Genomic DNA, 1,046,861 nt, shown 5'->3' on the forward strand with positions numbered 1-1,046,861 from the left:
CAACACGGCCCTTAATCTGCGGCGCCTGCACGGGGTGCTCGCGCTTGTTCCGTTTTTGCGGGAGCCGGCCATCTTGGCGTCCTTGGACGCCACCATGGCGTTTGATACACTCGAGTGGCCATACATTTGGGCGATGCTGGCGAAATTTGGATTTGGACCGGGATTCATCAGCTGGGTCAAATTGTTGTATTCGGGCCCATTGGCGCAGGTGGTGGTGAATGGACGAGTCTCGGCCCCATTCGCGCTGGGACGAGGCACGCGACAGGGTTGCCCCTTGTCGCCTCTCCTGTTTGCACTGGCCTTGGAACCCCTGGCGGAGTGGCTGCGGTGGCACCCTTCCATCCGTGGTCTCCGTTGGACCCCCGAGTATGAGGACCGCGTGTCCCTATACGCTGACGATATCCTTTTGTACCTCGCCTCCCCGCGTAAATCACTGATTGTCCTGGTTGATGTTTTGCGCTCATTCGGCCGCAACTCAGGCCTTGTCATCAACTGGGCTAAATCATGTGTGTATGTGCTTTCCGGGGAGGCTCCCGTCCTCCCGCGGGACTGTCCGATCCAGATTGCCTCTCAGGGGTTCCAGTACCTGGGTATCTATATCACTCTGGACCCGGAGGCCCGCTACGAGCGGAATTTGCTTCCCCCCCTCCAGCGCTTGAAGGAGGACGTCGCACGTTGGCGGCGCCTGCCGGTTTCGCCGCTCGGCCGGGCAGCATTGTTTAAGAAGATGTGGTTGCCACGCTTCCTGTACGCACTCCAGAACACTATGGACTTGGTCCCGGCGCGCTACTTCCGTGAGGTGGAGAGTCTACAGCGCCGCCTGTTCTGGGACGGGAGGCCGCGTATTGCCCTGGCGAAGTTGACGCTCCCGTGGTACGACGGGGGGGTTGCCCTCCCGGATATTAAACGGTATTACTGGGCCTCCCAGCTAGCTGCAATTAATCATGGCCTTTACGGGCCCGGCTTAAACACGGCATTTGAAATGGACAAGATGCTCCTGCCTGGTGGCGACTACAATCGAGCGCTCTACTCTGGCGCACCCGACCCCCGCCTGACGGGACCTACGCGTGTCATGGTGCGAGTATGGCACGCGGCTAACGCAGCTATGGGGTGGAAGGACCGTTTGACCCGGGCGTCACCGCTATATGCGTCTGAGAGGTTGGGCTCCCTGTGGACCTCAAAGGGCTTCGAGAAGTGGGACACGATCGGCATCAGTACAGTGGGGGACCTCTGGACGAGGGGGGGATTTAAAACATTCGAGATGCTGCAGACGGAGTTTCAGTTGCAGGGCAGTGAATACTTTCGGTACTTGCAGGTCCGCCACGCACTGAGCTCCGTCTTCCCAGACGTCGCCTCCATTCCGGAGTCATCCCCCCTGGAGGATAGAGTGCTGGATGGCCATGTTCCGGACAGCACGATCTCCCTCATATACAAAAAACTGATTAATGATCGCTCGGGCCTGCTGACTGGCCTCCGCGAGGCCTGGGTTGCCGATGGGCTGGAGTTGGACGACGAGGACTGGATTTCCGCGGTGGCCTCTCCGAAGGAGGTGGCCATACCGGCTCGCCTTCGCTTCGTCCAGCTAAAGATCCTCCACCGGGTTTACATGACGGGGCCAAGGCTTCTGCGTATGGGCTATGCCGAGGATGGGCTGTGTAAGCGTGGGTGTGGTGCTTTGGCGACTTTCTTGCATATTCTGTGGGAATGCCCGAAGGTGGAGCGATTCTGGCGTGGTGTGCATGAGGTCCTGCGAGTGGTTACGCGTGTCGCGCTGTTGCCTGAAGCGAGGAGATGCTTGCTGAATGTGTGGGAACCAACTGACTACTCGGTTCCGCAGACACGGTGGGTGACTCTGGGATATATGATAGCTAAGCGTGACATCGCGCAGCTGTGGGGGTCCCAGAGGCCCCTGGCGGTGTCGGCCTGGAAAGAACACATGGATTGGTGCATGTTCCGAGAAAAGGTGGTGTACGTGGCGAGAGGTAAGCCTGGGGCGTGGGTGAAAGTTTGGGGCCCCTGGAACGCCTACCGCGGGGGTATTTGTGAGCCACCACTGCTGCCGGCTGCCTCGCCAGCTCCGTCCCCCTAGTTGACCCCCTCCCCCGGCCCCCGGGCACAGGGTCCCCCAGTCCCTGTTCTCTTCCCGTTCCCCTCTTTAGATTCTTGTGGATGGTTGGGGTCCCCCACTTGTGGAAATGTGGATTTTCCTGATCAGTTATGTCCCCTATCTTGGACCCCAACGGTTTTATATGCATGTTACAAGTACATGTATGTTCCCTCCAGTTCCAGTTTCTAAGACGCAAACATATGTGTGTCTACTGTCAACATGTTCTCTGTCAGATCCGCCATCAATGGGCTGGATATTCGATTCCTTAGTATGAAAGGCCACCGACTTTATATGGCTAAGTTACTCCATTTTTACAGTTCAGGCGAGTAGGCCCGATTCTGTCCTCAAAGCCTTTCCCTGCTCTCTGTCTCTGACAGCTTCAGCTTGAGCTCGCATCTGTATCCATGAACTTTGTCCTACTCCCTGTGCAGCTAACGGTGCCTGCCTCGGCCAGTTTTCGCCTGTCTGCCAAGAAGTTGTATTTCACCTTCGAATTATCTATTTTGCTCTCCAGCCGATGCATTCCTGTCCAGTGATTTAGGTAAACATTTCCTTTAGCTCACAAGCAAAGGACTCAGCCTTTCCGTCCTCCTGCAAGTGATTCATAGCCCTGTTGCCATGGAAAGTTTTCTATCCCTCGCATCTCATATAGACACTTAGACGCTTGTACAACGCACACAGTCAGTATAGAATAGATTCTGTCCGAGAGTCCTTCCTTGTGGATAACATAGTTCTTTAAACATAGGATGTTAGATATGATTTGGGATTAGGTTGACTTAACCCCAGACTTCTCGTCTCCACATGTAGAGCTAAATGTCAAGTCCCCTTCACCCCCTAGTTGCACGTCAATTACACGTCATGCTGCCGCGCGCGCATCTATGCCAAGTATTATCTTATAGATCCACCTATGCCTGATAATTCTAACCAATCATGTTTCTTTTATTCCTTATTACGCCTAGTTTCGATTATGTCACTGTTACGTCATTTTTCTTATCAAATGTTACGCCTTCTACATTCGTTTCATTGTAATGTACTTATTATAAAAATATATGTCTGTTAATAAATTATTGTACTTCACTTCCTGAACCTTCGTGGTGACGGAACCTGAGGGCCGCGACTCGAGTCGGCCATTTTGAATGGAATAAAGCCCATTAGAAAACCTCTTATACCACGGATTCTGCCTCTCGTTATTTTGAGCTATTTTACTTTAATTTAAGATTCCGCATGAAATTCAGTCCGGTAATATTTATTTTATTTACCACATAATGGCGCCCGAACAGGGACACTTTCTCATCTCACGCGCCGGCGGTGCGTTGCAGGCCCGGTCTCCTGCCACAGCTGGACGGACCATAAACGCGTACCAGCAGGATTTCCTGTAAGCTCCCTCCGGTCAAGCGGGGGCGACTGAGGCTGCGATCAACCCAGACGAGGCGGTGAGAAGTGCGAAGTATCCCGACCAGAGCCTAGCTGAGAGAGCAAGATCCGAGGTATACAGAGGCCCACCAGGTTTTCCGAAATTCCGACGTCCAGAGGGTCCGATGTCCGCAGTTATCGAGTCCTGTCCATTCTCTGAGGCCTTCCGTTTCAAGGAGCTACTCGGTGAGTACCATCGCCGAGGAGGCGTGTTGACGCGCACATAGGTTGTGCCGGTCAAGACGGATTTGGGTACACAAATCCGGTCTGCACTGTTTAGCAGTGTATATGTACTGTTTAGCAGTATATCAAGTATTCCGAAGTACTCAGTTATTGTCAAGAATTCAGCGTGGTGATTAGTTAAGCAGACTGTCATCATTGTCGATCATTGTTATAATGTTCAATGTTTAATGTTTAAAGTATTCAGAAATGTCTTGCATATTGTGGTATGAATGACTGTTCATAGTTCACTGTTCATTATTGTGTTTCTCGTATTAAGTAAGTTCAAGAGTAAGTATCAGGTCAGTTGTCAATATGCCGCTCTTCTCGAAGTTAAGACAGATTACTACTAGAAAAGGGGTGCTTGAAGAAGCAGTTCCTATTCCTCCTAGAGACACTCCAGGACATTTCATGTACCATAAACATGGCTTAGATGCCATATTGTTTCTTGATCTATGGGTAGATTATACCAAAGGATTACCGGAAAGTCAAAGGTGGCCCATAGCGGGAACCTGGGATGCAGAGTGCATCATGAAAGTGGAGGAAGAGTTATGGAAAAGAAAGGTCAGACAGTCACAGAAAGACGCTGTTGAGTTATGGCGTAAAGAATCTCATAGACGAACAGAAAAAGCACGTAGACAAGAAGAGAGGAGTAAAGAGAGTTCAAATAAAGTTCAAGAAAATCTATTAATTGAGGAAGGTATCCGAGTGAAATCAGAACAAGTAAATAGACAAAGAAATGCTCTTATGAATGGTATGTATCCCCTTCTAGCCGAAGGACTACCTAAGGCTGTTACGGAGGTGCCAAAAGACTTGCCACCCCCATTATTTCCAATTAAGGTACATCCAAAGGGGCATCCCAGAACCGCAGAGGATGTTTTTCTTTCCTCATATCTAGACGATGCAGCCCCCGAGTATGCTAACGCCACACCACATAGACCGTCTGGCGGAGGGATTCAACGTCAGGATCAGGTATCTGTCCCCGTGCAACAGCAAGTCCCGATGCAAGCTCCGGCAAGCACATCTGTTTCCGCATCTGTCTCCGCAGTCGACTCTACAGGGGTATCGACACCCATAGTTGCTGTATCACGTTCGACGAACCCTTTCACACCCGACGCCCCAGATGGGGCCACGGGAGGTGCTAGCAGTACTTTCACGCCACCTAGAATAAATAAACTTGTTTTTCAAGAGTCAGCACATTCACGTACACCTAAGTTCGTAAATGAACGTACGCTTAAGGAACTCCTTGTAAATTGTAGATATGACCCAGTGGTTGGTAAAGAGGACGAAATGGTCCTGGCATCATTACGTATCAGACGAGCCGCAGAGTATTTAGCAAGGTTACCAGGGATGACTACGCATCTAGATAACATATACCATTTTGTTCAAACGGGACGAGATCCAGGATGTATTAACAGAGCTATGGAATTCCAGAAAGTAGAGATACAGGGGGAACTGTTACGTTTCCTCATAAACTGTGTGATCAGAAATCAAGATCGTCCGGGGGTAGACCGGAATGCAATGCTTATTCTTACAAGATGGAGTCAGAATATATCAGAAGGGAGACACGATAAGCAAAATTGTATAATAGCCATGTGCCGAAAAATACGTAAAGAAATAGAGCGTATTCATGAAGAGAGATTGGGAACAGACGAGTTTGAGCAAGATGAAGTGTCCGAAGCAGGGAATTCTGCAAGACAGTCAGAGACCATAGCCTATGTAGGCAGAGGAAGATCTTGTGAAAATACTAGATGTTTTTCTGATCCAATACACTCTGTATGTCCAAATAATAGCAGAACGTATCCGACGCCTGTAATAAATCTGAAGTCTCCTGAACATTCGTTTCAAGCCGCAGATAAAATACTACGAGAACGAAGAGGTTACCACCTCCTCGATTCCATGGATGAGCAAGAATTAGCCAGATCAGCCGTTCATTGGATTGTTAGTCCTGAAAAATACGGTGATGAGACCGTAGCACACACGTTTCTCAACCTCAGTACAGATGAACAACGTTTAGCTGGAATCTATATGATTCAGCAACTCCTCATATTATATAAGAGCCAACATGCTGACCCTGGTCCTTTACCTGATATATTAACGGAACTACTCACGTACAGATGGAAAGGTTCTAGTAACAAGCTAATTAAAGAGATATTAGTGTCACGTAAGCAGTATGTTCTTTTTGTAAGTCCGGATTCTCTCTCCCTGCCCCCCAGAGAAAGAGCACCGTACTTCATGGATAGACAAAATCCTTTACGGGAAGTGCACCCAATAAAAGGCGAAGACAATGAGTTTCACCGTGTATTTGTTTACACACCCATATCAAAAATGGAATTATTAGAAATGAAAAAAGTAGTACCTAGTCATGACAAAGACCCAGCGGGTTTCCACCGAGAAATTAAAGACATGTTACTGATGGGAGAGTACACCTTTCCTGATATTATGACAATATTAAAGGTGCTTTTGCCTGCTGGCATTTATGAAAAACTGAAAGAAAAAGAGTGGGAAGTGGGAGACCAAAGGATAGACTGGACAGCATTAGCAGAGGAAGAAAGGGGCCGAACTGCAGGTTCAGGGCTCGGGGATAAAGTTAAACTATTACCAGGTTTACTAGTACAGGTACTGCCACGTTTATTAACTACAAAGAAGGAAGATTGGGGTGCAATCACAGCCTGTAAACAAAAGCAAGATGAAGACACAAGTGATTATTATGCTCGATTTGAAAAATGTTTTGGTATAAATAGTGGTATAAAAGCAAGTAGTGACTCATATCCACATCTATTTGTGACAAAATTAGTGGAAAATGCATTGCCTCCAGTGAAGAATAGAATATTGAAATTCGAGAGTACCTGGCAAAGTAACACTCCGTCGCAAATGCTACAAATGTTACAGTATCATCACAATAGAATTAGGGATGAACAAGAACACGAGCATAAACGCATGAAGGATACAAAAATGAAAATGCTAGTTTCTCAGACAGTACCAGCAGATGGTCACAAAAAGGGTGTGACACATTCTGGTGATTCTGCAGTTCCTGTAAAAGGAACCTGCAATTACTGTAAACAACTAGGCCATTATGTACATGATTGTCAAGTCCTGAAACGAAATATAGCAACAGGTATTGCAAAGGAGAGACCACGATTAGTTAGACAAGATCAGAATGAACAAGGAGCTATGCAGCATGGACAGTCCATGCCAGTTCAGCAACAGTCTATGCCAGCCTCACAGCAACCCATACAGTTTGTGCCAGCTGCACCACCGTTGCCTGCTACTGCCACACAAACCACAACACAACAAATGTATCAGACTGCACAGTATGAATACCCTGAGTATCAGCGTTACGCATGAACCAGCCTAGAGAGGGAAGTTGACTTACCGCTTATCGAGATTCCGGTAGATCAAGAAGGACCTTATGTACATAGTGAATTATTAGGTCAAGATAGAAAATTCTTACTCGATACAGGGGCAAGTCGAACAACCATAAAACGTAGTGAAGTTCCAGGGGCACCCCTCTCAGGCTCTCAAAATGTTTCCCTTGGTTTTTCAGGAAAACCTATTGTTAATGAAGTATCACAGCCTCTACCACTTACGATAGGACCTTTGACACGAACTACAGATTTATTGCTTACTAAATCATGCCCAGAAAATTTGTTAGGAATTAAAACTCTGAAAGCACTAGGAGCCATAATATGTTGTTCTCCGGAAGGAGTAAGGTTGTTTTTGCGTGATTTTAAAGGTCACTATGTGTCTAGAGACATGGATCCCCGACTACAGATTTTACCAGTACATCTATGGGCACAAGGCCCTACGGATGTTGGCTGCATGAACATTACACCCTATCGAGTTACATTGAAAGCAGGAGTGGTATTACCACGAATGCGACAATACAAGTTACCGCATGATGCTGTAGTGGCTTTGTTGAAAATCATTGATGAGCTAATTGCCCAGGGAGTAGTTGTAGAAACAGACTCCAATGTATGTAATTCACCGATAATTCCGATTCTTAAACGAACTGATCCTACTGCTCCCCCAGTGTACCGATTGGTTATTGATTTGCGTGAACTAAACAAGTGTATTGTACCACAATTCCCTGTGGTCCCTGATATATCATCATTGTTGACAGCAATTGATTCCGAAGCAACATTCTTTACTGTAATTGATCTCAAGAATGCCTTTTTCAGCGTCCCAATAGATCCGGAAAGCCAATACTTGTTCGGATTCAGTTTAAATGGGCGCAGCTTTAAATTCTCACGCGCTCCCCAAGGATTTACAGAAAGCCCCAGCATCTACAGCCAAGCACTGAAACGAGAACTTGACAGTATCCACATGCCAGTCAATACTGCACTGCTTCAATATGTCGATGATCTGCTGATCACCGCGAGAAGCGAGCCAGAATGTGAAAAAGCTTCTCTGACAGTTTTACATTTCCTAGCCGACAAGGGGCACAAGGTGTCCCCTTCTAAGCTGCAATTCTGTGTTCAGCGAGTTATTTATCTTGGTCACTCGCTGTCCAAGGAGGGAAGGCAGCTTACACCAGATCGCATCCAGTTAATTGCTAACATGTCAATACCCCAGACACAAAAGGAGGTGCGGGCTTTCATAGGCCTCACTTCATATTGTAGGCAGTGGATCCCTCAGTACGCATTTCTAGCAAAACCACTCATTCAGTTAACCACACAGGAGGCAGCCACATCGACTGTTCTCCCTTGGACTCAGGAACATACACAAGCTTTTGAAAGCTTAAAGGAAGCTTTATGTCAAGCACCTGTTTTAGCAACACCATGTTATAGCAAACCTTTTACACTCTTTGTTACAGAACGCGAAGGTACTGCCTTGTCAGTACTCACTCAGGATCAAGCAGGATCACGCAAGCCATGTGCTTATTTTTCCAGTACATTAGATCCCGTAGCTCAGGCTTTGCCTGCATGCCTGAAATCAGTGGCAGCGACAGCTTTAGCAATCAGACAAAGCGATGCCATAGTATTAGGACACCCATTGACAGTACAAGTACCACATGCAGTAGAGGTTCTTGTGAACCGAACACAAACGCAACACTTGACCATAGCAAGACTTACCGGTTATGAACTGACATTGTTTCAACCACACATAGAGATCCGACGGTGTAATACATTGAATCCTGCTACACTATTACCTGTAATTGGAACAGACCCACTAGCTCATGATTGTGTTGAAATCATTGAAATAAAGACGAAACCTAGACAAGACTTGACAGACGTTCCATTGTTAGATCCAGACCTGACGTTGTATGTAGACGGATCATGCATGAGAACAAGTAAAGGAGATTTAGTGGCCGCGTATGCAGTCACAACAGACACTGAAGTTATTGAGACACATTGTATAGATACTCTGTCAGCCCAAGCAGCAGAACTTATTGCTCTAACACAAGCCTGTATTCAAGCCACAAATAAGAAAGTTAATGTATACACTGACTCACGTTATGCATTCGGAGTTGTACACGACTTCGGCGTGCTGTGGCGAGAGAGAGGTTATTTTACTTCCCATGGTGCCCACATTCAGCACGGACCCCTCATTCATGCCTTGTTAGACGCAATACATTTACCCACTGCTATATCGATTATGAAATGTAAAGCACACACGAAGGTTATTGATACCATTTCTCAAGGCAATGATTTAGCTGACAGAACAGCTAAACAGACTGCTCAGAATCGCACATTAGACATGACAAAGCCAATAGTTCAGACCCCAACACAGTGTATGGCAATTAAGGATCCCACACTTGACGTAATTGACATACAGACACATGCCACAGCAGAAGAAATAAAGAAATGGACTGAACTAGGAGGGATCCAGACAGATCAAGGATGGATGACGAAGGAGAAATCTGTATGGTTCCTCCCTGATTCCATGGTTCAAGCCATTATAGCTACAGTTCACAGTCCAGCACATTTAGGAGAGAAGGCTATGCTAGACAGCATTCAGCACATTTGGTTCAACAAACATTTACGAGCAGCAGCTAAACAAAAAGTTCGTACCTGTATGATATGTTGTCAGTTTAATCCAGGAAAGAGTGTTCCCGTAGAGCAGGGTGGATTTCAGCCTCCTGACCATCCTTTTGAAGTCCTCCAGATGGATTATATTCAGATGGAACGTTGTCGAGGATTCAAATATGTCCTCGTAGTTGTCTGCGCTCTCTCCCGTTGGACAGAGGCGTATCCCGTATCAGATTACACTGCCCCGACTACTGCCAAGCAGCTAGTTCGAGAATTCTTCCCACGGTACGGTTTACCACGTGTTGTATATTCAGATAACGGTCAGCCTTTCTCATCCGAATTAATGAAACATGTCTCACTCTTGTTGGGATATCAGTGGAAATTCCACTGTGTCCGACACCCCGAGGCAGCAGGTCTCGTAGAAAGACATAACCAGACACTGAAAATCAGACTGTCCAAAATATGTAGAGAGAAAGGTGTCGACTGGATAGTAGCATTACCAGTTGCACTCTTTTACATGAGAATGGTAGCACACTCTAGAACAGGGCTATCCCCGTATGAGGTGATCTTTGGTAGACCACCGAATATGTGGGGGACGCCTATACCACGTAAAATAACTGATGTTGACTGTAATATGCTGACAGATTACCTGGCTTCCTTGATGTCTGCACTACAATCTTCTCGTTCACAGGTAGCTGCAGCCTTTCCCGACAACACTGAGGCGAAACCCCATGACGTTGTTCCGGGTAATCTTGTCTTTGTGAGAAATTTCGACAGGAAGAGTCAATTGGAGCCCAGGTGGAAAGCACCCAAGTTGGTCCTGTTGACCACAAGAACAGCCGTGAAGATCGAGGGACGAAAGGGGTGGATTCATTCGAGTCACGTAAAAAAATTTCATGGACTACCTTCAGATATAGACACTGTGCCCTGCACTCCCTCACAGACTGATTCAAAACTTCCTTTTGTTGAACAAAATGACTCTCAGTGCTATAAACAGAAACTCAGGTCCAGATCTAAACTGTCGGACGATTTGATTGTTTAAGTCCTCTCCAAGGTGAAGCGGTTGAATCTGTCCCGACATGTACCCTTTAGGTCTGAATCATGTAGAGTCCAGAATCATAATGAAACGACATGCTTATTGTAAATTACTGCGTAACCACTGTATTGTGACATTATTAATTTTGTTTTTATTGAGTATTTTAGTAATTATTACGAGTATGATTTTGCACATATATCATCCTGTTTCTAAACGTGTTTTCAATATAACTGATGAACATTCTTTTAGTGACCTACCGCCACATGAATTATCTTATAGACTTGCGCTGCGCAATAACACATTCATTAGTATGTTACATCATTCCCATCAGACTAGTAATGCGACCAATTGTTGGGTGTGTGGCCGACTTCCTCCCTATCAGAATAACAAAGGAGTTCTGCCTTTCTTTCCACATCCATTCACACACAATGGCTCCTGTGGAGCATGGTTTAGTTTATTAAATTCCATAGACCCAGACACAGCAGTTTATCAACAACATTGGATATGGGGAAATCTGAATCTAGTTTTATTCAAAGTCTGTCACCCTAATAAGGAGGGTCACCCCAGTAGAACAGGAACTGATTTAGAAAATGAAGTGTATAAATTAGGTAATTTTACACCTAATCTTATGATTCTGAATGTCAAATCCGAAGTTGAACTAATTTTGCCCACTATGTCAGTATTTCCAGTTAAGGGTGAATTATGTGTAAGAAAAGTTGGTTCCATACATATGGGCCATAGCCAATGCGTTACTACAGTAGAATATAGTGATCAAGGCAAATCTTCATTTAGAGCTTCTCGCCATTCCTACTTCATATGTGGTCAGACGGCATATATGCGTCTGCCTCTAGATTGGGATGGTACCTGTTACATAGCATTCCTTTTGCCACCTGTTTTCCTAGCTCCCCCTGATTATTATCGAAATGTTCATTTAGTACACAATAGAGAGAAAAGAGATCTCCCAGTTGTCGATTATACTGAGACAGCATGGGACAAGTATGTAGATTTCAATAAAGGTATCTTTCCCTATATAGGTACTATATCAAATAGTAAGCTGATACGCAGACTCACCAAGACTCTTGAAGCTGTAGTAAACGAGACTATAGCCGCCCTAGGCAATCTGACAGAGGAACAATCAGTGATGAGAATTGTTGTTCTCCAGAATCGTCTTGTCCTTGACGTCATCCTGGCCGATAGGGGCGGAGCTTGTAGGGTCATCGGATCCAGCTGCTGTATATTCATACCAGAAAATTCGCCATCTGTATATAAAGCTATAACACGCCTTCATAAGATTGTAAGCCAGATACACGAGAATCCAGGCACTTGGACGTGGTCCGGGTGGTTTTGGAGTGTGATATCAGCCTGGGGATGGAGAGTTCTATCCTTCCTAGGTATTGGCCTTCTTATGCTCTTCAGTTGTTGTCTATGCCTGCAATGTGGACCAGCGATTTGTGGTCTGTGTGCCACATCGTGTATTCCACATCAAGGTTTTCGCTCAAGATCCCGGAAGAAGAAAGAAGAAGAAATGATGCTCCATGAGCAAATCAATGGAATGATGAAGATTGATGTCTCGTGAAGGGCAAGAAGGGGACAAGGAGGGAATGTGGAAATGTGGATTTTCCTGATCAGTTATGTCCCCTATCTTGGACCCCAACGGTTTTATATGCATGTTACAAGTACATGTATGTTCCCTCCAGTTCCAGTTTCTAAGACGCAAACATATGTGTGTCTACTGTCAACATGTTCTCTGTCAGATCCGCCATCAATGGGCTGGATATTCGATTCCTTAGTATGAAAGGCCACCGACTTTATATGGCTAAGTTACTCCATTTTTACAGTTCAGGCGAGTAGGCCCGATTCTGTCCTCAAAGCCTTTCCCTGCTCTCTGTCTCTGACAGCTTCAGCTTGAGCTCGCATCTGTATCCATGAACTTTGTCCTACTCCCTGTGCAGCTAACGGTGCCTGCCTCGGCCAGTTTTCGCCTGTCTGCCAAGAAGTTGTATTTCACCTTCGAATTATCTATTTTGCTCTCCAGCCGATGCATTCCTGTCCAGTGATTTAGGTAAACATTTCCTTTAGCTCACAAGCAAAGGACTCAGCCTTTCCGTCCTCCTGCAAGTGATTCATAGCCCTGTTGCCATGGAAAGTTTTCTATCCCTCGCATCTCATATAGACACTTAGACGCTTGTACAACGCACACAGTCAGTATAGAATAGATTCTGTCCGAGAGTCCTTCCTTGTGGATAACATAGTTCTTTAAACATAGGATGTTAGATATGATTTGGGATTAGGTTGACTTAACCCCAGACTTCTCGTCTCCACATGTAGAGCTAAATGTCAAGTCCCCTTCACCCCCTAGTTGCACGTCAATTACACGTCATGCTGCCGCGCGCGCATCTATGCCAAGTATTATCTTATAGATCCACCTATGCCTGATAATTCTAACCAATCATGTTTCTTTTATTCCTTATTACGCCTAGTTTCGATTATGTCACTGTTACGTCATTTTTCTTATCAAATGTTACGCCTTCTACATTCGTTTCATTGTAATGTACTTATTATAAAAATATATGTCTGTTAATAAATTATTGTACTTCACTTCCTGAACCTTCGTGGTGACGGAACCTGAGGGCCGCGACTCGAGTCGGCCATTTTGAATGGAATAAAGCCCATTAGAAAACCTCTTATACCACGGATTCTGCCTCTCGTTATTTTGAGCTATTTTACTTTAATTTAAGATTCCGCATGAAATTCAGTCCGGTAATATTTATTTTATTTACCACACACTTAAGGAGCACGTGCTGTCACTTCGGATTGCGGGTTGCCTTGCGGGTGTGTTTTTTTTTGTGTTGTTGTGTTTTTATAAAATGAAACCGTATTGCGGGCTCGGAGTCATGTGGCCCACGTCGTTGATACCTCCTGATTTACCTCACTGCAACGCCAAGAGCCTTTTTTTGTATGTATGTCATATGCTCCTGTCACTCTAGCGGCCGGCCGGAAGGTTGTAGGCCCATACTTGTATATATTTGAGATTGCAATAAACGGTTTAAAAAAAAAATTAAAAAAAATAAAAATAATAATAGCCGCTCTGCAGCAGATACTGTAAGTAAGGGGGTTGGAGATTAACACTCAAAAGACCAAGTTTATGGTCTGTAATCCACCAAAGACCAGATGTCCTAATCCCTCCCTGAATGGTATAGCATTGGACAGGGTAACTGTTTTTGAATATCTGGGTATTACCCTTACAGATAGAATGGATTGGGGCCGACAACTGGCCAAGGCTAAATTAAGACTTGTACAAACTACAGGTGGTATCTTAAAACTTCATAGAGAATCCTCCTTTAAGCCAGTTGCTCCCATCATAGAAATATATAAAGCTCAGGCATGGGGGGCTACTCTATATGGGGCAGAACTGTGGGGTCACTCCATGAAACCAGATATCTGTAAGTCTGAAAATTCATTTTTAAGATCGTTGTTGGCTTTACCACCTAGTACCCCCCTTATTCCCATTAGAATGGATATGGGTATCAGACCCATAGATGAAGTAGTGGCTCTACGGCCTCTAACTTATTGGCGTAGACTTTGGGTTACCCCTGAGCTGACGCACTTTAGAGCTGAAACTGCAGAGGTAATGGGCCTCTAGGGGTCTGAGAGACTGCCCTGGTTTGCTTTCATAAAAAACAGAAAGTATGAGATTGGGTATACCAGGCTTTTGGTCTAATGGTCTAACCCTGCTGTAGCCTGTGCTGAGATGTCACATGCTGACCTGGTTCCTTTACATCGTATGTGCAGAATCACGGCCATTTTTAGCAACCCCGGGCTGGGCTCGCTTACCCTCCACTTTTTTAACATAAAAGCTGAATATAGAGTGGAGTCGTTTTTAGATGAGATCTTGCCTAGCACCGCGAGAAAACTCTATCTACAGTTTAGATATGGTACACTCCCACTTAGGGTCTTCTCTTATAAATGGTCAACAGATAAGTCCGTAGAATGTCCGGCCTGTGGGGCCAAGGAAGGGAGTCTGTGTCCCATGTTTTTTTTTTCTGCACAGGGTACAAATCCATACGACGATGGTGGCTTGTTCAACTCTGTAGAAACTTTGGGTTCAGTCACTACAAAGAGGCGCTCAGAATATTCAAATCTAATACTGCCACCCCCTTTGTTTTTTCTGTCTCGCGCTTTAATAATGCTATGTGGCGCAGGAGAAGATCTTTTTTATAACTATTTTAACCTATATCTTCCTCCTGATATTATTAATCAACTTAGTAAGCGCCTCTCTACCTTTTTATATTTTCTATTTTTTTTAACTGTAAATAATTTTTATAATATGATAATTGTACTGTGTTCTTAATTAAGTGCTCGAAATACCAGATATGTTATTGTTTGTATGTATGTATCTTTTAGGGTCTATGACCGAAATAAAGATTATTTGACTGACTGACTGACTGTAAGTAAGGGGCAAACACTTATGCAGTTACAGTTACAGATAACCCCTGGTCAGGAGGAGAATGTGTATGGGGGAGAGCCGGACCCCCAAGAAACCAGTCTGAGGAATGTTAAACTTGATCTACCCCCCGAAAATGCATCCCCTGGTCTAGAGAGGGGTCTGGGTGATAATGTGGGGGGAATAAGCGACCATCATGATGCGCTAAGCCCAAGGAAGGAAAATGAAGAAAAGGCTGGTACCCCAGAGAGTGAAAAATTGCTTGCAAGGAGAGACTTGGCTAGATTAGGGCAGCAGACCCGAGAACAGCTCTCGCCTGAAGGGACTGGGGAGAATTTTTTTTCTCTAACCGATGAATCGGACCCCTCTGGGAACAATGAGATTTCCTCGAATAGCAGTAAAGGGGTCCTGGAAACAGATGATTCATCATCGGAAGATTTGCTGCAAGCTACCCAGAGGAAAAAAAGTACAGGCGGGAGCAAAAGGAAAGAAAGTCACAGATGGCAAGGGGGGAGACAGCTGAAATGGGACTACTCGGATACGCATCCAGTTCCAGGGGAGGAAATGCGGGAAGGTGTGAAAGAAGTGGTATAATCGTCACTATCAATGATATTATGTTCCATTCAGCAGATGCAGGAGGAAGTAAGGGCGGATGGTCGCAGGGCTAGGATCGCTAACAAGAAGGTACAAGCCGGCATCAGGAAAATAAATAAGAAATGCAGGGATTTTGCAGAAAGGCTGACGATGGTGGAAACTCGGACCGAGGCCCTAGAAACCGAAGTTGAGGCACTAAAAGAACAGAACATTGGACGGAGTGGAACCCTTCCGGATATTATGCGTAAGCTCGAGGAACAGGAAAATAGGCAGCGGAGGAATAACCTGCGCTTCCTAGAAGTTCCAGAGGGTGTGGAAGGGAATAATCCGAGGCTGTACATAGTGAACCTTTTGAAAAATACTTTCCCGTAGCAAGTGAAACTGGACTGGAACGATGAGATTCAAAGAGCCCACAGAGTGCCCATAACGATGGGGAGACAACCCCAGGAGCGACCAAGGGCATTCTTAGTGTTTTTTGGCAATTTCCTGCTGCGCCAACTTGTGTACTCTCAAGCCCGACCAAATTCCCCAAAGGCGTATGAAGGTGTATCCTTTTTCGCTAAACCGGACTTTGCCCACGCGACTGTGGAACGACGGTGGAGAATGAGACAATTGATAGCACCTCTACAGAAGGCAGGGGCTGAAGTGTTCTTACAGAACCCAGCTAGGCTGAAAGTGAAGTTTAGGGGTACTACACAGGTGTTTTCCTCGGAAATTTTGGCGCAGGAGTACCTAAATGAGATTATTAAATCAGGGAGAGCGACGGAGATTGCGAAGGTGTGAGATTAGTAGGTCTTGAGGCTATGAGGCTATGTTTGAAAAGAGAAATGAAATGAAATGTTGCACTTATGTTTTCATATCTTTTTCAGTTGGGGGGCTGCGGGGCAGCTTATTAGACACACATCATTCAGGCTCTGCCTTATTGCCTAGGTTTGGGGGGTGGGTGGGGGGGTGTTCCTGGGTGGGGGGAAGGGAATAGCGGGGAGGGTGGAGAGGATGGTAGGGGAGGATACAAGAGGGATGGAGAATGTGCACATTGGACAAGGATGACACAGGTTAATTTTGGAAGGATGATAAATGAAATAAATAAGTCCTTATCGTTGGAATTTGACATGTATGGTAAGGATGAATAAGCTGAGAATTGGATCACTCAATATCTGTGGACTAAATGATATTAAGAAGAGGCAAATGGTCTCCCAAGGGTTGAGATTACTTCAGGCTGACACCGTGTGTCTACAAGAGACCCATGTGGATGGGAGCCAGAAAGATCTCCTGAAACAGCTGGGCTATAGGGTAATAGGGGCAACGTCGCAGGGAGCACGCACCCGGGGGGTCGCAATCCTAGCTCGCAATAACAATTATCAGTTTTCCTTCATAAAGGTAGATACAGCAGGGCGCTGGGTTATTGCCAATTGTAGCCTCCCTGGCTCTTTTAAATTTACGTTATGCTCCCTGTATGGGAGTAATGTGGATGATCCGGCATTATTAGGGTGGGTATCAAACAAATTGGTGCATTGGGAATTGCCAATTGTGGTATGCGGAGATTTTAATATTAATCTTCGAAGCGAATGGAAAGTAGGGGAGCCATATGTAGAGAAAAAACCTAAGGTGTATCAGTCCTTATGTAATTTGTGTTTGGAGCATGGGCTGGGTGATGTTTGGGGGGGTTTAAGATCGCAAGACCACAGGTATACATACTATTCTGCGCCCCACCAGAAACATGTAAGACTAGACTACTTTTTTGCCTCATCTTCAATTATACAGAAAAGTGCCATCGAAATAGCCCCCAGATATCTCTCAGACCATAATCCATTAGTCCTGGAGATACAGGGAATAGGGGCTCAGGAGAAATTATGCTCTTCATGGACGTTTGAAAGAGCACTATTGGTAGATGAGGTATATTTGGATCACATGAGAAAGTGGATCCCAGAGGTTCTGGAAAAGAATCTTGGGTCTGCCCCCCTGAATATAGTATGGGACACATTAAAAGCAGGGGTACGAGGGGAAACCATGCAATTCACAATGAGGAAAAATAAAATAGAGAAAGCGGAGCTTCAGAATCTCCAGATTGGATTGGCGCAAGCCGAATACAATTTAATTAAGTGTATACAGCAGAAGGATGGAATAGAAACAGCCAGCCTTGGGGTAGCAATAAGTAAAACCTTAATAGGGGAAAAACTGGTAAAGAAAGCAGGTGATAAGGCATTAGTGCGCCACTAGGAAATGTATGAATGGAGCAAAAGGGTGGGTCATCTCCTTGCTGTAAGAACTAGGCAGGAAGCTACACGAAGTGAAATCCGGGAAATTAAGGACCCCATAGATAAACTGATAACCGAGGTTGGAGGAATCCGGAAAGCCTTCTCTGCTTTTTATCAGACTCTTTACACAGAAGACCTCGCTGGGGGGGTCACAGAGGCAGGAACAGATTGAGCAATATTCGCCCCATCCGGCTGAATCTCTCTTGACGAGAGAAGATAGGGATCATTTAGATCGACCGCTTGACGGGGAAGAAATAATAAACGCTCTCTCCAGTCTACCAAAGGAGAAAGCAACGGGGCCAGATCTGATCCCTACTGAATTTTTTAAGGTTTTTTATGAGAAGTTATTCAGGTTCTGTTTGCACAAATTATAGTGGGGGCCGATCCACCCACCTCCTGGGGGATGGCAAAGATTGTAATCTTCCCTAAAAAAAAAACCTATGGACGAGCTAGGGTCCTACCGGCCAATCACCCTTATTAATGGGGACATGAAGATTTATTCTAAAACCTTGGCTTCCCACTTGGCACCACTGATCCAGAAGATTGTATCCCATAGTCAACACAGGTTTGTCCCCGGCAGAAGTATGGTTGATCATGTTCGGAAAATTATTACACTCTTCGACGTGAAACAGGTAGCAGGAGACCCTATGGCTGCAATATTTTTGGATGCCGAGAAGGCATTTGATAGGGTCTCCTGGCAATTCCTGTGGGCTACTATGGCTTGGAAAGGGATCGGTGAGCAGTTTATTCGGGCAGTGAAAGCCTTGTATAAGGACCCGAAGGCTAGAGTGCAGGTAAACGGGGGATTGACTGAAGCATTCAAAATAACAAGGGGTACTAGGCAGGGGTGCCCTTGCTCCCCATTATTGTTTGTTATATACATTGACCCCTTTCTGGAACATCTGGAACACTCACCGAAAATTCCTCCTCTTTTCGGCACTGGGCCTGTAGGAAAAGTTCTTGCATACGCTGATGATGTTGCATTAGTTACTACTCAACCCGACTCGGCTATGAAAGTAATTGAAATTGAGGCCCAAAAGTTTGGCGCAATGTCTGGATATGCCCTGAACAGGGATAAAACACAAATTGTGGTTAATAAATTTGCCCCAAATTGATAAAAGGGTAGTGAAAAACACAACTTATCTAGGAGTAGTGATAGACTCAGAGATTGATGAGATAGTCAAATTAAATCTCGAACCATGCGCAGTAGAGATCAAAAAAACACTTAAGCGAATGGATAATTTACACTTAACCCTGATTGGCCAAGTTAATATAATAAAGATGATTTGTTTCCCCAAAGTCCCATACTTCTTAAGAACCATTCCATTGATTTTTTCGAACTATTGGTTTAAAAGATTTGAGAGTATCTTTACACAATATACATGGGCTTATACAAGACCCAGAAGGGCAACTACATTTTTATATTTATCTAAAGAACGTGGGGGCTTGGCGTTACCCAACCTTAGAGTTTACTGGTGGTCCGCCTCTATCATGCATTATATACCTTTGTTGAATGAGAACCCAGGGCCCGAAATTACAAGCGGGAGGTATCCATATGTGTATGTAAACTCTTACAATGTAAGAGGGTGCCGTTGGCGCCAGACTAATTATGGGTACTATAAACGAGTGCATTTTAAGACACTCCTGGCGGCTTTTATGGTTTGGTCGGCAGTACGACGTTTGGTAGGGTTAGCTAAAGTAAGTTATTTTACACCACTCGTCCAGAACACAGAGCCACCCGATATTTTTAAAGATCATTATTTCCAGAGATGGATAAATTCTGGTATAACACAGCTTGGATGTCTATTTACACTTGAAGGGTTAAAATCATTTGATGAGTTAAAAGAAGAATTTACCTTATCTAATAGGGACTTTTTTAAGTACCTACAGGTAAGGGATTTCTTGTTAAGAAAGGCAGGTGATGCACGGAATATGAAAGTTGTGAGCTAGCTGAGAGATTAAAACAACCTGAGGGACTGAAGATTGGACAAGTGTATGTCTTATTAAATAATTATATGAAAGATGACTTGGGGCAACGTTCAGTAAAGTGGCAAGAGAATTTGGGAATAACAGATGGAGAGTTTCAAGAAGGGTTTTCTAATACTTTAAGGATTTTAATGCCCGCCAACCTCCAGGCACAATTCTATAAAACATGTTTTGAGTTGTACTATATGCCATATCGGATCTCCAAATGGGGAGAGGGGAAAGGTACTTACTGCCCAAGGTGTGTACTGCATAAAGCCGATCTGATACATATGTTTGCCACCTGTCGGGAACTCATCCCGCTTATATTGGAAATAGAGATTTTTCTGCAGGGAAAGCTACAGATACGTGTGGAAATTACCCCTCAGGTAATAATGCTTGGAATATACAACCTGGGGGATGAAGAAGGTGGGGCTTTGATCTGTATAGCTATGGCAGTTTATCGAATTGTCATAGCATCCCTATGGCTAGATCCTAACCCACCAACCTTTCATCAGTGGCTAGCCCGCTTATTGAAAGTTCACAGTCTTGAGAAAGCTTTTTACGGCTGAAGGGGTATGAAGTCCAGAAAGAAAGGGGAGAAGATTTGGAAACTCCTTTCACTCTGGAGGGATCAAGCAGATAAAAAGGCCTCCTTGGATGAGGGTCAATTAAGGCACCTAATCTACTGAGATCTTATCTGTATCTTTCGTAACGACAATAAGCCGGCCGGTAGAATTGTGCGCATGGATGCCTGGGGTTTGTGATTTGACCATTAGAAAAGCTAAAGGGTTGGTTATCACTATACTCGTTCGCACTTAGAACCTGACATTTGCATTTTACTATGTTATGCTGCTATGATGGTAAAATGACCGTTGGAATATGGGGGGAAAAATGGTCGCAATGTATAAATAAAATTGGAGGCACTAGCATTTTATGACAGAAAGAGGAATAGTATATGTAATGCAGATGAGGAATGGATATGCGCTGCTTTCCCTTGGTTAATACTTTAAAAACGCTGGTAAACTGCCATAAACCGCAATAAGATCAATAGAACCGTAAACAGATAAGGATTTTGCTTGTGAAGTATTGTATTAGATAAGGGGTAGATTCCGGTTAAAGGTCTTGTCTAATGGATTGTTAAATGTGAAATTTTTTGAAGTCCCATTAGGTCCTTCATTTTTGTGGCGGGTGGTTTTAGGAGGTAGGGGAGGGCTGGGGGGGGAGAAAAGAAAGAAAAAAAAATGTGTGAGAATGTTTTGAAAGAATAGTATCTGTTTGTTTGTGTATCCTCTGTTTTCTCACTCAATAAAAACTTTTTTTTTTAAATTTAAAGAAAAGAAATTTCTGACACTGATACAAGCCTCTAAGTGGGTGCTTCAGTGCAACAGCAGCTGCTCCGCATGCCGGTTTAAATACATACTGGGAGCGGGATGCTAGAGCACGCACTACGCAAGATGGCGACCCTAGATATCCCATTTTAGTAAAAAAGTGGACCAAGGTTTTAGCTGCTCCTACTTCCCAATGACTTTCTCGAACAGTGCGATTCCCACCCAGGCAAAGTTCAATTTAAAATTCAATTTGTTTTTAAAAAGTAGGTTCAAATTCAGATTCATTCACTGTTGCATAAACAATTAAATCATTTCCCCGCTAAAAGCCTTCAGAAAGCAGTAGAAAAGTCTGACGCATGCATGCAGTTTTAAATACATACTGCAAGTGGGATACTAGGGCACGCACTGCCCAAGATGGTGGCTCTAGATGTCCTGTTTTAGTAAAAAAGAATGTGGAACAAGTTTTTAGCTGCTCTCACCTCTGAAATAACTCCTCGATCAGGGAGATTTCCACCCTTGCAAAGTGAGGATGAATGCTGTGATTTTCATATATTTCTACTGCTTTACCCAAGTCAACTTTTTTAAACTGAGTAGAAACAGCCGAGGTGGAACTTTATGTTCTGACACAGGCACTAGTTTAAGATATTGCAAATCTTTCTTCACCTTATCAATGTTTACCAAGTTCCTGTCAATTTTATTTAATCTTTAGTAGCCACTCTATTTATTGGAACCACTAGTGTTTCTTCTTCTTCTCGATCTACACATAAAGCTTCAATATTCTCTTCCATATTCAAAGGCATATGCACAAGTTTACCGTTTAGACCTTTTAGTAATTCAGAAGAAGGTAGTTTCCTATTTTTGTTCTCCAGTCTAACAATTGCGTGGAAGGGATGCACTGTCTGTTTGCGAATACTCTCATACACATTGAGGTTTTAAAGCTCAGGAGGAATTGGAAAAACTTGAAATTTAAAATGAACACCTTAGCAGAAATGTTATTACCATCCAGTTTGTCAATGGAATATTTACACACAATCTGCTTAATGCACAAGTCAAACCGATCTTCAGCCATCAAGTAAAGAGCCAGTTTAAAGCAATGTACCAGATCACTCTTTTCAGTTTTTTTTCACCAACATCAATTTCTTTGGTTTGTGATCTCTATTGAGTTAGCCTACAACAGACACAGACTTTGTCAGGAATTTCTGTAGTTGTTGTTGCAAATGCATCAATTTCCTTTTCAACATTTTCTAAAACTGTGCATGTATTAGAAATGCCCTTGTTGATCTCTACAACCATCTTGTTTCTTTCAGTTGGTCTTTCAGACCCGAAGTATATCATCTGAATATTTTATATAATGCCAACTACAAACCAGGGATTTTTTTTCAAATGCAAATTAGGAGTGGGGGCTGCCCAATATGGGCATGCCAATGCCCCCACCCCCGCAAAATTGCAATCTTTCAGCCCCCAATGGCTATCCAATGCAGAATCCGCTAAAAACATATTTTTTTACAAATGTAGCGCTTGGAATTTGCGGTGATATACCTTTAATCCATATGTTTTTGGCTCTTCCCAGTCACAGGCCTTTGACCCACCCACACAAGTGAGGTGTCATTTTACTCGGAAGAACAAGAGGAACACCTAGATGGCCGCCAAGCCCTGAACCAAAAATGCATGTGACCCCCCTTGCAAAAGCAGATCGTTGTGTGATAGGTAATTTTGATGTCTCCAGAATACGTTTTGGGCCCTTGCCTTTCGCGGGTACTTGACCCACCGACAAGAGTGAGGTACCATTTCTAACGGGAGACTTGGGGGAATGCTGGGTGGTATGAATTCTGTGTTGGCCGGTGATCCTACAAGTTTCCCACACAGAAACTTGAGAAAAATTTGATTTGTTTAGCAAAATTTGAGGTTTGCAGGGGATTCTGGGTAGGCAAACGCTGGGGGATCCATGCAAGCCATACGTCCCTGGACTCCATTGCGGCCCGACCTTGTTGAACATTACCATCAGAGCCCAGCTGACCTCGTCGCGGCTCGACCGAAGCGGACCTACCACCGGAGCCCTGCTGACTGTGTCGCGGCTCGACCCAAGCGGAACTACCACCCGAGCCCTGCAGACGCCGTCGCCGCTCCCCACGTCCGAGCCGCTCTGAGACCAGCCCACAAGGTCTGGCGCAGAGCCCTCCCGTACCTGGCTGGTACTAAGACTGTCCCGCTACCCTATCCCTCTACAGACATTGAGACTCTTATAGGATCCCTCGATCCCACTGTAAATATCGAACGTATTACTGCTGATAAAGAATCAAGTCACGCAACTGATATTGAGTCCTGTGTGGTGGTGTTACTGGGCCTAGTACGATCGTAGGAGAAAGACCTCCCCGAGGGGGCTTCTCAGCGGCCCTCGGCTATAACTTTGCGGTAGGAAGGGCCCCGGAATAGTCTCCCCGACTACCCGGTGGGCCTCCCTCCAACATTTGGTGGCAGCGACGGGATCCGAGCCAGACGCAATCGTACAGGCAAGTAACGCACCCACTACCTGACCAGACGGGAAAAGAAAAAGGAACCATGGATGGCCAAGAAGCAACCGTGGCCGCAACCTTCCAGTTGGAAAAACTGGAAGAATACACCCACAAAGAACTCAAACAATTCTGCAAGGACAAAGGGATCCCAACCACAGGATTGGGCACCAAGGAGGAAATGCAGAAAGCCCTGAAAGCCTGGGCAGAACCCGAGACCCCTCCACCCCGAGCCGAAGGGACCTCGGCCCGGGACGGAAACCTACCGACCACGAACCCGACAGATGGGGAGCGAACCGTCCCAGACACCAGCCTTTCCCACGAAGAAATACGAGAACGGGAAAGGGTCCGGACACACGAAATATACCTCGCCCGACTCCGGCTGGACGGTGAGCTCCTACTGGCGGAGAAGAAGATAGCCTTGGAGCAACTACGGCTGCAAGAGGAAATCGAGGAAAAGAAAAGGCATCGGGAACTAGAGGAGAGAGGAGCCTTAAAGAACTTGAACTAAAAGCTAAAACAGGGGAGACCAGCAACCCCGGAGCCCGGGACGCTCTGCCCCTGACCGAGCCAAAGGTTCACATCCCCAAGGATGTCGTCAAGGAGTACTATAAAAATGACGACATCCAGCAATGGTTCCGAGCGTACGAAGTAGCCATGACCTCCCATCGGGTACCCCGGAAGGATTGGGGTGCCGGCCTATGGGGGAGGTTCCTCAGCGAGGGCCGGGATACCCTGCTGCAACTCCCCGACGCGGTGATGACCTCATACGACCACATGAAAGAAGCCCTACTCACACGCTACGGACTATCAGCCGAGATGTACCGGCAACGCTTCCGGGACTGCAAGAAGCTCCCCGGTACCACATGGGTCGAATACGTGGACTTCTTCAGCCGAGCGTTGGAAGGATGGATAAAAGGAAGCAAGGTCACCTCATATAATGAACTGTTCGACCTCATTGTCTGGGAGCACCTCGCCAACAACTGCTTTGTGGAACTAAGGCAACACCTCCTGGACAGTAAACTGACCGAGCCCCGGAAACTCGCCGCAGAAGCGGACCGATGGGTCAACACCCGGGTCCCCCGGAACCCCGTGGGGGACTACACACGGAGTACCACGGGACCTCCCCGCCAGCGAGGCGGAGGAGGGGGGTCCCACCGCAGTCGAGAATTCCCAGCCGGGCCGCCCAGAAGCCCGCCACGAGGTCAAGCAACCAACCACACTTCCCCGACCCAGGGCCGAAGGGGGACCCCTATCGCACGGCCTGGACCACGAACGACAGTGACCTGCTTCGGCTGTCAGCAGACCGGCCACTATGCAAGTGACCCGGCATGCCCCGGGAACAGACGGAACGGGACCGCTGGGCCCCCTCCCTGACAAATAGCCGCCGCAGCCTTGGGGGAGGGAGAAGACGAGGAGGAAAACCACGACGACGGGTCCCCCGAGTGGGAACCAGCTGCCATGTCGCTTGTATGCCTGGGCTCCCGAGAAATGGTGCCCCGAGCCGCCATCCCCAGCAACACCCAGAAGTACCAACAGTGGGTCACCATCAACGGGCGACGGGCCGAGGCCCTCCGGGACACTGGGGCCAGTGTGACCGCTGTCCGCTGCCATCTGGTGACCCCCGAGCAAATCCTGCCGCATGTCCTATGCCCTGTCCGGACCGCGGACAACACCGAGAGCATGTGCCGGATGGCCAGGATCCCCTTCGAGTGGGGAGGAGTGTCCGGCACCCTAAAAGTAACTCTCCGCGACGACGCCCCGGTGGACTGCCTCCTGGGGGACGACCTAGAGAGCTCACCCTGGGCACAGGTGGAACGCCGAGAGCATCTGGGGATGCTAGGACTACCCGAGTGGGCCTGCGCCACCACTCGGTCCATGACCGCCCAACCAGCCGCTGCCACGGCCCCCGACAAGCCGACGGGCCCCGAACTATCCACCTCCTCCGGCACGGAGGAACCTGACGAGGAGGCCGAGCCATCCGAACTTTCTCCCAACGAGGCCGCCCCCCTCAGCGAGATCCCCGAGCTGGCCCAGTGGCGCCACGACAGGGGCCCCACCCGCGAACAATTCCAGCAAGAGCAGAAGGTCTGCCCGTCCCTCGAGGGGGCCCGACAGCAAACGGCCGCCCAGGCTGCGGGGGACCCCACGGGAACCCACTGGGTCTATTGGGACAATGACTTATTGTATAGCGAGCAGAAAGTCGCCGAACTAGGGGCCGGCCGGGTGCTGGTGGTCCCCCTCCGATTTCGAGAGTTCCTCCTGAACCTGGCACATGACGTGCCCCTCGCCGGACATCTCGGGCGGGACAAGACTTACAGCCGCCTCGTGACCCATTTCTATTGGCCCCGAATGAGAAGAGACGTGGACCAGCACTGCCGGTCCTGCCCGACCTGCCAAGCTAGCGGGAAGACTGGGGGACGAGTGAAAGCCCCCCTCCAACCATTTCCAGCCGTCCACACCCTGTTCGAACGAGTGGGAATCGACATCGTGGGGCCCCTCGACCCCCGAACCGCCCTGGGGCACCGCTTCATCCTGGTACTGGTCGACCACGCCACCCGGTACCCAGAGGCCGTCCCCCTCCGAACTGTGACAGCTCCAGTGGTGGGCCGGGCCTTGATGGGCATCTTCTCCAGGGTGGGGTTCCCCCGAGAAGTTGTGAGCGACAGGGGTACGAACTTTATTTCGAAGTACATGAGATCCCTCTGGCAACAATGTGGGGTCACATATAAATTCACCACCCCTTACCACCCCCAGGGGAACGGACTGGTCGAGCGGTTCAACCGAACCCTGAAGGGGATGATCAAGGGCCTGGAAGAGCCCCTAAGGAGGAGATGGGATGTCCTGCTGCCCTGCCTCCTGTTCGCCTATCGGGAGGTACCACAGAAATCCCTGGGCTTCAGCCCCTTCGAACTGTTGTATGGGCACCCCGTCCGAGGGCCCCTCAGCCTGGTCAAGGAGGGCTGGGAGGCGAACGTCCAAGATGCCCCCCCCGACGTCTACCGGTACCTCCTGACCCTGCGGAACCAGACTCGGAAGTTCCGGGCCCTGACAGAAGCCAACCTCGAAGCCAGTCAAGAAGACATGAAACGCTGGTATGACAAAAATGCATCGAGTTGGAGCCAGGTCAGCAAGTCTGGGTCATGTCACCCGTGGACCCCTGCGCCCTGCAGGACAAGTGGACCGGGCCCTTCAAGGTAGTTGAGAGGAAGAGCCCCGTCACCTACCTGGTCGACATGGAGTCCCCGAGGAACCCCCTCCGGGTCCTGCACGCCAACCGGCTCAAGCCCCACTTTGCCCGAACTGAACTAAGCCTACTGCTGGCTACCGACGATGGGGGCGAAAGTGACTCCGAGCCCCTACCAGACCTCCTGGGGTCCTCGGGCCAAGACGGCTCCTTGGAGGGCGTCCGCCACTCCGCCACCCTGACACCACAACAGCGCCATGATTGCCAGAAGCTGCTGCAACCCTTTGCTGCCCTCTTCTCTCTCACGCCCGGGGTGACCCCCTGGTGCGTCCACGACGTGGACACGGGGGACAGCCCCCCTGTACGACACCGCGCTTATCGAGTGCCTGACCGAGTCCGAGCCTGCATAAAGACCGAGGTCGCCAAGATGCTCGCTCTCGGAGTCATCGAGCCTTCCGACAGTCCGTGGGCCACCCTGGCACGACCCCTGAACTCAGATTTTGTGTCGACTACCGGGGCCTGAACGCCTTCACCAAGACCGATGCCCACCCCTTGCCACGAGCCGACGAGCTGATCGATCGCTTAGGGGCCGCCCGCTACCTAAGCACCTTTGATCTCACCGCTGGGTACTGGCAGATCAAGCTCACTCCCGGCGCCCAAGAACGATCAGCCTTCTCCACCCCCGATGGGCACTACCACTTTCGGGTAATGCCCTTAGGTATGAAGAACACCCCAGCGACCTTTCAGAGGCTAGTAAACAAGGTCCTGGCCGGACTAGAAGCCTTCAGCGCGGCCTACCTCGATGACATTGCTGTCTTCAGCGACCACTGGGCCGCGCACCTAGGACACCTTGGGGAAGTCCTGGCCGCTTTCCAAAGAGCCGGGCTCACCATTAAGGCCAGTAAATGCCAGATCGGTCAAGGATCTGTGACCTATCTGGGCCACCAGGTGGGGAGTGGCCAGGTGGCGCCCCTCCAGTTAAAAGTCGACGCTATCCAGGCGTGGGAGCCCCCCGCAACCCAAACCGCTGTCCGGGCCTTCCTAGGCCTCACAGGCTACTACCGACGATTCATCAAGGATTATGGCAGCATTGTGGGCCCCCTTACGGAACTCACTTCAAAGAAACAGCCCAAGGCGGTGCACTGGACGCCCCGCTGTCAGACCGCGTTTGATGCTCTCAAGGCGGCCATGTGCGCTGCCCCTGTGCTACAAGCCCCCGACTACAGCAAGGAATTTGTAGTCCAGACCGATGCATCGGAGTACGGGGTCGGGGCGGTCCTCTCCCAGCTGGACGCCAAGGGCCTCGACCGACCGGTGGCCTTTATCAGCCGCCGACTGCTGCCGCGAGAACAGAGGTGGAGCACCATCGAGCGGGAGGCCTTCGCTGTGGTATGGGCTCTCAAAAAGCTCCGGCCCTACCTTTTCGGCACCCACTTCAGGGTCCAGACTGACCACCGGCCCTTGCGGTGGCTCATGCAAATGCGGGGCGAGAACCCCAAGCTGTTACGCTGGTCCATCTCGCTGCAAGGGAAGGACTTCACTGTAGAACACCGGCCCGGCAACGACCACGCCAATGCTGACGGCCTGTCCCGATTCTTCCGCCTCAGCGAGGAGAACCCCCAAGGAGATGGGTGACTCTCCCTGCCTTCAGCTGGGGGGGATGCATGTGGGAGCCGGCCTCGTGGCGTGGTCCTGTTTCCCCGCGCTAAGCCGCACGAGGTCCCATGCACATCGGGGCTCCTCCATTTTGGATTATACGTCACTCCACGTGACCACCTGCGTGACCCTGCTCTACCCGGCCTCAGTCCCAGCGAGGCCCGACATCGAGACGCCAACCCCTGGCCCGGGGGATACCACGTGAGCCCTTCCCACTCCCGGCGGAGGGCAGTATCGATGGGACCCCCAACCGTCCTTCCACACCTTGGTGAGATCGCCCCACAGCTCTCTGGGGCCTGGCGCCTCTCCTGCTGGGCGTCTGGCCGCTCCCTACTCGGCCTCTCCGCCCCCTCCGGGCGCAAGGGTCCGGACATCAAAGGGCTCTGGTCCTATATCTGGGGCGACCCGACAACAGGACAGTAGTTGTATCCTGGAGTCAAGAGCCCTGCTGATCGGATCGCGGCTGACCCTACGGAAGAAGACTCACCCTGAACCCACCATTTGAGCCCTGCTGACGACGTCGCGGCTCCACCGTGCTTAAAGACCTTCACGAACCTTTGGGGCCCTGCTGACGCTGTCGCGGCCCGACCTTGTTGAACATTACCATCAGAGCCCAGCTGACCTCGTCGCAGCTCGACCAAAGCGGACCTACCACCGGAGCCCTGCTGACTGTGTCGCGGCTCGACCCAAGCGGAACTACCACCCGAGCCCTGCAGACGCCGTCGCGGCTCCCCACATCCGAGCCGCTCTGAGACCAGCCCACAAGGTCTGGCGCAGAGCCCTCCCGTACCTGGCTGGTACTAAGACTGTCCCGCTACCCTATCCCTCTACAGACATTGAGACTCTTATAGGATCCCTCGATCCACTGTAAATATCGAACGTATTACTGCTGATAAAGAATCAAGTCACGCAACTGATATTGAGTCCTGTGTGGTGGTGTTACTGGGCCTAGTACGATCGTAGGAGAAAGACCTCCCCGAGGGGGCTTCTCAGCGGCGCTCGGCTATAACTTTGCGGTAGGAAGGGCCCCGGAATAGTCTCCCCGACTACCCGGTGGGCCTCCCTCCAACATGTGTGCTAAAGATCATACCCCTGTCCTGAAAACTGTCCCTTTTCCCCCGCCTGCCCTACAATCTAAAAGTTAACCCCAAGCCCTGAAAACTACCCTGACCCCAGCCTCCCGCCCTGAGGCCTAAAAACGGTCCCAATACATCTGTTAACTACCCCGACCCAGCCCCCCCCCCATCCTGAGGCCTAAAACTGCCCCAGCCCTTAAAACTTTTCCTTTTATCCCGCTACACCCTGAGACAAAAAAGCTGTCCCCATGCCCTAAGAACTACCCCGACCTGAGCCCTCGGTTGAGAATCTTGCCGGGAGGTTTATTTTCCACGCTCGCGATCGACAACTTGATGTTGCTAATCGTGTACGAGGAAAAAGTCTCGCCGGTATGTCATTTTGCTCGCGTTGATGTTGCGGACCGTGAGCGAGCAAAAAATGCCCGCAACGCTGCGCGATTTTGCACTGTGCTACATGTAATTCGCGTAGCGCGAAGTAGCACAAACTACGCAAACTTCGCGAGCGTAGTGTAGTTGTCCGCCCAGGGTTAGTTAAGGCAAGCATGGTTTGGCTTGCAGGGAAACGGCACACGTGGCTGAGCCTGCATTGTTAAGGCCATTTCACTCAAGAAATGCACCCAATTGTATGTGTAATAGGATACTGCACACAAACACAAAGGCTCTTGTCAGAGTCTCCCTACTCCTACATTATGTGATTGTTTCATATTATAGTTGGCTGTATGGATGAGTGAGTAGATGTGTGGGTAGTTGTGTGGGTCTCTGAATGGGTATGCAAGTGGCTGTGTGCACATATTAGTGGGTGTATGCAAGGCTGCATAGGGTGTGAGTAGGTGTGTGAGTGGTTCTGTGGATTATGTAATTAGTGATGTAATATGTGAGGTCATAAGCAGTGAATTGAGGGGGCGTAAGTTATAGTTAGCTCAGGTAACTGTAACTGCTGAATTTCTATGGTTTTGTGCATGTATAATCTTAGCCTACCACTAACGACGGTTACCTTTGGTTTTTCAGTGATATATATATATATATATATATATATATATATATATATATATATATATATATATATATATATATATATATATGTGTATTATCTACTGGCGGTCGCTAGTAGATAGTTATAGTTAGGACCGTGTTTCCATAGGAAATCCGCAACATTCTATTTGGAATAACTTTGGCGCCAGTTGACGAATCCTCGCAAAATTTTCAAAATAGGTGGGGCGCTCCGCTCCGCTCCTACCCTGAAAGTCTTGGGGTGATTCGTCAAGCGGGGGCCGAGAAAAAAGGGGGGTCCCAAAACGCGTTTTCCCCATGCATTTTTCCACAGGACCTTTAGTCGAAGGTACAGCCCGAACGGCTGAACAGAATTACTTGAAATTTGGCAGAGAGGTAGTCCTCAGGTCAGGGAAGTGCCTTTTGCAGGTCTGGTGTCAATCTGTTCAGTAGTTCCTGAGAAAATCAAAAGTAAAATCATATATATATGTGGGCGGAGCCTAACCACACATCTCATCCTGAGATCTGATTGGCTGTCAGCACTTCATCCAAGAAGTGTTGGCGGCCATCTTGGGACCAATATACATGATAGCACCTCATTAAAAAGCATTGTAGTTAATAGAAGGTTTTAAGACTTTAGTTACATTATAAATCATTTGTTGATGGTACCATACTCATTTTAGGAATTGTGGTATGTTCTAAGGTGATTTCACCATGTGAAAAAGCCTTCTGCTGGGATATCATGATTGAGAGAAAAATATTTTCTCATGCTTTTCCCACAGAGGTTTGGAAGGTGATCTATAAGCTAAACTGAGAGCTTATTTTCTGTAAATTCACATTATCTTTCTCAGTCATGTGAGAATGAAGTCTGACATTCTCAGTAAAACATGTACATCCAACAAGGGCAGAGACTGTCAGTTGATTCCTTTGTGTTCTACTGCAGCTTCCCAGAGTGTTCCAAAGAACAACTAGAGCGCTAACAGTCCTACTTATGATAAAAGTATGGCACACCTGAAGCCATCTTGCTTGGATTAAAGTGGTAACTCTTAAAACATTTAATTTAAAAAGGAACAAAATGAGGGGGTTCATTTTTCCATAAAAAGTATGATTAGTGCTGCAGAAAGAAAAATTAGGGCACATTTTGAGTGACTTCTCAAATCCTCTTCTATTTCATTAAAAAATTCTGACATGCAGACTGAAACATGCACTTTCAATACCAGCAGCAGTTTTCCCTGGTGAGCAGTAGCTTTACTACAGTGATCTAATGAGCAAAAAGAGTGCTAACATTCTGAATTTATGGCAAATGTGTGACACATCTGAATGCCTTCTTTATGGAATCAAAGTAAAAAACTGACAGTATTTCCTACTGAGGAGACTGCAGTAAATGAGGAAATTAGGAAACTTCATAACAAATAAGTCTCCCAAGATGGCCACCAGAGACAAAAGAGCCCAAATGTAGCCCAAATATCACCCAGATGTAGCCCAAGTATAGCCCAATGACAGAATGTCCCAGAGTGTTCTTAAAAACAACTAGAGCGCTTACTGTCTTCATCATGACAAAAGTATGGCACACCTGAAGCCATCTTGATTGGAATAAACTGGTAACACTTAAAACATTTAATTTAAAAAGGAACACAATGAGGGGGTTCATTTTGCCATAGAAATTATGATTAATGCTGAAGAAAGAAAATGAGGGCACATTTTGAGTGACTTCTCAAATCCTCTTCTATTTCATTAAACAATTCTGACATGCAGACTGAAACATGCACTTTTAATACCAGGAGCAGACTTCCATGGTGAACAGTAGTTTTACTACAGTGATCTAATGAGCAACTAGAGTGCTAACATTCAGAATTAATGGCAAATGTGTGACATATCTGAATACCTTCATGATGGAATCAAAGTAAAAAACTGAAAGCATTTCCTACTGAGGAGACTGCAGTACATGAGGAAATTAGGAAACTTCATAAAAAATAAATCTCCCAAGATGGCCACTGGAGACAAAAGAGCCCAAATATAGCCCAAAATCACCCAGATGTAGCCCAAATATAGCCCAATGACAGAAGTGTGCAAAACACTTATTATTTTGTGTTTTTGCAGTGTTATATAGTGCAGACTTGTCAGATATTGGAGTGCTTTACATGAGCATTGGTTACATCACACAAGAACAAATTCATTTTGGTTGTAGACATGGGGAGACTAAGTGATTTGACCAGAATCACAGAATGTTGAGCTGAAGCAGAAACTCCAACCTGGTTCCCCAGTTGCAAAGTCTGCAGTTCTGGAAGTAACACCACATCCTCTCCCCTAAGTGCAACATTTAATCAAGTGGTCAACTGGATAAAAAAACATAAAGATAACAAATAATTTAAAAGTGCTTTGTCGCTATTTGAAAACTCAGAACATATGTCCTTATTTTAGTCTTTTAGAGCACTAACCATAATTTTGATGGCAATAAGACCCTCTCATATATGTAATTTCTAAAGGAAATGCTCTAGGTATTACAGTTTTGATTACATCAAGATGACGTCAGGCGTTCCACACTTTTGTAATAAATATAGAATGTTAGCAATCTAGTTGTTCATTAGGATACTGTTGAGAGGCAGAGGCCAGGGGCACGGACTCTGAAAATTGAAGGCAGGTAGGAGGGTGCAAAGGCAACAATTTAACCACACTGAGCAGGCAGGAAGGGCCGTGGCAGCACAACAGATTATGGAGGGCAGTGGGAAGGGGGGCAGGGGCAACAAACCAACAATACAGGACTTGCAAGAGAGGCTGTGGCAATGTAATAGACCATTGTGGGCAGAAGGAAGAGGCAATGGTAGTACAACCATACATGCCAACAGACCCGATTCAGCCAGGAAACGTCCAATGTTTTTAAGCTCAAATGGGCTTTATTTGATCTGTCTCCTGTCTACAATGAGTTTGAGTTTGAGTTTAAAAGCACTTATAAAGCGCACGTATACCGGCGGTTTCTTGGCGCTGTAGCTAGAGGGGACTGAGGATTAAGAGCAGGGAGAGAGGGATGGGCATTTATTCATACGATTTAGTGAATAGGTAGGTTTTAAGACTTTTACGGAATTGGGGATAGAGGGTGATGGCACGGAGATGAAGGGGAAGGGAATTCCAAAGGATTGGTGCTAGAATGGCAAATTTGGAGCCGCCCCACTTCTTTCTCCGGAAGCGAGGGATGATGAGGAGGGACTGAGAAGAAGAACGTAGGTCCCTAGAGGGGACATAGGGAACAATCTCAGAGGAGATGAAGGCAGGTGCCAGGTCCAATCGGGCCAGGAAAGTGATGGATGCGAGTTTGAATTGAATTCTAGCCCGCACTGGGAGCCAGTGGAGAGATTTCAGGAGTGGGGTGGAGTGATGGAATTTGGAAAGGTTGAAGGCTAGGCGGGCCGCCTGGTTTTGGATCTGTTGTAGGCGGCGCAAACTGTATGCAGGAATACCGGCATACAGAGCGTTCCCGTAGTCCAGGCGGGACACCACCATGGCCAGAATAATAAGTTTGAGAGCGGAGAAAGTAAAGAAGCGGGACACCTTGCGGATAGTACGCAGTGAAAGGAAAGAGGAAGATACCACAGAGCTAACCTGGGAGTGGAGGGTGAGTTGGGAATTGAGCTTGATGCCTAGTGTTTTAACAGAGGAGGAGGGGACAGGAGGAGAACCGAGAGAGGGAGGCCAGCAAAGGGGGGACCAGGGGCTGGATGAGCCGCCCGTCAAAACCAACTCGGTTTTGTCTGGGTTAAGTTTGAGGTGATTGTGGCCCATCCAGTCCCTGATGTAAAGCATGACAGTTTGAAAGTTGAGGACAGCAAAAGGAGAGGAGAGATCAAAGACCAGCTGGAGGTCATCCGCATAGTTAAATACGGCGACCTCCATCTGTTGGAGAGAGAAGATAAGAGGGGCGATATATAGATTAAACAAAAGAGGGGAGAGAGATGAACCTTGAGGAACCCCGCACTGGACTTTCCGGAAGTCCGCTGTAAAGTCACCCAGGCGAACCGCCTGGGTGCGGTCGCTCAGGAAGGAGGACAACCAGACCAAGGCAGACCCCTCGATCCCCGCCGCCCTGACACGGGAAAGAAGGATGTTGTGGTCCACCGTATCAAAGGCGGCTGAGAGGTCGAGGAGCACAAGGGCCTGGTGATGGTTGGTGTCCATACCCTCCCTGAGGGTGTCGAGGACCGACATGACCACGGACTCCGTGGAGTGTGCGGGGCGGAAACCAGCTTGGCGGGGGGCAAGGGCTCCATGTTTCTCCACAAAGGAGCTCAGAGCGTAGGTGACGTGGCGCTCAAGCACCTTAGCTAGAAATGGCAGGAGGGAGATGGGGCGGAAATTGGCAGGGACAGAAGGATCTGCCCCAGGTTTTTTCAAGATGGGCACAATTACCGCAGACTTCAATGGGCTAGGAACTATGCCTTGCGCGAGGGAACAATTGAGGAGGTGAAGGGGGGGATCTGGACAGGAAACAAAGATGTGGCGGAGGATATGGGCAGGACAGGGATCAAGAGGGGAGCCAGATTTGATCAGAGGCACCAATGTAGTCAAGTTTTCCCGGGTGATGGGGGGAAAGGTGATTAGTTTGCCTTTGGGAGGGGGACATTGGGGATCCACAAAAGAAGGGGGAGGTGGGGGGATGTTGGCCTTAATGGTGATAATTTTCTGGATGAAATAATTATTAAGAGAAAGACAGAGATCATTTGACGGGGCAGGATTAAGCGTAGTTCTGTCCGAGAATGCCAGGTTGTGAACGATGGAGAAGATCTCCTTAGACTGGTTCTCCGCTGCTAGGATTTTGGAGGAGAAATAAGCTGTTTTGGCCTCCAGGATGCTTTTTTTGTACTGGTTAAGGATATTGATATATTCCAGTTTCAAGGTGGGGCAGTAGTTTCTCCTCCAAGCCCGCTCTGCGCGGCGAACTATAAGTTTGGTGGCTTTAAGCTCTTGGTTAAACCACCGGTTGGCGTCTTTGTCGCGTTTAGAGGTGATGCGCTTGAGCGGGGCAACGGAGTCGCAGCTGCGGGAGAGCCACTGGTCTATAGCGTCAGCCTGGGAGACGGTGGTGAGGCCCTGAAGAGGCGGGAGAGAATCAGCAAGGAGAGAGGAGAGATTCTCAAGATTGACCCGGCCCCATGATCGGACCCAGGTGTTTTTGGGTCGGGGGGGTATAGCTGGGGGAAGGATAGGAAGGAGAAATGAAATCAGATGATGGTCGGACCAGGTGCAAGGGGAGATAGATAAGGATTCCACAGGGCAGTTCAGGGACCAGATTTGGTCAAGCTGGTGACCCTTGATGTGAGTGGGAGAGTGAACATGGGGAGTGAAGTTAAGGGAGAGGAGGGTTTCGGAAAAATCCTTAGATGACAGACATTCGGCAGGATCGGAAGGCCAGAAGTTAAAGTCGCCGAGGAGCAGGATGGAGGAGTTGTTGATTGCAATGGTGGCCAAGACCTCCAAAAAATCTGGGAGAAACTGCAGGGGGGACTGAGGAGGACGATAAGTAAGGAAACAGGTGAGAGGAGGGGAGGTGGATACTGTGCGAATCACCAGGAATTCGGTGGTAGCAATGTTAGGTAGAGGGAGAATTTGAAAAGGGAAATCGGTGCGTGCGATAACTGCCACGCCGCCCCCGGCTCTGCCCGAAGGGCGGTCAGCCCTGAGTGCGTAGTAGGAGGCTGGAAGGGTGGATAGGAGTGCAGGGAGGGAGTCATCGCAGAACCAGGTCTCGGTTAAGAAGAGGAGGTCTGGGGCCTGTAAGTCCAGCAAAACCGAGAGCTCATGCGAGTGGGCAACAGCAGAACGGGTGTTGAGGTAGAAAGCTGTAATGGTTTTAAGGATTGGTGGAGGAGCAGGCCTACAGGTCGTAGGCAGGGTGTCCAGAATAGGAGGAGGGTGAGGGAGGGGAGAGAGGGAGGCTATGCCAAGAGCAGAGATGCGAGAGCTGGTACTGATCGTGATGGGCCAGGGGCCCTGGTAGCTGCGAAGTAGGTCCGGGCTATAGGTGATAAGTGGGGCAGAGTGTAAGGCCCCTAGTCCCGGCCGGTCGCGGACGGGCGCAGACGGGCTTGCCTTAGGCGCGCCTTCGGCGCGCAATCGTCGCGCCCGCTGCGCTCGTCCGCTGCGCTTCCTACAAAGACACATCTTTATGGTCGTGAGGCGGGGGGTTGAAAGGGGCGTGGCCAACAGAGTGGGCGTGTCTGTGGCGCGCCTCGCGCTCGAGAATGGCGTCTGGGGGTGAGGGGTCGTAGCAGCGAGGAGCGCTGTTCAAGAGAAGCCCAGGAGTGCAGGTAGGAGGGGAGGTGATAAAAACACGTTATCACAGTTCTAAAATGTTTAAAAGACAAAGTTACGCATTCTCCCGGCTTCCGCCTCAGGAGTCCAATAGCTAATGAAGCGCCTCGCTTCAGCGCTCGCTATATATACGCAAGAGGTCGAGGGGGCGTGGCCAACAGAGTGGGCGTGTCTGTGGCGCGCCTCGCGCTCGAGAATGGCGTCTGGGGGTGAGGGGTCGTAGCAGCGAGGAGCGCTGTTCAAGAGAAGCCCAGGAGTGCAGGTAGGAGGGGAGGTGATAAAAACACGTTATCACAGTTCTAAAATGTTTAAAAGACAAAGTTACGCATTCTCCCGGCTTCCGCCTCAGGAGTCCAATAGCTAATGAAGCGCCTCGCTTCAGCGCTCGCTATATATACGCAAGAGGTCGAGGGGGCGTGGCCAACAGAGTGGGCGTGTCTGTGGCGCGCCTCGCGCTCGAGAATGGCGTCTGGGGGTGAGGGGTCGTAGCAGCGAGGAGCGCTGTTCAAGAGAAGCCCAGGAGTGCAGGTAGGAGGGGAGGTGATAAAAACACGTTATCACAGTTCTAAAATGTTTAAAAGACAAAGTTACGCATTCTCCCGGCTTCCGCCTCAGGAGTCCAATAGCTAATGAAGCGCCTCGCTTCAGCGCTCGCTATATATACGCAAGAGGTCGAGGGGGCGTGGCCAACAGAGTGGGCGTGTCTGTGGCGCGCCTCGCGCTCGAGAATGGCGTCTGGGGGTGAGGGGTCGTAGCAGCGAGGAGCGCTGTTCAAGAGAAGCCCAGGAGTGCAGGTAGGAGGGGAGGTGATAAAAACACGTTATCACAGTTCTAAAATGTTTAAAAGACAAAGTTACGCATTCTCCCGGCTTCCGCCTCAGGAGTCCAATAGCTAATGAAGCGCCTCGCTTCAGCGCTCGCTATATATACGCAAGAGGTCGAGGGGGCGTGGCCAACAGAGTGGGCGTGTCTGTGGCGCGCCTCGCGCTCGAGAATGGCGTCTGGGGGTGAGGGGTCGTAGCAGCGAGGAGCGCTGTTCAAGAGAAGCCCAGGAGTGCAGGTAGGAGGGGAGGTGATAAAAACACGTTATCACAGTTCTAAAATGTTTAAAAGACAAAGTTACGCATTCTCCCGGCTTCCGCCTCAGGAGTCCAATAGCTAATGAAGCGCCTCGCTTCAGCGCTCGCTATATATACGCAAGAGGTCGAGGGGGCGTGGCCAACAGAGTGGGCGTGTCTGTGGCGCGCCTCGCGCTCGAGAATGGCGTCTGGGGGTGAGGGGTCGTAGCAGCGAGGAGCGCTGTTCAAGAGAAGCCCAGGAGTGCAGGTAGGAGGGGAGGTGATAAAAACACGTTATCACAGTTCTAAAATGTTTAAAAGACAAAGTTACGCATTCTCCCGGCTTCCGCCTCAGGAGTCCAATAGCTAATGAAGCGCCTCGCTTCAGCGCTCGCTATATATACGCAAGAGGTCGAGGGGGCGTGGCCAACAGAGTGGGCGTGTCTGTGGCGCGCCTCGCGCTCGAGAATGGCGTCTGGGGGTGAGGGGTCGTAGCAGCGAGGAGCGCTGTTCAAGAGAAGCCCAGGAGTGCAGGTAGGAGGGGAGGTGATGAAAACACGTTATCACAGTTCTAAAATGTTTAAAAGACAAAGTTACGCATTCTCCCGGCTTCCGCCTCAGGAGTCCAATAGCTAATGAAGCGCCTCGCTTCAGCGCTCGCTATATATACGCAAGAGGTCGAGGGGGCGTGGCCAACAGAGTGGGCGTGTCTGTGGCGCGCCTCGCGCTCGAGAATGGCGTCTGGGGGTGAGGGGTCGTAGCAGCGAGGAGCGCTGTTCAAGAGAAGCCCAGGAGTGCAGGTAGGAGGGGAGGTGATAAAAACACGTTATCACAGTTCTAAAATGTTTAAAAGACAAAGTTACGCATTCTCCCGGCTTCCGCCTCAGGAGTCCAATAGCTAATGAAGCGCCTCGCTTCAGCGCTCGCTATATATACGCAAGAGGTCGAGGGGGCGTGGCCAACAGAGTGGGCGTGTCTGTGGCGCGCCTCGCGCTCGAGAATGGCGTCTGGGGGTGAGGGGTCGTAGCAGCGAGGAGCGCTGTTCAAGAGAAGCCCAGGAGTGCAGGTAGGAGGGGAGGTGATAAAAACACGTTATCACAGTTCTAAAATGTTTAAAAGACTAAGTTACGCATTCTCCCGGCTTCCGCCTCAGGAGTCCAATAGCTAATCTCCTCTTTTTCAATGTAACTCAAAGGGGAAAATCAATACCCCAGTTTTTTTTTCAAAATCTCCCTCTTACCACGTTCTAAATGTTCGCAAGTATGGTACATTGGATCATGGAAGGAAATGGGGTAGGGACATGGACTTGGATACGAGAGGACAGGAGGGACATGGAGAGGTGCACCAAACTGACCCTGCAGGGCAGGCATCAGGGTTTGCAGCAGCACAATACACCACACAGGGCATGCGGGACGGGAGTGCAGCACAACAATCCATAGAAAGCAAGAGGGAGGGGACAGGACCATGCACATTGACAACAGAGAACAGAGGGGCAAGAGGCAATGGTAGCTAGCTGACCATAATGGACAGACAGGAGAGAAAGCTGCAGCATAACAGACCATAAAGGGCAGGAGGGACGGATCAGGGGCATTACAATGGAACAGACAAGCCAGGAGGGAGGGAGCAGGGGTCTGCACATGTAAACAGAGGGCTGGGGGCAAGGGGGCAGGGCAGGAGCAGCAAGATAGCCATGGAGGTCAGGCAGGATGGGCACTAGAAGCAAGACACACCATGAAGAGCAACAGTGAGACTGTGATGGCATACACACAGACCATGGAGGGAAGGTGGGAGGGGGTCAGGGGCAGCTAACTGACCACACAGGGAAGGTGGGAGGGGCCATGGCAGCACAGAAGACCATGCATGGCAAGTGGGAGGGTTAGTGGCAGCACAATGGCTATGATGGGCAAGACGAAGGGTGCAGGGGCATGCACAAATGACGATGGAGGATAGAAGGGAGGGTCAGGACCTGTGCACAGACAAGAAAGTTCAGGGGAAGGGGCCTCACAACAGACCGCATGGGGCAGGCAGGAGGAGCAGTTGCAGCACAACAGACCAGGGAGGGCAGAAGGGTGTGGCAGTACAATGGACCATGTAGGACAGGAGGAAGAGGATAGGGGCATGGCATGTGGACAGGCAGGGTGGAGGTGGCAGGGACAGGTTACAGTCATCTGACAATGCTAGGCAGGTGGGAGGGGAGTGGCAGCTCAACAGAAAACTCAGAGTAGATAGGAGTGGCAGGTCCATGGAACATGGTGGGCAAAAAGGATGGAGCAGGGGCATGCACAAACACATCGGAGGGCAGGGGTAAGGAGAATAGGGGCAGCAAGCTAAGCACAGAGTTTAAGCAGGAGGTCAATGATGGGGCATAGAATTGGGCAATGGAGGGCAGGAGGAGTGGACTGGTACTTCATACTAAATTGAGGGCAGTGGCAGCACATCAGACCGTGCATGGCAGGAGGGAGGAGGCTAGTCCATGGATTCACACAACAGAGGATAGGGAGGAGGAGCTAACTGTTCGGAGAAGGCGGGTATTAGGAACTCTATTGTTTTTAAAACGTGTGTCTGTGCGAACTACTTAAAATATGAACAAGTATGCAGCATAATCTCACTTTTATTCAGGAAGAAGAGGACGTTTGTGACTGTGACTCCGGGCTCACTTGGCAGAAACACCCCCTGACCCTCCACCCCTATCGCAAAATGTAATGCCCGTGAAAAGGGTAGGTGAACACAGTGTTATATAGAACATAGTCCTGAGAGCACGATTGAAAATGAAAACTAGATATAGTGTATGGTATAAACTATGCACCAAAAAATTCACTAGCACGTGCTATGCGATATGCGCCTTGGAGTGTAATATGCACAGGGCAGTGTTGTGTAACCTAACTAGTCTCTAAAGTTGTAATATAAAATATGTGCTGGGGAGTGTAACGTTGCATATGCACTGTGACAAAGATATGGATCCCAGATTGTAATATGTATGGCATAGCAGTGTGCGTTATAACATAGGCATCGAGCAAGGCACGTTAGATGGGGCAATATAACCCGTGCGAAGACCAGTGTGGCATGACATATTCACGGGGTGCTGTTACAGTGCACATGGGCTAGAGAGTGTCATAGCATACGCACTATCTGGTGGAATACAACACAGAGGTGTGTGGCACTCGGCAGGCAATGGTGGGTGTAACACAGCATTGGGCTCTGCCAGGAGCGCGCTGTGACTCTCAAGTGATGTTCGTCCCCTTTCCAGAGAGTAACATAAAAAGTATTACACATCCGGCAGTGGATGTGTGTTTTATTAACCGTGAGGGGGGTTTCTTGCATAGTTTTGGTCGAATTTTTGTCGAATCCCCTTTGAATGGCTTGGTGTGCATGTGTATTAAATGTGCCCGTCAATAGCTACCCATGTTTGTATAAATAAACGACAAGGGTGCCTACCGGGATTAGGCACGGTAGGGCATCAGACATGTCAGAGCTTCACTAGTGGTGTAAATACATTCCACGTGGATTCATTGTATGCATAGTCGCCTTTTAATGAATATCACGCAAATCGTCATGGTGATAGGTACGTACGGTTTGTCCAGCACGTCCTAGGTGTGTCTATAAATATATATTTTTTTAAAAATAATAAAAAACAGTGGCCGGCCCTGGGGATTGGGGTCAAAAAAATATAATTAGGAGACAGGCCCTGGGGGATGGGGTCATCAGGGCCAATAAATTAGAATAAGAAGGGGAACCACACAGCCCCCCTTCTTAAAAAATTAAAATAAATAAAAGACTGGCATCGTGCCGGAGGCCACGCCCCCTCCTTGCAGCACTCTGCAAACGCGCCCCCTGCCGAGTTGTAAGTTGGGGAATTAATTCCTCTTCAATACTGAGGGTCCCTGAGGGCCAACTAGCCCAACAGACATCTCCAGTATGCGCCAGGGAGCTGTGCTGCAGACAGGTGTTCTGAGGCCAAGCCCCTTTTTACACCTCTCTGCAACGCAGCTCTGTGGTGCTTACTGGAGGTACCTAGTGGTCTAGTTTGACCCTAGGGAACCTTAGGATTCAAGGGGACTTAATCTCTCAACTTAGAACAGCCACAGGGCGCGTTTACACAGTGGTGAAGGGAGGGGACGGGGCCTGAGGTGACGTGTGCAAACACGCACTATGGCACGTTTTAAATTGGGGATATAATTTCCCTTCAATACTGAGGGCCCCTGGGGGCTAACTAGCCCACCAAGTGCTTCCAGTAAGCGCCACTGAGCTGCATTGCAGAGAGGTGGTCCAGGCCGTGCCACTTTTTACACCTCTCTGCAACGCAGCTCTGTGGCACTTACTGGAGGTACCTAGTGGGCTAGTTGGACCCTAGGGACCCTCAGGATTCAAATGAACTTAATCTCCCAACTAAAAACGGACACAGGGCGTGTTTACACAGTGGTGAAGGGAGGGGACGGGGCCTGAGTTAACGTGTGCAAAAACGCCCTGTGGCCTGTCTTAAGAGGTAGTTTTAATCCCCCTGCCCTATTATATTCTAGGGGCTTACAGAGGAGGTCATGCTAATCACAGGGGGACCCCAACGCATAATGTTCCCTAGTGTATGTAGGTGTTTTCACTGTATTCTAAGTGTCTTTTAACATGGCACTGGCTCTAGGACTGGTTAGTCAGACTCAGTTACCGCCAGTATCCGTCTGAAAAAGTTGAGGGTACAGGATGATTTTGCAACAAGGCTTCTTTCTGCTCTTCTTTTTGTTCTTTCTGCACGTTATCCTTCTTCTGGCACTTTTCTTCGTCTTTGAGGACTTCTGTTGCTTCTTTCTGCACTTCTTTTTTTTCTTTCTGTGCATTTTTTCTTCTTTCTTCACATGTCCTATCTCTGTAGGCATAGTTAGAAATTAGCATTTAAAAAACCTTTGAAATTCACAGAAAAAAACATAGGTTTCAGGCACGTTATAGTTAGGAATTAGCATTTAAAAAACCTCAGAAATTCACTGAAACAACCATAGGTTTCAGGGGTGTTATAGTTAGCTGGACTTTTCACTTGTACAAAACCATTGAAATTCCCCCGTTATAGTTAGTTCAGCTAACTATAACTCGCGCGCCCGCAATGCACTGCTGATGACGTCACATATTACATCACTCATGACATGGTCAGTGACATCACTCATGACATCACTGATGACATCTCAAATGACATCACTGATGACATCATCCTTGTGATAGAGTGGCAGACCTCCTCTCACCCTAATATAACCTTTGATACACACATTCAAAAATAGAGACTAAAATTTTCAAAACAATGGACATACCAATACCAGTTACAACAACCTCTTCAGTAATTCTAAGATCCACATACACATCCACTCATTCACCAACAGTCCTATACAGTCACTCATACATGTACTCACTCATCATATGTACTCATACACCTATACATCCTGTTACACAATGCCACTCATCTATAGAGTTACTCACACACATAGTCACTCATGCTAATAAAGAATCAAACATACATTTACTTGCATATACAGTTATACACACACCACCACACTTACTTCTACGGAAACTTACACATACTTAGTCTTTTAAACAATCACTTATAGAAACACATACTTATTCATACAGGAACTCTTTCAATCTCTCACTCTCACATATACTCACTTATATACACCAATAGTCACATATACTAGTTTAAAACATATGTAGTTACTCATAAAGACACTATTGAGACAGTCATTCACTCACTAACACACCCATACACACACTCATCCACCCATACAGTCCTGCACACATGCTGTCTTCAACACATACAAACAGTGAGTCACTCATTCATGCACCTATGCACTACGTAATACCCCCCACCGAACCACGCAGACACTCAGACTGATACTCAAAAAAACAACTAATAACCTATATAGACACCCATGTAGCTACTCACCAACCCATGCAGCCACTTATACACAAAGTGAGAGACTGATACAGATATTTACATATTTAAACATTACTCACTAAGCCATGTATTCACTATGATACACTTAATCAGTCAGTTACACAATCAGTTTTTCAAAAACAAATCATCCATTTAGACACTTATATACCCATTTATTCTTCCATCGACCTTGAGATATACATATATAAAACATATTTAATTTTCAGAAAAACACACATTCACTGGATGATGTCATCAGTGATGTCATCAGTGATGTCATTTGAGATGTCATCAGTGATGTCATGAGTGATGTCACTGACCATGTCATGAGTGATGTAATATGTGACGTCATCAGCAGTGCATTGCGGGCGCGCGAGTTATAGTTAGCTGAACTAACTATAATGGGGTCATTTCAATGGTTTTGTACAAGTGAAAAGTCCAGCTAACTATAACACCCCTGAAACCTATGGTTTTTTCAGTGAATATATATATAGTTAGGACCCAGTTTCCCAGTTTCCATAGGAAAAGCCTTTTTTGACTTGCCATTAACTTTGGCGCCTTTTGACATATCTTCAAGAAAGTTTCCCCCCAAAAAGTGCCCTACTGTTTCTGGTTGCACATGGAAAGTTTCGGGGTGATTCGTCAAGCGGGGGCTGAGAAGAAGGGGGGAATAAGTGTGTTTCCCATGTTAATTCCCATAGGGGATGAACATGACTACAGCCCGAACTGTTGAAAGGAATTACACCGAATTTGGCAGAAAGCTAGCCCTTGCTCCACAAATAGCGCTTTTTGTTATTTGATGTAAACCCGTTCAGTAGTTTTGAAGACATTAAAGAAAAAACTAATTTGTATATTGAGAGGCGAGAATCCTCCGCAAATCCAACAGGAATGCAGTATTTGGCTGGCCACAACTTGAGCAGAAAGCTGTGACCGTCATTTTATATAAGAGGACACGTCCCGGGGTGCTCAAAATAAATGTTGAAAGCTGTAGAAGGGGTCAGGCTTGAGGTACCCTGACCCCTCAGGACGAATATAGGGGTCTCTGAGGGACATCTTAAATGAAAAATGCACAAAGATGTTGTTTTTCAACATGTAGACATTTTTAAATCTGTTGTAAGCCTCAGCATGGCCCTCCATGTAACTTCACACCAGATTTGTGAATATTGTTGAAAAAATAAAAAATATATATATACACTCACACACTCACTCAGACACTAATGCACTCACTTACAGATCCACTCAAACACTCTTACTCTCCCTGACAGACCCACTCAGACATTGATGCACACACTCATTCAGAGACTCATGCACCCATTCCCAGACTCATGCATCCACTCAGAGACCCACACAAACACTTTTGCACCCACTCACCAACTGCCAAAGAGACTCATTCACCCACTTATAGACCCACCCGGACAAATACACATCCATTCACAAACCCATTCATATACTCACACACCAACTTAGAGACTCGTATATCCACACACAGGCCTACTCAGGCACTCATATACCCAATGACAGACCCACTCAGACACTGATACACCCACTCACAGACACTCACACAGTCACACACCTACTCGCACACTCACTCAGACACTCTTGCACCCACTCTGTGACCCAATTAGACACTCTTGCACTCACTCGCAGATGCACTCATGCACACACTCACAGGTCCATTCAGACACTCAAGCACCCAGTCATAGATCCAGTCAGTCACATACAAACCCACTGACACACCCACTCACATCCCCATTCAGACACTTGCACACTCACTCACAGATCCACTCAGAGAGTCATGTACCTACTTACAGAACCACTCAGACACCGATGCACCCACTCACAGACCCACATAGACACTCTAGTACTCACTCACAGATCCACTCACTCACACAACCACTCACAGACCAGCTCACACACTCATGACATTACTCACAGACCCACTCAGACACTGACACACCCACTCACAGACCCACAGAGACACTCAAAGCTCACTCACAGATCTACTCAAACAATGACATATCCACACAGAGACCTACTCAGACACTGATGCACCCAATTTCACACCACTCATAAACTGGTATACCTACTCACTCAGACACTGGCACACTCACTCACAGACCTACTCAGATACTCATCCACCCACTTAGAGACCCACTCAGACACCCATGCACCCACTCAGAGACCCACTCAGATACTCACACACCCACTCAGACACTCACACACCTACTCACAAACCCATTGAGACACTCACCACCCACTCAAACACCCACTCTCAGACCCACTCATAGACTCATACAGCCACTCATAGACCAGTCAGACACTCAGGCACCCATTCACAGATCCAGACACTTACAAACCCACTCACAGGCCCACCCAGACACTCACATACCCACTCATGTACCCATTGAGACACTTACACACCCACTCACAGACCCACTCAGAGAGTCACATACCCACTCACAGTCCCACTCATAGGCTCACACACCCACAGACAGACCCACTCAGACATTTACAAACACACTCACAGACCCACTCAGACACTCATATACCCACTCACAAACACACTCAGATATGAATGCATCCACTCTCAGACCCACTCAGATGCTCTTGCACCCACTCACCGAGCCACTGAAATACTCATGCACCCACTCACACATCTACTCAGACACTCATCACCTCCTCATACACTTACTCAGAGACTCACGCACCCACTAGCAGATCCACTCAGAAACTGATGCATCCACTCACAGATACACACAGTCACTCTTGTACTCACTCACAGATCTACTTAGGCATTCACACAACCACTGACAGATCCACTCAGACACTCAGGCACTTACTCACAAACCCACTCAGATACTGAGACACCCACTCAGAGACCCACAGAGACACTCACATACCCACTGACAGACCCACTCAGACACTGACACACTCACTTATAGACCCACTCAAATACTAACTCACCCACTCTCACAGCCACTCATACACTCATGCACCCACTCACAGACTGACTCAGACATCCATGCACCCACTCACTGACCCACTCACACAGTCACACACCCAATCACATACCCACTCAGACACTGATGTACCCACTCACAGACCCACACTGTCACTCTTGTACTCACTCACAGATAGATCCACTCAGGCATTCATGCAATCACTCACAGACCCACTCAGACACTCATGCACTTACGCACAAACCCACTCAGACACTGAGACACTCACTCAGAGACCCACAGAGACACTCACATACCCACTAACAGGCCCACTCAGACACTGACGCACCTACTTATAGACCCACTCAGACACTTCTTCGCCCACTCTCACACCCACTCATATACTCATGCACCCACTCACAGACTCGACCAGACACCTATGTGTCCACTGATTGACCCACTCGCACAGTTACACGCCCAATCACACACCCACTCAGACACTAATGCACACACTCTCAGACCCACTCAGATACTCATGCACCTACACACACACACACTGAGACACTCAAGGAGCTACTCACAGAGCCATTGACAGATGCACACATTCAAACCAGAGTTACGAATCCTAAATGTGCTGTTGTGTATTGAATGTGTGCTTTTGGTTTGCGAATTGGCAATGGATTAGTGGTTCAAAAAATATTCAGAAAAGGAATTTAAAAGGAAATGAAGCAATGTTTAGGAAATGGACAGCTATGAAAAGAACCTTGTGCTTATTGTGTGTAAATTATAATTACACATAAACTTAAAGCACTCTTTCAAGTTGCTGAGGAACACCCTGTTGCCTTTCTCTGTGAAGTGAACTCCATTATTTCTATATATACCCTTCATGTCAAAGTGTGCATTATTATTATAGTCTCTGAAGAATGCAGAAACAGTTTTATTCACATGTTTTGACCACTTCTATTTCTGCCTTTGGCACATGTTGGAGAACACCAAGGCAGTTTGAGGTAAAAGTACCATTAATTGACCAAAGGTTTCCTTCATTAGGATTTCCAGTCCTACCCCAGTAAGTGTGCTTAGGTCATTGCCAACACAGTGCACAATCATGAGGTCTGGATGTTGGGAACCGCAAATGCTTTCAACCAAAGGCGGCGATTTATGACACTTTAATCCTCTTTGGCCAACCCAAGTAATGTCCACATTAGGCAAACCAAAGTCCCTGTCTAGCACTCGCTCTGGCCCAAAACACAAAGCTATGACCCTCTGTCCACATTCTAACCATTTTGAAGGCAAGGAGGAGTAGCACACTGGAGAAGCCTGGAGCTGAATGAGACAGTTTTCAAAATGAAAGGTAGTTAAAATGGAGGACAGGAGCTGTTTTAACAAAAAAAGATATTTGATTGGAATGTGTACATAAACAGGTTGCTAAAATGAGGTAGTAATTTTTAGCAGAAAGTAAGTAGATTTCTGATTGACTCTGGAAAAATGAAAAACAATTCTACTATTTGGATATGTTTATATTTGCAAGCAGTCAACCACATCTGCTACAGTTGAACTAGAAGCTTATAGAAAATGTGAACTTTTGACCTACTGGTACATGAGAGTGTTCTAAAGAGGGCTGCTATGGAAACTGAGCGAAAACAAAGTAGGAGAAGGGTTGTAAAGAGACTGTAATTTTAAAGTTGAAAAAATAATGTTTTAGGCAGTGTGCTATGCATAAAATGCTTACTTTCTAAATCACTACTACTTGAAAAAGTAAAATACAAATGCAAAGTCATAGTAGTAGAATGTTAAATGGTGTAACAGGCACCCATTGAGATTCACAGATCAATCGCGAATTTACACAGGTGTCGCACTGAGCGTCAAGATGGATTTGCAAATCTGTCCACAAGCACAAACATATTAGGCTACTCAACAGGAGACTAAGAAAGTGTTAAAAAGAACTGACGACTTAGAAGTGGTCCATTCAGACCCTTACGTTCTCAGCCGCAAAGCTAACTCATCTCTCGTTTGTTTATTTAAAGTGATCCTTTCCAGTACTAAGAGCAAACCTTTGCACAAGCCTGCCACACAGCAAAGTCCCGTAGTGCAAATGACCTGGGAATGTTGTTTGGACTGAAAATCTGCAGAAGACCAATTACAAGGGTCAAGTGAAAACTCTTAAGGATAGCACATTTTTACGGTCTGCCTTGATAATCCTGAGCTTCTTGGTCAGCAACATAACTCTAAAACACTTCTCCTAGTTACTAGTAACCATTTCACCATTGTAAATTGCTCCTTCAAGATATGCAACTCCTTCAACATAAGGAAGATATCATCTAGGCAAATAATCATACATATCTTTCCATAAGGCCACCACTGACCAGAGCACAATTGTAAAGCAATTAAGGTGCTGAAGATAGGCTGAATTGCAAGCTTGTAAACTGGTCAAATTTTCAGCCCATCTGAACTACAGAAACATTTGAATGCCAAAAAAGTACATTGAAATAAGCATTTTTTTATATCTAGCTTGCTCAACCAAGCCTTATGGTGAACAATGTCCCTTAAAAGTTTGTTTCATTGTGTCCTGAAAGGCTTGTAAAACAGACATTTATTTCAAAATTCATGAATTTATCATCGGTTTACAAACTTTGCCTGTTTGTTTCCGCCAAAAAGTGAGCATTCATAGAAAAGTTTCCTTTCTTCCTTCACCTCTATGATAGCTTTATTTTTTATCATGTTTCAGCTCTGTAAGTGCCAACACATTCTGCTCCTTCTGTCCTGAAAAGACTACCACAAAAAATATACCTGAAAGTCCCGAATTATGAAAATAAATGCTTGTTCATAAATTAGTCCAAATTCTTGTAAAACGTAGCCATTGTACCTCCCACCTATAGATGGGAAAAACGTGACAAGCGCCCCATAATCACATTGTGTAGAAGCGGGCAGTTGGACTTTATATCCGCCAACTCTTGAGCTCCATACACTCTCCTTTTGAGATAAGAAACGTGTTGCAGCTTGGAAACCTCTTCAATACTCTGGTCCTAGAGGTGTCACTTGGACCCACTTCTGCTTTCGCCTGGAGCACCCAAGCCCCAGAGACTGTGCACTGCAGATAGAAAATTGTGCTTTGCCCAGGACCATCAATGTGGAAATATATTTGTCCTCAGTCTTCACCAAACTAACACTAAATAAAATAGTCTTCACTTCTGCACAGGTTCAATGATTCTGAATTAGTATTACCAGGAAAAGAAAAAAGATTGTTCTTTGGCTCCACATCCTCAAAAGAAACATGCCTACCATAGCTTAGTTCATGCTTGGTTCCTCAGCCATGTCAAATATGCTTGTTATAGCACAATTATCTCGAGCAGTTTTTCCTGATGTTTTAAAGAATTTGTCCAGACCCTTTCTCAGATTCATGGCAAATCTGTACAAAAATAATCAGATGGGGTCCTTCATTCTCTCCCATCAGATAAATGAGTTGGCTCTTTCCTAGGGGATACTTGGCTTTACACCCACATACATGCTAGGTACACTGAGCTAGGGTCTGCATAGTAGGAGTACGCTTAATTACTGTCCTGTTTATGTGCCTGCATATATTCACTTTTTTAGCACCTTGGTAGAATTCTACCTTCTATTTACTCTGTTGGTGCTTGTAATCTTATACATTTGCTTCTGTATAATGATAGTCGCAGCAAACATGTTTTATACTAGAATGATGCTGGTTCAGTAAATGCTTATTGAAAACGTCCCCAACATTTATTCTGTGTGTCTATCTGAGACTGAGTGAGCACGATTGACTGAGCGAAAGGTTCTGAACTTTTTCCACGATCCTGGAAGGATCAAGGGTTGTCATGCTCGATAGTTGCCAGAAGCTAACCTTGGTAAGGTTAGGGGGCTTATAGTGGCACTGCGACCTTGCTCGTCCAAAGGCTGACATATTTTTTGGAGGTGTCTGGAATCAGTCTAGACACCAATCCCTTAGTCTATGTTTTCCAAACGGGCATATCCTATGTATTTTTAGGAACTACGCGACATGGCGCCGCCAACGTTGGTTTGGTTATTATTTAACGGTCAAATCAGAGTAGTTCAGTCGTGCTTTCTCAGAGAGCCCTACTTACATTTACCCAGAGACGTCTGGAGTGGGAAGGGAAATTTGTCTAAGCTGACTAGGTAAACCCAATGTATTGGCTGTAGGTTATACAAGCTTGCAGGATTGATATTTCCCACTTTGTGCAAAACGTTATCCCTTTTCATTAACCCTTCCTCTTAAAATGTCTAACACTGGAGACAGTGCTGCAAATGCAGGGGAAGAAGAGCAGGATGGAGCTTATAACATTACAGAAAATTGCCGACATGCAGTTACTCTAAAATTAATAGAATACGGCCTCCCGGCGTTACCTTCATGATTGAGGCACATGAGGCATTTAGAACAGAGGTATTCTATTCTTGGGTCAAATTCCCACCTGCAGATGCATGCACACATTTGTTTCACACTTACATTGAAGATGAGACGTCTGAAGAATACTTTCCAGACATGGACGTAGAAGTCCAGTTAACGTACCAAGAACATATTAATTGGTTTAAAGGCGCACTCCCCCAAACCACAGAAAATATGAGACTCGGTCCGCTCAGCAGAGAGGGAGGGTCGTCTTGGCCGGTCCTAGCTGCTTACACACCACATCCAGAGATTGATACATTGCAAGCAGCAGATTACGTACACTTTACAGAGATATAGTAAAACTATACAGAAACCTTACTCAGTTCGTAATGCAAACACTTACAATTCAACCTGCGAGGGTCATTCAAGCTGGTCAACCTCAAATGACTACGACAAATATTAGCCCACAAGTGCTGAACGTGATTATGGGAAGAATGCCCACTAAGCAGTACACATCAACTTTAGTGGCATGATTGATCAATGTGCTAACTATCGATGCCTGACTGTAGTGGTCTGCCCATACCCTGAGTGGATCGAAGCCGGCCCTTGAGTACATCGTGACGGCAAGGTGGACGCAACATTCCTGGTCAGGGAAGTAATACCCTGGTGGGGGGTACCAGACATATCCTGTCAGATAATGGGGAAAAAAATTCACCACCATGTTTGCCCACATCTGTACCCTAATATGGATAACAAATAAATTAGCCTCAGTGTACCACCCCCAAAGCAACAGCATCATTGAGAGAATTAATAGTCTGTTAAACAAAATAAGCACAATTTGCACCAGCCTTAATAAAAGTGGCTCCACTGTCAGCCCCTCGACTTATTCGCACTGATAAACACTCCGAGCAGTGATCACCACCTCATACCACACCAGATCTTCACTGGTAGATTGATGGGGATGCCCATCCCAAAAATCTGGACCAAATTAAGCTCTGAGACTAGCTCCCGAGCACTGGGAGACAAACTACATGTGTATCTCTCAAAACTAACCAAAACTGCCAAGTTCTTATCTCAAAAGATCAACTACCGGACCACAACCAAGCTACCATACCAAACACCCCCACCTGGACAGGATGTCTACATCCTTAACTTCATAAGGAAATGGAGACAAGCCAAGTTTGTAGGACCCTACCGAGCGGTTATCACAACGTCAACTGCCCTCAAGGTGGAGGGAAGAAATGCATGGGTTAATTGTTTTGAACTGTTAAACGGGAACACCCAATCACCAGAGGACCAGAGACACCTCCCCTGGATCTATATCCATGATCTACACTGTTCATTAACAAGTTATGTATTATTGCACTCCTATATACCCTCTGTCTATTTTGGGTGCTGCCACAACTATTCACTGTTAAATAACCACCATCACGGTGCTGGTGCAGGTATCTCTCCCATGTCATTTATGATTACACCAGCCAAAACACTGGCATTCCACATGCACTACACAGTGCCCTCTTACATAATAGGTGGCATCAGCACATGACCGCCCATGACTAATATATCAGTCAGGTCATCTTATGTCAGTTCACTGATACTGCATGCAGTAGACGCAACTTCCACACGTGTATGACCAGCGTAGTCAGTGGGATGTAAAACAATTGCCTGAAACTTAACACCGATAAAACAGAGGTACTAATCTTTGTGAGCAACACATCTCCGTGGGACGAATCCTGGTGGCCAGCAGAACTGGGCCCCACACTCACCCCCACAGAGCATGCAAGGAATATCAGCATCATACTTGACAGCAAGTTCACCATGAAGAAACAGATAAACGTAGTGTCCTTAGCCTGCTACCTCACAATATGCATGGTCCGAAAGATCTTCAAGTGGTTCCCCATCAGCACCAGACGTACTGACCTAGGCCCTCATCACTGGTCGCCTGGACTACGGCAACCCAATACGTGGGTATCACCTCACAGCTGCTAAACCGACTTCTGACCTTTCAGACCGCAGAGGCAAGGCTCTTCCTCGATCTCCTGAGGAGGGCCCACATCACCCCTCCTCAGAACACTTCACTGGCTCTAATTTCACAAAAGGGGCCCTTTAAAAATGCTAACCCATGCCTACAAGGCCTTGCACAACAAAGAAATGGCCTAACCTTAGGGTGAACTTCCACCAACCACTCAGACCACCACCCTCTCCTCACCCACACTCCCTGTTTCCACCAAAGCAGGAGCGGTGGCTGCGCCTCCTCTTACTTGGCCGGCAAAACCTGGATGGCCTCCCCCTCCATCTCTGGACCACCCCCACCCTGGAGGAATTCAGAAATGGCTTAAAGACCGGGCTGTTCGACTGACTACATCCAGCAGCAGCAATCCCCTAGGGCCTGGATACCCTCACAGGTGATAAGCAGTGCTCTACAAATTTAGATTGATTGATTGAAGGGCTGCTGGGTGCTGACCTCTCACAGTCCACCTCACCGAACACTGTGTTCCTCTTGCTTTGGTTATTTGTTAGCAGAACATGTAATAGACTAACAAGTGGATCTGCATGGCACTGTACTTGGACATCACCTGGCACTGTGCCCAACAAAGCTTTCTGATGCAGCAGCTGTTGCCCACCCTGCCTTCTTCTACCCTATGCAAACTACACTCTGGCAATTGTAGTCCTGTGCATTCATGCACCTTCTGCTGAGGCACAGTCCAGATGCCTTCCATCTTTTGAATGACTGCCTGAAGAGGGGATTTTAAAGTTCAAGCTTGAATCCAGACACAAGAGTTCACATTAACACAAGAAAGGGACTCTCTGAGGCTGAGTGGGAATGACATCTGGACGAATACACCAAACCAGCCCCATTCCGCGCTCTAGCATTAAATTCATACAGTAATCTGAGGCAACCAAACTAGGTTTTCAGGATTAAACATTCTCAGGCCATATTTAATTTCCTAAAGGCAAATAAATAAAATGTCTTAATAATAACACAATTACAGTTTGTATAATGAACATTCATATCAATACAAGGCTAGACATAACATTTTCTCTGAATTCTCAAAATCATGGTTACCCACCAGGCTGGCTCTTCAATCACTATCCCTGAGAAAATGTGATTTGTTACCCCCAGATTTACACTAGGACCTCCTCCTCAGTACTTGACAAGGTGAACTCAGCTATTCCCTGAAACCAGGGGAGCCCCCTTGGGCCAACTGATAGGTTAGAGCCTAGACCATTTCAGAGTAACCCAAAAATGGATACCCCTGGCACCTTTTGGAAGATTGACCTGTGTAACCTAGCCATATCTTGGTCCCCTGGTGCAAGTCCATCTCCTAAATCACCCCAAGACACTGTCGACGAAGTACCCATAGGCAGCCAAAACATAGTTACTGTAGTCCCCAAAATGCAGATGCCTGCAGAACGCTGACCCACTACTCCTCCATGGGGTAATAATTATAGCCAAATCCAGAATTCATCTGACCTTATAAGGGTTGGATTTTCACAGGTTTCATTGCCTGCTCTCTGGTTCCTGCTGAAAGTTTGAATTTTCAAACAAAAAGGCAAGAACTGTGATTATGCACTACCCCCTCCTCCCACTGGCCCCTGCCTAAATGTTGGTGGCTCCAATATGGAGCTCCCTTTGTTCTCATTAGTTCTCGGTTTTACGGCCATATTGTCAAGGAACGGTGGTAACATTATCTGGTGTGAACCTGGGCTTCTATGGGAATTCACAAGGGCATATTATCAAGCCCATTATCGCCGCTTTAGCGGCAGTTTCCTGCCGCTAAAGCGGCGATAATGTTATTGCCGTTCCTTGATAATATGGCCCTTAGTGCTTTTCTGCCCAGGTCGACTTTTCCCTTCCCATGTGCTGTAATGTATTTTGACTTCTACCCCATCGTCCATAGGCAGTCACCTGGGCTTCAGCACTGTTCATACTACAATTTCAAAGCTGAACTTCTGTGAGGATTGAGATACAAGCCAACAGCTTCTAAACTTTGGGAGTAGCTAGTGTCTGACATAGCCTGTCTCTGATAGGGAGTCTTGTGGAAATGGTAAAAGGGAGGATGAGAGTGAGAGGCAAGGGATCGAGGAAAGAAATTGTAAAAAAAGATCAACAGACAGACGTGTAATGGAATAGTGGCTGAAAAGAGAGAGACCATATACAAGAATAAGATGGTATAAAGAGAGGAAAACGAAATAAAACCAGAATGTAACTGAGATGGTGAAGAGGAGAGAAAATACGTGAAACGGGAGATGGCAGAGCAAGTGAAGTGTGAACAAGCAGCAAGAAATAATGCTAAGGCAAACTTTACTACACATTTCACCTGTTACTTTTGGTGCCTACTTCACCAGAAGTCTGTCACCTTGTCAGTGGCCGATTGCACTGCTAGTTGTGGAGGTTGCAGGTACAATGAAACATTTCAGGTAACAGCACAAATGTTTTTTTTTTAAAACAAACTAAGCACTGTGCAAGGGTGAAGCTGTTGCACATATAACAGTCCCTTGGCAGCCCTGCTTTATATTTGTTTAAGGTGATAAGTCTTTTTTGAAACTGTTTCAAATGGGATATCAAGCATGAACCTTTTGCATATATTGGTAAGTTTGGACTCTTGTAAAGATCACATACAAAATATGCATTGACAAGTCCTTTTTTAGGCTTCTGTAAAGTTAATTTTTGTTGACATCACTAAAACATAGTAGTGACACAAAGTGATATTAGCAGCATCTCTAGTACAAAAAGTAGGTACCGAGCACATGGCAGAAGTAGGAGCAGCACAGAGGTATACAAAGTACAGCTACCGTGAAAGCTTCAGCATCAGTGGAAACGTCTCTCTCTCACACAAAACAGGTACAGATGGAGCAGCAGCAGTGCAAGCTTCGCTTCCTTATTGAGCAGGTGCAACTTAGGAGACAGCAGTGCAAGCTTCCATCTCTCACAGAAGATGTATGTCCGGGGCAAGAGCAATGTAAGCTTCAATACATATTGGGCCCCTATAGTGCAAGCTTTTTTCCTTATACAACAGGTACTCCTTGACAGCAACAAACATTTTGTTCGCAGTAGGTAGCAGCTCAACATCCATTTAGAACAGACTACAGCAGCTGTAGTGTAAACCTTTATTACTGACAGAACAAGTACAACACAAGTTGCAGGTTATCTTTGGAGCAGGTTCTAAATCTATTGAAAATGGGTATATTGGTGAAAGTGTGAGTGCTGCTGCCACTCATTGTGAAGGCATTCTGACAGTACATGGGTAGTCACACTTGTTGACTGTTGGAGGGAAAATCTATAAATAAAGTAAGACAAAATATTTTACACAATATTATGGTTTTAATCAATCAATCAATTGGGAAAATCAGCCAGTCTCAAAAAGAAACCAAAGTCTGAAGTTCAAAGTTCTGGATTACACGCAGTAGTATATATACTGGAAAGGCCACACAAAAACATGGGTTTCAAATTACTCCATGACGCAAATAGCAAGCTGGGAAGATAAGATATTACCTAAACACATAAGTATTTCCAAAAACGTATGTGCCTATGTTTCGCAGAAGCCCCCTCTTGTGGGTTAGTTCTCAGAAAAGAGGTGAGATAACATAGAACCACATTTTTGGCTTTCTGAACAGCGAGTAATTATCTCTTGTTTGACGTCAATGGGCCCAGACCAACCTATCTGGCTTTAACATATTCTCAACAGGCTTGCGCTAAGGCAGAATCCACCCTTGTTAACACTCTATCCTCAATTACAGTGCAAAACAGTTTCTACTGTTGACCTCTCATTGTTTAACAGATAGAAACGTAGTGGCCTTTTCCGTGATATGTGTACAAATTGTTGATGTTCTGACAAGTTTGAGTCTGCAAAGAAATATATCTATTTATGTGTTTCAGTGCAGCTAAATTGACCATACAACATGTTATGTGTATTCCCTAAAACTAATGAGTACTGTGACCTATTTCTTCAGGACCCAGAGTTAACATTTTCAGCATGTCCATGTAAAATGCCTTGGTGTAATACCAATTTTTCCTCCATTCTATTATTAAATCTATTACCTTAAAGGTGGAGCTTGATTAATACTTCTGGCACACGGTAAAGGTGTGCATGTACATTACAAATTAAACTTGGAAGAGGAGATCGGAGAAGACCCGGCTGAGCCCCAGAGGAGTGGTGAGGAGAACGACAGTGGAGGGGCCATGAGAGTATCTGAGGTATCATTTATGTGGGATGAGCAGAGTTCTCCGAGTTCTATTTTGTCATGCTTACCCGGCAATTCAGCTGTACCTCCACAAGGCCAACAAAGGGTGGAGGAGTCAACCCCTGGAGAAATTACCTTAGCTACTATCTATGATCTAATCATGACTCATAGGGCAGAGACTCAGACTGGTTTACTACGTACTCAGAATGCGTGTAAAAGGTTGCAAAATGCTGTCAGGCGAGTTGCAAAGACATGTGTGGATGTGTCCACAAGGATGTCCGAGGCAGAGGCAAGGATCTCTACACTGGAGGATGAACTATGTGCCCAGAAAGAACTAACGGAGTCTCTTAAAGCGCAGCGCGAGGACACACGCTGGAAGATCTCTGACATTGAAAATAGGTCTAGGCGTAATAACTTGAGGGTGCTTGGGATACCAGAGGGAAAGGAGGGTTCAGACACGTTAAGGTTTATGGTGGGGTTACTAACGGAGGCTTTCCCGGAGTTGGGGCATTGGGAGTGGCAAAAAGAGGTTCAAAGGGCACACAGATTTCCATTCGTCCAGAAGAAGGGTCAGGCAGAATTCCCTAGGGCTATCTTGATATCTCTGAATAATTTCAGGGCAAGGGAGGAGCTATACGATCTGGCCCGTCCGAATAAGAGAAGAAGTGCCGGGGGTGTGAGTTTTTTGTACGGCCAGATTACTGTCAGGATACTGTGGAGCGTCGCTGGAGGCTAAGACAGCTTATACCGGGTTTTCAAGCAAAAGGGGCCCAGGCATTTTTACAGAATCCAGCTAAACTAAAAGTTATTAAGGGTGGTCACAGTCAGTTTTTTACATCAGAAATCAAGGCAAAAGAACATCTCCAGTCAATGTGATTATACCTTTGCACAATAGAGTTTTTCTGGAGATATTTGGGGGAAGGGCATGTTGTTGGAGCTAGAAGCAAGCTATAAGCTAGATAAATTGAGGATTACTGGTTATAATGCTTATAGTGATGTAGTTATAGTTATGTGCCGAATTATGCTAAATGCTTCTTTATAGTTTGCCTTATTATTCTTTTTGGTTGTTGGAGTACGGGGGGGGTGGAAGAGGTGGGGCCAAGCACGGGCTTACCATCAATAGAGAATCGTTTCCCAATGCCCGCTGAGGGAGGTTCAGGGTGGGGTGGGGTGGATCTAGTTGGTGGTGGGGGGTGGGAAAAGGGGGTTTGGGGGTGGGTGGTAATCAATTCAGTGAGGTATAAGGTAAAAGATAGTATACTGTCCTTGAAAAATGTTGATTGTATCAAATATAAGCAGAGCAAGCTATCTGTTATTAGTGTGTTGTTTTTTTGTAAGAATTCTTTTTTTCTGAATGGTGAAATTAACTTGCTGCTCATTGAATATCTGTGGTCTAAATGACTTTAAGAAAAGACGAGTATTAGCCAGAATTGTGTATAAAAGTTCATGGGATCTGCTCTTTTTACAAGAAACGCATATAGCATGGTCTAATAGGGCCTGGCTCGGCTCTCTGGGGCTTGAATTGTTGGCATGTACATCGCAGGCAGTCAATCAAAAGGGGGTTGCAATTTTGGCTAAAAGGGGATTGTTGGAGGTCAAAAAACATAAAGTGGATACATTTGGGAGGTGGGTTTTAATGGAGGTAGCAATTTCACAGCAAGTAATGACATTGTGTTCAATATATGCACCAAATGAGGATGACCCAGATTTTTTTCAGGTAATTAATACAGAGCTGTCTAATTATCCTCAGCCTATGTTGGTTTGTGGGGATCTAAACATACATATGTATTCGCAACTGAATATAAGGACAGCCAAAGTCTATAAGGGCAGGAAACATAGAGCCTTTAGGAGTTTGCAGGCATTGGTTCAAGATCAAGGTCTATATGATGTTTGGGAGGAGCTAAAAACAGGGCAAGATGGGTTCACGTATTTTTCTGCCCCACACAAGAATATGGCAAGACTCGATTTATTCTTGGTCTCTGATGTTATACTATCGAGTGCCTCTATAAACGTACCCCCCAAGATAATTTCAGATCATAGCCCAGTAGTATTAGAGTTTGAATGCGGTGGGTTAAAGGTCAAAGGAAGGAAATGGACTTTTGATAGGAAGTTATTGATGAATCATGACTATTGTAGTTGGATGGAAAAATGGATCCCTGACTTTATTCAGTTGAACATTGGATCTGCTAGGACGGAGATTCTGTGGGACGCTTTTAAAGCGGGTATAAGAGGCGAGACAATAAGGTTTGCAGCAAGGAAGCGGAAAAAGGACCGTGTGAAATCTTTAAACGACTTGGCGGCCCTCTCGTTGCTGGAGCATAAACTAGCTGCTGAGATAAAATTAGCTGGGAGGGTGACCGATGCTCAAGCGGAAGTAACCGCGTTTCGCTCAATTATATATCAAGGGTATGCCGATGATGCAGCCGCTAAATACCAAGCTCACAGAAGGGAGTTTTATGAATATGGGGAAAAGGTTGGGAGTGTCTTGGCTAAAAGGCTTAGACAAAAGGAGGTTTATTCTAGGATCTTAAAGATTAAGGATAGAGATGGGAATGTATTAGAGACTCCCTCCCTGATTCATGATTCTTTTAAAAAGTATTATGAAAAATTATATACAGCAGAACCGGTTAGAGGAATACAGCAATATTTAGAGGAAATGAGCCCTCTTGAGTTAGAACAGGGGGATATTCTACCATGCTCAAACGCCGATTGAGCATGGTAGAATACGACCATTCTCGGTGCCTCGAATATAGAGGCTACGAACAGTTTCTGGTAATTTTAATTTGTTGGGTCGGCTGGTATTACTGCGGCCACCCTAATTGTAATGTCCGGGTAACATTATTGAAACTCTGGAACTAGGCCCTGAGGAAGTCTTATGGAATATTATCCTTAGACGAAACACGTGTTGGCTGTTCTTTTATGACCTGTTGAACTTGTCGAAATTGAAATAAACACTCTGTTCTGCAAAAGTCACATATGGACTTGGATTACTCTTTTGAATACTGAAGGCGCCTACGGTTTGAACAAGTCTCCTAAGGAGAAGTGTCTTGACTGTGATCACAGAGACTATAAAAAGAAGATACCGATTGGACAAGGCCCTTATTTACTAATATACTTATCTGTGATCCGTATATGATTTCTATGAATTGAAATTGAAGCTTACGATATGTTTAGTTTGCTCAGGGAACTACAAATGTTTTTTCACAGTGGCAATTGTTTACAATTGTAGGCAACAGCGTTGGGTGGTGGCTGTTTTGTTCCCTTTTGATGCAAGCCTTGTAATAATTTTTGTCTCTATTTTTCACTGTCTTAATCACTAATTGTTTGCGCAGGATATACCTCACTGCCCGTCTTTTTTTTTTCTTATGCTCTCATTAGCCTCAGGGAAGGCGATGGGGTCTGATTCAATTCCGTTGGAGTTTTATACCAAGTTCAGGAAGAGCTTAGCTGGGTTATTTACTTCGGTTGTTGAGGCTGCATTTAGGGGGTATCCCCCAGCCTCCTGGTCGGAAACAGTAATAATAATTTTTAAGAAGAAGGGAAAGGATCCCTGTGAGCATTCTTCATATCGTCCAATCTCCCTTATAAATGCCGACAACAAAATATACTCTAAATGTTTAGCAAAGAGATTGGGGGCGGTTATCACTCCCTTAGTCTCATTACGTCAACACGGATTTATAGCCGGGAGAGGTACTACGGATCACGTTAGGCGGCTTATCTCTGTTTTTGACAAGGGAGGAGCTATACGATCTGGCCCGTCCGAATAAGAGAAGAAGTGCCGGGGGTGTGAGTTTTTTGTACGGCCAGATTACTGTCAGGATACTGTGGAGCGTCGCTGGAGGCTAAGACAGCTTATACCGGGTTTTCAAGCAAAAGGGGCCCAGGCATTTTTACAGAATCCAGCTAAACTAAAAGTTATTAAGGGTGGTCACAGTCAGTTTTTTACATCAGAAATCAAGGCAAAAGAACATCTCCAGTCAATGTGATTATACCTTTGCACAATAGAGTTTTTCTGGAGATATTTGGGGGAAGGGCATGTTGTTGGAGCTAGAAGCAAGCTATAAGCTAGATAAATTGAGGATTACTGGTTATAATGCTTATAGTGATGTAGTTATAGTTATGTGCCGAATTATGCTAAATGCTTCTTTATAGTTTGCCTTATTATTCTTTTTGGTTGTTGGAGTACGGGGGGGGGTGGAAGAGGTGGGGCCAAGCACGGGCTTACCATCAATAGGGAATCGTTTCCCAATGCCCGCTGAGGGAGGTTCAGGGTGGGGTGGGGTGGATCTAGTTGGTGGTGGGGGGTGGGAAAAGGGGGTTTGGGGGTGGGTGGTAATCAATTCAGTGAGGTATAAGGTAAAAGATAGTATACTGTCCTTGAAAAATGTTGATTGTATCAAATATAAGCAGAGCAAGCTATCTGTTATTAGTGTGTTGTTTTTTTGTAAGAATTCTTTTTTTCTGAATGGTGAAATTAACTTGCTGCTCATTGAATATCTGTGGTCTAAATGACTTTAAGAAAAGACGAGTATTAGCCAGAATTGTGTATAAAAGTTCATGGGATCTGCTCTTTTTACAAGAAACGCATATAGCATGGTCTAATAGGGCCTGGCTCGGCTCTCTGGGGCTTGAATTGTTGGCATGTACATCGCAGGCAGTCAATCAAAAGGGGGTTGCAATTTTGGCTAAAAGGGGATTGTTGGAGGTCAAAAAACATAAAGTGGATACATTTGGGAGGTGGGTTTTAATGGAGGTAGCAATTTCACAGCAAGTAATGACATTGTGTTCAATATATGCACCAAATGAGGATGACCCAGATTTTTTTCAGGTAATTAATACAGAGCTGTCTAATTATCCTCAGCCTATGTTGGTTTGTGGGGATCTAAACATACATATGTATTCGCAACTGAATATAAGGACAGCCAAAGTCTATAAGGGCAGGAAACATAGAGCCTTTAGGAGTTTGCAGGCATTGGTTCAAGATCAAGGTCTATATGATGTTTGGGAGGAGCTAAAAACAGGGCAAGATGGGTTCACGTATTTTTCTGCCCCACACAAGAATATGGCAAGACTCGATTTATTCTTGGTCTCTGATGTTATACTATCGAGTGCCTCTATAAACGTACCCCCCAAGATAATTTCAGATCATAGCCCAGTAGTATTAGAGTTTGAATGCGGTGGGTTAAAGGTCAAAGGAAGGAAATGGACTTTTGATAGGAAGTTATTGATGAATCATGACTATTGTAGTTGGATGGAAAAATGGATCCCTGACTTTATTCAGTTGAACATTGGATCTGCTAGGACGGAGATTCTGTGGGACGCTTTTAAAGCGGGTATAAGAGGCGAGACAATAAGGTTTGCAGCAAGGAAGCGGAAAAAGGACCGTGTGAAATCTTTAAACGACTTGGCGGCCCTCTCGTTGCTGGAGCATAAACTAGCTGCTGAGATAAAATTAGCTGGGAGGGTGACCGAGGCTCAAGCGGAAGTAACCGCGTTTCGCTCAATTATATATCAAGGGTATGCCGATGATGCAGCCGCTAAATACCAAGCTCACAGAAGGGAGTTTTATGAATATGGGGAAAAGGTTGGGAGTGTCTTGGCTAAAAGGCTTAGACAAAAGGAGGTTTATTCTAGGATCTTAAAGATTAAGGATAGAGATGAGAATGTATTAGAGACTCCCTCCCTGATTCATGATTCTTTTAAAAAGTATTATGAAAAATTATATACAGCAGAACCGGTTAGAGGAATACAGCAATATTTAGAGGAAATGAGCCCTCTTGAGTTAGAACAGGGGGATATTCTACCATGCTCAAACGCCGATTGAGCATGGTAGAATACGACCATTCTCGGTGCCTCGAATATAGAGGCTACGAACAGTTTCTGGTAATTTTAATTTGTTGGGTCGGCTGGTATTACTGCGGCCACCCTAATTGTAATGTCCGGGTAACATTATTGAAACTCTGGAACTAGGCCCTGAGGAAGTCTTATGGAATATTATCCTTAGACGAAACACGTGTTGGCTGTTCTTTTATGACCTGTTGAACTTGTCGAAATTGAAATAAACACTCTGTTCTGCAAAAGTCACATATGGACTTGGATTACTCTTTTGAATACTGAAGGCGCCTACGGTTTGAACAAGTCTCCTAAGGAGAAGTGTCTTGACTGTGATCACAGAGACTATAAAAAGAAGATACCGATTGGACAAGGCCCTTATTTACTAATATACTTATCTGTGATCCGTATATGATTTCTATGAATTGAAATTGAAGCTTACGATATGTTTAGTTTGCTCAGGGAACTACAAATGTTTTTTCACAGTGGCAATTGTTTACAATTGTAGGCAACAGCGTTGGGTGGTGGCTGTTTTGTTCCCTTTTGATGCAAGCCTTGTAATAATTTTTGTCTCTATTTTTCACTGTCTTAATCACTAATTGTTTGCGCAGGATATACCTCACTGCCCGTCTTTTTTTTTTCTTATGCTCTCATTAGCCTCAGGGAAGGCGATGGGGTCTGATTCAATTCCGTTGGAGTTTTATACCAAGTTCAGGAAGAGCTTAGCTGGGTTATTTACTTCGGTTGTTGAGGCTGCATTTAGGGGGTATCCCCCAGCCTCCTGGTCGGAAACAGTAATAATAATTTTTAAGAAGAAGGGAAAGGATCCCTGTGAGCATTCTTCATATCGTCCAATCTCCCTTATAAATGCCGACAACAAAATATACTCTAAATGTTTAGCAAAGAGATTGGGGGCGGTTATCACTCCCTTAGTCTCATTACGTCAACACGGATTTATAGCCGGGAGAGGTACTACGGATCACGTTAGGCGGCTTATCTCTGTTTTTGATTGGGCGCAGGCAACGGGGGCTCCTGCTGGGGTGGCCCTGTTGGATGCCGAAAAGGCATTCGACAGGGTCTCCTGGGAGTTTTTGTGGGCAGTGATGAGGTGGAAGTCTTTTCCTGAGAACTTTATAAGAGCAATACAATCTATGTATTGTATGCCGAATGCGATAGTACGATTAGGGGGAGAAGAGTCTCAGAGGTTTATGGTTAGCAGGGGCACGAGGCAGGGGTGCCCCTGTTCCCCGCTTTTGTTTGCTCTATATATAGACCCTCTTATAAATAGATTGGAGGCCGACTATGAAATTTGTCCAGTTAAAGCGCACATGTACTCAGTGAAAGTCTTGGCCTATGCGGACGATCTGGCGGTGTTGTCTGCGGATATGGGCAAAGCCATGGAAAGAATTGTGGTTGCTACTAGTGACTTTGGTGTAGTATCAGGCTATAAACTGAATCTGGACAAGACACAGGTGTTACACACGGAGGTTGGTTTACCATTAGGGATGGATATATCCAAGGAGGCAATGTATTTAGGGGTGCTTATCTCTGTTAAAATGCAAGAGATACCAAAGATCAATGTTGAGCCACTGATCATATCAGTAAGTAACACCTTGGAGCGCCTAAATAGGCTCCATCTATCTATATATGGAAGGGGGAATGTACTAAAAAATGTCAATTTTTCCGAAATTTTTATATCTGTTTCGGGCGATCCCAATTATGTTCCCTAATATTTTTTTTCAGAGAATGGAGCGAATGTGTTCACGGTTCCTCTGGGGGTATCGGCGCTCTAGAAGGGCGATGAAATGGTTATATCTGCCGGTAGAGCGGGGAGGTCTGGCTATTCCTAACTTTTACGCTTACTATTCTGTTTCGCTGCTCCAATTTATGGGGGTCTTGGTATGTGGGAATACTGAGGTACAGGAGGCTGCCTTTTCCCCTTCAATTTATGAATGGTGTCTTGGTGAATCGGCCCAAGGATTGTTGGTTAAAGTGTTAGAGCCAAGCTACTATAAAAAGACTAGATTTAAGATTATACAGGCAGCATATGCAGTATGGAGGAGGCTTAGGAAACAATTAGATATTCCCACTATCATGTGGTGCACACCTTTTGACTCGTATGGCTTGCCTTCCACTGTATGTCATGATTCAGTTATGGGGAGGTGGTCACAGCAAGGTATAAGAGTAATAGGGGATCTATTTGAAACTGGTAATATTCTTACTTTTTTAATGCTACAAGAGAAATTTGGGGATGGTAGGGCGGATTTCTTTAAATATCTGCAACTTAGAAGTTTCCTTCAGGCCGAAATTGTGAGGGGGAATTGTCAAGTGTCCCAGATCCGGATCTTGGAGCTGATAAAACGCAAATCTAAAATTGGTCAATTATATAAAGAATTTATTGTGAAGGAGCCTGATGACATCCGTAAACTCGAGGTAATGTGGGAGGGGAAATTAACATTGACCAATATTGATCTTCAGCTGGTTTGGAGGACTGCCATTTTGCTTTCTGGCAGTTTAAGAAGTCAAGCGTATATGGCTATGTTCAATTTATATTATACGCCAGCAAAGATTACAAAGTGGAAGGCTGGAAGGGGGACGAGATGTGCTAGATGTGGGTTATATGCTGCAGACTCAATACATATGTTTTTTTCTTGCCCCTCGCTCTCCCAACTTTTATTGGATATTGAATGTTTTATTTTAGGATCTCTGGGTATCCGGATCTCCTTGACCGCACATTTGGTTTTGTTTGGGATAGAACATGGCACAGACTCGGGGAGGAAGATGGTTTCACACAGAGGCTTAAAGTTTATATGTATGGCAGTGTTGAGGCTTTGTATAACATCTCAGTGGTTAGATCCTGAACCCCCTTCATTCGATAACTGGAGGTCTAAGCTTATCTCATTGTATAATTTGGAAATGGCCCTATATAAATTAAAAGGTAGGGCAAGAAAGAAATTGGGGGTAGCAATATGGGAGCCGATCGCTAATTGGGTATAGGAACTTATTTTGATGATCAGTTTCAGTTTAACGTCTGTAAAATCCAGGATCATTTTTGTTGTATATGACTGTATGTTTGTATATGCCCCTAACTCAAGGCTGTTCTCTGTATATTATGAAATTTGTTTAGCATTTTGGCCTCACTGAATTGAATAAAAAATAAATAAAAATTAAAAAAAAAAAAATTAAACTTGGCATGGCAGTGTGTAAAAGAAGATGTAACTGGTTTAGGGCGATTTGAAGCAATGCTTAGGGCATGACAGGTTTCCCTGTGGATATCTATCTATATATTAAATCTGTTCCTGTCTATGAGCATCCCTCTACTATTTCTCATGCTCTGGGGCATTTTCTTGTATCTCTCTAAGGTGCAGGTAAGCTGTCTCAGTGTAATGTCTTGATGCATCCAAAGGGTCCGATGGTGGAGATGCTTCACAAGCTACCAAAACTATGGTGTATGTGTTACTAATGGGGCATTTTGCTGCATCTTTTGCTGCCCAATCAGCCAGGGCTTTTCCACGGGATACAAATCCTGAGCACTAATGTGAGCTGTGCACTTTACCACTGTGACTACATGTGGCAGTGTTAAGGCTTGTATCAAGTCCTCCAAGACAGAACGGTGGAAGACAGGACTTCCATCAGACTTAAGGAATCCACGTCTGCTCCACTGCATGATGTTAGAGTGCACTGTTGTGGTCCCATAGGCTGAATCAAAGTATACTGGTATTGTTTCTCCTTTTCTTGTTTGAGGGCTGCTACAAAACCTACAAGTTCAGAAACCTAGTACTAGTAATGAAATGGCAAAGTTATTTGGTCTGTTATCTACAGTATATCTGAAGAGTCAAGTTACATTACTTTGACCACTACTGCACCTGTGTATCTCAATCCCATGTCCTAATCTATTGTAGAAAACCCTGCTACAACAATATGCAACACTCGCTGGAATGGGGTGTGCAAAGAAGGTAGCAAGGTTGACTATATGGTACTTAACTATTTTGAGGGATGGTGATGATAATATACTCTCCGTGTTGTTAGTGTTGTTTTGGCTTAATGAATGATCGCAAATACTGCATGTTCCGCGTACAATGTCAGAGATGCAACTACAACAATGGGGGACTTTTCTTCACTGCAAAGGCTGCCATTGTTAGTGCTTGTTAGCAAGACTAATGGCTTTTCATGACAGAATCGATTTAACCTACTTGGGTCCTATTTGGTCCGCATCACCCAGCTTTCGCGGAAGCCGGGTGATGCGGACCCAAGTAGGTTAAATCGGGGCAGGACCATTGAGGAAAGTGTGACTTAAAGGCTACCCCAACTACCGCTCCCTTTGTGATACATGCAATCCACCACAATTGGGCAGATTTAAAACTTAAGGAAAACCGGAAGGAAGATAAGTATACCTGTTTACATTACCAGGGAGGGAACTTCTATTTGCCCTGAAGAAAGCCCTGGACTCGAGAGGCCATTCTGAAGGGCTGAAACATGCTGGTAAGATACTAGGCAAAGACACTTCGGTCATAGGACCATCACCTCCTGAAGACCCTCTGTACATATATTTTAATATCCCCGACAACTCAGCTGATAAAGGGATACCGGGAGACAAAGAAAGGTTTTAAAATGTTTTAGACCCCCTGGCCTATCTCTCCAAAGTGCTCCCTGGAATATGGTCGAACTCACCCTGACCTTTAGTCAGGGTGAACCCGATGATGAAGCATGACCCCACTAGGGTGTGTGAGGGTTACTAAACAAAAAGGAATTGCTCCTTTTCCCGTGCTGAGCGGGTAACTCCACGAGAGTTTAGCGCTGAGCCCCGAACATATTGAAGTACTAGCACCCCTTTTAGTTTGGGTCTAGTTGCACCCCTGCAGTTTGTCGTTTTTCAGTTTGTGTTTGTTTAGCCCAATGAATCTCCTCCCCCACTACTACCGTCTGGGCTGCAGGCTTGCCCCTGGATGACTTGCTGCTGTGCACCCATTGGTTCAGGGTGTGAACTGGTCAGGTTAGAATGAAGCTGAGAGCGTCAAGCTCCCAGTTTTAGCCCTTTGGTATGTTGAACCTGGGAGAGTACCCATTCACACCTGATCCACAGCCATAGTCATGACAAAAAAAACAGTCAAAAGAGGCTCTCTACTCTGCATCAACCTGAGTATGGGGGAGGTCTTCCACAAAGGATGAGGCACTTGAGAAGAAGAATGACTTTAGTAACAGTACAATAAACTAATGCGCGCTTCTCGTCCTCAGTCATACATTCCCTGCGTGTTCTATGGTTAGCAGAGATGGCGGGGACAGGCATTTGGGCCTTGATGGTTTGACTTAGGAATCATTGTAAAAGTGGACTAGCAACTCTAAGGTACATTTAAGACTACAATTCAATTCACATCGCTAAATTATATTCACACTCCTAGTAAACCTGTTTTATTAAAAATCTCATTTAGAATAATACTATATCTACGCATCCATCAGTGAGAGGGTAATTTTGAAACATGAACTACTTATATATGTGTGTGCTTGTTCCCTATTATTGGTAGGTAATCTCAATTAAAATGTTTTAATTGATATTGCAGTCAATCAATCAGGGGATTTTAAAGTGCAACTACTCATCCGAAAGGGTCACAAGGCGCTGGGGGGGTGCACGGCTCGTGGATGTTCACGGTGATTCGTGGAAATGCCAGGTCTTGAGGTCCTTCAAGAACTTGGAGAGAGTTGGCGTCTGCCAAAGGTGGAGGGGGGAGGGTGTTCCATGCCTTGGTCGTGAGGAAGGAGAAGGAGCGACCACCAGCTCTGGTCTTCTTTATGCAGGGTACCGTCGCAAGGGAGAGCTGGGCTGAGCGGAGGGATCTTTGCGTGGAACGAGAGGTGGTGGTTTATGTATGCTGCTCTGGTGTTGTGGAGGGCTTTGTGGGCGTGGGTGAGGAGCTTGAAGGTGATTCTCTTCTCGACGGGGAGCCAGTACAGTGTCCGGAGGTGATGACTGATGTGGCAGTGGTGTGGTAGGTTGAGGACTAGTCTGGCGGCGGTGTTCTGGATGTTCTGGAGTTTGCGGGTGAGGTTCTTCTTGATCCCGGCTTAGAGTGTGTTGCCGTAGTCCATTCTGCAGCTGATGAGGGCGTGGGTGATGGTTTTCTTGTGTTTGAGGAGAATCCAGTTGAGGGTCTTCTGGAGAAGGCGGAGGGTGTGGTAGCAGGAAGAGGTGACAGCATTGATCTGGCGGTCCATTTTGAGTTCAGAGTCTAGGATGATTCCGAGGTTGTGTTTGTGGTCCGTGGGGGCGCAAAAACAACAGTTGATGGACAGAATGCAGAACAATATCGTACATTCACCCCAGTACAGAGATCTGGGCCTAAATCCATAGTTTTTTGCTCACCATGCCATTCCAGTTTGAACCCAGCCATATGCAAATCAGTCTTGACCCTGTGCCTCATGGGAACAGTCCAGACCGAACTGCCAAGCCAGGTCCTCCCCGGACTGGAACCAAGCATCCTAGGACCGGTTTCGGGGTTTCACCCCTCTTCAGCCAGGATAGCTTGATTCCAGTGGCATGGAGAGCAAGGGACTCACGTCTGAGCATACCCGTCCCACTCAGGGTGACAAATGCAAAAACAAAAGTTGATGGGCAGAATCCACAACAATGTCATACATTCACCTCAGTACGGAGATCTGGGCCTAAATCTATCGTTTTTTTGCTCGCCATGCCATTCCAGTTTGAACCCAGCCATATGCAAATCAGTCTTGACCCTGTGCCTCATGGGAACAGTCCAGACCGAACTGCCAAGCCAGGTCCTCCCTGGACTGGAACCAAGCATCCTAGGACCAGTTTCGGGGTTTCACTCCTCTTCAGCCAGGATAGCTTGATTCCAGTGGCATGGAGAGCACGGGACTCACGTGGGGGCACCCAAAGGCAGGGGGCCACCAGGTGTCATTCCAGGTATCTGGGTGTGGGCCCATGATGAATACTTCGGTTTTGTCCGTGTTGAGTTACAGGCAGCTGTTCTTCATCCACCTGGCGACTGCTTCCATTCCTTCTTGAAAGTTGAGTTTGGAGATTTTGGGTTTGTTGGATAGGGAGAGGATGAGTTTGGGTGTCGTCGGCGTATGATACGATGTTGAGTCCGTGTGGTGTGATGATGGATGCGAGTGGGGCCATGTAGACGTGGAACAGGGTGGGGCTGATGGAGGATCCTTTTTATAGGTACAATGTTTGTGAATATTTTTCATTATGCGGTGCTGGCATGGGTTCTCAGCATTGTGTTACTGTTTCATTTTTTTGCATTCTGAAACTTGTAGTTTTACATTTACCTTTACAGATAAAGCACTACCGGCACCACAATCAGAAAAGCAGACGAGTTGAGGACTGGATATAGAATAACTTGCTAATTTTATGCATATATGTATGTATATATGTATGTATGTATATAGCAAAAACCTAGCCAGAGGCTACAGAGAGATATAGGAGGCCAAAGACAGAGTAATCGCAGAGATTGTTTATATAGTTTTAGGGTGAGCTGCTCTGCGTAGAGAGGGGAAGGGGACTTTCCAAGGCATTAAGTTGAAGTATAGTCCACATGCTGTCAAATTTGTACACCTTTTTCAGTGAGGAAGAGGATGATAGCATTGCATTTGTCTGTTGAATGTGGTACTTATCTGTCTGGTAAGGGTTTGGTGAAAGGCTTAATTGTCTTGAAGAGCATTCTACTTTTATTTGCTGCCTCTTTAATGGTATTGATGCCAAATGCATGGATTTTAGTAGAGTGCAATGGTGAACAAGCTTTTCTTGTAAATAAATTGTGAGCTTGTTATGAGCTTTCAATGGTACATGGATTTCTGCATAGTTTTCCAGGAAAGTAGTGAAGGTTTAGAGAAGGGTATCAATGTCGGAAACTGAGGGGTTAGGTTTTCAAGGCCCAAGAGGTATGTTCAAGCTGTAGATTGACATGATGCAGCATTACCCTGCAGTGGTGTTGTTGAGGTAGGCGAAGAGGATTTAGAACTAATGCCTACCATGATTGCTGGTAGAGTACATCCCCGGGAATGCTTTTAAGTAATGCTTTACTCTGTCCAATTCACGGAAAGCAGGGCAAAAGATGAAGTTTGCCAGAAAGTTTGGTTCTAAGCCTAAAGGAGGGCTGTGCCTTTGTTAGTAGACTTTTGCAGAGTCTGATTGGTGGGAAATGGTTTACATAATGCAGGGTTAATAGTAGTTGCTGAATTAAGGCAAGGTTGGACTGGGACGAAAAAAAGGCCTCGGAACCAAAATAAATATTAGCAAACCAGATATCTAAAAAGTGATCCCCACACTTGCAAATCAGGCCCATCTTGAACTTGCAAAGACACGCTGTATGGGTATTTTGAAAGATAAAGGAGACTGCATGCATTTGTGTTTGCTGCAGCCAATGCCTGTAGTAATATCAGGGAAATTAACAGTAAAAAACAGCCCACTGGGCCATAAAACAGGCCTACATACTGACTCATCAGACCACCCCATTGGGCACTGCCTGATTTTCAAAAAAGATTGATTCCAGTTGATGGATTTTCTTTTTTGGCAGTTTCAGCACTTCTGAGTACCACATATTGTGTATAGTGCTTTTTGGAGGGGGCACATGATTCAGCTGTAAGGGAAATTGTGCAATGTATGGGGCCCGTGATGGATTGAGCGGATTTAGTGGTGATGACTGACAAGAGATTTTTCTCTAGAATGTATTTGACTGAATAGGACTTAATTGTTTTCTTGGAGAAGAAGTAGGAGGTGGTGTGTTTGTTAGTGATTGCGCTCAGTACAGGGGGGGACTATATTGAGGAAGATGGTTATTCAAGATAACGTTATAGTCATACTAAAAGACTTGAGTGATATTATGTCCATGGTGAACTATGATGTTCAACAATGGCATTTGACTGAAAGAAATGCAGTCATTGCTATTTCTAGGCTGATGCTATGGCATTTGTCAAAGAACTCTTTGAAGGATGGGATTGTTTGGTCTGTGGCCTGAATTTGAATCCCCTGTGGATAGGAGGTGATTGGGTGTGAGGAAGAAGTTAATTAGGAGAGAAGAGAATTCTTCAAAGAAGCTTTTTGCAGGACTAGGTGGGTAAGAGCAAGTACAGATTTTGATAGAAAGATTGGAAAGGTATTTCCAAGGTTTCAAAAGAGGTTCTGACACAGATGGAAAGCTTGATAATGGGAAGATTGCTCCTAAGGATAATGAGTGAGACATACACTCTACCTAGAGGTCTGTTGGTGAGTCTGATGGAGTAATTCAGTGGGCTAATGTGTTAAAATATCGGAAGGGAGAAGGTCAGGTTTCAGTGATGATGTGATAGTCAAAAGCAGAAGTCTGCAACCTTTTCTGTAGTGAGAGCTACTTCTGATCAGTGAAAATCATTGTGAGCTACTGAAGGGTAAACAGCTCGTGCATTATTACCCGACACCACCACTCCCAGCTTAATTCACTTAAGCCTAATGCCCATAGAGCCAGATACTATGGTTTTAATAAAAGTCTTTGACTAGGGGCACAATGATAGGGCTGCCATGTGTGTCATTGAGAGCGTGGTCTTTGGAGACGTATGAAGATATGTTACAAACGAATGGGATATATGTGTATGGGTAACTGAAAGCCTGTGTTGTATATACTGTGACACAGGACATACCTTTCGCCATATGTGGCACAGTTACATGAATACCACAAACATACAACCAGTTTTTTAACTGGGAGAAATTTAAATCATATGGAACGTTTTTCTGCACTTTAAATTACTCCCACTTAAAAAAAATGGCTGTATCCTTCAGTTCTAAACATGATATAATGTATTTCAGCCACTAAAAACAAAATGCCTGCTGTGTGCAAATACGACACTTTGAAATGAGAGAAAATGAAACTGTTGCGTTAACTTTGTTTGGATGGATTCCATACATCTCATCATTTAAATGCTCTGCCATTTCAAACTCTCACATTTACACACAGCAGGCATCTTGTACCCACACAGTGCCATATTTGTAATATTGTGTTATAACTGAAATATACAGCCATTTGTTTAAATGGGAGTCATTTAAAGTGAAGGAACATGATTCATAAAATATTAAGACATAATTGGCTTAATTGGAAGTGGAGAAAAACATTTACTCAATGTTTAATAGAAATTTGTTTCTGCACTTTAAATTCCTCCTATTTGAAAGAATGACTGAATTTTTCAGATATAAATATGGCACAGTGTCTACCGGCCACTGGGAGCAACAGGTCTGCTGCTTATAAGTGCAACACTCTGAAATGGGAGAACATTTAAATGAAAAGTTAACTTAATAATTAATTTAATTTTATATTTTAATTTTCTTCCATTTTTAGAAGTATTCAGAAACATAATTTTATTCTCATGCTCCAATATTGGGTTGACAAGGACTTTTTAAATACCTCAGCACTTCAGTTATTCGCCTCTGTGCCCTGGGACATAAATCTGAATCCAGCACTGCTCATTATCAGGCCCTGCTATCTGCAGCCTGAAAATAATAAAGTAAAATAAACACAGCCTTCCCTTAACTTCAATAGGAAAATGTGACCCTGTGCTTATTTAAAAATCAACTCAAGGCTGGGAGCTACTATGCAGGTGTCTACCAGCTACCGGTAGCTCGCAATCGAATTGTTGGAGACAACTGGTCTAAAGCCAGGCTGATAATCAAGTCGGGGAAGTCCTAGGAATGTCTGGTGGCATATCGAGCATTTATAAGACAGTACTTTACATTAGATAAGTTTTGTTGTACATTTTCTTTTACAGGGACAATTGGTAGCCTAATGGTGAGGGTTTGAATGATGAGGGTTTAGGATCCCAAGATTTTTAGGATCCCAGGGATGGTGAAGTTGTAATTCAACACACTGTGTGGCCATTCTGGAGAGTATTTCATAAACAAAGATACAGTTTTAAGCTTTAGTAGTTGTACACAGAAGTAATCAATGGACTCTATATGTCAATGGCACTGGAGAAGGGTGCTGGTCGCGGACCTTCAAGGCCCACACATTTAGTAGCCGAAGAAGTTAGGTACGTGACCAGCCATGATTTGTTCTTCCCGTTGGCATGCTTAAAAAACTGCTGATCACAGGCCATGCAATCAAGCAGCGGTCTGGCTATGTTTTGTTAGTGGGCCAATTCCACTCACCTTGCTTTTCTTCTTTTCTTTGCTTCCCAGGGCCAAAGGCTGCTCAAGTTGTGCTGCCCTAAAGCACTGCTTCTTTTGCCTCTTTTCAATGGCCCCAGGTTCTCCAGGTTATCTACATGACTATTCAGGGATTGATGGGCTGAAGGTTTCACCTTCCTCTCTGGGTCCTCACATCTTTTAATTGGTTTTATCCTTTTTGCAACGTTTGGCAGGTCTAAATAAATTAATCGCTAAAGGGGGCAAGCCTTATTATTAACATTAAGCAAAACCATTTTACGTGCAGTCCACTGGTGCTAATAAATCATAAGAAATCACTTACAGAAAGTACATTTTAATTTTGTAGATCTATTTTCAATGTGTTTTCTTATGTTGAAAGTGAATGTTCATGCTATAAGGACAACTGCTCAGTTTGCATTGAACACAAGAGCAGTCAATGTTGATCAGGAATAATTGCATTTTAAAATACATCTTTGACAATTAGTTAATAACATCACTTTTTATACAGATATTCATCCAAATTACAGCTAGTTTTTGTCTCTTGGATGTACTTGGGATTGTACAGGTAGCAGGCCACCTAATGCAGAGGAAATGTCACGTATTTCAAACAGCAGTGTTTATCAATTCTCCCCCTCATATAATCATAAACATAGAGCTGTGAACGTATGCTGTGTTTTGTCTGAACAGGACACTGCATAGATACTCAACAAGCCATGCTTAACAGTACACCTTCCATTAGGTCTAACCCCTCTGTTCAGATTTTTAACTACAATTTTCCAGCATATAGCAATGATCCAACAATTCAATATTGTGAGCATAAATCCCACAGTTCTGTCCCTGCACCTGTTGTAAGGGGAAACAACGTTTACAACGCTGTCATCACATCGCAGTGCTTTTACAATGCGGTTGTTACAACGACCGTGTTGTTAGTACGCGATACCTATAAATCGCAAGTCATTAGAACGACTTGCTGTAGGGGGCGCTAAGGCATTGGATATGAAATCCAACACCTTCCCTGCTGTTGCACAAACTGGAGTAGGAATAGTAAATAATACTATTCCTAAGTCCAGCGCGCCCCCTACAGGAAGTCGTTTTAATGACTTGCGATGTAACGGTATCGCGTACTAACAACGCGGTCGTTGCAACAACCGCGTTGTAAAAGCATGCAATGTAATAACATGCATTGTAACATGCTAAATTTGTGTCTGCTCAGCAGAGATAAGCATTGTGCAACACTCCTATGCCACTCTCATCTGTAAATGGCTCAATAATGCAATATCCCATCTGTCTCTGATCAGTAATCTGTGTTCAGGCTTGTCTTATTGTAAAGTTTTGTACAACATGGAAATTGCAGAGACTCCCTGTGTAAAAGGCACCTGTTATTTAAGAATTCTTCGAGTTGGAAGCTGAGCCAGGAACGCTGTTCTTATAAGTCATGCAGTTGTAATAAGCCTAAAAAACACACAAAATGTACCCTTCTGAACTCCGAATCCATCACACACCTAATCAAATTCAATAAATGGCCATTTCCAAGACATGCCTCTATCTTTCGGGTAACAGATGACCCCACTCATTAAACATAAAAAAACACAGATGATGAAACGGATAACCCTTAGCTATTCTGTGTTAGAAATGGGGTCTCTAATTGGCAGAGGTAAGCACCCTGTCCAAGTAGGGACCCACACTCTTTTCAGGGTAAGTGTATTACACACTAAGGGGCTTATTGTGGTGTTTTCACTTTGTTACTGTGTTTGTGTGCACAAATACTTTACACCTAGCCTCTTTAGTTTAGCCTGGCTGCTCTGTGCCATGCTACCAGAGGTTGAGACCCGCTAAACTTGTAGGGGCTTATTTACAAGTCCCTTGCGCCGCCGGTACATCATTTTTTCCCATGTTAAAAGCGATGCAGCACAAGGGGCTTGTAAATAAGCCCCTACAAGTTTAGCGGGTCTCAACCTCTGGTAGCATGGCACAGAGCAGCCAGGCTAAACTAAAGAGGCTAGGTGTAAAGTATTTGTGCACACTAACACAGTAACAAAGTGAAAACACCACAAAAATACTCCACACCAGGTTAGAAAAATAGCCAATATTTATATGAGTAAAACAAGACCAAAACAACAAAAATCCATCATACACAAGTCAAAATATGAATTTTAGAAGATTAAATCAAAATGTAGTGCTAGGAATTCTATAGCTCCCACTGGGGAAATCTTGTCATGCTTGACCTGGGCAAATCTAAAAGTTCAGTCCAAGCATGATGGAGTGCGGGCCGGATACAGAAGTCATGCAGACCCGCTGACAGTACCTTAGATGCCTTTGATGCTTGGGGGACAATGCATTGCGCAGCTGAGAGGATGCGTTGTGAATGCAGATGATGCGTCAGTTCCTGGAGGTGGTGCAAAGTCGTTGAGGAATTGGCACTCTGGAACAATGTAATGCGCAAAGGAAGTGATGCGTCAAATGCAGGTGCGAGGCTGTAATTTCCAAAGGAAGTACAGCGTAGGTGATGCGTCCATGTCAAGAGCACTGTGCATCGATACTGTGTCGTCGCAGTGAAAACACTAAGCTGAAAGCGAGGTGTTGGTCGAAAGTCACGCGGGCCAGGAATGTGCCGGAGGTGGGGCGTACCACAGGTGTTGGCAGTGGGGTGTCCAAGACTCACGCAGCAGCAGTTCTTTGGAGGAGCTGCAGCAAAGTCGGGCTGCATTCATGCGTCACGCACTCAGTGAGCATAGACAATGGATAGCAATGCGTCGATTTCACAGGGATGCACCGGTTCCAAAGTGACACTTTGGATTTGATGCATCGGTTTCTTGGTTACAGCACAAAAATCACTTACAAAGGCCCAGGACTGGATTTGGTACCACTTGACAAAACCGGACTCACAGCAAAGGAGCCCATGTGCTGGTAGCAATATGCATGTGCATGTGAAGTATTTGATATACCTGTGACTTCAGTAACAGGAGGTGAGCTCAGTCAAACCTTTGGAGAACATTAGAAAGCAGGATGTAGAGAGTAAAGTCCAGTCCTCTTATTCCCAGACAAAAAGCAGCAGGCAGCAGGCCAACAAAGCAAAGCAAGCAGCAATGTGGCAGTCCCTCCTGGCAGCACAACAGCTCTTCTTCCTGGCAGACTGTCCTCAGTCCAGAAGTGTTCTGAGTGTATGGTATCAGAGGTCCAGTACTTATACCCATTTTATCCTCTGAAGTAGGGAGACCTCAAAGAAAGCTTTTTGTAGTGCACAGGAGCCTGCCCTTTACTGGCTCCAGGTACACTAGAGGGAGGTATGCAGCTCTTTGTGCGAGGACAGGCACAGCCCTAATCAGGTGCAAGTGTCAGCTCCTCCCACTCACTCTAGCTCGGGAAGACCCATCAGCCTGGTGATGGGCCACCAGGATATGCAGGGCACACCTTAGTTCCCTTTGTTTGTGAATGTCTAGAGGGAATTCACAAAGTCTAGCTGTCACCCTGACCCAGATGTGTATTCTAGGAAAAGGCAGAGGCACAGAATAGTTAAAATAAGAAAATACCAACTTTCTAAAAGTTGCATTTTCAGATCTGCAATTTAAAAACCAAGTTCACTAAAAGATGTGTGTTTAAAATGTGAGCCCACGAACACCAAACTCCTATTTTCTATCTTTTCCCAATTGGAAGTTACACTTATAAAGTTTTTCAAGACAGCTCCAATGCTAACCTATGTGAGAGATAGGCCTTGCTGGAGTGAAAAGGGAATTTAGCAGTTTTCACTATCAGGATATGTAAAACTCATAAGCCCATGTCCTACCCTTTAAATACATTGCACCTTGCCCATGGGGCTGCCTAGGGCCTACCTTAGGGGCGATGTCTGCGTACTAAGAGGGAAGGTTTGAGCATGGCAAGTAAGTGAACTTGCCAGGTCGAAATGCAGTTCAAAATTGCACACACAGGCTCAGCAGTGGCAGACCTGAGACAGGTTTGAAGGGCTACTCATGTAGGTAGTACGATCAGTACTGCAGGCACACCAGTAGCATTTGATTTACAGTCCCTGGGCACATGTAGTGTACTGTACTAGGGACTTACCAGTAAATCAAATATGTCAAGCATGGAGAAACCAAATGCCATGTTTTCGAGGAAAGAGCATGTGCACTTCAGCACTGATTAGTAGTGGTACAGTGCCCAGAGTCTTAAAGCCAACAAAAAGATGGTCAAGAAATAGGCAGAGGAAGGCAACAAGTTTGGGGATAACCCTGCAAAAAGGGCCAGGTCCCTAACATACTAAGTCCAACGTCATTTTGCACATATCATGCCACCTCTTTTGGGACCCAGGCATATGCTACGCAGTCTTGACTCTGCTCCAGTGGGAAAAGTGCAGCCCGAACCGCCAGGCCAGGTCCTCCCTGACAGGAATACAAGCAACCCAGAGTCCCCATGCCAATTATTGCATTCTGGAGGACATGCTCACATCAGGGACCCCTCTGTCGAGGCCTGCGCAGTTCCATATTCTCCACCTTCTCACATAGGTGGACTACTACAGGGGCCCAGGTCTGTGTTATCAGCCTCTTTAACACGGGCCCCTGTATGAAATGTCCCGCAGCTTTACTCTAGGTATCACAGCCAAGTTACATCGGCATGCGAGTGGTGCTACTCACCGGGTAGTGCTGTGCTGTTCGGCCTCTACTTCTATCCTTCTCTATCACCACTCGTGCCTAATGGTATAAACATGATTACAAGTCAAGATTGCAAAGGAAAAAATCTGAACTGGGTGACCTACACTAGTATGAAACTGGGAAACTTGGGAGCTCTGACCCAGGCCTCCAACATAGTTCTGTACAGAGGAATCTGCTGCATACTGAGGAGCTAGCAAAGATGCTTGAAGCTGGCATCATGGGGGCAGATTTACAAGCCACTTGCGTCACTTGTGCATCATTTTTAACTTGGGAAAAGTGACGCAAAAGTGGCGCAAGGGCTTGTAAATCTGCCCCATGGTGTTTTAAGTATGCAGATTGTTTTAGGTGCTAACTTTTGAGCCACGTTTTATATTGTATTTTAAAGGTGTGCAGTGTATAAGTCTTTGAGGTAGTGCAATCCCAATTTTCGATGGCCACCGAAAGATCTTTCAGTGGTGGAAATGTTGGAGACTTGAAAATTCTTTTGCAGCTGAAAGACAAAAGTCAGCTGGGAATCAAATATTCCCCCTGTGTATTTCATCACAGAAAAAGATTTAAGAGGGGCACTTTTGTGTGATTTCAATGACGTTTTCAAAACAGTGGAACCAAAGCCGTTCAACTTGCTAATTTTAAGCAGGCCTCAGCAAAATGTAAATCATGGTTGGGAATTTTGCAATAAACTTGCAACGCAATATTCCTCAAATTACGCCACAATGCCACTAATTATGCCTCATTTATGGAGGCAGATTTACAAGCCCCTTGCGCCACTTTTGCATCATTTTTAAGATGGGAAAAGTGACGCAAAAGTGGCGCAAGGGGCTTGTAAATCTGCCCCATGGTACACGGTTACTGTGAATGCGCCATTCACGGCAAAAGGTACCTATGAATGCGTAGGAGCAAGAGAATGCAAGTGGCTGTTGTTCACGGTGCTTTCGCTAAATGATGGATTTGCATTTTTTCTCCCAAACTTTCTCCATCAGGTTTTTACAGGGTGCATTTCCATACAGACATAGTGCAGTGTAAAGAAGTCTTTAAATATTACATCTATATTGCCAAATATATAGTCAGGTGCGTAAAAACATGACATTTCCAGTACATATAATAAAGTAAAATGCAGATTAACGTTGTATTGAATAAATCCTGTGCCCAATGTACCCCTCCCTACCCCCTAAAGATACCCAAGAGCAAACCATGAGTGAGTGTAGCAAAACTGTGTAAATCATGATGGGTGGAAACCACCGGGTGGAAACCAGCCGGTGGGCACGGAGCTTCCTACTCTTGATCTCCTGCCACTGGGAGGTGACCTTCAGGGCCTTTGCTTCCTACTCTTGATCTCCTGCCACTGGGAGGTGACCTTCAGGGCCTTTGCTTCCTACTCTTGATCTCCTGCCACTGGGAGGTGTGACCTTCAGGGCCTTTGCTTCCTACTCTTGATCTCCTGCCACTGGGAGGTGGCCTTCAGGGCCTTTGCTTCCTACTCTTGATCTCCTACCACTGGGAGGTGACCTTCAGGGCCTTTGCTTCCTACTCTTGATCTCCTGCCACTGGGAGGTGGCCTTCAGGGCCTTTGCTTCCTACTCTTGATCTCCTACCACTGGGAGGTGACCTTCAGGGCCTTTGCTTCCTACTCTTGATCTCCTGCCACTGGGAGGTGGCCTTCAGGGCCTTTGCTTCCTACTCTTGATCTCCTGCCACTGGGAGGTGACCTTCAGGGCCTTTGCTTCCTACTCTTGATCTCCTGCCACTGGGAGGTGACCTTCAGGGCCTTTGAGAGGTGAAGTGCTCTCATGCGAGTGGGACAGGCGGTGAGTGGAAGACCTTCTGAGAGGAAGGTAACTAGTGGGCCCACTGATATTCAACATTTTATAGTTATCTATTAAAATATCTGCCATTCTTTCCATTGTCAGGGCTTGCCACACCCTAGCATGACAATGTGAGAGTGAAGGTGCTGTGGCTTTATTCCATGCTGCCGCAATGGCTGTCTTAGCTGCACCTAAACATCGTCACATAATAGAGCGGTCGCCGGAGGCCTGACGCTTAAGAGTCTCATCTCGCAGACCCATCAGGACAAAGTTTGGTGTAGATGGGAGAGGAATACCTAATATGGTTTTAATTTGTACCAGAATTTTTGCCCAGAAGGGTATAATGATCAGCAAATACCACCAAATGTGTCAGAAGTCACCCAGTAACCCACACCCGCCCCAGCATAAATCAGATGTGTTAGGGTAGTATATTTTAAGCTTGGTAGGGTAAAGATACCAATCGAAAAGAAGTTTATAATGAGCCTCCCTCATCCCCAGGGAGTGATTAAATGTTTTAGTTGAGTATAGTGGTAACTCTCTGAGGCGGTTAAGCCAAAATCTCATTGGCAGTTCTCAAAAGTAAGACGTGAGGCAGGCAAAAAGGCAGGATTGAAGGGCATGGGAGTGCAAGGCGAAGTCACAAACTTTAAGAGCTGTTCAGGTAGGTGTGCTTAGTTATGCGTTAGGGGGTGAATCTGTTTTTGATTTCCACAATATGTCGCAGACATAACGCCCAACCACAGCTCTATCCAAATGGAGCCAATGTTTATCTGTTTAGCCAATGTTTATCTGATTCTCTCAGCGCCCACTCGGATATTACTCTCAGTTGTGCTGCTGTGTAGTAGAGAAGAAAATACAGCAGTGTTAGGCCTCCTGCCTCGTTTGGCAGCCACAATTACTTAAAGGGGAGACATGCTCTACTGAAGCGTATCACCAGGGATAGGAACCCTGGAAAAGAAATCCCTAGGCAGTTTGGTCGGGAGACCTTTTAAGAGATATAGAATCCATGGTAAGACAGTCATTTTAATTGCGTTAATACATCCTAGCTAACAAAAAGTCTGAAGTGTTTGGGCTAGGTTGTGGGACTAGCCAGGGCTGTCCATTGTCCCCCCTGCTCTTTGCCCTTACCCTCGAGCCGTTGGCGGCATGGATACGCAGAGACTCAATAATCCAGGGACTGAAGTGGTCTGAAGCATGGGAGGACCGCATATCTCTCTATGCAGACGACATCCTGTTGTACCTCGCATCCCCTAAGGCGTCATTTCATAGAGTGCTTAACATATTTACAAATTTCTGGAAATATTCGGGGTACACAATTATCTGGAGTAAGTCCCAGCTGTATGTCCTCAGTGGAGAGTCCCCTCCCCCCCGGCCCAGCGGGTGTCCTATCCAAGTGGCAGGGGAGGGCTTCCAGTATTTGGGAATTTATATCACAACAGATTCTAGGATTTGTTACGAACGCAACCTACTGCCGCCCCTGCAGAGACTGAAGTGAGATGTGGCTAGCCAGAAGGCGCTCCCACTTTCCTTGTTGGGAAGGGCAGCCCTGTTCAAAATGATGTCGCTACCGCAGTTCCTCTATACACTTCAAAATTTCCCCGAACCGGTCTGGGCGCGGTATTTTAAGGAGATTGAGGGACTCCAGAGGGAATTGCTTTGGGATGGCCGTCCCCGCATAGCCTTGTAAAAACTAGCCTTGAGTTGGTACGACGGGGGGATCGCGCTCCCGGATGTAGAAAAATACTACTGGGCGGCCCATCTGATCGCAATTAATCATTGTACATATCGCAGCTGGGACAACCCAGGTTACAAAATGGACAAATGGTTACTGCCAAGTGGTAATTATAATACGGTTCTATACTCCAAGCTCCAAAGATTTCCCCTGACGGAACCGACCAAGCACTCTGTACAAGTATGGCATGCTGCCAGTCAAACCTAGGGGTGGGATCAGAAACTCACTCTGGCTACTCCTCTGTGGGACTCGGAACAGTTGGGCGCCCTGAAGACCGCAAAGGGGTTTGACAAGTGGGATCTGATCGGGATCACAAAGATTGGAGAGCTGTGGAAAAAGGGTGAGGTGTTAACATTTGCCTATCTACAACAGGAAAATGAGCTGGCCGCCACTGAACACTTTCGATACTTGCAGGTGAGACATGCACTAACATCACGCCTACCAAAGAGTGACTCTCCCCCAGAATCCTTGCCGTTGAAGGACAGATTGCTTGATGGATATATGCCAATGAAAGCGATATCCCTAACGTATGAAAAGGTAATTATTAACACCCCAAATCCCCTCAAACAGGTCCGGGAACGCTGGGAGAGGGATGGGCTGGAGCTTGATGATCAGGAATGGCATGAGGCAGTGGCCTCTCCTTATGAGGTTGCAATCTCCTCCAGATTGCGGCTGGTTCAGCTTAAGATTCCCCACAGAATATATACCACGGGGCCTCAGCTAGTCAGAATGGGTAAAGCAGATGAGGGAATGTGTAGAAGACAGTGCGGCCTGATAGGTACGTTCATGCATATTGTGTGTAAAAGCATGCATATCCAGAGCTACTGGAAGGGAGTCCATGATTGTATCAGTGAGGTCCTTAGGTTGGGAATTGGACTCAAAGCCAAAAGATGACTTCTGAATGTCTGGGAACCCACCGACTTAAACAGCAAGGGCAAAATATGGTTAACTCTGGGTTTGATGGTGGTCAAAAGGAATATAGCTTAACTGTGGGGTTCCATGGTATTGCCCAAGGTGGAAACCTGGAAGGCCGATATGGACTGGTGTATGGCTTGAAAAAAACTGTATACATTGCACGAGGGTGCACCAAAAAATAGTCTTCTATATGGAACAAATGGAATGCATATTGTGGCAATATTTGTATTCCACCATGTACCCCCTCTCTTGAAGATCCTGTAACGCCATAATTGTTGTAAATTACTATCTAATGTCTATATGGTATATCGAAACTATCTATGAATGTATATTGGATTTCGCCATTAATCCCATCGGGTCCAGGAGCTTTATGCATTTTAAGAGCATTGTCTGCTGTTTGAACTTCTTCCTCACTAGTCGAGCTGCCCAGCGTCTCATGTGGGTCTGCTATCACTTGGGGTAACTCAGCTCCCTGCAAGATAATCAAGCGGTGTCTTCTCGTTCGGTGATTCAGATGTGTACAGAGTTTTGTGAAAATCACAGAAGGCTTTTGCCATATCTTCCTCAGTCTTGGCCATCTCTCCCATCTTTATGTTAATGTGGGGAATGTAGTCTTTCTAGTGTTTGCCCCTTAGATGTCATGCCAAATAAGTGAGAGCAAGGGGTTCTACCACATTTCAAGTGAGCAGTGACTCAGTAGGGTGACTTTTACATTTACTCCTGGATCTCAAGGAGGTAGGGTTAGTACTGTGGTAGTACATTTTGCCGGCTGAAACATGTCGACGGTTTTGCAGAGTGGAGGGGTCGGTGTTGCATTATAAGCTCCCCAACCCAGCATCCACTAGTCCATTTTTAATCTGGACAGGGTACCCAGTAATAAAATTGTAATAGGGCCTCCCTGGTACCAGTTTTAAACCACTATTTCTGCACATTGTTTCACTTGTGATCCCTCCTTCTTTCGATTTATGTTGTATTGTCTTCCCCCTCCCTATTGCTCCACCTTCAGCATTGGTCTGTGCGAATGTGTGTTAGCGGCCCTATGATGAAGCATGACACAGCTTGCTGTGTGTGAGGGCAGTTTTAATCACTCTTGTGTGCTTCCCCCATACTCACTCTCAATCAAGAGTTATTGTCCCTTTGCTATTGTGTGATTAAGATATTGCGCGGGAGGTCGCGAAGGGTCGTTTTCCTCTCACCCCTCATTCTTGTGTGAATATATGCCAAATAAGTGCCCACTTTGTTCCCTTATCATAAGTCATGTGTTTAAGGCAGAACAGGTGATATCTGCTCTTTTTGTGTATATCGCATTCAGTTTCGCTCTTAGAGCCATGGCCTTCCTCTACAGTATTAAGGTGTGAGTATCCTTATGGGCCCTCTGTGCAATTTGAAACTCCTTCTAGAGAGCAAGCTTGTCTTGGATTTTCTGTTTAGTTTATGTAGATAACAGGGAGATACATTTCCCTCTAATTGCCGCCCTGAATGTGTCCCACATGGTGGATATACTACTGTCCTGAGGATCATTCAGTTGGAAAAATTCCCCAATGGATTTATGTATTTCATACCAGAAGAGGCTATCCCTGATGAGAGACCCCAGGAAGAACCAGCAACGGAGTCTAGATGTGGGGGCAGGGCAATCCAGTGTTAGTTCCACAGGGGCGTGGTTGGATGTGTAACTGTCTTGAATTGTAAACATCGGTCTAAAGTAGCTGGGCGGATGTCTCAGAACACTGAGCATGATATTCCTTGAAAGGATACCTCCTCTACATTCCTTGCAGCCTGTAGAATTGCATCTTTCACTTTGAAAGAGTGTAGCTTCACCAAGACGTCTCTAGGGCTTTTCCCTTCACCATGTATCAATGGACTAACCCGGTGGACCCGATCTGGTTTAACTTTGAGGCCACTACCCCTCAGAAGCTCCGAGTACAGACCAATCACAAAGGCCTCCAAGCACGAACTCTCCGCTCCCTCCTCCAGGTGTCATAGTCGAATATTGTCAGGTGTTCTCCAAGACTTCACATTTTAGTAGGGTAGCCTGAAGGTGGGTTTCATGGTGGCCAGAGGAGATCTCAAGTTGGCTCACTCGCTGTTCTAAGGTCTGACATGCATTATCCAGATCAAGTCTCCATGTTCCAATGGAGTCTTCCTCTTGTTGTAGAGTAGTTAGTTTCAAGGTGAGGTCCATACAAAGAGACTCCAAAGAGGTAGCAAGGTCGGTCTTAAGTTCTTACCATAGTTCTTTTTTAAAGTCACGAAAGGAGTATAGGAGATCCTCCTTAGTTATTGCCATTTCGCCTTCTGTGGTTGCAGGTGGGTGTGAATTCCCTGCTTCAGCCGTTTGAAAGCAGCTCAACACTCTGTTCGTTAGTGATTTTTTTTTTAATGCATGTAGAATATTGCTGCTAACGTAGAAGAGTAGCAAATAGGCCTCTCCTAAGGCACTTTCAGGCCAGTCGAGGGGAGCCAAGCAGTGGATTACGGCCTTCTTAGATACCTCAGGTCCTACTCTGGGCTGCCGGAGAGGGTCAATCTAGCTACAATGAGGCCTGTATATCGCCCCGGAGATATCCTGTTGCATTGAGGGCTCAAAGTGTTCTGTTTTAGCGTTTGATGCACAGGCAGTACATGCCAATGATGGAACTGAGCTTCTGCAAAACAGGTAGATAGGTACCTAGTTCATTAGCACGGAACTGGCAGGCTCGCTGCTTTACACATGCAGATTTGGCACTAATTGAACTAAGGCCAGGTTTAGGGTGTGCAATAAATGAAGGTGATAGTAATTGTGGTGTGATGGGTCTGTCTTTTGTTGCAAGAATCACCAAGAGCGCCAGTTTTCTAGGCACCCTCATTGTGTGCCAGAGCTAGGGAGAAAGCATAAGAGTAAAATGTCTTGGTAGATATGGCGCCACCCTGCTTTCTACCTTCTTATCATGCAACAATGAGACTCCGTTGCTATGCAAACTGTAACTTAGTTAAATAATTGACAGTTTTAATACAAGGTGAAATTCGAAATCGCATCATAGAAAACTAATGTTCTCTGTGGCTTGTCTTCTGTGTAGGAATGTGTCATCATGAGAAGGCAATGCAAATTTGTAGTCTGTCTGAACATAAATGTGGTTTACTTCTATTTTAGGGCCATAAAAGATTTTGTACACACTCAGCCAACCAACATACATTAATCTAATTTTGTTTATGTACATATAATCAAACTGTTTCCTACAAAAGAAACCCATTTTTTCAGAACTCCGCGTTCTCCACGGAGCACGGAAAACTCCGCAAACTCCACGGACGGAGCGGAGTTCACCGCCCAGGCCTAATATCATGGTGATTTTTGAATATATCTACTAGGAAGTTCACTGATTTGATAAGAACATGCCTCTTCTGTTAAAAATATACTTCCCCATCATGTGGACATAACATTGGGCCCCATTACAATGGCGGTGGGACCGCCACTGTCAGGCCATTGGTGTCACCGCCATCAGACCCTGCAGGACTGCCTGCCACATTACGATGGAGGGCGAGTGTAGAACGGGCAGAGAGACTGACTGCCACGCATCCGACAAGCTCAAAGAGCCCATAAGACCATTGGAGGGACTGCAATTCCTTCAACAGTGGTGGTGCCTCATCAGTCACCACCGTAGGGATTACAATGTCCCTTTTGGCCGGCCATTTCATGGCGGTTAACCCTCCATGATAAGGCAGGCGGAAAGGGACTTTGGGGGTCGGTAGCAGGCTCCCCTTCCCACCTGTGCCTTCAATATAGTCCCGGGGGGGGCACCTGTGGTGCCCCCTACATATCCCTGCACCATGTGGCAGGATATGTGAGATGTGTTTATTTTGTACTGCGGTGTATGCTGCTGCCCGCAGCACACCCCGAAATACAAACTATACACATAGCGACCGCCATGAAGGTGGTTGCATTATAATGAGGCCAGCCAGACCGCCGACTACTAGTCGAGCGGTCCTGCGCTTCTGCCACAGTCGAGAGGCATCGCAATGGGGCCCATTGTTTCCATGATCTGTTTGCAAAAATATAGCCCTTAGCACAATACAGCACTAGTCACTCACTCATCTAGCCATCATGTAGGATAACATATTCCATAGTGCATATTAATATGTAAGCAAAGATAAAGCAACATAAAAACTTTAAATTCTTGGTACGAGCATAAAAATGCAACAATAAGCATTGATGCCCCTAAGTTATTTGCAAAACCGATGAGATCAGTTTAGATTGTATCTCAGTGCAGTACACTTTAATTGCAGACAAGGATCAAATGGCAATAGTGAAGTATCTCCAATTAGAAAATAACCCTATTTGCTTTTTACAATGTTTGTAAAACCACAAACAATTTTCACACTCAAAAAGTCTAAATTCAATAGTCATGTAAATAAACTTTTTTTAAATATATAGATAAAGGTTAATTTGCATGAACAATATTTGGATAAATGCAGGATTATGTAAATGTCTGTGCATTCTGTTGCAAGCATGTTTCTGATAAGCAAAGTGTGTTTACATGCAAAGTGTATTTAAGACTGCAGGACAGACTCCAGTCTACAGGGGCAGAGCTGAGCAAAAATATAAATACATTTGATAAAACACAGTTCCCCACAAGACAATTGTTTTTTAAAGTCATTTTTTATAGTTTAGGAGACATTGCCTTGTGGGGACCTGGTTTCAGGTCCCACAATGCAATCAGGTCCCCACAGCATGAGTATGTTATCACACCCAAGTCCACACAAGGATAGTAACATGCAGACACCTTCCTGCCAAGGGTGCAAAATTGATCTGAGGGAAGCCCATGGGAAGGAGGGAGGTTGTTGATGTGCAAACCTTTTTCTCTGTGCTGAGAAAAAGGCAACTGCTTTGCAAGCTCCACTCTGCCCTCTGAAGTAAACAGGAGCAGCAAAGATTGGGACACTCTCTCAAATGTTTGTATCTTAGGACATGACCCAATGGCAGTGACACTTTGCACGTTATCTTGCCAGCTAAGTAATACTAAAATGAAAGTTTTTTTAGGTCAAACTTTAATAATTATCTTACCAAATTCTTTACATTGAAACGCCAATCACCATATTAGGCCCCGTTTACAAAGTTAAATATACACATGTAGAATTTTTTATGTGTAACCTTACTCTTGCATGTAGGTAAAAGTGTACGTTTTTTTTATCATTCCCCATTTCCACGTGTAGATTACACCTTTTTGCTATTCACCGTCGTATAGTGTAGATTTCTGTCTACTTCAAAAACACACTTTCACACTCCTTTGTGAGTGTGTGTGTGTGTGCATATAAACTGAAGCACGCACACACAAAATTGAACTGAGGGAAGTCCATGGGGTGGGGAGAGATTGTTGGCCTGGTGACTTACCTCTATGTTGAGAAACAACTGCTTTGTGAGTTCTGCTCTACCTCTAAAGTATTAGGAGTAGCAAAGATGATGTGATACTCTCTCAAATTTTAGTATCAGAGGATACAACCCAATGGCAGTGACACTTTGTAATTAATCTTGCCGGCTAGGGAAGGCTAAAATGAAAGTGGTTGGAGGTCAGACTTTAATGAATATTTCACCTAATGATTTATATTGAATTGTCAATCACCACTTTGGGCTCTGTTCAATAAAGTTACATTTACACATGTAGATTTACTCTTGTACAGCCTTACACTGGTACCTAGGTATAAGTCTACACTTTTTTGCCATTCACCATTTTCAAGTGTAGATTACACCTTTTTGCTATTCACCATCGTAGAATGTAAATTTACACCTAGGTGTAGACTCACACATCTCCAATCCCTCAATTTGGGGGGTTGAGCCTCCTACAATATAATTTTCAACCATAAATTTACAACTAGCTATTTTGTGGCACTATTTTGTGCTCTCCATTCACTGTGGCAGACAGCTCCACATGCAGATAGAGATGGAGACCTCTGCCACCTAAGTGAAGACCTGCGAATGGAATAGTGTAGAAAAATACTAAACACATGACCCAAATCACACACACCGAACATCCATTCACTTCAGTCCACAGAAATACACACCACTACCTACGTAGGACTTTTACTTTGTGGACTACAAGAGCCTGTAACCACAAGGAACCTCACTCTGCCTTCAAAATGCAGTCAATAACTTTCAAGAGGAAAGTGAACTTTATTGATGAGGAGACAATCCCTGTAATGACATTTGTTGTAAAACCACTACAAGGGCTGTGTACATTCACAGAGGGAGACCTTTTGGCAGGAGGTGACAGATTCTGCCACCCCCTTTTGTACCAATACATTGGAAGAAGGCACACTTCATGGGGGCATAAAGACAAAATGGCAGGCTGAGAGGAGGTGGATGAAAAAAGGTTCCCTGTGATTCAGCTGGTTAAAGCTCTTCCTGGAGGCACACCAGGATCATGTATACATTTCACCCTCTTAAGGAGGCTGACCTTTCCACAGTGCATCCTTAACTGATATATGTGCTGCAGACAACACAAATAATGTTGCAAGTGTGATTTCTTACCTCCTCTCCGTCCCTAATTCTTATCCTTCAACCACTCCCAGAGTTCTGTCCATCCCCCAAACCTATACTGGTTTGCAAACATCACATAGATATTCCTTAAACACAGCCTCTAAAACATTTACTTTCAATATTGTGATGGCTATGTTGATCTCCTTTCATTCTCCTTTCCTGTCAAATAGTCACCAGTCTAAGTAAGTGGTTGATACAGTCATGGGAGGCATAATTCCTAGAGTGACTGGGCAAAACGCACGAAACCCTACAACACACACAGATAGGTCCTTATCCTACTAGCACCGTATATTGGATTTCTATAATTTTGTTGCATCATAATTTTTCCATTGGTGTTTTATTGTGACTAATAACTGTACTAAAATGTGGAAAGCATCCTTTACAACACAGTTGTAACCACGCAGTGCCTTTACGGCCCAGTTTTTATGACACATGCATTTTCCACACAAGCATTTTTGCTGCTTTTACAATGCATGCCTTTACCACACATGGTAAGTCTAGTTAAGGTAAGCATGTGTGGGTGTTTGTGTGTGCGTTTGTGCATGTCTGTGTGTATATATGTGTAAATATATATATATATATATATGTATATATATGTATATGTATGTATGTATGTATATATATATGTATGTATGTATATATATGGGCATGTATGTATATATATGTATGTATGTGTATATATATATATATATATTCTGCTCCACTGCACCTTGGACCAGCGCACTCTCGGACGGGTGCTGTAACGCGGAGATGCAACCGCGTACAATATTCGCTCCTTCCTTCTTCCCTTTCTCGATCAGGAAAAGCACTCGCAGGGGTCTTTTGGTTTTAGCAAAGTTTTTAATTCATGCAATCCAAAAATAACATGACGCGTTTCGGCTACTGCCTTTTTCCAATGTTACAAGATTACGCGCCAAATAACGGCATTTTAAAAGAAATCATCAGTATCCGGTCACATGATGCGAGTCAAAGCACAATCAAAATTGACATAGGACCATACTCATTCCGTTCTAATACAGGCGCCATCTTGGAACGTCTAACAAGTGGTTGAATCTAAATGTCAAACGCTAAATAAGCCTACTAAAGTAAGTACTATATAATACTTACAGTGATTATCATTTGACACATTGTTCAATGAAATCAGGACATTATCATGATTCAAACAAGTTGCGCTTATTAATTTAGCCGTATATCGGCATCCTTACGCAAACCACCTATAACCTCAAGATCAGGGCGCATCTATAATACAATCATGCCGTGTATCGGCAAAGTCCTTTCTGTGCTTAATAAATTACATGCATCAAAAGACCGTCACATCAATAGATCACAAGGCATGTATACAGGTCTTATCTACATAAATTGATTCACAGATTAAAATTAAAATTACAATTAAAGACAACTTTCTTGCAAATCCTGCCCAGAAAACCTTACAATTGCTGACAACATACAGGTCTCAATTTCAGTCACCCAAATGTACAGCTAATTCTTCCCCTATATTCATTCCTTTGGGGGTCTTGGTTTCTAGGTCAATAATATATCTGGATTCAAGTCTACGCAACTTTCTGATCCTGTCCCCACCTCTAATACTAGCGGCAATCATATCCAAACCATATATATATATATATATATATATATATATATATATATATATATATATATATATATATATATATATATATATATATATATATATATATATATATATATATATATATATATATATCAGTCCACCAAGTCTCCACCACAGAAACCACGCTGCGCACTCCGGCTCTAATATGCAAATTCTTTATTCTGTTTCCAAGCAGAATACTAACACACGCGTTCCGGCACCCTGGCCTTCGTCAATACAGGGGGGAGGGAGCACACTGTCCCTGTATTCAAAAGGTTCCCTAGAGCCAACAAGCTGACGAGCTCTCCTGGGATGCACCTGTGTGCCTGTGGAGAGGTACTGTGACCTGTGAAGACTTGGGCACCATTTCAGTAACCCCTGATGACTTTTCTCTGCTCTTTACTACTTTTTGCTCTCTACTGATGACAGGCTAAACCCAGAAACACCTGTCTAGAGATAACAGCACTACCTGCACCAACTTTGGTGAAAGACTACAGTAACTTTGAAAGTAAGCGTACTGCATTTACCAGGATGCAATGGGTGTGAACTGTGCTGGGATGAGAGGCAGTGTGCTCCCTCCCCCCCCCTATGTTCAAAAGGCTCCCTTGAGCCAGCGAGCTGACGAGCTCTCCTCGGATGCACCTGTGTGCCTGTGGAGAGGTACTGTGACCTGTGAAGACTTGGGCACCATTTCAGCAACCCCTGATGACTTTTCTCTGCTCCTTCCTACTTTTTGCTCTCTACCGATGATGGGCTAAACTCAGAAACACGTGTCTAGAGATAACAGCACTACCTGCACCAACTTTGGTGAAACACTACAGCAACTTTGAAAGTAAGCATACTGCATTTACCGGGATGCAATGGGGTGAACTGTGCTGGGATGAGAGGCAGTGTGCTCCCTCCCCCGTGTAAATTAAATGCTATTAGTGAGCCTGCTGGGCAAACAAATGATGGACGGGATGCTGAACAAATCAAACATTCACCCCCAGTCAAGATATCTGTGTTAATTCCATTGCTCTTTTGCTAACCATGCCACCTCAGTTTGGACCCAGTCTTATGTAAATCAGTCTTGACCCTACTCCTCATGGAAACTGTCCAGCCCAAACTGCCAAACCAGGTCCTCCCTGGACCTGAAACAAGCATCCTGGGACCATTTTCAGGGTATCACCCATCATCAGCCAGGCTAGCTTGAGTCCAGTGGCACAGTGAGCAAGGGTCTCATGACAGGGCATACCCATAACACTTAGAGCAAAAAATGCTGCGCAAACAAATGGTGGACGGAATTCTGAACAAATCAACCATTCAACCACAGTCAAGAGATCTGGGTTAAATCCATTGTTCTTTTGCTCACTATGCCACTCCAGTTTCGACGCAGCCATATGCAAATGACTCATGACCCTGCCCCTCATGGGAACAGTCCAGCCCGGACCTAGTGAGCCTGCAGCAACTATTGTGCCACTCACATAACCAGCCCTTTAAACACGTCGTAGGCCTGCCATTGCAGCCAGTGTTTGTGCACTTTAAACTGCCATTTCAATCTGGGAAAATTAACCTTTTGCCAGGCCCAAAGCTTCCTTTTTAATACATAGAAGTCACCCCTGCATTAGTTCCTGGTCAGCACAGAGAGTAGGGTGCAATGTATTTAAAAAGAAGGGCATGTACTTTAAAGTTTTACGTGTCCTAGTAGTGAAAATCTCTTATATTTGTTTTTCACTACTGCAAGCCCCATCTCTCCCACAGGATAACATTGGAATGACCTTATAACATTTTATAAGTGTAATTTCCAAATGGGAAGAGGCACCCAGTTCATGTTTGGTGTCTCTGGAATCACAATATAAAAATCTAACTTCTGGTAAAGTCGGATTTTAAATTGCAATTCTGAAAATGCCACTTTTAGATAGTAGGCATTTCCCTGCCATATCCATTTAGTGCCTGTAGCCTGCCTCTGGTCACATGACTTGGTGTAGCAGACAATTGGGCTATGCGCAATCCTCTAGACAGCCACACACAATAAGGAGCTCAGGTGTGCCTGGATGGTCCATCACTGGCAGGATGGGAGGGAGGATCTGGGTACAGCCCCACTTACAACTAAATAGCCTGTGTCCTGCCTCCACACAAAGGTCTGCATACCCCCTGCAGTTAGTCTGGAGCCCAGACAGGGAAGGCAGGATGCCTGGAGACTTCAAAGGGAAACCTGTAGAAGATTCTCCCCCACTTCAAAGGCACAATTGAGTATAAATACTGGACCTCAGACGCCACCACTTCACTACTTTGTCTGGACCTGAGGGATACTCTGCCGGAAAGTACTGCTGTGCCGCTGATGGACTGCCACTCTGCTGGACTACCACCTTGCTGTGCTGCTGCATTGTGCTGACAGGCTGCCCTCCTGTCCTCTTGCCTGGGTGAGAAAGTCTGGGCCTACATCACTTGATCCAAGAACTCAAAGTGACTTCAAGGGCTAGATTGGCTGATCTGAAGCCTCAGGGTCACAACAGGCTTCCAACAATCTTGCACCTGCACCTGGAGCATCCTGCCATCTGTGAGTCTACCCTGCCAAGTAGTGCCACCCCTGTCCTGGACCCTTGGAAGTGGGCTTAAGGTACTTACCAGCCCTCTGGATCCAGTGGAACCAACTTATCACCTCTGCTGTGTGATGCAAACCTGAGCAAATCTGAAGCATTACCGCTACTGCCTGGATTGGACCCATTGCAAAGACCCCCGTCAAATCGCATCCCTTGGGAACCACCACATCACCCAAACTGCATACGCATCCTATGTGCTGGCCCTCGCATCTATCATCGACGGCAGCATCGACGACCCTGCCAGACCCTGCTAGCTCATCGGAACCAATGCATTGCCCTGACTGTGCACCGCATCCTCACCGCTGGACTTCACATCGCAAACCCCATTGACAGGATACTCGACAATGATGCAGGCCCTCGTATTGCAACCTCAGGATTTAAGGTACTTTGTTCAGCGGACTAAACTCGGTCACTGTAGTCAACACATGTTCCATTGAGTCGGATTGAACTTGTAACTTCGTCCCCATCCGGTGTGACCAGATATCTAAAGTTGAAGCTTAATGCCTTTTGCAACTATTTTAACTAAAACCTTTAAAAGTGAGCATCTCTAGTCCTACTAATTGTATTTTTGTCATTCTGGTCTTGTTTTATTTATTAGAAATTACTCTATGTTTATAACTCTGTTGTGGGCTTCTTTTGTGGTGTGTTTTAACTGTTACTATTTGAGGTTTTGCAAACTGCTTTACACATTGCCTGTGAGTTAAGCCTTACTGCTCTGTGCTAAGCTACCCTAGGGTTGAGCACAGGTTAATTTAGGGGTTGCATGTGACTTGACCTCAATCTGGTATTTTTGTCTGGAATACTTTTAAGTCCCATCAGAACAAGAGGTAACGCATCAGGCCAGTCCAGTGGAGTGGATGCACACACCTTCACTAGCCTTGACTTAATTGTGCCATTCAATTGTTCTACCACTCCAGATGCCTCTGGGCAGTATGCGCAGTGCAGCTTTTGCTCAATTTTAAATGCTTCACAAATTCATCGAATTATTTCCTTTTTAAAATGAGACCCTCGGACTGATTCAATAGTTACTGGGAAACTGAAACGTGGTATAAGTTCTCTCAATAGCAGTTTGGCCACTGTCAAGCTGTCATTTCTTCTAGTGGGGTATGCTTCCACCCACTTTGAAAATAAACAAATGATAACAAGTACATATTTTAATCCACCCGACAGACAGGCAACTGAAAGAAGTCAATCTGAAGTCTTATAAAAGGACCTTCAGCCTTTCCAATTTTCCCATATAACCTAATGTTTTCTTGCCTGGATTCATTTGTTGGCATGTCAAACACCTTTGGCATAGTCTTTCGGCAATATTTCTAAACCTTGGATTAAACCAATCTCGTCTGAAGAGTCTGATCATTGCATCTCTGCCTATGTGGGTGTCTCCATGATACATTCTAGCCATTGGTGCAAGCATACAGTCTGGTAATAGGGGTCTGTAATCTAAGTAAACCAATACATCATCTTCTGCCCTTTTTGTACAACCAATTTTCACCCATTCTTCTTTCTCTTTTGTTTCTGCTTCATCTTGTAGTTCTCTTACTTCTCTCCATATTTCTAAACCTGACAATAGCATAAGTCGGCAGCTGTTTCCACAATTTTCAATCTTTCTGTTTACTGCCATTCGAAATTTTGCGCAGTGTTGGGCGACCTGGTCAGCATAACGATTACCTGCAGACACAAGGTCATTTTCTGACTGGTGCGTGGTACATTTGACCACTGCCACTTCTTTTGGTAATTGTATTGCTTCAAGACATTCTTTAACAAATTGGCCATTTTTAATGTGAGACCCTGATGAAGTCAGGAAGTCTTGCTGCATCCAAAGCTGGCCAAACTCGTGCACAACCCCGTTACCATACTGACTGTCAGTGTAAGTGGTTACTCGTTAATTTTTCCCCTTTTTGCAAGCTTTAATTAAAGCAATTAATTCGGCTACTTGTGCAGACCTGACTCCTGGTATATAGGATGCTTCGACTATTTCAGCCAATGTACACACAGCATAAGTAGCACTCGAACCTCTCTCCTCATGGCGCATGCATGAACCATCTACAAAAAATTCATGCTCAGCATCTTTTAACGGCTCATCCTGTATGTCTTGACATGGTTTAGTACTGAGTTCTGTTACGTCAAGACATTCATGTTCATCTTTCACTTCTTCATTATATGGGTCTGGTAACAAGGTAGCTGGGTTAAGTACAATACATCGGACTATGATCACATTATCTGCTCCTAATATGATCCTCTCATATTTCGTTAATCTGCTTGAGGTAAGATACTGAGTCCGAGATCTTGTTCGAAGAATAACAACTGCATGTGGAACATACACCTTACCTTTATAGGGTGTCCCATCACAATTGACTCGCTTTGTTCCAGACTCACGCACATGGCTGCCAAAGTTTTTAGGCATCCCAGCAATGCGAATTCTACAGGATCTAAGGTAGCAGAAAAATATGCCACTGGGCGTTGCATTAGCCCATGTATCTGAGTTAGGACTGAGAGGGCACAGTTCTCTCTCTCACAGCAAAATAAAGCAAAATCTTTCGAGTAGTCTGGCATACCTAGGACAGGTGCCTCGCACAAACATTTTGTAATTTTAAAAAGGATTTCATGCTCTGATCGTCCCATTCTATCTGGGCTTTTTCTCGTTTCTTCGTCATTTGTGTCAAGGGTTTCGCCAGCAGGGAAAATCCCAAAATCCACTGCCTTCAATACCTGACTACACCAAGGAACATTCTTATTTCCTTCTGGGTTTGCGGTAGCTTCATTTGTTTTATTATTTGTATTCTTTCTGTGGTCACTCTCCTTTCTCCTCATTCTTTCTGGTGTCCCAGATACTTTACTTTTTTTCTGCAAAACTGTAGTTTCTCAGGGGACACTTTATGTCCACCTTTGGCTAAATGGTTTAGCAAGGCTATGGAGTCAGTCACACAGTCATTCTTTGTTTTGGAGGCGACCAAAAGACCATCAATATACTGAACTAGGACAGACTCCTCAGGCATCGCTAAGGTCTCAAGAATTTTTTTCTAAATTTGGTTAAAGATCGAAGGACTTTCTGTGTACCCTTGAGGAACACGATTCCAAACATAAACACGATCCTCAAATTTGAAAGAAAATAAAAATTGACTATCTGGATGCAATGGGATGGAGAAAAAGGCATGGCATAAATCAATCATTGTTAACCACCTCGCATTCCTTGGTATTTGGTACAAAATCACTGCAGGGTTGGGCAGTACCGGGCAAAAGGTACAACAATTTTATTAATCTTTCTTAAATCTTGAACAACCGTATATTTTCTGTTTGGTTTCTTAATGCCAAATATAGGTGAATTACAGGGACTACTCATGATTTCTTTTAAAATGCCCTGTTCTACCATTCGATTTATTTCTGCTGCAACACCAGCTTTAACTTCAGGACTCATCTTGTATTGTCGAGTGTTTGGGTAGAATGCACCTTCCTTCACTGTCACTTTGACAGGATCTACATCTGTCATCAACCCTACTTCTTTTCCAGTAAAATCCCATACTCCTGGATTTACTGTCAATTTTACTTCTTTTGGTAAGTCATCTTGGGTTATCATTGAAAACAATTAATTTACTTCTGCTCCTTGTTTAGCTAACATGATTTTATAGATTCCATCTTCATCTGGGGTTTGAATGGCAACACCGTCCGGTGTGCAAAAGATGGTGCAATTCATCTTACACAACAAGTCCCTCCCTAATAAATTCACAGGACTGGAGTCGCATACAACAAACTTGTGCATCTCTTTAAAGTTGCCAATGCACACCTCCATTGGTTTTGTAATAGGGGTCCTAATTTGTTTATTAGAAACGCCCACTACTTGGATCGCTTCTCCCGAGAGGGGTAGGTTTGGAATGTCTGCGGTTCTCACAGCAGAACGGGTAGAACCAGTGTCCAACAAAAAGGTAATGTCATTTCGTTCTACCTTTCCATCAATATATGGACCTGACTGATCTACCGGTAAGGAGGCACCAAGTACGTACTCCTCATCCCCCCCTCCCAGGCACAGTCATTGATCTTGGTCTTCGAAATATGGATCCTGCAAAAGAAACTGTGATGCTGGGCAATATTTCTTACCATTTCCTTCTTGAAATCCGGTGTCCGCACTGTACTTGGCTTGACTCACAAAATTTGGCAAAGGGGCTGGTGGCAATTAACTCTGCAGGTTTACAACCTGTTGTGGTTGACTCATTATCACCTTATTCTGCGTCTGTGGATTTAAATTTTGATGTGGGTTATTATTATTTTGTATATTCTTACACTCGTTTTTCCAATGCCTCAATTTTCCGCACCCATGACAAGGGAACTTTTTCTTTGCCTCTTCTATGCTTAATCGCCCTTTTGGTTTACCCTCATTATTTTCCCCATTTCCTGGCCCCTTTCCTGGTTTTCCTGCCATATTAGTTAACTGGAGTTCCTGTTGTTCTGCCAGCTTTACTTGAGCCCACATCACTTTCTCTTCTAGAATTTTCCATCTGTTGTCAATTTCATCTCCACAGTACTTTGCATATTTTAAAATCTCATCTATGGGCTTTGCTTGCCAACACAAATGATGCTGTTTAATCATTTCAGAAATTTCTTTTCTTAACCCTGACACAAATCGATACACAAAATGAGTCATATCTTTGTCCCCAATACTTTCAAACCCACTATACTGTTTGAACACCTGTAGGAGGCGCTCATAGTAAGCATGGACTGACTCATCCTTTTCCTGAATTGTTCTGTCTATCTTTATCCAATCTGTCTCTTTTGGGGGAATTCTCCCTTTCAAAAAAGTAATTACTTGGTTATATATTTTCATAACCTCTTTTGATTGGGCTCTTGTTTTCTTGTTTCTCGGGTACTCATCATTTGGCCAATCGACTGTGATTTTACATTCAGTCCACAAATCAGCAGGCACCACTATGTCGAAAAGACCATCCAGATCCTTCAGCAAAACTTTTGAAACCTTCACAAACCTTTCAACTTGTCTATACTATTCCACAGGCTTTTCTCTCAGTTTTGGGAAATCATTTGTAAATAACAAAATATCCTGTCTTGTCCATGGGACATGCACATAATCTCCTCCTAGAACGTCTCTCATTGGGTACAATCTTTCTGCCTTTTCTGTTTCTTTCATTAAATATTCTGATCCCACTCGACTGGTTTGTGCTTCTTCCTTTTTCTTTGTCCACATTACTTTCCGTCTGTCTAAATCTCCCCATTTCTGCAATATGATCATCAGTTCTTTTACTTGTAATTTTCTTCCTGACATGTTTATGTTTTCTAAATCTTTATCCAAAAATTCTGTCCTACAAGGTTTTTGCAGGAATTTGGATCTCCCTACCTCTATTCCCATTTCGGAGGCCAGATTCATTAATTTTTCATGAAAGGTTCTTGGGTTTCGTGTTATGCTTCTGCAAACGAACAGTAATTCTTCCTCACTATAGGTATTTAACCTATCCAGTCCTACATTTACAGCTATCATTTCTGGTGTTTTACCTTTAGTGAGAATATTCAAAGCAGTAGAGAGTTCATGTAAAGAGAGGTCAACTTCAAGGTCTGGAAAATTAAGATGAGAAGTCGAGGGCTTAGGGAGTTTCTCAAAATAAGCTTGAATAAGAGAAGGAGTGGGAGAAGATTCTGGCGTATAGAGAGTGCGATAAAATAACTGAAACTGGTCAAGAATGTCCTGATCTTTATGTAGTAAAATATTGTCGGAAGAGTAATTAGAGTCAATAAAGGAGCGTTATTTGCGTGACTTAAGATAGTTAGCTAAAAGCTTCCTTGTCTTATTGCGTCCGCCATAGTAACGAGCACTACTACGAAGAAGTATCGATGAAGCATTATCAGTGGTGGTTTTGTTGAATTCTAACTTGGCTCGGATAAATTCCGGAGAGACGGAATTATTAGGAGAAATATAGAACTCATGTTCCAAAGATTTAATACGAGCTAATATAGCCTTCTGCTTCTGAAGAAAACGCTTTTTCTTTTTGGAAACAAAGTCAATAATAAACCCGCGTGCTGTGGCTTTAAAAGAATCCCAGAGAAGGTGGGGAGGAATGCTAGGATCCTCATTAAACAAAAATAAATTAATAGCAAAAGAGCGAAAAGAAGAGGAGAAAAGAGGGTCAGTAAGAAGAGAATTATTAAAACGCCAACGAGAAGACTTGGGATGGGGAAAAAGCAAATCAAGGTCCGTCACAATAGGGGCATGATCCGAGATGAGTATGGGTTCAATAGAAGAAGATAATAGGTTTTGAGATAAAGAGGGAGAAAGAAAAATGTAATCAAGGCGAGAGAAAGATGCATGAGGAGGAGAGAAAAAGGAATAGTCAAGGGAGTCAGGAGGAGAAAGTCTCCAAGAGTCAGTAAGATGTACTTGAGAAATAGTGTCAAGAAATTGTTTGTGAGGCTTGTGAGGTATGAACCGAACAGTTGACTTACGATCAAGAAAGGGATCTACAATCTGGTTACAATCACCACCAAGAATGAAGAGATCATTTCTATGTTGAATGCATTTGCTCGTAATTGAGGGCCAGAAAAGTAAATCGGGTTGTGTAGGACCATAAACATTAAACACAGTCAGGGGTATAGAATTAATTAGTAACTTAACTAGTATCCATCTACCATCAGAATCTGTTTCTTGTAACAAAACTTTACATTTTAATCTCTTGTGACATAAGATAGCAACACCATTTTTCTTATTGGTAGAAGGAGAAAATAAGACCATACCTACCCATCCTCGTTTTAACTTAAGGGACTCAGCTTCAGTGAGGTGAGTTTCTTGTAAGAGAACTATATCAGGGTTGTACAAGGCTAAGTGGGAGAGAATCCTCTGATGTTTAATGGGATTAATAAAACCGTTTACATTCCAGGAAATTACTCTGAATTTAAAAATTGGAGAACATTAATAGAAACAGAAACTACAGCGACAAAAAGAGAGCAAAAAATGTGATAAAGTAAAAGAAAATAGAAGTAAGAAAAGAGGGAGGAGTCATAAGAATAGGAAAAGGAAAACAAAAAATAAATGATTGAGACAAAATGAGTAAAAAGATAGGATAATAGTACAAACATGGGAGAAACAAAAATAAGTAACCAGGAAATCGAAAGGGAGAGGAAAAGAGGGGAAAGACGAGAAAAGAAAAGTGCAAGAAGAGACAGTACATATCCAAGGAGGACGACTGAAAGTAACATACCTGAGGGGGACATAAAGAGGATGACGGGGCTATGGAAAGACTCAACAAGATTGACCTCCCGGGGTCAGGAGACCACACCGCACCAGGATGGAAGATGAAGAAGACAAACCAAATGAGATGAGGGGAAATACACCAGTCGATCTAGGTAAGTGAATAAATACAAAAACAATTAGAATGAAAGAAACACATAAAAAGATGCATGAAAAAGGAAATACAGTCCATCAAACAATTAAAAGAATAATAAGAGTGGACATAAAAACCAATCAAAAAAAACAAAAAAACAATAATATAACAGGCAGAGGTTAATGCAAGATCATTATCTGAGTGAACCTGCAAGAAAAAAGGAAAGTTAAACAATCAGCCACAAGCAGAAGTGGAAGTATCCATGCCAGAATTAGTCTGAATATGAATAAAGTTTTTGGGTTCAGCAGGGTCTTGAAAAGTCCAAGTTTGATTTTGGTGGGTAACTTTGAAGATGCAGGGGTGGAATAAACCGTATCTGGCACCAAGAGAGCGTAGAGGAGCACGTAGATTCAAAAATTCTTTTATTCTTGAAGCGGTAGCGTTAGAAACATCTTGAGAGAGAAATACCCTCTGGCCCAACCAGGAAACTTGGTGTTTAGATCTAGCTGCAGAAAGGACTAGAAGGAGATCAGTGAATTTCAGAAAAAGAATGATGACTCCTCGTGGCTTAGTTGAAGATGATGAATGAGGAGGACCAAGTCTGTGAGCTCTTTGGATACTGAGAGAAGTGGTAGTAGGGATATCCAAAAGCTTCAGGAGGAAGGAGGAGAAAAACGAGACGGGGTCATCACCTTCCAAAGACTCCGGCAGACCATAAATACGTAGGTTACTCCTCCTATTTCTGTTTTCTAAATCCTCAGTATGTTGTTGGAGGGCAAGAACAGATTTTTCTAAGGAAGAAATACGTTGAGAGTTAGTTTGGATCTCTGTGACCTGCTGCTCCATGGAAGTCACTCTGTTTTCCATAGTTGACCATTTCGCCTCAAAAAGCAGCATTTTATTATTGGTCTCCTCTACGAACGGATGTAAAGCGCGTATCTCCTCCAATAGTAACTCCATGGATATAGGAGATGACGACTTATCAGGGGGGGAGAGTCCGGTTTCAAGCGCTTAGATGACGTAGCAGAGGGAGAAGATTTGTTTAAAGTTGGCTGTGCCGAAGAAGGACGGTTGGGAGCTGCTGCCGCCATTTGATCTGTGGTAGAAGAAGAGTCTGCTGTTGAGGAAGAAGAAGAAGATGCCGTAGGAGAACTCTTCGAGGGCACAAAAACGAATTTTGGGTTGCTTAATTTGCCCATAAATACCTGAGCGTTTAGATAGTGGGATGAACGAGGGTGTTCGTACAGGTGCACACCGTGATCCGATCACAGGAGCCACATAGATATTCGACGAAGAAGCTCAGAAACACCCATGAACAATAAAAGTCTACTTCGATGCAGCAGAGCTCCAGACTCAGGTGGCCGTTCCAACCGGCCTCAAAGCCTCGCCTCTAATGATGCGTTAAGAGACCGCTGATCCATTTGTTATCTCCCACTCAGTTCCTCAGTTGCTTGGTGCCGTAATGAAATATTGAAGTTTACTTTAACATCTATAATGGCCTCTCATCAACCCATACAAAGCCACTCAATGTGATTCATTAGCCGCTATCGTGGACAATGCAGTGAATGACGCATAACAACATACCCCTCTGATACAATCGCAAGAACTGCCAATTTATCCTGAAGATGCTGGGTGATGATACCACTTTGCCCTTTGGCATGAATCGATGTGTATAAGCCCTTTCGAATTGCGTCACTCAGATGATGAACATTCTGCGATCTCTCAGCAGCGTAGTGCGGTTGCTTCATTGAGAGAGTGCTTTGCTGCAATGTCTGACTTTATTATGTATACATTGGCTCAATAACCCATCGTGGCTCACTTCTTAAGGATTACGAAATAAATATGTCAGTCTTTGTTGGCTGCCAACCTCTAATGGGTTAATTGTAAATTTGAACTGCCTCTTGGCATTGTCGTCTGGACTGGTGCGCGCCTGTTCTGCTAAAAGAGGAGGGGCACAGCAGGTGGGACGAAACAGGGACACACTGTGCAAACGAAAACAAAGTCATCAGGATTTTAGGAAGTCTTAGTGGAATAGCAGCATGTATACGCGTGGGCCTCACAAAATGGCGGATGCGCTGAGGCGCTTACACAGCGCATCGAAAATGATGCATATGAGGCAGAGTAAACGCTTGTTTTGGCCTCACCAGTCGCGCATTATGTTCCGCTCCCAGGAACTGCCAGCAAACTCGACGGAGAGATGAAGAAAACACCATGAGTGAAAAAAGTCCGTCTCGGCGCAGCGGAGCTCCGTACTCAGGCGGCCATCTTAGTCGGCGTCCAAACCACGCCCCCCCATTCACTTCTATTTTTATTTATCGCTTCCCTCTTTTTCTTGAAGTACCCTTTCCATTGTTTTATCACGTACTATTTGTGGCACCAAGGGTGTCTCTAGGAGTGGGGCACTCAGGTTAACTCTGCTTGGCCCTTCTTGATAAGGCGGAGGACTTTTCATTAAAATATCATCTAAATAATCTTCGTCAGATTCTCCGCAACCTGTCGTCATTAAAAATATATATATTTTCTGTGCATTTGCTTCCGGTCTCTTCATCAGCCATTAACATAGGATATAATCCTTCAGTTAACATAGCTTGCCTCCACTGTTTCATCTGCTTATCTCGGGTTTCACTGGGAAATTTTGGGTAAAAACTGCTCAAATTTCTGTTACACCATGGTCTATCTCGTTCAAATGCCTCTGTTTCCCATTCTTCTAGTGCCTCATACTGAGTTAATCTAGGTCTGGGTTCTGACTCATTCATTCTTGTGTGTAAATTATGTAAAATTCTTCCATTGAAGGTTTGTACTCTGGAAACGCCAAATTTCCATCATCTCTTATGTATTCGATCCAATTTTCTAACCATAAACAAGTATGATAACCTCTCTCTACCATCCTGTAGGATGCAGGAGTTTTTGGAGGAGGAATGAGAATTCCCTCTCTAGTTTTAATTGGCCTATCCTTTTAAAAATAATTTTTTATTTTCTGCATAAACTACATTTTTCTCTTCTCACCATACATTTTGCGTGAGCTTCCTTTTAGGTACTGCTTGTAGGCAAATCCTAAATAATTTCTGTCTGGGCTAGTCCCTGTTAATGTTGGATCGTACATACAAAATCCACTATCTATTATTATTATTCTTGGGATTTCTATGTTTACTATTATTCAAAATCTTACCAACCCAATAATTTTATAAATACATTTCCTCTACTCAATGAATCAGGTTGCTGAGTTAGTTTATGGTACAATGACATTAATTTCTTTACCTTTGAATAACCAAAGACTCAAGAAGTTTTAAAATCTTTATCTAAATCAATAATTTGTGAGTCATGAATCAATTACAGTAATCACCTTCTCCCAAGAAGTAAGATAAAGTTAATTATAGCAAGTTATAATAGTGATCAATGAAGACGGTACCTGGAAAAGGGAGGAAAAGAGAGCAGGCACAAAGACAGGTTTCACAGAATTATATTTACCTATGGTGATAAATGAAGCCAACTCTTTAAAGATGGGGGCAGATAGAATCTTCCAAGACAGGATGAAGTCAGAGGATCAGGCAGATTCAGATCTGGGAAGGTGACCTCTTATAAATGCAACGCCAGCATTGCACCCCTCTCTGGCACTGTTCTCCTCGAATGTCCCTCTTCCGAAATCCACTTCTACATGATCAGATTATCGATCAGTATCTCAATTTCTCGAGCAGAGTTTCTGGCAGCAGCAGAGTCTGAGACAGCGTCTCGGACAGAATCTGTAGCAGCATACGCGTTGGGTCAGTGACGAGTCAGAATGACAGATCTGACAAGTCGGACAATAGTCTCTAGCTAACTTACCTCAATTCGGGTTTTCCCCTATTCTGATTGGTCAGGGCGAGGGGGTGAGTTCATCACATCTTATTAAAAGTAATACTTTCTCTTTGGATTATTGTTCTATGTTCCCGCCCCTTAATTTACTTTCGCACAGCTTTATTCCCACCCGCATTTCACATTATGATCAATACAAGTTATATATTTTATAAAAAATTGTTGCTCTCGCAAGGGTCATCAGTTTATTTTACCAGGCGTCTTCGTTCAAGGTGGCCTTGGCTGTGATTCAAGTGTGCCATCATAGTTTCCGGCAAGTCTCTAAGTGCACGCACGTGGATCATATGGGGTACGGATATCAGTCACCCTCCGAGGCCCAAATATGAACTAATAATAAAGTTAGAAAAAGACATGTTAGAATATGACAATAAATGATTTCACTGTATACCACTTATCACTACTCTATCCCCATTTACCTATTTAAATATTTTGCATTAGTGATTAATAGAACTTACGGGGTTTAATTCAAGCAGTAGCATATGCGTTAACATGTGAGTTTCAAGCAGCCATATTTAGTGCTGTTGCGCAGCTGCAAAGTTTCCCACCAAAAGCATAGAGTGTCATACTACGTAGATGCAGTAGACGCAGGCGCAAGAGAAATCACGTGTTTTTGACGGCCATTTTCAGACAGGTTACTTGTTAGTAGTACACATAGACAAGCTTCCCCTAGATACAGTACGTTTGTGTGTAATGCAATTATTAGTATTTACAAGACTTGTTGGTTACGGTGTTACATGTTATTTGAGAGGATTGCATACAAGCAAGTCTCTTTTCACGAAACCTTGCTCCATCAATAGCATCCTAAGATTGGCCCGGTATGCCTAGCGTCTAGAACCTTCCACCCCTTTTAAAAACTATTGCAAAAGGGGGAAGCTTTTTCTTGGCTGGTCTTTTTCTGCTCTGCATTGCTAAACCCTGGGTCTGGCATGGTCAACTGGAAGGAGGAAACACCTGATTCCCTGAAAGGATTAAGGACTCTACCCCAGTTGGCCTCAGGACCAGTTGGTCTACCCAAGGACCAGTGAGGCCGACCCCCTTACAGCCCCTGAGGACCAGTTGGGGACTGCCCTGGACTTCTGTGCCCAGAAACAAAGACTAGGATGATGGCTGATGCAGGGAGCCAGGAGAACCAGCTCCCTATAGATACACAACATTGGAGGTCTGCTGAAACTGCTATTGGTGACTAGAGCTCCCTGTGGCTAGATCATCCAGATTAATCCAAATTATCGCATTTTGAATACTGGTGACCTTTGATCCCTTTCCAACAATGGAGCACATGGGGCTCTGCTGCCTTACTTGAAATTACCCGCTGGGTGGATCAGGGCCCAGGTGTCGGCGTAAGATGGCTGATCTCAATTTTTCCAAGGAGAGGGCTTGCATGGGGTCCACAGACATTCCATTGGCCCAGGGACCCCATCCCCTGGGCCACATTTGCAAGAAAAGGGGTCCGAGACCTCAAGCCCGACCCCACATGGTGTCGAGAAGAGAGAGCGCCATCATGCTCCCCCAAGTGGGAGAGGTGGAGGCAGGGCCCAGGATCCCAACTCCGGGCCCAAGAGCGATGCAGAGGACGGGGGAGTGTCGCTGCACTCCCCTATCGGTGGTGAGCCTGTCCCACTCCCCATGCAAGTGTCTGGGTGGAACATGTGGCAATAACCATCAGAAGACCCCTGCCCAGAGGAGCAGGCTGGGAAAGAGGACTGTCAGCTCTCAGGGCAACACATGGAAAGGGTGCCCGCACGGAGTGCCTGTGGGGCAGCGAGGGGTGGACTCTCTTGTCTGACCCCAACATTTGGAGGCAACCAAAGTAGAAAAAAAGGAGAAAGGAGGCATATGGTGTGAGGCAGCGCACCAAAGAAAACTAAAAGCAGCTCTGCCCAGCACAGGTGGAGAACTGTTCAACATTTATTCACAGCTCTCTGCGAGGGGATGGGCAATAATACCTTTAGGGGGCTAATTTGCCAGTACTTTTCCTCTTCTTGTGGTGGCTCCAGGATGGCAAGGGCACCACCAATGCTACAAAGGAAGTGTGGGAGGGCTAAAGGAGTGTAGGAGCTGCCACCCCAAGAAGTTTTAAACAGTCATGACCTTACGTCTGCAGGGTCAGAAAATCAAGACCTCTGGGATTTTTATTTAATGTTTCAAAGCACTCCCAAGGCTGGAACTTCCGCTCTACAGCTGTGAGTGCAGCGCTCTCTAGGGGCTCTTTTCTTATTGCTACATCTAATGTGTTCTGAAGGTGTTTAATGAAAGTACATGTTGTTCAGTGCCCTCTAGGGGCTAAGTCTACGGTTGCATATTATGTGATCAAAAACTGATGTCTTCTATTGGTTTTATGATTGCATTTTATTTTTATGGTTTGAAAGTATATAAAAAGAAAACAGACTCAATTTACTTTCATTTCAAAAGGTTTTATTGATAAAGTAGTGTTGACAGGGATTACTCATCAAAGTCTATTTGCTTTATCAACATTAATAAGTGCATTTGCACATGATTATGATTGATGATTGCATTTAAATACACAATTATGTCTTCAACATATGATTTGTTAATCTTGAATCTTTGACCAAGCCAAGAGATATACCATATATGTTTATATGACCCCCAGGGGATCAAAGGTGATTTTGCAATGTCACCTATGGTATTTTCCATCCACCTCATGTATATATTTGTAAATTAATGTGTAGTATTTGGTAGTGTGTGTAATAAATGTACTTTTCCTTTTTCTAAAGAAAAAGCAGTAACTGGAAAATCATTTATTATTATTGCATGCCAGCGAATAGTGATAACTAGCCCACACCACTTCCCCCATAGTAGGCCTTAGACTCCTCTGCTGCGCCACTCGGAGAAAGTCAAGCGCTACAATTGGGTGCTTGGATCCCAGTAAGGAGAAATTGTGGACCTATTACATGTGCTGGCCTCACAATTTATAAACTGATTACCTACAAGTAAACCTAAAGAGCAACTTTTACTTATACTTATACGTGTGAAGTTCTCTTCCCTGGCTGTGGACTCTCCACACATGTAAATAAAGATTGTAGTTGTAAATGTGTGAGGGGCACAGGGGAGACGAGTAGAAAAGGGGAAGACTTACACCTAAAGGGGATGGGATTAGGGAGGAGGAAGAGGGGTTTAAGGGTGGTTAGGGAAGGGTTTAGGGAGGGAAATCAACAACCCACACAAGAATAAGCCAATTGCATTATTCTGTGGGTGTATAAATGTAACTTACACTTTTGAAGTAAGTTTGCACTTAGAGCTTGTGCATGCCAAAAGTAGTTTGGGTACTTGCTACAAAATTTAAACCTACTTGAAAGGGTAACTTACCTTTGTGAATCAGGCCCTCCATATGAAATTTGGACTCGGCCACATACCACACTCAGACTATCGAAAGCTGGTCGCAAAGAGCCCCCAAACACTTATACTGTTATCTAACTTTAATGGTAATTCTGGGAATTAATTGAACATTGTTCTTCCATTCCAGTCCTTAATGTGCGTGAAAGAGGCGTGCAATGGGTTTTGCTGTGGGCATTCCACCACAACACTCATTGGGCTTCGAGGCTGCCCCTGATTTACAAGGCGTTGTAAATCTGAGCAGTGCCAAAAACTAACTCCATGCAATAGCAGGCGTTAGAATGGTGCAACAAGGAGAAATACTTTTATTTCTCCTCATTTTTGCATTTTCTGTGTGTGAAGTCTGCAGCACACATAGAAAGACCAAAATGCCCAATTCCGGACTCCTGGAAGGGGGCGGAGGTGGTGGCCATATATAAGAAAGGCGATAGAGGGGACCCTGCCAACTACAGACCGATTAGTTTAATCGATGCAATTCAAAAAGTGGTTGGCAGAGTCCTCTTAACCAGGATCAAGGTTTGGATAGCCGAGGAGGACATCTTGAGTCATCTGCAGGCGGGTTTCAGGGAGGGAGTAGGTACCATTGACCAGGTCTTTAGATTTTGTACCATCTACTGGAAATCTGTGGTCATCGAAAAAGGCAGCCTTTACTTGGCGTTCATTGATTTAAAAACAGCCTTTGACCTGGTCCCACGAGTACAGCTGTGGCAGGTACTACTTGATTTGGGAATCCCTCCCCTAACCCTGAACCTCCTTAAACGCCTCCACACAGACAATTTCGCCAAAGTTAGGTGGGGTTTGCAGGGACAACTTACAGAGAGTATCTCAGTCGAGAAAGGAGTGCGACAGGGATGTGTTTTGGCACCGACCCTGTTCTCTCTCTATATAAATGGTGTGGCAGACCATTTGAGAGGCGACAGGGTCGATGCTCCAACCCTGTGCGGGGAAAAAATATCTACCCTGCTCTTCGCCGACGATACTCTCTTGATTTCGAAAAGCCCCATGGGCTTACAAACACTGTTGTCCCGTTTTATCCCAGTTCTGCGACACCAGGGGGCTGAAAATAAATACATCAAAAACTAAGCTGATGGCGCTCTCCCCCTCAAAAATTTTTAGGAATAACATCCACCTCAACGGCACCACACTTGAGTTAGTGGATGCTTTCGATTACCTTGGACTGAGGGTCAACAACAAGCTCAAATGGGCCCCCCATCTTTCCAAAATGCTCCTCGCCCATAAAAGAGCTACAGGGGCATTATCGAAACACCAGAGGCTCTCACACAGTAGGCCAATAGCGGCGGCTGTTAAGGTTTATGAGGGGAAGGCACTGTCATCAGCCCTCTATGGGGCGGAACTGTGGGGCTTTGAAAATTTGACAGAGCTAATTAGATCTGAGAACAAGTTCTTTAGAGATCTAGTCTCTCTCCCCCTGTCTACCCCACTAGCTCCTCTCCGCAGCGACTTTGGCAGATATGACATCAGCGACGTGGCTAGGCTGCGTCCCATTTTATTCTGGTCGAGGATTAGAAGGTCCCCCCAACTCCACCACTTTGCCTTAGCCCTAGATGAGTTATTAAACTTGGGAGCAGACCACAAGATCCTCTGGATAATACATTTGAAAAAACAACTGCAGAAGATTGGTTTGGAAGAAGCGTGGGTGACCCAGGTCCCACCCCCCAAACTAATGCTAAAAAAAATCTACTGGGATTGTGTTATGGCCGAAAAATCAAGAAGCCAGGATGGTGCCCTCACTGTGCGTTTTTTAGATATGAAACCAGCCCCTAAATTGGAGCTTTTTCTGGATTTTATTGAATCACCGCACGACCGATCATTATACCTCAAGCTCCGGTATGGTACCCTTCCTCTCTATGATTTCCAATCTAGTTGGAACAAGGTAAATACGCACCCAACAGGTTGCCCTGGCTGTGCTTCGCCCACAGAGTCCATCGGCCACTTTATGTTTGCTTGCCAGGCATACAGGCAACCCAGACTAAGGTGGCTTAAACCTGTTTGTAAAAATCTGGGCATAAGGTCTGCAAGGGCAGCATTGCTCATTTTGACATACGACACAACTGTCCCAAGTGTAATCTGCGGGACTGCCAAGTATCTGGGTTGGGCTTGGAGGTTAAGACGTAGGTTGCTTAAGGTGCATCATCTGCAAGAATACCATCCCCCCACATGAATTTGCAACCTTTTTCTGCTTACAACACCAATGTTAGAGGTCATGTGAATATAACTTGAGCATATATGACTTTTTTATTCTTTTTTAATTTCATATGATTTTTAGTTGGTTGCTGTAGTATGGTCTATTTTTAAATGTTTTTATATACATTGTGATGAACTTTTTTATATATATTGTGATGAACTTTTATGACATTTTTTGCTAATGTCGAATAAAGTACTACAACAACAACAACAACAATAATGATTGTTTATGTGCAAAAAGGTATCCCTTCCTGCACATAACCAATCATTAAAGAACGGTGATTTGCTACACTTGGAAGTAACAAATCGCGATTAATGATTTTTTATGTACAGGAAGAGACACCTTCCTGCACATAAATATTCATTCCCTGCAACACAGGCACCATTTCACTATGGCGCAAGGATGTCTGCGTTGGCACTAGGCATCTATTTTTAGCGTCAGCGCTAGGGTAAACACAGGGTTGCGCTATATTGGTGTAAATGCGGCGCATCCCTGCATTTTGGGAATGACAGAGCGTGGCGCTGCAAACTTTGCCGCAGCTCTGCACTCCGTCATTTCCTTGTGAATATACTCCCTAGGTTTCAACACCCTTAAAGCACTGCAGACCTCCTCTACCTCCATTTATGTTAATTCAACAATTTTACTGCCTGGCTTTAATAATGATACTGCTTAGCCAGCATTCTGTTGCATATCATAGTCAAGAATCAACTTTTTTTTAAGGAAAGCAGTTCAGTTGACACACTAGAGCGAGAGAGGATGTTGCACTGGACATATTGCAGGAACAGTGACAGTTCCATCTCAGAGGCATAAGGGCTCTGTCTGCCATGTTTCCTGATGTTTTTATTACACCAAGAATTAATAATATTCTATAATTCTCTATTTTTATCATTAAAAATGCTGACCTCCCTGCAAATGAGGGTTGAGCAGCGGCCTCAGGCACTTAGGCGGACTGAAGCCTAGTGCACGCACATAGTGACACCTGTGCCAACTATGATACAGATTGTCCAGGGGTATGTCTTTAGGGGTCTGAACCACCTAGGTGCCATCCCATTTGGGATGCACTGCAATGTCAACCATACAGGTAGATCCAGGCACTTTAGGCTTCAGCTCTGCAGTGCCCAGTACTTACTATCAATCAGGGTGCTATCTCGCTGTCTTCCATCTCGTCACAGGGTCAGATGGGGTCAAGAGCCTGTCTGGCCCCACTCCACCTCATCCCACACTCTGACAAGATGGAAGAGACTGAGTTGAAAAAACAAGAGGCTGAAAGCTGAAGATCATGTAGAGAATGTTGTATTCACTGTGGAGGGATCAACTTTCATTTTCCTGATTCAGTGGCTGAAGGGAAAGTGAGCTGTATGCCTGCTCAAGGGACCATGCAGGGGCAGCTGAGGAGATGAAGTCTTTGGGTCATATTTATGAAGAAGTCTCTCAGCAAGTCACTTTGCTGCACTATGTCAAAGGGGAATGTCAGGAATGTGCTGTATTTAACATATTATGCTGTATTACAGCCTTTTCCCAGGACTGGTGCCCAATGTGCTGACTAGCGTCAATGCACGCACTCTTGCACCATTGTGTAAGGGTGCCTGCGTTGCAGGCAGGATTGTTTTTGTGCAAGAAGGGACACCTTCTTGCACCAAAACAATCCTTAGAGGCATTTTCCATTTTCTATGTGTGCTGCAGAATGCAGCACACATAGAAAGAGGAAAAAAGTAGGAGAAATAAAGATATTTCTCCTCTTTCCAACTCCCCTGGTGATGCATAGCAGTTTGGGCACATTCCCACGTGGAAATGTATCACAATACATGGGTTTTGCATAGGAACACTCATGCACCACCCATGGAACACCTCCCTGGGCACAGTAACGCAACACAGTGATTTGTGCTGCTTTGTGTTATTCTGGATTTATCAAGCCACTCAAGGACATGCAAGGAGGCCTTGTGCAGCTTGATAGATCACATCTTAAGGGTTGCATCGCTGTTGCACCCTATCGCATGATGCAAAAGGGACTCAAACCTTTGATAAATATGGTCTTTAGTATTTGCGACTGAAAAATGAGTGAGTGAGAGTAAATGAGAGGGTAAGATAGAGATCATTTTGGCATATCAGTCAACCATGGTGCTCAGTATAAGGGTTAAACAACACAGGAGTCCGCGGGTCTACAGCAGTCTACCTAAAACACAAGAACAACGCGCTATCGAATAAAAATAATGTTTTATTGGTAATCAATTCTAAACCACTTTTCACACACTGCACTTAGTCTCACTACACTTTTGGCAGCTTTCTTCATTAGGAGATTTATATCCTCCAAGTTACATCAATCAAAAACATCCTTGAGCTCCTCCTCTTTACAGTGATTAAAGGAGTGTAGCTCTTTAACCGCACCAGGTGCGGTTAAGGGAGGTCCCAGATGATGAAGCATGCCACTTCGGTGGGTGATGGGACTTGGTCCCTTTTAAAAGGACTTTTGCATATCTGAATGTAGCTGGCGCGTTGTTCTTGTGTTTTAGGTAGACTGCTGTAGACCCGCGGACTCCTGTGTTGTTTAAGTCTCAGTTATTTGGGGATTTGTCCGCGCAGGTCTCTAAGCTCCCTCAGACCCTCTAACTAATTGTGTTTTTCGTGCTCAGTATAAGGGGACATATGGGGTGCCCATCACAAAACTCAGTTGCTGGCACAAATTAGGTAATCATTGATGTACAGAATAGCCAATTTTTAGAAAATGGGGTAATCTCCTAGGGAGTATCAGGTTTCATAAGCCTAGCACATCAATGGCTTTTGATCTAATTTATAAGCAAATTATGTGTTTAATGCATTATTTCAACTCACATTTCCTCCCACTGTTTTAGAGGGGGCTGTGGTGAGAAGATCAAGGCTGAGTAGGTATGTTGACATAGAGGAGCATATTATCAAGAATGGCATTAAAATGATCGCCGCCCTAGCGGCAGGAAACTGCCACTAAAGCGGCAATAATGGGCTTGATAAAATGCCCTTGAGAATTCCAATAGAAGCCCAGGTTCGCACCAGAACATGGGCTTCTATTGGAATTCTCTAGGGCATATTATCAAGCCCGTTATAGCCGCTTTAGCGGCAGTTTCCTGCCGCTAAAACATCGATAATTTTAACGCCGTTCTTGATAATATGCCCCAGAGTGATTGAGAGCATGTAAGGTAAAAGTGATAGCCTGGCCTGCTGAACCCATAAACCTAGCATGAACAGGTGCTGACAGACTGGTGTTAGCTTAGGTGAGCCAAACTCAAGGTGCCAGGCTCAAGAAAATGCTGGATGCTAGCACATAATACCACCTGAAAGCTAGAGTGTGACCTCAGAGATGACAATGGATTATCTCTAGCCCTTTGTAAGATGGCCAACGGTGAGATATCCCAAAGGCTACATCACTCCCACAACACACTCTATCACCTCTGAGCAAGAAACCAACAGAACACCAATGAATGAGAAATAAAAATAATACAGGATGCAACATTGATGCACGAAGTAAGGCAAGCAACTGTGACTCCGGTAGTCACTGTATTTGGATATCACGGTAAAGAAAATACCAATGAAGCACACTATTACTTTATATATTCATTTTTACCTACAAAGAAAATCGACATTTGTCATTAGTAATTCTAGTTTGGTGAGTTATATTAACTTTGTTTAAAATATGTCAGTGGACTTCTAAGTTTCCTCTTCTGCTAAGTTAGTAGCATACTTTCATTACAGACTACCATTTAAATGAGAAGACTGGATGTATATGTTGACTACTCTGCCCAAGAGAGATAAAGTTTAGTATTGGGTCTGTTGACTTTTTACCTATTTTAAATGCAGCAGTACATGGGATTGATATGTTTGTGTGTGTGTGCGTGTGTGTTTGTGTGTGTGTGCACTTTTAGGTCTCTTGTTTGTGAACATTCAATTTAAAGGGGCTATTGGACTTAGCCCTTTCGGCTGGGTCATTCACAGACTTTTTGCCTTCACGCCTACATTTTTTGCTGAATTTGTTTTTGTTGACCTTAGGACTCTGTGCCATTACCACTGCTAACAAGTGAGATCTCTCCTCAAAACATGGAAAGGTTTGCTTATACCTAATTAGCAAATTAAATGTACTTATAAGTCTCTAGTAAAGTGGTACTGCATGTACCCAGTGCCTGTATATTAATTGTGACTAGTGGACTTGCAGCACTGATTTTGCCACCCACTCAAGTAGCACTTTAAACATGCCAGAGGCCTGTCACTCTGGCTTGTGTGTGCAGTTTAAAACTGCCTGTTCAACGTAACAACATGAACCTTTTGCCAGGCCCAAACCTTCCCTTTTTATACATAAAAGTCACCCCTAGGGAAGGCCATGGGCAGCCCAGAGGGTAGGGTGCAGTGTATTTAAAAAGTTTGCAAAAACAACAGTTGATGGACAGAATGCAGAACAATGTCATACATTCACCCCAGTACAGAGATCTGGGACTAATCCATCGTTTTTTTGCTCACCATGCCATTCCAGTTTGAACCTAGCCATATGCAAATCAGTCTAGACCCTGTACCTCATGGGAACAGTCCAGCCCGAACTGTCAAGCCAGATCCTCCCTGGACAGGAAACAAGCATCCTGGGACCGGTTTCTGGGTTTCACCCCTCTTCAGCCAGGATAGCTTAATTCCAGTGGCATCGAGAGCACGGGACTTACGTCTGAGCATACCCGTCCCACTTGGGGTGACAAATGCAAAAACAACAGTTGATGGACAGAATACAGAACAATGTCATACATTCACCCCAGTACAGAGAGCTGGGCCTAAATCCATCGTTTTTTTGCTCACCATGCCATTCCAGTTTGAACCTAGCCATTTGCAAATCAGTCATGACCCTGTGCCTCATGGGAACAGTCCAGCCCGAACTGCCAAGCCAGGTCCTCCCTGGACTGGAAACAAGCATCCTAGGACCGGTTTCGGGGTTTCACCCCTCTTCAGCCAGGATAGCTTGATTCCAGTGGCATGGAGAGCACGGGACTCACGTCTGAGCATACCCGTCCCACTCGGGGTGACAAATGCAAAAACAACAGTTGATGAACAGAATGCAGAACAATGTCATACATTCACCCCAGTACAGAGATCTGGGCCTAAATCCATCGTTTTTTACTCACCATGCCATTCCAGTTTGAACCTAGCCATATGCAAATCAGTCTTGACCCTGTGCCTCATGGGAACAGTCCAGCCCGAACTGCCAAGCCAGGTCCTCCCTGGACTGGAAACAAGCATCCTAGGACCGGTTTCGGGGTTTCACCCCTCTTCAGCCAGGATAGCTTGATTCCAGTGGCATGGAGAGCACGGGACTCACGTCTGAGCATACCCGTCCCACTCGGGGTGACAAATGCAAAAACAACAGTTGATGGACAGAATGCAGAACAATGTCATACATTCACCCCAGTACAGAGATCTGGGCCTAAATCCATCGTTTTTTTGCTCACCATGCCATTCCAGTTTGAACCTAGCCATATGCAAATCAGTCTTGACCCTGTGCCTAATGGGAACAGTCCAGCCCGAACTGCCAAGCCAGGTCCTCCCTGGACTGGAAACAAGCATCCTAGGACCGGTTTCGGGGTTTCACCCCTCTTCAGCCAGGATAGCTTGATTCCAGTGGCATGAGAGCACGGGACTCACGTGTGAGCATACCCGTCCCACTCGGGGTGACAAATGCAAAAACAACAGTTGATGAGGCACAGGGTCAATTCTGATTTGCATATGGCCATGTCTGAACTGGGGTGGCGTGGTGAGCAAAATAACGTTGAATTAAACCCAGATCTGTGACTGGGGGAGAATGTTTTGCCAATGTGCAACAATCCGTCCATCATCTTTTGTGTTTTGCTGTTCGCCCTATGTGGGAAGGGTATGCCCAGACGTGGGTCCCGTGCTCACTACGCCACTGGAGTCAAGCTATCCTGGCTGAATAGAGGTGAAACCCCGAAACCGGTCCTAGGATACTTGATTCCGGTCCAGGGAAGACATGGCTTGGCAGTTCGGGCTGGACTGTTCCCATGAGGCACAGGGTCAAGACTGATTTGCATATGGCCATGTCTGAACTGGGGTGGCATGGTGAGCAAAATAACGATGGATTAAACCCAGATCTGTGACTGGGGGTGAGTGTTTTGCCAATGTGCAACATTCCGTCCATCGTCTTTTGTGTTTTGCTATTTAAAAAGTTTGATATGTACTTTTAAGTTTCACATTATTTTTCATTACTTGAAAGTCTACCTCTCCCATAGGATAATATGGAAGTTACCTTATTACATTTATTAGGCTGTAGCTTCCAATTGGGACCAGGTGGACAGGCGGAGTTTGGTGTTTAAAGAATCGTAATTAAAAGCCCTCTTTAATGGCAAAGTTGGATTATTAGTCCCAATTCTGTAACTGCCTCTTTTAGAAAGTTATACCAAAGGGGATGTTGGACGGAGCGATTGAGCAAATCAAACACTCACCCCCAGTCAACTGATCTGGGTTTAATCCATCATCATTCTTTAGCTCACTCCACCACCCCAGTTCAGACATGGCCATATGCAAATAAGTCTGACCCTGTGCCTCATGGAAACAGTCCAGCCCGAACTGCCAAGCCATGTCTTCCCTGGACCGGAAACAAGCATCCTGGGACCGGTTTCAGGTTCATAACCCTCCTCAGCCAGGCTATCTTGAATCCAGTGGCAAAGGGAGCAAGGGACCCACGTCTGGGCATTCCCTGCCGACTTAGGGCGAACAAAGCGATACCAAAGGGGATGTTGGACGGAGCGATTGAGCAAATCAAACACTCACCCCCAGTCAACTGATCTGGGTTTAATCCATCATCATTCTTTAGCTCACTCCACCACCCCAGTTCAGACATGGCCATATGCAAATAAGTCTGACCCTGTGCCTCATGGAAACAGTCCAGCCCGAACTGCCAAGCCATGTCTTCCCTGGACCAGAAACAAGCATCCTGGGACCGGTTTCGGGTTCATAACCCTCCTCAGCCAGGCTATCTTGAATCCAGTGGCAAAGTGAGCAAGGGACCCACGTCTGGGCATTCCCTGCCGACTTAGGGCGAACAAAGCGATACCAAAGGGGATGTTGGACGGAGCGATTGAGCAAATCAAACACTCACCCCCAGTCAACTGATCTGGGTTTAATCCATCATCATTCTTTAGCTCACTCCACCACCCCAGTTCAGACATGGCCATATGCAAATAAGTCTGACCCTGTGCCTCATGGAAACAGTCCAGCCCGAACTGCCAAGCCATGTCTTCCCTGGACCAGAAACAAGCATCCTGGGACCAGTTTCAGGTTCATAACCCTCCTCAGCCAGGCTATATTGAATCCAGTGGCAAAGGGAGCAAGGGACCCACGTCTGGGCATTCCCTGCCGACTTAGGGCGAACAAAGCGATACCAAAGGGGATGTTGGATGGAGCGATTGAGCAAATCAAACACTCACCCCCAGTCAACTGATCTGGGTTTAATCCATCATCATTCTTTAGCTCACTCCACCACCCCAGTTCAGACATGGCCATATGCAAATAAGTCTGACCCTGTGCCTCATGGAAACAGTCCAGCCCGAACTGCCAAGCCATGTCTTCCCTGGACCGGAAACAAGCATCCTGGGACCGGTTTCGGGTTCATAACCCTCCTCAGCCAGGCTATCTTGAATCCAGTGGCAAAGTGAGCAAGGGACCCACGTCTGGGCATTCCCTGCCGACTTAGGGCGAACAAAGCGATACCAAAGGGGATGTTGGACGGAGCGATTGAGCAAATCAAACACTCACCCCCAGTCAACTGATCTGGGTTTAATCCATCATCATTCTTTAGCTCACTCCACCACCCCAGTTCAGACATGGCCATATGCAAATAAGTCTGACCCTGTGCCTCATGGAAACAGTCCAGCCCGAACTGCCAAGCCATGTCTTCCCTGGACCGGAAACAAGCATCCTGGGACCGGTTTCGGGTCCATAACCCTCCTCAGCCAGACTATCTTGAATCCAGTGGCAAAGTGAGCAAGGGACCCACGTCTGGGCATTCTCTGCCGACTTAGGGCGAACAAAGCGATACCAAAGGGGATGTTGGACGGAGCGATTGAGCAAATCAAACACTCACCCCCAGTCAACTGATCTGGGTTTAATCCATCATCATTCTTTAGCTCACTCCACCACCCCAGTTTAGACATGGCCAAATGCAAATAAGTCTGACCCTGTGCCTCATGGAAACAGTCCAGCCCGAACGTCCATTACCACCCCCTTTTGTACCGCTTTCTTCGCCATAAGTTGGCAGGGTATGCTCAGACGTGAGTCCCTTGCTCACTTTGCCACTGGATTCAAGCAAGCCTGGCTGAAGACGGCTGAAATGCCAGAAACCGGTCCTAGGAAGCTTGTTTCCAGTCCAGGGAAGGCATGGCTTGGCAGTTCGGGCTGGACTGTTCCCATGAGGCACAGGGTCAGACTGATTTGCATATGGCCATGTCTGAACTGGGGTGGCAGAGTGGGCTAAAGAACGGTGATGGATCAAACCCAGATCTGTTGACTGGGTGTGAATGCTTGATTGGTTCTGATGCTCCGTCCATTACCACCCCCTTTTGTACCGCTTTGTTCGCCATAAGTTGGCAGGGTATGCTCAGACGTGAGTCCCTTGCTCACTTTGCCACTGGATTCAAGCAAGCCTGGCTGAAGACGGCTGAAATGCCAGAAACCGGTCCTAGAAAGCTTGTTTCCGGTCCAGGGAAGGCAGGGCTTGGCAGTTCGGGCTGGACTGTTCCCCTGAGGCACAGGGTCAGACTGATTTGCATATGGCCATGTCTGAACTGGGGTGGCAGAGTGGGCTAAAGAACGGTGATGGATCAAACCCAGATCTGTTGACTGGGTGTGAGTGTTTGATTGGTTCTGATGCTCCGTCCATTACCACCCTCTTTTGTACCGCTCTTTTAGAAAGTTGGTATTTTTTTGTCATAACCTTTTGGTGCAGGCAGCCTGTTCCTGGGTCACATGACTAGGTGTAGCAGGCAGTTGGTCTTTGTGTCTTGATCCCAAACAGTGAGACAATGGGAAGATAGCAACTCTGAGTAAACGAGAGGGAGGAGCTGTAATCTACCACACTTGCATATCACAGAGGCTCTACTTGAGCACTCACATGAAAGGCTTATCACTAGGCTATTGTGACTCCAGATAAGCTGGGGCCAGGCCAGGAAGGAGGGGGATTCCTCGCACCTCAGAGGGGGGGTGGAAACCTCTAGGAGCTTCTCCTCACTTCAAAGGCCCACCGGGTATAAATATTGGGCATTAGACCCCAACTCTTGAGTACACCTCTGGACCTGTGGATACTCTGCCAGGAAGAATGACTGCTGTGCTGCTGAAAGGACTTTCACTCTGCTGAAATGCTGCTCTGAAGGACTGCTGCCCTGCTGTCCTGCTGCCCTCCTGTCCTGCTTCCCTCTCGCCTGAGTGAGAAGGACTGGACCTGCATTGCTTTACCCCAGAACCCAGCATGACTCCAAAGGCTAGTTGACTGGTCTCCTGATCGGAAGCATCAGGGACATAACAGGCTTCCAACAGCCTTGCATCTGCACTAGGACTCTGCTATATGTCAGTCTATCTTGCCAAGTGGTGCCTCTGTAGTCCTGGATCCTAAGAAGTGGGCTTAAAGTGCTCTGCCAGCCTCTGTGGATCCAGCAGAATCGATGCATCTCCTCTGCTCTGCGGCACAAATGGGATGAGAACCGCAGCTGCTGTGTGGTTTGGACCTGTCACAAAGACCCATTTCTCATTGCAGCCAATTGGAATCGCCAATGTGCAACACATCCTCGGCGCCGGCCCCCGTATTCCTCGTCAATGGCCGCATCGATCATGCCGCTGGACTCCGCAGCACAGGCTCGCAGCTCCTCGGAACCGACCCATAGTCTCGACTGCGTGACGCATCCTCTTCACCGGCCTTCACATCGTAAGGCCTTGTTGATAGGATCCATGAAGATTATGCAGGACCTTGCACTGCAGCGTCAAAACTGATGAAGTGCTTCGACTGATTGACGCATCTTCACTGCGGATTATTGCAACGCTTCGCAAACCAGGATTTAAGGTACTGTGTTCTGCTGCCCTAACTGGGTCCCTGTAGCCGGCCAGCGCTCCATCATGGTCGGCCTGAACTTGTGAATTTATACTTGTCCTTAGCCACCAGATATCCACAGTTGACGCTTTGTGCTCTTTGTTGCTATTTTTAATAAAGTCTTCAAAATTGCATATCTCCGATTCTACTGATTCAATTTTTGTCATTTTGGTCTTGTTTTATTTATTGAAGACAGCTCTGTTATTCGAACTTGGTGTGGGATCCTTTTTGGATGGTGTTTTTACCTCATTACTGTCTGAAGTCTTGCACAAATACTTTACACATTGCCTCTGAGTTAAGCGTGACTGCTCTGTGCCAAGCTACTAGAGAGCATAGCAAAGGTTAATTTAGGGTTGGTTTATGCCTCACCTTACAAGGAATGTGTTTTCTGTTTGACCAGGGCTCACACCCTGGTCAACCACCAACCCAATTTCTCACATGGACGATTCAGTGAACAGAAAATGCAGTTCGTTTTACCATGTCCTGCATCACTGACAATGGCCAACAATAAACCTTCTAGAATGTTGATTTCTTTGATGACGCTTGCTGGGGTTTTGAGCTCTAGTGTGACATAATTCACTGGATGGCCCTTTAAATGGTTCTTATAGGCCACCATATGGGGGCCTCTTTACAGCCTATCGGCACATTTTCTAAGAGTTTACACCATATCACAGTCACACAAAGTAACACAAAGCAATATAGACACTTGCAGGGGTATTTACTTTCCAGTGAAAAAGGTATTTTGTACCTACATGGTGCGCTTATGTCAGTGGAAATAGCACTTTGAGACGGAGCCTCTGCCCGGACAACAGGTTCATTGAGGGTAGAGCAACTTTGCGCAGCGGGAGGCAAGATGGCGACCGACTGATACCGCTGCAGTGATGCTCTGCTAAACATTTCCCCACAAGACATATCTATGGCGCTGTAAACATAGACTTTAGGATACTCGTAATATGAGCAAAATGTGAGAAATGCGGCTGCAACAGGAGCGCTTCACAGTTACCTGCTTGTTTTGGCCCGAGGGTGCACGGCGATCCGCTCTGGAGGACGCCCGGCAATCGATGATAGCGTTGACGGCCCTGACGCTGACGGTGTTCCCTGGACTACGCGAGCAGCGGGCGGAGCTGCGGAATCGCGGGAAAGTGCCCAGGAGCGGAGACAGACGTCAGGCGAGAAGAGGCTGTCGATCTCTACTGCTGCAGTGTGGAAAGCGTGGACACAGCGGGAGGTGATCTTCATACGCTGGCCCATCTGCACTGCTGCTCTCTGTCAGCATCCTGGAGAGACAAGTAAGGATGGCTGCAAGAGGGGGGCGATTAGCAAAAAATAAAAATCTCATGATACCTCCCACGGACAGTACAACCCTAGGACTATCACGTCAGAAGAAACCAGATTCTTCAACAGTGAAAGGCAAATCCGGGGTACAGAAGGGGGAGAAAATGGAATATGTGAATATAGGCCCTGGAGAGAGTGGGATGGTAAATACCGGGGCCACAAAAAAGAAAATCCTTACTAACTTTAATAAAGCAATTGACGGCTCTCAGCCTTTGATCACCAGTAGCTTTGTGGCTACGAATATTACAAATGGGGAAGGTGGCGATTTCCTACAACCAGAAGTGCTGCCTGGAGCAGGCACCTCTGCTACCTCTGTATGATTTAGTCCTCTTGGACTCCTCCTGGCCCACAGGTAATTGTGATTTTACAACTGATTTGGCCTTTTCCGCGCTGCGGGGGATCGCTATCTCCGTAGGGGGAGGTCGTGTGGAGTGTGGATTAGAAGTTGCCCCTTCACCACAAGCCACAGATAGCACATGGAAGGATTATATGCTGAAAACACCTGACAATCAGGATCAATTCTTCTCCCTAACAGAAGAGTCTGAGCTGCCGGACATCAGTACTTCCTTATCTAGCGGAGAGGAGCAGAGTAAATGGTATAGCAGCTCAAATACTGACCCACAGAGAACTAAACTTGTTGCTAAAAAATTACAGAAAAAGAGAAATAGAGACCGCAGTAAAAAATTTGATGGAATGGAGGCAATGGGTGAAACAAATGTCACTGACCTGAAGTGGGATTACAACGATACTTCACTTACTATAAGTTCTAATGTTACGACAGCATCGGGGGGTAACCAAACAATTACGGACACTGCCAATGGTCAAATGAAAACACATGACGTCCCAAACGCCGAACCAGCTTTAATAGATATTTTGCAGTCTATCAAGGGCTTCCAGGCAGAAGCCAAAGCCGATAGTCGCAGATCTTGTCACGCAGCAAAGAAACTGCAAGGGGCAGTCAGGAAAGTGGGTAAAACGTGTGCCGAATTTGCTGATCGAATGGCTTCAGTGGAAGCAAGAACGGAATAACTTGAGCAGGATGTATCCTCGCTGAATACTAAGTCGAAGGAACACGAGGGGGTAGTTAAGGATCTCATGTGGAAGCTGGAAGAACAGGCAAATCGACAGAGACGTAATAACCTCCGGTTTCTAGGGATTCCTGAGGGGGTCGAGAAAGAGGATCCCAGAAAATTTATGATTTCACTTCTCAAAGGTTCGTTCCCTGAACTACAATCTTGAGATTGGGACAAGGAAATCCAAAGAGCCCACCGGTTTCCTTTGTCTCTTGGGAAGCGTACCTCGGCACCCCAACAGCATCCTCGAGCTATGCTTTTATTTTTTGGAAATTTTTACTGCTGCAAGCTCTCTATGATCTGGCCAGACCTACGAGTAAACGTACTTTTGACGGAATAACATTTTTTACGAGGCCTGACTTTGCACATGTCACAGTCGAATGTAGATGGAGAATGCGGCAGCTTTTTGACCCCTTTTTAAAGCTTGGGGCAATGATATAACTTCAAAATCCAGCTAGATTGAAAGTTGTCCATCAAGGGACTACCCGTAGCTTCTTTTCGGAAATACAAGCGAAAGAGTACCTAGTGGAAATTTCGGGGCATAAGTAAAAAGGTATAAAAAATGTGCTGTCATCCAGATATCTAAGAAAGGAGCAGTAACAGAGATGCTCTGGGTTTTTTTGGGGGGGGGGGGTTTTGGCAATATAGTTACCCTGATATGATAATCCCGGGTGAAACACGATAAGCTGAGGCTATAACCATATCTAAGGGATTCTTGGTGGAACTTAAGTCCCATGGTAGGATACTTGCTTTTTTTGGTTTTGTACATTTGAAGGTTACTTGATAGTGGGGGAAATGTTGGCGGACACACGGATGTTGTATTTGTCGGATGTCACACACCTGGCCCTGTGTTGGCCAGGTAACCTCCAATAATGGTGGTGGGAGGGGGGTCGCAGCGTGGGGGGGGTTGGCTCGATAGGGTGGGCAGGGTCGAAGGTCAGACAGGTGGTTATATTGCTCTATGTTGGCAACAGGTTTTTGGAAACAGGGGGGTATGGGACAGCTACGGGGGAATGTAAACTAAATACATATCCAGACCACTTGATCTAATTAGATGGGGGTCCTAAAGGTGTTATCTTTAAATATTTGTGGTTTGAATGACCCCAAAAAGAGACAGATGGTCGCGATAGGATTACAATCCACCGGTGCAAATGTTGTGTGCTTACAGGAAACCCACATAGAGGGCACACAGATACATATACTCAAAACATTGGGGTATAAACTGGTGTGCGCAACTTCACAAGGTGGGTGGCTACGGGGGGTCGCCATACTAGCTAAGGGCTCAGCGTACACTTTTAACCGCTCTAAGGCTGATAGACTTGGCCGCTGGGCGGTGACGGAGTGTCAGGATGGACAGGGGCAAAAGACTACGCTATGTGCAATTTATGGGAGCAATAATGATGACCCGTCAGTCTTCCAGGAGATCTCTAATGCACTTACACACTGGCCTCTACCCCTAGTGGTTTGTGGGGATTTTAATATCAATCTCCCTAGCGACTGGTCACTAAGGAACGATTGGCAATACAAAGGCCGGAAACCTAGAGTGTTTAGGGCAATGAAATATATGTGCGATATACATGGGCTTATAGATGGCTGGCAGACTTTAAAAACTAACGATCCGGGCTATACCTTTTTTTCCAACCCGCATCGCACACAAGCTAGGATCGACTATATATTGATATCCAACTCGCTTAGATCTAAGTTTCAAATTGAGAAACTTCCCCGAGTACTCTCAGACCATAACCTTTGATTGGCACTCTAGACATGGCACCTGGAAGTACAACATCTATCTCTTGGACATTCGAAAAATCCTTGCTTCTAGATGATAAGTACTGTGCGCACATGAAAGTGTGGATTCCTAATTTTATAGAGGATAACATTGGGAGTGCTTCAATTGAAATTGTATGGGATGCTTTAAAAGCCGGGATTCGAGGAGAAACTATGCAATACTCATTAAGAGCTAACAAAATGGTCAGGGAACATCTGAGAGGGCTGCAGGAAAATCTTCGATTAGCGGAAGAGGAGCTGATAAGTGCAACTCGCGGGAGGCAACAGTTAGTAGATTTAAATAGAAATCAAAATTCGGTGGCAATTGCAAAGGCCGCAATTACAAACATCTTTACCGTAAAAGCCATAAAAAAAGCTACTGCTTATAAACAGATGGTGTATGAGGTTAATGAACAAGTCGGTCATCAACTGGCTATTCCCATGAGACAACAGGCCTCAGTGAATTTGATACGGGAAATACAGGATCCAGTGGAAGGCCAATTAACTGATCCCGAAAGAATCAGAGAGGCATTTTGGCGATTTTACAGAACCCTATATGCCGAAGAGGGGGGGAGGGACTTAGCCAGAATCGAGAGTTATCTAGATGGAGGAGGTACCGAGAGGTTCGACAAAGATGATCAGCTCACCCTAGACGAAATCCCCAATAAAGAAGAAATTATAACTATAATCCAAAATTTACCTAAAGGGAAAGCAACCGGATTGGATAATGTACAGTCGGAATTCTATCTAGTATTTATAGAACAGATTAAATACATTTTATTTGAGTTAATAGTACATATCTTTAAAGGGGAACAGCCTCCCAACTCATGGTCCAGGGCAAAGATAGTTATTTTTCCGAAAAAAAATAAACCTCCGGATCAGTTAGGCTCATATCGCCCTATCACCTTAATAAATGCAGATTCTAAATTATATTCAAAACTGTTGCCAAATTGGATCGCCCCGATTATTCATAAAGTAATCGCCAAATACCAGCATGGCTTTGTCCCAGGGAGATCAACCACTAATCACATCCAGAAAGTGATCACCCTGTTTGACTATATGGATAGCACCGGGGAACCTATGGCATTAGTCCTTCTCGATGCTGAGAAGGCCTTTGATAGGGTCTCATGGCCATTCTTGTGGGCTGCTATGTCTAGGGTGGGGATCAATAGAGGGTTCATTCAGGCGGTGCAAAAACTATATATGAACCCCAGGGCCATGGTAATGGTGAATGGTAGCCTCACTAAAGAGTTGATTATATCTCGCGGAACTCGACAGGGGTGTCCTTGTTCGCCACTGCTTTTCGCGATCTATATCGACTCTTTCATTCGGAGACTAGAGGGTAATTGCGAAATAAGACGGATCTTGTCACAAGCATATCCAACTAAGATCTTGGCCTAGGCAGACGATATTGCGGTTGTTACCGCGGATCCTAGCACGGCTATGCCGGTTCTCAAATGCGAGGCTAATACATTTCAGGTCGTATCTGGATACGCACTTAATCAAGGGAAGACACAGATTGTGCTGAATAACCAAAGTGAAATGTCTGACCATCGAGTTGTGGACAAAGCTATATACTTAGGTATTTGTATTACCTCTAAGCTTGAGACTCTGGTGGATGTAAATATGAAACCGTTGCTATGTACCATACAGAAAGATCTCCGTCGCTTAGACAATTTACATCTATCCATAATCGGTAGGGCTAATGCCTTGACAATGGTGTTTTTTCCCAAGCTCTTATATTTATTTAGAGCAATATGCTTAGAATTTTCTGATCAATGTCTAAAATCTATGGAACGCACCTTCTCAAGTTTTATGTGGGCGTATGCACAACCTCGTCGTGCCTATAAATTTCTGACCCTGCCAAATGAAAGAGGAGGTCTGGCTCTCTCAAATTTAAAAGCCTACTATTGGGCATCTGTGCTACAGTAGGGAACTATTACAGAATACTGGAATAGAAATGACACCGGAGGGCGATTCCCCATCTATTTTTCAATTAACGTTAGGTAATAAGAATTATGGATATCTCTGGTGCCACCTTCATGATAGCTGTCATAAAAAAGTGAAACTAAAAACATTGACTAACGGGTTTAGGGTATGGAAAGCTGTGAGAAAAATACTGGGTATTGGACGAATATCATTCTATACTCCCATAAGTGATAATCCGACTTTGCCTGAGATTTTTAAAGACAATCACATCAGCAAGTGGAAGGCGGCAGGTATTAATCACATTGGGTGTTTTCTTTCCTCTGTAGGGATTCAATCATTCGAACAACTCAGGGATAAGTATCAATTGGACTGGCGGAATTTCTTTAAATATCTACAAATTAGAGACTTTCTTATACAAAGGGTGCGGGGAGGGATTCTTCCAGGAAAAATAACTTTAGTAGAAACATTAATTCACAATAGGAAAAACACAATTGGGGGAATTTACTCCCTTATAAACTCACTATTCCCGGACGATCTGGAGAAAACATCTCAGAAGTGGCAAGAGAAAATAGGTTTAACTTCGGAAAAATTCTTCTCTGCATACTCCATGTTTCAAACAATTCTTATGTCCACTAAACTCCAAACACAAATCTATAAAACATGCTTTTTTTTATACTACACTCCAGATAGGATTGCTAAATGGGGGAGTGGGAAGGGGACTTGTTGCTCAAGATGTATGCTATTCAATGCTGATTGTGTGCATATTTTCTCCACTTGTGATGGATTAACATCTTTATTACAAATGATTGAGAAGTTTTTGTCGACCATACTGAAAAGAGAGATTGTCCTGGCTAGTGAAGTTATATTATTGGGAGCGACAGATTCTAGTATGCCCAACCCGGGTCATGAACTTATTTTTATAGCTATGGCGGTTTTAAGAATGTGTATTGCCTCGGCCTGGCTAGACCCCAATGCACCGTCTTTTCACCAATGGCTGGCTAGGCTCCTCGCAATATCCAATCTGGAGACTGCTATTTAAAAACGGAAAGGGAGAATACGGCGTAAAAGGGGCTGGAAAATCTGGTCCCCTTTAATCGAATGGTGTCAATCCCAAAATAACATCGAGAACATTGTGAATCATAGTTAATTTTATGATTTAATCGCAAGTGGTAGTTACAGGGATAATGTATAATGTAATATGATGATGAACTGGTGTGAACATACACATTTTTGTTTTTTTTGACTTTGCTTGTATTTTATTATCAAATGTCTGACCTGGGTGGGTGTGGGGTGGGAATTCTGGGCGTGGCAATTATGGTAAAATCGAATAAAGATATTAAAAAATAGGAAATAGCTCTCTGAGCTGTTTTGCACTTTGCGTAAAGTAGACATTATTTGTGTGCAAAATGGGTGGATAAGGACAAGCACCTGTAGTTTTTGCACAAATTCCAATTTATTAAAATAACTAGATTGAGATTCACATCAAAAAAATTACACCTCCTTGAAGCAGGCACAGTCCAAGAGAAATGTTTTTACTTCTTCAAACATTCCACACAATACATGTGTGCAGCACTGTAGAGCACACATTCAATGTGTGGAATGTTTAAGAATTTGTATCGACATAGGATTTTGAACTAGAGGGGCATGCACCCAGTAAAAAATCCCATGCCAGACATCACATACACCCCTCTGCACCGTGGTGCAAAGCTGTGTGTGTCACTAAGCAGTCTGTTCGTGCAACAGCGCCTGGGTTGAGAGCAGGCACTATCAATTTTAAATAAATATTGATTTGCTCTGCTTTCTGCCCCTTGTCTAACGCAGCAGGTTTAGTTGCTGTGCTGTATTGTGGAAAAAAAATAATAATATGCCCCTAGATGTTTAGAATAGCTTTTTATTTGTCTAAATTCTGGGTGGATTTCTCTGCCACACTGGCGGTATACAAAAAAAATATTATTGTTCCATTAAAGTCCTCGGAACTCGAATAGTTCATACTGGCATCCAAAGAACGCAAAGACAACATACAACTCGCTAATCGCTCCTGGACACATCTTAATTTCCCTTCGTCATTTCTCGGAATTTTTTGCTCAGGCAGTGGTGACAGTCCGGCATGCGAGCTGTTCCCATGCGCCAGCGGCCTGGTATTTGCAGGTATACATTTCGTTCCGGCTTGGCCTCGTGCCGGTGCCGGTTGTCAAAAAGCCCCGGCCCGAGAAGAGGTGTATGAGAAAGAGTCCTGTGGGAGCAAAGAAAAGAGGAAAGCAAATGTCATTTCGCTAATTGTATTCGCAGAACCCATCCATTCACCGGCCTCTGTCCTTCTTTGGTCACTCTGTCCCCGTTCCACAGATGCCCGCGCGCCCCTCTCCATCACCCTTCCGCGTTCCCGCGGGACTTGCGTTTCTCTCCGTCTCAGCTTCCACCCGCGTCCCATGCCATGCAGGCAACGGAAAGCCGGACCTGTTTGTTCGCAGAGAAAACACAAGAACAAAGGTGCTTGTCTAAGAGGCTGCAGCTATGCCAGGAATGCAGAAGGTGTGCGAAAGCAGCCTGAGCGCGGAATGCTTGCTCTGAGGGAAAAGCTTTGACGAGAGCTAATCCCTCACCCACAGAGGCGTCCAAGCGAACGGACTGGCGTTTTTTAATTCAGCGTTCACTTCAGGAGAGTGATGGGACGGGTGCCCACTATTCGAGACCCCACGGGGCTGATTTAATAAGTAGACAGGACTGGGTTTCCGAAAGATATCAGGAGAAGAAAGGTGCAAGTGTCTAGCCTACAGACTTCAGAAAAACGTGGTGTTATGGGGAGCACAGGAGTGATTGAGGCACCTCCCCACCATCAGAGGCGGCTCTAGGCTCATGGTGGCCCTGTGCAGGGAGCGTAGGTTGGGGGCCCCGGAAGAGGGGGTCCGGGCGGGGCGGAAGCCGGAGGCCGCCAAATCCCTGCCAGGGGCCGCCACGAATATGTATTGTATCCGATTCCTCGTGGCCAGGTGGCCCCTGGGGTTTGGCGGCCCTGTGCAGGTGAACAGCTTGCACATGCCTTAGGCTGCCCCTACCACCACCACCGAAGACCACTACACCTTCCACAGACCATAGGAATGTTTAATTCACCGTCGCACAATTTCAGAATTGAAACATTTTCCATCCTAAGTATTAGACCTAGCATCTTTTGGCGTGGTCTCCCCTGACCTTTTTAGCTGCCGAGCTCCTGTTTGGACCTTGCTTTGCTGGCTTAGGACTTTGAGTGCGTTTGAAACTGCCATTCAGCGCCAAAGCGCTGTGCTCGTCATATACGTGATTGGCTGATTCGCATTAACTGTAAATCCCTTGTCAACGGGTAAGACATATGACCAGGGCATTTATCTCGAATGCTCCTCCCTGGGCCTGCAGCACTGGTGATGCATCCACGGAGGTAGCTCATCGATTGTGCCGCAGGTTTGCCCTGGTGGTGCCTGGGTGCACTGGTTACTGTTACTCGGGTTGGCATTTCAAAAACTACTTGCCAAGGTTCTGCATGTCTCGTGCTATAGCGGAGTTCTCCCTCGAGACACGGTGCGTTGTTGGGGAGAGGTAGGGCATGTGCATGTGTGCTTTACATGCAAGGGTCCTGAATGGCACCAGGTGGTGAGTTCGGCACGACGGGCCTGCTTCTCGCATTGGATTAGTATGGGGAAATGTAGGGAAAGGCTATTGAGCAGTATTTTCTAGAGACAGAATAGTAGCAGAATCATGTTCGATATCGATGAAATTGTAATGGCAAATCTTCTCCGGCTGTGCGAGATGATCCAACATTACATGTGTGGAAATGTCACTGTTGGGAAAGTGGGCACATCTATGCTCGTGGGTGTGTGTCTGTCAGCATGTCTCCAATTCACATCTGGGGAGAACTGCATCTGTTCATTCCTGATTGAAGGCCAGGGGCTCCAAGGAAACTGCTGACCTCTGACTCTGAGGGTCTTTCAGGCATGGTTACATGAGGGGTGGTATTGGCACCTGCATTCCAAGGGGTAGGGACTTGGTCCCACTAAAGATAGTGATCAAACCTCCCAGGTAGGATGGCAGACAGGACACAACTTAAAGAGGGCCTGTGCATTTCAAAGGGGGCCTTTTGAACTGATCGTATCTTCAAAGGCCATGATGGGTATAACTACTGGGGCTCTGGCCTGTGACAGTAGAGATGCTTTTGAATTTGGAACTAGACTAAACTGGTTCAACTCTGGGGCATCACCACGAGGAATCATTAGGGCAGGAGGGACTGCAAACTAGATTATCCGCAGACTTGTGGTGGCCTGGAGCTTGTAGTGCTCCAGGACTTGGTGGATTTTGCCTGGACGTTGCTGGCCTGCAGCTAAGTGGCAACTGTTGTGGCGCGGGTCCCTAAGTACTCTCCAAGGGCCAGTTAGCTGACCTCCTGTCCACGAGATTCCAGGGACACAAATGATCTCAGACTTTTCACAAGATCGTAAAGCCCACACCGGGTGCAGCAGAAGTGTGTGGAAGTGATTGTTGGTGGGGACAAGGACCATCCTTATGTACACCACCATCACACTGTGCAGAGCAGTGTGCTCGTAAAGAGCAGCAGCGCCCTGAGGTGTCGAGACGTGAGAAGTTTAAGGAGTGCGGCGGAAGCTTGCAGAGTCAGAGGGACCCGTACTTGCAACCAAGGGGACCTCTGCTGGCTTGCGCTCTAGGGCATGTGGTGTCCGAGGGGTATTGGGGGAACCTGAGCCAGGAGCTGAGACTGTCTTCAACCTCCAGATCGGGAGGACGACAGTGCCTGACATCTCAACCTCTGTCCGAGGTCGTTGACTTCCTCTCCCTGGACCCACGCCACGATGTGGAGAACATCCTCAGGAGGCTTGAGGGGTTTCTTGTGCCTCGTGGGCACCTGCAACTGACTGTCGGGGGGCTACGGCAGTTCGCACCTCCACCTGAGGGGAAACACTTCTACAGATTAGGAAGCGCGCCACCTTCCTGGGTCACAACATTTTGTCTAGGGGGGGGTGTTGGGTCACGATCCTGCACTCGTACAGTTGCCGTCGGGCGCCTGGAGGTCTAATCTAAATGTATGAAACTGTTGTGTTCCATGTTAGGTGGTTCCGACTGTCTAGTCAATGTGGTGCCAGCAGGGGCAACATGTATCGTTGGCTGGTGTAGTTGAGTGACTGAGGGGCTGGGTCACGAGGCGTAATCAAAACCTGTGACTGTTTGACCTTTACGCAAATGGGAAAGTTCGGCGCTTGCATATAACTATAAAGTGTATATAAAATGTGTCTCTTGTTTTGACTCAGTGTGTGTTTAATACAAAGACAAGTGTGTATACATATGGTATGGAGTCTTTTTGTGGCATATACAGGGTGTCGCGAGGGTGGTGTTGTGCCAACACTTTACACTTGGCCCCTGAGGATAAGCCTGACTGCTCGGTGCCAAGCTGCCTACGGCCGAGCATAGGTTATCAGACACGTGTATGCTACTTATCCTATCTAGAGCAGTGGATTCTGACTGGCTTTGATACGTCCCTGCCAGCCGGAAACCCCTGGGTCTAACACTAATTATTCACAATAAAATGATTGCTGTTAGTCATTCATCTGATAATGATAACAAGAATTGGCACAGTCAATAGTTCTAGCTTGTTTTAGGTACATGCCTGTTACTGTGTGATATGTCTGGATGCAAAAACTAAACGCTCATTGAGGCGCACCAAAATATTGGTCAGGTGGCACACTATGGGTAGCACAGAATTTTAGTTTAAATGTTTTAAGCCGCATTCTTAATTACATAGGCCACACCTCCTGGAAAGTATTCCTACTTAGCCTTCTAAAGCCATGCCCTTTTGTATGCCCCCTACTTTTTTCATCGCACTTAAAGCCCTAACTGGCACGTTTAGAGAAATGGTGTGAACACATTCCCTCATTCCCATGCATTCCAATTTGTTTTACACCAGTAGCTAGTTTCTGAACATTATGGACACAATTCACAGAGAGCTTGCTGTGATTGGATGTGACTTCCTGTTGTAGAACTTACTGTTTACTCCTGAATTCCAGGCTTACAATGCTGGAGTTATCCAGTAGAACTGCGAAAGTAAGGGCCAGATTTACAATTTTTTTCATGCAACACAACGCAGCAACCAAATGTGCGGTACTGTATTGTACAAGGGAGAAAACACAGCACAGGACCATATCTTTTAGAACTGGCCTGCTGCTACTGCCTTCATCCACTGTGCTGGGAACTCTAAAAAGGCTGCCTTTGGGAAAGAGACACCCTCACACCATGTGCAGAGGTGAGTGAGAACTGTCTAGCAAAGGACTTGTACAGGGAACTTACCATTACAGCACTCACTCTTATGCGTAAACAAACTCATGCTTTGGATGTGTGGTTTGCACTGCCGCACACCTGCAATGGGAAGGGTTTCTTCTGAGAAATAAGCACATGGACACTTGTTCACACATTCTTCAAGGAGGTGTTATTTCTTTTTACTCAAATCACATTTTTGCTATCTTAGTAGCATCTTTACCTGAACAAGTATGGGCATCTGCGCTGATCGGTCACAGTGAGGCCCCTACTATCCGACCCTATGCAAAATAGTGGAAAGTGGATTTTCATTGTGATGAAAGGCGTCTTTCCAGAACACAAAACCTTTTAAGCTGCATGGAACAAACCTATGTGAAACTTTGCATTGTTTGCTCCAGCTCAAAGCTTTGGGAAATATGGACTTAAGTTTTCATTAATTGGACCCTATACATTTTGGTAGAGAAAAGAGCTGAGGCACAAGGGTATGCAGAGCTTTGTGCGAGATCATGCAATGTGGTCATTTGGGGAAATGACATTTCTTCCTTGTGAGGTTGATTCATTGATTGTCATTGAAATGGGTAACTGGTACACATGTTTTTTATAGTGCTATGAAACACCGCAACTGTGGCCATAGGTGCTGTACAAAAAACAAGTTATATTAAAGGAAGGGGAGGCAGATTTACCAAGAGCTTGCATTGATTGGCCTTGTGTCACACAAGGTGACCTGCTATTTACAGTGCTTTGAAATACCTATGGCCAATACTGCAGTATAAAAAACAAGTTATTATTAAAAGAATGAGGGGCAGATTTACTAAGGGCTTGCGTGGGCCTTGCGTCATGCAAGGTAGTGCAAGCCCTTAAGTGCAATTTAATAAGACACTCAAATCCATCTTGTGTGGCTCTACGTGAGTTAGTAAATCCAGAGTACCGCAAGACAGGGAAAATTGCGGCCTTGATTTACTCTGCGTTGAGAAGGCGTTCCATGAGTAGATCATTGGCGTTCCCATTCATCCACCCATGGATTTTGACACATTCCCAAATTTACTGAAGTCAGTAAACCTGGGATTGCGTCAAAATTGTGTGCCTTCCCACGTGAGGTGCAACGGGGAGAAATATCTTTATTTCTTCTCATTATTTCCTATTTCCACGTGCACTGCATTCAACACATAGAAAGTGGAAAATGCCACTAAGGATTCTTTTTATGCAGAAGGTATACCTTCCTGCACAAAACACTCCTGCCTGTAATGCAGGCACCCTTGCAGGACTTGAAACCAGTCTTCCTAGTGGACATCTCTGCCACACCAGGAGAGAGATCTAAAAAAAAACTTCAACAAAAAGTCAAAAAAGGTCAGTCAAAAAATTCCTGGAGGTAGCTCTTCCCAAAGTCTGATCCTGGAGTGTGAAGTTGCCATCCACGCCTCCTATCCCAAACCTTCTCCAAAAGACCATGGACATAGGAAAGGCATAACATGGAACGTTTGTACAAGGTACACATTAACTGAACTGTTTTTGTCACTTGAATAAATAATGCAATCACTACTGAGTGATCCTCACTTTATCAATCTCGGGGGATGAAATGTTGAGTCTTCCGTGATCAAACTTGAAGCCTTGACCTGCTACCCATACATTCCTGGGTATTTCATCACGACTGGCCTTCATGGAAATGCCAAACACTTTTAACCAGATCTAAATCCCTGGACCATTTCACCACTTCCTGAACGATGAGGCCATCAAATTATTATTAATGCAGCCAACCTTGCATTCGCAGCAACTGCTGCAATAGTCAATGACCATCTCTTCGAAATCTGGCCTTCCCCGTTACCCTCCTTTCGGTGATTCACTGTATGCTTTTCCCTGTGCAAGTCTAACATGGGGATAGATCTTCACTGACCCCAACGCTTACTGTTACAGACATATATCAGCCAAGAACTCAAAGAAATGGATGCAATGACTGAACACTCCAGAGATCACAGGAACAGTACTGGGAAGGGATCCCCCAAGAGTGTGTTAATTTTTATTGAGAACAGCTATTAGCTTTGAGTCAGAATTCGAACTGGGAGGTTTTCAATGACTTGGGCCGTCCAGTTAGCTATCTACAATTCATAACAGACGTCTTTGTGAACCTTGCACATGTATTTGAGCTCTTTGCAGTAGCCAGAAGTGGTCACTAAATAAGGTCGAATTGAAGGTCAGCTACCAGCCTGGTGGCTGCATTTTGGGCTAGCTGCAAAACTCTGAGGGCCATATTATCAAGAACGGGGGATAACATTATCGACGCTTTAGCGGCAGTAAACTGCCACTAAAGCGGCGATAAGGGGCTTGATAATATGCCCTAGAGAATTCCAATAGAAGCACAGGTTCTGGTGGGAAGGACATCGAACCTGGGCTCCTATTGGAATTCTCTAGCGCATATTATCAAGCCCCTTATTGCTGCTTAAGCGGTATTTTCCTGCCGCTAAAGCAGCGATAATGTTAACCCTGTTCTTGATAATATGGCCCTGAGAGTGGTGCTGGAAGAATGGGCGTGGCGGGTGCGGCAGCACCCCCAGAAAAATTTGAGGAAGCCCTGAAGGAGAAAAGAATATTAAAAAGCCACTAATTGTATCTATTCTTGGAGCATGTGCTATATATTTAAATACTGTTTGGATATAAGTTTGTCAGGCAGCATCTTTTCTACAAACCACTGGTAATTCTAATGCCATCTAGATTTATTCACAATTGTCTGTCTGCAAACTGAGTGCAGTTTATTTTATACAAACTCTTTCATTTAAATATTCTAAATAGCATAATATACAGTTATCTAAGAATTTAGCCATATTTGCTTTAGTTATGATTTAGGGCCCGCTTATGAGTTTGGCGGTACTGGAGCAGTCTGCCACGCCAACGCCCCCCTCCAGGACCGCCAAACAGGGCCGTCAGCTGTCTGCCAGATTACGAGTATTTTTGTAGTCTGGCGGGTACCTGGCGGTTCTTTGACATTTCCATGTTGATACCTTTCAAAAAGGCACCGCAATGAGAACGTCAAAGCCCGTTCCTGTACTGCATGGGCTGTCAAGTCCATGCTGTGTAGGAAAGGGGGTGCATTCACACAGGGGGACACACCATGTGCCCCCTGCATGCATCACATGTGCCTGAGGAAACACGGGGCCCTGTAGGGCCCCCTTTGTTTCCTCACCGCCAGTATTATCATGGCGGGCTCACAGACATGAAAATGCTGGCAGTGAGGAAACTCGTAATATGCTTGGTGGTGCCGCAGTGGCACCACCAAGCATATTGCGGCCCGAAGACTGCTGCGCCATCGCCGGGGATGTGTCCCCCAGCAGTTGCGGTGATCTCACAGTGGTCCAACTGCTGTAGTCGTAATATGGCGATCGGACCACTGGTGCGACGGTCCCCGACCGTCACCGCACCTCCACCACGGGTACCGACGAACTCGTAATAAGGTCCTTAGAAACTTACTCCTTAGTGATACTCAGGTGAAAAAAGCGGAAACACATTTTGATCTCAAATATAAAATGCATTCCACATAGGTGAAAGACTAGTTTCCTTTCTACAGTTTCTTTTTTTAATTATATTACCACTACCAGAAGTATACACACACGTATATATATATATGTCAGAAACAAACTAAAACACATTTAAGAAAGGCTAGTGCTACTGTGATGCATTATTTCCCTTTTGTAAATAGTTCTTGTTTGACATACAAGTGCAAATCCAGTACACATGTCATTCTTTTAGCTGGTTCATGCTGAAGTGTCTGCATTATTTTCATTATCTATGGATTTATGCTTAATTATTTATCAAGTTCAGATATTTGATACTGTACAAACAAAGGGCCTGATTTAGAGTTCAGCAGATCAGTCACTCCATCACAAACGTGACGGATATCAAGTCTGCCATATTACAAGTACATTACATCCAATGGCACTTGTAATACAGCATTCGCCGCACTGTAATTCTGGCCCCAAGTGCCAAGGATGTTGAAAACATTTACTAAGAATATTTTTACTACTAAGGCATCCCAAACACAAGGTGCAGTACATAGAACAGAGAGAGAGAGAGAGTGTGCATGCATGTGTGTGTGCATGTGTGCATGCATGTGTGTGTGTTTGAGCATGTGTGTGTTTGAATATACACTCAGGTCCAGATTAATAAAAAACTGAAGCAGCGCTGCATGGCAATTCACCTCGTTGCACTGCGCTGCGCCATAGGGAAAGGGCTGGAATACACCGTAGTTAAAGCAATCCGGTGCATTCCTTTCTTTTCCCTTGTGCTGGAACTCTTTTGGCAGCCTAGGGCCAACGCAAGCACCCCTTTACCGGGGTGTCAGCATGCGGGTGTTGCACACCGGATTGTTATTGTGCAAGAAGGAGAAACGTCCTGCAGAACACCAATTCTGATCCTGGGAGGCATATTCCTCTTTCTGAGTGCAGCACACATACAAAGAAGAAGAAACTAGGAGAAACAGAGATTTTGGGAAGGCGTAAGATTTTGGTGCATCCCCGGCTTTACAAGTTCTTGTAAATGTGGGAATGCATCCAAACCATGGGAGTTACATGGGAACACCCATGGAACGCTCATGGAACACCTTCCCAGGGCAGAATAATGCAGAGCAGTGATTTGCGCTGTGTTGCGTTACTCCACATTTATAAAACCACATTGAGCCACGCAGAATTGCTTTGCGTGCCTTCATAAATCTGACTCAGAGGTATGCGTCATGCATGTACCACTTTGTGTGTTGCAAGCGTGGCCCAAGCATCTAGTAAATATGCCCCTGAGGATCTGACTGAAACTAGTTTACAGAAATTAGGGCGTGGTGAGCAGTGAATGTGTACATGTAATTTGAAAAATGCAAGATATCTTACCTCTTTTTACACACACAGATATTTACAATTTAAGATACAAGTAGTTTAAAGTGATTTGCCCACAGTGACTCCATTTATTGTGAAGTGCCAGGAGCCAAGATTAGAAAGCAGTTATCTGGAATGTAATATAAACTACTGGATTAAATCCCTTCCTCTTTTTATAGTGTATCACAGGTTGTTGCAGTAGGCTTCCCTCTATGATTTTCACCCTGAACTACCCTAGCCTTAATAGACGCTCAAATTCGGCATAGGGGTCTGCACCTTTCCCACCCATTTTTACAACTAACAGACTCACCCTTTTGTATTCATTTAACAAATGCTGCTTAGTAAGGTCTCTTTTTGCTTAAATAGCCTGGATTATAAGTAGGCTGTCAGTGATATAGGGCTTACAGAATTCAACACACCTTTAGGACCTATAATATAAAACAATATAGTGCTTCCGAATGAATAGGTGGTGAATTAGTGCTTCCGAATGAATAGGTGGTGAATTAAAGTTTGTGACACACTTTTTAAAAAGAAGCTGTTTAATAAGAAAGCAGCTCTAAGTGGTATTGATGACTAAGTTTACCAATCGTATTGTAAATAAGTGAGCAATAGTACAAGTTCGATAGTATGCACTCATTATACAATTACATGAAACAATTGGTATGCATTCATCACAATACACTTTATCATGTAGGGACTGGCTACTTTACATTGGTGAAACAAAAAGAATCTTTCCATAATATTTCAGGCTTCCGTATTACTATAAATGCTTACAGCAGCAAGCGTAACTCACTGAGGGGTTTATTAACAAACCCTTTGCACCGCCGCAACATCACATTTTCCCCTATGAAAAGTGACACACCAGCGGCGCGAGGGGCTCCTAAATGTGCCCCTGAAATTTATGTTGCAGTGCTGTCACATAATAACCCTATTGCAGCACATAGGCCCTATTTTGATAGATGTTGGTCGAAGCGAGAAACGCTATCGCAGCAGTCAGGAGACCGCCCGACAAGCGGGTGGCTGTCCGACCCCAGCTTTAGAACAGGCTGTTGGAAAGGGATATCCAATTCCCAACGGAGGTACCTGGCTCAGCACCACTGCCATTCTGGGCTGCGAGTCCGACCACTGCCCCGTTGGGATCTGAGATCCGGGTGGAGAAGATGGTCTGGATTTTGACCTCTGTGGTCCGACCAGCAGCATTAAAATGCCTTGGTCGGACACAAGGGCTCTCAGCGGTCAGACCGTCACTGGCGGCCTGTCTGTGGTGGTCCTACCACCATCAAAATGAGGCCCATAGTTCTGATGAGGGTTTTAGTGCACCATACAATAATATGAGGTGAAATGCTGGGGCCCGGTAATCTGTGGCATGGCTTCCATGCAGAATACCACGATGTGGCCTTATTTTCACTCGGCGCACAGTGTTTTAGGGGCCAATATTTTTCCTAGTCAGTGATCCTGTGAGGTGTTTTCTAGAAACATAACATCATTTTTTATTGCCCATTATTTCTTTGGCATTGCCTGTTTTTGGGAAGGACATGAACTGTGATTCGCTATCTCAATAGACAGAGTATCAAAAAATGAGTCTGCAGTGCATCTAGCAGACTAGCTGGACACCCCACATATTCGAGGCACTTAAATTGCCTATTGAAATGGAGGACTATCGCATCCGGGCACTGTTGAAAAATGTGATGCATTTGTTGAACGCACAAGGTCCCTATTAAAATTGTCTTGTAAAAGAGACAGTCATAATCTCTGAGAGAGAGCTAGGACCCAACTGTCTAGTAGTTGTTTTTTGCTGACTTGTTTGCAATCGGGTGCAATTTCAGAGAGTCCCATCTACAAATATCCAGACACAATTCTACCACATGTGTATATTATTTTACCCATAAAGGTAGCAGTGCTTAATTTGTAAAATATTAAGTGCCAGGGTTCTGACCAGGAGCCCACTGCAGCTTGCACCACCCATTGCCTTTGTCATCGCTGCCAAAACAACTACTAACCATCTCTCTGGCATGTAAATGCAACAGTTCAGATTATTCCAGGTCCCCGAAGCTAATGGAATGGCTGAGGAGGCAGGTATTCGCAATTTTAATGTAAATTGTATTCCTAAACAACCATTTTTCTTCTCATCTCTAAATTAGATGAGCAGCGCCTCCATGTGGTAGACTGTTCTAAGTATGATGTTGACAATTAGGTGCCGGTGCCGAGCACCAGAAACCACTGGCTCAAATTAAGCACTGAAAGGTAGGAATATGTGCTTCATTTGCAACTCAAGGAACCCATGTGTTTACAAAATGTGTTGAGCCAATCCCCCACATTCCGGGGTTGGGATTAAGGCTTAATTTCAATACTTCCTCTGGGAGCAATAAAAGCAGAGGCATATTTATGAGAGGACAATATATAGAAGACCAAAATATTAAAAAAGAAGTGCATACAGAGGTGCTATCAATTTACTATTTCTAACTCCGCATCAGTGTACCATAACAATATATATGTCATCAAGGAATTAGGTATTGAAAATCTTACATTTCAATATCTCTGTTTCGATATTTTGTCCTCGCTATTTCCAAACCAAGATATTCTGTCTTCCATATTCAAGGGGCACACCAACCAACCTGGACGGTGCTGTTCTGAGCTAGACCTACCTGAACTTACTGCTGCAGAATGGCTCACATGCTGCATATCCAGCCTTGCCGGTGGGTTGGGTGCTGTCCCCCACAAACTCAGTGTTGCTGCCAGCCACCTTGCTGCGCTGCGCTGAGTGAAAGGGAAAGGGCAGGACCGCACCGTATGTAACATCATACAGCACATTCTTGTCCTTTCCGTCCTCTGGCGCACAATGTGCTGCCTAGTGTCATGCAAGCACCTTTGTGACATGGTGCAAGGGTGCCTACATTTCAGACAGGATTGTTTTTGTGCAGAAAGGGAAACCTTCCTGCATAGAAACAACCCCATGAGACATTTTACCCTTTCTATGCATAGAAAGAAGAAACAATGAGGAGAAATAAAGACTTTTTTTTGTGCATCCTTTATATAGCGCAAACCCGACCTGAAGGTATTGGAGCGCTGTATATGAGCACCGTATTTACATTACATATTCAGGCACGGGGAGATTAAGTGATTTGCCAGAATCACAGGATGTGGACGCGACCCCGAGGCTCGAACCCTGGTTTCCAGCACCAAAGTCGGCAGTCTAGCCGACGGACCACATCCTCTCCCCTAATTTCATTTCTTCTTGTTACGCCTCACCTGGGGAGGTGTAGCATTTTGACACATTCTCAGGTCTACCAGTAATGGTAAATCTGGGGATGTGCCAAAGTCCATGGGTGGATGTGTGGGAACACCCATGGAACACCTCCCTGGGGCAGAGTAACACAATGTAGCGATTTGCACTGCGTTGCTTTACTCTAGATCTATGAACCCACGCAGGACTACGCAAAATGGCCTTGCGCGGCTTGATAAATCTGACTTAGTAGTTGCATCGCCCTTGCACCGCCTTGCATGGTGCAAGGGCGGTGCAACTCCTTGATAAATCTGCCCCCAAATTCCTCACTCAAAAAGAAATGCAAATCTTCCCCCAGTGCAGGTAGCAGAGAGGAGAAAGGGAGCAATCTGATGGTCTCGGAGTAAATATTGTAGGTAACAAGGAAGGACATGGAGTGGGCACTGCACCATGATGCTCCCTCTATACCATGCTTACTATAGGTTGCCATTAACAAGACGGGCGCAAAGGCAAGATCACTTGACACAATAGCACTTTCAACAGCAGTCGGCAAACACATAAATTACTGGAATGGGGTTACGGTTCTTGTCGTTCAATTCCAATACGGTATGTAGCTAAGCAGAGTGTTAGTGGGGCCCATAGGAGCCGAGTTGACTCACTGGGGCTTATTTACAAGCCCTTTGCCCCACCAGTGCGTCATATTTTAATATGGGAAAAAGTTAGGTATCGGCGGCGCAAGGGGCTTGTAAATAAGCCCCTGAGTTCTGAGCAGGCCCAGAATGCCAATGGAAGGCCTTGGGGTTTCCTGAACCCTCAAGAGTAGAATACAGCCGCGATCGGTAGTAGGAGTAACTGCAGGGCGGTGACGTGGGGAGGGGGAGGGGCAGGGTGGGGGGTAGTAAACTATGGATTACGGAGGTGTACAGGTAAGTTAACATATAAATTAATAAAACGAATTTCGTTGCGTGCACTGCATCCCCAATGCGATGCAGTGCACGCAACGAAATTCATTTTATTAATTTATATGTTAACTTACCTGTACACCTCCGTAATCCATAGTTTACTACCCCCCACCCTGCCCCTCCCCCTCCCCACGTCACCGCCCTGCAGTGACTCCTACTACCGACCGCAGCTGGTAGAATATGAGTTTTATTCCTCCCCTATCTCTGAGACACCCCCACAAGAATCCATAGGATTGTCTCTCCTTGGGCACCGAGCACGTCTTTTTTCCCAGAGGCCTAGCTTTGTTTCCCAGTAAAGTTAGTCCTAGGGGTTTCCAAGGCTGTCTAACACGGTGCAGCCCAGGCTTTCCACGGGGACAGCTGTGAGATTTCTAAGGGTTTTTGCCATGAGGTAAATCAGGATTTTCACGTGCACAGCTGTGCCGGCGACTCCATAGCACGTGCACCCAGTGCTGTGTTCTACCCCCCGTAGGGACCGCACGTAGAACAAGTACGGTAGCACACTAATTTGTGTGCTGCCATGCTGACATGCATTCATTCATCATGACTCTCCTCCCCCTCCCTGCCAGCTACACGCGATTAACGAGCTAATGAAGTAATCTTCCTGGCTGCGGTGGTAAAGCGCTGCAGCTTAACTCCTCGCTGGAGGTGGTGTGCAGACATCAATAGGAAGCCCAGTTCTCAGGATGCTCCAGCAGCATGTGGTAAGAGAGAGTGAACTTCTCTCAGACTGAGTTGCCTTGTGTTGTATTTACCATTTGCAAAGCATATTGCATACACCAGTGTGGCGACGAGGAGCTGTTAAAGAAATTTGGGGGCATATCAAGACAATTATCGCCGCTTTATCGTCCGTTTTCGGCCGGAAAGCGGCGATAATTGTATTGCACTATTAGCAAGGTCACGCTATTGTGTGAATCCTTGCCTCAGCGCCCTTTCCCTTAACGCCCAGCTTTGCATCTTTAATGAGATGCAAAGTGGCCGTTCCGCCCCAAAATAACGGGAGAAATGTCGCTAACCAACATTTCTCCTATTTACAAGCTGCACGCTAAAGAGCATAGCGATAAGAAAAGTAGCGCTAACCTTGGTTATCGCTACTGTCCTTACGCCTGCTTTCAGGTTGACTTACCCATTATATCCAATGGAAGGTGGATATAATGGCTAAGTCCACCCTGCCCTATCAGCAAGGTATCGCCTGTTTCTTGTGCGATTATTGCTGGTTTTCCAGCGATCATCGCACATTTTGTAGCTATCGCTGGTATTTTTATCGCTTTTGAGATAAGCGTCGCTGATAGCGCGCTATCTGAGCGATAATTATCCTAGCGCTTAGTGCGCTTAGCGATAATTATCGCCCCCTCTTGATGATATGCCCCGTAGTTTCAGCCTATGCAATACCAACCCTCGCTTCAGATCTGAGATGTAATAGTAGGCGCATATAAATCATACACACTAATAAAGCAACAACGTGATAATAGTGCCAACAACAGTGAAATAGTAATAATATTGTTGTGATTGTGTTTTTATTTGCAATCATGAAAGGTATCATAACACGGAAACACCCATAATAATAATCATAATAATTGTGATAACAGCAATATACACGAGCATACAAACAGACAGTTCTTCAGGAAACTATCTGTGCAGCAGGACAGTCCTTCAGGGGCTCATTTGAGTCCCACACCTTCTGCTGAAATCTGTGTGAAATCTGCCTACTACATGTTCTAGTTCATGAGTTTCCATCAGCCTTGCATCGTAACCGAAGTAACAACTGAAAGTTACAGCTCTTTGAAGCCACAAGTCTGTGAGGAGAAGTATGAAATAAACAGAACCAAGTGGAGTACACAGCTAACACTTTCGAAGAATATGAGCAGTTTAAAAGAATGCTGAAATTAGAGAAACAGTAAACATAGAACGAAAGACCTAAATCCTAATATTTGTTGAAGGCGTTTGATTGCCATCTAGTGGCCAGTTGAATGAATTAAACTGTAAACGTATAGGCTTTGAAAGCAAGGGCCAGATGCATTTACTAGAGCCCTGTGTCACTTTTGCACCACGTAAGGTGGTACATGCATGACGGAGGGCTCTCAAAGATTTATAACGCCATGCAAACTTACCCTGTGTGGCTTTGAGTGGCTGAATAAATTATGAGTAAGGCGGTGCAGCACAAATCGCTGTGTCACCTTATTATGCACCCGGGGGGTGTTCAATGAGTGTTGCGGTGGGTTCCCCCACGCAACACTCATGGAATTTGACGCAGCCCCAGATTTAAACACCATGTAAACCTGGGGAAGCACCAAATCTGTACGCCTCCCGAGGTGAGGCGTAACTAAGAAAATTATTTTATTTCTCCGCGTTATTTCCTCTTTCCATGTGTGCTGCATTCTGCAGCACACATGGAAAAAGGAAAACGCCTCACAGGATTGTTTTTGTACAGGAAGGTGCTCCTTCCTGCTCAAAAACAAACCTGCCTGCAATGGAGGTACCCTTGCAAGGGTGCATATGTTGGCGCTAGGCTGCTGAAACGGCGGCAACGCTGGCAGAAAGGCCAGGAATGCACCATATTGCTTAAATATGGTGCATTCCTGCCCTTTCCTCGTGGCGTATAGCAGCGCAGCAAGGTGCCTTGCTGGGCTGTCCTATGCCAAAATGTCATAAATGAGGACCTACTTTTTTTGAGCTTGTTTGTGACCACAAAAAAGCATTTTGGAATGTGTGAAATACAAACTGCAATTCAGTAACACATAACGAAATGGCGATTTGAGTTTGCAACCAAATACAGTATTTGGAAGGGGCGTGTTTAAGGCTTCCCTTTCAAATGCAGAATTAGAATGGTATGTATTAATGTGTTTTAACCACAAAAAAAAGAAACTTTTCTTCTTAAATGCAGTTCTGCTTCCTTTAAGCGAAACAGGTTACATTAAAAAAGAAGATTGCTTAATTGAAAAGCAATCGCAGTCATGGTGGTCTACTGACCCCAGCAGGCCACCATCACTGTGATGCCTATGATTCATAGTGGGTCACAATTTCCAACCTACCTCATTAATATTCATGTGGTAGGTAAAAATGCGACCCTCTATGAATCAGTAATTTGCGATCCAACCTATTACTACATAGGTCAGTTAGCATAATACCACACTGGTCTCAAATTGTGGCCAATATTTTGCGACCAGTTGTATGTACATCTGGCCCCAAATATACTAATTCATTTTGTGGTCGCAAACCCTGTAATTCACAAAAACACACTGTTTGAGACCGCAAAATAGCTTTTTTGATTATGTGTAAAACCCATTTTGTGAATCAGTAAAAAGGTTACCAAATTGTAAAATGATTTCAGAAATTGATACGCAATTGTAATTTGGGAAGGGCGTGCTTAGGCGTCACATCCAAACTGCGAATCAGTATGCAATAATGATTTGCAGCCACAATTGTGGTTGCAAACCATTGAAAAGTTACTGGCTCCTTAAAGAAGGTGGAAACCCATTCGCAAAGGGAGGGGGGGCTCTACTTAGTGAATGTTCGTAAAACTTTGCTTGGAGTAGGCAATGGTCCAGCACTGCCAACTCTTAAATAAACTTCTGAAAAAGTAATATTATTATTTTTTTTTTAAATGAAGCCATGTTTCCTCTAAGGAAATGGGCACATTGAAAGAAAGGGTTACTTTATTTAAAGGTATTCACAGGCATGGTGGTCTGCTGATCCTAGAAATCCATAATCCCTGTGATGGCCTCTAATCAGAGTGAGTTGTAATTTGCAACCTACCTGATGTATTAGAATTTGGGTAGGTCGAATGGCGACCCACCTCATAGCCTTATTTTGCAAACTGACCTTTGAGTACATGAATCGGTTTGTAAAATCTTAATTCCTTTGCCAAATGTTGACTGTCTTTTGAGAATGAAATTTTCATTCATCTGGTTTTTCATTATGTTTCAGAGTGCATCACCTTTTACTCATTTAGAATGGTTTGTACAATGGCCTTTTGTATTATTTGCCTAAAGGGACTTTAAGGCCAAATATTTTCACTAAATATCATTGAGGTCTGATAATGAGGCTTTTGCAATATTAACACATTATTAAAACTAGGAAGGGTCCTCCAATGCGATATAAGCTAACACGCCGCTATTTTTGTGGCTTTGGGGTGTGTTTAACGTAGGGCAGCTCCACAAAGAATCTTGCTGCACTGCCCAATGTCAAAACTAAAATGCAGGAATGTGCCGTATCTACGTGATAGCATTCCTGTCCTTTTCCCCAGTGCTGGCGCACAATGGGCTGCCATGCGCCAATGCAGATACCCTTGCACCATGGTGCAAGGGTGTCTGCCTTGTGGGACTGATTGATATTGGGCAGGAAGGGACACCTTCCTACACAAAATCAAGCACAAGAGGCAATTTTCTTTTACTGAGTGTGCTGCAGAATGCCCAGCTGATCCAGTTATCGACCGGCCGGTCGTCATAGCGTGCTGCCTCCAGATAGAATCAGGCAGCATTAGCACTTTGCCCACGAGCACTCTGCCCACGCCGTGTATCAGTCGATGCGCGACGGTTCTCAACCGCCCAGATGCCCGTATGGCGCCACGTTCTAGTGTTTAACATTGGGGATTAGAACCATTTATCCAGTCTAATCGTGCTGCCTATAGGCAGACGCCGACACGACCTGCCTTACGAACAGTGAGCACCCTGTTGGCGTTCCTGACCAGCTCATATTTTAGTCTTCTGAACCACTCTGAGGTTTTTTTATGACGCCACACACATTTCCCTATTATTGGTGTAGAGAACCATCGATCATTCTCTATTTTGCAACTTGGAGCACCACCCGCCTTATGCGGTTCGTCTTTGAATTCTTTTTGCCTCCAATTTTGGAGAACCTGTACATTGTTGTCAGCTTGTTCAGCCTGGAGTCCAGGCACATCCCATGGCCACTACCTTTGACACATTCGCCCTGAGGAAGGTGTGACCTACATTTGAGTCCAACACCAAAACGCGCGTCGGCGTGAAATACCCGGTGGACCATAAAAAACGTATGATCAAATTGCCTGTATATGCTGATCTGAATCTCATAGATTCATTTATGTATTGTTTTTTCTAATCTTTTTGTTTGATCTGTTATGCCATTTTTGTATAAAATGATTTGTATGTTTTAAAAAAAACATTATTTATGTTAACAGTGGATGGCACTGTTGGTCCATTTGTTATTGTGCTGATCTTGGTTCTTTGTGTATGGATGGACTTCTGAATTTCAGGACGCATGAGTATGTGTGAGTATGAGTTTTTGTTGGTCGAGTGAGTGTGGGGTGGGATGTGATTTATCTCTTTTATATCTTATTTAACAATTGAAATATGTGTATTAACTATCAATACATTTTGATATGTTTTGATACCCCTATTGTGGTATGCTTTTTTCAGCTGGCCAGATTCATAGGTTTATATAAATCAGCGACTTTTTAGCGCATCTAGATCCGTACAGACAGAGAACTTTTGTTTGAGTAGTTTACTGCAGAATGCAGCACACACATAGAAAAAGGAAAGCACAAGGAGAAATAAAAACAGTTCTCCTCGTTGTGCCTCCCTAACGCCACCACTAGGGTGGCGTTAGGTTCTGACGTATTTCCAGGTTTAATATTTCTCATAAATATGGGAATGTGTCGGGTTTCATTGGTGTAGCGTGGGAACACCCACAGTAACACCCATGGAACGCCCCTTTCAAGCAGAGTTCTGCATGAAAGGATCACATGTTTACAAGGCCATAAAAAGCCACACAAAGTGGCTTTGTGTGGCCTTGTAAATATGGTGCGGCACATTGCGCCAGCGGAGCGTCAAAAAGGTGATGCTCCAGTGGCACAAAAGTGCTGCTAGGGACCTCGCAAACGAGGCCCTTAGCTTTCTAGGCATACTCATAGTAATTCTATTAACACTCCAACACGTTGTTCACAAGGGACAATCCAAAGGCTGATGCTCGTGTTATGGGGCAATTGCTTATCTCTTTTACTGCCCATTTGTTCTCCACATAAAAAATAAATCCCCTTTCCTAAATCCTCTGAAATGGTGGGACTTTATTGCATTTTCCCAGTCTAAATAAATATTTTTCCAAAAATGATTTCCCACACCTTTACTATACATAATGGAGAGAAAAATGGCAATCTACAGGATTTTGAACAGTCTTAAGTCAAATATTGACCGAAAAGTTCTGCACATTTTGATTCTCGAAATAGAATCTGGGACTTTGATCGTCATTTCTACAATTTCTTTCCACAGGCGACACCTATATCAGGAGATACCTAGTAAATCTGCCCATCATTGAACATAGATGTTGGTCCCTGTCCCGTTACTCGTGCGTGGGCATCAATTTCACTCATAATCACTTTCACAAATCTGTTTTTTGGAGGTTTGGTGAAGCACTTCTAACCACTTTATAGTGCCCTACAGAACATTTCAGTAGGGGTGGTATCTGCATTCGAGTTAGTTGGCAATATCCTTGCAAACAAATTGCTAGATTTATATAGTGCAGCTTATCACCCGTGAGGGTATCCAGGCGCTGTCAATCGGCACTGGAACCACTGTGCTAGGGAACCACTCAGTCATTCGTATTGGCAATGAGTGTCGTAAGATATCTGCTGTTTAATAAAAAACATAACAGGTGTATTAGTAAAGCACACGATTACCCGTAGGTGTCCTGGCACTGAATAACAGATGTTTATTGTTACCCAACTCAATGGTACTCATTTTATCGACCTCAGATGGATGAAAGGCTGAGTGGACCCGCCGGGATTTGAACCTGTGACCACGAGGTCGAACACAGGCGCCTGCAGTAGCTGATTTAGTCCACTGAGCCACCAGACTCAAAAGCTGTTACAAAGTCTTGTGCTGAGTGAAAGTCCTAAGAAACAGGATGAAGGGTGTGCAGCCAGTCTGAGCACCAGCAAATGGAATCCGATAACAGATCTTACAGTGAGAAAAGGGGTTCCCACTACATCATTGGGTCTGGTTTAAAAACTCTTCTTTCAAGTAACCTAAGCGATTTTCTAAGTCAAAGAGGAAATTAGGTGTACAACCACCAACGTTCCACCCATTCTTTAGGTTATCCCCTTAATTATGACACCTACTGTAATTCATTCTTAACATTTCAAGCCCCTTAGGGAAGCTGATCTACTACTACACCCATTCCTGCAAACCTGGGACACAGGGGAAGGTTACCATGTCACACACCTAGGTGCAAAGGGCAACATCAGATGAAAACACCAAGGGGCATATTTATGAGAGCCTTGCATCACGTTTGCACCACGCAAAGTGTTACATGAGTAACGCAAGGCTCTGAGTCAGATTTATGAAGCCACTCAAAGTGCAGCACTGAGTGGCCTCGTTAATCTTGAGTAAGGCAACACAGCGTAAATCGTGAACAAAAGAGGTGTTCCATAGGTGTTGTGGTGGGTGTTCCCTCATAACTCCAATAGGTTTTGACACATTCCCAGATTTACATGGACTTGTAAACCAGGGAATGCCTTAAAATGGTACACCTCACCAGCGCAGGCATAACGAGGAGAAATATCTTTATTTCTCCTCTTTTTTTCCTCTTTCTAGGTGTGCTGCATACTGCAGCACACATAGAAGGAGAAATACGCTCCTCAAGATTTATTTTTTGCAGGAAGGTGCACCTTCCTACACAATACAATCCTGCCTACAACACAGGTACCCTTGCACCATTGGTGTAAGGGTGCCTGCTTTTGCGCTAGGCTGCCAAAATGACACCAGCGCACCATATTGGATAAATAAGGTGCATTCCTGCCCTTTCAGTTTGGGCAGCGCAGCAAGGCGACTTGCTGCGCTGCCCTACGCCAAAACCCCGTAAATGAGGCCCCAAGTTTAAAACTGATGGGCCCGTTTCACATACTGCATTTTGTAGTATGCTATTTATGTATGGGTTTGGGAGCATTATGCTAATACTGAACACCACTCTAAAAGAGTAAGACTATTGCAATTCCCAAAATACCATTCCAAGGTTACTACGGCCCTAAAAGTATCAAAGCAGATGCAAGTGTACTCCAGCCCAGCCTTGGAGTAAGTCAAGCATCACACATGGCCAGCCTTTAATAATGCTATACACTGCCATAGAAAACATTAGAGGGAGGGAATTAAAATAACACCCCATAGAAACTTATGTTAAATTAATAGTAAACAGGAATAAAATAAAATAAACGTTCACACTTTTTTTAGACAAAAACTATTTAGATTAATTAAATACATAACTTTCAGACAATTTGACAATAAATGAAATAAAAATGTTAGGGTGCAAAATTCTTAAAAAAGGATTGTTGAAAAATTAACATTCATAAAATGAATTTTTATATTTAAATTATTTTATTGTTTAATGCACATTTAATTTGATGAGCTACTGTGCTGTAATATTCTATTTTATTAGTTAAAGGTAAATGATACATTTATATTGTACCTTAAGATATTTTTAGATTTAAAAAACACATTTTATTACATTTCCTCAACTTCTCCAGAACAGGTCCCCTCCCCCCACAGCCCCCAGTGGTGGAGATCTCCACCAACAGATGAAAAGGTACTAGTAGTACCTTTACACTTATAATTCTGTTGTAGGAGGCTACACCCCCTCACTCTACACCTAGATGTAACTCCCCACTCGGAAATGGTGAATAGCGACAAAAGTGGAGCGTTACACCCTGGTGTAAGAGTAGATCTGCATATAAACATATATACACATGTATCTCTATCTTCCAAGTAACATATGAGCCATTGCAATCACCATTGGTCATACATATACAAAGTTCAATTTGAAGTTTCACTCTTAGCACCCACAATCCCAAAGATAATCTATATATCCTTCTTGTAAAGTCTTCCAGGATTTCTCATTTTACTTTTTAACAGCTTAATTTTTCATTTTACAGCATGAATACAGATATAATTGTATGATATGAATACTTTACTAAAAGGTCTGGTCTGGTCAGTTTTGCTGCTCTTCATGTAATCAGAAAGGTAATGACCACTATCTTGATCTCATTGAGAAAGTTTGTTCATGACGCCATTACTTTATGTCCACAATGGCCTAGAGCTTGAAATGCCAATTACCACTGAGTAGCCTAAAGAAATATTTACCACTTCCTTCAGAACTCTCCCCAGTGGTTTTTGTTTTTTTGCACCACTTCTAGTCCCACAGTTGTTTGGTGAGAGAGGCCATGTGGCTCTCACCTCTTTTTCCTGGAAATCTTGCTCATGTATTTGAATCAAAAACAGTACTTGATACAATATCCCTGCAATAAAAGACAATGCATGAGTTCACCTTTGCACGATCAATAACGTTAACTTAATTTCCATCACCATCACTATGTTTCCTCCCCATTTACCAACACCCCCCTTCTTATGGTAATTGCTGCCCCATCTGTAATCCATTGTACTGCTGAAGTCATCAGCCTCATCCCACAAAACTCAGCTGACACACTTCCCATCACAGAATAAGATTCCCTGTAGAGCAGCATAATTTAGGCCCCACTCTATGACCCATATATTATGAATATACAGTTATATGCTTATATACATTTATATTCAATGTGACTTAACTTTGTTTCCATGTGTATTACATTTAAACAAATTAATAAAGTATATAAACACTAAAGAGTATACATGAGTGATTAACTTGACCAATTGACTGTTGTAACCATGTTGTGCATTTAACATTGATTATTGTTCTCACATTATGTTAGATCTGGGGGTCTCTAGTTGGCAGAGGTGGGTACCACTGTCCAAATAGGGACCCTTACTTCTAGTCAGGGTAAGGGGGATACACTCTTCAGATAACCCCTGCTCACCCCCTTGGTAGCTTGGCACGAGCAGACAGGCTTATCAAAGGCAATGTGTAACGTATTTGTACCAACACTCACAGTAACACAGTGAAAACTCCACAAATGGACTCCACACCAGTGTAGATAAATAAAGTACTTTTATATAAACTACACAAGACCAAAACGACAAAAATCCAACATACACAGTTCAAGAATATGGTTTCAAAAGAGTTCTTAGCTTAGCGACAAAATAATCCACATTAGCGTCGATTTTAGCCAACAGTATCTGGTGATGCGATAAAAGTTCCTAGCGGCGCTCAGGCATTGAAAAACAGCGTCAGTCCTGAGACCCTGGGGAGGCGATGCGACAACCCCGCTGCACGCAGCGGGCGTGTGCGACGAATCCGGTCTGTATGGATTCCAAGGCGTAGCTTCTCCGGTAGAAATTCACTCGCAAAGGCACAATGCGATGATCTTCGATGTTTCTGCGACAATGCTCGCAGCAATGAAATACGGCCCGCTAACGAGTGGTGCGGCGATCTTCGATGGCTCTGCGACGATGTTCGCAGCGACGAAATGCGGCCCTCTAACGAGCGGTGCGACGATCTCACTCAGCGGCGGCAGGCTCTGCGACGATACTCGCAGCGACGGGAATCTTCCTGCTCTGGGGGCGATGCGCTCCAAAGATGAACGCGGCATTGACGTTGCAGCGGCGACAGGCGCTGCGACGATCTTCACGGCGACGGAAATTTTCTCGCTAAGCCGGCAGTGCTTGAAAAAGTTGCAGATCTTTCACTTCTTTTCTCTTGGTCAGCTTCCCAGCAGCAGGCACAACTTCCAGAGGCCCCACAATTGGATCAAGCACTCTAGGAAGGGCAGAACTCACACAGCAGAGTTCAGGGGGAACCAGGTTTTTTTTGGTCTTAATTTTGGCGCTGCCCCATATTTACGCCACCCTTGTAAATATGGGGCAGCATCAAAATCAATGGGTGTTGCGGTGGAACGCCCACCACAACACCCATTGCCCTCCCCTTTCACGCTAAGTATAGCATGAAAGGGTGCCTTATTTACAAGGCAGCATTAAGCCACGTTAAGTGGCTTAACACTGCATTGTAAATAAGGCAAAGCCCATATAGCCAGAGGAACGTCGAAAAAGTGGAGTTCCTGTGGCGATAGGGGCTTGTAAATATGCCCCTAAGTTTATTACCTAAACTCTCATTAACTCATATTCCTTACCACAGCAAAGTAACTGAAAGAACAATTACTAAGCAAAGCCCACTTTAATACACAACATACTCCGTGGCTATCCCGCTTGACAGCCTGCTTTGCGCCCAGTGTCAGAGCAGTACAGTACAGGCGACTAACAACACTCTCGATATGCAAGACGAGAGCGACCCATGCCTGCTGGTCCCTTTAGACCAACCATCTTTAAATGTTTTAATATATGTTTTTGAAGTGTACCCACAAAGTGCAGAAATGGAAACCTCATAAACTTTTCATTTCTTCTCGTAATTGTGGTGCTCACCGGGGGCTAAACCTTGGTGCCCATAACCTATGACCCCCAAGGAAACCCTTAAAAATCCTGCTTGAAACTCTTCAGCATAGATTGTCATATCCTCCACCTTAAGGATCACGTTAGCATGATCCACTTCTGAATGTCATCTGTATAGTTTAGCCCAGATTTAAATATAATTCACACAATGCACCATTGCAAGTAAAGTTGCTGTGTTGCATGAACGGGAGAGACCAGAACAGCGCCATACCTACTAAGATGTGGTGCTGTTCAGCTCTCTCCCTGCACGGGCACACTTTTAGCTTCCATGCACTAATGCAGATATTCTTGCACCATAATGCAAGGATATCTGCATTGTGTGAAGTATAATTTATACTGGAAGTGTTTCCTTCCAGTACACAAACTAGCAACTATGCCATTTCCCACTTTCAATCAATCAGGACATTTGTAGAGCGCGCTACTCACCCGCGAGGGTCTCAAGGCGCTGGGAAGGGGGTGCCACTACTGCTCAAAAAGCCAGGTCTTGAGGTGCTTCCTGAAGGAGAGATGGTCCTGGGTCAGTCGAAGGGGGGTGGGGAGGATGTTCCACGTCTTGGCCGCCAGGTAGGAGAAAGATCTTCCTCCAGCGGTGGTTCTGCGAATCCGTGGGACGGTGGCGAGGACGAGGCTGGCAGAGCAGAGCTGGCGGGTAGGTGTGTAAAACGTGAGGCGGGTATTGAGGTATTCGGGGCCCGTGTCGTGGAGAGCCTTGTGTGCGTGGGTGAGGAGTCTGAAGGTCATCCTATTGCTGACGGGGAGCCAGTGCAGGTCTCTCAGGTGTGCAGAGATGTGGCTGTGTCGGGGAATGTCCAGGATGAGTCGTGCAGCTGCGTTCTGAATGCGCTGGAGTCTTTTCTGTAGTTTGGTGGTGGTCCCAGCGTAGAGGGCGTTCCCGTAGTCCAGTCGGCTGGTGACGAGGGCCTGGGTGACTGTTCTGGTTCCAGTGGGGATCCACCGGAAGATCTTTCGGAGCATGCGGAGGGTGTTGAAGCAGGAAGATGTAACGGCGTTGACTTGCTTGGTCATCGTGAGGGAGGAGTCAAGGATAAAACCCAGGTTGCATGCGTGGTCCGTGGGCTTGGGGGCGGTGGCCAGAGCAGGGGGCCACCAGGAGTCGTCACAGGCAGAGGGGGATGGTCTGAGGATGAGGACTTCCATTTTGTCTGAGTACAGCTTCAGACGGCTGAGCTTCATCCATTCCGCGACGTCTTTCATTCCTTCCTGGAAGCTGGCTCTGGCGGTGGCGGGGTCGTTGGTGAGGGAGAGGATCAGTTGGGTGTCGTCGGCATAGGAGATGATGTTGAGGTTGTGTTTGCGTGCGATGGCTGCGAGGGGGCTCATGTAGACATTGAAGAGGGTGGGGCTGAGCGAGGATCCTTGGGGTACGCCGCAGATGATCTTGGAGGCCGCTGCGCGGAAGGGCGGGAGACGGACTCTCTGAGTTCTGTCGGAGAGGAAGGAGGTGATCCATTCCAGGGCCTTCCCTTGGATCCCGGCGTGGTGGAGGCGGGTGGTCAGGGTGCGATGGCAGACAGTGTCGAATGCGGCCGACAAGTCGAGGAGGATGAGGGCGTCAGTTTCACCGTTGTCGAGCAGGGTCCTGATGTCGTCGGTGGCTGCGATGAGGGCGGTCTCGGTGCTGTGGTTCGCTCGGAATCTGGACTGCGATGGGTCGAGGGAGCTGTTCGTCTCGAGGAAGGTGGTCAGCTGTTTGTTGACGGTTTTCTCGATGACTTTAGCGGGGAAGGGGAGGAGCGAGATGGGACGGAATTTCTTGAGGTCTGTGGGGTCTGCGGTGGGTTTCTTCAGGAGGGCGCTGATCTCTGCATGCTTCCAGCTCTCCGGGAATGTGGCGGATGTGAAGGAGTTGTTAATGATGTCCCGGAGTTGGGGTGCGATGATGGAGTCGGCTTTGTTGAAGATGTGGTGTGGGCAGGGGTCGGCTGGGGAGCCGGAGTGGATGGTGTTCATCATGAGGGTGGTGTCTTCCGTGCTGACGGGGTTCCAGGTGCACAGGGTGGTGGTGGGGGGCGTTGGTTCGGTGGCTGGGTATGTAGTCTGAGCGCCGAAGCTGTCATGTATATCGGCGATCTTGCGGTGGAAGAACGTGGCGAGTGAGTCACAGAGGTCTTGCGATGGCATGATGTCGTTGTTGCTGGCGCTGGGGTTGGAGAGCTCTTTGACGATGCTGAAGAGTTCTTTGCTGTTGTGGGTGTTGTTGTCCAGTCGGTCTCTGAATGATGTCCTTTTGGTGGTGCGGATCAGCTGGTGGTGTTTGCGGATGGCGTTCTTGAGGGCTGTCATGTTTTCTGTTGACTGGTCGTGGCACCAGGTTTTTTCGAGGGTACGGCAGGATTTCTTGGAGTCTTTGAGATCGTCGGTGAACCATGAGGCTTTCTTGCTGTCGGGATTGCTTGGAGGGTTCTTCAGTGGTGCAAGGGCGTCGGCGCAGTTGGTGATCCACTGTGTGAGGTTGCGGGCTGCTTCGTTGGGGTCCGTAGTGTTGGTGGGTTGGTTTTGGCTCAGGGAGGTGGTGAGCTGGTCGGTGGTGATCTTGCTCCAGCATCTACGGGGGGCTTGCTGCGGGCGGAGGTGAGTCGTGGTTTTCCTGAAGTTGAAGTGGATGCAGCTGTGATCGGTCCAGTGAAGTCTGGTAGAGTGGCTGAAGGAGATGTGGTTGATCGAGGAGAAGATGGGATCAAGCGTGTGGCCGGCGTAGTGGGTGGGGGTGTTGACCAATTGCTTGAGTCCGAGGTTGGCGAGGTTGTCTAGCAGGGTGGTGGAGTTGTTGTCCTTGTTGTTCTCCAGGTGGAAGTTGAGGTCCCCTAGGAGGATGTAGTCGGGGAGGCGAGGGCGAGCAGGCTGATGAAGTCTGCAATGGCTTCGCTGAATTGTGTGCGTGGTTCCAGGGGTCTGTAGATGAGAGTCCCTCTGAGGGCGGTCTTGGGGTCGGTGTGTATCTGGGAGTGAAGGAGCTCGGCGGTGGTGAGGGTGTCGTCGGTGTTGTTCGTGATGCGGATGGTGTTTCTGTAGACAATGGCGATGCCCCCTTGGTTGACGCGGTCCCTCCGGGTGATCTTATAGCTTTTTATGTGTGCTGTACAATGCACAAAAGGGGGAAAAACTAGGTGAAATTAAAGCATTTATCCATGTTATGCCTGCCTCAAATAATTACCAGTGGCTGAGAATAATTCAAGCATTGACGTGGGTCCCTTGTACACTGTGTCACTGGACCCAGGCTATTTCCAGCAGATGAGCCCATGACAAGGTCAAAACCAGTCCTGGATTAATTGTGTTCCAGTTCAGGGAGAACCTGGCTTTTCAGTTTAGGCTGAACTATTCCTATTGGAGCAGGGTCAAGACTGATTTGCATATAGCTGGGTCCAACCAGAGATGGCATGGTATGCAAAATAACGATGGACTGGGATGCGGCCCAAGTAATTACCAGTGGCTGAGATTAATCAAAGCATTCCATCCATCACTTTTTTCTATTTTAATATGTCGCCCTAAGTGGGACGGGTATGCCCAGAAGTAGATCCCATGCACACTGTGTCACTGGAACCAAGCTATATCCAGCTGAGGAGCCCTTAACCAAACTGAGGTGGCATGGTGTGCAAAATAATGATGGACTTGGATGTGGCCCCTAGTAAACTTTAGCCTGCCTCAAGGAGGCATGGAATTTTGGCACAATTCTTTGTAGATAGGAATTTAAGTCATAACCCATGGGTGGTTGCATGGGAACACCCATACACCACTCATGGAATGCAGGCTTGACGCAAAGTAATGCAGGCATTGTATTGCACAGCTTTGCGTTGATTTTCTTTAAAAAAGTTACAAGACAAAATGTTTGTAAATCTGGGCCCTCAAGTATTAACACCCCAAAACTGAGGGCCATATTTATGGCAAAGTAATCCAACGCAGGGCATCAAGCCACCTTGCTGCGCTGCTTTACAGGGAAAGGGCAGGAATCCACCATATTTAAAAGAATACGGTGCATTTGTGCCGTTTTGGCTGCCTAGCACCAATGCAGGCACCCTTGCACCATGGTGCAAGGGTGCCTGTGTTGCTTGTAGGAATGTTTGTGTGCAGGAAGGGGCAACGTTCTGCACAAAAACAATCATGAGAGACATATTCCTCTTTCTATGTGTGCTGCAATGCAATGCAGCACACATAGAAAGAGGAAGTAATGAGGAGAAATAAAGATATTTTTCCTTGTTACGCCTGCCCTGGGAAGGCGTATCTTTGTGATGCATTCCAAGCTCTACCACTTTTGGTAAATCTGGGAATGCGTAAAAAAACATGGGAGTTGCATGGGAACACCCACGCAATGCACATGGAATGCCATTCCAGGGCAGAATAACGCAACGCAGTGATGTGCACTGCGTTACTCCAGATTTACTCAGTCACTCAGAGCCACACAAGGTGGCCTTGCGTGGCTTCATAAATTGCATTTAGGACTTGAGTCACGCTTGCACCACGTTGCATAGTGCAAGAGCGATGCAACTCCACTTATAAATATGGCCCTGAGGTTGCCCAACTCCGCAATGGTAACCAAACGTGGCTTGACAACATGAGAAACAATAACCAATTTTCTGCACTCACTTTTTGAGGTTAAGTCAATCAGCAAAGAACTCTCTCATGCACAACACTGTTTTGTACAAATTGGTTCCATTCAATAAATTGAAACACAACCTCTGAGTCTCCAACTTTAAGGACATAGTGCAGGCCGCCATATTCAATGAAAAAATACCAGACCTGGCTGCTCAGATCGTATCGGTTTGTTTCTGAAATTGATAGGGCACAGAGCTTTTCACAGCAAACACATAGGGCCTTATTTATCTTTGTGGCGCAGGGCAGTGCAGCCAGTCACCTCACTGTGCTGCATCACTGGGAAAGAGCAGAAATGCACCATTTTTATCCAATATGGTGCATTCCTGTCCTTTCCTCTTGTGCTGGTGCCGTTTTGGCAGCCTAGCGCCAACTCAGGCACGATGATGCAAGGTTACCTGTATTTTAGGCGGGATTGGATTTGTGCAGGAAGGGGCACCTTCCTGCACAAAAACAATCCTGAGAGGTTTTTTCCTCTTTCTATGTGTGCTGTAGACACCTAGAAAAAGGAAGAATAAGGAGGAATAAAGATATTTTGCCTTGTTACACCTCCCCTAGGGAGGCATATCTTTTTGGCGCATTCCCACGTTTACAAAGTTTTGTAAATCTGGGAATGCATCAAAAACCATGTGAGTTGCGTGGGAACACCCATGCAACGCCTGTCCGGGGCAGAGTGATGCAATGCAGCGATTTGCACTGCGTTGCATTACTCCATATTTTTGGAGCCACTCAAAGCCATGCAAAGTGACTGCCTGGTTTAAAATATAACTTACGGTTTGTGTCACTGTTGCATCACGTTGCATGGTGCAAAAGCGACGCAAACCAGGTCATAAATATGGTTCATAGCTTCGTCCTAACACAGGCTGATTTTTCAATTAACAGAACAATTATTCATGCAAATCATTATTTAAAAACAAAGATACAGTTTTCTGAGCCGTTTTAAAAATATGCAAATAGTTTCTCTCTTTAAATAACACAACTGCTCACAAGACAGTCATTCAGGGTCTGATTTACAAAAGGCCTCCACACTCGTGGCGAAGGCCTTGCAGTCGTGGGGGAGTCTCTGCACTCGGGTGGAAGTTCCGCAAATAGAATTATTCCGCCCGAGTGTGGGGCCTCCACCACGAGTGCAGAGGATCTTTGTGAATTAGGTACAAAGTATTTAACAGTCTATTTTTCATTCATTAATTTGATTTCTTTCTAGGCACAATTGCATCATCTAGTGGTCCTTTTTAGTAATTGCAATCACTGTGTTAAATACTTTTATGTACAGACAAAATCATCTCTCTCTCTCTCTCTCTCTCTCTCTTTCTCTCGCTCTCTATCCCTCCCTCCCTCCCTCCTCCCCCTGGGTAGTTATAGTTAGGACTATCTTGCCATACAAAATGGATTTTTGGGTTTGCTAATAACTTTAGTGTCGTTTGGTGATGCTGAAAAAGAGTGCTGCTTCCAAAACATATTTTCCATAAGAAAATTAAAGAAAATACTGCAAAAATGGTTAAACAGAATTACATCAAATTCGGCAGACAGCTAGATCGTGGTCCAGAGAGCATGCTTTTTGTGATTTGATGTAAATCTGCTCAGTATTTTTTTATAAATTAAAGTTCAAAATGTATGTATACATACCAAAGTGATACTTTCTCTGAAGAACCATGGATCCCTGTGGATATGCAAAGCCAAAATAGGCAATGTCATTGGCTGGCCGCGAACTGAGGAAAACGTTGTAGCCACCATCTTGGGACTTGGGTTATCAGTCCCCATGTCCTAAAATTAATTATATAACAACATATAAGGGGGCACGGTCGGGGTATCCTGACCCCCAGGGCCATGTGGGAGGGGATCCCAAAGGTACTCCTGGGGCTATAATAATTGATGTGTGTGTGTGTGATTTTTGAGGATCCACTGCTCCTTAAAGTGACCCAGTGTGGCCCCACATGTGGATCCATAGTGGATCCGTGGATCCTGGGCACCACAAAAAATGGGCATTCATTGCCAAGGGAGGAGGTGAAGCAGCCTGGCCCTGCACCCAACCCCTGTTGCGCATGGCTGAAGGCCGTGCATAGCAGGAGCTGGGTACCCTAGGGAGGTAGGGTGCAGGGACAAAGTTACTTCAGGGCAGAAGTTATAGTTACTTAAGATAACTATAATTGGTGAATTGTAGTTTTTTTTTAGTTTATTATGGATTTCTTTAACTGACATAATCACCTATTCTCTATATAACATCAATTTAACCTTTGGTTTATATATATATATATCCTTTCATCTGTTGCTTGTATAAAAACCGGTCATGTCCACTAGTCAGATTTGCTGTCATGTACAGGTTCAAGCCCTGTATCTATATTCCAGAAGAGAGTCCCAATCACTACGATACAGACATTTGAGCAACTCCAAGGTTGGGAATATCCAACTTATACAATGCATTTATGATACTCACCTTTTTAAAAAAACAATCAGGTAGTTACGAGGACACCATTTCATGTTAGCATCATCTCGCTTCAAAAATAGACATAGACAAACAATTGCAGAAATATCAGTACACATAATTGTTCAATATTAAAAAAACCATCAAAAGGCACTATGTTTCTTTCATTTGTTGTTAAATCATATTAAACTCTTTACAATCTTTCTTTATAAAGTGCTAGTTCCCGAGCATCTGATGAACTACACAAGAAAGCAAAACAAGTAATCTCAGTTGTCTTATTTACGTCAAAGTAACGTTATTATCCTTATGGCTCCAAACGTTCTTAGCCATCTAACATTATTGTAGATAGAGTGGAGGCTCTTCCGCTAAGGCAGAGGAGCGTCACCCCACAAGAAAAATAAAATGATAATAACGCCAGGTTATTATCATTTTATTTTTCCCTAGCGGATCTCCAGGTGCAGGGCGGGGTGGGGATGGGCTACCCAAAGAGCAGGGGAGAAGTGGTAGGCACTCCCCATGTGCGCATGACAGTTTGGCTGGATGTCTCGGTCCGGCCAAACAGTCATGCGCACTGTGCATGTTCCCCACCAGGCTGTAATGCACAGTCTGGTGAGAAACATGCACAGTTCCCCAGTTCCCATCTGAGTGCTGAACCACGGTGCTCAGACCAATCACGGCACTGCTATTAGCAGCGCTGTTATTGGCTAGAGGAGTCTGGAAGCCTGGGCGCTTTCTGTTCATGCATCATGGAAGAAGGACAGAGGAGAGGCGATCCCTGGTAAGGTAAGCTTAATTTTTTTTAATTTTTCTGTTTTTCTTTTTTTTTTACACTCCACTCATCCTCTTCCCCGCCTCACCACTGCTGCCCAGTAACAGCCGCTACTGTGTAGATAATATGTTACTTTTAATCAGACTTGAGAGTCTGTATCGCAATATATTAAAAAACAAATAGTGATCATAACTCTAATGCATGTAAATAATTACATTTCATGTATCTAATCAACCTAAGGTGACAAAAGTGCTCTAAAGTGCTTACCTCTATACAGTAATCAAAAAATAATAACACAAACTTACTGTCATTTCTGCAAAGCAAAAAAATATTGAAAAACGTTTGGGGAGCATGGTGATCCCCACTCATCAATACGCTTGATAGTCACTATACATTATATTTAAACACATCATTTATGGATTCAGGCATTAATGCACTGGCCTATAAGTGCCAGTTCGGCTAGTTTTATTCTAAGTATCAGGATGAGAAATGAAGGACATCCATGTGATCAAAACATATAATTTCAGCCGTTTGGTCTCCTTCAGTGCACACACTCTTAATTGGGAACTGTGCAGAGTTCCAGGACAAGTATCAGGGTGATATATTAGGGGCTTTCATATTATCAGAAAATAAATGTGTGCAGTATAAGGATATTTCATCATCAAAAACTTGAAATACATCCAACTTTAATGTAATGAAGAAATAATCCTCATGCTCGTAAACATTTACCCAAATGCACATCATGTTCCTCTTCAGAATTCAAGCCAGTTGTATGTTTGCCTTCCATCTCAAAATTTACTGACGCTCCAGACTCCCGTGTTTGCTCTCAATCTCCACCTATCACATATAGCTCTACCCTGTCAATACTAAAAAAGGAAAGGAGATCAGAATTCTGGTGATGGAATTTCTGAAATTTCTGGCTACAGAGCATAATGGAATACATTTCCTTATTGCTCTCATATGTTCAAACTTTTTATTAAGATGATACTTCCTACATAACATATTCTGCAAACATGTTTGAGAGTATAAACATAATAATCTGATTTGAAAGAAATGAACTATCTGATGGTTCACATTTGTCCATCCGGCAATTGGTAGCTTTTTTTTCATGGCTGTGGCAATACGACTTGCATTTCCTGCATTACAGAATCCTATTAAGGGTTCTAAACTCTTATTCATGGTTGCGGATGACACATAATTTTATCCTAATGTCTTTCAATGACTTGGCTTTGGGTTATGTCGTCTGCATATGGGGGTCTACTTTTTTCCAATAGTGAGATCTTGTTTGACCAAATTCCATTACTTTCTCATGACATTATGTATCTTGTTGGATACTATATTGCAGGTTGTAATAAACCTAATCACATTTTGTTTTTCTTTTTTGCAACTATCACTGGTATTGTCAGACAAGAGACTGTCCCTTGTATGTTCTTTCATTTTGGCACTAGCTGTGTGCAAAACCTTATTTGGATAGCTTCTATCAGCATCTCATATTAGCTTCCTCAATCTTAAAATTGTCTGGTGTTACTTCAGTTGCATCTAGCCCTCAAAAGTTCTCTATTGGAACACTCCATTTCTATCGGTTAGGGTGTTGGCTTTATGCATGCAATATTCTAATCCCTGCTGTTTCTTTGTGGAACAACTCAGTTTCTGTGTATCCATCAAGGATCTTCACTTTAATATCCAAAATGTCTAGTTCCTTCGGACACATTTTGTACGTATAATGGAGAATCATTCTCTAGAGAATTAGGAAATTGACTGGCTAGTGTGGTTCTGCCCTGCCATATTATAAAATATTGTCAATGTAGCGTGTTCAATGGACAACATATTTCATCTTTCTATATCCACACCACCTACTGGGGGTGAAGCAGGTACCCATGGTTGTTCCTATTAGCTGCCTGTACAAATTACTGTCAAATGGAAACATGTTATTTTGTAGACAAAATGTTAACATGTCCAATAACATCATGGTTCTTCCTAATGGTGGATAGGTCTGCATTTAAAGAAATGTTTAACTGCTCGTAGTCCATAGTCATGTGAGATGGATGGATCTAGGGATGTCACACCCACGATAATCTTAACGTATTGTGGTTCCAATTCAGTATCATCTATTTTCCTTAGGTAATTATTACTGTCCTACTAATAGGCTGGAAGGTCCAAATGATCGCTATATTGTGACATACCTTCTAACAGGCTACTCATTAAGCTTACTATGGGTCATACAGGAGAATCAATGATGCCTTTATATAACTTACAGAGCATGGAAAAGCAGGGTAATATGAGTTTTGTGATTTTCAAAAAGGTGTAATCCTCAAAACTCTGAATATCCTTTTACTCCATTGTCATAATCGATCAAAAACATGTATGGTGTATTTGTATATGCTAGAATTAATACACTCAGAACATCCCACCTCTTTTAGTTGTCTCAAAGCTTCCTTCATATATTTATTAATGTCCTAAAGAACAAAGCTACATCCTTTATAAGAAGGTTTTATGATATAGCTTGTATCATTGCTAAGGCTCTCTAGTGCTTGTCTCTGGTTGAGTGTTAAGTTGGAAGCAAATCCGTGAGGAGTTGTTTTTCCCAAATTTGTAAGTTCTTCTATCACAAGATCATGAAAGGTACTGATGTTGTTGTGTGATGTAGAAGAGTTATAAGTAGATTTTTGGTTTAAAATTAGTTTGACTGGGTCTATCTGTTTCAAAACCCAGGAGAGCCAATTCCTCCCTCTCAGTGGCCTATGAACCTCCCTCATCCTGTAACTCAAGCAAGGTAATTAAACTGTCCACATCACCTATACACAGTTTGTCATTGGAATTCACTTTTACATTATCCACTGTTCTATTAGCATCTTGTTGTTATGCAAATATTTTGATCAATTTAAGTTTCTGTACACAAAATACACATCAATCCAAGATCCAATATAATTTGAATTCGCAGAAGGGCAATAAGAAAATCCAAGTTCCAATAACGAACGTTCATTTTTGAGGCGGTGTGACTAGATACATTAACGACAGTAAAGCATTTTTCACCCATTATTGTTTTTTTCTTTGCCTCCTTGATACACTTCCCACAAGATGCCTTGCTTCTTTGGCTCTCCCACCATATCTTGACTCCCTATTCCCCTGCCTACTCCACTGCCTTTTGGACGACCCCTTTCTTGCATTTCAGACTGTGCTTTGCCTTAATAGTCTGAATTTCCCTAGGAAAACAGACCCTTTTTTTAATGAATTACACTGTCAGTGCTACTGCCTGTTGTTCCTCCGAGTCTGAGTACATGTCAGACTCTGAATCAGATTTTATACGGTCCAATTGGCTGAGTGCATCATTAAGTTTCACATTCATCCTGATTTTAACAATTTAGTTTTTCCATAAGTAAAAATTCTCCCTGAGGAATAATCATTATTGTCACATAGGGCCTGATTTAGATTTTGGCAGGACCGCCCTCGTCCCTCTGTGGTGGAGTATCCAAGTACTTTGGCAAGCTGACGGTATCCTGCCCGCCGTATTTAGATGTGTGCTGGCTGAACTGCCGTCCGCATCGACAGACTGTTTCCCATCGTATAAGCGGTGTGCTTTCGTCGAGGCAGCGGACTCGTCTGCTGGCTAACCGCTCCTTCGCCGTCAGGTCGGCGGGTTTGCTCTGAGCCTATTTAGATGTCCCCATTGTGCTGGCGTTATTCTAGCAGCAGTTTGCTGAAGGAGTGAGTCCCTGGTGGAGTGGAGACTGGTATTACTACTGATTTATGTCACTACACATATATGTTGTGTTTGCTTCTAAAATATAATTAGGTAATGTGTTATGCCCCTTTTCTTGCATATTACATAGCACACAAACAAAACACACACATTATTGAATGCACACCAACAGGCACCACAAGCATATCAACCACCACAAAAACATATATTTTTTTTAAGTGTCAATACAGGTGTGTTCATTATACCTTGATACATTGTAACTAGTGCATTGCACATAAAAAAATGCACGTAAGAGCAATGTAAAAATACTGAAGAAAGACTAAAGCAATTGTCAACACGCTATTCATAGTAAGACAAGTGTAACAAAAGCTCAACTTAGATCCCAGCGACAACAGAGTTTATTAGTGTCGTGGTCATGTAGTAGCAGCAAAGGGAGGACCTGGACAATGGGGTTCAAGATAGAAACGAAAGTGGGCAACCTCATTTCCTTCAATTCCACCAACTCAAAGTAGGGGGTATCGCACAGCTTCCTCGACGGAAAGGCACATCGGCATTGGCCCGCCTGTAATCTTGGCTGGCAGCCCGCCGGCAGCCACTTCTGCCTATGATGCCGTCGTGGCAGGTGAAAACTCCTGGCGGAGTTTGCGCCACTCAGGCGGTCTTACGGACATGGACCCGCTAAGCTGTAAATAGAGCGGACAGACTGCGGAGTAGGCCGGCAGTGAAACCATCAAAAAAGTGATGCGGGGCAAGATTCACCAAGATCTAAATCAGGCCCAGAGAAATTTGCATCTCTGTTTTTTGTTTAATCTCTTCTTCATATTTCAATAGTCTCATAGTCCTTTTGATCATGTACTTGTCCACCTTTTCTTTTGCTTGGGATGCTTCAAATTCCCCTTTGAGCCGTTTTAGTTCTTTCCCAATATGAATGAGTTCAATTTTTGCATATTTTACTAGTAATATCTACTTATCCACCTCTGTTTTCACTTGGGGTGCTTCTAATTCCTCTTTGAGCTGTGTTAGTTCTTTCTCAATTTGCGTGCAGCTTCTAGAAGGCCAAAGAAAAAAACAGAACAAAGCAAACTAAGGGGCATATGTACAAGGGGATTGCGCAACCGGAATGTCACTTTTTTTTCGACGTTGCTGTGGCGCTACGCCCTGCACATTATTTACAAAGTGGTGTTAAGCCACTGTGCATGGCTTAATGCCTCTTTGTAAATATGGTACCCATTCACACAGGTATCTATGTGAAAGGGGCATGCAATGGGTGTTGCTGTCGGCGTTCCACCGCAACACCCATTGCTTTTTGACGCTGACCAGATTTACAAGGATTTGTATATCTGAGGCAGCGTGAAAAACAGACATCAGATTGGCGCAATTAGGAGAAATACTTTTATTTCTCCTTGTTTTTGCTTTTTCTATGTGTGCTGCTTTCCGCAGCACCTACTGAAAGAGCAAATTGCCAATAGTGATTGTTTTTGTGCAGGAAGGGACACTTTCCTGCACTTAAACTTAAACAATCACCACTGCAACGCAGGCACCCTTGCACTATGGCGCAAGGGTGTCTGTGTTAGCACTGGGCAGCTATTTTTATCACCAGTGCTAGAGAAAGCACAGGGGTGCACCGTATTCTTGTAAATATGGCGCATCGCTGTATTTTGGGAATGACATGGCGCCGCAAAATTTGTCAAAGCGCCATGCTGCACCATTGCCTTATACATGTGCCCGTAAGTATCAAAATGATATATATCACTTAAGACCTCAACACTAAAAGAAATTCCCCATGTGATCATACCTACAATAATACAGCACGTTTGCTCATAAACCTCCTTCATCCAAGTCAAGTTTGTACAGAGGCCGAAAACTAATTATATAGTCTACCCTCTCTCAAATCCTGATCACCAGCTGGAGGAACAGCACCCTGTTCATCAACGTAGATTCAAAAAGCACCAAGCAACACTACACACTCAAATACAGTCGAGAATGGAATTAATTTACCAATGAACAAACCCAAACCTTCATCAAAATATCAAATATGCTTTACAGAAAGTGAAATACAAGTCATCCACAGTACTCAGAGCATAGAAAAGGTACTGAGTAAAAATGTGCAGAAATAAAACAGAAGCAGATATTAATAGCACATCAAAGAAACGTAGAATTAAGGTTTCGCACCTGAGTTAAGGGCTGCTGGAAAAATAAAGCAAACAGCAGACAAAGAAAAATGTATGTCACAGAGGTTCAGGAACCGAACCTCAGGAGTGCCTGGTTCCTTACTCGCTGCATGCCCCATTCCACTTGTAAAAAACATATGGCCCCAGGGATGGGGTCCCTGGAGCCCCATAGCGGGTCAGGGAGGGGAGTGGCATGCTCCCCTCCCATTTATTCGGTCCCAGGGGATGAGTCCCCGGGGCCTCATAAAGGCTTGGCGAGGGGGACACACGCCTCCCTCCCCATTTAATAATACGTTTGACCTTGGGGTTGGGTCTCTGGGGCAGTAATCAGCTTGGGGAGAGAGCCATCCCCCCAAATAACTGCATACATTGACCTCAGGGACCTGGCCCACCCCATAGGTCCTATTAATTTATTTTAAAAAATGTTGGTCACCATTTTGTTTTATTTCGTTTTTTGGGGATCCCACAGTAGCACAAGTTTGGAGAAATTTGATTTTGTTTTTTAATTTTGGCCCCATGGATTAGGGAGCAGGGTATCCCTACTCTGCCCCCTTATATCTTTTTTTAAACCATTTCCAGGACAGGGGACTAAGTTCCCCAGAGTCCTGTAATGGCTGCCGCAACATTTTTGTTCATGTTGCGACCGCCAATCAGAGCGCTCAGACCTCATTTGAGAGATCACTACAAAACGTTCTATGAAGAAACTGGGTGTTGGGAAGATTCGTCAAATGGCTTGATAGTTATTAGCAATCAGAAAAAAAGCATTTCCAGTGGAAATGCAGACCTAACTATAACTATCAAGTGGCGACTACCACTGGGTAACATATATATAGCTATCACAGGTGTCACAAACAAAGGAACAAAGAAGACCATTGCCTGCAGTCCAAACAAAATACATTTATTCCACAAACAAAAGTGATGCATTGTGGCTTCCACTAGCCTTTGTCAAACTGAAGTTGTAGTGCCCAACTTCCAATTAAAAACTCACCAGCAGTTCATAGAGACAGACAAGTTACTGGTCAATAATGCATATATAACAATAATGTGCAAAATACAATGTCAAAGACATTATAATTCGCCCAATTATTGTCACACATAATCTGTGTTTCTTTCAGAAACTTAAATGTGTTAATTTCACACAAATCTGAAATTGATCAATTTCTAATTTCTCCATGTCTCTAAGGCCAAACATAGAAACATGACTTATTCACATTTTTTTTACATGGAAAGTGTATTGTACTATCTAATTTGATCAATTATTAAACCAAAAGTTAAACATGGAGAGTAGGACCATCAATCTTATTGAAGTAATTCTAATCAATGTATAACATGGAAGAAAGCGGGTAGATTGCTGGTGGCACAACTTAGCCTGAGAGAGGCACAAGTATCCCTTGCTGCATTTTGTGATGACTCTAACTGCCTGAGCATACATCCTTTATATTTGATTGGGGTATTCACATCTTACTATGAATAACTGTATAGCTCAGGCTGGGTAGATACTCTACATCTGCAGGACCAGTTTATACGATCGTTACGATTACCTAACTTATTCGATGATGGCAGAGCCCTGCTTGTTTGTGAGATCAACAAGGATGAAGTTGCAGTGAACATATCAGACCTCTCAACCTGTAAGTCCCCTGGGAAGAATGGGTTCCCAAAATAATTCTATAACACTGGTAAAGAACTTTTCAAATTTGCATTGTATCAAGCTTTTAAATAAGCTGAAAATTCAGGTACCATTGGCCTTATTTCAAATAAGGTTGACATTTCTTTACTCCCCAAAGAGGGGAAAGATGCCCTATTGTGCTCTAGCTATGGCCCAATCTACCCCATGAATGTTTATTTCAAAATCCTTGTGAAGGTGCTGGTGAATATCGTATAGAAGGTGATCCCTTCATTAATGCATGACTCCCAGGTGGGGTCGGTCCCAAGATACTCATCCAGGCAACATCTGCGGATGCACACCTTCAGATGTGAAGTCTCTTATCCTCTTGTTTTCCTATTCTCTGGCTATTAGATAAACAGGACAAAATGTTAGGGTCTTTCAGTGCCTCTTGTCACTGCAAGAGACAGCTTATGTGACTTTTGTAAGAGATAGCTCCCCATGGGGGTCCGGTAGCACGCTAATAGACAAGAGGAAAAGATTGATAAAGATAACCTACTGTCTTTAATTGCTAACAGCAAGAAAGACTTTGCAAAATTGACCTAGCTAAACCCTTCACTGTGGTGGAGGAAACAAACCGTTAATTTGACTGTGACATCCAGGTACAATTATATCTTTGGTATGCAACCATTGAGGGTCCATAAATCCTTCCTGACCAGTAATAAAGCAGACTTTAAGGCATATATCTGTGAGGACGACAACTCATGTTGTGACCCAAGTGACTATGGGCCTGTTTGAGATATCGGCAGACGAGTCACTATGTCACAAACGTAGAGCGGTACCCCACTAGTTCAATGGGTACAACCGGGTCAATGGCAAACTCATTGGCTGGTTGGATTAGCAATTGAGGGGTATATATTCTCACTAGAAAAACACTTGGCTAACAACACTCTCAAAACCTTCTAGGCCCTACAAGTGGAATTTAGTTTGCCACTGTCTCACTATTGCCAGTATCACCAGTTGCAACATAATCTACGCAGCTCCCTGGGCTCTGACCCAATAGTTCTGCTGACATCTCCTATCATAAAGCACAGCCAAAGCTCTCCTGAGCCCATATTTGTGAGCATAAATCTAACTTTAGCTGATTTGCTTGTACCATTCAATAACAAATTCTCAATGGAAGAGTACAAAAGAATCTACTATCTATTAATAGGGCAAACATTAACTCTAATTAATGCAATTCATTCAAAATATAACTTCTAAATAGAAAACGTATAGCCCCAAGAAATCCCACACAAGAGCCCTGGATACAATTAACCAATTAAGTACATCAAGAATTAAAAAAACGAGTCCCTGTTGTACCTCAAACGTCCCAGTGGAAAGGAGGAATCAATCCAGTTTTGAATTCCTCCTTTCAGGGCAATCAACAGTGGGAATTAAAAACATCAACGCACAATTCGGTGGATCTATTACAATATGTGCTCCACTTTCTTCAGGACCAAACAAGATTGTAATTTTGTCCTCATTTACTTTATCTTTGTAAAGTAAATGAGGAAAGAATTACAAATAGTGAATCACCGAATAGCAGAACATGGTCCACAAAAAAACGATATATGTTGCGCAAAAGGACAGTCTTGTAGGATCAAGGCAATAATATGGCTGTATTAGAAACAGAAATAGTAAGAGACCAAACTCTACCTTGTCTCACCATATTGAATGAGGACACGGGAAAAAGGCCAACAAATGCCTCACTATTGTCAAGCTGCACTACGACAGAAGATCATCACATACAAAAGGTTTGGAGGAAGTCAATGCCTACTAAAGAACCCAAAATATACGAGCATCCATAGACTGACCAAGAGTCGGTGTTTGCAGGTGCAACCTTGGCCCTGCTTGGAAAGTATCTCATCTGAGCTGTGATTTCTAGCAACGTAGCGTTCCCCTTTGAACATATACAATTACAGGCAAGTTACACATTTTGTGACATCACCACAAGGCTACTTGACCCACAGTAGATGAATGATTAACATCATGATTAACAATTTCCCTTCCAGGATTATTTTTGATCAGGAAGGTGCCCCTTTTTGCACAAAAACAATCCAGCATTTAACGCAGGCAACAATGCAAGGGTGCCTGCATTGGAGCTAGGCAGCATAAATGGCACCAGTGCAGGGACAATGACAGGAATGCATCATATTATTTTAAAAACTGCACATTGCTGCCCTTTTCCTGTGATGCAGCGCAGCAAGGTGACTAGCTGCGCTGTGCCACAAAGTAATAAATATACCCCCAAGTATCTTTGATTCCTTGATGAATTGAGGGTGGCAAAAGCAACCAAGTTTAACTGCCTGTAAAAATAAGCCCAAAGCAAACATAACCCACACAATGATGGTGAAAAGTTTATCAGCATCGTTGTGGGGGTTGGACTTGTTTTAGATCTCTTTTTATGGGCATTTGTACTTGTAAAAACGTTCGTGGAGGGGCAAGCAATGCAATGAAGCAGCAGAGGGGCTAAGGAGAGGTGCAGGTGTCAAGGGAGAGGTGGCACTGCAGCAAGGGTAAACAGGCCTGCCAACTCACACAGTGCCATCGTGTGCCACACAATATGGTCTCCCTTCACCCGGTCAGGAGTCGATATCAAACAGTGGCAAGAAAGAAAAGCTGGAAACCACTGTATAAAGTGGCTTTCCATCCTGTCTTTTAAGGCTGTTAGCAGCTGATGTCCATTAAGGGGTGTCAAAACACCCCAAGACATCAGCAGAAGCCTCAGCAACCTATTGTTTTTGGCTTTTTTGGAGGGGAAGGAGGTCGGTTGGAGCAGGGGACGGAGGCAGATGGGCCTCTCAGGTAGTTTTCGGCCTCCTTATCACACGGCAAATTATCTTTTCAAGTTGGCAGGACTGGGATAAGACGCCACCTGACCAGAATGTTATCAGCCTCACTGGTATTTCTAAGCAAAGGCAATTGAAACTAACAGGAAAATGAATAAAATCCAACATTTTCTACTTTGCAATGTGAACTGAAAACAACAAGTACAAGATAATAAAACATATCAAAAGAATGTTAATACTGTATAGACTATTCCTAACTGAATTTCTAATCAAATAAAAAAAGAATTTAAAAATCAAAAAAACATTCATAGGATATGAAAAAAACTGTTGTTCCAGTACCAGCTCCTGGTCATTCCAGAACCCCAAAACACGTACAAATGGCTAATATGTTTCTCGGGGAAAGGTAGCAACCCGAGAAGGAGGTGCTGCAGGTGATTCAGGGGCTGGAGTACTTTCGAAAATCTGCTTAAAGTTTTCATTTGAAAGGTAGAGTCGAAGAACCATTTAAAAAGCTATTTAATCAACCAATTCATCAAATGATTCCGGGAATTGTTCTTGCCACCATGACAAAGGTTTGCAGGCATGATGGCTCCAAGTATGCCAATTATTAGAAAGTTAAGGTCATTAAAAGAACAGAGTAGCTTATTCTAGTTTGTCTTCATAGTCCCCCATACATTATCTCACCTGGGATTTGAAGGGAGGGTGTTTTGCAGGAGCCAGTAGAGGTGGGATGCTACTGGATTATAGAAGAAGAGAGACGTGCCCAAACCATCGGCAAGTGGGGTTGTCAGTATTTTCTGACATGACTAGTATTTTTATATTAAGGCTGGTAAAAAATAATAAAATTGCTCAAAACTTTTCCCCCCTTTGATAATTCCTTAAAAGCAATTAAAAGAAAAATAATAATTTATAAGTATTTTGAGAACTGTCTAAATAATTCCTAACTGATCATTAAAGCAAACAGAGGCAGAATTGCCATGCAAAAAGAAAAAATATGCAATGCATTTTTATTTAAGTCATATTTAAGTAATAGATGCTGGTTCTTCCAAATCCTAATGACATTAAGAAATTGTTGGTATTTTCCTCTGGGAAAAGTGGCAGGCCTATGAGTAAGTGAGAGCTCCAGAATCCTGGAAGGGGGTGGGGGCACTGCAGACATGGCTGAGGGGACATAAATGTGACTGCTGTTGTGTAGTTTCTACTAATCAGTAGGAACTGCACGTTTGTGGATGACAAACTTTGGGATGATGCCAGACGGATTCCGTGCACCCCCACAGAGTATGTTGTCCCTTGGAACAGCTAGCTCACTGTGCCACCATAAGCCCCCTAACCTAGACGGAGAGCGATGAGTTCTGGCAACCACTGATCATAACACCCTGTTCCCTCAGGAATCGTGGTGACAGACCTAGAACCTTTCGCTCATACACTCGTTTGCTCAGAGAAATATACAAAGAATACACAAAGGGGAGTTTTCAATGTTTATTGAATCAAAGTGATTCTTGTATAGAAAATATGTGCTGCAATGGTCAATGGACAGATGTTGATGAAAGTTATAAGAATCGTCACGACAGTGAACAGAACGAAAAGTTTCCCCCATCGTGCTGAGACAACGTATATAATCAGGCATATAAAAGAATATAACAATCTGGTGTACTCCAACTATGCAGACCCTAACCAACGTGTATAGGGTGTATGTTTATTGTTTTGCAAAGAAACCCCTTACTGGATGATCCAACTCCATTACCTGGTGGGTAAGAATGTAGGACCACGTCTTGGTCACGAACTGGACACCCCTCACGAAGATGTCAGTCAGCTGCTGGGTAAAAGCTTCAGCATGTAGAGACCTCTCGAAGTCAGCAGAAGTACATTCTCTGACTATACCCAGAGCAGATGTTTATATAGAAAAAGGCATCCTTGCCTTGGGCCGATATCGTGATAAGGCTGACATTGTTAGGATTCTACAGATAGCCGCGTTAACTTATAGACGTAAATAACAAACACATCTGCACAATGTAAGTGTAGGCCTTGTATACAATGCCAAGGCAATATGAAAGCGTTCTCGCAAAGTTTGTGTAAGCAAGGTCAGTGTTTCCAAGAAACTAACCCAAGTGTCACGAATACAAATGTGTGTCAAAAGACAATGTGAAAAAGTGAAGGCAACTTTAGGAAAGATCCTTGCACATGTAGAAATGGCAACACTTCCTACTAGGCCTTACTGGGACACATGACACTGCGTAAGCAGCCCTGCCGAGTTTTCTAGATCTACTTCAGTCCAGTGAATTTGAATTCTGTAGCATGTACTCTATATATAACATATGAAACTTGGACTACAAGTCCCAGAATGTAACAAACATTTGGACTGCAACATGTAGGCAAACATGGTCCGGGAAAATCGGCAGGTAAGGGTAAGAAATTGCTGCCGGAATCTGGAGAGAACAAATGTTGCACAACCTAGAGAGAGGATGTGCCGCAGGTGCCTATAGTGATGAAACAGTGACAAGAAGGAGTGCTAGATAACTAAGGAAACAGGGACTGCGGCAAGAGTATGCGAAGATTGGGTGGACTAAACAAATCCAGGAGGTAGGTAGGGAGACTGAGCAGGCTTGGAGGATGCAATGCAAGACTCAGCGGTGAAGGAGTGCTGCAGGAGCTATGGTTAAGCAGACAAGAAAAATAGCCCAATCTTGTACCTCCAATGCCCTAAACAAATCCCCAATGTGGAACACATTCAAATAAGCTTCCTCATACTTTACATCAAATGCATTGCCAAAAATGAAATCACCACAAGCACATTAGCTTGAGGGGGGGAAGGCCTGGGGTCATGAATATTCTGCTCAGAGAGACACAGCATTAAACGTTTGAAGGCCCCTGCTTAAGAGAGATGTTCAAGATTTTGAGACAATTTACTAATCTTCTTATCTTTGTCTTACCGGCTCCTGAAAAGCGCAGAGATACTACAATTGGAGTGGATTCCAGCGCTATATAAACCAACAAATAAATCAATAAAATAAATAATCTGCCTGCTGTCAGTATATGGTTCCCGCATCCGCTGGGATCTGTGAATTGGGCTCTAACTTTGGAAATTGTCAATACACTCTTGGATTGATTAAAGTCAAGTGTTGTCCCCCTTTAAACAATCCTTCTGTCAACTCCTTGATCTTAAGCAATTATATTCTTAACTCTGTTTCCTTATTATGACAAATGTGATAAATCGGGCTGTTCATAGACTGGGTTGTGAGCCCTGGTTAAGCCACAGTCCCTTGCAGGGTGAACCACAAAAAGTCGCCAAATTAACCTGGCCTTAACTCTGGGTAGCTTGGCACAAAAAAACAGTAAGGCTTAACTTGAAGGCAATGTGCAAATATTTAAGCCAGCACACAGACAGTAATAAGTTGAAAACACAACACAAGAAAAATCCCAAACAAATTTTGAAATTGAGTAAATGTTGATAAGTTATTTGATATCAAACTCATAAAAATCCAATCAGTAGAAACATAGTTATGCATTTTTAAATAATATCTGTAAATATTGTGCTTAAAAGCTTAAAGTGCCAACAACCAGGGCTATCTGGTTGCGCCGGACTGGGTCAAATCTGAAAGTTCAGGCCGACCATGATGGAGTGCAGGTCGGATACAGGGACCAGCCTTGTCCTGCTGAAAAGTACCTTGTGTGGAGGATGTGTCGAGGTTGAAGACCCAATGCGGAACACAGTGGAGGCTATGAAGGAGGCAGAGGAGGTGATGTGTGGTAAATTTGAATTACCTAGACTTAATTTATGCGGTAAAATTCAATAAGAATAACTCAGTAAAAATAAGAGGCAGAATCCGTGGTATTTGAGGTTTTAAAAGGGGATTTATTCCTTACAAAGGAATTGGTTCGAACCAGGCAATCGGATTCCGTCACCACGAAGGTTCGGGAAGGGATAGAGCAATACTTTATTGACAGGTTGTCATATATATAGTCAATGCATTACAGTAAAGACATATGCAGGAGGCGTAACAGTTGAGAAGAGAGATAAGAATACACATACGTAATGAAAAAAGGCGTTTACAATAGGCGTGCATAAGGGCGTGTACTAGAAACGTCATTCTGAGGATGTCACAGGTGGGTGGATCCATAAGAGAATCCTGCAAAGTCAGCAGAAATACATGGCAGAAGTGTGCGCACGGCAGCATGACGTGTGATTGACGTGTAACTGGAGGGTGAAGGGGACTTGACATTTAGCCCTACATGAGGAGACAGAAGTCTGGGATGTCAGAACAACCTAATCCCAAATCGTATCTAATATCTTGTGTTTAAGGAACTGTATTATCTGGAAGGGAAGGTCTCTCAGGCAGAGGCTATCCTATACTGACTTCTAGTGCGTGTATAAGTGTCTACGTGTCTACATGAGATGCGAGGGGGCATGGGCCTATCATGGTAACAGAAGCTATGAATTACTTGCACGGAGACAGTAAGGCCGGGCCCTTTGCTCTGTAGCTGGAAGGATGTTTACCTAAACTACTAGACAGGAATGCATTTCTCGAGGAGCGGAGCAGATAACTTGAAGGCTGAATACAGTCTTGGCAGGCAACAGGCCGGGCCAGGCACCGTTAGCCGCGCAGGAAGTAAGACAAAGGTCATGGATACAGATGCAGGTCCAGGCTGGAGCATTCAGAGGCAGAAAGCAGGAAAAGCTCGATGGCAGAATTCAGGGCCTAACTTGCCAGAGCTGAAAAACGTGAAAAGTACACCATATAAAAGACGGTGGCAAGGCATACTTAGGAACGGAATATCCGACCCATTCATGGTGGATCTGAAAGAGGACATGTTAACGTTGGACACAATTATATTTGCGTCTTCATAGCTTGAAGTGGAGGGAACATACATGTACTTGTAGCATGTACATGGAGCCATTGGGGTCTAAGATAGGGGACACAATTGATCATAAAAATTCATATTTCCTCATTCCCTCCTTGTCCCCTACGGACCCTTCATGAGATATCGATCCTCAGGAATCCATCAATCTGTTCATGTAACATCATTTGCTCTTCTTTCTTCTTACGGGATTTTGAATTAGAACTTGAGTGTGGAATACATGATGTGGCACACAGGCCGCAAATCGCTGGTCCACATTGTAGACACAGGCAGCAACTGAATACTATGAGAAGGCCAATACCTAGGAAGGATAGGACTTTCCATCCCCAGGCTGACAACATGCTCCAGAACCAACCGGACCACGTCCAGGTGCCTGGATTCTGGTGTATCTGACTTGCAATCTAATGAAGACGAGTTATGGCTTTATATACTGATGGCGCGTTTTCTGGAATGAAAACACAGCAACTTGATCCGATGACTCTACAGGCTCCGCCCCTATCGGCCAGGATGACGTCAAGGACAAGACGATTTTGGAGAACAACAATCCGCATCGCAGACTGCTCCTCTGTTAAGTTGCCTAGGGCAGAGGTAGTTTCATTCACTACTGCTTCAAGGGTTCTGGTTAATCTGCGTATCAGTTTACTATTAGAGACAACACCTATGTAGGGAAAGAGACCTTTATTGAAGTCTGTATATTGTTCCCATGCTGTTTCAGTGTAGTCGACAATCGGGAGATCTCTCTGGGGTCTATTGTGTACTAGATGGGTGTTTCTATGATAATCAGGAGGGGCTAGGAAAACAGGTGGCAGAAGGAATGCAATGTAACAGGTACCATCCCAATCTAGAGGTAAACGTATATATGCGGTATGACCACAAATGAAGTAGGAATGACGGGAAGCTCTAAATGTAGACTTGCCTTGATCACTGAATTCGATCACAGTAGTACATTTACTATGACCCAAGTGTACTGTACCATTCTTTCTTACACATAATTCACCTTTGACTGGTAATACGGACATAGCAGGCAAGACTGGTGCGGCTTCGGATTCAACATTCAGAATCATGAGGTTAAGTGTAAAATTACCTAATCCATATATTTCATTTTCTAGATCAGTTCCTGTCCTTTTGGGAAGTCCCTCCTTGTTAGGGTAGCAGGCTTTAAGCAAAACTAAGTTCAGGTTTCCCCATACCCAGTTGCTCTGGTAAACTATGGTATTTGAATCTAAGGAATTAATCAAACTAAACCATGCACCACAGGAACCATTGTGTGTGAATGGATATGGAAAGAGGGGCAGAACTCCCTTGTATTTCTGGTAGGGAGGGAGTCGGCCACATATCCAACAATTTGTAGCGTTGTTGGCCTGATGGGAGTGATGTAACATACTAATGAATGTGTTATTGCGCAGCGCAAGTCTGTAGGGCAACTCATGTGGAGGTAATTCGCTAAAAGAGTGTTCGGCAGTAACATCGGAAGCAGAATGTGCACGCTTGAAAATAGGATAGTATATGTGCAATAGTATACTTGCAGCAATAATCAGAAGATTTAGAAAAAACATAATCAATAATGTCACTATACAGTGACTATGAAGTGATTTACAATATGCACGTTTCTTGAGCTGTTTCTGTCTATCTTTCTCTCTGTTTCGGTCTAGAGGATACATGTCAGAGACTAATTTAACCGATTCACCTAGGAGAGGACTTAAACAATCAAATTGTCTGACTTGCTAGACCTTAGTTTCAGTTTATATTCTTGGGCAGCAGTTTTCTCGACCAGGGGGAGTTTTGAGTCAGTCTGTGGAGGAGGGTAGGGCTGAGAGTTCAAATCAGAAGGCAGTCCATGAAATTTCTTGATATGGCTCGAATGTAGCCAACCCTTGCGACCCTCAATCTTCACTGCTGTCCTCGTGGTCAGGAGTACTAATTTCGGCGTTTGCCAGCGAGGCTCCAGCGGGCTCCTCCTGTCGAAATTTCTTATGAAAACAAAATCTCCGGGAACCACTTCATGGGGCTTCACCTCGGTGTTGTCGGGAAAGGCTGCAGCTACCTGTGAACGGCAAGATTGTAGTGCAGACATCAAGGAAGCAAGGTAATCTGTCAGCATATTACAATCAACATCAGTGATTTTACGAGGTATAGGCGTCCCCCACATATTTGGTGGCCTACCGAAGACCACCTCGTACGGGGATAGCCCTGTTCGAGAATGTGCTATCATTCTCATGTAAAAGAGTGCAACTGGTAAAGCTACTATCCAGTCGACGCCTTTCTCTCTGCAGATTTTGGAAAGTCAAATTTTCAGGGTCTGATTATGACGTTCCACGAGACCTGCTGCCTCAGGATGCCGGACACAGTGGAATTTCCATTGATAGCCTAACAGGAGTGAAATGTGTTTCATTAGCTCGGATGAGAATGGTTGACCATTATCTGAGTACACGATACGGGGCAAACCATACCGTGGGAAGAATTCACGAACCAGCTGCTTGGCAGTGGTCGGGGCAGTGTAATCTGAGACTGGATATGCTTCTGTCCAACGGGAAAGTGCGCATACAACTACGAGGACATATTTGAATCCTCGACAACGTTCCATCTGGATATAATCCATCTGGAGGACTTCAAAAGGGTGATCGGGAGGTTGAAATCCACCTTGCTCTACAGGAACGCCTTTACCTGGGTTGAACTGACAACAAATCATGCAAGTACGCACTTTCTGTTTGGCTGCAGCTCGTAAGTGTTTATTAAACCAAATGTTTTGAATACTGTCTAACATAGCGTTCTCTCCTAGATGTGCTGGACTATGTATTGTGTTAATGATAACTTGAACCATGGAGTCGGGGAGAAACCATGTAGATTTTCCCTTCGTCATCCATCCCTGATCTGTTTGGATCCCTCCTAGTTCAGTCCATTTCTTGATTTCCTCTGGTGTAGCATGTGTCTGTATATCGATTACATCAAGGGCGGGATCCCTAACTGTCATGCAGTGTGTCGATGTTGGAACTATTGTCTTTGTCAAGTCAGTTGCATGAGTCCGATTCTGTGCGGTTTGCTTAGCTGTTCGGTCTGCTAGGTCGTTACCCTGGGAAATGATATCGGTAATTTTTGTATGGGCCTTGCACTTCATGATAGATATTGAAGTAGGCAGATGTATTGCATCTAACAGAGCTTGAATGAGAGGACCGTGTTGAATGTTGGCACCGTGAGAAGTTAAATAGCCTCTCTCTCGCCAGAGGACTCCGAAGTCGTGTACAACTCCGAATGCATAACGTGAATCTGTGTATATGTTGACTCTTTTATTTTTGGCTTGAATACAGGCTTGTGTCAGAGCGATGAGCTCTGCTGCTTGAGCTCACAATGTGTCAATACAATTCGTTTCAATAACTTCGGTGTCTGTCGTGACTGCGTAAGCGGCCACTAACTCTCCTGTACTTGTTCTCATGCATGAACCATCCACATAAAGTGTCAGGTCTGGATCTGGTAATGGAATGTCTGTCAAGTCTTGTCTGGGTTTCGTCGTAATAGTAATGACTTCAATACAATCATGTGCCAATGGGTCTGTTCCACTTAATGGCAAAAGTGTGGCAGGATTTAATGTACTACAGCGTCTGATTTCTATGTGTGGCTGGAACAATGTTAATTCATAACCTGTCAGTCGTGCTATAGTCAAGTGCTGAGTCTGAGTTCGGTTTAAAAGAACTTCCACGGAATGTGGAACTTGCACTGTCAATTGATGTCCTAATACTATGGAATCGCTTTGTGTGATCGCTAAAGCTGTCGCTGCGACTGATTTCAGGCACGTAGGCAGAGCCTGGGCTACTGGATCTAATGTGCTAGAAAAGTAAGCACATGGCTTGTGTGAACCTGCTTGTTCCTGAGTGAGTACTGACAAGGCAGTACCTTCGCGTTCTGTAACGAAAAGTGTAAAAGGCTTACTGTAACATGGTGTCGCTAAAACAGGTGCTTGACATAAGGCTTTCTTTAAGTCTTCAAAAGCTTGTGCATGTTCCTGAGTCCAAGGGAGGACAGTCGAAGTCGCTGCCTCCTGGGTTGTCAACTGAATGAGTGGCTTTACTAGAAATGCATATTGGGGAATCCATTGCCTACAGTACGAAGTGAGACCTATGAAGGCCCGCACCTCCTTTTGTGTCTTGGGTGGTGGCATGTTTACAATTAACTGGATGCGGTCAGGTGTGAGCTGTCTCCCCCCCTTGGACAGCAAGTGCCCAAGGTACACAACTTGCTGAACACAGAATTGCAGCTTTGAAGGGGACACCTTGTGCCCCTTGTCGGCCAGAAAATGTAAAACCGTCAGTGATGCTTTTTCACATTCGGGCTCGCTTCGGGCGGTGATCAGCAGATCATCGACATATTGAAGCAGGGTAGTGTTAACAGGCATGTGGATACTGTCAAGTTGTCTTTTCAGTGCTTGGCTATAGATGCTGGGGCTTTCTGTGAATCCTTGAGGTGCGCGTGCAAATTTAAAGCTTCGTCCATTTAAACAGAATCCGAACAAATATTGGCTTTCCGGATCGATTGGGACGCTAAAGAAGGCGTTCTTGAGGTCAATTACAGTAAAGAACGTTGCTTCTGAATCAATAGCTGTTAATAATGAAGAGATATCTGGAACCACGGGATACTGTGGTACAATGCATTTATTTAATTCGCACAGATCAATAATTAATCGATAAACGGGGGGTGCATTTGGATCAGTTCGTTTAAGAATTGGAATAATAGGAGAATTACATACATTGGAGTCGGTTTCCACAACCACTCCTTGTGCAATGAGCTCGTCAATGATTTGCAGCAAAGCCACTACAGCATCTGGAGGTAACTTGTATTGTCGAATTCGTGGTAATACCACTCCTGCTTTGAGTGTAACTCGATATGGTGTAGTATGCATACAACCTACATCTGTGGGGCCTTGTGCCCATAAATGTGCAGGGACATTCTGTAACCGGTGATCCATGTCTCTAAATACATAGTGACCTTTAAAGTCACGCAAAAATAGTCGTACCCCTTCCGGGGAACAACATATTACAGCTCCTAGAGCTTTCAGTGTCTTTATACCTAACAAGTTTTCTGGGCATGATTTAGTAAGCAATAAATCTGTAGTCCGTGTCAATGGACCAACTGCAAGAGGAAGAGGTTGCGATACTTCATTAACAATAGGTTTTCCTGAAAATCCAAGGGAAACATTCTGTGAGCCTGAGAGGGGTGCCCCTGGAACCTCGTCGTGACTTATAGTTGTTCTGCTTGCCCCTGTATCAATTAAAAACTTTCTGTCCTTCCCTAATACTTGACTATGTACATAAGGACCCTCTTGATCTACAGGAACCTCAATAAGGGGTAAGCCAACCTCCCTCTCTAGGCTGTTTCATGTGTATCGCTGATAATCGGGATAGTCATTTTGTGCATACTTGTACATCTGTTGTGTCGTGTTTTGTGTTGCGACACTAGGCTGTGGTTGTGGTACCGCTACGGTCTGTTGTGAAGCTGGCATAGGCTGTACATTCTGAGGTACTTGTTGTTGGATCTGATCCTGTCTAGGTGGACGTGGTCTCTCCTTGGTTTTACCCGTAGAGATATTATGTTTCAGAACTGCACAATCGTTTATATAATGACCTGGCTGTTTACAATAGTTACATGTCCCTCTAACAGGAACCGCTGAATTACTGGACTGTGTCGCACCCTTTTTATGACTGTCAGCTGGAACTGACTGGGCGACGAGCATTTTCATTTTCGTGTCTTTCATACGTCTTTGTTCGTGTTCTTGTTCTTCTCTAATTCTATTCTGGTGGTACTGCAACATTTGTAACATTTGTGACGGGGTATTAGCTTGCCAAGAGCTCTCTACTTTCAATACTCTGTTCTTAACCTGGGGCAGGGAATTCTCGACTAATTTTGTTACAAAAAGATGTGGATATGAATCGCTACTTGCTTTCAGGCCGCTATTAATACCAAAACATTTTTCAAATCGGGAATAAAAATCACTAGTGTCTTCATCGGGTTTCTGTTTGCAAGCTGAGATTGCACCCCAGTCTTCCTTTTTCGTAGTTAATAAACGTGGCAATACTTGTACTAATAATCCTGGTAATGCTTTAGTTTTGTCCCCAAGCCCTAGGCCTGGAGTTCGGGCATTTTCTTCGTTTTCTAATGCTGTCCAATCAATCTTTTGTTCTCCCACCTCCCATTCTTTTTCTTTTAGTTTCTCGTAAATACCGGCAGGCAATAATACTTTTAATATTTTCATAATGTCAGGATAGGTATAATCACCCATGAGTAACATGTCTTTTATTTCACGGTGAAAACCTGCTGGATCTCTATCATGGCTGGGCACTAATTTTTTCATTTCCAATAGTTGTATTTTAGTTATAGGCGTGTACACAAACACGCGTCTAAAAGTATTATCATCATTTCTAACTGGGTGCACTTCGCGTAAGGGATTCTGTCTGTCTATGTAATACATTTTTCTTTCCATGGAGGGAGCTGGATCAAGCTCTGGACACAAAAAGGCACTATATCTGTGTCGATATTCTAGAATTACTTTAATTAGATCGGTACCTAGACCTCTCCATTTTTTAATTAGTAGTTCTATCAGTATATCAGGTAGGGGACCAGGATCGGAATGTTGACCTTTATACAATATAAGGAGGTGTTGTATCATGTATATACCAGCTAAACGCTGTTCGTCTGGTGAAAGATTCAAAAACGTATGTACTAGCGCATCATCACTATATTTATCAGAACTGTCAGCCCATTGTACTGCTGACCTGGCTAATTCTTGTTCATCCATAGAATCGAGTACATGGTACCCCATTCGTTCTTGAAGTATTTTATCAGTAGCCTGAAATAAGTGTTCAGGGGTCTTTGGATTTGACATGGCTGCTTGAAAAATTCTCTTACTTTCTGGACGTATCGTATTGAATTATTGAAGGATCTTCCCTTACCTACATAAGCTATCATTTCTCTAGCTGGTAATTGTAATTGTCCTGTTGTCATTTCTAGTTGTTCCTCCTCCCCCGAGGACTCAGTCTTATCTGCATCTGTTTCTCGTTCAGGTTGTTCTCTTTCACATATTTGTTCTACTGTTTTCCGGATCCTTCGGTACATACTTTCTATACTATTCTGTTTATCATGTTTTCCGTCCGCTATATTCTGGCCCCATTTGTTAAGTGCTTTCATTTCTTCCGGGTCTACACCTGGCCTATCTCTGTGTCTTATCAGGCAGTTTATGAAGAAGCGTAACAACAGTTTTTGCGTGTCCACTTTCTGGTATGCCATGGCCTCGCCAATACTTTCAGGACCTTGCCCTGTTTGGACAAAGTGATATATTTTGTCTAGATGATCAATCATTCCTGGTAATATCATTAAATAGTTCGCAACTCGTCGTAGACGTACTGATGATAGCATCATTCTGTCGTCTTTACCGGGTACTGGATCATATCTACAATCTGTAAGAGGCTCTTTAAATATGTCATAATTCGCTGTTTGAGGTGTACGTTGGTGTGCTAAATCCCTATAAGTCAATCGACGCGCTGATGGCGGCGTATGAAAACTTCCTGACGCACCTCCTGAGGTGCTAGGTCCAAAAGGATTCATTGGGTGTAAGGTAGGAAGAATAGATGCAGGAAGGAGTGAAGGAACGGGCGGAAGGTTTGAAACGGGAGGAGGAGTATGTTGCTGCGGAAGTGGGGGCAGATTATCTCGGGGTCGAGCGCCGTTAGCAGGTGGTGTGCGTGGCGGCGGAGCATTAACATATTCGGGGGCTACATCGTCTAAATAGGAAGAAAGGAAAATGTCCTTTGCGGTCTTGGGGAGCAATTTAGTCGGAAGCAATGGAGGTGGCAGATCTTTCGGTACTTCCAGGGTGGCCTTAGGTAAACCCTCGGCCAGAAGAGGATACATACCATTCATAAGAGTGTTTCGTTGTCTGTCTACTTGTTCTGCTTTTACTCGGATACCTTCCTCAATTAATACGTTTTCTCGGGCTTTGTCTGAATCCTCCCTACTTTTCTCTTCTTTTCTGAGCGCTTTCTCTGTGCGTCTATGCGATTCTTTACGCCATAATTCAATGGCATCTTTCTGTGACTGTCTGGCTTTCTTTTTCCATAATGCTTCTTCTACTCTCATGATGCAATCTGCATCCCACGTCCCAGCGGCGGGCCATCTCTGATTCTCTGCTAAATCCTTGGTGTAGTCTACCCATAAATCGAGATATAATACGGCATCTAGGCCATGTTTATGGTACATAAAGTACCCTGGAGTGTCCCTAGGTGGAATGGGAACGGCTTCCTCGAGTATCCCTTTTCTAGTTTTTATCTGTCTTAATTTCGAGAATAACGGCATCTTAACCCTTGCTACTTGATTCTTTCTCGGACTTGAACACAATTAATACAATAAACACAGTAATGAAGATCAAACAATCACTCATACCACGACATTTAAAACATATTAAAACATTTTAAAACGAACAATTAATAATTAGAATAAAACTAGCTAACTGCATAATACTAGATGTACTGCTAAACAGTACAGATACACTGCTAAAACAGTGCAGACCGGATCTGTGTACCCAAACCCGTCTTGACCGGCACAAACCAATGCGCACGTCTAGATGCGTCCCCAGCAACGGTACTCACCGGGAAGCACGGAACGGAACAGAAGGCCTCGGAAAGTCTGGACTGGACTAGACCAAACTGGACTCGACTCGACTCGTGACGTAGATACTTCGGAACTTCGGAATCTGGTGGGCCTCCGTATACCTCGGATCTTGCTCTCTCAGCTAGGCTCTGGTCGGGATCCTCCGCACTCCTCACCGCCTCGTCTGGGTGTTGATCGCAGCCTCAGTCACCTCCGTTGGCCTGAGGGAGGTACAGGAAATCCTGCGGGTACGCGTAGTTGTCCGTCCGGCTGTGGCAGGAGACCGGGTCTGCAATGCACCTCCGGCGCGTGGGGTGGGGGAGGTGTCCCTATTCGGGCGCCAATTATGTGGTAAATTTTAATTACCTAGACTTAATTTATGCGGTAAAATTCAATAAGAATAACTCAGTAAAAATAAGAGGCAGAATCCGTGGTATTTGAGGTTTTAAAAGGGGATTTATTCCTTACAAAGGAATTGGTTCGAACCAGGCAATCGGATTCCGTCACCACGAAGGTTCGGGAAGGGATAGAGCAATACTTTATTGACAGGTTGTCATATATATAGTCAATGCATTACAGTAAAGACATATGCAGGAGGCGTAACAGTTGAGAAGAGAGATAAGAATACACATACGTAATGAAAAAAGGCGTTTACAATAGGCGTGCATTCTGAGGATGTCACAGGTGGGTGGATCCATAAGAGAATCCTGCAAAGTCAGCAGAAATACATGGCAGAAGTGTGCGCACGGCAGCATGACGTGTGATTGACGTGTAACTGGAGGGTGAAGGGGACTTGACATTTAGCCCTACATGAGGAGACAGAAGTCTGGGATGTCAGAACAACCTAATCCCAAATCGTATCTAATATCTTGTGTTTAAGGAATTGTATTATCTGGAAGGGAAGGTCTCTCAGGCAGAGGCTATCCTATACTGACTTCTAGTGCGTGTATAAGTGTCTACGTGTCTACATGAGATGCGAGGGGGCATGGGCCTATCATGGTAACAGGAGCTATGAATTACTTGCACGGAGACAGTAAGGCCGGGCCCTTTGCTCTGTAGCTGGAAGGATGTTTACCTAAACTACTAGACAGGAATGCATTTCTCGAGGAGCGGAGCAGATAACTTGAAGGCTGAATACAGTCTTGGCAGGCAACAGGCCGGGCCAGGCACCGTTAGCCGCGCAGGAAGTAAGACAAAGGTCATGGATACAGATGCAGGTCCAGGCTGGAGCATTCAGAGGCAGAAAGCAGGAAAAGCTCGATGGCAGAATTCAGGGCCTAACTTGCCAGAGCTGAAAAACGTGAAAAGTACACCATATAAAAGACGGTGGCAAGGCATACTTAGGAACGGAATATCCGACCCATTCATGGTGGATCTGAAAGAGGACATGTTAACGTTGGACACAATTATATTTGCGTCTTCATAGCTTGAAGTGGAGGGAACATACATGTACTTGTAGCATGTACATGGAGCCGTTGGGGTCTAAGATAGGGGACACAATTGATCATAAAAATTCATATTTCCTCAGTTGATCCCTTCAGATGTAGGCGATGCGTCAGTTCCAATCCACGCAGTCGGAGATGTGTTGTTGGCAAACCCTTTACAATGAAGGTGATGCGTCATCATCTGGCAGTGCAGCCAGCGATGCAATGTCCTCAAGCAGTTACCCGTCAAAGGTGATGCGTCGGTTCCAACAAGGGTAACGTCGGCAATGCGTGGATTTTTCTGGTTCTGCACAGAAACCCCATTTCCAAGGGCTGGATTGGCACCATTTGGCATGGTAGGACTCACTGATGGCAGAGTTCAGGTGCTGTCCCAGGGTTGCTGGAAGCCTTTGATGTCTCTGAAACTTCAGAACAGGAGGCAAGCAGACAAGCCCTTGGAGCCACTCTGGGTTCAAATGGTGTAGGTCCAGTCCTTCTCATCCAGTCAGGATAGCAGCAGGCAGGTCAGCACAGCAGAAAAGCAACTCTTCCAGAGCAGCAGTCCTTGAGTCCTTCTTCCTGGCAGAGTATCCACTGGTCTAAAAGTGTACAGAGTTGGCAGGGTCAAAAGTTCAGTTCTTATACCCAGTGGTGCCTATGAAGAGGGGGTAACTTCAAGGAGGGGCTTTGAAGTGCACACAGGTCTTCCCTTCCAGCTCTGGCTCCAGACAGCCTCCAGGGGGTTAAGCAGTCCAACGTGTGTGAGCAAGACACAGTCCATTCAGGTGTAAGTGTCAGGTTCTCGCTCCCATCCTGCTCAGGGTGACTAATCAGGATGTGAATTGCCCATTAGGCACACCTTAGCTTCCTTTGTGGGTAAATGTCTAGAGGAAATGTGCAAGGTCCAGCTGTCACTCACCCCAGACATGTATTGGATACAGGTAGCAGGAACACAGGGCTTAACAGCAGAAAAATGCCAATTTATTAACTTTCTAAAAGTGGCATTATTAAAGTTGTGATATTTTTAGATTCTACTTTACCATTAAAGAGGGTTTATTATTACGAGTCCATAGGTACCAAACATGATAGTTCTACTCCTTCTCAATCAGGAATTACACTTATTAAATGTAATAAGGAATCTCCAATGTTAACCAATGAGAGGGGTATGCCTTAAAGTAGTGAAAAATTAACTTGGGAGTTTTTTACTACCAGGATACGTAAAACTAAAAAATATATGTCCTGCCTTTTACTTACATATCACCCTGCCCTATGAGCTACCTAGGGCCTACCTTAGGGGTGACTAATGTGTAATAAAAGAAGGGTTTACGATTTGGCAAGGGGTTTTACATGCCAAATCAATATGGCAGTAAAACTGCACACACACAGGTTTTGCAGTGGCAGGTCTGAGACATGTTTAAAGGGCTTCTTAAGTCGATGGCACAATCAGTGCTACAGGCCCACTAGTAGAATTTAATTTACAAGCCCTGGGCACATATAGTGTGCTTTACTAGGGACTTGTAAGTAAATTAAATATGCCAATTGTTGATAAACCAATGTTACTATGCTTAAGGGAGTTAGCACATGCACTCTAGCACAGGTTAGCTGTAGTAAAGTGCCCATAGTCCTGAGGCCAACAAAAACAGATCAGCAAAATGTGAGGCAAAACAGGCAAAACGTTTGGAGGAAGAACACGAGGATGATCATTTTTACATCACTACCATTCTCTTCTCAATCCAGCTCAGGCCATATGTTGTCCTTTTCATGGCACAGGGGTCACCTTGGTAGTAGTTTAGAATGAACTACAAATGACTTTGCACCAAGGTGATACTGCTTCCCTCATTCTCCTTGATATCTTGGCAGCCTTTGATACTATGGGTCATTCAAATCTGTTGGCAAGGTTGCATAAGTAGGAGAGAGAGAGCAAGCACTAAACTGGTTCCAATCATTCTTAACTTGCTATAATCATTTGTTATGCCTCTTTTTGACCTGCGGTTCAGCTGCTTCAATGTGGCATTTCTCAAGGGTTTTCCCTTTGTCAAGTCTTGTTCAATCTTTATATAGCTCCACTGCCACCTTAATCAAAGATTGGATTTTCAGCTGTCATGCAGGTGTTATGCATGCATTGCAGATGACATGCTGATCATCCTTACAACAGATGGCATAGGCACTGCTACTTGTGCTTGGGGCTCAAGATGAAGGCAGACTGGATGCCTGCTAATGGTCTCAAGCTAAGTTCCGATAAAATGTAGGTGTGGTGCTAGGAGCCCACTTTTCTCTTTGGATATCTGATTGGCAGCCTGATAGTCTCAGTCAACCTCCGGTGAAAATAAGGGATATTGATTATCGGAGACTCATTCTTTTCATACTAAGATTGATAGACTCAATTTGTCTTGTTTTCCATATTTTATTTATTCGCATAAATACAGCGCAGCATCCACCAGAAGGTACTTGGAGCTCATACATATACTTCCCAAGAGGAAAGAAAAGCTAAGTAGGGCTAACTAATTAAATTTGGTTAAATAATTGTGTTTTCAAGAATTTTCGCAATTTGTTTAGATCGGAGCTCAAATTTCAAAGTGTTCCAGTGTTCCTCAGTCACCAGAGAAAAAGCACGGTCCCCAAATGTGCTGCACAGGAACTTGGTACAATCGCCAGTAGGCGAATTTGGATCTTAAATTCCATGCCAGCACATATTAAATACCTTTCAAGCCAGAGTATTATTCCGATTCTGCGTACTGCGTTGTAAACCAAACATTGTGATTTAAAAATGACTCTGCATTACAGGTAGCCAGTGAATGGAGAGCAGGCGGTGACAGTATCAAAGCACCGAAGATTGCAAATTTGTCAGTCAGCAGAGCTATGGACTAACTGGAGCTTCTTAAGTTCTTTTATTGACAGATCTAAAACATCAATTACAGTAATCCACACTTGAGGCAATAAGAGAATTGTCATCTGAAGCTCTTAAGCAAAAATTAAAAATTCTACCAAAATCCTCCCTTTATCCAGCTATTTGAGCCACCATAGGTGCCCGGCCGGGCTACTGCGATGCTCTTTATCGTGGTCTCTCTGCCTAGTCAATGCACTGACTCCAGCTGGTTCAAAACAGTCCAACATGTTCGCTTCTGAACCTAAATGCCACTTCATGCCTCTATTTCCATCATCTAAAGAACGTTGCACTGGATCCCGATCCAAAAGCAAATTGTTTAAAAGTTTTCCCATCTGTTACAAAGCTTTCCATAACTCGGTTTCTTTTGTCCTCATGTAAAGTGCTCTGATACCCGATATCTCGGGTCTAGTTCGTGCTACATAAAACTCTAAAAAAAAAAATTTCAGCAACTTCTCCATGGATTTATCCATCCCAATCAGTTTGTTTTTCTTGCGCATTCCTCCTCCTACACATGGTTAAAATGAACAGAGCTGGCCAGGTGAAAGATCTTTTGCCTAGCAGGGGTCCAAAGTTTGCAGCACTTTGCCGCTCTAGCTCCAAAGTCAGACTAATATATCTAGTTTAAGAAGTAGCTAAAAACCTGTCTATATATGCATGAATAAAAATGTAGGTAATCAAAAGTTAGACCTTCAGAATTAGAGGCAGGTTAATTTGGCCCAGTTCTGGTAGTGATTTATCTTTTTGACTATTTCAATTTATTAGTTAGGCCAGTGGAAGCTGGCCTAATTTACTTTCAGTTAGTGTTCTTAGGTTGAGTATTAGTTATTTGCAGCTGTTTTGGCCCTTGATGGTTGACTGTCTATTTCTAAGCGTCTGGACACCTTTTCGCCAACTGCTCTCAAAACCAATAAATAAATAACTACCAAAGGCTTTTACTGTTTAAATAGTTAAAGAACACTTGAACGCTGAGATCAAACATTCATTTGAAGGTAAGAAAATGTTCATAACACCTATAAACCGCGAAGGATCCCCATAATATTTGTGGTAAAATGTTTTAAATTCCTTTGCTGGAAAATATAATGTTTGTAATCACATTTTTTCTTTTTTAAATCAAGAATGTTTCTTTTGTGTTTACTTACTGTTCGAAATATCTGTTAAAGATATGCTGCCTCGATTTAAACAACCATGTCATTGTTTAACTGTGCTAAAAATAAGAATAAAGTTATGTCATCTTTTACAAATAGTAAAAATATGCCCTTGTAAAATGACCCTTTTTTGCATGTTCCGTAATGCAGCTGTGGTGATGAACAGCTATGGGTGGGTTAAAAGCCTTTAGGTTTTCTTTTTGCTATTGTGGCGGGCTGACCCAACAATGGCTTTCCCAAAGTGTCACAATGTTTCAATTTGTTGTTGATCTCCTTGATAAAGCCACCGCAATCTGCCAAATGAAAAGCCAAATCTCTGCCATATTAAGGTCAGGCTCATGCTCGAGTTCTGAGAAACATTAAAAAAAGCCTTCATTTCATGTGCAGCACTGAAAAAGAGACTGCTTTGGGTTTAAAAGCCATATGCGATATAAAGGACTGGATGTTACAAAACGAGTGATGATTCACTACATTTTAATATGTAAATATCTCATATGCACTGCAGGGAAAACACTTCCAGGAAGTCCCAATGAGACACCAAACAGCCAATAGCATAAGGTGAGAGATGTTTACTTCTTCGAAGCCTGCTGTTTCCATATTGTTCAGAAAAACTATGTCAAGGGCTCTGGAGGATAGCTAAGGCTACCAAGCCAAATAAATTTAAAACAGGCTTTCTGGTACGACAAATATATTGCAAAAACACCCTATGAAGAGTACAGCGACTTGTAAATAAGGCAACCTTTCACGCTGTACTTCGCGTGAAAGGAGTGGGCAATGGGTGTCGCGGTGTGCGTTCTGCCACAGCACCCATTTATTTTGACGCTGCCCCCTGTTTACAAGGGTGACGTAAATAGGAGGCAGTGCTAAAATTAAAATTAGGAAAAACCTGGCCTTAACATGGCAAAACGAGGAGAAATGCTTTATTTCTCATTGTTTTTGCTGTTTCTATGTGTGCTGCATTGTGCACCGCACACATAGAAACAGCAAAATGCCATGAATTATTGTTTATGTACAATCATAAAGAAATGGTGGTCTGTAGCTTCTATGTGTGCTGCACAATGCAGCACACATAGAAGTTTCAAATTGCCATTTGTGATTGTTTATGTGCAGGAAGGGGCACCTTCATGCACATAAACAATTATTCTCTCAACGCAGGCACCCTTTCACTATGGTGCAAGGGTGCCTGCGTTGACGCTAGGCATCTTAATTTAGCACCAGCGCTAGGAAAAACGCATGGATGTGCCATATCGTTGTAAATGCTGCTCATCCCTGCGTTTTCGGAATGGTGGAGCATTTTGTACGTAACGCCACGCTCCTCCATTCCCTTCTCAATATGCCCTAAGATTTTTGTCGTCCTTTTCCATTATAGTGTTTTATCGATTCTTTGGCACTGCTGACAGCTTCTAGTATGATGCCAAACAGTAGAAGAGAAAGACGAATCCATTCCTCATAACCCTTTCACAGAGTAAGAATATTGAGAGTTTTAAATTTGCTGCAGAATTGGTGACATTTCAATAAGTCATTGATGTTGCAAGACAGTGTACACTTTACATGGTGCTTCTAGGACAGACCCCGGCAACAAAATATTAAAATGTATACTCTTTCCCAATGTATTTCATGAAAAGTGATGACACATACCTTTGTTATTTTGCCAGATAAACTAAATAATGCAGGAGAAGATATTTCGAGGTATGTTCTCCAAAATCTAAGAACCCCCTGCATCTCTACTTTTAGCAGAAAATTTAATCTTTCCAGACTTAGCCATTTTTCATAGGTATTTTTCTGAGGAGCTTTATTGCCCTTTGCATTTCGGCAATGGTGCATATTAATTCCAGCACCTAATAACAGTCTCAGTCACACCAACCTACCCTAATCCATGTCCTACAGGAGTCTTGGCTGACCTGTATTTATTCATAAATTGTATTTTCAGTAACTTCGTTGGCCAGAGAACCTACCACACCGTACAGTATTGTCTTCAGTTGGAGGCTACTCAAAGGATAAGTCTTGCCGGGTGGGGTGTAAATCCAAAATGTGTTGCAACAAAGATTTGGGAGAGTTGGATGTGCAATGTTTATTTGTTAGATGCTGTATTAATGTACAATGAAAAAGATACAATAAATGCTTGTTTCTCCATTTCATGTTGGCACAATGTCCATTATTCCACCCACTCATTCACACGCTGAGAAACTCACCTTTTAAATTTGTGAGTTGTGTCTGTGAGGGATGGCAAATAAAGAGGGTTACTTTGAAAAAGAGAAAGCAAAAGAGAGAGATGACAGCATGAGCATCATCTTGGTTTCTCAGCATTGTTTATTTGAAACATCAATGCTTTCCACAGTATACTTCATACATACAGTAGTAAGGATTGCCTTCATTTTGCTTGAACAATTACTGACGTGGCACATCCAAAGCAGCACAATAATCTCCATCGGAGTCTGTACAATTTAGATAAATATACCTCTGAGAGCTAAACTAAAATGGACTTGCATCACAGTTACAAAAAAGAAATGGTTAGGCTCAGCAAAACACTGTATACACCAAGTAAGAGGAGAAACGGGGATCACAGCGAACCAAAAAACAACATCCAAACTGACGGGCAAGATTTCGCGAATACAGCCACAAATCGTTCAATACTCTGCACGAAGCTTACATGTTTTTTAGTCCTCACTGAGGGCAGATTTTGCACCAATAATGTCCACAGAGCAGAAGGTACAATGAATAGGAGCATGGAACACCTTCTGTTCCTTTAATGGGTTATGGGTGGAGGGCTCTCTAGGTCTGCCCAGGAATTGAAACTTTCATGAAATTGTGTCCTGTGAAGAAGTCTTACCAGCGTACAAACAAGATGAAGAATGTTCTCAGGAGCTTCTTTCATAGTTGGTGGCTTCCTGGATGCACATATTGCGTAGGAAGAGACCAACTTAAATCTTCATACAGAGGATCATGCATTTCAATGACATTAAAACAGCATTAACTGGTGGGTCTTTTTCACATTCTATCAGAAGAATTTGCATTAACAAATTAATTGTGCAGTCAGAGAAGCACCAGGACCCTTCCAGAAAAGTAACATATCCTTTAAAGAATAAAATATATGCAAGTAACAATAACAAACCCAGTATAAATTAGAATATACAATGCTGGTTAGGTAAGAGTAAACTTGTGAGGACAATATCCATGGAATGAGAAAGACAAGTGGCTTGCGTGTTTCCCTCTGTCATACAGCAGATACCCCTAAGACTTTAAAGTAATACACCTGTAACACATGTGAACCAAAGTTATCTGATGAAGCTGCAACTTCAACCATTGAGCCTTTCACTTGTTACGTGTCATAAGCAGAACTTTTGGATGGCATGGTGATACATTTCCAGGGTCAGGAAGTGAGATCTGGAGGGGAGAGTGAGAGAACGATGAACAGCCATCCATCTTAGAGAGGCAACGGTACCAGGATCTCCACGTAGTTGATAGGGAAGAAACCTGACTGGCCATTAAGCATCCCTTCATACCAGTTTTCATCAATCTGGTTGGTGAGGGTAATGATGTCCCCTTCCTTGAATCCAAGTTCCCCTTCATTTTCAGGATCAAAGTCATACAGAGATCTGCAGCACGGCTGATCCAGAGGAGTCCCTACAGGAATGCACACAAAAAAAGGGATATTGATAAAGTGTATATATTACAAATAACCACCCATTCAAACTTAATATCCCTACAGAATCTGCATTCTTAAAGCAATCAAGTATGCGTGAAATAATCAATAGTAGGGCTGCCATTTTAGTAGATAAATTGCAAGTGTAAATGTTCAGATTTGTGTATGTGGATTAAGACTCAGTGTGGTAGCAAAGGTGATGTTGGATACACATATCCAAAATAAAGTCAATCTGCTTGAGTCAGAATATTGATCACGGTTGTACACTGTCGATCCACAACGACAGATCCATGTCAGGTTTTCAAGACAACTAATACGTAAATTATTCCCAATTAAACTTATCTATCTAAATTTATCCATATGTATATAATAAAACAAATCTGACATTGATCCGATCTCACTAGAACAATTTTCAAAATCTCTCCGTATTTGTAGTAGTCATTTGTTCCCTAACATGCTCTTTTTTGATCTTAATGTAGCATTGTCTTAGAGGCAAAATTATTTTCTTTGGGCTACAAATTCAGTTTACTAAACAAAACATTATCTGCATGCTCATGAGCATTTTAACTTTTCTATCAATATAAAGATCCCTGATTATAAGATGGTATCATGTGGAGGACTTAATACTAGTGCATTATCATGCATATATCGTTAGCATTCTTCCAGTTTTGTCCATATAAAAATGTGCTCCACCACGAAAAGTCCATTAGGATTTGGCATTTTTAATGAAGATATAACTCTTGAAATCTGTGTTTTTGTTATGGGCCTCTCTTATTGGGGATTCTCTCCGGAGTTCTTTTGCTGGATGATAAACTGATGAAGTGAAAGCTAAAACACCTATGGGTCACAGAAACCAACCTTGATAGGTCCAATTCATCCTTTCATTGGTTGATGAACTGATTGACTTGGTAAGTAAGATCTAGTACAAACTGTATCGAATGCTTAGATTACCACTTAGCAAATCAGAATACGCCAAATAGCCTACTCTCTCAATTAAGTAAAGGTTTGAAGGTGGCAGAATGAGCAGAGGGTAAGTTCATTTGCTTGTGTTGGTGGGATAATGGGCATAAGTACTAATATCATTGCTTCTGATAAGCTGTTGACCTTTAACATATTTCAATTGCTGTTTTCCTTCAAGACATACCTCTGTCATTGCTTGAGGCCCTTTTTGTGTGACAGACAACGTTTCAGTTTCAGTTACACATATTGATTAATTCCACAGTTTTATGCAGTTGGGATAGAAACCTGAATCACTTAACATTATTACTGATCAATGACATCCTTATGCGACCTTCTGGAATTGGGGGCAACAACGTGGATGAGTGAAGCAAAGAGGAGGGGAGAGATGTACATGAGTGAGCCAGCTGAAAAATACACACTCTGGTAGAATGATTAAACATAAAGAAAAATGTACTGCTGAAAAAATTATCAGTGAGAGGGCACTAGTAATGTGGGAGGACAAGCATATGAAGAGGAAAGAAACCTACAGCAGCTGACCAATAAGAAGCAAGAAAATGAGAGTGACCATGGAGCCAACCAATAGTAACCAATAGTAAGCAATGGGCAGATTTTAAGCCCATTTTTAGAAAACAAAAGGTCTCAAACAGACAACGCACGTCAGCTTTAGTTCTTGTAGAGCTACATTAAAATGTCATTTGAAGAAGTTATTGGTAAGACCCTGCAAGGCAATGCAACGGCTAATGTATTCCATCACATTTGCATTTTATTTTCAATTAATCCAATAAAAGGGATCAAAAAAACCTGGAGTGCAATTACATTATCACACGTGGAACAATGAGCTTAGTACTACTTTAATTACCTGGTGGGAGAAAAGGTCAGTGTCATTCACATACGAGTACAATCTGCTCACAAATGAGCAGCTGAGCATGAAGAAGGCAAGTCTCAAGAGGTGAGGCTAAGTATATGCTCAAGTTGATAGGAGGTGAGGCTAAGTATATGCTAATGTTGATCGGCAGTATATTCTGAATCATGCAAAAGGCACTCACTGAACTTAGGTCAAATTTGTTTTCTATTAATATGTTGAAAGCTATGATGTTGTAAAAATGGCACAGGAGAATGGTATGCTCCCTGTGGGATCATATGTGCAAAAAGATATGTCAATACTGACATTTCCCTATCAAAACAAAGCAAAATGTCATCTTCTATGACAAACAAATCATGAATTCAATCAATTGCTATGCAGTTGGCATAACAATCTGGACCACTTAACAAGATTACTGATCAATGACGTACTTATGTGACCTTCTGAAATAGGTGTCCTTATGAACAATGGTGTCCTTCTGTGATGATTTACCTGATGGTTTAGGTGTCCCAGCACTGGAAAGACCTCCATTGTGCTGACTGTCAGAAGTAACAAATTCAAGGCTCATGCGGGGCTTCGGCTGGTACTCCCTTCTGGGTTGGTTTGCAGCTTCTTTGATTCTGAAAAAAACAAATCATACAATTAGTGTATTCCCTTCAAGTGCATTGAGATGCTATTTGCAGCTAGTTTCATTTTGCTTATCACGGTTCATTATAAGAAATATAAGGAATATAACATTAAATACAATAACAGTTGAGTTGAGAAAAGAAAACACAACAATACAGTTCACAAGGATAGAACTGGGGGTACGAAGAAAGAAGAAGAACTAGTAGTTTTTTAATACTCGAAGGCATCTGAGGGAGGCAGAGAAAGAACAGGCTCTGCAGGCAATACAGCAATCTTACAACTGCATTGTTTCCAGTAGTATTCAGTTTATCCATTAAAGAGCTTTACAGAATCATTGCTAAAGAACGTGAATCAAGCAAATCTGACATGTAACAAAATATTGAATTCAAATATCATTTACAATTTATTTTAAATCGTTTTAATTTCATGTTTCTCATATTATTTTCATTTGAAATTTCTGAAAATTGACTTAGAGTTCATCCTGCCTCATTATACTCCCCATATTTGTAATATACCAGTAGGTAGGTTCAGAAGCAATCTCTTCTGACTAGACACCCTAGGGAGACAGAGAAGGATCTGGCAATGCTGTCATTTAACAGTTGCATTATTTTCAGTGGAACTCAGATTCTCCATGAGGAATTTTTTATAAAATTCGAGTGGTCTAAGATCAGGGCCCACCGCTTTCCCAGCTGGTAAATCTTTAATTGCTACTCTTAGCTCTTCTAACGAAAAATTAGAGTCCGTCATCGCTCTGTCCTCCCTTGTTAGTTTCTCTACTTGCGCACTCTCTAGATAGCTCTCTATTTCACCACCGGCGGCTCCATTTTCAGGATTATATAAATTCTGATAAAACTCTTGAAAAATAGAGCATATCTCTTTTGGAACTGTCGCTATAATCCCTGTTGTAGAGTTAACCTGTAAAATGTCCCCCTTAGTGGCCGCCTGTCGAGTCCTGATAGCTAAAATGCGCCCTATCTGTTCGCTATACTCATATTGGTCCTGTTTCCACGCCATATATTTACCTGCCGCTTTGGTTGCTAATAGCTCGCCCACCGCTGCCTTTGCCATAGCCAATCGTTGTGATATTCCTGCAACCTCTTGTTTAGCTTCAATTACTTTGATAAATTCCTCTTCTATATCGGCAACTGTTTTCTGCTTGTCCTCCATTTCCTCTCTCTCTAGTTTATTTCGTTTTAGCGAATAGCTGATAGTCTCCCCTCTTATGCCAGCCTTCATAGCATCCCATACTATTCTGGGGGAAGCAGATCCTCTATTTGTATTTAGGTATTCCTTTAGCCAGCTATCCATCCGAGTAACATACTTAGGATCGTGTAGCAAGGCTCTCTCAAAAGTCCAGCTAGATCTCTCTTTCTGTTGTTTTGAGACATTGATATCGAGTATCTAAGGACTATGATCTGACACCACCCGTGGTAGTTTTTTAACCTTGGAGATCGATAACAATGCTGATGACACCAAAAAGTAATCCAATCTAGCTAAAGATTTATGTGGTGCAGAGTAATAGGTACTCCCCCCTCCCCCTCCCCGTCGTTTTGTTGTTCCCATATATCAGTCAGCCCGTTATCCTGCATCATCTGTATTAATGCCTTATGACTTTTCTTCTTTCGGCCTGTGAACCTTGCTGAATCATTTTTCCACAGACCATGTAAACCATTTATATTTAAATCTCCACAAACTATAATAGGCAAAGGCCAATTTGTCATTTGTGCGTTGATATGATCCAAGACCTCTGAATCATCCACTGTTGGGGCATAAATAGAGCAGAGTGTAAAATCGAAGCCTCGCACATTACATTACATTATAATCCATCGGCCATAAGGATCTGCCTTCTGTTTTTTTACTGTCACCAACCCGCCCCGTGCTAACACAGCCACCCTCCTTGTCCTAGACCCTTGTGTTGTACATATTAAAAGCTGATAGCCTAGCTGTTCTAGCAAATATTTGCGGGATACCTCGATATGGGTCTCTTGTACAGCATGTATTATCTTTAAATATTCTTTAAAGATCTCTCCGTTTTTTAGCATCATTCAAGCCACATATGTTAATTGTGATTACCCGCATAAAAGTTTGTTGTTTCTTTTTTTCCCCCCTTTTCCTATTGATTTCCTCCTTTCCCCTCCTATCTGCTTTCTTTGCGATGATGTCAATTTTCTCTTTCCCCCCCCTGAAACCCCCCCATTCCCAACCTCCCCCCCCTTTTGACCCCTCCCTCCCCCCCCACCTACTGAGGCAAGCAGACCTAAGGTCTCTGTGATGGAATCTGACCGTCAGCTTCCCTATGCCTTATTCCTTTTTTATTTTTTTTAAATGTGGTGTATCATACCATAGTATCACCCATATCATCTATTATTATACCCCATATATCTAGTCTGTTCTCCGACGTGTTCCCCCCGCTTCATTTCCGTCTCTGTGGCCCCTCTATGCTTCCCCCCCCCCCATCACCAATGCCCATATATACAACCCTATCTATATGCATCTACTTGTTGATAGTGCCTGTAATATTCTTGTTTGGACTATTTTGATACAGTAGTGCTGTCTTTTTTAATGTGTCCAAATACGCTTTTGCCTGTATTTCAGAGGTGAATACTCTGACCATATTTTTATATATGATCTTCAATTTTGCTGGGTTCATCAAATAAGCCTGCAATCCCATCTGATGACATGGGCCTAGTAGCTCTCTCAGTCTCCATCTCCTTTCCACTGTTATATGACAGTAGTCTGGAGTTGTGAAAAAGGACTGGCCGTCAAATGAACGTTTAGAATTGGGCCGGGCTGCAGCATAGACTTCTTCCCTAAATAGGAAATTTCCAAAAAATATCAATATAGCTCTAGGTCTCTATAGCCTCTGTATTCCTCCCTGAGCCTGTTCCTGAGCCTGTCCCTGTTTCTCTTTCTTTTTCATCATTAGTGGGAATCGATGCACTCTCTGGACTTCTTTCTCCCAGTCCCAGTGGCTCAGTTCTGGAAAGGCTCCTTTCAACAGCTTCATTACGTATGCTCTCACATCATCCCCTTCCTTTCCTTCTTCAATGCCCAAGATTCTAAGATTCTTCCATCGTTGGCGGTTCTCTAAGTCTTCCAGTTTCCACTGAATGTCAGACAGTTGGAGCTCATGCTCTTTTATATTAGTTATCTCTTTTAGCTGTTGATCTTCCAGAGTGCTGGTGCGCTCCTCTAAATGAGACACCATCATTTTTGTGTCCGAGCAGACTTTGGCAATTTTTTTTATTGACTTTTCTAAATTCCTGGTTGCAAGTCGATTTTTCCTACCCTCAGATTTTGTTGCGTCTTGCAGTTCTTTTATCGAGTTCAATATCAACTGCAGAGGAGGCGCTTCCATTTCTGATCCTCCAAGACCTGCCTGCGTCATTGGTTCCGGATAAATCCCCTGGGTAGCTGAGTAATCCCATTTTAAATTTGTTGTATTGTCACCTCCACTGCATCGTCTTTGCGCACCTAGTGCTTTTTCCTGTGATTGTGTATCTCTTTGTCGTCTTGACAGCCTCTTTCTTCTGATTGCTGTGTCTCTTTCTTTGAGAGAACCTCTACTACTGCCAGAACTGGGACCAAGATTAGCGTCAGTAGAGATCTCCTCGTCACTTCCTTCTACCTCAGAAGGAGTGTCTTCAGATCCATCAGTTACTGAGAAAAAATTATCAGCCGCGTCTAGATTATCCTCCATACCGCTGGGGCCGCTGCATGCGGCAATCTCCTGAATTAGTACACCAGTTTGTATTGAATCTGTGCTTATAATACCTTGTGTGCTTTCCAGACTAATTATTGCCGATCCTGATGCTTCAGCCCCTGAGTAGCCTCTTTGACCCTTTGACTGGTTTGCAAAAGTCGCTGATCCCAGCTCTGTTCTACTCTCGCCGTGACTTGCTTCAGCTTCTTCATCAGCTTCTTCGACAGCCCCGGCTTCCATAATCTCTCCCCATTGCATCTCAGAATTAGTATCCTGTGCCTCGGGAGCCCTCCATGGATTCCCCTGTGTGTTTACCTTTTCCTTGCGGATGACCGCGTTTTTTTCTTTCCTCTTTTCCAGAGCCGGCATCGTTTTGGCCATTTTATCTATTGCCTTCTCTGTATTAGCTACCTCAACTGTTTTATTTGTGATGTCTTGGCTAACAGGGGAGAAGTACCCCGTTATAGGTTTAGCACCCCCTGTATTGACTCCATGATTCAAGCCCTTAGCCGCATTGATAACACATGTCGGGGTCTCTGAGCCTGGCGCTCTAATTTTCCTCCCCCTAAGATTGCTCCGGGTCCCCATGTTGATTTCTACACCCCCGTTCTCACCTGGGATGATCTGAGCGTCCTCGATAGTCTTAGTTTTCTCTAAATCCTTCTGCTTGGTATTCATCTGATCCGCATCAGGGGTTCTTTCCTTTCCCCCTCGCATTATTTTCGGTGCCATCCTAGGAGTGCAACTTGTGCCGTTTATGGCTGCTCTTAGTTTACACAGACACAGCGTGGGAGCAAACACAGCGTCTTGAGCATTGAATCCATCTACAGGCTCCGCTCCTGGCGATTCTCTCCACAAGCTGTACTGCCGATTTTTCACTGTTCCGCTTATCCCCCTGCTACCTTCAGCGTTGTCTCTCTCGCCACCGTCAGCTGCGCTAGCTCTGCTAGCTCCGCACTCCTCGAAGGACCGGTCATCGATTTCTCCCGAGTTCAGCCTGCCTCCCAGCTTGGTCTTCCGATCTCGTAGTTCCGCTAGTACCGCCGCTGCCGCCGACAGAAGTCCACGGATCAATTCCTCGGCAGCAGACACAAGAGCCGCTTCCATGAGGTATATGACCTTGATACACCATTTCCTTCATCATTTCATTTTTTTCGGCATCGGGAGCGTTCTTGGGTGCTGCTAGTCAGACGCCATCTTGCCCCTATCCAAGCCCCGAGAGGAGTGAGAACGAGGGAGCCCGCGCGCACCTCACCACAGCCAGACTCCTGCTCTAAAAAATTCCTCACTAGCATAGAAGAGGATTTCTATCAGTTAATGATTGATACGCAAAGAGGGGCGACACCTCCCGAGTCCTGGGGGGAGGCAACCATGGTGGTATTTCTTAAAAAGAATAAAATCTCCACTGACCCCGGGTCCTACAGACCTATAAGCTTGATGAACAGCGATACTAAGATCTATTCTAAGATGCTAGCTAATCGCCTTAGTGTCTTTATTGGCAAGATTATCTCCCCCCGCCAGCATGGGTTTATCCCAGGTAGGGGTACAGCGGATCATATTCGCAGAGTCTGTGCCTTGTTTGATGGGACGGCAGCCTCACAAGACACTATGGCTTTAATCTAACTAGACGCAGAAAAAGCGTTCGATAGGGTCTCGTGGGGCTTCTTTTGGGCGGCTTTAGGGAAGGCAAATATAGGAGATGTCGGTATCGGGGCGCTGAGAGCTTTATATAGGAACCCTACGATAAGACTGAGGATCATGGGGGAGCAGAGCGGGGTAATAAAGATCGGACGTGGCACTAGACAAGGATGCCCATGTTCCCCGCTACTTTTCGCTTTCTATATAGATGCGTTTATAAGAAAGATAGAGCTAAATAGAAACATCAGGCCCGTTGTCTTGAATGGATATGAAACAAAAATTTTAGGGTATGCTGATGACTTAGCTATAACATCTGTGGATCCGGTAGCAGCACTACCAGAGATAGAAAGAGAGGCAACAGTTTATGGGGCGCTCTCAGGGTATAAATTAAACCAGAGTAAAACTCAAATAGTAATCAACAAAAAGGTAATGATGGTGGTCAAAAGGATAACAAATTCAGCTATCTATCTAGGGATAACAATAACTTCCGATCTTTCAAAGATAGTGGAAATGAACCTGGGACCGATAATTAAAAAAGCGACGGGGGATCTAGATAGATTAAATAACTTGTATTTAACAACAATTGGCCGATGTAATTTAATAAAAATGATATTCCTGCCTAAAGTATTATATCTGTTTCGCACTATCCCGCTGAAATTTAATAATAACTGGTTTAGTGAAATAGAAGGACTTACAAATCATTTTATATGGGCTAAAGGTAAAACACGGCGAGCCCTGAAATTCTTGTCATTACCGAGAGAGCGAGGGGGCCTTGCGGCACCTGATTACAGGGCTTATTACTGGGCAACTGTCCTGCAATATATCAGTGGGTTAGTTTGTGGAAATATGGAGGATCGATGGAGAGTGGGAGAGAGCGTTCCTGATATATATGAGCTATTGATCAAGGATTCAAACAAGTGGCTCCTCACGTTTAATGAAGGCAGCTATTATAAGAAGGTTAAGTTTAAGACTCTGGGTGCAGCAATGGCAGTATGGTCAACTGTCAAGAAGAAAATTAAAATTGGGAGGATGAACTATTATACTCCGTTATTTAATAACCAGCTGATATCAACGGTATTCCATGATCAAGTAATGAAGCGATGGGATATGAAAGGGGTAAAAATAATAGGAGATTTAGTGGGTATAATGGGCTTTGTGACATTTGATCAAGCACAGAAGTTATATAATTTAGATCGTAGGGATTTTTTTTAAATACCTGCAGATAAGATCGGTCTTGAAACAGGGAGGGGATACTAATTATAAAAAAGTAGAAACTATGGAAGTTCTAAGAGATAAGAACGGCTGCTCAATTTCCCAGATATATGGAGAATTGATTAGGTATAAGGAGGATGATTGTGGAAAAGTTATCGATAAATGGAATAATAAATTGAACTAATCTGGTAATGAGGTTGAAAAAGCGAGTAAACTATCAAACTCCGTGCTAAGAGTAGCTACTCTACAAACTCAACAATATAAGACCATGTATGAGCTTTATTATACGCCACATAGAATTGCTCAATGGGGTGGAACTACGGGAGTGGTTTGTCCTAGATGCCAGGCAACACAGGCGGATACTATACACATGTTTTCTGCATGCCCCGCCTTGGATTTATTTAAGAACACAATAGAGCAATTCTTGGATCGCGCACTCGGGATCAAAATTAGTATAACCAACGAACTTATGATTTTGGGGGCAACCAGGGACGGTGTAGAAATACCTCAATATGAGTTTATTTATATAGCAATGACCTTATGTCGATTATGTGTCGCAGCAATGTGGAAAGATCCTAATCCGCCAACATTCCAACAATGGCTAGCACGATTATTAGCGGTATATGTATTAGAAAAACCATTGTATGATAAAAAAGGATGAAAGACAAAGCCCATATCCGTTTCCCCATTGAAACGGATATGGGCCCCAATTACTTATTGGAAAAATAGACTTGAAAATGACTGAAATAATGAGATAATGAAGTCTTCCTGTTCGGGGTCTAATCATGTCTTAATTTTGTTTATTTGTATATTCTCTTTTGTCATTCCTGTTGAATTTGTCGTATAACCGGTTGGATGGAACTTGTATAATGAAATGAATTGATATGTTTTCCTTGGCGATGATGAATAAAAAAAAATTTAAAAACAAAAAAGGAACTCAGATTCTCCATTGAAGAACTTTACAAAATCATTGCTAAAGAACAATAATAAAACAAAGCATACATGTGTAACAAAATATGTGATTCATGTATTATTTACTTTATTTATTTGATATTCTTCTAATTGCATGTTTCTCATATTGTTTTTCATTAACAATTTCGGATAAAAGAGAATCAATCACAGCATGAATTTTGACTGAATGAATGAAACAACAAGACATGAAACCAAATGTGTCAGTAATAAAAATTTGTAAATATTTTAATATGAATAATTAAACCCTGAAGGTAATAGTATCGATCAAGAGATATGCATAACTAAGAATTAGATGAGTCATACCATTATTTAAGAATGCACATTTAAATCCTTCCACAAAGCTTGAATTTGTACCTGCAAATGGATTTACACAAACTTTAATATCTTGATGTACTAAAGAATTTAGTAGCCTCAAACCCTGAGATACGCAACATATTAGGGTTACAACTAATAAATCGAGTTTTCTATGTATTAAACCCCTTTTGCGAACTGGAAACCCCTTCTCAAATTGAAAAGGCGTTTTGCAACTCATTTCAAATAGCAATTAGGAGGGGGAAGTGAAAGGGGCAATCCCTCCTAATTGCAATTCACAGTGAAATTTATCAAACGTTTGTGACTTCAATTGTGGTTGCAAACCATTAATAAACCTACAAACTTATCAAAGGAGGTGGTAACTGATTCACAAAGGGAATGCTGTCCTTCGTGGAGAGCTCCCCCCTTGGAAATCATGTTGTGTGGCCTCGGAGAGGAGCAGACAGATCTCAGGAGCCGAAAGCCTTTTCCCTTCCCTCCCACCCATCACCAAATGGAAGCATTCTTTTTTTATAAAGCAGCACTGGTTCCTTTCAGGAACACTGGCTGCTTTACAAAATGAAAAGCTTTCCATTTGGAAATGCAGGCACTGGGATGGTGGTCTGTGGTTCTATGCAGGTGACCATTCTTGTATTCATTGGAGCCAATCACAGGAGGTCGCAAAGAGTGACCTGCATAATTAATATTCATTAGACAGTTCCTTCTGTGACCACTCATTCAAAAGAGATTTTTCCAGGGCAATCTATTAGTACACAGGTTGCATCTCAAGATTACAGACAGGTCGAAAAAAGGTGTTGTGTAATTTGCTGCCACTATTTGCAACCAGATTTAGGGCCTTAAGTGTTTGACAAGTGCTGCACATGTGACAAAAAGTGGTGGATGTCCCTTTTACTGTACTGAGCACATTAAAATCAATGTCACTCTAAAATGGAAGACATATCTAACAATGTTGGCAGATGCCCTGCTCTGTCACACTCTAAAAACGACCCTTTGGACTTTCAAGGGCAGGAGTAAGTTCAATGGTAGGGTTGTAAAGGAAGGGATGTATCCATGGTGAAAAATATTGATCCAACAGGGAAAGAGAAACAACTGGAATTGCAGGTTTGCATTTCATTTTGTGCCTGTGGAAATCCAGGTACAGTACATTTCAAAATGAGTAAATGTTCATTCATTTTAGTCTGCAATAGTTGCAGTTTCCTGAAATACTCCTGGAGTGAATTCAAGGAAAAGTTGGGAAAGTAGGTAAATCAAAGATACAACTATTAGTTTACACTTCCATCTTTCCAGCAGGGATTTTTGATACTCAGGTCTAAAGAAGTGATGTTTTGGGTCAGCTGTACGTAATCAAAAGAAAAATAAGTTACTGTGCAGCAGTTGTGCTATTATAACTTGCACATGGGGTATGATTTATAAATACCCATGGAATTTGCAAAATATGCTGTATATAAAGGTAAAACATATTTAAACTACTCATTCATATTTAATACAATGTACATGTCAGGGTGCATTCAATCAGTACAGTAACTATCATAATTTGAAGTATACTTGATGTCTCCTATAATGAAGATTTTAAAATCTAAATAGGTAGAAACACATTACCAGTAGAAGCAGTTTGTATATCAATAACTAAATTAAAGAAAAAAGAGTATATCAATAGTCATACATTAAAGAGTATATTTCATATGTAACTAATCTCTTATTGTTGCCTATCTACAGATGGTGAACCACTGTTCTATGCTACATGCAAAACACAAGAGCAACTGTGAGCAGAATGCCTACTCCACACACAGTTCAATATAGGCACCCATGTCTTATTTAATACTTCCTTGTAGTACCCATGGCCATACATCAATTGTGAACATTGATTATTCACAAAAGACAAATACGGATGATGAAGGAATTTTCTGAATCAATCATATATGCTGGGATAAATAAAAATACCCATCATGTAAGGGTCAATCTAGTTCCAATAAATTGCACGTATGTATGTGCTTTTGCAGTTGGAATAACTGCTTCACATCATTAGGAATTAATGATTAAAGCAAAGAGGTCTGGGAGGGATAATTAGATTGTGGATGCGGATGATAATATTATATATTTTTTATTTTGCTTTCCTATTACGCGAGTGCCATAGTGCCATGCAATGGCCATTCAAGTCAAATTCTACTATTGCAATTCAATAAAGAAGTAGAAAGGATGTGTATTACTTGAGGAAAGCACCACTAAATGTTCACATTGCTTTTCTCATATAAATCATGACTTCTGAAATTGCCTCTTGCACGGAGATGAAGAGAGACCTCATATTATATCACTCATGACATGGTCAGTGACATCACTGATGACATTTCAAATGACATCACTGATTACATCATTCACAGACCTACTCACAGCACCATCCAACCTCTCATATGCCCACTCACACACCTACACAGCCACTCACATACCATTTCACACACCAATACCTGTACTCACACACTCACTCACTCCACCATAGAGCCACTCACACACCCACTCAGTCACTCTTACAGTCACTCACACAACCATTCACTCACCCATACAGCTACTCATACAACCTGTCACTCACCCATAAAGCCACTCACACAGTCAGCCATACAGCTACTCACACACCAAGTTATTCACCAACGCAGTCACTCACACACCCACTCACTCACCAATACAGTCTCTCACACAGCCACTCACTTACCCATACAAGCACTCAAACGCACTCACGCACCCACACACCCACACAATCACTTACATACCCATTCACACATCCATACAAGCACTCACACATCCACTCAATCACCTATACAGCCATTCACACAGACACTCACTCTGCAATACAGCCACTCACACGCCAACTCACTTAACCAAACACCCACTCAAACAGCCACACACTCACCCATACACTCTAACACCCATTCACTCATAGAGCCATTTAGACAACCACTAACCAACCCATACAGTCACTTCATACCCAGTTACCACCCATAGAGACACTCACAATGTCACTCACTCACCCATACAGCCACTGACACACCCGCTCACTCACCAATACAGCCACTTGCACAGTATCTCACTCACCCACACAGCTACTCCCACACACACTTATACACCCATACAGCCACTCACCCACCCATAGACACACAAGGATACATACAGTCACACAGCCACTCGCATTGTATATGTTAGAAGTAGAATCACTCAGTAGTAGTGCACCTAGTATACTAATTTAAATTTTGTAGTAGGTTAGTATATATGTTTAACACCCAGAAACTCTTATAAACACACTCACTTGATGATGACCTCAGTGATGTCATTTGAGATATCATCAGTGATTTCACTGACCATGTCATGAGTGATGTAATATGTGAGGTCATAAGCAGAGGATTGTGGGGGGGTGAGTTATAGTTAGCTCAGATAACGGCTAAATTTCACTGATTTTGTACAAGTTGAACTGAGACTAACTATAATGTCCCTGTAACCTTTGTTTTTTTCCAGTTAAAAAAAAAAAAAATATATATATATATATATATATATATATTTATATCCCACAAAAGAATTGCCCGTTATGAGGAGGCCCAAACTGGATGCAAAGCGCCAATTTTTCGGTGGAGATAGCAGCCCCTTCAACATGCCACTTCATGCTTTGGCCCTACGCGTTTCGGATGTGCTCCTTGATCACGAGCCATGCGGTAAATGTGATATACAGCGACTGGTGTAAGTTGTCGGCTCTTTATTCCCTTATAAAAGCCTCAGTGGGCGTGTCTTTACAACAGAGCATTATGGTATGCGCAGTCCTTACTTTACTTAAATCCCAAGTGGTGGTCACCACATCTCAAACCACAGTGGGTGAGGCAGGCATCGTTGAATATGCTGTAAATACTGTCCCTCACTATAAGGCATGCTTCCAGTCCTGCATTACGTGCCTGAACCTTCAGACACTCCAGGGCCGCACACAGGCGACGGTTCCTCCTTGCGATATATATATATATTTATATATTATATATATATATAGTTATACTTGTTCCACCGATTACTGCTGATACTCCAAGATGCGTGCCTCCATTCGTGAGGGTGGGCCCACGTTAAATAGTTACGACCTCCGAATAAAATAACGAGCACTCGCAAGGTCCAGAATTCATTCGATTTTATTTAATCAAACAAATGCATTTCGGCTACGCGCGGTGCCTGCCACCTTGTGCATGCAAATGCAGGGGGGGTACCATAGGTACCCCCCATGTGCACCCTCCCACCCAACACCCTGGGGGCCCGCAACGGGCCCCCAAATGCAGACACTGCATGCCGCCATGGAAAGGCTGATCTTCGCTATCATCATAATATGGATGGCGATGTCTTGCAGACACCACCACCATATTATACATGTTTTACGCCCGGTCGACGAAAAGCGGTGGACGGTCTTCCCATCCGCCGCGGACTCCCCAGCCATCCTAATGTGGCGGGGGTCATTTTGGCAGGATGGCGGGCAGATCTCCCCACAGGGCCGGCGATGGCTACTGCCGGCCCGGCAGGGGCGGTCCGCCCGCCATCCTAATGGGCCCCTTAGACATGCAAAAATGTAGACTAACACTCAAGTACTACGTGCATTACTTTAGCCGCCAAATTGAATGTACAATTTATTTTTCGTATTACATCAATTATTATATGTGGAGGCTAGTCCAATGTTTTCCTAATAAATTGAATAGAATCATTTTCGTGACAAATTCTTTATATAAAGAGAACCTTATACAAAAGCATATTTGCCTGTAATGCTATTCATTTGGAACTCCTACTATGTAAACGTATAATCATTGCAAGGCATAGACAGCAAACATGGCAGAAATCTTAAATATTTACAATCCCCCATGGATAGACTAATCATCCATACATGATTGCAACACAGAATAAGGAAAACATATTTAAAATAGCTATAGTAGTAAATTTAAACATAAATACAACAGAGTAATCTCTGTTCAAACTTAATCGTCCAAAAGTAAATTATGCCCTGTATGAGTTATCATTCCTCCTCCTTTTGGGAGCAAATTGTTCCTCAATTATTAGTTATGCTGGGAGCTTGTGTATGGCTCTGGGGTAATTAATTGTCAAGGTGGATTGCTAGTTCTTTGTTCCTATTAAGGCTCTAGAATCTTAGCTTCTAAATTACTTCCCACGCTCCACCCATGGAATTCCTCCCTGGGCCAGAGTAATGCAACAAAGCGATTTACTCTGCGCTGGGTTATTCTAGATTTATCAAGCCACTCAGGGTCACGAAAGGTGACTTAGAAGTTGTGTTGCCCTCGCGCCCCCTTGCGTTTTACAAGGGCAGCGCTACTAAATTATAAATATGCCCCTAGGTGTCTTGGCGCGGTCACTTATAATAGACAGAAACGTAGGCAAACTCTCAATAACACACTTGCTGGTTTGTTAATCCAAAATGAGGCAGGTTTAACCCTAATGCGAAAGAACATCATAAGGACCCTCGCCTTCTCTCTTGGATACACACATCTAGATATACACAGCATAACAAGGAAAACTGTTTCCACTTCAGTTGCATCTAGCCCACAGGCTCACCTTCTCTCTTTTCTTTGAGAGGCTTGGACATTTGTTCACAGAAACCGCTAGGTCTTCATTCACTTGTCAGAGATTGTTAGACGGAGAGGCGTTAAGTCTGTCAAATGTTCTTCCACTGACTCCCCGAGCGAGCAGGTAGCGTAGTTTGAGTGCACATCAACCTCAATTCGGGTGACTTAAGTGATGGCTGAAGAGGTTGGGAAATGAGTCTTATGCCACACACTAACAAGCATTAAGAGACGTTGTTGGAGGCTTTTTAACGGAAATAATAACTTCCGGGGCATTCTTGAGCTATGAAGCTTGGCAGGCAGTAGTATCACCTTTGAAACGACCAGGTGGCGTCTCCTCTGCACCTGATTGTGTCAGTTATGGAAGCTGAGGCAGCCACAGGTCATCGCAATTCCATTCCAGCACTTTGGGTGTCGTGCCCGTTTGCAGCCCAGCAGAGATTTGCACCCAACAGTGGCAGTTAGTTGGCTCGTGAGGGACTGCGTACCCTGCCGCCATTAGTTGTTCGCTTTAGCGCTTTTTATTTTCATTGCTGCACACACATTCTTCAATTAATGTCATTTGCCTTTGTTAGTCGATAATGAAGGTCCCTTAATTTCTTAGCTTGTGCATCATGCAGTAGATGACATTGTTCCAATTAGTGTTTACCCACAAGGATCGTTACGTTTGATTGTAAATGTTTTCCACGTCAAGTGACATTTTAGCTAAGTGTCAGTTCGCGTTTGAGAGGTTTGTTTTTGTGCGCTGTAATTTGTGCTAACTCGATAAGGGAATTACATTTGGAAGTCGATGTTTCATGACGTCCCATGTGGAAACGCAGTTTTTTGTTTTAAGCAGCTCTGTTCCTAGCGCCTGTACAAAAGCACCTTGCTTCAGTACTAAATGAATAACAAACCACATTTCCTACTCCAGTAGTGCCTAAGGGCCAGAGCTGCCAACTTTGGAGCTGGGGAACCAGGTACGAGTCTTGGCGTCGGCTCAACATCCTGTGATTCTGGGCAAATCACTCAATCTCCCAGTGCCGACCAAAAACGAATGTGTCCTTGTGTAATGTAACAGGTGCTCATGTAAAGCGCTCCAATACCTACCGGTCGAGTTCACGTAATATAAAACTGCAGCAAAAAACAAAAAACGAGATTTCAACTAGGAGTAATAAGACTGCAATTGTCTCTGAGGGAAAACAACCCAACACGTAATGGACATCACGGACACAGAATAGGCTGTCTCTGGCGGTTTGCTTTGCTGAACCTGTTCTGGTACCCAGTGGGGGGCATGGGCCATGGGGGGACGTCGAACGGATTCTCCGCGGCTTACAGAGATGCATGCTGGGAGGCCTTGCATGTGCTCGTGGGCGGGATGGCGAGTCAGAGGGAGCTATTCCATCAAAACGCTAATTAAATAAAATTCCCATCTGTCTCGTCGATGCGTTGCATATTAAAATGGCAGCTTTCTGAAATATGCTGAATGGGAAATTGGGTGTTTCTCGTGCCACTGATAACGTTTTGCCATCTTTGATTTTTTTTACTGCGTATATAGGGGAATTTAGGTTCACCTCCTGCAATGTAGCCATAGTTACATCATGTTACTGTTTTCTTGAGGCTTGAGATGGAACGTATTTAGTATTAGCATTCTCGCTTGTTGGCGTGTGCTTGTTTCCTTTGATTTTTAAGCTATTGTGTTCCAAAAAAAGGCGAGTGTGAGAAATAGCAGATGGGGATGGTCGCAGTCAGCGATAGAAATAACAGACCAGCTACAGGCGCAATACAGTGCAAACATCCTTGCGTGTCAGTAGAGATAATCATTTTATGTTATCTTGTCGGCCTTCTATCGATAAGCATCCTTTTCCAGGCTTCCTGAATGCGCGGCTGGCTAACCATTGTGTTTCTTGACTTCACATGAAATGCTCATTGAGAAGAAAAATGGAAAGACACTTCCGCACGACCTACACTTTTGAAACGGGCAGCTATGTCCCACGGAAGTCTGGTTCCACTTGCCTGCGCCTTGTTGATGCCCTCAGTTACTCTATAGGTTCCTTTCACATATTCATTCCAGGGCCGTAACCAGGAGTATTTGTTTTGGGGACAGGGTCCTTCATAATGACAAGGAAGGGTTTGTGGGTGGGTGGGAGGTAGCAGTTTCCATCTCAAGACTAAACGGTATGCACCCATGTGACCATTTAAGTGTGTGTGTGCGCACGTGTGTGTGTGCGTGCACACGCGTGTGTGTGGTTGTGTGGGTGTGTGTTTAGAATTTTGGTCAAGGAATGTAGTGGCAATGATTTGTTGAGCTGATTGAAGACTTCGAAGAATTGGTCAGTTTGGGGCTTTGCGCAGAGGTATTGGTGGGCACCAGTTGGGTACAAGCAGAAGTCCTGGGTTCCACAGTGGTAAGCTGGCACTATTGCTGTCGGCTGCAAACTTCGATGTCTATCAAGCTCAAGTCCCTAATTAAACTCGCATTAAAATCCACTCACTGCGAGCTGATGCTCTTGGCCAAAAGTGCGACAAAAACAAGGTGATAGATGGAATGTTTGAATTAATCTCCGGCACTAGCAGTTTCTCCAGCCTTATTCCATTCCATTGTTTTTCACCCATAAGGCTACTGTACCTTAAACAAATCAGTAACCACCCAGCTCCTCATGGGAACAGTCCATCCCAAACTGTTAGGCACGGTCCCTCCGGAATGGACCACAAACAACCCCAGACTGGTTTCAATCTACTTAGGTCTCATCTGTGAGGTGTAGCTTGAGTCCTATGCCATAGTGAGCATGGGAGTAATGTCTGGGCACATTTGTCACATTTAGGGAGTAAATTTCAAGAACAACAAGGTGATGAATGGAATTCTTAAAATAATCTCAGCTGCCAGAAATTGCCTGGGGTTCCATTCCAGTCATTCGTTCTTAGCCCACTATGCCACTCTAGACGAAGGCCTTTCTTATGCAATGGATCACAAGCTGAATGACGCGCCCCAATCAGAGTGAAACCAGTCTTGGGTTGCTTGTGTTCTGATGCAGGAAGGTCCTAGCCTGACAGTTTGGTATGGCATGATTCTATTGGAGCAGGGTCAAGACTGATATGCATATGGCTGGTCCAAACAGAGATGTCACAGCAGGCAAGAATATCAATAGCCCGGGACGTGGCCCAAATGAATACCAATGGCTGGTTCAAGCATTCAATCCACCACTTGTTTGTCTACTTCAGTGCAACACCCTAAGTGCGACAAGTATGCCCAGACATGGGTCTCGGTTTCACTGTGCCACTATCAGGGCGAAATTCATCTTGGGCTGCCTGTGTCCCAGTGCAGGGAGCACCTGACCTGGCAGGCCGTGCTTGATTAAATAGAATGATCAAGTCCTTTGATATGAAGTGAGTCAAATCTTTTATAATGAAAAATATATATATTTTTTTACAGTTTTCTAAATGAAGCATTGCGTAGTTGCTATAAACATGGAGTAACACTTGTAAAGAGATTTTTGAATCAATGGTGTGTGATTTTGAGTACAGGAAGGACTAGCCCCACAATCCGAGCACCAGCAGCAATGGATTCTGAACACTGATACAACTAGTTCATGTTTAGGAGAAGTGAGAGAGATGGCCTGTTCTGGCGGTCTCCTCATTCCTATCTGGTTCTGTTCCCGACAAGTCGGATGCCCTGTGCCACTTACAGTGTGAGTCACAGTGCAGGGACCAAATGACAGTAAAGCACCATGTGTCTTGAGCCACATGGTGAATGGTTCTGTAACGCCCCCTGTGCTGATAAGCATGATGCAACACCGGTCACTGATTTCTGGTTCTGGCATACAATTGTCTGCTGGAGAGCTACAGGTCATATTTTGAGGTCCCGGATATCTACACAAAGGCAAGTGGAACATTGATGTGACAGCACCCAAAGTTCATGTGTGGTAGGTTGAGGAGAGACCAAGGACCATTCAGACATGCAGTTTGTTTCTTTCCTGTCACTCCGAGAGTCTGGCGCTGTGATGTTCAATCAGTGCTACTAAACCCTAGACTCCTAGAGCAAGAGGAGAAAAATTCTAGTGATGAACTGTATGAACACCCACTTGGCGAGACACCTTTGTTTTGGAGGTGGTGTCTGGGGTATCTCAACAACGATAATCAGGAACTGTCTATTTTGTAGAGTGCAAGGACGGTCTTGTGATGCTGATGACAATGTGTATTTTTGCCAAACACATTAGTGGGGAATGTATAAAAGGTGAGTGATCTCACTGGAATTTTAAAACATAGCTAGACAGCAGATCCTACATTACTGGATTGAACAACCATATAAGCAAGCTATTCAAAAGGACGGTCTTCTCTAGGTCCCTAATTTGTTCTGTTCCTTTTGCAGGTGCTAAACCTAGACACACAAAAGGGATATTGATTATATCAGGAGGCGTGTGGAAACGCTGGGTAGTAGGAATTTTGTCGATCGCCACTGCTTACGGAACTTTCAGGCCCAGAAATTGTGAGGAAAATGGGTGTTTTTTGTTAAAGTTAGAAGGTTGAAGAGTCTTCTGCATAAAGAAATGGTTTGGGATCCAGAGCACCTTGAACTCCCCTGGAGGTCTAGTTTTAAGAAATGTCAGGGTTTGGTTGGGTTTCCACAGTGGCAGGTAAGCTAGTTAAAATGTTTTGCAGCTACCCATATTGCAAAAAGAGGTCAGTTTCGATTGGTGAAAGAGTATGTATTCACATCTCGTTTTGGGGTGATTGTGTCGTGGGCGCTAGGCTCAACCACAAAAGTGGGATACCGTTTTTTTGGGAGATGAGTGAAAACACGGAATAGTACAACATTTGCTATCACTAATTGCAATTTGACTTCCAAATATAAGCCAGTAGGCAAAATAAACACATTTGGCAAAATATCCTCTGAATCACATGACAATATGGCTAATTTTGTCTATGCTTCAGGAATGTATAGCTTTCCGTGATCACCCAGAGGTTTCATACCCATTTCCACCATAAACTGCAAGTAGGTTAAAACCACAAACAAATAGGAAAAAAAATGGACTGCCGCAAACAAAAATGCAAAAACGGTGCTAAAGAAGTTTTTTTATACAACTCTGCTTGTGTCTAAAAGCTGGGGAAATGATGGACAGATGATGATCCTAACACAACAAACCTTTCATTAATGTGATTTTCCCCCCAAAACCAAATTTTGCTATGTTGTGTCTATTTTCCTGCTGCCCTCCAGGGGAATCAACAAACTCTGGGTATCTTTAGAATTCTAAGGATGTTTGGAAAATATTTAGTTTGGATACCTCATGTGGAAAAAGGCTATTAAGATGTAAGCAAGAAGTAACCCAAAAAAAGAACTTGACAATGGGGGTAAAAAAGCCTCGGCAGTTACGAATTTAAAGGCACTAAGACCTTGAGCCTCTATAAAGTCAGAGAACTCCTCGGTGACTTGCAATAAATCTCATTATAATGGACTGAAGTTGCTATGTTATCCCATCGACAGCATAGTACAATTTCAGCACTTAGAATCTCAAAGCTCTGTACAAGCAATGCCTCCTCAGTTGTGTTTCAGTGATTATTTAAAAATAAAAAAAACTACTAGTACTAAGTCCAAAATCAACATATACAACAAAACATCATATATAATCCTAAATCTGGCTACCACTGCAATAGAAATCAATCTTCATGATGGTATGCTTTATTTACATGGCTATTTAGGAATAAGACCCCAATTCCGTAAGTAGACAGAGAACATTTTCTCAAAACCTAATCCTGCCGAATAAAACCGGAAACGCTTTCAGACTGTGTGTGAACTATAGGTGGGACAGTCACAGAACAAGCAGAGTTACTGAGCCCCAATTACATCATCTGGGGTCTTTCACTTCTGTTATCCTTGTGTCCTCATAATATGGAGGTTTAAACTGGGGGCTAAGAACCGCTTTTATCACTTGATTATCGGGGTAGAAAGGCAGAACAGTCCAAGTCTTACGCGGAGCGGTGTTGTGCACTAGAAACTCAGAAACGCAACTAACAGCACACAAAAAAATCAATGTTGCATCAGTGCTTTTTCTTTTGAAATGGAAAAGTACTTTAATACATGCAAAACTAAACACTACAAACAAAATTACAAATACATTCAAAATATAGACAAAAAGTAGATAAAAAGCATTGGGAAAACCGTCTACCGTGTCTCTCGTACTATAGAGTATGTGCACTAAAGAAGGATCGCAGAAATCAACTACTCGTCTAGACTTCTAAATACCTACTAGGCCCTGTAAGTCTTAGCCATCCTTAATAGTTTGGGTGCCAGCAGGCCATAACTCCTAAAACTGCAATACCCACATACATGCCTATAGTAATCATATGGTATGCAACGATCAGGCCTACTAACATTATAATTGCTGTTCACCATACAATCACTTAGTAACAAGGACATTACATTACTAATGACTATTTCAAGAGTTATTGTACATATGAATAGGTTTTGCCTTTCATGATAGAAATGACATACCTATTAATTTTAACACACTTTCAATAGTAAACATTACAATACAATGCACATTTCAAAGAAAGTAATATTTCTATTGTTGTAACACATTGTCTAGCCAATTCTCAGGACCCTACCTTTCAAAGGGTCCCATGCACTTCCAGAGCATGTGCCCCTTTCCTTTGAGTCCCCCCAAACACCGAATGCATGGGACCCACTCGAGCTCTAAAGCCCGCGTGATTCAGGCTAGCTCCCCACCCACCAGGCATCCTCTTCTCTGTGTCATTGGAGAATCTAGCTTTCTTTCCTCCTCCTGCCTTTCTTCACGCTCCTTCATGGCTTGGTCTTTGGAACAAGAGTTACGTGAGTGGTAGCACATAGGCGCTTTCTCGGCCTGGGGGAACCACACTCCTCATGGGCTATGTTAGACAGGCCCAGGTAAGCTCTGGGCAGGGTAGACGGGATTGCGGCCTACACTCCTAGTAAGGCAAGTTATGAAATGTTGTGATTGCTCTCTTAGTCCTGCTCATCCCCCAGCTGCACACAGGCTCCTCAGAGGTGAAATCAAGTTGTGCTTATCTCATGACTCTCATGGAGTCCACCCGCATGAAACCCTTGTCTAGTTCGACTAGCTAGCTCTTATGGCAATAACTCTGGCCTCAATGGGTGAATTGTATTGGAATTTGCTTTGTTTTGCTTCTGGTGGTGCTCTCCAGCCACAGGGAGTCTTTTTGTGGACATTCTGGCATCCAAATATTTGGCGTTTTTATCTTGTGAATTTTCACACTACTGCTTCTTCATACAAAGCCGCAGTTGGCTGTGAAAGTCTGACCCTGCCCTTCTATCTAGTCTGACAGTCTTCTGACCTGGGGTCTTCTGTAACAGCACCCCACAGCAGTGGCGGCTCCTCCGCTAAGGCGGAGGAGCATCACCCCACTGCTCCGCCACAGGAAACATAAAATGATAATAACTTGCGTTATTATCATTTTATGTTTCCTTCTGCTGCGGCAACTTTCTGGGTGGGGCTGCTCCAAGGACAGAGGAGCAGGGTAGGAGTGGTTTGCCCACTCCTAAGTGCACATGACTGTTTGGTCAGCCAACTCGTGCCACCCAAAACAGTCATGCGCACTTTCCATATTCTCCATGCAGGCTGCATTACAGCCTGCATGGAGAGCATGCCCAGGCCCCCATTCCCTGGCTGAGCACCGATCCACGGCGCTCAGACCAATCACAACGCTGCACTGCAGCGTTGTGATTGGCTATCAGGAGACAAGTGCTTCCTGCTGCTTTCTGTATCCTGCTGCAGGACCGGAGCAGGAAGAAGAGGACGGAAGAGAAACAGCAGCCAGCCGGCCGTCACAGGTAAATGTGTTTTAAAAAAATAATAATAATTTCACCCACCTCCTGCCCACGGCCCCATCACCCAAGTCCGGTAGCAGCCGCTACTGCCCCACAGTCTCAAGGCAGCGCACTATCCCTGTCTGAACCCCTCAAGCACCCAAGGCCTTCAGCCAAATTCAGAGTGCATCTGTGTCTAGCTAGAGCCTACATTAATATCCTTAAGGAACCCACAACCAGGACCAGCCCAAAGAAGTGCAAGTGGAGCCCTCCATTCAGGATTCCCAGAAAATTCACCACTGGTGCCACGGAGGAAGATGGGGAGCTAGGTCATTGTGTTCTTCTACTAAATACAGGGATTCACTTCCTTTGAGGGACTATTCTTTTCCCTAGGTTGCTCCTCCTCTTCTAAAAAGGTCTTCCTTGTGCTGAGGTTTAATACTGGAGGTGGCAAGATTGGGAAGGTGGGAATCTCTACCTAACCCAGAGATGCAGCATCATTCCTCAACCCATTACTGGCACTTCCAGCATCATTGACTGTCCAATCTAGCTGCAAAGCATCCTCAAGACTCAAAATGGCAGGCTAAATTTAGATTTGGAAGAAATCCCTCTCTCTGAGCCAATCTCTTTCCACCCAGGGCTGGTTTCTTCTCTCTAAGCTTCCAAGAACCCACCCCCCATGCTAAATAGAAGCAAAGGTTTGCCGGTCATCCCTTTGTCCAACGTGAAACCATCTTCTCAGTGTATGTCAAGGAGATGCAGTTAATTACCTTATGGGAATTTCACACAACTCCCTTCCTCTGCCAGCAGGATAGTCTCCCAGAATGAGTCTGTAGTTTTAGGGGAGCTTTGACCTGCCAGCTGGCCTGCAGAATTATGAACTAGCCTGGCGGTGCAACTCACATCATGAATTCCAATAAGGGTGCCTCAGGAAAATATGCCTAATTTTAAAATTACATAAACAAACACATAACTAAATCTGGATATGCATTTGTCACCCCGACTTTTTTAGGAAAAGACGTCAATTATTTTCCTATTTCATAACCATCAAAACTGATGGTTTAGGCACACTTTATCCAAAGTGCAAAAACAGACTGAACAGTCTGGAGTTTACACTTCAGTCAAAAAGACCGGGAATGCTTCTTTTTAGCAGACCACCACCAGCTCATTCTGGAGCCTGTCTGCCACCGTGTTGTCATGTGCAGATGTTAGTCTAGGGCAGATAAGCAGTCCCTCTCCATATACCTTCCGCTGGGCACATGCGTGGGAACAGGTGTCCTTTGCAAACCACTCAGGACCTTCTACATTATGCCAAGACCATTCAGAATCTGCTTCCCAACTGACAGATTTCTAGGAACACTTGAACATGAGACATGGGGTCGTCATAAATAACCCCAACCCCCCCCCCGTCCCCCCCACACCCCCACCGCTACTTTAGAAAAAATCTTGATATTGGACTGTTCCCCCATGACTTTATGAATGACATGATCTAAATGAGAACAGGATTTAAATGATGGTTTAGTATCTCTTATGTGTAACTATTCAGGTTTTATATACTGCATGTCCAGGCCCCTTTCTACTATATTTCACTAGTCCCAACAAACCCTCTCTCGCATTTATGCAAGATAAGAACACCCTTTTCGAAATCTTCCCATGGAATAAAAGTCATATTACATGGGGATGTAATCGAGCAGGATATACACTTGGAGGCCTATTCAAGTTGTATTTGCTTAAGGAGGAAATTTTGTGGTAGCAATAACAGTTTTGTAAGCAATGGTCATGAATTTCTGTTTATGATGTGTATCAGCTCATGGAGTGATACAGTGTGTAAAGGCAGAGAGTGCCCAGTTTCTTCAGTGAAACAGCAGGCAGTGCCCTCAACTGTTCATATAATACATGCAGTTGAACTTTTATTTGGTTCTCACAAGCTGGAATGGTCTGACAATTGAGGCCTCTAGATTCAAAACGACTCTAGCCATAAAGGTCTCTTCAGAGGGGCCTCAACTCCTGCCTAGAACTCCTTACCCTTAAATATCAGAACTCGGGTCACGCGCCCACCTCTTTGCCTTTAAGAAGTATCCAAAAAGTAGGCCTGGGCAAAAGTTTAATTACACCGCAATAATTAATAAGTAATTCTGTGTTACTTTTTTGACAGGAATTTACCAAAAAGTATGTGATTATGCCTGTTAGCATAATGATTAGTAATTTTGGACAAAATCCTATCACAGGGCCACAGTAACCACAAATTTAGCAAGAGCATGCCGGTGTGGGTACTGGGTGCTGCTGTTCATGGTCTGTTGCATTAAGTGGTATTTTCCTAATGCAAAAGGCATCCTCAGTCCATTTTGAAGACGACTGAAAATATCTCTATATGCTGGGTTACGCTCCCCACGTAATCTCACATAATGTAGCTGTAGGTACGCATAATTTATCGCAACAGTAAATTACACAAGTTACGCCTACCCCTACTGCAATGTCTTGTGAGTTAGCAATGTTAGTTAGAACAGTTTGGGTCCCTGATGGACTCCGTAGAGCTGTGACGTGAGTGGAAGGCAAAGAAGACTGATTTAGAATGTTGAATTTGCAGTTACACGCAGAAGAATTAAGACGTGTTATACTAAGCTCCGTGTGCGCCGTAGTCATTGGTGAGTACCCAGGCTGGAGAGGGTGCTACACAAGCTATACAGCCTTCTTCTATTGCATATTCCTGAAATAAAGCTCAACCTACTTACATAAATGTACAAATTGACTTAGAGTATCTGTTGCACAACTTTGTCAATAGGCAAGTTCCTATAAGTTATTTCATGAAATTCTCTCCAATGATGTTAGTGCTTATTTCCTAAAACATTTTGTTCACTTTAATGTTGTTGCGCTATATGGAAAGTGTCATAATGCATTCCGATGGCAGTTAAATAAATAATAAAACATCTGTAATGTTGCAAGCAGTATATATAGAAGAACAATGCTAACTTACCTTTGTTCCAGTTTCACTGTGGTTTGCTTTAGGATCTCTGCAGCCTGCCTGTGGTACTCCAGCTGGGACTGTACGAGGGCAGACAGCTGGCTGACCTGCTCAATCTGCGAATGAAAGTGCGTCACAAGCATTAGTCTAGCCATTAACCACAGAGCAAGCAACTAGTGCCACATCAGTGGCAGACACAGGGCTATCTGTGTGCACTGCACTATATGAAATCATGCTCTGCTGTCAGAGTCCTCGTAGTGCCCAATCTCGAATTGCTTGTGACTTCCGAGGGGCCTGGTAGCATGTGTTACCTGGCCCAACGGGATTACGTGTAATGAGCTAAACTCAGCGCTTAATTTGAGCCAGGGCTTTCAGGTGCTCCGCACCACCACTTTATTGGTTCCCGGTGCTCGGCACCGGCACTTAATTGTCAACACTGCACTTATGGCAGTCTGCCACAGGGTGGCGCTGCTCATCTATTTTAGAGGTAAGCATAACAACGGGTGTTTAAGAATACAATACACATTAAAAATGACTAATACCTGCCTCCCCAACCATTCATTTAGCTTTGGGGACCTGGAATAATCTGAATTGTCACACTTGCAGGCGAGAGAGATGGTTAACGGTTGTTTTGGCAGCGATGACAGGGGCGATGGGTGGTGCAAGCAGCAGTGGAATCCTGGTCAGGGCCCTGGCACTTATTATTTTACAAATTAAGCAGTGGGTAAACTTGCAGCCCTGTACAGGATCCCAGCGATTCAAGTTACTTAAAACAGACAAAATCATGCCACTCTGGCAAGTGCAGAGAAGTGTGGCGTTCCTACTAGCGGTTACTTTAAATCCTTCATTAAAGCGCCAGCATAATAATTAAAAATAACAAATGATATGGATTCCAGAACTTGGGATTCATAAATGCAAGCAGTACGCCATATGTCAAAATGTACATCTGTCCTCCATGTCTTCATGTATGCCATGATACCGCTGCCTGCAGCGGCATCATTATTCACCTACCTCTTGTGATGACTGTGATGATTTGAGTAATAATTCGAAGATTAAAGTATTTTTTGTGAAAATTCTAGTTCGGAGAAAAAAAAACTCTGGTTGTTTCAGCATTCATAGGAGAAAAAATTGCTTTCTGAAGACTTTAAAGTTGGTTTGTCATGGATAGATTTACACCCAAGCTCCATTTGATATCAAACCAGTTCGCACACTCACACTTGTATTGCGGATGTCAGGCATGCTGCAGGGAGGTCAATTAAAAAAAATCCCTGTCTTACTTATTGAAGGGCAGCCCCAATTAAGATTGTGTTGTGTTTTATCATGCTGTTTTTGCTCAATTGTGCTTGCACATTGAACCCCAAAGAAAAGTTGAAACTCAACCAAAGTGATGAATGATGTTGCAGGCAAATTGGAAGAAGGCTGGGAGAAATTATACAGCAAAAATAGCAAAACCGACAAAACTATGGACAAGTGAAATTATGGGGTCAGAAGGGTGCGAAATGGTGCCGTGGCCATGCAAGCATTGATGGGTTTAAAACCACCCAATTTTTAATCATCCAATGGCCCTTGATGGAAGATATGGATCACAGGCCTGGATTCATCTGGCCGCAACACAAGCAACCACGGCAGGGTAAAAGGTTGCTTCTGGTATGCTACCTGTGGGAGAGAGTACTGAAAATGTGGCCATGCGTCCTGACACAAGCACAAAGAAAGGCTACCAGGTATCCATCAATCATCTCATGTGCACCTTGTCCCCCACATCAGTATTGACTACAAACTGTTGCTACTGGAATTTGATGGATGCGGGACATCTGCCCAAAATTGATGGATGTTCCTGCCGCCCTATTGAGAGTATATGCCTTGCTATACATTTTAAAGATGGTGGACATTCAGCATCGACCAAACTCTAAATAACCTCTAAGTCTCTAGTCACTTTTCATAGGTACCTGCAAGAACTAGGGAACGTGTGCGCCAAGAACAACCATGAAGAAGAAATGAAGGTGCAAATGGTGGAGCTCATCTGAATATGAGGCTTACCTTTATCACAATAGGAAATGTAACGGATGGAAAAATGGTGGACAAAGACGCATAAAAAAAGGTCATTCCTTGTCAGGGCTGAAATATAAAACGACTTTGCCAGTACAATTACTACAGTACCCTGAGTGATGTTACCTCTGTGTTTACTCACTGTGCAATCCACACATACTGATGACTTAACTATTGTCTGTATGTGCTTCACACACCCTGAAAACTGTGTAATAAAAGTCTATTACCTATGTGAACACCATGTATCATGTGAACTGTGTCCTACACACCCAAAGATCTATAGCCATAATGTGCAGAATTGCTTGCCTACATTTTTGCATTCAAAAGCATTCCAAGTCACTCTCAAATCACTGTGATCCCTCTGATATCCGACATCATGCTTCGCATGATAAGCACCCACCTCCTCCTGCTTTCCTAGCATCACCAACCTCCTCCTTTACTCTAAATGTTATTTTCTTCTTCTACACAAAAGAAAGGCCCATCTGGATATCCAACATAAGCTGGAACAATACAACCCCCGACGCACTGCACCATAAATAATCAGGTCAAGGAAATATTTAGAGTTCATAATCAAACCAACCTCAACATCCTGGGTTGAATAGGCAAAACTGCAAATATGGCAGAATACCAACTACATCTTTTCAAGAAAATGAAACTGGTCATCCCTGATACAGACGTCTGTCAGGTTTACAATTGATGGTGCTGGTGCACACTGCCAGACGCAATGCAATCCTAGCAGGCCTTCTAAAGAAACTGTACCTCAATCAGGGAGATCCAAACTGATGCATTTAGTTCTGTATCAGGAGCTCATCCATTGGCTAACACTGTAATTCAAAATTACAGTCAAGGTTCTCTGCATCACATTTAAGGATGTACAGAAACAGCAAATCAAGCACTCTCCAAATTTGCACCAGATCTATGGAACTCACTCGTTGGAAGGACTTAATCTTTCATCATAACTTCTGACCTTCTGCGAGTCATTAAATCCTTACTTTTCACTGAGCACCGAGTAAAGCTATCTCAATTTAGTCCACTTTATTGAAATGATCATAAATTGACCTACACAACATTGATGCATCAGTTCCCAATCGCAAAGACCATGTCATTCCCAACCGTGCTCCCAGATTAACTCACAAATGGTTCCTAATCTCCATGACACTTTCACTTCTAATGTCATGCCTGAACATATCCTAATCATATCATATTCATAAGTCACCTTAATTTAGCCTTATTGTTCACTTTCACCCACCTGGCACAGATTACATTTCTGGTGCCTATAATGTATCCTCTTGTTTGTTAGAACCTCAGCCCACCTGATGATCCTTGGCTACTTCGAACTTGACTTGGAAAAACAAATATAGGCCACTTTGTTTAATCAATTTTTATCTAACTACCCACTCTTCATCACACACATGCTACTAATTAATTCAAGCGGCAAACTACTGGATCTTACTCTTAGCTCCACCTCACTAATTCCCTAATCTTAACATCTTTGAACATTTTACCCCATTTACCTCCCAACTCCGAGGCATGCATCATGACCCGATGCCACTCTTCAAATTTTCAACAGCATCCTTCTCACAATCATGAACTGCAACTATCCTTTCAAAACACAATCTACAACACTCCCTTCTTCATCCAAAACCTTTGCAACACATCAGCTATATGTGGGCTTAAGATACAAATGTGCACTCACCCGAACATTAGCCTGTCTCTCCTCCTTCTTAACCACTACGTCCTGCCATGTACCTTTCCTTTAAACATTTGGTTGTCATAAATTTGCTCAAACAACAAATTGCAGCAGACAAGTCCTCTACATCTGGCTACTGCAAAGTATCCCAGCTTCCTTTGTCCTAAAAAAACCCTTGGGCCTCTGGAGTTCTATTGGTTCATTTATGAGGTATCACGATTCAACCAAATGACTTTCTATAATTGGCTTTCTGCAGCTACACTTTACAGAAATAGCCCACAATGTTTGTGTCCAACTTCCTCACCAGTGCCCAATACAAAATCCTTTCATTGGGTCCTAATTTTACTCAGTCTCTTTGCAACATGTAATACTGGTGACCACCCAACCCTGCTTCTGACTTCAGCCTCTTTCAGTATGCCAAGCAAGACACTAGAATTATATTTGTCTTCCTGCGATGGCTCTTATTTGATCATTTGCTTTTCTCAACTACAGTTTGCCTCAAGGTTTAGCACTGAAATCTCTACACAACCTCCATTGGTGAAACCATTTACTAATATGGTTTAGCATATCCGTTATGATGATGAAACTCATACTGTATTCAACTTCCCCTTCTTCATGCATCTACCTTCTCCAAACAACAAGTTCAAACTTTTGCACTGCCTTAAGGCACTGAATGGTCCTCTGATCACTGCTGCTACAGGTGTTTAACTCAGAAATAATTTATTATCCGACCACAACCACTCCTGAGCAGTTTAAAACTCAGAAAGACAAGATGGATATGTCATTTGCAAGATATGGGCAACTGCATGCATTTGTGCTTACTGTAGGGAATGATTGTGGTAATAGCAGAGCAGAAATCGGCCCATCAAACCATAAAAAAGAGCATCAACAGTCCAAAAACAACCTACACACTAGCCTGTCAGACCGGCCATTGTGGCACTGCCAGATTGCCCCATAGACAAGTCAGACTCTGTCGACAGTATTTAGACAACTCGATAGCTACTATTTGTACATTGTATGTGCTTTCTCTTTGCATTTCGATTACTTATTGGAAAGGCCACTAGAACTATATAATTCTATAGAAATGATGCATTGGGGTTTACCACACTTGTCACATGGCCCATCATTTGTTGCACACTTGGAAGAGGTCAACAAAAAACATTTACAAATCAGACGGGTCAAAAGGTATTAGAAAACAAGCACCACTTGTGGGATCAGACATTGGCCGGCCATTTGTAAAGAATAACTGGTCATCCTTAAGTTGTTGATTGCAGTAGTCAGGTGTTAGGTACAATTGAGGTAACACATTCATCCAGACAGTTTAACGTCCATGTGTTAAAATAACAAAATAAAGAAATATTACTGCACAGATTGTACAGCAGCATGCCAGAAAATTCCAGTGGCCCTGCCTATTATCATGTTACAGTTTATCATTCTCAAATGATGTAAATAAGAACCCATATCAAGCAATGTGTATATTTTTTCTGAACTAGACCTATCAACTGAATGGCTCCTTTTCATAACCCTTTGCCTCCTGGTTAGGCAGCAAGTTAACCAGGAAAGAATTTTCTTCAACAGTTTGTACGGGTATATTTAATTTCCCTAACTAGATAAATCTTTACATGCATCACCTTTTTCCTGGGCAAAGCCTACTCACCACTGTCACGTTAGGGTTACACTAATGCTTATAAAAAAAGTCTACTCTCATAAATGAATGGAAAAAGCTTAGTTGTTAAGAAGAGGAGCACTCGGCTTTCCACCCTGCACTTGGAAGCCTTTTCCTTCCTCCATGTTGCCACAATTGATATCCGAAGTTGAGACAGTCTGGTGGCGTTTATTAGCATAGAGGTGAAGGTTGGCATCTCTTCGAGATAAGCATAGAGGTGGAAATTCAGAGCTAGCCCAGTCCATGTTGAGTTGTGGCAACTCTCTATAAAACAAGAAACCCCAACTGATGATTGTATGTATGTATTTATAGCTGGCAAACAAAGAAGTATCCTTACATCCATCTGCAAGAGGTTGAACATGCTTGATTCAGCAATTTCTTTGGATTCATCAAACTTCTCCAGGGCTTGCCGGATCTCCTCATCTCCCACCTTGCCTTGCCTTTTCTTCTTGTAATCAAAGTCTAGACGCCGGCCCTCCATCTTCTTTATATGATGCTGAAAGATAAAACTTCAGGTTATATTTAAAAAGCAACCCATTCTGGTATTGTGTCATGACCTCAGTGGGCATTGCCAATAATCAACAAAGCTTCTGCTGTTGTACAGTGAGCTCAACTCCATTCCTCAGATGAAAAGCCGCCAATGTGAGATGGACCATGGGATAAGTGGTGTCTCAGGCGTTCTGTCAGGACAAACAATGGAACAACACAGAGGTAACTGCCTTGTTTGCCTGCAAGTGGTTTAAATCATGCCTGGTGACACTGAAAGATTGGTGCAGGATTAGTGTGGTAAAAAATTATTTGGGTCGGGGGGGGCTTTGTAGAGATTAATCCATCCATACAATTGCCACAGTCATAGACAAACAGGCATGCCAGTTATTTTAAAGCCACAGAAATACTCTAGACATTGGTAATGCACTTTATATTAAAAAAAAAGTCAAACTGAAAATAAATGTGAACACTACCATTCAGCTGGAAGTTGAAAAGATTATGCCCTAAACGACTTTTCGCTATGAGGAGATGTGTGATTTGAATAAAACAGAGGTTCAGGAAAGTCTGTGATCAATTTGACTCACAATGAAATGGTGTGCACAGTTATTCATATGGGCACTATGCACCGTATGGTCTGCACAGATACACTTGTACAGTGAAAACATCCTGGGATTAGAAACCAACTAAGCAACGTGCAAGCAGAACCAACGTTTGAAGCTGTTACATTGGTGTAATCATCACCCTCTTAAGTTGTGATAGAGAGTCCAAAGGGTTCAGGACAACTTATCATCCGTTTTCAATAAATACTTAACCAAACGTAAAAGGAGCTTGAAGTAGCTGCCAGGAGATATTCTTCGTATTATTGAAAAGTCTTGCAAATACTATAACTAAATTAAACATATCTCAGCAATCATTAAAGCTCCCATTTGATCTTTACCTTAAAGTAACACAAGTATATTAGATTAAGGCACTAGGACCGCTTTACACACGGTGGCGGTCCGACCACTGGCACCACTGCAGGTCCACCCACAGTATATCGAGTGTGGCAGTCAGACCGTCACAGGACCGCTGCATCCGCCGGGATACAGGATCCTGCGGCGGTGGTGCAGTGATAAGGGGCAGGAATATGCTGACGGGGCCTCTGCGGCACTACCAAGCACATTCCGAGTTGCTTTTCCACTGCCCACATCATGGATTTGAGGTTCCCATGAAAAGGGTGGCATATATGCAACTCCGGGGACCCTAACCCCTGCCGCTTCTGGGCCTGGGTGCACGCGTGGGGCCACACATAATGCCCCCCTGGAATTGCACCCCTGTTCCTGCATGGTGTGGCATGCACGACATGGTGCATGCCACACCATGCAGGGACATGCTGCAGGCGTCGTCATGGCAGCAGTCTGCTATTAAGTCTCTCCTATGAGCCTAACACAACTGCCGCCGTGAATTATTAAAATTTCTTAATTGTTGCAGCTGGCTAATTAGGTTATTAGATAGATAAAGTTTTCATTTAGTATTTGTTTTTTTTAAATCATTAATTTTTGTAACATTTTGATTAGAGTATTATGTAAAAAAATTGATTACAATTCTTTAATTTTAATATTGTATGTTCTAGTTTTTGAGACATTTAGTATTTTTTATTTTTTTATGTGGTATGTTTACATTTTTTAGTATCATTTCACTTTTTTGTGGGTTGTTGGGATTGTAGGGGAGTAGGGTGGGAAGGGTTTTTACGCTAACAAATGTAGATGTAATTATAATTGACAAATTACGTTTACTTTAGTAATTTATTTTTAATAAGGTAATTTTGTTATTTTGTTATTGGGTGTAGATAGAAATCCATTTAAAAACAAATATTTTATTTTAGTTTTAATATATTAATTTATTATTTTGTATGTTGACTTTAAAAAGAAATAAACATATATTCAATGTTTTAACATTCTCCTGACTGTTGCTCAGTTTGTAGTGGCAATATTAAATCTGGACCCTCCAACATCCAATGCTTTCCTACTATTATATAGGCTGGATTGGAAATAGTGCATCTCACCCCTCCAAAGTCCAACACTTTTGCTTATATTGGTGTGGGAATAATAAATCTAATCCCTTTAAAGTCAAACATTTTCCCTACTGTTGCTTAGGTTAGAGCAGGAATAGTAAATCTGGCCTCTCCAAAGTCGAATACTATCAATAAAGTTGCTTAAGTTGGAGTGGGAATAGAAAATGTAATATATTGAAAGTACAATGCTTTCTCTACTGTCCCTTAGATTGGAGTAGGACTAGTAAATCTGACCCATCCAAAGTCCAATGCTTTTCCTATTGTTGCTTAGATTAGCATGCGAATAGTACTTTTATGCTTCTAAAGTGGATCACTTTTTCTACACCTTTTTAAGTTGAAGTGGGAGTGGTATATTATATTCCTCCAAAGGTAACATTTTTAACTTTTTGGTTGTAATTGAAATGGTAATTTTTTCTCACTTTATGTTTTTGGTTTAATTTCTTTTTCAATGGAATTTGATTGTTTGATATATATTTAAAATGTTATGTGTTTATTACTTTGGATTTAAAATGTATTCATGTTTTCCTCTTTTCATGGGAGATCTATATTTTTTTTAAATTGCTGTAGTGTTTTATATTAGTGTTTTTTAATTATGGTTATGTTTTTATTTTATTTTTTGTTTTAATAGCCTCTTTGTGATTTTAAGTTACAGTTATTATAATGTAGTATCTATATTTTATTTTAAAGTTTTTTGAGAAATTAGTTTTAATAACATGTTTTGAAAAGTAATTATATTGTGTAACTAATTGTTTCAATTTTTAGTATAAATGTATATTATATATGTTTTGAATTTTTATGTTTTTAGTTATTAGAATGTTTTACTTTTTTTAAACAGATTTCAATGATATAGTGTTCATTATAAATGTATTTTTTAATTCAATTAATTTTAAAGTATTGTATTTTTTATATACATTACCCTTATTTTTATGTCATATGTTACATACATACACAGATTCTTTTTTAATTCAGTTACTTTTAAAAATATATACTTACCCATATCAACTAGATATTAAGTACCACAAAATTTTGTAGGCAATATGTTAGTAGTTTACATTGCAAGTATGCAACCTCCATATTTAGAAGCACAAAATCTTTGCAGCCGTATTTGTCCATCCCAATATTTATACATCAATATTATTTCATAGAAGCAGTGTTATGCAGGAGGGTCAGAGTTCTCTGATCATGCTTTGGCAATTAGGCACAGCTGCCAGGTGTACTGATGTCACAGAAAGATTTATTACAAACAATTGAAATGCTTTTCATACAACCCTCAGTAAGCTCATAGAAGTCAACATATGAACAGGCAGCTAAGAATTACGTACAGACGAATAGCTACATTTAGATGAACGTTTACTCTTGAGCAAAGGTCTGATCTCCAATACACCCAGAGGAAATTAAAAATGGAAGGATGACAGAACTACTCTTTTTTTGAATCCTTGACAGAACAAAGATTCCTATTTAGGTCTTTCCTAGAACAGAAATTATGGGCATTCGGGACTTGAATCATTGCAAATAAATGGCCTCATAAATAGTACTCAAACTGCTGAGTCATGGAGAGGCAAAGCGATCTCTCACCTGATTCGCTCACATCCACAATGGTTGGCAGCAGAGAAGTATTTATGTCACTCTCTTACTAGGTTAAGGTTCCGCTCCTGGCTTCAGCGAAATAGCCGGAACTCAAGCCATAATAAACTGCATACACATCAAAAGGTGCGATGCCAACTGAGACCTGCTCAGACACCTATTTTCTAAGTAGGTAGGACAGTTAACCAGGCAGCCATCTGGAGAGCCTGGTCCAATAAGTATGAATTCTAGGCATACCATGGTACAGCCTTGCTGGACAAGCAAGTTAAATCCAGGAACCCAAACAGAATTCTTCTAATGGTACATCTGTGTAGCTTATCATGTTCCTCCTAAGCAAAGCATAACCTACTCTGGAAGGACGGAAAAAATGTACTGTAGAGAAATGATGCAGAGAAAAAGAGGGAGAAGGGATGAGATGAGCACTGCTATTAGCAAAAGTCACAGAAGAAAAGGAGCCTAGAGAAGGACCTGGGTAATGGTAATAAGTTCCTCCAGACCTCCTGAGGAGAACCAGGGCTGGACATCCTTATATTAGAGGAGACAACGGTAGCAGCTTCAAGATTGGAGGTGGCACCTTATGAAATGTAACCAGAACAGGAGAAAGGGAGGAGCAATATCATGAAACTGACTACAAAGGTGGCCCAAAAGAGAGTAAGTGGCATGGGAAAAGGTGGGGGTCAGAGAGGGACTGAAAGTGGGTAAAGTGAATAATTCCCCACACAGCAAGGCCCAGAATGGCAATAGGGAGCTTCAATATAACAAAGAGACAACTGTCCCCAATTATCACCAGGAATATGGAGGGGGAGAAACTGCCCCTGAATGCTGAAAGTTCAGAAAGAAAAATACATAATTGAGTGACTACCCCAACTAGTAAAGCAGGTGGATGCTGCAATATGGAACTGCAGTGTGCCATATTAAAAGAGGACAGAGGCTGCCATGGCTGAATGATATGTAGATGAAGGTGACATAGTGGCAAGTGCCAAAAGAATTGTGCGGGAAATGGCTAAAATTGCAATACTTTACTTATGTTTGTTCACTGCACTGCAAAGTGAAAGAGAATGTTCCAGCACATTTGGGGATACAAGGACTTACCCTGGGGAATAAAATAGAAAACAGGTGCAACACACATACCTGACTTGAAGACACTGTATGCAATCATGACACATCATTTTAGAAGAGACGCCTTATTTAGAGTATGGTTCACAGAAGTATGTAGAAGACACGTTTTACAATAAGAGTAAGAGGAGCGATGGTTCAAGATAGGTGATGGTTCAAGAAGAGTGATGGATCAAATTCAAAATCTTGCAGGCTGTGACTTTGCCCTTTGGAGTAGCCCCTCCTCATTCATTGGGGGTAGCATGCAGGTTTGCATGGGGGCAATGAGATGTGGGGAAAGCCATGCAGGGACTCCAACTGAAACACACAATTTTTTAATTGCTGTAGAACCAAATGCCCTGGGGCTATGAGTGAGGTACATACCTAGACATATAGGTGTTTGTAGAGGAACCTAGTCATAAGCATCACCAGTTATCTGAAAATGTTATAGGAATATCCTGTGGGCTCATAGTGGGTAGAACTAGGTCCTGGCCAGCTCTAAGGCTTGCAGCTCTTAATTTCATTATTGGAGAACGCGATAAAGCGAAATACCAGTAGTCTTTATAACCGCATGAATGATGATTGGGAGAGCAAGGGAAGGAAACGTTTGGTTGGTTATCATCAAGTTATGGGCAGCCAATAGGTACAGCTGAGCAGCCGCGATGGTTTTTATAGAGGCACCTACAGTGAGCTGCGGAGAAAGTAGCTGAAAAGATGAAGCGGAAATTGCAGAAAGTAATGAAGAGTCCTAATGCACTGCTTACGACGCTTCCTTTATTTTTTCCTGAAGCCCCAAAACCAGAGGTAGCAAAGGCCTATGTCTGGAAAAGCAGCACCTCCTGGATACCCCTAAATGAAGCTTCTTCTGCATTCTCTTATACAGTAGTTTGCAAAAACCAGTCCTCCAAAGTAGTGGTCAAAGACCACACGCTATGTGCTCAGAAATCATTTTAAAGGATAAAATACATTCTTAGTCTTTTATTTTTTACTAAAGTAGGAATACTCTCTGCAATCTGAGTTTCAGTCCTTTCGTACCAAAATCCATCATTTCATTTGTTATGATTCGCTCACATGGCAATCATTCCAAGTGTGTTACTTGCACAGTACTTTAGCAGCAGAATTAGAGAGCAGGTAACCCTCACTGCTGGCAGTGGGAACAAAGTCATCAATATATGTAGTTCTAACTGATTCAAAAGAAAGATTCTGTATTTTGTTAGGTCATATCTGGTCTTCACACCAGCAACAATGAGCTTCTTCAAAATTCCCACCAGACCTCCTGTCAGTTCTCTTCCTTTAGAAGAAATGTGTCCGCAAAGGTAGAGGTAGACAGCAATTCCGAAATATTTTTGTGCCGGTCAACACACATACAGACTTTAAAATAACAAGTAAGCAAAAGGCAACTCCACAGTTCAGAGTTGTCAATTTCTAACTTCTAAACACACACAAGCACAGATCACCTTTTGTAAATCACGCTGAAATCCTAACAGAGCTGGTTTGTAAATTACTCACTGCTGTCCACTATCTGGCCCATCTCACAGTTAAACAAATTTACTCAATCAACACAGAAGAAAGCCATGCGTATACTATCAATTACACTACAGCAAATAAAAAGGCTAGGGTACATAAAAGACAATGAATAAAATATTAAACAGCACCTTATGCACCATGCACTGGCAAGGCCTTTATAATAGGGCAAAAAAGGATCGCCTCCATGCTAACGTAAATGATGCCACAAATTCAAAGAAAAATGCAATCCACAAGCCACCCATAAAGTGACCCACACTAATTCATGTCCCTCACCGGAATCTTTTCAAAACCTAATTTCCTTCATTAGAAAAAGAACACCTCTATAAGAGAACACATTGCACTACCCTCCTCCCCTGCTCTTTCTGGTTACATTTAAATGGATTTGCCAGACATCCTTCTACTGCAGTAAGTCACTGGCTCTGGAATTGAAAATCAGCAACAGTTTTAATCTTTTACCAAATTCTCTCCTCTAAATAATATCTACAACAGGACTGAAACTAAAGTCTAACTTCTCCTGCTTCCTTCATCACTAGCCTGATGGTTCCCCAATTTCTACCAGTTTAGTCAACCATAATCCCAAGCATACATCTTGTGAACAATCAATTACTGCCATATTCCAGGCCTAGTCTGTGTCTCAAAGGCTATGGGAAGAGTGTTTAGATTCAACTATCTACATATTATAAGACTAACAACTTGCTAAAGGCCTGATTACGACTTTGGCGTTAGAGTGCCAGGTCCGCCGCGTCGCCACACTTCCAAAGTTGTGGTTAAACCGCCTGCAAGATTAGGAGTTTCCTCCTTTCAGGTGGGCTGGTTTTTGACGTTCTCACGACGAAGCCTCTAAAAATGGGCACTACAATGGGAACGCCAAAAACTGTTCCTGCATGGCATAGACTGAAAAGTCCATGCTGTGCAGGAACTGGGGCGCATGCACACAGGGGGGCACATGTTGTGCCCTCTGTGTGCATCCCCATGTGGTGGATGCACAGGGGGCCCTGCAGGGTCCCCTTTGTTACCTCTCCGCCACAGCGTTTATGGTAGAGGAACCTCCATGACACCGTCGACGGAGAGAAAAATTGCAGCGGTCCCGCCAAGCCTATTGCGGCATCCTGACCACCGCAACACCACCAGGGAACAGCGGTCCCTGGCAGCTGTGGCGGGCTGTGGTGGTCCCACCACCCGAATCATAATTGAGAGGTCGGGAGACTGCCACCGCCGTGCCCCCACGAGTCTGGCGGGCCGTGGACCGTCAGACACGTAATCAGGGCTTAAGTGTTCTTCAGTTGGGATACCTCTGACCTGACACAAAACCCACATTATTAAACTTCAGAATGTAACTTTTCTTCACTTGTTACCAGGGTCAAATATCCGCTTTCATTCTTCTAGTCCTCTCAGCAATTGTGGATACCAATGACGCCGTTTTAGACTCACACAGCTTGCATACAGCAAACTTCACATTGTTAGGTGACTTAAACATGCCTCTTGAAGCTAAAGCCTGAACACATGCAGTCAGCTTCATACAGGACCTCTCAATAATACAGTTCTCTCAATTGGTTACCTCACCCACACACAACAAAGGTCATTTGCTTGATCCAATGTATACAAATTTTCCAAACAAGACAATGAAAGCCCTCTTTCCTGTCTGTTGGTCAGATCATTTTATTATCCCTTCCAATGTCAGGAAATAAAGCCCCCATAGGGTTGCAATCTAGGATTACCTGCCAGTGGTCTAAACTGGTCATAATAAACTCGAAAACAGCTTTACACAATTCAGTACCCAAATTATCTGGAGATGTCTCCTCATATATTCAGCATTCAAAGAATGGGTAAATGTTGACGTAGATGACTTAATCCCTCTAAAATCCAGCAAGAACCCCTTCAGCGGATACAAGCCCAGTGGTTTTCGACAAAATTAATGGAATTAAATATAGAATGTAAAAGAAGTGAAAGGAAGTGGAGGGTAAGCTACGATGACACCTGTAAACTTATCTACAAAAAATACGTTGGAAAAGTATCAACATGCCATCAGGAAGACCGGATGGATCATTTAGCGGACAGGATTGATAATTCCTTTAAATCCTTGAAAGAACTTTATAATATAATTAATTCCTTTTTAAAACCCGTCACCTCAGGAGCAGGCCCTCCTTCCTCAGAGGTCCGCTGTGAGCTATTAGCCAATAATTTCCTTGGGAAAGCAAGGCACATTTACGAAGCGCTTGAACGATCATCACACCACAAAAATAGGACCAACGAGAACACCATAGCTGACAGCACAAATGTTGATCTTTCCAGTTCCCCACAGATTAGAAAGGAGGAAATTGTAACTACATCAAAAATGGTAAAATGGGCTCCCCACTTGACCCTGCACCCCTAGATGTTCTCCTGAAAGGGGAGATGTCATTCTCTCAGCACTTACTGACATCTACAACTCATCCTTGGATAGCTGTAGTGTGTCAGATGCATGGAACCACGCTATCATCAGAGGCTTATTAAAGAAATCTTCTTTGCATCCTGAGCTGGTAAAATATTATAGGCCTATCTCCCTCATTGCACGAGTCAGTCAAATTCTGGGAAAATCAATAAATAGCCATTTCTCAGTATGTCTGCAATCCAAAATTATACTACAACCTACTTAAAAGGGGTTTCGACCAGGTTGTAGCACTGAAACAGCACTCCTGGGTGCCATGGAGGAGCTTAAAAAAGTCCTCAACCAAGGTGGATCAGCTGCGCTCATTCTACTCGACTTGAGTGCAGCATTTGACGTGGTCTCCTACTCTACTCTGAAGACTGGAAGAGGTCGATACCATAGGAAGCGCATTAAAGTGGCACTCTTCTTTTTTAAGCAATAGAAGTTTTCATGTCAGTGAGGGGGCATTTCTTTCTACGACAACCACTTAAAATGTGGGGTGCCCCAGGGCCCCACACTTTTCAATCAGTACATCCGTCCTTTGTCTGATATCACCTCCTCCCTAGGCTTCACTATAGTGTCTTATGCAGACAACAGACAGATCATTGTCTCCATCACGCTCAGCACAGGTTCCATCCCACAAAAATTAAACTCCTGTTTCAAGCAGGTCATCAACTGGATGGCAGTCAGCTGTCTTAAGTTAAACGGTGACAAAACAGAGGTTTTGGTGGTTGGCAACAACCCGTCGCTTTGGGACCAACTAAGCTGGCCCTCTTTCCTGGAAGACCGTCCATCTCCCAAGCCAGATGTGAAAAGTCTGGGTGTCACACTGGACAATAAACTTACAATGGCTATCCAAGCAAAGAGGCTGGCATCCAGCTGCTTTGGACTCGTAAGAGCTCTTGGAAGGCACTTATATGGCTACTAATTGCATTTAAATTAAAAAGGTTTAATACTATATTGCCTTGACTACGGGAACTCTCACAATCTGGGTAGTCTGCTCTCTGTTACTAAAAAACTTCAGGTTATACAGAGCGTTGTGCCTCGAACACTATTGGGCATCCTCAAATTTCATTCAGAATCCCTGGCTCTTGCCGCCTTCACTAGCTGCCGATAAGCAAGATGATTTATTTTAAAGCACTCTGCATAGCTCACCATGCAAGGCACAAAATAGGTCCCCGCATCCTTCATCATCTGATCAGTCCATATCATGCCAACAGAGAGGTAAGATCATGTAACCTGAGTCTTCTTTTTATTCCCAGAGTAAAAAGGGACAGATGTGCGGGCCGCTCTTTTGCCTATTTTGCACCCCAAACCCTGATATGCTTTACTGCTAACCCTGAGAAGGAACGACAATCTACTCAGCTTTGGGAAACAACTCAAAATGCATCTGTTTGTTTAAGCTCTTTGTATTCAAGTCAACTAGACTCCAGCACTGGGAAGCTCATCCAGTTAGCCATGCACTTAACAAATCCTTTGAATTGAATGATCGCTGGTCATGCATGCTGGAGGCCCAACCAGACCCTACCATCAGTTGTTTCTAATGTATACATGGTTCAGCTTGACCATGTCTTGGATGTTCATAATTTCAGCCATAACCTGAATATGGATAAGCACTGGTAGAAGCAGGATTTCTTCACCTCTAATTATGGAAAATTAATCTTATGAAAGCTGCGGAAATTTCCAATCTTCATCCATTGTGAAATTGAACTCACATGGCCCATCTCTAGATTTCCTGGAGCAGGATGTTCCACAGGCATGAAATCCTTTAGGAGAGAAATCCTGAGGCTGAAACTCCTCCGTGCTCAGGTGGGGGCAGAGGGGTACAAAGTACGCAAGAGCTTGAGGACAGGGGAGGAGAAGCAGCCCGAAGCATGGGACTGCTCTTGGCACGAGTGGCCATGAAGGCGTACAGCTCCCAGGTGGTGGGACAACTGCAGGAAATAGAACGTGTGATGTAATACGATGCAGCAAATGAGCCAGTTCCGGGATTTAGGACTTTTCCTGTGGGATGTGGCTGCCCTGAGTGCAATGAGAATAGGTTCCAATTCAGCAAAGTGGTGGTAAACTGCCTGCTTTCTTTTTTTGTACCCTGCAAAGCCGACGCAGCTTGCAAAAAATAATATTAATGCAGCCATATGTCCCAACTTTGCATGTTTGCACCCAATCTACCTGGGTTAACAGCTGAAAGGAAATCCAGTACTGTTTAATGTTCAATTGGCTCTACTTCTACCATTAGAAAATGCTTCATGTGACCAGATTCAATAAACCTACACCCACACAAAAGGTACACAGGTGACAAAGACATCTAGCTCACACCTCAAGTCAATGCAGTCATCAAACACACTCTCCATTACCTATGTGACCTACAATGTACTCTCTGGGACTGATTCACAAAGGTAAACTTACACTTTAGTTTGCTATTCACAAAGGGATTTACGAGTAGTATCTTTAACCCCTTCCCCGCTCATGACGGAACCGTTCCGTCATGAGCCACGGTTGCCGTGTGCTCATGACGGAACGGTTCCGTCATGACACGACCGTTGGCGGCCGCTCCGCCTACGCGGCGCTGTTTCCCCGCCTGTGCGGGGGGACAACGCAAATGGGCGGAGTCATGACGGAACCGTTCCGTCATGAGCACAGCTCAACCGTGGCTCATGACGGAGCGGCTCCGTCATGAGCACAGGCCCACCGCGCTGCCCCCTTGCCCCTCCCAGCGCTGCAGCGGAATGTCCGCAGCAGCGAAGGGGTTAAGAGTGTAGAGTCTCTGCACAGAAAAAAGACCTATTTTGTACCTTTGTGAATCAGGCCCTTTCTTTTGCACCAACCCCCCAAACAGACACACAACAAAAAACTGTATTCATGCAGTAGTCCCCTTCCAATTGTACTATTTCAGTGTCATAAATACAGGTCCTCAAGAAGAAGTATCTTTCCACCTTCCGAACCCAGAAACCTGCATTCCAATTTATAATAAAATTGAAATACCACCACTATACCACTCCAGCCCTTGCACGCCTTTGACTTCCTGCCAAGGAGAGGTTGAACTACAAAACACAAAGCCTAGAAAATATGTTGCAGCATGGCCACTCACTTAAATATCTAAGATCTTCCAGCTATATCAATTCTTTGGGCCCAAGGTTAGCCTTCCAAAACTTTTGTGCACCAAAACCAACCAGTCAGTGAGAAATTATTTGGGGGAGGGATCTCTAGACTTCTCTAATTCCAGTGAGGCCTGAAAACCAATGGCTTCTTTTTAGATTTTTGACATTGAGACAACTATATTTCCTGTCTCCTCAGGATCAGTATGCACATTTGTCAGATGTGCAAGACTGGCTAATCAGCACACCCACAGAGCAGCAACTGTTACTGGTCTAACAAGGGTCCTAATTTAAGGCTTTTGCATTAAATAAACTATGGTCCTTTGCAGCGTTGCTATTGTCCTAAGGCACACTGGTCCCAAACAAGGACGATAGAAGCAAGGAGAGATGAATGTAGACTCAGAATCAGAACTATATTTCAAGCTGTGCAGCTGGACAGGATTGATTTAATATATAAAATATTTACAGAAAATAAAATGGGACACAATTCTGCAACCAACTAAGTATACATAAAACAAAAACATATTTATGTGTCTAAAACTCGTCAATACCCAAGGTCCATGACCATTCTAATAGGGCTCCCTTGTTTTTTATAACACATTGTCCTAGGGCACATCAGCTTCCTCGTCTTCCTCCAAGATGCTTTCTAAAGGATATTCTCTAACCTCTACTTTCAGTAGTGTACCAATCTAGAACGCTGAGCCAGCTACCAGATGTGCAACGTATGTAACAAATTCAAATGAACTATACAAAGTCAAGACAGATGTCTACCAACAGACCTAAAACACATGCCACACTCTACACAATGTACACCTACACATAAACTCTTCTTCACATTAGACAAAAGTTCAATGGTTGTCAATAGGGACTGTGCAGCCCCACCACACAGAGGCAGACACACAAATACCGCAATCATCATTAAAATGCCCCCTCATCACACGCTTATAGGAACACTTATTGAATTCACTTTAATTCGATGTCATACATTTTTACTACTCTTTTTAGCAGAATTCTTGTTGCATTTTCTGTTTCTCTATTGGCCCAAGTTGTTTTACATTTTGTCACACTGAGCTTTTGCTACTTTCTGTTCCACCTCTTGTGTCACTTCTTTTAATGTGCACCTGCTTTATATGGCACACACATCCACACATCCATTCATTTGATCCGGCATTCCACCTATTCTTGATGCACTGCACATTCTTGGCATCTGATCCTAGGACACAGCTGCTTGCAACTATTATATACTACAACCGGAGTGACTGATCTGTCTGGTTTCCAGTCATCTATATTCACCAGAGATAGAATCGACCGCTTATTCTGAGACGAACTTGCTATCGCCCTGAAGAAGTCCATTATATTGGACAAAATGCGTTGGCTGGTCTACCTGTTACTTTACTTGTTTTTCCAATAAAAAAGAGATCTTGAAGAGCAAACTTTGGACACAGACTTCGTAATTGTTATATTATTGATGTGTTGGTGCACCGACGGCTCTTTATGTTGAAAAAAATACAATCAGGTTTGTTATTTATCCAGTATGATAAATAGCCCCATTATTAGTTTGTGGGGAATAACATGCAGGTTTTGGTGTTTAGTACACCAAAATACACATGAAACGGTAAATACCATATGCTTTTCCCCCATTTAATTTCGGCAGGGTTGACTTGCCGACATGTAACAAAGGTTGAGGTATTTCACTCATCTGATAATTATCGTACGCGTTAAATACACAATCAACTTGTAATTCCAACCTGTAAGCTTACTCATGGGTCAGAAGACACAGATCAACTCAAAATGAGGCCCTCAGTATATATTTAATATCACCAACGGTCTCAGATGTAGGTGGACAACACTCAAAGACGTCTCTTAAACTATGATCAAAAATTGCCTAAACCTTATGTACGACTAAATGATTTGAATAATACAAAACATAAACTCAGGACTGGTAGGTGCAAAGCATAGAATAGTTGCATTTTATCTGCCCGTGACTATTGGCAATGTTCTGGCCCAAGTACACAAAGTTAGAAATCTGAGAATAATCTTTGACTCAAGTAAATGTAGTATTTGTAAGGGACTAGCTACAACCGTACTCCAAACATAGCAACAAATAAGTGAATGATTCCATTTTTGTAATGTGATTCACACAGGTTGCCTTGTAGACCAATTACAGTGAGTGAAGACTCTGGGCAAGGTATCTGGCCTCACATGGAAGATATTCAATCACAATACACCCACCTTCTCTTACTGAGCCAAGATGTTATGTAAAGTATTCCACACTATTTATAGTACGGCCATATCCACTCTGAGTATGGGACAAAATACTTTGTAACTACCTAAATCTATCCATAATAGCTCTTCAAGGAAATTCTGAAAAACAAAACGTTTAAATCAACCCTGTGATTGAAGACTGAGGTCCTGATTTATAAAGGTAAATGTACACTTTTGTGTGAGTTTACGATTGTTTGGTATTCACAAAGAGATTTAGGAGGAGTTTCTTTACAGGTGTGGAGTCTCAGCGCATAAAAAGATAGGACAGTCATATTTGTTTATGTGCAGAAACTCCGCACTCATAAAGATACTCCTCGTAAATCCCTTTGTGAATACCAAACAATGGTAAACTTACTGACGCAAAAGTGTAAGTTTACCGTTGTGACTCAGGCCTTGAGAGTATGAGCCAGTAACTCATGGAATCCAGGTACCTAGGTCACACAATGTACAGCGCCTTTCATACAGCACCATTTACTGTATTGCACTCACTACCATCTAGTCTTCCTAGAAATACAGCACTGCCATTACTGATACAATCATTTGAAGATTATATTTTAAAGCTTTACCTTACATTCCAGACATTTTTGATAATGTGGATCACCACCAAATATATCAACTTCAGAATATACAATTGTGCATATAGCAAAACACCCTGAAGTGGATGAAAGCAGACATGATTTTCTGGAAAAAGCTCTAATTCAAAAAGATATATTTTAAAGGCACATGTACCTGTATTTCTTTCAAATCTTTGTCGTGGAGGTTCTGAAGTGGGTCAATGAAGTTTTGCTTCACATCAATGTCCAAAGAATCTTTGATGTCTGAAAGTTCTCTCATGGCTTCTCCAACATCCAGGAGAGCTGGTCCTAAAACAAAAACATGGGCATTACAAATAAAGCTCACCTAGTTTATTTGTTATTCATTATGTTACACTGTGGCACATAGATAATACCAATATATGTGCTGTAACATTTATGTATGCATGTATGTATATGGTACTTCTACAGTGCAAACCTAGCCTAAAGGCAGTGGAGACACATGGCCAAAGACAAGCACAAAGTCGGCATGTAAGTGGACAGGAAGCTGAGCTGTAGATGGCTAATCCATTATTGTGTAGTGTTCTTTAAAGTGTTGAGCCTTCAAATGTTTTCTAACTTGGAAGAGTGTTGGGTAGGTCCTGATGGATATGGGAATGTTGCTCCAGATCCTTAGTGCAGAGATGTGAAAAGTCTGCTGTCTTTTTTGTTTTTCACACTTCTTAGTCTGCAGTCTGATGTTGTCCTGGCTGCAGGTTGTCAAGATCTCGTCAAGATCTACCAGAGATAATGAGCTTGTCTGCAAGATAATCAGGGGTACTGACTTTGCAAATGTTGTAGCTGGTTTTGAAGATGGTATGGGCTGGCATGGACAGCCAAGTTCCATAAGGATAATGGTGAGGTGATCTTACATCTCCAGGCCCTTGATGAGATGTGGTGCAGAGTGTATGATGCTCCTAAGAGGTGCCAGTATGAAGTATGGGTGGCCATGGAGCAGGGAATTACCACCATCCAGATGCAAGAGCATGAGGGCTTGAACAGCACTTCTGAAGTCGCTTTCTGGAATAAACAGTTTGACTTCTTTTAGAAGAAAGAGCAGGCACTAGGTCTTCTTTGTTTTTGGGCAATGCGTTCCTTGATGGTGAGGTTGGTGTCCAGGGTGAATTCAAGTGAGGTAAAAGCTGAGGTTCCAACCCATCAAGGTTCATGTAATTGAGCCAGATTTGTATTTTATCCTGTTATTTGTTCTTGGCAAATAACAGGAATTTTGTATTGGTTGGGTTGAGCTTCAGGTAGGAGCTGGACATCTAGGTCAGGATAAAGTGAAGCAATGTTTGAGGCATTGGATGTCTTCAAGTAAATTCTTGTATCATTGACATATTACTGAATCTTGATACTGCTATTTGTGAGCAGTACATCAAGCAGCTCCACGTATAGATTGCTTATGACAGGAGACACTATGGAGACCTGGAACACCACAAGTGATAGGAAATAGCAATGTATTACCTAATACTGCAGCAGAAAAAGCAGAGGGCTGTGTGTTGGACTTGGTCCTCCCTGCAGGGTCATCCCCAAACCTTTTGACTTCACCCCTCCTGCCTTCTGAATTTCGTTTTTGTTGGCAGTAGGACTCTGGGTGCACTTTACCTCAGCTAACCAGTGCTAAATAGCTTGTGCTCTCTCCTTTAAATGTAGTAAAACTGGCTTACATCTTTTTGGCACATTTAATGTACTTATAAGTTCCTAGTATATGGTACTACATGTACCCAGAGCCAGTAAATTAAATTGTATCAGTTTGCCTGCATCACTCATTGTGCCACCCATTTAAGCAACCCTTAAACATGTCTAAGATCTGTCTTTGCAGGCTACAGTGCAGCTTTAAACTGATGGCGAACTAAACCTTTGACAGGCCTACACCATCATTTTTAAAATATATAATACACACATAAAGTAGGCCCTAAACAGCCCACAGGGCAGGGTGCATTGTATTTAAAAGGTGTTACGCGTTTGAGTTTTAAATGTTTTGGTAGTTAAAAAACCTCCTCAATATGTTTTTCACTACTGTAAGGCCTACGTCTCCATAGGATAACATTGGGTTACACCATTACATTTAATAAGTGCCAACTTTTGATTGGCAACAGGTAGGAATGTCATGTTTGGTCTCAAATTAATTGCAATTTAAAATCCTCTTCAATAATAAAGTCAGATTTTAAGTTACAATTCTGAAAATGGCACTAAAAAGTTGGCATTTTCTTGTCCTAACCATTTGGTGCCAGTTGCTATTTTCCTGGGTCACATGACCCTGCTGTTAAGCTTATTGTATTTTCCCCAGACAGTGAGACCATAGTGTTTAGATGTGGGCAGAATGCATCATCTTGACAGGATGGATGGGGACTAAGCGGCTCCCAGCCCCACTTGCAGTTCAATAGAAACCTAACACCAGCTTTTTGTCATCCCCTGCCTGATGATCCACCCATGGTGCATGGCCAGTCCGCCTGACTTTGAGTGACTCCCATTATGTTCTTCTCGGAGGCAGCAACTCTTATTCAGTGGGGTCTCTCAGTGGCAGTATCCCGTCTCCTGGATTTCTCGTTGGCTACAGGCTGCAGCTTCATTCCGCTGGATATTTGCGACAAAGTCCGAAAACAGAAATCTTCACCGTGACCCTGTACTGCGGCTCTCCAACAATGGAACCTCCTTCTTGGACACTGCTGGATGCCTTGCCGAACTTTACCTTCTCAGGGACGTTTCTTTAAGCGTTCTTCTAAGTCCGAAGGTAGGCCAAGCCCGGGCTTGAACCACCTTGTGTAGTTGGACCAAATTCCATTGTGGTTTGCTGTAACTTTTGACTTTGCCTTGGTCTCATATGACCAAATACCCACGTTTGGCGCTTTGATCTTTTAGGCACTATTTTTCACTTAAAACATTTAGAATTCATAACTCCAGTTCTACTGATTGGATTTGATTCATTTTGGTGTCATTTTATTTATTAAAAAGTTCTCTATTTATCCGAGTTCTGTTTGTGTGCTAAATAAATACTTAACAATGCCTCTAAGTTGTGTCTGACTGCTTTTGTGCCAAGCTACCAGAGGCTTAAGCACAGGTTAATTTATTGACTTTAGTGGTTGTTGCTTGAGAAGGGCTTAACCCCATCTCAATCAAAAACAATTTCTTTCACTGTGCAAGGGATAAAAACTGTTCTTTGGGTCATATTTCCATTGTTTAGTAGATGTAATATTTTGTATAACAGAATAGAAAATATGTGAAATCAGGAAAAAGCACTTTATGTTAGTTTGTGCTGCTTCAACATCAACAATACACAAGATAGAATTTAAGGCCTTATTTAGGTCACAAATTGCGATTCACCCCAATTTCGTGGCATCTTGGAGTCATCAAACCACCATGTCTGTGATTGTCTTTCAACTAAGTAATTTCTTTTCTTTTAATGCAGCCCATTTTTCTCAAAGGAAACAGGGCTGTGTATCAAAGAAAGGTTACCTTTGTTTGAGTATGGACAGGGACCACTGCCTACTCCCTAAAACCTTTTTTGAATACATGATCGGGAAGGGGTCCAAAAGTGACACCTTCCTCCTTTTTGTGAATGTGTTACCACCCCTATTTGGGGTTTAAAATGTAAATGTTTTGCAACTGGATTTCACTTCTTCCAATTGTGTACACATGTCCTCTGCCCAACATCTAAAAATATTAAGTTGGAACATCGCTGGCCTAAAATCAAAAATGAACATAGTTGAGTGGATTAAAATGGTCAGCAATTTTGATGTTCTAATGTTTCAGGAGACCTGGTGTACCAGTAGCTTGTTACTTGAGGGTTTTGTTTGCCTTAATAGCACCGCCCCTAGTCCTGAAGCTGGTCGACCTAGCGGGGGCTTATCCACATGGATAAAGATTACTGCAGGATGCAGTATTAAACCCTTGGGGACAAACGATAGTCATCTCCAGGCCACAATATACTCAAACGGGATTACGTTATGTTTTATACATTTTTATAATAATGATTTTAAATCACTCCCTAACAAGAATTTCATCATTTTATTTGATTTTATTGATGATATGCTAGTGGGCAATAAGTTCGGGAAATTGGATGGTATCTGTTTAGGGGGAGACTTTAATGCACATTTGTATAATAGAATGCAGAATACCACAGTTTCATCCCACCCGATAATTCCGTGTAAAAGAGGGGAAGAACTGTTTAATCATTTATCCTCCAGGGACCTAATCGATGTCATGGTAAAGGCTGGTGGATCACCCGATACTGATCAGTTGCCCACCTATATAGGTCGTGGCTGCTCTTCCACCATTGATTCTGTTTTTATATCATCGGCCCTTGAGAATTGTCTTGTCAAGGCCGAGGTTCTATCAACTTGTTATAGTGACCACAACCCAATTCTGACAACTATCAAATTTGTTAATAAATTCACTAAAAGGAAAGAAATTGGGGCAAGGGATTTGGTCGCATCCACCGATAAACGCAGAGTAATTTGGAAAGGCATCAACAATAAAATCCTACTTGAACGAATTATAAAATCTCACCCTATAATTGTGGAAACATGTCTGTCCAGTGATTGCCAGGACACAGAGATTGTTGAGGCTTTTGTCGGGCTATGTTTTGCCATTAAGCAGGAAATTTCCAAACCCATTAGGCAACATAACAAGAGCAATAGATGGTTTGATGGGGCTTGCTCACGGGCCAACCGGGACCTTCGTAAGGCACTTGCCGAAAAACCCCGGAACACGATACTGGTTAAGGCCTTGAGAAGAAGCTATAAAAAAGCTACAAAATCACGCACAGATGAAATTTTAAAGGAGAGGTGGGATTCACTTGCACGTACTGCAGTACTTAAAGATGTGACTGGGTTCTGGGGCGAAGTAAAAGCTCTGAGGTCCATGGGATCCAACTTAACCCCCATAAATTGTAATATACCAACTAAGTTATGGGAGGAGCATTTTGCAAAAATATATACAGCCCCAGTAATAACCACAGATCCCTTTTATACAGATATCAAGGTTGCTATTTCCATCTCTGAAGTGGAAGATGCTATTAATCAAAGCGCAGGGAATAAAGCCCCTGGCCCTGACGGATTATCAATTGACTTAATTAAATCTGAACCAGATTTGTGGTCCCCTTTGTTGTGTAATGTTTTCAACAATTTGTCCAATACCAAAATCCCTGATACCTGGTCAAGTAGTGTCATTGTACCCATTTTTAAAAAGGACGACAGATTAAATCCCAGTTGTTACCGCCCCATATCTCTAATAGACAATACATTGAAGATTTTGGGCAGGGTGATTTTTAATAGAATCAGGCTTTGGGCAGAGGAAAATTACATTCTCCATCCCTGCCAGCTGGGATTTAGAAGTAATGTGGGAACAGTTGAACAATGTTTGAATTTAAATCTCATTTTAGGCAAGTATACCGTCGCTAAAAATGTCCCCCTGTACTTGGGTTTTATGGATTTATCGTCAGCGTTTGATTTTGTAAACCGCTCAAAACTCTGGGAGATTCTTTTAAATTATGGATTAGACGAGACACTAGTTCATTTTCTGGCACATTTGCATAGAGACCTAAAAGCACGTGTCAGGATAAATAATGAGGGAGAGGTCTCCGGGGATATTTTAATTGGTAGAGGGGTCAGACAAGGTTGTGTCTTGGCCCCTCTACTTTTTATTTTGTATATAAATGAATTAAATAAATCCCTGTCTAATCTTTCATGCGATGTGCCGAATATCAATGGCAATTTACTCCCAGTACTCTTATACGCTGACGATGCGGTTTTGATGGGCCGCACACCCAAAGCACTACGCACTTTAATTACGGGTTTTGTCTCTTTTATGGCTGGTTTGGATTTGTGTACTAACTTTAAGAAGTCATACATCATGTCTTGCGGGCCTAACAAATACCGCATTAATCACATAGCCTCAGGTGATAACACCTTAAAAAGCACAAGCACTTTCCCGTATCTGGGTCTGATTTTCTCAGACACGGGCTCTTGGTCGGCACATGTAGCACATGGCAGAAACAAACTTGCCAAGGCAGTTAACTCCATCATTAGCCTACAACAGCCAAAGAGGGCTGAGGTGATGTTGCCCCTAATACAAATTTATAAATCTCAATGCCTACCTACCGCAACTTATGGTGCCGAGGTGTGGGGGTACACCAAAAGCAGCGGCATCCAAATAGAAGAAAATAGATTCTGCAGGAAGGTTTTGGGGGCACAAATATCTTCACCCACCTACATCTGCCACAAAGAGTTAAACCTGCACTATGTTGAGGATTTTATCAAATCTCGGCCAGCTCTATTCTGGTTGAAGATTTGGCAAAACCCGGCAGCAATTTTAACAGATTGCCTAAAGTGCGATAGGGGCGGCTCTATACCATGGTTGAATGCTGTAAAAGAAAGTTTATCTAGTGTAGATTTAGAACACATCTTTTACCATCATCATAATGCAGAGAGCATGAATATTAAGACAGTGAGAAAGCTACTATATGACTCATTCCGAAGGGACAGAGAACGCTCAGAGTTTCCCAAACCATCAATAAGCAGATATATTTCCATCTCGTCATGCCCGGGCTATAATAAAGCCTCTCCACAGGAATATCTGAAAAGGAACATTGGTAGATGGAACAGGAGCATTCTCTTTCGCCTTAGGGATGGGAGCATAAAATATTCACTCTGCTTTCCACTTGGTTTTAATAAAAATCTTGAATATCTGCCCTGCCCTTGTGGAAATGGTTCAAAACAAACAACTTTACACTTTTTGCTTTTCTGCAATTTTTGTATTAGATATACAAAACAGTATTTTATCCCTTATTTCAGGTCACAAGCTATCACTGACCACAAATTGGCATATACTGAAATATTACGGCTAGGAAGTGATGAGATGATTATCAGAGCAAGCTCATTTTTGCAGTCTGCGATACGCTCACGGAATACGATGGCTACTATATAGACTGTCTCCCTCTGTTGTCCTTGTTTATTTAAGGCCATCGTCAGGTCATTATATGCATAGCACATCCACGGAAAGTGTTTTTACTTAATTGCCAGTTTGCACACATTTCCATGACTTTGACTATATGTCTGGATAAGTTTGATTTATTTTAATTTGAGGTGATAACTTGCATCAATATCTTCATCTCATGCTTCCGATTGCTGCTTGCACAAAATGACACAGTTGTTGATGTTTACATGTTACCCACATTGAATATACTTGCACTTTATTTGCTCCTCCTGCACTTTTTTGCCCATATTTGCATTTAACATTATGGAAATAATCTTGTTTTTACTATTGTTTTATGCTGTATTTTATATCTCTTTGGTGATGATGAACTGTACTTTATTGGATATTTTATCCAAATAAAGACCATTTGACTTGACTTGACTTCTTAAATGGTATTTAGAAGGGACACTTGCAACATGACACCTCCAGATACTTACTCTGTATATCCCATTTTAGGAGACAGAAAACTTTTTCTTGCTTCTAAAAGGGGTTTCGTACATAGTAAACAGCATTTTACTGGTCACAAACGCTGAAGTGAATCATTTGTAACTATTAAGATTTTTCATACATCTGCTCCATAAAATTCTGTGATGGTTTTCTTTTGAGGTAAGACAATGGAAAGTCTAGATAGTAGGGACAGCTATATTAGATTAGTCCCATGGCTATCTCCTGTAGATATTCAGAGTGCAAAAAGTATCATACAGGGAAAGTCAGCATCAACAGAGAGGTATTTTTTGGCAATGTGCAGTTACCTAATTAGCAAATAGAGAAATTCTCTGACCAATTATAAGCTGTCTTACATGTGCAGAAAGGTTCTGTGAAAAGACAAAATTAAATCAGTGGAGATGCCGGAACAACGAAACAAACTCAGAAACTGGACACCATTTGAAACACATGATCTCGTCCACTGACACGTTTTCTCACACATACAGATTCAGAATCAGGCTGTGGGAGTTGTCCAGTAGGGGTAGGGATGAACTTGTCCTCGGCACATCAGAGGATGTTTCCTTAAGCAACAGTAACATTTTATTGGATTTACTCGACCTATCTACAGGTAATGGTAACCTTCATTGACACCATTAGAAAAATATATCTTGAAAGTTATAAATATATACCATGGGTGTTTGGTCAAAATATCTAGTTTTTCTATGACAGATGGGGGGGACAAATATCAGGAATAAAATATTGTGAAACAAAAATAACGCAGTGCAGATATATCGGTGTCAAGAATATATTTATTTTCGGTATGTAATATCATTAAGATTATCGCTTTCAATAATATAGTTAAAAAAATTATTGTTTTTAATTATTTTAATGTGGTTTAGTTTATACATAAATGTTATGTTTTATTATTGATTGCATAATTGTTATGGTTTTTTAAAAATAAAGTTTGTAATTTTAAGTGATTAAGATTTTCAATTGAATTGCTAATTGTAATTTATAGTGTCATAGCGGGTTGTTGGGATTGTAGGAGGATGAGGCGGGAAGTTAATTATTTAATAATTACTCATTTTTTATTAATTATGTGATTGATATTAATTATGTACATTATGGCCCTTCGTCTCTCCCCATGCCTTCACAAATTGATCCATCCAGATTAATCAAGTTTTATGCCAGCCAGAAATACCGCGCTTAATCTTCGTCACTTGTTCGGGGTGTTGGGCCGGGCCTCCTCTAGTCAGGAGGACTCGGTGATCATGTCCTTAGACACTAAGATGGCCTTCGACATGATTGAGTGGCCTTTCTTGTTTGCTGTGCTGGAGAGAAATGGATTAGGTGCTCGGTTTTTATCCTTGGCACGCTTGCTTTAGTCCCACCCCTTGGCCCGGGTTACCGTGAATGGCGGCCGGTCTGCAATTGTTTAGCTTGGCAAGGGCACAAGCCAGGGATGCCCCCTGTCGCCTCTTCTCTTTGCCGTAGCCCTAGAACCTCTGGCCATATGGATTAGAGGTGACCCTTTGAGTCGCAGTCTTAATTGGTCATTGGATTGGACAGACAGGGTTTCCCTTTATGCAGACGGCATTTTATTATATTTGGCCTGACCACGGCTTTCAATTCATAGAGTGCTCCATATTTTTGCCCTTTTTCAAAAATATTCTGGTTACATGATCAACTGGCACAAATCTCTGGTCTATGTCTTGAGTGGTGAGCAACTGATCCTTCCTTTGGGTTGTGAGGCACAGATAGTTATGGGCAGGTATAATATGTCTTTGGGTAACTACCTCAGGGCTCTTTATGGCAGGTAAAAATACATACCTAAATATACTACAACCTCCACTACGGTTTCTTTGTGGCACGCAGCAACTGCGGCGTTGGGTTGGAGGGGTAGGATTACTCAGGCCACCCCGTTGGTTGAGTCCAGTCAGCTAGGCATGCTCTCACTGTGCCCAGGGTTTGACAAATGGGATTTAATTGGCCTCTCGACAGTGGGTGATCTCTGGACGGGGGGGAATTGTCCCGTTTGGTGACTTACTACGGCAATACCATCTTCAAGCGGGGGAAACTTTCCTATACCTTCAGATACGTAGTGCATTGCAAAAAGCGCTCCCTAAAGGCTCTGACCCGCCTGTTTCCTCCCAGTTGGAGGACAGCTTGTTGGATGATTACCTCCCAGAACGAGCGATTTCCCTGACTCACTGTAAGGTTCTTAATAATATGCCTGAATCCTTGGGTAAATTACGGACAAAATGGAACAAGGAGGTGGGAGAGCTTGATGACGAAGAGTGGAGGGAGGCCCTGGCGTCATCTCGGGAGGTGGCTATCTGTTCTTGTTTTAAATTGCTACAGCTTAAACTACTACATAAAGCATACTATATCAGTTTGGCTCTGGCCAAGATGGGTCTTTCATTCTCTCCGGTTTGTCCCCATAGCTGTGGGCAGATGGGAACTTTCTTACACCAATGGTGGGATTGCATCGACCATCAGGCATGCTGGGGGAGCGTTGTTCCGGCCAAGTCCCGAAAATGTCATAAACCAATTGATGTATCCCGTTGTCTTTGTCTTTTAAATGCCTGGGCGGCCACTGACCTAACCAGGTTTGAACGTCAATGGGTCACGCTGGGTTGTATGATTGCCAAAATCAATATTGCTAGAACCTGGAAGGGTGGGGTTGCACTCAGACATGCCTATTGGGAATCAGACATGGACTGGTGCATGCAAGCGGAAAGAGCGATATACGGAAGCAGAGGTTGCCCTGGCAGGTGGACCAAGGTATGGGGCCCCTGGAATGAAAGTAGAGGTTTTATCTGCACCCCATTCAATGATGTGTTTTCTGATACTGTTGACAGTGAAACACCATAAGGATTTTGTCGCATGGACTGATGATCTAATTGATGTATCTTTTGACCCAACTTTATTCATTTCTTGCATTTTTATTTTCTGTTGTCCTCAGGAATTTCACTTTGTTTTTTAAATTGCACCAGGTTTTGTTTATTGTTGATTTATGCTTCTTCTTAATAAAAAGAGTTAAAAAAAAAAAATGATGTCCATTATGTAATACTGATTTATTTTAGTTTTATTTTAGGAACAGGTTTCTAGGTTTGTAGGGATATTGGGTGGGAAGTTAATTAAGTAATAATGAATTATAATTAGTTATACATTTTTATTAATATTGTAGTTGATTAATTATTGGGTACATTGTGTCATAATTATATATTTTCGTTATTTTTTAGGCGTGGACTGCTTGGTTTGTAGAGATAAAGAATGAGTATATTAAGTATATTAAGCAATAATTAATTGACAATTAATTATTGATTGTTCATTATTTAGATGTGGGCTGCTAGGTTTGTAGGTGTATAAGGTGGGAAATTAGGTAATAAGTAACAATTATTTTTAATTGATAATTTATTATTAAATTGTATGTTAATTATGTAAATTAGTGTTTTAATATTTTATATACATAAATTGTATGTTAATTAATAATTTTTGTATTAACAGTTTTATATTTTTTTTATAAATGAATAAGGCTATTGAAATATGTAATGTGTTTGAAGTGAAGTGCTTTCCCTACTGTTGCTCAGACTGGAGTGGAATTAGTAAATGTAATCCCTCCGAAGTCCATTGTTTTGTCTCCTCTTGCATGGACTGGAGTGTGAATAGTAAATCATACCCAGTCAAAGTCCAACGCTTTCCCTACTGTTGCATGGACTGGAGTGGGTATACTAAATGTAACCCCTCTGAAGTCCAACGCTTCCCCTACTGTAGCACATACTGGAGTGGGAATAGTAAATATTCCACCCTCCATGGTCCAAATGTTTCTCTACTGTTGCACAGACTGGAGTGGAAATAGTAAATCTTACCAACTCCGAAACCCAACGTGTTTCCCACTGCTGCATAGACTGAAATTGGAATAGTAAATGTAACCAAGCCAAAGTCCAACACTTCCCTACTATTGAACAGACTAGAGTGGGAATAGTACATTTAACCCCTCCGAAGTCCAACACTTTCCCTACAGTTACACAGACTGAAGTGGTAATAGTAACGGTTACCCCTCCAAACTTCCACACTTTCCCTACTCGTTATAACATTTTTAGTAAATGTGTTTTGGGGGTTAAAAATGTGTAAAATGAAATGTATTGTCTAAATAATTTATATATTTTTGTAATCGAATTGTTTATGTTTGCTTTGGTTTTATTGTGTATATATATATAATATTATCTATTGGCGGTCGCCAGTAGATAGTTATAGTTAGGACCGTGTTTCCATAGGAAATCCGCAACATTCTATTTGGAATAACTTTGGCGCCGATTGACGAATCCTTGCGAAATTTTCAAAATAGGTGGGGCGCTCCGCTCCTTCCCTGAAAGTCTCGGGGGGATTCATCAAGCGGGGGCTGAGAAAAAGGGGGGGTCCCAAAACGCGTTTTCCCCATGCATTTTTCCATAGGACCTTTAGTCCAAGCTACAGCCCGAACGGCTGAACAGAATTACTTGAAATTTGGCAGAGAGGTAGTCCTCAGTTCAGGGATGTGCCTTTTGCAGGTCTTGTGTAAATCTGTTCATTAGTTCCGGAGAAAATTGCAGTTAAAAGCATATATATATCTATAAGCGCGCACCTTGCGCGTACGGTAAGCATACCGTACGCGCACGGTGACGTGCGCGAGCGCAATTCTGATTGGTTGTTAGATGTCAGTAAACATTCGAATCGGTCGAAACCAGGAAGTGTCGGCCGCCATTTTGTCTCTCGCAGTCTGAGGCAATGAAAAACAAAGGGGGAAAACGTGAGAAGGGGGCAGGATGGACAGGTCCTGACCCCCTAGCCTTTGTCAGGGGGTCACTGAAAGACCCCCAAGGGTAAAACAAATAAAAAAAAATTGCGAAAAATCGCGGGGTGCGGCACGAACAACGCATCGTGGGCGCTTGGTGCACGAAGCGCACCAAGCGCCACAGTGCGCGCACGGTGCGCGACGCGCACATTGAAAAAACTTACAAAAAAAAAAAAAATACATAACTTAGCATTTAAAAAACCGTACAAATTCATTGAAAAAACCATAGGTTTCACACACGTTATAGTTAGGAATTAGCATTTAAAAAACCTTGCAAATTCACTTAAAAAACCATAGGTTTCACACATGTTATAGTTAGCTGGACATTTCACTCGTGAAAAACCATTGAAATTCCCCCGTTATAGTTAGTGCAGGCAACTATAACTCACGCGACCGCCATCCTCTGCTGATGACGTCAGATATTACATCACTGATGACATATGTGTCTTTCTGAAAAAAAAATATTTGTAATATATGTATAGCTAAAAATTAATGGAAGAAGACATGGGTAAATAAGTGTCTAAATACAGTGATGTAATATCTGACGTCATCAGCAGAGGATTGCGGTCGCGTGAGTTATAGTTGCCTGCACTAACTATAACGGGGGAATTTCAATGGTTTTTCACGAGTGAAATGTCCAGCTAACTATAACATGTGTGAAACCTATGGTTTTTTAAGTGAATTTGCAAGGTTTTTTAAATGCTAATTCCTAACTATAACGTGTGTGAAACCTATGGTTTTTTCAGTGAATATAAATATATATACACACACGTGCATATATATGTATGTAAACATATATAAACACATATGTGTGTGTGTGTAGGAAATAACAATAAAAAACATGGAAATTCACAGAAAAAAATAAAGGTTATTGGGATGTTCTAATTTGGGAATAGAATTAAAAAAAACTTGAGAAAGTCACTAAAAAAATAAAGGTTCCAGGGACATTATAGTTAGGTTCAGATTTTATAGATACAAAACCATGGAAATTCAGCAGTTATAGTTATCTCAAGTAACTATAACTCGTGCCCTAAGGAAACTTTTACTTGCAAGGTTGTGTGGGTGTGCATATGGGTGTGTGAGTGAGTGTGTGAGTGCCTGTGTGGGTCTGTAAGTGGGTGTGTGTGAGTGGTTCCCTGGGTCTCTGAGTGGGTGTTTGAGTGGTGTTCTGGGTCTCTGGGTGGATGTGTGAGTGGCTGTATGGATTTGTGAGTGGGAGTTTCAGTGGTGGTGCAGGTGTGTAAGAGGGTGATTGAGTGTGTGAGTGGGTATGTGAGTGGGTGTATTATTTTGTAATTGGGATCTGGATCTGCAGATTCACCACAGATTCACAAGGGGGGCCGCGTGGAGCACCACAGTAAATCTGTGGATCCTCACACGCCCCCCAAAAAAAGTTTATGGACAATTTCTTCCAATAAGGGGTCCCTCACGGCCCCCTGCATCAGTTCCATGGGGTCAGGATACATCTAGCCTTTTATCATATGTACAATTTGTTCCCACTACCCCTTTCCAAGAACCCTGTCCCGTTTGACAAAATGGCGGTCAAAACTTTTTTCAGGTTGCAGCCAGCCAGTTACGGCATTCCTGTTGGCGCATGGATCCTCTGATCCACCGCAGTAGATTCGCAGTGGATCAGCATCTCTAGATATACATAAATATTTTTCTTTGATGACTCCAAAACTAAGGAACAGATTTACACCAAATTACAAAAAGCGCTCTTTCTGGACCAAGATCCAGCTTTCTGCTAAATTTGGTGTGATTCCATTCAGCGGTTCAGGCTGTAGTAATGCCTATATTTCCTTTGGGAAATTAAATGGGGGAAATGCATTTTTGGGCCCCCATTTTCTTGGTCCCTGCTTGACAAATGAAGATTTGTCAAACTGCGCCAAAGTTATTGGCATTACAAAAAAGCTTTCTATGGAAACTAGGTCCTGCATTGGCCTAGGTGACTCCTTTAGGAGCCACAGAACATCCACGTTTAGCTAATTCTACTGCCTTTGTCTCTGCTTTTAAACAAAAGTTTGAAAGACCTGGTCTGGAATCCTCGGCAGAAGAAGCTCTGTGCGACATTCAGCAAGGACACCAAGACGTTTTACAATATTTAACTTGCTTGAGATAGCTAGCCGCAGAAACCGCTGGGTGGAACGCACCTTGATTACCCTCTTTTGCTGAGGTCTTTGTGAAGAAATCAAAGATGAACTGGTACATTTACTTCGGACTGATACCATGACGGGCCTGATGGACTTGGCCTTATCTGTGGAACACCATCTCAAGGAACGCTGGTTAGAAAATCTAAAGGCTCATATCCAGCAGTATACAGGAACTGCATGCTCCGTATCTCACAAAACAGATTCATCCTTACCTGACACCTCTCCCTCTACGGAAGAAGAACCCATGCAGATAGGATTAGCTCGAAGGCACTTGTCTGAAGCCGAACGTGCTCACAGAACTGAAATAAAGACAATGCCCATATTGTGGTTCCTCTAGTCAACTGATTCCTAGCTGTCCTATTCATCCAAGAAAGCCGCCGGGAAAAGCCAGATCCTGCCCACTGTTGGAAGGGAGAGGGTGGGATGGTCTGGTATACCTTCAATCTGGTCTTCAAAAGAAACATCTCATTCTTGTTTTCTCTTACCCTTGCTCCTAGGATTGCCCAATGGTAGAGGGCAGACTTTCAGCTTTGTTGGACAGCGGTGCCAGTGGACTATATTTAGATAAGAATTGTGCTGCTGAAAAAAAAATACCCTGTGTTCACAAGGAAACACTGTAACAGCTGCACACTGTGGATGGAACCCTACTAGTCTCCGGTCCCATCAAAGAACAGCATCATTATGGCTGACCTTTGGAAGGCATCAGGAATACTTGTCCTATGATCTATGATCCTAGCTTCTCCTAATCATGTAATGATATTGGGGATCCCTTGGCTGATTAGGCATAATACTTTCATAAATTGGGAAACCAGGTGGTCATCATCACTAGCCAGGGCACCACTTTTCTTTGTCCCAACAAAAAGACTAAACATCTCCGACCGTGTATTGATTTCAGAGGATTAAACCAGATAACGTTCAAGGATCTTAGTATAGGCTCATGCCCTTTGGGCTGACAAATGCTCCCCTGCATATTTCAAAGACTCATGGCCAGTATATTCGCAATTTTTTTTAGCCAAATTGTCGTGATATATCTAGACAACATTCTTGTTTATTCTACTAACCCGGATAATCGTCACATGCCCCCATTCAAGTTCTAGAAAGACTACGTCAAAATAGTTGGTTTTGCAAACCAGAGAAAAGTTAATTTGATCAACCAGAAGTTGAATATTTGGGTTATCAAACAACAAGAAAGGAATTGCCATGGATCCACAGAAAATGCAGGCCATATTGGCTTGGCCGTCTCCACCAACCATCTAAGAAACCGAATGTTTTTTACGATTAACACATTTTTATTGCCAGTTCATTGATAATTTTGGCCATCAAACAAGTTACATTTCTCAAACACTGAAAAAGGAGAATCTTCGGCAAGGATTTAAATGGACTGAAGCTGCGGAGAAGACCCTAAAAAAGGTTCTCACTGAGGCACTAATTCTGCGTCATTCAGACACGACCATGAAATGTATTGTAGAAAATGACACCTCAGATAAGGCAGTGGGTGCTGTTCTACTCGAAAACAAGAGGACAATGGACTTGAACAGCCAGCATTTTATGTCTCCCTTGTGCTGTCCGAATCCGAGTGGAATTACTCAGTTCTCGAACAAGATTTACTAGCAATTAAATTGGCTTGTCGTGAATGGAGACAATTTCTAATGGGTATCAAGGAGCTATTTGAAGTCAGAATGGATCACAGAAATCTACAATGTCTTTGCAGTTTTCAATGCCAGGACCGCCACCAAGCTTGTTGGGCCTACTTTTTTAGCCAATGCGACTTCACCATTACTTACATATATGGTTCCTTAGATACCCTATCACACAGATATCCTGAAAGTCCAACTATTCGACAACAACACATTACAAAGCCACAGTGCAATATTGGGATTGTTCAATCGATTTTAGATAGGGTTCAGTCTGGCTATGCAACTTTAACTACGGAAGAATGGAAGAAGGTGAACAATCAACTCCAACAACATGACAAACATTAATATAATGAAAAAGCGTTATTCCTACCTACAAAAAAAGTCCTAGTAGAAGCCTTACAAGTGGGCCATGACTCCCCCATTGCTGGCCATTGTGGTTTAAAGAATACTCTAGAACTAATACTCCGATCCTTTTGGTGGCCATCTATATGAGAGAGTACCAAAAACTATGTATCATCTTGTCCAATTTGTGCCCAAGCTAAATCCCTACAAACTAGACCTATGGGGTTACTTCATCCTCTACCTGTTCCTCCAGCACCATGGCATACCATATCCACTGATTTTATCTCTTCATTGCCTCCATCTGCCGGACATCAAGTCATTATGAGGAGAGTTGACTACTTTTCCAAGATGGCACATTTTACCGCCCTGAAAATACTACCCACTGCAAAATAGTTGGGTAGGATCTTCATACATGGGATCTTTCCCCTACATGGTCTTCCACAGGTCATTATATCCCACCCTGATCCTCAATATATATCTCAATTCTGGAGATGCTTATGCAAGTCTCTTCACATAGATACAGCCCTTTCTTCTGGATTCCATCCCCAGACTAACGTTCAAACTGAATGCCTTAACCAAAGCTTGGAACAATATCTCTGTTGTTTTTGCAATGCTACCCAAAGTGATTGGACTACTTACTTGCCACTCGCCGAATTCTCCTATAATAATGCTGTTCATAGTGCATCCAAGGCTACTCCCTTTTTCTGTCTCTAAGGCTACCATCTAAGAGCCTTTCCTTTGACCTTATAGGATTCCATTTCTGTTTTAGCAGCCGTCTCTTTTACCCCCATCTCCGAGCAGTTAGGTGACAAATACATGCTAATTTACAAGACACCAAAAAGAAAATGAAACATTCCGCTGACATCCTTCAATGCCAATCTCCCTCATATCATGTGAATGATAAAGTTTGGCTCTCATCCAAATATTTGCTATATCACCTGTCCCCTAATAAATTCAAGCCACGCTTTTATGATCCTTTTAGGATTTTCCAAATAGTGAATCCTGAGTCTTTTCAATTACAGCTGCCTTGTTCCTGGAAGGTGCTTACTGTATTCCATGTCTCACAACTGAAACCCTATATTACCGGCCCCTATAAGAGGGTCTTTCCCAGACCGCCTCCAGTTTTGGTTAATAATGTTCCTGAGTACAAGGTCCAGGAAATCTGTAACTCGCAGTTTTTTAGAAACTCTTTATAATTCCTAATCCACTGGAAACGTTATCCTCCCAGTGACAGATTGTTAAATTCAATGATGCAGGAAGCAGAAGAATAATTAAAAGATGATTTATTCAAGAAACCCAGCACAGCACAAGTTGTAGCCTCTGTAGTTACAAGTCGAATGACAAATTTAGAATTCTACATATAATTACAATTCTAAGACCTACAAGGGTTCCAAAAAGAATTATGAGGATGGGGGGACATTTTAAAGGGAAAGGAGACTAATTGAAGAATACAACACATCTCCTTTCTTTAATAATTAAATGGAATATAACAGATATTTTTACTACAACTGAAAAATGAATAGCCTAATACATAAAAAAAAAAAAACTAGAAATAAGAACAGAATAGTAATAACTGTGGAATGCCAGATGACCTAAGGAAAGTGCAAGGGATTGCCGCACTTTGCAACTCTTCTGACATTCCACACCCTACCATCCTGAGTTATAACACTATTAAAATTGACTTTTACAACCCTAATAGGAGGTCCAAAATTAGAAAAACCCTTCTTTTTGAGACCAGGTTTCCGTATTCTCACCCAATCTCAATTACAAAAGATGGTTCTCTAACTTTGATTTTTAAGTCATAGAAATTCTTCATCTTATCTTGTTTTTGTTGTACTTTAAAAGACACTTTTTCTAAATTTTGTTCAGAATCATCATCTTTAAAATTCCCAACCATCTTTTCCTTCATCCACCAAGGACAAATTTTAGTAGCAGGGTCTCTTCCTCTAAGAAGACGGAAAGGACTCTGTTTGGTAGTGGCATGAGGAGTAATACGGTATGCCCAAAGTCTCTCTCTAAGAACACTTTTCCATTCCCTCCCTGACTTCCTAGCAGACTCAACCCCATCCTTAAGGACTCGATTGAATCTCTCAACCTGACCGTTCCCTTGTGGTTCATAAAGAGCAGTAGTGCAGTGTTTTATGCCATGCAACTTAAAAAAACTCTCCATTTCACAGGATTTAACCTGTACCCCATTATCGGTCACTAGTACTTCAGGAACACCTTCCCTAGCAAATACCTCCTTAAAAAACTCAATAACAACTTGCGTAGTGGCATGATGAACAAATTTTACCTCTGGCCACTTAGAATGGTAATCAACGATCACCAAAGCACAAGCATTTGCAATGCATTAGGTCTCGCATTTACGCGAGTTTGAGCTATTGACATTTCAAATACCAATTCCTATTGGCATTGTCATTTACAATGCCAATAGCTTTAACTCGTGTAACTTCGAGACCTATTGCATTGCAAATGCTTGTTCTAAATCTCGCTTTTACTGGCCGTGCCGTATTGCTTTTAGAACGATTGTGAAAGTCCTCCTGCCCTGTTGCAGCTTTCCCCAGTTCGTCTTCCTGGTGTGTGAACGGACAGTGACATCACGGGGCTGGGTTTTGCAAGCACAACGTTTCTCTCAGAGGCGGTTTTCCACTCCCCGCTTGGCAGAAGGTTTAAAACAAAGAATGTGCAGTTGCCAGAGGCGCAACTAGAGCCAAATTTCGGGGGGGGGCTGAATCTTTTAAGCCATAATGCAGAGTGGAACTGCAGGGGCTCTTAGAAAGGGTGAAACAGCGAGGCCTCATTAACATGCAAATGGTCTTTTAAAGACCTGTGAAGTGCTCGGGAGCGGCTGTGTGTGGCCCAGGAAGCTGTCTCATCCCGGGCTGCCACACACGACGGGGGGGGGGGCTGAAGCCCTTTGAGTCCAATGAGTGTTGCGCGCCTGGCAGTTGCCGTGTGTTTACAGGCAGAAGTTACCCCTTGAAACGATTGGATTTAAGCAAGCAAAGTCAGACGCCCCCGCAATCCCAGAATCCTACATTAATTTCTTCCAGACCCGCGTGGAGCAGCCATGGGTATCCTGTATTCAGAGGTACGTTCTCATTCTACATTTGGTGTTTGACTGAAACCTAAAAGCCACTTCGTGAGTGAACCCACACGTTCAGTTAATGAATGCATAAACATGTATAATGAATGCATGAACATGTACATTTTAAATGCGAGCAGTTACCTCTTTGGTTCCTTAAAAAATAATATTTAGAGCCAAGCTGCTGTTTTATTTTTCCTCCCACATGTATATTTTGCAAAGGCACGCTGAGGGTGATAACGAGTCTTTCTTGCACCAACGGAAAAACAGTCACTGTCTCTAATGCTCAGAAATGTTGCTGACTTTTTTTTCCCTGAGGTACTGAATTCTAAGCATTAAACTTTTGAGAGTTAGTCGGTCCGTGTTGCATAGTACATTTACCCGGCGTTGTGCAAAGCCGGGGAATAAGCCGATAAGCAAACATGCCGGCCCCTGGCGCAGTTTTGAGAAATAAGTTGCCTCTTTCGAGCGATCAAAGCGTGCCTCACTCGTTCAACCTATAACGTAGAGACCAAAGTGAACGCAATACTAGCGGGCCTCAAGTTTGCTTACGATGGGTGGGGGCGTGTGGTTTTCACAGTGAAAGCACTATTTATACTGTCTTGTACTCGTTTTGCAGGTGAAAGCTTGTTAGTGTCTACAAAATGCTGTTTTCACGTAGTCCGAAAGATACTGTGAGAATGTGTGTGCGGCATTGGTATGTGAAAGGAGTGTGAGCAGTGGACTGTTTATTCGTTATTTTAAGATATGTGAGGGTGTAAGGAACTGGGAAAGGCGAGGTTCATTCCACTCTGCAAAGGTGGGGAGTAGGGGCAGACTACAGAATGAAGAAAAGCGGATCTCATGTCAGGTGAAGAGGAGTGCGTAAAACTCACGATATGCCTGAATGTGTAATGTAAATACGGTGCTATGTAAAGCGCTCCAATACCTTCGGGTCGAGTTCGGGCTATATAAATATGCAAAAAAAACAAGACAAGCCCGGCAGAGCGTGGCACGCGTGCTTGGCGGGGGCGGGGGAGCGCATTCCAGGCGGGGGAGCGGTCATTATCACAGCATGCCGACAGGCGCCCCACGCTGCAGACCTATAATTAACTCAGCAGGTCTTCCGGAGAGGAGCACTCAATGCGCAAATGCTGTTCATGTGAAGCGCGTTCACAGACAGCAATCACAACAATCTGCGCGTGCCCCAGTCTGTCTCCCTTGAGAGGCATCTCGGCGACAATAGGTCTCGAGAGCGAGACCTAAAAAAGAGGATCTTGAGGTTAAGAATTGAATGGTCCTGATACATCAAAAGCAATCTTCTGCTAAGGATACTTAGGCCATGGTACGGGCCTCAGGGGAGCTGGAAAATACTTCAACATCTTATCATTGTTAACACACTCAAAACATTCTCTAACTGTTCTTTCAACTGTTTTATCCAACCCAGGCCACCAAAAATTAGACCGGATCAGCCTCTTTATGGATGACATCCCAGGATGACCTGCATGTGCTAATTTCAAAATGTTACTTTGCATACCTTCTGGAGGTACACACTTCCCATTTTTGAAAATCAGATCATTTTCAACAATCAATTCAGTCGCAACTTGTGAAAAGGATTTAAGCTCAATCGGTATATTCCTATCTTCAGGCCAACCATTAAGGATAAAATTCTTAAGAGTAACCCATGTCTTATCAGAGTCAGTACTATTATACCATTCATTCTCAGAAATTCCAGAAAATTCTTGGGATACAAGATCTGTCACAGAGGAAATCATTTCAACATCCTGGGAAACCTCTGTTTCCTCAGTTCCGGGACTAGGCAAACGAGAAAGACAGTCCGCAGTGGCATTATGCCTACCTGGTAGATAATCAACTGAAAATCTATATTCTTGCAACCTGGACATAAGCCTACTAATTCTGGCTGTGGCATTCCACCCAGCCCCAGGAGATAGAATAGAAACAAGGGGCTTGTGATTAGTACGAAGTACAAATCTACTTCCCCAAATAAAATTTCGGAAATGTTCAATTCCCCACACACATCCTAGAAGTTCCTTTTCTATAACTGAATATCTCCTTTCAGTCTCATTGAGGGTCCGGGAAGCGAAAGCCACACACCACTCATCCTTACCAGCTTTCTGGGAGAGAACTCCTCCCAACCCATACATACTAGCATCTACTGTGACGATACAAGTTTTATTTATGCAAAACGGCTTTAGGGTAGGAGCTTGAACAATTTCTTTCTTAATAAGTTGGAAAGCACTCTCTTGTTCTTGTCTCCAACAGAATTCCACTTTGTTCCTAGTAAGCTTCCTCAATAGCTCCATTTTCGTAGCAAAGTCTCTAATGAACTTACTATAATATTCATAAAGTCCAGAAAACGACAATAACTTTTCCTTGTCATCAGGAGCTGGAGCATTAACAATTGCGTCAACTGAAGATTTCTTCGGAACAACCCCATTCCCTGACAACGTATGTCCTAAATACTCCACACTTTCACAGAACATCTTACACTTTTCACGTTTCAGGGTCAACCCATTTCGCTCAAGACGACCACAAACCTCCTTAATATGCACAGTATGTTTCTCAATATTAGGGGAGAAAACCAAAATATCATCTTGGAAACACCTCACAAATCCCTCTAAGTCTTTAAAAATATGATACATCGCTCTTTGGAAGACCAACGCCGCCGAGGCCAACCCAAATGGCATTCTCTTAAACTGGAACAGCCCCTGTGGCGTCAAAAAGACAGTACAATTTTTTGATTCTTCAGTAAGAGCAATTTGGTGATAAACAGAGCGCAAATCAAATGTAGAAAATATTTTTGCTCCTTCAAGCATGGAAACAACCTCATTGATGTTCGGATGAGGGTGGCAATCTACAATCAAATTTGCATTAAGTGCTCTCAAATCAATACATAATCTCAAACTTTTGTCGGCTTTCCTTGCGAGAACAATGGGAGAAACCCACTCAGAAGACTCCACTTCCTCTATAATGTTTTCATCAATAAGATTTTGCAAAAGAATCTTCAAGTCTTCTCTAACACATATAGGAACACATCTAAGTTTTTGTCTCACAGGACACGCTCCTTGTTTTAGTTTGATTTTATGGGAAAAATCTCTGAGTTTACCCAATTTATCTGAAAAGACATTAGGAAAGCTATTGATTATATTTTCACTCTCACTCTTGAAACTCCCATAACACTTAAAATTCATGGAATCATTCATTTGGGACACGAGTAAAACAGGATCAGAACTTCTGGGATTAAGAATAATCACCAAAGACCACTGGTCTCTCCATCCCAGGACATTCACGCCCTTGACAGCAACATACATTTTGATGTTTGCAGAGCGACCTTTAAATTCTACAACTGTCTCAACAAATCCATCCATGTCAATCACAGATCCATCTAAACCCTTAGCAACAATATCAGATCTCTTTAACCCATCCAAAGAAAACTTCCCTTTAAAACGATCTGCAAACAGTTCCCGAGTAATTATGGTCCAAGGAGACCCAGAATTAGCCATCAACTCCAAATCTACATTCTCTATTCGTACATTACACTTTGGGGCCTTCGGATTATCCATACTACTTCCAACATTGGCTACGTATAAAAGCATACCCAGCTCAGAATCTACTCCACTGCTGTCACCACAGTCACTATTAATGAAGGGACACCTTATTTTTTGCGTTTCCATTCTCCCGACTTCTAGGATCTCTACAGACAGACGCAAAATGACCTCGCTTACCACATTTTTTACAATCTCTATTTAACGCTGGACATTTAGGAAACGAAGCACCATGATTAGGACTTCCGCATCTAAAACAACGAACATTTTTATCAAACCTATTAAAATTCCTTTGAATAATTTGATTAGTGGAGTAAGATTGATTAAGTTCTGCACCCAACGATGTTGCTGATAGTTCGGGATTAGCTCGTGTCACATCACTCTTAATAGCACAAACATCTTCAACGCTACCCTTGTTATCCTTATATACACATTTGACCCACTTTTCAGATTGTTCCATTGCCTTGGCAGTGTTGATCACGTCACTTAAATTAGGATCTCTCATGATTCAAAGTTGCTCTTGGATCTTCTTACTCTTAATATGCACTATAATTTGGTCACGAATCATGTCATCCGTCATGGGACCAAAATTGCAGTGTATCGACAACGCTCGTAATCCTGTAAGAAAATCATCACATTTTTCATTTTCTTCTTGAGCTCTAGTATAGAAATTATATCTGGTTAATGCAACACTGAACATGGGTTTAAACCTATATTCTATTCTATGCAACGCATCTTCAAAAACATTCGTGTCTCCACCTCCATCACTTTGAGGAAGAGTTCTGAATACAAGTTGTTCTTCGGAGCCTAAACAATGTAAAAAAATATTTTTTTTCCTCTCGGTTGAAAGCCTTTCACCATCTATTGCCTTAAGGTAAGTTAGAAATTCTTCTTTCCACCTAGACCAGGGGATGGGAGGATCCCCTTTGACTTGAAGAAATTTTGCAGGTGGTTCAAATTGCATTGTCAAATTTCTAATGTAACTGTATTACATATAATAACAAAAGAAGACTGTGAAACAATAAAAAAATAAAATTTGAAGACCTTTGCTGATAAGAGAGGATCAGAATTTTGTGAAAATTGAGCCCAAAAATGCAAAGAATAACTAAAGTATATAGCATGCTTATAATAATGATACTGCAAGTTGAATAGAACTTAGTCAAATCTGTGATAGAAGTCTTACAAAAAAATTATTTTTTTTGAAAAAGAAATACAGAATAATGCATATAGTAATAACTCTATAATATCCAAGCACCAATATTCACGCTTCAGTCACTTTCCTTTGTTCATATAACTGAATGATGCAATAAAGTACAAGTAATTTGAAAAATCCTCTGCCACACTACGAAATTATTGAAATTTCTTCCTCTTCAAAGTACTAGTCTTTTGAAAAATCCTCTGCCACACGAAGAAATTATTCAAATGCCTTCCGCTTCAAAGTACAAGTCGTATGAAATAATAATCTGCAACTCGAAGAAATCATGCACAAGCGAGATGGCTCAAAAGATGCAGGATGCCAACGGTAAAGTGGCAGTTGGAGCGGCACTTGAGGTAGAACAACAAAGTTTTCTTTTGAATTAAAGTCTTTAACTTACTCGGAGAAGGTGCAGAATATATCGTAATCGATGTCTTCTTCAAAGATGTGTCTTTAGAGAGTTCCAATAAAGCTTTTTTTTTAATTTGTAGACGAAGACGCTTGCTCCTGTGCTGGAAACGAATTTCAGTGGCAAAGTGTCTTCATGAATATTCTTAGTTTCCAATTGTCGCCAATTTTGTTAAGTTCAATGATGCAGGAAGCAGGAGAATAATTAAAAGATGATTTATTCAGGAAACCCAGCACATCACAAGTTGTAGCCTCTGTAGTTACAAGTCGAATGACAAATTGAGAATTCTACATATAATTACAATTCTAAGACCTCCAAGGGTTCCAAAAAGAATTATGAGGATGAGGGGACATTTTAAAGGGAAAGGAGACTAATTGAAGAATACAACACAGATCTTGGGATGATGCTGGCTCTGTTCATGCTCCATTCCTGGTCCATCGATTTTTTAGACTTTTCCCTAACAAGCCTGGTGCCTTGGAGGGTAGGAGCCTGCTGTTATGTCACGGGTAGCTGACAGCCGGCGACGTCCTCCTCCACACTGCCACGGGCTGTTGTTCAACCCCTCGCATCCTCCTCCGCACCGCTCGCAGTGCCACGCATTCCTGCTCAGGTGCGTCGCGGTCTCCCGCGATGGCCTGCTTTAGATATTAGAACATTGTGTGTACATCCCGCAATGCCCTCACTGCATTTTCCTCTTCAGGCACACCACAGAGTAATATGGTGGCCTGAAATATACAGGAGACATTGCTGTTCCAGTCCTGCAGCCGTGACCTCTTGTAATAATATTAACGCTGCAGTTTTTTACCTGATCTGGGGAAGAGTAGTGATATTCATATAGCCACATTTCTGCATCGGGGACATATTCTTGCCTTCCTTTGTCCCATGATTCCACAGTTTTACTCCCAAAGGCTTTCGGAGTGGTTTTGAGGCACCATACTAAGATGGCGACCTTTCCTATCTTTTTCACTACCTTTCCCTATCCAAGATGGTGACTACTTATTTCCTGCTTCATCACTTCCTGTATGGAGGTATATAAGGGGTCAAATATTTCATTTGTTTGCATTGCAACACTCCTTGCTCTGCTGGGGTGTCTTTGCTCCTGTTGGGTGTATCTTCGCTTCCTGTTTGCGCTTCTTGTTCCTGTTGGAATCCTTGAGGCTTCCTGCTCTTGCCTGGAGTTTCTTGTTTACATGTCTATTTTTCCTTGCTGGAATCTTCTGACATTTTCCTTGGCCTACCTCTTTTCGCCTCCTTTCCATTTCTGGAGTTTCCTCCTGCAGTAAAAGGTTTTTTCCCTTTCGGGGATTTTCCTCATTGGGTCTCCTTCTGGAAGGCACAGTCTGCTCTGGCGTTACATTGTCGGCAGTACCGTGGCTACCGGTAAGGGTTATCTTTACCTCGGACAGACCAGAACTTTCAAGAACCGAAGTCGGGAACCATCTCAACGAACCAAAGCTAGGTAAAAAAAGTTCTAACCGTGACAGTTTGTTGCCCTGCTGCTCTCTGACTCTGCTGAAGGAGAGCTAGACTCTGCCCTCACTCCAAGTGATCTCCAGTAACTATGTTGGCGCTACTTGCTTCTAAGCGCTTTACGGCATTTATTCCTTTTAAATCTCAAATTCTATACATTTGATTTTTGTAATTTTGGTCTTGTTTTGTTCACAATATAATAATCAATTTTTCTAAACCTAATTAGAGTCTTTTTGTGGTGTATTCATTGTGTTACTGCGTGTGCATGTTGCACAAATACTGCTCTGCGCCAAGCTACCAGATGGTGAGCACAGGTTATCTTTTAGTGTGTATCTGGCTTACCCTGACTAGCATGGTGGTTCCTGGCTAGCCTGGGTGCATACCGCAGCCAACCAGGAATCCCATTTCTAACCCAACGCATTTAAAAACAACTTTTTTTTGTTTTTGTTGGTTTGAGTAATTGGCTTGCGTTTGATCAAAACTCTAAATGCATTTCATTACAAAGTACCATTCATTTGTTCTTAATTATTAGTCGTAGTGTTTAAATGTAGTTTTGTGTTTGTTCATGTGCTACCAAGATTTAAAAGATAGGTAATACATGGTAGCAGCCTTCTTATTGTGATAATGCTATGCAAATTATACAAACAAATCATGTAATTACTTAATTAATGCTGTGCCCACAACTGTGCTTTTCTCTGTGGTGAGCATATGTTGGTAATTGGGATACAAAACCTGTCTCTGCTTTTTCAGAGGAATTGGGGAGTGCAGATTATTGTTTACAGTCACTACAGGTATGTCAGTAGCCAGACTACAATTATAAACATATTTTTCAATTAAATAGTACTCTTTTTCAATCAAGTATGCTTGCCCACCATGGATAATATGATGGATGGCACTTTTATATTACTGCATGACATCAGTACACAGCATCTCATTAAAAGTCCATTGATAGTGATAATGCTTGAATGCAGTCCGATTCTAATAATAATCCAGTATTCTGAATCCTATATTGTTGTTGGTCTGTTTCAAGCACCACGTGTGCCATGGAAACGAATGCATTCTCTTTGCCACTGAACTCCTGAGCAGTACCAGGTCTGAGTCCTTTATTTCAACATGTAATTGCTGACAGGAGGGCCTTTTACGTTATCTGAATGACAGGCGGTCGCTGTGTTCATCACCATATCTTTTACATAGGCTAGAAATTTCGATGTTCCATTTTCTGTGTTCTGTCATGAAGACTTCATCGTCTCTCTCTCTCTCTCTCTCTCTCTCTCTCTCTCTCTCTCTCTCTCTCTCCCTCCCTTCCTCACTCCCTCCCTTCCTTCCTTTCGTCAACTACAGACATTTTATATGAAAAGTTCTCCTCTGCAGAGTATGACGTCATTATCAGACTGATCAAGGGCACCAGGAGCAGCTGTTTCGAGGGTTTTGGTCCCATCCTTCTTTCCAGTGGATTCTCTTCTTTCGTCTTGCTTACATCTCTGTTTTTAGAGAACATTCTGCAGTTTACTGTCTGCTTTTTTAATTTGTGCTGCGGTTGTGGACACATCACGTTCTCATTAATGAGGTCTTGCTTGATTCCAAGAAAATGTTTTTGGATATATAGAGAAGTATCCTGGATACCCTCTTTTAATATAACAAACCCAATCTGTTTTCGACAATAAAACCTATATCTAAGCAGCATATTTTTCTGCTTTGAGTGCAATTGTTGTTTATCGCAAGTCAAAAAATAAAACAATGGGCATATTCTAATATTGCTTAAAAAACGTGCAGTAAAATCATATTTAGATGTAGATGCTCGGAGGTGCCATAGGAAAATTAAATCTATCAAACCTATCTGTATTTCCCTGATTATGTTTTTTTCAATTGTCGCTAAAATACAGGAAGCTCAGCTATAATATGTTTACCCCATTAGTGGTACCTTGGTCTAAATCTTTTACAATATCCCCACAGCAAATCACTAGGGAAGCATTCCCTAATAAAGCCTTATAGCCCTCTGTAGGGGGATATACTGACCAGTGAAGGTCCACTTCAGCATTATACGCCAGAGAAAAAGGATTGGGCCTTTAACAAGGGAGCAGGTCTGTAATGGGCATCAAAACTTGCTTTGGTGAACTATAAGGCCATTTGAACACTAATTCAGCCTGGCCTAACGGCTAGAGCAGTCAAACTCGAAGCTGGAGGAGCCAGGTTCGAGTCTCTGGAGGGACGCTCAACATCCTGTGATTCTGGGCACATCACTTAATCTCCCTGAGCCAAACAAAATGAATGTGTCCATCTGTAACGCAACTGGTGCTCATGTAAAATGCTTTGATACCTTTGGGCTATATAAGGCCCCAAGACCTTGCTCAAACTTGCCCATTAAAGTTCATTGACAGCTCAGGCTAAGTACAGTGCGCATGTGCACTGCTCGTGGCCAGAGCTCTCCCAGAGTTTGAAACAGAAAATAACCTGGGGCTAACTCGAGCAGTTTCAGGATGCAGAGGGATTAAAAAGCAAAATATGTCACCCACCAGCGGTCATGCTTTTGCTACCAGCACGAGTGATGGGTTTGCTGACCACAGCAAAGGGTCTGTCTGCTATGTGTGAATGCCCCATATTACCTGAAAGCACTGATGAAAATGTGAGTAGAAGATGCAGCAGGAATGGTACAGAGAGTTTGTTCTATATAATTATGCCCACCTCATGTCCGTGTCTTATTTTAACTCTTCCTTTTCTGATATTGCTTTTATTAGTCTTTATATGTGTCTTCCCCAAGAGGCAGATGTAATACCATACTGTTGCATTTGCTACATCCTCAGCATAAAGTCTAATTGACTGAACACAAAAAACAGTACAGTCTCTGTTTAATTTGTAAATATCTAATTTCTAAAGAATTGCATCCGGATGGTTTTTAGTCATTTTATTAAAAGTTAAAGTTGCATCTTCTTGTTTGTTGTCATCTAACAGGAAAGAGAATGTTGTCATCTACCAGGGAAGAGAATGCACTTTAGGCAATGCCACGCCATGGAAGGAGTAGATGGGTATCAAAAACTATTTTGTACTGCTAATTACATCACAGTTCAAAATACCACAGCTTTTCAGCAATGCCAAGTCCTGAGGTGATACTTCTTTTTGTATACTTGTGTCTTCGCCTTCAAGCAAGGGCTTGCTCTCCTCGGCCAGTAGACACTGTGCCATATTTATAACTGAAAAATACAGACATTTTTATTCTACATGGAAGAAATGTAAAAAGAAAACAAAATATTTTAATGAAACATTAAGTCTTAATGTTTTTCTCCACTTTCAATTAGGTCAATTACTTCTTAAGGGTTTAGAAAGCATGTTTCTTCACTTAAAATTCCTCCCATTTAAACAAATGGCCATATTTTTCTGTAATAATTATTGCACCATGTCTCCAGGCAACTGGGAGAAAACCATAGTATCTGGATCTATAACATTAGGCTTAAAGTCAATGAAGCTGGTCATAGGGGTACCTGGTAACAATGCATGGCCTTCATTATCTCATAATGCCATTGACTGATCAGAAGAAGTTCTCAATACAGAAAAGGCTGGAGACCCCTACACTAGCATGATTCTCTCATTTTCCTTCTGCTTGATGTTCCATTTCTTTCAATGCCACTTCATGTCTTTACATTATTTTTTTCCTTGAACTACATAGAACACATTTGCCACAGGCTGACTCCACTAGAGTTAATAATTCCTTAAAATGGGTCTCTGAAGTTTTTAATGGCTCTGAAAATAGACAGCGCTGTTTCAAGATTGGGGTCTGCTGTGGAAAGCAGCCGATCTTGAATTTTCTCAGTAGAGGTTTTTCAATCAGTTGATCACAAGTGGTCTCATCCTTTAGTTGACAATAATTGCATGTAATTAGCAATTTCCTTAAAGCCGATATGACATCTACAATGGATTCACCAGGTTGTTGACTCCTCTGCAAAAATGTATGTCTTTCTAAAACTACATCCCTATATGGCAAACATCTTTTATCCAACGTTTTGGATACCATGGCATAGTCATACACAATTTCCACAACTATTGGCTCCCATTATGCACCTTCTCTGTCCATTCACGTTTTTACTTCCTGTAATGGCAAGGTCGTTAGCACAGATCTCCCTTCCGTACCCAAATTGTTGATTAAAAGAGCTTTTTTTATCTATAATCTCAATAGGTTTCAAATGCCTCTTTCCATTTAGGCCAATCTAAAGGTTCTGTTAAAAATGGAGGAGGAGCTGTAACACTTTCTATGTTTCAAGGCAAATGAAATGTAATACAGTTCAAATGGGGTACAATAAGAGGTTGTGGAAGAAACAATTTCAGCCCAAAACTGTATCCTCACAACAAATCAATTGTGCCATAGATCAAAGCAAAAAAATGTTACGTGGTTGATGTGTTACTGTTCATTGAATTCTCACCCCAGTCTTAAATGGCAATTCAACTGAATGCTTTATGCTACTGTGCACCCAAAACGTTCCATTACAATACATCCCAAATTAAAATGGTGGCACAACTGAAGCCACGTGTTTCACGGGACCTATTTGTCCTGAATCAAAATGGCAACCTCAGGCTGCAATCATCAAGATGACGAGTCTCTAGATAACCCCCTACAAAATGACGCAGTGTGTGACGAGTGGAGTCATGCCATCGCAGCATACGATGGGGGTGTCAGCTTTATGACTCCGTTCCAACACGGGGCCTACTAGAAGAAACGAACCCGGCTCTTCCCTGTGCTTCATTTTGTTTGAGCGTTATTCCGACTGTGATCGTGATGCAGATCATCCCTTCTCCAGCAGTGTGCCATCAGCAAGTCTCAAATGCACAACTTAGTGGTCACAGGGATCACGGTTTCTCAGCGCCACTCATCGCCAGTGAAGAAAAGCAGACTCTGAACTCATTGAGGTAGGAAGAGGATGCCTTTGTTCCAGTTATTCAAATAAACAGCATTTGGACCACTAACAGCTCACCAGGGCAAACCACCAACAATAGAATTCCCTGCTCCACCATTGCATACTGCTGACCTCATGGTATAACGCAAAGTCTGACCCAACACTCATCTATCTGTTATGTCTTCTTCCTCTCTTCTGTCTTCGTCCTCTTTTCTGGGACTCTGCTGCTCTTCTTCTCTCAACTTTTCTTTTTAGGTTGAGCATGAGCCAGCGCGCAAGCGCTGCTCTGTGAAGATCTTTGGTAGTTCAGTACAGAGAGATGCTTAGCCCACTCCCCCCACCCTTATTTTTCATTGGCTTGTGTGTTTGTCGTTTGTAAATGCTATATTCTGATTCATTATGAGGTTTGTTAGTCCCTCCCCAGGAGGGCCATGTCGTCATTTGTATCCTGTATCACACTACAGGGCTCAAATATTTGGAGTAAATCAAAGCATCAACCATCACTAACTCCTAACGAATGTACCTCACAAAAAATAATGGGATGCTACTAGCATCCCACTAGCAATTAGGATATTATTTCAATCCTATATCACCTCGTTTTAAGCCTAGCCTATGGGGACTAATAGTAAATTGAATTTTGTTACCCAGTAGCTAGTTTTATATACACAACCCCACCCCCTTTTTTTCTGATTCACACTCTGCCCCTTACTCCCCTTGCCTAAGTTGGTATCCTCTTAAAACACCTCACGCTCCTCTCGTTTGAGAGTTGTAGCCCACACTGTATACCTTGCGGTTGCAGTGCGCAAGAGGGGACCCAATGATGAAGCATGTCACCCTTGGGTGAGTGAGGGTTCTCGTCTTTAAAAATAAAGATTCCCGGCCTATACACACCCTCTCATGTCATTTGTATCCTCCCATGGCTACTGGCCCCTTCACTTGGTTGTTACACGGTAGGTGTTCTTTTTTTATTTATTGAGTTGTCCCAACTGGAGCCCCCATGACGTGCTTTGCTTACATTCAGTGGGCCACGCCCACTTTCATTTTCAAAGCCGCTGGGACAATGCTCTCCGACACTGCACGCCAAGGGTGTTTTCTATTATTTTCAGTTCAATGCTTTCGTTCTGCCAAGCTAGCGTGGTTGTATATTTCACCCTTAAAGGATATTCAGGCGAGACTTCTGGTGAGGTTGGTTGGTGCTGATGTTTCTTGCATCTTGAAAGTTTCCGGGGCATGATTAAATGGGCTCCTGGAAGAAACCTAGGCTGGTGGGGGCGCGCGCCCTCCCTGTTCTTTTCATATTCACAGCTCCTGGTTTGTATAATTCTTCTGCTGCTCGATTCCTCACTAGAAATCACACAGCACCACCAGCAAAGAGCTGAGAAAACAGCCATGAAACCAAGAGTAACAGCAAACAAATTCTGCCTCAGATTCAACATTGCTGCCGACTGCAGAACTCCTAGCTCCAGCCTTGGATTGGCTCAGACAGAGCCCTGCTGGGACGTGAACAGCTTCACCTGCTTCAAAGCATTTGGACGAAAACTGAACGCAACCCCGACACTTTTCATTATTTAAGTCTGACAGCCTGAGCCGTTTCAGTAAGTGATGTGTAGCAACGCTGTTTCTTTACCTATTGGATAATAAATTCTTGTTGCATAGCGCGTGCTACGCACTCTTAACATTTCTAAGCGCTTTAAATAACAAGCATGACTATTGCCCAATGTCATGGTATGCCATGTCGGACAGGGAAAGAAACAAGGGCCGGATTCCAAAATAAAATTGAACTACCAGTTGCCACAGGTAATATGATATTTCGCAATATGATATTCCATTATATGTTTAGTTAACGTCTCAGTATTTATTGGCCGCCTTTACGATGACTCGCGTATTTTTACTTTTTACTTTTCTTTCCTCCTGATGGTTTCAAACGTTATGTTTCTTTATTCGCTTCTCAATATTCCCTTCGATTTTTTACTTGATGGGTTATTGTTTATTAGTTTGTTACACTTGAGAACATCCATCTGCTTTCTGTTATTTAATGTCTCAGAAACATATCGCTTTATATTTTTATGAGTATTCAATGTTTTAGGAACATATAGCTCTATATCTTTACGAGTATCCAATGGTCTTTTTCCTTGTTACGAAGTACTATGGCAGATGTAATATGCCCGTTATTATCGGGCTATTCATGTGAGAATTATTTAGGCTTGCTACTAAGCACTATGGCTGACGTATTGTGTCCATCAACTTCCAGTTACTTATGTGATAGTTAGGAACTTAAATATATTTCTTGGTATTAAGTTTAGAGCTAGGTTAATGATAGCCTGGCATTTCTTGAAGTACACGCTATGTTCTATTATGCCTCCTGTTTACTATGCTCTTCTTTTTAAACCATTATATACAGGCCATTGGTTTCTTAATTTAGATTTATCACCTGCATGTTCGTCAACTTTAGAAACTAATTTGTTAGTCGAGGATATATTATTATTATGAATGACTATCTTAGGGCCTTTGATAAATACTTGTAGTTAGTTTACGCCACTCGTTGTATACGCTTTTTTCATATACAACTTGTCAGTCTAGTATATAGAATTACTGTTTTCTGTAGACACATTTTTCGATATGTCAGACTTGGGAGTGCCCATTTTGATGAATTTAACCAATTTATGTCATTATGTTTGGTATATTGTGCTTGCCAATAAGTACAGATACTTTTCTCTATATGCTCAATGTGGTTGGTGTATATTTTCTTTTCTCTTTTTCTAGATTCTTTTTCTCACCCAATATAAGTGGGTTATTCTTATTTATTCCGACTACATCTTCCCAGACTGAAAATTTACTATATTAATTGCGGACCTAGGACGTAATAGGTGAGAATATGGGTCTCTTATTAGTGATCCTATGTTTTTATTTTAGAAAAAACCACTCTTCACCAAACTATTTAGTGTCTTATGGTTTATATTTGTTTCCTGGTTTTAGATATTTGGCCTCCCACACTATGGAGAATTACTAGGTCAACATATACAATTTGTATGGGATTTGTCTATTTGGAAACAGTTGGCTTATATATATTTTTTGCTCTGCATTCGATACCAACCTTGGATTTAAATCCTCCATTGAGGTGAGAACCCTTTGACATAACCTAATGAACCTTAGGCAAATTTAAGAGTTATTTCCTCTCCCCCCCTCCTCCCCCCCCCCCTTTTTTACTTGTTGTCCACTGCTGGTGATATGGAATCTAATAATTGCTTTTAGAATACTTCATGTTGTTTTGAGTTTTGTCCCACATGGTATTTAGAGCATGTTATATTACTTAATATTGTTTGAATTGGTCACATTGCTTACATATGAGCACATATCAACTCTCTTGAATTAATTGTTTATGTCCTTGTCTCTATGTAAATATGATTGTAAATTGGTTTGATTTATTCTTTGTTAGTCGCTTGTTATATGTTTGTCTTATATGCTTTGTTTTAAGAAGTTACACATACTATTCGATTCTACAGATATAAGATACAAAATTGTTTTTTGTGCTGTGTTTTCTGGTTGGGCCATCTATATGTATGATATTTATGTTATATTTTTGTGGTATTTATTCATATTTGTATTGTGAATTGTTATGTTACGTTATATTTATGTCGTCGTTTATGTAATTTTATATTATTGCAGCCCTGACGAAGTTCCCACTGGCAGTTTAATGGGAACGAAACGCGTTGGCTGTGTGCCAGTTTCTGAACAGCATTATTGAATAAAAGGACTTTTACCTAATTGACTCCGAATTGAGTGCACCTTCCAATTTTCCTTTCCAAAATAAAAGTGTTCTTTACCCAGCTGGCTCAAGAAAGTGACCTACATTTGCAAATTATGGGTCTGAACTTTTAAAAGCAAGCTGTGCATGGTTTGTTTATTAACACACGGGCGACTGCATACATTTGAGCTTGCTGCAGGCAATATTTGTGGTAATACCAGAGAAAACAAGCATTTACAATAGCATTAGAGGTGTTTTCCTGCCACTAGTTGCTATTGGTGTTTCAATAAACGGCTGTGTTTGGTCACTGTTAAATACGATTGATCCTGGCGCAGTGTTGTACTCTTTTTAACTATTGAAGCTACAATGGCTCTGCGTACTTGATGCTGTTTTAAACTACTGGTTAATCTTGACGCTATATTGGGGATACTGTGTTGAGCCTGGGGCTGCTATTGACGCCGAATTGTGTGCTATTTTAAAATGGTGGTTGGTCTTTGCATTATATTGGCTGCTGATTAATGCAATGGCTGCTCTTGGTGCCGAGTTGTTTACTGTTTTAAGGCAGCAGGTACTCTAGGCACTACACGACTGTTTCCACCCAGTGGCCGGGATTGGCACCACGTTGGGTGCTGTATGATTCAGTATCTGCTCTTGGCACAGCTTCCAGCAATTTTAATTGCTTGTGACTTCCACTGGCATAGTACCATTTGCAGCACCCCTCGGCGAAGCAGCTCTTTACTACTGTGCACTTTTAAATCAGGCATTTCTATTTTTCTTTACACAATTTAAATCTTGACTAGTTCTGGACCAATGGCCAATCATTCACTACACATGAAATAACACCATCGTCAAATACATTGTGTTCATGTTTTACGTCGATTAAACCAATATGACGCTTTACAATCTGATTGAAAGTTGCATGATATCCTTTAATAAGAAATACAGTAACCTTGTGTGTTGCTAGACGCCATAGGCAGCGCGCCTGTAAAAGATTTGTTATTCGAGAGATCAGGCCAGAATTGTTCGCCAGCCCCAAAGCTTGCCTTATGCAGGGCAGTGGGCTGACTCTGTCATCAAAAAGGGTTGCGGTTCGCGAGTCTCGCTATACTAGCCTCAAACTGAAGAGTTCAATGGCAATATGTAAATCCAACTGTACAATATCTGGTGCCAATAGTATGGTATACTAGAGTACAATAAAAATGTTCTCTCAGCCCCACCCACAAACTCCCCAGTCACATGGAAACTGATCTGGTTTAACAAAGTATTAAACCAAGATGTTGTAAACCTGTTGTAAGTATGTAAAGCTTAGATCAATATTGCCTTAATTTTGGGAGGTAGAGGTATCCTTTCTCCTTAAAAAAAATAATGAAATGTTGGAAAGCCAGCTAAGGATCAAGTGCGTATGAAAAAAAGCATTTGCAATACAATAGGTCTCGTATTTGTGAGTGTTTGAGCTACTGGCATTGTAAATGACAATGCCTTTTATTTATGTGTTTTGAAAACCTGCAAGTAGTGCGTACTTATGGTCCTTGCTTACGAGAAGCAAGGCTGGCATTAAAAGACGTGCAGTTACTGCCAGCCTTGCTTTTTGTAAGCAAGGACTATAAGTAAAATGTGCGTATTTATGCAACATTTGCAGGTTTGCAAAACACAAAAATAAAAGGGATTTTGATTTACAATGCCAATAGCTCATACTCTTGCAAATGCGAGACCTATTGCATTGCAAATGCTTGTTTTCTCTCCTCTCTACCATATTTCCCTCTCCCTTGACATGCGCACAGACAGCCAGAGACATCCAGATGCCTTTTTGCCTCACCCTCTCAATCAGCAAAAATGAATTATGTTGCACATATGTGATTTTCAGTTTATGTGCACTGTGTTACTTACTTACTTCACAATGCATGCTGCAAAAGCAGCTCAGGACACGACCCCCATGTCACAAATGATGGTAACATTTAGCTTCAGTATAGTGCAGTTTCACTGCTGAATTAACTAATGGAAGCCTAAGGTCAATTCTGTCTGTGGGTTAAACAGAATTCAAACGAAAAAGCTCACCGAGAGCCATGTTTAACATTCCTGTAACTGATTTAAGCAATTTCTTAGGACAGGGGTTCACAAGGGCAATGCTAGGGATCACAAGGGCCAAGCCTGGGGTTGCAAATATGACCTCTGGCAAACCATAAATGACACCCATGACCTTATTGATTAATGGCTGAAATGCATGCAGAGTACAAACAGTGAGGCCTGTGAAATTCCCCCAAATCCTTGCTGGACCTGAACTGGATGTACTTGAAGAGAAAAGGTCTGCATGCAATACCAGAACAATTACAAACTGGCTAACATAAATATTTAGAGATTGGTTGGCAGAAAATGAATGCATGCCAGACTTTAAGATGAAACCACTGCCTGAACTCTGCAGTCTCCTGATGCATTTTTGTAAGAGGTCGGAAATGCTACAGGGAAATGTCAGACCGAAAAAAAGCGTACTGTCTTGTAGCAAAGAAAGGACACCAGCCTATATTATGGATCTGACCCATCCTGGTCATCAAAGGTAGCACCAGCTACCAGCCCCTTTTTATTTGATTTTTCTCCCATTTCAAAGCATTCAGAAACATCATTGTTTTCTCGTGCTCCAATATTGAGTTGACAAGGACTTTTATTTAAGAGATAAATACCTTAGTGCTTCAGTTCTTCCCCTCTGTGCTCCAGCCTGGGTCATAAATCTGACTGAGCACAGCTCGTTATCTGGTCCTGCCATCTGCAGCCTGATGATAATAATGTAAAATAAACATGCCTTCCTAACACTTTAAAAGGGAAATGTGACTCTGTGCATATTTAAAAATAAACATGAACGTAAGGCTGCAAACTACTCTGAAGGTGTCTGTGTGCTACTGGTAGCGCGTAATCCACTTATTCGAGACATTTGCTCTAGTGCATGTTTCAGATCTGTGAGCCGTCACCATATGCTATGGCATAGAGATGTCCTGCAATCTCTCAAATTTGTTTAAAGTGCAATTGCAAAGGACACTTCACTAGGTTGTGTCACAGCATAAGATAAGACAACAGTAATGCATGTGAAAGAATGAGAAGTGAAGGAGAACTTGGGTGATTTCATGCAGACTGCTACTCGAATTGGGGATTCGGGGTTGTGTGAAATGAGTGAAGGGTGAGAGAAAGTGCCTCAGCTACGATCATTCAAAAGCAAGCTCCCTTATTGCAATGTGTGTGTGTGAATGGAATTGAAATTCAGTTAATGGCTGATTCAGGATCACCATTTATCTTAATTGGTGCGGAAGCTTTTAAGAAATTCCGGCCACAAGAATGAACAACTTCTGGAATCAAAATGTTTTCATATTTTGGCAAAAGTATTGAAATTGAGGGAGAGGTTGATGGTGAGTTAGTGTTTGAGTGAAAAATAGGGCTGAGTGTCATATAGATAGCAAAAGAGGGCTCCAATTTTTGGAATGGATTGATCAAAGTGATATAGATATATTACACCCGCATCATCCTGAATGTGTAATCTCCAGAAATAAACTTCCTTGTATGAATTTTACGCCTATGAACTGGTGGGAGCATGGATATCCAGAAGTGTTTTCCGAATAGTTGGAAAATTTGAATGGCTTCCAGCATAAGATCATTTTGAATAAAAAGAGGCCACGCTGACCGTGCGGAAAGTACAGAAGGTACCATTGTCTTTAAGGGAAGATTTATGCAAGGAGTTGAACAAGCTGAGTGAAATGGACATTGTTGAGCCGATTGAGGAGTCGAAGTGGCTAGCTCCGGTTGTTTTTACACTCAAGAGTGATAACGGTTTGCACTAAAGTGTGAATCTGCGTGATCTAAGTCATAGTACCTGGATTGATTGTAAACTACTGCCCAAAAAATCTGAGATTTTGGGTACTTTGAAAGGTGCCTCTGTGTTGACAACATTGGATATGTCAGGTGCATATCACAAGGTGCAGTGGAGTGATGAGTCAAGCCATCTCAACTCCTGCGCCTGAGGGAGTGTTACGCTTCAAGACGTTTGGTTTGGCAACAGCTTCCTCTGTGTTTCATAGATTAATTAGGGAGATGTTTAAGAACTTTCAATGAATACTCTATTTTCAAGACAATATTCTAATGTATGGCAGTGATATTTATGAGCATGATGACAGATTTATGAAGGTGCTACATATCTTTCAGTAGAGAGGTTTCACTCATTTATATGAGGAGTGTCGGTTTGAAGAGGAGAGTGTAGACTATTTGGGTCATCACATATTAAGAAAATGGTGTGGAACTAAAGATGGAATTACTCAGGGCTATTGAGGAATCTCACTTCCTTTCCAACATAGATCAGGTAAGATTCATTATATATTTGACTGAATTTCACTCAAAGTTTGTTCCAAAGTTTGTAGAAAAACAGCACCATTAAGACAATTAAGACAGGTGTCATGTACCAGTGGGGTAACTGAAGTCAGGACGTGTTTAACAGAGTATGTAAGGACATTGTATCTGCTGAGCTGTCAAAACCCTTTGATGTTAAGGGCATGAGCATCATTGTGACAAATGCTAGCAATTTTGGACTGCGTAACGTACTCATGCACAGAAAAAAGGATTGCAGGGAAGTAGTTGCTTTCGCATTCAGGGCACTTTCAGGTGCTGAAGCAACTGCGAAAGAAGTGTTAGCACTAAGATGGGAAATACAATATTTCCAGACTTACATTTGGGGTGCACCATTCATTCTAGGAGCAGACCATAAGCCACTGATCTAATTATTTAGCACTAAAGGGGATGGTAGACCAATTCCAAGAATTGCAAAATGTCAATTTCCAATGCAAGAGTACAACAACAGGATTGAGTATGTTCTGGGTAGAAGGAATGTTGTGGTAGTCTTTTTTATACGAGATGCCTTCGTGAGACTGGTATAATTGCAGATACGACAGCAGCAAATAGCTGTGCATGACTAATCAGATTGATGCGATGTTGTAAGGAGCACTTGATGTGAATATTTTGAGAAACAGGTTGGAGGATGACACAATTCTCAAGCAAGTCATGTTGTGGGTAGCGAGTAGATTATATAATTCTAAAAAACTGTCTAAAGAAGCTGTGCTTTATGCACAGGTTGCACTCAAACTAATGTGCAATGAAGGTTTTATATGCAGGTAAGAGCAATTGGTCGTTCCAACTGCTATGAGTAGAGATGTCTTGGAATTGGCCCATGAATTTCAAGTGAGTATTCATTTAAAGAAGGACAGAGTATAGGAGGATTTTGGTGGCCAGGAGTGGACAAGATGATTGAATATTTTGTGGGAGATGGTGGGCCCCATATAGTGAGTGACCAAGCCATAACCAACTATTCATATTGAGGCACCCTTGGCACCCTGGTCACACTTGCCCCATGTCATCCAGGGTCTCATGAGGTTGTCTTGGAGAGAGTTACAAGTACGCTAGTGTGCCTATATAGTACAAAGTGGAACGTCCAGAAGTTACATATGCATTAAAAGAGAAATACATCTGTTATGTGTTGTTTCTTTTTATCAGCTTTGCACTTATTGTATGGTTTGTAACTGCTGTGATTTCACTTCTTTTGATGTGGTCAGAGTAAGATGTCATGAGACATCACTTCCTAGAATGATATTGGGTGAAAGTTCATATCATATCACTTGCTGTGATGTAAATAGGATCAATGGGCAAGAGATGTCACTTCCTCTAACCCTGGGATTTTGGTGAGTGAGCATCCATGGGTAAGGTCTCCAAATAAATAGAAAGATATTTCCTGAGGTCTTTGAAATGTCTGGAAATATTTAGGAAGACTTGTCATTGTTCCTGACCACTTCTTCTTGGTGTGATTGCTAGGCGTTCGAACTGTAGAATTAATTGTTACCTGCATATCAGTGATTCCGATAGCAGACAACCAAATAGTAGAATATGAAATGTGGTGTCTAAGCAGCCCCTGTAGGTGTCCAGATGCTTAATTTCAACATTAATTTCCTTTGTCACATACAACTTGTGTTTTGAGAACAAACGACCTGAATAGGTACAATATTTGAGTATGCACTAACATTTGACTTGAAGGACGCACTTAGTAAAAAACACAGACCCTTAGTAAAAAACACAGACCAGTACCAACTCCCTGAAGTTATGCTGTGGTATACTTCTGTAAATGTACAAAAGGAAAAGAAAAAAACATAAGCTTCTATACAAAGTGGATAAAGCAGCTGCCTAGCACACAAGATTCAAAAGTAGAATATTATTTAGCAGAAGTATAAAATACATTACTTTCTAAGACAGCAACAATTGCTGTTCACAGACAGCTACAGCTTGTGTTGTCTGGAACACACAGTGAAGAGGGCCTTTGCCAGTGCTTACTGTTCTATGCCACTTCATCGTTATCAATGGCACTCGAAGGTTTCAATGCTACAGAAGGGTTTTCATTAGCAAACAACTGTTAACCTCAAACCAGACAAATTTAGGTTTACTGATCTTGCCTATGAATTGTGTTGTAATGATAATGAAGAACAATTAAATACCCTCCCCACTTTTATGTGGCCCTTTGAAGACAAAATAGTTATATACAAAATACAAGAAGATGAGTACAAATTTATAATTCAAAGATATGTTCCAAAGATGAACATGCTTCCAGGGTACAACATATAATCATCCCACTGCAGTTGGAAAAATCTTTCAGTTACTTTTGCCATGCTATTTGCAAACTGGGCCCTTATAAACAACTTGATATGATTTACTGTTTTCATTGCAATGGTGCATTTACAATCAACCTTTCTTTAGTTTTCATGTTCATTGAAAAAATGTACAGACAAAAAGACCGTTCCCTATCTTTCTGCCTTAATGTTTCCCAGTTTAAACGTTGTTTTTTAATAATGGTTTAGTGGTTGGCTGATTATAGTTTGATTGAATCTGTAATTGTGTTCAGGAGAAAGTACTTTGTATTTTGTTCATTATATCATCCTGTGTATTTAAAAGTGGTGATGTGTTTTTATACTTTCGAGAAATTTGTAAAAGAGGGGTAATGAAGTGTAATAGATTTGTTAATAACATCAAGCCAAAGGTATTCTCATCTTCGAATAGATAATTTAAATATTCACTTTACACAGTGTACATAGATGTGCTTTCAAATGTGGTGTTTGTGTGTTAGTTTCAGGATATGAAACCAAGTTGAGCAATATTTGGCTTTTCATAATTTACAATTGAATTTGGTGTAAGATCTCCTGGCTGAATGTGCTTTGCCACACTAAGAGAACACTCTGTCTCATATTCTATTTTATAACTCATAGCCCAGTCCAATCCAATCCAATCCAAAAAGCTTTATTTGACAGCATATGTAATAAAAGCATAGCCCAGTCCTTTCCTCCATTGGTTGAATACCTCACTACATCCAGTCCTTTTTCAACAAGCATAAGTGCAAAAAGCCTTGTAAATAGCCACCTGAGGGAAGTCCAGACCCTGCGCATTTGTCACAGTGCAAATGAAAGGAGGGGGAAAACAACACATTCATGCAATGGCCTAAATTTATTGCATTGCCTCTTATTTTCTAACGTGATGGTGAGGACCACCTGGCGGAATGTGTTTCTCAAATCTACTGGTTATAGAAACAGGGAAAATATTTAGCATTTATTCAGTTTCAGTTTCCTGACTTCATCCATATCTCATTAGAAACGCTTCCACCATCGATTTTGAGGTCCCCTGTTGTGGGTTTTGGAACATGAATCTACTAATCAGCGTATATTTGGAGAATCTACTGTTTCCTAGTGTGGTCATCTAGTGTTTTTCACAAATATTACACTGTTTCTGGGATGGAGAAGGACGTTATGCCACTCTAGTGACTGGCACCTCTCCTGTTCTCACTCTTTACGAACGCCCTGGAACAGGAGTTGGTGTCACACACCAGGGATCCCCCGAGGGTATACGCACGCCCGATAGCCTCCCTCCTTTACGCCGATGATGCGGTGCTCATGGCTCGTACACAGGTTGGCCTCCAAAGGGCTCTTTCTTTTTATACGAGTTTTATGGATAGGCTGGGCCTGAGGTTAAATGCTAAGAAAAGTTTTGTCATGGCCTGCGGGGGGACCACTAATAAAGCCAGAAGCTATCAGGCGGGTGGAGATAGGGTGGAAAGTATTGACCGGTTCAGATATCTGGGCGTCCTTTTTAACAGAACCGGCACATGGACCGCAGCAGTCAAGGCCAGAAGCCTACTTTTTATGAAGTCCATTGCCGCTTTAAAAAATTTCTCGAAAAAACTGGGGAAAAGGCCGCCCGTAATATTACTAAACATTTATCAAGCGAAATGCGTCAGCACAGCCATTTACGGGGCGGCCATTTGGGGCTTCCATGATTGTGCTTCGTTACAATACATTGAAAACGGGTTTTTAAGGTATATCCTGGGGGTTCCAGCTAGCACTTCAGTTTTTAACTGCCACAGCGAGCTTGGAGTCGTCTATATCTCTGACTTAATTAAAATCCAACCAATCTTGTTATGGCACAGAATTTGGACTTCAGTTAGCACCGGCTTAAATAGGGACATTATTATGGACGCCATGAGTTTGGATAATGTGGACAAAATACCCTGGCTCAAATATGTCAAAAAGTTCATGCATGATATTGGCCGCCCAGACTTTTATTTTTTACCTGAAAATATGAATTCTTTTAATCGAAAGGACCTCAAAAAAACTTGCATGACTCACTTAGAAGAAGTCAGGCTAGCCCAAGAATTGAATAAAACCACGGTAATTAATCACCAAATTATTACTGTAACATGCGAGATCCAACCATACCTAGCATGGGTAGCAGGAGGGTATGACAGATATTTGTTATCCAGATTTAGATTTGGGTCTTTTTATCGCCTAACCACCCACCCTAAAATTAATGATTGGTCGAGGGAACTTTGCTGCTGCCCATGTGACAATATTTCACCGCAATCTACTATACATGTCATTTTATTTTGTAAATTTTATATTAATGAAAGGCGTAGATGGTTGATTCCCTTTTTAAAACAAGGTGGATGGAGGCAATGCCGCCCTGCACTCATGTATTTACAGAAGCTGGAAAACTGTTATTGCATTGGATCAGTGTTGGGTTTTTTAAAGGGCATGTTACGAGCTAGAAAATGTGTAAAAAATTAAACCTTCAAATTCGACACAGGTTGGAATCAGTCAGGGCGACATTACTTGTTCATGAAACTTTCCCTCTTTTGGATCAGATGTATTTTATGAATATATTTTCATCATCTCACACGTTCTGTATTTACAGTACAACGAGGTATCTTATATGTAACCAATGCTTCTATTTTTAGCTGCTGTTTTTATTAATATGTTTGCTTTTATGATTTTAATTCTCAAAATCGAATAAAGCTTGGTTTGATTTGATTTGACTGGAAGTAGTGTGGCAAACTATTTCAGTGACTGATGAAATACTGTTACTTTTTGTAAGGAGCCCAGAGATGTGACTATTTACCATGTAAGATTCTAAAGAAAAGTATCCCTTATGACCATATCCAGTGTGTCTTTCCTACTGTAGCAAATTAGAAAATCCAAACTAGTGTAGCATCAATGCCATGATAGTGGCCAAAGCTTGAATTACTGAGATCCAGGAAACCATACTACAACATTCTAGCATTAAATGGGGTTTAGATTGTGGCTTATTTTATTCTGGGGTTTATAGATGTAGGATGATCTTCAGTGACAAGGGAAGCTATTCAGGAGGTGTTGGTGAGTTCACTATAACAGAGATTTGGGTCCAGTTTACGTAACTGAGGGAAGCTTTAGGCTGGTTCCTTAGGTGTGTGGGTGATTTGGGAACTGTGAATTTTCAGCATCTAGTGGAAAGGTACATGGTGTAAGGTGGAACATAGCTCAATACTAAGAGTAGCTCAATAATGAGAGATCCAGACTCAAGGACAGCTTTTGCTGAAGACTGTGTCAAAGTCTAAGTTTTGAAGTGGGAAGTTATTTCCAGGGAGAGATTTGATTGTTAACTTCATTCCTCCAGATGAGTGAACCCATTTTAGGGTGTCTGAGGTAAACAGCTGTGTCATAGTGGCAGGCATTTTTAAGAATAACCAAAGCAGGGGCATGGCTAAGATGCCACTCAAGATTAACGCCTAATCTCGGAGCTCCTCGCCGCGCTGGAACGACTGATTAAATTAATGAGGTGTCTGGCATGTTGAGTTAGTACGGCTGCATTTTTTAAGCACCAGAACATCTCCTGACCTGCATTCTCAACATTTCAAAGCTCCTTATGGCAGTATGGCAGGAAGCTGTCTTGTCGTCTGGAGTACTGCAGCTGCCATTTTGCAATGAACACTTTCTCCTCAGCACTTCACTTGGTCCTGAGGTACTTGCATGTTAAAAACATCTAAGATGTTCCTATGCTATTTATTCATTTTTAACCCCACAATCGGTGCTTTAATATAGCTCTTCTCTGCCTCACAAGCTTTCTACAGTCCTTTCATTTCAATATCCTGGGTAGTCATCGCTTCATACTTACAAGGTTTCCAAGATATTTTTGTTCAATATATTCTTGGAGGAATTTGCAGGGCCTTTTGACTTTTGAGTTATTCTAGGCTGTTTTTTAATGTACTACATAAAGCTTTTTCTCTTCCCTACTCTGCAGCTATAGATGCAGAAAAGGCATTTGATGGAGTTGACTGGTACTTTCTACTCAAGTCTCTTACTTGGTATGGATTTGGCCCCAATATTATTTCGCTTATATAGTTACTTTATACGGCTCCAATGGCTTCTGCGTTGGTCAACGGACGTGTATCCAAGTACTTCTCATTAAAACAAAGAGTTTGTCATGGTTTTCCTTTATCTGCCCTTTTATTTGTTTTAGCCCTTGAACCATTTTTATCTCAAATTCAAAACTATAAACTTATGTCAGGTTTTCCACATGGTGATAAACACTTGAAGCTTTCTGCCTATGCGGATGATATTCTTCTCTTCCGTTCTAATCTTGGTGTTACAATCCCTGCTCTGCTACACAAAATCTCAGACTTCTCTTCCGTTTCTGGGTATATAATGAATTCTGACAAAACAGACGTTTTGCCCATTATCTAATTTTGTCATAAACAGTCTTTTAACGTCACAGGCTTTCAATGGAATAGTTCTAAGATTAAATATTTAGGCATCTGGTTTACCAATTCTATTATAAATCAATGACAATGAATATGAAAGAAGGTTTAAATAGAATTGATAAACTTCTTTCTTCTTGAAATCCATTATTCCTGCCTTGGTGCGGTCGTCTTGACTCCATGAAAATTATGATAACTCCTATTCGTTATGTATTTTGTCTATGATCCTAGTGCACATACCACTTACTTACTTATAAAAAAAAATGACTCTTCTTTCCAATTTTCCCTGGAACAAGAAAAACATCTAGACTCTCCCTATTGCATCTTAAGAAAAACAAAACGTAATGTGAACCAATTTTCCCGACTTTCGCACTTATCATAAAGCTTTCTGTTTGCATTAGGTCTCTAAATGGTTCCTTCCAGCCTCTTCCCCATTCACGCCTCTGTGGCTTGATAGTGAACATTTTTTACTTAAACTATTCTCTCCTAAAGAAGCCCTGTCTTTTCTTCAAAGAACATCGTTACATCTTCACCATTACTTAAACATACATCTCTTCCACTAAAGCCTTATTATCACTCGCAGACTTTCTCTTGAGATTATTCACCACACTCTCCTCTTTGGTACAATTATTTTATCACTATAATTGGAAGTCTTGGAGACAAAGGGGTTTAATATGGGTTCAAGACTTATTTGATGGTATTCATCTCCCCTCTTTCCCTCAATTTCAAGCAACGTTTAAGTGCCCTCAATCGTTTTGGCATACATTTTCTATTCTTACAGAAATCATTATAGACATTCTTTATTCACTTCCATCAAATTTACATCCACTTCTTCCAACAGCTCGTTTTAAAAATACTTACACCCACTCTCAAGGACTCCCCTATTTATAAATATTTTTTCACCTCAGCCTCTTCTCATACTAAAACCAAGATAGAGCTTAGTTGGGAATCAGATTTGAGATGTGCTTGCAACATCTTATTCTGTAACAAAATTTTGTATAGAAAATTTCCAGAACCGCCTCTAGCACACAATCTTTGTTCTTTTTATACAATAGTTTATATCATACACCTGCATCTACAACCAACCTTTCTAATACGAATAATAAAGCTTGTTTGTCATGTTGACATTCATAAGGCGATGCACCCTCTTTTTATGCCCTTCCGCTGCCTCCTTTTGGAGGAACGTTTGGTCCCAACTCACAAGAATTTTTAATTTTCATTTCCCTATGTTGACTTTGCTTTTTTAAAAGAAGTTTATCAGATGCTGTCACATCAATTTAACATGGAAAGGATGTAGCCTTACGGCTAGAGCGATCGACCTCGAAGCTGGGGAACCGGGTTCGAGTCTCGGCAATGACGCTCAACATCCTGTGATTCTGGGCAAATCACTTAATCTCCCTGTGCCTAACAAAAATGAATGTGTCCTTCTTTAACACAACTGGTGCTATGTAAAGCGCTCTGATACCCGACATCTCGGGTCTAGTGCGTGCTATATAAAACTCAAAAAAAAAAAAAATTGCTTATTTGCCTGGGCCTTTCAACTAATCACAATTAACTGGAAGTGTTCCACTGATATGTCTTTCAGAGCTTGGTGGTATAATGTTTGTTATTATCATAGATTAGATGTAGTCTTTACCCCTTTGTGCAGACCACATGTTATTAGATATTTATATTGGTCTCAATTAACACATTTTTGAGATTTTGCTGCTAAACAACCTGTTTATTATACAAGCTCTGTAAATTTTAAACCTCCGTAAACTGTATCTTTACATGCTTTCTTTCAACCTCCGTAAACTGTATCTTTACATGCTTTCTTTCATTTATTGTATCTTATCAATCATGTATTTCAATTATTCAAAATATATGTATTAATTGCTTCATACTGGTATTCGATTTTCAATTGTTGGTTTATATTTCCCCCCTTTTTCCCCTACCTCTCCCCCTCTCTTTGCATCCGTGTTTCCCAATGAAATCTTAAAAGTGTAAACAGCTTTAGTCCTTTCTACCTTGTTAACATACATAAGCATTCCCTCTTCACATGTTATATTTGTTATTCATGTTATGTAATTTTATTCCAAATAAAGCTGATCAAGCATAAAGAATGCCGAAGAACCAAATGTAGTGACATCAGAATAGACATTATTGCCTGATTTAAAGTTTCACAGACCATACTCTGACTCGGCAGGGTAGCGGTGGACATTTCATCCACCGCCCTACAGACTACTGTCTGCCAAATTTAGAAATTACTGCTGGTTCAACGGTGCTCTCTATGCCTTTATAGGCCATTGCAGCTCCTGTTAAGGTTAAATAAGCTTGGTAGATGGCCACAGTCTGTTTTGATTGCTATCCACAAAGTCTTTGGTTTTCCAAAACAGACTCCCAAAGTCGCAATTTATCATTGTAAAAAACAACTAATAACCCCCATACCCAAGGAGTTTTTTCCCTCAGGAGTGGGGATTGTGTTTGTCTGTGCCTCACTTCCAGGCATTACATGGCGGAGAAAGACAGGCAAAATGATATATCACCCCATCCACCTTAAATAGGCCAGCAGACTAATGTCCTTCCTTCCTCGTGAAAGGAAGCTTTCCATCAGTGGTGGAAACAGGAGCATAGTCAACAGAAGGGAGGTTGTCCTCTCAACCCAAAAAAGGGCAGGCAGACTGTCAATTTGGCGGACAAAATACTCAGTCGCATTTACAATGGAGTATCCTTACCCCACACTCTAAATCTGGCCCTATGCTTTCAAACTGCCCAGCATGAGTGATTAGCATGCTGCAGAACATAAGGTGGCTTGGGGTGGAACCAGGGTAAATACAAGCAACAACCTTTGAGTGGTTTAAAATCTGGAAAACATATTTGGGATGCAGATTAAACTCCTTGGGTTTTTCAAGAACACAGCTGAGACTATGCTCTCCTCCCAGTGTTTTGGAGACATTAGAGAAGATTGTTTGAAAGGAGTGCAGTGCTTTGCTTTTTCGGGAGGAATTCTGTTTTCGGTCATTGGATATTTAAGTGGGACCATGCTATCCAAACTGCCAAACTTTCACTGGTGAATAATCAGGTTTTTAGGGAGTGCATATTTTGTAAAGGGGTGATTTAAATATAGCTTTATGTATTCAGCAAAGTGATTCACAGGGGAGTCCAGTTTACCTAGACCTTACTTTTGCCTCAGTGAACATAAGTTTTAAGAATGGAATTTTTTTTTATCCATTTGACACTCATGGGAAGGGGCACACAAACTATTCCACCCGAAAAGACAGATTTTTGTTTGCAAAAAAAGGATGAGAATCAGTTCTGTAACAATCCCAAAGGACTAAGCTTGTGTACGCTATGTACAGTATTGTTCATCAACCCCAATCAACTATGCCAGATGTTGCACAGATATGTGAACTAGGATATGTCAAGGGGTACAGCCTTCTCATGTCGTAAGTACATTAAATACCATTTGCAGAGTAGCAGCTTTTTTGACCTCGTGGAAAAACATATTTCTAATGTTGACCAGGTCATACATCATTTCTCCATTCCATAGTACACAAGCACCAAAGTAGTGCAAATGTTTTTTCTCTTGATCAATTCAAAACAGCATGCACAGAGTTTCCAGCCAAACAAAGGAACTGAAAACATCCCTTGCGGAGCGTTATTACTGGCAAGAAGAAAGTGCTAAAAGAATGTAGATTTTGTGATGGATCCAAAGCATGGAAGAAGAGGTTCGCACAGGTAGGATAGCTGAGAAAACCCTTATATATCGCTTTAGAATAAGGTAGCAGATAAGATGAGGCATCATGAAAACTATATTGTTCATGTAATAGAAGGAAGAGGGACAAACTGCAATATTTTGTATTACCACATTTAATATGGGAAGTAAAGAGTTGCTCAATTTGATAAATAGTCATGTTAACTTTGGAAAAAAGAGTTGCCAAATTTTACAAGCCTTAGACCAACTTTTACCTTTACAGAATCAAATGTATCTATGATACTGTTACACACGACTATATAACAAGCCAGAACAAGAAAGTATGTCTAGCATCAACATTAATTGATTATTACAACACATACAGGTAATACAAACAGCTGATCATGAATATCTCATCGCTGTAATTGTTTTCTGTGGTTCACAACAGTAATCCTGATGGTATGAAGGTAATTGGCTGCCAAATCTATAGCAGTTGCCATAGAAGTAATACAGGGCTATTATTCGGACAACAAGAAGCAAGGATTAATGTTCATTTGATGCCAAAAGGTGATGTAGATGTTAAACACAAAGAGGATCTGCATGTTTCTCCTTCACCTATTGAGTTGTAAGATATCAGAATCTTACTGTTCTTGTTTCAAACATTCAGCATTCTGTTTTCAGTGTTTAATTATCACAATTGATGCACTTTGGAATTCTGAAATTGCTTATTATCGCTCATTTCGTACTTTAATTGAGATTTGATGGAAATACTGTAATTAAGTGTGCAGATTTAAAATATTGACGCTTACAGCTGCAATTAGATTAGGCATTTGTATTGCTGGCTGTATGATAGACTTTTAAAGTAGCTGCAGTTGTAAACTATGATTGAATTAATTGCTCACAGGTGGAAGGAGGTAATTATGCGTATGAGGAAGTCGACTGCCTTTGAAAACACCACAGATGTGGTTAAAACTTGAAACTTTACTTTATTTTTTTTAATTTATAAACGTTTTGTATAACACGAACTTGACTTATCAGGGTATCAGAGTGTTTTACAATGGGATATGTAGGACAATACAATAAAGTAAACAACACCAATTCGGAAACAATATAAGATGTAGCAGCTCCAAGGATGCAGGAATTTGCGATCACAAGGTCCAGGGTTACAGATATACATACAAGGTAGTAACCATCAAGTGAAAGCATGGATGATAAAACAGAGTTCCGAGAGTAGGGCCCTATGGATTGAAGAATAGAGATTTTTCAACATTAACATTTTAACTTATTTTTTTAATGATGTAGTTGAAGGGTTCCTTCTCATTGCAGGGTGCAAGGAGTTCCAAATACACGGAGCAATACCCGAGATGGCTCGGTTGGATATTTTCTTTTTGTGAAATTTCTGTGATTTCAACAATAAAGTGATGGTGCTTCTAGAGAATCTGCAGCTACCCTAAAGCTTAAGTTTTTGTGCAAGATATCGCGAGGTGTTGAAGTGTAGTACTTAATGGGTCATGAACACAATTTTCAATTGTATCCTAGCCTCATATGAGCGCCATTTTAGAGATTTCAGGACGGTAAAGATGTGATACTTTCTTTTTGATCAAATGATGATACTTGTGGCAGAGTTAAGAGAAGCGTTTAGTGGGGCCAGCTTAGATCTAGGTCAGCCACAAAGAGGGTTGCACTTCCATAATCCAGCTTGGAAATCATTAGTGCTTGAACAGCTGACTTGAAGCCGTCAGGGGGAAGGAAGGGCTTTATTTTCCTAACAATGGTCATTTGTAAATTCGCACCTTTGATAACTGTACTGATGTGATCCTTCATATTCAGGTTCTTGTCAAGCATTATTCACAGTGATCTTGTGGAGCTTATAACATGTGGGGGGCAGTTAAGAGTTGTTAATTGCTTCACCTACTCTTCAATGGCACATGACTGTTAGGGATGGGAGGTTATGAAAAATTTATTCTTAAGGAAATTGAGTTTGAGGTGGTTGTGTGTCAGTCATTTACAGCCGAAAGTGAGGGCCTTTAACAAGGGAACGGACCTTTAATGGCTGGTAGAGCCCACTAGGAGGGCTCTAAGCCGGCTATTAGAACATTCCGCCCCTAGAGGGCAGAATGTTCTGATTAGTAAAAACAAAGGCCTCTCAGAGCCCAAGTTGGTTTAAATCCCCTCGGGATCCGGTAGGCTTTTGTACACAGCAGCAGCTGTGAACAAAAACAACATTGGAATGTTGCTCTGCAGGCTTCTACTGGCCCGTAGAAGCACGGAGCACTGCACTGTATTCAATGGAGTGCTCCACATGCCAGTGTTCTAATGTGGCATAGTACAGGGGCTGTTTTAGGGTTTGGCAGGTGGAGGAAATTGCCCCAGCCATCCAGAGGGACTCGGGCTACCAAATCTAGAGCTAGCTCAGTGGACATCTCTTATGATTGACAGGAACTACAATCATGGAAGTTCTAGTCAATGGGGTAAAAGTTTTCAAGATGACTACCATTACCATTACCTGGTTTTATCAATTTTTAAAAAAAACTCCCAAAGTGGGAGTTTGTTTTTGAAAAATGAAAAATGAATTACCCCCCCCCCCCCCCCCCCCCCACAGGAGTTCTCTCATGGTGTTGCAGGAGTTTGTATTTGAAAAATGAATGCCCCCCTTCTACACCACAGCAGTTTTGCATGGTGTTGGGGTCATTTTTCTACTGCCTCTCACCTTCAGGTTTTGCCAAGCATTGACAAAAAATGAAAAAAGCCCTGCGATTGCCAACTTCAAAGTAAGATGGCTAACCTCTGATGGTTCGTACTGTTAGGGCCGCTGGAGGAGTATGTTGTGATGGAGCCAGAGTAGGCCCCATCACTGACATACTTTTTGTCCAGCAACCTCTAAATCATGTCGGTGGACACTGCAATTAGTGCGTATGGCATTCCGTCACCATTGTGATGAAGTTCCCGATCTTCCAAACTCTAAATCGCCCCCTAACATTTTTCATGAGGACAAATTGATTGAGTGGCAAGGATAGGAAAAGGTTGCTCCAAACCTGGTGTCCCAAAAAATTGAAGGATTTTCCTCCTCTGGGGCAGCTGCAATCTCTGGAAATGTAGTGCTCCTTTTGCTTGTATAACCAGAGAGATTTATTAAGTGTTTATGCCTTATTTTCAGATTACAGATGCATTTGAGCCTTTAAGTCTAAGTACTTTTGGAAAGCGTTGCTTTGTGAACCTGGCCTTTCTATTAACTGGGTCCCAGTAAAGCCTCCCTGACCTGCATTCAATAGGTTTTTAGACTTTCATGTGATGGCCAGCCTGAAAGCGGATTCTGAACATTATTGTTTCTATTTATGACTTACAGAGTGAAGTGCATTCCTTCATTTTATCAAGCCACTCCTGCCTATCTGATCCCGGCCTTTTTAAACAGCAGCTCCTTGCCAGTTCTTCCTCGCTACTTTAACCGGCAGGAGGTTTTTCCCGAAGCGGGTGGCGCCCGACTACGTGTGACAATAAGGACTGGACAGATTAACTCGTATGTCTAGTCCATTGACGGTTTTAGCATACCGCTGAGGACTTCACAAGGTGGGCCTCAAGATTGGATTCTCTTTTCACAACTATTGGACATCATTGACTGGATTACTACTGAAGCTTCATTGCGTCTCCTGGGATGCCCATGTGGCACCAGTATTAGGTTGCACCCCTTAGCCCTTCGTCCTGAGGAAGACTCGCAGCTGAGGCACGACTGACCCTCTAAGCGTAAGCCGAGTCGAAACGTCGACGCACCCCACCCATACAAGGCCTGGACCTTATCCCATCCCCCTTTACTCAATGCTGCTTATATGCAATTTATAAAGTATATAAAAAACGTTATAAATAAATTGTTTAGGCCAGGCTTGTTGTACTGGTTTCTCTTACCAGTCTTTCGCTAAAAAACCTAATGTATAATTCCAAATATCTGTGACTACTTCACCTCTCTACCTTCTCACCAGCACATCTATTCTCTCTCCCTTTTTCTGTGAGCAACCTTCGTATTTAATCAACTCTGATATAACTGAAGTATATGATAATAAATGTACTGAATTCAAATTTACCCTGGTGATCTTTGGCTAATACTGACTGTATGCTATGTTATCTTGGATAGCAAGGTTTGTTGTTTTGTTCATTGTGGTATTCATTACCAGTGTTTGACCTATGTAGCTACACTTACAAGTATAATTGATAAATAACTTCTGCTTTAAAGCAGTCACGGACCACTTTCTTTCATTACCTATTTGATTAACAGGAACATATATACAGCAGACCCAGGGGAAGCCATAAACTTCCTCAATATCCTTGCAAATGTGCAGCCGAGGAGAATGTAATCCCAAGTGTTTATTCTTATTATTGTGATTCACCCAAGCACCTCCATGCATACATAGCAGCGCAGGGGTATCCAAGATATTCCCCAGACTGAGCAATGAGCCTACATTGTGGCAGGTCACACAACACATGTTCCACCAGCCAGAATGCCAGATGTAGCAGAACATCACCCTGGCAGCAGCACTACCATCATTCAGATGTCTGTAATTGCCTTGCACTGCCTGGTCATCTCCAAAATTGAGAGGAAACATTTACTGAAAATCTAGGCTCAAATGTCTAACAGAAAGAGGTCTAATCTTTTGTAATGCCTTCTTGCCATTGATCAAATGATAAGTTGCATGCCATTGGCTCAAAGTTGGTGAAGAATACATGGATCTTTGATGATTTCTATGACTGGCTCACTTTAAAGCTTAAAAAGGTATGAAACATTTTTGATCCTTGGGGCCCCAACTGTAAAATGAGTGGTGTTCTTAACCTAGTGTCTGTGGTGCCTACATAGTTTTTTTTGGCTGTTTAGAAAGATCTCTAATATTAGCAGTGTAATACAGTGTATATTCATAAAAAAGCAAAATTAAAAAATGTGTATTTTTTTTTCATCCCAATTTTTTTATTGGTAGTATGTATGGGATAATCAATATACAGACATCATATTACAAGCATCAACGCGGTATGATGTTTCCCATCTGTAAACAAGTAGCTTGGCGCCGTTCCAAGGTCACAGAGCCCAGGCTTTAGGAGGTGCCACAAAGGAATTAAATTTACAATGTAACCTAGGCCATATTGCTGGTACAGTTTTCTAAGGACCCTTAATATCCCACAATCTCAATAGTCTATTTGCAATTGTGCCCTGTAACCACATTACTACTTTTTTGATTTACATTTTCTGATACGGAAACAAAACAACCCCACCCCCCCAACAACTTCTATTGCTATTTGACAGCTCCTGGCGGAATGGGCGAACCTCCCTGGGTTGCAGTAGTGTGTCTTTCTTCAGTGTGTAGGTAAGGCGTTAGTGTGGTGCAGCATCTCGTGTCTCTGACCCCTATGCCCAATAGTGGGTACATCTGTGCGGGGGGGTTGGGGGCTCGTTTGGGGGGTGCCGCTCCCAAGGTGAACTGGCAATGAGGGCCAACATTATCTGTGGGGGCATCCCGGAAGGAGCCCGAGGGCTTCTTGGATCGGGGCGTGGAGGTATATGTGTCGCTAGGGTACCGTCCCAACACGGGTAAAAATTAAAAATTTTAGGATGTAGTTTTAATTGTAGGTTAAAAATTAAGTTGCATCTTTACCTTGATTTGTGGGAGCAGCCTAAGTACAGCATGCAGAAACTAGCATGGACGACTGGTGGCCTCAATTGAAAAACAAACAAAAAATCAGCATGTATTAGGAGCAAAATAGACTGCCTATCTAGCATTCCACTTTGTCTTTTAAAAACAAACCACATTTTGTAAAGATTTAACCTTCCTAATAAATTTCAAATTTAGATTGTTTTGTATATGTTTTTCTTTGTGAATTAAATATTTCATAATTGGTAGCCTTGTTTAGTGTTTATGTATACCGGTGTGCTTATTTCATGTGTACTGTTTATATGCATTTTTGTGTATTGAAGTTCAAATCATAGAAAATGCTTAGGCAAGGTTCCCCGGCTTCCAATAGTCATTCAGACAGAAGTCAAAAGGTAAAGAACCGCTGCTTAAAATGACATGTTTATGAGGCAAGAGGTTAATTGAGTAAAAACGCTACCATGCGTTCTTGCAAGAGTTTGGTCGGCAGCCATCTTGCAGGTAACCCAAACTATAGCGATGGTGTCTGAGCTTGTTGTTTGAGAGATCGAGAGAGAGAGAGACAATTCAGGGGTGATGTTACTCTACTGATGGAGATGAAAGGTCTGTTTGTAAATTGGGTACCCCTTGATTATATGATTGCCCTTGAGTAGGGTGTGTGCCTATTGCTCCTGAATACAAGTAGCACAGACATGAAAAGAATATGATGTAATGTGAATTTACCAAAGTTAGATTCTTCCCCAAGTTCTCGGCCAAACTTTAGCATTGCTTCTGATAGTAAGGCCTCTGCCTGCGGGTAACCTGGACCTTTCTCCTGGCCTCGAATCTTGGACATTGTGTTAACCATGCTGAGCTTGGCTCTTGAAGCTGTAAAAAACGGAAATAAATGAAATCAGACATTATTGCTCAAGGATCCAACAATGAAGCACATCAATTCAACAGTCATTTTAAAGGTTTATTCGACAACATTACAAGAACACCTATGCATTTCATAAACATTTTTTTAAAGTCCTGTTTTTCCCAATCTCAAGCACATAACTCATCTATTTTTTTTTTAACGTGACACTTGACAAACATGGAAAGACTAAATTGACAATAATATTATCTTTTTTGTATCAATCAGGGAACAAGTGAAGATTACAAATGCAAACTTCACAATCCAATGCTCTATCCCATGATTACCACCAACGGACACAACAACATACTTTTGTTTGTTGCACTTCCTGCCGGTACCTCGTTTACCGAGTATACTCTCCTAGTTTTGCACGAGGAAATACTGGGAGTGAAGAGAAAGTTGAAGTGGGCAAGCAAGCAAGTAACAATGCTTCTAGAAGTCTCAAAGATAACCGTAGTTGGCTTATGTGCGGTGATCTTCCATAATAATAATCAGGCGACCTCTGGAAGATTTCTTTACGTGCTTTAATCAAAGAACGGAGCTGGCAACATCACCATCTCCCAGCCTCTGCACACCATTCGTCAACGTCAACTGTCCACTTCACAACAACTCACTGGTCATTTGCATTCTATAGAATACTGAGGCAGTATCCATAGAATGCAAATGACGCATAAACTCAGACTACTACACTATGTCAAGAGGGAAAACGTTGTACCTCTTTAGTAGTTCTGAATAGTCATTTTTCACAATCTCAGCTTTAGCTACTTTAAGCCCCAACAAGTTCTCGTGCATCCAATCCTAAATATCAGAAGAAACGTCAGGGCAAAACACAGTCAAATCCAGGATCATGTGACCGGTAAGAGACAGTTTGAAAGTCATCTCCATAATTTTGAAACCAGCCTCGAGTCTGACTAAGAGCTGAAAAAGTGTCGAGACATAAACATGAAAAAGAAGGCGGGGTAGACAGAAGCTGTATGATACACCATGTTGTACAATGAGGGTTTTAACACTCTCCTGACCAACTAACACTATGGTTTTCCTCTAAAACGTAAACACGTTTAGCCACTTTTCAAAAGGTACTAAGCACCCCTGCATTCCCTGCCAAATGTTTGGCGGGTACTGATAAAAGCAGAGCACTCAAGCAGCACCACGCCTGAATACACAGCCTTCAAGGTGGTAGAAGTGTCATTGATCATGGTGGTCTTAGAGCTCTGTGAAGGCAAAACATTGACTTTTTGGCTCTTAAGATATTGCACCACACATACTCCTGCAGCTGCATAACAGCCAACTTATTGGGTATTTTTTAGAAAGAGCAGGATATAAGACATCAGGATACAATTTTTAGAGTCCATGGCATCTTGAGGCTTGGGAAGATATCAGAAGGCACTGGAGGATCTGGGAAGATTTTTCCGCAATGAATGTTTCATAGGCAATATGTGGATATTGCAAAAAGAAAAAGACTGCTAGTTTAACTTAGCAAAAGGGAATTGGCTTAGTCAGTCATAACAAGAATGTAACAACCTATCACCACCATGGCAGGCACACAGGATTAGCTCACTAGTTTATTTACTAAAGGAATTAAAGACTTACTGCAAGGGGACCTGAACAGAGAAGTGTTCAGTGCAATAGAATCACTAATGAGAGGGAATATGTCTGGGTCGGGTATCCTTCCATCAGAATTCTATGTGGCATATGACGAGCAATTGACTTCTGAGGTCCATAAAATGGACTCAAACTCTAAGACTGTGGGAATGATCAGTTGCTCAGACAGGCAGCGATTGTTATGATTCCTAAGCTAAACCAAAACTGACATAAAACAAGAATCTAAGCTAAGTCTAGATTTAAAAATACTCAGATAAATTATAGCCCATAAGGAGTGGTGATAGAAACACAGAAGAGTTTTGAATCTGGGGAAAAACATCAATGTAGGCAGACTCTCTGGATACAGAAACTGTGTTTCACTCCCTGGAATGATAACACCTTTTGGAAGGTTGTAATGGGTAGCCTTAGGTTCTAATATCATTAATCGGTCAATCTACCGTCCATCCAAGAGATACATTTGGACAAGTGGTGTGTGAGAGTTGGAAAATACAGCGAGGCACTAAACATGTCTGCCCTTTGTCAATGACTCATTGCATTCATGATGGTGCAACTGCCATGGACACATTTTGATAAAGAGGCAGATCAACAGAGAGTAAAAGTGACTAGCAGGCCATTTCACTGTATACAGATTGTTTTTTTTACAACAGTTGTAGGAAAGGATACGAGTGCCCTAGATGAATTGCCTCTCACATCCCCATTCATTTAAATTAGTGAAAGGTTTGCCTGTGCCCATTTGGACGTCTCAGCGAGGGAGAAAGAGAGACAGCACAAAAATTGTGAGTGAGAAAGAGTGAGAGAAAGAAAGGGAGAGAGACCAGACAGGGAAACAAAAACCTTCTGAAATGTGTGATGCCGCTCTTTCAGATGAGAGTGGACACATTGAACTTGATTACGAGTGTGTCGGTTAATTACGGCGTGTGTGAAAAATACGGTTTATGAACAAGTTGGAATTACGGGTTTTGTTTTATTTAACTCATCTGATAATTATCGGATGTGCTAAATAACTCAACTCTTTAATTACATTTCGGCAGATCAATCCTGCTGAAATTTAACAGGGGAAAGTGTACAGTATTTACCCGTACTATGCAGATTTTGATGATTTAAACACAAAATCTGCATAATATTTCCCACAAACTGGTAACAGGTGTTATTTATTGCACACAATAAATAACGCACCCCAGGGTATTGTTATTTATCATGTGGGATCAATAATATCTGAACTCGTAAGCAGGGGGTGCACATGGGGTGAACTTGGCCAAGTTCAAGATTAAGCTTCTGCTACCTGTGGAGGAGAGGATGTCAACTGGAAAGATGTTGGTCCTCCCATTGTTATTAAACTTTTTTCCAATTCCAAGGAAGGCATTGCAATAAACTTGACCACAAGTTTCTTTACACACTTGGAGAAAACTCTCTGGAGATTGATTTGAGCAAATGAGGGGCATGGAATGTCATTGGAAAAACAAAAACAACCACAGAAAGGCTAGGTCTAGGACTAGCAAATATGGAACAGTTTTACTATGTACCGAACTGTAATTTATGGCACTGTGGAATGAAGGGTTTGAATCATATGTAGAACAATTCCTAGCTAGAGAAGTTACTTTCAGTGATATAACCATTCGGTTACTAATGAATGTTCCTAAACATGTAATACTTCCCAGAGATGGTCATGGTGGTAAGACAAACATAGGCTAGTGCATATAAGAAACAGAGTATAAATATCCCATATACATTTATGAGTCACTATGATGTCAAATGGCTCTTTTTAATGAAAATAGCTAGGGAAGTGCTGATCATGCTGTGGAATTAACAAAGATGACCTTAAATAGGACTACCACAAAGAAACTGAAATCCTCTGCAGGAATAACTAAATATGTGGTTATACCACCAAGCCAGTATCTACAGAATGAATAACTGTTTTGGGTGGCACAGGAAACCTGGGGACCTACAGTGATACAACCTTTAGAAACATCTATACTTAATGCATCCCCAGGAGCTTAGAGAGTCTACCTTAGAGATTATACAGTGTATTACTGGGGGAAAAAGTAATCAATCACTATAAACTGTGATCAGTGAGAATAAGGTCTGGCAGATGCCCTAAGGGGAAATATGTGCATGCACAAAACAGACATCTTGGAATGGCACCTCTAAACTAATCCTTTACCATTCCTATACAAATCCTAAGTTGCACTGCACACTTTGCACAAGTATGAGCAAAACAAAGGCAAATTCCACTTTGTAGAGATGGCTAGGGAATGTGGTATAGTCCAACCCTATAGGCAATATGTACTCTTGGAAAGATAAAAATGAACATGTATCTCAGGCGTGAGTATGTTCATACCACCAGAAAGGCAAAAAGATCTGGCCTTATTCTGAGCTTCATAGTGATGTCCTGAAGTTCTCCTGCGAGCTGCAGAATTTCCTCTTGTAATAAGACATTTAAAAGTGGGCATCAGGTAAAAATAAAAGTCCCTACCAGACAGAGAAGCTCTTTGGTCATTAAAGAACCAGTAACAGCCGGAGGGTCCATTTCATAGAAGTTTCTGGCTCCTAGAGGAACTTCCCCCTTCAATCAATGATTGGGATAAGCAACCTGATTACTATGATAATGGTTACAAAAGGGCTTTGTAGTGGTGCACAAACTTTGATTGTTGAAATCTAGTGGACATTCAAGATGTAAATTACTTGGGCATAAATGCTGATATTTGGCTGTTGCATATTGTTTGTTGAACCACACGCGATACAAATAAATTTGCTTCACCGAGAAATATGTATGGTGGAGCCATCAATTATGTACACAATCAACTAAAGTGCATAATGACTCCCAAGATCAGAGCAGCTTTACTTGAATAAGTAGATGATGACTTTAGCACTATTATGCTTCTTGTTATGGTTCTATTTTTCTCTTTATTCTGCTTCATGTTTGCCATTTTAGGTCACTGAAAACATGAGCTTTATTCATCAGACAAACTCAATTGATTTAGATCATTATTTTGGTTCAAATTAATCATAATGAATGTTTATCATGCTTTTAAAGTTCATTTTAATAAGGTTTTATTTATGACACATTGTATGTTGACAATATAGGGGCGGAGGGTCCAAATATAAAATTTACCATACCAGATTTTTGCAGTCATAACTTGTTAAGTGATTTCATGAGGTAACGTTATTTGATTTATCTTTTATGCTAAATTTGCGTTATATATTCATTATATTAATTTAATCATTTTTATTACGATAACTTATTTTTTCATTCAATTGCCATTCTTCATTGGCCAAAAACATACATCCTCGTGAATGCAAATTAATTTATTTGTATTTTTCCTAGAAAGGCAGCGTACAATGGCAATATTAATTGGGAAAACTGAGATTACTTCATAGGCATTTCTTAATCTTTTTATTGGCTCATTGTCTTATTTTGTTTTCAGGTCTCGCATAGCGTTGCTGCGCATGCGCTGTACGCTCTGCGAGATCTATTGTCGTCGGGTTGCTTTCTGAAGTGGAGTGTAAGCTCCGCCCATCTTTTCTATTGGCCGGCGTCATCCTTTATGGTAAACGCTGGCCTCCGATTGAAAATGAGGCTTTTTGGTGACCGCCCTGTCTCCTTTAGGCCCCGCCCACCCGGAATGGATAGTTTGCTTGACGGCTGTTGTAATGAGTTTTTCCCACTGCAAGCAGGCACAACGCCCATGGCGCGCTTTCACATTCCTATATTTTTTCTCCATTCGCGCAATGGCGTGGCGACAGCTTGTTTTTAGAGAAAGTGTCAGAGGACTAACAGGCAGCTGAATGTTTTCAATTAATATACCAGGGGACGCCGCAAAGCTGTTTTCCTTCCTTTGGATCAATTACCACAGAAGCGGCCATTAGAAAGATTGCTGCTGGCATTTTAGATGAGATTCCCAGTACGAGTATTGAGCAATGCTGGGAGATTTGATGATGGCCACCTCTCTGTCCCCCAGAGACAGCAGCGCACACTGGGCATCTAGCGCAGCGCTGCATATTAATGAGGTCTGTGCGCGCGTCATCTCCTGTACTTGTCTAGCATTTCTTCACGGAGTCTTCTGACAACCTGGATTATGTAATGATGACTCAGTCTGCAACGTCGCGGGGAGCCGGGGACACTTCATGACGTGTTACACATGCTGATGCAATGTCCAACAAGTGCCACATATCAGCTAAGTTGTCCAGCGAGACGTTTCCTACAATGTGCGTGCACGTATGATTAGCACTTCTGACACTGTCTATGTCATGCTTCTCGTAACCGCAATTTTTAGGTCTGGCATTACCCAAGACCATATGATTTTATTAAAGTGATATGCATAATGGATGAACCCTCTTCATCCATTGGTCTATGATTGTTACACGCACATTTATCTTCCATTCTTTACAGCACGGGCATTTGGCTAGGCCACTTCAACCACTGGCTAACTTCACTGTGAGTGTCCTCATTCCACCCTTTCACAACTAGCACTATCCCACACCAAGTAGTTCTCTTAAGTGCAAGGAATTACTATACACAGTTTTTGAAACCAAATATTTGTTTTGCTTTGCACCAATTATTTTTTCTAGATTGAAGAAGGCCTGGCAGCTTCACCAACACGAACATTTGCAATGCAATAGGTCTCGCATTTGCCAGAGATTAAGCTATTGGCATTGAAAATGACAATGCCTTTTATTTATGTTTTAAAAACCAACAAATAAATAAAAGGCATCGTCATTTCCAATGCCAATAGCTCAAACTCTCAAAATGCGAGACCTATTGCATTGCAAATGCTTGTTATGAATGTTCTGCTAATAAAAATCCTAGTTTTGGGATTCTCACTTGAAGTCTGCATCCTTGAAACCATTTTTAATGTGGGCTGCCTGTGTCCAGTGCTGCATTAAACATTTTCCTCTTAATGCTGAGCCGGGCTCCAAAGCATGAACATATGAGGATTTTTTCATGTTAAATAAGAATATATTATGCAATCAGTGCGTTCTCATTCCACAGTCTATTATAACCCTTGTCATTCAATTTGTTATACGCTGGAGCAATCTTTCTATTATGCTACTTACGACTTCAACATGTGGACACGGGCACTGTTTGTCATTGTTTGTAGACGGATCTTATACCAAACTCAATCCAATCACCTATCACGGTCTACTAACTGACCATCACTCTAGAATGAACATATCACATAATTCAACAGAGTTCGGCTAGACCATATAATAAGTAAATAACAGTTAATAGCCATTGGAAACATCTCAAACACTTAGCTCAGATACATATTTTGCTCCATGTCCACAACACTAGACCAACACATTTCTGCCTCAAGAGCACATGACTTACTCACTAAATCCTTTTCTTGAAGAATGAACTTACATGCGAGCCAAGCCAATGCACACCCTTGCACTCTCAGTACAGCAGCCTTACTATATATACTAGGCATATATCTACCATTCCAATTTTAAACCATACTCTCAACCTCACCTCAGAGAATCATCAAAAACGACAATGTCAAACATAAGACACCCATGCCTGCAAAATAGTAATGTAGCTAGAAAACTGGCAAATTATGCTGGTCAACACCACTAACTTCATGCTGGGCAGTAGGTAGTCACTGAACCTGATGGTGCAAACCAAATGCAAAGTCCTACAACATGCACATAGATTTACCATCATAACGCCTGATCTTCTTCTGATTTCTTGAATGACAAACAAAAACGGCTGATACACAAATTACATTTTGTAGCACGTGAACTAGCATTATAGTAATGCTATCATGTAATACAAAATACAGTTCACAAACCTACCGTCGGTAGCCTCCACCTAACTCATCATTTCTGTGTGGAAATGTACGATTAGTAGTACATGTGGGAGGGACCAAGGGAATAATTACTGTAAAATGGGAGGTTTTTAAGGAAATTTAAAGAGGGGGTTGATAGTGAGATGCTAATGCAAAACGCACACCCATAAAAGAGTAAGACAATTGCATTTCATAAAATACACTGCTATAGCTACTACAGCCCGAAACTCATCAAAAAAGCCCCAAATTAACTACAGGCCAGGCTTGAAACAAGAAAAGCAACACACATGGCAATCCACTGGTACTGCAAAACAGTCCCATAGAAAACAATGCTGGCAGGGAAATTATAAAACATACCACAGGATCTAATGGTACATTTCTTTATTTAGTATGATGTTTAAAATTACATATATTTTAAGTACTAAATATTAAATCAAATTATTGATCTTTTTTAATGTACTGATAAACTTAATTAAAAAAATATATACTCCTACTTAAAAAAATAAAACTTTTTAAATGAATTACATAAATGACCTTTAACTGAGTTCAGTAAATAATAAATATAAATACAAATATTAATGACGGTGAGTAAAAGAAAGACTTATAAACTAAATTGCTATATATACATTATTTTACTATATAATACACCTTTAATTTCATGTGATAAGGCTGTAAAACACGATGTTATTATTTCAGTGTTAATCCTGCTTAGGTGCGTGCGGGGCTGGCCAGATCAAAGCAGGGGACAGGGGGAGGAGAGTTAGGAACAGTCTGAAGTGCGGAGGTCGGTTTGGCCGGCCAAACAGTCCTGCGTACTTTGCATCTTCCCTACCCGGCTGTAATGCACAGCCTGATAGGGAACATACATAACACTACATTGCAGCGTTGTGATTGGCCAGGGGATTCTGGGAGGCTGTGTGCTCCCTGTTGCAGTGTGAAAAGACGTCGAAGGAGAGACGGTGCCCGTTGGGACCCAGGTAAGTAATATTTTTAAATTTTGTATTCCCCCCTCTGCGCCCCCGTCATTACCCCTGCTTCACCACCCCCATTCAGTAGCAGCCGCTACTGCCAATTTGTCATGTAGTCTTTAATTAATCAGTGATCTTACTGCCTTTCCAACCAATTCATTTGCAATGATTTTGGATCGGAAAAATCTCACTTAAACATTGATTTAACTTTGTGACATTTTGACCTCTCTTTTTTCCATTTTCATCATCAGGAGGGAAAGCCTATCTTCTGTTTTAACGTTTCTTAAATTCAAAATGTCAACGTAATATTTTTTTGAGGTATCATGAATCTAAAGTTGTCGTTTTTCGAACTTTGACATTATTGAAAATCAAAGGTTAGCCATAAAATATGTACATCACATTTTTCTTCAATATAACCTTCAAGCCTTCAAATGTGCACCTCTGTAATGCACCACTGTATGATTGATCCGATATAGAGAAGAAATGTTCTTATAAAGCAAAATTGATATTATAAAAGGAAAAAAAATGAAGCACTTTGTACAAAAAGGTGGGAAAGTTTGAGGCAATTTAATACATACTTGACAGGATCAATTATATGATTATAAAGGCTGAGATATATTAAATGCATTGCTGGATGCTTCAACCGGTGAACGAATGTAAAAAATGTGTTGAGAGCACCTGCTTCACCCAGTGCCTACCTACATTTTCCAGCATCCAAGACAGAGGGGCAGCAACCACAAGGATCCAAGTGGATATAGGAAGTACTGAGACATTATTATGGCTGACGGGTGTATGTCTTTTTTAAAGCAACAAAGGTCCCATTCAATTGGGATAGGTATAGTATCACAATTTTTACAATCAAAAACTGGAATTATCCATGTACTCGAATAGAGAAATAAATGCAATTTAATAATAATAAGGAAGAAACAAGTTATATGTGGTGGGATAAGTGAGCAAGCCGTGAGTAGGTAAAAAGGAAATCAGCCGATTTCCTTACCACAGGCAAGCGACTTAAAAAGTGACTTTTCAGTGTGTGCAGAATTGAAAAGATAGAAAGTCACAATCAGTTTAACATCTCATACTCGATTATAGAATACAGAGTATAATTGAGAGTTTAGAGACGTGAGTACACGACGTTTCGATCCCCATGAAAGTGGTGGGATCTCTTCAGGACTAAACGATGAAGCGAATGCCTGGGACGTTTGCCTGGGTAGGTGTAGGTGGAAAATTAAGAGAAAGATATGGGGGGAAAAAAGGGGGGGTGGGTGTGGAAGGGAGAGGGGGAAAAGGAGGAGAAGGGAAGAGTAGGATAACATTAGTGGAGTGTACGGAAACTAAATGAATATAAAAAAATGCATGTCTCGATAAAGGACCAGCAGAAGGAGTACAATTGGTAGCGTTGAGGATAAAGGAAAGGTGTGGTACATAAGTATAGTAGAAATCATAATGATAAGGAGTAAGAAGGCATCAAGTAAGGGAAATGAACAGTAGGTGATGACAAATTAAGTTCACCGTGTAAAGGTCCAACTTCAAGGTATACAGGAGGAGCTGAGAAAGGGGGATGAATGAGTCTGCAGTAATACGAGGTTGAGAGATGTGAGGCTGTCAATGTCACCAAGAGGTCGAGGGAAATATGGAAAAATGGTGAATCAGTTAAGCAAGGAAGGAGTTTTAGAGGCAATGGCAAGGTTAGTGAGACAACTAAAGCCAAGAGGGAAGAACCGATAGGGTCTAGAAATGAAGATCACCGTGCAAAAGTGCGTGTAATGGAAATGGAGCAAGGCCGGTGAAGGGCGGAGGAGTCAGGGGGACTTACTAGGTGCAGGTACAAGGAGGAACGGCCAGCGGCATGGGAGGCGGCGATGCGGTCCTAAATCCTGAGACCGTGGGGGGGTCAATGGTACACGAGTACGGCAGAGACGATGCAAGGTCCGTAACCACGGAGCGGCGGGGGGGGGGAGAAGGGGGTGGGTCCGGTGTTGGCGCAGACGGCGCCTCAGGTCGGGTGATGGAAAAGTCCCAGCCGGGACCAGGGAGGAGCAGCGTCCTCAGGAATGGAGAGTCAGCATCTGAAGCGGGGGAAGGAAAGAATTAGAAGGGCAAGGAGAGCGGCGGGATAGGGCAGATGTGCGGGGGGGTTTGGACCAGGCCAGTGGCTTACCTGAAAATTGCGAGGCAATGGAGCAGTCAGAGAATGTCCGTAGAGTCACGGCAATTACGGGATCCGCTTGTCCTGGCGCGGAAATGAATCAAGAGGCCGGTGGGGGAGGGCTGTATAAGTACCTCCCACAAGGGAAAGGGAATAGATGAAAGAGAAAAGGGGTATAAGTGCAAGATGAAAATAACCGCGGCCATATTGGAATGGAGTCGGTAGACGGAAAAGGGATGGTAATGAAAAGGAAGCAGACGGGGAAGGAGAAGGGGAGTTGAAAGAAGGGAAGATAACAGGAATAAAAGGGGTTAGGAAAGGAGGGATAGGGCTATGTCAAGGCAAGTGATAAAAATAAGCAATAAAGAACCAGGGTAAAAATGAGTGTAGATCAGAGAGATAAGGCAGGGGGGAGTTTTGGGGGGGGGTTGGGGTGTTAAAAGGGGGGATTAATTGGAAGTGAAGGAGATAACGGGTAAAAAACAAGGGTAGCATGGAAAAATGTGTACATTTAAAATAAATGAAGCTGAAAGAAAGATGCATATAAAGGTAGGCATTCTTATAAAGTTGAAAGGCAAGATACAGTACAGAAGCAACACTTTAAAGCAAACTGGACCAGTCCTCCAGGCGATTCAGACCAGTGTGGAGGCTGTCTGTACGGATTATCCATTTTAGTTCTTCCTTGTTAAGAATAGCAGCAATGTTTGTATTCCTTGGGGGCTGTTGGATCACGTTGATGACTTGCCACCTTATATCATCTTCAGTGTGGTTCATGCAGGTGAAGTGTTCAACAAGTGGCGCATTGGGTGTTTTGCAGCGCACCCGGCTTCTGTGTTGGCAGATCCGGATCCTGGTCTTTTGTGTCGTTTGTCCAACATAAATCAAGTTACAGGGGCAAGTGATTGCATATATAACATTGATGTTGTTACAATTGGAAAAATGGGAGTGAGTAATATCTGTATTAGCATGCACAAACTTTTCGTGTCCATTGTCAGATTGAAAACGCTACAGAGTGTATGTCGTGTACAAAAATAACAATTGGTTCTGTCGGGTATAAATTATTTCTTAAACCATTAAACCAGTCATTGGTTTATTCAGAGGAAAGACAATTAATCATAAGTAACACACATAGAGACCAAAAAGGTATTCAACATTTTTATAAATTGCGTCATTTATGAATACCCACATTAAATTGCATGGCTGTCAAGACATAAGAGTGAATTATAATTTGTGACAAGGTGACATGTGGTGCTCAGTGCTGTAGTGAAAGTGCGTAATATATACAAAGTGACTTGTGAAAGTATTGACGTTTTCAAAGGCCAGAAAAACAGATATTTGAATCGGTCTGCAGACTGATTGAATAGGTCTTTATGCAGAGTCTTTCAACTGGTCCAGGGGATATGTCGACGTTTCAACCCAGGAGGGGCACTACTAACTAGTCAATGCGGGTCTTCATCAGGACAGGGGCAGTGGGGTGACAGCCTAAAAGAGCCCAATGTAGCTCATGGGACGTGTTAGATCTCTTCGTTTGATGTAGCAAACAGGAGCAAAGGTCACCTGCACAGCGTAAGTTCTTCCTCAATGGGGATTTCCAGTCTTGAGATGTGCTCAATCTCTTCCAATGATGGGTCTTGAGAGTCTCAGAATAGTTAAAAGGTAGGGGGAGGGGGCTCAGGCAATCGTCCGGTCTCCTCCGATTGCATTAATCCCTCTAGGGTTCTTAGAATTGGACCCAGAGTCTCAATTGACTTCAAGCAGGGTGGGGGGGGGGGGGGCGCAGGCAAACGTCCTGTCTCCTCCACCCTGTCCTGATGAAGACCCGCATTGACTAGTTAGTAGTGCCCCTCCTGGGTTGAAACGTCGACATATCCCCTGGACCAGTTGAAAGACTCTGCATAAAGACCTATTCAATCAGTCTGCAGACCGATTCAAATATCTGTTTTTCTGGCCTTTGAAAACGTCAAAGTCACTTTGTATATATTACGCACTCTCGCTACAGCACTGAGCACCACATGTCACCACATGTCACCTTGTCACAAATTATAATTCACTCTTATGTCTTGACAGCCATGCAATTTAATGTGGGTATTCATAAATGACGCAATTTATAAAAATTTTGAATACCTTTTTGGTCTCTATGTGTGTTACTTATGATTAATTGTCTTTCCTGTGAATAAACCAATGACTGGTTTAATGGTTTAAGAAATAATTTATACCCGACAGAACCAATTGTTATTTTTGTACACGATTGCCCAGGTTCTGAGGGATACTGGGTTACCCCATTGTTATCTCAAACAGAGTGTATGTCAGCATGACAGGAAGTTGTGGTGGCAAATGGTGCAGTGTGTGGCCTTCTCACAGGTCCAGACAGCCACATTCGCCTCTGCAGTGAACATTGCCGGGGTGGCCTGTTCATCGTACCATGTCTTGGCAGATTGTGGAGGCTCTCCATCCTCAAACCTGTTTGCTGCTGTGTGCCTGGAACAAGTTTTAGAAGAGCGCAGAATCTGCCGGAGCAGTCTTTGATGGCAGCAGAGTTCCCTGCTGCAGGCTCTTTCACCACCAACTTAGATTGCCTGGTTCAGCCAATAGAAAACGGTCAGGCCTTGGAAACACCAGCCCAGCAGTGACCCTAGATCATGGCAGATGCCACAACTTGTGCAGAAAAACAGGTCATAGGTGTCTGCCAAAGGCCACATAGACATAACCTGCCGGAAAGTACTCGCCCAACGCTTTTTCTACTACATGAAATCCATAAAGTGATGGAGATTAACGGAGTAATTTTGGGGACACAATTCCCTTCTGGTTAGCATTTATATCATCATTAGGTCTGTGATCAACATAATCACAGCCCTCTTGTGGGTGTCTTTAGGCTCCCGGCACTCAACTGCTCATTGGCTTTGTAGGACCACTTACCCTCCCTCCCTGGTGCCTCCTTACTTCTGATATAGCCCTATGTTGTCTACGACTAACTGGATGTATTCCTGCAGGATCTCTGGAAGCCCGCATGCTACCTCATACATCTCCTACTTCACCGGGTGGTGTGACAGCTATTTGGGCTGCCTCACCATTTTGTGGGCCTACCTGTGCTTCATCCTCCTGTCAAAATCCTCCCAAACAACTTAAACTGTCCAGTTTACGAGCTTCATTCCTGGCTTAAGGCCCCACTCAAGCACACCAGCAGTGGTGCCTGTGCTTATATGTCTACTCTTGTACCCTCTTCGCATGTCAGCGTGAGCATTCATGTGAGATTTGGCCACAATGGTCTACACGCTTTCATGTTACCTGCCTCGTGCAAAAACTTTGCTGCAACTGTCAGCTTCTCTTCTCTGAGGTCATTGGGGAAAAGTGGAATGCCACTACGCACATCACGGAAGTGATGCGAGAAACACTGCTGAAGAAACTTGCCTCCACTGAGACCTGTGGTTGGGACCCAACCAGGACTGCTCAGCTCAAGTGTTGTAATCGAAAGAGGCACATCACTCAGACCTGCTGTCTATTTCAAATCTCTTTGTCCTGTCATCATAAGGCAGGGCATCCTAAGTGTTTGGGTATCGCCACTTCGAATGTCTGCATGAAGTACTGAGGGAGGGCTCAGACTTTCAAGGCATGTGTCTGACCTCCTCTTGACAGTCACACAGATCCAGACTTCTTCTACTTTCATAGACTGCCCCTTGGATGGTTCTCTGAATATCCTTAAGTGGGCTAGCAAGAGTACAGTTTCTTTCTTTTGTTGTTTGTACATGGGTTGTAGGGACTTGAGGCTGAGATTGCCTATTAAAGTTACAGCTGGTAACTGTTTTGTAAGAGCATGGTTAGACCCTCATCTTCCATCTCTTGATTTATCATATCCTCTCTCTCTCCTTAGATTCGGCACAGTAGCAGCCTTATCCTGTGTTGATACCATACATTCTTCATAGTCCTCCTATGCCCCCTCTGATCCTTTTTTAAATCCACCCATTTTATATCCCTAGCTAGACTCTCCAGTTTCCCAGCCGACTTTGCCCTACTTCAGGACACACCAGAGGAATATGGTACAGCCTCAGCTGATAATATCACACCAGAAACCTTTTGTCTTTCTGTCCCTCAATGGCATGATGCATCATAATAATTCTAAAAAAGTTTTATCATACCGTGGCTCAAAACCTCCTGATATAGCAGTCATCCAGGAAACGCACTTCTCCCCTGCTGAATCTGAGAGGTTGAGGAGAGACTGGGTGGGGTGCGTGGTTAGTAATAGTAGAAAGAGACATCAAGCTGACCCAACACACAGGCCATCACACGTATATCCCTCAAAACACTGTGGGGCAGCAATATTTATTCACAAAACCATGCAGGAATTAACACTGAAAACATGGGCTGACCCTCTTAGGAAGGTTTGGCTTCACCAGCTTGTGGACTCTAATTACTACCCTAGCTGCTGGCTGTGTTAATGACCCAAACACCTCCAAAGCCCCTTCTTTTCTTCTATATCTAGAATCACTACGAGCCTTAGCATTTGGACAGAAATGTCTCCGTGGAAAAACAATGCCTCAGATAGGGCCATCCTTAGTCACTTAATGGACCACAATGATCTTGGAGACCCTTGGTATATAATCCAAGACAAGGAATTCCCTTTTAAATCCTGTGTTCATGGCACATGTTCCAGGAAAAACTGTTTCTTTAAGTCCGACTCAATTCTCAGTACCTTATCCAATTGCTCTGTATTGGAGGGTAGGATATCAGACCACTAACTTGACCATTTGGACCTTGAGCTCTACCATGTCTCCTCAGGAGAATGAAAGTCTTGAGATATGGACTCTCATACGTTAAATCATATCTAAGAGACCACCACCATATGAACAATGGCTTGGTGCCCTCCTCACAAACTCTTTGGGTTGAAGGTAAGGCGACTCTGAGGGGTCAACATGGCAAGGGATTCTGCTGCTAGCAGGCACAAATCTAGGCTTGGGCAAACTAACCTAGAAGGAGACATTAGGGAAATGATAGTCAGCATACTGCACGTCCATCCCTAGAATGCAGGAAACTGAACCTTAAATCCCTCTTCACTTTATTGTTTTAATTCAGACAACACAATTATAAGCAATATCGGGAGAAATGTGCAATCAGTTGAACCTGCAATGCGACTTGACTGTAGCTGAGAACAATCACACATAGTTGACAGATATTCTCATCAGAATAAACCGCACTCCGTGGGAGCTGCAAGCCATGGATCGCTGCAGCCGAAGATACTAGCTCATTTGCAATAATCAATCCTGCCAATGAATTATAAAAGAAATACATCCTCTTATCATGAATCTGACATTGCTAAATCCCCTTTCTTACAACATCTCTCATGCTGTGGAAACTGCAAATGCATTAAAATTGTACTCCGTCATTATAGCTTGAACTGTCAAGATATTTTCACTGATTAGAGTGCCTTCCTAGATGATGTATGTGTGTCTGTGCTGTTATGCAAAGGCAGAGCTCTACTGGATGTGAGATCACAGTGGAGGAAACCAAGGCATGATCTCCATCTTGTGGTATGGCAAAACAGCAGGCGATGAAGGCCTGCCGGGTGAATTTTGCAGGATTAATAAGACATTCCTTTCATCGGCCCTGTATGTCATTGTCAAAGAGGAGAAGGAGACAGGGAGGAATAGAACAGAATTGAACAAGGCAATTATAACTTTATAGCCACAGTCATGCATGGATCCACAATTCTGTTCCAGTTACAGATCTATTTCTCTAATCAACACCACTTCTCGAGACCCATGACAGGGAACTCTGGGACGTGTGCCTAAAATATGCCAGTTTCAAGACTTCACTTCATTGTTACTTGTCCATCCTTAAGTTACGCAGGGCAAAGTTGACTGTGAATGATCTCTGCATAGGATGCAAGGCCCCCAAATGTGGCCTGCTGCTCATACGTGGCCCTGCTCCCACTGTCTAGTTGATAGTGAGGGGTGCAGCAGATGTTATGAGACATCAGTGACTGTACCTTCCAACCATCAGCGAAACTAGATATCTTACACGATTCCTCCAATTCAGTTGACAGTACATCTCATTAGTGAATCTGGATGGTCAGTGGTGTAACGAAACTTGAGGGGGTCCCCCTGCAAGGTACATGCAGGGGGGCCCCTTCCAGACTTAATCAGGAGCTCTCCAGTCAGGGTACTGTGCTGAGGGGGCCCCTGGAGCTTGCACCCCTGCACCGCGGGGGCCTATATTACGCCACTGTGTATGGCTCCAGTGCTCTCGACTGCTAAAAATGTGTATTCTCACCCATCGATGCTTGGTAGAAATGCACTCTCGAGACAAATGAAAGTTGGACCTTCAGGTTCTTACTCGCACAACACATGTACACATCATATATAGGTTACAGGACCAAGTTGCACTTCTGACCGGGTCTGGTGCTCATGCCTAGAGTACCATGCCCTACTCCATCCTTGAGGCTAAACCTGCTCTGTTCAATGGTTCAGATCTTTTCACTCTTTGACATTGGGGGTACATTTGCTACACTGTTTATACTGTCACTTGGATGTGGATCAAGGCCTATTTACTATGCCTTGAATTGTGGTGCAGGGTCACATAATGCTACTCATCAGGTGCACAGGTTTTTGACTGGTTTGGCTGGCGAGATGTTGAGGTACTTTGTTTTAAGTAGCACACTCCTCCTTTCTTACCCCTTCGCCATTTCACCCCCTCTTTGGCCTTCCTAAGTCATGAAACATGTTCCACCACACACGTTTCCCCACTTTTTCATTCTAAACCGCTATTTGCTGCCCCTATGTATGTCTCTATTTTCATATTAATAGTGGAGCCAAATTCTCCTATGTTATATTGCATTACCGTGTATTATCCTTTTGCATGTCTGTATGTAATTATAATTGTAATTCAATTTATATAGCGCTTACTACCCGACAGGGCGTCGAAGCGCTTTTTAGACTGGTAGCTCCGGAACCCAAAAAGGATTAGTGGTGAATTAGTATAGTGAAATATGAAATTGATTTGAGCGGTGGACATCCTAGTCTGTTATTTAGATTGAAAAGGATAGTGAAGGGATAGAAGAGGGAAGGGCTTGCATTTATTTAGTGCTTGCTATAAATTTAAATGCAAAAGAGATATTTAAAACAAAATTACACTTACTGCAACAAAAATCAATTACACGCTGCTTCCAGTCAGTATCAAGTTAATCAGGGGCGGCTCCTCCACTAAGGCGGAGGAGCATCGCCCAACAGGAAAAATAAAATGATAATAAGAGGAGGTTATTTTTCAGTACTCTTCTGTAGGGGCAGGACAGGCTGGACAGCCCACAGAGCAGGGGGAGGAGTGGTAGGCACGTCTTAAGTGCGCATGACGGTTTGTCTGGTTGTCTTGGGCCGGCCAAACCGTCATGAGCACTTGGCATGTTCTCCATTGGGCTGTGTTGCACAGTCTGGGTGGAGAAGACTCCCAAGCTCCCAGTCACTATCTGAGCGCCGAACCACGGTGCTTCCTGTTCCTGCTTCCGGCGTCTGCTTCCTACATCGACGAAGAAGAGCATGGAGGAGAAGTGGTGGCTGGCATGTAAGGTAACTGGACATAACCAGGGTCTTTACATTTTATGGAATACCTGAAGGGTGAGAGACCCTAAATCAGTGCTTAATTTGTAAAAGACTAAGTGACAGGACCCCACATTTTTCTTAGAAGCTAGATGCACGTTGAGATTACTAAATACCAAGACCACCTAGTCTTGAGTCCTCCCCATGACTCTTTCATTGGCTTCCAATGAGGATGCTGAGTCTCTGTCCTGTATGTCATGATGGATCTGATGTGCTGGCTGTGGGCTCTGGGAAGGCATTTAATGACAGGCAATGGACAGGACATTGAACATTGCACGTCTGGATTTTCACCTGGACCCGCGCCACCGGAGATTGTATTATCTTTATACAGAATACAATACTAGCTATGTCTAGCAGGTCAGGCTCTACCAAATTTGTTAAGGGCTGGAAAGGACTAAATTAATTTTTAAAAGTCTTCAGGGAGTTAGTGGTGTTGGTGTGAGCCTCCATAAAGGGAATGAGTGGTATTCAGGCCAAATCATCAGCAATCTTGACAACGAGATTAAATACCCTATGGTTCAATTTGAAAATACATATTTATATCCTTAAATGTACTCCTTCCACAACAGGGGTAGATTTCTGACTTGCCCTTTTCCCAGGTAGAAAATACACCTGTTTAGATTTCTCTGAAGGTGACACTGCACTGTAATTTATTTTCATATTTGCTCCATTGGCAAATTGACTTTTCATGTATAGAAACTATATTCCCTCTAAAAAGAGGGAGTTTTGGTTACTGTACATTCCCCATTTACACACTTAATCCTACGGGTTTTAAATACTTTTATATGTAAATGAGGTAAAAAATCCAGTCGAAAAATGGATTATCCTGAGATAGGATTTAGGCAGAAAATAGGCACAGGCACCAAAATAAAAGTGGCCCGTGAGCGAAACCGATAGCTAAAAGAAAGTGAGCCACGTTCTGTAAACTGTGGCAGTTTTTGAACACGTGAAGACAAGCTGTCGAGGGGATTTGCAAGATATGGGAGGATGCATGCCGTTGTGCTTGCTGCAGACAATGTTTGTAGTCTTATTAGGGAAACGCCTATTCTCCCCACTTAGGAACTTTCTTGTTCAAAGCTCAGTCAGCGGAGCCGGACTGGCCATAGCGTGCACCGAGCATTTCCCCGTTAGGTATCAAGGGTTGGGGACAGGTTTTGGGCCCCTGGGGGCCGATTTTGTTACAGGGCTATTTTTGCAGCAAAGCTGCAATATCGGCAGCGGTAACGAAATTGGCAGAAATCGACCCTGGTAAAACAGTTCGGCCGCACCCTCAAGCCCCTGGGGGGCTGGCCAAGCACTTTGCCAGGGCCAGTTTTGGGTCCCAGTCTGGCCCTGTCAGTCGGACATGTGCGACAGCAGAAAATCTCCGAGAATGTCTGATATTCTGCTGTCAAAAGTGGCATTTGTAATCCTGAAATGCAGCATTTAAGAAGCGAAGTACAATGAGAATGTAGAGCTTTGTTGTCACCTTTGAGGTTTAAGCTTACTAATCTCTGGATTACTGTGCTCCGTATTGACCTAAAGTTCTGACGATAATATCAGAAAACAGTCAGCCAGCGATGGCTGATGAACTAAAAAAGCACAGTGCAAGTCTATACTCTGAAGTGTAATGGGCAAACAAGAAAAGCTAATGAGGCGTCTTCCTCCAAGAAAAAAGCACGTGAGCCGGAGAGACGCAGCCGAACTGGTGAGGGGCCCGCGATAAACCCCTAACGGAGAGCGGCAGCAGCTGAGCCAGGGAAAATGCTGGGTGCCAATTGGTCAGCTTGATTTGAAGTGACCAATTTGCGGGGGCCCCTGGGAGTGCCACAGGTTACAAGGATGTGGGGGGGGCCGAAGTGAACATGTGCCTTCGCTGTTGGCCCACCCTCCCACACCTGTAATGCGGGCGTCGCAGCCGTGGATAGCGAATGGGTTAAGCAAGAGGGACAGCGGCAGGGTCAGCACAAAGAGACAGCAGAGGGAGTGCAAAAGCCAAAGGAGGAGCCGCTCAAGCGCATTCCCTTGGGAGGCACAGAGAGCAGGCCCAGGGTCAGCAAGGGGTCAGCAGAGGATGGACATGGCACTTGCAGTCCGGGTCAGGCATGAGGGCTGCCCACAACACTTGGCAGCAGGGTGTAGCCAGGAGAGGCCACAGGAGGTGCTACACTCTTGCAGAGTAGGTGCATTCGCTCAGGGCGCTGTCACAGGGTGCTGTTACAGGCTAAGGACGGGACTTGAGCTACAGACAATTTTGGCAATAATGATGTTATGCTTGGTTAAACGAACTGTGTTTTTTTGATCATTCAATTATGTGAATAAAGAGAAGCTGCGACCGTATTGCAACATCAGAGGCTCGTTTCATCAGTTACTGCAAGGAAAGGTGGGGTGCTGTATTTGCCGGGGAGCTCGCAGGCACTTGCCTGTCTGGGAGAGGTTTGGTACTCTTTATTAGTTTTACTTGGAGCACTGTTTTTGGCTTCTCCAACCTGGATGAAAGGCATTTTGCATGCTTGGTTTGGAAGCTAAATAAGTTTGGTTTTTTTAAACGCCCTGCTGGATGTGCCTGTTTTCCATATGTTTGTTTTTATCTCTGTATTGTTCTCTGTGTTTTGTTGGGCTTGTTTGTTATGAAATTTAAAACTGCATTGCTTGTGAGAAAGACTCAGACCTGCCAAGTACCATGCTTCAGGGATTAGAATAACGAATTATAGGCATTGCGCGTTGATGGGCAAACCGTTAGCGCTGCTTGATTCTGCTATGCTGACTACTTAAGCTGGAGTGGCTGGCAGCGTGCCGTGTCCTGCATGCGCTGCTCCCATCAGGCTTAGGGGGCACTGCTACTATGTATCACAATATAGAAGGAGATTCCCACCTCGGCCGATGCAGAATTACATTCTGACTGACGTCACGTCAAGACAGTGTCCAATGGCTACTACGGAAACATCAGCGAGTCAGAGTGTGACAAGTCATACTTAGGCGCCGCAGGACGTCACGTACTGCTGCCGGCTGCAGAGTTTATGGGAGTCTGGCAAGGCTGCGGCAAATCATGGCAGCGCAGCTGCTCGCACCACTGCGTGGCAGTAAATTTAAAATCAATCATGACGCGGTTGCTGAGGGAGTAAGTTACTGCAGCTGCGAGGACTCTGAGGAGGCTGGAGGCTTGCCCGTCACCGTGTTAAACTGAATTGCCATGGCTCGTCTGCCTCACAAACAGTGAGACAGTGCAGGAGTGTTAATCTGAATCTTCCAATTTGTTTTTTAGCTGCAGCGCGCGATCAGCTGCCTCACCTGGTCGGTGTTACTACTTATCAGGCCTGCCAGTTGAAGTCTCTCTGTTACAAGTGATTGGCCCAGGCCTGCATCTCTGGCTTGTATGGACTACCAAGGGTTTACACTGAACATGTCAATCACAAGGGAAACTGGCTGCAGCTCAGGGCAACCTAAGAAAATATGCAGCATTGTTCCTGTGGACCAAGTTATAACTGTGGTTCTAAAAAGTGTGCCAGATAGCTGGAAACACACTATCCTGGGTGACTCTCTATTAAGTCTGTCAAATAAGTGCAGAAAGGTTTACACACACATCTCACAAAATATGTAATGTATTCAACTTATTTAAAAGTTCCTATTTTTTTCTACATCCATATGTGAGTAGGCCATTTAGCCTGGGTTTTTCTTTACTTTCTTGCATTTTCAATGCTGGTTGTATATTGAAATAAACAAAATTACAAGTACCACTATGTAACAGAAGATCCTGGACTGAATAAAAATGCCGTTTTGGCCCTGCTGTGTGCAGTACAGGGCACCTACCCCTGCTGCGCTGATGTCTCATTGTTTGCAAGCAACCAGGTTAATGGGGGTGAAAACTTAGCACTTGTGTTTAATACAGTTGAACCTGAGGTACAATCTGCTCTTACAATGAACTCTCATAGACCGTGATATTAGACCTGTCTCCAGGGGCGGCTCCTCCACTAAGGCGGAGGAACATCGCCCCACTGCTTTCTTGCAGTGCGAGAAGTAGAAACATAAAATGGTAAAACTACCATTTTATGTTTCTGCTTCTCGCACTGCGAGAAAGCAGAAGTGTTAGGTTGCAGGCGGGGCTGCTCTACGAGAGGGACTGGGCAGGGGAGGAGTAGTGTGCCCACTCCTGAGTGAGCATGACTGGTTTGGTCGGCCCTCTGGGGCTGCCCAAACCAGTCATGCTCACTCTGCCCTTTCTCCATGCAGGCTGCAATGCAGCCTACATGGAGAAAATGGCCTCCCCATAGACGCCTGGCTGGGCGGCATCCCCACCAATCACAACTCTGCCATTGCAGCATTGTGATTGGCTTAGGGGAGGGGAGGAAAGTTGCCTGCTTCCTGAGCCTGCCGGAGGCAGGAGAGGAGAGCAGGCGCCAGAATTGTTAAAACGCGGGATCCGGTCAGCGGACAGATACGTTTTTTAAAATTAATTAAATGTACCCCCGCCCCTTTCCACGCACGACCCCCCACACGCAATTAATGCCGGCCGCGACTGCCTGTCTATGGCACCCCGTTCCCCCAAACCCTTCTCAAGCTCGGTGTGCACTTACAGTGCCTTTTCGATCACTTTCGTCTCCTAAATGAGTAAAGGAGTTTTTACCGCTATGTTGAAATAGATTTACTTTTGGCCCTTCGGTGGTTATAGTGCTGAAAAATATATTGATACAGAGAGGAGCTGAAGACTTCCTAAAGTTTGTGCCTCTGTGTGCCATTTCTGGTGCTTTGCAGCAGTTTTAAGCACTTCTTAGAGTATCTGGTTGCTCAAATTGGTGTAATTTCGGATATTTATATGTTTCCCTCATCTTCATTGCTTGATTTTTGCTTGCAAGAAAGCGTCACTCATAGTCATTGAATATCACTCAAAATTACAAGGAAACTATGAAAATGTCACACATAAGCAAACTAAAGCATTGGCAGCTATGAACACTCCATCATTCCAGTCCAAACATTCCCCACTCTGTCACGAGACATAACATGGGACTAGCACGAGCACACTCTAGACACAGACAGAGCACATGACATCACAATTACATCCATGCGATACACACATAAACAGACACGAATGTAACAAACAAACTCAAAATATACCGCTTTGAGCATGTTTGGTGTACAAATACACCTCGACATCTGTTTGTATATCTCTGTGCATCTGTGTTTGTGCATTCATTTGTGTTTTCTTGTGTGCTTGTCTACATTTGTATACGCTGCCTTTGAGTGTCTGTGACTATATGTGTGCCTGTTTGTGTTTGTTTTTTAATTTTCCTCACACAGGGATAGCTCATTTTGGTGTAGCTTTCTGTGTTGGACGTAATCTGGGCCTCTGGATAATGGTCAGCGACAAGAGTGCTGCTATCTATACAATCTGTGTTAAAGTAAAAACTCCTACATACTTTCAGTCTGTCAGCAATATATACCAACTGAGCAAAGGAGGAGTAAGGATGCCTCCCACCTGCTAATCTAAGTCGAAGAAACTGTGGATCAAAACATTGGGTCTATTTTCAAGGGGGTGTGACTCACTGAATTCCCTTCAAACATTCACCAATAACATTAGGGTTTGGAGAAGCCCATCTGCATGCTTTTGCTGTAATTTACACAGTTAACATGAATTGTTTACACACTCAATGTTATAATTTTAGATTGTTATAACAAATGAGCCTGCAAACCCTGTATAAAAGCCAGTATCTACTTTCCCTATTACAACCAGCATCTCTAGTGTAAGCCATTATAGTTGCCATTTGATGTCACAATGACTGCTGCCAGACGTCAGGGTGAAATGTAGGTCAAGGAGCATCATTACCGCTGCAGTTCAAACAATAAACAGGGGAACTCACTTTCCTTATTCTGGTATGTTTCTAAAAAGAAACAGTGATAGGCAAAAAGAAGATGTTAATAGCAACATGCTTATTTTTTCCATGCTATAGGTAATTACAGGAAAGATAGATCCTTGCATGTTTCTACACAATCTGAGCAACATCATTTCTTAACCTTAAACGATTTCTGCATTTGCAAAAATGACTGCTTTTGGTGTGTTTAATTTTTCAGTACAGATTCAGATTTTATTCTTCTGATCCGAAATGAATATGAAAGAGCAAGACACAAGGGGCATTATATTGTAAAGTTCTTGTAATAGATCCCAAACCACTTGAAAAAAAACTGAAAAGATATCTGTCAATTTTCTCAGTAAAGTCTGCCAAACTTTAAATGAGGCCTTTTCTTTGGAAGAGTAATGATATGAATATTAATTGTAAGCATTGAAATACCCTCTGCCTTACTTTAATAGGATCTGGTGTTAAAAAAAGCTGTCAGGTAACAACATTTCTCTGATAAAAAAAACCTGATGATATACAGATCTTAGATCGATATTATAAAACAAATTCCCATCTTGGACTGTAGCTAGCATATCACCTCTAAGTCACCTTGGAGTTACATGATCTTATAAAGAAGCTCAGACTAAGGCTTGGTTCCACTATATGGTCATGGAACAGCTCAGTGACTAGCAGTGCTTATTTTGACACAGTGGTTGCCGGTGGGGGCACTGGTACTTATTTTTCGGAACCGGCACTTATATTTCTGTAGCAGATATTTACAGAGTGCAAGAGAAGGAAAAACACATAGATTGGAAACAAGGAGGAAGAAAAAGGCAGCAAAATCATCACAAACAGAAAGCGGGATAAAGGGACAGGGAGTGTCTGTTAGTGGATTAAGGAATACCGACTTTGGTATTTGACGCGCCAACATTTAATTGCACCGGCTGCTGGCTTTTGAGCAGAGCTTTGGACACCAACACTCTTTCTTTCACAAATTAAGCATTGGACTTGCAATATATTTCTAATGTACCACAGGGTGTACTTTATCCCATTCATTAAGAGGCTATATGATGTTGTGATTCACCTTTCTGTCACTTCACAGAGATGTGTTTTTAACTTCGCCCTGCCACCCTCACATTCTCAAATTCATCCACCCACTCACTCCTTTGTCACCTCATCTGCTCACATTCACTTGCTCACCCACATTCATCCCATCAACTTAATGCGCTCACTCACCTTCACCTTTCATGTACCAACCCACCAACATCCGTTCATCTGGATTAAGCATTCGCACTCCAAATCAGTTACCGATCCACATTCACCCAATCACTCACATTCACCAACCCATATTTATCCATCCACTCTCAAAACCCCTGCATTCAATACCTGACCAATATACACAACACCCGGCCTGCACAAAAAAACCCTCACACTTTCATTGACACTTACTTTAAAAAAAAACACAGACCTATTGGCTTTGTCAGTGGTTGTTTCATTTCCCTTTGCAGATGACATTTGTTTAAAATGCAGTTGGAGCATTTAGTTCTACCAGTAAAGCAGTTATCACTGTTGAATATTATATGGTATGCGTAAAGCGTGGCTGGCTGTAACACAAATGATTAAACGTCCCATCTGCTGCGTGAAGTGGCTTCCAGTAAATGAGCCTATGCAGTGCTTTGCCTTTGTTCACTAAACTACAGTCTGTAGTTTGGTACTGGTTACATGAGAGACTTACAAAACAGTAGTAAAGAAACATGGTACCAGTTACAGGTTTTGCATTCAGCAGTCAATGGAAATGTAACTAAGATTTTGTGGAAGGTACAATCCACTTTTGCTGTGTTTCTTGTTCAAACTTTAGGAAGATAGAGCGGTCTCCAATTACCTTATAAGTGGAGATTGCGTAGGTAGGCCAATGAGAGAAGATTGCATAAGGAGGATATCATCCAATTCTGCATATGCCCATCGCATGTCCTAACGTTTTTAAAGGTTCATACTTTGTATGGCGAATAACATTGAGTACTAATGATTTTTTATGTTGGACCCAATACGCAAATAATAAAATAGTATGTATTCAGTGGAAATTAGTTTAATAGAAGTATTAGGAGAGTATTTATTAACATGATTTAGTTATGCCCCATTTTGGTGAAAACGCCATGTTAGTTAAAATGGATGCTGTTTCTGTCTCTGTTTTTCCCTTCCTGCATTGACTCCCTCCCATCACGTTACCTTGCGCATCTTCTCTTCCCACAAGCTCTCTGAATGCAAAGACAACGGATTTAATGCTCTTTCTTGGAGTCAAGAATACAAAGGCTTATTAAATGAAACTTTCAATGTGTTAAGTAATTTGTAACTTTCAAGGTTTCTTCCATTGTGTTTCTGTACCTTAGTTCCGTTTCAGATGTTCACAGTTAGATTTTGTTAAATGTTGCAAGTTATGTTCAAAACAAATCCAGATGACAGTATCACTTGAAAACAGAATGCTTACCTAGACAATGGGATAGTGCTAACGTACAATGCCATTGACTTGAATTACTCTGATTTGCCAAAGAATTGTTATATGGGATCATGCCATGTTGAATCTGTTCTTTTAGCTAATTTTCCATGCCAGAATTGTGTATAAGAACCCATTCATTTTGAGGGTCATCCAAATTTTTGAGAATTTCCGTCCCATTCTATTAGGGATGCTGGCCAACATATTTTTAATTTTGCTGCACATTTGAGGCTTAGAATGATTTCTGATTTGAGACTATTCTGTTTTGACTTTGCATTTTGAGACTTCATGGTATTTATTCCGTAGCGCTTATTTTGAGATTTCTGTAATAAAACTCTTAAACTTTTCCCTTGCTATTGAACTTATTGATTGATTGATGTTCCTAAATTACTTTATTACTCTGCTAATCTGATGGTGGATGGGTGCCATTTTACACAACATTAACCAGGACTGGAACCTCCTGAGGTAAACTGAGGTAATCTGAAATTTTAGGGGAAACGTAATTACTGGGTTATGTTTTAAATATTGGGGTACAGTGTTCCATTCCCACTAATTTGGTTGCAGAGAGCACCTCTTTGTAGGTGACCCCCAAAAGATGTCCTGGTCTGTAATGCCCACCCCGGGAGAAAAGTGGATTTTACGGAACCGTCAAAAGGGTTCTGGAGACTGGAGTTTCCTATGGGAGCTCACTTGCAGTGCGTTCCTATGCGATTTGGAGTCTAAATGTGAATAGGGCAAACTGATTGATGTATGGTGTGTAATTGTGTAGTATGAGTTTGTGAGATGGATTGTTTGTTTTGGGAAATGTTCACAAATGTCAAACTTATTGTTGGTTCTATAGGAAGATTTATCACTGTTCTGCTGATGTATTACTCATATTTGTGAATATACTTTTTCACAATATTGCTTGATTTGGTTAACCGTTTCATTGATATCTAAGATCTTAAGAGATTGTGGTTTTATTTGTCTGGATAAGGTAGTGTGAAGTGGCGCATGCACACAGTTAGGGGTGTCTGAAAATAATGTGTTTTTGTTTCCAGGATTGTGTATTTATTCTAGGTTGGTGCATCTTTGCTCCTAAGTGCACGGGAGTAAGAGCATTGACCAGGGTGGATTGCTGCTGGATGGGAGTATGCCTAGTGTGAATTTTGATTTAATAAGGTACCATGAAAGGTGCTGTTTCCTTTCCTCTTTTGGCAATTAGTTGCGAGATTTAACTTAATCTACTGTATTCCTTTTGACTTTCTTCCTTTTTAGGTTAAGCAAGCAAGAGCTTAATAACGTTACAGTTGTTTAAAAAGGTTCTTTAATTGATTTCCTTGTTCATGGACAAGTTCTGCTGCTATTGGTTAGTTAGCCAGGGAAACGTGCTGTCATTGGTTGGTTGCTGACAAACCGTGCTGTTATAGGTTCGTCTTTGACAAAGCCACGCTGGGATTGGTTGTTGTTCGCTAGTTCGTCTATTGTGATTTTGAATCTGTTCTAATCAAGAATAAAAGGAAATGTTTTGAAAAAAAACAAAAGTTGTTCTGTTGTAGCTGCCTTAGTGGGCATGAAAATACCAGATGAGGGGAAGCCTGCCTACGGAATGATGACTGAAAGCGGGTACTATATGTGGAAGAGGTGTGGCGCATCGGCCAGGGTGCCTGACTCCGGACCACAGGGTTCACGGTTCGATCCCTGGCACCGGCGGCAGGTTAGCCCAGCACCATGTGACTCTGGGCAATAGCTTGCTTAATCTTCCCGAGGGCCCCCAGCGCTGGGACACCTCTCCGGAGGTAGCTGTGCGCTTTACAAATGCTGGCATTTACAAATGCTGGCATTTACATGGATTTCTGAATGGCATGATCATGCTGCTCCTAATAAAGATTAGCAATTTTCTTTAGAAGGTACCTTTAACATTAAAAAGCTGGATTTCGTTAGACAGACTGATTCTTATAAAGCCAATGCACAGACCTTCACAGTTTAAGGCTTTAAACAAATAGGATCGAATGACGACTGAGTAAAGATAGAAAAAAAATATCAAAGCAGGTGATGGGATCATTTATGTAATGGTTGGAGAAGAAGTGGGATAGACAAGCAAAATGCTGGAGGGAGGATGTGATGGATGGGGTGAGAGTTCATCATGATATAGTTAAAGAAACAGATGACCAAAGAAAGACAAAAAAGGAAAAGAAACAGAATAATGACTCAGATGAGGAGGATAATTTCTACATTGATCTCTTGAATTCTCTACCTCTCTGCATACTGCTAGAGCAGCAGGGATAGTTGGTTCTGCATCAGGTTCTGAAATGGGAGCAGGAGGAGATGGCATTTTGCGAAAGCTCTTCCAGCTGCGGTACTGAGTGCACCAACTGAGGCAGCAGTAATAGCAATGGCTTGTACTAGTAAGGATGCCCGTTCTGTTGTCCACGCTCAAGTCGATGCACCCAAAAGAATACTGGTGGTCAAAGAGCTTAATGAAGCTTTTAACATTGGCTTTTAAAAATCAAATTTGGTGAAATTCTACAGGGAAATCTTGATTTAAACAGGCTGTTGACATATAATGCTCATAAAATTAGATATTTAATCAAAGAGACAGCCAGGTGTGCAAATGAAGCACATGAGAAATTTGAGGAGTTAGGTGATGGGTCTGAAGTGAATATCAGAAAAATGAAAAATGTGAAACGAAATGGATTTGACTAATGATAAAATCAGACAAATGGGCTTGATTACTTTAAGGGCTCAAATTAAAGATTTGATTGAGAAAACAATGGACTTGAGTGACCTAAAGAAATACAAAGAGAGGTGGAAGAAAAGGGCAGCGGGTAAAAAGAAAGCAAAGCGAGCAGAGGCAAAGGGAATGTGTGAAATCCTCATGAAGGAATGACAGGATTCATATAATTAACAGGTACGATTGATTTATTGAGGAGATCATGAAATTGTGCTGATGGAACAAGCCTGAGCCAACGTCCGTCTGTGGAATCTGGACCACACATTCAGTGCTCCAGATTCCATAAAAGAACAGAAGAATACCACACATCCCCCTTCTTCATAAAGGGTTACAAAAATAATAATGATAAAAATAATAATAAATGAAACATGAGAATAAACAAACATCATGTAATATGATACACACACAAATGTTGAACAAATCTTACATATTCATATGATAGTCCTTGCACCATATTTGAGCCTGTCTATGTCTCACATTATCTTTTCACAAAATTAGGTCGAGGTTGAACCCCTCTTCACCAGTCCCTGTTTCCACACAATGCCTTAGAATCAAGCAAGAACTTAAATCCAGGAGTAAAATTATCCGGGCAAAGCCATCTTGGAACTTTCACGACTTTGAAAAAACTCCAGACATTCCCAACTGTCAACTCCACCACTTGTCTTCCAACCCTGCCAACTTTCATGGGAGCGGAAAACTTAGAATCTCCTGTCCTCACTATTCTCTCTTTTTTCCACATGCACCCAATCATTAACTTTCAAAAGGAGAAAAGAAATGTTGTCTCTCACCGTGGATTGATCCACCATGGGTTCCCTTTCTATTTCATCCTTACAAATAAGATCCCTCATCCAATTCTCACTCAAATTGCATAGACTCTTCCTACCTCTCATTTCTTCAATGGAGACACATCACCTTCACTTCTGGGAGTGTTTCTGTACCACCAGAGCAAATCCTTGATGGCGTCATGGCAACGCTTTCTATTGGTCAAAGCGAGCTGTAAGTCCTCTTTCAACACTCTTATCCACTTTTCCACAATTTCATTGGATTGGGGATAGTGAGCAGAAGAATGTTCGTGTATAATACTATGCCCTTCAAGAAAAGTTTTCATTTCAATAGAAGTTAATTGCACTCCGTTGTCTGTAAGTATTGATACAGGAAAACCCTCCCTCACAAATACTTCATTAAGAAATTGTATAACAATCTTGGAAGTAATTTGCGAAACCAGTTTAACTTCAGGTCGCTGTGAAAATTGATCGACAAGAACAATGGCATATAAAGGATTATGTCCCAAACTCATTGGTCCAGCTATGTCAAGAGATACACATTCCCACACACATGATGGCCTGGAAACTGGTGGGTGATGATAAGCAAGGGTCTTTTGTCACTTGTCACTAATACAGCATTCAACACACGATCTGACCTTTCTTTCAATACATCTGTCGACAGCAGGCCATCAAAATTCACTCATAATCCTCCTCTTCATACTGGTCATACCAGGATGCCCTTAATGAGCCATGTCTAAGACAGTTTGTATACGATCATTAGGAACAACCAAGTGTAAACCTCTTAATAAAATACCATCTTGAACGGATAATTCTTGCGCCACTTGGAGAAAAGGTAACAAATTCTGTGGTAAATCAGCTTTCTTGGGCCAAGATGACTTCACATAACATATAACCTTGCAGATATCTTGATCACTATCACAGGTCGATCTCCACTGATCTTCCGTTGTGCACCCCTTTGATACTTCACAGATAGGCACAACTTTTTCGTGCTCACAATCATCTACAATGACACCATCATCCTCAATAGGCAATCTCAACAAACAGTCAGCTAGAACATTCTTCACACCAGGAATATATTCTACTCTGAAATGAAAATCTTGTAATGTGTACGGCCATCTAGCAATTCTGGGTGTTGCTTTACCACAGCCTTTTGTTGTAAACAATTCTACCAAAGGTCGGTGGTCAGTCCTAACTTTAAATACGGTACCATACACATACTTGCGGAAATAGTCAATGCCCCACCAACAAGCCAGTGTTTCCTTTTCAAGAGTGGAATACTTTTTTCAGCACCTCTTAATGGTCTTGAAGCAAACGCAATGGTGACCAGATGTCCCTTTTGATTTTGCATAAGTACTGCACCAATTCCAACATTGCTGGTGTCAGACACAATAACAGATTCACATACTGTATCAAAAGGAACCAAAGCAGATGCTGAGGCTATACATTTTTTAAGAAGAGGAAATTCAGCAGTACATTTGAGATCCCATTTGAACATTTGGTGCTTTTTCATTAGATTTCTTATGTGAACAGTTCTGTCTGCGAATGATGGAATAAACTTGGCATAAGACTCCGCCAGACCCAGGAAAGATCTTAACTGATCCTTGCTTTGAGGCTCAGGCGCTTCCTCAATAGCTTTAACTAAATTTTGTTTTGAAGAAATGCCATTTTTACTGATGGAATGACCTAGATAATCAACAGAGTCCACCCCAAATTTGCATTTCTCGATAGATAAAGTCAAACCATTGTCTTGAAGGATAGATAACACTGTGTGTAAGATCTCAGTGTGTTCTTGGGCACTCTTATCAAAGACAAGGATATAGTCTTGAAAATACAAAACATTTTTTACATCTTTAAACAAATTATGCATGACCCTTTGAAATACAGAAGATGCGGAGATTAGCCCAAAAGGCATCCTTTTGTATCTAAATGCACCTTCCGTCGTGATAAAGGAAGTGAACTGTTTGCTATCTTCTTGTAAAGCAATCTGATAATATGCATTTGATAAATCTAGGGTAGAAAACATTGTGGCCTCTTTAAGTTTGACAAACATCTCTCCAATATTAGGTAGTGGATGTCTGTCCACCCATTCATTTGCATTCAGATCTCTCAAGTCTACACACAACCTAACCTTGCCATTAGGCTTGTGTGCAACAACAAGGGGCGACAGCCACTCAGAAGATTCAATCTCTTCTATGACATCCAATTGGCACAATCTTTCTAATTCCTTTTTTTACAGCTTCTCTCAATATTAGAGGTATATTCCTGACCTTATGAACTCTAGGAATAGCATTTCGTTTTAAAATGATCTTATGCATACATTTTTGTAGTAATCCGAACTGTGAAGAAAATACCCTGGGAAACCTTTTTTCCCACTCAGATGCTGGAGAACTACTCACCTGATGAATCAAGTCAGAATAGTCCAGCACATGATAAGGATGATTGGGGTCTAAAGTGATCATTAAATCTCTTTGCTGTGGCCAACCTAAAAGACAAGATCCCTCATTGGCCACATATATTTTAGCAATTATGGTTTTACCTTTAAAACTAAGATCAGAAGAGAAAAACCCTAAACCTTCAATAGGTTTTTTGCAGTAACCCACCAATTTGATATCAGGGGGAGACAGGCATACATTTGGAAATTCCTTTAGCAAGTCATCACCAATCAAAGTGTGCCTTTCTCCTGAATCTGCCTTGACTTTGACCCATGACTTTGACTTCCTTATTGCCTATTAGTACTGTACAAAATGGTGCATCTTTCGTGTCGGCATCAATTTCACATACAGTTAACATAAATTCGGCTTTATCTATGTCACTATTAACCTCCTTGACATAATCTGGTCTTGAATTCTTGTTATCTATGTCTTTATTTCTAAACCTATTCTTGTTTCTGCACATCCTAGCATAATGTCCCTTAGAATTGCAATACCTGCATATTTGACCTATTGCAGGACATCTTTTGTCATTAGTCAGATGTTCCGGAATTCCACATTTGAAGCAAATATACTCTTTTCTTTCCAAAATATTGTTAGAAGGACTAGATTTCCCTAAAGATTTATTGCTAACGTTTTCATCCGTGGTTTTCCTTTTCGCAGTATTTACTTCTGTACTATTTTTCTTTTCCGAAAAATCTTTCATCCCCAATTCATATCTTCGAAGCGATGGGCAATGTCAATAGCTGTAGAAAGAGTTAAGTCATCTGCCGAAAGTAGTTTTTCTTGCAGCTTTGTATCAGCTACCTTATGCACTATTTGGTCACGTACCATTTGATCGTGGAGTGTGAAATAGTTACATTTGGCAGCTAATATTCTTAAATTGTTTACAAAGACATCAATAGGTTAATTAGCTAATTGCCCTCTGCTAAGATACTTATGTCGCGCTACAACCTCATTTGTTTTTTTAACATATTGTTTGTCCAGTTGTTTGATGACAATATCAAATACATCAACATCTGCATCACTAGAATCGGTAGCTAAAGATGGTAAATAGCTCAAAATGTGTCTTCCTTCAGTGCCTAAACAATGCTTTAGTATTGCAAGTTTGCGTTTGTCAGTGTAATCCTCTCCCCCAATTGCTTCAATGTAGGCTTTTAAGCCTTCTTTCTACTGTTTCCATTCCAAAGGAGGTTCACCTGGAGTAGCCAAAACTGGGGAGGAGCACCAATGCCTTCCATGTAATAATAAAAATCGAGCAAATTATTATTATAGTTGAATTTCAGTGTGTGTAAACAAGTTGCAGTCTTTGCGCTGATTAATTGGCAAATATTAACACGAAGCAGTGTGTGTCAGTGATGATTTGAAAGTGGATTGCATCAATTAACAGCACGGCTAAACTGTAGACGGATTCCGGACGAAGCGAGGCACCATCAATCGTCAACGGACACACGATCTGCGAGCACCAGGGCTTCAGGCTTGAGCAGTTCACGAGGTTCTTCTTCCAGGCGCCGCCAGTGTGAAATCCTCATGAAGGAATGACAGGATTCAAATAATTAACAGGTACGATTGATTTATTGAGGAGATCAATAAATAATGCTGCTGGAACAAGCCTGAGCCAACGTCTGTCTGTGGAATCTGGACCACACATTCCGTGCTCCAGATTCCATAAAAGAACAGAAGAATACCACAGAATGGTAAGTGATGCAGAGGTTGGGACTGGATAATTTTTTTGTTTCCTTTGAGGGAAATACATGGAGGGAACTTTGTGCATGTGCCATGGAGAAGCGCTGATCTTTATGCTTTCACTACAAATGTCCCTAAGTTGCTGGAGAAACCAGTGAAATTGTATAAAGATGTGCAAAGTATGACAGACATATCACAGATGCTGTGGACTGATTTACATTCATTAGTTGAAATTGTAGTCCATAGTGAATTGTGGGCAGAGTGCAAGGCCGTGATTGCTTGACCAAATGCAGAACCAGACAGTGTTGCTTCAAATAATGCTCCTTCTGCTGAGAAGCTAATGAATACAGACAGGTGGTTGAGTACTTGAAAAACGGGGCACCCAAAAAGGATACCAATTAGATAAAGATTTTAAGAACTTCACAAAAGTCAAAGGAGTCAGTGCATGCCTTTTATGAGAGGCTCATACGAATCTTTATGATGCATAGCGGAGTCAATGACCCCAGAAAGATGGTTTTAGTGGTTTTGTTTCTGCTTTTGTCATGGGTTTGCAACCAGAGATTAATAATTTTATGCAGCAGAGTGAACTGTATTGACAAACAAAGAATATTGAGAAAATATTAATGCTGGCTATGTATAGTAGTGATTACTTTGACACAAAGCAGAAAAAGATTAAGGAGAAGCTAATGATTGCTCAGACAAAGTAATTTGAGAAAGAGTCTCAAAACCAAATGAGTTTGAATTTTGTTCAGCCCGGAATGAATCAAATGAAGGGTGCAGCACAGGAAAATGGAATGATGCAGATGCAAGGTGGTGGAAGGGGAATGGTGAACAACTATGGAATGAAGGTGTGTGTGGAAAGGATGAAAAAAAAACACTGCTTGTCACTTCTGTGGGAAAATGGAACACTGAAAGCACAAGTGTCACCAGAATCCCAATAGAATTCAGGGTGATGGTGGTCTCCAGATGTAGATACATATGTTGGTCCCAAATGTTTCAAATTCTGAGAAGGGTATGCAGAATCAGAAATAATTTCGAATGCAAATGCCTTCAGCTCCAATGATGCGGCAAAACCTCATAAATAAAATACCATACAGTGCAGGGAACCAACAGAATCCATTGATTCTGAATGATGATTCATCAAGGAGCCATTCACAAAGGCAGTGGCTGAGAGAGAAGGAGGATTGCTTACTTGGAGAAGTCTTGGAGGTAGACCAAAGTGGCTCATATGTTTATGGAGAAGTCAATGGTCACTCTGTTTCATTTTAGATTGATACTTGTGCTGCTCGTTCTACAGTATTCTCCGTGGAAGTCCCAAACTACCCCTCTAGGGAAAAGAAGACCAAGTTGTAGGGATTAGTAATACATTGTTAATCGGGTTACAGCAGATGTCCCAGGCAAAATTGGTCAACAGGAAAATAAACACCAGTTCATTTCGTGTTATTCGAGTCCTGTGAATCTTCTGGGAAGTGACTTGTGCAAACTGAATAGTGATTAAACAATGAATGGTGTGGTGACTGAGAGACATGATGAGAAGTCAATATTTAAAATAAAACCACAAGAGATCAAAATTCAGTTATTCACAGGTTTAACAAGAGATGACCTGCCTTCAGTTTTAAGTCAAAGGTGAGGTATGGGATTACTCTGGAATAGAGATTGGTCTGATAAAACGTGCTGAGCCAGTTAAAATAATAGTGAGATCATATGAAGTTTCATCCAAGCACTAAACATTATAAACTCACAAAATGAGCAGAAGAGGGAATGAAACTCCAGGATGTACTTGGTAGTCCTTGTAACTCTCCCATGATAGGGATAAAGAAGCCTAATACAAAAAGGTGAATTGTACAAGATCTCATAAAGAAATAAAATTGTTATCCCATGTTTTCCTTTGGTACTAATCCAGCAGTGATACAGTATACAGTCAATGACTTATGCCAAGCGTTCATCTCAATTCCTTTGTATGAGGTCAGTCAATTCCTTTTTGCATTTCAATTTTTTAATTAAGTTCTTGTGTGGTGCAGGATCCTTTAAGGATATACAGGAAGTCCTTTTTATTTTTTGTCAAATCCTTAAGAAAGATCTACAAAGTTTGAGGTTGCCATGCAATTTAGTCTTGATCAAATATATAAATGATTTACTCATTGCATCAAAGACAAGGGAGGACGGTAAACTTTATACAATTGCCTTGCTGAATTATATAGCTGATAGTGGACATATGGTCTCCCGAGCAAAAATGCAGTACTCTATGAAAAAAGTGATCTATCAGGGATACCAGACTGACAAAGGTGCGAGGAAAGTATCAACAGAATGTATATCTGCAATTCTGAGAATAAGCCCACCAACAACTCAGAAGGAGGTTTGAATGTTTCTGTGAATTGTTGGCCATTGTTCTCAGTGGAATCCAAACTTTTCTGCGATTGCAAAGCCTTTAGAAAGGCTGTCCCACAGTGACATACAAGATCTAGTTCCATTTGACAAAGAATGCACGGAAGCATTTACGTTTTTTGAAAGAGAGTCTGTGTCGTGCACTAGCACTGGAAATGCAAGACCATATGCTAACATTTTTTTAGTACTGTCATGAGAGGAGTGGATGTTAGTTATCAATTTTGACTCAAAGAATTGTTGGGTTAATGCGTGCAATTGCATATCTTTCAGCCGTATTGGATCCAGTAACTGTAAGTGGATCCAGTAGCTGTAAGTCTACCAGGGTGTTTGAAATAGGTTGCATCAGTTTGTGTTGCCACTGAACATAGTAAAGAAATAGTGGCAAGGCATCAATTAATTGTATATTACCCCACTCAGTAAAGATCTTGCCGATGAGAACCAGATCATAGCATTTGCTGAATAACAGACTGACTCGTTATGACCAAGTTATTCTTAAAGCTGAGAAGAATTCTATCAGAAGGTGCAATTCACTAAATCCAGAAACACTGCTTCCTATTTCAGACAGGCCTTGAGAAGGCAGGGAGGGTGAAGAAATTGACAATGAACCTAAACAGATGTATGCACTAAAGCTAGAAGAGACATACAAGAAACTTTTTGAGAGTGGCTGACCTGGCATTATTTCTGTTGAAGAGACCAATATAGAACACTGAGAGCTGCCTATTCAGCATGTTCTATTGCTGAAACACTTATCTTCAGAATGTAACCTCAGGACAGGTGGCAGAGTTGGTGGCTTTGACCAGAGCTTGCTAATTGTCAGAAGATCTGAAAAGGACACTCTATACAGACAGCCAATATGGTTTTGGAGTTATACATGACTACGGTCAACTGTGGTTGCAGAGGGGCTTTATGACTTCTTCTTGAGCTCTTATAAATTAAGGTGTTTACATATTGGATTTGTTAGATGCAATACAACACCCAGAAGAAATTGTTGTAGTCAAGTGTATTGCCCATAAGGCCGGTAAAGATCTTGTTACACTTGGCAATTGGTATGCGTATCAGGAGGCAAAATACTGTGGATTACAGGAGGAGATTGTGGTACACGAAAATGAAGATAATGAATCAAAAATAAATACCGAAAATGTCAATTGTTTATTTATGAGTTCCAATCAGACTTCCATAAATGAGTTGAGGGATTTGCAGAAGGATGTGTCAGAAGAGGAGAAAAAGAAATGGGGAAAAATTGTATTACAAGAACAATGAATCCTATGTTATTCCTGAAAACAAGTATATTCTACCTCATGAAATATTGTATCCAATGAGTAAAAACCCACAAAATCAGAGCCATGCAGGTTTGGATAGTATGCTGCACACATTCAGAAAATATTTGGAGAATACTGGTTTTTGAGGTGTAGTTGAAGACATATGCACTAGGTGTTTTGTGTGCCAGAGATACAATCAAGGAAGGAGGACCCCCCAACTATGATGAAGTATATAGGCAAATTAGAGGGACAATTTACAAGGCTCCAGGCAGACCTAATTAACATGCCAAATTACAATGTTTTAAAGTACATCTTAGGTATTGTCTGCCTGTTCTCAAAATTGGCGGTAGGTTATCCCACAAGGGAATCAGATAGCCTTAGAGTTGCCAAACTTTTGCTGAGGGTATTGATTCAGAGATATGGCCTTCCAACTTCAATTGAGACAGATTGTGGTACTCACTTAAAAAATAAGGTTTTGGAAATCATTTGCACAGCATTTTGGCAGAAATTCCACTGTAGTTATTGACCTCAATATTCAGGAATAGCTGAAAGAGCTAACAGTAATCTCAAAATATGGTGACCTCTGTCTCTTACCAGGTAAAAGTGCCAACAGAAACAAAAGACATTGCTCGTCACAACCTCAACCCAAGGGACTCGATAGTGGCCAGAAAACATGCCTGAAAAAACTGTTTGGACAACAGGTGGGACAGGCTCTTTCAAGTAATCCTGATGACCAACACAGCGTTGAAATGCACTGGAGTGCTGCTGAGGATCCACGCTGAGCACACAAAGAGAACGCGAGCAGCAGAAGAAGTGGTAGAAACAACCACTGAATCAGCTACAACGCCACAAAGTCAAGCCCAAGCAAGTGGTGTTCAGACTCAGGTTTAAGGTTGCAGCGTGGATCCCAAAAAGGAAGGTGAAAATTTGCAACATTTTGGAACTGGTGAAGAAAACATGAAGAAAGATATGGGAACAATAAGTTTCAGGTAAGACAAAACTCTGATAAAGAATCTGAAAAGCCTGAGGACCAGTTTCCAAACATCAGAGAGAATGGCTGTTACTATGCAAAAGTCAAAAGCATGAGTGGCTGCAAGAAGAAGTAATCTCACATCCAAATTCAGAGAAACTGCAGTTGAAGATTCATGTGACTTGAACCCCTAAAATAAGAAAGAAGTTTGCAGTAAATCATTCTGATAAGACTGATCAAAGTTCAACTCAAGGAACAAGTTTACATTCAAGTGCATTTTCAAGTTCTACAGAGAGTAAAGAAACTATGTCAAAGACTGTTGTTGAACAAAATAAGGTTGAAGAAGACATCCCATGAAAGAGAACTGACAAAGGAAAGTACTGTGAGCCAGAAATGTTTGAGAGACCAACTGAATTTGAATTTAGTGTAATGTGAATCACCTGTTACCAAAAGATCAGCTAGGACAAACATCTCAAAGAAAAAATATGCTTCACCTGAGTGTGTATATCTAACTACAGTCTCAGAAGAAGAAGACAAAACTAAGTTGGAAAGTTATGAAACAGTGAATCAATGCTCGCACAATTTTGAGAGTGAATCCAATCGCAAAGTTGAAACAGAAACAAAACCACCTTGAATTAGTGGAAAGAGACTGTTTGAGATAGAAAAAGTTCAAGAGACAGTTACTGAGCTAAGATAAGAGCTGGAAACAAAGAATTGAAATGAACTTTTGAAAAGAACCTGAGAAGATTATTTGGAACTTTTTGTTTTGATTATTGTTTTAAAGAAATAAGAAGAAAAGAAGAAACCAATTATTGTTTTGTGCCGCCTGATTTTTTTTAGTATTACATTAACTTTTGTCTCAACTGAAAGACAAAGTACAGCAAATGCTGTAAAATTGTAGGGTTAGTGATAATATTCAAAATATCTGTAGTCTCACTGGGACTGTTGTTGAGCTTACTTACCAGGTGGAATATGTTTCTAATCACACTGACTTTACTACTGTTAACAGTGAGATAACACATGATGCTCCACTACATAAAGAGAATTTAGTTAGCTGTTTATGAGATAATATTTATGCTAAAATGAATCAGGAGTATAGACATACTGAAGGTTAAGGTGTGTTTTGTATGTGCTTTCCATCCTACCTCTGCAGGGAAATACATTATCTATGCACAGCTTCCGATTTCATATGCTCTTTCTTGTAATGTGTGTGTTGCTATTCTTTAACAATGATTGATTTCTTTAACCTTAACTGATTTTAACGTGTTTTTAGAGGATTTACCGATAAAAGAAAACAATCTGATTATTACGCATAACAGATTTTTAAGTGTGATTGCACAAAACAGGTCTGATATTATAATTACTAATCAAGGTAATGTATGCATTTTGAATAGTTAAGAGCATAATTTTTTATCTGAGAATACAATGAGAGACGAGTAAAGATTGTGACGAACGGGGAAAAAGGAAATGCTGCGGGTGAGCAGACAAAGTAAAGGGAAAATTTAAATGATCAAATTCGCAACTTAGGCTGAGGATGGAGCAGATGGAAGGGGTGTGTTGTGTCTGGTGAGGCATAATCCTTCAAAGGAAAGAAAGGCAGCACGTGTAGGGGAAAGGGAGTGTGACAGAACCTATGAAGTAAGTGGAAACTATTTGCTGGGTGGAGAACCAATTATGAGAGGAAATTATAATGTTTGTGGTTTAATTTGCTCCAGAACTGGGTTGGTGTTATGTTGCTGAACTTTAGTGTTTTCTAGAGTTTACCATATGAATGAAATAGATAGTGAAATAGGTATGAGAATGGTGACACGGAGGCTTTGAAAAATGGTTTTAGATATAATAGGTGCTATAGTCTCTTCTGTAGGTTTGGCAATGAATCATATGAAAATTAGACTTCTGTCTATGCTTGTAAGCTTGCAGTAGATACGGCAGGATCCTTGAAACAAGTAAATGTAGAAATAATGGCTATTATACCTATGGAAATGCAGAATCACTTAGCATTAGGTATCATCCTAGCAAAAGAGGGTGAAGTTTGTAAGGTAATAAAGGCCAAGAAGTGTTGAACGTTCATGCTTGATAACAGTAGGGTTATTGGTTCTTTCATTACTAATTTGATTTACCTATTACATGATGTTTTATCTATTATAGAGTAGGGCTTATGAGAAACTTTAGGCTCCTGGTTTAGTGAGCTAAGAAAGGGTTTTAGTAAAGTTGGTGAATGGATAGATAGTGTAGGAGGAAGTACTTTTTGTCTAATAATAACACTTGTAATAAACATAACGATTTGTGAAATTGTCCTGTTTTTTTCCTAAAATGTTTTGGAGGCTTGTTTAAAAGATGTACAAATAAAAAGAGTTGTTTAAAGAGAAAGAAGAGGTTTGAGGAGCATGAGATGGAAGGCATAAAAGACGATGAGCCTAATTATGACTTTAGCAGTGTGGGAGCAGGGCAGCACGCCACCGCACCGCCCCGTCAAAGTCGACCGCTGACTGCCCACAAGATTAGGAGTATTCTCCTGTTCTGGCGGGTGGTCTTTTGGCATTCCCACTGCGGTGCCTTTGGAAAGCAAAAGCAAGTTCCTGCATGGCATGGAATGTTAAATCCATGCAGTGCAGGAACTGGGCATGCATGCACACAGAGGGGCACACCATGTGCTCCCCGGAATGCATCCCACATTTCAGGGGCAACAGGGGGCCCTGTAGGGACCCTTTTGTTTTTCCATTGCCAGCCTTTTCATTGTGGGCTCACGGTGGGGAAACTCTTAATATGCTTGGCTCTGCTGCCCCAGACTGCCTTGCCCCCTCCAGGGAACGTGTGGCTGCCCCAAAACGGTCTGAGCACTATAGTTGTAACGCGGTGGTCGGACAATTGATGCGACGGTCTCCGCCGCCACTGCACCTCCACCACAGGTTTGGCAGTCCCATGGACCGCTGAACTCGTTATCAGGCCCTATGTCTAAACCAACAAAGAATGTCGCAGGAGAGTTTCAAAAAAATTCAGAATGATGTTGACTGATTGATTTTCCTGATTGATAAAGTTATTTATTTGTTTTTCATTATAATTATTCAGAAGGGGGATTTGTTAAAGTTTTTTAAGATTCATATTTTATTTTATGACAAAACACATTGAGTATTCATGATTTTTTATGCTGGATCCAATATGCAAATAATTAAACAGTTTGTATTCAGTTTAGAATATCGTTTAAAAGTGTATTTATTAACATGATTTAGCTATGCCACGTTTTAGTGAAAACGCCATGTTGGCTAAAATGGATGCTTTATCTGTCTTTGTTCTCCACTCCTCCATTCAACCCATTTCATCAGGTTCTCCTGCATCTTCTCTCCTCAGAGACTCTGCGAAAGCAAAGATAACTGATGCAATGCTGTTTCAGATAGACATGAATACAATGGGTTATTAAAGTAAACTTTCAGTGTACTAGGGAGTTTCTAACTTTCAAAGTTTCTGCTGCTGTGTTTCCATAACTTAGTTCAGTTTCATACGATCATGAATAGATTTTGTAGATTTTGAATGCTGCAAATTCTGTTTAAAACATCTCCGTAAGACAGTATCACAGGAAAACAACAAGTGTACCTAGAAAATGGGATAGTGCTAAAGAATAATGCCACTGACATTAATTGCTAACATTCACCAAAGAATTGCTACGTGGGATCATTCCTTTCTAAATCTGTGCTTTTAGCTACTTTTCTATGCAAGAATTATGTATAATAATCCAGTGATTTTGGAGATGAGCTAGAATTTTCAGAATGTTCTTCCCATGCTATTAGGGATGCCATCCAGCCTATTTTTTATTTGGCTGTGGATTAGAGACTTAGAATGATTCCAGATTTTAGACTATTCTGTTTTGACTTCACATTTTGAGCCTCAAAAGACATTTATTCTATATTAGTTATTTGGAGATTTCTTCAATAAATTCCTTTAGCTTTTTCCTTGATCTAGAACTCGGTTATTGAGCAATCCTAATGAATTATTGTATTAAATATTGTATAGGTTGATGGTGGGTGGGGTGCCTTTATACACAAGCTCAACTTGACTGGAACCTCTTCAAGTTAATTATAGTAATCTGACATTTTGGGGTAATATGATTACTGGGGTATGGTTCTAAATATTGGGGTATAGAGTTCCACATGCACATGTCTGACTAGTGAATTTTACACTACTTTTTGATGGATAGCACAAGTCCATTTCTATGGTTTCTGAGCAATGCTCCCTGAAGAAGTCATAGGAAAAGGAGAACCAAATAAGTGGTGTAAAATCACTTTTCCCTGCATCACAATCAGCTACACACTCATTTGCCTCCCTTCACTGTCTCAAGGTAAATGCATTACAGAGATATTTGAGTGGCCAGTAAAATCTGAGACAGGGAAGGGAAGAGCAGAAATTGGAACGGTTTTACTTTTCAGTATAAAAGCATTAAAAGACTACAGCGCTCCTTTGTTTTTAGATTTCTCCTACAGAGCTGTCTATTGTAGAAAGGCGTATTGTGGACCATATCAAATCTTACAGTGAGCATAGTATTGTTAAATTTTCTTGTCACTCTCATTTGCTTGCTTCATTTTTAATGGTGTTCCTTCGTCTTCTTGTGTTTTACCTCCCTGGAGCATTTTTTCCTTCCTATCTTTTGGATTGTTTGAGTAGTAACCTTTTTGCCGATCACATTCAGGGAACAGTTTTATCTTTTCTGAAAATGCTCCAAGAGAGCACAAATATTTTCTTGCTGACTCATCTCAAATACCCACCCCACTGCATCCTCTGTGTTTACTCTCCAGCTTGTCCATTGCTTTCCTACCCTGACTTTTGTTGCTTTTTTTTTTCACAACAAATTTTATTTGGTTTTCCATTGGTGGTGTGGGCGAAGGCCCTACATTGACCTGTAGGAGAGAATGGCATAATTTTACAGCGAGTCCAACAGTTCGTCCATAATTAAACACCTGCCCAACATCCAGGTGGTAAAAGTCAAACTCAATGCAGACAGTTCTAGATCTCAGGACATGCATATCAGTTAAGAGGTCATGAAACTCCATTGTCGACATATATGGGGTTTTCAAAGCAACCCTTTGTTGCTTTTTAATTTAATTTTCTTTCCCCTCCCTCCCCGCCTCAAGCTTGCCCGATGATCCTCATACTTCCACCCGAGCACTGATTTTCTCTCAGCACTTCTCCATTGCTCCTCTTTCCCCCAGTAACATTCTTTAACAAGCATTTGCAATGCAATAGGTCTCGCATTTACGCAAGTTTGAGCTATTGACATTGTAAATGACAATGCCTTTTATTTATGTTTTGGTTTTTAAAACATAAATAAAAGGCGGTGTCATTTACAATGCCAATAGCATAAACGTGCGTAAATGCGAGACGTATTGCATTGCAAATGATTGTTTCTTGTCCAACCTCCACATCTCAGGCAAAGCTACGTCTGGAATTCTGCTTGACCAAACAGCAATTTTTGCAAGAATCATGTGTTATCGGCTTTTGGCATGAATGCAAGATTGCAAAACGTGGCTCACTAAATTATTGTTATGTCCCCAGCTTGAGAAAAGCAGATCGAAAACGAGTTTCCGCCCACTCTGTCAAGCTTCACCGAGTGCTAAACAATTTAAACGTGCAAAAAGCCTGGGAAACCAACTCTTTACAGCAACTGTGCAAAGTAATACTAAGTTATGAAACGTGTGCTATTTCATTTTAACCAGACTTAAAATTCGTCCAATCGCTAAAACACGTCTGCATATTACTATCTCCCCAAAAACACAATGCAGGCTTACCTGGCAGAAAGCTCTTCAATGACATCTAAAAACAAGCCGGAAGTCAGGCGCCCTTGCCCGGGACGTGGGCGGGGCCTGCTCCGGCAGGAAGAGAGACGGCGTACCATGCTAACGCGGGGCTCCCATGCTGAAGGTAGAGCCCCGCGGTGGCGACCGGAGTGGAGCGAAGCCCCGGGTCCCAGGAGGGGGCCCGGGTGAAGACTGCGGCGGACGAGGCTGCCCACGGCAGCATGGGGCTCCCGGGAGTGCAGGGAAGCCCCGCAAGAGAAGTGCTGCAGCCGCGAGGAGGAGCCCCCCCCCAGAAGAGCAGCCCGGTGAGTGAAGAAGGGCTGGGGGGTTCCGTGTGGGCTATTGTTGGTGCCTGATCGAGGCACAGCGTCCTTGGCGACAGCAGCGCTTCGCGCTGCGTGGGCTGACATGTGGTCGGAAGGGGGACAGGAGATGTGCACGCCGCGTGGCTGTAAGCGCGTACACCAATTCAAATCCGCTAAGAGCCTGCGCGTGCACATCTCCTGTCCCCCTTCCGAGGCAAGTCAGCAACAATAGATCTCGCCGAAAGCAGCGCTCCGCGCTGCGTTCGCAGGCGAGACCTAAAAAACAAAAAGTGTCTTTATGTGGCAGCTTGTTTAAATTGGAGTCTGCCATCTTGGAACAGTACATTAAAAAATAATAAAATGGCACCCACTTCATGCAGCACACATGCAGGATTTCCGACTGATGAGTGTGGTAACGCCTACCCTACTGGTCTTGGGAGTAGCTGGGACCTACAATCTGACTTCTGTTGTTGTTCCCTGTAGCACACTAGGAAGTGCTTGGCTCCCTGTCCTGACTGGAGGCCATCTTAGGTCGGCCCCACCGGCTTTTAATGTGTTTGTTTTAGTTTCTCACTTTTAAATGATGTTTGTTTTACTTTGTTTTTATTTTCCTTGATAGCTCCATTATCGGAGGGGAGTCCATCAGGTCTGGAGCGGAGCATGAGGGCTCCAGTTTGCTTTTGTTTGCCCCCCCCCCCCGTTTTGGCATTTAGCCACACCCTCTTGGGAGGGGGCTATAAATGTATTGCAGCTGTGCAGATGCGCACAGCGGGCGTGCTACTGGCGCACCAAAGGCAAGCCCGTCGGCATCCATCCAGGCCTGGATGACGCCAGGGGCCAGAACCCTGTTGGTTCCCTGCCTATTGCCCTACGCCACTCTGCAACAGAGATCCTGTCTTTGCCACTGACAGTGAAGGAACACTGCCGCCATTCCCTGGATGTATCATCCAGTGTGACCTCCTGCGGTAAGTGCAATTACACCTTTAACACTTCGTCAATGCCAAAGGCTGACGAAATAACTGATCTTCACAGTCTCAATGTTGCTCAGTGCCTGTTATTAAACTGCAGCTCCTTAGCCAAACACTGGTGTGAGATTGCGGAGCTACTGGCCATTCATCAGCCAGCTACCCTATTTCTTGTTGAAACTTGGCATAATGCTCAGTCTTCCCCTGATATTCTTGATGCTGTTCCTCATGATTATGCTATCCTGAGAGTTGATAGACCCAACCAAAGGGGCGGAGGGCTCACAGTGATCTTTAAGCAACACCTTCACTGTAGTTTAACGGAACCAAAGATCATTTACTGTGAGGTGGCTTTTTTTTACTATATCATTAACGAGCTGCTGCTCTGTAGCAGGCCTTCTCGTTCACGGCCCACCTTGCTCTGCTCTTCCATTTGCAAATGCCTTAATGGATATCTTACCCTTATATGCCATTTGCTATTTAAATTTCTTAATTTTCAGTGATCTCAATATACATTTTGGAGATGCGAGCTGTTACACAGCATCATGCTTGGTCAAAGACCTTGAGTTGCGTCACTTTAATCAGCTAGTACAAGTCCGCACCCACACCTTTCGTGATATGATCGATCTCATTTTTTCTAATTTTGCTCTGGTGAATGTTACTTCCCCATCCCCATTGCCTGGTGAGATTATTTCATCTTACCTTTTCAGATCGCTGATTCATACTGCTCCTAGAACCCCTGCTACAAAAACATGTAAACGGTCTTTCATTACACCATCTGCTTTCACTGCAGAGTTGAATCTTAATACCCCAGATCTTAATATATGTCCGTACATTGCAAATTGACAAGCAGCTGCTTAGATAACTGAGGCTTTGGATACACTTGCTCCTTTGAAACTATGTAATAGTACTGGTTCCAAACCGACAGCTCACTGGTTCTCTGAGGAACTCCTTAATATGAAATAGGCATGTAAACGGTTGGAATGCCTGTGGCCGAGAAGTTACAAAGCAGATGATAAAATTACTTATCTCAATGCACTGAAGGAATATCACAAACGAAGTGGAAATACGCACACTCAAATATTTGCTCATAAGATCGAGCTACCTAGAGGTTGTCCTCAGGAGATTTTTCAGATAGTCAAGTGTAGTGATGAAGTTCAATAGCTGAGATGTAGTTTAAGTAGGTTTATTGAATCTTAGTTACAAGTTGGTAAGTTCATGTAGAGCAGCCCCACCAGGAGCAGCCTGCCTGCTGCTCAGCCCATACTCCCATTGTCACGGTTCACCTCACAGGCACCCAAACATTCCATTCATCATCACCACACCAACATACCAGGCAGCACATTCACACTGGCTGAGCAGCTGGGGAGAAAGCAACAGGATAAATACATATACAGAATACTACATTAAGTCTATCACTTCCCTTGAGCGAGTGTCTGTCACCACCTCCCCCTCAAAGGATTACTGTAATCAGGTTGTGCATTATTTCTCAAAGAAGATAGATATTATCTATGCTTCCTTTCCAGAAACTGTTAGGAATGTTTAATTCTCTCTGCCTGAGCAACCACCGCCCACCTCCTCAGAAGGTTTTCTCAGTCTAAAGACCTTAACTGTCACCGAGACCTGCATGCTACTCTCTAAAGTGAAATCAGGGTCTCCTCTTGACCCGGATTCTCCTGCCCTGATGGGGAAGGACATGGTGGCCATTGCCCCCTTCCTCTGCAATCTGCCTAACCTGTCTTTCTCTACTGGCTGTGTACTATCTGACTGGAAACACGCTATGGTGGCCCCTCTGTTAAAGAAGCATTTGCTAGATCCCACTAAACCCAAAAATCCCATACCAACAGCCCTGCTACCGCTTTTTGCTAAGGTTGCTGAAAAATAATTAAATCAGCAGTTGACAAAATTCATTGAAAAGAAAGAACTACTCCATGAGACTCAGTCTGGTTTTAGGACTCTGTTTAGTACTGAATCTGCTCTCCTTCTTGCCTCTGAATCTCTTCGACTCACTGCCGACGAAAGCAAGACAGCAGGCCTGGTCATGCTGGACCCAAGTGCGGCCTATGACACCGTGTCTCATGGTCTGCTACTAGAACGGCTCTGGAAGCTGGGTATGGGAGGGGGGGTCGTGCTCTTGCTTGGATTGCGTATTTCCTCCAAGATCGCGCCTTCCAGGTCTTTCAGCAGTCTTACACCTCTGAGACTTTTCCCCTGCCGCAAGGAGTGCACAGGGTCCGGCCCTTGTTTAACCAGTATATGCGTCCCCTGGTGGGGGTAATAGTGTGTCACGGCGTCAAGTTAGTGTCATATGCTCATTCCACTCAGCCGATTATTACTCTGGCACAGGATGAAGGTAAAGCCGCAGCAGACTTCAAAGCATGTCTGGTGGATCTGGCTAAATGGATGGACTCCAGCTGCTGTAGACTAAATGCAGGAAAGACGGCCTAGTGGTATGAAAACAGCCATCTATATTGTCTACTGCATGGTGGCCAACTGAACTAGGTCCAGTCCCTATATCTAAACCTTAGGTAAAAAAACTCTGGATCTGGTTTGACCCCTCGCTTACATTTGACAACCAGAGCTCTACTGTTGCTGTAACCTGTTTTGGAATCTTAAAGATGCTTCAAAAATTCTTAGGGCTCCTGCCTAACTCGGCTAAGAAAACTGTAATTCAGGCGCTTGTGGTGTCGCGCCTAGATTACTGTAATGTACTCCATCTTGGTGCCTCCAAACGCAGGCTGAGAATGCTGCAAAGGGTTCAGAACACATGCGCGCGGATGCTTATGAACATTCCAAGACGCTCCTCTATAGGCACAGCTCTTGCAAAGCTCCACTGGCTTCCCATTCAGGACAGAGTCTCTTTTAAAGCTTTATACGTCTGTCATTGAATTGTATATCAGGAAGGTCCTCGGTACCTATCGCCCATGAATAAACCTTACTTTCCAAACCAGGGGCGTAACACAGGCCCCCGCGATGCGGGGGGGAGGGGGGGCAAGCTCCAGGGGGCCACCTTAGCAGAGCACTCTGGCTGCAGGGCTCCTGATTGAGCCCGGAGGGGGGCCCCTCAGGTGCCTTGCAGGGAGACCCCCTCAATGTTCAGATGCCTCAGATCTTCCGGGACAGCTAGGATAGTGATCCCAGAAATACAAAGAGTTTGCCTGGGAGGTGGCTCCGTCAACTTCTTGGCTACCAAGCTGTGGAACCTACTCCCTGTGAACCTTAGAATGCAACCATCCGAAGTCCTTTTTTAGAAAACATTGAACACTTGGTTCTTTAGACAATCTTCAGGCTACTATTTTTGGAAGGTTCTACGATACTCCAAGGGGAAATATAGCGTGGGCACATTCCGAATGGAGTAACCAGGCGCTCTCTAAGCTTCTAACACAGGGGTCTTCCAACTGTGGGGCGCGACCCCCAGGGGGGCCGTGGAGTGATGCAAAGGGGGTCGCGCCTTCCCAGTCACACTTCTGCCCAGGCCCAAGGGCTTCAGCCCCCCCCCCTTCCCCCGTCCTGTGTCTCAGCCCGGGCTGCTGCAGTGAAACTTGAGCTGCTGGGGGCTCAGCTGGGCAGTGTCTGGATTCCTATCTCCGGCACCCCCGTGTTTTTTCACAGGTCTTTAAAGACCATTTGCATTTTAACATGCTTTTGTAAACTGGTTACAGAGGCTTAGGTTTTTTGCTGGTTCCAGTACCCCCTGGGTCCCCACTGTGCCTATTCCTTACATTTGGATTTTACATTCACTGCCATAGTGTGAGAATGCATTTCATGGAAAGGAATACAAAGTTGGCTTTCTGGGGGCGCCGTGTGTGAAAGTTTATTGTGCTTTTGAAGCACCTGCTGCAGCGTTTCTTTCCCCAGCAATTACCAGGCCTCACATAAATGTCAAGATAACTGGTGTGATTAATTATCTTCCTGGAGAGAGATCAGAATGTTGTATAGTTGAGGTTTGGACTTAGGTGATGTTAGTGCAGAGGGTTAATATGCCTGCTGCAAAGAACGTGTACCAAGTAGATTACAGAGTGCGTATGATGTGAAGAGATCAGCAGGTTACTGCTTTCAAAAGAGACATCCTTTTGTTACTTGCAATTTATAACTTAAAGTCCTAATATAGAATAGTGAGCTATTAACTTTCATCCTAGAACAGCATGCACACTACAAAGAATACATTATTAGACCATTGATTAATGTTGCAAAAAGGGTTAATTTGGCTAGAAATCAATTCTTATTATTAAAGGAAACTCCCAACTATGCTGTTTCTTTTTCGACTCTGAGTTTGTGCTTCTCCACACCAAGCACTCTTGAACTATACTGCCTACCAGTATGGATGACATGTGACTCCTACACTTTCAGTCCTTTGGCTTATGTAACATTTCCTATACACTGATTTACACACTTATGATTGATTGTCTCTGTGTAATGTGTGTGTGATGCAAAGTGCTCGGACACCCTACACTGGTATGAGTGGCACTATATAACTAATTCAATGCATCTGAGAGTGTGGGGTTATGGAGACTTGGTCACTGTTAAAGGGTGCTAGTGAGAGAATCCGTGGTGGGGGTGGTCATTGTGGGGGGCACCAACAAACATGGTCGCACAGGGCACCACCAGCACTAAAGCCGGCCCTGGGAAGTATGCACAGATAAGCGCTGAAAATACCGCTTTAGGTGACTGGTTTTTTTTGTACCGACTGGGCCATCAAAATAATCTGCTGGTAACCCTAACCATAGGACTGGAAGTTTGTTGCAGGATCAGCACATTATTTATTTCCTTCACCCTCGATCCCCGATTAATGCCGCAATAGTTTAACTTAGATCTTAAAGTCTACGCCCCGTCAATAACATGCTGAGTTACTTCAGGGGTCTGGGAATGCACCCTGCATTCAGACAACTCATTCCTCATTCTCGCCCTTCATTGTCACGCTCACCCTGCACTCACAGTGATCACAATGCACTCACACTGATCACCATGCACTTGCACCATTCACCCGCTCACCTTGCACTCACAGCGATCACAATGCACTCACACTGATCACCATGCACTTGCACCATTCGCCCGCTCACCCTGCACTCACAGTGATCACTCTGCTCTCAAAATGCACTTGTCCTGCTCACACTATACCTCAACCTGCAGTCACACGAGTACACTACTCATCCTGCACTCATGTGACACTTCACTCACCTGTCCCCCTCACTACTCAATATGCAACTCACTCAAACAAGCCCATCAGTAATCATACATTCATTCATCCCATTCTGAACTTGCATCCGCACCCAAAATGAGAGAGGACAGCAAGGGAGTGAGAGAATTTGATTGAAGAGGTCAGGGATGAGGAGAAATGTGAATTGCCGAAGAGAAGTGTGGACACGCAAGAAGTGAGTGTGATCCAAAGGTGAGGGCTTCTGTTAGAACAAAGGGGAGATGTGAAAGAGGAATGGGGGGACTGGAGAGGTGTAAGATACAAATAGACAAAAATTTTAATGAAGAGACGAGGTGAATGAGAAGTGCTGAGGGGCACGGGAGGTGACAGGGCCAGAGAGGCCATGAGATAAATGTGAGAGACTGTTAGAGATGAGGGCAGTGAAAGGACAGAATGGCAAGAGGTGATTAAAGGTGAAGTGAGAGGTTGAATGGGGAGAGTTCAGAAGTTGTAAAAAGGGGTGAAAGAAAATGACCTGCAAAGTGAGAGAGGGATCCGGGGTTAGGAGAGGAGAGAGGGATGGAAGGGAGGGGGTGAGAGGAAAGCTGCATGGGTAAAAGGCTTAACTCTACACAAAACCGCCAGGGTTTTAAGGGACCCCTGCTTCTTCCGGTCAGGGCCAGGTGAGCTTCTAATGTGGCAGCACGTATTGCTGCAGAGTGGAAGGCCCTTCACAAAGGTTGACTTGAAATCTTTCTGATGATAATTGCTGTATTTTGGTTATAAATGGGTACTGATTGGGTGAAATCTTTCCTCAGCGTTACTGTGTGTAACAAATATCAAAATAATGAAGCAATGCTATCCCAAAATACGCGGCATCACATAACCTTATTTACATTTTCATCCTACGCAATTTAGTCAACAGGTTTAGACATTTTTGTCAAGAGGGGGTCCTTACGCCTCAAAATGTTGACAGGGGGGTCTCGGCATCCAAAAGTTTGAAGACCTCTGTTCTAACATAATATAAAAAAGTAATAAAATGGCGACCACTTCAGGCAACATACATCATCACACTGGCCCGCTATAGTGTCATGATGAATACAAATGCAGAGGTCAGGGCATATGTGTGCATGTAAGACATTGCATTTTTTTTCTCCTTCTCTTTTATGCGATGCTGTAGAATCGCCAACAGCATTTCTGTTTGAATCTGCAAAAAATACAGACAGAGCCAATAGGTCATAGGTGAGAACCATTGGCTTTGCCAATGCTTGTTTTTTTAGACACATTCACAGTGTCAGCAACAGAAGGGCACTGGTTGGCTGGCTGGGAGCTTCGCAATCATTCAGGTCAGCCTATGTATGCAATATCAATGATAAGCGGTGCTGTGCCACGTTGCTTGAGGCCGAAAGCACAGCAAACCAGTGCTTAATTTGAGCTGGTGCTCAGCACCGGCGCTTAATTGGTTTCCGGTGCTCGGCACAGGCAACTAATTGTCAACACCATACTTGGAACAGTCTACTACATGATGGCGCTGCTCATTTAATTTAAAGATGAGCAGAACAATGATTGCTTATAGATACAATATACATATAAAATTGCTCTTACCTGTATCTTCAGCCATTCCTTCAGCTGTGGGACCTGGAATAATCTGAACTGTCGCATTTACATGCGAGAGAGATGGTTAGCAGTTGGTTTGGCAGCGATGACAAGGGCGATGGGTGGTGCAAGCTGCAGTGGCCTCCTGGCCAAGGCCCTAGCACTTAATATTTTACAAATTAAGCACTGCAGCAGACACCATTCAGTGGTGTATATAGAGCATAGCGGGGCCCAAGCGCAAGCCAGGACCTCACTTTATCCCAGTTAGTGCAATAAAAGACAGCCATCATTTGGGTGAAGTGCCACCCCTGACCAGGCGTTGAAGCACTATGTGGACGTGTAGTACACCACTCTGATGTATGTGGGGTGAGCACAACCAACATAACTATCACGGCAATGAGCACACATACATGTCATGGTGGCTGGTTGTTGTGGGTTTATGAGGTATGTCCCTTTAATAGCTAGAATGCTGCGTGTGCTATAGTGTCGCTGGTGTAGCTCTGCGAATGTTCCAGACTGACAGTTGGTGTTGGGTGAGCCTGGAGCAGCGGCAGAGAGACACCATGTGCTAACTTCTTTTGGTGAAGAATAAATTGTATAACGGTTACCATACTTCAGTCGTCCCTTTGCTACATTCTCTGTTGCTCTGGCTTTTTTTTTTTGTTGTTGTTGCAGTTTTATATAGCACGAATTCGACCCGAATGGGCATTCGTTACATTACAGACGGACACATTCATTTTTCGGGGAGATTACGTGATTTTCCCGGAATCACAGAATGTTTGAGCCGCCTGCCAGACTCGTTCCCCAGTTTCAAAGTCGATCGCTCTAGCCGTTAAGCCACATCCTCTCCATATCTACATACATAACTTCAAAGTTGGTGCATGAACGCAACTCGGTCAAGCATAAAGGGTGATCGAATATTTACACGTCAGTGACAAAACAAGGATTTGCATGTAATTCATTAAATGGCACGTTAATCATTTTCTTATCAAATCCTTCTGTGCTATTTCCACTTGCAACACTTAATGATCCCTACTTGCCTGACAGCACCTCACATAATGCTCTTGCTTCCGTTGTTCACAACAATGACCACTATATAGAAAAGTGTTTAGAGTGCCTACCTACATTTGTCGTTTTTACGTTGTCGTGAAATAGGAATAGCGCACAGAGGGCCTCATTACAGGGCCCAGGTTAGCTTCCAGGGGGGCTGACAACAGCCATTCCTGGCGATGGAATTATGAGATCGGCTGAAACACTGGATTTTTTTGGTTTCACCAGTGCCCTGCAGCAGCCAAAAGAAGCCAAAATCTCTGGATGGAAATTGAGGCAAAATGTAGAAATGCCCGGGGTAAAGAACTCAGTCATGGTTCTACTGGGAATTCTTCTTTTCGAAGGGAAGCCTCGGGGTCCTACTTGTAATCCCCATCTCCCTGACCCTGGAGTTATCGCTACCCCTTATTACTATCTCTGGGGGGGACAAAGTTACAGGGCAGGATACCAAGGCTGAGGGACTTGATGTATGTTTCTCAGAAGTAATGGTGTTAGGTGGTTTTGCATTCTAGATCAAAAACATTGAGTGAAACATTTAAAGTGGAAGATGGTCTCTCCTGTGAGGCTGCCCTCCTCTTTCTATGGCCAGTTCCAAGTTTCCAGAGGAGGAGGAAGAGACAGGAAGAGAAGAGATGAGAGAAGAGAGAAGAGAGAAGAGAGAAGAGAGAAGAGAGAAGAGAGAAGAGAGAAGAGAGAAGAGAGAAGAGAGAAGAGAGAAGAGAGAAGAGAGAAGAGAGAAGAGAGAAGAGAGAAGAGAAAAGAGAGAAGAGAAAAGAGAAAAGAGAGAAGAGAGAAGAGAGAAGAGAGAAGAGAGAAGAGAGAAGAGAGAAGAGAAGAGAAGAGAAGAGAAGAGAAGAGAAGAGAAGAGAAGAGAAGAGAAGAGAAGAGAAGAGAGACCGCTCTCCAAAGCCCTACCACTTACACATTTTACATCTTCCCCCTAGAATAATTTCAGTAGACATGCACAGACCGTCTGGCGGTCTATGCATAGCCGCTTTAGGAAGCCGGCTGCTGCACCATAGCTGCACGTTTCCCACACTCGTCCCAATTTTTTCTTACAATTCTGGGACTTGTGGCCCTGGTTTTATACTGGGATAAATAAGAGGACGCATTCTAGAATTCCAAGAAAGGCGCGGATTAGACTAACTAGTCACGCAGTGACCTGATCCCCTGACCCCTATACTGCATGCATGACGATGGGTCAAGCATCTGTTTTTGGGGGCCTACCAGGAGTTTCAAACATATAAATCGAAGGCCCCCCGAGTTACATCTTGATCTTTAGACAAGTCAGAAGCAGAGAAAGGCCATTCTTTCTCACTCTTTCCATCTTGTTCGGTTTAAAGCTCACGAATTAAGTCGGAGAAATTCCGAGTTAAATGTTTGAACTTTACACCCCACGCGCGAAAAACATGTGGTCGCCCATTCATGAGGCTCCACGCCTCTCACTGGGTACTGCGTGGTACTGGATTGAGGGAGGGCGTCCATTTTAAGCATCAATTAGGGTCTACCCCATCTCTGCATACGGTTATATGCCCAGTCCGTTCCCTGAAAGTGTGCCATTGCCTCCCATTGCCAGGATAGTGTTCAATTGCCCAGTTCTGGTGCATTCATTTCTGGTGAATATAATGTGAATACCGTACGAGTCTGACAGAAGAATTGAGGGTGTTCAGAAGCGGCTAAATATAGTTATTCTGCAAGAAGAGTAAAAATTAGATTTGACCAAACTCTTGTTTCGGTTGCTAGGAGAAAGCAAACCTCTATTTTTTAAGGAGTCGTTCCCATGGGAACCGAACAGCTCACAAATGGACTTCAATGTTCCAGTAGTTCTTAAGGCAGCTGCTGTTGACAGAATGCTTCTACAAAACAGCAGGTGATGCAAACGCTAAAACGTTTGAAAGACCTGTATAAAGAAATAACTCTGTTTTCATATTAAATTTTTACTAACGTAGCCCCATCGTTAAGCTGTGTGCGCTTTTGAGTAGGAACTCTGGGGTTTCCGTTTCTTCACCCGCTCTCCACTTCCAAATCAGTGAGCTGTATTAGCTGACACAGTTGGCATTCTCCATGTTGCAAGATTCCCGCCAATATTCTGAATGGTCCGCTTCTTACATCCAAATGTTTGCAAAACAGAAACAACTTGTGGCTTTATGGCCAGAGCTGCTGAATTTGGAACCAGGTTCGAATCCCTGCAGTGGCTAAACACCGTGTGATTTTAGGCAACTCACTTAATCTCCCTGCGCCTTAAAAAAATGAATCTGACCTTGAATTATGTAACCGGTGCTTATGTAAAGCGCCCCAGTGCCCTTGGGGCAAGTTTGTTCTTTATAAAACTGCAACAAAAAACAAACAAATGTGAGGGTGGTGTTGAGGTGCTGGGAGAGAGAGTGAGAGTGGTCAGAGTTTAGAAGCTGCCCTGCTTTTCAGCGGTTGTGCTGCCCGGCTACACTGAAGAGCTGGCAGGAGTGATTCCCGCCTTCTGCGTTCCAACCAGGGCCGAGTCACCAAATGTGACACAGCTGTATGGGCGATCTGCTGAGATGGAGGCCGAAAACACAGCATGCCCCCTGGTGGCTACCCGTCACTACTGCAGGTGAAAAATAGTTCGGTTTGCCTCGCGCCGATTTCATCATAGCACCAAGAGGGCCCCCAGCATCGAGAAGGAAAGGGGTCATTCTGGTTCCCGCTGTAAACCCTCGAACATGCACCTGCAGTGCCCACGTGGGCAAAAAGACTCACAGCATCAGTAAAGCTGCCACAGCCTCGTCAAGTGGTTGCAGCGCCACCTAGCGGTACCTCATTGCACTGCACCAGGATGAGTAAGTGACTCGTATAAAACTCCTGATGTAGTTATTAGTTGTGCAAAATACCTGAAGCTCACATGAAAAAGAGCCTGCAGTGTCCCCATTGAAAAAAGGAAGCTGGTTTTAAGCACTGGAGAGGTGAGCAGCAGCTAACCAGGGGACACCCTATCAAAGAGAGTAGACCGAAAGCACAAACTCAAGGGGCACATAGACAATGCATGACTGCATGACAGAGGCCATACCAGGCCGCCGCCCCTGCACCGAATGGCCACAATTGACCCTTCAATGAGAATGTCACACTGAGTGCCCAAACTGACATGTGTACACGACCCTAGGCAGGACCATGCGCAGCGAAAGTGCGTCCTCCAGACGCAAGCATGGGGCTGTTGCACAAAGGGGAGGTGGAAGAAAGGTTACCTGCTATCCACAGAGGGAAGCCAGAGAAGATCTCCCAGGAGGGGACATGCCAAATGTGGTTGGATGGCACACCAACTTCAAGAGACGGCTCACAGTCCTACGAACAGGACGGGACCTGCAAGAGGTCCACGATGGGAGAAAACGCACCATCCTATGAACAGGACAGGACCGTTGAGAGATCCATGAGAAGAAAAGGAGAGCACATGTAACTTGTAGCCGGACGCCAGATAGCAAGGAAGAACTCAGAAAAAGAGAGGAGAGAAGGGTGCGTGCCCAGACCTGTCACACTGAAGAACCTGACAACCACATGCACAGGAGAAGATGATCAATGGTGACAAGACCAAGGACTCATGCCACTACTTAAGAGTGCACCTACTGACACAAGCAAACCACTGATGTGGAGCGATGTATCTGGCAACAGTCCAGTGGGAGAACCAAAAGAAGCAGCACCTATGCACAAATGACTATCTGCTCTATGCTTCCAGTGCGACCATCCAGCCACAGTCACTGGCTGTCTGATGAAGTTGGCATCCATGCTAAGAACCGCAAATGCCGTAGGACCAGAACAGCACCAACAATGCACTGAGCTGCAGGGCTGCAGAGTCTTTCCAGTCACCCTCACTCTCTGCAAGTCCTTGCCACCTGTTGTACAGGTTGTCTAATAGCAACAACACCATCATACCAGGTGCATCACCCTAACCACCAAAGGAGCATCTCACCACCAGAGTGGAGCCTTACACCTGCAAATCACCAAGAGACCAAAGAGGTACCCCTGGTACAGTGAGGGGCCAATTGTCCGAGACTATCTGCTAACCCCACCCGCGCATGGGTCCAGTTGACAAGCACCCCCGACCATGTATCATCTACCTTGTGGTTGCACGGTGACTCAGCCATGGCTCTGCTGGCAGTCTTGCAGTGCCCCCACACGGCCTACTCGCAACCCAGCACAGTCCACACAGTCTCATAACGCCCTATTGAAAAGGGTCTCAGGGGAATCCCGCACCAGAGATGGGCCTGAAACTGCTACACTGACAGGTATGAGGAGGCCCCGGGGCATCAGAGGAAGAAGTTTAAACATCATTGATGCCATCCCAGTTCTCACAAAGTTGCCCTTCACTGAGCCAAGACACACCAAGAGAAAGCTCTGAGGCAGACTCCACCGATGCTCCTGATGCACCCCAGTTCGATCTTTTGACACCAACCACACCACAGCGGAAGCAAGCAGGACTGACCAACTTTGAATGGGTGGACTTTAACCCAACAGACATACTGTCAAAGGATCCAGACTTCATCTTCGCCCATGTGTGCCCGCAGGGATGCGAGCAGTGATGTCCTGGTGCTGCCAGATGGACCTGGCCACTTGTCCAGTGATGTCCTGCGTACTTCCTCTAGAGACTGAGAGAATCAGAGGTGTTTAGTTTGTTTTGTTTATACCCCTAGGTTGTACTCGTGTTTTCGTTAGGATTTTTGGAGGGATGTAGTGTCCTGCTGGGCACGTAGCTGTGTCCAGCCACTCCCCGAGGGCTGGCCATTACACCCACTCCATGCCCATCCAACACAGGCATCACAAGTGACCCTGTAAATAAAAGGTTGCCGGGTGCTCGTGTCCCGTTTAGTACTCTTCAGCACAGTGGCAGTGTCTTCCTGTGTTCCTCCTGTGGGCCTAGGGCCCAGAACACCACATGTTCATTTGCTGTCGTCTATCATCTTGACAGTTTCTTTCTCCCCTCACAACTTCATACCATAAGCCTTCCATCACACTCATAATAAGCCACTCCCACTGACTAAAGCAACGCTTCATATCATCAGCTGGTTGCATGACACAATATCTATAAAAATATCATCTGACATCAACATCGAGTCCTAAATATAGTTTGCAAAAATATAATTCCTTTGAGATTTTTTATTATTAACGCCAATGGGTGATATTTTTGTGAAAGCTATATAGTTCATTATATTCATCTCAGATTATATTTTCACTACCTAAACATCTAGTCAGATGAAAATACATTAATCTTCTGAACCTCCTGCAGCTACTACTTTGGTGCATGGTACAGAAATTTTAATTTTTTAATTCCATAACAGAGTTTCAAATTATGTAGCTTCTGCTTTTGGACAGAATTTACCAAACTGCCAAATAAAACAGGTAAATCTCAGACTCAGAGAAGTGGAGGAGTTAAGAATGATGTGTGTGGAAGAGGATTAGATTGTCAGAGGTTCCTTGTTCTCCTATAAAATCCTGCTTTTATCCTGATGGGAGACTGACCTTTAAATTAACAACATTAAGGTAGTGACACTGCTGAAGCAACAATAAATGAAAGATGAAAGATTGCGTGCAGGATTGATAAAATAGTTCAATAGGTTTCTACAGCAAATACAAATATATATATGAATCTCTTCCCTTTGGTTGCGCCAGTGTCCAATGAGAATTCATCTCTGTATTCAAAAGCACCTTTATGTTGCGTTGACTGCCTTGAAATACCAGCTGGAAGAAGGCAGACACGCAGAAACGCGTCCTCGTAATAAATCTTATGGAATGTAAACCCCAGGAGTGCAGTGTATTTTATGAACACGTGAGCCTTGCTATCTTAAATGGACCCACCACCATCTAACTGCACCCGTCCAGAAGAGTGTAGCATGCGTATTTTGGTGGACTTGGAGCCGTGCATTAAACTACAGACGCTTTGCACCACCAGTGTGGCATTTTGGGTAATGGAGTCGACATCGTCGATAATCATCCAGATTGGAGGGATAACGGATATATGCCGTCCCCTGCTCCGTGAACCGCAGTGCCGTATGGTTGGACAAAGGGGTGTTCAGCAGTCACAGCAACAATGTGAAAGGTACTTTTGAATTGCTTCGCAACAAAGGGAAAATTAGTACATGTTTCCTCTACTCGTGAGAATGCCCATTCTGTTGCAGGATACAATGTGTCATTCAGACCTGTAACATCTTGAAATGAATTGCCCGAGTATGTGTGTAACTTTGGTATTACCGTGTACTACAAAAGAACTGACCAATCTCTTCCCTTTGGTTGTGCCAGTGTCCAATGAGAATTCATCTCTGTATTCAAAAGCACCTTTACCTTGCGTTGACTGCTTTGAAATACGAGCTGGAAGAAGGCAGACACGCCGAAACGCGTCCTCGTAATAAATCTTATGGAATATAAACCCCAGGAGTGCAGTGTGTTTTATGAACACGTGAGCCTTGAGATATATATATATATATATATATATTCACTGAAAAAACCATAGGTTTCACACATGTTATAGTTAGCGGAAATTTTACTGATAAAAAACCAATGAAATTCCCCCGTTATAGTTAGTGCAGGCAACTATAACTCACGCGACCGCAATCCTCTGCTGATGCTAATACTGTATTTAGACACTTATTTGCCCATGTCTTCTTCCATACATTTTTAGCTATACATATATTACAAATATTTTTTTTTCATAAAGACACATATGTCATCAGCAGAAGATTGCGGTCGCGTGAGTTATAGTTGCCTGCACTAACTATAACGGGGGAATTTCATTGGTTTTTTATCAGTAAAATTTCCGCTAACTATAACATGTGTGAAACCTATGGTTTTTTCAGTGAATTTGCAAGGTTTTTTAAATGCTAATTCCTAACTATAACGTGTGTGAAACCTATGGTTTTTTCAGTGAATTTGTACGGTTTTTTAAATGCTAAGTTACTTTACGCCATTCGTGGCGTGCGCGCCCACTTAACGCAGTTCATTCCGTGCGCGCACGGTGCGCTTCGCGCACCGTGCGCGCACAGTGAGCACGCGGTGCGCTTCGCGCACCGCGAGCCCACTTTACGCAGTTAGTGCCGTGCACGCACGGTGGGCACGCGGTGCGATGACAAAGCAAGAAAGCACGTCAACAAATCTGTTTCTGCTTTCCTCCGTGACTATGGTATGGGTGCCATTTACCACAACAACTTGCGTTATGACATGCAAGACATTTATAGAGGAGATGGTGTGCACTTCAATGATGAAGGGAACAGAGTCTTCCTCTTGAACCTTAGACTCTGCATCGGTACTTACTTGTAGGTACCACTAAAAAATCATTTCATAAACACAACGGCTCTTTTTAGAGCCCCCTAATATCTAAACACTTAAATCTGATTTTCATTTTTTTTTTTTTTTTTTCTACCGTACGCTTACCGTAAGCTTACCGTACGCGTACCCCGTGATTTTTTTTAAAATCAATAAATGTTTTCTTTGTACTTTACAGTCCTTCTTTGACCCCCTCACAAATGTAAGGGGGTCTGTAACTCTCCTCATTGCCCCCTTTTCTTGTTTTCACTCTTTTTTTTCTGAGTGAAATACACAAAATGGCGGCCGCCGCTTCCTGGTTTCGGCCGATTCGAATGTTTACTAAGATCTAAGAGCCAATCAGAATCGCGCTCGCGCACGCCACCGTACGCTTACGGTAAGCGTACGGTAAGCGTACCGTAAGCGGGCTCAGATATATATATTGATTTAAAGGCTATTTTCTCAGAATCTACTGAACAGATTTACACCAAACCTACAAAAGGCACTTCCTTGACCTAGGGACTACCTCTCTGCCAAATTTCGAGTAATTCTGTTCAGCCGTTCGGGCTGTAGCTCGTTCTAAAGGTCCTATGGAAAAATGCATGGGGAAAACGCGTTTTGGGACCCCCCTTTTATCTCAGCCCCCGCTTGACGAATCCCCCCGAGACTTTCAGGGTAGGAGCGGAGTGTAGCGCCCCACCTATTTTGAGAAATTCGCGAGGATTCATCGACCGGCGCCAAAGTTATTCAAAATAGAATGTTGAGGTTTTCCTATGGAAAAGGGGTCCTAACTATAACTACCTACTGGCGACCGCCAGTAGGTAATATATATATATATATATATATATATATATATATATATATATATATAGAGGGGTCCACAGGTGTCCAAAAACAGAGCGCACTCATCATCGGGTAACCAAAGTTAAATATGATGGCAGGTAAGTTTGGTGCATGCTGTCAGAAATCTCAATTAATGCCCAACGCGTTTCAAGCTGAAATAGCCCTTGGTCACGGGCAAGCGGCAGCAGAAATAAAGAGTGCGTTTTTGGACACCTGTGGACCCCTATATATATATATATATATATATATATATAAACCAAGAGTCCTGAAGTAATGCAGATAGCGCAAATCAGGTACAGACCACTCAATTACGTGAAAAAAGATGAAGGTGCTTTATTGCTCCATGAATAGCAGCATGACGCGTTTTGACCGGGTAAACCCGGTCTTGATCACATGATATGGCTAAAAACCAACGAGTTTAAATGCTGTAAGGTACATAGTTAAAGCTCCCCCTTCTAGCCATAAACACTGAAAACATACTGCAAAATAAAATCGGATTTTGAATAGCTTCAAAAAGTTTTGGAATTTAGCATAATATCAAGCTAAAATTTCAAAAAACCACTGCAAATCAAATAGAATTATAAATATAATTTGATTCAAGAGAAAAATAAAATTATTTTATAGTCTTAAAAACAGTGGTAAAACAATGGTAAATCAATTACGGGCAAGTGCCCAATGAATACAATACCAGAAAAAATACAGAAAAAATTGCAATAAATAAGTTCTTATAAAGGCCTGAAGTTCAATAACAATGAAAAAACGTATATAACAGCAGATAAAAAATTAGTGCATTAGTGTAATAGAAATCACAATCATATAAACAGTGAATATATTATTTTTAAGATTTACATTTTTCTTATAAACAGATGCTTAAAGTGCAAAAAAGTAAAGTGCCTAGTGCAAAAAAGGGGAATTTTATACAAGATCAACTTAAAAGTCAGTATCCAGGAAATTTAGAGGCACTACATTATGAAGTTAAAAGCAAAAAGAACACACAATTTTATATACAACATTATAGTCCCAAAAAGATTAATCCGTAGATGGTATAATTCTGTCAAAAAAAATATATATATATATATATATATATATATATATATATATATATATATATACACATATATCCAGGAATATTTCCGAGAACAGCCCCAATCCACTTCGACTTCACACAAGGCAAGGAAACAGCAGCACAGCCAGGTACCAGTGCCTTGTAAGTTTTTTTATTTTTACTCAATTATCACCATTGGTGCGGACAAACGACCAACGTGTTTCAGCCGTAGCCTTCAACATAGAGTTCAATTGTGCAAACAGTAATTTTAAAGGGACCCACCCTCTAAAACACCTCCATTAAAAACAATTCATGGACTGCTGTGCATTCAACTAAATGCCACAATTCTTACACCATTTGAATTTTGTTTCATACATAGCTTATGTGATATAATTGGAATTTTATACATTCATTCGCAATGCCTTCGCATTTTTATGTATGTAACACTAAAGTTCATTTGCATTTCAATTTTGATTGATTTGAGGCAATCATAATCAGTCTTGGTGAAGTACCCTTATTCAATTCATATTATTACTCAATTTACATTCCTTGTATAGTACAATTCAGTTCCCAGCTCAAAAATTAGTGTCAAAACGTAAACATATTAAATACAAAGGTGGAAAAAATAAAGAGTGAATAAATATAGGAATATGAAAGGAGAGAGACAGCAGTAAGGAGATTTGGAGGGACTATGTATGTTCTTTCTTTTCTTTTTCCTCTCTCCCGTTCTTTGTCATAAAAACGAACTATAAAGTGTCGGCTTGCAGTAAGCACACATACTCAAAATATACAGTATTGAGTTTAAAATGATCTATTCTTTAATATTAAAGGGCATGTTACTTGAAAATGTAGATTTTCTCCAATTCATGCAAAAGTTGCACACAGTACTACAAATGTTTCGATGTTTAAGTGCATCTTTATTGTAAACAATAATCTCTTCTAGTTCATGCTAAAATTGCATACTGTACTCTAATTATAAGATAACTATAAATTTCCAGTTCATTGTAAACAGTTGTTTCTCTCTTATTCTGTGCAACAAATTATATACAGTATTGTATTCCTAAATTCAAGATGAGAACATTTGTATAAGAAAAAAAGAAAGTGAAAAAGATTTCGAAATTGATTTTACAGGAGGGGAGAAAAGAAATTTAACAGAATATAATCAATTTTACCGATATTGGCACATAGCATTTATTTCTACTACTTATTATCATAAAGTGCAAATGCATAAAAGGGTGTAGGGGGGAGGAGACGGTATATAAAATACACACATGCACACAATTCTCAAGATTACAAGTTATAGATCACCCCCACCAGTTTTATCTGGGGCCCCCTAGTATGACCGCTAAAAATTCCTTCTAGGAACACTGAGGATACAAACAAATGAATGGAAAGGTCCCAGTTTAAGACAATAAACAAAAGTAAACACGACACATATAATCCCCATTTTCCTTTAGTTCCTTCCACTGTCTTTGTGGTCTCTCATTTCGGGGGTAGCAAAGAAAGTGTCGGGGTCGCAAGGAGCAAGCCTGGGGTCGCACCTGCGACTCCTGGAGAACCCTAAATGCGTTACGTAAATGTGTACGTTTCATCTTCCAGCCTTTCCTGCAAACCAGCAAAGAGTTTCAGACCAACCTCTGAAAGCTTCCATTGGACTAGGTTACCTCAGGAAAAGTGTGACACAGATGGATACGGTTGCTGAAGTGTCAGAGGAGCAATCCCAAAATCCTTTAGCATCAATCCAGGGTATGACTTTAGGCAAGAAAGTTATCCCTGAATAAGCTACAGTGATTTGCCTTGCGCCACTCAGTTTGCTTCTAAGTTACAGAAGGGCAATAGATGCTCTGCTAAAATGAAGTGTAGCTCTTGTCCACCTGGTTCTATTTCGTACAGCACGCAGAAGTATCAGAGGAATAGAAAGGGCCTTGAAAGCTGCGTGGTTCGGCTAACATTGTTAACTAGACACAAGAGACCAGTTAGAGAGAATGGCTTCATAGCCGCATCCCAGCTTCAATGACAGTGATTACATTGTTTTTAGAAATTGGGTTTCTGGTTGGCAGAGGTATGCACTCTGTCCAAGCAGGAACCACAATTCTAGTCAGGGTAAGTCAGATACATACCAAAAGATAACCTGTGCTCACCCTCTGTTAGCCTCCTGGCACAGAGTAGTCAGGCTCATCTAAAGAGGAAATGTGTAAAGCATCTGTGCAACACAACACACAGTAACCTTAATGAAAACACCAGAAAAAGACTCCACACTGGTTTAGAAATATAGACAATAATTCTATAAATAAATCAAGACCACAAATGACAAAAATCCAATAAATAGAGGTTGAGATATGATTTTTTAAAGGATAAAAAGAGCTCTAGTGCTTAGAAGCAATGAGCGGCAATGGGGGTTATCTGGACACACTGGACCAGGCAAAGATAATAGTTCAGGCTAATTACAATGGAGCGCAGACCAGAGACAATAGCTATGCAGGGTGGGTGAACAGAGTACCTTGATTCTGGTCACAACAGCAAGATGTGGGATGCAGATGAGCGATGAGTGGATGTCGAGGTGATGTGTCGATTTTCTCCATGCAGTGGTGGTGATGCGTCGGTTTAAAAAATGAAGTGCCAAGCCAAGATTCATTGGTTCGAAGTGCTATGTTCTGGGTTTCTGCATGCAGTCGAGGGGATGCGTCAATCTCTCCAAACAGCTGCGCCAGCGATGCGCGGTTCCGATGCGTAGCATCTCAAGGCAATGCGTTGGTTCTGAGAGCGATTTGCTGATTCTACTCCCGCAACAGGCTCAATGCACTGGGTCTGCTAAATGCAGACTGGAGATGTGTCGATTTCTTTGGTGCAGGTATCTGGGTCCATTTCCAGTGAACCAGGCTCAGGAGCAGGTTTAGAGACTTTGATAGCCCTGAGTTTCAAACACGACGCGAGCCAAAATGCCCTAGGAGATCACTTCAGTTGCTAGGCAGTTTTCAGCTCTCCCTCAGCAGGGTCAGAGAGCAACAGGCAGCAGACCAGCATAGCAGAAAAGCAGGTCTTCCAAATTAGCAGTCCAGCAGAGTGTCAGCCTGTGATGCAGCACAGCAGTTCTTTTGATAGAGTTCAGTTACAGGTCCAGAAGTGTTTGATTTGATTGGGTCGGAGACCCAGTCCTTATACCCAGTTGTGCTGTAGAAGTGGGGGAAAGTAAAAGAAGGGGTTGTGAAGCAAACAGAAGTCCTTTCTTCCTAGCCCTGGCTTCAGACTATCACTAGGGGGTAACCGGCCCTTTGTGTGGGGACAGGGAACTGATTATTCAGGTGTGTCAACCCCTCTCTCCCTTCCTGTCCAGGAAGAGACATCAGAATGCAGATAAGTACTCAGACACACCTAATATTCCTGTGTTTGTGGCTGTCTGGAGGGAATGCACAAAGTGTAGATGTCACCCATCTCAGACGTGTATTGGAGACAGGCTGCAGGCACACAGAGCTGTAAGAGCAGAGAAATGTCCCCTTTCTAGAAGTGGTATTACTAAAATAGTAACGTTAAATCCAACTTTCCCAGTAAAGAGGATTCATCATTACCATTCCAAAGAAATCTCCTCCTTAATCAGGAATTACAGCGTAAAAGTGTTTTAAGGAATTCCCAATGTTAACCTATGGGAGTAGGCCTAACAGTAGCGAAAGACAAATGTAGGTGTTTTTCACTACCAGGACATACAAAACATAAAAGTACATGTCCTACTTTTTACTTACACACACCCTGCTTTATGGGATACATGGGGCCTACCTTAGGGGTGACTTATTTGTAATAAAAGGGGAGTTTTAGGCTTGGAAAAGGGTTATAAATGCCAGGTTGAAGTGGCAGTAAAACTGCTCACACAAGCTCTGCAGCGGTTGGCCTGAGACAAGTTTAAAGGGCTACTTGTGTGGGTGGCACTATCAATGCTGCAAGCCCACTAGTAGAGTTTAATCTACAGGCCAAGAGTATATGGTATACCACTTTACAAGAGACTTACAAGTAAATTAAATATGCCAATTGTGTATAACCCTATGTTAACATGTTTAGGGGAGATGCACATACACTTTAGCACTGGTCAACAGTGGTTAATTGCTTAGAGTCTTAAGTCCAGCAAAAAGAATCACCAAAAAAGAGGAGGTAAGCAGGCAACACGTTTGAGGGGAACCACCCTAAGGCTGAAAGGTCTTACAAGTGTCCCTCCACAACTGAAATTGGTGAGATCCACTCAACCTCTAGGGAGTTCTCATCACTAAGGCAGAAAAACCTGGATAGACCATCAGCATTGGCGTGGTCTAACCCTGGTCTGTAGTCCACCCTTAAGTCCATACCCTGTAGGGAAATGGACTACCTCAGTGGTTTTGGAATCTTACCCCTCATTTGCATGAGCCAGCTGAGGGGCCTGTGGTCAGTCTGAATCAGGAAGTGAGTACCAGGTAACAGGTATGGTCTCAACGTCTTCAGTGCCCAGACCACAGAAAAAGCTTCCCTTTCTATAGCACTCGACCTCTTTCTATAGCACTCCACCTTTGTTCCCTGGGGAGTAACCTCCTGGAGATGAAAGCTACAGGTTGTTCTAGTCACTCTTCATTAAGCTAGCATAGTACTGCCCCTATGCCATGGTCTGAGGCACCTGTCCTCAAGGACAGCAACCAACAGAGGCCACTGGCAGCTGTCAGTGTCAAGACAGAGCCAGGCCAAAGGCCATTCAGGGCTTTCTGTTCTCTCTGCGTTGTCAGAGTGGGAGGCAGTAGCCTCAGGTACCTTGATTCCTTTCTCCACTCTCCCTCCCACCAGTTCAGGGGTAGTATCCTGCAACTGGTCTTTCTACCCATGGTCTGTACCCTTGGGTTGAACAAGAGTCAAGGGTGAGTCCTTCCTCCTTCTGCCCCTACATCTGGAGTTCCATACCCTCCTTCTTGAAATGGTACCCCCAGAAAACAAAACAGTTGGGGCACTTGTGGCAATCCCCCTTCCAACCATTTCAAAGGGAAGTATCCTGCAACTGGTCTTTCAACCCAGGGTCTGTACCCCTAGGCTGAACATGTGCCTTGCAAGCCGGGACCAGGGGAGTACAACTACCGCTCCCCTCTCCCCAAGGAAAACACACTCTGCAGGTGCTGTGCAAAAGTCTGCCTGGAAGTGAGTGCCAAACAGGTATGGTCTCAACTTTGTCAGTGCCCAGACCTCAGCAAAGGCTTCTCTCTCAATAGCACTCCAGCTCTGTTCCCAATGGAGTAACCTTTTGGATACGAAGGCTTCGGTTTGGTCTAGGTCCTCCTCATGGAGTTGTGATTGTACTGCCCCTATGCCATTCTCTGAAGCATCTGTCTGGACAATAAATTACTTAGAGAAGTTAAGGGCCTTAAGCACAGGAGCTGTGCACATAGCCTGCCTAACAGAGTCAAATGCAGTTTGGCATGCCTTTGTCCAAATCACATTTCTGGGCTGCTTCTTAGAAGTCTGCTCTGCCAAGGGGGCACCAATGGTGTCATATCTATTGACAATCCTCCTATAGTACCCAGTGAGGCCTAAGAATGCTCTGACCTCAGTCTGGGTTTTGGAGGGTCTCCCAGGCCATGATAGTATCTATCTTGGCCTGGAGAGGGTGCACCATACCCCTGCCCACCAGGTGTTCTAAGTAGACCACAGATCCCTGCCCTATCTAGTACTTACTAGCCTTGATAGTCAGGCCTGGCTGTTGCAGAGCCTGAAGCACTTCCTGGAGGTGAAAAGGGGTGTCCTTCCAGCTGCTTCTCACAGGCATAATTTTGTCTCTTCAATTTTTTTAACTTCATTAATTACTTCATACATGCGTGTCTTCAATATTTCCACTGTTCACCTTTCCTTTGACTTCAATTCCCTATTCCTGGATGGTACCTGAACAACAAGCCTCAGTGTAACCTAACGTATAAATGAAACATTGCATATCACATTAATTAAAATTAAAAAAAGGCAGAAGGATCTTCTCTCTCTAAAAATTGTAGCATGCTGAAGGCTGTGATTAGAAGCTCAATGATAGCTATAATAGACGGGTAGAGTCCTCAGTTAATTAAAGTGCCTGTCCTGAATCTCAATCACAGACCACAAGGTAGAAACAAATTGTACATGGTGTAAAAGCCAACCCCATGTTTTGATCCAATTACAATATTGATTCAGTATACTTCTATGAAGAAAAGGGGCCATAGTTTAGCCACAATAGATAAATATCTACATGAAATTTGAAACTTTCTTCAAAATACAAGCATTGGCAATGCCAACGGCTCTGGCTTATGAATGAAAGTGTCTCTTGTGTCACCGATAGGTTTAGTCACTCAATACTTCATCGTACATGTACTCTGTCATTCATCTTTGCACTCATATATCCCTTCACCCATCCCCTGACTCATTCTCGCATTCGTCCTCTGACCAATCGCAACAAAACACAGGCAAATTCAACACCATATGGAATGGTATACATTCCTCATGGCTGCTCTCCTCTCGTCTGTGCTGCTGCCAGAGAAACAAACACTGCAAATTATCTAGTTATTAAAGACCCTCTTACAGCATTGCAATGTCATGTGTGTGCCCTTGAAATGTCAAGTTCAGGCAGTTGGATAAATAAACAAAATGATCAAAGTTGTGTGGAGGGCAAGCACGTTTTTATGGACGCACACCATCAAAACGTGTAATTCTGGCTCCAAACCTGTGGGCAGAGTCAAAGCCACTCTCTGGTGATGCCCACATAATTGTCTGACGACAGGTGAGCTGTCAAGCCAGACCATAAAAACATCAAAACTCCAAGGTCCACATTATCTGAGCAAGAGGTGAGCTAGTAAGACATAGGAGGCAGACTTCACCAAGAATACATTAACTATTGGGACTCTTGCAATAAACACAATTGTTATTAAATGAGACATCCTACGCTTGTTCCAGAAGACAAAGGATTACTGTATCTCTGAGCCACTCACAAAAAGTCCTTTACAAGAATACACAACTTAAAGACCAGCCACAGTGACTCATATAATATACAAAGTGTTTCAGGAACCACCACTGTAGCCTCTCACCCCTACCCACAATCCATTATTTCACTGAAACTGTCAATAAAATCACATAAAATATTTATGCAAGTCTGAAATCAGACACAGCTGCAGATCAATACCAATGGTACACTTATTCCTGTTCAAGTATTCTGTCATTTGGCATGTGTACTCCGATTTGCAGACATTTCACCACGTGGCAGACATTGACTCGCTCTCGATGCCCATGTTTGCCCCCCACTAATTGCAGCTTTCTTTCTATTTTAACGGAAGGTTGCCACATCTTCCCGGCTAACCATACCTGGCCTGCTGACCAGCATTTCCTCACCTACAGCTACAGTGCTGTTTAATTGTGTGCTGCAGAGCAGGAGGCAAAATTGTTGTCGTAAGGAACAAAGAGGCCAAAAGTCTGCATGCCCGGTACTCCAAGTAAGTTGATGGTATTCTTTATATTTGTAACTCTTTAGTTTAGGGTAGCAGAACAAATCAGTAGTGTTGGATCAGAAATCTCGGGCTGGTATAGAATATGGATCAGCGCTTCTCTAGGTAGCCTGAATCACTGTAGACTTTGAAAGAGGTGCACGGGGCCATAAATGTAAATCACTGATCCATTGTCAGCTGATAAAGTGCCTTCTGGTGTTATCAACATGATCCCTTGACTCTAGGCCAAAATATATCCATGAGGTTTGTTTCTATTTCAGTTGGAGTTTCGAGAGGTTCTGTCATACCAGCTCACCAGAGAACAAACTTAGGCGGAGCTAGACGAGCTTGCACTGGCTCACGCTCAATTGATACCAGACATGCCAACGAGGGTAAATACCACTTCAGGAGCCCATTCCTGCTCTTGATGCCTGCTTGTTGTTTTTTTATAGTGCATGTAGGCAAGTAACTTTTTAATATTAAGCTGGATTTGTTTAGTGCCATATATAGGGGTGGGCGAATGTTTCACTCTGCCCGCAGAATATGCAGAATTTGGTGACACCTCCCGGCCCCGGCAGTGTATGGGTAGGTCGTCCATGATTCCTGCGGTTCATACTACGACACTGGTGTCTTGACCTGCCGGGAGTTGATGGTGCCAGTCACCAATAGATTTTGGGTTGGCCATCACATTTACAGGTGATATATCACGGTTAGTCAACCAGAACACAACTAATAGTGTAGCTAGACAGTCCTTTCTAGTTCTTGAAGAATTGCCTCCTGATCATTCTGACACACAGGCAGGAAACATGTTGACCACGTGAAGTTGAGTGCAATATCCTGACACATTATATCAGGAAGGTGCCACTCTATATATTTGTAATCAGGTTGGAAGCCATATTCATTAAAATTATTCTGTTTGGACTTCCATTCCCGGTTTTATCCTCGCATGTTAGCACATCTACACTTTTAGGTCCCTCACACCCACATCACCATACGGCAAGGAATAAAAGATCTACACCAAAGAGCCCCTCATATGGTGCCCGTCAGGTATTGCAGCGCCGACCTGACGAGGAGCAAGTGCTATGATGAAGCATGACACCCAGCTGGCTGGGTGTGTGAGGAACCTAATTCCAAAAGGAGGGATCCCCCTTTCCCTCTTTTCCTAAAGGACAATCTTTTCTTCTCATCTGACCTCGCTCCCTTTGCCTCTTTAGGAACTGCATACCCTCTTGTGTTTGATTCAGTAGGGGCATGTTTGCTGGACCTTAAAAAGCCCTTAGTCTCCTTCTTTTTGTTAAAAAGAATTTGGCGACTTGGCATTACTCTTTTAAAAAGGAGTTCAGGCAAAATTCCGCCAATTGTTGCATGGTGGAATTTTTTCCCGCATGGTTCCAGAAATGCAAATAAGATTTGGCATCCTCTAGCCCCATTTCCTAACAGGAGCGGTTCCGAGCAGTTGCAGTGAGAGGGCTGCTTCTCAAGTAGATTTGCTGCTGCTTGAGTAGATTTTCTGCTCGAGTGGCAGCAAAATCAACTCGAATTGTTGTCGGCTCTTGCCCACCGTATACTGCCGTTCACACTGATTTTTCAGCGCTGCTCATGCTACTAGCACTAAATTGCAGTGCAAACAGCACACCATGCATATTTCAGTCCGTTGGCGGAACTCTGCAGAATCTTGCAGTGTTTTTATGTAACTTCACTAAATCTGATGGCGTGAAACTCCGCGAATTCAGCCTACCCTTAGCCAAATGTTGTTCTTTGCAAGATTCATCACAGGGTGTCTTTAGGGATAGGCAGGGATAAAATATCTTTCTCACAGAAGAAGATGGCGGACTGCTGTTTTTTATTTTCACTACTTCCCAATTCAATGTAGAGAATAAAAATAATTTTCCACAATTAAATGAGGAGGTTGACTGATGCTACCAGTGAAACAATGCATTCCAAAGAGTATTTTTCTTCAAGTTCATCACCCGCTGCTTATATTACTGCACATGGGATTTTTTTAGGCTATTTCTCCCTGAATATACTCTGGATTTCCAAGATCAAGGAGTTTTATTTATGTCTGTTGTCTATTTTCCTCCTTTGTTACCCATGTGTTTTGACAGCAAGGAGACTGATGTAGTGAAAAAATGGCTGAAGTGGAGGCAGGCAGATAGAAAGAGAACAAGTTCCCAATAACAACTTCATATCGCAGGGACAGACAGATGGGTGTCATGTGTGGTGGGTGTGAAGTATGCAGGCACAACTGTCTGATAGGCAGACAGAAGGCAGAGCATGTGATGCGCCAAGGAAAGAAGGCGCTGTGTCATGCACTATTGCCATTTCTGAAATTAATATGGGGGCCACAGGGCTTGAAACCACTAGAGAACCAAACAGTGGAAGTTGGAACCTCTTGAGGGGTGGACAGTTGGAGGCAAATCATGTATCATGTAAATTTACTCTGAAAAATAATGAGCCCATTTTGGAAAATAAATCATGGGGTAAATGAGGGGATCCACCATATTTCCGGGAAGAATCACTTTCATGGCAGGAGGCACTTGTTCTGCTGTGCCCAGCAGGCTCCGGTTTCAGCAGACCAAGCATATGAGTGTTTTAATAAGACTGACACTGTGCAGGCAGCTGCACACCTGGGGCGGCAGGCCTGTCTCTACTGATAGATTATCAGCAGGCAGAGCAGACTGCCTACCTGAGGGGTGAGACAAGGAGAGGGTGCCAAAAGTGTGTGGGCAGAGACTGGTAGGAAGAGGGGAGGGACAGAAGCAAAGAAGGGCGAGCGACAGAGAGAGGCAAGGCGACGAGGGGGAGAGAAACAGGCAGAGAGAGAACAGAAACAAGCACGGAAGAGCGAAACCAGGTAAGCAGGAAAAAGGTAGAGCAAAAAGGTAGAGTATGCGAGAGGTGAGAGAGGAATAAAGGGGAGGAATACCGGTTGGGATGGAGAGAGAAACAGGCAGAGTGTAGATGGACAGGAAGAAAGAGAGTAGCCCTGAGTTTGACGACGATGGGTTGTTGCAGGTAGGCCGAGGGGAGGAGAAAAGGGCCAGCTGAGAATGGAGGTTAGTGGGAGGTAGGGGGCACGTAGAGGACGGTATAAGGTAGGAGACAGACACAGTGAGGGAGAGACAGTGGGGACAATTGGCAGTTTCCTGCGAGACAAAGGCAATACAAATGAGATTAAGCCATTCAGAAAAGAAAATCGGGCAGTAAATGTGAGAGGCGTGCTGGGGGCTAACTAAATATACAGAAAGAGGTGGCATGAAGCTAGAGGCACAGGCAGACAGGCAGGGAGGGATCCATGAAAAACTAGAGTGAGAGAAAGCCTGGCAGGCAGGGGAGATGGGGAGTTGGGCACCAGCAGTCACATAAAGGGCAGAGATAGATCGAAGGAGAGGTGAAAAGGACGCCCTCAAGCGGGTCTGAAAGCAGGGGCGCATTAGGCATGTGCAAGCTGTGCACCTGCATAGGGCCGTCAAACCCCCAGGGGCCACCACGAGGAATCGGATACAATACATATTCGTGGTGGCCCCTGGCAGGGATTTGGCGGCCTCCGGCTTCCACTAACTTGCAAACACCCTGACCGTCACCCCCCCCTTCCCGCACCTGTGTTCCTCGTTCCTGATTGGCAGTAAGTGGCGCCGGGGTGTTTCAGTGCCAGGGAGAGGCTGAGACCGAGTGCCAGGAAGAGGCTGAGACGGACCCAGCCGAGGAGTCATCACTGACAGGGGGGTTGGTTTTCTGAGAGGTGCACCTGACGTTGGGGAGGGGGTCACAGCACGTAACAAGGAGGCCTGACAGCTGGGAGGTACATGCCAGTGTGCGGGGAGTCTGGAGGGCGGTTACAGCTTCGGTGGGGGGTACCTACGGTTTGGGGGTGTCAAGGGGCAGCTGAAAGTGTGGATGCACGTGAAGGAGTGCAGCGCGGGGTCTTTCTTTGAGGGGGGGTCCCGCATTTCCTCTCGGTGATGGGGCGGGTGTGTCCTGGGTTGGGGGGGACAGGGGCGGAACCCGGGAGGAGGCGGGTCCAAGGGGGGGTGAGGCGGTGGCGGGATCCGTGAGGCCTGAGAGGATCCACGGAGTGGAGGAGGAGGCGAGGGGGGTGTGATGAGCTGCGGTGAGTGGGGAGGGGGTGCGTGAGGAGCTGTGGGGAGGGGGTGCGGGGTCAGTGCGTGGGGTAGAGTATGGCGGGTGCAAGTCCTGATCCAGTAACAAGCTTCCAGAAGTGAGGGGGGCAGTGTCTGCACCCCCCATCCTGCGCGGCCACACTACTAACGTCCCCTCCCCCTTGGGGGCCCCCCTAGGGAGGGAGGAACGGGGAAATCGGCAAACACCCAGTCTACCCCCAGGGTTGCTCTCATCCAACCTCCTTGGGGGGCACAAAAGTTCGTGGTGTGCCCCGGACCAAGCTCTTTAATGAGTGCCAAGTGCCCCCAACACCTCCAGTTCTGCCCTTGTGCCAACAGCAGAGTGCCTTCTGGGTGTTGTAGTTTCAAATGTGTTCATAAATAAGTCATGAAACTGTTTAACCTGCTTGAACCCCAGGACTGGCTGTGAGCGGGGCCTTGTGTCGGGCACTTGGCATCTGTACCCCAGTATTTTACTTTTGAGATCCCGAATAGTCCCCTAATGCCCCCTCGGCAGGCTACTGGTTGGGCTTTCCTTGAGCCCGGAAGCCCCCATAGGAGGGGTAGTCTCACTTTAAGAAATCGCAGCAGTGTGGTTGGCCTCTCCTCCCAGTTCAGACCTGCTTTGTAATATCTCACTCTGAGGCTGTGCACACAACTATCGTCGACTTTATAATCCATGTGTCGGTGATGGGAGGGGTGTGTGGGCGTCCGAGGGGGGGGGGCAGCGCTCTGCCTTCTGGGAGTTGTAGTTTTCATGAACATTGTATCAGATAATAACATTCACCCTGCTGACGGCTACAGGTGTCCCGCACGGCTGAGGGTGTCATGCATGACGTGGGGCTCTCAGCCACAGTGCTGGCTGCAGTGGGACCACCTTGAACCCCAGATTTTCAACCCTAGGGCACCTGGTGTCTTCGGGCACTGCTTGTGTGCGACTCTGGGTCTAACTGCTGTGTGTTCGCTGGTCCTTGACGTCGTTTCTTGGCTATGAGTGCGTCTCGTCTGCTTCTAGGCGCTATCAGTGCTGCCTTGCTGCACAGCGTCGTCACTGCAAACAGTCTGGTAGATTGTATGTTCAAGGTGTTGCACGGCCCAGAGAAGGCGTGTGCTTGGAGACGGCAGCTAAGAGATGTGGGTCTAGGCGCTACAAGGAAAACATGTATATTTACAGAATTGCATGTACATAATAAAATACACAGTGACCCTAATAATATCGACTTTGGAAGGACGAGAGGAGTATCCGCCCCAGAGGCAAACGGGTGTGTGTAACCATCCCCGGGATGGGGGTGGTGGCGGGTGTGGGGTGGGGTGGGGTGAAAGACATCAGCGGGCACAGAGACTCATAGGGCACAACACACAGGGCTGTAACAGGAGCCACATCGTGTGAGTGTGACGCAGCCCATCTTGTGGGTCGCAAAACACATCCCTGCTGTGTTGACTTTGGTTCTAGAAGCTTCTGTCCTTGGCATGGCCTGTTGGCACTGTAAGCTGGCACTGCACCTGGGGCGTGCTTCGGAGTGCGTTTCTGTCTGCAAGTGATTCTCGGAGGCACTGCACACGTGTGGCGTGTGAGGTGCGTGTGCGTGATGAGGATGGACATGAGCTGGGCGAGTGTGCGTGGTGAGGAAGGACGTGAGCTGGGCGAGTGTGCGTGGTGAGGATGGACGTGAGCTGGGCGAGTGTGCGTGGTGTGGATGGACGTGAGCTGGGCATGTGTGCATTCTCAGGATGGACGTGAACTGTATGATAGTGCGTGGTAAGGATGGACGTGAGCTGGGTGAGTGTGCGTGCTCAGGATGGACGTGAGCTGGGTGAGTGTGTGTGGTGAGGAGGGACGTGAACTGGGCGAGTGTGCGTGGTGAGGATGGACGTGACCTGGGTGAGTGTGCGTGGTGAGGATGGACGTGAACTGGGTGAGTGTGCATGCTCAGGATGGACGTGAACTGGGTGAGTGTGCGTGGTGAGGATGGACATGAGCTGTGCGAGTGTGCGTGCTCAGGATGGACGTGAGCTGGGCGAGTGTGCATGGTGAGGATGGACGTGAGCTGTGTGAGTGTGCATGCTAAGGATGGACGTGAACTGGGTGAGTATGCGTGGTGAGGATGGACGTGAGCTGGGCGAGTGTGCGTGCTGAAGATAGATGTGAGGTGTGAGCTGGGTGGGTGAGTGTGCCTGGAGTTTTGGCAAAAGTTAAACGCTGGTGTCACGAGGCGGCTATGCAGTGTCTGCAACGGACATGGCCATGCGTAAGACACCATATTCGATATGGTATTGATATTACTGTTTCCGGGCAAAGAGCCACAGATTCTTTCTCTGTGGGGGGGCTGTGGGTCCGGGGGCCCCCCTGTCATGGCCCTGCAGCTATCTGTGCCAGTTCTTCACGTCGTGTGTCACAATGCCCTCCTCCTCCTAAATGTTATCATTCTGAGACGAATTCGGAAGGGTAGGAGCAGCCGCAGGTACTGGTCATCTAACGCCTTTTCTGGACGTTTTATTAAAACGCCTTCCTGAGCTCCACCCGGACCCCCTCTTCCGGGGCCCCCTACCTACGCTCCCTGCACAGGGCCACTATGAGCCTAGAGCCGCCCCTGCTGGAAGTGAGGGTCAGAGAGAGTGAGGGAGTGAGCTTGCAGACAAGAGGAAAAATGAAAGGGCATGCTTGTGGGAGGCAACGGTGACAAGCAAAGATGTGATAGACAGGGACGGAGAGAAGTGCGTATAGAGAGTGTGAGGGAGGGAGGGTTTGGGGGGAGACATTTTGTCATACAAGGGCAAAGAGTGACAGGCTAAAAGTTAATGAGAGGCACATGTACACACTGATAGCGAGGGGTTAATAGACGGTCGGAGTGTAAACTGGCAAAGAACAGACAGGAACAGAGGGAAAAGATACAGGCAGGTAGAGTGTCAGTGAATGGAGAGAGGTTTTGATGGGGAGACAGCACAGAAGAGGGAAGCGGGTGGACAGAACGGGGCAGAGAAAAGTGGAGACATGCAGGGAGAAAGGCAAAACATGCAGAAAGAAATAAAATATATATGGAAAGAGTCAGACACAGAAGAGAGAAAGGGTTAAACGGGAAGAGAGCGAGGCAATGGAGGAGGTTTAGGTTTTCTACTGATGAAAAGGAAGCATGGAGTCATAAGTGTGAGAGAGAAAGAGAATACACACAAGCAAGGAAAGATAGTAGAGTGTGCCGGGTTGAAAGGGAAAGCGCAGAGGGCAGAGACAAGGGGAAGAGGAAGAGATGGAGAGGACAGGCATGTGGGAAGTGAGAAAGACAGGTGGATACCCAGGGAGGTAGAGAGTGGGAAAGGCAGGTGGTCATGTTAGCCTTTTGTTAATGTTTTGAAGCAGCCTCCTCACCAGGTGGGTGCTATAGAAAAATAACAATAAACTATAAAACATTATTACAAATGGAAATATGAAAGGAACATGTAGAATGTATTTCACTTATTTTAGATGAGTAAACCAGATTCATAGTTTCCATAAATTAAGTGAGAATTGACTTTACAAATGACTCTAAATTACATAATTTTAAAACAGAGTGGCAGTAACCCTGGTTGGTATATTGAAATGGGTCATTTCTCAATGACTAAAAAAAATCCTTCATTCATTGTGATACTTTCCTGGCAATGCTGTGTTAAGTGAGAGATGCAGTTGAAGCCACATGTGTATGACTCCACACATCATCCTTTAGAGATGCTGATCACTTAACGCCAGGTCTACAAAGCAGGTGCCAGTCGGCACCAGAGAGCAAGCTGGATCACCCCTGCCTGTTTCAGCTGCCCCTCTCTGCTCACAACACCTTCTCTCTCAGCCAGGTGTGGCCAAGATCAACAAAGTGTGCGGTCCTGGCTGGACTCTGAGGCTCGTATCATCAATTATTAATAGAGGCAGGGCCAAGAGCCCTTACAACCTGGCACCTGTGCAATGAATGAGGCTGATGTTGTCCATTGCCACTCTTGGGGGGGTGGAGGTTAACACTAATATGGGAAAAATTAAATGGATGCATTAAATGTACAAATTTAGGATGGAAAAATATTATGTGAAAAGTGAAGGTCAAGTGATGCAAGCAGGAGACCAAGACAAGTCTAACATCTATCCCCACTATTATTTAATGATAGGAACAAGCCCAATCCCTCTTCAAAGGAAGCCCAAAACAAAAAATCTTACCAAAAGAAGCTCAACACAATATTGACGGTTGACATCCAGAAGTGAAAAAAGGCTAAAAACAAGCCCAATTCCCCCTTAAAAGGAAGCCCAAAACCAGACAAATATCTTACCAAAAGAAGCCCAGCTGACGGTTGTTATCCAAAATTGCAAAAAAGCTCAAAATATACAAGCAACGGAGCAGGAGGCAGCACTAAAACAACTGTGGCTTTAAGAGGAGGTGGGAAGGAGGAATGCTATATTAAAATGTAAGCAGATATGGCACCAAGGCTGAACACAGGCAAACAGTAACAGAGTAGGAAACCAAGGAAAAGAAATTCCCCCAAAGAACAGATAAACAACCATAGCGTAATGATACAGTACTTAGTCCCTGCTCCGTGTGAGGAAGGCAAGAGAAATAGGAGGGACAAAGAGACAGGACTGACCACTAGCAAGCAAGGATTTTTAACCCTTTCACCGCGGCGGGAATTCCGCCGCGGTGCTGGGGGGTGCGGGGGGGCAGCGCGGTGGCGCTGTGCTCATGACGGAGCCGCTCCGTCATGAGCCACGGTTGGGCTGTGCTCATGACGGAACGGTTCCGTCATGACTCCGCCCATTTGCGTTGTCCCCCCACACAGGCGGGGAAACAGCGCCGCGCAGGCGGAGCGGCCGCCAACGGGCGTGTCATGACGGAACCGTTCCGTCATGAGCACACGGCAACCGTGGCTCATGACGGAACGGTTCCGTCATGAGCAGGGAAGGGGTTAAAGGACACAAATAAGCAAATGAAAAGCAGTGTGTGGAGTTTAAGCCCACACAAGAGGTCAAAAGCTCGACCTAAACAAAGGTGCAACCATTGAACCCAGCCCTTTGCATATTCCTTTTTGGGACATCTACATACAAGCAGCTTAGGATCAGTGATGCTGTTAGTTGGATTGGACCTTTCTAAGCAACATGATTTGTGTCATGGTCTACTTGTGAGTGAATCTGGAGAATCCATCTTAGGTGAGGGAGTTACGAAGATGGGGTGGTCTATATCCAGATCATAGATGGAAGACCCCACAAACCATTTCATCACCATCCTTTGTGACTACTGAGCTTTCTCCCATTCTGTGTACAGAACTGTTTACTTTATTAAATGTCTCTCATGAAGATGGTGCAACAATGTAAAGTGAAGACCAGACTGAAACAGCGGAAACTTTAGACGTCAGTGAAAAAAATGTAATGTGTTTCATTACCTGGGTTGGGCTGGAGGTATTCAGTGGATTTGGTCATTATTTCCATCACCGCCCTACTGGTCACATCCACTTTCTGCAAGAAGAAAGAGAAGGATAAGCCCGCTAAGTGAGAGAGTGAGAGGGAGAAGGAGAGGGAGAGAGAGAGAGAGAGGACAGAAGAGAGATAATAAGCGAAAGCATGAGAGAGATAGAAAGACACGAAATACAGAAAATGCTAAATAGAGAAATGAAGCAGGAAAAGGGGGCTGCAAAAAGATTGGTAGAAAGAAAGGGAAAGAGACAAAAAGAAGTAGCAAGACTACAGAGAGAGAAGAGGCAGAGGGGGAGACAGAGAAAGGAAAATATAGAGCAGCACGGGGAGAGTGAGAGTGAGATAACAATAAATGACTTCTGAAGAAAACGTCAGACTGGGCAGGCGCCCTTGCAGCTGTGAATAAAGGACAATAGTTGGACACGAGATGCATTTCTATGCATCCTGTAAATATCCCAACGGTGCTCACATCCACGTTCAAGGTTTGTAGTGCTGGTGAGATGACTATTGCTGAATAATATATATTTTTTTGTTTATGCTATGCACACATCTCTTTCACTATCAAAATGGTCTACAACTAGGTCTATTTAAAAAAAAAACGAAAAAAAAACCAAACGAATTTTCTTGCCTGTTTAAATGTATATTACTACCAGATTCCGGTGGCTTCGTTTCAAGCCTCGAAGTAATCAAATCGTCACACGACGTCTTATTTACGGGCGTAAACAGATGTGATGGTGGCAGCGCCAGCGAAGGCAGCTCGCGCTAGATAGAACTGCCCATCTTCCATTCACTCCAGTAAAACACAGTTTTAAAAACCGCCATTACTTATTTCGGCTACTGGTCTACGAGGTGATATCCGCGGCATACAATTGCCGAATCGCGCCAAACAAAATACCATGTAAAATTTGTTATAAAATAGATTAAACATAAAAACTCGCAAGAGTGCCCTCTACTGGTTAGGCATGGAATGCACATTAAAGCTAAAAGGTGCATTGTACACATTTTCAATGTTACATTGTAGACAGATGGCCGCTGGAAAAAAAGAGACTGCGTGACTTTTGAGTTTTCCGGAAATAGTTTTTGCTGAACTCAACACACAATCTATCATGTGCTGTAAAGTGTTCCTTTTTGAACAATGTTTCAGAGTTAAGTGGATCAAAAAAAATTCTTAGAATTTATGAGCGCGGGACAATGCCGCATTTGACACTTTGTGATGGCTAATTAATTACCTTTAGCTGTTGATTTCTGCAAGTAGATGTTAAAATAGACAAATGTTGCCCAGATAGGGCAGCCATTACAATTTGATGAACTGATGATGTAAGGCTTTTTCCTTCAGCAGAAACTAAACACCTGAAATACTTGCACAGAATTCGAAAAGGGTGGTAGGAATGAGTCCTTCATTACCATGATCTTTTTCCCTAACGCTTCACACAATTTCATATTCATGTCACACAGGCTGTTTACAATGCAGCAAGTATTTCATAAGGGCACTCATGCCTTGGGAGAATCTTAAACAGGTTGACTGTCTTCTGAAGGTCCCGTGCCTTGAATCCCAAAGACATCCTTGCGGAGCAATGCACATAATCAATAAAAATGGAACAATATTGCTCTGCAGTGCTGTTTATATTTTATTTCACTTCGCTCATTTAAACAGCGCAAACTTGCCGCAAAGGCATCAAGGTGCTGTACATTAGAGCTAGACATTTTACATGGGAGCCAGACTTTACACTTTTTTAATTAATTTTTTTAGCACAGGCATGTCGAGTGATTTGTAGGCCTGGGCGGAGTTCCACTATGCGGAACTCCACCAAGTGACAAAAAACATCCGCCAAGCTACACGGACTTGCGTGAGCGGTGGAGTATATTACCTCGTGCTGATTTTTAGAGCTGGGTGTTGGTCCCACGAATTAAAATCAACGTGAACGGCATCAAGGAGAAAATGCAGCAGAAATATTTCCTGCTCGTTAACGGTAAGTCCAACGCGAGACCGCTTCCCAGTGAGATTCCTCAGTGCGAACATCCCTGCTTCTTTCTGCGGCACGAGTAGTTCTACTTGAGCAGCAGCTTCCTCAATGCGAATTGAAGGTTTCCCAACGTGAGCGGTAGCGACCAACCGCCCGCGTTGAGAAATCTCGCTGGTAAGCGGTCTCACGATGGACTTACCGTTAGCGAGCGAGGAAATAACTCCGCTCCTTTTTCAGAACTCCGGGAACTCCACGGAGTGCGGAAAAAAAACGAAACGAAGCGGAGTTCACCGCCCAGGCCTAGTGATTTGTTCACAATCATAGGATGATGACGTGAGGTCAAGTCGCAAAGCTGGTTCCCTACTTCCAAAATCAGCATATTGAGCAGTTAAGTCACATCTGTTTCAGAGGCCCTGTACCCTGACTAAAGGTACACTGAAAACAAGTGTTAGAGCATAATTGGAAACCATCAAACAAATGATGGGCACCTTTTATTACAATAAGCATGCACATTATGTAGGCTAGTTTCCTGCTCAGTGCAAGGTTGTATATGTTGTACATAATCAACGTAACTTTTGGAAGGTAGAATTGGCACTGTTATTTAAGTGCAGTTCTTGTACTCCATTGCTGAACAAATTATTATTTGCTGGTTAATATTACTGCAAATAAAATCTGCTGAATGTGTGGTTTTATTTCTTAAGAAGCCTGTGGATTTTATAGCACTGGAATCACGTTTGCATTAGTGTGTTAAAAAGTTACATTGTCACAACAGGAAGGCAATAATATCTCAGACTGTGGTGCATAATTTTTGTTGAATTGCATAGAGCGCTGAATAATTTGCCTTTCATTATCAAATAATGTTCCCAATTTAGCCCTCCCCATCTACATAACTCCAATGGCCATGAGTAAGGTTTAAGTGGTGAAAACACTCTAAAATATACGAAGATATCTTTCACATGGTCATAAACTACACAGTCTGCATCACAAACGTACTTTTTTTTACACGAATCCTAGTACAAACAATTGTTGTGCATAAACAATTAAACCTTTGTAACTGAGAAATAACAATTTGTTTTCTGCAATAGTACCAAGCAACAATTCTGAATCTTTTGTCACCTAACTGCTGTGTCATAGTAAAGTTAGGCATCCTAAAAACAAGTCCACAAATCACAAATCACAGATGCTGTTTTCATGTTGGTTACATCTGTGTGATGTCACATGCATGCAGCAATGAAATTCCAAGGTTAAGCAATAAAAAAAAGATCCATGTGATGGAGATCAAACAATGAGGAAAAAGTAATATTTACTCTAGTGTATATTGGAAAGGTTGATGGACATTTGGAATATTGTGTTCAAGGAATTAGCTAGGCCACTCAGTTATCACTTCACAGTACACTTTGCAAGCGCTGGGACCATTTGGACACAGAGTCACTTTGCATGTGTGGTGCCATCAGAAGACATTCATGTGGTGGGGTGTAATACGAGTTGCTGAACAGATTTTTGGAGTTAACGTTGATTGCTTGCTATAGCTACCCTTCGCGAAACAAGAGTACAAAGGGCTTAACTTGGGTGGCTGAGCTAGAGCCCCAGAACCAGTGCTTAATTTGTAAAAATAAATAAATAAGTGCCAGGGCTCTCATCAAGAGGCCACTGCAGCGTGTACCGCCCATTGCCCCTGCCATGCTGCCAATTATAGTTACAACACAACTACTAACCATCAGACTCTTATTGACTGCAGCAGTGGAGTGGGCATGTTTCTTTGTCACTCGAAATTATGGAACACTTTATTGGGGATGTAACTGACAATATATGCCTTGGATGTGAAATACTTATAAACACGTGTCATGTGCAGTCTGCAATCCACCGACCTCTGACCTGATGAAAGATCAAATGTAATTTTGCAAATGAAAAGCTACAATAGGATAGCACCGAATATGATTCTATTTCAGCTTTGGTGTATAGGGCATAAGGTGCAAAACATGGCGATACGACATGTGATGTTTACAATACTTTCTAAATAATCCAGAAAAAAAATATTTTTTATTTTTTCCTACTTTGCACATATAGTCAGTATGGTGTACCATAACAAGCAGAAGGATACAGTAGAGGTAAGCACAGCATCTCTGATTTTTTGTAAATTATATTTCGAGTATTTTGAAAAATATTTATCTAAGATACCCAATTTTCATTTCAGCTTCTATAGAAGTCATATTACATTATGCTGTAAAAATTCTGTATTGGTGTAACTTCATTTGTGCAGCAACTAAATTCCAAGCCAGCACAAGCACATGGGTGTTCATTTAATGTCTATGAGTAGCCCTTTACCTGCATTGTTGCAAAGCATCAATGGTGGTTTCCATTTGCATACCGATGACGCGCTGGGTTCATATCACTCACTGGCGCAATTTCCTTCCTTAGAACTGTCATTCATTTTCATGAATGATGCACTGAATGGGAGCGCAGGCAGGAAAAAGGAACAATCAGTGGAGCCACTATTCTCAAAGCCAGCCTCTGTCTGAAGTACTTTAATACTACCAGGGCATTAAGTGGGATGACAAATCGGGGGGGGCTCTCAACGGTGTGTGACTGATGTAGTTAAGGGCGTGGCTTAAAAACACCTAATCTGTGCTTAGCATAGTGTGCCGCCTGTCTGGTATTTTGCTGCTTCTATCATTGCATCCAAATATATAATACAACAAGTAACATTACACCTACAACAAGCCAGGACTATTGGCTTTGTCAATGGTTGTTAGTTGCATAAGATAAATAAGCAACAACTATGGCTTGGTTGTGTAGAATATTGAAAATGCTTCATTTCTGAAATGATGAGACTGTGAAAGAACTATAAAGAGTTTCTTTGACGTTACCTCAAAGGCAGTGAAGGGTGGCGCTGCTGCAGACTTTTAAAAAAATCACCCTGATGGTGAGGGCAAAAATGGAAAGCCTGATAGGGACCGGTCTCACTAGCTGCTATTTAGAACTGCGGGCGCTGAGTACCAGCAGGACCCGGCCCACTTAAAGCACTGAATATTGCAGATTTCAGAAGCTGCTGTCTAGTTTCACTCTGCATGACACGTATATTAATAGAAATGTGTCCTTTCCCAGCCTCCACTGAACATTTTAAAGTCTCGCAACGATCCCGTGAGGTGATAGGATATGTGAAAGGAACTGGCAACACAATAAGGTGGAAATCCAGTGAAAAAATACTATTACAGCAGATAGCATCTTCTGTTTACCTTCATTTTAATGCTGCAGCTTTGCGAGTTACTGATGCTTTGACTGCAGAAGATTATCACAGTTAAACGATGGCGCAAGAGAGCATAGATGTGTTAATACGTCATAATATCAATGATCACTTCCGAGTTCCAAAGACATGGTCCATTTTCCTAGAATACAGTAGGAAAATGTCATGTCACCCTGAGTGCACAAAGGAGGCATTCAGAATTTCTCTAGGGCTTTTACGATTGATAAACTATACTCGTGCATGAAGAGACAACTGATAAAGGGAGTGATTACATGGTCAGTTTTATGTGTGTGGTGCACCCACGACCAGCCGAGCGACAGCAAACTGTACAACTCCACTGACTATCATGTATGGAGGTCTCGCTGTAAGTTCCTATTTACGCCAAGACCCTCTGAAACCATGTTGCCGCTCTTCAGAATTTCACAGAAATTTGTAGCCTGTATCCTGATGTCAAATAACCCCTTTTTAGGTCTCGCCTGACCCAGCGCATGCGCTGGGCTGGCGAGACATTTTGTGAGGGCTCCAAAAAGTGCTACCAGGCCAGCCTAGAGCTACAGTGCATGTGAGCGGGCACGCACGTCGCGCTTTACTGCGATTACTTTCACTTTTGCGGCCGCTTTGATGTTTGATCGCGATCACTTTCACAGCCGCACGGCCGCTTTGATGTTCTCCGTGAGGCTTCAATAGATTGCAGCAGTTAAAACAAACATTGGCATAGCCAATAGGTCTCGCTTTTGGGACCTTATAAGTTTTTAGTTATGCAACTGTTGCATGGCTAAACACTTATAAGGTCCCAAAGGCGAGACCTATTGGCAATGCCAATGCTTGTTTAGGTTCTATCCCTGCCTCGCATTCTGTATCACATAAGCGAATCATTAGATCCTGAATAAATTATCTCGTTTTAAGTACTTAATATGATAGCTGGGAAAAATTTGAAAAAATATTGTGAATACTACATGTATTACACTTGGACGATTGTTTGAGTGGAAGTTTTAGGTAAAGTATGTCCTGGCATACTAAAGTCACGCGAGATACCTGCTCAGTGTATTGGGCAATCGTCAGCGTGAACATTTAACTCTAGTTATGTCCTTTGGATCAAAAGTCAAGCAAGATACATGCTCAATTTAAAATAAGTTAAAGTATAGTTAATTTTTTGATTAGTAAAATAACCACAAATTCAACCTTTGAACCAGCACAGGATCCAGAACAACTGTAATAAAAATCTCAAGGTATTTTAGACACAGTTTTGAAGCCATGCAGTGAACTCAGTAAGTGCAGTGCAGATGCCATTGCATAAATCCAGTTTCACAGCTTCCAATAGGTAAGTTCTACTTGAACTAGTATCACATGTGCAAAAATTAATCAAAAAGTGTAAGCATTAAATATAAAAAAAATCCTTAAATATGCAGGCCATTTATCAGAATTTAGGCAAGACAACACAGGTATAAACTGTTAACTGGCACAAAGTGAGATGTAATTCTGCCTAAGATGTTTAGGTACAGAATGGATGTATTGATCGCCTTCAGAGTGCTGCCCAGATAAAATGGAAAAACAAAGTACAAAAATAACCAGCGGTGCATGCGATACCCCTGGTGACTCAGAGCAGCATCACGCGATGTCTCATCACCTGCAGGAGCTTCCTATTTTCACATCCATGCTGCCAAAGCATAATTTAATGGATAATTGTAATTTTACTTGGGAAAAGTCTTTGTACATATTCCTTTGAAACCAGAATTGTGTAAGGTTACAGTGGAGGTCTGTTCCACCGCCCTCACATTACCTGTAAATGAGGGGAATCCAATTACCAGACAAGGAGATTGCCGGCAGCCACTAGCACGCGTGTCGTGACTCATCTCTCGCGGCTCCTCAGTGACTGGCTAATACCGCACAGAGTATTAATAGTAATATAAGGCTCATGGGTGGAAGTTATTTATAGTACAATGGTAGTAATAGGACTTTTGAAAATGAAGTAGAGCACGTAATATTATATTTGGAAATATCAGGTAAATTTCAATATAGAGCTGTCTAAGAGTAATATTACGACTACGGCGGTCCATGAGAGGGCCAAAGTCATGATGGCGGTCTGACCAAGGCCAGACTGTAAGACCGCCGGCAGTATTACAAGTGTGGCAGCTGCCGCAGATCAAGGATCCTGCAGCAGTGTGGCAGTGGTTCAAAGCCAAAATATACTGGCGGTGCCGCAGCGGCACCGCCAAACATATTTAGAGTTGCCTCACCACCACCATTTTCATGCAGTCTCAGGGTGAACAGGGTGGCAGTAAGGCAACAAAGGGGGCCCTACAGGCCCCCCTCTTGTACCTGTGCATTTAGGGGGTCACCTGTTGAGCCCCCTCTGTAGTTATGCACCTCTAGTTCCTGCATGGAAAGGTATGCACAACATGGTGTATTCCTTCCTGAGCAGTAGTGTGCACTGGTGGACCCAAGGCAGTGCTGTTAAGGCCCACAATGAGCCTTTAAACAGCACCACCACAGGACCACCACACTGCCCGCCAGCCCACAAAATTACTTGTAATCTGTCGGGAGGCGGTGAGTTTTGGCAGTCCTGGAGCGGAGCTCTAAGTCTTATGGTTGATTTGTTCCTTGGAGCAAGGTCAAAATAAAGATCAAGCAGTAGCGCCTCTAGTGGATAAGTAACATCAGGTGCTCTCTAAACTGCTCTCTCTTTTTTGCCAGAGTAGCTGTGGCAGGAATCAGACCCTGGAGAATGCTATGCAAGCCCTCTAGTGAGAGGCTTAATTACAAAGGACTAGTGCCTAATTTGAGCTAGTGGCTCTAGGTGGTGGGCACTGGCACTCCTTTTCAGGGTCAGGAACTTATTTTTCATCATAAGCCTTTGACCCAGAGCAAGCAAGTGAATGGCAGGATCAGTAGAAGGAAGGAGGAAGATAAAGGCTGGAAAACAGTGACAGGGATGAAAAAGAACATTCAAGAATGAAATAAAACACAGTAAGTGCAGGGTGGTGAAAGAAAGAGGCACGAGGAAGAATCAGAACTAGGCAGACCTAGGACCTGAATCACAAAGGTAAACTTAACATTTTGTAAGTTTACTATTTATTTGGTGTTCTCAAACTACAAGTTTAATTTCACATAGTCATTTTACAACTCCTGAGATTCCGCAGTCGGGGCAGTAAACTCTGCACATAAAAAGATAGGACAGGCCTATCTTAATATGTGCAGAGTCTTCACAGTCAGAAAATTACATGACATACAGCAGTGCCAGTGGCGGGTTCCCATGAAAAGTTTGGGCCACTGCAGTTTTTTATTTATTTACAAATTAGGCATTTTATGTACATGCCTACTTTGCAAGCTGGCTATGGACATCCTCCACTGCTATAGAGGCACATAGGCAAAGAAGGGATTTTTTTTTTTAATTTTTTTTTTTTTTTTAAATCGCTGACTTGGAGAGGTTTGCAGGAAATTTTAGTCAAATGGAGCCATTGGCCTACCTAAAAGTACTTAAACTACTTCTCAGCAGTCCAGAGCGCTTGTCCAATGGGGAAGACATTTTACTGCACTAATCAGACAGTCAGTGAAGAGGCTCTTTATTTCGCCTCCTATGCTTTAATTTCACATCCTCCCCAGAAAAAAATTACGTACTTCTTTGTTTATCTTGCTGGTTACCTCATCCTTTCTCTCACCCTTAACTTACTTCCCTTTGCTTGATCAGGTGTGACAAGGAAGTATAAAGCAACTAACAGGGGGTGTTAAGTCCGTTCATAAGGAACAGTAAACCACTGAACGCTGTGAAAGAGTGTAAAGAAACCTCCTCAGATAGTTTGTTCATCACCTGGCGGGAGTTAAGAGTCCATCAGCCCACCCTTACTGGCGGAGCTTCGTCATCTGAGACTCTAGGGGGTCACGGTCTAGGCCCACAGTATTGAGCCGACAGGCCCTGCCGGGTGCCCAACCAAATACTTCCCAAAAAAAGGAAGAACTCCTGCCAAGGTGTGTGTTCAAACTATGAAGACTCTAGTGACGTGCAGTGCTATAGTGTGAATGTGAGTTAAAAATGGCTACCTGGGCAAAAAATATGTTTATTAGGAATTGTCCAGGTGTCATGTTTTAAAAAAACCAAATAGTCTTAAAAAGGACTATTTCCTGGCTCAGTCTAATAAGGTCGACATGTTTCAGCCGATGTGGTCAACTGACCCGGTTTTCTTCAGGAGCTAGATAAGATGGAGATAAAGGATACTGCAGGGTAAACACGTTTAGTATATAAATCGTGAAAAACAATACTCAAAAAGTGAAGATACAATAATCAGGTAAGACTGTGGCAATGGCCACCCTACCGGATAAGCAACCTCATGCTTGGACGTAAGAACTATGTCTTCTTTCCCAGCCTTTTGTGGGAGAAAAGCCTCACCTCACCCGGCTGACTGCTCAGAGATGGAGGCACCGCTCTGTCCGTCGGTACTTCAAACCAGACTGCGAGCTGTCTGGGAGGTTCAAGGAAGTATTCCATAAACAAGCCTCAAGACTGAGTTTGGCAAAGGCCTCCCAAGTACAGTTTGCCACAACACCTTTCAGGACTGCCTTTGCCTATAAGTAGGGGTGGGTGACGAATTCTGCTCCACCCCCGGAGTTCGCAGAGTTTTGCCCACTCTGTGCAGAGTCCTGCAAAACTCTGCACATTGGCACGGAGATTTTCCTCTCGCGAGGCTCAGCGACGTTAAGTTAGCGAGCAAGAATAATTATCTGCTAAACCTCCTCCCAGTGAGATTTCTCAACACGGGCGGTCGCGTCATATCGCTACCTCCCGCATTGAGAAACCTGCCGCTCTCATTGAGGAAGCTGCAGTTCGTGTAGGACATCTACTTGAGTGGCAAAAAGAAACAGCGCCCTCAAGCGCTGCGCTTTGTGCCATTCGCAGGCCAAACTCCCGGCGCTAAATATCAGCGCAATTTATCACACTCCACTGCAAGAGGAATTCCGCAGAGCGCAGTAGAGTTTTTTCGCTACTTCGCGGAGTTCCACAAAGCAGAACTCCGCAAACTCCACCCAGGCAAAAATTATAAGGATTTTCATATCCTCTTTTTCACCAAATATGTGTTCATCGCTTCTTTTCTCCAATTATATAATAATCTCTAAATTTCTGATTCTGAGTGCTCTGAGGGTAGCACTAGCATCCTTAACAGGACATGGCATTGGTCCATCTTTCCTAACCTGATAACATGTCAGTTACTGAGGCTTCCAGTTCCCTCAAATCCAAACTTTATCATGTAGTGGACCCTTGCTCCTTCTGCTTTGCTATTTGAATTTCAAGTCCCTTTACCCATCTTTCCAAGACTGAACCAATTATAAATAAACACATCCATCTGCAAGTAATTCTCTTCGACAGTCGCGACTTGCTATCACTCCCTCTCATGATGGTAGCTCTCCACAACAGTTCATCTCATGCCTTATGGAAGACCGTGCAACATTCACCGTTCATCCTTCCTCAATGGACACAGGTGAAAGAAATTCCATTCATTTGCACCATTGCAGGTCAAGTTTGCACCAACACTTTCCGTGGTCATTTTGTGCAAATTTTGCTGCAATGTGGCTGGCAGTAATGTAAACTCACATTACGTAGCCCTTGTTTTTGATTTAATTAGAATCGTGTTTGATTTCAGTCTTCAATCGTCCTGTTTATCTTTGTAAGCTCAGCTCTTTTTCGCCCAGGCAGGTTTTTGATTGGTTCCCATTCCCTTTAATATTTTTGCAATTGCTCCTTTTTGTATGTGTTTGTTGATTAATAATGTACGTAAAACACAAGTCATTTTTTTAAATTACTCATCAGAACACACTTTTTTCCATAGGTACACTGCACGGATAACGTGTAATCAAGACCTTGTTCAGAAAAAAAGTGTAAATGCGTCTTATATCATCGTCTCATTCCAACTGAAAATTGATTTATTTTCCTACTAAGGGCCCCATTTAGAATAGGGTGTAAACACGTAATCTCCTGGAAAGCAGTGGTAATTTCCTCCATACTTGTTCCCAGTGGAGCATGAGCTGCTGACAGTCTAAATCCATTAGCAGCAAATTCTCAGTCAAAATTCTATTCATGGAAAGAAAATACATTACTTCCTCTATTTGTAGGATTATACAGTACTGCCCTTCCCTAATCCATTCACAATAAAATAGAAAGCACATGACTGACAGTAACATTTCCTCGCACATGAAACTGCTGCATAGACATTCACTCTTTGAGCCTTCTACGACAAAGCCATTCGGCTCCAGCCTTGGTTGAAGACCATTCGCTCTACACCTATTGGATCACGCCATCCTATATAAAGAGTACATTACATGAGGATAGGCATTCATTCTGTAGAAGAAATAAACTCAAACCTCCAACCACCATTACCCATTATAATATTGCCCTTTAACGACCTCATATGAAACCTTAACATTAAAATTGTTCCCCAGTACATTTATGAGAAAATTTAACCAAATGATGAATCATAAATACAATTTTCCAAATATATGAATCATAAAATCACCAGAACAGACGATTTTTGAACACGCGCATTTAATATTTCCCAACTCCTAGGTCTGCCTCTGTATCAACAAATAAAAATATGTGGCTACTATCAAATAGAAATCTTGGATGTGCACAATTAAATGTCTGTAACTTAGAAAAAAAGTTAAAATCTAATACTTTGTCCAGCTGGAAGCAAGTCTGTTATTAATCCTGTGCAAGGAGAACTAACAATAGTTTAAAACCTGTAACAAGACATTTAATCAATTCATTATGAGGGTTCCTGTGACAACTGATGGGAAAACTGTGCTTGAACATTAAAAAGAACTGTAGAATTGCTGGCTTCATGTGCCATGGTGCTGCCACTGTGTCTGGGAGTTGCTATATATGCCAGGGTCAAAAGGCATAAATATTTTAATGAGCAAGTAATAAAATAATCACGAAAAGGATTATACAATAAACAGAACAATAATAATATATTAATATAAAAGCAGTGCAACATAAGCTAATCATCATCACACTATGGGCTTGATTTAAATTTCAGCGGATAGGTTACTCCATCACAACGGTGACAGATATCCCGTCCGCTGAAATCTAAATCCCATAGGAAATAATGGCATTTAGATTTTGGCGGGCTGGATATCCGTCACCGTGGTGAGGGAGTAACCCGTCCACCAAAACCTAAATCATGCTCTAAGTGCCTAAATTAAAACAACAATAAAACTTCCACTAGAACATTTAAGCAGGACTAATTCAGATAGTTCCTTCTAAGAATTGTCCATAAATTTCGCCATTTTGTATAGAACCTGCGGAATATCAGTGAATAAAGTAAAACTGACCACATCATTTCACATCTAATAAATTATAAGTATAAATGGTGCAGCCAAAACCTGCGCTTGGCATCAGTTTGGGCTGGAATATAAAAGGTGTTGCATTGCTTCCTTCCTATAATACAGCCCACAAGCTGATTTATTATATAACAAAAAGATCTATCTATCTATCTATCTATCTATCTATCTATCTATCTATCTAGTCACTGAAAAACAAATGAGGTTAAAGTGACATTATAGTTAGGTGAAAATATCAGTTAAAACATGCCATTTTAAACAAACAAAAGCACTGAAATTCACCGGTTATAATTATCTCAAGTTACAATAGCTCATGTCCAAAAATAACTATAATAGTGCCCCCGCAATGCACAGCATTATCATCAATGATGTCATTTAAAATATTACAGTGATGTTATCAATGATGTCCTTGAACATGTTATGAGTGATGTACTATGGGAGGATATTAGCAGTGCATGATGCAAATTTAGTTTTTTTTGCAGTAGGTGCCCACCTGGAGCATACACAACATACAAATCATTGGGGCTGCAGGGGGAGCTCCAAAGCCCCCACAGCCCATAAAATAAATATATATGTGTGTATATATATATATACTTTTTTTTTTCACTGAAAAATGCAAAGGTTACAGGGACACTATAGTTAGGCTCAGAATTCTCTCCTACAAAACCAATGACATTCTGCAGTTAAAGTTACCTAAGATAACTATAACTTACACCCCCGTAATGCCCTGCTTATGACCTCATATATTACATCACTCATGACAGGGTCAGTGACCTCATTGATAACATCAAGGATGACATCTCAAATTACATCACTGATGATATCATCCACAGAACCACTCACACACCCACTCATACCCCCAAACAACCTCACATACACCCACACACACCTACACAACCAGTCGCATACCCACTCACAGACCCGTAGAACCACTCACTCATCCATACAGCAACTCACAGCCACTCACTCACACATCCATTCACTCACCCTTAAAACCACTCACACAGCCAGCCACTCATCCATACAACTTTTAACAGAGCTATTCAATCACCCATATAGCCATTCACACATCCATTCACTCACCCACACATCTGCTTTTATACCCATTCACACCACCATACAATCACTCACACACCTACTTACCCACCCATTCCAACCACTCACAAAGACACAATCTCTTCAATACAGCTATTCACACACCCACTCACTTAACCAAGCACCCACTCAAACAGCCACTCACTCATCCATACAGTGACGTATAAACCCAGTCACTTAGACACCCAGTCACTCACCCATACAGCCACTCAGTCACCCATACAGCAACTCACACACCCACTCACCCATCCATAAAGCCACTTACACATCCATAGAAGAAATCACACACTCACTCACAGGCCTATAAAGCCACTCATGCACCCACTCACTTACCCCTACAGCCACTAACTCACCCATACAGTCACTCACAGAACCACTCACCCAAACAACCACTTACATACACATTCACACATCCATACAAGCACTCAAAAGTCCACTCACTCACCTATAAATCAACTCGCAGACACTGACTGTGCAATGGAGCCACTCACACAGCCACTCACTTACCCATACACCCACTCAAAGAGCCACTCACTCAATGATATACCCACTTACATAACCAGTCACCCACCAATAGAGCCACTCACAAAGCCCCTCAGTCACCCATACATCCATTCACACCCACTCACCCACCCATCCACCCATACAGTCATCCACCCATCCATACAGCCACTGAGTCACTCACACAGTCACCCAGAAAGCGACTCACAAAACCCACTTACCAGTGTCTTCTTCTTACTTAAAAAAACCAAAATTATATTTTATTAAGTAATTGGAGGTTATTTTCCTGGATGATGTCTTTAGTGATCTCATTTGAGATGCCATCAGTGATGTCACAGACTATGTCATGAGTGATATAATATGTGAAGTCATAAGCAGTGCATTGTGTGGGGTGTAAGTTATAGCTATCTCATGTAACTTCAACTACTGAATTGCACTGGTTTTGGACAAGTGAAATTTAAGCCTAACTATAACGTTCCTGTAACCTTTGTATTTTAGTGAATTTCTATGTTTTTAATGGTATTTCCGAACTATTACATCCCTATAACTGTTGGTTTTATTAGTGAATTTGAAAGGTTTTTTAATTGTATTTCCTGAATGTAACATGTAACAGTTTGTCTGCTAACAAAGGTAAAAGAGGTTTACTAATCGTTTAATAGGCAAAAGTTTTTAAAGTACTGTAAGAAATTGGAAATAGAGACCTTGGATGCATGTATGTACAGAAGTACATTCTTTATTTATAGACAATGGGGGCAAAACACAAATACAGTGATCAGTGAGTAAGTGCAACTGTGAAAAATGTTGCAGTCTAGAGAATAACAACACAGGCATAAAAGCACTGAGTTACAGTTGTCAATAACTACCAACTTGATGTTTTGACCAGATTGTGATACTTAGCAGGGTGTTTCTCAGGACAAAGAATGAAGTTGGATACCAATGAATGTTATGAAAGAACAGTAAGGGCTAAATGAAGCATCATTTCATGGAAGAACATTGAAAGCCACAATGTCAAGTTTTAAGGCTGTTAGAGGCTGAAGGTGAAAACAAGACACTTTGGGATGGCAGTAACTAAGGTCCGCATACTACTGCAGCATAAATCAAGCCATTGTACTTGAGAGAACTTTAAAAGTCAAAATAGAGTACAGAAATTCCAATTAAATGTATGTGCATTACGCATGCAAAGGATTACAGATTAACATTTTACAACATGGGTAGGCAATAGATTAGTAAAGAAAACAGGTAAGAGCAATGAACAGTCAATAGCACAAGGCTTTGGAGTGAGAGGAGAGACAATTTACAAAATACTTTCATCTACAAAGGGGCTTAAATCAGTATGGGAAATCGACTTTCTAAGGCAGGCAGGGCATAATATCCACATCACATAGTATGCACAGGTGAGAAAGATATATGATGTGTTTAGATAAGGAAACAACTTTAATCTTAACCAGGTAAATTACTTTAATTTTAACTTTGGTAGGTAGGTGGCACTAAACATTCAATTACAACGTGTTGTCCTGAGGATACATAACATAGATACATTTGACTCCCTCTGCCCCTCGCTACAAAACGCCCCCTCTCACTCACATCCCCGCCGGTCCTACTCCCTAGCCCTGGACAGCATGACACGACAGGAGAGCCCTCAACCCAACCACACGTCGAATGCCAACATCGCCAACCTTTCCCCCCTTGACAACAACAGCTCCTACAGCCTCCCCGCACAAAACACGCACAATACACTCCTCCTCTACAATGCTAACCGTGAGCAAGGCTTTCCCACCCGATGCGGACTGCCACATACACCCCCCCGCACAGCTCCATCACCAACAAACAACGAACGACCCCAACCCACAGCCAATGACCCGCAACGACCTCTCTCCTACCACTCGCAAAAGAACAAGGAAACCCTGACACAATCCGCATGACCCATCACTCCCCAGGCCCACGGCCCCTCACAGAGCCAATACTGACAACACAAAAACCAAAAGGCAGCACAACATTGACAAACGACCTCCTTCCCTGGACAACCCCGCGCACAACACCCCCACAACCACCTCTGTGGATATGGCACATTGTCTCACCCTGCTAGAAACCCAGTTAGAAACCATAATCATGGACCTTAACGAAATCACAATGAACCTCGCCACACTCCGAAAGCCCAATCAAAGCCCTCACCAGACTCCCACCTGCCCTAGCACCACACAACAAAAGCCTTCCAAGACTCAGTGCCCTAGCTGGATCTCAACCCCAGGCACAAAGACCCCTAAGAACAAATGCTGCAATATCCACAAGCGAAGCGTTGGTTCTTACCTCCTCATATGACACCTCCGTCACTGGCACCCCAAACTCCAAGATACAGGTGATCACAGGACTCAGAAGAGACCACTCCCTGCCGAGTTCCTTACGACTCCCTGCCATCCTCACCAACATCCCTAGGGCCCCCCAATGAGAAAACCCAAAGCGACCCCCATCAACTGCATGCTCATAAACTGCAGGTCAGCCACCAAACATGCAACAGAGCTAGCAGAATCAATCCTTACCCATAATATAGACATCGCGTTCATCACTGAGACGTGGCTAAACAATTTCTCTTCCCCAATCTTGGATATGCTGGTGCCCCCATGCTTTGCAATCATTATCAAAGACAGAAAAGACCAAAGAGGAGGGGGTATAGCAATCATACACAAGAACAGCATCTCCATAACGGAAACCGACACCTTCAACTACAACACCTTCGAATGCCTAACTGCCAACATCAAGACAAGTGACAAAAAAACACTACACTGTCATCTCCTCTACCATCCACCAGGCAACAACACCACATTCGGAGACCACATGTCAGACCTGATTGCACACTGCTCACTCAGAGACTCAATCAACTTAATTCTAGGTGACCTCAGCCTACACTGGAACGAAGAAAACAACACGCTAATCCAAACCCTGAATGAGCTCCTTCGCACCAACAACCTTACCAAACACTGCTCAGAGGAAACTCATAAAAGAGGAGCAATCCTAGATGCTATTATTGCCCAAAAAGACACAGTCACGATAAAACACATCCTGCCCATTGACTGGTCTGACCACAACATCATCCTATTCCACATCAACCAAACGAGCCAATACCAACCCCCCACGCATGACCCCCCCTAATGGGCAAAAAGTCTAACTCAGATTCCCTTGACTGACCTCGAGGAAAAGGTAAGCTCTCTCCTTCCCATTCCCACTGAGGATCTCTACACAACAGAACTCACCTCCCACTACAACACAACTATGACTTCCATTCTGGACCAACTAGCCCCCTTGAAACTAAAAAGAGCAAGGAAGACTCCATCTAGATCCTGGTTCAACACAGACATTAACGGTGAATGAAGACAACTAAGAGCCTCAGAAAGAAGCTGGTGGAACAACCCGTCCAAAATCCTCCACGAGCAACTCAAATCAGTTCTCAGGAAGTACAACAAACACAAAGAACGAAAAAAACACTTTTTTCTGCAGCGCTCTAGACAATGCTAAAAATAGGCCCAAAGAACTTTTCAATTTCATTAAGCAGCAAACCTCCAAGCCCACTACATCCTCAGGTCAGGCCTCCAAAGTTCAGTGCGACAACTTTGCCAACTTCTTCAACGACAAATTCACCAAGATCGAGCTCTCTCTGGATAACAACCACAGTCCCCCCGCAAGATCCCATCACCATGGATGGATAATTTCACACCCAAGCACCCCCCAAAACCCTTACATTCCTTCAACCCCATTCCGGAAGTGGAGATAGTGAAACTAATCTCCACCGCCAAACCTTCATCCCACGTCCTAGATCCTATACCCGCCCAACTGGCCATAAAGCTCAAACTCTCCCTAGCCCCGCTTTGGAGCAAGATCTAATTAGCTCTCTAAAAACAGGAGACATACCAGACTGCCTGAAAGTCGGTCAAGTCACGCCATTACTGAAAAAACCGGGCCTGGACACCAAAAATCTAAATAACTTCAGACCCGTCTCCAATCTCCCCCTGCTATCCAAAATCCTAGAAAGGTGCGCCCTTTTACAACTGACTCAACACATGGACAACATCATCCTACTAGACCCCCACCAATCGAGCTTCAGAAAAGGCTGCAGCACTGAGACTGCGATCCTCAACGTCATAGACGATATCCACAAGTCACTAGATACAGACCAATGTTGCCTCCTCATTCTCCTAGACTTATCAGCAGCCTTCGACACGTCAAGGTCCTCCAAGAAAGGGTAGGTGTAGATGAGGTGGATCTACTCTGGTTCTCCTCCTTCCTCCACAACCGCACCCAAAGAATAAAAATCAAAAACTTCTCGTCCGACTTGCACCCCGTCAGCAGGGGTGTTAACCAAGGATCGGTACTTTCCCCGTAACTTTTCAACATCTACATGGAGCCCCTCACCAACATACTCAAAAAAGCAAACATCTCCTTCCACCTCTATGCAGACGACACCCAGATCTAACTCAAAACCTCCTCCATCGTGGACATTCAGAGACTCAACGACACTTTAAGAGAAGTTCAACACTGGCTATCAATAAATCATCTAAAACTCAACCAAGACAAAACTAAAATCCTCCTCATCTCCAACAAGGAAGAGAACCCCCATATCCTAGAATGGCTAAAAGCTCTTGATGCTCTCAGAAGCAATCTCACCCTACCTGACTCGGTTAAATCGTTGGGAATCACCCTAGACCCAAAACTTGACATGGCAAAGCACATCAAGAACTCCGCAAAGAGCACCTTTCTCAACTTGAAACTACTCTACAAAATAAAACCCTTCATCCCACCCAAGGACCTCAAGCAAGCAACTCAATCGCTGGTGGTGTCTAGACTCGACTACGGGAACACAGTCCTCACAGGCACAGCAAAATCCCACTTAGCTCCCCTCAGAACAACCATCAACGCAGCAGCCAGAATGGTCACCAGAATTAAGAAATATGATCACATCTCACCCGCACTCCGAGAACTAAAATGGCTCTCGGTTGAAATGCGTGCCAGCTTCAGAACTGCCTGACTCATGCACAAAGCCCTGCACACAGGGAAACCAGACTACCTGGCCTCCAAACTCAAAAACGCCGGCCAGACAAGAAACCTCAGCAGCACCAACACTCTACTCCTCATCCCTCTGAAATCACACAAATAAAAAACCGCAGCCCGGTCCTTCGCTGGAAATGCACCCAAAATCTGGAACTCTATTCCTGTCCATATCAGGACCACCCCCTCCTTTGTAAAATTCAAAAGACAGCACAAAGACCTCTTCCTCAATCGTTCTCTCCCGTACCGATCGCTACCGTCCTCAAGCCAAAGCACATCGCAGTGCACTATTAGTGGGACATTAAGTCTTCTACCTCCTACGCCTCCACGACCCCTTACTTTATTCCGCTTCCCCGCAGGAGGCCGAGTCGAAGTCAACCGTGCACAACGGAATACTACCAGACGTCCATGCATTAAGGATCTACCTCACACAGACTGTCAAAACGCCCTGAGCCAGCATTTATACTTTTTGCCAGACTGTATGACTCTAATGTGACAAATGTTGTAAAGCACTCCGATACCTTCGGGTCTGGCCAGCGCTATATAAAACTCCTAAAATAAAATAAAAAATAAAGGATGCATGATTTATTGCAAGATCATTCATGTAACATATAACTGGTAGCTTAACAAATGCTATAATAACTAATGCATAGTGGCCCTTAGGTTCAAAGGAAGTCTAATTTCTGTTTGGTAAGTCATTCCCAATTTTACAAGTATGAACACATAATAAGTGGTAGAGTGTGTCAGAAGCGAGGAGTTTCTATTTGAAGTACTGATTAGCTGTGTAGATATCTGTTGCCCCTTGATGAGATTAGTTTTAGATATTCAGTAGGAAATTTAGAGAAAAGTGGTTTATATATATATTAATGTCCGTACGCTCACTCCAACACCACACGTTCACGCTCAGGGTCTTGATGCAGAAATATTTTGTCTATAGATATATATGATATGATCAAGGCCACAGGACGTGGCCGAAACGCGTCATTGGCAGCACGAGCATATCATATATTTGGTATATCAGCATCAGCTATATCGGAGTGCGTTGAATCTGGTTTGGTGCACTTCTGCACCTGCTGCACCACCACCACCGCCCCCCCCCCGGATTGTTGTTTGGATATATAGTCAAAGTAACGGCCGTTACGGAAACGCGTTATGGCTGCTGAAAACGCTTAAATAAAGATATTGTTGGCATACCTGTAAGAGGAGTTTGTGCCCTTTCATAGCGACCACTGCGAGTAAGAGTGGAAGGAGGGGCGCTGTAAACTATTTTGTGTGTTTGTATATATATATATATATATATATATATATATATATATATATATATATATATATATACATACATATATATATATTTTATTTATTTAATTTTTTTCCACCAACTTCCTCAAAAAGGAAAACACTGCACACCAAGGAAGTTGTCAATTTCAGGATTTATTCTCCGTGCAAGTAGTCACCATTAACCACCACCAACGCGTTTCAACCTAAATCGGTCTTGATCACGGTGTGTGAGTCTGTTTTTTGTGTCATTATTTATAGTTCTGCCCGTATTGACCAATTAGGAGGAATTTTGGGAGATGTAGTTTTATATTCTTTATACCGTTCTTTGGCCATTGAATTTATTTTGTCGTCTGTGGATACGATCCCGTTCTTTTCAAAGGGGTTATGGTATCTGTATATTATACGTTTTGCTGATTCATTGTTAGTATTGTTCAGATATATATATATATATATCCTACAAATGATTCCAGAGAGAACGTGGTCTCTTTTTATTAACTGTACAATGGGGCTGAGCTTGTACTTCAGAATAACTCTATAATAAATATACAAAATATATGAGATAAGCATACAATGTGTTTTGGTGGCTCCAAAAGTGAAAACAGCTAAAAAAAACATACTGTTGCTTATTTTCGTGACCTAAAAATACCTTTAATTCTACAAATCATTTTCTTCTATGGTCAGTACTTTTAGAGGTGGGACAACTGAGTTCAAGTCTGATTTGGAACTAATGCTGAACCTATGGACACTTTACGATATTTCCTTATGTCATGATTTACCAGCAGCTGGTAGAAGTGTTGAGACTGATGTTCCTATAGGATATCACCAACCAGTTGATATTTTACTTTTTGCAGATAATACTGACCTATGTGTGAGAACAGAGAAAGGCCTTCATTTTCCAGTTAAAGAATTTGCTACGAAGTTGACTACTAATGGCAGTCAAGTTAAGATAATGACTATGGCAGAAGGCAAAAACTAATATTAACATATCATCTCTTTAAATAGTCACCCATTTTGTTACTGGTCATTCGATTCTGAACCAGTGTTATTCAAAGCACACAAATATTAAAAATATAGATTTTAAAATAGACAGTGGTGGCTGGCACGGATCGGGGGTGGCGGGGGGGGGGGGGTGTAAAACAAAAAAAGTACTTTAACAACGGGTCTCTCCTCCTTCGTTTCTTCCGTCAGGCCGGAAACAGGAAGCACCCAGGCTTTCCTAAGCCAATCACAATGCAGCAATGCAGCATTGGAATTGGTGTGAGTGCCATGGTTTGGCGCTCAGAAGGGGACTTGGGGCCTGGGCATGATCTCCAATGCAGCCTGGGTGGAGGACACTAAGTGTGCATGATTGTTTGACCAGCCCAAGACGGCCAGCCAAACATTAATGCACACTTACAGAGTGCCACCACTCCTCCCCCTCTGTGAGCAGAGCAGTCCCGCCCCGCAGAGCTGCCATAGCAGAACCAAATAAAATAATAATAAAGTCAAGCTATTATTATTTTATTTTCCCTTTTTACAACGCTGTAAAGCAGTGGGGCGATGATCCTCCGCCACTGAAAATAGATATAGTAGTCTTTATGTCTTGGTGCCCCAGCTTATACATAAAGAAATGGTGCTCCTGACATCTTCCCTAGCACTGATACACAATCAAGCTGCCTAGTACCACACACATCCATTTGCACCATAGGGTAAAGGTGTCTGTGTAAGTTTCAGATAGATTTTGTACTGTTAGACTACTCTTTCAGTATAAAATACTGCTTAGAATCTTTTTTTACTTTTCCCACTTTGGGTGTGTGCTGTAGAGTCCATCACACATGTAAAGTCAGGAGAAATACAAACATTTCTCCAACACCTTCCTCGAAGAGCCGTTATTTTGTGGCGCAAAGCTCTGTCTACTATTGGTAATAGATAGAACTTTGGATCAAAAACCATGGGTGGTTGCATGGGAATGCCCATGTGCATATGGAATTACCTCTAGACACAAAGTACTGCAAAGCAGCAAAGAGCACTGGTTTGTGTTACTTTTACACAACTTTCAAGCACAAATAAATATTTTGCGCTGGTTTGCGTCTCTTTTCGAGTAAAAACTCATAGCAAAATGTTAGTAGATCTGCCCCCATGTGTTATGCTATGTAACTTGTCTTACAGATTGTGAAATGAGGGTATATTTGGATTAAAAAATTTGATGTTACTATTGTGGCTGTGTATCTTGGGACTCATTATTATTTTGTGTTCTTTAAAATGGTTTTGTATGCACTGCAAACTTTGTCTTATTATGCCATCCCTGTAAATTGCATGAATATTCCATTAATTCAAAAGGAAAAACACACCCATGCAATGAAAAGAACTCATACTCAGATGTGACAGCTAGCAATTTACATAGTTGAACTTGAAGAAGGGACACAATCGTGAAAGGCCTAAAGCCAGTAGACAATATTCTGACAAGAATGGATACAGCAGCATTCCTGTGATGACTATTAGCTTTAATAAATGTCTTTCGTGGCACAAGAGAAAGGAGAAGGTAATTTACATTCCATTAAAATGTACAATTACACTCCAAGAATATATTCTCTTCTTGTAGCTCTTGGACACAGTGTAATACATAGTGGAAGTCCTCTCAATGCACTTTAAATGAATCCCAGTCTCAGAGGAGACAATCTCTATGTTAATAAAAGATAAGATATTACACCGCAGTGAGCGCCTGAACGCTCCTGTCATTAAAGTAGTGCGCTGGCTATAACAGAAACAATAAAAAGGAGTAATGAAAATCAAATTGGCAGAGAGAGATAGAATTTACTTTATTAGCAGGTAAAGAGGTTGGACATGATTCTGTTCTATCAAATACAATGCTCTGCAATATTTTTCATTAAATGAAGTGGGAGAATTGTAATTAGAGGAGTATAAGAGATCATTTGCATATGTGCAGTTATACCAATATGAAGATAATAGTTTTTGTGTTTCATTTAAAGTACAGTAGCATAAGGTCCTTCTTTTCCGCGAATTCCTGACAAAGATGGACCAGATGCAACATAACCAGCAATGTTATCATTTGCAGTGCAATTAATTTGTAAAGCGGAAGCTAAACTGATGGCTTAAAGTTGCATGCATGATATATCACTTGATTCATCTTTCTTTTTTAAATAATTGTTGAGCTGATTACAAACATTTCCAGAAATAGTCATGCATGTATTCCATTAGAATGACCCCTGCCTTTGGACAAAGCTTCTGACTTTTATGCCATTCGTAAGGATTTCTTCGAGTATGCAAAAACATACCACATGTAACTTTTATTTCTTTCTTCATGGGGAAAATATTTTCTGTTGGGACACACAACTTTCCGAATTAGTGGTGTGTGAAATGTATGTAATTTGTATTTGCATAATTATACCAAATTTGAGAAAAAATGTGCAAAATGCGAAACCTGCATTTGGCGGTATGTCTTGGAATGAAATGCATCCTCACATGCACTTTGGATGCAAGCACACATTTCACAATAAAACAAATAGTGCAAAAATACGAACGCAGCATACAGCAGCTGCTCGCGATCTACCCATGCACATGTGCTAAAGTTTTGCCGCATACGCAAAAATGACTGGCATGTAATTAGGCAACATAATAGCAGAATTTCGGGATTTTCGCATAACAACCCGCATGTCAATTTACCGAAATTACGCAAGATCACAAGGCATACTGGACATTTTGCACGGGCCACGTCCTGTTTACTGCAATCAATTTTAGGGATGTTCTCTCTCTACATCGACAGTGGATATGCTCAAATATTCCTGTCATTGTCAAGAGCATGCTTAGATGCCTTTCAAGATTGAGAAACTACCTGGCAATCATTGGTAAATTCCTACAAATTTATGGGTTTTGCTGGTGGATCAGTGGCTTGTTAGGGGACTTCATGGGCCTATTGGAAAACTGCAGTACCTAAAGGAATCAGTAGATGGCATTGCTCCTAGAAGTATGGACTTTTATCATAGTTCTGGATCCAAGAGGGTCAGTAAGACTGGATAAGCAGGGCTGAGAGACCATCACAAGACTGCCCGCGTCCAGGACAAGACCTCATGCACTCTAGTACGGCTCTTATCATGATCGTAGAGATTAGAGGACACCCAAGTGCAGGAGAGCCCAGCAGATGGGTTACAGTTCTAGGGCAGGCCAGGCTTGATGAATGACCCACTAGACTGCTAGAGATAAATTGGAGCTGTGTGAGGACAGATGACTCCTTACCAGAGATACTATAGTACTCTGCAGTCATCACATGTGTGCACAAACACCGGGAAATGCTGTGCGGTCCTAGGGAACGCATCAAATACTGGAAGCTCTTTGGTGATCTTGTACATTTCCTTCCCAACAGCGAACAGAGCCTAATTTGTAAAATACATAAGTGCCAGGGCCCCAAGTTATTCTCAGAAGCCTGCAGCTAGTGCTGATGAATGTCAGGATTGCCGAACACTGAGGTTTCGTAGCCTTGATTCCACCTCATGCCTCGTCATTCCACTACCACACACTCCCTGCCCCTTTATTTCACTCTTACGTGTTCTTTTTCATCCCATTTTCTGTCTTTCTCTCCACTCTCCTTTTCTTCTTTTGTGTTTTCATCTCTCTCTCTTGTACTGTGTCAAAGACTGATGAGGACATGTAAGTGCCAGTCCCCAAACAAGAGTGTCGGTAGGACCTGCTTGCAGCCACTGGGTGTTAAATTTAACACTACCAGAGAAGCCAATAAATCGTATTTATTTGTTCTTTAATTCCTTGTTTCTTTGGTATGTTTTCAATTTCTTGTTCTGTGGGTTTTTACATGGATGGGTACTGTGCCAGGTCGACTTCTGATTCATTTGGCACCAGCTAATCCACCTCCGCTATCTTTGATAGTACGGCACACTCTCCTCATATGTTAAACGGAGGGCAGGGGAGCATAACCCAAAGGTCTCTGGGGATGATGTTCTTTCTATTCCTTTCTCTAGATTTTAGATGTCTGTCTCCTCCTGGCTCCACACTATCTCTATGAAACTGCTTCACAGAGACTGCTGCTTTCCCCCTATTGGCCAGAAACATGTAAACCCCAAGTACACCACAATTTACAAATATATGCATTTCACTATTCTGGCTGAATTCCTGAAGTTGAAAATGGAACTTCTAGAGTAAATCTCAGTTATTCCTGATACAGTGAGCCAAGAATGTTTATTTAATGAATATCAATATTGTTTGAGCTTTACATATGTAATCCATACCATATAAAAATAACTTAAAACAACTATATACATTATTAAAATCACAATCGATTTTATGCATTATTCAAGCCCGCGAGTAGTACCTAGTGTAACATTCGGCAGTCTGCAATAAATATTTTTTGACCACACTGGCAGTTGCATGGTAATTTAGAACGTGCATCGGAAAGCCTGATAGCATTGATTTATTATTTATTTAGACTAGCACGGAAATTCATAAAACGTCCTGCAACAAAGAATCAAGCCACTTCCTCACACCTCATACAAGTGCACTGTTCACGTGTAGATTTAAAAGATGGGAAAACGCAAGTATAAGATCCATCTGTCAACATCTTTAGGGAGAAAAAGATCAATATACTGGCGGCTCAATTACTGTGCCAGATTCCTCCCAACCCTTTTACTGGTATTTAAGGTTTAATGTGTAGGTTGGCAGAGATAAAGGATGCTCAGCAGAGGGTCCACTGCTCAAGTAATGCGTTGCATATCATGGGAGTTACTTTTAGCTACTTTCCATGCAGCAAAAATGTATGAAGCCACCAGACTGACAAATGTTTCAGAGTCTGCTCAGAGGCAGACGGACATGAGGTAGGATGTTCAAACCTTAGTGTTTCGGATTACCAAATTGCCAATTTTTGCAATTCACTGTTATGTAATCGCAAACACTAAGGTACCATAGTGTGTTTTACACTTTCTGCGATTCACAGTGGGTCGTAAACAGACCTACCAAAAGAATATTAATGAGGTAGGTCACAGTTTGCGACCCATTGGGAATTGCAAAATATCACAGGGATGGTGGCCTGCTGGGGTCAACAGACCACCATGTCTGTAATTGCTTTTAAATAAAGCAATCTCTTTTAGGTCTCAACTAGACAGCCCATTTGCTGTCTCGAAGAGACATGCTGTAGATACTTTGTGGGCTTCAGCCCACCCATCGGCTTCCCATTTGCTGTCTCCATCATCGCTCTCATACTCATTCTCTCCATTTGTCAATGGCATGCATTTGTCATGCCTCTTCCTATGTTTAGCTCTCCCCGAGAGCATGACCAATTACACTATATCTCCACAGCTTCCATTTTAGGATCTGTTTCAGGAACTATTATTTTCTTTGTTAAAGAGCATTTAACACGAGCGCTCCTGTTTTCACTCGCTGCTCCAAGCTGCTCTGTAAACAGGCCTGTAAATGTTCTTATCTCATCACATTTGCTGTGCATTCGAAGATCGAGGTCAAATGCCAGATGCTGTTTTCCGAGGACGCCTGTTTAGCTATTTTACACATTATTGGTGTACATGAACACCCAGGTCCAGCATCGATATTATATACTTGTAATTCTGGGTGCCCGTGATTAACTTTCAATACACGTGGCTAAATCTATCACTTCAATTGAAAGACTATATTTTGGTGAGTGTTTACGAACAAAATCAAGCAGTGCAAAGCGTTGGTTTAAGCGCATGTTGTAAAAGTAATTCAAATGCATTCTATGTGATTGGTGTACGTCAAGGATTAGATCTGGCATCGGTATGATATACATGTATTTCTGAATGCCCGTGATTGACTTTCAAAACACATGACTAAATTACACTTCTATCACTTTAATTTAAAGACTTTATTTGGATGCATGTTTACAAACAAAATTAAGAGATGCACAGCCTTTGTTTAAGCGCATGCTGTAAAAGTAATTCACACACATTCATAATTAAATGTAATGTTGCACTGGCAAATCAAAGGTAAATACTTTCATCATACTCTGTTTATTTTTTATTTTGATTTGTCGGTGCAACATTACTTTTAATTCGGAGTGCATGTGATATAATTGCCAAACATATGCTTAAACAAAGGCTTTTAACCATTTCTGTAAATAGACCTGCACTTCTTGGTCTGATCTCGTCACATTTGCTGGGCATTTAAAGACCAAGGTCAAATGCCAGACGGTGTTTTCAGGGAGCACCAGTTTAGCTAGTTTACGCATGATTGCTGTATGTCAATGCTCTTGTCCAGCATCGGTATGATATACTTGTAATGCTGAGTGCCAGTGATCGACTTTAAAAACACGTGGCTAAATTACACTTCTATCACTTCAATGTAAAGACTTTTTTTGGGTGTGTGTTTACAAACAAGATCAAGCCATGCAAAGCCTTTGTTTAAGCGCATGTTGTAAAAGTAATTTATAAGCATTCATAATTAAATGCAATGTTACACCGGCAAATGAATGTTAAATACGTTCAACATACTGCATTTATTTTTTATTTTGATTTGCCGGTGCAACAATACTTTTAGTTCTGAATGCATCTGACTTAATTGCAAAGCATACGCTGAAATGAAGGCTTTTAACCACATGATTTTGTTTGTAAATACATACCTAAATAAACTCTTTCCATTGCAGTGATAGAAGCTCGATTTAAGTGTGTGTTTTGGGCGCAGTCACAAATAAAAATGCTCCACCTGCAAATCAAGGTACAAATAAACGCAATGATTTGCTAGTGCAGATTACTCTCAAATCTGATTTACTTTAAAAATACTCACTTAAAAAAAGGCTTTACATCGGTTTCACGTTTCCGATTTCAGACATGCACTCCTATAAAGCCTCTATGAAATACACAGAAGTGAGAGTTTATATTTACATCTCCCCTTGACATATTATTTTATCATGCCTTTTCCCTTGATTTTCAATTGTTACTTCCATCAAATTAAAGGCTGATATTCGCATTGAAACAACAGTGACTACATTATATTTACCAACATACATTTCTTTGATATACTTTTTATTATTCTCTTTCACGTAATGGAACAAGAAATATATAGTGGAAACAAACATATATAGCATGAACATATACATTGTTCCATGCATGCAGGGAGACCACAATTACAAAAAACAATGGCTTACATTATGCCAACTAATTTAAATAATATTGTTATTACAATGTTTTTACATGATGCTGTTTGTAAGTGGAGGACTGCTGTGGAGGTGTTGCTTCTATATGTCGAATCGTGTCTGCTGCTCTGTTTTCAGTGCTCTGGCTCACGGACGGGCAAGAGCACATCACACGCTCCGCTGGTGATGTTGCGAGCAGGGCAGGCCTTACCTGACATGGAGTGTGCATGGCTGCGCTGATGTGCCATTAGCATTGACAGGGCATTGAAAACACCTATAGACATTAACATTGACAACGTCTATAGCTCTAGGATTGCTGAGAACTATTGGCTTTGCCAATACGTGTTTTTAAATGCAGCCTGCTATCGTTAAAGAAAAACTGAACGCCTTTAAAAAAAAAAAAAAGTTTACTGTTCAATTTCTTACAGTAGACAATGGTCCGTGGGACCACTGACTGCTTTTGCAAAAATATATTTTTCAATTCTCAAATGGGAAGGGATCCCATGGGGACCCCTTCCCTTTTGCGAATGTCTTACCACCAACTTGTAGTTGGTGGTAAAATGCAAATGTTTTGCAACCACATTTCGGCTGTATAACATTCATACATACCAATGTGAATTTCTATTCCGAAGGAACGCCCTAGACACACCCCTTCCAAATACCGATTTGCAATCCCAAATTGTGATTCGGTAACAGTTTATTGAATCACAATTTGGGCTTTGTACATTTAAAAATGCTTTTCTGCGTTCACAAACGGACTGATTCTGCAAATCGGGCTGTATGTGAATGCAAAAAAGATTCGTACACCTGGCCCTTGACTGCTTTGTATTGTCTTATATTGAAAAGAAGCCGCAAATACACCCTGTGTTTTGTAAAGACTTAGTGCAAAAAAGCATAAAGTGCAGTAAAGATTCTTCTCCTCTTTGTTCACAGTTACATGCAGCTTATTCCACAGCTTCGATATGTGAATTGTTGGTGAAAGTTTTAATCCACAGAGTACCCAACCTGAACCTAATGTAAAATTCCCTTTTCAGTTCTGGTAATAGACGATCTATACATTCTTCAATCCGAGTGGTCGGTTTAATCACCAGATTTGTGTCATGAGAGCCCCCATTAGTTTTGCTCCTACACAGCCCCAATACTAATCCTTGATTAGTTGAGGCCTTAGTGGAGTCATTGACTTGGGATTAGTCCAAAATTCCACACAACCTAAGGGCCAGAGGATGCTTGCAATATGGTTGAACCATGGTAACATTTTTGATTTGTTACTCAACTCAATTTCTTACAGTGGCTTTTAAGTAGATGGCCAACTCTGGTTTTGCCCAGAGTCACACTCAAACCAAGACTGATTTGAGTGCTAGCAGGGACTCAATAGACCTCAGCCATTACGATGCATAGAGTGGCCGTGCGTCATTACGCAATGACCAACTCTAAACTGGCTGTAACGAACCCTGTCATGTTTGGTATCAAACATGTTGGAATCACACCCCCACACCGTAGACGGTGTGGGGGGTATGATTCCATGCACGGTAAATCTCCTTCAGGAGGCCCTCAGTGCGCCCGGTACCAGTCTTCCAGAACTGGACAGCAAGCTAGGGCTGCTGCTGGCCTGATAAATGAATTTGCCCTCCTGCTGCTGAGCAAGCTCGCGCAGGGGAAGGCAGAGCAATAGATATCCTATCACAGGGAAGTGTGACCACCTCCCAGACAGGGTTTAGTGTATTGGAACAGGGTGGGGGCACTTGCCAGCGCCACTGAGACTGCTTGAGGGGCACATTTGGTGCCTTCCTTGCATACTACAGCTCAAACCAGTTCGGGATCCATTGGCACCCTGCTCTGGCGCAAAACTGGAGAAAAGACATGGAGTGTCCTCCCCAGTGTCCAGCCCCTCCTCTGGGAGCGACCCAGGAATCATCCCAACCCTTTCCTTAGGGTACTTAAGGGCCTACCTGAGGGTGGGTCCCTAGATTTGTTGTGGGATTCGAATACGATTAAACTCCGTGTCCTCTTCAAACTGTCTGGACATCCTGATCGAGTCGTACAGACCACGTCGGACTTCACTTTTAGAACCGAGACTGCAACCGAGAAGACTTCCATCTACTCCAGATCTCTTCATTCCACAAGCCTGCTGCTCCGTCAGTGTCCATGCTCCATACAGGTCCCTTCCAGGTCATGTGGACAACCAAAGACACCTGAAGGAATCTCCCTTGGAGTGAAGGAGTCACTCCCCTGCATCCGCAGGCACCGCAACGCAGCTGACCGAATGCTGCTCCTGGTCTCCAACCAGGTCGGTAACACAGGTGGCGGTTCTACAGCATCCTCAAGGCCTGCTCTGTCTTCAAACTGAGTCCGAGGTCAGTATCCCTCATCAACACGACCGGAACAGAGCCCCTGTGCACAGATAGGCTGGTCGTTGCTAAGGCTGGGGGACTCTTGTCTCCAGAGATGTTCAGGCCCTGTCGAGGGTCTTCTTTAATTCCAGTGGGTTCCCCTGCTTGTTCGGAGCTTACTCTGATTTACTTGTACGTAATGAGTCTCTTGGACCTTGCTGGTCCCGACACCGCACCGTTTTATCTTCTTCCACGTGTTACTGTTGCCAAGGCTGGTTGGTGCTTCTGCCGGACACTGACCCACTGAATATCAACATCCGACATGGGACAGTTCGTACACGCAAAGACAAGGGCACCGTCACTTCTCCTGCAACAGCGACATTGATGGGCACCCATGCCTCCTGGTCACTCTCGAGTGACATAGACTCTGTCCCCTCTTCTTGAATCATCCTGTGGGTTCCACCAGACTCTTACAGCTTCTTCACGATCAGCATCTTCTTTGAAGTCCTCCATTGGGGACGACAGCAGGAAACCTGGTCTTCTGGGTATCCATGGGTGGGGCGGCTCTCGAACCGTCCATCTTCCACGGGGTGTCCTCCATTGACTTACCTTGAGCATGCGGTTGTGTATCGACTTAGTACATAGCTACCGTGGGGTTCCTGGGTCCTTGCCTCTGGAAGTGTCTTGGGTCCCCAGGTCTCCTAATTCTTCTTGGTCAATTCTTGACTTCGGTCGTTAGTCGCATTCCACTATTTTTGTATATGGTTTGGTCCCGTTGTATTTTCGTGCTACTTACATGTCGTATTACCAAAGTAGTGTACTTATAGTTCCAGGTAGGAGATATTGTATGGGATTAGTGAGTGTATGCAATAAAGAACTATTTTTATAACTACACTGTGTGGTTTTTTTTCATTTAGGCTGCATTATAAGATTAGATACAGGTGAAACAAGCTGCTTTATACTCCTCATACACTAAGCCTCAAGGCTGCTGTCCACAACTACCACTTAGAGAGCTTTCTAAGGTTGTCTAAAACACTAAAAACACCATAAGGGTTATCTGGATTGGTGCAAGGTGATACACTTGAGAAAGAGGGCACCATATACCAAGCCAGCCTCCTACACATACCTACCTAATTGTTCTAGTCCAGCCAGTCTTTAGGGCTGGCACTAAACATTTAGACAGAACAGAAAAATTGTTCATGTGTTTCAGGCAATGTCTTCTCACCGCTAACGAACGGGAGGCATGTAAGACAGTCCATATCCTAGGTTTTTTTCTGCAAAGAGAAACGCCCCACCAGTGCTTAATTTGAGCCAGTGGTTGCCGGTGGGGCCCAGGACTTACTTTTTCTTATCAGATAATCACAGCAAGCAAGAGAGAGAAAAACACACAAATAAGAATGAAGATGGAGAGAAAGGCGGAAAAATGGGCACAGATGGAAAACGTCAGAACATGCAATAGTGAAATGAAGGGCAGCTGTGCCTGGTAGTGAATTAAAGAGGCCTGAGGTGAATTCTACACTACAACACTACAAAGCCTTGGTATACTGAGCACCAATTTTTAAAAGTACCACCGCAGCAGAGCTCTGGGCACCAGCACTCATTCTTTTACAGATCAAGCACCAGGGCTTCACCTTTAGCAAAAAGTAAAACCTTCTTGTTTCCACAATAAAGGTCTCATCTAGAAATGGCCCAAATACCCAGAAAGCTTAGCTTGCATTTCATTTGATCCCAAGGTTGATGGTTCATTTTTGCTGAGAGTATTCTGTTTCTTCGTATCAGGAGCATTGTAAACCACACCACTTCAGCAGCTTGAGTGGAGGGTGGTTGCCGTTCTTATTAACATAAAACATTTTTCTTCTCTTTTGACTTTGATCAGTGACTGATGGTCTCCAATCAGAAGCAAATAAATACCACTGAAAGAGTATGATGTCACTATAGGGTTTGTAGGAACAAATAAAACATAGGAAGGAAGGAAGGAAGGAAGGAAGGAAGGAAGGAAGGAAGGAAGGAAGGAAGGAAGGAAGGAAGGAAGGAAGGAAGGAAGGAAGGAAGGAAGGAAGGAAGGAAGGAAGGAAGGAAGGAAGGAAGGATGGATGGATGGGGAATCATGGATGCTGAATGGAAAGAAGGAGAGAAGGATAGATATAAAGACAGAAGCTAGATAGATGAGAGCATGATGGATGGTATGACAGGGGAAGGAAAGAAAGAGATAGATGGATGGAGAAAAAAGGAAGGAAAGGACAATGAAAAAAGCCAGAAATAATGATTAAGTGAAGGAAAAAAGGAAAGAAGGAAATACACTGAAAAAAGGGTGGAGGAAAGGAAGGACATTTTAGGTTTTCCTTGGGGGACACCAATCCCCTAAATGAGTGCTGGACTCGTGTTAGTGGAACCTATTATGCAAAGGGGAAACTATACCATTCAGGGTGATTTCCCAGTAGTCGAAAATTAATCTGTGTGTGTATGTGAGGAAGTCAGACGATTTAAGTGTTATTTCTGATTTGTTGGTTGTGTGAATGAAGTACTTTAAATTCTTTAGTGGAGCAGACAAGAGCTATTTGTTTATTGTGCTTGCTTAAAGTTGTGGAATTTCATGTACGCGGATGTTGTTCAGGAGGGTGCACTGCTGCAAGGAGTGAGAATTACGTCAGTGTGCCGCGCTTGGGTAGGTCAATTAGTGTGAAGTGCTGCACTGGGATTGGTTGTTGAGTCATCTGGTGTTATACTGTGATGGGATTATTGAAGAAGGATTGTGTTGGGATTGGAAGAGAATATTGATGCGTGCGTAACTGTAAACTGAACAAAAACATTAAAACTAGTGAATCGATAATTGCCCATCTAGTGTTGATTTTTTGCAATCATGAAATGTTTTAAAGCTCTTAGAAATTCCATGAAAGGTGATGTGCGAGTCCCTGATCAGGGGGGTGAAGAGGCTTCACCGTGAGGAACGCCATGTCATTATTTGGTGACAAAGGTAGGTCTTAATACATGTTAATTGCTTCATCAATGGAACAAGATCACTGAAAATGAAGGAGCATTCAGATTTCCGCAATATGGTACTTTTGATTTTTAAGATTATTGGACACTTGAGGGAAAAGTTATATGAAATGAAGCCACCTCCTAGACCACACAATATGAAGCATTGAATGCTTGTGAGCGTGCTACTCATGCCAAAGAGAAAGAAAGATATCAAAATACAGCAAAGAGAGCAGCGCAAAATGTCAATGATGCTCAATGGGATGAAAGACAACAGAGTTGGAGGAAATGGGTAGTTGATGGAGTGATGGAGCTAGAATATACCCAGCAATAATGACAGAAATGCCTAAAAAAAATAATTGGAAACTGAAATGATGATGAGGAGTCTGCAAGAAAATCTAATACTGATAGCGACACCGGGAATGACATTTTAGATGCTTTGTTGTCCTCACAACCACCACCATATGTAGCTCCAACATCAGGTACAGAAGGTATTACAACCGTTAGTGGCACAGTGGCTAAAGCTCCTGTTGACCCAAATATAATTCAGATTAAGCGACCCCTTCCAGTACTTTCAATTGCAACTGCACCTGTCGAAGCAGCTCCTAGTATAATTGCTCCAGGTGTTACCGCTTCTATTGTGACTGTTCCTGCCACAGCGAAACAAGATGAGCTCAGACCTTAGGGATTCCTTTAGCAACTGCACCAATAAATATTGTACAGAATCCTATTGTTCTAGGTGCTGTAGGGGGTAGGCGCGACAGGGTTTATCCCGATGTCGCAAAATACACAAATTGTTGCCTGTACCCCACCACAAAATGTTCAATCATTAAGAGAAGGGAGAGCAATTATATTTACAGCACCAATTGCACAGGGAGAAATGGGACCCTTTGACGATGGCCTTTTACCTCCATGGTTTGAGGAGGCTCCTGAAAATAAAGGAACAGGAGATAGATAGACCAACAACTAGTCAGAAAAGGGTGAGACCTTTAGGTGTACAGGAATTGAAGTTGGAATTGGAAGAAATTATTAGACAATGCCTGGATATTTCACATTTAAATCAATACCAGGAAAATGAATTGATATATCTGAGTGTAGAAATCACAAGACGTGCAGCTGCACACATGATAAATTTACAGAGTTGGCAGGTAAACATGAGGTAGATCTCATTGTGAGTGTTACTTTATAGAAAAGCTTTAGGGCACAGCTAGATGATGAAGTTATTTTTACCATGCAGTCCTGAGCAATTAAACTGCACATTGCTGAATTGATGAAGTGCATTTGAAAATGTAGTGATTTTGACAGGTTAGAGAGTAAGTGGGCAAAGAAACAAGGCAAGAAAAAGGAACAATCAAAGACTACAGAAGCAAGTGGTAAACTGCCACCGGTACCCCCAGATGAAGATGAGGTTCTAATTTTCCCTATGCAGGAGATACCAGGTGGCTCGTATGTATGTATATGTCATGTACCGTGTTGTAGAGGTGATCTTGCAACATTCACCACCAACTTTCCAAAATTGAGAGAGAATCCTGCCCAGTGTTATACACAAGGTGACAGATCTGTGAAAATGTCAAAGGTTTTGTGGATAGATTTGAATACTCTCTTTGATATTGTGGTACAGAGTGATCTATGGGCTGAATGTAAGATAGCTGAGCAATGGCCACATACAGAATCTCCAAGAGATGCTCGTACCAGTGCATCTTCACCCTTGGTGGTGACAAAGTATGATGAGGTGATTACGTTTATCACAGTAAAAGTTCTAACGAGGGATATTGATTGGTTGAAGATAATTAGAACTACTTGAGAAGCTACAGAAATGGTGCATGCTTATTATGAACAGTTGCTGAAGGTGTTTAAACAGCACGGTGAACAAAAAAATCCTAAAAGGGGAGATATGGGAAGTTTTGTGTCACAGTTCATCCTTTGGTTGCAACCAGAAATTAGCATGCATTTAAAACAGAATGTGAATTGTCGTCAGACAAAACCCTTAGATAAGATCCTGAGGTATGCAAAATACCGTAGTGATGAGCAAAATATGCTTAAACAAAAATTCATGTTGGCCCAGACGGGGGTTTCAGAACCAGTCCTATGTGGGGAATGTTAGTAGAATGCAGGGTGTTGGTTCCCAGAATGGAGAACAGATGGGCCACGGTGGAGTGGGTGCTTCTCGGGGTAGAGGTCGAGGTTTTCCGGTTGATCAAATTCAGAGGTAAATATTGCAACCCTGAAGAAATCAACTCTTTGTCACTATTGCAACAGCCTGGGGCATTGGAAGAGGGAGTGTAGACATAATACTAACCAAGTAAGTGGTGATGGGCAAATGCAAGGTGTAAATCCAATGCAAATTCAAAATGTTCCAGTTCAGGTTCCAGTCCAGTGCATGCAAATGTCTACTCAGTCACAAGTCTCTATGATGCAGGCCCCACAAGCTCCAAAGGCCCTACAGAACATGGGTAATACCAGATTCAATATAAATCAAGTATCAAGGGCAAATTCAAATCTGTTTCAAAATCAGAATCCATTTCAACAGTTCTCCATGTTGGAAAATGAGAACTTTGATTGTGGCAATTCCCAATGACGGTGCCTGAGGGGAAAGGAAGATTGCATACTTGGTGCAGTTTTAGAGTTAGACCAAAGTGGACCATTTGTGGATGGGAAGGTTAATGCACACCAAGTCTAATTTCTCATCTACACAGGCGCTACTCATTCCACTGTTAGAACAGCAGAAGTCCCAAACCTGCCCCTCTCTGGAAAGAAGATCCAAGATGTAGGAGTCACAAATAGGGAAATAACTAACCATTCTTCAAAGAAAGTTCCTGTAAAAATAGGTTCATTTGAGGTAGATCACCAATTGGTGGTGTGTGATTCTAATTCCGTAAATCTGTTAGGAAGATATATTTTGTGCAAGTTGAATTTCACCATTTACTGCACACCAGATTGTGTGGAATTTCAAACATGATGCAGCTGTTGAATTTAAAATGGTCCAAAAAGTAAGAATTGTAGGATTTTATCCTGTAAGAACAGTAGAGGGGTTACCTCCCAATTTGAGAGATACTGTAAAATCAGAAGTATGGGATTTTGTTTCAGGAGAAGACCTCAGACTAATCAAAAGTGTAAAACCGGTCTGAATCACAATAAAGCAAACTGCAGTCTTTTCAAGTACACCATGATAAAGCTAACACCTGGAACAATGGTGGGAATTGCTACAGTGATGGAAAACATGCTAAAACAAGAGATTTTCAAAGAAATTGTTGGAAGTCTTTGCAATTCACTAATTATGGTTTTACAGAAGCCCAAAAGCAAGTATCGTATTGCAAAGGATCATTGGAATATTAATAGTATTGTAGTTCCATGTTGTCATGCGGTACCAAATCCAGTAACAATAGAATTTGAGATTTACTGCAATGTGGAAGGGTTTACCATTGTGGATCGCTGCCAGACAATTCCTGTTCTCATTTGTATTCAGAGATAGAATTTTGGCATCTTTAACCAGATCTTGAAGAAGAATCTTGAGACTTTTCAAATGCCTTTCAATTTAGTTCTTGTTTAGTATATTGATGACTTACTTGTGGTATCAAGTACACAAAAAGCTTGTAAACAAGACACAAACACTCTTATGAATTATTTGGCTGAGGATGTACACAAGGCATCCCCGAGCAATTGCAGTACTGTCAGAAAAAGGTTTTATATTTGGGGCATCTCATTGAAAAAGGAATTTGGAAGGTGTTACAAGAGAGAATCATGACCATACTAAAATGAGTCCACACAAAACACATAGAGAAAAGAGAATGCTACTGGGAATGGTGGGCTACTGTAGATTGTAGATATCCAGCTTTGCCTTAATAGGCAAGCCTTTCCTGAGGCTTACGGACAAGGATGTGCCCGATCCACTTCTATGGAACAATAATTACTTGAAACTGTTCCTAGAGCTGAGAGAAATTCATGGCCCGGCACTGGGAATGCCTGATTACATTAATATGTTCAAATTGGTTTGCAATGAGAGGGAGGGCTGCACTCTCTCAGTGCTTACTCACTTACATGGAGACTCTAGTTGACCCCTGGTGTATATTTCGACTACTCTTGCCCCTTTTGCCGCAGGACTGCCCAGCTTACTTAAAGCGGTTGCGGCGATTGGTGTCAGTATTGAGAGAAGTAACAGCATAGTGATGGCAAACCCTCTTGCAGTGATTGTCCTTCACTCAGTTGAGATAGTGTTCACTCTTACCAAAACCCTGTATTTGAGAAACAGCAGACTTACAAAATATTAAAAATTAATTCTTGCAGCCGAGAAAGTGGTCTTGAGGCGGTGTCAGACTTTCAATCCAGCTACATTGCTACCATTGCCTGGAAATAAAATTGATGGAGATGAAATTGAACATGATTGCCTTGATGTTATGGATTTATGCACCAAGCCATGACCAGATATCAAAGATGAACCTCTGATGAGCCAGATTATGCAATTTTTGTGGACGGCTCATGTTTAAGAGACAATGAGAAGACTTTGAGAGCAGCTTATGTTATTTGTACAATTCAGGAAGTGGTAGGAGCCTCCTGGTTTCAATGCGTTATCCCTGCACGTAGTGGCAGAATTGATCACCCTTATGCGAGCCTGCAATCTTTCAGCTCAATTGCGAGCGTCTATATTTACAAATAGTTAGTATGGCTTTGGTGTGGTCAATGACTTTGGGCAGTTGTGGTTACAGGGGGGATGCATGACCTCATCTGTATCACCGGTCCAGAATGGGTAATATGTGATGAAACTGTTGGAAGTTTTACAATTGGCACAAGAAATTGATGTAGTTAAATGTTTAGCCCACAGGAGTTGCAAAGACTATAAATAGATATGCTGATGAAGTAGCATGGTATTGTGCCATGCACATCTAACAGATAATATACAAATTATTCTGATGAGGACACCACCTTTTCCATGCAGTTGTCAGTAGCTGATATGTGGGAAGAAAATTAAAGGAAGAGGTTGAAGACGTTTCAGAGGCAGAACAGCAAGGATTATCAGAGCTGGATGTGTTAAAAATGTAAATGATATTTGGGTTTCAGCTGATGGAAGACCAGTGTTGCCAGATAGCATGTTGTATCCACAACACCACATTTTTATGGCCTAGCACACATTAGGAGGGATGCAATAGTTAGAATGTTCAGGCAGAACAAGTGTAGTCCCCGAACTAGAGTTCTAGCTGAGGAACTATGTCATAGGTGCGTGACGTATCAGCGTGCAGTTGGATTTTATCGAAATGCCTGTTTGCAATAGGCTGAGATATCTCCTGGTTATAGTGTGCATTTTCTCCTGATGGGTGGAAGCCTACCCAACACGTAAAAATGACAGTCTCACTGTACCCAAACTGCTGTTATGAGAACTCATTCCATGATTCAGATTTCCAGGTTCTCTAAAATCAGATGGAGTGACCCAGTTTTAACAATGAGGTCCTTAGAATGCTGTGTGTGGCACTTCAAGTGGATCCGAGATTGCTATGAATCCAATTGGCACACACTGATAGTGTAAATGTTCAGTTCGTAATCGGAACAGAGATTGTATTGTAGCTATCGTTCTGAAGCTTTGGGTATAGTTGAACAGCTAAATGGGATGCTGAAGTCACATTGGACTGAAGTCTGTGCATCTTCTTCATTGAAATGGGCAGATGCTTTACTACTGGTGTTGATGAGACTCTGAAGCACTCTCATGACAGGAGGACTGGATTATCGCCCCCTCGAGATATTCATCAGACATGCTATGAGACTGCCTGCTGTGCCTGTGAATGCGCTTGTGAACATCACAGACCACATGATACCCGATTACTGGTCGGACCACCATGAAAAGGCAGAGGGAAAGGGACATCGTAATCCTGACGACGGTGCCTGTGCAGGCACCGCTGCCATTCAGGGATTAGCTGTCCGATCGCCGCCCCAACGGGATCTCTGATCCTGTGAGAGATGGCGGTCTTTGCCCCCACAAGCAGCGCTCTGACTGCCGGCATCGTAATCTGTCAGTTGGACCGCAGCCCTGAATGTAGGGGAGACCTCCACCGATGGCCTGTCGTTGCCAGTCTGTACGACATCGTAATCAGGCCCATTTTCTCAGAGGCCTTTCTGATGTGCAATAAAACATGGCCTCTTTTTTGGCAAAATTATTTTTTTCCACCTGACCATTTCTCCTAATCATCCTTTATTCATAGGACTAACTGATGTCATTTGCATATATATAAAACACCAAGTCCTGTGATCGAATCACCCTTTCCAGAGGACCCCTTTAGTTGTGAAACCTCATTGGTTGCATGTTGCAACTACATTTTTTTAGTAACGGGACAAGATTAGTAAAGTAATTTTAGTAGACATACACTCCAAGTCTCTTTTGTAGTTTAGCTTCATTTCATGCACTTGAGTTTCTGTTTTCTACTAGTAAAGGTAGGTACAGATGTTCCCTTCATAATGTGACATGGGTATGACCCAAGACCGATTTGCATTTAGTTAGCTATTGTTTGTCAAGGAAAAACAGTGAACTGCTATAGGGCCCAGCATGATTACTAGTGGTGTAGATTAATTGAACCATTCAACTCCTTGCTTTTTGTGTGTCTCACTAACAAGGAGAGTTATTCCAAGACGTGACGATCAAACTTGCTATGGCAAAGAACTCAAACTGCATCTCACGTAGGATACCCTTCAAGGTCAAGACTGGTCCGTGGGTGCTTTTGCTCCCATTCATAGGGAAAGTGCCCTAGCAGTTCATATTGGACTTTTCTTTTTAGGGCGAGGGGGTGTATGGTATCGATCTGTAATTTCACATGCGAGCTAAAGGATTAAACCGACTGAAATTCAACCAAGAGTAATTACCAGTTACTGAGATTAATTTGAGGATTCAAATCTTCACTTTTCCCCCCTTTTTTGCTACCTATGCTTTCAGAAACAATAACTGCAAATTGTTAGACAAAGGCTCGAATATGAAAACAGTTATAAGCTGTGGTGCCTACCAACACTAAGACATTTGCCTCCTTTTCAATCTCCTGGGTAACAAACATTCAAGGCCCATCACCGTGAATAGTAGTTAAGAATATGTTGTGTCCTGTGCGTGGCTGAGCATTCTAGAGTCCCCATCGCGTGTGGGATGTGGAGTTCTAGAATGGTCGGAGGCAGCGTGGACAGTTGAAGATTGGACGTTGGGGGTCAGATGACGTTTCCAATGTTGCGATTGCCCTGGTACTTCAGTAATTTAGGGGCATATGTATCAAATTCCGTTACTGCGATTCTCAAATAGCGATTTTTAGAGAATCACTATTTGAGAATCGCAAAACGGGATGTTATAAAAAATTTGCAAATATTTTGCAATTCCTTGGCATTCCTTAATTGCAATTCTCAAATTGAGAATCGCAATTAAGGAATACCTTCCCATTCATTCCTATGGGCTAGGAGGCCCACAGGAATGAATGGCAAGACATTCTCAATTTGTGATTTGCAATCAGAGAATCGCAAATTGAGAATGCAATTTCAAGGGTGCCAGGGTGTCAAAAGGACACCCTGTTGCACCCCTGAAATATGTATGTGTGCACATGTGGCACACATACATGCCCTAAGGGCATGTATGTGCGCCACATGGCACTTTGAAAAATGCAAAAAAGTGCATTTTTCCAAGAAATCGCAAATTACCACCAACTTGAAGTTGGTGGTAATTTGCGATTTCTTTTTATTTTATTTTTTATTTTTTTTTTTAATTAAAAACCTTTATTCGTGCATCTTAACAGAACAAATACGGGCCTACAACCGTCAGGCCGGCCACGATACGGTTAAGCACTGATACCAACATTACATCCCCTGTGCTTCAACGGTCAAGATTAACAACGAGTTATGAGTGATATACTGGAGAGATCCTTGACACCAGGGGAAGGAGAAGTGAAGGTTAATTTTAAGTTTTTAAGGTAATTTTATCAGGGAAAAAAGTCAGTAAAGGATAAGAACAAAAGAGATTCGAGTCCGCCAGATAGCTTCACCATACGGGAGAGCAGCAGCATCATTAAAACAACAATGGAAGTAAAATCTCAAGCAGTGAGGCGGTGCAGTGATATAACAGGATAGTCACATGAGCAATTACGCACCCCTCCAGAGCCGCCCCCACTCAATCCACCCCACACCCGGACCCCGAATCGAAGCAAGTATAGCGCAGAGACATAAAAGAAAAAGGCCCATAGAACTAATTAAGAACAGAGTATTACCCCCCCACCCTACACCAATGCGGAGGCTACGGCCTGCCCCCCCCCCCGGCATAGTGCCTGTCGCCCAATGAACCCGAAATATAGACAAGAGAGAAAGTAGGAATAGAGTAAAGAAAATCAGAAGACAGAAAAGGAGGTGGGGAAGAGCCCACGGAACACCAGAGCGCCCCAAACCATCAGCCAGCTATGGCCTCCACACACTAAGAACCCACTACGCCAAAAAACTGCGTGCGAAAATAACGCGTCACAACAATTTAAGCGAGGGAAGACAAATCGCGACGAGTGCGCACAACACATACATACAGTTCCAGTCCCAGTCCAGCCCGTCCATGAACCATGGCGATATAAGTCATTCTAGCCCTGGCCCGATCGCGGGCTTGGGATTAAACCAGCCCCTACATGAAGGCCCCGCACCCCGAGCAGACAAAGACAAGATGGCCGCTTGTGAGAAGATGGTGAAGTAGGATCACGAAATGGCCGCCGACCATCTATTGAGGTCCCTCTTTGCACCACATAAAATCCAGACCTGGCAAGTAGAGTACAGGAGTTCCACAGAAAAGAAGCGGTAGGCCACCGCGGACGATTCCTCGAGGCTGTTAGGTATCGCTCAGCAGGATATTCTTGCGGATGCGGTGAGGCAGGCAACAATGAAGCAGGCAGCCATGACCAGGGGAACAAAGTATCCGCAGTTGAGCTGGAGAGCGGTTGATCCTGGGTACCGGGAACGCCGGATGCAGGCACCAGTGTAGCACAATCATACACTGCCGTTGCGTCCCCACAAGAGGACAAAAGCACTGGTAGACCCACGCCTTGGTGATGACAAACAGAGCGCTCACGACCCGCAGCCGACAGTATGGAGTCAAACCGCTCACTCAGCGCCTGCAGGCCAGCACACATGTGTAGTCGAAAGTCCCGCAGGACAGCCAGAACGGAGCCGCATGTCAGCGGAAGCTGGGCCCCCACATCGGCAGCAATCCGGGACGGCACTGTGGAGCTGGTGTCCGGAAGAGGGAGGGCGAAATGGGCAGCGGGCGAGACCGGAGCATCACCCCCCAGCCGCGAGCAGGCAATCAACGCCATGTTTTACCGCTGTACGGTGTAATGGCCAGGGGGGGGGTCGTGGCACGGAGTCAATTCCCCTCAGGTCTGCGCCGCAACAGGGAAGGCAGACAGTCGCCTCCCCTCCCGCGGGTTCTCTTTGCCGCCGGCTAGGCAATAGAAGAAGGGGGTCAGCAGCCTCCCACAGCGCGGTCCTCAGAGCGGGGCAGGAGACCCGCCGCACCGGGGCCCACCCCACAGCTCCAGTCCATCAGGCGCAGGGTGCAGAAGGTGTCCGGCCGTCCCTCCCCGGGCTCAACCGGCGACGATCCATGGTGCGGGGTGAGATCGGGACCGCGGGGCTCAGGTTTGCACTAGCGGGTCCGGTAACTGCGGAGCTTCCAGGGGGCCGGTAAAGGCCACAATGGCACCGGGGTCCAGTGCAGAGAACAAAAGCACCCAGAACTCCGGCATCCGGGCGGGCAGAGACTCCGGGAAAGCGGCGGCGCGGTCAGCGCGTCTTCGCACACGTTGCACCTCGAGAATCGGCGAGGATGGGCATCAGGATAATAGTCCGAGGCCAAGGGCCGACGGAGCCGGGCGCTCAAGCGTCTGCTCCGGTCGCCATCTTGGCTCCTCCCCCCAATTTGCGATTTCTTAAGGAGAAATCGCACAACTTGGGTGCTTTTTACATCGCATTTAAGGAATCGCAATTTGCGATTCCTTAAATGCTTTTGCATAATAAGTAATCGCAAATTTTGCGATTCCCTATTTTCCGAGGGCCTTTTGGGATGATACTTCCAAAAAGGCTTTTTCCAGTTCGCAAACAATTTCTGAGAATCAGCCTGTTTGCGAACGGGAAATAGGCTTCATTCATATGCCCCTTAAGGTTTCTCACCTGCTACTTCAGTGCTAGTGCATTTTTAACCCGCTGTGTAATAGAATAGTTAAGACGTGATCAATTTTAAGGCAAGCAATAACCCTGAAATTTCATGTAACTACCTGCTATTGTATGTTAATCATGGCAACATTCCTTCATATAGGTCTAGGGTTCATCCAAAAGTTACAGTGATCCTCTGTCCAGGATTGAAATCGTTTACTCATTGGAAGAAAACCACATGTAGCTGCAGCTATTAGTAGCTATTCACTTAGGGATTGACTCACAGAGGGAATTGTAAATCTACACTGGAAGTTCTCTTCCTCACAAATGCAGATTTATCATTTCTCCTATTCACAAAAGTTAGTATCCAATGAAGGAAAGTGTGCCACATTATGAAGAATGTGCTGCACTGGGGACAGCTGCGAACTCATGCTCCCGGGGAAGTAGCGCATTCACGTAAAATACGGAGCGGATGCTTTTCAGCCGCTCTGTTTTCACAGTGCAGACGGGAACCTGCCTTCACTTTCAAAGGGGATTAGAGATCCCCTTGCAGGCGGGTGCAATCAGCGACTGCACCCACCTGCAAGGGGTTATCTGGGGAGTCCACGGGACCCCCTTTTCCCCTGTCAGAGGTCTTCCATCAGGGGCGCACTGTAAGTGCACCTCCTGAGGGCTTCTTTGCCCCTGCGCCCACGTCGGTAATACTTCGCGGGAGCAGATGCAAAGAGATTCCTTCATTTGCATGGGGCACGCCCCCATGTAAATTAGGGAACGCCACCTGCAGATAGCGCAGGCACTTTATACTAATAATTACACATGCCAAGCACTCTGTTTGCTGGATATTTCACTCCCTAGTGTGGGACTGTTTTAATCTTTACAGCTACCAATCCTTAAGTTCTGCTAGTGATTCATGAAGTATTAGGTCCTCAAATTACCTTCTCATCCCTAAAGAGAGTTTATCCTAAAAATGTAAAGTCAGTTAATTTATTATAACTTTCCTAATTCGCGGACACAATTGATTATTATGTGATTGGTGAAGTCAGAGTGGCAAGACGGACAACATTCATTTGACATTGACTATTTTCTACATTTTCTTGTATTGTGTGCTTTTGCAAGCTAGGATCATGGGAGTTCAATGCCATTTTAGTCACTTAATTTTGATCAATAATTTAATTGTCTATTCTGACACATACAGGAATGTTTTGTGAATGCTTAGCTGGCAATGCTATTCAATAGTGGATTATGTGGTCATGTCTTCTTATTACCTTGGCCTGCAAATTGAGTAGGGAGACCCAGTAACTGGGTGGCATTGCCGCTGGAATGAAAAGGGGTAAAGCTACTGGTTGTGGCTTTAATTTATTACCTTTATTTTGTAGTTGATCATAATAAATAAGTTCATTCACATAGTAATTTCATATAAGTAAAATGTGTTCTTCCTTTATTGTCCCGCTGCCAAAAGTCCACTTTGCTCAGAAGTACACTCCCTGCTTCAAGCTGGCAAATTACGTAATGGTAGGCATAATGGTAGGCAAAGATCCCACTAAGTAACATGAAGTGCTCAGTGATCTCACTGAAGAATATTGATCACACTGCAGAGCTATGGGGTGAACTGGCACAATGCTCGGCAAACGTATTGTTTCAGGGCATCTCTGCTTAAGAAGGAAAGTTCAAGAGGTTTGGCCATGTTCCAGTTGAGATGGTCTACATCTCAGTCTACCATTCTTTACATTTTGGCACTAACTATTCTACTTTTTTTCTGTAATTTAACTATTCTACATCTACTAGAGGTGAGTGTGAAACCCAGAAATGTATAAGACTGAAGCCATCACAACTGATGATTTCCACCAGGGATTCCGAATGTATCGATACTCAAAGTTCTTAAACACTTAGGTAGGCTAGTCACAACCTGCGTTTTGTAGTACTGTTAGTACAACAGTCGTACTACCGAAGTACTACAAAGGCTACTCGCAAACCTAATGTAAATCTCCACCTCTCCTATCATTTCTTTGGGGAGATCCTCACACATGTAAGTTTACTACTTAGGGGCCGATTACGATGTTGTTAGGAAAGCCTTCCGGTCAAGTCGGTTCCGGAAAGCTTTCCATACGAATCGCACTCCAGGAGTCCCACCGACCACAATGTGTCGGTATGTCCATGGACTTGGTTTGGTCGGACTCCCATTGAATTCAATGGGAGCCTGTGTAGCCAACATGAACACATGCTCTCATTGAAAAAAGGGTGGGTGGGGAAAAAGTGTGCGGCCTGTGGCGGGCATCCCGTGGTGCCCGCCACACTATGCATGCATGGAAAGGGGGGGACCCATGGGTACCCACGCGACCGATTCGGAGGGCCCCAGGTGAAGGAGGGCCTTCCAGGGGCCCCCAAAGTCCAATTCCCACAGCCGTTTCATCTCGGCAACACCGAATTAGTACGGCTGTCAGAATCGGTCATCATACTTGCTCGTACGGAAACCTTCCCCATTGAGCTGTACGATTCGGCTCGGAACAAGTCGGACTGCCTGAATCACGTTCAGAACCGATTTGGTCAGCCCGGACGGCCTCCTTGCATCGTACTTGGTTGTCTGGAAAGGTCAGAAACATATGCTCCGAACCGGATTCGCTTAATCCGAACCCTGTTTGGATCCTTTCCTAGCAACATCGAAATCGAGCCCTTGGTAGTAAATGGGGGAGGTACTAGGGACCATATGCACTATTAAATTAGAGGGTTTAGGGACGAGTATGGAGAGGTTAAGCAGGGTTGGCGAGGGGGTTAGTGAGGGGTAAGGGGCAGGTTTAGGGAGAGACAAACTGCATCCACAAAACAGTAAGCCCATTACTATTCACAAACTGCACTTTCAAAGTTACTAAAGCCAAAAAAGGACCCAAAACACGGGTAAATTACTCCAGAACATGGCCAGCCACTGTTAATGCAATACTCTCCTATGTATTTTTTATATTTTTATTCCAAATATTAATGTAAATTAATGTTACGTATTTATTTTACGTTGAACAAAAATAAAAGATGCTACAGCATGATTAGCTTAACTTTGAAATATCGTTAATGAATTGAATGATATTAATTTAAAAAAACATGTTTTTCTGAAGTTTACATTAAAAAATAAATTCCCATCTAAAATTACAAAAATATTATGTATTTAAATAAATTAAAGTGATGCATAGAATTAATTAAACGTAGTTTCATGACATTTTTATTTACATAATTGTTACATTCATTTATAAATTCAAAAATGTTTGTTAAAATATTTTATACTTAAATATTAAATACGCTTTATTTTGAGAATTTTTTAACGTTAAATTATATTCATTTATATTTACAATTATTTTAACTAATTTAATTTAACGTTACTTCAATTGGGAATTTATTTTAAGTAAAGGCCTCCATTATTTCTATGGATCAGTATTCGTGATTGACCATGCTGCGGCTGGACTTCCTAATGTTTCTTTTTGGCAGTAGCAACTTACAGTCGTAAATTTCCTGCAACTCTTTTTCAGGGGGTACAATTGCGGTTCAATATGTATTACCGAGGGGGGAGGAGCCTAGCGCGCAACCAAGATGGCCGCGTAGGTGCGAGGCTCCCGAGGACCTCCGCGACCTCCTGAATTAATCCTGGCTATATCCTGTCCTTTTTGAGGGGACTGTGTCGGTGAACCCGAGCGGAGGCGCCACCCGTTTTCCGTGTTCGAATCGGACCCCGAACACCGGCGGGAGCGCCGATCGAAGGTTGCGGCCTTCCCCGTGCCGGCCCCCCGGATTGGAGTAGTGGGGCGATCCGGGGACAAAGTGAACAACAGCGGCGGGCACGGCTGGGTGACTCGCGTACCCCGCGCTTTCACTTTCACTTTTGCGCCCTCCTCGCCTCCAGCGAGGTAGGGTCGCGAAGCGGGGTGCGGTGGTGTGGTCTTGTCCAGGTGCCCAGCTGACCCGCCTGCTGTGGATCGTCCTGCGGTGCGGTGGCCGCCCTCCCCCCCCCGGACCCCGTGAACGGGTCTATCGGCCCTTTTGAGGAGATTGGCACGACGGTGGGAAAGCAAGCATGTCCACCAAACAAGATGGCGACCGGGCGAAGGTGAAGACGACCCGCCGTGGCCCGGCGCACCAATCCAATAGTATGGACCGCTACACTCTCCAGAAGGGATCTCCGGAGACATCGCGCACGTCCCCGGCGGGCCTGACGGAGACACCTGCCCAGCCGGTGGACCTGACCCTCCGGGACGTCATGGGCGCCATCGCGGAGATGAAGGCCTCGGTGGACCAGCGCTTCGACACCCTAGCGCAAAAAATAGACTCGGTCCTTGTGGATGTGAGCCTGGTGAGGGCCGACCTGTCTAAGACGAATGACCGGGTCGATTCCCTGACCCACACCACAACGGGCCTTGAGACAGATGTGGCGGCCCTCCAAAAGGAGGTGCGCCGGCTTGGCCAGGCGAGCGCCCTGATGGACCGGCGACTGGAGGATTCCGAGGGTCGGGCCAGGAGGAATAATGTTCGTATTGTGGGGGTGCCGGAGGGACGAGAGGCGGAGGCCGCCGACCTTTTTGTGGAAGATCTAATCCTTACCCATCTGCAGCCCCGGGGCCTGAGTAAGCTTTTTGCGGTTGAGCGTGCTCACCGGGTCCCTGGGGGCAGGCCGAAGGCCGGTGCCCCGCCGCGGCCTCTCATTGCCCGGATTTTTAATTTTCGGGACAGGGACGCTATCCTGCAGACCTCCAGGCAACAGGGACCGGTCAAGCTTGACAACATGGATGTGCGTTTCTACCCAGACTTTACTCCGGCGGTCCAAAAGCAGAGACTCAGTTTTCTCGGTGTTAAACGTCGCCTGCGGGACCTGAACCTAAAGTACTCAATGCTCTTTCCAGCTAAGCTAAGGGTGGAGGTGGAAGGTCGCACGCACTTCTTTGATCGCCCCGAGGCGGCTGGGGACTGGTTGGACACTCTGCCTGATGATCGGGGCCGGGGGGGTGGGGGGGGTGCGGGCGGTGGAGAGGGCCTGCCGGATCAGAATTAAGGGGTGAATAATAGGCCCTGCTCGGGACAATACTTCTTTACCATTTCTCGATCGTGTATGTTCCCCTCCTATGGAGGTCGTACGGGGTCTGTTGGGGGCTTCCCTCCTCCTCTGGGGTACTAGTTAGTCTTTCTCTATGGGGCGACAGGCACACTGCACTTTGGGGGGGCTGACTGGGCTCATGCAGGGGTGCAGGGAGGGGGGAGTTCTGTTGGGATGGGGGGGCGGGGGTGTGTTGTTTGTTTGCACCGCAAGGCAAACCCTTTACTGTATTGCTGTTCTCGAAATGCTCTGTGGGGGACGACTGATTGCTTCTACGTATGATGGGGGGTAGGGACTTGGCTGTGTTGTCCTGGAATGTTAACGGCCTGGGGGATCGGATTAAGCGTGGTGTGGTCCTGCAGTTCCTGAAACGTATATCGCCAGATGTTGTCTTCTTGCAGGAGACACACCTTATAGGTAACTCCTTCCATGCCATGAATCGGCGGGGCTATCGTTTGGTGGCCCACTCGGGCTTCACTTCGGGGTCGCGGGGGTGGGTATCATGATCAAGAACTCGCTTCCGCTGGAGATTGATGAGGTGCGCCATGACGAGAGGGGACGTTACACTGTCCTGGTGGGTAGAATGGAGGGTAGAGTGATTGTTTTCATGTCAGTGTACGTCCCGCCTGGGTTACAAGCTACTACATTTGCGGACCTGGGGCGCCTCCTCCTGGACCTCCCGGGTGGCCTGCTGGTGGTTGGGGGGGACTTCAATGCGGTAGTTTCTGGGTCTATGGATCGTCACCCCCCTAGGGACCTCCCCCGGGCACAGGCGTGGCTGTCCGGCCTTTTAGACACACTGGGCCTGGTGGATTGCTGGCGACTAAAGCACCCTACGCAGCTGCAATACACTTTCCACTCGGGCGCCCATGGTAGCCTCTCGCGACTTGACTACATCCTGGTCCCGGCGGCCCACGCTGGGAGGGTAGGAGAGGTGTGCCATCTGGCGCGGGGTATTTCGGATCACTCCCCATTATTGTTACATTTTGATGTCTTCCCGAGGGGGGAGGGCAGGGTGGCCCCAATCAATGCATGGTACTTACGAGACCCCACTATTCGTGCCGACTTGATTAAATCCTTACAGCGCTATTTTGACGAGAATGTGGGGTCTGTCCCTTCGGCCATCTCCCTGTGGGAGGCCTTTAAGGTAGTCCTCAGAGGGGAGGCCCTCTCCTTTATCTCCCATGCCCGGAGGCGTGAGCGGGAGGAGGTGACCCGGGTGGAGGCCGAGATTGTGGAACTGGAGGGTGACCTGGGGAGCGGGGTAACGGATGCCAAGTTGCATGTTTTGCACCTCAAGCAGGCGGCCTATGGGGCCCTCGTCACGGAGGCGGCCAGGGGCCTCAGTAGAGAGCAACAGGGACGATTGTATGATGTGGGCGATAAGGCGGGTAAATTGATTGCGTGGTTGGATAAGAGGGAGAGAGCGAGTCGTGTGGTTCCTTTGATTGATAGGATGGATGGTACGCGTGTCACCGAGCCGGAAGCCATCGTCTCCTGCTTCGCGGATTACTTCCGCGAGGTGTACTCCCCGGTTTCCCCTTGCTCGGAGGAAGATTCCCATTCCCTGCTTCGGGACATAGCGCTGCCCTCCCTTTCGGTGGAGGACAGGGATTCGCTGGACGCTCCTCCCACCTAGGACGAAATTGCCCTGGCTATTCGCTCGGTCGCGTCCGGCAAGGCCATGGGCCCTAATGGTCTCCACATCGAGCTTTACAAGCTGCGCCCGGATGTACTAGCGCCCCACCTGCGAGCGATGTTCCTGGCGGCCCACTCGCAGGGTTCCCTCCCGCCGGACCAGCGTCTGGCCACGATTGTGGTGATACACAAGGAGGGGAGACCCCGTGAGCGGGTCACATCCTACAGGCCAATTTCGCTCTTGAACGCGGAACCCAAAATCCTCGCCAAGGTGTTGGCCAACCGGCTGGTCGGTGTGGTGGGCGACTTGGTCCACCAAGACCAATCTGGATTTATACCCCATCGCAACACGGTTCTTAATCTGCGACGCTTGCACGGGGTGCTCGCGCGTGTCCCGTTTGTGCGGGAGCCGGCCATCTTGGCGTCCTTAGACGCCACCATGGCGTTTGACACGCTTGAATGGCCATACATCTGGGCGATGCTGGCGAAATTCGGATTTGGCCCGGGGTTCATTAGCTGGGTCAAATTGTTGTATTCGGGCCCATTGGCGCAGGTGGTGGTGAATGGGCGAGTCTCGGCCCCATTCGAGCTGGGGCGGGGCACGCGCCAGGGTTGCCCCTTGTCGCCGCTCCTGTTTGCACTGGCCTTGGAGCCCTTGGCGGAGTGGCTACGGTGGCACCCTTCTATCCGTGGTCTCCGCTGGACCCCTGAGTATGAGGACCGCGTGTCCCTCTACGCCGATGATATCCTTTTGTATCTCGCCTCCCCGCGCAAATCGCTGATTGTCCTGGTTGATGTTTTGCGCTCCTTCGGGCGTAACTCAGGCCTTGTCATCAACTGGGCGAAATCCTGCGTATATGTGCTTTCCGGGGAGGCTCCGGCCCTACCGCGTGACTGCCCGATCCAGATTGCCTCCCAGGGGTTCCGGTACCTGGGTATATATATCACTCTAGACCCGGAGGCCCGCTATGAGCGGAACTTGTTGCCCCCCCTCCAGCGCTTGCGAGAGGATGTCGCGCGTTGGCGGCGTCTTCCGCTCTCGCCACTTGGCCGAGCGGCCTTGTTTAAGATGATGTCCTTGCCGCGCTTTCTGTACGCCCTCCAGAACACTATGGACTTGGTACCAGCGCGCTACTTCCGCGAGGTGGAGGGCCTGCAGCGGCGCCTGTTCTGGGACGGGAGGCCGCGTATTGCTCTGGCCAAATTGACGCTCCCGTGGTACGATGGGGGGGTCGCCCTCCCGGACATTAAACGGTATTACTGGGCCTCCCAGCTAGCTGCAATCAATCATGGCCTTTACGGGCCCGCCTTGAACCCGGCATTTGAAATGGACAGGATGCTCCTGCCCGGTGGCGATTATAATCGAGCGCTCTATTCTGGCACGCCCGACTCCCGTCTGACGGGACCGACGCGTGTCATGGTGCGTGTATGGCACGCGGCTAATGCAGCTCTGGGATGGAAGGACCGTTTGACCCGGGCGTCACCGCTATATGCGTCTGAGAGGTTGGGCTCCCTGTGGACATCGAAGGGCTTCGAGAAGTGGGACACGATCGGAATCAGCACGGTGGGAGATCTCTGGACGAGGGGGGGTTTCAAGACTTTTGAGATGCTGCAGACGGAGTTTCAGCTGCAAGGCAGTGAGTACTTTCGATACTTACAAGTCCGCCACGCGCTGGCCTCCGTCTTCCCGGATGTTGCGTCCATTCCGGAGTCTTCCCCCCTAGAGGACAGGGTGCTGGATGGCCATGTACCAGACAGCACGATCTCCCTTATATATAAAAAACTGATCAATGACAGATCGTGCCTGCTGACTGGCCTCCGCGAGGCCTGGGTTGCCGATGGGCTGGAGCTGGACGACGAGGATTGGATCTCCGCGGTGGCCTCTCCGAAGGAGGTGGCCATCCCGGCTCGCCTTCGTTTCGTCCAGCTTAAGATCTTTCACCGGGTTTACGTCACGGGGCCGAGGCTTCTACGTATGGGCTTTGCTGGTGACGGATTGTGTAAGCGCGGCTGTGGTGCTTTGGCAACTTTCATGCATATATTGTGGGAGTGCCCGAAAGTGGAGCGATTCTGGCGTGGTGTGCATGAGGTTTTGTGTGTGGTTACGCGTGTTGCACTGCTGCCTGAAGCGAGGAGATGCTTGCTGAATGTGTGGGAACCAAATGATTATTCGGTCCCGCAGACGCGGTGGGTGACTCTGGGATACATGATAGCGAAGCGTGACATTGCCCAATTGTGGGGATCCCAGAGGCCCCCGGCGGTGTTGGCCTGGAAAGAACATATGGATTGGTGTATGTTTCGTGAAAAAGTAGTGTATGTGGCGAGGGGTAAGCCTGGGGCGTGGGTGAGAATCTGGAGCCCCTGGAACGCCTACCGTGGGGGTATTTGTGAGCCGCCACTCCTACCGGCAGCCTCGCCAGCCCCATCTCCTTAGCCGACCCCCTCCCTCAGCCGTGGGCACGTGGCTCCCCAGTCCCTGCTATACTCCCATTCCCCTCTTCAGAGTTTTGCTGCTGGTTAGGATCCCCCATTTACGGAGCATGTACTGTCACTTGGATCGCGGGTTGCCTTGCGGGTGTGGTTTTTTGTGTTGTTCTGTTTGACAAAAGGAAACCGTATTGTGGGCTAGGAGTTATGCGGCCTACGCTATTGATATCACCTGATTTGCCAATCTGCTCCGCCAAGAGACTCTCACTGTATGTATGTTATATGCCTTTTGTTACTCTAGCGGCCGGCCGGATGGTTGTAGGCCCATGCCTGTAACTTTTTCATCGTGCAATAAACGGTTTCAAAAAAAAAAAAAAAAAAAAAAATATGTATTACCGAACTTGGGGGCATATGTATCAAACGATTTTTTAATCGCAAATGCTGCGATTCGCAAAATAACAGCGTTTGCGATTAAAAAATCGGTAATCGGGATGTATGAGCCAAATTCCATCGCAAAATTAAGGAATTGCTAATTTAGCGATTTCTTAATTTTGCGTAAGCATTTAAGAAATCGCAAATTGCGATTTCTTAAATGATATGTAAAAAGCACCCAAGTTGTGCGAATTATCCTTAAGAAATCGCAAATTACCACCAACTTCCAGTTGGTGGTAATTTGCGATTTCCTTTCAAAATGCACTTTTATGATTTTTACAAAGTGCCACGTGGCGCTCATACATGCCCTTAGGGCATGTATGTGCGCCATATGCACACACATGCTCATTTCAGGGGTGCATCAGGGTGTCATCATGACACCCTTGCACCTTTGAAATTATTCTCAAATTGCGATTAGCATATTGCGATTCGCTATTTGAGAATTACTTCCCATTCATTCCTATGGGTCTCCTGGCCCATAGAAATGAATGGGCAGGTATTCCTTAATTGCGATTTCGCAATTTGCTAATCGCAATTAAGGAATTTTAAGAAATCACAAAAAGTTTGCAATTATTTAAATACATCCCGTTTTGCAATTCTCAAATAGCGATTCTTTAAAAATCGCTATTTGAGAATCGCAAATGGTGATGTTGATACATATGCCCCTTGACTCTGTAATTCTGGAGTGCTGCCTATTTATCCAGCAATGGTTCACCGCATTACTGCAGGACTTTTCCTATCCCAGATAACATGGTACTGGAGAGGACTCAAGGGTTCATTGATTTTCTGCTTCCACAACAGCCAGTTACCATCACCTTGAATTTGTGAATCAATATTTACGCATTGTCCGACAACAATACAGTACTGAGGTTCAAAGAAAGCAATGATATTGTCAAAAGAGTCAAACCAATCTGAAGCTTTATTTGGAGGGTTAGACAGTTGCAATGCCACAAAGTCACTCAAATAACCCGATATTAAAACAATTGCAGCAATCGTGTGATCCAAACTATGATCAATGAGGAGTAAAGTAAGACCAGGAGAAGGTGTAGATTGATTGCTTGTTCTCTAAGACCTCTAAGACACAATATGTATGCAGCTGGTGTGCCTTCAGGAAAGCAAGTGAAGGCTTTCCACTGCATAAACACAGTTCAGAGGTACAGTACGCACACAATGCGGTAGTACTTAATTGAACTCAAAGGGGCTTTCAAATAACATCTTGTTTTCCTGATTCAAGGCACAATCGTATACAATAACAAGCATTGGCATAGCCAATAGGTCTCGCCTTTGGGACCTTATAAGTGTTTAGCCATGCAACACTTGATGTTGTTGCACCAAGGATATTGTGCTGGATAACTAAACACTTATAAGGTCCCAAAGGCGAGACCTATTGGCTATGCCAATGCTTGTTAAAGGTCGGAGCCTCTAACAACATAGCTTCAGCAGCTTGCGATGGTCTGGTGCCTTCTGATAGCTTCAGTTTGGTCGCTAGGTAGCGGGGAATGGTGCTTTCTGGAGGAGGGCGGATAGGAGTGCTGAGAGGCATAGAATGGTGGGTCAAAAATAGGAAATGAGACATAGGGGCTGTGGTAAACAAATCGTTCAAGAGCGCAGAAAGTTTAAGCGTAAGTGACAGCAGAGACAGACTGTCAAAAAAAACTATACTCAATGGAATAGGAATGCTGGTAGGCTGCCGGAGTAAAGTGAAGCCCAAGAATTATTAAGCCTGCTAGGAGCCACAGATCGATTTTGAAGTAAGCAGGCTCGGTGAAATCCGTGAATATATGCTAATCGCGACTACATTAAAGCCAGGAGGGTGGCTCACCTGCTTATGAGGGGTCTAGTAAACTGTGCTCCCACAAAGCCGTATTTGCATAGGGATCGCAATTAAAACTAGTGCGAAGTTGTTATCGGTGGGATAAAGTCTGAAACCCCTCCTTCAGATTTAACCAGGTGAAGACTTGCTGAAATTTAAGGGTCGAAAAAAAGCAAAGGAAATTCCCAGAATTATGTTATGACCCATTTTCACACGTGTGATAAATTCCATTTACTCCCCTGGGCAATCTTAATCATGTCCCCACTCCAGTGAGTCAGCACGGACATTTCCAGAGACACGAATGCCTCGAGTTAGAATCCCAGCAGAGCAGGCTTAGCTTTCCAGCCTTTCGAGGTGGGTAAATTGAGCAACGTTTCATTGGGAAATAATATAACCTATTATTTACAGCGCGCACACAGGGCAGAACTAATGTCATATTTATTATTTAAGCGTAACAGTGATGCATGCACTTTGCTTGACACTTTTCTTGACACTCGGCTGCCACGCGACAACCTTGGTCCGCTGTGGGCATTTTCTGCTATCAGTACCGTTCTGCAGTGCTACACTGTGTTGGTGTTGTACTGAACACTTAACAGAATGAGGTAAACAGTTTTAAGTGCAACAAAAACTCAAACCCAGGAATGCCGGTTTGACGTTTGTAAATCTCATCTAGGCACAAGTTCGAGCAGTGTTAGAGTCCTGTGCATGTGACAGGCATACATGCCGCACTGAGGGTGTGTAAATACCTCTCGGCCTGCTCTTAAACACTAGCAGGCACCCAGTCTCGGGAGAGACCAAAGCCGGCGCTGGGGGGGGGGGGGGGGGGGGGTCGCAGCCTTGACTTCCAGAGATAAACAAACGTGCTGCTGAGAGTGGCCAGAGCCATGCGTCGGGCGAAGGGTCAGTGAAAGGTCAAGATGCCCTAGTACTGGGGAAGCTTTCTGATTGTGTATATCCCACTTCAGAAGAAGCGGAAATTGATCAATGTTTCCCTGATTTCAGATAACCTGAAGGGGTTTGATGACACACAGGCCGGTGAAGTGATACAGGACCCCAGTTGTGTGAAATAACACTGGAGTGGCAGCTACGATTTTTAAGCACGTCACAATATTATTAATGATCTCACAATAGATGGATGACAGGTCCCTGGTTGGTGATGGCGCTTGCCCTTTTCCAGTATATATTAGGTCTGAGTTATCTTATAGATGCTCAAAGGAAGAAGGGTCATCCACCCTTCCCAGTTCGTAATCCCTAGAGATCACACACAATATTATTTCAGAACCCGAGCACAACTATCATATTACACACTACTGTGTTATCAGCAAATACACAACAATTTCATGATTTTTTCATTTGATTGTATCTTCTCTTTATTTTCTCTTTCGTTGGTCCAGCCAACACGTGTTTCGTCGGCCGGGAATGCCCGCGACTTCCTCAGGGCAAAATGGTGAATATGAATCAGGACTATAACCTTGGGACCAGTTAAATATCTGTCCTGGCCACTAGAACAGGAATTACGATGAATCAGTTTCAAAGAGCATAAGTGGTATATATGATATAGGTGAATAGCGGCTTCAATATCCGACTTTAACAATCTTAGTTTCGGTGACGTGAGCGTACGTCTGACTCTCGGTCCCCAGTAATATTATTAATGTTGCCTTTTGAAAGTTTTAAATTTGTCACATTGCCCTTAATGTCAGCTTTTTCATTATATGTTTGTTTCGACTTTTGTTTTAAGCACATTAATTATTGTCAGAAGTATTTGTGTGTTCCCTGTCGGAAATCGCAGCTGACCAGTTTTACAGGGCTTCTAAGGGATCCAGAGGTGGTGCGTGGCTGTTTCAGACGTAGACTACCTATGGCCAGGGGACCTAACGAGGCAAATTCTAGCGACTAAATAAACAAGCATTGACCGCACGGCCGTAAAAGTGATCGCTATCGCGGAGAAAGCGAAAGTTATCGCGATCGTGTGGACGCGCTCTGTGGTAAGCACGCGAGTGGTGCGCGTGCAGCAGTGATTGCACTGGAAGGGAGGCAGATGGCAGCTGCACGCGTGCACGCTCGCGTGAACGCAAGCGCTGGGCCACCAAAAGCCTGTGGCAGCACTTTGAAAACTCACACACTAAATTTCTCGCAGAGCAGCGCTAAAAAACAGTGAGGGTCAGGAAACACTATAAGGTTCAAGGGGGAGGGGTAGCGATACTGTTTAAAAAACATCTGACCTGCCTGACCATACAAGTAGCCCCTCAAGATGAGCTCGAAACACTATCCTTCCAAATACTCCACAAGGGTCTCACCTTACTCGCCGGCGCCGTGATATACAACCCTCCTGGTTGCCAAGCCAATCTGAGCACTAGGCTACTTACCCAACTCTTACCTGTCTGCATGAAACACAAGAACTACTTAGTAATAGGTGATTTTAATGTCCATTACGAAAAACTTGATCATCCGGTGGTCTCACAATTGGAGAGTGACCTGCAAATTCTCCAATTAAAGCAATGGATCAAGAAGCCCACTCACATTGCAGGGCATACCCTTGACCTACTTTTCTCCAACATCGAATCCACTGTCATCCAGGAGATCAAACCACTAGTATGGACAGATCACTCACTAGTATCATTTTCATTGGAACTGCCAGCCAAACTAACGCACCCATGCAAGCCCAAAGAGACAAATCACAGATGGTGGAGGCTAGTTACTGAAACAACATTCCTACAACACTTTCCCTTTCCTACTACCCTATTCCTGAATGAGCTCTAAACAAACTCAGCCGCAACACACCTGGAGTCCGAAATCAAAACAACTTTGAACCAAATCGCCCCCAAACTTAAGCCCAGTCAATCAAAAAGACCTCTCACTGAGAAATGGTATACACCTCAACTCAAAGCACTTAAAAGAAAGTGCCAACACACCGAACATCAATGGAGACTGTCCAAACTAGAATTAGACAGATCTCGGTACAAATCTGAACTTAAAATGTGCAATCACGCCATCAAAAATTCTAAAAAGAGCTACTTTGTGCAACGAATAAATGAAAACTGCAACTCAACCAAAGAGCTTTCTAAAATAGTGAAAGAACTTTGCAAACCAACCAGCATGTCCCAAACCATTCACCCTCTGCAGAATCCTGCGAAAAAATTAGTAATTTCTTTTCGGACAAAATTAGCCAAATATACTCCACTTTTAATCCTACCATGGAAATAGATATCACAAATCAGAATTTTCAGACCCCGCACCCAGAAGCAATGTCTGAAATTCGCAAATTCGCTCCCCTCACGGAACCTGAGGTGCTGAAGGCAATGGGCGAAGTTAAGTCAGGATTCCCCCTGGATCCCTGCCCACACTTCATTGTTGCTCAGACAGCCTCTACCCTTTGCCCATATGTCACCCAGCTTCTCAATAAATCACTCAACACTGCAACCTTCCCAGATATTTGGAAACAGGCAGTAATTACTCCTCTGTAAAAAGGGCAGGGACAGATGTTCTCAATCCGGAAAACTACCGTCCAATCTCCCAACTCCCATACCTATCCAAAGTTCTAGAGAAATTGGTGAACAAACAATTAACCAATTACCTTGAATCTAACGACCTACTGGACCCCTTGCAGACGGGCTTCAGGGCTACCAACAGCACAGAGGCAACACTACTGGCAGTATCAGACAACATCAGGTCCTGTACCGACCAGGGAGGAGCCAAAGCTCTGATACTTTTGGACCTGTCGGCAGCATTCGACACGGTCTCCCACAATAGACTGTTGGAAACCATCTACAAAAAGGGAATCCACTCCACAGCGCTAAAATGGATTGGCTCGTTTCTCAACAACCGAACACAAATGGTCCGACTAGGTCAGTTCCAATCCAAACCCAAGATCATTGGCTGTGGTGTTCCACAGGGAGCATCGCTAAGCCCCACTTTATTTAACACCTATGTCTCATCCCTGGCGGAAATTAGCAGAAAATGGGGTATTGGCATTTGCTCCTATGCAGATGACACACAGCTAATGGTGGCCCTCGAAGAAAGGCCTGAAGCCACCAAAATAAAACGACATAACTGTCTCTCATAAATGGCACAGAGGTTGCAGAAGCACTACCTGAAATTAAACGCAGGGAAAACTGAAATCCTGCTTTTTGGAGGGGCCAAGGGGATCTGGGACGCCACATGGTGGCCACAAACACTCGGGATTGCACCAATCCCTAAGCATTGTGCAAAAAATGTAGGAATCCTCATTGATGACACCCTATCCATGAAGGACCATGTGCGGGCCCTTTGTGGCTAGGGTTTTGCCACCTTGAAACTGCTACACAGGCTTTTTCCCTGGATCCCACTAGACTGCAGAAGAACAGTCACGCAGGGCTTGCTTATGAGTCAGCTTGACTACGGCAATGCTCTATTTGTGGGCATGAACGAATCTCTCTTCACTCGGTTACAGGTGCTCCAAAATGCCGCAGCCAAGCTGGTATGTATCAAAAACAGATTAAGCTCAGCATCAAAGTACATGAAAGAACTGCACTGGCTTCCCATGCGCCAAAGAGCGGTTTTCAAACTACTCAGCCATGCTCACAGAGCACTATTCCAAAATGGCCCTAAAATACTACAGGGAAGGCTCGAGTTCTATGTCCCGACAAGGAACCTGCGGTCCTCATATCTGGCACTAGCCAGAACTAAACGTCTAAAGAAAGTAAGGTCCGGAGGACGCTCCTTCTCATACTTGGCAGCTAAGAGATGGAACGATCTCCCCACAGACCTATGACTCACATCCAACTATCTGGAGTTTCGAAAAAAATTGAAAACTCATGTGTTCCCAAAAAACTAACACCTTCCTGCCTGTTCCAGCAGCCTAATACCCTCGCTCCTGCTATCAGCGCCTTGATATCCCCTGGGATGAATGTTGCGCTTTATAAATAAATAAATAAATAAATCATGATGCGCAGCACGGTACTTGTGCCCTCGTACAAGTACAGCCCAGGGTCTTGCAGTCTTTAAATAATGAGATTGCAACTGTTGTACCTCGTGAGCTCCTTGACCAAGTTTGTACTGAACTAATGTGCAACAGTCAGTGCTGCACAGGAAGCGGTGGTTGGCTCGACGCTCCATGTTTCTGTGCAGGTGCAAGGATACAGGGATTGGCGGGTTCACCCAGTGCGTAATTTGTACAAAAATGAGTATCAGGACCCTTGTCACCACAGCTTGCACCATCCTTTGCCACTGCCAGCACTACCAATGACAGTACCTACGCAACTACTAACCATCACTGTTACAAGTGTGACATTTCAGGCTATTCAAGGCACACAAAGCTATAAGAATGGCTTGAGCGGTTAATATTAGTTGTTTTTAATGTACATTGAATGAATAAACAACTGTTGTTCTGCTCATGTTTTAATTGCACAAACTGCGCCACCATGTGGCAGCTGTCATCAGTGCTGGTGTTGACAATTAAGCACCTGAAACCACCGGCTCAAATTAAGCACTGGGTTAACCACCATGGTTTGGTTACACGCTGTCCTGCATTCTTTGGGAAAGTTTGAAAGCCCGCACATGCATTTTAGCCCACATAATTTCAGCATTTAAAGGAAGTATAGCTCAGTCAAAACCCATCAGAAACTAGGACTAATCCATTAAAACCCCTGTGAAGGGGCCCAGCAGTAAGCGCTATAAAGAAAACTCCGCAAACTATCATAAGAAGTTTCTCAAATACCTCGGTTACTAAGTATCAATCGTTGATTGTGAAATTCGTAAAACTTTCGTTCACAAAATCATGCAAAATTTTGGGGGAATAATGCAAAACTACATGTAGTTATGCAAAATGCAAATTCGGTATTTAGCGCTACATGTTAGCACAAAATTCATCCTCGCATCCATTTTTGAGAAAGGAGGTGATTTTCATGCAAAAAACACACGTGCCACAAACACTCTCTTGTTGTCCACGCTTTAATTTTGCCACAAGCCTTGGTGAAATTATGCGACGTGGCATAATGGTGTCATTTTTGTCTATGTGGTACCATTTTTGGCCCTTTTTGTACTTATGTTTTTTTTGTGTATGCCTCTCCCAACGCACTGCAAAACACTGAAGAGCTGCATGCTGGTGACGCTTTAGGTGTCTCCCAGCACAAGGGCCATAGTCTAGCACATGCATAACCTATTTATAACAAGCACTGACCAGGCCAATAGGCCTGGAATTAATCAGCTAACTCATAAAAATACAGTGCTATCACGTTAAAGTCAGGCACATCCAGGCAAGAGAATGGATTAAGGGAAAAGCAATGGCGGGGGGGGGGGGAAGGTTAGGAGGGAAGATGGAAGCGAACACAGGGAAGAGGACAGCTGATGAAGGAATGTCCCAGTTGCATGTGTGCTGCTGCTCCAGTGTTCCAGGCAACACTCACTGTGCAAGTGACTATTTAAGATTGGGTTTAAGTGCATCATAGTTGATGTGCCATCTGTGAGTGACCTTAAAGAATATCAAGTTAAAAATGCAAGGCAGCACAAGCAAGACCAAAAGCGAGGGCTGGGCACAGAGGTACCAATGAGGAGTGGGCATACAAGCTAAAAGTGAAAGGAAGCAGCGAGGAGCAGACAGAAGGAGAGACGAGCAGCTTGGCAGGGATGTTAGCATGGTGCTAAGGAGACTGCTGGAGTGGTGTTGGGCACTGAGCATGCAGGGAACAACAGGGGACAAAACAAGGCCTGGGCACCTATCCAAAAGTGGTGCCCAATGGCGAACCAGATAGCTATAAAAGTGACTACATTTGCAATTAAGCCAGTTTGGAACTTGTAAGGACCCTCTGTGTGGAAGACTGCATGCATTTGTTTCCTGCAGGCAATGTTTATTAATATCAGGGAAATAAACTGTAAAAACTAGTCCACCTGACCATAAAATAGGCCTATCAACTGCTAAAGAAACAGCCCACACACCAGGGGTGCCTCCTCCATTGGAGTGCCCCCCAAAGCCCCAGAGATTAAAAATAAAATGGTAATTTATTACCATTTTATTTTTCATCGTCCCATCTTGGATGGCGCGTGGCCTGCTGAGTGGCAGCAGGGAGGAGTGTTTTCAAAGTGCGCATGTCTCTTTGGTCAGCTGTCTTGCGAAAGCGAGCCACATATGTGCACTTTAAACCTCTCAACTCAACTGTCTTAAAACAGCTGGGTTGAAAGCAAGTGGAGGCCTCCTGGGAAGCATTGAGTGAGGCCGCTATTTCCAATCAAAATGGTAATTTATTACCATTTTATTTTTCATCGTCCCATCTTGGATGGCGCGTGGCCTGCTGAGTGGCAGCAGGGAGGAGTGTTTTCAAAGTGCGCATGTCTCTTTGGTCAGCCGTCTTGCGAAAGCGAGCCACATATGTGCACTTTAAACCTCTCAACTCAACTGTCTTAAAACAGCTGGGTTGAAAGCAAGTGGAGGCCTCCTGGGAAGCATTGAGTGAGGCCGCTACTTCCAATCAGGGCGCTGCTCACATGCTGGTTAACAGCATGTGAGCAGCGCCAGGATTGGTCAAGGGAGTGTCAGCATCCAGTTCCTCCATGGTTGAAAGAAGAGGTCCGGAGCGGAGGACGACGTGTTTGATTTTTTTATGTAATTTTGCACATGCGCCCGACACCCCCCTGTAGATCCCAGCCGCCACAGCCACACACTTCGCTGTCAGACCAGCCATTCAGGCACTGCATGATTGCCCTATAGGCCAGTCCGCCCCTGTGGCCCAACGAGTGGACACACCAGCACGAGAAAGCGATGCGAGGCAGACAGAGAAAAGGTAAAATGCAAGTAGTCAGCTGGTGGCAGGATAGCACAAGGTGAGAGAGAAACACTCCTCTGGGCTGAGCCAAGCTCTGACAAACTCTGCAGCCAAGGGCTGTAAGAATCAGGATGAAAAAACTGCGGCTGAAAGAAAAGGATCCACAACCCAGTGCACGTTTTTTATAAATTAAAGCTCTGTTCAACAGCCGTGCTGTCGAAATGTAGACCTAAAAACAACCTCGGGGAAAGAAAGTCCTGCCCCGGGTGTAGTTGTGATGTAGAGGATGAACTTCATGTTCTCTTCTTCTGCCCTACATACATCTAATCCAGGAGGCACTGGCTGGTTCCTCTTTGTAAAAACCTTGGCTTTAAAAACTGTTTACCTGCTTTTAGAATTCTCAAGTCCGACTCATCAAGTCCCATTGTTTTTGCACTTTCCGAGTACTTGTTAGCTATGTGGTCGAAGCGGCGCCAATTAATTGACATTGAATGTTAATGATTAAATACACCTATATTTATCTTTTTATAAAGACGTTCAATGTTCTTATGAAATTTATCCCTCAAAATGTAAATGGTTTTTAACCATGTTTTTATTATGTTTTATCTTGTACTCTTTTATGGCCAACATGGCCGAAATAAAGAACCTTTAATTGATTAATAAAGCTCTGTTCAACAGCCGTGCTGTCGAAATGTAGACCTAAAAACAACCTTGGTGAAAGAAAGTACCCCATGGGGCTTATCGATGGAGCGAATGACATTTAAATGCAAGTGTCTGCAGTAAGGCATTATACATTACTGCGAAGAACACAATAAACATCCCTAGCACACTCATTGTTAAATACACACAGCATATCACCAACCCCATACAGTGAACTCATGATCACAACAGGGACAATACATATGCATTTGATGCCTGCAATTTCACTGTTTCCGTTATCCGCACTTAACTCCCTCAAGCCAATATGAATGGTAATTCCCAAACTATGAGTTAGGCCATATTTCAATTTGCCACTATGGAACTAGACAGCTTAAAGTCTTTGACGCAGAGACCATTTCCAGACAGATTGGTTGAATTAGATGGGATTAAAGGAAGCAACCAAAATAAACATGTTCCTGGACCAGCATCGAGGCTGGGCTCACTTCAGTCCGGCTCTCATACTATCCCAATGAATATGTGTAAAGTGAATCTGCATATAATTCCAGTGTATATCATTAGCATATTCCTTTGTCATTGTGAAAACACGACTGGATTGTATTATAATGCAAAGTGAGTGCTGGTGCAATAAGATGTAGCTCTGTCCAGAGCTTGTGATGCTCTCATGATAGAACAATGGCTGCAGTGTGAGTTATTTAAAAATATTGAATCACTGCAAGAAAAAAAAATGCACTCTGAATGTCCTCTATGTGTGCTATGATATAACTATATGGAATACGGCAAATAATGTTTCCTAACTTTTAAATGTGAAAGACAAACTAGATTTGAGCAAAATCATTTATTTCAATTTTAGTTCAACATGGGTTTTTCAGGAATACCGAACTGTATTTTTTACTTTGTTAAGAACTCTGTTTGACAAGAAAAGTTATTTAAAAGTAAAGTAAGGGCCATATTTACAATAGAAGTTGTGGAGCGTGGTGTTAGCCTCCTTGCCTTAATGTCGCGCTCCGCCACTTGTGAAACGCAGTGCTGTACCATATTTACAACAATATGGTGCAGCCCTGCGTTTCCCCCTGCATTGGCGCTAAACTTAGCTGCCTAGCGCCAATGCAGGCACCCTTGAACCATAGTGCCAGGGTGTTTGTGTTGCAGGGGAAGATTGTTTCTGTGCTGGAAGGAACACCTTAAATGGCATTTTGTAACTTTTATGTGTGCTGCTTAATGCAGCACACATAAAAGATGCAAAATGTAATTTTTTTAAATGATTGTTTATGTGCAGGAAGAGACACCTTCCTGCAAATAAACAATCAATGGTGTTTTGCTGTTTGCAGCACAACGCAGCACACATTGAAACAGTAAAAACTAGGAGAAACTAAATGTTTCCCCTTGTTGCGCCAGGGTAAGACCAAGTTTTCCCTGGTCTTAATTTTGGAGCTGCCCCATATTTACGCCACACTTGTAAATATGGGGCGGCGTCAAAATCAATGGGTGGCGCAGTGGAATGCCCACCGCAACACCATGGCAACCACGTCTGTAAACTAGAAACATAAGAAGCCCACCAGAGGCAAACAATGAGGTAAGTGAAGGCACATGATACTCACTGCTATGTCAATGACAGACGTTATCTTCACAAGTAGCCTGGGATATCCTCCATTTTTTGAAGAAAAGTGAGCCAGAGAGTCTAGTTTAGGAGCACTTTCAAAGCTAGCTGATAACTAAATTGATCACAAATGCACCATAAAATGTTCTGAAAGTAGATTTGTGAGACCTATTTGCTGGGTTAAGAATGGGGATCTGAGAACAAATCAGAACCAGAAGGTTGTACAATACACAGAGGGTGCTCAGAATAGACACCCACCGCTTCCCTTTGCATAATTAATGGGTCGTTCTTAGGGGATGCAGGATAAATAATCAGCATGGACTGTGTTTTGGTCTACAAATAAATAACAAATGTACTCTCTCTGATTTTCTGGGACTATCCAACTTTGAAACATCTTCTTGTCTATGAAAAGCGACAGAGTGAAATGGGGCTGATTCTTAAAATATGTTGTTAGTGAACCTTCTATACAAAAGATTGAATCTGCACACCTAGACAACAGTGACCGATGAACTGAATATAGATCTTCATGGGTTTAGATGTCTATTAGTCGTGGGGAGGGTTTGCATGTTGGTCAGATATTCCACAGCTTTGAGAGGTGGCGTGGGAAAGTGAGCTTTCCCTAGGGAGAGCAATAAGAGGTGCAATTGCTGTTGTTGTGTTTATCCACAAATATTTACAATACTATTTCCCACACTCATTGCACCTACAAAAGTAGGCTACTTAATGCAGCTATACATTTTGCAGTGATACTGGGCAATCGCCCCAAACCACTCTACTTTTTCAGGTAGTGTATAGAAAGGGATCAGCAGAGTATGTTTTCTATGTGTTGCGAAAAAGGAGAAAAGATAAACACTCAGGGCCAGATTCCCATGGGGCCTCCGTCATGAGGCGGTGACACGGCAATGAGAAACTACAATGCGGAGGTTCCGCCATGAGGGCTGGCCCCTCGCCTTGACTGCGGGCTTCCGCAACGAGGGCAGAGGTGCTTTGTGAATCGGAACCTCCGTTGCACATTTCAGTTGAGCCAATTGATTTTTCGTTCTTCTAACAATATGTATTGACAATGTCAACGCTGACCTGTGTGATCCAGGCACAGTTGTATGCCATTGAGGTTCAAGAATTCCATGAGATGAGTAAAGTCAAGAAAATCCTAGGTGTAGAACTGCAAAGCAAATTTGAACAAAAATTGAATCCTTCATGGGCAATCTCTTGTGCTCAGCAACCTTCTACGCAGGGGTCCCGTCCTCAGTAATCTCCCTCACGTTTCTTGCTGCTGTTCTGCTCTTTCTCCTATTTTGTCAGGTTGAGTAGCATGTGCTGCAAACGCTCCAGATTTAAGTCAGACACTTTATGGTAATGTCTATTTTCAGCAGCTGATCCTCATGATCCACTTTGTGTCCTGTTTTTTTGGAGAGCCTTTTGGTGCATGCCCACGCTCTTTATATTATCGTCACTATGAGGTACCTCTTTTACCATCCTGACTAGTCCGGAGTGATTTTGTTGTTTTATGAAATGAGCCACAAACATAATTTTTTTACAGTTTTCATGAATGTCACTGGCTTGTGTAATTTCATGGCATTTTGTGGCGTTGCATGGTGTTTCATTGTTTCTTAAGGAGTTTGGGGTGGGTGAAAATTCCACTAACATCACAGAAGTCTGTGAAATTTGTGAAGTTACACCCAGCAGGTTAAACTCACAAATAAATGCCAAATTCGTTGCCTGAGCAAATTCGTTTCACTGGCGGATTTTGCATTTAGCTAAATGTTACCACCAGGTCTAACCCCAACATAGACACAGAACTAGGGCAACCTTTTCTTTAAGCAAACATAAGATTTCATCAGCAAACTTAGAGACTCACAAATTATCCATGATGCTGAAAAACCTCCATGTCAGTGATTCACCGTGTACTGAGACACTCCCCCTCTCATGTTAAGGTCACCGTCACTGCCTGATGTGAGTGCTCTGAATAACCCTAGGGTCAGAGGTGGCTCCTCCGCTAAGGCTCCTTTGCTCGTGGAACAGATTAAAAAAAAAAAAGTGATAATAACAGAAGTTATTTCTGGTATTATCATGGTTAGGCCGGCCAAGCAGTCCTGTGCACTTTGCATGTTCCCCACCAGGCTGCTTTACACGGCCTGGTGGGGAACATGTCCAGCCTCCCATTCCCCATTTCAGCACTAAGCCACAGTGCCAGACCAATCACAAGCTGCATTGCAGCATTGTTATTGGCTTAGGGGAGGGAGTCTGTGTGCTTCTGGCAGAGCGGCGATGTCACAACGAGGGACACGGAGGAGAGACCACTCGAGACACGGCGAGAAGGTAAGTGGGGTTTTTTGTAAACCCCCGTGCGATTCCCTCCCCCGCCCCTCCACTTTCATTCCCTGCCAACCGCTACTACCTAGGGTAAAATGTTTCCATCGACACCTGATAACTAAATTAAGTCAGATCCACTTATCAACGTCCAGGAAAGGGGTTCCAAGTGCTCACATACTGAGTGCCCTTGGCAAAGTGCTCTTCCTTGTCAGAGACTCTATTTCACTGATAAGTTGCTTTCATTACAAGAACGGAGGCTATCATTATGCATTAAGTCTTTTAATGCTGAACTACGGCAGCAGCACTTCTAAAGAACAAACAAAACATTACCTGAGCAACCATTCTAGATCCAGAACACCAAATACTATAAAAGTCTATCTTGTAGAATCCTCTTCCTCTTTTAAATGCTGCTCCTATTCAAATAAGTACTAATGAGTATGATTGATATATGTGTGTGAGGATTATTTTTGCTGAATGGTGCTATTGAGTGATACAGATAATTAAAAGGGCTTTTAATTTATAGAAACACGATTTGTGTTTGTATGAATTTTATTTTGGGTCTTGAGACTGGGGATTTATTTAGGTAATGTGTGATTATAGAAACCGTTCATATTGCGTTTTATTGAAAAAACTATATTTTTTAACTTACTAGAGGATCGTGTTTTGAGGCTGAAGTGTGTAGCTAAAGAAAAAGTGAGCTGGCGGCTTGCGAGAGATGGTTGAGCATTGCAGGCATTTCGGAAAAGACGCTTTGGCTCACGCATAGTCGTGTGACTTGGAAGTGCATCTTCTATGCTTGCTGAATTGAATGACTTGGCCTCTGGCATGTTCGGGCTAGATTTAGTGGTCATTTTAGTCGCACAAGTTGGCAGTGCAATTTCCATTTCAGATAAATAAGATGACTGTTTCGAGCTTAGTTGCGCGAGATTTAGCTGACATTTTAGATTGGGCAAGAGCCTTTTCTGGATGACACAATGACAGCATCATAACCGACAATTAGAACACTATTTGAAATTGCATAGTGACGGTCTGTAGGTTAATGATTGTGGAAAGAGTGCTGGAAAGATTATTATTTTTGCTTGATTACTTATTATGAGCAGTGGAAATATGGCTAGTGAGAGGGAAGAGGATGCTAGAAAGAGACCGGAAGGTGTAATAAGTCAGGAAATCATAAGAAAACTGATACAGGAGATGAAAGAGGCAAAAAAGAATCTTTAAATTCAATTATGAGCCACATTAGGAAATAGGAAGCAGGTTCAGTAAAATGATGAATATTTGACAATTCCAGAACAAGAGGAAAATAAGAAAGGGTAATGCCTCAAAAAAGTTAAGCATTTAGACAAAATACCTAAGGCAAACATGCATGAGATTTTCTCTGCTACATGCATGGAAAAACCAAAGATGGCAATTTGGATGAGGAAATGTGTTGGGAGAAAGAAGGAGACAAAGAGAATCTATGGTGTATATATTTTGAATCCCTAAACAGGAGGATGATATTTTTGAGAATTTGGAGGAAGACAGAGAGACCATCAACTTCTAGTGAAGTGATTAAAAATACGTTAGGGGAAGTAATGTTTTTAATGTTTGTGATAAGGTACCCACGAAGTACGGGCTGGTCGACTTTAGAGGACCTTGGTAATTTCATTAAAGAATGGTTAAGGAAGTCTTTGGATAAAGAGGTAAGAGAGGTCCAAAAGGCAGAATGTTCAAGGTCTGTGATTGGGGATAAAGTGTTTTGCACACCCAATGTGGATCAAGATTTATTTCATTTCTGCTCAAATTAAGTAGGAATCCATGTAAAGGTCTTGAAAAATCACAAAAGCAATGCCAGGATAAGTTGTTACATGTTTTGTGGCCTTTAGCGAGCATTTTAGATATGGCAGAAGAGACTAATCTAAGAAGTATTCCAGCGGATACTGTATTATTGAGCGATTGGAGCCAATTGGCAATTTGTTTTCTGGGCAATGCAAATGCTAGCTTGATTTCTGAAAGACGTAGAGCAATATTGATGAAGATTAATCCTAAACTAGGCGATATGGCTGGCAGAGAATCAAGAGGTCTCCTTTTTGGAAAATCTTAGTCAAAAGTCTAGGTAAATATGTTCCCACTTTTATTGTTCTTAATAAAGCCCAGAGTAATATGCGCAGGGTTTATGGAGGTACTGTTTTTGTCAGGGCCAGCAGACGAGGACAGCATGTCGGCTGAGGATGTTCAAGGTCTCATTATCAACAGCAGGGGATACAGTAGAGGGTTTCAGTTAACAGGTTTCTTCCCATCCATGGGAAGAGCTGGAAAAGCCAGAAGTGACTGAGGAAGGAGTGCAATCTCGGGAGAAGTTCAAGGTGAGTATGGAGACTTTTATGTTTCTTCCCCCTAAAGTAGGAAATTGTTCAAATGTTTCACACAACAATGGATTTCGATAAAATCACATCTGATAGAGCAGGATTTTGCAAAATAAAACCTGCTTGGATCGAACTTCTCATTGTGTGAATCATCAACAAAATGGTGTGAAAATTAACAGTGCAAAACTAAAAGGGGATGATGAAAACTGCGCGAACGCGTGCTGGAAGAAACTAATGTTTCCAGTATTTTCATAGTAGGCCGTAAACGCAAACGTGTAATGTAGAAATAACAGCCAGAGAGAATATTAATTTTTTAAAACATACATAACGTATAGATTAAATGCGTAAATAAGTGGAGTCTTGTAAAATAACAATGATAATCACACATGTATTTGTATTTCCTAGAGCACATTTCACTGTTTTGCAGAGAAGTCCTCAAGAGTCTTTTTTGGTTTAATTTGTTTTCTAAACGTAGGCCGCAAAAATAAAAAGAATGTTATTTGTTCTTCGAGAGTTCCTGATGATGACCAAGGCTGTGTAGAGGAAGTAATGAACATTATGAATGGAATCTATCTCCTTGTCGAGCGGAGTATGTGGACACTTGTACGAGGGGGAGAAATCTACAAATCACGGAAGAACATTATCTGAGTTTCCTCTGCTGAAAGTCAATGACGGAAGCTGTCTAAAGACAAAAGGAACTGTTGAAAAGTTAGACGTAATTAATGTGGAGTGATCAGACACCCCCTGGTTTTGACCAATAGGGTTATATAATTTTTCATGTGATGATACATGGGGGGGTTGGATCTTTAGTGAATTAGGGTAAATCTATTAGTGATAGTTTTTCATAGTTAGGCAGACTAGGAGAGAATTTGAGAGAGAGGGCTGTGTTGCTATTTCCTAATCTATTTTGGCGGTTGTTGTTCTGCTGATCCTGACTCTTGGACTTTGCGCCTCATATCTTTGAGGATGCCCCCGCTTACTCTCATGGCCAGAGGGTAGCTTTTCCTGAGTATTAGCAATGTATGCTATAGTTATTTTGTTGGTGCGTATAATCTGAATTTGCATACATTTTATTTGAAAATATCTTTATTCTTTGTCTCTTCATCTATCCACTCTCACATGTCACTTATGTTTGAGATGTTTTTTGGAGAAATTACTGTATTGGTGTTTCTCTTGTGTGGTGATCTATGATTCGAGCTGTATTGTACCTGATGAGCATTCATATTAATTTAGATAAAAGCATATTGATAAGTAATTAGAGTCTGTCTTTATTACTGTCAAAGGTTATATTGAATCATTATTTTCTTTATTCAGGTCCTTATTTCTAGAATTCTGTCAGACTTTTGCCAATCCCTATCAACTGTCTAAGATTCATCGGAGAAGAGAATGGACCAAAATAGGCAAATAAATTGGTATCGTGTTTTAAACTCATGCAGCGTGAAAGGGACGGTTAGGTAATAATTAGGGTCCAGATGGTAAATGTTAGCAAAATCCTCTTTTGCTGCATCACATCCATAGGTGTTAGAGACAAAACGAGGTTACAAGATAGAATGGGTAGGGATGCCTTATCAAGAAAAAGAAGCAAAATAGTTAGTATGGAGTCAAGAGCAGATGGATGTGGTGGATGGAAAAGTGTGCAGTTAATAAAGAAAGGGGCAGTCAGGCCTGTAGAGCACACTCTCAAGGGTTTTGTGAGCAATCTTTTTTTGGTGGAGAAAAAAGACCAGGACTGGCATCCTGTGATAAATGTAAGGGAAATTAACAGGTTAATATTGCACAGGCATTTCAAAATGGAAGGGATTCATCTTTTGAGAGACATTCTGCAGGAGGAAGATTGGTTGGTGAAGTTAAATTTGAAGGACGCATATTTCACAATACTAATGGATGTAGAGAGTCAAGCGTATTTCCAATTCAGATGGAGACACCAGCTTTATCAATTACTATGTCTACTTTTCAGTCTAACTTCATCTCCTCTGTGTTGTATGAAGGTAATGAGGCCAGTTGTAGTGTATTTGAGAGACAGAAGAATACGAGTAATGATTGGTTAAAACAAAATGCTTTTAATAACCCAGAGCAAATAGGAATGAGTGGATCATTTGAAGTTGGTACAGAGTTTGCTGAAGAGTTTGATTTTTCATCTTTTATTCTAAAACCCAATCTTCATTTCTTCAAGAAGGATATCGTTTTTTTCAGAGTGTCAGATAGACACTGTACAGATTAAGTTAATGCTGCCAGGGAAAAAAGTGAAACTAATAAGTAAGGAGATAAGACATTTTTGGGGGGAAAGAGCATTTGGCACTAAGATATTTGGCAAGAATGATTGATTTGTTATCCTCCTCAATACAGCAAATCTTTCCAAGTTGTTACATTATCGGGCTTTACAGGGAATGAAAGGGAAAGCTTTAAGGAATGGACTATGGTATGGAGGCGTGATTTTGGACAAGGAGACGAAAGAGTAGGAAATATGGTGGCTGGAGACCAGATTTCATTTTGGAAACAGATGCACGATTGCATGGTTGGGGTGTTCGTTTGGGCGAAGTAGAGACTGGTGGTTGTTGGTCACTGAAGGAGAAGATATCTCACATAAATTGGTTGGAGCTGATAGCAGGTCTTTATGCATTGAAAAGTTTCAAAGGTATATTGAAGGGAGGAACAGTGTTGTTACAGATGGACAATAGGTCAGCAGTGTCGTACATAAATCGCTTATGGAGGATGAGATCAATGCAGTTGGCAGATTTGACAAAGAAGTTATAGTAATTGTAACTGGAAATAGTATTTATATAGCCCTTGAAGTACGGTACTTCGGAACCAAAAATTAGAAGTTGATACATTAGTAAAAGGTTTTTTTTTTCATTGGTTGTGTTCAGTTTGTGCTCTTGAAATTCCTGTGTGTTTATTGCAGTTTAGAGAAGGAATATGATGATGGGAATGGATCTGAAAGGAGTAGTAAGGAGGTGAACATGTGAGAAGGATATTCTGGCTTCATAGTAGTCAGAAAGGTTTTGGATGAGTCAGCGAAAGAAGGGATGGGGCAAAGGTTGAAAGGAGGATTTTTTATTTTTAAATAGCAAAACAGAAATCATTTTGTACATATATGTATGCAGATGACACTTGGTAAGGTTTTGTTGACTGGAGAAAACCCCTCTATGCAAATACCCATCTGTGCATAGAAGCAGCAATATTTACATGGTCAGATGTGCATGTTTATCTTGTGGTAAAGTATGCCCATGTTTCAAGACATTTCTTAAAGTTTTGGGAGCAGGCATAAACTCATCTACATATGCACATATATGTACACAGAAGCAATGATTATGACATTTCTTAAATACACATGTATCTTGTGGTGTAATATGTATTTTTCCCCTTCTATAAATATAACTCCTTATATAAGGAAGCATAGTTTAATGTACAATGAAACATGTATAATGGCAACTGCATCTCTATGCCACGAGAAGTGACGTTTGTCTTGTCTGCAAATACTGTTGTAGTACACTGTTGTGTTACGAATATTGTTGTCATGTGCGCAAAAGGGAGCTTTTGACATCTTCTGAAGTTGGTTAGTGGATCTTATGTGTGTGAGTAGGGAATTCCATAGTTTGGCTGCTTGAACGTGTTTGGTCACACAAACTGGGAAATCGTCCGCGACTTTCTCAAGGCTTCAATGTCATTGTTAGCAACTTTCCATGTGGTGATAATTCCATCCCACATGCTTTAGACTGCGGGTGAGTCTAGTATCCTTGCTTCGAAATGAGTAAATCCGTAATTATCAGTAAAAGCACCCCGCTACGCGCCGTAGTACAGCCGCAACTAGATCAGTCTGTCCGGATCCTCGAATGACATTGAGAAAGTCGCGGACGATTTCCCAGTTAGTGCGACGAAACACGTGTTGGCTGATCAGAAAGAAAAGAAAGAGAAGATTTCTGAAACTGGTTTTATAATTTGTGTATACTGGCATTGATATTTAATATCACTCTACAGACGTGTGCTGAGGATTTTGTGAATTTCTATGTTGGCATTGGCCACAACTTTAGGGAAGGTTGGTGGTTCTCCTCACCTTACAGCGCTGCAACTCAATACTATCCTGAACTGATAAATGTGCGATTGTTCCTAAGGTGCTGGATAACCTATAACTATACCATTGTCTATTAAAATTATGGTCTTAGATGGTCAGGCCAGGTGCAGAGAGGGTCATGGGTTTTCCAGTCACCACAGGTGAACATTACATTTTTGAAGGCATTCAATTCAATTTGAGGTGGCTCCATATCATCCTCTGGTCAACGGCCGGAGGCAGCGGAAGATTTTGGATGTTCGAATGTCCTTTGGGATTTCCAGTTTCAGATGCATCTGTGTGTCATCTGTGTAGTTATAGCAGGTGAACTCAAATCCATTGATCAGATCTCGTAATTATTACATATAGATGTTGAAAAGTATGGGTGAGATGATTGAGCCTTGAGGGACTCCTACTTTAATAATGGTTTAGAAAACAATGGAGGAGTATGTATAATATTTGTTATATTGTGTAGTTATGATGATCCAAACGAGAGCTGTGCCCTCTACATCTGCTTCATCAAAGCTTTTGATTAGTGTGTCATGATCTAATGTATCAAAGGCGGCCAAAAATTCCAAGAGAAAAGCAGCAATGCTGTTCTAGTCTACTCTGTTTTTAAGGCCATCCCAGATAGAGATTAGGGCAGATTCTGTGACTCTGTGGGTTGGAATCTAGTTTGCAAGTCAGAAAGTATGGAACGTTCAATGAATTGTGACATCTGGGTGAAACCTGCTATTTCTGTAAGTTTCCCCAGGAATGGTCTGTTGACTATATGTCTGTGGTTATCAGGGTCTTCACTGTCCAAGTTGGGTTTTAAGTGTACACCTGTGGTGGCTGGTGACCTAAAGGACCAAAGTCAGAAGGTAAAATCTATGACTAGGAGGAACCTGGTTGGGGAATTCGACCCACTCTCCATCATGGTCAGCATTAAATTGCACCTAAGTTCTAGTCTTCTGCAACCATTGACTATCATTGGCCCTTTATCTTTATTGGCACTATTTCCACCTAAAACTTAAAACATGAATATAGCTCAAGCTCCCCTTATTGGATTTTGTCATTTTATATTATTTTGTGTGCTATTTTTTAGAACATTAGATATCGTTAAAGGCAGAAATTTAGCCAGGGGAAGAGATTTTGCTGGCAGACTGGGATTCCAGGTATCTAAGGGACTGCAGTGACTGGAAGTTGAATGAGTTCTATTTCAGAAAGGTAGAGGAGGATTGAAGTCTATTGGCTATGGATCTTCTTGCAAGCAAATTGACTTTTCAGTTGAGGAATTATTGCAGGTGGTTACCAGACCCGGGGGCATATGCCACGGATGCTTTTTAACAAAGGTGGTTAGGGATGAGTGCTTATGCTTTCCCTCCATTTGCGATGTTACAAAGAGTACTGTTGAAAGTGAGAAGGGAGAGAAATCAGTTTGTGGGTTAGCAACTCCCTTTTAGATGTTCATGGCATGGTTTCCAGCAGGGTTGGAATTGACTGTCATGTGGTGTTTGAGAAACATTATTTCAGATCAGTGGAACATGTTTCGAATGTTGTTTTAAAGGGTTTAAAACATGCATAATGATAACCTCTGTAATTGTAATGAAATGGTGATTCTCCAAGGAATGTGAAGAGAGACTTAAGATCTCATCAAAGATACTGAGGCTAGCATTATCTCACTCTTCCACACCCTAGAGGAATTCGGGTGGTTTAATGTTGGTTAAGGAAAAAAAAAAAAGGAAAAGTGGATGAAAAGGTATACTGTGTCATGGGGTGTTTCTTTCATGTACAAGGAGTTTTAATACCATGTTTTTGGGTTCACCGAAGGTTAAAGAGGTTTTTCATCGAAGAAGCGGATGAAGCAGAGAGAAGTCTAGAGAAGTGGACAATGATTTCAGCATGTTGCAGATTTAAAAGAGGAAGATGATTCTAGAACATGGACTTATAGAGCATTTGTTGTTCTGGTTCTAGAATGGTTGTCATGGTAATTTTTTGTTTGCACTTTACAAGTGCTACTGCAGGAGTTCAGCATTAAAAGGCCTAATATGTTATGCTAACCTCCATATCTTTAAAGAAATCATGATCTCTCTTCACATTCCTTGGAGAATCACTATTCCCATTCCATGTCCAAGCAAGGAGGTCCTGGGCCCAAGCTGTACCGTGGGATTCCTTTTGCTTGGAATTGATGTTGCTGGTTCATTGCACCAAGAGATCAAGTACAAATTGCTTCCTGGCCATGAGTTAGTGAACCTAGTTTCAGGGAAGCTCAAATAGCTCTGGAGTTTGAGACTAACACCTTCTGTCACACTTTCTCTTGCACTGTAAGTTTAAGAAGACTTGACTGGCTCATTACTAAGCCACGCTCAGTGCTGGAGGCTAACATATGGAATAAACCATTCACTCTGTAAAGGCTCTTGTCATAAGAGGAAGTGAAGGGTTTTGTGTCCCCCAGTGCTCAGAGGAGATCCCCTACTCAAGAGGCAGAGGTGGCACAAGTGCAGGTCAGACATTGACCTCCTTGGTTGATGGTCAGGTAAAATGTTGTAATAGGTAACTCCAACACCAGAGTAATAACAGACATGAGTAGATGCACCACCCTCCCCACTCCCACTCCAAATTCTAGAGGAACGGGTGTTTGCACCGGAGAGTCTAAAGCAAGCAAGGCTTTGGACTCCTTAAAGTCACAGTCAGTGCTACAGGTTAGTTCACTCAGGACTCTGATGCACAAGCCTTTCAAAGACAGAATAATCCCTGATTGCACTTTTTATGACTGGTCCTTTGATTTCAAATTCAATAGAAAGATTTAATTCGTCACCATTATTGGCAAACCATATAAGATCTAAATTGTTACAATTCAGGTTGCTCAGTAGAGCACTTCATTCTTCTGCCCATAGGATTCGGAACCTTTATTCAATCCAATTTTATCTGCCAAATAACCTCCTGAAAACAATATATCTGACAAAGCTAAATCTGTTGTGGTACTTGCAAAGCCATCCCAAATTAAGACAGTGCACTTTTCCACTCGATGCCAGATACCTCATGTACATTGCCATCCTCCTGAGCTGCCTTGTCCTCCATCCATATACAGAAGCTTTTCAAAATAGAATAGGTTTGCTACAAAGTAATTCCATTTCCAACAGTCTACAGGTATAGGTAGTGAGAAGTCCAGAAGCGTGGCATTGATTCGCCTATGGACGTCCTTCGTCTACAAAAGTATACCCCAAGCCCAATCATCCTTTTTCGAATGGTCTTGTCACCGGGATTTATGTGCTCCAACTTTTCTGTGCAAATTTTCCTCCGAAACATCCTAAAGTACTCCAAGTGAACTAACAATCAAAAGCATCCAATATTCACGCTGAATGAAGGGAAAAGAGTTGCACGTCTTGTAAGACTCCTATTTGCTTTTAATATCTTAGGTCCTATGGTTCTTGTCAGTCACGTGGGGCACTGGACATGAATAAGGGAATAGGATGACCTCCGCTTCTTCTTTCATATCTAGCAAGTCACAACATACATGATAGGATTTTATTTTTTTAGCAGCAGGTAGAAGTTAAATGCAGGGTTCCACGTGACCCCTTTTCGGTCATCTTGTGTTCAATTTATGTGTTTCCTCGTTACCTGATAATTTAGGAATGTGATGAATGGTAACAATTGTATGCAGATAGTGCCCGGTTTCTGCCAGAACTCCTTGTGGATTAGGGGACTGGGTATAAATCTTGAAGTCCAGGAGTATGGTTAAGCAAAGTAAAATGTGGCATAACTTTTTTTCCTTAACGGCAGAAAGACTGAAATTCTGAAATATTCATGCTCCACCTAAAGATCCCAGGTTAGTCTTCAAATTTGGTTGAGAAGGATTGTAATCTGATGACTTTATTCAGCCTAGGATGATATCTGAATCTCATAGTAGAGCAGTTACAAAAGCTACCATTTGCATATTTACAACCTTGGTGTCTCCCTTTGTCAATACTGGATGCAGCAAAGTGTTTTGGAGCATGTAGTCTTTTTTAAGACTGCATTACTGTTTTTTATTACACTTGGGTCCCATAAAACATCAACCCACAAATTGCAACTGATAAGCAATAGGGCCATATGAATCACTGCTTGTGTAAAGTGCCAGGCCATGGATCACAGAAAAAGCAAACCCAGCTGGTTGCCTACAAAGCAAGAGCATAAGAGAATGCTGAAAATCACCTAAAAGGCTCCCTTGAGTGCCAGCAAAGATGAACCCTTGCTGACACTCAAGGCTAAGAGATTCAACGATCTAACTGGGTCAAACGTCTCTGCTATAGAAAATTGTAGAAGATCTATGGAAAAGAGACAGCAAAAACCAGCACGACTCCTTGGGACATAACCTTTTGGCCGTGGCCCCGATTGCTAGCAGGCAAATGCCTTATCACTTGAACCAGTACACTGGTCTCTAAGAAGCCTTTCCAGGTTGGGGGGGTATTTTTGGAACACCTATAAGGAAGACACCGAACTTAGACGATATTTAATGTCTGGAAGACCAGGACAAGTACACAAGTCTACCCACTGATGACATGGGCAATGTTTCCTGGTGTGTCTTACTCTGAGATTTTTTGCTACAACCTTTGAGCCTACTCAGATATGGCTTGCAACCTTGCGCTGCTGATGGATTTCGACCTTCACAAACGATTCTACGTCAAAAGGGAACCCATCAGAGCCAGAAGAAGTGCCGAAGTGTGCCTGATGTAGATGCAACCCCTGCAGCTAGGATTTCCAATTTTGACAGACTTGGAGCTTTACGTAGTGAGGTTTTAGGCTACGGTGTACTGCACACCTGACATACCCAGCCCTCTGGAGCCTTAGTATGCCAGCGTGACTAAGTGCAAAGGTAAAAGTCTAGACCAAGTAGACACAATAACAGCTACCCATCCTCACCGCATTGCAGGTCAGCGTTTACTATGATTGCTCTTTACTATTTTTGTAAACTTCTCAAACCTACATTTATTTGAATTGTTTGGTGTCTTATAAATCATTATATTTTACTACTTGTAATTAAATTGTTTATGGCATTTTACCATATTTATTTCCGAAGTGTAATGTTTGGTATTGTTCTCATGTACCACATGTACCAGGTTGACTTTTCTCGGAGGAAAGCTCTGCTGCTTGGGCCAAATTACCAAAGGAAAACTTAGTATTCCTCATAGAAACCTGCTTTACATGTCTAGGAGCTAGATTGTTATTATCTTTAATAGAGCACAGCCACTTCTCTCATCACTTCGAAGTCCTCTGTTTCACATTTATTAACAATCTACTTTCCTACCAACCAAAATAAATTACATGCCAATAAATGTGAAATCAGCCAGTGATGGCAGCATCGAAATTACAGACTTTGTAGCCGATTACAATAAAGATATATCATTCATCGTAGAAACAAGGGTTTCACATTCCTCTTGCAGGAGACTCGAGTCACTAGAAACTGAAGTCTTCAAATATTTCACAAATGTATGACATTCGAGAGTTAATCAATTATTGATAGAAAAAACTTTCTATTGTAACTCACAGACCTCAGAAGATCCACACATTTTAGCCACATCATCTATTTAGAAAATGTCAGCTCGCGCATGAGAAAATAGATTCTATGAATCACACAATGAAGGACCTTTGGAACTGCACACATTCAAATGATAATACTGAAACTTCCTCTGCCGCAGAAAAATAACCATGTTATGTAAGAGCCATTCAAGCAGGACTGATGGGATCACCTGGCTATCATTTTTAAAATGTTCTCATCAGGAAAAGAGTGGAATAGCACTGCCATAAACCCAACAGAAAACAGAAAAAATTAAATAGTGTCCTCTTAGAAAGGAAGAATTTCTATATCAGTTTGAAAAACTCAAAGCGCTCCTACCAAAACTTCACCAGAGACAGACGTCCATCAACTACTTTGATGAGAATGCTCTACAAACCATCAAAACTAGAAATCTGTAACCCACAATAACTAGAGTAGCCACACCAAGTGAATAAATGCAAAATAAGTGAAATTAATTTAGAAAACAAATTGTGAGGTCGGGGGAGTTCTGGCTGGGTAGGGACACCCGGCCGAGATGTCCTTTTCCCCTACTTTTGTTCGATGTAGAAATAGAACCCCTGGCGAAGTTGATCTGAGGTGATGCACTAATAAGGGGCCTGAAGTGGGACCCAGACCAGGAAGACGTGATATCGCTGCATGCGGATGACATGCTGCTGTATCTAGCGGACCCGGAGGTTTCAATCCCCTGCATTCTCTTTATCATTGATGTCTTCAGAACATATGCAGGGATCCCTATTAACTGGAACAAATCTACTGCATTCCCAATAATGAACTGGACCCCCAGCCAGTAGCTAGGGGAGTCACCTGAAATGGGAATCGACCTTCTTCAAAGACCTGGGCATTTTTGTGACCTTGAGGAGGAACCTGTTTTTCCAGGAGACTTTAGAGTGGATTCTAGCAGAGTATAGAGGGGCAGACGTCCACTGGCAAGAGCTCCCTCATCTGCATGTTGGGTTGGGCAGCCCTGTATATGATCTATCTGCCCAGGTTTCTATACATACTGCAGACTACACCATTTGAGGTCCTGGATAAGTTTTCCGAGATGTCGATGCAGCTACTAGACTGATGCTATTGGGTGGGGGCCCGCCTCTGATTGCCCTCTCTGTCTTGACTTTGAATCAGGTTGATGAGGGAGTGACCCTCCCAAACCTGAGGCTTTTTTACTGAGTCACTCACTTGCTGTTCATCAGTGACTGGGCATTCGCGACACAACAAGAACCCTTGGCGTATGCAGATAGGGGAACCATGGGTTCTAGTGGGGGGATACCCTGGTCAGCTGTACAGGATGGGCAGGGTGACCCAATTGCCAGGTCCTACGGCTGTTGTTTTCAAGATTTGGCGACGAGACGTAGAGCAATGAAGGCATTAGGGTGGAAAGATCGGATGAAGCTTGAGACATCACTCGGCGAATTACCTCTGCTGGTATGTCTAAAACATGTTGATGGCAATAAAAAATGGGAACTACTGGGTATCTCGAAACTGGGTGATGTCTAGATGATACTGTTCCATTAGTAATGGGCACAATTCGAATTAAGAGGGAGTTCGTTTTTTCATTACCTATAGATATAACATACTGGGAGATACAGGATCCTCTTACATGATATTGTAGCGGAGACACCTTTGGAGTTCTGAGAATTGGGGGGAGCCCAGCTCCACAAACACACAGTGTCGCTGATTTACTACGAGACGGATGTAGTTTACATAACGGTAAAGTAATTGGGTGCCTTATTGCAAAAGTGTTATCTTTGCATGTTGTTTAAAACCTAATAAACAGATTTAAAAATAAAAACAGAAAACAATTAGAAATCCCCAGAGTGAAGTATTGTGCTCAGCTTCACCCAACGATCACCTTACCTCACTTAAAATACCTAGTCACAAAAAGATCATGAAAGATCCACCTTCTAAACCCAGGAATGTCAAAATAAAGCTTTCACAAGCAGGATCCTTGTTTAAGAAGCAGATCTACCAACTTTTCTCATTAATAAGACTAGCTTCATTAACAGGTGACTCGATACTGACCAGTGGAATTAAGGAATGCGCATGCCTCGCAGGACAACTTCTTCTTGAAACTACTAAATGGCTCAATGAACCAAAGATTAATTCCCTCTTCTCTAAACATGGGGAACCTTTCTCCTTTTTAAAGAAATGTGGGCAAAAAAAACCCAGAGGAAATCTTTGCCAACTAATTGCTCAAATACACATCCAAGTTCAGTATCTTCTAGTTCTACAATCAGATTTCTGGCCCAAATGCAGCACAGAGGCGCAGTGCAGGACAAGACATATTTTGAGGTACCCGATTCACTGTAACTTTGAATTTATTTCCATTTTCCTGCTACTTCAAGCCCCTTGTGATACCAATCTACATTGAATGATATGCTAAATTAACAGAAACAGTGGCACTCAAAACAGCCAAGCTCAAGCTGCCTGGCTACCTCCAGCTAAACAGTACCAATTAAAAGCGTGAACAAGCATTCATATTGTCATTTCTTTTAATGCTTGGATGTAATTTATTTGTCTGGCATCAGCAATATTTTATGTGAAGTGCAATGTCTAACCAGTCTGTCCCTCCCATTGTAGGAGAAACATACTGAGGGTGACCTGAAGGAGAAAGAGAGTTATAGTGATAGTAGATTGAGGTAGACATGAAAAACAAGCTAGCTTTGGAGAAGGAAATTTAGAGAGACAGAAATAAAGGGGTGGGGAACACCAAGAGACCAGGTAGAGAGAATTGAATTAAAGAAAGAGAGGTTAAAGATGAAGGGGCAGAAAGAGTTAGCGGTGGACTTTACAGAGGAGGAGGAGTGAGCAAAGTATAGAGATGCAATGACAGAAAAGGGCAGAGGGGTAGAGAAAAAACAGTGGTGAGAAGGAGGTGGCAGTGCTGGGGTAGAGGCAACAGAGGTAGAAACAGACAGAGAAAGAGAGAGAGGGGGGGTAGAGAGAAGAGATAACGACAGAATGACGAGATACATTGCGAGATTATGTAGAGAGAAGGAGAACGAGAGTTGGGGTAGAGAGATATGAGAGTGATGTGGAGCTAGAGAGATGAAGCAAAGAGTGGGGAGCTGGGGGGAAGGTTGTGAGAGAGGTAGGGAGCTAGAGAATAGTGAGGCAGAGAGACATGGGAGGGATAGAGAGGCGAGGTAAAGATGGAGTGAAATTGAGAGAGATGAAGAAGGTGAAACAGAAACATAGGAAGGTGACTTAAAGAGGTAGAGATACCGGTACAAAGAATGATAAGGAGAAGGTGCGGTTGTTAGAGTGCAGTAGTGAGAGGTGTATTGAGAGAGAGGGACGGTAGACATAGGTGAAATAAAAAGGGTTAAGTGCACAGAGAAGTAGAGATAGGTAGAGAGAAAGATACAAGAAAGGGCTGAGGTAGACGAAGTGAGATGAATTAAGGAGCAAGGCATGAGGCAGAAACATTATTTTTAGATGTATCCGCTACCAACTGCCTGAGGAGCCGATGGTTGAGGTTGGGCAGCCAGGCATACAGAAAAAGCTTCTTTGAGGTGTGCATCCACATCTGTCAAAAAAGAATCTGTTTTTAAGCACCCCGTTTTTACCGAGAGACGTTTGACTGCCTGTCGCACTTTAAAGATTGGCGCCTAGGTAAATGCCCACTTCACTAAACCTTAACATAGCTTTACGGAGGCAGCCGCCACCACCACTCTTGTATTGGAAGAGGCTATGCAAATCATGGACAGAGATGAAACAGGCCTTTTATTATTGTTACACCTGTGAGCAGCATTCAATGCAACTGATCACGCGACACTGTTATACATAATTTCATCTTCACTAGTGAGATTGTTGGTTCACCTCCTCAGGCAGAAATCACATCGTAAAACTAGGAGGTTTGAGATCCGCTGCTCCTTTGCTGTCTTGAGGGAAGGTCGATAGTTTTACTCTGTTGATTTCCAAGGTAAGCAACTACATGGAACCCACAGGGATCTCCAAAATGAAGATGGACGATAGATGTCCACCATCGGTGTGTGATACCAGCTATACCTGAGCGTGCTATTTCCAGATCCTTTTGCAAAGCTGATGTCCATGTAGCTAAACAACCACAGTCTAAACATTCTACATCCCACGCTTGACAAAACATGGGGAAAAGGGATCAGAAGACAAGCCACAAAATATGAAATTTCGTGACTGTTTCTGGGTTTTATGGTGGCGGGCAAATAATGCAAAAAGCTAGAACATTCAAGAAACTTCACTGAAACTGGTTGATTTTTGTATGTTTCGTGCTTTGGTGGAAACCTTGGCGCAATATTTTGTCCAACACTACTTGACAATCTACTAAACTGGGCAACCCTGTTCTCGCTGAAACTATAACTATTAAAACGAAATTACAGCAGGTCTATGCCAGAGTCAAAGCATCCAAAATGAAAAGAGCAGGCAAAAACTCTGAACATTACTTCTTTAATGCAGCGCCTAGCAAAACCCTGGGGACTAATCTAAAAACCTTAAATTTCATGATGACTTTTAAAAATGAATAAAGTCTGCGCAATGTCACCTGCTTCTACTAAAAATATCGAGCCCATGCTCAAAAACTGGAGACACAATGTTCACACACTGGGCTTGTGGTAGCTAGAAAGTGGCAACACAACTGCCAATTGTCAATGGGCGGTTCTTCCATTATGGAGGAGGAGCGTCGCCCCACCCCTGGAACGACCAGATCAAAACATGCAAAATAAAATGATAATAGAGCAATTAATAAAACTGCGTTATCGTGTTGCTTTACTTGTAGGAGCCGCAGCCGAGTCTTGAGTGTGGGGCCATCAGCAGCAGGAGGAGTGGTGGGCATAGGGCACTGCAAGTGCATGAGTCGGTTTGCCCGGCCGTCTTTGGACATGTGCACATGGATATCACCGGACTGTTTCCTAGAGATATCAGCAGGGCTCAGGAACACAGGTTCCCAGTCCTTGCTGAAGCATGAAACCAGCCCACTCCGCCCAATCCCAGTGCTTCTCTCATGCTGGGTAATACCACCATGAGAGAAGTATCTGGATTGGCGCAGCGGACTGTGTGTATCTTAATTCAGGAGTTGAAGAGTGTGGCAAGTCAGCAGGTAAATTGTATTTACAGGCCCCGCCTCACCATTTTTCCCTGCTAGCAGCTGCCACTGCAATTGTCTGCCCAAAACATCCACTGTTCCACTAAATGCAGTCATTCCTCTATGTTCCTGCTGAATTCGCAACCGTATCATCCAAAAAAGATATCACAAAACATGCATACTTCTTGGTCCCTTTTGGCTTTCATTGACCTGGCTATAAATTTCAAGATAATACGGACTCCTAAACAAAAATCTCCACCTATTAAACCTACATACTTTCATATGAAATTAGCTGCATCAGGAGGGGCACATAAGGCACAAAGCAAGTGTTGGAAATGGCCCTTTTTGCAGGGTTAGCTCAAATTGTTGCCTTCCTTCTCCTCTCTTTCAAATTTTTTTTTTGTTGGCTTTAGGACTCTGAGCATACAGCAGGACTCTGAGTGCTAAAGTGAATGTGCTTCTTTCCTAAACGTGCATAATTGGTGTATACCTGTTGGGCATATTTGATTTACTGATAAGTGTCTTGTAATGTGATATATCATATACCCAGGGCCTGTAAATTAAATGATACTAGTGGGCTTGCAGCACTTGATTGTGCCACCCATACAAGTAGCCTTTTAAACCTGCCTTACACCTGATATTGCAGGGCCTGTGTGTGCAATTTACTGCCACTTCGACTTGGCATTTACAATGACTTGCCAAGCCTTAAACCCCTTTTATTAGACATAAGTCACCCCTAAGGCAGGCCCTAAGAGACCCTAAGTATAGGTTGCTGTGTAACTAAAAGGCCGGACATGAAATTTTAAGTTTTACAGTGAAAAACAGTGAAAATAAATGTTTTCACTGCTATGAGGTCTACTCCTTCCATAGGCCAGCAATGGGGATTCCTTAAAACATATTTTAAGCTGGAATTCCTGATTGGAAAGGAGTAGCTACTTCATGTTTAATATCTTTGAAATGCTGGTGACAAATCATCTTCAGTGGTAAAGTTGGATTTGACATTACCATTTTGGAAATGCCTCTTTTAGAAAGTGACATTTCTCTGCTCTTAACTTTGCTCTGTGTGCCTGCAGCCTGTCTCCAGTGCATGTCTGGGCTGGGTAACAACTACACTTTGTGCATTCCCTCTAGATAGCCACAACACAGGAAAGTCTAGGTGTGACAGGGGATTCAGCTACATACTGACAGCCTTCCTGGGCAGGAAGGGGAATAGGTGGCTCACACTTACATCTGAATAGGTTGTGCCCTGACCTCACACAAAGGACTGATTTACCTCCCACTGGCAGTCTGGCACCGGGGCTGGGTTGAAATGGATCCTTGTGCACTCCAGAGAACCCCTTTGAAGTAACCCCCTATATCAAAGGCACTCTGGGGTATAAGTAGCATGCACTATCAAATCTGTACACTACTGGACCTGGGAAGAACTCTGCTGGAGTAAAGACTGCTGTGCTGAAAGGATTGCCACTTTCCTATGACTGACTGTTCTGAGGAAGTGCTTTTCAGCTTTGCTGAGCTGCCCTGCTACCAGCTGATCACTGCCCTGCTGAGGATAAGGACTGGACCTTCTTATTTGAACCCAGAGTGACTCCAAGGGCTTGCTGTCATGCCTCCTGTTTTCTGAAGTCTTAGGGACACAAAAGACTTCCTGCAATCCTGCTAGTGCTGCAGGACTCTGCAATTTGTAAGTCCTACCCTTGCCTAAGGTGCCCCCTCAAGTCCTGGGCCTCAGAAGTGGGTTCCGCAGCGGATTTTTGCAAAAGCCAACACATTGTCTTGACTGTGTGAGAATTACCGCCGCAGTCACGCATCCACACCGATGCTGGTCGATGACAAAGAATCCACAGCCTGCGCGGCTCGACAATGACACAGAATTGGCTCGACAATGAAGCTTTGCATTCACTTCAACGGAGCTCGACGATGACACTGGAATCTTTCTGCATGGCTCAACGACGATGCAGTAGAATCTCAGCGGCGATAAAAGCTCCGTCAAAGGTATTTCTTCAGCAGGACCGTGTCTGAGTCCTCCATCACCAGTCCCTCACAAGGTAAGTAATGTTTGATCGTTAGTGACTTCTAAGCACCATTTTTGGTTTATTCTTTAAAAATGTATATCTCGACATCTACTTATTGGATTTTTGTCGTTTTGGTCTTGTTTTACTCAAATAATATCTATTTTTCTAAACCCATATGGAGTCTTTTTGTGGTGTTTTCATTGAGTTACGGTAATTTAAGTGTTACACAAATAATTTACACATTACCTCATAAGTTAAACCTGACTGCTCTGTGCCAAGCTACCAGTGGGTGAGCACAGGTTAATTTAGGGTGTGTATCGGACTTACCCTGACTAGGGTGATGGTCCCAACTTGGACAGGGTGCTAACTTCTGCCAACTAGAGACCCTATTTCTAACAGCAAGGCCCAAACTAATCAGTTAATTCCAAATGTGAAACAGAAAAACCCAAAATAAGACACTTTTGCCCTCCTCCCAGGACATATGAATGACCAAAGGAAAATTTGAGATGGCCCTTACGCTGTGCTTCTTCAATAGGGCTCATAAATACATCTGATCAACATTTTCCAACTAATAACTGTTATTGCTCTAAATCCTCAGGTTACTCCAAGTTGGTTGTCCTTTTGCATATATACAGATATAAAAATCATATGTATTTTACCTTAACCAAGAAAGCTAATCCTGCAGTGACAAGAACTCATCATTCATTCCCTTTCGTGTGAGTGTGCCTTTGGCTTCAAGAGTATAGCGTGAAAAGAAGGAGTAGTGGTGCGGTGCTAATGATCTTAGGTATGAACAGGAGGAGACCATGCAAAGCATAAGGTATAAATTGTTACACCAGTATATGTTTACCTTTTTCATAGTACAATTAGCCCTTCAAACCCTATCCAAATTGTTACGAAAAAATGAGTAAAGCTTTAATTGATATGGAGAAGATGTGCATGTGCAAACTTTGTTGTGGGGTTACAGATGGTTCAATAGGTGTGGCGGATTTAGGAGAGCGTTTCACCTTTAGGCCCACAGTTCTAGATCAGCTCTAGTCAACAATAGGACTTATATGATGTCAATCAGACTCTTGGGGTATATGGTTACCACTGCAAAGAGATTACTGGATACAGAAGTGTCTCTGATACCTTCCACTGAGGAACATATGGGACAAATCTCAAAGCCTGTTGAGGGATCTTGCAGTGTCTCTCCCCAAGTGCTCTCTGGCGCACCTCTCTCTGGCCATCAGACTATGGAACTTATTAAAAGTCTTGGGGTTAACTTTGTCGCCTCCGTACCTTTGGGCAGTCAGACAGTGGAAGTTATTTCCTTCTGTAGCTTGACAAACAAGTGATCTGTTCTCTGCGTACTTTGTGAAGACAGCTGGCATACAACTATTTCAGAGCTCACCGGCTCAAGATTGGATTCTTGTATTGAAATATATTTAGGTATAAAGTTGATCAACTCCATTCCATCCACAATCAAACACCCATGATGATAGCTGCACCCCAGTTTTGTCGGACTACTCTAGTCTTGAATGCTTTGCACCGGCTTCTCATTAAGGCTTGGATTACCTTTAAGACACTGTACTTTATTGATTGTTCCATTTGTGGTACAGTTTCAAGATATATTGCTAATCGATTCATTAGATGCCCCCCTCGAGATCTCGTCATTCGTCCTCTCAGGGTTGTCTGTGAGATTGCGAATTCCACAAGGATCTTCTTGGAAGTTGTGTATCTTCAGTCCTGGCTCATTCAATGTGAAACGCTCTGCCTTTTATATTAGAAACATATCCTCCTTAATCAGAAAGGAACTAAAAAATGTATGCTCTGACAACACCTTGTATGGTCCCCTTTGTACTCATTTCTCTTTTTGACTGAGTTTTAAGCGGCGAGAGAAGAGGAGATGTGGTATTGCACAATTAGGACACGTTAATAACATTACATAAAATAACATAACTCTAGTCATGACGCACACCAACATGTGAACCTGCACATCATGTATGTACTTCAATCAGCTGCAGGACCCTCCCTTTGGATTTCAGAGTAGTCTCAGACTTTATTTTTCAGGACTGTTAATCTGCACAATAAGCTTTAGATATGTTTTCTTGCTTGGCCACTTATATGATGCACAATGGTAACTTTTTCCATCCTACTGCATTCCACATCTCCACTTCCTCTACCACTCCGTGTCCCCCTCAAGTAGTCTTGCTCTTGAGTCCTCCTGTATAAAGTGGTGCGAAGCAGCTATCCAGAAGCAGGTAGCGACACACAAGTAAAATCGCCGCCTGAAATTAATTATCTTATATCCCAGCGCTTTTAGACTCATCTTACAAGCACTAAAATCCACACACTTTCTTAACAATAAAAAAGCTTTTCATGGAAACATCAAAACTTAGAATTTTTTTCCAATTGGTGGATCCAGTGCAAACCTTAATTAGCGTTAGAAAGGAAAAATAACAATTAAGCATCACACTCTGTCAGCAAATATCTATGTAGTAGTTCAATTTATCTAACACAGCTGCAAATATTCTAGAAAAATAATTAATCCTACAGATAAATTTAACTCCGGTGGATCCTCCTCTTCCCTGCCTCCCCGCAGGGAAGAATTTCACACAGACTTTTTACCGTAGTCTTGGAAACTGTAGAAACAGCCACCAGTATCTATTTATTTCAGGTATTGCTTAAAGTCAACATGGACCAATTCAGAATCGTGGACACAAAGGCTTAGAAAAGTTGGAAAATGTGTATTTTATGCGTCTGAATGTGTATCAACCGCTACATCTTAAAACATGTGAAAAAAGCCACCTGGAAACCCTGTTAGGTCTACACCATCTTGGATCTGAACATATATTTTTTTATAACAGTGACAGTATGTTGATATTAATAAGATGGGTGACTTACTCTTTCCATTTCTTTGAAGTCATCGTCTAGCTTGGTTCCTTCAGCACCTCCAACTTTTTCACTCACTTTCTGTTGAGGAAAAGTACAAAAATATGTTACTCATCTACATAAAATATCACAACGCAATTACTTTAATTTCATGTGGATCATTAGACACGTTATGTGAAATGCAACATTTACTTATACCATTCTGGAAACCAAAAAGGCTGATGTGATTAAATGTCTACATTATAGTTCCTCATAGAGTTTGGCCCCACCAACTACTGCGTGAAATATTTTGTTCATATATGCCGCACAACAATGGAACCAGCTGCGGTGATGGTGAATATTCAGTCAAGACTATGAGCACATTAAAAATGTGAGTGTAAATTGTCTGGCTACCAGTGCTTAATTTGAGGCAGTGGATTCCGGTGCTTGGCACCGGCACTTTATTGTCAACACTGCCACTTAAGACAGTTTGCCACATGGTGGCAAAGTTTATTTAATTTAGCGATGAGCACAACAACAGTAGTTTATTAATTCAATATACATTAGAAATTACTAATGGCTGCCACCCAAGCCATTCTCATAGCTTTAGGGGCCTGTAATGGTCTGAATTGTCATACTCGTAGGAGAGCGATGGTTTGTTGGTGTGTTGGTACTGTCATTGGCAGCATAGCAGGGCAATGGGTGGTGCAAACAGCAGTGGCCTCCTGACGAGGGCCCTGGCACTTATTTTGTTAGAAACTAAGCATTGCTGGTTACGCTGATGTTGCATTCCAAAGTCTCCAACTGGAGGCATCGCCGTGTTTTGTAGTTTCAAGGAAGCCAGCAGGCCATATCTACCTATCTTCCTCATACCCTAGTGAGTGTGCAATTTGTCCATGCTCTTTAAGGCTTCTTTACTAAGTACAACACCAAAAACACCATGACTGGTGAAAGAGTTTGCAATATCTGGCCTAAACTTAGCTTATATAGAAGTCTCCTTATTTCTAAAAAAAAGTGATTGGCAGACCAACATTTGACTGTCTCTGCTTATGGAAATAACTGGCGGGACCTCCTTTCCCAGCTGTTCTCGGACTGGTTTGACCAGTCAGCCCTAGAGATAAAGTTGCTCTGCGTTCCAACATTGTCTCGCGGATAGAATAGGTCACATAACTCAGGTTCTTCCCCTATTCAAAGTAGGCTGTTAGTGGAGTTAAGGAGAACATGTGCCCTCTTTATCCGTTTTGCTGCTTCACGACTTCAGCCGCATATACTATGCAAAAATTCCTACTATCTTTTCCAAAAAGGAAACTCATAGTTTAGTCTAAGCTTACACAAAGCTTAAATGAGTTACGCATGATCTTAAAAGTTCTTCTAAAATAATTCTGTTTCAATGACATATGGAACTAGACCAGATCTGGTATTCATTAAGAACACTCCACAGCAGAGGATGGAAGTCAGACACTGTCCAATCATATTGGTTCAGAATGTTGGCAGATATGATGCACTAGGACGCTCGTCCTCTCTTCAAAACTCTATATCCCGGGAGGATCGAAGTGTCCAACCAGTAGAGTAGGCAGCTCCCACCAAGAACACAGTCAAAGCATCCGTATACCAAAAACCAAACAGTTGTACCAAGTGCTGACACACTGCAAGACAAAAATACTAAAGCAAGACCCCCAACCCTCAAACTGCATGTGTGTGTATGTGTACAAGTGCGCCCCAACTCAGCCCATCCCAACCAATCTGTGTCTCCCATGTGCCTCAGGCATCCCCCGCCAAGAGCTGGGATATCTCATAGTGATCCCACAAACTTCTCCGCAGGGCAGGTCAGTGCACGCGGCCACTGGGTCCCCACACCGTCCAATATATCAAGAACGGCTAGATAAGGGTAGGAGCCTTATACATCGGAACCCGTAGGCCCACTTCTCAAACCACAGATGCTGCAAGAGATTCTGCTGCCGTCACTCGACTTAGAAACACAGTTAATGCTCCTATGTATGCACAAGAAATTGCATACAATCACATACCCAGGATGCAAAAAATAAATTATACCCTTATTTAGTTAGTGATTTAACCAAATTCCGGCTGCATCTGTCTATTAGCCGAGTATGTTACGGTTTCTCAGGTTGCACAGAATGGGTATCCATTCAGGGTGTGTACAATCAATTCCCCGTACCTTTTTCCTACTTCTATTCATTTTGTAGATGCCCTCCAAGAACACCTACGGACAGCTCAAATGTATACTATTGCCGGAGTGTTGAGGTGATGCACACACATCAAAATACACATTCTTTGCAGTGGAATCCATATGTACTGTTCACGCGATGTTATGTTATTCCTCTGTCATCCGTATGCACACTATTTTATGATCCATATCGCAAACGTTTCAACATCCATGAAGCATGGCAACACTGAATGTGACAATTGTACTGGGCTTAAGGCTGAATCATCACAACTACTCAAAATAATTGTAGCGGTCATGCGCACCTTTCCACGACTGTGTCTCTTTCCACACAAGAGACCCCAAATTGTGACACCCAGTTGTGCCAGTGCATACTATCTACCTTCCTTCTTCACCTTTCAATCGCACAGGCTGGCAGAATGTAAGAGTCTATATAGCACCATGTTTGCATCTACCTGTCCAATCTTCTACGAGATCCAAATTTCCAGAAATCCAGAGAGAAAAAAAGGCTGGAATCCGGGGCGGACTGGGAAACAAAATCAGTTCTGGCAAAACATGTTCAAACCATCCCCACACCGTGAGAGGCCCTGACTAGAATATGACCATGAGGGCATGTTTGAGACATAGCAGCCATCCTCCTCTGACAGCCGCCATCGGGATACCCGAGTAGAAAAATAGCTAATCTGGCCCTGCTGGAACAACCAGGAGCAAAGACACAGAGGGCCATCCGACATCTGAAAGAAGCTGAAGATCACCAGGCTCCATTTCTTCTGACACTAAAATGCCAAATGTACTTCCTCCCACCAGGTGCTTTAGATGGAAATGAAGAAGTGCTGGTACTCACTATCCAGAGCCCTGGTTAGCTCCTGAGAAGTGCAGGTACTCTCCTCTTACCTTCACGGCGTATGAAGCGACAGATTCTAGGTAGCAGCCTCACCTTGACGAATGTTTGACTACAGGGAGCCGCCATTGCTCCCACGCCTGTTCAAGCGTCAACAACTTTGAAACTCGTTTTTTTCTGAAGAGTGATTACACATTCATTGACCAAACAGGGTCTATCCTCGAGCTACTGAAATAAGGGTAGGAAAGGAGGGTATTATAAAGGGGATCTTGTGGTCCTGACGAATGCCAGAAAAGACACAATAACCGGCAGAAACATGTCGACTTACATGCAGAGAGGAGAGGTGAACGGTTTCTTATCAGCCATATCACCACCACCCTTCACTTTAAGTTTAAATCCTGGCCAGGGAATCCAGGAATAAAATAGGGAAGTGGGTATTCCTGAGCCAGATTTAGAGCCTACTATCTGCACTTATAATTTTCTTTGCGTGATCCCTACTCTTCTTCATGTTTGTAAAGTATTTCCCCTTCCCTATTGCTCTACCCTAAGTGTTGGTCTGCACAGGGGTGTGGTTTAGAAGCCCAATGATGAAGCATGCCACAATTTTGTGGGTGAGGGCAGTTCTTCAAACATATTAGCTTTGACGCCTGCTGTTGGAGCGGGATATTGTTTGCTCCTACTTCTTAGTGTGTGTTGTTGGATATTTATAGTGGAGGTCGAAGTGGGAGTTCTTCCTCTTCCCCCTTTAGTGAGTGTGATTCACCTCCCAATAAATCTATTGCAGCAGTTCTGAGAAGTGCATGTACTCTCCCATAAAATGTATTGCAGCAGAGCTGAGAAGTGCAGGCACTCCTTGTTTCAAAATGAAGAAGTGCAGGTACTCAGTACCGGACAGCACCTGTCCATTTAAAGCACTGCAGTCCCACCCTATCCAAGACATCTATACCTTTCGCCATTGGTCCACGACTTTGCTGGCTGCATACACCAATACATTCTCTGCAGTGTCTCCTAGTGCTCAGTGCAAAAGGCCTTACATTCAGACCCTTTCAAGCCTGACACTTTCACAGCACAAATTAGTCCGGCTGGACACCAGTAATGATAATCTAGTTCTCTCTCTCCCCTTCCCTCTCTCATTTCATCACTCCTGAAAGCAGTCACCTAGGAAGCGATCACGAAAGCATTAATTTCAATTCACGCTATAAAAGCGTCTGAAGCAGTGACCCAGGCTCTCGCCTCAAGCCACATGCCTGCCAATGCCTGAGTGGTGAGCAGGGCCAGCTTTAGAGTTGATGGCGCCCAGTGCCACAATCTTGGCTGGCGCCCACTCCACACAACCTTTTTTTCCTACCTTAAACTCATGCAGTAAAACAGTGCTGGTTTCATGCTTAGTCGTGGGCTCAGATGTATTCTTTTCTGGGCACATAAAATTTAAAATGCAGTATCTACTGTATTCCTTAAAATAGGAAAAACATTTAATCTTGAGGCCCACAGTACAGGGGGGAAGAGTAGAACATAGAGGAGAAGAGTCAATAAGCCCACTCTGCTGCAAGGCATGTGTGGCACAGACAGTGACAGGTGCAAGACTGTGTGAAACACAGCCAAGTGCAGGCTGCTCGGAACAGTGAGACTTTGAAAACGAAATAAATGCAAGCAATTGACATTTCGGGCGTAGAAGACCCAAAGTGAAAGTGTTAGAAGCCTAGGCCCAGGGCCAGCTTTTGCGCTGTTGGCCCCCAGTGTGACAATCACTTTTGGTGCCCCCCACATCCCATGACCACCTCTTCGGATTCTCTCCCTACCACCTGCAAAAGTGCTCCTCAACTCTATCATAAGATATTGCTAAACACAGCGCCCCCTGAGGTCACAGCGCCCCCCCTCCACAGGTCAGCGCCCTGTGCGACCGCACCAGTCGCAATGCCCTAAAGCCGGCCCTGGTGGTGAGTACAGAACTCCTTAGAAAATATAACAAAAAGAACACAGCCGCGACGGTCTTCATACGCGCAGAGCCTTCAGTTTCCTCACCGCATTGAGTCAATGAACACTCTAAAAACACAGCTGCTAAAACCAGGGACTCTGGATATTGGCGTGATGGAAGGAAGTTGTGTTGAGGTCACCTGGGGTGGACCCAACACCACCGAACGTTGGTGCTACGGGAAAAAGATGTCATGCAAGTGAAAAACTTTAGAGGGATTGCTCGATGTATAGTGGCAATCTCAGAAGCAAACCATATAGGTAGCACCGCCACCAAGTATTACCAATATGTGGAATACGTGCGCTCCAACTACCTCAGCACTCTCGATTTAATCCTGATATACAGATGAATGGAACGAGGATTGATTTCCATTTCTGCTGCATTATACTTTAATTTTATTAACGAAATGTCATTTCATGTTTGTCTAGTGAACTTTCAAGTGATCCTTCTTTTTTTCTTTTTTCCTTCAAGAACTTCACACCAGATCAAAAAGTTGAATAAGGATATTAAAGATAGCTGAGCCAGTACCCATACCTACATTTGCAGGGAGAGATACAAGTTTGTTTTAACATTTTTCACAAATATGAAATAAATGAAGTTGGCCCATTTGTGGTCCATTTTTCGTCCAGTAGTGAGTGTAGATGGTTGACCGACCACTCAGAAGTGCTTGACTAGCTTCAACAAATTGTTCCTTGGAGTTGTGTCCCTAGAATAATGAGATAGGAATCTCGATAACGCCAGATATCTTAGACACAATGTTAAAGGAAAAAATATCAAAAGGTAAGTATGAATAGATTTTCTATACCCAACTCCTCATATATGTACCTTGATGATATATCTATATCTTCAAAGTGTGTAGATGTGGAGTTAAGAATAGCAAGTGTATACTTTCTCCATATGCATGTACTGTTCAATATTTTGACCCTCGATATTCTGTCCACAATTTGTGTGTATCACGATATTCCTATACTCAATATTCCGGAGTACAATCTTCCTTGCCGGACTACTGTTTGCGCAACAATGAACTCCAGTATCCTTCCTAAAACATGAGCCAGAACAGGCTGAGTGGAATGGAATGGGTTTTTGTAAAGCGCATGGCTATTCGGAAGCATCCTAGCGCTAAGCGGAAAACCAGAGTGAGCAACCAGAAATTATGGGAAAAGCCAGGTCTTCAAATGCTTCCGGAAGATGGAGTGGATAGGTAACCTACGGAGGTGAAGCAGAAGAGCTTTCCAGAGTTTGGCGGCATTGCATGAAAAAAGCCTACCCCCCGCTTCTAGCTCTCTTGATTCTGGGAACTTCTGCCAGATGAAGCGTGTCGGAGCAAAGACTTCTGGAGGTTTTATACGGACGGATCAAAGCTTTATTGATGGGTGGTCCTTTCCCTTCTAGAGACTGGCATTGCTGTGGTTGTCCTTCTTTTTCATGTGGTTCACAATGTTTCCCAATGCTATGTAGCGCAAGCATATTTTGCACATTAGCAACGTCCCAGGTGCTGATTTTGATCAAGGTGCAAATGTGAAAAGTTGCTACATTTGCATATGAGTTTATTGGGAAAATAAGTTTATTTCGCACATGTGGAAGTCTTAGTCAGTCTTTAAGCCCTGGGTTGCTGCTCTGTTGCTAATGCAGGTTTACAGCGAATTGCTTGCTCTGAAACCAAACTGATGAGCAGTTTTCAGCTTCACTATGTTCATATGCCTATTTTGGTCTTTGTTTTGCTCTCAATGCGCAGTGCTAACTGAGGTGCAGCAATACTAAATGCGAAATCTGTTGGGTTGAGGACAAGATTAGACAGATTAGAGACCTTCATCAACTTCAGGAGGGCAGAGCTGGACTGGCCGTAGCGGGCATTGGGTGTTTCCTTGGTAGGCTGGAAGTGTGTGGGCCGGTTTTGCATGGGCAGGTGCAGGTTTTGTTACTGGGGGCCTGATTTGCAGTGGTGCTGCAATATCCGCCCCCAGCACTGGCGTAACAAGAGTTAAGGAGGCCCCCCTTCAAGGTACATGAAGGGGCCCCCACTCCATATTTAATATGGAGTTCTTAGTCCTGAGTACGGTGCTAAGGGGGCCCCCTACAACTCGGGGCCCCCTGCCCCGCGGGGCTGCGGGGGCCTGTGTTACGCCCATGGCACCCAGTAACAAAAGCAGCGAGCAAGGGTTTCCAGCCTCCATGGGCTCGGCAGTGCTTTCCCGGGGCTGGTCTGACAAAATTGCCATGGCTGCTTTGGGTTTCCAGTCCGGCCCTGCAGGAATGGTGAAGTCCGCTTTCATTTTTAATAATGTTCTTTTAAGTCGAGGGCAGCCTGACTTACAGGACAGGGAGAACCACAGACCAAAGTGTCAATCATGACCAGACGTTATATTGTAAGCGCAGGGCCGGCGTTAGGCATGGGCAGTGCAGTGCGAATAGCTGCACAGGGCCCTGCTCAAAACCAAGGGGTCCCGCACCAGAGCACTGCCTTTAAAAACATTTCATTAAACAAGGGAGTTAGGCCCGACGGGGACAAGGACCAGGTAGGGACATACCATTGTGGGCAAAAAAGGGGAGTGACCTGAACCTTAACAATTTATGCAAAAATATTTCAGCATCTCGAGGGCCAGGGAGCCGCGGTGGTGCAATGCTACAAGACCCAAGGCAAGGCCCCCTCCCCTGTGCAGCGATTAGATGGGTATCTGAAGTGCCCTTAGGTGTGAAGTAAGACTTGTCCCTCTGCAAATGGAAAGCAAGGAGCCCTCCATGACTCACAACAAAAGAAAGAATCATGCCCCATCACCAATGGACATTACTCACTTAGGATGGAAGAACGAAATGGAGATAGGGTAAGAATATCAGTGAGAGTCTGGGAGAGAGAAGAGGTGAAAGGGATAGCATATAGAGGTGGGAGAGCCAACAAACTAACAGGAAGAGTCCATATGGCTCATCAAAATTCAAAAAAGCATATTTATTTAACACACTGAGGCATTTTACCTAAGTACTTTAGATGATATCACTGCATTGAGATGTATTTAGTAAGGGTTTTTCAACATGCGCTGACAAACGTTCCTGCCCACTTCCTGATGCTAATGGTATTAGTGAACTATGAGGAGGGCCACTGGAATTATGCATCAATAAAGGACCAAATTATGCTATAGGGTTTAATAACATGCAGTAAGAAAGAAAAACGTATGTGGCAAAATACAACACATTTTGTGATAGCATTACCTTATTATTTTGTATTTTTTTTCCATATTATTACTATGTGAGGAAAGCTTTCATCTCATTAATACCAGTATGAAACCCAAATACAGCAATAAGCACCAGAAAGATGACCAGTCAACCTTTGCGAAGGGCTTTTCACTGTGCAGTAACATATGTTGCAACTACAAACAAACTTATGTTTTTGTTTAATAGCTGCAGGTTATGCAGCAAATGGATTATGTGGCAAATACAGCCAATCCATAATTATGCAGAAAATGCAGTGACCGCAAAATTACATAATACCAGTGCCCCTGACTAAGATGAACTTCAGCACTCACATACCTTATATGTGGAATAGATTCTTAATAAACAGGGAGAGTAATTATAGTTTAATACATCAAACACAAGAGGTGCCTGTACAACACACAGCCTAAATGCACAAATTTGAAACTGCTCTGATTTATGATAATGAAATAAAGCATTTGCCTAGGATCACACAGCTTGATTAAGCAGGAAAACCAGGATTGATCCTAGATTTTCCAGTTTCTCACTGTGTAATTCAGTCACTAAATGGATATCTCTTTATGCCATTAAAGCTCAATTCTTTGACTTTAAGTCTTGGTAGAGGAGACTAAATTATGGGTGACAGGCAGGGTCCAAATTGTATTTTTGGCTGTTTTACGTAGCACAAACCTTGACCATGGACATAACAGTGCTTCACAACAGACAAAGACCACTTTCGGTTTTTTTCTGGCACAGTGATTTGCTTGGATTCACAGGATGCTAAGCCAAGGCTAGGATTCGAGCCTGGCTCCTCATGGTGCATGGTTGGCAGCTCTAGCCACTAGGCCACAAGAGGTTCCATGAGGGCCTCCAGCTGAGGAAAGCCTGGCCTCTGACTTGAGCTTTAAGTGGCTCACCCACCTATAATATGATGTAAAAGAGAGTAATTGTAGGAGTGGCAAATCCAAAAACCTTTCAGAGAGTGGGAGGGGAGAAAGGGATGTAAAGGAAGAGAACAACTGAAACAAGGTAAAAGGCTTGGGGGAGAAGAGTGGTTAAGAGCAGCATATGGAGTGGAGATGTGGATGTAAGAGGGGCAGAGCCAGCAAAAGGGTCTGGGGGTAAAGGGAGAGGTTGATGTAAAGGAGATGGATCCAGCAAAGAAAGTTGAGGCAAGAAAAGGTGAGAGGCTGGTTGGAAAGATGAGAGGAAAGGAGCTGAGCATTGAGGGAAAAGATAGATGTAAGAATGGCATAATTAGAGAGAGAAGGTAAGATACTTGAGAAGTGAAGATAAGATAATGTGGGAATGAATTGGATATATGAGGGTGCTGAACCACCAAGAGTGGGTAATAGGTTTAGAAAAGAGATTAGAAGAAAAGTAGAGCATGGAAGAGGGAGGTGGATGTAAGTGGGCAGAATCATCAAAAAAAGTAAAAGGCTGGAGAAAAGTAAAGATGCCTTTAGACTAGTGTATGCTGCTAAGTCCATTTAGCCTTCTACCGAAGTTTTCATTTTCCCATCTGTTTGACCCTTTTTACACGGTTACCCCCTAACTTTTTACCTTTTGCCTCCTATTTTTCTGAACTGTGTTTTTTGGCTTTAGGACTCTAGGCACTTTATCACTGCTGACCAATGCTTAAGTGCATATGCTCTCTGTGTAACTTGTAATACTGATTGATTATCCATGATTGGCATTTTGATTTACTGGTAAATCCCTAGTAAAGTGAACTTGGTGTTCCCAGGGCCTGTAAATCAAACACTACTAGTGGGCCTGCAGCACTGGTTATGTCACCCACACGACTAGCCTTCCGAACATGTCTAAGGCCTGCCATTGCAGTGTCTGAGTGCAGTTTTAAACTGCCATGTTGACGTTTACTACATGTAAGGCATCCCTAAGGTAGGCCCAAGTTACCCCCATGGGCAGGGTGCAGTGTATGTGAACAGTAGGACATGTAATTTCTGTTTTACATGTACTGACAGTGAAATACTACCAATTTCGTTTTTCACTTTTGCAAGGACTTGCTCTCCTATAGGTTATCATTGGAGCTGCTTTGTAACATTTTACAAGTGTAACTTTCAATTGGGAACAGCTAGAGATTTGGGGTTTGGGCTCTCAGAGCTTAGAATTTAACAACACATCTTTTAGTAAAGGTGCTTTTTAAATTGTATTTCAAAATGCCACTTTTAAAAAGTGGTTTAACCATCCTATGCCTCTGCCTTCCTGGAGAATCAACATCAGATTTAGACTGACAGGAGCCTGTTTGTGCATTCACTCTAGACAGTCACACAAAGGGAGTTGAGGTGTACCTTGCATAGCCTCATGACCCATCACCAGGCTGATGGATCTTCCTGAGCCAGAGTGATGGGAGAAGTTGTCACCTGCACCTGAATAGGGCTGTGCCTGTCCTCACACAATGCTGTCTCCACCCCCCTAGAGTGTGTCTGGAGCCAAGGCCAGGCAATGCAAGAACTTGTAAACTACAATGAATTATAAAACCAAAAGGGGTATAAGTATTGGACAAAAAGCCCAAACTTTTAGAATACTTCTGGATAAAGAGGAACCTCTGCCAAGGAAAAGAGCTGAAGAGCTGTAAGGAGGTACTGCCCCTTTGCTGTGTGTTGCTTTGCTGGGGTTGACTGCAGTTGCTGCTTCTGCTTTGGAGAGAAAAAGGTCTGGACTTTGCTGTGTATCCTGCTTGTGAAGTTTCTCCAAGGGCTTGTGTCTGCTTGCCTCCTGTTAAGAAGTCTCAGGGCCATCAAAGACTTCATCTGCAGCATCCCTGAACTCCACTGCTGGGAGTTCTCACCTGCCTTGTGGTGCCAAATCCAGTTCTGGGCCCTTGGAGATTGTTCCTGCTGCAAAGACTTGCTTGAAACCATCCAAATACATGTATCGCCTGTACAGTGCCTGTTTTTCTGATGCAGCACCACCATGTGGGATACATTTCTATGCACCGCCTCGGTGTGGCTGAAGAAATCGACACAGCGCCTGTCAGCGGCCGAAGAAACCTCCGCAGTCCGAGTTCAGCGCACTGTGTCTCTGAAGTCCGAGACCCCAGCACTGACTACAATGCAGGCCCTGTTGTGCGGCTGAAAGAATCGACGCATTGTGGGACCATGGCGGAAGAAATCAATGCAGCGCCTGTTTGCCGCCGCATCAACCTCCAGCGTGTCCGGATTTCCACGCATCACACCTGTGCACCAGGTTTTCCGACGTATCGCCCGCAGACCAGAATTGCTTTGATTTTTGTCACATCGCTTCCCCTTACAGTCCGAATTCGATGCAACACTTCTCCTTCCTGCAACAGAACTGATGCATTGCCTCCCCAAGGCCTCAGAGACCGATATATCGCTGTGTTTTCGGATGCTTCCCTCCTCTGCAGCTGTTTTCCTTGTGAATGTTGATGCATCTGATGGTACTTTGTGTAAATTCATTGCATCCATAGAGTTCTATGGACAGAATTGCTAAAACCCTTTAAAAGTCAAATTGTGAATTGTGTATGTTGTATTTTCGTTGTTTTGGTCCTGTTTGGGTTAGATAAAGATACTTTATTTTCCTAACCTATTGTGGTGTCCATTTGTAGTGTTTTCTCTGTGTTACTGTATGGGTTAGAGGCAATGTCAAAAGTATTTGTACAAGATATGCCTGACTGCTTGTGCCAAGCTACCAAGTGGTGAGCAGGGCCTATCTTGGGTGTGTAATCCCCTTATCCTGACTGGAAGGAAAGGTCCCTATTCGAACAGGGTGCATACCACTGCCAACTAGAGACACCCAGTTCTAACACCATCTCTTTATCTTCCCTGTAAACATTTGTCTTAGTTTTGAGATACGTGTCATCCTTCACAAAGGACTGTCCTCAGTTTGTCTGCTGAATTTCAGCCTGCTCTCTGTGTGCTCTATTACTCCTCTTGAGCCGTCTATTAAATCTCAATCCCAGTGGGACCTTTTACTGTGCAAGTCCTGATTGGAGAGCTAGAGATCATAGCTCCTGCCCTGATCTCCCTTTGCAAGATCTTGCTTGCCTCGTCATCAGTCCCTACCAATGTAAAAAAGTGAAAAAGCTGTGGTAATTGCTCTATGCAAAAACCTTCCGCAGGCTCAAACATTCTCAGCATCTTGTGACATCTCTTTGCTACCTATTTCTCGAGTGTCCCACAATATTTTTTTATGTAAAATGAAAAAAGCAGAAGTATATTGTGAGAACTTTTGGGTCAGGGGCTGTAGGAGATTAAGTGGCAGCATGTGTGGAGGTTACCATTGTTTATGACTGCTGTTTCAGACCAGACTATTTCATTTGGTTATGTGTTATTACTTTTAGAAACGTGTCTCTCCCAAGGCGGCAATAGCGAGCAGTCAAAGCTTATTCCAGGAGGTGATAACAGTATTGGAGCTCAAATATAGTATGTCGCATTAATCATACCTGATTAGCATCTTATCTAGCCAGCCTAGCTATGTCTTTTAAAAGGTATTGATTTAGAGTAGGCGATTGTGGAGTGAAACACCAAAATATGTGTTTTGTGAACCCCTCAAAAAAGTCTCACAAAGCCTCTGTTTGTGCAAAGTGGCCTGCAATGTGATAACGGACAGTAGCCCACCCTGCAAGACTTAAGTGCTGTGAGGCCCCTGGAAAGGGCTAGGTTCAGGTAGGAAAGGCTGAGAATCCACAACTGACCGACGGGCCTATCTATGGCTGGTTGTATATAACTACAAAAAAGGTTTGTTTGATTTCTATAAAACAATTATAGTTCAGCATGCAATTTCTTACTCGCTTGCCGAAGTGTGATCTTTTATGCATTAAGCAATGAAAAATTACTTACTTTGTAATATGCCAACTGATTTAAACCACCGTGAGATTGGTGTTATGCTGGCATAACACTTTCATGATTCCCAAATTTTTTGTTGTGCAAAATCGACAATATTTTTTCTATTTTTAGATAATGTCATATTTTGTGTGACTTCCATCTACTAAAGACTGGTTTGAGTAGAAAATGTTTTGCAGAGACACTTTTTTGAACGAGAAATTTTCTCCCCAAGCCATTCTCATGCCAGTATCTCCAATGGCTTATTTGTGGAAACTAACACCCTTGCAGAGAAAAGTTACTCAAGAAGTAACAAAATGTATTAAAATGTATTTTTTGTTATTCATTTAATTTTGGGGAAATGTTGAGTCTTTCGCAAAAAAAGAAAGTCACATGTATCACAAGCCCCTACCTAGATCCCACTGTGCTTGGATCAAACGGATTCGCTTCCTTGCCCCTTTCTATTGGAGCAGTAACACCTTTTGCTTTTTATTGTGCTATTTTAGGCTATTGTGCTCAGTGACCCCAATGCACTTCTGGCCTTGCTCAAATAATTATACTGCCTCAGTAGGAGGGCATGCCTTAGAGAATAAAACCTTGGCCGAGCCACCAGTTTTCATGCCTATTTTTCCTCAAAAAGAGTCAAGGGGAATGTTTACCTACTCCAGCAATTAGTCCAACGCATCTAGTACAGTAGTATCAAAAGTACAAATGCATAATTAACAGGTCTATTTGGGTTGTGGCTTCACAAAGGTTTTCACATGGCATGGGCAGCTACTACCTAAGTCAGTGTTCCAGACCTTCTCAGTGAAGGCGCTACCAAGTGAAAGCGCCTAGTGATTTGGGAGGGTCCATCTTCCTGTGTGTTCAACAATCACAAGTACTTTCTGATAATTTCTCAATTTTTATCCTCTTTCAAATCGAACCCTTTTGCACGATTTGCAGCTTATGGAAGAGCACGTGAGCCGGGAAAAGGAATAGCAAACTTGGCAAGACACTCACTTTCAAGACAGCCGCAGGCCAAAAGACAAAATAAATTGGCACTGTCGTCTATGGAGATCACAATGTATTAATATTATTTTTTATTTATTTGAGTTGTATATAGTGCTGGCTGGACCCAACGGTATCAGAGCACTTTACATGTCTTAAGAAATAAATTTACAGGAAGTACAAGTACAAGTCAAGTGGGTTAAAACAGTCAGTTAGAAAAAATATAGGACAATAGAGCAGTAATGTAGTCCACAGTAAGGATACAGTAATATATACAAATAAAGCAATTGGGAAATGAGGATGGAGGCAGTTAAGAGACTGCTTAGTTAGTAAGTCAGGGGACCTCCCCAATGGAAGTTGCCAAAGAGGATTGAATCTTTGAGAGGCATAAATCAGCTTGAGTTTCTGTCTAAGTGGTTGTTGAGTAGAAGAGATTTGAGGTCCCGTTTGAAGCAAGAAAAGGAGGGGTTGTATCGTAGGTCCTTAGGGAGTACGTTCCAAATCTTGGGGGCGTTTCCAGAGAAGGAGCATGCCAGCAATTATTTCTTTTTAAGTTTGGGAGGCATGAGAAGAAGAGAGGTGGAGCTTCTCAGAGGCCAGCTTTTTACTGCTCTTGATAGTTTAGTTTCAAGATAACTGGGTGTTTTTGTATGTAGGGTATTGTGGGTGTTGCAAGCTGTCTTGTAGATGCATCTACCTTCAATGGGAAGCCAAGTGAGACTTTTAAGGGCAAGTGAGATGTGGTCAAACCGTTTGATTCCTGTGACAAGCCTGGCAGCAGCATTGAGAATTGTTCTAAGGGGCGCTAGGTGACTTTTAGGGGTTCCTATCAGGGTGGCATTGCCATAGTCAAGTTTCTGGAGGACTAGGGATTGTACTACTATCTTAAGATCGTCAGGTGGGATAAACGGTTTGATATTCCTAAGATGTTTTAGTGTGTAGAGTGCTCCTTTGGCAGTATTTTTGATGTGTTCCTTCACTGACAAGTTTGTGTCTAGTGTGATGCCCAAGGACATAACGGATTTGGACAGTGTGAAAGGGTATTTTACTGCGTCAGTACCTAAATCCGGTTGGGAAGGCTGTTCCATGCAATAAGTAGTCACCACTTCTCAGACTCCTGCCCCCCACATTTCATAATTGATATGCTTGCAGCAATAAGTAGATATAGCAGAAAATCTAATTTTTGAATTATGTGCCACTTCTAAATTCACCTATTAGCAATGCAAAGGACATCTAGCGAGTTCTTGCTACATCTGGTGGATATCTTTCTGCTGTCACCACATCGGACTGAGATGAATTTACCAGTGAAATCTGAATTAGATGTCTAAGTGCTATGCCCTGTATCCTGTTTACTGTCCTGCTGTGTTGGTATGACTATTCTGTGTTGAAAATAAAGCCAGTGGAATCTGGGCATGATGAGGGCGCCCCCATCCCCAATGATTGTTATGGAGCTGAGATGAAGGGGGCTGAGTTAATAATAGCTCCTGGTGGGTAACTTGCAATGACCTTAACTTGTAACTAAACATTTTACTGAAATAATCCTGCTTTTATTACCTAAACTGAGTGGACATCTATACAGTGGTTTAACGAAACTAGAGGGGGCCCTCCCTGCAAAGTACTTAGAGGGGGGGCATCCTCTGGACCCAGTCAGGAGCTCTTAGCTGTCATCTGTGCACAGTGCTGGAGGAAGCCCCCTGGGGCTCGGGCCCCCCCCCCGCACCGCAGGGACTGCAGGGGCTATTGTTACACAACTGCATCTATACACCGTAATGTTGAGAAATTCAAAGAGCAGATTCAGGGGTACTTGTCTTGCTTCTGGACATCTTGTCCAAAATGTCTGTGACTATGTTCATCTATTTTGTTCTTTCACTACCAATGAGGAACCCTGTTGTTCTAGAAAACCTCCTGAACAGGTCTTGGTGTGTACAAAAATGTCATTCATCTGTAAGTCTTTATTTAGTTTAAGATTCCTTACCTTCTTCGTTCTAACCCATTTCTCATACACAGCATATTTGTCTTGAAGGGATCGTGTTTGGTACTTGACAAGGGTCATTTCTGGCTCAGTGCCTTTTCTGGCCTGTCCCTGTGGCTCTAGTGTATCTTCACTGTCTCTCATTCCTTGCATACCATTGCATGGTTAGAGAAGTTGTTGACCAATTCAGTGAACTCTTGGTGGACACCGTCCCCTGGTGAGCTAGGAAATTGTTTTTGAATGCTCATGCACGGTTGCATTGAGGGACTGATACATTATATTTGGTAAAGAGGTTGGGCTATGGATTTCAGAGTGAAAACAAGCACAGAACCGTGCGTACAATGAAGGGGCGGCTCCTCCGTTGGGGCGGAGGGGCATTGTCCCACTACTTTCTCGCAGCGCGAGAAGCAGAAACATAAAATGGTAAAACTACTATTTTATGTTTCTGCTTCTCGCACTGCGAGAAAGCAGAAGTGCCTGGTTGTGGGCGGGCGGGTCTGCTAGAAAGAAGGGGAGCGGTGGCTAGCCCTCTGTTGTGGTCCCTGACTTTTTGGTCGGCCCTCTGGGGCCGACCATAGCAGTCATGCGCACTCTCCCTTTTCTCTATGTAGGCTTCATGCAGCCTACATAGAGAAAATGGCCTCCCATTAGGCGCCTGGCTGGGCGCTGTCTGCACCAATCACAACACTGCCATTGCAGCGTAGTGATTGGCGGAGGCTGCCTCTGGGTGGCTGCTTCCTGAGGAGAGATGCGGCAGCAGGAAACATGGGACCTGGGAAAAGGTAAGTTTAATGTTAATTAAACCCCTCCTGCCCCCCCCACGCGACCGGCTGGCCGCCACTGGTACAATGAATGGCCTGATCTGTCCGGCCTGCTCCATCCCCACCACTTGCCTGCTAGATTTGTGATATTGTTTTATTGAAATATGGAGATCGCGGGAGAGAGCAGCGTCGATTGATTGTATCAGTTGGTGTCACAGAGCAGGAGGAAATGCTCTTCTGCTTAGACCAATGATTTGCATCCTGCCATTTTTCCGATTTCTATTCCAGGTCCTGCCGTGAAGCTCCTGTCAGATGCTGTCTGTTGTTATGATACCCTTTGTCAATTTCTAGCGCATTATCAAGGTTGTCTGTACGATAAAAGACCTACACCATCACCCATTTCTAAAGACTCAATCCTTTGAGCAGGAGGTTGTTTGATAAAGCTGCCACTCATCCTGTCCCCTGCAAGTAATTGCAGCATGTACAAAAAAAACCTTTGTACACATCAGCTGTCAGGAGAATCCCATCGCCTTTCTGATCAGTGTATAGGCGACAGTCCCGATGACTCACTTCTGATTTCATGTCTTGATTATTTCTCTGGGCGCCATCAAGAGCAACCGTGGCATGCACACTTTAAAAATATCTTTAGGGGATTAAGCTTTGAGAATGAAAGGAGCCAACTGATCAAGGTCTTCAGATATGTGTCCTTCTTGCTCTAAGGAGTAAGCTTGCCGCAATGCAGTCCTATGATATTTGAGGGACTGGAAGCGCAGTTTGCAAAAGAGGGTGCTCTTCACAAAAAGGGCACCCCCTAATATGTCATTTTAGGTTCGGGAACATGGGGGAAACAAACCATCAAACAGGTAATGGACAATCCCACTCAAACTATCTACATTAATAAGTGGAATTACTCCAACATAGCCACTGAGCCAAAATACATTGTTGTCATTTTACATATTTTGTTTTTCTATATTTTGCCTTACTTTTAAAAGCAGGTCTATTATTATTTATTATTTTTTCATTATTGCAAGTTCATTTATCCCACTAACAATACAGCACAAAAATTAAATCAATACCATACAAAAATTAATATTCACTACCTCCCTTGATACATCATCACTCATTCCCAACCACACTTATACACACTCCATACAGATTTGGGAAAAAGGGGGTGGTGATGGACAGAGTTTCTGAATGATGCAGAATACTCTTACCAAGTCAAGAGATCATGGTTTTAATCCATCACCGTTTTTTAGCTCACTGCACCATCCCAGCTCAGAACCTGGCTACATGCAAATTAGTCTGTACCTGTCCCAGTGCATGATGGGAACAGGGCAAACCAAACTACCAAGCCAATTCTTATACTGGGAAGGAAACAAGCTTCCGGGGACCGGTTTCTGGCATCACAGCCTTCCTCGGCCCGGCTTGCCTGAATCCTGATGGTGCAATGAGCAAGGGACTCACGTCTGAGCATACCCTCCCACACTGAGTCACCCCGAGTAGGAAGGGTATGCTCAGACGTGAGTCCCTTGCTCTCCATGCCACTGGAATCAAGCTATCCTGGCTGATGAGGGCTGAAAGCCCTAAACCGGTCCTAGGATGCTTGTTTCCAGTCCAGGGAGGACCTGGCTTGGCAGTTCGGGCTGGACTGTTCCCATGGGGCACAGGGTCAAGACTGATTTGCATATGGCGGGTTCAAACTGGAATGGCATGGTGAGCAAAAAAACGATGGATTTAGGCCCAGATCTCTGTACTGGGGTGAATGTATGACATTGTTCTGCATTCTGTCCATCAATTGTTATTTTTGCATTTGTCACCCCGAGTAGGAAGGGTATGCTCAGACGTGAGTCCCTTGCTCTCCATGCCACTGGAATCAAGCTATCCTGGCTGATGAGGGCTGAAAGCCCGAAACCGGTCCTAGGATGCTTATTTCCAGTCCAGGGAGGACCTGGCTTGGCAGTTCGGGCTGGACTGTTCCCATGGGGCACAGGGTCAAGACTGATTTGCATATGGCTGGGTTCAAACTGGAATGGCATGGTGAGCAAAAAAAACGATGGATTTAGGCCCAGATCTCTGTACTGGGGTGAATGTATGACATTGTTCTGCATTCTGTCCATCAATTGTTATTTTTGTATTTTTACACACTCCATACAGATACATTTTTCCCAAGACCCCACAAAGAGTTTTTCAATAGCCCAATAATGAGACCACTTTTCATTCAGTCTTCCATTGCTGTGTCTTGATCTGGGAACTCCAAACAATACAGGTCAACACACGTTTCAGTGGATATCAAGTTTTCTCAACCACCTTCTTCAGGACTATTACCAACGGATTTTCTTCTTTCACCCAGGACAACAAGCGGTGTACTCTAATAAAATAAAAACATTAGTATATAAGGTTCAGGACAGTCTTAATCAGTCATAGCTTTAAGGACACATAGGGCCAAATTTAGCAAGGTTTTGCATCACCCTTGCGCAATGTAAGGGGGGGCGCTTAACCGAAGTGAGATTTATCAAGCCACGCAAAGCCACCATGCTTGGCCCTGCATGGCTTGATAAAACTAGAGTAATGTAAGGCAGCACAAATCGCTGCCTTGCTTAACTCTGTGGCAGTGGGGCATTCCATGGGTGAAGCATGGTGTTCTCACGCATCCACCCATGGATTTTGGCGCATTCCTATATTTACAATTAGTGGTAGACCTGGGAATGCATCAAAACGCTACACCTCCCCAAGGAAAAATATCTTTACTTATTCTCACTTTTGCCTCTTTCTCTGTGTGTTGTATTCTGCTACACACATAGAAAGAGGCAAAGGTATTTCAGGATTGGTTTTGTGCAAAAAGGTGTCCCTTACTACAAAAAGAAATCCTGCCTACAAGGCAGGCACCTTGCACCATGAAGCAAGGGGGTGTGCTTTGGCGCAAGGCACCCAAAAGTGCACCATTGCTAGAAAAGGACAGGAATGCGCCATATAATGGTAAATGTGGCACACTCCAGCCCTTTCCTGCGCTGCGCTGTGTGAAAAAATTATAAATCTAGCCCATAGTTGCCAAACTAACTCCAAAAATGGCTCCACCTAATCACCATTCTGTCCTTAAACGCAAAAAGGGTTCAGCACTATTTCAGAAAGTCAATGAATATATGGGAGACCTGTGAATCAGGAGACAATTATTGTTTGTCTATTATGAATGTTCATTATATTATAATTGATGTTATTAGACTTGTTGTCTTTTAAATGTTTTGAGTCTGTATTTGTATGTATGTTGATATTTTCTGAGAAGTAAACTATATTTTATGTATGTTTTCTCAGTAGCCCTGAAGAAGTCTCTTTTTAGAGACGAAACGCGTCGGCTATGATTCTTCATGTCTATGAGGCCATAACTCTTCATGTTTATGAGAATATGCAATAAAGAAAATAATTTTTTCAAAGAAAATCACATCAACGTTTTGGACATTCTTTCATATATTCATTGACTTTCTGAAATAGTGCTGAACCCTTTTTGCGTTTAATTTTGTGACAGGACTTGTTCCTGTTTGAGGAACATAGAGGGGAGTGCTCCTTGGTTCGCTGCACTATAAGAATTCTAAACAAAAACACTATTCATCTGTCAGGTGCGGTATCTATAGCCTCTACCCTCATATTGTGTGTATTACCATTCTGTCCTTACTCCATGTCAGAAAACAGAGGGGGTGCAAGAAGTGTACCAAAAAGTAACAGTGAGTAAAAAGACAATTATAGAAATCCACCACCGCAACTAGTCTTGTAGTCAACACCTTTCACAATACCAAACAGATAAATGGTTTCTAAAGTAAATCTTTACTGCCTTATACCAGATATTTCCATAAATACCATTCGCTCATTACTTACATATAAATTTGTTTTATATCAGTACTATAAAGCAAGCTTTAAAACGGGCGTCTTCTCTATTTATTTCCTGTAACCTGATTGATACGAAGGAGTACCGCTTCCAAACCCTTCCTGATAAAAATGAAGGACCCATACACATCAGTAAGCACTACACCCTCCAACCAGCCTGGATTACCATCCAATATCCATATACATGTAGGATTACAGAACATATGGTTGATGCACGTCCTCCTCTTTTAAAGCGCCTAAAATAAAATGCATATAATATAACCCATATGAAGTAACCACACAGGTAGGTATATCTGTAAATACCCCATTAATCCTAGTGATGTATCTCCAACACTCTTGAACAGGCCAAGTCAGTACGTTAGTTGCGGGAACTTTATAAGTATACAAGTTACATCCCTTCCCAAAAACAATAAACTAGTCGGGTTTCGAAACGACAAAAGTATCCCGATTCAACTGCAGATCAGACGTCAATGCTATGGTTTAGTGGCGGCTGGCCCCCTACATATTTGGTGAGCAATCACTGACCAGCAATGCCTGATCAACACCAAAGCTGTCAGTCGTGGCTCGCTATCAACAGAGTTTATAACGAACCACAGCTGAGAACTCTGGCATTGAGGCTGAAAGCAGTGCAAGTCTTACAGTGCATAAGTGAGTTAAGAATAATAAAATAAAAATGTACTCCTCTCTGCATGCGCTGGCTGACCTCCTATCCTCCTGCTTCAGTCCCTCTGCGCTGGTCTGGTCTGCAGGCTGCAGCACTTTTCCACACACTAATCCTAATGCTGCTCTTATGCTGCCTATAATGCTAGCAGTATGCGAGCAGAACCAGGATTGGCTGGAGCGGGCGGCTTCCACGCTCCCGCAGGCACTGGGAGCCTGTGCCTGCTCGTCAGCTAGCGATCTCAGACAGCTGGGTGGAGAGGTTAACACTGTGCATGTCAGGCTGGCCATCGCAAGACAGTCGGCAAAGTGACATGTGCCATGTAAACTGATGAAGTGAGCACCACTCCCCTGCTGCCAGTTAACAGCAATGGCCCCTCCCCCCAAACACATCTCGGGCTGGGGCAGGCAAAAATAAAATGGTAATATTACCATTCTATTTTTCACCTTTTACGGTGCTGACAGCATGGAGGCGACGCTCTTCTGCCCTCATGGAGCGGCCACCGCTGCAGATAGTTATTAAACAGATCCCAGAACCGCAGTGTGTCACCTTGTGACAACCTCCCGTGTGACAAACATTGCTGATGCTAATGATCAAAGGGCACTGACGTCGTGATGTCAATTAACAGCGGCGATATCGGTGAGTGGGGAATACAGTGCCCCGCAGTCCCGTGTTTAAGATCTACTTACAGAGTGTTGTTAATGGCATTTTGGCAGCTCCTAAATGAGTATTTTTTATAAACTACTTTGAGCTGAGCATATCCAACAATGTAACGGGGGCGGAGTCCTGACGCCCTCATAGAGAAACCGCCACGGAGACAGAACTGACTGCTGAGCAAATTTTAGTTAATAATTCCATATAGCGATCGGAGGAAAGTGTGACATATTACCAGCAGTTAAAGAGACAGCATTTCTGTTTGACCTGGTCTCCATTAAAGACATGGAAAACATCATTTTCATTCATTAATATGGATCATTGAGCAGCTTTTTTTTTTTAACTGACAATGCCTCGAAAAATGCCACTAGCCCTCCAAAAGCCTTGACTAACTACATGGCGCATCAGTCTAAATACAGGGACAGTGGCAGTGTGTTGTACAAGGGTCATGGCAGCAGAGGCGGAGCAAGGGGGGGCGGTCTGAATTTTGAGGGAGACGCCCCATCCCCACCCATTACATGCAGCCAGGATTCAAGCCCCGCCTCCCCCACACCTCCCATACTGCCCCCACGGTACAGCAAATGCAGAGGCCGCCATGGGCAGCCAAAGGTCTAGCTACGCATGGCAACCAGGGCTCGAGTCGGGGTACACACAGGTACACGGCGTCCTCCCACTCTTTTCACAGGGTGGACGCCGTCCCCCCTGCCAAGAAGCTGGGCCACACAGAATTAAGCTGAACATGTCCCGGTGTAATTTTCAGACACCAGAACACGTACAGCACGCAACGTCATGAGGTCATTTGCATATTGTCAGTCCCTCCACTTCTTTTTATAGGACTTGTACCCTGGTGGCAACGCTCACCCTATCGAAAAAGAGTCAAATATTAGATTCAGCCTTGGGAATGGAATCTGAAACTAAAGATATTTAAAGGTAGAACAAACTCCTTCATGAGAAGAATGATGTTAATCGTCCTGGAGTATAATAATATTTGGTGATTGACGAGAGTTGGAAATACAGGTTCAGAAACAGAAACCGGCTATTATTTTTGACCTGGCAGGTGAGACCGCTTTGTGCGGCCCTTCAAATACCACAATGATCTTCTTAAAAACGCCACTTATTCCTCCCCTCGCCACATGACACAGAGAGCTGAAGTGGTCGCCATGAGTGACTGAAACAAAGCACAGCTGTGATCGAGCACGAAGTAATAGACGCGCGCGCTGAAGCAGCCAGCAGGCCTGCAGTGCACACCCACCAAGCGCGCAGGATTGAAACCAGCATTCTCTGCTTCGACAGGCCTGTCAATGAGGCTTTCTCCATTTTTGTTATCCGCGTGTTAACTAAATGCCTGGTTTCTCAGCTGAACAGCGCCCACACAGCCTCTGCGCCGGCACCTGTATGGAATTCAAAATTTGCGAACATTCGTGACAAGAATTTTCAATTCTATTAAGGACACGGAGGCGAGGATTATGCTTCTCATTTTCTTTACTGAAAATTCTCAGCAGCCAATCAGAAAAGTAAAAATAAAATACACACTACATACCCATAAACCTTAGTGGGTATCACATGACAACCATAGAGTAGACCCCTATAAAAGGAGCACAAGAGAATACTACATCCTCTTTCTTTGTGTGAAATAACAGTTAAGTTCAAGAAAAACACACAGTCTGAGATCCGGCAACAGCGGAAGAGAAAAAATCCAGTCTTCATAAGGAAAATATCTCAGGCCAATGAACAGCAACCATAAACTTGAAGGCGGCTTCAACGAACAGCATCCTCTTGGAGAATTTGAATACTCTCTTCAAATGCGAAAGGCAGCAAACTTTACTTGAGATCAGAACCTGAAACGGAAAGATAAGCCGTAATACCATACTCCGAGGAAGAGATAAAGCATAAAGCATAAGGGGGAGGGTCAAAACAATATAAGCATACATTGTAGTATATAAACAACTCAAATCAGATAATACAATACTGAAATACGGGTGGGATAATCCTCGCCTCCGTGTCCTTAATAGAATTGAAAATTCTTGTCACGAATGTTTGCAAATTTTGAATTCTATGTCAGGAACGGAGGCTCCGATTATGCTTGTTCAAAGCTGAGCCACCACAACAGATGCAACATTAACAATAATAAAACGTTTTGAAAGTAGACTCTGAGGACCAATCAGCAGCATTCATAATGTCCAATAAACTGACTCCCACAGAAAAAGCCTTAGAGGCCATAGCCCCACGAGCAGAATGAGCACCAAATCTAGAAACGTCAATACCAGCTTTGCCCATGAGCCAACGCACCCATCTTGCTAGTGTAGCTGGAGTCACTGGGCGAAAAGGTTTCTGTAGAGCAATCAATAATTGACCCCCCAAATCTTGTCAAAGACCTGCAGTACTCACCTCGTAATCTCGGATACACTGTACAACACACAATTTTGGATTGTCAGGAAATGCAGGATAGGTGACAGAAGCAGTGTTATACTTAGTGCGTCTGGTGACCAAAAACGTTACACCCTCGGGAGAGAATCTGCGACCCGCGAGATCTAGAGCGCGAACATCGGAAACACGTTTGCAGGATACTAAACAAAGCACCATAGTGAGTTTGGCAGAAAGCTGCTTACGAGATAAACAACGATTAACGGGCCAGGAGTCCAAGAAACGTAAGACAATAGAGACATCCCAAAGTTCAGAATATTTAGGACAGGGAGGTTTTACAAGCGGGATACCTCTAAGTAATTTACATAATAATGAATGTTCACCAAGAGGTTTGCCGTCAATGGCCACGTGTCCCGCCGAGACGGCAGATCGGAAATTGACAGTGTGAGAAGCAAGGCCTGCAGCGGCTAAGGACACAAGAAAATTCACTACCAAGGAGACATCTGCTGTAACGGGATCCACCTGCCGTTGAGAGCACCAATCACACCATCGTTTCCATGCTGTGGCGTAACGCTTGTGTGTGTTGGGCGACCAAGCCTCGCCGATGAATCTGGTAGCGTCTCTCGAAAGGCCCCGGACTTTCCAGCGATCCCCTAAATGCGCCAAGCGACCAGCAGGAGTTGACCTGATATTATCAATGGATGCAGAGATTGGAGAGGGTCTAACAAGAGATTCCACCGCTGGGGAAGAAGGACTGGAACCGCACATAACATTTCCAGAAAAACCGGGAACCACGGTTGAGCCCTCCATAGACGAGTGAAAAGAATCAATTCCGACTGATAACATTTGGCTTGGGCCAGGACCCTTGGAACCATTACAAATGGAGGAAAAGCATAACAAAGTGTTGGGGGCCACACCTGCAGAAAAGCATCCGTGGCAAGAGCCTCCAGATCCGGGCGCCAGCTGAAGAACACCGGAATCTGTTTGTTGAGTCTGGAGGCAAACAGATCGATCTGACAAGGGCCCCACATCTGGGTCAATAACCGGAATACCCGAGGGTGTAGCCTCCAGTCGCTGAAATCCCGGAGATGTCGGGAATTCCAATCGGCAACTTGATAGCTGCACCCTGGCAGGTACTCCGCCACCACAAACAATTTGTTCTGAAGGCAAAAATGCCAAAAGTCCTTTGCAATCTCCGCTGGAAGGCTAGACCAGGTCCCGCCCAACTTGTTCACATAACGAACCGCCGACACATTGTTCATGCGGAGAAGAATGCAACAATTCGTCTGACGGGGCGAGAGGCATCGAATCGCAAAGGAGCCCGCCAGAAGTTCCAGGCAATTGATGTGGAGATTCAATTCCTCCGGAGACCAACGGCAGCCTGTGGAAACCTGACCGCATCGGGATCCCCAACCCCACCGACTGGCATCGGATTCGATCACTACTTCCGGAGTGGTGCAGAATAGGGCTCGACCGTTCCACGACTCCATATGTTCCAACCACCACAACATCTCCCACCTCGCCTCCTCCGAGAGGGGAATCTGATCGGAGTACTTGAGGCCTTTCTGGAGATGGCGTATCTTGAGCCGTTGAAGTGCTCGGAAATGAAGGGGACCCGGGAAGATTGCTTGTTTAGAAGAAGCTAACAACCCGAAGACCCGGGCTACAGACCTCAAGGACACAGTCTGCTTGTTCAAAATCAACCTAAACTCTCTCTTGATCGATCTGATCTTCTGATTGGGTAAGAGAAGTTGACAAGTGAGGGAGTTGACTAGAATGCCCAGAAACTCCACAGACTGAGAGGGATTCAACACAGATTTTTGAGGGTTGACTAGGAATCCCAGATTCTGTAATAGATCTATGGTCCAGGCAAGATGCCGCAATACTAGACGAGGACAGTGACCCATGATGAGAATGTCTAGATAAATGATGAGGCGAACGCCTCTGGTGCGAAGAAACTCGACAACAGGCCTCAGAAGTTTCGTGAAGCACCAAGGTGCTGACGAGAGGCTGAAAGGAAGAACTTTGTACTCGTAGCACATTCCCTGCCATTGGAACTGAAGAAAACGACGATGAGGCCGTAAATGGGTACAAAGAGATAAGCGTCCTTCAGATCTAGTCGGACCATCCAGTCCCCTTTCTGAAGGAGATCGCGAAGAAGATGGATTCCCTCCATCCTGAAGTGACGATATATCACCCAGCTATTGAACTCCCTGAGATTTAAGACAAGCCTGGATCCACCCCCTTTCTTCTGAACTAGGAAGACGTTGCTGACAAAGCCCTGGGAATGATGAACCATCCGCACTATGGCCCCTTTCTGAAGCAGAGATTCGATCTCGCTGGAAATGAAAACCTGATCCAGATGGGAAAAAACCATTGGTCGCGGGAGAAGAGTCTGAGAAGGGGAATGAAAAAACTATTTTTTGTAACCCTGCACCGAATCCAGGATCCACGCATCCTGCGAGATCTCTTGCCATTTGTGGAGAAAATACTGGAGTCGGCCCCCCAATTGAACCTCTGAAAAGGGAATAAAGCTCACCTGAAGCAGCGGCGTCACATTGACCGCCTTGGTTACCACCATAACGTCCTTTTTTGTTGTAATTGCGGGATCCACGTGTGGGATCGAAGTTAGCGGAAGAAGTGGAATCCTGATACTTTCCACGTTGGGAATCATAGCCTCGTTGGGTGCCTCGTTGGTAACCTCGGCCGAACGACCGCCCCCAAAGTCGTCCGGCCCGTCCAAAAACCAGACGAAAAGCCCGCTTTAAGGAACCTTGTGCTTTATCAAGGCCACTGAAGGTTGCGACAAACTTAGTCAACTCCTTCAAAAAAGGTTGACCAAAGACGAGACCCTGTGCCAAAGGGCCGAACTGTGCCAATTTTGGATCGAGTTTTAAAAGAATAGAGCGGCGGCGCTCACTGGACATGGCACAATTGGCATTGCCCAATAAACATATGGCACGTTGAGCCCATCCAATTAAATCATCAGGATTGATGATCTGCCCTGAGGCCTTGGATTTGAAATCCAAATCCAAAATTTTTGTTAGGGGGCCGGACAAATCGAGCAATTTCTCCTGGCAGGACCTCCATGCACGATCTATACCCTTCTTTGGATCCTTCGTGTATTTCTTTAGCTATGTGAACATGGAAGGATCCACGTCCGGAGTATCCGCCACCTTGTCTGCCAGATCTGGACGTGGGCATTCTGAACGCAAACGCGCTCTAACATCCTTGTCAAAAGGTTGACACAAGTGGGAGTGTACATAGTCCGCAACCTCAGTAGAGGGGAGCCATGAAGAAGAGTTAGGGTGGACAATTGCAGAAGGCTCAAAAGTCAGTAAATTAGGATGAGAGGGAGCGTCTACGAACCGCTCTTTGCGCAGTTTCTTAGCGGGAGGAGGAGAAGCCTCCGACTCAGACGTCGTACCAGAGGAGGAATTACCATCATCTCTGGGAGGCGAGCTAGAAGAAGTGTCTTTGGACGTAGAACCATAAGAATGGTCAGAGGCCAAGGTTTTTGCTAGCTTCGCAAAATCTGAAGAGTGTGGGTTTTTAGAGCGCTTTCCACCAGATGAAGAACGGTATGTTGAGCCAGGTAGCCAGCCTTGCTGCAAGGCATAATTACATAAATGACGCTTCAATAGCCCTGACCATAGCCTTATTAACGGAGTGCTGGACTCCTACATCCAGAGCTTCGACAAGCTCATGCTCCAATGACCCAGAGGGTTCCTCCTCAAAATAGTCTGTCTCGTCATAAAAATATTCAGACATTATTGGCACTGTTAAGTGACAAAATATACTCGCAGGAGGAATTTTGTTGATAATACGCACTGTCAGCGGTGTAAACAACTTTAAGGATAATGACAGTGACAATTAAGGGGGAGTGGCTAACCTCAGGCAAGCCAAGCAACACAGGAATGTAGAATTCCAAAGTGCACATATTTAAATGAGGAGGGAGGGCTTGCCTAGCAATGCCACTCTAGGCAGAGCCTATGCCAATTATATAGCCCAAGCCCTACAGAAGACCTGGACGTCGCTGGGAGGCTGGCAAGGTTGTGGGTGTAGAGCAATGAAAAGCGCTGCTCCTGCGCTCGAGAAATACCGGTAAACAATCTGAGGGAAACCCGATGTGCAAAATATGGCCACCGCACATGCGCGGAACGGCCGATACCTGAGCCAGAAAGAGGACTGCGCAAGCAGAGCACGCGCGTCCTCACTCCCCGTCTCCCGCTCCACAAAGAGGATCACGGGCACAATGCGCCCGGGACCGGGAGGCAAGAAGCGCTCCCCACGAAGCGTGCCCCTTAAAAGGATCGGCACATAGGCAGAAACAATGCGGTAATCTCCGAAATTAAAGAAAAACAAAGCGCGAGTGTGCGCAAGGCGGACAAGAGACACAGCGCATGAAGCGCTTACTATTGAAAAACGGCAGCGCGCACAGCAGCACAATGAAAGTACAGGTAAAAGCAATAACTGCATAGAACGCGAGCATACATAATCAGAAAGCACCATGCATGTACAAACAAAGTAAAGAGTGAAAACACTTAACTGGCTGCGGAGCAGCAAAGAAAGAGGATGTAGTATTCTCTTGTGCTCCTTTTATAGGGGTCTACTCTATGGTTGTCATGTGATACCCACTAAGGTTTATGGGTATTGTAGTGTGTATTTTATTTTTACTTTTCTGATTGGCTGCTGAGAATTTTCAGTAAAGAAAATGAGAAACATAATCGTAGCCTCCGGTCCTGACGTAGAATTCTCTCAGCAGAGGATCTGCTGGTCACGATTGGAAGAGAGGTGGTAGCAAGATGGCAACAGGTATAAATTTCGCTGCGTGTCCTGGCGGAGGCGGAGGCTGGCTGCCTCATTCCACCTGGTGACCTCCATGATAAGCACATGGCAGAGATTTCATGCAAGCCTTCTGCCCATCTCTTCACATAAGTGAAAGTTGACTGGACACTTTTTTTTCCAGAGTACAAGTCTTAAATGCAAACCTTTGATTGAACACACAGCAGCTTGATCCAGTTACAGAGGATCACAAGGAAACTGTCTTGCACCTAAATAAGGGTTTATAGTCTCGTAATGCACAAGGGATCTCTCCCTCGCCCCGCTCACAGTCTCCTTCCTAATTTCTGGACATTAACATCTGTAATAAAAGCTTGTCACACTCATATTATGAAGTAAGCCTTGAGGTGCCTTTAGCACAGGGCAAACAAAGGACGAAATATTGCAGCAGTGAGGTGCAAAGGTGGTATTTTGGGGGTGGGGAGATATGCATTTGCGATTAATTAAGTCACAGCTGGAGACTACAACCTGCATTGTGGCTTGACCGCTACAAAAAATATTCTGAATACAAGCCAGGATATTTTTTTCATTTATGATGTATTTTTTTCCTACAGCGCAGACCAACTAAGACATACAATCTATAAGAGCCCAGCCTTTAGCTCCAGCTACGTGCATTTCCATAGAGGGTGAAATAGACAAAACGTCCATAAAAAGACGTACATTTTATACCGAAAGAGTTTAAACTAACATGTGGTTTTGCTGATTGGGTAGGTCCAAAATGGTGCAAGAGGCAAGGCTATCAAGCATACGTGCCTTGGCATCCAACAATAATATATTTTTAGTGCATACAGACGTGTGCATACCCAGTAATCAGGCCCCATGTCTGTTTAACTGGTGGTAAGAGTGCTTAGTATATTCAAGCTACAACAATGTAGCTTCTTGCACAGGGTGTACCTTTCCCCTAAAAGAAGGGAATATATGTACCCAAATGCCTCCTGCGAGTGTGCATGGTGTAGAGAAGAGGAGGCAGGTTTTTCCCACTTGACATTGTCACGCCTAGCCACAGTGGATTATTTGATTATAGTTGTATTATTAGTAGATCAGGTTTTGGGATGAAGCGGCCTACTAGCTTCCACAGAACTGTCTCATGGGTCTGTTCCCGGCCTCATGAAGAGGAAGGTGGATTGTTTGATCTAGCCTTATTATTAGCTAAAAGGAGCATCCCCACTTCCTGGAAACCTACCCAAGACCCAAGAGAAGAGCAGTGGATCAGAATGGTTCTTTGCTGGGCAGAAGTGGAGGCAGAATCACCGTGGAAGGGATACTGCAGGTGGAGCAGAGATGCAGGAGAGGCTTCAACCAGGGATGGGAAGAGGGTACCGAAGTGGCGGACTAGGAAAGCTCCAAAGAATCAGTAACAATGGACAGGGTGAGAACAATAATAGCACTACACAAATGACGCAGGGAATGGCTGACAAGGGAGACCATATGTTAACAAATTGTGTGCGGGTAGCGCAAGCAGGATTGTGATCCCACCCAGGGATAGACAGGATAACTAAAAGCAGCCCTGTCAAATTTCCCAGGTCCCTGTGTGATGTGCTGCTCTAGTCCAGGTTTTTTCTTTGAATTCTGGGACTTGTAGTCTTATAAATCAGGACTTTTTCTTTTAGTTTTATATAGAACAACTAGACCCGAAGGTATCAGAACGCTTTACATGAGCACCAGTTGCGTTACAGACGGACACATTCATTTTTGTTAGGCATGGGGAGATTAAGTGATTTGCCCAGAATCACAGGATGTTGAGCATCCCTGCCGAGACTCTAACGCGGTTCCTCAGCTCCAAGGCCGACCGCTCTAGCCATTAGGCCACATCCTCTCCCCTCAAATAAAAACCTGTACTTGAAGCTGCACATTATGCTTTGAGCTGGGAAACTTGTCCGCTATGCAAAAGTAGCCCAGGCAAAAATACTGAAACCAGTCCATCTCCCCTCACCTCCCCGCAGTCTCTCTCATTCCATCCATTCTTCTAGCGTCCACGGGGTCCAGCCCACAGGGTAAATGACCAATGGAATAAAAGGCCTGTCCAGCCCTGATCCCAAGACAAACCCACACCACCTTTCCGTACATAAACGGGCAGCACCCGAACATAATGCTTGGCAGACTGCTTCTAGCCTCAGCAGTAAATAGGTACATATAATACCAGGAACTCCTAATGCAGGCACTTGCCACCGCCACCCACATAGCTGGTTTACAAGGCTGAAAGAAGAAATGTTTGCTTTGTGCTGTTCAGTTGCAGCATAAAAGCATCGTCGTCTGATCAATGATCATCCTCTTGCTTGCTCGATATGTTTGTGGAAGCTTAAGCTTCATTTTTAAAGTCTACGAATGTTAATTCATCAGAATCTGATACAAATGCCCAAAAAAAGAGGGCCTAGCATTTCTGCATTTGTGTTTGTGTTTTGGGTTGTCCTTGTCCTTAGTAAAATCTCATATTACGAAAATCTGTGAAAACATTTCTTATTGCTCTTCCAAACTCAAGCATCATAAATACAACTTGGAACACCAGCTCCACTGGTGACTCAAAATCAATGTTCAGGTTATCATCTCTACCAATAACAAAAGTACAAAAGTGCAAAAAAGTGCTAGAGGAACAGGTGCATGATCTAGCCTGAAGCATTTCATACACCTCCTCAGCCTTCTTTCAAATGGCAAATGTAATATTAATTTGCAAATTCACAAAATAATTGCAAATATGTCAATAAAAATAAAAGTGCTCCAACAATGTCCATAACTACTAAATTAAAATAAGGGATGGTGGTGGTCTCGCCAGGAATGGAGTGAGACGTGCATTGCTCCGTCTCCGGGCCGCCGCCGCGATAATTTGCCTTCTTAAAGCGGCTCCGCGGCAGCGCCGGAGTTCTGATCGACACCCGAGTGGGGCTGAAGGCGAGGGGCACCCGGTGAGGGGCTCAGAGGTGCTGGCGGTACCGGAGGGCGCGGGACTCAGAGGTGGAGAAGGCCCGGAGATCGCTGTCCTGCCCGCCATTTTACCCGCCTATGGCGCCCGATACCTGAGGAGGGGGAGAGGTCGGAGGCCCGGCGATCCGGGCGAACGGCTGTGAGCGGCCCTATCCTAGCCTCGGAATTACCTGGTGGTGCAGCGGGCCACAGACCGCCTGGGATACAGGTTTAGGGGCCTCCGGGGGCGGAACCGCGGAGTAGCGGTCGCCATCTTCCTCCGGACTGGCCTTCCTTCCCGACTGGATTGATGGTACGAGGCGAGCGCCGGAGCTGGGCCCTGGGAGAGTCCTCGGGGGTGTGAGTTGAGGCCTTGAATCTCGCTGGGAGCCTGCATCTGCCCTGAGCTGGCTGGGAGCAGTGTCCCGGAGCTCCCGCCTGTGCCCCTGTGATCGCTGGGGGCTTGCTGCGCTCCCGCCGGAGCCCTGGGTCGGCGCTGGGGACCTGAGGAGTGACCGGCAGCTGCTGAACTACCCGCGCTGGGCCTCGTGGCTGGCTAGAAGGGGGCAGGAGCCCGTGGACGCCCGACGACGGAGCCCTGCAGCGACGGCTAGCGCACAGTGAGTTGTTCCGGGGGGGTGACCTGCTGGCCCCTAGACTGTTGCCCGCCTTGCCGGTACCGGGGTGTCCTGCGGGGGGACTTCGCACTCGCTGGGGAGGGGCCTGGACGGCCGGAGGATTCTGTGGGTCCCCTGATTGGACTTAAACGGGAGCAGAGACACTGGTGTTGACCTCGGGGCTTGGGGACTGCCGCGCGCGGCCCACTGCGGGGACCCCACCGCCTGGGAAGTGTGTAGACGAGGCCTGTGGAGGAGCCCCTGGAAGCGAGAGGTTGCCGATCCGGGGTTTCTGACCTACTGCCCGCTTCGGCGCGCTTGGCGGTGCTTGCCTGGGGGTGGCCTGCCAGCCGGGGGAACTGACCTGCCTGGCGCGGTCTGACGCAGGCCGGTGTACAGCATGACTCGCACGAAGCCTGGGAAAGAACCCCCGGCGACCAAGGACACCTCAGTCGCCGACCTATGGGGGAAGTCGGGCGCTAACTCGTCAGGAGGGGGAACCCCGGCGGAACCGGTCACGCAGTCCTTCATGGCAACATTCATGCAGGAACTCAAGACTGAAATTGGGTCCCTTCGCACGGAAGTCCAGGCCTGCGTCAAGGACCTTCGGAAGGAGGTAGGAGATCTGGGAGACCGCGTAGATGATATGGAAAAAACTCTGGACGCCCGCACAGAGGATCAGGAACACCTTTGGCAGCGCTTGGCGACCCTGGAGGAGCAACATGTTGAGCTCCAGATCAAGCAGGAAGATTTGGAAAATAGGGGGCGCCGAAACAACATTCGCATCAGGGGTGTTCCGATTGGGGCCGAAGGGGAGGATATAATGACATTTGTGGCGGACTTGCTTCAGGAGATCCGCGGGGATGACGATGCATCGCCGCCAGCTCTAGACCGAGCGCATAGGGTAGCAGGACCACCTGGGAGACCTGGACTCATCCCTGACATTCTGACGAGGGTCCACTTCTTTGTGGAGAAAGAAGCGATTCTCAAAGCAGCCAGAGACAAGCCTGAAATTCGCTATAAAGGCGCGCCGGTTCAATTGTTCCAGGACCTGGCCTCTACGACCCTCAGACGTCGCAGGGACTTTCGGCCCATTACGGATAAGCTGCGAGAATTAAATATACGCTACCAGTGGGGCCACCCCTTCGCCCTCATCTTCCAGTGGGAATCCAAGCGCCGAGTGCTCCGCTCCTACCGGGAGGCGGCCCAGCTGCTCCAGATCCCGGACTCCCCTTCGGCCAGTCCGGCGCGGCGCAGTGCTGCTGATCGTGGGGCTCATCGGGGACCGCAGTGGTCCACGGTGCGTCGATCCCGGCACCCCTCATCTCCGGCTTGCAGCAGATCATCAAGGGACAAGCAGGACATTATCAAGCATATCAAATCCTTGGAAGGCGGCTCGCCGCTTATGGGCTCACAGGTATCGCCCCTCAAATGAGAGTCCCTGGGGTGCTCAACTCCTGATTTAGCCTGCTCTTCGGCACGACACGACGACTCTACAGGAGAGGCGGTGGCCCGGAGCGGGCTTTTGGTTCTGTGATCTGTTGGCCGGGCGATGACAAACCCCCACGCCTATCCATGGGAGAGTGACATCTCTGGGACAGCTTGTGCCGCGAGGCCTGGCTACTCCTTAGACTGGATTAGGACATGTTGGCCAGGTTGGCCGGTTAAGACTGGATGTGGTTTTCTTTGGTTTTCCCCTTCCCTTCTTTCTCTCCTTCCTTGGTACCCCTGTGGCGGGGGGGTGGGCGGGCGGGCGGGGGTATGAGAGGGATGCGGCATGCCGGGGGTTCTGGGACTATGAATACTGAGCCGTGCTGGAAGGTCCTCTCCCTTAATGTGAAGGGGCTTAACTCGCCCAATAAGCGTCGCCAAGTGTGGCGTTACCTCTTGCTCCAGAATCCTGACCTCATTTTCTTACAGGAGACCCACCTTCTTAAGGCTGATGTGGCCCGTATGGCTCACCCTCGATACCCCCGACAGTTCTGGGCCTCGGCTACTACCAAGACGGCGGGGGTGGCCATCCTCTGCAGGGCGGGAATTACCCCGGGGGGTTCTAAGGTGTTACGGGACAGCGAAGGTAGATTCTTGAGGGTCGAGGTCATGAGGGGACATCGCACTCTCACTCTATGTAACCTCTATGCTCCCAATCAGGGCCAAGATTCTTTTCTACGCAGGCTGATCAAGGATCATTTAGAGCAGATTGACACGGATCTCATAGTTGGGGGGGACTTCAACTTGGTGTGGGATGCGGGGCTGGATCGCTGCGGGGGCGCCTTTCATGGGGTGGGGGCCATGTCTGCGGCAGTGAAGAATTCCCTCAGCGCCCTCAATTTAGTGGATGTTTGGCGCTACCATTCCCCAGGCTTGCGAGACTACACGTATTATTCGCATGCGCACCGCTCCTACTCTCGTATAGACCTGCTGTTGGTCTCGCACTCCCTGCTTAAAGACACCATAACGGCAACACACTCCAGCATCTCTATCTCTGACCACGCCCACGTGGAACTGAGTCTCCGCGAGCGCTGCACTGGTCCCCCGCGACCAAGTCGGTGGAGGTTTCCAGACCACGTACTCCGGGACCCGGTAGACAGGGAGGAAGTGCAGGCCGCTATCCTAGCGTACTTTGCGGACAACGACCTACCAGGGACTCACCTTCCCCTCTTGTGGGATGCCTTTAAAGCCACCATAAGGGGCACCCTCACCGCTATTGCGGCCGCGAGAGCACGGGAGTCTCGCTTGTACGAGCACAAGCTCGAGAGGGAGGTCAAACTGCTGGAGAAGATGGATCAAGAAAGTCCGACGATGGCACGCAAACGCCGCCTGGCTATCCTTCGCGGCCAGCTCCGCGCACACAGGACGAACAAGGCGGAGCGCGCCTTACTGGCGCTCAAGCAGCGTTACTATGCGGGCGGGGACAAGGTGGGAGCCGTGCTGGCACGACGCCTGCGTACGCGGGCGGCCAAGGCTCACATCGCTAAGTTGCAACGGGTGGACGGCTCCTGGGCCACCACGGAGTCGGCCAAGCTCCAAATGTTCCACGACTTCTACGCGGCGCTCTACACCGCTGACACCCCAGCGCCGGATTTGATAGCCTCTGCCATGGGGGACTGTGTCTGGGACTCGTTAAGTGAGCATCAGTCGGGCCTCCTCGAGGCTCCCATCACGTCGGAGGAAATGGCTGGAGCCTTGCGGGATCTTCCACTGGGTAAAGCGCCAGGCCCGGATGGGTTGCCGGTGTCCTTCTACCGTGCCTACTGGCCGCAACTCCAACCGTATCTTCTTCGCCTCTTCAACTCGTTTGATAAGGCAACGGGCCCGTCGACAGATATGGCTATGGCCGAAATCGCTCTTATCCCGAAACCCGGGAAAGATCATACTCTCTGCTCTTCCTACCGGCCTATTGCGTTGTTAAACACCGACCTCAAGTTGTACACTAAACTATTGGCAAAACGGCTCAGTGTCCACATGCCCAATCTCATCGAGCCGGACCAGGTGGGGTTCATCCAACACCGCCAGGGGGCTGACAATGTGCGCCGCGTGGCGCACATCGTAGGAAAAGCCAAACACTGGGGGATACCGGCGTGCTTGCTCTCGCTTGACGCGGAGAAAGCGTTCGATCGGGTTGACTGGCTGTTCCTCCGGGAGGTTCTGCGGCGAGTGGGTCTGGGCCCGAAGATGGTGGCGCGCATTATGGCCCCCTACATCTCGCCAGTGGCTAGGGTACGAGTGAACGGTCAGCTTACGCAGGCCTTCCCCATCTGTAGGGGTACCCGGCAGGGATGCCCCCTGTCCCCCCTACTGTTCGCCCTGGTGGTGGAACCCCTGGCCATCATGATACGCCGGTCCCCCGACATCCATGGTATCTCCCTTCGAGGGATGGAGCATAAGATTGCCCTCTTCCCAGACGACCTCCTTCTCACCCTATCGGACCCGCTGCACTCCCTGCCGGCGGTCCACTTGCTGCTTCAAGAGTTTGAACGGGCGTCCGGGCTCAAAATCAACCATGCGAAATCTTGGGCCCTCAATTTAAAGATCCCAGATGGGGACCTCGTGGCGCTCCGGTCCTGTGTTCCCTATCAATGGGCGACCGAGTCGGTGCGCTACCTCGGCCTGAATCTGACCCCGGACCTGGCCACTTGGACGCAGGCCAATTGGCAGGAGTATAAAGGTTCGGTCCAGACGGACCTGCGTGCGTGGAAAGCTCTGCCGCTATCTTGGCTGGGTAGACTCAATACGGTGAAGATGTCCATCCTCCCAAAGATCTTGTACCTCTTCCAAACACTACCGACGCCGATCCCAGAACACCAGATTCAAGGGCTCCAACACGAGCTGGTAGCGTTTATATGGGGTGGGAAGAAACCGCGTTTCTCTAACACGCTCCTGATGCTCCCCCGTGACAGGGGTGGCCTCGCGTGCCCGAATCTTCTTGAATACTATTGGGCATCGCATCTTCGTTACGTCTTAGAATGGGGGGCGTGGGAGAGCGAAAAGGTGTGGTTCCACATGGATCGGGCAGTCACCTGCCGCCCTTTGTGGGATCATGCCTGGCTGCCTCGGGAGGTGCGCCATCGCAGCGCTTATTTGGCTGTCCCCACTCGAACGGTCCTGTAGATATGGGACAAGGTAGCGGTTCGCAGGGGTCTCACCTCCTTCCCATCTCCGCACACCCCAATTGCGCACAATCCGCAGTTTCCCCCTGCGTGTCGTCCGCCCTTCTTTGCCAATTGGACGGAGACTGGCTGTAGGACGATTGGGGACCTCTTCACAGGGGGGGGCTTTAAGTCTTTTGCGCAATGCCAGCACGAATTTGGGCTGTCGGAGAACGACAAGTTCCAGTACATCCAGCTCCGACACTGGATCCAGGGCTCATCCCTGACGCAGGCGGCTACACGATCCTACACACCGTTCGAACAACTAGCACGGACTTTCGGCACATATAAGGGGCTGATTTCGCGTATCTACCAGGTGTTGCAACACGCACAGCGGCCGGCTCCCCATCTATATCAGTTGAAGTGGCAGACCGTCTCTGGCTCGGGTGTCACCCCCTCTCAATGGGTCAGAGGGACATCCCTAAAATTCTACGCAGCATCCCTCAGCAGGAGTCAGCTTATAAGGTGATGACTCAATGGTATTATACCCCGGTTTGGCTCCAGAAGATGTTCCCTAAGACGTCTCCTCTCTGTTGGCGATGTACGCAAGCGCCGGGAGATTTTATACACATTTGGTGGACCTGTCCCCTCCTAGCGATCTTTTGGAAGGAGGTACTCAGTCATATCAAACGGGTGTTGGGGTACCCTCTGCCTGCGGATCCGCTGGTGGTTGTTCTGGGCCTCAGGCCAGTGGCTGTGAGAGCTATGACGGGGCGGGATCGGCACCTTAGCCTCCACATGTTGGGTGCCGCCAGACAGACGGTGGTGCTCTACTGGAAAAAGGCTGAGACGCCCTCTGTAAACGTTTGGTTTACCCGCTTGTGGCAGGTGGTGGCAATGGAGCTGCTCACAGCCCGTCTTCAATCCCGTGAGACTCAATATGGGAAACTCTGGAAGCCCCTGGTAGATCATTTAGGGCGGTTGGAGCATGCTCGGATGCAACCGCCGCGGCTGCGAGCCTTGAGGCTTTTTGAGGACGCTGTCTGCCCGGCGGATCCAGGACGCTTTTGGGGGTTGTCTGAGGACGGAATGGGGGGCCTGATGCCGCCCCCCACCCCCATGGAGAGGGAGCCCCGAACCTGCAAACTCGGGATCTGGCGGCCTCGGCAGATTAGCCTAGTGGTAGCGTTACTGACTTTTTCGCCTTCCGTCCCCCCTCGCCCTCCCCCCTCCGCCTAGTCGGTGCCCTCCCTACCCTCCCACTGTTGTCTCACTTTCCCCTCAGTTAGTTGACCGCCTTATGGACACTCCTGGCATCAGGGACTGCCCCCGGGGCCCCGTGCATGATCACCTCATTACTGCCGCACCTGAAATGCCTGGGGGCTGGCTTTACGTAGACGTGGCTGGCCTGATAGCGGCTCTGCTTCCCCGTACCTTTTAGGTCCCTAGGGTTCGATGCTGGGCATTCAGGGATCATCACCCCGGTCTTAGCATACCGGCTGTGTGAGCATGGGTTGCTCGCTGCGAGGCGGGAATGGTGGGGCACTCACCCGGGGTTGGACAGTTTGGACAAAACTTTGCTTCCAAGGCCGGGGCCTCGGCGCATTTAATGCCATTTTATATGAAACTTAGCAGCCAAGAGGGATTTCCAGATTTCAACACTCTGCAGGAACCTACCCCCACTGTAAGGGTTGCTACTGCTGTGGGGTTTTGAATGGCGGGAGCGGGGGTCCCTTTACATGATGGAACTGCATGTGTGCTTGTGCTTAAGACATGGCATGTAATCTTGATCTTCCGGGCCTTCGCCCTTGGTTGTTTGAAGAAGGTTGCTGCCGGCCCTTGTGGTTGTAGGCGAATAAGCTGTGTATTGAAGCCGGAGTGTTCCATTCCATTTAATAAAACAAAAAGTTGTTTCAAAAAAATAAATAAATAAATAAAATAAGGGATGGTACAGCCAGGCACTTACTATACACCTTGATGTTTTTTAAAGCCCTTTCTGTGGCATTTAACAACCTAGTAATGGCAGAATAAAAAGTTATTTGGTGTTTATAATGGAGTGTTTCTTTTATTCAGGAACACCTTGATTACTTAAAATATTTATTTTATATTGGCGATGGTAGGATGTAACCCTGCATGTGGCCTTAGTGTCGGTCTGGCTGATACCATATTACAGAGTGCATCTGAAATAGGAGGCAGTCATTTTATGTTGCATCTGTGCCGAGAACTGTGCCCGTGCTGAGAGCTGTGCCAAGAGCTTACCAGAGTTTTATGTGTGCAGGATAAGTGTCCTCGTGCTTTCTGGGAGCTTGCTGCTGGATTCATCACACGCGGCATGTGGTTAAGGATTTGCACCGCCTTGATCTCATTGGCATCTTTGCACTTGTGGTCTCCCAGAGGGTTGTTTCACAAGGTGCATGGAGTGCCAGGCACAAAGGGTGGCAGCGGGACCGCTGAATTCAGCCCTCTAAAAAGCAGATCAAACTTTGGATTCTTCTTGGTGTGCTAATTGGATGCTATAAGTTTCAGGAAAGGCGAAAGGATAGGCCTTACAATCTGCCCTTTCCAAAATGGTGGTCTAACCTAATGTTGTCCGATGTTCCCAATCTAAAGTGAAGTAAGGTATCTTCCTGCGATCTCAGTTCCTTTATGAGTCATATATAAGAAGACATTTCTAAGGGTTGGATCCATTGGCACACATTTTTTCCCTTATTTGTATTGCTTTCATCCACTTGCTGTTATGTCTGTCCTGATTTTTACTCCTAGTAGTTGGAATACTAACTGGATCCTACTTGTGGATGCTCTTGTTGGGTTCTTTCCTTGACCCTGATGTCACTGGGAGTTGGTGCCATGCTAATAACTTCAGTTTTAATTTTGATCTTCAATCAAGTGCTGGTATACTGGATTCCTAAGGGAGCTTTTTACCCTTTGTGGATTTTCATTCTCTCTGCGACCCTCTTAAGGAGACACTTGACAGTTTTCATATGTATTATTTAGTGCAGGGTGGAAAATCAAGAACATGACTCAATAGGCCTCCCCAGCATCAATTCCTTAACATTTTATTATGTGTTTGCTGATTATAGGGTGTAATTGAGATGCATACATTGGCATTATATAAAAGCACATAAAATATAGACTAAACAATTTATTTAAATGCATAATTACTATTCCATGTGCTGTTGGAGGATGGGTAGGATATAAAGGGATTAGTTTTCTTTGACCTGCCTTTTCTGAAGAAGGTTTGAGAGGAATACATGAGTAACATGGACAAGGAAGGTAGTTGTGTAAAAAAAGTTGTCATGAAACTGTAGGAGGTCTTAGCGTTTGCTGAAGCAGAAATGCAAAACTGTTATTTCAATTTCACTCAATAAATACAACACTTTTCCTATATGTAATGCACCACATTTACCACTGTTGTTATGCAGCCCTACTGTTAAAATCACTCAACACCACTTTGATAACAAGCATTGGCATAGCATTAGGTGTTGCCATTGGTACCTTATAAATGTTTAGCCATGCAGCACATTATCCTGGGTACTCTGCCGCCAGGCGTTGAAGAGCTAGACAATTACTACACACTGGGTCATGCAGTGTGATTCAGGAATACTTGCTTGCCTCGTGAAACGTTTATGGACATATTCCAACACTTTTTAACGCACAGAAAGACAAGTACCTTGATGCCGATCAACAGCATTATGACATTCTGTGTGCGACTGCATCACTGAATGTTGGAACTGGTACTTTCTGGTTGGCTGAGGCGATGCCCCAGCCAGGCAAACCCTACCACTCCCATCAGGGGTGGGTGATTACACTCACAGTATAACCTGCGCTCACCCTTGTGTAGCTTGGCACTGAGCAGTCAGGCTTGTAGCAGAGGCAATGTGTAAAGCATTGGCACACTACTCACTTGCAATAAACACACTGAGCGTCACAAAAGAGACTTCCCACGTGATTTTTGTAAATAACGTTTGTATTCAACACACACAATAAGTGATACAACATGAACATCATGGATTTCTGGGCTTAAATCACACTTGAAAATATTACTAGCAGTACTAGGTCCAACCATGTTGAAATGACATCGGTAGTAGTCATGCTTCCTATTCTAACCCTCCCAAGCACCCTTATGTGGCGCAACACATTGTCAAACCTAGGCCGACCCTGGCAAGTCTTATAATTCCATACCACACAATTATAGGGTGCACCCCAGGTCACAACTATATCATAAATATGTGCACACAAATAATTATAACACTTTTTAGCTACACCAAAGACCAAATCACCGGTTAAACCAATGTCAAATGTAGTGTTCTTCTGGCAAAAAAATCAGTGTGCAAGGCAACACCACCAGCCAGTGTTGTTAATCACAGATGGCCTGCAGACTGTCACTCCCACACACATACACTTACGCAACACTGATACGCGGTGCAACGGATATTAGGCAGGTCCGTACAGAACACACTCACACACATAAGCACACAGCACCATAATACGGTGCAGCTGATACCCAGCAGTTCAAATGATAACACACTGCAGACCCTGTAGCCCAAGCCTCCTCCACCCTCCAACTCACTCCGACTACCCTACGGCCATAAATAGGAGATAACCACACTTAGTCAGGGTCCCAGGGCAGAAGGTGGAGGTAGGTAGCAGGACTAATTAGGAGGCAGTTGTCAAATGGGGATTTGGCCACCACTCAGGAAGTTTGCCCCTCAGGATTGGCTAGTAATTTAAAGAGGCCAACCTGAGCACAAGTGCAATTGCGCAAACACAGACCTGCCATGGCAGACCGGAGACCTGTTTAACAACATCATTGGTTCAAGTGCACATCCACAGGCCCACAATGGCAGGATTGTGATATGTTTAAAAACATCAGTTAAGCACCACTTCCTAATGTGTGTAGGTAAGGTGTGCGCACATTCACATTGCATCTACAGTGAGAAGTGCTTAAAACCCCAAGGCCACAACATGAGAATCAGAAAAACCTAGGAGGAAAAAGCAAAAGGTTTAGGGAAACACTACCTGAAGAGTATCAGGTCTAACACTAGAGTATTGAACAGTCTATGAAAAAAAGCAGTGAAGTACTTTCCAATGGCAGAGATGTCCCCAGGAATCTATTCAACAGGCACCCTTCTCCAAAGTTTTCCATCCAAACACTGCTCGCACCATCCGTTTACCAGTGAGCCACCGGCCCGCCCTCTGTCCCAGACCCCTGGGTATAGAAGCACTGGGCATAGCAACAATAACAAAATGCTCCCATTTGTCAGGTAGAGGGGAAATAATCGGGATGGCTTTGGAATCACTTGATCTCCACGTACCTAAAAACAAAAAAATGAATCTGACCTTGTGTAATGTAACTGGCGCTTTTGTAAAGCGCTCCAATACCTTTGGGTCAGTAGAGTTTGTGTTCTATAAAAATACCCCCAAAAATGAATCTGACATTGTGTATTGTAACTAGCGTTCATGTAATGCTCTCCAACACTTTTGGGTCGCTTGAGTTCACATTATATAAACAAGCATAGAGAAAATGCACCGGGAGTTGCCCAAGCCTCGTCTTTAACTGTGCTGCAAGTTTAGGCTGCTGAAGGATCAGTGAGTGAGGCTCGCTAAAGCAACAAGCACCCGAGTGGGAGGGGTTGGGGGGAAATTCTCACACTTTGAAGTTAGAGAAAATTAAAGCGGCGATATCTAAAACTGCGTCTGAAGCTTCTGGCATTTCATCTCGGTATCTGAACGGGACAGGGAGATTAAGGGATGGGCGCCAAAGCTGAACCACCGAAGACGGGCAAACAGTGACACGCGAAGAAATCAATGTAAAAAAAATCTCCCAAATGGACACATATACACAGAAGCGTAATGTTAACAGTAATTGGGCAGTGCTCTGCGGAAGACACAAAACACAACAAAAAGGAGGGACACAGAGGAAGGATTAACCACTAGCAAACAAGCATTTTTGAACGACAATCGAAGTGTCAAATAAAAAGGCAATGGATGGGCTGTAAGCCCACAAAGTGAATACAGCATGTCTCGAAGAGACAGCACATGCGCTGCCTAGGCTCAACCTAAAAAGGGCTACTGTATCACTTGTATATATGCAAATAAATAGCATGTGGTAATAAAGTTACACAGTAAAGAGCACAGTTTAGTGACTAGCTTTGCAGGCTTCTTTCTGGGATTGAATCACAAGACTTTTTGCATCCAAGCTGAAAATGGGTGACGAGAATGTCCCACCAATGGGTGTGAATGGCTGTTCCTGATTGACAGCATAAATATCTGTAGACAAATTGTGCCTCCTGATAACTCGCTTCACTTTCATATATTTGATAGATGTAAGTACAGGGTTATGGGTAGGAAGATGGGTGTTCAAAGTGGGGCAGCAGAGGTAGGCATTGGGAAAAGACTTTCTAAATGTTTTTTTAAACCCAATTTCAACACTTAACTTTAAAAAAATAAGGTGCAATTGCACCTAAACCCTTTCGGCAAACACCAGTTTTTCCCCTGAAAGAAAAGATGCCACTTATAGGTAGGCATGAACATAAAAATCAGCACTTTTTTGTTGTGTTATGTGCATAAACCTGGGTGCCTTTGCGGATCCCCCTATCTGGGTTCCTGTGAGACAGTAACTTTATGAAAAGTTACTACTGCATCTAGTCTGTTATTCCACAGTTACACAACTCCCTTGTATTTCAGGCCCCATACCCAGCAGCCTGCATTCTAGGATAATATTACTTGTCCTGTGTTTTAATGAATTCCTCTGTTCCAGGCCCCATGGCTCAAAAACCTTGCATACTTTTACAAAAAAATTTAAATAAAACTCAAGACGTAAATTCGTACCACAGGTTGTCTATTTCTGTAAGTAATAGCAGTTTCCTATTTACGGTTAGTACAGTTCATCACTAGGCACACTTCCTGCCAGTGGCGTAGCTAGAGCTTCTGGCGCCCGGGGCTATCCCTTAGATTGCCGCCCATGGCAGGTAGTGGGGGTGGGGGGCTGGGGAAAAGGACAGTGAGCACTTGAAAGAGGTGATGCAAAAATATATATCGTATTTATTATGATATCCGCTGAAATAAAATCCTAGTTTGCGTTGGATCAGTACAAAAAAAGAACCACCTAACTCCTGATTTCTATTTTTTTTAACGAATTTACAACATGGGCATGTACCATCCTGTCCTCAAAACAATCACTGAAAGTAGAATTCCATACTTATGTCATCAATAATTCAATGACTGATTAAAAATGAAATCTGGAGGTTCAACAACCTCCTACTGTGCTCCCGTGCTCAGCATTTAGTGCCAGGAATGCTGTATGAGCAGGTAATGGGCTCTGATTGGCCAATATTGAATTGCACTCGCAGGTTGCTATGCCCAACAAAACATTCTGTTTATGGTCTCCGGCTGTTTCGGCTGTCACGATTGGCTGTTGAGTGGCTAATTCGGTTGGTCTTTTCTGTCCATGTCTATCCCACAACTGGTGGAACATAACTGGAATTTAAACATCTTTGGAGGTGACCTGCCGCACCCCAATGACAATTGCATAGCTGGGGGTGCTGATATTGTCTGCATTGAAGACTGTCAGCCTGCCTTTTCTTTTGTCTCTGGCAGGCAGAATTGTGTTTATTTTAAGAGCTTATCACATATCATGGCCACCCCCAAGCACTGATGGTCCACATATAGTTTCATTAAAGCTGCCTGTAGGTTTCCATCGCTTAAATATCAGGTATTGTTTTTGATCTTTCAGGGAAACCTTAAACTCACGCCGGCACTACTGGATTTATTTAACAAGGATTTTAATGGAATGAGCAATCACCAGACATATGCAAAAGTCAAAACGAAGATGTTTCTATATAGCATTTTCCTAAATAGCAGAAAAATAACATATTTCTAAACAGCTGAAAAAGTAAATCGGTAAAGAAACATTTTTCTCAGGCAGCTGGATAAAACGGTGCAATGAGTGAGGAGATGAGTGACTTCAAGTGTAATCTTAAGATGCTGGTAAACAAATGCTGTCTGATCAAGTTGTTGCTCTGGAAGGCCCATTGAAAATGTTCTCCTTAACATGAATGCTATTTGCTGCCTGGGGAAAATGTGGTGTCACAGAGTTTGTTTCTTTTAGCACACAGTGTAAGAGTACCATAAGATACCAATTGCTAATTGTTTACTCCGCTTGTTACATATTATAGATGGGCCTATGTAGTTGCAATCTTTAGCCTCGACCCTTACTTGGCAAATGTAGCCCGTGTGTACATTTTTAGGTAGACTGTTCCTCCTGCTGGGGGAAAAGAACTCCTGTGAAAGCTGTGCCGAAGCACCCGCTCATGAGCAGGGCCATAACGAGGAGTGGGGAAGCAGCCCTGTGGCGCGTGTGATGCATCACTGCTGTGTTTTCGACGCAGAGCCAGGCTAAAAACTATGCCCAGGGCGGTCATTGGCAGCGCTTTCGCGCTACAAGATTGACGGCTCTGGGACCCACAACAAACGCGGTATGTCGCGTACTTCAGTTCACGCGTAACTTGTGCATTTGCTCCGGGCTCGTGTGGGGGGTGGTGGGTGTACTGTGTACATGACATCACTCACTCCAGGGGCGGCGGCCGCGCGGCACTGGTGGTGGCGGCCGGCTTTATGGGAGCTTGGGGGGCAGCCGAGCACAGCGAGGTCTGCCCCCCGGGCAGATTGGGAGGGGGGAGGGGGGGGGAGTGGCCGGAGCGGCCATTTTGGAGGATTTGGGCTACATTTGGGGATAGCCCAAATGTAGCCCAATTTTGTAAATTATAGCCCAATGGCTATATATTGCAATTTCGCGCTTCCCCAGCCTCCATTTTAGGTTTGGTGACCTGGTGGCTGGGAGCGCTAGTGTAGGCAAAGTTAATTTTTGTCAGAGAGGTTTGTTGGCGAGTTGGGCAGTTTTGTAGGCAAAGTGATGGCGAGCGGTGATTATCGTGTCTTAGAAGCGATCCGGCTTCTGAGCGAGGCAGGGAGGATGGATTTACTCGTCGCGGAGGCACGATGGCTGCACGCCTGGTGAGGCGCGCGTCCGCTGGGGTGGCGGCCGCCGTCGCGGCATGTTCGCCCTCCTGGAGAGCGAACGGAGGCATGGTGAATAGCGGGGGCCGCGCGTATGTGAGGAGCGCAGCCCCTGGGGGTTTGGAGGCGGTGGGCGAAGTCGCGGGTGGGACGGTTTCTGGCTGGGAGCTGGGGCGGGGAAGAGCGGCTCGGCGGGGGAGAGCATCGTGTGCCCACCCGCCGCGGGTGAAATCTATGGAGGGCCACTCCGCTGTTGCGGGAGCGGCCGCGGAGCACGAGGGCGCACGTGGGCACTCGTGGCAGGGCCGCTCGTATGTCAGGGGAGCGGCCCTGGAAGCGCCGGCGTTAATTGAGCGGTCGGGGGAGGGCGGAGATGATGGGGGTGAGGCGGCCCAGGGAGATCCGCCGGCAGCATATTCATGGGGCAGCGCGGGGCGGAGGAGCGCTGCCCCGACGTCTAGCGAGCAGGAGGAGTGCAGGAGGGTAGTGGCTAAGCCGGCCAAGGCCCCGGAGGTGGGGCCAACAAAAAGGGGAACGTCGCAGGGGTCACGGGAGCGGAGCTCCGAAGACAGGGGCCACTCGTATGTCAGAGGAGCAGGCCCCAGGGGTGTTTTGAGGCAGCGAGGTCAGCGGGGGCTTCCAGGTGAGGGTGGTGAGGGCGGGGTGGTACGCAGTACGGTGGGGTGTGAGCAGGCGGTTTTGGGCAGGGACTTACCGGCCCACGACAGTGTGGGGGCTGGTGGGGTTGGAGGCCATACAGTCAGAATAGGAGAGGGGAGGGCAGTAGGGGGGACTCCCCGGTGCTGTTCAAATCTGAGGGGAGCGAGCGGGATTGGGAAGGCCTGGGCATATTTGAGTCCTGGGCGGAGGGGTTGGGGGGGGCGATCGGGGCACGGGGCGGGGTAGAAAGGACTGGGGGCACGGGGACGGAAGGGGTCCGGGGGTTGGACGGCACAGTGAGCAGAGAGACGGCGGAGGGGCGGAGGTCCTGGGGAAGGGTGGTGGAGGATGAGGGGGACGGCCGAGCGTTCGGGGGCGGGGGGGGGCAGGCTTCTGGGAGTGGAGCGACGGGGAGGAGGGGGACGGTGAGGAGGTAGAGGTAGTGGATCTGAGCACGGTGGGGCGGGCGGGCGTGGGTGGCTAATACGTTGGGGGCAGGCAAGCGGGGATGGGATGGCAGTCAGAAAGGAGGTAGGCCCAGCACACCAGACCATTCCTTTTCTTTTCAGGCGGTGGACCGACAACCTGACCGTCGCGGGGTGCCAGACTTGGTAGGGCTGGGAGCGGCTCGAAGGCACCAAGGAGAAGGGAGGGTGGAGCCTCGGGCGGCGTATCCTGTACCGGCGAGGGATCCCGGCGTGGCAGGCACAAGTAGGCCCGGTACGGGCTCGCCGGCCCCAACACCCACGGGGTCACAGCGCCCCGGGGGGCAGCGACGAAGGAGCAACGCAGCTGAAGATGTTTGTTTAGCACGCAGGGGTCAGCCGGCGCCACCAGCGTGGAGCGCTGGGGGTGTAGGGCAGGAGGAGTTGGATTATGAGGAGGATGGCATGGAGGAAGGAGAGTTGCGTAATGTGGAGGAGGACAGGGAGGGGGGGCCAAGTAATGCTGTGGCTAGTGTTTTGCAGGTGTCACGACGCCAGGCGAGGCCCACGGGTCGGACATCGAGGTGGGAGACCAGCTCGGCCCCGCGGACAGGACGCAGTGAGGAGCGTCGGACGGAGTCATTGGCGCCAGGTAATAAGCATTTGCTCGGGCGCCCAGTGATGGTATCCGTGGGGGTGGGGGGGTCTGATGGAGACGGGGGGGTTGGGGGGAGGTTATGCAAGGGGGCGTATGTAGTGGATGTGGCAGTGGGCACAGAAAGTACAGGTAAGGGGGAAAAGGCAAGGACGGGGAGAGTTTGACGGACACGAAGGGGACAGTTGACGCAAAGGCGGGGGACGGGGAGACTAAGTTGGAAAGTAAGGAGCTGAAGATAAAACGTTTACCGTATATGGGGGTAACAAAGCCCTTGGGGGCGCATTTGATGCTGGCAACGAAAGAGCGGATATGGAAAGGGGAGTATGTGGAGATGCTCAAACTCCTGCACAGGGAAGTGCGGGCGAAGGAGGGCTCTAAGGAGGAGGAATTCGAGTTGGCAACGCGGCCTAAGGTGCCGTTGATGATCGAAAATTGGACGGCGGCTTTCCTCATTTACGCTAGTGTGTATTGTGAGAGCTTCCCAGAGAGGTCAGTGGCCATGTTTAAATACATGGACGTCATACGGAAAGCGCAACTTACGGGGGGTGGCTATGCATGGGCCCAGTATGACGAGGAGTTCCTGGCGTGCATGGCTTGGGATACAGAGGCGAAGTGGGGTGAGCTGGATACAGATTTGTGGCACCATACGATGGGTCTAGCAGGGTCTGGGAAGACCATTTTCACAGCCAGCGGGCTACCGCTCGTGTATCAGCCCTTTCGAGGAGGCCCCACCCGAGGGTGGGTGGGGGGAACAGGCAGGGGTCAGGTGAGAGAGAAAGGAACGTGCTGGGATTATAATAAGGGAATGTGCACACGGGAGTACTGCCGTTTCCGGCATGAATGCTCCGGATGCAGGAAGCGACATGCACTGGTCAAATGTTGGGAGGCCCAGGGTCAATGACAGGGGGGTCAGCAGTGGCAGTCAGGAGCCTTTAAGGCAGGGGGCCAGCAGCAGCCACAGCAGTCGGGAGGGGGGAGGGGGGTCTAAGGGGCCTGGGCCAAAGGGCTCATACTCCGGTTAACGTGGAGAATTTGTTGGGGGCCTTGCAGGGGTATCCGGAGAGGGAGGCGGCGGAGCGGTTACGGTTGGGGTTTCTTGAGGGTTTCAGGCTGGGGTATGAGGGCTCAAGGGTGCGGCGATGGGCAGACAATTTGAGATCAGCACGGGAGCACTCACAGGTAGTGCAAGCAAAATTGGACATAGAGGTACAGGAGGGCCGCATGGCGGGTCCCTTTCAGGATTGGCCGTTGCCTAATTTGATTGTGTCACCCATTGGAGTGGTGCCCAAAAAGGAGCAGGGACAGTTTCGCCTCATACAGCATTTGTCATGGACGGAAGGAGGGTCGGTCAATGACTTTATTGAGGAAAGTGCGGCCACTGTATCTTACTCCTCTGTTGACGTGGCTATGTCACTGGTGGTGACCGCGGGCGCAACAGCGCAGATGGCAAAGTGCGACATAAAGTCAGCTTTCCGGCTGCTGCCAGTTCATCCAGATGACTGGGATCTGTTGGGCATACAATTCGGCGGTCACTGGTACGTGGACAAAGCGTTGCCGATGGGCTGCTCCATGTCTTGCGCACTTTTTGAATGTTTCAGCATGTTCCTACAATGGTTGTTTACGGAACGGACGGGTCACCAAGGAGTCACACACTACCTGGATGACTTTTATTTTGTTGGCACCTCTGACTCCACGGACTGCCAGAAGGCTCTGGACAGTTTCAATTAGATCATGAGGGAAATGGGCGTGCCGCTGGCCCCAGAGAAAACAAAAGGGCCCAGCACGGCACTGGCCTTTTTAGGCATTGAATTGGATTCAGGTTTGATGGAGGCACGCCTTCCGGCGGATAAAAAGCAGAAAATGTTGGAGCTGCTGGCAAGTGTTTTGGCAAGACAGAAAGTGACGGTTAGGGACATTCAAGTACTGCTGGGCCATCTCAATTTTGCCTGTAGGGTGGTCAGAGTAGGGCGGACGTTCTGTAGGCGACTGGGGCGAGCTTTGGAGGGGCAGAGGCCCCCACGCCATCATGTTCGTCTGTCAGCCGGGGTGAGGGAAGACTTGAGGATGTGGCAGTTTTTCCTGCATCAGTTCAACGGGGTACCTCTGATGAGGGAGGTGGACATGGTGTGGGATGTGCAGATTTTCTCGGATGCAGCAGGGAGCAAGGGGTTCGGGCTGTACTGGCAGGGAGGTGGTGCGCAGAACCCTGGCCCGCAGAATGGTTGGAGGGGGGCAGGAGTATTGCCTTCTTGGAATTCTTTCCCCTGGTGGTGGCTGTCACGCTGTGGGGGGCTTTGTTAGTCCACAAGAAGGTCACGTTCAGGATTGACAATATGGCAGTGGTGCAGGTGGTCAATCGGCAGTCGGCACGGGACGAGCAGGTGCTCAAGTTGTTGAGGGTTTTTGTGTTGGGGTGTTTGAGGCATGATATGGCTTTTCGCGCGGTGCATGTGCCAGGTGTGGACAATGACATTGCGGATGCCTTGTCTCGTTCACAGTGGGGGAGATTCCGTGGGCTTGCCAAGGACGCGGACGTGACCACGACCAGAATGCCGCACCAGCTATGGGAAGTAGGCAACACCGGATGCTACAATTGGTTTTAGGCTCATTAGCATAGTCCACGAGGTCTGCATACGGGGCGGCTTGGGAGGAGTTTGTCCGTTCGGGGGCACGGTGGCGGGCTTCCTGGGTGGCCAGACAGGAGGATGTAGTTCAGTTCATATTGGATCTGGTGGAAAAAGGTCTTACGAAGGTAACGTTTGTGGGCAAGCTGGCGGGAATTGCTTTCGTCGGGAAATTGCTGTGGGGCTACGCCCCCTCCGCGGGGGAACTGGGGGCAAGGATTTTGGAAGGTTGGGCGCGGGAGTGTGGGAGCACCGCTCAAGTGCGGAGACCGCTGTCTTGGGAACTGTTGGAAGGGGTGATCGGGGTTTTGCCCGGGGTGTGTTTTAATGAAGGGGAGGCTATCCTTTTTTCTACACTCATGTCCTGGATGTTTTTCGGGGCATTTAGGGTGTCAGAGTTGTTAGGGACAAAAGGGGATCGGGGCTTGTCCTGGGGAGAGGTTTCTTTCGGGACAGAGGTGGTCAGTATTTGGCTCAGAAAGGCGAAAACGGATCAGAAAAGCCGAGGGAAATGGGTTTCTCTGAAAAGGGGGCGCTCGTCGCCAGTTTGTCCTTTTCGGTGGGGTTTGCGTTGGAAATCATGGTCAGGGGGGTTGGGAGACTTGGTTTTTTCACATAGGCAGGGGCGGGGCGTTAAGGCTTCGCAACTGCTGGCAGTGCTGCGCAAAGCGCTGAGGAGACTGGGAATCGAGGAGAAGGGGTTTGGCACGCATTCATTTCGGATTGGGGCGGCGTCAGAGGCACATGCTAGGGGTTGGGAGCGAGGGGACATCATGAAGTTGGGTAGGTGGTCATCGAATTGCTATCAGCGATATGTGCGCAGCGACGCAGGGGGAGGTGTGATGTAAATTTTTTTTTAAAAAGGCATGTAGGTGGTGTTTTCCTTGTCTTCATTCTTGTTTCTCTTTTCAGGTTCGTTTATGGGTCCCCTCACCAGGGAGATGTCCATCTGGATTGAGGGGCATTCTTTTGTGAGACGGGCGCAGGTCCAGGCCCGCGCGAGTTACTTTGGGGACAGCTTGGGGTTTAATAAAGATCTATTCTCTGTGGCCTGGAGGGGTAGGGGCGGCATGCGCTGGAAGGAACTGGTGTCAGTGTTGAACGGGATTTTAAGGGCTGGTAGGTGCCCGGACGTGTTGGTTTTGCACTTGGGGGAGAATGACATGGTCAGGGTGACGGGTTTGGCGCTGATGCGGGCTATGAAGAGGACCTTGTGTTGATCAAGGAGCGATGGTCAGGGTGTTCCATTGTCTGGACGGAATTTGATCCCCGGAGGGTTTGGAGGTGGGCGGTCAACCCTGGGGCAGTGGATAAGGCAAGGAGGAAGCTGAATACGGAGATGGTGAGGTTTTGTCGTCATTTAGAGATTGGCAGGTTGGCTCATAGGGACATCCGTTACGATTCGCAGGAGCTTTTCAGAGATGATGGGGTACACTTGTCTCGGATGGGGATGGATCTGTATCTTTTGGAGTTGCAGGAGGTGCTAGCGCGGTTGCTCGGGGCTTATCGGCGTTAAGGACAGCAAGGATTTCAGTTGGGGACGGGGGGCAGAAAAAGGGGGGGAGGCGGCGTGTCCGCCTACACTTCCCCCCTTTGTTCTGGGTGGCGGGGTGGTTGACAGTTGGCCGGGATTGGCTAGAGTTTGTTGTTATAGGTTTGGTAGTTTGGGAGCAGGAACAGGGAAAGGGTAACCAGGTTGGATAAGTTTAGATTAGAGGTTGGCTAGTTACAGTTGCACAAAGGCAGGTAGGGGTTACGGTCAGGGGAGTTTAGGAGTTGGAAAGGCTACATGGTGTAGGATTGGGTTATATGTTGGTTATGGAATGTTATGTTGTATTTTGTGGGATAGGGGAACTGATGTGGGGATCGTAGGGGTGGGGGAAGGAACAAGGGGTCAGGAAATTCTTGTATAGTGAGGTATTTAGTTTTGTAAGGCAGTGGCCACGGAATTAAATTGTGATATGCACCGGTTTCAATAAAGCGGCCTTTTCACACACAATAAAGTGGTCTGGTGTCGGCTTGCCCCCCCCCCCCTCCCCCTTAATCTCCCAATGGGAGCTTGGGGGGCAGCCGAGCACAGAGAGGTCTGCCCCCGGGCAGATTGGGAGGGGGGAGGGGGGAGTGGCCGGAGCGGCCATTTTGGATGATTTGGGCTACATTTGGGGATAGCCCAAATGTAGCCCAATTTTGTAAATTATAGCCCAATGGCTATATATTGCAATTTTGCGCTTCCCCAGCCACCATTTTAGGTTTGGTGACCTGGTGGCTGGGAGCGCTAGTGTAGGCAAAGTTAATTTTTGTCCCCTCCCGTGCACCCTAATTTTCAAGGGGTTTGCAGGGGCGCCTTTTTTATGGGTGGAGTATTTCGAGTTGGGAATTTTTTGGTAGGCAGCATTTGTTGGAACAGGTACATATGGGCAGTTTGATGTATTGTCGCTTGGAACAGGTGCAGGCGGGGTGGTTGACAGTTGGCCGGGATTGGCTAGAGTTTGTTGTTATAGGTTTGGTAGTTTGGGAGCAGGAACAGGGAAAGGGTAACCAGGTTGGATAAGTTTAGATTAGAGGTTGGCTAGTTACAGTTGCACAAAGGCAGGTAGGGGTCACGGTCAGGGGAGTTTAGGAGTTGGAAAGGCTACATGGTGTAGGATTGGTTTATATGTTGGTTATGGAATGTTATGTTGTATTTTGTGGGATAGGGGAACTGATGTGGGGATCGTAGGGGTGGGGGAAGGAACAAGGGGTCAGGAAATTCTTGTATAGTGAGGTATTTAGTTTTGTAAGGCAGTGGCCACGGAATTAAATTGTGATATGCACCGGTTTCAATAAAGCGGCCTTTTCACACACAATAAAGTGGTCTGGTGTCGGCTTGCCCCCCCCCCCCCCCCCCTCCCCCTTAATCTCCCAATGGGAGCTTGGGGGGCAGCCGAGCACAGAGAGGTCTGCCCCCGGGCAGATTGGGAGGGGGGAGGGGGGAGTGGCCGGAGCGGCCATTTTGGATGATTTGGGCTACATTTGGGGATAGCCCAAATGTAGCCCAATTTTGTAAATTATAGCCCAATGGCTATATATTGCAATTTTGCGCTTCCCCAGCCACCATTTTAGGTTTGGTGACCTGGTGGCTGGGAGCGCTAGTGTAGGCAAAGTTAATTTTTGTCCCCTCCCGTGCACCCTAATTTTCAAGGGGTTTGCAGGGGCGCCTTTTTTATGGGTGGAGTATTTCGAGTTGGGAATTTTTTGGTAGGCAGCATTTGTTGGAACAGGTACATATGGGCAGTTTGATGTATTGTCGCTTGGAACAGGTGCAGGCGGGGTGGTTGACAGTTGGCCGGGATTGGCTAGAGTTTGTTGTTATAGGTTTGGTAGTTTGGGAGCAGGAACAGGGAAAGGGTAACCAGGTTGGATAAGTTTAGATTAGAGGTTGGCTAGTTACAGTTGCACAAAGGCAGGTAGGGGTCACGGTCAGGGGAGTTTAGGAGTTGGAAAGGCTACATGGTGTAGGATTGGGTTATATGTTGGTTATGGAATGTTATGTTGTATTTTGTGGGATGGGGGAACTGATGTGGGGATTGTAGGGGTGGGGGAAGGAACAAGGGGTCAGGAAATTCTTGTATAGTGAGGTGTTTAGTTTGGTAAGGCAGTGGCCAAGGAATTAAATTGTGATATGCACCTGTTTCAATAAAGCGGCCTTTTTCACACACAATAAAGTGGTCTGGTGCCGGCTTAGCCCCCCCCCCCCTCCCCCCTTAATCTCCCAATAATTTATTTGGGGACAGTGACAGTCAGTGAGTGTCCCCAAATAAATTATAAAGGCCGCCGATACGGGCCACCAGTGTCGCGTGGCTGCCGCCCTCACACTAGTGCCGCCTGGGGTGGACCGCCCCCCCCTCCCCTCCCCTAGCTACGCCAGTGCTTCCTGCAGAATATAACAGACTCCCTTGCTGATTCTTTGGTAAAATTAGCAAGATCTGCATTTCGTTCACTGCAATAACCCGGACATACCCAGGAAGACAAATCGTGCAAACTCTTTCCGTAGCACAGTAGTGCAGAATTTAAACAGGACTGGTCAATATACAACAAATCATTGAAGCAGGCCTTTCACGCGCAAGGTTTATGACCTGTGACGTTACGCGGGCCGCGTCCTCGCGGCATACGCCCACCACATACATCAGCACGCTCCCAATCAGACTGTGCGCTGATCAGCTGAGCCCTACTCGCAACACTTGTCTACATGGTTTGATATGATTCATTCTGTGAGCCTCACTAGAAGCCAAATGGATGAATCTAGCTTCCTTTAAATGACATTTTAATGGTCATATTACCATAAGACGTGCCCCGCTGCTGCGCATTCTGTGGCACCGTGAGCAATCGCAATTTATTTTTAGCCCGTCTCTGTGCTGTGCAGTCCATAAACACTGCCTGTGCATCCGCGAAATAAATTATGCCTCCCGTCGGCGTCAGGAAATATAACGCACGGTAGTTTGACTCAACACAAAATGTTCTTGAACACTGTAATTAAACTTCCAAGCTAATGATAAACAAAACAATGCCTTGTGAGCTGTGCTGAAACGTTTGATCACACATGGATGGTGTGGAGCAGCGGCCGCTGACTATCAAGAGAGCCTCGTCTGCAGTTCTGAGGTATTCCTTCCATCAGTCGGCATTTACATCAGGTGTCTCCTAGGTGGAGGCTTTGTGATCACTTCTTACTTATGGGCCTCACACTATAATGTGGTAACTCAAGTTCAAACAACATCGAATATTAAATGTGTAAAGGTAAATTTTATATTAGTAATATTAATAATTCATACATACATAAAACTTGGAAATCACCTTGAATAAATTAACATGATATTTAAATACATAAAAATATAGGTGTTACATTAAAACCATCACTTTGTCGAGTTGTCCTAACTATCTTCTATTGGCAACTATGTAAACTGACCACCAGGTAGGAGAAAATGAAACACATCTAAATTGTCTACCTATATAATGCTTTGATTACAGACAGGTGCCTTTAAGCATTTGCTCTTTTCTTAATTCTTTTTTTTTTAATCCTGCAACATCTTGGTAAACTAAGGTGTTGTTTACAAGTAGGGTAGTTAAATATATAATAATATCCCTTCTTAGCAGGGGAAGAAGGTATTACTCACACAGGACTTTATTAAAAAAAGAAAAGTAAAAAGAAAAAAACGAAAGAAAGTGCATATTTATTTCTATGGACAGAATGACTTGGCACAAATACATTTATAATCTTGGAAGGGGTATAATGAGGCAGAAAGCTCTTTCTCAGTGTAGTTCTAGTCCTCCTCCACAAGGGGCTGAATAGGTGACTTCTAAAGGCTAGGAGGGCCCCTTGAAGGGGCAGGGGCTGCAGGGGCCTTTGTTACGCTCCTGAGTGAAGGGAGAAACAAGTATTTTTAAATGCAGAAAGGATGAAGTACAAATCTGTTATTATTTGTATATGAGTCAGCATGGAGAATAAAGGGGCCATTGTCTAATAGGGTAGGAGGGACGGTAGGAGAAAACAGGTAATATTTAAGGGGGGGGCGCAAAAGTTAGGTACAGGCATGCAAAAGATATGTATTTTTTTGTAAAAAATAAAAAAGGCAGGTAGTCTACTAATGATGCAGTAGAAAAAAAGTGTTTTTGTTGCATTGTGCCAAGGTTTTAAAATGCATGTCTAACCGATCTCAAAATGTGCATGTCTAGCAAGAGTAGAGCACCCAAACCAAAATTCCCCTTGTAGTCCTGCATTAATTATGGAAAATAAAGTCAGAGATGGATACGCTGCTGGCACCTGACATGGACCCGCTTATGCTCTCAGGTCCGAAGCTCAAGGTACCAGGAGCAGCCCGCATTGGGGAAAAGAGGCGGGGTGGGGGAGGGTGTGGGAAGGGGGTGGAGGAGGGGGAACGAGGGACAATGATGATAAAAAAAGAATTTACAGAAGAGGCGGGAATGGGGGACAACAAAGACAAAAAGAAACATATTTGCTGCCCTCCAGCATCGCGTCGTGCTCTTCCCCGCCACTGCTGGCAGGTACAGGCCCTGCAGCCAATCCTGAAGCTGCTCTTACATGAGAGCAGCTTCAGGATTGGCCTGAACGTCGATGATGTGCACTCCAGGACAGAATACGAGTCTGTGCCTCCTCTCTCCAGCCCCAGTAATGCAGCTGGGGTTGGCGAGGGGGGTCACTGTGCATGTGATATTTGGCCGGCCTGAGACCTCCGGTCAAAAACCACATGTGCATTGTAGGTATAGCCCGGCACCAGCTAAATAAAATTATATTAAAACAGGTTTTAAACCCGTTTTGTTATTGTTTTATCTTTACGTTTTTTAAAGTGCTGGCGGGGTGTGGGGGCGATGCTACTCCGCCATAGCGGAGGAGCAGTCGCTGCAAGAAACTTCAACTCCATCTAACAATTTCCTGTAAACAAAGCAAACTTTCTGCAAATCTCCAGAGGAGAAAATACCATCATCATCATTTTCATCACCAGTGGGTTAGAAGTTGTATAATCTCCCTGTGGCTGCCCCTAGGGGTGTAATGGTACATAACTGTGGAGCAATAATGTGATACAGACTGGTCAGATGCCTTGGGCCAATCCTAGTACTTGCACGTAAACAGACACCTGAATGCCCGAGTGGAACCTCTCCATCAAGGAGTCTCCACGTTATGGTACAAATAGTTCTTTTGGAAGAGTTGGAGAATTAAACCTCCTGATCAACAGGGTTGATGCCCATCCAAATCAGTCCCATCCCCAGCAGTTACACCATGGTCTCTATGTCCCTCACGTCCTTTCCTTCACTTGGTGATTTGAACTGGAGACATCTGAACTTTCCCTATTAATTACCCATTCGTTCATCTATCCTAGCCACGTGCTCCCTCGTCTATCCATCCTCTCTTTGGCATATATTTAAATTCACCAACTCAGAAGCCTAATTTCCTACAGTCATGAAAAAGCAGATACTAGTCCGCAGGCTCTGTCCAATGGTGTGGTATCCAAAGCATGGTTGTTTACTTTGGTCCTACAAATGTAGGGAAGCCTATTCATGCTACTGCCTACTTACTCCACAAGGCCTTTGCCTCCCAGGGCCAGCGTAACTTGCAAACCTCAATTACTTGTTTCATTGCAGGCTTCAGTCTTCTGTTGCCTCCAAGTTTCTGAGGCACTTTCTCTTGCACCCATCTCTCCAGGGGCTCTTCCAGCAGACTTTCATTTCGTTCTTTACAGGTAATATACCAAATCTTCCTCTTCTTAATTATTTTTCTAATTACCTCTGGGGTACAATTGTTAACTCTCCTTTTTCATCCATCCTCACAGCACCTCAGGGCTGTTGGTCATTTTGCGAGTATAACATGCATTATTACCACTGGTTTTCCCTCAAATTTACCGTCTATACTTAATTGACCCATTCTTTCTAATTGACCTCTACACAGAGATTCCGTTTTGCCTGATATGATTGAGTCTTCACTTGGCAAGCTTTCTTAGCATACCGCCCCCTCCCTTCGCCTTCTTGAGTATTCTTTGCCCATTTGAACTTTCCTGGCAGGGTCCACAATGCATTAATAACCCTTTTGTAACCTATCTCCAGCTTTGGACTTACTGCCCATTGTAAGTTTTTCACCTCCGCCCCCCTTTTACCTATTGGTTTATTGAATACCAGTCCAAACTTGATTAGCTATCTCTTTTATTCATTTTCAAACTCTGCACCGTTTCTAGTCCTGATGAAGACCTCTCATTCATCATAGAGGTCGAAACGTTGTTGACGTGAACAGTATATACTCACAGACCCCACAGCCCCTTTGTACATCTCCCAGAGTCATTTGTTGTTTCAGTTTATACACACGTCAATCCTTTATGATTCTTTGCACCATCTTATCACTTTTCAGAGAACCTGAAAGTTTTTATTTAGCATACATGCCAATCAATGTTTATATATATTCCAAATTGCTTTTGAATGGTTTGACAGAATTTTTTAATGATTTTTCATCTTGTATTATGGAAACTACGCTTCAAAAAGTCAGCAGTGAACCACTGTCTTATTGTATATATTTCACTACCCTTATTCCTGGTGCTGTATTACTAGGGCATGAAGGTCAATGGCATTAGAAAATAAACAGATAAACCCAACCTGACAGTCAAAAATCACAATAACCCGAACTATAATGAAAATATGTGTTGCTCAATTCTTAAAATGCAATTGCAGTATTTCAAATGAGGCTAAAGTAAGGCTAAAGTACAAAGAGAAATCTGTCAACGGTCTCAATAAGAAATCCTAGAAAAAAGAATTGGACAACGCGATCCACAAGAACTCTTTTCCCTGGTTAGCTAGCGCTGAAAGGGTAGTGCAGACACACTTCAAAGTTAACTGACAGAAATATATATTCTGTCTATATGCCTTATTTCAAAGCGAGCATTTAAAATCCCATGCAATGCCTGCCTGGCCGCCTGCCAGGCTTATTTATCAAAAGCGAGCATCTGTCAAAAAGCTCTTCCAACCTATCGGTCCCTTGGCTCCGGGTAGAAGGGAGCGTGCGGCAGACCCGCAAGGATGCCAGGCACTTCCCCTGTGACAACATCACTCATTTTGACTGCTAGGCCTTGCGTATGCATTTGGCTCCTCCTCTTCATTCAAAGAGTGGAGCCCTCACCAATGCACCAGTGGACTTAACTGTGATCCACAGGGTGCAGAGTTTGCCATCGCAACGAGTCTGCGAAATGCGGGGAATGGCTTTCAAAGCTCAAGTCAACAACATGGGGCTCCTTTAGTGGGAGGAATGGTTAGAACAGGTTAGAACATTTGAATAACATGGTCAATAAAAAAACCTCAAGCAAATCAATTTCTTTGAGAAAGAAAACATTTTTTAATAGTGGTTGATTCTCAATATGTTCATCAAAAGCGATCAATCTCAAGTGAACACTTATGATCAGGTTAATGAGTCCCCTCAACCCAAGACATCCGCCATATTAACGGGTCCAGATTGTTGCAATGGCTCCATAAGATGTGAGCCTGCAAGTCCCATCCCTTCTAGGTTTGAGAGGAAATTCCACTTTGTGCAGCAGTGATTGCAGTCCCTCAACTTCCTTTGTTTGTTTCCCTTCCCATCTCCTGAACAACAAACCTCATACTTGTTCTCAGGCAGCAGTTTATTGATATATTTGTAGGCGCGCTATGGCTCTACTGTGAGCTCGTCCTGCTCTTGTATTTTATCAGTAGTTTGTGGGCCCTTTCGGCCATTGCTGATGGGCAGTCTGTGTTGGTACAGGTATTCGACAGGGTACAGTAGAAATGATCTCAGGTGTGGCTCTGAGCCACATTTATGCTTTCTTTGGGTGAGTATCCTCACTCAACAACTCATCACATTCTGAATAGATACTAAACCTAAGCCCCAGCCCCAAAACGAAAAGCAAGGTGATTGGCTGGTGTAGTGTGGGTGTATGAACTAATTGAAAAAACATAGGTGACAGTCCAAACTGTTGTTTAGAGGTTAGAGGTCCACCCCTGGTACTCCAGAATGTCATTTCATGACTCTTTTTTTAACTTTTGTCATTTTTCTCCTATCTTTTACTTCTTCCTTTGCTCCCCATTTTCTGCCTTTCTGTCTCTTGCTTTGTCAAAGCCCAATGAGGAAACATAAGCCCTGGTTACCAGAAATGAGTGCTGGTATGTGCCATCTAAAACCACTGGCACAAATTAGGCATAGACCACATGAAAGTTACCAGTAGCACAAATTAAGCACTGGATTTAGTAGTGTGACAAACATAGGGAGGACTTACTGCGTGTTCTCACTAATCTACCTTTCTTGAGACAGCAGTGCCACATTGTTGCTGGCATACAGTGATGGGAAGGGCCAGCATATGGTGCACTTACCATCTTCAGGAGTGCAAGCTGTATCCAAACATAGAACACTAGTTAAGGTAGAAGTTGCTGCCTCTATAATCGAACATCTCTTAAAGTCTTGGCAAACCTGTACATTGTGAGATGCCTTCCCACGCCATGCTGAACTATGTGTTTGGGACTAAATGAAAGATTAACCAAAGTTTGGCAAAAAGTTGCAATTAAGTTGTGCCAAATCATGTACGACCTTGAACACCCTGCCTCTCCACCTTAGACAATCCCCATCGCTGACCCAGTTAAGGAAGGATCTCAAGACCTGGCTCGCTGACTGAACCCCAGCGCTCAGACGGATCAGCAGCCCTCCTACCCCCCAGCGCCTTGAGACCCTCATGGGTGAGTAGCTGCGCTTTACAAACCCTGATTGATTAATTAATTAATACACAGCTTTGTGCTATTTCACAAACATTTTGCATTAGCCTCCAATTTCAGCATGTTTGATTTAAGCAGGGCAAAAACATCTAGAGAAACAGGATTCATGTGGGAAGCTGAGTTACCATTATCTCTGTTCCCCTGTTTATGTGCAACAGCCTCACTGTGTAAGGCACTTTTTGTCTGGACAACTTCAAGCAGTTTTGCTCCTGCATTTGAATAAAAGCTTGTTATCAAGTGGCCTTCAGTGGAGTGCTCTTTCGTTTTCTTGGACAAAACATGGTAACATAATTACGGCTGTCCCGCCGTGAAAGAGCACCGCCGTTGAAATGGAAAACGGAGCCGCTGGGGCACAGAACTCTTCGCAGCCCCGTCGCGGTCACAGCGGACCTTGAATTGAACTGCTTGGAGATGTCGGGAGCCCACTGGAGGGTTGTAATTAAATTTGGAATTGGGCAAAGCGGAGCAAACCCACTGAAGGGTCATAAACAAATACAGCAGCACTACTAATCCCAGAGTGCACGGCGTAGAATTTACTCACCTGTGAGGTCCCACCTGAGGGATATAATGGCCGTGAACTGCTTCCTGCTCCTTGATGCCGCCACCAGCCTGTGATCAAGAGTCAGGAGACTCGAAACGCGTTAGGCACTTTTTGTCTGGACAACTTCAAGCAGTTTTGCTCCTGCATTTGAATAAAAGCTTGTTATCAAGTGGCCTTCAGTGGAGTGCTCTTTCGTTTTCTTGGACAAAACATGGTAACATAATTACGGCTGTCCCGCCGTGAAAGAGCACCGCCGTTGAAATGGAAAACGGAGCCGCTGGGGCACAGAACTCTTCGCAGCCCCGTCGCGGTCACAGCGGACCTTGAATTGAACTGCTTGGAGATGTCGGGAGCCCACTGGAGGGTTGTAATTAAATTTGGAATTGGGCAAAGCGGAGCAAACCCACTGAAGGGTCATAAACAAATACAGCAGCACTACTAATCCCAGAGTGCACGGCGTAGAATTTACTCACCTGTGAGGTCCCACCTGAGGGATATAATGGCCGTGAACTGCTTCCTGCTCCTTGATGCCGCCACCAGCCTGTGATCAAGAGTCAGGAGACTCGAAACGCGTTAGGCACTTTTTGTCTGGACAACTTCAAGCAGTTTTGCTCCTGCATTTGAATAAAAGCTTGTTATCAAGTGGCCTTCAGTGGAGTGCTCTTTCGTTTTCTTGGACAAAACATGGTAACATATATATATATATTCACTGAAAAAACCATAGGTTTCACACATGTTATACTTAGCTGGACATTTTACTGATAAAAAACCAATGAAATTCCCCCGTTATAGTTACTGTAGGCAACTATAACTCACGCGACCACAATCCTCTGCTGATGCTAATACTGTATTTAGACACTTATTTGCCCATGTCTTCTTCCATTAAATTTTAGCTATACATATATTACAAATATTTTTTTTTCATAAAGACACATATGTCATCAGCAGAGGATTACGGTCGCGTGAGTTATAGTTGCCTACAGTAACTATAACGGGGGAATTTCATTGGTTTTTTTATCAGTAAAATGTCCAGCTAACTATAACATGTGTGAAACCTATGGTTTTTTCAGTGAATTTGCAAGGTTTTTTAAATGCTAATTCCTAACTATAACGTGTGTGAAACCTATGGTTTTTTCAGTGAATTTGTACGTTTTTTAAATGCTAAGTTACTTTACGCCATTTGTGGCGTGCGCGCCCACTTAACGCAGTTCGTTCCGTGCGCGCACGGTGCGCTTCGCGCACCGTGCGCGCACCAACGTTACGCTAGATGGGCCATGAACGCACGATGCGCTTCGCGCACCGTGCGCACATGGAGGACATATGATGAGCATCGTTGTGACAGGTAAAATATATGTTTTGTTCATCTGTGATAAGCCATGCACAACACGGGGTGGTGAGAATGTGGATTTTTTTTTTTATTATTATTATTTATTAGCGTAATCGGCGAAATTTTCGAAAAAATTAAAATTCCCTTTTTTCACTTGGGGGATCGTTGGGGACTCCCTCGAGGTGCTTGGGAGCTGTCTAAACAGCCCCTTTACATGGTTTTGCACTTTGTTTTTCAACCCCCTGTCAGAGTGCGAGAGAGAAAATGGCGGCCGCCGCTTCCTGGTTTCGACCGATTTGAATGTTTACTAAGATCTAACGGCCAATCAGAATCGCGCTCGCGCACGTCACCGTACGGCGACGGTAAGCGCACCGTAAGCGCACCGTAAGCGCACAGTAAGCTGGCTCAGATATATATATTGATTTAAAGGCTATTTTCTCAGAATCTACTGAACAGATTTACACCAAACCTACAAAAGGCACTTCCTTGACCTGAGGACTACCTCTCTGCCAAATTTCATTAAATTCTGTTCAGCCGTTCGGGCTGTAGCTCTGTCTAAAGGTCCTATGGAAAAATGCATGGGAAAAACGCGTTTTGGGACCCCCCTTTTATCTCAGCCCCCGCTTGACGAATCCCCCCGAGACTTTCAGGGTAGGAGCGGAGCGTAGCGCCCCACCTATTTTGAAAAATTCGCGAGGATTCGTCGACCGGCGCCAAAGTTATTCAAAATAGAATGTTGCGGATTTCCTATGGAAACAGGGTCCTAACTATAACTATCTACTGGCGACCGCCAGTAGATTATATATATATATATATATATATATATATATAAAAAAAAATTTAACATGAGATTGGTAAAACAGCTAATGCTGTCTCTGAGGCAGCCTAAAACGTACTACAGAGTCAGAACATTCGTCTTTACAGGCACTCTGTTAGGGTTATGATTTCGTTACTTATAAAGTGTCCATGTGACACTCCCTTTTTGTGACAGGACATTCAGAGGTCAGGTCTCTCCCTGCATTCTTCATCGACGACGGTGCAGGCCCTGCCACAGACCCGACGTTAGTTAATCCTCGGCTGTAAACACACTGCATGGCAGCGACCCTCTAATCTGCTTTTGAACTCAGAGGGCTACAACATTTCTAGAGCAGATTTGCGCTGAATGCTGGCCCGAGAGGCCTGCCACGATCCCGTGCTCCTCTAAGCGTTTTAAAACCGAAGAGCTGAACCGGAAACAGAGGTGACTCCCCCGAGGCTGCAGCTGTAGAAAGAGGCGGGACCACATACGTGATACATCAATCTCATTTCCTACAAATGCAAATAGAGAACAGATTCTTGATTTTGAGATTGTTCCGGTTTTTCCCGTTATTTTAATGTTGTTGTTTTTTAACTCTAGTTCTATTTTTCTGTATGACAGGTGAGCTCTTACATCAGACAGTTGAATTAAGAAAATGACACATCTACTCATCTGCAATAAATTATGACAGATAACTAGTGACGTCACTGAACAACTATAGTTTTCACTTTTCAGTCAACTTGGGGAAATCCTCTGGTGTGACGTCTGTTAACTGTTTGTGCATCAGCTACTGTTTCTAGATCATGATATATAACAAACATTGGTGACTAAACCTTAGTAACTGCACATCTATCAAAAATCTATCAAAAATCATGGGCTGTAATAGAGAACGCAATGTCCATAATCAAAATGTTCAGATAGTGCTGTCGTGCTATGCACCAAGTCACCTTAGGTGTTAGTCGACCACACCCCACAATGTGAGGTGCAGTTACAGTGTCCAAAGAGAAAAAAACACTCAAGACCACAGTAGTATATTATTTGAGAATCAATCTTGTACTAAGTGATGAGCCGTTGAAAATGAACAGATCCAGTCCACAGAAGTTTAATTCTTCATTGACGTCAGAGTCAGAATCACAAACAGTGAAATCCAAAACACTGCGGGCAACGCGCGTTTCGTCCTCCTGGACATTTCAAGTCTGTTCTTGTCTAATCAGGGGAAAGTGTGGCATTAGGGCTAATGGCTGGGCAGTCTGTCATCACCCAGGTGTTTCTAAATCAAACTGTTAACAAAGAGACAGGGCTCAGAGCCTTGACCTGCTTCCCTCATGACCTCTGCAATGGCGGCCATCTTAGGCAGCCTCCAGGAACCAGCTCCACATTCCTTGGCTTCCCAGGAACAAAAATATTTTTCCTAAGTTAGAGTGAGAGGGGAAAAGCCCAGACCTCTGCGGATAAATCACAGAACTGGGTTTCAGCTGTCAAGTGGCCCATTGTCATGTGTGACTCCTTCAGCATGATCCGCCTGTTTAGCTTGCTTAGCTGCATTCTGGGACTTGATTTGATTTCAAAATTCCGGGTATAGGCGTAAAAGTCCCAGAATGCTTGATAAAAAAAGCTAGGACTAGGCTGAAGTTGTCAAATGTGACATGGGCCACTTGGCTTCTATCAGAAGTCCCACACATGACATGAGATAAAATAATCACTATGAATTTTCAGGCCAATATGGGCTATTACTCAGTTGGAGTACATACATGCCGTTATATCTATACCAATTATCAGAGTTTCTTGTTTGCATGAAAAAATACATCTTCAAAATGCTAACACAATGCTCCTGCTCAGGATTCCTTCCTTGTTGGTGAATGAATACACTAAATGTAACTGAAATATCACCAACCAATTGCAAAGTGGCAGAGAATTCAGCAGTGTCCTTAGGTAAGAGAAGAACACAGTCTGAAAGTGTTCAGTTAAGTTGTGAAGTAAAATTTAAGGTGCAAATGCTTTAGGGGCCTTGCATCTACAATTAAGCATTCTGCATATCCTCAATCCAGAAACGTCACTCACAATTCCATTAACCATAGTGCTTCACTTGTGCCGGGGTTGCAGGTGATGCACCCCAGCACTCATTTTTGGAGACTACACATTTATCATCAGACGTTTGACCAGAGAAAGCAAGAGAAGCGTAGAAAAGGGAGAAAGAGAGAGAAAGATTGGGAAACAGTGGGAAAGGTAGAAAGCAGTGGTGGGAGTGAGCCTACAAGAGTCAGATAAATAGACAAGAAGAGTGGGTGGTGGAGGAAAGAGACATGAGGTGGAATCAAGACTAGGCAACCTTGCTACTGCATAACAGCGGCATTCATCTGTGCCAGCGGTTGGCTCCTAGAAAAAAACGGTGAGCCCGCGCACTGATTTTTTTATATAAATTAGGTAGCTAATTAGCCATTCGTTGTAGTGTTGATTTATAAACGGCTGCCTGTTAAAATGCTTAGCAGCCAACCAACGGCCTATCTTCAGTGTACTCGGACGTCAACAGCATTTTCTTTTCTTTGATAAAATGTTAGCATTGTAGATAAGGGTGGCTTGCATTTATCTCAGTCAATCATTCCTAATCTGATCAGCGTCACCAGCAACACAGAATCCCAAAGAGAGCATTGAGATGGCAGAGCCCTTGTCGGTGGGCAAGAGACCAGAGCACACCAATAATCGTAAACCCTGATGCATAGCGCGCGTGCAGCGTTTAGGAAAGATTCTGGCTCCTTTCGTTAGCATCAAATTAGAGAAGTCACGCGCAAACAGCAGGAAGGGTAAAATAATATTAGTCTACACATGAATCAAAACTCGCGCCGCCCCTCAAGTGTAGCAACAATTCCCAAAACGATACATTATAGATGCGGCTAGCTGTGCGTTGCTATGCTGGCCTCCTAGAGACTGAACAATTGTGTTCATTAGAGTGTGCAAGGTCTGCTCGGCAGGCAGTTAACTGAAGGGCACGCGGCGGCATTACAGCAACCCTAAGGCGTGCAAGTTCACAAACACATTCCATGCGGGAATTTAAAATTCAAAGATGCCGATTCACAAAAATACTAGAAGTGGAAGAGACATCGCATGCCCTCTGACACACCCAAATAACATCACAGGAAGTGACATCACATGATCTTTGACCATGGCGACATCACAGGCAGTGATGTCACTTCATCTTTGACCATATTGGCATGTGCTGACTTTTGTAGTACATTACTGAAGATAAAAAGACCTACATTAAGTGATAATGAGAAAACAGGTATGTAAGCAGATAAAAGTGCATTTTTGTAATCAACTATATATTTACTAGGCTGCTGTTGTGATATGCCAGGGGTGCGACCATGAAAACCCAGGAGAACATCCATGATAGACCAGGAGACAGACCAGCTACAGGCGTCATATTCCTAAACATAGCTTCAAATGTCCAAATGCCAAGGCCGTGCAGCCCTTTCCGAACCACAAACTTCATTAGCTTAGCCACCACCATAATTTCCCCAGACATAGCCTCAAGTTGCCACATCTGAAGGCATAACCAATGAATGCCTATGCTTCATGCATACCCCATATCACCAGTGCTGTCCATAAGAGCACACTCATTTAGTGGTGTACATGCAAAGGCTTCGCGTATCAGAGCCATTCAGCACACAGACTCCGCAGACCCAAACTGAGACACAAACATGCCCACCAAAAAATGGAGTTACTCGTCTTGCATCTCAAGTGCCTGCATGTGCAGGAAACATGGCTGCCTGTTGTTGGGATGAGCATCTTTAGTATATGAACAGATTTGTTTGCATTGTATGGATCCAGCATGCCAGGACCTTGTTGGATATAGACTAATTATGTATGCATGTATGAAGCACAAATTACAAACCAAATTGGGAAATGGTGCTTTGTTAATAAGTGTCACCCAAAAGAATGTTTCTTATCTAAACCTTTGTGCACCTACCCACATCTTTCTTGTGTGAACTGCTTGCATATTTAACCACATCTCACAGTGTGCAACTATACACCTCTCACAAGTTTGCACCGATACACTACTTGCTTGTGTGCACCTAGCTCTCTGACACATGTGTACATTAAGCTACATTTCAGCCATGAATATGTACTGTCCCATTCTCGTAGGTTTGTCCTTAAGTCATATTCTTTCCATTGTTCACCTCGGTACATCTCACCTGGTTATGCCTACCTCCTTCTAACCTTTGTAAATACTGTCCCTTTTAATGGAGTGTAACTACTCATATCACCTGCAGTAACAGTACTCACCTGTGTGCACATAGAACGTTCTCACCTATAGCTGCTTAGTGCCTAGACCTCACCTGTGTTCCTTGTTCGCTTTCACCTGTGTGCACCTAGCCCCTCTCACTGGTATGCATCCAGTGCTTAATTTGAGCCAGTGGTTTCCGGTGCTCGGCACCAACACTTAATTGTCAGCACTAGCGCTTGTGACAGCCTGCCAAAAGGTGGCGCTGTCTAGCTAATTTAGAGAGGACTACAACAACAGTTAAATATTGATGCTATATTCATTAAAAATGACAATTACCTAACGCCCAAGCCATTCTTGTAGCTTCGGGGCCTGAACTAGTCTGAATTGTCGCACTCTTACGAGTGTGATGGTTAGTAGTTCTGTTGTTACTATCACTGGCAGCATAGCAGGCCAATGTGTGGTGGAAGCTGCAGTGGCCTCCCGACGCGAGCCTTGGCACATTTTTTTTTTTTTTACAGATTAAGCACTGCATGCATCTAATGCCTTTTCATACAGGAGCACAGAGTCCTGTCTAGCCTAGCTGCTCCAGTCCTCCCCTCACCTGGATGTACGGATTGCTCGAGCTTACATGCCCAGCACAGTTGCCTGATTGTATGTAGACCCCTCTCACCTCTCTGCCCCCTCTCATAACTCTAAACACATCCAGCTTACATGTTCCTTCCGTGATCACAGTCAGACCCCTCACACCACATTCCTGACACAAACATATGTAACACTCATAATCAGAAATGCATTCCTAACATAGACAAAGCTAGACACAAATTCTCAAAACATACAGTTTGACATACATTCTTCATAGTCATCACCAGACACAGGTCTAGACACACATTTCTGTGACTCCTAGCAAGGCTTTCCAAAAAAGCACACATTTGTTACACACTTAGTGAGAGGTCTATTGCTAATACAAGCATCGCCATACATACATTCCTAACAAGCAAAGTGGACACATAAAAACAGGCACATTCATAGCATGCACACATCCATAACACACATTACCTTCACTTGCAATACGCGACATTTTCTTCCATACAGACCCACGCACAAGGAAGGCCACAGGCATATTCTTTCTCTGTCACTTACAAAGACACACTAACAAAAACACATTTACTCTCTCTATCAGTCTTCAAATTATCCCATTCCGTGCGTGAATAGCTCATTCATTCCAGGTTTTTTTCTTTTTATTCTGGCAACTGCAGTCAATAATTTCTAATAGAAAAAAACAGGAAATATATACCAGAATGCCAAGAACAACAAGCCTTGGTGAATAGGTCTTGGCAATGCCCGAGCTACTGGCGTTTTCAATGTGAATGTCTTTTAGCCATGTTGTCTAGCAGCACACTGCAAAAAGCGCTTTGATGCGGCCAGCGCCGGCCAAGTCAAATAGCACTACTTGGTGCATCAGGAGGGGTGGGACAGTGTACTCAACACAGGGGCGGAGAGACAGCACATGCGGTGTCTTGGCGAGACCTAAAGCTGAATGCGTCCTCATGTAATGTGCTTTTTTCTTTGCAGTTTTATAAAGCATGAACTTAACAAGAAGGTATTGGAGCGCTTTACCTGAGCACCCGTTACATTTCATAAGGACACATTCATTTTTAGTAGGCGCAGTGAGATTAGGTGATCTGCCCAGAATCACAGGATGCTGATCTGACACTGAGACTTGAATCTGGTTTCCCAGCTTCCAACTCGGTAGCTCTGGCCATTCACCCCATCCTGTCTGCATTAATGCCATCGGTCTCGAGGGGGGAGAAGAAACTGGGATGGAGGTGGGTGGGAGGGGGGAAAAGAAGCAACAGGGATGGGGTGGGTGTGAGGGGGAAAGAAGCAACAGGCGATGGGGGTGGGAGGGGTAAAAGAAGCAACAGAGATGGAGCAGGTGGGAATAAGCAACAGAGATTGGGCAGGTGAGAGGGAGGATAAAGCAATAGGGATCGGGCAGGGGTAAGCAACAGTAATGGGGTGGGTTGAAAGAGTAAAAGAAGCAACAGGGATGGGTTGGTGGGGTGGGAATAAGCAACAGGGATAAGGCAGGTGGGAGGGGGGAAAATCACAGGGATGGGGCGGGTGGAAGGGGGAAGTACGCAACAGGGATGGGGCAGGTGGGAGGGGGAAGAAGAAACAGCAATGGGTGAGGGTGAGAGGGGGAAAAAAGCAACAGGAATGGAGGCAGGTGGGAGGGAGAAAGCAGCATCAGGGGCGGGTGGGACCAGGGGAAAGAAGCAACAGGGACAAACGTTTATGTCCCTGCCCGGGTAAAGATGGACTGAATGGTGAGCACTGGGTGACTTCAAATCCTGTCCCATTCTGCATTTGTTTACTCTAAGGGTAAATTCTTCGGATAGATTACGGCATGACTGAGATTTCACATTCGGCTTGAGTGACTCAGGTACAAGGAATGCCACTGTGTCGCACCTCGATTAGCATTTGATAGCAGCGCACGCTTTGGGAGTTCAGTGACCCTTGGACCTCGTGAAAACCACATCTCCACATTTACATGTTATCAAAACCTATCGGAATGTTTTGCTGGGTTCCGATGAATACATCAGCAAACTATTTTCACAAGGTTTCATCAGTTTTAGAAAGTGAATGCAAGTAAACTGCAAGTTTCTGGCAAGAACGATATGCTAGTAAGGAACCTGGGAGTTACAAAGTTCAGAAATAGAAAATATAAAGCGTGTTGTACAATTCTATTAAACACACAGGCAGCGTGCAAACCCCTCACCCGCACTGCGTCACTATGGCCACGCAGTTCACAATTATATTGGATTGAGTAATAAAATCACATACACCACACCATTTTGTTCGGAAACTAGAAACACTCAAAGCAAACTGTATACTTAAAAAGAGCAAAAACATAAAAAATACGGATTTCCAGAAGGAGATTTGAACCTGGTTCCCCTGCTCACAGCAACAGGGATGGAGGCGGGTGGGAGTTTAAAAGAAGCATTCAGGCTCGAAAGACGCAACATGAATGGAGGGTGGGTGGGAAGGGACGGGGAGAGTAAACATAAGCACTCATATGTAGTGCTTGAAGACATAAAAAAGTAGCTCCAAAACAGGAGGAGTGGATGGACACAAGTACTTGGTCCATGTTCCATGGGAGGGCCATACACAAGAGGAGGCCTGATGCATGCATGCCATGGACAAACTGGAACGAAGGATACAAGTCAGCTGAGACCTACACACTGGACTGGATCAGCTTTGCGCAAACACACACATACATACACACAGTGGCAGGCACATCCATTGTACAGCTAGACAAATCAAAAGTACATGCATTAAGTACACACACACAGCCAAGTATGTTATCGCCACTCGATGCCACACACATTACTCACACTCGGTCAGATATACAAACACCAGGCATACCTTGCACACACACAAAAGCACACAGCCAGACATGCATCTCAAACACAAATGGTACACTACACATTTAAACATAAAGCCTCACACAGGGACAGAAATGAGAAATGTAGTTGGGTAAAAATACTGGACTGGATCATATTGGGCCACTCCCATGCCTGAGAATGACGTTTTCCAGTTCATAAATCAGCATTAATATAAAAACAAAAGAGTAATCCAAGCACGCCTGCTGCCAGCACTCCAGGAGAGAAAACAAATAATATCTCATTTCGGGCATGAAGCCAAGAGCCAAAAGCAGAAAACCAGAGGTCGAAGAACAAAGTCCTGGTGACTCCTGAATGATGTCAATGCTAAAATCCTCACTCAGTTTCAAGTCACATGGTTAAGAGAGCCAGCATGCTTTCATATGGAACAACATACACCAACACCAGGCGAATTTTTTAAGGCCCATTCTAAAACATATTGGTGGAGTAAATTAGTTGGTTTACTTTTGCTGCTAAAGAAACCAAGGGCCTGATTTCGAGTTCAGCAGATAATTTACACTGGCACAAACGTGATGGATATCCTGTCCCCCATATTAACAAGTGTATTATATCGAATGGCACTTGTAGTACGGCAGACGGGAAACCGTAGATGAAACCGTCCCATTTATTCAAAAGGTTACACTCTTGTGATTCGCCCGACCTCATCTTTCATGGCTATTGTGCTACTCACAATAGAGTCCTCAGGTGTGAGCTAGAGCCAGACCCAGCATATGAAACCTGCCTGTCTATTGAAGGAAGAGATTATTTAGTTTATTAACTGATCTATACCTAATCTATGAGTGGAAATTAATTCTTTCTTGATGCTGGAGTGCCTTTGTGAGTGACCTTTTGGATCTTGAATTAATTTTCGTACACTTAAGATCTACTCTTATTCTGGGAACACGAGACAAGCAAGGATCTTCTAAGGTATGTAGCTAGCAGAGGAGCAGCAAAGCACAGTCACCTACTTAACAAACACTGGAAGGAAGGGCTTACTGTGACAAATAAAAGAAATGAGGGTTCATGTAGGAGGAGGGCAGAATACATGCACTGCATGAGGAAATGTTCCTGATCCATCCCAATGGCCAATTAATACACCATAAAAAAAGATGTGGTAGCAGTTATCACGATAGAGAAGAAGTTTACTATCAAGAGATTAACTGTCAAGTCAACGGTGTTCAGTGGTGAGGAATCTTGCTGCCCTGTGAAGAAGTGAAAGGATAGCAGGTATCCTTAGACCAACCACAAAGGGATCTCCCTGGTCAGAAGAGACTGGAAACCATTTCCTCCGAAAAAGAAATGGGGGTAAACCAGCAGTGATGCCTACCTGTGCGAAGTGCTCAATTTGTGTCAGTGGTTGCAGATGGTGGGCACCAGAGTTCTTAATTTTGGTAGAAAAAAAGGAATTTATTTGAATCATAACTAGGGTTCCCGGTTTTCCATTTAAATGGATATTTACATATAAATACAGACGGAAAACAATTTTTCCTTTGTCTGTATTTATATTTAGAAGTGTAAAATACTAGCAAATTTAGCGTACGGCCGTGCTCCAGCTGAGTTGACTTGCTATGACCCTCACCTGCAGGGCCTTACAGTTTGTGATTTGCTGGAGATATCTTCCAATTAGGGTCTTTTTTGACCTGCTGTCGTGCCCCAGAGCCAATCGTGGTTCGATCCAGGCGTCACTGTGTAGGCGTGTCACCATTTATCTGGCCCCACCCTCATACCTTTTGACCTTTATTTTGGGGGGTCGCCCCCTACTTCCTCCTTCTTTTACCTTCACAGTGACCACCCTGAGTGCTGAAGGAGCCTCCCTGTCGCCATTTTTGTTGCTGCCCCAGCCCTTCTCTCGCCATCTCTGGGACTCCGCCACTCGAGTGAGCTCTGCACCGGCCCGTCGCCATTTCAAGGCAAATGAAAGTGTATTTTTCCGAAATATGTACTATCGGGGAACAGATGAATGGCGGTCCTTACATAATTGGTGCAGAAAGGTAAAGCGCTCCAATACCTATGTGCCAAGTTCGTGCTATATTATTTAAATATCCAACCACGTGTGGCCGCAAGAACAATCCGGTCACAAACTCTGCAAACACTCCTGCCACTGCGTCGTTAAAGCCAAGCCAAGCTTAATGGCAGCTTCACAGTCAGGGCCGGAGTGTTTGCCAAGTTTGTGGCTGGGTTGATCTTTCAGTGCAGTACACAGTGTACTGTCACTTAATATGACCGTGAAAACCCAAAATGTATGTGTCCTTACGTAATTGGTGGGAAAATGTAAAGCGCTCCAATACCTCCGTGCCGAGTTCACGCTATATTATTTAAATCGGCAACAACGTGTGGCTGCAAGAACAATCCGGCCACAAACACTCCTGCCACTGCATCTTCAAAGCCAAGTGAAGCTTGATGGCAGCTTCACAGTCAGGGCCAGAGTGTTGGCTGAGTTTGTGACCTGGTTGTTCTTTCAGTGCAAGTACATTGTGTACACTATGTACATGTCACTTAATCTCCCCGTGCCTACCAAAAATGAATCTGTCCTTGTGTTACGTATTTGGTGCACATGCTTGTTTATTTACTTGTGCAGGGCTAAACTCCGATTTCAAGCACCTTGATCGCATTCTTTGTTTCTTGAGTAGAGAGCTGGTGAATTTTCTGAAAAAGAGTTATAAAATATTTTAATTATTAAAGATATGTTGAGAATCATGGTTTGTATTGGCTTCAATGTGGATTGCTTTCAGTGGTGTGTTCATCGCACCAGAGGTCAGTCTGGATTAATTTCGGTCACACATTAAAAGTTTTTATTATTTTAGATGAAGGTGGTCAGTTATACTGCCGGATTTATGTGGTCTCAATTAGGATTCTGAGTTGTGTGAACACAGATTTGAAATTTCCTAATGCACGAGTTGACTAGGAGTGGATCACAAACTATAGTGTTTACTACGCCCTCAATACGGATTCTGAATGTAGAGATTTCACAACATTATCAATCCAGACAAGTAAACTCCATACATGTTTTGCATAGCTGTGCTGGGATGAGAAGTGTGGTAAGAGAGCAGACAAACTTCACAATAGTCAGGAGTATAGGAATCGACGCTAAGAGGTTTGAAGGGCTGAGCCTCCTTTCACTCACGCCCTTTTAAATACTTTGTGACAAATTCTTTGGGAGGATTAAAAAAATCTACATTGGCTTCATTTCATTAACAAACCAGAAAGAGCCTCAGTGTCCTCAAAGTCTCTTGAAATGCACATGTGCTTGTACAACAGTGGAAAAGTTTTCAGATGAATGTATTGTGTTGACCAATAACAATCGAGCGCATGCGCGCATTGTCGATTTAAATAAATGTGGAAAAATACTAGCTGTAGCGTCGTCTTTTGCTTGTGGCAAAAATAAATGTGGATAAATACAGATAAAATGCCCAAAAAAGAAATATGGATAAATACAGACGGAAATGGCAAAAAAATAAATACCATAAAACCGGGAGCCCTAATCATAATTAGTCAACCTTGGAATTTGGCTACTCTGGCCTTCATCAGTGAGCTCCTAAGAAAAACCTTCAGCCCCAATACATGTTTTTCTTTCTTACTATAAGCACTGCCTGTGCCCTGATGGTTAAGCCGGAATCTCTCTACCATGACTTTTACTGGTGCCTGTGGTACAGCAAAGAAAGACAAAATATATTAAGGAAATAGATCACAAACTTGACTACGCTGGATCCAGATTACATTTCCTCTCAACTATCAGAGGTTCATTTCACAGGCAGCACTCAGCAAGTTACATCATACTTGCTGCAAGCCCCGCGGAGGAGGAAAAAGAATATACAACGTAAGCCGAGGACAATCACCACACTTCAAAGCACACCACCAGGAGATTTACAGGACCATTAGTAATACCAAAAGGGACTAATGGTCATTGAAGTTGAAAGGCAACATTTTTTTGTGACAACAAACCTATGCGTGCATCACATTTGCAGGAAGAGTGCCACATGGTCAGTGTGGGAGGTAACCTTGTTTCAGGGAGGGACAGACCACACGATTCGCTGAAAAGTCTCCAGCTGTGGAAAACGGCCTCTGCGGACACTCTAAAAAATAAGTCACTTACACTGTCATTGTACCTCCCTCGATTTTCCCTATGGGAATCCCTCTTATTCAATTTCTTTGTCCTTTTTGTCATAGTTTGTGGTGTGTGGAATGTTGATTGCATCCGCTATTGTGTGTTTTTACATGTTTTCTTAAAATTCTGCTCTTTTATTTAATTATTGTATTCAAAGTCGAATACCAGAAGCATGTCAATCAAAAAATGATATTTGAAACACCCCAAAAAGATGCTGATAGCCAGAGAGCTGGTTGTGTACTGGTAAAGGCTTCCACTCAGTAGGCCTGAAACCGCGACAAATAGCCACAAAGTGTAGTAAGTGAGAAGTACAGGGGAGTATGTTACTCAGCTTTCTAGAGAACCTTCGGTTTAGCAGTTAGGTTTCGCCTTGCTGCGACTAGTGTGCATGTAAATAAAGTCTCCAGAGATCATCACCCGCCCACTAGTATTGCTGTGATTATTCCACCACCGTGAGACTCACATGGACAATTTTAGGACCCCTTTAACCAGGATAAGGGACTAGGAATCTTTATGCAAAAAAAATCTTATTTATGCGCCATAAATGCAAGCTGCACGCATGACCAGGAATATAGAGCGTGATGCTTATAAGCTACAAAGGTATCATGTTCGTCGCAGCAAAATGACGTGACTCCTTTCAACCAATGGGAGAAGGGGAAGCAACTAAATACCCCAAAGAGAGAGGGCAGAGCCTTGTACTGCTATTAAAGTAGTGAGACCAGATGGCGAGCCTGCACGAACCCCCTCGTGTGAACAGGAGCTCATGTAATGTAAGAACAGTTGGAATAGCAAATTGGTAGGCACCAAACTGGCAGCGATGCGAAGAAAATACAAAATCGCTTATTTATGGAACAGATGTCAAGCGCACCTTAATTACAGTCTGCACAAAAGCAGGATTATTAACAAACTAAAAGAGGGTCGTCCTATTGTGCCTGGTGGACTATGTGAGGTTGAGAGTGGGGTGCTCTACCAGCCTGTTTCCATCATACCATAAATGGCATTGCGTGGGCACTGTCCGAAAATAAATACAGCATTGCTTCTGACCGAAGCACCCGAGCTGAAAGGCAAATAAGCCTCATACTGTTGCTGAAAAAAAGAGCAAATAAAACAAAGGCATTTAGCTTGATTAGCTTTGTAATTGAAAGATGTTTTTGTGGAAATGGCTTTATAACCAGCTTTAAAATACTGAAAATGATAATGGTAACGTATTGGTTACTCCGATACTTACAATCAATAGTGAGGCATCTGGTGCTTAAGTATAGGTCAAGAAACTGTTTTTTTTGTTTTTTATTTTTTATAAATATCTTTTTATTGATAAACAAAACAGTAGGATTCACACATCATTCTCCAGTGGCATAATGAAGTCATAGTACATGTGTATTTGCCGTGATGCCACCCAACCCGATTTATTACATAGTCCAGACTTATTGATAAGGTGCTTTTATGGCCATTCGATTCAATTTGTATAGTACACCTTGTTTTCTCCCACCCTACGAGTAACCCTCTGTACACCTAGCCCCTGTAGGCTCTATAGTCGCCCCACACTTTTTCCCATTTCTTGGGACTTCCTCTAGCTGCGAAAACCACCTGTTATGCCATCTGGCACCAATATAGGTCTGCCTTCCAATCCTTAACCGCCGGCATGGCCGTGGCACCCCATGCACTCACGAAATTTCACTTTGCTAACTTGCCGCCATTCTCAGCCAGATTTCTTTTGGCCTGGGCCCTTTCATTCCCAGGAGTAGCCATCTGGGTTTGACCGGAATCTCTACCTCCGTCACCCTCGCCATTATTAATGTGATCTGGGCCCAATAAAGTTGGATCTGCTGGCAATCCCACAGGGTGTGATAGAAGGACCCTTCACTCCCACAACCCCTTGTGCATAGTGCTAAATTTGCCCTGCCTATTTTGTGCAGGAGGGTTTGCGCGTAGTATGATCTGTGAAGTATCTTAAGTTGAACCAATCGGAATCGAACTCTGATAGAAATCTCTTGGGGGACTGGAGGGCCTCCGTCCAGTCTTCATCGTCCAGCATTCCACCCAGATCGTCCTCCCATGCCAGTCTGAGGGAACGCAATAAGTCAGCTGAAACTATATTTTGAAGCTATATATAGAGAGATTTGTTTTCCTTGTACTGCACCTGCGTAAGGATGTCTACACTACTATGAACTCTTCCTTTCAAGGGTGCATGGCCTACCCAGATGCCTCTTCAAAAAGGAACTTTAACTCTCAAGTCTGAACTCACCTATGGATTCAAAATGTGTGTATATTTCACAGAAGAGAAAAGAGCCATAAGAAAGGTTTCAGAAAGCTTTTTGGCAAGGAGATATGGGGAGTGATGTGCTTGGTGAATGTGTATGGGGTGGTCCATGTAGCCATCTCGGGAATCTTTCAGTCTTGAGTATGCCTGGAGAGGGCCAAGGAGGACATAATGGGTCAAGCGTCGTGTGCAAGGAAACTGGAAGTAACGGATTCTCCATGTGAGAAAAAAACAATGGAATACTCAGACAATATGGAAATTTTGTTTGACATAGTATTTCTGCATTTTGGTCACTATACGAACAACCAGCATTGGCAAACAAAATCAGTCTTACTTTTCCAATGCTGCACGAGCAACATGATTTGCTATGACAATGCCTTGCTAGCTATGTTAAAAGTATAGAAATAGTTTTCTATATTTCTAAGATGGCTACAGCACTGAGTGATGCCACATGAAAGCACAACGTGTCGCATTATAAAATGCAGTTGCCATTTTGAAAGTATAGAAGCTGTTTTTTTTGTGACTTCTCCATGGTTCCATGTTGTGCGATGTGACACACGTTACAACAATCAATGTAGTCACCATAAAACAAAAAGTTTTCTATATTTACAACACAGCCGGTCGCCGCTATTGGCTTCGCCAATGCTGTAGGATTTTAAAAGTCTCATGCACTGCCAAAGCCAATAGCGGCTACAACCATGGCACCAGAGGAGGGCAGAGGGGGAGAAAAATGTTCAGAAGATTGAGATGTGAGTGGGGATATAGAGTAGTGGGAAGAAAGAACAAGCATTTTCAATGCAATAGGTCTTGCATTTGCTAGAATTTAAGCTATTGGCATTGTAAATGACAATACCTTTTGTTTATGTGTTTTTAAAAGCAACACATATATAAAAGGCATTGTCATATCTAATGCTAAGTGCTCAAACTCTCGCAAATGCGAGACCACTTTAATGTTTGCCGCGCCCTTTTCTTTAGACGCTACTCGCTGTATTCAGTTTACAGTGAACAGCGTCTAAAGAGGCGTGGCCAACATTAAAGTGGAAGTGCGGTATTGGGTGCTTTCACCCAAAAAGAAAAAAGAAATATTTAAAGAAAGGTTCTGTAGCGCGGCCGATAAAGTGAACGCAGACTGTGCTGTGAATTAAATAAATAAGTGTGGCAGCTAAAGTGAAAGCGGACTGGGCCGTAAATGAAATAAATAAATAAAGCGCAGCTGCTATAGTTAAAGCAGACCGCACAGTAAATGAAATAAATCAATTACTAATAACAATATGAAAACAGGCTGCGTGCTGCGGCTTTGTGGATGGAATAGGGGAAGGTCATTAAATAAAATAGTGCTCACTGACTACATAAAGCAGACTGTGTAACAACACAAGTAAAAAGTCCAGTCCTTATGGGAGGTTACCAATGTAGACTATTCCGTACCAAGGAGGGACCACTAAGCCTATTCACGAATTAAAAGCAACAGTTTTGAAAGGACAGTAACAAGAGCCAATTGAAAAGATGGGCGGGAAATGGGCAAAGCTTCTATTCTTTAACTCATTACAGCATGCCGCGCAGAGCAGCGCATGCGCTGGCCAGGCTCGACATAAAAAGAGGGAAGTGGTGAGAAAATAATATTAAGAATATGCGGGAGCGACTGGGGGATCCTTTAGAAACAGGTATCAAATCAAGAGAGGGATAGTGGGTGATAGAGCACAAATTGCTCTGTTGGTTGTAGGGGTGCATCGTAATCATGGTAGTCTGCACCCGCATACATCTTTATTGTGTTAACATTCATGCCATTTGCCCGTGTAATGTAATTACATGTAAGTTGAAGTGATAGACATATTCTCGTATAACGTGGAAGAATCAGCATTTCAACTACCTATTATTGGATGAAAACCTTAATGTGTAGAATTGCACATGTGCCTAATGACCGTTTATAGTTTGTATGCTTATGTAACGCATTGATTTAAATGTGCTTAGTAACAATGCTCACGTTTACGTGTTGTTTCTTATGTTGGCTGAATTCTGTAGGTCTAAAGTGTATTTCTCCCTGTTGCTCTCGAGTCAGGTTTGCTAGTAGAATTCATGTGTATGCAGAACTTGTTCTTTCTCACGGACTCTGTTGCAGGTGGAGGAATGCATCTTTGTTAGTGAGAATAAGGTCTTTGTTTTAAGAGTTAGGCTTAGGGAGGAGAAGATACATTGAATGGTGATGCTGATAATGTGGGATGATGTTCTATCTCACCGGAGAGAGCCTGGGAATCAAGGTCAATGAGCCAAGGCCTGGGAGCATCGTTGTCGCAAAGAAAGTTACCTTCGGGGAGGTATCTTGCGTGGATGGGGTGATACTGCACAGCCAAATGGGAGTTTGTATTCGATTCTTATATTGAGTTAGGGACGGAGTCCGGGGATTTCTGCCTTGCGAAGAGAGAGCATCTTAGAACAAACTCTGTAGCTTTATGCGACTTGGTCCATTCATCGTGAATGGTCTTCTTAGGAAGCCTTCACGTGCCGACACCTTTTCCAGATCTTGGCTTTGGGAATGCTAAGTAGGGATGTCACGTTAGCGATAGTGTAGGGAAAGACTAATGCTTTTTGTATACGAACCACCAATGAAGGTGACAATTGATATTGGAGCCGTAATTGTCTGTGTTCTGATTCTCGAATTAGTTATCCTGTGTATGTTACACCGTCTTAACTTCACCCGTATGTTTGGTTTGTATTAGTTCCGATGTATTTCTACACCATTGTCTTGAGGTGTTTGTATGTCCAGCTATTCTTGACTTTGTAATAAATTAACTAAACTTCGAATCGAGAGTCTGTGATTCTTCAGTGTCATGATTCATTGGAACTGTAATGCATAATTGGCTGATCATATTTTTCCTCCCCTCCACACTTCCAAGCAGACAAAAAGAGACATCGGCCGGGGGTTCCAGAGTAAGTCTAGAATGTGGAACCCAGCTCCTTCACGGGGAAGAAAAAACTTCAGAGAGTGACACAGTGATCTTTAGCAAAGGGAAAAAAGAAAAGAACAAGCAAAATCTTGAGCAATCCGAAAGAAAAAGAAAAACAGTCAGAGAAGGACAACAACCATTCACTCCCATGGAGAGCTAAAAGACAAATTATATGTACAGCTGCATGGAGAAAAAAATAGTCACCTGACATAAGCTGTGTAAGCATTTAACACGTCCAATCAAAAAGCATGGTGAGAGCTTTGCTCCAGATTCGGGACAAATAAAGAAAAGTTAGAAATGCAGCAAACAAAAAGTAAAAAAGGTTAATAGGCTAGAAATCAATATAATGAAAGAGCCTAAAGTACATGGGAAAGTACGGGATACGTTTTGCCTGCAACAAACAGCAAAGATTGTCTGCAGTGAGACCCAAAGGAGACTGTTATGAGCTGTCTGCACAGAAACGAGGAGCAGATCTTACATTGTTCTGCAACATCTCCTCAGCCAAGGAAGAATCTGGACAAACAATGGGCTATATATCATTTCACTGGTAGGAAATATTGTCAAAAACTTTGGGAAACAGGATTGATACATGAGGATTGCAAAATGGCCGGAAGAAAAAAGATTCAAAATGCTTCATGGTAGCAAGCGGCAATCAGCTCACTAACGCGCGTTGCTGATGTGACAGCAATCAGACACGCTGTTTCCCTTGAAAGCAGATTAACGCTGCAAGTGGTGTTTTTTTTCTTTGTTTTCATGTCACCTGGAAGCTTGATTTCTTCCAGGACTCTCTGCGCTTTCATACAATACAAGTACAATACAAATATGGAACCACTTGGTTGAATGAGACACAGAGTGTTTGCTGTTCTTCGGTCTATATACTAAGGCTGTAGTCTTTAAACTTTTTATGCTGTGCCCCCAGTGGGGAAAAAAATAACCGAGGCCCCCCTCAAACTTTTTCCCAATTATTCTATTAAACTGCCAATGTTTAAATGTGTCTACACCTATTTAAACATTGCAGGTAAATTCCCTTACCTGATTGCCAAATATCCTGTCCTAATTAGGCAAGCCTTACTAACGTGTAAAAGTTTCCTCAGTGTGATTAAAAGAAATGGAGGTAGGGTTTTGAAGAATATTTGGAGTTCCTCCCCTTTTGACACCTTGCCCCAGCCTGGATAGAAGTGACAAAAAATTGTTAGTGATGGCCCATTGCAGCATGGCTTACTGCCGCTCATTTCTTTCTGCTGAAAACAAAGCACTGTTATCAGTATAATGCTTCTTTTTGCTAGAGACTGGTGTCCCCCCCTGGATCACTTGAGGCCCATGGACATCATTTAGGGGTCGCCAGAGGTTGCTGCTGGGACTCCTGGCATCCCACTTGTGACCCCCCTGGCACTGCCTTTGTGACCCCCAGGGTCAGCAGTGGCAAAATCAGTGGCAGGAACAGAAACAGCTCGTCCTCGTGGATGTCAGTGAGGGCTTCACTCATTTCACATTATATCATTTGCTATTAGTATTTAAAAACATGGATTATAAATAGGTGGAATATAACCTTCCCTGGCAGCTGAGGTAAGCAAAACAATGCTTTTAAATGCATGTATGTTGTGTGTGTGCTGCTTTAAGTGTGTTTCTGTAAGAGAGAGTGTGGGTATGTGTGTGCATGTGTAGGCAGAGTGTGTGTGTATCAGTTGCATCTGGTGCAGGTAAAAGCGGCTGGGCGGGGGCAGGGCAGGGGGGTGAAGTCGACAGACAACGACGAGGGAAAATAACATTTTGAAAAAAAAGAAAAACACGTACCTTGCGCTCGCTGCATTTCCGAGTCGGCGAGTACAAGGTAAGTGGTTTTCTTTTTATTTTCCCTCGTCATCTTGACTTAATCCCCCCCATCCTCTGCCCCACCCTGCCCTGCCTCAATGCTCCACCGCTCTACTGCTCTTTCCGGCAATGGACGCAACTGGTTTGTATGTGGGAGTCTGTGTTTGTGTGAATGTGTGTGTATGTATGAGCATATGTATCTGTGAGTGAAAGTGAAGGTCAAGGGGCATGTGAAGTCACTTCCGCTACCCCTGGCATTTTTGTGAATTGATGTCCATGCACCTGACCTGAAAAAAATTATTTGTAAGTGAAACGTTCATTACTAGTTACAATGTCTATAATGACCTGGAATGAGATGGTACATGTACATTTTGTCTCCATAAAATGCTCTTGAATTTTCACATCAAACAAATCAAATCCTTTACTTTTTTTAATGAAAAGAAGTATTTTGAATACAAACTCCGTCAATAACGAGGCTTATGCAAAGAATGAGTGTGGGTGACCATCACTGTCAAGGCGCGATTGGTGTGATGGATAATGAATATTAATGAAGACAAGATAGTATCTGCATTTAAGAGGCTACTTCTATAGCATATTAACCTTGGAGCAGGTTTCGCGATAATTCCATCAGGAGCTGAGCATCTGTCGCAATGAAAAGGAGTGAAAAGAATGGCCGCTCTTCATAGATTAGAGTGACACTTAAATTGCAGAGGTGTCATCTTCACATCAGCAGAGAGAAATGTAACAAAGCGAGGGCGAGAGATGTGATTGAGAGGATCGGAATGTAAAACCACAGGTCACTCTATTTTACGAACTACAGGTTTTTCTCAAATGTATTTTTCTATCGATGTATCATTCCTTTAAGGATCCATTATTTTCGCCCCAGTTTTTTTAAACATGGTAGTTCAACAAAAGTGATTTTGAAACAAATGTTTGACTTATTCACCAACTGCCACTTTAAAGCATTCCCAGTTTGTACAACCTACACCTGGTTTGCTTCCAAGCTGTTGTTATCCTTCTGTAAGTATGACCTCCAAACCTGGGCACAATAGTGCAGATGAGGCCTAACTAATAATGTCTAGAGTGGCAACTCCACCTCCATATTCAGATGGTATTAGCTCTTCCTGTGCATTCTAACATTGCCTTTTTTCACCATGGACTAGTTGTATTGTCTAGCCACTCAGAGGTCCTCTGTCATGAAATCTCTATGATCTCTTCTGTTCAGGAACCTTTTTGTCTTTACTTTCCATCATCAACTACTCCCCAGAACTGGATTTAAGGATTCAGAAATACCAATTATCAAGCCACTCATCCAGGATCTCTGATGTATGTCTCAAAAGTTTCTTACAAACACGCACCCTGGTCTCTACCTTGCCGCATACCTTGGGATGCGCTTCAAACAAGCATAACTTGATTGCACTCCTTTGAAGAGCACCACTTGTCACCAATCAATCCATTTCTAACTCAGTTTAGGACATTAGCTCGCTAAGCCTAAGGCTGCTCGACTAATATTCTCTGTAGACTATTATAGCATTTCCTAACGCCTAATCTGATCACAGCTACACTGCCTTCATCTGCTTCCCAGCCCCACAGCCATCAAACGAAAACTGATTAGATTTGCAATGACATCTTCTGGGAGTTTTGAAGCTGGTGTAATAGCTCAGTGAGACGAGCACCTACTGTTGGCAGTAGCAGGTGAAAACAAAATACTGAAAAACATATGCGGCAAAATGTTGGTCATAAATATTTGTGAAATTCAATGTTGCTGGTTGCAGCCTTCCACACAAGCCGCCTTCCTTTCATATATTCTTTAGAACAGTATACTATCACACAAGTCCAGACCCCAACGAAGATATGTGGCCCATTAGTTGCTACTTTTAACAGCTTAAAACAAGCATTGGCAAAGACAATACATCCTCTAATCATCTAAAAGCAATCACAAGCTTATTGCCTTTACCAGTGCTCATTTGCATTGGTGCTCCTACACATTCCATCTTGGAATGGCCCAACCCCAGCAAGATGTATCATTAGCTTTCCTTGCCGCATAAATCGGCATGTTACCTTGATTTCTGCATCACCAACTCCATCATTATTCTATGGTAGATAAAATGAGTACATTTTTTTTACAGCCTTTCCTCGAATTAGAAGTTAGGATCCAGGTGCCTGTGGGTTCAGCACCTGCTTGCTTTTCCTCACTTTACTGGCCAGCACATGAAAATATACTTTGCGATATGCAGCACCACAGGGTTTAAAGCAGAAGAAAGCAAAATGCATAGACATTGACAAATACTAACGTTATGTACTGGTGGATTTATAGAGCGCTGCTTGTCACCCGCGAGAGTATCTAGGCACTGAGTAGGCGAAAGTTGGCGTATGGTGAGGCTGGGCCTGAGTATAGGCAGTGTTGATGGTCCCGCAAAAAGACTAATTGAAAAGCCAGGTCTTCAGCTTCTTGCAGAATTCAAGAAGTGAGCAGGAGACCCGATGTGTTGAGGGAGGTCGTTTCTGGATTTGGTGGCTCTGTAAGAGAATGATTGACCTCCCGTTCTGCTTCTGTGGATGCTTCCCTGTGGTAGACCCCAAAATAAACAGATGGACCTCTCAGAGTAGGAATGAAGGAAGGCTTTTTAACATCTGAAAGGTGTTCCTCCAATGACTCCTCCATATTCGGAATGCAAGCTCAGAGCACCAGGCATGAGCCTGTCCTGATGCAGTGGAATTTCGATAAATTCAAACACAAATATCTCTACCTATAGATTTCAGCACGTACAATGTATCGTCTTCATTAGTGTACCCACAATTGGACTAGGGCAGTATGATTCAGAGCAGTAAACAAAAATAGATTTTAATAATTTTATTATCAAATTAAATTAATTTGCGAAGAAATAAATTCAGTGCATAAATTTTTTTCAAATGACAGAGAGCATGCTTTTCGGGGTCCCAGACACATTCAAACACACACTGACAAACACACTCAAACCAGATTAATTCTACAGCATAAATACTAAATTCACACAATCACATATATACCTTACAGAAAAAGATTTTTTCAAAATGTGAACATAATTCAATAAATGTTCAACATTGTATTGGCTAACATGTGTCCACAATTTAAGACAAAAAACAAGGTTTAGGTGGGCCTCATGTATGCGCCGACGCGCGTTTCGGTGAATGCACCGAAATATAGGTGCCACCTTCCTCAGGGCGAGCAGAGACCATGTGTCAAAGGGACCTGTGGAGTCACGAGAAGCGAGTAACACAGGTTAGATGCCGGCCCGGTGGCTACCGGGCCGGATTCGTTTCACCTGAGGACTCTCGCTTCACTTGGAGCATCGCGCTGACTCGTACCGCATCAGTCTTGATTTAACCCGGTCTCAAGCAATAATTCCGAAGATTTTGGTCAGAAGTTCCCAACTTATCCATTCAAGCTTTGTCATTTAAGAATCGGCCATTTAATTATTCCGCACCTGGAGCACACCTAGCAAGAGATCTGCAACTAACCTTGGGAGCGTGTTTTTTTCTCGTCAGTAGAACTATTTCAAGCTATTGGCTTGAGTGACGGCATCTAACCTGTGTTACTCGCTTCTCGTGACTCCACAGGTCCCTTTGACACATGGTCTCTGCTCGCCCTGAGGAAGGTGGCACCTATATTTCGGTGCATTCACCGAAACGCGCGTCGGCGCATACATGAGGCCCACCTAAACCTTGTTTTTTGTCTTAAATTGTGGACACATGTTAGCCAATACAATGTTGAACATTTATTGAATTATGTTCACATTTTGAAAAAATCTTTTTCTGTAAGGTATATATGTGATTGTGTGAATTTAGTATTTATGCTGTAGAATTAATCTGGTTTGAGTGTGTTTGTCAGTGTGTGTTTGAATGTGTCTGGGACCCCGAAAAGCATGCTCTCTGTCATTTGAAAAAAATGTTATGCACTGAATTTATTTCTTCGCAAATTAATTTAATTTGATAATAAAATTATTAAAATCTATTTTTGTTTACTGTTCTGAATCATACTGCCCTAGTCCAATTGTGGGTACACTAATGAAGACGATACATTGTACGTGCTGAAATCTATAGGTAGAGATATTTGTGTTTGAATTTATTGTGTTTCCTTTCCCCTGAATCTCTACCCACATCCACTGTACAGGGGTTCCCCTTTTTGCAGTGGAATTTCGAGCCATAAGGGGGCCTCCCTGCAAAGTACATGAAGGGGCCGTCCTCTGGACTCACTCAGGAACTCTCAGGCCTGGGGACTGTGCTGATCGGGCCCCCTGGAACTCAGGTCCCCCGCACTGCGGGGGCTGCGGGGGCCTTTGTTACGCCACTGTTGAAGCCTCTTCTTTCGCATTCGGTCCTGGTTTCTGAGAAACCCTTCTTCTGCGGCAGTGCTGCTGCACGCATTGATCTGCAGACAGCCTCACCTCTGACGAGGTAGCAACCATTTCAGATGCCTTCCAGCCATTTGGGGCTCATCTGAGTGATTTAGCTGCCCCACTTAGAAAGGTGGAGACAAGCTATTAACTGCTAACAGGTGAGGTTATTGCATTTATTGAAATACTTCCTGGGATCCGTCAATTTCCGAGAAAGCCAAAGGGCGGCTGCCTATCATTCTGTATCATTAAAGGTGCCTTGTCGATTTTAAAGTCAATTTCTACACCAAAACAGAAAAAATAAATATAAATGGTATTTACAGGATAGTTTTTTTTTTTAAAAGCCAGGGCTTTAAGTGGCCCGGGTCCTTGGGGTGCTCATCACCAGCAGTTCTTAAAAGCAGGTGCTGAGATGGGTCTCTAACGGGTTCTCCATTTTTGTCCGCCCCTGGGAGTGAAAAAAAATCCTAACTCTGCAGCAGTACCACCCTTCCCTGCCTTTAATGTAACATAGAAGACACTCGTTATAGTTCTTTCACAGTCTCATCATTTCACAACTGAAGTATTTTCAACATTATATACAACAAAGCTATACTTATTGCTAGTTTATCTTATGCAACTAACAACCAATGACAAAGCCAATAGTCCTGGCTTGTTGTAGGTGTAATTGTACCTGTTGTATTATACATCTGGATGTAATGACAGAAGCAACAAAATACCAGTCGGGTGGCACACTGTGCTAAGCACAGATTTTTAGTTTACCTGTTCTTAAGCCACGCGCTTAATTTCATCAGCCATGTCCCTTTGAGAGATACAGCCAAAAACAAGTCTGTCCGAGCCCAATGGAGACTGGACTCCTCCAGCCATTATGCAGCGGCAGAATCAGGATTTAATGACCAAGATACTACTTGTTGGGAGGATCTGCGAGGTGTCTTTCATCAAGGTATGTGCTCTTGAGCAGGGTTGGTCAGTCTACAATCCGTGAAGCCTGCTCAGCTATGCAGCACTTCCTCAGGGGGGCGAAACAGACCCTTGCTGTGCAGGGGACCAAACCTTCAGGAGCCCTAAAACCTGTCAGAGGAGCCCCATCCCGCCCACAGTCAATGACCATCTGTTAGATCTTTTAGATATGGGAGCCGCAGGGACCCCTCTTCACATTCTCTCGGGGTTGGGGGTATATCGTTTTACGGTACGCCACTGTTTGTCCATACAAACATTATTAATACAGCTCACAGGTATAAACGGAGCGCCACCCGTGACATCTTTATCAAAGTAAACCTAGGCCTAGTCTTTATTTACGGATCCCAGCTATTAGCCTGCTATAATCCAGTCCTGAGGGATTGAACAGTGATCTACAAATTACTGCGGCCAGATGGTGGGAGGGGCCTGGGAGAGGGGTGGCAGTAATCTACCATATTGTAACTGACATAAAATTAAGCACTTTTAAAAAAAAATGTAAGCAGAGTTTTATATAGCGCAAACTTGACCCGAATCCAATCAGAGCGCTTTACATGGCACCAGTTACGTTACATGAGGACACACATTCATTTTTTTATTAGGCACGGGGAGATTAAGTGATTTTCCCAGAATCACAGGAGGTTTAGCGTCTTTACCAAGACTCGAACCCAGTTCCCACAGGTCCGAGGTCGAGCGCTGTAACCGTTAGGCCAACACCTTCCCACAGTTTAGCTGAACAGAGCCCCTATTGTTGTCCTGTAGATTTAAGAACATCAATTTTATTTTCCTACTGACCTACTGCGCTCCACAAACTGCCTCAGCATTCACAGCCATTCCTTAAGATTAGGATCCTAGGTGACCTAAATGGTAGGTTTGACAAGTCTTTTCCCCCAAAATAGCTTCTACGTTAAGAGACTAGGTAGCCTTAAATCCAACTATTGCCAAAGAACGCTGCCCAAATAAGCCGGCCACCTTTTGGACCCAAGCTTTTCATCAAGTTCCTAGATATACGTAGACGATTAATTTCCATGGACAGGCCATTTCAGTATCCCATTGTCAACAGGTAGAACAATATTTTGTCTGCTGAAAATCACAACCTCATTGCAACGGAGTCCTGAGTAAAAGAAGGTGACTACAGATTTACTAGAACGAGTACTTATCAAACGTTTAACAAATAACTCCATGCAACTGTACATGTATCAGAATGAACTTGTGCATTTACATCATTCTATAGGTCGTATGATCTTACAGCCTGGAAGAAAAAGACACCTGTAACAAAGTTCTGATTTACCCAAGCACAAACCATCCCAAGCGTGGGCCAATAGCTATCACTCAACCCGCAGCCCACTGGGTAAATGCTAGAGTGCCCCCCTGGCCAATACAGCCTGAGGAGAAGGTGTTTAGAACCATATGTGTTTTAGAGAGGTTTTCAAATTATAGAGAACTTTTTTTCAAGCAGATCAAAGTTAGGTAACGCTTGCTTAGAAATACAGGTGGATCTTACCCTTACAGTGTCTGATAACTCTGTGACCTTTGCAAAGAAGAGACTGTGCAGACCAGTGAGGGTTCTTGAGTGGTTCCTTAGTGGTAAGATTTTTACCATCTCCAGCGAGTCTGACAAAGGCAAAAACTGGGCTCTGCAGCCGTCTCACCAGATACTGGAGAACCAAGGTGAGGTGCATTGCTAGAATCGCCATAGATCTAGAGCAGGGTTCTCCAAAGTCGGTCCTGGAGGTCCGGATCCATGCCAGATTTTTGGCATATCCCATCTACATAAATGTAGTTGTCTTAAAAATCTGGCATGGATTGAACCCTGCATGACAGACTTTGGAGAACCCTGATCTACAGTGACAGAAACATTTCTGTTACATCAATGAGATTTTTGTATCTGGAGCTGCAGCCGCTGATACGATGCAATAATAGAGCATCAACTCTAGTGTTATTTACTATTATACTGGGGATATTTGGAAGTTTGAACCTAGGCCCGGGGGGCAAAGTAGAGCTCTATATATCAGGAGGATACGTAACCAACATGTGTGTCTACCAAGAGTTGTAAGTGCATTTACAATGTGAACTGAAGACCACTATAGCATACGAATACCGAAGGGATCGGAAATATAACATTGAGGTAGGGTGAAGAGGAAGTAAACAGTCTACGATGGTAGGAAGATGGTGAACCGGTGGGATTTGAGACCTTCCTGACTTACACAATTGGGTTGACTAAATTGAAAGGCAAGTAAGGGAAAGCTATGCTGTGTATAATGAAATCGAGGGGAATTTTGCATCATCTGTAACTATTGCATACCGATATTGAACATTTAAAAGGTGATTGATTCAAAATGGATCTCAACACGATAGAAAATATATAGGTTTCCATAGAAAGAAAGCAATACCGGTTCATCAGATCATATTCAAAATAGTTACCATCAATTTATGAAGGTTTGTTTAAAACATTTACTATGCTGCACTCACAAGGACGAAGCTTAAATGTGCACACATTGCAGAAAAGGTATGCAGTCTATTTTGGCAAACAAACTATGTTAAAAATATAATCTGCTGGAGCTCAGATACAGGTATATTTATTTGTCACATTATAGAGTCATTGGAAGTATATTTTTATCAATCAGCAAAAGCCCAGCAAAGTGATACACACCATTTGTGTAAGTAGCTCACTAGGAGGCACTTTAGGACTGATGATATTAGCCCTTTAAAAGAGAGCTGAATGTTTGGCGTTCTTTTAACCTCTTCAAATGTCTGCATCTCTGAGAACACTGCAGTTTGCATGGACACTGCTGCAAAATATGAAGCAAGGAATGGATGGTACATATTTGCATATGTGTTACGTGTCCTCACATATATAACTTCTGGAAACAGTTTTGTTTAAAAAGAAAATGGTTTGTCAGAATCATAGACTTGATAGATCAATCTCAGTTTAATGTCCTTGGCTGCAGGAGCGGCTCCTCTGCAAAGGCGGAGGAGCGTCGCCCCACTGCCTTTCAGCACTGCGAAAAAAAGGGGGGAATTATCATTTTATTTTTCCATGCTGAGGCTGTTTGGTGGGATGGGACTGGACTGGGCAGCGCAGCGCAGGGGAAAGGAATGGTGGGTACTCCTCTAAGTGCGCATGAATGTTTGGCCGGCCCTCTCGGGCCAGCCAAACAGTCATGCACACTTTGCATGTTCTCTACCCAGGCTGCATTACCGCCTGGGTGGAGAACATGCCTAGGCTCCCATTCCCCATCTGAGCTCCGAACCATGACACTCAGATCAATCACAGCACTACATTGCAGCGTTGTGATTGGCTTAGGGGGGCCTGGGTGCTTCCTGTTCAAACAGAAGCCAGGAAGAAGAGAGGACTGAAGAGAGGCGGCAGCCAGCCGGCCGGTAAGGGATTTAAAAAAATAATGTTAACACCCCCCTCCCCGCCAGTGGCGTAGCTAGACCTGCAGCCGCCCATGGCGGCCACTGAGTTTGCCGCCCCACGGCAGACGTCTGAAGAGCAGGGGGATTGTGCTATTTATTTCTGCCGCCACCTCCCCCGCAGCGACGGCCGCAGGTAAGAGCTGGGGAGAGGTGGACGCTGCCCCCTTCCCCCCTTACACCACACCTCTGCTCCCTGGCCCACTACTGCTTCCCAGGAGCAGCCGTCACTGCTTGGATGCCAAGCGTGGAACATGTGACTACCCATCACTGATTACTTGATTAAGTGTGATGTTAACCATAATTCTGCTACTTATTGATGACCAATTTCAGTGTTTCTATTTCTTCAAAAGTGCATGTAATAATTCTTACATTTCATTCTATACTAATACTTAATTTGTTCTTTCAGTTTAATTGTCATACTCTTGATTCTAGATTCTTTTCATAACCTTCTCTCTTTTTCTTATCTTTCCTATGTGAATCTTTATCTTTACTATTACGTTTAGTGCATAATTCTTTTATTTTTCTCATTCTTCCTTGCTTTATCTTTCTATAATTATAATTCTATTTTTCAATTAAAATGCCTGCATTGTGTACATTGTTTTTCTTCAAATTGTATGTTTAATTAGATAGGTTTATTCTCATTAAATCTCTATAAAATGCTATAGTCCTTTATACTGTTAACAATGTTTTATTTTCTGTATATTAAAGGCAGATATTATTGACTTATGTTTTTTATAAAAATGATAACCTTCGAAAAACACAAGGAAATGAACTATCTTGTATGCTTTAAGTTTAAGTGTGCAAGATTTTCGTTTCCTGTTAAGGAAGAAAGCCCTATCCCAGTTCCTCTATGGCGCTAGGGGCTGTGAAGACCAACTGGGCAATAGCCATCCCTCGTTGATGCCTAAATACAGCAATCAGCAAGTAAACATTTGCAAGCATTTGTGATCTGCATGACATCCGCAAGCAGATATCCAGGTACATTTAATTCTTATGAGATAAATACACATTTTATTTATAGAGATCTGCAAATTCTGGAGTAGTTGTTGGATGATAAGCAAGTATGGAAGAGACATACAAAACTTAGAAAAAGCTTATTAAAAATTAAAATTAAATTAAAAATAAGTAAAAACTTTTATTAATTCCAGTGGTATTGTTAATAGTCTGCGCTTAATGCATTGTGAAATATGGCGAAGATCTGTACCAGAAATGTATACAGCGGAGCCCAAGACTGGACAGCAATGATAGCGAACACTACTACTGTGCAAAAACAAATGCAATGAAGCGTCAGTGTTATCAACCCTTGCTTTGCATTAATTCCACTATATCGGAAATTGTAGGGTTTCTGAAATGTTTACTTACTGCGTTACATCTTAGCGGATAGCAGCAATTACTCTGACAGTGCAATGTACCTAACATGGTGCTTACTCCATAACAAGTGCCTCCGTGAGTCTGGAGGCTCGGGGTGACGTCAAGAAGACACACCCTTTGCTCTCTGACATTGTTGCAAGGGCCAGGCAGAGTTTATCACTTCTAATTAACAATTAAAATGATGATGAGGCGCCTGGGTGCATTCGTGAAACCTGATTATCCTTGTAATGGAGTCGCTGGCATTTAATCCTGGAGCTATTGCAGAAGCTTAAGGAAGCTTGGAATTCAAAACATCCACCACTAAGAGACCTTGAGCACAGAAAGGGTTAACACTGCATATGTCAGGGTTTTAATGGCCACCTTGTGCTTTTCAGAGCCATGTCATCCACTTCGCTCTGTGGTAATGCATATCCAACACACTAATACATTATATGTGGCTCTTTGAGGGCATAGTGAATGATGTGCACCATCAAAATTGGAGCTAAACATCTGGAAGGATCCTGGTAGATTTGAGTTCCCAATTCTAGCCCTCTCCATGGTTCCTAAGAAATTTGACAGGAGTAATTCGCAATTCAATCCCGTAAAATGTGGATTTGGACATGCCAATTATTTTTAGTACCTTCCTAGCACATTTCTTAGACAGAGAGAAAATATATATGCCACTTACTTGAAAAACGTTATTTATTTTTGAAGGCATTACCTCAGTGCTTAATTTGAGCCGGTGGTTTCCAGTGCTGAGCACCGGCACTTAATCATCAACACCGGAGCTTTTCATAAGGACACATTCATTTATGGTAGGCACGGGGAGATTACGTGATTTGCCCAGGATGTTGAGCCCAAGTCGAGACTCGAACCTGGTTCCCCAGCTCCGAAGTCATCAGCTCTGGCCATTACGCCACATCCTCTCCCCACTTTCATGGTAAGTAGTTGGTTCTGTTTTAAGCGGCGCTAACAGTAAAAATGGGCTGGTGCAAGCTGCCTGCTGATGAGAACCCCAGCATTAATTTTTTTACAACTTAATCACTGCGTTACCTGTCACTGGCGGGTTACAGGCACGCAGTAGCAATGCCAGCAGCATTTCCAGCTTTTTGCCCATCAGTTTAAAGATTATGGCTAGTAAGAGCTAGGTATTTACTGCAGCGGCAGGATAAGAAAATGTAATTTTTGTCACTTGTTTCTTGTTTTTAATTAACATGAGACTTTTTCGTTAATTCTGAGAGCTCAGACCCTTGGTGGCATCCAAGCACATGGCAGGAAGGAAATCTTGAATATTCACTGAAAAAAAACAAATGTTAAAGTAATGTTATAGTTTGGCTGAAAATGTCAGCTAAAGCATCACAATTTAAACTAAAAAATCCACTGAAATTCAACAGTTAACTGAAGTAACTATAACTCACGTCTGCACCGTGTTACCATTAAATATGTGATTTCTGATGTTGCGTTGATATTATCAATGATTTCAGAGAACATGTCATGAGTGAGTATGTGAGCAAATAAGCACTGCATGGAGAGGGTGAAAGTTATAGTTACTTCAGTTAATTATAACTAGAACATTTCAGTCCTTTTGTAGTTTAAAATGTAACGTTTTAACTGAAATTTCCACATAACTATACCATCACTTTAACGTTTGTTTTTGTGTGTGAATTTCTAAGGTTTTTTAAAATCTAAAGTAAGATATTATGACCATACCTAAGTAGAACATCACTTTCTTTGGCGAGTTTCTAGTATATTGATGTACCATAGCTAACTAGGCCTACCCCCTGCCATGCACAGTTTTTCGCCGCCTGTAACATAAGGTTGGCTGCAGTCCCTGCATCCAACTTCCCAGGAATGGCCAACACCATGCCGCACGTGCCTTTTAGCTTGCACAGCATGTGGTTGGCAGCAGACCCTGGCTTGTGGTCAGGTTCTGTGCATAATCCCTGTGGGCTGACAACACCCTGCCATGCATAGCCTTGAGCCGTGCACAGTGAGAGTTTGGCCTCAACGCCTAGCCTGTGGCCAGGCTGTTGACCCAACTTGCCGCTGGTGTCCAACCCCCACCATGCATGGACTTGTGACATGCTCTGCAACGAGTTGGTCAAGGGCCTGTAGCCAGGCCCTGTGCCAAACTATCCACGGGTAGGCATGACCCCGTAGTTGACCATGTTTTTGGAGTGCCCTAAGGCTCTCCCTTTATTTCCACAGTACTACCACTAAGTTATATAGGGACCGCTCTGAACATTGGGGTTGTACTGCAGTGCTGCCATATTGAGGTGCAGTGAAAAAATTGATTTTAATTAGACATTGCGGGAATCCTTCTGGGACCGCCCCATGTGGGCTAGGGTGTCCCTATCCAGCCCTCTTATTGAGTTTGCTTTTTTTATTTGGTTTCAATGACAGAAGAATGGAGTCCCAAATCATAAAATGGCAGAAGCAACTTTCTCTTTATGTTGCGGCCATCCAATTAGATTGCGTGTTTTAAGGTTGCAGTACTGGGGTTCTCTACGTAGTACAGGAGGCGCTAGATATCTATGAATTTTTAACCTTAAATTCTCAAAAACTATTGAACAATTTTATACCAAATCGCAAAAAGCAAGCTTTCCTGGTTAAGTTCTAGCTTTCTGCTAAATGTGGAGTACTTTCGTTCAACACTCTGCTGTAGAGCGGTTTAAAATTCATATGGGAAACTGCATTGGGAAAACATGTTTTGGACCCCCCCCCTTTTTCTCTGCCCTCGCTTGATAAATCACCCCTAGGGTGGACTGAAAGAGCTTCTCCCCAATCACTTCATGAATTAACTTTTCAGGGGGTGATCATGACTTACAGCAGAAAGGTGTTGCCAGTTTCACCTCCTCATAGGAGACTTTTTAAAAGCAGCAGATAGCCAGAACGATACGCCATTCCATCCTACTGTGAATAAATGATGCCTTGTCATAATGACCAAGCACTACCTCAAGCTGCCTATTTTTGAGTAAACAAACAAAATGAAGATGCTGACAGAAAAGTATGTGGGTGCACATTTGTATAAGCAAATGTAGAGGAAAACCTTATGTGCCCCAGCAAGAATACCAAAGTGGAAACACTGTTTCTGAGTACGATTTACAAAATGAAACGGGCACATTTCACAAAGATATGCACTGCAGGTGTTTGTGCGCATTAAACATAAAAGCACAAGTCCCTGGTTATTAAAGAGAGCTGCAGCCTGTCTCCCAGCTCTCATATCTGACCCCTGTGCAGCAATCAATCAATCAATCAGAACATTTGTAAAGCGCACTACTCACCCGTGGGGGTCCAAAGGTGCTGGAAGGGGTGGGGGGATGCTGCTACTGCTCGAACAGCCAGGTCTTGAGAAGTCCTCTGATGGTTAGCAGGTCCTGGGTCTGCCGTAGGAGGATGGGGAGGGTGTTCCAGGTCTTGGCGGCGAGGTGGGAGAACAATCTGCCGCCGGAGGTCGCTCTTCGGATGAGGGGGACAGTGGTGAGGGCGAGGTCGGCGGAGCGAAGCTGGCGGTTGGGGGTGTAGAAGGTAAGTCGTCTGTTGAGGTATGCTGGTCCGGTGTTGTGGAATGCCTTGTGTGCGCGGATGAAGAGCTTGAAGGTGATCCGCTTGTTGACAGGGAGCCAGTGCAGGTCTCTCAGGAGGGGTGTGATGTGGCTGCGGCGAGAGATATCGAGGATCAGGTGTGCAGAGGCGTACTGAATGCATTGTAGTCGTTTCAGGAGTTTGGCCGAGGCTCCTGCATAGAGGGCGTTTCCGTAGTCCAACCTGCTGCTGACTAGGGCCTTGGTGACCGTTCTTGTTTCGGTGGGGATCTACCTGTAGATCTTGTGGAGCATGCGGAGGGTGTTGAAGCAGGAGGACGAGACAGCATTGACCTGCTTAGTCATGGAGAGAGTAGAGTCGAGGATGAACCCCAGGTTGCGTGCGTGGTCGGTGGGTGTTGGTGCTGTTCCCAGTGCGGTCAGCCACCAGGAGTCGTCCCAGGCCGAGGGGGTGGAGCCGAGGATGAGGACTTCTGTCTTGTCCAAGTTTAGCTTCAGATGGCTGTTCTTCATCCACTCAGCGAAGGCATTCATTCCTTCGTGGAGGATGGTTTTAGCGGTGAGGGGGTCCATGGTGAGGGAGAGAATCAGTTGGGTGTTGTTGGCATAGGAGATGATGGAGGTTGTGCAGTCGGGCGACCTGGGTGACATGGGCGAGCATGGAAAGTTTCCCCAATCTAATACTGGGAACTAGTCAACAATGAGTAATGGTAACTGAACAATGAGTTACCAATCTTTTTACAGCTCCCTGTGACAGGCTAGTGTACTGAACAGTCGGTGCAGGCCCACATTAGTGATGGGTGCACTGAAAAGGAAAAAGAATGCCGTTTTACAGACCACGCGGGCTGGCTCCAGTTTGGCAGGCCTTGATCCACACTATGAATCAAAAATCCAGATTTCCAATTGAAAAAAAAACCCACAAAGGACTCATGCAATGTAAATACATTTCCTCACGTTCGCCAAAGAATGCTCTTTTTTGGTCCGGTCTTCAAGACAGCTTTGATTTCCCCCCAAAATCATACATAATTTATATTCATAGAGGAGCTTTTGGTAAGCAGCCTTGATCCAGTGGGATGTTAAATTGTCTTTCACATTTTGCTTCCACCCCCCACAGTGGGTCTTCGCACTTTACCTATTGGCTCCCTTAATTTCCCTTCACTATCCTTTTCAACCCAAACAACAGACTAACACATCCATCACTCAAATTACTTTCATATTTCACTATACTAATTCATCACTTATCCTTTATGGGTTCCGAAGTCGCGTGCTACTCACCGAAAAAGCGCTTCAACACCACATCAAGGGTAGCAAGCGTTATATAAAAGCAAACCTTTTTCCTTCTTCTATCCCCCCACTATCGTTCTCAATCCAAATAACTGACTAACATATGCACCAGTAAAATTACTTTCATATTTTCACTATACTAATTCACCACTAATCCTTTATGGGTCCCGGAGTAGGGTGCTACTCACCGAAACAGTGCTTCGACCCCTCGTCAGGGGTAGTAATCGCTATATAAATGCAATTACAATTACAATTTCCAGTCACCCAACAGAACCTGTGCACATGGTTTGCATCTGCCTAAAAATATTTCCTTTCTTTTCAGTTGCAAAGCTGGTTCAAAGGGAGTTTTTTTCATATTCACTTTAAATACTGACTATTTCAATTGCATGCAATTCGGGTCCCCAGTTACATATTTATTTATGATCGTTATTCACTTTCCATCCCTCATCATTCCCTTTCCGACACCTTACCTCATTACAGACACTCCCCCAAAAAATCTTGCCACTCTTGTAACTTATCTTGCCCAGAGTAGTATACATGCTTCAACAGACACTGTGTCTAGAACTTCATAATCAGTGCCTGAATGTGATGTGAGTATTGACTCCTATCCATGTAAATCAGTTTATTGGACCTGCACACATTGTGGGTCTCCAAGGACTTTCTTTTGCTGTCCAACTTACTTTACTTTCTCTAGTTATTGTTCGTGGTATATTGTGCAACATTTAAACACCAGCAAAAGTATAATTGTGCTGTATTGCTACTATTGCACATCAAAAGCTCTAACATTTCGTTTAAAAACCAAAGTTGCCTTGAAATACATTTAAAAAATTGGTTACAGAGCCCAAAGGTGCCCCACAATGTCCTTGCAATGTATGGGAAGAAGTGCTTTATTCCAATAATACCCAGTCGTATTATCACCCAACTTGCTCCCTGGCTCACCATAATGTACAAAATCCTTCTGGTTGCAAGTATGTGAAATAAATGTGGAATCTGAACTGTGATGCTAAGCAAAACAATATTCAGCTTGTAATGTGTATGCTGCACAAGTGTTATAAAATAACAATAAAAATAACAACAAATTAATTCTAACAAATGCATAGTTGCCAACATCAGAGACACTTTGCAGCATAGCTATCAATTATTACTTGAAAATGTACCACACCCACTGCCGGGATAGTGAATTACCCCGGACAGTCTCCAACCTGCCGGTACTGTTCCGGCAAAAATTGGATTGTTGGCAGCTAGGCTAATAAGAGGCCAATCAACATCAGAGCCATGTTTGTGGTTTGAGATGTGTGGTAACATGTGGGTAGATTTGTGCTTTCTTGCACTGAACTCCACAAGTCCAATAAACTGTCCTACTGCCATAAATATCCCCTAGGCAGGAAATGCTGGTCAGATATTGATGAAAGAATTTCAGGACAAAAGTCAGGCCCTTAGATGGGTTTTTGTTTTTCCCGCTGGAGGCAGGTATTATGTTAACAGGGATTTGTAACGTGCTGTATACAGCGGCGGCTCCTCGGCAATGGCGGAGGAGCGCCGCCCCACTGCCTGGCTCAGAGCCAGCGAATGAAAAATAAAACAATGTTCTTGCATCATTTTATTTTCGATTACCAGCTCTGAGCAAGCGCTGTAGTGAGGGGCAGGGCCGAGGCATAGGTGGGAGGAGGCGTGCTATGTGCTCTCCCTAAGTGCTCATGTGTTTTTGGCCGGCCGTATCAGGCCGACCAAAACACACATGCGCACTCCCTGGTCTGAGCGGAGCGTCTTTCTAACACGCTCAGGCCAATCCCCATGGTGCTCTGCAGCACGGGCTTTCGATGAGAGTCTGTCCCAGGGGCTGCTGGGACCAGGAAGAGGAGAGGCGGTGCGATGCGACGCTGAAGGCGGCCATCAGCTAAAGGTACTTTTTTAAAAATATATTATTTCTAACACCCCCCCTGCCGCATGACAACCCCCCTAGCACTCCATCTTTCACGTTACCTCACCCGCCCACCACCCTTCGTTTGTGGCAGCCGCCGCTGACTGCATTGACATGAATATGGCCGTCCAGGACTTTAGGAAACGAGTACCTTCATGCCCTGGACTCAGATATTCCCGCTACACAGAGTCTGCTTTCCTTTTGAGTAGGGTCCTCAGTCGTCTGGGTGCAGTGAATATTACATTTAAATGTTTGATTGGAAGTTTGTTGTAATGGTTAGTACTGTGGAATCACAACTCAAATGCAATAAAATATTACAGTAGACTACTCGTGGCGATTTCTTATCATGCACGACTAGCAGTGTTCCAACTAAACTGTAAATCGGTATAGATTATACATTTGTCGCAGATTTCCATCTTTTAAAAGATGCTATCAGAACATGTTTCCTTCTTCAAAATATGTTAAAATGTAAAAATCTAACTGGGTCAAATCCTTTAATTTTATATTGAGCGTTACGCCAATTTTTTCAGTTCAAAACCATCTGTTGTTATTAAAAAGCTCTAATCCTGGCAATATGGCCGACAAAATGTGCGTCTGTAATAAGCCACGTGGGGATGAAACGCAGAGAAGAGGTCTGAGAACTTCATAAATTGGGAAGTATGCACTTGTCCAGTTTTCCGATTGCAAAAGGAGCTCAATGAATTCGACAAAAACAGAAATTTATAGAAATTGTGGGGGGTCTCACTTTGCAAGACATCCAGTGCATTCTTGTCTTCAATGTAGCCCCTGGTGCACCTCTGCGCAGATGACACTAGACAATATCCATGTTACTTTAGGGCTGTTGCAAGGATATTCTGTAGGTATATGCCACACAGGCAGAGCTTAATTTGTGCCTGCGGTTGCAGGTGGTGGTCACCCACACTCATTTTTGTGGACCATGACTTATTTTTCATCATCAGACCTTGAGCAAGTGAGAGCACAACAGAAAAAGCAGAAAGAAGGAGGAATAAAGGTAGAAAAAGAGCGGTACAGGGAGAAATCAGCAGGAAAGAGACAATTGTAACAGTGAGATAAAGAGACAGGAGGTGAAGGTGGTGGAAGAACAAGGCATGAAGTGGAATCAAGACTGTGAAGTTTTGATATACTGTAACCCCGACATTCAGCAACACCAGCTGTGGGCTCCTTAGAAAATGGACAAGATCCTGTGTGCCCAACCAGGGTACTTTCATGATAATTACTATAATGCTGCAATTTACTCCTAATAATTCGTATGAATATTAGAAGTATTTTCTGACAATAGTGGATTTATTTGTTCATTTATTGTGTGTGAGGGACACGTACACTAAACTATGAGGGAGTGATCAATTCACATAGGCACAGGTCATCGAGGGTAGCCCTATAAATGAATCCCACTGGACACTTGTAATATTTATCCTCACAAAATCTTTGGGCATCTGCACTTATGTTTTTCACAGATGAACCACTGCACAGCTGCAGTATATGCCCGACCCTGCCTCCTGGATGCGGCCTTGATTTGGGACCTGTTCACTCACTGAAGTTTTCTTCCTGAAAATCCATTCACCGTCTTTAATGGCCGGCATCTAAAAAACAGAGAATTCGAAGTATTTCAAAGGGTTTCTGTTTCAAGCACTGAATTCAGTGCTTAATTTGTGGAAAAATAAGCACCAGGGCCCAAATAGATTTCTCAGGAGGTCACTGCAGCTTTCAACACCCACTCTCCCTGCCGGCACTGCCAAAGGCCAGTCCCAATGCAACCTCCTTACCATCACACTCCTACAAATGTGATAATAGTAACTATTTTTGGCTATCTACAACTTTAAGAATGGCCTGGAGGTCCTGGTATTATGTTTTATGTGTTTTCCATTGTGAAATATCTGATGATGTTTGAAAGTAGACAGACAGCGTCACCATGTGGTGGACTGTCATAAATATGCTGCAGTGTCAAGAAATAAGCGCTGGTTCCGAGCACCGAAAAACACCTGCACAAATTAAGCACAGGTTCAACTCCTCACTATACCAGCAGTGTTTTATAATTTCTATTGTTTACCTTATGTCCTCAACTGGATATACCCAGTCAACCAAGTGTTTTATATTAGTTTATTGCCTATGTTCGTTGTAAATATGTTTAATGACAGTAAGATACTTATAAAATAAAGATTACTCCATTTACAAATAAACATTAATGGTAACAAAACACTATGTTACCAATTTCAATACAAAATTTACATCATAATCATTACTGACTACTGCAGTTATAATGTCTTGGAAAACTGAAGAGGATCCATTATCCTCAAAAACGATATCACATAAACTAACCAATATACGGTGCTGCTATAAGCCTTCAGAAGACATACATTCATGATACCCCATCATTTTAACTTAGTGCTTTATACCACACTTCTATTGTTCCAGGCACTGGAATTGAAAGGTGGAACTATTACCCAATCTGACGGGCTTCAATATGAAAGCTCTATATATTCTGTTGGGTACAGCGCAAGTATTTGTTTGTATGAAGATAAGAATGTTTAGATACTTTTCTAGAAGAGTAAAAGTTAAGGCAGAAGGAGAGAACATGCAGCATGAACCCAGAAGTCTAAATGGAAATCCCTTCTTCCCTTGCAAGCCCAATTTCATGAACCTGAGCAAGCAAATTATTTCTATATGGCTCATTTTCATAAACTGATAACACTGAACTCAGAAGGGATTCATTCCATGAAATGCACTGTATTATAATTGCTATAGTGCTCACATTACTGACGAGTCTCAAAATTGCACTGGAGGAAGGGATGTATGCCATACTCTGTGCGAGTACTTAGAGGAAAAGTGTTAAATTGCAGCGTGGCCTATGTGGGAGGCCTTTTGGTGTCCAATGGTCCCTACAATTTCTTTTCTCATTTTACAGATTATAGTGATCTTTTATATGTAATAAAAATAATTCTTATCACTATTAGTGCAAACGTCATAACCTGATTTTTGTCTATGGCGACTAAGAAAGAAAAATATAGAGAAATACAGAAAAACAGGAAGTGTGAGAGCAAAAAAGGAGAGAATAAAATGAAAAAGAGAAAAGCGTGAGAGGGTAAGATAGAGAGAAAAATGGAGAAGCAGAAATAGAGAAAGAGATGAGGAAGGCCAACATTGAAACGAGAAATAGAGTAATATGTCTGTCATTGAGGGCTATTGATCATAACCTTCTCCTCAAGAAATACATCATTTTATCATGATACCTAGCTCAGCAATTCTTCAATAGATATTAATTTCAAAAATATAAATTTACGCATGGTACTTGTAATCAAATCATGGGCATCCGTTTGAGATGCATTCTGGGATGAATTCATATTGAAACTATGGAGTATAAAAATAGCATGTACTTATACAGTGCCCACTACGAATGAAACCTGAGTCACATATAGCACAAAATGGAATTTACCCATCGAGTTATCGCCATAGCGACCCTGCACTTTTAAACACACCTAAGGTGCAGCGAGAATTCCTTTGTTACATTTCGTTGAAATAGAAATTGCTAGAGCAGTATATTATAAGAAAAGTATTGCATACTATGGAGTATCCAGAAAATTGTACTACATCCCACTAGTGCTGTCTTAACGCATGGGCACGCTGGGCAGTTGCCCGGGGGCCCCAAGAGCATAGGGGCCCCATGCAGACGAGAATTTAACACACATTTTCCGCTAAACATTTTAATTCCTATGAGTGGCTGTGTGGGCAGGGCCCAGTCACTGCTATGCCCGGGAGCCTATAATGCTGTTAAGACGACCCTGCATCCCACCTGAACCATTCCGCTAACCACACGAAGCATGCGAGGCGTGCAAATTCAGTTCTCTTTAGGAGTGCCCCCTTCACCATTTCATCCTCCTTCCATCTCTATATTCATCCCTCCTTCCACCCATCTATTGGTCCATTCATCGGTCAATTCTTCTAGCTTTCCATCCACCCTTACATATAGAAATACGCCCTTCCACGCATACACCCATCAATGTAGTCATGTATCCATCTATCCATCTATCCATCCATCCAGCCTTTCACTCATCCCTCCTTTCACTCTTCCCCATCTGTCCACTTTTCATCCTTCCCCTCATTTACCCTTTAACCGAACTATTGATATTTCCTTTCACCCTCCATCCATTAGGTTTTTCGCATTCCTTAGTACCTTTCACCTTTTCTTCCTCATTTCCTTTCGCCCCGCTATTCTTTCTTTCCTCTTTCTATCTATCCATCTTTCGCCTTTCATAGTTTTTTCCCTTCTTACCTTCAACTCTCATGCTCACTTCTTTCTGTAATTCTATTATTTTCATCATGTCATCATTTGTCTTTCTCGGTTTCCTCACCTGAGTGCATAAGCACAGCTCCCACACTTACCTGTCATGGTATTCCCTAGCAGGGCCTGCTTTAGGGCAGTACGACTGATGCGGCCGCACTGGGTGCTGGCCTGTAAAGGGGGCGCTGACCTCAGGGGTTGCAATGTGTTTAGCAATAACTTATGATTGGAGAGCCGAGGGGCACTTTGCCCGGTGGTAGTGAGAGAATCTGAGGAGGAGGTCATGGGGGTGGGGCGCCAAGAATAATTGTCGCACCAGGTGCCACCAGCGCTAAAGCCTGTACCCTAGCCATGTTATTGGTGAGCGATTTGAAAGCAGACCTGCAGGCAGAAGAGCCCCATACATTAGGTTTACTAAGAATCAGTTTGCCAGTCCAGTGGGCCTAGTGGTAGCCCCGACTTAAGCTGTTCTAGTGGGGGCTGGGCTGGAACCCACCACCACTGACTACATACGGGTAATACATTTTTTTTTTACGGAGTTTTATATAGTGCGAACTTGACCCGGTATCGGGTATCAGAGCACTTTACATAGCACCAGTTGTGTTTCATGAGGACACATTCATTTTTTTGTTAGGCACGGCGAGATTAAGTGATTTGCCCAGAATCACAGGATGTTCAGCGTCATTGTTAAGACTCAAACCCGGTTCCCCAGGTTGGAGGTCGACCGCCCTAGCCGTTAGGCACCTCCTTTGATACAATACACATTTTTTCTTTGCCAAATGAGAATTTCCATTGGTCTGTATGAACCACAAAGTATCTTTTCGGTAAAGTGATGTTGTAGAAAACCAGGTTCTTAAACCACGAGGGAAAAAGGCCTCAGTCTTGACATGAGATGAAGCTGATCTGCTACAAATACATTTTAAAAAACTAGCGTCCAGACGTAAAATTGTTTTTGTGAATAATCCAGAGTTGACCCTTGCCAGCCAGGCACAAGCAGGAAAGCCTTTTCTCAATAAAACTGCATGTGGTACACGAATAGCAAGAACAACCCAATCAATCAATCAATCAATCAAGCATTTGTATAGCGCGCTACTCACCCGGAGGGTCTCAAGGCGCTTGGGGTAGGGGGGTCCGCTACTGCTCGAACAGCCAGGTCTGGAGTTGCTTCCTGAAGGCGAGGTGGTCTTGGGTCAGGCGGAGGTGAGTGGGGAGGGAGTTCCACGTCTTGGCGGCCAGGTAGGAGAAGGATCTTCCTCCCGTTGTGGCTCTTCGGATGCAGGGGACGGCGGCGAGGGCGTGGCTGGTCGAGCGAAGCCAGCGGGTGGGAGTGTAGAGGTTCAGGCGGTCATTGAGGTATCTTGGGCCTTGGTTGTGGAGAGCTTTGTGTGCGTGGGTGAGGAGTCGGAACGTGATTCTCTTGCTGAAGGGGAGCCAGTGCAGGTTTCTCAGGTGTGCGGAGATGTGGCTGTGTCGGGGGATGTCCAGGATGAGTCGTGCTGAGGCGTTCTGAATGCGCTGGAGTCTTTTCTGGAGTTTTGCGGTGGTTCCGGCGTAGAGGGAGTTGCCGTAGTCTAGTCGGCTGGTGACGAGGGCCTGGGTGACCGTCTTCCTGGTTTCGGTGGGGATCCACCGGAAGATCTTACGTAGCATGCGTAGGATGTTGAAGCATGACGAGGAGACGGCGTTGACTTGTCTGGTCATGGAGAGGGAGGAGTCCAGGATGAAGCCCAGGTTGCGTGCGTGGTCTGTAGGTTTGGGTGCGCTGCCCAGGGCACGGGGCCACCAGGAGTCGTCCCAGGCGACGGGCGACGATCCCAGGATGAGGACTTCAGTCTTGTCTGAGTTCAGTTTCAGGCGGCTGTTCATCATCCACTCGGCTACGTCAACACAGTAGTTAAGGAACTAATCCTGGGACAATGATGAACCGGCCATAAGGATTATGGAGAAATACATAGGCTAAAATTACCTAATCAATGTAGGCAAAAGAGGGGAAATGTAATTAATAAAAATACACCAAAACAATTAAAATAGGACGGAAGGATCTGCAATTTTACATATATTAAAACTTGACTATTGAAAACAACAGAAGAACAAAAATTCAATGCTGTCCAGTAGCTAAGCATTGAGGTGTGGTGCAAATAAAAGATGCATTAAAGAATACTGAGTGTTGGTGCAAATCAGACCATTCACTAAGCGTTGGTGTGACATGAGGCAAGCTTGATCCCTCAAAAGGCATCTATGAGCGAGGTGGCAAATCTGAAAAGGCTCTAAGGATTAATGAACAATGGGGCAGTGATGAACAGGCACTAATAAGTACTGAGCGCTCATTTAAAAATGAATGCTCTGCTTCGATTATAACAGCGACAAGAGGCCCCACCCCAACATGAATCCATTATTATGCAAGTATCCAATTTCAAAATTGAAAGCCTGGCCTATTGGCTTTGTCAATGCTTGTTTAGATGCAGTTTGTTTATTTTTGCGCGAAATAATGTCGACGTCAGGGCCTGCCAGTTCTCATTCGTTTTAAGGAGGTCTGGGGCGATATGACGGTGGCCGTTTCAGTCAAACCTTCAGCGTCGCGCAGGAGGGGGTGGGGGGGGGGGTGGTGTAGTCCGGTTCTGAATAATCAGCTTTGCCCTTCAGGATGAGTCATCCCCCCTGACACGCCGCGAGGCTGAAGAGCTCCACTGTGGTGTTTTGCAAACAGCTTGTTCCTCCCCTATGCTCCTCCAGCCCTCACCCCCACGCGCTCCCACCCCCTGCGTAGCGACGCATTCTCAGCGCATGATTTATTTAAACCAAGCTGCAAGCACGGGCTGGAGAGCGCGAGACGAGGCAGAAAGGATGACAGGGGAGGACAGAGAAGAGGGACTTTTGAAAGATGTGGTGAATGAGGAAATTGGGTGGAAGGTACAGGGAACATGGTGAAGGATCTTTAGGAGGGGCAGAAGGAAGAACAACAGATGCAGTGGGAAGTAAGAACGAGAGAAGTGGGAGACCGACACATTAATAAAAATAAAAATAAAGAGAGGGAAATGATTGCAAAGAGGGGGGGGGGTTAGGGAATGACACAAAGAGACATTCAAGGTAAGATCTAAAAAAAAGAAAAAAAGGTTAGAGATAAATGGAAGTAAGATGCATATATGTGTCAGCAAGGAGGAGAAAATGAAGACCCAGGTGTAAGAGGCACAGGAGAAAGGAAGAGAAGCAGAGGATGGAGAAGAGGCCAAGAGTTGAGCTAGTGAAAGAGGGGCGAATAGGTATTAAAACATGAACTAGAATAGATAGAAAGTGAGCAACTGACTCAGGGTAGAAGTGTAAATGATGATTGAGGGTGTGAGACTGGGTCAGAAAAATGAGACAGAGTGAGGGATTGGGAGAAAAGATATAGCAATGGTGGGATGTAAGTAGCACATCCATGCGCACGCGCACGCACACAGAGATTAGTGACACAATACAGGCTACAAATTGCAACCTAGAAATTGACCGGGCAGGGCAGCAGAGACAGCAAGAGACAGAGAGGATGTCATTGAAGCAGCTCAAATTCATATTAATGAATCATCAAGGTTGTCTGCTATTTCTGGGCAACGAAAACTATTCACTGAGGGAAAATTGAGCTTTGGACCTTAGCGTCAGAGCCAATGCTTCAGGGTTTGTGTCATTTTGATCCTGCATAAGGCTTCAGAGCATGCCAGAGACTTGGGGCTTTTTGTCTAGTTTTGGCTGCATCGATTAACTCAGATTTCAGAGCAAACTCTGAAGAATGTTCAATAAGGAAAATTGCTATTCAAATTTAGCTCCATGGAAATTGAAGACAAACATCTATGCATTGCATGAGAAAAGTAATGCATCAGACCGTGTTTTACATCCCAATGTCTCTTCTGCACTCGGTTTACTTCTCTAACAAGAGCCCGACAAGGCCAGCCAGGCTGTGATGTGTGCTGCATTACACTGGGGCCCAGGCCACGCGTTACACCGATGAAATCTGTATAAATTATCAATGGGTGAATTAGAAATGAGGTGCGGTACTTAGGAAGCCATGGAAGGCTCATGCAGTATTCAGTGGTTTTGCCCCTGCCACGGCAACTGAATTTACTTAGAAGCTCCCTTCGTTACTGCCACAGCTCTGCAGCGGCCCCCAGAGCCTGAGGGGCAAAGAAACGTTCTTATCACTCTGGAGGTCCTTAGGTGACCTATCTGCATCACCTCTGGGAAATCTGCATGAAGTGATTATAACACTTTACAGGATTTTAATGCACACACTGCGCGAGACCCAGAATGTAGCAAATATTACAATGGATCCCAACAATAGGCATGCTTACAATTTCCACAACATTCGACCTTCACATACATCACATATTCCGTGGCTGCAACTTACAGTGAACCTAGAGATAAGCATGAAGGTAATAGGCAGTGTGACATGTAAAAAACACATGTGCCAAAAGGGAAGCTATAAGAGTACTTGCCCAGTGAACTGTCTGCAGTGTATACTTCCTTTTCAGTCCAGCAGGGGGCAGTGCAGAAGCCAGCCATGATGGATGGTTCTGCCAGACAGATGGAATGTTCCTTGCCTGATCAGACTTTCTGCTCTCATTTCCAGTTAATTTTATCAATGAATCTCATGCAACACGGTGCAGGGTAACCCCCTGACGCTGGTGTGCATACACGCACACTAGTCCAGACTACACATTGGAAGTTAGGGCAAGTTAATAAAAGAAGGTATTTCCCGCCTACGAGTAAGTTTGCTCACTATACGGCACAAGTTTGTGGGTGTCTAATTATTACTCATGTCTACTCCGCCCCCGCCCAGTGCTGCCTGCGTCTGCCACGAGCTACAGGGGTGACGAGGATGGAGTGAACCCTGCAACCTCACATTTCTCATCCAGGGCTGCCTACCACTGTACCTACACCCTCTGCCGGCTCAGACATGCGCTGCCCACTCTGTCATACACCAGGTATGCACAACGATCCTGCCTTCGTCTACCCACCCAGGCCTTGTCGGGCACAGGCACCATACAGAGCCTCTTTACTTCAGCGGCCCCTGCAGCACTTGCAAGTCTGCCACCATCCATCAGCAGGGCCCATGCACCAGTGGCCGTCGCAGCGCTCAGCGCCTTGGCCTCCTCGACCTCTACCTGATGTCATTTTTGTGTCTCCTGCATCTACTTCAGGATGACACCCTCCTGCCTGGCTCATCCAGACTGGTTTCCTTCTACCTACCTTCCTGAACACCACCCTGATTCATGAGTGAATATCGACAAGGGAACACGCAGGCTATGCCACCACAGTGCCTCATGCTGGCCCATGCCGTTGGGGTTATGTCCCACCCACTGCACCTCTACAGTGAGCTCAGTGACACTGCTATGGCCGCGCACCACTGGCACACGTGGGTGGCACACCTCAACAATGACTTCAAGGACACCAAGGCGACAGACGGTGAGACGAAACGCTCCCTCCTCTTACACTATGACGGGGAGTAGATCTTCAAACTATTTTGCAATCTCCTCAACACCGGCGCTGACGACGACTACAATGTACCCATCACACCTCTCAGTGCTCACTCTGACCCCCAAATCAATCCTGATTTTGAACGATTCAAATTGAGGCAAGCTCGCCAGTGCAAAGGCAAATTCACAGACCTGCTCTACGCCCCCCTGCGTAAGCTGGCCAGCACATGCTCTGCAGATGACCCCCAGAAAGAAGTGCGTACACAGATCATACAGGGCTTCCAGTTCGCCGTGCTCAGATGTCATGTACTCTGCCGGCCCTACATGCCCCTTGATGAAATCCTCACACTTAACAGATCACATGAACTTTCAAATGATCATGCAGAGCAGATCGAACTCACCTCCAGAAACTCTCAGCTACTACAAAACCCATCTCTCGACCTATCAAGTTGGAAATGGCTGCGACCATCACAAGAGGACCCCCCATCGCCGGCATGCCCCTTGGCACGTCCCAGTATCAGAGGCCCCAACAGACCACTGTGGATACTGCTGACTGTCCCCTCACCCACTTCATGAGTGCCCAACTGAGGGCAAGACCTGCTCGGTGTGCCTTTGACCCAACCATTTTGCCAAAGTCTATATGAGCAGACACCATTCGCTGCCACCCGAGGCCAAGGCACACCTTGCCACCAAGAGATAAAAGTAGTCACACAAGATCTTACACCTGCACTAGAGAATGCTCCACCAACGCTTAACCCAGGACAGGAGGATGTCGAGGGAGTAGATGATGACCTCTGCCACAAATCATCAGCCCTGTCACCAGGGCAACCGACACAGCGGGTCTGGTTCACCTGCCAAGTCTGCCTTGATGACACCCTGACCCCTGCAATCATCAATACGGGTGCCTCAATGATCATCATCAGCCTTCAGCACTTCCACATCCTGGTACTGCGACCTAGCCTGCGTCCCACAGCTATCCGCATTTTTACATATGGGAGTACGACCCCCTCCTGCTAGCTGGTATCATCTCTTGCATCACCTCAGATGGCAGCCCATCATGCCAAGCGAAGTTCTTTGCCACTTCTGTGGACACTCCTCGGCTGCAACACAGCCGAGCAACTTGAACTAGTCTACTTTGCAGCCACCCTCAGCGACCACTCAGAAGACGTGGAAAGGCTGCTTAGTGGTTTCCCTGCCCCAATTCATCAGTCTGGACGCTTGAAAGGCCCTTCGGTTTCAATGCACATGGACCCCTCCGTCCGCCCAGTTGCAGTGTAGCACCACAGAATCCCTTTTCACCTCCGTGCGGCAGTGGAAGCGGAGCTACAAAAACTGAAAGACGCTGGAGTCATTGAAAGGGTCTCCGGACTGACCCCATTGGTGTCTCCCATGGTACTTGCCTGCAAACCCAAACTGCCGGATACCATCCGAATCTGCATTGACATCCGCCTCCACAATGCAGCAATTAAAAGACAATGACACATATCCCCCACCATTGATGATCTCATTGACCACATCAAAGGTTCAGCCTGGTTCTCAAAACTAGACCTAAACTCCGGCTATCACTAACTTGAACTCCATGAGGACATCAGATCTATCACGACCTTCTCTACACATGTTGGCCTCCTCTGTTTCCGCCATGTCCATTTTAGCATATCATCAGCAGCAGAGGTTTTTCAAAATGCCATCCACTAAGCCCTGACGGGCCTAGAAGGTGCCATCAACGTCAGTGATGCCATCTCAGTACCTGCACCTCCCCCTTACAGCCATCGCCGCTGCCTGCACACTGCACTCTCAAGGATTGAGTCTGCAGGCTAGTCAACGGGCCTCACCCTCAACCATGTGAAATGCCAGTTCTTCCAGCAGGAGATGGCATTCTCTGGCTACATCTTTTCCAAGGAAGTGGTCAAGGCCGACCCATTCGAGTGCGTTGACATTAAGGAAGCAGCCACTCCTTCCTCCTCAGCAGAAGTCCATAGCTTCCCCGGCCTTAAAACTTACTGTTGGAGGTTCATCACAAACCTAGCAACACTTGCTGGCCCACTAAGACACCTCACCAAAGAGTCTGCTCTGCCCAGGCCTATTTGTGGATCAGTCACTCCTGCTTTGGCAGACTGTCACGTTCACAAAGGTCAGGACAGAGGAGAGAACCCTTCAAAGGAGCCGACATCCACAACCTGAAATTCAAAGGACCAGACACTAAATTACATTTGTAAGAATTGAACAGTGATTTGAAAAAACGTAAAAGATGTCTGGAAAGTCTTGTCTCCTGGAGGGGAAACAAATCTACAGGTGGGAGTAATGCAACGGAGATCTTAATATTACAAGTGAAAACATGGAGATGATCATTAATTGCTACAAGATGTGCCACATCTATATGTTTTCTCTACCTAGGCTCGCTCAACTTAACATGTAGGCTTCTTAAATTTGCCAGTGCATGTGTGCAGATGAAGACATGCTGATGGGACCCAAAGAGGCTGAAACGATCTGGGGCTGCTGGTAGTTCTGGCTGGACTGTTCCTATTGATAGGCGCATGATGATAGGCTTTCATGTTGTTGTTCAATGTCTTGGATGCTACAGTGGGCAAAAGAATGATGGACTTGAATGCAACCTGAGTAACTACCAGAGGTGGAGAATTTTGCAGTCATTCTACCAGCCGTTTTTTGTTTTAATGCGAATTAAAAGTGCTATTTCCTTCTTTTGTACTCATCCCAAGTACACTTCCCTAGAAACATTGACAGCTTTCACTGAAACAGTCACCGGGGTCATGCACCTGGGCATATATTGGAGAAATCTCTTTTAATGGTGTAAACTCTTTTCTTATACATGACGTGGTGCCCATTGGTCCACAGCCGGATAGATACTACACCTATCAGGAGTTTATTTTTCGTTAAAATTGGCAGGGCAGAAAGACAAAGCACCATCCCTGTCAGGAAACAAACCAAAAATCCTAAAAAAGAAATGAAGCATGCACATTTCAGTCGTTTTTGGTTTCTTTCGATTTCCGAATAAAGGTCGTGATTAACAAAGATATTTCTGCCATAAGTGTGAAGCACTCCTTATTTACTTGTAACTTATTGCTGGAAGAAATCTTTTAACACTTTGGGAACTGATTCCACGGTGAAAAGGTTCAGCCAAACAGAGCTTCGCCGTCATTGGCACATGTTTTTTTAAGGGCTGGTTGCGGGAGCCTTTAAATGATTTCTTCACTCCGTTGTCCTTAACGAGCCAGAATCCCAAAATGGGAGGTCATATAAGGTCACACCCTGTATGTTACTGTTTGTCATTATGCAGCTCTGCATAGCTCTCATAGATATGCACAACCCGGATTCATTGATACAATGAATCATCTGGTTTTTTGAAGAATGTTGCTAGTAAAATAGCTCAATGGCCTGAAATAATGTTACAAAGATCGGTGCCGTGTAGGCACCCTGCAGGTAATTGATTGATTGATCGATTCTAGAGCAGCATTTCTTAACCTGATCACTTCTGTGGACCCGAACTGATCCATCACTGGAGCCCAGAGTTTTACTTGAAGTTGGGGTTCCCCAGACTAAGCAATTTCTATGATTAGAACCTCAAAACCATACATATACATATTAAACCACATATATAACAAACATTGCTCAAATGAAAAATTGTATTTAATTCACAAACAAAATGCTATTTAGACTTTATTATGCAGCTAATAATATTTCATTTTCTAATCAGTCGCGGACCCCAGAGTAGGAGCCACGGACGGAGCCACCAGGGTCCAGGGACTACAGGTTAAGAACCCCTTTTCTAGAGAAATGCCAGGCAGCCTTGAAGGGTGCTCGGTGGGCAGGGTGAGATAGATTGCACTGGTGCAATTTCGATCAAACAATTGCACTGATAGTGCACAAGTCTGTGTTGCACCAGGTAGGGGGCACAAATGTGTCAAAGCTGCATCCGTGCAATGTGTGCAATGTGGACGTGTTAGTGCATATTTGGTGTACCACAGCACAGTTGGGTTCAGTCGTGGGTTGTGCAGGAAAGCGCAGTGGGGCGGGGGTGGAGGGGGGTGTAAGTGACAAACGACGGAATAGGGGAAATGAAATAAATCAATAAAAACACTTACCTTGGAATCGCTGAGTCGGCAATGCCAAGGTAAGTGGTTTTATTTATTTATTTCATTTTCCCTACTCCATTGTTTGTCACTTACACCCCCCTCCACCCCTTCCCGACTAGGCAATGCGGCGAGCGCAAGGTAAGTCTAAATCTCCGGTAAAATGAAAAAATCCACGGGGTTCTCCTTACCAGCCTCATTAGAATTAATTGCCCACTTTTGATGAGAGCCTGAGATGGTAGTCTATGGAAGAGTGGGTGGTGCACTTTTCTTTGGTGTTCTCTACCAAAGACTAAAAAGAGAGTGTGGTTGGGAAGCAATGATGTAGCTGATACAAGAGATTGGGAAGTAGTGCAGGCACTAGGTCACTTCCTGTAGCGAAAGAGGCAGCCATGACTGCGAGTGCCTTAGACGGCTGTGAGTGCCTTAGACGGCCTGCGCGTAGCCAGTCCTAGGCAAAGAGGGAGGTGGTTGTCTCCTGACTCAGCACACCCAGGATTCTACTTCATGGCTGTCAAAGGATGCCAAATATTTTAGTAAGTCATTGATTATTTTAATCTAACTCAGATGATTATGCATTATCCTGCCTTGCATTTTTATGATAACTACCAAATTTACAATAAATGTATATGATAATGATGAAGCCCAAATCAGCGCTCATAATACGTGTTCAGCGCCTGACCATTCAGTCAAGTATATCCACATCTAAAAGTCTAATGTAAAGAATGGCGGCGAAACCTCTTTTTTCAGGGATTGCAGGTTCTTGATGGAGAAACAATGATTTTAAGCATTTTACCATAGTTATTTGAGAAATCTCCCTAACGTATCACATTTATCCATTATGCATTGACTCCTAAACTAGTACCCCTTCTCTTGTTGATTTAGTACTAGAATCATAGACATCCACCAACCACAAGCAAAGTGACAAACTTCTATTGACACCTTGTATTATAAAATGAGAAGGCCACTGCTGGTACGCAGATGCAGAGATCTATTATGTTATGGAATAGAGAGGAGTGATTCAGCTTATCTTTCGGAGGATAATAACATCGTTACTCGAAAATTATGGTAATATCACCTGTTAAGCCAAGGATAACATTTAGTTCGAGGGGTGCACATTGAATTATATCTATAAACAACTGGCGCCCTTCTCTTTGGCAATAACATAACATTACGTGTTTTTGTAAAGCACACGTTCACCTCTAAGCGTCTTGGTGCTGAATAACAGATGTTTATTGTTGCCCAACTCAATGGTACTCATTTTATCGACCTCAGATGGGTGAAAGGCTGAGTGGACCCGCCAGGATTGGAACCTGAGATCATGAGGTCAAACATAGCCCCCTGCAGTGGACGCATTAGTCCACTGAGTCACCAGACTCAAACAATGAAGGAAACTGTTACTGTGTTGGATCCAGCATTTAAAAAGGTAGGTAACGCCTAGTTGCAAAGCAAGCTTTCAAACTTAAAAGTAGAAATCTAGAAAGGAAACCTCCCACTGTCATAGCAAAGATACTGTTCCGCAGCACAAAAGCTCTAGGGATTCAGAGGTAATGAGGCGGTCGTGAAAAAAGTACCCTAGAAAGCCTTGAAGTGTTATGATGGCATCAGGAGTGATATGAATTCCCACCTAAGCCGCTCAAAAATTGGACAATGAATATGAGTAAAATGCTATGCTGAACATTACGCAATTTTGCAATCAAGAATTGCATTTCAAAATAAATGTTTCTATCAAAATATTGATATATTTCCAGTTACTATATCTTTCCACCGGATAGGAGCGGCTTTTTGTTTTTCCAACTATCCTACACGATAGAAGGAAGCAAGTGGAATAGATGAGCTAGGAACAGGGCCATAGAAAGAATTTCAGGGCCAAGGCCTAGCCATATTTTGGGGTCTTCTGTTCAGAGAAACTTGAATTTATTGCCCGGAAATGGGTGCATAGAAAAATGCCAAGAGCTCAAGTTGCCCGCCACCCAAAGGAAAGCATGAATAAGCAAGGATAGAGTTATTTCTTTTTCACATATCTCCATTTTGTCTTACAACATTATCTTACATGGAATTCAGTATCAGGCCAGCATGTTCTTCCCATTGTAGGAAAATCACCACATTGGTGACTTAGTTGATGCTTGGTAGACTAGAGCATAATATGGAGTAAAAAAGACATAGACAGAAAGCACTTGAAACATAGCTTTAATTAACTGATATTCGCAATCACGAATGTATACCCCTTTACAACCTACATTGTTACTGCAACATTAAAAACAAAACAATGCTCGGAGGATTTTCATCATCTTATCTGGTGAAATTCTACTCTTTAATTCTCTTCCTGTTCCTTGTTCCTCACTTCTCTGGGTAGTCTGTGACCTCTGACTCTGTTCAGTTAAGAGAAAGGAGAAGGGCAGAGAGGTCAAGAGAATGGTATAGTGAGAGAGTTGAGGGAGAAAAAAAGGACATAGGTGAGGTAGGAAGAGACATATGGTAAAGAGAGAAATGTGAATTATCCTGAAATAAAGATACCGAGAGATAGAAAGATGAACGGGTAGGCAGCGCATTAAAGGTAGATACCTTCTTAAAGTTTTATTGTGAAGTAGAGACTGAGGTGAGCTGAGGCAGAGAGAACTACGGGTAGGTATAGAGAAGTAGTGAGAGAAATATAGGGAGATGCTAGGTTGTGTGAGAGAGAGGTAAGATACAGAGGGGCAAAATGAGAAGTGGTACAGAGAAACAGGTAAGGTAAAGGCAATAGTGAGGCAGAGGAAAGAGAAAGAGGGGAGGTGCAGGATAAAAAGAACGATCAGGTGTAGATAGAAAAGAGGCGAAGTAGAGGAACAAATGAGAAAGAAGTGAATTTGAAGCATCGCTGAGAAGTACAGAGAGATAGTTGAGAGGCAGAGAGAGAGTGGGCGAGTCAGAGAGGAGCAATGGGGGATGCATAATGACAAGGGTAGAGATAAATAAATGAGGTAAAAGGCGGAGTTGAAATGGAGAAAGAGGTCCAGAGATAGGAAGTAATTGCAGGTAAAGTTACACATAGTAAAAAGTGTAAGGTAGAGCGGGAGGTGAGCTAGAGGCAAAAGAGGTAGAAAGATGAGAGAGGAGGTAGAGAAGGGAGGTGGTAAGCCAAGGAAGCAAAAGAATGGAGAGGTAAATTGAGAGGGTTAGTAGTAAGTGAGCTGGGGAAGGGAAGGATGCAGCAGTGATAGAGATGTGAGGCTAGGTAGACATATGAGGTAGATGAAGGTGAGGTAGACATAGGCGAGGTAGAGGGAGTTGACATACAGAGGGACGGGGTAGGTGCTTATAGAGATATAGAGATAGCAGGAGAGAGAAAGACAGGTAACGAGAGTGGGGTTAGGAAGAAGAGGTGAGGTTTGGGGCCTTATTTAGAACTCGGGGGACAGGTTACTCCGTCACAATGGTGATGGATATCTCGTCCGTCAAAATATAAATCCCATAGAATGTAATGGGCTTTGTATTTCTGCGGACGGGAAATTCATCACTGTTGTGCCGGAGTAGCCCATCCGCCGTGTTCTAACTCAGGGCCTAAGTAAGGAGGGAGCACACAAGGCAGAAATATTCTTTTTTTGATCAAATGAACTATTGCTATTTTCAAGTTTGCGCAATTTGGTTATCAGGTGGGAAAAAGCCACACTCGGGCCCTGATTACAAGATGTGTGGAATAGTATCTAAATACCATGAACCTAAAGGGAGGTATTTACAAAGAGTGGTAACTAGCTTCTATTCTAAGTTGTAAACTTCAAAATGAGGCATAACATGCGAAATCGGTATTTAAGACACCAAAGTCTGCATGTGTTGCTATTAAGAGCAGCCTTTTATCCCCAATACATTTTGCAGGTTTGACTTTTCAATAGTGGCATAGCAAGGGTGCACCGCTCCTGTGCAAGCAAGAAAAATGAGCCCCACCCCCCCACCGGCAGTATGGTAGTAAAATACAGCCACAATGGGGACTGTGAGTCCTGTGCAGCCCTGTGCCCCAGGGCCACTTCACCTACAGTACAATCATCAGCTATGTCCCGCCTGCCATAATCTGTAAGGGGAAAATAGGTGTGATAATTGTCCCACAACTGAAAATTGTAATTCCTGTGCAGAGTTCTGTTTGTACAAGGGTAGAAATTCAGACCTCAAATATTAATCAGGTCTAAGAGTGGTTTTTCAATTCATAACTTGTTTTATGTGCTCAGCAGTGTCCGCGTCCCAAGCCGGACCATTATCAAGGAACAGATCGAAACGCTCAATGAAGTGTAACATTTTGAAAAAATGTTGGGGACAGAACCACGGTCCTGTGTAGAAGAATGATCAAGTACTGATGTAACACTGAAACAACAAGCACTGGAAAAGCCAAAAGGTGTAGCCTTTGGGACCTATTTGCTTTGTCAATGACTGTTTGCAATGCTGTGCAGCATTGGCATGATGCTGTGCAGAACTGCTAAAGGTAAAAACAAACAAAAGAGGGTATACAAAAAGACACCAGTGCCGGTTTTCTATTTATTGATCTGAGGTGGATCGGTAAATACAAATTAAAAAACTAAAAGTAGCGAACGCAAAGCACATTTTTCTGTTGGAAGGACCAGCACGCATTTTACTGCTTACTCCTCGCCAACATATTTTACATTTTTTTTTAGTTTTTTGAAGGTAGTAGATATAGGTGCAAAGGAGGAGCGGATGGAGAGAGTAAGCAATGGGGAGGGGGAGGAGAAAAGCTGCACGTGAGGGAGAGCAACCCAGGGGTGGGCCTGAAGCACACAAGGTGGATAGCAACACAGAGTCCATGGGAGGGAGCTTGGCAATGGACAAAAGAAAGAGCTTGCCATATGAGGGAAACAACAACATGGAAAACGAGGCACACAGGCAAGAGAGCTGGGGTACACAAACACTTTCATGGAGTGCTTAACCGGATAGAAAAAGTAGTTATCTAAGAGCAATCAGCGGAAGGATAGAAGCCAGCAAATCACAGAGATTGAAAACAGTCTGCACTCAAGGGGAAACGCAAACATAAGATGGACAAGTTGAAACATAAAAAACTATCGAATAATACGCAAGCAAACGGGAATGACAATAAAGCCAAACAATTCCAAGAAATGGGCGGGTTGTTAGCCCGGGTAAGTTCTTGGTAAGCTCACCACATGTCTTTTGCAACATGACAGCTTGTGCTGTATGGTAGGCTAGACCTAAAAACTGCTGCCTTGAGAAAGCCAAATGGCTACAATTAGCCTGGCCAAATATGCGTCTGCCTCTTGAGAACTGGAAATCTAGTCAAATAGTAAAAGCAAAATACAATTGAAAAATACCACAACAAATGGTTGGACAGAAATTGCACGTAATTATTAAATTAATAATAATAAATTACTAAATATTGGCACATATAAAAATATAAAGAGTGGCTTCCATTTCAAAATAAGAAGCATATTTTTTCTTGATTCAGTACATGGACGATGGAGTTTATTTTCTAATCAATGAGTTCTGAGCTTGCCCCTCTTCTAAGCCCTTTTTTTGCCTTCCAGATGTTCCAGAACATATACAAACTTCGTCTAAGTGAAAATTCATGAGTTGGAGCCCGCAGAGCGAGAGTGAGAGCAACTGCACTCAACTGACTTTCAAAGGCTTGTTGTTGGGATGAAAGCCTTGTTGCTTTCCGACCTCTCCATCTCTACTGCTATGTTTAGCCAGCCCTTGCTCACTTTGCCACTGGATTCAAGATAGCCTGGCTGATGAGGGTTATGAACCCGAAACCAGTCCCAGGATGCTTGTTTCCTGTCCAGGGAAGACATGGCTTGGCAGTTCGGGCTGGACTGTTCCCATGAGGCACAGGGTCAGACTGATTTGCATATGGCCATGCACTGGGATGGTGGAGTGAGCTAAAGAATGATGATGGATTAAACCCAGATCAGTTGACTGGGGGTGAGTGCTTGCAATGTTCAACACTCTGTCCATCATCCCCTTTGGTTTTGCTTTGTTCACCCTAAGTTGGCAGGGTATGCCCAGACGTGGGTCCCTTGCTCACTTTGCCACTGGATTCAAGATAGCCTGGCTGATGAGGGTTTTGAACCCAAAACTGGTCCCAGGATGCTTGTTTCCGGTCCAGGGAAGACATGGCTTGACAGTTCGGGCTGGACTGTTCCCATGAGGCACAGGGTCAGACTGATTTGCATATGGCCATGTCTGAACAGGGGTGGCAGAGTGAGCTAAAGAATGATGATGGATTAAACCCAGATCAGTTGACTGGGGGTGAGTACTTGAAATGTTCAACACACCGTCCATCATCCCCTTTGGTGTTGCTATGTTTAAGCAGCAGCAAATTATTGCTGTCACGATTGGCGTAGCTTGATCACAGTTTGCTACCGCGCCAGCTTCTCATCACCATGGCTGCACCGCTGTGCATCTAGTTGCTTTTTTATAGGGATGGATTGCTTTTAATCCTGTAAAACCACTGTCACATGCGATCAGACACAAGAGGCCAGGCTCTTATGACAAATTACATATTTGCAAAAATAAACGGAACATTTCGCCCATACGACCGGCCCCTTACAACACCTATTTCACGACAGAGACCTAACTAATCCTTATTTTGTCCAAAGACCTCCATATGAAGAGGGAGGGTCAGGAATTCCTATTCCTTGAGATACCACAAATGGGCCAATTTTATTTCATATACTCCAACTTCACCAAACACCAAACTTCTCTTGAAAATGTCATCCACACCCCTTTCAACTAAAATGTACACAAATACTGGAGACCCATTGCACTGCGTCAGGCCCACCATGCCATTTTCTTTTCCTTTTATAAAATGGGAATATGTACAGCATTTTATTCAAGATAAAGGTCAATACAATTTAAAAGCAGGGAGCTATTCCCAAAATATGTAATGTCAATTCTTTGTATTCCCTAAAGAAGCTTTATATGCTCTTACACCCCTCTCCCCACTGGAACTCACTTCCACTGACAATCAGAGCCAGCCCTCCACTGCTCCAATTCCCAGCAAAGCCACAAATCACCTCCAGCTTCTAGAAGGCAATAAACAGGATACATTGCTCTGCACCTGCTAACCAGTGTAAACTTGTTAATATGTAAATCAGTACACTATTGGGAATCGCAACTACGCACGCAACATGCTTAGCTTGGAAGGATTATTAGGTTTCCTGGTTGTTTATGCAATTTTTCTTCATTGGACACATTCCTAACTCGTCCATACAATATTCAATCCAGTGTATATAAACCACCCATCCTGCCTGTTGCCATGGCGGCCTGCTTGCCCTGTAATGCTACATTTCTGATGGAAATGTTAGCTCCTGCTTTCCTTAAAGAAGTAAATATAGAAACATTTACCGCTTTAAAATTAAATTCGATATAAAAACATTTACATTAAGAGCCAAACGACAGACAGTTAAGGAATCATTATCTTTAATAGTCTTGGTGCCCAATTATCATATAATTAATGTTATACCCTCTTTATGTCCCATCACTGAGTGAGTCTGATAAGTGTTGGTGTCAAGGAGCTCACTCGTTTGTAATAGGAGAGCAAGCTGTTAACTGGTTGACCAATCCGAATGCTCGCATTGAGGCTTTCAGTAGTAGTAAAGCCTGACTTTGCCCATCACTGAGGCTTGCAACATAATAATGTTCCATCAGCCAATCAGAATAGGACTCTAAACTTTTCCTGCTGCTGCTTAGCTGTTTTTAAAGTTAAGTGGACCGAAGCACACAGCTCATACAAGCTAAACCTTTAGAAGGACTTTTCAGCCCCATTGCAGCTGCGGCAAGCATGCTCTAATATTATTAGACATTCTAGATGCATTAGCAGTGGGATTATTGCCCTTCACCCTCGTTCGGCATCCATCCCTTTAACTTGGGATGCATCTTTGGGAGGCAGGAAACTAGCTTGAGCAAATGCTCCTTAGAACGTGCGTTAAAGGGACCCTGCAATGCAGAGAAAAACCCTTCTCTTTGCCCTGTCCCACATCTCCAACAATCAATAATACGCATTCTAGAATGTTTAATTCATGATGTCAGCTGGGGTTTTGAAATCTGTTGTGACGTCATTCCCCGGATGGCCCCTTTAATACTTCAATGAGAAAAGGACAGAATTTTCAAATCCTTGCAAAGGGATCTTTTTTATTTCCTTTGCTCTAAGTTCACCAAACACAAAACTCATCTTGTCAATTTCATCTACTGTCCTTTCAACTATTGTAAATTGAAAATGGAAAAATGTGCAGCATAGCATTCAAAATAAAGATCAATACAATTTAAAGGTTTCTCATCCTAAAATAGTCTTTCTTCACTATGGCTTGTAGTGAGTGGTACCTGTACTACTATTTCAAGGGCTATTGCTTCTATGTCTACTGGTTCTTCAAGTACTACTTTCTCCAATAATTAATAGAACAATCCCACATAATGCAACGGCTAGTACAACCACCACGTGTTCTTTGCTAAGGCACCTCATCTATCTTGCTACATCTACTGTTTTTCAGATGCAGGGAGATCTAGCCATGTGTCAATGCACCTTACTAATTCTAACTATCAGTAACGTATGCATTTCCAAAGCAGAGGGCTAGAAACCGCTCTGGAAATGCAGCTCACTCCATGCTAGCAGCAACTTGTCTCATGCTGGTACCAAAACAGCTCTGTCAATGCATCTCACACTTGACTAGAAGCCACTTGTCCCATATTGGTGTCAAAACAGCTCTGTCATTGCATCTCACCCTGGACTAGCAGCAACAAGTCCCATTCATGTGCCAAAACAGCTCTTCCAATGTGCCTCCTCCATCATCACTAGCCGCGTGTGCCTTTCCATAACCGTGGAACAATAAGATATATTAATGAGCAAAAGAGTAGAGAAGAGTACGTGTGCCGTGTATCACCAGGACTGCCTCCTGAAGAGTTTGGCGATCAATGCTCCCATTAATACTGAATGTGGAACCGCTGAATAGTGCAAATCATTAGGTGAAGCGAACCATAAAAGACAAACTGGCACATGCATCAACAAAGACTTTTGCGATTCCTTAATTGCGATTTTTAAGAAATCGCAATTAAGGAATTGCAAAAGCCTATGCATGTAGGAATCGCTATAAAAATAGCGATTCCTACAAATTCCTTAATTGCGACTCGCAAATTGCGAGTCGCAATTAAGGAATGCCGTCCCAATCATTGCTATGGGCCTCCAGGCCCATAGGAATGATTTGGAGATTGCATGAGCAAATTGCGAGTACCAGTAGGTACTCGCAAATTGCTCATGCAATTTCAAGGGTGCAAGGGTGTCAAAATGACACCCTATTGCACCCCTGAAATTGATCTGTGCACATATGTTGCACACACACATGCTCTAAGGGCATGTGTGTGTGCAACATGAAACTTTGAAAAATGCACAAAAGTGCATTTTTCAAAGTTTTTGCAAATTACCATGAAGTTCAACTTCATGGTAATTTGCTCCCCCTATTAGCGAAATCGCTAATATTTTAACTTTAATGCATTGCATTTAAGGAATCTCAATTTGGGATTCCTTAAATGCAATTGCAATTTAAGGAATCGCTATTTAGAGATTCCTTAAATTGCGATTTTTGCATTTGGGATGATGCATCCCAAATGCAAAAATACCGGTCCCAAAGGGGTAGATTCTGCTAATCTGCCCGTTTGCGACCAGTTTTCTCATTGATGCATGTGGCCCTAAGCACCAAAAAAAAAACAACAAAAAAAACACACACACACCTGGGCTGGCCGGCCGCCACCTCTTCTCCATCATCTTCTTTCTGTCTTTTCAGGAAGGAGCAGAAAGCACCCGGGCCCTCAGGCTCCACATAGTCAATCACAACGCTGCAATGCAGCGTTCTGATTGGTCTGAGCGCCAAACCACGGTGCTCAGATGGGGACTAGGAGGATTTGCATTCACTAGGCTATGTAAAGCACGCCTGGTGGGGAAGATGCAAAGAGCGCAGGACTGTTTGACCGGGCTGAGAGGGCCAGACAAGCAGTCATGTGACCTTAAGGAGTGCAACCACTCTTCTCCCTGCTCAGGCCAGCCCTGCCCCGTCCCGTCCCGAGAGACACTCACTTTGATCGGAAAAATATGATAATAACAATACGTTATCATTTTATTTTTCATATTAAAGTCAGTGTGGCGACGCTCCCCTGCCTTAGCGGAGGAGCCGCCCTGCTGAACCTACGCCTTCGTTGCCCCCCACCCACTGTCGGTTCTTTTAATTTTTACATTTTATTTTTGTTGGAGAGGACCAGGCAGCAACTTGCTGCCAGACCCTCTGCCCTAAAAAAGCACTTCTGCGCTATTTTATTTCTTGTTTATTTACCCATCCATCTTGGATTGGTAAATTAAATAAAAAATAGTGCCCATGTCATCATGCAGTTTTAAAAAAAAGAAATCTTTTACACATGGTGCACAGCATTTTTCCAATGCTGCACAGCATCACCAAAAGGCATTGGCAAAGTTAATAGTTCCTAAAGGCGAGAAGTATTGGCTTTGCCACTGCTTGTTGTTTCTGGTTGAAGAGGGCACTGTGGCTGTAGTTACGATAGTCATGTTCAGCTCAGATATAATTAAATAATCCTTCTGCGAGGTAAGAGCAGCAGCAAGATGACACATCAACAACTTGAAAACACCTCTGAGGTAGGTTTTAATGCATTAATGTGAGATCGAGGTCTTACATTATTGCGTGGTATCAATGATAAATTCGTCTTTCCATTTGATTAATTATTATTTATGTAACAATGAGTCCATAAAATGGAAATGCAGAAGTGCAGGCACTCCTTGCCCCAGAGTACCTGTGTGTTGCTGAGGCGTAGGGGCACGCCCTGATTAAAAGCATTTTAGTAGTGCTTAGAGGAGATGGTACTATTCTATCCAAGTGAAAGAAGTGCAGGTACTGAGTACCTGACAGTACCTGCCCATTTACAGCACTGGTAATAATGCTGTTAAAACTATGACGTTTAAAAACATAACTGCGTCATGCCACAAGGCCGGGTCACACATTCGTTGCTGCTTACATGTATTCTACAACAAAGAGCTGGCCTCGGCCCCGGGCTCCGCCTGCTCGCAGCAAAGCTGTGCCTGCATTCAGAATGCAGCTCATTCCCACATCCCTGGCGGTGCCCGTCGACATTATGCGCCAGAGCTCGAGTAATTGCATAATAAATCATAACCCATGCATTAGTCACCGGGGTCAGGGGTGCATTCCACGCCTTGCGCGGCTCGCCACAACTAAAGGTGCACAGGCCTTTACTATGTGTCAACAAAAGGCTGCTCGCATTTGTCATACATGAAAGACTGTTTAAAAACACAGCCAGCTGCAGGCAGCGTGCTGCAGCTCACGCGCAACATCCTGCTGAGATTGGAGGCAGAATGAGCGTCTCTCCCAGGATCAAGCAAACTTTAATCCTACAAAGATCCATTGCTGTAATACTATTGTATCATTCCTACTCACAGGTTGGATGGGGTGCTGCATGCTTTGTACAGCCTATAATTGATTCCCATAATTGACTGTCAGGGACCAGGAGTTGTTCTGAGTGAACCGACCATAAACAAACTCGAATCAACAAAATATTGGGGTGCGTGAGAATTCGAATTATTGTGTTTCTTTGTGGTTCAGATCTTACACCCGCACACACAAGACTGCCTTAAGAAAACAACTTTTATTGGGCTAAATGCACTATTGGGTTAGGAAGGCAGGTTCTGTGGTCGAACTATCTTCAATCAGCTCAACTCTGAATTTACTTCATTTGAAGTGGCCTGCCTGGTTCAGATTTCAGGGGGGAATTCTCGTCTCCGGTTCAGTGGTCATGACCACACCCATGCAGCGTTCCCTCATCAGATTTCGTCAGGTAAAAAAAAAAAAACTGGTAAAATTTACACAGTGGGAAGACCCTTCCTAAAAGGCAAAGGTTTCACCCACCAAAAAATACAAAAATGAGAAAAGGAGGAAGGGGGAGGGAAGAGGAGCAGGGAAAAAGAACAAGAAACAGATGGATAAGAGGGCGAAAGCACAGATGTGATTATGGAGAGTCTCCTCGAGAAATGTAAGAAACAAAATAGCATGAGGATACTAGCTGCATGGGCATGGTAGTAGCAAAATAGTAAATAAGAATTTGTCTGACCACTTAAGAAAAACAAACTGACAGAAGACAACCTTGAGAGGCAAGGAATTCACTAAATTCAATTCCAACATGTGAATGACATTTATTTTGAATATTTAAAAAAACAGATTAGGTGAAATAGATTCTTATGTCTGGAATGATACACAGTTGTTTTTCTCAGATGATCACATACAAATATGACAGTATTGTAAAGGTAAGTATCAAGAGAGAGAGGAAAAGCTAGAGCTAGTTCACTTCCCCTGTTACATATGTAAAGATCAATGGGAACTAGCTACAGAGTAGAAGCTCCATGTTTGTCAATGGAAAAACGTTTGTTGACGGAGTTCCGATGCAGGCCGCATTAGGTACGGGCAGAGGGTCGCAGACCTTGATGAAAGTGTGACAACAGGTCGGGCCCCCCCTGCAGAACTCATGGGGTTCCTTTCTGAAAACCTCAGAGAATTGAGCCAATAGAGGAAACCATCCTCTTCCAGTTATCGCACATAGTTGGTCTTAATACACACTGTTTAGACCACCATTTAGCACCACTCACATAGGTCCTGATGAAAGCCAGTTTAATACTGAGATCTGGCTGAAACAGGTTGACCACACGGGATATTGGAGCCATAATTTACCTCCACTAATATCTGCCTCTCAGTTTTTAAGTGCTGCCAAGGGCCCACTATTAAAATAGTAACTTGAGCATCTGGGACCCTCTGGACAGTTTAATTTACACACTTTTCCCTTTCACTGCACACTCACTTCACACAACCTGCTCTGCCAAACACACACAAGGAGCTTCTACTCTGCAGCTAGTTCACATTGATATTTACATTATTGTAAAGGTCACATCACAAAGTTATGTGAAAGGATAATGGCCCAGATTTACAAATGTGTTGTGTCTGGTTTACCTCACTTGCATAATGTGCTGCCTTGTGTTACTTTGTGTCAAGGCGGTGTTCCATGGGTGGTGCATGGGTACTCCCTCCCCTCCCCCCTCCACCCCCATCCCCAAACTGACCCACAAGAGCCTCTCAATTTTTTGATGGCTCCAGGTGAAAAGTTGGATACCTGCCAAACACAATACACTGTTATTTTAGCATTACAGTTGTGAGGAGAGGGCTGGCGAGGGATCACGCCTCTCCAGGCCCAGCAGACAGCTCATGCTGCAGTGCAGACTAAATGTATTCTGCGACAAAAGCGTATTTGCAACGACTCTCCAGGGGCTGTCGTTTCTCACAGGTGGAAGTCCTGCTACAATTAATCTCCTTTAGAGCCTACTGGAGTGTTTGTTTATTCATTGCACAATAGCTCCTCAGAGGAAAGCTGGGTATCCGTCTCCAGTATACCCACGCACACATTAGCTCCTCGCAAATTGCTTCACTAGCATTTCTCACCATCCTATGTGTTTTTTACTTCCGCTTAAACCCAGGCTATTTAGCATTCTTGAGAAGGTACCGTGTAGTTCTCCGCTCTCCCCACTGCTACCTACAGGTATCAGTTATCACCAACAATAACTGGCTGACTTCAGTAGCGTAGCTCAAAATAATGCCCACCACCCCCGCAGAATGTGATGAGAAGCCCCCCCCCCCCCCCCCCCCGCCACCGAGTCTCGCATATCTCATAGCCTTTCATTGGCCTTGGGCTGAATGGAGGCCCCCTAAAGGGATTAGAGCCCCCATAGGGTTGTGCCCCCCCCCAAGCAGTGGTGCTGCAGGGGCCTGTATTAATCCCTTGCCGGACATACAACATAGTTTACACAGTGGTCAACATGCGGTAACTAGAGCAGACTGCGGATGAATCCAATATTTTTTAAATAAATCTTGCTGTAAATTTTATAGCGCCAACCTGTTCCTCTACAGAGGCTTCAGAACACTGTTGAGTGCCTATGCAGCACAACAAAGATTATACCGAATGACTGCATTTCAATAGTATATAGTAAATGCAACTTCTGCTCCCAAATCTTCCCGCCATAAAAAGGAATTATTAAAATAGCAGAGCTCAAATCGGTCTAATTTCATGTGAGAATATTGGTCAAAAGGATAGATTGAAGGAGGCCAGCGGTTTAGCATTTTTACATACTTTTCTGATAGGTTATTTAACCGAACCAGGGCCATACTGGCCTACACGGCAATCTGGTAGTTCCAGAAGGGCTGGTCTGACACGTCTGTGGGCTGCTTTAAAGTCAAGCCTGCGAGAGCACGCCCTAGGGCATCCGTTTAGCTTATGAGACACTATTGTTTATAAAAAGGGCTTGGAGTCCTCCCACTGCTTACCATTTGTGTGCTTAAGCGTCACTCTTTTTACCAGGTCCCCAATTGGCTAATCCAGCTGGAAGATCACTTCAGGTGCATCCAATGGAGCATGTTCCAAGCACAGATTGATTAAACTTAATCAGTACCTGTCCGCTGCTCCCGACGTTATTGAAGTACTATTTGGTCCCTGCCCGGTCCCGCTGCCTGCTTCTCCCTCATTAGCATTTTTAGGTTTCGCCTGGACAGCGCTCAGGCTGTGCTTGTGAAATCTCTTTTATTTAATACATTTTAAAAGGGGGCTCTTCTCAGTTCCCATTGAAGAATTACCGTGTTCATTCGCTTTTGTGTGGAACTGTTTTTTTTAATAACTACCCCTGGCAGCACGCATTTATGATACTTCTATTGAAGCTGTTCATACTGTTTAAGCCCCATTCACTGAAGAGAAGATTTCTTCCCACGGAAAAGGGAGACAGCTTCTAACAGTATGCTGGAATGCTTGCTTTTTATTACATAGTTGTGTAAAGCAGATGCTTTAGCTTTAGAATGTTTGTAACATTTCCTATTCATGCCTCAGTACCTTTCTTTGCACTTTGCAGGGATTATTAGATTGATTTTTTTCAACTTAATCTATTTGGACATATGATCAAATTCTAAAAGTTGCACATAAAACATAATGTTCATAAGCAAGAGCTATGCAATATTTTACTACTAAACAGGCAGCAACAAGTGCAGTTAATTGAGGACAACAGGGTCATGATTTGAATAGTGCAGCAGGCGCAGTAGCACTGGGCCCAAAATTTGTCAGAACTTCTCTAAACACATAATATTGCTTTATTTGGTCTTGCTGGGTATTACAGACTGGTTGGACGGCTCGAGAGCCGAGAAAGTGTTTCTGTGAGCTGCCCTTGTAGTGGCTAAGCGAGACATTGCAATGGCATGGAGGAATCCCGCCCGCACCACTATAACTAAATGGTGCAGAGGGCTGGACTAGGTGTGCCGCTCAGGAACTACCCTTATACTAGGCATGGGGTTGCCCGGCCAAACACAAGAGGATCTGGGGTAAATGGTTAGGATTGCAGGCCTAATCACTTTCCTTGTCGTCTGAATACCACCCTGTATGTCATGCACAAAAGGGAGAAGCAACTGTGAAAACTGTCATAAATGGTTCTCTTTGCCTAATGTCACATGTGCTGGCGCTATTGATTATGCTGCATTGTTTACTTTCATGTATTATCATCATTAGTTCATAAAATCAATAAAATTCATTATCAAAAAAATATTGCTTTATTTGACTACTAAACAGGCAGCCACAATTGCAGCTACCTTGCCGTTAAAAGGGACTTGATTTGAATGATGCAGCAGGCGCAGTGGCACTGAGGCCACAATCTCTAGGGACCCCACTCAAACCAGATTATTGCTAAAATGTAAAACTAAACAGGCAGTCACAAGCGCAGTTCCTTGCAGACAACAAGGATCTGATTTGAATGGTGCAGCAGGAGCAGTGACACAGGACTAAAAGCTCCGGGAACCCCACTAAACACCTAATATTGCTACATTTTACAACTAAACAGGCAGGCACAAGTGCAGTTATCTACAAGCACTAGGGTCATGATTTCAATAGTGCAGCAGGTCCAGTAGCACTGGGACCAAAAGCTCCAGGCACCCAGCTAACACCAATTATTGCTATGTTTTACAAATAAACAGGGAGTCACAAGTGCAGTTATCTTTCAGGCACATGATTTGAATAGTGCAGCAGGTGCAGTGGCACTGGGCCAAAAAGTTGTCAGAACTCCTCTAAAAACCTAATATTGCTATATTTTACAACTAAACAGGCACTCACACTTGCAGTTACCTTGCAATCGAAAGGGGCTTGATTTAAATGGTGCAGCAGGTGCATTGGCACTGGGGCCAAAAGTGGTCATAACGCTGCTAAACAACCAAATAAGCTACAACCAAAAACTGCGTATTATTGATTACATAGGCGAAACCGAATGCATTTTTTTCTTATTTCTGCATTTGTTGCTTGTTGCACCATCGCTCTCGCGTTGTTGATTGTTGCTGCCATCCTTCCAGCACTCTGTCGATTGTTGCTCTTCACTTGTTGCCCTCGTCCCTCATTCCTCCCACCCAGTTGTTTGTTCCTCCATCTGTCCCCATTCCCTCCCCGTTGCTTGGTTTTAATGACTGACAATTCTGTAATTCAGCATCTCTTAGGGAGGCTCACGCTCGCCCTTTGTGGATTTCAGCAGCTCGAAAAACTTCTCTATGGCGAAGAGGTGCGGTATGGCTGCCCCATCCTCTTGAATCTTCATGTACATAAATACGTTTTATTTTGGTTATATTTAATCTGCCATAGTGGTGCACCATGGAAAGCTGTGAGCAGCTCTTTTGAGGTAATGTAGACATTTGTTGACTAGCTTTTTATTGCTTTTTAAGTAATACAGAGGGGCTCTTTGTATAGGGCGTGCTGCAGGGCGGTGAGGCGGGGCGGGGAGGAGCAGGGTGGGGGGTGGCTGCATTGCCAAATGCGATGCAGCACGCGCAACAAAAGTTGTTTTATTTATTCATTTACTTACCTCCGTTCGGCCGTATGCCGTAGTTTACTACCCGCCCACCTTGCTCCTCCCCCCGCCCCGCCATACCGCACGCCATATACGAGCCGTTACTGGTGCCAGTGCAAAGAGTTGTTTCGATGACTAATAAAGGTGTGATGCAGAAGGCGGCTCTTGAGAACTTTCCTGTGTGCCTGAGTTGTCCAGTCCTCCTGCTTCCTCTAGTCTCAACTCTGCTTCTCATTGTATTCGAGAGATATGTTTCTTCACCAGGCGCGCAACACCCATTGGGCTCACCGGGCTTCAGCCCCCCCCCCCCCCCCCCCCGTCATGTGTGTCAGCCCGGCTGAGACAGCCTCGCGGGCTGGCGTCCGTCTAATTGCAGCCTCACCCGAGTACTTCACAGGTCTTTAAAAGACCATTTACTCGTTAATGAGGCTTTTGTTGTGGTTTCACCTCTTCTTACAGCCACTCTGCCTATGGCTCGAAGACTCAGCCCCCCCCGAAATTTGGCTCTAGTTGCCCGCCTGTTCTTCACACTTGCAAAAATCCAGCTTTCTAGATCGATGCGCGTCTAGGTGCGCCAGTACAGATGCATTCCTTTGAATTCTGGGTCTTGAAGTCCTGCTTTTATGAAGGGATATAGAAAATGGTGAATTGCCGAATATAAAGACACGGATCAGGAGTGCTGAGCTCCTCACCCTTCGACTTGTGAAACTTAAGAGCTTTGTTTGCTGCCGTGGCACTGTGGCAGGGTGGAATATGTCCCTCCGATATAGAACTGTGCAGGTCAGCACTTCATTTGCATCGGAAGTAAAGTTCTTTTTGGGTAGTTTATTTGTTCCTCAAACCCTGACCAAGGAAGGGCACGCTCTTTCTTTTAGAAACATTTCTTCTGACAGCCTCACCGCGGTTAGTCCTGCAAGGTGAGGCTCCCCTGACATTGTAACCAGAGTCCTATTTAACCTGAATCAATGTTTAAATGGAACTGCAATCTTAAACCAAGAGAAGACTTGGAGTACTCTCACAGGCGCCCTTTGCTGCCCCTCATTGATATGACTGGGATGTTTGACCTCGCCATGCCCGGGGAGCAACTCCTGAGGTTGTCTGTTTTCGCCGGTAACATGCACTGGTTATTTGTCCTCTCAGTGACAGACACTGGGAAGCTCTTACTATCGCAGAGAGGGTCATTTCATGATCTCATAACTAAACCGACCTACCGTCTTGTACACACTTTAGAGAGAAGGTGCTAAAAGGAAATAAAAAAGTATAGTCAACGTCATGGATTTACCTAAAAAAAAAAATAACGTTTTTATATAGCGCAGACAGGGCCCGGGGGCATCAGAGTGCTTTATATGAGTACCAGTTACATTCCAAAAGGTCACATTCATTATTTTTTAGGCACAGGAAGATTAAGTGACCTGCCCAGAATTCGAGCCCTGGTTCACCACTTCCAAGATCAGCAGCTCTAGCATGCTCCATACCATGCATGGAGATATATATATATATATATATATATATATATTCACTGAAAAAACCATAGGTTTCACACACGTTATAGTTACGAATTAGCATTTAAAAAACCTTGCAAATTCACTTAAAAAACCATAGGTTTCACACATGTTATAGTTAGCTGGACATTTCACTCGTAAAAAAACAATGAAATTCCCCCGTTATAGTTACTGCAGGCAACTATAACTCACGCGACCGCAATCCTCTGCTGATGACGTCAGATATTACATCACTGTATTGAGACACTTATTTACCCATGTCTTCTTCCATTAATCTTTAGCTATACATATATTACAAATATTTATTTTTCATAAAGACACATATGTCATCAGTGATGTAATATCTGACGTCATCAGCAGAGGATTGCGGTCGCGTGAGTTATAGTTGCCTGCAGTAACTATAACGGGGGAATTTCATTGTTTTTTTACGAGTGAAATGTCCAGCTAACTATAACATGTGTGAAACCTATGGTTTTTTAAGTGAATTTGCAAGGTTTTTTAAATGCTAATTCGTAACTATAACGTGCGTGAAACCTATGGTTTTTTCAGTGAATTTGTACGGTTTTTTAAATGCTAAGTTATTTATTTATTAAAAAAAAAAAATTTCAGGTTTTTCACCGTGCGCGCACCGTGAATTATTATTATTTTTTTTAAATAGCGAGGTGCGCGCACCGTGCGCGCACGGTACACTTCTGGCACCGTGCGCGCGCTTTGGGCCCTCGGTGCGCTTCGGGCACCGAGCACCCACGGGTCGTAGTGCGTGCCGTGCGCGCTGGGTGCGCGCACCTCGCGATTTTAAAAAAAATACATTGTTTTTTTCTCCCTTGGGGGTCCTTCTGTGACCCCTGACCAAGGCTAGGGGGTCAGGAACTGTCCACTCTGCCCCCTTTTCACGTTCTCCACCTTTTTTTTCACCCCCTCAGACTGCGAGAGACAAAATGGCGGCCGACACTTTCTGGTTTCGACCGATTCGAATGTTTACCGACATCTAACAACCAATCAGAATTGCGCTCGCGCACGGCAGGGTGCGCGCACGGTGCGCGCGTATAGATATTGATATGCTTTTGAATGCTATTTTCTCAGGAAATACTGAACAGATTTACACCAGACCTGCAAAAGGCACTTCCTTGACCTTATGGCTACCTCTCTGCCAAATTTTACGTAATTCTGTTCAGCCGTTCGGGCTGTAGCTGCGACTAAAGGTCCTATGGAAAAACGCATGAGGAAAACGCGTTTTGGGACCCCCCCTTTTTCTCGGCCCCCGCTTGATGAATCACCCCGAGACTTTCAGGGTAGGAGCTGAGCGGAGCGCCCCATTAGTTTTGAAAATTTTGGGATTATTCGTCAACTGGCGCCAAAGTTATTCAAAATAGAATTTTGAGATTTCCTATGGAAACTAGGTTGTAACTATAACTATATATATATTCACTGAAAAAACCATAGGTTTCAGACATGTTATAGTTAGCGGAAATTTTACTGATAAAAAACCAATGAAATTCCCCCGTTATAGTTAGTGCAGGCAACTATAACTCACGCGACCGCAATCCTCTGCTGATGCTAATACTGTATTTAGACACTTATTTGCCCATGTCTTCTTCCATACATTTTTAGCTATACATATATTACAAATATTTTTTTTTTCATAAAGACACATATGTCATCAGCAGAAGATTGCGGTCGCGTGAGTTATAGTTGCCTGCACTAACTATAACGGGGGAATTTCATTGGTTTTTTATCAGTAAAATTTCCGCTAACTATAACATGTCTGAAACCTATGGTTTTTCAGTGAATTTGCAAGGTTTTTTAAATGCTAATTCCTAACTATAACGTGTGTGAAACCTATGGTTTTTTCAGTGAATTTGTACGGTTTTTTAAATGCTAAGTTACTTTACGCCATTCGTGGCGTGCACCCCCACTTAACGCAGTTCGTTCCGTGCGCGCACGGTGCGCTTCGCGCACCGTGCGCGCACAGTGAGCACGCGGTGTGCTTCGCGCACCGCGCGCCCACTTTACGCAGTTAGTGCCGTACACGCAAGGTGGGCACGCAGTGCCCACTTTACGCACCGTGCGCACATGGAGGACATATTATGCGCTTCCTTGTGATAGGTAATCTGTTAAATTTAATTTGTAAGTGATGACAATAATATGCCATGCACAGAGAGTGTTTTTTTTTTTTTATTAAAATTTTTAGCGTAAGCGCACCGTACGCGTACGGTAAGCGTAATCGGCGAAATTTTCAAAAAATAAAAATTTACCGTTTTTGGCCTTGGGGGATCTTTGAGGACTCAACTAACATGGCTATGTGCATGGGCGCTGTCTAAACAGCCCCTTTATATGTTTTTTGCCTTTGTTTACAGCCCCCCCTCAGAGTGCGAGAGAGAAAATGGCGGCCGCCGCTTCCTGGTTTCGACCGATTCGAATGTTTACTTAGATGTAACAGCCAATCAGAATCGCGCTCGCGCACACCACCGTACGCGTACGATAAGCTTACGGTAAGCGTACCGTAAGCTGGCTCAGATATATATATTGATTTAAAGGCTATTTTCTCAGAATCTACTGAACAGATTTACACCAAACCTACAAAAGGCACTTCCTTGACCTGAGGACTACCTCTCTGCCAAATTTCTAGTAATTCTGTTCAGCCGTTCGGGCTGTAGCCCTGTCTAAAGGTCCTATGGAAAAATGCATGGGAAAAACGCGTTTTGGGACCCCCCTTTTATCTCAGCCCCCGCTTGACGAATCCCCCCGAGACTTTCAGGGTAGGAGCGGAGCGTAGCGCCCCACCTATTTTGAGAAATTCGTGAGGATTCGTCGACCGGCGCCAAAGTTATTCAAAATAGAATGTTGCGGATTTCCTATGGAAACAGGGTCCTAACTATAACTACCTACTGGCGACCGCCAGTAGGTAATATATATATATATATATATTCCGTCACAAGTTTGCCTGGAATGAGATAGCCCACACAAGGATTCAAGTTCAGCAGCTTTAATTTGGTTGAGGATGCAGCGTGATAAAACAGCAAAGTGCTTCTCAGTGATATCGTCCAGCCCTACGCGTTTCATGCTCTCGCACTTCCTCAGGGGCACTGGCTTCGCTGAGAGTGCCGGTTTCACGGTGATTTTATCAGGCGTCCGTTTAAGAACTTCCTGCACCCCGCCCAGGTGGGCGTGGCCATCACAGTGGCCTCCTGGTACTTGTGGTGCCTTCAATTTTGCTGCAGTGAGTCACCATGTCGCACTCTTGTGTAAAACAATTATTCCCAAGTGGGTTGAGATGCTCACCCCGCTGTTGTCACACCTTCGTTTTTATCCTCAATCGGCATCCTTGTCCATAGGTCGCCCTGACACTTAAGCAAGGCGGCAGACTGCAGAAACAGCTGGGCTCCTCTCGCGGTTCAGGCGGTACCGCTACAATTCCGTCACAAGTTTGCCTGGAATGAGATAGCCCACACAAGGATTCAAGTTCATCAGCTTTAATTTGGTTGAGGATGCAGCGTGATAAAACAGCAAAGTGCTTCTCAGTGATATCGTCCAGCCCTACGCGTTTCATGCTCTCGCACTTCCTCAGGGGCACTGGCTTCGCTGAGAGTGCCGGTTTCACGGTGATTTTATCAGGCGTCCGTTTAAGAACTTCCTGCACCCCGCCCAGGTGGGCGTGGCCATCACAGTGGCCTCCTGGTACTTGTGGTGCCTTCAATTTTGCTGCAGTGAGTCACCATGTCGCACTCTTGTGTAAAACAATTATTCCCAAGTGGGTTGAGATGCTCACCCCGCTGTTGTCACACCTTCGTTTTTATCCTCAATCGGCATCCTTGTCCATAGGTCGCCCTGACACTTAAGCAAGGCGGCAGACTGCAGAAACAGCTGGGCTCCTCTCGCGGTTCAGGCGGTACCGCTACAATTCCGTCACAAGTTTGCCTGGAATGAGATAGCCCACACAAGGATTCAAGTTCAGCAGCTTTAATTTGGTTGAGGATGCAGCGTGATAAAACAGCAAAGTGCTTCTCAGTGATATCGTCCAGCCCTACGCGTTTCATGCTCTCGCACTTCCTCAGGGGCACTGGCTTCGCTGAGAGTGCCGGTTTCACGGTGATTTTATCAGGCGTCCGTTTAAGAACTTCCTGCACCCCGCCCAGGTGGGCGTGGCCATCACAGTGGCCTCCTGGTACTTGTGGTGCCTTCAATTTTGCTGCAGTGAGTCACCATGTCGCACTCTTGTGTAAAACAATTATTCCCAAGTGGGTTGAGATGCTCACCCCGCTGTTGTCACACCTTCGTTTTTATCCTCAATCGGCATCCTTGTCCATAGGTCGCCCTGACACTTAAGCAAGGCGGCAGACTGCAGAAACAGCTGGGCTCCTCTCGCGGTTCAGGCGGTACCGCTACAATTCCGTCACAAGATTGCCTGGAATGAGATAGCCCACACAAGGATTCAAGTTCAGCAGCTTTAATTTGGTTGAGGATGCAGCGTGATAAAACAGCAAAGTGCTTCTCAGTGATATCGTCCAGCCCTACGCGTTTCATGCTCTCGCACTTCCTCAGGGGCACTGGCTTCGCTGAGAGTGCCGGTTTCACGGTGATTTTATCAGGCGTCCGTTTAAGAACTTCCTGCACCCCGCCCAGGTGGGCGTGGCCATCACAGTGGCCTCCTGGTACTTGTGGTGCCGATATCACTGAGAAGCACTTTGCTGTTTTATCACGCTGCATCCTCAACCAAATTAAAGCTGCTGAACTTGAATCCTTGTGTGGGCTATCTCATTCCAGGCAAACTTGTGACGGAATTGTAGCGGTACCGCCTGAACCGCGAGAGGAGCCCAGCTGTTTCTGCAGTCTGCCGCCTTGCTTAAGTGTCAGGGCGACCTATGGACAAGGATGCCGATTGAGGATAAAAACGAAGGTGTGACAACAGCGGGGTGAGCATCTCAACCCACTTGGGAATAATTGTTTTACACAAGAGTGCGACATGGTGACTCACTGCAGCAAAATTGAAGGCACCACAAGTACCAGGAGGCCACTGTGATGGCCACGCCCACCTGGGCGGGGTGCAGGAAGTTCTTAAACGGATGCCTGATAAAATCACCGTGAAACCGGCACTCTCAGCGAAGCCAGTGCCCCTGAGGAAGTGCGAGAGCATGAAACGCGTAGGGCTGGACGATATCACTGAGAAGCACTTTGCTGTTTTATCACGCTGCATCCTCAACCAAATTAAAGCTGCTGAACTTGAATCCTTGTGTGGGCTATCTCATTCCAGGCAAACTTGTGACGGAATTGTAGCGGTACCGCCTGAACCGCGAGAGGAGCCCAGCTGTTTCTGCAGTCTGCCGCCTTGCTTAAGTGTCAGGGCGACCTATGGACAAGGATGCCGATTGAGGATAAAAACGAAGGTGTGACAACAGCGGGGTGAGCATCTCAACCCACTTGGGAATAATTGTTTTACACAAGAGTGCGACATGGTGACTCACTGCAGCAAAATTGAAGGCACCACAAGTACCAGGAGGCCACTGTGATGGCCACGCCCACCTGGGCGGGGTGCAGGAAGTTCTTAAACGGATGCCTGATAAAATCACCGTGAAACCGGCACTCTCAGCGAAGCCAGTGCCCCTGAGGAAGTGCGAGAGCATGAAACGCGTAGGGCTGGACGATATCACTGAGAAGCACTTTGCTGTTTTATCACGCTGCATCCTCAACCAAATTAAAGCTGCTGAACTTGAATCCTTGTGTGGGCTATCTCATTCCAGGCAAACTTGTGACGGAATTGTAGCGGTACCGCCTGAACCGCGAGAGGAGCCCAGCTGTTTCTGCAGTCTGCCGCCTTGCTTAAGTGTCAGGGCGACCTATGGACAAGGATGCCGATTGAGGATAAAAACGAAGGTGTGACAACAGCGGGGTGAGCATCTCAACCCACTTGGGAATAATTGTTTTACACAAGAGTGCGACATGGTGACTCACTGCAGCAAAATTGAAGGCACCACAAGTACCAGGAGGCCACTGTGATGGCCACGCCCACCTGGGCGGGGTGCAGGAAGTTCTTAAACGGATGCCTGATAAAATCACCGTGAAACCGGCACTCTCAGCGAAGCCAGTGCCCCTGAGGAAGTGCGAGAGCATGAAACGCGTAGGGCTGGACGATATCACTGAGAAGCACTCTGCTGTTTTATCACGCTGCATCCTCAACCAAATTAAAGCTGCTGAACTTGAATCCTTGTGTGGGCTATCTCATTCCAGGCAAACTTGTGACGGAATATATATATATATATATATATATATTTTTTGTCCATCTCAGTCTTCAGCAAAGGTGAAGTAATTCATTTTACTATTCTTGCGAAGAACATTTTGTGCATCACGATGAGTGTCATTGCACTCTTTATTTTCACATGCTTGAGGAGCTGCAGGCGAATGGTGAGTTAATTTCTGCTTCAGGCGAGAACCCATATCCGCACTGTCCTAAACCCCAATCTCTTCACACATGAACACCCTCCTGCACAGCACCCAAATGCCGGACCTACATTTCACCTCATCTCAGAGAGCCCCACCGGCTCCCCAGTCACAAACGCAGCCAATTCAAGCTCCTCTCGCGCACAGTCATATGCAACACTGGCCTAGCATACCTCAACAATCACACCCACTTTCACTAGCCTGAAAGACACCTATGCTCAGCCTCACTCGCACATGTCTCCCACATTCACTAGAGCAGAATAGGTTGTTCGTTCTCATACATCACACCAAAAACATGGAAAGGGCTCCCACAACACATCAGAGCCGCTTCCTCGCTTCTGGAGTTGCGTAAGAAGCTGAAGAATTACTCTGGGGGGACTCACCAACACACGTGCTCAAGCACCTGGATACCCTCACGGGTGATTAATGCTCTAAACAAGTAGGCATAACATAAGAGTTCTGCCACGATTTCAAGCCCCAAACTCACCACTTACATTCCTGCAGTTATCTACTTTAAAGTGTGCAAAAGTGAAAAGGGAGTGTGCCGCCTAGTTATGTGCAGCTGTTACTTGTCAGCCAGAGCGCAAACACACATGCACCAGTGTGTGGAAATTCTTTTAGGTGGATTAGGTAAAAGATCTGGTTCTGTTGGCTGCGTCGACAGTGGCGAATGATAATTTTTTTTTTGTTGACATTAGGAGGTTTGTTATTCCGCTCACTTTTGATAGCAGAAAAATTACAATAGATTGTACCTGTCAACTCACACGATGCCACCGTGTGACACACGATATTGGCTCCCATCATACGGTGTCCTGGCAAGGAGCTGATATCACAGGGTGGCAGGGAAAATTAGCTGAAAACCACTGTAAATAGTGGATTTCCAGCTCTTTTTCTGAGGCTTTGAACTGTCGACATCCATCAAGTGGTGTGAAAACACCACAGGACATCAGCACCAGCTTCTGCAAGCGTAATGTTTTTTCGGGAGGAGGGAGTTTGGTGTCGGGGTGGGGTTAAACACTACCTCGTAGGTACTTCTTGGCATGAGTCCCCTCCCCCTTCAAGGCCCACTCCCCTCCTCACACAGTAACATTTTTCTTCCAGTTGGCAGGTATGGTAGATTCCATGTTAAAAGAAAAGATTTCCAGGGCTTGAATGACTATCTTCGCTGCAGGCGATTCGGCTGCTACGTTAATAAAAAGCAGCTTGCATATATTTATAAACCTACTCATGAAACATTAAACTTAAATTCTGTGCAGTCTCAGACAAGGTTTTTCTTAGCTGTTTCTCCAAGACATTTCAGTCAGTGCTGCTGGCTGTGCAGACTTACTCCCCCAGGTTCCTTTTATAAGGGGTGCACCCGGCCACCATGGGGTCCCATCTCTGCTAGGGGCAGACACATAAATGTTCACATCTGAGAACGGGCTTCAGTTCTTTTGATCACTATGGGCACTGGTCCATTGCAGCAACAGAGCGAGGTTAGAGGAACGCCATCTTCTGTGAAGCCGACCAGGTCATTCAGTTAATCCAATCATTTACACATAAGGAAACCCTTGACCCATTGGGCGGTACAACGTGTTTACATGGTAAAAATGAGCTCAACTTTTCAGCGGATATGCTAATCTTGAAGAAAGGATGGGTCTTTTTAGGTCTCGCCTGAGCCAGCGCACATGCGCTGCACTGCGAGACATTTAGTAAGGGCTTTAAACTTTGGAACACACGTTCGTCTGTGTGCTTTAATTTTCTTCACCCGCCATTGGCCTTTGCATGCGTCTTTATAAGAAAGACAGCACGCAATTGGCCAAAGGCGGGTGCATGTCCCGCCTTCTCTCTGCCCTGGCCTAGGGTCCGTGGGAGCGAGCGCGGCTTTCCTCCCTCGTCATGGCTCATTAAGCACAGCGTGCACTTTCAGCTCCAAACGCAGTCGCTTTCACTTTCGCGTACCGCGCTTGTTTTAGTTATTTATTTACTAGAGCACTGTAATGCCTTTCTGCACAGAACACCCCTCCCACCTCCCAAACATCAACCAGAGTGATGCCGTGACTTGTATCTTTTCTTTGTGAGCCACTCTCACTGCAGGCACGACGTATTTTTTTTTTATTAACGGAGCATTGCGCTTTAATGCGCTTAAAATTTTAAATGTAGTACAGGGCTGTACAGAGTTCTCATTGCTGTGCGTGCACTACATGAACGGATATTTGTTTGTTGTGTAGTGTGCAGTACTGGGCTGTACAGAGCCCTCATTGCTGTGCGTGCGCTACATGAACAGATATAATAGGCTCTTGCTCTACAAGGTCTGCTGGCTGTTTGTTTTGCAAATTTATACAGTGCAAACTGAACTCAAGAGTAGGAGAGACCTTTACAAGACACCCAGTTACATTACACAAGAGCACATTCACACAGGAACACATTGCCTTTTAGAAGGCACAGGAGATTAATTTGCCCAGAATCACACATTGGTAAGCCAACGCCGTGACTCGAACACCAGTTTCCGCAAGTGATCATCATGCGTGATTAATCAATTAATCGCACGCGTTCATCATGCGTGATTAATCAATTAATCTCTCCATGGTCCCCCTGTTTACTAAAAACGGGGTGCTAAGGAACATTCAGGTGCGCTATAAGAAGGGACCACCCCGTTAAATCTGTTTCGTGTTCTATCTACTCGCCGTTTTTTTATCTAATATTCGCCCTCTTTCTGCTCTCCCATGTGCCCCCTTCGAGATCCTCCTCTCCATCCGCATTCTGCCACCACCCTCCTACCAATAGTCGTCCACCACCACCTCCACGTCCACCACCACCACCATGTTCACCACATCCACCACGTCCACCACGTCCACCACCACCACCACCACGTCCACCACCACCACGTCCACCACCACCACGTCCACCACCACCACGTCATCCACCACCACCACGTCCACCACCACGTCCACCACGTCCACCACCACCACGTCCACCACCACCACGTCCACCGCCACCACCACGTCCACCACCACATCCACCACCACCACGTCCACCACCACATCCACCACCACCACGTCCACCACCACGTCCACCACCACCACATCCACCACCACCGCGTCCACTACCACCACGTCCACCACCACCATGTCCACCACCACCCCCACGTCCACCATCACGACCACCACCATGACGTCCACCACCCCGTCCACAGCCAACACCACCACCACGTCCACCACCATGTCCACCACCACATCCACCACCCCCACGTCCACCATCACGACCACCACCATGACGTCCACCACCCCGTCCACAGCCAACACCACCACCATGTCCACCACCACCATGTCCACCACCACCACCATGTCCACCACCACGTCCACCACCACCATGTCCACCACCACCACGTCCACCACCATCACGTCCACCACCATCACGTCCACCACCACCATGTCCACCACCACCACATCCACCACGTCCACCACCACCATGTCCACCACCATGTCCAGCACCATCACATCCACCACCACCAACACAACCACCGTGTCCACCACCAGGTCCACCACGTCCACCACCACCGTGTCCACCACGTCCACCACCACCACATCCACCACCACCACATCCACCACCTCCACCACCACGTCCACCACCACGTCCACCACCACCACGTCTACCACCAACATGTCATCCACCACCACGTCCACCACCACCACATCCATGTCCACCACCACACCCACCACCACGTGCACCACCACGTCCACCACCACGTCTACCACCAACATGTTGTCCACCACCACATCGTCCACCACCACGTCCACCACCACCACATCCATGTCCACCACCACATCCTCCACCACGTCCACCACCACGTGCACCACCACGTCCACCACGTCCACCACCACGTCAACTACCACCATGTCCACCACCACATCCACCACCACCACTACCACCATATCCACCACCACCACATCCACCACCACCACCATGTCCACCACCACCACCCGTGACAGGTAAAGTGTCACTGGAGGGGAGGGGGTAATAGGAGTGTCAACCCCGGCTGTACATGGGACAATTTAAGGATGCATTGGGTGTGAGAAGATGGGAATAGGGGCTAGAAGTATTACACCAGACCCAAGATACATTTTGAAGAGGCGCAATGTCACAGGGGCTTCTGTAAAAGCACTCGCAGCATCTCTACCTCACAGTGGCATACCTGCACGAGCCACTCACTCAAAAAAAGCATTGGCATAGCCAATAGGTCTCGCCTTTGGGACCTTATAAGTGTTTAGCCATGCAACAGTTGATGCTGTTGCACCAAGGATGTTGTGCTGGATAACTAAACACTTATAAGGTCCCAAAGGCGAGACCTATTGGCTATGCCAATACTGGTTTAGTTTGTGATTGTGGGGTCAGCTTTCTTGCAGTAAAGCTACATCTTCCAGGAAGGCAAAGCATGGTTTAGTTGGTGATGGTTAGCTCAGCATTTCAGCATTATTTGCACATCTTCCAGGAGGGTGTGACATGTTTCAGTTAGTACTAGCTGGCTCAGCATTTCCGCTTTCTATGCATGTCTTTTCCCTATGCTTCTCACAAAAAATCATTTAACTATAAACCTTGCCTCTTTATGCCATGTGAATAATAACTGAGATTGTGAAATATTGATAAAATGTGCACAGACAGAGCTTTGGGTGCATTTACAGTGACTTTTATATTCTACAGCATCTTGAGGCGGCCTCAGGGCCTCTTTTAAACTGTTTGCACTGCACCTTTTATCCGCGCTGCACGTTCTAACTGTTGGCACTGTGTCATATATCTGTTAATGTTGCAGTTTGTATCTGTTGGCACAGGGCATTGTATCTATTAAAGCATCACCTTGCATCTCTTCAGAATCTTGCTTTCCCGGCTCCACCTGCCTCTTTGCTATGCTTATGCTTCCAGCAACCTTCTCCCAAACGAAACAAGCATTGGCATAGCCAATAGGTCTCGCCTTTGGGACCTTATAAGTGTTTAGCCATGCAACAGTTGCATAAATAAAACACTTATAAGGTCCCAAAAGCGAGACCTATTGGCTATGCCAATGCTCTTTTTAACTGCTGCAATCTATTGAAGCCTCACGGAGAACATCAAAGTGGCCGCGAAAGTGAAGTAATCGCTGTAAAGCACGACGCGCGCGCACGTGCACATGCACTGTAGCTCTAGGCTGGCCTGGTAGCACTTTTTGGAGCCCTCACAAAATGTCTCGCCAAACCAGCTCATGTGCTGGGTCAGGCGAGACCTAAAAAAGAACACGGATATGGGCAGCATTGGCCGCGTCATAGCCCTTTTTTTTCTGAGCCTGTGCAGCGCATGCACTGCTCTGCGAAGCATGCTGTATTCACTTCTTTGGAATTTGGCCATGCCCTTGCTGCTGATTGGTTAAAGCGTGTGTTGTTCCAAAAGGCTTTCTTCTCTATGGTTTATTGTACTTATTTGCCCCACCTTCTCCTGTGTTACTCCTCCCTTGGAGTATTGGTCTATTATGGGATCCTTTCTCTGAAGTGTTTTTCCTTTTGGGTTTGTGCACTTTTTTGTTTTTTTTGTTGCTTCCATTCTTCATCTGTTGTATCAGAAAACTCTATGGCAGCTGTGCCTTTCTTTTGTTCTGCACGGCATGGCTCACCCACCTCCATTTTTTAAATAACTTTGAACATACTTTAACTTTCAGGGTAGCACCCGTTTCACGAGCGCCCGCCCTTTGTTATTTTACTTTCAGCTTCAGCACTGCATCTCCCCATGAGGTGCCCTCCCTCCCACCACCAAAAAAGGCCTGCCTATTTTATGCTCCTCCCGGCCCAGCTGCCTGCTTGGGGAGACTGCGCCTTTGTTATCGGCCAGACCACCACTCTCCCTTGAATGGATAAGCTGCGGCAGCCATTTCAGAAAAGGTTGCCTCTCCACTGCCAGCGGCACATCACAGCAGTCTCCCTCTCAATGTGTCCGTGAGCACGCCCTAATGTAGCTCACCAATATAATTGGGTGCACACTGCAGTTTACACAGTGAGAACAAGTACCATGCTCTAGCTTTGGGAGCTTCGGCGGCTTCAGGAGGCCGTGCACTTTTAATGCAGCAGTAAATGTTGCTAGACCCACAATAATATGCTGCATTGTTAAATATTTAGGTCCCAACGGCGAGACCGATTGCATTGCAAATGCAAAGGATTGAATTAAAAAGGGACTCAAAAAAACTGGATTAAATGGTGTGCATTCGTCATTCGTGGTTGTAATTGTTACAGTTTGCCTGCACCCATCAAGGAACATCAAAAGATTCACTATAATCACATGCGAGACATAAGGACACCTTTTTTGAAGATCGGCAGTTTTAAAGGACACAGACGAGCATGAGTCGCGCATGGGAGCATGAATGCCATGAAATTGTACATTATTGGAGGTTTATAAACGCAACGTGCCGAATCTCACATTTAACGTGTTGTGAAACATCTGAGGGAGGGCAGGGTAATATATAAAAGAGTTATGTTCATTTCCATCTACAAAAGCATGATTTAGCACAATAACATTAAAGCATCAGAAAGAGGCATTCTGGGATGAGTAGTTCAAAAGAAGCAGGACGTTAGATGACTGGCGGAATAAGGGGGTGGAGTGAAGGCACACGTAGTTTAAAGAGTGAGAGGATGTATGGAAGAAAGGAAGGAAGGAAATGTGGCAGGAAGATTTGTAAAAGTAAGCATGGAGCAAACTTTTTGAGTGAGGGGCTACGTTGAGGTAGAGCACGACAGGAATAATCTAGTGGTGGTTTTAGATGGATAAGTGTTCTGCTGGGTGGGAGAAGTCCGTTGAGGCATAGTTTCTGATGGTTTGTGATTAGAGGGAAAAGGTTAAATAGGGGCAAGTGTAAACCAAGGCATTGTGAAGTAACCTGTACATTGAATTGAGGTATTGAATGTCATGATGTAACGTTGTTTTTTAAAATTTGCAGTGTATCCCTGATGAAGGGTAAAAGATGCCCAAAATGCATTGGATTGAGGATGTTTTAAATGTGCCCGTCGTGTTGCAGGATGAAAGGCCTGTATTGGCAAGCTGCAACATTTGAAACGTTGGAAATATATTTACCGTCTCACATGTGATTGTTAAAATGAACTTTAACTGTGCAAAGCACTGGATTCATTTTGCAAAAAAAAGTTAAAGGAAAATGGATAAGTGAAGTTACCTTTTGGGTTAAGGATTTCAGCTGTGCTTCCGAGAAAGGAGCGCCATGTTGCTCCACTTTTGTTTGATACGTCATGCCAGTGGTTGAAGGGCAATAACCACAATTACTTGGGCTGCACGCAAAAGGATTGAATGAAAAAGTGACTCCAAAAAACTGGATTAAATGGTGTGCATTTCGTCATTCATGTTTGTAATGGTTACAGTTTGCCTGCCGACATGTTGCACCCATCAAGGAACATCAAAAGATTCACTATAATCCACATGTGAGACGTAAGGACATCTGTTTTGAAGATCGGCAGTTTTAAAGGACATGGACGATCGTGAGTCGCGCATGGGAGCATGAATACCATGAAATTGTACATTCTTGGAGGTTTATAAACGCATCGTGCTGAATGTCACATTTAACGTGATGTGAAACATCTGAGCGAGGGTGGGGATAATATATAAAAGAGTTATGTTCATTTCCATCTATAAAAGCATGATTTAGCACAATAACATGAAAGCATCAGAAAGAGGTATTCTGGGATGAGTAGTTCGAAAGAAGCAGGAAGTTAGATGATTGGCGGAATAAGGGGGGGAAGTGAAGGCACGCGTAGTTTAAAGAGTGAGAGGTGACGTATGGAAGAAAGGAAGGAAGGAAATGTGGCGGGAAGATTTGTAAAAGTAAGTACGGAGAAAACTTTTTGAGTGCGATGCTACGTTGAGGTAGAGCACAACAGGAATGATCTAGTGGTGGTTTTAGATGGATAAGTTTTCCGCTGGGTGGGAGAAGTTCGTTGAGGCATAGTTTCTGATGGTTTGTGATTAGAGGGAAAACGTTAAATAGGGGCAAGTGTAAACCAAGGCATTGTGAAGTAACCTGTACATTGAATTGAGGTATTGAATGTCATGATGTAACGTTGTTTTTTAAAATTTGCAGTGTATCCCTGATGAAGGGTAAAAGATGCCCAAAATGCATTGGATTGAGGATGTTTTAAATGTGCCCGTCGTGTTGCAGGATGAAAGGCCTGTATTGGCAAGCTGCAACATTTGAAACGTTGGAAATATATTTACCGTCTCACATGTGATTGTTAAAATGAACTTTAACTGTGCAAAGCACTGGATTCATTTTGCAAAAAAAAGTTAAAGGAAAATGGATAAGTGAAGTTACCTTTTGGGTTAAGGATTTCAGCTGTGCTTCCGAGAAAGGAGCGCCATGTTGCTCCACTTTTGTTTGATACGTCATGCCAGTGGTTGAAGGGCAATAACCACAATTACTTGGGCTGCACGCAAAAGGATTGAATGAAAAAGTGACTCCAAAAAACTGGATTAAATGGTGTGCATTTCGTCATTCATGTTTGTAATGGTTACAGTTTGCCTGCCGACATGTTGCACCCATCAAGGAACATCAAAAGATTCACTATAATCCACATGTGAGACGTAAGGACATCTGTTTTGAAGATCGGCAGTTTTAAAGGACATGGACGATCGTGAGTCGCGCATGGGAGCATGAATACCATGAAATTGTACATTCTTGGAGGTTTATAAACGCATCGTGCTGAATGTCACATTTAACGTGATGTGAAACATCTGAGGGAGGGCAGGGATAATATATAAAAGAGTTACGTTCATTTCCATCTACAAAAGCATGATTTAGCACAATAACATAAAAGCATCAGAAAGAGGCATTCTGGGATGAGTAGTTCGAAAGAAGCAAGAAGTTAGATGATTGGCGGAATAAGGGGGTGGAGTGAAGGCACACGTAGTTTAAAGAGTGAGAGGTGACGTATGGAAGAAAGGAAGGAAGGAAATGTGGTGGGAAGATTTGTAAAAGCATGGAGCAAACTTTTTGAGTGAGGGGCTACGTTGAGGTAGAGCACGACAGGAATAATCTAGTGGTGGTTTTAGATGGATAAGTGTTCTGCTGGGTGGGAGAAGTCCGTTGAGGCATAGTTTCTGATGGTTTGTGATTAGAGGGAAAACGTTAAATAGGGGCAAGTGTAAACCAAGGCATTGTGAAGTAACCTGTACATTGAATTGAGTTATCGAGTGTCATGATGTAACGTTGTTTTTTTTAAATTTGCAGTGTATGCCTGATGAAGGGTAAAAGATGCCCGAAACGCATTGGATTGAGGATGTTTTAAATGTACCCGTCGTGTTGAAGGATGAAAAGCCTGTATTGGCAAACTGCAACATTTGAAACGTTGGAAATACATTTACCGTCTCACATGTGATTGTTCAAACGAACCTTAACTTTACAAAGCAATGGATTATTTTGGCAATAAAAAGTTAAAGGAAAATGGATAAGTGAAGTTACCTTTTGATTAAAGGATTTCAGCTGTGCGTCCGAGAAAGGAGCGCCATATCGCTCCACTTTTGTTTGATTTCTCCGATGTTACCACAAACATTGCTTGCAGAAAGCACAAATGCATGCAGTCCCGCATCCCTTTCAAAAACATACTTAGCATGTCTGCGCAAGCTCAAAACCTTGAACCAATTGACAGGCTATGGCAGGTTCAGAAATGGTTTCACTACAGGTTTCAGAAACACAACCAGTCTTCACTGATAATCACCTCTTCAAACACACCCTTCACATGCCTGATTGATTAATTTTAAGACATTGGAATTCAATTCAAAATTTAGCGTTTCACCCACAAAGCAACCTTTAGTCTTTGCCAGGTGGACTCTTCTGCCAAGTGGGTAAGCCCGGAGGTGCTGGATGCAATCAAAGTATTTTGGGCAGGCCCATTTACCTGTGCCACTATCAGCCTCCTGGGATGTACCATTTTCTTGGCCCCTTGCACCGGTTTCCTGGTGTGTGTTTTTTGTTAAATTCTTACTAGTCATCAAGGAAAAGGATTGTCTTCATGATGTAAATTCACTATAATGGAGGCTCACCACCGTGGGGCTATGAGGCTGGTGTTCTACATTTCAGATTGTCTCTGAAATAAGGTATATCCCTCTCAGTCTAACCAAATGTAAGCGAAAAGAATAGCCTCGAAGCATGCACAAGACAAATATAGCACGAATCCTTTGGTGGATGGAGAGATGGTATTCAGCCCCTCACAAAGACTTCATGCCCAATGCTGCAAGAGGCATGCAACCTTCTTCCAGTGTCCGCTGCGGCACCCCACATTCCACAGCCTGCACGGCGCCAAATAAAACAAGCATTGGCATAGCCAATAGGACTCGCCTTTGGGACCTTATAAGTGTTTAGCCATGCAACAGTTGCATAACTAAATACTTATAAGGTCCCAAAAGCGAGACCTATTGGCTGTGCAAAGCGGCCGTGCGGCCGCGAAAGTGAAAGTATTTGCTGTAAAGCGCGGTGCGCGCGCCCGCGCACATGCACTGTAGCTCTAGGCTGGCCTGGTAGCACTTTTTGGAGCCCTCTCAATAAGTCTCGCCAGACCAGCGCATGCGCTGGGTCAGGCGAGACCTAAACACAGTGCAACTGTAGCGGGCGGGATAACATCGGGGCAGCAGTGTGAAAAAGCAGGGATAATGTCCCCCTTGCAAGAGCATGGGGTCTCCACCGTGAAAGAAAAAGAAAAGCAGGGGACAGGTGGACACCCGCTGTAAAAAGAAGGAAGAAAAGGAAGACTGCAGAAACTTGCCTGCACATCCGGGTCATAGTGCACTCAAAAAAGATTAAAGTAGCCGCTCTTTCAAGGGGAATGTCAGGCGCCCCCACGCCTAGGGGTGGGGGTCCTTAGTGGCACCTCGGTGGGAGCCAACTCTAACTTCCGGTCCGAAGGGTCAAGGGGGAAGAGGGGGCGTCGCTAGGAGACAGGAAAGTTCACAGGGGCGTCACCAAGGTGCGCTGGCAACCCTCCTAGGACAAAGGAGATAAAACGCAGGGGTCACGAGGGGAAGCCCTCTTTGTCCCTTCACCACGGTGTCCAGCAGATCGGAGCCGCAAACGAGTTCCCCACCCATCCCTTAGATTAGAGATTTGTTGGCGGAGTGGTGGGGTCCCGGGCAAGAGAAATGGCATCAAGTGTGGTTCTGGAGATACAGAATGTGAATACAATATATATCAACCTCATATCAAGCAGCATTGTGATTGGCTTATAGGAGACTGTGTGCTTCTGGACTCTTCAGTAACGATGGAGGAGAGACAGAGGCGGCTGCGGCGTGAGAAGGTAATTGTTTTTTTGTTTTTTAAAAGAGTTCCCCACACCCACCCTCCCACCCTCCGCTCCATTCCCTGCCAGCCACCCCTGACATAAGGCCCATTGTTCTACCTCCCTATATTGTCTAAGGGTAAACCCCTGTCTGCACATTAAGGGCATTTTTCGTATATTATAATTAATCAAATGTGTGAGTTCAGTCTCTTATAATTACTGATGAACGAAAAAAGGGGACAAATAGCAAATTTTATAAACAACGTATCAGATCTCTTGAACAACTATTTGTTTGGCTCGTGTATTCTCTACTTTCGCTTTTGGGATTGGTTTAGATAAAGACTTCATTACTTGCACTCTAATAACACCAAATTCATATTAAAATAATATTTTGATTTAACACTACCTCAATATTAAATTACCTACAACTGCTCATACTTCTTGACACTGAAACAAGACGGATGGCCAATCAGTCATACGCACTTACAGTGTGCCACAACTCCTCCCCCTGCTCCTTTGTCATAAGAGCAGCCCCGCCCACCCCACCCGGTAAGCTGCCGCAGCATGAAAAAGTGAAATGATAATAACCTCAAGTTATCATAATTTTATTTTTCCTTTATTTCACTGCTACAAAGATGTGGGGCAACGCACCTTCGCCTTAGCGGAGGAGCCGCCACTGAGGGAAATTCAAACCTCACTTAGAGAAATTCGACATAGTATCATCTGGGCAAACTGTTGTAATGTCTTCAGAAATATAATACTCATTTAGGAAGTATGCCTGACACCTTGGCTCCTAAAAAACTATAGAAAGGCAAAACTAGGAAACTGCCATCTTAAAACAGCACATAGAAGAACTGTGTAGCCCCTAATATAGAATCTCCTGAAACTCTTTGACGGTCATCAAATGCATGACAGTCAAAGCTTGCTTAGGTGTTCTATGCCCTTATCTATGGGATAAAGTACCCACTGACACACTTTTAAAGGATATTGTATGTCATCAACGTGTTCCTTTAAAAGGCCTTGGAACTCTGAGGTGGTTTGAAATATCCTTTTAATGGCAGAGTGTATATTACTTCTTATAATACATGGCCACAAAATCACCCTTCCCAGACAACCACTTAATCCATTGGTTTCTTGCACTTGCATATGAAATTGATAGTATGGTTGCAGACATTAACAATGAAAGCAGAGTCTGTAGTGTGAAATGAAACCCACCAAAAAGCATTTAGTAATTTGTTGGTAAAAATATTTATATCAGGTTAGTGTAAATCAAGTTTTAAGAAACCCTCTAGTGCAGAATGTGTAGAAACATGCAGAGGGCTATATGTCCTGTAGCTATGCAGTGCAAAAAACAAACCTGTTTGCTTAAATATCACCCGAGTGCTGATCACGGCTCATTTTATAAAAAGAGATTAGAAGAAAGACATGCCTGATTCCCATGTGTACTGCTTGAATTACAGCTGTAGTGGTCCTCTGAGATCTTAGCTGCATGCTCCGGCAGCAGGACGTCACAACTCAACTGTAATGAGTTATTACTATTGTGCAGCAAAGTCATTCTTTATCACAGATGACTAGACACGTCACAGCTGAACTGTAATATATAGGATAAAGTACTGCCTGCTGTACAACATAAGGATATTGCAAGTCACCGAGGAGTTACGTGAGAATATTTATGAATGAGGCACAACACTAATTTCCTCCGCCAGTGAAAACATTTATGAAAATATGAAAAACCTGATTGCTTCCTCATTCTTCGATAGCTATGCGGCAGAGTGCAGAACCCGGATTTCTCAGCAGTGTGGTAACTCCAGATTTGCATTAAAATAATATTTTGATTTAACACCATCTCAATATTGAATTACCTATTACTGCTAATACTTCTTGAAACTAAAAAAGCGAATTTAAGCTAATACACACCAGTGGCGTAACAAGACTTGAGGGGGCCCTCCCTGTAAATTAGATGTAGCCCCCCACGCTCCAGACCCAATCGGGAGCTCTCAAGTCAGGAGCCTGTACACAGTGCCGAAGGGGGCACCCTGGAGCTCGTTGCCTCCCCCCCTCACGCACCGCAGGGGCTATTGTTAAGCCACTAAATACACACCCTGCGGGAAAGACCAATTGATTGAAAGACAAATTCTAGATGATCCATGGAGAGACAGACTGCAGGGGAGCAGCTTAGACACTGTTCTGATACAGGTGGCCACAGCATGGAGGGAAGCTCAGGCCAAAAGGTGTAGAGCTTTGGAGAGGGAGCCAGATGCAGCCATGACATCATGTACAATTTGTTGCAAACAGGTAAGATAGTTTCACCATAAAATGTAGTGAAATCTTTGTGAATGAATGCCAATGACCACTGTTAATTTTGGGTAAATCTGGAAATTATTATTTAAATTCATCAGGAATGGCTGGGGTGGACATGTGGGTGAGAGGGACCACACGAGAAAGGACATACTCTGCATTGGGTAGGACCGCAAGTAAACTTGTCAACAATAAACTAGACACTCCGCCTCTTCGATTACCCAACAATAAACTCCCATCCTGTCACAACAGATACCACAAAAATAAGCAGTAGTCTCACGCTCAAAACCTTACAAAGTTCACAGCAGGGACAGTCAAACCTCGCTTAGAGAAATTGGACCTAGTATCATCTGGGCAAACAATTGTAATGTCTTAAAAAATATAATACTCATTTAGGAAGCATGCCTGACACCTTGGCTCCTGAAAAACTATAAAAAGGCAAAACTAGGAAACTGGCATCTTAAAACGGAAAATAGAAGAACTGTGCAGTCCCTAGTATAGAAACTCCTGAAACTGTTTGACTGTCATCAAATGCATGACAGTCAACACCTGCTTAGGTGTTCTATGCCCCCATCTATGGGATAAAGTCCCCACTGACACACTTTTAAAGGATATTCTATGTCATCGACAGGTTCCTTTTAAAGGCCTTGGAACTCTGAGGTGGCTTGAAATATCCTTTTAATGGCAGAGTGTATATTACTTCTTATAATACATGGTCCCACCACCACCAAAAAACACTTATTCCATTGGTTTCTTGCACTTGCGTATGCAACTGATAGTATGGCTGCAGACATGAACCATAAAAGCAGAATCTGTTGTGTGAAATGAAACGCATCAGAAAGCATTTAGTAATTTGTTGCAAAAAATATATTACTATCAGGTTAATGTAAATCAAGTTTTAAGAAACACTGTAGCAAAGAATTTGTAGAAACATGCAGCGGGCTATATGTCTTGTAATGACCTATGCACGGCAAAAAATAAACAGGTTTGCTTAAATATCACCTGAGTGCTGATCACGGCTCATTTTATAAATAGAGATTATAAGAAAGAAATGCATGCTTCGGCAGCAGGACATCACAGCTCCACTGTATTGGGTTATTAATGTTCCGAGGCAAGGTAATTCTTTATTACAGGTGACTGGACACGTCACAGCTGAACTGTAATATATAGGACAAAGTACTGCCTGCTGTGTATCATAAGGATATTGCGAGTCAACGAGGAGTTCCGTGAGCATATTTATGAATGAGACAGAACGCAGATTTCTTATGCCAGTTAACAATTTATGAAAAGATGAAAAACCTGATTGCTTCCTCATTGTTAGGTAGCCAGGCGGCAGAGTGCAGAACCTGGATTTCTCAGGGGTGTAGCCACTATTAAAAATGTTTAGGATATGGAAGGAAAACCAGGAATAGTGTGTTCAGAATCCCTCAGCTCCATCCAAATAGGCCACCATAAGCATCAGCAAAAGTTTGTTATATCTAGAAAATTAGCTGCTGCAGAGAAATAATACTTTTTATTAATATTTAGAGTTTTATATAGCCCTATCTAGACCCGAAGATATCAGAACACTTTACATGTTATGTGATAACGTTTATATCTGTTAGAAAGTGCTGATGCCCGCAAAAACCCCAAAGGGGACACTGTCCAAAAATGGGGGGGCTGTGCCACACCCTATGTGGTGAAATAGTTCTTTGGTTTCTCTTCAAAACTGTCAATACAATTTCTTTCGGATAATACACTTGGGCATTTTAATCATAAAAATAACTGCCTGTCCTCTGCTCTTTTATTTATTTATTTAGTTTTTATTTCCACTACAGTTTATTAAAACTTTACATATGTCTTCTAGACTCCTGAATAAAATAAGACTGATGTGTTGCGCTCCACAGCTGCAACATGGAGTTGGTGTTCAAAGATTTCCCAGGGCTGGCACCAGTGAGGCACAAAAGCTTGCAGAAAGTGCCCAGGAACAACCGAAGATGTCAGCTACATGCATTTGGATGGAGGGTATGACAAATCACAGCCATCTCTGGCATTACAGCAGTGTGGAGCAGTTACTCGTTCGTAGGGATCTAAATATTGCAAATACGAAGCAATTGTAAAGCCACACGCCCCAACAGTGTTAATTCAGCACTGAAGTAAGTCGTGTTAATATTCCGCAGCTGAAGGGCTTTGCCGTACGGCATGCACTACAGAGGCTCATTACAGAAAACATACAAACAGCTGCGGCCCGTGCAGGTAAGAGCGGCGGGGATTTCGACGGACGAGGAAAAATTAAATAAATAATTAATTTCCCCTTGTCATCGGTTCTGTCGAAACCCCCCTCTCACCCGACCCCACTGCCCTACCACTTTTACCTGCACGGGCCGCGGCTGCATGCAAATTGAACATGCAGCATCTGCTGGTAGCGAGGAGTGAGCAATTTGCACACTTTTCCCTAATTTGTACCTTGCAACGGTGAATAACACACCGTAATATGCGGAAGCCCGAAATCCTTTTATAAAAGTCTGTTTCAAATTTCCTTATTACAGACGACTTGTGACATCACTATTTTCCTGTAATAAAGAAATGCCATAGCTGTTTCAATGTAATACGTTATTATAGTTGTGTTCTGATGTCCCAGTGCCTGCTGCCAAGGTGAAAATGCCGCAATTACAGCTGTGGTTTGAACCTGGAAAATGAGAAGTGGCTTTTCCTTTCTCAGATACATTTTTCTAAATCTTTATGACAACATGTTTATTTTTACTACCTTACAGTTTATTGAAGGAAAGATAGAGTCTCTACACAATCTGAACCACAGCACTTTTGAACCTGACTTACATTAAACTGATTCTAATATCTTTTTGCATAAATTACTAACTGCTTTTTGGGGTGTTTAATTTTCCAACATAGAGTCTGCTTTTGTTCTTCTGGTCTTCAATTAACATAAAAGAACAAGATACCAAGGACATAAGCAGTTTGTGGGAAGGGTGAGGATATGGGCATGTATTATATGGAATAATGTTCCCTCGCCATACATTATAGGGGCATTGCAAGTCATCACAGAGTTCTATGATCTTACAAAGGAACTCACCTTCGACCTCGTTCCTCTACGTGGTCATGGAAATCCTCAGCGACTTGTAATATCCTTATATTGTACGGCAGGGGTTCTGAATCCCATATATATCCACGCATGGCTTTACTAGTACCAATGTGTGCAAATTTAGATTTCCCGCAGGTTGCCCATTCATTTTGCACCAAGTTTCAAGTTGTGAAACGCATGCAGGTCAACACTCAAGGGAGCACAATTATCACCCAGGTTGCAATCCCGATTATGGTGCAAAGAGGAATTTGAGCCTGCACTGGGCTATGTATGACCTCCTAAATGAGGGCCTATGATTGATATCTTCTTTAGGTGAGGTTTTCTATAGAAAAACCAGTTCAGATAGACACCTACAAAGATCACAGAGAAACACCACAAGATCTATATTCAATTAATTTTCTTCCATCGGAAAGCGTTGCGGGGCTGAAATGTACTTAATGTGCATTTTTCTGAGTTTTGGAACTCGGAATGGGGTAAAACATGCTTTCTCTTGTTCTGAGATGCATATACTTGAATTGCACACATTTTGAGCACCCAATGTGTGCCAGGTTTTACATGTGGGTGAAGTGGGAGGCCCTCGGGCCGCCGGTGAAATACCACTACTCTTATCGTTTTTTCACTCACCCGGTGAGGCGGGGGGGCGAGCCTCGTGGGGCTCTCGCTTCTGGCTCCAAGCGCCCGAGTTAGAAACCAGTTTAAAATGCCAAATAGAATGCAAGTAGGAGTATGCACTGTAATCAGAATTTGCACAGGGTTTGCACAGACCTTGAAATGAGGGCCTAGGAAAGGCGTCTTATATAGACAAAGATTTGCACATCTATTCTTAATTCATCTAAGGAATCAATTAAGTACATGGGAAAGCACAGCATGATTGGTTCGATTGTTTACCTTCCACTTTTTAGGTCTGGCTGTATCACAGCTATCATACGACTTACTGCTACAAATTGTTTAATATATAAATAGAGTAGTCTTTGGCTCTGCACAGAAGAGTATATTTCTCTCTCACCTCATGCTATTGGCTCTTTAGTGTATCATTCCACCTTCTTCAGGCTGCCTGCATTACCATACATTAGGTCCAATTTTACATTACAAAAGGGCAGTGAGGCATCATACGCTAAATTAATTATCCCCTAGATTAGTGGTTCTTAAACTGTGTCTGGGCACACTAGGGGGTCCAGAATACCCACTCATGGGGTTCGTAAAAGCTTAGAAGATAACGAATAATAATATTTACAGATTAATTAAGTGAATTCAGAGAAAAAAGCAAAAGGAGTACTTTTTTGCAGTTCATATCATCAAAATTGCTTATTCTGGGGTCCCTATATTCCAATGATGATTAGGTGGGGGTCCTCAGACGTCAAAAGGTTAAGAGCCGCTGCCCTAGCTGCATTGTGCACTCACAGCAATTATTTATGTTTTAGGTCTACACTGCTGCAAGCTTTTGTAAATGTTTTACTCAAGACTCAAACTGCAAGCCGGACATTGGCTTTGTCCTTGCTCATTATATGTGGGGGTTAAGATCGTGTGCCTTTCATGCCTCCTTCGAGGTCCCGCCATTTTATTTTTTAATCACTACACAGCCTACCAATTACCTACCTTTAGAGGTAGTATTAATGTTTCAGTGTAATTAAGTAGGGTCTGCCTTGTTTGCCAAACACCACTTGTGTTGGCAGAATGGCTAATGAATATTCATATAATTTTCAGCTAAATTAATTTACGCATAGCAGCTTTCCTGGGAATCTGATTGGATTTTACTATTCACCAACTCAACCAGTATGCGTACATGCTGTTTTCCAGAGCATTCCTACCAGGTGCCCATAGCTGCCTGAAGCCATCTCGCAAATCCTTTCCCCTGGGTTGTATGTCAGAATATTTTTGACAAAAACATCATCTGATATACATTTTGTTTGTTACTATAGTTACAAAATATCATACTAATGGGTGTACATTTTATATTATTAACTCTAGTACAATATTGTTGTAAACAGTATTTTTGTCAAACGATATTCCGTCCACAACATTCTGGTACCCACGGGCGTAGCTTGGTCAGTAAGATTGGGGGGTAGGGCAGGAACGCAGATTGGTAGGAGTACTAAGTGAGAGAAACAATATTTTGTCAAATAAAATTTTTCAGGATGTTCAAAACAGAGACGAGAGAGAGAGGCGCAAGTGTTTTCGTCAGTGAGTGCGCGCAAAACTCCCAGGTGAAATCCGACAGCCACCGCACCGTACCCGACTGAAAGCACCTGTACCCAACTATTCATCAGAAAATACATTTATTAGGTGGGTGTAACACCCCAAACATCCCCCTGCCCCCCGAAGCTACGCCCCTGCTGGTACCATACCCTTTCATGGAGTGCTAAGACACTGCAAGAGACATTCCAGCTCAGCAGCTGCGACGCAATTACACTTCGGCGACATTTGCTTGGTGCCTCAATCAGAATCTCGCTGTTTGTTTGGAGCACTAATCATTGCAATCTTTAGAAGACAGGAGATGAACCACAGCTCGTTTAAAAGACAACAAAAACAAATGCAATATGTGTAATGTTTTAATGCAGCCAGGTAAAACATTACATGATATGTTTGGGATGTCAGGTGCAAATTGTGGTGTCACTGCGCCCTTCGTTTCTACCGCCCCCTTCACCTGAATTCAGTGTTATTTCAAGAACTCACTCATCATAAGCGCCTGGATACACTCACTGGTGATTAGATCGCTATACAAATAGACATAACATAGTGTGACATGCTTGAGCCCGTGCAGAGCATATCCTCTTTATCTGCATAAAACCTCAACCATCATTTTTAGCTCAAACTACTCCAGGACTGGGGTTAGAATAATATTTTGCTTTCTTCCATAATGTTGGGGGTAAATTAATTTTAATCTTCCGAGGTCTGCAAAACTAAGACCATTGAGTTTGCTAATAATAACCATCTTGTGTATAGCACCATGAGATCCCTTGGGCTGAACATGAACTTCACAAGTATGGCTCTACCAGCCATTAAAGTCCCACTCCAGCTTAACAAGGGAGCGGGCCTTTAATGGCCAGTAGAGCCCGCTACGGGGGCTCTAAGGCTATTCGAACATTCTGCCCCTAGAGGGGAGAATGTTATAATTTGTAAAGCAAAGGCCTTATGGAGACCAAGGTGGTTGAAATCCCCTCAGGCTCCGTGACGCCTTTGTTACACATTGGAATGTTGATATTACGGGCTTCTACTGGCCATGAATGGAGCACTCCGTTGTTTTCAAAGGAGCACTCAACATTCTAATGTTCTAATATATAATGGTGTGGCATGGTAAGGTATACAGCTCCATAGCTTCACTCACATTAGCCCTTCGGGTTCTCTCCGGGGACACTGCCTTGAAAGGCCGACTACTAGTTGGAATTCTGCCATTTTCTTGGGAATAAACTAGATCAATGGATAGGAATGGCAAGAGAAGTGCAGACAGGTCAGATCACGATAACATTTTCTGATCTCAGTGGTAGCAAGCAAGAATTGGTTTGCTGACCTGAGTGAGCCTCAGCCCTATTTTAGCCTCAAATGAGGGTACTGCTTTATGGAAAATTGATAAGGCCTTTAAGGTTTCCTGAGATCAAATTGGAAGCCAGTGTAGAGATTACAGTACTGGTGACATATGAGATTTTGTGTTCCAGTTTTTGTGACCACACGTGCCATGATATCCGAGGAAGTTGCAGTCAACATACGATTTTGACTGAAGATTCAAGGTAGACTGAAAAAGCAAAGCCAAGAAGCGCTTGAATAATAGTGCTTATTACTGGCATATGCAAAGAAGGATCGATAAAGAGAATAATCTTTTTTAGAAGGCAATGGTGGATGAAACCAGTCGTTGATTTGCCTTCCCAGGTACAGGGAGCTGTCCAAAAGAACTCCTAATTTCTACACCGCCGTCTAAGGATTGGGGGGGTGTCTGAACGAACATTGTTCCATTATACAAATGCATCATAAATACCACTGTTTTGCATTGCACCATGTGTGCAGTGGATGTCCAGCCCCACAAGGAGTAGCTCTATGATGGACCATGCCATTTCTTGTTGGCATACCTTACTGTTGAGACTACATTTTTGGGTTCAACTTGTTAGGGTTTGCAAGAGATTGGCACATATTTAACGACCAATGAACTTATCTGGAATTTGGCAGGCAGTACTCCACCACAAAAGTGCTATGACACCCTGTCCATCAATCTTGCAGTTCCCTCTGCCTATTTAGAGTCAAGGTAACAGACGTGTTTTAATGTTTCAGCCTCTACTGGTTCTGCCAGTGGAAAGAGGGCCTGATTAACATTGACATTAACATGGGCCTTCAATCAAAGCACCTCACAATATCCGGCCAATTTAGTGGAAACGCTCCAATGTGTTTGTTTACTGTTCGGGACCTCCAAGGAACTTCCGGCTGTCTTGAGCAGGAATCAAAAAAGTTACCTCATATGCTAGGAGAAAACACACAGCATGCAAGGGACATTGGTTTTGTTTTTTTCTACAACAAACTCCTGCTTTGTGAGTTTGTTTTTGAAAAACTAAAAACTTTGTTGAGTGTTTGCATTAAACACTGTGGCTACTCAGAAAACTTTCAGTGCCTTTAACAGAGCAGCTGCGATAGAGGGTGTCCATCACAGCTCAATAGCTGGAAATTGGAATTTCCCCGGGCAGCCGAGTACACACCTCCATGGAGTACAGCCTACCATATTCTAATTAAGCTAGCCTGTTGGGCATGCCAAGTGACCATGTCCACAGAGCGCTAGAAGAAGGTCTCTTCTTGCAGCAAAGACACAACCAAACTATAAGAAAACTTCATGGTTTCACTATACACAGGCAGCGTGTTCTTCTCTGTCCGCCTCATGCGGAGAAGCGGGGAAGCCAGAAAATTCGGATGCAAAGCCAAGCCAGGGGTTTATCTTGGCTCCTAAATTCTTTGTGTGAGCCAAGTCAGTGGCTGCTTTGCAGTCTAAACATGCAGCACGCGCATTTAAAACTATAAAACTCCAAGGGTCAAACAGTAAATTAAGGACAGAAGAAGTATGATTAGTATAACATAATATAAGATAATACTATTTGTGAAATAAGTTTAAGTAGCTTTTGTGACCAATCAGATTTCGTCACATGATTTTGGCTTGTCTAGGGGCTCAAAAGCCTCAGATATCAGAGGCAGACACTGAAACCTTGCTGGTTGCTTCTAAAGCTTGCTACCTGTAGTATTGTGCATCAAACACACACTTCAAATTCATTCGGCAATGGAAACATGCTACAAACTATATGGAAGATAAAGGAGTGGAAAAAATGTTAAGTTAGCCATACTTTTGAGAGACTAACTTAAATGTAGTAGGTGCCATCATCAAATTAAGGAATAACGTTTAGTGACTGCAGCATACCTTTGATGGTGAAAAATTATGCAAATACTGAAAATCAAAATACCATTTAAAAAACACAGAACACTGTTATCCTCGGTGATTTTACCCAGACTGTGTTAGATATAAGGAATCTAAAAATAGAGTAATAGACAAAATGTGCATGGTGTTCCATCACATACGTATTTCCCTGGGGTGTCGAGAGGATGACTTGGTCGCAAAGGGGGGCTGATACAATGGGCTAATGTAAATATCAGTTCATTAAGGGGATATGTAAGTCACATCAGACGTTCACAGGAGCAGAGGAGAAGAATGCAAATGTGCCAAGCTGGTGGGCAGACAAATACCTCAGAATCCTAAGACAATCACAGACTGCAACCTTCTATGCGGCCTGCTAGGAGCTACCTAAACGTGTTAGGTTTGAGGTGGAATGTTGGTAACTTATGATAAGTGTGGCGTCAATGGTACCTTTTAAATATCTAGCGCTGGGTTGATGCGCACTGGTGGGTCATGTCAAGAAGCCCACTTAATGTCCAAGACTACATTTTGAGATCTTTAAATGTATCAGACATCCACAAGTCCTAAAGATATTGCACACAAGATGTAAGAATCAAGTGATAACTCAGAGGAGCGCCTGAGGTCTTAGGGAGAGGCATGTAAAGGATCTGGCTTATTTGCAAAACGTGTGACCTAATAGAACTGTCATCTTTGTGGTATCCCTAGATATCTACATCTCAAAAACATGGGGGCCTAGGTTTGTTTCCCTGATTGCCATGATTGGATGGAAAACAAACGCCTAAAACCACACCAGTAACATCTGTTCCGCTTTTCTCCCCTGTCCTAGCCATCAATCTATGTTACCCACAAGTCTGGTATTTGTTTTACTATGTAGGGAAGTATGACCGTCCTTACCACATGCACTTTTTTTGCTAAATTGGATTTTAAAATGGGTTGCTATGCGGCACTCAGCACTCTTTAAGCGTTATGCTTAGGGATACCTTGCACAACTAATGTAAGTAACTGCACTTGGGATGTCTATGCAGGGCCGAATTACAAGTTGCACCAAGTGGTGTATCACCAGGCTGGGGCGTAGCTTCGACTGGTGCGGAAGGTGCAGAGGCACCAGGGAACGGGGGCCTGAGATACGCACTGAACCCAGATTATTACAGTATTTGGTCATTCAAACAGTAGCCAGTAGCCAATTTCCTTCCTTGTACTACAGACCCTGACACTAGCTATGCTACCGTCATCAGGAGATGTAAGCTCACACAGTTACAAGTTTACAGGGTGTGGACATGTACCTGGAAAGAACAAGCGGATACAGGGCTGGGATTCAGGAAATGCCGGAAGACACGGGTTATTCCCCATTTAGGCCTGTAAAGTCGTGAAGACCTGAAACCTCCCGGACCAGGTGTCCCCACCTTCTCTATATCAGACAACCTGTAATTGGACCCTTGAAGGCACAGGGCTCCCTTAAACAACAACCTGAAATAAAAGTCCCTTTTAAACTGGGAACAAAGAGGTTTCAAGCTTCCCACGTGCCCTGGCTGCGGAACAAGACTATCCGCACCCTTTGATCTGTGTTAAACCTCATTCCTTGCTAATGGACGTGTATGAATGTAAGACTAAGAAGTTTCGCCAGTTCTCTACGGGATTCGGTTCCTCTTCCTTTGTTTTCAGACGTAAACATGGTATAGGAGAGTGTGGGACAAACATGAGTCGTCCACCGTGGTTTTTCTAGAATTTCTAGTTTTGGAAACTAAAGCAAATGCCTCATTGGCAGATTGCACATTAGTAAACTGAAGCAATATGAGCAAAAGTGCAAATAACCTGTTATGTGGGAACACGGGGCCTATGCATCGAATGCCGTGCGTTTAACCTCTTAAGTGCCCATGACGAGATAGTCTCGTCATGGAGCACGGTTGCGCTGTGCCCATGACGAGACTATCTCGTCATGAACCCCACCCACTAGTGCAACGCCCGGCACAGGAGGGGGAAAGGGCGTGGCACTGAAGGGGTTAAGGATTGGCACATACACCAGTTTTGATGCAGGTGATGACCGTGAGTTCCAGGCCTCGCGGCCTCTTTATTAACATACCTCCCAAGTCTTGAGCTCATACACCATTCGGCACATTCGTGAATGGGTTTCCCCACAAAACTCCCCCCTCTCTCAGTACTAAGTGGGATGTTCCACATCCCCAACATAACATTCCATCTTTACCCAAACTAAACAAAAGCAAATACAATTATTAAACCAAACTGCGATGGATGCTCTGTCTCGCATCCAAACAACCAACATCATATACGACAAACCTCGTGCGAGTGCCAAAGCCATCAGCACGCAAAGCAACTGGGAAAACATGTTCTGATGCCGCATCATTGTTTGATATCAATGTTTCATTTTACACCAGCACAAAATCTTTCAACTTCTGGGAGGCCAGGGACCTAGGATTCAGGCCAAATCTCCCCATCCCTTGCCGACTGGGACCACACGCACGGCCTTCCAGCTCAAAGTGAGATGGAGAAAGCCCCAGACAAGGATCCGCACTCTTAGGACTTCTCCCACTATGCCCCTGGGACTCAGAAGAATCTATCGGCCTGTGGTGATGGTCGAACCCCCGCTCTGATTACATAGGAGAAGTGGAAACATCACTATGCAGAAGTCCCACATCATCATCTTCACCTCCAAGCTCAGCCGTGGGAGACGCACAGTGAGGACTCCCTGGGTCAGACTCTGGCTGCCTGTACATTTTGAAGATGGACACATTCCTCGTGACAGTTTCCCCTTGCTTCATGGTAGTGGCCATAGTTCCTTTCACAGCACTCATGGCTCGATCTCAAATTGCAACAGAAGCTTGCTTCCCAGATGTCGGGGTCTGACAAGCACCATGTCGCCGACTTGAAACTGCTGCAGCTTGGCTCGCCTTCCCCTTGATGTGCTGTTGTTCTGCACATAGCGCCGCTGCAACGCTTCCGCAGCTTTCTCTTGGAGTGCAGAAGGTTCCCCAACGTGAGGAATGGTACCTTCCACCATACGATTCATGCACAGAGCACTGGGGGACACTCCGGTTGTGGCAAGCGGAGTGACACGATACTCATGAAAGAAAGAATACAGTGAGCACTCCATGTTCTGACTGTTGGCGAGTGCTAGTCTAAGCACTTATTCAAAGTTTGCATGAAGCGCTCTGCTCCACCGTTGGTTTGAGGCCAGCGAGGAGTGATCTCTGGTGGTGTATGCCTCGTGAGGTGAGTTACTCAGCAAACTCTTGGCTCAAAAAAGGAGGATCATTATCAGTCCTTAGTGGATTAAACAGACCATGAGTAGCCATTACCTTCTCCAGCCAAGGTATTCACCATAGTCCTGTTTTTAGGAGAGAACTGCACCCAGGCCAGAAGGGCTAGCATAGACAGACAACTCAGACCCATGGTGAAGGTCAAAGTAGGCCAACGTGGTTTGTGCCGATAAAGCTTGCTTTGTTGCTTGAAAAGCTTCCTCCTGGGAGAGCCCCCATCCCAGTCTGCTTGCACTTTGATCAGTTCTCAAAGTGGAGCTGTGAGAGTGGTCAAATTTCAAATGAATCGGCCACAATACGTGACTATCCCCAAGACACTACGTACTCCTGCAACCTTGGTCAGCACTGATTGAATGTCTCAAACTTTTGCAGGATCTGGCATGACCCCATTTTCAGAAAACCAATATTCGAAGATCAATATTGCTCTTTGGAGAAATACACACTTCTCATAGTGAAGAGTGAGACCATTGTCCTGCAATTGCTTGAACGTCACCCTCAGCCTGTTAAGATGTTGTTCGATGGTCAGGCATGCACTAGAATTTTATCATCGACGTTGATGACCCCCCACAAGACCAGCCAGCACGCCCCTGATAGCATCTTGAAAAACTTCAGCCATGCTTGACAGCCCGAGACTCAGGCGTTTATACCACCTTAGGCCCACATGGGTGGAGAAGGTAGTGATGGTCCTTGATTCCAGATCGAGCAACAGTTGATGGTATGCTGCTCGAAGATCCATCTTCGAGAACTATCTTGAACCACTAATTCTCCTACGATATCATCCACCGTAGGTGTCAGATGGCATTCACGCCGGATGGCCAAATTGGGTAGGCGCATGTCAAAGCAAACCTTGACTTCGGCAGGCTGTTTAAGCTTGCGGGCTTCTATGATTGTGGAGACCCAAGACGTAGTGCCTTCCACCCTCTCAATGATGTCCGCCTGTTCCAGTTTTCGTAATTCCTCCTCCACCTTCAGGCGCAGATGGAAAGCCACCGGGCGAAATCGCAGAGCGACCGACTATATTGACTCATCTATATAGAGGTGAATGAGACAGTTCTTTAGACACCCAATGCTTTGGAATAGTGGTGAGAATTCAGCCACCAGATCATCCACACTTCCTATGTTTATGCTGAAGACAAACAAGACTAACTGAAGTTGTTCCGCAGTGCGGCAGCTCAGCAACTTCCCTGAGACATTTTTGGTGACGTACTCCTTAGCACGCGTTGAACAGGAGTGAGATGCGATCTCTGTTGTAAAAACCCCTGCCAGTGGGAGCGGTGTTGATAACCCATAGGCAAACACGTACGTGGCAGCGGGGGGCAGGACAGGCTGTATTGGAAGAGTTTTCAGGACGGACTGCACAAGAATGTTGATGGACGCTCCTGTGTCTATTAGGGCCGGGATTTGGTGGCCCAACAAGAAGACTGTGCACATCGGGATGCGTCATCAGGAGCGTTCTCCAGGCAGCATAGCATGTATGACATGTATCGCCCCTTCCACGTCATCATCATACATGTCCTCTTCAGCATCTTGGGTCACAGGCGGCTACATGACATTTACTGACTTAGGTTGTTGTATCTTTGGCGCTGCAGAGGAACGGCATACTTTGGCAAAATGTTTTCGTGTGTTGCAGGCAGAACATAGTTTTCCCAGGGCCGGGCCTGACCCCTGATGAGGAGAGGGACCACCACACATGTAACACACCCTGACGCTATCAGCAGGCTTGGATCGGGTCTTTTTCTTTTCAGCCTCCATGGCTGCCACTGCATTGACAGGCTCTGTTTTTACTTGTTGCTGTAGAGCAGCTTCCATTTGTGTGGCACGCACCTTTGACAATTCCTTCGATTGTGAGCATGTCTGCCATGGACATACCTGGGACCTGGAAAACAAATTCCCTCAGTTTGACAGATATGAACCACTGTATGAACTGAGCACGAATCTCATCTGCATCAGGCATTGTAGAGGTATTTGCCAGTTCCTGTAGTCGAGCATAGAAAGTGTCCACTGACTCTTCAGAAAACTGTCTGGCCTGGCATAGGAGGAAACGCTCATAGTCCGGATTCCCGAGCGGTTCAAAATACCCGGTGTGGGATGGTTTCAGAGTAGCGTAAGTAAATGGAGGGCCATCTTCCGCTACCGACTTCGCCAGTTTGTGAATTGTAGCACCGCATAAGTGCAGGAGCATGGGGCGACGTCTGTCGTCGTCTAATGCTACTGCAGCAAAACAGTTCGAGTCTCTCCACCCAGTCTTTCCATTGCGCCGCCTGTGCAGACCGGGGGCCCTCCACTGCAAAAGGTTCAAGTGCTGGTACTGAAGCCACCATCGATTCCAAAGGTAGGAGAAAACAGAGCAGAGAACTCCCCAGCCTGGTCAAACTGCGACGAGAAGGCAAAACACCCCGTCAAAGAGCACGCAACTTTAGTAGTGGGCGGGGTCCAGCGCACGGGGACCAGGAGCCAGCACATTATTCCTCCTTCAGAGAAAATGGGTATTGCAGCCAACTGCAGGAAATCTTCACACACGTAAAGGAGAAGGCAACAGAAGGCTCACAATGGAGCAGGTAATGTCCTGGGCATCACAGGACCACATGCTGTGGGGAAGTCATCACCAGCTGAGTGGCATGCATGTCCTTGAGAAAATGCAGCTGGGGGGCACCAGGAGCGGAACAGCAAAATAAATATTCACCTCTGCAGCACACAGTACTCTGCAGGTACTGTAAATATTGAACCGGCAGAAACATGTTGACCGCTATGCAGAATGGAGGGGTGGTGAGCACCTAAATTAACTCATTCCACCACTATCCATTAGGTGTATATATATCTCTTTATATATACCTTTTTAATCTGACTAGGGAATCCAGGAATAAAATTGTTATAGAGATATCCCTGGACCAGTTTTAACATTCATTATTTCTGCACTAAAGGATCCTGCCTTTTTTGTTTGTCTGTATCACTGTTGTATTGTTTACCCCTCCCTATTGCTCCGCCTCTAGCGTTGGTCTGCGCAGAGGCGTTAGTAGCAGCCCAATGATGAAGCATGCCACAACTTGTTGTGGGTGAGGGCCGTTTTTACAGAGTATGTGTGCTCCCTTCGATCAACTTAGCAATTGCTGAATAAAAAGTTGGCGGTTTCCCTACCTCCTAGTTTGTGGGTTATTGAATTCTTGAGGAGGATGAGGTAGGGGTTTTACCTTCTCCCCCTTCTTCTTATTGTGAGTACACTGTAAATATTGGTACCAGGTTAACACAAATGCTAGCCATGCCCCTGATGGTCCCACATAGGTCGAGCAGCCCGCCTAACGAGGCACGAGCAGCTGCACGACAGCAGGGAAAGAACAACAGCAGGTGGAAGGATCCCAGGTGGCTATAAAAAGGAGCCAGACATGCCCCTGGACCAGCCAGCGGCACGGAGAACAGTCCGCCACACTCTGCACGAGCAGCCGGCAGGCAGGCCGTGAGAGCACAACACCTGGCGCAGCGGCAAAACGCTCCCAGTGGCCCACAAGTGTCTTCACTGTAACTATAGACGGGGTGCTGCCCAATCAAGGAACGAGGTAGGCGCAAGGTGCACGGGTGGGGAAAATACAATTTTGCTCGCCTCCAGTCTGTTATGTTGGAAGTTGGAACACGTGGCCTACCCATAGAACGCCGCGTGTTTATGGATTGTCACATACACCAGTTTTGCTGCGTAGTAATGACCACGAGGTCCTGGCCCCGGGCCTTTTCATTAACATTCCCCACAGTTCATAAGCTCGTACCATTTGGCTCATTTGCGACGGGGTTGCCCCACAAAACTGCCCTCTCTCTCTATACTATGTGGGATGTTCCACATCCCCAACAGAACAGTGCCCTTGCTCAGCACATTGGTGAACCTGCCATCTTGTGCTAACGAGAGGCTAAGAATAGGGTTGCGAGAACCGAGCTTTAGCAACTGTGTCTTTAAGAATGGACCTTCCTGCTGTTTAATTGAGTACTTAGATAACTCAATGTATTTACCATCTATAGAATTAAAATTGACAGGGTGATTTTCTTATTTCAGGAGAGTTCTAGGGTCAGAAAGTGCCTGTAATGAGAAATCTAAATTTCTATTCTTAACTCCACATCCAACTAGTTTGATGATTTGATAGCCTAATAATGTTCTGACTATTTAGCACACTTTTAATGAGTATGGTGAATTCTCAGAGACTGCTGTGGAATTAAAGCTAAATGACTTTAATAGGTGCGGGGAAATTATGTAACACCGGGGAGGGGGAAGGGATGTATTTCTGAGATCAGTGTATTGTGTGCTGATCGCAGGGGATCAGGTGTAGCTTATATTGGTGCTGAAGGTGCGGTGGAACCCGGGGCCCAGAGGATTGAGGGTCCCACTCATACCAGATCATTGCTGTATTTAAAAATCCAAGCAGCAGATGGGTGTTGGGCTGTATTTCCTTCCTTCCATGCACTAGGGCCCATGACACAGGCTACACCGATGGAGGGGCTGAGATTGGTGGCTCCCAGTCCTGGATTACCAAATAGGCAAAGTAATCACCGGCCTATGGGCCCCACTCCTTTTAGGGGTCTCGCAACAACGGATCAAATAATGTTGATTTGATCTTGAAAGAAAAACGTATTAGGGGATAATTTGCGAGAGGGCCCCTGAAATTTTAACTGCCTAGGGGCCTGCACAGGGTTTAATCCAGCAGTGGTGGCGCCCTTTCTAAATGCAGTCAGATGAGGAACCTTGTGGCTGCCTGTAAGGCAGCAGGGTACGTGACCTTCAGTTAAGCCTTGCTAGTTCCCTTCAGAGCACCGCCTGCTTACATAACGCCATTACTGCTGCTTTCTAAGAGCGTCTAATGCACGGATCAAGGAAAGACAGCTTTTTAGGAGCTTCTGTTCGGCTCTGTCCTCTCTATTATTAGCTGAAATATGTCTACAAATCAATAGTTCAACTGCAATATTCTGACCTCCTACCCCATCATTAACAATATATGGTTCCATGAAACACACATTTCGTGTATTGCTTGGTCTTTACATTTACACCACTACACACGCATGAAAAACTGTGTCCAGAATTTTATATTTTATAGCTTTGTCTCCATTTCTTTCTTGTAAAAAAAAATAATTTGTAATCAACAATGACGTATCAAAGTATGTGAGATGACTGAATATGCTCAAACAATTGTGAAAAATGAATTTTTTATTCTTGAGCCCCTAAGAAAATTACGATTTGAAAAGTGGGCAGTCTGGGGTACGTTAGAAACAATGGTCCTGGTGACCTTAAATAACACGCGATTAACTCTGCGCATACTGAAAAACGTTCTACTTATACCTAGTCTAAATCATCTCAATGGAAATCTTATGCAAAGAGCTAGATGAAGTCTTGCCTGGCTGCCAATTTAGCAAATTTGTACCTTCATCATTAATTTACTATTGCAAACCGATTCTACTACTGAATATCGATACCAACAATATTGTGATACAAGAACATCAAGGACAGAATATCAAAGGACAAAATATCGGAAAGTAAGTGCCTATATGGAAATATAGATTTACTGTTCCAAACACCACATCTCCGCACCGTGAAGATGTATGTGCTGTGTTGGTGCATACATGTGGTGTTCGGGATAGAAAATCTACCCTTACCGATCAATATTTTATTTTTGATATTCTTTCCTCGATATTGTGATCCGTCGATACAGTAGCCTCAATAATCATTGGGCACAGCTTGTAAACCAGATCCCCTTCCACCCATGGTCTCTGGTGAACAAAAGGGCAGAGGATTTGGGTTACATGGGAAAACATAGATCCCGTAATGGCGTAGGGAGCAGGAAGACAATTTCATTATTAGCAGGCATTGGACAAGTATAGAATACCACGCCTTCGCGAGTTAAATGCTTATTCATCTGCATACAGTGGTCTTTCAATCCTACAAGTAGAGTTGGACTAATGCAGAAAATAGGCCCATGCACCAAAATAAAAGTTGCCTCCATTGGAGAATTAAATAGCTAAAAAAGTGGCCCAAATTCTGTAAATCAGAGTTGTTTTGAATTTGCATACATACCAACAAAGCTGATTCAGGTGGCGACCCCCAATTTTTTAAGCCAAAATGGTTCTATTTTAGTTGTCGCCCTCCCACAATTGTCCCTTTTTAATGAGTCACTGAGGAAAAATATCCCCTGAGTGTCTTTTGAAATCTCCCTCTTTTCAGTTTCAAAATGTTGGTGTGTATGAAATTGTAAAGACACATGGTACAGACTTTTTTTGCAAGGTTTGAGCAACTGCATGCATTAGTGCCTGTGGAGAATTTTTTTTTGTCAGTAACAGGGAAATCAACAGCAATAACTGACCCATCAGACACAATAAAACTGGTCACAAACAGACAAAAAGTGGCCCACACACTGACCTGTCAGCCCAGCCCTTCTGGCACTGACAAACTGCCCCACAAGCAAGACAGACTCAACCTTCCATCCTTCATAGGTTGGCAAATTTAGTAGTATTACCTGAGCTAATAGTAACATCCATTGTTTACAATGATAAGAAATACCAGAGGGCGGGATATAAAAAACTATTTATTCGAACTAATGAAGGCAGCGGGTCACAAAAAGCATGGAGGGCAAGCAGTAAGACCAAAACACAAGAAAAGGCCATTCCCAAACAAAGGCAGTTTCCCATTTTCTGTCTCATGTGACAGGCTGTTCATCGATTATAATCCACTGAGCAAGACAGTTAATCAAGCTAAAAGCACAGAATAATTCTCAAAAGAAGGACGACATGAATGAAGAAAACACCGGTCCCTTGGGCGGCTAATAATAGAGAGGACAGAGCCGAACAGGAGCTCCTAAAAAGCTGCCTTTCCTTGATCCGTGCATTAGACGCTCTTAGAAAGCGACAGTAATGGCGTTATGTAAGCAGGCGGAGCTCTGAAGGGAACTGGCAAGGCCTGACTGAAGGTCACATACCCTGCTGTTTTACAGGCAGCCACAAGGTCCCTCATCTGACTGCATTTAGAAAGGGCGCCACCAGTGCTGGATTAAACCCTGTGGAGGCCCCTAGGCAGTCAATATTTCGGGGGCCCCTCTCACAAATTATCTCCCAATACGTTTTTCTTTCATGATCAAATCAATATTTTTTTGATCCGTTGTCGCGGGACCCCTAAAAGGAGTGGGGCCCATAGGCCGGTGATTACTTTGCCTATTTGGTAATCTAGGACTGGGAGCCCCAGTCTCTGTCCCTCCATCGGTGTAGCCTGTGTCATAGGCCCTAGTGCAAGGAAGGAAGGAAATACACCCCAACACCCATCTGCTGCTTGGATTTTTAAATACAGCAATGATCCGGTGTGAGCGGGACCCTCAATCCTCTGGGCCCCGGGTTCCACTGCACCTTCAGCCCCAATATAAGCTACACTTGATCCCCTCCGATCCACACACAATACACTGATCTCAGAAATAAATCCCTCCCCCCTCCCCGGTGTTACATAATCTCCCCACACCTATTGGTCATTTAGCTTTAATTCCAGAGCAGTCTCTGAGAATTCACCACACTCATTAAAAGTGTGCTGAAGGATCAGAGCATTGCTAACTGAATGAGTGCGGGTATTGCCTCACATGAGGCACACACAGGGTAAAGTTTTCTTCAAAGGTACTTCAATTCAATTTCAAGTTTTATTGATTTATATATCAGAGATCAAGAATATTTTAAATTATAAATAATTACAATTAAAGGAGATGAAAAATGGCCTGACAGTCTCAGTGCAAACAATTAATACATTGGCAACATTATTTTTTTAAACCTGTGAAAATTATAGCAAACAAATTCATTGGGAGGTGACTTTGCTAGGGCAATCAGGTAGTTGGCTTTGTGTATCTTATATTTAAGACACAAAGGTTTTAAAAAGCAATTTCTAGCTGCCTTCACCGGCATACAAATAAAACATGCTTAATATCTTGAGTTCCACCATTACAAAGTTCACACATTCTGGTCTTATTTCCTTTATCAGACCAGTGCTTTTTTTAACGTTATTTAAAGGTAAATGCCAGATTTTAATATGAATAGAAATCGCCTCACACCATGTTCCAAAGAAAGTGTCAAATATTCTTGATTCTGTTTAAGAGATATACTGTCAGAGTAAGGCTTATATGTTTTTAACAGCAAACAGTTTGTAGTGTCCCAAGGGTAGCTTGTTCTGGTAAAGGTCTTTTATTTCCGATTAAGCAAACATTGTGTTTATCCCAGTTGAGCTCTCCTAGTGGCAGGCTTTAAGTGCAATGGAGCACGTTGGGAGGAGGGGGTTCTAAAAAAGGGCATGGTTAAAGAAGCTTTACTGTGACTATTTGTGAGGCATGGTATATGTAATTTTATTCGGCCGTGGAAAAGTTCCCAGGTTCATGCATGATGTGCTGTGCCAGTCCAGGTTTTTTCTTTCAATTCTGGGACTTGTAGTCTTGTTTATTCCATTATAAAACCGGACTACACATCCCAGAATTCAAATACAAAAACCTGAGCTGTAGCAGAATGCCACACAAAGAACCAGGAAACCTGTCAGCTATGTTTTATTGTAATTCATTTATATAGCACTTTCTACCCCTGACAAGGCGTTGTAGCACATTATGCGGGGCAGCATGCTGCTCCAGAATCCAGGGTTAGTTTAATGGTGTTACTTAGCACATGTGAACTAGGATTCTGTGCTTCACACACAGAGCACCCGGACCAGTATTTGGATGTCTGTGAGCTTCTGTTAGTGCATCCATACATGCCACACAACAACAGATACACCTAAAACCTCTCACACCAATTGGCTTTACAGATACAGGAGTAACAACTATAATGTTATGAATTATGAGAACGGAAAATGTTTCAATTCTGAAAATAGTAGACTGTGAATTTTAACAATACAGAGATCTGTGGAACAGGGGGTGGGTGTTGGGGGATCGGATTCATTCCCGTCCACCTTTCATGTCACTTTCCTCTGCAATGTCTCACTCTATTAGATGCGCCACGTTCTACTCTCCACATCTTTCTCAAATCCCCTATCTTACATGCCATCTCCTTGTTCTTTGCACATACGAATGGGGTGTGTTCCCTTTAAAGCAGGAGAGTTTTGACCACACATGGTCTTACCTCTCTCTCTCTTTTGGTGCTGTCAATATTGTGTATACCTCCATCACGCTTCCACGTAAAATGGTACCTGCCTTTGCCACATCCTCAATTCCAGAAGTCTTAACCTTGCCATCATGAACAACTACCCACAACCTGAACTCACCCCGACACCTAGAGTGGAGTCATTTGAAAGTAGGCATTATACAGCAGTCATATGTTGCATGGAAAAAACTACAGAAACATAACTGGAAAAAGCAATTTTGTCCTAGGGTGTGGAAGTTGAAGTAAAACATTACAGCCATTAACAGAGACTGAATCGCTGACATGCATTAAATTGAGGGTCTTTAGGTCATCGTTAAAGGGATGATCGGGTTTGTTGTCTTTAAAAATAATGGTGTAAACATGGGGCCTAGTAGGGACCCGCTTCAAAGTCACATTTTAATTACTGCTGGATCTGAACACTGGCAGGAGCTGTCCTGCTTCAAGCACTGCCTAGGAGGGTGTGTCCTGAGCTCAGCCACGCAGGTAATCAATCCAATGAGCTCCTTTCCCTATTTCCATCCCTTTTTCCACATTGAAACTATAGATTGTTTCAGAAAGACAAGTCGGATCTCTGGGAAGAGGAAGTTGAGTAAAAGGAGATTCCAGTTACGGGACTCTAATGTTTTATTTATGTTACTAAAAAATATTTAGCTTGGCGTAGAATTTGTCTCCATGGTCCACAAGTAAAATACAGGGATACAGCAAGAATAAAATCCATATAAATACATGTATAATCCTACAACTTAACAAGATAATACCCCAAAAGATCTATAACTTTGCCACCAAGGGTTGGCAATGAATGTACAGTAGGGTATGCGTTACCCATGTCACTTGCACTGGTTGCTTCCTTCCCTGAGTCTGCTTGATGTTTTTTTATGCATTCAAAGTATTTCCATTCTTGCCATGGGCCCATTATGCCGTAGCTACCCACAAATAGCCAGAAATTACCAAAATTAAGTTAGGGCCAGAATTATTATAGGGCGAGCACCATCATGACATGCATGCCAACAATCTGTCATAAATTACTAACACGATACAGCCCCAGCATTAACACAAGTGTGGGTACTGTGGATGTCCACAATAAGTCAGCAATTGCCTCCTTTGGCAATGGATGCATAGCCTATGTTAATAATTACCCCCATACTTTCATAACCATCACTGTGCCGTGGATGTTCACAGTCAGGCAAGATTTAGCATCACTTTGCCAGGGTGAATATTAAATCAGGGCTGGGCACTATTCTACCAAGATTGTGAACAATATTCCTTTGACAAGCACCACTATTTCAGGACTAGCATTACCCACAAGCTCTTGCAGTGGTAGGAGTGTGTTTCAAGTTGACCAATTCACTGAAAATAATTTTCGAGTACCTCCCGACAGTGGCCTTTGCATTAATAACATCTAGATTGGACTACTGCAATAGTTTGTACGCTGGTTCTTCGAAACAAACTATTCAGAAACTGCAAGTCGTACAAAATGCTGCTGACAGATTGGTTTTGAAGCTCCCTTGTTGATCTTCAGCTTTGGCACCTCTAAATGTATTACACTAGTTGCCAGTAAATAAAAGGGTCCTCTTCAAACTTCTCTTATTTGCTCTTAGAGCATACATGGTGTCAGGGTCTGAATATCTAATTGCCAGATTCACCCATCACATGAGGTCCTCACATGCCAATCTTTTGAAGCCCCCTACCTTTAGACTCAAAACTCAAGGGGACAAATCCTTCGCTCTTCTGGGTACAAGGGCCTGGAACTATCTTCCCAGTCACCTGAGATTCATTGAATCGGAGGCCATATTCAGAAAGCAGTTGAAGAGGTTGCAAATATGGCATCTCCGATTCGCTATGTTACACTCTCATTCTTTGACCTGTTTTTGGGTGAGTTATTCATCCATCATGTAGTCAATTCTGATGCTACCAAGCACTAGGAACCTCCTCTGGGAGTGGCAGTGCACTTTATAACCACCTCATTCATTCACTCATTCATCCCAGGGATAAGCACCATCATACCACAGATGTCCACAGTTTGCCAAGAATTACCATTATTATGGTGGCTCCAACAATATACCTGGGTGATCAATGGGCATCAGTCCGTGGATGCCCACACGCTGCCAAGATTTACCACCATAATGCAAAGACTAGCATGTTACTTGAGGTAGTTAATGGGCATAATCTCATGGATGCCCATAACCTGACAAGAATCACCGGCCCTGTGCTGGGCCAGCATTTTCACATTGTGGGAAATTAGCTTCATCTCATGGTTGCCCACAAGTTAACAAGAATTACCACCACTATGCAAGGGCTATAATGTCACTTGGTTGGGCAATGGTTATCATCTAAAACATGCTGACCGGTAGCCAAGAATTACAACTAATGTGTGAGGATTTCATCAGGTTGGTCAGTGGGTACACCATACTCTTCACACAAGTGCACACACACACACACACACACTCAAAATTAACTTTTTTCATACTTACCTTCCATTTCCACAACTCCATGTTGCCTCTCCTCCCTCTCACAGCGTGGGCTGCTGCTCCACGATCAGTGCTACATGAAAGAGGAAGGGGTGGATGGATGTATCTTGGGCAGTCTGCCAGAGGGGACAAGCAAAAGGTTCACATAGCAAGGGAGGAGGCTATTGGACATGCTTGGTCAGCCAAGGGTATGGGTAGAGGGAGCCATCTTTAGGTTATGGAAACTCTTGGGGTGGGGGTCCAAGTTTGCCATACGTGGGTGAAGTTCTGGGTGGGCCAGCAACTTACTCTCTAGCTAATGGATTCTCAGTTTTTTTCCATTTACTCCACTTGTTGGAAAAGCTAGCATAGGGGATCCTTGCTCCTTAAACCCACATGATGACAGTCAGCAGAACAGAATTAGCTTTCAGAGGAAGTAGAGCAAATTTTATAAAGCCAGTAAAAATGTAATTTCTCCCATCAACAAACACTAACGTAGCCTGCACTGCATAGTAAAAGGAATCAGCTGTGATAAAAAAGTTTAAGAAGCTGAAGAAGTGAAAAGTTAATTCTTGACAAAATAGATCTTCCTAACGATATGAAAGCAGATCCGCTCTATACCTTCCTACTCCTGTCCAATGTGTCTCTCAAGGGGGGAGTAGTTTTTCTTCTGTTTAAACAAATCACAGAAGACAACCCTTGGGCCATCCTCTATCATCTTTAGAATAGCTAAGTATTACTGCCATAGATCCATTTAAAATGCCCACGGTGCTCTCCACCACCCACCTAGTCATATCGAGTGGCTCTTCAATAACCACAACAGCTCCTAGATCAGGTGTCCTCCTCATTTCCTTCCATTTCACCAGGGAATGCAAATTATAACCTAAAAGTACAACGGCAGATAAAACACCTTCTCACAGCTTCTCTCTGATAACACTTGCCCCTCACCTATTTACTCACATGGTATACCCTGACACCCATGCTCCCTCAAACCCACCTTTGGCTCATCACACTTAGATCATACCATTATCCACCTGACCCGCAAAGTACCGGTCACTTACCCTAGATTCACATACACTCTCCCACTTCTTAGAATATAATCCACTCTGACTTCCATCAGGCATACCTCAATCAAGAAAAAGACTAACAGAAGGTGCTAAGTCCGTTCATGGAGAACAGAAAGCCACTGAATGCTGTAAACAAAGTGAAAAACCTCTTCAAATAGTTAGTACATCACCTGGCTGGAGTTAAGAGTCCATCAGCCCACCCTTATTGGTGGAGCTTCGTCATCTGAGACTCTAAGGGGTCATGGTCTGGGCCCACAATGTCGAGCCAGCAGGCCCTGCCGAGTGCCCGACCTAATGATCCCAAGATAGAAAAACTCCTGCCACGGTGTGTATTCAAACTTATGAAGACTCTAATAATGTGCAGTGCTCAAGTGTAGATGTGCATTAAAAATGACTACGTGGGCAAAAAATATGTTTATTAAGGATTGACCAGGGGTCATATTTAAAAGGACCAATAGTCTTGGAAAGATTGACTATTTCCTGACTTAGTCTCGTGAGGTCGACATGTTTCAGCCGGTGTGGTCAACTGACCCGGCTTTCTTCAGGACCTAAAAAGATGGAAATCAAGGCTACTGCAGGATTAACTTATTTGGTGTATACTACGTGAAAAACAAAAATTCCTTAAAACAGTGAAAGTACAATCATCAGGTAAGGTTGTGGCAATAGCCACCCTACCGGACAAGCAATCTTTTGCTCGGATGTAAGAACTGTGTCTTCTTTCCTAAAGGAAATTAGGAGAATCAAACCATCAGAAAGGCACCTCACATACGAATACAGCATCAGTGACTATTATTCTACAGTGCCCTATACGCACTGTACTTAGTATGAAAGAACCCAAAACGTGGTTTACAAATGAGTAATATTTTCAAAAAACTAAATTCAACTCACCCAGCTTTCTGTGGGAGGAAAACCTCACCTCACCCGGCTGACTGCTCGGAGAAGGAGGCACCGCTCTGTTTAAATGTAAGGACAAAAGAACAAGTTGCACACTGATACTTGTCCATCTACATTACTTACAATATGTTTACGCATAAAAACCAACAAGTCAATGACCTTAAGTAACCCGCCCCGCAAGCATGACAATCCAGGTATAGGGGGAGGTTATTCCTTTGAGAATTCAGTCTATTAGGAGAAACCCTAATTTTGACATTAAAGAGGATGCACCCTTCATCAAAAACTAATGCAGTCAAGTGAGGGGGAGAATACTGCCACCCCATATATGCTTAAAGAGGATCACCCCTCTTCAGAAACCTATACATTCAGGCAAGGGGGAGAGACCAGGCAAGGGGGAGAGCAATGTCAACCTACAAATGATTCAGAGGAAGAGGCGTTACTGTTACACTGTCTCCTCCTAACCAGCTACGTTAAGCAAGGATGAACCAGTCTTCATCATATAGAACATAGGACCCCCTCACCTTACCTGTCCGTCGGTACTTCAGGCCAGACTACGAGCCGTCTGGGAGGTGACGGCAGGAAGGAGGGGGCTCCTTAAATATCCACCCTAATTAGCACAATCACTCGTTTGAAAAACAGGTGCTGGTGTTTAGCTATCCGCGCGCCCTCGCGTCTGAATGAGCATGCTCGGGCACCAGGACACTAGTCTCCACGCATGCGCGTGGCAGGGACTAATCGAGACGACTCCGGTGATTACAGTGTCTATAGCAAGCGCATGCGCGTACCGAATCACAAGGAGCGCTGATCCTAAAAAAAATTTACAGTGTTTGAGATCAGAGCATACAGTATCCAAACATACTCTACCACAAGAGTGCAATTAAAAATAAGAGTACTAGTGCTTCCTTTATGTTTTTGTGCAAATGGAGCATGCATAAGTGCACAACTCCTAGCATCAGAGCATGCGCGTAAGGACACTTGTCTCCACGCGTGCGCGTGACAAGAACTGTCCGAGATGATTCCAGTAATTGTAATATCTACAACAAGCGCATGCGCGTAAAAGAAAGCAAGCAAGGAGTGCAAAATTTGAAGTACCATTTACAGTGCGTGAGACAAGTTAATAAAGTAACCACACTGCTCTGCTGCAAAAATGCGATTAAAAACACGAATACTGGTGTTTCCTTTATGTTGAGTGCAGATGGAACATACGTAGGTTCACAAATCCTAAATCCGGAGCTGTGCCTAGTGAGGACCGGCCACAAAGTGTATAGTGGCTGAGACGTCCTTAATAACAAATACGCTGGGGTATCAACAGATTAAAGTTGCGCAAGCTTAAACACACTTACTATGATGTAGTATATTTCAAACAAAGAGACTCAAGACTGGAGTCCTCAAAAAAGGCCATCCCACAGGTGACACCCATACCGCGGATTCTAGCGCAGCGCGGGGAAATGACTCAGTGCTTGCACCGGTCATGCCTATTAGAAAAAGGTTCGCCTAAATAGTTAGGTTTGAGTCGCCAAATGGGGCAAATCAAGATGACAACGGTCCACTACAGTGTCTGATGTAGTGAGTTTACTACCTACTTGAGGTCCACTCTCATGTCGATGGTACTCATATCGCCATGCCTGTACTTAAAAGGTGTCTGATAGCAACCGATCATAAGCTGTGTGTCAGATCTGAGGTTGTAACAACAGGAGGTGGACCGAGGGCCTTTACCACCAAGACATGTAATCCATACACAGATTGGGAACAAGCCAAACACAGTCAACAGTGGCGGCCAACACTCACAGTCACTCCTCTTGCTCACATATATCTTGCACATAAATGTTATGTAATTTCTAAAGACAGATGGTATAAAAGGGATAAGGCATCCCTAGTCAGACTCGTATCTCGGTTGAGTGAGATCTAAACACTCCTATACACAAAAGTGTGGGTGTTCGATACAATCAATACCCCATCAATTACTAAGGATGAAATATGTTGTAGACTTCTTAATCGAGTGTAGGTGCATCAGATGTTCCTACAAATATGGGCACTCATAACTCAATTTCATGGGTGTTCATTCTGATCATCAATCCTAACTATAGTTAAGGATATTGTTCGTGATGGAATCCCTGATAGGGTATTAATGCGGCGGTGGATCACAAAAATCAAATGATTGAACATACTTTCAGATAGAGGTCCATGGAATGCTGTCATTCAGGCCATGCATGTCTGTTTTTAATTTGAAAATCCACCTCTGCTCTTTAGAAAACAGAAACCTTGAAGTGTCTGTTATGTGCTGGGGAATGAGAGGTCGTTCGAGCACAATCCACCTCAGATCATCGGCTTTATGTTGTTTGGCCAAAAAATGGTCTGTTAGGCAAGTAGACTGTTTCATACATCGAATCGTGCTCTTGTGCTCACTAATGCGGAGCTTCACTTTACGTGTGGTGTGTCCAATGTAGTGTAGAGAGCAGGGGCATGTGATCATGTAGATCACACACTCAGAATTACAATTCGTGTGACTGTTTAAAATCCAGGGACGGCTAGTCCCTATATCCACTGATGTGGTCTTAGTCGTCTGAGGACAGACGCTACAAGAACCACAGGGACAGTGACCTCGTACCGGGGGTAATGACCACAAGGTGTTGGCGGTGCGTGCGGGCTGTGGTAATGGTCGTGTGTGTACCAGGCTGTTCCGTAAGCTAGGACCCTTCTTAAATGCAAACAAAGGAGGCGAGATGTTCTCAGATGCCACATTGAGGATATGCCAGTGCTTGCGTACAGTTTTTTGTAATCTGTTGGAAAGGGTACAAAAGGTGGTTACAAAGGTAAGCCTGTCATTGGGAATCCTCGGAGTGCTGTTGTCCAACAGCGCATCTCGATTGTTGTTGGATGCTCTCTTCCAAGCCTGACGCACCAGTCGCTTGGGATACTGACGCGACCGAAGTTGGAGTGCCAATTCTCTAGCATGTTTGTCAAAGAGATCCTTAGTGGAGCAGTTCCTCCGTACACGTAGGATCTGTCCCACGGGAAGATTCTCTCTGAGGGCCCTTGGGTGATAGCTGTCAAATGGAAGGAGAGAGTTTCTTGACATTGGTTTTTTAAAAAGTTCGCATTGCAGTGTGTCCGCAAGGAGAAAAATAGAGATGTCAAGGAAGGATAGCCGATGTTGATTGTACTCAATGGTAAACTTCAAAAAGGCATTTTGCTGGTTGAGCCAAGTGTGAAAAGCCAGGATCTCTTGGCTCATGCCCCGCCATACCACTAGTATATCGTCTATGTACCTCTTCCACAGCACCAGATGTTTACGAAAAGGGTTGCTGTGGTTCAGTACATGATTTTGTTCAAACAGATGAACATAGAGGTTGGCGAGGCTAGGCGCAAAAACACTCCCCATAGAGGTGCCAGAGATCTGTAGAAAGATCTGATCTTCGAATCTAAAAAAGTTCTCTGTCATAGCTATTCTGGCACACTCCATGATGAAGTTGACGGGGGGTCATGCTGTTCAAATCGCGTGCTTCCAAAAGTCTCCTGATGGAATCCAGAGTTTCTTGTTGTGGAATGCACGTGTAGAGTGACTCCACGTCAAAACTAGCCAAGATATCAGTGCTGGTGTTAAACTCGATATCAGGCAAGATCCGTAAGACATCAGAAGTGTCTTTAAGATAAGTCGGCATTTCGGTCACCATTGGTCGTAAAAAGACATCCACGAATTTGGATAAGGGCTCAAGTAGTGAGCCGATCCCAGAAATGATGGGTCGTCCAGGGAGTGGTCGTTGGCTTTTATGGATCTTGGGGAGGAGGGCATCACCGGATTATTAGTTACCAAAAATTGAGCCTCATGAGGCGTTATCCACCCTTCTGCCTCCCCTTCCTCAACCAAATGTTTTATCTCCAGGGTAAGCCTGGGTGTGGGATCTGTTACTAAAATCTGATACCTCAATCAAGCCCACGATGACCTTGCCCCATCTCAAACTCAGATTCCTTTGGAGACTTACATTTCACTCTTTGCACTATAATGGCTGGGCACTTTCCCCTTAACATCTTTACTTCATCGACTCCAATTAAGCCATGAATTTTCCCATGTATGCAATTCTTAGAGACTAAGATGTGCTGCCTCCTACCCAACTGGACCAAGTCCTAGATCCCTGAAGAACGCAAGAAAGAAACACAAGTGCTTCATATCCTCAGTACCATTAACTCTATTTTAAGGCCACGGTGAATGAACACTTCTTAATGAAAGAAAAAAACAAAGGGTGAAACTCCTCCTCATCCAACGACAGACCTGTCTCCCAAAGGTCTTTCTTTGAAATTGTATATACAACAGGCTCACTCACTACTGTTCTGTAAGTGCTCTTCACAGAACTGAAAGTCCACTCTCATGTATTCAAAGTTATCTCTACAACAAACCAGAGCTCACATTCGCCATACACATACTCCTTGACCAATCAGCTGCTTTCGACACTCAACAACTCAGTCCTGCTCAACACCATTACCTTTCTTCTCTACTCCAGCTAATTCATTCTCTGTTTCATGGCGTCCAGCTCGAATCGACTCGTCAATCACTCTTCTTTCACCTATGGCTCAGTGCCATTCCCACAGTACATCTCCAAACGGGGTAACTTTAGCTCCTAATTTGGCTTTTCCATACTGCCAATTCCCATCACCTGTTCCATATTACTAGGTTCTCCATTAACACATTTGTCATTAGCGAGTAGAAGTATTGTGGCCATCTGTCTGGGGAACTCAGAACTATGCATTCTTACCCTTTGCAAAGATTTTATCACAGCCAGCATACTTTACACATTCTTGACAACAAAGCGCCTACCCAAGCACCTTCAAGCAGGTCAGCTTTTCACAAGCAGCACTTCTCAAGTTCTTCTGGATGTCTGACTTTCACCTTCAGTGTCAGGTTGAAGTCCCTGCATGCCTTCTGGGGTCTCAATGCCCTCCCAGGTCTACCCTAACATCCCCCACATCCCTCTTCTGACTCGCCACACATTACATCTTCGTCTCTCTGCCTACCCCCTTCTCAGTTGTCCATCGTCCTCCTGCTTCCCAAGTTCTTTTCATTAAAAAGAATGAGTACTATGTGCAAGAGAGGGTACCTGTGGCCAAGGGAGAATGAGCGATGTGGTGATGTGCTGCAGGGCATCACTGCGGCTCTCAAGTGCCATTGAGATTCATGCACACACATTGCACTTAGAGACGATCAAGATACTTACTAAGATGGCTTCACTATGTCATGATCAGTGCTTAATTTGTAAAACAATACGTGCTGTGGCCCATGGTTTTCTTCAGAAGCCCTCGTTTGACCCTATCTATATCTTGGATACCAAATACCAAGGCTGCATTGTCTTTCTGCTGAGACTGGTGGCTTAGTGGACTAATGCATCCACTATAGGGGCCTGTGTTTGACCTCATGATCACAGGTTCAAATCCTGGCGGGTCCATTCATCCTTCTGAGGTCGATAAAATGAGTACCATTGAGTTGGGTAACATTAAACATCTGTTATAAACGCCAAGATACCCGTCGTGGTAAATGTGCAGATTACAAATACACCTGTTATGCTATGTTGATCCCACCTCATGTTTCTTTCTTCCTCCACCAGTCGCCCCCTAACCCTTTATCTCACTCTTTCATGTTCTTTTTCATTCCTGCTTTCTCCCATTTTCCCCATCGTTCTCTTACTCTTTCTTTCACTCTTTGTGTGTTTTTTCTATTTCGTTCATGCTTTGGGTGAAAGTCTGATAAGGAAAAATTAGTGCCACCCCCTCAAAAATGAGTGCCAGTGGGGCCCACCTGCAACCAAGCACTGGTCATGACATGGTAATTATTGTAAGACCAGGCACATTCCTTCCTGTAAACATTTGATGACAGTCACCCAGTGATCTGCGTGGAGGATTACCTGGTAATCTTCACAGTCCGCTGTAATCTGGTGCGTGGTATTCTTTCAACTCAGACAGGATCACAATTCCTAGAATGCATTAGCTGTTAAAAGAAAGAGCAGGGCTGGAGCAGTGTGTGCCTGGTGTTCCGAAGCCTCCGGATATGAGATTTCCTGCTTTCCTTCTAAGGGGTGAGCAACCCCGCAGCACAGCAAAAACCTGTTGTGCCAAATGTAACTAATTACAGCAAAACAGACATTTCTACCTTTCTTTTCTCTGCAATACGGACAAGAATGTACTCCTTCAAAGCACCAGTCCGTCCCCACCCACCCTCTTCAGCAGTATTCCACCATTTATTTATTTATGATAGAGTTTTATATAGCGCTAGCAGGGCCCAAAGGTATCAGGGCGCTTTACAAGACAAGCAATAGGCAGCTTCAAGGTTGACATAATATATCCGTGAGGAGAGAAAAAATAAAGTAAAAGGAAAAACTGTTTAATATTACACAAGTGTATCAAAAAGTAACACATAGTACAACATTATCCCTTTTAGGTATTGATGATAAATTAAAAACGCTACATTGAGTCAGGAGACCGCAACAAATGTTCCTCTATGAGATACCACTGAAAACTTTCAACACATCTACCTTTCAGCCTAGTTTTGCTTCAAAAAGGTCGAAGGAAACCTGCTGTGAATTTTGACCGAGTTGAGTAGAAAAGTGCAAAATAAACCCCAATTGTTCGAATCAGCTCAATTAAGTCAAACATCAATTTAACCGGCCCCAAGAGGGATTTCAAACCAAACCTCAAAATGCCCAATTCCTAACGCTTGTGCAGAGATTTTCCTTACATTATTTTTGCAACACGAGTGACAACGAGGGATAATCAGAGAGAGCTCGAGAGAGGGGGGGGGGGATCATAATTTAGACCCACCAATGCTTCAGAGGTGTAATTGCCTCTGCAAACACTGAGTTGAGTGTGAAACGTCCTATACCCGGATTTTCCACATTGTTACCACCAGCTGTAATCTGGTGGCGAAATGAAGGGCAAAGTGTGTTTTCACTAATTTTCCCTCAACCCCCTAAATCGGGAGTTAAAACCACAAATGAGAGAAAGCAACAGAGAGCTTGTGGAGGCAGGGAGAGACACCTTGTAAAGTCCAGAGAGCGATGGAGGCCATTAGAAAAGGCAGTGCTTGTTTTGAACGGGAGATACAGATTTTTATTCATTTATTTATTTATTTTTAATGTGAAGAAAGTAAATCAAAATGAATACATGGCCTTAAAAGTGGATAGTTCATAAAGGACTGTGCATGCCTCATAAATGACTGCATTAGATGCCAAGTAATTATAAAAACAATTTTTAATGAGTACTGCAGTGTTAACATAATTGGTCAAAAAGGTTCATTTCACCATGCACAAAATCCTCAGTGCATGCTTTGGCGGCAGAAAAACTAAACTTAGCTGAGGGTTGTTAAACGGTGTCAGTAGTTACTCTGCCTTTTCCGGCCCTGCACACTACACTTGCTACAACCTGGTGCAGGTCTTTAATAAAGGTAGCTAGCAACAAGGGTACCAGCAGACCTGCAATGAATAACAAAACCTGAAGAACTAGAGCAAGGGCTTGGATACACAGCATGACATGCTATAGGCAAGGCCATAGGAGTTATGTGGCACACAGGACCAAAACATGCGGCAGGGTTGACAAAATTATGTGCCAAAAAAAACAAATTATGAAGCACAATTTTGCATAATGTGTAGTATGTACCTAGTTTGATGTCAGCTGTTAGGTGGGAATTAGTTATGTATGTTGCTTTAATTGTGTGACTATCTGGAATGTCACTTGTTGCCAAGTGACATTGGAATGTTTACTCTTAAAGAGTATTTAGACTTTGCAGTGGTGTGTGGTGAACCTATTGCGTGTTACTGGCTCCACAACCCCGTAGCCACAGAAATAAACTCCTTCAAGCTAAACCAGCCTCCAGCGTCATCACTACACAATCAGTGGCAGTATGATTCTGGTATTTTGTCATTTCAACAGATAATATAATACGAGCAAAGATGCGACACATTGGTTACAGTTAACCCGTGAATACGGCAATCAGCAACTGTTAGTGTCCTCACTTAAACTTAGCAAAGGAATCTACCATTGCGCGGAGCGATGTTTTTGTGCTTTCTAGTAACTTTTTCTCCTTTTTTACTAGAAACTATTTTTTGGGTTTGTTGAAATCTGCAAATTATGCAGCAGATAGTGAATTATGTAGCACATGCGACAAATCCATAGTTACGCTAAAACTCTTTGACTGCAGAATTGCGGCTCTGCGTTTCTCTGTGCATCCAACACTGGGGCTGCTACTTTGATTTTACCTTTGTTTAATGACATATGTTGTGGTATGATTGGTGCCTTGCTGCAACACTGAGTTTTTAATATCATGCTGCAACAATATTTACTCCAACTACCATTATCTTGTCAAGGTAAGCATACATAGTTATCAGTCACGGCCGGCATGACTCGTGGGTGGGCGGGTCGTGCAGGTTTGCAGAGGGGGGATACGGGGGTGCTTAATACATTTTTTTTTTAAAACTTACCTTCCTGGGTCTCGTGACGTCGCAGCTCCTGACCTGGTCTCGTATCCTGCTAAACAGGAAACAGGCAGCCTCCCTCCCTACCCCTAAGCCAATCACAACGCTGCAAAGGCAGAGTTGTGATTGGTGGGGACGGCGCCCAGCCGGGAGCCTACGGGGAGGCCAATTTCTCTATGTAGGCTGCATGCAGCCTACATAGAGAAAAGTCAGAGTGCGCATGACTGGTTTAGTCGGCCACAGAAGGCCGATCAAACAGTCAGGGCACACAGCATTGGGCTTGCCGCTCCTCCCTGACCCAGCCACCCGCCCGCCCCCAACCAGGCATACCGTTCTACTTTCTTGCAGTGCGAGAAGCAGAAACATAAAAAGGTATTTAAAATACCATTTTATGTTTCTGCTTCTCGCACTGCGAGAAAACAGTGGGGCGACGCTCCTCCGCTCTAATGAAGGAGCCGGCCCTGATAGTTATGTGTAGATTTTTTATTTTGTATCCACATCTAGTTACCTTGATGACACAGTGGTAATCAAAATTCTATATTAGGTATTGTTGTAAATCAATATTTTGGATTTGACATACAACCAATTTATTGTCTCACAACAATCACACATAGGAAAGAATGTTTTTTAAGAAATAGATCCTTTGATGTCTGTTACTAAAATTAAATCCCATGTGCTGGTCCGATTGTGAAAGTAGAAATGTAGAATTTACATACTTACAAGTAAGTATGTATTTTGAGTACATTTTTCCAGCTGAGCTATGATATTAAATCCATTTGAGTTCTGAAATAACTCACTTGAGTCAGGAAATTCTGGCATGAGTCATAATTTAATCATCCATTAGTGAAGAATGTGTCCATACAAAGTAAGAAACTCAATAATGCCCCAATAATTCTTTAAACTCCTAAATGATTTACTCCATCTTCTTTGAACCATAACTCTGTGGATAAATGGCCTGAAATTCCCCACACATTTGTTAGCACATTAGCCATGAAATGCTCCCCGTGATGATCAAATAACCCAAACAAACATAGCAAGCATTCCAGGTGAGCCATACCATTGTCTCCCTGGGCCACGCGTGCCATTGTCCAAATGAGCAGGTTTACTGATGACTTACACACCAAAAAGAAGAACCATAAGTCATAGATTGCTTTCAGATGAGCCATAACTTTAACACAGGTAGTCTTGAAGTTGCAATTACAAATTTAACTTTCCATAAAATGTAATTTCTTCTAATCAATCTCTCCCCACTAAATTTCACCTTGGACTGGATGGAACCACTTTGGTGTCTAACCAACAACCCAGAGACGTAAAGCAACTGTTACACTGGAGAACTCATCAGTGAACGTATGGGAACCAGAGACATCATTTGGGGTCTACGAATGCCGCTGGTCATGCCACATAGATTTTGCTCTGTCCTCCTATCCCAAGAGCACTGAAGCAACTACCAGAACTTTTGAGGGTATCCTTTTAATCCCTTTCCATTACTTGAACTCGAAAAACAAAGCAAATGATTCCATGGACGGAAACATCATGAAAGAGTTACGTAGACATAAGAGTGCAGCTTCAGTGGAGGGTTTAGGGTGCCGTACCCCCCCAATAAATGCATTTCTAGCTGCAAGTTTGGACTCTGAGCTGGGCAACAGCATATGTGTTGGGTTTCCCTGGGGCTCACAGACCATCAGAGAACAAAAATGTCCCTCTAACCTGTGAACAACTTGCTAGACCAGCACCTCCTTCTTAGCCCTCTCCCCCCCCCCCCCCCCCCCCAGCGCCTTGAAACCCTCACGGATGAGTAGTGCGCTTACAATTCCCTGATTGATTGATTAGGCAGGGAGGCTGCACAAACCACTTGGCAAGGATAAACAAAGACAATTATTAGGCTGCTTTGAGATGTAATGCTTTGTAAATGACCTTATGCAGAAACCCCCTTGACAGGTCAAACTGTGCTACTCATCCTTTTGGGCCTAAGACAAGTTTTCAATTGCTTCTTTTTTAATCCGGCTCTTGGGTCTAATCGACTATGTAAAAACATCTCTGCCATGACGGAAAGGGGAAGCCAGGTTAAATACCAACAGTCCTCTGATCAGTAGCTCTTCTTCTTTTGTGGGAGGGAATCGGTGTGGATTGATTGAACAGGACAAAAATACACCTTCTTGTACTTTTATGCCTTGAGGAAAGTAGTGAATGTACTAAGAAGTAACGTGCTTCCATTAATATATGCAGACTTAGCTGCCTATTTAGCACAGAAATATTGATTTCCAGGCTTTCAACTTCATATGTGCAGATTCACATTAGCCTTTTTCTTAATAATATGTACTCTACTATGTTGGGAGGCCCATTTTAAGCAATGGGATGGGTGCCATGCTAATTACCCACCGATTCCTGTGCTTTACCTATTCCCCACCTCTTCATGCCATTCTGCTTTCTGGACTCCACCACAGAATAGATTGTTTTTTTAACAGCACCTCTCCAGCTTGAGATGTTCCTGCTGGTATCAAAATTTTCTCTGTGCAGCTTTCCACTGTTCCTTACAGTAAACCTCATTTAAAATTTCAAGAGCCTAATAAACAAGCATTTGCAATGCAATAGGTCTAGCATTTATGAGAGTTTGAGCTATTGGCAATGCAATAGCTTAAACTCTCGCAAATGCGAGACCTATTGCATTGCAAATTGCTAGCGCCCATGCAGCGCTTTCACATGCCTGGAGGCCCGCCCCTTTCTTTAGACAAGCCACGTCTAAAGAAAGGGGTGTAGCTGACATTAAAGTGAAACCGCTGCATGAGGCGCTTTGACAAAAAAAGCGTTTGTTTGTCAAGTTGACAAACTTTTTGTAAAAGCGCCTATGCCGTGCTTTCACTTTAATATCAGGCACGCACCTTTCTTTAGACGCGACTTGTCTAAAGAAAGGGGGGTGGCCTCCATGAATGTGAAAGCGCCACATGGGCGTTAGTAAACAAAAAAAATAAACAAACACGTAAGTGCGGCTGCTATACTTAAAGCGAACAGCACTGCTAAAATAAAGAAAGAAACGCGGCCGCTATAGTTAAAGTGGACTGCCAATACTAAATCAAATAAAACCGGGTGGCGTGCTGCAATGTTGTAGGTGGTATAGGAGCAAATCATTGAACAAAGTATTGCTCACAGCCAAGATAAAGCAGACCTTGTAACAAGACAGTAAAAGGTCCAGTCGTTATGGGAGGTAACAAATGCAGACAACGCGGAACCAAGGAGGGACTAACAAGCCTAATAACGACTCGGAAGCCAGAGTTTACAAAGGACAATGACACAAGCCAATTAAAAATATGGGTAAAGAGTGGGTGAGGCTTGAAAGCCATACTCCAATACTGCATGCCTCACAGCAGCGTATGCTCTGCCCGGCTCGACCTAAAAATAAGAACAACTTTGAGGATGTACACATATGCATGCAAGCAGCAACACACAAAACACATGTACACATATTGGTAAGAGTATTAGTCCCCCTGAGCTATTGCACCACATTGGAAACTATGACATTAATGTTACATACAGATCACTGCAGCACACGTTCAACCTTGTGACTCAAGCAGAGCTTAATTTGTATTTTAAAAAAATAATACGTGCCAGGGCACTTCTCAGGAGGCTACTGCAGACTGCAGCTCTCATTGCCCCTGCCAGCACTGCCAATGACAGAACCAACACAAATACTAACTATCGCACTTTGCTACAAGTGTGACAATTCAAACTATCCCAGGCCACCCAAAACTATAATGATGAAGTGAGGGACAGATGTTATTCATTTTTTATGCATATTGACGAATAACACTGTTGTGCTTATATCAAAATATGACGGACGGCGCCACCATGTGTTGGATTGTCACTGGAGCCGGTGCTGAAGTGTGGGTGAGAGCACCTGAAACCACCGGCTCAAATTAGGCACTGGACTTATGTCATGGGAATCAGAAACTGTAACTGCACATAACACAGTTTCTAGAGCATGCGCCCAACCCACCAGTCTTCTGTCAGCTATTATCAAAGGTCATCCAATAGAATAAACGATTGCATAGAATCAAGGGCTCCAAGAATTTCTGTTACTTTTCAGAATATCACTATCCCTGTATCTGACACCCTAAACAGCCAAAGCTTCTACCCTCCCAGTGCCCTTCCTTCATTGATCCTGACAGACACTGCTTCGCCCGCCATCTTGTCGAGTTGGGTTCAAGGCGGGAATAGTTGCGCAATCTCAAACTCACTCTCCCTGTATCTCACTGACTGAGCTACACACTTATGCAGACAGCATACGAGCTACTTAAGAGAAACCTTTGAGATGTGGTAGAGTGGTCACTTCATTTCTCCGCTGCCAAGAGTTGTCATTAACTTTTTCAATAAGTATTTGAAGGTTCACAGACACATAATGACAAAACACCTTTGCTGTAAGAAGTAATCACCCTGTGGTTAATGATGTTTACTTTTGAGCCACACCGCGGTGTCTAATTATGGACAATCGATTATAAAGGAAAGTAATGTTCCGAAAATACTATGAGAAGTAACGTTTATGTGAACTTAAAAAGTCACACTTATTTGAAACTCTTGTTAAACAAAGAATGAATAAATGCATAAAGTGAATTTTATTTTAAGATTTATAAATGTAAAAGTGCATAATGTTTAAACGGAACTAAGTGCCACCTTGTTTCTGCACTTCCGAGATCACGGGAGACTGCCAGCCAAAGTTTTGAATGATCAGACGTAAACCATCCTTCAATGTAAAACTTTGGTCCCACATGAAATTATAGCAATTGAAATGACTATTTTTTCAAATTTTGGCAAGAATGTAATATATCCACTCTAAGAAACAACTTTGTAGCAGAAATAGACATGCGCAGTTTTTTACGGTTATTCCTGTAGAGCAAAATTCTTTCACTATATTAAATGCTTTCCTCTCCTTAAAGGAAGTTTTCCTAAACTCTATTGGTTAACTGTGCATTGTACGTCATTATTGGCCTGATGTACTATTTCCATTCGAAAACCAGGGATGGGCAATTTGTCACAAAAAGATCTGCTGAATGAATATGAATTAAGTAGGTCCCAGTTTGCAGCTCCCTTTGATGTGCTCCAAATACAGGGATGGAGGCCTGCAAGGGAGAGCAGAGGATCTCCGCCCATGCATTTGCATGGCGAAACAGGAACCTCTTTTTTTAAAAGCAGGTGGCGCAGGCGGTTATCTTTCTGCTACCCTCCTCCGCTGGAGGTGGTCAATATCATTCACACAGCAGCGGCTCGGCGGGGGAGCCCCGCCACAATGCTCTTTGAGCAGTGCAAAAAGGAAAAATAAAATGATAACACAATGTTATTATCATTTTTATTTTTCCGTACTGAGGCAGTTTTATGGGGCGGGCGAGTAGGGATGGGCTGTGGTCACAGCAAGCAGGGGGAGGAGTGGTTGGTGCACTTAAGTGCGCATGATGGTTTGGCCGGCCAAACAGTCATTCCCACTTTGCGGCTGCCCATGTCCCCCGCAGGGAGACACCTCAGAGAGCGGCCCTCCTTCGTTCCATTTGAGCACTTCCCCACCCCCATTCACTACTGCGGGACTCCAGGAGGAGTCCCCTTACAGGGCGCGTCAGACACGTCATGTCCGGTGCACCGTGGGGTGGGGAGGGTATTTAGGCCTCCCCCCTCCATTTTGGGTCCTCTTTGTTGCCTGGCACGCCGTCTCCCACCCTACCACGTACCCGGCATGGGACAGGCAGGCGAACTGCAGAGGACGTTGTAATGTTTTCTTTGTCGTTGCAGGCGGAGTTACAGGGCGATCTGGAAGCAGTTTGGGTACAGAAGGATACCTCTGCAAGAGCACAATAGGGGTGCCAGAGCCAAATCCCAGGAGCCTCATGAGAGGGTCCTGGAACAATGACGTAGGCGCCCCGTTAGTCCTTCGGGCGGTTGTGGGCCTGAACAACCAGGGGCTTGCCTTGCTACGCTCCGCCCTGAAAAGGGCGTGAGTAATAAGTGACCAATGTGTCACGTGATCCAGTAAGGGGATCACCCCTATAAGGGTAGCGCTGATTGGGTTTTCCACAGTGCTTCGCTCATCAGGCGGGCAGGGCAGCATAGGTTGGTACAGCTGCCTGCCCTTGGACCGCCCGGAAGATAACCCACCGTATTTGCTTACTTTTGTATGGAATAAACTTGCAGCAATATTTTCTCCAAACAAAAAGTTGTGTTGTGTATTTATTCATGCATGCCTATTCTGCTGTGGTGTGGGTGGGGTCTTGTGCCTATAATGGAACATGCATGTTCTCCACCTGCCTGTATTGCACAGCCTGGGTGGAGAACATGTCCAGGCACCTACTTCCTGTCTGAGCGCAGAACCAGGCCGCTCCGATCAATCTGATCGCTACTGACATGCTAGTGACGGCAGAGTCATGATTTGCTAGGGGAGTCTGGGAGCCTGGGTGCTGCCGGGAGCCAGGAATAGAGGGAGGACGGAGGAGAGGCATCAGCCGGTGTTCGGCAGGTAAGTCGTCTTTTCATTTTTTTTTTTTTATATTTTTAACCCACCCCCCCCCCCAAGAACCTCTGCCACCGTTCCCTAGCACCTGTCACTGCATTCAAGAATCAGTTGAGTTACCACTCCAAGATTGCGGCCCGTAACACATCAATGATTTGCAATTGCAGCCATCACCCACGGAGACATTCCTCTCAGAGTCGGAAATAGAATGGGGGACCTCCTTCCACAGCCTCTCCTACTTGTGATTCGGAAGGAATCGCAAAATCCCGTTTACGAGTCAGAAAGAATTTTCAGACTAATGGAATTGCGGTGTTTGTGATTGCAAAAGTGCTTTCTACATCAGGCCCTGCATGTGTGAGATGCGCCGCCTGAGTGAAACTGACTGAACAGTCCATCACTTATAGGCACGGGCTGTGGAGTGCAATGAGAAACAGCTGGTCCGAGACAAAGCCTTTGTAGCAGAGCCACGCACTGCATCAAGGTTTCCAATGTCTGCGGTTCTTCGTGTTTCGCTAAATAGCGGACTGGGGTTTAGCGCTGGGGTGTCACGCCATCTTTTGTGTTTTGATTAGTGATTAAGGGCAGGCGTGAGCCCACTAATGCCCTTTATCTCTCCTCTTGTGTGATACAATACTCTATGTATGAAGCCAGCGCGAGGTGCATGGAATGCCCACACCCCTTGAAAGGATGCCACTTCCAAGGTATGTTTCAGAAATATTTTGCGGGCATCACAGTGCAACCGGCAGCAAATGCAGTAAAGCAGCAACATTCCAATCCCCCTTGTCTAATACATGGAAGTTCTATTCTAACATCTCATCACACACACATTCAGAACCCAACATCCCTGAAATCCCATTTGGTTTCATCGAGGTGGACGTGCTGGCTTCCTAGCTGAAAATAACCAACTTTATTTTGCATCAGTTCCACAGACTTTGAGCCAGTGGTGAGCATCGGCATTCATTTTAGGTAGGGTGACCAGACGTTCCGGATCTCCCCAGACGGTCCCGGTTTTTGGAGAAGTGTCCTGGGGTCCCGACACTTTTCTCCAAATTGAAGAAATGTCCCGGTTTTTGGGTAGTGCCTGGGTCATTTGAAGAAAAGTCCCGGTTTTTGGGTAGTGCCTGGGTCATTTGAAGAAAAGTCCCGGTTTTTGGGTAGTGCCTGGGTCATTTGAAGAAATGTCCCGGTTTTTAAGGGAGGGTCGGGTGAACCTGCACGTTAATCACAGTGTTATGCAGGCTCACATTTCGGGACAGAAGTTCACTTCTTTAAACTCTCCTGCTGTGCTGCTTCGCCTCATTTAAGCAGCACAGCAGGATTTAATGAGGTGAGAATCAGGGGTGCAGAGACCATAGGGCATGGCCAGGCCCACCAGCAGCCGGACCCTGGAACTCTTTGCAGAACGGGAGGTAATAGGAAAATGCCTTTTTTTTTTAAAGAACACAAATATTATATATATTTGTGTTCTTTTAAAATAATGTATTTATAACATTGTTATATATATTTGTGTGTACGAAGCCCTGAGACCTCATAGGACATTTAGTCCTACTTCTATGTCTATGCCCATCCCGGTCTTTCATTCTGAAAATGTGGTCGCCTTAGTTTTAGAGGACCTGTTTTTCACCATCTTATTTTTGACCTAGGCCAAGAGAGAGCAAGGCACAACAAATGAGAGAAAGGCACAACGAGGAGGGGGGGGGGGGGAAACAAAGAAAATAAAAATAAAAACTGTGACAACATGAGAATGCAGAATGAAAAAACCCCGGAGTGTGCTAAACAGCCAGGAAGAGTGGTGGGTTGATGAGAGGAGGAATGAAGGCTACACAGCCTTGGTATTTTGTCAACATTAGCATTCAGCAGCTCCTGTCATGAGCTGCTAAGAAAAACTAAAACCCGCCTGTAAAATGAAGCACGGACTGCTCACCTGGTGGCACAAATACAGTGGCTCGCTGAACAAGCCTCACAGACCCTTGATAAACATGTTGAGGGGGCTCTGGTATGAGAAGCGTTAATTAAAAAGCAGACGAGTCCATGGCTCTTGGAGAATCATCAGCAGCACCCTGGTCAGTAAGATTGGGGGGGGGGGGGGCTTCAGATTTTCCAACAATCAGGCTGGCATATAATGTTAAAACACATTATACGACTAGCAGGGTGCATGGGAGGGGACTAAGGGGCAGTGGAAAGGGAAGAGACGTGGATTGGTAGGAATACTAAGAGAAAACACAATATTTTGTAAAATAACCAACATTCTTGACGACTTTCAAAATCGAAAAGAAGGTGTGTGTGCGTTTTTTGTATGTGCCAATGTAAACATTTCTGGTTAAATCCGACAGACATCTCACCACACCGACTGAAAGCACCTGCACCCAACTATTGATCAGAAAGTACATTTGTAAGGGGTTGTTACCTCACCCCCAGAGCTACACCGCTGAGTACAAGACCAAAGCATGCGTTCACGAATCGACGTATAACTGCTACCTCTTCGTGTGCAGTGAGAGCTGCTAATGGGATACAGAAGAAAGAGAGGTTAATGCACCGAGAGAGAGAGAGAGAGACAGAGAGAGAGGACAGAGAGAGGGCGAGGGGAAGGGGGTGCAAGTGGAAAAGTCACCACGGTGACTGTCCCAGAGCTGTAGAAATACAGAGAAGCTCGGCTGCCTTCCACTATAAAGCGTCTATTCTTCCAGTGGGGCTGAAAAGGCTCGAGGCGCACTCTGCGTCATGCCTCCTCCAGTCCTGGCCAAGGCTGAGAACCAGAGTGTTCCAGAAATAATACTCCAGGCCCGCCGAGGCAGTCACAGCGAATTATCGCAGCTCCAGTTTTAGGGCAGAAGGAACGGGCCGGCTATTTCAAGAAACTAAACGTAGTTTCCAAGGGTAATCCGGCGATCCCGGCTTGTTCTTGTGCCGCCGCAGCAGGTACACTTCCGTTCTGTTAGCCTCTTTGGTGACCGAGGGCAGCTTTATTAAAAGGTTGCGACTCCTGATAGGTCATTTCCCGCCTTCCTAACAGAGGAGTTTAACGCCAATATGAGCAAATGGATCCAAATTCTATTTTACCCAGTAAAAACAATTACTTAATGAGGGCAACGAGCACCCTGCGGAAACAGCTAGCTAAAATTGATCTTTCTAATAGGTACTTTCAAACAAACATTGGCAATGCCAAAAGTTACGGCTTTAAAAAAAAATAATGCATGACCATTCTGCTGCTCCTTGCTCTCAACTCCTGCAATCCGTTCCTGCAGGGTACTCTGTAGGCCACGCCCTTCCAACCTCAGCAATGAAGGCATTTCCTGCCACAAGAGTTCACAAGTGCACATTTATGGTTCAAAGCAGAGGCTTACACTACAATGGTCACCCTAGAGGACACTGTGCCTCAAGCTTATATGTACTCACTGGCACACACTAAGACTGGGTCGGCTCATAGCCATGTTTGGCACTCCCTTGCAAATGATGGGACTCCAGGGCGGACTGGGAGAGAAAATGGGCCGGGCACCATAATCTAAGTGTACTCTGTTAGTGAACCAGATAGCTAAAACAAGCATTTACAATGCAATAGGTCTCGCAATGACATTGTTTTGAGCTATTGGCATTGAAAATGTTATTGTTTTTTTTTCCCTTTGTGAAGCAATAATCCCCTGTTGACCCCTGCAAAGTACCCGTAATAAAAAGGAATGCAAAATATATGGCAATTCTAGTATGTTTTAACATCTAATCTTTTACCCTCCCCACTCACAAGGCATGGCAGCCACCCACCAACCACCCAAGCATGTGGCACTTATTTCAGCCTCGCTGGGCTCACCCGGAGGTGGAGGTGAGATCTTGCACATTAGGGCGCTCTTTGAAATCTCTACCTTGTCAAGCCTCTCTGCGGTGGCCATGGCCTTCAACAACAAAATTTATGACTGAACGGTGACGCCTATCCCGCGCCTACACTCCACCCTACAAGCTTCAACATCAGGTCCAGCTCAGATCAAACCAACTGCAAAGAGGGGGGTGAGTACTGACAGCCCCAACTGAGGAGTCAGATCCGGCAGACTATACCATCCAATCAAAGGGTTGGAAAGTATCTTAATCTGGCACAAAATGTGGACCTCTCGCCCACCTCACTGGATCGAAGCAAATCTCCCACAGAAACATAAAAAAGGCATCTTTCAAGAGCAATAATGCAGAGTGACTACGACACCGATCACCTAGATGGGCCAGAAATACCCGAAGCTCCTATTTTGCAGTTTTTTTTATGTAGAGCATGTGGAGATTAAGTTATTAGCCCAGAATCACAGGATGTCACAGGGAGGCTTCGGCCTGCTAAGGTGAGCGCGGGCCGGAAGTGTGAATGAAGGCTCATGTAAAACAAATCGGTTAGCGGGGAGCATGGTATCTTGGGGGTATTACTGGTCAGCACTGAACATGTTTAATTGGGTATTTGTTAAATTTCGAGAAGAGAGTGTGCCCAAAAGAATATTCCCAGCCAGTTAACGCGGGAGAGGTTGTCGCGTAGCGCCTAGAGCTGCCGCCTTTGGAGCTTGAAGAAGCCGGCGCGGCGTAGGGTCCACTATCCTGTGGCATAAGTACCTGGTGCTCACGTAAAGTGCTTAAGGTCGTTGCGGCATTATTCAACCCAAGTCCCCCCCGCAGCGTACCTCAGCTGAGCCTGAACATCAAAACTTTCAGCACAGAGCGCGCTGTGCTGCACATGCTTGGTGCCCTGAATGTGTTTAAGTGTGTTCATGTCTGCACATGGCTAGTTCTTGAGCATGGGAAAGTTAAAATTGTGCATGTTCTAATACCTGAAGGGGCTGTCCTATCCATGGTGGATCAGTAGAAGGCTGGACAGCTGAGTATGGCTCGAGTTGGGATGGGCGGAGCCCCCTCAATACTTTGGAGAAGCGTCCAAAACAGCGCAGTGGGGAGAGCGAAAAACTGAAAAATTACACATTACACGCTTTGAAGCTTCCCCCATTGCACTCACACAAACAAAGAAAAAGCGCTGGCCATCTGTTTTCACTCAGCCGCTTGTTTATGTTTGCATCGCGCTTTCACTTTAAGTGAAAGCGCGATGCAAAAATAAACAAGCGGCTGAGTGAAAACAGATTGCCCCCTAATAAAGATAAGAAATAGCTTTGCGACAGCCGCAAAGCAGACGAGCCAGTCAAAATGGCCCGGACGAAAAGGCGAAAGGGCAGCAACAAAAATACCCCATTTCCAATGGCAGGCCACCGTTTACCATAAACGAGGACGCGAGCCAATGAAAATGAGGGGCGGGGCTTAGAGTCCCCTCCTGACAACCCCTTATCCACAATATCTCTCGCCAGCGAGCAATGCATGCGCTGCAACGCTAGGAGAGACCTAAAAAGTGGCCCACATTTGCAAATAGGGCCAGGTTTAAACATGTACAGAAAGGCTGACTAGGTTTTTTGAAAAGTAAGGGAGACGGCACCTATTTGTGCTTGCTGCAGGCAATGACTGTGGTAATACCAGGAAAATCAATAGTAAAAAGCGTCCCAACAGACAATAAAACACGTCCACAAACAGACAACAAATTCATTCCACACACACACTGATCCATCAAACCAGCCCTTCGGACACTGCCAGGTTGCCCTGTAGGCCAGTCCGACCCTGGTGGGATTAGAAGCCTTACTGGCAAGCAAAATTCTTGGGCCCTCCAGATACTAGTAGTCTACGCCACCACTTTTCGTTAATGGTACTTATGTGAAATGTCCAGCACCCTCAGTGTCCTCACAAAAAGACTGGAAACGCTACCTCCGGTGAGATATCCATCCTCTTTTCTCCTACCTCTAAACTCCTCTTGTCCAGAGTTAGCAACTTCTGCAACATGCACTGCCTATCTTTTATTCTGTTTCTTGTAAGTTCTTTTCATTGCATCACTACTTCATGTTAAGGAATAATCAGTAAAGGCAGCTATCAAGAAATGTTAAACGTTTTAAGAAATATCATGTCATTTCAAAGAGATCATCCTAAAATGTTTACCTTGGAATGCCCTGGGAACAATTTCTGAAGCACAATCAATATTGTTTAAGTGACTACAGCTCCACCAGTCACTCGTTGACCTCACACAATCAATCATAAGAGGTTCACGGACATGCCATAGTAGACAGTTGATGTGCAAAAGAAGATGGAGGGCAACCAGGCAAGACCCAGTCTCCCAGCGCCGCCCTCCAGTGGAGACGACTACCTTGTTGTGGAGGGTGCCCACAGTCATGGATGCCCATTGCTTAGCCTGAGAGGGGCTGAGGAGATTGCCTCACACTTAGGATACCTCAGCAGTGTGCAATGAGATGGAAGATGAAACTCTCAACAACCTGCCATATTTACTGTGCAGAACAGAGTGAAGTGATGTCATGAAATAGAAGATGGACTACTCCAGTGGCAGCTCATAGCAACAGCTTCACCAACGCTTTACTATATGAGCAGGAACCTTGCAGGAGGGGGCTGTTGCTTACAGCAATGGAGCAAAGACAAACTCCGTAATTCACTTTGCCCACTGTTAGAATTATTTCAGAGAGCACTGGTCACGTGCGATGATGAGGAAGGCGGCGATAATGAGAGAGGAAGAAGTGGAAAGGAGCGATGTAAGGATGAAGGGGTCAGGGATGAATGGGTTGAGGACCACTGAGGGCGTAGAAAGCGTGGGGATTGATGGAGAGGCAGAAAGCGGCCACTGAGAGTAAGAGTGTACACAGGAGAGCAGACATAGACCTACTTCAAGTCTTATGTTACCTTCAACAAAATTATATTGGTTTGAAGGACAGCCCATCCAATCAATGGCAAACCTTAAAGATACATGGCAACCAATGGCCGAGGGGTCAAACTTAAAGTCCAATCCCCATCTACTACTGATTTATATGTAGATGTTGTCTCAAGACACTGTTGCAACTTATTCGACATGCAGTGATTTTTTAGGATTCACTATTGTGTCCTATTACATCCCTACAACACCATGTCGCCACCCTATATAAAGTATGCAAAAAAGTGATGTATGGAATTCTTGAATTAATCTCAGCCATTAGTAATTACTCTTGCCTTTATCTGGTAGTCCATCATTATATTTGCACACCATGCCACCTCAGTTTGGACCCAGCCATGTGACAATCAGTCTTGCCCCCGTTGCAATGGGGACAGTCTAGCCTGAACAACCAGGCCAGGTTCTCCCTAAACTAGAACACAAGCAACCCAGGACCGATTTCTCCTTTATCAGGGTTCATCAGCCGTGGAAATCTTGGTCCCAGTGGCACATTGTGCATGGGACCCACGTCTGGGCATATATGTCCCACTTAGGGCGTCCCACTGAAGTATAGGAAAAAAGTGGCGGACGGAATGCTGGATTTAATTTCAGCCACTGGTAATTACTAAGGGCTGCATCCCATACCATGCCACCTCAGTTTGGACCCAGTCATATGCAAATCAGGTTTGACCCTGTTCCAATGGGTCAGAAATGTATGCATCCTGGATTTCCTCCTATAATTTGCATACAGTGGCGTAGCAAGGGTGTTATAGACACTTATGCAAGCAAAGAAAATAATCCCCTATACTCCCATCGGGTAGGAAAAGAGTGCAGTGGGCCACTCACAGTCCTGCGTCCTGGTGCCATATACAGCCATGTTTGCATGCATTTCTGAGTTTTAGGGCATACAAAAAAAACGATTAGGCATGAAAATTTATGCAAATGATAGAATCCCATGCACAGTTCTGCCCTACGCTTTCTCATGCTAACTATTCACAGAGCAGACAATCTAAATGAATATGCATTTTGTAAGCACGCCATTTTGAGCTGATCTCCTTACCATATGCCTGGATCTTGTGTTCCACACATTTTCCTAGCCTGAAAAAACACAGACGCTTACCCTCACTAAGATTGGATTTACATGGGTGCCCCAGGTGGAAATTATCATGCAAAATGTTTTTGAATGGCCACAAAATTTCTACTTTGTTGGTGTTCCAATCATTTTGCACATTTCCACTGGAAAACATGTATCCTAAACTTCAGATGGGCTTAGTCTGCTTAGTGAACGTCTTTCAAGAGATTGGTTACGGAAGGAATAGGCCATAGGAACCATATTAAGATCAGGCACAGTTGTCCATGTGCCTTGTGAATGGCGAATAGTAGGGGAAATAATGGTCCAGTAGTGAATAAAGCCTGCTGAAGTCTGTTCGTTCTCATTGTGCCATGTCGGGGTCTTAAATATTTTCCATGGCTTGGCTAGATCTAGTAAGCATTCCAAGATCTAGTAACCTTATGATCTCTTGTGTAGACACTCGTCATCCCTTGCTGTCTTGTTGTGAAAACTGCAGTCACTCTGCTAACTATTTTGTGATGGCCATACATAACTGGTAACCCTAACTTACTATTTTGCCCATAAATGGATAAGATCTATGCACATTGGATAAGATCAATGCACATGTATGCTATCACTACAGGTGCTAAAGTTCCCTGTTACTCAAACGAGAAGGTGGATGATGATAGGAAGAATGTTAAGAGAAAGAACAGTCGATCCTACCCCCTCAGTCGGATGTTGTTATGGTGTGTGTGTGATACTTAAGATAATTTGCTGCCTGGAGTTCAGCTTATCAAAGTGGAAGGTCTGGGCACAGTGTTTCTGGAAGTGGTTGAGGTTAGTTTTTGCAATGACTGTATCTTACTTGGGGGGCAGATTTATCATACTTTCACACAACGCAGTAAGACACCTTGCTGTGCTGCGTGAATGAGGGCAAGAATGTGCCATATTTTACATTATATGGCGCATTCCTGTCCTCTTCTTGCCCTGGTGCAGAATGTGATGCACTTGCGTCATGGTGCAAGGGTGCCTGCCTTGTGGGCGGATTGTTTTTGAGCAGGAAGGGGCACCTTCCTGCACAAAAACAATCCTCAGAGGCATTTTCCTAATTCGAAGTGTGCTGCAGAATACAGCACGCTTAGAAAGAGGAAACAATGAGGAGAAATTAATATATTTTTCCTCATTGTACCTCCCTTGGGAAGGCGTAGCATTTCGATGCATTCCCAGGTTTACCAGTGTTGGTAAATCTAGGAATGCACCAAAAATCCATGGGAGGATGCATGTGAACACCCATGCTCCACCCATGGAATACCTCCCAGGGCAGAGTAACGCAAGGCAGGGACTTGCACTGCCTTGCTTTACTTCAGATTTAGCAAGCAATGCACGACAATGCAAGGTGGCCTTGTGCCGCTTGGTAAATATGACTTAGGGATTGCATTGCCCGTGCGACACCCTGCATAACGCAAGGTTAATGCAATTCCTTGATTAATCTGGCCCTACAAACAAGAGGTTGCAGTCTGTGGCTAGGAATAAGTATGTTGGAGTCTGTTGTATTACTTGGTTAAGTTTTTGTGAAAAGGGTTATGTCTAGATTTAAATCACGAGAACATAAGCAAAGGTCATCAACAAAGGTGACAAAATATTTTGCATTTACGATGTGACCACTCAGGGTGGGGACTTACTCGGCTTCTCAGCCTTCAGGATAGATGTGGAAGCATTGCGGGATGTTGGATAGGGTGACCAAGCATCCCAGATTTGCAATCTAACCTTGGAAATCTAAGCATATTTAGCGCAATTCTGTTTTTTAGAGCGGGTCCAATGAACACACTGGGAGACACAGCTGATACTGCGTGTAAAAGTTGCATTTAATTTCCCCTTATTTCTTCCCCTTCTGTGTCTTATATGTTGTTGAGGGCTATCAATTAAGTTGATCGGACTCCCCCTGTTGATGCAAAATTGGAGTCCTACTTCTGTGTTTGTGGAATATACTCGTTTTTGGTGTGCGAAATCTGGTCACTTATGTTGGAATATACTACAGCCAGTCTTTCTAACAGGGGTTTTTCGGCCTTGTGATGGAGACTTGTTGAAAGGATCCAGAAGTGGTTGCCTGGGTTTGGTGCAATAGGTACAACTAATTGAGCAAGGACGCTGAACTTGTGGAGAGGTTGATAGTGGGCATTTGTTTTCATGGGTAGGTTATCTGTGTAGTTTATCAAAACGGTTAACTGGATTGCAGAATGTTGATTACAATGAATCTGTATGTGTTACAGGGCATTAAAATTGTTTTAGTTATGCCAGATAGAATCAATAAAAAGGGGGAATAAAATGTTGGGATGGAAAAGTCCCTTGCATGGTGAAATCAGGCACTCCTGCCCCAGCTGCAATGGTATTTAGATCCCTGGTGCTGATTTTTGTTGTCATGGGTGAACACAAATCCTGTGTGTGTCATGACATAGGGTTGTCTCACAGATTGGAGTCTTTTTGGACCAGGAGTGGCACCAAAAGTGCTTGCCTCATAGTGGTGGAAGGCTACTTCCTTTGCCAGGAGTTAAGTAGCACCAACACAGTGGTGGCAGCATACCATGTAGTGATCAGTAGAAGTGAACAGGCATTTTTACCTGTGTCACCGGAGAGAAGCATACAGGCTCACTCATGTAAAGTTATGCTGTTGCATGCCCAAATCACCCTTGGCCTACATCAATTTAGCATGTAGTGCTGTGCAATGTGTGTATTGTAAGCCTGTGCTGGGTGTATACATGCCTCTAAATGGTACAATACATGGAAGATTCGAGGTTCCATTTTGGAAGGCCCCATGCTCACTGGAGGAGCATGAGAAGGTAGAGACATATCCCTAGACATATCTCTTAAGATTACTGCATTCTTGTGAGCACGGTGGCACACACACTGGAAGAAGGTAAGCCAGGCTCTCCTGTGCACTTCAAAGGGTACTCTTTGTGTAAGAGAGAGGTCACTGGCAAGGGGCCAGGGTACATCTCTGGAAGGAGTTGGGTCTAATAACAGAATCATAAAGGGTAGGCCTGGAGCCCTGGGGTAACCTTTTGATACACTAATCACTGTACCTGACATCCAGGTGTAAACCTCTAGTCACTCCTATAATCCGTGTTGTGGGGCTATCAGATGTGAAGCCTGCTGTTACAGACTACTTTCTGGAGAAAGGGCCGGGCAGAGGAGAAGGCACTTCAAAAAGATGCGACCCCCCAACACAAACTTCAAAGACTCTGACCCTAAATCATATTTGGTGTTTGGAAATGGATTTTAAGAAAGGCAGGCCAAGGCTCCCACCATTACACACTGTCAAGCAGCCAGATGTGCTGTGCGAGGAGGGGAGGCTCTGCAAGACGTCTGCTTGTGACCAGAGCTGGAGGCTAAGGCCCTCCAGTCTCCCAGCTGGGTGAGGGCATATCACCCAGGGACATCCAATAACATCAGTGGATCCCTGTAGTGTGGTGTGCGGAGGTGGCTGCTGCACTGATCAGGTTGTTGCCTGTGTGCAGAGTTTAGTCCGCAACCCCTCATATGACAGCCGAGGACCACAGTGAAGTGAGCAGTGTACTTTGGTGCACCGATTGGTTTGTTGTCCATGTGCGGGTTAAGTTAGCAGCCCCCTCAATGCAAGAGGGGCTGATTGGGCCATCACCCATGTGAGGTCTGAGTCAGTGACCCCATATGCTAGAGGGGGCGGCCATGAAGACTGCCATGCCAAGTGGGACATCACCCGTGTGAGGTGTGGGTTGGCAACCCCATATGCCACCATGAAGGAGAACTTGCTGCTATGCTAATCAGGATTTCACCCGAGTGAAGAGCAGATGTGTTTGACCCGTATACCAGAGGGGTCCACCGGGTGTAGACCAGGAGGTCAGCCTGGTGGGTGCCATTGTCGTGAGGACAGACTGCCATGATGACCAGTGCAAACCCGAGCCCTGACTGAAGACCAGAAAACCCCCACCCCTTTGAGGGTAAGACAAAAGGAGACTTGCCGTAGCAACGGAGGAGCGCCGAGAACACCCAGCCACACCCACTGCAATCCCACATGTGTGATACTCACCTAAAACAGACACTGCAGTCACAATGCCTGTGAAAGAGATTCTCTCTGAGACTTCAGTTGAACGACATTCATCTATTGCTACTACTGAATGTATTTTGAGTTGTGAGTCAGTGTGTCTACCTACCCAACTTGGAAACCTTGGACTGCTCAACCCGGGCTTGCACTAAGAGTCAAGTGCTGAAGTAGTAATTTGACTAGTTGCTCTGGAGCCATAGTAGATCAGGCCCCAGGACATCAGGAACAAAAAGACTCAACCTCGGGCCCAAGGGTCCAGTCGCTCTGCTTGCCCCGCGACCCTCTGAATGGGGTTCTCAAAAAAATAAATAAATATGTAATTAAGGGTGTGATGAGATCAAGGTAATGCATTCAGGTCATTTTACTTCAAGTTCAGTCATTTTGTAATATTGTACACAGTCTATGTACAGTGGTGTAGCTAATTTGTTATGGAACGAAATGAAGAGCCACTTGGTTGCTGTTTGAATTGTGAAATACAACAATAATTATGGTTCAGTGTGCCACTCAGACCTCTGGGCCCCGGTGCCATTGCACCTGCTGCACCAATGGTAGCTACGCGCCTGCTTCACAAGTGGGCGGAACTTCGCGGAATTCCGTGGAGTTACATGAAAACTCAGCAAGATTCCGCAAACGAGCGGAAATCGGCACGTCGCAGTGCTCAGGCTGATTTTTAGCGCTGAAAGCTTGAGCCACGCTACAAAATCACCACGAACGGCACCACACTGTGGGCCAGAGGCCACTGCTTCTTTGTTGCTGCCCGAATAGATTTTCTACTCAAGTTGCAGCTTTCTCACCGTGAATGGTCCCGACCACCAGCGTTGAGAAAATCTCACGACTGCCCTCCTAGTGCCCGAAAATCGCAATAGGGGATGCCAATTTTTTCTCGCACTTGCCAACTTACCATTGCCGAGCCGTGACATCAAAAAACTCCACCTCGTGGTGATTGGCAGAGTTTGGCCGTAACTCGGCATTACAACCGTAACACGGTGTGGCCAAAACTCTGCGAACTCCGTCGACGGAGCTCACATTTTTACTCACCCCTACACTGCTTATGTGTCGGACTATAGGATAAGCACAGCTCTATCTCTTTTCCTGAAAAATGCATAAATAGAACATCGTGGCATTGGGTTGCTACAAGCTCAACTAAGGAAAGTTCAGCCCAGTTTGATTGATCTAAAATCAATGAGGGCTGGTTAAGAATATGCATAGCAGAGCAATCAGCGCAAGAGGGGTCGATGGCACAGTTTAATCATCTTGCAAATGTACACAAAGTAATTCATTTCCCCCTGGAGGCAATGCCCACTTCTAGCATGAAAGTGCATAAAATCTAAATTTTGCTACCCGCCCACTCCCGGCGGACTGCATATTTTGCATTTTGTTAAATGAACGTGTTGCAGTGTGAAACTGAATAGGGCAGACTGCATGCAGGTCACACCTGATGTTCTTTTGATGGCTTTGTAAACAGACATCTTTGTCCTCTAAAGTGCGAGGCAGCGAAAACTGATATTAACAAAGGCAAAGTCGCAAAAGCAATATAAACCTAGTTACCCAAAATGTCATAATTGCAGAAATGTTACATTTGATTTTTGCAATTTTCATACCTCTTCCAATTGTATCAATTTACATTTTGAATTTATAGGCAGCATTTACCGGACCCTCTCAATTTCTCCCACCACCACCACCGAGCCATTTGTGCCTGCCTGCTATCACTATTTTTCCAAAAGGATGCAAACATAAATCCGGCGAGGTCTGTATTATGAATCAAATCATCCTAAAGGGCCGGGCACAAGTTGAAGGTACACACAGGTAGACAGCGCCTATCCACTATTTTCACAGTAAAATAACCTGAACTTGTAGCGGTGTCGTTTTCCGACACTGTAACACATTCAGTAGCGCCTGCTCTGTTGATTGTTTTCTGCCAAGCAACAACATGCGGGCAATGGAGGATTTTATTTTCCTCTCCAGGTGGGCACAAGACAAAGGGCTGATTTAAAGGCTGTCCGTGCACAATTTAGTCTCAAATTCTAGCTCATGGGTTGCACCAACGGTTAGGACAGAGTGCGATGTAGTCCTGATACGGCCTTTGATGCTCGCCGGTTGGAAAGGTCTCCATTTCTATTTTGGTAAATTGACATGGATCTACTGAAACATTCTATTAAGAATGGCAGACAACGGTTGCCATTTCAAAGCTTTATGATAGGCAGATCACAATACACCATAAGGCATAAGAGAGTTTAGCAGCAAAGCATACAAACCATAAGCTCAAATAACTTGGTACTGTTCCAAGTACAACCCGGAATAGATTGACCTTCTCAAGGTGGGGAAAGGGTTACAGAATTCCATATACTTTTATAGGGCTTTGGACAAAGACTTTCATACATTCTGTGGGAATGCATGTTTCTCAGGATTTGCACCAATAGGGAACAAGCTAGAAGAAACCTTTTACTATAGAATACGTTTGAGAATGATCTCATCATGGTAATGCATTGAGATGTCATCATTCTCACGGCTTTTGCTAAACGGTTGAACAGATACATTGTTTCAGCAAGAGCCCGGAACGGTTGGAAACGTCCTTGGTTCGGTACAGTGAGAAAACTTCTCTGAAAACACCCTCTGCTTAGTGATGTGGACACTAGCGATACTTTATTTAGGACCAAAACCAGCAAGAGCCATCACGTGGTATAATATGATGTTGAGGCAAGATGGAGGACAGTGTAATTCCAAACAAATGTTAGCATAAGCTTAGTTGTCAATGCTCTTAATTGACAGAAAATCAACTCCCACAAGGCCATTCGATCTCCTTTTGTGCAAGTACAATCCTGTCTGGGAGCTATCTGCAGCCCTACACCAAGGTGTCCGAGCAGTCGAGGGCAAATAAAGGCACACACACACAGCTAGTTAGATCTTTAAAAGAATATAAGTGAAACTACGATTTGGAATCAAGCGTTTGACTTTATTCAATCCCTACCTAAAAGAGCATGCCCTTTACGAATGTCTGCTCTATCGGACTGTGTGAGCATTTACATGAAAAACAATTTAAATACCCATTTTTTTATTTAATTCTTTTAAAGATGCCACTTCCTGTGATGTCACTACCTGTGATGCCACATGCGATGTCACACACAGTGAAGTCACTTGCATACTGTCTAACTTAATAAGTCGCCCCACCAGTGCTTTAAATGGGCCGGTACTGTCCGGTACGGAGTACCAGCACTTTTTTATTTTGAGAGGGAGAGTAACTGCGCTTCTCAAGGGAGACGTAATACTTTTAATTGGAGAGTACTGGCACTTCCCAGAAATAAGCAGCTACTCTGGTATAGGGTACCTGCACTTCTATTTTTCCATTTCAAGCACTGCTCCCCACTTCTGTTTTTTAGGATTTGTGCCCTGCTAAAAGGGTCTTCAGCATGGCAGTCCTCATGCAATGTATTTACATTTCCTTCACTGATTTGGCACTAGCTAAATTTCATTTGTTTTTATGCCTTGGTCCATCTAGACTCAACAAATACAAAAACATGGTGCCTGCGCTGCTTCGAAGGCACAGGCATGTGGTCACCCACGCGTGCGCACATGAAATGACTAGCTCGCACCATTGCACCTTTTTCCCCTTATTTTTTAATTTAATCCAATGCTGCATAGCTTCAGGAAAAAATGCTTTTTGCCAATGTCGCACACCATCGGCAAACAACATTGCTAAAGCCAATCCGTCCAAATAGCGATACCCACTGGCTGGGCCAATGCTGGTTAAAAAATGTATTTTTTTCCAGCTTCCACATTTTGGGAATCCATTCCTTTAGTATTCAAGATGCAGGGCACGCGAAGTGTCCACAGAGAGGAATGTCACTCGCTCCAGTTGGCATTTGTTGGCAATGCCACCGTGGGATTTCCAAACCCCTGCTCCACCCCTCCCCCTGTGGACACCCACAGAGCACCACCGAGGCAGCAGTGCGTGGGAGAAGGCAGCACAGCCCGCAGGAGGGAAGCCACGGGCTGGCGCCTAATCCAGGCACAGGAGAAAGGGAGGGGGCACAGGCGCTCATACAACGCAGCGCATCCACTGGCGACGGACAGCTCTGCGCATCATGAAAAGACTCTTATTAAGGCACAGAGGATGTAAACAAAAAAATCACATAGGCCACCTGCCTATGGCGGGCACTAAATGGTTTATCTTTTTAAAACATGTCCTTATGTTCGGCCTGATGCAAGGTTCTAGACTGGATAAAGGAGAAGTAAAAAACAGCGCAGTCTTGCAATCAGAACATCTGACAAGAATTTGAGCAAACGCAACGGAGTTTACACCGCAGCACGCTGTACGCACCCCGTCCTGTTCACCCAGCAGCTATCCAATCACTGCTCCGAGGGTCTGTTGGCATGGCAGCAGGTCTTTCAGCCCAAGGGCTAGCATACTGCTGCTGAGCCCGGCTGCTAAAGGCACGTTATATTTTAAATGAGGCATCGTAACTGCACAAAAACTAGTCAATGGAGCCCTACTCTCTCCCTGGCGTCACAGAACAAAATATAATAATTGATTATTACAAAAACTCAAAGCCTTAACGTTTGGTTTTTCTCAAGCCACACGAGCAGTACATGCACCGCATGGGCCAGTGCTTAATTTGAGACAGTGGTGTCTGGTGCTCAGCACCGGCAGCTAGGGCTTAGGGTTTTCCACTTGGTGGGACGGTCTGTCTAATTTAGGTATTAGCACAACAACGGTCTGTGATGGTTAGTAGCTGTGTTTGTACTGCCATTGCCAGCTGATAGGGGCAATGTGTGGTGCAAGCTACAGTGGCCTCGAAAGGCCCTGGCACTTATTGGTTTACAAATTAAGCACTGGCATATGCGGCAGCCGCTGGGGAATGCATGTTAAGTGCATTTGTATGGCTTATTCCCGCCATTGTTATGGTCCTTAAGCACCAATGGACCTTGAAGCTGGGGAACCGGGTTCAAGTCACGGCAGGGACGCGCAAGCATCCTGTGATTCTGGGCAAATCACTTAATCACCCCTTGCCAAAAAATGAATGTGTCTGTAATGCAACTGGTGCTCATGTAAAGCGGTCCGATACCTTTGAATTTAGTTCGCGCTGTATAAAACTGCCCCAAAGAATTGTAGCTTACATAGAGAACATGTATAGTACAGGTAGCAGCAGAGCCAGCTTCACACACGCACACATCCACGCAACCATGAATACAGAGAACACAGGTACATGGTAAGTTGTAGTGTGTGATTCAGTCACACTAAAGGACTAAATGGGTCAATTGTGTCAGCTCATGATACAGGTGACCAGGAATTCTTCCCAACTATGGGCGTAGCTATCAATAGTGCAGCAAGCTCAGTAGCACCGGAGCCCATGTGCATTAGTAGCGCACCGGATTCAAATGATGGCTCTGTTTTACTACTCAAACAGCAGATGGGGCGGGAAGACATTTTTTCTGCTTGTACAAGGGCTCATGCCAACCTTGCTAAGCCACTTCTAACACAAGGCAGGCCAAATTCAGAAACAGTGGTGCAGACTTCACCATTCCTTTCACACACAGGACAGGTGCAGCCTGGCAGTAGTAGTGCAAGTACACATTACAAATGTTACAACACAGACCAAAGCAGCAAAAACATCCCTCGCAGAGACATGAGCAGGAAAGCCATAGCTTCCCTCTCGCACACAAAAGCTAAATCATGCCAAAAACTAATAAAGTGTCTCTCCCACAAACAGATCAAGTACACACCATAGATAGCAGCAATTTGAGCTCTGGCAGACACATACACACACACACACACACACAAACACACATCCCTTCCTTTGCTAAGGCAGAGGAACGTCGCCCCACTGCTCTGTGGGCAGATGCAAAAGTAAAAGTAAAATGATAACGCTATGTTATTATAATTATTTGTTTTCCATCCTGGCTCAGCTGGTTAGAGGCAGGTCTGGGCTGTGTCAGAGGTGCAGGGGTACGAGTGGTGGCACTATGTAAGTTCACATGACAGTTTGGCCGGCCATCTTGGGCTGGCCAAACAGTCGTGCATACTTTGCATGTTCTCCACCAGGCTGCATTGTACAGCCTGTTGGGAAACATGCACAGGCTACCAGTCCCTCTCTGAGCGCCGAACCATGGTGCTCAGACCAATCACAACACTGCTATCAGCAGCAAGGTGATTGGCTAGGGGAGTCTGGAAGCCTGGGTGCTTCCTGATCCTGCTTCCTGCCCCTGGAGTCCTGGAAGCAGGCGAAGAGGACCTAGAGGCGGTGGCACACAGGTAAGTGATTTTTTTTCTTCATTCCCTACCCCCCCCGTGACCCCCTCCCACCTCGTTAAGTAGCAGCCACTACTACACATACACACACACACACACACAAAACACCATCCCCACACACACACACACTTTTGTTATGTCCAGTGTCGGAGTGGCCTAAGGGCATAGGATGAAATGTTTTGAATTCCAAATTTAAACAAGCATTGCAATTAATATTTAGCATATTTCACTTTCCCAAGAATGATTACATCACGCAGGAATCCTCTTGATAATTCGCGTTTTATGAAATGGCACAAAGTGATCAAGTGAAGGTGCCTGCAGAATAAAAGTGACTGCCTTTCAAATGCCTACAGATTCCATTTTCGAAACCAGTCATGTTGCATTTGTTTGAATGAAAAACATGACAAAATGCATAGTTATCATATGGTTTTCATATGACGTGTGCAACATTTTAATTGTTTTCTTGTGCTTATGTCTGCCATTCTATTGCCTAATTTGGCTATGGCCAAATTCACCTGAGTGGTGGTGGTCTTCTATAGTGTTCCCATTACCCGGGCTAGGACAAGGGACCATCTAAGTTTTGGACATTCCATCTTCCTGTTCCCTGACGCAAGGGGATTGAGTCCAGATGTACCTGATCACTCTGTTTGTGCAACATGTTTTCTGTATAGATGCTACAATGTGCCTTTTTATTTATGTTTAAAAACTCTATTTACTGTTAAGCGCTCTGATACCCGCAAGGTTCTTGTTCGCGCTCTATAAAACTTTTCAAATAAATAATTTGTGACACCTTCAGTGAGTCTGGATCCCCAGTAAAACCAAGAAATGACATCCATATGTAGGGATAACTATCAGAAGGTATCCGCCTTAGTACAGTAAAAAGTGTACTTCAAAGATCTACCACACATTTCAAAGGCTTATGGGAAGTTACAAACCTATTTCCACTTTCTTAACTGATCTTACTGCAACCAATTTTCTAATCATGATAGTGAGCAGACCTTTCGATTCAATGTCCGAGTCTGAGGTATGGGCATCATTTAGGGGTGCAACTCCGACCCCGGTCTTGCCCCTTGAGACCCCTGGCACTGCTTTTGTGACCTCTGGTCTCAGAGGTACCAACCTCAGCACCAAGAAGACAATCTCAGCCCAGCATTCCTTATCTTCTGCCTATTTCTCATTATTCTAATAGTGAATCAATTTCTATGATTCACTCCGGAGACTATTGGCATAGACTACACTGGTTTAGACAGACCACTGCGCAGCTGCAGAGAGACCAGAGTAGAGCACAGCTGTATTGACTATTAGAGTGGAGTACAATTGTTTAGACAGACCACTGCGCAGCTGCAGAGAGACCAGAGTAGAGCACAGCTGCATTGACTATTAGAGTAGAGTACACTTGTTTAGACAGACCACTGCAGCTGCAGAGAGGACCTGAGCAGAGCACCACTGTGGAGAGCACTGCGGTAGACCACAGCAGTAGAGCATAAAGAAGTCGAGCACATCTGTAGAGTGTACAGTGGTACGGCACAGCTGAACAGAGCACTCTGGCATATAGAGCCGAGAAATGCTATAGCACCGGAGAATAATACTGATGTAGTGAACACCGTGGTACAGGAGTGTTGTAGATAAGACACCATGAAGGAGCACACCTGCGGAGAGTACTGTAGTAGAGCATAGCTGCATAGAGTACCGCTGCAACCCACAGCTTCAGTTCCCCTCCTTTATGGAACATCATCCTCTCTGGGTTCCTCTCGGGCAGGGTGCTGTTCAGGGTGGAAAGCACCCTGCCAGTGACGGCTCTCGGGATTCGCCCCGATGATCCAATAGGTCATGGCTGAGCCCATGTTATTTTTTGAATCTGTCAGCGGCCTGGACACCGTCAACCACCAGATCCTGATGAAAAGGCTGCTCTAAATGCCACCTCCATGTTAAAGCTCACACAACTGCTGCCCCATCCATAGTTTGTTAAAGCTGCTCACCAACACGTGGATTGGGCTTTGCCACCACTTCTTTACAGCAAGTATCTTTTGCCCAACTTATGGGGTTCAAACAATCCATCGTGTTCTACTCAAACTATGGAGAGAACACTCAGCGCCCTGGGTATAAATAAACTGACAAAAAAAGCAATAAATGTGCTCCTTGAATGCTAACCATCAATAATGCAGGGAATACAACCAATAAACCAACATTGCTGCAGCTGATCCTCTTGCCACATCAATATACAGAAACCTCATATGGCACCTGCCAATCACCCCCGCCAGTAGTTGAATAAAAGCCAGGCTGCTGTGTTCATGCGAGTGACCGTATCCACAGAGACTGAAGGTGGCCAAAGCTCCAATTTTACATTTGACGTCAGTTCTAATGAGCTTGGCCCTCCCACAGTGAAACCAGGAAGTCATGGCATTGGTTCTTGACCGACTGCCCAGATATTCCAGACAGCTCGAGCCCTGTGCATTCATTATGGCTGCACACTCGCTGCTTTTGGAAATTTAAGATGGCAGCGGCTAATTAGGGACTATCTGCTAATTAGCAGACGTGTATAAAATTTGATTTATGCAGTAATCCACCAGCTTTGGCAGTTATGTTTTAGGCTACCATTCACCAGAGCCAAGAGGCAAATGATTGACTAACAAACTTCCAATAACAGCCCCAGCCAATATATACAACAGCAGAAAGGCGGAAACAAATGTGTGCATGATGTGAAACTGAAAGAAAAGAGCGGCTGGGTACTTTAAATCGTTTTCAAATCCAGAGTGCAACCTCAGGAAATATTTATGCAAATAACGTGGGGAGGTATTATCTGCATTTTGGCCTGTACCAATATTCCATGTTACCCGTGAGAAGGGAAACAGCAGAGGAATGTGATGACTTTGTTTTGAGGCCATGGCATATGTAGCCTTGAATCAAGGATGGCAAGATGCAGGTCTGTCAGAACAAAAGAGGGAGGATAGTGGTATTGTGCACTAGGCCCTGTGCTTTTAACCTCCCCTCACATTTACTGCAGACGCCGCTATAGATTATAAAGCAACGCTGCCCTGTTTCTTTAAATATGTAGAAGGTTGTAGCACTGCCTATCACTAGATAGCACCAGCTGCTATGTCACCTTTTTCCCCAGAGAACATATTTTTCACCTCAAGGAAAACAAGCATTGGCAAAGCCAATAGGTCTCGCCTGTGCAAGAGCTATTGGCTTTGTCAATACGCTTAAGCCATGCTGTACAGAGGTGCGGCTATTGTGCAGCATGGCTAAAAGTAAAGAGAAAAAAATGCTATGATGTGGTCATTTGCTAGCCACGTCATAGCATTTTATTTCATTACTTTCAGCCATGCTGCAGGTACAAAATGGCTAAGAAAAACCTTAACAACAGCAATAGCTTTTTGTGTAGGCGAGTCCTCTTGGCTCTCCCAATGCTTATATGTTTCATATAAATATATAGTTAGCCCATCAAAATCAAATTTCAGGAATGACCACCGTCTGATCTTGCGAGCTCACCACACATGTCGAGTCGCTGAATAATATATAATACCCAAATAGGGAGGAAGATCTTTGTTTGTCTTTTATTCACAGCTTAGGACATTTGACAGGAAACACTACAACAACAAGCATTTACAATGCAATAGGTCTCGCAATTGCAAGTTTTTGAGCTATTGGCATTGTAAATGGCAATGCCATTTATAAAAATTAAAAGGCATTGTCATTTGCAATACCAATAGTTCAAGGTTTTGCAAAAGCAATACCTATTGTATTGCAGAGCGCGCTGTCCGTGAAGCGGGTGCCGCGCTCATTATTAAAGTAAAAAAAAATAATAAATAGAGCGCAGTGTCCCTGAAGCGGGCTCCGTGCTCAACATCAAAGTTTTAAAAATAAAATTTAAACTGAGTGCGGTGTCCCTAAAGTGGGTGCGGCGCTCAGCATGCAAATATTAAAAAAAAGCAGCCACCACTGTCCCCATCAGTGTCAATAAACAAAATAGTGCTCACCCACTTATAATGCAGACTGTGTAACAAGCGAAGTAAAAGGTCCAGTCATTATGGGCGGTAACAAATGCAGACAAGGCGGTACCAAGGAGGGACTAACAAACCTATTTACGAATCAGAAGCCAGCATTTAAGAAGGACAATGACACAAAGCCAATGACAAATATGGACGGAGAATGGGTGGGGCTTCCACTGTATACTCTATTACAGCATGCCTCGCAGAGCGAGAGCGCATGTGCCTGCCGCTAGGCTCGACCTAAAAAGGGGGAAAACGACGAGCCAAGGCAAGTATTGGATTTTGCCTGCTGTTTTCTTAGCTCATCGATTTTACTATTATTGTAATATTTCTCAGTTCCATTTTTTGGTAAACACAGCACTGTGTGGCAGACTGCTTAGTGTGGCGCACAAAGTAAGGCAAGATATAAATGGGAAAAATGTGTGGGTGAAAGGACATTAGCAGAAGAAAAATTCATGTCACAAGCACAACAAACAGTCGACAAACTTACAGAAGATCTGGTTGTATGGGCCCAACTGCTGGGTGAGCTCACAAACTTAAAGCTCAATGAGACAATCCCAAGAAAATAACCAGGAACCCTGCAGAATGAAAGCAAACACAGGACCTGAAATGTTACTGTGAAATACTGAAAAATATTAATATGGAGTGTGTTACTCTGTATTGCTGCGTGAAACAAATGAAACGGTATAAGTCAAACAACGCAAAGTATTGCTAAGAAAATGGTTAAAAACGGGAAAAACATCGGCGGTAGACAACAACTGCAAATATACTGTAGGTTATATGCATTTTCAGATTTAAGATGTCTGTGATCTGCCACAGTCTACACACACCACTGCTGTTGTCTAGGGAATAGATTCAATGTATCGTAGGCGAGTAAGGTCTTACATGCAAGGCTTTGCAAACCACCCTCTCCTCCCATTTGTAACCTGTAAATGGGGTGGAAAGGGAATAATTTACTTTATAATCCCGGTCAAGCGCCAAGTATGCTCAGATCAAATCGGGGTTTTAAATTCCTCCTCAAAGCTTGCTTACTTTAGGTCGTTACTAGCTTTAAAGTTAGCGTTTCAAAAGGGAGCAGGCAGAGCTTCAGGGAGTGAACTTAAAACCATGGAAAGAGCAGATAATATGGACATGCATGCAGTACGTAGGAATACCCTGACATGTTATTGTTACATGCAATCTTTCCCATACAAATTCAAGTAACTGATTATTGACACTCACTGTGCCTTAATAAAAAGAAACGCGATTCAGAGCACAAAGTACAACAGTTCCACACTACTACAAACAAGCAGCACCAGAGTACGCTGTCAAAAGGAAGCATCAGAGATGGGGAGCATCAACGACGGGAGAAGAACACCTCAATCCAATTGCAAGCAGCGGAAGGACCCCAATAAAGACATTAATTAGTACTTGGTCCATGCTCCATCGAAGTGATGAACATACTCAAAGAGGAAGTGATGTTTGCATGCTCTGACCAATGAGAATCAAGGAAATGAGAGTGACAAAGAAGCCAACCAATGGTATAGGATATGCGGGCTAAAAGCCACTTTAAAAAAAAAAAAAAAATTAAGAACTATAGTTAATTGTCTGGTTCTCTGTATCAGGGATATCTGGTAGAAGTCTTATTTTCAGGAATTTAGGATGGGAAAGAGATAAGTACCACACAGGATCAGGACCAGATCACTTCACTAGAGAAAAAAGGTACAGAAGCTTGTACCTCGCAGCACCTCACAGAGAGATTTTGTGTGTTGAGAAATCCATTGCGGTCATTTGATTCCTTCTGGCTAGACCTAGGCGAAATTTTGCGTACAGGGGTCTAATGAGATTACGTCATTATGCCTTTGTGCGTAATTCAGATTTTGTTCTGGTCCAAAAAAAAATTTGCTCGAGTATGTGAAGTGCACAAAACTGTTGTTGTTGTGTTATATTGCAAATTCAGTTCAAAATAACTTACAATGCGGCACTGGCATTTTGCCCAATTATCTGAAATTTCACTAGATTTTTTGGGCAGTTCACGTAATTTCTTGCAAAGGAAATGAAGAAAATTTTGCCCAGGTTTACTTCTAACAGTGTAATTTGCAAAATCGATCACAAGCCCTTGACATTTGCCTTGTCTTATTACTATAGCATGATGAAATGTAATTAAAGGTTTCATTATAAAGGAAAGGTATGGTTTTGACATGCACCCCACATGGAACGAAGTTAATTTCAAAGTCGATTCAAAAGATGTGGTAGGAATGCTTGCACCTTTGCCTTGTACGTTATACAGTATATGCCTGTTAAGTCATTAATGACAGTGGAGTCATGTACCTTTGACCCGGAAAAACAAGCCATGACAAGCATCTTGAGTTTCCCTGGTGAGATATGGTTCTGAATACACCTCATCACTTAAGGTCATGATGAATATCCAAAAACGTTATGGTACTGTGACAAATCATACAAAATTACCAGTTATAGCACCACCATGGGCAACACTACCTACCCCCCACACATAGCATGCATGCCAATAAATAAACACACCACACATTTTTTTGTTTGGGAAAAACTGCTGCAGGTTTATTACATGCACCGTTATGTAATATGGTGGGTTATCTTACGGGCGATCCAAGGGCAGGCAACCTTCTGGGCCGCCTGCCCGAATGATGAGCCAAGCAGCACTGGGGCGAACCCCATCTGTGCTGCCACTTCTGATGATCCTCTTCCCGGATCACGTGACGCATGGTCCCTTATTACTCACGCCCCTTTCAGGGCGAAGTGTAGCAAGACAAGCCCCCGGTTGTTCAGGTCCACAACCGCCTGAAGGACTCACGGGGCGCCAACACGGTTTTCCAGGAACCTCCCATGAGGCTCCTGGTCTTTGGCTCTGGCACCCCCTATGGTGCCGTGCAGGGGTACCCTTCTGTACGCATTTGCTTCCAGATCGCCCTGTAACTCCGCCACAGCTCTGGAGGCGGCCACCGTCGCCACCAGAGCCCCCCACCAAAATAGCTATAGTCTTGCCCGCTAACTCTCCTGTCTAGAGCCTCCTGCAAATCTAGATGAACGAGAACATCCCTACTGGTTATCGATGCCCCATCTATAACCCAATAGCCCTAGACGTTAGCTTGGATCAGCTAGTGTCTGGTGAAACAAAACGCCCAAAGCCTGTGAAGTTGTGCCAAGCACTATTCACCGCACGCGGCAAAGTTCCACTGCGTCACATGACTCAGCCCCGTCCCACTCTGGGCTGGACAGTTTCAGACACCCGCCCTCCAGCACCGTGTGTGGCTGGACACATGTGTCTCCCATCTCTGGGACAGCAGCTCACAGGTTGGAAGACCGTTCCTACCCCCGCTTGCCAGCTTAGGCTATACGGGCGAAGGGGGATATGCTTAACCCTGGCGCCGTCCCTTTACTTGCTAAATCCATGCGCACAGGAATGTCCAAACAGGCGTATGAGACAATGAGCTGCCCCCCAGCACGTGCCCTGCATCCTTTATTCCTTATGGGACTATCGAATGCTCCGCTCCCTCTGGTGAAGCCCCCTAGGCATACCAGCTCAGAGAATCTGTCTGATTCGATACAGGGCACACTGTCTGTAATCTAGTGCCTAACACTTGATGTGGTAGATGCCACACACTGCCTCGGTCATGGGAACCTAAAGGAGCACACCATATTCCCCCGGGTGTACCTCTAGATGGGACTGGCTCCACCCAGCTGGGACGCCAGAGACACACCTCTTTACTGTTTTTTTGTAAAGCGCGCATGCCCCCGGGGCACGAAGCCGCTGACAAGCCAGTGTATGTTACCCACTCGCTGATACTTATCCATCACTAACTGCCCTTCCTTGGATTGAAGGAGTGCTGGATGCTACCCAAGGATTGAAGACTTAATGCTCCAACCCAGTTTGACCCCAGAACTTGGGTGCAACCCAAGTAGTGACCATGCCTTTCATGGTACATCTACCCCAGCGCTTGACTATCAATGTGTTCGGGACCCCGTCCCAAAAGATGCCCCTTCTATTGTCTGGTTCTAGCCCGCAGAAGAATAACCCAGGTGGGCAGACAAGTCTGTGGACCCAGGGGGAAGTTATGTGCAAATACCCACCCTTTCCTGAATTTATGGACACCAAAAAGGTCGGTAATACCCTGTCGCCATTTGGCACTAACGCAGTGTTCACCAAACTTAACTGTGCCTCAGCACACTGTTAGCCGACAATTACCACCACCCGCCTGCGCCTGTATGTACCCAATACCGGCCCTCGGCTGCAGGGGGTTGCCCGCCCAGTGTGCATGGTACCTGATTTTATATGGTGCCCGCAGGTGTTCCCCATGAGGGCCGTCGTAGTCATCGTAGTCAATTGCACAATGCAGTCTCAGTATTTAGCAGTGCCTCTTTTTGCGTTGAAGTTTCCTGAGTACGTGTAACATTAGACTTTCCCACCAATGGGCTGGTAACTTGTGGGAAAGGCAGGCTGTTATTTTGCGGCTTCTGACCTTGACTCCGGATGTATACTACAAAACCACAGTACCACAACACACCAGTACCCTTGGCTTGAACAATGCTTGTTAGTTGTATAATTAAACTGAAGCCACAATACTGGCTTCCTTGCGTAGCATGTTGAAAATGCTTCCGTTCTGAACTGGTGGGACTGTCACCCTAACGTTGAACATACATTAAATGTCTCCCTTCGATGAATAGCAAGCTCTACCGCAAATGGGACCATTACACTACTCAACTTCCGCAACAGCCAGACAGGTCACCTGCACGTGGGCCAGGTGCCGACAGCGGAAAGCGGGAGTCCTTTGGAAACGGAATACGGCGCACCATCTCCGCGTTGGAGACAAAATTGACCTTGCTGAACTGCGAACGAAGCCCATGCGGGTACCAAATAACTGTTCTTTGCAAAACAGAGCCTGTCCGTAACTTTTGTCCCTGTTGGGACAAAGGATGAACTATGGGTGACATTTAAGGACTAGGACTGACACTTTATTGCGAGCAAAATCAACAATGAAGAGGAGGGTGACATATCGATTTCCGTAATAACTCCCATTAGACCAACGAGGAACTTTGAGACCACCAAGGTTTTGGGCTGCCATTGTGTGCATTACCGGGATTAGAGGCGCCTTGAGCGACATACACATGTTACATAACCCCTCGTGGCACAAGGACCTTGTTGGCCAAGCAGTGAAGTCTTCACTCAATGCAATAAAACAAAACCGATTGCTCCAGCGCACGGCCCCCACAGCGCTCCCCCGACGCCAACGGGACAAGCCGAAGATTGTACCGAGCTCTGGGGACTTAAATCTCAGCACTTACTCCACCACGCGCGAAAGAAATTACACTAGTGAGCACCGTGCAATCTTGCCAAACAAGTACGTAATATGAACGGGTCATGCGCATCATGCTCCCCAACAAAGTGCAATAATAATAACATTGACTCCCTATACTATGCAGACCTGTACAACAGTACCTACATATAAACCGGTCCAACACGTGGTGCTCGATAATAATGTTCAAACTTAATCAATTGACGCCGTGCCTATTCACAAGCGTATAAACAAGTCAACTTCTTCTGAGGAGGACATGTGAAATGCATGCTAGAGGCAGTGCATGAACATTCAGCTTATGGGATACCTTGAGGACAATGGCAGAATTTGAACCCTTGTCTTGTGGGAGCGTGCTCCACCAGAGGCACAAGGATTACCATTGACCTTGTGTAAAACAGTACGCACAAACGCGGTCCCAAAATCATCAGCCAACGAGACCTGCAAGAACAATCATCCTCCCCTTTGTACATTAACACCCCAACTAGGTTGGATTGAATACCAGTTGGGATGTGTGTATCACATTAATAATTACTTGGCTTTAAGCCATTCCGTATAAGGTTGGCTTCATGCTTAATAGAGGCTTGCCTTCCCTGTAGAACAACTCATAATACTACTTTATTGGCAATGCTAGCTCGGGAACAGTGAAGCAATGCCCTCGGGTGACCTGAACTGGTGGACAGCCGGCCCACTAGAGGCAGTGGTCTGTCCAGTTCTCCTCCGAATTCTCCGCTATCGGGGGCTCCAGGTAAGCTCAGGTGTGAGAAAAGTCTAGCTAACGTATCCAACCTGCGCGTTATACGTGAGTGACTGCCCCCCATTATGGTATGACCAAACCAAGGCTAAAGCGATAGGAGCATGCGGCCTTAAGCAACGGGTGTCTTTGTGTACTGAAAACATTAATTAGCCACGCAAAGAACCATGGACATCCCCTTAAATGCGAGCCATCAGATCATCAATGCAATCGTGTTGGATTTGAAACATGGCGACGTCCAAAACCACTGATTAAAATTAGCGAAAATAGTTCTATGAAAGAAAAGCATGGAGCAATGCCCATTATTTGTATTAGTGAATGAAGACATTGTTCATTCATGTGCAGCCAAAGTGAGAAGCTCTGCCCTCCAGTGGCCTTCCCACTTTATGGCCCCTGGCTGTACAAATTGGTTTAATGCACCAATAATCAACCCCAAACTGATATACTGTTTTGCCCCACCCAGGGCACCCTCTCCGGTTACTGCCAAGACACACGCCTCGCCCGCAAAGTGCAATCAAGTCTGTGATGTCATAGTCACTACCTCTGGCATATTCTCATAAATCGCCATATATGACTGACCCCCGCACTCATCCTATGCTTTGTGTGATCGTGGCCCACTTGAGTGTGAGCAGGGACCCGCGATGCATACTTGGATTCATGGTCGACAATGCACGCGTAAACTACCCTGCTGCTCCTTGCCGCTGGGTCATCCTACCCAATGGAGCCCTTCAGAAAGACCCGGGAACATTATATCACGCTCAACACTTAAGCTTAAAACTTTGCTTAGCATAGGTGCTGAAAGCGATGTGTAGACCTTCCACCTGGTCCCGGACAAAGCGGTGAAGAGTTCCAGAAGGACCTGGCCAATATAGAAGACACCAACAGAGCTGAGGGAGCCCTGAGCAAGCTTCAAGGATTGTTTAAGAGTGAAAACTAATCTGCAGGGCTACCCAGCTTCCTCAGGCAATGAATATGACATTCAGACCGGCCACCGGCACACCGCGCATTTACTAGGTAGTTCGCTCCCTGGAAAGCCTGACCGATCCGCCATTCATAGCATTAATCTAACTCGCATTGAGAATTACATATCAATTATACAAATGTAACGTGTATGTGAATGCAAAGGTATTGAAACGCTATACATGAGCGCCAGTTACATTACATATTCAGCACGTCATTGCATCCCTATATGTACTACAAAAGGAGCACTACATACGACAAGCTCATCTATTGGCTGATCAGTGCTTCTATTTGCATAGGGTGAATTAAGTCGCAGTTATAGCTCAATTGCATAGCCAACCGAGAGCTGTCCGCCCCCATCCATAGCTGCCCAGGTTTCAGATTTCTATGTGTGACATTTCCATTATTTCAGTGCAACTGAGAGTGACATTCAAAAGACTATGAATGACACTTTCTTGTGAGCAAAATCAAACAATGATACGGTGCATATCCAACCTACCCATGCCAGCTACCCCCTGCACATTTCAGAACAAGGTAATCGACAGCACACTATGAAGGGGTATTCAGTGATGAAATGTGTTGTGGAGTTCATCAACACTATCGAAAACTTTATTCGACTATAATGTCTATTCATGATAGCAAGATGGAGGGAAGGCTTGCCAGGTTGTAGCAGCAGACGAAAATTGTATTTCTGATCATGCTATGAACCCAACCACACGGAAAACGTCCCCGCAGGCAGGATGGGCTCCCCGGGCAAGAAGGACGCCCGCCGAACAATAACAGGATTATGCGGATGGGAGGCATTGCTAACCGTGGTGTGTAGGTTAAGAGCAGCACGATTGCGAGGTGCCATGCTCTCTCTCCCTTCCCCACTACTGCAGGGGTACAACACTGACACAGTTTCCCAAACTCACAGCCACCTTGCACAGCCAGAAGAATACCTGTTAGCCAAATGATCCGTGAACCTTTCTACCTGGCACTGAGGTTTTAAGGCTGCTTACTGTGAAACATTTCCGGGCTTAGAGTGTGCCTATGTGTGATTATACTTATATATTTTAACCCTGTGCGCTACCTTAAAATGAGTCAAAACTTCCACTAGATAAATCTCTGGTCTCTTTCGAGGAAGATGATTATTCACCAGAGTTAACTTGACATTTTAATTGATGCCAGGAACGCGGCAGCAGGAACGCAGCAGCAGGTGTTTTAAAAATGATAATATACTCGCAGAAAACGTCACCCCCAGCCCAAGTCCGCGCCCGGTGCGGTGGCAACAATAGATTGTGTGCAACCACAAGGGGTGAAATGCGGCAGAGGACTACGCTCCTCCGACCGTAGCTCACCTATTGACATAATTTGTATTCCTGCTAATCCAAGATTAAAATATATATATACCCTCCCTTATGTTGCCAACTTGGGACACATTACTTCGTCACTTCGTACATACAGGCATGGAAATACTGCCAAAGATATCCCCAACATAGTACCCATTTATCCAAAAGAAACACTGGATACCGGAACAAAAGATTACCAGCTAACCTTTGAAAAGGGTCTTCCACATGCATGTAATGGTCATCATTGAACATCACAATTTTAATCCCATTAAGGAACAGGCTGCCGAGGATGTATTTTATACCTACATTCCTATGATCTTTGCCTCCCCCTTTAGTGTTTTCCCTCACTACACACCTTTTTATGGACCTCCACGTGAGTGAGACGGTCACCGACGCTTGCACACAATATAATGGTAGGCGGTGGGAAGTGTAGGGTTTCTGCTAACAGCCTGTAAAATGATATGCGAGCTCTTGAAAGAGAGCAGACCACTCCTGCCTTGTGCCCCAACCCCGCTGATCTTTAATCCCAGGGTCACGGTTGCATGTACATTTCCTTTCTGTTGCAGATGTTCTGTGCTTCCTGGAACTCTGTTCGTGAACAGGCACCACAACAATTTGTGTGATATGGGAGATTTGGGAGCCCCACAATATGTCCTTGCGAGAAGTAGGGGAGGGGGCATTTAATGGGAAACTTTGCTGAGGCATGGTGCAGTAGCGCAATGTCTTGGTTTCTGGTATCTAGCCACTAGGCCTAACTCAAAGTCCCCTTCTCTACCTGCCATGTCACACAGTTGCTTCTTACTGCTGTACCTCGGTGAGGACTCTCCGCTCACCTGGCCATTAACGTGCCTTGGCCATATTCTCTGAAAACACTGTACCGCACAGTGTTCTTTCAGGCCTAGTAATGGTAAAACAGTGCTGCAGCGCCACCCGGTGGCCTACCTAGCTCGAGGCGCCAATGTTGTGCTCGACCCTTTTGGAGGAGAACAAACTTGTGAGTTGTTCCTCCTGCTAAGCTGATAAGTACTGAAGCACGAATATGGTGGGAAGAGGAGAATCCACCTGCTTGAGGTCTTTCTTGCCACAATAAATGCCCTCGAACCGAGTCCAACCTATCGACGTGTCGAGGAACGATAACTCGCTGGGATAGACTTGCCCGCCCAGTACTCAGCTGCCCCTCCTTACATTAAAAAGTGATTCTACCTGCCCCCGCCCTGATGGCCACAGCCGGCCCAGGTTTTATTCATGGTCACTACGCCACTGGAGTCTAGCTATCCTTGCTGATGACGGCTGATAGCCAGAAACCGGTCCTAGGATGCTTGATTCCGGTCCAGGGAAGACATGGCTTGGCAGTTCGGGCTGGACTGTTCCCATGAGGCACAGGGTCAAGACTGATTTGCATATGGCCATGTCTAAACTGGGGTGGCGTAGTGGGCAAAAGAACGATGGATTTAACCCAGCTCTCTTGACTGGGGGAGAATGTCTGCATTGTCAGCATTCCGTCCATCATTTGTTTGTTGTAACGCTTTTCGCCCTAAGTGGGATGGGTATTCCCAGACGTGGGACCCGTGGTCACTACGCCACTGGAGTCTAGCTATCCTGGCTGATGACGGCTGATAGCCAGAAACCGGTCCTAGGATGCTTGATTCCGGTCCAGGGAAGACATGGCTTGGCAGTTCGGGCTGGACTGTTCCCATGAGGCACAGGGTCAAGACTGATTTGCATATGGCCATGTCTAAACTGGGGTGGCGTAGTGGGCAAAATAACGATGGATTTAACCCAGATCTCTTGACTGGGGGAGAATGTCTGCATTGTCAGCATTCCGTCCATCATTTGTTTGTTGTAACGCTTTTCGCCCTAAGTGGGATGGGTATTCCCAGACGTGGGACCCGTGGTCACTACGCCACTGGAGTCTAGCTATCCCGGCTGATGACGGCTGATAGCCAGAAACCGGTCCTAGGATGCTTGATTCCGGTCCAGGGAAGACATGGCTTGGCAGTTCGGGCTGGACTGTTCCCATGAGGCACAGGGTCAAGACTGATTTGCATATGGCCATGTCTAAACTGGGGTGGCGTAGTGGGCAAAAGAACGATGGATTTAACCCAGATCTCTTGACTGGGGGAGAATGTCTGCATTGTCAGCATTCCGTCCATCATTTGTTTGTTGTAACGCTTTTCGCCCTAAGTGGGATGGGTATTCCCAGACGTGGGACCCGTGGTCACTACGCCACTGGAGTCTAGCTATCCTGGCTGATGACGGCTGATAGCCAGAAACCGGTCCTAGGATGCTTGATTCCGGTCCAGGGAAGACATGGCTTGGCAGTTCGGGCTGGACTGTTCCCATGAGGCACAGGGTCAAGACTGATTTGCATATGGCCATGTCTAAACTGGGGTGGCGTAGTGGGCAAAAGAACGATGGATTTAACCCAGATCTCTTGACTGGGGGAGAATGTCTGCATTGTCAGCATTCCGTCCATCATTTGTTTGTTGTAACGCTTCCCGCCCTGATGGCCACAGCCGGCCCAGGTTTTATTCATTATCATTATGATTATTTACCCTTATTAATGAAAAGGAGGGCCTACACAGTGCCGATTACCGTACCCCCGGACTGTAAATGGGACAAAAGAAACTTAATCGGGAGGGCAGGGGCGCCTATTCTCCAAGGAGCATGGATGATGAAATATGGTGAGGCAAAGACATGCAAGCCTGTGCTGCCCGCACAATCGCTCGATTTTCCTCTAAAATGTAATCCAGGTGCCTCGTGTAAAACCAACTGTAAAGTGCGCTGTTCTGCCTGGAAAATGTGAAATGTATATAGCGTGATCCAGCCCGAAGGAGCTCCGGGTGCCTCGATGAGCCTCCCTACTGTCCGCACAGTACTGTGCCCAGGGGACTGTAACTGCAGGCTGGTCTCGCCTTAGTAGTAGTGCCCCTAACCAAATCACGGGGCCTATTTAACTTGGACCTGCCCCGCAGTACCCCATGCCAGGTTCATGTGCTGTGCCTACGCCCATCACGGGATGGGGGTAGCCCCTCCCCTCTACTAAATCACGGGGCCTAGCTGCCGCGGGCCTGCGCCGCAGTTCCTCCAGTATCATGCGCCATGCCTATGGCCTAACGGGAGGGGTGGGGGACCCGCCTCGCAGCCCCCACCCCTCTTCCCATTGCCAGAAGGCCACGACAGTGTTGGGATGCCCAGGCCTGTAGCCCACACCCCTCCTCCAATGCTGGATGCCTGGCTCCACCTGTAGAAAGGCCCATCATCCTCGCCTCCGGCCTGCCCGCCCTGAATCCCACCGCACAACGTAACCGGGACGCTGCCCAGGTAATAACCATAATTGGCCGTGTTGATCCACATATGGCCAGCAAACCCTCTGACCGAGCTTGTCTCCCCGCTCTGCCCGTAGCCCAAGGGGGGCGATCATGAAAAGGGGGACCAGGCCGTGCCGGTGAAGGCAGACCCCGGTGACAAGGCTGCGAACTTGACCTCGTCGGGCCAACCGCTGGACCCCCTCTCGCTCACATTCCAGGATATTGGCTGCGGTGACCCCCTAAGGCGAAAAACACCGCTATGCGAGCCAGCCTCCCCCGCTCTGCCCAAAGACAAAGGGGGGGTGATGACAGGGAGATAATGCCGTGCTGGTTAACAAGGCCGTGCTGATAAGGCAGGCCCCGCCAGCAGCCCCTGCACCCACAGACCCCACACGGGACCGGGGGCAGCCCGGCGGAGACGCCCGTGTCACCCGGGTGCTTACCAAACCCCCCCCCTCAAGGCAGCCCGCAAACATGGCCGGACTGCCCTGCCCAGGACACAACCCCAAATGGGGAGATCGGGCTGGGGGAGGGCAAGGGTATGCACTCACCGACCATGATGTGCATGCAGCAGCTCCCGAGAGACGTCCAAACAGCGAGACGGGCAGCGGTCAAGAGACGGCGTGTCCGCGAAAGAGGACGTCCAGATGGTGGGGGAGTCCTAAATAGACCGTCCTCGCGCACCGGAAGTGACGCCACCTTGCACGGGGGACTCCTCCCAGGGTCCCCGACCATAAGGGGGGTGTGGGGAGCCCCAGTGGCACTAGAGGGCTGCCCTCTTGCAATTCACTGGCTACTTAATAATACGTCATAATGCTTAACGCATAGTATTTGGGTTTCCTTAGAACACGCAGAGATAGCTTTTACAGAATCTACAGCACAAGTAGTCCATGACTGTAGGCCTGTTACCGCGGTCTGTGGCTGATCATTAAATTGAGCTATATTTTAACTTATTTTCTGCCCAATCATTTCCGCTTCATCATTTCTGTTTAACACCGAAGCACTTCTCAAGTGTCAGCAGCCACCAATGCGCTCCTGTGATTCTGTTGCAGCCTCGAGCATCACTTGGGGGCAGGGAAAGCGGATAGACGGAATCAATGAAGACCAGGCCTTGGCGCTCCAGGGCTCAGCCGCATCATGTACCGGAAGCATGGAATCCGAGAGGCTGAAAGAATATTAATAGCCCCCGCACTGTAAGCAGCTGGCATTGTTTTCTACCACGCATGCGCTGTACGGTTCTTTCTTCCCGCCTGATACGGATATTATAATGTCCCTATATTATGTCAACCTAGTTCCGGGGTATTTGATTTCATAGCTGAATGGGAGTTTGGGGACTGAAAATAATTATGCACTGAGCCTACAGAGGAATGACTGGCACACCTTGAGGCCATCACGCGCCTCTGCCGCAGTGGCGCTTCTATTAGAAGCGATGTGCAGGAGCGTGACATTATCAGTGGTTTTTTTTTAAATTATCTCACTGTGCATATTAAATACTCCGGTTAAACCTTCCTCCATTAAAAAAATCACCTGTACTTCTCTTCACATTATTTGTTCTGTCAGTCTCCAGTGAGATATTTCCATTTCTTGAGCATTTGTGTTTTTTCCCAGAATAATAAGTGTAAAGTGTGCTTGTTTTATACAGGTAGAAGGGGAGCCAGAAAGAGGAAAACCAAGAAACGGCTGTTTTGGTATAAAAACGAAATAATGTTACAGTGGTATCCCTGACCATAAATATTGTGACAACCTTCTGTGGGCAGAGAGGCAGCAATTATGCTGTACATCTTTTCATATTTGATGGACATTTCAGAGGACCCGTTACAAGTAGGTTAAGTAATTTGAGCATTTTCAGTGTGCATTTTTACCCGAAAAAGCCTCAAGGCGCCTAAGAACTTAGTTGCTGTAAATTCACCGCGAGTGATGTAATAGTGTTGTAATAGTGACCACATCAGACAAGATTACATTCGTGACCACCATATGCAAGATGACCAGCAGTGATCACCTTAGTGCATCGGCCAGGATTGCCAGCAGCAATGTAAACAAGTTTTGTCAAGTTGCAACGCTTCTACGTAGGTACAATATGCCAACCAAAGATGCGGTGACCCTGGCATGAAAGTAAGATTATGAGTAATAAGAGTCCCTTCATGCTTTATCACTCAAAAATCTACTTATGAGTTCTGAAAATACATACATTTTTGTCTTGGATACACAATTTTGGTATACACACATTAATTCAACCAGGCAAAAGGTTTCAATATAGTAGGCTGGGATGCACACAAGAGAGCTGCTTCCAGGTAGCTGGACAACTACCAATAGCGCACAAGCTACTCGTTGGAGAAGGCTGTTTTAGATGAATCATGGAATTGGTTCTTGAAGGCTAATTGTGTCTACTGTTGTTACTTTTTTTAAGCTGTAGACTTTTGTCAGCTGGACATGTATCATGTAATGTCCAAAAACCTGTTTGACGGAACTGAAAGCAGAAGATACCTTTTGTAACCAGACAATTGGAATTCACACGAGGGATATTTGCATTTGATAGAAATGTTTTAAACACTGATAAAAATGTAACGACCAGTCAGAGGAAAGGTTCTGTAAAAGCTATCAGAATGAAAAGTAAAAATAAGAAAACAGCTGTGACCATCACTCCTGGTTATGTTTAGATAATTTATGAAGGAAAAAAATGCTTTTGCCAAGTTCCTTTAGCATTTCTTACAAATTGCTGGAGTGAAATTGGACAGGATATATAAACAACAAGGGAGTGTAAGGTACACATAATGAAGACCAAATAAATGAATAAAAGGTGGGGGAATTGAAGACTGTGACAGAGTTTTCAGTACCAAGATCTTCAGATGTTTGAGGAATTCTAGAGGTCCTATGAGCCTCCCTGTGTCCTGGCTGGTAGAAGATTAAGGAGGGTGACAACGGAGACTCGCGGCTGAAACTTTGTGATCATCTAGGCGGCACTCTAGGTACATCGAAAAACCCTTACAGATGTGAGCCCGATATGCAGCTGGTGTCCCTACGCCCCCCCATATGTCCTTCTTAGGTGCAGGTGCTGGAAGGGATGAGCCTTCAAACCACAGTGCTCCAGTGCATCAACGACATTGGTGGACCAAGAGCCCCTGTGAGATGTTGTGACAAAAATTCCATAGACTGCATTTGATGGTGCAAAATGTCAATGAGAGGGTTCGAGTTACAACAAACAAATAATGGACGGAATGCTGACAATGCAAACATTCTCCCCCAGTCAAGAGATCTGGGTTAAATCCATCGTTCTTTTGCCCACTACACCACCCCAGTTTAGACATGGCCATATGCAAATCAGTCTTGACCCTGTGCCTGAACTGCCAAGCCATGTCTTCCCTGGACCGGAATCAAGCATCCTAGGACCGGTTTCTGGCTATCAGCCGTCATCAGCCAGGATAGCTTGACTCCAGTGGCGTAGTGAGCACGGGTCCCACGTCTGGGAATCAAGCTATCCTGGCTGATGAGGGCTGAAAGCCCGAAACCGGTCCTAGGATGCTTGTTTCCAGTCCAGGGAGGACCTGGCTTGGCAGTTCGGGCTGGACTGTTCCCATGGGGCACAGGGTCAAGACTGATTTGCATATGGCTGGGTTCAAACTGGAATGGCATGGTGAGCAAAAAAACGATGGATTTAGGCCCAGATCTCTGTACTGGGGTGAATGTATGACATTGTTCTGCATTCTGTCCATCAATTGTTGATTTTGCAATGAGAGGGTTCGACCAGGACGAGGGAGGTGACATCTCATGGCAGGCTCTCCCATGCTCGCTAAGGGGGACAGAACACGTACCTGAATGTCACAGAGAGTGATGAGCTTCGAAGCGGGGAACGAGATTGGAGGAAGTCCCTCGTGATATGCATTGCAGGCTGGTATGTCCTTTTCTGGAATTGTCTAAGAGTCTAAACTGCTACCCAACTTCTGGGCTTCAATGAAGCTGCTGAAGTTAGGAAGTCTACCTGTGCGTCCACAAGCATAATAACCTCATCATATCAATATGGAAGGCCTGGAACTGCAGACATTGGAGTTGCAACCTGCTGGATCTCTGCTAGGACATTCTTCAGTCATATTTGGCGGCAGGCTTAGATAAGGCTAGCAGCGGATCTTTGGCATGGGAGGCTACTGTTTAATAAAGAGCCAGACAAAGTATCTGTACACCTCACCACTGCTGTTTTTGTCCGACTTGCCGACTGTGGAATTTCACACATACTGCCTTTCCTGCTGATAGTAACTCTTCTTGCGTCACTTGTCCTCAGTACTTTATAATGTAGCAAATTTTTTAAGTGCTCAAGTATTTAAACTTTTTTATGTAAACGCCAGGTTACCCAATCAGGTTTTATTCTCGCTACTTAACCTTTAAATTAAAAAAACATTCTTGGAAAACTCAAATGCTTGACAAAGTAAGACATTGTTTATGTGTTTCCTGAAAATCACAGTTTTCAACCAGATCGCCTGGAAACAGTGAACTAGAAAAGGAACGAAAGAGCTCAAGTTAAAAGGACTTGTGCAGTCAATTTACTCAATAGTGGACTCACAAGAGCGAGACAAGGCACGCTCCAGGAAGGTCTTGGCCTGAAAAACAGGAACTAGAGTCGGCCTTCCAAGCGGTGCTAGTTCCTGGTTGATTGCCACCTTTTCTTTGGTATCCCTTCTCTTAGGTCTTTTCCATCGTTCCCAATTGCCTCTCTGAAGCAGCCAGAAAGAAGCCACTCTGCACGCCGTAACTCCCTGGTAAATGAATTGGGACCAGACAATTGAGACTTTGCAAGTTTAAAAGACCTTCACCATGGTGCTCCGCTTCAACAACAAACATGGTTGAAACATGTCAGATTTGCTCTAGCAGAAAAGTCTAGCGAAAGTCTCAGATAAGTGAATATGGCCAGAGTCATCTGTGACGTTCACTACTCACAGCCAGGAGGCCTTATACATCAAACTTTGTGACTCTGAAGTCATTCTGTAAAAAGCCAAAGTTATGTTGGAACAAATTTTACATGATTCAGATGTTTCAGCTGAAATTTATGAAGGGAAATGGCCACAAGAATTTGGACTGGCTGACGTTACTGCAAGCTTTGCAAGGAGACCGTCACACAGGACACTACAATACCAAGACCACACTTTTTCTAACGTAATAGCAAATCAATTTAAAAGATCCACACAACATTATTAATTGAGGTGAAACCAATAACCTTTAGATGATGTGGACCTTTTTAGTTTTCCACTTGTTCCAAAGGAAATGGATCTCAAGCTGTATATGCAGGTTAGGCGAATGGAAATTGACCCTCTATAATACACCACATATTAGAGATGCAGCCGACATGTTTGGATCCACACACCTTCTGAATGGGCATCCACCGCAATTACCATACATATCTACAAACAGATAGTTTACAAAATGACAAAGCAATGAAGTTACCTTATGTTTTGAAATATTATTCTCCATTCAAGGCTTTATACTGTTCATATTTAATATGTGTTGAACGTTCACAGTAATTAGAAGTGCTTCATGTGATGTCAGTGTCCTGATTCATACTACACAGCATTGTAAGTATTTTACAAATAACAAAGCATAATTTACGACGAATAATCTTTTTTTATTGATAGCGTTTGCATGTTCAGTAAAAACATAATTTGCAGAGATGGACACACAGTATCCTAATTTTATTTCGTGTGTCAATATGTATCAATATAAGAATTTCATTCATACCACCAAGATTCAAGATTTTTATTTGATTTGATTTAGTCCTCTACTGAGGACAACAAATTATAAAAAAAATACATTCATTTAAAATGATGATAATGTGACCACATCAAAAACGTTTTTAAAAAAACTCTTAACAAATGTATACAGGTTATGACATAAAAATGCAGCAGGCGGTGATTTAAAAAGCAATGTAAGGCCTTGTAACGTAATTATAGTGTGTCTGGTACGGATAGGGTTTAAATACCGGCATCTGGCCTCAACCAGTGTCGGGTTTGGACATTCAAACAGAACATGTGGTAAGTCTTGCACTCCTCCGTCACATAAATCAAAAGGGCTGGTGGTATTTTCACAGGTATTCCATTTATATGTAAAAGCTTTTAATGGTAAAATCCCTACCCATAATAAAATAATATAACGCCGGACCCGTGAACTAAGGTAAAACGAGTATAACGTTGCTGGATTTTATGTTATATTGATTCTGCATACTGTTCATAATGTTTTAGTTGAGAACAACAAAATCGTAACTTATTACCAGGGTCAGGTGTTTTAAGAAAAGCCTCAAGTTAACAGGTGTCCAGGATTTCAGAACTGCTAATGTGCAATTCAAAAAGTAAAGTGCTGTATTTAAATTCTGTTTAAAAGTATATTGCAATGATTCGTTCCTAAAAGTCTCCATTTTGAATATACACCGCAAGGATCCCTGTTTGGCATGAAGGAGATTATAAGCCCATTTTATGATGTTAGCGATGGGTCTGGCGTAAGAGCTAATTAGGGCAAGCTCGAGGAGCAAAGCCTGAGCTGGAACTGCTTGGTTGACTTTAACCAATTTAAGAAGGATATTCCCTTCTTTTATTTTTACTGGATGCCAATTTTTTATTTGAATGTATTCCAAAGCATATGATAGAATATACTATAAACCTCTAAAAGGGAGTAAAAATGTCTGTTCCGGGATGAGGAGTATAAACGTGTAGTGCGCCAACATGAGCATCTGCTTTGAGCCCTATGTGCTGAAGATGAGTTTTGTAGTGTTTGTGTGAAGATTCGCCTCAGGTATGCATATTCTTTAAACACCTTTGTGGATTTTCCCCCTAGTGACCAGTTAAATTTAGTAAATTGCTTTCTTCCTCTGAAAGGAACTACTTTTGTTTTAGATATATTTGGCACTAAATAATGTCCTCTGTATAACTGGTGAGTGCCTGCAAATTTCTTTGTACCCCGATTGGTGTGAGATCTAATATAACCATATCGTCGGCATGCATCAAGATATGTATATTACTAGATGATAATTTTTGGGGGAAATTGTTAATTTTTATAAAGCACTCCTGAAGGTCACTTATATAAAGAGAAAATTAAAGGGGGGCTAAAAGACAACCTTGCTTCAGACCATTTGGTGTGGCTATTGGCATTCTACACCATGTTGCTGTGTGTAGCGATATAATTATCTTGAGAAGTTTATCAGGCATTCCTAGTTTTCCGAGCTTCTTCCAGAGTGTCGGTCTTTCTACTCTAACAAAAGCTGTTGAAAAGTCAACAAAAACACAATAGTCGACCTGTGATTTTGACACTACATATTTGTCTATGATTGTCTGTAGAGCCGCAATGTTGTCGGTTATGGAGTGTTTTGGATGGAACCCAGCTTGATTCTTAGGGATCACTCTACGTGAGAAAGCCCAGCCCTTTAAATGTTCTAGGATACAGGCTGTGAAGGTCTTCCCAATGGCATCCAACAAGGCGATTTGTCAATAATTACTGGGAAGTGTCCTAGATCCTTTAAAAAAAAATTGGAATCACAATGCTCCCCCGCCATGATTTTGGATTTTCGCCTGTAGCATAACAATGGGAATATAGGGGAGCTAAAAACTTACTCCAGTCTTCAGGGTTGCTTTGAAGAACTTTAATCGGGATCTTGTCGGGTCCCATTGCTGCGGAGGATCTAGTGTTCCTAATATGGTGAACTATTTGCCGGACTGTTGGGGCTAGAATATCTTGGTTATTTTTTTCTTTCCTGCGTATTGCTATGTACCGTTTTCCTTGCCTCATGTTTGGTTTATTTAACTTGTGGATGCATTTTGCCCACTCCGATGATGGAACTGGAGAACCATGCAGAGATTTCCTTGTTCCTGTTTCTTTGGCGATTAAACTCCAGAACACCTTCCTATTTTTCTGTTTGACTCCTATTTGAATATCGACCCAATTTTTATCCTGTTGAGCTTTTAGTTTTTTTCTCTTTTTCCCTCTGTTGGGCTTTTTTTTTTGCTTTTTGCTTTCTTTAGGTCTACTCTCCGAAAAGTTTACAAATTGCAAACGGACTCATTAATTTAGCTTAGTTGTTTAATAATCTGGGCTCTTTCTTTTTCGATATCCCACGTGCATTTTCCGACCATTTGGTATTTCCTGTAAGGTAACCACTACCGTGGAGACGATCTCTTCGAAATGTATTAGTGGGTCTGATGAGTACTGTAATACTTGCGAAGTGATAATTGCAGAATTCAATTTGTTAATTGTTTTTGCATTCCATATCAACCGCCCTTTTTCCTGATCTACTTCAGCGGCGCCGTGCATCTGCGGTAAGGACCATGGGAATGTAGGCTGCAGTGTAATTCCGATTTTGAGATACAGAATTAATTGCATGATCTCTTTTCTGTGTGAATTTGATATTTAGTAAGTAAGCTTTCCTGAACAGATCTAGATTACATATCATGTAGTCTTAGATCGAAAAGCCAGAGTTACCTTTTCTTGTAAAAGCGGCGGGAATATCTCATTCTATGCGTCTGTTTAGGATGACTCATAGCTGTTACGGAATTGAGTAATATTTTCCCACGTTTATCTGCTTTTATCTCTGATGGGAATACTGGTAATGGGATTGACAAGGCTTCCTGTTGGTCACCGATCTCTCATTTTTCCAGAAGTGCATTTGAAATTTCCCCATTCAAACCACTATGCAAACGTTTACATAAAGAGTACACATTGATTAAAATGTAAAAAAAAAAAAAAATCTTTTAAAATTGTTTAATGGAGGAGGACGTGTGCAAATAGAATGGTGAAAGGGTGAATACTAGGGCGAGTTGGAAGAGAACTAGGAAGTACACTTCAATGATTCAGTGATAAAATAAACAAACTGCATGCCTTTTTAAATCAAGTACAAGAGAGTTGTTGGGAGCCAGTCCACCAAAATACTTTCGCAATGACCAAAATCAAAGGAACTTGCAATGAGCCACCCGTGGCACCGTACACAAGTAACTGCACGACTATATTGGCTATGCAGAAAGAAACGGAAAAAAGGTAGCTATCTCATTCAGCAAATAACCCATCCTTAAGTGTGAAAACCTACTAAATGCAAATAGACCTATGTGTGTGGACAGATTAAAAAAACACATTAAAAATCCACTATGCTCAGAAATGGCAACAAAAGGTGGAGATGGAAGCTGAGAAATCTGCTTCCCCCAGATGGTTAGCCGGTAATCCGCAGTAGATGTGTGTATGAGGAAATTTAGGTCAAGTGGTTTGAGAGAACATGAGCACCGAAAATTTAGTCCACCTAAACGGTTGATCTGGGGAGCTCCGAAGAGGTAGGACAAACTAGTCAAAGCAGAGTTTAGTGCACCAAATCTAGTGAATCATAAGATATTCAAGCACCCCTAAAATGGAAAGATTCAAACAAGCCTACGACCCTTAAACTGCCAAATTCACTATCGACAAATTATTGATTCGATCACTATGCAGCTATTTTACAAAATGAGCCTTGTGCATGTATGGACTTAAGAGGAACTGTGCTTTCCCTGTCTATGAAGTCCCTTGAAACCCTTCAGAAGCAGATACATCGAATAGTAGACAGGTAACAGGGAATAAAGAGGATGTTTTTCACTGAGGTTTTCTGAGTGACATCATGCAGACAATGACCGCACAGCTTGAGTAGTCTATATTGTAATTCAGAACCCAGAGGTGAAAAACAGCCATGTTAATTTTATTATATATGCTCCCACACAAAACCAACTACTGAAGCTTTCAACTCCTGCCCTTTGGCAGGTAAGTAGTGGGAAACCATATGTAACATGGCCTTCTCGCCCATTCTCAAATGGAAAAGAGTAATACCTGGCCACCTGCAACCCGCCACCACCGCCACACACTGCATTTTTCCACACCCCGGCCACAATTGAAAACAAATGTCTGGACTCCTGCCATCCACCGTATCACCTTCTTTTGCGTTCCTCTTCCACCCCATCAAGCACATATAATATAAAAATCATATTACTCTGTGTCACGTCACCACCCTCATAATCTCTCTTATTTTCTACCCATCCCTGCTCAAATATCTTTAAAAAATATGTGGCTTCCTCATACCTGTCAACTCACACAGTACCACCATGTGACACACATATCGGCTCCCATCTCCGGTGAGGAGCCGATATCACGCGGTGGCAAGGAAAATGAGCTGAAAACCACTGTAAATAGTGGTTTTACAGCATGTTTACCGAGGCTTTGAACTGCTGACGTCCATTAAGGGGTGTGAAAACACCCCAGGACATCAGCACCAGCAAGCTTTTGGGGGGGGGGGGGGGCTTGGGGCGGGATTGAAAAGTGCCTCGTAAGTGCTTCTCGGCAGGAGGATGCGCTCCTTCAAGACCCGCCCCCTTCTCACAGTGAGATTGTTCTTCAAGTTGGCAGGTATGCTTCCTGTCTGCCAACCCTATTCCCATCCCCACCACACTCTGTGCTATTCTCCCCTCACCACCGCACCCAACACCGCAGCTGCCCTCTCTGATCTCCATGGAGCAGAGGGCGGTGCTGTGCTGACAAGCTTTATGACAAACTGGGCAGCGCAGAATTCAATTTCTTTACAGCACAGGTCAGCAGAGACCAGTGGCTGAAAGGGACTGTAGCAGTAGGTGGGGCAGAGTGCCGTCTATGGTCTCCCACCTTTCTCTGATTTTTGGATACCCGGGAGAGGTGAGAGAAAGGCAGGTAACACCTCCACCCGTGACCTTGCTTGGTTCTCCGCAGATCCAGCGGGTGGGAGAACTCCTTGGAAGGGAGCTCATCCAATGTGAAGTGAAACAACATTTGTTTGTCACCGTTTCTTCACAGGAATTAATAACCTGATTTCGATACAGATATTCACAGACCTAAAATTCTTCTTGTTGTTAACTACTCTTCTAAAACTGAGAAGACTGTACACATATTAGGGACAATTTCAGACACAGGTTCTTTGTATGACTGAAAATGAATGAAACAAACTTTTTTTAAAAAACAGATCAAAATAATTATAAATGGTAAACAATTTGGATTAGATATTTGGCAAGAGTATCCAAAGGTTTCACCAATTCAAGCAATCGGCCATTTCCAGCACAGATATTACCGTCATGACAGAAAACAATGCTGCATCTGATAGAATGGATAGATCCTCCAGGGCAATCTAAGCAAGGTAGCTTGGAAGGGAAGCTTGGGAGGTGGTGGTTCATACTGTACTGAAAACATGCCTCCTGGGAGGTCAAGCTCCCAAGGGCTTAAGCAGGAGCGGTCCATGCAGGTAAGGGCAGTGTGGAGGGGTGGGGGGGGGGGGGATGGGGGGGGACTTGACACACAACGACGAGGGGAAATGAAAAATTATAACTCGTAGTCGTCTGTCGAGTCCCGACCTCACACCGCCCCACTGCTCTTATGGGCCACTCCTGGGCTTAAGGTTTGAACCCCAGCATGCATTTTTTCACTGTGGCATGGGCATCTCTCAGTCACGAGGTATGATGACAGACGTTTGTTACCATACATGTATTTCCCGTCGCCAGTGCCATGGAACCATAAGACTTGTAAATACACTTTTTTGGCATTAATTAACGTTGATGGCAGTGAATCAACTCATGGGGTGCAAAGGGAAGAGTAGGCAGAGATCACTAATAGAGATCCCTTTCTGTTTTCAGAAAAACAGTTTCGCACACTGTACCCGTGAGGTCATTTCCACCTAATGCTTCAGTGAAGCCATGGGTGGAAATGCCGTCACTTGAGAGATGGAGGCTGTGTGGCCAACCTTCTCGGAGGCTTGAACAAGCCCCAAGAAATCCCCCACAAGTAGGTGTGTCTCAGAGAGACCCACCTATGCTCACCAATTTTATGGAGATCCTAACGCAGCTGGACAGTTAATGCCGATTCATAATTAAACTCAGTGGATCTATGGATTAGGACCAAATTAGCATGGAGCGCATTACCATCTGGATCATTCAATGGCTGCGTGATGGCAATGATGGTGTGAAGCTCGCGTCAGAAGACCAGATATTCATGTAACACAGGGCCCCAAAAAGTAAAGGTTTCGCTATTCTAATCCTCTGTTTAGTTAAATGCTTTGCTTCTTTTTCCGACCCTATTTTACAAACATTGGTGGTTTGCATAAGTATACGTAAAAGAAATTGCTTCGTTCATTTTTTTCGTTGGGTCCAATGGCTGGAGAGTGAGTTAATTTTATTGAAAGTACTTGGAAACTAGTAAAATAGTGTAGTATATCTGGAGGTTTGTGTAAAATCTGAAGGACAAAGGTGGCACTCACAAGGCATAGGTTTAGCCTTTCTACCTCCCACACATCAATAAAAAAAACATTTTTGTTAGGTAATATCTTCCATGTTCAGCAACTAGAAACAAATTATTTTATACAGTAGCTTAAGTGTAGCTGTTATCACTATTAGACAGATTCTACATAACCTCAAGTTAGGTCTTGATTTGTGAAATCTATGTATTCTAGAACAGATTTCAGCCTGCAAATGGTATAGATTTCGGACTTTTCGGGGATTTACAACATTTCCCAGGAGAATGTGTGGAAGTGTACCTGAAATATAGATCGCTATGCATTCTCTCCTTCACTAAACGTACTCCTGCAGTCTGCCCGCAGGGCATACAGTTTGCACGATTAAGAATGGTGGCTTTGTGCATTTGCACTAAATCCATTTATTTTTCTGTTTTTCCCCTCAAGAGGTAAATTATTATCCCTGTAGCGAAACCTATGTCTAGACCCCCTGAAAATATCGAGGCGTTTCCCTTCTACTCTGGGAACAAAGTTAGTGCAACTTTAACAGGCCTAGTCTTCGAAATTGTTTGAGGATAGCAACAGACATGCAAAATGTTTGTGAATGTCGACAATCTGTGGGTGTTTCATGCATCTTACAAGACAAACCTCCTCTCCCCGAGAACACGCCCTTCCTGCCCTTACTCCTAAAGTTACAATGGTAAAACATATGCCTTAGTCACAAATTTTAAACAAACATAAATGGACTTCACCCTCATAAGTGCCTTTATGCATACTGAATCTACACTTCAGTGCACAAAAAAGATTGTGATTTAGGTATGTAGTAATATGGCCACATGGTGTCATTGAAGGGTTTGGCAGACACGATGATAAACAACAGTCTGAGTGATTTATAAATGCCCCCGTTATAAAGAGTAGCGGCTGCTACCGTACGGGAGTGGTGAGGCGGGGGAATCAAATAGTTTTTGTTTTTTTAAAACCAAAAAAAAACTACACACTTACCTGGCTACGGCCGGCCAGCCAGCCTGCCGCCGCCTCTCCTACGTTCTCTTCTTATCGAGTCTGGCAACAGGAAACACCCAGGCTCCCTACAGCCAATCACAAGGTTGAAATGCAGCAGTGTGATTGGTCTGCGCGCCATGGTTCGGCGCCTAGACAGGCAGTGGAAGCCTGGGAATGTTCTCTACCCAGACTGTAAAGCAGCCTGGGTGGAGAACATGCAAAGTGCGCATACCGCTTTGGCCGGCCCGAGACAGCTGGCCAAAGTGTCACACGCACTTACAGAGTGTGCCCACCCCTCCTCTCCCTGCAGTGTTCTGGCATCACGGAGCCCAGCTCCACCCGCACATAACCAACTGAGCCACTACAATAGGAAAAATAGAATGATAATGCTGCGTTATCATTTTATTTTTCCTTCTTGAACGGCTCAGAGAGCAGTGGGGCGACGGTCCTCCGCCTTCTCTCCAATTCATGGGGATCCTGGGTCTGGCAATCTGATGGGTGATTTTGAAAGCACTTCTGTTTGAGCAATAATAATAATAACCAAAGGTGTGAAATAACTGAACAAATTAACCAAACAGAGGAATGGAGGGGAAGGGAGAGAGAATGTGTCTTAGTGCCAAAGTTCAACCAAAGGACTCAGCGGTTCTTGTACAAAACCAGTCTCTCTGTTTCTCTGTCTCCCTCTCCTCCCTTACCCCGTCCAACTACCTGCCCTTCAAAAGTATCAGGGCACATTGCTACCAAGTTCATGTGCAGAACAGGCACAGCAAATTCTGCAGCAACACGAGCAGCCCTGTTTTGGTATATGAAATTGAGGATGTATTCGTCTGGAGGTTTGCTCTAGCAAATGCCTATAGTGGTCTTTTCTTTACACAGAGTATATAGGACCAGATTACATAAACTGCGCAGTTCGGTGCAAATATATTTTACCATGCAAAATGTTGCATTTTGCTTGATATTATAAAAAACTTCAAATTTGCGGGTCGGCACCTGCAAGTTACATGCACACAACATTTTTCCACAATGCATTTTTGTTGTTTAATTGTGCAATCTGTACTTTTGTTTTTAAACTGTTTTATTCATAAATAATTTAGAAGTTCGACATAAAAATAGGCTTGTTTTATAACATAGCGCAAAATGCAGCCTTTTGTGCTGCATACAACCGACTGATGAGGTCAGACTTTGTTATCAAATTCGCTTGAATTTTTTAGAGGGAAGGGACCACTAGAAATACAGCTATTGATTGGAAAAATGATTCACTGAAAAAACACAAAGGTTACAGGGACGTTATGGTTAGGCTCAGATTTCACTCGTACAAAACCAGTGAAAGTCAGCATAGTTACCTGAGCTAACTCACGCCCCCACAGAGCACTGCTCGTGACCTCGCATATTACATCACTCATGACATGGTCAGTGACATGACTGATGACATTTCAAATGCCATCACTGATAAGCTCACAGGACAAGAGCACTATGGGAAAGGATGCAGCGCAACAGCCAGAGCTGCTGACTTTGAATTTGGGGAACAATGTTTGAGTCTTGGGACCAACTCAAAATCCTGTGATTCTAGGCAAATCAATTAATCTCCTGGTGCCTACCAAAAAATGAATGTGTCCTTGTGTAATGTAACTGGTGCTCATGTAAAGTGCTCCAATACCTTCTGGTAGAGTTTGCGCTATATAAAACTGCCAAAAAACGAATATTTTGCAATTGTTGATCTGTGTACGCCTCACCCTGCTTTCGGGTTAAATGCGTCACAGGGACTACTAGGCTTAAGCTACCATGTTTTGGGGTCTTCTAGAGTAAGGTTAATGCTGGGTTGTCAGTGCGGTTCAACACTTTCTTTCTGTTTAGATCCAACATGATAGCGACCCCCCCCCCCGCACTCTTGAAGATTTGGCCACACTTGAAAACTGCCTGACTATTTGTCACCCCCTTCTCACTCCAGCACAGTTAAAGCAGACCAAAAAATATATCCAATCATCTTTGTTAATTTCGGTGGGCAGGGAATGGAGCTAGCGTAGTATTTTCACTCGCTTCCCAATTTGACCAGAGGGAAAACGGAAGTACCACTTATTCAGATTAGCGTATTTTGACGTGTTACCCTAAAAAAGACTAGCAACATTTGTTAAGCTTTTCTATGAAACCACCTCACCAAGCCTCCTGGTCCACTAGCTATTTCCAACAATGTTTGGTAGGTGAGAATGGGTTTGTTTTGTGGGGGTACTGGGAGGACCCCCCATCTTGTGGAAGAGGTGTGGCGCAGCGCCCAGGGTGCCTGACTCCGGACCACGGGGTTCATGGTTAGATCCCCAGTGCCGGCGGCTGGTTAGCCCAGCACCATGTGACTCTGGGCAATAGCTTGCTTAATCTTCCTGACGGGCCCCAGCGCCAAGACACCTCTCCGGAGGTAGCTGTGCGCTTTACTAATGCTGGTATTTCATATATTATCTCCCCCTTTCCGTTATGTGGCGCAGAGCAAAATGTCCAAGCAATATTATTGTTCCTCAATGTTTACGAAGTAATATTCACCATTTGCAAGAGAAGCGCGTACATGCATATATGCTGCCCGCCCAACGTCGGTGTTCTCATCCAGGGTGGACTTATTTTGATGAGTAGCACATTGATTTAATTCACTTTAGCACAGGACTGTTAACGTGGCTGCCTCCCCATTCTCCCGGCACTGCATACCTCCCCACCTGGTCCACCTTACCTGTCCTGTCGCCTCTTTTCATGAATGTCTCCAGCATGGTCACGCCACCTCTCACAGTCCTGCCAAGTACCATGCATCAGGCGTTAGACTAACGCTTTTCAGTGCAGTGAACCGCATCACTGCACTGAAATGCAAAGTCATGCATTATAGCACCTCCCCAGCTTTCAAGCTGGGAGCGCTGTTACCATAAAGCACCATACTAGCTGTAGTGGCAGCGCGCACTGCAAGCTGCTTCCAGCAGGCTTGGGGCTCTCTGGCTCAGCTATAGCTCATCTCAGCAGCACACTGTGTCACTGGGGTGGTAGAGTGTAACAATAAGTTACAAGGACACCCGACAGCGCCGCAATATCACTGACATCAGAGGAGCCTAGACGGGTGAGAGCCCAATTGCTACCGAGTGTCTGTGCGAGTTCAGTGTGTGTCACATTACAACAGTTACTCTAAAGTGACACTGTTTCTCGTTGCTCAAATGGGTGTAATTTCTGAAAACATTGCTTGATTTTACTCAAGAGAAAATGTCACTCATAGTCCTTGAAATATCACTCATAATTACACAAAAATTATGGAAATGTCACACATAGCTATCTGAAACCTTGGCAGCTAGGCTCTCACTCAGTCTGGAATTTCCCCATGGGGCTCTGTGAACTCCTTAAACTGCTCTGTGCGCCTTTTTCCAAAAGAGGACCCCTCCATACCCCCGACACACACACACACACACGCACACACACACCCCCCCCGATTAAACAGCAGGATTTGACAAACTTAGTTGGAAGAGCAGCTTTCTTGTTGACAAAGTGACAGGGTTCCTTACAGCTGTGCCAGCCGTTCCTTACTGGGAAGGTAGAGTCACTTTTCTCTTGCTGGATGCAGAGAGAGGTGCTAAAAAGTGCAGTCTGAGGTAGTTCACCCTATGCTTTAGACCATCGAGCGCAGGAATGCATGCTGTGTTTAAATCTATCAGGTATTTTTCACTCTAAACACACGGTGTTACGATTTGCAGAGAGGATCGTGGCTACATCTCTTCTACGGTGTGTTATATGTGTACTATGTCCCATATGAAGATACAGCGCATTTATAAAAATCCTATCCAAGTGACTAGCATGCCCCCAGGACCTGGCTCACCCGAGAGCTGAAATACAAACTAGCGCGGGAGACCGCGCTTGTGTTTTTTAAGTATGTTTTTGGGGATTCGCAGCTGCATCGCGATTTTTGCCACAAATGTTTTATTTAAAAAATGCTTTTTGTCCAGGTAGGGTCCCCGGGGACCCCCGCATCGGGCCTAGAGCCTCAGGGTATTCGTACCATACCCCTGTCTTTTTTTTAACCATTTTTTGGGGGACTCAGCGGAGTCTGAATCTCAAGATGGTTGCCAACACATCCTGGTTGAACTGTTGGCAGCCAATCAGATCTCTGCATGAGATCGGGAGGGTTTGCGGAGGATTCGCGTCTCTAGATAGACAAAGTTGTTTTTTCTTCAATATCTCCAAAACTACTGAATGGATGGACGCAAAATCACAAAAAGTTCGCTTTCTGGACCAAGATCAACCTTTCTGCCAAATTTGGTGCAATTCCATACAGCTGTTCGGACTGTAGTCTTGTCTAAAATCCGTAGAGGAAATTGCATGGGGAAAACACATTTTGGGACCCCCTTATTCTCGGCCCGCTTGAGGAGTCACCCCAAAACATTTAAGACTACACCTGAAGCGACTGCTGAATGAATGTAGAAAATTTCGTGAAGATTCGTCAAACGGCGCACTAGGTCCTAAAAATAACTACGTAGTGGCGACCGCCAGTAGGTGTGTGTGTGTGTATAAATATATATATATATATATATATATATATATATATATATATATATATATATATATTACCTACTGGCGGTCGCCAGTAGGTAGTTATAGTTTGGTTCTATTATCCGTAGGAAATCCGCAACATTCTATTTGGAATAACTTTGGCGCCGGTTGACAGATCTTCGCGAAATTGTCAAAACTGGTGGGGCACTCCGGTCCGCTCCTATCCTGTAAGTCTCGGGGTGATTGGTCAAGCGGGGGCCGAGAAAAAAGGAGGGTCCCCAAATGTGTTTTCACCATGCAATTTTCCAAAGGAACCGTTAATCGCAGCTGCAGCCCGAACTACTGAACGGAATTACACGAAATTTGGCAAAGAGGTAGCCCTTGGTTCACACTCGTGCCTTTTGGTTAAATGGTGTAAATCCGTTCAGTAGTTGCTGAGAAAATCAAAAATAAAATCATAGATATATCTAGGCGAAACCTAACCAGACATCTCATCGTGAGATCTGATTGGCTGTCAGCACTTCATCCAAGAAGTGTTGGCAGCCATTTTGGGACCAATATACATGATAGCACCTCATTAAAAAGCATTGCAGTTAATACAAGGTTTTAAGACTTTAGTTACATTATAAAATCATTTGTTGATGGTACCATACTCATTTTAGGAATTGTGGTGTGTTCTAAGGTGACTTGCCATGTGAAAAAGCCTTCTGCTGGGATATCATGAATCATGTTTGAGAGAAAACTATTTTCTCATTCTTTACCCACAGAGGTTTGGAAGGTGAGCTATAAGCTAAACTGAGAGCATATTTTCTGTAAATTCACATTATCTTTCTCAGTCATGTGAGAATGAAGTCTGACATTCTCATTAAAACATGTACATCCAACAAGGGCAGAGACTGTCAGTTGATTCCTTTGTGTTCTACTGCAGCTTCCCAGAGTGTTCTAAAGAACAACTAGAGTGCTAAATGTCCTACTTATGACAAACGTATGGCACATCTGAAGCCATCTTGATTGGAATAAAGTGGTAACTCTTAAAACATTTAATTTAAAAAGGAACAAAATGAGAGGGTTCATTTTGCCATTTTGATTAGTGCTGCAGAAAGAAAAATTAGGACACATTTTGAGTGACTTCTCAAATCCTCTATTTCATAAAAAAATTCTGACATGCAGACTGAAACATGCACTTTTAATACCAGCAGCAGACTTCCCTGGTGAGCAGTAGCTTTACTACAGTGATCTAATGAGCAACTAGAGTGCTAATATTCTGAATTTATGGCACATGTGTGACACATTTGGATGCCTTCTTGATGGAATCAAAGTAAAAAACTGAAAGTATTTCCTACTGAGGAGACTGTAGTAAATGAGGAAATTAGGAAACTTCATAACAAATACGTCTCCCAAGATGGCCACCAGAGACAAAAGAGCCCAAATGTAGCACAAATATCACCCAGATGTAGCCCAAGAATAGCCCAATGACAGAATGTCCCAGAGTGTTCTAAAGAACAACTAGAGCGCTAACAGTCTTACTTATGACAAAAGTATGGCACACCTGAAGCCATCTTGATTGGAATAAAGTGGTAACACTTATACCATTTAATTTGCAAAGGAACAAAATGAGGGGGTTCATTTTGCCATAGAAAGTATGATTAGTGCTGCAGAAAGAAAAATTAGGGCACATTTTGACTTCTCAAATCCTCTTCTATTTCATAAAAAAATTCTGACATCCAGACTGAAACATGCACTTTGAATACCAGCAGCAGACTTGCCTGGTGAGCAGTACTTTACTACAGTGATCTAATGAGCAACTAGAGTACTAACATTCAGAATTTATGGCAAATGTGTGACACGTCTGAATGCCTTCTTGATGGAACCAAAGTAAACAAGCATTGAAAATGCAATAGGTCTCGCCCTTGTTTAAGTTAAAACAATTCTGTTTGTAATTAGGTGGCTTTTTAGCTTTGCTTGTATTGGTGTTTTTCAAACTTTCATGTACATAACATGCATATGTATATGTATATGTATGCATGCATTTATATTTGTATTGATATAGATATGCAGATTATATATATGTTTAGATATGTATGTATATATATATTCACTTAAAAAACCATAGGTTTCACACAAGTTATAGTTAGCTGTACATTTCACTTGTAAAAAACCAATGAAATTCCACGTTATAGTTAGATCAGGTAACTATAACTTGCGCGACTGCAATCCACTGCTGATGACGTCACATATTACATCACTCATGACATGGTCAGTGACATCACTCATCACATCAATGATGACATCTCAAATGACACATTGTGGATTGCGGTCGCGCAAGTTATAGTTACCTGACGAGTGAAATGTACAGCTAACTATAACTTGTGTGAAACCTATGGTTTTTTAAGTGAATTTGCAAGGTTTTTTAAATGCTAATTCCTAACTATAACGTGTGTGAAACCTATGTTTTTTTCAGTGAATTTGTACAGTTTTTTAAATGCTAAATGGTAAGCTTACCGTACGCGCAATCCCCGATTTTTTTAGAAAATTATTAAATTTATTTTTCATACTTTTTGGTCCTTTGTGAACCCCCTGACGAACGCTAGGGGGTCTGCAACTCTCTTCGTTGCCCCCTTTTCATGTTATCAACCTTTGTTTTTCAGTGCGAGAGACAGAAAATGGCGGCCGATACTTCCTGGTTTCGACCGATTCGAATGTTTACTTTGATCTAACAACCAATCAGAATCACGCTCGCGCACGTCACCGTACGCGTACAGTAAGCTTACCGTAAGCGCACAGAGCGCGCTTACAGATATATATATTGATTTAAATGCTATTTTCTCAGAAACTACTGAACAGATTTACACCAGACCTACAAAAGGCACTTCCTTGACCTGCGGACTACCTCTCTGCCAAATTACAAGTAATTCTGTTCAGCGTTTTGGGACCCCCCTTTTTTCTCAGCCCCCGGTTGACGAATCACCCCGAGACTTTCAGGGTAGGAGCGGAGCGTAGCGCCCCATTAGTTTTGAAAATTTCGCGAGGAATGTTGCGGATTTCCTATGGAAACAGGGTCCTAACTATAACTATCTACTGGCGACCGCCAGTAGATAATATATATATATATATATTCACTGAAAAAAACATAGGTTTCAGAGACGTTATAGTTATAAATTAGCATTTAAAAAACCTTAGCAATTCACAGAAAAAAACATAGGTTTTCAGGGGTGTTATAGTTAGCTGGCCATTTCACTCGTACAAAACCATAGAAATTCCTCCGTTATAGTTAGTTCTGCTAACTATAACTCACGCGCCCGCAATGCACTGCTGATTATGTCACATATTGCATCATTCATGACATGATGACATCACTAATAACATCTCAAATGACATCTCAAATGACATCACTGATGACATCACTGATGACATCATCCAGTGAATGTGGTTTAGTTTGAAATTTAAATATGTATTATATATATACCATATATAACTATGAGTTACTATGTGTTTGTATAAATTAGGTGCTGTTGGATAATTGTGTAAGTGAGTAAATGTAAGTAAGTGTGATTAATTTTTTTCATGAGTGAGTAGGATGACTGCATAGCCGACTAAGATGCCTGCTGACGTGTCAATGTCTATATTTGTGTATAAGTGCATTTGCTAGTGTTCAATTCATTAGTGACTGCATGTATAAATGATTCTGTTGTTGAATGGGAGTTGTGTGTGTAGACTTAGGAATCAGTGAGTGGGTATGTAGTAACTGGTATTGGTGTGTCAATGGTTTCAAATATGGTACTCTGTATTTTACAGTGAGTGATGAAAGGTTATACTAGTGTAAGATGAGGTGTATCAGATTGTCACATGGATGATGTCATCAGTGATGTCATCAGTGATGTCATTTGAGATGTCATCAGTGATGTCACTGACCATGTCATGAATGATGCAATATGTGATCATCAGCAGTGCATTGCGGGCGCGCGAGTTATAGTTAGCAGAACTAACTATAACGGAGGAATTTCTATGGTTTTATACGAATGAAATGGCCAGCTAACTATAACACCCCTGAAACCTATGTTTTTTTCTGTGAATATATATACACACATATATACACACACATACACACACACACACACACACACACACACACACGCATACACAATGTGGCTCCTGTTTCCTGCAGCAGCACGTCAACCATTCTGCTTCACACTTCCTTAGCAATGCCTCATTAGTCAACTGTGAAACTACCTCATGTGAAGATCATTTTAAAAATACCCTTTCCACTTAAATAATCGAGGTAGAAAAATCAGCCATTTTCTGTGGGTTCCTACCTTGCTATAAGCTTGCATGATGAAAGCTTAATCATAGCAGATTTTTATTTATAGCTTGCGAGGGCAAGCGAAAGTCACCAGAACCACATTCTGCGCTCTCTATTTTTAATGCGGATGCATGGAATGCTACTGTTGAGTGCACAATGTGCCTGAAGTGAAGCTTAATTTTTCTTATACGGTTTTATATAGCGCAAATCAACTGAGTAAGTAGCTAGAAAATTAAAATACCCCACCCACCGTTAAACCAAAGCTCTTATGGCACCAATCAGTTAAGCAAGTCATCACAACCCTTCCGAGAAGAGCTTGCATGTCTCTGCCATTAAAGCACCTATACATTGATCCTTGCTCACTTTGCCACTGGATTCAAGATAGCCTGGCTGATGAGGATTATGAACCCGAAACCGGTCCCAGGATGCTTGTTTCCGGTCCAGGGAAGACATGGCTTGGAGGTTCGGGCTGGACTGTTCCCATGAGGCACAGGGTCAGACTGATTTGCATATGGCCATGTCTGAACTGGGGTGGTGGAGTGAGCTAAAGAATGATGATGGATTAAACCTAGATCAGTTGACTGGGGGTGAGTGTTTGATTTGCTCAAACGCTCCGTCCATCATCCCCTTTGGTATCACTTTGGCTCTGTCATTCAAGCACCTATACATTAATCTTTTCATCCTTCCATCCACCCATTCATAGCCATCTTTACATTCTATCATCTATTCAGTCTTCGTTCATTCAACACTGTTTGTCACCATTCCAACCATCCATATCCAAACCTATCCATCTATCTTCAAACTTGTCCATCAAACATATCCTCCTTTTCACTCGGTCATCCATCCTTTCACTTATCCATCCCCCTTTCATCCATCCATCCTTTCAGTCATCCATCCTTTTGCTCATCCATCCACATTTTCACTCATCCGTCCAGGGGTGGTGGAGGGGGAGCACACTCTGGCCCAAGTTCATTGGAGCGCTTTACATGAGCACCAGTTATACTACACAAGGTCAGATACATTTTTTCCAGGCACAGGGTGATTAAGTGGTTTGCCCATAACCACAACATACTAAGCCGACACCAGGACTTGAACCCAGTTTACTGGTTCCCAGTTCCAAGGTCGGCAGCTCTGGCCCTAACATCACATCCTCTCCCCTCCTGGCAGTCTTCATCTTTCCTCTTAACCCGCGGAGCATAAAATAGAAAAGATTCGCTGGAACAATTAAAAAAGGAAAATCATTTTTGTGTGATACTAAGTGGAGCAAACAGATTCTCTAGAGTTAATATCAAAGTAAGATTGTGCAATGCAGCCTCTTCCCTACACCCGGTCATAGGGGGTTGGTTAGAGTTTGCCTAATGGCCATTCACAAAAACTCTGAATTGGGCAAACTGGACAGCTGCCAATATTCAGCTACCAAACTGGAAATAACCCCCTTAGAGGGGAGGGGCATCATGACTCACTCAACTTCGACTTGAGGGAATCATGTAGAAAGGAAAGGAAAGGAAAGGGTGTGCAACTCACAATGTGCACCATAACTCATGTCCCTGAAATTTTAGCTCTGTGTAGACTGTTTTTTTATTTTTATATCACGGCATCGGCTAAGAGGTGCACTGGCCCCAGCAGCGGGTATGCACGTGCATTGCTCACAAAAAATGGTGAATTTCAGGCTGTCTCACTTGCTGACCCATAGCTAACATGTAACTCTGTTTTTCAGTGCAATTCATAGTAGTTTCTATAATGAACCACATTCGCCTGATTTGTACCCATTCTACTCTCTGCACAACCTACGGCCAGGCCCTGCGGCCAACCATCTTCAGCAGTGTGCAGCAGGAGTTAGTCACAGGTCCTGCCTGGCCTTGCACTGGGCCTATTTGGCATACTTTCTGCCAAATTCCATGCAGGTTCGTCAAACAGTGTCAACGTTATTAGTGAATTCATCTTTTATTGCACCTACTTATCCTTGCCCCCAGACAGATCTGATCAAAACCAGATGTAACCAAAAGAAAACTAAACTTGCTAAATATCCACGAAATTTGGTGCAAATTTTTCAAACATGCCAAATTACCATTACCTTGCCTCCTTCAAATCTGACCCTGCTCCCATGATGGAGATGAGGGGGAAATGGCTTTTTGATGAAAACTACCGACTGGAATGCAGGAGTCGTATGAAAAGGAAAAAAACCTTGATCATGGCACCTTTTTAAACAAATTAAGAACTGGGACATTCCCTCCTAGTGTCCTCAAGGCTGGAAGTTACATGTAGCCAGTCTGTCAGTTCAGCATGCCTCAGCAAACCCCTCATAAAGCACCCAACCCTACGGCAATACTAATGGTTAACTGTGCTAATCACGAAGTACTTCTCATAATGTCATAAATTTAGCAAGGTCCTGTAGAGGAGATCCCGATAATTTAGCATCCTCAATTCTAGGAACCTCTTTAAGCAAAAAACAATATCTTGCAGTATAGCTGTCCTTCCAGAGAAGAGGTCGACAGTTTGAAACATGGTTAAATCAGCTATTATAAAATTAAGCACATCAGTTCTGTTAATACCATCAAAAGAATAGTACAATCATCTGCGGTGGCCGGCACAGGTTTGCCCAGTGGGGGGGTGGGACGGGGCAGCACGCTGCGGAGGGAAGCACACAGACAATGGAATAGGTGTTATTTATTTATTTAATTATACCTATTCCATCGTCGGTCTACTTCCCCCCCCGCTCTCACCCCGTCCCACTGCGTTTACCTGTACCGGCCGCCGCTGGCAATACTGCAGTCTTTATTGCACTGGCTGCGTACACTTGGGCAGAAAGCCGCACTACACTAGTCTAGCATCAAAAGAGCATTCAAAGTATGACTGGGTGCACAGGATGTGGTACAAGTGCCTGGGAGAGTCAGTGCCAAAGATGCTGGCATATATAAGAGATTACATGTGGTGGCCGCTCGCCACAGGACAGACGCATGCGTTGTGAGGTGAGTACGCGGTGGTAGCTGCAAGACGGGGGCCATTCATAAGTCAAGGAAGGAAGCTGGAGGTCTAGGATATTGGTTTGTATCTGTTTTGGTGCTGGGAAGGACAGAGAAGTCAATGAGGCAAGGATTGGAAGATCATTCCAAAACCCAGTTCAAGGTTGGATCTGTGTAGAGTGTGGAAGCTTTCAATGGAAGTGCCCATCATTCCAAATACAGAAAAGAGATGGACGAGTGGAAGGATCTCCATTCTTTTTCCAACCATCAGGCAAACAACCTGTTCCCTAGAAACTATATTCAGATGAAAATATCTCAATAGCAATCGATGAAGGCAATGAGGTGGATGGCGTTTATGAGCATGCACGGAGATGATTGGATTTTTATTATGAAAAACTTTGAACACTGCAGTGGAACATTACAAGTTCTACATGCCACCACAGTGAGTCATTGATCACAAGATTAACTCGTGCAAGTACTGAGGAGGCAAGCATCTGTGATTATGTGGCTCATGGAGAGCAGCTTATTTGTGATCAATTAATTGTACAAAAGATCAAAAGGAAATTATGGCTGTGAAAAAGAAACTTTGATGAGCAACAGCATGAATGAAGAAACTGGGCATGCGGACAACCATAAAGAAAGGGACATATGTGTGAGTGCCTGGCAAAAACATTGCTGGATTGAAACATCAGTGATAAAAGAAATGGTACACAATAGGGACACAGAAGGAATTGGTAGCTGGAATTAAAATGGCAATGTGTAGCAGGTACTTTTTGCTTTTTGTTCGTGGTGGGATGGACACAGAATGCAAAATTAGTGGATTTAACAGGTCTTTTCTTCAAATATACCGATGGGCACAAAGCCAAACCTGGGTTCGGAGAAGGAGGAGAAGGTAAATGGGCTGTGACAGAATTACTCCTGAATAAACAGGGGGGTAGAAAGTAGAATAAACTTTTTTGGGAATTTAACAAGCTAATGTGAAATATTTAGTGTGTTAATTTATGGATACTTGGTGGTTGATGGTCTCTCGTGCAAGTTTCAGGATACATATTTAGGTATTTCCAGAAACCTAGATGTGATTGTGATTATAAAGTTCCATTGGTGCACAAACATTTCATTTTCCATCGAATTGGTCAGTTTGGGAGCAGTGCACTTTGTAACGCCTAATGATGTGCCATTGCCCCAAATGTCCTGTGGAAGGACAGCTCACCTATATCACTTTCTCCTATGGGACCCTTTTTCTGGTTCTCTGTTTTACCATTATTGGACAGCTCTATTTTGCCACCATTGGTTAAACTAGCAGGGACGGCTCCTCCACTAGGGAGAGGAGCGACACTCCACTGCTTTCTCGCAGTGCGAGAAGCAGAAACATAAAAAGGTAATACATTTTAGTTATAACCATTTTATGTTTGGTTGCGGGTGGGCGGGGCTGCTCTGCGAGCAGGGGAGCAGTGGTCTGCCCACTCCTGAGTGCTCAAAGACTGTTTGGTTGGCCTCTGGGGCCGCCCAAACCAGTCAAGCGCACTCTGCCCTTCTCCATGCAGGCTACAATGCAGCCTGCATGGAGAACATGGCCTCCCCATAAGCCCTTGGCTGGGCAGCGCCCCGACCAATCCCAACGCTGCTTGCAGCGTTGTGATTGGCTTAGGAGAGGGAGCGCTGGAGGCAGGAGAGCAACAGCAGAGAAGACGCGGGACCCAGCCAGAGGTAAGGTAAGTCAATTTATTTTATTTTATTATTATTATTAAATTACCCCACCCCCTCCCCACCCCCCCGCCTGCGAGCAATGCTAGCTGCGACTGTAAACTAGCAGAGACGTTTTAAGGCATGGGCAAAGAGTGCAATTGGCGAGTGGCCCCACCTTCCAAGAGGTCCCGGGAAAGATTTTTGGAGTACTGGGCAAGACATATTTCAAATTATTTATGACCTTGATAATGTTTAACATATAATTCAGCATTGTTTGGCTTGCATTAGCAAGGAATGGGTAATACAATCAAAATATATTCTGTACATGGGCCCCCAAATTATGTGTAGTCTGGAGCCTCCAAAATATTTAAAATGACAATGAGACGAGGCCCAGATTGCCTTTATTCCCACCAAGGGAGAAAAGAACCTCTATTTGTCATTAAACCATGTCTTTGTGAGTTTCGCTTTTACCTGCATTAAGGGATAGAGGTATCATTATTTAGTCTCCCCAGTCAGATGTTTTTAAAAAAAATCTAAATTCAAATTCATATTCAGTGTATGATAGCACCACTCTGTTTATTTATTTAAAATTGATTCTTCCTCACAATTTCCTGGAAGGATGGAGGAACTGAACTTTGATTATATGATCTAGGCAGCTGGCAGCCTAAGGCTCAGAAAAACAGCCTTGTGGGAGAATATCTTGTACCAAACACCAGGGGCATAGAGAACCCGCTCTAAGAAGACGGACCCTTGATCCCACTCAGGACTTGGGGGGAGCAAAAATAAGCAATGTGGACTGATGTAGGCAGACAGTGTCATCAACAGACAATCTGAAAATCTGGCCTACTAAACATTTAACAGCGATCATGATTACATCAAATCGCTATCCATTTTGCCATCATAACAAAATAAAAACAAAAAACACGAGCAGTATGAATTATTGTCCATACATATTCTATCACTATTGACAAAAACATCCTTTACAGAATCGATGTGCAATAATCTATGAATCAGGTAAAAAGTTGTAAAGCTCCTCTAAGTGTGAACCCTAGTCCATAGCATTCAGCTGTCCGGGCTGGTGTTGGTCTGGTGAGCCCAGTGCTGAATGCTTTCCACAATTGAGGTGCACGTACACTACATCGGCAGTGATTTGATTTTAAGGACCCTGGGTCTTCCGTTGGCCAGAAAGCGCAATGTGAATCCAATTGTTGCGGAACGGCGATTTGTTCATGGGCTTGACGTGTATTGGAGAAATTAGAATCGAAGTGTTCCCTGGCAGCAGCGTGACGCTCATGCAGCCTTCTCCCACGAAGAACAAAACAAATTTATCAAGCCCAGCAGGGGCCATTTGAAAGATTGTTTCTATCAGGCCCAGGCATTGGCATCTAATTTACTCAGCAAAAAAGAGAAGCGGAATTGCAAAAATACACCAGCAGGAAAATTGATGTTCCACTGTCATCATAAAAATGCAAACATTGAAGCAGAACGACCAACAACACGTTACAAGATAAAACAGGCAATGTCAAAGCATGATCGATAGATAAGATAAATAAGATAGATAGATAGATATGTAGTCCCTGGAGCTAAAAGGGGACTACTTATTGTGGATATGTGCACATTGTGAAAGAGCAGAATACGGTCACTCACAGGGAGTTTAGCCAATGACTGAACAGGTCTGACCTTAGCCCAGATGCTGTGTGCTGTTGTGAGCCGAACCAAATGTCAGTAACCCTACATCAGACCAATGGATGACGAGGACTTGCTGAAAGCCCCTGTAAATATATGTAGTACATATATTTTTATTCAAAACAAAAGAGTTTGGCTAATACTAGATCTAGAAATTCTAATTAGGTGTTTTTGATTATTAAATTATTGCTGGTCTATTATGTAAAAAGAAAAACCTTTGATACATCTGGCCCATAGAGACTAGAAATTTTCATTCAACATTTGAGCAGCCGGCATCCTTCGAAATCAGTCATTTTACAGCTCTCCTGTTGTAAGAATGCCACTCATGGACACATGAAAATGTCCATGTATTAAATACTAACATTTATACCTTTGTCCAAAACCACCTGCTCCTCCAAAAGAAAGCTACAAATTCAGGGAACTGTAGAAAGGAAATATGTATGTCACTAAAGCTGAAATAGGAAACCAAGAATACGCGGCTTTTGTGGATCAGAATATCAGATTTGGAAATGTCCTCACAATGTAGAAAAAAAGTGTCTTTCAAAAAACACTATTTGTGGAGGCACAGGAGGCAACGCTTGATGATTTCATCCAGTGTGAAGAATTTGCAATACAGACCCCCCCCCCCCCACTGTTTTTTCACATAACGTGGAAATTAACTCACAAACTGTTCTTCAGTGTTCTGTGAAAAGTAAGATGCAAAAGAGACAATGATTTTCCACTTAGCACACGCTATCCAGACATGGATTCAAATATGGTTAGAAGAAGCACTTCACTTCATCTTTAGATGCAATCTAAGCACTGCAGCAAGACTGAAGACAATGCTAGGAGCTGAAACTGAGGCTCATAAAAGAAACCACAGGCCCTGATGCCAAGGAAAACAACTCACTAGCTAAAATTAGGACTATGGCTCCACCGTTTTCCGTTTTTACTGATTTTTACAGATAAATACAGACAGAAAACATTTTTTTTCCGGTCTGTATTTATTTAGAAAAGTGGAAAAATACAGATAATTTGGCTTCTTTTTAATGACTTGCCATGCTGAGATTAATGAATTTCAAGCCAATAGCTGTACATATTGGCAGCATGGAGAGTTACAAAGCTGAATGAAATTTGCTTAAATTACTGCATATTTCAACATGTACTTGTGCTATTATGCTATTTTTTTTCATGTGGGTTTATTATTTTTGGCTGTGTAACGTGCTAAAACCTGAAAGGCATCAAATTATGAGTGCACATTTATCCATGAAATCAATGCCACATTATACCTGTTATCACCTCTTCTGTTCAAAAAGCACAACATAAATATGGATAAATACCAATAAGATGTGTAAAAACTAAATATGTATAAATTGATATTTTCAAAAAATAAATACTATATAACCAGGACCCCCAATTAGGACTAATTCTAATTTATTGTTGGAGGGTGCTGGTCATAGGGTTTTTTGTGTAGTTCAAGTATTAGGAAAGTTATGTAATGAAAATATTGACTGTTTTAGTAGTCCAATTTTCTAGCATTATGTAGATTCGGAGGCTAGGCAGTGGTCTAGTATAAAAAAAAAACACAGATAGTGGTAACATTTCACAACAAACACCATAGGGATAGGATTCCCACACTGGTTGGGAACTCAAGGCCTATCTATTTGTTTCTTCTGCCTCTGGATAGAAAATGTTCTATAATTTAGAGACAAATATGAAGATGTTGGGAGGTGTGGGGAAAGATAACTCGAAAAATATATATTCCAGACAGGACAGGTACAGATATAGAGTAGAACCTATTTTTAAGTCAGTGGTGTAGAACTTTTGTGAAGTTATTTGGTTTGGTTTAATAGATAACAGCTTAGAATGGATTAATACTATCACAATGGCTCCATCCCATGTTGAATTTCTCATTTGGTAGGTCACGAGCGCCCCCTTGAAAGAGTTTTCAAACAGAAAGGACAATGAAAAACCTCACTCAATAGATACAATTCCCAATGGATTTAACAAAATGCTCTTTATGCAAAATGGCCGTATGTGGTGAAACTCTCCTACATTCTTCTACACAGTGATTTATACTTAGGCCTCTTTCCAAGGAGTATAGATGGCCCCAACAAAATTACAATATCGACAGTAACTCAGTCAATCCTGTGACTCAACCTGTTTAAAGCAGGTGGAGTTTCAGATTGAAACACCAGAAAAATGAGGAATGACCAGAGGTTTCTGCACCGGAATCACCAAACTCCCTATACTCTTTTGTAACACCCTGTAACTCCTACCCACTGAAGTTACTGATACTCCCAATGGGGAAGTATTCCTGGGACAACCTACAAGATACTCATAATAAAGCCATAAACTGAATTTCAACTGGATTCTCTATTTATTGATATCTTTTCTCCATTCAAGAGGCTAAGCAAGTAAACATTTAACCATGCTGCACTACTTTGACAATTTAAAATTTTTAGGAACAGTTAAACTAACGGTACAATTGTACCACCAATTGGGTAAATATTATGTAACCACTATTTTTACATTTTGGTTTTTACATTTGCTCATGATAGCCGAAATAGGCAAAATACACATAGGGCAGAAATGATGTTGAATATGAATATTTAAATTACAAAACTTTAGCTTTGCATTGGCTAGTTTTTTTTTTTTTTTTTTTAAGTAAACAAAATATATATTCCTACAAGAAACTCCCTTATGGATCTAGTCTGCCACAATATTAAAACTATGCATAATATATCTATGCATAGATACACACATTTTGTTCACCCAAATGAAATACACCAAATAGATCAATAAGAGAAGTTCTTGAGATTTGGCAAAAAAATGGCTTCTCAAGGTAAGGATTTGAATCCAACTCAGCCTTCAATCCAATGTCTGTATTCTGAGAACCATTGGAATGTTTTAATAGTAACAAGTTTTATATACAGTGCTTTGAAAAATAATCAAAAATTGTGGTCTGAAGTGCTAGGACCAAAAAAAAAAAAAAAAGAGTTATGATACATTATCTTATTTCAAAAAGATTCATGGGTTGTACAGTTCAAATGGTTATTGAGAATAGAACCATGTAAAATAAACAAATGTTTATGGAGATTACAACATTTTATATGCAAGTTATGAAACCATGAAAAATGTTGGAACGTTGAGCAGTGATACTCAAAGTATGGCCTAGGGGCCGCATGTGGCCCTCCTGACCTTTAAATGCAGCCCCCACGTTAATTGCAGCACTGAGCTGCTATTTGCTTGACTCAGCACTAACAAAAAAAAATGTTAATTGAACAGGAAAGCATTTATTTCGAGGTTAATTGAAGTTAAAGGAAATAACTAGGGCATTCTGCATGCTCAACTTTGAGGTCACTTTAATTTTTTAAGACATCTTGCAGCAAAAGTGTAAAAAGGTGATATCGTCGCTTTAAAATTCAGAAAGTGTATTTCATTAACATGCACATCCCTTTCACCTTAATACACCAGAATATATCAGTGCATTTATAAGTATTTTTTTTCCTAAAGTGACAGTTTTCAAACATGAATTTAGAAACATTAATTCTCCCGCCCCACCTTGACAGCAATGCCAATAGCGAACCAAGACGCTTCAGTTGCTATGTGCACTCTTTGGGTGGCATGGGCTCCTATTATCAGGGCCACTGGAATTATGCAATCGTGCGGCCCTGGCGATTTTTGCATAGTTATAGCTTTGCCGCATGTGCCACATAATCTATCATCTGCCATATAATGTGCATATTATTTTATTTTTTTTTTAAAACAATTTTTATTATTTTCTTTCAACACAGTACAATACAGCAATTGTTGATCATTTAGTCGTTTTCCAGCATATAACAAAATCTGAAGCGGCTCAGCCCCCCACCTCCCAACAATCCCCCCATACATGCGCCCATCCCCAGCAGTCACACCCCATATGTGCACCATAGAGGTCTGCACCTCAATCCGCATCAAGGGTTTCATCATCAAGCGTTGGCGGTGGCTCGCATATATCTCCCCGATATGTGTTCCATGCCCCCCATATTTTAGACCATTTTTGGGGACACCCCCTCCCGATGTATACTGAGCGCTCGGCTATCATAGCCCTATCCATGTCACGCCCCCATACAGACATCAGCGGCACCTCTCCCACCCCCCACTTCAGCGCTATGTTCCGCTTAGCTAGCACGATTCCCACTGTAGCCCAACACTGAGCCTGCCGGCCAAGGTCGTTAGGCTCCCATACATTTAGCAGGCAGCGCCTGGGCTCTGGTACAAGCGATAATGTGCAGATTTTAACAACAAAATGTTTCTAGCTCAAATGGTTAAACGTTACTAAAAATGCAATGAGAAGTGTTGCAGCGCGCTGCAAGGCTCTTTGTAAAATTTAACTGGTCACCTTTCTGGTGCTTATTGCTATATATGAGTGTTAAACGGGTACTAATGAGGTGCAACGCCCAGACAGCGTAACCAAGTTGATAAATGACTAAATATTGAAGTAATACTATTACAAAATCTGCCGCATTATTTGCTTTTTCTTGCTTCATAATTTACTCAAACCTGTCCCATAATTTGGCCCTCTCCTGCTGCATAATTCCAGTGGCCCTGCCTATTATACATGAAGAACATTATCGTTTTAAATCAAACACAGAAGAAGGTTTTGTAAAGCGCACATCCTGAATTCATGTATTTAGAGGTCCTCTTATATGTGATAATGAAGAAGAAAAAGGAGGGAAAGTGAAATAAAAGTATTGCCTAGGATCACAAAATTTGGTTAAGTGGGGAAATCAGGATTAATCCAAGTTTTTCTGGTTTCACATTATGCAATTCAGCCACTAGATGTATGTGCTTCGCTTCCCCTACACCTACCTTACCACCAATCCCAGACCACCACCGTGCAGACATCAATGCGGCCCTCAGTCACATCACAGACCAAGCTTTATGGACCCTGGGGAAATGTGTGTGATTACCTATGTTCTAAGGGGAAAAAACGATGATTCAAAGAGTTCTCAGGAGTCTTGAAGGGCACATTAATTAATTTGCACTACACACTCAGGAAGACAGGTTTTGGATAAAGGCGCGTTCAGGGGGGCAGAAGACAAGTAAACAACCTCCGAGACTTGCTCTGTCCTTGACTAATCATATGAAGCTTTGACTATAGTGACTATAACCTTACGTTGGAAAATAGTATCACCCCACTCATAGTGGTTATTGCTGTGCGCAGAACGCTAATATCACTCTCCACTGAGACTGATCCCCATTGTACATTGAAAGATGGAATCCCTGCATTGACAGTGTTGACTGATCACCATTGTGTATTGAAAGATTGAATCCCTGAATTGATAGTGTTTATGGTGCACTAAGTCTATAGCACTGTGCAACAAACGTGATTTGTCACTTTATGGGAAGTGGATATTGCATCACTATGAACCGGAAGTTACTATCACCGTGTGTTTGACGGTGGTTTTACTTGCCCTGACAGTGAATACGACTGGACGTTGTTCCATACTAGATCACACGATAGACTGTCTCTATCAACTCGGTGAGTCATGAAGAGATATCACAAGCCAAGCAGAGCTGAAAATAAAATGCGCACACGCCGGCTCACACTCTAACACTTAGATCTTTCAAAGAGGAGGATTTATTTTTAGGCAGTCCAAATAAAAAACAAAATCCCAGAAAAGCTGAGTACAGTGATTACGCTACAGCCTCATGAATAAATATGGGAAAGATTTAAATCGCAGAAATTGAAATCAGATAGTATTGCTGCAGAGCGAACTGCTTGTTTCCAGAAGTAAGTGGCTGTTGAACAATGCGCAATAAATTATACACTGTGAAAGGAAATACCACAATTTTATATTTAAACAATGCGTCATAATCTCCAGTTCCACACTCCCTGTGCAGGATGTGAGCGAAGGAGGGGGCGTTCTGCTTCATACACATGAATTTAGAGACGAGTCGCGATTCCAACAGTGAACGTCTGAGGTAATTATAACAGTTGCACAGGTATGGGATGCACACCTACGCTGAGAGAATTTGACGCCCACCGGACATGTCAATCATTGAGTATTTGGCAACTTGACTAATGGTACAACTATAACGGTGCTCCTAGTTTTCAAATGTCTTGTTCTATCTCCAACAACTTCTCTAGTAGTTGGAGTCCTCCAAGCAAGGTTGGATAGGGATTCAAAATCGGCCCGGGCACGCTAAAAAGAGTGGCCCACATTTGCATATTTCCTTTCCTCAAAACACTGCTTTGGCGAAATTTTATTTAAAAAAAAAAGGGGGGGGGACAGATACAAAAAAAAAAATACACGGATTAGTTTACACTGGTGACTGAAAACAAGTGAGGCCACTTCTGCTCAGGCCCTCTGCCCCACTAAGTATGCATACATTAATGGCCCGGCCCTGCGAGAGAAAGAAAGTGACACCTCTGCCTGTTGCTAAACGTGAGGTAATGAGCGCCCATCTGCTTCCAGGAAGGCCACTCAGACATCCACTGGGCCGCTGGCTGTATCCGAACAGCGACACCGCCCAAATCTGCCCCCAGACTGCTCCAAAAAGCAGCCCACAGTTGGAACTCGGCACCGGCCCCTCGGGCATTGCCCAAGTGCCCGCGTTACCAATCCAACGCTGCCTCCAAGGCTTTGTCCTATGAGCATTCCTTTCATACAACCCCTCCCTCCTCAAAGCTCGCAAACGTCATTGTCTTACAGCCACTCGACACCAGTGTTTTTGCCTCAGCGCCTCTATGTCTTACAGAAATCAATGTGCCCCCTGACCTTGGTTATTTCGAGAGGTAGATCAGCTGTGGTCCCTGTTGGCCACGAATGTTAAGCGTAGCCGGGTGACATTGCAGATCCTGAAACTGCAGGGGAACAAGCATTTGCAATGCAATAGGTCTCACATCGTCATTTTTAAAACAGATAAATAAAAGGCATTGTCATTTACAATGCCAATAGCTTAAACTCTCGCAAATGCGCAACCTATTGCATTGCAAAGGAGTTCGTGCTGTAATTTTTTTTCTTTTTTTTTTTAAAGCGTTAGGAGAGTGTGTCCTGGACAAAGCTATTTGAAAAATAGTGCTTGGAGGCTGCAATTAAAGCCTACCGAGCAACAACACACGTAACAGAGGGTGTTGCCATGGGAGGGTACAAAATGAGACAAGGCAGTACCAAGGAGGGACTACTAAGCCTATTGACCAATGAACATCCACAGTTTACAGTGGACAATGACTAGTAAATGAAAAATATGGGCGGAGAGTAGCTGAGCTTCAAGCCCCAAACGGAATACAGAAAGCCTTGCAGAGCAGCGCATGCGCTGCCCAGGCTCGACCTAAAAATGGCTAGGCCTCCCTGATCTAGAATTATAGGCTATGGCCTCACAGTTGCAACATTCAATTCATAGGTTTGAGAAAATGAACAGGGTTACAGCACACTGAAGTGAACATGCATTCAGAGAATACTACCAGAGCTCTTCAGATGGGAAGACAGATACCAGATGACTGCCCCTACATAGTGTTTTAAAGAACAAGGGAACCCAATTAGCAATAGGTCAGGGACCTTGGGTAAGTATTTTTTAGAGAACAGGGGTCCCTAGACAATTTGGGATTAATTTAGGAAGAAATATAGTCTAGATAGAAGCTATCTGCACTGTCCAGCCGGACAGGGTATTAATCTCAAGATAAATATATGAACAAGGTATATACAAGAAATTTAAGTGGGACATATCCAGCTTTCTACTTACACAAGGAAACAAGGAAACAAAAACAAATAAAGAAGACACAACAGGACTGCTCAGCTGCTGCATGGCTACCACCTCCATGACCATGCCAAATCAACTTAACTGCTTCCTGCTCAACACATGATCATTCTGCAAGCAAGCAACAGAGATCTGGGACACCATCACCTTGTTCACCACAGACATCGTCTTCCTCACAGAGACCTGAGTCAACCCCACTTCTACTCCTTAGATCACTGTAGCAACACCGGCGGCTACAAGATCACACACCGAGACCGCATCAACAAACACATAGGTGGGGTTGTCAGCATCTATAAGGAAGCCATTCTCTACAACACAACCATAGACAACACCACCCAAGTCACGGAGCACTTCAACTTCCAGCTCCAAACCGACTGCAAAGCCACCTTTAGAGGCACCCTCGCCTACAGACCCCCAGGACCTTGCCCCAGTTTCTGCCACATCATTCCCTAACTTTTCGTCCGCTCGCCATCAACTCCAAGCACTACATTTTCCTTGGATACCTCAATTTTCACCTCGGCAACCCCAACAGCACCAATACAGCCAACCTCCTGGAAAGCATGAACAACATCAGCCTCACCCAAAATGCCACTGACCCAACATACATCGCAGGACACACACTCGACACCAACTTCACGGCCAGCGACAGAGCCAAAAATAGCCAGGTCACTGAGCTCACCTGGACAGACCATGCCATTGTCCACTTCACCATCATAGGACCCCCGGCTCCACCACTATGCCTCCTAGAACCCATCACCCCAGATGGAAAAAAAAATTGAGACTCAGTGGACCGACGCCCTCACCACCTCCCACCCTGACACCTCCACTAACCTAGACCAAGCATCCAAGAACCTCTCCAGCTGGATCACCGACAGTCGCTCTCATCGAGCCCACCAAACAATAAACCCACCAAACAAGCCAGCTGTTACATCATAGAGGTAAGAACCACCAAACGTACATGCAAGTGGCTTGAAAGGAGATGGTGCACCACCAAAGATCTCAATGACCTAGGCACATTCAAGACAGCCCTCAACCACTACCACCATCTCCTGAAAAAGACAAAACGGATCAACACACTCACTCTACAAAAACTTCAATCCCCAGCCCACTGCCGACACCCTCAACCACCTTGCTTCCTCTAGTCATATTACCACCCACCCGCTCATCACCTGGGACCAGCTCACCTCTCAAGACAACTCCATCCACTCTGGAGCACCCTCAGACCCCTGCCTCCAGCACATCTTCAATCTTGGGAGCAGGATAATCAGCAAGGAGCTCACCACCATCTTCAAAGCATCCATCTCCATGGCCATCTTCTCCGATTAATGGAAACACGCAGAAGTCAAGCCCGTACTCAAGAAACCTTCCGGCGACCCCAGGAACCTCAAGAACTACTGTCCCATCTTGTTGCTCTCCTTTTCAGCTAAAGTCCTCAAAAAGACCATAAACCACCAACTCACCGAACAACTGGAGAATAACTGGAGAATAACAGCCTTCTGGATGCCTCCCAATCTGGATTCCGCACCAACTACATCACCGAAACCGCCCTGATTGCTGCAACTGGCGACATCAGAAACCACCTGGACCACGGAGAAACAGCAGCCCTGATCCTCCTCGACTTCTCAGCTGCGTTCGACACCGTGTCCCACTACACCCACATCAAGAGACTCCACTATATTAGAATCTAAGTAAAAGCACTCAAGTGGATCGCTTCCTTCCTCACAGAAAGAACCCGGAGATTCTGCCTACCCCCTTTTACCTCAGATCCTAAGGGCATCATCTGCAGCATCCCTCAAGGTTTGTCCCTCAGCAACACACTGTTCAACAACTACATGACCCCCTTGGCCAACATCGTCAGATCTCATGGACTAAGGATCATATCCTAGGCCGACGACACCCAGCTCATCCACTCCCTATCCGAAGACTCTTCCGCCACCACGACCAACTTCCACAGCTGCATGTCATGCGTCGCTGATTGGAAGAAAGACAACTGCCTTAAACTCACAGAAAAACCAGAAGAGTTGATCTTCGGGAACAACGCCGCGGCCTGGAATGACTCCAGGTGGCCATCTAAACTTGGACCCTCCAGACTCTGACTGACCTTGCCCGCAACCTTGGAATCATCCTTGAAAGCAAGCTCTCCATGACTAACCAGATCAACGCTGTCTCCTCAGCCTGCTTCGTCAGACATTGCATGCTCCGTAAGATCTTCAAGTGGCTCCACATCAAAACTAGAAAAAACATCACTCAAACCCTAGTCACCAGCCGGCTCGACTATGACAACACTCTACGTAGGAATCACCACATACATCCGGAAAAGGCTGCAAACCATTCATAATTCTGCAGACACTCATCCTTGACCCCCCCCACATGAACGTATATCACACCCCACCTCAGGAAGCTACATTGCCTGCCCATTCAGAAGAGATGCCAATTCAAGATGCTACTCCACACCTACAAAGCCCTGCACAACCAAGGACCTCCCCCTTCACCTCCAAACCACATCCTCTCTGTTGGAATTCAGGAAATGACTTAAGACCTGGCTGTTCAACTGAACCCCTTCCACCGCAGCCTACCCAGCACTTGGAGACCCTCATGGGCGATTAGCCATGTTAAACAAATCCAGTCGATTGATTGATACCACCTTAGCTTGCACCCAGCGAAAAGCAAATCAGTCTTGACCCTGCTCCAATGGGAACAGCCCAGCCTGAACTGCCAGTCCCGGTCTTCCCTGAACAGGAACACAAGCAACCTAGGACTAGTTTTGCCCTGAAAAATGACGAACTGGGATGTGGCTCAGAGTGAGGCTGAGATTAACTCAAGAATTCCATCCATCACCTTCTTGTTGCAGTGAGCGCCCTAAATGCGATGGGTAGGCCCAGATGTGGGTTCCTTGCCCACTGTGCCACTGGAACCAAGATATACCTAGTTGATAAGCCTTAGTCAAGCAAAACCAGTTCTGGGTTGCTTGTGTTCCAGTTTAGAGAGGACCTGTATTGGCACTTTGGGCTGGATTGTTTCCATTGGAGGAGCGTTAAGGCCGATTTGCTTTTGGCTTGGTCCAAACTGAGGTGGCATGGTGGACGTAAAATGAGAGACTGGGTAGTGGTCTTAGTGGCTGCCAGTGGTTGAGATTCATTCCATCCATCCATCCATCACTTGTTGTCGCAGTTGAATTGTTTATAGGCACAGGTCTTCTGGTTTGAGCTAATAGCAAAGTTATAATCGATTAGTGGGGGGTGTGCAGGTCCTTACTGCCACACAATGCCTATTGGGTATTACCACAAGGAAAAGGAAATGTAAAATGAGGCATAGATTTGCAGCACCGGGAACAATTCTATCCAAGAGATGACTGGCAATATATAGTCTACAACCACAGGCATCATGACTCACCAACTGGATCAAAGACATGCGGGGGAGGGCAACAGCAGAAGAAGTTCAAATGATACTGTCAAAGAATGGTGAAACAATTGCATTAGACAGAACAGACTAGGCAGTGATGGTGCAGAAACTAATTGTTCCTTCAGATATTAGACAGCCATGAACGCATTATCAACATGTACAGCGGAACTAGGGGGATAAACTCAGAAAAGGGATTATTATAGATATAAAATTGCTTATTGACAGCAGAACAATTTGAATGCCAGACTAAAGGGAGTGTCACGATGCTAGCTAATTTTGTATTAAAACGTACAGCCCTCAACATGTGATTTTACTACAAAAACCAGGAAGATTTGCTGGCAGGGATGGATTTGTTGATATAGAATCAAATGAAGTAGACATACAGTGACCGAAGTGATGGAAGACAGCATACCGTGAGACCGTGATAGAAATCGGGCATGCTTGGTCTAGCGTGGCCGTAAAAAGGCAATTTATTGCAATACATTGCTGAAACAACATTATCTCTTGCATGTGATTTACTGTTTTCTGTGTACCTGACATTTTTATGTTCTGATTGAATGCTGTTCAAATGGAAAAATCAATAAACATCTCAATAAAAAAAGTACATGTTTTTCATAAATGTTGATTAAGTAGAAAGCAATCAAGAGTACTTGCCGTCTTTGCATCATTAGGATGCTTCATGAAGAAAAAGCTATGGGCATCTCTCATTGCTCTGCACAACAGTAGTAGAAAATAGCTTTATTTGCATCAACCCTAAACAAAGTGGAGGTGTATGTACATTAACAACATAGGAAATGAAGGATTACTATATTATTTCATTTGCAAATTGCTTGTATGTAGCTTTCTTATAAACATGCTCAATAGTCAGGAACTAGCCAAAAAGGGTGAAAAATATTAGATTATTACCAGGTGTGCTTACGCTCCTCCAGAAGTACTGGCTCCCTTCCTCTTTACCATATACACCAACGGCCTAGAGGCAGCTATGTTGGAGGGGAGCCAGGACCTACCACAGATCAACAATCGTCCAATTCCCGCACTACTATACGCGGACGACGCGGTAATCCTTGCTCGTACCCCATTAGAATTACAACGCTCCCTAAACCGTTACTATAAATTTATGTCCAACTTAGATCTAAAAATCAACACAAAAAAGACCTTTACAATGACCCCTGGAAAAAAATCACTAAAGGGACATGGTACCTACATTACAAACACAAAGATTGACCATACTACAACCTACCCTTACCTGGGAGTGGTGATAGACGAAAAGGGGACTTGGATAAGGGCAATTGAGTCTAGAAAACTCCAGTTCTTGAAAGCAACAATGGCTCTAGTCACTTTCACGCAGAGACTCGGAAAGGGACCCCCTAAAGAGATTCTTGAAGTCTTTTGTCCAAAGTGCATTACCACCGCCACTTATGGCGCTGGCATATGGGGATAGGCTCAAGTAGATTCTATTAAAAAAAATCGAAAATAGCTTTCTCAGATATCTACTAGCAGTCCCCCAATCTTCATCTACCTATTGTTGCCACCAAGAACTGGGCTTGCCATATATTTCCGATACCATCCGGATGCAACCAATTCTGTTGTGGCATCGCATTTGGACATCAGACAAGTTGCTTTTCAATCAAGCAATCATAAAGGACTGTCAAAAGTTAGAATATACCTAAAAGATTTCCTGGTTACATTATGTACAGAAATTTTTTATTGATCTGGGCCATCCAAATTTTTATTCAGCTCCCCAGGACATGGCAACGATCCCACGCAAGTCACTAAAGGCTGAGTGTCTAAAACATCTAGGCGATATTCGTCTGGCTGTCGAAGCCAATAAACTTTCCGTCCAGCATTCCCTACAAATTCAAACCTCATGTAAAATCGAGCCCTACTTAACCCTAAATTTGCCAACCTATGATGTTTTCTTACTCACCAGATTCAGACTTAATATTTTTCATCGTTTTATCACTTTCCCTAACATCAATGATCGGTCAAAGCAGCTTTCTAGTTGCCCTTGTGATGATACTTCCACACAGTCTCTTTTACATGTTACTTTTTTTTGCAAATTTTATCTTGAACCTAGAAAACGGTGGTTGAAACCTCTTTTGCAACAAATGGCCCTGCGTGAATGTCGCCCGGCCTTGCTGGCACTACAAATGTTGGACTCACCCTTGACATCTTTCAACATTGCAAAGTTTCTAAAATGTTGTATAAGGCATCGAACAAATTTATAATTACCAACCTTGATTCCATGACTGTCAGCTGTATTTTAATTAACCTATAAAAAAAAAAATTCTCTTTTCTTTTTTTAAACTATCTTTTTAATTGAAACTACAAATGAATTATGTAAACTCGGATAAATTAGTTAAACAAATGCACTTTTTTGCTACCCTGCACCTGAAATTTGCCGCTATTATCGCACTTACATATTTCCACACAGAACTAATAGTTTTTACGAACATGTCCGTCGGTTAGAAACCTGAGTGCCATATCTTCATTGTGTAAATATTGACTAAAATTTTTCTATTATGTGTATTTGCATTTTGCTTTTATGGTTCTGCTTTGCATTCCGAATAAAGCTTTTATTGATTGATTACTGAAGTACTTTGATCAGACAATCTGATAAAAATACAAAATCTGCTTTGATCCTTGTTCTTATTTCTTTTTCTCTATTGTTTCTGGGCCCAACAATGACAGCATTTATGCTTCACCCACAGAGGCACTGGTCCTCCAATGGACCTTGCTTCGTTGCAGGGATGAGAAATCAGGGTGTTGAACTATTGGCCACCTAATAAGGACCAATAATTAGTAGCCAACTCACACATTAGTGATCATATTTAAATACACTACTCTCAGAACTATGCTATAGACATAGAGTAATACAATTGGAAGACCAAACCTCCTAAAAAAGTGCAATCTAACAAGATTTATGCATACCAGAAGCTCTGCTGTAGCTACACAGAACAAGAGAAAAATAAAACGATTTTCTGAAAATTATCTATTACTCTCTCCATCATGCATTAGAAATCGGATAATTGAAAGTACAGTTTCTATAGAAAGAACATTAGGATACATACAATAAAAGACTCAGGCAAATTTTAGAAAATGTGCATATTGTATTAAAGATCCAAAATCAATTAATGCAAGTAAAGTTTAAACAGTTCAGTCGTGTGTTACAGCACACAGTATAAAACCACACATTTAGTCAAAATAAATCTATTGCAGAATAAAAGAATCCATAAAGAGGATGGTTCAGATTTGAGTTTCCTATCGCCAGCAAAAGTGAGAGGATGATTCAAAAGATTTCTCTTAACAAGGGGAAAAGGGATCAGATTAAAAGTACACTAAGGGAAAGTCCATGGGCAAGGGGAATGAAGCTAAAACCATTAAAGTTCAAGTCTGGTCTCTCACCAGACAGCTCCAATCATCCAGCAGGCAAGTCCATCAGCAAAGGGAAAAAGGCAAGGGGCATGGAAAATCCAACCCTATGGTGGGTCGTAGGAAATTGAGGGAGAGATTTCAAACCTTCCTCCTTGGAAAGTATCTTTTTATAATCCAAATAGTTTGTATGTGACATCAATTGTCACCATACGATGGACTGATCATCTTTTGACCTTTCTTCCATTCACCAGGACAAAATTGATACTCCAACTATTTTCCCATGTTGCTCATGAGAAGCGATTGTTTCTCCCGTCCGCGCAGGTTAGTTGACAAAGCAACTATTTACTTTGTTGCTCTTTATGTATTAAGTCGAATGACAAGTTCCCTTCAATTCACTCACAATAAAGTACCCGAAAAAGTGTCTATTGATTTAAGAATGTTGCATAAAAAGGACAGATGAAGCAACATTTGAGGAAGTGTAACAGAAGGTCCATTACCAGGCTATGAAATAATGCAGCCTAAGGAAAGGGGCAATATAATTCAGTCTAAAGTCAGCATATGTTATTTTGTAAAATAAGCTTATAATTAAGTTCAAGTATAATGAAAAAAAACAAGCATGTCGTATAGAGTAATAATGTTGTCAGTGATTATTGCATAGAAATGTCCTACATATGGCCTACTACCACAATTTTAAAGGTACATACATGCACACTATTCTTGAAAATCATCATGATAAAATTATTTTAAGAAACCGAAAACTAATAATACTAAGCATTAATGCTGAAAGTTTCAATCATATACAAAGTAGCAATTTTGATTTGCACCAGTTTTTCATTTTCTATGGTGCATTACAATGAAGGCAATAGATATGCAAAATGTCATCATTAATATTTGTACAATCGTGTGTAAGACTCATTTGTCACCATGATATACTGCTTCATATTAATACTTTGTCATATTTTGCATAATAGCAAGCTTTTCCATCAATAATCTTTCATAACAACTTTGTTAAAGTAATAAGGTAAGCAATCAATACACATGTAAAACTCATTCTAAAAATCTTCTAATTCTAAAACTTCAAGCACACTTTTACGGTGCTGGTATTTCAAGTTTTTTCAGTTTCAGTGTTGTTTTTCTAGTAGTATGCAAAATGCACATTAGAGTTTTTTTGTCAAAATTGTTTTTTATGTTGTGTAAAGAAAGATCAGCTTTTACGCTGCATCAAATTTATCAGCAGCCTTCGATACCATGTACCATTCTATTTTGTATATGAGGCGTACAATATAAAGCACTCTCTTTTCTAAGCAACAGAAGTCAATGTGCAAAGCTAAAAGTTGACTCCAGTTTCCATTATTGACAATAGATTCCATTCTATAACTCTATTTTTTCAGCATCTATGTTATCCGCTGGCCCATTTAACTCGTTGGTCTGACTACAATTTCTAAAATGTACATCAAGGGTACCCAATTGATTACTCGGTTTAACAGGCCACATATCAAAAGGGAATATATAATAAACGGTGTTAATTCTTTTAAAATGGGTATACTCTAGCTAGCTTAAAATACATTTGGCTAAAAAGGAGATCTTAGTGGTTGGTGGTAACCCTTTAATGTGTTCTCCTTCACGCTTGTCTGCTCTGTTTTGCCCATTTCCCCTGCCCAAGAACACTGTTAAAAGGTTGGGGGTGAAATTGGACCCCAAACTCAAAATGGATGCTCAGGTCTTTGCTGAGGTCTCGGTTTGTACTTTATATCTTTGAAAATTGACGCCTATTCTTCAACTTCTTTCTTTTGACGGGAAAACATCTGTAATGGCTGTCTTCATCGTATCTAGACTCAACAGCTGTAATGCCCTTTATCTCCCCATCAGACTTATAACATGGCTGCCCGTTCTCTGCTTCCTTTTGTTTTGAAAGCCTTCATTGGTTACCCACTCATCAAAGAATGGCATTTAAAATTACGTCTGGTCCAAAAATGTCTTTATCATTCATCCTGATTTCTTAAAATCCAAATTGGCTAAATGTATACCCATACATGTTCTTTATTCAGCTTCCTCTCCTCTGTTAACAGTTATGATGTACTACGAAATCTTTTGACAGAAACTCTTCTCTACTTTAACCCCTCACCTGTGGAAAATCAGCCTCTCTTTCCCAAATCAATTTCCTACCATATCTATTTAAAAAAAAACATCTCAGATCCTAGCGGTTTGTTAACTAACTGCTTTATTTCTAAACCATTCTAGTAGTTGGTCTTACTGTTCAGAGCCAAAAGACATTCAAGTGTAACTTTGTCCTCTATAAGTATCTTTTATCATATCATGTATGCTTGTATATATGTATGTGGACATATATAAAGCAAACCTAGCTAAAAAGCAATTGTCTGCTGTACAATTTGGGAGTGGGGGGTGTATATGAGCCAATTAGATGGGTCTGTTCAGAAACAAAGGTATTTCAATAAAACACAAAAACTCAATATTGCAAATATTTGAAAAGGAATCAGTCTAGGAAGGAGATTCACTTCCCGGAAAAGCCATGTTCCTTATAGGTAGACAAGGCAGACCAGAGCAATCTCAGTGACTTTGGCTCTTGCAATTTGATGTGTGATGTGTGATTGACCAACTAAATTGGCCTCTCTCAAGGGCTTGTGGAGTTGAAAATGAGCATACATTGCTGTAGCACTTTCGGAGTACCTAGAGTCCACAAAGACGTATTATCATTGTCAACGTCAATAGAACAAGTACAAGGGCTCGACGTCTCTTCGGAGCCGTGCTGAGAGCAGACTTGATTAAGAGATGTGCAAGAGGCTGGCAGAAATCAGCACTGTAGACTCGTCCATGCCCCATGGCTTGCCTGATCTCTGATGTGGATAAATCTCCCGCATGGGCTGTAATAAGTACGTGCCAAGGTGACAGCTGCCAATTGCTAGGTGCCACACATTGTACAGTCGCAGGGGAGATTTGTTAGGTGAACATGCAATGACCATTCCTAAGATAGGACTCAGAATGGTTAACACGAGCCATGTGCCCTCAACTCTGGGTCCATCAGCAAAATACACCAGTAAGTAAGTGTCATCTGCATTAAAGCACGAGTGTACTGTGGATATTGACACCAACAATATTGTGCATACTAATATCAAGGACAGATTATAGCGGGATAAAATAATGAAAGGTAAGAGCATGTAGGGAAGTACAGATTTACTATTCCAACTCCACATCTACATACCTTGAAGATATATGTACTGTGTAGGTACATGTATGTGGCGACAGGCACAGAAAATCTAGACTTAGCTGTCAATGTTTTATTTTCTATATTCTGCCCCATCAGTACTATTGACATTGGTATTAAGGGGGCACACCTTAAAGTTTACAAGATACGCTACCAGGTTTGCACCTTCCTTCTGTTTCAGGTCTGCAGGTAGCCTTCTCTGCATCTCAGTTTATGTATTCCTTTCATCAGTTGCTTATGATATTTTTCTGTCATCGTCTCATGCTGCAGTGTTACAGTCTGAATTTTGCTGCCACACACACTGCAGCAGCAGCCTGAGGCATTATTCCTTTTAAATTAGCATATTCCTATGCATCATCATGGAACATCACCAGACAAGGCGTAGGCCTATTTATATTCAGCGGCATTACTGTCCTATAAATGTACACTTTCCAAAAGTACCTATGTGCAAACATTACTCATTGTGCATTAATTATCAAATTATAGGAGGAGATGGCCTAATTGTGTGCCGCTAAGATAAGATTTCTGTAACTCGGATTGCTACTCTATATTGGAGGTGATAAAGGGAGCTGCTTTGCTGTGGGTAGGATATCACACTGCAGTGTCACCGGAGATTGACTGGCAGCATTGCTTCGCCTTTGCGCCAGGCATCTTTTTAAATTGGAAGATTTACCAATTCCTCGCAAATATCACCCCCTTTCACTGCTACAGTTTACATGGGTGATATATTTTAAAATTTGGTTTAACAGTGCAGCTGTCTGCGAGACCTAGTGTTATACATTTTTAAACAAGCATTGGCAAAGCCAATCGGTCTTGCTTTTTTGACCCATTGGCTTTTCCAAGGCTTTGTCATTGTTGTTCAATTTCAGCAAAAAGAAATGCTTTTTGCGGGTACTTGTTTTTGGACAATACTGTGCAGCAACAGCAAAAAAAAAGTGCAACAACTTGTAATCATGCATGTGGCAAACTGTACGCAGGTTTATGTGTCATGATGTTATAGTGGCCCAGTAAAATGACGTATGCTTGAACATGAACCACCAGGCATATGTGTGCAAATGCCATAACGTGGTAGCTATTTTGTTTATTTATTTACTATTCCAAGATGGTGGACTTTAACCTTGGAATGATAAATAAAAACACATTTAAAAGCGCATTTGAAAAAGGTTTTTTGTAGAAATCCTCAATGGGAAGGGGGGAGAGCAACGGAGGAGCACAATCAGCAAAATGAAGCAACAGGGAGAGGGCGGGGGAAGGGGGGATCTTGAGGTGGGGGCAGAGAAAAAATAAATATAGAACGAAATAAAAGGCAGGTGAGGAAGCAGTGGACAAACAAGGTCAGCAACATGAAGTATGTTTAATTTTGGGGAAACAGCACATGAACAAGAAAATACATGCACTCCCAAAGAATTCTGAGAAAAAATAAAAAGTAGCTTCCTGAATGTGAGCAGTGGAAGGATACAAGTCATTTAATCAAAAGAATGGTAAAGAAGCTATTCTCCAGGGGAGGGACAAAGACTAGAAGACTTGTGAAAGCCATCAAATAAGAAGCAAGCAAATGAGATTGACAAGAAAATCAATCAATGATAAGCAATGGGCTCGGCCAAATCCATCTGTAAGTTTTGTTATTGTCCACAACAGGTATTTTCGGCAATAGACAAATGAAAGCGGTCTGTAGGTGAAACCTAAAAATACATAAGGAAGGCTGTGACTCCACTCAGAAGAGTAGTGTATATATGTCACTCATACTACTGGCACCTTAGTCCAGCATTCTGCCTCCTGTGGATTGCTTATTTAATAATGCTTGAGAGACTATTTTACATCTCAAAACACATCAGAGGTACAATAAATCATCACACATTAAATTCTTTATAACATAGATGCATTTTATTTAGAAAGCAATCATTTGGTGCATTGTTTTTTTTTCAATGTTGCAGGCTTTTTTAAAGTTTAATTCAGAACCTCAAAATGCAAGTCACAACTATTGGCTTTGCCACTGAACAATAGGGGTAACATGATGAGTATCCAGCATATGCTGCTCCAGGTACAAGCAAGAGTTTACAAAGCAACTGGAATTCTAAGTTGTATACAAATTACCTCAGTTCTGCTAAATTCCTCGGACACATTTCACTGAGAGAAGACTAGGCAAAATTATCAAATGGAAATATTATCGCAAAGAGCCGAAACATGTAGTAATCAGATGCACAATTTCTGATACCACAGCACATTTGATGGCTCATTCAAATCTAACTATCTTATATTATGCAATAATACTGCAACCAATAAATACCACATGCTTGGAGTATTTACCCGGAGCCTCTACTCTGAATTGCACAGCACTCTGAATAAGGCTCTAAATGAAATTCCTAAGGAGCAGGGTTTGCAGTGCATTTACCTCTACTCAAGAAGGGTATTTGCCAATGTGCCACAGCAGGTGTGATTTACTTCTGAGGGTAAGACTGCATTTCACTTTGCACTAGGCAGTCTTCTTGTTGGGGTGGGCACATTACTGGATCACTGACAGAATATCAGAATCACAAACATTGTGTGAACAGAATACCATGTCAAAAATATTGAGGACCAAAATATCGAGAAGGTAAGTGCAAATAGGTAAGTATAGATTTGCTATTCTTAACTCCACATCTACGTACCTTGAAGATATATATAGTAAACTTTGCTTACCTATAGAAACTAACCTTCACAATATTTTTGTCTTCGATATTCTAGACATATTTTGTCTAAATGCCCATATTATTAAAGAGGTTTATCACTTGGATTAACCCTTAGGTTAAGTTCGGGCAACTGGGCTAGGATTCAGACCTTCTTACTAACTTGGTGCCACTGTGTGTCATACGATATCAGCTCCCATGACACGGTCACCCGGTGAGGAGCTTATACCAGACAATGTGCACACATTTCGCTGGAAACTCTTGCAGAGAGCAGGTTCCAGCAAATTGTTTGTAAGTTGTGTTCGGCCTGATCTCCCTCATAAGGGCTGAAACCTCACCAGGACATTGGCAGCAGCCTCAAAAGCTTTGTTTTTGGTGTTGGTGGGGTGAAGGGTGGGTGGGAGAAATCGGTGTAGTTGGGGGGGGGGTGCTTAGAGGCAGTGAATTTAAAAGTGTCTCAGGCTGTGCTCAGCACAAAGCACTCCACCCTTCAACACCCACTCTATACACAGTGAAAAAGTTTCAAATGTTGGCAGGTCTGAGATTAATTGTGGTATTTGTGGGGCCTTGTTCAGCAAGCCCCCCGAAAGCATCCAGTGCTATCTACTGGTATTGGCTATGTTAGATGCCTTGGCATTAACAAACACAGCAGACTTCCTGTAAAATCTATAAATAAAGTTTGCAGACCAAGTGGAGGGCCCTGAAAAGCTGAAGGATCAGGCGAATAACCGACAGCGCTGCCCCTCCCCCTTCCGACAGGCTTTATTTAAAAGTACCTGCAGCGCAGCCATTCGGTGTTGAGCATAGTCCTGAAACACTTGAGCCAATTGGCTCTTACCAGATGCATCATCATGTGAAGAATGCCTGTTTAGTGCAGGAACAGTAGATTGAGGGGCGTCACCGGTTCGTCACTATCTTGCCATTTTTCCTCTCTAATTGCCACAATTTATTCGGGTTCTGCCTCTTCTGTTATAACTTCCATGCTGAATCCCAGTTGTCTTCTATTAGACTATGGTAGTCCGAGATTTTGGGGAGCGGCAACCTGCCTGCCAGTGCGATGGAGGTCCTCACCTCCGCCCCCCAACAGAGGAGTGGCCACTCAATCTAGAGATTCCCACCAGCTTGGCAGGGATTGAGTTAGAGAAAGTGCTTTCGCTGACAGAGCTGCAGCACTTTCTTCAAAAGTGTAATACCAGTCGACTGACGTGTCATGGTGGCTACTCGACATTAATTAATAGCCCACCAATGTAGCAGGTTGACCCTTAAATAAAACCAAAGGACAAAACAATGGCCCTGACATGCAGGGTTTTCTCACTGATCATGGGAGCCATTGGTCATTTTTAATAACCAATTCTGCAGTACTTAATTTAGCGGATGGTTTGCGGTGCTCAGCACCAGCACTTTATTCTCAACACCGGCTCTAATGACAGTTTAGCACATGATGGCGCAGCCTTTCAAATTTTGAGGTGAGCAGACAAACGGTGTTTAATAGTTCAATATACATTCAAAATGAATACTATCTGCCACCTATGCCATTCTTATAGCTTTGGGTGGCCTGGAGTAGTCAGAATTGTCACACTTGCAAACGTGAAATGGTTAGTATTTGTGTTGGTACAGTCATTGGTAGCGCTGGCAGGGGCAACATGTGGTGCAAGATGCAGGGGCCGCCGAGAAAGCCCCTGGCACTTACCTTTTTACAAATTAAGTACTGCAATTCCGTCATGCCTAACATGGAGGTTACACACAAGATAAGTCTGCATCCAAATGGCTACCCAGAGTACAGCAGGCCTCCTGCTGCCTTGACCTGACAGCCATGTGGCCGATGGTCCCACAGGACATAGGTGTCTCACCACAGATTCGACTCAGGTTTGAGCAGCAACTCAGTGTCTTCAAGCATAGGAGAGGCTCATATGAAATTAATGCCTACAGCCGGGCATGCATATTAAGAATTAGCTCGATCCAACATAGTACGTTGTGTGTCTAGTTCAAGAAGTATTTTTATATTTGGAATTTATACATGTGAAAGTTCCGACCTGCGATTCGTCTTGCTTGATGAGAGTGTCTAGTATAAATAAAAGCTATACGTTTGAGATTGGTAAATTGGGAAAGTGATGAAGAGAATTACTGAATGTAGCAAAGCAGAGGATATGTCTGAATATTTTCATATCAGTGTTAGGAGTGTACAATTTATGAGGCTACGCTGGAAGTGCTTTAAATTGCACCTGAGCATACCATTCAACGTTTTTAATCTTGTTCATATGAATAATAACCACAGTCAATTACAGTTTAGACAATTACTCATTCGAGACGAGAGTGATATATTTATCTGTACTGGGTATAAGCCAAGCTGCGTAATTGCGTTGCTTGATAATAAATTCTTATTTAAACAAGGAATTTTTCTATTGGACATTTATAATGAATTAATGCTCAAAAGAACCATCTCACCACGTTTGCTCCATGGCTTTTAAATATTCAATTAAATTATACTTACTACACTTTTGCATACTTCTTAGGATTCTATTGCAGTCTTTATGCGAATTTTATTCAGGTATATTTATGAATAAATGTTGACATATAATTGTTTTTTTTTTTTTAATCCTGAATGCCCCTGCAATATACACAAGCCCCAGAGCGAGACTTTCAGAGGGCTACAAGGCCCTCCTCAGGTGAGTATCTCTGAGTAAAGAACACCCAGGGATCAGTGCTTAATTTGAGCAGGTGGTTCCTGGAGCTCAGCACCGGTACTTAATCATCAACACCGGTGCTTGAGCATCAGTTAAGGACACATTCATTTTTGGTAGGCACAGGGATATGAAGTGATTCGCTGAGAATCACAGGATGTTGCAGACACCGAGACTCGAACCTGGTTCCCCAGCTCCAAGGTCAACAGCTCTGGCCATTACACCACATCCTCTCCCCACTTGTAGGGTTTCATGGATTCTATTTTAAGCGGCTCTAACGGGACAAATGGGTTGGTAGAAGCTACCTCCTGACTAGAACCCTAGTACATATGTTTTTTTACAAATTCACCACTGCCAGGGATGTGACTCGAGGTCTTCAACTCCTGGCCATGACAGACCCACGCCCCCTAAATCATGCAGAGCCTGAAGACCCACCGCATCCACTTGAGCAATCAGAAACACCCCACAAATGGACAAACCGGGCCTAATCCAGCTCACTACCCCCTGCTGCTAGTGGAAACCTAATGGTCTTAACAATCCCAGGCAGGGCAGCTGCTGCACTGCAATCTTAATAAGCATTGGCCATGACAATGGTCTAGCAAATACCTGAAAGCGCCTCTTCAGTTACTGTTGAGAATAGGTACTCAATACCTCATCACAATTCATGCACTCTGTCACTCATTCACCCATTGACTAATTCTCGCATTCAACCAGTGAACCATCTACAATAAAGCATATATACAAACTCAACAAGAAATTGTCAGATAAATTAAAAGAATAAAAACAGAAGTATGTGCCAGGCATGTGCTTGAAATTTAGAATGCATTTTTTTAAATGCAGCAGAAAGTGGCCATTTTGGAATGGTATGGTGATTAATTGCATGTACCATTCCAAGATCACGGTCATGCTGCATCTAAACGTGGTGGTCATCATGTTACGGGTAAAACAATCTACACTGTGGACAATACTCTTCAAGGTAATGGCAGTGGTCATAGAGAATGTGGTGCACTGCAGATAAAATGAGCAGTAAATGAGCAGCCCAGTAGCATTGTTGGGGGGCTGCTTGATGCTTCACAAAAAAAAAAAATTAAAAAAGAGAATGCAAGAAAAAAGAGAAGGAATCTATAAAAAAGAGAAAACAAAGATGGGCACATGTGATCAGGAAGAATGTCATCTCTCAAACTGCAATAGATCCGATAACTGAAGTGGGCTGAAGCATTGCCTTATGCCATAAGCTGTCATTCACAAACAGAATGTGAATGACTCGGCGGCAGATGAACGACTGAAGAGGGCTGACCCAAAGTCCCTCTGTGTATGTAAATGTATTCACTCATTTTTATGTTTTTTTTTTTTTATTACAAGAGCCTGGCAGTAAAAATTTCAGGTCTGAAAAATACTTTATTACACTGCTAAATGCCATGCATAAAATTACAAACCTAAAAAATTACAATTAGTAAGTCAATAGACAACCCTACACCCCACCAAGTAGCCAAACAAGTTTTTCTCAAATGCAAATCTTCTATCCCCTGGATTCGTCAGAGGTGGTTAATAAGCAACAAAACACTTGCCTACTACATTAGCATGTTAGATTCATGTGACAAGATTTGTGTCTACAGGTTTTAACACAGTGTAATAACAATCCACACTGAAAGGACCATGGTCTTTTGCATGTGTTTCACTCTAAAGTCAGTTCTATTGCCCGAAAGCTGTAGTAATAAACCCAATCAAACAAGAGATTTGATAACACTTCTTCCCATTAACCAATCTTGCCTGTAGCCCTTATCATGGCTTTTCAACATAACAAATATTGACCTTGTGTATTGAGCAAAAGCTTTGCCACAGGGTAACCAGCAGACACACACAAAATTACAATAATGTACAACAGTTGTCAAAATAATATAAAAAAACCCTTGCGAACCACAGTACTTACTGTGTCAAAATACCTGCCGACAGTATCTATCCATCTATCAAGGCTTAGTGGCTTTACGACATGCTTTTTGCAGAAAATGTGTCGGGCCTACGCCTCAGATCAGTTGACTGGGGGTGAGTGCTTGCAATGTTCAACACTCCGTCCATCATTTCCTTTGGTTTTTGCTTTGTTCGCCATAAGTTGGCAGGGTATATCAGACGTGAGTCCCTTGCTCACTTTGCCACTGGATTCAAGCAAGCCTGGCTGAAGACGGCTGAAATGCCAGAAACCGGTCCTAGGAAGCTTGTTTCCGGTCCAGGGAAGACATGGCTTGGCAGTTCGGGCTGGACTGTTCCCATGAGGCACAGGGTCAGACTGATTTGCATATGGCCATGTCTGAACTGGGGTGGCAGAGTGGGCTAAAGAACGGTGATGGATTAAACCCAGATCAGTTGACTGGGGGTGAGTGCTTGCAATGTTCAACACTCCGTCCATAATTTCCTTTGGTTTGGGCCTACGCCTTTGCCATAACTTTTCATATTAAACAGATCATACCTATTGGATCAGATATAAATTTTTCCAATGAACGAGTCAGGAATATAGACTTTGTCACTGTTTTGTCAAAATAACCAAGTCAGGCCTACTATATCGAACACAGGCTCGCACACAAAGCAACCATTTATATAAATTCATTAAATTACAAATATGAACACCTTTGGAGTTGGCAAAACTAAATAACCTCTCTAAAGTCAGTAGAACAGCGGTAATGAACACCAAAATCCTTCCTTTTACAGTAACCAGTGAGATTCCTGGTTACAAAATAAAATGCCTGTGTAAAGGCTTTACCATAGTGTAGTAATGCAACCCTTACAGGCCTATTGACTTTAAAATATTCTTTGCACAATAAGTACGTCACACCTACCACATTTGTCGTACCGTTTCATAATAACTGATCAGGTTTATGTCTAAAATGTGGATTACATAATGTATGGTGATAACTGTGCTATCAAGCCAGACCTAAACACTCTGTGGAGGGTGGCAGAACTCTCCATCCTAGGCTGGTCAATGGCCAGATGCAGCAAGCAAACGTCATTCAAACATAATTTTGAACCCAACATACATCCCCTCCGAAGTTGTCTTCCAGAGAGCATGTGCACTTCTGTCAAAAACAGTAGCCAAATAATATAAAATAAGTATAGAGCAATGCTCATGACTTCCAGACAACTATCCATGCACAAAAACATTAACAGGAATCACTCACCACACACAATGGGCTGCCTGATATAAGATAAAAAAGTAATTTGTTCATGAAGAGCAATATTCATCTAATATGAAGAACAAACTACTCTTTGACATAGATCTCTATTTCTGTCCCTTCATAAAAATCAATCATCAAAATTGCCTACCACCATCAATACCAAACCCAAAGAGCACTTCTTCAATTTCAGATCCAAAATCACCCTAGTACTCACTCAGGGGAGCATCTCTCATTTGTACAAATGTAATGACATCAGATATGATGGCCAGTCTTTGCCACCCTAAGGCTTTATTTATCCTTTGGAATGCCCTTCCAGATCATCTCACATTCGGAGGGTGACATTTTTCAGGGCCCTTAAGACTTCAGTAATCCACTGTGCATTTGCCTACCTCCAGAACCTGTTGTTTTTATGGTTACCACCAAAAGATGGCCATCTAATACCCAGCCCCACACTACAAAATTCAAACAAACAAAATTCTCTTGTTGTGTGGCTACAACATTTCGTAGGGTTTCAACATCATGCTTATGCCTTCTATTATCATTGACAAGGTGCTAGTTCTGAATATGGACCTAACCACTGGAATCAACAAGTATTTTGGCCATCACATATTTACATATTCTTGCCCCCACCCTTCTATATGGTTCACATTTTTAATGAACTATAAATCTCCCTTTCTTCAATTAAAAGAAGTACATGTCACAAACAGCTGAATCTATCCAACCCGCTAAACACAATGTTCTGTATTTGAGCCTCTTGTCAAATGCCTTTTAATTCCAGTTTTTCTGAAGTGCCTAATGCATGAATAGTACAAAGTATTCTCTCTGCTAATATACATTAGGTACAGTGCATAAGTAGAGAAAAGGATAGGGAGAGAAAATAAGGAGGGGGTAAATGAGGGGTACACAGGTAGCACTTTTGACCAGAACTCCCAATATACATATGATACAGTAATAAAAGGAGCCTACACAGCCTCCCACAAGGCCTGCCGGCCTCTAAGAGGAATCAAGCAGTGAGTATCTCGTTTATCGAGTATTTCCAGTCCAGCCCTGTTATGCGAGTCTCGCATGCAAGAATTGCCTTTCACAGAATCTATCTCAAAATTATATTGCCACCTCTGCTCGCACAAAAACACATGATTGGCCTTCTCTGGCCACTTTTAGGTGAGCTGGGTACCAAATGAGGCAGACAGTCCCTGCTCCAGCAGCCCTTTCCGGACGACTTGCAGTCCTCTCCGCTTGACCTTTGTTATCGAACTTAGTTCTGGGAGGGAAGGACAAGTCTGCCCTCCACTTGCAGAGCTTACTGCTTTCTTGTGGGTTAGGGCTCTTTGATCTGGGTAGGACTACAATGATAGTACGTCTATCTGACAGCCCCTTAGATATAGATGGTAGCCTGTATGTGAGCAGCTGTTCTTTGCGCAATTTTGTTTTTTGTGCTATTTTTTTAACACAATATGCTTTCTTGTGTCATAAATTTAAGTGTAGGTAATAAAGCGCTATATGATGGATTTACTTTTCATGTAATTTTACATATGTTGGAATGTGGTTTATTAGTAGGGTTAAGTAGGTACCTACCATTAGTAGTAAGGCCACATTCACAATAAAAAAGGTCCAGTAAATGATTCCCTTCTCAACTCTTGGTAGCTGGCTGCAGGCAGGCAGGCTTAACTTAGGAGACAGGAGTGTACAGCATTTAAAAAAAAAATATATATATTAATTAAATCAGACGCAACAGAAAAAAATTACAAAACCAATTATGAAAAAGGGGAAATATTTTTATATTGAAAATGACACCGAAATGCCAAAAATCCAATGTAGGGAACCTGAGATATGAATTTTTAAATATGAAATACTTTCTTGTGCTTAAATACGAAAAGATCCCAACTTGGGGCATCTGGTCGCGCTAGACTGGGACAAAGTCAAAGTTTGGGGCCGAACGCGCTGGAGCGTGGGTAGGGTACAATGAGAAGTAGGCCCTAGTCACGGCTTTACCTTTGGACATAGTGGTTTTTCTGGAGCTTTTTCTCTCATCGTCGAGTGAGGCACCTCCTCACGCCGGGTTTGGAGTCAACAAAGGCAGCTTATATCAGCAGGAGGCCTTGGTGAAATCCTGGAAGTCTTCAGCACTGGAGCTTTCAGCAGGACACACCTGAAATCCAGTCTGGGTTGCGATTTAACGTCAGCAACTTGACTCTCGACGATGGGTCAGTCAACCGAAGGAGCTTTTTGACAAAAATTCTCCAAACTTTTGGATCTTCTTCAAGAAGGTCATTTTTGGGTTTCCAAGTGTCCACAACACCAATCCAAGTGTTGAGAAGCTCTGAGATGGTCCTTGGGATGTTGGACTACATCTCCCAGAATGTACCTGGCCAGATCCTTAAAAGTCTCCTGGACCCTGTCCATTTGGGTTCTTCTTACTGGAGATGATGCAGGTGGAGCTCTTTTAACCTTTCACTCCTTCTGTTCTTGAAGCAAGGCTAGGTCCTTAGAGCTGTAGTTCCAAAGTGTGCAGCAAGTGCAGTCATTCAGAGTGCAATTCTTTGGGATGCAGGCCAGGGGGCCAGCAGGGCAGTCCTTCTTGTAGTTTCAGGCAGGGATAGGAGTTGCTGGGCAGCAATCCCACATTTATCAAGTGTTCCTGGGTGACAAGCAGGGGGCACCCCTGACCAATGGTGTACAGGGTGTCACCTAGAAGTATGACAACTCCAAAGTGTGGCAAATTCTTATCCCAGAAAGCACTATTCCTTTAAAATCCAAAATCATGAAACTCTCTCCTGGAGGTTGGGGTCTGGGTAAGCCAACCTACTGGCGTGGCCAAGTTTCCCTAACACTCCCCTTCCAGCCCCTGTGCTAATTCAATTACTGGGACTCCTGTTTGGCTGAGGTGCAGGATGGGGTGAGCCTGTGTCCTATCTTAACTGTCATCCCCTCTTTGAAGACCAGTTTGGCTACCCATGCAGGCCACTTCACACATCAGGGCAGTTTGGCTCAGTCTGCCAAAGGCTGGCCAATCAGGAGAGGCTGCTGGATGGCTGGATTTTAGCACATCAGAAAAGCAAGTTCAAGAACTTCTTTTCTGTGGTAGTTATATTAAATCTAACCGTGGCAAATTGTTGGATTCACTCTAGCTATCATTTTCATACTTTGAAGTATGTTTTTAGCTCGCTTCCATCAGTAGTTATTAAAGTATTCCCATGTCAGCATATAGAGCCAATGTGCTACGATAAGGAAAACGAAATGTGCAGTTTTCCCCTCACCAGGGCATATAAAACATCTTTTATAATTTCTCCGCTTTAAGTTACAAGGCAGCCTACCCCTGGGGCGCCTAGGGGAGACCTTAGGTGAAATATATGTAACTAAAATGTAGTTTAAGACTTTGGGAGTACCTTTAATTCTAAAGTTGAATTTGCATCTAATTATTGTAAAAGCAGTCTGCAAAGCAGGGCTGCCTTTAAAATGACAGCAGGCTACACAGCAGTGCACACTTAAGTGCATGAAATCTACGGGGCCTCTAAACATACATGCCCTACCATATACTAGAGACTTAAAGCTAAGTTGTCAGTACCAATTGTAATTATACCCAATTACCATGTACTTTAAATCAGAGAATAGGCCATGGGTCTGGTTAGTAGAGCCCAGGGCAACATCTGAGTCAGAAACTCAGCATCCAGTAGTCAAAATGGCGGTGAAAAGTGGGCAGACACTGCAAAAAGCACTGGTTTCTCACAACATAATTTTCCTGAAATTTCACATAATTACATAAAAGCAAAGTACTTGAGTTTCGCACACCTCTGCTTGGATCCAGCAAACTACAGGCCCATATCAAACTTCAACATTTCCTAGTAAGATCACTGAAGGGGTATGCAACATGCCAACATCAAGAATTCACAGAAGCTAAAACATGCTACATAACACACAGGTCGGAGTCTGGCAAGGAACTTTTAATTGCAGACATCAGAGAAAACCTTCTCTCCTTCTTCAATACTCTCAATCCGTTCTTCTTCTTGACTTATTGGAAGCACATGATACAGTAACCCACAATACTCTATTGGGAGTACTGTAGAAATTGGCAATTATCACCCTCCAGTTAAAGTCAACAGAAAAATGATGCCCCCAAACAGGTTACCCCAGCACCAGACACCTGTCTATATTCCAAAGGTGTGATGCCGCTCTCTGGCATTAACAGTGCACCAGAAATCATGCCTTTGAAATCTGACTGGGGGTCCATTTCCATCTCTACATGCCCCAGATGGTTTTCCATCGGTTGTATTTTGGTACCCAGTTCCTCCACCGAGGATCCCACTCCAAATACTTAACATTGATCTTGCACCAGGTGAGATCTCACAGACAATATTGCCTTTGCTCCTTTTGTGCAGCTTCATTAGTATCTTATCAAGCACTGTTATCCCTTTTTTCTGACTCTCCATTCCATTTCGGAACACTGTCTCCACATCTCCCTCCTCTGCAACTTTCATTGAGCGAGGAGGAGTACAAATGTCTCTCTTATCCTTCCCAGCATCTCGCTCTCCCATGGTGGTGAAACTGCAAGTGCCCACTGCCATCACACAGCAGTGCACTCCACCCTGTGATACCCACAGTACCTCCTTGGCAGAATTCCTCACGGTTTCCTCCTCCGACACCAAAGCAGGTTAGGCCCACTTATTTGCTCTGGTCCCAATAACACCAGACTTCCTGCACTAAGAATTGAGAGCCTCTGATGCCCAATGACCTCCCACTGATGTGTCAATCAACAGACTTTATTTCGCACTTAGAAATGCAAAAAAGTACACAATAAAAACTGATGTGTCAAATCCATCTGCTTTCAAGGCCCCCACTCTCGCAGCAGAGCTGGCACAGAGCAGTCACCTGATGTGAGTGGGTGCCATCTTGGAAGGACCATTGCTTGCATCACAACACCAGCCTTCGCCAATCCAGTGTTCCCTCATCCCACAGCCGTGGCTCAGAAGGCTCCGAGACCCACCTCTGGACACCAAAATGGAATAAGCCACAAAATAGTGGCATGCAGGTCATTGTCCTGTTCCCAGCTTCTCCCTTATTTAGAGCTCTCAGACAGCGTGTTGAAGCGTGTAACACCTTACAAAAAATTATAATAATAATCAAATAAATAAATTAACCTAACACTTCACATTTTAACATAACCATATATGTTCAACGGCAGAGTCTACTGTTCTCTCCTAGACTAGTGCATGGTCTGCTGACCAGTCAATCACAAGAATGACACAGTAATGTCAAATGAGCAGTAAGATGGCAAAAACATGTGACTGCATAACATACACACTAAGTAAGCACAAACACCAAAGCACAAATACATGGTAACTCTAGAGAAGCAGAGAAGATATGCACCCTTACCATTCTCACATAACACATTACAATATAACTATTTTGCCACCACTCTTCATGGGGCTGACGACGATGCCCTCTCTTGGCCAAGAAAGAGTACATGTGTAAGCTCAATGAAGAACAGTACCCAACATTCTTTCCCATAATGCTGCAGGATTCTCCCCTTAAAACTACTTCACATTTAAATGAGAGTGAAATTCAAAACGCTCTGCATGGTGCATAGCTGCAGTTTTACTTCTGCTATTACTTCCCATCCAAATAGTTCCCCCTGCATCAACAAATCAGACAGCTGTGTCTGGCTAACCTTTCTCTTAAACGTCCTGTGTGTCTTCAAAACAAGAACGCTCACGTTCTTGCTCCATCCTAGTGGAATGCTCTCTGGCTAAACCCCAGTGCCACCAGCTCCCACCTTTCATTCAGAAAATATAATTAAACCATCACTTTATCCGATAATTCCCATACACTCTTCATACTTCCTTTCCGATTTACCTTCCTAGTACGTTATAAAGGCTCTTTACAAAACTTTTTTTAACATAGCACTATATAGGATCAGAAGTGAAGGCTGATGACAAGAGAGGAACACTCAATTCCGCTCAACCATCAGTAATTCCAGAAGTTCTTAATCCACAAAGAAACCAACAACATAGCAGAGACACAGAAGAAGCTCACCCAACACCCGATAAATATGTTTGTATATTTAAAAAAAAAATCTGTGGGCTAAATGGTTTTTCCGAAAAGCTCATCCTATAAAATATGGGTGCATGGTCTGCCCATCTCCACAGGAAGCAGGCAGACTAAGAGTTTGTCAGACAGGGTATTCCATCATGCTTGCAACTAACTGTCCTGTCAGCCAAAGTCTACATCAGGCCTATAGTTTGCATTTTTCTCATCTCTCTTCCAACTTACTGATACAGAGAAAATGTTGATTGGACCCATGACTCCACCCTAGAGGTTGGGTTTTGAAATTACAAAATATATTCTTGGAGATGTCATTGAAGGAATTCTTAGCTCAATCACAAATAAACACACAGTAACAAAGGCGGCAGTGAGGAACTACTTTGCTAGACGTAGGAAGATCAGATATTGAAAACTATGAGCCACAATGTATTCACTCAGAGACTTTTTTTGGTCGCCATTACATGGGATAATCAAACAGAGTTCAAAATGAAACAAGGAGGCAACGCTAAGCAGCAGAATACAGAGGGGTTTGTAAGCTCACAAGAGAGAATATAGGGGCAGACCAGAAAACAACAACAGCCAAGCAACAAAGCAAACTAGGGTGCTCTCGAAATAATTACAAGTGTCAAAGCGGTATTACAAGAGGCTCCTGTCCCTAAGGACTGACATTGCAAAACCTGGATTTCTTTCTTTGAAGGCAAGGTACTCAAGATCAGAGCTGATAAATTAGAGGAACTGGGACATGGCTAATTGCACCAATTGAACCACCTAACTTACTCCTCTTGTTCACTTTTTTACCGCATTGGGTCTCAAAAGTGTACATAAAGCAGGTGGTAAGGTTAGCTGGAGGTGTCAACTATCTATGCTGATCCCTGCAGAGCATGTATAATAAAAGACCGCCTTTTTTACACTTGGAGCTAAAGGAAATCATATATACTAAAAAAGCCCAATCTGGACCCGGCCGAGCTGGGCAACTATCGCCCCATATCCCTTCTCCCGGCCATTAGTAAGATAACAGAGAAACACGTAAATTTAACTCTCTCAGGGTTTCTCGAAAGTCATAGCCTGCTTCACCCCTCCCAAACCGGCTTCCGCCCACGCCAAAGCACTGAAACCGCTTTGCTGGCAGTGGTGGAAGAAAGCTGGACTCAGGAGGCTCAGCGGCCATCCTACTCCTGGACCTGAGCGCCGCGTTTGACACGGTTAATCACTCAACTCTGATCCGGCGTCTCAGGAATATCGGAGTGGATGGCAGTGCACTCCATTGGCTATCCTCTTTCTTGGAGGGAAGAACCTTCCAGGTGTTTAATGAAAGCACTGTTTCCAAACCAATACACCTGCCGAGCAGGGTGCCAGAAGTGGTGGCAGACTCTTTTCCTACAACGCCTCCAAACTCTGGAATGCTTTCCGGAAACAAATAAAGACCTTGCTCTTTCCTTAGCCCCTCTGGTCCCCCTGCTGTCGGCTATTAGCGCTGGGATGCCTCCGGGTAGCCATGCGCTCTATAAATGTTTTTCCATTCCATTCCATATGCATATATACTACAAGCAGCAGCGCCTGCCGTCTTAAAATATGCCATTATCATCCGTCTTCTATAGGAACCAGTGGTTAAACCACTGTAAATGTTTTTAATTTAAATTAAGTTGGTGTATATCAATGCAATTGAAATAAAGACTGAATTGACAGTCATTTTCATAAATTTTCTTTTACGTAAATTTCCCAAAACTACACCATTCTGCTACAACATTCTCGTTTGTGGCACAATTATACTATGGAAATAAACAGAATGTGAGCAGCTGTTGTTTGCAGCAATTGTTTTTAGTGCTATTTTTTAGTGTTTTTTTTACATAAACTGCGTCCTTGTGTGATAAATTTATGAATAGGAAAAAAAAAAGAGCTTTATGGTGGATTTACATTTCACATAATTTTCCCGAAATTTCACATAATTACACAAAAGAAGAAGTACTTAAATTTCGCACACCCCTGCCTGGATCCAGCACTGTGCAGGCCCATATCAAACTTCAACATTTACTAGTAAGATAATTGAAGGGGTATGCAACATGCCAACATCAAGAAGTCAAAGAATCCTACAACATGCTACATATCACACAAGTCGGAGTCTGGAAAGGAGGATGAAATTTGAACTGCTGACAGAGAAAACCTTCTCTCCTTCCTCAATACTCTCAATCCATTACTCTTGACTTATGGGAAGCGCATTTTAGAGTAAACCACAATACTCTATTGGAAGTACTGTAGAAATTGGCAGGTATAACTGTGACAGCTTGCCAAAGGTGCCAAACATCCTTATCAAACCACTGCAACCAAATCTTAATCGGATCCTCCTCTTTGACGATCAAATCTATCTCAAGGTGGGTCTCGCAGAGATGCTCATTTCCCCTATCATTTAATTAAGTTCCTGGAACCACTGGCACAGGTCATATCCCAAAACCACATGCAGTTCCAACTGCATGCCAACAATCGACTTCCCGAATGTCTGGCCAGTCAAGACAATAAAAGCAAAAACAGCTCTGCCCTCCTAAAACTTGTGTACCTTTTGATGAAGGAGAATTACCATCACTGGAATGGCACGAAGAAATTCAGAACTGGAACCTCTTCAAATGGTAGCCTACGGTTTCCATGACCAAAGGACCTAGGAGCCATCCCGGTATATACTCATGCAGAAAAATCTTGGAATATTGTTTTATGGAAAAACTATTTTTTGACCACCAAATAAACAGGGTAGTAAAAAAAATATGTCCAAATTCTACCTCTTCTCCTCTGCCATTTTTCACCTACCTTCTAATCTTGAACCGACCAGTGTTTTGGTGTTGTTGAGATTTCTGTCATGTACCTTTTTATTATGTGGGGCTCCAGAAAAAGAGATATTTAAGTTACTGAGATTGCAAAACCAAACTTTCAGATTGCCTCAAACACCCCCCCCCCCCAAAAAAATAAATCTGTTATGACTACCACGAACGCACTCAGTTGTCTTCCAGTCTCACATAGCATTAAACTAAAAGCCTACCATGGGGTTTATCACAAGCCTGGCAGTCCACGGACCGTCAGACTCGTGGGGCCGTGACGGTCTTCTGGCTGCCTTATTAGGACCAGGGTGATCAGACCGCCCTGGGACATCCGCAACCACCAGGGAGATCCCTGGTGGTGGTGCGGTGTCTTGAAGCCGAAATATGCTTGGCAGGGCCACAGCATATTACGAGTTTCCTCATGGCCACACTTTTTATGGTGGTGCGACTGCCATGAAATGTGTGGCAGTGAGGAAAGCAAGGTGCCTCACGCCATGTGGATGCACACAGGGGGCACAACATGTGCCCCCATGTGTGCATGGTCGCCAGTACCTGCACAGCATGGACTTCAGCAGACCATGCGTGCAGGTACTGCCTTTGACGTTCCTATTGCAGTGCCTATTTCATAGGCACTACAATGGGAATGCCACAGAACTGCCTGCCAAACCAGGAGAAAACTCCTGAACTGGCGGGTGGTTCCTACACGGGTTTGGCGGTGCAGGAGCGGGGCCGTCCCTCTCCCGCACCGTCAAACTGATTATAAGGCCCTATGTCTTTAAAGCCCAGGGGCATGGCCCAAAATACTTGCAGGCCCAATAGCCATTTTATACACATAATGACGACTTTAGAAGCAGCAAGACAAATGTATTAGCTCAATTCAGATTTAAGCTCCAGCTCCACAGAGAAAGAATTATTAAAGTTCTGGTCACCTAACTTGGGAAATCTTGTTCGCAAAACATAGTAACAAGACAGTGTCAAAGAAATCTCAATCCAAGCTTCTTCAATGAGATTTTCACTTTTGTTTGTAAAAACAACTAGGCCTACATCCTGCCCTACCCTTGAAAATGGGCATGGCACCACTGAGTGCAACTTGATTTTCACATCCACTAAAAACTGAACAACCATCAAGAGATCTTCAGGTTTTCTTACATGGATTGTCAGCTAGCTGCAGAGGAACTGGTGAAGGGAGGAACATCACCTCCATATTTATCGACGACAAATGGTAGCCGATTTTTAAAATACCACGGTTTTACAAAATAAATACCTAAATATACATAACAAGTCTACCAGAAGTTTAGAAATCTAGGTGGATTAACCAGACATGATACTTAAACAGAGTTGTAAATCTGCTTTAATTTTGGACTCAGCCTTTCTGGCTTAGTTTACTTTAATTACCAGTCATAAGCAATTAAGGCAGCACTAGAACAAATTTTAAATTGCTTTCTACTTCTAATTGCTGTTTTGAGTATGTACTGGTAAAGGAAAAAAACAATGGCGATAAGTGATTTTCCAAATGTTTGCACCCACTCGAACATTAAAATATTGGTCATGCCAGTAAAAACCCAACCAGACGACAACCCTAGTCGCAGGCCATAGTTTGTATAAAAGGTCTGACCACATGACCTTTAAATGCCTTTTTTCTCACTTTTACGTTTTTCCTATTCTGCCAGTCGGGGTCTATCGACACAAGGGTTCCGGCTAAGCAAAAGACAATGGTTGCCATTTTGGAAATTGTAGTAGCACCACTTGGCACACAAAGTATATCAAGGTACAGAGTTTCCAGTATATGTCTGAGGGAGCTGATCAAAATACCTCTGGCAAAAACATTCTCTGTAGCCTCCTCACATCCAGTTATACTGGTTGAGGCTATTATCATATCTTAGATTTGACCAGTACGAGTAACTGCAGAGGACTATGAGAAGTAAACTGTAATCTCTTTTTTTTTAAATAGGTCTTTATTGATTTATTTAAGTCAAGTACTGCAAAATGAGGACCGCACCCCACAAATTACTATTTTCATATTATTACTACTTGCATCAAGCACAATTAGGTGCACTAATGTAAGCTCCTGGAGTGGTTTCCTAGAACACTGCAGTGCTTTCTGTACATTTTTGTTTTAGGGCTAGGGCAAGGATGCTTGGTGAGTCTGAAGGTCATCCCTCCCTTAAGCTCTCCTATGATCAGTTATCAAGGGAAGGCAGCAGCAACACCCTTCTCCAACAAAGGATCTGGTAAGTGGAAAGAGTTTCTTCAGCACCGGAGATGTTGTCCTCTAGTAGCACCCGGTACCTGTAAAGGCATCAGATGAGTGAAGCTGTCTTTCTCTTAGTTCACCATACTTCCCTCAAAGAAGGAACAGAAGGAGATAAAAAATGATATGGGAAGACAAAAAATATTATTCTAGTACCACGAGATTGTGTGGTCAGGCAGACTGGCGCACAATTAATATAGTCAGAGTATGTGTCGATTCAATTCCCACTTCATCCAATACTATTGAAATGACATTTGATTAGCTGGAGATTACCGGGTCAGAGTTCCTGATCGATTCAGGTGAGCCAACACGTGTCTCAGCAGCCAATGCCCCATTCTTACCCTCTACTTTACACATACAAAAACGGGCACCTCCTCAAAAACAGTCAGACCACACAATCTTCATATCTATCACCGCAATCAGTAAAGTGTCCCACCAATATCCTTCATATGACTCATGTTAATTAATGTCAGGTACTCATTCTGGCACTGGCACACAGTAGAGCAAATAACTACCAACAGCATGGATGCACTATTCACAGAAATGTGGCTCACTCCCACCATCTATCACTGTACCAGAGGCCTTCAATCCTCCACCAAATATGTAGACACAAACTGGTGGTGGCGTTACAGCATTGGAGGAGGCACTATAATGTGTGGCATGAAGGGTCCCTAGTGACTTGCCAAAATAAATTTCTGATGCCCTTTAGGAACAACTTTGGTGTACTTAATGTATGTGGCAAGCTTCAATTGGTCTCCCTACCTATTGAATGTCAAAGTAGGATGGATTGCACTCCCATTCAGAACACATGTTGTTAGGGCTCTGCTAGGATGAATGTGAATAGCTTTTAGTATGAAGCAGTGAATGTTAGTAGGAATCTGGCTGCTGCCTGCAGAGAAACAGCAACAATACCATCTCCCACACCCTCTTTATTCCTCTGCTTATTTGATCTCCAGGGCCTTTCTTATGGGAAAAAACAAGGATTCCTGCCAGAGCAAGTCCCTGGTAAGTACCTGATGTGTCGTAGACACCAGCCCTCAGGTTGCATCCTAGGATGAGATCTATGCCCGACTTTCCAAGAAAGTACAGCTTAAGGCAAATGTTCACATGGAACTCATTCTATAAAAGGCAATATAGTAACACAGGAAATCCTGGATAAATTTAATCTCACTGAAAATATTAATCTTTTTACAGAAAAGAATTTCTTTTCTAATTAAATCCTAAAAGATAAACCAACTAGTATTTGGAATAAATTTGATTCAGCTGAATCGAAATTTATTTTTTCATCAATATTAGAATCAGCCCCTTAATCCCAAAAAACTACCAGTCAAGTGAGTAGCGAAGAGATGTTCTGCAAGAACCAAGTGTAGAGTCCTGGTGTTCATTTATACAAAAATAATAAGGTCAGTCTTATTTTGTGTCGACAGCGTTTCGACCTTTTGAAGGTGCCAGGGTCTCATCAGGACAAAGATGAACCTGGGGAGTGGTGGTGTACAGGAAGGTGTAAAGGAGCCACTGGAGTCGGCCCAACCAGCAGGTCTGGCAACAACATCAGGGGAGGACTTCAGTCTGATGTAAGTGAATAGCAAGGAAGCTCAATGCTGAGCTACACTCGTTAATTGAATAGTATTGTTTTGTGCAAAGCCATCTATTCTTGTCCAGTGTTGTTTTTATTCTTTACATCTCATCAGTTTGCTGTACAATTGCTTTTTACGGTTTACTTCGGCGTGTGCACTCTAGCCGCCTCATGCATGTTTTAAATGTATTTATTTGTTGGACATTGGGTGTGTAGATAAAGATGCCAACCTCCTGCCCCCTTCCCTGAGGCTGGTAAGAGGCAGATGTTGCTGTCGGGGATACTCCCAATCACCTCTTCTTCCGTCACTTCACTGCACAAAGTAGATTGTGAGCCATGCAGGTCCCATTCCAGCCAGGCAGCCCCAAAGTCATTTACTAGGTTGACCCTAGGCAGTGCATGCTGTAGTCAATCTGTGGGCTTACACCACGCCCACGTGAAGTAACAATAGATGTTGTAGCACCCAGAATAATGTGCTGCATGCCTAAACACTTATAAGGTCCAAAGGCGAGACCTATAGGCTCTACCAATGTTTGTTTGAAGTGCCTATAAATATTAAGACTGTTGTATGCTGGCACACGCCTAATAGAGTATATTTAGGGATTGCTGGACAGAAAGATTTTTGGTAGCGGATTACTTAACAGTTTTTGGGTTGCTGACTGCACCTCACATAGTGAATATAGAAAGCACAGTAAGGGAATAAAGTATAAGGCGGCAACATCGCCGATCACTGATTGGGCAGCAACAGGAAAAAGGAGAAGGCTTGAGGCACATGCTGGTATGCTCTAGTATGTTCACCTTCCCTCAGTCCCTGATGGTTGTTGTTTCTGAGAGTATGCTTTTTCTAGATGTAGCTTACTTGTGAGACACACCAGCAAGGAGAAGGCCAGGAGACATTTAATTGCCTACTATTCTAGTTCTGGTGCTCCAATGATGTAGTCTCAGATTCCCTAGGGGGGTTTTGTCAATCCTATGCACTATGATTAGAATTATAACAAGCATTGGTAAGTGCAATATGTTTCACCTATGTGATTAATAAAAAGCAGTTTCTTTGTTGTAAGTTGTAGCTTGGCGAGCTGTTGTGTTACTGAAACTCCATTACAGTGTTATGACTTGTTTAATGAGAAAGGCAATATATTGTGTCAAATACAACACCCCAACCAGAGAATATACTAGGATCAAAAGAAACTCCATAGGAAATGTCAAAAGAGAAAAAGAATAACTAAAATAAACAAACCTGGAGTATCAGAAATGGACAGATCATCCCTGCTGTTTCCTAAGAGCTACAAGACAGATAAGAATCCAAGGATAACATTTCCTGGAAAATCCCTGAACATGATGAAGCAATTTATGGCTGTCTGAAGGGAACTGAGGAATTATATTAAAAAAATAAAATAAAAAAAGAGCACCTGGTAAGAGCCCTGTACCAGCCAAATGGAAGGGTAAAGTAGCAGGGCTGGGTAAAAACAGTATCGGTACAACCTTGTTTTCAACATAAAATCATGCACACAATTTAAAGAGAATCTCCCAATCTGTAAAAACAGAAAAGTGGTAAACAGAGGTCAACTAAAGAACGCATCCGCAACAAACCTTCAGTTCTGGAAAGCACAGGTAGCAATTCTGCATTAAGAGGTTTAACCCAAAGGGTGATGTGTTAAGGCATTTGTGTATTTTTTCAAAAGAAGTGTGACAGTGTAGGTAAGAACTGTGGGGTGGAGCGGGGGGGTGGGACAGACGACAAAATAGGAAAAAGATATATAGATTTCTTTTAAAAGAAGAAACCACTTACCTTGCGCTTGCCGCATCAGCAATGCAATGAGTGCAAGGTAAGCGTTTTTATTTTTTTTATTTTTTCATTTTCTGTCGTCTGTCGACTTTCTCCCCTGCCCCGCCCCACCCCACCCCACTTACCTGCACGGGCTGCACCTGCTCAATTCTTCACTAAATTAAGAAAGGAGAAAATTACTTTTGAAAACGACACAGTTTGAAATCTGCCCAGGCCGCTTATATGACCTTGATTCTTAACAGGTGAACGAGTAACTGATAATGAATGACAGGTAAAAACATGGACTAAGGAAGAAGAAACACCTGTTGTGCCCAGCATCCCTGAAAGTGTAGAGTGTGTCCATCAAATAAAAAACAAGAAACTAGTGCAGGTCATCTGTGTTCACAGAAAGTGTCCATGTCACCCCTTTGCGGGGAGGGTCCTTGCCCTTAGAGATGTATTTGAAGTGGCTCCTCCAGCAACCAATCTTTAATTAAACATTGTGCGGTATAGACTTGGCCAGCTGGAGCACAGGCGGCTCGACTCAAGAAAGTTAATACAGGGAGCTCTGAAAATAAACGATAGCATAGCTTTTTCAATAGAACAAGTGGTAAATGCATTTGATAACCTGTCACCAACTGGAATATGACGCTGAAACAAAAACAACAAGAGTACCGAAAATGGAAGTGAAGGGGGAGGGCAGAGGATGTGGCGTAATGGCTAGAACTGCCAACCTTGGAGCTGGGGAGCCGGGTTAGAGTCTATGCATCAGCTGAACATTAAAATAAATAAATTCTGTATTCCTTATTTTTTTTCAAAAATGTTAAATAGTTTACACATAAAAGTGCTCCTGTTAAGTACCTTCTACTCCATACCCTAACGATCATTCCTAGTGTCACAGTACAATGCATAATACAGTACAATACAGGTCAGCACAATGAACGGTGACCAGCAGTAGCCATGAATTAGACCTATATTACCTTAAACTAGACAGGTGATAACGGAGACAAATCAAGCATGCATAATGGTGGCGATTTTATTTTGAACGCTGAATGAGACAGTCCCTGGAATCTCAGAAGAGTGGTACGTTTGAGAACGTTAAAAAAATTTTAAAAAGTAAAGAGGGAGTACAGAGGATGTAGTGTAAAAGCCAGAACAGCCGAACTTGGAGCTGGAGAGCCTCAGTTTAGGCTCAACATTGTGTAGAAGCATGCATTTCTGACAAACAAAAACATGACATGCAGACGGCAAGCATGCTTCAAGTGCATGCAGGGAGGGATCTGGGTCAAATAATTTAATAATAAAAGTGTTGGAGAAACGAAGAAATTTAGCCATGTGTGCTGCCATGAAAAGAATTCTTCAAATGAATCTGCGAAAGTACACAAACATTAATTAAAAGGAGTTGGATCCCATCCTCAACCTAATAAGTCCTAGCCATATAAGAGGATAAAAATGAGTAATTGGGCCAAGGGATACTGATAAGAGAAGCACACTCAAAATAAGGAAATCCAAAGCCACAACCAATAGAAATGGAGGAAAAGTAAAGTGACAAGCACATGAATAAATGTGGGGGCAGGATGTAAGCCCCTTTTAAGATATATTGAATACAATAGATTTCACAAGCACAAGGCGAGCGCTGTGCAAGCAAAACCTAAAAATGACCCTGTGAGGTCTTAGAATCAGTTTTTGCCTTAACACACTCCAGCACACCTTTCTCCACATTACCATTTTGGATCACGTAGTTCATTCTGTTGACAAACCTTGCCTAGATCGTATCCTGGAGGTGAAGCACTATTTAATATCATGGTTTCTGATTTCTATGGATTTGCTGGCCCATACTTTAATGCTTTCTGGACTTTTCCTTCCCTCAGCTGCAATCTGCACTCCTTTCCTAGTTTCCAGTTTCCCTTCTTGCTCCTTCAGGCTTTCAGATGTTTCCCTCTCCACTTGGGAGTGCAGCATTACCTCCATTGGAGTATCCCTGGTCCCAATTGACTGGTTAATCACTCACATCAGATCTCTCTCCTGCATGTACTCATTTCGTAAGCTTTCAGCTATTTCTTTCCTCTGAGCTGAGAGCTGCGCGCTCTTGCAGACATGTTTACTGCTGCAAGACGGCATGAACCGGTGCTGTCTTGCTGCTGTGCTTTAAGTTTTGATCCTAGTTCTGTGCGCTACTGGTGTTCATTATTACTTGTTTTTCCAGTACCTGTTTTGCTACTATAGCTTCTCTGTTCCTTTTCTTTGTTGCTACTGCCCCTCTGTCCCTGTTGTATCTCAGTGTTCCTAGTTCACTCTCCTTACCTTGGTTGTAAGTAGATTCCCTGGCTTGTTTTTCAGTGCTCCTTGTTCCGTATGTATACCTCCAGTCCTGTCCTTGTTTATGTGCAAATTCTTTCTGTTCTATTTCAGTTTTACAGTTCCGTTTTTGCTTCATATAAATCAGTCCTGCTTTTTCTGAGCCCCTTTTCTGCATTCAGTTCAGTCAGTCAAAGACTTAATTCGATTTTACAAAAGTAAAATCATAAAAGCATACAAGGATAAAAACATTGCATCAGGTATTACATAGATAAATATATGACCACAACAACACCATTAAAAACAATTAAAATCATACAGAGGTACATGATAAAACACATCAGAAAAGAAACTCAGTAACAAACATCCTAATATTACCACATTCCAGATAAAAGTCAATTCATATAGCAATCTGGACTAGATTTAAAAAGTCAGGGATTAGGGGCCTAGTGATTAATGCTTAAAACCTCAGACAGGTATCGTGACACGTGAAAACAAATTTTGGGTGTCGCTAAAAGGCTATAGATATAATAAAGCAGGTTTAGCCTGTCTGAAATGGTAGCCTGTCTGATATTCAGGGTTAAAAGAAGTGGTCTTAAAAACTTATGATGCAGGGTCTTAAAACTAGGGTGAAAAAGTACAACGTGTAAGGTGCCGCAAATGGAGACCTGGTCACAAATACATGGTGGCAAGTCTGCATTCTTAAACCAGGAGCCCTCTGGAAAAATCAGCTGATGATATATACCCAGCCTAAAATAGGTCAATAAACAGCGTTGATGGCCTGCCATTTCAAGAAGAAGATACGGTTCAATCATTGGAACGGTTTCGACCATGGCAAAATTATGGTATGTCTGTTTGGCCAACGCAGGAGCTTCCCTCTTGCCTGACATCCTGAGATGAAAAGCCTGTCTTAACCAGACAACATCATGTTTCCTAAAACCTTCTGGGTTTTAGAAAAACTCAGGCCTCCAATAGACATTGAGATTTTCCTTCACATAACACAACCATGGTATATTGGACGTATTATTTAAATTCAGACAATCCCAAATAACTAGCCTGCTATGGCTAAGTTCCTCCTTTAGCCAGACTGCACACCAAAGTAAAACTGATGTAGGTGGATAAAATTAGCAATATAGCTCAACACAAGCTCTTCGTGTAAAATCTCAGAGGGCGTACACTGCCCAAAGCCAAAGAGACCCCTTAAAAATGTATTCTCCTCCAACAGGATAGGGGTTATATTAACATAGCCCCAGAACTCACAACCAAACGTAGAAATAGGGACACATTTCGCTCAATAAATGTCAAGCATAATTTTCAACGGCTTCTGGCCCAGACGAGAAGAGAAATTGACACTGGCACAGGCCCTTTTAAGGCTTCCAACATTCTTTTTTAATAATGGTTGCCAACTAAGACCCGAGTCGATTAAAATCCCCAAATAAGTGAAGGTATCCACCTTGCCTAAAACCTGACCCTGCACCACAAACTAGAGCTTTTAGTGTTGTTCAGATGCAGGACCATAAAGTGAGATTTCTTAAAATTGGTGAGTAGGTCTGAACTATCCATAAAATTGATTAAAATGTCTAACATCCGCTGAAGACTTCTAGCAGTGCGAGCGTTCAGGACTGCATCTTTTGCATATAAAAGAGCTGGAAGGGTTCTCCCCCAGCTCTTGGTACATCTTGATCCTGGACAGAAGGTACCCTCTCTGGACGATTGATATATATGATAAAAAGGAAGGATGCCCTAGATACAACCCTGCTGGACTCCCGTTTTCAGATCATAGTGCTTGATGCATTCGCCGTTGCTACCGAATCGAACGGAGTCCGTCAGACAAAAATGAAGGTCTTTAAGACAGACAACCAAAGAGTAGTCCACCCCCATGGACCCCCAGCTCTGCCCAGCGCTTCTCCCGGTTGCCCTTATCAGAGGCCGAGCTGAGGTCCACGAAGGTAAGGATCCCCTCTTTGCGCTGACATATTTATTTATTACTAGATGTAGATTTAGATTCTGCTCCACTGTACCCCTGCTGGGCCTAAACCCATATTTTAGGTCAGATAATAGCTTATGGTCATCATCCCACTGGGTTAATCTCTTTCAAATGAACAGTCCAATGATTTCACCTCCACGTCAATTAACGAAACAAGTCTGTAGCAAGTAGGACTACTTCTGTCATGCTTCTTGAATAGAGGCACTATCACGGAATTACGCCACGCCTCAGGCAAAGAGGAGATGAGAGCAGCATTGATATGGAGGGTAAGTGAAGGGGTCCAAAAGTCCACAAGGGACCTAAACAGGTCACCCGGGACCCCATTGACCTCATCCCAGTATAATGTCAACAAACACCATGCATCAGCAGTGGCAGCAGGGACTCTGAATCCTGACCCTGATACAGGGCGGGAAAATGGTCCTCCCAGGCCAGAGCCGGAAATTGCACTGCCTGGTCAGACACCTATTCTTCTTTAAAGAATGGTTGGTTGACCACCTTCCAAAATATGGTGCCATCTTTCAGGGTACGGATTGTGAGGAGATCCCCCCACAGCTCTTTTTTAACTCCAGCTTTCCATGTTTTAAAGCAGCTCTATATTTGGCGGTCTTCTCTTTCACTTCCTCAGGGTTGCAGGATTATTTTTTTGTGAATCTAAGAGTGCCTTGCGCGCCACCGTATCATTCTTATCAAACCAACAACTTGGGTCAGGGGGTCCTGCCTGCCCAGGCCTCAGGAGTGAAGAATTGGCGTGGGTACACACTGTGTCAAAAGCCCTCTGCATGCTACCACAAGGGGCCTCTTCATCCAGGCATATCTGGAATTCAGACTGACAAGTCGTAACCAGCTTGGCGAAAAAACAATTCGGGAATGACTTTGCCCCACTTTAGCCTAACCCCCTAATCTTTAAGGGTGACAGGAACTCCAAAAGAACTGTGAATCTACCTGCTTCTTGTCCCAGTAGAAACTAGAAAACAAGAATTAGCATATCCAATAGGTCTCACCTTTGGGACCTTAAAAGTGTTTAGCCATTAAACAGTTGCATAACTAAATACTTATAAGGTCCCAAAAGCGAGACCTATTGGCTATGCAAAGCGGCCAGTGATCGTGAAAGTGATCACGATCATGATCAAACATCAAAGCGGCGAAAGTAATCGCGGTAAAGCGCGGCGCGCGCGCCCGCACTGTAGCTTTAGGCTGGCCTGGTAGCACTTTTTGGAGCCCTCTCAATAAGTCTCACCAGACCAGCGCATGCGCTGGGTCAGGCGAGACCTAAAAAGGAGGTTATGATCACTAGAGACATTCCGATTCACTGAGAAGGTTTTTAAGGAAGAAAACAAGCCAGAAGAAACATATACTTTGTCTATAGGAGAACCAGACCCCGTGCCCTTAAAGGTCGGGCACTGTTGCCGGAGAGCAAGTTCCCAACACTCAACAAGCTAACCAGACCCTGAAACGTGTGCTTAAATTGGACTTGATTCTGAGATTCAACCTCAGAGTCTGTCGCATGGGACAGATAACAGTTTCCACAGGGGTGAATATTAAAACTTCAGTGATCATCAGAATAGTGTGTCTGCAAGGATGAGAGAAAAAAAAAAGGATTTAAAAACAAAAAAAAACACGAAGAAATGCCACTACATCATTAGACTCCTTCTCATGAATTGGATTATATATGTTTATACATAATATTTTAGTATGGTTACATTCTAAAAAAGGAGAACCCTGAGTATGTGAGGGGAGTTACAAGGGTTCATTTCCATCATGTGTCAGATCTAACTTAACAAAGGTCACAAGACCCCCACTTGCTCCTTGTGTTTGCTCAGCAAAGGAAGTATAACCATCAAGGTGAATGCATTCAGTTCCTCTCGATCCGCTCTCTTTGTCCTCTCTAGTGATTGTGTTTCAATCTTAATAGTTTTCACCGAGTGTGCCTGTTAGTTCTAAGGCTTGGAGCCTCTTTCACAAGAGAGTCACTCAGCGCTCTTTCCAAAGAGCTGTTGGGTGTCTTCCAAGACTCAGATTGACTGCTCCTTGCCTGCTCTGGTTTCCATGTTTCTTTTCTGGCTTTCTTGGTCCTTCCCTCTGAGCGCGCCCTTTCCTCCATTAGTGGATCTCCGATTCCATGTGCCCGGTACACTAACCACATCTAGATCTCCCCTGCCCCAGTTCTCCTTCCCTGAGCTTCCAGCTATTTCTTCTCTGTGAGCCGAATATTCTGGCAAAAGGCCAATTTCTCAAGATACAGAGCCTCATTCTGGGGAGACTAGAAGTCCAAAAGGCTCTGGTTGTGGGCGAGACCATCCCCTTGACCCGAAGTATATTTTGCTGGGTATTGCGGGGGACGTAGATGTTCCTAGGGCTCAATTTCTGTTGCTAGTCGTGGCAAAGCGGGATGTGGCAAGACACTGAGGGGCGCCGAGGCTCTGGCATTGTCGGAATCGAAAAGGAGGATGGATTTGTATATGGTGGCCGAGACGGTTGTACACAGTCTTAGGGGTTGCCCTTGTAAATCCTACAAGATATGGGGCGGATGGTGGCAATACTATAATATTCCTCTTTCACATGGGGCGGCGATTTCCCCGATTTGATTGTGTTGGTGCAGAATTCGAGAATGTCGCTGGACCCATGATTGGGGTTCTTCTTTTGGTACTATGCAGATGTTATGACATTGTCCTACTGGCATTACTGGTGTGGGTGTGGGTGCTCACGAGGCCTCCTTCATGTTTTTTCTGTTAATGTTTGTTGCCCGTTTGGCACCTTAGAATGAGTCTATTGCAATGCCTCAATACCGCTGTAAAACTCAAAATCAGTAAAGATATTTTTTTCTTTTTAAAGTCCTTAAGGCTCAATTGTACATCAGAAGGGGGACAGTTTTCTTCAGTTTACCTAATGCGCTTCCTAGCCCTGTGGGGCTAGCTCGCCTCCATTTAAATGCCTTAAAGCTATACAATAAATTCTAAAATATTATTCAAAAACTGCTTTGAAAGCTCAGTATGGAACTGTGACACAAGTGAAAGGTGAAGGGATCATGCTATGACGTCCATGTAGTCAATCTTTGGTGAAGTCAGATCACCTGGGAATAGGATCGGTTCGAGTGAGATCACATGGTTTTGCTTGTCAGTGTCCCCTGCAGTTACCTGCATCTGTTCCACACAAGAGTTACCATCGTCTTAACAGGTATAACTTGTTTTGGGACGGCTGCGGCAGGGTTTCTGTGCCACAGGTATTTCGAACAGCTCCTACCCGCAGGCATTCACTGAAAACTGTAAATGTCACGTGATCCACTCAGTGTGCGAAGTAAACAGCGTTGGCTTTTTTATCTGCAGCCCCCTTCCGCACACACACACTTCCACTATGTTTCAGTGCTAAATCTAGGTCATTTTGGGTGCAAAAAATGTTGTTGACGTGACCATTTCATTTTCTGGGCCTTAAAGAGGCCACCAAGTGTAGGAAAAAAAAGTTCTCTTTACCCAGTTCTGTATACCTATCAATTGCCAGCAGTAACAATTTTAGAACCTTGATTATATCAGCTGGGTTATAAGATGAACTGAGACATCATTCACCGGAGGGTCCCTTTAATATATTAGTGACAGCAAATGGAGGGCCTCTCACTATCAAAGCAGTGCTCCATCTCGCCTGGTGCATTTAAGACCCTTTAAGGCAATTGAAAAAAGTTGCAGTGACACCACACGCAACGCACTGTGTCAAAAGATAAAACATAGCACCGAAAGACCAAAAGCGCAACTGCAAAAGCATTACAACATTGCATTATTAAAACACATCTGCCTATGCCCATCGGGCTAAAAACAGACCAAAGAAATCCTTAAAATGAGACCAGGGCGGAATCCAACGCATGTATTGGTTTTATAAAGCGCTTACTACCACTGATGAGGCGTCAAAGCTCTTTTTGGCGAGTAGCACGCTGCTCCAGAACCCAAAAAGGATTGGTGGTGGATTAGTATAGGGAAACTTGAGTTAATTTGAGCAGTGGACATGTGAGTCTGTTAGTTGGATTGAAAGGGATAGTTGGGCGGGGGATAGAAGAGGGAAGAGTCTAGAAAGTGTTCATTGGGAGATCACAGCAGTAAGATGAGGTTTGGGATGAGTATAAGGAGAGGTGGAGGAGGGATGACCATCTTAGAAATGGTTATGGGCAGGGCTCGAGTCGGGGTACCACGCGGGTGGACGGCGTCCCCCCGCTTATTTTACCGGGAGCTCGATAACTGGAGCAAATGAAGCCACACATTCACTCTTTGGCCGCTCTGGGGCGAGATCGGAGCTCATTGAGAACGCTGCTCATGCGCTGGCTTCTCTGATGCAATCGCATCTAAGGGGTAAGCGAGGGGAGGAAATAAGTCTGATGGTGCAAGCCAGCTTTCGTGACGTCACTTCCTGTCGTGACGTCAGCGTCCCCCCACCTCTTTTTTTAGGACTTGTTCCCTGGTTATGGGGATCATAGTAGTAAAATTAGTTTTGGGACGAGAAAGAGGGATAGGTGAGGGAAGAATTTAGAAGGGCTGTTTGGGACATTATAGTATTAAAATGAGGTTTAGGGTGACCCAAGTAGGGATAGAGGGGGGGGGGGGAGCCTACAAAGGGTTATTTTGGAGATCATAGTAGTAGAATGAGGTTTGGGATGAGTCACAGTGGAGGTAGAGGGTATAAACATTTAATGTGAATATAGTCATCTAGATATGTGCATTTCTTGATATAAATATGTATAATATGTACTAATTTATCTATATTTATTAGTTAAGCACCAGGAATGACTTGCTGACCTATGCTGACTGAAAAAGGTGCAAAATAAAAGTAAGGCGTCTCACCGGAGGAACAAAAAATCACACAGCCCGCCCTCCTTGTTGGAAGCGCCTTATATGCGTTGTGAGACCGCAGCATATCCCCGGCTGACCCTACATACAAGTGTGTGGAGCGGGCTGCGCCGCAGCAAGGGCTCCCGTCCACTGCAGAGCAACCCAGCAGCCACCCGACACCCGCTTAATAATGCAGTTGCTGAGCGCTGCACAGGCCGGCTCTGAATGGACAGGGTTCAAAGAGACCACGGGAGACACCGAGGAAGAGGAGGGAGGCAACGCAACGGTTCATGGCGCTCCGTGAGACCTGCAGGTGTGTCTGTGTAACCACACATGGGCTGTAAACCGGCCTGTCTAGTTGTGCGTAAATCTATGCTGTAAAGTCATGGCGTTGCCGTTAGTGATAACAAGTGAAGATCCTGCAATGGCATCACTGTACATTATGCACCCCGCATGTCATCAGTGTCCGAATGGCACACTTGTATCTGTTTCATAATGCGCTCTTGTAATGCCATCATAGTCCAAGATTCACGCCTGTAACGTTATCAGAGTGCACGCTTGTAACTTCATCACTGCACATGACGCACGCTTGTAATTTCTTAATGCACGCTAGTAATTTCATTACAGTCCATAATGCACGCTCGTAGTTTCACTGTAATGCACGCTTGTAATTCCTTCATACTCCACGATGCACGCTTGTAATTTCACTATAATGCACGCTTGTAATTTCATCATACTCCATGATGCACGTTTGTAATTTCACTATAATGCACGCTTGTAATTTCATCATACTCCACGATGCACGCTTGTAATTTCACTATAATGCACGCTTGTAATTTCATCATACTCCATGATGCACGCTTGTAATTTCACTATAATGCACGCTTGTAATTCCTTCATACTCCACGATGCACGCTTGTAATTTCACTATAATGCACGCTTGTAATTTCATCATACTCCATGATGCCCGCTTGTAATTTCACTATAATACACGCTTGTAATTTCATCATACTCCACGATGCCCGCTTGTAATTTCACTATAATACACGCTTGTAATTTCATCATACTCCATGATGCACGCTTGTAATTTCACTATAATGCACGCTTGTAATTTCATCATACTCCACGATGCACGCTTGTAATTTCACTATAATGCACGCTTGTAATTTCATCATACTCCATGATGCACGCTTGTAATTTCACTATAATGCACGCTTGTAATTTCATCATACTCCACGATGCACGCTTGTAATTTCATCATAATGCACGCTTCGAATTTCATAATTGTTCAAAATACATGTATGTCATGTATAGGCACAAAGTCAAACACCACATGGATTTACACATATATCGGGGATTTGCACAGCGCTGACATGCTAGACATACAACGAGTGCACGAAGCAGGTGAAACATAGATATCTTATATACATCGACAAACTTCCACTTACACGATCAGTAAATGTGGACTACTACACATGTCAGCAGTCCGGTCCACCCTGTGGTCGCCTTGACGCAGAATCAGGGTGATTACAGTAAAAAATAACAAAACGTTATGTGTACAAAACCAACATTTTGCAGGCTACCCATGCCAGCGTGTTCCTTACGGAAGGAGACCTTCCCCGTCCCACTTTTCCGTCACAGTCAGTAAATAAGGAAGCCAAGAGTGAACCGGCATGACTGCCTCGAACCTGTGACCAACACTGCCGCGCAGGGCAGGTGCAGTAACAGTTGACGTGATGTAACAACAAGCCACGGTGTGTCTGTGGCATCCTCTCTGCCTTCCAGTGCGAATAACTGGCTACTAAACACCCAACCGCACCAGAAAAAGCACTAAACACACCACATATCTACCCCTTAAACCCCATTCCTTTTAGTGCATCCATTGAGGTGCCATGTGGAGCACACACGGCACCCTCCCAACGCAAGGACAACCAGATCTCTGCGCATCCATCCTGGCAGCAGGCAATGCAGCAAAGCAAATCACCTTCAGAGCTCAAGTTCAACAAGGGGCAACTTCATCAGCTGCGAGCAATGCAGCAGCTCGCCAGGGGAGGAGGCGACCTTCCATGCAGGGGATGCCAGAGGACAACACGCAGAGGACAGACAGACAGCATCTGCAGGCCGAGCCCACCGTACCTGAGTGGCTTTGTGGAATTGCTTTTTCAGCCCTGCCACCGACATTGTGCCTGGAGCGACCAACGAGCCTGTGCCGTGCTGCCCGGATCCCGCCTGCACTCCGGTGCTCTGCAGCGCCTTCTCCTCGCCGCCTGCTGTTGCTGGGTGAGAGCGCAGGCGGGCGGACCGATTGCAGGGGGAGGGGGGTTTCTCGTCCTTTTCTCGCTCTCTCCTAGGTCTGCCTAATCCCTCGTTATCAAATACCCATCTTAATGCAGGAACACCCTGACGTCACAGATGGGAAACCAGCCTCTTAAAGGGGAAGCAATCAGTCCGGCGGCCGATCCCTTCCGTCATCCTGCAGGGATATCCCATAGGATAATTATCTGTCTGCATCATTACACCTGTGAGGGAATCAGTGTGTTACTACAGGGCACCGCGCGACGCTGGGCTACGGGCGAGCAGCCGGCGCGGGGCCCAGGCTGCTCTTAACATATACCATCAAAATAATCTCTTCACAAGTAGAAATAGTGAAAGCGTCGGGGAAAGCCAGGGCGAATGGCAGAGAAGGAAGCCGATAAGTAAATGCCGTATGAGTGAAACTCGAAAAATTCTCTTTTTTCCCTCAGAGACCGAAACAACGAACACTTTCATAATTGTAAGGTTGCGCTCCTTCCCTGGCTGACCTTGGTATAGTTAAACTAAAACTGAAGGGAACCTTAGTCCACAAAACCCTGCCAATTCTTTGCGTACACAATGAGTACTTTACATGGGAAGGTACTGGAAAGGTCGAGGCACGCGCATTTCTTTCTTATTAGTCATTTTTGTATCACTAATGGAATTGTGTTAAATGTGGGCATGCATGAAATGGTAACTACATAAACTGCAGACCTACACACGTTAAGTGTGAGAATTTCAGCCTCTCTTCAGTGGTGCTGGAACTATATTCAGAGTGGGGGTGCTGCCATCAATGTTACGTCACTGAAGTCATAGAGGCTGTGACCAATCCAAGTGATGCACAAAGTGTTTCAAATGAGTCACACCCATTGGACAGAAGAATGCTGGGTGAGTAGTGTGTTGCCAATGGTGCATCTGGAGCATATAGTCCCAAATATATCACTTAAGTATGGTGCGCTAAGGTACTCAGGGCATAGCTACACAGGTTCAGGGGGTACCATGACCCAGAGCCCTGAGGGGCCTCATTGAACCCTGACAATGCTGTATAATACTACCCCATAGCCTAACACAAGGACTACCCTATACGCCCACCGGGACTAGGCTCATCGACACCAATAAACACACAAATGTCCTGTGGGACTCATTCAAGGTGGAAGACCACTTTGCGACGTAGAGGAATCCAATAATTATTAAACAACACATTTCTCCATACAACCAATGTTTGTAAGACACTGGAGACCAAACCGTAAATAAATCCACAAATACAGTTATTTCTGTCAATTGTATATATTAGATACTATACATATTGCTGTTCGCATCCAGTCAAAGGTGTATCAAGTGCAGATGAAGCAGTGCTCAGACGTGGAACAATATTTACAAGTATATATACATAAAGACACTGCGCAAACCCCTGGTTTCACATAGTATTCTTTGTTATACACTTGGGGGGGATGTGCCGCATACCACAGTGGCCCCTATTACAATAATTTTGCTCAACAAAAACCAAGGGGAGGGTTTGTCGATGTTTCGACCTAGTGTAAGTTAAGGGATCTTATCAGGACCAAGTCACCTGACTCTTCAAACTGCAAGTGAAGAGACAGAAAACAGATAATATCCTTAGTCTCCATATTTTATCAATAAACACACGACACAAGTGTATTTTAACCAGAAAACGACTCACCACCATGTGAAATAGGGTTGAGCCTCTGACAACAATTGCACAGTAATCACGTTAATGTCCAAAATTCTATATAAGAGAGTATGAGAAGGATTCAATGCATTCATTTTCAGTGCGCCCCCTTCTTCACCTCGTAGTGTGTGCTTTAGTACAAACTATTATGCCAGAAGTGCCCTGAATATGATGCCAATCTCAGATGCATACAAACCATGGCCAACAGCCCCAAGCAATCCTTGTAATTTACACTGACATATGTCAATCCCTGGGTGTGGCAGGTGGGTGCAAGGTGTTCGCTTAGTAAAACATTACTCGACTCTGTGATGTTCTTGTGAGAGAAACTCATTTCACCAACTATACTTCAAACACATATAGCCCTCAAGTGCCAACATGCCAGACCAACTATGAGGATAGTGCCCACAAGTAAACATAAGCCCCCACATGTAGGTAATTCCCAAAAACATCCGAAAAATGTGATTGTCACTGTATCTCATATCCAAAGCAAGCCACAAATCACCTGATGAAGTAATCCTAAAGATGTGAACGTAGTTAGTCATTATAGTCATCATCAAATATGCCCATAATACTCGGCGTCCCATCTACAGTCACCCCTGAGACATCAACACTTACCGTGAGCAGTAAATGCCTCTGCTTCACTATACGCCGCCCTGTATCCGGCGCATGTGAAGAAGCCGGGTTCCCTCTCTCCAATGTACTCTGGAACCCTCGGCCGATGAACCGTTTGTACCTGCTTTAGAAGTGTAGAGGGGATAAATAACTCATTAGGTCAGATTCACAGGCTCAAGGAATCAGGACTCCGAAGAATCACAGACTCCAGTTTTCCAATTTAGTGGGTTTATTACAAAGCCAAAAATGACTAGACATACAGGCACCTCAAGACGAGGTTGTAGAAATACATCGGAACTAATACAAATCCGAACCTGCGCACAAAAGTCTCTCCCTGGAACATGAAAAATATGTCAATTTCCCAAAACAGAAGGCAGGCAATGATTGCCCCCACGTCAAGATCAGTCTTCATTTGAGGTTTGTAAGTAAAAAGCATTAGTCTGTCCATACACTACTACTAATGTGACATCCCTACTTAGCATTTCCCGGGCAAGTTAGGAAAAGGTGTCAGCGCGTGAAGACTTCCTAAGAAGTGCACTCACGTTGTATGGGTCAAGTAGCCAAAGGCTACAGTGCTCGGTCTAAGATGCTCCTTCCCTCTCTATCGATCTCCTCTCGTCTCCTAACTTCATCCCCGGGCCACTGTTCCTAATTCAAAATACCAAATTATAGAACACGCCCATTAGATATCGTTCGATCGCCTCATCCCTCTGGACGCCTCCTCATAGGTAGCTTTCCATTTAGTTTCGAAACTCCCAACTCCTGGCTATATGACCTTGATTCCCAGGCCTTCTTCAGTGAGAAAGAACACAGTCTCACATTATCAGCACTCCTTGAAACAACATATCCTCTCCTTCCTGAGCCTATCTCATAAAACAAAAGCGTTATTGTAACTAACAAAGACGGCTTTCTCCACCTGCAGCAGAAACGTGAGAACAGAACAAATCCAACGTGCACATGAACATTACGACTATGAGAGCCAGGGAAAATGCATTTCAGGCCTACAGAGATCGGCCAATATAAGAATGATGTCCATAGGACTTAAGGAACTCATGCATAAATTAATATTTTACTAAATACTTCTAAATTAACACATTATGTGAATACGTCAAATACATGAGCAATTGTAAGCAACCTATACAATCCTGTACATTAAAGATCAATTAACCACATCTGTGTGCAGACTTTAATATGGTGCACGTTTAAATCAATTCATTACATTTTAATGAGCAGACTTCATTAACCAGTTATAAACGAATACTAAGGGTTACATTATTCAGAACTCAACTGCCACGTTAATCTCTTCACATTGCACGAAACATTCTATCGTTTCACCTCTTCATATTATTACAATTCACATTCTAATGACTAAATGTTAAAATGTCAAAAGAATAAATGCAGGTGCAAACTACCCATGATTATGATGCACCCCTACAAATGAAAGAGACCATCACATGTCAGCAAGGGAAGACACAGCAGTCTTTCCTTGTCTCAGGACAGTCTAGACCACTAACTCCTCATGTTTATTTTGGAGGGACTACCAGAGCTCGGTGTATCTTTCCTACACTCCCTACCTGATCTAGCCTAAAGTTCTTGATTATGCAAAGGTAAAGGTGTGCACGGGCTAATTTAATATTCCACAGGGAACCTAAGATGTGTATTTCTTCTTTAACCATAATGGGTGGATTGAGGTTTGAAAATACAACCATTCCTACTCGACCCAGTCTGAAAACAATCCTTGCATACTAGCTTGACATGGTTGCAACCATACTAGGTTATGGTGCGTGTCTTATATACCAGCGATGTCGCTCATGTGTATAATGCAGAGCATTGCACACCACATATAACCATAGTCACATTGCCATATTCAGATATATAAACATTGTTGCACATGTGGTGGAGAATACAAAATCATGTTGGCAACACTACCCGAATACATATAAAAAAACTCCATCTATTCCATGGGTCTAAAAGCTTTATGACAATATTGACAAGCGCCTCAAGTCATTTGCATAATTCAACTCATTTTGGTGCTGGTAAGCATGTCCATCCGTTTGCATTCATGTAATTCCAAAAGTCCTGATATGTTGCAGCCTAGGATATCTGTGGATACCACTTCTGCCACCTGCCATTGTATTTCGTCTTCTGTGTGCTATATATAGTACCATACGATGGCGTGCCAGTGGTGCTCCCTCCACTTTACATCTGTTTTGCCATCTATCGTGTATGGCCATCTAATTTTTTTGTTTGAATTTGTTTATTGAATTTTACATTTTGGACAATTTAACAAGCATCATCAGATGCCACATGCATGCGCACACTGAGAAAAAAAAAGTTGACATATAATACAGTTCATCTGCATAGTAAGGACACGTATATCATGTTATTCGTGTGTCGCACGATGTGTATCTTATGTGACGACGCATTAGTAAACAGGGGAAATAAGAACTGGGACAAGGTTGTGCTGTACCACTTGGCAAATGATAGTCCCCCACCCGACGTGATGCTCCGCTGCACCCTCTGTGACGGGCGCTCCTACCGTGTTCGCACTCCCTCTGCATGTTTAAGATGTAGGATTCTAACTGCGGCTAGATGCACAAGTATAGTGTGACCTGGTTATGTGCGTGATGTGCATGGCGCTTGAGATCACATGAATCCCTGTATTATGAAGCACCCAGAGGCTCCCGGTTTACTCTGCACCAACCAAAGGGCCGTGCATGTCGATTATGTCATGGGGGGGTGGGTCTGGGTGGCTCCGGGTCGTCCTGGCAAGAATTCCGAAGGTCCATCAGTATCGCATCCCACACCGCTGCCAGTGGGAGCGTTCGAAGCCCTAGGGCATCCTCCCGGTGTAGTGCCACGCTTTCCGCTTGTGCCCAGCACGTCAACGACTGCAGCCAGGCTTTTATACTCAGCGGTCCCGGCGACTTCCAACGCCTATTGATTAGGCGCTTGGCAACAATGAGCCCAAGGTCTATAAATTGGGACGTTACTTTATGCTTCTTGGTTCACTGGTATAGGCCTAGCAAGCAGGTTTCCCAAGAGCACTCTACTGTGTGTCCCGTGCATTCAGCCAGATGCGTCTTGACTGCTCCCCAGTAAGAAGCAAGAGTTATGCATGCCCACAGCATGTGCTGAAGGTCTGCATCTATGAGTCTACATCTCGGGCACCTGGCATCTGTCCAGCTAAACTATCTGTTGATCTTGGCTGGAGTCATATACGCCCTTTGGGGAATGTAATATTGTATTAAACGGAACCGGGCATTCCTTGGGATGCGCATGGGTCCTTCTAGGATAGCCGTCCATTCACACTCGGTACACTGCCTCTTCAGGTCTGCGTCCCATCGCTGCCTGAGTGACGTTAGTGGTTGTGTCGAATGGGTTCATATGGACTCAGCGAACCATTTAGTGAGGTGCCTACCAGTGCCTAGTTCGCGGAGATATTGGATGGTGAGGTGTGTCATGGGTTCTTGAGTCATGTCTCCGCACAAGGCTCGCAACGCCTGTGTCAGTGTGGCGTATAGGAGAAATTGGCCTTGTGGTAGGGCGCTGTCTTCAGCTAACGTGTTGAATGGCACTAATTGCAGGTCCTGATACAGGTCTCCCAGGGTCAGTAACCCTGCAGCCTCCCAGGCGGTGAACTCTGCGGCGGAGACCACCCGGCGCAGTCCTGGCGTGCCAAGTATGGGCAGGGAGGGAGCATATGGAGTAGTCCCTTTCGTGAGCTTCAGGCAGTGGCAATAGCACTTATAGGCAACCGACGCCAGGGGCTGAACGGAGTCACCCCCCTCCTACAGGGGTGGAACAGGGCAGTGATTTGGGGTTGTGTGTAGCCGGGTCGTTGCGTGGCAGTGTCCACTAAATGTGTACCACTGATCCAACATGCCACCCATTGTAGCTACACTGCTAGATAATAGTGTTCCATGTTGGGGACGGCTAATCCGCCCGTGTCGATGGGCAGATAGAGTTTTGCAAGCCTTACCCTGCTGCGCGTACCATGCCATATGAACTGCCTCAGGTCACGCTCAAGCGTGTGGAAAAACATGGGTCAAATATATAGTGGTAGGTTAGTGAAATGGTAGAGCAGCCACAGAAGCACCACCATTTTCAGAAGTGCAATGCGGCCCATAGTGGCCAGCGGGAGGGTGTGCCAAAAAGTCATCTGCGATCTCACTGCCGTCGCGGCCTGCACAAGGTTGTCCTCCAAAAGGTCGTCGGATTCAAGGTAAATGCGGATGCCCAGCTAGCGAAATGCTGACCGCTGCCATTGCACTGGTATACCACCCAGCACTAATTCTGGATCAGGGGTCGCCTCGACGAACGGGTATAGGCACAACTTCCCCCAATTGACCTGGAGCTCTGAAAAGGAGGCAAACTCCAGCAGTGCTCTCTCAACCGCTGCACTTGGCCAACGCACATCTCAGAGATATACCAGCAGGTCATCAGCATATAGGGAAACTGCATGCGTGCCATTGCCCAGGTTGATGCCCCACCAGTCTGGGGGAGAGACTCAGCCAGTGGTTCAATGGCAAGCGAAAACAGCAGCTGGGAGAGCGAACACCTCTGTCTCTTCGTGCCACGTTCGATTGGGATCGCCTTAGACACATAGGGACCTGTCCTAATTTTGGCTGTGGGTTGCCTAACTTAACCAGGCCCAGGAACTTTTCACCCAGCCTGTATTTGTTAAGGGCGGCGAATAAATAGTCCCACTCTAGAGTGTTGAACGCTTTCTCCAAATTGAGAACTAGGCAACCTGAGTGTGTCCAGTTCTCGCTGGAGTAACATGCCACTCGGAAGAAAAGACTTTTGTTCAGTGATGTGCAGCGGGTGGGTACAAAGCCATTTTCGTCTCTGTGCACTGATTGCGGTACCAATGGAGTTAGTCTACACACTAATATCTTGGCCAACACCTTGTAATCAGTGTTCAACAGTGCCAACGGCCTGTAGGAGCCTAACTGCTCCCGGTCTCTGTCTGGCTTATGGAGTGAGCCCAGTAGTGACTCGCAGAGCGACTCCGGGAGGATAGGCACCACTTGTGCGCTATGGTACACCAACAGCAGGTGCGGGGCCAGGATCACTTGATATGCTTTTTAATACTCAGCTGGAAAGCCATCAGGGCCTAGCACCTTGCTGGTTGTCAGTGCCAGTATGGCTGCTTGTACCTCAGAAAGCGTGATCAGCTCCTCTAGTTCCGCCCTCTGTTCTGTTGATACTGTTGGCATTGGCAGCGGGAGCAGGTACGATTCAAGGGCTTGGGGCTCCACCTGAAGAACCGACTTGTATTCTTTAGCATAGTGAGCTGTGAACTCTTGATGTATGTCATGTTGGCGAGTCAGCAGGGGCCCTGACGTGGATCGCAGCGAGAGAACTGGCTGATGTGAATGCTCTTGTCTGATCAGTCTCGCTAGTAGCCTACCTGCACTGTCTGCTGCTGCATGAGTGCACGCTACATGCGCGGGATAGTTTAGGGATCGTAGCCTTTCCATAACTTTAGCATGGTCGTGTTTCAGTTCATCTAGAGCGCACTCTGGTTTCCAGTTGCATTTGCTACCGCTGATTCTAGTTGAATGAGTGCGTCCTCAATGCTCGTTGTTTCTTGGTCCATTTGCCAGCGCACACTCCATCTAAGTCCCTGACATTGACCCTGAACCACCGCCTTACCCGCAACCCACACGATACCCACGTCTTGGACCGAGTCCACTTTCGTTTCATAGTAATTTTCGATAGTAGTGGCTAATGAGGCTCTGAAAGGTGGGAGTTGCCGTCTGAAGCCTGCACACGCGGGTAATCTGTGCACTGTGATCGTCATGCATCTGTATTATGTGAGGATTGAGGTCCGAATGCGTTCGGCCTAAATAGTCTGTGCAGTTGCATTCAGCAAGGAGGGTCGAGCTTCCTACGAATCGATCAATGCGCACATGCAGTCTGTGCGGGTGTGAGTAGTGCGGGTATAGGTGCGCCTGCTGGTGTAGTGCCCTCCATATGTCGATTAGGCCCCAGTGGCGCATCCACTCTCCTAAGGCCTTGGCATTAGATGGGCATCGATGAGCTGTAGTGGTGGGAAGGACCTGTCTAAGCTTGTGTCTAGCACCGCGTTAAAATATCCACCGAACAGCCAGGGAATGTCGCACAAGCGGGACAGTGTGCCAGAAAGGGTGTGCCAGAATGCTGCTTGATCAGTGTTTGGGGCATAAATGGATCCTAGAACAATCTGCTTCCTATTCAGTCTGGCCTGTGATAGTATGAAGCAGCCATAAGCATCTATTTCTGTCTCTTCAGGCGTGTATGGGACACCTGGGCGGATCCAAATGAGGGCGTTTCTAGCATAGGAGGAATAGCCCGTGGCCAATATTTGACCTTTCCATCTATGCTGCAGTCTAGTGGTAAGCTGCATAGAATGTTAATTTATAGTGTCAGTAAGCGTGGGGAGCACAGCGCATGGGGGCAAACCATGGATAGCGTATATATATATATATATATATCTCGGGCAGGAGATGCATGTGCTGTGGCTTCTGCAGCACCGTAACAGTATATGAGACAATTGACAGGGGGGCAATTATTTCGCTTTGTAACTTAAAATGAGCAGAGGGACAACGTGTGTCAGCCCAAAATGTGAACTGTGCCAAGTAGGAAGTGTCGGCTGTGTTCGTTGCACTTCCTATCGGGAGGCAGGTTGAAGCAGCAAGGGGAGGCAAGGCCTGCAGGTGCCTGGGCCCTGGCTCAGCATGTAAGTGTATCTACTTCGTGGCAGGCATCTTTCAGTATATTGCATATATTTTGACCGTGACCTAGGCCCATGGTTGAATCTGAGGAGGGGCAGAGGCGTTGGCGTGTTTGTGCTTTGTGTGCGTTTATAGGCATTTGCCTACAGTGTGCATGCTGATGAAGCCAAACAGGGAATATTGCAAGCCATCACATTAAGTCATCGACAGTTTGAGGGGTCACTATTGGGGGCTTTTGCGAGTCGTCATCAGGTGGCCATACTGCGGATGAACTGCCCTCACTGAGGAAGCACTCCGATGAGGCATCCGAGTCTCCGGGAGCCCTGTGATACCGCATAGATGCTGGCGTTTGCAGGCCCACAGGTCTTTCCTGTATAATTTGCTCCAGATCCGGGACTGGATTGCGCAGTGCGGGCGACCTTCTAGCCCTCCTGCGGTTCCGACTCCGGTTACCTCGGGTACTCGGAGTGGCCCTGCGGGCGACCTCACACATGACTGGTGATGTGTGGTACCCTGCCGCATCCAGCCAGTTCCAGGCCTCTTCAGCTGTGTTAACCCCTTCCATGCGGCGCGAATTCCGCCGCGGTGCTGACCGTTTCTTGCGCGGGCGGGCTCATGACGGAACGGTTCCGTCATGAGCACAGCTCAACCGACGCTCATGACGGAACCGTTCCGTCATGAGCACCGAAGGGGTTAAAGAAATGTTGTTATGTCTATATACATGTAAATATTGTTTCACACCTGAGCACTGCGTTGTCTGCACTTGATTCACCTTTGACTGCATGTGAACTGCAATATCTATATATACAAATGACAGAAATAACAGGATTTGTGGATTTTTTTCTGGTTTAATCTCCAGTGTCTTACAAACTGTGGGCCCTTATTGTGGAGTACACTCGTAAATACCGTCCTGGGTCCAGTCAGCCTTCTTTACTTAACCTTAGCTCAACCTTGGGTAACTGTACCTATGAGCAATAAGGCTTGGCAAAGAAATTAGGGGCTAATTACGAGTCTGGTGGTCCATGGACCGCCAGACTCGCGGTGGCGGTAGTTTGACCACTGGATCATGACTTCCTGTGTTGTTCAGCCGTTGGACCGCCGGCTGTGCTAGGGAACTGCTGTTCCCTAGTAGTGACGTGGCGGAGTGGCAATACAATATGCTGAGTGGGACTGTCACAGTCCCACGGAGCATATTTAGAGTTCCTCCACCGCCAGCCTTTTTATGGCAGTGAGCCAGACATGAAAAGGCTGGCGGTGAGGAAACAAAAGGTCCCTACAAAACCCCCAAGTCCCCACCATGTGGATGCATTCAGGGAGACCCAACATGTGCCCCCCTTTCTGCTTGCACCCCCAGTTCCAGTGCAGCATGGACTTTATAGTCGATGCTGTGCTGGAACATTTTTGCCGTTCCCATTGCGGTGCCCTTTTTCAGGGCACCGCCATGGGTAGAGCAAGAGGACAGTCCACCTGCATGAGTTTGACTTGTAATCAGACGGGCAGTCTTTGCGAGGCTTAGGCGGTGCTGTGTCGGCACAAAGACGGCACAGCACCACCAAAGTCGTAATCAGTCCTTAGTGTAAACAGTAGAATACGAAAGTCATACCAATAAAAAGATTCACCAATTTAGAAAAATAAAGTGCATTTTTATTAATGTTTAGAGACTTTGATCATCAAAATCCACTGGAGAGTTACAGAGATACAGATTTTAGAAGCTTGTATCACTTTTAAAGCGCAAACAAGCATTGGTCAACAAGTAGTTTGTAAACATTTCTAAAGTTTGAAAGAGTTAGTGCGTGTACTCCTGGCCTGGTTGGGTGACCAAATCTGGTAAGGAAAAGGTGTAGGGCCCAGAGTGGACTCTGGACAGTTACCTGGCCATCAGAGTGTTTTTAAGGCAAGTTCCAAACTTTACAGGACGATCATCGTAGACATCAATGGAGTGGTCCTGAAGCTGAGAATACAGGAAAAAGATGCTCAAAGGATGCTTTGGTGGTGCAGTCAAAAGGGGTGTCTCTGTGGTGGTTTCTTGCTCCACGGGTTATGAGGGGTGACTTTGGCCATGGAGATTGGGGTCACTCGAAGTCCTTTATGTTGTAGTAGTAGGCCAGCCGATGCTGCACTACTGGTCTCCTTACACCGCGGTTGGGGTGAAATCCTTAGGTGGGGGCTAGTGTCCATCGAGTACTATGAATCTGGTCTCTGAAAGCACTCCCGGGTCCAGCAAATATGGGTGCAGACTTTGGCTATCTTGGATTTGTCCTTTTGTGCACCTGGCGACTGGTGGGGGCAAACGTTCTGTGGTGGCTACCAACATTTCAGTTTGGGGTCTTTTAGCTCCTGTGTCCCTGGAGCTGGTTCCCAGGGATCAGCCGACTGATCCTTGGAGTCACTGCCGTGGGTGAAGGCTGGGAACCAACTTTTCCCTGAGCCAAGAGTCACAGGCACAGTCCACATATCACTAGCCCAAAAGTGCAGCAGGTGCAGTCCTCTTGGCGGTTCAGCCTTTCTTCGTGAAGGTTAAGGGCAGCAGGGCAGTCATTCTGCAGTCCTTTCTTTGATTCCAGGGTGATCAGAGGAGCAGGGTGTCAGGGGTGCCAGTTTTAATACAGGGAAGAGCCCAGAGGGGACCATGTGGTAACTAGCCAATGGGCTACTGGGTCCCCTCCCACCTAGTGACGTGTTTCCTGTAATATGTGGCATCTAGCTATCCCAGAGCATCACTTTCCTGCCCCTTTCTAATGGCACAACCCTTCCTTGGTCATCAAGAACACAGTAGCCCACCCTAGAGTTGTGACTATCAGTGGACTACACGCCCATGGGAAAACCAGATTGGAGACGAGTTTTCCCTCTCTGGATCTGTCTCCTAATTGTCTGCAGGAACAAAAGACATCCTGCTCAGGGGTGTTGTTGCAGTCGATCCTTCAAAGGCAGCTTCACATTTGCAGCTCGCCTTTTGGGCTAACACCCTGAGTGGCCATCCTGGGAGAGGTCGGTAACAACTCACTCTGCAGCAACTGCCTTTGTTCCTGAGCCAGGGAGTTGTTCACATGTCTCCCCATGGGGCAGAAAGCTGTCTGTGTACCAGGGCCCTTGTGTGGTCACTGCACTAGGTGGAGAGAAGAGCGGCAACTTTCTAGAAGTGACTTTCCTTGATAGTGACATTAAATTCAACCTCCATCATCTATTCCTTTTGCATTTGTCGCCGTAAGTGGGAAGGGTATGCCCAGACATGGGTCCTGTGCTCGCTATGCCACTGGATTCAAGCTAGCCTGGCTGATGAGGGATGATACCCAGAAACTGGTCCCAGGATGCTTGTTTTCTGGTCCAGAGAGGACCTGGCCTGGCAGTTTGGGCTGGACTGTTCCCATGGGGAGCAGGGTCAAGACTAATTTGCATATGGCTGGGTCCAAACTGGAATGGCGTGGCAAGCAAAAAACTGATGGATTCAACCCAGATATGTGACTGGGGGTGAATGTTTGAATTGTTCAGCATACCGTCCATCATCTGTTCTTTTTGCATTAAATTCAACCTGGGCACCATGATAAATTTGATACTTTGCTTGGCCATCTTTGGTAGTCCCATTCAGAGGTTAGCCAGGCTGGGATGCCAGACGGTAACCCTGTGTTAGCCAATGGGGCTACTAACCGTTCCACAGCAAAACATTTAGAAGTGTTGGTGTTAAGATATATAAAAAAGATATGTCCTACTTAATAATAGATAGCTACCTGCCATAGGGCTTCATAGGCCTTCCTTAGGGGAGACCTACATATAATATTAAGAGAAGTGAGGGTTTTGCCATTGGTTGTAATGGCAAATTGAACTAGCAGTGTAAATACTGCCCTTTCAAACTGCAGTGGCAGGCTGGGTTGCATTTTGTCTTTGTCACATGCAGGGTGGCACAAACAGTACTGCAGCCCTTATGTGAACACTCTGCCGTACATGCCCTGGGTACCATGTACTAGCGACTTATAAGTAAGTAAACACAATCACAATAGCATAAAACATCTCAAAGCAATAAAACGACTCATTGGCAAAAAAAATCTTAAAATCTAAGAACAAATCTGTCATGCTCCCTGCCTTAACATATTTCAGCTCTCGCAATCACAGGTACTTCCTAAAGTGCTCTTTAATTAGGGAGTGAGGAACTGACTTCGCTGCATCCAGGGTGTCCCACAAAGAGAACAGACCAGTCTCGTGAAGAATAGATTTAATATACACACACCAGGGGAACCTCTCGCTACCCGAGAATCTTAAGAGTGCCTCTATGGTTCTAAATAACTCCAACTCATCTATGGTCCAAATCCTGTGCCAGTACATAATGGGTCCAAGCATCACACTAAGATTGATCGGGTAAATGCCTACATCATGCGCTGCGAAAGGTGTGGAACACTCATTTTGTACTTGGACAAACTCAGATGGTTCTCACACATTTGAGGTGTGCACTTCAGCAACCATGCAATGCATGTTTTTATTTTTTTTAAACAAACACGTACCATTATTTGTGCCTGCTTCCAGTAGGCCCTAGTTTTTAACACAAATCCCGATTTTGTATCAAAACATATGAGTGTTTGCGTTGATCCGCCTCAGTAATGCTCCTTTGACACAAAGCAGTGCTGCAAAAATGTATCGTTTCTAGTAAAAAGCATGATTTGCGCTGCAATGTAAATGGCATGCTCCGCTTTGCATGGCGCTAGCACAGGTGCAAGGGCTTGGTACATCTGTGCCTCTGTTGGGAGCCAGAGGACCTCGTGTCCTGCTGCTAGATAATGCGCATTGTGGCAAGGGCGGGAGAGTCTTTGGCTGGTCCGGGTGCCGGCTTGGTAGTAGCTTTTTGAAGGCAATAGGTCTGGCCAACAAAGGTAGTGTTATTGCATCTCTGTTCCCAGCCTGTGCCCCTCAGCAGGCAGTGCCTCTGGGGCTCTGGGTTGTGCCTCTGAGTAATAGGTGCTGCTCAGTGAAGTGAGGATTAGAAGTCAACAGCTGACTTCATGCTCCAAGCTGGTCACCTCCTATTGTGTTGCGCATCAGGGAATTTTTGGTCCGCAAACGAGAGACATTGCATGGAGAGAAAAGACAAATTGCGTACTCATGAGAGACCTATCCTTCTCTTTCTCTGTCTGATGATCAAACTCTTTCTCCAGTCTACCTGACAACAGAGACTAAACACCACACAGTACCAACATTTGCCACATATGACCACAATTAACTAAATTAGTAAACACATGATAAAACCCTGTTTCAGCACTCAAAGGTATCATGTCATCTTGAAATATAAAAACAAGTGGCTTACTTACACATTAGGGTCCAGTTTTATTAAGGTTTTGTGTCGCCCTTCTACCACCGAAGGGGGCGCAAGGGCGACGCAAAACCTAAGTGAGATTTATCAAGTCACGCATGGCCACGTTACTGTGGCCCTACATGGCTTGATAAATCTAGAGTAAGGCAAGGCAGCGCCAATCCCTGCCTTGAGTTACACCACCTCATCATATTTTTTCAACATTAGTAAGAGATTGTGTAACAATAATATGTTATAACTGGCCTTGTAACCCAAAATGAAATAAATAAAGAAATTGAAAATCTTGAATCCACATCTCTTCTACCACTAATCCCTTGAATTTTGACATGTACATAATGACATCACTGGTACCCTATCATCTGTGTAAAAAACCTCTATGCAATCAAAACATGACATTTTCTGGCGGATATGAATGAACAAATTAGCACTTTTCAACACTGGTCTAGGCCATACTTATGGATCTTCCATCAAGTTCGAGATGACAAAAATTACTTTTGTCTGATCATTGGGAAATATCTTTGAATGATGCGCCAAAGACATAACTGACATGGAGTTTGAGACCGGAGAACATGGCGGCTGGCTAGCGGCGAGTCGCGGGCGCTCCTAAGGTTGGGGGAGATAAATATGTCAAAAGGGGCCAACTACCAACACAAAGCAGCTTACCTGCATCATCTTGGAGAGTGCAGCAATCTGGGCCAATGTAGGGGGACTTTCGAGACCCCACCCCCCGAACCAGCGCAAAACGGCATATGCAGTGATTCCAGGTGCCGAGCTGTGCTGGACAGAAGCTGCGTGCCAGCTCCGCAGGGGTCGAGGACCCGCAGCCCGGATTCTCTTCCGGGGAGGAAGAGGCAGTGAGCAATTGGCTCGCCTGGGCAGCCAGGAAGAAATTTGCGCTGAGGGCGAGGAGAAGAGAACAATTACACTGCTGCACAGGAGTAAGAAGGAACAAGCATTGGCATAGCCAATAGGTCTCGCCTTTGGGACCTTATAAGTGTTTAGCCATGCAACAGTTGCATAACTAAATACTTATAAGGTCCCAAAAGCGAGACCTATTGGCTATGCAAAGCGGCCGCGAAAGTGATCGCGATCACGATCAAATATCAAAGCGGCCGCGAAAGTGAAAGTAATCACGGTAAAGCCCGCACACATGCACTGTAGCTCTAGGCTGGCCTGGTAGCACTTTTTGGAGCCCTCTCAATAAGTCTCGCCAGACCAGCGCATGCGCTGGGTCAGGCGAGACCTAAAAAGGAAAAGGAGGCAGTAATAGGAGCAGCAAGAGCACGTGCTCAACACGGGTAAGGTGCAGAGGGGCGGAGACCTCTTCAATCAGGCTAGCAAAAGCGGAGGGAGGGAAGGCAGAGGGGGAGACAGCTCTTAGTATTAGTGGTGCCCCGCTACTGGAGGAGGGAATATCTGTGGAACAGGCAAAATCTAACAGATACGTTTTAAGAAACGCAAGTAGTGTATCAGTAGAAGGCCAGGATAAGGCACTGTGTATCCCAGAAACCAAGTCAGCAAAGTTTAATATTGTAAACTACGCTAAGCCAACTCTAGATGAGCAGGTAGTAGAAGAAGGAGGTGGTGGAAGGGGGAAAACGACAAGATCAAAGAAAGGGGTAGGAACCCAAGGTCAAAAGCTAAAAATACCCCCTCGCTGCAAACCTTTTTTAAGGTAATGCCAAAAACATTGGTTTTGATTAAGGGAAAAGACAGTAAACGGGTGGAGCTGCTGGTTCATAGTGGAAAGGAGCTGGCGGAGGAGCATGGCAGCATGGTAAAACTGGGAGGGCCTGCTCTGACTAATTCAAACAGATTCCAAGCCTTGACAGTGGAAGAATGTACCAATCCAGAGGAGGGTGTACAAGATATAGCAGTTGGTGATACAGATAGGGAAGTAGGCTCTGGGGAGTTATACTCTGCGGTGCAAGAAGGAGGGCTGGTTCTTCAGTATGGTGCAAGGAAAGAGCCGCAGTCAGCAGAACTGCCTCACATACATGCACTACCGTTGCCAGTGTCGGAATGTATTCAGTCATTAACTATGGAGATAAGGATTAGGTTTGAAACATCAGAAGCTAATCAAAAAGATATCAGACTGGCATGTGAAAGCCTGGAGAAAAAGTTCGATGACCTTACTGTCAGGACTCAAGAGCTAGAATCCTCAGTTAAAGACTTGACCCAGCAAGCAGGGGCAAACAAAGAAAGCATTAGACTTCTCAAAGAAAGCAGAGTAGGCATGCAGTCAAAGCTGGAGTCACTAGAAAATAACCAGAGAAGAAATAATTTGCGCCTCTTGAAAATTCCGGAGGGGGCAGAAGGGGACAACCTGAAGAAATGTATTGTAAAACTGCTCAAAGTGGGGACACAAGTGGAATATTTAGAGCAAGAGAGTATGCATGATATGCAGAAGGTACATAGAGACCCATTCAGGTTAAATCACAATCGAGCAAAGCCTAGCAAGATTTTGGTACATTTCCTAAAATACAAAATGAAAGAAGAAATTCTCAGTAAAGCACTGCAAATGAAGTCCCTTAAAGGGGAGGGTATACACTTTGAGGTTAAATCAGACATCTCCCAGATCACTGCAAACAAGCAATGGGAATTAGGCAGAATGTTGGAACCATTGAGACAGCTAGGCGTTACGGCACAGTTAAAATGTCCGGCTTCGTTGCGTGTGATGTACAAAAGCAAAATGCAGAATTTCAAGAGTGTCGAAGATGAGGAGGAATTCATGAAATCTATTTCTAGAGTGGAGACCACATAAGTAGGGTTAAGGGAGGTTCGGTGCAGGACCTTTCGTTATGTGATCTCCCCCTCTGCACCCCCTGCTTTGGTTCCTTGGTTCTTTGTCTGTATCAACAAAAAATCCGCGGGTCTACTAAAACACAATTCAGAGCAAATGACAACAACCAAACATGTGAAAAGAAAAAGTCCTCATAAAGAGGACAAAGTCCCATCACCCACCAAGGTGGCATGCTTCATCATTTGGGACCTCCTCTTAACCGCACCTGGTGCAGTCAAGGAGCTACAACTCCTTTGCTAGTGTCGGAAAAAGGAGGAGCTCACAGATGTTTTAAAGTATAACAACAGAGGTGTGGGGTTCTCCTACCGATTGATGAAGCTGCCTAGGGTGTGATGAAACTATGTGTAAAGAAAGTGCTGTGTTCCAACATAATTTGTGACATTTATGTGTTCTCCTGTTTTTGTTTACAACAGGGGTTCTCTGTGTATCCCTGCAGTTTTGCTTACCTTCTTATCAGCAGGTACATCTGTAGGTTATATCGTTCAATTTAGTTTTTGTTTTGTGACTCTTTGCACCTTTTCTATTTCTGATGCAGTAGTACCACCTTTGGTCCTGAAGAAAGCCACGATCACAATGCCAGATCATTGTTGGCTGAAACATGTTGACCATGTCTGTTATTAGTTTGCTCAGAGATTTTTCAAGCACACGCTCCTTGTTTTATCTTTTGACACCTGTAGATATTTAATAAACACATTTTTCTTCAGGTAGTCAATTTTAACACACTGCTTATATACACTGCACTTTCTTTACACATAGTTTCATCACACCCTAGGCAGCTTCATCAATCGGTAGGAGAACCACACCTCTGTTGTTATACTTTAAAACATCCCTGAGCTCCTCATTTTTCCGACACTAGCAAAGGAGTTGTAGCTCCTTAACTGCACCAGGTGCGGTTAAGAGGAGGTCCCAAATGATGAAGCATGCCACCTTGGTGGGTGATGGGACTTTGTCCTCTTTATGAGGACTTTTTCTTTGCACATGTTTGGTTGTTGTCATTAGCTCTCAATTGTGTTTTAGTAGACCCGTGGATTTTTTTGTTGATACAGATATAGTGAACAGGGGATTTTTTCCGTGCAGGTCTTTAAACTTTCCCCAGACCCCCTTACCGACCGGTGTTTTTGTGTCCTTGGTTCTTTGGCCAGATGGTCAGGAATGTAAATGTTGGCTTAATTCTGTACTGTTCTTTTCCTTTTGTTGCTGAGCATATTATTCACGTTTGGGTGGTAGGTTGTGAGTCCCGACTTAGTAGCCCCAGAGGCTTAGGCCATGAGTAAGGAAGGAGGGTTCTCCAGTGTAGGGGGGAGTGGCAGCTTTGAGGGTAGGGTCAACAGGTGGAGGGCATTTAAGGGAGCAAAACACAATTTTTTTTCCTCATTTACAAGAAAAAATTAGTTTTGGAGCCCCCGTGCAGGGAAAGGTTTTGAATAAGGAAAAAGCAGAGGGTCGGATATCGAGGGTCGAGCTCCTGTCAATGGGTTAAGAGTGAAAGGAAGGAGGGTGAAGATCTTGCAGTATTTGAAAGATGTCTCAGCCCAAATTATTATTTTACAGGAAACTCACTTCACGGGTGAGGAAATTAAGGAGGTGTTTATATCTATAAGCTGGGTACAAAAGGTGGTGTATACTACCCAACATATGATGATAAGGGGGTTGGCAATTGTGCTTAAGAAAATTAAGAAATACCCACACATCTTGGTAGAACGGAGTACAGTAGACAGTGCAGGCAGATGGGTCGTGGTAAAGCTGATCTTCTATAATCAAGGGTTTACTGTAGTAGGATACTACAGACCCAATATTGATGACACAACACCATTGGGGGGGGGGGGGGTGTTGACAGAAGTACTGAATTTTACAGGCCCAGTCATCCTGGTCGGTGACTTTAATGTTTTTTAGATGACTCTTTGGACCCTTCTATTATTAGTCGCTCAGTTACAAACAGTAAGATGCGAACATTAATTAAGACCTCCATGGTACAATTAGGATAGAGTGACATCTGGAGAGAGAGGATGGGGGTAAAGAAGGGTTTTACATATAATAATAAAAAATACAGGCACCAATCTATGACCCTAGCAGTACACACAGGGATAATACAAAGAAGGTGGACTATGGATCGCTATCTGTTATTAGGTGAAACAGTGATAGAGGCACTTAAATCAGAGTCAGAAGAATTCTTTGCTATAAACATGGATAGTGCACCTGCTGGCATAGTATGGGACTCATTCAGGACTTTTTGAGAGGGAAAATAACTAGAATCAAGATACTAAAATGGAAAGAGTTTAGCGCGGAAGTTAGTCTATTGGAAAGCCGTATCCAACAGCAGGAGCATGACCTCTTAGATGGGGGAAAGTGAGAAAGTGACTTTACAATCTTCCTTACAAGCTGTAACAGAGGCGCTGTCTGCTTTAATTGAATATAGGTTAAGGAAAAGAGGGAGGGCAAGTAAAATTGCGCATTTTGAGTACAGTGAAGGATGTGGGAAGCTCCTAGCTTGGAGAGCTAAGGCAGATCAAGCGAGATCTTTTATTAAAGAGGTTAGGTCTGAGAAAACCAGTAATATCCTTGCTGGAAGCAAGGAAATCAAGGAAACCTTTCAGAGGTATTTTGGAGAATTATATCATGAGGATCTGGTAGTCACTGAGGGAGAAGTTAAGACATGGTTGGGGCAGGAAGTTCCGGATGGTATCTGTGAAATCAGTAGTACAGTGTTAAACAGCAGCATAACTACCATAGAGATAAGAAATGCAATAAGGGCTGGGAAGCCGGGGAAGGCACCAGGCCCAGATGGCTTACCTCTGGAATTATATAAAATACTTGAGAAGGTACTCTTGCCACACTTAACAAAGATGTTCGCTCAATTTTTCGAGAGGGGTGCAGAACTCCTAGCATCCTGGGATGAGGCAACGGTTATTCTAATTCCCAAACCAGGGAAGGCCTTTAAGTTATGCAACTCTTATAGATATATTTCGTTATTAAACTGTGATTATACGTTTTTTGCAAAAACCTGGCAGAGAGACTTAACAGGGTGGTAGGGGGCCTTTTACATACAGAACAAAGGTGGTTTGTAATGGAGAGAGGGATCCAGGAGTTCACCTTCAACCTGATAGGGGCAGCCGATATAGCTTTCACTTATAAACTCCCCCTGGCAGTTATTACATTGGACACCACTAAAGCATTCGATTGGGTAATTTGGGCTTATCTGCAGGTAATGTTAAAACGTTATAACTTGGGTGGGAGCTTCTGCAAGGCAATAGCCATGATATATAGAAATCCATGGGCCAGAGTTTTGATAAATGGCAATCTCTCTGCGCCATTCAGTATTTCAAGAGGGACAAGATAGGGATGCCCGTTATCCCTCCTCTTTTTTAATCGATATATCGAACCATTGGCAGCTAAGATTAGGAAAGAGAGCCGAATAGCTCCCTTTAGATATAAGGATTGGGAGAATAAGGTCGCGCTATACACAGATGGTTTGTTAGTTTTCACATCAGATCCGGACCCATCAGTCCCCCTGTTAAATGACCCAACTTCACAATTTGGCCGTATTGCTGGATATGCGGTAAACAGAGGTTATGGCATGGAATTTGGAGTCAAACCTTAATATCTGTAGAAAAGAGATGAGACATCTAGGCATAAAGATCACTCAGAATATTGAGGACCTCCCTGAAACTAATTTCTGCAAGATGAAGATGTAAATCCTTCCAAAATGTACGTTCCGTTTTCAAATGATTCCATTCCTATTTAAGGTGGAGTGGTTAAAGAAATTACAGGGGAAAATTAAAAGTTTTATATGGGACTCAAAAGTCCCTCTTATTGCTTGGAAAAAACTACACAGAAGGAAAGAAAAGGGTGGCGTATGTCTCCCAGATCTAACGTACTATACTTGGGCTTTTCTTTTAAGGAACAGGAAGATGCTATTAACCAAACCAACCAGACATTGGCAAAATGTTTAGGTGCATGTTGTCAGATATTGAAGGAGGAATGCAAGGCTTTATGTTCAAATTTGGTGACCCCAAGTACTCTAAGAGAGTACGCCTCAAAATCTTACAAAGTATGGCAGAACTTTGGTCTAAGATTCAGAAGGAAGTTAAACTCACATACTATAGTAGGTGGGCACGAATGTGGAGTGCACCAGTCTCTCCTGAATGGATGAAGGATTTGTTGGCCAGGCCACTAAAAGGTGGAATGGGGAGTTTGGGGGATATCTCAAAAGAAGGAGATTTGGTAACCTGGGACAAATTGGTAGAGCTGTCCAATAACAATCTCTCCAGGTTTAAATATCTGCAAATTAGAGGGTGGTTTCAGTCTTCCGAGGTGGAGATAGGTACGTCAAATGATCTGGAAGATGGCTTGATGAGAAAAGTACCAAAGAAGAAGGAAGTGGCGAGGTGGTACTGGCTACTGGTGGATCTTACAGAGGGTGACTTCAAACTTTCTAACCGATCAGTGGGGAAAGTGCTTGCCAATGCTGCCGTTTGAAGACATCTGGCAAGTATCCTTTAACTTCCTCTATTCAACGGTTTATCCCGACAACTTAAGAAAGAACCACATCTTCTGTCTCCATAGAGTATATTGGATGCCATACAGGTTATCGAAGTTGGGGGATGGAAGTTCACCAAGGTGTGTAAAATGCTGTCAAGATAAGGCGCATGATATCCATATGTTCCTGGAATGTCCTGGGATTCAGAAATTTTGGGAAGATGTAAGTAGATGTAAGTAGAGACATCTCAGAGATACAGCTTACAGCTGGTATTTTTTGTTGGGATATCGTCTGTGCGTGCTGATTTCACATATGACAAAAAAAAGTTGGTATTCTACCTAATTCTTTTGGCACGTAGCGAGATATGTAAAAAGTGGATAAGTAATATGCCACCAAATGAAGTAGAGTGGATAAAAGCTGTTAAAAATATAATAAGTCTTGATAAAACATCAGAAAAGAAAATAAATACATTGGGTGCCTGTTTTAAAGTGGTTAGAGTCGAAAAGAAGCGAGGAGTTATGGGAAGGGCTTGGTCCGATGATTATGCCTTTCTTCTTTACGGTCTCTTAATTCTACTGATGATTTGGAGTTCAGCCGGGTGGGGTGCCAGGGCAGAGAAATAAGGAAGAACGATATGAGACAATGAGACCCTTGGTAACAATCAAAATGCTCTGGTAGGTGCTGGAACTGGGGGGCCCCAGAACTGGATCCCAAGGTAAATGAGGACAAAAATAAATAAATAAATAACTGACATGGAGTTTGAAAATGACCAAACTCATCAGAATCAAATGTAAATATTCTAGTAATATAAGAGGATTGCTCTGATTTCAATCCTCTATAAATACTACAAGAGTTCCAGACCTAAATTTATGCGGGTGTTTCCAGGTGGTATGCACCGGCACTGATTTTAGGGACTTATATTTATTTCAGATATTGTCCCGGTACAAGAGAGATTAAGGAAAAAGACAAGATAACGATGACAAAGGAAGAAAGCAGGGATGAAAAAGAAGTAATGAAGAGCTAGTAAGTGGAAGGTGGTGGAAGGAGGAATGTGGTGGAATCAAGACTAAGCAGCCTTGGCTTTCATCCACCCCACATTCAGCAGCGGGCTGCAAAGAAAAACTTTGGGCTTCTGCACTTACTGTTAACAAAAATTAGCACTCGGTGCATATAAATCAGCATTTTTCTATTTCACTAATAACATCGTAGACATTTGCTTTTGTAATATCTGTGAATCCTGTTCTCCTTTAGGGGTGGTTTCATCTCAACATCCAGTTTGTCATGGCTTTTGTCTTCATCAAGCCAGGTACTGATGAAACTCTTTTTGACTGCTTTATAGTTACTTCCACCAGGAGCTTATTCTTAGCCTCCACTGCACACTGCTAGAAGCCACAGGCACAAAGAAGGTTGCCTACTAGGCATCTGGCTTTATGATCTGGGATCCGATTATAAGCTTAAGGAGGCATGTCCCTTAACCAACCTAGAAAGGTGTCCTAGCACTCACACTTACATGATGGCAACAACACACATCATTTGCTATGACTATTATTTAAATTGGGCCCAAATCACAAAGGCGTTTATGAGTATATGACGTAGTAATGCTACTTCCTGTGCTCTGAAATGCCTTTGTAAACTGTCCCCATAACATCTAAAATGGAAAAATGTGAACATTCTGGCCATATTCGTGTAAAATAGGTACAAATAAAAAGGGCTGTGCTGTCTTTGCATTTTTACTAATAGGTAGTTGGACGTTTGGAACTGATTCACAAAGCCAATTATGAGTATGTCAAGCAGAACTACTTTACTCACTCATAAATGCCTTGGTGAATTGGCCCAAAGTCTCCAATTACAGCTGACAGGAAGCTGCCAAATGGGAGAAGCCCATGAGCTTGTCCTAGAGTAATAAACATACCTTGAAACTTCACAAAATGTCTTTCAGTGTTCACAGGAAATACTACAGCAAGATCATAAGAGGGAGTCTAAAGGCAAGAGCAGGCCTTCATAAGGTGCATTCAGTGTTGTAAGGCAGCTTAGCTTGTACCGGCACCCATACTTACCTTTAAAGCGCCTAGGTAAGAACTGCTTCATCATGGGCAACGCCTCAGAAGCACACAAGGCAGCGAACTCCCTTCAAAGTTCTGCTGAGCTGTCACACTCTGCTGTCGTTGCTCAGATGGAAAAAAAAGTTTCCAGTGAGTGGCTGGAAAACTTTAGTATTTCCTTAAAGTAGGACTCCTAGCTCAACATCGCAGCTCAAGATGCCATTTTTGCACGCCCAGTATCCCAGGGAATCCATGCCACGTCCCCTTCATGCTGAAGCTGACACCTTCATACAGCTAACCACCGAAAATCAGGTTTCAGAGTAGATAATTTCTCCAGCACCATAATCTCAATGCTTGTGTTTTCATGGCCTTTGGGCAAGAAGATTTCCAGGGCGAACTTGGTGTCGCACTTACCTAAATGCACAAATACTGTCAAATGCCAAGAGTTTAGACCATGATCACCTATGGCCGATCATAGGTAGCCTCCCGTGGGACTTTAATTTGAAAGAATGCCTTGTTGCGCTTTCATGAAACTTAGATTGAGATGAATTTACTAAACTCAGAAGATATCTCAGGGTCTCTGGGAATCCCACAAGGGAAAAGCACAGAGCATCTGAGATGCCTAGTCTCATATGTGATGCTGCTTTTACAATGAATGTACTTTAGAAAGATCACGTGAAGTTGTCACAGCCGAGTGCAGGGTAGTAGTAGATTGGGCAGCGTATGAAAACTGCAAAAGACAGCAGTCACCCACTGCAGTTAATGGGCAGAAAGAGGCCAAGAAGTGAACAAGTAACAAAGAGATCTATTGCACCAGATGGAATAAGTGTATGTGTGTGAGTAGTTGAGTTTGTCTAAGAGTGATTTTCTTCGATGCGTCAGGACCCAGACCAAGCATAGAAAACCAGCTTCCAACAGTGACTGGCTCAGTGCATCAGTCTGGTCCAGAGGAAACTCAGTGCTAGTCGACTGCCAAATAACTCACCGGAAGCAGTTTCTGTCTCATTATGCAGGCAAAGTCTTGTAGGAGTAGTGATGCTACCTAAATATCAATTGACGGACAAAATCTGTATTTTTATGTCAAAGGGTGGTAAAAATGCAGAAAATCAGTGACAGCATGATTTTTTCCTTTTAAGAAATAAAAAAGTTAAAACCTGGAAGAGCGCAAGGAAAATACCTCAAGAGTACTCTAGAGTTGGCGGAACTATGTATAAATGTACCCTAAAACAAGTACAACATATTTTTTCAACTATTTAAAAAAAACTGAAACAATTTGATATGACTGTCATTAACACCTTATTTTGGAGTAGGCCACTGCATGATAATAATGCCCTCCTCAAATCATACACTCTGTAAGTAGATTTACACATTTTTGTTTTGTGCAACAGAACAAGTTTTGTTCATCAACTGATACAGCCAAGTGTCCGGGATAGTCTCTCACCACATTTTAAGATTTTTATTTATGGCAGCATTTATGGCAGCACATTGAAGAGTGGTTAGTAATGCTATAGTTGTAAATCAGTATGCAGTTTGTATCTTAACTCTGCATCTGAATCTACAGAAGGTCCTAAGTTGAAATAAGTAATTCTTCAAACTGCACCATAAAGGCATGATTAAAAATCAAACGTACATTTTCTGACCAATTATCATGGGTGGCCAACGTACTTTATTGCCACAAAAATTCCGGCAGCTATAGCAAGGCTAGAAGGCCATTACATCAACCAAATTGTGCACCGCACATCAAGTCCATTGGGTGAGTGCATACTAATGGACAATGGCTTCAGGTACCGTGTGCACACACACACTTGCTCCTTTTCTCCATCAGTGAGCTCATACGGAGTACCTGCACGCCAAGCCAAAATATAGCCAGAGGCGACGAGAAGACAAGAACGTGTGGCAATGAAACGTGTTGGCCTTCCATGATAATTGGTCAGAATATGTAATTTGATGTTTAATCACGTACCAGGGTCTGTATAATTAAAGTGTTCAACAGTTCCCTGTACACATTTTTAGTTCTGGGGTCAATTGACCATATGAGTGTACTTCAGCAATCTCTTGATGAGGACCTGACTCAATAGGTAGCGGGGTGATGTCTGAGGAGGCACTTTAGATGCTCCTCCCTGTGCGTGCTCAGTTTTAGGGTCGGCATGGTGGCTTCCCTGCAAACAAAGAAGGTACACATGTGATGAAAGCACAGCCAATTGGGATCGCTATCCGACAGGCTTAAACTTACGGGAGGCGCCTCCTATTATTACCTCACAATGGCACTGCACCTAGTAGTAGTAGTTGGTTCTCAATTATCCCCTTGTGTGCCCATGACGAGCTGGACTCGTCATGGGCCGCGGTTGCGCTGTGCCCATGACGAATCCAGCTCGTCATAAACCCCGCCCGCTAATGTAACGGCCGGCACAGGGCGGGGAAAGGGCGTGGCACACAAGGGGTTAATATACACCCCATAAGAACTAGATTGATTACTGGTCTTAAACCTCATAAAAGGCACTTTTTGAAGGGTGCTAATTTTTTCATAATATGAGGGGTGTAGAAAGTAGGGTTCTTTTTGTATTGTGGAATATTTATATCTGCCAGTTATCTCACCTCACCCAGTGCCTTCACAAATGACTCAAATTATATGCACACAACAGCCAGATCAATCTTAATTTGGGAGCAGATTAGAGTACACAGGCAATATTTTGGAATGTCAGGAATACATCCACGAAAAAATATGGGAGAGCTGCCTCAAACGAACAGATGTTCTGGTGCGTTTGCTACCCTAAGATGGAAACCCTTTGCTTCACATCTGCTCATTAAGTGAGAGGTGTCCCTTTAGACATTTAGAGAAGGACTTGAATAGAGGACAGGGCAGCAAAAACATGATTCATTTTAAAGAGATTAAATCACATAAAGCCACCTTTGAAATCATCCCATGGTTTTGAGGGTGAAAAGAACAAAATCATGGCCCTGCATCCACTGTAGAAAGCTTCTTGGGTATGGCTCTGATCTACCTGAAAATCTAGCAAACCAGTACAAATCCACCATGAAACTACACTGTGGCCATGCCTACCTGAATAGACTGAGGAGGCTCAAAAGAAAACCATGGAGGAAGAGTGCCATGCGTGATGGCGGCTGAACTCGGGAATGATCTGCACTGCGGTCTTCGGTCATGAGAGAACAACCAACTGTTCGAGAAAGACCTAAAAACATTTCTTTCCAAACAGTCATTCAACTGCTGGAAACTGACACCCCTATGTTTGCAGGGGGGGGTCACTATATTACATGTGATTTATCGCATGACCTAAATATCACACACGCTATATTAACTAGCACTATGTTATTTGAAGTGAGTAGTGTGCACAAAGGTAAATTTACACATAAACGAATGTTTATGCCTGAATTTACCAGATTTCCATCAGTCAGGAATTCACAAAGGGATTCCTGGCAGGTGTAAACCTGTTTATATGTGCACAGATCTCTGCCATGTGTTGGGTTTCTCTGCATCCATAAGTCACACTCACCAGGTGTCAAATGAGACTTCCTAGGCATTGCTAGCCTTGGAATTTAGTAAACACCCACAAACATCAACGTTGTTGGGCATTCACAAACTCTCCTGTAATACCCTTTCCACCCAGTGGAGAAAAAATAAAATAAAAACAAAATCAAGTGCATTTGCACAAGGGATCCTGTTATCCATTTGAAGATTTCTCTACTACGGAGAACTGCATGGAAAGTCATGTGACCTTCCCAAGGGTGAACCTGGAAACCTGCACCTGGTGCAACTTTCCAGACCTACTCTTAGAAATGTTTTTGGACAGCATTAAGTCGGAAAAGTAGGCAAACATTTTTCCGACTTTATTGCTGAATAGGCCCCAGTAAAATGAAATATACTGATTACTACGTACTTGGACAATATAGTGGTAGGCATATAGTGAATGTATTATATTTGTAGACCGCTACTGTTAACCTGCATCAGTGATAGACAACGCAGAATCTGAGCCCGCTTAATATAATTACATGGCTAGCTTCACGGACGCCAATGTACTACACATAATACTGAAGGAGCCGGGTTCAACGTTCTAGACTTACTCTGGAACCCCCTAGCTGATGTCTCTTTGCTCTGCTTGAAAGTGTGGAGGGGAGAAAATTATCGTTAGCCAATTATTCATTACAGTTCCAATGAATCATGACTCCAAAGAATCACCGACTCCCGATTCAAAGTTTAGTCAGTTTATTACAAAGCCAAGAACAGCCGGACATAAAAAACACCTCAAAATGAGGGTGTAGAAATACATTGGAACTAATACAAAGCCAAACCTACGGGTGAAGTTAAGACGATGCAGCATACACTTCAAGAATCAGGACACAGAATGTCCTGACGTCAAGAGTCTCCTTCATCGGAGATTCGTAGGTAAAGAGCATTAGTCTGTCCCTACTCTATCGCTAAAGTGACATCCCTACTTAGCATTTCCCAGGCAAGTTCTGAAAAGATGTCAGCAAGTGAAGGCTTCCTAAGAAGGCCATTAACTTTGAATGAGTCAGATAGCATGAAGCTACAGAGCTTGTTCTAAGATGCTCTGTCTCTCTCAAGGCAAGGTAGAAGTCCCCAGACTCTGTCCCTAACCCCAACAGAAGAATCGATTCAGACCGTCCCATCAGGCTTTGCGACTTCACTCCATCCACTCAAGACACCTACTCATAGGTATCTTTCCATCCAGCAGCAATGCTCCCAGGCCTTGGCTCGATGACCTTGATTCCCAGGCTCTCTCCGGTAAGAAAAAAAACACTGCCCCACATTATCAGCATCGCCGTGCAATGTATCTTTTCCTCCCTAAGCCTGACTTCTAAAACAAAGACATTATTCTAACTAACAAATAGGCGTTTCTCCACCTGCAACAGAAACATGAGAAAGAATAAGTTCTGCGTACACATGAATTCTACTAGCAAATGTATCTCGATAGCAGCAGGGAGAAATACACATCGGGCCAACATAAGAAGCAACACGTAATTTCATTAAGCACACGTATACGTGATCATTGCTACTGAGCACATTTAAATCAATGTGTTACATTAGCATACAAATAATAAAGTTCATTAGTCACGTATGTAATTCTTCACATTAAGATTTTCATCTAATCATGTGTAGTTGAAATACAGCTTTCTCCATGTTATACGAAAATATGCCTATCACTTCACTTTACACGTTATTACAACACCTGATCTAGGGCACAAATGTTAACACGATAAAGATTATATGCGGATGCAGACTACCCATGATTATAATGCACCCCTTCAATAACAGAGCATTCTGCACTCTATCAATACTATAAGCACACACAAATATTCTTAACCCGCGGATCTGCTGTATCAGATATTGCCATACAGAAAACACTAAAGCAGCCACATAGACTCTGGCTGTGCTTTACAAAGCTCCTACATGAATGCTCCTCAAAATGATTAGATGATCTTGAGGCTGTTTCCGGAGCCTGAGCAGATGCATAGAATTTATTGGAATATCACATCTCCTTCAAGCTAAATTCATATTGATTTCTATGCAAATAAAAACTAGTTTCAGTGAAGAATTGGCTGACTGTCTTCCCTCTTTGTACCGCCTCATGTTGTACTTGGCAGAGCTTTATCCTCTATCTCTTTTTACTTCCACAGCATCACCATGATCGCCTCTCCTTGCCTCTCTCTCTTCATAGGTACTTGTTCATATGATTATTTTACTCAGAGATCAAAGAAGCTATGGCTACCCCACAGCAGTAAATATTCATGCTTTCAGGAAGGGAGAAAATGGAAAGCAGAGCATATCTTGACAGCCATTAACCAATGCTCTGTATTTATTCACAATTATTCATAAAGATCAAAGGGCCTGATTTTCAAAGCAGTAAGTTAGCATGCACACATTGCTTGCTAAATAGTGTGTGTGTTTCCTTTATAAGAGGGCTTTCACACTTTTCACGCTTTAAAGTGTTGTGACCTAAATTAACTTTGGTCCCAGGCTGATTTTATTTAAACCTACTCTATGGTAATGGAATGAGCCCTGTACTGAATTAATGATGCAGAGGAGAGATATGGAATCACACAGTCAGGTGTTACCTTGCTTTCGTAATGATGTTTATTAAAGATACTTGGTCAGACCATTAGTAAAAGAAAAAAAACACAACAGATTGGTGTTAAATCACACATTCACAAGTACAATTATGCACACTTTCCAAATTTTGATAAATCAATTCCATGCAACAACGGGTGTTCTGTGGTGAAGGGAATGTTTGGCAATCAGCCCGTGAAGTGCCACTCTGCAGTCGGATTGAGGAGAAGAGATGCTAAAGTGACCCCTTTAAAGGATGGAAAATGTAGGTGTGTGGACCCAACAAGATGTTCACATCTGATCGTTTCCTAGACCAGATTGTTGTGTAAATTACGACTTTGACGTATCTCTACAAGGGATGCTTTCCCACGCACGGGTGACAAGGGTGAGGGTAAACTTGGTTCAATACACCACAATAAATGTGTAAGATAGGTTATTACAGCACGGCAAACACTTTTCAATATATAAGTGATGTAGAGGTATTGCTTTCGGGTTTCTAACAATCCCATAATTGGACCATGGGCACAGTAGAAACAGCAACAAACCATATTTCACTATTCATAGTATTAAACACACCGTACTAAGAAGAATAAACACTTTTACATTAAAAGTATTTATTACTACAGGCACAATCTGGTGTTCAGTACATCTAAAAGAACAACACAAAAAATTTTAAAAACAGAAACTAGACATGCTATAAATACCGAGAACAAGATGAAAATTCCCAGCATTGTTAAAATGTCATTTAAAATGTTATCCAGAACCTAACGCCCTAATGCCTACTACTATGCGCTCTACTATGAGAGCATGAAAGGCAGAGCACTTGCAGTCTAGAGTATTTTAGGAGAAGAGGCACACTGCACACCTTGTTGACGGCTAAGGCTAAGGCTATTTTTATCAGCGGAGACGTGCCCACTTTGGTAGCAGTCAGTTGGTCTTCCTCTGGGACGTGGCTTTCTCAGCTTCAGGTGTGATGCATCATCCGTGAAGTGTGAAGTGTGCTTGCAGTAGGTGCAACCGTCTCTGGCAGAATCTCTGGTCATAATCTGGGTGAAGGACCTCTCGTGACAAGTGGCCAAGTGACAGTCCTTATATCCTAAATCTTATCAGAGATTGGTATCGCTGACATATGTTTCGGAATTGCCCGACATAGATTATGTGCCTCAAGGTATGCATTTCAGACGTCTCCTTATTGACATATAAGGCTAACAGATATCAATACAGACTACATTTTATATTGGTTATATGTCTGTATGTGTTCATAGTAAACCATGACATGATGAGGAGGAGACATGTGACCCAGACAAATGTTGCCCTAGATGTGGTATCTATGTCATTAATCATAGAACCTGACAATATCACAGTTCTTAGAAAGATATGGTATGGCAGCATCTGCATTGAAAATTAGACATGACAATGATTCTGCATTAATCAGGGAATATCTGTGCTATATTAGAGCGCCAGGATACCCGTAGGGTCACAGTAGCGCTATACAAGAATTAATACAATACAATACATACAATACAATATGGCGGTGTCCATTGTCTAAGCTGAGGAAGATGGCGACTTCCATGGACTAAGATGGAGTCAGGCCTACATTAGATGGAATGAGCCCATAGGGACTTTCTCTCAAGTGTAGTCATAGAAAGGGCGTAGTCAAAAATCTCAAGGAAACTAAAAGAGCAACCACAAAAAGAATATATACACAGCTCATACAAACCAAAGTCAATTAATAAAATCCTCATATTCAGCTTTCTAGATTTGAGGTTCTATCATGTCAGGAGGAGAAGGCTGCTGGAGAATATGTTAAAAACAAGCAAACGTGTTCATGTGTGTATTTTTATGTGTTAGTACATTAAAGTCAGACTTATTTACTATTGAGGCAATGATTGTGCTAATGGTGGTGGTATTGGTGGGAGTAGAGGTGGTAATGGTGGCTGTGGCAGTAAATGTGTGTTAATAATGATGATGGTGGAAATGGTTGTGCTGGTAATGGAGGTGGCGTTGATGATGGCATAGGTAACGCTGTTGGTAATGGTAATGGCAGTGGTGGTTTTAGTAGGAGTAGTATTGTTGGTGGTGATGGTGGTGCAATGGTATTGTTAGTGATGGCTTTAATAGTGGTGTTGGTAATGATGATAGTGGTAATTGTGGTGGGAACAATGGTAATGGTGTTGTGGGAGCAAAACCGCACCCCAAAATCTTAGTCACCTCAAAATTATACTTCATATGGTTCTCCCACAGATTGATCTTGCATGTTAAGGCACTCTCAAATATCAATTAGCAGAGTAAACCAGTTAATCCTACCTAACTATGGCCCATCTAATTTCAGTCAAGTTTAAGTGCTACCCAGGTATCAGCCAAAGAGAATCAACATTAACTGAGTGGTCTGATAATTTCGACGCTCAGAACATTTTACGGGAAAGTGAGCAATTTAACAAACAAACTACAGAAAAATATCTGTATGTTCTGTTGGGGAGCCTGAATACAATAGGGCGCCTCAAATATGTAAGTACAATCTTAAGAGGAACCCAAAAAAGCACTCGCTCTCTTGGGGGGGTGCATGATCAAAATTCAATTATGCAATAATTGGAGCGCAAATCTCAAGATAGAGGAGCAAACAAAACACACATACCCAGAACAATTGGACTGGGCTTGGCTACCCACAGCTTTTACGACTACAGGGCGGTCAGACTCCTAAGGGAGGAGAAAAGGGGGTGAAAAAACCCACAAAAAAGTGCCCTAAGGATAATTAATTGGAACGTGACAGGCACACACTCCCTCAGGACAGATGATAAGACACTTTTACAGGTGACATTTTATGTATGCAAGAAACCAAGATGCCACACTATATCAGGATCTGTGCGGATCATTTTAGTTTCAGGAAATTACTTAAGACAATTTTGTTCTGAGCCAGCTGCATAAGCTGCCTTGTTGCCTGGTTGCGCAAGATACCCTTCGGCGTGATTCGAGTGTTATAAATTGCATTAAAAAAAAAAACTGGTCAACCACTCACATCCCCATTCTATGGTTTCAAACTAGCTATATACCAGCCCATAAAAAAAGCCTGTTTGGAAGCCCAAAGGGCAACCTTGCAATCTACAGAAACTAGATCTGCAAAGGAAAATTAGAGAATGGACAAACAATTCCTGGGATATACAGGCAGTCAATATAGAGGAACTAGCACTAGACGAAAGACCCCACTCAATATCACTGATAAACCTGTATATAAATCCTCATAGAGACACAAAATTGGTCAAGGTGGAGAACCTCATTGAACGAATAAAGGTTTTTTACAAAGTCGCGGCCGGCATGTCCCACAGGTGGGAGGGCGGGGGGGGGGCGTGCGAGGGGGTGGGCTAGTTGCACGGGGAGGGGGGGTCGAGTGGGGACGGGGGGGTTAATTTAACAAAAGAAATAGATTTAAATTCCGCAGGCCAGGTACTGCATCTTCTTCTAGGCTCCTGCTCTCCTGCCTCTGGCAGGAACGGGAAGCAGGCAGCCAGGTTCCCTCCAGAACCTCTCCTAAGCCAATTACAATGCTGCAAGCATTGTTGGGATTGATGGGGCCGCCGCCCAGTCAGGGGCTTATGGGAAGGTCATTTTCTCCATGTAGGCTGCATTGCAGCCTGAATGGAGAAGATCAGATTGCGCATGACTGGTTTGGGCAGCCCCAGAGGGTCGACCAAACAGTCATTGCGCCCTCAGGAGTGGGCACACCACTCCTCCCCTGCCTGCTCGCAGAGCAGCCCCACCCACCCTCCTGCCCGCAACCAAACATAAAATGGTAATAACGGAAAGTTGTTACCATTTTATGTTTCTGCTCTCACACTGTGAGAGAGCAGTGGGGTGATGCTCCTCCACCCTAGTGGAGGGGCCGCCACTGCTTTTTCATATGGGTATCCAGGGAACCAGTGTATAATGGCTGGTGCGTTCAACACCTGTAAATTAGACCACAAGGAGACCAGCAAAGAACGATTCGACAATCATGTATCAGTGAATTTGATCTTGAGTCGGCGGCCCCAGGAAGATGCACAGGGGACACCACGATCCAAACTTATAAAGACTTATCAACCTTGGACTATATCTTCTTCAGTAAGGAGCTATTAAAGAGGTGCACAACCTACCAAGTACATGGAAGGAACGAAAGTGACCATAATCCAATCACCATAGACATCAACATAGGTGCCAAGGTCCACCACAATTAAAATCCAGTTGGTTGCAAGTCCGAAACAAATGTGGGCCCCCTGACAAAAAGAATTAAATGGGGCCCAACCAATATGATCAACTACAAAGGCTGGAAGCACACCGTTACAACCTGGTCATGGGAATATGAAACAAATATGGCAGAGCTTTGGTCCTTATTGCTAGGCAAGCTCCACACATCATGAATAAAACAAAAACGAAAAATATGTCAAGCTGCGTCAAAAAGAGGTTGGTCGGGTTGACTTTCTGGAATACGGGAGACCCTAGAGAGAAAAAGAACATATTGACGTGCAGAACAACAACATAGGAAAGAAAGGACCATAGCCACAGAAAGCAATTTGGAAGTGGCCAGAAAACAACATAAAAAAATTGTATCGAGTCTGAAACAACAAGAAACTCAGGAACAATGCAAACATATATCCTTCTTACTATCAATCAGCAAGTCTAGAGAATTCTGGGGATACGTAAATGGCTTAGCAACCACACCGTATAGCAAGGAGAATGTTGTACTGGCCACCACATGGGAGACGCAGGTGGAAAAACTATATGTAGACTCAGATAAAACACAGTCTTTCCATACTGTTGCGCTGAAGAACTCCCAAGAATACCTGAAGGATAGCCAAATAATAGAAACTAGGGAGAAGATATTGAAGATACAGAAAAATAGCCGGAGAGACAGGGGACTAGGACCCAACTGCGTACCTGAGATCATCTTTAAAGAAGATGGAACATTTTGGGCTCCATTGATGCTCAATCTGTTTAATGAGTGCCTTGCCACATCAGTTATTCCAGCAGCATGGAAGGGCTTGATCCTCCACCCAATACACAAAAAGGGAGATCCCACTCAACCTGAAAACTACAGGCTAATTGCCCTATTATATGTGGATGGCAAAACCTTTACCAAAGTGCTACTACAAGAATTAGAACAATGGATAACTGACAACAAAATCATTCCGACCTACCAGACAGAGTTCAGACCCAATGCCTCAACTATGGACAACTTTATCACTCTCACTTACCTGAGTTCCATAGCTCGTAAAACAAATACTCCTCCTTTGCATGCTTGCTTTGTTGACTATAGTGCAGCATTTGACGGTATTGACCGTAATATTCTATGGGGAAAATTGGCAATATGGGGCATCCTGAGACAACTGCTTGCAGCAATAGCAGCATCATACATGGATACTTGGGTGAGGATCAAGATAACACAATCACAAGCCACTGCGCGGATCCTCACCAACAAAGGTCTGAAGCAGGGATGCGTACTTGCCCCCACTTTATTCAATTTGTATACAGCGGATCTTGGGGAACTATTGAAAGGTAAAACTTTTCCACCCACACTAGGACGAAAGAAACTCCCAATAATACAATATGCGGATGACTTGGTCCTGATGGCTCAGACCCGCATTGGAATGAGGAGGGCTCTGGATATATTCAACACATACAACACACGCACTGCTCTCCAGGCAAACGCCTGGAAAACAAAAGTCCTGGTCTTCGGCCAAATTACCAAAAAAGTCAGCTCAAGTGGCAACTTGGCCCACTAAAAATAGACCATATACAACAAGGAGCTTAGGGGGTAAATGGGCAGGTCGCCCCCCACTCAACAGTCAATAACAACAAAAGACCTGCTCAAAAATGTATCCAGTGATGAACTTTCATCGGTGGCCCCTTCAAACTACAAAACATCTTTGTTTTGAATTATCAAATAGCGGCTATCTTTATGCCGTCTAAAAGAGGGGTCCAGAGTCACTTAAACCTTTATAAAACAAAATTGTGTCTATGTGTAATGTCTCCCCTACTTTCTCTCTACTTACTGTGTATGAGAAAGGAAAACATGTGCAAAAAGTATTGAAAAATGTAATAATTATAATGAAAAAGGATGGCAGTGCCTCACGGGAGTAACACCATGGGAGTTCAGCAGACAGGTACTCGCCTGCCATCTCAGGTTCTCATCATTAGCAACTGCCACCCTGAAAACAATTTTCAAAAGAATAAGAAGTGAAAGAAACATATAGTGCTGTGTGTGGACACTAGGCTTCGGTGTGCATATCCGAGCTCAAACTAATGTCAACCCTCAAAGGAGTGGCGGGGTCTGATCAGAGTCCACGTCAAACCTAGTTAAAAACGAGCTAAACAACACTAGCTATAAAACTTTTTATTTCATGCTGTGTGTTTGCTCACTTAAAAACCAACATGTTTCATTGCCTCAGGGAGCTTGCAGCAATTTCATCAGGGCTAGGGTCAACTAGCCACACTGCACCCTTTATTTAACCGGTTTGTATTTTATCAGCACCTAGAGAAAACACAACCAAAAACACCCAATCAGCCATCTATACCACATAAGATTCTGCATTGTATCGTGCTTTAAAAACTGTCACCTGCAACAAACAAGAATATTTACCACATGGTAGCTCTCCGTTTGCGTACCTCTACCCTTCTAATTAGTGGGTACCATTTGTGTCTGAGTGTACCCGTCCACTCTTTCACTTGCCGCCCGGTAACTGCAAATATGTTAATCTACAGAGCAAACATAAAAATAAAAATAAAAGTCAATAGAGGAAGGAGTAATATTTCTGGGTCGATGTAGTCTTTATATAAAATGAAACTACATGTACCCCTTAGTACTCTTCTTTTTCGTGTATTTACCAATAAAACGCCCAATGCCAGATAGCTGTACCTGGTGTGAGTGTCAGGTTTACCTATTTCTTGACTACAGCAACTGACTGTTCCTCAAACTCGGGACTGTTAGAGCTACATATCCCCATCAGCCTATGGGCATATCGCGTGGCATATTACAATTCTTTGAGGATATATATGTCGCTATTTCTCTCCTTAAGTACGTTGTCAACACACTGCCTAGATTACTTAAAACCCCTTGTCCCGCTCACCTGATCGGCCCGTGAACCCGGCCTTAGCTCAGCCTCACAGTGTTACTGCAGATTACCCGTATCTTGTAGGCGCGACACGTCGCGTTCGCGCATGCGCACTTATTTGCTTGTTTGATTTGTATAGAGGGGACCGGCGGCCATCTTGTGTAGGTATTGCCATGAGTGACGGGCAGGATGAATATTCTCCCGTGTATTGTCTCCAGACTGGTCAAGCAACTTGCGTGTAGCCCATGAATGTCATACTTTAAAGCATTTTTTTTTAAAAATGGAGAAATGTAACTCCATCTTCAATTCGCACCGTCCAAATACAACTGACACGATATGGTGTCATGAAAAAAAGAGACTATTCGATCCTCTTTTCTTTTTCTGGGCAGGTTACCTCACAGAAGCACTCGGTTCATCTACTCGTAGGTTCAAAATGTATTACATCAAGAAAGTCAGCCAAAAAGTCAGCAATAAAGTCTTACTGCTCGACATAGCCATTTTAGGGTTGAAAACTTATTCAGCGGACCACAACCTTATTCCATTCAATGAAATCGTTAAGCCCCTGTTGATCCACCTTCTCCTGATAGATCCAACGTGCTTCTTTTGTGCTCAACCTCATTTCCATATTGTATTGATCACCCATGAGTCTTTCCAAAACTACCCAACGCAACTCCTTAGGACTATGTTTAGCTGTTCGAAAATGTTGCACGAGATTCGTGGTCAATTTACCTATTTTTAGGGTGCTAAGATGTTCCTGCACCCTAATCTTGACCTTGCGTGTCGTGAGACCGATGTAGTGGAGTCCACATGTATAGAACCTAAAAATTGTTGGCGGATAAGAGGTTCCGGGTAGACTGGAGCTATATAGCCAACAAGTGCACCCGGGACTGGCTTATCCTCATTATCAACACGGCCAAGAGACTGAGTGAAGAACTATTGAAAGAAATATTAGATCTCGAGGAAACCCTGAAAGCAGACACTACCATAAAAGACACCAAAGAACAACTGGCCCAAATTCAGAACGATCTAGGGGAATATCAAACATACATGGTGAATCAAAAAATTAAAGGCCTAAAAAGGAATCTGGATAGATTTAGCCATGACTGGGCTTTCCCCTATGTTGAAGACAGTTATTACCAACAACTCCCAGAACAAAGTTCATACACACGAGGACCCAGGGGTGGGCGACGACAGGGTAGACGTACTCCTAACAACTGGACATTCGATAACACGAGCAGTGAAGACGATGACTATAGTGGACAAACATCTACTACAAATCAAAGGATGAGATTTAACACTGAAGAAAGGACGAATGAAGACCTAGGCATCCTTTTACGTACTTTTTTAGGACAACATCCACCAGATCAGAGAGAGGCCAGTTACAGGGGCAGGGGGAGAGGTCGACCGTGGCAGAATGCGAACATAACATGGCAAACATTTTCACCCAGGATCACGCGCAGTCGGGGCAGGACACCTCTATAGCCCGCAGTGACAATGACATAGTGGTGAATTTGTCAGCATATCAACTGACTATAGATGAACATAGAGTTTTAAACAAAGGCCTAGGATATGTCCGACCCCTAAACATGATAGTTTTAAACTGCGCGGGGAAATATACGGACTAATGAGAAAGATCAAATTGAAAAAATTCTTTGAAGGGAAGGAACAAGATGTTCCCTCAGTATTTTCAACTAATCTGCGGCGACCTTCACAATTTTGCCCTCCAAGTCATACCATTGGCCCTGAGGTGCAAGTATTTGAGCAAAAAATAATACAAGAAATTGTTGATTTGGAACAAAATCAGCAGGGTCCCTGTCGTAGTAATATGACACACTGTGATTGGCAAGCTGTCCAGTCTTTACAGCACAAGCATTCCATCACCATCAAACCAGCCGATAAGGGTGGGGCGGTGGTGGTGATGATGAACACCTCAGACTATGAAACTGAGGTAGCAAGATTAGTAGAGGTTCGTCATAAATACAGACCCTTGATGAGAGACCCTACAAAAAACTTACAGATGACCATTATCAAAATGGTCACAGAGGCAAAGGAGAAAAAATGGCTTACATCTAAAGAGGCAGATTTCCTGATCAACGACAAACCTAGGGTACCCGCTTTTTATATTGTTCCAAAAATACATAAAGTGCAAAGGCCTCCACCGGGTCGCCCCATAGTATCGGGCATTCAATCATTGCTGGAACCCTTGTCCCAATTCTCAGATTTTTTCCTGAGGGAATGCGTTATCACGCAGCCCTCCTATGTACAAGACACCACAGATGTCTTGAGAATATTGGACAATATCGAATATGATCCTGAATATCAGTTTTTAGTAACTATCGATATAGAATCATTATATACTAGCATCCCCCAGGCAGCAACACTGGTGACAGCAGCTCGCGCCCTGGGGGAGTGCGAATGGTTCTACGATGTTCCTCAAACATTCGTTCTGCAATGTATAGAATTGGCCTTAACGCAAAACTTTTTTGCTTATAAGGACCAGATGTATTTGCAGGTGTCCGGGACTTTAATGGGGGCTACCTTCGCCCCCAGTCTGGCCTGCAGTTATTTGGGCCAGTTTGAAGCAAATCACGTCAATCATGCCACCAATCTCTTCCAGAGGAACATTGCCCTCTGGAAGAGATATATTGATGATGTGTTATGCATCTGGACAGGCACTGAAACTGACCTTTATAGGTTTTTGAATTGGCTGAATAACCTTTATGAGTGTCTTAAGTTCACCTGGACCATTAACAGGTCAACAGCGACTTACCTGGACCTTGATATCAAGGCGGATAATTACAAACTAGCCACTAATGTTCATCAAAAATCAACAGATAAGAACTCGCTTTTACATTACAGGTCCTATCACCCGAGGGCCCTTCGGGACAATTTACCCGTGGGACATTTTTTGCGATATCGCAGGAACTGTTCCTCTACTGAGGTATATATAGAGCAAGCAGATAATTTGTCCCGCAAATTGGAAGAGCGAGCATATCCCAGAAAAGTCATTAAACAAGCAAAAAAGAGAGCCCTTAACACTCCACGAGCTGCATTGCTTGAGAGAACACCCAAGAACAATGGGAACTGCATCCCAGTGGTCACTACATTCGGACCACTCTCGACTAAAATCAGACAAATAATCAGGAAACACTGGCACTATGACTATGCCTCAACCTAGATTTGCCTTCAAGCGATCGACTAATTTGCGAGATCGTTCGGTTCATTCATGTCTCATACAAGAAACTACAGATACAGGGATCCCATCGGGACACTATCAATGCGGGGGCTGGTCAGTTTGTGAGTTTACTGAACCTGTTAAAAGTGTAACCCTGGTGGGAGGCAAGATCTGGCACCTTAACAGGTTCAGTAACTGTAACACATCTAATGTTATCTATCGACTCACGTGTCCATGCGGACTCCACTACATCGGTCTCACGACACGCAAGGTCAAGATTAGGGTGCAGGAACATCTTAGCACCCTAAGAATAGGTAAATTGACCACGAAACTCGTGCAACATTTTCGAACAGCTAAACATAGTCCTAAGGAGTTGCGTTGGGTAGTTTTGGAAAGACTCATGGGGGATCAATACAATATGAAAATGAGGTTGAGCACAAAAGAAGCACATTGGATCTATCAGGAGAAGGTGGATCAACAGGGGCTTAACGATTTCATTGAATGGAATAAGGTTGTGGTCCGCTGAATAAGTTTTCAACCCTAAAAAAAAAAACTTTTTATACCAGCATATAGAGCCATGTTATTTGTCTGTTTTTGGCTATGTCGGGCAGTAAGACTTTATTGCTGACTTTTTGGCTGACTTTCTTGTTGTAATACATTTCAACCTACGAGTAGATAAACCGAGTACTTCGGTGAGGTAACATGCCCAGAAAAAAAAAAAAGGATCGAATAGTCTCTTTTTTTCATGACACCATATCGTGTCAGTTGTATTTGGACGGTGCGAATTGAAGATGGAGTTACGTTTCTCCATTTTTAAAAAAGAAATGCTTTAAAGTATGACATTCATGGGCTACACACAAGTTGCTTGACCATTCTGGAGACAATACACGGGAGAATATTCATCCTGCCCGTCACTCGTGGCAATACCTACACAAGATGGCCGCCGGTCCCCTCTATACAAATCAAACAAGCAAATAAGTAAGTGCGCATGCGCGAACGCGACGCGCCTACAAGATACGGGTAATCTGCAGTAACACTGTGAGGCTGAGCTAAGGCCGGGTTCACGGGCCGATCAGGTGAGTGGGACAAGGGGTTTTAAGTAATCTGGCAGTGTGTTGACAACGTACTTAAGGAGAGAAATAGCGACGTATATATACTCAAAGAATTGTAATATGCCACGCGATATGCCCATAGGCTGATGGGGGTATGTAGCTCTAACAGTCCCCAGTTTGAGGAACAGTCAGTTGCTGTAGTCAAGAAATAGGTAAACCTGACACTCACACCAGGTACAGCTATCTGGCATTGGGCGTTTTATTGGTAAATACACGAAAAAGAAGAGTACTAAGGGTTACAAGTAGTTTCATTTTATACAAAGACTACATCGACCCAGAAATATTACTCCTTCCTCTATTGACTTTTATTTTTATGTTTGCTCTGTAGATTAACATATTTGCAGTTACCGGGCGGCAAGTAAAAGAGTGGACGGGTACACTCAGACACAAATGGTACCCACTAATTAGAAGGGTAGAGGTACGCAAACGGAGAGCGACCATGTGGTAAATATTCTTGTTTGTTGCAGGTGACAGTTTTTAAAGCACGATACAATGCAGAATCTTATGTGGTATAGATGGCTGATTGGGTGTTTTTGGTTGTGTCTTCTCTAGGTGCTGATAAAATACAAACCGGTTAAATAAAGGGTGCAGTGTGGCTAGTTGACCCTAGCCCTGATGAAATTGCCGCAAGCTCCCTGAGACAATGAAACATGTTGGTTTTTAAGTGAGCAAACACACAGCATGAAATAAAAAGTTTTATAGCTAGTGTTGTTTAGCTCGTTTTTAACTAGGTTTGACGTGGGCTCTGATCAGACCCCGCCACTCCTTTGAGGTTTGACATTAGTTTGAGCTCGGATATGCACACCGAAGCCTAGTGTCCACACACAGCACTATATGTTTCTTTCACTTCTTATTCTTTTGAAAATTGTTTTCAGGGTGGCAGTTGCTAATGATGAGAACCTGAGATAACAGGCGAGTACCTGTCTGCTGAACTCCCATGGTGTTACTCCCGTGAGGCACTGCCAACCTTTTTCATTATAATTATTAAATTTTTCAATACCTTTTGCACATGTTTTCCTTTCTCATACACAGTAAGTAGAGAGATAGTAGGGGAGACATTACACATAGACACAATTTTGTTTTATAAAGGTTTAAGTGACTCTGGACACCTCCTTTAGACGGCATAAAGATAGCCGCTATTTGATAATTCAAAACAAAGATGTTTTGTAGTTTGAAGGGGCCACCGAAGAAAGTTCATCACTGGATACATTTTTGAGCAGGTCTTTTGTTGTTATCCACTAAAAATAGAAACAACCTCCAAATATAATTATCTTGGGGTTTGGTTGATGGATACAGGAAACCAAACATTGCAGGCAAAGGCACAAGCAGGAAAAGCTGCAAAAACCACGTACGCACTATCAAAGCTATATCACAAACTACACAGTCACTCTGCTGAGGCAATTTGAATAGAGCAATCGGGCCAAACCTGCACCCACAATTATGGTCACCTGGCTTACCCAGGAAGGTTAACCAAGACAATAGAGTGCTGTCTCACAACCTCATATAAGAAAATATTTGGCATGCCAAACAACACTGGGCGCACCCTAATCAGGCTGGAATTCAATCTAGTAAGCATGGATATAGCGTGCAAAAAAGACATAATCACATGTTATCTTCAGGAGAGCTGGGCAGATTCTGAGTCTTTGTGGGGTGCCCTTAAGGCAATGTTTTAAGACAAGCAAGATCAATGCAAAATATGGACTCAGTGCTCTTGTTAGCTTACCCAATCACTAAAGGACAACTAAAGAATAAACTAAAGATACACACCAGGAAGATTTCAAGGGGATTGGACATAAACCAAGTAAGAAGCATCAGAGGAGCGTAGGAGCTTGCAGCATCCCATGAAGCCTTCTTTTGCCAACCTTCCCTGAGCGCAGCTATTGGAAAATACACATTTAGAAATACAGTTAGGCTCCTAAAAAACAAACAAAAGGGAATACAGGGCACACTGGAAGAACTGGGCTCAGGGACAGGAAAAATGCAGGCTCTGCCAATACCACTCTGAATCAATTGCACACATTGTATGCTGCTGCGTAAGCTTATTACAACAGAGACAAAGGTACTTAAGGCCAATCTTTGTGCAGCATGGGATAAGAACATGAGAGGAGGCACGGTCGCTCATTTACACCCCTGCGACCTCAATGAATCTAGCACAGTTTGGCAAATTGTTCATGGAAACTGGCAGGCTCCTATGAGTGATTGGACAAACAACGAGGGCTGCCCGTTAGGGGCAAACTATAATTTCTTAAATATTTTATGGTGCTTCCACTTGCATTTATTGTAGTATAGCTTTACTCATTTAAACGTAACTAATTTACATAGGTGTAGTTTGGCCCATTTAAAATCACATAAGTAGATGAAAACACTAGACTAGTCTACCACACCCCAGATTCAGTATGATATGAGGTCATTGAGTATTATGTAGCACAACATGGTCTAAATTTACAATGAAATCCAGACTATTGTGCAGGGTTCCACACGGTCTGCCTGTTCAACTGCTCATTTGCATAAGCCTATCCAACCTATCTAATGTTGCACATGTCGCTCTGGCACTTTTTATATAGCACTTGGGTGGACTGAAAAATGAGATGTGTATTTGAATAGATTTTAAGTTTGATTTAACCATGTTTGCCATATCCTCGTTTTGTATTAGCTATTTTAATGGACCTAATTGTCTAAATTAATTAAATTAAATCATAACTAATTATAATTAATTATATAACTACAATTATAACCTTTCGGCGAAGCACACATCACGTCTCAATTGAAGAATGTTGCCAGTGAGGCTGTTTTAGTCACCACAATGCACAATGCACTTTACATGCTAGCAACGGCATGCAATTTAAGAATGTCTAAAACTAAGAATGGAATCTGTGTTTACCTTGCTCATTTTTGCACACTGAATCAACTCTTAGACGAGGCACTTAGTACACTGCTATGGAAGAGAGTATCTTGTGTGACAGTTCTAGTTAGCACAATGCAATTGTCTCTGTAAACTAGGCCAGGGTTTACAGTACGTATTTTGCACACTAAATCAACTTCCTAATTTTCTACGTCTAATTAATTTCGAAATTTGTATTATGTTCCATCTTAAGAATGAAGCTAGTTCTCCCCTAGATCTGGCTAACCTCATGAGTTCTTCGTTGCCAAATAAAGTATATTGCTTTGACTATTGCCACACAAGGAATCAATGTTTGATGACAAGTTAATCAAGTTTCTTTTAATTATAAAATTTGTTGTACCTTGTTTTTATTATGCTGCAATTGCTATGGTTTTAATTAACTAAACAATAAATTACTCAGTTAAGTAATGGGGCCCACTCAAAAATTCTGTTTTAGATCCACAAAAAGCTAAAGGGTTTATTACAAAGTTCAAAAATAAGTGGTACAGAGGTAATGTCATGAAGGCTCTCAGATGCAAAGTTACACAAAGTATGTAAAAGTCAGAAAATATTTCGAGTTCCAAATGAGTAGCGAAATCAGAAAAGGATCAGGTAGCATACCTAGAAGGACAGGAAAGTAGTCTGTTTCACCCCCAAACTCGAGAGGTTCTTATACACAATTCCTGCAAAACAAATTAGGAAATTTATCCAATCACAGTAGTGTGATCATACGTAACATTTCTTTTGGAAAATTAGAATGTTCAAGATGATGCATATCGTTATCTTAACAAAGAACATCCATCCCAGTTTTCAGAAAATCAGAAAATATTTTTCAGCATCTTTTATGCTAATGTCATTCGGAGACGTTCTAACTAATATGAAAACTTTTGAGGGGTGTGGCCAAGATGGCGACTGAGTAAGTCACTCGGCTCCACGCTCTTACAGTTTTCCTCCTATTAGTATCCTGAACTGCACTGGCCACGATCCCTGCACCTTGAATCACCCTACGGGGACCTTGAAGGCCCCTGCACCAGCGGCGTGCCGTGCCGTGACCCGTACACTGCAGGGAACATGGCAGGCCCTGACGGAAGAGTGGGGGCAGCGGACAATGCCCTGAATCTCGCTGTCTGCCTTACCTGCAGGGGCCTGATGATCTCCGTACTCCCTCAGCAACTCAAGAATGATCTGGCGCTGTCTCACCCATGTTGTGCTGCTGGGTTAGCCACGGAAAGAGTTGTGGGAGGCCAATAAGCCCGACGCGGCCTAGTTGGGTCTTCGCTGCAGGGACTAACAGCACTAGACATTGGTGAACCGGGCCCAGCAGGTCGGCCGTAATTGGCAGGGATCAAGAGGCCGGGTGCATTGTGGCCATCCCACCTTGCCCTGTCAAAACTAACACATAGGGCACCCCCCCACTGCGACCCAGTCAGACGATCACGGAGACCCCTATTGGAGTACAGGGCTACGTATATATATATATTCTGTGGGGTGGATGAGGACACTTCCACCCCACTGGTGAGTGCACACTGTATGTTGGCCCAGTGGAGCATTACAAGACACCGAAGACCTAGCATTGACTCGTATAGTCTGTTTTAAGCGGGATGAAGGCACTGGGCTGAGGTGAAGTGGTATTGTAGAGGCCCTTCAGCAAGTAACCCGCCTAAAGGCGAAAGCCCCAGCACTACACCCGTTGATCGGCTCACAGCACGGAGTTGCTGGGAGTCCGGCGTTGGTTACAGTCTTCCCTGACACCATGGTGAAACCGAAAAGGGTGACAACTAGAAGCCATGATGGCCTCTTAGATGCCAAGACAGCGTCTCAAGCTTCGAACCCGGGAATGCATGCCACCCCTGTTGTTGTGGCGCAGGAACATGCCACCCTGCTGTATGATATATTGAACGATGTCCAGGAGGTGAAATCCACTTTGAAGCCCAAATTGGATCTAGTGGCGATTGAAGTGGGGCTACTAAGGGCAGACCACAGAAAGCTAGTGGAACGATTGGGACTAAGTAGAATACCTGAAATTGAAAACAGAAGATGCCAAAGGACAGTCGGCAGGAACAATGTTCATATTGTTGGCCTCCTGGACTGGACTGGGACCCCAGAAACAAACTTTACCTTGAAACGTGGCATTTGGACACAGAGCTGGCAGGTAAACAATCACGATTCTTTTCAGTGGATGGAGCACACAGAGTGCTGAATTGATCACTGCACAGCGAGCACACCCCCCACCCCATGACCAGTTGTGGCAAGACTTTTCAACTACTGGGATAGAGACCACATCCTACAAGCATCCAGAGCACGAGGGCCAAGGGTGATCACGAACAGTCAAGTAAGCATCTTTCTGGACTGTACTGCAGAGACACAACGCCGTTGAGAGTCGTTAGGAGGGGTCTGATGTTCCTGGACAAACACAGAGTCACAGATGAAGGAAAAGTGCACTGTTTTAAAACCCTGGTGGGAGCACACTTAGAGTTGGAGACAAGGGGGCCCCTGATGCTGGGGGCCGCAAGCATTCTGTCACTTCCAAGCAGCCCTGAATCAACAGGAAAGGACTCGACAGAAGCTTTAAGGACGACTGTCTCGAGAAGAAGGCCATGATAGTAGAGGAGATCGAAAGGTACGCTAACCCCAGACCATCGACCTCAGGGGACAATCAGGAGTGCCACACAGATGTAGACAGTACCGAACTGGAGAAGGCCTTGCTGTCCTTGAGGCATGGCCTGCACTGATGCCCCTAATGGTGGACTTGATTGGATAACTGATTGGCACCTGCATATCCTTTGTTGGTTTAAAATGTTGTCCATGTGATGAGGGAAATCAATGGTCATCAACCCTTCCAGACGAGGATGGAGGGGTAGGGCAAGGGGGACATGGGGAAGCATGCTCTTGGGGGAACTTCCATAGGGTGGGACACAGAGAATAGAACGCATACTTACATATAGCCCCACCGACTACCAAATGGACACTACACTCAGGCACCAGTTTGGGGTGCCGAAGTTAGGTGAGGCAAGTACGGGTCCTCAACCGCGGATGGGAAGTTGTTTTTTTTGTAGTTCATTCTTCGAGTGCATGTTTAGGAATGCAGACTGACAGGACACTTTGGGGCACATGCATCAAGGTAGGATTTTGCGAGTCCTTAATTGCAATTATAAGGGAATTGCAATTAAGGAATCGCAAAAGCCTATACATGTAGGAATCGCTTTAAAAATTGCGATTCCTGAACATTCCTTAATTGCGACTCGCAAATTACGAGTCGCAACTAAGGAATTGCTCCCAATTAATTTCTATGGGCCTACAGCCCATAGGAATGAATGGGAAATTGCATGGTACTCGCAAATTGCGCATGCAATTTCAAGGGTGCAAGGGTGTCAAAAGGACACCCTGTTGCACCTCTGAAATTGTGATGTGCACCCATGTTGCGCACACACACGCCCCAAGGGCATGTGTGTGTGCAACATGAAACTTTGAAAAATGCACTTTAGTGCATTTTTCAAAGTTTGTGCAAATTACCGACCATTTTAAATGCTCGGTAATTTGCGGCCCCAAATAGCGAAATTGCTATTTAAAAGTGGTTCTTGCATTGCATTTAAGGAATCGCAAAGTGCAATTCCTTAAATGCAATCGCAATTTAGGAAATCGCAAAAAATTGCAATTACCTAAATTGCATGTGGCCAACACTTTGATGCATAGCAAATTAAGAGTCTCCCCTTCTAATCCTTGGTTTTCAAGCGAGCACAAAGAGAAAAAACAACATTGTAAACAATTGGAAAGATGTTGGAGATTGGCTTATTGCCCTCTTGCCAAAATAGCACTAAGGAAGGCTCAGAAAGCATACTACGCCTCCATTAGTTCGGCTAAAAGCCGTTATTATGCGGAGCGCATATCCCGGTCCAGAAACAATGCTAAATACATTTTCTCAATTGTACAGAGCTATGTGGCCCCTTGCGCACAGCATATTACCCTTCCAACTTCGGACACTTGGTGTGAGAAACTTTTGAGTATCTTTATTATAAGATTCAGGCAATGAAGGCCAACTTCTGGTCTGTTACTCCGGGTCAGGCAAGGCCATCCCTCCCGAATATTTCCAGATCCAGCTCATTGGTCTCCAGTTCATCTCCTTCTTTGACCGAATTTTCTTTTGTCGTGCCTCAAGATACACTGACTATTCTCATATCATTGAAATCGGGCTCCCTGGCCGATCCCTGTTTGGCTCGGTTGCTAGCCGCCGTTACAGACGTGGTAAACTTGAAGGTTAACACTCTTATTAACATGTCCCTCCAGACCACCACTGTTCCACAAGAGTGGAAGCAGGCCAAACTTCTTCCTTTACTTAAAAAGCCATCTCTGGATCCTTCCACTCCTGCTAGCTTCCGTCCTATCTTCCTTCTTCCGGCGGTGGCCAAAGTGTGCGAGAAAGCGGTCTTCAAGCAGCTCGCCAATTTTGTCAAAACATCTGGCGTGCTCCATCCAGTCCAATCTGTATTCAGAGCCACATATAGCACAGAGAGGGCGCTTGTGGAAATTTCAGAAGCTATTAGAGAGTGCTTAGATGCTGGTGTCAGGGCGGCTCTGATTTTATTAGATCTCTCTGCCGCCTTAGATACGGTGCCACACTCTCAGCTATTAGCCCGTCTCTTAAATATTGGTGTCTCTGGTCTAGCATGGCAATGGCTTAAGTCATTTTTAGAGGATAGATCACAGCAAGTATGGCTACCTCCGTTCTCTTCGGCCCCTCAAAAGGTGACTACTGGAGTGTCGCAGGGCTCTACTTTGCGTCCTCTTCTTTTTAATTTATATGTCACCCCCTTGATTTATCTTGCGAAAGAGCTGCGTGCAAAGATAATTGCATATGCGTATGACATCCAGCTCTTCTTTACCTGGAGGGATAAAGATACATTCCCAGTCCAGGCTAAAAACTGTCACACTGCAGTTTTTAAATGGTTGGCATCGGCTCAGCTTAAGTGCAACGAGGATAAGTTGGAGGTTCTTCTATATGGATCTTTTCCTCCCAGTTCAGCGAGGCTCTTTGGCCGACAGACTACCCTCTACCCAGCTCTGTAGGTCAGGCAGTCAAGAACTTGGGGATCTGGTTCTATGAGGATCTCCAGTTCTCCACGCAAATAAAGAAATTAGCAGGCCAGTGCTATGGCACATTGAAATCTCTTAGAAAGTTCCTGCCTTTGCTACCCAGGGCAGCCAAGGAGATGATCATTCGTGCATTGATTCTTACTCGCCTTGATTATGCCAACACACTGTACATCGGCCTGCCAGGATACCAGTTGAAGAGACTCCAAGTTATACAAAATGCGGCGGCCAGATCTTTGCTTAACATCTCTGGCAGATCTAGCATAAAACAATACTTGCTTGATCTGCATTGGCTTCCCGTGGCGCAACGAGTCAAATTCAAAGCCCTTACTTTGGCACATGCAGCCCTCAATGTATCTAGCCCGCTCTATCTTAGTAAACGTTTTAGTTTCTATACTCTACAAAGACATCTGCATTCAGCCTCGCAATGTCTGGCAGTGACCCCCCGCTTTCGTCTTGCAAGAGTGGGAGGCAGCTCCCTATCTTTCAGGGCGGCTGTGGCGTGGAATTCCCTTCCATCAGAGCTGCAGAACACACAAGTGGAGAAGTGTGGCTCAATGATTAGAGCGGCAGACCCTGATGCAGAGGTCTAGCCCGGGACCAGGGTTCAATTCCCCGCCTCGGCGGGTCTTGGGCTCAAAATTCCACGGACCTGATAATTCTTGCCTCGGTGCCATTCCAATCATGGAGTCCCACTCTGCAACTCTGGGCAATAGCTTGCTTAATCTCCACAACGGCCCCCACAACGCTAAGGATGCCTGGCCTCCACCTTGGGGGTGCCCAGGAGTGGACGCCTCACAGGGAAAGCCAGGATGGGTTCCACAGCGGTATTCGTACAAGCGCCTTGAGACCCTTGTGGGTGAGTAGTGCGCTATACAAGTATCAATTTACATTTACATTTACAAGACCCCAGACTGTTTAGGAAACGATTAAAAACTTTGCTGTTCACCTAAATTTGCAGTTGCTTTCAGCGTTTATTTGGCTTCCGCTCCAGGACACCCTTGAGTAGCTGCCGCAATATAAATGTATATAACAAAACATGACAAAAGGCCATTTTGCGATTGCAAACGGCCTATTTTTGTGAATCGCACCATTTGCGCTCGCAAAAACCTTTGATGCATGTGCCTGTATATGTAGTCTGGCCAGGCCTACTGAGGGGGAGATGTGAAATATACTCTACAACACAAGGGACATAATGCCCGATATATTCACAAGCATCCCCTCTCGATACAATATACTCACCTGAAATGTTTTTGGCATGGGCACCCACACCAAGCACTACAGAATTCATGCTTGTTTTAAACATAGAGGTGTACACTTTGCATGCTTACAAGAAACATATGTTCACCACGAAAATCGCCAAACTGCGCAAGCATTGGGAAGGCCCACTGATGGGCACCACATTCTTTAATTACACCAGGGTGATACTCATTGTGTTGCACCTGGGGTTCAGTTCCTGCTGACACACTCCAGGATAGACCAGGAGGGCCGGTACATAATGCTAGAAGGGCTTCTCGATGGGTAGCAATACACATCACTAACGCGCAAGTGGCGTCCTTTCTCACCACACTCAACCCCTCTTTGCTCTCTGACCCAACTTTGCCATGCGAATGGGGAGGGGACTTCAACCCGGTACCAAACACTGACATTGACAGACCACTTCCACCTTTCCCTGGGGCATACTCGCTGGCGGCATCAAAACCACTATCTGAATGGGCGACAAACGCCACGGTCACAGAAGTATGTGGAGCCATTTACCCAACCTGTAGTGAATACTTTTTCTATTCTTGGGTGCACAACTTATATACGTCCAAAGATCTGTCCTACTGCAGCGAGACATTAGTAGGTAAACTGATGCAGAATACGATCATAGCCCTCTTAAGATGACCATAGCTTAGGGTTGTGTTTTGCCCTCTATCCAACCGGATCACTGACAGAATATCGAACACAAAAATAATTTGCGCACAGAATATCGTTTTAAAAATATCGAGAATCAAAATATCGAGAAGGTAAGTGTAAGTAAGTATAGATTTACTATTCTTTAGTCTTAATTCCACATCTACTTACTTTGAGGATATATATGTATATAATCATGGAACATATATATGTGAAATCAATTCTTGTCCTCGATATTCTTGACACAATATTCTGTCCGCACAATATTTTGGACTCAATATTTTGTCCAAACACCATCCCAACTGGGAGAAAGCATCTATTAGTGTCATTGACACACGATTTTGGTAGGCAGGCTGTCACCGTGCTCTACACAACTGTGCAAAAGACACACAATTGTTGAACGGAATGCAGAAAAAATCAAAACATTCACCCCCAGTCAAGAGATCTGGGATAAATTCATCATTCTTTTGCCCACCTGGCCATATGCAAATCAGTCTTGACCCTGTGCCTCTTGGGAACAGTCCAGCCCTAACTGCTAGGCCAGGTCCTCCCTGGACCAGAAACAAGCATCCCAGGACCGGTTTCAGGGTTTCACCCCTCATCTTGCAGGAAAGCTTGACTCCTGTGGCACAGTGAGCCCGGGACCCACGTCTGGGCATACCCGGCGCGCTTAGGGCAAGGAAGCAAAAGACACACAATTGATGGATGGAATGCAGAACAAATCAAAACATTCACCCCAAGTCAAGAGTGCTGGCAATGGTGATGGTGGTAATGATGGTGTTAATGGTAGTGGTGCTGGTAATGGTGGTGGTAGTAATGTCAACGGTGATGGTGATAATGGTGGAGGTGGTAATGGTGCAGCTGCTGAGCAAGGAGGGAGAGACAGAGAACAAACAGAAGCACTTGTCATTAGGAGAGCCACTGCACAGAAGTGAGAGAAGTGCCACCAAGCTAAGTGCTTTGAGTTAGACACAAATGCCCAGTGGAAGCACAATGAAGAATCATCACATGAGCTGTTAAGTGCTCTGAAAGTGTGTGCAGTGGCCTGACAGCAGGACAGCCACAGTAACAAGAAAGTGGTTTGAGCAGAACCTGGGATCTCTCGAGATGGAATGGTCATTTTTGGATCTGCCATCCCGATCTGTGGAAATGAAAAAGCACTTAGGGAGCCCTCTTATGGTCAAGGTCACACTTGAGCTGTGAAAAAGCACTCCAAAATATGCTGCAGTAAAAACAATGACACAGAATGATTGTGTTCTGTAGACAATGCGTCTATAAGCCAAAGAGTTAAGAGCCTGATGTACGAAAGGGGTTTTCCAATCTGTGTCTATGGGAAAATGTCTTAGTACACTTGGGAAGAGGATGTGGTCTGTCGGCTAGACTGCCGACTTTGGTGCTGGAAACCAGGGTTCGAGCCTCGGGGTCTCGTCCACATCCTGTGATTCTCGGCAAATCACTTAATCTCCCCGTGCCTGAATGTGTAATGTAAATACGGTGCTTATGTAAAGCGCTCCAATACCTTCTGGTCGAGTTCGCGCTATATAAATATGCAACAAAAAAATATGGGATTAAATGTGTGATCAGATTTCTTTTCTAACAGTAATTTAACTGCTAGCAACTCCTTTCCCTATGTTGGGAGGGCATGGGGGTCACTAGATCCCATACGATTCATCTCATGATGAAAATATTGTGTCCACTATATTCTCTAGCACTATCTTATCGAAATACGTTTTTATGGAAATTAGACCTGCGGGACCTATTCACAAAGGTAAATTTGATGACAAAAGTACGTTTTCATCCCAATATACCTGTTATGCTCTTATGAGGAATTCCCCTGGCTGGTGTAAATCAATTTACATGTGCAGAGATCTCTGCAGCCGTAAATCCCACGTGGGGAAATTGGCATCCAAGGTGTGGTCAGCCTTGAAAGTTTGTGAATGTCCATATACATATGTTTGAGGGTATTCACAAATATCCACTGTCCATTCTGTAAATGCTATCAGGCACATGCATCAACGTAGACTTTTGCGATTCCTTAATTGCGATTATTAAGGAATCGCAATTAAGGAATTGCAAAAGCCTATGCATGTAGGAATCGCTATAAAAATAGCGATTCCTACACATTCCTTAATTGCGACTCGCAAATTACGAGTCGCAATTAAGGAATGCCGTCTCATTCATTCCTATGGGCCTCCAGGCCCATAGGAATTAATTGGAGATTGCATGAGCAATTTGCGAGTACCAGTTGGTACCTATTGCACCCCTGAAATTGATCTGTGCGCATATGTTGCACACACACATGCTCTAAGGGCATGTGTGTGCGCAACATGAAACTTTGAAAAATGCACAAAAGTGCATTTTTCAAAGTTTTTGCAAATTACCATGAAGTTCAACTTCATGGTAACTTGCTCCCCCTATTAGCGAAATCGCTAATTTTTTTACTTTAATGCATTGCATTTAATGAATCTCAAGTTGGGATTCCTTAAATGCAATCGCAATTTAAGTAATCGCAATTTAGAGATTCCTTAAATTGCGATTTTTGCATTTGGGATGATGCATTCCAAATGCAAAAATACCAGTCGCAAAGGGGCAGATTCTGAGAGTCTGCCCGTTTGCGACCAGTTTTTCCTTTGATGCATGTGCCTGTATGAGTTTTACTCCAGCCAGTTGCTAATAGGTTGTATCTTTTCCATTGGGTATTTAGAGGATTACTTTAACTCGAACACTCCTGTTTATTGAGGGTGATCCTAAAGTATCGATTTAGCCTTCAAAACAGCCTGTAAACCTATCACATTTTAGCCAATGTCTTTGGAAATGTGTGCTGTAAAATGCCCTGTATGTCCCTGTTATTTACATATTTTCTATCTAGTAGGCAAACCCAAACACCCCTGAGATGGGTTTGACTCACTCAGCAGACTCTGAAGTGCTGTAAAATATTTTATAGTTGTTGCTTAATCTCTTTCGCAGCAATTTCACCAGTCACTGGTACTTTCAGATAAACTTTGATGTGTCTCTGAGGATTGCCTTTGCATTGTATTCCTGCACCTTAATGACAAGGTGAGCGGGTACATCATTTGGAATGCATCTTTCTTTGGATTATTCATCTATTCAAAAGGTAGATTGAAAATTACAGCAATGTGACACTGGAGAAAGAAATGCTTTACTTCTGAGAGTGCAAACCAGTCTTGGCCCGCCATGCATACAAGACATACACAGCATGTAGCTTTTCTTAAATAATCACAGACTCTCTGACTATTATCTGCTATGTTCACATGCACCATATGGAGATTGAAGCCAAGAACTCTAGTGTCATGAAAGGTAACTGATCTCTGCATATCTTTCTTGTTTGTGAATTTCTCAGCCTGCAATTCCAGGTATTGCTCATCTCTGGCACCCATTTTGTTTTATATCCACCAAATTCTGAGGATAAACAATCTAATTTTCCCTTATGCATAATCTGACAAATTATTACAGCAGAATGGCTGTGCCCATATATGTGAGATCATTATGCTGGGCCAATCTAAATAAGGCAGGAGACAATGTTTAGAGAATTAAAAATCAGCCACCAACACCACAAGCAGCAGGAGCGTCTTAATTTATCTAACCTACCAAGCATAAGTAAGCATTAAAGATTAGTCTGTGGTGCAGGCAAAAGCAGGGAATGGAGAGGCTCTCTGAGCATTAAAAAAAAAAAAGAAACAAGCGTTGAGGTCATGGTATCAACAATTCTTCATTAGATTTCAATTGTTTCAATTTCGCCCTTGTCTTTGAACTTGCCAACACGTGTTTCATCTGTTGCTGACAATGTAATAGTAGGCTTCATCAGGGCTCGTTCTATGTATATACGACTATATGTCAGCAACAGACAAAGCACATGTTGGCAAGTTCAAAGACAAGGGTGAAATTGGAACAATTGAAATCCAATAAAGAACTGTTGATACCACGACCTCAATGCTTGAATATTTTTTGGAGTGCTCGGAGAACCCCTCCGATGTCATTTGGAATCTTTTCCATTAGAGTAAGACTAGGTGTCTCTTCCTCCTCCTGAGCGCCTTACAACTTGTGGACATTATCTGAATAAGATTGACTAACCTTGCTTACTTGTGATTTACTGGGGTTGGGTGCGCCTCTATTCTCAGCCACCATATTGACATGTTTTAAAGGCAGAGAATGCCCTGGAGAATCAGATATGCAAGACAGGAAGTGGCCAGGCATTGTGTGACAGGTGCCAGACATCAGTGAGGATTGGACACTTGGGAAGGAAGTATCAGGCCCTTGGTGGACAGAAGCCCAATAAGTCTGATTTGAATGGACTGAAGAAGGTGCAAACTCCTCTGGCTCACCCTAACACTGTTGATTTGGTTCTTGGGTCTGGTTCTTGGTTAGAGATCAGAGGCATTACATCTGAAAAAATCACATGCTGCTTGTGAAAGGTTGCTGGTTTCTTTACCTTAGAATAATGAAAGTTCCTCATCCTAAATTCTAACTTCAGAAGTACCCTTTCAGACCAACTAGTTTTAAATAAGAGATGCACACAATGCACGTGGAGGTCATTTAGAGGTTGCGACCCCAAGCCTACCCCTTGCTACCCCTGGCACTGTCTTTTTAACCCCTGGCTTCAAAGGTGGCAAAATCAGTTCCAAGAATGCAGGAGTGTCTCGCATAATCAGAGTCAGGCTCTAACCTCGTTTTCTGCTCATTTTGTATTACATTAATTGTGAATAATAGTTCATTAGTCACTATTAGTGTAATAAAAAGTGGAGCAGCAAGAGCTGAACCTTTACTGGCATCTTAGATAAGAAAAACAAAATGGTTTTAATGTATGTTGTGTGCGTGCATGTGGGTATAGAGTGAGTTTGGGTGAGAAAGCGTGTTTATGTGTGATCATGTATGTTTGCACATGTGATCATGTATGTTTGCATATGGGATCGTGGATGTGTGTGTGTGTGTCTAAATGAGTGAGAAAGTATAAGTGAGTCAGAGTAAGAGTGAGTGAGAGTGTGAGTGAGTGATTCAGGGTGAGAGTGAGTGCACAAGAGCAGGTGAAAATGAATGAGTGCAAGTCAGTACTAATGATAGAATGAGTGTGGATAAGTGAATGTAAGTGAGCATGTGTTGTTATACTTGCAGATCCGCTGTTGGACCTGGCATGCTTCTTGGCTTATAGAAGCACCCTTGACAAAATGTTGGCACTGGAATACTGTAGACAATACTTGCATACGGGATACCCTCAGCAAAATGTTCCTGCTGGCACTCTGTAGAAACGTTTGGCATTGAGCACCCATGAAAAAATGGCAGCGCTGAGCTCCTGGGAGGAAATTCTTGGAATAGATGGCACCTGTGGCAAATTGCTTGTGATGGCACATTGGAGGAAATTCTTTACATATGGGAAGACAACTGTGGCAAGATCATGGGGTCATCGATGACAAAATGTTGTCCTTGACATATTGCACATGACCTTTGACATAAGGGACCTCCATAGTGCAAGAAAAGCGATATTAAGAAATGTTGGCACTGGCACACTGTATGTAATGTTTGGACAAAAGGGGCCGCCTTGGCAAAATGCTGGTCCTAGCAATGGAGGTAATTTTTGACATGAGGGGCACATATAGGACATAGGGCATTATAAAACATAATTGAGGTGAACTCATGGGGAGTGTCAGATTTCAGTCGCTTGGCACACCATGAGAGGACCTGAATATTTAGTGAGTGTTTTTTTAGAGCCTATGGCTTTTTATCAAATGTATGTGAAAATTGTTCATTAAAATGCACCGGTATAGATAGTTATTTTTTATGGTAAGAGAAACCCCCACCCTTTGTTCTCCCCAAGAAGAATATATAATAATAATTATGCAATTATGTAACTTCAGCAATGTTAATTATTGTGATGTCATCAGGATTAAGGTTATGTGACATCACTTTCTGGACAACGGAGGGCAGGGTCGAAGGTCATTTGATGTTACTTCCTGTGACATCATGAAGGTAAAAGGGTATATGATGTCACTTCTTTTACCCCTGGCATTTTGGTGAATTAACATCCATGACAATCCACCACTAAAGCTCTAGTTAGACATTTGCAAGGCTGGAAAAAGAGCAAGCTATTAGCCTTATCGATGCTCAGGACGGCTCCCGGCCGTCATGAGTCACGGTAGTCGTGTGCTCATGACGGCCAGGAGTTGTCCGACCGTTGCCGCTCAGCCCACGCGCGGCTAATTCCCCGCCTGTGCGGGCCAATTAATTGGTGGGCGGAGTTCAGACGCCTCCCGGCCGTCATGAGCACACGCCCGCTGTGATTTATGGCGGCTTGGAGCCGTCCTGGGTACCTGAGCGCCACGCCCAGCCCCGCCCCCCCCTCGCATCGTGGCGGAATTTGCCGCGCGTGGAAGGGGTTAATAGGAAATCAATAATTTTCAAAGGTTAGAGTGTGTTATACCCTTCACTTTCAGCTGTGGGGCCTCCTGAGTATTTTTAAAATGCCCGATGGCCAGTTCCATTCCCCAGGAGTGTGTTCATGAGTCCCTCTCTACTCTCCTTGAGCCATATAATCTATTCCCAATTGAAAACCAGTGATGTGCAATTGCACACTGACTGGTTAGCGAATGGGGATATAATTTACCATGATACATATGTATTAATATTCTCCGGGGAGCCACAAAAAGACAAGTCTAATGAGTTTTATTAAAGCAGGTTGCAATTTTTGACTCTTGTGACTGGGTCTAAATACAGGGATGGAGACATGCAAGGGACCACGGACCTCAATCTTTGCATCTCCATTCCGAAACAGTAGACTTTTAATTTTTTTTAAAACAGCCCGTGTCTTTTAATGGAAGCAGTGCTGCTTTAAAAAAAAAAATCAGTGAATAGAAGAGGTCGGAAGCAGTGAATAGAAGAGGTCGGAAGCAGTGGTCCTCTGCTTTTCTGAAGGCCACCGTCACAATTGGCATAGGGGAAGATGTAGCACTGGGACAGCTTAACTTTTGTGAATCAGATACCCCCTTGGAGGATTTGATAGTGGTCATAAAACGTTGGTACGTTCCTTTCCTGAAACGCAGATAGGGGGAGCCCCTTTCATGCCCCGCCCACTTGTGATTCAGGGACCATCTCAAAAACCCTTTTACAAGTCAGAGAGCCTTTGTAAATACCAAAAAAGTATTTAGTGGTTGCAAACCCTGTGGATTTGCGAATCATTAGCTTTGCGATCCCAAAATACCCTTATACATCAGACCCTTCAGGTTAGGACTCCTACAAAACTAAGTGGATTCTAGACTGCTGTTTTCTTGCTATGCATGCTTTAGACTCCGCATTTCAGAAAGGAAGTATTTTGTGTCCCCATAAAATAGAAAAGGTGCCACATTTTTTAGGCATGTAACTTTATGACTTAATTGTTCAAAACTAAATAACAACTATAGCACTTGATACAGATTGCTATGTTCATTACTTTAAACTGGTGAAAGCTACCTGAAGCACTTCACTGATAAATGTCAGCCAATGCAGGATATCACTAACTGTCTTGGTGTATTTCAATAAAAGCATTTGCAAAGCCAATAAGTCTCACCTATGCAAAATCTACTGCCTTTGTCAATGTTGTTTTAGCCTTGTTGTTCAGCAGCACAGCTGCTGTGCAGCATGGCAGAAAGTTTTTAAAAAAACATTATGATGTGGTTAGCACTGGCTGCATCTTAATGTTTATTTCCTGGCAGGAGTGGGCGGGAATAGGGGCCAAACAACAATGAGAAGGGGGTTGGGGATGGGCCAAGTATTGACGGGGAAAAGATGTAGGGGGGTGGGAATGTAACAACAGGGTATGAGGTAGGGTAAGAACTCAAGCAACAATGCAGGAAGAAGGACAGGGCAAGTAATGAAGACTGGGCAACAATGCAGAGTGGGACAGGGCAAGCAATGATGGGGATGTGTGCGGGGTGGCTCAAGCAACAATGTAGGAGGAGAAAGTGGAACAGAGCAAGCAATGACAACAGGGAAATAACACCGGAAGTAGATGGGCATGCAATGAAACTGATCGGGAGGAGGGGTGAAGACAGCCTGCAAACACATGGACTTATGGAGAGTTGAAACTTAAATAAAAAATTACCTCAAGAAGTGTGTGACCAGTGAAAGGACTCTGGCCGCGACAGGAAGCAGTACTTGTCCATGCTCCATGGAAGAGATAAACACACAAAGAGAAAGTGAAACTGGCATGCGCTGACCAATAAGAAGGAAATTAGAGTGACGTTGAAGCCAACCATTGGTAAGTAATGCACAAGCTCTAAGCCCCTTGTCTGTGAACAGAATTTCTTGAAAGCAACAGCGCATGCGCTGTCTCAGGTGATACCTAAAAGGACATGTCACTCCACATTTAAAGTAAGAGATTTAGCTGCAATTTATGTTAAGGTCAAAACTTAAAATATTGTTTCAAACAATCCAACACAACACATTAGGCAGAAAATATCACACACATTCAACACAATACAGATATGACATTTATTTAGGTATCAATGTGGTTATAACGGCATTACCTACAAGCAAGCAATACATACAAGGCATATAATACATCACATTACCTAGATATCTTGCATATTTCCAACATTGCACATGTATGCCATATAGTTGGGAATTGTTGTGATCATAATATCAAATGCCTGACTAAATACTGCACATGCCAGACAACAGAACAGGTTAAAAAGAATTCTGTGCCACGCAATGTAGACAGGCCAGTAGATGAATACGAAACACCAACAACTCTACAAACTTCAGTTAACATGATCACATAAAAATATCTCAAGCAGTGGGCATGCAAAATATCCCAGGCAGCAGCCTCAATTACACAATAACAAATATATTTCAAATTTTACATCTGATAAATGAAACCAGAGGTGAAATCATGTATGAAGGAACGGGACCCAACGAATTATGTGAGGCCAACTAAAGGCAGAATGTGCGCTATGTGACTATGTCTAACATAAAACAAACTCTTGACATTCATGGGTGTCAATTCACCTTAATGCACTAATTTTTTTTCTCACTCATTCGTTCTCACTCACTCATACTTACTGACACTCAATCTCATATACAACTGGCCACTGATTCTCACTGACTTGATTTCTCTCAAACACACACATGCATGCTCTCTCTCACATTAACGCACTCTCACACTCAAGCATGTACACAAAGTATATTTAAAACCATTTTTAATTACCACAGCCGCAAGCAAAGGTTTGATTCCAGCTAAGCCTGCTCAATTTTATATTACACTAATAGAGAATAATAGAATATAATTCATTAATATTATAATGAAAAATGGGATGAAAATAATGAATATGCAGCTGCATTCAGGGCCGGACTGGGAACTCAAAGCTGCCCTGGCAAATCTTGTCAGGCCAGCGCCCAGACGGTGCACAGCGAGTGAGTGCAGCAAGCAAGATTTGCCCCCCCAAGAAAATTTGGGAAAAAGTGGCAAATATGGTGCATTCTAGAACACGTTTTTCATTATACATTCAATTGTATTCGCTTTTAAAGCATAGTAAATGATAACCTCACAGAGCACCAGGATTCCCAGTCATACCCACATATATTCTTACGGAGAACACAAAAAAATAAGATGTCAAGCATGAAACGTGAATTTAAATATAACATAAGTGCACACATTCACTGTTCAGCACAGCCACACATCTGAGAACATGATGAAAGTCCATTTTGGTGGATATTATCATCCTTGGACCTAATAAAGGGCATAGCAGGGCCGGCTTAAATGCTGGTGGCGGCCAGTGCAACAATATTTTTGTGCGCCAACCCTCCAATGACCGCCTCATTCACAGATTCCTTCACTATCCCTCTACAACAGTGCCCCTCATCTCACCATAGCCCCTCTCGCACATGTATTTCATTTTTGTTATAGCACCTCTCATACCAATGTAGGATGTTGGAGCACTTTAAATCACAGACACAAACAGAGACAATGAATCATCAGTGTGTAAATCAGTGGATAGAAAATGTTACATAGGACAAAGGTGACTACAAGGTGCAGGATTCAAATGTCATCCTTACTGGTAGGCTTTTTTTTAAAGTGCTTGGTCGGGAGAACCACAAATCCAGAATTCAAAAGGTACACAGAGGTTAGAGTTTACGCTTTACTAAGAATGATTTATTTGTACTCCAAAAAAATGCATGCAGTCCTTTGATGGCAGTACATAGCTTACTGTGCTATACTACAATTGTAACTTATGAACTGCAAGTAACAAAAGGATCTCTATGACAAATGCAGTGACCCACCGAGCTATCCACATAAAATACACATCTTAGATCTGCATGGTACACGTTCTTTGCAGCAGTCATGTTAACCCTCTGCGCTACATTAGATGAGTCAAAACTGCCACTAGACAAAACTCTTATCCTCTCTCTAGCAGGAACATTAATCACCAGCATCATCTTGGCATTTTTACTGTTGCCTTAATATTGCTGGATATAAAAAGAACTCTGAAAGACTTAGCAAAAGAAAACATAAATGCACATTTGCTGCTGATTTGTACAAAGTGAATAGAAAACCTGGATAAATCGCGGCTTCCCAGCTTAAATTGTTTAATGTTAGGTCTATTTTCTATTTCACCAAAACTCTTTTATTATTATCGCGCATGAAAGCACTTTCAAATGTGTGAGTTCGGACTATCGGTTGTACAAAACTATCACTTTTAATAAGTACTTCTCAGTGCAGTAGTATAATGTGCCTTATTAATGTCAAAGCGTCAACATTTTAAAGAGGCTTGGATGAGCCAGCCAAGATGGCGAATGTGACTGCCTAGTTCTCTGCAAGTGAACCCAACAATCGGCAGTCATCCTGGCAGGTAGCGTGCCACGGGGGTATCATGGCACTGCGTGGAGTCGGCAACAACACCCGCTTCTCTGCTGATGCCCTGGAAACAGCATGATTGTAGCTTCGGTGACTTCTGCCCTAGGACCGCAGGGCCATTCACAAAATGGCGGCCCCTGGTTCCTACTAACTTGCAGGATGGTGCGGCTCTCCCCCTGATACCCAAAACGGGTGGAAGGACCCTACACTCAGCAGCGTTACCCTCCAGCTGCCCGCACCGGAGGCATGATCTAGACTTTGTGGGCCCTGTGGCCAAACGTTGGCACGGAAGGCCCGGGTGCAGAAGGAGAGTGCTGGGCGATGCCAGGCCCTTGGCACATACCTTGTTGGGGCAGGGCGCGGCAGCTCTCACGGGAGACTCTGCTCGGGGGGACCGCCCTCCTGATGCCTGGATTGCGGTGTGAAGGAGGGCCATCAACATCTCCTGAAGCAGAGCTCCCCCGGGCACTGGCCTGCCGATTAGCCACAAAGTTCCTTGGCGGCCCTGTGACATTGGAACAGGCTGGGCTGCCCTTGAAGCCTGTGCTGTTGCCGGGGATGCGGCCTGGAGGCTTTCAAGGCCTAATATTCCTGCCAAGAGAGGAGTGCGGTGACGGGTCAGTGTGACACAGCTCCTGGCTTCACCCCCCGAGTCTTTCCCAATGGAAATCTTCCAGGCTGCTGCAACGGAGTGAGGGGGCTGGCCTACGGATCTGCTCCTAAGTCTCCAGGCGACCCAGCGGTGCTCTGAGAGGCCAAGCCCACCCCTGTAACCTGTGCTGGAGACGGTGGCACGGGCTGCAGTAGTGGAGGCCTGACATCCCTGGTAGGTGAGGAGTGCGGCGGCAGGCCTGGGTGGTGGGCCGCGGGCCTGGGGCTCCCTACTGCCCCTGGAGTTGGCACCATGGTAAAGGAGAGGAGATGGGATCCTCCTGGTGAGAATGAGGCCCTGTTTCCCCCGGCGACTTCCTGGGTCTCCATCTGCTTGGCTCTGACATTGATAGGGGGGGGGCTCCTGCCGGCCTCCTGGAGGGAGCCCTTGGCGATGCTTCACCCCTGCATCGGCGTCGCACTCAAGGCGCTTGGGGGCCGTTGCCATGGAGGCTGAGGTCTGGTGGTTCCCTGCTCCATTGCGGGCCCTCTGTCTGCTCCTGCTGTACTGGTCCTAACCGCTGCGAAGGTGGCACTTCCTGACCCCTAACCCCTGAATTGGCACCATAATCGAGGCACGGGGTCTTGCTGGGGTGCCAAGGCCCTGCACCATTGTCCCCCCCCCTCCTTGACTCAATCTATCAGTGATGGGCCCCTGCTGGATTGCTGTTGGTGGCCTGTCCGGCATGGGTGCTGGGCCTAAGTGGGAGGTAACGTCAGTTGCTTCCAGCCGCCCGGCCAAGGCCTGGCATTGCTTCATATTGGCACACAGTTCCTTCCATTCCAGCTACCCCACCGGCCACTGCTCTACCTCAAACATTATCCTGGGGCCTGGGACTGGTATTACGGATTTTCTTGCGCCATGGTTAGACTGCGCTCTGATGCCGGGCCTCAGACTCCAGCCCCTGTGCGGCGCTCTTCCCCAACTCCTGGCACGCAACAGGGAGAGGAGGACAATGCACAATCCCTCACTACCTCTGACAAGCTGGATAAAGTACTGGCGGCCGCAGAGCACTCCAGGTTCACCACTGACAAAAGCTTCGGAGCCCTGGCCACTGACATTAACTTTCTCCGAGACGACCACCACAAACTTGCTGATAGGGTTGCGGACGGCGGGAAACCCTCTCTGCCTTGCATCCACTCTCGAAGGATCACCAGGCAGCAATATGCGACCTTCAGGGCCGAGTTACACAACTGGAGGACAGGGATGGTTTGGAGGGCCGCTCCCAGAGGAGTGATATTCATATCTTGGGGACTTTCAAAATGAATCAAGGGCGCTTACCCCACCATTTCCTACCTAGAGACCTGGTTCAAGTCCTTTACACTAACTACAGAACTCACGCCCTTTTTTTCCCTTGAACAAGCACATCGTGTCCCAGCACACTGTCCACCCCCGGGCTCTCCTCCTCATCCAATGCTGGCAAAACTTCTTCACCCCTGCGGGTGGAGGATAAGCATATTATGTTGTTTCCTGATATACCCGTGCTGTGCAGCATCACCGTTCGTCATTTCTGGAAGTAAAACGGCACCTCCGCCAGACGGGGATACAATACTCACTGTTGTTTCCCGCACGTCTCAGGATAATCTCTGAGGGTGCCACTCTCTTCTTCACTGACCCCTCTGAAGCATGGGACTGGACTGAGCAGCAGTTGAGAGAGCCTCTGTCATCAGATACTGCCCATGTCCTGCTAGCCCGGGGACCTCGGAACAAGCAACGGCATAAGAAGGGAACCCAGTCACGCACAAAACACTTGCCCCAGAGATCCCTGGTCAATTGCCCTAACCTGGACCAAATTATTGCGGATCGTAGCAGGGCCCTGCAGTCTGAAGTGAACTTGGGGCCCTCCTCCATAATCACGGATGATGAGCGGGGCACCCACATCTTCACCTTCTAGGAGGATCCCAGCGGCTCAGGTAGTCTCCTGGCTGATTCGCCAATGCCCCCGTAGTGACTCCTCAGGTGGCAGATACCCTAATTTGACTGACACAAGTTCTCTTGCCCGTGCCACAGTTTCAAAGTTATTGCACCTCTAATGTTGAAACTCCCTAGCGCTACCAGCGCCCTCTTCCATCCTAGTCTTTTAAGGGCCACTAACGTTGCTTACTCTGAGCACACCCTCAGCTCCCCCCTGTAATAAATTAGTATATACGCAAGATTTCCTGTTTGGACATGCCCCCAGTTGTGGTAGGTCATCAGCACTGAGAAAATTTCCCGCTCCAGTAACTATTCACTTCCTTTCCCCTCTTTTCCTTCCATTCCCAGCGTGATGGTGGGTGGGTGACACCATGCTTCGGGAGCAGGCGCACCTCCATTGGGAGAGGGCCATCCGGCATGTCAAATCCACACTCCTCACACCTTACCATGGCTTCACCTACTGATACCCATCTCCTCACTCTCGATGTCCGTGGCATGCACATTGCTTGTAAACGCTAGGCGGTGTACTCTTACATTAAGCGGTAGCAGACACAGATAGCTTTCTTGCAGGAGACACACCTCACCGCCGGGGAGCTTGACTGCTGGCACAGGCAATGGAGGGGAATTTTCTGCGCCACTACCTACTCAGCGTTTACACATGGGGCCATGGTATGGATCCGATCTGAGGTCCCATTCCAGACAACTCGCAGGGTGGTGGACACGGAGGATCAGCACGCTTTTCTCAAGGGGCATTTGCACCCAACACAGACCAGGAACATTTTTGGGACTCCCTTTCTAGCACGTTGCCCACTATGCAGCGACACCATGGATACTCAGGGGGACTACAACTGTGTGCTTGATCTTTAGCAAGGCGGCAGATGCTACTTTGGCATCTGCAACCCGGTTGGCAGAGGCGAAGTCCGCCTACGCGGATTTCCGCATACACCTAAGGCGCTATAATTTTGAGGCTTATGCCACCAGGGTGCAGCGAGAGGGCCACAGACTTGGGGCACTCCTGGCATGGCTCATCCGCCAAGACTCTGAGTCCTGCCCCATCATGGAAGTGGTGCCCCCCTCTGGCCAAAGGGGCCGTGCCCAAACTGACATCCTACCGGCCTTCTATGACTACTACTCCGTTATATACCGTGCACCGCTCAACGATCGGGTGGATATAATAGATAAATTCCTAGCGGATCTTGCACTGCCTCAGATCCTCCCTCCATGAGGATTCCCCTAGATGCAGAGATCACGCCAGCTTACGTTAAACAGGCAATCCTCAACCTGGCTTGGAATAAAACACCAGGCCTGGACAGCCTGCCTCTAGAATACAATAGCACTTTTTCTACCCTACTGGTGCCTCGGCTGGCGGTAATGTACGAGGTGGCCCTGGGAGAAGCTGTACTCCCCTACTCTCTTGGTGAATCCATCTTGATCTCGATTCCAAAGCCCGATAGGATACCGCCCTGTTAAACTCCTATAGCCCGATTGCTATATTAGGGGCAGACTACAAAATTCTAAGCAAAATACTAGCCGGTCACTATGCTAAGGTCCTCCGGAGCTAATGCACTTCGATCAGAACAGCTTTGTTCCCGACAGAAGCACCTCCCAAAATATTTGCCATCTTGTCTACATCCAGGATCAGGTGCAGGATTGTTATCCCCGTGCTGCCTCTCTTATCTTTGACGTGGAAAAGGCGTTTGATACCCTATCTTGGCCTTAACTTTTTGCAGTGCTTGCAAGCATGGGGGTGGGACTTAAACTCCTAGCATACACAAAGCTATTGTATTCGAACCCTACTTACAGGATACGCTTGGGTTGCCTCATCTCGGGATCCTTCTCGGTGGGTCGCGTAACACGGCAGGGGTGTTCGCTATCCCCCCTATTATTTGCGATAGCTATGGAGCCCTTAGCTGTGCTCCTCCGGAGGGGCAGGGGTGGAATGGGGTATCCCTCCGGCAGGCAAGATCCACTGAATGTCCCTATGTGCAGATGACCTGCCCCTTTCGCGCAGGCGCCTCGCTATCTGCGCCTTTGTCTGTATCATATACCCCGCAATCTATATGAGGGTTATCACCACAGGGCTTTAGCGGGTATCCGTTAACAGGTGGTATTTTGGAGGCCTCTTCCCTAGCTTCTATAGAAAAGATCGCCCAGCCGAAAATGGTCATCCTGCCCCGCCTCCTATACTACTTTGTGAATTTTCTGGTCATCCCTCCCGTCTCTTTTTTAACAAATTGGACACATTGCTTTGTTCGCTTATATGGGGACACAGGCGCCGGTGTGTCGCCCTGGCCAAGCTGCAGTTACCGGTGGACCAGGGAGGCCTTGCGCCCCATCCATTGATGCACACTTCCTGGCAGTGCAGCTTCAGTGGCTCTCCTGCTGGACGGCAGTGCGGTACCTCGGGGAGGCCTGTGCAGAGTCCGGGCCGATGCCATTGCCAGCAGTTCGACGTTTGCTCTTGCAGGGAGCCCAACCTGCCTCGTCTTACATCGCACAAGTGGCCATAGCAAGGGCCAGTATAGCTTGGATACACCGTCTCTCTCAGGGAACCCCGTTGTACACCACCCTACTACCACTGGTTGGTTTGCCCGATGGCAAAGATTACTACACCGCTGGAGAGTTGTGGGTCTGAACCAACCACTCGCTACTTGAGGTTGAGGCTTTATTTTCGAAGGGCCAACTCCTTTCCTTTACACAGCTAGCTGAGGAGAGCGGGCTCCCCGGGGCAGTTCCTTCTTCATCGGCGGCTCACAAACACTTGCCAGGCACCTCTGGGATTTGTCTAGGTACGAACCCGCAACACACCCAGTGCTTCACACTGTGTTAACCATGGGCCCCGTACAACACCTCATCACTTGGCTGTACAAGGCCATCCGAGAACTGTCGCTCGCTCCAGTAGCCCCACTTCACCTCAAATGGGAGGAGGAAAATGGGAGGCAGCTCAACGATAAGGAATGGGAGCGAGCTTTAGAATACCCGAAGAAGGTCTCCCAGGCCTACTTTATGCCTGCGCAACTCTACCACCATTTCCCGGACTTACAATTTGCCTGCCCCCGCTGTCACATCCCCAAAGTAGCACTAATGCACATGCTATTCGCTTGCCGAGCCCAGCAGCACTACTGGCACCCTATCCATGTGGTGTTGTGAGAAGTCACAGGACTCCCGGATATCTGTTTCTCGGAAGCCTGTGCGCTAGGCATCTTTAGGCATAGAAAACAACACTAGGTGCAGACGCGCTTCACAGCTCTGGCCCTCCTTTTAGCCAAGCAAGCGATCAGACTACACTGGCATGGGCCAGCGGTCCCCCGTTGGCGGCGTGGATAGGATCAGTGTACAAATGGGGCGCCACAGAGGAAGATGCGCTCCGAAACTAAGAGGTGCGTGGCGTGCGCTGACGCCCCATCTCCCTCGAGTGGGCCCTGCCGCGCATGCGCTTCTGGCAAACAACTGACAATGAAGTAACCCCCTGCAGTCACAGGGTCCGTAGGGGGGTTCCAAGCTGAGTGCTCCCCCAGCTGAGTTGATTTGTCTCCCCCTATTAGGAACACCCCCCAACACTCTTTAGTGTCTCCTCCACTACGTAATGCATCACGATGACCTAGTATGATGTCCTGTTCCAGAGCCTGCACAACCTAGGCACTGACGTGAAATCAATCTGCACCCGCACCCCCCCCCCCTCCAGTATTTGCTCCCGAAGTTACCAGTTTTACACTGTTCTTCTGGGGTTGTCATACATGAGGCACCACACTCTTCAGGGGTAGCTCTCACTCTTTACATACATCAGCGGTTGTTCCCTGATGCTTGCTGCATAATTGCCATGAGCCATGAAATGTCGCAGTTTACTATTGTACGTCCTGAGCATTACGTGTACTTTTATGCGGCAAATGTTTGTAAAGATGCTGATCTATCGAAAAGAGTTAAATTTTTTTTTATAAAGCGTCAACATTTGAAATTAAAGAGATACACAGACTTCACTTGATGTTTGTTGTACGATTTACGTAGCAAATATTTTCATGGCTCAGCTCCTGCGCGGGCTCTAACGTCCGAGCTAGACCCTTGGCTCAACTCTTCCAGTAAATTTGTTGCCTCGCCCCCCCTTTATTTTGTATTGCAAGCACCTTCCCACCTGGATACTAAATACAACTAATACTGCAAATAAGTTTAAAAATGTAAGCATCCAAACAAAAATAAACTGCGCAGAGAACTCAATTTATTGTACAAAGTTCATTGGAAATGTAAACTCAGTACAGCTTTAAAACCAGTGTCAAAAGTAAGGTAAAAGGTAAAATGTTATTGTTTCTGATTAATTAAAACCATTACAAGATCATAGTAAGTGCATATTTCATCAATTTTTGAATTTAAGAGCAGTCTTAAAAGGAAAATGGGTTAAAAAATAAAAGTTTAAGAAATGTTCATAATTTCTTGTTTTTCTGTACACGTTCATCTGTTTTAGGTTGTTTGAGCTTGACTAGTTTCAGAAATTTTACCAACAGACCATTCAGATGTAAAAGTCTTGGGTCAAAGCATGCAATGACTGCTTGTCTCCGGGTACGTATGCTAAGTTCGTTGAAGGTGGTTTTCAGGAGAGCTACTCTTTCCTCTTTTAGCTTTTTGCAGGAGCATATCAGGTGTTCCATATCTTCTTTCCCTGAGCCACACAGCCTGCATGTGGGTCCACAGTCTTTTCTCAGCCAGGGTTGTAAGTGGGGTGTGGCTGGTAAGATTCCGAGCCTGTGTTTTAAAAATGCTTCTTTTGTTTTCCTGCAATAACCCAGCGATTTGTAAGAGCTCAGTATCATCCATGCATGGCGTCTGTGGGCAAAGGTGGCTTTGTCCTCTATAAAGGAGAGTCGCTTTATGTTCTTATTTACAACACGTTTAAATTGCGCGTTCGGAAGGGAAGTTTCCCATAGATCTTCTAGACCTGTCTTTGCTAGTGACTCCTCTAGGTAGTTTTTTGCAAGTGCGGTGGAACTGCCACGCAGGTTTTCCCAGAGCTGGTGATTCTGTGTGTTTTCAGGGTCAAAAGTTGCAACATTGCCCTGCTGATATTATCTGATCACCCAGCATTTAGAAGAAAAAACATTATTATGTTGTAAAGATTTTTCTTTTGTGAATCCGTGTTTCTGCGCGGTCTTCAAAGAATGATGTACATTTTGATACATCAACCCCCGTTCCTTTGCAGGAGTCATGATGTGCACACACTCTCTTCTGTGTCTTGCTTGGTTTAACAGCTCCCTTCAATGCATATATGTTACTGAGTGTAGTTTGTGATTTGTTATGTGTTTTGCTTTATAAACGTCAACACTAATGATTCAATATTTGAAATTTATACGGAAACATGAACTCTATTTTGTATCGAAATTGTATTTCCAGTGCAGCAGCGATTCCCAGTGATTGGTATTTGGCTTGTTATGTTGACCACTTCTGACGTCAGACGTGCAGTTCATTTGTAGGTCCACAGGGCCGTGCACGGCTGGGCAAGGAGACTATGGGGCATATTTACAAGAAAGCGACGCATCTCTGCCTTATAGCAGAGATGCATCAGTTTCATTGCACCGTGCCAAAAAACCCTTGTGCCACCATGGATGTGTTGCATTTACAATGCGGTGCAGCATGGCGCAACTATTGACAGATGCGTCACGTATCTGTTGGAGCAAAGGGCACGCATTGCTGGAGTCGTGTTGCAAGCACGCCGCAACTCCAGCAATGCTCAGGAAGGCATATACCTATTGTGCTGCCTCACTCAATATGCCTGCTTGGGCGTAAGGTTTTGACGCAGTGGCGTCCTAGAGGTGATGCAGTGAAATCCTGTAGATTTCACTGCGTCACTTCTACGAGGCTTTCCTGCATGGGAACGCCCTCCCTGCATACATTTTACCTGACGCAGGTATAATGTAGCGCAGGGCTTTACATGAGGCATCTCCCTAGATGCATCATGTTGTAAATGGGCTGTAACGTGGTGCATTTTTTACGCCGCTGCTGTGTCACAAAAGTGACGCAACGGCGGCGCAAAAGTGTCGCAAGGGGCTTGTAAATCTGTCCCTATGTGACTCTACGCACCATCTCTGAGGGAATGACAGGTTAACTAACATACAACACTGGGGACAATTGGGTCAGTTCTGCGTGTCTTCAGGCTTTTCATGAACTCGTGCGCCTTCAACCATGAAACAAGTCTAAGTCATCAAAGGAGACTAAAGGTAGGCAGGTTGAAGTGCAGAGAACAAAGTACCGGTGTACTATGCTGCACCAGGCCCTGTGTCAGTCGTTAGCACTTATTTTTAGCAGGCAGGGCGAATCTTCTGCCGCCCGTCAGTGAGTCAGTGGCAACTGCAGCTCCAACACCTGAATGGAAGAATGCCCCAAATAGTCAAGACTGACCATTATTATGCCATCAACACTATTTTGCCATGAACAGACATAATTATGCCAGAGATAATATCCTTAGGGGGCTAGCATATACATTAAGGGCCTGATTACATGTTTGGTGGACGGGATATTCCATCCGCTGTATTCTGATTTCCATTATGTCCCATAGGATTTAATGGAACTCGTAGCACAGCGGTCGGGATATCCATCACCTTTATGATGGAGTAACCTTCTGCCAAACTCGTAATCTGGCCCTTAGTGTTCCTTGACACCAGGCGTAGCTTTTAGCAAGCAACACGGTTTACTGGCACATAAATTAATGCAGATGAGGCTCTTAATTTTTCTCCGCTCTGGGTCATAACCCGCTCTCTTCATATTTTGGGCTGATCCTGCACTCAACTGACACATTTTCTCTCTGACACTGGCAGCCCCACACTTTGGTCGGCCAGGATTGATTACTGCTCAGGCTACCACCACCACTGTTCTTTTATTGTCCACGGTTGACACACATGGTGCGACTGACAAAGTTGGGACAACAACATGGCCAGTCTCCTTGTGACGTAGATTGAAATTGGATAAAGGTGGTCAAGTGGCAGACCACATAAGCCCACGCAGCGTGTGTTAGCATGAGTCCTTGCCATAGGTTTGGCTGGCTGTCACTCTAAAGGTCTTGAGATGGGCAGTGCTGCCTTCTTTATTATGCGCAATCTCTGTGAATGAGATACAGGTCTGACTTCACCTCTGAGAGCTACTTTGAGGATACTGGCAAGCTACCAGTAGCTCCTGGGCTACTTGTTGGAGACCCCGGTACAGAATGTAAACAGGGCCTATACTTTAAATGTCACTAGTGGGCTGCAGCACCCATTGTGTCACCCACTGCAGTGATCCAGCAAACCTGTCTCCATGCCTGCCATTGTAACCTAGTTGAGCAGGTTTAAACTGCCAATTTTACCTGTCAAAATAAACCCTTTTTGACAGGTCAAAATGTTTCTTTTACATATTATTAAACCACCCCTAAGAACTGCTTATTGCCCATATGGCAGGGTGCATGGTATTTAAAAGTCAGACATTGTAACAGAATGGGCAATATGACTCAGACCAGTATAGATGGGTATAAGGATTTATTAGAGTAGTATAAAGGGTTACTGAGCGCATGGGCACTATTAGCATTCAATGAACTGGTCTTCTCTGTTGCTATGATTTCCTCCGGGTCTTCTCCTTCTATTATGATGGTTCCACATGGTCCAAGGACTCACCTTTGGGGATAACAGAAATGGTAGAGAGACCTTAGTAATAAGGCTATGGCAAATATAGGGACCTAACACTACACCATAGATTTTCCTCTTGTGTCTGATTCATTGGTGACAGAACCTGAATGTGCCACCACTATGACCCCTTTTATCAGGCCTTTCCTCAACAGTATGTTGCAGACATGCTTAGTATCCCAGTGCTTCGAGTATTTCCCACGCCAGAGCTTGAAAGTGTGACTCATGCTTTAAGGGGTATATAAAAAGTGCATCTTGTGATCTCCTTTTAAAACCCCACCAAGTATCCCCGTGACATTGCCCACTAAACAACCCATTGTATTCCCAATTGAGATACTTGCCTGAGGTTGTGACTCTGCTTTAGAATCATGTCTGCCTCGTCCGTTTTGCCTTTCCCTGGGGCTTCCCATTTGACGTCCACTTCCTGGGTTGGGTTCAGCAGTTACTGCTGCTGTGATGAGGTCTTCTCCTCCGATGCCAAAACCCACTCTGATATGACTCCTGTCTCCTCCGCTCCTGACTCCGTCCTGCTGGTGTTGCCATGCCCGTGGTCTTCTCGTTCCACGTCTTTCGGGTCTTTTCCATTCTCCTCTCAAGGTGTCGCTTCCTCCACTGTTTCCTAGTCTCGCAAACCATACGCTACCTTCCTCGACCTATTAGCGGCCCCAGAGCTTTCTAGGGGTGTACCCTGGAAAACAACGAGCTTGCTTACCTGCTTTCTTGTCATGCCCTGGGGTCCTCGCCTGGGTCAGTTCCTGTCACTTCCCTGGTCTTCCAATCACAGACATGTAACAGTTTACTGTTCCACATGTTCTTAGAGTGAAAAAGGCACAAAAGTTATTTTCACTATAGCAAGGTTGATTGCTCCATAGGAAAACATTGGGTTACATTATTATGTCTAATAATGCTAATTTTTGTTTGAAAGCATCTAGAAAAAGAATTCAAGGACTTTTGTAATAGTTACTCCAAATTCAATTTAATGGTAAAATCGAATTTTGCATAACTATTAAGGAAAAGGTAGTTATAGAAAGTTGCCTTTTCCGTGAACTGAAGTAAATGGTAGCTCATCTGTACTTCTGTGAGCCAGAAATAAGCATTGGGCTAGGTGTGAACAAGATGCTAACTTGCTCCCAGGACAGGGACAAAAGGCTTTGGGTGTGGGGAAGTGTTGTTGTGCCCTTGACAGGATAGCCAGTGGGTTTGGACCAGGAACTTGATTATTTTAAAGAGGCCTAACCTGTCACAAGCAGATGCATCTAACACCCTGGGCTGCATCCTTCTTTGATCCTCCAGCTAGGCCGGCCCCAGTCACACGATTTTTGTTGACATCACAGTGTCAAATACTGCTGGAGTCTCAAGACCTGCTTGACAACTTAATAAGAAATACTTACCATTTTCCATGTGAAGACATCTGTGGTGATGGCATTGTAGTAAAGATCAATGCATTGCTACAGACTTTGGGCCTGATTTAGGTCTTGGCAGACAGGTTACTCCATCACAACGGTGATGGATATCTCGTCCGCTGACTAAAATACCATAGGATATAATGGAATTTATATTTCGGCAAATGGGACATCCGTTACCTTTGTGACGGAGAAACACGTCTGCCAAGATCTAAAACAGACCCTCTGTTGTAATGGCACCTTAAGGAAAACCCTTTGTTGTTAAGGTTGTTCCTCATTCCCAACCACTAGCACAAGACAGGCATAAATGTGGCATCTTCAGGCAACCACTTCAGAGCACTCATAGACCTGAGGGAGATCTGGAGACGATTGAGCCAGTAGTGTAACAATAGCCCCCCACAGTGTGGGGGGCCTGAGCTGCAGGGGGGCCCTCTGGCACTGTGCACAGGCGGCTGGTCCCAAAGCTTCTGCCTGGGTTTAAGCGGGGGGGCTCTCCATGATCTTTGCAGGGGGCCCCCTCAAGTTTCGTTACGCCACTGGATTGAGCCTGCTGTCTGCAACCTAAAGACAGCCCTGGACCTGCTTTCTCTCATATACCCAGGACAAAGGAAGTGGGCTCTAAAGTTCATAAGGCTCATAAGGCTAATCTCCTGTTCAATCTTCAGGGATAGAATTAGCTCCAAGAGGCCTTTCCTGCAGCATCAGTGGCAACTGGACCTGGACTGAACTGTGAATCTCTAAGTGCCTTCCCTGTGGTCCTGAGTGGCTTTAGAAGTGTATTTCTATGGTGGATTGGGACTTAAAGGCCTAAAGCCAGAAGGTAAAATATTTGACCCTGGTGTATCTGACCTGCACTCTATTATAGGCTGCGTCCCATTGTGCATAGGTCCTACTCTACTGCGACCACTGACCATCATTGCCACTCTCTACTTCTTGCTGATATTTTTACTCAATTTTTTTAAATTCATATTTCTGGTTCCCTTTATTTGATTTTGTCATTTTGGTGTCATTTTGTTTATTACATTTTACTTTATTTTCCTAATTTTTGGGGGGGATTTTTATTGTTTTGCATTTTGACTTTTTTACTGTTTTGATCATGTATAAATACTTTACACGTTGCCTCTAAGTTAAGCATGCCTGCTCTGTGCCATAGCTACCAAGGTCAGCCCAGGTTTATTTAAAAACTTCAGTGATTCACCCTGACAAGGGTTATAATTATTTTTAAAAAAATAGTGTTTGACAGTGTGCGAGAGAATTCACACGTTTCTTTTCATCCCTTGCATCAGAAATCATGATACTCATTTTTTCATAAAAATGTTGAGAAACGATATATAAGACCTTTGCAGGATACTTTCAGCAAGAGTGATGAATTAAGCATTTTAGTCAAAGCATCTATCTCTTGACAGTATGTATCAAGTTGGCACAGTAGTGCCATTTTGATAGATCAACAAGATAAAAGAAGCCAAGACTGGCCTTGCTCTTCAGACCAGGCTGCAGATGAGAAAAACATGGACTTATTTGCAGGTATTTGTTGGGAGATGCAGGTTTCACAACCTGTCTGTCTTTCTCACACAAGCTGGTAAGTTGGCTCAAACCTGTGCTTGATTAAGGGGTAAGGAAAGTCTACTGGGCTCCATGTACAGGAGGACATGTAAAAACATATTAAGTGTTAAAGTCATCTTCATCTCTCTCTGGCAGGACTCCATATAGTAATTTAGCTAGTGGCTCAGCAGTGCCACAAGGGGTTAGGCCCTGCCACACCTGGATGGACCCCATACAGTAGTGTATGAATGGCTTAACAGTGCCACTAGGTTTTGGGCCCCCTTTTATCCTGAGTGGACCCCATATAGTAATGTATGGATGGTATAACATTGCCATTAGTCATTGGCCTTATCAGTCTTGTGTGGACTCCATTTAGTAATCCACTGAAGACTTGAGGCCTCCTAAAATTAAATAGATCTGAAGTGAAGACATAGGTTTGTATACGTTGCCCAGAAACAAATTCATCAAGTTATCTTTGCTTTCAGAGTTCAGCATAGGGTGCTGCTAGAGGCTTCTGTGACAAACTTAGAGCAGACTCAGTAATGACACTGAAACTGAACACCAGCAATGACACAGCAACCAACACATCTCTATCATCCCTGCATTAACCAATTTGGCATCTACCTGATTGTCCATTTGGAGAGTAATTTGGGTCTTGACAAGAGGAAGGAAAATGCAATAGAAAAGCCATTATAATATACTGCGAGGGGTCATAAAGCAGTTTATATACATGCAATCCTATGGGTCAGAGATTGATAGATTTTGATGATCTGTTGATCTGTGTAAATTATTATATCCCGGCCTTTTACACGCAATGCTTCTCAATTACAAAATATGTCAAATGTATCAAGTGTGGTTTCATATGACTACTCTTTATAATACTTTCTCGGCAATTGTGGTAACAAGAGGGCACAATTCAGTGTGTCTGAGCCCTGGGGATCTCCCAACCACTTCACAAAGCACAAACCGACATTACCTAAACTGAAATTGGATTCTTAACCCCAAAAAAGGATAGTAAAAAGAAACTGATTATAATGTCAAAGTCCCACTGTCCACTTAAAAGAGCCATTACTAGTATGGTGGTTGGAGACAGGAGGGTAGTGCACACAATTCAGGGACAGACCAGTTCCACCATCAACACACTCAAAATGTTCTCCAAAGTCAATGTTGGCAGAGGGCTACTGGTTCTGAGAATGTTCATAGTTCTTCAAGTATATCCCACCGGAAATGCCTAACTTTAGGAGTTTATATCTTGTAAAGAAATGGTTGCAGTCAAAAGTTTAGGATGAGCACACTGAACAGGTACGGGTTTAGAAGGGACATCGGCACTATTGGGCAGTGCATCAATCTTAATCTTATAATAGGCAAATATATATGAAACACAGACAGGGACACATGTATCTCTGCTTCCCCGACCTGATCAGTGCCTTTGACATGGTAAACCATGCTAAGTATTTAAAGTTTAAAAATAAAAAACAACATGCTAAGGAATGGGAATCACTGGCCAAGTTGGGTGTCCCGACTGAAATAATCTCACACTTATCCCACCTTTATGCCCGACTAGCAGCACAGATAAGATATAGGATGGTTGGTGAATGTACCCCAGGTTTCAAGGTCACCAGAAGCATTAGACAAGGCTGTGTCCTTGCCCCACATCTATTTTCGCTATCCATCAATGGGGTGAATAAAATGCTACAACACGTAGAAGCTGACATTCCCAAGGTTGGCTCCTGACCCACTCCAGTGTGCCTATATACCGACAATGCGGTTCTGATTTCCAGAACCGCAAATGGGTTGCAATCACTGATTGAAAAGTTTGCAGCATTTATGCATCAAAAGAAGTTGAAACCTAATCTAGGAAAAACCTTCATTATGGTCTGTGAGAAGGGAAAGCCAAGGAACAAAGTACATCGCCTGATGGGACTCAAACTGGAGGAGGTGAAAAATTGCTCACCTTGGTACATGGGGCCCTCACCTAAGTCCTGCAAGCTAAAAACTGCCAGATCTATTGAGGCCCTGTTTAGATTTTCCAGCAAGATTGGTAATAAACCAAAAGGGGAATTGATTCAGCTCTATAGTAGTAAATGTATTTTCTCTGCTACCTATGGAGCTGCAGTGTGGGGCCCGACCAAGACAGACAGACATTTTACAACCTCAGGAAAATCATTTTTTATGTAGGCTCTTAGACTTACCCCAACCGGTACCATCTTTAGTTACCCACAGAGAGCTTGACATGCCCTATCTTGAAAATACCATCTGCTTGAACATGCTTACCTGCTGGCACAATATTTGATACAAGTCAGGGACCAAATTTACTAGGGATTTTATACATGATTGCCTCGCGCTTGAAAATTACAAAAAGATTCAGTGGTTAAAAAATATGGATGGCCTATTAAAAAAGAGCTTCATGATGAAGTATCTGTAACTAATCGTGCCAACATTTTACATTACAGTAAACATGAAAGGAAATGTATTTTCATCAATAATAGAATGGCAGATAGAGAATTAAGAGAATTCCGAGAGGAGTTGGCCTAACGGCTAGGGCGGTCAACATCGAATCTGGGGAACTGGGTTCGAGTCTCGGCAATTACAGCTTAACATCCTGTGATTCTGGGCAAATCACTTAATCTCCCCGTGCATAACAACACAATGAATGTGTCCTCATGTAATGCAACTGGTGCTATGTAAAGCGCTCTGATACCCGATTTGGGTCAAGTTCGCACTATATAAAACTCTGTAAAATAAAATAAAAAAATACTTTTGCCAGATATATGCAAGTGCAGGCTACTCAGGGAGTGCAGCAGTTCTTAATAATGGTCATGAACCCCCAGCAGACATTTTATTTAACAAGATTACGGTTGGGCATTCTCCATCATCTTGTAGCATTGCCAAAAGGGGATGCTTGGTCAACAAATGTCCCTTACTGCCCCTGTGATGGGATTGCCATCCAGTCAACTATCCACCTTATGCTTTTCTGTGCTCTGTACAGACACATTAGAAAAAGTCTGTTGGGATGCTTTTAATCGTTTATGTCATTTAAAGAATGAAGTGGTGATCTGCTACACTGTTTTTACCTTTATCATGAGTGTAATTAACTGAAAAGATTATTTGGCCCACCTGGATAATATAAGATATGAACATGAGTAAATATTTGTAATCTGAATTGTAAGTTGGATATGAACTGTAATACCTAAAACACTCCTCCCGTTTTACATTGTTTTTTATGTTTAATCAAAGCATTGTTGTATCTATCAATGTTACCACTGACTATCCCCGGTTTTGCTCTATGCACTCTTTGCACACGCACTATTTATCACCTCACTGGTATGAGTGATAATCTGTTTTTGTAATTTTTTTATGTGGTAGACAGGAGCTGAATAAGATTTTTGCACAAGCACTTATCTACCCTGTATTGGTAACTGACTAATATGGTGTTTTTATCTAAATAAATTTGTATGTGCTGAACGTAATATTTTATTTCTTTTATGGATTACTAAAATACGAAGACATTTTTTTTTTACTTTGATTTTTTTAGCACACTGGCCCCGCTGATAACTGGTAAGTGTGATTTAGGGTCAAGCTCCTACCACACCTTTAAAATTTGATATTTCTGGAATAGCGCATCCCTAACGGGTCCGTCTTGTTATCTTTCTTCTGTAATTCGTATAGGGAGGTGCTGGTCGTGACCTCAGCAGCATGGATATTAGGGCTCACCACTATGCTGAAATGTACAATTTCAGAAGGTAAGCTTGAATTCGAAATGATTAGTACTTTATTATACCAAGACCAGCAAGTTATGTGGTCAATACCTCGTAAAACATAATATATTCAATATTAAACATTAATATTTGAAATCTCACATTACTGTCTGTGGGTTCTCTATTTTTCATTTGTTGGAGTTCATTAGTAGAGATCCAGATGCCATTCTTTTCTTGGTTGACTGGTTAAGAGTGATGGAAAAGTCTCTTGGTTAGCCTTGGTGTGTGGTTACTCCAAATGGATTTTATTGATCTAGCACCAGAGTTTGGATGATTGGTTAGGCCACAGCGGCACCAATTGCAACTTGTTAGGAATTGTATGCAGAGATTCTGAATGGTTGGAATTCCCGCTGCTGGTCAGAATCCCTGCCTACCATTTCTGGAGTTATGCATTAAACTGCCCAGAATGGGGGATAACCGTGCACACTCGGAATTACTAGCAAGATATCTGCAGGGTAACCCCTTTTCTGCAAGGCTTAGCACACACAGATACCACCTTCTCTGAGCAGGTGGTAAATGTGTGCAGAGGGCTGGTGTAAGACAGGGTGGATGGAGGTGAGGATGGGGGAAGGAAAGGGAGAATGCTGCATGGCGGGGGAGTAACATTACTTGCTCCCCTTGTTCCCTGACTGGGGGGCAGTTGGGGGCCAGCGAACGGGTCCAGGTTTCCTTTCCTAAAGTGATTTTGCAAGTCAGATTTTCTCACCAGTAAAATCAGGTTTGTCGTTCCTGCTCCTTGTAAATGTGGGTGCAGGAACAACAGCCGCTCATGAGCAGAGCAGAGCAGAATTTCACAAGGGAACTCCTCTCCATTCATAATGATCTGGGCCAAACATTTCTACACCCTGTGACAGGGTGCAGCATCCTTTACTGGTTCAAATCCATGAAAAGGAGTTACATACTCAATTTCTATTCTTATTTCATTTCACTTGGAATATCCCAAAGTTATTTCCAGAAGTCTTAATTGCATTTCTTCAAGTACGTCTTTAGTCTACTCTCATCCAAATATACAATCAGTCAATACATGTTTCAAGGGACAAGACGTCATTCTCATTGCTTACACTTCTTCGTTGACATCTGCCTTAAATGTTTCTCACTCTGACGCTCTTAGGTACCTTATAATATACATTTCTTATGTTGCCCCACTTTGGTATCAGCAACAAACTTACATTGCCACGGTCTCGTCGATGGGTTCCACCCTACACCGTTCAGCCCCACCTTTACGCAATCTGCTACATTCAATCTTGAATCTACAACAGCGTTAAGACCAACTTTTCTAATTAAAATGTATACAATGAAAATACATCTTGGTGAGTTAATCCGTGTATTTGTATAGTGTATGCTTACCCATAAGGAGGTCTCCTAGAATTATTGTTTGATATCAGTTGTTTACTGTTGAGCAGAGCAAAGGTACTGATGTTATGTTTACTGCCAGGATATCATGATCAAAAGATTGTCATGTAAAATACTTAGTGCCAAAATACCCTGAAGGTTATATATGTAAGTATAGGTGTACAATACCCAACTCTACATATATGTACTAGGATGATGTAAATATCTTCAAGGTACATGAATGTCGTTTTAAGAATAGTAAATTTATACCTGCCTATATATACTTACCTGCAAAATGCTTTGGTTTTCAATATATATGTCATAATAATTTTGACACTCAACCCTAATTTCTTCGACCTCAGAAACATGTACGACAGTTGGGAGTCTCCAGGATTCAAACCTGTGACCCTGAGGTCAAATTCCAGTCCTTAGAGTGGACGCATTAGTCCACTCAGCCACTGGACCGGCAGAGCACAGTTTTGTGGACCTTAGTCGTTATGCTATTAATACATCCCCATGTGAATATGCAAGCCTTCTTGTTGGACTGCAAAAAATATTCATCCTGAAGAAGGGTTTGCTGTTAAATCTTTTAGGATGCTGAAAGAGTGTAGCTTATTTTTTATGACGTCCGTCAACCAGTAGTGTTTTTATAACTATAGCCTGGTGACTTTGGCAACAATGCAAATATTGGTTCTGCTGGCCGCCTCCATGTTAGCTGCACTCTAGCTGCATTTGAACATACGAATTTGAGCACTAACTCCATTGAAATTGCATGGTGGATTTTCTGGATTTCCTGTTGCTAATCAGTAAAATGCACAGAGCAACATTTCATTTTTGTGCTTTCTGTGATTAAAGTTGGCAAATTGTGATAAAAAATGGAATTTGGGGACAATTCTGACCCAAATGAATTTGTAAGACACATGCTCCTTCATCATAGTCTTAGGAAAATGTGGGTGTAAGTATGTGAATAGCACACATTTATGTGCTTATTGTGCAAAATATGCACTTTGCACAGAATTGCTACTAAGATGGATGTGAAATTGGAAATACCAACACTTACTCACACACATAAACATAACTCCCGACATGTCTAAGCTACCAATGTTTTCCTAACCCTTTGTGACTGGACCACCTTGTGTCCTTGGCAACCATTGGTATCAAATCCAAGGGCCGACTTTAGAGTTCGACTGACGAGCTACCCCGTTACAAAGGTGACGGATATCGCGTCTGGTGCTACTAGAACCAGATTCCAGGGTTAGGCTAACAGGTCAGCCAATGGAAGTAACTCTTCAAACAATGGGGCACAGATAGCCTTAGAGTTAATACAAGAAAATAGTGATACATTGTGCATTTTAAACATATTGGTCTACCCTGAAACAATTACATCAAACATGTTTTAGTGGACTTTACAATGTATATAGACTCTTTAATAGTCTACTGACGAATCTTTAAAACTGTGAATGAGTGATTTGATGACTAAAAAGCAGCTTCTACGAATTTCGATGCAAAACTGTTTCAAGACAACTACCCTTTTTGCCAATGCTTCAAACATTCAAATGACAATTAACTCCTCATGAAATGGTTACGCACCTGCGCGCTACGAGAGGTACTAGACCTGAATGATTTTAGCAGCTTACACAGCAACCCCACACATTTTCCTACTCCCTGCTGACGAGAGGCAACTACCTCGAAACACGTGTCCAGGGATGGCACACGCCACGCATACTTGCATTCACACTCGAGCATAGGTGTATCCGCCGACGCTGACCTTCAGGGACCATTTTCATTGGGGGAACACGCCTGGTAGGTGTAGCAGTGTGCGACCAATCTGGTTTAACTTTATATTCAGGCTCTCTTGAGCCGGTGGAGTCGACGGACTCATGGTTACGCACCTGCGCGCTATGAGAGGTACTAGACCTAAACGATTTTAGCAGCTTACACAGCAACCCCACACATTTTCCTACTCCCTGCTGACGAGAGGCAACTACCTCGAAACACGTGTCCAGGGATGGCACACGCCACGCATACTTGCATTCACACTCGAGCATAGGTGTATCCGCCGACGCTGACCTTCAGGGACCATTTTCATTGGGGGAACACGCCTGGTAGGTGTAGCAGTGTGCGACCAATCTGGTTTAACTTTATATTCAGGCTCTCTTGAGCCGGTGGAGTCGACGGACTCATGGATACGCACCTGCGCGCTACGAGAGGTACTAGACCTGAACGATTTTAGCAGCTTACACAGCAACCCCACACATTTTCCTACTCCCTGCTGACGAGAGGCAACTACCTCGAAACACGTGTCCAGGGATGGCACACTCCACGCATACTTGCATTCACACTCGAGCATAGGTGTATCCGCCGACGCTGACCTTCAGGGACCATTTTCATTGGGGGAACACGCCTGGTAGGTGTAGCAGTGTGCGACCAATCTGGTTTAACTTTATATTCAGGCTCTCTTGAGCCGGTGGAGTCGACGGACTCATGGTTACGCACCTGCGCGCTACGAGAGGTACTAGACCTGAACGATTTTAGCAGCTTACACAGCAACCCCCCAAATTTTCCTACTCTCTGCTGACGAGAGGCAACTACCTCGAAACACGTGTCCAGGGATGGCACACGCCACGCATACTTGCATTCACACTCGAGCATAGGTGTATCCGCCGACGCTGACCTTCAGGGACCATTTTCATTGGGGGAACACGCCTGGTAGGTGTAGCAGTGTGCGACCAATCTGGTTTAACTTTATATTCAGGCTCTCTTGAGCCGGTGGAGTCGACGGACTCATGGTTACGCACCTGCGCGCTACGAGAGGTACTAGACCTGAACGATTTTAGCAGCTTACACAGCAACCCCACACATTTTCCTACTCCCTGCTGACGAGAGGCAACTACCTCGAAACACGTGTCCAGGGATGGCACACGCCACGCATACTTGCATTCACACTCGAGCATAGGTGTATCCGCCGACGCTGACCTTCAGGGACCATTTTCATTGGGGGAACACGCCTGGTAGGTGTAGCAGTGTGCGACCAATCTGGTTTAACTTTATATTCAGGCTCTCTTGAGCCGGTGGAGTCGACGGACTCATGGTTACGCACCTGCGCGCTACGAGAGGTACTAGACCTAAACGATTTTAGCAGCTTACACAGCAACCCCACACATTTTCCTACTCCCTGCTGACGAGAGGCAACTACCTCGAAACACGTGTCCAGGGATGGCACACGCCACGCATACTTGCATTCACACTCGAGCATAGGTGTATCCGCCGACGCTGACCTTCAGGGACCATTTTCATTGGGGGAACACGCCTGGTAGGTGTAGCAGTGTGCGACCAATCTGGTTTAACTTTATATTCAGGCTCTCTTGAGCCGGTGGAGTCGACGGACTCATGGATACGCACCTGCGCGCTACGAGAGGTACTAGACCTGAACGATTTTAGCAGCTTACACAGCAACCCCACACATTTTCCTACTCCCTGCTGACGAGAGGCAACTACCTCGAAACACGTGTCCAGGGATGGCACACTCCACGCATACTTGCATTCACACTCGAGCATAGGTGTATCCGCCGACGCTGACCTTCAGGGACCATTTTCATTGGGGGAACACGCCTGGTAGGTGTAGCAGTGTGCGACCAATCTGGTTTAACTTTATATTCAGGCTCTCTTGAGCCGGTGGAGTCGACGGACTCATGGTTACGCACCTGCGCGCTACGAGAGGTACTAGACCTGAACGATTTTAGCAGCTTACACAGCAACCCCCCAAATTTTCCTACTCTCTGCTGACGAGAGGCAACTACCTCGAAACACGTGTCCAGGGATGGCACACGCCACGCATACTTGCATTCACACTCGAGCATAGGTGTATCCGCCGACGCTGACCTTCAGGGACCATTTTCATTGGGGGAACACGCCTGGTAGGTGTAGCAGTGTGCGACCAATCTGGTTTAACTTTATATTCAGGCTCTCTTGAGCCGGTGGAGTCGACGGACTCATGGTTACGCACCTGCGCGCTACGAGAGGTACTAGACCTGAACGATTTTAGCAGCTTACACAGCAACCCCACACATTTTCCTACTCCCTGCTGACGAGAGGCAACTACCTCGAAACACGTGTCCAGGGATGGCACACGCCACGCATACTTGCATTCACACTCGAGCATAGGTGTATCCGCCGACGCTGACCTTCAGGGACCATTTTCATTGGGGGAACACGCCTGGTAGGTGTAGCAGTGTGCGACCAATCTGGTTTAACTTTATATTCAGGCTCTCTTGAGCCGGTGGAGTCGACGGACTCATGGTTACGCACCTGCGCGCTACGAGAGGTACTAGACCTGAACGATTTTAGCAGCTTACACAGCAACCCCACACATTTTCCTACTCCCTGCTGACGAGAGGCAACTACCTCGAAACACGTGTCCAGGGATGGCACACGCCACGCATACTTGCATTCACACTCGAGCATAGGTGTATCCGCCGACGCTGACCTTCAGGGACCATTTTCATTGGGGGAACACGCCTGGTAGGTGTAGCAGTGTGCGACCAATCTGGTTTAACTTTATATTCAGGCTCTCTTGAGCCAGTGGAGTCGACGGACTCATGGTTACGCACCTGCGCGCTACGAGAGGTACTAGACCTGAACGATTTTAGCAGCTTACACAGCAACCCCACACATTTTCCTACTCCCTGCTGACGAGAGGCAACTACCTCGAAACACGTGTCCAGGGATGGCACACGCCACGCATACTTGCATTCACACTCGAGCATAGGTGTATCCGCCGACGCTGACCTTCAGGGACCATTTTCATTGGGGGAACACGCCTGGTAGGTGTAGCAGTGTGCGACCAATCTGGTTTAACTTTATATTCAGGCTCTCTTGAGCCGGTGGAGTCGACGGACTCATGGTTACGCACCTGCGCGCTACGAGAGGTACTAGACCTGAACGATTTTAGCAGCTTACACAGCAACCCCACACATTTTCCTACTCCCTGCTGACGAGAGGCAACTACCTCGAAACACGTGTCCAGGGATGGCACACGCCACGCATACTTGCATTCACACTCGAGCATAGGTGTATCCGCCGACGCTGACCTTCAGGGACCATTTTCATTGGGGGAACACGCCTGGTAGGTGTAGCAGTGTGCGACCAATCTGGTTTAACTTTATATTCAGGCTCTCTTGAGCCGGTGGAGTCGACGGACTCATGGTTACGCACCTGCGCGCTACGAGAGGTACTAGACCTGAACGATTTTAGCAGCTTACACAGCAACCCCACACATTTTCCTACTCCCTGCTGACGAGAGGCAACTACCTCGAAACACGTGTCCAGGGATGGCACACGCCACGCATACTTGCATTCACACTCGAGCATAGGTGTATCCGCCGACGCTGACCTTCAGGGACCATTTTCATTGGGGGAACACGCCTGGTAGGTGTAGCAGTGTGCGACCAATCTGGTTTAACTTTATATTCAGGCTCTCTTGAGCCGGTGGAGTCGACGGACTCATGGTTACGCACCTGCGCGCTACGAGAGGTACTAGACCTGAACGATTTTAGCAGCTTACACAGCAACCCCACACATTTTCCTACTCCCTGCTGACGAGAGGCAACTACCTCGAAACACGTGTCCAGGGATGGCACACGCCACGCATACTTGCATTCACACTCGAGCATAGGTGTATCCGCCGACGCTGACCTTCAGGGACCATTTTCATTGGGGGAACACGCCTGGTAGGTGTAGCAGTGTGCGACCAATCTGGTTTAACTTTATATTCAGGCTCTCTTGAGCCGGTGGAGTCGACGGACTCATGGTTACGCACCTGCGCGCTACGAGAGGTACTAGACCTGAACGATTTTAGCAGCTTACACAGCAACCCCACACATTTTCCTACTCCCTGCTGACGAGAGGCAACTACCTCGAAACACGTGTCCAGGGATGGCACACGCCACGCATACTTGCATTCACACTCGAGCATAGGTGTATCCGCCGACGCTGACCTTCAGGGACCATTTTCATTGGGGGAACACGCCTGGTAGGTGTAGCAGTGTGCGACCAATCTGGTTTAACTTTATATTCAGGCTCTCTTGAGCCGGTGGAGTCGACGGACTCATGGTTACGCACCTGCGCGCTACGAGAGGTACTAGACCTGAACGATTTTAGCAGCTTACACAGCAACCCCACACATTTTCCTACTCCCTGCTGACGAGAGGCAACTACCTCGAAACACGTGTCCAGGGATGGCACACGCCACGCATACTTGCATTCACACTCGAGCGTAGGTGTATCCGCCGACGCTGACCTTCAGGGACCATTTTCATTGGGGGAACACGCCTGGTAGGTGTAGCAGTGTGCGACCAATCTGGTTTAACTTTATATTCAGGCTCTCTTGAGCCGGTGGAGTCGACGGACTCATGGTTACGCACCTGCGCGCTACGAGAGGTACTAGACCTGAACGATTTTAGCAGCTTACACAGCAACCCCACACATTTTCCTACTCCCTGCTGACGAGAGGCAACTACCTCGAAACACGTGTCCAGGGATGGCACACGCCACGCATACTTGCATTCACACTCGAGCATAGGTGTATCCGCCGACGCTGACCTTCAGGGACCATTTTCATTGGGGGAACACGCCTGGTAGGTGTAGCAGTGTGCGACCAATCTGGTTTAACTTTATATTCAGGCTCTCTTGAGCCGGTGGAGTCGACGGACTCATGGTTACGCACCTGCGCGCTACGAGAGGTACTAGACCTGAACGATTTTAGCAGCTTACACAGCAACCCCACACATTTTCCTACTCCCTGCTGACGAGAGGCAACTACCTCGAAACACGTGTCCAGGGATGGCACACGCCACGCATACTTGCATTCACACTCGAGCATAGGTGTATCCGCCGACGCTGACCTTCAGGGACCATTTTCATTGGGGGAACACGCCTGGTAGGTGTAGCAGTGTGCGACCAATCTGGTTTAACTTTATATTCAGGCTCTCTTGAGCCGGTGGAGTCGACGGACTCATGGTTACGCACCTGCGCGCTACGAGAGGTACTAGACCTGAACGATTTTAGCAGCTTACACAGCAACCCCACACATTTTCCTACTCCCTGCTGACGAGAGGCAACTACCTCGAAACACATGTCCAGGGATGGCACACGCCACGCATACTTGCATTCACACTCGAGCATAGGTGTATCCGCCGACGCTGACCTTCAGGGACCATTTTCATTGGGGGAACACGCCTGGTAGGTGTAGCAGTGTGCGACCAATCTGGTTTAACTTTATATTCAGGCTCTCTTGAGCCGGTGGAGTCGACGGACTCATGGTTACGCACCTGCGCGTTACGAGAGGTACTAGACCTAAACGATTTTAGCAGCTTACACAGCAACCCCACACATTTTCCTACTCCCTGCTGACGAGAGGCAACTACCTCGAAACACGTGTCCAGGGATGGCACACGCCACGCATACTTGCATTCACACTCGAGCATAGGTGTATCCGCCGACGCTGACCTTCAGGGACCATTTTCATTGGGGGAACACGCCTGGTAGGTGTAGCAGTGTGCGACCAATCTGGTTTAACTTTATATTCAGGCTCTCTTGAGCCGGTGGAGTCGACGGACTCATGGTTACGCACCTGCGCGCTACGAGAGGTACTAGACCTGAACGATTTTAGCAGCTTACACAGCAACCCCACACATTTTCCTACTCCCTGCTGACGAGAGGCAACTACCTCGAAACACGTGTCCAGGGATGGCACACGCCACGCATACTTGCATTCACACTCGAGCATAGGTGTATCCACCGACGCTGACCTTCAGGGACCATTTTCATTGGGGGAACACGCCTGGTAGGTGTAGCAGTGTGCGACCAATCTGGTTTAACTTTATATTCAGGCTCTCTTGAGCCGGTGGAGTCGACGGACTCATGGTTACGCACCTGCGCGCTACGAGAGGTACTAGACCTGAACGATTTTAGCAGCTTACACAGCAACCCCACACATTTTCCTACTCCCTGCTGACGAGAGGCAACTACCTCGAAACACGTGTCCAGGGATGGCACACGCCACGCATACTTGCATTCACACTCGAGCATAGGTGTATCCGCCGACGCTGACCTTCAGGGACCATTTTCATTGGGGGAACACGCCTGGTAGGTGTAGCAGTGTGCGACCAATCTGGTTTAACTTTATATTCAGGCTCTCTTGAGCCGGTGGAGTCGACGGACTCATGGTTACGCACCTGCGCGCTACGAGAGGTACTAGACCTGAACGATTTTAGCAGCTTACACAGCAACCCCACACATTTTCCTACTCCCTGCTGACGAGAGGCAACTACCTCGAAACACGTGTCCAGGGATGGCACACGCCACGCATACTTGCATTCACACTCGAGCATAGGTGTATCCGCCGACGCTGACCTTCAGGGACCATTTTCATTGGGGGAACACGCCTGGTAGGTGTAGCAGTGTGCGACCAATCTGGTTTAACTTTATATTCAGGCTCTCTTGAGCCGGTGGAGTCGACGGACTCATGGTTACGCACCTGCGCGCTACGAGAGGTACTAGACCTGAACGATTTTAGCAGCTTACACAGCAACCCCACACATTTTCCTACTCCCTGCTGACGAGAGGCAACTACCTCGAAACACGTGTCCAGGGATGGCACACGCCACGCATACTTGCATTCACACTCGAGCATAGGTGTATCCGCCGACGCTGACCTTCAGGGGCCATTTTCATTGGGGGAACACGCCTGGTAGGTGTAGCAGTGTGCGACCAATCTGGTTTAACTTTATATTCAGGCTCTCTTGAGCCGGTGGAGTCGACGGACTCATGGTTACGCACCTGCGCGCTACGAGAGGTACTAGACCTGAACGATTTTAGCAGCTTACACAGCAACCCCACACATTTTCCTACTCCCTGCTGACGAGAGGCAACTACCTCGAAACACGTGTCCAGGGATGGCACACGCCACGCATACTTGCATTCACACTCGAGCATAGGTGTATCCGCCGACGCTGACCTTCAGGGACCATTTTCAATGGGGGAACACGCCTGGTAGGTGTAGCAGTGTGCGACCAATCTGGTTTAACTTTATATTCAGGCTCTCTTGAGCCGGTGGAGTCGACGGACTCATGGTTACGCACCTGCGCGCTACGAGAGGTACTAGACCTGAACGATTTTAGCAGCTTACACAGCAACCCCACACATTTTCCTACTCCCTGCTGACGAGAGGCAACTACCTCGAAACACGTGTCCAGGGATGGCACACGCCACGCATACTTGCATTCACACTCGAGCATAGGTGTATCCGCCGACGCTGACCTTCAGGGACCATTTTCATTGGGGGAACACGCCTGGTAGGTGTAGCAGTGTGCGACCAATCTGGTTTAACTTTATATTCAGGCTCTCTTGAGCCGGTGGAGTCGACGGACTCATGGTTACGCACCTGCGCGCTACGAGAGGTACTAGACCTGAACGATTTTAGCAGCTTACACAGCAACCCCACACATTTTCCTACTCCCTGCTGACGAGAGGCAACTACCTCGAAACACGTGTCCAGGGATGGCACACGCCACGCATACTTGCATTCACACTCGAGCATAGGTGTATCCGCCGACGCGGACCTTCAGGGACCATTTTCATTGGGGGAACACGCCTGGTAGGTGTAGCAGTGTGCGACCAATCTGGTTTAACTTTATATTTAGGCTCTCTTGAGCCGGTGGAGTCGACGGACTCATGGTTACGCACCTGCGCGCTACGAGAGGTACTAGACCTGAACGATTTTAGCAGCTTACACAGCAACCCCACACATTTTCCTACTCCCTGCTGACGAGAGGCAACTACCTCGAAACACGTGTCCAGGGATGGCACACGCCACGCATACTTGCATTCACACTCGAGCATAGGTGTATCCGCCGACGCTGACCTTCAGGGACCATTTTCATTGGGGGAACACGCCTGGTAGGTGTAGCAGTGTGCGACCAATCTGGTTTAACTTTATATTCAGGCTCTCTTGAGCCGGTGGAGTCGACGGACTCATGGTTACGCACCTGCGCGCTACGAGAGGTACTAGACCTGAACGATTTTAGCAGCTTACACAGCAACCCCACACATTTTCCTACTCTCTGCTGACGAGAGGCAACTACCTCGAAACACGTGTCCAGGGATGGCACACGCCACGCATACTTGCATTCACACTCGAGCATAGGTGTATCCGCCGACGCTGACCTTCAGGGACCATTTTCATTGGGGGAACACGCCTGGTAGGTGTAGCAGTGTGCGACCAATCTGGTTTAACTTTATATTCAGGCTCTCTTGAGCCGGTGGAGTCGACGGACTCATGGTTACGCACCTGCGCGCTACGAGAGGTACTAGACCTGAACGATTTTAGCAGCTTACACAGCAACCCCACACATTTTCCTACTCCCTGCTGACGAGAGGCAACTACCTCGAAACACGTGTCCAGGGATGGCACACGCCACGCATACTTGCATTCACACTCGAGCATAGGTGTATCCGCCGACGCTGACCTTCAGGGACCATTTTCATTGGGGGAACACGCCTGGTAGGTGTAGCAGTGTGCGACCAATCTGGTTTAACTTTATATTCAGGCTCTCTTGAGCCGGTGGAGTCGACGGACTCATGGTTACGCACCTGCGCGCTACGAGAGGTACTAGACCTGAACGATTTTAGCAGCTTACACAGCAACCCCACACATTTTCCTACTCCCTGCTGACGAGAGGCAACTACCTCGAAACACGTGTCCAGGGATGGCACACGCCACGCATACTTGCATTCACACTCGAGCATAGGTGTATCCGCCGACGCTGACCTTCAGGGACCATTTTCATTGGGGGAACACGCCTGGTAGGTGTAGCAGTGTGCGACCAATCTGGTTTAACTTTATATTCAGGCTCTCTTGAGCCGGTGGAGTCGACGGACTCATGGTTACGCACCTGCGCGCTATGAGAGGTACTAGACCTGAACGATTTTAGCAGCTTACACAGCAACCCCACACATTTTCCTACTCCCTGCTGACGAGAGGCAACTACCTCGAAACACGTGTCCAGGGATGGCACACGCCACGCATACTTGCATTCACACTCGAGCATAGGTGTATCCGCCGACGCTGACCTTCAGGGACCATTTTCATTGGGGGAACACGCCTGGTAGGTGTAGCAGTGTGCGACCAATCTGGTTTAACTTTATATTCAGGCTCTCTTGAGCCGGTGGAGTCGACGGACTCATGGTTACGCGCCTGCGCGCTACGAGAGGTACTAGACCTGAACGATTTTAGCAGCTCACACAGCAACCCCACACATTTTCCTACTCCCTGCTGACGAGAGGCAACTACCTCGAAACACGTGTCCAGGGATGGCACACGCCACGCATACTTGCATTCACACTCGAGCATAGGTGTATCCGCCGACGCTGACCTTCAGGGACCATTTTCATTGGGGGAACACGCCTGGTAGGTGTAGCAGTGTGCGACCAATCTGGTTTAACTTTATATTCAGGCTCTCTTGAGCCGGTGGAGTCGACGGACTCATGGTTACGCACCTGCGCGCTACGAGAGGTACTAGACCTGAACGATTTTAGCAGCTTACACAGCAACCCCACACATTTTCCTACTCCCTGCTGACGAGAGGCAACTACCTCGAAACACGTGTCCAGGGATGGCACACGCCACGCATACTTGCATTCACACTCGAGCATAGGTGTATCCGCCGACGCTGACCTTCAGGGACCATTTTCATTGGGGGAACACGCCTGGTAGGTGTAGCAGTGTGCGACCAATCTGGTTTAACTTTATATTCAGGCTCTCTTGAGCCGGTGGAGTCGACGGACTCATGGTTACGCACCTGCGCGCTACGAGAGGTACTAGACCTGAACGATTTTAGCAGCTTACACAGCAACCCCACACATTTTCCTACTCCCTGCTGACGAGAGGCAACTACCTCGAAACACGTGTCCAGGGATGGCACACGCCACGCATACTTGCATTCACACTCGAGCATAGGTGTATCCGCCGACGCTGACCTTCAGGGACCATTTTCATTGGGGGAACACGCCTGGTAGGTGTAGCAGTGTGCGACCAATCTGGTTTAACTTTATATTCAGGCTCTCTTGAGCCGGTGGAGTCGACGGACTCATGGTTACGCACCTGCGCGCTACGAGAGGTACTAGACCTGAACGATTTTAGCAGCTTACACAGCAACCCCACACATTTTCCTACTCCCTGCTGACGAGAGGCAACTACCTCGAAACACGTGTCCAGGGATGGCACACGCCACGCATACTTGCATTCACACTCGAGCATAGGTGTATCCGCCGACGCTGACCTTCAGGGACCATTTTCATTGGGGGAACACGCCTTGTAGGTGTAGCAGTGTGCGACCAATCTGGTTTAACTTTATATTCAGGCTCTCTTGAGCCGGTGGAGTCGACGGACTCATGGTTACGCACCTGCGCGCTACGAGAGGTACTAGACCTGAACGATTTTAGCAGCTTACACAGCAACCCCACACATTTTCCTACTCCCTGCTGACGAGAGGCAACTACCTCGAAACACGTGTCCAGGGATGGCACACGCCACGCATACTTGCATTCACACTCGAGCATAGGTGTATCCGCCGACGCTGACCTTCAGGGACCATTTTCATTGGGGGAACACGCCTGGTAGGTGTAGCAGTGTGCGACCAATCTGGTTTAACTTTATATTCAGGCTCTCTTGAGCCGGTGGAGTCGACGGACTCATGGTTACGCACCTGCGCGCTACGAGAGGTACTAGACCTGAACGATTTTAGCAGCTTACACAGCAACCCCACACATTTTCCTACTCCCTGCTGACGAGAGGCAACTACCTCGAAACACGTGTCCAGGGATGGCACACGCCACGCATACTTGCATTCACACTCGAGCATAGGTGTATCCGCCGACGCTGACCTTCAGGGACCATTTTCATTGGGGGAACACGCCTGGTAGGTGTAGCAGTGTGCGACCAATCTGGTTTAACTTTATATTCAGGCTCTCTTGAGCCGGTGGAGTCGACGGACTCATGGTTACGCACCTGCGCGCTACGAGAGGTACTAGACCTGAACGATTTTAGCAGCTTACACAGCAACCCCACACATTTTCCTACTCCCTGCTGACGAGAGGCAACTACCTCGAAACACGTGTCCAGGGATGGCACACGCCACGCATACTTGCATTCACACTCGAGCATAGGTGTATCCGCCGACGCTGACCTTCAGGGACCATTTTCATTGGGGGAACACGCCTGGTAGGTGTAGCAGTGTGCGACCAATCTGGTTTAACTTTATATTCAGGCTCTCTTGAGCCGGTGGAGTCGACGGACTCATGGTTACGCACCTGCGCGCTACGAGAGGTACTAGACCTGAACGATTTTAGCAGCTTACACAGCAACCCCACACATTTTCCTACTCCCTGCTGACGAGAGGCAACTACCTCGAAACACGTGTCCAGGGATGGCACACGCCACGCATACTTGCATTCACACTCGAGCATAGGTGTATCCGCCGACGCTGACCTTCAGGGACCATTTTCATTGGGGGAACACGCCTGGTAGGTGTAGCAGTTTGCGACCAATCTGGTTTAACTTTATATTCAGGCTCTCTTGAGCCGGTGGAGTCGACGGACTCATGGTTACGCACCTGCGCGCTACGAGAGGTACTAGACCTGAACGATTTTAGCAGCTTACACAGCAACCCCACACATTTTCCTACTCCCTGCTGACGAGAGGCAACTACCTCGAAACACGTGTCCAGCGATGGCACTCGCCACGCATACTTGCATTCACACTCGAGCATAGGTGTATCCGCCGACGCTGACCTTCAGGGACCATTTTCATTGGGGGAACACGCCTGGTAGGTGTAGCAGTGTGCGACCAATCTGGTTTAACTTTATATTCAGGCTCTCTTGAGCCGGTGGAGTCGACGGACTCATGGTTACGCACCTGCGCGCTACGAGAGGTACTAGACCTGAACGATTTTAGCAGCTTACACAGCAACCCCACACATTTTCCTACTCCCTGCTGACGAGAGGCAACTACCTCGAAACACGTGTCCAGGGATGGCACACGCCACGCATACTTGCATTCACACTCGAGCATAGGTGTATCCGCCGACGCTGACCTTCAGGGACCATTTTCATTGGGGGAACACGCCTGGTAGGTGTAGCAGTGTGCGACCAATCTGGTTTAACTCCTCATGAAATATTTGTAATTTCATCTGCAGAAAGGCATTATTGATTCACAGTTGACCAAAGGTGTGTTTTCAGTTAGCTCATCGGGACTTTGTAATATATGCTTATTTCAGGCCGTGCACATGTATAGGTTTCAGATATTGAGCTTAATGAGTTAATGCACCTGATCTTGGGATGTGTGATTTGCAAGTCACAGGCTTGATACCTATTACATCTTAAATTCCTCCTGTGAATGCATAAGTGAATGCCAATGAGTTGGAAATGTTACCACCTGTTAATTTCTCTGCAGGAATCTGCACTATCCTTATTCACCATAAAATAGGAAAATATCATCTTATGGTGTGCAGTTCCCATATGGGATGACTGGGCTACATCCAACCAGGAAGACACCAGGCCTAAAGTACTGGCAAAAAGGTAGCTGCTTGAAATAACTTTGCAACACATATTTGCAAAGATTGCAAGTATTCCTGCAGTCTCCAGAACACATAGAATGTGTGGCTGATAGAAAATTCCCTGCAAAGAGGTCCCTCCAACAGAACCATGCCTCTTAATATCATATGTTATAATATTAAAAAAACATGTTTTCACTTCTGTTCTAAGACTCCCAGCACATAAAGTATAACATGTACTAAAATATCAATGTTGTTATTAAATCTTCCAGGGACTATGTGAAAATGTAATATGCCACATTTGTTATGAATTGCTACACAATTCCTTTAAAAACATACCCATATTCTCTATAATGGCTGTACCTAAATGCCTAAACTAATAATAGCAATTCGTCTGGCTGTGTATCGAAAGGGCCACCCCTAAATGTGACACAAGAGACACACCAGGCAGACAACATGCTTGGCAGTTTCCATCAAACGGCAACCTCCAACGCTTAACGTCCTACCTCCACAAGGAAGATCCCATATATTGCATTCCTTGTTTGGTACAGATTCCTACAATGATTATGACAGGTGATGAAATTTGCTAAACCTACCATGAAAAGAATTGGTATGATGACCCCCAAGAGGCCAGGCCTTGACACCTCTCTAGATTCTGTCCTCCTCACACCCTCATGTCCTGTCACTGAAGACAGTGCTTCCTTTGTGGTGGTCATTCAGAGGGCAGCCAAAGTTCTCGACCTCCAACTTCCAACTTTAGAGGTCAAAATCAACATTCCGATCGAAGTGCTCTAGCCGGGGCAAACCTCTACTGAGCCCCTCCTACTTTTTTATAATGTACTTTATTGTTTTTTAACTCAAAGCGTGCAAAGAAAACAATGCAAAATCAGCTGTCCCTCTCACTCCCCCACACACCCTCCCCAAAGCCCCTCCTACCTTTTAATTAGGCACTCACTGATACTAGGGGCCTAGTTCAAACCTTGCTCTGGCCCACCAGCAAATTATAAGATTCGGAGATGCCACTGACCTGCCCGAGTGCCCCGTATTTTTTTGTTTCAGCAACCCTCTCTTGAGAGCTTAGTGGTGTGGGCACCCATTAGTTGGACAAACCAAATACTTTTCGGACTATCCCACCTAATAGGGAGTCCAATAGAGTGGAGACCTTTGGGAAGTTGGTATTTTCTTCCCCCAGGTTGGCCCTCAAGTCAGTCAATGCCAGTTTCTTTCTGGGTGGCTATTCCCATGCTGTTTGGGATTTGGTGGTTCAAGTTCTCCCAGGTGTCCTGGAAGACCTCCAACATGTCCTCACCCAAGCTACGCTGGATGGTTGTGATGGGGCCAAATTCACAATTCATTGTGGCTTAGATGCTACTGATCCTGGCAGCAGGCAACAGGTTTTTCAGGTGTCGCCCAGTTGTCCCTTATGAGCATGCTCTTTGAAGGGACTCACCAATTTGAAGGCAAGGCAGATCCCACTCTGGAGCGCTTCAAACAGAGGAGGGCCACAGCACGCTCCCTGGGCTTGTCTGACCTGCCAAGCCAGCTGCATCAGCCCTACCACTCCGGCATCGATGTAGATGGTATCCGCATCGATGCTGTGGAACCTGGTGTGGAATGTGGAGTCAGAGGCAGAGTTGGTGCAGAAGCCGAAGGAGCCCCAGTGTTGGTTTTGAAGGGTTAGTGCTGAGTGTGAACCCACCAGCACTATCCCAGATGGAAGGCCTTTCAGCTTCTTGGCGCCCGGAGGTGCACCAGAGGGAATCAGAAGAGATAGCATATATGTTAAAAATTAAAAGTAATAGAGGCTTCATCCAATAACTGGTGTTTCCAAATCGTTTTAGTACCCAACCCTGATCAAGCAATAGGGTTCTGTGTAGACTTCAGGGTGTAAAAACAAATCTACAAATTTGACGGTTATCCCTTTCTAAGGTTGGCTGAACTAACAGAAATATAATGTGAACCTAGATATATAATCACTATTGATCTTACTAAAGGAATCAGTCAAATACCACTGAGACTTTAGGACAAAGAGAAGGCAGCTTTTTCTACACGTTTTGGGTTGTTTCTGTTCACGGTACTACCCTTCGGCTTACACGGAGCAGTAGCCACGTTCCAGAGGTTTATGAGCCAAATACTGGAACCTTGTCTAAAATACACCACTGCATAATTGGATGATAATGTTTTCAACAAAACGTGGGAAGAGCATTTAATGAATTTGGTCATTATAATGCAAGCCCTTTAAGAGGCAGGTCTACACATAAATGGAAAAAGAACCTTGCCTAGCTCATGACAAAGTCATATATCAAGGGTCTAATTTAGGTGATTCAACCTCAGGAAGGAAAGGTAAAAGCCATAAACTCTGCACCATTAATTATCTCCCCGGCCCCCACCTGACATACAGGGATAGCAAAAAAAACACCAGCGCAATGGCCCCTTCAAGTCCCCACACTGCATGGGCGACAGGAGCGTAACACTGGCCCCCGCAGCGCCCGAGCTGCAGGGGGGTCCCCACAGCAAAAATACTCTGGCCCAAGAGCTCGGATGAGATCCGGAGTGGGGGCCCCTCCGTGTACGTGGCAGGGGTGCCCCCTCAACTTTCGTTATGCCACTGATGGACGATGGCCCGCTCCCTGCACAACGATGCCCTAGGATGCCGGCTCTTGATCTTCTCTGCTGCCCTCATCTGGCCTCTGACTAAAAGGGAAGTTGACGGTGACGCGTTCTCCTATTCAGTGAAACTGTGGGCAAGGCAGACAGAGAAAGAAGACACACACCTTCTCCCCAGGTTGCCTGCTACCTCAAAGAAATTTAAATGTGTGCAATTGGTTAATCAGCAAATCTAAAGGCTGTTTGTGCGCCAGTATATGACTTTAATTGATGAAGTCATATGAGGCTTCATTGTGACAAAGATTAATTATTTTTGAGGATGTTTCACTGAGCCCGGAGTGTGGCCCTTTAATGGAAACGTATTAAGAATACGTTGCACTAGGTACACTCTGATTGTACATTACTAAAAATATATATTTTTAATACACTTATTTTATGTGAAACACTACAGGACAGATTTACAAACTTTTCACTCAGCACTACGCAGCAACCAAAGTTGCTGGGATGCGTTGCGTGAGAGAGAGAGCAGAACAGCATTATATCTACTAAGAAATTACACTGTTTCCCTCTCTTCCTGAACTGGTGCACTTTAGGCTACCTTGCGCCAAGCACACACCCTTGCACCGTAGTGTGAGGATGTATGCGTGATGACAAACATAGGTTTTATACTGAAAAGGGACCTGTTGGAAAAATGTGGCAACTTTTTAAAGTTTCTCCACTGTTGCACCTAGCTATAAAAGGTGTAAGATTTTATCCCTATCTACCAAAGTTAGTAGTTAGAGATTTGTGATAAAACCCATGGGCGGTTGCATAGGAACACCCACGTACCACCCATAGTAGCTCCCTTTGACATGAAGTAGCTAAAGTAGGATGCATAGTATTACTTTGCATTACTTTAGGCAAATTTCTAACACACATCGTGATTTGCGTTGGAAAGTGACTCCCACCACAACACTTTGCACTGACTTTACATCACTTTTGTGGCACAAATCAAGTGCAAATTGTTATTATATATATTTGTAAATTTTTAGGCAGTCTATCTTACACAGTATGAAATACCATTTTTAAATAATGACTTCAGTATTCACAGTGCTTTCAGTTGCAGGATGGGACCTTATTGCACTAACATACACGTCACTATTCCCTAGTGCACTAACCAGAATTCAGTTCTGTGACTGGTTAGACACACAGACTTCTGTAGTGATTGCATTAACTAACTGAGCGTTCATAATGTATAAGAATGCATTTCCCATGGGTTACTTTAACACAGTTCCCAAACTTTGTTTATGCACTTCAACCTGTAAATAAACTATAAAATACTTGGAAGGAGGCTGTCGCTGAGGCCCCATCTCCACCACAGGCAAGCAACACATCTACTGAAGAGTAGTGTGTGGGTCCTGGAAGGTGCACCCCAGGCTAAGACACGATGGGGTGGGAGCGATTTGAAGACTTTTAGCCCAATGGGAATCATGTGCCTGCCGTCCGCCTTATAAGTGCATTAGATCCAGGGCCACTGAAATTATGAGACAGAGAAGGGCCAAATTATGTGTTGGGGTTGACTAAATTATACTGCAAGAAAGGGAAAATGATGTGACTTATTGCAGCACATTTTGTGATCGTGTTACTTCCTTAATTTCTCATTTTAACACAGAGTCACGCTGTCTGAGCAAAGGCCAGTCGCGTAGCTAGAGGGGGAGGGGGGTGCCCCCAGCCGGCACTCTTTTTGGAGGCACTGGAAGTGAGCAAGTCATGTCAGTAGACTACCACTCCCCCCACCTGAGAACAAGTCATCCCTCGGCCGCCCGCCCCCCAAACAGTTGCTGTCGGCCAAACCACCCCCCCCCGCGCTCTTACATGCAACAGGGGGGAAAGTTCTGAGCTGGCAGTAGATCTAGTCACGCCATTGGCAAGGGTTTCACCTGATTAGTACCAGTTTAACACCCAAATACACAATAAGCAACAGAAAGAGGACCAGTCACCTGCAACAAGCAGCACTTTTAGTAACTTTTGATCCATTTGAGCTAGAAATGGTTTTTTCTGTTAAAATCTGCATTATGTGCCAAATCTATAATGATGCAGAAGACACTGCACCAACAAAATCGATAAGTTCAGTGGCCCTAATTAGAACCTACGACTTTTGTAATAAGGCGAACCGGATATCCCTCATGTTTATGATGGAGTAACCTGTCCACCAAACACTAAAGCAGGCCCTTAGATTGAACGGAAATCGATTAAATCATTTCAGAACCATCCATAAAATGATTTAGCTGAGTGTTTGGTGTTATTTTTCTGGCGAACTCTGCTAGTCACGCTGAGCTGTAAAGTGTGTGGGTTGTTTACTAATGCATGCAAAAATATGCTATTCCTGAGTGGTTGCAGCCATAATGTATGCACTGTGACATAATTTCCACAAAAGCAACTATCAAAGAGAGGCAGAGTGTTAATTATAAAAGGTGTTGGGTTTCCAAAAGCCATTTTTAGTCTTTTTTTGTCCTTGCCTATAAAGGAAACCGTGTTATGTCTGTGGAACTTAATATCTTCAAAACTGTAGTATCCGGCTGGATACATTCTAGTATTCCACCAGGATGTAACATACACTCTACACCCACCCACCACAGGCGTCACCAGTCAGGTGACCATGTCAATAAAAAGGGGCCGGGCGCACGTGCCCTGAGCCCAGTTACTGTACCACACTAGCCTGTGTCTGTGTCCGTTACTGTCTCACCATATGGGCCTGAGGCCCAACACTACACTGGCGTTGAGGCGGGTAGCTCACCCCGCATGCGTGCAGCTCGGCACTTCATCCTCCCTCGGGGGGGAGGAAACGAGCCCGAGAGGCCGCACCCCAACAGCGATATCCACAGCCACCAGTGACTGCTGTGGTGACCAGGCGCGACACCGCTCCCCACAACCCACGGAGCGTCGCCCGGAGTCCAGCCATGCCTCAATCCCCACTGATGCATGAAGGGAGAAAGGAGGGACAGCCTGGCGATCCCAGTGAGTGCGGAATCCCCGGTCACCAGCATGCCTGCAGGGCCCAGTGACCCGCGAGCGACTCCCCCGTATCACCTCCCCTCACCAGTGCAGCTGTTGCCCACTCAGCGACCGTCCGAGTCCAGTGAGAGCGCCGACCTCCGCAGTGACAGAGAGGAGTGCCGCGCGGCCTCTCACAGATCAGAGAGCAACGCCCCTGTCGGTGCCACCCGAAGGAGCGGGAATCATGCCCTGCGCTGCTGCATCACTGGACCTGCATGGCCCGGACGACTGAGAGTAAGGCGACTCGGAGGCAGTTGCTTCTGCGCCACCTGCTGGTAACTCACCGCACCAGCATCCCCACAAACTGCCACAGCCTGCGAGGTCAGCCAGCACCACAGCATATAGAGAGCAAACGCCCTGCGGGCCGCACCAAGGCCCAACATATGGATGAGCACTAGGACAAATTGTGCCCGAGCTGGCACGTGCCTGCCGCAACCAACACAGGCAGACACCCAATAGTTGCTCACCTGCCAAAGCACAAGAGCCGCCGCCTCACCATGCGACCCCTGCGTGTCCAGACTCCAACACGAGGCCGGCTGCATCTCCGTGACTGCAGAGGCCCGCAGTTCCAAAACAAACTGCCGGGGCCTGTGAGTGTGAAGCGCAAACTGCACCCAAACCAAATGAACACACTACAAGGAAATGCACTCAAAGGTACACAGACTGCGGTGATCCTTCGGCTTGCAGCACTGCATCACTTACTAGAGTAACGTGTGGGAGGACACATTACCCAGAATACCAGCAATAAAGGACTGGGGACGTGTTAGCACCACTAGCTCACCTTGTAGTTGCATCTCCACCCCAGTGTGTCGTCCACTTTCGGCAACACTGCCACACACCAGCAAGCAAGTACCTGGTATCACACTGACGTGCTGCCATCCCGAAGAGCTGATGCGACCGGATGTCTGCTAAGCCACGTGGTGCTTACTGCAAGGCACCAGCAGGTACCCTCATCTCGCCCAAGGCCTGCAGTGAGGAAAGCCGAGAGTCCTTCACACCCAGCAATACAGGCATCAACTCTGGCAAACAGTCGCTGAAAAGCAGGAAACTCTAAACGGACCCTGTCCAGTCAAGCTGCAACCAAGTACTTCCAACAATCTCTCCAGAATCTCTGCTGCATGCACCACATGCCCCGAACGGGCTGCTTCTCCGCCGGAGGGAGGAAAACTACCATGCCACACTCAAGCCCAAGGTGCCCCAAGTTGCTACGGGCACAGCAAGCCGTGCCCTCTGACAGGAGTGCTCAGAGATTGGCCCTCTGCACCCTGCAAGCAAAAGCAGCAAGGACACCCACCAAGAATCAGCGAATGCCCTGCACAGCGGAAGGAGCCACAGCGGCACAGGAAAAATAGTCAGCGGCAACGCAAATATTTCTATGTCCACCCAACGGCCCCGGGAAGTCCAAGACACAGACCGGCCGTTCGAACCGACACAAGCAAACGGAACAGACAGCAACGTTTCAAGAGGGCTGTCCCCATCGACAGCACAAGAAAAGACTGATGTAGAGCCCGCACCGCACGTGGCTGCCCGACACCACTGCCAGGGAGGAAATCACACCACGTGCCAGAAGAAAGTATCCCGGAAGAAGACGAAGCGCACCACGTCAGATGCGCGCAGAAGGCAGTGCCAATGAACCTGCCAGCGCAGGCAGACGTCCAGCAGATAGAGACATCTCCACCGAGAGAAGCACTGCTGAACGCAGTACAGAGAGCGACCAAATCTCTATTGCACCAAGGTTGAAGAGGAGAACACAGCACCAAGCAAGTGCACAGCAGCACAGGGACAGCTGCTACCGTTCCAGGAGTGACAGACTGAAGATAATGCGCAGCCAGCATGTCCAGTGAAGCAAACGAAGGGCGCAGTCGGATACGCGCCAAAAGAGAAGCCGTCCTGCCAGACGGTCGCAAAGAAGAAGACGACCTGCCAGACAGTCGCCAGGAAGAAGCCGACCTGCCAGACAGTCGCAACGAAAAAGCACTGCTGGAGGGAGATCCCCTACATCTCCACCTCCTCAGCGAAGCCCCGCAGTGGGCCGAAGGAAACACAGAGCGTCCTACCTCGCACTACCTCCAGATGGAGTCGGCGGTGACCCACGACAGGCAAGAGAGGAGTCACACGCTCCATGTGGCAGACCGCCACAGCGACAGGTGCTCCGACAGCATGGCGACACGTGACCAGACGTCGCAGCGCACAGCGACAAAGGAGCCCGTCACGCAAAGTGACCAGCCTGGACAAGTGCACCTGAAGAAAGGAAGAAGCAGCCACCCTGACAGCGGAGCCTCGAGGCGCAAGCACGACATCCTCGAGTGAAGAGAAGAGGGTCCCCAAGAGGTACACGCAAGTCCTACTGACAGGACAGGCCTGCAACAGGTCCGCAAAAGAAAAGGAAGACCGTCACAAGAGCGACGCGACCAGTGAGATGTCCATGTGGAGCAAACATGAGACAGGTGGCAGGACACCACATCCACGTGAAAGCCTGGTCGGAAGGAGGGGAAGAGCGTGGCACGACGCCACTCCGCAAAAGAGGAAAGAACAGTGGCATGACGCCACAGGGCAGACAACCACCACAGGTGCGCAAGATGGAACGGGGAAGAGCGACAGGACAAAGGATTCGCACCAGCACTGAGGAAGGTGTTCACCAGCACGAGCCAGCCACCGGGGTGCAGAGACATCACTGGAGACAGCTCCGCGGGAGGACCTACCGTAAGCCGCTAGCAAGCGCGATCTGTGTCCTGGCCCCATGCTTCGCAGTTAGACCGTCCTCTCACCTGTCACCAGCTGCTTGGTATCGATAGTACCAGACCACGCAGTGCACCTGCCTGAAGACAACGGAGCGGTGCCACAAAGTCCCTCAAGTCCTCCTCACTCCCTAAGGTCACCCCGACAGAAGATCGCCACCTGTTTGCCCACTGAAGAAAACCAACATCCTGTTATCAACATCCAGGTGCATTATCACCAAGGAGCATCGCACAACCTGAGTGAATCGACACAAGCCCCAAACAAATGGAGTTCAAGGCAAATCACCCAGAAACCTTCGGTGCACCCCCGTCAACCTACAGCCTGCCGAAGTCGAGCACACCCGGCCATTTGAATATCCGCCCTTGGGTACTACACAAGACTTGGCCGTGGCCCTGTTGGGAGTTCCACTGCGACCCCTAAGCGCTGCCAACGCAAAGGCCCACACAGCCCACGCGGTCACTTGGCAGTCCAGGGGACAAAAGCCTCAACAGAGTTCCCGTGCGAAGGGAGTCCGAGTAGGAGAGATGTGTCGGCCGCAGCTTCACATCAGGTGTGGGCAGCATGGAGGTCACGGTTGAAGACTGGTCACCCACATAATTGTCAGAGGAAGGTGCAGAACCTGAGTCCGGACGGCGAGGACGCCCAGATGGAGACACCACCACCAGAGGCTACATGAGCGACTTGGCTGTGAGTCCGTTGGCAGTTCCCCAGCGACGCCTTCGCCTGGCTCACACGAAGCCCCGCATGGTCCACATGGTCCCATGGCTGCCAGCTGAAAAAAGCCCTCCAAGAGGCTCCAGTGAAAGAGGAGTTCAGGCGAGAGAGGCCAGTCGGATGTCGCTCAGAAGTCAGGGGTAAAGAAGGCCATCGAGCACCCCACCTCCAAAGGAAGGCCTCACTCCCAGAGATCGTCTCCAACAGCTGCAGGTTCTGCTATCCACCGAGGCCTGAGCGCCTGAGAGATCCTCCAGAGTGGATTCCACCTCAGCTCCAGATGCACCAGCACTGAAACGCAATACACAGACTTCAACACCGCGAGACCAGGCCGGTCTAAAGAACATTGCCAAGGCAGATAAATGCATCCTGCCCATGCGGTCCGAAGCTCCAGCGCTGCCTGGCTGACGGCCTGAATAGACTCATTTGGTGCTATGTGTTAGGTATTTGTTTTTATTACAGGTTGGACTCTCGTTTGTTTTTTTCATTAAAGTTTGGGAGGGATGTAGTATCTGGCTGGATACATTCTAGTGTTCCACCAGGATGTAACATACACTCTACACCCACCCACCACAGGCGTCACCAGTCAGGTGACCCTGTCAATAAAAAGGGGTCAGGCGCACGTGCCCTGGGCCCAGTTACTGTACCCCACTAGCCTGTGTCTGTGTCCGTTGCTGTCTCACCATGTGGGCCTGACTGGCCCAACACTACAAAAACTGCAAATAAAAGTAATGAACAAGTCACAGAGCTTAAGCAAGTGAAAACACAATTAACAGACTGGAACATTTCCCATTTTGTAGTATTCTAAGGTCAAAGGCTGTGATTTCAATTGTTTTTGATCGCCTGTCCTTTGCAGAAGGGCTCAAATGCGCTATTTCAAATTAAGTTTCCGAACTTTCCCAGGGGACTACGTCAGACCCTTCACCCCGCCCCTCCCCTCCCCTCCCCCTGATCGATGTTGACGTGCCGCTCCTTCTCCGCTTACCTTTTATCCAAGACTGTAGCTTGAGAAAACGAACCCTCCATCAACCAACATCTCGACAACGAGTAATTTGACTGCGGCGCCTTTTTTCCAGCAAGGTGTGATTTACTGCACATTAGCCGGCTCTTGGAAGAAAGGAAAATGAAAGGCTCTCAGATTGCCTCAGAGGCAGGATAATCTACCGTGTGCTGGTAAACACAATAACGCTTTGAGCCATTTTAAAAGAGCAATTTGCTACCCTATACTTAAAATATGAACCAAATAGGCATGTTAGCAGCGCTTCCATTGCTATCTAGTGCCTCTGTTTTTTCACTGTTTGCAATAGGGCATCATTGAGTCAGTGACTGGGAGATTAAGCAATTTAGTTGGTGAGTAAGTAAGTTAGTGGGTTCGCTGAGTAAATGAATAGACGTTGGGGGCGTGGAGCATATGAGCTCTATTTCTTGATATACGTAAAGGGAACGTCTGCCATTGTTATGACCTCGTAGCACTGTGGAAGACTTGGGAAGGTGTGTATCTATGTGGTTTTGTAGTGTGCTGCAGAGAGAGAGCGAGAAAGTGCATGCGCTGAATTTTTCACAAAAGTACATTCGAAATATTTATCATCATCATCATCATAGGCTTTATTTCGATATAAACAATATCTTTAAAAGCAGTACAGTTAGTACAGAACAATAAGAGAATAAAAGGAGCCAGTACATTAACAAGCAATTCATATTACAAATGACCCCAATAAATTAGATAAAATCATTTAAGAACAAATTAAACAAGATAGGAACGCCTAGATGATCTAATGCGCCAGGCCCAACCCAGGAACTTAGCTATACCACAAGCAAATAGTGGGCGGGGATCATTTTTTAGAACGCGTAAGGCCTCCTTAAAATGCCTTGTCCCAAGTTCTCTGCATAGTGGTTTTAACCACCTACTGCGGGGGAGAGCATAGGCCGGACATTAAAAAAACAAGTGGGGGATTGACTCTATCTTATGCTCACAAAATGGGCACATAGGGATGGTTTGAGCCGAGGCCTTCCACCTAGAGGTAAGTTCCCCTACAGGAAGTAGGCCTATCCTGAATTGAAAGTACAATGCTCTATCACTGCGCTTTATAATGATGTCCAAGTAGGGTTCGCAAAGGGGCATATCTTTTACTAGTAGGAAGTCCAGGGAGGTCCTGCACAAATTGGAGTTACCAGATCTGCTATCGGCTACCCAATTCCAATATAATTTCTTTAGCACAGGTTTAGGGGGGGCAGTTCTATTAACCCAGGCATTACCAAGGCCCATGTTGAAGAGAAGACGCTTGACTTCCCTCAACCATTGTATCTTAGACCAGCCCGGTGACTCCAACACATCAGTTAGGCCTTCCGCAAAGCAAGACAACTCTGGGACTCTCCAGATTCTTGCCCATAGAAGGAGAGGGCGGAGTCGAGCCTGATCACCAATTGAACTTAACCCCATATCCAAAAGCAGTGGGAAATATTTAGCAACGGGGATTCATGGTTTTTTCTGTATGTGTTATTGGATATACAGTTCTTTGTTCTGAACTCTTCGATGTCAGGTAAATCTACAGAAAGATGTCCCCAAATCCTGTTTTTGCGATGGTTGTGCACGTGTGACCTGCACACCACATTGACACTGGCTTTGCAGTCGTGCACTGTCTATAACTGGCATGCTGTTGAGTTCTGGGGAATCGAAGTTCGACTAGGGAAGGCTAGACCATGGGACTACAGAATAATGTAAGGCCAGGGGAATTTTAGCCATCCCTGGGGACTTGTGGCCAGGTGGCTTTCAGACTATGCCACGAGGAGATTTTTACGTGGCACAACAGAGAAAGTGTTCTTGCTGCATAATTAATTCCTTGATGGTTGCAGCCATAATGCATACCCTGCGATATTATTTCCACAAAAACAACTATCAAAGAGAGGCAGAGAGTTAATCATAAAATTGGTCTGAAGAAAGGGAATCCCCTGGGTTTCCGCAGAGGTAGTTTTATTATAATATCTGGACCCCTTGATTAACCAGAAATACTTTATTCTGAGCTCCCTTGTAGAAAGGTTGAGACCACCGTGTTGGCACTGTCCTAACATGGTGGGGCGGACCGGCTGATGATGAAGCATGCCAGAAGAAAGTGAGTGAGACTTTTCTGTCCATAATCTTTGGTTTCTTTGGTCATGGGTACGGGTCAATGAGCATGGCCTTTCCTGGTCCAAGATAGGCCATGATCCAAAGAAGCATGGTGACCTAAGATCAGACCTGCAGGCAGTGCTTAATTTGAGCCAGTGGTTTCTACACTGGCACTTAATCATCAAAACCAGCGCTTTTCATGAGCACCAGTTAACGAAACATTCGCATTCATTTATGGTACACAATGGGAGATTAAGTAATTTGCCCTGAATCACAGGATGTTTAGCCAACACCGAGGCTCTAACCTGGTTCCCCTGCTCCGAAGTCAGCAGCTCTGGCCATTATGCCACATCATCTCCCCAGTTTCATGGTTAGTAGTTGGTTCTGTTTTAGGCGGTGCTAACAGGGGCATATGGCTGGTACAAGCTGCCTCCAGACTAGAGCCCCGCCACTTGTTTTTTTACAAATTAAGAACAGGAAGAAACTGAGGAGTAGAAACTACGAAATGCAGAAGCGGTTTATGAGTAAACAAAAGCATATGAAACGCAGGTGTGACAAAGAAAGAAGGGCACTGAGGGAGTGCAGTATGCCAGTGATAGTGACACCTGGCGTGAGACAAGAGTAATGCGAATGGACCTGAACAGGCAGAGGTGGGCAGGATAAGAACTGTCTGTCACTTGTGTGCTCTGCACCAGTCACTGTAGGTGCTGGTGGTCATCTGACTGGAAGCCGCTTGCTGACCGGATCACCCATTGTTTTGTTTCTTCTTGTATTTTTTTCGTAAAAGTATCCATTCAGCATCATAATGTCACTGTAGCATAGACCCAAATAACAGTTGGCAGAAATGCATCTGTTGCCAGGCGCTCCAGTATGTACCAGGACACCAGGAGAGCTGACTCCCTTCTGAGTTCCATATCATGTAAATGTCAAAGGTCATATCATGTCATTCCTGATATCAACATCGTTATGCAAATTATTAATTCTACCCCTTTTCGGACATAGAATGTTATAAAGTATGCATTAGTGGAAACATTTCCGAGTGTTTTGGGAAAATATGGCTGCTGATGCCCATATAAAGTGCGAGAGTTACTTTTCCCAACAGTCATTGAATAACTCATCAAAGAGATAACACCCCAGTGTGATAAATTGTTTGGTAGTAGGTCAAGGTTAGTGAAGAATTCAGTTTGGCTAAAAAATACACTAAAAGTGATTATAGTGAGGCACACAATTATGTACTAGAAGAAAAAATGTTATGGTCTTTGAGAAAAAGTGCAAGAAAAATATCTGAAAGCTAAAGAAAGTTCATTGAAAGCTAGCAGACATCTTGATCTTGAAACTATGGATCCTGAAAGTCCGGAAGTGTTGGTGCTATGGACACAGACAGGATGCTAGTCAGGATGGTTTTCTGAATGCCTGCTTTAATAATACTTAAGACATTTATGATATTGCTTGACCTTATCCGAGAAGGACGAAGAGACATTAACTAACTTTAGGCATGCTTACTTTACTCCTAAGAGAGTAAAATAATGCTGCAGCTAAGTGCTGTATTGTATTGGTTTATTATTATACATTGTAATTGTTTTCATTACTCTCTCATGTTACAGACTGTGGAAAAGATAAAGAAAAATAATAGGTAAAAAATAAAACGTTCATCCCATTCCTGTTCAATATAATGTACTATATGATGTGTCAATCGCACTTGGAATACCCATTGACTTCAATTCCGAGGGCTGGTTTTCCTAGACTTTAGGCACCAGAGTGTCAAGCTTTTGTCAAGAAGTAGAGCTGTTTGGAATGTTCAGAATATGTTGGACCTTCAAAAATAAAGTTACACTAGCAAGGTGTAGAAAAGGAATTTGGTTCTGCAGGTGATCAACACTGCCTGGAAGGGCAAGTGAAGTTATTGAGCAGTGCAATGAGCAGTGCAGAGGAGAGGATCCTGACAATGAGGATGGCACTCTGTATCAATGCATGTCCATGCCTGACTCTAGAATGATGGACTGACTGCTAATGATCCCGATCGTTTAGCCCCTCTGGGCCAGGTCCACAACCCAGACACTAGTATTTGTTGTGCAGTATTCAAGCACATTCTGGATATCTTCTGTACTGACTTCATTCTTGGAAGTCCTTTTGAAACTCATTTTGGGTTCCCACAACTTATAGTTAAGTGCTCCCTGCAAACTAAAAATAGAAAGAGGACTGACTCCCAAGAGAAGAAGAAGGTCCCAAGCTGGAAACTAAAAAGGGTAATAGGACTTCCAGCACATAAGCAGAAGTTTACTAAGCCAAAGAGTCGGCCATCTTGAAACTGTACTGACTACTCCCATTCACACCCACAACAAAATTGCAAGAAAGATTAAGTTGATCACCCTTCACAACTAAGTATCCCCATTATGCAAAGACTATCTCTACTTACTCAAGGCCAAAAGTAAACCATTCCAGCTATGTCAAGACTATGACTAATCTACCAAATCTCTCATAGCACAAGCATCCCCTCCCCGCAACTGCCACTAAGGATTGTGAGGGCTCCTATTAATCATGGACCCCACACCAAACTGCTCACTCAACAACATCCTAAATTCTGACGGACGCAACGTCCATAAAATCAACTCCGCACCTAATCTAACAAAAAAAGCTACCAAAGCCCTCAAACATAGCCTTCTCAAACCCCATCCAGAAACACTAATATATGACCAATACTTCTGCACATCTAAAGGGTCATAACTAATGATCTCATATTCTACACACAAAAAAGAGCCCAATGGAGAAAAACCCTCTATGTGATGCTTGCTACACCTACATCTAGGAAAACAGTACACAGTCTAAGGCTTTCAGTAGCCCCCTCAACTGCACTCAATGCAAAATTAACCATCTCCATCTTCAACAATGGGATCATTCTCATACAGGCTTCTGACCACAACCTAGACCTCTTCAACAAATTCTTCCCCTCCATCAAACAGGAGGTAACTAAAAATAAGACATCCCCCTTGCCTGACCACCCCAAATCTTCTCTTGACCAGCCCCAGATTTTATCCGCCTACAGCGCAGCCACCACAGACTGCCCTCCCCACCTCCCCCACCACACCTACCAGACCACACCATGCCATCATAGCCACTACACCAGACAATTTAGAGACATTCACCCCCCTGCTACCCCCCTCAACACATGCACTCCTCACATTTCCAATAGGATCTTAGAGAGACACATGGACAATAACATATCCACGACATCCGCCACTCAGGAAAAGCTTGAATTTAAACCCAAATCCAAACCCAAATCACCATCCATTCCAACCTTCTCCCCTCTTAGCCGTCACATCAATGAGACTCAAGGAAAACACACTCCTTAGTACACCATGCCCCAAACCCCATCATCCGGTAACTAGGCTATGATTGAGTCTAGAATGGGGGAAACTACGCAGGTACTACAACAACTAACATGTGACCTGCAGACGCTAACAAGCATCACTACTAATCTAATCCACAACATGAGGCCATCAGATACACTTGCTAGTAATAGTTTGATCCCTCATGACAAATGGCTACACCATGTGGACCATCCATTAAAATCGATCAACTCCCGAACATCCCAGCGCACTAGTTGGCCATCTGCCCCATGCACACCTTGACCTGTCACATAGCCTCAACCCCCATCTCAACAATTATTTCAAATCCACACGGAGAACAGAAACCAAACACCAGAGAGATAAACAAGGCCAACCTCAAATCAGTACACATCACAGAGAAAACCACATCGAACACCAAACCCCACCTGAAATTCATACTCCTAAATTGCAGATCGGCCTGGAAACACGTAGCTGACATTGCTGACCTTATCATTGTCCATGACCTTGACCTACTCCTTCTAACGGAAACTTGGTTAAAGAACGATTCTGCACCAATCCTGGACATCCTAATCCCCCCAGGCTATGACATCGTAAGAGCTGTTAGACTGGAAAGATCGGGGGCGGCATAGCCTGCATACTCCGCATCAACCTAGTAGTGACTCAATCACAATCTATCAACCTTGACACTAGCAAATACCTAGGCATAAACATTGCGAGCAACACAGTCCCCTATGTAAATTATACTTGGTCTACCACCCTCCAGGCAACAATCTTGCATTCACCGAACAAATCATGGAAATCATCTCTTCCAACATGGGGCTACACTGCCCCCAAATCTTCCTCGGTTATTTCAATCTTCACTGGAACAACCATAACGACCCCACAGTTAACAGCCTAAAAACCTCCCTAACTGACCTCAAACTTGTCAAATTCTGCGATAACCCAATGCACATCCTGGGTGCAACACTGGATCTGGTCATTGCCTGGCTAAACTCCATCATACTTAAATCATTCATCCCTTTTTTGGACCACCACAGCATCTCCTTCCTCATCACTGAACCAACGAAGACACAAACTTCAACTTAAGAAACCCAAACAATGGAAAAGAAAGACTTGCAACATTAACCGCAATGACCTAACATCCCTCACCAACAATTTTCTATCGTCACCAGCGGACCTCACAGATGTACATGAACTCACAACCCACTACAACTCAATGACTAACATTCTCGACACAGTGGCGCCCCTTCAACTAAAAAAGCCCTCCTCTAAAGACTCCAAACTTTGGTACAATGGAAGCTTAAATGATCAATGCCGCAACCTAAGACTAGCGGAAAGGACCTGGAGTGCCGCACCGTCCCTAGAGCCCCTTAAACAACAAAGATCAAGGAAGAGGAATTACAACAAACACATCAGAATCTTAAAAGCTAATTTCTTCAAATATCAACTAAACAATACTAGAAATCGACCAAGAAAACTATTCGAAATTGTTAAACTTCAATCCGCTCAACATCACACCGACTCCTCTGTAGGCTCCAACCCACAACCCAACTGCAACACTTTTGCCGCCCACTTCTCAGAAAAATCCAAAATGATATCAAAAGAGCTCCTTATAGCAAATGAACAACTCTCATTGTCGCCCCCAATTAACCCCATTGGGCCACAATTGGCACAAACACCTATCCAGCAGGATCTTACCCTCAAAAACAATGCATCCTGGAACACTTTTAAAATCTTTGACGAAAATGACATCCTCAAGTTAATAACAACACTCAAACCGTCAAACCACTTCTGCGATCTGCTTCCAGCCAACATCTTCAGCGTGATCAAAACTGCTCTTATACCCATCTGGACAAAGATTTTGAATGCATCTCCATGGCAAGGAACCCTTCCAAGCTGCTTAAGAGAAGGACAGGTAACCCCTATTCTTAAGAAGCCTACTGCTGACTACACAATTCCAGATAACTACAGTCCAATATCCACTATTCCTACTTTAACAAAACTATTGGAGAAGTGCGTCCACTCCCAACTATGCAACCATTTAGCCCAATTCCACCTCATTGACCAGTTCCAATCAGGCTTCAGGCAGAATCACAGCATGGAAACGGCCATGACCCACATCGTCGATGATGCACTCAGAATGCTAGATCAAAACTAATCCTGCCTCCTATTCCTCCTAGACCTATAATCAGCCTTCGATACGGTCAAACATATCAGTCTCCTAGACCTACTTGAACACAGAATGGGTTTATCAGGAGCTGTCCTGAAGTGGTTCGCCTCCTTCTTAGACAACCAAAATCAAAGAATCAATATTAACCAATCGCTATCCTCGACCACGCTGGTCACCCTGGGAGTCCCTCAAGGTTCCACCTTTTCTCCTACCCTCTTCAATCCATTCATAGAACCCTTAACCGAAATTCTGAAACTCTACAATATCTAATTCCACATGTACACATATGATACCCAACTATACCTAAAAATATCATCGCCGGATGACATCTGCCTACTCAACACAACTTTACAAAAAACCCACATCTGGTGAACAAAAAACCACCTCAAACTCAATGCGCTCAAAACTGACTTTCTCCTAATCTTCCCACCGCATGGACTAGGTGACATAGTAAACCGGATGAAACACCTAACAGCCCTCAAATGCAAACCTCACATTATCGATTCCACAAGATCACTGGGAATAATACTGGACAAGAATCGCAACATGAGGGAACACATCAGCACAGCTACCAGAGGAGCCAACTTTCATATGAGTATTCTCAGGCAACTAAAACCCTTCCTCAACGACAACGACCTAAAAACAGCCGTTCAATCTCTAGTTCTACCCAGAATAGACTATGGGAATACAACCTTATGTGGCTTGCCGAGATCCAGTCTGGCTCCTTTAAGAGCCTCACTCAACACGGCTGCAAGACTCGTCACTGGCTCCAGAAAGAGCAACCATATCACCCCAGATCTAAAGGAACTGAATTGGCTCCCTTATGAGGCAAGAGCACAGCTAAAAATTGCATGCATGACACACAAAGCCCTGCACCTCAATACACCAAAGTATCTAGCCAATAAACTAAAATTATCAGGCAATAGCAGAACTCTGAGAAGCACCAACACCCTGCTATTGATACCACAAAAATTTAGGAAAAAGAAAACCTACACACGCACCTTCTCTGGCCTAGCACCGAGGATCTGGAAAACCCTGCCCCAAGCAATCAGAATGAACCCCTCCACTACCTTCTTCAAAAAAGAAACTACTTCTAATGAATAAAACTCTCTCCTGATCCCAGCCACGAGGCAAGTTGACACCAACCAGAAGCTGCTCATCTACCAAGATACGTGATGATCTCTAAACGAGAATGACTAACACAATCCTGACCTTCAACGAGAACTTACAACATACACAATCTCATCTTAGATACTCATTTATATGTGACTAGCGCTCAACCTTTCTTTTGATGTAACTTATGTAAAGCACTCTGATACCCTCATTGGGTCTAGTCCGCGCTATATAAAACTTTATAAATAAAATAAATGTTATGAAAAATAAGAGGTGATAAACTCACCTACACACACTATATACCAAAAGGACAACATGTCTACCCACGTAGACATCCTATCCATGCTCGATGAGTACATGCAGGTTCACAAAAGTATTAACCATCACACAACATTACATTATGTGAAGAAACAGTCAGCTTTATTCTCTGACCTTTATTCACTTTACATATTTTGTTTGCACCGACAAATGTTGGAGTGCCATGTTTTGACCAAAAATAGCTGTCTGGAAAAAAGAGCATTTAACCTCTCCCATTGGATAACATCGGTTTAACTTATTATATTTAATCAGTGATAACTTTCTATTGGGAGCAGGTAGGAAGATCAAGTTTGGTGTCTAAATAATTGTAATTTAAAACCCTATTTAATAGTAAAGTTGTCTCTTAAGTCACAATTCTGAAAATACCACTTTTAGAAAGTAAAAAAACCTACAATGTTCCAAATCTAAAATTAGCCAATCAACATTTTTCATAAGATCAATGAATTTAATTTCTTTTACTCTTTAATGTTTTTACTGACTTCCTATTGTTCAAGGACATTTCAAAAACACCTCTTTATAATAATTGGACCACATATGTGTAGGAGGCACATTTCTGCAGCACTCTGTGGCTGCACAATTCATTTTCACAATAACTTTATTTTCAATAAATTGGTTTCTAACCAAAATATCGGTAAAAAACATTCAACATCTTAAAATATATATCGAAAAATGAACAAGGATTCACATATCCATGTTACATTTACACCAGTCAAATTATTTCATTGGTAGTGAGGTCTCTACTATTAAACTCCTTTGTGATTTCCTTTTTTCACGTCAAGCTATAGGGGTTATCTAGTGCACTTTGTTAAGGTAGGCTACCAATTTATTTTACCAGGATAACCTACAGGCGGCTGTCTCAATGGTTACAAATAACTCCCCATGAATGGTCGTTAACGCGTTGCATTTCAAACCTCGCATTTCTTTTGGCATTCTCTTCAGGACCTGACTAGTTGATTCTGTAAAGTAATTAATAAAATTAATGTTGGATTTCCGTCACTCTAAATATAAATGGACTGTAGTATCTGTTCACATGAATTGAAAAATGCACTTTACCTTAAGCTTCCTGTTGAGACTTTTACTGGCGATTTTAGCGAGTTCTCTGGTAGGCTCCACTCAATTCCCTTTCCTTGTGAGATTTTTATTATTTTTATTGTGTGGCTTCCCCTACACATCAGTAGGAATAGTTCAATTAAAAACTGCCATGTGTATTGTTTGTGAAGATTCGCCAAAGGGTGCCAAAGATATAGGGGACCACCAGTAGGTAATATACTTTGAACATATATTTGGAGGGCCCAGCAGCTTTTGCACACTTAAAATTTAATTTGTATTATTTAATGGTCTAAGTGGAGTCCACCATCTTAGATCGATAAAAAAGAAAAAGGTGCATGTATCATTCATGTATAGGCATGGTGATGAGTCTGGCAACAGCGACTGTGTCATTGCTCCTTTTTTCTCCCTTCTTTTTTTCTGATGCTGCACAGCATCAGCAAAAAGCATTAGCATAGTGAATGGGTCAGCAGGGCAAGACTTTGATCATTCGTGTTTTTCTGTTGCACTTGTTACGCTTCTAGTGTTAATGTCCCATACGGTGAGCCATACTTTGTGGTCGCTCTACACGTGAGTGTTTGCACTCTCTTAACTGTTATTGATCATGTCACATTTCAGTTGACCTTATGTGTTCTTCTGGCACAGCATATGAGCCTGCCATATACTCCACTTAGCACTGACTGTGCTACTTTGTGCTCACTCCCAATCTATTGTTTGAAATATCGTGCCATGTGGTTGGATGCCACACAGTGGCTAACTCCATTAGTGTCTGGGTTATACTTTCACTTCTGGACTGCTTCTAATGCTGCATGCCTAACACATCTAAATATGTGAGATACTGGGGCTCCTCTTTGGCTTTAGCCATATATTCTGGTACCCCTACTTATCTTCTGCAATGTACCACTGACCTCTTTGGCACCACCCTTTTCAAATGAATCTAGAAAATTCCCTCCACCCTATCAATACTCCACTCTTAGGGTCCAACAGCTAGCACCCTCTACACTTGGGCTCTAAAACCTAGACTCCACAAGCATTATAATGCCGTCTATGACTAATTATTATGATCTAGGTATTGTTGGCTCCCTGCTAAACAGGAAATCTTAGGAGCACCAAAATGAAGGATTACCTTGTCCACTCCTTCCTCGTGCGAAGGGGCTGACGGAGTAACATCTCCTTATTTAGTATGCTGTACTAAGTCGTTTATTATTCTCTGTAAAATGTTGAATCTATTGTAAGCTTTCTTCCATGAGGACAGCTTAACATTCAACAGAAACCTTTAGGCAGTGCATCGGAGACATCCATCACAGTTCACATACATCATCTAGTCAGCCGCCACCTGCGTGACAGCAGCACTCTTCACTGCCAATCTCATAATTGCTTATAGAGTTCGGCGGACAGGTTGTGCCATCACAAACCTGACGGATTTCCCATATGTCTTATTACAAGTGCTATAGGATATAATGCACTTGTAATACAACCACCATTGTATGCTATTGCATCAAAGATACATCGTTGGCAAACTATGCAGCTCTGCATATCAGGCAATGAATAACTGGGCATACCAATTGAGTACAAATTATTGCAGGATCCTTCAGTATGTGCACTTGTACGCATAGCATACTGTACAGATCAGACAATTTAATCTATTCAGGTCTATACTTGGTCAATGACTATCCCAGATCTATACAAAAAGGGTTCCCAAACTCAGTGCTTGAAGAACAAGTTATTTACCTTCGGTAATGATATATCTGTAAGAGACATAGATTAGTTATGGGTAAGGTTATGAGTCAAAGAGCTCCTCCTCAAATAGTTAGGAGTAAAAATGGTCAGAGTGCTTGGTTAAGTACAAATTTCCGTTTTATTTGTTTAGACATGAGAGGTTCTTTTTCAAAAGTTACAACATTCAGGTTGTATCCTTTATTGTTGTTATTTTGTTTTTTCTTCGCATTAAAGCAAAACAGCCGACATGTGTTTCACCCAGTGGCTAAATTAGGCCAGGGCTTTTTCAAGGCTTAAGATTCAAAATAGAAGCACATCTTGTTAACCCCTTCAGTGCCACGCCCTTTCCCCCTCCTGTGCCGGGCGTTGCACTAGTGGGTGGGGTTCATGACGAGATAGTCTCGTCATGGGCACAGCGCAACCGTGCTCCATGACGAGACTATCTCGTCATGGGCACTGAAGAGGTTAACATTGACACTTTGTTTTTCAAAATTACTTCATAATAGAACAGGGCGGATGTTTAAATCTATACGAAAAAGTCGTAGTCCCGGGATAATCCCAACACGGTTCTTTCCACTTAGTTATGGATTCCTCACCTTAGAATTACCCCCAGGCGTCAGACTGGATCCAGAGAATTTTTCTTCAGCAGTACCCCTGCGCGTCGGTAGGTGGCATTGGTCGACTTCCCATTCGTGGTCACCGGAATGACGTCGCAGTATCTACTTAGACGCCACCCATGCGCACTGACGTCAGTTCTTCACACGACATTCCACGCCAGAAGCGCAGAGCCATGCAAGATACTGACCACTGGTGCACAAAACTTGGGCCCTGAAAGAAAGTCCCTTACCCTAGAAGTCAGTTCGCAGAACGGGGAGGATGGGTGGGGGGTGAGGAATCCATAACTAATCTATGTCTCTTACAGATATATTGTTACCGAAGGTAAGTAACTTGTTCATCTGAAAGAGAGAATTAGTTAAGGATTCCTCACCTTAGAATAGATACCCCAGCAATACTAACTCCGGAGGTGGGTCTGCAAACTAAGTTCACACCAGAAAGTCATGGAGAACTGAACGGCCAAAGAAGTCATCTCTCCGGACTAGGCTGTGCATGCAGTAGTGTTTGGTAAACGTGTGCAATGAACCCCACGTAGCTGCCTGGCAGATGTCATGGAGGGGGACTCCATGTCCCAAAGCAGTAGTGGCTGCCGTCGCCCTGGTGGAATGGGTACGCAACCCCACAGGAGGTTCCTTTTTCACTAAGGTGTAACAGATTTTGATGCAAAGAACGACCCATCGAGAGATGGTTCGTTTCTACACGGCCAGACCTTTCTTGGCACCCACATAGCCAACAAAGAGCTGGTCATCCACCCGGAATTGTTTTGTGCGATCCAGATAGAAGGAAATGCACGGTTTGGATCCAGATGGTGGAGGGGGCGGGAAGAAGGTTGGCAAAGTGACAGTCTGTCCTATGTGGAAAGAGGTAACCACTTTGGGAAGGAAAGAAGGCCTAGTACGAAGGACAACTTTGTCCGGATGAACAGCTAGGAAAGGGGGTTTTGAAGAAAGAGCCTGCAGCTCACTCACCCTGCGAGCAGAGGTGACGGCGACCAGAAAGGCAGTTTTAAGTGTCAGAAGTCTGAGAAGACAGTTATGTAGCGGCTCGAAGGGAGTGCACATAAGATAGGTCATAACCAAGTTCAAGTCCCACTGAGGCATTACGAAAGAAATTGGAGGATACAAGTGAGTAATGCCCTTAAGGAAGCGATTTACAATAGGGGACTTGAAAAGAGAAGGCTGATCAGGAAGCCGAAGAAAGGCCGAAATGGCCGAAAGATAGCTTTTTAGAGTGCCCAGAGCAGAGCCCTGCTGGGCCAAAGAAAGAATGAAGAGGAGAACCTCTGAAAGGGGGGCAAAAAGGGGATCCACAGCCTTTGCTGAGCACCATGCCACAAACTTGTTCCATCTACAGGCGTATACCGTTTTGGTGGAGGGACGCCTGGCTGCCAAGATAATGTTGCAGACTTCGGGAGGAAGGGCGAAAGCTGTCAACTGTCGTTGCTCAATCTCCACGCAAGGAGGTGGAGGCTGGACAGGTTTGGGTGGAGGACTGTCCCCTGCTGCTGCGACAGAAGATCCTCCCGAAGAGGCATTCTGATTGGAGGATTGATAGCCATGTGCAAGAGATTGGGATACCAGACTCTTCGTGCCCAGTCCAGGGCCACAAGAATGACTTAGGCCCGGTCGCGCTTGATCTTCTTCAGCACTCTGGGCAGAAGTGGTATAGGCGGAAAGGCGTATGAAAGACCACAGCTCCACACGCGACAAAAAGCGTCACAGAGCGAGTGCTGCCTTGGAAATGCCAACGTGCAGAACTGCTGACATTGCGCGTTCTCTTCGGTGGTGAAGAGATCTAACCAAGGCCCTCACCACAGCTGAAAGAGACCATGCACCACCTCCGAGTGAAGACACCATTTGAGATCCATCATGCATCAGCGGCTGAGTTCGTTTGCCCTGGCGTTCAGAGAACCTGCCAGGTGTTGAACCCACAGGGACATGCCCTGATGTTCCAGCCACTTCCAGAGACAAAGTGCCTCCTGACATAGGGTCCACGACCCCACCCCGCCCTGTTTGTTGCAGTACCACACGGCGGTGGTGTTGTCCGTGAATAAGTTTACTACTCTCCCTTTGACAGAAGGAAGGAATTTCTTCAGTGCAAGATGGATAGCCCGAAGCACCAGAAGGTTGATGTGGAGCCCGGACTCTGCTGGAGACCAGAGACCTCTGATCTCCGCCTCACCCATGTGGCCGCCTCACCCCAGAAGTGATGCATCTGTCACCACTGTGAACTCCGGTTGGGGAAGGAAGAGGGATCTGCCGTTGACCCAATCCTGGTTCATGAGCCACCACCACAATTGGTGTGCAGTGCCCTCTGAGATCAGGACACAATCAGAAAGATTCCCCTGATGCTGTGCCCACTGGAACTTCAGGTCCCACTGCAGAGGCCACATATGCCACCTGGCATAGTCCACCAGCAGGATGCAAGAGGCCATGAGACCCAGTAGCCTCAGGGTCATTCTGACCGAAACCTGGAATAGAGGCTGAAAGTTCAGAGTCCTAGCCCGAATATCACGGACTTGCTGCTCGGGAGGATAAGCCCAAAACTACGCTGTGTCCAGAACTGCTCTGATGAAAAGGAGCTTCTGAGAGGTAATCAGGTGTGACTTCGGCACGTTGATGGTGAATCCCAGCGAATGCAGGAGGTCGGCTGTAGTCTGGAGGTGGGAGATGACAGCCTGGGGCGAGCCCACCTTTGACAGCCAGTTGTCAAGTTAGGGGAAGACTTGAACCCCTGATCTGCGCAGATGAGCTGCGACCACCGCCATCACTTTCATGAACACCTGAGGGGCGCTGGTAAGGCCAAAGGGGAGCACGGTAAACTGAAAGTGCTCGTGGCATACCGTGAACCGCAGGTAACGCCGATGGTTCGGCAGGACGGAGATGTGAAAATAGGCATCCTGCTAGTCCAACGCTACCATCCAGTCTCCAGGGTTGAGGGCAGACATGACCTGAGCCAGTGTCAACATCTTGAACTTCTCCTTCTGAAGGAAGCGGTTGACGTTCCTGAGATCCAAGATAGGACGCAGGCCTTTGTCCTTCTTGGGCACCAGAAATTAGTGGGAATAACAACCACAACCTACTTCTGGGACTGGAAATTTCTCAACTGCTCCCTTGACCAAGAGAGCCGTAACTTCCTTTTGGAGGAGGGCCAAGTGATCCTCAGACATGTGATGGGATTGAGGTGGCATGGATGGAGAGGTAGTCTCGAAGGGGAGGAAGTAGCCCCTTTGGACTATCCGCAAAACCCCCCTTTCCGACTAGATGTGAGCCAGTGGGGGAGGTGATGGTGAATCCTGCTGTCCACTGGTGAATGGTGGCCCTAAAAGATCAGATTAGGAGGGCTTGGAGGCAGCTGCAGAGGGGACGCTGATGGACTGGCCTGCCCATTCACTCCCTGACCCACGACGTTGGGTCCCACGCCCATGCAGAGATTGGACAGCTTCCGCATGCCTGTGGCTCTGGACGGAATATGGCGGGGCACCCTTTCCGTAGCCATGAAAGAGGAAAAAAGCAGACTGCGCGGGGCAAGAGATGGCAGCGAGTCCCAAGGACCTGGCCGTAGCCTTGGAGTCCTTAAAACGCTCGAGCGCATTGTCTGCTTTGTCACCAAACAAGCAACGGCCATCAAAGGGCATGTCCATAAGTGTAGCTTGGACATCACCTGAAAAGCCAGTGGAACTCAGCCAGGTGTTGCGTCGAAGGGCTACTGACGTTGAAATCGCCCTGCCCAGCGAGTCGGCGGTGTCCAGCCCACACCGTATGGTGAACTTCCCTGCATCTCACCCTTCGGCCACTGCATGGGAGAGCACGGCCTGGGTCTCCTCCAGGCACTGAGGCAGCACCTGCACTACCGAGTCACACACAAAATAGGAGTAACAGCCCAAGAGACATGCGGTGTTCACCGACCGCACTCCTAAGCTGGAGGAAGAAAACATTTTATTCCCAAGATGGTCCAGCTTCTTGGATTCTCTATCCGGTGGTGCAGTAGGGAATGCGCCCTTGGAAGTGGAGGCTTGGACCACCAAGCTCTCAGGGGTGGGGTGTTGGGAGAGGAAAATGGGGTCACCCGGGGCGGGCGGTGGCATCAGGCAATCATCCTATCCACAGGAGCCCCTGTGTTGGGCTTGGACCAAGTGGCCAAAAGGATGTCCGTGAGGGCCTCATTGAATGGCAGCAGGGGCTCTGAAAAGGCTGCTGCCAGTTGAAGCACCTCGGTTAGGAGGCTAGTCCTAACCGCCACCGTAGGAAGCTCGAGGTTTGAGACCTTAGCCGCCCTACAGCAACACCACTGCATATGATGCATCCCTCCTCCATAGCCACAGTAGGGGGAGAAAGCATGCCAAGGTCTTGAGAAGTGTCCAGACCACTGGCCTCACCCAACTCCTCTCTCCAGTCCGGTCCTTTCAACTGGTCTGCCAGAGGGTCCACAGACCCCTCCCAGTCCTCCTCACCCTCCTCTGGTAGCCACTCAGGGTGATAGGAAACACAAGGGGAGAACAGGGGTACAAAAGTAGCAGTCGGTGCCGGTCCCGACATCGGGCGATGTCGGTCCGGCTCCGTGTCCACACTGAGGGGGAGGCTGGGGTTGAAGTCGGCTGGGGACACAACCAGCTTCGGAGAGGATGAGGTGTTGTTCACCTCACGACACCTCCTCCGTTGCCGATCCAGATCCAGGTCTGGATCCCTGGGGGCGTTGCAGCGCTGGAACCAAAGCCGCAGGCGTCGAAGGCCTAGAGCCCCCAGCCGAGTTCACTGGGCCCAAAGGCACGCCGGCGGAGTTGGGCTGCCCAAAAATAGAATGGAGGGCTGCGTAAAAGCTACGAAGTTGGGCAGGGGTAGCTTCGACTCCCGGAAAGGGAGGGAGGCTCAGAGTCGACCCAACAGGCTCTGCGGGTGGAGGCGGACGACTACTTGCCACACCCCGCGTCATGTCAGCCGACAGATGGGGAGAACGCGAAGAACGACGGTGCTTCTTTGCCTTCTTTTTGTGCTTCGACTTAGACAAAGACTTCGACGAGGAATGGTGGTGATGGCGGTCCCGCGACCTCCCTCTAGACCGGGACCTCGAGCAGCGCAAAGCCCACTGCCGGGCCTCCAGAAGCTTTCGGGACTGCTCCCCCAAAGACTTTGGGGCCATGGCCTGGCAGTCAGATCTCGACTTCAGGTTGTGGTCGCATTCCAGGCACCAGAGGCACACAAGATGGGGGTCCGTCACGACATCAGCTTGTGGCAGGAGCCAAAAGGCTTGAAGCCGGTCCGCCAAGATGACATCCATGTGCACCAGGAGTTGAAACCACTCAAAAAGACATTGACAAAAAGTCGCAAAAATTGAGTCAAAAAGTGACTCGAGGTACGACTCTTTCCGGATCTGCGCTGGCAGGCGCGGAAAAAAACCGCGCAGGGGCGGTGTCTAAGTAGATACCGCAATGTCATTCTGCCGACCACGACGCCAGCGACGAACGGAGAGTTGACCGACGTCACCTACCGAAGCGCAGGCATACTGCTGAAGAAAAATTCTCCGGATCCAGTCTGACGTCTGGGGGTCATTCTAAGGTGAGGAATCCATAACTAATTGTCTCTTTCAGATATGGAAATATAGAAGCACAGGTACTCATTAATGCAGAATATATGTTTGCTGCTGAGAAGTGCCGCTACTCTCCCGTTACAAGTATTGGAGGAGTGCTGAGAAGAACAGGCTCTCTCCTTTTCAAATTTAGGAAGTGAAGGTACTCAGTACCTGACCGTACCTGCCCATTTAAAGCACTGCACAGACTCAGCCTAACAAAATTCATACAAATGCTTTTGCCATCATAGTCATCCCGTAAGTGTGGGTATCGGCTGGCAAAGTATCAGAGGCCTGAGTAATCAGAACTCAAGGTAGGGTGCAGCAGGGCTGGCTCAAGGGCGGTGCGACCAGTGCCACAGTACCGGGCGCCATGTTTGCAAGTGTATTAATGTTTTAAAAGCACCTGCTGAAGTGTTCCTTGCCTCCAGCAATTTTCAGGCATCAATAAAAATGTAAATGATTAATGTTCTTCCTGGAGAGAGACCAGCGTTTTAAATCTTGGCTGTCAGGTGGGGAGTGGTTCGTGCAAAAGGGAGTTCAGGGTGCAAATCAGAACCACAAAGTTCAAAAGGGAGAGTGCGGTGTGCAGCAAAGGGAGAACTAGGTGCAAGGAGGTATTGCAGGGAAGTTCAGGCTTGCATGCCAGACACAAATCAGATACGTCAGAGACAGCAGCAGGGTATGCTTTTCTCACCCAAAAAACGATTACATTGATGTGTGCAGCAGTGCTAGCTTCCCTTGCACATAGATGAAAGATCTTGCAGGCGGCAGCCAAGATGTCTTAACCTCACTGCATATTCATAGCTGCCCTAGGAGGTCTGGGTCCAAATCAGCTGAGGTGCACTGGATAGACATACGGCCTGAGTCAAGTCCATGGTGACTATGTGACAGAACCTTTCAAATCAGTCACCAGCCTCTAGGATACCCTGAACCATTGTTAAATTATGCTACTTATACAGATTTCGGTGCTGAAAAGAATAACCAATTCAGGGATTAATGGCTATTTCAGAGATTCAGGCACTGGTTACAGGGACAAAAGAAAGGAGAAACTCCCTAAGGCATTTTCTGAAAAAAAATAATAGCCAGACTGTGCTAGTGGGCACTCAATACCTTAATTACTTTGAAATTAAAAAAATGCTCTGTGCATACATACTCCCATTAGTACCCATAATGAGGTGCCAGCAAGATGCAGACTCCCAACACGGTGCATTTTTATTTTTAAATCAACCTATTCAAGGGCACCCATCTAATATCATTCTATTTGTTGGAAAAAAAAGAGTAAGTCCACGGCTAAAAAACATAGTCGACTTGTTTCAGCAAAGCTGTAGTTAGACATTCATTGAGCTCATCGGAAGAAGGAGAAGAAACCTTTTGCAACTTGAAGAATGGCACTTCCAAATAGAATTTCATTACAAGACTGGAGGCTACCAATATGTATTAATCCTTTAATGCCACTCCACGCAGAACTTGAAAGAACATTACATCATAAATCCAAATAGAATTCTCTAATGGAGGAGATGAAAAGCTTCAAGTGTCAACCGGATCAAATAAGGGACACCTGACAAAGGTACCAGAAGCTCAATCAATGTGGCAGTACATGGCACCATGTCAGATAAATCTTTGTGTTTGCTGTGCTAATTGCTACTTGTATGGGCGGGAAACGGCGCCTGGATAGAGTTCTACGCATATGTTTTCCAGTGTACTGCATTTGTTCTCTTGCAGTACCCTGATGGGAGACTACCTTTTCTTGGCAGCTTGTAAGGGGTGCTAAATATGCAAATAAAAAAATATGTACAATTTGTGAGAACTATGCATAACGTAAGCTACTCTTTTCAATAAAGGGCTTCAGTAAATATATGTATACATATAAATACGTTTAAGAAATATACGAATAAGTGCTACTCATTGGCAACAGATGGTTTGTATGCCCACATTTAATAGTATATGGTTCGAAACTTTTCAGTTCTCTTTCTTTAAGATAGAGTCATCATGTGGAGTACAAATTACATTATGACAATTCGTATTCCCTGGGCATTTTTTAGAGTAATTATGTATAGATTTATTTTTTTTAAGAATTTCATGGTGATTAAGGGTTGGGTCCCCACTACCACGGGTTGGGGACCAGTTCTAGTTATTACATTTTCTCGCAATCTCTTTAGGTAGTTGATTCTATCTTTTATGGAAGAAATTACAAAAGTCACAAGCATGCTCTATAGATCGTAATTATTATCTTACATGGGCACTAAGGAGACATCAGGCGAACTAACACTGAGATACAAGAGACACGGGAACAGGGAGACACAGGCAGAGCATATCTCCAAACAGAAGCAAGTTTGCAGTTACTTCAGCCCCCAATTGTAAAGGCATCCCACAGAAAGCCATCAGTACTATGAGAGTGTAGCATTGACAAGAGGTTTGTTAAATAAGAACATGATGGCATAGAAAAATGCGTCACTTTCATTCATTCATCCACGCATTCGTCCCTGCACTCACTGACTCATCTATTCATCTATGTCATGATCCGTATGAGCTCACACATCCATTGATTTGTTGCCAAGATCACCAATCACCCATCCACACAACCACACAAAAATGCACCAATCAATGCTGAAAGCTTTTTGCATATAAAAAGGCAGACATATTGGCTTTATCAGTTTGTTAAGTAGAATGAGTTTTCATATCCTCAAAGATGTCCGAAGGGATTATTAGATTCTGCTCTGTTCAGGCGCATGCTGTGGCTGAACCCCAGTTTCCACTCACATAAAATTCCAAACTGGAACAAAAGTCACCATGTAAAATTGTAGGCAATCATGTTGATGCAGCTGCAGGATGAGCAGAGAACTTCAAAATCACAAATAAAAACCAGCTTAACTACATTTCTATAATACATATAAAACACTCTATTAAATACAATGGGTTATGTGGTCATGTGCAGAAGCTCGTGAACTATGTGAGGAAAGAAGCGCTATCTTCATTGAATATTGCTGTGCAGCAGCAAAATGCAAACGTCCGGCTGGAGGATCAAGACAGTAGGTTCACAATGAATAACATAAGAATACTAGGAGCAATAAAAAAGTCTGAGACTGGGACAGATGTATCAAAATGCAATTTTGCATTTCCTTAATAGTGACTCCATAGGAATTGCTATTTGAGAAATCCTAAATGATAGGTATGATATTACCTATTGGGAAATCGCAATTTGGAAATCTCATGCCATTCATACCAGTGGGCCGGTTTTGCATTTCCAAAATGTCCTATTAGGAAATCACTATTTTGGAAATGCTAAACCAAGGATGGCTATATGCATAAGACCACCTGTACTGCACCCCAAAAATAGTGGTGCACATGTAAAGCATGCAAAACAAAATGGAGAGAAAGGGATTCTCGCACTAAAGAATATTGGAGGGGGTACTCCTGGTCCCCTTATAAATATTACTTTTTACTTTTAGAATCTTTATTTCGATCATTTAGATCATCAAAGATATAGTACGTTACAATTGAATAAAAAATTTCAAAGTCTATCAGTATCCAAATATAACATTAAGACAGCTCATAATCATAAAAATGAATGGTAAAAGCATTAAAAAAGATTCGAAATGTATTCTGAGACGGATTACCAGTTATACTGAGCCGACCTTTTTTAGGAGGCTGGTTCGAACATGCCACATAGCCAGTAAATACTTTGCCACTGCAAAAACAATTGGGGGTGACAGTTCGGATTTTAGTGTTCTAAAGGCAGGCAGAAATTCCCTAAAACCAATGTTTTTTAAAATAGGTAGAAGCCAGCGCTTCCTTGCTCTCTGATAAGCTTTGCAGAAGAATAACACATGTAAATCACTTTCCTGATGATTCAGACAGGCTGGGCATTGGTCACTTGTTGGGGGCTTGGACCAGGAGCTAGTGAAGGCCCTCAGTGGTAGAGAGCCATACCTCCACTGTAGGTAGAGCTTTCTAGCCAACACAGGAGCCATTCCGTCTAAAACGCTTTCCATTTTGTAATAGTCTTTCTGATATATAAATGAATGTGTCAATGAACCCACCCGTGTGCTGTGTAGAGCAGAAGTCAGCTTAAACTGGTAATAAAGTTGAGAAAGTGCCTTCCTTGAGATTCTCAGACTTGAGTTTGCAGGATCAGTCCATAATTCCTGCAACCCTAGGCTTTCACATAACCTTTTTACATAAATTAGCCAGGGGATGTTACTAATGTTGGGTAAGGCAAGAAATTCCTGAAGCTCGCTTCTGTAATTGCCAAGGTCTTGGCTACTCCAAACACGCTGCCAAAAGGTTAGTGGTTTTAGACCCAGTTCCTCTGCAATTGGCCTGAGACCAAGGTCAAGTCTCAGAGGGAGCAGGGGCGTGCTGGGAGGGAGAGCCACCAGCTGCCTCAGAAATTTATTTTCTGTAGATGTTAAATTGTTGACAGGAGTATGGCCCCATAGTTCCGCCCCATAAATAACTGAGCCCCGAGCTTGGGATTTGTAGATCTGTAGCAGGGGGCCCAATGGGCGGTATATGGATTTGCCCACCATTCTGGTAATGCCACCCGCTTTCTGAGCTAGCTTCATGTTTGCCCTGATCGTGTGAGTCCCCCATGTCAGTTTCTCATTTAGGTTTACCCCCAGATATTCGAATGTGGAGACCCTCTCCAAACGCACTGTACCCAGCATAGGGTTTGGGCGTGTTGTGGGGGTAGGGTTCAAAATCATAAATTTGGTCTTGGAGGCATTGATTTCAAGGCCCCTCTCAGTGCAAAATTGCAAAAACCCATCCACAATTCGTTGAATTCCCATAGGGGATTTAGACAGCAGCAGAGTGTCGTCCGCAAACATTATAGCGGGCACTCTGCTGCCGTTCAGTTTGGGGGCATCGATGTCAACCATCCTAGACAGGTGGGTGATTACCCCATTGACAAAAAGACAAAACAGGGTGGGTGCGAGCACACAACCCTGCCTCACCCCCCTGTCAACGGGGAATTTTTCTGTTAGACCCCCCATCCTGCCACACCTGACCCGGGCATAGTTTTTCTGGTGTAGTTTAATTAAGATTTCCAGAATGTCCGGTGGGACTCCCATGTCGTCAAGGACACTCCAGAGTTTGGATCTCGGCACAAGGTCGAAGGCGGCACGCAAGTCCACGAACACCGTGAACAAGCTGCCGCCCTCGACAAGCGCCGTCCTCCAGTAGATGAGGTTTAGGCGAAAAATCTGATCCGTGGTGGATACCCCCTTTCTAAACCCAGCCTGGTATGGGCTCAAGGCAGCAGTCTCCTCGATCCAGTTCTGGAGACGGTCCAGGATAAGCCTTCCAAAAAGTTTTTGGGACACATCTATCAGGCTGATGGGCCTATAATTGGATGGGAGCAGAGGCGAGCCCTTCTTAAAAATCGGGACCACCTCTGCACCCAGCCAAGTAGAGGGCACCTCCATGCCCGTTAGGACTGCATTAAATAATATCAGGAGGTAAGGGGCCCATATATCAGGCTCCTGTTTAAAAAGGTCACCAGGCAGACCGTCCAGTCCAGGTGCCTTCCCAGAGGAGAGGCCTGCAATAGCGGCCCTGACCTCCTTTTCAGTAAAGGGGTCCGCCTCCAAGTGATTTAATGGGAGTGAAATTGTACAGCCCATGTGCCCTGCTTCCAGTGCATAGAGTGACTGGAAGTGCTCCTGCCATATGCGAGGAGAGATGTTAGGTTCGATTGCCAAGGCAAGCTCCTCCGTGCCTGTATTGACGATACGCCAGAACTTCCGAGAGTCCATTACTGCCAGAGAGCTGGTGAGTTCTTCCCACTTATTCTGATCCCACTCACTCTTAGCATTGGAGAGCAGCTTCTTGTATTCGCGTCTCCTGGCTTGAATCTCGGGCCTACTTTTATGGGCCTTTATACTCAATAAAAGGTCCTTCCTTGCCCTACGACACATTGCATTGAACCAAGTGTGCTGGGTCTTTCTACCCCCCTTCTTTGGTCCGTTACAGGTTAAGTCTGCGGCCAGGGTCTTTACGACTTCTTCGTGCAACAGCCATATTTGTGTGTTTTTTCCCCTGTTGCTGGGTTCCTCACTTAGGACACCCATTTTCTCTAGAGTGGGGATAACGTTTTTGTAGAGCCGAGGGAGCTTTACTGTGCTTGCCACAAGTTTCTCCCACTTAATTTTCCTCCTGTTGCTTTCTAAGACTAGATCCGGGTTGGTTTTAAACTATTCCAATTCCCCATGAGCCCGGCCTGGGAGAAGAAAATCCAATTCCAGGGCATTGTGGTCACTGTCAGCTCTATCTGTTACCCTGAAGTCAGAGACATACGACCAGTGTGGTAGCTGTACCAATATGTAATCTAATCTTGACTCCCTGCCCTTCCGATTATACGTGGGTTTGCTCGGGATGTCAGATTTGACACGCCCGTTGCAAGCCCTCACGCCATGTTTAAGAGTTAGGGCAGTAATCTAGAGTGCTAACGGTGTCCAAGCTTTGGATGGTATAGATACAGTCGATGGAACTCGCCATCTCTCATCTTCCTCTAAGACGGCCCCATCCAAAAGACCAGGTAGGGGCTCAAAATGTGAGTTCAGGTCACCACCTACTAGGAAAGGGGTCCCCTTGGGGAGTACGCCCAAAACTTCGGACAGTTCCGCGATGGTGTGGGACTCCTGGGTGATAGTGACTGGCCTAGAATATACGTTTACTATTGCTAGTCTGCAACATTTCGACCATTCCAGTAGGACCACAAGTATGTCCTCAGATGCCACTGGGAGGCGCGTAGCCTGGCAGCCCAAGTGTACTGCAACCCAGGTTTGGAGGCCGCCTGAAGGACGCCCTCTACCCCCCCATTTCGCTGGTATAGAAAATACTGCGAAATCCTGTCTTGAGTAATCCTCTCTCTCCCAGGTTTCCTGAAACATGCAAAGATCTTTGGCATTAATATATTCTAGCCATGCCTGACAATCAAGCTTATTTCCCAATCCTGCCACGTTCCATGACAATATTTTTAGCGGATCGGAGCTATTTTTTGGGATGATAAGGATGGTAAGATCATCCCCTATGTCACTGGGTGTAGTCATGGTGTGCACTTGGGAGTAGTTCGTTACTTCCCTCACAGTACTACGTAGGTCACCAGAGGAAATGAGTGAATCTCCAAGGTGCACCAGGACATCGACCTGCTCTGACACTAGAGTATTTCCTTCCGCTCCCTGCTCTGGAATAGGATTACACTGACCACCTAAGGGTAAAGATAGTCAGTCTACCATTTCATGTTGACTATATCTGTTCTGAGTTGGGAGAGGGAATGGGTGGGGAAATCTCCTGTGGTAATAATATAGCTCAGTAAAGGCCCGGTTTCCACCCCTCCTGTGGCAGGTTTCCCAGCCTGCGTCGTCCAAGTTCTCAGTGTGGTGGATGTGCTGCTGTCTACTAGGGTTGGGAAACTCTCTCCCTCCTCTAACCAGCTCACCACCCCGTTTCTCAGGGTAGGTTTGCTGGACATTAGTTTCGGGGCAGCCTTGGTATCTACTTCTGGGATTATGAGAATCCAGCCTTCTTTGGCTTTCTTCCCATCCACCCAAGGTTAGTGGCCAGCTCCCTCGTGCCTCATCCACTCTATCATGCACCACAGGGGGATAAAAGAAGGAGAGGGGTAGCGATTTAATGGAAGTCCCCTCATTCTCCAAAGTCCATCTGCATATATATTGCACTGTCCTTTGGTCTTTGAAGCTAACTATGACGCAGTAACCGTTTATAGATTTAATTGAGTTACCCAGCCAGGGCGCCCTTCGAACCATAAGGACTGGGCTCGTAATGCCTTCCGGGAGCGGTCTGTGTCTAGATAGCCAGTTGATCACCTTGTTCTTAAGTGAAATGGTGGATTCTTTTACGGTAACATTCAATTCTGGTATCCCCACTAGCACTACAGTGTAGGGGGCTGCCTCAGGAGGAAGGTGGACTGAGCCGGGCATCTTTCTCTTGTTGGCCTCCTCAATGATTGATTCACCATTGCTTAAATGTTTGTTGGGAACAAGGTCATTTTGCCTGGATTGTTTTGGATTAGATTGGAGAGTGGATACATGATTGTGGTGGTCTGAGGGATGCATTAGGGCAAATGGCTCGGGGTGTGTACTAGTGCTTATAAACCCACTAGAATTTGTCAACTGCGCTATGTGAGAATTATTTTTAGCCTGATTGGGGGCCTGGGGTGGCCCCTTTTTTACCTCGCACGCGACAACCTTAGGCCCCCCAGTGCTGGTTGCTTTAATACTATCGGCCAGTTGCACTGTTGATTTTTCAATAACGGCTAACCTGGCTTCGATTTTAATTAGCCTTTCTTCCATGGGCTTAGTAAATTTCTGATTAGTGCGCCTATATTCAGAAGGGAGACATCCTCCTCAGTAGATTCAGGTAAGTTCGAATGGGCATGAGGACTACTTTCCTCTGGTAGATTTGAGAGCAAGGCCTTGGCTCTGGCAATTTGCATGCTGCCCCTGATGTTTGTACTGGGAGTGTTTGCTGGAAAATGGGGCGGGGATTTTGTGGTATTTGGCTTCCGGCCAACCTGGTTCCTTAGCCCTCCTCTCTTCTTCTGAATTGCCCCTTCTCTGATCCCCTTCCGCGTGTAGGTCTTGGGGCCTATGTGTTTAGTAGTTATGGGGTCAGAATTTGGCATGATAGTGGAGATAGGGTGGGGTTGAGCAGGCGGGAGAGTAAACATACTAAGATCTGCGGAATTACTAAGATCATTTGAGCTTGATCGAGAGGAACAAATTGAAACATTCATAGTCCCGGGGGGGTCACTTGAACCAGCGGCCCCACTTTCCAGTACAATGGGTTCTAGGCTGACCTCAGGGGACTTAGCCTGAGCCAAAGGGCCCAGAGACGATGTCCGCACCCTATCTAATTCTTGGGATATTCGCCTCTCCAGAAGCGTGATGTCCTCTATTAGTAGGGAGCCAGCTTTCACAAAGTATTTATCAAGTGTTCCATTTATGGGAGCGGCAGCAACCGATGCGCTTTTGCTCCTGGTTTCCCTGGTCGACATCTCTTGTAGAAATTGGCGACGAGAATCTTGTGCAAATCCAGATAGGGGGAGGGGCAGGAGGACTGGCCCAGTCCCAGCCTCGCCTGTCCTCGAACGGCCTCAAACGGCCCGCTCTTTGCCCGGTCTTCGCCCCGGTATGCGCCCCGCACGCGTCCCGCTATCGCGTGGCGGGGGTGTGGCTTAAATCAACAACGGAGGCGTGCCCGGGAGGAGTGTCCAGGAGCGGGCGATTGATGAGGCGCAAAGCAGCCTGGTCCTCGCAGTCCCGGGTGTGCAGATCCCCGACCAGCAGGTCCCTTCAGCGAGGCAACGTCTCGCGCACCCGTGCTGCAGTGGGCTCAGCAACGGGAGCGCATCCAGTGGAAGCGTGTCTTGGGCTCCAACACGGAGAGGGCAGTCACAGGAGCGAAGGTAATTCAGCCCGGCGTGGCACCAATGTCCAAAGCCTTCGAGCGGCTCCCGCGTAGCGGGGGCCGCGAGGCTTAATGTAGTTGTTGGGGGCGTGCCCGGGAAGAGTGTCCAGGAGCGGGCGATTGATGAGGCGTAAAGCAGCCTGGTCCTCGCAGTCCCGGGTGTGCAGATCCCCGACCAGCAGGTCCCTTCAGCGAGGCAACGTCTCGCGCACCCGTGCTGCAGTGGGCTCAGCAACGGGAGCGCATCCAGTGGAAGCATGTCTTGGGCTCCAACACGGAGAGGGCAGTCACAGGAGCGAAGGTAATTCAGCCCGGCGTGGCACCAATGTCCAAAGCCTTCGAGCGGCACCCGCGTAGCGGGGGCCGCGAGGCTTAATGTAGTTGTTGGGGGCGTGCCCGGGAAGAGTGTCCAGGAGCGGGCGATTGATGAGGCGCAAAGCAGCCTGGTCCTCGCAGTCCCGGGTGTGCAGATCCCCGACCAGCAGGTCCCTTCAGTGAGGCAACGTCTCGCGCACCCGTGCTGCAGTGGGCTCAGCAACGGGAGCGCATCCAGTGGAAGCGTGTCTTGGGCTCCAACACGGAGAGGGCAGTCACAGGAGCGAAGGTAATTCAGCCCGGCGTGGCACCAATGTCCAAAGCCTTCGAGCGGCCCCCGCGTAGCGGGGGCCGTGAGGCTTAATGTAGTTGTTGGGGGCGTGCCCGGGAAGAGTGTCCAGGAGCGGGCGATTGATGAGGCGCAAAGCAGCCTAGTCCTCGCAGTCCCGGGTGTGCAGATCCCCGACCAGCAGGTCCCTTCAGCGAGGCAACGTCTCGCGCACCCGTGCTGCAGTGGGCTCAGCAACGGGAGCGCATCCAGTGGAAGCGTGTCTTGGGCTCCAACACGGAGAGGGCAGTCACAGGAGCGAAGGTAATTCAACCCGGCGTGGCACCAATGTCCAAAGCCTTCGAGCGGCACAAACAAACAAAGATGAGGAGTATACCCAATAGACAGAAGCCGGTCTTAATGGTGTTTGGAACGTGGAGCATAAGAAAACGATTTTTTTTCTTAAGAAGACCCCTCACTCACCAACCTGGTTGGTGACATGCTTCATCATCGGGGTCCCACCCGGACAGCCGAATGCCATCCAGGTGTGCTGCGACACCTGATTACAGTGGAGCTGGTTTTTTTGTGAAGGTGAGTAAAAAAAGTGTTGATTAAAAATTGGCCAAATTTAACCCAATCCAAATTATTTATTCTAGGGTAATTTGGACAATGTTAAAAAATGATGGGGATACCGTGTTAGGTTAGATTGACCTACGGTATCGTCTAGTGGGTAAATAGTGAAAAAGGCGGTCTACATGTTTCAACCATCAGTTGTTACTACCAGGTTTTCGTCAGGACCAGTGAGCTTGACCCGGGGGGGTGTGCACTCGCTAAGGTGTACCCTGCCCTTGGTCTTTCAAAACCTAACCATCTACTCACGGTTAGGAATCCCTTCGTTCCATTCGTCGAAAGGAAAAAATTAAAAACGTGCTGTTTGCGTGCCTCATGGGAGTCGGGGTCATATAATTCGTTCACTACACGATTGTGTGGAACCGATCACCCTATGCTGTACCTAACAGCAGGACCAGCCGCATCTCCCCGTAAAACACACATATTCCCTAGGAGCATTTGTGGGCTCTAATACACTTTAAAAAAAGCATCTTGGGGTGCTTTTGTTTAAAATTGCACATGGTTACCATCGACTTTGAGTAGATGGCAGTTGCATTTCCTAAAAGATCATTTTGCATTTAGGCTTTATACATGTGCTAAGAAATCACAAATAGGAAATCCAAATTTGCGATTTCCGATTTAGAGACTCGCAAAATGCGATTTAAACTGGGTAGAAATCACATTTTGCAATTCTCTAAAGGCCTTTGCACATAGTAAAAGGCTGTTTTGCATTTCTTAACAATCAAAATTGCAGTTTGGCCAGTTAAGAAATGCCAAAGGCCTTTGTATATCTGGCCCATTGTGCCCATTGAGCACTCTGAGGAAACCTTCAGTCCTATACTGCTCACAGGTGCTGTCATAACACAGGTTTGTCTGGTGGAAGTGGCTCCAATCTCAATGGCTGTGACAGCCGTGCCGCGTCATTCCGAATTATACCATGGTAATAAATAGGGGTGGGCGGAATTTGTGTAGTCACGCTAAGCTAAGCTCCGCGAAACTGTAAAAAATCTCTGCGAGCATGCAGAGTTCTGCAAACACGCGGGATTGCTTGTTCTGCTCATTCGCTATGCTTTTTTCCTGTTCGCGAACGCTGTTTGCGTGCTCGGGGGGAAATATCTCGCGAACACGCATTTTGAAAGCGCAAACAAGCAAAACATTCCGCGAAGCCGCAGATCGCGGAATTTTTTGCAATACCGCGTTCTCCGCAGAACGCAAAATTACCCGAATTCCGCGAGCAGAAAGGAATTTACCGCCCAGGCCTAGTAATAACTAACTTCTAAACTATGGACACCAGGCTTCCACGTTGGGAGCTGCCTGGATTCAGGCCTTGTTTAATGTGAAAATGTAAAAATATTTTCCAGACCATAAACTCAAACTACAAAGCCGGAAGTGATAATGAAAGATAAGGATCACTTTTTATCTACCTCAAGTTCGCACCAGCGAATTTGAAAGAGAACATCTTAAAGAAGAGGTGATTGTGACCCCCTTTGTGAACACCATCTCTGCCAAACTCAAAATCTGGTCCTAAGAAACAATACAGCCACATGGACTGGATGCCAAGGGTGTGCAGCGAGATTTGCATTGAGGGAGTACTCTTGTGAAGGCAACCAAACTGCCGGAGAGTTCTAGAACACGGAGTACACCACCGTTATTCAAATAGGAATTTCGTTTTTTTAAATATGTTTTTATTGGCACTTTCGTAACTAGAATAACTGTGGTTGTACACAGTAAAAGCACATTAAAGACCAGCATATGATTTCAACAATAACCTTCCTCCCTCCCCTAATAGGCTCGGACAACACCACCAATGCCCGGATAGATATTATGTAGTGAACCTTGCAACGTGAGAGGCCTTCAGGTGGCAAATTTACCTGGTTTTAGATAGAACTACAGTCCCCCCTCTGCTCATTCCACAGTCAAACATGAGTGGTCCAACCCCTATCGTCATTAGTGCTCAGGGGGGTGGGCCTCAGGGGGATCCAGACGCTCGCTGAGCATTGCCGCCCCATCCTGTAGGTCATCTGCAAGTTTATTAGCCCTCCTTGTTTTCCGCATATGCATTCGCCCATTCAGCCATATCTCTCAGACAGTTTGCGGTTTTCGGTGCATGGGGACACCCATCTAATGGCTATTCTGCGTTTGGCCAATAGAAGGCCCAGGAGAAGGACCCTCCTGCTCAGTTTCTCCTTCTTCTAACAGGGATCTGCCCTAATGGACACTGCCCTACATCCCTGGGAAGGGACCACCCGATGGTCACATTCAAGGACTTTAAACCACCTCCCAATATTTACCTGAACTAGGGCACCCCCAAAGCATGTGACTGAACTCCGCTCCCTGCCGGCACAGTGGGGGCATGAGGAGGGTCACTTTGGGTAAATTGCATGTAATGTCCTAGGGGTGAGGTAAACCTGATGCACCACATTATATTGGATTAACTTACACCTTGTATTAGTAGAGGTGGCCATAGGGAGTGTTGCTGTGCGATTGGGGTGTAATGTGCACCCTGAACCGAAGGCTAATTCTTGTAAGCAATTTCTTAAAGAAACAGTAGACTAAAGTATTAATTGCTTGTATCGAGAAGATTAATAACATTTCTACTGGTGAGAGTAAAGGTGTACCGCAGAGCTTTCCAAAGTATGTGTCGCGACACGTTACTGTGTCGCCTGACCTTCGTGGGTGTGTCGCGCAACAGGAGCCTTGGCCCTCGCAGTGAGGGCTTGAAGACAGGGGCGCAACGGAATTGAGCTCAAAGAGCTGTCTGTGTGTGCGCGCGCCCAGGCTGAGACAGCTTCCCACACACACAGACAGCTTTGAGATTATCGCAGCCGCACCCGGGTACTTCACAGGTCTTTACAAGACCATTAACGAGGCTTTGTTTTTTTTTTTCACCCCTCCATCTCCACATGGCGAAAGGGACAAATCCTTTGTTTGTCACAGGTAACCTTTGCCGACTGTCCTGCTGCGTGGATATTTCCTTTTCTATGCAGTGCAGGAGAAAAGAAGTTTGTTTATTCCTGTCACCTTTCCCGACCCCTGCAGCAGTTTATCACACCAGGCTGTGACACAGTTTGACTAATAAAGTAGGTAGGAGAATTTGTCACTATTTGTTTTTCGATTTAAAATGTGCACAGGACCAGCAGGACACATACTTTGTGCGTGCTTCATTTAAACAAATTTTTTATCATTATCATGACCGATGCAGGATAAAATAAGACAACACAACATGCCCAGATAACGCTGGTGATTAATGATCCTGCTGGAGGGCAATCGTTTGTCTGTCCGTAGTTTTTAAATGCAGATCAACTGTATTTTATGTGGAAGCTCAGTGGGTTACTGCCTTTGTCACAGAGATCCTTGTGCTACTTGCAGTTCAGAAGTTACAATCCTAACATAGGACAGTGACCAATGAACTGTCACCAAAGAGCTGCATACAAACATGAATGGTGTAGTTAGAACTTCGCTTATTTTTGTTTTGTGATATAGTTAGAACTTACTCAGTCTTTCATTATTCTGTATTACTTTTACCAGGTAATAACCCGACAAAGCAAAATGACAACTATCAATTATTTAACAAATCCTCTCAATTATCTCACAGCTTTAATGACTGCCGCTGAAAACAAAAACTAAAAATCAATATTAGTCACTGCCAGTAGCACAAGAAACCAAACATGAAAGTTATATGTTTGTTTAGCAGGTCTATCGTAAGTACATTTGAGCTCATTACAATATTTAACAAATTAGATTTTTGCTTCGGGGTTGTGCAAAAAAATTATGCAACCCGATGCAAAATCAGGGCCTTAACATGTATTTATTTTTTTAAATCCTGCCACAAAGAAACTGGCAACAAGGAGAAATGCGGCAGTAAATCTGTTCTACTCAACTGGTTGCAAAGTCTGTATTTTAAAATATCATGGGGTTAAGGCACCTGTGGCAGAGATCTTTGTGTGCTCAGTAAAGCTCGGGGAATAATAATAATGGTAAAATAACTATTTGCTGGAGAGGTTTGTGTTTTGTCTAGTCCCAGTTTTGGATCAAAGTAGCATTGAGGGTTAATAGGTCTCCTGGAAAGCACATTATGTAACGCGCAGATGACAGATTTTTATTGTATGTAAATGGGCAAGTGAGTTAGCGCTTTGAACACAGAGATCCTTTTGTTACTTGCAGTTCATACATTGTAATTCTTCTAATATAGCACAGTGAGTCAAGAAGGACATGTGGCTCCTACACCTTGTAACTCTCCCCATCTTATGTAACACTCCCTTGATTTACACACATCATTTATTGTCAATGTATAATGTGTATGTATAAAGCACTCTGACACTACAATGGGATTAGTAGCACTATAGCGCTGTAAAAGAAACAAAACAAAATAGTGGCATTTAAATTGTTTGTGTAAATACTGGGACAGACTAACAAATCTGACATTCCTACACACATGCATATCTCTTATATAAAAGGACTGAACAAAGTCAAAAGCATGCCTGCCTCTTGTGTGATGTGATGTGATAAGCTATGTGCCTTTGTTTCTCCTCCATTTCATTTAGATGTGAGGCTCCTGATAGCTCCCAGCCTGGATACTCCAAGAAAAGGAGACCTGATGGCCCCTTAACTTCGACCTTTGTTATAGGCCCAGCTGGAATCTGATAAGCCCCTTCCCCGTCTGTACATTGCTGCTTGGAACAAAAGCAAACAATGTGCAGGCACTGTTGAATGTGTCCCGGTGTCTAAAAATTGCACCAAGACAAGTTTACCATATTTCTGTGGGGCCCAATCTCATAGCAGGGTAGACTGCGATCACCCTGTGAAAAGAGTGGATAGACTCAGTCTACCCTCAACTTGTGCCCGGTCTACTACATAGTGCCAAGAGATGCATGTGCATCTCTTGACGCTATGTAGCAGCTATTGCTCATTTTAGTAATGATGAAGTTCACCTGTGTGCCCTAATACTGAAAAGCGAGGGCAAGAGATCTTTGCAGTGTAAGTTAGTAGATAGGTACATAGTACATTTCCTTTACAACGAACCATGAAGCGGTGTTTAGGAAATTATTAATATGCTAGTTAAAACAGGTGCATTTAGAAAACTGAGGCCCAAGCTCCTAACTAGCAGGAAGGCCATTTATTTTCTTGATCTGTGCGTAAGTGGATGAGCTCAAAGGGGTAAGTACACATCACTTATCATTTTGCTGGCTCGGTGAGTGAGGTGAATAATAAAGCCGATCTACAAAGAAAACGAATCAACAGGGTTGGGGCGGGCGGGAGGAGATGGAGTGAGTGAAAACACCAGCACTCGTGTGGAGTGCTCAAAGACAAAGAAAATAGTAGCTCCTATAACGGGAGTAGTGGAAGGACGCAAGCACTTGGTCCATGTTCAGGGGGAGGGTCAAACACAGGAAGAAGCATGACGCTTTTATGCTATGGACTAACGGGAACGACGGATATGAGAGCACGATGGAGCAAACAAGTGGTAAGGCAATGGGCGGGCTGAAGCCCACAGATTGAAAACATGCTGTTCGAGACAGCACATGCGCAGCCTAGACGGGACCTAAAAAAAAAAGACAGAATATGACAAACAAGGCCAACATGCTTAAAGTTGATTATTATATAATAGCTCACCAGCAACTTAATATTTGGCCCAATACAGGAAATAGGTTTTCTTTTGATAACGTGGCGAAACAAAACTCCACAACCCAACCGACAGTTGATCTAATGTACTGCCTTGTTTTTTTTTAACTGGGAATTATTCTAATTTGATTCACATGTTTCTTTTTAGTATTTAAGAAGGGAGAAACGTTTGCCAAAACCAACACTCCATATGCTGTGGGGGTGCCCTTTTTGTGCTGTAAATCACTGGGGCATGTGTCGATGTGTGCATGATTATATTCTTGTTTCAGGCACAAACCTAACCTTACTCCCTGTTTTGCCAGTCACTGTCTTTGTTAAAAACAGATTCACAATTGCTTTATTAAACCTTCTTGCTTTCTCCAATTTGATTGAAAATGCACCATTTGCCCACTATTTTTTAACCCCCCCGAACACCTCTGTGGTGATTCCGGCTCACTCGCTACGCTCGCTCGCATTACCGTGTCACTAAAGCAGGAATGTCAAAAAAGTGTGTCACCAGCATGAAAAGTTTGGAAACCTGTGGTGTACCGTATATGTGTGAATGGGAATTGGGTAATTTGGAAATAAAGGACAGTGTATTAAAGCATGTGATTGTGTTCTTGGGGGCAAAGTATGCTATTGTATTGGGCTTAGAAGCCATGGGTACATGAACGTTTATCATCCACACATTACCACTGATTAATAGACACAGAATGCAAAACTAATACTGAGATTACCTCATGGAAAACTGACAATTGATAAAGCATGTATTTTGTTCATAAAGTTGTTGATGGAGGGTTCAAAAGTGGGTGTGTGTTGCAATATTCCAAGGTCATGTGACTCAGTGTGCAATGTCTGAATCCTTTCCTTATTTTTCTACATGTAAATTGATGAGTAAATGAGTTGCTGGGATTCCCATGAACATGGGTAGTTGGGGTTTGGAGAGGCAGCACTCGACCGCCAAGAGTGCAGCTGAGGAGTGCCATTGACCAATGGCATTCACGGTCACTAGTACTGATCACACAAACTGTTATTGTTCAGTGTTGTTCGATTGGAGGTTTCCATATCTGGTGGTTGGGTGTCACACATGGGAGTAGGGGAGATCCACATTTATTGTAATTGTGTACAATTGAGCGTTTGCAGAAGGGGGGAAAAGTAAGGACAAAATGGGCTGGGATAATTGGGACCAAGATAGGTTGGCACAATGACTGGACACCAGAAGCAATTTTCCCTAATGAGGGATGAGGAAATAATGTTGTGCAGGCCATGGATTTCTGGAGGGCTGAATAATAGAATGAAGTAGTATAGAATGGCTGCATATTTCAAAAGGGTGTAAGTTAATACAATAAATGGTGGCGGGGGTTGAAAATTGAATAGGCTAATGTCGATGTGTGTAATTTTGACAATGCTGACTCTTTTTAAAGTATCTGTGCCATTTGTCATGGCATTTTTTTTTTAGCTTCATTTAGTTGATTTTCAAGAAGGACACTACAAAACATAGAAATCTAATTTATGAGCATATAGTTCAACTGTCCAGTAGTATAGGCCTGGAGGTAACAAAAGTATTGAGAGTACCAGCAGATACAGCAATCAAAGCATAACATTTGAGGGCAAAGCAACAATGACAAGTGGAGCATTCGAGGTTGCAATGCGTTGTGGTTAATGAAGCACAATGTAGTTGTCATGGCATATTTAATCATGCGATTCTGTTAGGTGGAGACTTCAACACAGTGTGGAATCATTTGCCAAGTAGGGCCTCTCTGGCCATTAGTCAGACGTCTCACACAGGTTTAATGATTATGAGTGTTAGAGGTAATATGAGGGGCTCTAAGTCCTGAGCAAGTTGCTGTCTATAGTGACAGTTACCCCTCTAGCATTAGAACTATTTCAAAAAGTAAAACTATTTTGTTGAGCATCTAACAGATCAATTTAAGATATAAAACTAGAACACCCATCCTCCTCGAGATCTGACATTTATTGATTCGGTTCATGATTGACACAATCATTACCTTATACATACATCATTTAAAAGTTCATAGACAAATATGATAACAGTTATACATTGTATTAGATTATAGTAATATATTGATACACCGAACACGTGTTTTGCAATGTTCTGTCACTTTTTCAAATGGAAATCTAGAAGAAAAAAGAAAAAAAGAAAAACATAAGACACATAATGCCCCAGTACAAGTTCACCTCGTTTACAATTAAGCTAATAGGTGCATTAAAGGACAAGTAACTTACCTTCGGTAACGCCTTATCTGGTAGAGATATGGTATAGCCACAGATTCCTTACCTTTGAATTTCCCAGGAGTCAGACTGGATCTGGAAGATTTTTTTTCGAGCAATACGCCGGTGCATCCCTAAGTAACATTGGTCAGCTTTGCGAGACGTCATCGTCACCGTTCTGACGTCAAAGTCACCTATATAGGCACCATTTTGCGTGCTGATGTCAGTTACTTTTTACAACTTTCCACACCAGAAGCTCAGAGCCATGAAGTGTACTGACATTGGTGTGTTTCTGAACAACTAGGACCCTGAAAGGGATTAGCCCTGACCCTAGGAACCTGTCTGCAGTGCTGTGAGGATGGGTGGGTCGGAAAGGAATCTGTAGCTAGATCATGTCTCTACGAGATAAGGAATTACCGAAGGTAAGTAGCTTATCCATCTGATAGAGACATCTAGCCACAGATTCCTTACCTTTGAATAAATCCCCAAGCAATACCACCCTGTGACAAATTTAGACCAGGAAATCTTGCAGGATAGAGCAGCCAAAAAGGTTGTCCCTGCGGACTTGACTGTCCAGGTAGAAGTGCTTGGTAAACGTGTGCAGGGAAACCCACGTTGCTGCCTGACAAATGTCCAGGACTGGAACTCCACGTTGCAATGCTGTGGTAGCAGCATTAACTTTGGTGGTAGCAAATTTTGATGCATAGGATGGCCCATCTCGAGATAGTCCTCTTCTGCATAGCACAACCTTGCTTCGTGCCCATGTACCTCATGAAGAGTTGGTCGTCCACCCGTAACTCTTTAGTGCGGTCAAAGTAGAACGACTATGCTATTTTTGGGTCCAGGCAGTGGAGTTGCTCCTCTTTTTTAGGCGGGTGTGGAGGAGCATAGAAAGTGGGCAAGGTGACAGATTGCCCGACATGGAATGGTGTAATAACTTGCAGGAGGAAAGAGGCCCTACTGCGAAGCACCGATTTGTCAGGAAATATTGCCAGGTAAGGAGGCCTGGATGACATAGCCTGTAATTCGCTCACCCTCCTGGCAGATATGATTGCCACTAAAAAAGGCTGTTTTAATGGTAAGTAGCCAGAGGGGGCAAATGTGCAGAGGTTCGAATGGAGCACACATCAGGAAGATAAGAACCAAATTAAGGTCTCACTGAGGCATAATGAAAGGGGAAGGTGGGAACATATGTGCAACGCATTTGAGGAATCTATTTAAAATAAGAGATTAAATAATGAGGGTTGGTCTGGCAGCCTCAGGAAGGCAGACAGGGCCGAAAGGTACCCTTTGAGAGTGCCCACTGCAGAGCCCTACTGGGCAAGGGTAAAAAAAAAAAGCAAAACTTGAGAAAGGGGAAGCAGAAAGAGGATCAGTAGACCTTTCTGTACAATAATTGACAATTTTTTGCCACCTCCAGGTGTACATGGTCTTGGTGGAGGGCCGCCTGGGCACCAAAATAAAATTGCAAACTTCAAGAGGAAGTTCAATTGCTATCAACTGTCGCCGCTCAATCTCCAAGCAAGAAGGCGTACAGTGGACAGGTTCGGATGGAGGACCCTCCCCTGATGCAGCGACAAAAGATCCTCCCAAAGGGGCAGCCCGATCGGAGGTTCAATGCTCAATTGGAGAAGCCTGGGATACCAGACTCATTGCCCAGTCTGGAGCCACAAGAATGACTTGGGCCTGGTCGCTCCTGATCTTCTTGAGCACCCTGAACAGGAGTGGTATGGGTGAGTGAGAGCCGCCTTGGAAACTCCAGTGCGCAAAACTGTTGACATTGCATGTTCTTGTTGGAGGTGAACAGATCTAACCAAGGTTCTCCCCATTGTTGAAGAGACCTTCGGCCACCTCCGGATGGAGATGCCATCTGTGATCCGCTAGACATTAACGGCTGAGTTAGTCTGCCCTGGCATTCAGGAAACCTGCCAGGTGTTGAACCACCAGGGATATGCCCTGCTGTTCGAGCCATGTCCATAGATGCAGGCTCTCTTGACAAAGGGTCCACAATCTTACCCCGCCCTGTTTTTTGCAGTACCACATAGCGGTGGTGCTGCTCATGAACACTTGATCCAGCTTTCCCTTGATTGAAGGAAGAAAGGCTTTCAATGGCAAGCGAGTTGCTAAGAGCTCCAACAAGTTGATGTGGAGTCCAGATTCCGCTGGAAACCAGATTCCTTTGATCTCCACCTCTCCCAGATGGCTGCCCCATCCCAGGAGTGGTACAAAAGGGGGTGAATGTATGACATTGTACTGCATTCTGTCCATCAATTGTTGTTTTTGCATTTGTCACCCCGAGTGGGAAGGGTATGCCCAGACGTGGGTCCCTTGCTCTCCATGCCACTGGAATCAAGCTATCCTGGCTGAAGAGGGGTGAAACCCCGAAACCGGTCCTAGGATGCTTGTTTCCAGTCCAGGGAGGACCTGGCTTGGCAGTTCGGACTGGACTGTTCCCATGAGGCACAGGGTCAAGACTGATTTGCATATGGCTGGGTTCAAACTGGAACGGCATGGTGAGCAAAAAAACGATGGATTTAGGCCCAGATCTCTGTACTGGGGTGAATGTATGACATTGTTCTGCATTCTGTCCATCAATTGTTGTTTTTGCATTTGTCACCCCGAGTGGGAAGGGTATGCCCAGACGTGGGTCCCTTGCTCTCCATGCCACTGGAATCAAGCTATCCTGGCTGAAGAGGGGTGAAACCCTGAAACCGGTCCTAGGATGCTTGTTTCCAGTCCAGGGAGGACCTGGCTTGGCAGTTCGGGCTGGACTGTTCCCATGAGGCACAGGGTCAAGACTGATTTGCATATGGCTGGGTTCAAACTGGAACGGCATGGTGAGCAAAAAAACGATGGATTTAGGCCCAGATCTCTGTACTGGGGTGAATGTATGACATTGTTCTGCATTCTGTCCATCAATTGTTGTTTTTGCATTTGTCACCCCGAGTGGGAAGGGTATGCCCAGACGTGGGTCCCTTGCTCTCCATGCCACTGGAATCAAGCTATCCTGGCTGAAGAGGGGTGAAACCCCGAAACCGGTCCTAGTATGCTTGTTTCCAGTCCAGGGAGGACCTGGCTTGGCAGTTCGGTCTGGACTGTTCCCATGAGGCACAGGGTCAAGACTGATTTGCATATGGCTGGGTTCAAACTGGAACGGCATGGTGAGCAAAACAACGATGGATTTAGGCCCAGATCTCTGTACTGGGGTGAATGTATGACATTGTTCTGCATTCTGTCCATCAATTGTTGTTTTTGCATTTGTCATCCCGAGTGGGAAGGGTATGCCCAGACGTGGGTCCCTTGCTCTCCATGCCACTGGAATCAAGCTATCCTGGCTGAAGAGGGGTGAAACCCCAAAACCGGTCCTAGGATGCTTGTTTCCAGTCCAGGGAGGACCTGGCTTGGCAGTTTGGACTGGACTGTTCCCATGAGGCACAGGGTCAAGACTGATTTGCATATGGCTGGGTTCAAACTGGAACGGCATGGTGAGCAAAAAAACGATGGATTTAGGCCCAGATCTCTGTACTGGGGTGAATGTATGACATTGTTCTGCATTCTGTCCATCAATTGTTGTTTTTGCATTTGTCACCCCGAGTGGGAAGGGTATGCCCAGACGTGGGTCCCTTGCTCTCCATGCCACTGGAATCAAGCTATCCTGGCTGAAGAGGGGTGAAACCCTGAAACCGGTCCTAGGATGCTTGTTTCCAGTCCAGGGAGGACCTGGCTTGGCAGTTCGGGCTGGACTGTTCCCATGAGGCACAGGGTCAAGACTGATTTGCATATGGCTGGGTTCAAACTGGAACGGCATGGTGAGCAAAAAAACGATGGATTTAGGCCCAGATCTCTGTACTGGGGTGAATGTATGACATTGTTCTGCATTCTGTCCATCAATTGTTGTTTTTGCATTTGTCACCCCGAGTGGGAAGGGTATGCCCAGACGAGGGTCCCTTGCTCTCCATGCCACTGGAATCAAGCTATCCTGGCTGAAGAGGGGTGAAACCCCGAAACCGGTCCTAGGATGCTTGTTTCCAGTCCAGGGAGGACCTGGCTTGGCAGTTCGGGCTGGACTGTTCCCATGAGGCACAGGGTCAAGACTGATTTGCATATGGCTGGGTTCAAACTGGAACGGCATGGTGAGCAAAAAAACGATGGATTTAGGCCCAGATCTCTGTACTGGGGTGAATGTATGACATTGTTCTGCATTCTGTCCATCAATTGTTGTTTTTGCATTTGTCACCCCGAATTCGAAGGGTATGCCCAGACGTGGGTCCCTTGCTCTCCATGCCACTGGAATCAAGCTATCCTGGCTGAAGAGGGGTGAAACCCCGAAACCGGTCCTAGGATGCTTGTTTCCAGTCCAGGGAGGACCTGGCTTGGCAGTTCGGGCTGGACTGTCCCCATGAGGCACAGGGTCAAGACTGATTTGCATATGGCTGGGTTCAAACTGGAACGGCATGGTGAGCAAAAAAACGATGGATTTAGGCCCAGATCTCTGTACTGGGGTGAATGTATGACATTGTTCTGCATTCTGTCCATCAATTGTTGTTTTTGCATTTGTCACCCCGAGTGGGAAGGGTATGCCCAGACGTGGGTCCCTTGCTCTCCATGCCACTGGAATCAAGCTATCCTGGCTGAAGAGGGGTGAAACCCCGAAACCGGTCCTAGGATGCTTGTTTCCAGTCCAGGGAGGACCTGGCGTGGCAGTTCGGGCTGGACTGTTCCCATGAGGCACAGGGTCAAGACTGATTTGCATATGGCTGGGTTCAAACTGGAACGGCATGGTGAGCAAAAAAACAATGGATTTAGGCCCAGATCTCTGTACTGGGGTGAATGTATGACATTGTTCTGCATTCTGTCCATCAATTGTTGTTTTTGCATTTGTCACCCCGAGTGGGAAGGGTAGGCCCAGACGTGGGTCCCTTGCTCTCCATGCCACTGGAATCAAGCTATCCTGGCTGAAGAGGGGTGAAACCCCGAAACCGGTCCTAGGATGCTTGTTTCCAGTCCAGGGAGGACCTGGCTTGGCAGTTCGGGCTGGACTGTTCCCATGAGGCACAGGGTCAAGACTGATTTGCATATGGCTGGGTTCAAACTGGAACGGCATGGTGAGCAAAAAAACGATGGATTTAGGCCCAGATCTCTGTACTGGGGTGAATGTATGACATTGTTCTGCATTCTGTCCATCAATTGTTGTTTTTGCATTTGCCATCCCAGGAGTGACGCATATGTCACTACTGTGTGGTCTGGTTGGGGAAGGGGTCTACCTCTGACCCAATCGTGCTTGGCAAGCCACCACTGCAGGTCCTGTGCAGTACCCTCTGAGATCTGAACCATGGCAGAAAGATTCCTCTGATGCTGCACCCACTGGAACTTCAAGTCCCACTGCAGAACCCGCATATGCCATCTGGCATGTGTCACTAGCAGGAGGCAGGAGGCCATGAGGCCAAGCATACAGGATAGAGGCTGAAACATAGGTACCATAGCCTGAATATCCTGGACTCGCTGCTCGGAAGGATAGGGCCGAAACTGCACTGTGTCCAGAACAGCTCCAATGAAAGGGAGCGTCTGAGAGGGAGTCAGGTGTGACTTCGGAACATTGATGATAAACCCCCACGAATGCAGGAGGTTTGCTGTAGTCTGGAGTTGGGAGACGACAGCCTGAGGTGAGTCCTCCTTCAACAGCCAGTTGTCTAGATAGGGAAAGATTGGAATCCCTTATTCATGGAGATGAGCTGCGACCACCGCCATCACCTTGTTGAACACCAGAGAGACGCTGGAAAGGCCAAAGGGGAGCACAGTAACCTGAAAATGCTTGTGGCCTACCGCAAACCGCAGGTAGCACCAATGAGCAGGAAGGACGGGAATGTGAAAATAGGCATCCTGCAAACCCAACACTACCATTCAGTCTCCTGAGTCAAGGGCAGATAAGACCTGAGCCAGAGTAAGCAACTTGAACTTTTCCTTTTTAAGTAAGTAGTTGATGTATTGCGAAGACCCTTGTCCTTTTTCGGCACCACAAAGTAGCGGGAATATGAACCACAGCCTATCTCTTGCGCTGGAACCCTCTCTATGGCTCCCTTGGCCAAGAGAGTCATGGCTTCCTCCTGAAACAAAGTCAGGTGATCATCCGTCAGCCGTTCGTAAGTTGGAGGCATGGAGGGAGGGGTAAACTCGAAGCGGAGGGAGTCGCCCCTTCAGACTATCGGGAGAACCGACCTGTGCGAAGTGATTTTCTGGCAGTGGTGGAGGTGATGGCTGATCCTGCCACCAACTGGCTGCCCATGGCCAGACTAGGAAGGGTTGGAGGCTGAGGCTGTAGGGCGGTGGGAGTCTGACTCGACCTCTGGTCACCTGACTCACGAGGTCGGAACGAGCCACGCCAATGACTGCGCAGAGGTTGCTGAACTTGCACAGTTATGTGGCTGGGGTATGGCTGGCGTGGGGCCACTGAGAGGCCCAAGGACTTGGCCGTAGCCTATGAGGAAAGAAAGAAAGAAAGAAAAAGAAAGAAAGAAAGAAAGAAAGAGTAAAGGATGGAAAGAAAGAATGAGTAAAAGAAAGAGCATTAAAGAAAGAGAAAGAGAAAAAAGAAAGAGAGAAAGAGAGAGAAAGAAAGAGAAAAAGAGATAGAAAGAGAAAAAGAGTGAAAGAAAGAGTAAAAGAGAGGGAAAGAGAAAAAGAGAGAAAGAACAAAAAGAAAGAAAGACGAAAAGACAAAAGAAGGGGCAAAGAAAGGTTAAAAGAAAATAAAACAATCAAGAAGGAAGGAAATGAAAAAGGAAAGAAGAAAAGAAAGACAGACAGAGTTAGGGTTGCAAAGATAGAGCACCCTCGCAAGCTTATATTCAGTTTATGTAAGTTGCTGTCTCTCTTACTATTGTCCTTCAAAAGGCTGTGTTTCCCACAACCAACCAGAGTTGGTGTATTATGTGTATTATTGTTATTGTAGCATGTGGATTTTCATAGGACTATTCATTTTGCATATTGATTATGACACAATGCATACTGACCATTAATAATATACACAGCACTAGAAGGACAAAGGTTGGATTACAGATTAGGATAGTTTACTCAGAATCAACACACTGAGTTATGTCAGCAGCAAGTGAAGGAATTCCTGGTAGCACTGTAATGAGCTGTCTTCCTGGCTCATTAATTTATACATAATTACAATATTAGTGAATTATTTCAATGACTTCAAAAGTATCCATGATTACAATGTAAATGAACTCTCTTACTGCTGAATGAAGAGAATTCCAATTCCATTTTCAGATACAGAAGCACCCGTAAGTTTCTCGCTTTTTTTTCAAAGAGGCACAGTTAAAATATTTTCATACTAGAACCTAAACTACACCCCACATATGTTTAAAGAAAAGTGTTACAGATGTGCTGCAAATTAAACCTGATTACAGCTGGTTTTCTTCCTGGGCACAGTTTATTAAAGAACCATTGGTGAAATTGAATCCACGATAAACAATTCTACAGAATTGTTCACTTATGAATTTACATCCTATATTACCAAAGCTTTCAGCCTCTGCATCATCTTGAAATAGATACATGTATAATTACACTTCATTGCATGCATAGGAAAGAACAAGTTACTTACCTTTGGTAACACCCTTTCTGGTAGAGACTCTATCTAACCGCGGATTCCTCACTTTAGAATACCCTCCAGACATGAGACTGGATCTGGAAAATCTTGAGCAGTACCTCTGGATGCCAGTATGTGACGTTGATCTGCTCTGCATCAGCATTGTAGAATCAAACTTGATGTTGCAGTGCCCATATAAACACCGCCGGTGTGCTGACATCAGTTTCTTTCGTGGCTATTTCTGCACCAGAAATGCTGAGCCAGGTAAAAACCAATGTTTGACCAGTGTGTAGTGTCTAATGGAATTTTTAGGGTGAAGAGTCCAATTCGCAGAGCAGGTAGGATGGGAGGGCCAGTGAGAAATCTTCAGTTAGATAGAGTCTCTACCATAAAGAGCATTACCAAAGGTAAGCAACTTGTTCTTCTGATAGAGACTTCTAACCGAAGATTCGTCACGTTAGAATAGTTTTCCAAGAAATCCCACCGGGGGGGGGGGGGGGGGGGGGGCCTGGAAATTGACTAGCTTAAACCAAAAAGTCCCGGTGGACCGAGCCGGCGAAATGCCCATCTGTATGGACCTGACTGTCCAAGCAGTAGTGCTTTGTGAACGTGTGGAGTGACCCCCAAGTAGCGGCTAAGCAGATGTCCAGGACAGGTACCCTGGGCACCAAAGCAGCAGTAGCAGCCTTGGCCCTGGTGGAATGGGCCCACAAGCCTTGAGGAGGCTGCTTCTTATCTAAAGTGTAGCAGATCTTAATGCAGAGTACAATCCATTGAGCCCTAAAGAGCCGATCATAAACCCAATGGTCTTTGGTGCAATCAATATAGAACGAGAGACCAATCTTTGGATCTAAGTGATGGAGTCTCTCTTTCTTGGAAGGATGAGGTGAAGAGAAAACTGTAGGCAGAGTGATACCCTGGGCAAAATTAGATTGTATGATAACCTTTGGAAAGAAGGAGACATGCGTCTGAAGAACCAGTTTGTAAGGTAAGAAGCTGGTGTTCAGAGGCTGTACTGACAGACCTTGAAGCTCACTGACCCTCCTGGCTGATGTATCGGCCACTATTAAGACTGTTTTGATATGCAAGAGACACAGAGAACAGCTGTATAGGGGCTCGAAAGGGAAACACATGAGAAACGTAAGGACCAGATTGAGGTCCCTTTGAGGTATCAAGAAAGAGATAGGAGGGAACATGTGTTGCAATCCTTTCAGAAAACGAGACACAACTGGTAACTTAAATAGAGAGGATCGATCCAGCAAACGTGCAGGAAACCTGAAATAGCTGACAGGTAACCTTTAATAGTGCCCAGTGCAAGGCCTTCCCAGGCTAAAGAGAGAACAAACAGCCACACCTCTGACAATGGTACTGGAAGGGAGTCAACATGCCATGAGGAATAACATGCCACAATCCTAACCCAATTGTAGGCTGTTGGACCTGACATCCTTGGTGTGATTTTCACCCAACTTTACGCCTTCCATCTTTCTGTTTTTGCTCAATTCATTTTTGCTGGCCTTCGGACTCTGCACACTTTACCACTGCTAACCAATGCTAAAGCTAAAGTGTTTGTGCAGTCTCCTTTAAACTTGGTTAAATTGTCTTATAGCCAACTGGCCTATTTAATCTACTTGCAAGTCCGTAGTATAGTGGCGCAGCCTTTACCCAGGGCCTGTAAATTAAATGCTACTATTGGGCCTGCAGCACCTATTGTGCCACCCACTTATGTAGCCCTTTAAACTTGTCTCAGGCCTGCCATTGAAGCCTGTGTGTGCAGTTTGAAACTGCCATTTGAACATAGCAACATAAACCACTAGCCACTCCCAACCACCCTTTTTAGTAAGTATAAGTCACCCTTAGGCTAGGTACCACACAGCCTAGGGGACGGGCTGCAGTGTATTTAAAATGTTGACCATGTACTTTTAAAGTTTTACATGTACTGGTAATGAAAAAACTTCACAACTCATTTTTCACTACTTTGAAGCTTACCTCTCCCATAGGATAAGATTGGCTTCCCTTGCAATTTAAAGCCCTCTTTAATGGTAAAGTTGGATTTTAAATCACAATTTAAAAAAATGCCACATTTAGCAAGTTGGTATTTTCTTGTCCTAACCATTGATGCCTGCAGCCTGTATCCTGGGTCACATGACTAGGTATAGCTGGCAGTTGACTTTTGTATATTGCTCCCTGAGACAAAGGTGGAATAGGTGATGTCAGGATGGGCCCTCTCTGCCTTGATGGGGCGGAGCTGCCACCTAACACACTTGCACATCACAAAGACTACCTGAGCACACTCACAAATAGTTTGACACTAGTCTTTTGTGACCCAGGGCAAGCAGGCAGGAAATACCAAGTACCTCTGGGGGTGGGAGCCTCTAGAAACGTCTTCTACTTCAAAGTGGACACCGGGTATAAATAATGGACCCTCAGACCAAAATCTTCAGTACACTCCTGTACCTGTGGATGCTACAGAAGAATGACTGCTGTGCTGCTCTGTTGCCAGAAGGACTGCTACCCTGCTGCCCTGTTATTCTGCTGCCTTGCTGCCTGCTGCCCTGCTTGCTGAGAAGGAAGACTGGATCTGCACCCTTCATCCCAGGCGGAAGTGACTCTATGAGTCTGCTGACTGACCTCCTGTTCTGAGCTACAGAGGCATAAAAAGCCCCAGAGGCATCTCTGCAACTGCTCAGCTGACCTGCTGCCTGGGCCCGCCTGAGCCCTTCTGGCCTCTGCTGAAATGAGATCCTGATCTCCAAGAGATACCCTTCAGGTCCTGGACTCTTGGTGTGGCATCCCTTGAGCTCCTCTCCAAAGAAAAGGAGAATCCTAAAGTTTTAGGCTCTTCTCAGCCAGGAAAGGGCCTGTTCACGCCAAGGTCTTTCCACCTGTGCCAACCGCCAACTTGAAGCTCCGATGAACCAGACTCTTCACGCTACAGCGGCCACCAGTGATGACAGTCAACATGAAATCTTCACTTCGCACTACAACATCGATAGCCCGCTGTAACCATCAACGTGAATCTCCAGCATCGACTTCCAGGATGTTCCACTGGATCTTCTTGCTACAGCGATTCCTGGCTGCGACGCCCAACCTGCTTCTTGCGTTACAGCAATGGCCATCCGTCATGCTCTCCTTGCTCCTTCAGTCTCCTCCATCTAGAACTGGACTCTTCGCTAGGCTTTGAAGGTAACTCTTTCAGCAGAGTTACCCTGGTCCCTGTATCTGGCATTTGCTCAATTCGTGATTGGCCTCAACTTGTGACTTTCTAATGGGTCACGCACGACCAGATAGCCTTGAGTGGCGACATTTGCTTTTAGGTGCTTTACTTACTTGAATTTTTATTTATTGCGTATCTATGGTTCTACTGATAGATTTTTGTCATTTTGGTGACAAATAATTTATTGAATGTTACTCTATTTTTTAAGTTGGTGTAGGATTTTTCTTGTGTATTTGTTTTCACTTAATTACTGTTTGAAGTGCTACATAAATAATTTACACATTGCACCTAGGTTAAGTCTGACAGTTTTATGCCAAAACTACCAGAAGGTTAAGCACAGGTTAATTTGCAGTTTGCATGTGACTTCAACCTGATTGTGGTTGGTGCTTGAGAAGGGGCTTCACCTCTCTCAACCAGTAACCCAATTTCCTACACAGGAGTATGCAATTTTAGCGGCAATCTGCTAGGGCGCCAATATGACCTCACAGACCTCGGACAGAAGATCCAAAACCCTCAACATTGTCCTCTCAATCTCCATACAGAGAGTGCACATATCCAGGTGCAGTGCTCTGCCCTGTTGCTGCGACAGGAGACACCTGTGGGCTTGAAGAATGGGGATGTGAAAGTAAGCATCCTGCAGGTTCAGCCCTACCATCCAGTTTCCAGGGTCCGGGCAGACAAGACCTGAGCTAAGGTGAGCATCTTGAATTTCTCTTTCTGTAAAAAGGTGTTGAAAAGGCACAGATTTAGAATAGGACAAAGGCATCCATTCTTTGTTAGCACCAGAAAGTAGCAAGAATACCAAACATGTCCTACATCTGGCATAGCCCCTATCTCAATGTCTCCTTTCACTAGAATACCCTGCGCTTCCTTATTGAGCTGTGAGACATGGTCCTCTGTCAGCCATTCTTTAGCTAGAGGGCAGGGTTTCCACAAATGGAAGGGCAGACTCCTTCTGCATAATTTGAAGCACAGATTTTGAGAAGGAAATAGCAGACCACTGGCACATGGTGCCTGATCCTGCTGCCAACTGGATGACTGTGCTGGATAGAGGGTGCACTAAAGAGACTTTGCGACTGCGACAGCTATATCGGTGGGGGACTGGGCACCACACTGGGTTTGGTTTGGTTTGGTTCCTGCATCCTCTTTGGGATCCGCGACCTCATCCACGATAGGACTGTCGTGGATGAGGTCAATTGAAAAATGCCATAGTCAATTGAAGGAAAGTTATAATCGGACTCGCATATTTAATTTCAGGCAAATGCGAGTGTGAAACAAGTAAATGCGAGGAATGAAAAGCGGCGTTCACCGCGTGTCATGAGGAAAGAGGTAGGTACTTGCTATAGTGTAACTGCTAACTAAGAAACAATGTTGCAATGAAGCGCCTGCATGAAAACTCGTTAGGAATACACACGGTCGGATAAAGCACTTTTTAAACAGGTACCTGACCTTTTTCAAAGACTTTGACGAATGCATATAAATCGAAACCTGTATAGAAAAACCATATTATTCAGGTACAATAGGCCATAATGAAGTGTTCGTAGAATGAAAATAGAAAAAGAGGGAGAGTCTAAAACATGTTTTTATGTCACATATTCTTTACAGAAAATAAGAAAGCCCTGATGAGAGTCCTGTGAAGGAAATATTAGGATTCGAAACGCTTCGGCACATCCAAAAAAATGCACAGAGGAATTGCGGTTTAATTCCACTTTGCAAGTAAGGATTACATTCTTTTTTGTACAAATTCTAACCATTCTCCCTGTGATTAAATGGATACCAGATGTAGGTATTAAAAGAAGGTCTAGGATTATTGACTTTTTTTCACACAAAACTAGTGGAATAAGACATAAGTAGTTGATGTCTGATGGGTTTTGTTTAATTAATGTTTTCTCACAATTGTTTGTCAAAAAGTTTTGTGATGTTTTGTATATAGCAAGATTTATCACCTGTAAATTTGAAATGTTTTAGAAAGCGTTTGTCATGTTGATATGAAGAGACAATGTTTTCTTTCTACATGTGTTAATGTATGACCAAAGATATAAGTAAAAGGTGCAAATAAAAATATTGGTACAAACATAAAGAGAAAGTGTTTGCCAATGAAGTTGAAATCGTATATGCTTTGAAAAACGAGGTATAGGCTTATCCCCATTTGTTCAGCCCTGTATTATCGGCATCCATTGGCTACTGAATTGATACTTTTATGTCACCGTCAGTGAAAGAGTATTGGCGCAATTACGACTTGGCCCCTTTCTCTTATTACAGATGTACAGAGCTAATGACGACGGACCCAAAGTCTTTGCCCATACCTCTGAAAATACAAGGTAAAACACCCGTAATGGGTGTTACCTCTTTGATTATCTGACACTGATTCTGGGATTTGGAATAACCGTGGGACGATGATCGTTTTCACATACTTGTGAATATATTGTTTGGATACCATGCCAGGCACTCTCTATGAAGTGCAGTGTCATTCTACTTTCATGGTGAGTTGATTGGATTCTTACGTGGCGGCCATAAGTAATGAAGCACTTAGCAACTAAATTATCTTTCGCACTGGCACATATACACATCCATCACTTGACCCGGTCATAGGGACACGCGTGGTTAGTTTGCACCTTTACTAGATATTTACTGGTCTACGGAGGCTAAAGGGACAAATAAGTCAAGGAGACTGGTGTATTAAGAGATGATCTTTATTCTCTTTCATCTTATTAGTCTTTCACTTTTCATTTCTTTAAGTTAAGTCTACCAATATCTACTGTAATGCATCGGGTACAACTTGAGTGATTGACCCTGATGATGGGACTGGATATATTACTAGATCCCTCCCCACTTCGATGGCCTTTACCTTTTCCCCATTCCTTAATATATCGTCATCTTTATATTGTAGCCCTGATGAAGTCTGCTGTTAATATTAAAAGTAACAGACGAAACACTTGTTGGCAAAGAACAAAAAGACAAGTGGCGATGTAAAGGACTGTTTGGATGCTCAAATAAAAGACAGTTCATACCGTGACCTCTACATCATCAGTGATTTATTGAGTGCTCGGAGCTTTCCTTTCAGGGAGGTTTAGAGGCCCAGTAGATTTCTTGCACTAGAGTGTGCAATGCTGTGTTTCCTGCTGTCATTTTAAAAGCAAGTCGTGCCTTGCAGGCAGCTGTAAATTTTAATTATATGCAAATTCGACTTTGGAATTACAGGTACTTCCAAAGTCTCAAACTACCTTATTTTCACATATAAGTCACCTCTAAGAGCCTTGTAACTGTAAGCAGGGACATTATGAAAGATGTTTTATAAGCCCTGGTGAGGGAAAATCTGGCAATTCTGTTTTTCCCCATTGTAATGAATGGCTCCATAGGTGAACATTGTGACATGTTAATTATGTATAAATATTGACAGGAATCACCTACAAATATACTTCAAGGTATCTAATTAATAGTTAAGACACATCCAATAACTTGCCACTGTTAGATTTATAATAACTGTTACAGAAAATACGTTATTAAACTTTCTTTTCTGTGAGCCAAAATCCAGCTTTCCAGCGGCCCTCTCTTGATTGGCCAGCATTTCTCAGGCTGAGCCAGAGCTGTTTGATGAGGTGTGAAGTGTCCCGTCAGAGTAGACAATGGATTTCCTGTGGGTGGAGAACTTTAGCTGCAGAAGTGAAAAGGCAGGAAGAGGTTGGGGGAGCCAAACTGTCTTCAAACGTAGAAGGACAGGTTGGGATCAGCTCAGACTGACCTCCACATCCTGCACCCTCAGCCTCACAGGAGCCTCAGGAATTAGATTAGTTAGGTGGTAGAAAGGGGTGGGTTAGTGAAACCTAGCCACACTTGTGGGTTGGCTTAGCCAGATCTAACTCTAAAGGAGAGCCTTTCTCCATGTTGGATTTTGAGAGAACTGTGCTTTCTAAAACAAGAATATGCCACACGTTGGAGGAAGTGGTCATACACCTGGGTGGCACTCTGCATTCCATTGGTCAGGAGAGCCCCCCCCTGCTTGACATCCAGAAACTGCGAATAAATATGGGAGAGCTGCATAGCTCCTCAGATCTGCTGCCTGAAACCACAAGGAGAAGAAGGACTGCCATGCTGGTATCTGGATTTGCACCCAAAGGTCTGCACTCTGAAGGACTGGGAGTAGGAACCAGAGGATTCCAAATCAGGTTTACATTTTTGGACCTGTTTTTTAATGCTTGTTTAAATAGTCCTTCTCTCTTTAGTGAGTTATAAGTATTGATAGGGGAGTCAGAGAAGGCTCATTCCCTTGTTTCGTTTTGTGATTTTTCTCTGAAGGACTGTACCTGCTGCACAATCTGGTACTTCAGCCCTAAAGACTTTGCCTTGCTTCAAGAACGATTAAGGAGTGGACTCCCTGCAAGCTACAGGTTAACAGAGCCAACCTGCATTATCTCCACCAAGAGTCCCCAGCCCGGAGTGCGTCCATTTGACTTTTAAGGATTTGGTCAGGTGCATTGTGGGAATTGTGGTCTAGACAACCCAGGGACCATCTAGGATATTCCAGACACTTGGGTTGGTGTTTTGGACACTTTGAACCCTCAAGAAGAACTTCTTGAAGAAGATCCAGACATTTGGTAACTTTTTGTCAAAAAGCTCCATAAGGTGACCGAATCAACGTCGAGAGTCAAGAAGGTTACCTTCAACCGTGACCCGGGCTGGATTTCAGGTGCATCTTGCCAAAAGCTCCAGAGCTCCAGACTTCAAGGATTTGACTGAGACCTCACGGAGAAGCAATCCGATGACATCACATTGAAATTGGCCTGCTGGAGAGGACCGCTCGACGTCGAGAGAAAAATCCCCCAGAAACGTTTCTTAGTCTGAAGGTAAATATTGACCAAGGCCTCCTGCTTAGTGTAGCCAAACAGGGCTCCATCGCGGTCAGCCTAAAACGTTGAGCTGTCCCCAAGTGGCGCTATATGTTTTTAAGCACTAGAACGTGTTTATTCTTTAAAAATTCCTATCTCAGGTTCCCTACACTGGATTTTTGTCATTTTGGTGTCTATGAATTGGATTTTTATTGTGTGTTGTCTCTTACTGATTTACTGTATACTATTTTCAAATGCTTTACACACCTGTCTCTTAAGTTAAGCCGGCCTGCTCGTTGCCAGCTACCAAGGGTTGAGCAAGGGAATCATTTGAGACCCTAAATGAACCTTTTATTGTGTTAGTGGCCTTATTACTAGTGGAAAGTCACTACTTATGACTACTAATAATCCACTTTCCAACAGAAAGCCTGAGAGACCTAGGGTGACAAGGATCTCCTGAAAAAGCTTTAGCAACGTGGCAGCTTTCTCACCAAATAGGCGAGAGCCATCAAAGGATAATTGGACACCCTCCGATAACCCAGTGGCCTGTAACCAGGTGTGGCTGTGCAGGGCCACCGTAGAGGGCATGGCTCTCTTTGTAGAGTCCATGGTATCCAACCCACACTGGATGGCAAACGTAGCTGCAATCTGACTGTCCACTAGAGCTTGGTTGAGGATGGCTCAGTCCTCCTTGAGAGGCAAGGGAAGCAGATCAGCTGCAGAACCCAATTTCACAAGGCAAGGGAATATCATTGCAAGAGGTATGTGGTGTTCACCAACTCCAAGGCTAGGCTTTAAGAGCAGCCTCGAGATCTACCCCTGGAATAGCATTGGGTCAGGGAACGGCGTGGAGTCGCCTTCCGCTGCGCCACCAGAAGCTTCAACATCAGCTCGCAAATTGCCTTCTGGTGCATCAAGTTGCACTCGACGCAGGCCTTGGGGCCGTGGCCTGACCCCAGGCAGCAGAGAAAGACAAAGTGGGGATCAGAAACAGTGACGTGTCTATGACATTCCCCGCAAGGTTTAAATCCTATAGGTTGTGGATGGGACATGACCCCTAGCACACTGGGAGCAATAGCTCAAAAAGGGTCAATAATGAACAAGGTAGCTTTCTGAATCCATGCTGCTGGCACGGAAAGTAAGGAAATAATGTCAGCGCACCGGGGTGGTGCTTATATGGGCATCGCAATGTCACTTGTGACAGGCCAACGTGGAGCCTATAGCCACCACCTACCGGTGCACAGAGTTACTGCTCAAGGTGTTCTGAATCAGGCTGACATCTGGGGAATATTCTAAGTTGAGGAATCTGCAGTTAAAAGTCTTTATCAGAAAATAGGATATCTTAATGGAGAACAGTTTCAAATGGACAAAATCTGGGATGCTGTGAAATTGCAGCAATGAGATAAACAAAGGTCACTCTAAATGGAAATTACAACAGCTTTTGGCAAAAGCTGGGAACTGATAAAGCTGGAGTGTGCCCTGTACTCACAACAAAAGGGTCTGGCTTTAACATCAGGCTCTAAACACTAAGGCAACACTAAAGTCATTATAAAGTAAAAAGAATAACACTGGGACTGAGGGAACTACCTTGTGTGAATGTGTGTTTCTTGTGAAAGCGCAAAATGCAGTCACTGAAGTTAGCCACTGGCTTAAGTAGGCTAACCCACTGCCCCATGCTATATGCTGTAGTGGTGGAAGCAACATGTGAATGATACAACAGACCAATGGCCTCTGCACTTCTTCCTGCCATCACTTCTTTGTTTAATCTCTCTCTTAGCTCTGAAACCCTTCCTTCGATCTGGAAAGCAGCTCAGGTCATGACAATCTTGGTAGAAACCTAATGTGGACCCTCTTGAGCTTATAAAGGGGACCCCCTGCACTATTAAAAAGTTCCTGAGGCAGGGAAAAGACAACTATAATGTAAATCCTCATGCAACCATTCTCTTTACTTTTTATCAATATTCAAAGGATATATTCACATGATATATATATATATATATATATATATATATATATATATAAACTCTTATCAATAAAGACAAAAAGCAAACAGACGATTCTATCAGACTCGTTACAACATACAGCAAAGAAAGCTTCAAGATCAAAATATTCTACAAAAATACTGGAATGTTTTACAAAAAGATTTAGACATTGGTGATTTACTTGGAGAGAGACCAAACATAACTTTTCGTAAAGCCACATCTCTAAAGGACAAACTGGTAAAGAGCCATTTCACAACTACAAAGCCAACAACTTGGCTAACCGCAAAACAAAAGGGATTTACCCACTGTGGTAAATGCAAGGCATGTAAAATTGGCAAATCTGTATCCAGTATTGAAGAATTTAGGGGAAAAATGTTTCACATTTCGGACAGAATAACATGTGAAACAACATATGTGGTATACATGATTGAATGCATATGTGGAATGAGATATATTGGAAGCACGATATGTCCGCTCAAGAAACGAATATTAGAACATCTAAGAGCTATCCATAATAAAGACCTGACATATGCAATCTCCAAACATCTGCATACACAACATAAAACCAATTGGGAAAACATTCGGTACTTTGGCATTGCTACTGTGCCTGCTAATGAAAGAGGCGGAAACCGCACAATGAAACTGAGAAAACTAGAATCACGCCTCATTATTCGTTTCAGAACAAAGGCCCCATTTGGGCTCAATGGGGATGAAGAGTTACATGTACATCTTTAATTTAAATGGCACTACAAACAATGGGTACTATACCCAATAGAATTATCTTTCCCCATGTCTCTATAATTAAAATAATTTGAATCAAGAGTCAAACATCTAAAATGGTACTATACCTGATTGTAACTCATGATCATTGTATAAAACAGTACACAAACTGGGGACGATAAACGTGAACAATGCCATTTAAAAAATCCATTTAAAAAATCTATTAATCTACGAAAATTGCGATTCCTAAAACTACAGATCCCAGAATGCCTTGTTAGGCAATGAACACTATATAAGGGTGAAACTGAAAAAGGACTCACTAAACCGTGATAAAGAGCATTTCTTGCTCGAAACGTTGGTGGTGGTGTTTGGTGGCGAAAATGATGCTTAAATAAATAGGCTTTACTTAACTCGTTGTATCCTGGAGTGCGGTGTAATCCTTGGTTTGGCAGAAAATTTCGAGGTTTGTCTGACCTCGACACCAGCACCCGCTAGAAACGAGCGCACCAGCTGCAGACAGTTTGCTGAGATATATATATATATATATAAAAAAATACAGCTCTAAACAAACCAACATAAACATTCACTTTTGTCATAACCCATACACAGCCATAAATGTCACTGGATAATCATATAATGTGCTAAATTGTTTATAAATCATTCTCATGTTGCTATCCATATAATGATCTGTAAGGTAGCCCTTCAAACATATTTTGTCTTATATATATCATGCTATGACACATGACAAATTCCAAGGGTCTGATATGATTAACAATTGATGAATCTGATGCAGCTCAAATGAATGATACATTCAGAAGATCTCTCTATGCGCATTTCGGCTTGGAGGAAAGCAATATTTCATAGGTTTTAATAATACCTGAAGATATATAACGGGAAATATAAGAGCTCTGAAAATAAATATAAGGTATGATACAATGTGTGTAACCCAGTTATTGCCCAAAGATCATACCTGTGAATTAACCAAGAGAAATTCCCTTATGGTCACCCAAGTGTATCACGTGTACAGATACAACATACCTAGTGATATGTGCCCTTCTACAAAAAAAGAAAGTTTTCACTTCCAATCACAAAGGGGAAGGTGTCCCCTCAGGACCCCTTCCCATTTGCGACTGGCTTACCACCGACTCGAGGTAGGTGGGAAAACTGTGATTGTTTTGTGACCGCATTCTGGTCGTAAAAGAATCCTACATGCCCCTGCGACTCGCTCTTAGGGAGGGACGCCCTTGGCACATCCCTTCCGAATAGCAACTCGCAAACCCTATTTTGCGATTCAGTAACAGGTTGCAACCATTTTTAGCGGTCGTAAATGGCCCGAATCGCCGTTTGCAACCGCAAAAAATGGCCCTAAATGTGACCCATGGTTCCTCCACTTTATGTAGAGTCAGGCGAAGCACCGACTCTGCTGCAGTAAACTAAACACCTGACGGGCTGTCTGCCACAAGGTCATCAGGCCATAGCCACTCCACCCAACTCAGGGTGGGATCAGTGGCTTAATGCAAAATGATGGGGGTCCACTGCAGAATGTGATGAGGGACTCCAAAGTTTCCACTAATGCACAGATATTCTTTAAGCTCGAGCTGAATGGGATCCCCTTTGAAGGATTGGGTACCTCCTCGAGGGTTGGGGGCCCCCTGCACCGCAGCGGCCTGCGTTAAGCCCATGGGTCAAATGACTGTCACTAGATTTCCTTCCTGGAACCACTTGCAGCCGATTGATGGCCCCGATAGGGAATCAATTAATTGCCCCTCATGTGCAAGGAGAAAACTCATTGTTCACCTGGTAGTCGGGGTCATTGATCTATTTTCAAGAATAAACTCCTCCTTTGCGACTTTAGTCCAGAAAAACAAAAATCCTTTCCAAGCTGGCTTATCAAACCTGGCATCCACTCGTGCCAGGACCCGTTCAGGATTCCCGGGATAAACAGGAGGTACTGGGCCACTATCAAGGTGGTTGAGGTCCCCTTAAACCTGCTGTGAATATATCGAATATAGCACTGAAAATTGAGTGCCAAGTACATCTTTTCAGCACTTGTCTCAAGGTACCAGGGAAAGCAGCCCAAGAGATAGCGTGGGATGATTAGACAGGGGCGTAGCTTTAGGGGGGTGTTTGGGGTGTTACACCCCTCCAATAAATGTATGTTCTGATAAATAGTTGATGTTGGAGACTGGCTTAGTATATGGTGCACACCTTTTTAACCCCTTCGGTGCTCATGACGGAATGGTTCCGTCATGACCCACGGTTGAGCTGTGCTCATGACGGAACCATTCCGTCATGACCACGCCCGCGCAAGATTCCGTCAGCACAGCGGCGGAATCTGCGCAGCATCGAAGGGGTTAAGTGAAGCACCTTGCATTAATCCAGACAACCCTTATGGTGATTTTAGTGGTCTTAGACAACCATAGAAAGCTCTCTAAGTGGTAGCTGTGGAAAGCAGCCTTCAGGCTCATCTTGAAGGAGTGTTAAGCAGCTTGTTTTACCAGATCTAATCATGTATTGTAGGTTAAAAGAAAAAGAACCACACGGTGTATATATAAAAATAGTTATATTTATTACACAACGCTCACTAACATATTGGTATATCTCCAAATTCACAATAATACTTCAATTGTAATAGGTAAGCACAAAATAAACTGGTCTCCAGGGTGAGACCACACCATATACTAAAAAAGTATAATGAGAACTACGACGGAAGTCGGGGCTTGGACCAGGAGACTCAGAGGAGCTCGGGACCCACGGAATCACCCAAGGTAAGTATCCAGGAACCCCACAGAGGCTGTGTGTAGAGTGGAAACACAGCAACGTGTCCAATAGAAGTCAACAAGGAAGTTTTGGTTGTAATTTTGAAGAAGAAGAAGGACCCTTCCCAGTGGACACTAAAGAAACCCAGTGGAAGACAGAAGGCTGGAGAGTCACCCCACACGGGGATACCCCAGGAACCAAGATACCTACACCAGGGAAGCCGGGTGCATAGGTGCGAAGTGATGTCGGAAACCGCCGTAGACCCCAATGGGGGACTTCAGGAAAGATGCTGCTGGAAAAGACTGTGCAAGAGTCTGGTGGAATCCAAGGGTGGATTCTTGAAGCGAAGAAACTGCAAGCAGAGGGGACAGTGTCTATACCACTCGGAGGTGACCAGGAAGCACGGAAGAGCAATGCCCACCGATGACGGAGGGTTCAAGTGAGTTGACGGTGACCTTGTTGCTGCAGCTGTGAGGACCAGACAATGCTGAGGTAGACAAGGAGTCTTGCATGAGCTGGCCCATGTCAGAAGGTGAGAACCAGGGGTCGGTGTCCGGCGGGAGCACCAACAAGCCTTCGCAGCTGCAACAGGCGTGGGAAGCGAAGAAGGAGCAACGTTGGGAACAGCAAGGTCCAAGGGACTCACCACAAGCAGGGGAGTCCACTGAAGCAGAAGAAGACCCTCAAGAGGACCCACAGGCCGAAGGCACAGGAGTCGCAAGAGGATCTCAAACAGCTCACAAAGAAGGATGGCCCATGTTGCATAGGATGTAGTGAAGATGCTATACTTGGCAAGAAGAGATTCTGGAGGTTGGAGCTTCTTGTAGCCCTAAGATCTCTAGCGTGCAGAGTAATGAAGCCTTGGCAACAGTAATTTGATGCGGTGCACAGGGGTTACGCCAAGGGAAACTGGCCTAACAATTGCAGAGAGGACAGGTCAAGCCTCATGGGAGTTGCAGAATCACCACCTGTGTTGCTGAGCCTTTCGAAGTCCGTTGGACGTCAGGAGGAGCAGGCCAATCAGCTTTGTTGTGGTGCCTGCAGATGCAGGTGAGTGACTCCGTCACTCCAATGGAGATTACTTAGAGTGTCCTTCATGCTCGCTGGTCTGCTAAAGATCCTGGAAGAACCACAGACACAGACGAAGAAGTCTTGCAGAACAGCGAGACCAGGAGCAGCAGGAGCCTTCCTTGATACAGTCTTGGTTCCAGGCAAAGTCCAAGTGTCCAGACAGTCAAATAGTGACGTGGTTTCAGGCTTGAGTCTTGTTCCATGACGAATCTGAGGACCCACCAACAGGAAAGCCCTTAAATACCCTAGGAAAAGGGTTAGGACGACTCAGGGGTCCCTCCCAGAGGAAGATCTGGACAGAGGGGAGGATACTCCCATGTCATTTGTCCAGTTTTGCACCAGAGTGGGAGCCAAAGGCTCCCTGAACTGGTTCAATCTGGAGTATGCAAGGAGGGCACCAAATGTGCCCTTCAAACCAGTCTGGTGGCGCTGACAAGCGCCCCCACCCCTGCCAAATACACTAGGTCCTGTGTAGGTAGGTAGTCACACCTTCCTGTGACAGGAAACCTATTGTTCTATCTTCCCCTGCTCAAACTTGGCTCAGCAGCAGGAGGACAGAATCGTGTCTGTGGTTGGCAGCAGCACTAACTTGCTGTCAGACCCTGAAAGGCTGTAACTGGGAGTACAGGGGGTATCTCAAGGGAATCCCCGAGTGCATGGGATCATACTTCCAACACTGGAATTGGTGTTGGGGTATGATTACACCATGTTTGATACCAAACATGACTGGGTTCGGCGCAGTCACTATATAGTTAGACATCTCGTAAGGACTGATGTCCACAATATGTTTTAAAATGGCTGACCACACTTACAAAGTCTGGAGAATCGACTCCAGGGTTTGTAGAGGTGTCCTGCTCATGCAGGGACACCCTCAGACTTATAAACAAGCACCCTGCCTTCAGGACCGAAAGGGCTGCCAGAGGGTTGACTTATAGGCTTTAAGTGCAGTGACCTCAGATATAAGAAAACGTATACCTGTTGTGAGGGGTGCTAGCACCAACTCACAAAGGCTTCAATGGCAGACCTTTTGTCACCGTTTGATTGGTCTCTCATAGGTGGCACAATACATGCTGCAGCCCATGGAAGACCCCTGGTGTACCTATGCCCTGGGTACCTCAGTACCAAGTACTAGGGACTTACAAGGGTACACCAGTCACCAATTATGGAGGTACAAAAAGTACTTATCATCATCAATTTTAGGGAGGAAGTACAGTGACTGGGGTCCTGATTAGCAGGATCCCAGTCAGACTAGTCAAAAACACACTGACACCAGGCAAATGGTGGGGGTAACCATGCTAGAAGGATCCTACCTTCCTACAGTTGGGTACAGGTGCTTTCAGTCGGGTATGAAGAGCTGCTTGTCAGCTCACCCCCCCAAACTTAAAGACCAAGCTTTGCCCCAGTGCATAGACTTAGACCTCACAATCACCCAATAGAGCACAACAATGAAAGTCCGATCCAGAGCGTATCTTAATGAATAAGAGAAGCACTTTATTATCCACTATGATTCCACAGTCCTTAATTTATAAAAGAGTTAGTGCCGGTGCTCAAAGCTCTGCTCGGAAGCCCGCACCTGAAGCTGTTAAACCCCTTGCGCGCTGCACGAATTTTACTGCTGTGCGGGCAAATTAAAGAGTGGGTGGGGTTCGGAAGGCCCCCGATTATCCTCCGCACACGCCCACCATGACGTCGGACAGCCGGGGGCCGTCCGCAGCACGCAAGGGGTTAAATGTCAGGTGTGACAGATACCGAGGCTGCTTAGTCTTCAATCCACCTCTGGACTCTTTAATCCACTACAAGACAACCCCTGCTAATTTAACTCACTCTTGCAGTTTCCTGCTTTCTCCTTTTCTAACGGATGTTCCTCCATATTTTCCTTTTATGTGTTCTTCCCTCTCTTGCTCGGAGTAAATTTCTAATGAGGAAAAATGTGCCGGTCCCCAAAAACGAGTGCATGTGCCCCCCCGCTTAAATTAAGCACTGACTATGAAATACTACAGAAAGAGTATAAACGAGGGCCCAGGGTTCTACAGGGTTCTGCAGGGAAAAGGCATTAAGGCAGGGCTTTTCAAACTGGCAGGCGGGCTCCCCTAGAGTCGCCTCAAGTGATCTCAGGGGGGTGCCAGGCTGTAGCCAAAAAAAAATGCATTATGCTGATAACAGTGCTTTGTTTTAAGCGGAATTTTCTTTTTTGCAGAAGTATGCTGCTCTGTAATTGGCCATCACTGACATCTTTTGTCATTTATATATGGCTGGGAGAAGGTGTCAAAAGGGAAGGGACCCCAAATATTCTTCTAAACCCCCACCCCATTTCTAATAATCACACTGTGGATACTTGTATAAGTTAGTAAGGCCTGCCTGACCAGAATAGTATGTTTGGCAATCATTTTTAAAACAGTATTGGAACTTCATTGCAATGTTAAAATAAGTCTAGACATATTTAAACATTGACAGTTTAATAGAATAATTGTGAAAAATGTTGAGGGGGCCGAGATGTTTTTTTTTATACTGGAGGGGCACGGCATTAAAAAATTTGAAGTCCACCGCATCAAGGTAACGACCAAAATACAATCAGAGGGGCACTCACAGGGAAAGTGCTGTGTCTATGACCAGTCGGTCAGTCTCGAGGGGCACTCCATCTGAGTTCATCCAACAATTAGGCCCTCTTCTCTGGTCAAGGCCCTCGTGTCAGCCGGGACCCAATTCAGTTCAGAACTATTGGCTTTGACGTTTCTTTATGTTTTTCCGTGGCGGTGATATCAGCCTCAGTGCTCCAGCGTCACCAAGGCACTTTCTTTAGGTCTATACCAAGACTCTTCACTCAGCCTTTCTATTCCCTGAACATTTACTAATCTGCAGCCTCTCTTCTCTGCAATGGCCGACTCGATGTGGACACGAAGGTTCACAAAATTATTACTTTTTCACTAAATTATTCCAACGACATGGCCGTGCTTGTTCCATTCACGCCTTCAGCTTTACGAATTTAAAACGAGACTTGTTCTTTGCCCAACTGCAACTCTCTCTCGCTTATTTGAACTCAATAAATACATTTTATTCACTACTGTATAATTACTCTATAATTACACAATAGTCATATCTTATTAAGAGGAACTATATCACGGTGTTAGTATAGAAATCCATGGGAATATATATGTGTTTGTTGACATATATCACTCTCCATAGCAGGAAATAGGTCATTTACATCGTTGGTACCTCAGATACACACTAGATGTCAGTCATGTACAGGCTATTTATTATACAAGTGGTCGTTGCTGATTGACCCCCACTTTATTTCTGATCTGCGGTACATTTTCACTCGGTGGTTATACATTTACAAGAATTGATTGGCCAGTAGTAAGTTAATTGGATGAAGCCTTTATAAATGAGCTTGCTAGCTGATAGGTTACAGGGCCTCACAGATCCGTCGAGCCCGTTTATTTACCACTTTTAGATGTGCGCGAGACACTTATCTGCAGAAATGAGTGAACTGTGACATTTCAATAGCACGCTGCTCTTTCATGCAAGGAATATTCGCGAAATGTTTTCACTTCTTGGGGGCATAGTCAATAGAAAGTGGCGGAGCGCGGTGTTAGCCACCTTGGCTTAACACCCCACTCCACCACTTCCAAACCGCAGGGCTGCACCATATGTACAAAGATAAAGCGCAGCCCTCCGTTTCCCTCTGCGTTGGCACTAATTTTAGCAGCCTACCACCAACGCGGGCACCCTAGCACCAGAGTGCAAGGGTGCCTGCGTTGTAGGGGAAGATTGTTTATGTGCAGGAAGGTCTCCCTTCCTTCACATAAACAATCTGAAATGGCATTTTGAAACTTCTATGTGTGCTGCTTAATGCGGATAGAAGTTGAAAAACGTCATTTTTTTGATTGATTATTTATGTGGAGGAAGGGAAATCTTCCTACATAGAAACAATCAGTGGCGTGTTGCTGTTTCCATGTGTGAGAAACAGCGAAAACTAGGAGAAATCAAACAATTCTCCTCTTTCACCTGGGTAAGACCAGGTTTTCCCTGGTCTTAATTTTGGTGCTGCCCTTGTAAATATGGGGAAGCTACAAAATCAATGGGTGTTGCAGTGGAACGCCCACCACAGCACCCATTGCCCGCCCCTTTCACGCTAAGTATAGCGTGAAACTGGGACTTAATTACAAGGCAACGTTAAGCCACGTAAATTGGCTTAATGCTGCGTTGTAAATAAGGCAAAGCCCATATCGCCACAGGAACGTCTCTAAAAGTGATGTTCATGTGGTGATAGGGGCTTGTAAATATGCCCCTTGGTTTTTCCTGGTCTTAATTTTGCCACAGCCCCATATAGCATACTGCCCTTATGTCAAAATCAATGGGTGTTGCAGTGGAACGCCCACCACAACACTCATTGTCCGCCCCTTTCAAGCTAAGTATAGCATGAAGGGGGCCTTCTTTGCAAGGCAGCGTTAAGCCAGTGGCTTAACGCAGCCTTGTAAATAAGGCAAAGCCTATATCGCGGGAAGCGAAGAAGATCCTCCCCTTCCTACCCAAATCACTGCAGGCCCGCAGCAGCCAGGGCTCTGCCAGAATTTGAGATAACCCAGGCCTGCTGCTACCTTGCTCTGCCCAAATCCGAGAATACCCTTGCCTGCTACCTTGCTCTGCCCGGATTTGAGAACATCCTGGCCTGCTACCTTGGGCTGCCAAAAGACCCGATTAAGAAAGTAAACGTTATACATCTGTCTGTCAAGACTTGAGATAGGTTTTCAGACGTCGGACCATGTATCTTAAGCACAACACACGTTCCAGTTACTTATGGCCTCAGAACACATTCAGTTTCAGGGTCTGTGCATGGTCCATCAAACCTTCTGGGGCACCGGGCTGCCAGACCAGGTTCCTTTGTTGTGCTATAGCTAGATGCCAGCGAACAGAAGCGCATCCAGGACTGGTGGCTCCTTTAGAAGAGCCTGCATTGGGGGAGCGCCAGGTCCCCGGCTTTGCAGTAGTTTATGCCATTTGTCGTACAGCATGCAATTACCGAGATCCACGCTTCGTACTAACCTCTAGACTTCTTTTCTTAGTCTTAGGCACCTCTCCATTATGTTTTACCTATCTGCTCTTCTCTTTCACATTTCTAGTGTCCTGATGCCTCCAGGCGGCCATGTGCTACTCCAAGTGAAATGCTGTGCCTTCTTCAGGTTCCCGAGTCACATTTAGGTGCCTGGGTGAGCTCTGGTTGTTGATAGCGGCTCACAATTTAGAGCTCTGGAGCAGATGCTGAAGGCAGTGTGAGTCAAAGGGCCATGACAATGTTCATATTACATGGCCATCCAAATCTTTACCTCTCGCCAGTGCGCACACTGATGATCACATATATACTATTTGGAATTATCAATATTCCCAATTCTAATTATTTACTACAAAATCATTGTTGTTACTCCTTTACATCAAGCTGCTAGCAAGCACTCGCAAAGCCAATAGGTCTGGCTTCTTTCAGGCATATGTTTGTTGTTGTGTGATATGTCTGGATGCAATAACACCAAACTCGCAAAGAGGCACCTAAATGCTGGTCAGACAGCATGCCCTGTAAAGCACAGGATTGTAGTTCACATAGTCTAAGCCACACCCTTAGTTACTCAGACCACATCCCTTTTAAAGACCCCACCCCACACATCTTTTTCATCTCAATTAAATCACTGTAGACCATAATCGGCTTTTGCCCAGACAGCTAAAGCCTGTCTCGTAGGCAAGGCCCAACAATTGTGGTGATGTAACTCTGTGGGGTCCTTGGAATGAAATATAGACCTTGTGGAGTATAAAGAAGGAGCCGTTGCTTTGCTCCTCTGGGCACTCACAGTGCAGCTTCTCTGGGAGGGCAGGCACACAGCTGGTGTTCCACTTTAGAGGGGGACGAAGCCATGTATTTTAGTGAAAGCAAGCCTGGGGCCTGATGTCCTCCACCAGGACTCCCCAGGCAGTGGTTGTAGATCCCAAGAATCTTGGTGCCACCACGCCCCTTTAGAAGTGGAGCTGCAGTATGTGTTCCCCTGCTAAGTTGATACACAAGTTGTGCCGTTCCTTCTCGTTGAAGTAGATCCAAACATCCTCAGTTTCGCTGGGAGTCAAGTTGAAAGTGAGAAACACGGGCAAGAAGCAAAAACATGGAGGGGGAGTGGAAGCAATATAGAGGGCAGGGGTGAAATCACAGAGGGCAGGGGTGAAATCACAGAGGGCAGGCGTGAAATCACAGAGGACCGGAGTGAGGGGAAGCATCATGAGGGCAGTGGAAAGCAGCACAGGACTGGTTGGAAGCAACACGTGGTGCAGGTAGGGAGAAGAAACATGGAGGATGAGGGAAGGAAATTAAAGGGGAGTGAGAGCAACATGGAGCGCTGGTAGGAAGGACAAGCAAATGAGTGAGAGCAACAAAAGCAGGCAGGGGATAAACACACGGGCACCAGAAAGAGCACCACACGGAGTACGGCGGGGGACGAGAAACACACTATGGAGACAGGTGGAAAACACATGCACTCTTGTGGAGTGCTTAAAAAAAATGGTCTGAAAAATGAGTAGTGGCAGGACACAAGTATTGCACCCATGATGCAGGGCAGGGACAAACATAAGAAGAGGAAAGAAATCCCACACAAGCTAAAGAATGTGAAGCATTCAAATGAGAGGGACAATCAAGTAAACCAATGGTAAGCAATGGGTGGACTCTAAGTCCACTGTAAGTTAACGACACGTTTTACAATAGACCACGCATGCACTGTCTAGTAGGCGAGACCTAAGAAGTATAAGGGACTGGAAAGTGTTATGAGGAATTGTATGCGTCGGAAATGGGTTAGCAAGCTAGGGATTGCTGGAATGGAGGTTAGATGTTCTTCCATACTAATATGCCAATTTACTGTTTTATTGAGCTACAGGTTAAATAATTCCATGTCCTCACAGTGGTCCTCTCTCGGACAGTAAAAAAGGCATGTGCTTTTTTAGGTCTCGCCTGACCCAGCGCATGCGCTGGTCTGGCAAGACTTATTGAGAGGGCTCTAAAAAGTGCTACCAGGCCAGCCTAGAGCTACAGTGCATGTGCGCGGGCGCGCGCCGCGCTTGACCGGGATTACTTTCACTTTCGCGGCCGCTCGGCATAGCCAATAGGTCTCGCTTTTGGGACCTTATAAGTATTTAGTTATGCAACTGTTGCATGGCTAAACACTTATAAAGTCCCAAAGGCGAGACCTATTGGCTATGCCAATGCTTGTTTCTTTTCTCAGGGTGAATCAAATATTTTCCTTTCAGGGCCTTGTTTCGTCTTGCAGTTAAGTAATCAATTATATAATTGATGTGATCTGCAAACGTGTCCTATTAAATAAAGCATTGAATGTTTTAACACTGAAAACGATGATTAGTGGCCTAGCTGAGTTCATAAGAATACACTTATTTTCAGAATGCAAAGCACCAAAAAGGAGAGTTCTGTACCTCTAACAACAAAAGCAAAATGGCCGCACAGGAAACATTTAAAGCTGTTGAAAGTAGCAAAATAAAAACCAGGGAATAATCTAAAAATAAAATTGTGCATACCTACCAAGTTTCTAATGTCAGACGCATCACCTTCAACCAGTTGTCGCTAGGTAGTGAACTGAACTTTACATTCTGTGACTTATAGTTTTTCTTTCGCCATTATTAGTATGGATTTAAAAAATCAAGCATTTAATAATTTCTTCAAAAAAACCTGGACTACCTAGAGGTGTTCCATAAAGCGTGAGACTATGCCCCATTGCACCTAACTGTATTCGAACTGTGACTGTCTTTGTTTTACCTGAACATGTGTTGCCAGCTTGCAGGGGAGCATGTATGTGTATTTTTCATGAGTATGGAAGCTTGCAAGTGTTTAGTTATGTATGCATGCACTATATACAAAAGGCAAACTCCTTGATTTGATTTGTCAGTGTTGGTTTTCTTTTGTGTGTTTCGGAGTTCGTAGAAAAGAGTGATAAATTGTCACTGAAATTATGTTTTGTACTTGGCTACCATCTAGTGGCAGCTAATGAAATTTATTTTTCTCACAAATCATTTTGGAGGTAGTTTAATGACTGACTGCTGCTGGAAAGTATAATCTCACATTCTTCGCGTGACGTCCCTGCGTTACCGTTAGCTTGAGGTCAACTAGGGGATTTTTTTTTTGTCGATTGATTCCTCATTTCTGAATGCAGGATTGGAATTCTCCTCCCTAGAAACTGGGTGCGTTGTCAGTCTTAAATACCGCTGGGATTCCCTAGCCGTAATTATGTTTTTTAGAATCTGGGTCCTTCTCAAAGGCCACTCACTGACTGTACTATTTCTGCTATGGTATATTTAGTGGAGGTATCTATCAGCAGCAACAGACATCTCCAGTTGGGAAGAATACAACACTTTGCACCGCCTTTTCTCCATGGGACTGAGCAGGCGCATGAACGGTTGCGCCTTCTCAAGAGACTTGGCATAGTTGGCCTTCTCTGATCATTTGCTCGATACCATCGTCCATTGTGGAACACCATATTTGTGCCAATAGCCTGGCTTTAGACTTGGGCATCCCTTGGTGACCTTGGCGGTCCAGCTTGACTACTTCCTCGTGGAGGTTGCATGGGGTTGCTTTTACCCCCTTGCAGGACGAGACCTCCGTTGGTGATGCAGTTTGTCGCAGACCCTCTGCATCATTATCACATCATGTTGACCTCCCATGATTCAGCTTTTGGTTCCTAACATGATTGTTTTCCATGATTTGTTCTTGGTTTAGGCAGCTACACCCCCTCGTAAATTTCCATGTTGCTCTCGATTTCTCCAAGGTGCACCACTACTGAGCAGGCAGCTTTGATCATCAAAGTTGACCTATTCCACATCGTTTGTTAGGTCTCGCCTGAGGTATCGCGTAAGCGATGCTCTGCGAGAGTTATTGAGAGGGCTCCAAAAAGTGCTACCAGGCCAGCCTAGACCTACAGTGCATGTGCGCGGGCGCGCGCGCCATGCTTCTCCGCAATTACTTTCACTTTTGCGGCCGCACGGCCGCTTTGATATTTGATCGCGATCACTTTCGCGCTTGTTTTATCTCTTGCTTTCTCTTGCTTGTTTAGACTTCCTTTTGGCTTAGTTTTCCCATTGCTCATTTGTCACAGATGCTTTAAAACAATCCGGATGTAAAAGCAAAGTCTATGGATTGCGTCGTGTAAATTAGATTCAACGCCCGGCCTGAGAGAAGACATTTATATGCTATGGCAGGGGGGTTGTGGTGGTGCGGACTGATGCCTCTTCTTCGGCTCGCGTTACCTCTTGTAGATTGAGGCACCAGCTTTCTGGTGAAAAATGACACATTGTTTTCCTGTTTTTGTACCCTCCCTCTGACATTTGCTTAGTTCCCTGATAGCACGCGCTTGAAAGTTATGAGAGCCACGGTAGTTACCGGGGCCACGTGATAGCAGGCACGTTTCTCACATGTGTGTCTTAAAAGAATGTCTGGTTTTGGTGTCCTCTATTCAAGTGACGGCACGTCACTCCAAACAATGGACCAGAAAGGCTGGTTCTTATCCTGCCGGTCGCCTGCTAAACGAATATGCAATGTTTCCAGCCTTTGAGCCCTCTTTACAGCTGTATCTATTTAACTGATCTGTTTTTCCAGGATCTTTGTATGGATAACTGTAGCATATTAAAAACAAGCATTTGCAATGCAATAGGTCTCGCATTTACACAAGCTTAAGCTATTGGCATTGTAAATGAAAATGCCTTTTTTTGTTAACATAAATAAAAGGCATTGTCATTTACAATGCCAATAGCTTAAACTCGCGTAAATGCGAGACCTATTGCATTGCAAATGCTTGTTTTTTGTTTGTCATTATGCTATTTTTTTCCGGACTATTGGGTGTCTTGACTAGGAGTCTGCGGGATTTCTGACCCTAGGTCAGCACATTACGATGAATAGATATATATTGGGTAGAGGAGTTGACCTAAGGGAGGTCGACCTCGAATCTGGGGAACCGGGTTCGAGTCTCGTCAATGACGCTGAACATCGTGTGATTCTGGGCAAATCACTTAATCTCCCCGTGCCTAACAAAAATGAATGTGTCCTCATGTAACACAACTGGTGCTATGTAAAGCGCTCTGAAACCAGTGCTTTAAATGGGCCGGTACTCACCGGTACTTCTTATTTTTTCCAAGCCGAGTACTGGCACTTCTCCTCTATCAAACAGAGTACCGGTACTCAGGGTTAGATTGATGAGTTGGGCACTAGACTGGTGCATGCCCTTTTTTTGGCAGCATGTTGGCCGTTTGCTGTCTGTCTATATTATTCTGCTGTGGCAAGTTGCCGGATGGGGCCTGAATGGCCTATTGGATGCCTGCCGCAGGGGGGGGGGGTGGGGTGGGGGGGCAGGTCTCTGCTCCGTTTTTACCCAAATGGAAGCTCTAATTGTCCTCACCACCCCCCTGCCAGGCGTCGATGAGGGGTCGTGTTGTTAATCAGACCCCCCAGGATATAGCGGCATGGATTAGCAAATTTAGCGGCACAAATATGGAAATTTAGCGGCACAAATATGGAAATTTAGCGGCAATTTTGCGGCATTTTAGTTTGCAGTTTTTCCTACAACAAACACAGATATCTTAGTTTTTTGAAGTATTTAACAACATGAAGCTATGTATATTTGGTTTATTTACAATGTAGAGACTGTGTTTGGCTTCAAGGCTACATATATGTGATTAAAAAAAAAATTATGCCCCCCAGAGCCCGCCGCGTGCCTCGTGTGCCCAAAAAGAAAGCAACCTACACACTTACAGGTGACACGATCCTGCGATCGGATTAAGTTAAAATGGTGTCTTTGTCCAAATTCCATGTCAATGTCTCTATGTGAATAACGAAATGATGATAGCTTATCAGAAATGTTCAGAAGCTTAGAAACTCAAATTATCAATTCTACATTGTCGTTCTGAGATTCTTTAATCAGCTGAAACGTAATAACAAACCAGCACAAACCACACTAAGGCTCCCCAGCCGGGTCCCGCATAGAAGCACCAGTATTGAATTTACTTGCATCACTTATAAAGAATTCTATCACAATCCATTTAAACTTTTCCATGATCTAGAACTCAGTTTTTTTTGTTTTTTTTGCAGAGTTTTATATCCGAATCACCTCGGGTATCAGAGCACTTTACATTGCACCAGTTACGTTACATGAGGACACACATTCATTTTTTGTTCTTAGTTGTTACCTGATTTGTACTCTAGTCATTAAATATTGATGTCTGTAGAGGATGGTGTCTCTTACTGCTAGATCAAGGAAGGAATCATGGAATCTGACCACCTGAGTAAAATTGGGGGTATCATGATTATTGGGGTTCAGTAAATTATTGGGGCTCAGCACCCTCTTCCTGGGATGCCACTGCATGTGATGTGATATTGCGTGTGTTCATGAGCCGCCCAGGGCCAGACTGCAGAACCAAAGCAGCCTTGGCAAAAATGCCCTAAAACTAATGGTCTCCCTTCATGTCCTTGAATAATGTCTCCCATTTCATCCATCCACACTCTTTCTCTCTCTCTTCTGTATTCTCTCTTATCTCCCTCTCAGATCCTTTCTTTTCTACCTTCCTCCCTCCCTCTCTCACTCTCTGTCTTGAAGCGCAGGCCTGCTGCAGTTAACCTCAGGGAGCTGGGGAAAGTGTCAGGCGCACCAGCAGTGGCAATGGGTTTTCAAAGCCAGCCTCCAAGACCCCTGGCCCATTGGTAAAATGCACAGTGGAATAAAAGGCCTGTCTGGCCCTGAAGTCTCCCCACCTCCACAATGTTTTTTTAACTTTTGCCCTGATTCTCCTGCCCTTAGGGTGATGACATTCATGAGGGGAATGGCTGTGGAACGGGTGGCCATGAAGACAGTGGCAGCAAAAGAAAGTTATAAGGGCTGTAAAAGAGATGTTTAATTTCTATACCTAACATTCTTAACATCACCTAGCCACCAGCAGCAAAGAGAAGACGGAGAAGTATTTAATGATGTTACAAGAGATCAACCCTGTGATGTCATCAGAGTCGTGCTAGCCGCTAGGGCAATCAGGCATTGCCCGACGGGCCCGTGTGTGGGTCCTTTATTTGTCTGTTTGTGGGCCTGTTCTACAGTCTGCTGGGCCGTTTTTTCACTAATGGGGGCCACTTTTAATCTTGTTTCGGCTCCAGCCCAATCCTGGATGTCATTAAGGATCATAGGGTGCAAAGTGCCACTACTGCTACTAATTGCATTTTGGTGAGTCGACGGCCATGGAGGACAGGCTAGCTCAGGTCTGACAGCCCCCTCCAGCCAACCTGTGACAGGTGAGAGTAGAACCCGTGACATGAGTGCCATCTGCTACCGCAGTGAGGTGAGGATTCAAGGGAGTCAAAGATTAAAATAGCCCAATTTGGCCACAAAAATCATATGTTGTAACTGAACTGAAATTAATATTATTTAATTTTACATCATTCTCATTCTTTTAGAAGAATAATGAATCTTTCTGCCCTACCAACCGAGCGTACTTGATTCTCTCCATTGGCAGACACTAGCCAGTGTCTCTTTGCCTCGGCCTGCTTTGTAAATCAAATTTCACATGCAGGCAAATCATTGTCGGAATCAAAGGCTCGTTGCGGCTGTGGAAAGTGTACACACCTGCCAAGCAAACAAAGAAGCTCTTCTGAGCTTGTGATGTTTACTTTCCAAAATCGCAATTTTTCTAGTGGTGGTGTGTAAAGGAGGGCTCTTTGTGCCGTTTGCATAACTCTTTTGTTGTGCATCTGCTCAATATATTTACATATCCTCCACACGATAGGTTAGAATTCCTGTACTCTCGACTCAGCCTTTCATCATTCCACGTCCACTAAAATTCGTAATATTGGGCTGGGTGACGGAGACCCCTGCTATGTCGGAACTTGCATACCTTGATGGGATTAGAGTGGCATTTTACTTCCTGATAAGTGCACAACTTTATTTCCTCTGACTGACAGGGTTGACAGTGCTTACTAGTGCAGAGAAATATTTTACCTGATACTGTAAAACTGCATTATCACTTGCAAAAGTGCCGATTTTGCGAAAATCGCGGCATTTTTGCAAAAGTGCCGATATCGCGGGCACTTTAGTAAAAATCGCGGCATTTTTGCAAAAGTGCCGATTTCGCGGCAAACCGCGAAATCGCGATATCCTGGAGGGTCTGGTTAATGTTTTGGTCATTGGCGCGGGCCTTTGCCTGAGTGGCCGTGGACGAGCCCAGGTTGAAAAGGGCCATTTTCACCCCTTGCCTCCCACTGAATCTAACTGTCTTTCTCCTGACTCACTTGGCCCTTCAAAATACACCCCCACCCCAACCCCCTCTCCACCCGCCTGCTAGGACATTATGTCCATTATGGGTGGGGATGAGGTGGTGAAGTTGGCCTAAGCTGCCGCCTTGGTGGCGAGATGAGGTGGGAGGAGGTCAACTGAACTTCCCATCGGAGGCCACTATTCTTGTTCACCCGACCTCTACCCTGCTGGAATTTGCACCTGCTCAGGACCCAGCAGTGGTCACTGTCTGCCACTGCAACCTCTAAGGCCGTGGTGCCTTCCGCGGAGGGGAGAGGAGGGAGAATGGGGGTGAGTGAAGGTGAAGAGTGAGGGGGAAGGAGACGTGAGTTTAAAGTAGGAAAAGATAGAGAGGCAGAAGGGGTAAGCGCAGATAGAGATAGGGAAGATATCCAAACGACTATGGAAAGCAGAAGAGAGTACCGGAGACTTCAGATTAGAAAAAGAGTGATGGTAGAGAGAGTGATAGGATACAATTGGGGTAAAGAAAGGGGCGCAGAATAAGCCACAAACGGGAGAGAAGTGAGTGTTGGAGGGATCGGGAGGTTAGAGATGTGAAGACAGATAGAGAGTGTATGTTTGTCTGTGAGAGATAAACAAAACCAGATAGGAAGAGAATCAGCAGGTATTTGAAAAGAAATGTGTGGAATGCTTATTTGTGTGTGTGTGCACTCCTGAATATAGAAGGATTGTGCCAAATGCAAGAAAGTAGGAAGATTAGAATGATAATGATATGAAGAAGATGCAAATATTTCAAAACAATGAAATATGAACATTTGGTGTTTGGCCTCCATTTTGTGTAACAAGCACATTTTGTTTATACGGATACATTGCTCACATGTTTTGATCTGTCCCACAACCAGTGTAAGTGCCAGAGTCTCTCCCATCCTAGATATTGATTATTAGCCTGAAAGTGCTAATAGTACTGTTGATGGCGTGGCCTATTCAGGGTTTTAGCTGTTAATCTGGGCATATGGAAAGTCTGAGACCACAATCCAGGGCAACGCAAGGTCAAAATGAATACTCAATAAAAGTGTTTTGTATCATCTTGTCTCACTCGCCTCTAACCCCGCCACTAGCCACGCCCCTAGCTCAATTTAATGAGTACCTGCACTTATTTTTTCCCATTTAAAGCGCTGTCTGAAACCCGATACCGGGTCAAGATCGTGCTATATAAAACTCCGTAAAAAAAAAAACCTTTGTATTTGGGGGACGCCTTTCTGCATTTTTGCTGTGACCTGGTTGGAGTTGGGAGCTTGGAGTTTGCCATCAGCCATCAACCCACTTCTTGCGGAACCCGCTCCGCGGGTCCCGCTGCGCTTGGAGTGCTGCCTGCCATTGTTTACAGGGGGATGCTGAGGGAAGGATATTGGTAGGGGCTGCGAGCGAGCGCGCGCGCTGCACTGGGACTACATATCCCAGGAGCGCCCGCCTGCCTGCCTGACTTGCTACACCTGGGCCGCTCTCCCCGACCCCTCCCCCCTCTCACCTATTCGTGCATATATTACGGGCTCTGCTCTTCCGCTGCGCGGGAGCGCGCGGGAGGGCGCCGGGAGAAGCCCGGGACAAGGGCGGGACCGTCTGTGGCCGTCAGGGGCCAAAGGAGGCCGGGCTGGGCCACCCCACTGACGAGTAGGACTCGAGATCTGTTTCTTGTAATTCGTTGTTCTCGGGACTCCATTGATCCATTATATTGTGTGCCCCACTGTGTTTATGTACTCGTAAAACCTACCAATAATGTCTCACATGTTAAATACTACCAGCTTACCACCTCCCCATTCTGAGGGTGGTACGACCATTCTAGGCCCCTTGGACAAATTCTTTTCCAATCGTTCCAATCAAGATATAGACAAAGAGATCTCACTGGCGGAGAAACGTGCAGACCGTAGGCTGTCCATTGAGCTTCTTAAAAGCTCTATGGAAAAAAGGTTGCCGCAAGCCTATCCGGCATTGGTAACCCCTCTGTCCTCTATAACTTTGCCTGGGGTGATTGAAATACAAAACACTTCTCCCTCTACTTTGGAGATTGAGGACGGCCCACTACAAAGATTGGACAATGCCACTCTGTCCACTTCTTTACCTTTAGACCCCATTGTTCATTCATCTACAGTGAAAACCATAATTAAAACTAGTATGTCAGGCCTAAAACCATGTGTAAAAAGGAAAAGGATTACTGCCCCAAGGAAACTCCATCCTTCCAAACCCCCTAACAAGGTAAGAAAAGTGGTAAAAAACCCTTTATTTACACAAAAGGCACACAGTGGGGTAAGTGGAAGTGGCGACATATTAAATGAGGGGGACAATGTAGTTATAGAGAGTTCTAATCCACTATTTAGTGATCCCCAGGGGAACGGGTTGGCTGCGAACATTCCTCCAATAGACTCATTGATACCTGAGCTGGAGAAATTACTAAGGTTGCTTCTGACACCCATTGAGGCCAAAGTAAATAAGCTAATGGATCGATTAGACCACTTTGAGCAGGCCACCTTGGATAATTTTTTCCATACTAAGTCACTAATTAAATTACAGCCCAAGATAACTGAGTCTAGTAGGGTTGAGGAAATTTCAGAAAAAGCACAAAATCTGCCTGTTGTTGTAACACTCCCCCAAGCAGGCTGCACTATAAGTAAGACCCAGGCAAAGGGACCAAGTCAACCGCTTATTTCACCAGAGCAGGTCTGTCCGAGCACTAGTGCAAGGGAAAAAGCATCTAAGGTCCAACACCCTATGGTAAAGGACAAGAATAAGACGGGCCTACAAAACAGCAACACTGTTGCAAGTAACCATCGGCCAATGCCAAGTATTTCCAATCCCGACATAAATATTGGAGCAGAGGGCCTTAATGGCCCCAGGACAACTAAAGCTTTATCCACAAACCCTCAGCAAAAATCAAATATCCCTAACCCTTGTCCTAGTGCCCCGGTTAATAGACCACCACCGACTTATTTGGAGAAACAACCCCGAAAGATTCCTCCTGTGAATCTTACCCCGGATTCCCACCCTTTCGTGGCGGTTCTCACTAATGTTCCACCTCTTTTAGTCGGTCAAGGAGAAAACTTCCAGATGCTCAAAAATAAAGTAATGCACTGGTTGAAGGAAAATAGACCACTCCCGGGGGGGCTGGACGGGTTGATAATAGGGGCAAGGAGGATCGACTGGATTGGGTACACCAGTAAAAACCTGGGGGGTGACTGTATTATCATCAATTTTCAAGACCCCAGGGTGGCTGGTTGGATTACAAGGCAGGGCTGGGGTATAAGTAGTGGTGGAATTGGTATCGTGGATCTTTCTTTTTTCTACCCAAGACAAACATGCTTATTAAAAGGTGGGCCCATGAATCTAAATAGTTCCACCAATCCTCCGTTGGTAATGATTGCACCCTCACCCTCTACCCTACTGCAATGGCAACCCCAAAATATTGGTTCAAATTATAATAATCTGGAAGGCACTGAATGTTTGAACTGGGGATATTGACCAAAGCTTAATATAAGGGGATGCCTTCCACACCAGAAGCCAATTTGGGTCCCCGAAACCCCGGAAATGACTACTGATGCTGTGTTGAAGGTAATAGAAGGCGATGAAAATGTTGCATCTGTAGAGGAAATTACCGGGGATTTAATGCAAAACATGAGTGGTGAGGTGTTAATGGAACAGAATACTGTGGACAATGCTCACAATTTGGGAGATGAGGATGATGGACAATTGAGTCCCATGGGATTGCCCATTTCTGATATAATGGGTAGTGATAGCCCTGCTATGGAAAGCTTTGTATCTTGGAACGTTGCAGGATTGGGGAGTAAGTTGATGTTACAATCGTGGGCCGACTTTATTAACGGGTTTGAACTGTGTTTCTTCCAGGAGACTTGGGCCTGTGATCCTATTTACCTCCAAGGCTATTTACATTTTTCAATCCCGGCATGTCGAGGTCCTAGGGGTAGACCCAAAGGAGGCCTCACAGTTTGGATTAGACAGAGTTCCGGACTTACTGTGAAAATGTGGGACTTGGGCTGCAGAGATATTCAAATGCTACGAATTTCCTCAGTAGAGTGGGGTGTGATAGATTTATATAATGTCTATGCCAGAGGTTGTAATAAAGGGAGTTCCCCCACTTTAGAGGCTCTATTTAATTTTCTGCAATCAAAGTCCCTTGGAAACAGAATAGTAATAGCTGGGGATTTAAATAGGACTTTTGAGCCTCTGGATAGTACCGAAAACCCATTAGGACAGGAAGAGGACAATCTATGGGGTGTTCCCTCCCTGAATCTTGCCCCTGTCAAACGTTGGTCAAAAGATATTCTTTCCTTAAATGCTATGTGTTTAGAATATGGGATGCGTGCCCTCAATGGTAGAACAAAGGGAGATAAGGAAGGTATGTGCACATATGATAATGGTCATAATAGAAGCAGGATAGACTACGTTATTTGTAGTCTTAATCTTTGGCAGGGGGTTTGTGACATGGAAGTTAAGGGCAGGATAGAAAGTGATCACAACCCCCTCTGTGTGACCCACACTTGGTGGAAGCACACTCAGCCTTATCTACATGCTAGTAATGGGTTGCTCCCAGACATGGCGAATAATATGCGTAGATTGAAATGGCCCTCGGTATTGGCGAATGCAGCCTCCATGGATTTTATTGGGTCTGAAGTGGACAAAGCAATTGTTTCCATGGAATTAGCTAGTGCAACACTGCCAGGATCTAGGGCGATCACTGAAATCCATAACAATCTTTTCGCCACCCTAAAACCATACTTTATGAGAACATGTAAGGGTAATCGCACAGCTTCCTCTAAACCAGCAGGGTGGTTTAACAAACAGTGCAGGGCAGCCAGATTAACACTGGGTAATGCTATTAGAAGCAGGGACAGTGTAGCAATCAAAACTGCCAGGAAGCAATACAATACTAGCATTTTCTTGGCCAAAAAAGACTGGGATGAGAAGCATTGGGAGGAACTGAAGGAGGCTTCTGGAGCAAAGGATTCCAGGCTTTTCTGGAAGATAGTAAAGTGGGGCAGAGGCGGTACCCCAAACAAACCGGATAATAATGTTGCTGAATCCGATTGGGTGAATTACTTTAGGCCCCAATATGCTGAAACAAAGGAGTGGGGTGGTGGGGATGTAATCTTGGCTGTATTTCCTAAGGATGATCTGTTTTCCTCCAAGGAAGTTGAATTTGTAATTAGCTCCGTTCAAGGGGGTAGGGCCCCGGGATTAGACGGGATACCCTCGGACGTTTTTAAAAATGATAAAGATAGGTGGGGCAGATATGTGCTCCTATTGGGGAACGCAATTGCAAAGGGTGCGCAAGTCCCGGAACAGTGGAGGGGAGCCATCATTATACCCGTCCACAAAAAAGGAGATCGATCCCTTCCAGCTAACTACAGGCCCATAAGTTTGATTGCCACCGTCCAAAAAGTAATTGGGAAGATGGTGGTAAACAAACTTATGGACTGGGTGGACGAAAATGATTCTCTTTCCCCTTTTCAGGCAGGCTTTCGAAGGGCTACCAGTACCATCGACCAGGTGTTTCGCTTCACTATGCTACGGTGGGGGACGGTTCTTCTTGGTGGGGGCAGCCTGTATGTCGCTTTTGTCGACCTGCGGGCTGCCTTCGACCTAGTCCCAAGGGGTAAGCTCTGGGCAGTGTTAAGTAAGATAGGCATTCCCGCAGAATTGCTTACTTTGGTTATGAGGTTGCACGAATGCAATTTTGCCAAAGTACAGTGGGGGTCAAATGGCCAATCCTCTACTGACTTCCCTGTGGAGCGTGGGGTGCGCCAAGGTTGTGCAATGTCCTGCATCCTGCTGACTATCAATGGGATAGTCAGCAGGATGCAGGACGCTAGTGTGGATGCGCCTTCGTTGGCGGGCATCAGGGTTCCGATCCTGATGTTCGCTGACGACACTTTGATAATATCCAAAACCCCAGCTGGATTGCAACGGGCCCTGAATGTTTTTGATGACTTTTGCCAGGAGCATGGCCTGGAAGTAAACATAGGCAAGACCAAGCTGATGGCTTTCTCCCAAGGACAGAAGCCTCGCCCTAGGATACACTTGAATAATATCGGGCTTGAGGTCGTAAGGGAGTTCACCTACTTAGGGGTACAAATCGCAAGTAATTATGGTTGGTCCCACCACATAGAAAAGGCGGTCCTGAAACATCAGCAAATATCGGGGGCCTTACGGGTGGAGCACAATAGATCCAAAACAAAACCCATAAAACCTGTCCTCGCTGTATACGATGCTAAGGCAATAGGATCGGCCTTATATGGGGCGGAGCTGTTTGGCTTTGACAACTTAACCTCATTACAGATAGCTGAGAACTGGTTTCTTAGGGGCATTACGGGATTGCCCCAGAGTACACCATTAATCCCCCTTAGTCTTGACCTGGGAAGAAGATCGGTAACCGACCGAGCCAGACTGCGTCCCATCTTATACTGGAGGCGACTTTGGTCCACCCCTGAAATTAGGCATTATGGGGAAGGCTTCCTGGCAATAATCAAGAGTGATACATTCCATAAAATATCATGGCTAAAAAACCTAAGGGTATTGCTAGGTGAACTAGGTCTTTCCAACCTTTGGGACAATCCGTCGGGGGAAGTGTTCCCAAGCAAAAATATACTTAAAGCACTATATTGGGAATGGATAGATGAGAGGCTTTGGAGAAGGGTTAAATCTGACTCAATGGGAGGTCGCTTTTTGGAAAGTAAAATGTGTCCTGCTTTAGAAAATTACTGGGACAGTATAACTGTTCCTATGGACAGAAAGTTGTTTTTCCAATTAAGATCTGGTTCCCTCCCGTTGAGAGATCTAACAGGCAGGTGGAAGAGTTTGAACACCCAGTGCTGCCCAGCATGCGGCGCAACTAAGGAAAGTGTGGGACACTTCCTATTTGCTTGTAAGGCTTATGCCTCCCCAAGAAGGGTCTGGTTAACCCCTATCTGCAAGAACCTTGGGACATCCAGTGCGGTTGAGGCACAGAGAATTATTTGCACTACTTCTGAGGAGCCTATTGTTATGGGAATAGCAAAGTACCTGGGGTGGGCTTGGTCCATTAGACGGAGAGCCCTTTCTGTTTCTCCTAATGTTTCTTGATTATGTTTTATTTGTATAATGTTTTGTTTTACAATGATTAAGCTTGCGCAATTGTTTTAATGTATTGAATGAAATGCCCTGATTAAGTGTGATGTTTTTATAATATGCATGTTGTGCTTTTATGAGTTTATAACTCGAATAAAGCCTTCTATTACCTACCGAAAAGCTCAATTTTAATTGAGTGAATGTGGGTGCAGCATTGTGCCCTGAAACAGTTACACCAGTCTTGTGGTCTGCGATTACTGTGAAAGTGAAAATGAAAGCACACCATCCGGTGTATCTCTTTCAATCCGGAAGTTACTGGATTCAGTCTCTCTAAGAGATCAGCTTGCAAAAGCCACTGGGGCCCGGATGACTTGCTCCGGAAGTAGTACCATTTTCAGGCACAGCAAATTAGCATCGATAATGACTTCATTCCTTCTCTAAGCGCTAAAGTATCTCTTAGTTGCGACTTTTAATAAGGCATCTTTTATTGTTTAGAAATGGTCATTGGTGCTGGTGTTCCCAGTACTACATGGACTAGCTTTAGGGAGCTGGGGGTGTGGCTCGATGAGGGATGCAAGATTCAGGCTAAAGCGTCTGTAATAGATTATTATACTTAAACAACTGCAAAATTCAGGGACATTCGGATGGGCGTTCTCCACGTCTTCCATCCTTTGGGGTCTATGCTGATGCCTCCTTCTGAAAACATATATCTTAAGAAATGTATTCTGTTCCTGGAGAATTCACACTTTTCTCGGCGTATGTTGAGGCCACTTTCACTGATTCATTGGAGGGTAGCCCTCAGGCACCAGTGGTGATCCGTCATGGTTTCTGTGAAAATCAAAATGTTCTCACTAATATTCATGACACCCTCAAACCCCAAGGCTTGGTGCATGGCATTCTGGGATACCTCAGCAGCCAAGCATTTTCCAAAGATCATTTTCCAAAGTTCAGCCGTTTGTATTGCCTGAGCCCTACACAAGTGGAAAATGTTATGTAGTGGCTTGATTTGTCGAGGAGTAGTTGGTGGTACACTGAGTTGAGGTCTAACATGGAAAACCACTTGCTCCTTTAAGGTCAGTCAGGATATCATCCATCATCAGTGCCCGGTAATGCTCTGTCTTAAATGTCTTCTTAGGTAGCCTCATATCAATGCCGATCCATACTGCCACTGGTTGTTTGGGTTTAGAGGCAATTATCATGGGTATATCAAGGACCTGGGATTGCAAACTTTTTTGCTGCCATCTAGTTTTTCAAATTTTGTGAATTCCTTATCTATCAGGGGGCCTCATGTGGACTGGTGCTCCTCTTTGGCTCAAGAAACGTAGCTTGATAGATTGGTCGATGTGAAGTTTGCATATCCGTGATGTAATGCAGCCCAAGTTGGGTAGGGCCACTCCTCTCTTCTCTTTGCTAAATATTAGGATTTTGGAAGCAATTATAGGCTATATATATAAATATAGGTTTATACTTACTGTAGGAAGGTGGATATCTGACTATGGTTACCCCCAACTTTTTGCCTAGTGTCTAGCTGGTTTTTCGACTTAGTTGACCTGAGATCATGCCATTCAGGGTCTCAGGCTGTCTGCTCTCTCTTTAAAATGGACTCCATGTACCCTAGGTACATACCCAATTGGTAAGGATCACCTTATTGGACCCTGTACAGTGTACCCTAGGTACCCAGGGCATAGGTGTACCCTAGGCCTCCCAGGGGCTGCAGCATGTATTATGCCACCACTGGTCTGGCCTTCCAATCAGACACAACTGTCTGATCACTCAGCTGGGGCAAGGTCGTGTAATCACCCCTTGCTTAGATATAGTATACCTATATCTACCCTTAATATAGACACATGTGTACCTATCAGCCACTCCTATGGCAGGCCTTAACAATCCTGGAGGCAGAGTGCTTGGTAACATGTGATATGGTGCTCTAGCATGAGCTGAGCCTGTCTGCAGCTTTTGGAACCATGTCCTTATAGCTGTTCTATGATATAGCCTACCATATACTCTTAAAGTACCTTATAATCTTAAACGGTTATGGTAACTATGGTTTGGCTGTATCAAAACATGTCGTGTAAGGTGTCTAACACTTTGGAATAATACCCCCATCCCATTTCTGGTGATGAGGATATTATTCCTCCCTTCTAGAGGGAGAGACATGTTAAAATCCTACTTTGCTGTTTAACTCTCACCAAAGCCTCAGCATCACAAAATGGATGCTGCTGCCACAGACACGAGTCTGACCTCCTGCTACTGGGAGCCCTCCCAGCCAGGGAGGCCTGGACAATAGGTTTCCTGCTTGGGGAGGTGCGAGCACCTCCCCAGACCGACTTTAGTGTATTGGGGCAGAGAGGGCTGAAAGGAATGAGACATGCCTGGGGCACACAAGGTGCTCCATGCATAGTCCAGTTCAAACCGGTGCTGGGGCACTCCAGCCCCAGCTCTGGCGCGAAACTGGACAAAGGAAAGGGGGTGTAGTCACTCCCCTTCCTGGTCCCACCCATAGGAGGGACCTTGCAGGTAGCCCAGCCCACTAGATTAGTAGCTAGTTGGGCCCTGCTAAAGTAGATTATCCTGAACCAGCAACTTGAACACAAACTCTGGACCTTCGACATTCGACGAAAGAAGAATCTCCCTTGTGGCCAAGGGGTGGCTACCCTGTGCAAACAGGCACCATCAAGAGACTACCCTTTGCTTTGCTGAAGTTCTACGAGGGACCAACTGCAGAGCCCGACCAGAGCCTTGACTTCCAGACTTCTCCGACCCTGATCCACATCCACAGCCGAGCTGAGATCCGTGGAGGCGACGAGAGACGTGGGACCGGCTACCTGGGAAAAGTGGCGAGTATCTTCTAGCGCAGCTTCTGAGGCACCCTCGAAGTTGTGCACCGGGGATTGAGAAGCCCCAACCCCAAGCACCATCTGCACCGAAGATCAGCCCCCCACACTCCACGAGTCCTGCGTGGGGCCCTTCTGCATTTTCCTGCTTGCCGCGTCTGTCCGGTTGCTTGCCCGTTGGCAAGCGGCCTTTGTGACGACACACCTTGAAATCTTCATCGCTGGTTTGGCTCCTCCAGACTGGCTCCCGCCTCTTTGCAAAAGAGAAGCACCCCAGACCTTCCTGGTCTGCACCAGAAGCAAGTCCTCCGTTCTTCGTGGGTTCCGCTTGCCAAGGCTTGGTGAGTCCTAGTTCGACTTCGACGCCGCCGACAGCAAGAGCCTTCGTGGGACAGCTCGCCTCCTGGTCCTGGTCGTCCTCGACGTCTCCTGGTACCCGTGGCTGCAGCGACAAGCTTCACCCTTCATCTGCAATCTTCACGACATCGCCTGGCTCCTTCCTGGTTCCACGTGGTCACTGGCTAGTGACCTTGACTCTGTCCCTTCTGCTTGCAGGTATCCTTTCTTCTTGATCCCAGCCTTGGGATCCACCGGACACTCTTCACTGACTGCCTGTCAGCAACTTTCCTTCAGGCATCCATAGAGGTCCACGACGAAACACGACGCAAGTTCACACCTATGCACCCGCAGCCTGTGGGCTAGGTAACTTGGGTACTTCGGTGCTCACAAGGGTAGTGACTATCCTAGGGTCTAGTTTCCGAGTCTCGACTTCCTAGTTACTCCAGAAGTGTCCTAAAACTGCTTATTTCTAAACTGTACTATTTCTATCGATTATACGCATTACGCGTGAGTGTTTCCACTCTGCACCTGAATCCCGTGGGCCTCCCACTTCCTAATTGTTGGTAGTGTAGTGTAGCCCCAGCGATTCCCTAGGCCTATTCTATTTCCGTGACAGTGGTCCTTATACCACTTCTTTAGTATATGGTTTGCGTGGCCCCTAGGGCCTAACTGTATTACTTACCTGTGTGACTTAATGTATGCTTAAATAAGACTGTGTTGTACTTACCTCGAATCTCATAAAGAGTGCTGAGGGTTTGACTAGAATAAATACACTTTATTTTATATATATATCTGTTCCGTTCTGTCCTTTCATTTGGTATTCAAGGGATTATATATGGTATCACAGCTGGCTTCACATGCCATTCAGAGTTTAGCCTAAGACTGCTCTTGTCCATGCTACCACTAGGATAGCTGGTCTATAAGGTTGACTTTACAACCAATCACCATAAGGGTTGTTTGGACTGATATAAGGTGTACACTAGAACTAGTGACATCATACATCAGGCCAACTTCTCACACTTACCTGTAAAATAGATACATTAATGGGGTACATGCAATTGTGGTAAAGGCATTGTAGTTGTAAAAAATAATTGTTAAAACTTTAGTGGTTTAGACTAAGTAGTGGTTAAGGAGTCGTTTAGACGGTAATTGTTCATGTGGTAGTTGTTCCATCATACAACCCTTTATTATGGCAGATGAATTAAGAGGTGGACTTGTTTAGATTTTTGAAGAAGGAGTCCGATTGTTGAAGGGGTAACATATGGAAGATAAAGTTCACTTGTGGAGCAATTAGCATTTTGGTGCAGTCTAGTCTGCCCCACCACGTCATGTTTTAGGGGACCAAGTATCTATCAGGTCCTGGATCTTTTTCAGTGGGATGCTTTCAATAACTGTGCGGGTTTCGTGAAGAGATTTGCCCAGATGTAGGCCTAGATATTTCAGGTGGAGGTTTTGCCATTTGAGATATGTGTCCTTGATAATTGAGGGTGTACAGGTGGGATTGAGCGGAAAAACATCATTTTTTTCTTTGTTTAGTGTGTATCCAGAGGCATAGGAATAGGCATTAATTATCTTGAGGATTTTCAGGATAGCTGTTTTTGCATCTTCAGAGAAGATGAGGACACCGTCTGCATATGCTGCTACTTTGTGGGGTCAAAGGGGATACCTGTGACGATGGGGTTATGACGGATTTCTGACAGGAGAGGTTCTATGGCTAAGAGGGGAAGAGTATTGGTGAAAGGGGACATCCTTGCCTGGTCCCTTGGGAGAGTTTGAATTTTTCAGAGAGGGAGCCATTGACCCTAGCCTTGGCTGAGGGGTTATCATATAATATGAACACCATTTGTTCAAAAGTGGCTCCAAGGTTAAATTTTCAGATTACTAATCTTAAAAAAGGACAGGAGACCTTATCGAAGGCCTTTTTGGCATATAGAGCCAAGGCAATTGCATGTGCGCTCAGGACGGGAGATTTTTCTAAAACGTGCAAATACAGGTATGTTGTCACAGGTGATCCAGCGGGTTACCAACCTCAGGTACTCAAACACCATATACTCACCTGGACCCATAAACACACACATTTGCATAGGCTAGTAAATACCGCTGGGGGTAAATTTTTATATAGTTTTATGAGATTAGTTACCTGTCAAATTTTAACTAATCTTTCACTGATCAAAAAGTTATTTCCTCTGGTCAATGGACCTATTAGTTGGAACTAGTTGATGCTGAAACGACATTGGAGTTATTTATATTCCTTACCATTCTGAAATAACCACAGACTCGAGAGAAGTTTTAAATGTTTATCTAGTTAATTCATGTGAGCCAAACAAGAATACAGTACGAACTCCGTTTCTCCAAGGAGGAAAAGCAAATTATTAGATTTAATCAGTCACCTAAATTAGAACGAAGTTTCACAATGACAATACTCAGGAAAAAGAGGATAGCGAGAGCAGTACAATGACATACTAAACACAATTTTAGTAACCTAGAATGGTGTGGAAACCAACCCCTTGGCCAAGGAGCTGGAAGGGTCCCCTGGGAAAGATCAGGTGACAAAGACTTCAAGACAGGATTCAGGACAGGATAGATGACCTGTTCTAGATCCGACGCCGCACCCCTCTAAGACACTATCTTCCTCCTTGATTCTTCTGTGATCTTCTTCTAAATATTTAGCTTACATTCTAAGTCTGCAAATCAATTCTTCTTCAGCATTTATTCAGTTCTCGGACAGCATCCCTGTCTCTCAGCATCACTTCGAATAACTAACTGACTAAACTACTTCAATTATACCTGTCATTGTTCATGTACCACCCACTAATGTATCAATTTCATGAAACTCCTAATTCTGATTGGACAGGCAAGGGGGGATGATCATCACACCATACTAAATGTTCTTTGTTTAATGTTCCCGCCCCTTAATTCTTATTCCCAAGCTTTATTTTCCACCCGTATTTACATCTTTATCAGACAAATGTATACTTTTTATATTCATTTCTATTCAGCTCTCAGGATGTCCATCAGGTTCCCAGGCCATGTAGTGATGATGGCCTTGGACAGGTTTCAAGTACTACATCAGGCTTCCCGACCTGTCATTACTGTGCCTGCGTGAGGGGTCACGTGCTGCACAAACTTTAGCACCGCTCGGAGGGCCAAATACAAACTAGTAGAGAGGTCAAAAGAAAACATATTAAATTCAAAATAAAATGATATTCACTGTACACCACCTATCTCTACTGTAACCCCATTTACTTATATTAGCTCTCCCCGCATTAGCATTTTTAAATAGCATGTTTTAGTCTCGGCAAAGCAGATGCCTAGCATGTGAGTTTACAAGAGGCCATTTTGAAAGCGTTTGCACAGGTGCAGAAAATTCCCTCCAAGCGAAAGAGCATTATTCTACGTAGATGCAGCTGACGCATGCGTAGTACAGGTTTCCGCGTTAGGCAGCCATTTTAAAGTTTCACTCGTGTTACTGGTTAGTAAAACACATATGCAAGCTCCATCTTTCAAAAAATGTAATGAGGTGCATGCAAATTTACAAAAATACTTTATTAATACAGTGTTGCATCCGAGCAAGTCTCTTTTATACGAGTCCTTGCTCCATCAATCCCCTCTCTGATGGCATTTGTGCCATCACAAAATTACCCATCACCAAACCAGATGCCAACTTTAGCAAATCTCAATTCCCTGTCCAGTCTTTTCAGTTCCTTCTACATTTTTATCTTTTAAGTTTTTCATCTTTTTGTATAGCTCGCCTTTCATTTCTTCTAATTGAATTTCTTCATACTTTCTTTTCTTTCCCTTTTCATTTACTTCATATCTCTTTCTTTTTCTGCAACATTTATGCCATGTCATTATTGCTAAGACTATTATTATTATTCCAAGTATAGGTAATATTATTTGACCTACAAGACCTTTGCCTATATTAGTAAATCAAGTCCCTATTGAGGTAAGACTATTTGTTAATTTCTTCCATACACTATCAACTTCCAGTGGTTTCAAATCGTCTTCCAGTTTCAAAATATTTATAATGTACCCTGCGATTTCAACACTTTTATCAGGAATATAAGTGCAACAATGTTGTGCTTTCAGCATTTTACTGAGTCCGCCCTTTTTTGCCAATAATATATCAAGAGCAAGTCGATTTTGTAAAACCACTGACCTAATTGCAATAATTTCTGTATTGATCATCAAGAATCCTCCATCAGTATCAGTCGATAGACGATCAACTACTGTAGACAGTTGACAAATCTTTTGTGAATTTAGAATGACTCCCACTGAAGGTATCAATGCACTAAATATGTCACCTACTATTTCTGAAAAACTAGCTCTTTTGTTACGTGTTAGTTTGTTTGTGTTTTCATTGCTTCCAGTGATTCTTTTTACATGATAGACTTTAGGGAATACTATTCCAAAATAGCAACTGCCACACCATCGTGCAGGCAGCCTAAAATAAGCTTTATTCCAACACACATAATAGACTCCAGGAAATACTGGATCTGTTCCCCCTTTTAGTCCCCATCTTCGGTTTACCAAAATGTTATGTTCACATGTACTGGAACCAATAAATACATTGTTATAGTCAGTCTTTAATCTATGGAGGCAGATCTTCATTTTCTTTTCAAAAACTAGGGACATCGCAGCATGAGTCTTGCCAGCTGTATAACTTTCCTCTTTCTCAGCCCATTGAGGAATCTGAGGTCTCTTTTCAGAAGCCTTTCTTTGGAAGTCCTGTCTTCTTTCCTTTAATAAATTAAACAATATCTACTCTTCTTCATGTAATGAGCATGTTAGATTTTGTTTGTGTGCTTCTGCTATATCTATGGTTTTCATAGTTAAGAAATATTCACCCATAAACTGTGCATCTTTAGTACTAAGAACTGGATTCATACTCTTACGAATAGGAACCTCTGTAAAAATTACATCTATGTTAGAATAATACTGTAACTTTCCTGTCCTATAAAATAAGCTTGATAAAATACCACATGAAATACCATATGTTAATGGTAAATGGTGATAAGTAACACCTTCTGCTACTGATGCTGGTAATTTCATACATACTTAACAATCATTAACCTCCATAGTGTCCACATACTGAACTAATAGCTTTGTGAATACATTTAAAGCAGTGTCATTATTTGTCACAGTGTGATGTAAATCTACCTTATCTGGTGCTTCTGATTCTATTCTATTTCCCTTTAGGTTAGCCACCCTTTCATTAGTATCTGTGTTATTTCTCTTTTCTGTGAACATAAAATGTGGAATCGCTATTGTTAAAACTACCAGAATATGAGTACTAATAATATGCTACATATACATATTCTACAACATTTCTTTATACAATTTTGTTTTGGTCTTCCAGCAACTCTATCATCTGCCAAATTTTATTTAAGAAGATTTCTCTTCTTTCTTTGTTTTACTTTGGGAAATTGTATTTAATCTTCAAGGGGGTCTCACTTCTCCTTCGTCAATCTGTTCAACAATTATTTCATCGTCACTTTCTTCATTCAAATCTGGATTCTCAAACTCTTCAAGAATCACATAAGTCCATTCGGGACCTTTAAATTTATTGTTCAAAATTCTCAAACTTTGACTCCTTTGCCTGGGTTTTCCAGTCAATTCCCCAGACTGACTAGAGATTTCATTTACTTGCTCTGGTTCTTCACTTAGTGTTTTTAAGTGATACTTTAATCTTTTAACACCACCTGGCCAACTATCACCTTTTCTGACCTTTTTGGCCTGTACTGCACTTTCACTTTTCTCGTCTCGTCCCAGTATTCTTTTATTTTTCGTTATGTTGTGGCACAATTTGATTATCTTCAGATCTTCAGAGACCTCTCTATCTGTCCTTGTTCAGGGCTTATAGTTGTGACGTCATCTGCCTGAACGTGTTCTTCTTCCTCTATCTGTCCTGTTCAGGTCTTATTTCGGCTTCATCTTCTTCTTCCTGAACTTGTTCTTCTTTTCCTGACTGATCCTGCTCAGGTCTTACCGCACTTTGCTTTTCCCGCAGCATGAACGTGTTCTTCTAAGCCTATCTGTCCCTCCTCAGAATCGTGAATGTGTTGATTCAGTTCTGTCTGAGTATATTTTTCTTTCCTTATCTGATCCTGCTCAGGGTCCCCAACAGTTTTATTTTCCCTTTCCTGAGCTTGTTCTTCTACACTTGTCTGGTCCTTTCTAGTTTCTTGCCTTTCTAATCTGGTTCTGCTTCTTGTTTTAATAATCACCTCAGGTATGTCAACCACTCCACTCCACTCCAGTCTTCCTGACTTGTGCCTGGTTGTTCTTGAACAGCTACTTCAGAATCTGTTATTCTAGATTCTTCAGCCATGCAACCTTCAGCACCCTCAATTGCTTGTGTCTGTTGTGGTTCCTCTTCCTCAGGAGCTGGTACCCTTTTGGTGTGACTAGCATGGATCCAGATAGGCAACCCTTCACATTTCACTGCTGTCGTTGTAACCAGTATTACCTGTTGCGGCTTTTTCCATCTGGGTGCTAGGCACGACTCTCGAGTGTGATTCTTCACAACCACCCAGTCTCCAGGATTCAGATCATGTGCTTGATCCGGCTGCCTGGCAACTGCGTCTTCTCCAACCTGGGGAGACACAGAACGCACTTGGTCAGCCAATCATTTACAATAATCTAGTACCAGATCATCAGTTATACTCAACAGTTTGTGTCCTGGTATAAATGCTAGTCTCATTGCTCTTCCCATGAGAATTTATAGTGGACTCAATCCTGTATTTCTATCAGGAATGTTTCTGAGTCCCATCAGAACAAGAGGCAATGCATCTGGCCAACACAGTGTTGTGGACGAACATACTTTTGCCAGTCTGGATTTGATTGTGCCATTCATTTGTTCTACCACTCCAGAAGCCTCTGGGTGATATGCACAGTGCAGTTTTTGTTCAATTTTAAATGCTTCACAGAGTAACCAAATGATTTCATTATTAAAGTGAGATCCCCTATCTGATTCCACAGTTAATGGAAAACCAACCGCGGAATTAGCTCCCTCAACAGCAGTCTAGCAACTGTTATGCTGTCATTTCTTTTAGTAGAGTATGCCTCCACCCACCGTGAGAATAAACAAACTATGACAATGACGTACTTAAATCCCCTGCATGGTGGTGATTGTATAAAGTCTATCTGCAACCTCACAAATGGTCCTTCTGCTTTTCCAATTCTTTCCCAACTGACCACTGTTTTTCTGCCTGGGTTTATTTGTTGACAAGTTAAACATCTCTAGCAAAGACTCTCTGCGACAGCCCTAAGTCTCGGATTATACCAATCCTGTCTAAAGAGCCTGATCATAGCGTCCCTGCCTACATGTGTGTCTCCATGATACATTCGGGCCATTTGAGAGAGTAAACAATTTGGCATTACTGGTCTGCCATCTTGGTAAATCCACACGTTATCCTCTGCTCTCCTTTGACACCCTATTTTATCCACTCCTCCTTCTCACTCACTTCCACCTCATCCTGCCTTCACCTCATCCCATGTTTCTAGTGCTGAGAGTAGCATAAGTTGGCATTTGATTCCACTTGTTTCAATTTTCCTGTTTAGTGCCATTTTATTTTTGGCACAGTATTGGGCAACTTAGTCAGCATATCAATTACCAGCTACCACATAGTCATCTCCTGAATGATGTGCAACACACTTGACCACTGCCACTTCTTTTGGCAATTGTATTGCTGCCAACAGTTCTTTCACAAATTTTCCATTTTTAATTGGGGATCCTGAAGAAGTCATGAAATACCTCTGCATCCAGAGCTGGCCAAAGTCATGCACAACCCTGTAACCATACTGGCTATCAGTGTAAATGGTTACTTTCCAGTTTTTCCCAATTTTGCAGGCTTTAATTAAAGCTATCAATTCGGCTACTTGTGCAGACTTGACTCCTGTTAAATATGATGCTTCGACTATTCCAGCCAATATGCATACAGCATAAACTGCACTTAATCCTCCTTCCTCATGTCTCATATACGAGCCATCTACAAATAACTCATGTTCTGAATCTTTCAGGGGCTTTTCCTTTATGTCTGGACGGGGCTTGGTACATAATTCGGTAACGTCCAAACAGTCATGCTCGACTTCATCTCTCACTTCTTCCCCACGTACATCTGGTAATAAAGTAGCTGGGTTAAGTATAGTACACCTGACCACTGTCACGTTTTCTGCTCCTAAAATGATTCTTTTGTATTTAATCATCCGACTAGGGGTGAGATACTGTGTTCGTGTTCTAGTCAAAAGAATCTCCACTGAATGTGGAACAAATACCTTTACAGGATGTCCCATCACAATGGACTCACTTTGTTCTAGACTCATACAAGTAGCAGCTACTGCTTTTAAACAACCAGGTAATGCTGACGCTACAGGGTCCAAAGTAGCAAAAAAATATGCTACTGGAAGTCTCATCAAACCATGTCGTTGGGTTAACACTGAAAGGGCACAATTTTCTCTTTCACAACAGAAGAGTGCAAATTCTTTTGTATAATCTGGCATACCTAGAGCTGGAGCTTCACACAAACAATTTTGTAATTTTACAAAAGCTTCCATGCTTTTATCATCCCAAACTATTGGGTCCTTTGCTTGTTTCCATGTCATCTGTATTAGTGGCTTAGCTAAAAATGAGAAACCTACGATCCATTGCCTACAATATCCCACTATACCAAGAAACATTCTGAACTCTCTCTGGGTTTGTGGTAACTGCATTTGTTTTTATTATTTTTATTCTTTCAGGGGTCACTTTTCTCACTCCTCTTTCTATTTGATGTCCTAAATATTTGACTCCAGTTTGACAAAACTGTAATTTCTCTGGAGACACTTTGTGTCCTCCATCAGCCAAATGATTTAACAAGGCAATTGAATCAGTAACACAATCATCTCGCGACTTTGATGCGATTAGTAAGTCGTCGATATATTGAACTAGAACTGAATTTCTGGGCATTACTAGTGTTTCTAGACACTTTTTCGAAATTTGGTTAAATATTGATGGACTTTCTGTGTTTTCCCCTGAGGAACTCGATTCCAGACTAAGATATGGTCCTCAAACTTAAACGAAAAAAGGTACTGGCTGTCTGGGTGTAAAGGGATGGAGAAAAATGCTTGGCATAAATCAATTACAGTAAAGAATCCTGCATTCCATGGTATCTGATACAGAATCACTGCTGGATTTGGCACTACGGGACAACAAGGCACAACAATTGTATTGATTTTTCGTAAATCTTGAACTATTCTGTATTTTCCGCTAGGTTTCTTAATGCCAATTATAGGTGAATTACAATGACTGCTCATTATTTCTTTTTAAATGCCTTGCTTAACCATTCGATCAATTTCTGCTGCAACAGCTGCTTTAACTTCAGGACTCATTTTGTATTGCCTAGTATTTGGGTAGACTGCACCTTCCTTTACAGTCACCTTCACTGGGTCCACATTTGTCATTAACCCTACTTCTTTTCCAGTGAAATCCCCCACATCTGGATTCACCATCGTTTTTAGTTCATCTGGTAAATCATCTTTTGTCATCATTTCATACATCTCATCTACTTCTGTGCTCTGTTTTACCAGCATAATTTTGTAGAAACTGTCTTCATCAGGGGTCTGAATTGCAACACCATCCAGTGTGCCAAAAACTGTGCAGTTCATTTTGCACAATAAGTCTCTTCCTAGCAAATTTACTGGACTAGAATCGCACACTACAAATTTGTGCATTTCTCTGAAATTACCAATGCGCATCTCCATGGGTTCCGTGATTGGGGTTTTAATCTGTTTGTTTGATACACCTACTACTTGGATTGCTTCTCCCGAGAATGGTAGGTTTGGGATGTCTGCTGTTCTCACAGTAGAATGGGTAGCACCAGTGTCCAATAAAAAGGTAATATCTTTCCCTTCTACCTTCCCATCAATATATAGACCTGACCGATCTACCGGTAAGGATGCGCCAAGTACGCAATCCTCTCCCCCACCCCCGGCACCGTCATTGATCATCTCCATAAAGGTGACTGTCCTCCAAAAGAAACTGTGAAGTTACAAACATTTTCGTACCACTTTCTCCTGGAAATCCGGTGTCCGCACTGTACTTTGCTCTGCTCACAACATTTGGCATAGGGGCAGGTGGCAACTGACTCTGTGGATTTACAACCTGCTGCAGTTGACTCATTATCACCTCATTCTGCGTCTGTGCATTTAAATTTTGATTCGGGCCATTATTATTCTGAATATTTTTACACTCATTCTTCCAATGCCCCAATTTTCCGCACCCATGAAAAGGAAATGTCTTCTTTGCTTCCTCTCTACTCATTCGTCCCCTAGGTTTTCCCCCATTATTATCATTCTGACCCTGTCCTTTCACTTGATCATCACTCTGACTATTTAATTTTTGCTCTGGATGCTCTGCCAATTTTACTTGTGCCCACATTACCTTTCCTTTCAACTTTTTACGTCTATTATCAATGTCATCTCCGCAATACTTGGTATATTTTAAAATTTCGTCAATAGGTATTGCCTGCCGGCACAACATGTGCTGCTGAATCATCTGGAAGATTTCTGGTCTTAAACCAGACACAAAACGATATACAAAATGTCACATGCCCTTGTCTCCAATATTCTCAAATTCGGTATACTGCTTGAACACCTGTAACAGACGCTCATAATAAGCATGTACAGTCTCATTTATTTCTATTATCTATTTTTACCCAATCTGTTTCCTTTGGTGGGATTTTCCCTTTCAAGAAAATGATCACCTGGTGATATTTCTTATTTACCTCCTCTGAAGGGGCTCCTGTTTTCTCATCTCTCGGGTATTCTTCACTAGGCCAATCAACTGTAATTTTACATTCTGTCCATAAATCAACGGGCACCACTATGTCAAATAGACCATCCAAATCCTTCAACAAAACCTTAGAAACCTTCACAAACCTTTCAACCTGCCGGTACCATTCAACAGGTTTTTCCCTTAACTTTGGGAAATCATTAGTAAATGACAAAATATATTGTCGAGTCCATGGAACATGTACATACCCTCCTCCTGGAACTTCTCTCATTGGACACAATCTTTCTGCCTTGCCAGATTCTTTCAATAAGAATTCAGATGTTGTTTGATTTGCCTGTGCTTCTTCCTTTTTCCTCATCCACCTAGCTTTCCATTTGTTTAAGTCTCCCCATTTTTGTAAAATGGTCATTAATTCCTTAATCTGTAATTTTCTTCCGGACACATTCACATTCATATTCTCTAAATCTTTATCAGTAAATTCTGCTCTATATGGCTTCTGTAGTACTTTTGATCTCCCTATTTCAATCCCCATTTCAGAGGCAAGATCTGTCAATTTCTCATGAAATATCTTTGTATTTCCAGTGATGCTGCTACAAATGAACAGTAATTCATCCTTACTGTAAGCATTTAATCTATCTAATCCCACATTTCCAGCTATCATTTCTTCCAATTCTACTTTGTTTGTAAATATCTAAAATCTTCATTGGTTGTTTCGGTTTATCCATTCCCTGTGCCCATCTCTCTAACTCTTCCGGGGACACTATTGTGGCACTTTTAGTTCCTGTAGATGTTTCTAAATGTATCTCTTTTGAACACCTAGGTGTAACTATTCTCGGGGTGTCATTTATTTGTTCTTTTATCGGCAAATCCATAAGTGACATTACCGAATCACACTCACTGGCTTGATCATCAATTATTATATTTTCTTTTCTAGGTTCGATTATGGGAGTGGTAATAACTGGTGGTTTGGGACAATTCACCTTATCCCCATCCAATGTAACAACGGGACCTATAGTCACTGACATAGTCAATGCTTCAGGGTGTGTATTCAATTGGGTTATCTTCTGTATTCATTCTTCTCTATTTTTATTTATCGATTCTCTTTCCTTTTCCTGAAGTACCCTTTCATTCATTGAATCATGTATCACTTGTGGAACCAAAGGTGTTCCCAAAACAGGGGCACTCCGGGTAGTTCTACTAGGTCCTTCCTGATATGGTAGAGGATTTTTCGTTAGGATGTCCTCCATAAATTTATCTTCTGATTCCCCACAACCTGTCCTTGTTAAATGCTTAGTTTTCTATGTACACTTGCTCCCTGACGGTTCCTCAGCCATTAATACAGGATACAATCCTTCCGAAATGTTTCATCTGGCTCTCTCGTAATTTACGCATTTGTCTAGGGAAAAATCCCCTTTAACTTCTACTACTTCTGGATCTGTTGCGCTCAAATGACTCAGTTTCCCATTCTTCTAATGCCTCATACTGTTTTAATCTGGGTCTAGGCTCTAATTCATTCATCCACATCCTTAAATTATGAAGAATTCTCCCATTTTCTGGAAAAGCTAACACTCCATAATTTTTAGTGTATTCTATCCAATTTTCTAACCATACACAGGTATGGTAGCCTCTCTCCATCATCATAAAGGAGGGAGGTGTCTTTGGCGGTGGGACAAGAATCCCCTCTCTAGCCTTAATGGGTTCATCTTTTTTGAAATAATTTTTAATTTTCTGCATAAATGACATTTTTCTTTTTTCTCCGTACATTTTAAGTGATGACCTTTTTATATATTCGTCTGTTGCAAATCTTACTATCTCCTGTCTGGGCGATTTCCTATTAATGTTGGATCGTATTTCCACATACAAACTCCACTGTCCAATACTACTACGGCTTCTATTTTTGACAACCAATTGGATTCTTGCTCATACTTGGGGTTTCACCAATCCTAGCGTGGCTTCTATTCTTTCATCCAATCAAGCTCAAGCTAACACAATTCGTTTAACCAATACTAGCGCAGGCTTTTGTGACATCAGTATCACTCCTCACTACTGACCCCTCCTTTACAACTTCACGTCAGTCACATACTCGCTGTTTCAACCAATCCCAGCGCGGCCCTCTGTGACGTAAGTGCAACTCCGGTAACTGACTCGCCCTTCACAAGGTAACACGAAAACTTATTTTCTTACAACTTTGCATCAAATTCTCATTAATAACAACGTAAAAACATTTGCTACTCTGTCTTTTCAACTAAAACAAAAGGACAGTTGGTTTCTTTTGCTACGAGTAAGACCTTCCGCTTACCCTTCACACACTGCGAGTAAAACCTTCTGTTTACCCTTCACTCAAGCTCAGACGAACCTGTTACTCCTTCAGTGTTACCCTTTTTTAGGTGATATAAGACTAAAGTTTCACCAGCGAACTCTTTGCTATCAATCACTCTCACTCTTACACACAAAATAGTCTCTAATTTAACACTGCCAGCCCTACGTAGCTTCTCAGCGCTATTCCTACAGACGAGTAACCTCACTGCAGTGTGGCTTCAATTTACCACCCGCTATTCACTTCCCGGGAATTTCCAGACAACATAAAACATAACACAAAACGGGTTTGTTAAAACATGAATTCACTAATCAATAATCACCAAACTAGTCAATAATAACCATAGCCCGGCTACCAGAAAACTGATCCAGCCAATTACCAACCTCAGGCACTCAAACACCATATACTCACCTGGGCCCATAAACACACACACTCGCATAGGCTAGTAAATAGCGCTGGGGGTCAATTTTTATAATGTTTTATGACATCAGTTAACCGTCAAATTTTAACTAATCTTTCACTGATCAAAAAGTTCTTTCCTCTGGTCAATGGACCTATTAGTTGGAACTAGTTGATGGTGAAATGACATTAGAGTTATATATATTCCTTACCATTCTGAAATAACCACAGACACGGGAGAAGTTTTAAATGCTTATCTAGTTAATTCATGTGAGCCAAACAAGAATACAGTACGACTTCCGTTTCTCCAACGAGGAAAAGCAAATAATTTCATTTAATAAGTCACCTAAATTAGAACGAAGTTTCACAATGACAATACTCAGGAAAAAGAGGATAGCGAGAGCAGTACAATGACATACTACACAGAATTATAGTAACCTAGAATGGTGTGGAAACCAACCCCTTGGCCAAGGAGCTGGAAGGGTCCCCTGGGAAAGATCAGGTGACAAAGACTTCAAGACAGGATTCAGGACAGGATAGATGACCTGTTCTAGATCCGACACCGCACCCCTCTCAGACACTATCTTCCTCCTTGATTCTTCTGTGATCTTCTTCTAAATATTCAGCTGCGTTTCTCGTTCTGTACTTCCCTGATTGGATTGCTTGCGTTGCGATTAATCGCCCGTGTCCAGGTCAGCGGAGTATCTACTCGCGTGAAGCAAGACGGACCCCCAGAGATAGACCAGCCGGCTCTGCCTTTCCGGAGTATCTCCCGTGTATCTTCTGGCATGGCGCCAAAAAACGCCGCTACGATAGCCGCAGCTGCAGCCAAGACCAGAGCAGCGAAGCAGGCTCTTCGTGACAAAGAGTTTGCGGTGAAGCGAGGCGGCACACGTCTGGAGGGCAGCGGCAGTGTTGCAGATCTCGGCGCGGGAGTGGGAAAATCAGCGGGGGCCCCAAGACAGCAGCTGAGTATGCCTGTAGCCGTAGCTGATCCATCCGTGATCGAGCTGCTCCGGAGGACTCCCGCTCCAGTGTCTTCTCCGGCCCAGATCCAGGTTTTTCCATCAGAGAAACCAACAGCTTCTCTAACCGCGGATAACTTGAGAGGTATTTCTGGGTCTATAGCGGCACCTAGTGGACAAACTCAGAATGGCATAATTAAGGACAGGGAAACAGTGAATACTAGCGTGAATGCTTCTATAAGTATAGGAGTGGACGGCCCTATGCTATACAAGGAGCCTACAGTTGCATTGGCAGGATTAAAAGACCTTAAGGCTGGGACAGACCCTAATGTTGGAACACAAGATACGGAGAATCGTTCCTTGTGTGATACTCCTGTTTTGTCTACTGTCGCATTAGCCTCTTCAACATTATCGATACAGACCACCTCAGCAGGCTTACTCACGTCAGCACCAGTAACAGTACTGGAAATTACTCCAACGGTCAGTACAACCCCAATTACTGTGGCTATGGCTGTGCAGGAAGGGCAAGTATTGCAACACCAACCTATATGCAATATGCCAGAGAATGATCTGGAGATTGCAGATCTTGGCGCCACTTCAAAAAATTTGGGAGATTTGCTGGAGGCTCCTGATGGCAAGGAGAAAGCTGATGGAGATGAGATAACTCCCGATCCAACTGACACTGACAGGGATCCTTCAGACTTCTACTCAATATCAGAAGGGATGGAAGACGCGAGATGGTCAGACGACTCTGAACTTGACATTGAAACTAACACTGGCTCAGAGACGGAGAGTGACCATGAGGTGAGAACGGCAGAATCCAGGGAAAATAAAAGAGCTACCATACGGAAGAAAAGGGCCCAGGGATTGACTTGGGATTACTCCCCCCCTACTGCACTGGGGTCTCAAGAACATGCCACCGGCTCTCAATCGACGCAGCGGTGCTCTCCAAATCAACAAGATGCTACGCTCTCCACGGTGATGGATACAGTCCTCCTTGCTATCGCCTCCCATCGAGAAGAGACATCAAGGGATGGACGCAAAGCACAACTAGCTCTGCATAAGGTCCAGGGTGTAGTGCGTAAACTGTCAAGATCAGTTAATACTTTTAACACCCGAATGACAGAAATGGAAGACCGTATAGTCACTAATGAGGCAGAGGCTGCAGCCACACAGAAACAAGTGGAATTACATGAAGCAGAATTGAGTGATGTAAGATGGAAGCTCGAGGACATGGAGAATCGCTTACGACGTAACAACCTACGCGTTCTCGGAATACCTGAAAATATTGAAGGTACTGATATTCGAGCCTTCATCATCCAACTTTTTAAAGATACACTTCCTGAGCTTTCTTCATGGAACTGGGAGCTTGAGGTGCAACGGGTGCATAGAACTCCAATCACCATGAGATCCACTTGGAAGCAAGAAAATTATCCACGAGCAGTTCTTGTGTTTTTTGGAAATTTTCTTCTTCGACAAGCTATTTCGGATAGAGCCAGGCCAGAAGCTCGACGGACTAGGGACTCCATTTCCTATTTTGTGAGACCGGATTTTTGCCACAACACGGTGGAAAGGAGATGGCGTCTGCGACAACTTATTAAACCCTTTATGGAGAAGAAAGCTCTAGTCTATCTTAATAACCCAGCCAAGCTGAAAGTTGTATACAACGGCCAGACCAAATTTTTTACTTCGGAAGTAAAAGCCAAAGAATTTTTAGATAGTATCACTTAATGGTCTACTAGCGATATCGAGAAACACTGAAACACTGATAATACAGAATAAAGAATTTTGGAAATTGGACTTGATGAAAAGGGAGAGGAGAATAGAGGGCGTATTGGACATTATTTAGATTTTATAAAGACAGAATGATATAAAGATATATTAGATCTACTAGTCTTTATATGCTTCTATATGCCTCTCTATATCTTCCTTATTATTTTTTGGCTTTCTTCCCCCCCCCCTTTTTTTTTTTGTCTTCAATGCTATTTTTTCAGTCTAAAACTTGGCTTGGGAGCATCTCTCCATCACTAAGACTCTTATAGAGTCTAATTGCCTCACATTATGGGTGGGGGAGGGTGGAGGGTGGGGTGCAGGGGTTTGTAGGGAGGAGGAGGGGGAGGGGGAGGGGATACTGGGGGGGAAAAATGCAGAAATGAGCTTGATCTGTAGTATAGGAACCTTCAAAGGCTTTTTTGTTATTCTAATTTTCTTAAGTGATTGGAGTTTTATATTAACTATTTTGACCGATCAGAACGGGGATAGGAATAACAAGGTAAATATCGAATTCAAAGTCGGCTGGTGGTGGCGCAAATTATTTAGCATTGATGGTACCGGTCCAATGGGGAATAGTTTTGAATGGGGAGAGTAAAATTGCGATGTTGGAATGTAGCGGGTCTCAATGATGGGAGAAAGAGGGCCCAACTGTTTCAACTGTTACGTCAGGACCCTGTTGACATCCTGTGTATTCAGGAGACCCACATAGCTGGATGCGATAAAAATTTATTAAAAATTCCTGGATATAATCTGATGGCAGCAACATCTCAAACATCTAAAACACGGGGGGTCGCTATTTTGGCAAAACCCGGTTTGGGGAGTCCTAGACGTCGACTTGTTGACAAATATGGTAGGTGGGTTGTGGTTCAATTGGAATTGGATATAACCATCTGCTCACTTTATGGCTCTAATTTGGATGACCCACAACTCTTTATCGAACTTGAATTAGAACTGGCTTCTTGGGCCGGTCCACTTATCCTGTGTGGAGATTTTAACATAAATATAGAAAAATTAGTAAACAACAGACTCCCACAGAACTACAGTGGCCGGAAACCCAAAGTCTATAGGGCAGTATCCTGTCTGATGGATAGTCATGACTTAAGGGATACTTGGGACATTTTGAGGCAGAATGATAACGGCTTCACCTATTATTCCTATCCCCATAATAAGTATGCTCGATTAGATTACATTATGACATCAATACATAGGACAGCCCTAATTGACATAATTAAAGATCCCAAAACTATTTCTGACCACAACGCACTTACATTAATTTTTGAATTGGATAGCTTTAATAGATCTAATATCCAATGGTCATTTGACCGGAAGCTTTTTTTGAACCCAGATTATATTAACTATATTACATCAGCTGCTCAATCTTTTTTTGATTGTAATCAATATAGTGCATCCAGATTCAGTGTATGGGACTGTTTTAAGGCAGTAATCAGAGGAGAGACTATAGCGTATGTAGCTAAATGTAAGAAAACTCAGGATAGTATTAATAAGCAACTTAAGGTGGAACTTATTAACCTGGAAATAGTACATGCCAAACAAATCCAGCAAGGAATATCAACCTCTGATACACTGCAAAAATTGCTGATTTTAAAAACTGAAATTAATAGCTCGTTAACGCAAAAAGCAGCGGAAATATATCAAGCCAATAGAAACAGAATTTATGAAGCAGGGGAAAAAGTAGGGAGGCAATTAGCTCTTAAAACTAGACAAAAAGAGACATATAATAAAATAAAGAATATAGAATATGAGGGCCAACATTAAACCTCCCCTCAAGATATTGTAGATGTCTTTCGAAAATACTACCAAAAACTATACCAAAACGATAACGAGCATCTATCTACAAGAGACACGAAAACCTTTCTTAGTGAGTGGTTGCCGGAACCAGAGCTATCTAGAATACTCGATCGAGGAGGTAGAGAAGAATTAGAGAAAGAAATTACAATGGTAGAATTAGAAATTGCTCTGTCGGATCTAGCTAATGGGAAGGCGGCTGGTCCTGACAAGATCCCTTTAGAGTTATATAAGGTGTTGGGCAAACAGATACTGCCCTATTTACTAGACCTGTTTCTAGGAATACAACATCACTCAGCTACGCCAGAGTCTTGGAAACATACTAACGTAGCAATATTTCCAAAAAAGGGGAAACCCCCCCCAGCTTCCATCTTCATATCGACCTATCTCACTTATAAACTCTGACTCAAAGCTATACTCCAAGATACTTGCAAACCGAATGAGGGGGATCATCGAACATCTGGTATCCCCATGGCAACACGGCTTTATCCCGGGGAGAGGAACAACTGACCATACCCGTAGAGCCATTGCCTTATTTGACATCATGGGCGCCACGGGGGAAGAGATGTCAATGGTCTTACTCGATGCCGAAAAGGCATTTGATCGAGTGTCTTGGCGGTTCTTATGGGAAATTATGGAATACAATAACTTCGGCCCAGGCTTCATCAAAGCCCTAAAAGCCCTGTATATCAGCCCTAGGGCTAAACTATCCATTGATGGCTTTGAGTCAGAGTTTATAGAGGTAAAAAGAGGCACTAGGCAGGGCTGTCCTTGTTCCCCGATATTATTTGCCCTAGTAATTAACCCTTTAATTTTAAAGCTTCTTAACTCCCCCCAAATACAACCAGTTAAGGTGGGCTCATATTCTACTAAAATATTGGCATATGCCGATGACATTGCTGTGCTTACAACGAAACCGGACGAAGCACTAGCAGAAATAGAACAAATAACCCAGGTTTTTGGATTTTATTCTGGTTACTCACTTAATAGAGACAAAACTATGGTGTTATGTACAAATAATACTATATATGAAAGTCCCCACAAAGTCAAAAACGCAACCTATCTCGGTGTAATTATTTCTCCTGAGGTAAAAGAGATTAACCGACTTAATTATGATCCTTTGATCAAGGTAGTAAAAACAGATCTTAAGAGGGTAGATAACCTACATCTTTCAATAATAGGGAGAGCGAATTATATTAAAATGAGTATATTTCCTAGAATACTTTATCTGTTCCGGGCTATTCCACTGATTGCCGACGGTAGTATTATTAAAATCTTTGATTCCATGATATCTAAATTTATATGGAACTATGGTAAAATAAGGAGAGCATTACCATTATTAACTCTCCCCTTACATAGAGGTGGCCTTGGTATCCCGAACCTGACATTTTATCTCTGGGCGACATTACTCCAACAAATGGGCCCTCTCTTTAAAGTTAAACCGGCCAATCTACCCAATATAGACTCCTATATTCCTTCTATTTTTGAACTTGGATTAGGTGATAAATGTCAAGGGCTATTTTTGAAACAACTTTAAGCGTCCTATTACAAAAAGACCAAGTTTAAGGTGATTGGAGACGCATGGAAAATCTGGAAACTTGCCTCAAAACAATTAGGTATACCTAAAATAACAAGATACACCTCTCTTTGGCATAGTAAGATCATTTCATCATCTCTGATAGATAATGTCTCTAGGAGATGGGAGAATCTAGGCATATACACACTTGGTCATTTTTTTGGACAGAATTTTATTCCATCTTTTGAGGGATTACAACAGAGATTTGATATTCCATCCACGGATTATTTAAAATATTTCCAAGTCTTCACCAATATCCGTAATTCTAAACTCAATATCAATTTAGATAGTTTTTATTTTTTCTCTATTATTGAGAAACGAGCCACTAGGATAGGTACTTTATATGATATATTCTCTCAATCCTCTAAAGACGATTTAGATCGTGTGGAGAGATCCTGGGCACAAAAACTTGGAAACCCAGATGTAGATATTGACTACTCCCTAACTCTTTATACAACATTATTTTTAGCACCTAACCTCAAAGCACAATATTTCAAAACTATTTACAACCTTTATTTTACCCCGGCTAAACTCTTTACCTGGGGAATGCGAGTAGATGATTGCTGCCCTAGATGTAGACAGGGACAGGCAAATTTAATTCACATGTTTGCCGAATGTCCGAAACTAGATAATTTACAAACATTGATTGGAGGATTTTGGACTCAAATATTCGGGCGGATTCTTAGATCCTCCGCTACCCTATTTCTTCTAGGTTATGACGAATCCTTGGGGTACAGCTTGGAGGAACAGAGGATTGTCTTCCTGGGTACTGCCGTCTTTCGTATCATTTTGGCGGCTTGTTGGAAAGATCCCAATGTACCTACCTTTCAGATGTGGCTTAGCCGATTTCTTGCCACATATAAGCAGGAGACCGCTATATATAGCACAAGAGGTAGGAAAGCTAGAGCCCGGGGTACCCAGATTTGGGCCCCAATTTCCAACTGGTACTCCAATTTATGATCGCCCCCCTGATAAGAGAAGGGCCGACATGATTTGATGATGTATATTTTATATTAATTGTGCATTTGTATTGTGCTGTAATGATTTTGTTCTTTTTTCTGATGTACTTTTGCTGTATCAAGAATTTATCCTTTTATTTTTTTTTTAAAGAAATTGTTTGAATGAAACAGATCATGCTCAATAAAAAAAAAAAAAAAAGACAATACTCAGGAAAAAGAGGATAGACAGAGCAGTACAATGACATACAACACAGAATTATAGTTACCTAGAATGGTGTGGAAACCAACCCCTTGGCCAAGGAGCTTATATATTCCTGAGGTATTTCTCACAGTCCGCAGGGGTTTGGGGTCGTTCCGGATTGTATAAATTTTTATAATAGTTGGCAAAGGAGCTTGCGATTTTTTGGGCTTCAGTTTATTTTGCCTAATTTGTTTTTGATTGCATTAATGGAGGCCCTCTGGCGTTTCACTTTCAGGTAGTTGGCAAGAAATGTTCTGCCCTTCATGAACTCACAATTTTTTCATTTAAAGTGCTCGCCCATGTGTGTGCTCTCTTGCATATTAGTTTATTGAATTGTTATTATGGAGTGTTGAGTTTACCTAATGTTTCAGTGGAGTGTTTTGAAATAAGGAGGTGCTCGAGCTGTTTTTCCTTGAGTTCAGGTTCCTCCAGAGTTTTGTCGGCCCTTTTATTTTTATAAGTCATAATGCTAATCATCTTGCCCCTGAGAATGGCCTTCATGGATTCCCAGAGATTCAGGAGATATATCTGGAGATGCATTTTCTTTGAAGTAGTTTACAATTGTGGATTGTATTTCTTCCCTGTAAGAGGGATGGTTCACAATCGTGTCATTGAGACGCCAGAGTCTCTCCGGGTTTTGGAAGTTAGTAATTGCAATATCCACTGAGATGCAGGCATGATCGGCAATAATGATAGGTTCGATCTTCAGGTTTGAGCAAGAGGGAATTGTAAAGGCAACTTTTTAGTGAATGGGGGAGCCCTTGCAAAGTGTTGGAAAGTTTGATTATCTGGGGTTCAGAATAGACAAGAGCAGAATTTGGAAATCTCATGTTGAGAAAAGTGAATTGGTGTTATTACATTCCACTTCTGCTATTAACAAGAGGGTTAATGCAACCTCTCCTAAGTATTTATCCCCAGCTATAGAGGTCTATAGGGCTAAAGTCCAGGCTGCAGCACTCTATGGGGCAGACGTTTGGGGATTGCAAACATTAAAGGTCTGATTACTAAAGAAAATAATTTATTGAGATCCCTATTCAGCCTGCCTCAGAGCACCCCTACTCTACCATTATTTTTTTATACAGGGCTCAAGAGGGTGGGTGATCTGGCAATGCTGAAACCCCTTTTATATTGGGTTAGACAGTAGCATACCAACGAGCTCGATAACCATAGATTGACAGTGGACGAAGTCCTGAGCAAGGCATTGCTTCATCTCAGCGATTTAGGCCTGGGAGAATATTGGAATAATCCAACTGCTATTGGAGCAGGCACAAAGGCCAGAGTCAAAGCCGCCTTCTGGAACAGAAATGCCATTGAATACCACTGTAAGGCTAAGTCTGGGGGTCTGTTGGAAGAATTTCTAGCCTGAAAAGCCACAACTACAAAATAGCTATTTTTTAGATCAGATTCAAACTCCTATTTATCTGCACTTGAATTTTAAAATTCAGGTTGGGAAAACTGTTAGTCAACACATTTACACACAATTGGAAAACACATCAACCAATATCGGCAGCATGTGGGTTCTGTAACTATGCAAGCGAAGATAGTGCTATTTTTCTGTCTTAAATAAGACAGGCCCAGGCGGAATTGGCTCAAACCACTGTGCTCCTCCATTGGAGAGAGACACTGCCGGGAGGCTTACCGAATTTTGCGCACAGGCACAAGCCAGTTTTTATAGCCTTATGGAACCAGCCGATTCCTATCCGCAATAGGCTATCTATTAAAAAGTTAGGAGTCCTGTTCTAAGCATCGCAGACATTCTTCTAAGAGCTCAACCCAGGCTGTCTAATATTACTCCAACCTCACGGTACTGATGGGAGCTATGCACTGAAAACGTAACAACTGTTTTATGAATTATTATGCTGCGATATTTCGTTTTAAATTCTTTTTGCAATGTGACTCCCGGAACCAAAGTTTGAATTGCTGTACATTTTTAAGATATTTTTTTTACAAGAAACTTTTTTTTTTGGCCAGATGATATATTTTTAATTATGTTTGTAGTGCTTTATGGGCAAGTGCCCGAAATAATCTTGATGATGAGGAACACTTACTTTCTCTCCTATGTTATAACTCTATGCTGCCTAGTTGTTGTTTTCTACTACCCACTGTCTTTATATATGCAAGGTGTTAATCTCTAGTGTATATGTTCATGCCTACTTCTGTGTAATGAAATACATGTACGCCCCTTTGTAAAATGCTCTTCTACACATCCAGGTCTAGTACGTGACATATCAAACATCAGATATAAAAATAAATAAAACAAAAATCAATTGAGTCAAACTGTCAGGTATTTTGCTTTTTGAAGTTTGTAGATTTGTACAGGTGGTAAGGTCAACGCCGTAATCGAGGCAGGGGTTAACAAGTGCACTCTCTGCCATGTGGCAGTGTTCACGTTGAATCACGGCATTCACGGGGTGTCTTTTAAAGGATCTTTAATTGGTGGGACTTGAATTAAATCACAGCCTCCATTTTGGAGTTTAGACTTAGGCCTATGACCTAGATACTACCAAAGTTACCGACATTCACTTTGATAAAAAGGCTCGAGAGGGGCATGTTTTCTGTAGCAGCTGCAGTGGTTCCATAACCAGGATTTGTACCTTTTATATATTGATTTGTAAACTGTTTTAATTCACCCACGTTTCTACTGCTTTGAGACACTTCGAGACTTTTCTCTAAAATGAACCTTGAACCCCGTGACGCACCGGTAGATTTGCACGTCTTCAGCACAGGAGTGGAAGAGGAGTTTTGTGAGATCTTAGGAGCCCCACTGTGGGGTTTAGGTTTAGGTCGAAGTTGATTGGTTATAGGGAAGGCGAATTCCTTCTTATGCCCCGCACATCACTGGGCAGGGAAGGAATGTAAATATCTCCAAATCAAGAGCGCAGCGTGCGAGAAAGGACTTGACCTATTTTAGTTGTCACGGTCATGGGCCTGGAGATGATGGAGTGTTCCACCATGTCAAAGGCAGCAGAAGAGAGTGAAATACTGTTCTGCAGCATTCAAAGCTGAAGGAAAGGAGGAATTTCAAAAAGTGTGAACAAAGAATAAAACAGCTATCCAGATTTTTGTTTAACAAACGAAAGAGGCAAACCTTTTATTACAAGCAGTTTGTGTCCTGCTGAGCGCAACATTGCACATCTTTTACAAATAATATTTCACTCTAGGGTGTAGAGGACAATATTGATAAGATTGTGTTGCTGTGCTTCCTCACAAGGTAAAAACATTCATTTTTGGCAAATAACATTCCGAACAGCATCTTCTGAATTCTTACTTTCAAAACAACGCATTTTAAAGCATTAGGATCAATTTCGCGTTATTTGCTATGAATGAAAAAGTCATTATAGGTAAACTGTAATGCCACCGATTGTTACAAAATTTATGTCAGATCCACTTTCAGAGGGCCACAAGACAAGGAGGTGTTACAGGAACCCACCATTAAGGTTAAGACCTTTTACTCCTGATGCCCTAGGGCTCGACCTACTATGGATTCCGAGTAACTGGACCAGGTACCCCTTCAGCACTTGACTCTCAGGGTTAGCTTGGCCTGAGCAGTCCAAGCTCTCTAGGGGAGAGGTGAATACAGGGGAGTGAACATGGGCTCACAACTGAACATGCGTGCAGCAGCACTAAATCATTGTGCAACCAAATACTCGCATTTATGAAAAAGTGAAGTATTTCTACCACTATCAACACAAAGGAAAAATATGACCTTCACAAACAACTGCACTGTGCCCCTGAGGTCAGGGATCTACCGTTTCATTACTCGGTCCTACTCCCTCCTAATGAGAGGTTATTCTCCATTCACTATCGGCAACATCCAGGGAATGCCTCACTAACAGTCCCGGTCTCAAGACTCCACTCTGACTCTATTTTAATGTAAATACAAATGTCCAGTATTTGTAAAGCGCGAACAATTACCCGAAGGTGTCAAGGTGCTGGGAGCCATCGGGAAGATTAAGCGAGTTATTGACCAGAGTCACATGGTGCTGGGCTGTTCTGCCGCCGGTGCCAAGGATTGAACCGTGAGCCCCTGGGTTCCGGAGTCAGTCACCCTGGCCGCTGCGCCACACCTCTTCCCTATTTTAAAGTCAACAGTGTTCCAGCACTAATAATCCAATTCCCACAAGGCCGACTGGCCTGAGATGATTCTTAACCACACCAGCAGGCTTGGAACATCCGGAGTTCCTGAGCGTGACTCACCTGTGGGCGGTTGGATGGCCGCAGCTGAATAAGGTGAGTTTTGCCGCATGCGAGCCAGGCGGGCTGCACTCTGTAGGTGCACAGTTCCTCACAAGTGGTCCCACCACCGAAGCATCCGAAGGTTCTTTGTAGCTCCTCCTGGCAAAGAAAGTGTTCGATCTGTCCCATGGTGTGGGTGTGGAGCAGGGATGTGACGATTCTTGGGTGTTGGGTGAACACACAAATAGCCTTTTTATATTGAGGAAAATGAGATCCTCAACAAATATCATTCGGGTTTCAGACCTTGTTAGACCTGGCATCACTGGCGTGGGTCTCCCTTCCCCTCTCCTCTTACTATTTTTTATGTTGGCTGGATTTAGACGCTCTGGGCGCCGTGCCACTGCTAATCAGTGCCACAAGGCTAATGCTTCCTGTATATAAATGACTGTATGACTTAGGATAACCATAATGCCTAGATCTGTGTAGCATGTCCAATAGTGAGTTGCCCACCATTTCACTGTCGCTACTGGGACACGATCCATTCTCATAGGCCAGACTGGGCCGATTGAGGATTACTTTCTATCATCCTATCTGGCCCAAGGAACCTGATAGGAACTTCGAGTTTGATATGTTTGTACTCAGGACATTGAGAGACACCTTTTAGTAAGGACCGTTTATATATCCCATGTTTAGAAATGCCTCTTCTGAAAACGCGGTAGTTTCTTGCCTAAGCTTTACTGTAGGCTTTGCGAGTATGTGTATTGGCCGTCTGGTTTTGGAGCAGCAGGGCCAGCTGGGTCAGACCTGGCTGGAGATAAAGATCGGTATTCAGCGCCTGGGGAGGGGTGACTCTTTAATCCGAGCAGGGCCATGCCTGGCAAGGTGAATGATGGCTCCACCTTCCACTGGGCGTCTGATAGCAGACCCTCTCATTCTGAAAGGGAAGGATGTCACCTCGTAAACCAAGTGCTCCCCGACCCCACCAAACTGGTTCTAACTGGAGTCAGTGATTTGCGACCCTAGAGAACAAAGACTTTTTAGGTATAAAATGCTGCGCTGGAACTTTGTCCGTGTGTGTTCCTTCTGGATGTCAAGATTAAACTCTGTCCGAGTGAACAGAGGAAAGGACTTTGAAACTTTCACCAACCTTACCGAAGAAACTACCCGAGGGCCTGAATCAAGAGCGCCTCCTGCAGAAGTCTAAGGGACATTAGACTTCGCCCAGTCAGCCGACGGAATTTCTGTGCGAGGAATTCTGCTTGCAGGTGAGGCCTCCGTCGAGTAATCCGGAGCCTCTAGTTCTACTGTGAGGACCGCGGCCTGTGCACCTTTGAAACTTTTGCTGACCCTGTGCGGGCTGCTGTAGCTAAGAGAGAGCTGCCGCCGATGAGAGCCCGCCTGAATCTAAACCCTTAAACCTCTCGCTGGATCCGTGTGGGCCGCTGTAGCTATGAGAGAGCCACCACCGCTGAGAGCCCGACTGAATCTGAACCCTTGAACCTTTTGCTGGATCCGTGCGGGCCGCTGCAGCTAAGAGAGGTCTGCCGCCGCTGAGAGCCTGCCTGAACCTGAACCCTTGAACCTTTCGCTGGATCAGTGTGGGCCGCTGCAGCTAAGAGAGAGCTCCCGCCGCTGAGAGCCCACCTGAATCTAAACCCTTGAACCTTTCACTGAATCCGTGTGGGGCGCTGCAGCTAGAAGAGAGAGCGGCTGCTGCTGAGTGCCTGCAACCTTTGCCACTTTGCATCATCGTGATTCGTTATGTGGGCCGCCGCAGCTAAGAGAGCTGCTGCCGCTGAGTGCCCGCACCCTTTGCCACTTTGCATCATCGTGATTCGTTCTGTGGGCCGCCGCAGCTAAGAGAGAGTTGTTGCCGCTGAGTGCCCGCACCCTTTGCCACTTTGCATCTCCGTGATTCGTTCTGTGGGCTGCCACAGCTAAGAGAGAGCTGCTACCGCTGAGTGCCCGCACCCTTTGCCACTTTGCATCATCGTGATTGATTCTGTGGGCCGCCACAGCTAAGAGAGAGCTGCTGCCACTGAGTGCCCGCACCCTTTGCCACTATGCATCATCGTGATTCATTCTGTGGACCGCCGCCGCAGATAAGAGAGAGCTGTGGCCGCTGAGTGCCCGCACCTTTATCAACTTTGCATCATTGGGATGTGTCCTGTGGGCCTCCGCAGCTAAGAGAGAGCTGCTGCCGCTGTGTGCCCGCACCTTGTTCACCCTGGTCGAGGATTGTTGCTATCGTCTCATGGGCCGCCACAGCTAAGAGAGAGCTGCTGCCGCTGTGCGCCCATCACTGAGCTGCACGACGAAAGTCATCGCCACCACCAACCCGGGCCGCCGCAGCCGTGTGTTGCTGCCGCTGAGAGCCCCCCTGTCCCCGAGTGCCCGAATCACTGTGGGTGCCCGCTACGGACCTCTGCAGCCCGGACTTATGGTCGCTGGTAGTCCGCCGGTAATCCTCTCCGCTTCTTCGAGAAGCTGCGTACTGTGTCCCCTTTCACCGACAGGTATATGGTGCGCAACGGGTCACGTAGGCCCTGGCCTTGAACTTAGTCAGTGTCACGTTCTGGTGATTGCTTTTTGGAGTCCCTACGGGTTGACGTGAATGGTAGTTGTTGAAACGCTTTGAGAATTTCGAGTTAAACTGTGAGATAAAGATATTATTTTTCTATACCTACCTGAGTTGTGTCCTTTTGTGGTGTTGTTGCTGCCTTGTACATGGTCATAAATGCTTCACATACTGCTTCTGAGATAGGCCTAACTGCTCGTGCTATGTTACCACAGGGTTGAGCAAGGGTTGTCAAAGGGGGTAGCCCGCTTGCCCTAACTTAGGAAGAAGGGTCCCTATTTGGACATTGGTGCCCGCCATTAGAGACCCCCATTTCTAACGTTGGCGGTCAGCGGTGAGGATCAAGACTTGCATTTATGATTCACCTACAAAAACTGGTAAACACCACTAGCGAGTGTAGACCAAAGCGCAGCCACAAATTTATTTTTAGTATTGTTCTGTTGGTTGTCTTAGTATTGAATTGTTGATAGCAGCCATGAGTACTGCTAGTAGAGGAAGGCCAACATCCAATGCTTCGGAGGATCTCACCTTTGAGGAGGAAAGATTAGATATCTATACTGCCAGACAGCTTAAGTCATTTTATAAGCAATTCACAGTCCCCGTAATAGGCCTCTCTAGGAAAGAGGAGTACCAGAAGGCGCTGAAGGCCTGGTGGGAAGCGAGAGAGTCCGCTGGAGATGAGGAAGAGACTGAAGGAGGGCAGCAGGTTGATGCAGTAGAGGGGGGTGATAGAACACCCTCCAACCCAGGTACTAGTGTATCCCAAAGGAGCCTGACCTCAGAAGAGCTGGAGGACAGGGAGAGAGATAGGAGGCATAGTTTGGAGATGGCTAAATTGAAAGGTCAGAAGGACCTTGAGAGTCAGAAGTTAGACATTGAGAAGAATCGATTGTCAATTGAACTTGAGAAAATGAAAATGGAGCATGAGAGAATGTTGAGGGAGATAGAGATCAGGGCAAGGAGTGTCCCGGTCTCCCCCTCTGGTGGCAGTATACCTTTAGTAACTCCTGAGAGTAGAGTTTATATTCCTAAAGATGTCATTAAGGATTTTCACAAGAGTGAGGATATTGGGCAATGGTTTGCCGCATATGAGATAGGCATGGTGTCCCACCGGGTCCCTGAGAAAGATTGGGAAGCGGGGTTGTGGGGACGCTTTGTGAGTGATGGTAGGGATACCCTGTTGGAACTGCCTGAGGAGAGCAGGATGGTATATGCCCATATGAAGGAAGCTTTGATGACCCATTATGGTTTGACCCCAGAAATGTACAGGCAGAGGTTTAGAACCTGTAAGAAGTTAGAGGGTACCACGTGGGTTGAATATGTGTCCTATTTCTGCAGAGCAAAAGATCGCTGGGTAAAAGGAAGCAAAGTGGAAACTTTTGAGCAGTTGTATGATTTGTTTGCGTGGGAGCATTTTTCTAGTAACTGTTTTCCATAGCTACGCCAGCACCTGATTGATAGCAAGCTGACTGACCCTAGGAAGCTTGCTGAGGAGGCGGACCGCTGGGTGAGCACCCAGGTCCGCAAAGGTTTTGTGAGATACTTTGCCAGAGGTGGGCAGGGTCCCCAGCAGAGAAGTGGGGGGACAAGGGTAAGCCAAGGGAGTTCCAGAGAGGGCCCCAAAGTAATTCCCCAGGGAGCCAAGCAGTGGTGTCCCAGCCTCCCCCTGAGAAGAAGTCAGTGTCCCTGACAGGTAGGCCTGTTCAGAGGGGGCCACTCACTTGTTTCAAGTGGGTCAAGTAGGGCACCGGTATTATGATCCCCAGAGGAACCCCAATGCACCCCCTCATGCACCACCCCATGCACCATCCCGCCAGATTGCCAGTGTAGCCCTGGGGGGGGGAGGAGGTGGAGGTCCAAGGTGGGTGGGAACCCAAAGAGTTAACCCTTGTCTCGCTAGGAGACTTTGAGAAGGTCCCTAACCCCACAGTGCCTAATAACACTAAGAACTACCGGCAGTGGGTGACCATCAATGGCAATTGGGTGGAGGCTCTCAGGGACACCGGAGCTAGTGTGACTGCCGTCAGCTCCAGGTTGGTGTCCAAAGAGCAGGTTGTCCCCCATGCATTTTGCCCCGTTGTGTCAGCAGAAACTCAGAGAGCCAGTGTGAGGTGGCTCAGGTTCTCTTCGAGTGGGGGGGGTCTCATGAACTCTTCAAGTGGCTGTGAGGCCCGCCATGCCTATAGACTGTCTGCTGGGCAGTGATCTAGAGCACTCCCCGTGGGCTACGGTGGAGAGAAAGTCTCATTTGGAAATGTTGGGCCTGCCTGAGTGGGCAAGTGCGACCACTCGGTCCATGACAGCTCAGAAGGGTGTTCAGGGGGCCTGGAACCTGAAATTATGGCCCAGGCCCCTGCCTTAAAGAGAAGGGGTAGGGGGCGCAGGAAACCGGCCTCCGCGGTTCACACGGTCCCGGAGGGAGCAGACCCTGAGGGGGATGCCCTGGAACCTACAGGGGAACAAGTGGCTGAACTGGGGGACCTACCAGAGCTGACCTATTGGCAGCAGGAAGGGGGACCCTCCAGAGAGGAATTTTGGGAACAACAGAAAACCTGCCCTTCTCTTGAGGGGGTGCGGCGACAGGCCGCCGCCCAGGCAGCAGGTGATCAGACAGGGTCCCATTGGATGAATGACCTCCTTTACAGCGAGCCTAAGGTTGCTGAGCCTGGGTCAGATCGTGTGCTGGTGGTACCCCAGCGCTTCAGGACCTTCCTACTGGGGTTGGCTCATGATGTGCCCTTCACCGGAAATCTGGGTCAGACCAAGACCTTCGAGAGACTGGTCACCCACTTCTATTGGCCTCACATGGGCAGGAGCTCAGATGCTCACTGCAGGACGTGTGAGACTTGCCAGGCAAGTGGGAAGAGTGGGGGAAGATTAAGGCCCCTCTACAGCCCTTTCCCGTTGTGAGTACCCCATTTGAGAGAGTGGGCATTGATATTGTGGGGCCTCTGGATCCCAAGACAGCCATGGCCAACAGGTTCATCCTGGCCTTGGTGGACCATGCCACCAGGTACCCTGAGGCCTCTCGTTCAGTACAGTGACGGCCCCCGTGGTGAGACGGGCACTGATGGGGATTTTCTTCCGCGTGGGATTCCCCAGAGAGGTGGTGTCCGATAGGAGAACTAATTTCATCTCCAAGTACATGAAGTCTCTATGGGAGGAGTGTGGGGTAACGTATAAGTTCACCACTCCTTACCACCCCCAGGGTAATGGGCTGGTTGAGAGATTCAACCGGACCCTTAAGGGCATGATTATGGGCCTAGGTGAGCCCATGAGGCGTAAGTGGGATGTCCTCCTGCCATGCCTGTTGTTTGCTTATCATGAGGTGCCACAGAAGTCCTTAGGCTTCAGTCCCTTTGAGCTGCTCTATGGTCACCCGGTAAGAGGGCCTCTGAGTCTGGTCAAGGAAGGCTGGGAGTAATCTCCCAGGAAACCTCCCCAGGATGTGTTTAGTTGCATGCTGGCCTTCAGAAACCAGACCCGGCGTTTCAGGAAACTTGCTGAGGCAAACCTGGAAGCCAGCCAGGAAGAGATGAAACGCTGGCACGATCAGAATGCCACTCTGATCGAGTTTCAGCCTGGACAAAAGGTTTGGGTCGTGGCCCCAGTGGAGCCCTGTGCGCTCCAGGATAGGTGGACTGGCCCCTATGAGGTGGTGGAGCTCAAGAGTCCTGTTACCTACATGGTGGACTTGCGGTCTCCCAGGAACCCCTTGCGGGTCCTGCATGTTAATAGCCTGAAGCCCCACTTTGAAAGGTCTGAAGTGGACATGCTTCGGGCCACAGATGCTGGAATGGAAGAGGAGAGCGAGCCCCTTCCTGACCTCCTGTGTGCAGAGGAGCGAGATGGGTCAATAGAAGGTGTGGTCCTCTCCCCCACCCTGACTCCTGAGCAGCAGGGTGATTGTCACCAACTGCTGGGACAATTCAGTGATCTGTTCTCCTTGGTGCCTAGTGTCACTGATTGGTGTGTCCATGACGTGGACACCGACAACAGTCCTCCCATTAAGCATAAGGCTTACCGAGTGACTGACCGGGTAAGGGCCCACATTAAGGATGAGGTTATCAAAATGTTTGCCCTTAGGGTGATTGAGTCCTCTAGCAGCCCGTGGTCCAGCCCAGTGGTCCTGCTCCGGAAAGCTGCAGCGCCTGGTGTCACCCCAGAACTTAGGTTCTGCGTGGACTATTGGGGCCTCAATTCAGTCACGAAGACTGACGCGCACCCCATCCCCAGAGCTGATGAGCTGGTAGGTCGGTTGAGGGCTGCCAAATACCTCAGCACCTTTGATTTGACGTTTGGATATTGGCAAATCGCCTTGACTGAAGGAGCAAAGGAGAGGTCAGCCTTCTCTACACCCGATCAACACTACCAGTTCCGGGTGATGCCCGTTGGAGTTAAGAATGCCCCTGCCACCTTTCAGAGGTTGGTCAACAGGGTGTTGGTTGGGCTGGATGACTTCAGTGCCGCCTACCTGGATGACATTGTGGTGTCTAGCTCCTCTTGGGAGGACCACCTGCGCCACCTCTGGGAGGTATTGATGGCACTGTGGAAAGCAGGCCTCACAATCAAAGCCAGTAAGTGCCAGGTTGGGCACGGTTCTGTACTATATTTGGGGCACCAGGTGTGGAGCGGCCAGGTGGCACCCCTTCAGCCCAACATTGAAACTATCCTGGTGTGGGAACCCCCCCAAGACTCAGACGCAGGTGAGGGCCTTCTTAGGACTCACGGGGTACTACGGAGGTTTGTCAAGGGATATGGCCACATTGTTGCACCCTTGACTGAGCTCACTTCTAAGAAGCAGCCAAAGAAGGTTAACTGGACTGACACCCGTCAGAAAGCTTTTGACGCCCTAAAGACTGCCATGTGCACCGCACCCCTGTTTCTGGCACCCGACTTTTCAAAGGAATTTGTTGTCCAGACAGACGCCTCAGAGCATGGTATAGGGGCTGTTCTGTCACAGATCAATGAGGAGGGATTAGACCAACTGGTAACCTTCCTAAGCAGGAGGTAACTTCCCCGGGAACAGAGGTGCAATTGAGTGTGAGGCATTTGCTGTGGTCTGGGCACTGAAAAAGTTGAGACCATACCCGTTTGGGACTCACTTCCGGGTTCAGACAGACCACAGGCCCCTTAGATGGTTGATGCAGATGAGGGGTGAGAATCCCAAGTTGTTGAGGTGGTCAATTTCCCTACAGGGTATGGATTTCACGGTGGAACACCGCCCTGGTACAAAACACGTCAATGTTGACGGTCTGTCCAGATTTTTCCGCCTGAGTGATTTAAACCCCCAAGGGGATGGTTAGTTCTCCCCACATTTCAGCTGGAGGGGACGCGTGTTAGACCTGGCATCATTGGCGTGGGTCTCCCTTCCCCTCTCCTCTTCCTATTTTTTATGTTGGCTGGATTTAGACTCTCTGGGTGCCGTGCCACTGGTAATCAGTGCCACAGCGCGAATGCTCCCTGTATATAAATGACTGTATGACTTAGGATAACCATAATGCCTAGATCTGTGTAGCATGTCCAATAGTGAGTTACCCACCATTTCACTGTCGCTACTGGGACACGATCCGTTCTCATAGGCCAGACTAGGCCAGTTGAGGATTACTTTCTATCATCCTATCTGGCCCCAGGAAGCTGATAGGAACTTCGAGTTTGATATGTTTGTGCTCAGGACATTGAGAGACACCTTTTAGTAAGGACCGTTTATATATCCCATGTTTAGAAATGCCTCTTCTGAAAACGCGGTAGTTTCTTGCCTAAGCTTTACTGTAGGCTTTGCGAGTATGTGTATTGGCCGTCTGGTTTTGGAGCAGCAGGGCCAGCTGGGTCAGACCTGGCTGGAGAGAGAGATCGGTATTCAGAGCCTGGGGAGGGGTGACTCTTTGATCCGAGCAGGGCCGTGCCTGGCAAGGTGAATGATGGCTCCACCTCCCACTGGGTGTCTGATAGCAGACCCCCTCATTCTGAAAGGGCAGGATGTCACCTCGTAAACCAAGTGCTCCCCGACGCCACCGAACTGGTTCTGACTGTAGTCGGTGATTTGCAACCCTAGAGAACAAAGACATTTTAGGTATAAAATGCTGCGCTGGAACTTTGTCCGTGTGTGTGTTCCTTCTGGATGCTGCTGTGTGCCCGCACCCTGTTCACCCTGGTCGAGGATTGTTGCAATCGTCTCGTGGGCCGCCGCAGCTAAGAGAGAGCTGCTGCCTCTGTGAGCCCACCACGGAGCTGCACGACGAGAGTCATCGTCACCACCAACCCGGGCCGCCGCAGCCACGTGCTGCTGCCGCTGAGAGCCCGCCTGTCCCCGAGTGCCCGAATCATTGTGGGTGACCTCTGCAGCCCGGACTTGTGGTCGCTGGGAGTCCGCCTGTCATCGTCTCCGCTTCTTCGAGAAGCTGCGTGCTGTTTCCCCTTTCACCGATAGGTATCTGGTGCGCAACGGGTCACTTAGGCCCCGGCCTTGAACTTAGTCAGTGTCACGTTCTGGTGAATACGTAATTGCTTTTTGGAGTCCCTACGGGTTGACATGAATGGTAATTGTTGAAACACTTTGAGAATTTCGAGTTAAACTGTTAGATAAAGATATTATTTTTCTATACCTACCTGAGTTGTGTCCTTTTGTGGTGTTGTTGCTGCCTTATTGTACATGGTCATAAATGCTTCACACACTGCCTCTGAGATAGGCCTAACTGCTCGTGCTACGTTACCACAGGGTTGAGCAGGGGTTGTCAAAGGGGGTAGCCCGCTTGCCCTGACTTAGGAAGAAGGGTTCCTATTTGGACATTGGGGCCCGCCATTGCCAACTGGAGACCTCCATTTCTAACAGACCTCTACTGAGTACAGAAACTGTACTTACGGAGACTCTCAATGATATCTGCATGAACTTGGATGGAGGGAGTTTGGCGGCACTCATCCTCCTTGATCTGTCGGCAGACTTTGATGCAGCTTTACCTGCTGTCCTGCTGGAAAGACTATATGCTATTGGCTTGTGAGACAACTTACTAAGATGGTTTGAATCATTCTTGAAAAATGGAACTCAGGCTGTTCAGATTGCTGAATTCCATTCAGTTTTTATAGACATACGTTGTGGGGTTTCCCCGAGATTCTACCCCCAGTCCAACGTTTTTGACTATATATGCTGCTCCTTTGGCAGATCTGATTGCCTCTTTTGGTTTTCAATTTTATGGTTATACTGACAGTACTCATATTATCATTTACATGGAGGACAATCTTAAACTCCAAGATCAATTTTAAAATAAGCCTGGCACAGGTGGTTTAGTGGATGAATGCAAATTCCCTCCGGTTAAACTCAGTTAAAACTGAGGGGCTGATACTTAGTAATACCTCATAGTGGTCCCCCATGTGGTGGCCCCAGATGTTCAGGCAGTGCCCCCAAACCAGTGACTACTAGCCACAATCTGGGGATTCTATTTGATATTTAAACTTTCATTTGAGCACCACATTAATAAGCTGATGACCACTTGTTTCTTATTACTGAAAGAACTAAAAACTCTTCTACCATTTATTCCTCAATACGTCAGGCAGCTGCTGGTACAAGCTCTGATTCTCAATAGGTTTGATTATTGTAGCACACTAAATGTTAGGCTCCCAGCCTATCCTATGCAGAGACAGCAGTTGATTCAGAAGGAGACAGCCAGATCGATAGACGGTATGAGGAAGTTTGATAGTATTTCATCTCATCTACGTCATTTTGCAATGGCTATCTTTGCAGAAGAGATACTGCTTTAAAGCTCTCTACCTGTGTCATAGGGCCATCTATCCAGCAGTCTGAACCACCTATACTTCCGACATGTTTAAAAAAAACATTCAGTCTAGACCTTTCTGCTCGGCCTCTGAATGTATAATTATTGTACTCAAATAGCAAGAGAACAAGACTGGGTCACAGTGCAGGCCTGGAATGAGCTGCAGATTGAATTAAGCTGGTAAACTAATATTTTTAAATTTCATAGGGCTCTAGAAACATATTTTTTCGTCGAAGTTTCTCATTCAGGACCATTTCTTTTTCTTCTAGATTTTTTACATCAGGTGTACAAAGTGTGCTAGTATGCTAAGCGCCAAGACATCCTTGTGTAATCGTGCGATCTACAGAAGTATAAATAATAATAATAATCCTGATGCAGGTGCCTCGTGTTTGTGACGGTTCTCCCATGGCTGCCTCACTTCTTCAGCTGGGGGTTGTAGATCAGGTTGCATGTCTCATTGGTCTCGGTGACTCCTCTGGCATACAGGGTCACTGTACTTTCCCTCTTCATGGGCTCCGGCTCACTTGGCATGGCCAAGTCTCCAGTGACGCCCAACTCTAGCATACATGTCGCAACTCCTCACTTTGCATGGGTTCTGGCCCGATCGATGCAGTGATGCACATGACTCAATTCCCTGCAGCCCTCCTCTAGCATATGAGGATCACAGACTTCATCCTGCACACATGGGCAATGACCTGATCGGTGCAGCAGCCATTTCCTCACACCTTGTAAAGAGAGTCCACTCAACAGGGCTCACCACTGGACCTTACTCTCGCCAATGCTCTCCTCTTCCTTACAGAGCACACTGGTCTTGGCAAGCAGGTAGGCTCTGATGCTACAGGCTCCAGGGCCGGTGGTCTTGGATGCCCTGGATGGCGTCCCCTCATCCAACAGGAAGACAAGCAGGCCTTGGCCCCAGTCCTGATCACGGACAGAAGTCTTGCAGAGCTTCCCCTCCTTACACAGCCTATTTTACATGCTTGGCCGATGACCATTTTATGGGGTCTAAAACTCCCCTTCTTATAGCCAAATTCCAGATAGCAAATGTGATTCAGAGTCTGACTCTCTGAAGTTTATGTTGGGGGCCTGATTATTTTGAAGTGCCCACTCCTCTGCCCTCTCTTCCTCTTGAAGCAGGGTATCACAGTAGGAGTGACTCTAAAGCTGAGAGCCCCACACCACAGTTCATGGGAATTACCAGAGTTCACACCAGGATGTCAGCCACAGTGTCATGTGTATCAAAGGGTTCGGCCAGGGCCCCAGCCCTACTCTTTATGATTCTTTTATCAGCCCTATCACCTTCCTGAGATGTGCCCAGGTCCCATCCTTGTGGCCTTTCACTGAATCACAGAGCACCATTTGAAATGCACAGGGGAAGCCTGACTCTCGCCTCTCCAGTATGTGTCACACCCAGCTTACAGGAATGCAGCAATACACAAATCTGTCTGGGGGGATTCCTCTACCTCCTCTCCTCATGTTTCACATTGCAGGCCTGCAGGCCACATGTATACAGCATACACACACTCCACAGCACAGTATCCATCCTGTACTGAACCACTCACAGGCACATATACATTCAGCACATGCATTTAATATGCACACACCGCACCCTTCATGTATTGTACCACTCACAGGTATAAATGTACAAGTTACTTACCGTCGGTAACGATGTATCTGGTAGAGACGATTCTAGCCGCAGATTCCTTAACATAGAATTATTATTATTATTATTATTAAAAAATTGTATAGAGCGCGTAGTCACCCTGAGGTATCCCAGCGCTAGAGATCCCTACCTCTGTGGGTTGGGCGGCTGAGAGGGGGGGACGGCAGGTATCAGAAAGAGGAAAATTAAAATTAAGGGAACAGGTGAGCTTTGAGCCGTTTCCTGAAACGTAGGTAGTTGGGTTCTTTTCTCAGGTCTCGGGGGAGAGCGTTCCAGAGGCGAGCAGTGTGGACCGAGAAGCGTCTTCCACCCGAGCGGGCTTTCTTGAATCTAGGCATGATGATAAGGGACTCCTTATCCGATCGAAGGGATCTTGGTGCTTTGTAAGATTTTATGAATTTTCTAAGAATTGGAGGGCCTTGATTCTGCAGTAGCTTATGCGCCAGGCATAGGACTTTGAAAATCACTCGTTCCCTCACTGGGAGCCAGTGAAGGAGCTTCAGAGCAGGTTTGGCTGAAGCTCTGGCTGGGGTGTTAGTGAGGATCCGGGCCGCCGCATTTTGGATTTTCTGAAGTTTGTTTAGAGTTGCTTCAGGTGTGCCCAGATAGATTGCGTTACTATAGTCGAGCCTGGAAAGTATGAGGCCTTGGATGAGAAGTCTTTGGGATGTGGGTGGAAGTAGGGGCAGGATCTTTCTCATAGATTTCAGTAGTCCGAAGCAGGTACCGGCTACTTATTTGGCCTGCGTGGTGAATGAGAGATCAGCTTCGATCCATACTCCCAGGCTTTTTACTTCCTGTTTTGGGTCTGGGGGGGGACCCAGACAGGGTGGCCAGATGTTCAAGGGAAAAGTGAGACCTTTCGGACCCAGAAGGAGGATGTCCGTCTTTGATCCATTCAGCTTTAAAGCTGAGTTGTTCATCCACCCTTGTATCTGCGTCAAGCAGTTGAATAAGTCCGCAGGTTGTTGACTGGGGTGGGATAGGGAGACGACTAATTGTGTGTCGTCCGCATAGCTGACGATGCTCACTCCGAACGGGGTGACAACCTCCTCCAATGGGGCCATGTATATGTTGAACAATGTGGGGCTCAGGGAGGAGCCCTGAGGCACCCCACATTGGAGGGGTGTTTCGGAGGAGCAGGTGTTATTCTCCCAGATCTGAAAGGAACGTTGGGCCAGAAAGGAGGAAAGCCAGGATAGAGCAGTACCTTCTACTCCTACCTTCTTGAGCCGTTTGATCAGGAGTTGGTGGTTGACGGTGTCGAAGGCCGCGCTCAAGTCGAGGAGGATCACTGCCACTGATCCTCCTTCGTCTAAGAGTGCTCTGGCCTCCTCCACCGCCGCCAGGAGGGCGATGTCAGTGCCCTGTCCTGGGCGAAAACTGGTCTGCGAGTTTTTTAGCAGATTATTAGATTCAAGAAACTGGGAAAGTTTCTTATTCACCAGTTTCTCGGCGATCTTGCTAGTCCCAGGGAGGAGGGAAATTGGTCTATAATTAGCCAATTCCGCTGGATCCAAGGAGGGTTTCTTTAAAATCGCTTTAACAACTGCCGCTTTCCAACTAAGGGGGACGGTTCCCTGTTGAAAAGACGCGTTAATCAGATGGGTGAGGGGGGGGATGATGATGGGAGCTACTTCCCTGAGGATCCGTAGCGGTGCGGGGTCCCTAGGAGATCCGCTTTTGATAGTTTTTAGCGTGTTCTCGACTTCTTCGATGGTTATTTGCCCCCAGGAAGTTAGGTTAGGGGAGATCGGAGTGTCGAGGGGATCGCCAATGTCGCTCGGAAGGGAGGGATGGAATTAAGGATTTTTTGAATTTTTTCTTGGAAAAAGCTGGCTAGCTGATGGCATTTTTCCTGGTCCGCTTTGGGGTCTGGGGGGGTTTCTCGGGACAGGATCGGGAACATTGAGAAGTTCTTTCAGGATGGTATAGGTTTCTTTACTAGAGCAGACGGCTTTTTCAATTCTTTCCTGAAAGAATAGACTTTTTGTTTTACCGATAGAAGATTTGTATACTGATAGGGAGGTGAGATAGGCATCCTTATTAGTGTTGGATTTCTCCATCCTCCAGGAACGTTCAGCTCTTTTACAGTCCTGCCGAAGCGACTTGAGCTCTGGAGTATACCACGGGGCTGAAGGTATTCGTTTGGTGTGTCTGAGGGTGGTGGTTTTAGGGAGGAGTATATCCAACGAGGATGTGATCCAGGAGCTAAACTGTTTATCGGCCGTAATAGCATCGGGGGAAAGCGATGGAATAGAGTTAGAGAGAACGGAGGACCATTCAGATGGTACGAGTTTGTGCCAACGTCTGTCGGTGACTTTGATTTTCGCGGACTGGGTAGTAACAGTAGGAAACTCCCAGGAAATGGGGATTAAAAAATGATCGGTCCATGGCAGTGGCAAAGAAGGACTCGTGGTAATATTGGCGTCATTAGTAAGGACGGGATCTAAGAGGTGTCCCTTGTCGTGGGTGGGCTCGTTATCCCCAGGAGTGAGACTGGACCCGGAAAACTTTCTTGCCCAGCATCTCTGCGCGCCGAGGGGCAGTACTACGAGACTCCACCCCGACGTCCTCCACGGGCGTGACGTCAGCGAGGTCACATAAGGCCCACCCCGGCGTGCTGACGTCAGTTTGCTTCGGAGAACTTTTCCGCGCCACAACGCGGAGCCATCACAACAAAACTGAGGAGAGCATGGGAACAATGTGCGAAAAAACCAGAGAAACAAAATAGAGAGAAACAAAAGGTGAGAAACATCCCCAGGTGGCACCAAGGCACCAGAAGACGACAACAGCAAGCCAGAGCAGGAAAAGAGCAGAGCACCACTCTGAGGAACAACTGTGCAAGCCAAGGCGAAAGCACCAGGTGGCAGTAAAGCACCAGAAGGCCAGAGCAGCGAAGCCATAGCAAGAAAAGCGCAAAACACCACTCCGTGCAACCACCTTGCAAGCCAAGGCAAGAGCCCTCCTAGAGGCACAAGCATGTGAAAGCACCGTGACAAAGAGAGAGAGAGAGCCTGCAACCACAACCACAAGGGGAAGGGCCACAAGCCCGGAACAGAGGAGCAACAGCAATCCATCCCCAGACTACACTGCCAAGGATGGCCAAACCTCCTGAAAGGAGTAGGAGGTCAAAGGACAGATAATCCATCCGCAGACTACAGTGCCAAGGAGGGCCATAACCTCTGAAAGGAGTAGGAAGTCTAAGGACAGGTAAAAGAACCCCTAACGAAGAAGACCGGGTGGGGATCAGAAACTCTAAATGTATGTGTCTTGTAAAGCGCACTGCTACCCTGAGGCCTCGTGGCGCTGTAGACCGCTGGGGAACCCGTCCTGGCTATCCCTGTGAGATGGTCCCTCCTGGGTATCTCCAAGGTGAAACCAGGCATCCCCGGCGAATGTGGGGGGCCGTTGTGGAGATGAGGCAAGCTAATGCCCAGAGTTGCCGAGTGTGTTCCTGGTTAGAGTAGGTACCGAGGCGAGAATTATCGAGTCAGTTTTGACCCTGGTCCACGACCCTGCCGCGTCGGGAATTGAACCCTGGTCCCTGGCCGATTCTCTGCTTGCGGATCTGCCGCCTCTAACTAGTGAGCCACACCTCTCCACCTAACAACAGAGGGACAGAGCAAAAGTAGGCCCTCACGCTGGAGAGAAACCAGCTGGAGGGATGCCTGACCGGAAGAAAACGAAGAGGACACCCACAGAAGACAAGTCACCCAGAGGGAGGCGACTGCAGAAACCCAAGCAGAGGGTCCACGCAGAATGGGGCGGAAGGGTGGGTCGTGAAGGAATCTGCGGCTAGAATCGTCTCTACCAGATACATCGTTACCGAAGGTAAGTAACTTGTACATCTGATAGAGACTACTAGCCGCAGATTCCTTAACGTAGAATAGATACCCCAGCATACCCAGAAGGGAGGAGGGCCTGCGAGAGAGCCTCCCCACCAGGAGAGACACAGGGCCCCAACAGGGGACATGTCACAGGGAGAAGAAGGGAAAGGCCAGGAAATCCTAAGCCCAACCAAGGGAGAACTGCCCAACACCCCGCAGGGGCAGACAGCGCCCGAAAAGCCTCAAGGAACACAAGGACCCCCTCAACCCCTAGGGAGAAGAGGTAGAACCGTAGGCAGGGCCCACCTGAAGAAACACATACACAGTGACAGAAAGAGCTGTACACACTCCCGCCACAAGCAGCGGACAAAGCAGGGACGGCCGCACCGCCAAAAGTGCAGACGGAAGAAGAAAGGCACAAGAGAATACATCAAAGGCCACAACGGCGTAGCAGAACAAACAGGCCTGCACTGGCATGCACAGCCAGCAGCAGGCAACACCACGGAACGGTGCACCCAGGATAAGCTAGACGCCAGCCGAAGGCAGAGGTCAGGAAGGGCCAAGAAGTGCCCGGACAAGCCCCAAGACAGGGGCCGGCACACAGTGACCCACGAATGAAGGAATCATGCAGAAAGAAAGAAATAAGAAAAAAAGACGGGGGACGGACCAAGCCGTCCACCCGAACACAATAACCGGGGAAACCAGTCCCCACCCCCCCCCCGGAACACCAGACAGAGGACCAAGGCGGACAGAAGCGCAAAAACGCTACAACGCAATGCCGCAGACAGCAGGCCTGACTAGGCCAGCGACACAGCGATCCAGGAGAAGGACGGACAGGGGCGCAACGCAAGCCACTCCAAAACCATCAGCAAGACGATCGCACCAGCGACATACCATGACGCCACGGAGAGCAGAAGTCCGAAGGACGACCACACCTCCCCAGCACATGATAAAGCTATATAATAGCTACCATTACCCCACATAGGGCATGTTATGTCCCAGAACATGGGAACCCTCTTAGGAAAAAGTTTCCGCAGCAGAGGACAAACAGAAAGACCTGTGGAAAAAAACGCAAACGGCTTGCCAATCAGCCAATAAAGAATACACAGAAGGCCTAATCTCAGGGCCTACATGGCTTACCATCAGCCAAAACCACAAGTCAAAACAGGGCCGGACCAGCAGCCAACAGCATCAAGGTCCTAACAAAATGATCCGCAGGCACATGAACCACACAGAACAAACAGGATACGCTCTACAAGACCCCAGGAAAACCACGGAAGAATACCTCCCAAAACACAGACTGACTCACAGGTCACTGAGGAGGAGGAGGAGGAGGAGGAGGAGGAAGAGGAGGAGGACGAAGCCCCGCAAGAAACCTCTGAATGGCAGAATCCGCAGGGGCGTGGAACAAAAGAGTGCCATCAAAAGGAATATCCACCAACCGTTTCTTCACGTACAGGTGAGCGACGCCCTTGTGGCCTGGGAGAAGGACGATGTCGGAGACGGAGGCGGTGGTTCTTGAAGCCGTCCACAGGGGATGGACGCTGCAACGACGCCGACCTGTACATGCGTGCCGAAAGGAGCCTCATCCGGCACTCTCGCCGGGACTTCGGCTTCATTTGCTGACACGCCTCACAGTCCGTGGAGTCGTGGTGCTCCCCCAAACACCACATGCAGATGGGGTGTGGATCCGTCGCCGACATCTGGCGCGCACAAGACGAGCACGTCTTGAAGCCCGAAGGCATTCGCACACTGTACCCTAGAAAAACGCCAAAGCGGGAAAAGAAGGCCTGAAACAGGCCAGGAACACGATCCGGATCCGCGTTGCACGCGGAAAATAAGAAAACTGACGTCAGCGCGCCGGGGTGGGGCTTATGTGACTTCGCTGAAGTCACGCCCGCGGAGGACGTCGGGCGGAGTCGCGTGGCACCGCCCCCCGGTGCGCGGAGATGCTGGGCAAGAACGTTTTCCGGGTCCAGTCTCACGCCTGGGGATAATTCTACGTTAAGGAATCAGCAGCTAGTAGTCTCTATCAGATACACCTAGCTAGGCATTTAAACCTGCTTGCACTGCACAGCACTACATCCTTTATGTATTGGACCAGTCACAGGCACACACACATCCAGCACATGCATCCAGCATGCATACACTGCACAGTACTGCATTATCCCTGTATTGTACCCTTCCCAGGCACACATACACCCAGCGCAGACACACCACTCATGTGCTGTGCAGCACTGCACACCAAACCAATGTAGGCCAAGGGTGAGTTAAGCACACAGAAGCAGAACTTTAAAATTAATGAGCCTGTAGGCCTCACTTCAGTGACACAGGTTGAAAAGTACCTGTTCACTCCTACTGATTACTATGTGGCACCACTGCACTTGTGCTGCTTAGCTCCCGGTGAAGGCAGTAGCCTTCCACCAATAAGACAGTAGCGCTTTGCGCGCCCCTCCTTGTCCAACAAGACCACAGTCCGCAAGACAAGCCTATGTCATGGCACAAAGGCTTGATCCGTGTTTGCCTACGACAACAAAAATCAGCATTAGGGATCCAGACATGAGTACAGTTGGGGCACTCAGGGCAGGGGTGCATGTCCGTTACCATGCAGAGGACTTTTGAGTCCCAACAATTTACCACATAGTTTGCACATTCTTTCTGGATATTTATGTGAACTCTACTGCAGAATTAGGCCACAGTCATATACTTACTTCCAGATCATGCTCGGGACAATGAGTGATTTTAGGGAGGTACACAATCATTGACATGCTTGTTCCTAGTAACCTGGGTCTCCAATATGTGTGGTTTGAGGAATACAATATTATACATTTTACAGGTAGATAATTAAAAACATTCAATAGTACACAAATTTAGAGAAAGACATTGTGAGGAAAGTGGTTTAATATACTTTGGGGTTGTGCGACCTCACTGTGTAATAAACTCACAACCCTGTCTTGGGTCCAGTCAGGCTCGTTTGTAAAAACAAACTCAACCCTGGGTAGCTGAGGCTTAGAGCAGTCAGATTTTGTCAAAGGAACACGTATAAAGCATTTAGAAGTATCAAAACAGTTGACTAAAAAAGAAAGAAGACACAAATAAAATCCACCAGCAATTTATAGAAATAGCTCTTATTTTTATGAAGTTTTAGACACAAAATGAACAAAATCCACTAGAGACTTCTGCAAATAAAAATTAAGCTAATAATAAATCACTGCTTTTCATTTAAATTGCAAACAAGCTTTAGCAACTACTGTGATTACTTGGTAAACTTTTGAAAACTTTTGTAAAGTTGTGTTTAGTTACGCCAGCCCACTTTGCGCCACCTCCAGCAGCTAGTAAGTCACAGGGGCCAATAAAGCTTGGCAGAACAGTTGCACGGCAGTCAGAGCAGGCTCCAGTCCAGTTCCAGGCTCAACAGGTGACCCGCCATAGACATCAGTGGAGTAGTCCTGCTTCAAGGTATCCAGAATGCTGAAGGATGCTGTAGATGATGATTTGGTTGAAGGGGGTCTTGCTGGGACCATCCTTCAATCCACAAACACAGTGGGGCGACTTTGGCCATAGAGGTCAATGTCCCTAAAAGTCAGTTTGAAGTCCATCGAAGGATCAGTTGCCATTGGCCTACTGGTCTTCAGGCCACTAGTCTACTGGTCTTAGGCTATAGCAAAACCATTGGTTTCCTTTAACTGAGGCTAGTGTCTATCTTGGGTGACCAAACTTCACTCCAATTGCTCTGCACAGCACTGAACTCAGTCAAGCAGACTCAGGTGCAACTTTTGAGCATTGTTACTCAGGCTCCCAGGCTGCCCTTTAGCAGTCGGTGGCGGTCAAGCGATTGTGGCTACCAACTCACCAAGGAAAGGTTCTTCAACGTTTGTGGCACTGGAGCTGTCACAGCCCACTGACTCCTGGGGTCACTTCTTCTGTCTGGGGCTCAGGGATGACTTTTCTCCACGCAGAGCACCAGAAGCACAGTCCTCTCTTTGCTAGCCCAAGGATCAGTAGGTGCAGTCTTGTCTTTGGTGCAGCCTCTCTTTGCCGGGTCCAGTGACAAGCAGAGCAGTCCTTCGGCCCTCTCTCCAGTGCAGACATGATCTGAGGTCAGGGTGCCACGTTTGTACCCAAAGATTGGCCTTCGAGGGATGCAGTGTCCCACTAGTCAAAGGGCTATCAGGTCCACTTCTGCCTTAATGCGACTTCCTGCATAGCGTGGCATCAATCTTTCCCAGAGTGCAATATATTGCCCACTCCCAAGATGGGAGAAACCCTTCTCTCTGTGAGTGGAGCTTGGGAGACTACCCTAGAGGTGTGGCTACCTGAGGCCTACATGCCCACGGGAAAACTGGTTTGGCAACTCCTCCCCTCTCTGTCCCTGATGCCAACCAGGACAAAAGAGCAGCCCCTCTTGTGTGTGCCCACCATTTGCCTTTCTAAGTCAGCTTTCCCTCTGAAGTTTGCCTTTCGGTTTCACACCCTGTTTGGCCTTCCTGCCAGGGAGAAGTAACACCTCTTCCAACGGCAGGCCCTTTGTATTCCTTCCTGACAGTCGTTCACACATCCCCGAGGAGGGCAGATGGATGTGTCATGGCCAGCAACCATAATCAGTGAATGGAAAACTTGGGAACCAGAGTGACAACTTTCTACAGTTGCCTTTAACTTAAAAGCTACATTGGGCATTAAGTTGGGTTTAATGTAACTATTCTTTTGATACCTTGAAGTACCAATGTTAGCAATCCCATTCAGAACTATCAAAGCTGAGTTTTCAGTGTGTAAACCTGCACTCACTACTGGGGCTACTGGCCTTTCTACAGCAAAAATGACAATTTGAGGTTCTTAATGTTAGGACATATAAAAACACGATCTACTTTTTAATATGCAGCACCCTGCCTTAGGGACCGATAGGTCTGCCTTAGGGGCGACTTACATACATTAAAAAGGAAAGTCTGGACTTTGTCATGAATTTAAAGGGCAAAGTAGAGTTGGCAGTTCCAAAACTGCTCTGCCAGCCAGCAATAGCAGGCTGGGAGTCTTGCTTTGCAGCTCTCGGTGGCCCAATAGGTGCAGCAGTCCACGAGGGCCACTTTAACTTACAGGTCCTGGGTAACCCTGGTACCATATACTAAGGACTTATAAGTAAAGTAACTTATGCCATTTTCGGGTGAACCTATCAGACATACACGTTTTAAGAGTCAGAGCAATGGCACCATGGTCTGGTTAGCAGTCCTAAGTGCACTCTGTGTCGAAGAACCAGACGCATCGGTCCAAAACTGGGAGTGATCATGCAAAAAGAGGCATTTCCTTACAGAAAATAAAATGTGAGCCATTTTAATTATTCATGCATAAAAATTTCAGTAATTTCAGTATTTCCTAAAATCATATATTTTGCCAAATTTCTTAGTACAAAATTCATATATTTTATGAATCCACTGATTAAAATACCATCAAAGCTATTAAAACTAGCAAGAATTGTTGGTTTTTGCTAGTTTGTATATTTAAGCAATGAAAAACAGATGCTAACATCTTCTTACACTCATTTAGACAAACTGTACAGCAGCACATAACATGAGCTAGATTTTTCATTCTTGTATTTACAAAATCTGCAGTGAATGTAAGTCTACTTATGCTTCGATTTTTGCAGGCAACTTCCCGACACCAAATAGGCTAAAGCGAAAACAAAGATATTGATTTTAGGCACCCATGAGAGCAAAGATCCTTATATGCTTGGGGCTTGTTTTGCTCATATCTGCCGTGTGGAATCTATCTTTAAAGGCTTTTCAGTTGATGTAAGGTGTACATACTTTCACAATATGTTTTTGAAACTTTGGTATTTAAGATTGTGCTCCCACGGTGATTCCAGACCAAGATTCTGGAGAGTCAGATTTTATTACACAATGCCACAGCATTTTGATATAATAGTTTGACAAGTCAAACTCCTTACTGAGAGTACGTCTAAAATACCTTTTGTTAGCACATTTTAATTTAAACTAATATCTTAACATGGTTGTCTTCATTGCCAATGGATGATCAATGAATGTAAACTTCAAATGTGTTTGGTCATGGCTTGTTGATTGGGGTAGTCAAAAGATTGAACTAAATAACGTACTATGATCCTACTTTAGGTAGCTATTAAATTCACCTAGAAGTGCCTCTAACCTGTTAAGCTAGCACGGGAAGAAACATTGTTTTTATTACCCTGAGAAGTGGTGATATTCATGGACCAATCAAGGTTTTTACACTTAGTTTTAGAAATACAAACTTTAATATTGCAGTATTATTTTCCAGAGCTTGTTGGTGTAATTTGGATGTCCCTTTGACTTGAAACTCCACCCCAGACATTTTTATGACTGAGCACTCATCATAAGCTTTCCTTGTAAACTCCAGACATGCAGAAGATTCTTACATTGACTAAAATTCAATACACCTTGATTTTCATAATTACCCTCACGTTTACTTACTTGACAGTATGAATTCCGAGTATCTAGAGAATGTTGCAGCCAATACTGGTAGAACCTAAAAGCACTGTCTCATCCGCAAATTGCATCATGGACGAATGGCATCTATTTAATTTGGGGGGCAGGCTCTGTGATTGGTTAATGTTTCCACGATAACAGTCCTATGTAACTGAATAAAAGGGGTGCCAAAATAAATCCTTATATGAGGCCTTTACTGCTGAACATCTTTTCTATTAACATCAGATAGTCAACCTGTTTAGCTTGGAGTAACAATTATTTGAATATAAAGAAAATATTGAGTTTAGAAGTTTAATCTGTATGTCCTATTTGATACAATTTATCCAAAGCAAGTTTCTGTTAATGCTGTCTAATGCTTTCTTGAAAACCAATGAAGCAAGCACATAAGTGACTATGTTTTTGTAGTCTCTTGCATACCAATAAGGAAAGGGGGAACTGTTATTGGCAGTTCTACAATCTGCCCTGAACCAGTTTGGAACCATGGTGGAATGTTATGTCCTGTTGCCCAATTTTGAACTTCTCATAGCAGGCTGGCATAATACTTGTCATCAATATCAATGAGGGCTTTAAATCTATAGTTAGAAAGATCTAGCTTGCAATCTTTCTTGTGCATCGTGTAAACAGGTCATCCTCTCCATGATTCATACACCTTACTAATTGAATAACAGTTATTTAACAGTGTTGTCATTAATGCTAAACAATAGATTGGATTTGTTTTAAAAGATGGCAGCTGGCACCAATTCGGACCGGATGCAACAACTTGCTTAATTTGTTAATCCCGTCCAGGATTTTGTCAGTTCTATTCTAGTTAAGTGTTGAATCATTAAATTCAGATGAAATTGTTTAAGTTATGTGCTTTTTACTAGTATGATCTTGAATGGCGTCATGTACTGCTATTCCTATAAATGGCTGGGGGTCATGGATTTTTGCTTGTTCCGATACATACAACCACTTAACCAAAGAGGTCCAAGAAGTAGAAGTAAGATTTTTCCCTACACAGATACTCACTGATCTGTTGATTGTATTCACTTAGAGCCAGAAATCTCTCTTGTTACTAGAAGAAGCGGCTTTACATAAGACCATCCATTGTTTCTCTTTTGCAGCTCTTATTGCTTTCCAAATTAATTTCTTGTTCTGGTGACTCTGTGATTAAGCTTCTTGAATAAGGAAGGACCTCATTCTCTTTACTGTGTATTGAATATCACATTTTTCTTGAAAGTTTACTTTTCTCCCGTCTTAACTCTGCTGTGAACCACATATTAGTGGTCTTTCATGGGTAGATGAAATGGGGATGGCTTTTGATTGTGGGTGATTCTTAGCTCATAAGATGATCCCAGGTTTTAGGATTATATGTCTCTATATTTCCTGCAATGCTATTAAGAAAGTCTGAAAAGATTGGGAGCAATGTTTTCAATCTAAATTTCTAATTTTGTGGTTATATTCCACTTTATCCTATATATATATTTTTTGCAGTCTGGCTATATTCCCGGTTGCTATACAGCACAAAACCAGATACTTTTTTATTAATAAGGTCATTGATTGGGGATGGTGGTTGATGATTTATCTCATGTTTGAAAAACTTTAATTAATTCTGTTGCAGTGATGGTGTAGTCAAGAACAGCTTTTCTTGTTCTCAAGACGTGAGTACATCTTGCGGATTATCATCAGGATATCATCTATCATAATATTAACCACAGTCTCTTCTATATGATTCAGGACCAACTGCTGCTTTAAAGGTCTCCACTTTTAAAGTTTGCTAGTTTCACCTAAGCCTTTTTTCCACACTGTTCTCATTAAACTCCCCTCTCATCAATTGATTTAATTTCTCAATTGTAACAGGAGTCTGTAGATCCATTTGAGATTTCCTGAAGTCCTGTTGATTATTGCTGTTGGTTGAGAACAGTGGGATATTGTTCAGGTTTAGACCTTGAAACCACAGTTTCCCATCCATTAATATGCTTATAAGATAGTAAACATTTCAATTCAGCTCTTCAGTACTCAGTGTTAATTTTGTAGATTCATGACACTCTCCAGGCTGAGGTGTAACAAAAGCAACATTGATTATTGAAGAATTAGAAAAAAAACGAGGTGTTGTGGTATATCCTTTAGGAGTCTTAAGATATTTCCTCTATTCAAATAGCCATGTGGACCTTTAGAAGTGTATTAAGAATTTAGAAGTACTATTGGATAATGAGATTGAGAATTTGTTGGTTGTTTTGGGGGCTATTTATTCAAATTGATGAAGGATTTCCTTCTAAGAAGCATTAACTCAATTTGATTCTCGTTATCATCAATCTTTGCATTGAGTCAGTTTGAATAAGTACCTCATGCTCCCTCCCAACAACCTTTTTATGTGAAACTAAATCTTGCAGAATTTAATTATTGCCTTGGTCTTTATGATCTTGCTCACAGTGTAGTAACTGAAGAGAGAGATCTGTTTGTGTGGACAATGAACTCTTTATTGAAACAATAATAGTGTTTTGATTTGTGGGTATTATACCACTTTCAGTTCCCTGGTTGGATCTGGTACTACAAAGGTCCATTAAAGTTTGAATTTTTATTTAATCTTTTTGAGTCGTCAATGGTCTTCTGAAAGATTTTGTTTTAAATATCTTCACTTTGTCATTGGTTCCAGCTTTTAGTATAGTGTTTCCTATTTTCCGAGCATAGGTTTGATAATTTGTTTTGTTGAGTCTAAGTTTGTTTTTCAAACCTCATTGATCTTTGGTCATGACTACTTTTTCCATTTGCCTTAATGAAGCTAAAATGGGATCTTTCTTTGTTTTCACAGCAATGACAGTTTCGGTGTTTAAGTGCTGATCTTAAAGTCAAGAAAAAATTATTTGCAACTGATCAAAACTATTACAGACAGCAAATAGACAAAGCATATGAAATCTTTAAATAACAAGCATTGGCAAAGCCAACAGTTATTGGCTTAGTAATTTTTTTAGCCATGTTGTATAGCAGTGTCACTGCTGTACAGCACGGCGTAAAGTAAACAAATAAAAATAAAAAATAAGCGCTATGACAGCCAGTGCTGAACGTATCACAGAATGTTGTTGCTGGAGGGCAACACAGAGGGACGGCGAGGCAATGTGGAGGGCAGAGTGTGTGGGGGAAAAAGCACTATAACGCGGCTAACGGTGTCTGGGTCATAGTGTTATTTTTTGTTATGGTTGGTCAGGGGCTAACATGGGCAATGGAGGAAGGAAGAGGTCAGGGCAACACTGGCAATGGAAAGATGGAGGGAGAGGGGCAAGCCAACATGGACAATGGAGAGAGTGGAGTTGGGGCAAGCCAACATGGAAAACGAATGGAGGGTGAGGAGAGGATGGGGGCAAGCCAACAAATGGAGGGAGGGATTGATGGTGGGGCAAGCCAGCATGGTAAACAGATGGCTTGAGGCATGGAGGCGGGGTTTTGACCGCAATATAGGGGCCCTTGAGTTGCTGATCTTGTTTGCACTGGTGTATCACCTCTCTGCTAGCCCTGGAGGTTTTTAGGCAAGTATTTTGTATTGAAAAGATCAGATAAGCCTTCTGCAGTGGCTACCTTGTTTTTAATGGGCTACATTTATCGATGGTTTCAGGCATTTGCTAATTCTTTTCTGGTTCTTTTTTTGACTTACATGGAACCTACCCTGTATGACCGCAGGCTGTTATTGCTTTTTTCCCTGAAGTACATGCAGACTATACTCGAGGATTGATTGATCTGGTTACCATTTGATAAAGTATTCCTGGATTGCACAATCAAATTGTTGTTAGTGATTATGCCTGTATCCACTACCGTTGCTGATTCTACAGTGTTAATCACTTATTGGTGAATTTCCTCAGATTCTATAGTTTTGCTTACTTGTACTGATTTTTGATTTATATTGCAAGGCTTTTGTAGATATGTCACTCGAGAAATAACTGCCACAGTCCTTACCATTATTTGCTAATTATTGGGTACATTGGATAGTATGTGTAACATTTTCAAACAAGAACATATTGCATTCGTACATTTGTATTTGTTCATCTTCCTGCTCCAGATTTACGAGGGAATTTAGTGTGTTCATTCAATCCAATAGAATTTTGTTGGATTGCCAATGCTTATGATCCTTCATTTGTTGCTGTACGATTTTTTGCTCTATGTGGGATGGGAATGCCCAGACCTGTGTCCCAAGATCATTGTGCAGCTGGAATCAATCTAGCATGGCTGATGAGGGGTGATATCCCAAAACCGGTCCTAGGATGCTTGTTTCTGGTCCAGGGAAAACCAGGCTTGGCAGTTCGGGCTGGACTGTTCCCATAAGGAGCAGGGTCAAGCCTGATTTGCATATGGCTGGGTCCAAACTGAGGTGGCATAATGAGCAAATGAACGATGGATTTAACCCAGATCTCTTGATTGGGGGTGAATGTTTGATTTATTCAGCATTCCGTCCATCATTTGTTGCTGCAGCACATGATCTGTAAGGCAGCATGGTAGCAGTGGCATCTCCTGTTCTAGTGTAGGCTAGGATAGAATCCTTTTTTAAAGTTTTAATTTCTTTAATTTACTGGTTTGGACATCCTACACTCATTTTTGGTGGTACAGTTTTGCGTACTGGATTCAAAAATCTATTTTGGACATTTGTTTTGATTGTACCAAAGTTGAAAATGGGTTTGCAGTATGGCGCTAGGTAGAAACGACTGTGTTGCATAAGCTGCAAGCTTGTACAAGCGCCACAGTGACCGCCTTGAATAGGTATCTGTGTCTTTTAATTTGCAATCCAACGTGGATTAGACCTTCTGTGTTTTTCTAAAATATTTTTGGGATGTTTCCCTTAGATGGATTTTTTTGCATTACATTACCTTGAGCTGAGCGTACTTCTTTGAAGCACTGTTTTGATTTATTTGTTCAGATTTAGTTCCTCTTCAGTTTGTTGTGCCTCTTGTTAATTGTAGGGTTAACTGACAGTCGCTAACAAGTTGGATTTTGACTGGGTAGAGCTGATTATCAATACAGAGGTAGCTGGTACTTTCCATGCTGTATGCTTTCATGCTTATTTTGCTTAGCATTCGCTGAAAGGCAACACCACACGTCAACTTTGTCAAAGTAGATATTTTTCCAAAGTGTCCATTTGATTATTTTAATAATTGGCATGATACACCGTAGAAAACCAGAGGAGAGCAGGGACGAAAAAGTGAAATCTATTAATTTTCACACCTTTTAACCACATCTTATCCAATCACAGTATTCCCAATAGACGTGCTAAATTGCCCAATTTTCTGTGTTATCAGCGATGGTAGCCGTTTTCAGTACTCAATTTCCATATACACTCAATATTCAGTACTCAATACTTAGCATTTTCACTTTGCATATTTACACTTTTTTATTGTGGTCTTATTCACATTATAGCCATATTTAAATGAATCCAATATTCAATAATGATTAAAAAGGGGAATTAGAAGGGGTCCATTGACTCCATCTCTCGGGCTCACCAGTCCTTTATGGCAGACAATTCAGAAATCACACTTTCGACTAGGCTCGTGATCCTGCATCATTTTGAATATAACAACTCAGCAAGTTGGTAGCAACTGTCAGCAGTGGCGGCTGCCGCAGAACTGAAGTGGGGGGGGGGGAGGGGGCAGGACAGGAGAATAATAAGTAAATTAAAAAAAACTTACCCGAGTACATGGCGGCCTCCTCGGTCTTGTCCGGTTCTCAACTCCCAGAATGCACTGGGGCACAGGCTCCACACCCAATCCTGGCACTGATCTCATGCTATGAGAGCAGAACCAGGATTGGTCTGAGCTGTGCGGTTCGCTGCTCAGACAGTGCCTAGGCACCAGTGATGTTTCTCCAACTCGGCTGTGTAATACAGCTGGGTTGGAGAAACCTAAGTGTGCATGTCTATTTTTGTCTGCCTAAGACAGCCGGCCAAACAAACATGCACACTTACACTGCGCCTACCACTCCACCCTGCTATGCCTGGCCCCGCCCACCTACACTGCTGACATGGCGCAATCAGTCAGTAGTCATTTGCTATACCGCTGACAGACTGACCAATGGGGCGATGCTCCTCTGCCATAACGAAGGTGCCATTCCTGACTGTCAGGAGTGTCACTTCTCCCACTGAGCTCTTATTATCGGTTCCCTTGTTTGAACACACTTTTAAACAGGCATTTGTTTTTTATTCAAGCTCACACCAGGCTGTTGTAGGTCTGCCTAGCAGGAGTGTGTAAGTCGCACACCTCGCCTTTTCAGGGAGCTAGATAGTCTGCGAGGCATTCCCCTCCTTACCTCCACATATTCCGTATAGACCGGAAGTACAGGCTACAGCATGGAGAGGTGAGTCGCAGCAACCTGCAGGACCGTTACTGAGCATGCACATCAGCTGAAGTAAGCATTACCGGCACAAGTAGCCGCTTCCGCAGCGTTCAACGTTCAGCTCAATGAACCAGGGATACCTTAAGGATTGTTGAAAAATATATTTTAAAAAAACACTTACCTCCGGTCGCCCACTGCGTCTCTCCTCAGCAGTCCCGGAACCAGGAAGCACCCAGGCTCTCCATAGCCAATCATAATGCTGCAATTCAGCGTTTATGATTGGTCTGAGCGCCGTGGATCAGCGCTCAGATGGGGACAGGTAGCCTGTGCATATTCCCTAGTAGGCTGTCCATTACAGCCTGATGGGGAATATGCAAATTGGGCATGACTGTTTGGCCGGGCCAAGACGGCCGGTCAAGCAGTCATGTGCACTTAGGGTACACAGTCCACTCCTCCTCCCTGAGCCCCCAGCCCCACCCGCCCTAATCCCGCCCACAGCAACGAAAAATAAAACGATAATAACAAGGTTATTATCATTTTATTTTTTCCACTGCTCTAAAAGCAGTGGGGAGATGCTCCTCCGCCTTAGCGGAGGTGCCACCACTGCCTGGTTGTGATTACCTGCGCCCACTGTTTGTGTGAAATGCGTTTAGTGAGGTCTGCTGACACCTGCTGTTATTTGATGTGGGTTACCCTGCAGGCTTTAGAGAACTTTTGGTGAAGGTATTCAACCTCTGTTTGTGGATCCTGAGCTCCATAGATGTGCGAGTTCTTTTACAGACATCACATGAAGCCTTTTCTGTGGGTCCTAGGTCAGTAAGAGTTTGTAATGTCATTCTTGAGTGTTATTTATCAACTGTATCCAAGGGCCTCAGGTACTACTTCGCTCTAACTGTGAATCCAAGACTCCCTCTCTACTCTTCACTCTCCAGGGTTAGCAACGCCTAAGAATAAGATGTGGTAGGTTTTGAAAATAGATATCATAAGACACAGCAAACACAAAAATAAAATCAATGTCCATTCAATGTGAGTCTTTATAAAAAACAGAAAGGCCTGGTGTGTTTTAGAACTGAAAGAACGCCTTCATTGGTTGGTTAGATGATCAGTGTGACTACAGATGTACGAGTGCATGGATGAGTAAGAGGGTGTATTGATTAATGAGTGAATAAGTACATAGATTTCTGAAGCACAAGGTACTACTTGTGTAACAATATATCTGTAAGAGACACTAGTTAGTGATAGATTCCTTACCTTAGAATATCCACAGGCGTCAGACTGGATCCAGAAAGTTTCGCTTAGCAGTACCCCTGCGCGTCAGTAGGTGGCGTTGTGCGGCTCCGCGTCCGTCACTGGCGTCGTAAGCGCCGAGATGACGCCACGGAGAGTACTTAGGCGCCACCCATGTGCGCTGATGTCAGTTCTGTACACGAATTTCTGCTCCAGGAACGCAGAGCCATGCAAGATACTGACCATTGGTGCAGAAAACTAGGGCCCTAGGATGGATGACCTCAACCCTAGTAACCAGTTCGCAGAACGGGGAGGATGGGTGGGGCGGTAAGGAATCTATCACTAACTAATGTCTCTTACAGATATATTGTTACACAAGTAGTAAACTTGTGCATCTGAGACACGTTTGTTATAGATTCCTTCCCTTAGAATGGATACCCCAGCAATACCAACCACGGTGGTGGGTCTGCGAACAGGATTACACCAGAAAGTCACGGAGAACGGAACGGCCAAAGAAGCCATCTCTCCGGACCGGACTGTCAAGGCAGTAATGCTTGGTAAACGTGTGCAGCGAGGCCCACATAGCTGCCTAACAAATGTCCTGCAAGGGAACGCCGCGTCTCAAGGCAGTAGTGGCTGCAGTTGCCCTGGTCTAATGGGCACGTAGCCCCACAGGTGGCTCCTTTTTAGCCAAGGAGTAACCTGTTTTGATGCACAGAACGACCCACCGAGAGATGGTCCGTGTGTGCACAGCCCGACCTTTTTTGGCGCCCACGTAGCCAACAAAAAGCTGGTCAACCACCCTGAACTGCTGTGTACACTTCAGAGAGAAGGCAAGCGCACGTTTGGGGTCCAGACGGTGGAGCCTCTCTTCCTCCCGTGGAAGGATGCGGAGGCGGAAAGAAGGTAGGCAAAGTGATGGTCTGCCCGATGTGGAAGGACATGACCACCTTTGGCAAAAAAGAAGGACGGGTCCTTAACACCACCTTGTCCGGATGAACAGAAAGTATAGGAGGTTTGGAAGAAAGAGCCTGGAGCTAACTCACTCTCCTGGCAGAGGTGATAGCGACCAGGAAAGCCGTCTTAAGAGTAAGAAGACGCAAAGGACAGGTATGAAGGGGCTCGAAAGGAGCGCACATCAGATAGGTCAAAACGAGATTCAAGTCCCATTGAGGCCTGAAGAATGGCACGGGAGGAAACATGTGCGTAATGCCTTTAAAAAAACGGTTAACAACCGGGAACTTAAAAAGAGAAGGCTGAGGCGGAAGCCTCAAAAAGGCGGAGATGGCCGAAAGATAATCTTTGATAGTGCTCAGAGCAGAGTCCTGCTGGGCCAAGGAAAGAAGGAACAAAAGAACTTCAGAAAGAGGGGCAGAAAGAGGATCCACAGCCTTTGCTGTGCACCATGCCACAAACTTGTTCCACCTGCAGGCGTATACTATTTTATTGGAGGGAGGCCTGGCTGCCAGAATGACATCACAGACTTCGGGAGGAAGATGGAAAGCTGTCAATTGTCGCCGCTCAATCTCCACGCATGGAGGTGGAGGCTGGACAGGCTCGGGTGGAGGACCGCACCCTGCTGCTGCGACAGAAGATCCTCCCGAAGAGGCAGACGGATAGGGGGATCGATTGCCATGCTGAGTAGCTCGGGATACCAGTATCTCCATGCCCAATCCGGAGCCACAAGGATGACTTTGGCCCGGTCGCTCCAAATCTTCTTCAGCACTCTGGGCAGAAGTGTTATAGGTGGAACGATGTACAACAGACCGCAACTCCACTCGCAACGAAAAGCGTAGCTGAGCGAGTGCCGCCTTGGAAATTCCAATGCGCAGAACTGATGCGATTGTGCGTTCTCTTCGGTGGCGAATAGATCTAACCAAGGTTTTCCCCACTGCTGAAAGAGACCTTGCACCACATCCGAGTTCAGACGCCATTCGTGATCCATCAAGCACCAGCGGCTTAGTTCGTCCACCCTGGCATTCAGAGAACCTGCCAGGTGATGCTTGATGTTCCAGCCATGTCCAGAGGCGCAGAGCCTCCTGACATAGGGTCCAGGACCCCACCCTGCCCTGTTTGTTGCAATACCACATGGCGGTGGTGTTGTCCATGAACACCTGCACAACACTTCCCCGGACAGAGGGAAGGAATGCTTTCAGTGCAAGCCGGATCGCCCGAAGCTCCAAAAGGTTGACATGGAGCCGGGACTCCGCCGGAGACCAGAGTCCTCTGATCTCCGCCTCTCCCAAGTGGCCTTCCTATCCCAGGAGGGACGCATCCACCACCACTGTGTGCTCCGGTTGGGGAAAGGAAGAGGGGTCTGCCACGGACCCAATCGCGATTCGTGAGCCACCACTGCAACTGCAGTGCAGTGCCCTCCGAGATCTGGATATCATCGGACAGGTCGCCCTGAGGTTGTGCCCACTGGAACTTCAGGTCCCACTGCAGAGCCTGCATATGCCATCTGGCATGTGTCACTAGCAGGATGCAGGAGGCCATCAGGCCCAGAAGCTGGAGGGTCATCCTGACTGAAACCCGGGACAGAGGCTGAAAGATCGGAATCATAGCCTGAATATCCCAGACTCGCTGCTCGGAAGGATAAACACGAAACAGCGTCCAATCCAGAACCGCTCCAATGAAGGGGAGCTTCTGAGAGGGACTCAGGTGCGACTTCGGCACATTGATGGAGAACCCCAGTAAATGCCGGAGGTCGCCGTAGTCTGAAGGTGGGCGACGACTGTCTGGGGCGAGCCCGCCTTCAACAACCAGTCGTCGAAGTAGGAGAAGACTGACACCCCGACCTGCGCAGATGAGCTGTGACCACCGCCATCACTTTCGTGAACACCCGAGGGGCGCTGGTAAGGCCGAAGGGGAGCACGGCAAATTGAAAATGCTCATGGCGTTCCGTGAACCGCAGGTAACGCCGGTGGGCCGGCAGGACGGGGATATGAAAATATGCATCCTGCAAGTCCAATGCTATCATCCAGTCTCCAGGGTCGAGGCCAACTAAGACCTGAGCCAGAGTCATCATCTTAAACTTCTCCTTCCAGAGGAAGCGATTGACGTCCCAGAGATCCAAGATAGGACACAGACCCCCTTTGTCCTTCTTGGGGACCAGAAAGTAGTGGGAATAACATGCACACCCTACTTCCGGTCCAGGAACGCACTTGATGGCCCCCTTGGCCAAGAGGGCTGTAACTTCCTGGCAGAGAAGAGCCAAGTGATTCCCCGACATGCGGTGGCACTGAGGTGGCATGACAGGAGGGGAGGACTGAAAGTGGAGGGAGTACCCGTGGCAGATTATCTGCAGCACCCTTCTGTCTGATGTAATTTCGCGCCAGTGAGGGAGGTGGTGGCGAATCCTGCCACCCACAGGCGATGGATGCTCCCCGAAGCTCAGATTAGGAAGGTTTGGAGGCGGAAGCAGCGGGGGTGGAGGTAGACGGACCAGCACGCTGGTTCCCCGACCCGCCCCTGCGGAAACCGCGACCTCGACCGCGCTGGGGCTGGGTCTGCACAGGCATAGGGGACGGGCGCGCCTAACTGCCTCTACCTTGGCCTCGAAAGGAACGAAAACCAGGAGAGGCCGAGCTCTTGGTAGAAAGGCCCAAGGACTTGGTCGTAGCCCGAAAATCCTTAAAGCGCTCCAGGGCACTGTCACCCTTGTCGCCAAACAGGCAGGTGCCATCGAAGGGCATGTCCATGAGCGAGCTTTGGACATCGGGCGAGAACCCAGTCGAACTCAACCAGTGGTGACGTCGCAACGCCACAGTTGTAGAAATCGTCCTGCCCAATGAGTCAGCGGTGTCCAACCCACATCCTTACCCTCAGCAATTGCCTAAGAAAGGACGGTCTGCACCTCCTCAGAACACTGAGGCAACACCTGAGCCACGGCATCCCACACCACGTGGAAGTAGCGGCCCAACAGGCAGGCGGTGTTCACCGACCGCAGCCCCAAGCTGGCCGAAGAGAATAACCGCTTCCCAAACTGGTCTAGCCGTTTAGAGTCCTTATCCGGCGGGGCAGTAGGAAAAGCACGTCGAGGCCTGAATGACCAGGCTCTCAGGCGTAGGGTCAGTGGTCAAAAAAGTGGGGTTACCGGGGGCCAGCCGGTGGCGCCTGGCGACGTTCTTATCCACTGGGGCCCCTGTGGCCGGCCTCGACCAATTGCCCAAGAGGACGTCGGTAAGGGAGTCATTGAAGGGAAGTAACGGCTCCGACAAAGTAGAAGCCGTCTGGAGCACCTCGGTGAGGAGGTTGGTCTTGAGGGCCACTGTGGGGAGGTCAAGATCAAGGGCCTCAACCGCCCAACGGAGGACCATCGTGTAGGAGGCACCTTCCTCCATCATAGGCAGAGGGGAGGCGAACCCTGGGTCCGACGAGACATCGAGGTCGCCCGCCTCCTCCAAGACGTCCACCCAATCCTGCTCGGAGTCACAGTGCCGAGCAAGAGGGTCCTCGGACCCTTCCCAGTCGTCGTTCACCTCTGGCGTAGAGTGAGCCGATCGCGGCGACAAAGCCGGAGCCGGAGCCGGAGAAGGGATGAACGGCGTCGGGAACAGCGCCGGCCGGGGCCGGACCGGCGCCGTCTGCCAATGCAGATCCCACGTCGGAACAAAATGGTCCTGGGACCGGGGCAAGGGAGGAATAAACGGCACCCAGTGTGGCGCCGAGGGTGGAGCCTAGGGAGGCGCCGGAGCCGGCAACGCCGCACCTTGTGGTGCCGGAGCCGCTGGCGCAGGATCCTGTGATGTGGGGGCTGCGCCGTGGCGGAGCCGCCGGGCCAACAGGATCTGGACACGGGACCGCGGGGCCCGAAGGCACGCCGGCGGGAGCCCGAGGCCTAAAAAGGTGGTCCATGGTAGCAAGGAATTATTGCGATACCAAAGGGGATGATGGACGGAGCGCTTGTGCAAATCAAACACTCACCCCCAGTCAACTGATCTGGGTTTAATCCATCATCATTCTTTAGCTCACTCCACCACTCCAGTTCAGACATGGCCATATGCAAATCAGTCTAACCCTGTGCCTCATGGGAACAGTCCAGCCGAACTGCCAAGCGATGTCTTCCCTGGACCGGAAACAAGCATCCTGGGACCAGTTTCGGGTTCCTAACCCTCATCAGCCAGGCTATCTTGAATCCAGTGGCAAAGTGAGCAAGGAACCCACGTCTGGGCATACCCTGCCAACTTAGGGCGAATAAAGCGATGCCAAAGGGGATGATGGACGGAGCGCTTAAGCAAATCAAACACTCACCCCCAGTCAACTGATCTGGGTTTAATCCATCATCATTCTTTAGCTCACTCCACCACCCCAGTTCAGACATGACCATATGCAAATCAGTCTGACCCTGTGCCTCATGGGAACAGTCCAGCCCGAACTGCCAAGCCATGTCTTCCCGATGGTTTCAGGCCCAGATCTCTGTACTGGGGTGAATGTATGACATTGTTCTGCATTCTGTCCATCAACTGTTCTTTTTGCATTTGTCACCCCGAGTGGGAAGGGTGTGCCCAGACGTGGGTCCCGTGCTCTCCATGCCACTGGAATCAAGCTATCCTGGCTGAAGAGGGGTGACACCCCGAAACTGGTCTTAGGATGCTTGTTTCCAGTCCAGGGAGGACCTGGCTTGGCAGTTCGGGCTGGACTGTTCCCATGAGGCACAGGGTCAAGACTGATTATGCATCTGGCTGGGTTCAAACTGGAACGGCATGGTGAGCAAAAAAACGATGGATTTAGGCCCAGATCTCTGTACTGGGGTGAATGTATGACATTGTTCTGCATTCTGTCCATCAACTGTTGTTTTTGCAGCAAGGAATTCTTGCACCTGTTTGGGAGACGTCGACAGACCCGGGTATGGCAGATAGGCCGCGGGACTCCCAGGCTCCAGGGGAGCCGCCGGGGCGAAGCCCCTGTCCCCCGTGTCTGGCTCCGGGGAGCGATGGGGGGACGTCGGAGAGCGAACACGCTTCTTCGACCTTCTTTTATGGCGTCGCTTACCGGAATTCGAGGGTGAGGACTTGGAGCTGGAGGAGCGACGACTCCGGTCCCGTGAGCGGTCCCGGGAGCGGATCCTGGACCTGGAGCGGCAGCGTGACAAATGCCGGACCTCCAGCAACTTCCGCCGCCGCTCCCGCAAGTCCTTTGGAGCCATGGCTCGGCAATCCCGGCAGTCGTGTAGTGCAGTCTCCAGGCAGTAGAGGCAAACATCGTGGGGGTCCGTCACCGACATATTCCGGCGACAGGCCCCACAGGACTTAAAGCCGGGCATCCCTACGTGCGCCAGGAGAAGGAAGAGGAGACAAAAAGTCTCAAAACAGTAGTCAAAAAGTGACTAAGGTATATGCTCAATCCGAATCTGCGCTTACTGGTGCAGGAAAAAGAAAGAACTGACGTCAGCGCGCATGGGTGGCGCCTAAGTACTCTCCATGGCGTCATCTCGGCGCTTACGACGCCAGTGACGGAGGCGGAGCCGCAAAACGCCACCTACTGACGCGCAGGGGTACTGCTAAGCGAAACTTTCCGGATCCAGTCTGACGCCTGGGGATATTCTAAGGTAAGGAATCTATCACTAACGTGCCTCTTTCAGATTTGATACTTCACTGTTTGGATGAATGGAAGGATGGGTAGATACATGAATGAATGAACAAAATCATGGATCGATAAATAGGTGAATAAAACAATGAAAGCCTAGAATCAGTTTGTGTGCACAGAAGGGTCCTCCTGCATGTTCGCCTGCAGTAACCGTAAGTGGATGTGTGAGTGGAGAAGGGCCCTCAACCTGTGCCATCAGAACAACATGTAAACGTGCATGAAAAAGGATTGTTGGGGTGCCTGCAGACGAGGGGATGTTTCAGGGATGTCCACATGAAACTGTCTATGTGAAATCTTTAAAAAGAAGTTTTCTGTAACTGAAATATGGAAATTTCTATGTGCCAAATGACTTTGATTATATCGGAACATTTCAACGGGGGTAAAAATGAACCTCAATGTTAAAATGGCAAACCTTTTGGTTAAATAGAAAGAGATCTGGTGCATGACGTATTAATGCAAGTGGTGTTCCGTTCGGCTACGTCCTACCCATGCACTATAAGCGCACCATGGTTTTCCTCCTTAATGTATATATGAAATTGTGATAACCAATTTTCCTCTCAACGTTTAGAGAAGTAATATGCCCAAGTCCAGATGTGTATGCCAACAGTATTTCCTCGCATATGTTGTCTGTTTTGATTCTTCTTGTTTAAACCCTCCCCTTTGTTTGATCTTGGGTGTGGCTAAACCGGCTGTTGCTTCTCATTCCATGGTGGTCCATCATGGTAGAGAGAAGGACGCCGTCACAGGGACTGGGGCTCGCTCGGTTGCCTCTGTGCCACTCACACACACTCCCCCATAGGGTCTGCAATGGGTGACTTCTGCTACTCGCTGCAAGACATGGGCTGGTTCCAGGAGGTGGTACCAGACTCTTGACTGGGGGATCAAAGGTCAGGTTCTCGGCAACAGGAAAAACTTCATGCCAGAGGACTGTGAATGGATCAAGGAGGCATATCTGGTCTGCAGCAGCAGAGGCAGAAGGGGACAGTAGTCTGTGGAAGCTATTTCAGCAGAGGCGCATAACATGCACAGATGTAACAATACCTGGCAGGAACAGCTATCAAATTAAAATTACAATCACATAATAAATCAGCGAAACTCCCAGAAGGCTAGATAGATCCTCAAATGTCATATTCAAAATGTTTACTTTCTTTAAGGTTGTCAAACACGGGGATGGGGGGCTGGGGGTGTATTTAATAGTCACAGATACCCAATTATCAAAGGATCCACACACAAAAACAAATATGTATTATTAAATACACTTATACTGGTAGTGGAATTAATCAAGGTTATTTTTTTTTAACAAATGGCTGACCCCTGAAGTGTCATCTTGACTCCCCTTAGAAATATTCAATAATACGAAATGAGGGTCCGGTCATTTCAGGTCCTCTCGCCGCCACTTTTGTTGCAACATTATTATCTGGCAAGCACACATCTCTAAATAAGGAGCATGGTAGAAGAAATGTTATTCCACAACCGAACAGTATTAGAGTTGCCATTAGGAGCAAAAGGCGAGAATTCTAGAGAGCATGAACAAACATCAATGATTGCAGAATGGTCAAACGGATGTCGTGAGAAAAACGATGAAAGAGAAACAAGGGAGGAAAAAATATGTCACGAGAAAAAAAGTCTGAAGGACAAAAAACAAATCACTGTAAGAGGATGGGGGAAACCTCGGGGAGCAGGTAGTTGTAAGGAGGTCGGGTTAGGAGAATGGAAAGTATAAACCGAAAAAGGGAAGGCTAAAAATAAATGAAGAGTGGGAGAGAAACAGCAAGAGATGGTGTGTGGATATATATATATATAGATATATATATATATATACATACATACATACATATAGAGGTCCAAGGGAGTGCAGATTGACACAAGAGTTTTTGCCTATGGATTTCCGTCCTTCTGGACAGTTTACAAAATGAACACAGCGGCGACATGTTGGCAAAATTAATACACTTTGAAAGTCATCTTACTGAAGCCTCAGCACACGTAACAAATATAAATGTTAATTAAATTTACACATGAAATATGAGTACATAAAGCATAACTTTTCAGAAAAAACAGAATACAATCTCTTTCTAGTCTTCTTTAATGAGACGATTCCAGGTGAAGTTTCGAGAATACAGCCAACACGTGTTTCGTCGCAACGGGAATGTGACCCGCGACTTCCTCAAGGCTGCACAAATAAACAGAAAAAATGCCAACTCATACCGTGAAAGTACAAACATTACATGTAATCCACAGTAATCAGCATACAGTTTGGTGTCGTGATTCCAAACAGTGAGTAATTACATTGTGGAAAGTTGTTTTTCCAAAAGAAAGGAACCCATACGGGGAATGATGAGCAAAAAGTCTTGGAAGTAACCACAAATATGGAGAGAGAGAAGACCCGATCGTGAGACTACGTGGTCACTAAGTGAACTACTATTCGTGCTCATTATCAGTAACCATATCGCCGTCGTGGGATGAAAATACCACGTCATAGTACAAGATACCGAAACTAAATGAATAACACCCAAAGTACCAAGGTGGGTTGATTACCTTTCTTGGTATTCGTGATATCTCTGTTTGAACACGGGGATTAAAAGATAAAAAAACATCAGATAAAGATCAAACCGTCGTGCCGTTGTGCAAGTTCACATGCTAGTTCTATGTTTAACCTACTTTGATTGTGGTTGTAATTCCGGCCCACAAGGGGTTCTGTATTCAGTACGTGGAAACGAGGAATGACACGGCAACAATAAGGAGGTGTTCGAGTACAAACGCTTCTCTATGAAAAATATAATAGAATAAAGTATCAAGGTCTCCGTTTATAATAATCCGTCTGTGGCGATCTAAGTTGCCACATTTACACCAATAAAACACCAAGTCTACGTTAGCCATCTCACGTCAACTATCCCTAACGTTTTTTGGTGCATCTAGTGTTAAATAAACAAGGCTAAAATATAAACCACGTTATGTCAGTCACCGGCACCATATTGCCCCTTAAATCTTTAGGTGCCCTTATACATATTATCCATGTACCTTAAATGTACGAATAGGGCTAAAATAAATCATCACAGTGTCCCAAAAGTCTCCGCGTCTCAGTTAGCGAAATTTTCCTACCTTACGTTGATCCAATAACGTGCCCCCGTTCCTACACGAATCTTTTTGGTGCGCGAAGAAGGTCCGCCGAGTGTGGCACCCAGTCTCCGAATATCAATCTCATGTGACAGGAAACCAAACTAAGAATATATCCGGGTTTACGTGTTTACGCGTTACGTACGTTCGTTGAAACGACTGGCAGGGTAAACAGACTATAAGTAGTGTAAGTAGTAAAATTATTCATTAAATTAAAGTTCCGATCAGACAATGTCATAAAGCTAATGGTATATCCGTAAATAATACGTTGCCTGAGTTTTAACGTGAGTCCGAACTGTGGTTGTTTCTATTAGTGAACTACGATCGTGATGTGTACGTGAATGGGCCGATTCCGTGTCTGTTCGTGAATTGCCTGTGGCTAAGTGCCCTCCGATCTCTCCATAGATACGGCTAACAATTGTTTCAGAATTGAGCAATAAGGCTCTGAGATGCTAACAAAATTCACAGTTACATACATATGTAACGTACGCTGTCAATAGCGTCTGTTACCCGTTTCGGGAATTACACACACACAGTGGACATAAACATTAGGAGTCCCGGTTTAGTATCGATAGGTATAACCTACGCGTGAGTAGGTCAATATCAATTTGTCCATTGTTACAAAAAAAGAGTACATCACTTGATTCTCCGTAATATACATATGACTGTTGTACATCGGGGTAAAGAAAAGCGGTAACTTCATGTGCCACATACATTTTCCTCTATTAAAAATTACAGTATATGCAAAAACATCGGTAGTACATTCGTATATCGGCAACTTTCTGTGCCATATCAATTATCTCCTTCATATCCTGGTATACAGAGTAATCTAGATACAGAGAAAACTAGATAGTACGTTCCTGTATCAAGTTGACTTCACCTGTTTCATTATTTAGTCAAGTCTATCTGCCCAGGAAGTAATGGAGCTCATGGTCAATGTTCATCCCATGCTCAGTACTTCTTAATTTCAAGATCCAGAGTGCCTCTTTTCGTCTTAGTGTTAATTCTCGGTTACCCCCACGGGGGTGTCTCGGTATATGGTCAATGCCATAGTACTCAAAGCGTTTCATTGTCGTTTGCTTGGGGCAGATAGACATGTGAGCAGCTATGGGGTATCTCATGTCCCCACTCTTAACCGCTCTCATGTGTTCCCCAATTCTTTCGCGTAGTGGCCTGATAGTACTACCAATGTATTTCTGTTCACATTTACATACAATAACATACACAGTGAATTTGGTGAGGCAGTTGATGTTGGACATGATTTTGTAAGTTCTGCCACCAGGGCCTTTAAATTCCGTGATTCTATCGTGTGCCCATTTGCAAGCCATGCATTTTCCACAACCGGAAAAGCCACGTGAGTATGTGGTCAGCCAGTTGTCTCTGTTACTAGGTGTGGGGTAGCTCGGGCTCAAGATATTCCTAAGTGAGAACCCTCTTTTAAAAGTTATGTCAGGTTTGTCGCTGATATATTCATTGAGTACTCTGTCCGCCTTGAGTAAGTGCCAATGTTTTGACAGGCTACGTCTCAGAATCTCAGACCAGTCGTTGTAGTTGGTGATTAGTCTTATCTTGTCACTTTTTTTGTTAGGTATTGTTTTGTCCTTAAGGGTGTCTACTCTAGTGATTGAGTCAATTCTCCGTTCGGCTCTTCTTAGAACCTCCTGAGTGTACCCCCGATTTTTGAATCTTGTAATGGTACTTCTTTTGTGTGTTTCAAAATCTGTGTCGGTGCTGCAGTTGCGTCTTACCCTGACAAGTTCTCCATATGGTATTGACCTAATCTGGTGTGGTGGATGTGAGCTTGAGGCATGGAGTACCGAATTGCATGATGTCGCTTTCCTAAATAATCTGCTCTGCAAGCCTCCGCCCTCCACATAAAATTCTACATCTAGGAATGAAATACTGTTCATGCTCTGTTCTGATGTGAAGTGAATATTCTGGTCGTTGGTATTAAGATGTTCTATGAATTCAGTGAGCCGTGTCTGAGACCCTGTCCAAATCATGAAGCAATCGTCAATATACCTACCCCAGTATAATATTGAGTCATTCCAGCTAGTGCCCCGTGGGCCCCAGATCATCATCGCTTCAAACCATCCCATGAAGAGATTGGCATATGAAGGTGAAAATCTGGAGCCCATAGCAACACCCTGCTTCTGTCTGTACCAGTCACCCTGAAATAGGAAAACGTTGTTGTCCAACAGTAATGTCACCATTTCCATGAGCATTTCCGTGTGTTCCCAAGTGGTAGCTGATCTGTTGTATAGCATTCTTCTTACCGCCATCATCCCTGCCTCTCTCCTAATGCTGGTGTAAAGCGCAGTGACATCTAAGGTTACCATGACCATCCCATCTTCCCAGGTGAAATCAGCTAAAGTGCTTAGAATATGTTTAGTATCCCTAATGTAAGAGGGGAGGTTGACCACCATGGGTTTGAGAAATGTGTCTACATATTCCGAGATTCTCTCTGTGGGGCCTCCAATGCCCGATATTATCGGTCTGCCCGGGGGAAAAGAGCAAGTCTTATGAACTTTGGGTAAAGTGTATAGGCATGGGAACCTTGGTCTATCTACTTTCAAGAATATCAGTTCATCGTCATCAATTAAACCTAGCCCATGCCAGCGTCTAAGTTGCGTGTTTATGTAATCTGTAAGAGCCCAGATTGGATTTGTACTGAGTGGTTCGTAGCATAGAGGGTCAGCAAGTTGAGATCTGATTTCATTGTTGTAGTCTAGGCTACGCATAACCACCATGTTACCCCCTTTGTCTGCTTCACGAATAGTTAAATCACAGTTGTTGCTTAAGTCTTTTAATGCCTTGCGTTCCTCTCTCGTCAGGTTGTCTTGTTTCATGTGGTTGGCCATTTTCTTATCCTCATGTTTATCTAGGTCAGCTAATACCAGTCTGTGGAATATGTCCACATTGTTGCCAGCGGTCAGTGTGGGAGTCCATTTGGACTTCTCTCTAAGATTACTAGAGATGTTACTATCTGTAACGATATTTAGATCTCTCAAAATGGCATCTGTTGTTGTAGCTTCATCCTCGCATTCCGTTAGTGTTAAGAGAAGTCTTGTGTCTATGATGTCTTGTATAGAGTTTTCACTAAGTGTAGACATGCCCAAATGTTTATCCACACGTTTATTAACAGTACCCATAGACTCAAAATGTTTCTTGAGTTTAATGCGTCTGACAAATTTAAACAGATCAATTTTCACATCACAAATATCACCCGCAACTTTTGGACAGAAACTCATCCCTCTGGTCAGAACTGAAATGGCATCTTGTGAGAGTTGTGTGTCACTCAGGTTGATAATGTTCACATTGTCTACCTCCTCTGATTCCAGGACCTGGTCCTGACTCCCGGTGTGTCCTCCTTTCTTTCCTCCTCTCTTCCCCCTCCTGGTTTTTCTCCTTGGGGTGCCCGTCTGTATTCCTTGTTCCCCCTCTTCATTCTTGCTATCTCTAATAAAAAATTGCTCCCAGTATTAGTGATATTACCCAGATCCTCTGCCTCACTGCCACTGGTGTGTGTCGTGTTAAGTGAGGTGGAGCTAGATCCCAGTGAGCCACCCTCGGTTCCAGTTTTTTGTGTGTCCCTGGGTACAAGGTGATCATATTTCTTGGCGAAGGTAAATATACGTCCCTCGCAATAGTCCCGCTCGTCCCTCCTTAATTTACGGGCCTTACGGATCTTTATCTCTGCCACGTGGCGTTCTATGATGTCATTAAGTATAGCATAATTCTTAAAGGTGCCCTCAGGTATATTGAGCTCCTTGATTTCGGACTCCAGCGTGTCTATGTCTTTCTGTAGTTGTGTGACCTTCCTCTCACAGTTCTCTATCAATATGTTCATCAATTTGTTAGAGTTGTTACAAAGTTCCTTTTCCCATTCATTCATTAAGTCTACTTCCAAATCCTCATAGGTAGGCAGGATTTGTGACCTCAGACCCCTGGGGATCCTTTTCAGTTTTATATATTGTCTCAAAGTGGCGGCATCCCACCATCGTGAGAGTTCATTCTTTTTTAATTTCTCTAGCCTAACAAATTTCTCCCTTAGGCCTTCTTTCTTGGTAGCTGAAGCACCCTGTGAAAGTGTGCTCAGGGGTGTGTTGCTGGCAATGTTGTTAAATAACTCCTCTGCTTCCTTGTCCCTATTCGGTCTATCCCCCATGTTGTTGGGCATGGTGTTCTCTGTGCAGCCACCTATTGATAATATGTGATTTGCAGGTGCGTGGTATGAGTCATAGGTATCCGGCGCTACAGAGAAAGTGCACAAAATTCATCTGTTTCTCTGATATGACGGTGCTGAAAGGCGTAGAGACACCACACACTCTACCAATGTAAGCCAGAGCTTAACAAAACTTCTTACTGAAGCCTCAGCACACGTAACAAATATAAATGTTAATTAAATTTACACATGAAATATGAGTACATAAAGCATAACTTTTCAGAAAAAACAGAATACAATCTCTTTCTAGTCTTCTTTAATGAGACGATTCCAGGTGAAGTTTCGAGAATACAGCCAACACGTGTTTCGTCGCAACGGGAATGTGACCCGCGACTTCCTCAAGGCTGCACAAATAAACAGAAAAAATGCCAACTCATACCGTGAAAGTACAAACATTACATGTAATCCACAGTAATCAGCATACAGTTTGGTGTCGTGATTCCAAACAGTGAGTAATTACATTGTGGAAAGTTGTTTTTCCAAAAGAAAGGAACCCATACGGGGAATGATGAGCAAAAAGTCTTGGAAGTAACCACTCCATGCCTCAAGCTCACATCCACCACACCAGATTAGGTCAATACCATATGGAGAACTTGTCAGGGTAAGACGCAACTGCAGCACCGACACAGATTTTGAAACACACAAAAGAAGTACCATTACAAGATTCAAAAATCGGGGGTACACTCAGGAGGTTCTAAGAAGAGCCGAACGGAGAATTGACTCAATCACTAGAGTAGACACCCTTAAGGACAAAACAATACCTAACAAAAAAAGTGACAAGATAAGACTAATCACCAACTACAACGACTGGTCTGAGATTCTGAGACGTAGCCTGTCAAAACATTGGCACTTACTCAAGGCGGACAGAGTACTCAATGAATATATCAGCGACAAACCTGACATAACTTTTAAAAGAGGGTTCTCACTTAGGAATATCTTGAGCCCGAGCTACCCCACACCTAGTAACAGAGACAACTGGCTGACCACATACTCACGTGGCTTTTCCGGTTGTGGAAAATGCGTGGCTTGCAAATGGGCACACGATAGAATCACGGAATTTAAAGGCCCTGGTGGCAGAACTTACAAAATCATGTCCAACATCAACTGCCTCACCAAATTCACTGTGTATGTTATTGTATGTAAATGTGAACAGAAATACATTGGTAGTACTATCAGGCCACTACGCGAAAGAATTGGGGAACACATGAGAGCGGTTAAGAGTGGGGACATGAGATACCCCATAGCTGCTCACATGTCTATCTGCCCCAAGCAAACGACAATGAAACGCTTTGAGTACTATGGCATTGACCATATACCGAGACACCCCCGTGGGGGTAACCGAGAATTAACACTAAGACGAAAAGAGGCACTCTGGATCTTGAAATTAAGAAGTACTGAGCATGGGATGAACATTGACCATGAGCTCCATTACTTCCTGGGCAGATAGACTTGACTAAATAATGAAACAGGTGAAGTCAACTTGATACAGGAACGTACTATCTAGTTTTCTCTGTATCTAGATTACTCTGTATACCAGGATATGAAGGAGATAATTGATATGGCACAGAAAGTTGCCGATATACGAATGTACTACCGATGTTTTTGCATATACTGTAATTTTTAATAGAGGAAAATGTATGTGGCACATGAAGTTACCGCTTTTCTTTACCCCGATGTACAACAGTCATATGTATATTACGGAGAATCAAGTGATGTACTCTTTTTTTGTAACAATGGACAAATTGATATTGACCTACTCACGCGTAGGTTATACCTATCGATACTAAACCGGGACTCCTAATGTTTATGTCCACTGTGTGTGTGTAATTCCCGAAACGGGTAACAGACGCTATTGACAGCGTACGTTACATATGTATGTAACTGTGAATTTTGTTAGCATCTCAGAGCCTTATTGCTCAATTCTGAAACAATTGTTAGCCGTATCTATGGAGAGATCGGAGGGCACTTAGCCACAGGCAATTCACGAACAGACACGGAATCGGCCCATTCACGTACACATCACGATCGTAGTTCACTAATAGAAACAACCACAGTTCGGACTCACGTTAAAACTCAGGCAACGTATTATTTACGGATATACCATTAGCTTTATGACATTGTCTGATCGGAACTTTAATTTAATGAATAATTTTACTACTTACACTACTTATAGTCTGTTTACCCTGCCAGTCGTTTCAACGAACGTACGTAACGCGTAAACACGTAAACCCGGATATATTCTTAGTTTGGTTTCCTGTCACATGAGATTGATATTCGGAGACTGGGTGCCACACTCGGCGGACCTTCTTCGCGCACCAAAAAGATTCGTGTAGGAACGGGGGCACGTTATTGGATCAACGTAAGGTAGGAAAATTTCGCTAACTGAGACGCGGAGACTTTTGGGACACTGTGATGATTTATTTTAGCCCTATTCGTACATTTAAGGTACATGGATAATATGTATAAGGGCACCTAAAGATTTAAGGGGCAATATGGTGCCGGTGACTGACATAACGTGGTTTATATTTTAGCCTTGTTTATTTAACACTAGATGCACCAAAAAACGTTAGGGATAGTTGACGTGAGATGGCTAACGTAGACTTGGTGTTTTATTGGTGTAAATGTGGCAACTTAGATCGCCACAGACGGATTATTATAAACGGAGACCTTGATACTTTATTCTATTATATTTTTCATAGAGAAGCGTTTGTACTCGAACACCTCCTTATTGTTGCCGTGTCATTCCTCGTTTCCACGTACTGAATACAGAACCCCTTGTGGGCCGGAATTACAACCACAATCAAAGTAGGTTAAACATAGAACTAGCATGTGAACTTGCACAACGGCACGACGGTTTGATCTTTATCTGATGTTTTTTTATCTTTTAATCCCCGTGTTCAAACAGAGATATCACGAATACCAAGAAAGGTAATCAACCCACCTTGGTACTTTGGGTGTTATTCATTTAGTTTCGGTATCTTGTACTATGACGTGGTATTTTCATCCCACGACGGCGATATGGTTACTGATAATGAGCACGAATAGTAGTTCACTTAGTGACCACGTAGTCTCACGATCGGGTCTTCTCTCTCTCCATATATGTGGTTACTTCCAAGACTTTTTGCTCATCATTCCCCGTATGGGTTCCTTTCTTTTGGAAAAACAACTTTCCACAATGTAATTACTCACTGTTTGGAATCACGACACCAAACTGTATGCTGATTACTGTGGATTACATGTAATGTTTGTACTTTCACGGTATGAGTTGGCATTTTTTCTGTTTATTTGTGCAGCCTTGAGGAAGTCGCGGGTCACATTCCCGTTGCGACGAAACACGTGTTGGCTGTATTCTCGAAACTTCACCTGGAATCGTCTCATTAAAGAAGACTAGAAAGAGATTGTATTCTGTTTTTTCTGAAAAGTTATGCTTTATGTACTCATATTTCATGTGTAAATTTAATTAACATTTATATTTGTTACGTGTGCTGAGGCTTCAGTAAGAAGTTTTGTTAAGCTCTGGCTTACATTGGTAGAGTGTGTGGTGTCTCTACGCCTTTCAGCACCGTCATATCAGAGAAACAGATGAATTTTGTGCACTTTCTCTGTAGCGCCGGATACCTATGACTCATACCACGCACCTGCAAATCACACTTTGAAAGTCAACCCGAGTTATTTTAAAGCCGGAATTCTCCGATTTGGAACAAGGAAGAAAGAGAGAATGTAAAGCACAAAAGGATGTTTAATGACTTTCATAGTGCATCTTGGGACTTGCAGTTGACAAGTTTACTACGTAACAAGTTGTAGTTTAGTCAGGGCTTTAAGAGAGAGCGTCATGCAGTCCATTCAAGAAGTCTCACCTGTGATCAAGGCTACACGTTAGCTGAAACGCGTAAGGAAAGGACTTTGAATAATAACCCTTTGTTTCGCCTGGGTGTTCTGGAAACATGGTGAGAGCGGGACTCTTTTTCCAGACCCACTGTGTTTTTTTATTGTCTTAATTTTACACGTGCAAAGCAACTCACTGGAGTTTCACTGACGGCACTACAAGAACCAGCAGGCTCAGCAAGAGCCAACGCCCACTGGGGCAGCTGATGCGAGTATATTAGTAATGCCGATGTGCTTCACGTGTCAAAGACTTATGCCTCTGAAGAAATGCTGTGTGAAGCATGAAACGCGTCAGGCTGTGTGATTTTGGAACTGACTTCCACCCAGCATGCTGCAGCTTCCTGATTAAAAACGAAATTGTAATGCTAACTGCGTGGGCTCTCCTAAATGGGAATCTTCTCTGTTTGGATTTATTTACGGCTGGTCCCGGTCGGGGGAGAAGCCCTGCCATGGAATTATATGGACCGCGCTGCAGTCAACCGACAGGCAGCACTAAGGGCAGTGAGGCCGTTTTGGGAAGTGATGAGGTGCAACATGGTGAGAGCGGGACTCTTTTTCCAGACCCACTGTGGTTTTTTATTGTCTTAATTTTACACGTGCAAAGCAACTCACTAGAGTTTCACTGACGGCACTACAAGAACCAGCAGGCTCAGCAAGAGCCAACGCCCACTGGGGCAGCTGATGCGAGTATATTAGTAATGCCGATGTGCTTCACGTGTCAAAGACTTATGCCTCTGAAGAAATGCTGTGTGAAGCATGAAACGCGTCAGGCTGTGTGATTTTGGAACTGACTTCCACCCAGCATGGTGCAGCTTCCTGATTAAAAACGAAATTGTAATGCTAACTGCGTGGGCTCTCCTAAATGGGAATCTTCTCTGTTTGGATTTATTTACGGCTGGTCCCGGTCGGGGGAGAAGCCCTGCCATGGAATTATATGGTCCGCGCTGCAGTCAACCGACAGGAAGCACTAAGGGCAGTGAGGCCGTTTTGGGAAGTGATGAGGTGCAACATGGTGAGAGCGGGACTCTTTTTCCAGACCCACTGTGGTTTTTTATTGTCTTAATTTTACACGTGCAAAGCAACTCACTGGAGTTTCACTGACGGCACTACAAGAACCAGCAGGCTCAGCAAGAGCCAACGCCCACTGGGGCAGCTGATGTGAGTATATTAGTAATGCCGATGTGCTTCACGTGTCAAAGACTTATGCCTCTGAAGAAATGCTGTGTGAAGCATGAAACGCGTCAGGCTGTGTGATTTTGTAACTGACTTCCACCCAGCATGCTGCAGCTTCCTGATTAAAAACGAAATTGTAATGCTAACTGCGTGGGCTCTCCTAAATGGGAATCTTCTCTGTTTGGATATATATATATATATATATATATATATATATATATACATACATACATATAGAGGTCCAAGGGAGTGCAGATTGACACAAGAGTTTTTGCCTATGGATTTCCGTCCTTCAGGACAGTTTACAAAATGAACACAGCGGCGACATGTTGGCAAAATTAATACACTTTGAAAGTCAACCCGAGTTATTTTAAAGCCGGAATTCTCCGATTTGGAACAAGGAAGAAAGAGAGAATGTAAAGCACAAAAGGATGTTTAATGACTTTCATAGTGCATCTTGGGACTTGCAGTTGACAAGTATACTACGTAACAAGTTGTAGTTTAGTCAGGGCTTTAAGAGAGAGCGTCATGCAGTCCATTCAAGAAGTCTCACCTGTGATCAAGGCTACACGTTAGCTGAAACGCGTAAGGAAAGGACTTTGAGTAATAACCCTTTGTTTCGCCTGGGTGTTCTGGAAATTAAGTGTTCGAGTTTCAGGAATCCGGTGTGCGGTGCTCTTCTGTTTCTGTGGAGTTCTGCAGGAAGGGAAGGTTGTTTGGATTTTAATGAGGAACTCCGTCCCCATGGGCCGAGGCCGCCCGGAAAGTGGTTTGGCTCATGACGGAGAAAAGCAGTTGGAGATGTATATATATATATATATATGCTATGACCGTCAAAACAACAAGGACAAGGTTTAATCCTCTCCACTTCAACTCTTGTAAATAATGGGGAAAGAAGACAACTGCAGAACAGTAGCTAATGCAACACTGCCATCTAGAGGCAAAAACCACACATAATAATGGATGGGACCGTCTATTCGTTAATGACAAAAACAGAATAATAGACAATGGAATATCTGAAAACATTTACTCAAATATTAATCCCCAGAGATTAATGTCGGAGTAATTAAAGGATGCGAAGCTATCTCATGGAAACGGTGGGTTAGTGCACTTACTATAGTTGTAAACGGCTCGCTGCAGTCCAGACCACTTGGTTTCCGAGTCCCAGCTGAAAGGAAATCAGCATATATCTTTGATCCTGACAGCACTTTCCACGGGATACTGTGCTGCCAAATCACCCTGTAATTGGCAATTCAACTAAACTGTGTCTGATTTAGGACAGTTTAAATTCATGTATCCAATAGTTTATTAGGGTTTGCCTCCAGGCTGCCCCTGCGAGTCACAGAACGGATTTCACAGTTAAGCCATAATGAACATCAAGTTAGGGTGAAATGCGTCCAGTGCCAATGTTTGCAGGCATCAAACTTCAAACTCAACTCTTCCCAAATATTTGAAGGTCAGAGCAAAGTAACAACCTCGCTATCGGAAGATTTAACAAATGCTAGGTACCTCTGCGCGTCAGTAGGTGGGGTCGTGTAGCTACGCGTCCGTCACTGGCGTCGTAAGCACCGAGATGTCGTCACGGAGAGTACTTAGGCGCCACCCATGCGCGCTGACGTCAGCTCTGTACACGACTTTCCACGCCAGGAACGCAGGGACATGCAAGATACTGACCATTGGTGCAGAAAACTATAGCCCTAAGATGGATGACCTTATCCCTAGTAACCAGTAAACTTTAAACTCAACTCTTCCCAAATATTTGAAGGTCAGAGCAAAGTAACAACCTCGCTATCGGAAGATTTAACAAATGCTAGGTATAGTAAGTTTTCAAACATCACTATTGTAGCTCATAATCTATCAACTGGTTGCCCCGCAATTTTGAAAATGATTTGGTAAAACTTTAACGTGTTAAACTTCACTTCTTGCCGAATTTTCCCCTTGCTGTAACAATTGATCATAAAAGGCAAATGTTTGCATAAAGGTTTGCCAGTGGTACAACACATACCGCAACATTGCCACCAGAATCATCGATAGGAGAAGGTTCCATGCTAAAATCAGCTAGGAGCACTCAAGCACTTGTATTAATCAGGGCATTGATTCCCTGGACTTCCTTTATCTGACTTAAGTTAGTACATCTAACGTCTACCTTTGGACCTTGTACCAAATTGAACATCCATTCTCACACTGTACCCTTCTTTACCCTACTTGAGGGGCTCCAACATTCATTATACAAGGAAACATTCTCTAAATATTCCACTTTGGCTGCATTAGGCTCTGAATTGCTCTGATTGCTTATTAATTGATCTTACAGGTCAATAATGGATTATTTGGAATAAGCAGATCAGGGCTGATCAGACAATTTTGAGGATCTTACCGATGGCTAATAGCGCTTCAATTTAGTTCCTCGCTGATCACATCCATCAGTTTTATAGACTATAGAAGATCTCGATGTAGACTCTCAACAGAGAAGGAGTGACATTAATTAGCCTTTGACTCATTGAAGGATAACAAGGATTCACCTTCTCTCAAGAGAGAGAGTTATCGTCTGAATTAAATGTTCTATCGCAGCTCCCAGCTTTGCATTTCCGGTTCCGGCTACAGGGGCATACCTGCCCAATGCATTACCGAGCGCGCAGCGGACGCGCACTGAAGTTAGGCGCACACACAGGACAGCAAACCATTGCGTGGCACTGTTGCACCTTGTTTTCATGACTTTTTAATTGTTTTTAATTATTCTTAGCCTGTTGCACAAGTTACTACGTGTGTAACGATATATCTGTAAGAGACATTAGTTAGTTATATAGTGATAGATTCCTTACCCTAGAATATCCCCAGGCGTCAGACTGGATCCGGAAAGTTTCCCTTAGCAGTACCTCTGCGCGTCAGTAGGTGGCGTCGTGTGGCTACGCATCCATCACTGGCATCGTAAGCGCCGAGATGACGTCACAGAGAGTACTTAGGCACCACCCATGTGCGCTGACGTCAGTTCTGTACACAACTTTCGCGCCAGGAACGCAGAGCCATGCAAGAAAATGACCATTGGTGCAGAAAACTAGGGCCCTAAGAGGGATGACCTTAACCCTAGTAACCAGTTCGCAGAACGGGGAGGATGGGTGGGGCGGGAAGGAATCTACCACTAACTAATGTCTCTTACAGATATATCGTTACACAAGTAGTAACTTGTGCATCTGAAAGAGATACGTTAGTGATAGATTCCTTACCCTAGACTAGATACCCCAGCAAGGCCAACCCCGGTGGTGGGTCTGCGAACAAGATTACACCAGAAAGTCACGGAGCATGGAACGGCCAAAGAAGAAGTCCCTCCGGACTTGATTGTCAAGGCAGTAGTGCTTGGTAAACGTGTGCAGTGAGACCCACCTAGCTGCCTGACAAATGTCCTGCAAGGGGACACCACGTCCCAAAGCAGTAGTGGCAGCAGTTGCCCTAGTAGAATGGGCACGCAGCCCCACAGGAGGCTCCTTCTTAGCCAAGGAGTAACATGCTTTGATGCACAGAACAACCCACCGAGAGATGGTCCGTTTGTGCACCGCCCAACCTTTTTTGGTGCCCACGTAGCCAACAAAAAGCTGGTCATCCACCCTGAACTGCTGTGTATGCTTTAGATAGAATGCAAGCGCACGTTTTGGGTCCAGACGGTGGAGCCTCTCCTCCTCCCTTGAAGGATGCGGAGGTGGAGAGAAGGTAGGCAAAGTGATGGTTTGCCCGATGTGGAAGAGCGTGACCACCTTTGGCAGAAAAGAAGGACGGGTCCTCAACACCACCTTGTCCGGATGAACAGAAAGGAAAGGAGGTTTGGAAGAAAGAGCCTGGAGCTCACTCACTCTTCTGGCAAACGTGATACCGACCAGGAAAGCCGTCTTAAGAGTAAGAAGACGCAAAGGACAGGTATGAAGGGGCTCGAAAGGAGCACACATCAGATAGGTCAAGATGAGATTCAAGTCCCATTGAGGCATGATGAACGGCACGGGAGGCACTGTGTGCGTAAGGCCTTTAAAGAAACTGTTAACAACCGGGGACTTAAAGAGAGAAGGCTGATCTGGAAGCCTCAAAAAGGCGGAGATAGCCGAAAGATAACCTTTGATAGTGCCCAGACCAGAGCCCTGCTAGGCCAAAGAAAGAAGGAACCAAAGAGCTTCAGAAAGAGGGGCAGAAAGGGGATCCACAGCCTTTGCTGTGCACCATGTCACAAACTTGTTTCACCTGCAGTCGTATACCGTTCTAGTGGAGGGACACCTGGCTGCCAGAATGACATCACAGACTTCGGGAGGAAGATGGAAAGCTGTCAACTGTCGCCGCTCAATCTCCACGCATGGAGGTGGAGGCTGGACAGGTTCGGGTGGAGGACCGTCCTCGACTGCTGCGACAGAAGATCCTCCCTAAGAGGCAGTCAGATCGGGGGATCGATCGCCATGCTGAGTAGCTCGGGATACCAGTATCGTCTCGCCCAATCCGGAGCCACAAGAATGACTTGGGCCTGGTTGCGCCGAATCTTCTTCAGCACTTTGGGAAGAAGTGGTATAGGCGGAAAGGCGTACAACAGACCGCAACTCCACTCGTGACGAAAAGCGTCGCCTAGCAAGTGCCGACTTGGAAATTCCAACGCGCAGAACAGATGACATTGGGCGTTCTTTTCGGTGGTGAATAGATCTAACCAAGGCTCTTCCCACTGATGAAAGAGACCTTGCGCCACGTCCGAGTGCAGACGCCATTCGTGATCCATCAAGCACCGGCGACTGAGTACGTCCACCCTGGCGTTCAGCAAACCTGCCACGTGTTGAACCACCAAGGTAATGCCTTGATGTTCCAGGCACGTCCAGAGGCGCAGAACCTCCTGACAGAGGGTCCAGGACCCCACCCCGCCCTGTTTGTTGCAATACTACATGGCGGTGGTGTTGTCCTTGCACACCTGCACCACACTTCCCCGGACAGTGGGAAGGAATGCTTTCCGTGCAAGCCGGATCGCCCGAAGCTCCAAAAGGTTGATATGGAGCCGAGACACCGCCAGAGACCAGAGGCCTCTGATCTCCGCCTCCCCCAAGTGGTCTCCCCATCCCAGGAGGGACGCATCCGTCACCACTGTGTGCTCCGGTTGGGGAAGGGAGATGGATCTGTCACTGACCCAATCGAGATTTGTGAGCCACCACTGCAACTGCTGTGCAGTGCCCTCCGAGATCTGGACATGATCGGACAGGTTGCCCTGATGTTGCGCCCACTGCTTCAGGTCCCATTGCAGAGCCTGCATATGCCATCTGGCATGTGTCACCAGCAGGATGCAGGAGGCCATCAGGCCCAGGAGCCGGAGGGTCAGCCTGACTGAAACCCGGGACAGAGGCTGAAAGATCGGTATCATAGCCTGAATAACCCGGAATCGCTGCTTGGGAGGATAAACCCGAAACAGCGTTGAATCCAGAACCGCTCCAATGAAGGGGAGCTTCTGAGAGGGACTCAGGTGCGACTTCGGCATGCTGATGGAGAACCCCAGCAAATGCAGGAGGTCGGCCGTAGTCTGAAGGTGGCTGACGACTGTCTGGAGCGAGCCCGCCTTCAACAACCAGTCATCGAGGTAGGGGAACACTGACACCCCCGACCTGTGCAGATGAGCTGCGACCACCGCCATCACTTTCGAGAACACCGGAGGGGTGCTGGTAAGACCTAAGGGGAGCACGGCAAATTGAAAATTCTCGTGAACTACCGTGAACCGCAGGTAACGCCGGTGGGTCGACAGGACAGGGATGTGAAAATATGTGTCCTGCAAGTCCAACGCTACCATCCAGTCTCCAGGGTCGAGTGCAGCTAAGACCCAAGGCAGAGTCAGCATCTTGAACTTCTCCTTCCGGAGGAAGCGATTGACGTCCCGGAGGTCCAGGATAGGACGCAGACCCCCTTTGTCCTTCTTGGGGACGAGAAAGTAGTGGGAACAACAACCACTCCCTACTTCCGATCCAGGAACGTGCTCGATGGCCCCCTTGGCCAAGAGGGCCGTGACTTCCTGGCGGAGAAGAGCCAAGTGTTCCCCCAACATGCGGTGGCACCGAGGTGGCATGGCAGGAGGGGAGGACTGAAAGGGGAGGGAGTACCCGTGGCAGATTATCTGCAGCCTCCATTTGTCCGATGTAATTTCGTGCCAGTGAAGGAGGTGGTGGCGGATCCTGCCACCCACCGGCGTTGGGTGCTCCCCGAAGCTCAAATTAGGAAGGTTTGGAGGTAGAAGCAGCGGGGGTGGAGGTGGACGGACCCGCACGCTGGTTCCCCGACCCGCCCCTGCGGAAACCGCGACCCCGGCCGCGCTGGGGCTGGGTCTGCACAGGCTTAGGGGACGGGCGCGCCTAACTGCCTCTACCTTGGCCTCGAAAGGAACGAAAACCAGAAGAGGCCGAGCTCTTAGTAGAAAGGTCCAAGGACTTGGCCTTAGCCCACAAATCCTTAAAGCGCTCCAGGGCACTGTCAGCCTTGTCGCCAAGCAGGCGGGTGCCGTCGAAGGGCATGTCCATGGGTGAGCTCTGGACATCTGGCGAGAACCCAGTCGAACACAACCAGGCGTGACGTTGCAACGCGACAGTTGTAGAAATCGCCCTGCCAAAAGAATCAGCGGTATCCAACCCACACCGAATGGCGAACTTACCCTCAGCAATTGCCTGAGAAAGGACAGGCTGCACCTCCTCAGGACACTGAGGCAACACCTGAGTAACAGCATCCCACACCGCGTGGGAGTAGTGGCCCAACAAGCAGGCGGTGTTCACCGACCGCAGCCCCAAAGCTGGCCAAAGAGAACAACCGCTTCCCAAACTGGTCCAGCCTTATCCGGCGGGGCCGTAGGAAAAGCACTCTGTAACGTTGAGGCCTGAATGATCAGGCTCTCAGGCGTAGGATGAGTTGTCAAAAAAGCGGGGTCACCAGGCGCCGGCCGGTGGCACCTGGCGACGTTCTTATCCACCGGGGCCCCCGTGGCCGGCCTCGACCAAGTGCCCAAGAGGACGTAGGTAAGGGCGTCACTGAAGGGAAGTAACGGCTCAGACGAAGTAGACGCCGTCTGGAGCACCTCGGTGAGGAGGTTGGTCTTGAGGGCCACCGTGGGGAGGTCAAGGTTGAGGGCTTCAGCCACGCGACGGAGGACCATCGTGTAGGAGGCACCTTCCTCCAGCGTAGCCGGGGGGAGGCAAACCCCGGGTCCGAAGAGACATTGAGGTCGCCTGCCTCCTCCAAGTCGTCTACCCAATCCTGCTCGGAGTCACATTGCCGGGCAAGAAGGTCCTCGGATCCTTCCCAGTCTTCGTCTGCCTCTGGAGTAGAGGTAACCGGTCGCAGCGGCAAAGCCGGAGGCAGAGAAGGGACGAACGGCGTCTGGAACAGCGCAGAGAATGGCGCCGACCGGGGCCGGACCGGTGCCGTCTCCCAATGCGGATCCCAGGTCGGAACAAAATGGTCCTGAACTGGGGCAAGGGAGCAATAAACGACACCCAGTGAGGCGCCAAGGGCGGCGCCGGGGCCGGCAACGCCGCACCTCGTGGCGCTGGGGCCGGAGCCACTGGCGCAGGATCCTGTGGTGCCGGGGTTGGCGCCAGTGGCGGAGCCGCCGGTCCAACAGGATCTGGACACGGGGCCCGAAGGCGTGCCGGCGGGAGCCCAAGGCCTAAAAAGGCGGTCCATGGTAGCAAGGAATTCTTGCACCTGTTCGGGAGTCGCCGACGGATCCGGGTATGGCAGGTAGGCCGTGGAACTCCCAGGCTCCAGGGGAGCCGTCGGGGCGGAGCCCCTGTCCCAGGTGTCCGGCTCCGGGGAGCGACGGGGGGACGTCGGAGAGTGAACACACTTCTTCAACTTCTTTTTATGGCGTCGCTTACCGGAATCCGAGGGTGAAGACTTGGAGCCGGAAGAGCGACGACTCCGGTCCCGGGAGCAGTCCCGGGAGCGGCTCCTGGACCCGGAGCGGCGGTGCGACGAATGCCAGACCTCCAGCAACTTCCGACGCCGCTCCCGCAAGGCCTTGGGGGCCATGCCTCGGCAATCCCGGCAGTCCCGGGAGTCGTGAGCAGTCTCCAGGCAGTAGAGGCAAACATCGTGGGGGTCCGCCACCGACATATTCCGGCGACAGGCCCCATAGGACTTAAAGCCGGGCATCCCTTCGTGCACCAGGAGAAAGAAGAGGAGACAAAAAGTCTCAAAATAGTAGTCAAAAAGTGACTACGGTACGTGCTCAATCCGGATCTGCGCTTGCTGGCGCGGAAAAAGAAAGAACTGATCGACGCCACCTACTGACGCGCAGAGGTACTGCTAAGCGAAACTTTCCGGATCCAGTCTGACGCCTGGGGATATTCTAGGGTAAGAAATCTATCTCTAACGTGTCTCTTTCAGATGTATTCATTTGTATTGCTATCGAGTTTTAGATCACCTCACTTTTCATTCCTCCTGGGAGTGTTCGGACGAGCACTCTCAGCCTCCTCTTACCTTTTCTGGGCTCTTCAGTTTGCCGCTAGGTTCTCCCTCGATTGAGCAGAAAGTACGCCGGCCCTGCTCTCTCTTCATTTGCATATTGGGCGCCATCTAAGCAGTTGGCGGTATAGATCTCTACCGCAGCTCCAGGCTCCCGGCTTTGCATTTCTGGTTCCGGGTACAGGGGCATATCTGCCCAATGCATTACCGAGCGCGCAGCGGATCATCGCGCCGGAGCGCCAAAGGAACGCCAAAGGCAAGCCCGTCTGCGCCAGGAACCCTGACCGTTCAATAGTCCTAACTTACACTAAGGAACTGTTATTACTTTTAAACGCTGGTAGATGTGATAAAGTCGCATTTCAGCTCAGGGAAATCAATATTAACGTTTTTCTTTGCCCCCACTGTAGGTTTACACTCTTAACCAGTAACCTCCCTGCTACCTCCCCTGCTATCACCTTACCCAATCTGAGGAGCCCTTCAAAATGCACACATCTTACAGAACCATGAACCTAAACTCCAAGCATAATCCTCTCTCGTCTGAGTAAGTAGTAGCTACTAATGTCCAACAAATCAAAGACGGTGTACTTAACGCTATACTACTTAATGCCAGACCTGCTATTAAACATAAATATCAATTAGAGTATCTGCTTCAAACCTCACACCCTGACATTGTATTTCTCACTGAAACCTGGGCCACTGCGTCATCAGAACCAGATTGGGTGACACCCCTACCGGTGAGCTACTCGCTTGCCAGCATACAGCGTAGGAAAAAACTACTGCCCCATGGTACTATCCCAAGCTGAAAACAATCAAACCCACATGCAGACACCTGGAACGCATATGGAGGGTAGACTACAGCATGACGGCCATAAGGAATTACAACCAGGCACTAAATGATTACAAAGCCGCCATTATTCGCTCAAAAAAGAATTTCTATACTAGTAAGATCGAGGGGGCCAACATTCTGCTAGAGAACTCTTTAGGACCGTCAATACACTATCCAAACTCCAGCAGTGCAATGCATTTGCTCCGTATCAAGCACTGTGTGATGAAATGGCCACTTTCCTTCAGTCAAAAGTTCAAGTTATATACCAGGAACTAGAGACCCAGAGCCCTGACACCCCCTTTTCTCAGGCCGCACCCACATCAGGCATGACACCCAATACTTGCCATCTAACCATCTTCTCCTCTTTGACAAGCGATGGAGTAAATGACCTATTATTGGCTATCAAGTCTGGATCTCCTACCGACCAATGTCCGCCCGATATCATCCACGGGATCTCTACCATAGTCAGCACAATACTTGCCCCTCTTTTGAACAATGCTATCAACACCGGCGTTTTCCCGTTCTCCTGGAAGAAAGCTTGTATCCGACCCATCCTAAAGAAACCCTCCCTTGACCCTCTTGAGATCATAATTTACCGCCCAAATCTCCTGCCTGCCCCTGGCAGCGAAAGTTCTCGAAAAGGCCATCAATGTAGAGCTCACAGACTATCTAAATTCTAACAATCTACTAGACTCTACACAACATGGCTTCCATTCAGGCCACTCAACGGAATCTGCACTAATCATCGCCACGAAAGAAATAAGATGGGAAGTTGACAAGGGTGGTAGGGCCATCCTGATCCTACTTGACCTATCAGCTGCGTTCAATAAGGTTAATCATACTGTAGTTACACGACGTCTGGAGGCAGTTGGAATTGGGGGCACTGCCCTTTCCCTTCTCACCTCCTTCCCCTCAGCTAGAGAACAGAGAGTGTGCTGTAACTTCCTAGAATCAGGCACATTCTATCTTCCTGGGGGAGTGCCGCAAGGATCAGCACTTTCCCCAGTGCTCTTTAATATTTACGTGACCCCGTTGGCCAAACTAATTAAAGACCACAGCTTCTCGTTAGTGTCATATGCTGACAACACTCAAATTATTATCTTCATTGCATCAAAGGCAGAAATGGTGGCGGACAGATTTCACAGCTGTCTTGGCCACATTATGGAATAGATGCATAATAATGACTTAAAATTAAACACGTCCAAGACTGAGGTCATGGAATTTGGCGATGGTCCTCCTATCTGGTCCCAAGCTTGGTGGCCAGCAGCGGCTGGGGCTTGCCCTGTCCCAGCCACCAAAGTGAGAAACCTTGGCTTTTAATGTGATGCCCAGCTCAGTCTCTCAGGGCAGATCAATCAGTTGACATCAGCTTGCTACTTTCTTCTAAAAATACTACGGAAAATTCTGCCTTTTCTACCTTAGGATTTGAGAAAAACGGTTATGGTGGCTCTTATTCTTTCCCGCCTCGACTATTATAACGCCATATACCTAGGTGCTGATAAACGCCAGCTGTTGACACTCCAGTCTCTACAAAATGCGGCGGCGCACACCCTGCTAAAAATCCCAAAATGTAGTTCTATCGTGGGTGCAATCAGTGATCTGCCTTGGCTTCCGGTCAAGCAGAGAATTCAGTTTAAGGCACTGTGCTTGGTCCATAATGCCCTTTATGGAGGGGGGGCCCATGGCTACCATAAACTTTTCAAATGGCATTCCCCTAGCAGGTTGTTAAGATTGGCCAACAAAACCCTGGTCCACGTCCCCAGAGTTAAGAGAACCAGATGGGGTGGCCGCTGCCTATCTTTCCTGGCATCTAAGCTTTGGAATGAACTCCCACTCAATGTTAGGCTGTTACCGTCAAGGTCGCAGTTTGGGAGCCAGGTTAAAACCTGGCTTTTCCCTCCACTACAGTGATCTAGCCCTCTTGACTTTGCCACCATCCTGCTTTCCTCAGTGCCAAGACACCTCTGCATTTGTGCGCTATATAAGAGTTTACTTACTTACTTAAGAGACCGGTCTTTCAAAGCTGGAGAGACGGCTACACAGGGTATCATCCATCTGCACAACCTTAAAAGAATTAGAGAACACTAAAAAAAAAAATCCTTAATGAATGGTCCGTTAACAGAAGGTTTAGCAGAAATAGAAGACTATGGTTCTGGTTGACTTGCTATTTGAGACCTTTTTCTAACAGTCTCCCTACTACTTCTTGTTCCAGAAGTCATGGCCCTCCATTCAAGCCACCTGTGGACAGGACGTGAGCCTCAAGTTTCTCAAAACATACTCACGACCAATGTTCCCTCAAATGTTTTTCCTCTGTGTGCGGCAGAGTAACGTCTCTGTGTGCTGCAGCGAAGGCTATGTGCGCCAAGAATCCGCCTGCGCATGTGAGTGCAGTGACAAATATCACTCCAACTACGTTTCCTGGAAAGTGCGCGAGCACTCACCTATATAATCCCCAGTGCGCAGTGTTGTGAGTGAAGCGCGCACACACAAAACACCCCACAAGAGACCGTTTGCGCCACCGCCTTTAAAACCCGAACGGCGCAAAAAACGGTAATTTCCTTGTGCGGGAGGTGGAGGAAGAAACCACAGTGGAAGAGAACACAAGCAGCAGCTAAGTGTCACGGCAGCCTGAACCCAAGTTCAGCAGCAAGTGGCTCCTGCACTTGCTGCATTTCTTTTGTTAATAGGAGTGCGGCTGCGGGGTAGATTGTGTGCCTTTTTTAAAGCATTCATGTTAATTGCAGTGCATGACGGGCACTGCAGTTAACATGAATACTTTCGCCTATTACTCCCTTTAAAAAAGACACAGGTAAGGCTAGTAATATATTAAATATAAAAGAATACAAAACCCCAGTTTCAGACAAAGTGAGCTAGTAGTAAGTAAAACTGGTGAAAAGAAAATGCAAAATTGACCATAGTTTCTGGTCCTAAACCTGTTTGTCTATTGAAACGTGCTTTGCACACTTTACACACTGATGCTCACTCATCATGCAGAGATCGAGGGTTCAACACGCCACGGGTAGGTCAACAGGCAGACAATAGATGCCAGTGATGGGTGGGGTTGTTGAATCCATTGAGAAGGCCACTTTGCCACCATCCGAATAATGGCTAACTTATGTTAGAAGCTTTTTCTGCAAGATCAGCCCCAGTCTTTTGGAATGACTTCGGTCACTGAGAGGTAGGATCTGTAGCAACTCTTTCTTCTGTTTGTAGAAGAGGTCTTTGTTGTCACCTTGTCGCTTGGTTTAGCAGTGTGCAGAGAGGTTCCATTTGTGTAACAAACCTCCGAGTGGTAAGCATCAGTGTCCATTTGCTGTGCAGTGTTGAATGAGGCTAGAAGTGTTTTGAAGGTGTTTGTAGTGGTGGTTGTATTTTTAATGTAGCGAGATTATACTTAAATTGCATTAATTTGGGTAATCTAACGTAGCAATATTATCGGTCATAAGGTTCTGGTTGGCCACAGTATGTCAGGAAATGTATAGTATATGGAATTCCATGGAGACAATATTGGCATGGATGTGAAGGTCAATTTAAGGGTGTTGTTATAGTGTGATGGCCATGTGACAAGGTGTGTCACAGTGTTGAGACAACTATGCATTGTGTCTCATCTGTCTGGTGGTTTGGTATCCCTGTTGGTTAGCCTTTCCTAGAAAGAAATTCTCATAGTTGTTGAAGGTGGTTGTGGGGATATGTTCTTTGTTTGCTCCCTAAATGCAGCTCTTGTTTAGGATAGGGGGACTATAGATGTAAAGTGTCAGTGTTTTCAACCACCAGGAAGAGGCAGGGGATGATCTTCAGAGAAAAGAGAATGGTTGATTCCTGCAGTAAGAGTGGCAAGGAGAACTTCTGGATGAGAAAGAGTTTGGGGACAGTCAGGGTTCTATGACTGAGAGCAGTGAGACTGTGGGTATTGGTGGAGTCTGCAGTGTCAGAACTATCACATTCTGTGGAATGAGCGTTGATGAGTTTTTAGTGTAATACTGTCTCTGCTGGACCTACGTGAGTCGTGGTTAAGGAGATGAAAATGAGACTGGATTAGAAGAAAATGTGTAGGTGGGAGATGAACAAGTTACTTACCTTCGGTAACGATGTATCTGTAAGAAACATTAGTTAGTTAGATTCCTTACCTTAGAATATCCCCAGGAGTCAGGCTGGATCCGGATTTTTCGTCAGCAATACTCTTGCGCGTCACTAGGCGTCGTCTGCGGCTCCACGTCCGTCGTCGGCATAGTGATCGCCGGGATGACGTCACAGGAGTACTTAGACACCGCCCTCGCGCGCTGATGTCAGTTCTTGTACATAGCTTTCCGCGCCAGGAACGCAGT

General features: G+C 44.5%; 1 protein-coding gene across 4 annotated transcripts; it reads right to left on the reverse strand.

Moving 5' to 3' along the window:
- Positions 1–193,199: 193,199 nt before the first annotated feature.
- Positions 193,200–775,473, reverse strand: SH3GL2 (SH3 domain containing GRB2 like 2, endophilin A1). Of its 4 annotated transcripts, none has more exons than XM_085634744.1 (9): positions 774,853–775,473; positions 466,756–466,824; positions 377,166–377,238; positions 297,446–297,589; positions 241,810–241,943; positions 226,900–227,058; positions 221,173–221,276; positions 196,865–196,992; positions 193,200–194,531 (listed from the first exon to the last, which is right to left on the reverse strand). In XM_085634744.1, the coding sequence occupies exons 2-9, from the start codon at positions 466,762–466,764 to the stop codon at positions 194,332–194,334; spliced, it is 951 nt and encodes a 316-aa protein (XP_085490870.1). In that variant the 5' UTR covers positions 466,765–466,824; positions 774,853–775,473; the 3' UTR covers positions 193,200–194,331. The 4 variants fall into 4 exon arrangements, with proteins under 4 accessions (XP_085490870.1, XP_085490896.1, XP_085490879.1 ...); XM_085634770.1 differs by lacking the exon at positions 774,853–775,473 and adding an exon at positions 772,392–772,645; XM_085634753.1 differs by lacking the exon at positions 774,853–775,473 and adding an exon at positions 770,268–770,288.
- Between the last annotated feature and the right edge of the window lie 271,388 nt (positions 775,474–1,046,861).

Source organism: Triturus cristatus, chromosome 2_1 (assembly GCF_964204655.1).
Source record: "Triturus cristatus chromosome 2_1, aTriCri1.1, whole genome shotgun sequence".
Taxonomy (NCBI): Eukaryota; Metazoa; Chordata; class Amphibia; order Caudata; family Salamandridae; genus Triturus; species Triturus cristatus.

What these genes read in the sequence shown, in the direction of transcription:
- SH3GL2 (XM_085634770.1), bottom strand. Translation starts at nt 772,436, where the DNA reads ATGTCGGTGGCAGGGCTGAAAAAGCAATTCCACAAAGCCACTCAG. An exon ending in AATTCCACAAAGCCACTCAG is followed by an intron (nt 466,825 to 772,391) that starts GTACGGTGGGCT and finishes TTTCCTCAACAG; the next exon opens with AAAGTGAGTGAAAAAGTTGG. An exon ending in ATACCTCCAGCCCAACCCAG is followed by an intron (nt 297,590 to 377,165) that starts GTAATGAAACAC and finishes CGTTTTTTACAG; the next exon opens with CTTCAAGAGCCAAGCTCAGC.